Below are 1,153,433 nucleotides of genomic sequence, written 5' to 3'. Positions count from 1 at the left end.
ATGCATAGGTTAAAATGGTCTGAAACAAATCCAACTTACTCCAGTGTGAGTATTGTTTGCTAACAACTACAGTCCCTACTTCTTTTACTTGAGATATTATATGTGAGAGCTGTTTTCAAGATCTACAACTTCAGTGGGAGTGCTAATGCTCCTACTAAATATTTTTTTTCTATCGAGGAGTTGACTATTTTACCAATTAGCTGAGTAACCTTATTGATCACTTTCTTCCCAAAAATCTAACTGACCGTTTCATTTCAGTTCATTTTATGTTTGAGTTGTACAAATGTATTTTGCAGCTACAAGGACAAAAATATTTAAAATTCTCTTTGTACTAACGAACAGAGAGCATTTGCAATTTTATTTCCCCTTTTCTCTTCAGGTGCTGAGTGCTGCACAGTTGTGGTCTGTAAAATGATCTTTGCACAGTATATAAACCACCTTTTTGTTCAGTAATAATTTCATCTACTACCATATTCTCCTGGCCTTGGGTGTTTGGAAAGTTTTATATTAAATCAAGTCAGACTCTGGTGCTCCACTATCTTCTAAAGCTGTAGAGGTGAGTGCAGCAGACCAAAAACTTGAGCCGAAAACAAGACATCATGACGTGTTTTTAGCCTTGACATCATCAATTCTGATGACCTTTTCCTTAAATTGATCAAAATTTGAACCATCACTGATGCATTATTTGGAACTTCGACTAAAATTCAAGTGTTGGAGTGTTATTTTTCTGTAAAAAGTCTGCACTGAGAAACCAAAATGACTTTTATTTGTGGTGGATTGTTTGTATTTCTGTTTTGTGTGTATTCTATTTTTCATTCCATTTGGAGTTTTAGTTCGTTTGTGCTTTGATAATGGGGTAAAATAGGTGAATGTACAGCTACTATACATGTCAGTACAGCTCTCTGAACAGAAAACACTGATTTCTAGGCCTGTTGATATTCTGGTGTCATTTAACAGAAAGGGATGGAGAGCCCCAGTGGCATTCTGGGATAACAGATGCTCTCAGCACACAGCCATACTGTATCATACCGGCTTCACAACCTGGAGATAAAACCCACAAGAATTTCACCCTTCAGGCTTTGGCTTCAGGACATTTAATGACATGGGGGAAAAAAATAAAAAATTCCGTCCTCGCTACGTTCACTCACAGAAAAACATCACAGTACACGACCTGCCCGAGGAAACAGAAATGTGAGATTCGAACGGTGACCTTGAACGATCTGCGAGATAGTGAACCTGCTCCACAGCAAATGGACGAACGCCAGAGCGCAGAGAGGGCCGGAGTGGGCTCATTCAGACTGGACTCCAGCCAAAGTGGTGACTTAGTCAGCAGGTCAGCATTACTTAGAGCTGGCTAATGGAGAGGAGGAATAAAATTACGTGATGAAAGATTCACGCATCAGTGAAAAAGATGAGGGTTTCTTGCGATATTTGAACAGATATCGCAAAGTCTAAAATTTGTAAACAAATTGTCGTAGTTTCTCTGATGTCCATGCTGTGCAGGCGGAGAAGAAACGTCCGTTGACACTGACTTGCTTAATAATAAATTTATGTATTATAAGGAAGAACAGCACGATCAGACAGAGAGACTGTCTAGGAGAATCCGGCCAAATGAATCTCCCCGAACAGCAAACGGAGGTCACTTTTATATGTTTTAAACAAGTGGAACCATTGTCACAACATGTGACTTGTATCAGAAGACCAAAAAACAAGAGCCTCCTTGATAAACCCTGTTGCGGAATCCATAGGATAATTTCCTAGACACAGGAACTACTAATACAACACTGAAATCTTTCAGCAAGAAGATACACCATTCTAACATATAGCATATGCCTAGCAACACGTCCAACATCCCATGTCTCAAGTCATAAGAATCACATGTCTAACAACACGTCTGGTCAGATACTACAAAGTAAAAAAAAAAAAAACATGTATGAAACTAGTAAATTTGATGTTGTGGTATTTCCGGTTTCAGCTAACAGTTAATCATTTCTATAGATTTATTTCTTGGTTATTTATTTCTGCAATTGTGAAATATTAAGAGAATTGTTTATTCAAGTAACACTCCAAAACTTAAAGATATTAATCACTGAAATAAGCAGTGATGCGGTTTCATAGCAACAAAGCCTGTTTATTGGTGACTTGAGCTATAACACTACAACTTTAAAGTTTCCAAGAGGACAATGTGTATGTATGTCAATCATTTTCTTCAAGATTAACAATTATTTTTTCTATCTTAACTAATATATATCTTAAAATGAATTAAAAAAAAAGTCAAAACTGCAAATGTTTGCATCATTTCACTTGACAAATGGCTTAAATTGTTATTCACAGTACTTGAATTTAACCCTGTAAAACTCAAATATAGAAAAAAAAATTAGCAAAAATAATATATATATATATATATATATATATATATATATATATATATATGAATAATAAATAATATATGGAAATTATTTATATATAATAAATAAAATAATAAAACAATAGAAATAAATAATTAATAAAATAATTAAAAATATATAATTAAAAATAATCAAAACTAAATCAAACCGATGTATTTTAAACAGGGGGTTTTACAGGGTCAACTAGTGGATTACACAAACCATTGTTTCCACATTAATGATTTAATCGTACTGAGTTAAACTGGGATATTTGGGTGGTTCAGTTGCAGATGGTGAGAGGTAAAGTCAATAGTTCAAATAGTTCACCCACTCAGGATGGTGTGCAGTGTTTTGGGAAGGAGAACTGTTCCAGCTGATTAGTCACGAGGGAGGAGAGGAGCTGTGTTTGCTCCCCGCATGTGATCTGATAGATGGAGAGTCGCCTCTGCCGCTGCCGCTGCTGCTGCTGCTGCTGCTGCTCTCTCACAAAAGTCAAGAAGAGTTGAAAGTTGAAAAGTGGGTCAGTGTCTCCTGGGATGTAAATGCAGACAGAAGCAGAGACAGGGGGACAACATCTGAAAATGAGACGGATTGGGTAAAAGGAAGATGTTGCCTCATTATGTTACATTTAGGTACTCTGAGAGTGAAAAACTGTGAGTTGCTGAGCAGTGAGCACAGTGAAGCAGGATAAAATGTAAAGCTACCTACAAACTGACAGCGAGGTGATTTGCAAATGAGCAGAAGGGGATTTTCACATGTGGTTTACAAATTCTGCAGCCCTCCCAGCCCTGCATCGTTTGATATAAGATGCTCGAGTTCCTAACTGCTGGGGATTAATGAGCGTGAAGCTTATGAAGTGCAGGGTAAGGTGTTATGGGGGGATTTCTTCATACTGCCGCCACCTGCAAAAATACTTAAAATACTTATGGTATATTCCCTTAATTCCCTCTGCGGCTGCAACACACGAGGCTGTGAAGACAATGTCATTTCTCACAAGAGGGAATTCATGCAACATCACAGAGAGCATGAAATTTTTTAAGCAGTAGTTTTACATTTTGGGATTTACAGTTAATCCCAATATCATCCATACACAAGCCAAGATTTGATATATAGTGAATTTCTGTTCGCTTAATATGTTTTTTTCTGGCTGGAAATGACATAAAGAAATGTCACCAGACAGTAAGACTTGTGTGTATGAATCTGGTACCAACATCTCAATCAGACCCTCCAGCAGACACTAAAAAGGCTGGTCTCCATGGACACCAAGCAAGGAGAAGTTCACTTTCCCGAAGACAGACACACTAAAGCTCACCTAGTCTTGGCAAAAGCTCACAGGGACATAGAAGGAATCTTCTGGTCATCAATTCTGTGGGTGGATGAGATAAAAACAGAGTTGTTTGGACACAGATGTGGTTCAGGCATGGCGGTGAGAATGTAAAGCGTCGGCGCTGTTTTTCAGACAATGTGTAAAGCCTCCTTGTTAAAATAAACAGCATCACGTAGAAACAGGATGACATTAAGATTCTGGAGGAAAACATCAGCAAGCCTACAGAAAATTTTGGCCTTGGGCAGCATCGGACCTTCCAACAAGACAATTATCTGAGCCAAAGTGGCCAAGAAATGGTTGCAAGAAAACGCAATCAGCATTTTGCCTTGCTAGAGTTTAGACCTGAATCCTAGTGAGAATCTGTGGTGGGAACTGAGGACCCGAGCGATTTCAAAGAAGCCTTCCTTGGAGTGGTCCAAAATCCCAGTGGAGAAAGGTTATTAGTGATTAAAGAGCTGTTTGATTTGGCTTTGCTAGTGATTACTGAGAAAGGGTATGCATAGCTTTGGAAATAGCATTTTTAGTGAAAATGTAGAAACCTGTTTGTCAAATTTGTTATAAATGGCTTGACATGGCTATGAAGAATTTTGGGCTTATTTTATTGATTTATTTTTTGCCAACAGTTAGAAAAGAAGCTTAATACCATTTTCATATTTGTACACTTAATCTGGTGTTTGAGGCAATTATTTTTAGTTTAGCTTTTTTACTGCTTAGATTAAACAAACAAGATATAAGATGTAAATTATTCAGTGTATACGTGCTGATTTGTGCAGATTTTGCCGGGCTAGCTGTTCCCCCATTTCCAGTCTTTATGCTAAGCCAAGCTGATTATCTGCTGACTGTAGCTTCACAGTGCACAGATATGAGAGTGGTATTGATAATACAAATTAAGAGTGGTGTTGACGGTTTGCCTCCAGCGGGGGCCTGTTGAACGGAAGGGGCACTGATTCCTCGACCTTCAGCAGGCTTACATAAATCTTGCATTGGAAAAATACCAAAGTTGAGAAATAGGTGGTTGGGAGGACAGTGAGAAATGAGAGGCAGGGAGGTGGAGAGGGCTCCGGAGAAAAGACATTTGTGGGAAACGAGCAAAACAAGCAAGATAAAAAGAATTCATTTTCAAGCACATTAGGCTATAGTATATCATGCTAAATCCCCTTCAGCTCTCCTGCCTATTAGCCATTAGCACTGGGAGCCTTGTGTGTGTTATCACCCTCCAACACACTCTGGCCAAGGTTATATGGCTGCATGTTTATGGCAGTGCACTTTCCAGCAATTTAAACATGCAAGATTAAGCAGAGTCCACTTTTCTCCTTGGAGCCATATGACAGTAGTCATGAGTTAACACCTGAAGGTGCTGTGCTGAGATAACAGAAATAAAAACTCTTATCAATTAGCACCTGCCCTATAGCTGCTGATTCAGCCCGTGTGTGCTCGCTCTCAGATAGGCAATGCTATTGATCGTTCACTTAATGTTTGGTTTGTTGGCTGGAATATGAAGTGGAATAATTAATGAGCATGTAGTTTCAGGATTTACACACATGTGACATAAGCTGCATAATTAATGAGGCAACTTTTCCATATTCTGAGAAATATGCTTGGTGATGTAATATAATAAATCTCTTGAGTCTGTATGGTAAATAAGAAGCTACTGCCAGAAGCTGGTTAGCTTAGAGCTTAGTCTGGAAATAGAAAGAAACAGCGGGCTTGATTCAGTCTAAATGCAAGTCTGTCTTCCAAATGCCAGCACCTGTAAAGATTACTGATTAACATTTACTATATATCTTGATTGTTTAATACATTCAGGAAGTGGGAAGAACCTCAGAGTATCTAAAATAAATAGACATGCTGGTGGGTGACACATACAGGGAAAAAGCAACATAAATCAGAATCAGCTTTTTTGGCCAAGTAGGTGTTCAAAGACAAGAATCTGAGTTGGACTGACCACACCTGCAGTTAAACAAGGGCAACAGGTCGAATAAAGACAATAGATGTTCACCTACACATACAGCTGTAGATATGTGTCCAGAACATGGAGATTGCTGGAATGGAAATATTAACAGGTATGTACTATACAGTGGATCATCGTTAGGGATTCGGTGTTTGGAGTTGCATTGGTTGTTCAGTGAGTTTCTGCTATTAATTACAGGGAAGAAACTCCCTTTGTGTGGCTTTTGAGACATATGTCCTATAGTCGCCATCTTTGGCTTCCTGGGATCCTCAGTGGTGTAGTCCAGGGTATACGGCGGTATACGGCGTATACCCACTTATTTTTCAGTTAGCATTGCGTATACCCACTTCTAATGCTCCCTGGTGCGCATCATTCAGTAATATCTGTGTGCCAGGGAGCCCGATGATGAAGCCATGAACAACCCTCCTCTGCCTGTAATTGGCTGGTACATGCTACCTTCACTGATTCGATTAGTTAACTTTAGGGATGAGCCAATCAGAGGCAGAGTAGGGCGGGTCATACAGAGGAAAATTTTGCTAACACCTCTGTGGCACTCCAGTTGATTGACAGGTCCGCTTGAAAGATGCGCGGACATGCGAGAAAGTCAGAATAAACACCTTTCAAGTGAGTGGCACGTATCGAGCGAACCTACTTTCATGGACGATATAATTCTCAGGTAAGTTTTAAGGTGGTTTCCAAATGAATCATTGTTTTAAACTACTGGCAACATGACTGCACATTTCAAGGAGAGGATATTTTGTCGCCAGTGGTTAAAGCTGCAGTCAATTCCAGCCATTTTCAGTACAAAAAAATCGCTAATATTCTATTTGTAAATAAAAATATGACGAGAAATACAGGGAATATTGGACGCACATCGCGAGGTGCATTTCCTCGAAAACGACCTATTCGTGGATCATATACCATCTTCAAGACATGCTTTGGACAAAATAGTTTACTGGCTTGTGTCGTCTGGATGTCCAAGGTAGGATTATGGCCGTTTTTTGTGGAATATTTTCATCTGTGTGTAATAATGAACCCGGAAATGTGAGTCGCGCTGTGTACGTTGAAGCCGTGTATAGAGAACGGATGGATGGATATTCGTTGTTTGTCGGACAAATGTGTTTATATTACCGCTGTGGTAATCACATCTGAAAGTGATTTATACCGGCGGATTCCTGAGAATCTAAGCTTTCCATCGGCGTGTAGTGTTTGTATAATCGCGTTTGCGGTTTCAGACATTTAGCAAATTGCTTATGCAGATCTCAAAGTGTACCGCGGGCGGGACACTGAAGCGTAACTGAAGCGCAAGGGATTAAACTGAGTGTCGGGCCAAGTCTGACTAACGTTTTGAAAGGCTAACGTAACTCTGAAGCTAGCTACATTGGGATAATGTGGGAAAACCTCTTGGCTGGTAGTTGATTTTAAAGTAAGTAAAAACACAAGAATGGGGACAGGTAGTTTAAGATTCGACCTAAAACAATATTGAGGTTTTATTCATGATGAAATATGAACAAGGATGCACTGTCAACTTCATATTTGAAGTATTTTATTTAAATAAATGTTCAAAAGTAACTGAAACACCATGTTTGCCTCATGATAAATACATGTTACATTAATCCAGTTTGCTTGTGTGACCAGTAACAACTACAAACTGCTCCTAATCAAGTCATGATAATTTTATAATAGTGGGCAAGTAGAAATGACTGAATAAATTGAACAGAGTAGTCTTCTATGTCACTGTTTGTAAAACTGGGGGTTTTTCTGGACTAATTTAAAAAAAGGTGAAAATTAAGAGTATACCCACTTCTCCAGGGACCACTACACCACTGGGGATCCTAACAAAGATTTCTACTCAGGAAGTGGTGAGTCTCCTTTGTAACATCTCAAGATCCATTCTAGAGGTCAAGGGTTCATATTTCTCATCCATCGGCTATTTCTCAGTTCAGGCACCAGTTTCAATGACTCCTTTTGTTTCTGAGGAGCTATTGTTCATGAGTTATGCAGGCAGGTCAAAATACATCAACCGGTGTGGAGACAAAGTTGGCCAAAGGTGTGAATCCGAGTGGTCGTAAATTCAAAACGTTTCTTGGGTGAATTAATGAATAACAGCAGCACCATAAATGCACTGTAATGTTTACCGTCCACCGGCCTTCACTGTGTTGTTTCTCCTGCTGTAATTCACTCAAGGAGCCGCTGTCAACTCTCCCTTCAAAGGTTTTATGGAGAAACATTGGTCCCATTGATGTTTTATCACAGTAACAGATATTCTCTAACACATCTGTGAATGTTTTCCTGATTCATACAGTAACTGACTGAGTGGTGTGATATGCCAAAATGGCTTCTTACACTTGCTCACATTTTAGTCTTGAATTTCTCCTTTATTTTCAACAAGGAACTGTAGCTCATAAGCAAATGGTTTAAAATGCTGTAGCGCATCTTCTAGCAAGGACAAAACACAGAGAACACTACTCTAGTGCTGGCCTAGCTTTGTTGGCTGCCAGTGGAATTTAGAATTCAATTTAAAGTTTTGCCGGTACTTATTAAATCTCTTGACTAACCAGCATCCCCTGAATGTGCTGAGAGCTCAGTTTAAGATAAAGGGAGCTGTTGCTGTCTTTGTTCCTACACTCTGTAACAGTCTCCTTCTTATTTTTCTTGTTTTCCCCTGGCTTTTTAAACTCATATTTTGTTGTAGTAAAAAATAATTCATATTTTTAGTGTGAATTACTTTGTAACTATGAAAGTTGAAGTAAATAAACCCTGACTTACGTCCTTACTACTCCTGCAACATCTGTAACAGGGCAGGTGGACAGGTCTTTAAACACAACCTATATACCTGAACTGCATTCTCAATTACATTTTAAGGGAAGCATTTATTTTTTTAATGCCAAACTATGATTGTTTCTGTTGTATCACAAATACACGTCCAATGAACATAGCTTTGCAGTTAATTTCATTGTTTACTGTTGCTCAAATCATATCTTAGGTTAGGTAGTACTCATCTCCCTGGTAACCTAGAAAATAGAGGAGAAACTTCAAATGTGCTATGAGAGGCTGTATTTTAACACAAGCCGTGCTATTTTCCTGAACCAAACTCTCATTTTTGTGCCTAAACATAACCAAGACTTTGACGCGTAATTCAATCATTCACTGACCCTTTAAACGTGAAATACACTCAACAAAAATATAAACGCAAACACTTTTGTTTTTGCTCCCATTTTTTATGAGATGAACTCAAAGATCTAAAACTTTTTCCACATACACAATATCACCATTTCTCTCAAATATTGTTCACACATCTGTCTAAATCTCTGATAGTGAGCACTTCTCCTTTGCTGAGATAATCCATCCCACCTCACAGGTGTGTCATATCAAGATGCTGATTAGACACCATGATTAGTGCACAGGTGTGCCTTAGACTGCCCACAATAAAAGGCCACTCTGAAAGGTGCAGTTTTATCACACAGCACAATGCCACAGATGTGGAAAGATTTGAGGGAGCGTGCAATTGGCATGCTGACAGCAGGAATGTCAACCAGAGCTGTTGCTGGTGTGTTGAATGTTCATTTCTCTACCATAAGCCGTCTCCAAAGGCGTTTCAGAGAATTTGGCGGTACATCCAACCAGCCTCACAACCGCAGACCACGTGTAACCACACCAGCCCAGGACCTCCACATCCAGCATGTTCACCTCCAAGATGGTCTGAGACCAGCCAATCGGACAGCTGCTGAAACAATCGGTTTGCATAACCAAAGAATTTCTGCACAAACTGTCAGAAAGCCTGTCAGGGAAGCTCATCTGCATGCTTGTCGTCCTCATCGGGGTCTCTACCTGACTCCAGTTCATCGTCGTAACCGACTTGAGTGGGCAAATGCTCACATTGGATGGCGCCTGGCACGTTGGAGAGGTGTTCTGTTCACGGATGAATCCCGGTTTACACTGTTCAGGGCAGATGGCAGACAGTGTGTGTGGCATCGTGTGGGTGAGCGGTTTTCTGATGTCAGTGTTGTGGATGGAGTGGCCCATGGTGGCGGTGGGGTTATGGTATGGGCAGGCGTCTGTTATGGACAAAGAACACAGGTGCATTTTATTGAATGCACAGAGATACCGCAACGAGATCCTGAGGCTCATTGTTGTGCCATACATCCAAGAACATCACCTCATGTTGCAGCAGGATAATGCACGGCCCCATGTTGCAAGGATCTGTGCACAATTCTTGGAAGCTGAAAACATCCCAGTTCTTGCATGGCCAGCATACTCACCGGACATGTCACCCATTGAGCATGTTTGGGATGCTCTGGATCAGCGTATACGACAGCGTGTCAGCGTGTACCAGTTCCGCCAATATCCAGCAACTTCGTACAGCCATTGAAGAGGAGTGGACCCCCCCCCCCCCCCCCCCCCCCCAATAAAACAAAAAACAAAACTGTACCTTTCAGAGTGGCCTTTTATTGTGGGCAGTCTAAGGCACACCTGTGCACTAATCATGGTGTCTAATCAGCATCTTGCTATGGCACACCTGTGAGGTGGGATGGATTATCTCAGCAAAGGAGAAGTGCTCACTATCACAGATTTAGACAGATTTGTGAACAATATTTGAGAGAAATGGTGATATTGTGTATGTGGAAAAAGTTTTAGATCTTTGAGTTCATCTCATAAAAAATGGGAGCAAAAACAAAAGTGTTGCATTTATATTTTTGTTGAGTGTAGATTGAGGTTTGGAGGCCTTATTTACAATGTAGAACATAAAACAAGTACTCAAATAAGAAACCTGGATGAGGATCATAATATTAAAAGTTAGCAAAATGAGAAAAGTGTTAAATAGAGCATTTAAGATTGATAAACAAATGAATCAACTAAGATGAGCACAGTTGGAAAATAAAAAGGATGAAATTAGTTAAAGAGTTTTTAGTTTGCTCAGCAAGTTATTCTAGGCTGCAGGTACACAGTGAATAAATTGAGATTTTCCAAGCTCAGTAAAAACAGCCGACAGTTGCAGCACATATCCAGTCATTTGAACATATATAGTAAACAGCCACATTAAAAGACAGCAGTAAAATAATGTAAGGAGGTGAAATAAACAGTTGTGAATGTGTGAACCAAAGCATGATATTTTCAGTTTGGTTACTGCCTAAAGTAGCATATAAAAGGGATGTCTCCAGAGTCTGGGTCCTGTGATCTTGTTATGTTGACTCTGTGGATCTTTCAAAGGAGAAACCATACCTGCTACATCACAGCCTTCACTTTCTGTGAGGAAAATACGTTTGCTTCAAAACGGAAATGGGAATGCAGTTTCGCTGTGTAAGAATGTGACTTTTGGGAGACAGGGTTGGTCTCTCCTTTTGCAATATTGTCACAAATGATTCTCGCTTCTCCATGCCGACTGCTTTACATTCAGTATTATTCTTCTGCTCGTGATCTGACCCATTTCCGTCACCGCCTCGGGAATCCACTGCAAGAATATTGCCTCTCACTTTGTCATAGGGCAAACTCATTTTGGCTCCATAATTGAAATTGTCTGTCATTTCACTCCATCATGTTCAGTTTTTTTTTTACACTGAGGAAAAAGAACGAAGGAGATGAAGAACAAAGAAAGGAAGAGTCTCAGCAGTCCCCCAAATGGACCTTTTTTCTCTACATTGAGCATAAACAGATTTGCAGGCTTATGTAGAGTACACAAAGTCGTGCCCACAGAGAGGGCTGCCAGCACCCACTGCTGTCTGCCTCCCTGCAGACTCTGCAGCTAAATCCTCCCACTAATCTCCAATTAAAATGGCGATAATAGGTGTTTGCCCAACTCAGTGCCCACCACTGCACCCCTGCTCCGTCCTCCCCTCATGCAACCTCCCGTCAAATCTGTCACAGGGGCACACACTCACATACACACAACCCCATCAGACTCTCTCCAAAGTGCCCAAAGGATTGACCTAGATTGAGCCCACTTCACAAACTAATTTCTGCAAACACAAAGGAGGATTAGCAGAGATTAAGATGACAAGGTCTGAGGATTGAGAAGTAGCTGGCATAGGCCAATTATAATTACTGCTCTAACAAAAAGTGGACTGTGGCTAATCCCTATGAGGGCTTGTGTTTGAATCTGCTCTGCTCGCAAATTGTTATTTAGCTAATACTTTTGCCACCGACTGTACCTTTAAAGGCAACACATGACACAGTAGAATGCATGCGGTACTGTGTGTGCCTTTGCTGACCACCCAAATCTTCCAATTTGACTCAGAGCAGACAGCACAGGCACATTATTCAGATAAAAGCAGCAATGAAAATCCCTGTGAAATTCATGGATCCTGAGTGGACTCAGATTCCACTTTGGATTATATTCCCTCATTTAAATTTTTCACCAAAGCTCTGTTAGCTCTCAAAGTTCTACATTTCGTCTTGTTTCCTTCTTTGTGGTTCTGTCTAGCATTGTTGTGTTGTTCCTTCCAGACTGTACACAGGTTGCTCGCAGAGAGAAGCTTACGCTGCTTAGCCAGTAATTTCCCCAAACATATTCCATATGTGAATGTTCTTTGATGAAATACACATCTGCTCCAGCAGAGTGATTCATTCAGATCATTCACAAATGTATTTCAGGGTTTTTCCAGGATGTACGTTTTTAAAGTGAAATTCAGTCCTCTCGTGATCATTCGGATGGTTTCAGTTTCTGTTATGTGTCATTAAAAAGATTTGGCAGCTTCATGTTGCCGCTGCTTCGCTTTGAAAAGACCGCTTTTTCATGTCGACCCTCTTTTCACCGGTGCTCCTTCTCTTCTACTTGGTCCAAATGATGCAAAATGTTAGAGAGGGAAACATCTTTAAAGAGCCCACCCGTAGCAAGGCTTGATGTGGCCATTAAAGCCATCAGTAAATCCGCACGATAAAGCTCCTCTGAAATGCCAGCCACTTTTCATCATTTCTGATGCAGAGCTTTGGGTGTTTTGAAAAGTTTTCACAGCACATTGGGGACTTGGTGTCTCAGTGACTGTGGCTAACTGAGTGTGTCTGTGGGTGTTTGGAAGTGTGTTCAAGCGCATGTGTGGTTTGCAGTGTTTATGCATGTGCGTGCGTGTGTGGTCCGGTGCAGAACAAAAGCGGACACTCATCAGCAGAGCTGGCGTGTGCAGAGCAGGAAGGAGAGGCAGGCTTTCATCTTCGCCCATGCTTGCTGAGACCCCAATGGGGACCACATGCCCGAGTCATGCAAGGCATCCTTTTGTGTGATTAATACTAAAAGTTTAGGGGTCCCCCGCTGTCGGGCACTGAGATAAAGCCTCAGAGCCCCCATCAGGGGGTCAGTGGAAGCCAATGAAATTTCTCTAAGGCACAGATAACAACCTGCCGCGGGGGAAGGCGAGCAACGGATAAAACAGTCAAAATCCTAACCAGCTGTCAGACATTGTGCATTACTACGCTAATTACAAACTCAGTGGGCTTCCTGATTCGCTCCCCCTCCTCCCAGCCCTCTGCTGTCCCAGCCTCACCTCTGCTCCATCTGTAAGCCTGGCGCTTAATTAAGGAGACTCTCCTAATTGATGAAAGAGAGTGAGAAATGCAGCTTCAAACCGCAGTCTGACTTCAAATGCTTATAAAAATGCCTGAGAAATTGGAGTTCTGCTCAGCCCTGGTGCTCATTCATTAGCTGCGGCTAAGCTACCTTACATCAGCACACATTCTTTTATCGAGTCCATTGTGAGTGCCTCAGTAAACACCAGCTTTCCATTCCTTCAGCTATGTTTTTTTTGTATTGTTTTCTTGATTTCTTTTTCCTTAGGGAGGTTGTTTTGGTTTGCAGATTAAGGTCTTAGCCTGCAGTTGTTTGTATAGACATGCCTGTCAGACGGAGAGCAGCGCTGACCTTTATCTGACAGGTAGTTTCAGGAGATCAGCAAGGGTCAGTCTCCTGAGTATGATGGGTAATGAAGAGTCTGGATCATCGTTTTCCTTTAAGATTGCAGTAATCCAATTGCTTTGTTCATTAAAAGTTTCAGAGGTCAAAATGCATCATGTTCAGGGGGCGGAAAGTAAACAATCTTGATTTACTTTTTTCCATTTTGCTGTACTCTTTAATCCTACTCCACTTTATGTTTACAGGGAAATATAAAATACACAACATTTTCTAAGATTAAAAAAGTGGTTTCTAACCTTTTTTGGCTTTAAATCCCTTACTAAAAAGCAGTGTTAGCAGTTCTTTTCCTAACTTACACAAACATACAGTGATGCTTTTATTGCTTTAGAGGATATTACATTGACTAAAGCTAGTTTCTTGGAGACTTACTCTTATCTGAACCTTAACCTAACTTTACCATAACCTTAAACCCAGTCTTCAGTTGAAAATTTTATAATTTAGGTTGTGGGCAGTTGCCTTCTGACCCCAAAATGTGACTGTGTAAACAGATTTATGTCCTCACAATGTGAATATTAGAAGAAAGCAAACACATATTTACCTTGTGTACCTTTGGAAAGAGTCCACTGTTCAGGTTGAATTCCTCAAAGTACCATTTTCAATCATAAGTAAAGGAGTACTTTTTCTTTTGATATTTTGCTGAAAATACTTCCATTCCCCTTTCCAAATAAGGATTTTTAATCCTAGAACTCTGACTTTTACGTGTAATGATGTATTATTGGACTCTTATGTTTGTACTTTTACCAGAAAGGTGACCTATTTTGCTTTGCTTTAATTTCTGTCATACATGTAATATGCAAATGGTGACTGTTTATATTAATCTCAGCTAAAGGTTTAAATAATGAGGTAAATGTACATAAAACTAATCACTGTTAACCAAAAGCTGAGGCTTTAAACTGCTCTGAACGCTAGGTTTGCATAGTTTTTTCTACTTTCATAACAAGCCAACACCGCTTTGTATGATCATCTCCTCCAGGTAAACAGCACACCTATAAAGTCAAAGTCCAGTCTCTTTGGTGAATGTATATACACTTTCTTGCAAAACAATCCACTTGAGATGTATTAAAGGCATTTAATGCACTCCAGTACTGCAGTTTTTTGGCTGTAGCAAGATAAACTTTCACTAGCTATGTTGGCATTTCCTAATAGCAGACAGTTTCCACTTTAGCTGGCATTTTAGCAAATTTCCCACACGTGCACCGATCAACAGGGACATATATAGAAACACTTAAATGTACGGCTTATACATGACAGACTGAAGCTACTGCTAAGCCACACGGTAAGCGGGTAATGAATTTAATATTTACTAAACAGAGGTGTCCTGCTGTAATCTTTGTTGCAGTGGGTGTTTGTGCCCCAACATGTACTGATGGATCTGAGAAGTTCCCATTTCCAAAAGAGAATGACAAATAACGTGACTGAAGATGTTTACAGTACTGCTACAGTTTGCTTTCAAAATCTACACACGGGGGCGGTGCTTATAAGCAAAGGGTTCTACAAAGTCTGGCAATCAGAAGAAAGTAGGCGTTTAGGGAGGGAAGCCTTAAAAAGCTAATAGGTGATACAGTATTGTCAATTTCAGGCAGAGGCTCAACCTAAGGGCTTCAACAGGCAGTATGAAATAAAAAAATAGATTTGTTTGAACTGTGAATCATGCAAAGCTACTCTAATGGAGTCCCAGATTTAGAATATAGAGCTGGAAATGGGAATAATAGGTTCCCCAAATGCTATAAATGCTTCCACAACTGATCATTTTTGTGCCTTATTTTAATGTGTGTCTTTATTGGCAGTGAGCAGAGAGTCAGACTGTGTTTATGTTGTATGCAGCTTGCCCGTTAGGCCACCAAACGCCATCACAACCGATTATTTTGAAGGATTTCTAAAAGCATGCGCCTTGTGGGGCTGATATAGGTCAACGCTGACGTCCTATCATACTAGTTCCGTCTGTTGTCTGTTTGAAAAGGGCAGCTGACAAAGAATGGAAGGCGATAGCAGCGCAAGCTTACACCCACCACCTGTGAATTCCCTTCCTTGATTAGAAGGCAGGAGTTAATTGATTGTTTTGGCTTCACATTCACGTCAAGAGAGAATAATGTTTAGTGCTTACAGACTTCACTCGAGCTATGCGACTTTAAAGTGAAGTGAGTTTACCCCATCAACCCACCTAAACCGCCGAGTCCTCCCCCATCCCCTCCCTTCCTTACCCAACCTCAAACCACACCCGAGTGAAAATCCATATAACAGCAGAAATTGCAGGGCAAATGCCTTTGAGCCACACTGATTAAAAGACCCACCAACCCCATTTCAAAGAGAACGTAAACAATGTTATGAGCACACTGCCTACAGTGACTCACCCCAAGCTGTTATTACATCTTATGAAGCCGTGCAGCATTTCATCTTTCTGTGGTTTTCAGCAAGGAGATAAGCAGAGATAGCTGAGGTAAGCTAAGTGGCCTTAAAAGCATCCCTAAGCGGTTAATAAGTATGTACTAATGACTCCCAAACACATCTTATCAACATGGAAAAAGCCTGATAAAGCTCCAGCATATCTGAAGGGTGAAGTGGTGTTTTTATTCACATACTCGGAAATCTACAGCTGTCAGAAGAAAAAAAAAGGTTTTCAGGATAGTTTCACCATGCAGGTGTTGAGACAGCTGTTTAACGAAACACATCAGTCTTCTTATCTCTGGCCTTACCTAAGCACTGCTTCATCTCCCGATCACACCCTTTCTAAAACCATTAAACTCTATTTTAGGAAGCTCCTGTTTTCTCTGTCTATGTTGCCGAAATTGGCTTTGTCTCAAGTTCAGTCTCTGGCTTTGGAGCAGCATGACGTGTCCAGGATCCAGCAGAGGGGATTAAGAAGAATCCCCGATGCTTCTGTCAAAAGATAAGGTGTTTCAGCTCTGGCTCAGATAAGATTCAGATAGATTGATGGCACAAGTTCCATCCTGTTTACTCCTTCCTCTTCTACTCGGGCCTTTACCATTGGTGCATTACTACAGCTCATGTTCTTCACATGATATACACTGGCCCAAAATACATTTTTCCACTTCACAATTACTAGAAAAGGAGCTGCTAAATGGTAAACACATATTTCTGAGCATAAGAAAGGTTTCAAAAAGACTCTATTATCAGAATTTCGTCATCTCACTACAATCATATTTTGGAAAGTCTAGAAGAGCTGTCACCCCCCGCGACCCTAGTGAGGATAAAGCGGTGTATAGAGAATGGATGGATGGATGTATGGATGGATAGAAGAGCTGTATGATTTTTGTCAAGATAAAGTCAGATCTCAGAAAAAGTAAAGAACATATTCCGCCATATGTGTCAAATTCACATGAGCTTTGTTTTTGTCAGGTTTTTAGCTGTACTAGCGGCATGGCTTAATAGATAGAGATTGTGTTGGTCATTCAGTTGGTCTGTTCACCCCTGAAAAAATATTAAAAGCTGCTGTAAATGCAAACGTACCAAAAACTGCAGTTCCTTAACTGGCCACTTGAGGCTTGCTCTAAAAGTAAGTCATATCCCATACACTCCCATGTTAAAATGCCCAACTTTATAGCACAAATATACATGTTTACAGTCAAATACAAAAACAGTTTTGGTTTCCATCACTAATTGACCTGTTTAGAATAACTGTAGGGGATATATTTTTATATAACTCATTTGTTTGAACTGGTTTGAGTCTTGGAGTTATGCACAACTAAGAACATGTTGAAAATAACTGTGTATAAATGTAATTTCTAGTGGACAGAATTGTTTATACAGAGTTAGATAAGAATAATACTGTCACTCTTATGTTTGTATGGTAAATATGATGCTTCAGCCAGTTAGCTTAGCTTAGCACTAAGGCTGGAAACAAAGGGAAATAGCTAGCCTGACTCTGTCCAACAATAAGAAAAACACCTTCAACCGCTCTAAGGTTTACTAATTAACACAATATTTACCACGCATGTATTAGTGTCAGTCTATTTGCACGAAAGCAAATCACAAAATATCAAACTATTCCTTTAAATGTGCTGCCTGTTAGGCCTGTGGAGTTCTTCTTACAGCAGTTGAGAGACAAGTAGTCAAGGTCAGTCACGTATTTGTCGCTCCCCTGTGTTCTGTTAATTACAGCACTTTTCTAAATGTCCTCATCTGATCGAACATCACTTCAGGTGACGTTCAAGCAGTAAATTGGCTTGTGGCTGCAACGAACCCAAATCAGCGGGGTGTCTTTCCTGGGATGGCCACAGTTTTTAAGGACGGAGTCAGCGGGATTATCCGGGTAGGAGGTCACAGTAATGACACAAGTGAGAGACAAAGGCGCAGGGAAGAAGTGAAAAGGAGAAAGAAGAGCAGAGCCACTGTGCATCTGAGCAGACCTCCTCAGACTTAATTACCTCTCATCCATTTTCATCCAGCCTTCTCATGATAACACAAGGGGACAGGGGCATGCTGTGGAGGATAAACAGAGGACTAACGAGGCTCTGTTAGTCATAGACCAAATCAACAGAAGAAGAAAAAGCATTAAGATGTCCAAGAGAAATCTGAGCTACTGGAGACAAACAGCAGTGAGGCTGTCGTCTTCCAAAACTAGGAAACATCTCTGCAGCCATCTCTTAATGCTGTACTGCAGGTTAAAGGAAGTTCTGATAAGGGATAAGGAAAGGTTTTGAAAATGTTGTGCGATCTGAGGCTTTCATGGCCCTTTCTTTAGCAATCCAACAGATGCTATTTTTTCTCCCGTATGTTATCTCCCGTGTGTGACTTGTGGTCCAGATAAGCCGATTCAGCTGAAGGGCTTTTGAAAGTACATGAAACTTTCTTTGTCTGCACGGCAACAACACATAGTTTGGAATAAATGTAAAACATTTCAAAGTCTTGATGAATACTCAAGAATTCAGAAATTGTAATGTAGAATATATAAAGAAACACTAGTGTTCAGGTTCAATTAATCCAGTAATAGAAAGTATTTTAAAAACTTTTTAACTACTTGGTTTTAGCTTTAGAAGTTTAAGTGTAAATTTGACTTCACCTAAAGAAAGTCTTAACTATAAAAGTCTATTTCAGGACATCTGACAGCAACACACTGGCCCCTGACACAGTCCCCTTGCCTGAGGCTTATTGGTCCTCGGCTGCCTGCCTGAATGCTGATGTAACTCAGAGGTCAGAGCGATCACAGCCCAGTGGATGGTTCTGTCATTTTGAAAACATCCCTGACATGATCACAGTGTCTGTGTGTGTCTGGAAGGGCTTGGAGCAGCTCCACCCTGCGTGGTATGAATATTTCTTGTGGGTGGGCGAAAGAATAGGAGCTCCTCAGGCTTCTACTGCTTTGCGTTCACCTGTCTTTTCTCCACTCCGCTGATGAAATCCTCAGAAATCCTCAGGGACAGGGTCAGACTTCGGATCTGTATGACCTGTGTGATGTTTTGGTAGTCAGTTTGCACAAGTAACTGAATGGATTCAGCAGTTTGAGCAGATGTGTTTAACTGAAGTTGTACTGTGTATCATTTCTGAGATAAGATAAATGCATATTATGTGGCCTTTTCCAGATCTGCAGCGTTCTCCACCAGTGAATCACATTTATTCAGGCAAAAGCAGGTCATTTTCTACATGTTCCTCATCGATGATTGAAGCATGTACATATTCTACAATAAGTAAAGTTGTAGAGTTACATCTAAGCCATTTTAAGTTAGGAAAGTTTGATTTTAATGAAATAATCTTCTAAATATGTGACATTGTTATACAGAGATGAGTTTTCAGGGGATTGTTCATTGACCACAGCAGGGCTTTAACAAATCCTCTGACTTACTGGCATATACCACATACATTTTACACAACAGTTGCTGGTTTTTATTCAGGTGAACTCTTCTACAAGAGCCTGAGCTCTCTTTGTGACTCTATACCCAAAAACTAATTTCCCCCTCCAACTATGGCTGTGATACTAAATCATAGTGCCCAAAAGTCGCTGTCTGTAACCTACTAAAAATTAAGCGTTCTGTAAGTGTGCTCTTACAGGTGAGCAGGGTTAAGGTATGACATTAAAGCTTCTATTTGCAGCATTTAGAATCACTGGATGAGGGAGGGACTCACATGCATTAACCCCATAGAGCCCAGCATAGCGCCTCGACTGCAGTTTCATTTTTGATTGGCAGTAGATTTGAAACCAGATCAAATGCTGCATATAAACACATTCCAGTTATTTCTAATTCTGTGTTTTGAGTAAGTAGCGTGTTGACTGTGGAAAAGCAGCTATGAGTATAACGCCTGATTTGGGTCCCCCCCGTGACAAACCCTGAAATCCACTTCATGCCGCGATTGATCAGATGTGCAGATCTGAGCTTCCTTCTCAAACTATTTCCTTTTGTCATTATTAAAACAACCACTTCCAACCCATTTTGTGTGTGCAACTACCTGAAAACCTACAGATTTCTCCAGGGAAAGACTGTCACAACAGCCCAGTCTCACGGGGATTCGTGAAACTGTCACGTCAGTTTTTGTTTCGGTTTCGTGCGCACCAACACGATGTCGTCATGTTTTTCGTGCCGCTCACCACGAGCGAAAACCGCTGTGGTAATCACATCTGAAAGTGGTTTATACCGGCGGATTCATGACGATTTAAGCTGTCCATCGGCGTTTGCGGCCGCTGTCGCGGCCGCTGCTGCGGCCGGATGTCTGGCGGCCGCTTTGGCGGCCGCTTAGGCGGCCGCAAACGCCAATGGACAGCTTAAATCGTCATGAATCCGCCGAATTTGCATAGGAATTTAAAGAATGTCCGGCGGCCGAAGCGGCAGCCGCAAACGCCGATGGACAGCTTAGATCGTCATGAATCCGCCGGTATAAACCACTTTCAGATGTGATTACCATAGCGGGTTTCGCTCGTGGTGAGCGGCACGAAAAACATGACGACATCGTGTTGGTGCGCACGAAACCGAAACAAAAACTGACGTGACAGTTTCACGAATCCCCGTGAGACCGTGTTGGTCACAAAGTGCATGCCATTAAATCCCTATTTGAATGATTACTATGAAGGTTCTGCACACTGCCTTTGTAGCTGCTCTGAATGGAAACGCTTTTGGCTTCGAATGAGGCTGGTTAACATGTTTTATAAACCAGTTTGAGCAAAACCTTGAGAATAAATGAGCTGAAAGCAACACAGGCTGCACCACCATTAACCAGGAATAATATTATTCTGGACATGTCTCAAAAAATGTTCATTATTTTACTACTTCCTGGTCGCCGTTTTGGATTTTTTGGAGCCAGTGACGTAAAAAGCGTCATCAAACAGGCTGGACCGGAGAGCAACTAGGGGCAGGATTGGCTGAGGACTCTCTTATCCCGCCCACATTTTACCGCAGAGGCTTCTGTTGCTGTCCATCAAGTATAGCCACGCCCCCTGGCTCCGCCAACTTTAACGATTTATTTAAAATTCAGTATTGATTTATTTTAAGATCAGCCACCTGATCTCTCATTTTGACCATGAAAACTAACGGGAAAAAAATCCTGAGCTGTAGAAAATCAGTCTATCAAATTTTATTTTTTCCAAAAATGAATTGGGGTCTATGGAGCAAAAGCTTTTTGGAGCCAACCCCAACAGACGGCGTAATATTGCAAGTTTTTTGACACTTCCGGGTGGGCTTCAATTTTGGAGCCAGATGCTACGTCCACTTTATATACAGTCTATGGGCGCGCCCAGCGGAGTGGCCGTGATCCACCGGGCCGGCCACGCCTGCACGGCAATGGCGTGCGGTGGTTGCGGCCCCCCCAGGGAGGTTAGGGATAGGGTTTAGGGTCGCCCCCCGCGACCCTATTGGGGATGGAGTGGCGTATAGAGAATGGATGGATGGATGGATGGACAATACTTCTACTGAAGGTACAATGAACTCACTCTAAACACTTAAGCATATTAACTACAAAAGAGATGCAAGTTGTAATTCTGTGTAAAGACAAAAGCAAAGTGACTGTTTGTCTGGCAACAACAGTAAACCCCATTTTTTTCCTTCAATTTCCACAGCAGTTAAAGTTATGTTTGAAACTTTCCACTGGTTTGTTGGTTAGACCTCCTTTGCAAGCAAGTTACAGTGCTGCTACACTGACAGGCTGATCTGCAGTCAGCTGGGAGTTTGGCTTAGTAGGTAGATCGCTACTTGACCTGCAAGCTTTTCTTAGCCACACAAAAACAAAACGTACCTCAAGGTGTTTCTTCATGTTAAAAGTAGAGTCACTGGATGTGTAAACCAGCAGAGGTTCAACTGGACAAGAAAGTTCTCTACTCGTTAGCCCTCTGAGATCCTTAAATTTCCAGAAATGCAAACATTTTTTTCATTTTATTTACTTGTATCTTTGTAGCTAAGCTTAATTATGGAAGAGTTACCTAAGGGTTCAACAGGTTTGAGGCCAATCAGAGAAGATATGTTCACCCTAAAAGGTTTTTGTCTTTGGAAAGATGGACTCAGCATTCCTTAAATGCTGTAGGGCAACCAGGTCGGACTTGATGTTTGAAATACTGACCGACAGCTCAGATTTAATTGTCTGCAGTTCTGTTTTGATGGATGTTAAATTTTCACTCAAAACCGCCAGGAGCTGGGTCTTTAAAATAACCGCCGTCTCATTGCAGAGTAAAGCAGTTCCTCCTAAAGGTCAGAGATTGCAGCATCTGAGGGCCTCTTCAGAAGAAGACGTAGTTGATGAAGATGTTCTCCAGCAGGGCCAGGAAGACCACGACCAAGCAGCCTGGAGATCCTAGGCAGCGTCTCCCTCAGGTGGGTGTCAACGGTGTTAATGGTCAGGTCTGTGGTAATCCCGTCAAAATACAAAACAAAAAAATCTAGATTATAAATCAACATGTAACCAAAGTACTCTGTATATAACACCATAGTATAGGATGTAGTTTAGAAAATGTCAAAGTATAGGATACTTTTCAAGAATAACATAGAATGGCCTGTAGTTCATAGTACAGCATGTTGGCAAAAAAAATTAAACAGATTATTACGTGGTTAAAAAAGCGCAAAATGATAGGATGTTGCTTAAAATTGTCATGTATGATATGTGGTTCAAAAAATGTCATAGTGCAGTATATTATCAAAATAGTATGTCATTCAAGAAAACAGAGTATAATATGTCATCTAAAAAATGCCATAGAATAATAGTTTGTGCACAAGTAAAAGTATAGTAATTATTAAAACTGTTCAAATTCTTATAATATGTTGCTAAAAAACAACAAAAAAACTAAAACAAAAAAAACATCATAGTAATATGTCAATTAGAAAAGCCTATAGCAACACAAAAACAGTCCAAACGCTGGTTTCCAGAGGGTTAGACAAGTATTTATTTGAAAGAGTAAGTTTACAACAACACAACATGTGAGGGGTTAAAAGTAAATGGGTGTAAGTAAAGTAAAAATAAATCAACAGAACTAAAAGTGAACTTCACGTTGACATTGATGGGCATTCCAACCAGGAACAAAGTAAAAGATCATCAATACGAAAGCGGTGTAAAGAAGCAAACACACAGGCATAGATTAGGACTCAAACTAGATTTATTTTAGGAAACAAATCAACTTAGAGACATTTGTTCATACATGTGGCTGAATAGGAGGCCGTCCAATCAGATTAGAGGTCTTCACTCTGTAGGTTGTTTGTTCAGTGAGACTCTTGGACCTCCATCAGCTGACGTGGATGTTTGATGGTCTTCCTCTCTAGTGCCAGATGATTCATCCATGAATTCAGCAGCTACAGACTGAAATGAAGCTCATGCTGCCATGATTGAATTCCTGTTCCAGATCAAATGTTCAGAGCTCACCTTGAATGCATGCCGTCTCCTGTCTGATAGTTTTTCTCATTGTCAAGTTTAATAAAGTTTTTTTCCTAATGTCAGGATGTGGTGAGACTCTTTCTCAGTTGCTGCAGACGTCCCTCATTGTGCATCTCCAGAAAAGAAACAGAAAAACTGGTCACTGCTTCAGCATCACAAACGCTCTCCAGCATTGAGTGTTTCAGGAATTACAAAGTCGTCAGGTCAGTTTCATTAATGCTGAATCATCTCACATCTCAGGGCACTTCTCATATAGAGCAAGTCTACACCAGACTCTTCATTATATTCATTCTAATAATATTCACTCAATGAACAATCCTACCTCCCACTCTGGACTTGTGGCTCTTGGCTGCTGCTTGGTGCTGGATCTTTCTTCTGACTCCGAGGGGCTACAGGACAAAGTTTCACAGTTATGTCATACTATTATTTAAATTATATAACGTTACGTTTTACGCCACAATGACACACAATTAATTGACTTGATAATTAACTTGAACGGTGGTTTGCAAAGTTCAACAAAGTCCGTATCCGTTTCCTCGGCCTCATTTGTCATTTCAAACCGCAAGCTTCAGTGAAAAAGTTTCCAGTTTCTGCACATTCGGCTGCGTCTGTTTCCAGAGATTTCCTCTTTTTAATTCTTACCTTCTCGGCACCATCCTTGCTCGTCCTGTTTTCCATCTTTCAAACACCTCTGACCGTGTGCACGAACGTGTTACACACGTGGACAAAATTGTTGGTACCCCTCGGTTAAAGAAGGAAAAACCCACAATTCTCACTGAAATCACTTGAAACTCACAAAAGTAACAATAAATAAAAATTTATTGAAAATTAAATAATCAAAATCAGCCATCACTTTTGAATTGTTGATTAACATAATTATTTAAAAAAACAAACTAATGAAATAGGGCTGGACAAAAATGATGGTACCCATAACTTAATATTTTGTTGCACAACCTTTTGAGGCAATCACTGCAATTAAACAATTTCTGTATTTGTCAATGAGCGTTCTGCAGCTGTCAACAGGTATTTTGGCCCACTCCTCATGAGCAAACAGCTCCAGTTGTCTCAGGTTTGATGGGTGTCTTCTCCAAATGGCATGTTTCAGCTCCTTCCACATATGTTCAATGGGATTCAGATCTGGGCTCATAGAAGGCCACTTTAGAATAGTCCAACGCTTTTCTCTCAGCCATTCTTGGGTGTTTTTGGCTGTGTGTTTTGGATCGTTGTCCTGTTGGAAGACCCATGACCTGCGACTGAGACCAAGCTTTCTGACACTAGGCAGCACATTTCTCTCCAGAATGCCTTGATAGTCTTCAGATTTCATCGTACCTTGCACACTTTCAAGACACCCTGTGCCAGATGCAGCAAAGCAGCCCCAAAACATTACTGAGCCTCCTCCATGTTTCACCGTAGGGACAGTGTTCTTTTCTTCGTATGCTTGCTTTTTGAGTCTATGAACATAGAGTTGATGTGCCTTACCAAAAAGCTCCAGTTTGGTCTCATCTGTCCAAAGGACATTCTCCCAGAAGCTTTGTGGCTTGTCAACATGCATTTTTGCAAATTCCAGTCTGGCTTTTTTATGAGTTTTTTTCAGCAGTGGTGTCCTCCTTGGTCGTCTCCCATGAAGTCCACTTTGGCTCAAACAACGACGAATGGTGCGATCTGACACTGATGTACCTTGGCCTTGGAGTTCACCTTTAATTTCTTTGGAGGTTGCTCTGGGCTCTTTGGATACAATTCCAACGATCCGTCTCTTCAATTTGTCATCAATTTTCCTCTTGCGGCCACGTCCAGGGAGGTTGGCTACTGTCCCGTGGGTCTTGAACTTCTGAATAATATGAGCCACTGTTGTCACAGGAACTTCAAGCTGTTTAGAGATGGTCTTATAGCCTTTACCTTTAAGATGTTTGTCTATAATTTTTTTTTCGGATGTCCTGGGACAATTCTCTCCTTCGTTTTCTGTTGTCCATGTTCAGTGTGGTACACACCTTTTCACCAAACAGCAGGGTGACTACTTGTCTCCCTTTAAATAGGCAGACTGACTGATTATGAGTTTGGAAACACCTGTGATGTCAATTAAATGACACACCTGAGTTAATCATGTCACTCTGGTCAAATAGTTTTCAATCTTTTATAGAGGTACCATCATTTTTGTCCAGGCCTGTTTCATTAGTTTGTTTTTTTAAATAATTATGTTAATCAACAATTCAAAAGTAATGGCTGTTTTTGATTATTTAATTTTCAATAAATTTTTATTTATTGTTACTTTTGTGAGTTTCAAGTGATTTCAGTGAGAATTGTGGGTTTTTCCTTCTTTAACTGAGGGGTACCAACAATTTTGTCCACGTGTGTACGTCAATGGTGCGTTTGCAAAAAATAAAAATAAAAAAATAAGAAAAGAGCTGCCAGTGGAGGCGGCTCAACAGCGGTAGCAGCATAATGATCAACCCAGTGCCATGACTGAACACCGGCCCTCGCAGCCCAAACATCAGACCGGCCTCCCGGGTATTGTCCCGTTCCTCCCGATTAGCCACCCCGGGCCTGAACACACCATGATGTCACCAATGGGTTTCCCAAAGAGCAGGTTTAAAGTCCAGCATTGTAGCAATCTTGGCAGTATCTGACTAAATAGAACAAAAAGCTGGAGCATGAGAGGACCTAAGATGGGCCACATCCTTAATTATGCATAATTTTAAGCTTAATACATGTTAAATGTTTTCGCTTTGTAAAATTTCACCCCCTGTACAGTTGTCCTGAATGGGGAAATTAGTGATAGCAACCAGAACCGTTAATTGCACCAGGCTGTAAATAAGCGTGTTCCTGCTGCAAAGGTGCAGATTTTAACATGGGGGTCTTATGAGGATTAACTTACATTTGAAGTCAGCCCCAAGTGGCCATTCAAGGAACAGCAGTTTTTTGCACTTCGCCATTGGATTACTTTTTCATTCCCCAAGGTTGTCACATGTTAAAAACTCATCAGTTTGTCACCATTTTACCCTGTATGACCTCCATTGCCATGAACACACACACTAGTTTATTGTGACTCAATTATACATACACAGAAATAATCACACCTGCCTCAAATGTGCAATAATTAGTCACAGAAAATGCGCTAGTTTACTACTCCTGTTTGAGTAACAGTTGAAAGCGTTTTGCTAAATTACTGTACCCCAAAAATACAAGGAAATTAGACATTTTTTTAATTTGCATATTAAACACTTGCATGTTCAGTAGGAACCAATGAACAAATTAACTTCACCGTTCTACTGTTTAACCGGGTTCAGCAGATCACTCACCAACAACAATCGTCATAATCAAAGACTTAGAAGTATTTTATTTTCATGATGCTGACTTTCTTCAGATTTTACTGGTAAAGGCATACAGTACATGCGACCTGGGAATACATCCATGATAATATGTTTAGTTTTCAAGTGTTCATTACGCTTAGTAATGGCACACTGTTACTAAGCAACAAAGAACAAAATGGACACTGACGTGTTTCTCTATTATTGTAATCTGATCTGCTGAACCCAGTTAAATAGTAAGACCACAAGAGACACTGTAAAATATGTAAATGACCTAATTATCTAGTAAAGGCCACAGAAATCTAAAGTGCTATAGAGATACTATCTATTATATGCAGCTTTGATGGAAAATATGGTATATATAGTAAGTGATATTTACATTAGCTCCACAATACCTGCAAGAAAACAAGTGGAGTAGACATAATAAGGCCTGGAGGCCACAAAGTAACCACTCGTAAGGGATGCGGGAAGAAGTAAAGTCAGTGCGCCTGAATGAAAACAGTGCTGATTACATTGGTCAACGTCACAGCTGGCTTTGTCATTGGTTGGGGACTTTTAACAGACCTCTCACCTTATCTCCCAGTTTGCAAATCTTTGATTCCTTTCCTTGACTCCTCTCCTCGCTCCCTAATCCTTAGTCCCACCCACCAGAGATGCAAGCAGAGGAGAAAGAAGGAGAGTGTAGGCAAGTCAACAGGCATTGTGTGTATTTTATGACCTCTGTCACATGAATGTAACAGCGTTCACGATAACTTGCAATAGGTTTTTTATTTGCTTTGAATTCACACTCTATGGCACAATGTGACAAGAATGTACAGAATTCATAGGCAGCAACACACGCATGGTGTGAATTATGAAAGAGGCATGGCACACAAAGGAATACTATAAAAATAGAGTGATATATATATAAATATAAATATAAACAAACACGTGTCAGTCCTGCTCCCAACGTGACTTATGTATTCCAGCTGTGTCACGCCTCTTTCATGTCACAGATGCAGAAAAAAACCTCACCTGTAAATCCTCACACATAATTCCTCATCCTCTCTCTCTCCTTGAGATGTATTTTGTGACTTGAAACATCCTCGATGCTGGTGCAAAAACACTGATTTCCAGGTCATGGGTAGGAGGATGAAATAAGCAGGATGAAATTATTGAAAACAGATGAGCAAAGTGTTGTGTCACTGAGATCCGAGCAAGAGCAAAGTCTGAGGCAAAACATTTTGTGCGCACAGGATGTTTGTGCAGCAACAGTAAAAATGACCTGAACAGGGGCTATTGGAGAGAGAGGCCATAGATGAGGGGAAAACATTACAAATATCAACATAAAATGAAGAAATGATGCTCTCAGACTGAAAGACCATGATCACAATTAAGGAAAATTAGATTTAGAGTTAGGGAAATTAATTTCATATAATCTATTATGCTAAATAACTATGATGGCATTCATTGATGTATGTTGTAGTGTAGGGACGTGTGTAATTAATATGCAGGTTTATATTTGATTAGGAAACGTCTGGGAAACGGTGTGTGTGGGTTTTGTCTGTGTGCACTTGATTGACTGACTCATGGCTAATGCCTGCGTTGCCAGGCGACGGTGACATGTAGGTACATTGTTTTTATCACACGCGGCCACACATACACACTGCCCACACAGAATGCTAGACTTTTAGTCTATTCAGCCAAGCTCTGCATAAGCTAACAGCACCCAAAGGATTCACAGTGTTGAAGGGTTGAGCCATTCGCGGTATGTTTTGGGCGGCAGTGGGGAGATGGGGGACAAGACCGACGTCCTGGCGGACAGGAAGTCCAACTTCCTGCCTTGATTAATGGGAGGACTGTTAGATTACACAGAGGCACAGAGGGGGCCTCCCACACACAGAACCCCCACATTTTACCTTCAGTGTCAACCTTTTTTCTCTCCCGGTTCTCAGAGTGCTCAAGAAAAATAGATCAAAAACGGCTGTCGATAAGATTCTAACAGCTTCTCTTTACATCTCGGCACAGATTGAGACAGTCAGAGGAATTCTTGTTTATCTCTCCAGCTCTCCCTTCCCTCAGTATATTTTGTTTGTGAATGCATGAGGGTCAGGATCCAGTAGAACTGGTGTTTCTCAACCACGTCAGCGGTCAGGAGTCGTGTCAGGGCAAAGAATGTAAACAGTGAACAGAGCTGGACTCTTCAGAGCAGGAGGAATGCAGCGAGCTCTGCAGTCACTCACTAATGGGATGTTAGACTTGTTACAAACCAGCGAACGACGGAGGCAGAAAGGTTCCACCGCTGGCGAGTCGCTTCGCAATGCAGAGAGGGAGATTTGTGGGGTGGGGGTGGAAAGTGTGAGGGGAGGCAGGCCAGGGAGGGAGGGTAGGGGGGGAGGAGAGCAGAGAGAGGTGCTTTTTAAGATTTCATGTTGTCCTCCAGCCCCCACAGTTTGCAGATAAAGGTTGCCGTTGCCAAGGTGACTTGACAGAGAAAGGGAAAGTATCTGGCTGTGTTTTGCCTGTTCTTGTGCAGGAAGCTTAGAAGCCAGAGGCATAGATAAGATGATTTCAGTCCCTCCTCCACAGAACAAAGGCTGTACGCATGATATACTGCCTTAAATACCTCAGGACACTTAGGCTGCTGAATTCACTCCAAAGCTGCCTAAATATGCGAAACATGCAGTAATGAGAAAGCACCCTACGCTGTGCTGAACCTGCTTTTTCCCTTTTTAATCGGCACTATTATATTTATACATGTAGGAAGAACAATTTATCTCCATACTGGAGGGACAAAAAAAAAACACGAGGCGATGCTTTACAGTCAAGAGGAAAAAACTCTTATGTTTATTAGCCATGAATTTCACATTGTGAAAAAAATCACATGTACAAAATAATGCCATAAAAAATAGAAATTAAACTCTTACATGACGAAAAGAACTGATGCACACCGACAGTGTTTTTCTGTCTAATTTACATCACTAGGTGAAGCGAGACACTGAGCTCTGAATCTGAGCCAGCCGGATTTCCAGATAAAACAGAGGATAAGAGGAGGGCAAGAGTAGAAATGGGAAATGCCACTCAGCAATTAGGCGCAAATTGAAGGGGCATTCATTACCCACTGTTGCCAGGGAAACTTGTGTTCTATGGGAAAGAAATGCTCTTATCTGATTGGTGGGGCCAGAGGCTCTGTGTTCAGTGGTTGGATGAGGTCAACATCACGGAGCCACAACGGTCTCCGGAGAAGTCCTGAAATTGCCAATAAAAGGAACTTTTGGGTGGCTTAAGGAGCTGAAGTGGAATTTACGGGGTTGTTTACCATTTGATCCCCAAGGATTTGATTTGATTCTCCAGTCCACAAGGAAGGACATTTTCAAAAAATATGTACATACTCCACCAAAACATTACCTCTTACATTGAAATTCAATGATTCCATTAATATTCAACTGTAAAACGTCAATGTTCAGGCCACCGAGACAGACACACAGACAAAACACTGATTAGAGTTGCCAAGTATTTCTTATGCAAGTGTTTTAAGACATTCACTGTTTTTTGGTCTTCAGGAACTTGCAATATATTTTTTTATGGTTTTTATGTGCATCAATGACACTATGGTGAAAAGCACTGCGGTGTCTGCCCTTAACAATGCACAGCTTACTGGACTGAACTCTTTCTCAAACTTAATGGTTAAGAGGACTGTGGGTTGACGCCCCGAGGTGCCAAGTTAGCACATGTGACAGTCCTGCAGCTGTCCCTGGAACAGCTGCAAAGACTGTGGCATTCTTAACCAAGTCAGGGACACCCCTGGTAGTTAACAGGTCACATACTGCGCCATTCTAGCAGTCTTTACGGTTCATATTTATTGTTGTATTAGTACAGTTTGGGCCTCAATTAGGTTTATTTAAGGCAAGTTTTGACCCAGGTTAAATCTATCAGAAGTAAAACGATTATTATTTCAATGCTATTTGGTTAGGGACCCTATGACCTTACACATGACTGCTTCACGCCATCAGTAATGTGAGCCATTCTTCCTCATCCATCCATGCTCTGAAATAACTGAAAACCCCGGAGAGATGCACCTCTGTGTCTTTTAAAAGAACAAGTTCCTCCTGGGAGAAGACTGAACTGTGCAAAATGCAGCCCCACTGAGATCAAATAAAACACAACACCTGGCCATGCATGACACAACCCAAACATACATTCACATATGAATGCAGGCAGAGAAGAAATAAATAGGATTAAACATATTAACATAACAGAGTATTCATATGCCATATAAATTAAGACTACATTGCAGCAAGAGGAAACTGATAGATTCTCAGTTTATGTTAAGGTGACAAGATTTCTGTGACCACAGAGGAGAGCTCATGCCAGTTTTACTGAATCACTATGAGTGGACATGCTCTAAAAAGCGTTCAGCTATGACTCAGCAAGCGAGTCGCTGCTTTTATCAGAGTAACAGAAAGCACAGCCGGTCTTTTACAGCATTAAGTATACAGCTCAGTGTGACAGTGTTCCGTCTGAATCCCGACACCGAACGCTGCCTCTGTGTACAGCGGCGTGGTTAACAGCGGGCGTCAATGCGTAACTGCAAAACAGCAAACATGTAAGGTCGTGACCCGGAGGCACCTCGACCCCGCGGGCCACGCACAGATCCTCCTCCATCCTCCTCAACCTCAGCTGGTGTCGGTCATCAACACCTTGTGACTCCAAGTGACAGCAAACTGCCAAAGCCTTCATAAGAGGAACACTCAAAGGTCTGTTTTCTGTGTCGGAGCTGTGTCACAGAAGTTTGAAACAAGTAAAAGAAGATACAAACAGAAGAGCTTATTAAAGGATAGAGGGGGGGATTTGCTCCTTCATTGTGCCTTTTTCAAAATTCAGTCAAACTGAGTTGCTTTTGTTGTGTAGCACACCAATCATTGCATTCCCCCTCCCTCCATCTAAACAGAACATCCATCATGCTATACAGTAATTTTTTTCTTCCTTTTTGTTGTTATTATAGAGAAAAACATCAATGCACATCCTGACAAGCCTGTCATGACTAAATGGGAGAACTCCTATGGCGGCATGAAAGCGCACACGGGGTGTCCACAAGGTCGGAGTTTTGTGCCTCATGAAACAAGCAGCAGTTTGTTTGGTTTGTTTGCGTGAACTGTTGTACTGCACGTCTCCGCTTCCTTCTCAGAAGCGAGAGATGACATCATTCCAGCAAAGCGTCCGTGTCTCTGGCTCTCTGCGACGTCGAGATGAATGCGGGTGTCTGTACATCACTGCTCAGTGTCTCTTTTAGAGGAAGAGGATGTGTGCTTCTTCACAAGTCGGGAGACCAGTAGATGATGCAAAACGGGGAAATCTGAGGAGGAGAAGACAATGACTCGTTAAACGCGCTAATAAGACGAGTGGAGATGCCTGAAAGCAAACAGGTTTAAAGGTGACATTAATTATTCAAAAGAAGAAGAATAAAGATGCAGAAAATAACACCCATGGAGGGAAGCAAGGATCATGAGGAAATCTTCTGGATCACCTCTATAGTGTTTTTAAAGAGTCAGGATGGATTAAATAGAATTAACACCTGTACTGTGCTACACCAGCCAGTGCAGTAGCTCTGTAATTCTACCCTGTTGATTCAGCTCTTTGGAGACATGCATTTGTGTTGACATATGTAGTATTGGATTGCATTTTATTCATGATATAATACAACACCAGCACAACTACAACCTTAATAATCACCGAAGAAATGAATCAACACCTCACACACTGAGTTCAAACAGCAATTTAAGCCTATAAACATCACATAAGGAGCGTTTTATTGTACAGATAGTATATTCTATTACATTACACAGGTCATGCTAATGCGTCCACTCGGTATCTCCTGCTAGACAGATAGATTTGGTAAATCATCCTCCTCTTGTTTCCTCACTACATTCTGGCCTTGGTCCAGCTTCTTATCTCCCCCGCAGCTCACTACACTTTCCACATCTGCATTTTACTCTTGGAGTTTCACTCTGACCTTACCATTTTTAAAGCTTTTACTTAATATGTACTTATCTGTGCAGCACAGATGGTTACAAGCTTGGCAGCCCTTTATGTGTCTAATGTGAATCATCAGCAATCTCTGTTTGGAGGTGGCCCTTTCCCATGCTGTGGCAGCCAGAGGACATGCATGTGATGAGCAAAGAACTAAACCCTGAAGACCAGTTTTCAGCCTGCCTAAAGGTTGCAATGATCATCCCTTGTTAATTTGTATAAAATCCAGAAAACTAACTACTAAGAAAGTAAACTAAGTGGATTCTACTTGGGTTCATATTTGCATTTAGAGAGAAATACATTTCTAAGGGTATTAATTAAAATCAAAAGTAGTCTGAACTCCACAATGAGCTAATTTATCTTCGTATTTACAGAGATTAACTCAAATTCACTGCCACCTGTTTATTTAGAGCATTTGGACTTTTGAAGATTTAGATCACACTTTATAACTATACACTAAATTCCAAGCTCGAAGCAGGAGATTATCTTAGCTTAGCACATAACTGGAAAAAAGGGGGAATCAGCCAGTCTGGCTTCATCTAAGACTCACAAAATCCATCTACCAGGACCTCTAAAGCTCACTAATTGGCAAATTTGTTTAATTCATGCAAATACTGAGGTATAAAAATGAAAAGTTGTACTTTGAAAGGGAGTTATGTGTCAGACTATTTGCTGGCTTGGAACTGAAGCTAAGCTTATTGGCTGCTGACTGTAGCTTCATATTTAGAGGAGTATGGGGCTGCAGCCTACAGAATGGGAAAGAGATAACAATAGTTTTGCAACAAGAGTCAATGTTGGGGCTTTTAGGATGGAAACAAAGCAGTAAAAATGACTTGAACTCAATGCGAAGATGAGTAGCGATATTAGGTCATTTTCTACTGTGAGATTTTGCAGGCTGTTTTAGGGCAGCCTGGACCTTTGTGCAAGTTTTGCCCCCAAGAACTATCCATATAGAACCTTTTTCAGGTTCAGTGGTGGGAAGGAAAGAGTACCTTCTCCAGGGTTGATAGGTCTTAGCAGCCCAGAAAACTGCTGGGCAGGATCTGACACTGACTGGTTAAACTCAGAGATGACAAGCTCACTTTTTCTGTCCGTTTGATGTTCTCATTGAGTAAGAATCTTCTTCTAACAAACATCACCATGAACAATGTAAAATCTGCCATTTCATTGTTCCTGTAAAACTGGGATTATGTCTAGAAACTAGTGGTTGTTTGGGAGCACTGGAAGAGAAGCTGTGGGATCTTATTTTGCAATTGAAACCAAAAACTAACACCCCGTCATGCTTGTCCTGTGTTCCTGCAGTGGAAGGACGTCTGTAGTTAGCCAAGTAATGCATGCCACTAGGTGTTTATGATTTTAGAAACAAGCTCACCCAAAAACTAAGTCCAAATCAATAACTCCAGGCGTGACTAAACATTTGACTTTGAACCCTGCTCTGCTCAGCCAGGCACACTTGCATATTCATTGGAGTTAAATCAATAGTTCATTTAGCGAATTTGCATATTTCTCAAAATGTCAAGCTATTCCCTCAACATTATGCACATGACATCACTGAAACTGTTTAAACACTGTTGTGGGAATTGGAAACCACATGAAGCTAAAGTGTATGTAGAAGCATTTAGTCAAATTTTCTCATCATCAAGAGCACATAGATTATACAGATTGGGCAATGTGACTTGTTCCTGCTCTGAAAGTTGTTTTTAGTCAAACTCATTAATCCATTTCTAGTGCTGAAATCACCAGTCATCCGGAAAATATGGCCGCACCATCAACTTCAAGAACATTGCTCTACATTGTCGAGCTATTTGATTTTGTCAGTGCCATTTACCCCCACTAAAAGCTTCCCCAGGAAAAAAATAAAAAACAACTCTGAAAAGCAGGAATCTCAGACAAGTTAGAATTGTTCCCCTGGGAAAAACTGAGAGAACTTCTTTTCTCTCTCACAGCTACAATCTCCTTCTGTGAGGTCTAACATACTTCCTTCCCCTTTCATTCCTAAACAGTCAGCCTTCTTTTCCATTCCTGCACATTTCGTCTTTTCACCACGTTCAGTGAGTAGACTGTCAGTTGCCATGACAGGCAGGCGCACAAAAAACAAATTCTGTATTAAATTAGTGGCAGGATTATTCACTTCACCGAGCACTGTGTTGCACTGGCTTAGAGATAGTTCAAACCTTCACTGTAGTCTGTTCCTTTCAGAGATGAGTCACTGAAAAGAAAGGGAATAATAAGTCTTAAAAAATATTTCATCCTGTAAAGAGGAAGAACATCACAGCATTGCAGCAGTGAAGCTGCTCTGAGCTGTTTCCTGGCATTACCGAATGGGAGCCTGTGAGAGCTGGACAGCTGGGGAGTCACTCTACTTCCCTCCTTTGCATTCTCAGGAGAAGAGGGCTGCAAGCCATCTCAAAAAATACAAGAAAATGAAAGGGACTGCCTGCATGGCTCTGTGTGGGAGCGTCGGTCAGGAGATCGTGCCATGTGACGGTGACCCTGCAGCCTGTAGAATGATCAGGTTTGTCAGCTGACTACTTGTGCTCCACATACGTCCGGCCTGTTTATCATCAGAGCAGGAGAGCGGGGTTAGAATATGGCCTAGAGGACGTGGATGGAAGCAGAGAAGACCATCCAGTTAAACGGTAAATTTTCAGAGCGGGACCACTGCTATCAAGGATGATGTGTGTCTGACTGGGCTGAGAGGACGGACGCTGTCTCGCTCCACGACTCTCCCTCCTCACTTCCCGTGCTGCCACTTCTCTCAGTCACCTCCACCGATGATGAATGGTTTCCGACACTGCGTGAGTCGCAGGCAGCCTCACTCTCGCCCAGTGTAAAGACCATAACCTCATCAAAGGAAGGCGACTGAGAGTGGATTAGCCTCGCCAGGGTGTTGTAGCCTGCTGGTGTGGGGCTTTTCTAATTGGCAGACCCCCTTTTCCCTCTTAGAGAGATTTCCCCCACAGGAGCAATAAAAGTATCCTATTCTCTTTCAATTACCCTCTCTGTTCTTCGGCCCATCCCCACAGCCACATAACTCACTTAACTAACGCACACAAATCCCTATCAATTCCCCCTACTGGCCCAGCCTCCCTCCTCTAGATCTTCCTCCCCTACTCTGCTGTGATCCATCCATCTCGCTTTTATCTCTGTTATTCTAAAAATCTGACCTGACACTGCAGGTCAGAACCCGAGCATTAATGAGTAAAACACTGTGAGTATACACTGTGAGTTGGAAGAAATGCAAACATAAGCTACAGTACATTCATGTTTTATGGGCTGAATGTTCTTATATTATCAAGTTTACTTACTTTATTAATTTTCTGTATCTAGAAAGTTTATATCTTATACTCAAAAGCGCCGCATCAATACATAGCTTCGTCAAACATGGTTTTATGTCAAATGCGAGTAAAGAATATAAGCTGACATTTAGCTATCTATTTCTTTAAACTTCTTGAGAATCCCAATATAATTCATGTAGAAGCAAAAAATACATTATTGGGCATGAATAATGCACTTGAAAATCATCTGTTTATGGAATAAACTGCAAAATCCGTTAAGCTCCAGTGATTTAGCATTGCTCTCATATGACTTTGTCGGACTCATGATGGAGAGTTTTAAAAAAAGGCTCAAAATCGATGCAGCAGAACCAGAGATATCATATATTTCCCCTGTCAAAAACTGGTGCTCACACTATCCACAATGCAACATGACAACTGACAGTTCAGTCAGAAACTCGGGTGTGTTGTGGTGCTAGTGGATAATATAGCCTCAAGCTGTGGAGGACTTGCAAGCTCACTTCTTTCTCCTGATTCTTTTTGATTTTTCAAATTTTAAGTCACTTGAGGCAATTTATCAAATTTCACACCGCTCCCTGTGGAACCCAACTACAACTTTTCTCACGTCCTAAGACCACAGGGCATATTAAATCCAAGACCATGTCAAATCAGTGGCATGAGACGCATGAAAGGTTGAGCTTACCTTATGTAGAGGGAACAGGTAGAGGGTTTGGGATTCAAGCGGGGAGATGTTTCCAGGTGCTGACGAAAGCGGTAGGAATGAGCGAGTATGGCACAGTAGTGATGCTGTTCCATGCATCCAGCGTGGGGTCATAGCAGTCCAGAGTTTTACACCGCTGGGTGCCAAAGTACCCACCCACCACATACAGTTTGTTTCCTGACGCCACAGCCTGGCAGCTCATCCGCTTGGCCGTCACATCGCCCACTTTAGTCCACTGGTAGCTCTCGCTGCTGAACTTGTAAGCAGAGCATGCTGAGAATTCTGTGTCCCCGCCCATGACAAAGATCTGGTTTCCCAACACGGCAGCAGCTGTGTAGCGCCACGGTTGCGGGCAAGATGCGGGCACGGTCCATCGGTTCTCCTGTGGATCGTAGCACTGCACTTTCGGCAGCTTGTCGTGGGTGACACTCGTTCCTCCGAAGGCGAATAGTTTGAGTTTGACGCTGACGACTGCTGCGTTGCTCACGCCCTCCCTCAGAGGTGCCACCATGGTCCACTTGTTTGCCACAGGGTCAAACTGCTCCACCTGTTTGAGTGACACTGACGGAGAAGCTGGGAGGCAGCCGGTTGCTGCAGTGTGGCCTCCAACCACGTAGAGGCAGTGTTTCAGCTCTGCAGAGCCGTGGCCGAACCTGGCGATGAGCATGGGTGCTGCCTTTGACCATTCCTCGTGGACAGTGTCGTAGACCCACACATCTTTGGACACGCCGTTCTCCGAGCCCCTCCCTCCGGTGATGTACACCTTACAGCCAATAGCACAGGCACTGAACTCCTTCCTGGGGCTGGGGATGTCAGCCTTCGGGATGATCTCTTTGGCCTTTTGGTCCACCAGGTACAACTTGTCACACATGAAAGTCTGCCCACCCAGAAGAAAGAGGGCATGGCTGGTTTTTCTTGGTCGAGCGCACGGGCTGTTGACGACACCATCGTTCTGCAGGATCTTCAGCTTACAGCGGATAGCTTCGTCCACCAGCTCCTTGCTCTTTGCCTGTGCATTGATCAGCTCCTCTGTCGAGACGTTCTCCATTAAAAAGATGGCCGGCAGCAGGGCGAGGCGGACCGTTCTCAGGAGCTCTGGGAGATGGCAGTGCCTCTTTTCCAGGTCGTAGTTGATCCAGTTGAGAGCAGCTTCATAAACAAGTCTCTCATCTTCAGTCTCAAGCTCTTCGTGTGACAAAAGCTGCACCACCATGTCTTTGGGCAGTTGGAGGAAGTCCTCAGTCTTGCAAATAGCAGGGAAGTTGCTGAGACACATGCCCCAGGAGAGCTCTGACAGCTTGGTGCACTGGTGGGCGTCAGACAGCAACAGCATGCCGAGACAGTTGGATGGGTGAAGGTTTCTCTCGAGGAATTCGGCACAGGCATCCCGAATGTCCTGAAACTCCAGCATGTCCCCAGCCTCCAATAGGGACTCTGCATTCTCTTCATTGATGACCACACGTGACGAGTACGCGTAATCCAGCAGGAGCTCCAGAACCTCTGGGTGGATGGAGTCACGGAAGTCAACCTCGCTGGCCTGGCTCTCCCTCAGCCCACCGCTGAACATGGCCTCGAAGTAGCGGCTGCAGGCGGCCAGCACTGCGCGATGGCAGGGGAAGGAGCGGCTGCCGGCATGAAGCAGGACGTCTGTGAAGAGCCTTTGCTGCCGCAGTGAGTTGAGGTGCATGAGGACGCTGTCGGCATAGGAGGACTTGTGGAAAAGGTAGATGTTCATGGAGCCAGTGCTGGCTCGTGATTTCCGGTTCTCATGGACGCACACGGACATTTTCATTGAATCCTGAAATGAAACAGAAAAGAAAAATCTCTCCTTAATGCATTTTATATGAACGGTCCAGGATACAGAGTTCTTCTTATTCTCTGACCATGTATTTGCTACTAAATTCAAATAGCATATAGCACAGTGATTATGCTAACCTTTTAACGTATCCACTAATTTTTGTAAGGTAGAAGGAACGTTTATGCAAAAGCAGCCAATTACTGTAAATAAGGCAAAATTTATCTCTAAGACTAGATCATTTGTCTTCACAATTAGTCATAAAAAAGCCATATTTGGTTTCCTATCAAGCAATAAAGTGGGCCTAATTTGCTTTTCAAATGTCATCCCCAACAGTGAATACTGCAGATACACACTCTACGATGTTGATACGGAAATATTCCATCATTCAGCCCTAATATCCATAATAAGATGAACAACGTGCACGTTCGGGGAAGGAATTATAATCCTCCCCAAGAGAAAGACATTTAGAAAGAGATAAAGTGATTGCAAATTACAAAACAGCACACATCTGAGCGTTATGAAGGTCAAGCAGATAACAATTGTCTTCTTGCAGAGGCTATACGGAAGGATTTTCCACTTTAAGCTCTGAGCAGTGCTAATCCTCCTCTTTCAGAGATGCCATGATTTACAAGTAAATGTCCCTCTGCAGAGAACTCAAAGAAAAGAGGAAAGAAAGAGACAGCAGGACTCTTTTAAGCCTCTGAGAAATGCACTGAATTTACTCCACTCCCCTCACAGAGCACACAGCTCCCATCTTCACTGTCCTCGCCCTGTGCTCACTTTCATTCCAACCAGTTTTTAGACACGTCAAGTGCCTCCTGCACTCTATTTACAGAGGCGCTGAGTCCCTGACTGACTCAGGAAATCTACAGCTGACAGATTCCTCGAACAGACAGTCCCCAGCCTGCTCCGGAACCTATAGGTCTGTGCAAACAATGAGGAATAATTTGATAGAAAATTGTGTAATCTTAAACCCACTCCACCTGCAATTCTGCCTTTTCAGTACCAAAACAGGCTTGAGGTAGACGGCGCTTGCTTGTAGTTTCCTCACTGACAGCAAACAGCTGCGAATGTGGTGTGCTTTCAACCTGCCAGTTACCATAAATTCCAATGATTCCAAAGTTTTGAAGCCAAAGAAGTCTGAAAACATCCATAAAACCTTTTCAAAACACTCCTGCAGCATGGCTTGTTCCTCTACTCTCCATTTCTATGCACAGGATACCAAAAACGGTTAATAAATTCTGTCTTTGGAGAGTTTTATGAAGGATCCTTGCACAGCACTAACTTTATCTGTATTTCTATTTTGGGAAAAACAATTGCTCGTTTTGATACTTTCCTGCCTTTAACAGCTTCTCACAAATACAATCCATTGTGTGTGAAATAGGCTGAGCTCTTTCAGTGAGACAACATTTTACAAACCTACAGGTGGTGGGTGTTTGATATTCAAAAAGATAGATTTCACTTCAACACAGAGAGTTCAAAAGTTCCTGGATGTCATAAACGATCCGTCTACAACCGAGCTGCAGAGAGCAGAGGACAGTTTCCATTTTCCATAAGTTGCATCATCTGCTACAAAATCCTCAGAATGCAGTCTCATGAATAGGCAATCAAGCCTGAACCCTGCAGGTACAAATGCAAGTCCAGTGGGGATTTCTGGTGAGCAGTGTCACTCATACCTTTTGCTTTATATCTCAATGAATATTGAATGAATTGCTACGGAATTTTGCACAGATGTTCAAGATGCCCAGAGGATGACTCTGGTAAGCCTCTGGCTTTTTCTCTAGCATTGCCATGAAATTGACATTTGTGATTTTGAGTGAAATGTCTCAAACTTTTGGATAGAATGTCGATTCATCCAGAAAATTTGCAGCCGAATACTTGCAAAAAAATAATCATTGTACCATTTTTAACAAAATAATGTTGTCACTTTGAGCATGTTTGCATATCGGTGTAAGCATTGAGTGCTGTTGTGCACAGTACAGCTTCTCATGTCTGCAAATTCCTGTTTTCTTAATCTATTGTGAATCTAAATGACTCATAGATGACATTGCATGAACCAAGACGGTAAACACCCTGTGAAACGTCTTTTGTGAAGCGAGCGCAAGTTGCTGTTGCTCTGGTGTTCCTACAGATTTCAGATTGACTCCAGTCTTAGAAAGGAATCTATTCACTTTGAACCTCTCTTTAAAACATGAAACGGCCATTTTTAAGTATACAGTTTTTGTCATTTCCTTAGAGGAGATAAAAGGACGAATAGTTCCCACGAGTTGATGCAGTACATGACCAACTACAAGCTCGGTTCAACAGGATTGATTGCATTCCACAAGTGACAACAGTGGCAACCTGTCATCTCTTGGCCTGTGGCTCAGCTATAATGAGAATATCTTCACCTAGTTGTTCACCTGCACATGTCGCTTCCAACACCTGCACACACTGCAACTATGGGTTTCTAATGGGAAGTCTTAAGTTGCTTGATCTGAATAAGTGTTCCTCATAAGTCAGGCACTAAACTGGAGAGGTTTTGCATATGGTAGTAATTAGCATGTTAATGAATGTAACCTTCAGTCGTCCAGGTCTGAGGCACAGGAGCTGATAGGCTGATAAACACTTAAATTAATCCAGCAGGAAGTCAGTAAAATGATTAAAAACAAGAACAGTGGTGATTATTTTAAATAATACAGCATGGTAATTCTCTGCCCACAGGTGGGCGAGTGATAACACGCTAATTAAAAGGAGGCTGACACTTAACTGAGGCTGTGATAACAGGTAAATGTCACTGTTGTAGCCCTTTTGTCTAAAATCTTTTGTTTCAATGCTAGTGTTCTAGCTTCCAAAGTACAGTCATTTCCTCTCTGTAATGACCTTGTCATTCCTTCCCATTATCTCGCTTTGATAATGGCAAGCCATGACACGGCCTTGTTCTCAGGAATGCCAACATTTTTGTGTCTTGTCCGGATAACAGTTTAAGTCAGGAATTTCAAAACGTCTAAAAGAGTATCATTGACTCAACCGTTTAGTCTTTCTATAATGACATTTAATTTAGTCTCCCGCCAAGGCAAGAGTCAAGGTGAAAGTATGTTTGCGTGTCAGCAAGACTAAATCTTCCAGGAGAGGTGGACTATGGGTGAAGGAAGAACACATATTCCCATGTGGATTAGGTTAAAAACTGCAAGGCCTTGGTGGAGGATTGTGCTCTTTGAGTGAACTTCTAATTTACTTTATTTGTTGCCTCGGTGCCTAAATAATGCTAATCAGAAATGCTGCAGTGCTGTTTTATTCTCCTACCACCATCCTTTTAAACTGCCTTCTGCTGCATACAAATAGTGGAGGTGATCTGCTTGTATAATCTAAGTTTTGCATTTTATCAGATGAATGAGCTGGCTCACACATACATACAGTGAGTGCAGGGAAGGTGAACAAACAGAAGAGCATCAAGCCAGAGAGTTAAACCATTTGCATATTAAAGGATAAAGCCTGGATTACCAGCTAGAGCTGTATAATTTAAATAGACTTTAGACTTAGACTTTAATTTAAATAGCTATAGACTCGAGATTTGTTACAAATTTGGTTGTGTTCAACATTTATCTTGTGTGGTTGTTTGATACTGTTGGTTACCAAATCTGGAATAAGAGGTATATCTGTATCTTAACTCCTTTTCATGTATAGTGCAGAAAAGAAATGGTGTCATCACATAGTTTGTCAGAATCCACTGTTTGCAATACTTTCAGCAGCCAGCAGCACATGTAGCAGAGCACATGGTGGTGCGGAGTTAAGCAGAGTCTTCAATGTAAGCAGCAAACTAGTTTTTGAAAAGCAATGCTGGAATCTTCATAAACAATAACGCTTTAACTTCACTAAAGATTGATACTGGCATTAGTTGCAAAAGCCCAATGCAAAAAATAATTTCAAAGTACATGGATTCTTGTATATGTTACATGTTAGTCATATGCAAAAACAGGGACTAACCTACTTGCAATGTAAATCTATTTGTCCTTTCTGAACCTTCACCTTAAACCATCTAAGCTCAGCTTACTGGAGGAATTAAATTTACTTTACTTGCGTCGCTCTAATCTGTCTTCATCCAGTAAACAGCCACAGCGTTCATTTAAACATCCTGTGACAAGTTTCTGTGACGGCCGTCTGGCAGACATTAACACTTTATGTTTCCAAACTTTCATTACTTGAAAGAATACGGAAGATTACAGGGAAGTTTGAGATTAGTTTGACAACTTTCTCAACCGACTGATTGCGCGCGGCAGTCTGTCTTTATTCTGCTCTAAATGAGGACAAACAAAAGGGATTTTTCAGCCACATCTTTGCTACACGTCTGTAATCTTGCCAAACGAGCATTTGGGATGTTTCACATCAGTATACAGAGGAAATGCAAACATTTCAAAAGAAAAGAAAAGTTATGTTAACATTTATATGACACCAATGAATAAATACAATTAGCAAGAACTTCAAACGCCTGCTTTCATGACTCGGCTCACTTTTTTTTCAGACCTGAAGTCAACCGATACCTGTCGTGCTCATTATTTGACTGTGTGGTCGATTCGATTTTGGCTTAATTTTTGTATTTCTTTTCTATTTTCAGGACAGTTTTAATAACTTCACTGCAAACACCACATAAATACAGAAAGAGTCTTGGAAATATGAACAGAAAATCAGATATCTGGATAATCTACTGATCATTTCACTTCCTTTGCAAGCAATAACGCAAGAAAAATGCTGCATATTTTCTTCCTAAAATGTGACAATTTCAGGCTTGTGTATGTCTGACATAAAAGTAACTTGCATTCCTGAAGGTTTTTAGCTATCTGTCAGACAAAACAAGCACGTTGAAGACATCACTGTGGGAAACGGGGAGTCCTAAGAGGCATTTTTTTCAATGTTTCTTGATAAACGTTTAATAAAGAAGACATTTAGACACTTAAGACTTAGTATTAAAGATATGAAACCATCATAATCTTTAGCTGCAGCCCTAAAATGAAGCATTATTAATCCCAACAATCTGTATTCATGGTTGTCTAAGTTGTTCTGATCTGTGTGGCTTCCCAGGCTATCTTCTGTTAGAGTCGGTCTGATCGCGCCAAAGTGCCCCGAGAGCAAGAAAAGATGCCAGTAGTGTGGTGTGTGTGTGTGTGTGTGTGTGTGGTTGGCTGGATGGCTGAGTTGTCATCCTCATCCCCTCACAGAAACCAGATCCACAGGCGCACCACCAGAAAAGCTCATACTACATGCCACACTCAGAAAGCACACAGTAAAAAAAAAAGAAAAAAGAAAGAAAAGAAAAAGAGGTATGCACATGCAGCCTCTGGACTGGATCTGAGGCCTGGCTGGCTGCAGTCTGCTCAAAATCATTGCCAGGTGTTCACAGTCAACCATGGACTCAGGAAGAGGGATGGGAGGGAGGCACTTCAAAAGTAAACAGCAGGCTTATATGGAACTAGTTCTGTACATCTGCCACTTGGTGGAGGGAGGGAGGGAGGGGGGGGGATGAAACAAGATGCAAAACAAAGAGGGAAGAGCTGCAGCTATTGATGTGCATCACCCTCCAAACTCAATCTAATTGATAACCTGGAACCAGCTGTCCACACACACACACATCCAACTATCCTGGAAAATATCACATTAGGGCAGAGAGGAGGGCAAGTCACACCTGATGTCGCCTTTAAAACATGCAAAACACCCTGAGCATGCAAGTCCACAGGGCTGAGGACAGGAAAAGACTGAAACCAGACCAGCACTGGTCAATTAATACACTGTAACTGATAACACCGACATAATATTCATGTAAATAAACATTTTTTTCTCTGATTTCTGTTGCGCTCTCCGTGCTCCAGCCTGGAGTTTCCATCAGAATAGGACGCAGCCGTTCTCAAGGTACTAGAATGTAAAGCTATAATCGAGGGGTGATTTATGGTAGTTTTTACCTCTTTGGGTGAAAGCAGGAGTTCAACTGTGCCCGCGGTATCCCTCGAACATGCCACTTCTGAAAGAGCCACGATGCAGCCGTGCGCTCGGGGGAGTGGAACTCCTCGGCTATTCCCGAAATGCTGGCTGAGATGCCGCTTTACTGCTTCACGCTGAGCTCGGGGCAAATCCTCGAAGGCTGTGCTGGACGTAAATACGAAGATGAGAATCGGACTGGCGGTGCAGGATGAAGCCGAGATGTTCGGAGGTGTCTCCTCCAGCTGCTCCGCTCCGGTGTGACGGTCCTCCTCTGCGCTCCCACTCCTCTCTCCTCTCTCCTCAGCGATGGGTGTGTTTACAGCGAGGAAGGGGGAGGATCGTCACCTCGTGCAGGCAGCAGAGAGACAAAGAGCAGCAGGATCTGCATGTCCCAAGGCGCAAACCACCCCGCCCCTCCAAAAAAGAAAGTAACTGGTGGTATTTTTCTCTGGTGCACAAAGTGCTCTGATCATCTATTTGAGTAAAAAACCCACAAACTTTTAATGTAATTACAGGTTCTCCATTACAGGTCAAAGCCCTGCACTCAATATGAACCTTCTGACTGATGCAAAAAGCACTCCACTGTTTTAACAAGTCATGGTTACTTTCTATCCAGCTGCATGTTTTAATCTTTATAGTTTAATGCTTGCGTCCCTTCCAGTGGGTCACAGGATGAATGTTTTGTTGCCATATACTGAGTAATATTGCTCATATATGTATTGAACAGTGGGGTAATCATCTGAAAATTTTAAAGCCCATGATTAAACAGCTAAAATCTCATTTCTGTGCATCAAAGCTACATATTAGAGGGTTTTTTTTTCATGGAAATAATCTCTTCTTGCCTTAAAATGGCTTAGATGTAAAGCCTAGATTATGCTCCCTAGAGGACAACACAGATGCATAACTGCTCCACTGTAAAAAAAAAAAATAATAAAGAAAAATAAAGAAAGAAGTACAAAAAATACATTAAACAGAAACATGTGATGATTGTAAAATAATTATGGCAAATATCTGTACAGTAATGACAGATACAAATACAGTAAATCAATGTCACCTACTGTGAAAGAAAAGCTTACTGTTTGTGAAATGCTCATTTTTGGACAGTTTTTCTTTAGTTTTTACAGTCAACACTACTTTTCTGTGATTTCACTTGATATTTTTCTGTAGTCTAGCAAAGCAGGGACATTTGTAAAATAGGTTGGAAAATGACAATATTCTTGACTGATTTCAGTACAGGACAGATTGTGGAATTTTACGATCAATCTTTGTAAAAGAAGAAATTACTATTCACGCATATGGAGATTTTTGATGTGGGCATTATTTACCGCTTTGGCCTGTGTTTTACAGTTTATATGCAAATTCATATTTTTTCATTCTGATTTTATTAGTGAACATTTGGAAAATTTAAAAAAAAACATGAAAAACTTCTAAAATAACAGTAAAATGTTTTAATAAATTACAGCTAAACTTTTTATAGTGTATTATACTACTTTTCTAGTCCGACTTCATTCTAGCTACATAATCTGAGTTTGTACACTACTATACACACTCCACACTGCTGCTTACTTTAGAATATGCAAATATCGCTGCCTCTTCTTCCATTCACTCCTTTCAGCTGCCTGCAGCTCGAGAACACCAGCTCACCTACAACTCTGTGAAACATCTCCATGCTGCACAATGGCAAGTTGTAACACTGAAGTAATACAGCCAAACATCTGTAAACTGATTCTGATCCATGTTTTTGAGGCTGTCATTTCTAAATGTAGTTTCAAAGTAGAAATGTTTAGCCATGGTACTGATTGTCTTAATCTTTAGTGATGTATTGTATTTTAGCTCAGTTGTATTATTTCTGACAGATAAGTCCCGATAAGTCCACAGCAGTCGATTTGTAGTAGGATCGCAATCATGTGATTGTCAGCAGGCAGCTGACATAGCGTTCATTTGTTGTCATAATTACAGTGACGTAGTGCTGCTATCTCACAATGATGCAGAAATCTTTGACAAATCTGTAGATCCAGGGTATAAGTTGCATCACTGCCAAAACCTAATCGCTTGGTCCTTGTGTCATTTCTGACCTTCACTGAAAATTTCATCCAAATCTATTTGTAAGTTTTTGAGTAATTTTGCGCACAGAAAGACAAGCAGACGGACAAACATTTGCAGATCATCACATGACTCCACTGTGTTCTTTGGTGGAGTAATAATAATAATAGATACCGATGGGGAAACACTAAAGAGGATGATCTAAGACCAGAAATGAACTGTGGAGACCGATAGAGACAGAGAAGTTTTTAATTTCCCTACATGCCAGCTGGTACTTTGGGTAAATAAAGAAGTATTTTTGAAGCTTATTGTTATGTAAAATCTACCTAAAGTAGTGGATTTGAAGCTTTAAATGGGACTACCTAAGTGAATAATAAACACCTCAGTAATGATGGACTTATCACCACAGTACAGGAGGTGATGGCAGGTCACACTGTTACGGTCCAAGTAATGGTCCAGTTGTTCCCTGCTGAGCTTTAAAGACAAAACAAGACCCACCCAGCATTGTGACTGGAGCCAGGAGAAAATTAAAGCTGTTGTTTGTGTCATCCTTTGTGGAATCAAGACTGTAAAAAACTACAGTCACACATTTAAAAACAATAACATATAGGAAACACCATAAAGTTGAACTGAGTCACAGCAGCCCGATGCTAAGTCCTATAGGATTATAAAGGCATTGTGGTTTCTGGTCGGGGTATCCGGGAACGGGAAGTCCAATTTTATCCCTGAACATCTTGTGTGAGTCACATCTGTGGTCCTTGTTGACAGTACATTTGGCTAACTCATCAGTGGACCCTTGAGGCCATAATGTAATTATTTTGTTTGTTTTTATGTGTAGTGGGCTTGTGTTGTGGTGATTACAGCGCTGGGACACACTCACATCCAGCTCCTCTTCCCATCAGCTGTTAATGAAGACAGAATGACGCTCTCACCGCAGCTTTATATGACGGACACGGTGGCACACTGTTCATTAAAGAAGCACATTATGAAGAAAAAGTCATTATGGCAGCAAGTAACTCATATGTGGGAGAGGAGGGACATCTAGTGGACTAAATACTGGAGCTGGAGGAGTTCTATGAATGAAAAACAAACCGATTAATAGCCTTCTTTTACGTTGTCACTCCTGTTCTGTGTGGAAAAATGAACCATAAACCCTTCTGCTCGCTAAAAACAAAACTTTTAATACATTATATTTGTAACTGAACACAGAAATAACCATGGTACCAACAGAAAAACAGTGGGTGCTGTCACTGCAGAGTAAAAATGCCATATGTTTGATGATTTTTTTGCCCACACTTGTCAGTTGTAATATAAATGTATCTAGTTTTGCATTGAGAGACTATTTATTCACTATTAAATAGTTGGTTAATTAAGAGGTAATGTTCATTTATTGGTTTATTTACCTATAATCTGCAGGGAAAATGCTCATAAAGGTATTTTATATGGTGGCTGTTGGGAAAAAATTTAATGAATTACTATAATTTGATTCATGCCGACAAACAGAAAGTAATCTAATAGTAGAGTGTACTTAGTTGAAAAGAAAAAGTTCTTTATCGCTTCATGTGGTCTCACTGGGCAATTTTTTTTTGTTTGTTTTTTGTTTTTGGTACCAGTGAAATCTAATGCAATCCAACACATCAGCCCTGCCATAAATCCTACTTTATCCTACGAAGTTTCTCCATTTTGCTCTGAAAATTCTAGTTTATGTTTATTGTTAAAGCCATTGTGGGTGGTGGAGCTGGTGTACTGGAGTGCATTACATTTAAAAGTGTTCCTAGTGTTTTGTCAACACTATAAACACACACGAGAGAGACAGTATTTTAGGAACACCTTTAAATGTAATTCACTCGAGTAAACCACCTCCCATTATGCCTCAGTAAGCAGCATAGAGTACAATTATCACCTTTTTCATAACATCAACAAAAACGGAAAATGCAGAAGCTTCATGAAAGTAGAATTTCTGGCAGAGCGGTACAGGATTGCAGAGGACAAAATGAAGCGGAAGGTGAGTGTACAGTTTATATGACATGAGAGACACCTAGTGGACAAAATAATTCAGAGATAATTGGGCAAATTGTGTTAATTGACAAAGTAATTGAGATATAGTGAGATGGAGAAAGAAAAGCAACTGGATTTGGTTAGATTAGGGGTTTTGGACTTAAAAAAAAAAGTAAAACTACAGTGAGTTATATGCTATCTTAAGTCTGTAGTCATTCACTGTTCCATATTATTGCATGGACTTTTTTTGTTTTGTTTTATTTTACTTTATTCAATCACAGATAAAAGAAGTCGAGACTCAATTATTGGACATCAAATGTAAAGCAAGAAATTAAAGCACAAATAAACAAGCACTGAACCAAACTAAGGTGCTTTTGTTAGACAAGCCTGACAGGTAATGAGAACTAGTTTTCTCCCACCTCTAGTGATGCTCTAGTGATGAGGGGTGTCACAGATGCTTGCAGATAAAGTAAAACTTGCTTGATCCAGACTTCAACATGACAGATTCAAGACATAATCAAGCAAATATCTCTCCATGTTTTACTGCATGGGGCTACATAGCTTAATTTACACAGACAGTCATGGAAAAAAAAAAATTAGATCACATTTATTTTCTTCAGTTTTTTGTTCATTTTAATATCTGGTACAACAAAGGTACATTTGTTGGGACAAATATAATGAAAACAATAAAAATAGCTCACGAGAGTTTCATTTAAGAGCTGATTTCTAGCCATTCCCCATGTTTTTTAGATAATAACCAAAGTCATTTAAGTTCTTACATTAATAGCTATGGCACTTTGCTTTATGCATTCCATGTTTTCAGGAGTTAGTACTGATTCATAACCATTGTTTTTGATGACTGCAGCCGTGGGTCTTGGCATGCTCTCCATGAGCATCTGACATTGTTCTGCTATCACAGCAGCTTGTTCCTGTTGTACAAATTCAAACAAATTTGCTTTGTTTCCGGGCTTGGGGTTCTCCGTTTTGCTTTTGCACAGGTTTTCAGTTTAATTTAGATCTGGTGGTCGAGCAGGACAAGTCATGGTTCCAACATTCTGGTTCTCCATGCAGGCTTTAACGGACCTTGCCATGTGGCAAAGGGCATTGTCTCATTGGAAAATCCAGTCACTGGACTCAATACAGAGTTTTCCAGCTGATGGAAGAAGGCCGTTTTCAAAAGTAGCCCTGTGTATGACCTGATTCATTTGTCCTTCACACAACTGATTTTGCCATGTTCCACCCAGACTGACATAAACCCAGTTGATCCACATCCATGCTTGACTGTAGGGGCAGACAGTCTGGTTTAATAAGATTTTTTCCATGACTGTATTAATATTATGAATACCATTAGAAAAATATATACTTTATATGTTAGAGCAAATAAATGTAGAAAATCTTCACACCTTCTCATCTAAAGTTGGGAAATGTTTGGTATTTTTGATTTCTTTCAAAAAGGCTAACATCCCCACTATCGCTGCCCCCATTGTCCAGAACAAGTCCTGTACTCCCAGCTAGCTGAAGGGAAGCGAGCTTCGGGAGGCCAGAAGAAGAGATTCAAGGACAACATAAAAACAAACCTAAAGAAATGCCACATAGACCTGAAAAGCTTGGGAAGATGTGGCAACCGACAGGGCGACCTGGAGAAACATCGTCTGTGAGGGTGTCGCACAATGCAACGCTGACCTCCATCATGCTGCACAAGACAAACGCAGGCTTAGGAAGGAGAGAGCAACCACCAAACAACCCAAACCCACCACTACTGCATTCCCCTGCCCACATTGCAGCAGAATAATTGGGTCCAGAATCGGCCTCTATGCCCACCCGAAGAGCCACAAGGACCAAGAGGGAGGACAGTCATACTCGACTACTTGCCCAACCCTAAGTCTTCCATTAACCTTAAACCATGTCATCACTGTAAAGCTTTATGGTTTACCTTATGTTCATTTGATTTTTGTCCTCAAAATCTCCCCTACAATGTAAATGTGTAAACAGATTTATGTATGAATGTCTCCTGACAGCTCCATAAACACGCCCGTGGTTTATTCTGTCATTAGCTTTAACTACCAGCGCCGTACATTAGTTCTCTGTCAAACAGGTTGAGCAGAGGTGTTCTGGAAAGCTAGGTGTTGTACATTATTGCTTTTGTTATAGTCCTTGCTTCATTTCTTGTTTAGTTATACATGAACTATTGCACTACAGAAAGATTTATTTATCCCATTGTGACACATTTGCCAGCTTTAACAATATATCCTACAATGTTTATGTTAAAGTAAGACTGTAATCTACGAAGGAAGAACAAAATCTTCTTCATTGTGCGACTAGAAGTCTATGGTGGCTTTACTTTAAGAATTACAGATGTTGATTGCTGATTTCTTTTTTTTTTTTTTTTTTTTTCTTTTTTTGTCTGCATTTATTCTCATTGTTTAACTCCATGAAAGGGGTGTCAACACTTTATGAGATTAATGCATATTTTAGTCTTGCAGCCAAATATCTTATTATTTAGTGCATGCGTGTGACCATCACCAGCCCTCCCTGAAAGCTAAGCTGACATTTTTTATTACATTACCCTGTTTAAGAGCCAGGGAGGGCAGTGCTACACCTCAGTGGTGATGTGAGGGGAAACAAAGGGGTGGACAGGACGAGAGGGGATGGACAGGGACAGGGTCTAGCAAGCAATGCTATTACATCTGAAGAATATCAGGTGTTGTGTTATTCCCAACTAATAATTACCCATCAATAAGACAAACAAGCAAACACATACACAAGAGAACAAAAAACCAAACAAACAATAAATAAATAAATGAAAGAATAATTAGCCAGACAGTACTAAACACCATAGTTGTGGGTGCCATGTTAGTATAGAGTGGAATAGGCCAGATGATACTAGAGGAAGATACTAGAGAAAAGGAGAGAGGGTTTAGTTTGAGATTAGACTCTGGAGAGAGTCTCAGCACATTCCGGCGGGTCCCATCACTGCTCAACAGCGGAACTCGACAGGAGCTGGTGGGACCTGAGCAAACATGCACATGCAAGTGTGAAAGACCCCGAAGCCCAGAACAGCCATCACAGCAGTGCAGTGCCAAGCCGACAGGGCACCCCCCCACAGGCCGAGGAGCCACGGGGCAGCGCCCCCAGAGAGCAACCGGGGCCACCATGTACCACACGGACCCCGAAGACAAGAGGGCGAAGCTACCAACACCCCCAGCACGCCGGAACCGGCCCAGGCAGCCCGGGGCAAGCGGACCCACCCGCCACCCAAACCCCAACCCCGCCCGCCCCAGCCCCCACCAAACCCCCACACCCCACCACCCCACCCACCCACACCCCACCCACCCCCCACCCCCAGGGGGGGCCGACGGCCCCAAGCAGCCGGGAAGCCAGACACAGGGGCAGAGCGCCCCGCCGAAGGGACGGCAACCAGCCCAACACCGGGCAGGCCGCCACCGGAGGCCGACCGGAGGGAACCGGAGCCGGGACCCAATGCGAGTCCAGAGGACAAAAATGGACAGAGCAGTGGGGCCCGGCAACGCCAATGGGGGGGCACCCCGCATACCTACCCGCACCAGCCCCCGGGCGAGCACAGCACACCCAAGGCCCCCACATCCCGCGACACAAACCAACCCCCCCACCAGGATAGAGCCACCACACACAACCAGCCCGCGCCAAAGCCACAGCACCCACCAGGACAGCCAATCCAGATCCCGCAGCCCAGCAAGAGCCACCGCACCAGCCGGGACCAGCAGGACACGCAGGAGAACCCCCACAGGCCACGGCCCCCAGCCCCGGGGACCCCCAGCCACAGCGACACGGATGATGGTGCACCCCGCCGCCCCATAGCCGTAAAGCCGTATGGGGGCCAGATCCCACCAGAGAGGCCATAACGGTGAAACCCACCCGTTATTCTCCTATTAATATGTCTCCCGATCCCTAACGGGAAACATTATCCCAGCACCGTGGTAGTGTAACCCTGAGTGTCATGTGGTGCATTAAAAGTGGGGAGGCTGGGGGGGCGTTAGCCAACCCACACCTACCCCCAAGGTGAGTGTGTGTGGTGCATTAAAAAAAAAGATTGGAGAGCAGGGGAGGCAGGCAAGAGGGTGATGAGGGGGAGACAGGGCCGTATAGCCCTGCCACCCGCCCCACCACAGTGCCCATCGTTCCCACCCCCACCTGCCCTCGGGGCCCTAAATGTTGTGTCCCTATATGTGCCTAAAGGTTGCTATTTACAGTGAGGTGTGAAAAATGTGAACTGCACAATCAGAGGCAGTCTGGTGTGGATCCGGCCCAAGAGGACAAAGCAGTGGGGGAGGCAGGTAGCAAGACCACCGGTACTGACGCAGAGGGCCCCCAGAGCCAAGAGGCAAGGGACCGGGGAGGGCCCACATGAACCAACTGGCCCAGCTGGCACAAGAACCCCCCGGGAGCTGCAGATCAGAACAGCGCCCCGGCAGGCACCATAGCCCCAACACAGGTCAGCCGCATGCGGCACCCCACCCCAAAGGGGGGACCAGGCCGCGCCACAAGGAAGCGAGGGCCGCAAGCCGCCACGCCCACCCAGGAGCCGGCACGACAAGGACGCAGTGCGCCCACCCCGCAGCGCCCCCGAGACCCCACCCACCCCACCACACCCCAGGACAGCACCAGGCCCGGACGGAGGCCCCCAGCCAGCAGAAACTGGACTCCAGTGGGGGCACACAGGCCAGGATGAAGGCCTGTGCCCAGGTGGGCCAGAGCCACCCCCCCAGAGAGAACACCCAGCCCCCGCGCCAGACCACCCGCCCGCAGAGGGCCACCGGCCCCCCACGGGAGAGGGAGAGGGGCGAGGAGGGGCGGGCAGGCAGGAGAGGAGGGAGGAGGAGGGTAGCGGAGCAGGAAGGGACAGGGGAGCAACGGAGGGGTCGACTCACCCCAAGCCCCCAGGACCAGCCAGGCGCCCAGGAGAGATCAGCCGCCGACACCCCGAGGTCCAGGGAGAGCGTGCAGACCCAGCAGACTGAATAGAATCTGTCTTTGAGAGTAAACTATACATTTTTGAGAGGTTCTTTTTGTTTCTTGGAGACAGTTTCACAATATATTTGACAAATTCAGGTGGCTGTAAATCAGTTGGCTGTGGATTAGACTGAAGCGATGGAATTCTACTTGTAAGCGTCTTCTTTACCTGTAGGTAGTGGAGGAAGTTTCCATTTCTTATTTCGAATGTTTGGAATAAGTTTGTATATGCCCTAAATATGTTATCATCAAAAAGGTAGTGGAGGTGGGTGACTCCTCTCTCTGCCCACGTCCTGAAATAAAGAGCTATTTTATTGTTTGCAAAATCAGGGTTGTGCCAGATTGGGGACAGTATGCTGGGTTTTAATTGGGAGCCTGTGACCTCCAATGTTTTCCACCAAGCAGACAAGGTGGAGGCAATCATTGGGTTCTTGAAGCAGGAGTGATGTTTAAGGGCAGAAGTGATAAAGGGCAGGTCAGAGATTTTGATCTGGTTACAATCTAACTGTTCTAGTTCCAGTCAGGAGTTATATTCTACATGCGGATGAATCCATTTGGTGATATACTGAAGTTGGTTGGCTAAGTAATAATACATGAAGTTGGGGGCTCCCAGTCCCCCTTCTGATTTATTCCTCTGGAGGGTGGCCAGACTGATTTTAGCCTTTTTGTTCTTTGAATAGAATTTACCAATGGCAGAGTCTAACGATTGAAACCACTTTGATGTGGGTTTAAACGGAATCATGGAAAAGAGGTAGTTGATTTTAGGTAATATTTTCATTTTAACCGTAGCTAATCGTCCCAAAAGGGAGACGGGGAGGTTATTCCATCGCCTTAGATCATCACAGACTTTATCCAAAAGTGGGGTGTAGTTCAGGTGAACTAGCTCTGAGAGTTTGGAGGAAATATTTATGCCCAGATATCTGATGTTGCCAGTAGGAATAGAATAATTCGAGGTTTGGACTGTGGGATTCCATGAGTTTTCTGTTAAAGGTAATATGATTGATTTTGACCAGTTGATGGAGTAGTCTGAAAGACGTGAGAAGGTTGTAATGAGGTTAAATACTTCCTTCACTGAGGTTTTCGGTTCTTGTAGGTAAAGTAAAATGTCATCTGCGTATAGGTTAATTTTGTGTTCAGTCTCCAGAGCACATATACCTTTGATATCAGTGCTTTGACGTACAGCTGTTGCTAATGGTTCGATAAAGATCGCAAACAATAAAGGAGAGAGTGGGCATCCTTGTCTCGTTCCCCTTTGCAAACTGAAACTTTGTGAAGTGATTCCATTAGTGGTGACTGTAGCCTTGGGTGAGTAGTACAGGGCTGATATCCACTGGATAAACGACTCTCCGAATCCAAATTTGCGAAGCACAGCGAAGAGAAAGGACCAATTGACTTTGTCAAAGGCTTTTTCTGCATCCAGTGACATAACGATAGCTTCTTTATTGTGGTGTTGCGTCAGAGAGATGAGATTAAGAAGTCTTCTGATATTGTTGGTGGAGTGTCGGCCATTTATGAAACCAGTTTGATCATGGTGGATCATTGACGGGATAATTTTCTCCAACCTAGAGGCGAGTGCTTTAGAGATAATTTTGATGTCAGTGTTGATTAGTGACAGAGGTCGATAGCTGGAGGGAAGTGTAGGGTCTTTGTCTGGTTTCAATAATAATTTAATTGCAGCTGTATTCATATGTGAACTTATATAACCATTATTTTTAATCTCTGTCACTGTCCTGAAGAACAGGGGTGCTAACATTGACCAGAATTGTTTAAGAAATTCAGCAGGGAAGCCATCAGGACCAGGTGCCTTGCCTGCTGGCATACTGTCTAATGCACACTGTAACTCTTTGATAGACAATGGAGCATCTAGTGTGTCTCTGTAATCTGATGTTAATTCGGGCAAGTTTAGATTGTCAAGAAAGTTATGAATATCTTCTTCGTTAGGGTTGACTGTTGATGAGTATAAACTCCGGTAATAGTTATAGAAAGTCTGATTAATTTCCTGGGGTGACTGAGTGTATTTTCCTGAGGGATCCTGAATTGCTGTTATGAAGGATTTTTCTTTATTGCGCTGGAGTTGGTTCGCAAGAAATTTTCCTGTTTTATTGTTGTGTTCAAAATTATTATATCTCAGCTGTTGTAATAAGAACTCTGTTTTCTTTGATAAGATATTATCGAGTTTTAGTTTAACATTTTGTAGTTCAGACCATAATTGATCACTTGGATTTATTGCATAGTTCTCCGTAAGTTCTTTAATTTTTTACCTCTGATTGCTGATTTCTTGACTCCAGGAGCTTTTCAGAAGAATCTCGGGCAGTTTATTCATGTAATACATTTCCTGGCTTATATAAAGACGTGCTGAAAGTATTAACGTTCTGCTTATTTATTTAGCCATTCTTTACCAAAATATTGTGAGGTATACATTTAATTTTATAACCCCAATGTGATGCCTGTATCTGCTTCAACAATTTGTCTATCATGAAATTATTTTTCAATACAACAGTGGATTAATTGAGGTTTTTATTGAAAGAAAATATAACAAACATGTTTTTAGAAATTATTAAAAAAGACATAATGATCCTGAAAATAAGCTTATTGAGAATGAAACAAGTTGTTAGGGGCAAATTGCTTTTTTAAAACCAATTTTGTGTCTATTTACTTATTTATTTCCGTCAGACACTTAAGATAAATGCTGGCTTGATCATACTGTTTTGAACTATGCTGGGCATCAGTGAAATGTTTTTTTGTTTTGAGGTCTTTACCTTTAACTTTATATTTGTAATATTGAATACATCAGTGCTAGAATGTACTCAAGTAGTTATTTGAGGTGTTTGTACTTCACATGAGTATATTCCAGTCATGTTACTTGATGCATCTTCTGTACATTTCAGAGGGAAATGTTGCTCTTGTTACTGCACTACTTTTAGTTGCCTCTGCAAATTGAAAGGTTATTTAAATGAAGAGCTCAAAATATAATGCTTCTTTACAGATTAAACTACACATCAGTATATAAAAAGATTGAACTGAAACTATCCGTTGATTGAAGGAAAATTAACTGGATTAATTGATGGCGATTATCAAAACAACTGCCAAAAGTAAATTTTAATCTAAAAATGGTTAACATTTGTAGCAGTTTAACTAAAAGATTATGCTGTTGCAGCCTACAAAGGTTCAATGTTTAAACAATATCAATGAGTCCATTGTCTGATTTTGAGGTTTGGACTGCTAGTTTAACAAAACAAGCACTTTGAAGGGACCATGTTGAACTTTTACAAACCAACCATCTGTCATTTAATGAAGAAAAGAATCAGTGGATCATGTCTGGGTAGATTCTTAGTCATCTAGGTCTTAGTAATCTTAAGAGCTTCATTCACAGGCAAATGGACTTTGCTTTTTTGGTTCTTAAAGACCAGCATGATTACTTAACCCAAGAAACACATATCTAAAGAATGAGGGACACTCTTGAGTTCACAGTCTGGACAGACAAGAGAGATGGTTAGATAAACCATAAAGGTCGCTTCACAACACCATATATCAAGTACTATCATGTTCTTGAGATCCCTTTCTCAGAAGGTTTCATCACAGTTAACACAACTAATGCAATAATAAATAGACTTTTTTGTTCTCTCAAGACAATATTAACCAAAACTTGAGTTTAGTTTGTTGCTTCCAGGTGTTTGCAGTAATCTTTCCACTGAGTTTATGAAACACCTGCAGCATCAGGATCCATGAGTATGTAATACTTGATTAGTAAAATAATCGATAGGTGCAGCCCTACTATACACCGCTTAATTCACATTAGGGTTACGAGGGAGCTGGAGCCTATCCCAGCTGACTGAATGACCAATTAACCTCACCATGTTTTGGACTGTGGGAGGAAACCGGAGAACCCGGAGAAAATCCACGTATACAAAGGAACAGAACATGCAAACTCCATGCAGAATATCCCAGGCTCAGCACATGTAGATTAATGTGTAAATGATACTGAAAATGAGGTAGAATATTTTTGAAATTGAGTTTGATGTTCTAAAGAAATTTCAGGATGTCCACAATGTTTTGTTACAAGACAGTTCCTTAAATGTGAACATTTTCAGAATATTATTTTGCACTAAAACAAAGGGAAATTTTTGGTGTTGTGGTTATTTATAGGTTATTATGCTCCGATTTCAATAGTTTCTGCCCAGTTGAGATCAAACTGGACTGTTGCCCTGAAGTAAAATAATTTTGACACCCCTGCAGTAGAGGATCTAGAACAGGGGTGTCAAACATGCGGCCCGTGGGCCAAAACGGGCCCTCCAGAGCGTCCAATCTGGCCGGCAGGATGACTTTGAAAAGTGTAAAAGTTACAGAGAAGACATTAACTGCAGATTTTAAATTTGTAAAACTATAAATTTAAAATAATTTCTAAACTACAAATATTTTTGATCATAAAGTTAAAAAATTGTTAGATTTAGTCTTTTTTTGTCTGACTTTTGTCATTTGTCTCATATTTGTTGTTTTATTTCTCGTATTTGTCATTTTGTTTCCTTTTTGTCTCGCTTGTGTTTTGTCTTATTTTTGTCTTGTCTGTGTCATTTGTGTAATTTTTGTCGCTTTGTATAGCAACTATTTTTAGTCGCTTTGTAACTTTTTGCGTCTAATTTTGTCTCTTTTTTGACATTTTATGTCTCTTTTTTTCAGTATTTTTTGTTGTTGTTGTTTGACTTCTGTTTTGATCATAAAGTAAAATACTATATCTTTCAGTTCCTGATACTTAAAGTTTTGTGCCTTTTTGTAGATAAACTGATCAATAAGTTGTAATGCACACGATAAACTGAGACCTAATGTTGTTGAAATTGAATTTATATTCAGGTTGTTTATAATGTTATGTAAAAAGATAGTCTATTAAATGTGAGCATTTTCAGAATGTACATCTTTGCAATAAAACAAAGGAAAATGTTTTTGTTATTTATAGGTTATGTTATGATTTTACTGGTCCGGCCCACTTGAGAGCAAGTTGGGCTGAATGTGGCCCCTGAACAAAAATGAGTTTAACACCCCTGGTCTAGAATCAAAAACTATTTGAGTACTTTCCAGTGTGTTATTACACATCTGTATGCAGGATCCAGCTTCCCCTTTAACTTTTTTTTTTTTTTTATTGACAATATATACATACAATATACATAAACTCTCGTAGGGAGGCAAAGTTTGTAACATTTTTTACAATATGTCTTAACATAAAGAAATAGAAAAAAAAAAGTGCAAGGTAAATGTCTTTACAAGGCATATGTCTCATTTACAAATATATATATTTTTTTACAAGGGTACATAAGCAGTTATTGTATTACAAATCTTTTCAATTGTTTCATATTTATTTCTCAATAAGGACAAGGAATTGTAAAAAGATTGGATTTCAGCTTTAAATATATTGATTGAGGGTGTTTTATTTTGCCATTTGACTTTGTGTATGTGATATTTTCCCATAATAATTACAATATTACATAACTCAAGAACATTTTTTTTCACATTTTCTATACCATACATTACTTCCTCCATTTTTAACTGTGTCATTTTGTCTATTTCAATCCATTTTGATACTTCAGTCCAAAAATGTTTTGTTATTTTGCAATGGAAAAATAAATGTTCTATTGTTTCTTCTTCCTCCGAGCAGAAAACACATGGCTCTACCTCAAATCCAAATCTTTTATTTAACATTACTGCAACTGGATAATAGTTATTTATAATTTTGAATTGCATTTCTTTTATTTTAGGTGAGATCGGCCATTTCATATATTTATTTAATTTAGTTCTTTCCATTAATTTGCCTTCCTTTGTGTATTTTTTGATTGTTGCATCATATCTATGAAATAATTTGTTTTTTAACAATTTTTTTAATTTTAGGTTATTACACTTTTTATCATTTAGTGGCAATTGATCTAAACATAATTTAGGGAGAGATATTGTAATTTTGTTTGGGTGCTGTAGATACATTTGAATTAAATTAAGCAGGGCAATTGGAATTGCTCTGCACACTTCATTGTATTCTCTAACTGAAGTTTCAACATTAAACTTTTTAATAAAGTCTGCAAAACATAACAAGTGCCCTTGGTCATTTAAAATATCAGCTATATGAACAATTCCTTTATCGTACCAGTTTTGAATAAATAGGGATTTCCGATTGATGGTTACGACTCTGTTGTTCCACAAGGTGGAGCCATGAGGAGTAAAATTTTGGGCGAATGCAATTTTCCAGTAGTTCAGAACTTGTTTATGATATTCTGATAATTTTAGAGGCAGTTTTGTTATTTCAAAATCACATCTTAATAAAAAATCCAGTCCACCTACTTGATTAAAGATCATTTTAGGGATCTGGAACCACAATAATGTAGGGTTAGCCAGATAAGATTTAAAGCTTCCCCTTTAACTCTTTGCAGAAAAACACTTCCGCATATGAAGCCCCGCCCCCTGTGCCTCCTCATAAAAGCTCCGTCTCATCACCGAGTCTTGTGACTTTACTGCTTCCACCATCATGCTGCTTAAGTTTGCTGTGCTGCTGCTGACTCTGGCTTTGTGTCAGGCTAATCGGCAGCCCAACATACTAGTGGAAGATGTAGAAGACGTTGAACCCGCTTTCGAGCCCTCCAGGTTCGGCTCTCTGTGGCCTCTGCCGCAGAAATTACAAATCTCCCAGGATTCATTCAAGTTGGGCTCCGGCTTCAGGATCGTTGACGGCAAAGGTTCATCTGCTGGTGCCAGCTGCAACATCCTACAAAACGCCTACAGGAGGTGTGCTGCTGCTCGGTTTTGTTTGGCTGTTTTTTGTTAAATTGCTTTCTGTTTGCTCGTTATATTGAAATCACAGCGCCATGCTGCGTTCAGGACCAGGTTCACCCCTCTGTTTCTTCACAGGTACTATGAGTACATATTTGGCGGAGCTAAAAGGCAGGGGGTGGGCAAAAGCAGGAGGTCGGGCCCCTCGGAGCTGACAGAGCTGCGGGTTTACATCACATCAGCTGACTCTGAATGTGACGGTTATCCTTCGGTGAACTCCGACGAGTCATGTGAGTCTCTGCTCTTCCTGGTTTGCACCTCGTCATGAAGTTCATTATGCTGCTTCTGTTCTGGAGTCAGTAAAGTTTTTACATCTAGACTGAGCTTTAACAGCTTTATTTACCGTTCACTTTACAGAAACATGGACGGGGCTTACAAATATAATGCATACTAGCAGTTTATCTGCTCAATACCATATAAAGTAGGTAAAATCCTAGTGGAATGGCACGTGCACTTGAATGCACCACTTATATTTATCCTGTAATCCAAAAGGAATATAGAATAGTAGGTCTAATAGCAGTCAAACTGATCTGTTTGAATTATGAGCCCTTCTGATGCATTTACTTTGCTGATAGTGCTTACTAGAACCGCAACAATTTTTTTCCTCTCAGCATAATTGAGTATTTTCTGATATAAACATGATTCTTTTTTGGCACAAGAGAATTTCTGGTGCCATCAAAAGAGGCTGAAGGAGGAGGAAAATCATAAATGAAAAGAATGCAGAGTAAAAATGGCAACAAACCGTTACAAAAATTGTCAACAGGTTTGTAACTCAGAGGTCCATTTACTCAGACACAATAACTGCTCTAATCCTTTATACAATTCAACCCTCATTGATTTTATAGTCCTCTTTGGTGGACTAATACATGCCCGCTTACATCTCCATAGGCTTCATGTACTGCAGGGCTGCAAGTAACGATTAATCTCATGGTTGATTAATCAGTAATCGATTAGTTGTTCTATCTATAAAATGTCAGAAAATGGTGAAAGTGTTTCCCAAAGCTCAAGAGGACATCTTCAAATGTCTTGTTGTGTCCACAGCCCAAATATATTCAATTTACTGTCAAAGAAGGAAATAAACCAGAAAATATTCACATTGAAGAAGCTTGACAATGAAAATAGTTGAGTTATATTTTAAATGGAGCGCCTTTACTTGTACTGGAATATTTTTATACTGCAGTATTGCTGCTTTTACTGTAAATGATCTGAATGCTTTGTCTGCAGAAATGAAAGCTGCACACTCATCTGCAGCTCTTTGCTGATTATGATATTTATCTGCAGCTATTTTCGGTTCCTTTGTGGTTTAAAGTGCGACCCGGTCAAGAAACACCCCCAAAAAACAACTACTTTACAGTACACAGTGGTGGAATGTAAATAACTTGTAAATAATTTACTGAAGTGCACAGTTGTTGAAGTACACAACGAGCAGCTGCAATCAGTTTCAAATTAAGGGTTATTCTAAGCAAAAATGTTTATCTCATGAAATACAGCTCATTTTGACTGTTTTTCTCAGTCGCTTGGGTACATTTCTTCTCATCCTTAACTTTTGTAAAACAGTCATTTCTCACAAAGCTGTCACAAAGCGTAGACAATAGACGACTTGGAACTTGCTTAAAATCCTTACCTCATCTCTGAATGAAGTGGACATATTGGTGCCATCATAAACAAGTCCTTGCATCATTGTTGACTTCCAAGATGGTCAAAATGCTCAGTCATATTGCCAGCATAACAGGAAACTCACCAGCTGTAAAATATTAAGATTAAAAACAGCGATTTTTTTTTTTAACCAGTTTTGTTCACTGGGGTCTCATTTTCTCAAACATAATACATATTTTTCTTTATCAAATGGTCAGAAATGGCAAGAAAATGCATAGATTTCTGTTAAATGTTAGACACATAGAGTTGCCTTTATGTATGCAGACCAGTTTGTGTGTCACCTCATGAGCCAGGAAAACCCAGCCAAGGTTTAAATGACAAACACTGAATATGTACGAGGATACACCTTTTCTGTGTCAGTTTCAACCATACAAAGTTCCTCATTACAGCATGTGGGCGGCTGATCAGAAGAGACTGGATGGAATTCACATCAAACCGTTATGTTTGTGCTATAATTCATCCAAAGGGTAAACATACACCACTGTGGACGCCTGCAAGAGCTGCAGAAGACATTCTAAAAGATAGTTACCATGCTGCATTGTGAGGGAACGCATCCATTGTGATGTTCCTGTCTATCGGGTCCACATCAGGAGGTGTAGGAAGACTGCAGACAGTCAGCACAGTGTGTACACTTCTGCCTGTCTCACCGCGACCTGGTTATGTCGGCAAAAGACAAAAACAGAATATACAGAAAATTGCGACAACTGCATGTAATGACTAGCAATGAATTAATTCCTACTTGTTTGGGGGGTATCACTATTGAACAGAGAAGCGGTATAATACATTTTTATCAACATTGCACACACAGGAAGCAGCAGGCAGTTGTACCACATCATTCGCACGAGTATCCATTTGTAATTTATGCAAAACAATGAGCTTTTACGATGTGCAGAAGTGAGTACAGAGTGTTGAAGGTGAAGAAGGGAATTTGATAGTTTCAGTTCCAACCTGAGAAAAACTAAAGATTCGCATCTTTCAACAGAAAGACATCTTGTTAGGTAGAATTTGTCAATTCTGTAGTGATTTTTCTCTCAGTTCTGTAGTGATTTTTCTCTCAACGACTACTCAGAGGGTTTAATGTTTAAAAAGAAAATTCAAGGTCCAATGACGTAAAGAAAAGCTCAGGGAATAGTAAAAAAATGAGTACAGATTTGTGAATTTTGACTGCATTTCTTCTCTCATTAGTCATTAATAACTCCTCAGATTTATGTTGTGACCCTTTAAAGGTCCACAGGTTGGGAACCACTGGACCAAACTGTATATAAAGTATTGAAACTACCTTAACATCAACCAGCTATATAATACTATAAAATTGCTGCTTGCACATTGATTCATCAGTGTTTCAATGTAATAGTGTCATATACTATATAATCAGTCAAAGCAGCTTTTTTCTGATAATATAATTTAAATTTAAATGAAACAGATTACTTGTTTTTTGTGCTTTTACTCAAACAAATGTACTTCATGCTGCCAATCTAAACAGTCACAATCATGTCTTTTCCATTAATTCATATATTACCTGGATAGCAAATAATAGGATTAACACAGTTAATCTAGAACAGTTATGTAAAGTCCTCCTTAAGACTTAACTAGCATAATAATCAACAGTGAAGATTTTGCTGCCCTGGAAATGTGCATCCAATGTTTGGTTGTTTGTGTCTGCAGATGATCTGTCAGTGGTTCAACCATTTGCTGTCTTGAAGGCACCAAAGGTCTGGGGAGCCCTGCATGGTAGGATCTTTTTATAAAGACCTTTACTGCACTACTTCACAACACAGCCCTCTGTATGAGCACTGCAATGCACATTTACTTTCACTGTTAAATGATCAGTACAGAATTAGTTAATTTTTTTGGGCTGTAAAATAGCAGGAAAAAAAGAAATACCCATTATAGTCTCATCTATAAGATGTTATAGATGAAAATGCTTGTTTTGTGGCCTGAATTGCAAATATATTCTTTCATATTACTGTAATAAAAACAATCTTGAAGCTAGAAATAGGCCCAAACAATGTTCAAAAATAATTGTATTGCCATTATTCTGACAAATATTTTGACATTTGTTGAGTTTAATGGGAATGGTCATATTTCTTTAGTTTTGTTGTCACTGAAAAAGAATAAAAATAATTGATTTTTTTCCTGCAATTTGCATTTTAAAAAAAAGCACCTTTTCTACCAGATCTGGAGACTCTGTAGCACCACAATGCTTTAGTTACAGTGGTATTTTGTGACACATTTTACGTTGTGTCAAAAGGTTTTGGCTCCTGCGACTTGGATATTCCCTTTAGCCATATTGTAGTTTCAATACTGTTTTGATTAATTGCTAAGTGCTTGCTGGAAATATTAGCAAAATTTAGTTGTGACAAGTAGGTATAAAGAGTAGTTGATATTTTATGAAATACGCTACTTTGTTTTCTAGCAGAGAGTTACATGCTGCTATTGTTACGGGGCACAGACACAGAAGCGAGGAAGACAGGAGGGATATTGGGAAGGGTTTTATTTAAACTGAACAAGAGTCACAACACAAAAAAAAAAGGAAACAGGATTAAGAGGAAAAACCAAACTTAATACAAAAATGTCAAGTAACAATAAGGGGGGAAAAAAACCTACAAACTAACCAAAATTAACTAAACTACTAGAATGGGTGCTCACGGGAAATCAGGAGTGGATGCAAAGGGGAAAACAGGCTAAGGAAATCCAGGGGCTGACAGGACAGAGACAGCAGGCTGGGGACTGAAGCAAGGCTGGCAAGAATCTGGGGAAGAACAGAGTCCAGGTGGAGGAAACCCAGAGGGAAAACTGAGTCCAAAAAGAGAGTGCTGAGTCCATGAAGGCAAGTGAGCTGCTGTGGAGATGAGTCTTTATGATCCAGCGAGGTGTAGCTGAACGAACAGGGCTCAGATAGTGAGGACGTGAGCTGATTACTGCAGTGTGTGACACCTGCAGTAATCAGCTGAGTGCAGACAGGTGAGCAGGGAGAGCAAGAGACGGGGACAAGAGAGATGACAGACAGAGGGAGCCAACGGGAGACAGATCAAAACAGAAGAGACTGATACAGAAAGAGCAGGAGGAAGAAGGAGAGACAGAAACGGGAGCTGGAGCAGGGATCATAACAGCTATACCCGAACGTTGATTAGCATAGCTTAGCAAAAAGGCTGGAAATAAGGTACAAAATGCCTACCAGTACCTCTAATATCTGATTTTGCCACAAAAGCCAGTTGTTGTTTTGTGGGGGTGTTTTGCCACAAGCTGCGACCTCAAAGCGTCTCAAATAGACAAAAACAGGATTAGTCATCTTCATAATTACCAGACAACCGTGAGAGTGTTGTCGATCTTGTCGTCTCTTTCTCAGCAAGGATGCAAGAGTGTTTCACAAAGCAGCTCAAGCTAGTCATAAATACTTCAGTGACTAATACATTCTTTTCTACTCTGGACCACTGAAAAGACTTGATCAAACCTGTAATTGCCTGCTTTATTTCTGCGTGTATATATAAAGGTTGATTAAAAGCTGAGTCTGATGGTCACAAGCTCAAAACAAACTCATCCTTTCAGCAATGTGCAACGCTAAATGTTACGACCTCATAAAATCTACCACGGACTTTGTACACTTGGTGTTTATGTGGATTTGCTACTTCTCTTTTTTTTTGTTTTTAGGACTGGAAACTTTCAGCCAGTTGATGTATGAAGATGAATATGGAGCTGTGAGTGAAGGACTCTTTATTTCTACTTTTTTATTCATATTGTGAACATTTTTTCTGCTTTTCGGTCACCTCCGTGTGACAGGTTTTATCTCCAACCTCATTTTTTTCCAGAAAAGCATCAATGCAACAGCAATCAGTGACTTCCCCAGATTTGCCCACAGAGGCATCTTGCTGGACTCCTCTCGGCATTTCCTTCCCATTAAAGTCATCTTGGCTAATCTGGTACATAAATAAAACCTTCCCATTTTATTTTCTCAGTTTTAATTTCAGTGACTGTTTAACTGCATTTTTTTGCTGTGCTCATTTAAAGGAAGCGATGGCGATGAACAAATTCAACGTCTTCCACTGGCACATTGTTGACGATCAGTCCTTCCCTTACCTGAGCCGGGCGTTCCCACAGCTGAGCCAGCAGGTCAGTGAGGAGACTCATTCCTGAACAAAATGATTTAGGGTGCATCTGAAATTAGGGAGAAGCGAAAGGGTGGACACGTGAAAGTGATCATCGTCCAAAAAAAGTGGTCATCACCAAGTTTATATACACCTACAGCTCCTTTGATCTGGATCAGCTAGTCACAATGTAGTGAAATGACAAAGCCCATCTGTTGTAAAAGTCAAAGTGACCAATGTTTAAGCTAAAGAAATGTTTTTCAGTTGCTTGTGCGTGGCATGTTGAATATTCTCATATAAGCCCGCTACATGAAATCGAAACTAACAAGATGTATTCATGAGTTAAATGCAAAAATAACACCGGCAACAGCCATCAAAAATAGTATGGACACAGGTGTAAACAATAGTAAGTGAATGCAGCGTGACAGTTTTTACGAGCAAAATGTGGTATCTTCTCTGCAGGAATAGTCAAATCACTCTGCTTTATAATCATGAGCAATAAGACAAACATCTCACTTTACTAGAAATGAAAGTTGGATATTTCTTTGGACACACCTGTAGGGGTTCTTCTTCACCAGGGTCATTTCTTTGCCTTGTTGAAGTCCGTTAGTTGAAGGTGAGGCTGGTAGGAGGAGAGCTACACTTGAGGCAGCTAGGACGACTTTGGATAGAGTCTTTATGACTTTGCAGCTGGTAACATTGCTCTTTCCTCTTGATCTGGCTTTTGGAGGCTAGGTTTGTTCCAGTGTTTGACATTGGCCTCTACATCCATTTTTGAATGTTCATGTAATGATATCTAGACAATTGGCAAACACTGTAGAACAGGGGTCAAACATGCGGCCTGTGGGCTAAAACCGACCCGCCAGAGGGTCCAATCCGGCCCGTAGGACGATTTTGAAAAGTGTAGAAATTACAGAGAAGATATTAACTGCAAACTGTAAATTTGTAAAACTATACATTTAAAATAATTTCTTGACCATAACAAGTTGTTTTGATCCTAAAGTAAAATACTTTTGTCATTTTGTCTCATTTTTGTAATGTTTTGTATCACGTTTTTGTCGTTTTGTTTGTTTTTGTTGTTTTGTTTCCTTTGTCTCGTTTGTGTTGTTTGTCTTATTGTCATTTTGTGTTTTGCTTTGTTCATTGTTTTGTGTACCGTTTTTGTTGTTTTGTTTTTGTCTCACTTGTGTTGTCTATTATTTGTCACTTTGTAACTTTTTTTGTCTCTTTTTGTTTTCATGTTGTCTCATTTTTTGTCATTTTGTTTCTCGCTTTTTTCATTTTTTTGTGTCGTTTATCCGTTTTTGTCGCTTTGTAAGTCTTGTTTTTGGCAAATTTTTCTTTTTGTCTCTTTTTTGTTCAGTTTCGTGTTGTTAAAAATTTAGAGTTGCGGTTATTTATAGGTTATTATGCTGTGATTTTACTGGTCCGGCTCACTTCAGATCAAACTGGGATGTATAATGCCCCTGTTGCAGAAGGAAGTTGTCTAGAGGCATCCAAGAAGCAGCAGAGAGGCACCATTTCAATTGCCATTTTATAAAGTGCATTGCAAGATGATGCACTCAGCAAGAGTTCACACTATTAAATGACACATTTACTGTTAAAATTTCCACTGAGGGTGCAAATTATGCTTTTACACCTCCATAGAACTCGGCTTGAAAAGACTGTTTATTTGTCGCAATCCACCAGCTCACTCCTTAAATTGTTCACAGGGAGCCTACCACCCGTACACCCACGTGTATACGCCTGCGGATGTGAAGATGGTGATCGAGTTTGCTCGTCTGAGAGGCATCCGTGTCGTCCCGGAGTTTGACACTCCAGGACACACACAGTCTTGGGGCAAAGGTGAGTTTTTCAGGTGTTTGCAGGAGACAAATCTTCTCAGTTGCCATCTTTTTTTGTCTGTGTCTTTGCCTGATTTTTATTCTTTGTTTATTCATAGGCCAGCCAGATCTGCTGACCGCCTGTTATTCTGGCTCCGCACCCTCCGGTACCTTCGGACCCGTGAACCCCATCCTGAACACCACGTACGACTTCATGGCGCAGTTCTTCAAGGAGATCAGCAGCGTGTTCCCCGACGGCTACGTTCACCTGGGAGGTGATGAGGTGGACTTCAGCTGCTGGTGAGAGTGTTTGTTTAAAATATCAGAGGCTTCTCATCAGCATCAGAGATTAGACGACAGATGTCAGCTGATAGTTTTGTCTCGTAGGAAGTCCAACCCGGACATTCAGAAGTTCATGGATGCGCAGGGCTTCGGAAAAGACTACAGCAAACTGGAGTCGTTCTACATCCAAAAGTGGGTTTATCATGTGTGTTCCGTTTGTCATTTAGAAGTGAAATTACCTAAATTGGTCTCTTTTTCTGCCTTCTGACAGACTCTTGAATATTGTCACCACGACCAAGAAGGGCTACGTGATCTGGCAGGAGGTGTTCGACAATGGTGTGAAGGTAGGATTGTTATGCGTTAACTAGGACAAGATGTTTGGTCAGATTTATGTATTTGATTTTTAAGTGCCTGCATAGGTTGTTTTTTTTTACTTTGTTATTAAAGGAATAGTTAGACATTTTGACAAATGCGTGTATTTGCTTTCTTGCTGAAATTTTGGCTAAAAGATGAACACTATAGTTTAAATAGGAAGACAGCAGCCGCATACGTGCACCTCTACATCTCTGTAATTAATGTGTTTGTTTTATCTAAACTACAGACACGACATTGCGGTTACAGCAGCTTGCACACATAATATGTACTTGTAAGAGCTTTAGAGATGCTGGTAGGTGGATTGTTGCTGCTTTCAGACAGAGCCAGGTCAGAGGTGCAGCTGTTTCAAGACATGGTGTTGAGCAGGCTGCTTTAGGCTCGACATATACTTCTGCCTTAGCTTACATTGTAGCTTGACCTTCTTAAAAAAATAACAGCAACACACGCCGCAACAAGTGAGATTGGCCCGCTAGGTAGTAATATGGCATGTGTACAGATGATGCTTCTGTGACAATCCTCTATCCATCTATTGCCTTTATTATAGGCTAGAATGGTATCTGACTTGCTCATATTGCAAATGCAACAGCCAGTGTAGTCAAATGTAGTTCTCATTTTCATAGCTTGACCAGTCCATCTATCGACACAGTTAGACATTACAAGACAGAGACTCACACCTTAAAGAATTCTATGTAGAAATTTATAGGAGAATTCCAGATCCACCCCTTCTGCCTTGAAGCCAATTTTCTGCTTTGTAACAGTCAAACCGGTAAACCAGCAAGTCATGTGATCGCACTGCTGTGAAGCTCTGCTTGTGTCGTACCAGTAGAACCTGTTAGGAACAATGCTGTCCCCAAATTTTGTGTTTATATCAGATTTTACTGCCAATTCTAAACATGAATCGGAAATACTCATTGATCCCAAAGGGGAAAATGTAGTCTTTATGTTCTAGTAACCATAATTATTATTATATTGAATATCAAAATGACTGTAGAGTGGCAAGATTTGTCCAAAAAAACTTTGACTCTGTCGGTTCTGACAACTCCTTCATGCGTAGCAGTATTTTCACTAACAGTAACTGTTATTAAACGTTACATTTTTTCAGCTCCACTCTGATTCACTGCATTTTAACACCCATTTTCTGAAACGCGTGAAAAAAAAACTCAAGACAGTAGTATAGAAACACTACATCTACCTGCTGTTTTGGTTAAGGCAGCTTCATATTTAGCGCACATACTCAAAAGCGATACGGATCTTCTCATCCAGCTCTCAATGAGAAAGCGAAACCCAAAATGTCAAACTATTCCACCAGCCATAACCAACGACTCCTCTAGTGTCTATTCTAAACACAATAGCTTGGCCTTTAACAATTCCAGCTAAACCCAGACACGGTAGTACATGTGTGGATCGGCGGTGGAAGTAATGAGGAGATGAGCAAAGTGACGGCAGCAGGATACACCACCATCCTCTCCGCCCCGTGGTACCTAGATTATATTAGCTACGGACAGGACTGGCAGAAGTACTACAAGGTTGAGCCGCTCAACTTCAACGGTCAGTCTTTGTGAAGAATGGTGTCTTTTTTTCTTTTTTTTTAATCCAATGCTGAATCACTCATTTGGTAGAGGAAAGCTCTGATTTAGGTTTCTGAGGCAACAATTTGGTTTGTTCAACAGGCTTATGCTTGAAAAGCTGCACAGTTGTGACAAGGAGAGAGTCGGTCTGACAGAGTGAACGTGGGGCAGTGTGGCTGGTGGTTTCAGATGTTGTTTGTGTCATGAGTTGTTGTGTTTCACCGTTAAAGAAGGCAAATCCTGAGGAAACGATGGACCAGAATGAAAGTAAATGCTCAAATAAGGAGTAAACTGTGTGGCAAGAATGTGCACACCTTTAGATCCATCAGTCACGAGACAATAATTCAGGTTTGATCCTCCATGAACCTGGACCAAGACGATTGTTGCACTGAGCCTTTTTGATTTTCTCTTTTAATAGATCTTATCAAGACCTATCACCCTTATTCATATACACATTTCTAAAAAATATTGTTGACCCAAAGTGCTTTCCATTTGAGATAGAAGACTAATATTATAAATTGACAGGACTAGAAGATGTGAAATGCGAGAATGGTGATCTCAGGGTAATTCACATGGTGAGATTAAAACCATACAGTGACACACAAAATGATTCCTGTTGTGTACTTTGTGACAGTGGAACATAAACAGAAGGAAAAAGACAAAATACATGAATGCAACAGCTTCTCAAATGGAAGGCTCTGACGTTTTCGTCTTCATCTTCCTCACTTTTCTTTTACTGATACTTGTATGTATGTGTGCTGTGTAGCTGAAGCCAGACACAATAATCCACGTTTGGAAGGGAAACCAGCAGCAATACCAGAGTGAGATGGCAAACGTTACATCGTCAGGGTACCAGACCCTGCTGTCCACTCCCTGGTACCTGAACCGTATCTCCTACGGCCAGGACTGGCATGCCATTTACAAGGCCGACCCGCAGGACTTTAAGGGTTGGTGTCTACATGATTGACTTTGTATTTCCCTGCCCACTTTGACTGCTCATCTCCTTTTAGTATTTACAAGAGAGTGTTGGGACTTTGCCTCACTAATGAGTCTGTTTTATTACACTGTTGTTGCCGTTTGGCAGATTTTATGTCCCTCATGACCCAGATCTGAAATGACATTGAGTTGTCACTGCTGTGCGAATATGTGTAAGCCTGTTGAATAAAGAGAAGAAACGTACTTTAAAAATCACTATCAGAGGGGAGAAATAGGATTGTAATTCAGTCCAGTTAATTTTGTTTATACACTTTCAGATTTTGTGGTTGTTGAATTTAACTGACCTCATCAAACCTTAAATTAAAAAAAAAAAAAAACAGGAACTGAAAAGCAGAAGGCGCTTGTGATTGGTGGAGAAGCCTGCTTGTGGGGAGAGTATGTGGATGCTACCAACCTAACACCCAGACTCTGGTGAGGCTCATGTGATCCCTTAATAAATGCTTATCAGAAACTAAACCTTGATACATCACATGACGGATGTTTATCCTGTTTTTCTTTCCTGTCGCCTCTCCCAGGCCTCGCGCCAGTGCTGTGGCTGAGCGGCTGTGGAGCTCCAAAGATGTAACAGACATCAATGACGCCTTCAACAGACTGTCTGTGCACCGCTGTCGTATGGTGGAGTAAGTATCCAGTCTTTTTGTACTATTAATTTGCATCTACATAATCACCGGTCTCGGAATGCCATGTTATGTAGGGCTGTGGCCAACCAATGGAAATCTTGGTCGACTGAAATCGTAGCTAATCTTCAACCAATCAGCTACAGGTTATCGCTTGATTATCTCGCTCTACCTAGCTTAAACGAATTACAAATATAAGCAGAAAAAGCGTAGTTGTTTTTATACTGAAGACAACCAACAGACCAGCCGGGTTGACCAACATGCACCTGCCCATGATTTCCAAAATTTCTAAGTGTGATTGAAAGTTTAGAGTCAGGAGACTGCGCACCGATTTGTTTCACATCCGCAGGGTTGTGTAGCAGGAATTAGGCCGCCGGGATTAGACTGTCAAGGCAGAGTTCTGCACTCACATGCTGAGAAATGACCTGAACTATGGCATGTGGGTGTTGTTAGCCATGATAACACAATCACCGCTCCCTAACTGCCATAGAACTAGAGTTTTCTCCATTGGACTTCTTCCACTTGTTTCTCTTACTCAAATTGAAGTTGAAGGGTCTCATAGTGGAGGAGACTGAGCACCCATTGCAGACAGTGCTGGGCATGTTTGCATAATGAGACTTCCAGGGAGTGTTAGGAGTGTTGCAGGAGCACTGTAGCAGTGTAAGTGCTGCACAAGGAAAAATGAAGTGGGGCTTTGAAGTCAGGTTTTTTTTTTTTAATGATCACGTTGTAGAATTATTTCAACTCATGATCCCAGTGCAGAAACTACTGAAGAATATAAGTCTGCTTACTGTTTTTGGATTATGTTGTTTTTATTAACTACTGTTTGCAAAGTTTAGACTTGACTTTTGGGCCATCTGTTTTCAGCCACAACAAATTCTTTGACACGATATCAGTTAGTTGTGAGTCAACTCAGGTTAAATGGTAAATTACTTGAAGCTAACAGTCTCCGTAAATTTGGGTGAGTTCAAATTTTTAAAAAAGCAGGATGCTTTCAAACACCCCCCCCCCCCCCCCCCGATTGGTCCTTGTAGTGAGAAATAGTGGATCAGTGGAAGGCCATTGATGTAGCATTTTATTTCTTCATAAAAGTAACAGGCAGTTGTCTGAACAATGAGAATTTGCTTGGATGAGAGTATGTCGACCTGGAAACTACAAATTTATCATCTGCACTCCTATTTGAAAGATTTCTCATTTAATAAAACCTGTAATGTCTGAAAACATGTTCCTTATCAAATTTACCTTTCCCTGGGTAGGCGTGGGATCCCAGCTGAGCCGTTGTTCTCCAGCTACTGTCCACGGGAGTATAAAGGTATCTGAGAACGACTGAAAGGCTGGTCCTCAGAACAGAAAATGGAAAAGGGAAGCAAATCCATGTCCTATCAGCGCCATGCTTGTATTTGAAAAATGAAATCCTAAACTGCCTTTTGTAGAGATATCACTGTACTGATGAACTCTGAAACACATTGTCCATTTTAAAACTGCTCCATTGAACTCTTGATCACATATTGTTGGGCCTCATGCATTAATGATTGCAATCTTTGTTTTTTATGAATGTTTCTATTGTTGAATTTAACTGAATTTCCCTTTGGGGATGAATAAAGCGATTCTATTCTATTCTATAGCTGATTGTCAATAAAATGTTGTCAATTCAGGTGCTGCTGTGGTGTTTTATATATTTAAAAAGAAATAAGGGTATGATGTAGTTGGTTGCATTTTTATTTTGTTTTCAGCAAAGAACATGGGACACAATTCATATTGCCATCTGTAACTGGAAATGGATATTTACACTGCAAGTAGCATTTTACTCAGGAAAACTTATCATTAGTAACATCTGTTTGATACAGTAAGTCCTGGAGAAGTGTCATGTCTCAGTTGCAGAAGGCCTCCGGTGCTGAACAGGTGTTGGTGGGGGGGGGGAAAGGAATCACAGCAGACCAGCCATTCTTTTAAGGAGAGTGCTCTGTTCCTGAAGGTTCATGGCCTCGTAAGCGTCCAACTCCAGGGAGAAGGTGGCGTTGCCAGATGTTACTGTTCGGAGGACGGTAGAGTAGCCCTATGTAGGAAAAGGGATTGGATTATTGTATCTACAACAAGTGCTAATGCAAAGGCAGCTTAGTTTTCTTGAGCTCACTGAAGACATAATGTCAGTCGAGGTATGAAAAGTCAAGCTGTCAGGGATGTCAGGCCTGCACTGTAAGTAAGTGGAGCTGCAGACGACCGCCTCTGTTTAGTGATGCTTGCATCAGAACAACACTTAAAATGTGTGGTTTCCAAAACTGGGCCTTGGTCAAAACCACAAAAAATGTACGGAGTAGACAGAGGAAACAATCACCTGAGCAACACTGTTATTTCTTATGTTGCTTGACTACTTAAAAAAAACTCATGATCTTTAACAAACAACGCAACCTTGTGCACTTCGAGCCATGTAGGAAACTGAGGTAGAAGGAAAAAGACATAAGCAAAGCAGTGCACTTCAACATAGGGAGGAATGTTTAGAGCTGTACGATGGGGAAACAAAACAAGTGCTGCATATGAAGCTAACTCTTGAGGTCCATCTACATCTGAACAACAAACGACACTCAATTTGAAGCCAAAGGTATACACACTTTGGGCGGAGACAACAGATAGTTCAAATGAGACACAAATTAAGCCACACTCATCAAACCAAAACAACCAAACAGGAAGAAGTCTACAACATTCACTTACCAGCCACTTAGAGTGCTGTTTTGATATTCTTGCCCTGTCAGTTTAACACCTTTTCACACCTCGACTCAGCAGACATGGATGACTCATATAATGGCCCGGCAGGAAAGTGACTCACATGTGACCTCAGCAGCTCTTAAGGTGCTAAAAACCCAACATTACTCCCCAACATTCAGCACTGAAAAATTTCAGGGGCATGAAACATCTTCAATAACCTCAGGCGAGTCCAGTCGTTTTCTCACTTAGATGTTCCATGAGCGCTATGACTAAGAATCTTTACAGGCAGATTTGAATAGTAAATAATTTTCTGATTGGCAATTGAAACTAAAATATACAGTATATATATATATATATATATATATATATATATATATATATATATATTTTACTTGAGTATCATCTCACCATCATCTCAGCCAGGGGCACGGTTGCAAGCAGCACCTTGTTGTCATGACGACTCTGGATATCTCTGACTGTTCCTCGTCTTTGGGCTAAGTCCCCCAGCACCGAGCTGAGGTGTTCCTCTCCCACAGTCACCTCCAGTGACATGACTGGCTCCAGGACCTGCCCTCCTGCCAGCCTCAGGGCCTGCATCCAAACAAACAGAGCTGCGGTTCTTCTGTTGACAATGCTGCCGTTTACAGTTACAGCAGTAACCGAGAACTGCTTACCTTCAGCATGCAGCGAGACACACAGGCTGACACCATGGCAGCAGACGTTCCTGGCTCAACTGTAACACCCTGGATCAGTGTAGATATACCCTGTACAGGGTAGCCTAGGAGAGGACCTGAGGGAAGATGCAAACATTGAAAACTTTTGTTAGTTCTTTATTTTACAGGGTAAAATCAGTTGAGAACAATTTCTCATGACATACTAAACTGTGACATTTTGATCACTTTTGGATGACATGCTAAACTATAACGTTTTGGTCACATTTTGGACGACATACTAAACTGTGACATTTTGATCACATTTTGGACCACATGCTAAACTGTGACGTTTTGGTCACATTTTGGACCACATGCTAAACTATGACATTTTGGTCACATTTTGGACGACATACTAAACTATGACATTTTGGACCACATACTAAACTATGACGTTTTGGTCACATTTTGGACCACATGCTAAACTATGACGTTTTGGTCAAATTTTGGACCACATGCTAAACTATGACGTTTTGGTCACATTTTGGACCACATGCTAAACTATGAAGTTTTGGTCACATTTTGGACGACATACTAACCTGTGACGTTTTGGTCACATTTTGGATCACATACTAAACTATGATGTTTTGGTCACATTTTGGACCACATACTAAACTATGACATTTTGGACGACATACTAAACTATGACATTTTGATCACATTTTGGACCACATGCTAAACTGTGACGTTTTGGTCACATTTTGGACCACATACTAAACTATGACATTTTGGACGACATACTAAACTATGACATTTTGATCACATTTTGGACCACATGCTAAACTATGACGTTTTGGTCACATTTTGGACGACATGCTAAACTATGACGTTTTGGTCACCTTTTGGACCACATACTAAACTATGACGTTTTGGTCACATTTTGGACGACATACTAACCTATGACATTTTGATCACATTTTGGACGACATACTAAACTATGACATTTTGGTCACATTTTGGACCACATACTAACCTATGACATTTTGATCACATTTTGGACGACATACTAAACTATGACGTTTTGGTCAAATTTTGGACCACATACTAAACTATGACGTTTTGGTCACATTTTGGACCACATACTAAACTATGACATTTTGATCACATTTTGGACGACATACTAAACTATGACATTTTGGACCACATACTAAACTATGACGTTTTGGTCACATTTTGGACCACATGCTAAACTATGACGTTTTGGTCAAATTTTGGACCACATGCTAAACTATGACGTTTTGGTCACATTTTGGACCACATGCTAAACTATGAAGTTTTGGTCACATTTTGGACGACATACTAACCTGTGACGTTTTGGTCACATTTTGGATCACATACTAAACTATGACGTTTTGGTCACATTTTGGACCACATACTAAACTAGGACATTTTGGACGACATACTAAACTATGACATTTTGATCACATTTTGGACCACATGCTAAACTGTGACGTTTTGGTCACATTTTGGACCACATACTAAACTATGACATTTTGGACGACATACTAAACTATGACGTTTTGGTCAAATTTTGGACCACATGCTAAACTATGACGTTTTGGTCACATTTTGGACCACATGCTAAACTATGAAGTTTTGGTCACATTTTGGACGACATACTAACCTGTGACGTTTTGGTCACATTTTGGATCACATACTAAACTATGATGTTTTGGTCACATTTTGGACCACATACTAAACTATGACATTTTGGACGACATACTAAACTATGACATTTTGATCACATTTTGGACCACATGCTAAACTGTGACGTTTTGGTCACATTTTGGACCACATACTAAACTATGACATTTTGGACGACATACTAAACTATGACATTTTGATCACATTTTGGACCACATGCTAAACTATGACGTTTTGGTCACATTTTGGACGACATGCTAAACTATGACGTTTTGGTCACCTTTTGGACCACATACTAAACTATGACGTTTTGGTCACATTTTGGACGACATACTAACCTATGACGTTTTGGTCAAATTTTGGACCACATACTAAACTATGACGTTTTGGTCACATTTTGGACCACATACTAAACTATGACATTTTGATCACATTTTGGACGACATACTAAACTATGACATTTTGGACCACATACTAAACTATGACGTTTTGGTCACATTTTGGACCACATGCTAAACTATGACGTTTTGGTCAAATTTTGGACCACATGCTAAACTATGACGTTTTGGTCACATTTTGGACCACATGCTAAACTATGAAGTTTTGGTCACATTTTGGACGACATACTAACCTGTGACGTTTTGGTCACATTTTGGATCACATACTAAACTAGGACATTTTGGACGACATACTAAACTATGACATTTTGATCACATTTTGGACCACATGCTAAACTGTGACGTTTTGGTCACATTTTGGACCACATACTAAACTATGACATTTTGGACGACATACTAAACTATGACGTTTTGGTCACATTTTGGACGACATGCTAAACTATGACGTTTTGGTCACATTTTGGACGACATGCTAAACTATGACGTTTTGGTCACCTTTTGGACCACATACTAAACTATGACGTTTTGGTCACATTTTGGACGACATACTAACCTATGACGTTTTGGTCAAATTTTGGACCACATACTAACCTATGACGTTTTGGTCACATTTTGGACCACATACTAAACTATGACATTTTGGACGACATACTAAACTATGACATTTTGATCACATTTTGGACCACATGCTAAACTGTGACGTTTTGGTCACATTTTGGACCACATGCTAAACTATGACGTTTTGGTCACATTTTGGACCACATGCTAAACTATGACGTTTTGGTCACCTTTTGGACCACATACTAAACTATGACGTTTTGGTCACATTTTGGACGACATACTAACCTATGACGTTTTGGTCAAATTTTGGACCACATACTAAACTATGACGTTTTGGTCACATTTTGGACCACATACTAAACTATGACATTTTGGACGACATACTAAACTATGACGTTTTGGTCACATTTTGGACCACATACTAAACTATGACGTTTTGGTCACATTTTGGACGACATACTAAACTATGACGTTTTTGTCACATTTTGGACAACATACTAAACTATGACGTTCTGGTCACATTTTGGACCACATACTAAACTATGACATTTTGGACGACATACTAAACTATGACGTTTTGGTCACATTTTGGACCACATGCTAAACTATGACGTTTTGGTCACATTTTGGACCACACGCTAAACTATGACATTTTGGACGACATACTAAACTATGACGTTTTGGTCACATTTTGGACGACATACTAAACTATGACGTTTTGGTCACATTTTGGACGACATACTAAACTATGACGTTTTGGTCACATTTTGGACGACATACTAAACTATGACGTTTTGGTCACATTTTGGACGACATACTAAACTATGACGTTTTGGTCACATTTTGGACGACATGCTAAACTATGACGTTTTGATCACATTTTGGACGACATACTAAACTATGACGTTTTGGTCACATTTTGGACGACATACTAAACTATGACGTTTTGATCACATTTTGGACGACATACTAAACTATGACGTTTTGGTCACATTTTGGACGACATACTAAACTATGACGTTTTGGTCACATTTTGGACCACATGCTAAACTATGACGTTTTGGTCACATTTTGGACCACATGCTAAACTATGACGTTTTGGTCACATTTTGGACCACATGCTAAACTATGACGTTTTGGTCACATTTTGGACCACATGCTAAACTATGACGTTTTGGTCACATTTTGGACCACATGCTAAACTATGACATTTTGGTCACATTTTGGACCACATGCTAAACTATGACATTTGGACGACATACTAAACTATGACGTTTTGGTCACATTTTGGACAACATACTAAACTATGACGTTTTGGTCACATTTTGGACCACATACTAAACTATGACATTTTGGACCACATACTAAACTATGACGCTATGATCACATTTTGGACCACATACTAAACTATGACGTTTTGGTGACATTTTGGACCACATACTAAACTATGACGTTTTGGTCACATTTTGGACGACATACTAAACTATGACATTTTGGTCACATTTTGGACGACATACTAACCTGTGATGTTTTGGTCACATTTTGGACAACATACTAAACTATGACGTTTTGGTCACATTTTGGACCACATACTAAACTATGACATTTTGGACGACATACTAAACTATGACGTTTTGATCACATTTTGAACGACATACTAAACTATGACGTTTTGGTCACATTTTGGACCACATACTAAACTATGACGTTTTGGTCACATTTTGGACGACATACTAAACTATGACGTTTTGGTCACATTTTGGACCATATACTAAACTATGACGTTTTGGTCACATTTTGGACAACATACTAAACTATGACGTTTTGGTCACATTTTGGACCACATACTAAACTATGACATTTTGGACGACATACTAAACTATGACGTTTTTGTCACATTTTGGACAACATACTAAACTATGACGTTTTGGTCACATTTTGGACGACATGCTAAACTATGACGTTTTGGTCACATTTTGGACCACATGCTAAACTATGACGTTTTGGTCACATTTTGGACCACATGCTAAACTATGACGTTTTGATCACATTTTGGATGACATACTAAACTATGACGTTTTGGTCACATTTTGGACGACATGCTAAACTATGATGTTTTGGTCACATTTTGGACCACATACTAAACTATGACATTTTAATGACATTTTGGACAACATACTAAACTGTGACTTTTTTTCTAAGTTGTTGTTTGGGCCCTTTTGTTGGTTTAATTCAATAGGTATGTAGAGAGGAAGACAGGAAAGCCATAAGGGCCATGAGCTGGAATCAAACCTGCATCTCTGACACAGTACCGTTTATGAGTCGCCCTCTCAACCAGTTGATCTATCTGCGCCTTTCTTTTACTTATTGAACGACATACTATTCTATGACGTTTTTACTCTATTTTGGACCATATACTAAATTATCATGTTTTTTTTTCAGAATTTTGGATGACATACTAAACTATGAAGTTTTTGTCATATTTTAGACGACATACTAAACCCTCTCAACCAGCTGAGCTACCTGACCACCTTTTTTTCCCCCACTCAGTTTGCGTTCTTGCCTGGTTCTGGGATCTTTCTATGTCCAAAAGTATTTAGGTTAATTGTTGTTTCTAAATTTTCCATAGGTGTGAATGTGTTTGTCTCTATGTGTAGCCCTATGATAGACTGGTGACTTGTTCAGGGTGTTCCCTGCCTTCACCCTATGTCAGCTGGGACAGACTCCAGCCCCTCTGTGACCCTAAAGAGGATTAAGCTGTGTGTAGATACTGGATGTAAATCAAACAGAGTGAAACAATATAATTTCCACCTTTCTCCTGTTTAGACTTCAGGATACTGTATTTGATGATCTTGCAATGTGCTTCTCTTACAAATTAATGTGTGTGTGTGTGTGTGTGTGTGTGTGTGTGTGTGTGTGTGTGTGTGTGTGTGTGTGTGTGTGTGTGTGTGTGTGTGTGTGTGACTGAATCGCCTTGTGATGTATATAGGTCAGGTCTCTTATAAAAAGAGATCTTAATCTCAGTGACTAAATACATTTTACACCCTCATTCCTCGTGAAGTAGGCCAGCTGACTTTCAGAGGGTTAAAGAGTAACTAAGGATGTTTTTCTCCCCTTAACTCTTGTTAAAGGTCATTTATTTAGCTATAACATGGATAGATAAATATATCTTAAGTTTGGTTATTCTGCTCTGAGAAGAAATGAATTTAGTCAGTATTACCTTGAAGATATGAGCTGTGTACTCCATTCTCCACGGCCTCTTTCACTCCTGGTAAAAGCTGTCCCTCTAGTTTTTCTGTGAATGTTATTTCACATGAACCACCCACAGAGGCGATGTCCATGGGCCTGACAGCCAGCTCCACCGTCACTACGTGTCTTCTCTCCCCTACTGTCCGGTCCAGAGTATCTACATCATACAGGAGAAAAGATTTGGACTACAGTTTGTAGCTGAGAAAATGTATTCCAATGTGCACCACTTGAAAAATATTTGTACCTGTAGTGGAGACCTCATTGAGAATGGTCTCTCTGTAAGCCACCTGCAGGGGTCCAAGGTGAGTCTCGATGCCATACTCTCGTCTGATTCGGTCATGGATGATCTCGATGTGCAGCTCTCCCATCCCACACAGAATAGTCTGAGGAGGGGGAGTGAAAGACATTTAGCCAACTCATTCTATAAAGTCGTCTAATGAAAGGAAGTTGATGATCACATTACCTGACCAGAATCAGGGTCAACTCTGACTTTAAGACTGGGGTCTTCTCTCTGGAGGCAGTTGAGTGCATTCTCAAGATCTTTCAAGGAAAAGAAAAAGTTTTCTGTGTGAGTGGAGGCGGCACAAATATTCAGATCTTTTACTTGTGGAAAAGCACTAATAGAGCAATGTAACAATTCTCCATTACAAATAAATGCCTACATTAAAACCCTACTTAAGTAAAAGTACACAAGGATTTGCAAGAAAATAAAGTAAAAATACTTGTTTGGTCCTTCTGACTGAAATATATTATTGCAAAGGACATTACAAGTTTGTCACTAGTGAAGCATCAGCATGTCAGCAGCATGTTACTGTTGTAGCTGCTACAGGTGGAGCTAGTCTGAACGACATAATGTACAGATTTATATGCAGGGACAGCAGACAAATCTGAAAGTTAGTCATGTAGAAAATTTAAGAGGAAAAAATTGCTTCTGATAAACAGATCTGTTTTCAGTTTTTGGATTTTCTCTCCAACATTTAACTTTTGGTGAGATTATAGATCTTAACATTTACTGAAATGGAAAAACAGTCTGGTGCAACAACTTAAAGACACATAGTGAGCTGATGTGAGCCAAAATACACACTACTTTTTGCAAGACATCAGAAGCTTAAAAGGTTGAGAAGCATGGGTTTAATCTTTAATAATATGGTGTTTTTTAAAAAAATACTCATAACTAGGAACTAACTATAGCTGTTTAATAAATATGGTGGAGTAGAAATTACAACACATTTCCTCTGAAATGCAGTATAAAGTAGAATAAAATAGAAATACTTAAGCAAATCACAAATGCCCAAAACTATATTTAAGTACAGCACATGGATGAATGTACTTTATTACTTTCTACCACTGTGTGTGAGTGACCACATGATTGCATGCATAAATACAATCGCTGCTACTGACCGGCCTGTTTGGCCATGCTGGGTGGTTCTATGGTGCAGAAGAAGACTGGATCAGGGACCTCCACTCCTGAAAGGATGATGTCGGCATGTTCTCCTCGCTTCTTTTTCGCCCCACTGTCATTCTGAGCTCGGCGAGCTGCAGCTGCTGCTGACGCTTTGGATGAAACGATGGTATCCCCAGTGACTGTCTTAAGTGAAGACAGAAAACATACAGAACCATTTAGGGGGAAAATCTTCAAACAAGAGATTGATAATATGCTGCCTGTCCGAAAAAAAAGTCCCACACTCTAATATTTCATTGGACCGCCTCTAGCTCTGAGAACGACACATATTCACTGTGGCATCGTTTCCATAAGCTTCTGCAATGTCACAGCATTTATTTCTGTCCAGAGTTGTATTAATTTTCTACCAAAGATTTTATACTGATGATGGGAGAGTTGGACCGCTGCACAAAGTCTTCTCCAGAACATCCCAAAGATTCTCAGTGGGGCTGAGGTCTGGACTCTGTGGAGGTCAATCTATGTGTAAAAATGATGCTCCTGATCCACTCATTCTCAATGTGAGCCCCGTGAATCCTGGCATCGTCATCTTGGAACATGTCCATGTCATCAGGGAATAGAAACTCCACTGATGGAAAGACCTGGTCATTCAGTATAATCAGGTAGTCAGCTGACTTCATTCTTTGGGAACATAATGTTGCTGAACCTGACCAACCCCAGATCATAACCCTAACCCCCACAGGCTTGTAGGCACTAGCCATGAAGAGTTCATCACTTCATCTGCCTCTCTTCTTACCCTGATGCACTCATCACTTTGGAACAGGGTAAATCTGGACTCATCAGATCACATTACCTTCTTCCACTGCTCCAGAGTCCGATCTTTATGCTCCCTAGCAAACTGACGCCTTTGTTTGTGAATAGCGTCGCTGATCAGTGGGGTTTTTTTTTAGAACTACACAGCTGTTCAGCCCCAATCCCTTGAGTTCCCTTCACATTGTGCATGTGTAAATGCTCTTACTTTCACTATTAAACGTAGCCGTGAGTTCTGCTGTTGATTTACGTCGACTATCTAAGAGTTTGTGTCGATCACACTTCTTCCTCAAAGATGATGGGTCACCACTGTGCTTCGGGTTTTAATAATGCATCGGACGATTTTCAACTCAGCTCGATTTTAGTAGGTGCTGACATCTTCATTGTTTTCTTTGCTTAATGCAGACAAATAATTTCACCCTTCTGAAACTAATTAACATCTCTTCCATGACCACAGGATATGTTTTCCAACATAATTGTTGAAGAAATGAGAAGCTCCTCACTGCATCAGCAAGAGCTAAATAATTTGTTGCCGTGTTGTAACTGCAGTGATTATCCAATGGAAGGTTCCTGTTTGCTTAGCTAAATTCAAGTGGCGATTTTTTTTTTTTTTTGGACAGGCAGTGTGTGATGTATTGCAATCTACCTGCTTCAGTCCTACAGTTAATGCGATGTTTCCTGCTGTCATCGAGGGGATTTCTACATGCTGATCAGCAAACGGCACCAGCAGCCTGCTCATCCTCTCACTGCAAACATAAAAGGTTTGACGTACTGTATCCTCATAATGAATACATTATGATACTCCAGTGAGCGTACGGTGTTCAACATTTTTGCACAGATGAAATGAAAACACATACGTGCTGTTCCTATTGATGTTATGGATCGCTGTCTGCGGTTTCAGAGTGCCAGAGTAGATCCTGAGGAACACCAGAGGACCTCGCTGCTTGTCATGCAGAACCTTGAAAGCCAGCGCACATAAATCATCTTTATACCACCGCCTGCAGGATGATAAATGATGAACAGGGCTTCTGGTCAGACAAGAAAGATCAATCATACAGAAAAAAATGTTTTCAGAATTGTATGCTGCAGTCATTGAAGGAAGACTAGAACATAATTAAAATTTTTGCTCGTGTATTATACATCTTCCATTCATTTAGCATCAATGGTGAAGATTTACCTGCTTGAACTAAAGAAAACACTTCGTAACCAGCTCTGCGCTCATTTTCAGATGCATTTATACATGCTACATTCCACGTAAGAAGAAAAACTACTAACAGATGGCAACATCAACTACACAGTAGAGATGCATAAAGATATCAACACCATCATTGGTATCAGTGGATGAAAGCTTTAAAATGAAATATCAACATGAGCTTAAAATGAGCATTTATAAGCAATATAACATGTTTTGCATCTACGTTGAAGTAGTTTTCCTCTCTTTTCCCATGAATGTGTTCATTTGAGAAGCACTATATATATATATATATATATATATATATATATTTTTTTTTTTTTTTTTTTTTTATCTGCCATTACTCATCCTAATGAGCAATGATAATAACATGTTAATTCCACTACAGCAGAAGCTTGATGTTCTCTGCAGTTAGGTGGAAATATATGCGCATATATCAGCAACTGGCCTCCAAAATGAGTTGGAGAATATCAGCATACTGGAAAAAATCCAAAATCATAAATCACTATTACACAGCATGTCAGAGGAATCAAAGTCTGCAACAACAACAAAAAAAACCCAACAACAACCCATAGGAGCCAAAATGAGATAAATGGCTCATCTTCCACTTTGGTCAACTTTGATTTCTGCATTTTTTTCTCTTTAAAATCAAACATTGTGGTTAGCAGATGAAAATTAAGAGATGAATAAGAAATCTTTCATCTGCTACAGTCCATCAGGTTAAGAAAATTAAGATTAAAAGCTACTACTGACAGTTCCCTTTACTTTCCTTTTTCAGGCAGTGGCTCATCGCTGTGGTTGTTTCACCACTTATTTTGCATGCAGTTGAAAAAAGAATGAAAATGAAAAGCAAACAGTACTGAAAATAATACAACTAGCATTCTACCTGGTTTAGAATGAGTCTTTGGGAGGTGACTATGCATGACAGTAAGCGTCATCGATCCACATACAAGAAAACGCAATGAGTCTGTGCTACCTTATTTCACAGGAATCTGTTTATGATAAGCAAAATATTTATATTTCAGTATTGATTACTATTGGGGACTTTCCTTTGGCCCTAGAAAAAATATCTTTGGATGTAACATACATTCCTTGTTGCATGAAAAACCCTGTAAAATATAATCAAGGATGATACTTGGCAATGTAACACTCATTTCTATTAAGCTGGATTTGTTCTTTTACTCAAGTCCTAACAGTTCTGGTCTGAGTTAGTTATAGACTGAAGAGTTTACTCACACCAGGTCATGGTGTCGTTCGTTGGGAGCAGGCAGGTAGGCTGTGATGGCGTCTAAAAGAGGCTGAACACCTTTGTTTCTCAAAGAGCTTCCACAGAGTACTGGGACGCCTTTACGGGCCAGAGTCACCCGACGGATAGCCTCTTGTAGCTGGGGACACATTCAAAGCAGGTAAGTCTGAGCTCACAAGGGCTGCTGGGCTTTACAGGTTTATACTGCAGTACCACACGATGCAATACTTACTTTGATGGAGGGAACAGCATCAAAATTGTCACTAAAATTGGTTAATAACAATTCTGCAAACTCATCATCCAGATCAGCGACCTGCGATTCAAAATAGAAATACTAACTGGAGGAAAGCATCTGGAACATCTGATCACACTTATTGTAAATGCATGAATAGTTGCTGTAAATGTCCTGACAGGTACCTGCTCGATTAAAGCTGTCCTGGCCTCATCGACCACCTGCAGTAGTTCTGGATCATCAGACTGGTCAAGAGCTTTGATCTCAAACGCTCGTCCATCGTCTCTCATAGACTTCAGCTTCCATATGAGCTTCTGGTTGGTCAACAGGTCGACCACACCTGTGAAGTTCTTGCCGCTGCCGACGGGAATCTAAGAAACGGGATTCATGAGACAATTAAAATACAAGGGGACAAAAACTTATTGCATGTTTTATGTACAATTTATACGTAAGGTTGATTTTTCAGTGAAGTCCCCATAAATTATTCTACATAAAACCTATATTTAAACTAACTGGTTCACTATTAAAAGAAAACTTTACTGCTTTTAAACATTAAGTGCTCATGGGTCTTGTAGAGCACTCCGCTAAATGTAAAAATGGTGTAAAGCTGCTTTGTGGCTTCAGAAGGGGGCTGTGTGAAAATGTCTCAAGTGATGACTCAGAGTCATTGCCGGCAGGAAATTCCAAGTTTGAAAATGGAAAAAAAATAATAAAAATTGAGTGTTGGAATCCAGAAGTGAGATTACCAAAGTCGCTTGTCAGTTGTACTTCAGGTTAACAGTTTATGGCTACATGAGCTGCTATAATCAAGAGTGAAATATCAGACAGATATCCGTTTGTGAACTAATAAATTCCACTTTGTTTACCTGTATTCATTCATTCATTCTTGTATTTAAAATCTTAGAGTGCACCTTAAAGGAAAATCTTGATTTTCAATGATTTAACAAAACTATTAAGTCTGGTAATTAACAATGACACAAATAAATGCAACAATAACAGTAAGAACCATTTAAAAATTAACAGCAGGGACAGTTGCACTAAATAACAGCAGCTTGAAAGTCTCTCAGTGGGATTAAGGAGGTCAACTGTAAGTTTTGCTGAATCATGTTCCCTGTATCTGTGGCACAGTAACAAAAAGCTGATCTTATTAACTCTGTATGAGTTTTTGATAATTGCAGGGTGAATCATGTCTGTAAGTGGCTGCCAATATTCTGAGAGCAGGACTGAGAGATGAGGCAGGGAGCTTTAATAAAGAAGCTATAGAGATAAATAAAAACAAATGCTGATTCATCCTTTATGTAAAAGCAGGGAAGCCAGTTTTTATATATATATATATATATAGTAGGCAATTGTGTGTCCTGTAACTATCTCCTGTGATGAATATGAAGACAGACTGAAATACTGCATCTAAAGCTTTAAGCGTGGAGCTGCTCACCCATCCATAAATCCTCATGTCACAGAGCAGAAAGCTGCCTCTGCAATTTTTTTCTTCGTAAATAAAAGAAAACAAGACCTATTTAAAAAAAAAACGGAAACTCAATTTCCATCTCAGCTTTGACAACAGCTCATAAATATAGATTTTCAGTTTTCCACTGAACCAAAAGTGGAGACATTTTTCCATATACTTGCCATTTTAAAAAGCTAAATTTAAACAGAATTCTTTCATCTAAGAAATGTTGCAAAGGTCAGACCTTCTGCAGCTCAGAATGTTGCTGTTTACACGACTGTACTATTGTTTGGACTGGATAACCTAGGCTGTCCACAGGAAAACTACACTTTTTTCAGAATGCTGTTCAATTCAGAACCACTGGAGGTCACTAGAGCGCCTTCATCTCAGACCAAGGTGTGTCGGCCATACATTCCCCATTCTTTTGCTTTCATCAAAAAGGCTGTGTACATGAGAGCAAACACACACAAAAAAACTTGCCACAACCAATAGGCCCTGCCAGCATTGTTAGCAAATTTTTGTCAACTCGAGTAACATTAGCCAATGTTTGTTTTTAAGAAGTGTCGGATCAGAGCAGACCTGTCTGTGGAGACAGGGACACGGGGACTAGAACAAATACAAGCAGACAAGGAGAGAGAATCCTCAAACACTGAGCTGAAATTACGCAATAAATAAGGATAATAACATAAAAAATTAAAAAAATAGATTTTTAGGGTCCCCAGGTAAATGTTAGATTGGCATTTCACTTTGCAATGAATTGCGGGAATATGCTTCTGATGAATTTATGAAAGCAGGTCAACAGTTTCAAAGGGAGGGACTCACATGCACAAACATGCACACAATTTTGGACCAGCTACTGTAGTGTAATATTTTTTTGGGTACGGTATGCTAAAAGTACAAGATAACTATGGCAAATGCTGTTAGACTAAAGACCAAAAATAAAACAGATGTACTCAAAACATAATGGTATAAACTTAAGGTATTATAACTTTTAACATGTATTGGAATAATATGCATGAAATCGATCACAAAATAATGAGGGTAAGATGTGGAGCAAAACGTTTGAACACGTCTGGGCATGTTCTCTGTAAAAGATGACCTAATGATAACTTAATGCGCATGTCTTCTATACAGTGATCTAGGGGTGAAATATGATAACCTGATGTCATGACCTGACCAATGGATTTAGAAAAGTATAATGTCGTCAAAACTGTCACTCTATCATACACCCTATAGGCGTGACCAACTTTCACAGCATAAAAGATGGTGCACGGCTCAGTATCTTCAGTTCTTCTTGGATTTTTTTTGTCAATAAATACATCCTGTTGCCCTCCGAATGCTGACTTCTCTTGGTGATTTTTTTGAAGATCTTTAAGGAAACTTTTTAGATATTTGAACATGGTTAAGTCATAGACTCTGGCCATGATTTGTAACTTAGTTTACACTTCATCACTACCAAAACACAGAATAGAGACATTCAGATTACAACACACACAAGGGGAGTGTGACTTCATTCTCGGCTAAGGATGCCATTACTCCACTACATGCTTTAAATAGAAAAAGTTGCTTGCTACTATACTGAGACTACATTTATATTTAAAATGTTGCATGTCACATTTTTAAATAAACTGAAGAGAACGGATCATATTACCCTACTGCCTAAGACACTTGGTCACCCGTAGCTTTGAGAAGTTCTTTCGCTTGTTTGTAAAGCTTTAAATAACCCAGCTCTTCCCAGAGATTTTTTCATTTAATGATCACTAGCGCCCTCTACTGTTTTCTTTTATCATTCCTGTGTGTCTGATGAAGGTACCAGTGAAACCACCTTGTGTTTTTACTAAACTGTGGAATACACTGCCACCCGATATTAAAAACTAAGCTTGCTCAACATTTTATAGACCCTCATTGAATCTGGCTTTTAATTTAATGTTATAGACTAATGCTGTAACTTTAGTTTTCAAATTCTAAATTTAGTTTCTTATAAATCCCAAGCATTTATCCAGACTTCCTGATTTGTTTCTGGAATAAAACTGAAGTAGAATGCTCAATAGTGAATCATTAATCGATCACTTCTGTTAAAATGTTATTAAGCACAGTTATTGTAAAGTACGGACTTCAATGGCATGTAATAGTTACCCTTCATCAACAGATACACTTTATTGTGCTATTTTAAAACTCCTACCTGCAGCAGGACTGGATTGGCTTTCAGTTTCTGCTTTATGCTCTCAATGGAGAAACTTAAGCTGTGAGAAAAAGAAAATGAAGGACAGTTCGGATTTCAATTTTGCAAAGGAGAGTAAACAAAACTTGCTGTAAAAGGTGAGGTGTTGGGTCACTCACTTTGCAGCAGGCTTATCCATCTTATTCAGGAAGCAGACACAGGGGACGTGGTGCTTCTCTGCTTGTCTCCACACGGTCAGAGTCTGGGCCTGTTTGTGTTTTAAAGGCACCAGAAGCAACCAATTACACGATGAATTCCTAAAGGAAGAACGAGGCAGATTTAAATCAGTGCGCTAACCTCAACGCCAGCAGATGCATCGAACACTGCGACAGCCCCATCAAGAACACGAAGCGCCCGCTCCACCTCCAGAGTGAAGTCAACATGTCCTGTAACCACAAAGACAGTCTTATTCCAGCAGCTGATCGTTCTCGTTTCTTTTGGGATGTTCTATTCAACAAAGTATTTTTTACCTGGGGTGTCTATGAGGTTTATTCTGTGACTTTTCCAATCAAACGTGACTGCAGCTGACTGGATGGTGATGCCACGCTCCCTCTCTTGAGCCATGAAATCTGTGACTGTATCCCCGTCATCTACATCTAAAGGCAACAGCGACATAAACAAACATGTAAGTTATAAGTAATAAACAGTGTTAATGTGGTGATTTCCCCACATACCTCCTAATGCCCTTGTATATCCAGAGTAATAAAGCATCCTCTCTGTGGTTGTGGTCTTTCCAGCGTCAATGTGAGCCATAATGCCGATGTTTCGGATCCTGCAGATGCATTCCACAGGTTAGCAGAAATCCTAGAATAACATCTAGATTATGATCTGGATTTAGAAAGCAAATACTTACTTGGATATATCAGGGTTGACCACAGCACGCAGAGATTTGACATCATCTGTAACAGTGAACATGACATTTATTTAAAAACGATTTGAATTAAGTTATGATGCCATGCAGGAGTCTCTATTGCTGACAGTGTTGTGTAGTGTCGTACTGATTAAGGATGAAATCATTTAGCCAACAAAATGTCACAAATAATAACGAAAGTTAAAGCTTAAAGCCACACTTTGTGAACTGCTAACAGTGGTAGCAAAAGTTTGGTGAAAACTTCTGTTGCTGTGAATAATTATATAAGTTATACAGCCATGGCCATAAGTTTGGACACAAGTACCATGACGCTTGTGAATCTTAGAAAATACCACAAAATTGTCACTTACAATACAGTACACAACTCCTGAGAATTATATTAAGTTTCATATTTTAAAAAAAAACATCAAAAGAGTTTGGTGTCATTTTGTTATTCTTACCAAATTCGGTTGTAAAAGTACTGCATTTTTTTTTGTTATTTTCTTCTAATATTATGTTTTGGGAACAAAGTTGTTCCAATTGTTGGAATTTATTGATATTATATCCCTTGTTGATTTGTTGACTAATTAAACTGGTGCTGTCAAAAAAATATTAGTTATGTTCTGTAATAGACATCAAAACAGACATAGTAAGTCATGCTGTGTCCAAACTTATGGCCATGGCTGTATAAATACAAGATTAACTGATCTTCCAAAAAACTAAAATTTAAAGATAAAACACTTCAGTATCGATATTTTAAGCAAGACGTATGTGCTACGTTTGTCTTGTACAAAGAGTGAAAACATTTTAAAAAAGGCCCCATGAAGTTTGGTTTATTCAGTCATTGCTATGAAAGGGTAGTGACGCAGTTTCAAAGCTTTATAAATCCTCAGACCCCCAACAATCCAGCAGCCTTGGGTTCATCTACTCTAAAACTAAGAAAATTTAAATAATTGATGCCCACAAAGCAGGAGAAGACTAGCAAAATAATAATCCATTTTTGTGTAAGAATTTCTTCTGTTCATCATTCAATTAAAAAGCCACAAATGTAAAAGTCTGTTGCCAGAAGTTTAGGCTTCCTGTTTGGGCCTGACCTGAGTTTCATACCCCACATCAACAAAGTCTTTTTTTCTACCATTTATATTCCACAAAAATCCTTCTCCTGCCTCCAACTGGTCCAGAACCCAGCAGCTAGGCTTCTCACTGTTTTTAACAGACAACAGCGCATCTCCCCTGTTCTAGCTTCCCTCCACTGGCTCCCTGTTCATTTTAGAACTGATTTTAAGATTTTACTGATCACTTTTAAAGCTTGCCAGGGCCTTGCCACTGGCTGTATTTTAGACATGCTAACCCCATACGTCCCCTCGCGCAGCCTTAGATCCTCGAGTGGGTCCCTACTAGTCGTTCCAAAGTCGAGGCTTAAATCCAAGGGTGATCGGGACTTCTCCATCAGGAAACCCTCGGCTTTGGAAGAATCAGTAGATTCTTTTAAATCACTTCTTAAAACCCACTTTTATAGACTTGCCTTTAAGTAAAGTTCTCTTATATCACTACGTTCTACCTGTCAAAGCACTTTGTAAATGTTCGTCTGAAAGGTGCGAAACAATTAAAGTTATTATTATTATTAAAAAATGGCAGTTATTAGGAGTTGTGGGTGTCAAATTGAGATCTGGAAGACCAAGAAAACTTTCAGACAGGGCTGCTCGTAGGATTTGCTAGACAAGCAAAGAAAAAAACACAAATTGTGCAGCAACATCTTCACTTATATGAGCTTTAGGTCAGCATTGGCAGTTTGCATATGAATAGCTAAACAAGCCATAGGCACATTTGTCCACATCGGTAAAGGTATGTTTGGAGAAAAATAGAAAGGAGAAATTTATGAGGTGAACATGTCTGAAAAAAGTACACAATCATCTGTAAATCGTGAACATCGCTATCATTGAAACTGCATTTAACAATTCTTTGCCAACACTGGAAGAGTTCGTTTGTTTTTGCATGACTAATAAATCAATTACAAATCAGTTAATTTACGTGTTATCATGAAAACAAGATACCTGGAAGAACGCTGTAGTGTCTCTTCAGATGACAGCTCAGTCTACACCTGCAGCCCTGTAGCCCTGCAGTTAACAAATACCTCCCCTGGGAACAACAACCCAGTTAGGAAGTCAACATGGAATTTACAGAATTTAATACTGACAACACATATTTTAGAAACATGACACTTACCCAAATCATCTTGCTAAAAGTCTGCAAGGCTCTCACAGACATCTCTAATCTTTTCTTATCTCCCAAGCTCCTTCCTTAGGATGACATAAGCTTCACTCATACTGGAGGAACAGAAGAAGGACTGGACGGAGCAATGTCAGCTCATTTCTTATTATTCACCACAACACGAAAACAAATGGAATCACGCAGGCTTCCGTTTTAATTATCAGCTAGTCTGATACGGAATTTATACACAACGGAAAGCATTTACTCGCCCCGATGAACAGTGTCATTTTGCCGACACTCAAAAGTCACGCTTTAAGGTACAACCTCAAAATACGTCCCTTGGACACAATCGTTTATGCCATGTATAGTTCCGAGTATGATAGCAAATTCGTTTCCTTATGAATCTAATCTAAATCACTTTATATACTGACATAAATTATATTTACGTCAATTTTCTTGAATTTAAATGTGCAATGTATGCTTATTTATTGGTAAACTTTATAAAAACCAAAGCCGTCCATGTTAGAGCAACGGACATCCGGTTACCAACTGATTGTCGTACTTCCTCTAAGTATCGGCTACGGGGAAAACAACACCTGAAGATCCCGAGCCTGAAGCAAAAACACCAAATACTCTGTGTTTTCACCAGCTGTTACCACCTACAGCGTATTCACAGCAACACCTAACTCCACCCACACAAAATGGTGAGAAAACAACCCGTTTTAATTGTATTATTTGGCTTGTATTGCGCAGTTTAACGCGTTAGCATATCGTGCTGGCGTTAGCTTCGGTTTACATGTGGCGGAGTGACGTGTGGCTGTGCTCGGGTGTTATTGTGAGAGACCGTTTTAACGTTAGACTACATCCGAAATTCAATACTTCATGATCTTAAAATTACTTTATAGATACCCACAATATCACTCTTTTTCTCCATGACTGTAAAAAAATGTCTCAATAGCTGGCCATAGAGTTCCACTGACAGCTGTTGCTGAACATAAAAGTTGGCCTGTTTGCAATCCATTTCGGGTCCCCATAAGTTTTTGATGTCAGAACGTTGAATTTCTTGTGATATTGTCAAAAACCTTTAAATATTACATAACTGTGTGTGTATTTTTTTTTTTTATCACACTGACATGTCCAGACATGTTATGCAGTAGTACGACGCTGTACTGTAAATGCACTGCTGGTGTGAATCTAATCCATCTGGCTGGGCAAGAGAGATATTATGTCCCGTTTTGTACGTGTTATTGACATTTTTTTTGTAATTAACAACAGTAGTAACGTTATTTATATAGCTACACTTTCTACAACAAGGGTATACAAAGGGTTTTGAGAATTCGATGTACAAGAAGCAAATAGCAAAACTCCCACATGTAAAAATTATTAAATGCAAACAATGTCATAAAATCAGTAATTACAAAGGAATAATAAAAAGTCTAACCAATTCTAGAAAAAAAACATTGTCTACAAAGTAATTTACAAAGAGTCACTGAATCCAGGAGTCTTAACTCTTCAGGCAGGTTGGCTGTAATTTCTATAATAGTTTGCCACAGAAAGAAAGGAGTGACCTATTCAATTCAGTAATAAACTAAACTATATTTTGCTCTGTTTTCACTTTGTAATGTAGTTTAATTGAATTCCTTGTTTGTGTTTCCTTTTGTAGCCTCAGAACGAGCACATTGAGTTGCACCGCAAGCGGCATGGCTACCGCCTGGACCATCATGAAAAGAAAAGGAAGAAGGAGAGCCGTGAGGCTCACGAGCGGTCCCACAAAGCCAGGAAGATGATCGGTTTGAAGGCCAAACTGTACCACAAACAGAGACACGCAGAGAAGATCCAGATGAAGAAGACGTGAGTGTAGAGGGGAAAAAAACTGGTTATTTTTTTCTAAATGTTGGTTATTTGAAAATACAAACACAGAAACTATACCATAATTCTGACTTCCGTGTTTTCACAGCATCAAAATGCACGAACAGAGAAAGACGAAACAGAAGAATGATGATAAGACCCCAGAGGGAGCAGTGCCAGCCTACCTGTTGGACAGAGAGGGACAGTCCCGCGCTAAAGTTCTCTCCAACATGATCAAACAGAAGAGGAAAGAGAAGGCTGTAAGTATTAGGTGCATTAGCTGAAATCTGCACATCAGTAGCAGCTACAGTAAAAATCATGTCTTTCGGGGATTTATATGATGTTAGTTTTATAGCTATGTGGAAATAACACCACTGGTTTGTAAACATGAATGTAATTTTATCTGTAGGGAAAATGGGAGGTGCCTCTGCCAAAGGTGCGCGCTCAAGGTGAGACAGAAGTACTTAAAGTCATCAGAACAGGAAAGAGACAAAAGAAAGCCTGGAAGAGAATGGTCACAAAAGTTTGCTTTGTTGGCGACGGCTTCACCCGCAAACCTCCAAAATATGAACGTTTCATCAGACCCATGGTAAGACCACAGTATCGTTGGAGTTTAAATGCTTCGTATGTCATGTTATTACATTCTGGATGTTAAATGATCTGTAACACCATTCCTAAAATCTAAACTGACCTCTGTCTCCTCATTCTATTTCCAGGGTTTGCGTTTTAAGAAGGCTCATGTCACACATCCAGAGCTGAAAGCCACATTCTGCCTTCCCATTCTCGGAGTAAAGAAGAACCCTTCGTCACCTCTCTACACCTCTCTGGGAGTGATTACAAAAGGAACAGTCGTGGAGGTCAATGTCAGCGAGCTGGGTCTGGTTACACAAGGAGGAAAAGTTGTCTGGGGTGAGTCCACAATTCTGTGTGATTCCATAGAGCCACTGGTTAGTTCATTTAATTACCTATTTTGGAAATAATTCAGATTGATCTGTAAACAATAAATCTCTCTTCCACTGTCAGTTTAAAGGGTAATGAGACTGATTAGTACAGCTACACATTTTGGGATAAACCTGGAAAAGTGTACATTACAAACAGTATTTGTTGTAAGCTGGCTCTTAGTTTGTACCAGAGCCCAGATAGCGGTGAAAAACATCAGCTTGGAAAATAATGCTTTCTCTAGTGATCTCATCAATGTCTAGTCAAGTAATAAAAATGATATAGGCCTCTCAAAATGTAATATTTAGTGTAAACATTATATAGAGGATAAACCTGTAACTCGGATGTCTTCATGATTTTAATTTCCAGGTAAATACGCCCAGGTGACGAATAACCCAGAGAACGATGGCTGCATTAATGCAGTTCTACTGGTATAAGACTCTCAGCCTGCCTGGTACCGCTGCCCAGTAACTCTTAATTTATATTAAGAGTGTAGATTACATCAAAGATGCGGGCAACCAGTGGCCTTCAATTCACCAGACTGTCATGAAGATCGCTGATGCCATGCTTGGAAACGTTTTTTGTAACAAAAAGGACACTCAAGGAAGAAGTTGGGGGGGATTACTGTGTTAAACTTGATATAAATAAACTTGATATGATGACGTATTTTTTTTCTTACTTTTGCACTTCACTTACTAATGGCTTTTCCACGAAGTCAACTTATAGCTCATGTAAATCACTTCACGTCTCCATCAGTGCACATGGACACAGGCCCAATGCATCAAGCATAGATCTAACAAGCCTTGTTCACAGCAATAGATTAACACATTAAATTATGTAGACAAAATCATCATGAACAAAGCAAAAGTAAATCTTATTTATCATGTAGAGAAACATACAATACAATGACTGAACAGTAAATTAGTTCAAGAGTTTCTATTATTAATTTAGGATTAGGACACATTGTAAGAAGAGCTTCTCCTTTCAGACCAAACAAGCTTAGATGTGAGGAACTTGAAATTCAGTGGTCTGTGGTTGATGAGTCTGACACTAACTCAGCATCAGGTCCTGACAGCCAAGTAGATTTATTTTCACGGACTCACATCCCTCTAGTTGAAGTCACGAGTGAAAATCTTTAAAGCATTTTCCCCTATTATCTTTCCACATTGGCATTTTATATTTGTATTCAAACCTGTTCTCAGCTCCACTGCATCCAACATCCACATTTGGCTTTAAAGTTCTTCAAAACCAAGCAGAGCTAGGGGCCACAGAGGCTGTAAAGAGGGTGAAGGACCAGAGGAAACATTTGGTATCTATAAATTCCTTTAAGAGAAGAGTCTTATCCAGAGTGGAAAAACAGAAACATGAAATCAAAAAGCTCCCTGAGGGGATGACCGTATGGCACAAAGCATTACCTCATGCTGTCAGAATAATACAGAAACATCTGAGATTGAGTTTTCAGATGTATCAGATCATGTAATGTCCAGGTCAAAGTATTTATTGACCATTTATCGGGCATTAAAGGTCACTGAAGCCAAAGCTTTTGACACAGTTCAAACTCCCTGAATATATAATCTAGGTCAAGGGTCAAGTCTAAGTCAGGTTCACCATTCCTGAATGAGAAATGTCAAATCTGATCCAGCCCACTATCAAATGCAAAGAAAAAAACCCAACAGAAACTCTACATCTTGGAACAAGTAAAAAAAAAAAAAACAGTCAAGAAGATTCTACTCGTACAATTTTACACATTATCCTATGACTTTCGATTTACTGTTTGTAATAGAACCGCTTTTAAGAAATCAATAAAACTAATGGACAGAATCGTCACCCACAGCTTTAAAGATCAAAGGCTTCAAACTTCCCCACACTGGATGCCATGTAGACACAACACAGCATCTCACAGCCTGTATCGTTTAGCTTCAACAATCCATGTTAAAAGTGATTTCTAGCATGTTGGACCAAAAAAGACAAAGTGAAATTCTCATATGTGAAAGTAAAAACCTTGAGTAATGTCAGGGAAACTTCACATTGCACAAGGAGGCTGTAAAAGAGCAGAGGAAGTGGAGGGTGTGATGTTGACGGACTGCAGTGGTGAGAGTTGTACCGACTCATCTGCATATAAATAACAGAGACAATCCTCCAAATACTGTGTACGTGTGTCTATGCTGTTCTCCAATATTAGCTCACTATAACTCAGTTATTTAACACGACAATTTTGGGATTTGGCCCCACAGCTTGGCAGAAGAACACCCTCTTTAACATTAAGTCTGACTTGTCTTTGTTTTCCTGGTGCCACTGGGTCCAGGCTGCTCTGTTATTGAAGGGAGAAAGGGGCAGGAAGCAGCTCACAATGCATTTGTTAGTACTGAAAACACAGGACATGTGCAGCAGCAAGATAAAACTTGCTGACTTCTTTGAGTATTTCAGATCTGAAATACAACAAATTCGTGGAACAGGCCTCAGACCTGGAGTCAGGCAAAGAACAAATCTAAAGTAGGCACAGTATTTGAGGTCTACAATCAAATTATAGGTAAATGTGTTTCTAAATGTAGTGACTGAAGCACATGAAACGGGGCAGCCACATTTTGAAATGCGATTTTATGATCTGGAATGAATGCATTGCAATTTGAGTTTTACAGTACATATGCAAACAATCTTCCCTGCTCAATACAGCATGTATCCAGATGGCTTTTGGTTTCACAACAAACACGTTCGCTTCTACTTGGTTGCATATTTTCAACTTCACTGCAACCCAAACCTCTACAGCAGGGAACAGGCTACCTGCAACATCTAGGCCATGGTGTTGCAACTGTTAATGCTCTTCTTTATTTTACCTGCGGGCCAAGAGTTGCACTTTGCACAGTTGTGTTTCGCAAGCAGTTTATTACGAAACTCCTGTCTTTCCAATCCATCACCCACTAGCAGTTCCTAATGACGGTTGTCGTCCTGTCAAGTCAATTAAGGCTGAATGAGTTATCTGTTAAGCTTTTTGACTCTATGCAAGTCTTGTCTAATACATGTATTGTAAAAGGTCTTACCCAAGTGTGAAGCACCCATTAGAAGCAGTGACACCAAGAAAACTTGACATTTTATTGTGACTTGTATTTCTGGTGGTGTTTACAGTTTGCACATGTCAACTCTTCATCCACACCAGCCGTCGTCTTTCACAGTCAGAGGTAACTACAAGCAGTTGTACAGAAAATGTTTTCGTAGGGCTTTAAAAACTCATCAGAAAACTGACTGGTTCTGAGAAACCAGCAGATTATTTCTTCTACCAAATAGCTACGACAGATCCCAATGCCTTCACAGTTCCTCTTTTAGCAAAATATAAAGAGTGTTGTGCTCTGCAAGAACTGGGGGGACAGAGGTCTTAAAATAACTTTAGTTGGACAATCAATCACTCATGTACAATATCTTTGAAAATTTTTTGAACTGTCTGCATTTAAAAAATATATAAAAATCTTTTTTTTTAAATGAATTTTACTTTTTGTCTTGCAAGTATACGACCCTGATGCAGCTGTAGTGACAGGGTGAAAAAATACTGGTATCCTGTCATGCAAGCCGCATCTTAATATTTCATGACATACACAAACATATCTATAATACATTATTCATCAGCCACGAAAATAACCACTCGCTGACAGCAGTGTTGTTCCCTAGCATGACAATGTTCCCTGCTACACCTCAAAAACTGCTCGGGAACAACTGGAGGAACACAAAGAGCTCACGGACTTCACCCAGCTTCAAAATTCATCAGATCCCAACCCAGTTCAGCATTTAGGGGGTGCACAGGGACAAGATTCATCCATGAAGGCCTCAATCCGAACCTCCAGGACCCTACGTATCTGCTGCCAGACACCACCAGAGGTCCTGACCTCGAGGCCCTACAGGACAGAGCTGTTTGGCGACACATGAGGGATCTACACAACACCAGGCAGGTGGTTTTGAAGTTGGGGCTGAGTGTTGTATAACAGAATATTTTTGAAATGCATCATATGAACCAAATTAGCTATGAACAGTAGAGAAAAGACGTCTGGCCAAAAAGGATGTCCCAAATCCAATCTCAAAGATCACGATCAATAAAGGCATCCGCAAATACCCGAGTCCAGTCCGCGGGTTACGTACGCTGTCACAGAGGTGCCGTAAAGAGAGCACAATCTGTGGTAGGACACTCAGGATATGAATTTTAAATAGTTTTTAATCAATCATGGCCAGCAGTATCAATCGATCAATCAATCGACTGAGAACACAAACTTGAGGTGTTTGTATGAAAATGGTATCAAATTGGGACTGTATGAGCAGAAACTAACTATGAAACTATTTGGATTGGATTTGGATGTACTTATTGTGGACATCCCTATTTGCCAATGTTGATTTTAACACAATGCACACAAAGTTTTCTGCATTATGCGTGTTTGAATGTGAAAACTTAAACTTTCTATAAACAGCTCTGCTTTGATGACCTCCTCCATAGAATCCCTCTTTGTTAACAGAATCATATGTACAGAGGACATAAGTGCAGAATAACCACACTACAAAAATGGTGAAATTAAAAATTAAGGCAGATGCTTCCAGTAATCAATACATATGAAGGATATTTATAAAAACAAATGCACAACAGTGACAGTTTCACCCTTAGTCATTTAAAAAGCTCTCGGTAAAACAAAACGGTCTTCGAGACTCTCGCGACATAAAAGCAGACATCAAGCTCCGCAAGTAGTTACAAAGGATAGCATTCCTATCTTATTATTTTTTCATTCGGCTGGTGCTCTGCTCGTCAGTCTCTTCATTCAGCGTAAGTGATACACAACACTGGAGAAGGCTTCCTGATATCATCTCGACGGCCATAAGGTCAGACAGATAAAACCTCCAGAGACCTCTTCAGTCAGCTTGACTTCCTCTCATTAGTCGTTTGGCTGACAGAGTTTTTCTTTCTAAAAGTGCACACAGTGACTGAGTCCGTCAGACGCTGACATTATGTGTAGTAGTCCAGCTTGCTCTCTATCGTCTTGCAGCCTTTGACGGAGAACACTCGCTCCAATTTGGGGAAATAGACGACATCTCTGGCCACCATGTCTGCCACATCCGGGTCTGGTTCAAGTCCTCTGGCCTTCATCTCGGCCTTGGCACACTGGACGATGTGTTGGTACTCCAGAGGCAGGAACGGGACGAAGAAGTCCACCAGGTTCTTGTCGATCAAACTTGTATGAAAGAAGCCACCTACAAGGAGAGAATAACAGACCCTTCCAGTAGTAAAAGATTTCTTATCAAAACTAGTACCGAAGTTCTATTGACTCAAGTATTTATCTAATTTGCACTCACTTTGGTTGTTGTTGAAGACTGATAGTGAAAGTGACACTTCCAGGTCTCTGAGCTCAATCTCTTCTCGATCTCGTCCTCCTTTCCAGAAATCTAAAGTCTTCTGGATGATGCTCTCACCGCCAGCATTGCTATGAGAAAGATCAGAAACCGGCAACATATTAGAATTAGCCTCTGATTATGTTTTGGTTCATCACTGTGTTATATTTATCAGACATCTATGACATATATAAACACACACTGTATTAAAATATTGCTTTTTAGGACAATCCAGTGGGAGAAGCAGAATAAAGTCCTGGTTTTAGTTTCTTTCAAAGCAGTTGCAATAATTGTCATTCTCATCAAGTGAAAAAAGTACTCTATAGTGCAAAATGGGCATTGTGATGATTTCATGTCCATTTACTGGGTGTTTTGTGCTTTTGTTTTGGGGTTTTGCCGTCCACCCTAACACACCACATGAAGACCAAATACATTCCAACAGCTACATATTGTTAGAAAGCTAAATGCTGAATGCACAGAGCTTTGTTCATTACCAAATGCAGCAACGCAGGGAAATTTCTCTACCCACCATCATTATCCTGCTAGAATTAAATTAAGTAACATGTAGTTTGAAGAAAATTTAGTTCACACCTCGAGGTTTACACTTGAAGTTCTGCATTGTTACAGCATTATTGACATGGAGATGTTCTCTACTGATGTCTATTTTCCCACTCAGATCAATGATGCATTTTCAAAGTTCACACCCATTTCATGCCGTTACTGACCAGCTGCATCTTCTCATCACACTAATAACACTATAGGTAATTTCAATAAAGAATAAGTATGAGAATGGTGCTAATACACTGGTAAAGGCTTGTAGGGCTTCCATTGTGTATTTCATCACCGACCTGTGACCTTCATTAGCCCCATTCTGACTCGCTTTTCTTTTGCTGCAAGGAAAACCTGTTTGCTAATTAATGACTGTCATACAGAAGTAATCACAAGGTCATTCATATTTAGTCAATCGACGCCGAGTTGCTCTCGTTACTTTAAAGCAACCTCGTTGTACTGGAACAAATCACAGAATCTGACAGGTAACAGAATACAACTGTGTTGAGCACTAAGCAAAAGCATTGTTGTAAATAGTCTCCTACAAATACCACATTTTCCAGTTCTTTTGTTAACTTTGGAACTTCTAAACCATCTATACTTACAATAGAGAAAGAGGCAAAATGTGACAGTCTAAATGTAAAGGTGACTGAAATGTTCAGGAGATTTGATGAGGAGTTTAATCAATTCTGGTGTCACACAAGCATGGAAACAGACCCAAAATAAATAACAGATATTGGAGCGTGTTATCAAGCATAATCCCACCCAACGCTCTCAGCTTTTCACCTGAGAAAGATGAAGATTGATTTCCGATAAGAAACTCCATCAAGCTTGTCGTAGTAATCCAGGTACGGCTTAATGCTGTCGATCAAGCCAGGATGCATCTTGTCCATCTCATCGAAGATGAACATGGAGCGTTCGCAGTTTGTGACGTTGCCTTTGATCCACTGCTGTAACTGAGACTGAGTGAAAAAGAACAAAAAATTGAATGTACATCGATGACTGCACATGACCGTGCCACTGTGTTTTACTCAGAAACAACACGTCTGGGGCTCCTTACCTTGTAGGTGGCATTTTGACTTGGATGTGGGAAGTGAAGTGTGGAGGTGAAAACATGAACGAAGCTGCTGTCCATCCCCTCCTTGTAAATGTTTTCAGCAATCAGCTTACTAACAAAGTTCTTCCCGGTGCCGGTCCATCCGTGCAGAGAGAGCACCAGCGGCTTCTTCGGGTTGTCGTTGCTCATGAATCCATTCACAGCTTTGAGGATGATGCGCGACGCAATGTGCTGTCCAAACAGTTTGCTGTCCAGGTCAGTCTTGAGACCTGGAGAGTTCCCAGTAGAAAGTCAGCAGGATTAGTGGCAGCCAACATGTGACTGAAACACCATTCTCAAACTGCTTGACCAAAGGAGTACGCCGCACGCCCTCCCTTATCTCCTGTAGTGATTCATTCAATAAATGGATAACCGTTTAAACAATAGAAACACTTAGAGTTAATTTAATTCAGACTGACTTTACTTTAGAAGGAAACGAGCATTACCTGGTACAAGACAGTAAAGTAGAAATGATTAAATCAACATTATGCTAAAAATGCAAATAGCTAAAGAGCAATTAAGCATTTAAACAAATATAAATAAATAAATTATGGCAATAAAACATTTTAGTCAAAACAGACAACACTTTCAGCTGCTCTCAGATTCACAAGTTGAACATTTCAATCCTGCACTTTTTGACTCTTGCCTAAGTCTCTGAGGTGCTTTTCTTTTAATACACAGCCACCATGTGAGACTAATCAGCCACATCGGCTAGAAGCTCTGCATACATGGTGCCTTTCATTTCTTTCAGTGAAGGCACATATAGTGTTAATTTAGAGCTGCAACATTAAGCTTATAAGTTAACAGAAAAAATAACCAGCAACTGATTAATTTACTTTTTTTTTTTTTTAAAGCAAACATGCCAAACAATATCAGCAGGTTCTCATTTGTAAGCATTTGCTACTCTAACATTTGCTGCGAATGTAAACGAAATATCTCCAGGTGTGAAATGCTGGACAGACAAAACAAGCAATTTAAAGACCCCCTCCACTGAAAATGAAGTGTCTTTGTTGTTGTTTTTTTACATGCCCATGTGGTGTTTTTGCATGTGGAAAGACATTATGTGCAGAATAAGCAGGCTATGGAAGGTTGAGCGTTTCCACCTGTCTCTCAGAAACACAGACTTAAGCTTGCGTGTCACTATGCTTCTTGAGAATCGGCTCCCATTTCAAACATTATTCTAATATTACAACTTGCCAGTGTGTGGCCGAGAGCTGTTTTACAGTTTTGGGCTTCACAGATTGGCACATTTTGAAGGAATTAATGGTGTTAACACCTAAGGCATTGTTAGACATGAGAATATTTTCATGGAAAAAAAAAACCTAGAACTGTCAAACTTAAAGAAATTAGTTTTTAGTGGTATAATCAAGACCAGAGAAGAACTTGGGGGAATGAATGAGTTGTGCATTTTCACCACTTTTGTCATATTTTAGACAGATGAATTAATTAATCTGAAAACACACACAATGGATTATTCTACAGTGAAAATCATTAAGTATTTGGTTATTTTTAAGACGTTAGAGGAGGTGGCCTTTACCTCAGCAGACCACAAGACCTAAAACACCGTTTACCTATTGTCTGCCTGACCACAGGCACATGTGTGTGCCTGGAAAAGACATCTGAGCTTGCACTGTGATAAAGGGAATCTTTTTATACGTGAAATGTAGGAAAAAAAGAGAAAACATGCACGGTATGGGAAAAAAATAATAAAGATTGTATTCAACATTACAAAAGTAACTTTGTCTGCTTGACCTAGGTTTCGGTTTTAACGGTGAAGAAAACCAGTTAAAGCATGGCACTTTCCCTGACGGCCTAACTGTATGTTAATCTGAATTATTTATCTTGCAGCTGTCTGTCCCTTTAGACGAGTTCAAGCAACTATCGCCACGTTGCAACTCTCTTTAGAACACTCACTGCTCATGCTCACCTGTTGCGTTGAAGGCTATCCATTTCGGATCGCAACTTTCATGTAAATATTTGTAGATCGTCCGCCCCAGAGTCGCACCAATGCCTAGTACCACTGATGTTGTGATCGGATCAAACGCGTTAACCCCCACACAAGCTGTCGCCAAAACGTGTAACAACAAATACAGGTGTGCTTTTTTCATCGTTGAAACCGATTAATTTCCAGCATTAGTCGTTTTAATGGACTTAAACGACCATACTACAATGGCAAACCCGCGCTAAACCTGCAGACGAGCTTCTCGCTTACAACGGGGAACTTCCGTGTACGTCAAGAACACGTGACACAAACCGGAAACGTGAAAAACAGCAAAAGAAAAAAAGAATGTTTTCCTAGTTATGATTCTAACTCAATCAGTTAATAATGACAGTTAACGTTTTGACAGTTCATACAGTTTGGATAGCTAGCTTGACATGTAAAAGGTACACCAGCTAAGCTAACGTTAAACTGTCAGTTAGCACGTTTTCAGCTGTAAAAGTGTGAACAGCTCACACAAGAGTGAGCAGTGGTGACATATGCATACCTGTTTTGTTAAAAGAAATCCACTCCGGCCGACAGCACTCGTGGAAGTAGTACAAAATGTTTGGGTAACTAGCTAAGAAGCCGGTCAGAGCTGCAGCCATGCCCACCGCTATGGTGGTGCTGATGGGCTCGATCGCCTCCGTCATACCGGAGCAGAGCAGGATCCACAGCAGCAGGACGTGTCGCTTCCTCGGCTTCATTTCTCAGATATCAGCGCGTCATCAAACTTGGCGAAAAGAGGGGAAAGCAGCGTGTCTTTGAGTGCGTTAAAGTGTTTCTCAAAGTGGGGTAAGGCAATACAGAACAGACAGCTGCCAGAGAAAGCGGTGGTTGTCAGGGAAGTGACGTCAGGGTCCAAAGGTCATTCTTCTTCTTCGGGGTTTATTGGTGTCACTATGGATTAACTACCATAAACGAGATTGGCATAAACCGCGCACATACACTGTATATAATTGTTTAATCCACTGCATTTAATTTTATAAACAACTGTATATACTGTATATCACTCTATATACATTTGCTGAGTGTGAATTAGTAGTATTTACCGGAAAGAAAAATTAAAAGATCATATTTTAGAAATTTGTTTTTCAAGTACATTTTGAACCATATACATATGTATACGTGTTACATTCACTCGCAGTTAAAAGTTTTTAAACACTCCAATTTTTTTTCAATTTCTTATTATTAATTATGCATGTCAATGTCTCATCATACTCTGAAATGAAAGCATGGAACAAATTAAGTTAAAAAAATATTAAATCAACTTAGAAGCCAAAATGTATTCTAAATTTAACTCAAAGTAGCCACCTTTGGCAGATATATCAGCGGAACACGCTTGTGGCATTCTTTGCACCATGGAAATTAAGTATTCTTCAGAAAAAATCTCTCAACTCTGTTGCAGAAGTTCCCATAAATGTGTGGCACGTTCCTTTGACCTCATGATTCTCATTTGCTCTGACATGCACTGTGAGCTGTAAGGTCTTATATAGACCGGTGTGTGCCTTTCCTAATCAAGTCCAATTAGTTTAATTAAACACAGCTGGACTCCAATAAAGAAGCAGAACCATCTCGAGGAGGATCAGAAGAAATGGACAGCATGTGAGTTAAATATGAATGTCGCTGGATTCAGGCCTCTGTCCTGAATCCCTTTGACCTGCCAGACACTGAAAAGATGGTGAACTGGATGAACACAATCATCTGTGATCGGATTGGTTGTGAGATGGTGTGTTATGTGAACATTGAATCCAGTGTGGGGAAGTTTGAAGCCTGTGGTCTTTAAAGCTGTGGTGATGATTCTGTACATTAGTTTTATTGTTTTCTTAGAAGTGTTTTTATTACTAACAGTAAATCAAAAGTGATAGGATAATGTGTAAAATTTTACTGGTAGAACCTTCTTGACAATGTGTTTTTTTTTACTTGTTCCAAGATGTAGAGTTTCTGTTGGGCATTTTTAATTTTTTTTGCAATTGATAGTTGGCTGGATCAGATTTGACATTTCTCATTCAGGAATGGTGAACCTGACTTAGACTTGACCCTTGACCTAGATTATATATTCAGGGAGCTTGAACTGTGTCAAAAGCTTTGGCTCCAGTGACCTTTAATGCCTGATAAATGGTCAATAAGTACTTTGACCTGGACATGACATGATCTGATACATCTGAAAACTCAACCTCAAATGTTTCTGTATTATTCTGACAGCATGAGGTAATGCTTTGTGCTATACGGTCATCCCCTCAGGGAGCTTTTTGATTTCATGTTTCTGTTTTTCCACCTTGGATCAGGCTCTTCTATTATAGGAATTTATAGATACCAAATGTTTCCTCTGGTCCTTCACCCTCTTTACAGCCTCTGTGGCCCCTAGCTCTGCTTGGTTTTGAAGAACTTTAAAGCCAAATGTAGATGTCGGATGCGGTCTAACTGTGAACAGGTCTGAAGGTAATCTTGCAAGGTGGAAAGTAGATACAAATAAAAAATGTCAACATGGAGAGTTGATGGGAAAAAATGACTTTAAAGATTGTCACTCTCAGTCAAACTAGAGTAATCAATTAACCTGAGAATGATTTTTCACTGTGGGAGGAAGCCAGAGTACTCAGAGAAAACCCATGCATACACAGAGAGAACATTCAAACTCCATGCAGACAGATCCCAGGAAGGAAGGAACATGAACCAGGGATCTTCTAGCTGCAAGGAAAAAGTGTCAACCACCAATCCACTGTGCAACCTGTAAAAAAAAAAAAAAAAAAACTGTTAAGGTTGGTCTCTAATATCACTGTGAAGCTGAACGGTTAGACTGAACCAGCATATGACGTTTTTCTGTTTTTAAAAAGCACCTTCAAAAGGTGAGTCATTGTGATAAACTTAGTTAAAAACAGCAAAGATAAAAGATGAACTAAACTCCTGGATGTGCCCTAATCAGTGACGTTTGTCCAGATGTACAATAGAGTTCACACTAGCAGGTTTTGGGATCACACATAATTGTGTTAGTGTGTGAAAGATCAATGTATCAAAAAAAATCATTGTAAAAATGAATTATAGAAACTAAATACATTGCCTGAGAAACATTTATTGTAATATTTGACATTTTATTTTGTAAATTCAAAAATTCTCAGCAGAGATCAGCCGTTCAATGTAAACAGGAAATAGTGAAATAGGAAAAGGATCTCCCAGGCTGCATGTCAGACTCTATAGGAGATTATAAAAAAGTACATCTTGGTTTCTGTAATTGATCTCTGAATTATTTAGCAGCATGGCTGTGAAGGTGTGAAGGTGTCATATTTTCTCTCAACTAAACTTTGAATATTTTCTGAATCCTCATGATTTTTTTTTAATGTACACTTCACTTTTATCGTCCTTTCTGCTGTTTGGAGACTGCAGAAGTAACATTTTTATTATTGCAACATTAAATTTCTCGGTGTGTGAGTTCATGTGTGGATGAATCGGCTTCTGCAGGACTGAGAGATGATCTTAGTTTAATAACTGACCTATTATTATCTTGTTCCTTTTACTATCCTTCTGTAAAAGCTGATCTTAGAAGAAAAAAAAGTTAATATACTGTAACTTTAGAGCTCCATACATCTTTGATTGGTGTGATCTAAATGTACATAGGATTTTTTTTTAAAAATCAATCATGGAAATAAATTGACAGATTATATTATTTATTCAGCTAGATAGCATGTTTTTCACGTACAGGCTGTGTGTCGTTTAAAGTCATGGCAACAGAAGGTCACATGATTAGAAAAGTGTTGCTTTCTTTACTGAAAGAAGAACAAGAAGCAGCAGCACCTGCTGCTTGGACACTGCTACACTCACAGTCTCCATGATGGCAAGAACATGAAATTCCTACTTTTCATGGGCCTAATTCGTTATTTCACCTCCTTAAATACTTTGAAAACATTCACAAAACTGAGAGTAAAATGTTGGATTTAGAGCTTGTTCAGAAAGAGGATGTCTGATGATCTGTTTGGGTGATACGGAGTCTCAAGACCCACAGTGGCTTGGTGGGCAGTCAGACTGAAAACAAACATTTACAATAAATCAGTGAGTTGTTTTTTTAAGAGAAAATTTAACTTTTCTCCCCAAAATATGCAAATTTGTCTGAGTCCCTCTGAATCTATACAACAGAGGTTGTCAGTACAAAGTTAAGGTGATCCACAGAGACACAATAGATGAAATATTAGATATGTATTATAGACATATAATATATATATAACATTTTCCCTCTATGGCTTAACCTGAACATTTGTACCATTTACCCAATAAACATTAATTTGCAACACAACTTTTAGCTGGAATAAAGACATACTATTTTTTTGGACACATACACTCTTTTACTTACTGTTTAGATAGTGAGGACAAAATATTAGGAACAACTTTCACCCACTATGATTTCTATAATAACCATGACCATTTTTACATGACACATTCTTACATATATACACACATATATACATACATAGACATATATGCAGAGGGGAGGTGGAGAAAGATGGGAGGCAGAGGAAAGGAAGGTGGAGAAAGCAGGTGTCTCTCACTGTACTTGTGTTTTGCATCTTTGAAAGCAGCTCAGCAGGTGAAGTGAGCTCATTCTGCTCTGGATCTCCCTCTGTAGCCCTTGAAGCCTCCTTACTCCTGATCAGGATGATGGCCATAAATCTGTTAAAGCAGAGAGTCTCATGAGTCACGGACCAAACAAAAGGTCTTCCTTCCTTCCCCCCTGTGCTTTTCCTTCCCCTCCTCCAGCCTGTCATTGTGGCAGCGTGTCCTCCCTCGTCGACAGGGTCACGCGTTGTTCTTTATATTCCAGGATCAGGGCTCTTCTTCGAGTTCCTCAAAGTTGCACCTGAGGGAGGAGGAAAGGCACAGCGAGGCGACTCCCGATGAAGCCCAAACTCTCTCGTGGGCTGAAACAAGCCTGAGGTAAACGGGGGCATTTGAGCAGAATGCTGTGGATGAAAGGCAAGAAAAGCTTGTTGTTGTTTGAAACAGCTTCTCACGTTATCTGTTAATATGCCCTCATTGAGCATATTGAGAAACTAAGTACCCAGATTCCTTGATAGTTCTCAAATTTTATATTGATTTTGTAAATAAAGGTGCACTATTCTATCATGACTTTATGTGACGTCACTGGTATGAATGGTGAGAATAACGACATCAGGCCATTCTGACTCAAATTATAGATCACTTCAGCAAATTGTGTAAACCTGTTTAAGATACCACATCAACAAGAACAGCAATGTGAGTGTGTGCACAGCAAAGTTGTAGTTTCTTCCCTTTTCTGTCATCTACAGTTGTCCATTAAAGTCCAAAAAACTAAGTGCTCCATTGCTTTCAGTCTTTGTTTCTTTAAAAAATATATAATGAATGTTAAGAATCCAGCTGTAGATATAGTAAAAAGGTAAAATGCTACACAAGCTTCACCTATTTAGCTCATTTTTGGTTGTATCTCACAGCTGCTGACAGAAAAAGGTCATAAACCTTGAGTTTGTAATAGTTTTAAATCACATATGTGTATCAGTTTTATTTGGAAACAACAAAGATGACTAAATCTGACAGCTGTATCTGTGCTCCAATATAATACAAAGATGTGTTTGACAAATTATTTGACAAACTTGCTTTAAAGTTTGAACTCCTTTGGAAACAATGTGGACCTACCACTCAATTTGTTATTGTAGTTCCGTAAAAATTGAGCATTTGCAAAAGACAGATTTAAAAGGTTGTATTTAAACATCTGTTACGTTGATGTGTGATAGGTACACCTACTGATCATATGGTCATTATCTTACATGAGTGTGTTGGTAGTGCTAATTATCAAATCTCAGAATGCAAAGTACAGCTGAGATGGGTTTTTTTCCCCCACATATTTAGTCCTAAGTTTAGCAATGAACAAATCACCTTTAACCTGATGGCCCTGGATGACTAGTTAAGGGATCATTTTCATCAAGGGAGGCATGAATGTCGGCCTCATGGTGGTGCTAGAGGAGAAGCCAGAGGAGTCGTGGTCTGAGATCCATGAGTTGCTGTACAAGATCAGTTGAACAGAGAGGATAAGTTCAGAAATGGAACTCCTGGTGACACTACAGGTGAAAAGTCAGGGATTGACCGAAATCATGTGCAGTAAATTTCATGGCAATCCATCCAACGTTTGTTGAGAGATTGCGTTAAAATCAAAGATGTCTCCCTCAGGATGATGCTAGAACAAAAGTCCAGAGATCCTGCTTTGTACTGTGGGAAACATGAATGTCTGTAAAAAATTTCACGGCAAAACATGGCAGTGTAGCTAAAAATAGCATCATGATTCAAAGTAAACCTGATGCTTTTGACTTTGGTTTGGAATAAATGCACATTTTTATTGGATTTAAAGATCGTTAAAATGTAACTTAACCGCAGTTCAGCTACATTTATTATGATGATCTGAGTTTCATAGACCAAGAACATCTACAGCTGTTTTCAGTCAGTCTTACTGTGCAGTTAATTGACTTTGACATGTAATCATTGGGATGCCCCTTTCAGAAGTGCCATCATAAACAGGTCAAAGTCAATAGAAAGTGTTTTTACAGCATTACATGAAGTCCAGATTCTTAAGCGATGAGTGGAGACCATTGGGTTTGTTATGCAACAGGATTTCCCCCCGCTGACTCCAGGGCCTGACAAATCTGGGCACCTTCTCAATGGTCATCAAGTTGGGGAAAAATAGCTTTGGCTGCAGAGTAAAAATGCTTATTCACTGAGAATGTTGATCTGACGACTCTGACAGAGCAAAATATTTTGCTTGTATGAAAATCCCGAACTCTGCTCTAACCGGTCAGAGACTGATTGATGGTTTGTTTATTCCATTTTTTATTCACATTCTGGTGTTGACTCCCCTAGTGGGTTTAGAATGGCAGGAGGCGTCAGAGCTTTGAGGGGGAAACAGAAGGAGCAGGTCAGATTCTAATCCCACTATAAACAGAGGGCACTGCCACAACACACTGACCCCCACGCCCCCTCTGTTCATCGTAAACCCCAAACCGTGGCAGCTTAAAGAATCAAACCAGCACCAAAGCACATTCCTGAAGTGAAAGGACCAGCAAAGAGAAAAATCACAGAACTGACTGGGAGAAAACACATACAAGCTATAAAAAGTAAATCCTGTAATGAATTGCATGTGCTTGAAATATATCAAGTAAATAAATAAGGCTGTGCAGAAAAGCTGCTTCACTTGTTATACCTCCTAACACCACCAGGAGGGGTTCACAGCTTTAGTCTGCCAACTGGTTTTCACTTTAGGCTGGAAAACTCAGGTCTTTAGGGAAGTGTAGGACACACATAGAACTGAATGAATTATGGTAACTACGCAAGCTTTCATTGCCGTTGTAATGGAAACTAAAAGAGAAAAAAATAGACACAATTAAAGTTACTAAGGAAACCAAATCATTTCCAGTGGTCACTTTGGCATTCAATGCATGATTTGTTATCATAAAGAAAAAAACACAGATATCTAAGGATCTGTTTTCTGTCAGTAGTTGCACTTGAAATAATGTTAAATTTAAAAAACAAAAAGCAGCAGTGGTGTTCAAGAGTGCCTTCAAAAAATACGATAAAGTGCAAGAAGTAAAACCCAGCACACACTAATCAGTAATATGCCCCTGGATGAAAATTGGTGACATTCTGATGCTAAAAACTGCAACGACATTGGAGGACGAGGTCACCTGACATCCAAATTACCTCATCGTCCTCTTTCAGTAGATACTGGTCAGAGCTGCACCTCTCAGGGTCGCTTCAGTGGTCAATAGTGTGACTTCACAGCTAAGACATGTGGATGTGACTCCCAGTTTGGAGTCTTCATGTGTGAGAGTGTTCTCTACTGGAGCGGTCAGGGTGCTCTGGTTTACTCCAGCATTAATATACAATCACATCATTTTAAATTTATGATTTTTAACTCTTTGATGCACAACATGAGTCAAAAGTGGCCCAGATCCAATGGAAAATGGGTATCTGCTGACCCACGCTGCGCATCAAAGGGATGGCTCGGTGGTTAGCGCTTTCACCTAGAAGATCCCCGGTTTGCATCCCGGACTTCCCCGGGGTCTTTCTGCATGGAATTCGGATGCTCTCCCTGTGCATGCGTGGGTTTTCTCCAGGTACTCTGGCTTCCTCCAAGTCCACAGTACAAAAACATGCTCTGGTTAATTGGTGATTCTAAATTGTCCGTAGGTGTAATGACAATTAAGTGGTGTATAGATAATGGATGGATGGATGGATTATTAACCATCATATGTAAAAGGGGTATTACTCTAGGATCTGTTGTCAACAATTATTTGCATCACCCAAATCCTTCCAATTGCGAATACATCGATTTTATGAGTAAAAACGATCAAACTTTTACATTTTAAATCTCCATGAAAGCATTAAGAGTGTCTGGGAAAACAGAGTACATGTTCCATCTTACGTTGTGCTTTCATAACTCCTACTTGACGGTTGTACAAAAGCCGCTGGTAAAACTATGTAAGCTTCAAATTTTTGTCTGTTTTTTTATGTTTCAACCAGTACAATAGATTGTTGTTCTTGCGATTGTTGATATAATTAATAAAAAGAAATTGCTTTGTTGTCTGCCAGCCCTCAAGGCATTTCACATTAAGACATAATAATCAGTTGTTGCAGCTTAATCTCAGGCAGAAATGCCCTTTAATGATTGTGTTATTTGTTTAAAATTACGATGAAAGACCACACAGGGATAAGATCTTCTCGGACTCACAGGTGCTGACAGTGGGAAGAGTAATAAAAACTGTGGCTTGTATTTACTCAGGATTATTCCAGTGGATTTCCTTGATTTGGTTCCGGTAGGACAAATATAAATTTGGTTATTTGCTCAGGTGAAGAGGTGTTAAAGAGTCTCCAGCAGTCTATTTGGGCTTTAATCTGTGAGTTCCTCCTGATGGTGGCGCTGCAGGAGAAGGCGCGCTCCTCTATGGCACAGTGTGAGGCCACTGCTCCCTCTACAGGCTCCCTCTCCTTTCCATCATCCTGCTGGAGTTGAGGGAGTCTCCTGTTCTGTTATGGAGATGTGTGGGACTAATGCAGACCAGTGGAGCAGCGTAGTACTAAGATTGCACAATCCAGTGTTGCAAAAGTGTTTGTACTGTTTTTTTGGAGAACCTTCAGATCACGGTTCTTATCTGGAAGAACATCAGCACACCTCTGTGGCGCTCTGGCAGCCACGAACATTACACAAAACAGTACAGTGAGTTGGAAGAAAAACACCAACACTTAATACTCTGAAAAAAATGGTTGAGATAATCCAATCCATTCTTCTAAACTGTGAAAACATTTTTAAATGATTATGAGTAATGTTTGCTTGTGAAGCCAAATTATTTCAAACAATTTGACTACAAACTGCATTCATATTAAATAGGTATCTTGGTTTCACCATCACAAACTGTATAATATAATAATGGACGAACCCTCGCTGACATAGGTTCTCTGAGAAGTTGCTTTGAAGCTCAGTGTGGTGGCTCTCACCTAATCTGCCCTACTCCCAGCTAATACAAAATCAAGCATGGAGGTGTTGCATGAATGGAGCTGAGAGTGGCCATGCACTGTCCTGTGATGGCATACAGCTGACACTCAAAGTGGCATATTAAGCAGAACTTTAAGCCTTAATATAACTTAAAGAGGTGACTGACACAAAACATCACCTGTACAGTTGATATTAATGGAGAAATTAGCTTTACCAATCAAACAGTTTTTTGTACCAGACTGTAAACATGTCGTAAAGTTGGACATTTTTATATGGGGATCTATTAGAATTGACTCTCTTTCGGAGCCAGCTTCTAGTGGATATTTGAGTAACTGCAGTTTTTGGTACTTGGGTGTTGGCTGCTTATCTCAGCTTCGGAGATCGATGCAAACTAATTTCTGAAGAAGTTAAAAGTAAAATATTAGATAAATCAGTCACATTTTCACAAAAGCTCCTCCAATTCAATCATCTGTTTTATGCAACTTTATGTGCTACAACATAAAAAAAAGGAAATATTAGACCTTTTCTGATGTGTTTAATTAACAGCTAAAACTACTATTTACTTTCAGATTAGGGTTTATATGAAAAACACATGACAAGCTTTGATTTTGGGCCTGTGTTTAGCATTATGTAGCTTTTAAAATACAACTCATTGTCAAATATGAAACCAGTGGTTTTTGATTTGTATAAAAATAAAATATCAAGCTTTGGTGCCACTAGGAAACACTTGATCAGCTAACCAAATTGTAAAATAGTTTAACATAATCACTTTATTATTGTCAGTCTGTTTCTCTCTGTTTTCCCTCATCCCAGCCAGTCAAGGTGAGGCAGACGACTGACTTCCTCCAGCCTGGTTCTGCTGGAAGTCTGCTTCTGTTAACCAGAAGATCTTTCTTTACACTGTTGCAAAAGGGATTTCATAATGAGAATCGTTGGACATGTTGAGTTTCTTTTTATACTACTGCAGGCTTTAACATTAATAATTTCATTAGTCAGATAAATTTTAAAAAACTTGTCTCTTTTCGAAAACACTTGGGCTCAAAATCTATGGATTAAAATACACAAATAAAAGTGACTTGACTTGTCAGATGGTAACATATTATGTTATTTAGAGGGGCTAATTTCTGCAAAAACCAATTCCTAATTTAATGCTTTCAGTAATGTCGGTGCTGACACTTCCATACTTTACATAAATTGAATTGAATTTATTGGGTGTCTAATGTGAAAGAGGCTGCTTAAATGACAAAGGTTTCCAGGTTTAGAGAGGTTCTTTTAAGTCTCTCTTTTGGTTTTTCAACCTGATTTTTACAGTTTTAATTTATTTCCACCTCTGATTCATATTACTTTAAGCCATAGACAAGTGTTCTCAGGGGAAAATGTTCTGATACACTTAATGTGAAAACACCATGAAACAGAAGCATAGCATGTGTCGTTTCTTTTCCGTCTTCTGTGATAGATGGTGGACAGCCAGGAGTCTTGTTTTGTTTCCCATTAGCCTTACAAAGTATGGCACTAATCACCCAAAACACCGGAATTCAAACCAACTGTGTGTGTTAGTGTTCAGTGACTTACAGAGGATCCAGAATGAGCCAAGACTGCAGAGTCCATTGGACACAGATAACCTGGAACACCTGTTCTCAGCTTTGTAGTACTGCAACGCATTATTGGTCAGTCCCTGCTGGGGTGAGCCGTGTTTTCTGCTGCCTTACAAGTAAATGCCAAACTACGCTTATAAAAAATAACATTTTAAAAACAGTTTCATCTGTTAATTTATGGCTACTACCAGTTTTGTTAAATTACAGATGATCAATAATAAAATCACCGAAAAAAATAGAAATTAAAAATAAAAACTGAATAAAAAAAGTGACAGAAACTGCAAACATAAGAATTTATTTTATTAGTTATTTTATGATACTTGTCATATTAAACAATACTATTTTTTTTTGCCTTATTTAAATTAGCAAACATATTGGCATTTTATAGAGTTTTACTATTTGAAAGAAAAGGTGTGTATATTAAGGGTTAAAATACTAAATATTGGTTTTGCTGGGTTTTTTTTGTTTTTTTTTACAAATTTTCTCTTTTTAGTAAATTGAAGCTTTAATTGAAGCTCTTTAGTAAAATTACAGAAAAGGTGCTAATTTACATTTTGACTGTAAAATAAAAAAGAAAAGACAAAAAAGACAAAATTGGACAAAATTTCCACACTAAAAATCTTTTTTTACAGATAGTAATCTGATCTTTTTCAATATGTGACCATAAAAAACAAAGATCATTATTACTTTACATTTTTACTGTTGCAGTATTCTACCTTTTTCTATGTATAATACCTGGCATCACTGCTGACAGATTTTCATTTTTTTTTAGCCAGATTTTTTTATAGTGTACAAGTGTCTGCAGAGAGATGATAACCTGCTGCACTTAGATTTTTTTTGTTCCAGCTATGACAAAGTGCCACTGCTCATCGTCCAAGTGGTTTCCTGCAGAAAGCTAAATGTTCCCCAGCAAAATGGGAACACACATATCCCATCATGCAACAGGACAATGAAGAGCAACAAAGGGGTAACTGGAACACCACTTGGAGGCTTAAGAGAGAGAGAGAGAGCATACGTTTCTGCAGCACAATGCCTGCCGTCATCCAACAAACATGCTCTGAGCCGTCCCTATTGTGTCAGGCCAGCAGTCCGCTATGTAAACATCCCCTCTGTGCCGAATCACGACTATATTCAGACCCTGAGCTGGAAGTGATTTCATCTCCAGCATCCGCCTCAGTCTTCCTCTCTCAGGTGGTGAACGTTCCTGACAGCCGACCTCCCAGACCAAGGAGGGGGGAGACGAGGAGCAGGCAGGGTGAAGGGTGAGGGGAGGGTCGGGTACACTGGTATGTAATTTAATGGTACAACCAACAAATGTCTGCAGTATATTGTTTCTCACAAGTTTTTTTCCTTCTCTAAATCAATTCTAAAATGCTTCTCTAAATACATATATGTGTGGACTCTGAACAATAGCAGACTAGCATCCTATTACAAGGAGCTTTGTTTCCTTTGTACTGTTTTGTTTCATGCCTTTATTTCATGTTTAGCCTATTTTAGCTCAAACTATATGTTTAGTAGTTAGAAGTAAAAGTGCAATCTGTACATTTTTGATCATAAAAATTGCAGATATTGTATATTCAGCTAACAGAACACATGAAAAATGCTTTTCCACCGCTGATGACGATTACTTATTTGAACTTTTCCGAGCACTTCCAAGCATTAACTCGTGGGTCTGGTGACAAAAAAAAACACCTTAAGTTAAAATTCTCCTTAAAGTCTGAGTTAAGGTCTGCTTAAAAAAAATAATCTGCACAAAACACTCTTAAGTTTTCTGATTTCTTGAAATGTCAACTTATGTGAGTAAGTTTTTTTTTATCTTGGTGTTTTTATTACGGACTCCCTTAAAGTTAGTAAATGCCTTAAAAACTAAATGAAATAAGTAAAGTACCTCTGACTCTGTCTTATGGTGATAAACAAAGAAAATCATTAATGGTCACTGTAATTTCCTCCTACATTGATTTTTTAAAATTTAGTTTTCTTGCTGTTATTTGCAGATAAGTGCATTTTTTCATATGTGCTTGCTTTATTTATTCCTCTACAAGTGTAGAATTTTTTTCCTCCTTTGCCCAATTTTATTTTCTTATTTTCAGGTGAGGTGATAACACTTACCACAGGTGTATATGAAAACAGGTCACAAACTATTACTGTAGAAGGAACAAATAAATGTCCTTTACTTTAAAAAATCCCCAAAAATCACATTTCTATACATTTTTTTGTCACTTTTTTGCAGCAAGTGTCATTTACTGTTTCCTCAGTTCATGCTAAACGTAAAAATCCAACAGTGTCTTAGCTTTAAAGTTATTAAGAATCAACCAAACATTCACCGTCCTGTTGGCAAACACACTCAGCCCCACTGATCACAACAAATCCTGTATGAATGAAGAAGTAAAGGAACCTGCAGGGATTTAAGCTGCTGTCAAACAGGGAGACATACTTGGCTGAGAGTCATGAAACCTGAAGAAGAAGTTATAAGACGCTTTACGTTACTGTTAAGCCCACTGACCACATCATGCTTCAGGAAACTGAGCATCTCAGAACTTTCTTCGGTTGAACCAAAACAGAAATTCCTGTTATTGGCTCCAGCGACACAAACATTGAAATGCTGATACTTTATACTTAATAATGCTTTGGGATTGTCGGACAGGACCTTCTATCTGTTCCAGACTCCAGCTGAAGACCTAAGGGGACAGAGGTTTTGAAATAACAGCACAAACACTGAGCCAGGGACTTCTGTTAAATCTAAAACTCGCTGCTTTTTCGATTTTATCTGTTTCTAGATGGTATTCTGGTTTTTTCTGGTTTTGCCTTCTTCTAACATAACAGTTTAGTACTTTAATGTTCTTTCCACTAAGAGGAAATTGATGACCAACTTACCTTCACTCAATTTAATAGACCTTACAATGGTTACAAAATACCAACTTTTCTCAATATAAAGCTTCTGGGATGTAATAGAACATTAATCACTTTTCTATTCCCACATCAGGGCAGAGATCCAAAACAAGCCCTAAACCGGTGTGAGTTAATCAATCCAGTAAAGCACTGAAGCTGAACAGCGCCACTATTTATTATTTTAAAATGCCTGAATACAGGACAGATGATTTAAAGCCACTGAGCTGTAACCAAAGTGAGAAAAAAAACATACAACAAAAGACATTACGAGCATATAAAACATGAATAATTGCGACTTTTGGGGCGACGAGATGTAACACAGCTTATGACTGTGTTTGATTTCTTTAAAGGCCTCAGGAGCCCTGAAGGTCATACGACAGAACTTTACAAAGCAAACAAAAGTCGGCCGAGTGTTTCACGGAGACAGCTGCGACAAAAAGGCTGTTTTTCAGTAACAGAAACAGCGAAAGGACAGGAACAGACAAACACACCTGTGCTGACCTTTAAGGTAACTGGCCTTTTCATTCGTGTTTGCTTGGGCTTGTGACTGAGTGTCCTTCTGCTCTAAAAAGCTAAATAAACACACAGTCAATTGAGGTTCTGCAAAACAGGTGTCTGAGAGAAAGCAGAGATCAATCTGGACCCTCCTGTTCAAAGGGTTGACGTGGAAACACAAATCAGTCAAGGTCCCGGGTGATCAGAACGTGCCGTGAGTGTGATCACAGTGCTACTGATATACAGGGAACAACTGCTGGATCATGGACAGTAGTGAAGCCTATGAACTGTCAATCCACCATCTGTGGATCCCTGCTGTGATCGGGGCTGGGAACAACCTGCCACAGACAGAGCAGTGAGGGATGAAACGAAGAAACCCAAAATAAATGAACAGAGGAAGCGACAGCGGGTGGGGGTGAGAAACAAACAAACACAGGGTTAGTTTTACACCCACCTGCTCCACCAGCTGTTAGGTCTCGGCTACTGACAGAACAGACCAGAGTTTGACGACCGGCAAGTGGAAGAAGAACAATTAGTTAAACTGGTAGAAGAGGAAATTCTCCATGTATGAGCACCCCAGCAGTAGGGGTCTTCATATCCTTCACTTGGTGCTGCAAGAATCAATATTTTTAGCCATGTTAGCAGGATGTTTGGTAGGTCAGTCAGTGCACCAGTTTAATGCAGATCGTGCAGCCCTGAACCATCCCTTTGTCAGGCTGCAACAGTCCTAGGGGCTGGGAGATTACCCATGATGCACCAAGCATCTCTCCTCTCCTTCACTTTCCATGCATTCATGTTAAAAACATTATTGCATATCACTAATTTTGTGTCTTCTTTAACCTGTAGTTTGCATTTTGTCCTCTCTGCAGGGTCAACATAGCTGAGCAAGAAAACAAAAAATGTGGACGCACAAATAAGGAACTTGACGATAGAATATTGTCAGGCAAAATTAGTAAGAGAAGTGAAGCATTAAGAATAATCAGAGCATTTCAAATTTAAAACCAAATTCTTCAACTAAAGAAGAACAGCTTAGGAATTAAGATTGCCCTGCAAATAGACGGCACCTGTAACGTAACATAAGGGTTCCTTACTAAAAGAAAGCAATGAAGGAATGTAAGGGGGTCAAAAAAATAGTAGAGACCGATAACTAAATAAGGCCCAGCGTCTATCCTGCCTTACAGGGAGGGAGACGCACTTGATCTTAGTGGTGAGGCTCATGACTGTCACCATTATCAAATCTTTTCGTAATGTAAAAAGGCCACCCATAGAGAATTATCACCAGACTCTGTGGTTTCCTCTTAGCTCAGTCGAATGTCTTTGGTTCACTTTCACTGCCGTAATCAGTGTCCTTTCCAAACACAGCAGGCAGCTCTTTTCAAATTCTCAGAAAACCTACATCACCTGACCTGCACCAAGCACGAATGGACAAACTAAGCGAATAGCTGGTGAACACAGCATCAGTGTAGCTGCTAAAGAGCTGGATATTTATCCCAGGAGCTGGTAGAGAATGCAGATTGTCTGTGGAGGAGACCCAAACAGAGCTTAAAGCAGGTTTCCACATACATAACCACAAACACGTGTCAAAAGGCACATTCCTGACAACTTTGTGATGTTATATCATCATTGTGTGAATGTATTCTTAAATAAAAGTTGCAACAACATGGTAAAAAAAAGGCATTTGACTTAGAACTTGAACCAAACTACATAAGTTTTACATGTAAAGTATGTTGAAATATTTTGGACACCTTTCAGAGTGTTGAAGTATTGTGGGCATATAATATATGAAGCTCTTAACCATACTGAACTCGGACACTAAGTTATGAGCTTCTTTTAAATCTCTTCTTCAAACTTTTCTCTGTGTCAAAGCTTTTGAAACCGTGTGACATGTTTTTGTACCTATACTTTTTAAAATTACTGCATCAAGGAACCTCTGAGTTATGTGATGCTCGACGTACATTTGTTTGTCTGTCTGTCTGTTAGCAACATTACTCAAAAACAGACAAACGGATTTGGATGAATTTTTCAGAGAAGGTCAGAAGTGAAACAAAGACCATCTGATTAGATTTATAGTCTGGATTCACGGATTTGTTAAAGATTTCTGCCACAAACGTTTTCAAGATTTCAGCCGTCGAGAATCATACAAAATCTGAGCAGCCTTGGCGGAGTACAGTGCTCTCTGAGTGCTTTTCTATTTATTTATTTGATCTTACTCATTTTACGGTTTTGACCTCTTTGGTCTTACACTTTTTATCTGCCTAGGTTGATTAGAATTTTAATTTGTTCAAAATTTGCAACATTGTTCAAAAGAAAAGCACAAAAAAACAAAGATTATTACCACTGCTTTACAATACAGTACACACACAAGTGTGAGTATTTACTCAGGATGGAATGAGAAAAGAAGCAGAAACAGCCTGATAAGTGATGAATCCTCACAGACTAGTTGATAAATAACTCCAAATCAAGGCCTATTTAGTAGATAATTATACAGCAATGTTTTTTAATTACTTATGCAACAGTAATAAATAATAATTTTGGGTTGCTAAGTTGTAAGATAACAACCTTCAGATTAAATTGTAGATAGAATTTTTTAAAAAGGACATCCCAATTGCTAAAATCAAAGTGAACACAGAGGTAAATATTCAGTTCATTAACACCTAATGGATGCGCCAGCTGTGAGATAAAAGTTCACTGCTTTAAGTTTCCTGATGAAGATGGAGGGCGAGAGGTTGCTGAAGCCATCTGCGGCCTTTATACCTCGCTACTCATTTACTCTCCCTTCTCTGCTCTTTGACCACACACACACACACGTTTGTTTTTCTATACCGGTGGGGACTTACCATTGACTCCCATTCATATCTAACTCCTAACCCTTACCCTAACCTTAACCATCACCAAATCAATGCCTAACCCTAAACAAACGTTTTTGCACTTTTACATTTTTTATTAACAACAATATGGCCAAGAAAACGGTGTTGCCACCCGTGGGGACCTCATTTTAGGTCCCCACTGTAAGACAAGTCCCACCTTTATAGCAAATAGTCAGGTCAAAGTCCACACACACACACACACACACACACACACACACACACACACACACACACACACACACACACACACACACACACACACACACACACACACACACACACACACACACACACACACACACACACACACACACACACACACACACACACACACACACACACACACACAGAGAGAGCTGATTGACTGTGAAAGTGAGGCAGTGCAGGCAGCCGACAGACCGAAACGCTGATAAGAGCAGCTCGTGAGGTTGCTGATCAATGGTCAGACGGTCAGACACCATCTGTACAAGTGTGTGTGGATGTTTGCTCGCCTGTTAAACTCCCTCCATCCTCCTCACTGCTGTGATTAACTGCTGCTCCACACCACGTCCATCCAAACACAGAAAACTACTCTGCATACATATCAAAGCTTTGCCTGCACACTGAGAGTAGAGTTTGATAAATGCAGCCATGTTGCTTGTTCTTCGTGGTGAAGCTCTCTCATTGTGAATTATCATCTATCATGTTTCTGTTGTCATGTGATTTCTGGAAATTGCATTTGTATGTTTTAAAATTACTACAGCAAATTTGTTTTGCAAAAAAAATGTAATGCTTCTTAAGTGAATCAGTTGTAATGCAACAAAACAATACTACAGACATCTTTTTCAAGTTGCAAAATGTTCACTGAAGGGATCGGTAGGATTGTTAACCCTCCTGTTGTCCTCATTTACGGGCACCAAAAAATACTGTTTCCTTGTCTGAAAAAAAAAAAAATCCAAACATTCGGCAAAAAATTCCCCAAATTTCTGTAAACTTGCAAAGCCTTCAGGAAGAAAATTCCAGTAATTCCTTAAAGGTTTCCCTTAAAAGTTTTATTTAAAAAAAAAATCCCCCAAATTTGGCAAGAAAATTATTGTCAATATTTTCAAAAAATGAATAAATTCTTCAAAAAAAATCTTAAAAATATCTAAAGTAGTTACATATATATCAATAAAACTTTCAATATTTTCTTTAATTAGATTTTTTGTGAATGTGCTTAAGAAACATTTTTAACATTTCCTTCTTTCCACCAAATTTTTTTTCAAAAATTTCCAAAAAATGTTGAAAATGTGGACATCAGAAATTTCATTGTGAAAACAGATTTTTTTTCCCACATTTTCAAACTTTAAAATGGGTCACTTTGACCCGCAGAATGACACGAGGATGACACGAGGGTTAACTGACAAAGCGCAGTATCTTCTGTAGTTATATTTAGAAACCTACAGCACTTTAAACTTAGGAAAAGATTGAGATTACATTATCTTTAAAACAGTGACAGGAAGCGCAATGACAGATACAAGTTTCAATTAATCAGAACCACAAACTTTACCCAAAGTATTTCAGTTTCTGTTGCCTGCAACTAGAAGTTTAAGTGAAAATGCTACTGGACTTCTCTTTAAGGTTCTTGAAGCTTCTTAGATGAGAGGTGAAATGTCTTCAAAAACCTAAACAAAGTCCAGTTCAAGGGGGCGTTTCAGAAATCTAAAACTGAAGTTCAGTTGCTTTTTCTTGAAAAATCCCAGAAATAATTTGGGTAAGGTTGGTGCATTTGATGAATTATAAACTTCTGTCATCGTGCTTCAAGTCACCAGCAATTGCATTTCCTTCTAAAACATGGCCGGAAGCACAAATAACACATGCATAACGCAAGTTTTCTGAGACAAAGTTGTCAGACAGCAACTAACATACTGAATAGAGCTAAAGGTAATTTCTTGGCTGTAGCAACGAGACAGTCAGTCACTAGTTTGAATGGAAAGCAACAGACTTCACTACTCCACTGGAAACAGAGTTAGACAACAGCCAGGCAGCAGGTCTGTAATGGCGACATCCAAAATCATGTTAGGCCCCTTTGTGCCCAGTAGCCTCGGATGGCGCCTTTTCATGTGAGTCGGTTCATTTTTCAACCCGATAAATCCCTAAGCACCGACTGACAGGCTCTCGGAGAAGACGGATGGGCCTGCAGAGACTTGTTAAAAGTAGGAACCTCACTGTGCTCCTTCGGCCAAGGGGGGAGGAGGGGGAGTCACCCTGGGGGTCATCGTACCCCACATTAGCAGCCTTTAAATCTTGACACACGGCACAACATGCATTTATACAGAGAGGGAAACACGAACTCGTATTAATGCGTGTGTGCACGTGTGGAAACATGATGGAACCGTGGGGGTTTTCCCTGTATGGGATGTCAACACTTCATTACAGCGTTCATTGATGGTTTTGCTGCTTGGGAGATGTGTTTTTCAGTGTATACATTACATGCTGGGAAATGCTACAGATGGTGCCAATGACACCGAGTCACACCGATGATTAAGAAGTGGAGAGACAGAAACACGAATATCTGCATCAGCAGGCGCAGGAAACCCAGTCATCGGGCTTGTTTTGTGCCCTTGAATGCAACCCAATCCGGACCTGGTGCGGTAAAGGAGGAAATTAGTTTATTTTTCTTGACCTATTTTCAAAAATAAACTGGCACCAGGGTCGACCAGCATGTCCTTGTATCTCCTGTGGTGAAATATAGACAGAGTATCGTGCCTATTATTTCTCTTTGACTCCCTTTGAGGCCTTTGCGCTGCATGCTGCACACAAAATCCAACGTGCAAAAGCTTCCCCCTGCAGAAATCACAACAAAGGGGATCTATTTTATGTCTTCACCGTTGGGCTAAAAGCTAGATCACCAGACAATGTTCCTGCCCAAACAGACCACCCTCTTTGCCTATCTGCTCTCGCACACAATAGATTTCTACTTCTACTTCTGCCACACAGCGAGGTTTTGTTCGGCTTTTATCCCCGTCTCAGTCCACCCTTTTCCCTCCTGTTCATCTCCTCATCTATCAGCCGGCAATATTATTGTAGCGTTAACGCAGGGAAGCACCCGCTGACCGGAAGATCTGCTTCTGCAGATTGAGCCAGTAACTAAATGACGCTTCCTGTCTCCCACCCCTTATTCGCCTTCTAATGTTGCCTACAGAACCATTACATCAACATTAAACAGCCTCATGCTACTGTATAGCTCTGCTAAATGATCTCTTCCCATTTGAACTGAAGATTAGAGCTGCCTGCTTATATAACCAACACTGAAAAACCAGTATGCCATTCGTTCTGTGGCAAATACAGTCATCTTTCTGTACCTGTACAGTGGCGAGGTCAGGAGAAGCACTGGCATTTTCCATTATGGCAAAAGCCAAGGTTTCCATATTTTACGGGAAAGAAAGTCGTTTGCATGTTGACCATTTGTCACGTCTAAATGAATCGTGACAAAATAAACAGTCAAGGGAAAAGTACAGACTTACGCCCTCCTTCGGCACTCAAACATATTTACTTTCTACCACAATCCCTTTCAGCAGAACGCCATATGAATCAGTGGTCAGAGGTCACAGCAGGTTTGCATTGAGTCGAGCACAAAATACACTCTGACACATGTTACAGATGTATCCTGCACTCTTCGCTTCCAATACATCTACATTTACGTCAAGGGATCGAGGAAAAATACAAGTTCGGGCCAAACAGGGCGGATAATCCCAACCAGACTGACCGAAAGAAGGCCCAGGCAGTGGGGATCAAAGATTGGAAGATGCTGTGTTGCTTGATGTTAAGTGGTGGAGTTAACTCGACTGGTGCGTTCGGATGAAAAGGTCGGAGCGGCAAACGTGGCCGGTTTTCCTAAACGTTCTTCAGGGTGCGGCCGAGAGGGAGTCGAGGGGGGCAGTGAGCAAGTCTGCAGGATTGAGATAAATTCAGAAGGGAGTCGGTGGGAAGTGCTCTCACATCACTTCCGCTCTTTGTTTTAGCCGCTATTTTCAAGGCCTGGAATGCAGTTCCTGTCGAGAGGTGAAGGAATTCAAAACAAGTTCATTAACCTCTGCGTAGGGGAGCACTGAGGTGTGTGTGTGTGAATGAATGAGTTAATATGTTTTCTAACACATGGCATATTTGACCCTCGGGAAAGTAATTTAGGGCTGAGAAGTGAAGAAAGAACATTGTTGTTCACGTGGTTTATACAAAAAACTGCACACATCACATTTATATGGCTATATAGTATAGAGAAATATTTTGACAGAAGGAATCAAAGCTAGAAGGTAGGCGTGGTATCAAATTAGATCTTTCATTTACGATAACAAACCACTCATCCAACAGTATGACCTGAAGGTTTATCCACATCCAGGTTACCAGTAAACGTTTCTATCACTGTGTTATAGATGTTAAATTGGTGCAGTTTTGCTACTCAAACTATGAAACTGATATTGATGCTAAATGTTTGTTTTTTTTTAAATCATGCTAAACAAAAACAGGATTTTGACTTTCGATTTTGTAAAATTGATTTGGTTGCAGGTCTAAACAGATCTCAAGGTGTTTTTGGTCCAATAAAAAAAACATAAAAAGCACAAATGTTCCATTCACTCTTATCCAAGGTCATGGAACTTGGAAAATGTCCATGGGAGGAATGCAATATTTTGCACGGCTTCATTAAATATGCTAAAATTTTTGTACAAAAAAATCTGGTCAATCTCAGTTTGTCAGGTGGGGATTTTTTTTTTAGATTTGCCTGATTTTATATGGAATGACCCATTGGTTTCACCACCTCTATGTCATTTTATGTACATTTTCTGTTGCCAGTGTGCAGTAACCCAGTTATATACAACTGTGTGTGTTGTATGTCCTGTATGTGTCTCAGGGTCTGTGGGAGACTGAGAAAACTTGCGCACCACACCCGCTTCACATCCTGTGGCAGGGCTGTCCTTGTGTGTGTCTCAGGCTGGCGTCCAGAGACATACCAAGCCCTGCAGTCCCAGCACACTGACATAAACACTGACCCTTAAAAGGAAGTCTGTGTGTATGTGCATTTCTGTGTGTTCATCTGCACTTATCGGCCCGTATACGCAGCGCTATCAACTTCATATGTAGAAGTCACATATTTGTTAATATTGTTCCCATTAAACTAAACCTTGTTTAACTCAATCGGTATGTTTCCACAGCTTCAAAACACCTGGCACTTCCATTGTGTCGGTCAAGACAGGATGTTAGTCATGCTGGGCTCACCAACAGCGTGTCTGCAGGCTTTTATTAGTAAGTGGGTATATGTCTCCTGGGACGCCTCAGCGATGCCCAGCTCTGTGCACACAGACATGCGGAAATCCACCACGTTCCTCCAGAGAAGACCTCAGTCCCACTAATGACTCTCTAGGAAACTGCAGTCAGCAGCAGAGGGATTTCAAGTAAAATACAGCAAACTTTTTCCAAATCCTGTCAGACAGCCCTTCACACATTTGTGCATGAATTCTCACCCTTCTGTGCTGGAGCTCCATTAATACAAACCGACGTGGACTTGTTGCCCGTAAGCACATCAGGTACAAATCTGAGTTTTTAGCATTGCAATTATGAATGAAATCAAGTGTTCACTTGTTGTCAAAGTTAAAGTGCCGCTGTGCCGCTATCTTGCAATGATACAGAAATCTTTAACAAATCCGTGGATCCAGACTATAAGCTGCATCACTGCCAAAACCTAAGTAGGTGGTCCTATCATTTCTGACCTTCCCTGAAAATTTCATCCAAATCTGTTATTCTCTTTTTCAGTAATGTTGCGCACAGAAAGACTAACAGATGGACAAAAGTACGTTGATATATTTAGAACAAATAGCAGCAGTTAAGAATAAGCTATATGATAAAAGCTAGTCTGAAGAAAACATTTAAAAGAGGATACTGAGTATTCCTGCCTGAGATCTCCAGGCAGAGTTTCACATTTGAAAGGTCCAAAAAATAAGGGCCTGGTCACTTATAGTTACAACTTAAGACTTTGGAACTCCTTCTGGAGGATGTCAGGTTGTAAAGCTCATAGGAACTCAGCAGATCTCAGATAAAGGCAGGAACTCGACTATTCAAGGTTTAAAAAAAAAAAAAAAACTAGAGAGACCTTTAAGTTGATTCTAAAACTCTCATACAGATTACAGAGGTTTTATTCTTTGTTCTTTGCTTGTATGATGCAGTTAAACATTGCTTTTTGTTGAGTTTAAAAAAAAAGGTTAAATATCTATTGGCATCGGTCAATTCTATGGATTTTAAGGTTGTGGATGATAAAGCTGGACTTACAAGTGATATCAATCATCTAACTCTAGGATGCAAAGGACTATCTTTCCTGGAAATGTGAAAGTGTTCTGTTAAAAGATGAAGTGACATAGTAGAAGAATAAACACAGGTAGTTCTTGCACCACTACATGCTGCTGCTTTTAGACTAACCTGCAAATAGTGTAAGGGTTTGTACCAGTATCTTTTTATGACACAGGAAACCACTTGGAAGAAAAACACATTGAACCAAACAATTGTTTTGCTGATGGCTGGTTTATCCTGCATGCAAGCTCAGCCTGCCTTCCTTTGCTTTATCACCCTCCCTTGTCTTCGCTCATTCCTTAATGTCGTGGCCATCTCCTTGGTGCCATTAGTACCGTTGAACTGGAGACGTTTGGTTGATGGGCCAATGCCACTTTGTGGGCACATTAGGGCCTCACTGCTAATGTGTCGACATAGTTATGTGAGCATGTTGTCTCATAAAGCCTGTGTGCAGTAGCTGCTAGCCTCAGAGAGAAGCACATTTGTCTTGTTTACAGAAGCATTTGCTGCAGTGTATAGCGGACCTCTGAGATCAACAGGTCATTATATTTTCATACTCTTATTTAAGTGTTTGACACTGTTATAGTAAAAGCAAAAACTATGGGTATATTTTTGAGTGTTTCCAGTCAGTGGAGATACATTATCTGTTAGCCCTTGTGTGCTACCCTTCAGTTCAACAGGCACATTTACAGAAATGCTCAACAAACTGTCAGTTTAGATTTGCATTGATGTGCTCTCCGTAGCTACGGTGAATAATCACATTTATACTAAACAAATGTCAAGGACAGTGGAGCTCTGAATCTCATGTAAAATCGGAGACAGACAGGAGATCAAATAGCTGTAATGTTGAGACTGCTGTGTCGGTTCCCGCGGTTCAGCTGTGGTTTGACATAAATCTCCTCCAGAGTCCCTGTCTGATATACCATAACTGCTTCTTGGCCATCTGTGCTGAGTTAGAGAGCGAGATACCTTTTTAATGAACCCATCATTAAGACTTTAGGAGAACGTAACGGCATTGGGCTGGTATTCCCTCTCTGTGGTCCACTGATGGCTCCTGTAGATGCAAAAAAATTTAACAGCACTGTACTTATTGCTGCAAGACTGCACTCCCCACATGAGTTCTGCTAGTCTACGCTAATGAGAAAAAAAAAAAAAACATCAATTCACAGAGTAGGGTGGGGTCTGGTCCATGCACAGAGCTGGATTCTCGTAAGCCTCCAATCAGCACCAGGAGTCGTGCTGCTCCTCTGACAGCAGCTCAGTCTTAACTTACACTAAATGTTCTCTTTTCTCTCAATCCACATCAATATCTGAGAGGGCGGCAAAAAATTAAACACAGTAGGAGAAGGGCCTCCTTTTAAAAATTCTACTCAAAATTTACCATGAAGGCTATTATTATGATTATAACAGTTGAAGTATGGCTGATAAAATGCTTGTCATGTTCAGCATCTTTGTTAGCAACTAGAAGTAAAGATGAAAAACAGCTGAGGCTGATGGGAAGCAGTTGTGCAATGTTACATGATCATAAGTCAAAGTGCTTTACAGTCAAAATTTTGACATGCCAGGTTTTATGAATGTCTGAACTGTGGATTCTGCATTAAAGATGGAAGCAGTGGTCGAGACATCACTGGTCACTGGTTCATGGATTACTGCTTCAAAGCTTTGAGTCTGGCATTCTGTTGACTGCATCTTGGTCTTTTGAATCCTGACGTGACTAGTGAGGATTGAATCCTGACCGGAGAACCCGAGAAGATTACATATGGTAGCAAGCTACAGTAGCAACCTGCTTAAAAAGATAACCCCTACCCTAAAACTTATCCTGCTTTACTATTTTCCTATAAATGAAAGCATAATTTACTAAATGAACACCATGCTGCTTTGAGAAAGGATTAAAACTAGCAATTAAGACCCCTAACTCATTTAAAAAAAAGTTCCAGTTGACAAATTGAGTGAGAATTAGAGTCATTGACTCAGACTTCTATGCAATTGCGCTTCTTTTTGCAACTAGGAGAGTCGCCCCCTGTTTGTCACTGGAAAGAATGCAGGTTTAAGGCTTTACTTCTGAGACCCAAACACTATATCAGTCATTTATCCATTCATTGTAGTCCATGCAATAGCTGTTCTGACATTTACTGCCAATCAGCCAAGACAATAATTACCAGACTTACTGGGCTACACGGTCTGGGAACCCTGAATGTGTGTGTCAAGCATTGTTCCAGTCCATCTAGTAGGCATGCTGATTTACTGAACAACCTTTACTTGCTAGTGATTCTACAGAAGAAGTCAGGAATCAGAGTCTGCAGGATTCATTCCCTCAGCAACATGAATATCTGTTCAAAATTCCATGAATCATTCAGTGGATAATCAATAGCTGAATCAGTCTGGATCAAAGATGTAGAATGAGCCGTACTGCCACTGTTAGATCCATGTGTTACCGCGGATACTAGAGGCTCAGAAGCAGGAAATGAGAGTGCGAGACAGATGTAACGCAAAGCTTCTTTTAATTACAAGAAGCTCAAAGAAACACAGGAAAAACTACAAACGAAAACGGAAACTAAACTCAGGGATCAGAACTATGAAGTCGCAAAAAGCGAACTCTGAACTCTAGTGGTGGGGAGGACTAATAGCAACACAAACTACAGTTAACCCACTATTGGTACCACCAAGGTAGGAAAACAACTAAACAGGGAGTACAAACCAAAGCCTAAACCTAGCCTTGAGTAATACTGAAAGTAGCCGAGAACTAAATCCCAAACCAAACTAGATAGACACGCTACCGCTGAGGTTCTAACAGAGAACATCACAAAAATGTTTCTGGTGTTACTAGGGCTGGAAAACCTTACCGACTCAAAGGGGGACAGTGTCCCTACAGGGAAGAGCCAGCTTCACTTCAACAGGGGAGGTGGGTAATCCTTTCCTTCCAGGGTCCTGATAGCACTACGAGGGGATTGGCGTCCAGAGGGTGTCCAAGGAAGCAGGCCAGAGTGGAGAGGCGCTTTTCCGTGAGCCGGCAGATGTAAAAGGGATGTCAATGGAGATGGTAGATATCCTCGGTCCACTAGGTCCAGGGGACAACGGAAAAATCAGTGGAACCAGGTCACCAACAGCAGGCAGAAGTTAGAACTAAAAAAATACACAAAAACAGAATTGCTTCAAGGCCAGGACTAAATGGCTCAGACTGTTCAACACGCAGAACTAACCGTGCGATGACTGAAGCCCACTTTTATATGACACCGGAGATGTTGAACTGCTGGCTTCCACCTGCTAATTAATCGTCTACACCTGGGGCTCATCAGGACGGCACACACCTGTGAAGAGAGCAGGAACGGAGGAGGCGGGAGCACTGCCACAGCCCACAGCTTAAGCTGTGGCCGTGAAACCATGCCAATAAGATTTGCAGATTGTGTCTGTTATATTTTGCTGAGACAAAACAAGCAGTCCAAGACAGGACTATGACATGCTGTAAAGTGAATAAGCTATTGATATGATTATAATATAATAATAATTGAGTAATTGCAATTCAAAAGAAATCCAATCATGTCTATAGATATCAGTTTAAATGCAAATTAGTAAGAGGCTGAGTTGTACCTCTTGGAGAGAAGCCGCTGATGTGTTGGTGGTCTTCTCCCAGAGGACGGCTCGGTAACAGATGGCTGCCAGCCTGAACAGAAACCTTCCTGCTCTCTGCTCCACCCTGATGTCACTCAAACCTTTTTGATGTAGTATCCCTCCATTCAGCAGCACGGACAACATACTTGGGGCTGTCACCAGACTGGTATGCATCAACTATGTTTAAAATTGACTGGTTTTGCTTCTTCAGTCACTCCAAGAAGAGAAAGTCTGTTTTTGAGCCTTCTGTTTTAAGTAGACCTTTAAAAAGCTCACAAGTCTTTTCACAAAGAGAGGGACAAAGTAGGGATAAAATGCATTATGTATTTTTGATTTACTTAGAGGAATCTATAGACAATAAGATGACAAATCTGTTCAGAATGTTGTTAATAACTCAGAGAGAGGCTCTTAATGTGAAAATTAACATGGAATGCAGCACTTGTCCAAACCTACAGCATTGGGAATATACACTGCTGATTAAAAAACAAAGCTAAACTAAGATTGTGAACATGGTAAGCTTTATCCTCTAATTAGTGCTGTCACTGTGAGCATGTTAATATACAACATGACTGTCATTAGATGCAGCTTTAAAGTACTACTAGCAGGGTTGCATTCATGTTCCAAAGAGACTGAATCCCTTTGAATTAGGTAATCTCATGAGATTTTAGCCTGGCTTCAGCAAACAAAATGTGCAAATGTGAATTGATCTGGAATGTCTCAGTTCAATTTTGATTTCCAAGAGGTTTCACCAACGGATGCAGATCAAAATATCTCCAGACACAATAGGATAAAGCTACGACCAATCAGAGCAATGAAATGTGTCCCACCAACGCATGTGAGTGGTACTCCTCTTCATGGTCACTAAACCAAACCTGCTCTACATTAGCTGTGAATGGACAGGATTGGATGGAAATCTGGTTGAATGGGAGGAAGCAAATGAAACGTGTTCTCTGATTGGTTGGGCTCCTGTGCTAATGTTTTAACAAACGTGAGAAATAGATAAGATTTACTACTAATCCAGCAAAATATCTTCACAACTGCAACATGAGCTGGGAGTTATATCCTAAAGACTATTGCAGTCACACATTTTCCGCTAGCTGATGAACATGTCACGAAAGAACTGCAAATAACTTCATAAATCCACCCAAAATACTTGCAGGTTAGGAGGTAAGGGAGAAATATGTACATGCATACATACTGTATATGATCAATTTTCTTCTGCTAGCATCACTTCCCTGTTTCTAGACAGGAAATTTAAGGATAACCCATGAAGAAATATGGCACACACAAAAAAGTACAATAGCTGCTGACAAGCCATTGTTGAAGTTGCCAACACCTATAGCCAAGAAATATTATACTTGTCTTCATGTAACAGTGCTTCTCGCTGTGACACCACGGCGTCTAGATCATTCTGGGAAGAGACGGAGAAAATACTTCGGGATTAGTGTGGCAGTGCGGTGAGAGCATCCACACTTCACACAGACGCAAACAACAACTCTTGGGAGACTTTGAACCACAGTCGACATTGCCACTGTTCCAAACATCATCCTCAGAGCAGCGGAATTTGATTACTACGATAAATAAGGCAATCAGACTCACATGTGCTTCAGAGACACAGAGTTTGGTGGAATGTGCATAAACTCCCTAATCTCTCCACACTGACTGACGACAGACTGACATGGAGAGCTGGCAGAGAAACGCTGTTTGAAGGAGAGGCCGTTAACAGGGGCTGTTCAGGCAGGAGAGGCTCCAGTGAAAGAGGGGCTTCAAGAGTAGCAATATTATTTGACAATTTGTCCACAAATGGGGAAAAAAAATGTGATGAGTGTTGGGCAATTAGGCCCCATTGCGATTTCGTTATTTTGAGAATGTGGTCGTGAGCTGAATGGATGTGATGTGGAAGCACTCACGGAGGCTGGTGGAGGCGGATGAGGTGGAGGACGGTCGTGTCAGTCTGACACTGAAATGACAGCAGACAGCAGCAGAGAAAGTGAAAGTTTGACAGCTGTGAAATGATTGGCTTACAATAGCTGAGGGAAAATTTGGTTTCACTGAAACACCGAATGTCACCAGAGAGTATTTGGACGCTTAAAAATGCATACACTTCTTCGTATTATAGCAGCATTTATGTTTAAGGACAGTCCAAATGCACTTGTAAAGCAAGGTATGGGATGATAAAAACAGCATGTGCACAGCACATTGGAAAACATGCTCTTCTCAAAACAAGGGGAAAAAAAGCTTATTTTAAGGATTTTTTTTTACCTTCAAATAAGTAAAAAAAAATATCTGCCAATAGAACAAGTGAAAAATGGCTTGGTAAGATTTCTTGAAATAAGATATAATTTGAATATTGAGATCTTAAAATTAGCTGGGAAAACTTAAGCTATATTTCACCAGGATTGTCAAGCTTAGGTGTCTTAAAATAAGCCACATATGCCAAAAAAATAGCAGTTTTTCACTCAAAAATAATTTTTTGCTTTCATGTGACCTCCTAATCTGAGATGTATTAAACTTATTTTGACTTTTCTTGTAAAATACAACTCAAAACAAGAGCATTTCAAGATTGTTTGACTTCACAAGAAACTTAAGATGCGTTGGCTTTCATCTTGCTGAAATATCACTTGTTAAGTGAATGTATCTTAAATCAAGTGGGATGAGACATTTTGACTAAAAATAAGACAAATAGACTTGGTAGACTTTGGTAAGATTTACATCCAGTAACTACAATTTGCCCTTGTTTCGATGCATTCTGAGTTAAGCTGTTGGTTTCAACACCTGTTCAATTGTTTGTGCCACCTCAAACCACTTTTTCTGAGGTGTAATGTTTTTGTGCTTATTTTGCAATTTATCTTACAGAACTGCTTGAAACACCGGCAGTCTATTCAACAAGTTTCTGGAAGACCACTGGGGAATGTTTCCTCCATGTTTCAACACAAGTGCATTGACAAGCTGATATTGTTTCTCATTGGCCGTCCGCAGTTCCTCTTTGGGGTTTAGTTCAGGATGTCAGAGCAGTCACTGCATGACTTTCTTCTGTACAAAATATTCTTGAAATGAACAGTCAGTATGCTTTGATTTATTATTCTGCTGGAAGGTCAACTTAAATATGTTTTGTCAATGTGAGGTTGCATCCAAAATTCCTCTATACAGACTACCGATTTATGATTCCATCAATAAATAGCAGTCCTTATTGTAAGTGGAACAGGCCAACACATTGATGTTCCCTCCTCCAGGCTTTACTGTACCCTTAGTACAGTCTGGTTAGGTTTCTCCCTCTGGCATTCTACACCGATTTCCTACTATCAGATCCACAGGACTTGAATTAGGACTCTAAAATATAAATATCTCCAAAAGCTGCTGCTTCTCTTGTGTTCTCTACAACAAATGTAATCCTACCCGTCTTGTTCTTTGAGCTGATGGAAGGTGCAGCAACACTTATTCATCATATTCTGATTGGTCCGACTTCAGTCTGGTGATTCTTGTTGATGTTCGCAGCGATCCTTGTGACTGATTCTTGCATATTTTCTCGGTTTACTTGCAATTATGTGGTGCAATCTGCTGCTGCGTCTCCCTGTGTGCCTTCTGTTCTTAGTCCTCCACGTGTTAACGTTTTGACAATATGCCCAATTGTGAAGCATTGAAAATGGATTTTATTAATGACGAATAAAGTGGCCTTTCTGTTGCAAAAAAAAAGAATCTTGACCTTTTCTGTAAGCTCATGCCACTTGTCTTTTGTTGCATTTTTAACCAACTAGTTCTTAGATAACTGGATTTATTATGTGACAACCATAACTTGTGTATTTAGAGCAGAATGTGTAGCTTCTAATTGTATCATAGTTTATAGTTTGTTAAGTGACAAAACTGCTGATTTATTTTGGTCATTTTTTGCTTTATTGAGTTATGCTAAATGTGTTTATCTATGGATCAAATACCAGTTTATTCAACATTTCATGAAACAACTCTATGATCCTTGTCCAAATAACTTTTGGGGCCACCAAGGCTAAACAGAGCAAGCCTGCAGGCACTGCTCCTGACTGACTTTTTTCTAAACTTTATTTCAGCATGTCCTTGTAAAATAAATACAATGTTTAAACTAAATTCAGAGATATTTTTAGCCCTGTTGGGTCTCTAATAGTTCTGCAGAATTAGTTTCAAGCTATGTATTTTCGGTCCACTCCTTGCAGTTATAGTGGAGTACAGGAAGAGCTCGGACCAGCAGCCCAGTCTTTTCACTTCCAGCAGGGTTTTGAGCGAGCGCCTGCCTTTAGAGTGACAGGGGAGTGATGGTGGTGGTGGCAGGCCTTGGACAGCAGGATGTCCTGTTTGGCTGCTCCGCATGGAAATCACAGCAGAGACACAGGCTGCACCTCTTGTTTTTTTCAGAAACATGAATCAGCAGAGTTGATAAAAAGTAGTTCACCACTGCAATATTATTTGTTACAAAATCTACATTCGTGTTACCCCAATTAAACCTCTAACTTTGTGTGAGAGGTGATGTAGACCTTGGACAGGTCACTAGTTCATCGCAGGATGAACACAAAGACCCGAGTCTCCACCCTGAACACTCACACATTGTACTGACGTCACCTGGTCAGTGATTGAGTGCAGGCGGCTGCAGGAGCATTTGTGACATATCACGCTACCTTGACAACAAAACATGTTTCATAATGACTATTGTGGGTTTGTGACAATTCTTTTTCACAGCCTAGACACTAAAAGGAAAGCATATTTGGTGTTCATCATCATGCCATCAAGGAAAAACAACTACACACAGTTATGGCTATGAATCACCGGTGAGCCATGTGTTTACACCTACACGTAAACTTGGTTGGTTGCTCCTGTTTACCCTGCTGTGTAACAACTCTGGGCTTCACCCTGGTAACCTTAAGATCTGTGGCTAAGTCTGCAGAAATGTGGACTTATGGGAAGTGTCTCTGAGAGAGCCCTTGACAGGCACTTGACAGTTTGACAGTGGGACAGCTCGAAGCTCTTAATCAGGAACCCAGCCTAAAGTCTGTGAGTTCATGAGTGTGGACATTGAGATTGAACCAATGAATAAGACAACCATGTACGCTCATGCTTACACCTACTGGCTATTTAGAAACACTAATTAACCTACAATGCATGTCTTTGGACTGCAAGAACGCCAGAGAACTTGGAGAAAACCCAAGTAGATACAAGGACAACACACAAACTCCACACAAGAAGACCCAAACTGAGAGGCAAGTTCAAACCCAGGACCTTAGAACTGCACCACCATCCGAAACAATCAACTAAAGTGCTGGGACTTGCACACAAACTACATGTGAACAATAAAAATTCAACATAAAGTGGTGGAAGTGTTCCAACTCCATTCCCGAGGAACAACAACAACAAATGTGCGTTATATTCTTGACCTCTTCCTCACACGTGTTTCTGCAGCTATTAAACACGTAAACGGCATTTCTTGTGAAGGTTTGAACTTCATTCTCCTTCTGTGCATTCATACAAATACTCAGTGCTGACTTAAAATCCACGTGTTAACAAGAACTGCATGAAGCATTTTAACTTTATGAGTTATTGTTGGGCACAGCTGCCCTCTTGTTCGTGCCCCATCCAGGGTCACTGCTGCTGCCCTTTAGTAAAATCTGTCAGGCTCTCTTTGACGCAGATCCGTTTCCTGTCAAAGTGAGATTTTTATTGTTCCAAGGGAGCAGGCTCCAGAATCTCACTCCCCCAGTCTTTTCCTGTTTCCTCTTGAAGAGGAAGTGCTGCTTTGCTTCAGTTTTTTTCCCCTCCCGCATCTTCTCTGGGACAAATCTGGAATGCTAGCTGCAGCAGTTCGCTTGTGTCGGCCAAGTCTTGATTTCAAAGAATGAAAAGGGTTCCTTAAAAAGAGATACCCTCCCACTTTGGTCTCCGTTACACAAGCTTTCACACACAAATTCACACACAGCACACACACACACATATTGGAGTGCATTCACAAACAAGCTCACAAAGATTTTGCATCCTATATTCTAATGCGCCCCCTCCGAGTGATCAGCCTTGAAGGTGTGTGTTCACCTGCGACCCCGATGTGAGGCTTTCCCATGGTGCCTCAGCACGTAGGCTCTTTGTTATCTCAGAGAAAATACTTCATTGTATGCAGGGAGGGTCATTTTGTACATTTAGACAGTATAAGCCCTAAAACAAACACTAATACTCCGCCGCAGCATCTGTACGTAACAAAGAGAAATGAACTGAAGCATAAAAAATATGACTTAATAGCTACTCATTTCTTATCATAAATTTAAGTAGAGAAGCAGTCCAAGTTCTGGTTCATGCCACTTCAAGCCCACTCACTCAACCATAAACTCATGAATGTCGTCTCAGTGTGTATGTGCACACGTTTAAATAGTGTGAGCAGTTGTGCAAAAACTTAGAATGACAACCGAGGTCTTGTTGTCAGACTAATCTCAGTCAAGCTCAGTTTCACGGCAGAGGAGGAGCAGCCCGTCTGTCTTTAAATACATGATGTCAGCTACAACCACTGAAAGGTTTTCAGCATTTCTTGCATTAATTGTCCTTGCTGAACCTCAGGCATGACCCCATCCTACACAACTCCAAAACTTTTAAAGGACTAGTCAGCATCAAAAACAGGTGTCATAAGATGTCAGCTGACAATTTAGTGCAACTCGGTTACCAAGTTCTTCAGACGGTCTTTGGGAGGTTTCATAAATTTTCACTGTGGAAGAGTCACAAAAATCCTGCACACTGTGAAAGACTGAGGACCTAAACATCACAAATAATGTGAGGTTCTTCCAAGGCTGAATCAACTAAACATTTAAATTATGGTAAGTGTTCATGTTGTCAAGGAATTTCAGTGAAGGAAACAATTCTAAATTTGAGATTAAAAGGGATTTTGTACACATACCATAGGCTAATGTACAGATCAAAGCAATCTAGGGTGGGACAAATAATTGATGTCTAACCCAAACTGCAATTTAAAACAATGCAATTAGAATACCACAAAAGCTGTAGATTAGCATATATACTAGTGCTCAAAAGTTTGGGGTCACCAAGACAATTTCATGTTTTCCATGTAAACTCACACATTTCTTCATGTGCTAACATAATTGCACAAATTTTTTCTAATCATCAATTAGCCTTTCAACACCATTAGCTGACACAATGTAGCATTAGAACAGAGGAGTGATGGTTGCTGGAAATGTTCTGTACCCCTATGTAGATATTCCATTAAAAATCAGCTGTTTCCAGCTAGAATAGCCATTTACCACATTAACAATGTCTAGACTGTATTTCTGATTCATTTAATGCTATCTTCATTGAAAAATAATGACATTTCTAAATGACCCCAAACTTTTGAACAGTAGCATCTGTCATGCAGAACTTCTGGCAGTTTATACTGTTGTGTTGATGACTTTACAAATTCACTGTGTCCTCCTTGTGTAACAGTCACATCTTTAACACTATCGAATAACCTTTTCAAAGATACTACATTGTGAATTCTTACCTGAAGATTTACTTTAAAAACTCACTTCAAAAATCGATTCAAAGTATCTGGTAGAAAAACTACAATTACATATTTTCTCCAAATCATTCATCCTTAATACAATAAACTTTTAAAGCTTGATAATGACTTTTACAATTTACTTAACTGTCAAATAGGAATTGTGTTGAAGAGCATGACCAACTGTACTTACAACACATAAAAATTATGGAAGGGGAATTTTTAAACAATAATATTTGTGTGACTGAGCTGCAGAACTAAATGCACACAAGCAGAAGGAGGGAAGAGAAACTTCTTCCTTATCGTGCAACTGTTTGGCTTCAGCAGGCTGCAATTTGACAGATTTGATCTCACAGTGACCGAACAGCTGTAAACAGCAGCCTATATGAGTTCCCACTGGGCCTAAAGTCATAAAATAGAAGTACTGAGCAAGATGTAAAGCAAGCATAGTGATTTACAAACCAAACTGAACAATTAAAACATATAAAACATCAAATAACCCTGAATTTCAGTAACTGAAAAAATTCCACACTGATTTTATAGAATCATGTGAACTGATTGCCTACAGACGGTCTGCATTTGGGGCAAATCTAAGCTCGAGAGGGAGCTGGTTCCAGCAGCAGGCAACATAATGACTAAACACCATTTCACCTTGTCTGGTCTAAACTCTGGGCTCCACTAACTGGCCAGTCCCTGCAGATCTAAGAGACCTTTCTACTTCAGCAAACATATCCGTAATACAATTTGGGCCCAGTCCATTCAAGACTTGTAGACAATAACAAGGACCTCAAATTCAATTTTAGATTTAACTGGGAGCCAGTGCATAAAAGACTCACAGTAATGTGTTCTTTCGTCTTGGTGTTTGTCAGTATTCGATCAACAGCATTTCAAATTTTTGCAAATGTCCAATAGTCTCATTATGGAGACCAGCAAGGAGTGCAATACACACTACCAACACTTAAATACATGGCTGCAAGACAAAATCCAAACTTACTGATTTAGATAGTTGCAAGCACGCAAATATAATTTTGATTGGATGGATTGACATAACAATGATGATGTTTTTTTATTTTTGATTTTTTTTTCATCATTTAAGTACTTTGAGAGCTAAATTCCTTGTGTATGTACACCCACTGAACTGTCTGGACAGTCGTTGTGTCACAAATATGATACAGATGACATTTTAAGGTAAATATTATGTGTTTCGCAAATAACTTCCACTAAATATATGAATTTGGGAATATTTTTGATATATAATTTGAGTGTTGAGTTTAGGCTACATTTGATATTACAGCTGACAGAATACTAAGCTTGATAGGTCAAATAATTTCCAAGAAATATATCTATATTTGTACTTTGCAGTCTGAAATTTGAGGCGATGTTTGAATGACAACATCTCACCATTGAAGATAATTTCCTGAACTAAGTTTGGGGTCGCTCAGACAATTTCATGTTTTCCATTAAAACTCTCCCTTTTACTCATGTGGTAACGTAAGTGAACAAATCATTTTCTAATCATCAATTAGCCTTTCAACACCATTAGCTAACACAATGTAGCATTAGAACACAGGAGTGATGGTTGCTGGAAATGTTCCTCTGCACCCCTATGTAGATATTCCATTAAAAATCAGCCGTTTCCAGCTAGAATAGTCATTTACTACATTAACAGTGTCTAGATTATATTTCTGATTAATTTAATGTTATCCTCATTGAAAATAACTGTTTTTCTTTCAAAAATAAGGACATTTCTAAGTGACCCCAAGTGACCAAACATTGCATTTCAAGCAATTTCTTTTCATTTTTGTCATTTCACATTACTACAACTATGCATAGTTCAGAAAATATTACTGGTTGACTTCTGCATTTAATTCATTTTCTAATCTTAAATCACCCATTATGAGACATCTTTTGATCCACTCGTCCACTAATATTACAGATTTTGAAACAATGATGAGGAATAACAGCGAACATTTCTGGCTTTTCCCTTTAATAGTTCCTGAGATATTGTTTGCGAAATATAGCCTTAAAATTCAATGTGCAAACAAGAATCAGAATCAGCTTTACAAGGAAATTTGCTCATGTGTGTTTTGTTTACCCATCATGTACAACTGTAAATATGCATTAGAGAGCATGTGAGTCTGATTTTTAGTGCAAAATAGTTATCATACTTTAGTGCCCAGAAAACAGTTACTGACACCATACATACACGAGGAAGGTGGATAAAAGTACAAAATAAAGGACAACAGCATTGCTAGGATAAGATATAAGCAAGTATGTGCGATATAGTATATCTCAGAAAGCACTTGATATATCAATATAAAATTCCACAGATACCACTATGATAAAAACAAGTTTCAAGCAAATCTAAGATGGCCGAGCAGAAGGCCCCTAATGACTTAAGACAGAAGAACTTTAAAGTATGAATGCGTTACTTGGATACAAAGTTCCCCAGTTTGGTTTTAAAGATGAAAGAATATTTATTTAGTTGCAGCTTTGAAGAGGCTGCTGACATGTAGATCCTCATTAGTGACTGCACTGACATTCAGGACCTGGCTGCTAGTTTTAAGTTAGTCAAAGTAAGAAGTGAAAGTTAGCTTGAAGTCCACACTTCGTGCCTGTTTTCCTGTGGCCTGTGAAGGCAGCAGGAGGCCATGGGGTGAGGAGGCTGAAACTACTTGCCCCCTTCAAGATGTCCGCAGCAACAATGGGGCCAGAAAAATGCTTCAAAATCAGATTCGCGAAGCGGTTTGAGCAGGATGGAGGGTGTTTGTGCAGGAGAGGGGTTTTATCAGCGGCAAACACTCACAGGAAGTCCGGTTTGGGATTGTCCGTCCAATTCCTGCGTTCCACAGGAAGCCCTGCATAAAAAGCAACTGAAAAACGCCCAAAGACATTTCATTTGCCGCCAGTCGACTCGAGGGGAGCAGCTCGAATCACAGCGGCAAGGTTTGTGATTGGAAAAGCACCGAGTCCAGCTTTAAAAGACACCGGAGGACACACCGGAGGAGACATGGAGGCCTCTGATCCACCGGACCGGCCGCTCGCGCTCATGGCTCTGCCTGCGCGCGCACACGCACCTGATGACCCCATCCTGAGAGGGTAAGAACCACCGCTGTTTGTTATATAGTCAACTATCAGGGAGAATGAATAGAGTAAAATACGTTTTATTCAAGTTAACTCCTACTTTTTTACTTTTTAATTCATATATTGACCAAATGTTTTCACTCAGTACACCCAGTACACCCTAAAAAGTCACTCAAGAAACCTTTTCCCATTGCTTAATCAAATGTATGGCTGCAGGATTTTTTTAAAAATTAACAAAAAGAATATTTTGTATTGATTTAAATCAGATTTCTAAGTTAGAATTGTATTTTGATGGGTTTGGTTAGCATAATAATATCTGTAATTGCATCAACTTAATATTATTTCCCTTTGAAACTTGAATGTACGCATTATTCCAGTTAACATTAAATTCTAGTTGAGCCAGCTTAATTAAATGAACTCAATTACAGCATTTTACTTTACCACAAAGTCATGATTTCAAATCCACACCCCTACCTACTGAACACTGGACCAACTTAATTGTTCACATTTGCCAACCTAAAAGCTTTTATTCATAATTATGGTAATTAAGTAAATGAAACTTTAAAAACAATCTCTTAAATAACCAGTCCTTAAGTAGTCATACCTTTGATTGTAGAGAAAAAGTAAATTTTCCCAAGTCAATGTAGTTTGTTGGTTGAAGATAATTTAGTCATATCTCAAAAAATGATTTGAGCTGTTGTTGTTTTTTTTTATCCCAAACATTATTTTTTAGAGTGCGGAAGGGTCCAGCTAAACAAACTCACTATAGATATCATAGGCAAAGGTGTAGATTTCCTTTGAACATTAAACTCTGTAATTCCGCTATTCTTGTGAGGTTTTATGCCCCAATTTATGTCTTTTTTGCATCAAATTGTGATAGTAATACTTACATATAAAGAGAAACACTAAATTTAGGCACAACTTTTTATGTTTTTATCGAGGGCACCAAAGACATGCGTTCCAAACCTTTTAGGGAGGATGTATTTCCTGCATCCATTGCTGAAGTGCGTTTGTGTATAGGCAGAAGCTGCCCATAAAAAAATAAACACAGGCCATATTGTTACCGTGAACTGTACAGTTGAGCAATAGTGACGGTTGTACAGAGAATGCTGAACTAAATAATGCATGGATAAAACAGAGTCGGTTTTATGAGCATGTGAACTGCTGTACGTATGACAGTGAAAGGATCCTTATGTACATGTCACTGCACATAAAATAAAGTTTTTCTTGCCACAATATGTACAAATACCCACGCACATACCGCTAAAACACTGTAAATCAGCAAAAAAAGTGCCAAAAAGTGTCTGTATAGGTGAACCAAAGCAAGACATGAATACAAGAAAAGCTTTTACAATCACTATTATCATCTGTTATTGATTTAGGATGGTTAAATACTCAGCTCATGTGATCTGAGCAGGGACTTTACATTTCAAAATCTTTATTTTTTTCTGTGTATATATTGTTTATCATTCTAATTACTTGACCTACTTGCAAAGGAGATTAAGTAAGATGACAAAAAGTTCCCTCAAGCAGTATTATTTTGTGTTTTTGTGGAAAGATGCACAATTTCTCACATCTGCCTTAGACAATATAATACTCCTGAACATTGAAACTAGTTTTGTTTTGCTGTAATCATGTGTTTGCTTCATACTGGTCATTATTAGATGTATTTTCGATGGGCGATGGGGGGGCGAAATCATCACTATTGTTCTGTGCCAAAAAGAATACACAAAGTTAACAGTGTGAGTTTTTGCTACAAAATTCCACTTTTTGTGTTACAAATATTCCACTGAAGCAGCTAAGAGATTATGCAAACTTGAGCAGTTTACTCATATGAACATGTTTCCGAGCTCAGAGCAGAAAGGCAGACCCCTCCTTTATCAGCTGCCTCTGTGGGATGTTTTTACGCACCAGTCAGCCGACAAACCCGCAGCTTGTGAAGTGTATCAGTGGCTTATGAATGAGAGAAACGGAGCTCTGTGTAGTGTTCAGAGCCCGTTCTGTGACGTCACACACGGGTCCCCCCAAGTGCGGGCTGAGGGATTCGCGGGACACCCAGCTGTAGGAGTGGGAGGAGGTCCTACCATCACCCCCCATGCGCTCTGACAGTCTGAGCTCCAGGACTAACCTGACTAGTAGCGGAGTTTTATCCCTGGACTTTCCCCTCAGCAGCGGAATATAACGGGACTAACTTTGGCGCAGCTCTCCTCCCCGCAGAGTAGGACTGGAGTAATCTTAGGAAAGCTGATTATTCATTGTACGGTTTGTGATTATTTTTCGTATCCATGCATGCGTGCGCCCTGGAGTCTTGGTTCGGTGCTTATTAGCTTGTGCGTGCGTGTTCAGCACCCCTGCTTGTTCTTTACTGTAGGAATGTGGCTTTAATTTATTTCTTCTTTTACCGTGGAGTCATCTATTTAATGTGAGAGTGCTACGGAGACGGTGAGATGTGAGGGATGTAGGTCTTAACCAGCGCTGATCGCCACACATTATGCGTAAAATGTGCTGTAAAACAGCGCCCTCTTATGACGAAATGACCTGATGGGATGACAAGTGGGACAGAAATTACCAACACTGAGCCCTGTGAGCTGATCACACATGATTTTAACCATCTTTTCGTTGTAAACTGGGTTTTATTTAAACCAGAATGAGCTCCACAGGGAATAATATTAGGAACCCACCCATAATTAAGCAGTGCATCATGGGCTGTTTAACAATGCTGGTTATGTGCTTTATGAACCCCAAAGGGAAAAAGTGTTTTAATGTTTTTAATAGTCTTCCATAAACAATAATAATAAAAAAATCCATTCAGGGAAACCATGCCATGTCACTCCCAGCTGATATTAACTTCTTGGACAAGCGTTCTCTCTCCCTGCAGCAGCTTTGTGTGATGATGCCTGATTGTTGCACATCTGCATACACACACACTCTTCAAAGTGGCTGCCCCGCCAGTCCAGTGATTTGTGAATGAACACAGGCTCTAGATGTGCGTGTCACGTCTCCGGGCGAACAGCCAGCAGGGGATCAGAGAGACATGCAAGCTGTCATCCGAGGCTTAGCATCACCTCCAGGATGACTGAGGACTCTCCAGCAGGCTGCAGTCCCGTAACCTGCCATCACACCCGGCTGGCTTTAATGCGCTGCTGGAGATTTCCCCCCGGGTTTAGTATCTGCCGTGTTAAAACACGCTTGTAGGCGAGCATCTGAGCAGGAGCGGGTCCAAGCTGACTGTCATGCACTCTGACTGTCTTGAACTTTGCTTTAATCCTGTGCAGTATGTAATAATCTAATATGGTGTGAAGGGATATGTGAACATTGCTGTGAAATGAGAGGTTTTTTTTGTCCATGCAGGTGCAAGCCAGTGACTGCTCAGCCTGGTTTGACTTCAAGAACTCAGAACTTTCTGTACATTACATAGATGTACATGTCCTTATGGATGCAACCAGAGATCAGTAATAGCAACAAGCAATCCAGCCGAGGGCCTACATTAACACACACAAATCTAAATTTACAGTGTGAGCAAACTAACCCAGCGGTTTAACACACAAATAATACATATGTCAGGTTTTTATTGCTGCTCATAAATGGCATCACCACCCCGCTGGTCTGTTGAAATCACTCACCAGGGAAATACGCTCAATATATGAGAAAAAAAAGAAAAGTAAGGATGTTAAAAGTATTGATTATGGTAACCTTCAAGAACAATTTCACAATAAAACCACGCAAAACAAAACCAGCGCGTAATTCAATTGTTGCCTGACATTTTAATGAAAGACAAAAAAAGGGCATCTCTCTCATTCTTGTTTTTTGACCTCCCACATCCTCCACAGAACAGCGTCTCCTCTTTTTATGGTCTCCATTCCCAGCATATGAATGTGACCGTTTTGCAGTTTGACTTCCTGCTCTTGAATCTTTTGGTTTATACATCTGTGGGGTTTTTTCCACCCTTTATCCTTTAGCTGCCCTCATCAGCTGCTAATCGTCGTAAATGACAGAGCTCCTTCAGACACGCAGCGGTTAACATTTTCTGCCCAGATTAAATGTTGTCTCGTGCTTTGGAGAAGCAGTTTGTGCTTCTGCTCTCTAAGACACGACGCAGCTGACACTGACAGTCCATCCCCCTTGTGGTCTGTTGCTTCAAAGCTTTGACCTGTGGCTGCAGAGGAATGAAGTGTGTGCCATTCAAGTTTAAACACATGGAATTTATCCTCTCGTTCACCTCAATTTGTAGCTCGTGATGAGTTGCAAAAAAAAGAGACACACACTGCTGAATTTTTTGCTTTAATACATCTCAAATCTCCTCACAGGTAGCTGGAGTCGCCTTCCTGAAGGGAAGCATACATATTCAGCGTGAGGAGACTTTGGCTTCCATCCACGGCCTCCTCCTCCTCCTCCTCCTCCTCCTCCTCCTCTCCTCTCCCCTCCGACTGGCACAGAGACAAGTGTGAGAGACCCAGCGAGGGAACGTGGGAAAGAGGAAGACAATGTACCAAACGCTGCTCCTTTCCTCCTCCCTCTTCATCCTTCATGTGATGGGCACTCCCCAGTTCTTCGCTCACCACGGGTAACAGCTCACTTACTGCTCTTCCTGTGTTTATTATGGCCTGTCATTTCGCTCGGTAGCTCCACGGTGACTTCGGCTTACAAATCTGTCATTCAGACCTGTTTGTTTTAGCAACGTCTTCACCCGACTTGACATTTCCAGCCGCTGTGAATACATACAAATTGGCCACATGTCCTCTCTCAGGCCCCGCATTCACACCAGCACGGGCAGCCTCGGCTTGTCATTCTCACTTGATTTGAAAGTAAACCGAAAAGCCAAATGAAAGGTCAAGTGGAGGCACAGAGGCCAAAGATCAGCTCTTTACTCAGACACATTCAGGAGTGATTACACGGGTCAGTCAGGAGCGATTTGAGGCTCTCATCAGGAGCTTTTCAAGCCAAGTGGGCGCCACTTAAAAGCTTTAAATATCTCAAAAGAAATGACTCACAATCTGTGGAAAAAAACCTGTAAAACGAGCTCAGCTTCCGGTGCACAGACACATGAAGTGTTTGATCTCATGTCTGCCTTTTGCAGGAGGAGGGTGTGTGGCCGAGACCTCCATCACAGCGTTGTCCTGGCAACCGAGTCGTACGTCCAGCCGGTGCACAAGCCCTACATCACCCTCTGTCAGGGCCATCGCTTCTGCAGCACATACAAGTAAGTCGCCCTCTCTCAGCCCTCCAGCATTCAAAACGCACACAAACAACAACAGAAAATTGCACACGTTTGGCTTTTGTTGGACGGAAACCAACTAAACCGCGCAGCCAGACATTTGCACAACAGGGTTTGGGCCTCACAGTGTCAAAACAGCGCTCTAATTAAGCCATCTCGCGCTGTTTATTTGATTAACATGTAAACAATGGTTGACAAGTTCAGGAAGGGAAAGGATGAGGAGTGCAGTCATAAATAGATCTCGACTCTCTTCCACACACACATAAGTACACATATTGCACAGAACTGGGTCATGGTGGCACATATTTGGGTGGAATCTAAATATCAAATACTTTGTGTAACTACGGGAAATGAACTGCGAGCCCACAGAGACCACGGCCGTGTTTATTTTGGACGCCGTCTCCCTCCATACTTATACTCTCTCAGCTCCAATACTTTCTAGTCCCCCTCCTTTACATTTGCCCCCATTTTAATCTATTTTAAATCCTCACTCAGTAAAGTAAAATCTAGTTTCATTTTGGGATATTTTTATCCTCATTATGTGGGCAGGCCTTCGATAATTACGGGCCTGGGAAATTATTTGTTCCTTTTGTTTTCGGAAAACACATCTCGGGTCAGTGCCACTTTGTTTTTAGCTCTTGTCTGAGTTTATCGGCCTGTATCTGCAAGCTAAACATACCACACACTCAGCAGGCTGCGGCAGAATCTCAGATTTTAGATGTGATCTCCTGCCCCCCACGCCCTCCCTCCATCCCTCTCTCATCTCTGACATGCTCTTGGAAGCGAGCGCTCCGTGGTTTCAGTTTTCCACCAAATTCCCATTCTCTCATCAGTGTGACAGAACGCGGAAAAGGACTGACGGGATCAACCACCCACATGAGGGCAGCACGACTGACCATAAATCCCTAACTGCGCTGTGTGTGTTTTGTCTCCACAGGACTACATACTTGGTGGCATACCGGCAAGTCAGCAGAGCGGCGTCCCCTTCGCATTTCTATGCAGAGTGCTGCCCGGGATGGCGGAGATTTCACTCACACAACTGCAACCAAGGTAACTTGAAGGGATGTGTGATTGGTAGAAGGGTTTCCTGCACCTGTAGAGTGGAAGAACGTCAATGTTTAAGTAATAGTTGGACAAATTTGTTAGTTGGGAAGACCACTCCAGTGTGTGTACACTTCATATTAAGCTGCTGGTGACAGCTAGCTCGGATTACCATTAAGACCGGGCTACCAGTAGAAACTGCAGGAAGTCACTTTTGCCAGCCTAGAAATAGTCCAACACAAGGATCCGTTTTTATTTTTTCATTCGTACCGTTTCAGCAATAGTAGTGTGACTCCCTGGATGTAGACTGTATCCATTTCCACTGTGCATGTAACTCTCCTTCGCTGCATGAAACAACCTTTGAGCATGAACTTACATGCTGAAATTGGCACGTTTTGAAGAACATTTGGATCATGCAATAAGGCAAGCCTACTTTGTTCTTTCAGTGAAGTAGCCATTCTAATGCCATTGCTCATCCACCAAGATAATTCACTTCCTCAAAATTTTTCAGGGGCACCATTGCTGCTTCCTGGGCTGAGCACTTCTGAAGACAGCTGGAATCAGTTCAAAGAAATACAAAGTAGCCAGTGCATTTTTCCAGATCATACTGGAGAGCTCTGGAGAATGGACATACAGCACGTTAAAATAAATCTGTTTTCCAAAATGAACATTTTCTTTAATGTTTGATAGCTGCTCTGTTCAGGAGTTCCATCTCTTGGCAAGAAGATAAAAAACCATATATCCCAAACCCCAATATGGAATTTAACTAATGAAGGAGATTTAATGTTAGACTTAATTTACGATAAGATAAAACTTGATTGAGCCCACAGTGGGGAAAGCTCACCTTTACAGCAGCTCCAAAGGAGAAAAAACAGTGTAAAGGCAGAGAGCATTATATACACAGAAGATGTTTTATATTTTTTGAGAAGACTATTTGCATGAGGATGAGGTTGAAACCATTATTGCACATATATCATTAGAGAACTTCAGGGCTCTAGTAGAGCAATGCTGGCGGCATCCTCTTGTTTCGAGCCTTTATGCTAAGCTAAGCTAACAATTCCCTGACAGTAGCTTCACACTAACCATTCATATATGAAACTGATGTTGATTTGTACATCACACTAACCCTGTAAATGTCTCCTCCAGCTGTGTGTGGACAACCCTGTCTGAACGGAGGCACCTGCTTAAGACCCAACCAGTGTGCTTGTCCACTCGGCTGGACGGGGCGTCAGTGCCAAACAGGTACACACGCATGCACATGTACCCACACAGCCAAACACCAGCCTCCGTGTGCATATTTACCCGTGTTTTCGTGTCGTTCTTGTCTGTCAGATGTTGATGAGTGCGGTGAGCAGCATCCGTGCACCCAGCAGTGCGTGAACACAGCTGGCAGCTATAGATGTGCGTGTGGAGATGGCTTCAGGCTCGCTGGAGACGGCCGCTCCTGTCAAAGCCTTCCTCCTCCCCCTCCTTCACTTCCTCCTGCTCCCTCCCAGACCAGCCAGGCAGCAGTGGGTGGTCACACCGATGCGGGTAGGATAGGAGAGTGTGCGTGCGTTCACACAATATAATTTTGTGTTCCACAGCAGCAAAGTGTCTGGACAGAAGAGAGAAACATGGCCAGCTTCGCGGTCCATTATTACTTTTGGTACGCGCTATGCCACTCTCAACTCGTACCGTGAGTAATAATGCACTGCGACTGGTGCCGACTCCAGACAGATTTCTTGTGGTCTGGCCCCGTGTGGTGAGACTGGGACCAGTTGGACTTTGATAATGACTCAGTTGACTCCTATGAGTCCTGCGAGTAAAGCAAACATCTGCCTCTAATAGAGCTCCCGTGCTAATACAGACATATTTTTATACCACACACTCCATTGGGTTCCATAGAAATGTTGCAATGTTGTCTCTCACCAAGAAAAAGTCTATTTTCACTCATGTGTGCTTCTTGTATCTTAGCAACGAAATAATACAACCCCCCTCCATGTCTACTAATGCGATAGCTGACCTCAAGATATTCGTTTTAATACCTGTTCCGTGCCAGGAGTTTTGTTCTTTTGGGAATTAAAGCAACACGAAACCCTGAAGAAGACTTATTTTCCAGCCTTGAGGATTTTTGTGAGTCACAAAACTGTAAAATCCGAGAGGACACAGCCTCCTTTACTGTCAGGAGGAGAAATATTTCTATGTAAATATGAAATCTCCAAATTTCTCAGGCTCCGTTCCAAACCCAGTTTCTATTTATCACCGTTTCCGTGAAGAAGACACACCAAACTCACACAAACTGAAGCTTCTCGGCTGAAAGGAGACTGTTGACCTCCACCATTCTACATGACACGGAGTGATGAAAGACTTGTAGGGGCGCCGAGTCAGCAAAAAAAACACAGGAATAATTCCCAAAGAAAAGCCAAAATGTGACAAATCTTTGTGCTTTATTACAGCCACGAAAGGTTATTTGTAGGAATTCGCTCGATTTCACCGCTCAGCTCTCAGACGCTAAAATGATTGTGCTTTTGCAAGATGTTTTTCCTTGAGATTGTGTTCGCTTATCTGTTCATATGCACACATCTGAGGGATGTTGAAGGAGATTAATATTAGAAATGCAGGTTTAAATGCTTCAAAGGTAGACCATTGCTCTCACTTGGCCTAGACTCTTGGACTATATTTCTGCACTTCAGTCTCTAAACCCTCCCGCCTCCCCATTTTTTTTCAAACTCCATTCTTGGCCAACACTTGTGTTCTTCATTCCAGCTCCATCAACCCTGTCTGCTGGGGGTCATCGCCGTCTCCCCCCCTTTTTTCCTCCCGCTCCTCCTCCTCACCCTGTTTCTCAACTCACTCTTGTCTCAGTAATGAACCACATCTGGGAGAGATTGAACCTCTCTCGGTCCGTCTGCAGAAGCGCAACCAGAGAGCAAAGGGGGTTCCTAATTTTGCATCTCGATCCGCCTGCGCCGGGGACATTCCCCTTGGGTGGAGGCAGCCAGACACTTCCTCGTAGCCAACGCTCGTTCACAGGAGCGATGAATGTTTTGCCTGTCTATTTCTGGTGACCTCTCTTTCAGCTTGTGTATCAGCCTTTTCAGCCGTTCCCATATCTACAGTTCCCCTCCCCTGTGCCCTAAATTCCCCCGGTCTCGCTGCAGCTCTGCGGTCCTTCTCCTGGTTTGTAGTGTAGCTCCAGTGGTCATGAATCACTCAAGGAGAGGGATTGATGAAGGCAGGATGCTCCCAGGAATCTTCTGCAATATAAACTTTGCATCTGAGAAAGAGAGGATTAAACATTCCCGTGTCTGATCTATGCCCTAACCCTTCCCTCCCTACCTCCATTAGTCTACAGAAATTCAGACTCCGTAGTCGCCACATGCTGATGCATACGTCTGTGTTCGTGTGGTTTCTCCAGGTGGAAGTTTTGGCCTGGTGGAGAACGTGACAGAGGAGGTACAGAGCCTGAGGAACAGAGTGGAACTCCTGGAAAAGGTAAAGTCGTGAACACATGTTTCAAACACATAAAAGCCCTCTCCTCTGATACCTCCCAGTCTCGCTCACCAGGAACACCTCTGGTCCTGATATCCGTGCACGATATAAAATCCCACTTGCCATTTAATCCCCAAACCAGAGATTCTTTGAAATGCCAGACCTACAAAGTGGCTTTTTGATTTTTTTAACGGGTTTTTATTAAAATCCTCCTTGTGTTTAGTGCAACAAGCATGAAGAGCGAATGAAAGTCGAATTATTTTTGTTTACGAGGTGATTAATAGTCCCTTTCTGGAGCATTTTTTTTTTTTTTACTCATTTTCCTAAATTTCCCCTTCGTGTTTCTCCATCTGTTTAGAAGCTGCAGTTGGTGTTGGAACCCTTCAGCAGCTTCTTCCCGCTGTCGCTGGACGAAGGCCTGTCAGAGAAAACCACCTTACTATCCCACTCCTTCCAGCAGCTAGACCGCATCGACTCCCTCAGCGAGCAGATCGGCTTTTTGGAGGAGCGCCTCGGCACATGTGAGCGACCACAGGCTGACCTCTGATAGTCGAAAACGTTGCATTCAGTGGAGGGAAAAGCCAATATGTGGCTGAACACCATGGGAACTGTGCTTCCCAGGAAGGCAGGATTCAAACTTCTTCAACCAGATCAGGGACCATTTGAAAGCTCAAATAGCCCTCATCCATAATTTAATACAATTTAAATGCATTAAAGTCCATATTAATAAAAATCCAATAGTATAATAAAATCTTTTGCATGTAATGCAATAACCTCTTTGGCTATGACATAATACGATGAGGTGTACAATCAAAGTGCAATCGAACAAAGTGAAACGACACACTTGCTTTTAAATTTTAACCTAATTAAGACATCAAAGATAAGATAACGAAACTTAACGCAGAGTACGTCTGAGGCTGAAGGCAATGACATTAGTTTTGCATTCGCACAGAGAAAAGTTGGCTCAACAAAGTTACTATAATTCAACGCGAGGGGAATTGTATCAAACGTCATAATAATCCAACCAAAAATCAAATATATCAACTTCAATGTGTTGCTAAAAGAAAAGGCATGCGATCACCCAAGCTGGTGGGGATTTTCCTCTTGAGAGCAGGAATATTTTAATGGCATTCTGCGTAACAGCTGCTCAGATGTTTTGGACAACGTGTGAATCAAAAGTCACACATACCACTCCTTAGTTAAACACAAGCACTCTGCATTGAAAGCGCTTTATTGCTGCGGCGCAACGGTGCCTCCACACAACACTTTTTACAACACGTTTGGTCATAAATTGTGATCTCATTCAGGAGTGCAGTTACTTCTGCCGCGGCTTCGGAGCCTTTGCAGGCTGCTTAGTGCTTAATAGTGATTAATAATATGAGTATGAACGAAGCTTGTTTTTACCATTTCTGCCTATTTCAGAGCCCATTCATCAATATAAATACACATTTTGGAAATTTGCCTTGATACATAAGCAAATATGAATGTTCTTCAAGTTGTGCAGGAATAGTTCCAAATTAATTTAGATTATGTTTCACACCTCATAAAAGCTGTATTATAATATTACTGCTTATCAGCTCTCTTCTAAAGTGGACTTCTTCTAATTCTCATTTCCATATCAAACATGCTGTGCTGGAAACTCCTCGTTTGATGTTTATTATTACATGATCAGAGTTTTTATTATGCAATAAGCTTCATCACATTTGATTTTATTTGATTATTAGCTATTATTCGGGCCGTTGCAAACCCAAACTATTAATACAACCTGAACACTTGCATACAACCTCTTATTAATATTTTATTTTGAAATGCCCTGCTTAGTCAGGATTACAGTTGGGATAATGCAACATATTGCTACTCCCATGAATGAAAACACTGGGGGATATCGCTGCTTTTCACTCATATCATTAAATACACAACTGAAGCGGTCTATAGGGGATAATACACTGCAGTAACACATTCCGTCTTCTCCCCTGTAGGTTCCTGCCAGGAGAACTAAGCGCTGGACATGGCCGACATTATTTCACGATGCCTCCCATCAAGTTAATAATGACACGAACCTGACAGACCGTACGTGCCAAGACGGCTGGTGGTGTTTGTAAGAAAGAGGCGGCAGAAGGCAGCCTCAGTCCTCAACAATGCTGTGACGCAATCGCCGCACAAATCATGTGTGATTTTCACTACTCCCGACAGGTTCATTTAGTTCTGTCAAATTCCCCGATTTTGTAACCGTACCTGCGGCAGGGTGGGTTTCACCATGACATCACCCCCGCTGCAATCCAAACCAAAACCTCCTTGAGGGTCAAAGGTCGAACTAGCCACTTAGTTTCTGTGTTTGTTTTACATCAGTGCAGCTGTGTCCTCTGTCAGATGTGGACATCTGTATTTATCTATTTAAATTATGATCACTTGTAGTTATTTCTCAATGCTCCAATAGACATTTTTACCTAGTTTTGTAACTTTTGTAATAAAAACTCTTAATCAGAAACACGGTGTGTGCTGCAGGTTACTGAATGCTGTGTGTAAATGCATAATTTCATCTGCAATGTAGATATAAGCATCCACAAACTGCTACCGCAAACCTACCGACTACAGTCATAACATGAAAACCAGTGGCAATGTGCAATGTTTTGCCAGAAACTCTGGATTTTGGCATTGATTTGGATGTTACTTTGACACACATCACCCACCTAAACACCCTTACAGACCAACTACACCCTCTAGAGTCACCCAGCAGAACAATTTGCGCCGCTACACCACAAAAACTGCTCGAGGAACACGACCAAGAGCTAAAGATGTTGACCCCCACCTCCAAATCTGATTTTAACCACTTGACACCTGAATTTATTTACAATTAAATTAAAAAAAAAAAAGACTTTTGCGTGTTTCTGCTTTCCAGCTGATGCTAAAATAAGTGGAGATTGTCAATTTGTCTATTACACATAGAACAGCTATATTATAATAATTAGGTCCCACTCCGACCGATCCTACGAGAAACCAGTGCTTGCAAAAGGTTCCAAGGCACGTGTTGAATATGCACAGACGGCATTGGGGAATGGATACGGTATCTCGGCTGCAGTTTGAAAGCGGTATGCAGCCAATTTGTAACAATAGGTGTCAAGGGGTTAATGCTATAGTTGTTCAGTATACAGCACATAGTCAGTTCCTTCATTTTGATGCAGGAAGTGGCATCATAAACAGTTTTTATCATCAAATATCCTTTTATTTTTGCTAAATGAAGTTGTCACTAGGTCGCAGTGTCATGTCTTTCCCGTTGAGCATCAGTGACAGAAACATTCAGATCTGTCACATCAGCACAGCACAGTGAAAACACACCGAGAGCCAAGAGTACACAAATTATGCAGAACAACCCTTTTTAAAGTGTTTTAATACATACATATAGAATTTTATTGCCTATGTAGTAACATATAAACAGTATTTTAAACTCATCTGATTAAGCTGTAATTGATCCCAGCTGTTCAATGGAATTATGGTTTCATTCTTCAAATCAATGAAAATAAAAAAATACTAGAAATCAACCTTTAGGGGCAAAAAAAAAAAAATTCTCATTGCTATATAATAGGGTAAAATCGTAAACCTCTTTGGGACGATGACAACGCAATGGCAGGTTGCTCTCTCATTTTAAGACTTATGGGACTCAAAAACAGACACGAGTTACTTAATGAGGAGATTTTTGCAGTGTTTTCACAATGCATGATGTTAATCTACAAACAGCCAATCAGAGGAAATGTAGCCGAGTAGAAAGGCTGATGTTTATGTTGAATTGCTGACATAAAGTAAAAGAAAGTGTAAATCAGCTGAAGACAGTAACTCCAAATTGTACTTGAGTTAAAAGTACTTTTCACCAGAAAGGTAAAATAGGCATTTAAGTGCACAACAACTTAAGAAAAAAAGAATCATTTTTATTTATTGTTTTGCAAGGCATTCACATTTACCCAGAATAGGTGAAATCAAGAACACTACATCATCAATATGAACCAGATACTATAATGGGCGTCTATACCATGTGTGCTTATTTACACACATATACAGTAGGACCACACACACACACACACACACACACACACTCACTCACACACTCACACACTCACTCATTCTCTCTCTCTCTCACACAAGGCTCTGCAGGATGTCAGCTCTGTTTCTCATATCCACCTAAAATTACACTTTAATAGCTTTGGTGAAAACTAGAGAAAAATCTGTTGTATTTTTTCCCCACCCAAACTCGGCATGAAAAGTGCTTTTAATAAGGTTGAGAATACTTTGAATCTTTACCAATATCTTACATATTAGTTCGTAAACACCTGCCAAAAAGAAGAAAAATAATCTAAATCGGCAGGGTTGTTGCAGAGCCTGTTAGCCACCAGTGGTAGCGTGACACAAAGCTTACAAATCACACATTTGTATTACCAAAAAACTGAGCAATGAACAGAATAAATGGATAAAATACTCCATTAAAAAACAAATTTATAGGGTACAGTTTGTATTTTGGAAGATACCAATTTGGTAGAGTGCTTTTTAACATTCGAACCACTTGCTGCAAAGGTAAAATCCGCTCTTACAGACAAGAAGTAGTCAATAAATATATTTAAACAAAGGGGGGGGAAAAAGAATTGGATGAGTTGTTAATAGTTAGTAGGGGCACATAATCCACACTGGCCTTAATGCAAGTGAAATCCTGACATGAATACATGTACTTACAGCAGTTATCACTAAAACTACTGTTGCACTCAGCTGTGAATAGCAGTGTACAGGCTTAGTACCCAAGTATAAACTGATCCATTCATAAGAAATCCTCAGGAGCTCCGTGTGCACAGCAAGTCAGTCTAAATTTAACATCTAATGCTCAAATAAATACATTTCCTGGATTTGTACGCAATAAAAGAAAAAAAGCACAATAATAAGTTTCAGTTAAGAGCAAACAAATATCCTGAATGCTGCGATACATTCTCAGATGGGCTTTGATGATCAGAACAAGTGAGTTTGCAGACAGTGTAAAGGCAGTGGAATCAATGTGAAAATTAAGACTTGGATGTAACTAAAATAAAAACCGTTCAGTCCGTTCTATGAGGTTAGAAATAATTGTCAGTACGCACTACAAAACATAAATCGATTCTAAGCAAACTTGTCGAACGATCCAAAAGTGCAACGACAACAACCAATCAAACTTAAGGCCAAAAACTTCTTAAATAACGCAATATTCTCCTACGAGGTTAAGTAATAAATCAATCACAGCTAGAACATTTTTTCACTTTCATGTTATTAAAAAAAGAAAAAAAAAATCTGGGACAACCCTTCACATAGCCAATCAACAAAATACACTTTAAGTTATAAACTAAATTTCTCAGGTTTGTTAGTAATTAGTAACTCTTCCAGTTAATCAAAACATATAAAACCAGATGCTAGAGATCTCAGTCATTTCAGAATCCTACACAAGTTCTACCCTCCTCTTTACAGCAAGAACGACCTTTTATCATTGGTAAAGGCGAGATAACATCATTAGTAAAGAGTAATAAATCAGTGAGTGACTAATTAAGCAGGTCATGGTGGGAAAATAACAGGCTAACGTTGGAAACTTCCCAAAAAAATCTTTGTCATGGCACAGCAGGTGGCTCGCACTTTGGAATATTATGCTTTGACATTGCACTTTATGACGTCACCGTTTTTGACACATCTTAAATAGGTTCACTTATGGGTTCTTTCTGAGGAGCAAAATCACATGATTACTTAAAAAAAAAAAGTCAAAACATCATGATTTTCTGATGTGAAAATAAATAGTGAAAAAAATCCAGAACACAGCTAGAAGACACTTGCTGCTCAGTGCTGCACGCCGATTATTTAGATTCTTTTGGAGAGACAAACTGAAAGAACGCACAATGATACACCAACGATACACAACACTGAAAACAGATCAGTTCACTTAAGAAGTCCATTAATTCAGTACAGATGGGTGCTATTGTTATACACGGTATCTTGTAACCTTGTAATCCTTACTTTCTGACATCATGAAGTATGCCATGGAGCTATTGGTCATTGAGTTGAAGAGCCAATACGGATACAGAGTTGAATTCATAGCGACAGAACTAATGTCCGTGGTCGACCACCGTCAACCTTCACACACCCTACCGCTTGTGGAGACCCCGCTCCGCTTTGTCTTTAGGCAAGAGACTGGAATGCAGAAAGGGGAGAACAAACTGAAAGGAAGGAAGGACGTGAGCTACTCTGAATGTGTGAGTGAGCACTGAAAGATAACCAAAACCAAGGCATCATGAGAGGAGCACATAAATATCTACTGACATTTATGAACAGCAAAGACAGAAAGCCAAACTTTATCTGCTAAACAGAAGGCAGGAGGAGACAAAAGGGGAGGAAGAGGCCAAAGAAAGTTCAAATCTGTGAAAAAATAAGACAGTAACAAAGCCGGGCTTTCTGTAGCCAGAGTACAAAGCAAGGATGAAGGTGGACAGAGCCATCCAAAAGGCATGCATGAATAACACACATCCATACTGTTCGGCTTGCCGTCCGTCACTCCACTCACGGCGTGCAGAGCAGCGCTGCTGCCGGTGCTGCTGCATACACAGTGAGGGTCGGGACTGACTGTGCTGTATGGTCAGGCCAGGCCAGAGGCGACTGGACCAGGCGTCAACTAGACAAGAAGAGATTTCATGACAAGAGACCTGTGTCATGTTGTTTCCTGGCCAGGTAATGGGACAACCTGGGGAGAGCGGGGAGGTCTTGGGTAGGAATGGGTCTCAGACGGGGGCAGAAAAAAGGGCGGGAGTATGGTAAATGTTCAGTGCCTTATGGGCCCGTTGCTATGGGTTACGGAGTCAGACATTTCCACAAAGGCAGAGCGCATCACGTTGAAGGATTTGTCAGACAGGGTTGAAACGTCGTCTGACGTCATTCCCTTTGTCTCAATCTTTGGAAGGATCTTCAATCTGACGGTCCCTGTAGAGGCACAAAACCTCACCGTTAGAAGACTCACTGAACGTCAGGTCGCTCTTTGCATACGGATGTGGGTTAGCCCTACACAATGAAAAAGCACACAACTAAAATAGGTGAAATCCAGAGTGTAATCAAGGTGAGTTACCCGAGTTGAACTGCTTTTCTTTCCGTAGGTAGAAGTTGCTGTAGGAGGAGAAAACGATGGGGATGATGGGTACCTGAAAAAGCGAGGAATGAAAAGAGATAAGAGGGCTGAAGAAGAAATTGAACACACCAGGCAAATATACAGAACAAAATGATGTTTTATTAATATCTATCCATTATTTTAACCTTTGTGTTGTCCTGTGGGTCACAATTGACCCGGTTTAAAGTTTGGAAAAGTGGAAAAATACATTTTCACAGTGAAATTTCTGATGTCCACATTTTCAACATTTTTGGGAAATCTTTGAACATTTTTTTTGGTGGAAAAAAATGTTAAAAATGTTTCTTAAGAACATCCCCCCCCAAAAAAATCTATTTTTTGGGGAATGTTCTTAAATAAAATATTACAGATTTTACTGATATATATGTAATCACTTTAGATATTTTTAAGATTTTTTTGGAAGATTTTTACTCATTTTTGAAAATATTTACAAGAATTTTCTTGCCAAATTTGGGGGATTTTTTTAAAATAAAACTTTTAAGGAATTATTGAAATTTTCTTCCTTAAGGTTTTGCAAATTTTAAAAAATTTGGGGATTTTTTTTTGCTGAATTTGTGGATTTTTATAGACAAGGAAACAATTTTTTTGGTGTCCTGAAATGAGGACAACAGGAGGGTTAACTTAAAAGGAAAAGTCTTTGTTGCTCCAACACACAGCATCTCTACAACAGAATGAACATCAAGAAACAACCCACATCTGGACATCCTTCCAGAGCATCCTATTGATGTCTAGTGGGTAATGGGTGGACTGAGCCATTGCCAGCTGCTACTATAAAAGGACAGTGGACATTCTGAAGAGAATGCACGTGCATGGTCTTGTTGAAACATCAAGTGGTGGCGGCAAATGAACAGAATAACCCGGGGTGTGAGGATTCATCTCTATATCGCTGGGCATTGACGTGCACATGTTCTGTGACATAACTCTGCCCAAACCATCAGTTCTCTGCCTCAGTGGGTCATTCTCTGCATGTTGTTGACATCTGCACAGCTTTCCCCTGTATGACTGCCGCCATCTATTCTGTATAGTTGGAAATGAGATCCATCAGTGAAAAGCGGTCGAGCAAACATAAACGGTTGTCCACTGGAGCCATTAGATTAAAAGCCTTTTTGAGGGAAAGCAAACCAGGTTCCCTCAGGTTCTTCACAGGTCGAGCAGATATTCTCTGGCTCTGCACAACAACAACTTCTCTGGAGCTGATCACAAACAATTTCACAGATGGACGAGCTGGAGGTGACAATCCTGGGCTCAGGCGGTGACACATGGCCTGTGCTCATGTGTCAGATTGTCCATCTACCATGCCATCTGAAAGCATTTCTTTGACGACAAATGGAGTTGTGGAGTGACTACAACCCCAACTGACATTCAGCATCCGGCAGCCTGTTCTGGTCTTTTACTTGTCATCTGTGTCATTTGAATAAAGCTGCATTTTAAGGTGGACTTTGGTATTCACTGGCTCAAGGAGTGTCTGTTTACTGGTCATACTATCTGACTGTTGCACATTAAAGCCACACCTGACTACTGTGTGGATGAAGTCAGTGGCTCACTCGCATCTTTTGTCCACAATTGTAGAAATAATATTTTTAATTTATCTCCAAGTCAAAAAGTAGACCATTTTTGTATTTTTCTTCAGTGGATCATCACCGACGCTTACACTTGACTTTTGACCGTTTCCTTAACAGGCAGAAACACTGATATAAATGCTTGACTAAACCAACTTCAGTCTCTCACACACACACAAACCCAGCATGACACTAGCAATCTCCATCTCCTCCACCACTGCTAATAGGGGCCGAGTTGCTCTCTCGAGGCCCCGAGTGGCCCTTCAACAGGACTGTCTGAGCCAAACGTGTCTCCCCCTGGGGGCTGTCCTGCTTCTACTCAATCTGGCTGGCTGGGTACAAATGGAAAGGCTGCAGTACAACTCAGCAGAAGCAAACCTCAGAGAGATAGAAATAGCCTCTGCTCACACAGAAATAGTCTCAAGTGTAAAGAAGAGCCAAGAGGGAAAACTCAAACACAGATTGTAATCACCAGACTTCAAATGAAGTTATTCCGCCACCTCAGGCAGACGCACAAACACCAAACTGAGGACTTTTGTTAGCATCCAAACACGATTTGTGGAACTTATTAACAAGCTCTGCACCATAAAGCCCCTATAGAAAATATTAATGTTTGCTGATGAGGAGCAGCAGGGTTTTATTTTTGTAGCCTCATGACCTCGGTGCATATCTGAACAAAACTGATATTAATCTTTTGCTGAAAGTTACAAAATAGGGGCACACACAGACACACACACAAAACTGTGTTTCCTGGGGTGAACTAAGCTGCGGTTTCTGGCCAGATCCCAAACGACAATGTTTTTTTAATTCATTCCACCTGTCTGACCCTGAGCGTGTGCTATGAAACATCGACTCCAGGAGAGAGACCTCCCACCTGCATGCATGCAGAGATAAAGCTCATGAATGCACAAAGCTGAGCTCTGAGACACTCTGCAGTCACTTTGCATCAAGAGCTGCATCTACCCTCCCTCTAATAAGCTGCTGTGATAAATAGAACGGATACCAAAATCAGAGGAGCTTAAAATAAGAATGTCAAAATGAAAGTGCACAAAAAGGTGCAAACTCGTCAATTCTAAAGCATTTATTTAGATAAGCCTGTCTGGATCAGTGTTCTTCATGAATGCTGTCATTTGTAGAGTGAACATACTTTAATCATGATTTAATCTTGCACCATGTAAGGCTGCTAGCTCCCCCATGTGTCTAGAAGCAGCACAATACTAAGACCCTCACTCTTTTAGGAGACAAAAGTTGGCAGAAGTTTCCTGGCACACAGCCAGTATTATCACAGCCCCTGTAGGTCAGGATGAATGTGTGTCTGACAGTAATGCTGACTTAATTCTCATGTATGGATAGGATACAGGCTAGGACAGCTCACCCTCTATCCTAGCGAGCATACAGAACCAAAAAAAAAGAGGGTGAAATTTAAGGACATTTTAGGAAAAATACTCACTTGTGCCTGCACTGCCAGGTGGAAAGCACCTTTTTTGAAAGGCAGCAGGTCGCCTCTCTGGTTACGCGTTCCCTCTGGAAACACCCACAGACGAATCTGCGAAGGTCAAAGGACAACAGGTCAGAGAGGGAAAGTAAATCATCTCACATCCACCCCAAAAGTCAAACACAGAACCTTGACATAAACACATGCAGTAACAAAAAACAGGAAGCCACAATTTAACTGAGCTTCTTCCACCACTATTTGGCAGTCATGATCACAGTAGAACCAATGGGACTGTAAAATGTCCATGCACCTTCAGTAGTTCGATAAAACCGTTTTATTCCTACGACCTGTCAAGTCACTTTAAATCACTTTCTATAGATTTTAAAATTAGAAGCGTTTTTTTATAGTATAGTGCAGTGAGATTTTCAGAGTACATACTAACCTTTAATGTCAATGTAACTAAGCTGCCTTTTTGTTTTTTTTATGTTGTTGTATGTAAGCTGCTGAACACTTGAATTTCCCTTGGGATTAATAAAGTATCCATCCATCTATCAATCAAATTACAGCATGTTAATAATAAAAACATTACCTGGTCATCCAACATGGTTTTGGCAGCGTCGGCCATGACACTCTTTGCATCGCTCGTCTTCTTGCGGTTGATGAAGACGATGCCGCCCAGCCAGCAGACGAGGCCCACTGTGCCAGCGTAAACCAGCTCCTTCTTGGCAAGTATGGTGCAGCGGTCTGGTAGGATTTCCAACAGACCTGAGAAACAGAATTTCAAAGCATATAAGACAATCGGAAGAGTAGTTCTCACACAGAAACAAAAAGAGCAACAACATTATTAAACTTTGTTAAAAAAAAAAAACTGGAGTAATATAGTGCATCATATACACAAAACATTAAAAAGCAACAATAAAAACACAAAGACAATAAATAATTATTAAAGATATATATATATATATATATATATATATAGTTACATACATAAAATATTGCACAAATGTCTGACTGTAGAGACACATAATACAAAATTTCATGAATTACACCAAACTAAAAACAAACACTTGCTCTGTGCTATTGAAAATGGATTATAAATACAGAATTAAGGATACTAAGAACATGCCAACTTCAACAGTAACTAAAAGCTTTATCAACAGATAAGCAGTGTACAGAATTTATTGGAGGCTGCATTTATCTTAAAGGAAAGTACATTTTCTATCCAGGTAGCTAAATATAAATAAATATTTTCCAGCTATTATTTTAAAAATAGTATTAAGTGTTACATACAGGGGGCTCACGGTGATTTTAAGAGCACCATGGCCACAGAAGAGATAAATATGAAGTACAAAAGCTGACAAACACTAGCTACATTTTGTTTTCTAAAAGGAGACCACCCAATGTTTCACCTGCAGGATGTCACCATTGTATGATTTTCAAACTGCCAGTACTATGAAAACCTGCATAATTGTAAACCTGTGATATACAATATGGATCAAAAAAGTATTTCTGCCGTCTTAAGAACACAATTCAATGCATAATGCATGATGGATAATGGATACACAAATAGACCCTAAAAGTGTGGTTTCTCCAAGGTGAGAGGGTGTGTTAAAGATGTCTAATGTTAGTCATTAGCTTAGCATTTAGGGTGTGCACCACTTGGATCCTTTCTGCATGCCATGTCCCTGCTCATTTAACCACATTTTTTGTAACTATCCAATAAAAGGTGAAAAATGCCAAATAAAGTCTTTAAAGGTCCCATTCTGTGCCTCTTTTCAGCAAAGGAATGCAAGTCTAACATGTTCCCACAGTGTAGATTTCACTTTTTCAGCTCAAAATAACACAAAGATGCTTCACTGTATCTTGACTGTGTAACACCTGGTTTTCAGCATTCATCTATATGGGCTGTTTTACTCTGAAAATCAATGAGCTGCTCTTGTCCTCGATCCCTTCAGGAAGAAAACCCTCTCTGCATCTGTGATTAGCAGCACAGAGAAAAACAGCACGGTGCACAGCTGCTGACACTAGGAGACCAGGATGCCGTTTGGCATAGAAATATTGCCAAATTCACTGCACAGCCGTCGTTTTTAAACTCATGTGTTTGGTAAGTTTGTCATATAATGTGGCGGTTATCACCATATGTTAGCTAGGTGTGAGGCTACACCTGGGTGACATTTTTACTGCCTTGTAAAGCTAAAAGCAGAGGTAAATATCTTCATATCTTAACAGTTCTTACCTGACACCTTCAAGTTTATAACAACCAAAAAACACCATAAAAATGTATTTAAATAATGTAGGACCTTTATAGACATGTCTAATATGTCTAATAGCAGCACCAGTGACTATATGCGACATTTAAGGATAACAGTCTGGCATGTGCTTTGGCCTTTTCATCTTATCTCTGGCGAGATTTCATCATGTATAAAGTCTACTGATGCAATAGATGTGATGTTTGAACAGAAATGCTTCTTTATTGATGGGAGTTATCTATGTGAACGGCTCGTACATTAAGAAATTCGACATGTTTTATTAACCTCTGTTCTGGCTCCTGGTGCAAAGTCGGTTAAATAAATGATGGGAAACAGCAGAGCAAGTCGATGTGTCTGTACCAGGATGAGAAAAAACAGAGCAGGCAACTAAAATGACATCAGTGAGAGTGATTGAAATGCAGCCCTATCTGTGGAGGTGAGGTGAGGACTTCAGCTTCTATGACATCAGCTTCAGAGGAGCAGCTATTAATGACAGGGTGTATCAGTTGGCATGGTAACTTGGACGCCAAATAAACCTCATGCTGAGTTTTCTCAACGCTAATTAGATGCCTATCTCTCTCCCCGCTGTCAGTAACCTGGCCTCCAGCCGGCCCTCATCACTCAGCAGCACTGAAAACACTCTCTCCTAGTCACTGATGGAGAGAAAACATACCTCTGCTAAATTAGTGTCCTTAGCACTGAATTAGGACCAAGAGGAATGAGGGAATGTTAACAGGCATTCGAAACGGCAGCATAAACAGGAGTGAACAAGAATCAAAGCCTTTTTACAACAGCTTTTTATCTCAAACTGGGTCCTGTGTGAACTTTTTTGGTATTATTAGCGATCAGTGTACCAAATCAAGACTTCCAAATATAATGTTGAAGTAATTTCTGTGGTTGCATGCTGCCAATCATTCATTCTGTCCAGCAATCTGTGTGTCAGCACAAAGCTGGAATGCAATAATCTTACATTTGGCCCACTTCTTGTAGGACTACTGCCAAACAGGTTCTGGGAAAAGGAATGTTTGTTGTAGAAAAAGCAGGAGATTAAAGAGTGCATGTGATACACCTTATGTTAAAGACCCCACGTGGTGAAAATCTATTTTTAATCATGTTTTTTGTGTTTTAAACTTTGGCGGTTTAAAATGAATGTTTTGAGAAAATGACTCTTACTACTGCCATTCCTTAGCGCACAGAACTAGACAGCCTTTCAGCTTTATAACAGGTGAGCCATTCAGAAACAGTGACTGCCTCGGAGTCCACCAAATTTATTTACTTTCTGGAGTAGCTTCTGCAAACCCCAAGCAGTCACAAGCAAAGCACACTAAATGCTCTGCGAGCCATGTATTCCTCAGAGGATCTGAAGACCCAGTGGATTTCTTTTATTATTGATGGCAATGTCACCGTATAACAAAGAAAGCACTTACTGTTAGCATATTGTGCAGCTAACATTACCATTAGCTATGATTTTGGGCTCACACTTCAGATCTCAGCGTAAATTGCAAAGCAAAGGAGCAATCAGAAATAGTGGAAACTGTAAGACAGTGCTAAAACCACTCAACAAGGACTGAGGAGTGCTGTGAATCCAGTGGCATTTCCAAGTAAAATGTCTGCTAAAGAGAAAATGCTATAATCGACAGAAAGTCCTGGTCTTATGCACTAATTCATGACTGTCGGCTGCAGTGCATTCAACTGTTCTGCTCTGATCTCAATCACAGACAGAGAGAGTCTTCTTCCTGAAGCATTTGTTTGGAATTCAGTGGTTATATAGTCGTAAACCACCTTTGCATTCTTTTGAGCTGAAAAACTGGAAAAATACATTTTTCAAAATGTGTTTTCATTCTTTTGCTGAAAAGCAACACAACATGGGGCCTTCAAGTCCTGGATGGTGGTACCAACTATGTCTTCAGCCGTACTGAGTGCCCATTTTAGTTTGCTTCTGTATTGTTCAGTGGCTGATTCAAACCAGACTGTGACTGATGGCCAGTGTAAAGTGCCACATCGTATTCTGGTGCCGTCATAGCTGCTGTGCCCAATCCTGCAGTATCCAATCACAAACACTGTTTTCTTGTACCACAAAATCCACAGTATAGTTGCCAATCACATATTTTCTGTGTTTGTTGTCAGACATAGGAGGAGGCGTGACATTTGATCATGGTACATAAGCACCATGTTGAGCAATCTGCTGACATGGACATTAAATCCTTATGATCGTGACATTGAAGTGTAAGACACAAGCTGTGCTGTGAGATCAGCTATATTAACAATTAAAATGAATGATGGCAAAGCATAAATCAACAAAAAGTTGGTTCTCATACTGCAGCTCTCTGTAAACATGTTCATAGAAGACTTAAAATATCAGAAAAACTGTACTAAACTTAATTATAAAACAGGCTGCTGAAGATCAAACGTTCCATTTCTGAAACTAGACAGAAATGAGAACAGATGCGGTTTGCAGTTGGGATGTAATGCAGCCGAACGCTGTGTACATTCAGCATAATGTGCAGACAACAGACTTCAAACCTGAAGTTTGGTTTGGGAGCTTTGACTTTATCCTGAAAAAGTAAATGTCAAGACAAATCAGCATCTCATGTAAAGGGATTTTTCTTAATTAGCCGACTCCGTGAGAACATAGTCCAAGTTGGAGCGAGTCGGGGGTGCATGCCTCATCAACCCTACAGCAAAACACACTCGGGCCAACAGCCAGTTGTTTGTTGTTCATAATATGAGGGGATGGTTTCTCATGTCACTGTGTCAGTGAGCTCATCCAGGTCAGCAGTCAGTGCATGCCAAGCAGGCCAGCAGTTCCAGCTTTGCTTCTGACCGTGCTTATTTGTCCAGCAGTGGTCCAGTGCATTCCCTCTTCTGGTCCAGCACTCCTTATTTAAATCATGCCGGAGGCTCTCTCCATTAAATCCTCCAGGATCATGACAAGGGAGTGCAGCGCTGCTCTGTATCGACTACCTGGTCAGTCACGTGTTCCTCCACCTCCCACAGACAAACCCAAGATGGGATTTCACTACATTTTGAGCAGAATGGAAAAATCAGCTGACCTTTGAACCACATTCCTCTAAAAGTCAAATCTGCCTGTGCTTGTTTTCCCTTGGAACTCTTATATGCATAATGTCCTGGAAAATTTCCCCTAGCAAGGTTTACATAAAGCACAAAGCAACAGAGAGTGAATAATCCCTGTTAGTCCCAAGGAGCAGTTGCAGCTTTTCCCCTTTATTGGCTAGGGAGCGGAGATTCACCACAGATATACTCGGGTGCAGCTTCAGATCTCCCCACTGTGGGAGCTTAACGGTACAATTCTTCCATCTGTGACTCCTGCATCGACTGCTGCTGCTGCTGCTCCTCCAGCAAAAATGTCCAGAAGTGAATGTGCCATCTCCTCAGGGAGAAGTGAACTGAATGTGCAACAATTCTTCCCCACTAAATCCGATCTTATTTAAGGATAAAAGACAACAACAATGAAAACAAAAAAGCTCGCACCGAGGCAAAGCAGCCAGAGCGATCCTGCATTGCTCTTCATCATAGACAGAATCTTTCAGTCTGTGCTGAAAAATAGATGAGACGCTACATGCAGGCCTGTCAAACCTCTCAACATTGTTTCAGGTTCACATGGAGCCTGAAATGACACGGAAATTTAATTACGAATAGAGAGAAATATCAAACACAAGCTTCAATGATAACAGTCATTTATACATATGATTTTTTTGAGCGACAGGGGTCATTTAAGGTCTTCACATATACAGTTTTTCTTCCTACAGAGACGCATTGCCAATCTGCCAAGTTGTAGTTTGTAGCTATATCTGTTCAGACTTTACTTTTGACCTACTGGATATAAAATTTCCTCATACAGAGACAGCAAATACCGCCAAGTTGAGACATGCAGGTATCAAAAAAAACAAAAAAACAGATGCTTTTTGATCCAAAAAAGTACCAGCAAAGAATAGGTACTTTTTGGCTATGACTTTGTGATGAAAGCTAAATACAAGTCATTGATTTTATAAAATGTTATCACTTCATCATCTAATCTTATCAGACATTTATGATGAAATTTTATCATAATTGGCATGTGAAATCTTAACTTATGGCTAAGAAAGAGTGTGAGGAGACAGCCACCTTTGACCAATCAGTTCATTCTTACGTCCATATTCTGGCAAAGTTCCCTTCAGACACTAGAGCTGAGAGAGATAGACATACAGACAGACAACCTGAAAATCGAATGGTGTGGAAGCAGAAAAAAAGATTCCAGCAAAATGAGGGGGGGGGAGAGTGTGCCAAATCTGCTCTTTTGAGTGTAATCAAATGAGTCCGATAGCCAAATGTTAGGCTCTATATGCCATGAGCAGTGTCCAGCGATTTACAGCCAGCCAAGACCTTCACTACGTCATTCCCCTGCGCTCCTTCTCCACATCTCCTGCCACGCATCTCCGCTGTCACTTATAGATGCAGGCAAATGTCCAAAAATATCATCTTATCCATGTTAAAATGATTTATCATCTGAAAAGTACTACAATACCCACCCAAAATATCCAGGGAGCTCTGGTGGTTGGAGATGATCACGTAGGGACCCTGTGTCTGCAGATGCTCCCAGCCGCTCACTTCAAAACGGAGACCCAGGAAGTACTTGACATGACGAACCAGGACGCGAATGATCCTGCGAGGAAACAGGGTAATTACAGAGCTGAGTAAGTATAGGTTACCGCTCACATTGAGGGCACCAGGCGACATATTATTAACCAGAACTCTACTCCAAAAGGCTGGAGGGAACAGTGGAAAGTACAAAGCCTGTTAAGCAATAAGGTATTACGGTACATTGCAAGCTGCCAGCTCAAATATTTCTAATTCCATGTTAATGAGACAATATAATCTTGTAGATTAATCATGTTCAGCACTCCTAGTAGCTTTGGTTGTTCCCTGCAAGGCTAAATAATTGCCAGTAGTAAACATAACGCTCTAATAAGCTTTGAGAAACAATGTCCTACCATCTGTCTCTCTGCTTCTGACACTGAAGTTATCACACATATTTTAAAGCACTGATATGTCACACAGTCAATTACAAGTCAGATAAAATCAGTGTTATTATCTACCTGAACATACACCCCTAAGTTTGGATTGGCACTAGCAGTGAAATGATAAATTCAAGATTTTGTTTCTCATTTCTGACATTTAGTTTTAGCAATTTCACTTCCTAACTATCAAATTAATCCCTCTTGCTGCTTTGACAGATGTTTGGCCGCTATGGTCATTAAAACTTTAATAACAAGCTGAAGAATGTACAGCTTCCATATCACCAGTTCACAATGTTGTCATGCCAAACAACTGCCCACTTTTACATCCCATAGGCTGGACATTAGCAAACATTAGGAGTTGTAATACAAGGCACAAGGAAAAGTTCAATATTTGCTCTCCTTTCAGCTCTGCTTTGCTCTCACAAAGAATATCTGGGTCTTCTACTACCAGATGTTCAACTCTTTACCAGATAGTCACTAACTCTGCCTCTATTGGAGCTAGGCAGGAGGTGAACTGTGTATTTATCAGAGCTTGTTTGTTGACAACAGCTGTCTGCTGCTTGTGGATAAAGAGCTGACACAAACAGCTGTCTTTTGACCGAGAAGTGAATATGTGGAGAACGTAGATTTGCCAGTTCTCTGTGAGTTTTGCCCGAGTGACCTTTCTGCATTCGAGCTAAAAACTCTTAAATCTGATAAACATCAAAACACATTTTATTTTTGCGCACACACAGATGTTTCCCCTTCATCAGATCAGAGTTTATCTTTTGGGACTTATACAGTTCAATCTTTGTAGAGTCAAAGAAGACAAAAGCTGTGAGGTGACCTCTTGCCTGACTTGGAGAGCTTCAGTGGGTTTCTAAACAAGTATGACTCATGTCACAACATAATGATAGGAGATTTCTCTCAGTCGGTTTTATCAAGGTTCAAGACTCAGTGTTATCACATGTACTGATTTTCTTGGTATTTTCTCTTTGGCCTCTATAACACTTCCAAACACACAGAAAAAAGGCGTTGGCTGTTCGTATATTATCACACCTTAACCCTTTAGGCGCCAGAGTTTTTTTTTTCAATGAAATATTCAGTTTTGATATCATTTTTTCAAAAGGTTGTAACTTGAAAATTGTTAGAGATAAAGGCAAACTATAAATGAGAAAAATCATCAGTATGACCCAAAGTTTGTGATGGAGTAAATTCACTCATCTAATTTGCATATTATGATGTCACCAGGCAGCGGACATATGGATTACATAATTTTATTGATATTTATCGATCAAGATGGTATTGTTTGGCTCAGAATTTGTCAGATCCCCGTCTCCACGATACTCAACAGGCTCATCATGATGTCTGATCCACTTGTGATACTCTTCCTCATCTGTCAAGCAAACCCAGCCATCGTTATCGTCATTTACGACGGGGCCGTGAACGCCACTTCGGCCTCCACCGCTATTATCAGTGCATTTTCTCCCGCGTCTGCTGCTATTTCTGCGGTTTTGTGCATCCCCGCTATACCCCTCACCATTAGCAGTGTTCTGACCACCCCTGCTACACGCACAACGTCCCCTCCTGCCACCCTGGACCCCGTGAAGCAAAGCATCGGCTCCAGTATGTGCTGCTTGTGGACTGTCATGGCGCACTGACCCGCTGCCGTTACACACAGACTCAGCATCACTTTCTGTCTCAGTGGACGACTGAACATCTTCATCAGAGGGTGAATATTCCTCTTCAGAATTTGAGTAAGCCATTACTTGACATAGTACTTTGTCAGCGTTGACCAGACCTCTCAGTATGGTGAGTTTTCTCGCTCTAAAATGCACCGTCTTGCGCTCTGTTACGCTCTGACTACGAGTCTCGTCTCCTCGGTTTTCAAACTCTGTAAACTCCAAAACTTTGAATGAAAACACGCCCACAACTGATGCTCAGATTGAAGTTCCAGATGTCCACCATCTCCTGGTATAAAGTAATAACTACACGAGGCACTATATTTGAAGCTATTGCTTGTTATGTTCAGCAGTGTTGCTTGTCGCAATATTGCGACTTTGGCGCTTAAAGGGTTAATAACTCTGCCATTATATGACGGTGTAGGGCATATGAAAGTACTTCCAAACAAATAAAAAAATACCAAATGAGTTATAAGTCCTTGTTCCACATGTACAGAGGGTCCTCGGTTTACGACGTCCTCGACCTACGGCGTTTCGTCGTTACATCAGAACTGGTTACGTGGAACTACTTGGGGAGCAGAGCGGCCGAACATGTCGCCACACAGTGCTTTGTTTACATTCACTGGTTGTACATCACCATGGTTTGTGCTACATTTGCCCTTCATTTTGGCTCCCAAGTGTAAGTCAGGCTCTTCTGATGGCAGTGCTTTGAAGAAAAGGTAAGTCATCTCCACGCAAGTGAAATTAGGAGGGTTGGAAATTTAAAAGCTTTTGCTTCATCCATCCCCTTTTCAAACCAAGATATAATTTTATGTCTGTTGTCAAAAGAGCTGTGTGCAGGTTTGAAATAAATTTACTGAACTGAACTGAATAGATAAAATAAAATGCTCAAGTTGTAAAAACAGTGCAAAATATTCTGTTATCTTCTTCTAAAATGATTTCTACATGCATGAAAATCACTGGTATTCATGACTTTTCTGAACAACCGATTAATATCGTGATGCATGTAATGACTTTGTTTCCATTTTCGCTGGAGTTCCGACTTACGTCGATGCGTAGGAATGGCACTCAGAGGTCAGGTGAGGACCCTCTCTATCACATTGTGTTAACCCATAGTATTTTCCTATCAAATATCAAATTAATCTAATAAGTTTCCCCAGACTTAATGCTTTTGATTTATTACTGCCCTGTGTAGAACACTAAAAAGAGCATAAAAAAATGACAGATTTCAAAAATAAATCCCTTTTACCTCCCTCCAAATAATTCTTCTGTTGGCTAAGCTCCCTGTTGTAGTAAACATATATTATCTTCAGTTTTCCATTTTTATCAATATAAGCACAATTTCTTGTTGTTCACAAGAAGGCTACACAATGCAAATGCTTAAAAGGCAAACACACTTAGGGACAAGAATATATTATGTTTATGTGTGTTTGGTCTAAATCCTTAAGCCACAAGCTTAAGGTCCAGTAGTAACAAACATCCAAGTTTTTTTTGCCAAGAAGGAAAGCATATTTACTTAGTTCAGTTTTAGTTGGAAGAGCTGTAGAGTGATTGTGTTCCAAATTGTACTGAAATTCTGTGCAGAAGCGTAGATGTGCACTTCAAGCACACATACAGAAAGACTTCTGGACCACCTTGAACAATAACAGCTTGATATGTTACCTTCACCAAAACTTTCTTGTAGCAAAAAGTGCACTCAGCTTTGTCCGTGTCGGCTGTGTCATCAGATCTGAACCCAGCTAAATATAGATTTTACAAACGTGACTTCCCTCTAAGGTGCATTCTGCCACAGTAGGGCTGTTCAAATGGAGATGTGCGTAAGATCAGGAAGCTCAACTTAATTAAATGAAACATGGATTCATAAATAAATGCCTTTCAAAATGTTTACTAGAGATGCATTTAAGCTCTGAGTAAGTCTGAGTAATAAAATGAATACTTAACAAGATCTCTCATAGTAAAAAGCATCCACCGAGATTATAATGTCTTCTGAAGAGTGCCACAGCACATTAGCAGCTCTGTTGTCATACAGACATAAAGCATGACAAAATATTCCATGCAAAACTAGACCACAAATTTGGAAAACAAACGAGCTGTTTTTCCTGCACAACACTCTAAAATTGGCTTCTGTTACACACCACTAACTTGAACGACCTTCCCTGTCAGGGAAAACAGCAGAGGCACTCCCCATCCTCCCTCTCAGCCAGAGAATCATCACTTCAATACCCAATGTGCCTCGCTCATCACTAAATCAACCCTCTGCAACTTCTTCCTCTTTTTGTTGTCCTTATTTGCCCTTGATTTAAAAACGCCTTCAACCAGTCTCCTTGTAATTTAGGGGAGTTTTTTTTGTCTCCCATCTCTTTTTTAGGAATGTTGCAGTCTTCGCTGTAATGTTTATCATCTAGGAGTAAAGCCTTCTAAACTTGCTCTAATGTGTAGTTAAATAAAAATTACAGCTATTATATGAAAATAGTGAACATTTTCAGCTTCAGACATGCAGTGCATGCCACTACATCACTGACGAAAATGTTTTACTGTGTAAAACAGTAAATTTACACAAAAACCAAGCATTTCTCGCCATCATTTAAAATATCCTGTTCTTAAGGAAAGAAAATGAAATAAGGAAAGCTCTCTCTGTGGTAATTCTTGGCGGTAATGCTTGCAATAATCTCCAATCTGAAAACAGCAAGGCCACTTAGGACATTTTTGACAGTCTTTATTTCACCCTGATGCCAGGGCTGATAATCTTCTTACCCTCTCGTAGTGGCTGAAATGACAAAAGAGAGCCTTAATTAGACAGAAAAACTCTTTGGGAAGGTCATCTAGACCAGGGGTGTCAAGATCCGTTCCTGGAGGGCCACTACCCTGCATGTTTTAGATGTTTCCCTCTTCCAACACAGCTGATTCAAATGATCAGGCTTGTTATCAGGCTTCTGCTGAGCTTGATGATAAGCTGATCATTTGAATCAGGTGTGTTGGAAGAGGGAAACATCTAAAACATGCAGGGTAGTGGCCCTCCAGGAACTGAGTTTGACACCCCTGATCTAGACTGTTGGTAGCTAGGAGCAGAGGTCTGCAGTTTTATCCGACTTTCACTGTTTTCCCCCAACCAGTCAGATTCAGTCACAAATGAATAAATCCCACATGAATTTTTACTGACTTTGATACAGTAAACTTGTTTTGAGGTTGCCAAAGTAATGGCCCATGAAAGAGCCGCTTTGGGGATTTAAGAATGCCCAGATTGACCTTGACTGACTCAATAAACACACAACAATGGTATTATGGAAAATCAGCAAGCATCGTTAAAATATATCATGAGACCTGACTGGTCGGGGCCGAAACTGCGAAAACCTGACTGTGCTTGCTTTCATACTGCAACAAAAGCACGGATGTAACATAGATGCTGTAGGTTCAGCCGATACGGGACAGGTGCAACAACACACAGATGGCAAATTTTAGTGCAGGTGTAGCAACAGGTCTGCTTTGAGTTGCGTGAAGAAAAATACACGGGATCGTACATAGAGATATTTCAGTTAGAGTTAGATGGTGAGGGGCAAGCCATAGACAACCTTAAGATGGGATGGAAAAAAAAAAGTGTCACAAAGCATTTCAAATTAAAGAAGAAAACAAGTCCAACTTATTTAAGCACCTTTAAGACAGGCATCTGGATCACTATGCAGAATTCATGATGTGCAAGTTTTAGCTGTTAACTTTACACTAAATAAATAATAACAGTACTGCAACAGCTGCACTAGTTATAGCAACACTCAACACAAAGACTAGCACTGTCTCATGTAAGTTAATGTAATGGTAGAAATACCATGAGCGGCGTGTTGCTCATAATGCTAGCGGGCTACATCGGAAATGTAGTGGTATTGGTGCCAAATACCAAACTCTTGGTACTGTGACATCCTTAATCTTTCGATAACTTGTCAAAGCTTTACTACTAGTACAAGCAAACAGACTGAAACAAGACAACATTAAGGTGTACAAGCACCAGAATATTGCCCATTACAATACAGCAGGCAGAGCAGGTAGAAGCTGAAGCAGAGAGTAGATTTATCTGAACAGAAATTTCAACAAAAATTTGGAGTTTTAAAAAAATCCCGTCTGTCTGTCTCTGCACATTATACGATATACAATTGTGTTTGTGATAAATGAAGGTCTTGATTTTCTAAACTGGTCTCATTTCTTGGGTTCATGACTTTCAGTGTGGTCCATTGTGACTGAGTCAATTATCTTCGCTGGTAAGTACAAAGAGGCATTAACTGATATGAACAACACCCAAAAGGTAAAGTATTGTCCTAGGCTGGTAGAAGATTCTTTTATTTTTTTGTAATAAAAATGACTTTGTGCACACCAGAGATAAAGCATTTAAAAAACACCTCCAAGACGTAGTATAGCAAACGCTCAACTCTCCTCTAAATCTAATTTGCAATGTACACATGTGGCTGTGGCTCAGGTATGAGATGGCTCGTTCCCTGATTGCAGATTTGGAGACTCGATCCCTGCTCCTCCAGGCATCATGCTGAGAGTATGTCAAAAAATGTAAAGCACTTTGCCTGTTAAGGTAGAAATGTGTGCTACATTTAAATCCATATTTAATGGCTACTTAACTCTTGCCAAATTTTCACTCAAGCGCTACTTGCAAGACATGACCGGTCATGATGAACTCGTAAAATATGCAAACTGCTTCCTTAGCTGGTAATCAAATCAAAGCCCATTATTGTTTCATAATCAAAGACACATGAAAGTTCTTAACTCATCACTTGTGTTCACTGGAATGCGACTCTACTCTCGAAAGCAACCGCTCTACACCGCCCTGGTAAGTTTGCACATTCAGCCCTAGTAAATTACAGAGAAATTACTTTAACCTTTACACTGGAATACAGTCTTTGAATTATCTTTCGACACAGTACAGCGATAACACATAGTCTCGTGCAAAAGCCACTGGTTATGCAATGGCTCAGTCAGTGTTGCAGCAACTGTAAGATTGTTCAAGGGGAAAGAAATGACCCCGGTTGAATTCTTTTTATAACCATTCCACCAAGCTTTTACTATGCTACATTTCATTATTAGTGTCTAAATAGATTCTTTTTGAACCTACAGAGCATAATCAGCATTTCAGCAAGAGCATAAATCCTGCACAACCAGGCTAATCACAGATAAAAGGTGTGCCTGACCCGTCATCCCAAAAAAAAAAATTAAACCAACAAATAAAGATACCAGTGCCAAGCTTATTCAGCTTATTCAAAAGCTAAAGGTCACGGGGTTGTACAGGGCAGGGACATGATCACAGGCCCAGAATGTCAGAGCAAAGGATTGCTTCATTCAGAAAGGCTGGGACAAGAAAATGGCCAGTTTTAAGCATGTACACTGTAAAGGTCAGTCATCCCATGGTCTGAGTGACAACGTTACTGCTTAATCAAACAGCGAGTGACACTGGTCTCCCGCTGATGTTTGAGACCATTGCACAGCGTGGAACCTGAGCTCGAGCAATTGCGATTGAGAAAGCGAAGCCTCTCCTTTATCTGCTGTCATGAGATCCCACCTGATAATTAATGCCAGGACCTCTAGGAAGAAGCAGCCATTCACATATGTGACAGGCAAAACTGCGTGTCTGCACAAGCACTAACAATGAATTAAAACCACTAAGAGTATTTCAGGAAGTGCAAGCACAAAATTCACAATAACTTGAGTTGTGTGGATGCTTTTTGTCAGACCGAGCGTGTACAAGCTTGCTCTGACTCATTTTACTTTGTTGCATCCAAGTTTTCCAAGTCAGCTGTGAAGCAAGTAGTCAATCCCAGAATTCAGGTTGTTGTGCGACAGCAAACGTCTATCTTGATGAATCCCCAAATTCTTTCCGCCAAGGCTGGCTACTGTGTAAAATCTGCATCCAAAACTCTATTCACTGCCTGTCCAAGGTCTGACCCCGATTCAGTCACTTTGTCACAGTCAACAGGTCTAGATAACCTTTGAGCTGACAGAATGGTACACTGGTGCAACATGACACCAGCACCACAGCTAACATGACTGTGAAACTGTTATTCCTAGAGCACTGAGGCAGGAAGGTCTGCTGTTGTAACTGACAGGGCCGCTGTCAGCAGATCGGGGCCGAGCGAGGCTGCACTGAGGATGGGCCTCATAACTATTCAGTAACCCAACTCTAATCAGGGAGAACTTGCCATCTGGCATCTGTCTCTTCAAGGTAATTACTGGAATGCAGTCATCTATGTGCAGCAATCCATCCTCACTGGCTGGATTTAACCACAACAACAAAAAGTGGACACCAGCACTGAAAGTTTACTACATTTCTACCCTAACAAGTATCAGCTGACCTGATCAGTCGGTTTGTCAAGTGTAAAATAACACATATATTCCAGAGATAAGGTCGAGAGGTCACTTCTAGAGACTATACCTGAATGTACAGTACGTTACTGACCGTCAGCGTTGTAGCTGATGTTTGTAACATTTATAGTCTTAATATAGATATAAACTTAGCTGGACAAGATACTAGATATTTGGATACTACGGTTAAATCACACGCACTAATTGTAGCATCAAGAACTGATTCATTCATTCACATGCTTTCAACAAAAACTGAACATTACAGACTGAACCTAACAGTGCTGGACTGTTATAGAGCACATGTGTATTTTAAACTGCTACACTGACAACTCACGACACAAAGTTAGCCACAGTTTTGTCAGAATTGGCAAACTGAGTTAGCTAATGCAAATACTTCTCAAAAATAGCAGAACCAGCAGAACAACGACACCTTTGTGACATTTATTAAACGCTGTCCTCACCTCATGTAACAGCTGACAGACATTTGACTCGAGGGAGTCTAGCAGAGATTTGGTTTTTTTGTTGTTGTTGTTGTTGTTTTTGGATATATGGTTAAAATAATTACCTTTATGTAAGGATAATATTGATTTACACACATTGGGAAAAGCTGAAGCACTAAACACGAGCGTAACGTTAGTGTTAGCATCCTGGTTTTCCGCTAACACGTTCCCACTGCCAATGTGTCAAGGGAGCTAATATTAGCATATGTATGATTAAAAATGCATCATTTATTTGTCGCTTTTTTCTTTCAAATGGCACGCAGAGGGGTAGATAAGAGTCTCCCTGGTATCAGAGCGGCGTGGTGCTTTACGTAACTCCTCGCTACAGTAAATACACCGGCAGCGTTGCTAGCAAGCCTAATCTGAATGTTTAATATCAACAACGGCTGCTGCTAGCCAGCTAACTAGCTAACGCTCGGCTAGCTGTCAGACGAGGCGACATTTATTACGCACAACAAACTCACCTCATGTTCTCTATGTCCCTGCCTCCGCTTTTCAGTATGCACAGGGGGATAGCGATAAGGGCCAGCATCATCATCCAGGCGACGTAAAAGCACTTTTTGAAATAGAAAACAAACGTGCTGCTGGTCCACATCAGGAGCGGCACCAGCAGCAGCGGTATCATCCAGAGCACATCCATAGCGATCCAGCAGACACTGGCAGCAATAACACACGAGGAAGCCGCTAACACGCTCGTAAGCTACGGTGCGAGAGAGACGGGAGGACGCACCGCGACCCCGACTAACATTACGCAGTCAAAAGTACTCCCTCGGGGCAATGCGTGACTCTCTGGCTGCCCAAAATGAACATGAAGCGTTGCTCATCTGTTGCTAAATGGCATGATGAGGTGGAGTCAAGTCGTCATCGCTTGTGCTTTTTTCTTTTTTCTGTTTCCCTTTGCTCGGCCACTTTGTCAGATGTCACCAGCTACACGCTTACAGATCTGCCACTAGATGGTCAATTCACAGCTTCACAGCTTGTGAGTATTGGATTACATGAATGTTAGCTGTCAAATCAGTGGAGATTCTCTGCCATCCCGGTCTTGGTAATCCTAGAGCTTCAGTAGACCAAAAGCAGAAGTCCAGATGTATTTAGATTCTTTCATATAGGATTTTTGTTACTTAACGTCCCAATTTCTGCTCTAATAGGCCTGTTTGGATTCACTCTCCCCACAGGGTTATCCTTAGAATGAGACCAGTTTGACAGCCGATTATAGCTACTACATGTATAATTGGATCAGCAGTGATAATCCAATCCTTGGCTATAATCTGACACTGTCCACTAGCCCTGGCCATGAAGTTTTAACCATGACCAGGAGCTCTGCTTGACATGATTTGGAAGATTAGGATCAATCCGTCATTAATCCTGATTTAATATGTGTAGTGATCCTGATCATTGGCTTGGTGTCTGTCTGCTCCTTCAGAAGCAGCAGCAAGACTGTCTCATTTTGCAAAATGCACACAAAGTCTAATATTGAGGTCATGAGTGAGGTTACAGAAATCTAATGCGATGGGAGGAGGAGAGGAAGAAACCTTAGAATCGACACATTCATATCATTAAAACTCCTGGAGAATCACATAAAGACTTTTTCTTTGGGAATACAGGGAGGTTATACACTCATATTTAAGAATGGATGCAATTATTAACATTTTAAAGGATGTCCTTAATTCAACTTTATGGGCATGATATTAGACTAGAAAAACTTCAAGACTCCTTAACCTGAAGCATGTCCTTATGTTTATTGTTTTTTATGTTTTCTATAAATTATAGAAGACAGATGAGTGAAATAGGTGAATGCCATGGCTGAGTATCTGTACCCACAGCAGTGCACTTATGACTGTTTTAAACAAACTTCTGGAGTTTTATATGTAATAAACGTAAAGAACCAGTCATGTCACCAGGCAGTGTGAGGCTATCTGTATCATATGATCTTCTTCAGAATCAGTTTTATAGTTTGAACAAGTTTGGCCGAATTAGACAGAGCTGTGGGTGAGCTGGTGTGTTCAAGCTGCAGTCATCAGAGAGGCGTAGGTGACTTCATTGAGCTATAGAAAGCAACGCTGTAGAGTCACATCTAAGCCATTTTAAGGCAGGAAGGAATTATTATCATAAAAGCCTTCTACACATACAACTTTGATTCACTGAGATGGTTTTTAGGGGTTTAGTCAGTGACTGGAGACTTTAACTGATGGAGTTCCATTTCAGACATGCAGCAGTCTTTCTTTGGAGATCAAATCTTTAAGTATACATCTTAGAGTGAGTCAGACTCACAAGAATTCTGCAGCATAAACATGCAGAGTCAACATCAAGTTGGGAAAGTTTCCATTAGAGCTGGTAGAGCTTGGTGCTGTTGAAATGGAGTCAACAAACTGGACTCGACTAGGATATAATAGCACTGCCCTTGATTTCAATAGACTGTAGCCTGAATCATTTACTATCGAAGAGGCTGCCACCAAATGTACAGATATCTATACAAATCCATAACCTAATTACACGTGCTTTTAATGAATTAACAGTGAATGAAGAATTACTTTTTCTTACTGCAACTTCCATCCATCCATTCTCTATACACCGCTTTATCCTCACTAGGGTCGCGGGGGGTGCTGGAGCCTATCCCAGCTGACTTGGGCGAAGGCAGGGGACACCCTGGACAGGTCGCCAGTCTGTCGCAGGGCTACACATACAGACAAACAATCACTCTCACATTCACACCTATGGACAATTTAGAATAATCAATTAACCTCAGCATATTTTTGGACTGTGGGAGGAAGCCGGAGTGCCCAGAGAAAAGCCACGCATGCACAGGGAGAACATGCAAACTCCATGCAGAAAGATCCCAGGCCCACCCCAGGATTCGAACCGGAGATCTTCTTGCTGCAAGGCGAAAGTTTACTGCAACTTGCTGGGAGACATAAAACCTGAATCTTCTGAATATTTTTCAGATATGGAGGCACAAAAACAGATGGTAAAGCAGCTGGTGGTGTGGCTGGAACCCTTCGGAGGATTCTGACATGAGTACTGCTGTGTACGACATCATTGGGAAAAGTTATGCAAGCCAGTAGTGGAAATTAACTACGTACATTTATTCAAATACTGTACTCAAGTACAATTTGAAGTCCTTGTATTTTACTTGACTACTTAGATTTTTTTCTACTCAATACATCAACTTGACTTTATTAATTTAATAACTTTAGTCACTTTGGAAATTTTGTTTAATAATGCCACCTTCAGCATTAAAAAGGACAGCACATTAATTCATCAGGAAGTATACAGTAATCCAAAAATATAATATACATTGTTATATTACATGCCACTCTTCATAAAAAGTAATTTTATTTCTAGTACTTGAAGTCTATTTAATGCAAATACTTTTGTATGGAGTAAAATATTTAATACATGTAGAATATTTCTAAATTCTGGTGTTGGAACTTTTACTAAAGTTCAATATTTTTGTAATATATGATGCAAGCACAACATAAATACCATTTTCTTTGCAGAGAAAATGAGACCTCATGTTCATTTTGTGCTGTAGGTACTCAGCAGTAAAAGGAAGAAAATTGGAGTTACAACAACTAACACTGAAATCCCCAAGATGTTTATATTATTGTTAGATATACACTATCGTTCAAAAGTTTGGGGTCACTTAGAAATCTCCTTATTTTTCAAAGAAAAGTATTTTTTTTCAGTGATAATAACATTACATTTGTCAAAAATACAGTCCACACATTGTTAATGTGGTAAATGACTTCTAGCTGGAGACAGCTGATTTTTAATGGAATATCTACATAGGAATACAGAGGAACATTTCCAGCAACCATCACTCCTGTGTTCTAATGCTACATTGTGTTAGCTAATGGTGTTAAAAGGCTCACTGATGATTAGAAAACCCTTGTGCAATTATGTTAGCACATGAATAAAAGTGTGAGTTTTCATGGAAAACATGACATTGTCTGGGTGACCCCAAACTTTTGAACGATAGGTTATTGTCACCCAACTGCATACAAGACTCATCCGTCCAGCTGATGATTTCAGGTTTTCCTGAGGAACGTGGAAGTGATTCTTCTTCTTCTTTGCTCAGTTTGACTTTGTGTGAAGCACCAGTTACAGTGACAGCAGAACAGCCCCAGAGAATAATACTGCCACCTCTATGCTTGAAGGTAGGTTTGGTTCTCTTGGGGTTAAAAGCCTCCTCTTAACTCCTCCAAACATATATCTGGGCATTTTTGCCAAATAACTCAAGAATCAAAATGTATCATTGTGTTTTGAGACAAAAATGCATCATTTTCAGTGATTCCATCATAGAAATTTGGATGTGTTTGTGTCTTTGTGACAAATTTAGGAAACAATTCACCTTCTTGGCCTCTATTCACAGTCACGTTTGTGTACATTTTAGAGTATTCTACCAAAGTGCTTAGGTTCAGGGCAATCCTAGATAGGAATTCAGACAGCTGAGAGATTAATAGCAAACATCTGAAGCCATGCAAGTCAACCGAAGTGGAAGTGGAAGTAACTGCTTCTTGGGGAACTGGGGGTCTAAATGTGTAAAGGAACCACTGCGATGGAAAGGATTCAGATCTTGTGCAATGGACAGTAAGACTGGGGTCCCATCCAGTTTATGTTTTGGCTGAGAAAATCAAACTCCTCCATCTGGAGAGTGTAAAACCTAACAGAGGTTGAAACTACTCAACATCCTTCAGCATCCATGTTGAAAACTATAGAGAAACATAGACGGGGGTCTAAGAGAAACACTTCAGTAAATCAGGTTTGTTGAGACTGGACCTCTGTGTGAGCTAAGAGCTGTTCAAGCTAAATGTTTTGTCGAAACACCACAAGATACACAAAATGTACATGATGTGAGAATGAACATTTTGGCCCAAGTGTGATGACTAGTGGTTGGTGAATGAGAGAAAAAAAAATGAGGAGTGATTATTTTGTCTAAAACACAAGTGGGTGGTAGAAGCTTTCAAAGACATAAATTGTTCCTTATCCTTGTGAGAAAAAAAAAAAACAGAGCCAAGAAGACCTCAGATAATTATTGTGATATTGATAAATGGCTGAATGCATTCAAATTAGTGGTATGTCTAGAGGAAGAAGCTGTACTCTGATCTTGTATTTAGGTAAAAATACCAATACCACAGTGTATAAAATACTAAATAAATGTTTTGTTTTTTTACTTCTGTGTAAGTACATTGGTATTAGCATCAAAATATACTCTAAGTGCTAAAAGTTAACATACTCAGAAGTAAACAGGATGGTACTTTCTCGAATAATGTATTGGCCAATTACTGTATTATAATTGTGGATGCTTTAATGTGTTCATCACGTTAACATTGAAGCTACAAACGATCATTATTTATACAAATTATCTGCTGGGTTGCTTATGAATTTCCCTTTCTGGATCAATAATGTGTTTTCTTAGCATAGGCAACTTAAGTTAAAGCACAATATTTGCCTCTGAATTGTTGTGGACTATTAATATAGAGTGGCAGAAAATGGAAATACTCAAAGTACAAGAACTTCAAAATGTTCCTTGACTGCAGTACTTTAGTACATCTACTCAGTGTACTTTCCACCACTGACAATTACATGCCTTCTTATTTCGATTTCACAACTTGGTGATATTGTGCACAAGACGAGTGTCTGGATATGGCACCAAAGGCCCTTGTGCAACCCCTGGTGGCAAACTAAAATCTCACGAAAGAAGTGATTAATCCATTAGATGACGCTGTCTCCCCTTCAAAAGTTAAATCCATGATCCAAATTAAAACAAGGGTTCTCCCTGCACACCACTGACACATTAAAACCTGCTTAATCAGTCACACTGAACATATTCTGTCATTACTGTAACCAAGTCAAGATATCATTGTGTAACAATGCAATTTTTATGCAAAAAAAAAAAAAGTAATGTATTACAAGACAACTGTTATGCAACTCAGAGCAGTTAGCATGTCTGTCTGACTGCTGTTGCAAAATCTTAAAAGCAGGTGTTTGAGTTAAGTAGGTCAAATACCATCTAATTTTGGAAACCATTATGTAGCTGCATGCATACCTGAAATCATTTGAACTATTTTGAAAGAGCAGCCTAATTTGAACTCCATTTCTGTCATATTCAAATAGAAGTGCAAAGGTTTGTACCATGTGGAGGCTGTACTGGACTGCAGTGTATGAAATCTTGCAAGAAATTTATCTAAAATAGCGACTAAGCGTTGTTTTTTCATCTGTAGTTTTGGCAATAAATACTGCAACTACCTTCACACAGAAGATTTAAATAGTGGATGCCTTAAATACTTCTGTGTAATATTAGAAACTGATATGTGTTTGCTTCAAACAGATGACTCTTTCTCATGGCAGGAAGTGCAGGTATAAGAAATGAGATCAGTGATATCTCTATTTCTCTGAAAGTTTTAGTAAATGTTGCACAATTACTCCTGTAAAATTATCGTGATTAGTTAGTCAAGTCTAAGCAGATTTTTTTTTCCTGATTTTTTTTTTTTAAAGCAAGCTTTCATTCAAGGAAATGGCTTCACTTCCTTCCCTTTCTTTAGTACACTTAGTCCCCACAGTGGTGTCTCTCTGTTCTTCACCACTAGATGGCAGTGTTGTTAAAGCAATGCAAGCCACACCAGTGACTGAACTGGGCTTCCGTCATTTCGAGCTCAACATTACAGGGATCATCATCATAAAACCTAAAGTTATTGGAATGATTCACATCTCAATAATCATGATTATCACTAAAAGCAGTTGGTGATTTGGTATTTGTATCAGGAGGGATGGTTCGGTGGGTGCATCTCCCTGCTTTGTTTCACAGCAGACTGCAGACAGATTTGGACTTATTTGGAAATGCACAGGTCTTTCCAATAACAGATGTCTCAGTCAGCCATGGCAGTCTGACAGTGAGCCAACATTCACAGTGCAACTGCAATTTCCTACTGTGACATGTCAACATGTCTTTTGTCAAAGAGCCACAAAAGCTATGTGCCACAAAGATACATCTGTGCTGTGTGAGGTATAGCATGTCCCTGCCCCACTGCTGCTTAAGATGCAGGAATGCCTTGTATTCTCACTTAACTAGCTGCCATTATAAGGTGAAGAATTAATATCTGCTGGAACAAGAAGGAGCAACTCCAAGACACTGGGCATTGAAAAAAGAGGGAAAAATACACTGAGAAGTTGCAAGTCTTAGATCAATATTGATACATACAGCGGACATCTGTAACTGCAGGAAAACAGTGAAAACCTGTAGGGGCCCCATTTGTTGAATCGATTAATAGTAAAGCATGACAAAAAGGCAGACTGCTTACACTATCCTTCTTTTATCTCCTAATTCTTGGTACATTAAAGCTTCCATGCAACATTAGCAGAGGTGCAGAGTTCAGGAGGAGTGCAGGGAATACATCCTTTAAAAAGACTAAAAACAAACAGACAAACTGCACAAGTATGTCTGCCTGGCCTTTTTTTCCTCAGTTTGTCAAACACAGATATGTGTGATGTGTCCTGATTGAGCAGACAGTTTTGAATGTGAGCTGCAACTCTTGCCAAAACACACAGAACTTAATTCAAATGAATGGATTTGTCATTGACATACACATTTAAAGATGTCCCATGCAGAATTAAAAGACAAAAAAGAGGATGGTCAAAGAGAAAAATTGATGGACAAGTGTGTACTATTTGATTCATATATTGCATCATATTCCATTATATCATTCACAGTTTTCTTCTCAGAAATAAAGACCTCGTCACCAGAAAAAGAAGAAATTGGTGTATTAAAATAGCCAGAATCCAGAAATTTAAATGTCTGATGATTAAAATTTCCTGGGTATGGACACCCACTCCCATACTTAATTAAAATTGTTAAGAAATATAGGAAACATGTGTTCTATGCCTCCAGTGCAGCTTATTTCTGCTTTGTGGTACATGTTTAGTAAATCTAGAGTGTTGCCAGCGCCATGCATGACTGCCATTATCAAAGAGAGATTAAGCAAAGGAAGAAAGAGAACGTGGGGTTGGTTGCCCAGAAAGTTTGTGTAAAGCCCTCTGGGAGTATTCAATGAAACATCTGCCATGGGTGGTGACCTCTGTGAACCTCCCACCTCCCCCCAGCATTCACTCCAGAGCCGAGCTCCTCAGCAGCGCACTCTCACAGGAGGAGATAGTGAGCCAGCAGAGATATTGGTAGAGGCTTTATTGGTGGACACCCTGCAGTGACACCCCCCCACAGAGCTTTTTTTTTTTTGTGTGTGGTTAAGCGTGTCGTGCACGCGCAGAAGCAGCTGTCATTGGGTCGAGGCGCGTGCCCGCACGCTGCATATAGCGAGACTATCCTGTTTGAAGATTATGCTGCAGCTCCTGGCCATCTTGTATCAGACAGGATGAGACTCTGAAAAAAACCCGACGTGCTACAGGAGCGTTTTTTTGACAGGCGAAGACACACAAAGGCAGAAAAGCCTCGTCTGCTGCCGCTGTGTGTGCTGAGAACATACGGGTTGTGGATTATTCCGAGGACATCGTACTGAAACCATGAGCTGGGGGTCAGAGCTATGGGTGAGTCTCGGTGCACTTGTAATGTTCACTCACGCTTCTTATCGATTCCTGTTGGGAAATAACGGTTCTGAGCTGGGATACACACAGGCGGTGACAATGCGCAGTGGCCCCAGGGTTTGCCGCTAAAACGACGCTTTGCTTGCGCCGTTCGTTTCGTGGTGGATGTCCAGCCTCAGTGACATTAGCTAACGGGGGGCTAATTTGTAGCCGTAATCACTGAAGCTTGTCCGTGTTTTCGTTAGCTAGGAGGGCGCGAACGAAAATGCGCAGCTAACGTTAGCCCACCATCCATTTTGGTTTACATTTTGAGAATTTCGAACCACGCTTTGCACACACCCCCTCACAATGTAGCTGCAAATCCCAGATCCAGCGGTGCCAAGTTAAGGAGTGTGTGTGTGTGTGTGTCCGTCCATGTTGCTGTGACACTTGTTTCCCAGCCATGTGATAAATGTATAACAAGCAGGCAAATAACGTGCATTTGCTGCTGTTATCAATGCATGTAGAAGAGGTAGAAGGGGTTAAACTCCCTTATTTATACTCTGCAAACACTGGTGGGATAAAGATAACTGGTTATTGCTTTTAAACTTGGGCGTAGGTTTGATTTGAATGCTGGGAAACACACATTAAGCAGGGCATCCTTCATTTTTTTTCTCATTTCAAATTCTGGATTAATTTTTATGCACCAGCTAAGGCATTTTCTGCTTCAATTTACAATGAAGATGTCTTGATTTATGTAAAAGAAAACATTAAATTCAAGCAGTTCACAACATATAATAGAAAATATTTGAATTTTTTTTGCCCCAGAGTAGATTCAGCCCATATTTCATATTTTGAGAGATAAAATAAGACTAAGTGCTGAAGAAAAAGATCACCCTTCGAGGCGTTGTTTCATCTATTAGTAATGCTATAGCAAATAGAAGTCGTCTGTTCCTTCCTGTTTTTATTTTATTCATTTGTTCTAAGTATAGAGGGGACATAGTTGCAGGTGCAGTTAGACCACGCTGCAGCATCGAATCGTCTGACTGCACCTCACTGTCATTCTGCTACAGGGAGAAAAAAAGCTCTGGTTTGAATACGTTTCCTTATACCAGTTACAATCCTCTTTGTCAGTGTTAAGCCAAGGATGCAGCAACATTGTCCACTGAAAATAATGAATTGTTTTTGCTCCAAAATTTGCATGCAGGGTGACGAACACTGCCAATAAAGTGACTAATTCACAGAAAATGACTTGCTTTTAAGGTTAGTAACCTTACTGCTTGATCCAAATCCTCTGAAGATTTGAAGTTTGCAGCGTGGTAGGGTTGCCAGCCTGGAAATGACAATAGTAAAAGATGTTCAAAAACTGCAACACATGTATAGTAGAAACTCATGTGGTCAAGATCTATTCATCTGCACTTTAGGACAACTTAACCCTGATTTAAGTCTCGATAATTCTATAAACTTGTAGTCACAGCAACTTAAACCTTGGCTGCTTTTCCTTTCGTTCACAACACTGATTAAAACGCAAAAATTTCTGATAGGTTAGGACTTTGGGTGATCTTATACCTTATTCCTGTTTAATTTGGTTTAAAAGTTCCAATAGAAGACAAAGAAGGAGCCCAGTGACCTCACTGCAATAAATTCCTCTGCCATGATGTCACTTTTCATCCCACTGAGACTGATTTTCAAAGAGTGTTAAATTTACTATGACCTGATAGTTGCCCTTATGAAGCCACCCACTGACTGTGTCACTGATGTTTCAATATATTCTATTACACATGGAGAGCAGTGTGTTGTAAACTACCAGCAAAGCAGTAATGCAGATTACAGGACTGTGTCAAACTATTTTTATTGACTTGATAATAAGCAGTTGCAGGGGTTGCCAGGGTTTTGTCTCCAATGGCTTGTGTTGTTTTGTTGTGGAAATGAACCACTGGAAAAGCTGTCATTCTGCTGTCTGTGCAGACAGAATGTCCCGGCAGAGGCGCTGCCTTGTTGTTGCAGGATTCATTTTTAAATGAAAGGTGGTATGTTTGTGTGTCAGTGCAAACATGCATGCCTATATGCTTGCAAGTTACTACACGGAGCTGGCATTTGAACCTGCTAGAGGGGTCAGAGAGTATTGACATAAACCCGTGTTGCACTCCTTTTAGTGCAAATATTTATGGCAATAACAGCTTTTTCATTTCATATGGTGTCTGATTTGATGAATTGCTGCGTTCAATTTTGATCTGAGGGCAAAATTCCCTCCTGAACAAATACTTTCTCTGTGATGCAGTGTTTAGCACTTTTGCATGGATGCAAACTCCACTCTAAAGTCAATATTATAAGTACATTTTTTTATTTTCTTTACCAAGCGGCGGAAGGGGCCTGGAGATAGTTAGATCAGAGATGTGTTTTCCTTTCTAAGAAAAGAGGGAGGGGGAGACACGCCACTAAAATTCTCCAGTAATTTACCTGGTCCAAAGTTCACAAAGAAAACCACTGGCACTCTGCATTCTTTGTGTTTTCCCAGTGTTGTCAGTGTATTTTAACTTTTCTACTGCAACACTTGACCGAGGAACACCATTGCCCAGGTAGTCATGCAAAGCAAACATAGCCTTCAGGTACGTCATAGGCTTTCATGTGTACCTATGAGTCTGGAAAACGTTTGCAAGTTTTTAAAACAGAGACTGAGCTTTTACAGAGAATAATGTATTACAACCAGATGCTTGCTTTTTTTTCCCCCCTTGTGGACCGAATGGAATCCAGACACTTGTTTCTTTAATCTTCTCCTCTGCAATAGGGAGGCAGATTGAGTTCAGCAGTACTCTACAGGTGGTCACCGGATAATGCACACAGCCTGTTGTGTTGTTGTCCCAGCACCTACACTTTTATGTCGGGCAAGGCCAGGATGTAGTGGGTTAGACTGCAAGTATCTTTAGTATTTACAAGTAGGGCTAAAACTAACAGTTATCTTCATTAGATATAAATCTGCCACTTGCAGTCTTTCTTGGTCAAGGAAATGCAAAACAAATGCAGAGGCATCTTCAAATGACTTGTTTTGTCCTTTTAACAGTTTGTGTGGTTTACAGTGATTTTAAACATAGGCAATCAGCAAATGCATGCATTTAAGGAGCTGAAATCCAAAAATGCCTTCACTTTTGCTCACTAACTGCCTTAAAGTGTACCAATTATCATGGCTTTCAATTTTGGCTCATTGGCAGCTATAGTTCTAAGCTTTTGTTTTTATAGTGGCGACTTCCTAAACTACTCATTATTTTTGACATGTAGGATTTATGTAAAATGGATCAACTCGGTATTTTAGACAGACTAAATTTTGCAATGATTCTGCTCATTGTCTTAAAGGTAGCTAAGAAGATTAAATGGTGCAACATGACGGATGAAAGACGAAGCAACACATGCATGACACATTTTATCACGCTCATCCTGTTGTACCTCTCTCTGAACAGGAAAGTAAATGATATTTCAGGAAGTCGAGCAGGGTTTCTCAACCGCTTCACCGACATGACTGTGGTGAGGCAGTGCAAACAGGTCTTGCTGTGATACCCGCTATCATTACTGTTTCATGGAATCAGTAGAATAGAACCGCAACTTTATTGCAGTCGAGGACGAGCACGGCTGAACTGTATCAAATTATATTGATCGAGCAGTTTACTTGATGGGGTTTTGTGAATACGAGCCATGCTACAGCTAGAAATTCACATTCAGATAAACAAACTGGATAAATAAACAAGCAGAAATGATTGCAGTGGGCTTCTATTGTTTGAACTTTGTTACTCACAGTGAGTACAGCACCAGTCGGTTGACTCCAAACTCTTGAATACCTTTAGTGCAACATCATAGCACTGATTATAGTATTCACTATGTTCTTAAAGACAGACTGTGTGAATGTTTGCTGACATCACTGTCCTGTCCTTGTAACATTACAGCAAGATACCAGCAGAAACCTTTCAAAAACAGTGTTTGAGAAGACTTTAGTTTTGCCTTGCAGCATTTATTCTGATTCATCTACCACTGAGCTCATTCTCAGGGTGTTAAACTTCTTTTGATTTTGACACAGTTGTGTTGTCTCTGCACTGAAATGCTCTGGAGGTTGGCGCCAAAGTTTTTTGCCAGATTCTTAGAAGATGACAGTTGTTTTTCTTTTTGTGAAAGCACAGAATGCAGTAAATGGATCAGAATGGCATGCATGCAGAGCAAGGACCCCAAACCCCTCCTTAATAGGCATTTTGTACAAATGTGACGAAAGAAGAAGGAAGTCAAATGTGGTGAAACATGTGACAGTTTCACGGTGGAAGTAGGGTCTGAAAAAGACTAAAATATTACACGACTCTTTTTTATTTAACAGTAGGTGCATTGCACTCTGAATAAGCATTCTAAATCAAGTCAGATTCGCGTGAAGTGTCGAAGAAAGTCTGAAGAAAGGGAGACCACAGTGTTTCCTCTGGGTTGGCTCAGGCATCAGATCGAGCTGGTAGAATGAAGCAGCAGAGGTGTTACTAAAGAGGCCAAACTTATTTTGCAAAGGGAGAGCAAACAACACAATGCAATCAGAAAAGATAAAAACAACACACAAGTGTGCAAAGTAGCTCAAACTAAAAAAACCAGAAGAGTTTCATTACATTAGACAATGTGCCTACTACACCTTTCCACTATGACACACCTTGATTGTTTCACTTCTCTCACGTGGTTAATTTGGGAACTGGATTCACAGTTCCATGAAAGGTTCACTAACTCTTCATAGTCTGCAGGATGTAAAAGTGTTTTTAGTTTCACACAAGTAATTGCTAAAGCAAGATGGACAAGGCCGAAACTCTGTTCAAAGAACAGCAGCTCAAGGTAAGTTAAACTGCTCTGGTGTCATCCGCACTGTATTTAAACTAGGAGGCGTAATGGCTCGTGTGATCTCTAAAATGTACTTGTCAGGTTTTTGTGTCTTTTTCACACAGAGGTGGCTGTCTTTGCATAATCAGTGCAAGTCAAGGTGTAGATGTCTGCTCTTGTCTTGCAATCTTTCTAAGTTGTTGGCAAATGCCACTGCCCCTTATGTAACTTAAAAGGGAAAGTGGTATCATCTGGAGAGGCCTTTTCAGTGTTGCTTGTTTTCTCCCGTGTTGTTAAGCGGTGTCCCAGACTTTGCCAGAGGGGCTCAGACAGGAAAGTTCAATCAAAACCTCATGCTCTTGTTTGTCTAGCTTTTCGTCATGCATTCACAGCGGTGAGGTATCAGTGCTGATCTCCTGGTGCTGTTGTTTGGAGCTTGAAAACAGCCCAGGGTTAGATTGAGATTTCCTCTGTGTTTTCGGCCATTGCACCTCGTCTCGGTTCCCCCCAGTGTCTAGCCTTGTCCCCCGCTGTTCACTTGACATTCAGGGCACTTCCAGGACTGAAACCAGAGCTGCTTTGTTTCCCTCAGTCAGTGTGGTGGAGTCAGTGGGGGTCAGAGCCTGAAACCTTTGCCAGACTACAGCAGGCCTCCCCATTAAATCTTACACTCATTGCCACCCACCTGCTGACTCAGTGATACCACCTCAAGCCAATTTTCTCTTCTCCTCTTTCTTTGAACCCCTGTGACGGTAAAGTGGTGATGAATGGATCCACATTTGATCTGAAGCCTCCAGACTGCACCCCAGGGAGTGAAGAGCAGAGAGAAGTGAGAAGGAAGGGCTGCTTACACAAAGTAGGCTCATACTGCCATAGAAGATACGCAGATAGTTTCTGTTTTGACTCACCCTTTGTTAATCAGTAGCAATTGTGATAATTGGCTAAATCATTTATAAATCGGATAAATCAGAATGTGTTTGCTGTTTGATGAATTTGCTGTATTAAAAGTAATAACTTCAGCTTTGGGTGTTTTCTGACCACAATTGCCGTCCCTCAGCTTCCTCAAAACAGAATAGGAAAGGAGAGCTGTTTTGTCATGTTGTCCATGAAAATATGACTCAATCCTTCCCGTTGCAGCCTCTAATTTTTAGTCACCGCCTCTTCTGTTATTTGTAAAGCCAGTCTCTAATCACTGCTGTGACAGTGGAAATTACACAGCTATAGGGCCTCAGTTACTTGAGCTCTGACATATTGTCACCTGAGCTTTGTAGCCGTCCGTGTTCTCCTAATTACTGTTATATTGTCCTACATACTGTCAGCATGATTTGTTCTTTAGTCAGTGACAGCGTAGAGCTTCCCTCAGCTGAGTAGTAGAGTAACAGTAGCAGAGAGCAGATGGCTATTGTTAGCTGTTTTATGGCTATTCAAGGTGACTGTTCATGAACAAAGGCCTGCAATGTCTTTTTTTGTGCGACCCTTCCTATTTTTAGCTGTTCGCCATTGTAGCTAAAGCTCTGAAGCCTGTAAGCAAAGTAGCTCATCAGGTATTCAGTTAACCAAAAGACTTCTGACAGGTGGCACATGTCCAAAAAATATATGGGTCGTCCAATGATCGAAGGGTCGGCGGTTCGATTCCCGCTCTCGCCTAGTCATGTGCTGTTGTGTCCTTGGGCAAGACACTTAACCCACCTTGCCTCCAGTGCTCTCACACTGGTGTATGAATGCATGTGAATGTTGGTGGTGGTCGGAGGGGCCGTAGGCGCGGATTGGCAGCCATGCTTCCGTCAGTCTGCCCCAGGGCAGCTGTGGCTACAAATGTAGCTTACCACCACCAGAGTCAGAATGTGTGAGCGTATGAATAATGATGGATTCATTGTAAAGCGCTTTGGGTGTCTTGAAAAGTGCTATATAAATGTAACCATTATTATTATTATTATTATTATTATTATTATTTACATAGTTTCACCCGATCTTTGACTTCTTTGGTTTAAAAAATGTGTTGGATTGTGAAGAAACTGTAATTTTAGGTTTTGAGCTCAGATGTGAAACAATGCCAAGAAGAAATCTTTGTCTACTTCAAGTGAGCTTATATCTAATGGAGAAAACAAATGATACGCAAAGACATACACTCGTGCTCATAAATCTACATACCCTGGCAGAATTTGTAAAATATGTACCATAGTTTAATGACAACATTAATCATCAGAGCAAATACAATTGCGTGACATTAAATAACTTTGTCTGACCACTACCCCTAAATGAAAGAAAAGTTTTTCCATGATCAAAGCATATTTTCTGAATAAAACGGACAATATTTCACAAGTTTTTGCCAGCCCAGGATATGTAAACTTAAGCACAGCTGTATATCCCAGTGTTTTGAAGAGGAGATTTTTCTCTTTCCAGATTTGACTCCTTGAGTGTTTTGTGCCTGTAGTTCTTATCCCTAAAATACAATTGGATGCGACAGTGTGGATGTTTGCGGTAGCCCTCTGGTAAACAGACCAACTTGCATGTGTGCCGAAGTGGTAAAGATGACAGTGTAAATTTGATGCCTCTGTTGTCTCCATCTGTGCTGTCATGAAGTCTGGGGATGCTTCCGAGGCCAAAAAACAGTAGGTTTGACGCTTGTGTGTCAGTGGTGGCCTGTTATTTTGCCTCCTTGAAATCCCCCTATTTTTAAGGGATGCCAGATGTGGTCATTGCACACGTTCTGCACCATGCAAACCTTTTCATCAGCTATTTTATAGCTCCCTAATGTGAAATGATTCAAACGTATAATGAAAACCGGATCATGCAGCCATGCAGTTGCCACACGTTTGTCTCCCACTGCTTTAAAGTATTCTAACTGCTGAAGATAAATCCAGCATTTACTCCAGCCCACTCATGCCTTTCTGTAAAATTTCTCACTTGCTCTTTTCTTTGCTTCTTTCATCATGTTGACTCACTGGCTTAATGGATGCAACTTCAAAAATGTAGCTCATTAGCCATGAACATGTTTGTGCAGTGTTTCTAAGCTTAGGTTTTTCCCTTTACTGTGAAGAATTAACCTCATATTTTTGTGATTATATTAAGCGGCTGTGTGAGCTTAAGGAAGCCTCCTGGCAAGATAGTGCGTTGTGTTGCAATCTGTTGCTGCTCAGAAATCTGCAGGCTACTGTATCAGAACCTATTAGCTTTAGCTGGATTATTATTTTCATTAGGGCACTATGCAGGGTGGTGATGCCAGACAGAGAAGGTGGAAAGCATTAATTGTATTAGAAAAGGGTTTTGGCAGAAAGTGTCATTTGAAATTCTATCCATCATTGTCCCTAGTGAGGCCTGGCTGCATTCAATAATGATATCCCTCTGCACAAATTTGATAGGTTTACGCGTCTCTCTGAATAGGTGTTACCCCTCAGTGTTCTGCACATTAGCATAGAATACCCCGCTTGCAGCTGTCTTGCATAAAAAGTGCGTTAAACACATTGACAGACCAGAGTGCCTCCTAGATGAGTAATCTGCTTGCCGTGTCAGGCAGCCTCTAGAAAAGTGGCATCTTTACTCATATCCTGACATGAGGCAAGCCAGGGTGGAGTGAAAGTGCTGCCACATAACTCAGAGAACTTGCCTGTGAAACTTTACCAACCAGAGATCCCAGCTCATTTTGACAGTACAGTGGCAGTACTTATGTATTCCAAGTCCTCAGAAGCCTTTACCCTTCGAGAAGTAATGTAAATATTGTAGCGTTAGTGTAAAAGAGAGGAAAGAAGTGTGTCGAGCTTTGGTTTCAAACCCTTTGTGGTCAGTTAGCAGGTTAGTTTTCTCATTATGACTATATATATGTATTCAGCTGTAGAAGTGTGTGTTTGGTGTAAGAGGAATAGATCCAACATAATAACTCCCTCATGTGCATTATTTAGAGTGTTTCTGCTGTTTACTATTTAATAATTGAGTGAGTGTGGAGTGTCAACCCATGGACTGATTTGCTAATAAACTGTTAAATTCAGTGAGAGGAAAGCCATGACATTGAGAACAGCTGCTGTATGTTTGTATGTGATGGCCATTCCAATGAAAAACAATGTTCTGATTTAAAAGAGCAACCCTGCTGCAGTTACATGAGTTTTCTGATTACTTTTATGTCATCTTTCTGCACTATCTAAGTTAAGTTGTACTCTGTAACTGAAGAGGAGGACAAGTAGTACAAGACCCAAAAAGGAAATGCAGTACATGGTTGGTACATAGCTGCATGGAGCCGTACTGAAATATGACTGGATCTTCAAGAGAGTGATTTGACTCTTGCCATCTGAAGCTAGAATGTATTGAGTAAAGAGCCTGTGCAAGAAGAGAAGTCTTACATGAGACTGACAGGAAAAAAAACTTTTTGACAGATCTATTTATGATGTGAAACTGTAAGCAAGACACACAGTCGGGTCGGAGTCTAGAACACATAAAATGCAAACATGTTTAATCTAGTCTCTCATTTCCTCCCATAATGTTTGCCAGCAGACTTAATTACAAGCTAGTGTTGTTTTTTTGTATGTAATTTTTTTTTTTTTTCAAATTGCACAAGATCCAATGCAACCAGAATGATAAGGACTGACACCTACTGGTAACCAAGTATAGTAATCGTAGAGGTTATATTTTGACCCACTGCAAAGCAACATGTTGTTAGTATGTTCAACAGAAAACATCTAAATCAGACATGTCATGGCAGCACGCAACAGGACTGCCTTTATAGGAGATTCACATGAAACCTGTGTAACATCTGTATTACTAGTGAACAGCTGATCAGGGTGTCATTTACACACAGCAGTATGAACTCGCCGTTTTGGTTTCTTGCATGTTTCATGCTGTGTGTCAGCTTTTATCTGCTGGACAACAATGACATAACAGAGACTAAACAAAAGGGCCAAAATTTAGATCACCTAGGTTAGTTTCATTTTATAAATTATAAGCAATCTTTTTTACAGTTGGAAAGTAAACTTGTCAGTGCTAACTGGTGGACGAACTATTATCTTAATTGTCACATAAGGCTGACTGGGCTGTAGCACAACTTCTTATTGGTGGACTTAATCTCTGTAATTTCACATTTCAAAGAGACTAATGACCATTTAAAATTTAAAACACGTATCAGTCTGAGGAACAGTGCATGACATAGATACATACACACAGAAAGCCCCTTTATGATATACTGTACAGATATAATTGATAGATATCCATTTTAATATTATATTGATGTTCAATTTCTGTCATTGTGTTAACATCCGGATTTTTGGACAAACTGTATTTTGATGCTTTGGCAACACTGCTTCTGGGAACTTTGAATTGAATTAAGAACTGTAATACTGATACAGATTTTTTTGACAATAATTGGCTCATGTTAGCTTTTAGAATGTGTGGAAACTAACTTCATCAGCTGAAAGTGCAACATTTTAGCAAAGTGCAGGCAGTGCATAAACGCTTAGATTTAAAGTGTGTAGGCGTTCACCGTGTCAGGCCAGTGTCATAGCGCTGACATGGATTCATTACTCAATCAATACCTCTCTTGCTTTAGCCATCCATATCCATACAATGTTATCAAGCTCCTGGGCTGAGAGGCAGCCTATCACAGGCAAATCTGGATTGCTTCCAACTTGTCCACCAAATGAATGAGGGATGATGTTCAATCGATGCCACTAGTATGCTGTTGAAGCAGATTGGTATATAAAGCGTCATTGCAGTTCCTTCGTATTGAGCATATTCTAAAGTTCAAAGTTTTCCATCATTCCAGAGAATATGTTATATAAGAATTAAAGCGGTTTATCCTCCAGAAAGAACAAAAACAGCTCAGTGGGGACAATGGCTAATGTGTTTTTGTGGGCCCAGCAGGATTAATCCACCGAGCAGCCCATTGGATGGAAAGGTAGTTAGAGGGGAGGTGCAATAATCAGATTAATAACAGCGTCACTTAATCAAGTTCTGTGCTAGTTACAACATTTCTGTTGTTCATTCTCATTACGCTTTTGATTCTGCCTGCACTTGTTGAGCTTCGATTGACCCTCATGAGATGAATACGTTCTTGGATTAGCTATTACCAGGATATATGTTGTGTTTGGAGTCAGTCTCTACACCACCATATTGTGGATCTTAAATCCGTTAACGGTTGGCTGCTTGGCTAAGACTTGTTCTTCTAGTGTATTTTATCCCACCAAGATGGATTGACTTAATTTTTCCTTCTTTTGACTCTTTTACGACTTGACAACTGTGACCATGTTGCGGAGAAGAAGTGAGTTTTTTATTTTCCTGGACAATGCTTTTTCTGTCAAACCAGAGAAGGAAGAGCAAAAAGAAGAGCCTGAGCTGAGTCCTTATGAAGAGTATCTGCAGGTGTTACTGCAGATGAAGATGACCAGTGCTGTAAGTGAGCAGAGACGTAGAGGCATCCTGAATTTAGTCATATTTGCAGCCTAATTCTTTCCATTCAAACGTACATAGTGATTAGTCAAAGGCATAGTGCACCAGTCATATAATGTTTGTCGTATACTGGATAACTGGTGCGCAACAGGATGGGAGATTGCACTTTGTGAAATGAATAACTCATTTGACAAAGGGTGGAGCCTAAAAGAAGCTGCAGTCGAACTTTCTTTTTAAGGTCTGTGAATGAGTTGACCACCCTTCCAGTTATTATGACTCACAGCTGAGTAGCAACAATTTCCTGTTACTTAACTGTCACAAGAAGGTTTTCTTATCTGGGGAACCAGCTACTCATACGTGATACTTTTCAGTAGGATTGAATGATATGCAGAAAAATATCATACCATGCGACATTTTTTTGTAAATGTTCTTTTTTTTTTTCATTTCCACCGAAAATATTGTTTAAAAAAAGAAGTCTGTGATTAGCAAGCATGTTAACCACAAACCCATCTCTGTTTCACTCCAATGCTTCATTTCAAATGGCATTTTGTGGTTCATTTTACCTTTGCCAAGAACACTGCAGCTCTTGTGATGTGGATATCGCGCTTAATCTCATTGCAATACTATTTTGATGAATTGTTCAGCCATGCTTCTCACCACTGTTAAAACACAGGAGATTAAATAGCAACTGGTGCAGTGTACAAGCAGGCACGGAGAAGAAATATATGAGCACCAATGCATGATACACGTGTGCATACACCAACACACATTCTTAAATTTCAGACCGGCAGAGGCGTTGTTTCTATAAATATCTACATGGCATGCAAACAAGAGCCCTTACACATAAAGGTCACCCACTGCCCCAAACAGCTGCTCATATTTTGCAGAAAGTTTTCTGTACATCTCTGGGCATGTGTCTAGTTCTTTTGGGAGGATATTTTCATAATATTATCTAACACCCGGCAACTGATGATTTATCCAGAATGGAAGTGTCTTTGCAAATGGTAGTTCAGTTCTTATGATTTGGTCTGCATTTAGTAATATAGCAGAGCTTCATTAGTGTATGGTGAGGTATATACAGATTGAAACGTTACAAAATGGATTTGTTGTTTTCAAGTATAGTGGAAATTGTCAGTGTAGGTTGTTTGCAATCATGTGTCAAATCCTCATTCAGTGTGGGTTGGCAGGGGGCTGACAAACCCTTTCCAACCTTTAATAACCCAAAGTGAAATAGCTGAGGGAAGCTATTCAGTGGATCCGCACATGATCATCTGTCTTTGTTTATGAGTGTTCACGTGTGTGTTTGTGTGTGTGAGTGTGTGAGGCTACTGTCCCCTTTCCTGTGACTCCTCTGTGAAGCAGGGGTTACGCCGGGCTATGGAGACATTGTTCCGCCCCGCTTTCTTGGACAAAGCTTGATGTGTATTCGAAAGAGGGTTTGGCATCTCCACCAAATATTTGTTCTTGTTGCCGGACGCCCACTGAAACACTGCACTGACCAACTCATGGACGGCAGTAGATTTCCGTGGCTCTGCTTCACTGGCCGCTCCGCTGCGCTGAGTCTGGGGTTTATCCGCTCTGCTATGGTCAGTAAAACGCTGTATGAAAGGTGGTGGATCATCACTCGAAGAACAAGTCAAGAGAATCAGACATTTTGTGCCACATTGCTTTAGTCTACAAGGCAGAGATAGTTTTTCGAGAACAATTGGGCTGCTTGTTTCCTGTTTTAATTGGCAGGGCTTTCACAGCATGATGAACAGTGGCAGATAGATGTAGTGTCTTTCTATTTCACATTCTCTCTACAGTTTGCCAGCTAATGATGCTCCTAAAATAACTCATTCATGCTACCATAAAGCCTCTAATAGACAAACATTTAGTTCCACTCTTAAACCATTTTGTCTCAATCAGATTAAATTGGTGTCAAACTGCCAGGACTTCCAGCTTGGTCTGGATATGGACCCCAGATCAGTTTATGGCCTGCGGTTCTGTCCACTTGAACCAACATGTGGAAGAGAAGTCCAGAACAGAAGACAAGAAATAAGCTCCTCCTCCAGTTGTTGAGATGTTTTCACACCCCCAGCCTACTGTCCTAGCTGCATGGTCGACACATTGAACCATGAAGAAGACAATAGCATCTATAGGCCTCTTGTCCGATTGTCTTCACTCGAGCTGAACATCTGTCCCCTCAGCCTCTGTTGATTACCCCCCTACTCTAGTCTATTCTTTGTCTTTCTTTTCTTTGATGGGTTTTCACTTACACAGTGTGACAGGTTGAAGCTAAGTTTGGAAGGAATGAAACTGGCCTGTGAAAGCATGAAGCCAGATTTTGTTTGGTTGAAGAGACATTTTTAGCTTTGTCATAAATACATTCATACTGCTGCAACAAAATAATTGCAATAGCTTTACATCCTGTAAAATAGATTTTTTCTTATTTATCAAATCAGTAGTTAGTTAGATAACTGGCCATTTCTACCAGTTATATGTTTGTTGTTAGTGTGTGCCGGAAACTATTGATGTGCACATCTGGGAAGTCATCTATAATTACATTCCTCTGAAACTTGTACTTCCAGTTAAATAAATTTAAGATCTATTTTTTTTACACTTCTTAGTCTCTAAAATGACCTAATGGGTTGCAAGGTTTGAAATAACTGAGAATATTTGCTTCTAAATTCTCTTAAACGTACAGTAATGTCTGATTACATGCAGAAAAGTTATTTTTGTGCCTTATTTGCATCTGTTTTAATTCATGAGCCAGCTATTTCCTTTTCCTGCTATGTGTTCTGTTCTCTCCGTTGACCAATGAAAAGACTCCCTTCTTTCTCTTTTCCTGTGTTTTTAATGGTGTATTGATTTTTGCTGTGATCATCAGAGCAGCACACTGACCTCTACAGAGGCGGTAAGACTCCAATAAAAGTGTCCCCAGGAGCTTTTGTTCAGGCGTTTTTAAAAATCAGTGCAGTTCTGCTATTACCAGTTATATTGTGAAGTAAGTCAACTCACTCTGCTGATGTGGCATAGAGGCAATATCTTCCAGAATCTGGTTCCGTGCTCTCACTTTCTTGGCTTCATCGTCCAAACAGAGAGATGACCATGTGAAATAGTTCTTATTTTGTACAAGCTGTATATTTCTGTCATTGAAGGGCATTGTGCATTGTTGCCTAAATGTTGCTCCAAAAGCTTGAAGACGGTCACATTTTCAATGATAATTAATTTCCTAATTTAAACTCCAGGAGGTATTGAGGCACACTGACTCTCTACTGCCCTCTGTGGTAGAACTGAGAAGCAGAAGTTCAGATAAGAGTCACGGGTTTTGTTGAGATAGACGTACACGTGTTGGTGTCACGCTTCACAACATTTTTCTGACACTGAATGAGGAATAGGAATAGGCTTGGTGTATGTGGTACATTTGCTCTTCACGGTTGTTCATTTGCCATCCTGGATAAACAGTTCATATGGATAAGTGATGCAAGTTTGAGAGTTAGTGTTCTGAAAATGAATCCCACATCAAGATTTGACACAATAATATCTTGAAAGCCTATTACATAAGATATAAATGTATTATTGGACTCCCTAGAAGCTCCTCTAACAGCTCTCTTTTCGTTAATGCCATTTTCAGCTTCTGGTCAACATCACGTCCGTGTTTTACTAAATAGAAGCAACAGTTCATTCCGTCAGGTGGAGGAAGAAACCTCTATTATAAGTGATGTAAGGCAGAGATTGAAGAAGCAAAGAAATGCCCTAATAATCCTAATAAACCTTGATTTGGAAATTAGCCCTTGCGGAATGCTTAATGTTGAAATGCTTTATCTGAGAACAGTTTGTCTGAGCCCTTAATGAAACTTACATTTTCCAAACCAAATTCTGTTGTAATCTGATCAGAGGTCTGTCCCGAATGTTTCAGTTTAAGTTCTGGTGTCTTGATTTGACTTTGTGTTTTCAATTTGACCAGGTGATGTAAAACTGCATCCTAATACATCTTTGCCCTATAAATGTTGCATATGCTAATAGTCAGGTCGGTGTGCCCTCATTGTGGGTACAGATTTGAATTGGAATGGTAGCTAAATAATGTGCATTAGTTCAGATTAACTGGCAGTCCGATGCGTTAACCTGAAACATAATCTCCATCCCCACTTAAGAAGGACAGGGAGTCAGGAGGCTGATCCTTAAACAAGCATGCGTTTGTTTTCTTACAGCCCATGGACAACCTACATACATTTACTAACTGCTAAGTGTCTCCTTTGTTCTCTGTTTGAACCCGTTTCCCACTTCCTGGATGATAGAAAATATTTAGCTACTCGGTTCTATTTGTTTTCTTTCATGTACTACCACAATAGTACATGCATCACAGTGAGTGGGGCTGTGTCCTGAAATAATAAGCACCTCCTTGGATCCCCCACTTACTCCCTCCTGCAGGGACCAGGTCAGGTGTCAGAGGCCACAGATGAAAGAATGGAAGCAAATCTAGAGCAGGAGTAGAAGTTATTAGTCTTCGGTTTGAGGGCCAGAAGAGCAGGCTGTAGCAAATTCTGTGGGCAGGTTTGGCTTTAAGTCTGGTAACTCTTCAGCCAACAATGACAGAGCTGACACTCTGTGATTTGCATGCAGTCTGCACAAACTCACTGGAGTTAATGAGAACCGGATTTGTTTTGCACATGTAGTCAGATCTTTGAAATTCATATTTTCCTACTCAGAATATTTTTACCAAAGTAAATCAGAATGTGGACACTCGTCCTTGGCGCACTGATGCTTTGTATTTTCCACTGATGCGAGTGCAGAAAAAAGATGGTGAATGGAAAATGATTTTGTCTTTATCTGGCTCTGGTTTGGAAATGACTGTGTTCATAGGCAGGAAAAAAAATGGCGATCTAGCAGCAGGTGGTTTCTATTTAATTTCTTTGTTTCTTTGTATTAAGACAACTCTTATAGTAATTCTGCTTAGACATTTGCATTTCTGCTGCAAAAAATGAGCATAAAACTACAACTAACAAGTATTTTTACTAATGATAAATCTTCTGATCATTTGTTCTGTGTATGAAGTGTCAAGTAGAGCACAGCACCCAACATGATGGCTTGAGTTGGCTTTATTTGTCTAACCAACTGTCTAAAATCTAAATATATGAACTTTTTATCATGGAGAATCTATCGCATTTGAGAAGCCTCAACCAGTAAATATTTTTGCAGTTATTGCTTGAAGCTATTGATAGATGATCACAGCTGTTGCTTATTAGCTTTCATTTGATGGACTACTTGGCTAATTTTTCCATCCAGAAAGGAAAAAAAATGTTTTCAATATTGATTAATTTGCCTGTTATTGCCTTGCTGGTATTTAAATGTTTGAAAACCTGCAAAAAAAAAACAAAACAAAACAAAGCAAATGTTCAGAGACCAAGCTAGTATACTGTTGTTTTTTCTGACTGATAGCTTGAATCTATGTTTTTTTGGCATTTTGTGACAATGGATCCAATTTCTATGCCGAAAATAATAATGTATTTTAAGCAGCGTTGAATACATTACAAGCTGGAATGACAGGAGATTGATGGAAAGAGCAGGGAGAAGATAAAAGTATATGCTTGTGTCTGACTTACTTTCACATAATGATAGTTCCTTCCCTCTGATTCATAATTTATTAATCAGCTTTTGCTCTTGTAGCTGGGAAATTGCTTTGTGGATGACTTTTCCATTAAACTCCAGCAAGTATCTCTCAGGTCCCATGTGACCTTAGCAAAGATTCATGATCTCAGAGTGACTCATCACATTGTGGATCACCAGCTCGATGCTTTTGTTTTGTTTTATATAGCAGATTTTACAATATAGTGCAGTGAAGCCGGGGGCAAAGTTGAAGAGGCCCCAGCAGCATTGGCTTGTAGCCCCCCTTAATTTAATCCCCTCCCATGTAATCCCGCCTCTTCTGTCATTTCGGTTCCTTTCAAGCCCCCCTCCCTGTGTTTTTCCGCTCTCTCTCTCTCACCGTCCTCCTCTCTCATCCCACTTATTCCACCTTACGCCTGATGGAGCATTAAGCCTGAATGCTGTGGGCAGCAGTGGCCTCAGACTGTGTGTTTGAGTGCGCCGGTGCTGCATCGGTCCCTCCCCTGCTCTCTGGAATTCCTACTCCTTCCAGATAATCGGGAATTACTCGCTACAACTGTGCAGTTTCTTTTGTTATTGAGTGGGGTCAGCGGGCATTGTTCCCAACCCAGGCACACTCTCGCTAGTCTGTGCTTGTTCCACTTCGGATACCTGGAAAAAGATCTTGTGGATGCCCTCTCCAACCTAGGCTCAGTGTTTTTTGTTTTTGCTTTGCTGTTTTGGAGAGTTGGATGGACATTTTCTGGATTTGGATATTTCACAGTGAGACACAGTGGATAAGATGGTGCCCCTGCAAAAAAGGGTAATCTGAGTTATGTGTGCGGAGGAGGAGAGGAGGGTTTTGTGTGCATGATGTAGCTCCAGTGACGTGTGCTGCTTGTTGCCTGTTTTGTGCCCTGAATGGTTGCTGTCTTGTCAGAATGAAGTAAATGCTACTTGATTGCTTTAATTAGCGCATGGATCTCAGTGAGCATGCTGTTAGGCATTTAAAGGAAATGCAAACTTGTTGTAGAAAGAAGGAAAACAGTGGCTAGGTGAAACAGGAGATAACAAAGAGGAGTGAGGAGACAGACGAGTTGTCTCTTTTTCAGTAAAATGCCTAATTGTTCGGTTTTATCTTGTCATTCTTCTGGTGAGTGGCTTGTTGATGAGTGATTGCTCATTGAAACTGCCTAACAATGCAGACTGGAAAATCCCCCTCCATCAAAACACAACCTATTGTTTTCCCTGAATACCTAAATAGCTTTTTCAAAGGTGTTTGAGAGATGATGCGGCTTCAGTAAAGCTTAAAAAAAACCTCTCAGTTGTTCCGAATTTAAAGCATACTGCAGTTGTAACAAAAAAAGCCAGAAAACACACTTAAAGATCCCTCAAATTGTTACATGGCTTTGTCAGCAGTACACCTCTTGATCTTTTCATTACCACAACCGCTTCCTGTGTCAGTGATGTGGATGTGCTTTCAGTGCAGCATGCTAAAAGCAGACAGATAGCACAATGCATGGTTAGCTCACAGAATTAGACAGACCTCGTCATTCTGACGCTTCAGCTGCTTAGTGTTCTGTGCAAGAAGATCTGTTAGCTGGACTTTACAGGAGGACTTCAGACATGGTAGAAGAGAGGATGGGGGGCTGTTGGAGCTACACCAAGGTTGTCCTTTTTTTTTGCTTCATTTTAAAAATTAAATCAGAAGATTGTGTGAATATAACCACATGAGCATCAGTAAATCTTAGCTGTGGTGCGCACATGTGTGTCTGTGTGTGTGTGTGTGTGTGTGTGTGTGTGTGTGTGTGTGTGTGTTAACTGATATCCCAGATGAAGTGGTGAAATTTTTCTGAAGTGGTGAATTTCAAGATGTAACCGCCGCCAACTAAAGGCTCATTTTTTCCTCACAAGTCATGAACAAATCCTGAATAACGAGTTCAGCCTGAACAGCTGTATTTGGTTATCAGTAGTGCAGACTGCTTACTGCCTATTTTTACTGCAAACTACACTCTGTAACAGACCACACTTTAAAATTCTATTATGGATACTCGTGGAGACTCACTACCAGTAGCTTAAAATGACTGTGGCTAGAGGACAGTGTCGGTCATATTCAGGTCACACCAAATTTGACGGTTTAATGCTTGACTCAGATGCTTCTGTCTGATCAGTGACTTGGAATAAACATGTTGACTGATGCATATATGGCCAGTGACTCTGGTTGAAGGGAGCCAGATGAACAATATTCCCACAAAAAATCAAACACAAGGCCGAGTAGAGAAAGACGAGCCATTTTAGAAGGAGGAATTTTTTGCTATGCTGAAATACTAAGATGAATGCTTGGTAACATGTGATGTATTGAAAGCAAACTGCAAACAGCAGTAGGTCCTATAATGTGTTACTATGTAGCGTCTTTTTTTTTCTGGCCTTTTGTTTGTTATGCCGAAGTTCTATCAGTTCTTTCTGCCTAGTAAATGATAGCAGACTTCTGTCTCCTTTGACTGATGTAATCATTGCATCTTCCTCTTTTCTGCAGGATCAGTTTGACAACTTGGAGAAGCATACACAGTGGGGGATCGAGTTTGTGGAGAAGTACACCAAATTTGTCAAGGAGAGGTCAGAGATTGAAACCAACTATGCAAAACAAATTAGGTGAGTACTCAAGCTGACTTATGATCCATTTTCAGAGTTGCAGCGTGGTAATTAGGGTGGATGGTTTTCCTCCAGATGGCTTAGATAAAAAACCCACTCTGCAGGCTACAGCAGGATTTGACTTGCTGAAGTATCCTTGGAACAAGAGATTGAATCTTTACCAGCTCATTATGAAGCTGACCCTGACCTCTGACCTCCCTCTGGAGGAGGAAGCTCAAATCAGAAATCCCACATGGGAAGTAGTACACTGGAATATTAAAAAAGGCTCCTGTTTTAACAGCAGTACTGTTGTTTCCAAGCAGGGAAGCAGAATTGCTTTATGTAATGCTAAAAAATCAGGCGGAAGAGGATGTCTGTTCCCCCCCCTCCATCCTTTTCTCTTTTTTTTGTACTCTGAAGAGTCTCTCTGTCTGCCTCCTTCTCTCACTCTCTCCTACATGCAGGCTGTCTGTTGTTGTTGCTGGTTTCAGCTTCAGGCAGTAGGAAGTCAGGTTGTTGGGGGATGGGGAGGAGCTTGTGTTTCCATAGAGACTACTAGGTATCAGCGTTATCAACCCCAGGTCTGACCCAGATTTTTTTCCTCCAACCACAAGTGTCGGCACCGCCCCCTCCAATTCTCCTCACAGACAGTGGGTTTTGGTGCAGTCACTGATTTTCAAAGGCAGTGATGGGAGTGTGTACAGTCCTGTGCTGAGTGGATCCATCTCCTAAGGCCTCCTGCACGTCAGCCAACACAGTAGGAGTTACCCCCCAAGTCTGCAATCCACATCTTTAATGAGGTCGTGCAATATGGCTAATGCTCCAAGTACTGACCTCACCTCCCCCATTACGTAGTGAGGAGCCAATACCATTCCAGTATTCACACAAAAACTCAGATCCTCTACAGATCATGCCATGTCTTCTTGAGAATTAAGTCAGCTTGAGATAATAGGACTAGCTGTCTGTGTTTACATGCAAGCATTACCCACATGTCCCTGCACCCGTTAGGTTTTCACACAGACGCGTATTAAACAGCAAAAGCGCTTTTTTTCCACCAGAATTTTAATCACGCTTGTGGATTATTTTTGATAATGCTTGAATTAGTTCTGCTTTTAATATTTCTGAAATCCTGCTACAACATCTGCATTTTTTTTTAAACAACATGTCTAATATACTAAAAGCAAATAATTTATGACAAAATTATTTAGGATAATTTGTAATTTTGTCTAAGTCAGTTTCATTAAATCTGAATTCACGCCTTGTTTCAAAAAAAGTGGACTAAAAACATACAGAATGTGTTCACCAATTTGCTCTCATGTCTGTGCACATATGGATATCCCATAATTTAATTAGCCAGCATCTGTCTACAGTATGTTTAAATGTTCTGGCTGGTCGGATTTTATTAAACTTCAGGCTCCACAGATGGTGTGGATGTTTCCAGTTTCAGTGTCTATACAGAGGGCCTGCTGTCATACTGGGTCTGCTATCTAGAAGACAAACACATACACACACTTATGTGCACATGGACATGCTTGTCAGAAAAGGCTAAACTGGGGAAATGAGGACATACTAACAGGACAACTTGAGTCACTGAGTTTTCAGCACACTGCTTCTTTGTTTTGGTGCTACTTGGCCGTAGTTGAGGACTAATTATCCTTTGTAATCGACTTAGCTCATGAAAGTAGGTTTAATCTAGCAGGGACACTCGTACCAGAAGTAATAAACTAATGGAACTGCCCCTTTGTCCAGTCTTCTTTTTCTGTCACTTGTGTTGTTGGGCAGATTTTTTTCTGCCTTGGAGGTAGCAATTCTTTTTACAGTAGAGACTCTGATGTATACAGTAATGCAATGATGTAATGAGGTTGTCTTTTGATGGCTCAAGCTTGTGAGAAAGTAAACTGGTTCTCAAGCTGAACCAAGTGAAAAATGGCACTAGTACCTGGTTTGCAGGGAGTATTTATCGTTTACCATCTGAACCCAAGACTCACTAGCTGGTCTGAAAGACTTGTCATCTTTAAAAAAAATCACCGAAATAGAATGAAACTGTAAAAGCAGTAAGAATCATAAGACTTTAAGCTTTTGGTCCGTCCTCAACCAGGTAATTTCAGGAATATTATCCAAATCTAAGCTTTAAATTGCAATATTTCATGAGATCCACTTTTGACGACTTATTAAAAAAAAGCCAAAAAATGATTTTTGCTGTAACTAGCTTCTGCAGAACTAAAAAGTCCAATTCCTGTGCCTAGTGGCGTAACTCATGAAGCCATCAGTGATGAAGCTACAACCAGTGTGACAGGAGTGAAAATGTGACAGTAGCAGTAAAACACCCCGAAACCAGTTTTGGTTAAGAGGGTTAATAGATTGGAGCCGCTTGATAAATTAGTCAGTTAATAAAAAAAGGTAATCGTGATTGAATATCATTGAGTTTTGGAGAGTGAAATAGAGAAAAGAAATAATTCAAAGACTAACATTTTTACTATTTCATTGATCAAATGAATAATCAAGAAAGCTTTTGTCAGATCAATAATAAAAAATGCCTGCAGAAGTGGGCCAGTTGTAGCGGGGTAATTATTGATCAGCAGCTGTATAAGTGAGGTCAGCAGTAGTAATACAACTGCAAATAAACTTTTCTTTTTTTTAAACTATACAGAATAGCCTACATTGCTCATCAATCGAATATCATCTGTGGCTATAACTCTACTTTGTACCATTTCTGTCACCATACCAACCACACACTGCACTAATCCATGAATAATCCTCTTCCCTTCATTGGTGTAAACATGCACAATGCTTCAGTCTAGTCATTGCAGGGCAGTGCATTAATGCCGCCTCCTCCCCCAAATTCCAGTCTGGCATAATCCATAACTAAGTGGGAATAAAGTCTCGCCAACAAAGGAGACTGGATGAGGGTGAAAAAAAAGAGTATGTACAGACATTTTCTTCCAGTGATATTCAGGTAAAACAGAACGTACCGACAGAACCAGACACACAAACATACACCTGACAGAGCTCCATTTATCCTCCTTAGTCAGAGCGAACTGCGACCTTAATTTCGACAACTTTATTAAATATGTTACTCAGGTAAGCTGACAAACACAGTCTGCAAATGATGTGGCCGTGAGTGAATGAATGAGTGAATGGGAACCAGCGCTAAAATTAGAGTCGGGGTGAGAGGGACACAGAGCCAGATAGGCAGACAGATCTGCCTAGCAACAGTGCAAACACCACCGGTGGGGAGGCGAGGTGTGGGGGATGTGGGCAGAGAGAGCTGGATGGAGTTGACTGCAGACCTACATTAGATTTTTTTTTTTTTCAACATGTGAATTATTTATTTCAGCAGGAATTAGGCATGTTCTTTTACAGCACGTACACGCTGGAGCATTTAGATCTAGATCAGTAAGTATACTGCTGTAATTTCACAATAAAACAAGCGCAGCCACCTCTGACTGTTATCACCTTTAGGAGTGACTGATATAGAAATACAGTAATCATTTTGGTGCTGATATGACAAGTGTTGTGATTTTAATATTTCTGAAACATTTCTGACCTTTAATCTAAAATTTGACAACATACATTTCTAATCCAGCAGAAAGGCTTGTAAAACAGATACACAAAATACTCACAATTTTAGATGGGAAAATTACAGCACAGTTTTTGTGTATATCTTGCTATGTTTTGATTTCCAGTGTCTCAGATAATATATAGATGGTGTAAGTGGTTTGTGTTTGTCCTTTTTCGTGTAACTGCACTGCTTTGTTGTTAATGTTGAACCTGACAGCAGTGCTCTTTAATCAGACAAAGGATCCTGAAGTCACAGGCACACGTGTACCCAGATCCATCAGCGCGTTGTGTATGTTATTATGTTTTACTGACAGAGTACCAGTCGGGCGCTGAGCGTGTCACACTGCCTTTACAAAATAACGAGTGACGTGATGCACTGTAGCACACAGTGCATCATGTTTCTGGGTTGAGAGAAGGACGTAGAAAAACACCGCCGTAATGACAGTCACGGGTGTTATTTTGAAGCCAAATACCACTCATTCACCTACATCTAGCACTATGACATGTTTTCTTTCATCCTTACACAACTGAGTCATTCCATGTCAATTCAACAAATGCTTGTTGCACCACTTTCTCAGATCCTCCCAAAAAAATTTTTGGGCTTTATTTGGGTAATTTTATGAACAAATGCAAAGTATTATGGTTATAAACATACAGTATAAGCAGTAATGATCTAATCTAATACCCATAGTCAGTCCAAACTTAATCCTCGCCTATGATTTTAGGGTTTTAAACTACTAAAAAAAGCAATTTATACTCCTTTTACATGGTCAGAATTTTTTCCCCTTCCAAAACTTTTACCCTTCTGGTGAGAAAAGTATAGAAATGAATGAAAATAAAAAATACTGGACTGTGGAATTTCCCAAAATATCCTTATTATTTCATGGGCGACTTTATTTTGGGTTTTTCATGCCTCTATTTTAGGACTTATTCTTGTGAAAAGACATTGAAAGAATGAATTTTCTTCTTTACTAATGAAAGTTGCATAAGGTAGAAGTTTTAAAACATTAAAATAAAGCTTATTTATTGATTTATAGGCTGTTGAACTCAGGTGTAGACCCAAAATAGCCTAACTTTAGGCATTAAAAAGTGCATGTGGGATACATGGTACGCGGTTCAAATTTTTTTTGGAGGAACTAGTATGTGTGAAGTATGTGTGAACTTACTTTCATATTTGTTTCTTGTGCCAAAGATGAGCAACTGCTGAATCAATTTACTATACATTTTGATCCTCGTTTTTGTTTTTAGGAACCATTTACATGACCAACTAAAGATGAAAGATGAATCTGAAGCATCAGCATCGTAGTATAAGTTACAAAGGGCATATCTGAAGTTAATTATTATATAGACATTGTTTTTTCTTTCATACAGTAACTGAATAAGAAGAAATGGCATCACTCCCAGACTGCATTCTCAGGACAGCCTCGGTATCGTATTTGACTTATCAGCTGAATTTGAAGATTTGCAAGTGAAATTCATGCACCCAAAAGGTCCCAGCAAGAAGTTCACATGGCCTAGAAAGGATGACGTAGTGTGGGTGCCTACAGCCCACATCCTCTGTCCAATCACTGCTCCTTCAACACGTCGTGGTGGACAGTACCACATATCTGGTGCAGATGATGGCCTGATTTCAGAGAAATTCAAGCAGTTCAAAGGACAGAAATAGTGGTGTGATAAGTTGGGGACAAATTACATGTTTTACATGGGACCTAAGGCAATATAACTCATTTTAACTGCAATATATTAGTTAGAATTCCTAAAAAAACGCCTATAAAACATAGTGCATTTCTTGGTTAAATTGGCCATGAAGGATTCAAGAAACAATGTTGATACTTCAGATATCAATTATTCGGATGTTTATTGTTATACAGACAAAGTTTCATGTTTCTACTCCATGTCCCACATTGGTTTCTGTGCCAATATATGTATGGTGTTTTTCAGTCTGTTTCATAAATAGGCATCGTTTTGAGGTCTAAGGAGACTAGCTAGCTCTTGGATATTTTTAGGTTAGAGAGAACTTTTAAGGTACTTTGAGATTTTTATAACATATGAACCTTGTTACTTATTAAAATTTGTGAAAAAAATGCCTAAATTCTTGAAAAATGCCATTTTCGCCAAATTTTTAAATTGCCCTGTACCACAGAGAAATGGGTATATTCATTCCAAATTTTTTTTCCTGCTCTATTGTTAAGGTGTTTGAACCCTTCAGATCACTTGTAAGTCTATATCATCAGTCAGTTCCCAGTATTATCTTCCTAAATCAAGCCTTTCTACCTAACATATCAATTTCCGAGTGGAAAAATAGGGATTTAAATATTTTATAACTTAGCAAATAGCAATCATATGATGTTAAAACTTTGCAAGTAATCTATTCTTATGTTGGGATAGTTAAAAAAAAAGTTTGGAGATGATCAGAGGAGGTCATGCAACAAAATTTCCTCAGATTTGTTGAAATGAGATGGAATGACTCAACTCTGTCTGCTATACGTGTCATTATATCTCCTCCTCCTCACCCTGCTCCCATCTCGTGCCGCTTACGTACAGCCAGAGTCCAAACAAGGGCGATGCATTAGAAAAGCATGCTTGTTTCTGGTGACTGGCTCTGCATGTATACTCCTGGGGGGCAATGATTTATAACCTGGAGAGAGGAAAGGAGATGTAGCAGCAGGAGCAGAAAGCACTCTGCTGGATTGAATGGTGTGCTGGATGATCCTATGGCAGGTCCATAAGGGCAGTGTCAGGGAAATATAATGGGAATGGTGCACCACTCATCTGCAGACCGGACTCTGTGAAAAAGATACAGTAAGAAATGTCTGACGAGGCTTTTGTCTTTGTTCTTGCAGGAATTTATCAAAGAAATATCAGCCCAAGAAGAACTCACGAGAAGAGGAGGAGAGCAAGTAAGTTGATGGATCCTCTACGTCAAGAAATTAAAGGAACTGTTTGACATTTTGGGAAAAACACTCATTCGCTTTCCTGTGGCGAAACGTGAAGATTGATAGCACTCTTATATCTTTCTGTTAAATAGAAGAGCCAGCAGCTGATTTGCTTCACTTAGCACAAAGTAGAAACACCATTATACCTCATTTGCTTATTCTACACAAAATTGAAAGTGTAGAAATGACACCCGTAATAAAAAAAATACATTTTTTTTATTGTAGCTTCATGGCATCGAACCTCTCATTAACACATTCTCTAAAATGCCAAGCTATTCCTTTAACTGCTCTCTTTTATGAAACATGATTTTTCTTCCACACCAAATCCAAACCGCTACTCTTTCCCCTAACCTCACCTCCTGTGTCCCACCAGGTACACCTTCTGTAAAGCCTTCCTGACGACGCTTAATGAGTTAAACGACTACGCAGGTCAACACGAGGTCATAGCGGAGAACTTAACGTCCCAAATCATCGCCGAGCTTACGCGCTACCTGACAGAACTCAAGGCTGAGAGGAAATCGGTGAGACTTAATACATTTACAAGTTTTGGTCCTTTCCCCATCCAGCGTTTATCTTTCTACCCCTGCTAGGGATTTAAATGCAGCATTTACTTTAGACATTTGGATAAGGATTCTCGAGTGGGGAAAAAAGACACACTGGCCAACCACAAATTAAGCAGCTCTTTCTCTCTGCAGACTCTATTCTGTGCGAGCTGAGGTCATCACTGAGTAAATATAGATACACCCAAAGGCTCACCAGAAGTGCAGAACGTGACTAACTGAGTCCTTTCTATGGAGCACAGTCATCGCGTCTCTCTATCATTACAGCCTTATTTCCCTCTTTTCAACCAGCTCACAAAAAAATCGGTGCGCCACACACTGCTCTTAAATGTTGAAATCACTTTCCTCATCAACATTATAAAGTGATTTGGAACAGCGGATGACCTGCCGCGCATGATACGTAGATAACAGTGTGGTGCTCATTAAATCCATGGAGCTGATGGAGGAGGAGAGAGAGAGAGAGAGAGAGAGAGAGCTGCCCAGCTGGAAAAATTTCTTTCTGAGAAATCTGTCATGAACTCTTGCATCTTGGAAGTCCAGCTGAGGGAACTGGAGTGTAAAACCAAAACCAGAGTGCTGCTCAAAGGCACCGTGGCCTTTTAATTTTAAATGTATTGCACAAGTGGTGACATCAGGCCGCTGCATTGACTCTGTCTTGATACTGGAAGCTCTGAACTACATTATTGGGGATTAGAATTGACTTTAAATTCAGTTTTAGCTACAGCAAGCACATGGAGAAAAGGGGATTTCCAACGCTGCCAAAAATTGGCTTTGGTGCGGCCTGGCTTGATTTGGCCTTGCGTAACTTACTGTTATCAGATTTGTCTCATGTCACAAAGTGTCCTTGACCAGACCCCTGCTTCTCTGAGGCTGCAGGATGCCACTTTGACACTTCTTTTCCTCTTCATTTCTCTGCACTTTTCCTCTTCGTGTCCCGTATTTTATTTTTAAATCTCTGTTTCTCTCTTTCGGCACCCTTGTCTCGTTTTTTTGCCCTCACAACCTTTGCACCTCGTGTTTTCTCAGTTTGTCCACATCCGTTTTCTTTGCAGCTGATATTCTTGATAGTGTGTCATGTGCCCTGGCAAAAGAAGCCCGTAACAGTGTTTCTTCAGTTAGTCAGTGTTGGGGGTTTCCCTGCGCAGCATGACCCTATAAAGCTGACAGTATTTTTTTTCTAAACAGAGGATCATTTCATCTAATGACACTGAGCAAATAGTTTCTCGGTCATGTTCAGAACAGTGTCCTTATAGGGTAAATGCAGCTCATTAAGCTTTCATTTATTTATATATTTTTGCAAGCATTTGATTGAAAGACACATTCACCCAACTCATGAATGGAGGAGAATGACACTCTTTGGTTTATTCAGCTGTTGAAAAGGCTATTGACTACAGAAAATCCCAGCTACAAAGAAAAAGGCTTTAATGAAATTGTAATTATTACAGAAAAAACACTGAGTCTCATAGGCTTGTCCATAGCACCACTGGAGAAATTGTTAGTGATATATCTGAATGGTGTTTGTACGACCTCGTGACCCGCCTTTCATTCATTCACTTCGCTGTTTTTTTCCTAGTTTGTAGACATCATTCTGTGTTTCCTCTGTCGCAGCATTTAGGTTCATTTCTTTGTCAGACAAAGCTGTCTGTGCAGGCAGATCCAGACAGTGGGATTAGAAGAGGGCCAAGGCCTGCCCCTCCCGGGTTTATAGTGAGCTTATTGGACAGGTAAAATCCACACTGCGAGCCCAGGAGGAGAAAAAAAAATATAATACCTCATTAGTTTCTCATGTGGGGTTGTTTTATAACTCTCCCCACCTCCCTTTGCTGTTTTCCCTCACTGAACCTCGCTAAGCTCTGCTTGGGGTGGCATTGGAGGTGAGGCCAGGAATGTTGTCTTAACGGATTTTAGGAGAGCAGATATAGAACCTGATTTTATTATAAGTGACTGTGAAATGTGAAGTCATTTTTTTACTCCATAGATTAAAATGGATATAAAAATGAATCACAACCTCGCTAAGATACCCTCTTATTTGCTATGCAGTGCTTGTTTAATGCCTAATAGTATAATGTGTAATGTTGAAGAGGCGGCAGGGTTAATATGGGATGAAGAGCCTAAGTCTCACTGGACTGTGTTTGTGCTGAGGAGTCATAATAAGGTGTTCAGTCAGCACACTGCTGTCCTCCTCAGGTCTCTGATCACAGGGCTTATGGGTCGTCTCTAATGAGGACTGATGAAGACCCTTAAACACTCTGCAGGACCTCCCAAGACAGCTCATTTACTTTAACATGTTATGAATGTCACAGTGCTATATTTTCTGTTTCAGTATGTGTTGTTTTAAACGCACTTCTGTGCGTTCTTTTTTGTGTTCACCTACACCCACAGCGCAACACATAATTATATATTTTTGTGTTGGAAGAAGTTGTGATGTGATGTTCAGCCAGCTTGAAAAAAATGGAAAAAAAAGCGTGCTATTCAGCTGCCAAGGATGGAAAAATAAGATTGCATTTAGTGAAAATTCAGCAGAGGCTATAATGCACAATACAACGTCTTTAGGTGGTTTTGGCAGAGTACATCGTCCTCATTTATCTTGGAGGCGGAGAAGAGAGATGCAGCCACAGTGTAAAAGCAGTGTATCTCTCAGGAGTGGCCTCTCATGCCTTCTTGTATTGAGTGGAAAAACAAATAGGAAGCTGAGAGGGACAATTGATCGACCCATAGTCACTGCAGTCCAGAATGACTTCAGTATAAACACCCTCTGCATAATGCTCGGTCTGAAGTGTCACATGGCTCTTTAAACATTAGAAGAAAAGTCTCAATGGATCTTTGAAGAGGTTTAATGAACTCTAGATCTTCTGTGACTTGTGGCTATTTGTAACACCTGATGATTACATGAGTGCTGACATCTGTACAGGACTGCAGGTGCACATTCCTATTACCCAAGTCATGTCAGTGAATGACTAACAAATCAGTTAGAGGTTGAGTGCGTGCAGATGTATATTCATCTGGCCCTCTTAAGACAAGTGACTCAAAAATGCAAATGCTGCACTGCAGTGGGTCTTCCTTTCCTGTCATATTTGTCAGACAGCAGAGGATGTTTGCTGACTTTTCTTTCCGTCGCCTTATGTCTTCGTTTTGCTGAAGGCATATTAGGCACTTCATGAATGTACACACATCCGATAGATATCTCTAGAGATGTAGGAGGCAGCTACTACGTGTATATGACACTGGAAAGCACAGAAGCCGTTAAAAGAGGTAGCGAATAGTTTCGTCCCTGAAGTGTCCACAGGATCAGAGTTCTATAAAATCTCTTATTAGATTGCAAGATCTGTGTCCTTTCATTCTTAAATGCTTTGCTTCTGTCTCAAGGACTATGGTACCTGGAGGGAATCTGGTGGTCTGTGTCATACCATGAGGAATTCCTTTCTCTATGAAAATTGCTTTGTAGTCATAGCAGAGAAATCTGGCCTGCACTGCATTATTGAGCAAATATTAAATCCGCTGTCTGTGATGTCATACTTTCCAATCCCACTTTTATTGCAGTTAATATAGTGATGCACTGTAGTAAAAGTTTCAAAGAGTTCGTTTTGTGTTTCTCATAGTTTCTTTAGCTGCCTGGGTAGCTGAGAGTGGCAGCTTCAGGTCACCAACCTGTTGTGTTGAAGTGCCTCAGATGTCCCTGACAGCACCAGCCGTCACATGCTGCTACTGATTGGGATGAATACAAGAAAGACGGCATATGTCCACTCTAACCCTGAGGCCTAGATGTACTAAGAGTGATGAATGTACCTCCAGAGTCTATGAATTTAAACACGGAGAAGCCGACACTGCAGCACATCTGCCTCTCTGTTTGCAGTATACCTGCATCCCAGATGGCTGACGGCTCTTTTTATCGTGTGTGAAAGTGAATGAGCTCATGTGTCTTGGTTTGATTTGGCAGTGCGCTCGGTAGATCTTCGTCCTGCAGCCGGATCGTGTAAATCTGATGGAGCTGTTTGGAGAAGAGTGTCATTTGTAGTTTGTTTATCTTTGCAGTGATGGATGATTTGCTAATCCAGATGAGATGCTGGATATTAGTCAGAATTGTTGTTATGGAGACAAATGTTTGGTTGAAAGTACGCTCTACAGTAACAGTGACGTCATCCAGTCCGGGGTGCTCTGTCTTGAGCGGAAGCTTCGTGGTATATGCACTGTATCATAGCATCGTGTAGTGAGACATGTTTTCAGAGTGTATCAATGAAAATATCACTCTTATCAAATAAGTCTTTGAAGATCAGACTCAATAAATATACAGTGCATTGCATTGTACAGTTTTCAGCAGCTCCACAATGTCCCATTTTCTGTTACCGCTCAAATACTTCCTCTGAAACACTGGAGCACTTCCTTATTTTACGCAGCTTCCCTCGAAACTTTGGGAAATGAGAAGTGTGACTATCTGAGGTAAACCGTGGTACATTTCCACTAACTTACCCTCATGCTCGGTGTTATTCAGGTGAGAAAGATCTTGACACCTCCTGCGTCAGTCTTAATTTCACATCTCCTGCTTGTGTGTTTAAGTCAGTCCACAGAATACTGACTTCCTTGTGCTGCAGAAGCTCTGAAATGCCAGAGAAGTACAAGCAACAGCTTTCTGTTCTTTAGAATGGCTGTGGTCCGTTATTGAATGCCAGCATCGATATTCAACTCAGCTACTGACCCTCGCTTCCGCAGTCGGCGTAACCCGGGGATACCTCATTGATAGTCGAGTCTCTGTGTCGTTTTCAGTTTAATTTGATTCTTTTTGAATTCTTTGGCAGATTAGCTCGACTGCAGGCAATGAAGGAAGTATTTGTATGCTTTCTAAGTGATCAGAATCTAATTTCAAAACAACAGAGGTGTCAAATTGCTCCTCTGTGTTTCCACTTCCAGGGGGATTTTGCTGTCAACCACGCAGAGAGCTGTAGAGAGATGTGCTCTGCCTCCGGGCCAAATGCACCTTAATAGGCCAAGTGAGGCCTTGTGCGAAAACACACAGCGTATGTTCTCTGTGAGTTTAGACCAGCAGCTGCCACCTAGCTTTGTCCAATATGCCACACTTGGCAGTGCTGAAATCCTCCGTGGCCTGTCTGTCTCCCCCTGGATTAAAATCTCTGGTTTGTCTTCCAAGTCGTATTTCATGCTGCGTTTTAGCTTTCTTGTGTCATGTAATGTACTGTTGTTGTTCCTACTTTATCAGTTAGCTTCTGTGTGTTTCATATTCTACCTTTTTTGTCCTGGCTATGATCGTAATTATCATCAAAAACATGCAGATGAGGCTGAAGGGACTGTCATTTGTTTTGCATGAACTTTGGTCATAAACAAAAGTATTAGACAAACTGAAATCTGCACTTGGTGATTACACAAGAGAAAAAGTCAGGGGATCACCACAGTTATTACACAAATTTCCCGACCATGTGTCACAGCAGTGCATCCACCAGTTGTGGTTTACACATTTCACTCTTAACCACAAATGCCAACCTCATTGTGTGCCAGAAGAAGAAAGTTGGGGATCACCCAACTCATTAGAGATTGTCATCAGGGAGCCGGAGTATTGAACTGACCCACCAGCACACAGCGAGACAGATTGTCCTGATTCTTTTGTTTTTCCTCACTAGAGGAATGCTGTTGAGTCATTTCTTTTATCTTTCTTTCCTTTTGCTTTTTCATGTTTTTCTACTGAGATCAGGAAATCAGTCTACATTCAATGTATGCATGAGGCTGCAACAGAAAGCAGAGAAGACTGTTTTTTACTAGAAAATTCCCTCTGGCGTCTTGATCTGTACACGTGATTTTGAAGCTTCATGAAAACAGCATCTGTTCTGCTTCATTGCACCATTGCTGGTACCCTGGTTGTCATTGTTAGTCCTACAGTTTGTTTTACTTTATTTCTCTTTGTGGAATTTCTTATAGTTTTGTCGTTCTGATTTTTTTTTTGTTGCTTTGAATTGTGACAGTGCACCTGTAGTGAACTGGTAGGATAGGATCTGGTTGTTCTTTCATCAAATAGACATACAGTATAGCCATCTGCTCAAGCATAGACAAATCTCTGAGCTTTAAGCATGTGGGTTATGCGGTCATAATTTTTGATGTAGCTATATTATAGTGTCTGAATTTGCCCTAGTTTCTCAGTTTGCATTAATACTTTCGTGTCACAGCGTGAGTAATATTCCTGGTGATTAATGATATGGTTGAGACTCTCATTCCACCCTGCTTCTAATTTATGATCCTTAATATGTCAAGGTCAGGTTCACCTGCTTTTAAATCCCTTAAGCTCATGAATAGCATTATAATAAATATGTCTTTTTTTTCTTTTCCTTCTTCAACTCCTCTAACAGCACTTCCATGATGGGCGTAAAGCACAGCAGCACATTGAGAGCTCGTGGAAACAGCTGGAATCGGTAAGTGAGCCCATTTAAGAGCAGTGCCACAATATTGCCCTTACACTATTTTTTGATGGTGCCGTCATTGGTATGTAGTCACAAAATGTTTAGAAGTATTGTAATGTCATGACCAAGGTTGGAGGTTTTGGAGCATTTTATTAAGTTTTAAAATCCAGTTTCGATCTGAAATAACCTTTTGTTGGCTGAGAAGTCAAAAACTGTACAGACTAATTTGGGTTACCAGCCTGAAGAAACAACTTGAAAGTAAGATGAAAAACAGAAAATATTTTTCAGGAGCTGCTTGCTCCAAGCGCAGGAAATCATTCAGTGAAAGGATTTCTTTAGTGGAGAATTTGCTATCAGTCGACCCTTTTAAAACACAACATAGTCCTGGCTGTAGGGCGGTGTTGCAGAGTGGTGTTTCTCTTTCAATCGCATACATTGGTAGCCTAGCCACGCTAGACCCATGTTTCTGAAGGCACAAGGGTCTAGGCACGCTCGACAGGGAGGGAGGCGGGCTAAAAGGTTGTCTATCAAATCACTCTGCAGCAATTGGGTAGGTATACAACCAATCAGCGCAACGAATAGGCTCCTAGAGCGCCGGAAATCAGAGGATGCGGTAGTTCGGTGAAGCCTTATTTATACAGTCAATGGGTGAAGTTCAAGTATATTACAGACCATAGACTGTATATATAGTGGACGTAGCATCTGGCTCCAGAATTGAAGCCAACCCAGAAGTGTCAAAAACTTGCAATATCACGCCGTCCGCTAGGGTTGGCTCCAAGAAGCTTTTTCTCCATAGACCCCAATTCATTTTTGGAGAAAATAAAATTTGATAGACTGATTTTCTACAGCTCAGGATTTTTTTCCCGTTAGTTTTCATGGTCTAAATGAGAGATCAGGTGGCTGATCTTAAAATAAATCAATACTGAATTTTAAATAAATCGGTAAAGTTGGCGGAGCCAGGGGGCGTGGCTATACTTGATGGACAGCAACAGAAGCCTCTGCGGTAAAACGTGGGCGGGATAAGAGAGTCCTCAGCCAATCCTGCCCCTAGTTCCTCTCCGGTCCAGTCTGTTTGATGACGCTTTTTACGTCACTGGCTCCAAAAAATCCAAAACGGCGACCAGGAAGTAGCAAAATCCGGGCTTCGTTTTCTCGGCGTTGAAACCAACGGGTGACGTCACGGTTAGTTTACGCCTGTTACAGACATGTTAACAGAAAGATTATTCAGAGTCGGTGCTAATGGAGCTCAACGACTGTTGTCGTTTTTGTTGTCAACCCTGGCAGAGAATTAAATTCGTTGCCGTGTGTTGTCTAGCGCGGCTAGGCTAGTTGTTTCCGGTTGTTTCTGTCAGAATCGTCGCGCCTCTGTCGTCACTTAGTTACGCCCGCCTTCTGACTCTACACTTCATGGTGATTCGTCCGGCCAGTTTTAGGAGAATCCAGCCTTGAGCCTTATGGAGGGTAACTAGACCCACCCTGGCAGAGAATTAAATTCGTTGCCGTGGGTTGTCTAGCGCGGCTAGGCTAATACATTGGCTCACAGAGAGAACATTAACCAGACAACAACATTAGCTTTCACTTAGTCATTATGGAATTAATGTTCACAAGTAATTATAGATCTTTTCAAACAACCAGCAAGTACGCTAATATTGCAGTATTAAAGCTTAAAAAAACAATGTGAAACTGTGCACAGATGGTTTTTTTGACCTTCATTGCCCACGGCACATTCGGTCATCATCATCACCACCACATGATACTGAAGCACATGCTGCATCAGACACTCGAGGAGGAGTTGTGTGACTGCAAAGTATATCATCATAAAAACGGATGGAGCACAGACAGGAGGTTCCAGTCAGTTTATGTCTGGGAAAAAAGGAAAATATCAGAGCCCTGAGGGACCTCTGCTTCTGTCTTTACCCAGAAAGCTCTAACAATGCGTCATTTCTTCTTTGCTTGTTTATACATATGTCATGATAATACAGGGCAGATGTTCTACTAAAAAATAAAGTCACAACAAATTTTCTATCAATGAATATCGTTATCTGTTCTCTGAATGGCAGGCTTAAATTGTTAAGAAGACAAAATGTGAACAAACTAATTAACACACAGTATGGCATGAGGTTCATCTAGATAAAATGATCTTGAGAATGTGGATTCACACATTGAACTACTGAACTATCACCTGATTATAAGTTGCAGGCCAGATTTTCAGTATGAAGTTTCACACTAGTGTACACTGAAAATGTAGGTGAGTGCAGGCCCAGGACTGTCTTTCTATTTGTTTTAGTGAGGGAGCTTAAAGAGAGACTACACAGAACACCACTTCTTATCTCTGCCAGGCCCCTTTGACGGGGGAGAGAAAGAGTGTGAGAGAGATGCATAACTGCCTTGTCCTCCTCAAACTTCTCGTTGCATTCAATGATACCATTGTGTGCGAGGCAGATAGGCGTAGTTCAGAGTGCACGCTGGCCCGACAAACACTGATTGTTCGGTTTGAGGGGTCGAAAGAGGGTTGTATGAATGCTTGTTTTTCTGTACACCAATGACCACTATGAACATTTGTTTAATCTGCAGGCTGCAGACGTGAACAGAGCACATTGCTGTGTCAGTGACATAAACTGATCTCTGCTGCTCACAATGCAGAGTCTGGAACATATGTGACGTATATGTGCATGTTATGACGTCCATTACCATGCTTATTTAAAGGTCAGCTTATATAGTGTCCCTGTGGAGGGTCGTGGCAGGAAATTACTGATGTAATGTCTGTCAAAATCCTCTGATTTCAGTGTAAAAGAAGGTTTGAGAGGGACTGCAAAGAAGCAGACAGAGCACAGCAATACTTTGAGAAGATGGACGCTGACATTAACGTGACTAAGGCTGACGTGGAAAAGGTATGTGTCATCTCAGTGCCATGCAGCAATCACGCAAGCTCGTCCTATACCCTCCATGCTTAACACAATTGCCTGGCATTCCTCACCCCCTCACCTAGCACCCTGCCCTTTCTCTCGCCATTTTCTGTCACATTTTCCCCTTCTATGCCCCCGGTCCAGACTCCACAGTCCACTGAGCCCAAAAAGACAGCAAAGATTGAGTTTGTTTGTTTGATGGTGGGGACTGTGTGTAAAAGCTGGCATTGTTTCAGCAGCACAGCGATCTGCTGTTAAAACAAAGCCGATGGCAGCACTGAGTCCTCATTATCAATGTAAAGCAGCCACCGAACACTAGCGATGTAGTGGACTGTGCAGCAGTGCTTGTGTGTGTTTATCTGTTCTGTGGATTATACGTGTAGGCTTGCTTTGCTTTTTCATAGCGGTGAAAAATATGCTGTTGTTTCAGTGATTATGTGTCCAGTAGAATAAATCAGCACTTGCAGCGACCATCCGATTCTCAGGACTTGTAGACCCAAGCCCCCTGGGCCTGAAGCTGATGTCATTTCCTGTTGTCATGACCAATTAGAAGAGTCCTCAGAATCTCAGCCTTTAACCCACACAGCTCCCACGCCTGCAAGGCATCATGGGTCAGCAGCGCGTGCTCCTGCTGCTTCATCAGCTGTTGGAGCGGAGCTCAGGCTCAGAGTTGACACAGTTCAGACCCGATTATTATGCAAATATAGGCTAGAATAAAGAGCCTTTTTTGCACTCTGGACGTACAGCCAAAGAGCCACAATAGGCTTAGCCTAACACTGACCTAAACTGGAAAGACCCGGCACAGCAGCTCAAGAAGCTAGTCTTGAAACAACAGTTGTGTTGTCTTTGATTACAAGTATTCCATTTACTGAAGCATGGAAGATCGAGACATTACACAGAATTCAGTAAAAGGAAATGAAACAGTGCTGCGTTTTCAAATTTAGTTTGTATTGCTGCTTGTGTAAAAGTGATAAAAACATCCTGTGCAATCCTAAAGAATCTTACTGGTAGTTTTGCATGTCTGCACAGTAACTTGTATTTTATGTCCCTGCTGACTGCTTTACAAAAAGATTCCTGTTTCAGGAAACTTTGTATTTATTATCCTTTTCTACATCCATGTCCAGTATTTTATTACTGACTAAATGTTATACATTTTACACTTCAGCATCGAACTTCCCTACAAAGAAGTATTTTCAAACTTGTTCACAAATTTAGGAAAAGAAAAATAAAGTTTTTTTTAAACAATAAAAAGAGATCTCAGAGCAGAAATCTGTTCATTTGAAAATGCCAGCAGAAATGTGGATCAATTGTAGTTGATGGGACTAAAACATGCAAAACCACCAGTATTGCCCTTTAATTCAGATGCAAACTGTCACATGAGATAACTTTCAATTAATCCTTTTCTGTTCCCATTCCTGTCTCTGTGGGGGTTTTGACTGACCTCAGCTCTCTTTCACCTACTCGTATTTCCACTGCTCAGAAATGAGGAACTCTGAATAGAAAAGGCTGAACTCCCTCATATCAGTATGTGTGGAAGATGATTGTATCTTCTAAAACGTTTTCTCTTACATGTCTTTTCTAGCAGGTACTCATTGGTGTATGTTGTCACTTGTATCTGTGATATCAAATCTATCAACTGTGATTTCGTAGCCAAATTCTAGAAAAGATTTTTTGAATGTGTGGATGTATGAGAGAATGTGAGTGTTTTATTTCTATACTGTCTGTTTTGTCTGTCTGTGCTTTACACATCTAAGCTGCAATCCCTCATGACTTTAGCTTAAACTAGAGTTTTTAGCCATTTTTATTAAATTTGCTACGTCATTTTTAAATGTAAACCGAGTGGAACATAATTTTGAAGTCATCTGCTTGATTTTATGGAAAAAGCTGATTTTGTCATAAATGTAAGCCAGAAAAGACCAGATTATGAGCCTCCTGGTATTTTTGTCTTGTTCTGAATGTATGTCACAACCATAGTTTGTGTTCTAGTCTGGTCATTTTGAAAACTAGTGGTTGATTGAAGTGTTGCTTTTTTTTTTTTTTTTAGAGCCGTTATCAATACGGATTATTAGTAATCGAGGAGACAGGAAGCCGATGTTTGGAACTTACATACGTTTGCAGTAAAAATGAAAATCATGAAAATTGACAACAGCAAAACTAAACTTTGTTGAAATGCTTTTGCTTATTTATGTTTTACATGTGTTTATTTACAAGATGCTTTTAATATGTCCCCTGTCAGTGTTGATAGGCTGTCACTTGTGATGTGTAACCTGTAACTTAGATGGTGCTTACAGACAGAGCGAGGCGATGGAATCTGATTCTTTAAGTGTGTTCTTGTGTCTAAGAGTATTCTGCAGCCAAAGGTGAGAATAGGATTTGATGTTACAAATGACAAAATAATATTAACATTTTTAACAGACCTACGGTTCCCTAACAGTAAAAAAAGGAACTGTTTCGACAGGTTGAGTTTCAGGAGTTGCTTTTCTCTGTACTCTGATGTCTTCCCTCAATGCAAAAGAGCTGCTGTTTGTTGAGCTGAGGTATTGTGGTTTTTCTGCACAGCTGGAGCAAACCTCTAACTGTTCCCTCTCCACCTCTGGCAAACAAATGCCTCAATTTGGGGTTTGGATCCTCCGCTCAGATATCCACAGAAGGCTGTTGAGCTCTCTCAGGGACCCCTGTCAGTCGCATACACTGACGGACTTCCCTATTATTGAGAGTCTCAGTCATAAAACAGAAAAACTACATAATGGCTTCCTCTCTACTTCTGTTCAGCCTCTTTTAATAGCATTAAACAGCAGTTTAAATTCCAGTATTTTCATGGTGATTGTGTTTGTTTATCCTGATACCAACTTCCCCCTTTGAGTCATGGTGGTCCAGGAAGTGCATCTATGGCAACTTCTTGTTTAGCTGGAAACAGCTAACAATCCTTTTGTGTGTGTGTGTGTGTGTTTGTATATTTATTTTATGCCATGCCTTGAAGCGAAGTTCCCATAAGGTAGGTCCAGCGGGCAGAGAACGTTTTATATCTGTGGGAACACACACACTGTCTCGACTTGTGTCTCGATACGCACACGGTCTCCTGTAGAGTCTGACACATAGCCTCGACCAGGTCTGTTACCACGCCCTGTCCTGTCTGACTGTGATCAGTGGCTTACTGCGCTGTCTTCTGCTGAACACTTTCCCGCCCTGATGTTTATATGTGTTGGAAACAGAAATAATCTAAATGCTGATAACGTTGTGTAAGGCAAATCTTTACCTCCCAGCTTCCATTCAGAGTTTTTTCTTGTTCCTCATTTTTGATCCCTATTAAGCCACGTTTAGATAAACAGATAGCTAGAAATGAAGAGGCCTTGTGTATATATCCGCACAGAGCTCTAACAGAAAAACAGGTAATTTCCACAGAATGACAACAGGATGTGATGTGGCTGCAGGCACAGCCGCTTGTTTCAAAGTTTCTTTATCTGCCAGGTTACCATGGTGATAATGTGTACACTTTGCATGCACCTACACCAGCACAACACATATACGCAATTGCATGCCCACAGGCCGGCACGTAGATTTTAAACAGCTGGACTTTCTCGTGTGCTTTTTAGCTCTTCTCCGGATTTCACCTTCCTTTTTTTTTCCGATAGAATGTGACTATCATTTTCCAGTGAGGTATTATCTGTCATTCCTCATGTGCTGGAAATAATGTACCTTTGTATCTGACGAGTGTCTCTACTCAGATGTCCTCCTTTTTTCTCTATTATGCCCTCGATTGCTTACCCATATGTGTGTGAGTGTGTGAGAGACTCAGCTCTTGCCTCAGATCGGCGTGTAGGTGAAAACTGGATGAAGTCCTCTAAATGGTTCCCTCAGGGCTACGACAGATCAGGGTTACGTTCCCACTACTTCCCTGCACAGTTACACAGCTGCGCTTTTTTTTTTGTGTGTGTGTCCGCATTCAGCAGACTGAATGCTGATTACAATCACAGGTTCATAGGGTGACTCTTTGTTATAGATGACCCAGTGAAATCAGCATTTGTGTGTGGACGGGCCTTGGATCTGATGGAAAGAGGAAACAGATACGAGTGCTTAGCTGGATGAACACTACCACGACGCACATACACACACACACACTCCACATGCTGTCTAGCTGAGATAATCTCATCTCCATCTGCTTGCTGTGGATCTGTAATAGGCTGCCCCTGCTGCGTTTCTGACTGCCTGCCTCACTTCCCTTAGAATGAACTAGCTTAAAATAATCAACATTATCGACAGTAGAGATAGGCCAGACCGGCGGGCAGTCACAAATCCCCTCATTCTGCAGCCAGCGCAGGCTGTCGTCTCCCTTTATGTGTTTGTACCGGCCTACATATAATCTAATACCAAAGGCTGTTGCTGCTTCCCCACTTGGATTTGCACCTGTGACTGAGCTCAATGTTTATGTGTGTGTGCACATGTGTATGCATGAGTACTCGTATGCACAAATATGTCAAATCATTTAGGTTTCTACACTCTGGCTGTGTGTGTATGTAACCCATATGTCCGTGTTTATCGGGGGACAGTGAGGTTTAGTGAAGAGAGCGTGTCTGTGATGTGCATGTTTGTCTTGGGTTTTTTTCCCTCAGGCACGGCAGCAAGCTCAGATGAGGCACCAGATGGCTGCTGACAGTAAGGGCGATTACTCCTCCTACCTGCAAAAGTTCAACCAGGAGCAGAATGAACATTACTACACGATTATTCCCAACATATTCCAGGTAAATACCACGGCAGGAAAGTTTATCGGTAGAACTTCTTTAAACTGATTTGTTGTTGCATTACATTTCACTTTTGTTTTTCTTTGTGGAAACCCCTCCATACAAATGTAGCTGACTGAATAGTCTACCAGAATGTCACATTCATGTGCAATCATTTGTTAGCTTTTCAATTCGAAGCTGTTTGCAGCCCACCACCACCAGTCCCCTCCAGGCTGACAACTAAAAATACATTTTCAACATGCAGGAAACAGTGAGGGTAACGAGCAACTCTAATTAGGGCTGTAGTTATCCTGCACAAGCCATTTTAATAGAAAAACGTTCATGATTTTTCAGTGTTCTTTTTTCCGATTTTGTTTGCTGTGGTCAAGCTTTGATGCTCAGTATCAAAACAGAGCGCTTTCTGACTTGCATTGTACCATTTTTCAACTCAAGTCCTGCTATTTACGTTTGAATATGCTTCACTGTTGTGCAGAAACTTCAGGACATGGAGGAGAGAAGAATTGAGAGGATAGGAGTGTGCATGAAGACATTTTCAGACGTGGACCGCCAAGTGCTGCCCATCGTTGGGAAGTGTTTAGACGGAATGACGAATGCTGCTGAGTCCATCGAGCCCAAGACCGTGAGTACACAGAAGAGTAGAAATGTGCACAAACACCAGCATATGGGACCTATTACTCACTCAGCCAGGCTGTCAGTCACCTCCCCCACATTACCGATAAGGCTTTTACTTCAGCAACAAGTGTGGTAGGGGAATGGGACTCTTGGGGGGGCTTTTTAAAAATAAAAAACAACCCACCTGCGAAGAGCAAACCACCGAGGGAGGGCCGTGTTATAGCCGAGAGAGGAGCTGAACACACTGATCCAATTTATGTGGTGGCCTCCCTTTTGTAGTAAGAAAATCAATGATTTACAAGCACATGCTGTGTTTCCCCATTGAACTCCTCTTGGGGCTTTCTGTGTTAAAAATACACAAAGTAGTCCCTTTTAAAGGGACATTCCACCGATTTTACACAGGAAGTTCATTTGCCTGAGCAAGACAGACTATTGAGCCTGTAAAAGCAGTCAGGTCGTATCTTGTGGCTTTGTGAGGGAGCTTTCCATAGACAGAAAAAATAACAGCGATGATGTCATTGTTCTCTCACTTCTGGCTTTAGATTTAACATGTTTGACTTGGCTTTTGTTGCACGCTAGAGGTGTAAAGTATGACAGACATGAGTGTTTTAGGAGGCATGGTGGCTTCATGAAATGAAGTTTTTTGAAATTTGAGCTTTACCAGGGATTAAGGGTCTACTTCAGTTTTGATTAGTCTTATTTTTAGAATGTAAAAGGAACCTGCAGTACTAAATTTCTGGACACTCCATTACTTTCATATGACTTAATCAGTGAGCACACAGATGGCAATATTCGTCATTGATGCATCAACTTGAGTGCCTGGTAATGAGATGCTGACCTCAACGCCCTCATGTCCACTCATAGATGAAGGCTACAAGTATGACGAGTGTGGTTGAAACAGAAGAGGGTTGATTTTAGAGCTAAACATTACTTAGAAAACTTTTAACAGACTGTCCCGTCTTGATTTGTACACTAGTCAGTGGAATAGCTTCATTTCTCTCACTGTAAGTAAACATAATAAGTGGATACAAGGCCTCCATAATATGAGGAAAATCTGCAACGTGTGATAACATTGTTTATTATTGTGATGATATGACTTGTGATAAATAGACCATTGTAGTGTACTGAAGTGTGTGAGCTACGCAGATAATATGTCTTGCTGCTTTAATAGGAAGTATTGTTAAAACATTAAAATGCCAGAATTTTATTTGACAAACTGCACATGAATGCCAAACAAATTTAACAGAACAGTAATCTAGTGAGAAGTTACAAATATACAAAAGTTTAAGCACCCTCGCTACCTTTAAAAAAATTACTTTTAAGTTCAACAGTAACGTCTTTTGATATTTTCCTCGCCTCTTCTCTCCTCCCTCTGCAGTCTTGCTATCAAACCTTGCAGTCTCCAGATAGTTGGCAGTAATTAATCTGATGGGTAGCTGGGGCTTTCTCTGATTGGCCATAAGGTGTGACTACACAGCAAGTAGAATGTTCACATACTGAGTGTGAATGCACATATTCATATTATAAAAACAATGAAAAATCAGTTAACACCACTGAACACAAGGAAACAGATAGCCTAACTAACAAATCTTTAGTTTGCCAGTTAAACAAGAAGGAAAAATCAAGAATCTTTATTGTCATTGTGTTTCCACACAGCGAAATTACAATTGGTGACTCCCAGCCACAGGTAAAAAAGTAGAAAAAAGCACACTTATATACAAATAAAATTTAAAAAAAATACTTAAAAGAACATACTTGTTTGTTCAATCTGTCCAACAAGAGTTTGCTCATTTCCACTCTTTTTGCTAAGCTGAGCTAACCAGCTGCTATAGCTTCATATTTCATGGGCAGTGATGAGAGTGGTATTGATCTTTTCATCTAATCCTGCCAGAATAGCTGTACCTGCTCTGGAAATAGGAGGAAGCTATAACCACTGGGCTTCCTATCGCTCCAACGTTGTTGATCAGCTCGTGAGAACTTTTCTATTTTCAGTGTGTGTATTTCTTTGAAGCACATATTCAGCTGTTGGCTTAAGTTCTGTCTCGTTGCTAATTGTTATTTATTGTTTGGATATGGAAAGCAGCCTTCGCTTATGTTAAAGAGAAAATTAACAGCTTGATATATTGAGATGTCACATGTTGGCTGCCTGCCGTATGACAAAAACAAGACCATCCCCAGCGATTGCGTAGTATGTGTGTGAACGTCTAGCTGTGAGCGTGGCCCAGCTCCAGGGAGATGACTCCAGCCTGTAACTGTTCTGCTGCAGTAAACAACAACAGGGAATAATATATCACATGCTCTTCCCTCCGTCTGTGTCTCTTCCTCTCGTATTCTTCTCACATGTCGGGAGAGCACTTTAACCTCTGTTCCTAACTCCAACCAGACCCTCTGCCCTTATCAGTTCAGATAGGCTCCATGCACGCTGCAGTTGATTCATGTGCTTCTTCCTGTGTCTGATGAGCCTGGCTGTGTCCCCGACCTTGGTGTTTTGTCACAACTCTTGCCTGACAGATTTAGGTCTTTTCCTCTTTCTTCCGTGGCCCACAAACTGAATAACGGCTCCCCCCTCTGCTTTCATGACACACTCATGGACTCTTATCTCACAGAAAATACTATAAACAACTGAGTCACCAGGCCACATAATGCCTCCAGACCTGATGATCAACTGGACAATCCCAACACAGAGAGATCCTCCTTTAAGTCATTGTTTGGCATTTTTGAAAAAAATGTGAATAAATACATGAAGAATAAGACCTCCGCTAAATGTCACTATTTCTGTCTCCTATAAGGACTCGAAGCAGGTGGTGGAGTCCTACAAGTCCGGGTTTGAGCCCCCGGGAGATGTGGAGTTCGAGGACTACGGCCAGACCATGAAGAGGACGGCGTCTGACACCAGCCTGTCCAACTCCAGAGAGGGCAAAGAGAAGCCTGCTGGCAAGAGCAAGGGCAAACTGTGGCCTTTCATTAAGAACAAGAACAAGGTAACACATGAATGAACACTTAACACAGAGCCACTTTTACACTCGAACGTACAGCAAGCCCCACTGGTTTTAGTGCATTTTCCTAACTTGGAGGTCACCTTACACTTAAGGGAGATTTCTGTCTGATGTGACGAAGGGATCTTCTAGCTTGTATTATGTCATGTTTCTGTTGTCTTGTATAGAAATATATGTGTTCAATGTTACATTTGTAGTTCCCAGTACTGATTATGTGTTTCATTTACTTCCATTTTTGTGTAGATATTTTGACTTTTGTTCACTATGTTAAGCTGAAGGAATTTGTTGCTAGTTCTTTGTTAGTATTGCCATTTTTGTTGTTATTATTTGCCACCCGTTTCCTCCTCCCCGGCAATCACCCTCACCGGTTTTTCGGAGCCTCCCTTCTGTAACACACACTAATGTATTTCTACCTTCACTCTGTGGATGAACTCAACTGGCAGATATTAACTTGCTGTCGGATCCGAAGTAACAGTCTCCCTTCGCCGTTTCTTCCATTGACTGGCGATCAGCCTCGAGTAGCTTCCTACAGTTTCCTGCTTCTGAACAGCAAAACTGATCTCTGGCTGTCTTATGGGCTGGTGGCACTGTTGGTATTGAATTTAGACCAGAGCATGAGTGAGTAATTGCGTGCGTGTGTGTGTGTGTGTGTGGGAAAGACTGGAGGCAAGTGTGTGCAATGCTAGATGAGAAAACCCCAGCGTACTTTTGTGTACAGCAATATGGTATTTGCAGACGCTGTAGTGCAACCTCCTAAAAATACAGCAATCTCTGTATAGCAGCAGCACAGAGCCGTGCAGAGAGGTACTTCTACTGTCCATGCACACAAGCACACATGCATGCAAGTTAAACACGTTCGAAACTACTCTTGCCTTCCAGAACAAGGGTCTCTAGGAATTTTTCAGTCTCTTCATTTTTGAAAACAAGGGTTTCTGAATCACTTGCCCATGCATGCGCATTTTGTGGCATCTTAGAGCTCATCACTGCTTCATCTTCTCCCTCCTAAACTCCTGGTTCGTGAATTATGCAGTTTGAGGACAGAAATAAGCAATTAGATTTGTCTGACGGTGACCTCAAATCCAGCGGCTGATCTCCTCGGGGATGTGGCGAATTTCTTAGCTGGCATGTTTGATGAGGTCGGGAAAGGGGGGAAAAAATGGGAAAGGATTTCTAAAATGGAAGCCGGCAGCATGCGCTTTGACTGAAACTCTCTGCTGTTTGCTTTGTTGCAGCCGCTTGCTTTAACACATTTAACGCTTCCTACTCACCCTGGTCGTTTTGTTCTTTTTAACCGTTTTTATGTTTTCTGTGTTTGACAGTTTTTTTTCCTCTTTTTTTTTCCCTCACAACATAACAATTCATACAGTAGGTTTCCTTTTGGTTGTCTTTATGTTCTGTTGGGGTTTTCTGTTGTGTGTTTATTTTTTAATATTTGTAGGAGGCTTATTTATTTCGTTTTGTGTTCCCTCCTCCTTTTCCTCCTTTGTCTTTTTTCCGTTGGATTCTTGCCCCCTTTCTTCTACTTCTTCTTCTTCTTTCCTCTTCTTCTTCTTCCATGTTTTTCCTCCTCCTCCTCCTCCTCTCCGTCACGGCTCCCTCTCTTACTGGTAGCTTATGTCCCTGTTAACGTCCCCCCACCAGCCCCCACCTGCCCCCCCAGCCTCATCCCCGCCCTCACCCTCTGCTGTTCCCAACGACCCCCAGTCTCCCAAGCAGCACAAGGAGCCCCTCTCCCACCGCCTCAACGACTTCATGACCTCCAAACCCAAAATGCACTGCCTCCGGAGCCTGAGGCGAGGGGTAAGTGTGTGTGTCCAGCAAGCTTTGTGCATGTGTGTGCGTGTGTGTGTGTACACCTGTACCTGAGCGCCGTACCTGCTGCACTGTATGGGTGAAGGAATCCAAAGGCAGAAACGTTGCACTTCTCATTCAAAGGTCACAGCGCCTACGTGTCTCATCATATAGCAGGTGATTATTTATTCTGTCAAAAGTAATTTTCTTCTATAATTAAGTTTCTACATGCAGGCAACGTGACCTGAGCAAATCCTGCTCACAGTGGCCCACCGTAGGTTTCATTTTTACATTTTGCTGTTCAGAATGGCCTTCAAAATTGTCCCATTTTAAAGGAGCTACACAGTGTACCCAATAAAGTCCAACAGAAGTCACACCTTCACTCATACAGTGCTCAGCCTTTGTGCTTCTCGAGCATGCTTCTGTAGCGCATAACTCTGAATCCATGGTACTTGTCTGACTCACCAGCAGTCTCTTCATTTTGTCCCTTCATTCTTCAAATTAACTGTGCTCACAATGACAGTCCCTCTCACCCCCCCCCCCCCCCCCCTTTTTTTTTTTTGACAGAAACTAGCAAGACGCCTGAGCGGTCTTGGCAGGAGCATGGAGACTGCAGTTGCTCCCTGCGCTCTTCTCTGCAATCTGTGCTGGAAGCAGATTGTTTTACTTTGGGTTTTTTTTATTTGCACGTGACAGAAAAAGAAGTCAAAGATAAGGATTAGAAATCACAGATCATGGGAGATTGTCAGGAAAGTTCATAAGGCTTCCTGAAGGGGGGGTTTAGCAGCACCAGCTCAGTGCTCTGGTTGGTGTCATCACCATTTCCTGTTCATTTCCAGTGCGTGTTGTAACGGAGTCGCTGGGCGACAGTCGTTGGGGAAGGTCAAAGCACGCCTTCCCGTTATGCACTTCAGCTCTTCCTGACCTCAGGAATGGGCGGTAACTCGCAATGTTCCTTCCGGACCCGGCAAATATAGTTTTTGTTTTGGGTCATAATTTGAAAGGGCAGCAGTTACTCAAAGTAAAACATTGCTGTGAATTGGTGCTAACGTGACGTCTGAAAAGGCCAGAGAACAATGTGGCGCAACAGTGCAGTGTGTGAACATTTCGTAGAGGAAATGATTGAAATGAGGCAGAAAAGAGGGAAGTGTGTGTTTTTCTAACGTCAGACAGATCTAGCAGGAGTCGCACGTTTTTTTGAAAGCGGAAGTGCTGCAACAGCTCGAGAAGAGCGATTTAAAAAAAAAAAAAAAAAAAAAAAGCATACAGAGTTCAATCTGGAGCATTGTTTCCAACTGAACGCAGATAAAAAAGATTGAAGTTTGACCTTAACATTTCATAGCATGAGCGAGGTTGAATGTATTTTTGGAGGGTGTAGAAGCAGTGTTAGAGTAGTCTGTTTGAATTAGTCAGTACTCCTTTCCATATCTCATGACAATGCATTTATTTAATTTCTTTTCATGTCTCATGGCAGTTACCTGTTTATGTTCTTCATGTATTTAGATGTTGCTTGATTTTTATGACATAATTGCTTCCTTTTTGGAACAATCAGCCTGATTTTTATGGGTAAATAAAAGGCAGCAGGAGGTGCGTCATTAATCCTGTAAACAAGTCCTTCAGGGACACCAACCCCTCTGCATCACTCACAGATGTAGTTCAGGATAATGCCGCTTAACTGTTGTTGCTAGCATGTCAGGGCAACTTGTAGGCAAACAAACAAATCAGCATCCATCTGGTTAAACCAAGTTGACTGGCACTCACACTTTACTGTCAGAATTCTGGTATATATGCTAATTTTTAGACTGAAGTTTTTAAGTATAGTCAACAAGTGTTAAATGCACTTTTTCTTTGAATAAACCTGGTCTCAGAAAGACTGAGGAAAGTTTTAAAATTAATATTTTATACCAGATTTAAAAGGCAATGATAGTTGTATTATGTTTTCAGACTGAAGACTTTAGGAAGATGTTATATCCTTCAAATCCCAAGCCAGATTGTTGCGACAATAATGGGAAAAGTTTTAATTTTAGCAAAAACTTACATGAACTTAAATGAATTAATCATTTATCAGTGGTTAATTCATCTATCCCTTTCGTCTTGCATATCAAGAAGAAAGAAAAGGGGTAATTCTAAGCCATATTGCACCTATTTGATTATAAAAAGTTCCTAAAAGTTCTTAAACTTAACTTGGTAAACCCTGTATAAACCTTGTTTAAAGATTTAGCAAAGCGAATTCGGCTTTACAACTTACTTTCAATGGTATTTTGTGACAACAACAGCTGGCAAATTAATAAAGTATAACCGTATTCCTCTGTTACCTCCTGCAAGGAGAACATAGTGTCGCATTAGGGATTAGAGTAGTTGTGCCTGCGGAGGTGTGATGTTCTGTCTCTCTGCACAGTGGCAGCACGTCTACCCCTGCAGGAGAGCCTTTGTGTGCCGCATAGTAGCTGTCTAATCCATCCGCAGTCGCTGTGTGTGCGCGCGTGCATGTATGTTGTTTTGGAGGCAAAAAGAGAAAGCGTCTGTGTTTTGGGAATCACATTAAGGCGGCATACAGTATAAGAGCTTGAACACATCAGTGCTGTTTTCTCATTGACAAAGCTTTATTCTCTCTGACGACCACCACAGCAGCAATCTCCGCGCTCGCTCATTTATCACAAAGAGCTTATGAAGAGGACTCTGGGCCGACCCACATATGCTTTCGAAGCAAGGCAATATGTTGTAAGTGTGTGTGATGGGCGTCAGTGAGTGCCACGCCAAGGTGTGTGTGTGTTTCTGTGAGGGTGAGGAGGTGCGTATTTGGAATAAAGCATGAATGGATGTCGCGGATGTGTGTGATTAGTAACAGCCACGTACAACACAGGCAGTAGCCTCAGTAATAATTGTTGTTTGACGCATTCAGTCTGTGCGAGGAGATTGTTTGTCACAATTAATGAGGCAAAACATCCTCACAAAGGAGGCTAGTGTCTGTGACTGGCTCAGTATTGATCACATGGTTCTGACGCGTGTAGAATCGGGACGAATGATCAGAGAAGATGACTTCATCCCACATCACATGTATCAGCTTGAGGTTTCTTGTGGCTCGCTGTGTCCTCCAGCTGTTTCAGGGCTTCCCCACTGAGCATCTTCAAGGGGTCAATTCACAAAGTGTCACAAGCACCTGAGGATGTGTGGGATCATGGGTGTGAGGATACTATTCATCCCGCTCAGGAATCAACCGTCTTCGCTAATTAAATCTCACCGGTGGATGTGCAATTAGACGTGGGTGTTGGTCACACTTTGGATCTGGGTTTAGCCTACACTACCCAGAATTCACCCCTCCAGGGCTTTATTTGTGCTGGTGTGCCATACTTCAGTGGTGTTATCTGTCTGTAAGAACCATATTATACCTGTATATATATGTCTGTCTGGGTGGTCGAGAAGAGTCTGTATTCAATAGTGCTGTAGTGAGTAAAACATTCTTCACTGAAAGTTGCAGCTCTCTAGTGATCTCATGATTAATCACAAGAAAAGTCAAGGCAGGAAGAGCCAATCAGAGACAGAGAGACATATACTCTTTTTTTTTTTTTTACTGCCTTTTAAATCTACTCAGTGTTATTCTAGATTAAACTGGAATGGCAGTTTCTACACAGGGGAGGTGGCCCACGACACCAATGTACAATACATTCCTGACATCCCTCCCCAGGAAGTTTCACCATCATTCACTCCATGATTCGTGTGAGTCTCGGGTCATTACGAGCCTTGATTCATGTGGGCTTCCGATCGTTGTGAAGCCATTGAATCATCTGAGATCTGAATGAACCCTCAGGTGACCCTGAATAAATACCAGACAGTCCGTTTGAACTAAAAAAGCTTCTAGGTTTAGTTGTGAAATGCCTTTATGGACCAAAATAAAATCCAGTTGCCTTCTGTTGAAGCATTTAGGATTACTCACTGTTTGCAGTTATTCCAAATAAGACGTGTGATTTCAATTTTTACAAAGTTAAACTGGTAAACAATCATTACTAACAAATTTTGTTTGTTTCAATGTATAAATAAGAAGGAAATTGACTATAATTGAAACAAAAAGAAAAAGAAACCGCAACAGGAAAGAAATTATGCTGCTTTTGTATCACGTTACTGCCTGGAAACTAACTGCAAACAAAATCAGTGTCAGTTGTATTCTTCCTGTTTACACACCTGATAGATGCAATAAAACTTAAAAAAGGAGTGTACCATCCTACCAAAGCCAGAGACAACCTAACATGCTAATTTTCTTCTGTTATCCTTGGCCAGACAAGCTTAGTATTCTAATAAAATGTCTTATCTTGTACAGTCCATCCAATTTAAGAGACTCCTGGAGCTCTTTTAAATTTAAGAACATAATTAATTCATATCTAATATAGTAAATGATGTTGCTAAGTTTGCCATAAGTAGTCGGAAGGACTTTTACTTTAGTCTTTGGAGGTAGTCCAATGTAATTTTGTTGTGTTTCTAGAGTTTATGCTAAAAATTCTGAGTTTCTCTTACACCAGAGCTTATTGTAAAGTCCTTACCTGACCAACACTGATTCTAACCTGAAAGCATTTTTGTCGCTTATAGAAAGTACATTCAGTTACATCACTGAATCACTTAGAAAATGTGAGAGTAATTTAGATGTGTGAAGCTGAGAGAGAGAGAGGAGGGATCACAAGGCATCATGGAGAGGATCATAGCAGGCCTTTCCAGGTGGATGACTTGATTAGAGGACTAAAGTGAGTAGAGCTCCTCAGTGCACCAGCCTGTGAGCCTTTAACAAGATTACCAGTCATCTGCTCCAGCTCTACCAGCCGATGATTGTTCGCCTGGTCTCCACTCTGTTCTTTGTATTCAAAGCATAACTCTCTAAATTGCTCAGCAAATACCGTAAATAAGCTGTTAGAAGACTTTTACAACCTTCCTGTTAATTTGCCTGCCTTTTAGTTCATGATTATCTGTTTCCCGCTTTCACTCGGCTGTTTTAGTTTCCGATATCTACACACCTGATTCGTAGGTTTTTCTTCTTTACGAATGGGTTTAATTGTGTTCCGTTGTGGTTTTAAAGCATCTCTTCAGCTTGTCTGTGTACAGTATCTGCCTCCATGTCAACATGAGGACCTGCCAATGTGATAACATGCTTTTGGCGCCCTCTGCTGTCCCTTACTTATCATTGTATTGGCAGCAGGAGGGATCAAGAAGTAAAGGGTACATTCACTCCTGTCGCACTCACTCTCCCTCTACTTCTCTTCTCTACATTTGTTTTCATCTCTCTTTCCTTAATTTTCCCTCATACTTTTCCTCATGCTTGTGCAGTAGGTTGGCCTTTTCTTGCCAACTTATTTCTCATTTTTCATTGATCCATCATGTTTCACATGTCGAACTTCACCACCTTAGGAAAAAGTGGGGGCTTTATAGCTGAAATAGCTGAAGAAAGAGCTTCTTTATTGACACATCTAACATATAAAGCAGAATCCTTCAACCTTTACCTGCTTTTTCTTATGTGGTGAAGTCTGGCAAAGTAAAGCATTATTATATAGTGCAGGTAAACTTTTATTTGTTTGAAGGAAAATGAAACAAAATGGCCGTGATATTCTCTTGATGCTGACTTTTGTCTGTTGTCTCTTCTCTCTTCTGCTCCTCGCCATTTCTCTCTCCTCTCCCCCTCCATGAAGCTTTCTCTCAAGCTGGTAAGCATGACCGTATAACCGCACGACCGTAGCGGCATGACCACAGCACGCATGTCACGTCCTCCCAGTAACACATTGTTAATAACGTTCTGTATACGCCGTTATGTTTTTGTTGTGCTCCTTTTTTTGTTGTTATTGTTGTTGTTTTGGATCTATGTTAATTATTTAATTTTTGCTGTGACACAACGATGGACCGAGACTCATGTCGTTGTCTCATTTATATGTTGTTTTGTTGTTTGTTTTTATGTTGTGGTCGTGTTCTCGTCCCGTCTCTCCCAAACTTGTCTGTGGTCTCTGTGGCGCAGATCACACTCAATTCCCAAGTCCGGAATCTCATTGAGGTGATCAGTTTTACACTATGTTTTATCTGTTCGTCTCTTAGTCTGTCTTGTAGTCCCTGTTGTCTCAACAAATTGTATCTCCTTGTAACAAGTACTAATCTGATCATATGTAGAGGTTGTTATCTCGTATACGGTACACTTGCACTGCATGCCAACCTCATTATATTTGTAGTACTTTTGTTTATGCTGTTCTGTAACACTAACATAAAAGATTGTAGGTCTACACAGAAAATCAACTAGTCTTTATTATTTCATCAGAACGAGACGCACTTTGAGGATTAAAGGAATATTTTAACATTTTGGGGAACGCATTGTCATAGTTGGGGATGGTGACTTTTTTGCTGTGTGTTTAAGGTGATAACATTAGGTTGTTTTCCACTGCAGGAATTTACAGGTCATTTTAGAGTAGCCTAAATTTCCTGTTAACGTCCGTGCCACTTCAAGTTTCTGCAGTGGAAAACCTCTTATTGCTACACTGGCATGGTTACCGAAGTCTAGGAAAAAGACTGGAAACAATTGGAAACAGCTGATTGAGCTCTGTCCAAAGTAATAGTAATAAAAAAAATCTATAATCACCTTGAAACTTCACAAATGACCAGGTTATATCGTTAACAGTTGCATCTTTTTTGTTTAAAATATAAACACAGCAAACCTGCCTCGCAAGTCCATGGCAGTGAGCAGGAGTTGCGGCTCCTCACTAAGAAATTCCCACTATTCCCCCTTTACTTCCAGTCTTTATGCTAAGCTAAGCTAACTGCTGCTGGCAGAAATGTCTTTTCACAAGAAAGCCAGCAAGTGTATTTCACAAACTATTAAAATGTTCCTTTAAGTTCAGTTTGTAAAGAAAATCCATTTGTAGTATTTTCCACTTAAAATATTTTGGTTTTTATTTTTGTAAATTTATGCCTGATTGCATCCAGAGAAATCAACTTGTGCATTTGTATCTGGTCAATCCCAATTAGTCTTACTAGAAACAACAAAATACTAAATGTTTGCCGATAGATTTAGTTTGTTCACTGATTAAATTTAACCATGTAGAATTCATTTACACTTTAGGTAATAGTGTTTTCATTTGTCACATTGAGGGTCACATAGAGATTGTAGACACTAATGAATGAACTCTGTGCTGTAAGTTGTTACTGATAGAGGAGCATGTCTCTGCATGATAATTGACCGATCTCTGTTATGTTGCATGCTTGGTAAGTGTTGCGTGATGATACAGGGAGAAGGGGTAAGGTTGCCATGGTAACCTAGCTGCTGTGTTTGACCTGCCTCGTGTGCAGTGAATCCTCCTGACCTCGAGTCTGTAGCTCCAGCGCTTCTATCCTGTGATGCCGCCGTGACCCAACTCAATGAGATCCAATCACAGGCCTTGGCCTCTTCAGTCCGCACAATCCACACGGTTTCTCAAGTTGTAGGATTTAATCAGCCTGAGAAGAACCAGAACAACCACAATTAGAAACTCACTGACAGACTCTAAGGAGCTCCTAAAGGTTAAATTTTAAATGAATAAGAAAACATTCCGAAATAAATACCTTATCACATCTTAGTGTAAAACATTATTACATAATACCTTATTACAAAAAACATCTTATGAATAAAAAAGCAATTTAATTACTCTTGAATTTACTTGACATTAATAGATGCATCCCTGACTCCACCCCCTCCCAGTGACAGCAGGTGAAAGTAATTTAAAAAACAATTTAAAAAAAACAAAACAGGCTTGATTGCCACATAATCGACTGCCTATATTTGTCTGGACAATATTTTCTTGTGACTTAGTGAGCCAATCAAAATATTAATTTGCCCAGGTCTTGCAAATCTATTGACATCCCTGACATTAGAATTTAGCTTGATGTTTAGCTGCACAACCAGACAGAGGTACTAGATGACTTTAGACTTGTAGTTTGCAATGTGTTTATGGGTTGAATGAAATGGAGAACCGCTTTCTGTTTGGACTTCAACATTAAATCTCCATAGTGCCTTGAGGCTTAGAGCAGGAGTTTGTCCCCAGATGCCACATGGTGACTTCCCACTGCTCATGACTCTTAGGACAGATTTAATGCAGAGTATGAATTCCCCAATGGAAAGGATAAGTTCATCGCATGCCTCCAGCCTCTTAACAGCTCTCGGATAGTTAACTTGCTTCAGAAACTACAGATGGTTGTGTGTTTTTCTCTGAGGATTAGTTAGGATAAGATGAGTTAACATTAGCCAATAGAAAGATCTAGTTACTGATATAAACTCTGGCTCTTCACTCACCAACAAACCTAGTCATTTAGCTCGCTAAGTAGGAGGCATGTATTCCATTTAACCAGAGTAAAATGTGAGGCTGGTTACTGCGTCTGTACACTAAGATTACCAGCAGCAGTAAGGTTTCCTATCTGACATTAATGTAATTTTTGCTGTGCAATTTTAAATTCATGTGCAACATTTCAGTCATGTCTAAGTTGCTTATTTTTACTAAATGTATCAAACCTATTGCTGTTCTATCACACACTGCTGTTAGCTTGTATTCCTTATGCACCTTAATTTACCACTTTTGGTTTATTTTTTTATGTTAGTGTATTTTTTCAAAGCAATACCGAGCACAATAATTCCTTTTGGGATATCCTATCTTATCGTACCTAACCGGAGATACCCAACTAAATTTGGTAGCAGCAGTTGTCTGCTGGGAGGGTGGTGACTGGTGGTGACATTATGTAATAAAATCTGAGATTATATGTGCCATTGTGAAAGGAAATGTAAAAGTGAAACTATGAAACAGAAACAAAAACATTTTAAAGGATGAAAATTATACATAAACAATAAGCACCAAAACTCTCTTAGTACAATGAAGTAAGTTCTAAAATGAATTTCATAACAAACATAATTATATTCTCTACTTTATTTATTCAGAACGTTATGTATGTACCTAGCTTTACATTCTTTGCGGCCTCAGAATACTGCTGTTTACAGAAAGTTTGAGTGAGTGCCGAGCAGTATGACTCAGTTCAGTGTTAGACTGGAAACTGTCTCATCAGGAAATACGACCCCTGGCTACCCAACCTCTTACACTCACATAACCTCCATTTTAAGAACACACAGTCCCGTCAGAGAACAGTCAGACGGCTTCAGACCCATTAGGCAGCTCACAATGAAACACTATCTGAGCAGCAATAGGATGTAGCTAATGCTTTATTACATTTCCGATGCATTCGCAGACAGCACTTGATTAGGTGCGGCGACTGAAAAGGTGAAAGGCCTCCAGTCTGTTCACAAACATCCCGACTCTGAGTGAGCGTGTGTTAGAGAGCGGCTGCAGTATCTCCTTCAGATGAATTATGTGGTTCCAACTTTACAAGAGCTCTGTGTTTTTGAGCCATTTCTCCCCAGGTCTCAGTTGACAGAGTTTACACCAAATGGAGATACTGCACCTTAATAGAAATGACCCCAGTTATAAAAAGCAACACAAAATTTACTGCACTATAAAAGCTTGTTGTTTTCTTACACTTTTTCTTTCTCCATTTTGTTTTTTTGTTTTTTTCCCTGCCTCTTTCTTTCACCTGTTCAAAGGGTTCTGGACCAGAGGACTTCAGCCACCTACCACCAGAGCAGAGGAGGAAGAAGCTGCAGGGCAAGCTTGATGAACTGAATAAAGACATTCAGAAGGAGATGGACCAGAGGTATCTTAGCAGTAATCTGTAGAAAGAAGAAACTTTTCCCTTCCATTTATCACAACCAATACTTGTGTTGACCTTTTTAATACGCAACAAAGACTCAAAGACTTGTGCTGACTTTGGTAATTTGCTCTCCCAGGGACGCTCTTACTAAGATGAAAGATGTGTATGTGAAGAACCCTCAGATGGGAGACCCAGCCAGCGTCGACCCCCGGCTATCAGAAATAGGCCAGAACATCGAGAAGCTCCAGTTTGAAGTTCAGAAATTCGAGGTTAGTTTAGTGCCGGTGTCGGCTCTCATCTCTTTGTGAGTGTTAGTGTTGGCAACGCAATCTTGTTTGGTTTATCTGAAACGGTAAATAATGAGGAGCTCAAACTCACATCTCCAGCTGGGGTGGTTCCAAAGAAGCCTGTCGCTCATCCATATTAGGAGAAGATGTGATGCAGCGGGAGGGAGGGAGGGAGGGAGGGGGGGGCCTGGCTGCTGTGCTGGGGAGAGAGGAGTCCCAGAACAATGGCCTGCTTTAACCTTGTAAATAAATGGCAAAGATATGGAGTGTGAGGCAGAGGTGCTCCTCCTACAAAGGTTCTTTCCAAATGTAAATGTCTATTGATTCTCTGATAGAAAGAATTCTGGGTGCTTGACGTAACTTTCTCATCGTCATGTCGGATAAAAGATAAGCCAAAGCCAACACGTTCATCAGAGTTGTGTGTGATTCAGGGCTGGTTAGCAGAAGTGGAGGAGAGGATGCCATCTAAGAGTGACTCGCACCGGAGAAGTGGAATCTATGAGACCCAGAACAACACAACAGTGAGCAACAACTGTGCGCAGGACAGAGAGAGGTATGGTATACTCTGACTAACATCAGCCCCACACCACTGAGTTGTTACTCGCCTTAATTCTTCGGAAGAAAACTATGCGTGTTTTCACAGTATATTTACTGTGTGTGTGTTGGCCCCTGAGCAGCCCGGATGGCAGCTACACAGAGGAGCAGAATTCAGAGACTCAGGTCAAAGCCAACCCCAACCCAAACCCAAACCCAAACCCAAACCCAAACCCCACCTCCAGCACGCCGGAGTTTGATGATGAGTTTGACGACGAGGAGACCCTGCCCACCATCGGCACCTGCAAAGCCTTGTACCCCTTTGAAGGTAACGACAACCACGCATGATTGGAATAAAACAGTCTTAGTATGAAGCTTGCTGGGCATTGGGCGCCACGCTCACACGCTCTGTCGGTTGGCTTCTGCAGGCGAGGTCCTGTTATTTCTGGAAATAGGTTGAACCTGACTCTTACAGATGCAGAGTGAAGGAATTAGATTCCTCTAAATGAAGAGGAGTAGGGGTGTGACCTTTCCGTGGAAATGTGTGGAGGAGAAATGAGAATAGAAATACAGTCACTTCTCCGCAGCACTATGTTCAGAATCTAATTTGGCGAAGCAGATGTGATGAGGAGCCCTGATCCATCTGGTTGGTGATAAAAGTGAAATATGTATTGATTTGTAAGTAGTAAATTATCCAAAAGAAACAATCAATTTCTCTAGAATTAGTTTTCTGAACTTATCAATTGTTGTTGTCTTGTTCTGTATATTTAATGGGTGGCAAGTGAGCGCAAGTCCAGTGAAGGACCAACAAGAAGTAGAAATTTATTCAAGTCGACTGGAACAGCAGAGCTTTTGGTGACATAGTGTGGTTCCCAGACGTAAGCTGGTACTTGATTATATCTGGTTGGGCAGCCAGGAAGAGGATGTCTGATGGTAAAAGACCTGAAGTATGTCCAGTAATACTGCAGTAGTTTTGCAGTTTCGTTCACTTGCCAGAAGAATTAGTAGTAATGAAGAGTGCACTGACTACAAAAAGCCAATGTAGGCAATCCACACAAGAATCGATGGCAACCCAACCAATCAGCGACGACAAAAAAAAATCACAGTTCACTTCCAGGAATAAACAAAGTCCCAACAACAGAGGACTAGAATTGTAAAAATGAATTGTAAAGCAGTATATTATACCACTACTAGAGCACTCTTTCCTGTCGTAGATCATATAAAGCTTTAAAAAAGGTACAAAAGGAAAGACGAAGCATAGAAAGACACAAGGCAATCAAACTACCAACCTACCAACTCTTCTGCTAGTCCAGCCACACAACAAAATCACAATGTAGTTTGCAGTTTCTTGATTGTTAAATACACTAATTTAAAGCCTTTGTAGCCTTGGATCTGATCTCTTATAGTAGAGCAAATTCTAGTTCTTTCCTCCTAATGGTTTTACTTCGGGTATAGGTTGTGAGCATTAATGTTTGCTTCCCTTTTCTGTTATGGGAATTTCTTTAAAGCCTGAAAATGTGAAAATAACTAATACCCTCAGTATTTTATATACTGAATGGGTGAAAATCTGCAGTAAATGACAAAAAAAGGATTTTTTGGTCTTTTTGCTTTAATTTTCTAATGAGCCTGTCTCCTAGGGGTCCTGAACCATTTTTTATATTACAACCATGTGGTCTCGCTGTTGTAAAACTGACTAATGGGGGCTTCCACTAGATACTGATAGTCGTTATTTTTCATTGATGGACGTGAAGAATTTTAGTACAATTTTACAGATTAAATATAGAAGCAGCAAGTATTAAGACTATGAGCATCGATTTGACCAAACTTTCCATTAGAGGTCGACAACTTTGCAGGCTGACATCTTTATACTTTGTTAATGCCTGAAATACTTAAATTTATTCCACAAGCAGCGGGATCCATGAAAGTATCGTCTGATGTGCTGTTGCACCAATGTACAGGTTAGGCAGCGGCAGCAGTTCTCTGAGTAGCATAATGTCTCAGACTTTATAAACATCACTTCTGCGGTTGCATTTTTCCACCAAACGCTATCTGACTTTGCTTCCTCTTTCTTGACAATCAGATTTGACAGATTAAGTGACTAATATACATGAAGTTAGTTCAAAGCACTTCCTTGCTCACTCACTGTTACTTTGTGCTTTTATGTTCCCTCTCGCTTTTCTTCCTGTGCTTGTGCAGGTCACAACGAGGGCACTATCTCCGTGGCCGAGGGCGAGCTGTTGTACGTCATAGAGGAAGACAAAGGAGACGGCTGGACACGAGTGCGAAGGAACGAGGATGAGGAGGGCTACGTCCCCACATCCTACGTTGAGGTCTTTTTGGAAGCAAATGCCAAAGGTGCTATGACATACATTTAACTCAGCAAGTTTGTGCTCTGACAGTTTCATGCTACTGTGAGTCAGCAAGTTTCCATTCACGTGCTAAACGAGCGCCGCAAGTTAGCTCAGACACACACATTTCCTGTCTCTCCAGAAGGAAGGACCAATCGGATTTGTCCATTGTGCCTCATGACAGTTGGAACAGTTGTTGGCAGATTAGGACTACTCTCGAGCTTTGAACAGTGTTTGGTGATAAGAAATTCCACTGAATGTGAGCTGAGCCTGTCGATGAAAGAAGCTGTAATTGCTCACCTCATGTTCACTGCAGTGTCACCTAGTGGTCATACAAAAGTATACATCACACCGTCAGTCAAAGCTCAGCATCATGGGACACATCAGCTACTGACAATGATCACCTGTACCTGAGTTTCTTTTAAATTATTTTTTAGTTAAGGTTTTAAAATAGCAGATTACAATATTTCACTCAAAAAAAATTTAATCAAGAGTTTTATCCACATCTTTGGTTAAATATTTGAATCGGTGAGGTGATAAATCCAGTGAATGTATGCCCCATCCGAAGTGACAAAGAGCATCAAGTGAAAGTAAAATCAGTGCGCAACTTGTTGTGTTTCGGTCACTTGTACCTAAACGGAAAGCATGCTCGATGTGCAATCATGTAATTTAAACCTGCTGTAAAATATGGATACATATCAAGAGATATTTTTGTAGGCTAAACTGACAGATTGTGGCCCTGCCCCTCAAGTGTTGCATGCTGTACATTGATTATAGTGCTGTTACAACGAGTTACTATTCTCCCCTGTAAGGGGCTCGACACACGGGAAGCAAAAGTTGAGGGGGGAATGCGAAAGTAATCGCAACAGGAGATAAATTCAACACACGGTGCGCGACGGCAGGCGATGGCGACACTGTGCAAAGGCACAGATCGCTTGTCTCCCTCACTTCTGATTGGCTGTGAAATCGGAGGGATATTTTACATTTTCAAAGAGTTTCATGACAGAAAAGCATAAAGATGATGAGCCGGAAGATATTGCTTGATTTAGCCAAAATTTTACTATTGACATTGGCTTATAGAAGTTTACCCTGGCGCCAACCACCTCCCATGCAGCAGCTCTTTTGTTTATATCACGATAGTCATTAAGGGAAGGATCATAAAGAATCAGGAAATCAATCACGGCTAAAATAATTTACTCCTCCATGTTGAAAAGGGGGGCTGCTCAGTGGCGTAGTGGTTAGCACTTTCGCCTTGCAGCAAGAAGATCCCTGGTTCGAATCCCGGTCTGGGCCTGGGATCTTTCTGCATGGAGTTTGCATGTTCTCCCTGAGCATGCGTGGGTTTTCTCCGGGCACTCCGGCTTCCTCCCACAGTCCAAAAACATGCTGAGGTTCATTGAGTACTCTAAATTGTCCGTAGGTGTGAATGCGAGTGTGATTGTTCGTCTGTGTATGTAGCCCTGTGACAGACTGGCGACCTGTCCTGGGTGTCCCCTGCCTTCGCCCGAGTCAGCTGGGATAGGCTCCAGCACCCCCCGCGACCCTAATGAGGATAAAGCGGTGTATAGAGGATGGATGGATGGATGTTGAAAAGGGCTGAAAACAATGGTTGAAAACCGGAGCGGACCATTAATGTACAGGAGCGGACTGTACTGTGTAACATGCTGTAAGCTCTTTGGTCAGTGAGTGAAACCCTCGCTGATTGGTTGAAGCTCCAGGCGACAGCGACAAAAGTTGAACATTTTTCAACTTTCTTGTATCGCGTCGCAAGCCAGCGGGTGCACGTCTACGTGAATGCGCGTGAAATTTCACATGCACGAATGTCGCCGTCGCGTTGTTGGAAGGGGGGAAAGTGATGTTCGTCTCGTCGCACAGCACCCATAGAAAATGAATGGAGCGCGACTGTTGTCGCTTCCCGTGTGTCGAGACCCTAAGGGTGAATTTTCTAAAATTCTTAATCACATTAGTGACAGTATTAGCCCCCCGTTGAAATGATGTTTTATCCTTTTTAATTTACTTTTGATAATGATAGTGTTGGGCTGTTGTGGTCCTTTTTTTCCAGGCCACTGGTAAAGACATGAGGGACTGAGAATTAGCAGTACTAAGCCGTATATGGTGAGGCCGGGCTGAGATATGGAGCTGGTCATGGCTTTAAAGCTTTGTGGTTTCTTGCATGGGTATCTGAGCAGCACCTGTGTGAATGTTCACGGTAAACGCATGGTGTGTTTGGCCTGTGTGTCGTCTCACCTCCTCTGTGCTACCTTTCACGATTTGGCGTCGTCTCTGAAATCATCTCTTTCATAAATCATTAACTTCCATAGTTGTAATCAGCTTTGATGGTGTGTTAGCGGCCAGCATGGGGTTCTTATCTGCAGGGTTTCGGTTTACGCCTCCTGTAATTTTTACTGAAAAGCATTTCACATGAGGTGCATGCTGCAGCGTTTGTGGGTGTTTTGTCATGACAGGATTTCAGCATGTTGTGACAAAGTACACAGGCTGCATTTAGATGAAAACTAAAGTGAGGATTCTTTGTCAAACATCTTTCAATCACACTTGATGTGCAGATTACATTCATCCCGACACCACAGTGTTGTCAGTTTAAAGTAGTTTCATGCAGGCAGTGACCTCCTCTCTGAATATTTGGGTTGCTATCTTGTCCTCGATTTTCCTTTTAAAGCTAATTTTTCTTTTTGTCATTTTTTTTTTGTTTGTTTGTATTTCCCTTTTTTGAATTGCAGATTCCTAAAAGTGTGAGGCTGGCTGAGGAATGGCAGGGCAAGCAGCCTCGGAGAAACCACCATGTTCCTCACACGCTCACAGAATCAGAGAAAAGTGAAAGATGACCTGAATCTAAAAGTGAGAGAGAGAGAAAAAGACGGCCGATTAGAACGCAGCTGAATTTTCCAAACACAAAAAAAAAATACAAACAGCTTATCGGCAGCGTTGCGCTTCATCCGCAGAACTCTGCGATGCGAAGCGACGACAAGAGAAATCCATCTAAATTCTAGCGCTCATAACTTTTTCCATTCTTAACACCCATTCAGCAGTCGCAGTATTCGATTTGCTTCATGTTGTTTTTCAGCAACGCTTCGCTTCTTAATGTAACTAACTCCGCTTGTACCACGCGCGGTCATGAACGAGGCTGTCGGCTTCCTCAGCGTCCCCGCCCCCCCACCCACCCTCCTTGGCTCTCTCTTTTCCTTTACCTTTGACACAAACACACACACATGTGGCAGAGGGTGTGGTCAGAGACAGGACGGAGACCAGCTGGAGCCCTCGGACTCGGCACCCGCTGGATGAAGCCACGTGAGGATCATGAAATTCACCCGCTCACTCATCGACTCGAGAGATGACTCATCCACTTTTGAGGCCGTGAGAAGCTCATTTTCACCCTTCTCTCACTAAAATCAGCTCCGTATTTGCAGGTTTCAGCCAACTGGAAACAGGGGAAGCGAAGGTGCTAATCATGTGTGTGTTCTGCTTCTGCTTTGTTTGATCTCAATGAGTCTTCTGTGTTTTAATAAAGTCCACTTTTCTCACCGCCATGACCACTCCCACATCCACATCCACATCCAGGAGCGGCTGGAGGGGGAGAAAGCGATGGATGATGGAGGAGTTTGAATCACCCGCTATCACTCATGCAACAAATTTTTCCTGTCATGTCACTGGTGTCTTGTTCCTCTCTCTGACCACACCCCCTCCTCACCTCCTCGGCCCTTCCCTCCTCAGGCGGCACAGGCTATCCCTTGGCTGCTCTGAGCCCCTTCCTTCTTGTTTTTTTTTTTTTTTTTTTTTTTTTTTTTTGCAACAGCTCGGGGCGGGGGTCTCTCAGCGTTGTGGTGTGCTGCATGCTTGCCCTGTCTTCCTCCTCGCCCCTCTGCTGGCGGCTCGGAGGAGGCGGTGGAGGCGTTAAGTCAGCTTACGCCTCCTGCCTCCAGGCCTTCCTGTTCAGTTAACCCTCATTGCCTGGTCATACTGTTTAAATTAACCTGAATGCTACTGTTTGGGTTCGGTGCCTGTGGTTCTTTTATTTTCTTTATTAATTTAAATCTCTTTTCTGTTGTTGGTTCAGAAAGCATGTTTCCCCGTTTTTAACAGCAAGTGTGATCTCCTCCTCCCAGTGTTCCCAACATAATCACAGAACAGTGTAAGGACGATAGGGACCCGAAATGTTGTTTTTCTGAGCGATCTTACACATAAATAGGTCGTGGATGTCTTGTGCATTTGTTTTACTCTAAGTACAGTATGTATGTGAGAAGAAAAAACATGTTAGTTTGGTATGTTTTGATCAGAGTGTCTAACGCAAGTTGTTGTTAGTTTACAGTTATTCCTTGTGGAAATGTCTCCACTTGGTCCAAGCAACCCAAAAATATGAGGATATGATTTACACCTGATGTTTTTATTTTAAAAAAAAAAGGTCCACCTACTGTCTACTGTATATGAAAATATACTGTGATCCGCATATTTCCTGTGAGTTGAAATGTGACGACATGCAGACCATCACCTGTTCTGGGCCTTAACCGGGTTTCTGTTCTCGCTGAGAGAGAGAGAACGATGCTGGTGTTAGCTGTGGTAAAGTGGGAGGATTAAGATGTGATTATCCCGGAGGGGGGGCAAATTTTGAAGTTTTCATAATCAAGAAACTGTCAGACTAGAGAAATTATGTCCACTGATTTCCCCCCTGCTCAACGGCACATAATGATTTTAACGTTTTTGTTTTATATTTCATGATGTTGAGTGAAGATTCTTTTTTTTTTTAAGCTGGAAAATTCTGTTGTTGCTTATTCTACCTGAACGGGACTAAAATCCCGTAACTGCAAACATGAGTAACATTTACACTGTTGTGTGTTTTTGGATGAAGCCATTGTTGAATATTCATCTAACGCAGAATTTTACGAACGCTTCCCACATGGCGGGACGATGTGCGTCATGATCATTTGGACTCTTGATGGAAGGAATGATCGAATCCCTGCTGAAGTTTGAAAGTAACGCTTTCCCCCCTCTCATCGCTTCACATTGCCAAGATGTCGAACAAGCCGCTTTTGTTTGTTAAATTGTTTCCGAGTGATGAATGACAAGATAGATCCGATGAGGCAGAGATCACCGCTTCAACAAGCAGCAGCAGCTTTACGGTAGCCATCTGCCTGCCAGTGCTCTGAAATGAGAAAACCACAAACCGTTTAGTCGATGCCCCAGAATGACCTGCCTGTACAGTGGAAATGAAACGGTGTGTCGGAATTAGAGAGAATATATATGAATATATAAATAAAGTTTAAAAAGGAAAACATCTATTTTAACTATTGAGAGTCTTACCATTACTTTATCTGCTTTGCAAAGTAAGACTTCTTTTCCTTTGTAAGGTCTACCAAATGGTGTGTTTTGCACTTTTTCGTTTGTGTTCCATTTGGTAGCCCATGCTTGTGTTTTGGAGCACTGAATACTTTGTATTGTGTTTACTGTGCCAATTAAATATGCCTGGAAAGTAGATGATGATGTGTGTTTGTTTGCTTTCTCTGGGGATTTAAGACAATCGAGAGACACAATGTCACATCAATTTTGTGTCAATGAGAACACAGATGCTTATAGAGGGGAGTGTGGTGATCAAGCTTTACGATTTAATTAAATGGAGATTAATCTCATCACCAAACTGCCCACATGTGACACACTTTCTTTTGCAACTACAGTTATTATTTTCAAACAAATATACTTAACCATTTAACCCAGGGGTGTTAAGCTCATTTTAGTTCAGGGGCCACATTCAGCCCAATTTGATCATCAGTGAGCCGCACCAGTAAAATCACAGCATAATGCCCTGCAAATAACAGCAACTCCAAATTTTTCCTTTGAGTGCAAAAAATTACATTCTGAAAATGTTTGCATTTAATGAACTATCTTTTACAAAACGTCACAAACAACCTGAAATTTCTTAAGAAAAATAAGTTCAATTTTAAAAACATTCTGCTTCAGTTTGTCATTTGTGCATTACAACTTCCAGATCAGAGTGTCTACAAAGTTACAAAACATTTAGTCACAGGTGTCTGGAACTGAATGATATAGTATTTTATGACCAAAACAACAAAAGTCAGACAAAAAAAGATTTGAAAAAAAACTAACAAAAACAAGACACACAGTGACAAAAAATTGGACAAATGAAACAATAAAACAATGAATGAAGCAAAACACAAAATGGCAAAAGTAAGACAAAAAACAAGTGAGACAAAAAGCAAACACAAAACAACAAAAATGAGAAAACGACAAAAACGAGACAAATGACAAAAGATCGGACAAAACAAAAAAAAAGACAAAATATTACAGAAGTGAGTCACAAAACGACGAAAGACCAATGAGCAATATAGTATTTTACTTTATGTGCAAAGGCACTTGTCAAGGTCTAGAAATTACTTAAAATTTACAGTTTTACAAATTTACACTTTGCAGTTAGTGTCTTATCTGTAATCTTTACACTTTACAAAGTCGTCCCATGGGCTGGCTTGAATATGCAAAAATTTACATATTTAGGTAAATTATTAAAATAACTTCTGAGAACCCAGCGCCCAACTGTTGAGAAGTCAAATGTTACCAGTATAAGGTGACATTAAATACAAAAATGCAGCAAATATCATCAATGACTGTGAAACTGCATCATGAAGATATTTCCTATTTTTATTTGAGTTTTCTGTTGATCAGTTAAGTAATTGACTAATTAGTTGTGCTTTGATTTTATCCATATATACTACCAGTCAAAGGTTTGGACACACCTTCTCATTCAATGCCTTTTATTTATTTGCATTATTTTCTTCATTGTAGATTTATACTGAAGATTCACACTTTTTTGTTTACAACATAATTTCATATGTATTCTTTTATAGTTTTGGTGTCTTCAGTATTAATCTACAATGTTAAAATAATGAAATGAAAACCACTGAATGCGAAAATCTGTCCAAACTTGGCAGTGTACACTTGGTGAGAAAACAAATGTTCACTTTATTATTGACATAAAGCCATGCAGTATTTATAAGATTACAGGCCGACTCTTGACATTTACAATAATGAAACTTTACTAGTCTCACCATGATAAACCCATTAACCCACTTTTAGCACATTTTTTCACACGTTCAAATTTGAGACTATATTTGGATGGAAATATCTTTGGAACTAATAAGGATAAAAGCTTAAAATGTTTGTTTTTAATTTATTTTAATTCACCCATACCCAGAGATTATTTTGACAGCATCAGAGGCTACTTTAGTAGTTCTTGAAATATTGTCATTCAGCTAAAACCTCAAGTTTCAGTCTGAAAAAAACATATTGAAAGCGGCTAGATTGGTAATTAAAAACAAAATCTTGTAAATAATTTGATATATCAAGCTAAAATGTCACAAATATATATTGTTTGAGAGATAGAAAAAATTCAGGCAAGTCAGAGCTGATTGAGCAGAAACTGTTCTAAAAAAGATGATAATGGGAATGAAAAGCTCCTTTATTAGGGTCATTCCATCTCTGATCATCACTTAAGAGCTGCTCAAAGGGACTCTTTAGATTTGTTGTGTTTCTCTCTATAATATAATATTTTAAAGTCTTCACCTTAGCATATAAAGTGCCCTGAGATGACTTGTGTTGTGAATTGGTGCTATATAAATCAAGTTTAATTAAATTTAATATGGTGACAGAAGGTTTTGTAATCCTTAAAGCCACTTTTTTGACAGTAAACCTGGGTGTGTGGCAGAAGCAGGTGGCAAACTTTGGATTTGTTCCTCCTCTTGGCCAGCAGGGTTCAGTCATGCTCCATCTAAACCTCCAACTTTGGCAACTCGACTTGAACACAAAGAAGGATCCGAGAGTGCCCCCCCCCCCCCTTCTTTTTATGACTTTATTTTTCAGTGGCGGTGCTAAACAATAAAGCAAGTTTTTCCAAGAACTAGCATGAAAAAACAACCAGAGGTGATTGTTAAATTATGCAAACTGCACTTCAGAAACACTCCTACCTCTGTTTGGATCGTGTTGACATTCACTAAAATCTCTCTTTTAGTGTTTAACGTCTCTTAGACTTTGTGAAAGTCCTCTCGCTAACTCTGCAGTTGCTAGATTACATTTGGCAGTCGCACGCAGGCGGTCGTCGCATGTATTGATCTGGCCCACAAACAGTTTACCAATTGATTCTGGCCCGCTAAGCTGCAGCTGATCAGTCCCAGTTGCCCCGCAGAAATATGCAGGCGCATGCTGTGTAACAGATGCAACGCTCACCTCCTCTGACACACTCTCAAACAGCCTCATTGGCCTCTGCTCCCTGGAACCCGACTGTAGCCGCTCGAAATGACTAAAGAAAATTAATTGCTTCGGTGAGTCCTGTGGGGCAAGACAGACTTTCTGTTTCCAGGATGATTCAGAGCTACTTTCACTTTGCTTTCTTAATTGGTTTATTTGGCGGAGGCAGCCTGCTCATCAATTTACATTATTTGTTGGCCTAGATGGCAAATTTCCATCTGTGGCCCCTGCAAAGTAGGAATTCAAGCGATGTTTGCACTTTCTGAACGCAGTTTGCCGTAATTAAACTGTATGAAGACGTTTGGAGTTATGGACAGCATCCCCAAATGCTAAAAAATACACCAAAACAGTGATGAACAGTGATGCAAAACACAAGACTTTACTTTAACAAGCAGGCTTGTTTGTAGTGACCAGCAAAACATTCACTCAGATATACCCGATCAATGCCATTAAGCTCTAAATAAGAGGCACCAGCACATCAGAAAACAAAGCCAAGGTTTCAGTGGTTTCTCTAAAATAGGCCACTGCCTTCAACTTTACTTTAAGGATTGATTTTAACCTGCTAATCTTCCATCTGTCTTTATCCCAAATAAGTCAGATCACAGCCTCTACAGACTTATGAGTGAAAATCATTCAGTCGCAGATGGAGCGTTCGCCCCTTTATAGGAGGTCTTTTTTGTGTTGTTGGACCCGCAGAGACATGTTCAAAATGTTCATTATTATAAGTGAAATGGTTTGCTGTTACTCGAGGCAGGTGCTTCTGTGTCTCCGGGTGCACATTAATCATTTATAGATGACAACACATCTCTTTGCACATTCAGTACAGCAGTGCCGCGCTTTAGGAGCTTTTTAGCCATGCTGGTGGCGTGGCTGGAGGGAAGCTCAGTCTGTCAGTGGGTTGGTCCACTACATTAATCCAGACTGAAATAATATAAAAACAATTGTATGAAGCTTGGTACATACATCCACAGGGCTCAGAAATTGAATCCCACAGACTCACATGATCCCCTGAGCTTTTCCTGTAAAGCCACCAATAGTTTGACATTTCAGTGCATTTTCAGTGCATTTTGTCACCAATACTTGTATGAACTGCCATGACATTTCGTGCATACATTCTGTGAGGAGGAATTCTTATACATTTGATGATCACCTAAACTTTTATTTCTTAACAGAAGCTGAAAAATATTCTACCTACTGTGCATCAGCATGTTCACACTGTCCTGGTGGGCATGTTAGCATGGTGACGTTAGCATTTCGGGAATCCAAAGGCAACTTTGGATTGCTGGGTTTTCTGTTCTTTCTTTAAAATTCGTAAAGTCTTAACTTACTGTGAGATGATATATGTTGGGAATTGGTGTTATAGAGATAAAATTGAACTGAATTTTGCTTGGGCTGCGCAGTGGCTTTTGGTGAGCATTTTCGCCTTGTTTGTCCATGTACATGCGTGTCTTTTCTCCAGGTACTCCAGCTTCCTCCCACAGTCCAAAAACATGCTGAGGTTAATAGATAATTCTAAATTGTCCATAGGTGTGAATGCGAGTGTGATTGTTTATATATGTAGCCCTGTGATAGACTGGCAACCTGTCCAAAGTGTTCCCCATCTTTGCCCTTAAGTCAGCTGGGATAGACTCCAGCATCCCGTGACCCTAGTGAGGATTAGGAGGTGTAGATAATGGATAGATGAATGGATGGATGAATGTAGCTCAAAGGTGGAGTTTGTGATTGCGATATAATATTTTTGACATTTAGCTTTTTTTATATTTTTAAGCATATCTAGATTGCTAGCATGTGTCAGATTTATCATATGTTTCGTGTTGTTTTAAATTGTGCCACATAGATAAATTGGATGTGATTTGCACTGTAATGTATTAGCCCAAAAGGGCACAAAGTGCAGAAAATGCAAGGTTTGGACCAGAGATGACATGCAAGTTTTGGACAGTATTTCTCTCTTGGTTGTTGTTCTCATACCATCAATCCTTTTTTTGTCCTGATTCAGTAGTATGAAGTTAATTCACTGATTTAAGCCAGTAATTCCTGTTGAGAGAACTTAATCTTTTGCACGTACAGTGATATCTACTGTAGTTATGTTGTGATACAGACTAAAAGGAACTGGGCCTATGAAAGAGCCCTGATGGATGCCGCATGTCAGGTCTGTTTTATCTGAGGGGTTGTCACCTATGACCACAATCAGCTGGCACCTGCTTAAATAAGACTTGAACCACTTCAAGGTAGATTCTGCGATTCTGGAAAAAAAAAAAAAGGTTGATATTTAGCTAGTTAGCTTATGCAAATAGTTAGCTGGTGCCAGAGTTATCATTCCTTTCACTCTCATTTCCTCCCATCTCCTCTCACCTTTCAATTCCCCCTTGCCCTGTGCAAGAGAATGAATGTGCTCAAGAAATCTTGCACAGGATATGCTGGAATAGTGTTTTGTGGATCGTTCCGGCCCCTGTGGTTCACACTGACAGAACCAGGGCTGTTAATGATTTTTTATTTTCAGCACACACACAGAACAGACACCTAGTGGAGGTCGAGATTTGCAGAATTTAACAAAAAGCTTATTGGATTAGAATCCCTTAGTTCACCTTTAAGTCGCTCACAGAGTCGTACTGACTTTGGATTTTCAGTCATATTTTTTCAGCACATTCTGTAAGAATATTTTGCCTAATTTCATTTTCCTCCTGTGCTGTTTTGTTTTACACTGCATTATTTCACATCTGAAAAAAAACTACATAACCCTCCTGGTGCAGCCCTCTCAGGCAGGCTCTGGAATGAAGGTTTACTTGAGTTCATCAGAGATTGAGGAGGAGCAGAAACAACATTTAGGTTTTTGCAGCCAGAGATGTGAACCCGTGCCACACAGCTTGGACTCCAGTCAGAATACATATTTAATGACTTCAAATCGATCTCCCCAAAATCCAAAAAGCACTCGCCTCATTGCTTGGATTCAGGCATGAGGACTTGAAAGATTCAAGATCCTCTCAGGCCTAATGTGGTAAGATCTTGGCTGGACCAGCAGCATATTCAGACAGTTCTTCAAATGGTCTTAATTCCATTTTCACAACAAACAACCCCTAACCGACAAAAAATACAGAGAGAAATCATAAGCAAAGATTCAGTCTGAACCAGCTATGACTCCATTGATAATCAGTCATGCACAAATAATAAAGTAACCCAGATTCTTTAAAGACATTCTCACCTCAAGCAAACACTACATGCTACTGTTTCAGCTCTCACCTTTTCCAGTGGATCAGTAAACCCGCTGCATGAATTCAACAGCCTGTTTAAAGGTTGTAGAAGATTTTTGGCCGCTCTTAACGGTGTGTTTTACCTGCTGGTTTCAGTCTGTTCCATTACTGGTATGTTCCCGTCTGGCCTGGAGGGAGAGCAGGCCGCCTGATGGGGAAAGCACACCTCTGGAGATCAGCCCAGTCTGCCCTCGTCATTAAGAGCCGGTGGGGGCCGGAGTCTGTCTGAGAAACACATCACGGCCGTCACCTCATGGCCCGACTGTTTGTGTGTTACGGTACCTATGCAACTTGTTTTTTTGTAAGTGATGGACTAAATTTAAAATTTAGTGTCTTGTAGTTCCACTGAGGTTTTGTTAAAGCTATTTTGAAGTGCAAATCCTTTTTACACCACTTCAGCTTCCTGGATGGAGGCTTCGCTACATATGATCAAACAATTATCGGTGATGATTTATTTGACTGCATGCTATTTATGTCCTCTCTAAGGTGTGTCAGCCAGAAGACCCTGAGGGCCTCGTGGACCTTTTCTCTAGTCCCTATAATGAAGTTACAGTGTAGATACAGTACAGGTGTACAGAATGAGGAAGGTTATTTTTCACCGTCTTCGTAATTACAACGTCAAAGCAAGCCTGAAATGAGTAAACAGTCTGAACAGCACTCAGCTGCTGCTGCTAGTTTGTCTTCTTCACTGGAAGATCTTCAACTCTGGCAAATTTCTCAAAACCAAAGTATGTCGAATCCTTCCCAAAAGTATGAGAACTGTGGGAAAGGAAGATGCAAAGCACCCAAGTCAACAAAAGACACAGTCTCTTGGCCATCTTGGACCACCTGGACAGATGTTAGGCTTCACATCGTAGTCACAGACAGTCGAGTTATTAATAATAGCGTACGCTTTAAATTTAGAAACAAAAATGACATCCACACTGGCATTTGTTCGAATTCAAGTGCAGATTATTTTGCCAGTGTAACAAAAGTAAGTCTCTATAAACCAACAAAACAGAAAAATGTGCAGAAAGGAGGTCAGAGAGAAGCTGGTTGCTCCATCTGGAATAGCTATTCTGTGAGCAGACCGAGCCCCGAGCTGAGCTGAGATAATACTTGGACTGTGGCTTCAGTTTTCTATATTCCTCTAATGTTTTGCACACTATGGTCCCAACTGTCAAGTCAGCACTGTACAATCTCCTCGCAACGACGCTGTGACCTTGATACGCTGCCATCTGGCAACAGTTCTCAATATCATCAACACATCTGTATTTAAAAAGCATAAAGGATAACAAATCTGGTTCCAGGGAGTATGCTTTAGCTATAGGTGGCTTTCAATGTGCTCTTGAGCTGATTCCCAGCGTGCAGCAATTTCAGCAGTCATAACTTATGGAGCTGTGGCAGCAGGGGGGTTGAGGGCACCACCAATGTGTGCTATATGTTTACACTGGGCCTGGGGGTGTGTCAGCAGATACTTTTCACTTTCTCCAAAGCAAGTCTGGCTGCCGCTACCCACTCATCTCTGCTCTTTAATTACCTGCTGCTAATTAGAGACAAAGGCATACAACCGTGGGTCAGAGTCCATAAAACACCTCACAATCTATACCAGAAAATTTCCTTTACTCTCTGTGCGCCTTCTAACTCTTCTTCCCTTTTTTCTTTTTTCCCCTTCTTTCTCTCCAGGCATCAGCAAAATTGTGATGGATCCCATTTATTCTTTGGCGCAATAGTGGAAAAATATGCTGCCACTAAGTGGGGAAAACTTGTGGTAGGAAAAGCTTCCCTACCAGAGGGGCAAACTCAGCACTGCTGCATTTGAAATTTAAAGTATTTCTCTGAATTCAGGCGATCAACAGACGCTTGTTCTCTGGAAATAAAAGGAAAACAGAAAGAGACCAAGGCTTTGATGCACTGCTCCAAAGAACTGCTCACGTGCTGTGATTTTTCTTGTTTTGACAAGTTTTTAGAGAAGTTTATTTTCTGGGATTAGTAACCTCCGATCTCAATATTTCCAACCCTTGCTCATGCATGTTTCAGCCCTCCCTTTGTGTGGTTTTTGGAAATGTGTGCCACAGAGTTCCTGTGAGAAAGAAGTCAACAGCAAGCTAGTTGTTGCCACCTTTAAAGAAACCCCCACATCCAGTAAAAAAACACACATACAACCGGCCAACAATGAAATTCCTCCGCTGACCTCTGCACCTTGAGTTGTAATTTGGTTTCAACAGTGGCTTCGAGCCACACGGCTGGATTGCAGGGTGACGGTTTTACCGGAGGGACGGTACATGTGGACCTCTCCCAGTGTCATCATCCTCTTTATAGAATCCCACGATAAATCACACGTGTACACGTACATTCACCGCTGTGGAAAATGACATTTGGAAACAAACGTTAGCGAGTATTCACAGTGGTGAATACCACAGCGCATGAGTGTAAGGAATGCCTTCACCGCAGGACAAAGGGACGTCTGTTGCTGCAGCCGCTCTTTGTAATCTTTGGACAATTTCATAAGGTCTTTTTCTACCCAGCATGACTGCAGCTGTGGCAAACATCCAGACCATTCGACCACCTCTGACTCCAAGCAGCCGTACCACAGAGAACTCGTCTCACAACCAGAGATGGTAAAACCACTCATATGGAGCCAGTAATGAACCCATAGATCCTCCCCAGCTCTCCAAAGCTGAACACATGGACACACAAAGACCAGAGATTAGACTTATCCGCAAAACTCTTCTTTCTTGTGTTACAAGCTTAGCTGGATTGCTTTATCCTCCTCAGATTTTCAGATTATTGTGGGTCAGTTACACCTAACTGGCACCTACGTCCCATTTTCAACAGTAAACTGACTCACTGCTGATGTTATTTTTCTTCTATTCGGTTTCTCCTCCAGAATGAAGTTAACAAGGCACATGGGTGGACAGTGTCCTATATTCCGAGCCCGATGGGAAATCATGTTGATGAAACAAAATACCAAAGAAGTCACTGAGACCAAATAGGTGCTTTTTAAAGATGACTCATGCTTGCTGCTATGAATCATACATGCACTAAACCGTTCCAGCTTCTGAGGGAGTCGCTCTACTACTGAGAGATGGCCTCCACCCTGGATGACCCAAAAATGTGCTTTAATTAAGAGGCTCTGTCACCACTGAAGTCCCAGGGCACGTGTAGGACACCAGATCTCATTTCTTCTCTGGCTAATTCATGAGACGACTCTTACTGTGGACTTGTCTCACTTCTGGACTGATTACCAATCACAGAATGGATTCCCCGGGCCCCTTTAATGAAAATCTGTCTGAAATCGAATGACTGCATGCATTTAAATGAAGGATTTCTTCTTTTTTTTAGAGATCTGTCTTGTGAGAGCCGAAGACAGAAGAAGCTGAAAATATGATTTAAAATATGAGTGAACATTATCCCCTATATCTAACACCAGCTTTCGATCTTCCACATCTTTCTCCTGCAGAACGCCGTCGAGCATTTTTTAAAAAGCGTTTTCTGTTCCAACACACCACCTCACAAGCAACTGAAACTGAGTTATGAAACTGTTTTAATTCAGCAACAGGTTAATATCCCAGGAACAGTTCCTTGGGATTCTTAATTCAAAGCATTATTGATTTTTGGGGGGCCTTTGGGAGTTGCAAAATAAGCAGAAAACACAACATTTACATATTGTCTCCTGGTTAAGTTGTTATAGCAAACACCCGGCAGATTCATAGCAACATTAGCATTCACTCTGACTCCTTTTTATGCTCATCTAAGCCAGGTTTTACCTCTATTTTTTTTTTCCACCTACAAGTGAAATATCTTGCTTTTTAGCTTAGCTGCCAACAGCCCCATTATGTTTATCAACTAGTTGCAAACTTCGTATGTCTTAATCAGAGCTTTTTTTTTTTTTTTTTTTTTTTTTGCTGAAAACAGCACAATACTGCTTCTGGAAACTGATGAAAGCAAACCAGATGGATTAGCATGCTTTATCTGGTGTGGCAAAATCAATAACTTACGGTGGCTAATGTTCAGTAATGACCTAAGATACAAATTGATGTGTAACTGGTATTGCTAAGGTCAATTTATTAGCAATTAACTGCTATTTACCTGAACCACAGCTGTTATAGCGGGTTAGCATGACCCAGTGTAACATTTCTGAGGTGTTAAAGTCACAGCAAATGCATATTGCTGGTATCTCATCTGACTTTATAAGGTTTAATGTGCAAATTGGGTGTTTCCCATGGACTCCTGATTGGCTTCAGCTCCTATCACCTACTGCCCATTGCAGCCAAAATCCCGATTGGAGCAGCACCCAGTCCAGCCCTGCAGCCCAGCGGACTGGTAGAGTGGCTATGAAGTTTCCTCCCTCAGTCACATGGCACATACAAAGTGAATATGCCTGGTTAAATACCAAGCAACAATTTAATGTTCAATTGACAATAAGTTGGTGGTATAGTTTTGTTTCTCCTAGAGCAATTTGTTAATTGATATGTTTTATCAGACCTTTAACTCCAAAAACATGGCAAAAAATGAATATTTTTCTGGCCGCTGACAATACTTATGGAATGATAAAAAAAGAGAAATCCAACCAGAAAAATCTCTGTATTGTCTTGTATTTGCTTATTTAGACAAAAAATTTCATAAAATTTCAGTTCCGGTAGGCCATGATCTGCCATTTCAGGCAAAGGATGGGCGTATTTAATCATCAGTAACTGCTTACTGTGACATCAACATTGAACATTTTGCACCATCATTTATATTATTTGCTGCACCCGGACCTTTTCTACTATAACATCTTAATTTTTTTTTTTTTTTACAAGCAGCCAATTAAAAACTGTTTTATGTTTTGAAGTTTTAACTGGATAAAGAGAAACAGATTTAAATATTGCTTCTTGCTGGTTGGTGATTTGTCTGTTGCTGCAGGAGATTCATCTGAATCTTCACTCTCCTTGTTCACCTCATGAATAATATCAGCAAAGATGGTGTCAGCCTCAATGCGTATGCAGATGACACACAACTTTACATGCAATAAATTTCGATATTATGACAGCTAAACACCGCCAGTGCTTTATTTTGGGCGTCAAAACAAACAAAAGCCTCCTCAATCTTACTGCAAACTGGATCCACATTTTTTCTTAGACAGTCACATAAAAGCAAAATCCAAAACAAGCATATTTTTCCACCCTGGGAAGCATCTCCAGGATTACATGCTTCCCCTTCTTTACTGACCTAGAAAAAGTGATTCATGTTTTTGTTTCTTCCAGAATTATCCGGTGCACTGTCTCTGGCTGAGCTGTCTTCTGTGTCAGAAATGTCAAATCTAGTCAAGATTTACCAGTGTTGTGATATTAACAGTGCAGGAAACATGACTGCTTTTCTTTCCAGCCTCAGCCTTAAGAAATATTTCATCAGTGTGTTGCAACAAACCTTTTCTCCACCTCATAAGCCAGCAGAATCCTTGTGTCTGCTTCCCTGCTGTCTTTCCTTTTTACAAGTTCTGTGCCATTATCTGGAGGCTTTGTGGCAACTGAAATATAAAAAGCGTGCACCTATACATGAGAGCATATGATTTAGTACACATAAGACACGAAAACATTTTAAAACTCTTTTAACCCGTTACGGTTCACCGTTTTGATATCTGCATAAACATTTTTCGAAATAGAACGACACTGCCAACTCGATGATAGAAACATTATACATCGATGGAAAGCTTAGATTCTCATGAATCCGCCGGTATAAACCACTTTCAGATGTGATTACCACAGCGGGTGAGAAAAACACATTTGTCCGACAAACAACGAATATCCATCCATCCGTTCTCTATACACGGCTTCAACGCACACAGCGCGACTCACATTTCCGGGTTCATTATTACACACAGATGAAAATATTCCACAAAAAACGGCCATAATCCAACCTTGGACATCCAGATGAAACAAGCCAGTAAAATATTTTGTCCAAAACAAGTCTTGAAGTCGGTATATAATCCACAAATAGGTTGTTTTCGAGGAAATGCACCTCGCGATGCTCGTCCAATATTCCCTGTATTTCATATTTTTATTTACAAATAAAATATTAGCGATTTTTTTGTACTGAAAATGGCTGGAATTGACTGTACCTTATAGGGCTACAGGACAGAGTAACTGGAAAGGTTGAATATAAAAAGAGGGAACTTGGTTCAAATAATGATGGATTCATCAGTCTTCAGCAAGGCCGTCATTTAGTGCCTGTTGACATGGTTAGCTTTAAATTATTGGCAGAAAATGAGACAACAGTGCTTTCTATTTTTCACCAGAATTCAACATATAGTTGCTGGTTCTAGTGAGTTTTCTCTGTAGGGTGGTTGGGCTGTGTAGAGTCGCTGCTTGTTCATATCAAAAGGAGTCAGCTGAGGTGGTTTGGGCATCTGATTAGGATACCTCCTGGGCACATCCCATTTTTAGTGAATCCAAGTGGGAGGCGACTCTGGAGTAGAGCCAGAATCTGCTGAATGGATTACATATCTGATCTGACCCAGGAACACCTCTCGATTCTTAAGGAGGAACTGGAAAATGTAACAGGAGCAAAGAACATCTAGAATATCTTCCCAAAAAGCACCTTTTTTTATTAACGTATAAAGTTGTCACCGTCATGTTTAACGGGTATTCTGTGGTCTGATGGACCTTTATTTCCATATAGAACATTTGCAAAGCCATTTTTGTGGATATTTTGGATCCAGTATTCTTGTCATCCGTATTTATTGAGCCCCTTTCAGATGTGTGCACTCTTTTCTATCAATCTGATGGCGTCTGAATGCGTTAGCTTCATGGTTCCATAAAACTGTTCCATAAAACACGCGGGCCAATCTTACTAGCTTGGACTTACATTTCCATGTCATTTTCAACACAAGTACAAGTTTGAACAGCATGCAGTTGCATTAACAGGCAGGTATCACAAATGTACTGTAGCCTTTTCTGTCACTTTCATGGGTTGGTCTGAATGAACATCCATGTAGAAGTGACCTGTGGCTGAAATACAGAATGCTGTCATTTTGAAAGTCCCACATTGTACCCTTTCTAACAAGTGAACATGTCAAGTTTCAGCTTGAAATACTGGACAAATCATTCACCATGTCTCTAATAAGTGGTTGCAGTCCTGCTCCAAATCAACTGCAATGCTACTTTCCATGCCTCCTTCATTAAGAAGATAGCTGGTACACCTCTTTCTGCTTCTACTCTGTTCAGTGAATGCAGGAGATTGGCTGGGAAGGAAGAAAAGAAATGAGTGGATGATCTTTTCAAATATTTTGTGGGTCTCTAGAGATACTCAAAAATAATGAAAAGTTTGCATTAAATGGTCCAGCTAGCAATATTAAAATACTTCAATCTACTTCTGTTTTGCTGGCACATTACGATGTTTTTTTTGCACATTCCCTCCAAGAGTCATTTATTCAATGGCACAAAACCATCAGTAGAAATGTATGTCACATTGGTCATGTATTTGTGCATCCGTGCATGCATTCTGGTTATCATAGATGAAATATGCAGAAATAAAGAAAGGACCTGCATTGTCTTTAAGTGCTACAAGTAAAAAAAAAAACACTACCATAGTCTGAAGTCAACCATTAGGTTTTAGTCCAGCTGAAGAGCTCTGCTGGTGTTTTCAGTGTTAAGAATAATAAAAGCAAACATGCTTCTTTCACTTGAGAAGAAAAAAATAGAAGCACATTATTATCAGACAAGTTTTATCTGAAGTATAATACAGTCTGTCCCTGGGTCTGTAAAAAGATTCAGAATGACCTGAAAGCACACTGGATTATATGAATACTCAGAGGAGGTTACAAAAAGTTAACCTAATAGTAAAAACTACTTCCAGAACAGGAATGTAACACTCATGAATGCTTCCATTGTAACACTATAATTAATACATGCAGCGACTCTGATTCAAGTTGAAACTTAACAACACTGTAATTGAAAATGGAGTGCAATGTGAGTAGGACAAATGTTTGTGATTGAATGTCTTTAAGACAAGTACAAAAAAATATTCCATAGAGTCCCGGCCTTTTGGAAACAGTTTATAGCTGAGCTATTGATATTGGCCCAAGTCTGGAAACTGCTGGATCAAAATGGCTGGTTTCTTGTTTTACAAATAGTTTTTTTCTGTCCTCTAAAAATACAGGCAAGGGTTTTTAAATGGAGCAAATCTGGCTACTTGAGAAGGTTTGGCAGGACCTCAAATGGTCTGTCAATAATCTATCACTTACGCAGAGCTTGCTGTGATTGAGTTTGCTCAAAGGAAGCTCGGTAAAAGTGCCCCAGTGGTTCTCAAACTCTTGGTTAATGCAATTCCTTGTGTAGCGCTGATTTTCTCAGCTTGACTCTGTGAGGTTTGAACTTCAAAGACAGGCTTTGGCCAAATTCACCATTCACTAACTCAGGAAACTCAAGTTCTTGTGATACGGTCCCCTGTTTTTCATGTCTGAAACTCTGGACGAAAAAGCAGCCTGGTATCTGAAGGACGGAGAGATTACATCTTAAGTCAATTGAATAGCAAAACATTGGTTGATTATGAGCTGAAATAGCAAATAACAGAGCAACCAAAGGTGCCACACAGATCGGGACAGATTAGCTTCATCTGGAAGATTCGTCACACTGCCTTTGTAGTGAAACCACCCAGTTGAGAAAAACTGAGAAGGGATTTGGATTTAGGGGGAATGGAGCCAAGATTCAGTCTTATTTTTAATCACAACAGGGAATCAAAAGCAATTGTCTGTCGGCTGGTTGGATCATTTGCTTTGAGTTTTGTGTCCTCATGAGATCTTTTAATAGAAAAGAGGAGGAGAGTTTCGCACAGACAGACCCAGACAGCGTTGCATGTGGGTGGGCTTCACGGCTAAAGTGAAGCAATCTGATTAAAGTCAGCAATTAGCTGCTAAACTGATCCACTGAGCTGTTTCAAACACATTGGACTGAGAGGAGAGTCATGTGCCAATACTACATTGAATTGTAAACCGTGAAAGTAATACAGCTTTTGATTTTCCTGAGATAGCTGAGGATGAGTATGTTATGGTGTCACGAAAACTCAAGAGAATCAAGATTCAGCGGAGCTCGGTGAACTTTCCTCATGGCACTGAGGTTGACTTGTGGTGGGAGACGTGCAGGTGGAACTAATGACATTAATGATCCCTGTGTTCCATTAGGTGTCCCAGTAAATCATACCAGTGAGTCATCAAGCACAATGCCAGACGTCTGGAACTGGAACACTTAAATGGACCGTAGCAATTGTTAATGGTGTTAGTTACACCTGTGTCAGACGAGTCAAAACGTCCAGCAGGAAAATCTTTATTTGCCGTGCCCCAATTCCACACAACATGCTGACTGTATACAGTTTGGACTATGTGCAAATTGTCACAGTTTAGCAGGTATTTTTTGTGTCTGGAGTGTTTCTGGAGCTTCCTCTCTGCCATTCACACTTCGTTTTAATGCTTTTCAGCTGTAGCTCTTCCGAAACCTTTCTGTTTGACATTTAGGGACGCACACTTACACCTGCATTAACAGATTTTTTTTTTCCACTTCTGAGCAGTGGAAACAAGTTATAAATACAATGCTGATGTCACAGTTTAAGCTCATATTATGAAGTTGCTAGCAAACAGATGTTTAATTGCCTCTACTACAAAGAAGGTTCAACACAGCCAGGATACCTTTTTGTTGTCTGGCTTAACGTAGCTTGACAACCGCTGTCACGCCAAGTGGTCAGACGTCAGATTTTATCAACTCTTTCGAACATTTTCCTGTGCGTTTTGGGTTTCCCGTGGATATTTTAGGTGAGCATATGCAGTCTGAAGAAATAATATCCTTATTAGTGTAGTCAAGTCCGAAGTCAACCCAAAACAGACAAGTCCAGAGCTGCATATTTCTCACAGAAAGAACAAACTATAATCACAAATCAATATGAGGCGTTTAAAAACGTAGCCTACAGGCTAAAAGCAGCACAGAAGGATAGCTGGCAGAAAATTCCAGACTGTGTGAATGCATAAGGTAATAGGATTATCAATATCGCTGCCACATATGAAGCGCGAGTAGATCTGACTGTAATTACATTATGTACGTAATTAAATAAATGTGTCGCTTTGATATATTCTTATGGTGTCTAAAGGAATTTTATCTTTATTCTTTCAGCTGCAATCCTGATGGTGTCATACGGTCTTGAGAGCAGGTAAAGAACAAACACTAAAAACAACATACTACAGACAAGTAGGTTAAGTAGGCTTACTTTCATATCTTATGAGATCAGCTAGTACAAGGCTTTAGTACTTTAATCAGTCTCTGAATTGGGATTATAACACTATACAAAGGCTTATAGAACTGTGAAATGGCTTTGAAATGGCACGCATCCAAAAACTCTTGTCCTCCAAAGAGACTCTTACTATCTGCATAATGGATTAAATGGCGATCCATTTTGTCAAACAGAATCTATTGCAGAGCTGCAAGTTATCCGTACAGCATTAGTTACCTTGGCGAAGTAGAACCAGTGTCAGCAGCCTGAAAAGCTGGGGTTAGATCTGAAGTTCCCTCATTAACTTCATATCCTGCTTCATACACTCAACAAAAATATAAACGCAAACACTTTTGTTTTTGCTCCCATTTTTTATGAGATGAACTCAAAGATGTAAAACTTTTTCCACATACACAATATCACCATTTCTCTCAAATCTTGTTCACAAATCTGTCTAAATCTGTGATAGTGAGCACTTCTCCTTTGCTGAGATAATCCATCCCACCTCACAGGTGTGCCATATCAAGATGCTGATTAGACACCATGATTAGTGCACAGGTGTGCCTTAGACTGCCCACATTAAAAGGCCACTCTGAAATGTACAGTTTTGTTTTATGGGGGGTCCACTCCTTTTCAATGGCTGTGCGAAGTTGCTGGATCTTGGAGGGAACTGGTACACGCTGTCGTATACCCCGATCCAGAGCATCCCAAACATGCTCAATGGGCGACATGTCCGGTGAGTATGCTGGCCATGCAAGAACTGGGACGTTTTCATCTTTCCTATTAGACATTTGTGTAAAGATTTGTCATAATTAGAGCATAATTTTTTGAGTTATGACCAAAACTGTGTTTTTATGAGGTCATGGTGATTTTGCCATTTGACTACCAACTTCTAATTAGCTCATCCATGAGTCTGAATGAACATCTGAAGAAATCCGCCCGAGGTGTGTAAGACATTCTTGATAATGAGACAGGCAAAGACAGATGGACATGTCAAAACATTATGCAGTAAATGTTATGTGGCTCTTATACAGTGTTATGTAAGTGGCCTAAAGTTTAACAGTTTGACAGAAGAAAGTGTGCTCTTTACTCTGCGTGACCTCCTTTAATTCTGCACTCAACAGTGTCTAGTATTAGCTCTCATATCCCTTTACAGATGTCACAAAAGGACGTTTTTTCAAGCTGGTAGGTGATTTTCTTCCTTCCAGCTGGTGTCTGAGGCCCAGATTCCGGTCCAGCTGTGGTGTGTAACAAGGTTAGGGACAGCTCATGTTATCCCTCACCAGTCATCCCCCCTTTTTCACGATCCCCACGAGCTCTCAGACAGGCCTCATGCTGCGGACCAGAGTTTACATGGCCACTTTTTCTTTTTTCTCTTGCAATTTATTTACACTGCAGTTGTCTAGCAACCGAAACAACAGTCACGAGCCCCTCCTCCCCTGATTCTCTCTGTGTCATTGGTAGTTGACCCCCTTTCACACAAAGCCACAGCTGCTGAGTGCCGATGTACACATGTTTTAGGATGTTCAGGTACCACTGGTAGTCCAGGGCTGTAATCTGGGCCAAAATTAAAGAGCTCACATGCGGACAAAACTGCCCAGGGGCTGCAAGCTCTGATGGCGGATAACCTTGGTGGGAGTTTATGACAAACAAGCTGTGACTCAGAAAAACCTACCCACTCATGTAATCAGAGGGAGATAGCCTTGCTTTAAGCATTGTTCACTCGCAGTGTTGTCTGGGAACTTATCAACGCTTTGCTCTTCCGCCTCGTGCTCCCTCGTCTGCGATGAATGTTTTCTGGAGAAAAAAGAGGAGGATAAGAGTCCAATGCCTCCGGTCTGCCATGACATCATCCCTGCACACATCTGGAAACGCTAGAGCCAGTGTGTGTGTGTGTGTGTGTGTGTGTGTGTGTGTGTGTGTGTGTGTGTGTGTGTGTGTGTGTGTGTGTGTGTGTGTGTGTGTGTGTGTGTGTGTGTGTGTGTGTGTGTGTGTGTGTGTGTGTGTGAGAGAGAAGGGGGAGCTGCAGAAGAATGGGGGGCTGGTGACACATCAGCAGTATGGAGTAAAAAAGAAGGGAAGAGAAAAAGAAAGGAGAGGAGGGAGAATGTTTATCGGATGAACACAGACAAAGATGAGATGTATAACCAAATAGTGTAAACACATTATTTTCTGCCAGAGCACTAATGAATCGGAAACCATGGCCTGTGCACACCAAGTCAAAGCCAAACTCTGGTTCATGGTTGTTCAAAGAAAAAAAGAAGATTAATGTTTTTCCTCAAAGAAACGCTTTGAGGACTTGTAAAAAAAAATGATTTATTTCCAAGCTCATGCAATTTTTTTAAGATTTACACTCAAGTAAAAGTAACCAGAAGTTGCCACCACCACATTTAAGGATCTATTTTGTTTATTCTTTGCTGAAGTTTCCCCATTTTTTTTGGTCATGTGTTTACATGTTTGGAAATGTGCTGAAATCTGTGCTAAGAGTCAGTGAGAGAATCAAAGATGTGGCGGTCTGTCATGAGTTAGTTTCTCATTCTCACCACTAGAGGGCGACACTTTACCTACACTATGTTTCACTCAGTGATCAGAAGTCATATAAGTGACTGCCTGTCAAATCATGAGAACTGGAGCCTTTTATGGCAGTTATAAAACTGCAAAAAGAAGGAAAGATAATATTAATCGGACTTCCTGATTTATGCAGCTCTCGCACTCTGTTTGATGAAAGTACATCTATTGGATCATACAAATGTGTTAGATAAAGGCTAATAAAAAAGTATAGCACACATACAGTTGGTAACACATAGCTTAAATTCATACAACACTGTAAGGATGTGATATGGAGAGAGAGAAGGAAACACAAGGAAGAGCAGAGACAAGGCAGTGGTTTGAGGGATAAGGAGAAAGCTGTTGGCCAGATGTTTGTTCCAATGCTGCAACATGCTGGCAAACAAAGTTCGAACCGAGCCTCTCATTTAGCAGTTCATGATGAGCTTCCACACTCCCTTGATGCAAATCACTCAAGTTGGCTCGAAGCTTTGCAATTATCTTCTGTCCCATTATTTCTTTTGCTTCACCCTGCTTTTGTCTGGAGTTCTGCCCCATTTTCATGAGTGACAGGAGAGAGGGCGCTTTGAAGAGAAAGTTAGGAAAGGATGTCCAAATGTATTATGCAATGGAATATGAAATGAAAGGTCAGGAAAAAAAAAAAACAGGGGAGAAAGGAGGGAGGGAGAGCATGTTGGATATACAGTAGTCTCCAGAGCCCATAAGTTCAGGAGATTATAGAGAGTCTCGGCTAAAACTGATTGTACCGTGACCCACTAATCCAACCACAGGAGCTTGTGATGTTGTTGTCTCCAGCAGGGCCTGTGGAGCACAGCGGACCGCAGCAGAGCACTGCTCTCCAGAACCCTGATCCTGAACTCTGCTGAGCTAAGATGCATTACCAGCAGAGCCACAGACAGACACTGCCCTGCCACATAACCAGTCTATCTGTCTGTCATTCTCTCCTCCTCCCTCCTCCTCTTCTTCTTCTTCCTTTCTCCTCTGCCTCGTCTTGTTTGGGGTACCACTGCAGCTTCATGACAAACTTGTCTGAGCAGCAGCAGCAGAGGTGTTCTCCCATTCTTTCCATGACCGTCATCTGCCCAACTTGGTCATGAGTCTCTCCTGGGGTGAGCTGAGGAAAGAGGCAGAAGAAGTCTGAAGGGGGTAATTGTGGTAAAGCCAGCCAACTCCCACCCCCACGAGCTAGAACAAGGCCTCCACCCCCCATGGGGGTTATCCTTTCTTCAGTCTGGAAAACTGGAAAAAGATCTGACTCACAGGGTGATAAATTCCTTTCCTATGCTGAAGGATTCCCCGAGGAAACCATTACTAGCAGTTACGACCCAGTGCCAGGATCAATGTGTAAAAATAAATAATGCACGCTACACTTTAATTACACTAAATTACCCTCAGATGCCAGCTAGGAATATATTTGTATGGACATTTTAAGTATTTGAGATACCCTTTTGTAGTTTCTCATGCTCAAGGATGAAAAATATTCTTTTATTTGGCAGTCAGAAATGTGGAATCACACTTTTTCCTGTATCTTTTTTGAGATTTTGACACTGTCTTACATTTTCCATGTTATTGGATGTTACTCCTGATTTATTACTCTTGAGTCAGGTCAGTGTTGCAGGCTTTAAAACACTTGTGTCAGAGTTTGGCTTCTGCAGAGGCTGGGATCTTTGTGTTGCTCTGACTTAACTTTCACGTGTTCATAGCAACTTAAAGGTGCTGATAACAACACCTTGACTTATTTACATAGAGAAAATAAGTTGCTTTTTGTAATTATCCATCGTTTTTAGCGATTAAACAAATAATATCCTGAGCATGCGAGGGCTCCGTCCATCCAAAAAGGAACAAATCCAATGGTGAGCGAGTTATACACACAGCTGTGAGTTTATAAATCATCTCTGAGAATATCAGCAAAGACCAAGGAGTGAAATAATTCCCAGCTGCAGTCTTGAGTCAGCCTTGCCTTCATCTATCCTCAAAACATCATGGTAATGAAGATCAGCAAGCTGTTTTCAATCAAACAACACAGTCCACACTTTGTCTCCGCCTTTCTGCTATTTCCTGCCATTTTCCACTCCTCCATTCATACGACGGGAATGTGGGATGTAAAAATTGTATTTTAAAAACTTGAGAAAATGTGCAGTCTGTGAGGAGCTGAAAGAATCCAGATTTTACAGGAGAGGAACTCCTAAGACTCGTGAGGTTATGCAACAGGTTTGGCAGAGAGGGACCCCTAAATCACAGAGGAGGATTTCTGACAACTGGATAGTGAGATATTCAGTTTTATCTCCATTTAAATAAGAAATATAAACATCGCAACAATTAAAATTGAAAGAGATCAAGATTGGTCATCGTCTATGGTGCAGATCTTTTTATGATATCAAGTAAAATCAGATTTTTGTGATCAGCGACAGCCAATGTTACACTTACAACCTTATCTATAACTCCTGGTAAGAACTGCAGCTTTATGACTTGCTAGACATGACGTAAAGACGACTTCAAACAACCTCATACAGGGAGTGGCTCTTTGGATCACTGCAAATGAACAAAAGTTTATTAAAGTACATAACAGTGCAGACAGAAGTGCAACATTATTAGTAAAGAGCTGAAACCAAGTGAGTTTTTATGACTGACTCAGACTTTCCCCGAGAGATATGGTTTCCCCCCGAATAAACAATTAAACTTTCCCCTTAATTATCTAATTCATCTAATTCAGACAGCTGCTGAATGAGGAAAGCACAAGATTCCTCTTCTCCCTAGACTGCCATTGTCTAAGAGAACCTCCTATACAGACTGAGTCAGTATCAACAGTCAGTGACCACAAAGTGCACTGACTCTGTAGTCACTCAAGATCAGTGGTTTTATATCCTGTTACTCCCTTACCTTGTGAGGCAGATATATCCAAGATCACAAGAAAATCCGTCCTGACAGGTTTCAGGCTATGAACTACGCACATTTAACCTCTTATGAGGAACTCCCGGCATTTACTGATGTATTTTATTTGTGACTTTGGGTGTGGTAGATCACAAAAGGCAGGAGGTTCATCCTATCAACTGGCAAGTATTTTTTGAAGGTGCCTTTTCCCAAACAACTTCTAAGGATGACTTCTCAGATGGTTCATGATGGTGCTTAGACACCTGACCAGAGGTCTAATGATCATTACAATGATCACATCAGGGACTAATTAGAATAATATAACACATTTCGTGGTTTCGTTAACTCAAACTGAAAGTGTGATCTGCTATCTAGGTTGGTAAGTTTTTGCAAAATGAGGAACTTGAACTTCTGTAGATCTTGCAAATTAATTTGTGATGGTAGGCATTTATTTGTATCCGTTGTTTGATCAAAGTTTAATTAGAGTCAGCTCATGATTGCAGACAAACACGCCTTTGTATCTGTAACTGACATGTAAATGTGAGTGTCATCAGCATAGAAACAAAGCTGACGTCAGACCTAGGAGAGATTTCAGCAACCTTATGCTAATTTAATGATAATTTAACCTGTTGTTCTTGTGTGTAAATAAGCAACTGAGTTAGTTTTCTGTAAGAGTCATCAGATCAGACCTAGTAACATTTTCAACATGACACGAGAATTGAACCGAATGCAACACATAGAGGCTAAAGCGGCACAAGGTTAAATTTCCTGAGAGAGAGAGATTACATGTGTATCACGCACTCTACTGTACATGTTTATTATCTCAGTAGTCGTATTTCATGCACAAAGAAAATTAAATTAGTTTGTTAAATCAGGAAACACTGTTGTGGGCCAACTTTAAACTGAGGAGATTCTTTTCTTTATAATACAATTTATAATAAATTTTTCCCCTCATGGGGCAAGGATAAGAAACAACCGTTGTATAAGCAGTGACAAACAGACCAGTGCTGTCCCTCTGTGTTTTCCATTTTCACTGAAACAAGCTGTCATTTATTAAAGCATCAATGGCAAAATACATTTTTAAGTCCACCCAGCTTGTGTGAGAACAGAGAGTGTTCCTCCTTGCTATCATATGACTTTTTTATTGACTGCTGTTCTTGCTGGGTCTCTCTGCTTCTTATTTTTAGGCAAATACAGATGAGGGACAAATTTAAAGGAAATCCGCAAAGTTGGAACCTACAGGGATCCAATAGCTCTGTTATGCAGTGGGGGTTTGGGTTCAATTGTCTCCTTAAAGGGAAGAGGCACTACAAATCAAAACAAAGTAGTTCTGTGTTCACCTTATTCTATGATGAAACATCACAATCCAGGATGACAATGCCTCCATCCATGAGGCAAGTGGGCCTACCGACAGATTTAGTGAGTATGAAAATGATGATTTGACCTTTTCAATCCCTAGAGCTCAAGCCAATCCAATTCTTTTGAAGAATTGTGGTCGTCTACATTAACTGTTACTCATTTGCTTCATATAAACACTGTGGCTCTAATGCATTTTTTAAATGTCTTATAAAACATGACTTTTCTTTGAAGACTTAAATTATGCAAAGCACACCTTTGAATGTTCTTGTGGTCTTGATTGTCTATGTAGATTTAGGTATCATCAGCACAACAGTCAAACTTTATAAAAACCCCAGAGCATTATAGCAAACTACAAATAGAGCCAGCATGTAAATCTTAATACTTGGTGGTCAATTCAACACCCTCAGAGTCATCTCAGTGTATCAAAGTTTTATATTTCACAAGGTTTTTTTCAAGATGTAAAACTACCTCTTTGCTTTCTCTAGAATGCACAGATCTATGAAGTCTCATCTGCTTTCTCAACTAATACTCACCAGTAACTGCAACTCAGCACACCAGCTCATTTGTAACTGTACTCAAACACTGTAAAACTACTCTACATAGACTACATAATGCCATGTAACAGCACTAAAGTAATTCAAGCATACATGTTAGAAATGGAAACCATCAATGTAGAAGAATAAGGACATACGACACCCAAATCCAAAGACTGGTTCTTTAGGCTTGTTACATATGAAATCAAGGAAGTCTGGATCCTTACAGTTTCAAAGTACGAATTCTCAGCAATGGCATTGACTTTATTTCAACTATGATTCATTTTCTATCATATAAAAAACTCCATATGGACATGTTAACAAGGTAAAAAACCTGGAATTTCACCAGACTGGGTCTTAAACTGTACCATATGTTACACCAATGTTGTAAAACCATAGTTTTCAAATGTGAATATTAGGTTAAATCCTAAACTGTGTCACAGAAAAGACTCAGGACATGAGCTACTCCAACTTCCAGTGGAGTTCACTGTGATATTTCATTTGATTTATTTGTTATACCAAATGCTTTTTCCAGATCAAGTGGGGTCAAGTGCTGAACAAATGCAATGTAAGGAAACAAATATTCGTTTACGGTTGCTGAGCATGCAGTATTGCTGCTATGGAAAGTCTTGCATGCTGATAGCAACAGTACAAACAGAGCACTGGAGGAGAGATAATCATTCTGTTCTTTCCATGAGTTAAAGTAAAATTTGACATTAGTTCTTAATTGTGAAAAATATCAGGATTCCGTGTGTTTATTTGTTCATAACTCAACAATGGTTTCTTCCTTTATGTGTGCCAAAGAAGATTATTGATGAATTAATAGAGATATTTGCAGCCTGGATGCGTGTCGTATGGGTTCAGGAGGCTGAAAAGAATCTCATGTCCATTATGCCCCCTGCCAGATGGAATTCATGTCAACTGTGCATAGTTACCGGTGAGAATAGAAAGGATTTATTAGAGGGATATTTCCAAGAAGTAGAAGTGTGTTTTTAACCTCGACTTTGATTCATTTTGTGTCTAAAAAATTTGACGATGCGAATTCAGATTGCCTTGCTTGCATGTTTCTCAACCGCTTCTGTTTGGTGTAGAAGTTCAGATGGCAGTCATTATCAATCAACAAACGTGTGGAGGCGAACAGAATCCTGTAGGCAGCCAAAATTTTATAAAATTACCCCTCTCTCCTGTTTCAGGGACTTTTGTTTTTCTTTTCTATGCCGACTCCCCCGCAAATCTGTGGGACCTCTCGGCTCGGAGACATCTGACCCGATGTTTTGGGCCTTTCAAGGAGCACATTTGTCGAGCCTCTTCTGTTGGATTTGATTTCTTTCGAAAATAAACACGGGTACAATATAGCTATTCTTAAAGGAGAGCTAGCCCGCCTTAGCTTTCTCATCGTCCTACAATCACAGGTCGCTTGTGTAACTTGTGTCAGCAGTTTGATGCACTTCAATGTGTTATTACAGCAAATGATGAAGTGAGTGTTTGTCTGACTGGGTTTATGTCTGAGTGGAGATTATAAAGACATAAAAGCAAGAGAGAGTGTTGAAAGAAACAACATGCTGGCTTAACTGTTGTCTGACATAAAGCAGGAGAAATGAGTTTGGTGCTTTCTCATTACCTGCTGATATGGGTAAATGCTTGTCATCCATGCTTTTCTCTCAGTCATCCCCATTTCACTTGACAGCACAGACGTCTGACCCGTCGCCTTCCAGGACCTCAGACGAAAACAAATGAGCTCACCCTATCTCCTCCAGGTTCAGGCCATGTGTGCGAAAAGGGGTTTAAGTTACCTCAGATATCGGCCAAGAGACTCAAACCATGCTTCACCTTGAATCACTCACTCTCTGACCGACAATCTCACACCATCTCCTCCTTTCTTTGGACAACCGTGTCCCTCAGCTCTCCCTCTCATCTTACTGTACTTCAACTCTTTCATCGTCTCCTGGAACTTTGTTGTTCTGCACTGAGGTGCGCGAACCTCCCCGAGGATGCTCGCCTCCTCCAGGTTGATATTTCAATCCCTGAAATCTTGTGTCATGACTTCACCATGTTGCCACATCACAGATTCATGACCACCCGCTTCTGTCCAAAAACTTAATCTAAACCATTTCGTGAACATGCGGAATGGACCGCAGGACTGGAGGCGTTTTTTTCTTTTTTCCTACTTTTGCAATTTCTTCTGCTCGGCAGCTGTTGGATCGGCCTTCGTCAGGATTAGTCAGTGTCTGTGCTTGAGTTCTGTATTGGTCATTACTGGGGCTGATGGACTGTTAAAACCCACGGTGAGGGAAATGTCTCTCCAAGTACGCCATGACTCACTCCTGTAGCACTTCACTTCAGTCACACCGTACAGTCTGTCTCTGCAGCATCGCCGCTTGTGAAGGGCGAGATATTCTACCTCTAATAAAGTAAACAAACTGGCTGTGCAGACTTTACACATGTTTGAAGATGTTAACAACTGACGCGCTCGACACTCTCCAGATCTTGTCTCGCTAATGGCACAGCTGTGAGCTCAGTTTTTTTGTATTTGCGCTCGTGTGTGGGTGACAGAAACAGAGACATGTTTCAGAAAAGCCTTCATTTATTGCAACCCGACCAGCGTTCTCCATCTTCTCCTCCGTCCTCAGTCTTTCCACTCTGACCACATCTATCTCTTCCACCCCCTCCTCTTTATCCTGCGTCTTGTGCTGGCAGACATAAATCAAGCGTCTGGAATGGAAACACTCACGTTACTGGTGTGCCACATATGTTTATATTTAAAGCCTTTTCCTCTTTTTTTTTTTTTGAACCCCCCTTTTTTTTGCAGAGAGAGCACCTGAAAAACACAAGAAGGGGAAACCGCTGGAAAGTGTGACTCAACCGAAAATGCCTGCCTCCCCCCTTTCCTCCCCACCTCCCTCCACTTCTGGAGCTCCAGCAGCTTAGCAGAGTCACATCAGTGTATTAACCGGGGGGGGGAGAAGAGAGGAGGTATGGTTTTGCTTGACCCGTGAGGCCGACAGAGGTGGAAGGAATGTGCTGTCCAGCCGGTGAACACGTTAACATAGAAGGGGGGAAAAAAACTTCCTACAAGCAGCTTTCCCACCATCCCCAACCCCCCTTCCTCACCCACAGTTTACACATGGAGGGAAGGAAGAGGAGGAGGAGGATGAGGCAAAAGGAACGGGAGGAGGAGGGGGAATGAAAATGCAAACTGCAGGGAAATGGAAAAGGTACTTAATGGCAAAAAAAAAAAAAAAAACGGCAGAAGCAGTTGACTGTAAAAAGGAAGAAAAAAATGGTAAAGATGCATTTTAACTTAGGCAGAGGAGACACATGGAAAAAGTGGAAAACAGTACTGATACCTGGTAGGGCAGAGGGTTCGTGGCAGCCAGGTGGCCACACAGCTCTGTTTATCTCTGCACACATGCCAGCATCAGCTTGTCTGAGCCAAGACGCAAGGAAATGGATAAAGCTTTAAAGGAACAGTCCCATGATTTGGGCACAATGCTTTTTTGCTGCCTTACTCATAGTTTGATGCTGAGATCAATGTCAGTCTCATATCTGTTCTTTGAGCATCCAGGTGGCTGAATGGCTCGCCCTCAAAGCAGACAGATCTACCTTCCAACGCCTCCTGTGAGTCTTTATGTTTGCGGGATGGTGACTCAGAATGTTCTACATGTTCCTGTGTTCCCTGTCACGAAGGAACGTATCACTCAGTGTTGCTCATTGATGGAGTTTTTAACGGTTTTTGGACGTTAAAGCTCTGTGGCAGAGAAACAAACCAGGCTTTGGCAACAGATCTTTTACTTGTTAGTTGAAACAATCTGTTGTTGATTTTGTCTTTTAGTGGGATTTGTTAACAATATAAAAAATACGGAAAACCACCAAACATATTCTTTTAAAGCATACTTGCAAGTTTATGTAACAATAGTTGACTTTTTTGACAAATATTTTGAATATGATTAAAACATACCTTTTCCCAGTGTTCCAGGCTATTTCAGTCATTTCTGAGCAATGTAATGCTTAGTGATGAAGGTTTTGAATTTATTCTAAGAGTCACAAGTCTTCTTTATGATTTCCAAATTGAATGGAAATAAATAAAAACCAGCAAATGCCTAAAACAGCAGAAATAAAACAGCAGTATGAGAAGTGTTGAGCCGTGAGGGTAACGCATTCTAAAATAACTTGTTAAAATACTCAGATTACTTGTTGTATTGAGGCTACAACAGAAGTTTAAAATGTACACATTCAGTTGTTTAATTACTTTTTCAAATAAGGAAAGTGTTGCTGTTAAAATTTTCCCAAAAAGTGCATTTGTAGGATTTCTTTTTCTCTTCTACTCCTTGGCAGGCTGAACCTGTGTTTTATCATTTCATAAACACAGCTGTGCCCAGTATTCTATTTCTCTGACCAATTTGCTGTCGTTCGCAGTCACAATGCTCCACAGATGCCACCTGTCAGCTACCTTTGGATTTTATTTACTTGCGTGTACTTAAAGTGACGAAACTTTTTTAAAATTACAGTTAAATTGCAATAAATGCATACTTGCTAATGCGCTGAGGCCTCCCTTCTTGATTTTCTGTTCACTTCTAATGAAACATAATCATATAACATCTGTTTTTCCTCTTATTACCCTGCAGAGTTTTACGGTTTAAGATTATGGGCTGTAGATGAGGCTATGCGGTGAGATGGAGTCACTACATTCAAAAGCAGATGACTACACACAATCTGGAAAACATAACCAGCATGTGCAGGGAATTGCAAATGGGTGATCGTTAATGGCAACACAAATGTATTTAGTTTAAGAGCTGTAATCTTGTATGTTACGATACTTTTTAAAGCAACCTTCCCTGACAGAATAGATAGGCTACATACAGACTCTAGTAAATGGAGTAAAACATGCAAAATTACTTCCATGGTCCTTTAAAATACTGTTTTCATAATAAATCTGTACCTATCAGTGACTTCTGCACATAAATCCACATTCTTTACATACATACATAGTTGCTCAGTGCAGTCATACAACAGATATATTCAAGATTTTATTCAAGAGTCAGTGATAGGCAGATTTATTGGAAAATCAAACTGAAAAATGGAGGAGGTGGGAAGAATCCTTCTGCATAGGAAACTTTAGGGCCCTCTTGGAGATGGAAAACTGTCTGCCTGCCAGTGCTTTAAATTTCACCGAAGCTGTAAAGTGTTCCACGTAACAGGGACACTGTTTCTGGATAGACACCATGACCCATTCCCAGTCTCCACAGTCACAAACTCACAGACTTTGAGGCACATTCAAGCTTAGTGAATGTGGGCTCACGACTGTTGAATTGTCAAGTGCTTTTCGACGCCAGTGTGTGCACTTTGTTTGAGTCTGTACATCTGCAGAACTTACTCAGGACCTTGCACATAGTTCATAAGAAAACTGGTGACGTGTGAACGTGGATGTAGTATCCCTAACAAAATATATACAAACCAAGCATGTGACAGCATGTAGCTGCTTGGTGTTGAGGTTGGTTATTGCACATTTGTAGGGTTGTTTGTATTTTCAGTTCAAAGTCTGCATAGGATTTACAGATGGTTTCTTATCCTTGGTAGTTTGCTAAAATGTTTAAACACTGTAATGTCAAACAAAAGGAGTGACAGTGAGAAGCTTCTTATTTCATTATGTTTTTCTTTCAATGGCAATACATTGTTCCCATGCAACATGGGCTTTCATGTGTCTTCTATACCATGAACTCACACACTGAAGCCCTACAGCTGTGTATAAGATAAGTTCATGGCCTTCTCCACATGCAGATAAGTGTTTTCTATGAATGCCTTTCTGTGCACATGCAAACACAGTTATAGATTACTGAAACTATAGCTTTTGGAAAGCTTCTACCGCAGCGAAGATATTTAGAGATTCCGTTTGCAATGTTGATGAATCTACAGAGAGAAATGTAGAATTTTGGAAATGATGATGTGGACAATCATATTTGTTGCCTAACTGGGTCTTAACATTTGCAACCTGTCCTTCCCTGATTCGTCACACCCATGAGGCTAGTGTTAAACATTTAGAAGTATGCAAGGCTCTGCAAGGGTCTGAAAGGGTCTTTCCATCTCTCGTCTCTCCATCCATCCATCCATCCATCCATGATCTATACACCGCTTAATCCTCATTAGGGTCACAGGGAGAAAGGGCGGGCCGGAATCGATTCCTGCAAGGCAAAGGTGCTAACAACCGTGTCACTGTGCAATGCAAGGACCTACGTGATGCAAATTTCATCATCTGCCCAAGTCCAGTGGAAGATTTGGACGTGTTTTCAAATCTGCCCAAACTATACTACAGGTACAGTAGTGTGCATGTGCGGAACACTTAGGTGATGACCTGCTGTGCATGAATGACACTGAGTTCTCCAAGCAGACTCAAAGCACATTAGAGAGTAGTATATCAATCCGTGGTGTTCACATCTGACTGTGGGGGCGTCTGCAATGGAGTACAAACAAACCTTAACACGTGACTAAGCTAAGCTAGCAACACACTTATGTCATAGATCTGAAGGTGATCAATAGCAGAACCTTTAGTCAGAGACTGATTACGCTAATGTGCAAATCTGGGAGGTACAGGAAGTCTTTTATACCAGCTGCTATAAGGTTTTACAAAGCACAGAAATAATTTTGCATTTTTCTGTGGTACTGCAATTTCCTGAATTTCTATCTATCTATCTATCTATCTATCTATCTATCTATCTATCTATCTATCTATCTATCTATCTATCTATCTATCTATCTATCTATCTATCTATCTATCTATCTATCTGGTGTGTGGAAAAAGGCCATTTTAAAATGAAAACAGAAGTTTGGCTGGTTTCGTGATTGGGCTATTGATTATAATTTAAATGTATTTTAATGTAATTTTTGCTCCATTTTGCAGCACAAACTTTCCAAATTCCATAGACCTGCTCTTATGTGCAGCCAGGAATCTCTATTACAAGACGGATCTATCAAAATGTCAAGAGATAAATCTGAAAACACAGTCTTTACAAATGTGAGGTTAATGCAGAAAGAATAGAAAGCACAGAGACATTGAGAAACAACCAGAGAAACAAACAATCAGAATGCTGAAATGTTGACAGCCACGAGGTTTCCTGTTGTTTCAGTAAACAGCAGGCCCACCCAACTGGCCTGAGGTGTCTCTGTGCCTTGTGTATGACTTGTGTGTGTGTGTGTGCCCGTGGTTACACACACATGTTTGTAGGTGTCAGGCGTCCTCTGGGGGTTCCTGGCCCTGTTAGAGGTGGTTTATGGGGAACAGATCCCCACCTGTTGGCCTCTCTGCTGGTTCCAGCAGCAGCCAATGGTCGGCCTCCGTCTCCTGGAGTCGGGGCCCTCTCAGCTTCCACATGGAGCCAGCTTCCTACTGGGGGGCCAACTCCTCGTTAGGACTCGGTGTGACCTCCCAGGAGGAGCAGCAACGTCCAGTGCATCGGTCCCTCTGGAAAGACAGTGTAAATCAGAGGCAGAGAGGAGGAGGACGCCTGGAGGAGAACCAGGGAGGGGTCAGAGGGGCCCAGCCTGCCCAGGGTATGGCTCTCTCTGCCTGGGATGACTCAACTGCAAAGCATCTCTTTCCAGGCAAAACATCCACGTCAGCACTCTCCCACAAGCCCATTGGGTCTTTAACTTTTCGCCTGGACTGACTGTCCTTATTTGTGAGACTCATTTATTCTAAGCCAATATGGAGGACTTATACGTTTGTGTACAGAATCTGCCTTTTCTTCTTTGCATGTCCATGTAAAAGCATTGATCTGAGCTGACATAACTGAGATAATGTGTTAATGTTCCTGGAAGTGTTGATAACTGAAGGGAGACGGCTCTAATGTCTTTAGCAGAATGTGGGTTCTATAAACAGGCCTTTCAGCCCCTGACCTGCTCAGCTCTGCACCCAACAAGCAGCTTCCTGCCGTCCTCTGGGACCACCATTACTATCCCCCTTCTAATAATCCATCTTGTTTTTCCAATGTTTTTTTTCTTGATGTAAATAGAATATAAATAGTGTCATTTATATCATTTTAATTTTATTTATTTATTTTTTAACAGTTAACTCATATTTTCCCCCATAATTTTATTAGTATTTATGTAATTTAGGGAAAATCTGTAAAATAACAGTAAAAGGCTGTTGGAATTACAGTCAAAAACTGTTTGAAAAGGGTTTTTTTGTGTTTTTTTTTTTCCAGTGTCACTGATAGAGCTGGTCATGTCTACAGGAAGTATTAATTTACATATCTTTATGTTAATTCCATAAGACTGCTAAGTAAATCTTGAATTTTATTTCTCCATTAAATTCTTCATAAGTACACTGTAGTGTATGCTGTAATCTCTGCTGTGACCTGACATGCATCTCCCCAGAATTGTAACTACACGGTGCAGCGATCATGTTGTAAAAAAACATGATTTGTCCACTTATTTACTTTACATGACATATTGATTTGTGTGAAGATGATTAATTTGTGTCACGAAATATAATATATCATCAGCTAGAATTGTATCGTGCTAGCTCATAAAGCAAATGCAAGAGTCGGCATCCTGCTAACATAGCTTTATGTCATTTTTTTTTGTTTTTCTTCGCTCGTTTAAACCTGTGTATAGAATTAATAAGTTCCAACGTCTTTCCTATTTGATGCGTTGCAGTATTTTCTGTAGCAGTAACAGCGATTTAACATTCATTACTACTAACTACAACTCCATCTCTGTTTGAAGTAAACGAAAAAATTCATCTCAGTAGAACTGAAACCTTAATTGCATTTGATGTGTAACTGCAGTGAAACACACACGCACCTGCACAGAAGTATAAATGCTCACAACGGCGTCAGTATAAATCAAGTTCAGGAATAAAGATTGAAGCAGTGCATTAATTCAGCTGCTCTGAAGAGCTAGAGGGCCTTCAGATAATAAAAAAAAACACATTAAAAAATGGAAGTATTGTGCTGTTGGGGACATGCTGCTTCAGGTACAGATAAGATGTGAAATAAGACACAGGAAGAGAAGTACGACTTCAAAGATTTTAGCAGATGCCAAAACACGCTGCAGTGGTTTTCAATAGTCTGAGATTGAATTTTACAACTCTGGAAACTTACCCCAGCGTTGAATCTTTCATTGCAGTTGTGAGGCAAACACCAGATCTGCACACATATTTGACTGCCCGCTGCAGCTGATTTCTGCATGATGTAGCCATCAGCTCTCCACTTTGGCACCCCGCTGCAGCACCAGACTGGAATCATTCTAATAAATATGTGCTGTGTTTCTGTGAGGGGGTCTGAAGTTGATAAGAACATGGCCTCAAGGCTCATCTATGCAGGAGGGCTGCATCCATCTTGCACAAATCTGATGAAACAGATATGCTTTTGTTTGAACTGGTGCAGCTGACTTAACACATAGCTACAACCTGAAGGATACATTCATGCCTCCATTTTAGTTCCTCTCCTTTTACCAGTGTTAACAGTGGCGAAAGTGTGTCGAGCTATGCCAAAACGTGGTTACCCTACACCTAGTGCTGCTTGAGGCATCGTGTGCAGACGCAGATGGAGGATTAAAGCTGCTGCTGCAGTTCTACTAACATGTTGCTTTTTGTACACAGCTCATGTAAACAGAGGCCCGCTGACAGCACCAAGGTTGATGAGGCTTATAATATAATAAGAGATGTTGCCAATGTTTTAACGTGATGCAGTCCAGCAGAACAGCACTAACAATAACAGCGGCCTCAATAATAAACACGTATGTCGCACTGCCAATAAAATCTCAAAAATGTCCATCATTTTCATCCATTTTGTAATGTTTATCCAGGGTTTGTGTTGCAGTGGCAGCAGGCTAAACAGTAAGTTACAGCTGTCTCTATTCTCGCTATGCTTTCTAGTGGCTTCTTTGGGATTCTGAGGTGTTCCCACTCCAGTTGTAATATTTAGTCCCTCCACTGTGTTCTGAGTCTATCTTGGGGTCCCCTCCCAGCTGGACGTGGCCAGAAAACCTCAAGAAAAACACCTCCAGGAAGCATCCTAATCAGATATCTGAACGTCTTCAGCAGCAGCTCTGCTCCGAGTTCCCTCAGGATGTCCGAGCTCCTCACCTTTTCTCTGAGGCCGATCCATCGACCCTACAGAGGGAACGTGTTTTGCTCATTTTTATCGGTCACCTAATGGTCCCTACCATGAACTCATGACCACAGATGAAGGTTGGAACTTAGGTCAACCAGTAAATCAAGAGCTCCGTTCCCCCTTCACCAGGATGGTTCTTTACAATGCCAACATTACTGCAGTTGCTGCATGAATTATAACGTTGAGTTTCAACCAGGACAAGTGGAAACTGAACCGCTGTAATTTTCCTTAATCAACATTTTATAGCAGATCTGTAGTACTGGATTGTATTAAATTATAGTGGTGTAGCAAAAGTGGCCAGTGACTGTATCCTGATGGTTTACAGTCCGTTTGAAGCAATAATAACGATTCTAACTATTTAATAATACAGAACTTAACTGTATTGTGATATTCAGTGATCAACACCTAATCTGTTAGCCTAGCCGCGCTAGACAACCCACGGCAACGAATTTAATTCTCTGCCAGGGTGGGTCTAGTTACCCTCCATAAGGCTCGAGGGTGGATTCTCCTAAAACTGGCCGGACCAATCACCATGAAGTGTAGAGTCAGAAAGCGGGCGTAACGAAGTGACGACAGAGGCGTGACGATTCTGACAGAAACAACCGGCGCACAATAAGCAGTTATCTTTCGACTCGGCTTTGGCCACAGCCCTTAAATATTTGAAGCTAAAATTCAACTTGAAAGATAAACAAAGGACGGCACTTAAGCGTTTCATTGAGAAGAAAGACGTATTTGGACTTATGCCGACGGGATATGGCAAATCCTTAATATACCAGTTGGCTCCACGGCTCCGCGGCTCCGCTGGTTGGGAAGCTAATGGGACTTAGCCACAATCCGCCGGTGTTCTTGGAACTACGTCAGCCTATTCGTTGCGTTGATTAGTTGTATACCTACCCAGTTGCTGCAGAGGGATTTGATAGACAACCTTTTAGTCCGCCTCCCTCCCTGTCGAGCTTCCCTAGACCCTTGTGCCGTCAGAAACATGGGTCTAGCATGGCTAGGCTACTAATCTGTGATTAATTCAAAGATTTCAGGGCTCATTTTGGATCTCCACTACCAAAAGTGCTCCTGCATGGGCCTTGACTTTATCAGTGGTATGCTGGTGCTTTGCTTTTGTGTGGAGAAATATATCACAGCTTTTGGCAAATGGTACCACTTGGATTTAATGTGTTCCTGCTGCATTTAGTTCCAGCTTTGGTCTTTCAGTTGTTGACATTTTAATACACAGCCACTGAGGGGTAAGGTCACTGCGGCATACCCAAAAAGCTCCCCTTGTTGAACAAAAATTACAAATCTGTTTCATGTCCTCAAACATTTTATATTTGTTGGCTTTTTACCCGTTGGTTTCTCCATATGAGTATGATTGCTGGGGCCAGTGGTCTTTGTTCGGTCCTTTGTGTTTTTGTCATTGAAAGATGTCTTTATATTGTGGGTTGCTATATTCAGAGCTTGCATCTGACCATGTTTGTATAAAACCAGATGATGCCATTAAAGGGATCATTTTTTATTCTTTTTTGGTGATTCCCAACTAAAATAGGAGGAGGAGGAAAAAAACGGCTGCTCTCAGATTTCCATTGTGGTTAATGAACTTTAAACAGAGCTTTCAGTGTTTGACAGGATCCCCCCAACATATCTTTTAAGGACATGTACAGTAGCTTGCCAACTTCCTTTTTTTGTTATATTCTAACTAAATTCTGAGACCATGTATTTCCTGAGAAAGGACACTAATGATGTTGCTCTGTCTGGCTTTACAGCTTGCTGTAAAAATTGAGGCTCATTAAGCAGTGCTCAACATCGTGTCCTGGAGCTTGGGAGAACTTCAGAGTGAGGGCAAAGCATGCCTGCAACAACCCACATCACACATTAGCCACAAAATGCCTATCACTTTATGTCAGAGGATGTAAGTGGGGTAATTTGGAACAAAACTACACCACAGACATTGCAAGTTTGAGAGGATTTCAGGCAAATAAACTAAAAGAATGTTTGCTTTAGCAATGACCAACCGATATGTCTACCAATTGACTCATTTCTTTTATTGAAAAGTTATTCTGACTGCCACAGTTTGACTTCCAATGGAAAACTACGTACTAAATCAATGGAGGAACTTTATTACGGGGATATTACATCCCTTGAAATTGTGATGATTTCCTGACTTTAAAGCCTTAAAATGTTTTATACTTCTGCCAGCTCTGTAACAAAGGAAATAGAAGATTTTCTATATTAGAGTAATTTCGAAGGAATTAAATGTTGTGTAATACAGAAGGATGGGTCCGGGAGCGATGAGGGATGGTGGGGACGGCAAGACAAGACTAATATCAAAACGTGACCTTTGCAGACCTGCTGTGCTCTGCCTCGACCTGGGGCTTCGCTGGGGCACGATGAGATAAAGCAGGAACAAGCTGTGGAATCCAAACATCCACCTCAGCTCAGACACAGCAGGGAAAAGGGAAGGTCTTTTGACACATTATAATGAGAGCCACTCTCTCATGACTTTTGCAGCGAGGGTGAAGAGGCTTTCACATGATGTTTTTAACACTGTGGCCAGACCCACCTATAAAGAAATGCTCTTGACAGGCCCAGTGTTTCCATAAGTCAAATTTAATTTGATATCACCTGACACCTAAATTGAGCGTCACCTACCAAAAGCAGCGGCTCAAAACAAAACAGGCAGCGTCCTGGCCACATCCATTCAGTGTGACCACAGCGTCAGAACAGTGCTAACGATGAGCGTCCACAAGAGCATAATTTAGAGTCTCATTTGACTCCAGGAGCTAAAAGTAGTTGTCGTAATGCGGTGTTCCCCTGTCATTTGCTAAATTTGAAAACTGACCCAAAAATATATGTATTATTCTCACTGATCTGTCTGATTTAGATTCATATCCAAAGCATGACTATACAAACAGCAATCATCTGACAAATGTGCTTAATCCTGTGGGTGTGTGCTAAATCCTTGACACAAGTCTCAGCCACAACCCAGTCAGCAGAGGTCAGATGAAGAAATAAATGAATAAATAAAAATGTGCAAATAAAGAAAACAAGTGAAAGAAAGTAAACTGTTTAAAACTTTGGTCCACTCAACAACGACTAAGCCCAACTGAGTCATTTTTGGAGATCCGAGAGTAGGTCATCTAGACCTCCAAACAGAGCATGAAGGCCCGTTAGGAGTGAAGTTAAATCACTGTTGTTTATACAGAACATTTAAAAACAGCAGTTGTTCATCTGTGCTTTCCACTTTCAGAAATAGAAAGACTAGATGATCACTATACCCTGAACCCTCTCCAAAAAGCAGGACCCCCTGCCTGACGCAGCAAAATACAAATGAAGGGGTATGGCTGGGCGTTAGGGCCAAGTGAGGCAAGTCGGGATTGCCCTGTAAAAACCTCAACATGTGCTGTCCTTGGAGATAAAAAAAATTACAAACCAAAAAGGATAATTATTCTTGAAATTATGCTGCAGACAAAATAGTTGTTAGATAAAGAATCTTTTGGCGTTCTGTCTCAGTTCCGCTCTGTGAATAAGGAATGTTGATGCTTCTCTATTCTCATCATTACTTTTGTTTTCCCAGGCTGTCAGAATCACTTCACTCTCAGTTTCGACCAAGGACTTTCATCCTGTAATCTGTCTGCCCATGTTCTTCAAGCCAATCAACCCCTAGACCTTTTAAGACTTTGATCATGCATCCCTCCACCTCATCTGTGTTGTCCAGCGACCTTCATCAGACCTTCATCTGGGGCTCCACGCTATCATGTCACATATTACTGGAGTCTAACTGCCAGAACACTTCGATTTAGGATGATCGTGTTTTTACAAAAAGCTTTTGTTCTTTACTTTAATATGAAATCTCCTCATGCAGGTTCTTTCTAGCTGATAGGACGCGCACCATTTCCACATGAACACTACTTCCCACATGTGTGTTATTGCCCTCATAGCATTCTGGAGATGCCAATTTTGGACACATTTTACACCGTTTGCATCCCGACTACCCCCAACGTGCTGATGCTGCATCTTAAGAGCTACTGAACGTGTTTTCATATCAGCCAGTTACCCAACAACCAGATTATCTCTCCTGCTAAAGTTTCCGTCCTATCTAACGTACACATGTCGGAACAGCACATTGAACAGAACAAAAACAGTTGTTTAATCAGTTTGCATGCTGGTGTGGTCCTGACTCCTCAGTTCCACTCCTAATAACACACTAATGCTCCTGACGTGTAGCTACAACGCAGGTTTGTTTATATTTTTTCCTCTTGTTCCCCTGGTGGGGCTCAGCCTGCCAGCCGCTGTCAATCAAACACAGACACCAATGTGCTCCTTCAGCCTCCAAAAGGAAATAAAGTGTTGACCCATTTTACTTTCATTCAAATTAAAATTATGTATTGAACGGAAATAAAAAACACACTGTTGCCTGCAGGAAGAGCGACTTGTGATTTTGGTTTGGGTTCACAGATCAATGACAGACTATTCATAACTATCATCGTGTGTTCTGACCCTGAACTCATGAAAAACCTCAAAGCTCATCCAGAACACTCACAGCCACTACAGTCTGCCATTCACATCATCCTTTTTTCTAATGCATCAGTGATGTGGGAATTTCTATTATTACCACTGTACTTAACTTCACTGAGAAGAAGTCTTGAGAAAAAAGTGATCCACTCTTGTAAAATGCTGCTGTTTACATTTTTCTCTGGAAAGAGTGGAGGACATGTCTGTTTCTTATCCCAGAGACCAGAGTCATCCTCCCTTTTTTAGTGAACACCCATCCAGTCAAAGCGCACACTCATGAGACAAATCTCAAAGAAAATGAGTCTCTATCAAAGCTGCGACAGACTCAACCCTGCATGACTGAAGATCTCTTGGTCTGTTTCCTATATCTGTCATTGTGTCTGTCTGTTCCAGTTAATGATATCTGTCCCCTCTCTGTTTTTCCTTAGAGTCACGGTCACACCACGCTTCACCCTGATTGGTTTAAATCACACTGACAGTAGGATATTGGATCACGCTCACAGTAAATGACAATTCTTTCGTCCAAGACAGAAATGGAAGCAAAACCAGCCTTCAAGATGGGACACAGAGTTACAGAGAGGGAGGGACGCTAAGAGCGTCACAAAAGAGAGGTGAGAGGAGTCGGAAAGAGGGATCCTGGAAGAAAAGGGTCATAAAATAGAGGGAAAGAAAGGAGGGCAGATTTGAGAGACGCTTGTGAGAGGAGAAATGAGGGAGGGAGGGGAGAAAAGAAATTGACGGAAAGTTAAAACGTGTGAGAACGTGAGGCAGGCGGAGCAGCGAGTGATGCAAAAGGGTGGGATGGAATTTGCTCAAAAGTAGGAGCCAAGGCAAATGTGCAGCTGTCAAGGACTTTTGTTCTCTTTAAAAACATCTTCCGCTCTTTGTGCAACTTGTTTCAATGCACAAGGCAAAGGCTGAAAATGTAAATCAGAGAGGAGTAGAGAAAAGTGAAAAGGTGGGAGCAGCGGAGATTTCCAGAATGCAAAAGAAAAACAGCTAATCAGAACAGGAGCTGCCAGTAGAAACGGTGGAACAAAGAAAGGATCAGCAAGTTTAGATTCGCACAGAGGCAAACTGGTAGTGGGGAAGGGAAAGTGGGGGCGACTGTGCTCCAAGTCAGATGTGAGCAGATCAGCATAGCAGACGGGGAACTAAAGGAAAACAGGAAGAAAAAAGGAAAGGAGGAAAAGAATTAATAGTATTTTTTCAGTGCACCATGTATCCCTCACCCTCCCTGTGGACCCAGGGCCCGCGCACATGTCAGCACACCACTGCGCATATGTTTCTACTATTACATGATAGGCTGTGGAGGAAATATAGGAAAACCGTATCTGTGCGTGCATTGGGAGGGGGCTGAGAGAGAAGGGGGTGGAGTAATATCGACAAAGCTGCTTTTCCAACAATGAGCTCCACCTTCATGTGCCTGAAGTTTTCCAGTCATGGCCCAGCAGCCCCGCCCTGTCCCACCTCCTCCCTCCCTGTTGCTTTTTTCTCTTACTGAACAATGACAATATAACCTCAGAGTGAGCCAGAGCCCTCAGCTGTGTTACCTCCTTCTCTGTTTTAGATCACGACAGCTGCCTTCCACCTGTCTAACCCCAACAACTCAGTTAAAGGAACATTTCTCTCATTTGAGTGAAACTTTCCTGGTAGGTAATTTCACTTCTCACTCAGATGTCAAACATGCACCAGTATCGCCCTTCACACGTCGTTATGCGTTCGCAGTGTGCTCCAGGAGTGAGGACAGCATGGTGATGTCATGACATGAAAGGCTGTCTGGTATGTGTGCTGCTGTGTCGTGTCGTCTGCATATTAGTCCCCTGATGCTGATGTTTGGCAGAGTCCTGTTCCAGCCGGGTTTGGTAAACTGTGCCATGGTAACGGAACAGAGGTAGATTTGCCAAGGTGACGCTGTGATGTCACCTCATGAGGTCATATGTGACCTTACAGGATAGTTTTACAGATGTGTTACAGGGGTTCAAATGTGCATCATGTACTGTAACTGCCCTGATTCTGCCGCTTTAGTACAGTTAAAGTTAAGTAAAGTCAAGTCAAGTCAAGTCACGTTAAAGACCTCCTCTGACGAATGGCAAGATTTTTACCATAACATATCCATATGGTGTTTTTTAGGTGCTGGAAGACACTTCATGAGCGAAATGAATGGTTAATGCCTTTACTGAGCATTCTGCAGTCTCAGAAAGACAGATTTGAGGGTTTCATCTGTAACAAAGCTAAGAAACCAATCCCGTCTACTTGTGGGATGGGACTTTTTTCATCATTATTCTTTTGAGTCCGGCATAAATGGTTGAATTAGTCCAACATTGCAACTTGTCATTGTGTAGGATTGAGTAACTTTACAATGTCTGAGCAGATGGGTAGGTGAGTTATGATGAATAGTGAGGGTGGATGAAGGAAGAGGCCAGGACTTCATAAATCTGTGCATTCCAGTGAAAGCAGTGGCCATTTTATGACAGGACGGTATTATTTTTTATGAAAAAACAACAACAAAAGTTAAGCTAATTTGAAGGCAAATTTTATTTTATTTTTAATTTTTTCTACCCCGTAACATGTTCATATTGTGTTTTTAGATGCTAGAAGACAAAACCATGAACAAAAAAGCAGCTAACTCCATGGCAGAGCATTTTCACCTTGGAAGTCAGACTTCCCAGTTTCCTATGTAGTACATCTAAGGAACCAATCCTTCTACCTGAGAGGTGAATCTGTTGCATTCCTTCAGGTCAAACATGTATGGATGGAATATTTTAATATTACAACTCACCATTGTGTAGCCGAGAGAAAGATATACAGTGTTTGCAGCAGAGTTGTGTGTGAGCTGTCTGTTTTAAATCAGAGGGGTTTAAGGGTTTAATCAATGACCAGACTGGGACTTTAGGTTAAGCTGAGTTTAGTTCAAGTCAGTTAAGTTAGCATTCAGTTTTAATAACATTTCTGTCTAACTGATAAACAAACCTGGTACATTCACTTCTTTTCTTTTTATCTCTGTTTTGGTCTCCACCAACAAATCTGTTTCTTTAGCTGCTAAATGCTGCAGTTTAATACTGGAATGTAAGCATATAGTAAATTGGAGCTTTTTCATAATCATCTGCTGCTGCTATAAAAGACCCCGTAAGAGTAGCAAGAGACTAAACAACATTCTCGTGTTTAGTCTCTTGGTCAAAATCAAATCAATAATCTGAAAGAACCAGACTGATAATACTCTATGGAACTCAGCAGCTCCATCCACATTACATATTAATTGGAGCAGCTGTAGATGAAGCTATATTACATTTTCTTATGTTAGCTTACCTTACCTTGGTTTATGTTATGCTTGTGTGTTAAATCATTAGCAGCAGCTGATCTTCAAAGTGGTAGAGTGCATCTTTCACATGCTTCAATGTTTGAATTCCCCAGAGGCATGGGAGAGGAAATACTTTGTTATATCCACTCATGGCTGACGGGCCCGTCAAACAAACTGTGTGTGGCATCGAATGCATGCGTAAAAGAGAAACACAAAAAGCAGAAAACACTTTTAGCATGATTGTGTTAACATACATATTGGTGTGGAACAGGAAATTTGTCCTTATGACTGTGCTTTCAAAATTTGTGGGTCACAAACATACAATGTGTGTGTTTGTGTGTATATATTTGGGTTGGGGTGACTGAAGTGACAGGCAGTGAAAGGACAGAGAGGTTATGTGTGTCCCATGTCAACAGGCTTTATATTTAGTGAGGGCTTTGTATATATAGACAGGCCATCCTGAATAAATCTGAGTGACCCCTCTTTCTCTGTTCATCTATCTCTGTCTTACATCAGAGAATCCACATGCACAGGTGGCAGTCGGTGTTATAACTCATACAGGGCTTGTCTGATTTGTGGTTGTTGCCAGGGATGAATCTTGTAGCTTTATCAGATGAATCGTTGACAAATGTGTTACCCAAAGGTGCAACAGCAATTGGCTGGTTAGTCTACTGCCCATATTTGTATGTACAACACTGTACAAAAGTTTTTGTTTTTTTTTTTTTTTTTACAATTTGGAGTTTTGATTCTTATCCATCACTGTCAGGGAGGTATCTCAAATTCAGTCAACAGTACTAAACCTCTTCAAATGTAGAGCCAGAGTCATAAAGAAGTATCTTCAGCCACAAGAATGGCAAAGTCTCCTGCAACAGATGGTACTATTACTTTTTCTGCAATCATCCATGAACCCACTGGACTACATTTGTAGAAGAATTGTTTGAAAAATGTTCAGATTTAGGTTTTAATCCCTTGTGAAAGGACACATGGATAGCTGTGGACACCATGGATGCATAGTAGCTGTTATTATAGCACTTGCTAGTTTCCTTTGAAACCCCTTGAAGGGCATGTTCCATATACACCAATCAGGCATAACATTAAGACCACCTGCCTAATATTGTGTTGGTCCCATTGAGGCATGGATTCCACTAGACCTCTGAAGGTGGGCTGTGGTATCTGGCACCAAGATGTTAGCAGCAGATCCTTTCAGTCCTGTAAGTTACAAGGTGGGGCCAACACAAATCAGATCTGATTGTCCAGCACATCCCACAGATGCCCAATTAGACTGAGATCTGGGGAATTTGGAGGCCAAGTAAACACCTCAAACTCATTGTTCTGCTCCTCAATCCATTCCTGAACCATTTTTGCTTAGCTCCTCTCTCAGCATAGGCATTAATGAGCCTTGGCCGCTCATGATCCTGTCACGAGTTCAACACTGTGCTTTCCTTGGACCACACTGCAGACTGGAAACACCCCGCAAGAGCTACAGTCTTCGAGATGCTCTGACCCAGTCGTCTAACCACCACAATTTGTCAAACTCATTCAAATCCTTGGTCTTGCCCATTTTTCCTGCTTCTAACACATCAACTTTGAGGGCAAAATGTTCTCTTGCTGCCTAACATATCCAGCCCTCTAAGAGGTGCCATGATGAAGAGATAACCAGTGTTAGTCACTTCACCTGTCAGTGGTCATGATGTTATGCCTGATCGGTATATGCCCAGAAGTGTGGTGTCTCCATATTCTGTGCATGTACAAGACAAATCAAAAACAAAAATGACCCATTTTAGTTTTACAGCACATTAACAGTTGGTGCCACTGGAGGTTACACAGACATGCACAGAACCTTGTGTACGCCGTTATGAATGCAGAAAGTATCACACTAGCATAAAGGGTAATTCATGATTTTTATATCCCTGTGTGCTGACCAAGGTGTACTTTGAAAGCAAACATTCATGTGACTGTTCATGCTACAGTGTGTGATCATGGATGTTTTGAACAGCTGTGACTTTTTACAGAAAGTAACAGTATAACACAGATTGGCCTGTAGTACTGTGGCAATGTGATTCTTCCTGAACTGTGTCGAGCACAGTGGGTGGACATAGCACAGGATTTCTGGATTTTATGTGTTTAAGCACTGTTTATAGGAAGCATACACAAATCAGAGCTCCTCCAAAGTCCCTCAGGCACTACTTCAATTACAACTCTTTTGATGATGAATCCTCCTCACAGTTTCCTCTCAAAACAAGTATTTGTTTTGAGCACCATTCATTGTTCAGACACATGTGCAGACGATGATAATATGCCGATGTTTACCAAGTATGATGCATATTTATCAGAGTAGGTCAACATTTTGCACTGGAACAACAGAAAGACAAACCAAAATGTGACCATGTTATCAGTGAAGTGACAAGTTGTCCAAAATAGAGCATCGATACGTTTTTATTTAGATCAGACTCACAATGGCTGATCAGTACTGTAACTCCATCAATTGAAGCCATAAGTAGAATACATAATCCTGAGGTGATTTAAGTGTTAGTGAAGGAAAGCAGAGTACAGACTGAATGCAGCCTGTGACTCAGCCAAGACAGACGCAATGAATACACAGCTGTTTTTCACAATGTACATGTGTTGATTAAACACATTTCACTGACTTTTCCTTTAGCCGACATAAGAGTATGATCCATTACATTGTTTATTCATTATTCATGATTCAAATGAAAACATTCATTCACGTTCTGTCGAGAAAAGGTCAGCCTGCCAAGTGTAATCTGTCTCTGATCTGTCATTATGCAAAGCTGCATCAGAATCTCATTTCTTCCTTGCGTAGCTGCCCGTGACACTTTCATTTGTAATTGCATGTCTCGATTACAAAACTTCATCATGTACACTACCAAAACTGAGAATTATTGGCTCAGCACTTGCCACTTGGAGCTCTCTACAACATGTGCAAAGTAGAGTAAGTGACACTATATCATTTATTTTGCTGTCAACTTGTGATGATGTGTAGAAGTCACAAATGGTATCTCTCTCTTTAGAGAAATAACAATACAAACTATCCTTCAGTGATGTGTTAATGCATGAATCAGATTTATGTTGAGAAACCATTTTACTGAAAACTAGGCAGATTTTTAAAAAATTCTAAAAAATGAGAAATTAAGAGACTCTTGGGCCAAACATGTGGTTTTCTATATAAAAACATTGGATCTAAAGATAAAGAATAAGCCAGTTGGCCGATGCTTCGTAATTCCTTGCTGCTCATAATGACACTTTCTTGATGCCTTTATTGATTTGCAGTGAGGCTCACTCTCTATCTCATGCTGTTTCCATCTGCCCCAGAGATTTTGGCTTTTCCTGAGCAATTGCTTTCACACGTCGAAACAGTGCTGATGGCTATTTCATGGTGTTTGCACACCTCTTCAAATCAGCACTATTGGAGTGGCAATTGACCTAGCAGTTTGTGTTACCTCCAAGAAAACGCTAAATGATGGCACATCCTGTGGAAGAACTGGGTCGCATTCCTCCATTATGGGTCCAGATGGCTGAAGAATCAATGCCAGCATGTGCTGCAGGTTTCTGGCAGTTATGATGGCTCACAGTCCTGCTAGCACATATTCCATTTTGTGCATCATCGTCCTTTAAGGGATACTTACCTGTGTTCAGACAAAAATGATTTAGAAGCACTGTTCGATTTCAGTTCGCACTTGGCTCCACAGAAAAGTATCCAGACCACTTTGCTCTCTCCGTTTTTTTTTTTTTTTTTGTTAATGAAACACAAATGTATGTAGAACCTTTTCTGATAGCACAACCAGGACTTTGAGGTACTTTAAGGACTTCACTGAAGTACCATAACACGTATCTAGTCCAACTAAACTCCTGAATATGTTGTTCACAGAAGGACTGAATGTTCTTTTGAATTTATTGGACATCCCAGACTTTTGAAAACAACATTGTGCTGAGGGAAACAGGATGAAACTCGGCACAAGCAGTTCATGCTTGACATTCAGCACCACAAAACTGGGCTCGTATATATACTTGCAGCGTTAATCAGGTCATCAACCAGCATCATAGGCTGCAGGCCCACTTGCAGGAATAAGAATCACAAATGTGAGAGAAATTACCAACCACCTCTTAAATTCTTACAAATTGTAGGTAAACGTATTATATTTTTGTGCTGTATTGTTACAAGATTGTGACGTTAAAAATCAGACACTTGATTAAATCTCTGTCAAAGTCTTTGGCAGTATACTGTACTGCTCCTAATGCAACACTTGTAACACTTCCTTAAAGTCCTGGTCCTTCAGCTTTTTTGTCAAATACTTTATTGATCCTGCATGGGAAATTGTTTTGTTGTGTATTGTAGCTGAAGAAGATGGAATAAGAGGGTTACCAGCCTTGCCTAATGGCTCAACAGTAGTGACTTGGTGTTGGTGTTGTGTGGTGATAAGGCTCAAAACCCAACCTTTTGATCAGCAGCCAGAATCCTTAACCACTGAGCCCCTGAGAATTCAGAGAGAGCACCCATATGAAGTGACCAGGTACACTGTGTGTCATTGTGTCATACTTAAGTTTGTTTTTGGACACATCAGATTCTTACAGTAGAGGCCTGTCTCTAGAGGTTTAATCCCTGGTACACAATGATGTCAATGATGGAGAAAACAATTAGTATGCTCCGGACCTGACATGCCTTGTTTGGAAACTGCAGGCTCTACAAATGTGAAAACTTCTATTTCTTTCCTCTTTATGTAACTGTAAACCCACATCTCCTCACTAGTCATCATCCTCAACATGAAGTTTGGATCATTTCAGCTGCAGACTGATACAGAATGAGATATTTCAATTTCTGCTCCAGTTTGTGTTGCATGGAGAAATAACAAATGTGCAACTGCCAGTGGCAACAAGAGCATGTGTAACACAAGTTTTACTGTTGGTGGAGTGATATCATGCCACATCCTTACTAATGGCCTTTACTGCTCACATATACTGATAATGCATGTCACCATGTTGCACTCACAGTCTCATAACTTTCTGATAAACCTTCATAAAGCTATCTCTGGGCCAATGGCTGTATTGAGCACAGTCCCCATTAAATAAACTGATTGACTATACTTGATCTTGTGCAGTGGGTGGCGAGCATCACAAGAAAACTTCTTGTTCTTTGTCCTGTTTTTCCTCTGAAGTTTCACATGTGTTCCATAAAAATTACTCACAGAATTTCTGACTTTTGGAAGCCACTTGCAGAGTCAGATTGCGTTAGGACAGTTAGTTGGTGGTTAATGTGAAGTTAATTTAGTACAGATTTATAATCCACGAGGCAGACAGTGATGTGGTACAGTCCTACAAACAAACAGGCTTCAACTTGGACAGTAAATAAGGTTAAATGTCAAGACCACTCAAATCATTAAAAATGTAATTTCCCATTTACCACTTGTGGTATCTTGAAAATTTTACAGAAACAATATTATGGTTTCTCCTGACAATCAACAGACCCTGATGTGGACAGTATTCTCTACTTTCTTCCAGAGAAACAGAACAACAAACTTTCATTCACTTCCTTGGCCTTGTGTCGGTACCAAAGGTTTCAGGGAACATCTCCAACTGTCTGCATGGAAAAATCTCACCATAGAGGTACTTATTAACTATTTATATAATGTTTACTTGAGGCAAATACCAAGCTTCATACTGTTGATACTGAAGTACAAAGAGAGAGAGATGAGACAAAGATTCTGCATGAGGTGAAAGACAAAGTTGCTTCTTGAAAGTAGATGTATTGTTGTTGTGGATGTGACACACAACTCATGGAGGAAAATATGATACTTTGAAGCTCATAGCACCCGTTCAACTGAAGCTACATCAGACATCTTGTTCTTTCTCATATGAGAAATCCGTTAAATCCCAACAGAGAGATGCATATATATATATATTGTCAGTGTGACATATACTTGCTTACTTTTTCTACATTTTTCCCACTTGTTGAGGATTTCGTTATTGCTTTGATGTCTATCATGAATAATGGGTACACTTCAATCCAGAACCAATAATAGCTTACTGAGGATGCTATTAATGGTGGTCAATTTGCCAAAATGTAGACAAATCAATACATATATGAAAAAATTGAAGTCTAAAGCCAACTAATTGCTTCCATGACGCCATTGTATATACGCTTGATTGTGCTCCAAATTAATAAGATACATCCCAATCACAAGAATAACAAAATCAGTTCCCAAGTATGAGCTGCTTTCAATATACGCCAATCAACCACAACCTTAAAACCACTGACTGAACGCTGATTATTTTATTTCCGTGGCACCTGTCATTGAGTGGGATGCATTGGACAGTAGACGAAAACTAATTTTTTTAAGTTGATGTGTCAGAAGCAGAGAAAATAGGTACCTGTGACTTTCACTGGGGCAAAACTGTGATGGAAAGCCACGTGGTTCATTACATCTCCAAAATGTCTGGTCTTTTAGGGTGTTCATGGAGCAATGGGTGAAGGTGGATTGCTGATGAATCACGTTGTCTTTGACTCCATAAGGACGGCAAACTGGTGGAGGCAGTGTGATGCTGTGGACAACGTTCTGCTGTGAATTCGAGCATTCGTGTGGATGCTACTTTGACACGTACTCCCCTTCATGACAACAATATCTTTGATGGCAGTGGCATCTTCCAGTAGGATAATATGCCCTGCCACAGTGCAAACATTGTTCAGGAATGGTTTAAAGAATGCACACAAAGAGCTCAAAGTCTTGATTTAGTCTCCAAGAGCATCTGTGCAATGCAAAGAAAAAAACAAATCCAATTCATGGCGGCCCCACCTCGCAACTTCCAGGACTTAAGAGATCTGCTGATGCCTGATACCACCTTCAGAGGTCTTGTTGAGTCCATGCCTTGACAGGTCAGAGCTATTTTGGCAGCACAACCACAACATTAGGCAGGGGCTTTTAAAGTTGTGGCTGATTTAGGTATTTTTTACATTTTGAGATTCAGAATATCCCATCAGCATGGTTCTTGTATTCCTGCTGCACATACATTCATATATCCATTTTAATGCAGATACTGGCCCTGTTTCCTCCTGAACTTGTACTGAAATGTTGGCACTCAAAATGAGATGTGGGCTGCACTTTGTTATGCAGATGATTTATATCTGAAATGGCAAATCAGCTGCTTTCTCAGTTGGATCTTTCACTGAGCTCAGTGTACTGTAATTTTTTGTGCCGCTCTAATCTGGGCGTTTGACATCTTGATGAAATGTTGGTAAAGATGATGCCCTCGTTGGGTTTAGCCTTGAACCGCTGGAGGTAGTGGTGAGGAAAAGGATGTCAGCGAAAAACTGCGTGCCATATTAGACTCAGTGACCTCCTCGCTTCATGCCATGCTGTCAGTGGAATGAAGCTCATTCAGTTACGAGCTAATTCCATCGAGGTGTGCCAAGGAGTGCTTGAGGCGCTGATTTGTGCCACAAAGGATGATTTGTCCGTCTGTCACTCAGTTCGTCTTCCTATCTGTCTGCAAACATGCTAAAACGGAGCACTACTCCTCTGCATTTCTACTTTATCTGTTTTTTTTTAATTGACTCAGTCGCATTCGCCTTTGATTCTCATTCTCCTCACATTTTATGCTTCTGTTTGACTCATCTGTTATCATTTTGTATTCTGCATGGTACTCTAATTCCTTATCCTTTCCACAGAACCCATCTCTCCCTAGTGTGCTCTGACGTCACACCAAATCCTCTCAACCCTGAGCCAAACTACAGCGAAAAATTGACCGCAGAAAATGTTAAGTCATCGTGTTTAATTCACTTAGCTCATTATTTCTTCCCACTTTCTTTCTGAAAAGCACACATTGGAGACACACACTTTGCCTTCCACAGTAGGCTTTTTTTAAAAACAAGTTTCTGGGTGTACATTTTTCTCAGTGGGTCGTATAGCTTAATAACTGCCAGCAGCTCCCTTTGGAGAAGACAAACCTCCAATGCTTCCTCTCTGCCCCTCCTCCTCCTCCTCCTCCTCCTCCACCTCCCCCCTCTGGCCTCCCACCCTTCTTGTAATTTTGAGAAGATTCTGGAAAGTGCTACCTCACCCTTTCTATAAACCCTCCATTTAAACACGGCAATACTTTATGTGCGACTTGCTGAAATGTTTCCACCACAGCTAGAGCTGGATTGTTAAAAGACTCTTTTCATTTGTTCGACGACAGAGCAGTGCACCGAATGTTAGAAATGTACACCCCTGTTTTTCTGTGCATTTGGTAGACTCATTACCACTGCTATGTTTTTTTTTGCTTTTGCTTTTTGGGGTGGAAGTGGCTGACTTTAGAAGTATGGCCTCAAGAGAGATCAGACAGAAAATCAATTAGAGCATCCAGGTATAAGTCCTGTCTTGGCATCTTTCTCTTCCACACACACTTATGTAGTGTGCACACACACACATTAACATCTGCTTGGAATGTGGTGGGGGCCAGCGCTGCGAAGAGGACAGAAAATGGCGTGAGGGAAGGCAGGAAGGAGAAGGGAGGAGGGGGGGGGGGAGTGCATGAAGGAGAAAGAGATCAGTGGAGTGAATATGAATGGAAGGGGGAATAGAAGAGCGATGGGCACAGAGACTATAAACCCGGAGATGATAGTCTAAAAACAGAAGATCTGGAGTAAGCCTCATCAGAGCCCTGCACACATGCCCTGAGAGTGCAGCACGCATCACTAACACGCACTTCAAAGAGCAGAGCTCAGGCAGGCCAGGAACAGTCTAGACACGCTCTTCCCATCACACCATCCAGTCCCCCTCTGTTCATTTTGGCCCTTCTCCACTTCTTTTAAGTTTATTTTGTTTCCATCTATGCATCCCAACTTTGGACTGTGTCATTGCTGTTTGGCAACAGTGACTAATGTCAATTATGTTTACTGTCTCTTTGTACTTACACAAATGAAATGGTAGAGACTTCACAGCCACGTTTACAGCTCTGTGAGGTTGTCAGCAAAATGCTAACTTTAGCATGTTCGCACTTGAAATTCTAATTCATTTTTTACCATGTTCACATCTTTGTTTGGTGTGTGATCATGGTAATATTTGCAAATGTCATTAATTTTGAGCAGATATTGTAATAAACCACAGCATTTTGACATACTGAACCAATTGAGAGTTAGATCTTGTGCATGATTCATGATTCCCATCCTGAGGGGACAATGAACATCTGCCAGTGTAGATGTAGCAGTATTTCACTGAGTAAGTACTTTTTTTTTTTTTGCCCCGCTGGTGGTCTAATATTTGTCATGATGTTTCACTAAATACCAGAAATCATGTGCAAAAGGATAATACAAATAGGACCGCTGAAGTCAGCAGGCCACGTTGCTCAAAAAATTTAATCGAGATCAAATGATCCAGATTTGGGAATCCTATATTTTGCTATCAAGGACCAGGGAATCTATTGTGCACAGTCCTGACTGTAGTGAGAGAATTAATAGGTATTCAAACATATATCTCAGTTCAACAGCTTTAAAGATTTGTTAATAAAAAGTCATCCTTGGGGGACGACTCCAAATCCTCATTTTTGATTTTATTTTTTACAGTCTTTGGTAATTCAGGACCAAAATAATGTATTGACTGTCTGCAATACTGCAAAAACAGAAAGAATCATATCATCAGATTTTCAACTTTCTGTTGGGCCTTGAACTGAACTAATTGCATAGGATGTGGAGTGTTCTGTAGTCAAACCACTTTATTACTCCGCCAAGGAATGCGGTGGAGTTATGTGACGATCGGCGTGCATTTGTCCGTCTGTTTGTCTGTTTATCTGTGCGTAACGATACTCAAAAATGTAATAGGGAATTTGGATGAAATTATCAGGGAAGGTCAGAAATGACACAAGGACAGTCTCATTAGATTTTGGCAGTGATGCAGCTTATAGTCTGGATCCATGGATTTGTTAAAGATTTCTGTATCATTGCGAGATAGCACCACGGCGTCACTGTAACCATGACAACAAGTGAACGCTACGTCACCTGCCTGCTGACAATCACATGACTGTGATCTTGCTACAAATGTGGACTTATCAGGACTTATCTGTTGGAAATGATACAAGGAACAATTAATTAAATTGTGGGGGTGTTTCTGAACCTCATCAATTCCAGCAGCCTGCTACATATTTAGGTTACGCAATTCAGCATCAATACATAATGTACACATGCTAAACACACGCCTGTGCTCAGTGCAAGGTCATTTTTTTATTACAGATTTCATCCATCTGAAATGATACAAAAACTGTGTAGCCTTGGCGGAGTGCTGAGCTCTTTCAGTGCTTTTCTTATTCTAACTGTCTCATCCAAAAACACTGTGAAAAAATGACCATCTGCTCTAACCAGATTCTGTTAAAACAGAATATTTATTTGTGCAGACCTTTAAGCAACTGTGAAGCCATCAGTGACCCAGACACAACCAACACTCACATTATCAAAATTTTGGGACTTTTTGGCTGAATTAGGCTGAACTGCAGGCTGTGTCTACACAAAATCAGATAGGAGACAACTATGGGAAGAAATGAAAAATGGAAAAAGTGAAATATTTACCGCATGTGGAATATCTTTTTTTTTCCAGAATTGGTCATACCTGTGGGCACTTGAAAAAAATGTTCTGCATACTGATTCCAGAATTTTAATTTCTTTGTAAAATAAATAATCAATGAAATTAAAATCTTGCCTTTTTTGGGTCATTTATTGTGTTCTGATGGTGTCATATCGTGCAGAAGACATTTTTGAGTTTGGATCTTTCACCTTCTAGCCATGATTGTGCTGTTTTCATACTTTAAAATGTCATTAAAAAGAGCACACAGCGAGTAGAAATGTGACAGGTTTAGAACTACTTGGGTTTCTAAGGGCTAAAGAGAGTTTTAAAAGTAAAGAGCAGACATAACATGAAACAAAACAGCATAGAAGGTGTTAGTTAAAAAAAGAAAAAAATTGGAAAAAAGGGATTGAAGCATACACAGAGCGGATGAGTAGCTCCCAGTGCGTAGTGGGAAAATCCCCCTCCCTCCTTACGAGTCTTCCTCCTCCCTCCCTCACCAGTAGTCCAGGTCTTCAGGGAACAGGTCTGGATGGAGCTGAACTGGACTAAATCAAGGTTAGACACTAAGCAGACAGTAGGCAGAATATTCCACTGATCACCACAGACGTGCTTCAGGATGGTTTTGTCTCAATTATGTTCCCGTCACTATTTCAACATTCACTGTTTATGTCTTGTTTGTGGAGTAAATTGCCTAAGTTTGTTGTAGTCTGGAGTTGCATTAGTGGAAAATCTTTGCAGCCTTTTTTTTTGTTCATTGAGAGTGTTGTGGTGTGGTCGTGTGAGTGTGTCACGAGCCACATGAAACAAGAATCACACTGGGAATTCTGACATACACGTTGCCCCCCCCCGGTACCACTCCTTCTTCGGACCGTCATCTCCTGTGGCTGTCTACATACTTTCAGCACCGTTTGTCCCCATCTGTGTTTTAACAAACACTTTTGAACCATATGAGTTTTCCCACTGAACATCGTCCCCTTACGACCCCCCCAAACTCCTTACCTCCCTCTCTGTCCGCTGTTCCCTCCCACTTCTTTCCACTGAGAAAGACCCTCCTCCCTTTCTTTTTTTCCAACTGTGCATTCAGCGGCAGACATCTGGATTTCAACTGCAGACCATTACATGGTAACAGCTCCAACTTTTATGATCTTAGCAAGAGAAGTGGCAAGTAGTAGCCATAAAATGACAGCCATCCAAGGAGTGGCAATACTGTAACAGGCATGTTATGAATGGGCAAATTGTGCCCTTGTGCTCCTTTCATGTGCGCTTTGATAAAAACTGTAGATTCTCTTATATACTTCAGCAATAAATTGACAACAAAAAGTCGTGGCTGTGCTCGTCCAGACGCTGTGTTTATCAAGACCAATGAGCACTTTGGCATGAGTTGCAGTGTTAAGATTTTCCATAGGACTGCTGCCAAACCTCAATGAGATGTTTGTGATGAATCGCGTTAGATGGAAAGTGTATTAAACGGGGCTGAGCGGGGAGATTACCAGTAAAATGATGAGCGATGGAACAGTCGTGCACATGTATGCATTTTATATGCGTGTACGTGGCTGTATGTGTGTGTGTGTTTGTGCGCTAAAACTCACACAAGAGCAGGGTTGCTTATATAAGCATGCATTATCCCAAGAAATCCATTACTCTTTGTGTGTAAAGCCTTGAAGTAAAGCAGGGGGAAGGGGATGACTAATGGATTTATATCAGATCTATGTACATGGGATCCTCCTGCCTGCATGCAGCTCCACCTGGCTGTTAATGCGTCTATTTAATACACTCGTCTACGCATACAATAAACACCGGATTTTCTTGGGTAGCAGAAAGAAGGGCCGAGGTGAGAAGGATTCCTCCCTTCAGCTTAAAACACCACAGGGAAATAATTTGAATGTCTGAGACGGGTGCTGCTGGAATTCAGAAGGGCCCATTAACTGCAGCGGGACAGAACCGTATTACATTCGGTGAGGCTCCTTTGTGTGTATGTGAGAACATCTGTAGGGCAGATATATTATAGAAGGGAGACGAGAAGGAGACTAGGGTCAGTCAGGTAGGAGTTAATCCTCAATTTCTGTAAACTTTTACACATTTTGAAAGATTTATTGTATTTAAGTTTATAATAGTGTTGCTTTATGATAGAAGAAATGTGTCCTGCATACTGGAGTCAGTTTCACAGGCAAGAATTTCTCTGGAAAGAAAGACACCAAATATCTCGGAGTGTCTAGCGTCTAAGAGGGTTTGTATGAATTTGAGTCCAAACCCTCACGTTGGACCTCTTAGTCAGAAGTAACTGAGCCAATGACATCATGACCAGTTAAGGGGAAAAAAATGACCACAGGCAGTTTGACTCAGCACTTCTCACTGTTTCCAGCATTTCCTGACTGTCTCACAATGCTTCATACAGAGAACTCCTTGTGCAGCTGAGCAAAAGGTTAAACTTTAAGTGGAGTTCGGAGGGACAAACAAGAATAAAGGCCTTTTACACTGCGCAATTTTGGGCTGTCTGGCTTGACAGTCTAGAGAGACATGTGGTAAAATCTAAGGTGGTCCTCGATCACGTTGTGAGACACATCCACTGATGGCCCATTTGGAGGTTTGGCGACCACAGACAGCCTGCGGCAAAATTCAGGCAAATTTAGCAGCAGCTTCTCACTGTGTTCCTGCTCCTACAAAGCACGCCTACAAACCGACCAATAACAATACCACAGAAAATGAGTCAGAACGTGCTGATCAGTGCCAAATTTGGATAAATTTTAGGAACAAAATGCACTCACATGCACACACAAAGCAAATGGATGTGGAAGAAAAAGCAAAAAGAAGAGGGCTTTTTATTTTACAGCTCGGTACTACGATTCATCTCAACTGTCTGGCGTCTCTCAAATTTACCTCATCTTATCTGACACAGACTGAGACTTCACTAGAACCATTTTGCACAGTGTGATGTGCAATAAACTCCGATTATTGTTGTTCCCTATAGACACCTTAAGACTCTGCGCCACAGTAGAGGCTCTGTAAAGTTGTGTGTTTATTGGCAGAGCAGGGCTCTGAGCTAAATTCAAATGCCAACATGCCAACATGCTGGTGTTGAGCAAGAATAATGAACATGATCTCCATCTTGGTTTATCATATTTGCATGCAAACAAGGTAACTTCCCCTTACTGGTGGGTATGAGCGACCACCAATGGCAACAGATTTTGGAGGGATTAAAGGAGGAAGACCAGTAATTCACCAGCCAGTTATGTGAGATTCCGACTTGCCTCCATCTGATGAAGGTTTGTAGAAATAGTCCAAGTAATATAGTCACTGGAGATCCAGGTGTTCGTGGTGATTCTCAACTCTCCATCAGTGTGGCACTCTGCAAAGTCCTCCAAGTCTTCTTCATTTTTTTCTTAGGGAATTTAAATAACGAGACAAAGCTGGCTGCCATCAAGAGAAGATGCATGTGCATTTCTAGCAAGCTGTCAACAGTAGAAGGTGAAGTTACTTTAATGTAAACTTCTATACTATTATAATGTTTGAGGGAGAGGTCTTGCAAAATACAACCAAAGTGCAGCATTGAGATTTATGGCCTACCCAAAAATCCAAGTAACAACAATTAAGAACTATATTATTATCTAACATTCACAGCCTTTCCACATATTTTCAGTTGTTATTTTCTGACATGTACAAAGCATTTTAAAAAATCTCTGGATTATCTTTAATTTTAAAGGACTATTGATTACAAATTAGTTTAAGATTGAAAAGCTGTCTGGACCTAACTTCATGCCAATACATCCAATAGTTGCGCAAACATTTTTTTCACTAAAAGCCACAAATGTGACAGAGAAGAAATCAAAGCATTACCAAAGTCAGTAAGATTGATCCTGGGCTGCACTGTGGATTGGTGGTTAGCACTTTCACTTTGCAGCTGGAAGATTCCTGTTCCGTGTCCCAGCCTTCCCGGGATCTTTCTGCATGGAGTTTGCATGTTCTCCCTGCACATGCTTGGGTTTTCTACGGTCCAAAATAAATGATAATTCTAAATTGTCTGTAGGTGTGAATGTGAGTGTGCTTTTTTGTCTCTCTGTGTAGCCCTGTGATAGACTGGTGACCTATCCAAAGTGTCCCCTGCCTTCACCCTAAGTCAGCTGGGACAGACTCCAGCATCCCCCCGTACCCCATTACAAAATGTGGGAATATAAAGTCTAAGTATTTAAAGAATAAATTTAATTTACAACAAATCAGTATCTTGCTTCAACAAAGTTAAATGATCTCTGATAACTTTACTCTGCAGCTGCATTGAAAGAGTTCTATTAAGTTGAATTTTCATTGACTAAAAACGCTGTGCCAGTAATGGGTTTAAAGCCTTCAGTATTAAAAAGAATTCAAACAAGAGCCTTTTATCACAAGATTTTTCCTTCCAATCTTGCATTTATGAGGGACTGCTTCTGCTTTATCATCTGGCAGCTCATCAGGGAAGAGGATCTCTCAGAACATCCAAAATCTTCAAAGCTACAACAAACCAAGAGAGACTGAGCAACGATAAAAGAAGATTTGATCCAGATTTGGGGACAACCCCTTCCTACCCCCAGTGGCATCGCTTATGTTTCAAATATACCACTTCAGACACGTAATGTGGACATTTTTCTCTCAACTGAGGCACACCCACCCAGACTGCAGCTGTGCTATCTCTTAAACTCCCCTCCTATCGTGGAGTCTCTGATTAGCATATCCTGCTGGCACTTAATTATTACAGCCTGTATGTGATGTTTAATTAATGACATCAGCTCGCCGAAGAGTACAAAAAAATAACACAGTGGGACAGAGAACAGCAGGATCGATGCGAGCCAAGAACAGGGGCTGCATGCCACATGTGAGACTGAGGTAGCGTATCTGAGTGGTTGCTTGCCTGCAGAGTTATGTACAGTCAGTTCAGGGGCAAGTAGCAATCCAACGTGTTTCTCAGCTGCTGACAGAGTCAATGCGGTCACTGAGTTACATCCAAGTGATGAAAAATACCTCTGCGGCACAATTACAATTACAGGTGCTCACAATTACATGGTGTAAGCTTTATTCATTTGATATGTTTTAAGCATGTCTTGTTTTTCATTATTGTGTCATGTAGATATACTGCTCTGACTTAAAATATAGTAATGACTGAACGCATCTTGTCTGACCATGACATAATTACTTCCATTGAAATATACCTTCCAGACATCTTTGTCTGCTCAAAATTCATATTAAAGGAATACATTGTGACACAAGCAAAAACATCTTCTCCAAACTTCTGATTCTCAAAAAACAATGGGAGGTTTGAAAAGTATGTTTTCTTTTAAAAATTTCATGATATTATCAGAGCCATAGACTTCAAAAACCTAAACATTGATGGATTTAAAACTTTCTGTCAGTCCAGGAATGCATCATGTTTGATAAGTGGTTCCATTTGAAAAAAAAACAAACAACCTCTTAAAATGACAGTGACAAGAGAAAATGAGGGGAATTACGTGCAGTGTCATTCAAAAACGGTGTACAGAAAAGTGCAGCAAGTTGTTGGGGGATACATTCAGCATAGCGAAATATTGTTATAGAGTTAATGAGCACAATAGTGTGAAAAGACACCTTTGTAGAAGTTAGAAAATGTAAGCTGTGAAACACCTATTAGTATGTTGAGTCAGTTTTTCCCGGTATTGATAACATCTGTGGATGCTCGGAAAAATGCTAGGAAAAATGTTAACGTTGTCAAACTGCACAAAAGACACTTTTTACTTTCTCTCTTCCTTTGGCCATGAGTGTGCTATTTTCATAGAAATGCAGGACTTTAAATAGAAGTGAAAAATTGAAATACAGTGAGGAAATATGTGACAGAAAGATAATAAAAAAAAATGCTGCAAAACTGCTTGAGCTTCAGATTTTCTTCCAACAAAACACACACCTTTCATTATTTCTCTAATAAATAAAGAACGGTGTGAGTACATCAAACTAAGACAACTTCAAGCAAAATAATACTGATATTAAAATGCACAAGCTTCTTCCAATGCATTATACAAAGGCCATTCAAGAAGCTAAAAGTCTTGGATGTGCTAGCATATTGTGATTTATTGATTTATTTCAGAACCTACACTACTGTTTAAAAATTTGGGGTCACCCAGACAGTTTTCTCCATGAAAACTCACACTTTGGTTCATGTGCTAACATAATTGCACAAGGGTTTTCTAATCATCATTTAGCCTTTCAACACCATTAGCTAACACAATGTAGCATTAGAACACAGGAGTGATGCTTGCTGCTAATGGGCCGTTTCCAGCAAGAACAGTCATTTAAGACATTAACAAGGTCGAGACTGCATTTCAGATTCATTTAATGTTATCTTAATTGAAAAAAAATGTTTCTGGCAAAAATAAGGACATTTATAAGTGACCCCACACTTTTTAACAGAACTATATGTTACCTACTTTACTTTCTGAAACCACTGTTCAGTTTTACTAGGGCCTGATGGTTTAAGTTAGCAGAGTCGGTCCAGGGTTGTTTGGATGTGAAGTGGTCAGTGGTTATCTCTCCAAACCTGCACCTGCCGCAGCCTGCTGTTTATTTCTGTTTTTATCTGAATATCATTGTGTTGATCAGCCAGATAGACTTGGGAATAACATACATAGTTGGTCTACTCAGAAGTGAATTGCGATTTTTAAAGTAGAGAAGTAAGGCTGAGGCTGAAGCAAGCACATATCTGTGAGTTTATGTTTTGCTTGTTCAACAGGTGTTTCAGAAATCACCTCTTTCGCTCCCGGATCTTGTGGCGTTAAGAGATGGAGCGCTGTTTCCTTCAACTTGAGTAATATACACCCAGAAGCCTGTTTCATTATCTCTGCGGCCTGAGCCCTGCTGTCTGCTCTGCAGTTTGAGCAGCTCAGCCCCACCCTTGTGTAAACAGGCAGCAAGACAGAGAGCAGAAGCGAAAAACCACCACTCACAAGTGGCTTTGTGGCATCTGCAGTCCGCAGCATGCTCTGCATTATCGAACACAATCATAATGTGTTGACATACAAATCATTTTCATTGCTTCTCTGTCACTGATAATTTGTGCATCCCTAGTTATGTTTAAAACAGTATAGACTTAAAAACACAGGCTTAGTAAAATGTTCTTCGTCTGAATGGATACTTTTGAAAAGCTTGGAGTGTATTTAACCCTGTGGACCCTGAGCAATTTCTGGGTGTTGTTTGCTTGTGTCTTTCCTCCACAGTGGGCTTATTTTTCAGTGCAATATGATGTCTGGATTAAATTTGAGGCTCTACATACCATAGATAGTTTTGCTTACATTTTGAATTTGTTTCCATACTTGTCTCATATCTTTTGGAATTTTTGTCACAAAGCTGTTCATCCCAGCTGTGTCACTCATAGCTTCATGGTTGGAACAAGGATTACAGAATTTTTAGTTTTTACAGGATGTGGTTGTTGAAAATCTTTAATTTTTGACATTTTAAAAAATAATTAAACAAGACACGTAGAATAAAATGGTTTTGATGCAGTGTCACGACTTATTAAACTGGCAGATCACACATAGTTAGTTCAAGGGCTGCCATAAAATTAAAAACTTTTCAATTTTTTTTTCTGTTTAAATGGTTTCTGAGTCTGATAAGTAGGGTAATTTTACAGATTATTTTTTTTGTAAAAGATAGCTTGCCTTTCAGACTGGTAAGGCTTTAAAATCAGTGATTAAGCAGATTTTTGAGAGGAGAACTTTGTTCATTTTCCTTTTGATGTCTCTCTAGTGTACAGTACATGACAAAAGTCTTGTCGCTTAAGGACATTGTAACTTTAAATGGCATATAAATTTATTTCTATTCAATCAGTTGTCACAAAAAATGGTTCATCTTAATGTCAAGGGCTTTCCATCCATCAATAATTTGGTGCAAAATGAAACTGTCAAAAAGTGTCCTGATTTTCACAGCTTGGTAAAGCCCATAACATCTGTGTTTGCAAGGACAAAAGTCTTGTCCTGCCTTTAAATGATTCAACCAATCACAGATGAGAGCTTCACCTGTGACAAATATCATTGTTAACACATTCCCAGGTGTGGCCAAAGAACCCCAGCACACCAGACCCTGCACCCTGACAACATGCCAAAGATCCAACCACAGACCAAAGTACTGATCATCAAGAGGCTGAAGACCAAGTCTGCTGCTGAGGTGGCAGACAGCTTTAATGTAGCCAAACGTCAAGTGGAGAGGATAAGAAAAAGATTTGAAAAAACTGGTGACGTTCATGTCAAGCCCAAGTCAGGCAGACCCTGTAAGACAACTGTTAGAGAAGAGCATTTGTTGCTTCGACAGTCCAGGGTCAGCCACTATTCAACTGCAGCAGAGATACACTGAACATTATTGAGCATGTCTGGGTAAGTCATATTTGCTTCAGTGAATGCAGCTTGCAACTACTTTACCAGAAATTGAAGATGGAGAAATAAAAGATAGGAACTAATCTTCAAAGTTGCATTGTGCTTTAGGAAAAGGTCAGCAGAAATGAAAGGTGCGGAAAAAACCCCAACACCAAATCATGCCGAAGTATGATTTTAGAGTCCGTGTGTGCATTTAACATACTGTGTACACAACAAGTTAAGAATGTACTCATGAGGGAACATTTTATCCTTCCGATTTCAGTCTGTGAAATTTTTATATGCCGAATTTTTTTTTTCCCCCGCAAGGATTACTCTCTGGACTCAGGAGAGAGGTGTCCCTCTGGAGCACAAACATGCAGGCCATGGGACACTGCCAATGGGGGACTTGCACTCAATTGATAACTGGCAGCTGGTGAGTTCACGACAACTTGTCAAGTGTACGAGCGTATGTGTGGAGGGGAGATGTGTGTTTGTGTTCATTAAGTGTAGGCGTGAGACCGAGTGCGTGTGCATATCCATGTTTTTATGGCCTAATCTGATGTATTACTCTCCTGCGAGCAGCTGCTGAACACTTTCACATGTGCTCCAGTATTATGAACTCAGGATAATATTTATATGAACTTGGTTCCAACTAAAAGCCAATGGAAAACCCAGTGTGTCTTGTGCACTAGTATCAAAGTGATCAAAACAAAACACTAAAAGAAGGGGGGTGTACCATGTGGGTTTATTTTTGTCTGTGTAGGTGCCTTAAAGCAGCCATCAAAACTGCCTGCATAAAAATAAACAGATTTAGTCTAATTCCTCCACCGATACTTATTTCCCACCTCCATTTATTTGTTTTAAAAAGAAGATATTTTGAAATTCGGTATGGGATGTCTAATTATGTAGGAACATAAAGAAGAAGCTTTCAATTTTAAGGCATAAACCTGTCACACAGTGCCAAGGTTTGGTTTGTCTGTTGACTTAACTGGGCCATGATGGACGGGAGGCGGGTCTTAACATAACCATAGACAAAACAGCCAGCTTTTATTTTGGAAAGGAGGCAGAAAGCAGGGGCACTACACTGTCTCAATGTTTAAATATGCTAATGGTGGCATTGCTGTGTCATAAGTCTGCTTTCATTCACAAAAAGGTGCTCCAAAACATAGAAATAGAAGTTTTATTGTGGCAGATTTTTTTTTGTAATTTTTTTCTCTATTTCTTTTGTTTTTTGCTTGACTTGCCAAATCTCCAACCACAGCTCTGCCTCCATCATGGTGGAATCTATGTGGTCCAAATGCATAAACTTTTGACTTTGCCACGATGTGATGGTTGGGATGATGGGGCATTATACTGTGGTCACATTTTAGCGGTATAAAAGGTTAAACGTATACAGTTTCGGCAAAGTCCAGAACATGTTTTACTCATCAAGTCAGTTGGTGTTGCTGAGTTGTCCTTTGTCGAAATCAGAGGAACTGTGCTTCTGCTGGCCAAATCTCCTGAAGCTGTGTTTTGCCCAGACAAAGGCTGCTGGCTTGTTTGAGAGGCAGCAAGCCCCATAAAAGATGACCCTGACCCTATAAGCCGTTTCCTTTGAAAGCAAGAATGACATGCAGAGAATGTGGAAGGTTTGCAGGGAGCAAATTAACCAATGATATATTGGGAAACTGTTACATAATGGCTCGCAATTTTGTAATCAACACATTAGAATACAGTGGAAAGAGGCCCTGGCAGAGGCTACAGAACATGTTCATGTTCCTTTATAAGCAGGACACTGTGGGCTGTAAGCAACAAAAGAGATTTATCAGTTTTTAAGACACTGTCCTTTCAAGGAAAAAGAAAGCGTTTCTGCAAATGCTCCAAATAATAAGTGCGAAAACCCTCTACAATTGTACATAGAGAATGTGTTTATGTAGAGCAACAAAGTCCAGTTCTATGAGCAGGTGGCTGGGGTGGGTGGATGACTCAACAAAACATCAGACTTTAGTATACATTCCATCCATCCATCCATCAAAGGATGAAAGGCATTTGAGACACCGCTCTTCAATAACATTGTATAGATCCTACTGTTAGATCCTAAAGCCCAGGGTCTTCAAAGTTACATGAGATATATAATCCTTTCTCTAAGTTCTAGTTTAACCATGGAGTATCCTTGCAGGTGGATGTGTCCAGTTGTAATGACATGGCCAAACCACCTCTGCTGACTCTTTGCAACACAAGTCCAGTACCCCTGTGGAGGAAACCCATTTCCGTTGCTTGTTTCTGCGATCACTCTTTTGATCACTACCCAGAGAGTTAGAATATGCATTGAGAACTAAATTCAGAGCTTTCCCTACAGGCACAGCATTTCTTCACCACAATGGTCGGGTATAACACCTACATCGCTACTGATGATCAGTCATGTCTTCATCTTGATCATTGGTGGTTATAGGCCCCAATATCTTAATAAACCATCATAGTAAAACGGCTGTAAAATGAGACGCATTCAGCAAAGAGACCAGCTATTTTTGTTGTTCAATGAATGCACCATTGTTGTCCTTCATTTCTGTTGTCGGTGTTTATTAATGATATTGTAAAGTTGTTTTGTTTTTTTTGTTTTTTTTGCTTTCTCATGTACAGTTTTGATCAGGTTAAAGGAAAAATGGCAGCTTTTTCTGGAAACTTTTAAATGTCAATCTGGCCTGATGATGGGGACAAAGGGACTTTTTTTTTTTTTTTCCAAATTTCCCCAAGTGTTTTTCGTCAACAGAGCCCAAAGGTTTTAGACATGCAGCTTTTACTGACTGATATTATGGTGATTGGTAGGGATTGCCAGGTTACATGTTCCTGCTGACAGCAAACACTTGTCATTTTAGTGTTTCTAGAGGGCATCTACAAGTTAAGTCTATATCAGGTATGAGGAACATGTATGAAGACATGTTGGTATTGCTTAAATCACTTTTCATAACCTTTCGATTTCATAGTTATCATATACCCATAGAACATGAAAGAAATCTGACAATCATTTTTTAGGGTGTGGGTCTAAAGGAATTCCCTCCTGCTTGTATTATAGGGAGCAAAATCATGCTATCAATCACTTAAAATCACTCTAAAATGGAGAAGTTTGCTTTGTTTAAACAGCTGGTACTGAAAGGGTATTTAGCTGGGACAAGATGTCCACTATTGACACAGTAGTTAAAGGCAGATGTAAAAATAATTCCGCACGATACAATCAAGTAGGAAAGTTGAAATAGGAGATGAACTGTAGAGAAGCTGAAAAGAATAATTAGGTCTAATGCAGAAGCTTCATTTACCATGGTGATGGCAACCACTTGATAGTTTGATTTGAGGTGTTTGAGCTCTGATGCAAGATTACATCGAGTCACAAACGAGCCGCCAAGTCCTCAACCTTTTTGAATAGAATGGAAAATGGTCTGAAGAAGTGAGTCTGCATTTTTCAGATTCTCCCAGATTGGCTTTGGCCTTCTTAAACAGAAATATGCTTATTTCCACTGTTAAAATGTAGACGCACGGTTTGAGTTTCGTAAACAGCTTGGGGAATTCCTGCAGTCTGTCTGCAGTCTGATTAAAGATGGTTCGCTCTAATAGGTGAATGGGAATTTCAGTCTTTTTCCATCGTCTTTAAGCAGTGTAACATTACACGCCAAGTAATGTCACATCTAAGGAAGGTTACGCGAAATAAGCTCAGCTCAGGCTTCTCAAGTATTCAGAGATGACTGTGGATTTGATTGTCTTCTTGAGAAAGCAGTCTGGCACCTTATGCTAGGATTCATTCTGAAAACCTAAATACTGTGCTCTCGCCCTGTAATGAACTTGTTCTGTTCAAACCTAAAGAATTTCCCATGACAATGACATAAACTGGTAACTTGTCTGCGCAGTTTCACTCCTCAGACCTTTGCAATTATGTGACAAGCCGCCTTCAGCAGTGAGAGAGGGACATAACAAATGGGTCTTGTTAAAACACATGGGCATGAACTGCCTTTCATAATTACCGTCACCACTACAAACAGCCGACAGGGCGGAGCTGGGCTCGAAGGGGTGGGGAAGGAGACAGGGTTAGTTAATTTCTTAGACAAAGGGAGACAAGTTTGGCACTTTAATTCTTGCTGCTTTGGGCAAAAGTTTTTATTTAGGGTAGTGTGAGGTCTCTTCATAGGAGGATGGAGCATAAATCTGAAAAGGCAACGTGGGATACAGTAGTTTACAACAGGAAAAAAAATATGCAGGGTTTATACTAATGTATGTAATTTGGTGAAGTTTTGCCAATTATACCCTTTGATTGCTCCTTTTACATTGTTTGAACAAGTATAATTTACTAAGGCAAGAAAAAATTCATAATGTCAAACAACTTCAGCTAATTACCATCAACATCAAAGAAGTGTCTTATTTGTTCAAATTTTCCCCTTTCACTTAAGAAGAGAACATGCATTGACTTGATTTTTTTTTTTTTTTTTTCCCTCAGCATCTTCTTGAATGTTTTGGCAGCTCTTGTTCATTGTCCTCATGCACTCCAAATATCAGTGCTTTAGGCTATGCTGGCGTAGCTATGAGGAGTTCTTCCATTTTTACCTTTGCTGCCAAGGAAAACAGCAATAAAGTAACCTGCTGAGATATAATTATGTGACACACACAGTAGCGAAAATTATAAATCGTTGTAATATAATACACCACTTAGCCAGGACCACCTTCCTAGTATTCTGTAGGTCCCTCAGCTCTGACTTGTTGTGACATGGACACTGGACTTCTGAAGGTGTCCTGTGGCGTTGGCAGTGGTTCCAGCACCTTCCACATACGCACAGTCAGATCAGACGTTTGAAGCTTTGTCAACATCTTGGGCTCATGTTCCTGAAATAGTTTCTGAGCAGTTTTTATGATGTTGCAGGGTGCACTGTACTGCTGGAGGAGGCCACCAGCATTAGGAAGTGCCATTACTAGTAGCTTACAGGATGTTTTAGGGCAGGCCGAGAACCCCTTTCAGAGCTGTTTTTCGGGGAGGTAAAGCATCTGGTAGAGGGCAAGTACTACGGAGCAACACTGACAAAGTGTTGTGCCAATGCTAATTGGTTAAAGGCAAACAAGACAAATGCTGATTGAACTCGGATGACAAAAAGCGTCATTTTTGTCTTTTTGGTGTTCTCATTGAGGAGCGCTCTTCTCTTTAACAGTGCCAACTACAAAACAATTGCCATATAAGCTGCCGTAACAAACCCTCCATTGTTCTATTGCCTATTTCCTACATGCTCATATATCTGGACTTCTAGTAACTAGTCTTAGTTTTGGTAAGTCTCTGCAGTGAATAGCTGTCTGATGTCTGGGTAGGAGGTACCTGTCAAGTAACGTCCCCATGAAAGCCAGAACCCCAGGTTTCCCTGAGGAAAATTGCTTTGTACCGAGATGATCAATTATTCAAGTCACCTGTCTGTAGTTTTAATGTTTTGGATGATGTACATATTATTACAATGGATTTCTTATATATATTTTTAAATTCAGACTTATCTCCTGTGAGCACCCTCGTTGGTACAATGGTGAAACGTGATTCGATCAACAGAATCCCAGTGAAAAGCATGTGATGACCTCCCTCTAGTTCTTACTCAGCTAATATGCTTTTTCTCTCCCTTTCTCATCCTTCTCTAAGTCCTTTGAGAAAATGAGCATTTTTGCACTTAATGTTACTTCATGCACATGCAGGCCTTGTGGTACTTGGGTCAGGTAGAATGCTGAACCAAGTGGTGAGGTAATTCTTCTGAAAGGCTTCTCCTTGATCTGCTGTGATTTACTCACACATTAGCACCCCAATACTCACCGTACCCGTTTTTAAAATGGAACCCTTGTAAAGCATAGACATTGTTTTCCAACTAGCGACCAGAAATATAATGTTCCGTCTGTCTGTGGGAATTGTCCACTGTGAGCATCAAATAATGCATAGAATATACAAAACTCTAAAAAATAGCCGCTGAATCAAAGAAAGAGGGGGAAAAAACTGCAGAGACTCCTTTTGAAAGAATGAAGCTGGCAATTTTCTATGTTTTTGTTATTCTCTACACTATCTGAGGCTCTAACCCCTAAAGCCAGTTTGCTCCTAAAAACATCACCGATATAGACTTTCATTTCCAAAAAACAAAAGACTAAATCACTCTTTTAAATGGCTCAGTTCTCATGTGTTTAGCAAACATAACTCAGACAGAAGTGAAAGTATTGTTGGGGACTATTCTCAGTCACCAATTTAGTCCTCTGGGCTCCACATAGTTCATGGGCATTTTGTAGTTTTTTGTTTTTTTTACTCTCTGGACTCATTTCACTGCAATATAAAAGCAACAGAACAACCATGGCTAGAAGTAGAGAGAGCTCACCATACCACACCATTTTAAAAAAAGGAAAAAAAAAAAAAAGATTAGTACTGATACTGATTAGTAGGTTACTTCTTTAAGGACATTTTAGTCTACATGTACAATATATTTCTACAGGTTTGGGTTACCGGTTTATGGATGTTTCCAGTGCTGAAAAAAGTTGCTCTGCACACATTAAACAATTTGTTACTCACATTTTAGAATTTTTGCCATATTTGCTTTGTGCAAACACTGTCTGCAGCTCAGCCAAGTAGTCAGATAATGGTTGTCGCTGAGTCTTTTAACTGCAAAAAGGCATAACTCACTCAGTTGCAACCAACAGTATCTGACTACTTTTTAATTTTTATTTTTTATTTTTTAGAGTCTGCCCATTGCAAACAACCTGTTTTTGTTGAGTTTTAAATGAGACCTGTAAAGTGATTTTGATAACGTACTAGAATTTTAGGCTTAGATGTGATTAATCTTCCAGTGTTTCTCAGGCCACAAATGATTGGTTTCAGAGATTTGGAAAGTTGACACTGCAATGGTGTAATTTTGCATTTAAAAAAAAAAAAGAGTCTTTCAAAACGGCAGTCATGTTACTGTCATGTTTTAACTATTTCTGTGGGTCTGTGACACAGAGGAATCCACTCTTTCAGGGTTCGATGCACAGGAAACTCCTAAAAAATCAAGTCAGTGTGGATTTTGGTTCATCGTGATCCTAAAGTATGGGGGGGGGACACTTGCACTGTAACAGTTTCAATATACCAATGGCTCTTTGTCACCTCAGAATAAATATGTAATATGCACCACTTTAACGTTGAGAAATAACTGGCCGACAATAGCATCAGACAATTCTTAGAAGTTAACACGTTCAAAGAGTGTGAGCAGATGTTCCACATTTCTTGAATAGCACAAGTTGAATGAAGCTCAGTCCTGTTAAAACAGGAAGGTTGCAGAACTACAGCATCATGGAGAACACGAGTGTGCCACATGGCCCCTCCCTGTTGCTCTCGAACACAACCATGTCTCCTCTTTTGAGGATGAGATCAACAGTTCAGCACCACTCTTGCCTACCTGCCTCACACTCTTTGGCATGCTTATACAAGGCCATGCATGCATCACCGTCTTAGCGTGTTTAATTTACTTAATGCCCAATGATTGATCCATGCTTGGCATCAATATTTTTGGCCTGCTTCTTTTACAAGAGGAAAAATGCATTTGAAATTTTTTTCCACCATGTCAAAGGAGATGAGCAGCAGCTGGAAGTGTGAGCAGATAGGTGAGAATGACTCATTAAACACTGGTGTTTTTCTTCTCCGATGAAAGACGCCATCCCGACTGTATGTTTTTTCTTCCTCTCAAGACTTGCTGCAAACTTTCCCTACAGTGTGCATGGGGAGGTTAGCCATGATAAAACCTGGCACGGGAAGGAGGCGCACATTGTGGAATGGAAAATATGGTGTCCTGCCATAGTACATCATGCCAAACAGGCTTTCACAAAGCATAACAACAACTGTGTGCATCTGACAGTGAAGGCACTGGGTTCATGTTCTGGAAATTTTGTTCTGCAAAGTCCTAATATTCAAGCAAATAATGCAACTTCAGACTGAAAAAACATCTGATTTGACCTAGAGACACACATTTGTGTTTCAGATGGCTGTCTCAATTAATTACACACTGTCCTTTTCTTACATTCTTACTTCGATACAGAAAATCAGCTCCTGGGTCCCCCCCGTCTCTGTTGCCTCTCTTGTATCCCCGGATTTGCATTCATGCCAGACAGCACACAATACATGCAAACACACAAACGCTCTCAAGCTGTAACACAACTTTTGTTACTCCCAGATTCTTGATCTCGAGTACAACATCCTACATTGCGTAAAAACCTAATCTGCGTTCAGAGCTGCCAGGAGCTGCTCAGTGCCAGGATCCATGATTTATCTGGTCTTTTGGTGTGCTGTAGTTGAATGTCTCCCTCTCCTAGCTCCTCAACACACTATGATTAAAGCGAAACCACAGAATCAGCCCCATTCTGTAATTCATTCCCATCACAACAGCGAAGAGCAATGTTTTGACATGGATGCTGTGAAAGATTATTGGTTGGGATGAAATGGTTGAAAAGATGTAGCTTCAGGTTTGAATATGTGTAATTCAGCTTGTACAAAGTTTACAAGTTCTTGACAAATGAAATGCTTTGGTTTATAGGGAACCTGAGCAGGAAGAAGACATGCAGATGCAAGCTTCTTTTACAGTCTTGCTCATAAAGATGATCCTCTAAAATCCTACTTTTAGATGTTGCTAAAGATGAAAACCTTGTTTTATAAGGAATATTTTAGTAGACTTTTTAAAACTCCTTTTTTTTCCTCTTTATTTGCAAATAAAGCAGATGCTATCTAATGTGGATGCAATTTTCCCGCTGAGTTAGTTTATTAGTAGATACTATGTGTAACAACTTGAGCTCAGTTTTCTTTATTTAATTAAACACAGTGAATGTGAATTCTACTGCTGGTGGTCTCTAAATCAAGCCACTAAAAAGACATAGTTAGATCATGCTGTAGAGTAGTTTAGGATTATGGGAGTCATTACCTTCACTACCATTGCCCTTGGGAATCTTTCTGGTTTAACCAGTGACGTACCCAAACAGCTTTTTCGAGGCTGGGATGATTACTGACTCTGGATGTAGGACATAAGCTTTTTTGTAACAACATCTGAAATGGTTATGCTTTAAGTTTATGATTTAACTCCACGTCTGTGAGTATGTGCAGCTCTCTAATAAGCTTCACGATTGGTTGTGTGAGGTGGTCACTGGCTCCTCCACTGGAGTTGATCATGTTCTCCTGTCTCTATGTTGTAATGGTCCATGTCACGAAAATTTCGATTGTCATTTTCATCCCAATGAACGCTGAACTTGTGTGCGTATTTTGAAGCCTTGAGTTCAGAATTTTGCTGTTGTCTTCTTGGTTTTGAGGCCTATGGTTAGTTGGTCATTGGTTCTTTGAAACTGGACATTGTGAGTTAGAATCAGGCCTGCTCGGCAATACAGTAGCAACCTGCCAATCACAAAGTATCCCTAACCGTAACCCTAACAAAAAATATCATGTTCTATCTTCCATTTTACAAATTTGGCATCATAGTGTATTCCAAAAGTCTTGACCAGCAACTGAAACCATAAACTCATATGAAAATTAATACTGAGGTAATGGGTCAAGTGAAAAAGTATGGTCATTTTCTCATAAACTTATATATGAATGGGCTTCTTTCTGCAACCAGAGGAGTCTCCTCCTGCTGGTGATTGGAAAGAATGCATTGATTTGCTTTTCTGACACTGAGGCCACATTCTTCTTTTATATAGAGTCTATGGGGACAACTCGGTGTCGTTTGTGGACAAATCAGTCTAAACTACTAATTAAACTGTGATCCCTCACAAGTGAGCAATACAAACTGTAGAATGAAGCATGACCATCTGGAATTTGCCTGGTTTCCATGGCTATAGGGGATAAAGAAGATATGATGCATATTTGCACTAAATAAAATCTCTGAATTTAAATATTGTTGGGAATATTTGGGACAAGACAAGCACACAAATCCACAATGTATATAACAGTGGTTGAGTCCTGTTTAGACATTTTAATGTGGAAATGTTACACAACTGAACCTGTATTAGTTTGCTTTTTGCAAATAATTTAAAGCATCCTGTTTGCAATGTTCCCATGGTAGAAAAGACTATTACTGGACAAAACTTAGAAACATGATGATTCTCAGCCAAGCTATGGAGTTTTTTAAGGTTTTTGTCATGTTTACTAGATGGACTCGTGCAAATCTGAGAATATATATATCCCATGCTTCAACTTGACTGAGTAATGACTCTGAGAAGCGTGAGCATTCAGATTTCAACACTTAGGAGCAGATGAAGATAACTAGTTAAGGTTGAGATAAGGGTAAACGGATCAGCAGAGAAACTTGCCTCAATCTTTTTCTGAGAGTTTAAATCTAAAGTTTACACTTCTTGGAGTCATAATTCAGTCAGCGGCAACTGTTGGACAAAGAACAAATTAGATGCAATTTGCAGCAATCAGGTGTTGATGGTTTTAAAGTGCTATGCTGTGACAGCTTGTGTTGGCGTGTGGGTAAAGCGGCAATAAACCCCACTGTTCACATGCACAGTTTGCAAGCCTTTTCTCTAACTCAATTCAACTCCATTTATCTACACAACAATTGCACATAGTTGTTACTGGGTGTCTGCATGTAGTAACAACTAATGTCTGCGCATGAACTAGTTTGTGTGGTGTGGCAGGTTTTGAGTTGGTGCTATGCAAATCTTGATTTTACTGATGTTATAACCATGCTAAGTTTGAACATGGGAACAGCTGGTGCACTATGAGCGTTTACTGAGGTTACCGACAAGCAAGGGTTTGGAGTGTCTCAGCTGGTTTCAGTAACAGTCTCACCAGCTCTAGGTGTTTAACGGTGAAGGACAATAAAAATAATGGATTGTATTAGGTTCTGTCTGGCTTTTATGTCCATCCTGACACCTCGTGAATGTGAAAGTAGAAAATGCAAAGAAAGGGGACTGAAGAAATGAATAGAGACACTTCACCACTCAATCACAATTTCCTGTCCCAGACTACCTTTAACATCTCACCGGGACTTGCTTAATGAACAATGAAAGTCAAAGTGAAATGAAGCATAACGGTCGGTGCTCCAGGTTCAGATACGTTGACGTGTTTTTGGTTAGCAGACAAATTAAGTGAGCAAATTAAGGTCTTGTACAGGGGTAGTTTGTGAGCTTTGAGATTAGTCTGGTGTAGGCATAAACCCACCCTAAATATAGGGCTTGGGCCATAATTTGACCCATATATCTCACCACTTAAGTGTTATATGGCTAAGCGGTCAGTTCAGAAACGCTGGTTCATTCTTGATGTAAATCGCTTGGTTTCTTTTTCAGGCCAAGCCATTCATTTTATACAGTTGAGGCAAAACTTTTACATCTTTAAATCCAAAGATGGTTTCTCATGTGGTTGAAGGGTTGTTGGGGTAAAACTGCTCCAAGGTCAGCAAATATTACAATCTGTACAGTGATGATATCTGACAGGGGATCCCATGTGTGCGGCTTTCTTTTTTGCAAATACCTCTGTCAGTGAAGGAAGCCCCTTGGCACTGCATAACACACATGCAGATATGGACCAGTCATGTTGCAGCTACTTTAATAGAGAATTAACACTTTTATTTTTTTTTTTTAGCAAATTTTGCAAACTAAACAGCCAGATGTTAGACGCCCTTTGCCACACACCTCCATGTCTGCATGTAGGTACAGTGAGCGCTGTAAGATGATGTCGCCACAGCTACAGTGCTGTTTGTTTACCGTGTTTAAAACTAACTTTTACTGGGCAATTAACAGAAGTCTGCCCCCCACTGGAGCAGCCATATGACCACTCATAAAAGACAGCTGCCATTTTTGGCAGTCATCGTGACAACAGCAGCAAGAGCTGGTGTTTTAAGTTCCCTGTAGTTTTTAAAAGTTATAAATATTTTAAAAATTATTATTCTTTTTCAGGCAAATGGAGTACAGTGGTCATATGCTTTCTATAATCAGGCTCATGACTGCTTTTTTTTACATCATGAAGAAAACAAAGAAAGTCTTCTTGGTTTATTTATACACTGTCAAAGTGACTATATTTATCCAATTAAGTAAATCCAGCAATATTTTAATAATTTAAAAAGTTTTTTTTTTGTCTTGTTGCACTATCATACTTTAGAACATTTACAAGCTGCAAACGGAGGTATCTAATGGATTTGCTGCTCATCTAAAACTTTACTGTGACCTTTTAAGGAGCAATCTTTATTCCAAAAACCGCCCAGTGATCATGATGATACTCCTGATACATGTTTCACTCAACTCAAGGTCCACTTACAGTTCTGGAAGTTTCCAGAGCTTTTAACTGCATCACAGAGTTTACCATTGGGCAGAGTTTAAGAAAACTATTATTCAGAGATTGAGAATGAAATATTAACCTTGTGCCAGCTGTCATAATCAAGACTGTGCATTTAGTGAGGAATAAACACTGTTAGTCCAATATAAGTCAAGAAAATTAAGATTTTATAACGGATTTTAACACTGAGCCCCCTTTTTAAACATTTTTAGGAAATGCTGCAGTGTCCCACTAGATTAGTAAAAATTGTACTTAAAAAGTTTGCTTTTTAAAAAAAAATACATGTTTTTTAGCTAGCCACATTATCAAGTCATTTCAGCTGAATGTAACACAATTTAATGTGTATCTGGTAGCCTAGAAGCAGGTGGCTCATGATTTAAAATGAGGTGGCTTGAAACAATAAAATTTGTTAACCAGTTGTTTAATAAATAATAAACATTTGATTGCAGATTTTATAGTTTAAACCCTCAACACAGGGATTTAAGATTAAAGCTTTGTTGATAGTGCACACATTATCAAATCAAAAGTTCCACATTTTTATAGGAATATAACCTATTTTCAGTGTTCAATATGATCATGGCTCAAAACCATCCTCAGCTTTGGACAAATGAGGACTGTGGTGCCCACCTGTTGGTGGCACAACACAGTTTCATCCTATTCTCATGTCTCTGATTATCTGGGAATCGCAATAAGATTAACAACTCCAGCCTTTGTTCACGATCCGTCCCGGGAACAGTTTTGCTTTTCCCGCTCTGATCCCTGTCCTCTGAAAATAGCGGACTCCATGTCAAAGAATTCCGAGCGCAGGAGTTGGGAGGCGTGAAACTTTCCCCTGGAACTTTTTCCTCTCCTCCCCCGGCCAATAACAGGGCCGCCTCTAATATGCGCGCTGCTCTGATTTGCCCGATCCTGCTGTCCTCGGACTGACTGACAGCCTGGGGGAAGACTTTTTCCTCCCTGAGTGTGTGTTGCCCCGTTGACTTGAAGGGGCTCTACGTGACGACTGAGAGAAAGGGGGCAACACTCGAGCTCGGAGGCGCAGCGGAGCAGGACAGCCGAGCAGCGCAGAGAGGAGCAGTGCGCGGAGAGACGGTGTCCATCCGTCAATCAGCTGGAAGGATCCCACACTAACAAACCCCTTATGGCTGCTTGAGAAATAACGATACACCCCCCCTTCCCCCTTTTTTCTCTCTTTCTCTGGGACTTTTTGGCTTTTTTTTTATTGGTCCTGACCAGAAGTTGTTGCCAGTCACATTAGTTGCTCCAAGTTGAGAAAAAAAAAAAAAACGAACAAAAAGGTGAATCCACTTGCTTGCAGTGGACGTCTCTGGCGGTCATGGATACCCATATAAGATGGAAAGTTAAACGGAGGATAAGGGACGCCCAAATCACTTTAGCGGTGATTCTGCTTTTTGTCACGTCGCAAGCAAGTTCAGGTAAGATGCAGCTGGGACGTTTGTGGAGCCGCTTGTGGAGGAGCGCTTCGCTGAAAAGTTTTTATTTTTTTCCCCTCTGGATGTCTGCCCCTCCTCCCTTTATTGGTGCCTTAATGTATTCACTTCAGTGTGTGTGAAACTTCTGGGACTTGTTAAAGCATTAAAACCCCGTGTTTTTGAAAAGAGAGCGCTATTCTTCAGAGAAATACTCTTAATGACACTTCTGCATAGGAGTCTGCTGTAAACATGCGCAAAAGCACCGCAACACCATCTAGTAGCTGATAAATATAGATGTAAGAATGTATTTATGCTCTTAATGGCTTGTTGTGGGGGAAACCTTAGGGATTATAAATCTATTTTAAAAAGCATTTCTAAGAAATCACTTCAGTATCTTGCAGATTTATTGCAGTGTTGTAAGAGTGGAGAGTTTAAGTCAACTTTTTCTTTTGCCTTTTTCTTTTTTTTTTTCCAAGGATGAAAAGGATGAGCATAATTTTTCTAAAGAGGGAGGGGCTGTAGCTCTTCTGAAGTGGTAGGGTGGAGCCGCCTTAAGGACTTCAACATCGGGAGGGGGGGGGGGTTACACAGTTTCTAAAGCACTGGGCGCTTAGTTGAGGCTCAAGCAAACAGAGTTAATTAATTGTAATCTATACATTCCTCATGTTTCTCAGCAGCAGTTCTTGTGCAGAATCTCACAATCTGACGGTCAAAGTTTGGTATGCCGCTTGAATATCGGTGCACGGTTGACGGAAGAAGTGATATTTGTCATCAGTGGTCACTGCTTGGTGTCACCGTTTTTGCCCCAGGACGTTGAGAGGTCATGCCGACAGGCTTGGGTCCGGCCTATAAGTATTATTAGCAACTTGAGACTGCCTGGCATGGTTGGTGGTCTGCTGTCTGCTGTGAGACTCTGACACAGGACCTTGAGGTGAACAGGTGGCTTCTTCTGTCTCCTTCAGACAGTTAGAAAGTGTCCACGATTGTGCTGATGGTGTGGATTTGTTGCGGTGCCCGGCAAAGCCCTACGCTCAGTGAAAAGCACTTCAGAAAGTAAGACGTTACTGGGATTAGAACAAATGAAGTGGCTTAATGGGCTCATATGGTCTATATTGTTAGCATATAAAGGAATTACTGCAGCCCGTTTGTTTTCATGTTGCCTATAAACACTGGTTGTTAACCGAACACTTTTTAGGTCACTGTATAACAGCTGGATCCAGATCTGGGTCATTTTTGATGACATCAGAGGAGTTGGGTTCTGGTGGGATGCTTAAGAGCACAGCTCTGAAATCATTTTGATGCTGCAGACTGGATTTAATCATCTCTTAAAACCGACACAGAGGAACCAGAGTCTTGTAAGTGATCCTCAGGGGTACTGGTACACTTCCTGAAACTTGACACTTGACACATGCCAAAAGGGAAATACTTGATGACTGAGTGCTAGCAACAAGTCAGCTACATGCAATTTTTTGTGCAAGCTAATTATTTTTGCCCTGCAAATGTAAGATTATTACTTTCATTGCCGTTTTTTCCCCAGTTGCTCCCACTTCTGAATTAAAACTAGTATAACACTGGAATAAATTCAGTTTTTGTTATAGTATTTTGATGAAGAAATCTTTTTCTGGGTATCCTAACCATTGGGTTAGACAAATATCAATTACAGGCAATTAACCAATTTGTCAACGTTAAAGTACTAATCTTGACCCAAAGCTCATGACCTCAAGCCTCAGTGAGGACCTGAGTGAACATTCAGCTGAAGACTTGGAGAGGCCTGCCCAGACACACCATCACTGGTTATCTGCAACTTGTCAACTCCATAGATAACGTGTCAGCATAAATATGCAGGTATAATAGTACCGGAAAAGTAAAATAAAACATTTATACTCAATATTATGATAAGAAATTGTTGTTTTTTCATGACTGCTCAAATGCAAGGTGTATTCTCTTAAATTGTGGGACTTCTTCACTGGAAAAGAGCAGATAGATTGATGGTACAGTAATGTTTCACAGCTAATTTTGTATTTTTCAATACTTTTTAAATATCATGAACTGAGCCCAAGAACTAGATCTAGAATGGCTCAGATTCTAAAAAATATATGCAGCTAAGCTCTAATCATATATAATTCATCAATAAATATTATGCATTTATAAATGCAAATATATTTATTGTTTAAATATAACATAAAATGTATATCATGTTTTTAAATGTAACGGTATTAGTTCATATAGCTGTATTTATTGACATTTTTAACCACCGGGGGGCAGCAATACAAGCTGATAGCACATTAGCAACAAATCTTTCACACTGGCTTAGAGCAGACAGAGCAATGTTAGCATTCATTTGGAGTTGTCTGTTCTTTAGCTTAGGGATGTAAATTCAATATTGATTTTTCCTTCAGCCTTGTTTTGCTTTGCCCTAACAGAAAAAGAGAATGCAGGTCTTTAACTTGCTAAATGACCCTCAGTGCTAACTAACAAGTTGCTAACTAGCTGTGTGGTAGTTGGCGGTAGCAGGTAGCATACCGTGGGTTTATTCGTGCTTTTTCCCTCAGAAAACAGCTGCCTGCTGATGTTGCTTGAAACAAAGTCAATGAGAATAATGTCAATGAACAAAAAATATTTTGTTACTAGGTGCAAACCAAAACGGTAAGCTAAAAGTTCAGAAAATGTGGCAAACTTGTCGCAAATTGTGACTTTTACTAAGTGTTTTCCATTCACTGTTGACGCATAATTAAAAATAAATGTAAGCAAGCACTGTTTTAAGGTTCTGCTGGTGTCCTAAACTTTGAAAAGATAAATCTGTTTGCTTAAACAGTTGGCTTATTAGCCTACAGTGCTATCATGGAATAGAATTTAATATTGGCATGAAATAGCATTTTAGCTATTGACAAGAGAGAAAGCTTCAAAATGCATCCATAAATTTGCTGCATAATTGTTGAAATTATAGCACTGTACAAACACCTCAGTTCAGTGATATTTATGTAGTGCCAGTTCACAACATGTAATCATCTCAAGGCATTGCATTAAAGCAACAAACCTGATAAATCCAAACAATTCTCTTTGGGCAGTTCTTAGAAAGAAAAAAAAAATCCTGTTTACCAGGATGAAACATCCGGCAGAACCAGGCTCAGGGAAGGCGGTCATCTGGGTCAGCTGGCTGGGGTGAGACAAATGTATAGCAGGATAAAAAAAGATAACTTGTAAGATGGCACTAAACACATTTCTTTTTTTTTTTTTGCACACTGTCAAATTGTTTCAGATTCAGAGCAGCCTGAGGTTATAGAGGATGAGCACACTGACTATATAAGTGGAGCTTTGTTAGTAAAACTGAGTCTCAGTCCACATTTCTTTAGGAAGATCAGCTTCTCTGGGCTTTAAATGAGGAAGTCTTACTTTAAAGCCATGTGAGATGTGGTAATAACAGAAGGCCCAAAAGACATAAAGATCAAGAATGAGAAGAGGGGTCTGAGTTCAGAGGTGAAGGTCAGGGCTTTTAGATTGCTACTGCTGTCAGGTTTACAGTTTCATTGCCTGAAGAAAAGGAATTCTTGCTGTTGTAGCTCCATTGGTCCTTGTTTCACTAAATGTTCCTCTGACTCTTGGAGGAAAAAGGGAAAGATAAAGAGTGTGTGTTTTTCATGGAAAGAATCTCTGACAGTTTAGAGTATTGTGAATTCTGTCCTATTTAACAGCTCAATCCAGTCTTTAGCCAGACATGCAGAATTCAATTTGAGGCAGCTTTAGGCAATTAAAGTGTTTTGTCTGTACAGTTTGTAGCTAGTTAATGTTCAGATGTCTGTGGAACAGCATATCTACTGTAGACCAAATCTAGCTTAGTCCGCAACAGGTTTCCTATGTTGTTCTGCTGACTGGCTTTCTTTTTTTGTACTTGGTTTCTCCAATCAATGGACTCTTTTCAACAAAATCTGTTTTGATTCTTTTCGCTGTGGTTTGTTATCATGAATTAACCAAAAGATTTTTTTTGGATGGCCTTTGTCCGTAACAAATATGCACACAAGACCAGCACCTACATCTACAGAGCATTTTAGTCGTCAGAAATACTGAAATAACATTCCTTGAATACCTTGTGCAAATGAAAACAACGGTGGATTTTGGCCAAAGCCACCAATGGTGATATATGGCAGTAGTGGAAGGTCCAGCCGATATGCCAAGAAACCACAGAATACAGCTATGATATAAGAATTATGCTATATACGTATTAGGAGCTGATATTCGTTTAATCTTTATGTACGTCTTAACGGGATAAACAGAAGAAGGCCTTGCTGTTTCACTGAGCGCCTCCCCATCTGGATTTGATAAGTTCCATTGTGCTGTCTGCTAAGCCCTCCAAAACGCCAGAAAAAATGTCTTCCAGATGTTTTCTCCCTATTCTTGGTGGAACAGGGGACCATGAAAAAAGAAAAACTTTGCATTTTTTTTCAAGAGAAAATACACCATTCTGTGCTGGTTTTAGAGAAAAATTCTAATCAAATAACATCTGCACTCTTAAAGGGAGGTTTGTACAAATAATAGCATCGTGCCTTGCGTTTCAGCCAGGTCTGCACATACACATCCAGGGTCATTAAAAGGTTCTTTTTGTTTAAGCAAGCCAACTTTATGATAGGGTTGAAGGTCGAATACAGCTGGCTCGCAGCTGTTTTTCATTTAGTCTCTTTATATCTGGGCAGCTCTTCTTCAAAGGGAATTTATATGGATTAATCAATTTAATTTTTTTGTTACCATATATAAAGTTCTCCAGGAGGCCAGTTCTAAAAAAAAATCATAGAAGTGAATCCATACAAAATTTACATTAACAAAGCATTGCATAACTTCCCATATGCTTCATTTGTGAGTTTTACAGGATGAAAACAGCTGGTTGCCCTGAAGACAAAACTGCTTTTCATTTATGAATTACTGTCCATTAATGTGAACTAATTTATTTAACTGAATTACAGGGCAAAGGACGGTACAGTCTGTTATTCATCTAGAACAGCAGATTTGGTTGAGATCTGTCAAATCTGAGGTTGTTCAAGGTGAGACACAGGCACGGATTTGCATTACCGTCAGATTCCTTTATGAATCATCTGTCAGCGAGACATGGAAGTTCAGCTGGCTGCCACTCACCTTCAAGTCTCAATCAATCAGATCAGTGGCGATGAGGGGGAAAAAAATGGCTTCTTGTGTGTGCCCATTGCCATGGCGCTGAGGAAGGAATCTGAGTTAGCTGGACTGTGGAGAGAAGCAGTGACCCTGCAAGTGCATGTGCCACTTCATCCTGTAAATGCAGGCTTTGTGGAAAGGACTCTGTAAATCAGCCCTAATGCCTGATAATAACATGGAAGATAAAACAAAATATGCAGGACAAGTTTTTGACCCGGTGTCAGAGTTAAGGAGATCCTTTGTGCAGCACAAATAGCACATTATTTTCTGTATCCTGGACGCTATATCGCCTATTCCTCTCCAGACTAATTAAGGGTCAAATAATTGTTTTCAACCACTCAATGGTGCTCTGTGCTCACGACACAGCGTGCTTGATTTGAAGCCAGTTGCGGATTCTCCCGAAAGGTGCTTCTTGCCCAAACCTAGTGTCTGCTAAAAACAAAAGACGGATCGTTTCAGCTGCACATTACAACCGAAAAGCACAGTGTGTATTATTTTAGCCCCTGAGAGACCAAAGGGAACAAAATGTATGATGTAAAAGTTGGATGTGCTACCTCATGATGCAACTCCCACTTCTGTATTTGATTTTTTTTTGACAGTATGCTTTGTTGCAGCATGTAGTGCATGGCAGAGTGAAAAGCTAAGTCTGGTCCAGGCTCACAAGCCGAGCATTCACTTCAGCTGGGAAACAGTGCCTTTCTCTGTAATGGGGTATTATAATCATTGAGCATGGAAAGCAATGTATGACTCATCCTTTCCAACCCCAGTCCCCCTTCCCCAGCCCGAGCTTAGCCACAGCCTGGGCAGCAGAAATACTGAGTGTAAGCATCTTTTTTCCTTCTGGGGGAAATACAATGGTTTCTGGTGGCTCCAGAAACTTTACTAGTCAGATGTATTCTATTTTTAATTTATTAGGTGATGAAATTAGTAAGCGTTGGAATGGAACGGCAGACAACTTTTTGCTTATTCAGCCGTATTTTGCAATCAAGCCGGAGACCTAATTAATTTGGTTTTGTTAAACAAGGGGGCCAAGCTTGAGCTTTACTACAAACACTAGTATGTGCTGAAGCAAGCTAAAGGAAATTAAAAAATCGCGCAATACCAGGAGAAGTAAGCAATACTATGTCTGAGCAATTATGGATAAAGTCAAACATGTGACATACCTGTAGGCCAACGTAAGAAGAGAATGTTTTTTATTGTTCTGTCTTCAAAGTTGCAAGTCAAATGTTCACCGAAAAAATTACCAGACTATTCTCTAGTGTGCTGTGAAATTGTCTGGCTGCAACTCATTATCATTCTTTTGCATGGGAGGAAAATGCTCTGCATTGTTTGTATTTGTATAAAGCAATCACAGCTGGCTTGGCCCAGGTTGCAGTGATGGTGTCCCTCCAAAATAGTGACAGGGGAATTGTTCTGGTGGAAGATTTGCATACAGGGGGGAGGAGAATGCAGTCATTAAAATGTCTTATTCAGCAGTAGCATGCCAATATTGGAAGTGGGAGGGAATGTCTGTGAAACTTTGCAGCAGAAATAGCGGTCTTCATCTGACCAGTCAGACTGTTGTAATTATGTTTAAGCACTCACTGTTTCAGGAATTACAGTGGTCTTGGTTAAATATTGAACAAGTCAGTTGATAATGTATGCAACACAGTGTTGCTGCATCAAACCTCCAGTGCAGAACTTTTGTCACCCCCTTCTGGCAATGAGAGTAACTACACCAACAGTGCCGATGGGTTTTGCTACCAATTCTTATTTTTTAGAATGTAATCCTTCCTCTGAACACGAAGCTTCTTCATCTGGAGGATTGATTGCATTGATGCTTCCCAGGTTTTGCTGGCATGGGCTCCGCCATAGTTCCCGCTGTTCTAGCCTACTTCTGTGTCACGAGGGTTTGTGCAGTCTTCCGCTTTGGCAACACGTCATTGCTGTTGATGTAAAATGCACCAGTGTGGGAATGTTGCCACAGACACCTCTTCTAACCCTCCTGTCGTCCTGCGGGTCAAATTGACCCGTTTTAAAAATGTGGAAAAAAAAGTGTGTGTGTGTGTGTGTGTGTGTGTGTGTGTGTGTGTGTGTGTGTGTGTGTGTGTGTGTGTGTGGTGTGTGTGTGTGTGTGTGTGTGTGTGTGTGTGTGTGTGTGTGTGTGTGTGTGTGTGTATTTTTTTTTCAGTGAAAATTTCCACTTTTTCAAAATTGTTTTTGAACATTTTTGGTGGGAAAAAAACAAATAAAAAAAATGTTTAAGAACATTCAGAAAAAAATCAACCAAAATCCAGTGAATTTTGCTGTCAAATCTGGGGATTTTTTAAATTTAAAACGATAAAACTTTTAAGGGAAACTTCAAGAATTTTCTTCCTGAAGATTTTTCAAATTTTTTTTATGAATTTGGGGACATTTTTTCTGAATTTATGGACTTTTTTCAGACAAGGCAACAACATTTTTTGGTAAGGACAACACGAGGGTTAAAACTGTAGCATACTATGAAATAAAGGCTTAGGGTTAAAGATTTACCTGCTGGTGACTGGCTTGATCAGCATTGTGTGAATTTGCTTAACAGACGGTGACTTTTCCTGTACAAACTTAACCGTATGCAGGACTCAATATACAAATCCTGGCCAGCTGCATCAAAGTTCTGCACTTCATATGCACAAAACCCCCCCCCAGAAAATGTTGCCAGGAAACATGATTCAACAGTAATTAGTATTCCTCATTAAACGCAGTTGGGGGAAATGAAGACGTGTAATTTATAAAGCCAGGGTTGATTTGACCTGAACTCTGTAGCTGATTTAGATGATTTACAGATGAGTCAGGTAGAGCAGCTGTCATTCGATATGTTTGACTTCTGTTCACCCACGGTCTTGATGTTGCTCAAGGGCGATACTGGTTAGTGTCAGGAGGAGATGAATTGATCGTTGGCTTGGCTGTCACTGCAGCTTGTGCACGTCTTTTGGCACTATTTGAGATGGCAAGCTTTCCTTTCCGCAGGCTTCAGTAATAGTGTGTGCTATCATTATTGCAAGAGCAATGATTGATAACTTAAATATTGCTTTTTTTGTCGCTCTTTTCATGCCTCAATGATTTTATTTTTAACTCCATCATTGACAAGACTGTGTGCTTTGAAATGTTGCTGCTTGTGATGCATGACTTAAATTTACTTCCTCTTCTGATGCAAACATACTAGTTTGAAAACATTACTAGACTTTCACTGGGACATTTTACGCTTTTTTCCTGCACACAAAATGAGTTTGTAAGTCCTTTTTGTGTGTTTTAGATGCTGTATATTTGTCTTTGTTGATTTCGTGGACCAGTTGAGAACATTTCTTTGTAAATTCTCAGAGGTCGTTGAGTTCACCAACGATGTTGAAACTCTTCCTTTGTGAGAAAACATTGCGTATTTGGATTGATTCCCATCATTAGCCAGGAAACGCAGCAGCTCAGTGAATTGCTGGAGAATATGGTGTTTCGGTTTGATGGGTCTTAACGCTGAGAAAAGCTTTATTATTGAGCAGGATTCTGTTTCATTGTTTAGTGTGAGTGCGTTTGGTGCTGGAATAATGGTTATCTGTGAAGCTGGTTGAGAGGAAATGGCTCTGTAATGTCGGTGCTGCAGGGCCCTCCTTTATCATAAATTTCTCAACAGTCAGCCATTAAAACTATATCTGTTGCGGGAGAGACAGAATGAGGGAAAGGCATCATTGCAGGAAAAGATAAAATAGGCAGCGGGAAATAAAGTTGCTAATGGGTATTATGAAGCTGGTAAGAAAGAAGACAAAGCCATGGAGGGTGAAATGAGAAACAGATAATAAAAAAGACAGAGGTAACAGTTATCACACACGTGCCTCAAAAGTCCTATTCCTGCACTTTCTTGGTGTAAAATGAGCGTTCAGAAGTGCACCATGGAATCTTGACTCAGTTTTTCCATCTTAGTCTGTGGTGGACGGCAGACAATGATTTATCTTCACCGCTGTGAGCTGCAGCTTGGAGACGGTGAAGTAAACCATCTGGTATTCCCACTGTTAAAGCAATAAGTCCGACTAAAGCTGCGAGCCTCAGAGTACACAAGAGAAGCTCTGGTCAGAAAAACTCTCTGTTCTCTGGCTCGTCTTCCAGGTGCTTGTGGTCTTGTGTGTAAATGAATCAGTGCGTCTGGGAGTCATGGTATGAATATTCAAGACTTTGTCTGCAGATTCTGGGTGGATTTTTCCGAGTTCATGCCTTTGTATCTACGTGATTGCTAATAGTTTCTTGGTGTCTGGTCATTCTGCAGTAACAGGCTGGGGTTAATGTTCCAGTACCTTGTTGTGAACATCAGAATGAAATGATTAATATCAGGAAAATGAGTGTATTTGGTGTATAAACACAAAGATCCTGCTCTTCTCATTTCCTCCCCTGCCTCTTCCTCCCTGCTGCTGTTTCCACGTGCAGCTTTCAGCCCAGGTCACTGGGTCAGTATCCTGAATCGTCTGGGCTGAAGTTGGCCGATAAAATGAAACTTAACTGATACTGGCATGTGAAGTCATTTATAAACTTATTTTTGCTCATGCCGGTTTAAAACCTGACCTAATTTGCTTTTGAGAGAGTCTGCTCAAAGACACTGTCATGATCTTGTCATATACTTGCATCTTGCTGATATTCATACTATGTCTTCTTTAGAAAGGGCTACAGCTCATAGTATAACACAGATAGGCAGACAATATCCTTGTTTCCATGAGTATTTTATGTGCATGTTGATATACAGAAAAAGTTATTAGATTCCACTCTGCAGCAATTGGGTAGGTATACAACCAATCAGCGCAACGAATAGGCTGACGGAGTTCCTAGAGCGCCGGCGGATTGTGGCTAAGTCCCATTAGCTTCCCAACCAGCGGAGCCAACTGGTATATTAAGGATTTGCCATATCCCGTTGGCATAAGTCCAAATACGTCTTTCTTCTCAATGAAACACTTCAGTGCTGTCCTTTGTTTCTTTCAATTTGAATTTTAGCTTCAAATCTTTAAGGGCTGTGGCCAAAGCCGAGTCGAAAGATAACTGTTTATTGTGCGCCGGTTGTTTCTGTCAGAATCGTGGCGCCTCTGTCGTCACTTAGTTACACCCGCCTTCTGACTGTACACTTCATGGTGATTGGTCCGGCCAGTTTTAGGAGCATCCAACCTCGAGCCTTATGGAGGGTAACTCGACCCACCCTGGCAGAGAATTAAATTCGTTGCCGTGGGTTGTCTAGCGCGGCTAGGCTAGCGAACATCAGCTGTTTCCTCTTTTTATTACCTTTGTCTCTGGACAGCATAAAACATGACCAGTACCAGCTGACATCAAAGAACAGTCAAAACTTGCCTAATGAAAGCAGTTCCTGATGACTTCTCTTCATTTTTCTCTGTTAGATTGCTAAAGTTTTCTCTCTTTCTATTTTTCTTGGAGAGTTTTTAGCAGTTGGCAAACAGCTTTTATTTCTGTGTATTACTCTGGTTATGACAGCCATGCAGCCACCTTCTGATGACACCACGCAGGCAAGGTTATTAGCTCCAAAGCAATTAATGGCATCAGATTTTCTTTTTCACATTTTTGGTGACTTTTCATATGAAGACAGCTTGTGCAACTCTTGCTGAACTCCATAGTTGTGATAAAAAGCAAGAACTGTTGGGTTGGTGAGCAAAATGAGTCATTAATAATTATTGGTTCATCAATTAATTGTGATTAATTGTTGATTTGACTAAAATATTTTCAACCAATAAGGCAGAAGGTGAAAAATATGTATGTCAGAAAATGTATTTACAGTTAGCTCATAAAGGGCCACAATGAGAGAGTCTTCTGTGTGTCGTAATGCCTGTCAACCAGACCTCTCCTTGTGTAGGTGAGCTGAAGATTAGCAAGCTAAGATTAGCGTCAATATGGCCTAGTGTCTGCTAATCTATGCCATTAAAGTAGAAAAGCATTTGCATTCAAAATGACTGTGTTGGACACAGACTGATGTTAAATTGTCTTGCTTAATTGATTTTTTGAATAAGGCTGCCTATTATCAGTTACGAAATTTGTTCAAAATTTTAATCTCTAGTGCTATTAATATTAAGTTTATTAACTATCATAAGCTAATAGTCATATGTATCTGTTGATGGAGCATTCAGTGTTTTATGAAGCAATTCATTTTTAATAAGTATGATGCTTGTTGTTTAAAAAGTAACACAATCTCTCTTCAAAGCCTGTCTCATCATTCAATTGGACTGTATTCTTTGGTTTGGTGATTTCATATAAATGCTGCTTTTTTTTAAAAAAAAATTTACATTCCTTCCAGCTGTCATTATGATTGTACAATGCATCGTACATGTTGATACAACTTGAATCTTCGTTCAAACCTCACTGATTGTCTTGTGATTGCCAGGAAATCTGTCTGACAGTGGTTTGTCGGTTTAATTAAAGTGAGGTATGTGTGATTGCTTGCCATCTTGCTTCTTGGCACTCCATCCAGATATGTGCTAGCATGAATTTACTTATGGGTTTTTTTTTTGGTTTTTTTTTGTTGGTGTGTGTGTCCATGCAAAGTAATGCGCTCAATCTAGCATATGCTTAATGCTGGCGGTATAAATCTCATGTCTGGTCACATGAAGCAACAAGTGCAGGTCAGAGCTGACAGATGTGTCTTTTTCATATTTTTTGGCCCCGCAGATGGATGGTTTAGTATAGTGCAGCAGTTGTTTCTTGATGTGTTCTTTTTCAGGGGTTGGCTGTTTCACCTAAAACAAAGACCACTGTCGTCTACCTAGACAAAGTTATCTCACGTCAATCTTTGAGGGGTGCTACAGCAAATGTCATATTTAATGCATCTTATTGAACAAGACTTTTAGGTTAGGATCTGAATGATTTCTCGGAGAAATCTGATGCTATAGACCACACAGCAAGCCTTTGTAACTTTTCTGAACATCAGCTACGGTGGCCACAATGACAAATGGGATATGGATAAATGCTTCAATGAAGTGTAACAGTAGGTACAGAAGAATTACTTGCACAGTAATGGCCATCATAAGTTTAAGAACATAAGCCAACACAGCCAGCATGAGGTATTGATCATGGTGCATCAAAATTAAATTCCACTTTTAATTTGTCAGAGTAAGAATGTCTTCTTTTAAGAGTTATATAGTCTCGCTTTAAGTAATTAAATCGGGGCCTTAATAGTAACCTGCTGTACTCACAGTGAGGCTCCAGTTGGCTTCAAGTTTTATAACAGAATCAGGTGAAATAAAAAAAAGAAAAGAGGCTCCTGCACCCTGCCTGTCTGTGATGCGCTCTAGGAGGGGGAAGTCTCTCATTGGGCATTCTTGTTTTCGGCTGTGCTGGTTTCCAGGAGAGGCAGGGTCCTCTTTATGGCTGCTAATTACTCCTTGTCCTCAGCGCCAGGTCAAGCATGTGCCGGGAGAGTTAGGCCTCACTTCAGGAAGGGCTGTAGGAGGAGGATAGGGGGCAGTGAAAGAATGAAGAATGTTAATCCTCCCCCCACCCCTTGAAAAAAGTACTAATTCACTGGTCCAGCACCCCTCCTCCTGTCAAGTGAAATGGTGCCGTCTGGAGTCACTAAGTGTTGCTACAGAGCAGTGTGTGTATATGTATGTGTGCATTTGTGGAAATAGAGGGTAGATGGATATTTAGGGGAATGGGATCCACCACAGACTTGGCATGGAGCCGAAAGCAGGATTATGAATCTGCCACTCAAGCTACTGTTCACATAAAGAGAGAAAAAAAATCAGCAAGATGGTAGGGAGGAGAAGAGGTTTATAAAAGCATATGATGCCTCCTTCCTCATGTCATTTTGTTGTAATTCCGTGTTTTGCCAACACCTCTAAAAATAACTCACACTGTATACTTTTATGAATTCATTATCCTTTGCTGTGCAGAAACCTCATCCAGTGTCTGACAAACAAAGCCATAAAAGAAAGTTAACCGCTCCTCTTTTAGCATCAAAGATGCAGCACTTTGCTGACTAATATGTACATTTGCAAGTTTTTCCTGTGCACATGGCTTGGGGAAAACCCAACTGTAGGAGTAGCAGTGGGTACTCCATCCATCTTAAAGTTCATCATTCATGTAAGAATTTGGAAAGCCTAAACATGAGAGATTAAAAAACCTTTAAGTGTTGCACAAGTTGAACTTTGCAGCTTTTATCAACAAGGGCAAGATGAGTAAATCCTGTGTGCACTTTGATGTACTGTTTAGTATGTGTTCTCTACTCTGTAAAAAAAAAAAAGTGAAAAATTGTTATGTTTTGGCAACTTTGGGGCAAAGTACAGTAGAATAATGGCACTTAACCATTTCATAAAAATGCAATAATTTTCCATAATAAAAATACAGTTTCTTGCTTTAATTTAAAGGAGGTTGTATGTATTTTGGGAGGAGTTTTTAATGTTTAAATAACTAATATTTACATGTGCAAAAACAATGAAATTACCAATATTACAGACAGAAAGACAGACGGATTGATTAGCAATGTCTATTATACAAATTATACACAATATCTCTCATTTAGCAAACAAATCTGTGAAAATTGTAGAACCAACAGTTCTTGTCATTAAATGTGTCTAATTTAAGAAACATAATTACAGTATTCAACACTTCCATCTACTAAATGACAAAGGACATAAATTCACTGTTTGACACAGACTTTAAACAGCAAAAAAGCCATTCACTGTCATTTTTAGTCATTTCATTAATGTTTTTCTTTTTTACAAAACTCTATACAAAATCTGTAAAATTAAAAAAATCCTCAATTTATTGACTTATTACAATGTAAAAAATAAATAAATTTACTTGAATACAGCAGAGGCCCTATGGCTGATCGAGGTACTGCATACAAGCCAAATTAAAAAAAAAAAGTTTAATTTACATAAGAAAATTTCTATCAAGTGCTGAAGCTAAAAGGATTCACTGTATTTATCGTATTACCTATTCGTATCGTATTCACTTGCATGAAGGCAGTTAAAGCAGCAGAAGAGGGGCAGCAGTCTGACCGGGAGCAAACGTACACAAGACCGAGTCATATAAACAGTTTCTGTGTTTATGTGGAGAACCTGCCTCTTGGATGTGAAGAGCTTGTGGTCAGAGGTAAAATTATTTTTAGCATCCAGTGCCACAGGTGTTGGTCTCTTGAGGGACCTGCCATGCTAAGTGGGTAAACAGCTCAGCTGAACAAGGTGGGATTGAGACTCATACCTGTGGCTTAGGATGTGGTCAGGACTGCTTCCGCTGGAAGGTCGACTGCCGGTGACAAACTCATGAATGGAGGTGTGTGAGAATATTCAAATGAAGGAGAAAGGAAGAGGTGATAATGTTTGCATTAGCGACTTTAAAGTGCCAGACAGTTTTATCGTTGAGGAAAATGATGATCACTTTGCGTCAGGTGAAACATTATGTCACTGGAGAAGACATCTGCTGTTTCTCAGATGGGTATTCGATGGGTCTTTAATTCAGTAATTGGTGTCTGGATAGAGATAAGTGATGCTTTCCTCATTGGCCCTCTCCACCTGGCTCACCTCCAGGTGACCTGTAGTTGCTTTAATTCAAGAAGATCTTAAACCTCAGATGAGAAAAAACAAAACAAAACAGGATTTCATGAGAGGAAAATAGAAGTGAGAAAGTGGAACAGTTTCACAGTTTAAGAGACTGGGAGAGTGGTCAACAGGTATGGATAGAAGAGTGCCCTAATGTCAGTTTCTGTGCTAAAAAAGCTGCTGATCCTTGCTGGGATTTGATGGTATCAGTGTGGATTAGCAAAAGCAACTCCCCTCAGCAAGAGGTCATGACACAGTTACCACCGAGTGGATGCTCCTTCAAACCGCCCCCTTTATTCTCTTCCCCTGTGGTGCTGAGCTGGCTGTTGTTTTGCTATTATGAGAGCCATGTTGTTGTGATGCATTGTGAGTGCAGTATGCTGTCGCCCAAAGGTACTTATTGGAATCATTTATCAGTATTTGTGGGTTATTGTGATCTATAAACTAATAAAATGGTTGTGGCTTATTGGAAACATCTAATAAGTGGAGAGTTTGCCGTCAGCTACTGCTGAAGTTTAGCCGCTTGTGTTGAGATGCTTTTACATGAAGGCAGACCTGCGAACATGTAGTTTCAGAGAAAATGGAGGGCCATTTTGACAGGATAGCCTTGAAATACTGTCGTCTGTATGAGTACTACAAGGAAGATTATTATTGTCTCTGAGTTAGAGATGGATGAGTGTTTTTAACCTGTCACCACCAGAGTCTGTAGCTGAAGGTCAAAACAAGGATGTGTCCAAATAAGGGAATCACTGCACTGGTGTGTGGTGAGGGGGGGTATGGAAAAGGGAGGCTATGGCTGGCTGGTTCTAACAGTCTGAGACACCACACCACCGCCTAACTTACTATCAGTTTGTAATACTGTAGCTCAGCTTTAATCCGTCCATCCTTCAGACACTGTGTTAACTGTAACACACTTAATTCCATGCCTTGTAGGGACGGTCCCTGTGCGGCCATCAGTGATCGATTGGTGTGGCAGGTTAAAGAGAATTGTCAAAGCAGGCTATTATGTCTTTTACAGGGAACATTTGTGGCTGTCAGAAAAGGGCGAAAACTGTGAGATTTGCCTGTGGTCAACTGTGATCCTTGTAAAAGTGGAATTAAATGAAAATGCTTTCTGTTCTAGTTTATTGTGCCAATTTGCTCTGTTTAGTGGCCTGGTGGGCGACGTATGTTCTTAGTGTGTTCTTAATAGAAACGGATAACGAATTAGAGTCTACAGCTGGGTTTTTGGGGGGATTTTTGGATTGTTAAAATGATTCAATAAGTGTGTCTGATATACAGTAGGTGTGAAGTAAACCCAAAATTGGTCAAATGGCATGTTATCTTTAGGAATTAAAGAGTAATTCTGCATGTGTCATTTAAAAATTTGCCAACAAACGATTAACAATTCAGCATTTCTTTGTGTAAATGGGAAGCTATTTGTAACTTGGCTGCGATCGAAAATCACATGACAAAAAATCAGGTGCTATTTTGTTAAACTGGACTGAACTGCAAAGTTTGTTTGCGCAGATAGGAGAAAAATATAGGAACAAATGTAAGGGCTTTACTCTTAATGTTTAGGAGCAGAGCCACCATTGTTTACAATATTAGTAATAAATTGGAAAAATGTACTACTTCTTGATTCCAGTTTTTAAAATTTTTGCTTTTGATCATTTAAAAAGACATTTCTGAGTTCTTTCCACTTCTACCCATTGTTGTTTCAGTGAAAAATGAGTCCACAGTGAGTAGAAATGTGACAGGGCCAAAAAAAGCTTAGGGTTCAGAGGATTTTATTGCATGTAGCAACTTCTGCAGTGCAGGAGTATACTTAGCTGTTTTGTCAGAGTAATTCCTGCAGGGTTTTCTGAGGACTTGCGCAGACGTTGATGTAAAGTGCGGCACTTTGCTGGTGTAAAACATGTCAGGATTGTTTCAATAACTGCACTGTATGCGTCAGACAGCAACACCTAGCTAGACCATAAAAACATTAGAGCTATAAACTTTTACCAGCGGACCTATCAACCCCCAATAAACATCTAAAAAGCTGAGCAAAGGTAGCGGAGGTAATGGATGGCTGTTGTTTGACAGTTATAAACAGACTTCATAAGCAGTTAATATTTTGTTGCTGGTTTATTGAGTAAATAAAACATTCAGACACTGCAATTATTTGTCATGCTTTCCTGAGTGCTCACGACTTAATATAAATACCATTTTAGAACAAATTTGCTGGATAGTTGGGAAATAATTATTTGAATGCATGATCTTGCCTTTCCTTCTCAGTTAAGATCTTTTATGCTCCTGTGACCTCTCAGTTATGGACCAGTGAGTGATGATGATGTAGAACATAGTTGTTGATTAATTGCAGATGAATCAGGGCATTTGTATCAGAGGAACATTTCCCATCAGCTGGCAGGGTGACATATTAATGCTGTGCTGCAGAGCTCTGAGCCTCATTAAAGGAACCTCTGTGATCACGGGGAATGATAGACGTTTTCTGGCTGCTGGGTGAGTTTCTGGCTGTCTCTTCATTGTGGGCTGATGACAGACAAAGCTGTCTTTTTGTTTAGACACTTCACTGGCTTAGAGGCTCTGTCAGCCTGCGGTATGAACTGACAGGAATATGAGTGTTATCTTTTCGACATGTTTAAAGGCTGGGCTAGGTGGGTTCTTAAATAGATGGGTGTGGCACCTGGAAAAAGTCGATATCTTTCAGATGAGCTGCTGTTCCAAATCCATGTGCCTCTTCTTAATATGACCACCAAAGCAACACTGCTGCTCTTTAAATTATGAAATTACCACACAGCAAACTGATTGAGAGCTCTCATTTTCTCCTCAAAAGATTTATTCCAGGCTTTTGTGTGTTTAAACAGATAAAGTATGTTCATATCTGATTTTATTTCTTGTCAAATAAGTTGCTCCATATCTGATGTCTGGTTTGCACAACAAAGAAGTAGATGTTTTTTTGACTAATCATGACATTAAACACTCTTATCTTTCTTTAGTTTAGTCGTTCTCTTGCTGGCATTGTATGCAATCAGACTTCTGTGGGTAAAGAGGAAGTTTTTTTTCTTCTTTTTCCACAATCACTGCACAGCTGTAGAGGAACACGTGCAGCCAAAGCCTTCTTAAATGGAAACCTCTGTTTAAGACTGTCGAGTTTTTTTTAATCGATCTGTGCTGCACGTGAGTCATACATAATGACATCCAGCTGGAGGTTGTTGCAGGGAAATGCAGGCTGCACTAGAGCGCTGCTTCGATCTCACCTTTCCACCTCTGCTCGCTGCCCTTTCACTCTCAGATTGATGGGCCTATTGAAAGCTTCTTTTTTGAACAATGTGTGTGGTCTTTTACTCAACTACTGCTTTACCTGTGTGTGCGCTTTAATCTAGTCCCAGGCCTTCGACGCTCAGTATTCACATAACAGAAAAATGCATCCAGCGGAATACCACAGCACACTTGCTTTTGTTTTTTTCTTGAACTCCAGTGCCATAAAATCCCTTTGTTTTCCTCTATTTAGCTTTTTTCCCCTCCCTTAAGTGTTTGCCCATCCTTAGCCGCTTGTGTGACTGTCCCTACAGACAGAACGCAGTGTCCTTGGGCAAGGTTTTATGCTAATGTGTGTCATTGTGCAGCTTGCTGTGTGCGCATCTGGCTGCAGGAACAGCTGTTTGTCCTGGGTGGTTTTGGCATGTGAGGGTGCGGTTCAGGGTCAAACCCCATGTCACATTGTTGTGACCCAGTGTACTTCTGCGGTGGCCTGGCTACGGCCGGGACGACCGGCCTGAGAGTGTGCTAATTGCACGGTTGTGGTCAAAGAGAGGCAGCGGTAGATTTAGCATCGCAGGAAAATGGATGGAAGGACGGGTTTTGGTGCAGCTGTAACCCATGATCATGGCCATCTATAAATGGGCATGTCTCTGTTTAGCACCTAAATGGATAGCAGAAATCTTCTCTGAACCACAACAGTGAAGCCTCTTGCTGAGCAACTAGCGCTTCTGAGTCAGCAAGAGTTAGAAAATGGAGAGAATGGCGAAAAGATGTGCCATAATTAAGGCTTGCTTAATATGTAGAAAAGTTGAACTGTGCACAAAAAAGACTGGATCTATCTTTGTATTGCACTAACTCTATAATATATTGACTTTAAATTTAGCAATGGGCATTTCTGTGTGGGATTTAAATGTCATTCCTTCCAGTTGTTCACATAAATCTAACGTCATTTTCTCTTTTTTGTCTCTTTTCTCTGTAGCGGAACCAGCAGACCTCTTGAAGATTTTAGATTTTCACAGTTTACCTGAGGGTGTTACAAAAACAACGGGTTTCTGCTCACATCGGAGGTCAACACAAGGACCTGATGTGGCTTACAAAGTATCCAAAGACGCCCAGCTCAGTGCCCCCACCAAACAGCTGTACCCAGGTGAGTATCTGACTCAACTCTCCCTATCTGTCTACATCTAAGAACTTTTTAATTTTCCCCCTTCAGACATCAAACACAGTTTTTCCATCCTCCTCAGGTTAGTCACTGCACATGATGTGTCTTTTCCAAGATCTTTAACTCACCTTGCAGTCTGACCATCTGTTCGGCTGTGTGACCTTTCACCCCACCCCAAAATAAACTGCAGATACAATGTTTTGACATGACTGGAAAGCAATTAGTATTTGCCCCCACCTAGCTAGATCATTTCTTCCCCTTCAGGTAGCAGTTTTATTAGCTCCTTTAAGTTGATTATTTGTGTCAACTCTGCCTTAAGTTTATAGGATTTCAGAGAGGCTGTGGCTGCTGTTTAATCGCTCACTTCCCTGTAAACATATGCAGTAAGTCTGCATTTTTTACTGAAAACTCAGTGCTTCTAAACAAATGAGATGTCTAGCACACTTTCAGTAGATGAGTTGGTTTACATGCACAGTCACAAACACATTAAAATGAGAAATACAGATAATTCATGCCCCTTGAAAACTCACACCGCATGCATGCGATCCAGCCCTGTAATATGTGATGTTGTAGGAGGAGCTGGACGATGGAAAAGCAGTGAAAATAGGGGTGGTAAAGGGGAGGGAAGTCTGGGGTTCCACTTTTTCCTTGTTCTATTGTGCTGACGTGGCTTTGAGTTACTGCTCGGCGGTACGCTGCAGTAGTACTTTCCTCCTCCCTCTCCCGGCAGTCTTTCCTTTGCTTCTCTCTCTCCTTCTCCCTTTATTTTCCCTCAAGCGTCCTAATTTTTCCCTCTATCATTTCTCCTACGCCGCCGCTGCCTTGCAGTGTTTTCTTCCTTGTGTTTTATCTCATTTCTGTGTAGTGAGACGTGCAAAACTCCCTTTTCTGTATTCTTATTTTGTTCATAACCATAATTCCGTGACCCAGCCATCCCGTTTCTGAAAATGATTACGATCTTGCTTTTCTTGCAGTTTAAAAATATATGAAAAAAAGATAAACAATTACACTTCCTGTGAGCTAAGCTTCCACAAAGCTTAGATTAGATGACAGCCCCATTCATGGTTTTCTCAGATGTAACATTGGCCTTAGTGGACCTTTGATCCATGGTATGACTCTTCCTTGGGGCTTAAAGTAGAGCCCCAGGGCTCCTGCGGCCTGCATGCCTGTACATGCTCTCCAATCAAACAAATACCGTTCGCTTTGATGCTCTATGACGCCACAGCCTCATATCAGTCTCTGTTTAGACACACAAACTATAATTACACACACGCTACTCCAGATCATCCGAAATAACAGTCTACGTAAAAAACAAACCAATCGGAGGAGGTCATAAGAGGCACCGCATAGTCTTAAGTTGCAAACGGAAGGAACTAGCTGTCTGTGGCTTGAAGGTTTTAAAATCCACTCGCAGTGTTTGTGATGTGGCCTCTTTCTCGCCTTGACCTTATGAGAATGTACAGCTAATATATTCCAGACGGCAACTTAACTTGTGAGATCATTCTATCCATTTCTTTTTTCCCCCTTTAACCAAGTTTGCTACTGAGTTATGACTTTGGCCCGAAGCCTGGAAGTGCTATTTGCCTAAATTATCAACACAGCATTCTGTCTCCATAAGTAAAACAATAAAAAAAAGTCGCATATAGAAAACAAAAGCATTCAAACATGCTCGTTTTGTTATAATTCTGGTAACAAACGACACTGTAGCTCTGATTAAGTACACACTGGCCCGTGACCCCAATACCACAGACAGTCTGTGATGATGTGCTGGAAAAGAGCATGTGCAGACATGCAATCATTAGGCAAACATGTGGAAGAGATGATTCATTTGAAAGTACTGAAGCCCTGAAAACAGAAGAGACCTTTCTTACCTTTATTATGTGAATGAGGAGTGAAGAAAAAGTCCAATGAAACTGTCTGCTCTCTTTTACTTTTATGACACACAGCGTGTTTCAGTAGTCTGTCCCCTATTTGTGATTCTATATGCATTCCAATGAATCTATGACAAATAGGCACATAGGAGCATCTAAATTGGCATTTGCATATATCCACACATTCAAGTTGGCAAAAATCTCTGGCTGTCACTTTGACAATCTGGGAAGTTTATGCAGGTTTTTTTTCCTTCAAACCAGGCTGTGTTTTTCTTGCCATAATGGACAAGAGCCAACAAACGGCAAGGAAAGAATGATGCAGCAGCTCCTACTTTCTGCCTGAATGGGGTTAGCTGAAGCTTGGCATGTGCATTTGTGGTCTGAGCTGCTGTGCTGAGATGGCACTGTCCGTTCCCTTACAAGCTTCTGCAGCAGCAGACAGAGAAATCTAATTGACCAAGCTAAGGTCACAAGCTGGAAATTAAATAAGGGTTCTGTTGTTTTCGAACAAAGCTCATGAGTGAAATTATTTAGTATCTTACAAAACATCTCCATGTTACCTGAATAGTGTCATTTAATGAATGTAATTGTGTTTTTCAGTATTTAGATGAGAGACCTTATAGATGCACAACACCAAAAAAAACACAGCTTTGATAATAAATATTAGAAGAGAGACTTTCTTTAACAAAGAAGACACCTATCAAGTCAACATGCCATTGAGTAGTTGATGTGCATTTACCCTCTCAACCCCAAAACACACCAGCTGGTTTTAAAGGAATGTTGTCTTTTTTTTTTAAAAAAATGACACAATTGCACCATTTCTCAAAGCCAGAAACTTTCAAAACAGTCAGGTCTTGAACTAATCATGTGTGGTGTGCCATTCTGTCGAGAAACGGAACAAAGTCTGAGTTTAAAGAATAATCTTCCACCAAAATTCCTTTTATTTTTCATGTTATTTAAAAATTTACAAACATCTATCGTTTGCACTAATCTCACTCCGTTTAAAAAAAAAAGCGCTCCATGAGTGACTCAGTTGTGACCAACAGTCTTGTGAAAACATTCTTTTTGGCTGAACTGCAGGTTGTGTTTACACAGAACAGACGGAGACAAGTATGGGAACAAATCAAAACTCTAAGTCTTAAAATATTTATCTAGTATGTAGAGTCATCATTTTTCCAGTATTGGTAACACCTGTGGATGCTCAGGAAAGTGCTTACACGTCGATTCCAGCATTTTTTTCATAGCTTTTGTAATTCAACTTTTTATCCAACATTCTTTTATGGTTCATAACTTTACAACTGTGTCATGCTTCCCAAAAGACATGCTTGAGTTTACTCCACTTCTAGTTATGCTTGTTGTGTTTCCATTGAGGTGCAGGACTTTTGCTTTAAAAACTGAACGAACATCGAGTAAAACGAGCAAAAATGCTAGGCTTCCCGAGCTATTAAGTAGTTATTATGGTCATTATGTCTGATATAGATAATGACAGAGGTAGTTTAGTACTCATATCTCTTTGACATAAATTAAAAAAGGGATTTTTGCTTTTTATGTCTTATGGGATATGGAGTTTATCACCCCCTAATCATTTCCTATTGGCCTCTGACCATGTGAGGTAAGGACAAGTTTACAGACACCACAGTAATAAAGTAATACCTCATCAAAGGCAGATGATGGATCATAAATTGTTATGTTTGTTGACGCATACACTAACGTTCAAAAGTTTGAGGTTGGACAATTTCATGTTTTCCATGAAAACTCACACTTTTATTCATGTGCTAACATAATTATACAAGGGTTTTCTAATCATCAATTAGCACATTAGCTAACACAATGTAGCATTAGAACACAGGAGTGGTGGTTGATGGAAATGTTCCTCTGTACCCCTATGTAGATATTCCATTAAAAACCAGACATTTCCAGCTAGAATAGTCATTTACCACATTAACAAAGTCTGGACTGCATTTCTGATTCATTTAATGTTATCTTCATTGAAAAAAGACATTTCTAAGTGACCCAAACTTGTGAATGGTAGTGTAGTCTAAATGAGCTGTTCACATACAACTAAAAACTGTTAAAAAAAAAAAAAAAAAAAAAGTCATGTCACAGACCGTTAACTAGCAGCTGACCTTTAGTTGCTTTACATGATTTGTCCTGTTCACAAATGCCTTCTTCTCATAGAGCCATCAACTGTCATACAAGCTGGTCCACTTGTTGTCTCTGCAGCAATATGCTGTCCTACTGGAATGCAGCTTGACTCATACAGAAAGAGAGATTTGGACACGGTGATGACTGAATGACCAATTACAGGACCCAAGACTTTCTACCTCATTTACCTGCTTGCATGCACACTGACAGACAGTAGAGAGCATCATTCAAAGAGCAGCCATTACTCCTTCCCCTCCCTGACTTTAGAGCTGTTCTTTAGTTTTCTGTAAGTACTGCAGGAGAGGAAGAGCAATTGAGGTTTGCATGTCAAATGTCGGTGTGCGACATCAGTCACAGGGCAAAGCACTTTCTCTGTCTCCTTTAACTTGTAAATAAAACCTCCCACTGTCAGCCTTGAGACTTCTACCACAGACTTTTTGTTTAGCAGACAATAAAATCTGACTGTATTAGAGTAGAGATATTTCATCACAATAAAAGCAACTTTATTTGGTTATTTAACCTTCTGTACTTTTTGCTTTTGTCACTTTGGGTTCATTTTTCAAAACAGCTTCACTTCTGTGGTAACAACACAACCATGGCTAGAAGTAGAGCAAACCCAAAATGTCTTTTCTGCAGTAAAACAAAGTTATGATGCCATAAATCATAAAAAAAGCAAGTGAAAGTTCTTTAATTACCTATTTTACAACGACTACAAAAATAGTCAACATGTACAGCATTTCCAAGTGCCCACAAGTGTTACCAATACTGAAAAAAGATGACTGCACATACTATAAATATTTTACTACTTGCAGTCGTCTCCTTACTGTTCTGTGTAACACAGCCTGCAGTTCAACCCAATTCAACTGGAAAAATCAGAATTTTTCTCATGCGATTGCTGACTGCAGCTGAGTCACTAAAAGCTTGTGCTGAAAAGTGCCAAATACTTAATTTTTTACAGAATCTGGTTAGCTTAAACTATTTATTTTTCACATTTCTTTAAACGAGACATGTAGAATAAAGTGGTTTAGATGAAATGTCACAATTTTAAGTTTAGATTTGGTTAATTTTCTCTACCAAGCAGCTCCTCACATATGATTCATTCAGGGACCATAAGAAAGTTCAAAATCTGTGATTTTTTTTTTTTTTTTTTACAGTTTCTGGCTCTGATAAATGGTCTAATTTTCATGCCTTTTAAACCTTTTGGCAGGTTTTGGGGTTCAGTGGGTTAATCTGGAGAGAAAAATGGACTCTGCCTGATTGGCTGGCTCAGATGTCTGGGTTTGTCTCTAAGTTTCCCAGACAGTTTCTGGCCTGACACCGTCTGTGGTAATGCCAGCGTAAACTCCCAGGATTGCTGGCACCACAGGCTTTCCATTCCCACCATATCGACACTCGCACTCTAAATGAGGAGCGAGTATCTCTCATCTGGTGGCCTGAAGTAGCAGGTTGAGAGACACATTCCAGAGAAACCAGAGCTTTTCTGAGCGACCCCTCCCCTCTGTTCCCACTTCACATGAGGTCCTGGAGGAAGGTAGCTCGCATTTTTTCAATCTCCTTCTCTCTCTCCATCATTTTAATGGACGTTCTCACAGGGCATCGGGTCCGTGTCGTGACGACTGGGAGGACAGATCAGCGCATAAACATGAATCCACAAATTAGATCCCTTGCTATGAGAAATGCTACCAGGGAATTCAGAGGCAGTTTAATTTTGGCTGCTGCTTTTGAATGCTTCAAACTTGAAAGCTGTTTATTTTCTTTTGTTTCATCCCTCCATTGTTGTCCTCTGCTCCCTGGTTTTTCTCTCACCCCTCAGCTGACCCCTCACCTCCGCACAGAATAAACGCTGACTCACTGTGGCTCGGATGTAGCAATAAACTCCTCATTGTCTTTCTTTCCTCTGGTGTTTCCCACTTTCTTTTTATTTTGTTTGCATCATAGCCCTTTTCATTTCATATATTAAGCCTGACAAAGCTTTTTTGTATCTGCCTTCCTCACCAAATTCCCTCACATGAGGCTTTTGAAGGCTTGTCTGTCTTGTGTTCTCACTTCTTGTGTTCTCTTGCTTTCTGCTATACACCATCTCATCGAAGCATCTGTCAATTAAAGCAATGTTTCTCATATGATGCCAAGCAGAATTCCTGAGGGAGCGCACTGCCAAGGCATGTGCTCTCCGCATGATGTGATTTGATGCTTGGCATTAATGAAGGAATGATAGAAAAAGGCAGGAAGGCAAACAGACATCCAGATGCTGACAGGAAGAAAACAAGAGGGAGTAAAGCGAATGGGTGGTGGCAAAATTTGGTTCGTCTTCTCTTCTCTGGGTAAAGGGGCTTTGATGGCTGCACAAGGAGTTACAGTAACACTGTAGCCACAAGCCCTGCCTCTGTTTTCCGGCCGTCTGGAACTCTCTTCATCGCACATGCTGTAAAGCAAGAGATTGCTACTGGGATTCAAGCGGTTTCTATGCTTATGTTAAATATAATCCAGATAGCTGCTTTCTCATAACAATAGCGGCTTTAATATAGTCCGATAGCCTCTTTCTTCCCTCAAACTAAAAGATCAGAAAGTTCTGTTTGCCTCCAAGTGTAGTCTGACCTCAACGTTAGTGAGCAACTGTCTCCTCGGGTGTTTGGAAAGCCGGCCCCTCTTTCTGGGGTCTTGAGAACACCCAACTAAGGGAATTTGTCTGGCAGATATGTTCCATTCTTGAGCGAAATGGAGGAAATACTTGAGGCTACTCAGTGGAACCATGCGGATGGAAGCTCGCACATCTTTGTCGCATTGCTTGTGTGTTTTCATACCAATATATTGGTGGTATTTCCATTTCCACACAAATGTGCCTTTAATTATTTTTCCTGTAAAACTTTCGCTCTTCGCTTTTCCTCTCAACCCCTTTCGCTCGAGCGTCTGTTAGATCCATCAGCTGTGGGAGAGGAAAGGAGGATAGTTTGACAACGTCTCCCAGGATCACATGCTTTTGTCGTTAATGCTTCTCATCCTGTGCTGCACTGGAAGCGATCCACTGCTTCGAACGGTTTCTTTTTTTCCCTCCTGTCCAACCTCTCGTCTGCCTGCCATCCCTTTCAGATTAATCCTATCCTGTTACATTTTGGGCACTCCATGAGTCGCTGATGTTTCCTCTCGGTGCGCAAAGCCCAATCTTTTACGATTCCTCCAATCTAAATGATCTTTGTTTTTCTAACATTTCTTTCCATTAGAAGTAGCAATAAAAACATTACACTCCCTCTTGACACCAAAAGATCACAGCCTGTCTCCCAGAATAATGATTCGATTACAACATCCTGAATACAAAACTAGTATTTCATTCTTCTTATGGTGATGATGAATGGTTACTGCTACTTAGCTGTCCAAAAACTTTTCTCTCTCTCTCTTTCCAACCCACCATCCATCCTGCCAGGTGATGTCTTCCCTGAGGACTTTTCCATCTTGGCCACAGTGAAGCCTATGAAGGGCAGCCAGTCCTTCCTGTTGTCCGTGTACAATGAACAGGGCATCCAGCAGCTCGGACTAGAAGTGGGCCGCTCGCCAGTGTTCCTGTACGAGGACCACACAGGCAAACCCAGCCCCGAGGACTACCCCCTCTTCAGAGGAGTCAACCTAGCTGATGGAAAGTAGGTTCACTCGCCAGCACTTCAGTCGTACAGCACTCTTAAATAAACGCTCTGCTCTCTGTGTATTCACCCTCCCCTCTAATCAGACTCCAGGTGTCTGCGCTCGGCTTTGATAGCAGTTTATTTACGTTTTAGCGGTTTAGCAGCACCTGAACCAGGTGTCTCTTTGCAACACACGCACAGTAACATGGTGCTTTTATTCCTCATTCTCCTCAAATGTGTGACTTCTGCCACCAAAAACTGGACTGAAATGAGATTCGAGTTACAAAACAGAAAGACGTGTATTTGAATTTGAACAGGCAAAACACAAAAAGGGATCCCTTAGCCTGTTAGCGCTTTGTAATTGGGCGGTGTGTAACCCAGTAAGTGTGTGAATTAACTTTACCTCCCATTCCAGGTGGCATCGAGTGGCCATCAGTGTGCACAAGCAGACCATCACCCTCATTCTGGACTGTAAAAAGAAGACCACCCAGAAGCTGCTCCGAAGCCCCCATCCCATCATTGATACCAAAGGAATTATAGTGTTTGGAACAAGAATACTTGATGAAGAAGTCTTTGAGGTAGGCATTACTCTGCAACTCCTAATCTTATCACTTTTTAAAAATTGCATAATTGCACATTTTAGCTGTTTAATGGACCATTTAGGACTGTCTGTGCGAGGGCTTGCTGGATGCCATTTATGGATGCCAGATTCACACTGACTTTCCGCTCAGCTGTGTGCGGTTTGGTGCGTTGTGTTACTTGCGAATTGATTTATAAGTCTGACAGCTGATTTGCATCCCCAGTTAAATGCTATTTTCATAAGCATACCGACAAACCGGTCGTTTTTAATGGGCGATACTTAACGTCAGCTAAGGGCAGCTTGACTCAGATTTAAAGCCCGGAAACAAATGACTTACAAGCTGATTCAGTTCTTCATTTTAACTGCAGTACAGACACATATGGATGTGGCACAAATGATGGTCATCCCCAGTCCTCATTCTGCTAGACATGGGAGATTGCGGTAGCGGCCACATCCTCTATAGATGTGTGGATTTGGCTCTTGCAGCCCCCCACGTCTGATCCCCCGACTTCTGCCACCCACTCACACACATGCACACAATCGTAAATCAAACTTAATTTTAGGTGCCATATATTCCACATCTTCCACAAAAGGACTTCATGTCCCAGAATTCTGGTCTGTTTCCAGCTGCATTTGTTTGGTGCATCTGATGTTGCTTTTTTTGTATCTTTTTTCCTCATCGTGGCTTCTAAACCTGTAAGTCAAGTGTTGTATTTATGTTTGTGGTTTTGCGACTGAATGCTTTGTCTGAATTTGCTGCAACAGTTTTGTTTTGAACAGGCACGTTTGAATCATTAGAGAGTTTAATTTCTTAATTTTCCTTCTGTTTATTCATAGAAAAGCTTTCTGGCAGGAGATAAAAGATGTATAGTATTCTGACTAGTGACAGAAAGCATTTTTGAGTTTACAATATGAGATGACACCTGATATGGGTTAAATACTATTTGCTTTTACCTAGTGTGAAGAATTCATTTGGATAGCTCCTATAATGAGCTTTTGTGTGGGTGTTTGTGGCTCTTAAACATGACCCCTGTGTGGGACACACACACACCGAAAACACACAGAGAGCACAAGGCACAAGGAATAGTGTTGTCTTTGTCCCTTCAGAGTTGTGCTTGTTTAAAGGGGGATTAGTCTATGAGGCCGAGGCCCTCAATAATAATTAGTAACAGAGGCTGACTGATGTGACTGATGCTGAGCCAGCTGACCTTTAACCTTACTGCAGCTCGGCGAGAACAGACAGAAAGAAAGAAATATGACATCACCCGTTTTCCCAAAATCGCTCAAGTTGGCCTGCCAAGCCATAGGCGAGATAGATATATGATGGGACATAAAACTGAGACGAAGATTTTACTGCTTGTCCTCATTTTGAACCATGAACCAATCACGGCTTGGCAAAACCAAAGCCAGGTTTCTACATTTCAAGAAAGACAATCTGTGTCTGTAAGATGTACTGCACATATAGACTTTTTTGTTCCCCAGAAGGTGTAATGGGAAAATGTGATTTACGATTGAAGCAGGGAAGTACAACACTGTTTTATACTGCTTGGGGTATGTTCACATTTCTAGTGAGACTGTGGACTGTGAGCTATTAAAGGAGACATAAATACAGATGTTTTTATTGTGTGTCCGCTATCATTTCCCCCAAGCCTAATGGCTGTTGGTAAATTCCTCCAGTTGCCAACAAGATGACTTCATTCAGCTGTAATTCTGCTCCACTTTTTTTTTTTTTTTTTAAAGCATACTCATAAGATTGAGGTGATACAGAACAGTTTAAACCTGAGACGGCTATCAAAGCTGCAGTGACAGTCCAGCGGTTACCGTGGGAACGGACAGATATTTTGTGAGGGATGTTTGAAGCCCTCCTGCTGTGCGTCTGCCAGTTGGGAGACAGGACAGGCTCCAGTGCGTGCAGAAAATGGAAAATATGCCACATAGTTTCCAAATTATGCTCAGGCTGCACTCCTTTCCTCCCCTTACTCCCTTTTCCCCTTTGTACTTTAGTCTGATCCTGTGTTGACTTTTACCAGAGTCGGTTACCACCAAGAGGTGGTCGGCATGAAAACACACACAGACACACACCAAAAAAAAACTATTTGATTTCACTGGCAGGCCAATTAAGTTTCAGTTGACTCAAGGCCCTGTGATTTCCAGTCACTCTCTTTAGAAACACAGCATGTTTTTTTTTTTCCACAGTAGATTTTTGATGATGACCTCCTCTGTTGAAAATCACGTTGTTTTTTTTTGTTTGTTTTTTTAAAATCTTCCCACATGCTGGAAGACATGTCATTAGTGAAATAAACAGTCAGCACACCATAACTGAGAATTCCAGACTTGAAAGTGCAGATATTCCCAAACAACATGGATTCAAACTTTTGGGATTTCCTGTGTAACAAACAGATAGAAATGCATTCTGTAAACTTGCAAGGTGGACCATTCTGTGTCAATATTTTCCCTGCACGGCTGAATTATGCTGATACTACCAGTTGCCATTGTGTAATGCCAAGTTGTTTTACTGTATTCGAGCAAAGTTGAAGGTGAGCCGGTGTGCTCAGGTTGCATTGAGTGTGGAAAGGTGGCTAAAGCTATGTATGTATGTAACTATGTAGATTAACATAATCTAGAAGAGTTACCAGCGTAGTTATTGCTAGGCTATTTTTCAGGCAGGAATGGATTATTTCCATGGACAAAACTTCTAAATATGTAATTTTGATGCATAGATATGATTTCCCAGGGATTATATCAATGATTTAAAGGACTTGCAATCACATAATTACAGTCAGAAGGGAGATAATTGGATTTATGATGGCATTATGATGTATGGTGAAAGTTCCTTAGTGCGGCCTGTGCCGTTGCTTGCATTCAGAAGTCAGAAGAGAAGTAGTACTTATACGCTGAGGTGGTTTGTGGTTTGGTTTGTCACAAGGTTATTGTGGTTGCAGGGCGACTGTCTGCCCTCTATAAGTACCATAATGTTTTTTTTTTCTTGCAGCTTGCATAAGAGTGCTGCGTTTGTGCTTGTGCCAGTAAAGACTAAGGAGGTGATTGCTTTATGTATTTTACGTGGTAATCAATGCTGCAAATCTGACGCAAATGAAGTACTCCTTCTATCATGGCTTTAATTTATATGTAGAAATCAGTCTTTAAGTGTCATTATCTTAAGCAAAATTCACCTTGTGACCTTTTGCACTGTCGTTTGTCTTCTTGGCGTGTGGTTGTTGCGTGTGTCTCAAAGCGTATTTTTATCTCTGTTGTTCTGAAAGTAAAGGCCATCCACAAAACGTGTCCCCCTGACTTCGCTGCTCACTTGTTTCCGAGCGAGTTTGCCAAGAACAACCAGAGATAATTTAATACCCATCCCCTCGGTTCTAAGCAGCATTCAGTGAAATAACCATCTGTGGTTTGTCTGAGGGAACTCAAGTGGGACAGATGCACCGCTTGGCCTCGCTCAGAGGTAATCCGCAGGGGACGGCGGCTGAATCGAAGTAGCCGAGGTGGAGCTGTGCAAACACTGCGCTTCTTGTCTGGCCTTTATTGTCTCAGCTATAGCAGAGCAACACCATGCTCATCCTGTATGAATGTGGGCGACGATATACTGTATTAGTTGAGCTTATTTGAGAGCTGGAGGGAAGGACGTTTGTGTGTCAAGAAAACAAGATGCAATGTTCAGGATCGAGAGGCGGGGAGGGGGAGGAGAGGGGAAGCTGGAACAGTAGGTGTGGGTAGGGGAGCCAAAAATTTTGGGTCATACTCTGGAAAGAATGAGGAGCTCTCTCCACAATGATGTCAGTCTTGGAACAGCAGCCACACCGCATGACATCATCCAGAGGTTTCCTTGGTATCCGCTGATAGGCCAGACCAGGCTGTTGGAGTGGAGGGAGGGTGGACATGTGTAAGTGGGTGATAAGCTGGGAAGAAGAGGCCACAAAGTGAGGACTGAGGTTAAGATGTCCCAAAGTAAAGGATGAGAGCTGGAATGAGTGGGGGGGTTTATAGACTACATGATAAGAGTAAAGGAGCAGTGCAAAGGACTAAGGAGTCTTTAATAAGACTGGGATGATGCTAGTTGTGAGGCTCCCGTGGTGCAACCAGAGCCAGGAAAAAGTAGTAAAAACATGCAACACAAGAGCTTGATGCTCGTAATGAGCTTTAATATTGCACTGCCCTGATTAGTTTTACACATCCTGTTTCCTCATCCTTACCTCAGGACTTGACTTCATTTTTTCCTGCAACCCTCATCACAGCTAGCATGTTTCAGTCTAAGGTAAAGATTTGACAAGAGGATTTATATTTATAGCAGACTCTCCAGATTCACACAAAGATTTAAGTTTTGGCTTGTTTTCTGTCTGTTAACCTTCTGAATCACACCAAGCAGTTTCTGGGTGGTTTCTCCCTTCCTGTCATTTTTTATTTTTTTTTAGTCACTGTGGGCTCGTTTTTCACTGCAATGTAAAGTCCTGCACCTCTATGGAAACAGCACAACCATGGCTAGAAGTACAGAGAACTAAAACATGTCTTGTGTGCAGTGTAACATAATTATAATGCCACCAATCATCAAACATGCAAAATCTGAAGTTGAATTTCTTTGTTTATTTTTCTAGAAACTAAAAAACCTGTACAAATAGTGGAAAATAGAGGAGTAACTTTACATACTGTAGATATTTTACTACTTCAAATTGTCTTCATACTTGTCTCTTATCGGCTCTGTGTAGACGGTATGCAGCTCAGCCCAGTTTAGTTGAAAATCCCTTCAGGTCAGTCATAGCTTTACATTTGTGCTTTTTTGTTTTTTATTATTTTTACAGGGTCTGGTTAAACCAAATGCTTTATTTTGAGCGATTTTTAAATGAGACCTGCAGAATAGTCATTTCATCGAACTATCACATTGTATCATATTATATTTAGATCCTTTTTCAGACAAGATCGTACATCATCGATGTAAATCTGGCAATTCTTTCTTTTATATGAAAAATGGTGTAAATTTGTCATTTAGAAAGACATAATTCCTTTGAAACCCCCAGCAGCTTTGAGTTCAGAGGGTTAATAGTTACATGAGTAGCTGAAGACAAAGCTACTGTGGTTCTACTTTTTACAAATGTGCCTGGTCTCAGATTGTTGTAGTAAAAAGCCCACTGGGTGTCAAAAGACTGTAACAGTTCATTCACTGTTTAACGCACGGATAATGGTTTCTCTCCTGGAGCCCCATTAGAGGAGACCTGGAAATCTGATGCCCTGCTTAGGCCTTCATGACCGCTCTGGTGCAAAAATATAAGGGGGTATGTCGGCCCTGTTTTCACGAAAAACTAAATTGTAGCAGTAGATCTTATCACCAGTGGACAGTGTTAAATGCTGTAAGTGGTCTAAAAGGAACTACAGTTTGTGCGAATACATCAGAATGAAGCAGAGCAAGAAAGACCTGCAGTAAACAACAGTTGTTTATTGCATGAAATAATTTGTGTAAATAAAACAATACAATAGTACAATAAAATAATTTGAGGCACATCTGTGCAGTAAATGTGTGATTAATCATAGTGCTGTGTAGTAAATAGAAGAAACGATGTATGAGAGGGGAGGCTTCTCAGCATACATCTGCTCTGTTTTTCAACTCGGCAGCTCTCCGGGGTTATCCACCTTTACCAGTGTCACACAGACGCTTTTGTTTTTGCCTCCATTGTTTTGGTTTGCTTGTGTGAATAGAATATTGTCATTTCATGTGGTTTTCTGATAGGCTGATTTGTAGAAATGGGTTCACAGCATCAGAATTTGATCCTAAGTTCTCCCACATGCTTTCTTTCATCTTCAAACCTCTGAACCACCAAATGTTTGAAGCAGTGTGTGTCAGTCTGATTGTTTTGCATTGATGGAAGCAGATTTCTTAGACTTTCCTCCCGGCTATTAAATTGCACCTCAAACAGCTCAGAACTTCAGTCTAGAGCGCCCTTAAAACTCTATTCAGAGGAGCGATGGCAAAGTAATCCTTGACAGAAGTGTCAGACACTTAAAACCACACAAATGTGTTTGATTGACACACAGAAAACAACTCAGACAAGTTTTGGAAGTACCTGCCTCAAGCAAGATACCAAGAATCCACCTCAAGCATCTCCCACTCTACCTAATAACAGAAATCCTACATTCATGTTCAGTTTTTCTTCAGACATTGATCTAACTTGATTTAACTTCATTATCATTTTTATGGGAGTAGTTTGTGGTGGTGTTGAACTGTCTTGCATTATACAGAGAAGTGTTCCTGTTATTTTAGCACCCTCTCAGTCATCTTAAATGACATAATGAAATAAAATACCTGTTAGTTTAACGCTCAGTTGTCAACTAATAAATTGATTATTCTGTTAGAGCATTTTTTTCAGGAAAAAAGTATAAATTCTTTGATTTCAGCCTCTTCAATGTGGATATTTTCTTGTTTCTTTACTCTTCTGTGACAGTAAACTGAATATATTTGGCTTGACAAGACATTTGAAGACGTCATCTTGAACTTTGGGAAATGGTGATCAACATTTTATACACTAAACATTTGTCAGTTCAGTAAATTATTGACAGATTAAATAACCACATATGAAAATAACCACATATGTGGGCATAAACTTAATATAATGTGCAAATCTGTATGTCGATATGAGATCAAATGAGGTAGGAAGCAGTGCATTTACACACGTGGACAAAATTGTTGGTACCCCTCAGTTAAAGAAGGAAAAACCCACAATTCTCACTGAAATCACTTGAAACTCACAAAAGTAACAATAAATAAAAATTTATTGAAAATTAAATAATCAAAATCAGCCATCACTTTTGAATTGTTGATTAACATAATTATTTTAAAAAAAACAAACTAATGAAATAGGGCTGGACAAAAATGATGGTACCCATAACTTAATATTTTGTTGCACAACCTTTTGAGGCAATCACTGCAATTAAACGATTTATGTATTTGTCAATGAGCGTTCTGCAGCTGTCAACAGGTATTTTGGCCCACTCCTCATGAGCAAACAGCTCCAGTTGTCTCAGGTTTGATGGGTGTCTTCTCCAAATGGCATGTTTCAGCTCCTTCCACATATGTTCAATGGGATTCAGATCTGGGCTCATAGAAGGCCACTTTAGAATAGTCCAACGCTTTTCTCTCAGCCATTCTTGGGTGTTTTTGGCTGTGTGTTTTGGATCGTTGTCCTGTTGGAAGACCCATGACCTGCGACTGAGACCAAGCTTTCTGACACTAGGCAGCACATTTCTCTCCAGAATGCCTTGATAGTCTTCAGATTCATCGTACCTTGCACACTTTCAAGACACCCTGTGCCAGATGCAGCAAAGCAGCCCCAAAACATTACTGAGCCTCCTCCATGTCTCACCGTAGGGACAGTGTTCTTTTCTTCGTATGCTTGGTTTTTGAGTCTATGAACATAGAGTTGATGTGCCTTACCAAAAAGCTCCAGTTTGGTCTCATCTGTCCAAAGGACATTCTCCCAGAAGCTTTGTGGCTTGTCAACATGCATTTTTGCAAATTCCAGTCTGGCTTTTTTATGAGTTTTTTTCAGCAGTGGTGTCCTCCTTGGTCGTCTCCCATGAAGTCCACTTTGGCTCAAACAACGACGAATGGTGCGATCTGACACTGATGTACCTTGGCCTTGGAGTTCACCTTTAATTTCTTTGGAGGTTGCTCTGGGCTCTTTGGATACAATTCGAACAATCCGTCTCTTCAATTTGTCATCAATTTTCCTCTTGCGGCCACGTCCAGGGAGGTTGGCTACTGTCCCGTGGGTCTTGAACTTCTGAATAATATGAGCCACTGTTGTCACAGGAACTTCAAGCTGTTTAGAGATGGTCTTATAGCCTTTACCTTTAAGATGTTTGTCTATAATTTTTTTTCGGATGTCCTGGGACAATTCTCTCCTTCGCTTTCTGTTGTCCATGTTCAGTGTGGTACACACCTTTTCACCAAACAGCAGGGTGACTACTTGTCTCCCTTTAAATAGGCAGACTGACTGATTATGAGTTTGGAAACACCTGTGATGTCAATTAAATGACACACCTGAGTTAATCATGTCACTCTGGTCAAATAGTTTTCAATCTTTTATAGAGGTACCATCATTTTTGTCCAGGCCTGTTTCATTAGTTTGTTTTTTAAAAATAATTATGTTAATCAACAATTCAAAAGTAATGGCTGTTTTTGATTATTTAATTTTCAATAAATTTTTATTTATTGTTACTTTTGTGAGTTTCAAGTGATTTCAGTGAGAATTGTGAGTTTTTCCTTCTTTAACTGAGGGGTACCAACAATTTTGTCCACGTGTGTAAGACTCATTGCAATTCACATCTATCTACATACATGCTGCTTTGAACTATTAGTCATCTAATAATGGATTATTCCAGCTTTAAGTGTAGAACTTTTTAGTGCGTACTGTTGAAAAATGTTAAATGATATAGTTTTGCAGTCAGTGACATATCTTTAAACCCCAGCATGGACATATTAGGGCTGCAACTATCAATTATTTTTATTGTCGATTCATCTGTTAATCATTTTCTCGATTAATCGAACAGTTGTTTGGTTTAAAAGGTGTCAGAAAATGGTAAAACTGTTGATTGGTGTTCCTGAAATTTAAGATGATATCCTAAAAGGTCTTGTTTTGTCCACAACCTAAGGATATTCCATCAGAGAAGTGAAGAAACCAGAAAGTATTTGAAGTTAAGAAGCTGATGTAAGAGAATTTAGGCTTTTTTTTTTCTTTAAAGACTATTCAGACAGATTAAATTAGACATTTAAGTGGTTATTTGTTGCAGCTCAAGTATACAGTATCGAATCCAAACATACTTGTGTGCTGTTGCATTCACATTTGTATGCATTATCTTGTCTCAACTATATGACATGCTTCACTGACAGAGCACACTGCTTTTATAGATTTCAGGCCAGACTTCAGTAGTCCCAGAGAAGATAGAATTTCCACTACGGATAATTAAGAGAATTTCCCCAACCTGTGTCAGATGTTTGTCTTTCTCCCTCACTATTCTCCATATTATTCCTTTACTGTGTCAGCAACCCCTGAAGTGTGCCCTCAGCACTTTTTTTTATTTAAAAAAAATGTAGATTTCAGCAAATGGCCAAACCAAACACTGAGAATGTACGTCTGTTAGGTGAAGACTGCTGCTCCGGTTTCCGCTATCCCAGAAAGAACAGGAAATGGGAATATGGCTTGGCCACACTCCTCCGAGACGCAGGATTAAAAATCTTATACAGAAGGGAGTGTTAACTGAGGGGTGAAATGGTGGAGAAGACCTAGAGGGAATCCGAAAACAGGACAGGGGCAATGAGGTGAGGGACTGGTTACGGTGCTGTGTAGTGGATAAGTGGGGTGGCAGACAGGCTTGTTGCTCTTGGCAGCAGCTCTGAGCACTGAGATTGCACTGTCTGGAAGGGAAAGTGCATGTGGGTGAAAATGTTGATGTCTAGTAAAGGTTTAGATGTGCGAATTTGTCGCACTTGAACACACGTGTATGTTTCTATACATGTCCAGCTACGTAGTCAACATGTGTGTCTAGTTTGTGTGACTTTTTGCGTTGATTTATGGCCCCTGCCCAGCGAGCTAACCTCTGCAGTGTGTTGTTTGGTTTTTGTGGTTTGGCTGGAGAACGCCCAGGCACTGGGACTGTGATGGTGTGGGCTGGCAGTAGGACCAAGGCCTGGCTCACAGCTCAGAGGGAACTGTGTAAATATGTTGTGAACGTAGCTTGCCTTAAAATGCGGCAAGGACCTCCCAGAGTCTTATCCTGCTTTACGGGGCCCTCCTACCCATTTTTTCCTCCTTGCTGACATATGACTAGAAAATGATGAAAACTAGACTGAGCTTCTTTTCTTCTTTAAGCTGCTATTTTGTTTGTAGCTTACAAGGTAAACAGAGCCATTATCAGGTGTCCCTGGGGGATGTGGAGAAATAACGAGCATCGGTTTGTGCTGTTTATTTCATGGTATGCTGCTCTAAGCATGAGAGAGCAAATTTAATGGCACGCTGAGCCCTCCTCCCTAAACTGGTCAGCAGGGGGTGCCGCCTGACATCACCTCAAGACCTTGTGCTAATCAAAATAAGCCTTTTGTTTGTCTTCTTTCGTCTCGTGCCTGAAATGTGAGAGAAAAGGAAAAAGAGTCGATCTGTTTGCATTGTTCAGGTTTTAGCCCTTCGTGCAGCAGTTTACCCCATTTCTGTTGTGTTGCGGAGATTTTGTGTTTAGCTTTTGGTCCTGCGCATCATATTTTTTAATTCAGAAGGGGGAACACAATGAACTCGGTCCACCCTGCATGATTGTGGGTCAGATTCAGATGGAGACAGATGTTTGGCTCTGTGCTCACTGGAGCACTCTCCTGCCCCCATCTGGACACAAGCAGAACATCCGGCAGGCATAAATATGAGGGGGCAGAACAGGGTGAGGTTATGGAATGAAAGCCTGAAAAGATAATGAGCCGTTCAATGGGGTAAAATACAGAAACAATAGATCAAGATGAACATTTTACATGCCGTCAATCAGCGTGCATTTGTTCTGCTTCCTTAATCTAGCTGCATTAGTCACCTGTGGATTCATGTGTGCGTTTCTGCGCTTGCGTGCGACTGCCTTCAACTGTTTCTTTAACATGAAGTATGTCAAGTGAGGTTGCTCACAGCCACAGGCGATGGCTTTTCCACCAGAGCTCAACATGAGGAGAGCGCTGGCCAGGAGCAGAGTCGTATTTCAACTCAGTCCAGGGAGATGCTGACAACGGCAGCCCTGTTATTGTCTGAAAATTCCGCCTAAAGCACCACTCTGATGTGCCACATGATGATCCACAGTGAAAAATGTCACTGTCCATTCTCTAACAGGAAAGCTGATTGCATGTGTTTTATGGTTTTCCCCAGAGATTTGGGTGTGATGCTATAATTCCAAGTTGTTTTTTCTTTTCTTTTCTTTTTTTTACCACTTGATGTGCTCTGTCTGGGATTGGCTGTGCTTGTGTCTCTGCATTCACACGTAACTCTGTATTTTAATCATCTCATATATGGCATATCGAGCTCAAACCAGTGTGACTCGGTGAAGAATAAGCTATAATTTCCTGTTCTTTTTAAAAGTAGGGGTTAACCAATCAGCCTTATTACATGCTGAATCCCTGACTCTGCACATACAGTAGTTGCAATGCAATTTCCTGTCATCAAAATATAGCGATGTTGCTGCCATTTACAGTAATGGCGTAAATATCTTATGCTTTTAATGGGTTGCTGGACCAAGTTCGCGATTCACTGCCAGCATACAAAATGAGAAAATGTAGCATTAGCATACAGCTGGGGTACAGTATCGGAATATTTACTGCTTCCCTACATCTGTAAAACGGCAGCTTATATAACATTTGGCATCAGAAGCTGTCGAGTGGTGAAAAGCACAGCTCTGACTCAAAGAAAGGAAATTAGAGGCAGCCTCAGTGGTTGTCACGGTGGATCAAGACTTTGACAATAGTTTTACAGTGAAGGTGTGCAGCCTTCATGTAAATTTCATTCACTGTCAAATATATGTCAAAATGAAATATACATTCAGACAGGAGGCGTTTTCAGCACACAGACCAGCCTGCAGGCATATGCTGTATAAAAACACTAACTGTATGTGTGGAAGGTAATTTATACTTTACATTTTTTATATTTATTTCAGTACTGCATACACACTTTACATTACTTGTATAAAATACATAGGAACAATCTAACCTGCTCCAACAGTTTGAACATTTGTCTGCATGCATGTCTCGTAAATATTCATGTGTTGTGTGCATTGAGGAACACTAAACCTGATTTCAAACTATTTGTATGGATAATAAAAAATCAGTTCAATGACAAACAAATTTTATGCTGATAACACATGCTTACAATCGGAAAACAAAAGAAGCCTACATGTCAGATCAAATATATAATCATTTGCTATTGTTTGTATGAACTTAAGGCAAAAACATAGAATGAGAACTCCATGGGTTTTACACGGTAAAGTCTAATTACTCACCACAGAGAAGAAAAGTATTTACAATGTCAGAGTCATGTCGTCAAGGTTATCCCAAATCTGCATTTTGTAACAGAAAATATCAGAAAATCTGCATTACTTGTGGTGTGGAGGCAGACGGGTTCAAAATGAAGACGCACTGTAAGGTTGCATCATGGGAAAAATACTTATTGTGTTTGACCCATACTAAGAACTGGAAGAGTCTACTGCATTGATTTTTCCATTCTATTTTCTCCTCTGAGTGCAGCTTTAACTTGCTAGAGTGCCCCTCGAAGTAGAAAAACTTTTCTTTGCTATTCCATCTGAAGTTGGTTTTGTGCTGCGCTCACTTTCTGCTCACTTACTTTTTTTTTTAATAGCCCAGAACTTTGAACACTGAATCAAACTTCATGTGGCTGGAATGATCGGAGCCACATTCTCCATCTCCTCCTTTTTTTTTTTTTTTTTTTTCTCTCACCCTCACATATCTTTGGTTGTAGAGTTAATACCATCAGATGAATGCATCATCTTTTTCTGGCCTCAGCAAAGCCCATTATCAGAGCCCATTTTTCAGTCTAGGTATGCACACGCCTCCTTCTTTCACAGTGTACATGTCACACATCGTTAAACACGTTCTGCGGTGACGCGCTCTGTGCTGCAAGGATGTTCTCCTTAAATTAGTTGTGTGATTAATTATCTCATCTTCGCGCACTTAGGATTGCACCTCTTGTGGCCATAATCTACCCTGACATTCCTGTGGCTGCTCTGGGAGATGCAGAAAAAGAAAATGGAGAAAAGAGAAGAACAAGAATGGCATGTGAATAGGAAAGCAATGCTCCAGACGGCGGGGCTGTTTTGTTGTACAGGGGGCTTATTTCTTATTGAGTGTGACCTCATTTCAAACACTGAATTCCCACCATCCCCTTTCAGTGCAGCTGTGACACATGGTTTTGCTAGAATAAGGGAGACAGAGCGTCAAACTGATACCAAGTCTCGCCTCCTTGCAGATTGCAACTTTAGACAAACGGCTCAGAGGTAGCCATTTGAAAATTTCCTGGGAGCTCAGAGTTCATAGCTGGAAGTACTGTGTAATGGCTACTCCAGTTCTTCTGTTATGGAAGAAGGGATTTGTTTTCCTGCATCCACCATAAACCCTGCTGATAACATAAGCCAGGGAAGGAGCAGGAAACATCATCTTACAAAGTGTTTTGCAAGGGTTATTAAAGGATCCGAGACATGGAGTTCTGCATGGTATGTTCGAGTGCAGCAGTGAACTGTCACTGGTTAGACCACAAATACAATCCATTTCTGTTTGTCAGACAAGACAGCAATCCGAGGAGAATTTTCAGCTGGAAAGACATGCTGAGGGACTTCAGATTTTTGGCAATTGGACATAATTAAAAACACTCGATCCCCCGTGGCGGTCCGTTCCCATAGTTGCGTCGCTTCACGATTCTCCTGCCCCCTGAAAACATATTTGTTTCAGCTAAGTTGACACTGTATTTGATTGATGTGGAATGACATCACTGGGTTTGGAAGTGTGATGGTGACATGTTTGGATAGACACAACACAGAGTTTTGGTGCCATATGCATTCTTTTCAGAAACATGTGGCAAACACACCCTGCTCCCTATGTGGCCTGGGGATCCTTGGGAGCCTTTGCTTTTTCTCTCTTGTTCTCTCGTGCTCTTTTTCCATCAGTCTCTTCTAGCCTGTTTCTTTTGTGAGTTTTCTCTTTGTTGCATCTCTGTCTTGTGCTCCTTTTCCACCCCCACACCTCGACTCAGTATATGCAGACACCTTAAGTCAAATGGTCAGCTATGTGCAGGTCTGCTGCTGTACTCCACATGCAAAGCTGATCTATTTGTCTCTGTGCTGACCTTGTATAGTCTGTGTTGTTTTTTTTTTTTAAGAGACACATTTTGCTTGTGAATCTCTGGTTGAAATCTCTGCAGCTACATATAGTCAGTTGTTCTGTGTTGTCTTCTAGCTGCACAGTGTTTGCTGTAAGCTCTTTGTCTCACACTCCAATCTGATGCAAAACGGCACTCTTGGACCCTTGACAAAGTTCTTCATCATTTAGTCACTCTGAGATTCCCCCAGCTTGACCTACTTTCAGAACTGCCTGTTCTGCAGTCGTATCACATGTGCAGATGTAGATGATTTCAGTTTTCCCCACAGGTCACAGAGAGTCAGATTGCCGCCTCTCTCGCTGCCAATTGTTTGCTTGTTTACTTACACGCACGACTTTCAGCGATGTCCAATGAATCTCATGACTTCTTGTTTCTTTGGGATTCCAGGGAGACATCCAGCAGCTAATGATTGTAGCAGACCATCGTGCTGCCTATGACTACTGTGAGCACTACAGCCCCGATTGTGAAGTGCCAGCGCCCGACCAGCCCCAGAACCAGGACCCCAACACAGACGAATACGTGAGTAGCGTTTCTGTTCTCTTCTTCACCTTTAAATTTGGATTATTTAAAACTTCTAAGCCCCAAAGACATGTTGTTTAAAAAATGAAACTGTAAAAACAGAATTGTGGGATTTCTGACTGTCTGACAGTCCTTGAACATACCATGTGTCACATGTGGTTCTGTTAAGGAAACGTCGCCAAATCTTATGCCAAAACATGGTCCATTAGAAAATTTGCCAAAAATACACTGTCTGGTCTACCTAGATCGTGTAAAGAAAATCCTACAAATTCTCTGCTACCAAAGCAATGGGTGACTCAGCTGCAAAAAACAGTCACTTGACAAAAATTCAGGGACTTGTTTGGCTTAACTTAGCTGAGCAAAAGGCTGTGCGGAGCAAATGGAAGTCAAGTATGGAAACAAATTGAAAATGTAAGTAGCAAAATATCTGTAGTATGTACCGTCTCTATTTTTTTCAGTATCTGCAACATCCGTAAACACATTGTACATGCAGATTCTATCTTTCTGTAATTTCTGTAAAAAAAAAAAAAAAAAAAAAAATTAAAGAAAGGTATATATTTTTCTATTTTATGCTGCTCAAAGAACTGTTTTTATGTTCTCTCTACATCTACCTGAGATGTTTCTATAGAGCTGTAGGACTGTTTTGCAGGGACAGTTAAGCCTATAGTGAACACAAATGTGGAAAAACACCCAGAGACTGCTTAGAGTTCAGAGGTTTCACTTGTAAATTCAGAGCTTGAAGTGCAGCTTTACAAACACAAGGCTCCCGATTACCAGAAGCAGCATACTAAATAATGCTAGACATTGTAGAACCCAGCAAGAGAACCACCTTGTGTTCCTCTGGCTGACCTTAATCAACGGAAGTTCAATAATTGTCTCTAATACTCAAATCAGATCTTGGTTGGATCCTGTGCTGAAAAGAGTCTCTTTGGCTTATGCAAGAGAACTGCAATCTGCCAGAGGAAAGTGCTGACTGGGAAGAACAGTGTTATCAGGCTATGCAGTTAGTTAATAATGTTCAGGAATGATGTGGTGCCTGCCTAAGCCTGCATTCCTGCACTGTATAGTTTGCTGCACTGAATGCCGATATGCTGTGTGCATGCTAATTCAAGGCGTGCCACAGAAGTGCTGCAAGATGAGCAGGAAGCTCTTCCTCTTGACCTTTCGCTTCGCCCCGGAGCCCGCTAGGTACACAAAAACTTGTCATGATTTTTTTTTTCTCCCTCTAAAGATGGGTGACAGGCTCATTAAGAAAACAGTGGAAATGCAATTTGTCACTCAGTCATTGCAAGTTGCAGCAGGGAGATACAGCATGAGGTTTCCTTGGATAGAAGGCATTCCTGTGTGCTTCTGATCGATGGCCAGCCTGTTGCACATACATCAGCCAGCCAGAAGCAACAAGCAGTGGATCATATTTGAAAAGCATATTGTTAATTAATTGTTATTCTTTCTCTCTGTCCTTCACACTCTTGCTTAATTTCATTGCGATGTTTTCCTCCTTTAGCACACAGAAGAGGATAACTACTATTATGAATACCCTTACTATGACGACATGGATAGCAAGCCTTATGAATCCACTCCTGATACTGAGACAACCACAGAAGAAGTCAAGGTATTATATCAATAAACAGAATCAAGCTTAATCTCATCATTTCAAAAGGTAATAATGTCCTCTTTGCATTACAGGTGACAGACGGAGACAGCGTGGTGACCACAGTGGAGGAGATTTTGAGAGGCGGTTCTGGTGGCACCGGCGGCAAAGTCTTGACCTCCACTTCTATCTCCACCAGCTCGTCCTCTGGTGGCACGTCATCCAGCTCATCCAGCAGCTCATCCAGCAGCTCCTCGGCAAGCTCTTCAGGCACTGCAGGAGGAGATGCCTACGGAGAGGAGACCAGCCCTTACGACGGCTACGATGGCTACGAGACTAACTACGAGACCTATTACGATGAGGCCACAGCCGCACCCGACAGTGACACGTCTCGACGCATCACCATCACCAGCATTGGCACCGGAGGTGACCTGGACCTGGGAGCAGCGGGGAAGATCGACTTGGGTACCGGGACGGTCGAAAGGAAGGTCATCACCAGCGGTGGAGGAGCTTCCGTCACAATCAATACAACAACAGTAGGTTGACAGTAATCGCCTCAGTTAATTGTTGTTTGCTCAGCAGCAATTCTATTATTTGCTTTTTTATCCACTCTGCTCATTTGTCTGGGAAACCGAAGCAGTTAATTATTTTGTCTTGTGTTAAAATCCGCCAGTCCTCACAGGGGAAGCAAAGGCACATATTAGAAGTGCCTTCATGAATTAATACTTTTATCGAAATAGCCAGTGCTGCATCTCTGGTAAACAAAAAGGTGTGCAGAAAATTAATCAGCAACTATTTTGACAATGAATAAATCATGGAAGTTATTTTTCATGTTCCATTTTCTGAAATGTGTTATGTGATACTCAACTCATTGTTGGCTGGCAAAACAAGACAATATTTTGTCAACATTTTATTTTAATAGAGAAAACATTTGGTAGAACTATAAAGAATGAGAATAATCATTACTTGCAGTCCTGCTGTGCTATGTGGAAGGCCACAAATACAGAACACATTTTCTATATTACATCTCTCCCTTTGTCACTTGTGTTGTGAATGTTCTGCATGTAGAATATTTCACAGTAATGTCCCCGTTTATCCAGTTATAGTGTATCTTACTAACTATATCTGTGCTTTCGTAGATCGAACGTTCCTATGACGACTATGGTGATGGGTATGATTACGGAGTAGACAGCCACTACAGCACTGGTGGAGCTGGTGGTAGCAGCAGCAGCAGCACGGTTCACATCAGTGGTGGAGGCGGTGGCGGCAGCAGCAGTAGTTCTACCATCACCATCGGGGGCGGCTCTGTCGGAGGCGGTTCCGTGTCCGTCGGAGGTGGTTCTGTATCTGTGGGAGGTGGTTCTGTATCAGTGGGAGGATCTTCCACCTCTGGAGGCGGATCTGCCAGCGCTGGCACCGGAACTGGTGGGTCTGTCACCACTGACACCGGCCTGGGCGTAGATGGCGACGGCGACTACACAGATCTGGATGGGTTTAAGGAGGACACCATCGACTATACCGACCTAGATGGCTATGACGACCTGGATTACGGCGACCAAGATGGCAAAGTGCTACCTGCTGAGACCAACGAGTATTACGGACAGGTGAAGGACATGCTGCCAAAGACCTGATCTTGATGATGAGCCGGATCTCACATTGAGAGTGACAGAGAGGATGGGGGTTGATTTGGCTTGTGTCTGTGTGTTTGCCTTTTAGGTCGACGGAGCTCGTGGTGAGAAAGGACAGAAGGGAGAGCCTGCTGTTATTGAGCCTGTGAGTATCACTATTTGAACAACAATTTTGAGCAGCAGATGTAGGCTGCATGCGTGCACAAGGGTGCATGTGGTGACATATGTGTGGTCGACGTCTGAACACAATCCGTCCTTTATTTCTGAATGAGAATTAGTGAGCTGGTCACAGTCATTAGGGTCCGGCAGACCCTTCTCATGGTATCCTTGGACAAGGCCTCGTTCCTGGCTGTTCATCAGGACTGCAGCATAAACATTTGGAGAACGGCCATGCAGGGATTGTCAATAATCTCTAAACACAGTGTGGGTAGTGTGTAAACACAGGGGGAGATGGAGGGAGGAAGGGAACTCAAGGAAGAACAAAAGGGAGTAAGAAAGAGTTCTCCTGCTTCTCTGCCAAAATACGATGTCTAATTACAAACAGGTGGAAGCAAACAACCCAGATTCAGATACTCTTATAAATGAGGATGACGACTCCTGTATGTTTGCAGATGTACATCAGACACAGGAGGAATTTATATCGCTAATACAGCCGCAGCTGTTTCCTTTCAAACAAATGTCACTCGGCTCCACTAAGTATACATGCCTCTGTGACTGAGTGTCTTTGTGTTTACACGTGAGAACAGAACGCAGTGTGTGTTTTTGAATCCATTTCCTTGATGACGCCTTCTGGACACGCCTGTGTAAGCATGTTCCAGGACGCATTGTCATCCAGTCTGAGCACACATCACCACCCGGCGTCTTTTCTCTCTTGTAAACATGCAAAAAACTGAGACAAATATGAACAGTACTCACAGTATGCACACTATAGGTGGAACATTGATGTAACCCACAGAGTCAAAAATAAAATAATGATGAAAATGTTTAGAAGCGACAGTGTAGGGGTTAAAGTTTGAGGAATGAGTGGGTTTCTGCCCTCATGAAAAAGCCAAATTATTATCGCAAACAAACAAGGCAAAATCTTTGTAGCTGCAGAGCTGCAACAATGTAATGCGAGCTAGATATTGCACCAAACTAATACAGCTCATTGTTTTTGCCTGTACAGTGTTATAAATACGCGTAGATAATAATTCTGACCTTGCGATTCAACTAGATTCTTATAAAATGGCAAGAGAATCCATCCTGCTAGACTTCATGCTGTGTGACTGATCCACAGACCAATCAGTGTACAATGAGGAAATACTGACAGCTACAGGTGTTTTTATAATCCCAGCTTTGTCCACACTCAAATGGAGATTCAGGTCACTGAAAACTGACCTTTCAGAAACCTGTTTCCAGGTTGAACATTTTCAGAAATGGTGTTGATGTACAAACAGGGACAGTCTCTCAGAAACAATGACAAAGACGCCCAAATTTGCTTCCCAAATGGGTCTTATCTGAAAGAGTTTGCCCTTCTCTAAGACAGCACAACTAAGCCTCTCCATCCACTTTACACAGACACACTGAAAATGATTTCTAAAATGCTTATCTACACTTTTTTTTAATGAAAAAGGCTTTTTTTTTAAAGAAAAGCATGGATGTAGCATTTCATGTGAATTGGCCCCTGATAGATGGATGGTTCAACCAATCATCTTCCATGTGTCTACCCTTCTCCTACCAGTTTCCAAAGATAACTTCTCAGATGATTCTGAACCATCTGGGTGTCAGGTGTGAACAATTCCAAAAGATGCTATCATTGGACACATGTACAAACTGGTTCCATGCTGCACGTACGATCAAAAAGCACATTCAGCTGCAGGAACATATTAATTATTCCTTCGATTCATTTCGATCTGATTAGGTGCTTCCCCTAGCTTGTCCAGGTAGAGGAACACCTCAGGGTGTCCTTGCATTTGTTTGCAGCCTCCTGTTCTCCTTGGATTAATTGCAAGCTCACCTGAAATGACAAGCAGGAATGTACATTAAGGTAGCAAAGATGGAAACTTGATAGTGGACTGTGTTGGGGCATGTTTTCATGCATATTTAACTCTTTTAACCAAAGCTGTGTATTAATAGACTAGCTTGGAGCGTACCATGTGACGTGCTCATGACTGAGGCCATGAGAAAATTGTATTGACTCCTGTGGTGTCTTATGATTTGTGTTTGTGTGTTTCAGGGAATGTTAGTGGAGGGTCCTCCTGGGCCTGAGGGGCCAACAGTAAGTCACTATGTCTCCAATTCTGTCACTTTTTCCCCCTCTAAATGTTCTCTTTTGTGCCTCTTAATCACTAGCATTTTCCTTGGCAATCGGTTTATAAAGAAAAACTGACAAAAGTTGAAGTCTCACAATCAATATTTGTCTGCACTACATTACAGTTCACGTTTTAATGCTTTACTGTATAAAATCACTGCCTCCTAATGCAGAATGAGTGGCCTAAACAGTTCCCCTGAAGAATTGTAGACATGATCAGATGTTGTATTATTTATATAGGAAGATTTTTTTTCAGACAGGTTGTGTTGACACCCTGCAGACGGAGTCCTCCCAAGGCCAGCCATTCAAGTGCTGAGCTACAGTATAGACAAATAAAACGCGGCTCACAAAGGATTTACAACTCAACAAGCTGCCCCGTATTAGTGCATGCATTCCTTTCTCCTGTGTGTGACCACTTTGTTCGACGAAGGCGAGAACTTTGCATTGCTTTGTGCATATGTGCGGAGTCACGTAAGATCTTCTGTTTGTTTTAGGGTCTGCCCGGACCCCCAGGTGCTTCTGGCCCATCAGGCAGCCCCGGAGATGTTGGAGAGAGGGTGAGTGGAACTTTTTCCATAGATTTTCATTGCTGGACAAATGTGCAAAACAAATGTGTGACTGTGTGTTTGTGCTTCCATATCAGGGTCCTCCGGGTCGTCCTGGTCTTCCTGGTGCTGATGGTCTTCCAGGACCCCCTGGAACTGTCCTGATGCTGCCTGTAAGTAAATAACAGTTGTTAAAAAGAAGAGTTAAAAGCAAATATTGGCGAGGCTATCTTTTTTCCATGTTTAGCGCTTTCCATGGCTTTGTATTGTTGTTTCGTCTTTTTTTTTTAGCGCCAAGTATGATGCATCTTTCTGTTTTATCAATAACCCTGACATGTGTTTTACTCTGTGTACTGGAGTGAAGGGGATTTCCTATGACACCCCTCCTTTTTTTGATGGACCTCACAAGTATTTTGTGATTTAAATCTGTGCTTTAGCAGCCCCTTGTGGTATGTTAAGTGTGGTGGCCCCTTAATCTCTCACCTGTTGTGCTCACTCTCAGCGGTTTTTAACTCTCATTAACTCAAGTTTACATTTTGTAAGACTTTCTCCAGTTGCATGTTGTTAATTTATTCCACGTTCTTTAGCCAAAATTGAAGCTATCGGGTGTCTTTCGAGGACGTCGTCTGGCTTTAGGCGGGAAGCAAAGCAACGCAAGCAAGTTCTCTCTGTAGCTTCAGCTGCGTCCCTTGATTCAACTGCTGCTGCCATTCTAACGACTTCCTACGATGTCTACCTTCTTTTTCTTTTCCTTGTACTTGGAAGATGTCTGACACTGCTGCCGTTGGACCTGATTAGTTGTACAGATGTGAAGTTGTGGTTTCAGGGGTCCGCAAAGCTTTTCAGGCCGAGCCATGTGGCGAGCTCTGTCTGGAGAGTTTTTCTGGTGTATCCACTGGCAGGAAAGATTGCTTGAAATCGGATCCTTGAGCTCCAAGTCTAATGAGAAACATGCATTGTTGTTTCGCCCCTTGTTTCGCTGGAGGACTTTTTGGCTTTGTTGTGTTGAAACAGTGAAGTAATGATATGATAAGGATAGTCGGCAAATCTGAACATGAGTGATTCATCTTCTCGTTATTATCTGCTCTGCTGTGAGTTGGTGCTATGTGAACAAAATAATGTCATTCCCATGGACTGTTTTCTGTTCCTTGGCCTTCAGATCAACAATTTGATGCACTAGAACATTTTGTTCAGAGTTTAATAGGGGTTAGGCTTAAGCTGATGGGCAGCAATGGTAAAGAGATGACATCAAGCAAAAGAGAGAGAGATTCAGGCCAACGAGCTCACGGATTGGTGGGGAAAAAATGCGACGACAGAGTAGGGAAGGGCCAATGCTTAATCAAAGTCAGCAGAAAATTAGACTGAAGAAGAAACTGTTGGATTTGCACTGTAGTTATGAAAATGTGCCGTGGAGAAATATTGCTTATGGTGGCTGAGCTGCAGTAGATCTGACTCAGTCCTGATGTTCTGAATCAACTGTTTATATTCTGCTTCTTGGTAACAATATCTGTGTGATTTTGAAATCCTGCTCAGTATTTCAGTTGTTGTGCTGCTGAGCATCTGTAGCCCAAATTGACCGTCAGCCTCCTGAGAACTGTGCCATGTAATCCAACCCAGGATGTCTGGCCCAAACAAACCCGAGTTGCACCATAAGCCTGGATATTCACTGTTGCTGTAATGCTGGCTTATCACCACCAGATGGCAGTAGAATTCGAACCTCATGGCCTGCAAACAGACTGTGGTGCTGGTTAGACAGCTCGAGGCTGATGCTCACTTTAGCATCTGTTGCATAGTTTCAAAATGAATACACTGTACTAAAGAAATGTTGATGATATTGTTGGGAAGAGATGTGAATGTATGAACTGAAATATTTATTCTGCCTCAAGCTGGCATTTGCATCATCACAAATATCTCTTTGGGTTTTCAGTTTTATGTTTTGCAAGTGCTTTGGGTAAAGTGGTGTCATTGTTACGGGAGTGAAATCTCACCAATCTGTCATCCCCTCCATAGTTCAGGATGAGCGCTGGAGGTGACTCTGGACAGAAGGGACCTGCTGTATCAGCACAGGAGGCCCAGATGCAAGCCATCATGCAGCAAGCCAGGGTAACAGTTCACCCCTAAGCATACTACCACACTGCAGCAGTCTGTTTTATGCTGTTTTTTTCTGCAGTCTCCAAACTTGAAGCCTCTTATATCGGAATGTCTTATTTTTTTCTTATTTTTTTTAATGCTTAGGTGTTTTTTATTTGCCTTTTTTTGTGACAATTTTTCCAGCTGAAATGTAACCTTCAAATATTTTTCTATTTTTTTTAGCATTTTTAAAAAAAAATTCATTCGTCTCTTTGTATTATTGTGTGTGTGTGTATATATATATATATATATATATATATATATTATAATTATCATATTTACTGTATATTGCTACTGTAACATGGGAAATTTCCCCTGAGTATTAAAGGATTATCTTATCTTATTAATGCACCATTTTTGTACTTATATTGTTTACATGAGTTGCTTGCAAGCACGTACGGTATAATTCATATCAACATTCACATGTAGAATGCATAACAGACACAAATACACTTACAGCATACACAGATATAAATAGCTAAGTCCATGGTAGTAAATTCAGCTTTTCCGTATCTCTATTTCAATCATATTTCTAACTTCTACCTCCTTGTGTTCAGCTGGCAATGCGCGGTCCTACAGGTCCTATGGGTTTAACTGGCAGACCTGGTCCTCTGGTATGTATCCAGAATGAGCTCACAGACTCAAGATCGATAGGAATTTCATGTGAATAAAATTGGATCAGCAGTTACTGTAGTGCACAGTACACAAAATAAATAGAGCAGTCTGTAGCTGTGTTGAAAACTTGAATTTGTTTAGCGCCCATCAATTCTGAGACACTGTTTTCCTTCCAAGGGTCCTCCTGGTGTGCCAGGACTGAAGGGAGAGTCTGGAGAATCGGGACCTCAGGTAACGGATGCTGAAATGCAACTTTGTTTTTAAGATCTATTTCTGATCAACTAATTCGAAGCAACATAAAATGATTACCTAACCTAGTGTTTAACTAGTGTGGTGTTACATTAGCCTTGACAAATAATCAGAGAAATGTGCAACTTTCCTTGTTTTGTTGATACTGTCAAGATAGTTTCAGAGATGGCAAATGCAGAAAAACGACTTTGTGTAACACAAGTGTTTTCATTTCAGGGACCACGTGGAGCTCTGGGATCCCCGGGACCCCCTGGAAAGCCTGGCAGAAGGGTAACTTGCTCACTAAGTCGTCAGCAGCAAAGTCAGAAGCATGCTAACATTTATACTTGATCGCATTTCTACATTTTTTTTAGTGTTCGTTTGTAAATGAAAAGTCGGGCACATTCTGTTCTTCTTGCTTTGTGATCCTCCTGATCTGATGAACTACTGCTGTGGTTTTTACAGGGTCGCTCTGGAGCTGATGGTGCCAGAGGTATGCCAGGACAGACTGGACCCAAGGCATGTTGTCTTTTATATCAATAATATACTTCGGTGCACCATTTTTCATAGTATCAGTGTTTTTGAAGCCTGTGCAAGAGGCACTGAAGTTTTTTTTTTTTTTTTTTCTTTTGCTCTTCAGGGAGACCGAGGGTTTGATGGTCTGGCTGGGCTTCCTGGTGAAAAAGGACACAGAGTAAGTCATCTTGTGAGCCTATGGAAAATGTGTATTCATTCTGATATGAATACCTGTTAAACTTATTAATGTTTGCCTTCATAGGGTGAATCCGGTCCTTCTGGACCTCCTGGTGCTCCTGGAGAGGATGGAGAGAGGGTAAATCACACCTGCCACTTTATTTTGTTCTATCAGCCTGAGAGGGATAGATCTAATGTATCTCGTCCCAAAGCTGTATTTGTTATGCAGCTGCAGGAAGACAGATACTACTCCTGAGTTGAACTTCTCCCTCTTAACAAACTCGCCTTTTTGTCACCGTTTGTGTTTGACATCCACTTGGTCTCCCTATTTCCTCTTTCTCGCTGAATCTTCTCCTTAATATTTCTCGTATCTCTGCACATCTTTATCTCCTTCTAATCTCCCTCTCCTTCCTCATTACCGACAGCTGATGCAATCTGATCCCCTCTTCCCCTCCTTTTTCTTTGTGTCTTCCCATTATCTCTCAATCTCCACCACGCACACACACACATCCTCACTCTCTCCTCCATTATCATTCACTGCGTGTCCCTCAGTCTGACCCGTTCTGTCTCTTTCCCAGGGAGATGATGGAGAGATCGGACCCAGGGGACTTCCTGGTGAACCAGTGAGTGATCACATATTACCATTCAGTCTTTCACTGAGAGAATGTACGATGGAACTGAGAGCTTTGGACCTGCTGGCATTGTGTTATTGTGTTAGCGAACAATCATATGGTCTGATGATATCGTATATCATCTGCAGACTGCACTCACTGTTCATATCCATATAAATTGGGATTTTTAGCTCTATATTGCAGCAAAGTGTGTGTTGATCAGGCTTTGCTAGTGCCTCGTTTGTACAAGAGAATCTTTGGAGGTGAGAAAAGCAGGCAGCTCACATCAGGCTTGTTATAATAGCCTCCCACTCTCAGGCAGGATATTCCCCATGGAAGAGGGGGAAAAGACAGGGAAGGAGGAACCATTAGAAAGCCCTTGACATCTCCTGTTATGATTTATTTTGTCCACCAGGGTGTGCTACCTTGGTTTGAATTCACACTGGCAGGACAATATGTCTCTTAGATAACTGTAGCTGTGAGGCATAGCATAAAAATTCAAAGCATTGTTTGATAGGCATAGCTGTGGGGAATGAAAGTGTAGTAAAGAAAAAAACAGAAGAGATTTGAGCTTTCCCTCACAATCTGACTCTGTAGAATATCCTCAAGGACATTTGGGAAGTGAGGTTATTTCCAGGAGTATGATTTTGAAACTTGATTTAGCTGAACACGTTAAATAATTCATCGATCCTTTCAAAGGTGTGGTAGTGTTCTTAATCTCATTTCTTTGCTTTTTTCCCCCTCCTCCTTCTAGGGGCCCCGTGGTTTGTTGGGACCAAAAGGACCTCAGGGACCTCCTGGACCACCTGTGAGTTCCCTGTACCCTCTTCTCATCTTTTCATATCCACACTGTTACCATAGATTTACTGTTTAGAGAGCCGAATCCATATTTCATCGTCTTATATGCAACAAGAACAAAAGACGCTGCAAACAACACCCGCAGGGAAATACAAGACTCAATAAATCTCAGGCAGAATATACAAAAAGTAGTGTGTTATTGAGTTCAGCATTTCAGACAAATGTCTACAGTGGAGTAGAGTTTACACCTCATGTTTGCATTGTGTCAGTGGGTTTAATTGAACACAGAGAGGTAGTATTAATTAAGCAGCATATTTTAAATCCCAAAACAATAAATTACACACTAAAGTGCGGAGCAGATGCAGCTTCACGGGTTATAGACACTGAGTTTTTTTTTTTTTTCCCTGTACAGTAAAGAATGTCATTTAACCCTCTGAACTCCAAGCTGTTTCGGGGCATTTTCTTCACCCCCGTTGCATTTTTACTCACTGTGGCCTCATTTTTCACTGCAATATTAAGTCCTGTTGCTCTATGGAAACAGCATAATAATAGCTAGAAACAGACATAACTTAAAATGTCTTATGTGCTGGAGAACAATACTTTCATGTCACAAGTCATACTATACACATCAGTTATAATATAATTTTTAACCAGTCTGATAGTTTGCTCCTCTTTAAACTGTTTGTGAGCCATGTTGGATTTATGTCATTGATTGCGCAATTTTTATTTTGCTCTCAATCTCTTTAATTCAGTTCAGTCGTTGTCTCCTACCTGTTTTGTGTGCACAGCAGTTAAAAACAAAACGTCACCGAAGTCACTTGTGGCCTCTCAGTTGCACTGAAGAGCACAGAACTGTTTGATTGGTGCAGAATCCGGTTTGCACAGAGAATATATTATGTGCAGTTTTTAAAATGGAAATATTTTAAAGTAAATGAATTCAAATAATATTGCAATTTTAAGCTTGGATTGGTATTGCAGATGACTAGTTCAAGGATTTTCATAAAGTTGAAGTTCTGTGATTCAATCCGAGCAGATTTGTGGTTCAAAGCGTTAAGAACTAAAGTGCACCTTAAATACAATCCATTTCCGTGTATTACCATGTATTTCCTCTTACTTGTGGCTAATGATCTGCTCTTCTCCTCTTCTATAGGGTGTTACTGGAATGGATGGCCACCCTGGACCCAAAGGAAACATCGTAAGTGTGGATGGAATTGATTAAATTTCTAATATGCACAATAATTTTCACTGAAACCAACAACTATTGCAGAATCCGAAACCGAATCTCTTAAGCTTTATTTCACCCTCAGAATCCTTGTGATTGCCTCAGGAGCCCTCTCTCACTCTTTCACTCACACACAAACACACACACAGCAGTGCAATCAGAGGATACGACATAATGAAGAATAGACCGGCTGTGTTTAGATCTATTTGAGCAGTCCACCATGGCCAGTTGTACCATTCCAGCTCAATTTCTGGTAGTGCCTGGCTATAATGAGAGAATATCTAACTTGAGCAGATTGTCTGTTCTGTTGGGAACGCTCCAACAAGGTAGAGATTGAAGATCAACAACTTTCCCAGGCTCTTGGACTGTGGCAACATTTTGGATTGCCAGTTATCAAAGAAGGAAGGTGTTTGGTGTCTGCAGTTCAGCACTTTCTTTCATTAGGAAAGCCGGTGTGAGAATGTGTGGAGCGTATGTCTGTGTGTGTGAGCCTCCTACCTCGAGCCAGAGCAAGATATTGTGCTATTTGTCCAAAAATTACAATTTGTTTTGGTCTGAGAAAGTAATAATGCACGGATGCACTTTGGACATCTTCTAACTTCTATCTGCTCAGAGCAACATTTCACTTTTAGTGCACCACGTGGAGCTACAAAATCACTCGTATATTTACATTGGCTGCATTTCTCAGCTAAATCAAATAATCAGTCTTTCTGTTTCGGATGAGTTTTCTAAAATTAGCATTCTTTTTTTTCCCCCCAGGGACCTCAAGGAGAGCCAGGACCTCCCGGACAGCAAGGCAACCCAGGTGCCCAGGTGAGTGATGAACGGATTGTCTGACATTCGACATTTCTCTCATCCGTGAAATAAAATGTTCTGAACATTCTGTATCCTCTTCCACAGGGACTTGCAGGGCCTCAAGGACCCATCGGACCTCCAGGAGAAAAGGTACAACATCACATGGTTGCTGAATGCAGCTCTGTCATCTTATTGAATGTGTAACTCCTGCCGCTTCACAACTGCCAGTCTGATAAAACGTTAATAAATCCAGAACCGGAATCTATAAAATTGCAGGAAATTGTCTCATTCATTTGCATGAGCAATGAGCCAAGTAGCTATCTTATACAGTTCCAAATGCTTATCGCATTATTAAGCATCCACATCCCCAGTACAGGACCAAATATCGCCTAGTAGACAGTACAGGCAGATTTTAATCCAATTTCAGCTAAATCACATTTCCCAGCTTATGTGGAGCATATTCAGGGTATTGTTGGAATTTGAAAATGAAAAATGTAGGTAGTAGGTCTCATTTCATTCCCAAAAAAATATAAGAAGACTCTGGTATTTGTTGAAATATAATTAGATGAAATATAGACTAAGTGTGAGGTTATTTGACAGTGCTTTGCATTAGCTGGTTTACCAAAACTCAAACCCTAATCAGTTAAAATCATCATTACAACAGTGGTGGATATGTTTTCTTCATCAGACTGTCTATAAAAAGGAGAATTTGATGCATCATGTGACTCTTCTTCCGCTCAAAATGCACCGATTGCTTGCCTACTTAAGTCAAGAGGTTGTTATAATAAAGAGCTGTTAAGAATATAAAAACACTTAGCATGATGGAGGAGAGGAATGCCAGTAGAAAGTCGTTAATACATTTATTTTTCCACTCTCACTGCAGCCGCTTTACACATGACGGCACTTAAACTTAAAAATTCATATACTGAAACGAGTCACTCAGGAAGTGCATTTACATCTGACACTGTCCTGTAATGAAGGAAAAGTGGAATTCACTTCTTGAATTTTTGGTCAAATCAAAGTGAAATCAATGTTATTGTCTGAATATGTAATGTTATAGGAAGAGAGTTAAATTCTGTCCAGCATCTCCGTTTTAAAGAGAAGAGAAAGTGCGACCACTTACTAGTAGAGGAACAGTGAAAGCAGAACTCTTCTCTCATCGTTTCAACTGGCTCAGTAAGTTGTCCATACATTGTAGGAAACCCTGAGTCCTTCTTTCTTAAGACTAAAAGGCTTTCTAGGAATGAAAAAGCATCCAACTACAACGACCTGGAGCCTTTTTGACCATACCCGAAAGTCTACATTCCATGAGATGAGAAATGAGTTTCCTCTCAGAAAAACTGGCCTCAACTCCCCATTTCTGACCCCACTTACATCTCGCATTACTGAAAGCAATGTCAGTTTATAACCAGGAAACGCATAAGCATTTTCTCTCCCTGGTAATGAGTACACCAGGTAAGAGACAGATCATGTAGAAGATGAATAGATGATTCGATATAAATAAATAGTAACCCAAGAGCTGACGATGCATTTAGTTACATGTAGTAAATACCAAATGATGGATCCGTTTTGTAATCTGTATTCTATTAGTTGCAGTAGTATAAAACTGTTTTGGCAGAAAATCAGGACTGAGTATAAAGCATTAATGCATTGTCTGCATCATGATCTGAGAGCATGCTTCCATTGCATGTTGTTTGCACTGCTGTAACTGCACGGCTTTGTCCCGCTGCAATACCCATGTACAGTTCAGGAGGTCTGCATATTTAATGTATTCTCTAAGAGGAAAATCTGTATAATCCATATAGGGGAATTGTTTAAAGGCTGTTGCATCTCACAGCTGGTATGAATCCAGAACCTCCTCCAAAGCAGGTTAGGTGTGCAGCATAAGTTACCATGGCGATTTAAGCAGTTCACCTTGACTTCAGGTCTAACATATCTCACTAACCCATCCATTTCCCTTTGCAGTGTGTCACCTTTATGTACTCATATTTACGTTTTGTCGTCTCTCTAGGGTCCAACTGGAAAGCCAGGTTTGCCAGGAATGCCAGGAGCTGATGGTCCACCGGTGAGTTTTTAGAGCACTCTTTTGAAGAAATATCTGCAAATAAAACAGCCTAATTAGTAGAATTGTAAAAATGATCAGTATTTTCGAAGCAGAACCCCATTTGAATGTTCAAATGCCATTTAACACATGCGAAACACACTAGGATAATTATTTCTCTGAAGCATATGTATGATCCTACACTTGCCACAGCTGTGTAGCAGTAGAGCAACACACCCCCACACAGACATATACATACAGTATATACGTATTTGTGCGAACCTTTCCTTGCCCAGCCCTGCACAGACAGCACCAAAGACGCCTTCACTAATGGCAGATGTTTCTCGGAAGGCACCAGGTGGCACCTAAGAGAAATGGAGACAAGAGAGGCTGTGTGATTTGAATAACTGCAGGGCAAGAAAATTACGCAGCGAGAGTAAAAAATAAGGGATCCAGAGACAGAGGGCAAAGGCAGATGGAGGAGAGCTCTTACAATACAATGTCCTCTGGTCCCTTTAATGTTTTTCTTTTTCAGAGCAGCAATAGTTCCCCGCCATTTACACATTCAGCTCTTTTTATTCATCCATTTGTTGCATATACCATCAACCACAATATTCCCGCTCTTGCTGCTCCCCTCCCTGCCCCTAATTTCTTTCCTCTTTACAAAAATCTATTTCCTTCTCCATCCCCACGTCACTAAAAACCCATCAGAGCATTTGCAAAGCTCCTTTGTCTCATGAGAATGCAATCAATTTCCTCCCAGTCTTTTTTTTTTTTGCTGGACATCCATGAGTGTATTGGATGAGTGTTTTGTGACTTCTGTATTGTGTTTATGTACACACATGCATGTACATTTTGTGTGTAACATATTATGAAGTCCCCAAACAACAGTCTTTGCTTTTAGATCCCAGCAATAGCTGGTAGTGCCTGCGTAATACTCCGCATTAAGGATGAAGATCGCAAATGAGATTGAACTCTTAAGACCCTTTTTGCAATTTTCCAGTTTGATACATCCTCCAATAGTTTTACAACCTAATCCCTCCATTATGGGAGCGTTGTAGTATTTATGGCGATAATTATTCTGAAATGATACGCAATAATATTACTTTTAATAATTCACAGGGTCACCCTGGAAAGGAGGGGCCTACTGGAGAGAAAGGACACATGGTAAGTATTCTTTTCTCCTTTCTTTCTCTCTACCTTGTGATTGTTCTTTTGTCATTTATTTATGATTTTTCGGGCTTTTTTTCTTGCTCTGGTTGTCCTAATTTAGATAGATTTGCATAAAATATTTTGCGTTAATGTAGATAAGATTAGTAGTGTGCATGCAATCATGTGTTGTAATTTGTGTGTACTACAAGCTCTCCTCAAACATTTGTCTCTCTAGGGCCCCGCCGGCCCTCAAGGACCCATTGGTTATCCTGGGCCCCGAGGCGTGAAGGTAAGTTGATTATCAACCACTAAGAAATAAATTTCTGATACTATCATTTTGTAGTGCTTAGCAATTACTGAGTGTTATGGGCTAATGGGTTCCCATTATCTTGTTAGAGCGGCTCTAAAAAAAAGCATTATTATTGTTATTATTTGCAGCTTTTGTCCAACCAAGAGTGATTTTGTAAAAAGCTTTATTACAACCCCTTAAAAAAGCAGTCTAGATCATTTAAGTGGTATCTGCGCTTCTCACACAGACAAAAATAAAGCTTTTGGCGGTGCAAAGACTGAAAGAGAAAAGCAATCTTTTTCAGATCTCAACATCTTACTTCACACAAGGTAATGCTCAAGTTAGTCACAGGGGCTGGTGAAGGCTCACAGTCCACCGCCCTTGTCTTGTTTGGCGTCATTAGTAGCTGATAAAACACAGACAAAAGAAATCCCATCAAATAATTCTTGGTGAGAGGGTGTGACTGATCCGATCAATAAAGCTTCCACTGGGATGGAAGGATCACACAAATGGTTTGACTTGCAGCTCACAGCCCCCTTGTTATACGGCTCAAGTCTGCTCTCTGGGAACATGAGACGAACGGTCAGGAAAGGAAGAACTGTGAGAGGTTTTCTCTTCTAAAGCGGAGACAAAGCGCAAATGCATCCTTCAAGTTGCGCGTCCTCCCCGCCACACTTGTTAGACACAAAACAAAGCCGTGATGACTTTTGTGACTGGAGCGGCCCTGCTTCAGAAGTCCTCACACTGCTGGTGAATGTCCTCCTGTCATGGTGAATGCTTTGCAATTCAATCCCCCCTCCTTTATCCGGTATGTACCCGGCTGCCCTGTAATATCTGCCTGTTCTTGCGTCACAGGGAGCTGATGGTGTCCGTGGCCTTAAAGGAAACAAGGGTGAAAAGGTAAGAGGATGCAGGCTGAAAGTCGCCACGTGAATAGGAAGAGATTTTAGTCTCTGAAGAAATTACAGTGTTTATATGGATTATACTGAACATTAACAGGTAGATAATGGAGATGGTGATTATGATGATGATGATGGTGGCTGTAGATGGTGGTTTCATGCTAATGACATTCTCAATTAAGTCCCGTAATAAAATGCATTTGAATTTTGCTGTGACTGAAGGAAAAAAAAGGCTATCAAGGGTTTCTATGGCAACAGGGGGATCTTGCCAAGACTCCACATCTGCGTGTATGTGTGTGCTTGTTTTCGAGTGTGTCCCTGTGTGAATACGGCACAAATGGTTTCAACATCTGTATTATGAAAGTCTCCCTCATTACACCCAGTAACACTCTTTATTCCTCTGCTAGGGAGAAGACGGCTTCCCCGGCTTCAAGGGAGATATGGGTATCAAGGGCGACAGGGTAAGGCTTTATATCTCACTCAGCTGCGTCAGTCGCATCTCCACTGTCGGATGCATCATTCAGACGAATCGCGCTGATCAGACAACTGAAACCTCAGCGCTCAGGATTGTTTTGGGGTTTTTTTTTTTTTTTGCTCGGGGTGACCTTAGCCTCCACAAAGTGAAAGCACCAACCACTTCTGTCACGTTAGCCGCTTATTGCCTAAGCCTCTGTGACTACTGTGGAATTGTAGTTAATGAGCAAACATAAGGTGTTGTTCCAGGTGCCAGCTGTTTGGGCGCGTGACCACTTTCCAGCTCCTTTTCGCTTTTCCCCCCTCTGCCTGCTTTCTCAGTCAGTCCTACCCTCAGCAACTTTAGCAGGAAAAAGTACAAGTTTGACAGGTGTGCCGCGCAACAGCTTCTTTCTCCAAAGTGCATTAGGGATTTACGCTGTCAAGTCGTAGGAAAAATGCCTTCTACGGTTAGAAACATAACTCACACCAGCCTCTACGTCAAACATCAAATCTCCAATCCCTGACCAGGCTGTCTGGGGCTGAGTGCAAGAAAAGGAAGGAGAAATCAATGGCACTTTAAACCCCTTCAAACCTGAGAGAAACATGGGGCTCCAGCCGTGTTTTCCTCTGGAGATGTAGCAGATCCAGATGAAAGAAGATTTGAGGAGGCCCTCTGCTCTAGAGACGCACACATGGACTAGAATCTAAATGACTACATTTTGCCTATGAAAGGTCTGTGTGTATGTGTGTGCGCGCCTGAGAGAGAGAGAGGGTGCTCAATTTAAAGTGTTCTCTTTGATGAGCTTGCAAATGTGAGTCAAGTACAGTTTGCTTGATGCCGTTTTATGTGTGCTTGAGTGTGGGCGTGTGCGCGCTCTCGCTTGCTTTGCAACTCTGCACAAGCCTTTAACTAGATACCTTTCACACACCAGCGGGTCTCCGCAGCAGTGACTGGTTGTCAGAGCGAGTTTGTACTCTGTCATTTAGTGTGTGTCCTGCTAGAAGGAGAGCATACTTACAGAGAGGAGCAATAATAGGGTGGCTAACTATTTTTAAGGGGCAGGCCACAAGGGAAAAACAGAATAACTTGATTCTTTAAGCAACTTAACACTCACAGCAGTTTAAAAGGGTTACTTGAACTACGCAGAATTGACCGCCCTGCATGCTCAATAAGAAAAATCAATGATCGAGGTCTTCATGTGCTCCAAATGAATATTAATAGGATTATGAAAACATTGTGAAGGAATTATTTAAGACAGCAGGAATCCTTTTCTTCTAAATGACGTCAGAAAGTAGAGAAGACGTAAGCATGTGTGTCGAAACAAAGGCCTCGGAGAGCTTCGACCGCTTTAAAGAATCTGATCACAAGTGGAGATGTGAAGTGTTCTGATGGGCACATAGACTGATGCAAAAAAGATGGATGTAGCATTCTGGTAGCACTCTTTTGATGCATAAGTTTGGAATTTTGTTGCATTGCTCTTTGGAACCAGACCTAACAAACGAGGAGTGGCTCTTGAGGAGTGAAGCTACGCCCTGAAACATACCCTGCTTCACTGTCTTTTTTGCTCTAAATGGAAGCATGACTTAGGAAGTGAGCATGATTTTGCATTAAAAAAATCTTGAAGCTAGCTATCGAGACCATTAACTCATCAGGAAATTGTTTACTGAAGTAAAAAAATCAAGTGAGGAGTAGGGTCATTTTCTCATAGACTTCTACGTATACAGTCCGACTTCCTCTTGCACTCAGAAGAATCGCCCCCTGCTGGTTGTTAGAAAGAATGCAGATTTAATGCACATCTATCTACGATATTTAGAATGTTGCTTGGCATATATTAGGTTAGTCGGATATGCCTTATTAAACTAGTGAGCTACATGAATGGAACAAGTCTCTCTACTGACTAAATAGCAAAAAAAGAGCTAAGAGAACAAGTTTGCAGGGTGAGTGTGGAAAGATGACCCTGTGCTTGACAGTTCACCCACCGCCTCGTGTTTGACTGCACAGCAAGGGTCATATTTGTGCTTTGTGTCTCCTCTGCCTTCCAGGGAGAGCTTGGACCAGCAGGACCCAGAGGAGAGGACGGTCCCGAGGGGCCAAAAGGTCGTTCAGGACTCCCAGGAGACGCTGGTCCGATTGGATCCACTGGTGAGAAGGTGAGCTCCGTTGGCCAGTTTTTGCTCCCGCGGTGAAAATATGCCGAAGATGAAAGCAAATTTAAAAAAAAAAAAAAACAAGCTGCCATTTTGTGTCTCCAGTCATGTTTGATCTGGGATTATGGCTCAGCAGGGTTTAACAAGGAAAATGGCTTTTGCGATCGTTCGTTTTGAACAGCAACCAATTTTTCATTGCAGCTGCTCTTCAACCAGCTGAGAGCATAAATGGATTCAGATATTTAACATTCTTTATTGTTAAACTGAACGCTGGGTAAGCTCCTGCTTACAATTCTTCAGCCGTCGACAAACCCTCTGCCAAATGACAATACCAATGATTGACCAACTGCTTTGGTAAGACATTAGCCAACAAGCACAAGTGAAAGTTTTGCTCCACAGTTTCCACAGTGTATATGTCTGTGATTCTTAAAGCTTTCTCCATATGGTGAAGTGCTTGTCCTGAATCTGAATTGTACATATACATACTGCAAATAAGTACATTTAAGTTTGTCTCTGAATCACACATTAGTTATCAGTTGAGTCATTTTCATAATACATTGCGGCATCCACACCAGCAAACATTGCTATGTTTAGACGCAGAGGTTCTAATAAATACTGCTGTAGTGCTTGTGCTTGTCTCAGTGTAGTTGTAACTACCAGAATAAAACTTCTTCTATTCTAATTGTCTTTATTTGCAGATTTCCGAATAGATTGTATATTTTGGGATTGATGCAGTCTGTAAGTCTTGCATCTCGGTTGGAAATATACTAAGGAGGAGTTCAGTATTGTATGAAAATTCTGCAGATAATTTTAGAATCCTATTTGGACTGTGTGGGCAACTGCGAGCACACTTGTTATTCTGGTTTATGTAGGTGTAGCAGTGCAAGGTACAAAAGAGCTGCATGAAGTCTAATATAAATTGGAGGGTGTGGTAATTTAATAAATGCACTGCAACATCGACAAAAGCTCAATAAATGGAAAGATGCCCCTTCAGGAAATTATACTGTTGTGTCAATGCTGCAGAGGACAGCAAAGTGTGCTGTCATGATGGAATTAAGTAGGTTAAAATGCTCAAATCAATCCGATTATCTCGGTATTAATCCTAAATCATAAATAAGCACACCATATTGTAAATGTGGCAAAACAGCATTTGCAGAGTTATGCATCTCAGGAATAAGACATGCAATGCCTCTTTCTGTGCAAAGACATTTGAAAAGGAGACAATGATGCATGGATTTATGAGCTGCTGTAATCTGACAGCTCCCGCAAGAGGAGATCCAACACATTTAATGTGACTGTAGCAGCCTGGTGTCGTTTAAACCTGATTTAATCAAGGTATACGATGCTGTGTGCAACTGCTATAGTGTCCTGCTGCCTTCAGAAGTGATTCAGTATACTGCAAGAGAAGGTTTATATGCAGTCTGATGTACCATGGATAATCAGTATTCCAAGACTTTATAATATTTATTCAGAAATAAATTACATTTGCTTCAGGCACATTAAATGTTTTAATTTGATGTTGTCTTATATACACCTGCTGGCTGAAGAGCGAATAATTTAATATGTTTATTTGCATTTTTTAAATGATTCTGTCTTATACAATTTGCATTTTGTGTATGCTTACCATGCCCTCTGAGAGCTTGTATCTTGTCGGCGTGAGAAAAGGTTACCATCAGTAGGTTATTAATCACCACAACGTAGGAAGACGGAGGCAATATGGGACTAACTGATGCCCTCTGATTTCTTAGCAGGTTTGTGAACGAGATACGAACATAATTATGAGATCAGAATCTCATTATTTTTAGGTTTTTCTTGTAATCATGACATGGTAAGACATAAATGAGATAAGGTTATTTCTTTGTGAATGCAGTGGAGTAGGAGGGGCTTGACAGTCTCATTGGCATCATTTGTGTTACATGCTGGGGATCTTAAGTTTGAAAGAAGTTGTAGTTCAGGGGCATTTCAGAAAAATCTGTTAACAAATGAAACAACTTTTTGTCTTTTACAGGGTAAACTAGGAGTTCCTGGATTACCAGGATACCCAGGAAGACAAGGACTAAAGGCAAGTGCACACATTCTGCTCAACGATATTGCAATTAGTTCTGTGATTTCATCAGATATAATATTCTTTTGATAAGGGACGTGCTTTAGCTGGCCAGAAACACTTGCATGTTTTTGTGTGTGTTTGAAAGGGAATGAAAAATCCTCACACGTGCATGTGACTGCTGCTTTGCTGAACTTTGGACGGCTCATCCTTTAGCCTCTCTGAAGCAAAGCTGCAGTCTGACAACTGGACATGCTTGAAGCTTCCTGATCAAAGAGTCGAGGATTTGAATATGCTATTTGGTGTCAGCCTTCAGCTGCTGATACGATAACAATAAAACACTGCTTTTATTTATGTGCACACGATCTCCTGTTGCATTTAATAAGCTGTTGATATCTCAGCGAGTAAACAACGGATGTAGTGCTTAAGATTCGTGCCTCAAATGATTAATTACTCTCTTTCTCACACAGGGATCTCAAGGTTTCCAAGGTTTCCCTGGTGCTAATGGAGAGAAAGGAACGCGGGTATGTCTGATACACTTCTTGTTATTCTTTTCATTCCTACAAGGGTTCAATGCAGGTGTAGCTCCAGAAACAGGCTCTTTTCTCAAGCTTCAGATTTATCAACCTGGAGGAAGTTGCATAGCTCGGAAACAAAGATTTATTTTTTTTATTTTTTTTACCAAGGACAGATAGACAATTGCATTCTTTCTTCATTACCACTTACACAACTCATTTGGAACTACCAAAAGCTTTGTTTATCACATTATGGTGCTTGAGCAATGTTTCATTTTCTTTGTTTAAGGGAAGGGCCATTAGCTTGCCTGCAAGACTAATGGTTTGTCACCACGAGCGGAGCGAGGCACACAATGCTTTTCATCTTCACAAAACATTTGTGAAGTTTATGAGACCAAGCTCCCCGACAGACGGGGATAATAGTGCTATTAACATAGTTTCACAACACTTATTTGAAACTTGAAAGCCACACTAAAGATGTAATTGTTTTTCTCATTAAACTTGCATGTGGCCACAATAATTGTAATATTGCCTGTAAAATTAGTGTATCGTGCGTTGCCGTTTATTAAAATGTAATTTTCTAAGCTGGTAAATGTAAGTGATGATAAATGTTCATGGTGATTTCAAAACAGGTAGCACCTAATTATGGATTAAAGCCTATCTCGGAGCACGTAAATGGCCCAATTCTGTTGAGATCTGCTTGCAAATGTAACTGTCTGCTGGCATTACAATAATTCTTCGAGAGGATGCAGCCTCTTTAATGATGTGAATGCCATTCCTTTGATCATTGCGTGTGTTCTTGGTGTCCTCAGGGAACAGCAGGAAAGCCTGGCCCACGCGGACAGAGAGGACCAACGGTTAGTCTTACTCAGCAGACTCATGCTTACATACAGATGGCGAGCTTGGCACCTGAGTGAAAGTGGAGGTTCAACCTGGGCACGCTTGAGGGAATTCCAGACTGGGACAATAATTAAGCTTAGCGTTTTCAGGTCATAAATATCTCTCTCTAGAGTGTATCTCGTGATTTTTAAAGTCACGTTTTATTTTCTAAAGGGGCCTCGAGGAGAGAGAGGGCCAAGAGGACCAACAGGAAAAGCTGGACCAAAGGTGTGTAAAAGATTTCACCGACACTTTCTTGCATATATTGTGGCGCAGGTTGGAGGTTTACTCTGTATTTTGTCTCTTCAGGGTAACTCAGGAAATGACGGCCCACCAGGACCTCCCGGTGAGAGGGTATGTATTATCATCTGGAGTCATTTTAATCTCGACATGTAGCAGTTTCTATCAGTGACAATTGATTATTGACCGGGGATCATGTATTGTTTGTTTCAGGGTTTGCCAGGGCCTCAGGGACCAACAGGTTTCCCAGGACCAAAGGGCCCTCCTGTGAGTCCAGACTCTATAAACAGACTCATCATGATTTTTTTTTTCCCTGTACATTTGCTGTAAATTCATGGATTTGTCTGGTTTTCTCAGGGACCTGCAGGGAAAGATGGACTGCCTGGGCATCCTGGACAGAGAGGAGAGACTGTGAGTGAGCTGGTTTGATTCTTCAACTCTTCATCTGTATTCCGCTGATTCAGTTATATCACAAATCTGTTGTATGCTTTTTTTTTGATACAGGGATTCCAAGGCAAAACAGGCCCTCCTGGCCCTCCAGGTGTAGTTGGACCTCAGGTGAGTCATAGTTAATGTGCATGTGTTATCAGTGAAGATTTTGCTTGAAAATTGTTCTGTTTCACTCTATTCCCTGTATCCCTTTGTGAAAAATCACCGTGAAGTGCTGAAAAAAAACACAATTATGCATTTTCATTGTTTATTGAAAAAGTTATACTCCATGGTAGAGTCCAATATTTGCACACAAAACAAAAATCTGGTCATTAAGAACACTTTCTCAGCAATCTGTTCGTCCAACAAAAATTTGATTGATATCTCAAGAGCCATGACTTAAGTGTTGTTTATCCTCTTTCATATTAGCAATGGGCTCTCATCTTCATCCATTATGCATAAACGTTTAACAGACTTTCCCTCCCAGCAGCTCTGCTAATGCCAGCTGAGAACATTCATGATAACGGAGCTGTATGTGGCTTTAATGACTACTAGGCCTCCCACACAGCAAATGCTCAGCTTCTCCTTGCCATGCTTTGTGATACATGGAGAGGTTGTAGCATCTTTTTTGTATTTTAATTGCTGATTTAGCTCACAGTGTCCACTCTGCTTCCCTCTTGCTGTCGTTTCTCTTCTTCACACCTCCTCTGCAACTTGGTGTAATGCTTGTGTCCATGAGTTTGTTTGTTTGTGTTTTTTACCCAATTGTAGGGATCAACAGGTGAGACTGGACCAATGGGAGATCGAGGCCATCCTGGACCTCCAGGCCCACCTGGTGAGCAGGGTCTACCTGGAGCTGCAGGGAAAGAAGGAGCCAAGGTGAAACACAAGGCTCTGTTTAATATCTTATCTTTCCCATCACCCCATCAGCTTGATACATTCATGTAATAAATTTTGCAGTCCATCTACAGTTTTTGTTTTGTATCATTGATGACGGTGTGCTTGTCTGTAGGGTGACCCTGGTCCTGCTGGCCCAGCAGGTAAGGATGGTCCTCCTGGGCCAAGAGGATTCCCCGGAGAGAGAGGTCTGCCTGGCCCTGTGGTTAGTACAGCCTTCTGCTCAGCTTAATACTTTCTGACACATTCAATACCTCTCACAGCTTGGTTATTGCATAATAGTTCTGGGCTATTAAATCACTGTAAGAATGTAGTGAACCTCAGGAATCAGAGATGATATCAGATCCCTGAGTGGGCTTCAGATGAGGAACTGTGCACTCAAGGCTGTTTATTTTTTAAATTTTTTCCTCCGACTTGACAAAGTCACGTCCTTGTAGTTATGCAATTTACGCTCTTCTCTCACTGCAAACTTGTTAGAACGAAATCAATTGCAGACACAGCTTTTTTCCCTTAGCTTTAGGATTCAGAAATTATGCAGTTCACCAGCTCCTTTCTAATGTAAAGGAGGCTTGCAGCAGTTTTAGTGAATAACTGTTCTACCCATCTGCTCTCAGCCTCCACTTTGGAGAATATCGGAGGCTTTCCATCTCATGCTGAGCCTGTTTGAACATAGGGAGTCCAGTGTAAGGCAGGATGTGTGCTTCCCCAACAGATGTGTTTGTTTTCTGAAGCCTTCCTTTTATTTTGTTCTGCAGGGGGCTCACGGCCTGAAAGGGAATGAGGGTCCTCATGGCCCACCTGGCCCTGCTGTGAGTACAATTTACTGCATCCGCATCCTCAGTTTGTCACTTCCACTCTCACCTTCTATATTCTGTCTTCAACTCTGGGAATTGTCTTCATAGCAAAGTTCCCATTCTCTTATATAACATGATGATATCCACAGTTTGCTACTTACATAACAGAGGTGCGTTGTATCTGATGAAGTAGATGTGCCTGAAATGATGCTTTATTTTTCAGTGTTCGACCTTTGATGTCTTTAATAACATTGAGGTGCATTGCTGCTATAGGGTTCTCCTGGTGAGCGTGGTCCTGCTGGCCCCGCCGGACCTACAGGTCTTCCTGGACGCTCTGGCCCTCAGGGTCCTCCAGGCCCTGCTGGAGAGAAAGGTGGACCGGTAAGGGCATCATATTATAGAAAATACTACAAATAAATTTAAAAAAAAGTGGAAATTTTGCCTGGCTCACAGCATTGTGTTGCAATATGACAAAACTATATTTTAGGGAGAGAAAGGACCTCAAGGCCCAGCTGGAAGAGACGGTATTCAAGGACCTGTGGGCCTGCCAGGACCTGGAGGACCTCCTGGACCCCCTGGAGAGGATGGAGACAAGGTGAGTTGCTTTTCTTGGCTCGTTCCACACTCGAGTGCAGAAAAATGTAATTCAGTGAAGCTGCACTGACATTTTTTTTTTTTTATTTCTGAGCAGTCTGTATCTTTCTCTCTCTCTCAAATCCACACTCACTAGATGTACATGCAGACTTATCACCTTACAATAGACACTGAACTTTACAGTTGAGATCTCAACCAGATATCCTCTTATCTCTTTCTCTTTGTGACCTTAAACGCTCTAAGGGGAATTTGTCTGACAGAGTTTGCATCGATTAACAGATCTTTAAAAGGGCGAACTGGCCTTGTTGCTGCTTTGTACTCTTCTGCACAGACAGACAGAGGAGAGGGAGGGATTTTGTGGCAGTGACAGAATGTGTGAAAGTGACCCTTTAGTTTCAGAAGCTAGAGAAACTCCATATCCCCTCTAAAAACATTTGCAGGAAGATCATCCACAGAGATACTCGAAGGATAATCTCTTATCCTTTGAAGAATGCCTCAGTTCTTAACTGGCCTTACAACGGTCCCTGCGGTGCAAATGGACACCGAGAATACAGAGGCTATTTGCCATGCAGATACAAAGGATCTTGCAAGCTAATGTTTACACACATTTAGACACTTTCTCATTATAAGTCCCGTCCACGGGGAATTGACAACTCAGACGCCTTTGTTTAAGACCCTAAAGCTGCCTCACAAAGAGCATTGTTTGACTCACACCCAAAGCTAAACTCATTTCTCCACATTTCTTCATTTCTCCACAGCATGTGGACGCTTTGAAATAAGTGTTCTTCATTTTGTATATTCCAGCGCAAATAAGTTCAGAAGAGAGTAATTATTGATTCTGTTTTGGCTGCTGCTACATCCAGTGACTCAGTCATCATGATAAGCCCCCTTCAGATGCGAAGTATATTTGTCACCATTTGCCAGAGAGCGAGCGACATAAGTGAAATATCTATAGGCAGATCTAAAAAAAAAAGAAGTATTTTTTAAGATGGGTTACAGCTGAGTGCAAGTTTTCGTCTGCTGTGATATGTCATCTTCTGTTCTGGGGAATGGTTGATATTATTTGAACATTATTCACTGTCAAATTGTATCTGTCTCTTCTGTGTATTACTACCTGTTTTTGTCTCACACTGCGATGATGTCATTTCACAGGGAGAGATTGGAGAGCCTGGCCAGAAAGGAAGCAAAGGAGACAAAGGAGAACATGTACGTTTGTGTATTTATTGCATTGTTGAAAAATCATGACGCATTTATCATTGTGCTTACTTTAATTTTGAGGCAAATGCAACTTTCTTGTGAATACATGGATTTTATAGTAAGTAGTGAATAGTAAAATTACTGATTGTCATTTTACTTTGTTTTTCTGCAGGGTCCACCCGGTCCCACCGGACCTCAAGGACCTGTTGGAGCGCCAGGTCCTGCTGTAAGTGTCCTACTTTTGTTCTGTGTTCAGCTCATTCAGTGCCTCTGAAAGCTCAGTGCTTCAGTCTCTAATATCGCCTGATTGTCTGCTACGCTCTACAGGGTGCAGATGGTGAGCCTGGTCCCAGAGGTCAGCAGGGTATGTTTGGACAGAAGGGAGACGATGGAGCAAGAGGATTCCCTGGACCTCCAGGCCCAGTTGGGCTGCAGGTGCGGACAACAATGAATAATAGAATCTGTGAGAGTGGTCAAATACTTTCATTAATCCCCTGCACCGCAAGCTGTTTCTGGGCGTTTTCTTTGCTCCTGTCACATTTTTGCTCCTGTAGGCTCATTTTTCACTGCAATATAAAGACCTACACCTCTATGGAAATGGCACAACCACGGCTAGAAGTATAGAGAACTCCAGAAATGTCTTTTGTTCAGCATGTCAAAGTTATAATGATGCAATTAATCATAACAAAAATAAAATGAAAGTTGAATTTCTTTGATTATTTATTTCACAATTAAAGGGGAAAAAACAGCCTGGAATGAACATAAACAACTTTTTTTTCCCCCCAAGTAACTTGTGACGCGACATAGTCGAGATATTTATCTACCTACATATTTAATCTGTTTCAAGACTTCTCATCTTCTTTGTGTAAACACAGCATGCAGTTCAGCTCGGTTCAGAGGATAATTTTTGCCAACTGAACGTTGGTTTCAGATGAGTGGTTGCACAAGCGTAATTTTTAGTTTTCTGCTTCGAGCAATTTTAAATTTTTAACCTTTTTAGAACCATTTTTTGTAATCGATTAAAAAAATGCTTTTGATGAAATGTCACATTTTTTGGCTTAGATTTGGATGTTTCTAGACAGAGCAGCAGGTTGTTTTTCCAGCCTTATTTTGACTTCTTTTTTTTTTCCAAGATGCCTCTAAAACCCGCCAGTGAATTTTGGGGTTCAGAGGGTTAAGAAATTAAATCTGAAATCTTTTTCAAACTTTTCAGGGCCTGCCTGGTCCCCCTGGTGAGAAAGGTGAAACTGGAGACGTTGGTCAAATGGTAAGCGCCTATTTTATACACATTCTGATTGTCATTCAGTCTTTTACATTGCAAGCAGAATGCAGATGAAATCATTTCAAAATTTAACCGGCTTTTGTCATTCCCATAGGGTCCTCCTGGTCCCCCTGGCCCCAGAGGCCCCTCAGGACCCCCTGGAGCCGATGGCCCTCAGGGACCTCCTGGTGGTATTGGAAACCCCGGTGCTGTAGGAGAGAAGGTAAGCCTCTTCTCTGTTTCCAGTTTAATCACCACTTTTCGGTAATGTTGGAGAGTCTGCTGGCACATTTTGATGGCTATATAATCATAATTGTGATGCTTTCTTTTGTGTTTTGGGACCCACACTCCAGAGAGAAACCGTTTTCTCTCAGAGCCGAGCAGCACTTTGGGAAGAGCCAGAAATAACGTGTTAGACGGTTTATTCGAGTGTTCTTTGGTAAAGACTGTGAATGATACCACTTTACAAGGCTTTTGCAGCCATTAATATTTCACATGTCTATTTATATGATACCCTTTTAAATGGGGCATGATTATATTTTTTTACCACAGTGTGAGTGATGCACACCAAATCTAATGGACAGGCTGCCATTCCCAACAGTACTTCTGGGTGGAGAGAGTATGAATAAATACTCAAAGGCATCATACTGCAATTCTAAGATAAGATGATGGATGCATTATTGAAGTCAACTCTCATAAAATCGGCTACAGCTCTTATTTGTCGCTGGTGTTTCATTATGAAAGGCCTGCTCTGGCAGCTTTTGCAGCCGCTAGAATGCACCGCTGTGCACTTTCTCATCAGTTTCTGTCCATAGTGATGGTGTGATTTGTTTTATCTGTTTCAGTCAATAGAATCACCTTTTGCTCCTTTATAGTCTCCCTGAGGATAGCCCATCTTCCTCCTGTGCAAACAAGCACAGTGTTCTTTGGGCTAATCGCGCTTTAGCTGATCTGGCATTTTATTAGCCAGCCCAGGGACCTGGCAAGCAACAGAGGCTCAGGCCTTTTCTGTAAACACATCCCACATATATCTGTGATGAGCAGCTGTCTTTCATGCTTTCGGTTTTCCTGTTCTCAGCAGATTTTAGCAGCAGCTCTTCGGCGGACCTAAGCAGGTTGTCTTAGGGATAGAATCTAGGCCTGTGCAGTGCTTCTTACTGCATAAAGAGCAGTTTACGCTGCTAATACACTGGGATCAGTCATGCTTTTAAACAGGCATATCACCTGCTTAGAGTGGATTTCTTGACAGGAACAAGAGAGGGTTTTGGAAGACAGCCAGACACTAATTTAGAGTATCGGTTGTTGTTCACAATGCAGAGCTGTTCATGCCAGAGGGAATTTAGATATGCTTATCATAACACAGCCCTGCACAGCTTGTCATTGGCTCTGCAGAACTATCGATTGGCTCCCCGTCTCCCAAACGTGACATGGGCTAACGTTTTTCTGCAAAACAGATGCGGCAGACTGCATTTGCAATAAAAACCCAGCAGGGAGGACAGTAGGCTTATGTGACAGTGAGTAACGATAGTGTCTGGCGTATAGGTGAGTCAACAGGGCGACTATCCAATAAGGCGAGAGGAAGAGGACAAGATGTATGGGCAGGGTCGAGGGAGAACAGTGAGGTCAGCGCCCTCTGTGCTCCAGCCACCCAATCTGGCTGCACTTGATGGATTGAAATCTCTTGTGTCATCTCTTTCTATTCCCATTTTGGTGACAAGGGCGCAGGGACAGTGAGAGCTGCTGTAAATGATGGGATTTTTAGAACAACGTTGGATCAACAAATCACCTGACTGATAATGTATGTGTCTGTCTCGCCCACTAATACTCCTCCCCGCCTTCCTCGATCAGGGAGATGCTGGTGAAACAGGAGAGCCGGGACTTCAGGGAGAAGTTGGACCACCAGTGAGTTATCTCACTTACTTTTCTTCATTTTCATATAAGAACCAACAAATAATGAAAAGACGTGGGAAAGTAATTAAAAAAAAGATTAATCTTTGTTGATTTAACTACAAAAGCCTTCATCTACAGTGACCATGAACAACAAATAGCCCATTTATTTCTCATTCAGCTTGCCTTTGCTGTTTCCCTCTTGTTTTCTAATAGCATCTCTTAAGTAGAATTGCTAACATGCTGCATATTTTTCTAGGGCCCAAGAGGAGAGCGAGGAGAAAAGGGAGAGGCTGGTCCAGCTGGTGCTGCTGGACCTCCCGGTCCTAAAGGTCCCCCTGGAGATGATGGTCCCAAAGGCAGCCCAGTAAGTTCTATTCCACCTTTGGCTTCAGCAAATGTTTTTTAGAGCATAAATCAGCACACAAAGGATGATCATTGAGGTATATAAGTAAATATCTCATCTAAAAAAAAAAAAATAAAGCAATGCACCTTTTATTCATTGTCAGGGTCCAAGTGGTTTCCCCGGTGACCCTGGCCCCCCTGGAGAGCCCGGTCCAGCTGTACGTATGACTGGTTTATGAATTAACTGTGCAGACTCTCGTCTTTACATTGCTTTTAGTGCAGAGTATCATGATTAAGGTTCTGTTCAATTCTGATGCAGGGCTTAGACGGTCCACCTGGTGATAAGGGAGATGATGGAGAAGCTGGTCAGGCCGTGAGTGTTTGTCTAAATTTTCTACAGTGCCGTGTGTCATTACTGGAAAAATTTAGATTATAATTTAAGTGAAAATTGTTTTATTATAAACCAGGGCTCACCTGGACCCACTGGAGAGTCTGGTCCCTCTGGACCACCAGGAAAGAGAGTAAGTACTGTCCTGTGCTCTTTGTTCCTGTTCCTTATAAAAGGTTGTCAGTGTCAAAATGCAAAAATGTTCTATCTTTATATCACACAATACTAATCTTTGTCATGTATTTCTTTGAAATAGGGGTCTCCTGGACCAGCAGGACCTGAGGGAAGACAAGGAGAGAAAGGAGCCAAGGTACAACGTCCAAGATATGATAGATTTTCTGCCTCTTTTGTTTACTTTGTGTGCCTGTAATATGAAAGTACCCACAAATGAGCAACAATCCAATGGTATGTGTGTTTCTGTGTGAAAGGGAGAGCCTGGCTTGGAAGGTCCCCAAGGAAAGACGGGCCCCGTTGGCCCTCAGGGATCACCTGGCAAACCGGGTTCTGAAGGACTCAGGGGGATCCCAGGCGCAGTTGTAAGTAGCGAGTTTCTCACCCACGCAACACTTCATCACGATCATATCTCCATGTTGTGTAGTGTTGATGAAACAGTGTATACATATACAATATTCATTAAACAGAAAGGACGCATGTTAAGTGAAAATTGTGTAGGATGTAAGGGGTCTGTGTTATTTATAGAAACAGTGTTTTCCTTTGAGCTGGGGTTGAAAGTAACTGTATAATTGGTATTTCTTTGCAGGGAGAGCAAGGGTTACCTGGTGCTCCAGGCCCAGACGGACCTCCTGGACCTATGGTGAGGAGAAGTTCCTCCTGGCCTTTGAACTGACACATGTTATCTAATATGTGATCTGATCTAATATGTGATCTGATCTAAAAGACTGTTATCTCTTCTTCACTGTGAAATTTCTCTCACAGGGCCCTCCTGGTTTACCTGGTTTGAAAGGAGACTCTGGTGTTAAAGGAGAAAAAGTGAGTCACTCAAGTATTTGCCCAGCTGACCTGAAATGTTTAATTAGAGCATTAGCGTAATACTGAAACTAATGGATGAATGGATTTAGTAACTGATGAGATCTGTTGTTTGCCAGCGGCCATGAAATCATTGCACTAATGATTGGAGAGTGTGCCAGATAGATATATTTGGTGCTAATGTTTGTGACGTATTATTGACTGCTGTATTGATAATGTCTATACCGGTATGTTTGTCTCTGTCCTCAGGGCCATCCGGGTCTCATTGGTCTTATCGGACCCCCAGGTGAACAGGGAGAAAAGGGTGACAGAGGTCTTCCTGGTCCTTCAGGATCAGCTGGTCCCAAAGGAGACACTGTGAGTAAATAAAACAACACTGGAGTCATGGGAAAAGGCCCGCACATGCTCACAGAATGCATTTGTAATTCTGTACACGCAAAACAAACTGCCCTGGAGCAGCAATATTCATGCCATTAGTTAGCCCATTGAAAGTTATCGACAGTCTATTCAATATTTTTGGTCTTTTTAATTTAGCAAAGGCAAAATATAGTCACCGGTGTTAATATCCCTCATGTCAGTCGATACTGTTAGTTCAGGAATAAACAAGGCTCATTCTTTTGTCACACAACACTTATGGATTTCTCTTTTCCTTCAGGGTATTGCTGGTCCTTCAGGTCCACTCGGTCCCATCGGCCCTCCAGGATTACCTGTAAGACTTTGCTCATTTCATGTGTCACAGTACAGCAAGTGGGTAACTCAGGGCTGGGTCATTTCTGAGCCAGTATTGATTACTTTATTATCTTTGTGTCTTTAGGGTCCTCCAGGTCCCAAAGGTGCTAAAGGGTCATCGGTAAGTAATTTACCGAAAGCAAAAACAACAACAAGCATTTGTCATGACCCCCATAAACTCATTTGCAGGTGTTAAGCATTTGTTTAATTTATCCTGCACAGGGTCAAACTGGACCAAAGGGAGAGAGTGGAATACCTGGACCTCCTGGACCTCCTGTAAGTAAACGCCCTTGTTTGGGAATTGTATCATTATTCTGTCTGATATCCTTAGTTTAAGTCATTAGCATCTTGGTTTACGGCTATTATAAATTCCCCATCCTTCTCTCTAACTGACATTTGTCTCTTTCTTTCATCTCTCCATAACAGGGCCCACCCGGTGATGTTATCCACCCACTCCCCATCCAGGCTCCTATTAAGGGCAGATCGCGTAGGAACATTGACGCCAGCCAGATGGTGGACGATGCAGCCGTGGATGCCAATTATAAGGACTACGATGACGGCATGGAGGAAATCTTCGGTTCGCTCAACTCCCTTAAGCTGGAGATTGAACAGATGAAGCACCCACTGGGCACACAGGGCAACCCCGCTCGTACCTGCAAGGATCTGCAGCTCTGCCACCCTGATTTCCCCGATGGTTTGTAGCACATTTATTCTAAAAAGAGGCATTGTCTGAACCTTTTCCTCCACAGTTTTTAATTTCTCCACTGAAATTATTCTTCATACAGCAGCCTGCTAGAAATGTTGAAATGAAAAACACTGCTACTGGGTACTACAATCCGTTGTATGTGTAGCTTTCTCATATTGCCAAGTGAGACACAAATAGTATATGCCACCAAAAATCACTGAAATGCAGATTTTAGTACTTCACATAATATACCCTGCTCAGTAAAGAGGCTTATATATATATATATATATATATATATAAAGCTATGTGATCAAAATATGGATATATAATATAGACTGTGCCTATAAAGACCAAGAATCATACCTTTTTTAAAATTAGCCCCCTTGTGCAACAATGCCCCGGTCCTAGTGCTCATGCGACACCTGTAACGCTCCCTGAATGTCCCATTATTCAAGCAGGTCCAGAACAATCTGTAATGGCCACTGAACCTCCTCCACTCTGCCAGTACGAGAATCTCGACACTTGAATTCCATTATGGGGAAGCGCAAGAAGTTGAAGCAAGCCTAATTGAGCGCATGGGGTGAATAGGGAGCAGCCATTGTGTTGTTTTGACCAAATGAGACATGTGTAATCACGACCTCAGGTTGTTAGACTAGATCTTCACCTTGAGTGGTCGAGCCTCAGGGATGAAATCACAACAATGGGAATGTTGGACAAAACACTGAGCGTGATCTTGATGCACTCCTGACCTAAGGCACCTTCTCCAGGCTTGACTACAGCAGAATCTTTCACTGTGGAAAAACTGCTGTTTCTTCCTTTCCTCAGTTCCAACTTGTCATTTGTGAGAATTTGCTGCTTTACTTTATCTTATCTGATGGTAAACTGAACAAGCCATTTCATGACATCCCCTTGGTCTACAGATAATCTTATCTGACATTTTAGAAACCAAAGGATTAATCGATTGCTTGAGAAAATCTGTCATCAATCATGATTGCATGCTTTGTTTTGGATATACAGTATTAGTAGTTTATCCATCACAGCTGCATGGCAATTGCAGAGAGATGGACCAATTTATTACAACTATTAAAGCATTTGCAGTTCACAATGTATCATCCATCTCAGGACAATGATGTTATCTAGGATCAAGAATTACTTCTCAAAGATCAATGTGGGTTAAACCATATTAAACTGGGATGTTGCCCTAATGGGTAAGGCGTGTGCCACATAATTGATTCCCTCTCTTTACCCTGGCTTCCTGTCTCCCTTTAGAATGACTAGTGCTAAAATGAAGGCAAAATGCAAAGGATAATCTTGAAAATTACAAGAATGTGTTAGTTTTGTGTCATTAATGCAGAATTAAATAGAAATGATAATTTTTAAGAATGTCTTGTATATTGTGTTCCACCTTGTTTCCCCTAAACAAATGCAAAGAAGATTTGGTGACTTTCTACCTTCAAAACAACATCAACACAGCATAGATTCAGAGGCTTCTGTAGACACAGTGACATGATATTCCTGTGGAAAACCCAAGCACATGCCACGCAGCGGGAGACATTGCCTTGAACTGAACGATTACAGCATGGGGATCCAGTTTTAGCTGCTGCTCTATAATTGCTCTTTCTCTCTGCCTATGTTTTCTCTCCCTCTTCATCCTTCCAGGTGAGTACTGGATTGATCCAAACCAGGGCTGCTCTCGGGACTCCTTCATGGTTTACTGCAACTTCACAGCAGGTGGAGAAAGCTGCATCTTCCCAGATAAGAAGTCTGAAGGGGTAAGTCTGGCCGCATGTACAGCAGCACTCACACAGTGAGCAGAAAATGCTGGGATTGGAAAAAAGAAATGCCGTTATTTTCAGTCTACAGTGTGTGATTTGATTGACATTAAATTAATGCAAGCTGAACACTCAAGATAAGCAAATAACTGTCTCTTTCTCATATGTGGGACCAACTGCTGTGCATGCTGTATAAATAACCCAAACATCTCAAGACAACAGTATTTGCAAGAGTAACTCTATTGTACCTCTTCATGTACCAGTATAATGAGATTATCAGGCGTGTTGCTACCGAGAAGAACTGGGAGATGATTCACCAGGACTCCCCGGCACTTCTCTTGAGGACCCAAGTTGTTGTACAAACATTGAAAATCTCAGTGTAGTTCGGACAGTTGGTACAACTGCGGGGAGACGAGCCTCTCATTCAAACACACACTTTCACTCTGACTCATCCACGCTCTATTCTTTTAGTGCCATTTTTAGAGAGACTGTCATTAAGGACTTTATCACCCGTAAAAGTGTCTGGCAGGTGACGGGCACATTGAGAAGATTTTTGGTTCATTATGCATGAGTGTGGAGAGGAGAGGAGAGGAGAGTAGCGGAGTGGTGAAACATTGGGAACACTGTCTTTGACAAGTGGAGGGTTGTGTAATAGCACACTGCTACAGCCATTTTAATGATCCCACTCACCAAGCCTCAGAGGAGCTGGAGTTTGCTTAAGCTCAGAATAATGAAGCAGACTTTTTATAGCATGCGGGTGACGGGCTGCTCTCATTTGTGTCAGGGGTGAAAAGAAAAGCCTGTGCTGTCAGTCTTTGCACAGAGACTAAAAACACTCCCGCGTGTGTTTCAGACTGGCACAGATATTAGAAGAGCACGTACTTAAACTGTCCACACGCTTTATAGAATCACAGTCGCAACACTAGACATTCTACCTTTGAATCTGGAGAAGGAGAAAGTCACAGCAAGGATATATTTTCTCCTCTGCTCAGTCCACTCCGGTGAAAACAGAGTGAAGGTCACCTTCAAGGCAGCATGGGTCTAATGTATGCCATCCCCCAGCGATAAGCGATCTCCGGCCCATCATTCATTAATGCATTAGGCTATTGATGACACTTTCATATCAAACCCTGCTCGGTAATTATAGAGAAATTCATCATTGTCATGGCTGAGACCATTAGAGCCGTGCCCCGTTGGCCAATTCACAGCTTTTAATGGCATAACAAAGTTGGTGCACCATGGCCGTGCAGCACTAACACTGAACAGCAGGGATAGAGGCCGCGCCGTAAGAGCTCCGTGCACACGATCATTTCTTAATTAATCACTGTGTACTCATGAATTTTTCAGCAGCAATTAGCTGGCAGCTACAGTTTGTACTGTACAAAATGGCATAATGTGTTACAAAAATCTTTTGCCCTGGTCCAGTTGGTCTTCTTGATCTTAGCGAATGCTGGTTCAGGTCTTGAAGATTCCTCAGAGGACAAACACAAGGAGAAAGGGGAGGAAAAAAAAAAGCTGAGAGGGGATGTGGGATTTCTGTCAGATCTGTTTCCTTTCTTTAATACTGCTGTTTTTTCCTCCTCCTCCTCTGCCTCTTTATCGATCCATGCCCCCAGGCTAGGCTCACATCCTGGGTAAAGGAGAATCCTGGTTCCTGGTTCAGTGAATTCAAACGTGGTAAACTGGTAAGACTCCCGACTTTCCCAAGTCCCTTTCCCTTCCCTGAATGCCTCTTATATTTTACAGAGCAAAATGGCAAAATGGCCCAAAGACTCGCCAGGCACATGGTATAGTCACTACAAGAGAGGTTCCCTGGTAAGTGGCCCTGCCTGTGGTCCCAGAGTCCTGGCTGAAGCCTGGACTCTGTGTGCCTGAGGCTCTGCATGGTTCTGGTTCTGCCGTGTAAAGTATGTATTGGCACTTTGCTTGTTGGTTGTTACAGTATTGGGGTGCATGATTCAGCACGAGCTGCACTCAGCTTCAGTCCAACAACACAGGCGATGCTCTTACACAGAAATGGAGGAGAGGTTTGTGGAGTATACAGGCAAGAAATAAATGTGATGAAGAAATATATTCGGCATCTAATGGAGTTTAACAAACAGAAAACGATGTATTGGCGTTTCACTGTGAAAACTCTAGACTATATTATCCACTCTGCCATACCTCTGCTACATTAAGAGAGCATCTCTTAAGAGTGACTGTGTGCCTTGACACTCCAATGACTCAGGAAGCCTCAGTACACCCATTGATGGCTGATTTAATAGTGTGGACAAACCATCTTGCAGTGAATGCCTCACTTTAAACTTCTCCTTCCTACACATTTGTTTTTTGAGTTGTTGATCCCAACAAGTTCTCGCCTCAGCAGGTCATCTATCCTCCACAAATAGAGAAACATAAGTGTCACTTCCTCTCTGCTGTCGCCATTCAGCTGCACTCACATTCCCAGTGTCTCCCTTAAACACTACTTATATCCGGCAGAGTAGCTCTGAGTCAAACAGGTCAGGCACTCAGTCACCACCCAGGGGCTTCTGGGTACTCAGTCACTGTTGACTTGCGACTGTGATGATGAAGAGGTAATGTTTCTCTGGCGATGTCGGGCTGGATCCACACGCTGAGCGGGGCAGGGAAGGATGGGAGGGGGGAGATGAAGAGTGGTGGGGTAAGCCAGGAAAGCATGGAAGTACCCAGCCACTCAGGATGAAACCGATTTTTAATTTCAGCCACGGTGCCGACACTCGTAGATATATATTACACAACGGAGCCCTTGTTGTGTATATCCAGTGATTAATTAGCCAATTAAATCAATCATTGGCACTAACTTGTTGCCCAAATAGATGGGGATGATGATTAGCTCTCTCTGTTAATGTCAAGTTTGAGTGTCGGCACTCTGGATTTTTATATGCGTGTGTGTGTGTGTGTGTGTGTGTGTGTGTGTGAGCGCGCGTGTGTTTGTGAGTGAGCATTCGCTTATGTGCAAGAACAAAGTCGAGTAAGAACACCTCCAGACTCTCAGATCACGGTTTGCTGCTCTGGCTGCATGGCATGGATTCTGCATGTGCTCTACTCTCAGTAAGTCCTGTTTGTCTGAAAGACGAAGCGACCATGCGGATCTAATGGATTCCTGATGGTTGGTATGCAGATAGTCCGTCATTTACGGACATTAAAATGAACTGTGACTGGTTCCAAATCGGCTAAATCTTATCAGATTTACAAAGTGCTATAATCAGCCTAATGGGATAAAACTCAGTACTCTGTAACATGAGCTTGAAAAGCGGGATACTGGGCTAATTATAGGTTAATTAACAAGCAATTAACATATCATTACTGCAGCGTATTTCCTATTAGGAGAATCACGTTTTCATGATTTTGCCATAATTTGCTGATATTGGCTGTACATTTTACATAATTACATCATTTAGATTTAAATTAAGTGTTTAGTTATGCTCCACATTGAGCCTTTAACATCGGTGCAGCTTCCAGACATTAGTCCTTGGAAATATTCTGCACCAGTTCTCCTCTTCTAAACATTTATACATATTTGTACTTAATGATAAGGCTGGTAATATTTAATGTCTTTTACATTGTCAACTAATTTCATAAAAGACCAAAACCAACAAGGAATTAACGTACTAATGAGTATTGTGTGTTTAAAGCCTGATATAGACCTGAAATACTTCAAATACTGAGTAGTGCGCTAAATCTGTATTTCTTTGCAGGTGAAAATAGACCCGCACAAATGTGCTTATTGATGTTTTTTTTTTAGTTATTTTTGCCAAAAACTGCAGTATTCTCCCAGAGGAAAATGTTGCTGCTCACAATAGTCTTCTTTTTCTCATTATAAATAAATCATCTTCTTATTTGGAGATTACTGCAAAAGAATAAACCATTCTAAGACAAATTACCCTGTCCAATTTTAGAGCGTTGGGATAAACACAGGATTTTTTATTTTTTTTGGCTGTCCTCATATGCTTCTCTTTTAAAACCTTATGGAGCAGTAAATAGGAAAATAAGTGAAAAATCCAAGCTGACGTTGGGGGAGATGCAGAGTATAGGAGCTAACACAAAGAGACAGACAACCATCACCACCCACATCTACAGCCAGTTTAGAATCCCCAATGAACCGACCAAGCATGTCATACGGAGGGAACATGCAAACTCCTCACAGGAAGGCTCCAGCAGACCACAAGGTTTAACAAATATAAATAAAAACTTCCATCCACACAGACGTGCACTGAAACAGAAAACAAAAAGCATACCGGCAATTCTTCATCTACTCGGCTGCAGTGCGCATCATATTAACCTTCGTGCACCCACCAGGCCATTTTTTGTGCCTGTCATTTTTGATTTTTGGATCATTTTGGCCATGTTAATGCATTTGGCATAACATTTGGTAAAGGTGTGTATTTTGATGAGGACATTTTTGTCCTTAAGGTCATGAAAGTAACCAAAATAGTAGTGCATTAGGATCAACATTGACATGTCCTAGATTGTGATTTTATATATACCAGGCTTTGCAAAAGTTCTGTTACATGGTTTCATGATCTTTAGAGACATTTACATGTCGGAGTGAAAAATTCCATTAAACAAACTGAAAGTTCTCCCTTATAGGCAGGTGTCCTTAACACAAATTTGTTCTCTGGTGAAGTTATATCAAGATGGAAGTCAAAAGAGTTGAGATATCTGCTCTCCTTCATGCTGGCCACAACAAGTCTGACAGAGCCAAGCAGCTGAACATCAGCCGGATGACCGTCCACAGAGTCGCGGAGAGGCTCAAGAATGGTGAAAATCTTTCAGTGATCTTTCAAGAATGGTGAAGACCTGAAAGATCTTCACCATTCTTTAGCCTCTCCGCGACTCTGTGGACGGTCATCTGGCTGATGTTCAGCACGAAGGAGAGCAGATATCTCAACTCTTTTGAATTCCATCTTGATACAGCTTCACCGGAGAAAAAAAATTGTATTAAGGACACCTGCCTATAAGGTAGAACTTTCAGTTTATTTAATGGAATTTTTCACTCCGACATGTAAACGCCTCTAAAGATCATGAAACCGAGTGTAACAGAACTTTTGCAAAGCCCGGTGTATATATATATATATATATATATATATATATATATATATATATATATATATATAAAGAATTTTCCACTCATGCACACAAAATGGCATTTAAAGCACTGAAATCCTGAAAATGATTATTTCATAACTATGATCAGAACCGATGTCGATTAAAAGAGAGAAGTCATTGAAAGTGAAAACATTAGAATATGATGTGTTTTTTTGGCATTGTTTCTGACATTCTTGTCCTTAAATGTAGCTTTTTAAAATTGATGCTTAAGGGTTAGGAATGTCACCGATACAGTTGCATAAAGACTACAAAGTTGCACAAACAGTTAACACAAGCAGAGCAGTTGACCCCTTTACAGGTATGTTAGCATCAGTAATGTTAGCCAGTGGTAAGTCTGGAAAAAAGACCCCAGAAATGGCGACCGATCATCCGAATAACTTCAAACCCAACACTGCAGCTCCTCGAGTTCCCAGCAACGCACCTGCCGAGTTTGAAGCAGAATGTATGTACGGTGGTCCAGATATGCCAAGAACAGAGACATACACATTCCTGCATTTATTAGATTTGTAGCAAGTCAATGTGAAGCGAAGAAGAGTTGAGAAATGAATTTGACCAGTGAGATATATTTTACAGGCTCATTTAGAAGCCAGTCAAGTTTTTTAATAAATCTCACTTATTTCAAGAGATGTTTTCCACAATGTGCAGATCAGTGCAGTGAGAGAAAAGACATTTTAAGATCTGAAATTGGCATTTGATAAAGATGAGAGGGAAGCAAAGCCTCAGTTATGTTGATGAGAAACAGTCTGCACAAGAAAGATACCTTTTTTAGATTTGTCCTTTTTTCTGGGTAAAGTGTACAGATATTTTTAAACACAACTAGAAGTTTTGCTTTTCAATCTGTAGTGCAGAACTTTTGTGTCCCCCTTCTTGCAGTGGACGTAATTACAAAAACACTGTGGCCTTGAATGCTTTGCTGTTGACTGTAATCCTTCCACTATACGTCAAGTTTTGTTTTTACCTGGAGCTTTTCAAACTTTTCTTGATGCCTCCCAGGTTTATCCATAATTTGCTCCTCCATCAAAATTACTTTAAGCCCCCTCCATTGCTACAGTTGTTCCAAAGCAGTGACTGCTGGTTGTTATAAAATGCATTGTTGCTGGTCCACGAGTGATGGAGTGTCACGACAGAAAGCAGATTTAAAACTCAGCTAGAAAGATTTACCTGCTTCTGATAGGCTTAATCAGCATTGTGTGAACTGGGCTTGGACGTAACGGATGTTAATTTATATGAAAAAGTCCCGCAGTCTAGTTCCAAAGATTTACACCCACGGTATGAATGAACGGGCATTTTGCCAAAAACAAGTAATTCAGAGACAAACTCCTACATTGTTGGTTTGGGTCTTTTCATGGGATTATTAACTTGATTAACGCCAGCCTGATACTTTATTAGCTAGATCAGTATGCGCTCCTATATTATTGGCAAATGAAGTTCTATTAGTTTTGTCTGTGCCGCCACAGGGCATGGTAGTATATTTACTCTGTATCCTTAGTCGACACCTCTTATTGACTCCGTTGTCAATAAGAAACACGTCCTAGAAATCCCAACACGGCAGTAAAACAAGAATGTAAATTACTTGTCATAAATTAAATTAAAATGACTCCCAAGCGACGAAAACAGTGCACAATATAGATGTGGCGGTGTGTCAGTAAATCTTTTAAGTATCTTCAGGATGTTCTTCCTCTTGGCCCACTCATTCTTTGCACTCTTCCCTCCTCCTGATATTAAATTTTTGATGCTTAACTCCATCTGTGTTTGTTTTTCTTTGCAGCTTTCCTACGTGGATGCAGAGGGCAACCCCATCGGCGTGGTCCAGATGACTTTCTTGCGGTTGCTGAGCGCAGCAGCCAGGCAGAACATGACGTACAACTGCTACCAGTCGGTGGCCTGGCACGACCAAGACCAGGACAACTACGACAAGGCCATCCGCTTCCTGGGCTCCAACGATGAGGAGATGTCGTACGATAACAACCCCTACATCCGCGCCCTGGTCGATGGCTGTGCGGTAAGTCGATTAAATGCGGGTGTGGGTTTGTGTGTCTCTGGGTGGCTGGCGCAGTGCCTTTGATGAACGCTGTCAGAAAATTCTGTTTCTGTTGTCTTTGTAGAGGCTCAGTTACTCAGAACCTTGTGATGCTTTTATTTTTAAAGAATATTTCTCACACACTAATCCTCCCTCCTTCTCTCTTCGACAGTTGAAAAAGGGCTATGAAAAGACAGTACTTGAGATCAACACACCAAAGGTGGAACAGGTGCCATTTGTGGACATCATGTTCAACGATTTTGGCGGTTCCACGCAGAAGTTCGGATTCGAAGTGGGGCCTGTCTGTTTCATCGGCTAAGACTTTTTTTTACTGAGCAAAATGGAGAAAAAAAAGCATATTTTTGTTTTCTCAGAAAAAAACGATTGAAAAAGAATAGGACAATTCTATTTGTAAAAAAGTAACTTTGTTTTTTTCCATAAAGCAACAAGTATGAGTAAAATGAAATCAAGTTGAAAGTACAGTGAAATTCTATAGGAAAAGAGGAAAACGAAAATAACCTTGAAACCTCAGTGTGCCTTCTCCATCACATGCAAGTTTTGAAACTGGATGTCAGATCCTGCCTCCTACACAGCACACTCGCACACACAACCTAGCCCCATGCCATCACACTTGATTTTGACTTTCTTTTGTCCAAAACAACGAAGGCGACCCTGAGAGCTGCAGCCGTTCCAGACGGTCACAGCATTTGCCATGGACTCCATCTGATTTGGCTCTTTTCTTCTCTTTAGTTTTGATCTCATGTTTTCCCTCATCTCCCTGGCTTTTTCCACTTGTCTTTTGTTGGTTTGTTTGCTCATTCACTAAGGGAGCTTCGTTTGTGCATAATTGTCTACCCATTCTCTTGGAATGGACCTTATATATATATATATATAAATATATATAAATGATTTTTATGTTTGTAAGTACATTCTGTATATTTTTCCTGGTAATTTTTATTGCTTCTGGCTTCAAAACATGCATGTGACTTTATTAATTGTGAGGTAGGAGACCATGGATACGGGGATAACATCTCAAAAATGTAGAAACAAAGCGAGGAAATTCGACTTGTAAATTGAAAGCCGAAAAAGGAAAAAAAAAATTGGTAAGTCCTGTCTTTTTGCAGTTGTGGAGCACGCCTTGTAATTTAAGAACGGAATGGAAATAAAAGACGAAAACAAGCTCTGTGATATTATGTGACAGTTGATTTGCAGACAAACGGATAAAAAAAAAAACATTCCTCCTTTTGTGCCCTCTGAACTGAACACCTACTTTGGTGGCGATATCATTAACTTAATAAACAGCTTCTGTATTTTTTTTTTTCCTGAAATATTCATCTATCTGACTCTACGGTGGGAGATGATGTCACATTTTAATGAGAACACAAAGAAATCAAAACCTAGGTGCTATTTTCTCTCTTCTGTGGTGCTATGTATTTTTCTAGTATGTGTTGTTTGAATGAAAGAAAAATTTGTAGCGATAATACTCCATCACCAGCAGCCCCTTGACTCGCTTAACCACCACGTCTGACGCAGGTGGATCTTAGCTGCATCCTTTAGTTTTATTTTAATGTTCAGTGGTGGTGTTTGCATGCCATTTCTCTACATATCCACTCGCAGATCAGTGCAGCATGGCGCCGTATGTTATATCTCCTGCTTCAGCGGACCGCACAGATAAGAAAACGTGTCCGACGCTTGTACCAAATGTTGGAATAACGAGAGGAAACTGAGATGGTGCTGTTGGCTTTGCGTATCGTTGCTTTGTGACGCTGCAGTTTTTTTGTTTGTTTGTTTTTTGTTGTTGGCTCTTGCTGTCGGATCATCTGTGCCACATCAAACTGATGGAGCTGAAAAGTGGACATGTTGTGATTGGGCCAAAGGGATATGGTCCAAAGTTTTGTTTGGTGTACGAGACCCTAAACCCTTCCACCAAAGGTTATACATCTAGCTTTAAGTGGCTCGACGTGGCTTAAAATCATTTTTATGTGTATGGGAAACAACTTGAACAGTTCATCTTGATTTAACCACAGAAGTCACCAGATTAGCCAGATGGAATAAGTTTGATCATGCAGCGTCAAAAAATTGCTTGTTGGTCTTCTATTTTTGCCCTTATTGTAATACTGCTCTTTGTTCAAACTATGCACTCTCTATGCTTATGACCACTAGTATCTACCACAGAATTTTTACAGCTCTTCATACTTAAGTTTGTTTTGTTTCCTTTTTTTATCTTCAAATATGTGACTTGAACCATTTCTGTTAAGGTAACTAAATATGCTTGTAGATCTTTTGCTTTATTTTTCATTGTGATGCAGTACACCCAAAATTAACGCTCTCAATAAAAACGGACAAACTGATATTTTTTTTTTTTTGTAAATTTCCAGAACCAGCAGTGATGCTGCCATTGTTTTTGTTTTATTTTATTTTTTTTGTTTTATTTTGTAGATTTCTGTTCGTCTGTCTATTTTTGTTTGTTTTTCACAGTCTTGTCAAACCTGTGTAAGGATAAGAGGATAGAAGATATATTGGTTTTTATGTCAATAAATTCAAGTTTACTGTGGCCATCCACTCTTGTATGTCTTTTGAAGCATTAAAACCTATCTGTATGCATGAAATTGTAAAGTTTTTTCTCTTGTTATAACTTTGTAGCGTGACATGATCTCCAGTCCACGTTTTTTAACTCGTCAGGATCCATCAGTTTTTCAATGAGTCATGTCCACAATTGTGAAGTGGAGAGAAAATGATGAACTTGTAACTCTACCAAAGCCAATGTTCGTTTGTAGTATATTTATTGTATTATTTAAAATAAAAAAATAAATGTTAAATGATACCATAGTGTAAGTGTAAGAGGCCCCCTCTTTACATGCACACAGGAGAACAAAGTTAATGTCTAAAGGTTATTATGCTATTTTACACAGCAATGCAATGCATTTGGCCACACCCATTTAAATCGTGTTCTTGTTTACAACCTGTGTGTGAGTGTGAGTGAGTGAGAGAGAGAGAGATAATGTGTCTTTAAGGTTAAATCAGCCACAATGTAGAAACCCCAAGAGGCCAAGTGTACAACATTGATCATCTCTTTACAAGGCAAAGCTCTGCTGGGAAACCTTGGGTCCTAGCATTCATCTGGATATTACTTTGACACTTGAACGCTGCTGCTGATAGAGTACACCTCACAATGTCAACCACACTTTCCGACAGCAGTGGCTTTCCTCAGCAGGACGCTGCACCCTACCCCACTGTAAAAAGCTGCTCAGGAGCAGCTTGAGGAACATGACCAAGAGCGGAGCATCCCAACTTCCAAGATCCCAGTCTGATCAAACATCCACGGATGCACCAGAACAAAAGACCCAGAGGATCCAGGACGCACTTGGATGTACCATGTCCACAGATCAGAGCTGTTTTCATGGCACAGCAGGAGCCTTTGCAACATTACACAGGTCTTAATATTGTGACTGAGCAGTGTAAATGCTTAATGAATGATTGGTTGTCTGCTTAACCTGCATAATAGGTAAATTTATCAGTTGCGCTACAATGTGTTTTAATAGTATCAAACAATTCTAGCTCCACAGATACTACACAGAGGGAAGATCTCAGCCTGCATCTGATCATACCTGCATTCATCCATGGATAATTCCCTGCAGATGCCTCCAACAAACACCGGCTCCATGGCTAGGCATTTTCGGACCGCTAATGTGCAGTATGTACTTCAAGCTAATTTTTCTACACTGCTTGGAACTTGCAAATATGTATCCTATGCAAGCCTTCTTCAGCCATCATTATAATGAAAGATGTGTTTTAACTCCATCATGCGCTACTAATTTCAATAATCTGCAAAGCTTTGATCAAAACTGTGCTGGTGGAGATGACTTGCTGTGAGTGTCTCATTAAGAAAAAATAAACTTGCACAGTGTGCATTTAAGCTTAGCACCGGTAAATAAATGAATAAATAAACAAAAAGTTGTTCTGCATGATACCGTGATCAATATTTAATGCCGTGTTTACAGGATTTAGAACGATCAGAATGCATGGATTCTACTGAGGCAGCATCTTGCACGAGTAAAGCAGAAACCAAAGCGAAAAGTTAATTCCTCATCTAAGCACAGAAGTACGCACAATGGCAGCAGTGATAAGTGGGGCAGGGAAGTGGGTTGGGGATGAGGGGAGACACAAGGCAGGGATTTAGGTCCCTCCAATTATGGCAACAGGTGATATGTCAACAGACTACAACAGCACCCAGGTGTAATAGGCTTGTGAGACACTTTGGAAGGGCAGACTGAGGATGTGGTGAGATTTAGGATGGAGGCAGGGATCAATTCAGGACATGCAAATGTGCTTGGAGCAATGTAGTATTTGGGGGAATTTACAGTGGAAAAAAATGCATCACCAGGTGCTTAGTGTATCCGGTAATGTTTGAGCAGCTCAAGTCAAAGAGCTCAGGGATGAAATAAGTAAAACTTAGACAGTAAAAATTCTTTAGTATGACTAAAAGTCTTCGTTGCAATCAGCAAAATGGACTTTAAAAAAATTCTCACACAGAAGTATGTCCCCTGTGAGCAATAATGGAAAGTAACTAAGTACATTTACTCAAGTACTGCACTTAAGTACAATTTTGAGGTACTGGTGCTTCAGTCAAGCATCTCCATTTTTCCCTCTTTTAAACTTCCACTCCACCACATCTCAGAGGGAGGTGTTTTACTTTCTGCTCCACTACATTTAATTCGCAGCTTTACTTTGACTTTTAGGTTGGAGATTTTACACAATGGATAAAAAACAAACTTTTAAAATACAACACACTTTTAAAGGTTAAACCAGTGTTCTCCGACCTTTTTGGCTGCTTACAAAAAGCAGTGTGTAGTCCAGGCTATCACTTGAGATGTCTGTGAGTTGTTAACAGCTCAATCAAATAGTGATTTTTTTTTTTGTCCTGTAAGATCCCACAAGATTTAATTTCAATAAATGATCCAACATCTCACCAAATATCAAAGATTTTAGGCAAAGTCCAGAAACTGAAAACAGATTTGTGTGTCACAACGTTAAAGCAGTGCTTTTCCTTACAATGGACTATTGTTCAATTGATGTATTGGTACTTTTAGTTAAGTAAAGGATCTGAAAGCTTCTTCTATTGCTGCCTTAAGCAATATGTCATATTAGTGCTGTAGATGGTGGAGCTGATCTTAACTGCTTTGCGTACATGCAGTAGTACAATGGCTCCCAACTACCTCGTGACATATGGATACATTAGATTAAACAAGAAAAGCACTCAGAGAGCACAGTACTCCGCCAAGGCTGCTCAATCGCTGTATCATTTCCAGTGGCTGAAATCACGGCACCATACAAAGTGGCCACAAACAAAATTACGTTGCACTGAGCACAGGCATGTGATATAAATGTGTACGATATGTGCGGATACCGAATCGCGTGAACTGAATATTTAACAGGCGGTGGGAATTGATGGGACTCGGAAACACCCCCACAATTTAATGTATGATTTCTGACAGATAAGTCCGCAACAGTCGATTTATAGTAGGATCGCTATCATGTGATTGTCAGGGGTCAGCTGACGTAGCATTCACTTGTCACAGTTGCAGTGACGCTGTGTCGCTATCTAGCAATGATACAGAAATCTTTAACAAATCCGTGGATCCAAACTATAAGCCACATCGCTGCGAAAATCTAATCAGTTGATCCTTGTGTCATTTCTGACCTTAACTGAAAATTTCATCCAAATCCGTTAATCTGGTTTTGAGTAATGTCGTTAACAAACAGACAGACAGACAAACCACCTCCTTGACAGAGTAACAAGTGCAAACAACAAATTTGACAAGGGCTCCCAACTAGACGCTGTTTTTTCCTTTTTGTAATGGAATGATCTAGTGGCTTTTTTACCATACAAGCTTCTGTTTTTTTTTGTGCTTTAATGCTGAATCTTTAAGTTTTATGCCTTTGGGGATTTTCTCTTTTCCTTATAGTGTTATAGTTTATTGTGCATGTAAAAGGTCTGCAAATTGACATAGCCAGAAGTCCACCCCAAAGGGAGTTATTCTCTCACACAGAAAACACTGATCCTTACTTATGTAAAATGCCTGAAGTCCAGGCTTTTCTTCAATTACTTATTCACATCACTATGTTGCATATTTACATACCGCCTACCTAGCAGCTAGTTTGGCCCTCAAACAAAAAATGAGCAGTGTATCACAGTCGCTTACTAATTCCTCACTACAGCTGCATCTGCTACGGCTACATCTCTATGCTCAGAGATTTGGGGTTGCACAGTGTGATCAGCATTGCTTTGCTTTTGTGAGGACAGCCGACCAATCAGAACAGGCTGGGGTATTTTTTAGGGTGGTGTTAAAGAGACAGGAGCCAAAACAGAATTATTTAGACAATGGTGAGAAGAAGTGTTGCAGCAGTTACATACAGTATGAGAATTTTTTTTGGACATTAAGTATGCAAACAAAAAAGAAAATCTTATTATGAACCTCTAAATGTGCATAATATGGGGTCTCTAATTTGGAAAATATGACTCCTGTTGCAATAATGTAGTAGAACACAAGAATAAAGTTTGATTCCACAGAAATACTTAAGTAAAAACAACTAGTTTGTGCTAAAATATGTGTTCTAAATACCATAAAGAAACAGCTAATTGACTAATCAGCACTTTTGGTTTAAATCAATACCCCAATCAATATATGTCTGCTGCTGAGCAACACTCTGAAATTTTAAATCTAGAATATGCAGGATTGTGGAAACAGCAACACTGTTTTCTTTTTATTATCAGAACACTTGATATATTGTTTGCTCTGGGGATGTAAAGAGACTTTCAGCAATTATCTTTCTAAAAATGCTTCTGGAATACTTTGCAAGTGTTGAATTTCTGTAGTGCAAAAAGTCAACAGTAAACTTTTAAAGAAACGGTAAAAAAAAAAAGAATGCGAGGTTTGGGATCAACTAAAGTAGCAGCTGAAACTAAAAAGTCTGGTTGGAACAGTTGGATGAGCAGTGTTTGGTGTACTATGGATTTATTATTGACGCTGTGTGTGTGACTGGTTCATTTGGTGACAAAGAGCGTCTCTGTCTGCAACTACCGCAGGCCATTTCAGAGGCAGCCCAGAAGAACAGAATAAAATCCAAACAGGCTGTTAATGTGTTTCTGGGTGTCGTTAATCTGGTCCCAGCTGCTGCTATTTGCTTCCTCTGTTCTATGATCACTTAGCAAATAAGAAACTTTTGTGCGTGCTGCGGTTGCGGCTTCTTCTTCCATGTCATGACTGGTCCTATCAATAAGGCATTTAATGGCGGCTCTAAAAAGTACCGTTACACATTCATTCACACCTTCTGTACAGCACATTAAAGGTTAATTATTATTGTTAAATGTAGAAAGTGCTGTTAATGTGTGGTCTTGGCTGGCTGAGGAAGAGCTGAGGGGTCAAGCGTCACATGTTTAAAAGGAAATTCGGGACGGAGCCCCAGTGTTAATGTGTAATTGCTCTGAGCCTGTGGATGTTCAGCTAACAGAGCCCATTCATAGCCAGGCCCCGGCACCACTGACCTACTTACATACGAATCAGATAGTGGAGAGAGAATGAGATAGTGTTACAGCACAGGCACTGACATATTGGAATATTAATAACAGGCTTTTCTGCTCTAATAGACTTTGAGATTGAGGAGGGGCTCTAGTTCAAGTTGTTGGGTTTTCTAATGTGATTAGGGCCGGCCGCCCAAGCATTACGCATAGCTGCATCTCTCGAATATCACCACCGTGTTTATAAGCTGTTGCAGTTTGAGCCTGGTAGCCTGAACATATATACTGAACATCAAAAATGAAATTTTGCAAAATGATGGCAGCATCTCATTAAACAGATTTAACAAACATGATCAATTTTAATTTAGCATGAAACAAACCAACTGAAGACAGTCTAAACATATAAATTTGTTAAGTAATTCAACATCTGAGTAAAGATACAACAAAAACAGGCAAAAACATGAGCCTCAAACGATCTTCAGCGTGCTGTGATGTCCTATCAGTCTGTATTTTTATGATTGACTCCACCCACCATATCACAGCTGCAGGCCTGTAGTCATTAATTGTCCCAATTAGATGATAGAAATGACAGTCAAAGCTGGAATGCAAGACTTTTACACAAGAAAAAACATCCGTTACACTCCAGCCATTGCCAAATTAGCTCACAGTATGCTGGTTAAGACAATCAGCATCAAGTAGATCTCTCTGTATTTTGCAGTACGCCAGAGTAAATCTGGTTTCCGTGGTGACATTCCCACACTGGTGCACCAGTGGCAATTTTTTTTTTTAATGAAAAACAGCTTTGATTGATTTTTACTACTTTAAAAATAACATTTAAAGTTGCTGTAAATGAACCATTGGAAGAGTTGTTCACAATACCATGTGGGAAGTCGCTTTCAGTCTGACTGTAAATGTAGGAAGTGCTAACAGTTTCAAGTGTTCTTTAATGCATGTGCAGCTGGTCTAAAAGAGAACACAGAAGCTCCCGTTACAACACATATAGAATTCTACCAAGAAAGCTAATAACTATATCTTTTCATAGTAGATTTTCTATATTATTATCCCAATCCAACCTCAAAGATCAGACTGGGGTTAACCCTAACCCTAACCCTGATTAGGCATCCCAGAAATCTTTGTCATGGTCGCCGATTGCTAGGCAAACCCTACAATGCTCTTTGCTTGCCAACATGGAACTGCCTGTAGCACTTATGACCACCTCCTCGGGTCATGTATACATTCAGCAGTACAATGGCTCCCAAATACCTTGTGAGATCTGGGGACATGAGATTAAACAAGAAAAGCACTCAGAGAGCGCAGTACTCCGCCAAGGCTGTCCATTCCCCCACATGGCATTGTCCAAAATTCAGCTTTTTAAAAAAAAAAATACAGCATTTGTTTATTTGTTATTGATGATCAGAAATCACGGCAAGATAGAATGTGACCATTTAATATAGATCTCTCTACAAACAAAATGATGTTGCACTGAGCACAGGAGTGTGTTATGCATGTGTACATTATGTACAGATACTAAACCGTGTGTCCTAAATATGTAGCAGGTGGCAGGAATTGCCCCCACAATTTAATTAATTGTTCCTTGTATCATTTCCGATGGATAAGTCCCGATAAGTCCATAGCAGTCGATTTGTAGTAGGATCAATCATGTGATCGTTAGCAGGCAGCTGACGTAGCGTTCACTTGTAGTCATAGTTACAGTGACGCCGTGCCGGTATCTCGCAGTGATACAGAAATCTTTAACAAATCTGTGGATCCAGACTATAAACTGCATCACTGCCAAAATCTAATCAGTTGGTCTTTGTGTCATTTCTGATCTTTCTGAAAATTTCATCCAAATCCGTTAGTCCATTTTCGAGTAATCTTGCGGACAGACGGACAGACAAACCAACACCGATCGTCGCATAACTCTGCCTTTGGCGGAGTAACAATAAGATGCTCCACCTAGTGCATCCAGGTACTACATCTAATCTACACTACTAGAGTGTATTATCTGGAAAAATGGTATCAGTTTTGGAGGGAAAAAAACAACTATACATATATAGAAATGTTCAGAATGTCCTACACAAAACCTTCAAATGTAAAAGTAAATAAAATAAAGACAACAAATCCCATCTATGCCGGGATTAGCACACCATCTGAACATATCACTATGAAACCATGAATGACTTTACTGGAGTTGTAAATACTGACTCCAATTTATGAAGTCAACACCTCTATGAACACCATGAGTCTACTTTTTATAACACTAAAATGACCTTGGTGTTGTCAATGGCAGCAACAACCTTGGAGTGCACAACTAAAATTATGTTATGTAGTTTTTTGCAGATAAACATCCAAATTCAGAAAGAATACTGCATATAGGCATCTGATTGAGGCAGTATGAAACGTAACTGCACTGCCAGGACAGAAGAGAGTTTGATGGACACAAATGAGGATATAATTCTTCAAGCATTTAAAAACAAAAACAAGTTGTGGTTCAAAGGAAATCAAAAAAAGATCTCAAATGTGCAACAAAACTGCCAGGAGTGTCAAGAAAATGTCAGTCACACACAGTTTGTACATGCCCACACATCGCTACAACACCTGTGCGGGTGTGAAGAGGCTGAACGAGGGCTGCCACCATCTTACGAATCTTATTTATTTATGTCAGTGCTTCCTCATTCGCTGTTCAGTATTTGAGCTTATCTCATGCATTTAAAGTTTGGGCTGCTGATGGATTCATCAAAGCTGTGATGCCTTTGTTCTGCATTTCTGCTATTTTGTACTCATTTAATTTTAAGTAGTAGAGCACATGTAGTAAATGTACTCATTTGCTACGGTCTAATTTTAAGATGATGATTATTATGGGATTAATAAGATAAGGATCACAAGATAAGAATGTCCTTCGTGTCGTGGGAGAGAGATGTAAAGTTTTAAGACAAGACGAGTAAAATAGAAATGCAATGTAAAAAGGATTAGAGGAGGTAAATTCAATGATAAGAGCAGATGGGGAGAGGATTGCAGGAAAAGCTAGAAGACAAAAAAGGAAAGCAGTGATGGGGAAGCGAGGGAGATGTTTGATGTGTAAATACACCACACACAGCCGGTGATGTTTTCCCTGCAGAAATGCAGGTAAATAACGCATGAGTTTGGTTCAGATTTAGAACAATATTCAAATAGGTGTCAGCAGATATCATTAGCATGCCCAGAATGAATTAGTCTCGTCGTCCTGTGCATCTCCTTTGTTCCTCTCAGCTATTGTCACTGGGGAGATAAACATCTGGGATGACGTGAAATTCACTTTCTCAGAAGATGTGAGATTCTCAGAGGCGAAAAAAAGCTCACATGTCTCCAGATTGAAAAATGTTCAAAGTAAAAAATTAAAAATATTAAAGTCTGCCATATTCACATGAACGGCACATCTTTTTTTTTTTTATGTGTCAGTGAAGATGGATGAGAACTTAATATGTGAGAATGCTTTAAGGAAGATTTCTTGGCATTGCAACAATTTGATGAATTCAGGGCCAAAAAGGAATAGCTAACAATATGACTTTGAACCTTCTCTCAGCAGGAGAAGCTTTGTCCCACTCATGTAAAACTTAGCACTTGATTTAATTAGATCATCTTGTTTCACGGCCAGAAGGAAGAGCATATGGTCCTGCACTTTTCCCCCCCCCTTCACTCACATACAGGAGCTCTGTTCTATTTTCAGGATCCCAGAGTATCGGCTTTGAAGCTGCAAGCTTCTCCTCTACGCTTTGGTGGTCCCCTGTAGCGAGACAGGGTCAAAGAGACCAGTGTGGTCCAGGACCCAAACAGCAGCCAAGGACGGGCCCAAATTAACAGCATTAATTACTGCTCCTAGACACAGTGTGAGTGCGCCTTTTTTCCCTTGATGTCATTCAAGAGAGACAAACAAGGACAGAGGGAATTCACTTTAACTCGCGTCTGCTATGCTGTTTGTGCACTTCTGCCCTAAAACTGTAAAAGTGCTGCAGTTTTTGGTGTAAGAACTTTGTGTCTTTAATCGCCTTTAGTGCTGAAGACATATGCAGACAACCTCGCAACGTTCATCAACTGTTAATTCAAATGCAGATCTGACTGGTGCACAAAATGACAGAGAAAAACAAGACACAAAAACATTAAAGCAACCAAAAACACGTAGAGTTTCTTTGCTCATAATGAGACTGATAGATGGTCATTATCTTTAACTTGGCTCTACACAGTGAAAGTTCAAGAAACTACTTAAAGCTACTGGGAACCAACAAATGTTATTCATCTGCAGAAGCTGGGACAGCGCGGGTGTGTACCTATGCTTGATACAATTAAACAATTCGCATTCGGTCATGCTCTGTGGCATATTTGAAAGCCCTGAGGGTGGGCGCTCGATTATAGTTTTCTATCAAGGTGACAAGAAGAAAATATATCTACATGAATTGTTTGGTAGCAGAAGGCAGGAGCTTCAGTCTCAAAGAGTGCTCAGCTGGATAGTGTTTAAATAGGAACAGTGACAAGAGTGACATCTGTATCTTTAGATCTTTAGGAAAGACATCAGTAAATAGGCTCGGAAAAAGTGGTTGACAGTCCACATTTGAATACGGTGACTGAGAATGTCAAAGCAGGACGTGATCAGACTGTCAGCAAGAACAGTCGCCAACAGTTACATAGAGATGGATACTGTGTTAGAGCTGCCGTGCATAAGCCCTCATTTACAAACCAATGCAGACTTGAGCATTTAGTAACGTGATATGGTCAGACTAGTCATCCTTCAACATATTTTCGACAAGCAGGCGAATGTGTTCCTTTCAACAAGAGAAGCCAGAACCTACGAACAAGCCTGAACCCTTGATCCATACAGTGACTCTATTAAACTGTTCGCTGGCATGGTTTGGGTCCATTTGTTTGCTTGGAGGGAAGGTTCACTCAAATCAATATGAAGTTTATTCTTAGTGATCCCCTTTATACTGTAATGCAGCAGTTCGATCCTGATGGTTGTGGTCTCCTCCAGGATTAGGGGTCACTGAATGATTTGATGAGTATGAAATGATGTGAATCATATGTTATAGTCTGTGCAGTCACCAGATCTCAACTCAACCGAACACCTAGAGGCGATTTTGTGAGATAGCACTCTCCACCATCATTGTCAGAGCACCAAATTAGGGAACATCTTTTGAAAGGATTGCATTCATTCCTCGAGAAGAGATGCAGAGACCTGGAGAATCAAAGTGCATTGAAGCTGTTCTGGCAGCATGTAGAGGCCCCAACACCTTACTAAGACATTAATGTTGGTTTTCCCTTACTTTTCTAAGCATTTGTAGACTGTCATTGTCTTTAACCTGTTTCCATGAAGTAAAATAACATGAAACTAAGCACTTAAAACCACTGGGTGCTTATATATGCTTATATGTCAGGCCAGGAAAACATGTAAACACAGATATACCTCCAGTGGAGGTGGATATGTACTGAGGGTGGATTTCTCTTCATGTTTTTTTCCATCGTGGGACTGACTCTTCAGTTTGCAGAAAGAAATGCTCGATGCTAGAGTCGGGGGAGGGGATGGAGATCTCTCATGACTTGACATTTGGAGACAAAAAAAGAGGAGAAAAAAAGCCCTTCATATACTGAATATACTGAGGAGGGCTTACAAGGTCGATAAACACAGAAACCAATATTGTCTGCTCTCACATGCAATCGGGAGATTTTTTATTTTTGGCTCTGTTTGCTGTCAACAAACAATTTCTCTGAACGTTTCTCCCACTCTGTTATGCTTTCTTTTTTCCTCCTCCCTGTTCCTTTCCTCTGCTCACCTCAGTGCTGATGAACATGCTGGTTAACCACAGGTGGGTAAGACAGAGCAAGTTGTTAATGGATTTGGGAGCGCTGAAAAGCAGACCTGGACACTGTCAACATTGTGCAGTTGTTTAACATGCAAGTGCGCACCAAGCTCAGTGGTTGCATTTGTAGCCCAAGGACTTGGCCAAAGGTTGTAGATAAACATTTTGAAATCATCATTTCTTTTATGGGCCCATTTCCTGAGCTAATGGATGCCTAGAATGATGTGCAACATTATATTTTTTAAATCTGGATTCAATGGAAAAGACAATTTCATTTATTTAAGAATAATGTGCATCACTAAAAAGCCATTATTACAGGATATTAACAACATGCATTCTGAGTTGGTAGTTTCTTCAATGGTAAGGCGTACAGTGCAGAGATAAATGTCAGAATAGCACCTATTGCATTCCATTTATTTGCAGTTTTCAACAGTCATCAGTTCCTCCCTATTTTCTCGGGTGGGAGACCACATCTCTCAGCTCTCCATCAGCATATGTCTAACAGATTCAAATGAATCAGGTGATAAAATCATTTCAGTGTCTGTGCACTCAACTGAATATTTCATGATGCTGGCAAAAGCTATCGGCCGCACCATCTCCCATTCCTCTCCTGTGCTTTTACTTGCTATTAAATCATTTGTAGAATGATAAAATAGAATCCAGACGAGGTGATTTGCAGATGCAAATTCGGACGCTAAAACATATGCACGCATTAGCATAAGAGAGACTTGTACATGCATACCTTGCATGTATATGCTGATTATAATTCTGGCTTTGTGTGCATTGTTTAGAACTGAATACAAACAGCAACCCAAGGCCCTCCTTTATAACTCTCTGTTGACAGAGACACTGACCCTAATAGCCTCTGAAATAACAGCTAGATGGCTCCTTGGACTCGCCTTGACCGCATTTAGTGTCTATAATATTTCAGTCTGTGTCATACAAATAGCCATTTACATGATTTGTAATCCTGGTCCTGTGTACAGACTTTGCCATTGCGTATGTGTGTGCCCGTCTGTGACTCTTCTCGTGTCCAAAGTCGCCCCAAGGTGTTATTTTTGCTCCAGTTTTTGCGTTTTACTCCATGAAATTATGTGTGACAGCTTCCCCTTTTTCCAAGCTTTTAAATTTAGAAAAACGTCAGAAAAACAACATGCGCAAATTTAATTTTGTATTGATTAGAGTCACCTGGAATCATCCAAAATCACTTCATCCTGCCAAGAAAAACCCTGTTTTTTCAAAAAAAGAAAAAAAAAGGAAGATTAAATTACGAAAGTGCAAATGCACCACCTGAGGTCGTGGCACATGGAGGTAATTCATCACTGTCATTTCAAAATCAACACCTTTCCAACGGGTCAAAAAGCTTCCTCTGATTAAACATCAACAGGAGACGGTGATGCCAAGGAGAATCAAACCAGTGAAGCATCTTTGGCCTGAAGGAGACTCGTTCTGCAGTCTGCTAAGCAAGACCGATCTCCAACCTGTCCTAAGAGGAACATTTAATTAGAATGAAGTTAGACTGCTCGCAGCATTTGAACATTGTCTACCAGAGTGCTTTTTTGCTCTGAGAAACACAAGACTGTCACCTTATGAAGGATTTGTTTGTGCCTTCTTTTTTAACCTGTAGTCAATAATAATCTCATAATGCAATGCAGCTCAGAACAGTAATGTCATAAAATTACAACTGACTTGAATGTGTGCCTCAACAAAAACTGATTTTTCATTATGCTCTGCAAAGCTGACACTCATTGCTGTACTGAATTCCAAACATGTATCGGCACTGTTACATGCCTATTCATCTCACATTCAGATCGATTGTAACAGAATTCCTATTTTAAGCTCTTTGTTATCAGACCTGGGAAATTGCATTGACTGTTAGCATTCTTTGATTACACAGTTAGAATAGAATAGAATAGAATAGAATAGAATAGAATAGAATAGAATAGAATAGAATAGAATTTATTGCCATTTGCACAGGTACATCACAGTACAGGTACACTGCAATTCTTGTATGTGACTTTGAGTCAAAATAATAAGAATTTAGCAATAATTAAAAAGAAACAAGAACCTTGAAATAAATCATACTAAAGATTAAATGAATTAAATACAGATATTAGTATAAATGGATAAAAAATACAACAATCAATAAAATACTTATTGCACATCATGAGATTATTGCACATTTGTCCACACCCATTGAAGCAGGAGATGTAATGCTGTATTAAATTCCAAACATGTATCGGCACTATTATATGCCCATTTATCTCACATTCAGATTGATTGTAACAGAAATTCCAATTTTAAGCTCAGTGTTATCAGACCTGGCAAATTGCATTGGCTGTTAGCATTCATGAATTTGGTTCCACAGTTTGAATAATCATTAATGATGGATTTATATCATTTTCCTTTTGAAGTACATCTACACTAACTACATGAAAGCATGTAAAAGGATCTTTTATGAGTCTGTTATCCAGCAGTTGTGGAAAATATGACACGTAATTGAAGGAAAAGGCACATTAAGCACTGCACCACACCCAGATCCGCCAAATCCAGGACCCTGGTATTGTGCAATCTGGCTTATCGGAATGATTTAAGGCAATAGTTCAGCATTATGAGAAACATACTGATTGTAAGTTTCAGACTACTGATGGCTACAAGTTATTTTCAGGGATAGCTGATGATAAATTGACACCCGACATATTGGTGTGATGCTTCCAATCAAAGCTGAGCTGGCGTCAACGTCTTGGAGCGCTCCAAGGACACTGTGAAGCGTTAAGCAGTCATATGTTTTTGTTTCACCGTGTCCGCTTCTCTCTCTCTGCCCACAATCTCCTGTTCCATTTTTTCAGAAAAAAATGAAGGGAGACTTTTTCTTGCAGTTAGTCAGTTTCCAGTACAATTTAACACTAGCAAAAAAAAAAAAAAAAAAGCATTAAATAACGCAAATGAGCTCCGGAGCAAAACTGCAGCAGCGACTCAGTGACAGTGTAGCTGTTTATGGTTGGCTGTTGTGTAATTTTGTCGCCCATAGTGTGAACTTTTCATTAGCTGCTTTTCATGTTATGCCAGGCAGCAGCACAGACTCCAGAGAGTTTGGATCTACCATATGGATCTGGCCAGGAAATACAATGACACATAACTCCTCAATAATACAACAAAATGTTGTTTGTGTACATCAGTTTCCCCTCCCAGTTAAACAAATGAAGTAAAACATATTCAAAAGTTATTTTAAAGGTGCTGGTATATGTGGATATATAGTAGTTTTACAGAACTAAGATAGTTTTCACCGTGTTTGCAGTCTTTGTGCTAAGCTAACTGTTTGCTCAACATAGCTTCATATTCACAGTGACATCTAAAACTAAGAAAGCTAATAAACACATTTCTCAAGGCATTTTTCTTCAAGCTTTGTTCACACCAGTAAATAGTACAGCAAAATCTATCTACATGTAGATAAATTAGTGGGGTTTTTTCTATTTTGTCAGCTCTAATGTATTATATTTAGGTTTCAGGAATTTATCTGATTTCTTTCAATGAAATCTAATTGTTATAGTAAAAGAAACTCTTACAGTTAGAAAGTATACTAACTTGCAACAGCTAGACAACCTTGCTAGCTAAATTATTACTGGGAAAATAGGTTCATACAGGTTATTCAAAAAATGAACAGACGGGTGTCAAATTAAAGGAAAACTTACATCATGTGTCTTAGTTTGCTGTTTAGTCACCATGAGCCTGATTCTACCAGTCTCTGGAAATCTACTGGAGAGATGGAACACCATTTTTCCAAAAGATATTCCCTCAGTTGATGTTGATAGTGCTGGGGAAGAGCACTGTCTGGCACACCAGTTAAAAATCTCCCATAGATGTTCAGCTAGGCTGAGATCTGGTGACTCTGAGGGTATTTGATTTACAACATTTTCATACTGATTAAGCCACTCAAGGAGCCCTTGTGCTCTGCGGATGGAGGCATCGTCATCCTGGAAGACATCACTCTCATCAGGATGGAAATGTTTCATTAAAGGTTCGACATAATAACTCAGAACAACTTTGTATCGATTTGCTGTGACCCTTCCCTCGAACGGGACAAATGGACCCAAACCCTGCCAGCAAACTGCATAGCAGAGCTGCCAGATTCCCTCACTGTGGGAATCAAGAGTTCTGGTTTTGGTTTGAATTTACTACCTGTCTTTATTGGTATGGCTGCTTTACTAACTGTCCTCTGTTGTGAGGTAGTTATAGTCTACAACATTCCTGCTCTCCGTTCAAGTTCAGCATGGCTTATAGCTGCTGTGCAAAACTGAGAATTTGCTAGTCAGTGTTCACCAGAGTTGAACAGTAATACTGATTTAGCCTGGCCATGACTGCGACGCTTTACATATGTGCTGCTCATGACATGATTGCTTTTACGTCTGCTTAAGTATCCCGGTTAAGAGGCTTATCCCGGTTTTGATCCTATTTGGGATATAGTGTTCACGTAGAGCACAGAAAAATCACGTTATTTATATTCCAAACACATAAATGTCAGCATCCTTGTTACTGATAACTGCATGCTGTTTGTGAAGCCACCAATAAATTTTACAATGTAAACTAGAAATTCAGTCTTACACTCCTATCACTGTTAGCCTAACTGTAACCTAATTGGCTGTTTATAAGTCCAGTTTGACTTATAGCAGACTTAAGACCATCCACATTATGTTTCACCTCAAAGAAGTAAGAAATCCAGTGCCTTCCCATCTAAACTGCCAAGTATATTTAATTCCTTCATTACCAGCAGACTAAACTCTGTTCTGTCATCATTCCAGAATGAAAATGCTTTTACTGCTGCCGTTGTTTGTCTTTCTGTTACACCACTTGATTGAAGACTTGCCTGCACAGGTAGCCAGCAGCAGTCAGAAAATGGCATAAGCTGCAACAATCTCTTTCAGTTTCTTTCAGAGTACTCCAGTTTGCACAGTCACAGGTTCCTCAAACACAGGATAAGCTCATCCAGGTTTTTGTAAATGGGACACGGTGTTTAAATGTGTAAACACAAACACTGGATAATTAAAAAACCTGTGCATAACTGGGATTGTGAAGATGTCTTTTGTGAAAAAGTGGTATAGATGGCGAATACGACTAAAATAGCAAAACGTGTCTAAAGTAAATTACTTCAACATGCAGTCAGTGCACTTGGGCTGCGAACAGCGACAGTGATACACCGAGAAGATTGGTGAGACCGGACTACAGCTTGTCAGGCTTGTGCTTCTTGCTGTCCAGAGCCAGACTGACTGATGGAGAGAATAATTCATCTAATGGTATTAAGTTGACACAGCTTACTGCTGTCATCACTCGTCTCCCTTGAGACCAGCAGCAGCCCATACTGCTGGCTCTCTCTGTGTTTACACACACTGACTCCACCATCCACTCAGACACTGAAATCATACTGTACATCTATTTCTCCTATAAAGCCCAGGAGGAAAAAAAGTGCACCAGATCCCTCCTCAAGCACCTTTTTCCTCTCACTCACCTTCGCTCTGACCTACTGCATCTCATTACACAAGGTGTTTCACAGCACGTGGAAAATGAAATAATAAATGATCTTCAGCTAAAAGGCAACCTGTGTTGGATCTGGAAAGCAGCTCAACCTGTTGTATCTCAGCAGCACCACTCTGATCACCCTTGATTCAGTCAAACCGAATCAGTTTAAGGGTCGACTTAACATTGCTTTTGCCTGTGTGTTGTGTCATTAACCGTTAGCTAAAATGACAGTCGGATTAGGAGATGCCAAGCACGCCATGTTGGAAGTACAACAAAGATGTTTCATCATCAAAACCCAGCTGGATCAAATAGACTTGGGTGATACATCTTTAATGGTGCCAAGGCAGGCATCAGGAAGCATTATGTTTTTTAAGCAGTAATCCACCCTTAGGTATTCTTACATTGCTAGTTATCATCAATCTGTGACACTCCTGTGATGTGTGATTGTAGGGTGCTGCTCTGGTGCACCCCTTTTTCCCTCAGCCACCTTCCATTTCTATTTCAGTTTGCGATTTTCTATTCCCCTGGAAGCCTTTTGCAAACCCATGAGAAGAAGAAGAAGCTTTCATTTAAAGAAGGAGATAAGAGCATATAAATATAGCAAGCTTGGCAATTGGTACGATCACATTGTTGGGCGTCTATTACTCCTGTCATGCCCTTTATTTAAAATGCAGCATGTCTTGTACTAGCATCTACTGTAAAGCCTTTTCTTGAAGACGATCCCTGTGTCAAAACGTAGCCTTAAGACGTCCATCATGTCAGTTCTGTGCTGACTGTATATGTTCCATATTTCTAGATTGATGTGCTTACCATTCAGCAAATCTGGTGCCAGGTACCATTTCAGTGGAGATGCCGCACTCAGAGTGGTTGGTAGATGCCCAACAGCGATTTCTTTTAACAGCCTATAGCAGATTAATCTGGCCTTCCTGTCCAGAGAGTGTCATTTTGTCGCGTCGTGTCATGTAAATTCACTCCGCAGGAATTAGACAAACGTGGCATCGAACAACAACATGGGCCCAGATATACAAGGTGCATAAAGCGACAGCTGTTTTGCAAAGGACAATATGGCAAAAGCAGAAGCACGCATGCTGTTCAACATGATGTAGCTCATTCATCAAGGCAGCAGTGTGTTCTGACACACTGCTTAATGTATTTTTGAACACAACATGGGCCCATCACTTGCAGCAGGTAAGACTCACCCGCAATAGACAGCAGCATCTCTTTGTGGTGACGAGAATATGATATTTACACCTATTAAACTTATGTTCATTGTTTTAAATAAAATAATAATTCGTGAAAAATATTCATTTAAGCAAATTTTGTTGGATTTACAATGAAATTCCATCTGTCTCTAAAGATCATAAGAAAATATGTTTCAATTGGTTAATTTGGAAGCTCTATTAAAGCACCTCCACATAGTCAGATTCATATTCTTTAACCCCCTGAACCGCAAAACATGTATGAAAGGAATTTAGTCTTTTTTAAAATCACCAAAGTGACACCATTGAAAAGAGGCAGAAACTGCAAATACAGAAAAACTTGCCCAACGGTTTTTTAAACTACTCATCAGTGATGTGCAGTTCCATCAAATCTAAGCTGAAAGTGAATCAAAATCCCATTATGATATGTGTGTCATTTAAAAATTCTCCAAAAATAAAACATTTATTCAATGAAGGTTCTGTCAAAAAAAAAAATAAAATTCTGTGCTCCTCACTGCAACCATAAAGCCTTGATGGAGTCAGCTGAACACTTGACAATTGAAAAACACTGGTACTTTTTTTTTTTTTTTTTTTTTTTAGTTCTCAGTTCTAGTTGGGCAGACAAGCCCTTTCACACTCTGCTTGCCCCGCCTTCTTTTCCCTCTCCCAATAGGCAGAGATCCAGGAAGAGGAAGTGTAGATAAGGTGGGGGAGTGGCCTGTTAGAGTTTCTTTGGGACTGTGGCCATCTCAGGTAAGTTTGTGTTATAAGGTAGTGGCTGTGTCTTTGTTATATCTTGTTTTTTTCTTTTTAGATAACATCAGCAATTAGCAGTTAGCAATTGGTGCTTGCATCTTAGATAAAGTCTGCTTTTATAGTCTCTGTCTGTGGTGAGCTTGGCTGAACTAGTGAAGTGTTTTAGCAATTAGAAAATCACATGTAGCACTAGTAGTGATGGTGAGACGAAGCCTCATGAGGCATTGAACCACTTGAGCCAATTGGTTCGAGAAAGGGTTCACCGCCTAGCCTCCTGGAGGTGTTGTTGGACTAGTTGGGCAAAACACTGTTAAAGGAAGGTTTCTACCTGATGACTCCCAGAGATGTCTTACAAATCACTGCTCACTGGTGTGTATTGTGATAGGTCAGGGATCCTAGGTGCTTCATTTGGTGAGCATCTTTTTTGTTTGGAGCACAAGTGTCTTGTGTTTAAATTCTAGTTATGGTTTACATGTTTAGAGGGGTGGGAATTTATATTGCAGTGAAAAATGCACCTACAGTGTGTAAAAATGTGACATGACAAAAACAAAACAAAACCCAGAAACTATCTGGGGTTCAGAGGGTTAAAGCACTTTTCAGCATCACCTGAATTTGACACTAAATCTAGATCCCTCCTAATCCTGCTTTATTAATTACAAGATGTCAATTTTAAAAATAATTTCCCTTCTTGGTTTCTTTTTCTCTCTCTGACTCTCTTGCTCACACACACATACACACATGTGAGTATATTCACAATTTTTAGTCTTAGGGAGTAAATTTATTCCATAAATGATAAATCAAGAAGATAGATTTCTCCTCCTTCCTTTCCTTTTTTTTGCTCTGTTAAAAAATACACAGACACACATGCACACACATCTTGACTTCCTTCATAACTTCTTTTGGAGATTCAAGGGTATAAGTCTCAAGAGCATATGTTTTTCCTTAATTAATTAAAATGCTAAACATTGAATTAGGAATGCAGTCGGCCATTTGTTTGTCATGAAGTGGCAGGCTGTCACCAAATCCCAGATGCTTCTCTATGCCTCTGCACCCCTCCTAACCATTTGTTATTGTCACTAACTGTTCAGTTCCGGCGCTTTTCAGAGAAGGGTGCAATCGTGCCTGTCTGACATGAAGATACTACTGAGTGCCAGCACAGGTGTGCAGTTGGCAGCTAGAGTTTCACGCAGAAGCAGCTCTGACAGCTCTAAACTCACAGTGATATCTTACTAACCACTTAGAAACAGAAACTACTGATTCTACAACATTTTAATAGCAACACAATGCTCAGAGAATGTGGATTTGGCTCTTATGTGATTTGCACAAGGTCAAGTAAGTTTACTGAGCATGCAGTGTGAAATGGAAGTTTCTAGAACAAGTGATGCATGGTCTCTGAGGACCAAAAAACAAAGCATTTGTGAATACTAATAATACTGTGGCCCACTTTTCTGGGTTGAAATTGGGGACAAAGTGTTAACCTACATGCCTGGAAAAGAATGGCGACCCTCCACTTTACGAATCCCAATGTGCAGGACGTGTCTGAGGATGGTAAGTGAGGGTTCGCCGTCTGAATATGTAGCCCAGCATCGTGTTCGTTCTCAGCTGTCAAGCCTCCTCTGTACCTTGTGTCCATCTTCAGTGGGGGGAATTTTGTATTAGCTTTGATGAGAGCAAAAACCCTGCAGCAGTCGGGGGGGATCATTATGGGAGCCACGTCTCCTGCAGTAGCTAGTAGCTACAGCCTTCGCTGCGGTGCTGCTGCTGACAGGATGGAATTAAACCCAGTTTGAGCTGCAAGAGTGAAGGCCGTGACCGTGAGCAGTTTTTACGGCAGGCTCTCAGACATCACAGTGGTCTATCATGAGGTACGTCCTCAGCAAAGCGTCCTGCATTGCACCGACTATCAAAGGAGTGTGAGAGTTGCGAGAATTGGGGCGAAACTGCAGAACATCTGGCGTAAAAATGTGTAACAATTGAGAATATATATTGCCTTTTTGCATGCGTGTGGGCAAGTTTAGTGGGACTTCGGAGGACTGGCGTTACAGCCTGTCTTGTGAGGACAATTTGGATTGGAAGAACTATTTTCGGCGGTCGTCACAGGGAACATCCATAATGCATAACGCCTAATGAAACAGCAGATGTAAAGCAATAAATGAAAATTATTGCATTTATTTTGTTTGTGTTGTGAGCTAGCCTCGTGGTAATGTAGCTCAACAGGGAGTCACAAGAAAAAAGCCAACATATAAACCTTCATAAGACAGCAACTTGTTGTTTTTCTAACTTTGCTTTTAATATGAATTAAACAAGCAGGATTTAATATAACCTTTAGAGGTGCCTGGAGGTTGACTTTATTTGCTTTCAGCCTGAGAGGCATCGGATTAAACTGACAGACAGGAGAGTGATATTGCTTGCCTCGTCTGATACTATAATATATACAACAATGTTCGCACAAATGAGTGTGAGCAAAATATAGTCGGTATATTTGGGAAAAAAAAGTGCAACATGTTGTGCCCTTGGCAAGTAATATTATATACATCTGTGATCTGAGTCTGAATGGCATTTTTATTTTACATTGTTTGTATGTGGACATCAAAGTATTAAAATGTGCATGCCTGTATGTTAAACAGCTTGAGCACAATCTGTCTCAGAATACAAACTTGAAATAAAATGAGAGGGTCACAGGCGATTCATTCACTACTGCACTTGCTGTACACAGCAGTAAGAATAGCAGAACAAGTCTGTACAGCAATTTGTGCATGGCTCTGGAAATAGGGTGTCTGGATGTCTTTCAGCCATCTGTCTTTGTTGACTCATTTCATTTCTCCCATACATCTACTTTCCTTTCCTCCTCTTTCTCTAATTTTCTATTTCTACTCAATGATGACCGCAGTGCCTGATGCAATGTGCTGGCATGCACACATTAATGCCAAAGTCAATGGGAAGACGAAGGGGGCGAAATGATTTGCACAGGACTGGGGGAATTAGTTGCACGGCCGTCAGATACCCTGGGGTTACACAGGGAGGAAATTGGATGTAGAGGGAATGAGAGTAGGCAGTGAGATGCCATTTATTACAGTAGATCGGTGGAGAGAGGTGGAGTATCACTCATTACAGAGGGCAGTGAGCACAGCTGAGCTGCTGTGCAACATGACAACTGCAGCCATAAACCCACAGAATCTTCTATCTATTTGTAGGTTCCACTAACTAACTGAACAACATACTGTGTGGGTTTGATTCACTGTCACTAACTATGAACCTGCATTCAAAATAAACTTCTAAAAGCCATAACCCTCTTCATATTGTTTCCAGTGTTATTGTCACACTTGTCTGTGTGACCTCTATTCATTTGTTATTTATCATCTCTGAGAGAACAGAAGCAGTTGGCAAACAAAAATGTTGGAAGTTGATAATGGCTGTGCGGCCGCCATTTCTGCTGTAAATAAAAACACAAATCAGTGTATTTTCTTTGACACAAAAATAGCTTTTGTACTGTGGCCCACATGGTTCTCTCAGTCAATGCATTATTAATGATGTTGTGCTGCGAATGTCCAGTACAGGATGGGCCAGGACACAAAAGGAAAAAAATACTGTATTTGGCAGCAAGATGCTCATGCAGCAAGGCTTTATGATCACAGCCTAATACTCGTATTGGTGTTAATTATTTATCAGCTGAACAGCTGTTTGATTCTTCATTAAGCACTATCTTGCTTTCATTTCTTGTACAATTTGTTTCTAGTTTGTAGCTTTAAAAAAAAAAGCATCTCACTAAAAGAAATATGAGCAAATAGAGGACAAAGGATTGTAGATTTGGTTAAGTGGTGACATTATCATTCTGACACACTCCTTGGATCCAAGATGCAAATTGGACCTGTGCAGCTCGGTGCCAGTATCCTTGTCATTTCAATTGGGCTCATTTAGGCATAAACTGGCCTCGGAGAGAGAATGAGGCCGGGGAACAAGGACTTAGCTGGAAGCCAAGTCACAAAGCATTCAGCACCTGATTCTCAGCTAGGACAGATGGCAGAATTGCAGCACGGTGGCACAAACATGCACAAAGACTGAGAGGAAGAGGCAGAATGCCACACACACACACACTCAGTGTTCCTTTAGGCGTTCGGCCAAGACATTCAATGTTTCATAAGGATTAAAGTCTCTCTATGAAACCTGCGACTGAACATGAGACATTGGCTCATGAGACGTTGCCAAAACAGCTGTCGGGGGCTCGTCACGCTGCCGGCAGTGAGTCACAGTGCCTGTCCACAGGCCGGTGTTATTGCCATGATATGAAAATGTGAAAGAGATTTTCAATTCAGCGACCATCACGCTTTGCCCACCATGTTCCAAATCCTCCCCCACCCAAACGTCATGGACCTCTGAGGTGTTGGACTTGCTGATGGCGCCCATGCAGCTGACGTCCCAGGCCTGGTGCTCTGAAGATCATAATGGCTTTCATATCATGCACACATTTGTGCAGTGGCATTAACCGTACCCAGCCTAAGCCCCCTGGTTTCTCAGGGGCAGCGTTAATGCATCAATTCTCAGATCTGTCTCCCCACTCTTCCATGTTCCAGCATGATGAGCTGAGCTAATAAAAGCATGGGCAGACAGAAGCTGGTGATAACACATTATCCCCGCCATCTAATCCCCCTTCTAATTAGAGATGCTGTCTTAGAGCATGAAAAAAACAAGGAAAAATGAAAAGAGACAGTGCCAGGCAACCACTGGCGTTTGTTTGATTGTACGTACTTGTCGATTAATGCACCATACCGGTGGATTTGTATGTTTAAGACTCGAAATTATACATCAAACACTTGAAATTACTGTCAACCATTTTTCTAAAGCATACCAGAAGTTTTTAGATTGATTTGATTCCTTCCAGGCAGCCATTTGTTTCCAGCTACTGGTTTTATTTCTGCACTTCAAGAAACTTCATTAACTTACAGAGAAAATTAAAAATGGCTCCTAATGGGTAATCCATCACAGTGAACATTTTCTGCTTTGGTTTTTGGGTAAAAAGGTACAGTGTGCCATTAGTCAGGATTGCTTTGAAAAGTTTGCTTGCTGTTGCATTTTTGAACGCTTACTTTACCAGCCAAGACGATAGGCCAAACGTCTATATTCATTGTCAGTGTTTTTAATTAGCATTAACTCTATTAACTTTGTGTGACATGTCAGTGTCAAACTTGTAGAGAGTTCTCATCCCAGTTGGGCATTCTCGGCCTTTTTAGACTCTTTTAGCTCATTTTTTTGGGTTGTGGTTCTGCAAAACAGCTGTGATTAACATGACTGGGAGCTACCTGACCAGGACCAAATGAATAACAGACATTTGTTGAGTAGCTAGTGAACACACAGTGGATTTTTTTCAATAAATGGTGCAGACCAAAAGACAGGGCAATAAAGCCCCAAATGATTGAGAACACATGAATAAATCTAGCTTCAGTGCTGTACAACGAAAATAAAACATATGCATCTTAAATAATTACCCTGAATTCCTCTCATTTAGATCAGCTCAAGTTAAGTCAAAACTAGACAATTATTCCCCCAGACTTTATGTCCAATACCCACATTCAATGTCAGTTTAGTAGCTAGTGTGCAATTTATGCAGCAAGGTGAAAAGCGAGGTCATAGATTTTGGGGTGAGGGATCGGCATGTAGCAAGTTTGACCTCCATTCAGAAGAGCAAGAAATGAGAGATCCGATGACCGAACGCCCTCTCCTCTCTTTCACTCTCTGTGCATTTACGTGGCTCTGTCGCATTTCATTACCTTTGTGTAGTCTCTCTCCTGCAGCTTTTACTTTGTCCTCTCTATACTCTCCTCTGCACCTTCCTCTCTGGCTCTGGAGCTGCTTGTTTCTGATATGTGGTAAGTGCCTAGTGTTTACTGTTTCTCAATGCTAATCTGTTCTCTCTCCGCTCTCCTCTCACTCCAACTGGTCGAGGCAGACAGCCGCCCACCTGACTCTGGTTCTGCCAGAGGTTTCTTAATGTTGAAAGGGAATATTTCATCCCGACTACTGCCAAGTTCTGCTCAAGGGGAAATTGTTGGCTGCTCTATATAATATTGCAAGGTCTTGACCTTACTATATTTCAATGGTTAGGGCACATCAGGCAGGAACCTCAAGGTTTGAAAAAACAAAACTGCCAAAAACTGCAGTTTCTTGAATGGCCACTTGAGGCTGGCTTTAAAAGTGAGTCAATCCTCATAAAACTCCATGTTAATAAGCCCAACTTTATAGTAGAAATAACCACATATTGAGCCTGGTACAAAAATATTGTAGTCTTGCTTTTTTGGCCTGCCTCAGCTCTACTCACGCTCCACTTCTTTGCTCATTTTTGGATTAGCTGGGAATTAGAAAGAGTCAGGCACTGCCAAGATGCCTACAGCCGAAGCCACCACAGTGAGCTACAAAACTGCTCTTTCAGAAACCTATGAGTGACGTGATGGATAGTTTATCCATCTTAATACCAGTAGACATATATCCTATAGGATAAAATGCTGTCTATCATCTTTCAGTCCCTTTTTATGTGCTGTATCTATATATGTACGAAAGAAAATAGAAAGATTAAGCTTGACTTCCAACATCAGACAATTCTTGAGTTTCAATTATTCTGTTTAAATTTTTAGCTGTATCATTCTTGCCAAGCACAGCTGTTGTAGTAATGATGAAAAAAAAAAAAAAACAACACTTCTTGCAGGTGATTGGGTTGGAATTTTTGACTGTATGGAACCTGACATAAAGATTTTCCAATCAGTTTCCCTCCAGCATTCACAGCAGCATTATGTCCATGAATTACCTGGAATGTAGTGCAGACTGTAGCTATATCACCGGGGTCCTTTTAGTTCAGGGAAAACATGCACAAAAGGAAATAAGAGGACTTGGACAGAGAAACAGACGACTCCTATCTATCCTTTCATTATAATTTTATAGACCTGGTAATGAGGAGAGGGTTGTTTTAGCTTCATGTCTGTGTGTCTACTCTGATTTGAGAAAGAGAGGGAATAGTAGAGAGATGCTCCTAGTGACACCATCCACTCCTGCCACTCATCTCTCCTTTTCATTATCTCTGCACAGTCACTCCATCCTCCCTCCACCCTCCGCTTTCTTTCTATTTTGTCTTCCAGTGAACATTTATTGCTCTGCTGAATCTAAATCCCCCCTCTCTCCTTTTTACACCGACCACCAATTTTCTCTCACTCCTCTTTTATATTCCATCACTCATTGTGATTTTCTGCTGCTTCTCATCTTTCCTTTGTGTGTGTGCGTGCATGGACATCATTGTTGTCCTTTTCCTCTCCCTTTGAATAGGCAAGCAAGCTGAGGTAGGTATTTCTATGTCTCAGGCGGCCAAGATGTTAATGATTAGAGATCAAGATGTTGAAGAGAGGGAAGAGAAAGAGGCATTGCAGGGGGAAAACAAAGTAAAGTTGAATCTGGTTTCAAAACAATCGAGATTTTCTCCTGATTAAGACTGCAGCTTACCACATGAACCGAGTGGACAGGTTGTGTACATTTTAAATAAACAGAAAAACAGCTGAGTTACGATAAATTACAGCTTTGTGACCTGGAAAAGCATGGCAGCTACATTTCAAAAAGAAGCTACTCTGTGAGTTTCAGAAGTTAACTTGGCCAAGCTGCTGATGTTGTGAAGATACTTTGCTGAGCCTAGTGAATAAACTGAGGATGGTAGATGGGCTAGTGGAGGCTTTTTGAGGTGTTACTCTAACATCTCTTTCTCGCTCTCTCCCTGAGCATGTGTCTTCTCTCACCACGGGACAAATTGAAGCACATTTACTGCTGGTCAAATCCCTTTCAAAACCTGGCCAACACCCAGTGTCAAGAGTTATAAAAGTTTTAGAGAGCTATGAAGGGAGTGATCTCTAATTGGCTCAGCATGCTTTGCAGTAAAAGCGCTCTCAGTGGTTTTTAGAGCTGATGGACAGTAACAGGTATCAAATATCGGTGGTGTCAAAAGGTAAAGGTATGATAGGTGAGGATGGGCTTCTCAAGGCTGCATCCAATAAACAAAAATTGGTATTTTTGTATCATCACTGTTTATCTCCTTTCTCATATTCCGGCTGTCACCATGCCCACCTGCCCGCCTCAAGACAAAGACAACTCAACTTTGTTTACTGTTTTTGGTTGTTGATGGGGCTGGTGAGAGTGCCAGACAGGCCCAGAGGGTGGTAATGTCAGACCTATCATCCTCTACTGATACACAACCCTCCAGCTCTATACCTACTGCAGGCACAGCAGCTCAATAATGCACAGCCATCGGACAGAAAAAAAAACAGAACCTCCATGGTTTTTACCCTCTAAATCACAGGTATATCTCTGTCAGGCAGCTTCCTGTGTGAACCGCATAGTGTCTCGTGAATATATTAGCAAGCTGAGAGTAGCATTAGCAGACAACAGAGCTTAATGAAGGCAGCGTATCCTCCTGCGGGGAATCGTAGCTTCCCAGACTACTTGGCTAAAAGCTGCATCATCTACAGCAGAGTAAAGAGGGAAATCTCAAGTTACCCTGAGGCGGAGAGGAGCCTGTCCACTCTGACTCCAGGCAAATCCTCATCTTCCAGCTCTCCTCCTCCCCTCACCAAATGCCCCACTGTCTGGCTTAGGAAAAAAAAAAAAAGTCTTGTGCATCTCTTCTCACTCTGTCAGTGTGAGAATTTTTGTGTGTATGACAAAGAATGTTTTCAATTTTTGGGATGAATGTTAAGTATGTTGAAAATTTGACAAGAAAAATCATGTCAAAAGTAACTTATTTCTGCATTTATATAATACATATTAACAGCGGATCCTTTGTCTGCATATACGATTGCATGCATTTGATGCATGCATGATGCATGAATGTGGCCAAAATAATGATCACTATTATTTTGATCATTAATGCACTGTTGCAGGTTGAGCACACTCTACCTGGCAACGGCAATTCCCAAAAGCAGCCTCCTTGAGCTGCGCCATGTGCCCCGCCACACTCCAAAAACTTCTCATTAACAGTTTGAGGAACATAAGAAAGAGCTCGAAATGTTGACCTGACCAGGAAATTCCCCAGCTCCCAATCAGATCGAGCATCCATGGGATGGCATGTGCTGGAAAAAGCCTGATCCATGGAGACCCCACCTTGTAACACACAGGACCTAAAGGATCCGTTGCCAGCGTCCTTGTGCCAGACACCATATGACACCCCCAGACATTCTGTGTTCATACTTCAATGAATAAGAGCTGTTTTGGCAGCATGAGCAACATTAGACACAATGATTTGAATGTTTGTCCAAGGATGCTTTTCTACAGTGAACAGGGTCAATGTCAGTACAAAATAATAGTTTGACAGCTTTAGATTTTTCCCTCCTATAACATGACAGTTAAATAGCAACAGTGTTCAGTGGGTGCTCCATGCAGTGTTTTACATTTGTTGGTGGACTTTTTGCTTGAAACACAAAGCTTGAAGCACCGTCCTTGAGCTTTATATGGTGTAGCTGTCACATGCATATTTAAAACCCTAGAGGCTACGCGTTTTCATCAGCCAGGCACTGAGCTTTCCTTTGACTCATGGAGACAACACTCCATGAGTCAACGTAAAATGTTAATTAGCTACCTAACTAGTGTGAGCTGAAACCTGCTCACGTTTTTTGTGGTTTGAGCTGGCAAAGTGCCCAATCACTGGCAAGTAATGAGACGCCCGCGCTTCTCTGTTTGAAATCAGGAAACCGTCCTTTTTCCAAAAATGAATCTGAGGGTTAAACCAGCTGTAAACTGTATACATGCCATGCTAGAACGGAAAAGCTTAATGGGAGCAGCAACACTAGCTAATGGAAATGGGACTGAGCAAAAGGTCAATTAGATGTAATTAGTGTCACTCTATCATTATCGTTTACCGTTCACTCACGACACAGACAGAATTGAGATCTTAGAGGAAAAAAAACATCATCTTAGTTGCCACAGAAGTTGTTGCATAACTCTTTAGCCTGCAGAGTTTGATGGGGAGATATTTTCAAAAGTCTCTTCTCATCAGAAATAAAACCAGCATTTCCACTGTCTAAAGATTCGTAAAGGCTGCTAATGATGACCAGTGTGATGCAAATTACTCATTCACAGTCGCAGCCTGACTTCGCCTGGAATAGATTGGAAGAACGCTCAGACCTAATGATGTTTGGATGGATTCTCTGTTCTACAATAGAGCTTAAATTCATTTGCAAACACAATATGTTTTCGCACTCCATTGCAATGAAATCAAACACAGAAAGGAGTCCTCGTCGAAGCCTGTGGATGTTTGTTCAAATTACATTAGAAATTCTATTTCAGAATGAGCAGTCTGCTGCACCCGGCCTGCTCATCATCACGCTGACAATTTAGCTCCCCTGCCATTTGGAAGGAGCTGAAGATGCTGAGCGTATGGTGTCAGATTCATTCAGCAAAGTCATGGTGTGGTTTAATATCTCATGCTTTGACCACCAAGTTAAGGTTGAGTTGTGTGCTCACATCACAACTGTGCAGTCAAAATCAATTCTGCACTACCTTGTTCTCTTGCACATCTGATATACAGTTGCGTGGAAGCAGAAGTAGTGTTTTTGGCAAGATAAAGTAGGAATCATTTACTCAGTGTCCAGTCGGAGCAATACTTCAGTGAAAACATCTATCTGTTCGCTGCCAGCTGCACATCAGCGCGCCCTCACATGATGTGGATATGTCAACACAAATCTAAGTCAGGCGAGCACTCTGTTCGCAGACAGCACTAATATATGGAGATGTCACTAAGAGAACCACAACTTCCTCCTGTAAAATGACAAAAAATATGTCTTGTCAGAAGGCGGCTCTGCAGGGTTACGTGGATTTACTCTGTTCACTGTGGAGCCTTCTGAAATAATAAAGCGGCTGCGACTTTATAGAGCAATCGTAACCGTTTGACGCCTCGGGCCAGATGAGAGCATATCTGCTGGCACGCTGCGTTAATGCTGAATGGAGGTCCCCGTTTGAAGGTTTAACAATACATTCCAGTCTATGGGTGAGAAATTCATTTAAAATGACTCAGTCATTCTGACTCCAATATTTTATATTAATAATGTTGATCAGCAAATTGACTCAAACTGTCAGAGAAATGTGGCATAAATTCCAAATACTTCATCATTTTACTTATTTAAGTACATTTCAGAGTGAATGTACTCAGATAACCTTCTACCAATGGTATCTCTTTTTACAGCAAATTACTGCTTTAAAATGAACCATTGATTAATGTGTGGGCTGTATTTTATGTGCCTATATTATTTCATCAATAACTGAGAATTTCACAAGATTGCGTGCACAAAATACAGAAAGGGCACCACTGACATTTGCTACTGAAAAATGAATTGCTCACAGGCTCGCTGATGCTATTACATTTTCTAGCTTGCATAGACTGTAAATAAAGGGATTGTTGTGTCGTAGTCTTGAGCAGCAAATAACCTCTTGCTAGCATGTGTTTAAAGAGGTGAATTATTGTCTGTGGTAGTCTAGACATGTGGAGGAGGAGGCGGCAAATGAGACCGACTGTGTCTCAGCTGTACCAGAACACGGGGGTCTCTCTCTCTCTCTTCATCACATTGTTCATGCGAGGTTTTCGTTCGAGGGTTAAAGCTCCTGTGTGCATGTCAGCAAGCAAAACGGACGCCTGCTGCTGCACAGGTGCATGTGGATCATGCACCTGCCTCTGCCTCACTCATTGATCTCTTCGCCTGCTGGGCCCAATATTTAAGGAGGAAGAGCTGAGGGACTGAGCTCTCCATTGATTTTACCCTGAAACTCATCATGAATCTTTGGACACATGCGATCAACATTAATATGTGGTGCCGGATGATGGACTGGGTTCTCTGCTGGTCCTTTCCAGAGGTTCTTTGCTCAGTGCAGACCCAACACCGGAAGAAGCTTCCCCACGGTTTATTTGAAATCGATGAAATTATATGTTGACATTTTGCTTGATCGGTGCAGCGATTTATTGACGAGTCAGGACTGATGAAGCAACGCTCAGAGAGAGGGAAGTGGGAGCAAATATGGCTTGGGGTGATTTTTGCTTCAGAAATTAGATTTTTGATCTAGCATTATCAAGGAGGGACTGAAAATAAACAATCTTTGCTTCATTTTACTCATTTTTATGACTGTCAAAACAAAGCTATAAAAAGGATCTATAAAAATGTGATGAAATCTGAAATTTATATTTACATTTTATTTACGTTACATGCAGAATTCATGACAGTGCCACCATTTCAAAATACCATGCTGGATCAGTTGATTACAACAGTGTGGTGACTCATATCCCTCAAAATAATGGTGTAAGTATCTTCTGACAAGCAAACTACACCAATCAGCCACAACAATAAAACCACTGACAGGTGAAGAGACTAGTATCAATCATCTCGTGCAATATTCTGCTGGGAAATCTCGCATCCTGGCAATCATGTGGATGCTCCTCTGACACATACTATACAGTTAAGCATTGTTCCAGCACAACCCCCTTCATGGCAGCGACATTCCCCATCGGCAGCAGCCTCCTCCAGAGTAACAATGCACCCTACCACGCTACACAAACCCCTCAAAGAACACAACAAAGAGTCCGAGGCTCCAAACTCCCCAAATCCCAATCCAATCGAACATCCGTGGGATGCACCAAAGCAATATTATTATACAAACAGACAGTATGTATGAAAATAAGTTCCTCCTGAGGATTGAAATGCTGATGTAACATTAAAAAATATATAAAACCATGCATATGTTGACATCTGTTTCTTGATTAGATTTGTAGAGCATTCATGAAACAAAAACACACAGCCAAGCAGCTATCTGGTACCGTAGGTGTTTTGTCCCCCATGGATGGCATTTACTGGGCTTTGATGGCTCTCGCACATAAACTCAAAGGACTGCATTGCCTCATGTGGCGTCAGCAGAGCAAACCGTTAAACAGCATCATTATCATCCATAGAGTCAGGCGGACTCATTTCATCTTTAATGTATTGCTGTTTACGTGTGGCACAAAGGCAAAAAGCAAATCAAAGGAAATTACATTTGGATACTCAAGCTGCCGGCTTTGTAACTTTATGTGCGGCTGTAGTACAGTTGTGCATGTAAAGTGCTTTGAGATTCGATGAACACGAATAGTGTGTGTTCCCTAGAAACGAGCAGATGTGCACGCCCTGCATTTACGCACAGCGCTTTATTGCACATTGATCAAGTTTTGCATGCATTATTTCTTTAGGCTTGCAAAACGCTTTGTGGGTATTGGCCTTCTCCTTCAGCCTAAACAGTATTCCTGGGCAGCCATCTTTTCATATCTGGGAATTCCACCAGATACAGCCTGATTTCATGCTTTTCAGTGATGCTCTTTGACCGGCTGCAGAAGTTGCCCCAGGCACCCAAAGCAGAAATATTACAAGCATAATGAATATCGAAAAAATGCAGTGTGGGGTTTTTAACAAGTGCTTATACACGGTGTGTTAGGATGATGAATTCCCCTGCCTGGGCGCCCTCCAGATACAGCAGAGAGAAAAAAAAAGATGAAAACTATGTCACACACGGAGACAGAGAGAGAGGTATACATAGATACAAAAGGAGGGAAAATACTAGGCTCTCACAGCGTCGCAACTTGATTAAAGACACACTGTCAGGATAGGTGGACGAAATATTATTCGTAACTTATAATACCCTGCAATCCATTATAGCACCACAAACAGCCTCAAAAATATTATAATAGAGTTGTCAGCAAACCTCAGATGCAGCCTCTCGACAAAAATTGCACATTATAAGCTTCACAGAGGTGCGTTGGGCTCATACAGGTGTTCATGAGATCGTAACCACCCCCTGCAGGTACAACTGACATTTGTCAAAGGCAGCTAACAAATGAGAACAAGGGCATGCACATGAAAGCCAGAACTCTTTTGGATGTTGGAAAGATTATCCTCGCACAAAACAGTGAGGATGTTCAGTGCCGTCTGATTTATGGGCTGTCTTTATTTTTGCACAGAGGGATTTTTTTCTTTCGCTTTGGTTTCTATGGCACCCCAGTGTTCAAGCCAGTGGAACTTGCAGCCACCACTTTGAAGTTGTAACGCTCACACTGTGATGTCTCGGAGTAGCAAATACATCACTATAATCCGAATGCCCCCTTTGATGGGCTTTGAAACAGTGTTTAACTGAACTCCGCAGAGCCAGTCTATAATGTTCATGTAGGGATCCCGAGCCGCATTCAAATCACTATTAAACTGAGAGGGCAGTTTTTGCGCTCAAGAACAAATCACACATTTTCAAACTCATAAATCACTGCAAGCGGCTTGGCAATGTTTCCCAGCACCAACTTTGAATACTAAGTCACTTTTCTTGTCTACTCATCTTGCCGTTCTTGCGTGCGTGTGCTGTTCAACCAATTTCACTCATGATGTATAATTGAACAAATTATGTATGAAACAGTTACACAGTGTCAGACTTGCAAATCCAATTTCCAGACAATAATTAGTGAGATATAATTTACTGAAAGAGATCAACCAAATCTGGTGAGTTGATAGAGGATTCAGCAGAGCCACATACCTCAAATTACTTAGACTTTTGGGAAAGTATAACTGAAAGTGTCATGAACGAAATCATAGTGAACAAGCTAATGACTTATTTTGGTTCCTTGGGGAAACAAGCTGCAAACACAGCATCAGCATATTACCAGAGATGTTGTAAAGGAAGAGACTCATCACTTAAAGAATCCTGAATATGAGTTTATAGGAGAATTCTGTAATGCCAAAGATAGTGGTTGTATTTCCCATGTCCCACAATACCTCGGAAAAGTCAGCCGTCTTCTTTGTTGCAGCCAAACTGGGAAAAATCCAGACAGTTCTATTTGTTGCACTCATTCAAGCTTGGTGTTGTGGAACTGCGCGCATGTGTAGTAGAAGCATAACTTTTGGGGAAAACTTTGTTTTGGGGCAGCCAACTTTTTCAGCAGATTTGACTTGTGATTCTATACGTGCGTTTTTCATGTCCTGGTGACAGGAAAGATGTGGCAGCTTCTCTCTGCTCTTACCTTAACTCAAGTGCCATGGAGAAATCACGTAGTTGACATTTCCTGCTTCAGCCTCCTCCTTTAAAGTTTTCTTCCCGTCTGATCGCTCTGCCCCTGACCTCGTTTATTGACATTTTGAGTTTTTCTAGTTTTCACCAGTCCAAAAGCATGAAGTACATCATCGCATTGGCAGCGTAACCAGTAAAGGGAAAAAACCACCCACCACCAACAGACTGATCAAGAACCTACCAAACTGTTGAGTGGGAGGGTGACTTCTTCAAGCTTCAAAAATCAGATTGAAGTTAGTGAAGATGGCTTTAAACATTTTAATATCATTACTGCTGTGGACAAGGACTCCATGACGAGTATGATCTAACAATGGTTGAAGAACCTGGGGAAATTTGGCAATAATAACACAAGGTATTCACGATCTTGTTTGTCCCAAAATCTGACCCCAAGGTGGAGTAGGTGAGCTGAATCAATGTTACTTTATTTCAATCCCATTTGAAGAACGCAAAAAGTGGCGCTCTGGGAAACATACCACACCAGACCCTTGTTGCCTGGCCATGTATGTGAAACACAAGACATAAAGTTGAAATTGCAGTAATGAGGCTGTCTCTATTCATTTATATAGGTGTCGGTCTTCTTTGCCTAAAATAACTGCCTGAGGGGGAAAACTAAGATGGCTGCTGAGTGGCAACTCTTGCGTATAAGGACTTTGATATTACCCCCTTTGATCTTGACTAACATGTTATCAAGCGACTTCTTATTTACATAATTAGCAGACACTGAGCGATATTAATGTGGACTGTGCTTCTACCCCAGAGATAAATGGAAGTCCAATATGAAGGACATATTTATAGCTGATAAATGCCTCACTATAGGCTGTTTTCCACTGCAGGAATTCACATACAAGAACTGCTTCTACACAACAAAGTAGTTACTTTTAAGCAGTCCTGAACAACAATGTGTGGATGTCTAAGCTGACTGGGGAAACTCAGAGAAGACAAATGCTGATCGGTTAAACTTCGAGGAAAACAAGCATCTTTTATCCAGGCAGGCTTTAAATGTCACAATCAACAACATAAAATTCACCATACAGCTGAACAACAAAACCTCAATTGTTGCAGTTGCCATGTGCTCAGAGACCCTGAAGTTTCATCTGTTAACCACTATTTGTTTTGGTTGTCATTGCAGTTGAAGCCGTCAGATAATGAATTTGAAACAAAAATGCTAAAAATGTAGATAAGGGGCCTGTTCTGGTATGTTTCCGCCATCTTACACTTGACCCAAGTTCTTGCAGTGGACAGTCACCTATACTTCTCAGCTGCAAATTTGTCTTTTGGCTGCTTGGTGCTGGACAAATTGTGTATTAGGCATTTGTCACATCAGTGTTGGTGAAAACATTTCAGCAACAAAGCCAGTGAGAGCGCAAGAGAACAATGAATTTGCTGTCTTTTAAATCAATTATGCAAATTATGCTAAAATGATCTGTAGAGAGTTGATGGAAGCTGTAGAGTTTAGCAATTATCGTCTGAGGATTTGTCACTTTGAGCAACAGCCTTTACAAATACATAATCATTTTTTCTATCGGTAATCTAAAAAATATTGATAATAGCAGCGTCAGGGGTTAGGATGTTTAGATGCTTATGCCAAGAAAGAGTTCTTTTGCTCTGCATTCTGTAGCCTCTTCCATTGTCAGATCTGTACTTTTTCCAGCTGTCTTTGATCGTATCTTTATTTTAGTCCCTGTGAACCCAGAAGTGGGTATTCTGTAAAAGGTATTGAAGACTGAAGAAGACAGAAAAACAAGTGCAAAAGGGGAATAAATAAATCACAGAAAGTGAATTTGTTTCGCAGTTTTTATGGCAAACGGTTCAACAACACTGTGCACACTGTTCTTCTGCACAATGACAGTAACAAGCGTTCAAATGAAAGCTGAAATCGCACTGGGTTGACCTTCAAGGCAAACATAGTGAAGAAATCTGGAGCCTAATGACGCTATTATTTGAGGACATGCAGAAGTTGAGGCATCGCTGCGAGCTTATACTCCGTAATTAAGACATTCACAAATCTGGCAACCCAGTAGGGTGGAAAGCGCATTGCTGAGATGCTGCTCTGTCCTCTAACTACTGATCTGGCAACTGACAGCATCGTCCTGTAATTAGCTCTGACATGAATACAAGAACCACACAGAGATGCCGTGTGCGATGAGCAAACAAAGGATGGTACCGTATGACAAAAATACTAACATCAAGACTGACTGAGCTCTCCCCGTCCTTCTCCTCTCCTCCAGCCTCTCCAGTCCTATTTCACTCATCCATCAGTCTGGCTCCTGCTGCATTTCTCCGACTATTTTATTTGCTTTCTGTTTATGCGTGATGGCTTCCACTCTGCTCGGCCTCACCTTGTCTCCCATTGTGTGCCAATGTCTCTCTGAGCATGTCTTCTGCATCATTCTGGCCTGACCTACATAACCTCTGGTCATGAATTTTGTATATGGTTGATGCATTATGATACATGGATCTTGATGGCAGCGAGGTCCCCCCAGGGAAGTGAGCGGTGCCATGTCAGGCGTACACATGCACACAAACATGCGCACGCTCACAAGCATAAATCAGAGCTGCAGCAGTCGCTCGCTGGCATAAGCCCCCCAGCAAAAACACACTGGAGCAGCACTGCAGCCTATTCACAGGCAGAGAAACATGGGGAAAGACAGCACAGGCTAAGTGGGGGGTGATAATGTCTCACTGGGTGTAGTGAATAAAGAAATAAATGGAACGGATAATTAAAAGATGAAAGGGGAAATACACAAACCTTGTCTTTAATACAGGCTTGAGACTGAATGGAAGACAAATTGACTAATGCAGACTCATTGAAACCTTGTAAACCCATTCAGTCGCGCAGCTGTAAAGATGTTTGACAGTATGGTTTGTGAACAGTGCATGCCGTCCGCTTAGCAGGCTGGAAGGACCGAAGTAAAGAGCATCTACTGCGAGCATGTTGCACAGTGAGTGTGTCTGCGTGCGTTTATGGCAGAAGGTGTGTGCGTGGGATGCCTAATATTCGTCAGTTTAGGATTTTTATGCTGTTGCTGTAAATGCCTGCATTAGCCAAATCACAGTGCTTAGTCAGTGAATCAAAGGCTGGGCCTGAGGGTTGGCCTGTAGGCTTCTCCACCCCAGGGCGGAGGTTTGCCTCTGTTTACCGTGGCAATGTGTGTGTGTGGGTTCAGCGACACTCGCATCCGCCTTCACCACCTACAGAAACAATCAGCCCGCATTAATTGTCACCATTATCTGTGTGCAAAAGATGGATTCATAGGAGGCAGATTTCACCGTTTGCTATGTACGCCTCGCTCCCCCCACCCCCTTTAATTACAGACTGTTCTTGACGGGCATGAATGCAGATTTGCCAACTGAAATTCTTAATAATTTCTGAAACTGTGGATCCTCAATTTCACACAGACAGAGATAAAAACAGGCTTTTCATTTCCAGCTGGCAACTGTCAGTTTTGTCTGTCGCTGGAGCATTTTCTCAGAGCTCGCTAGGTAGATAATTACTGCTGTCTCTATGGTTGAAAAATCTGTGTCCGGCCGGCTCTTTTAGAAACAAGAACCCTGTAAACAGGTCTGTCATAGTGTCTGCCCTTCATGTCAGCATCGTCAAAAGCCTATGATCAGTGAAGACAGGGAAATAAAGGCGCAGCACTGTTTTTGTCCTGCAGGATAGCTAGCTAGAGTAGGATCACATACGGTAAAACATGACTTCAGTGATGATTTATGATTTCAGACAGCTGACATTTCCCTGATTGGATGCTTAGCTTACAGGAAAACATATCTGGACAAGCTACACAGATGCTACGATAATTACGAGCTCCGTGCTTTATTGTTATTATTTTTAAAAAAAATACATCTGGGGGATGAGACTGGCCTTCTAGGAAAAACAAGCTTTGCCTCTCTGATTGCGCGCAGCTGTCCAGAAGCCTCGATGTCATCTATGTGGTTCACACACCATTCAACACTAACCTGTGGTTAATGTATGCAGGCCAGCTAAGAGCACACAGCATTTAATTTAGACAGCTTTGGAATTATCTAGTAGACTAATTTCATGAGAGTAAGGCAAAAATGCCTCAATCTCTGGCTCCATATGCACTTCTTTCATTATTGGGATGACAGTTTGGCCTTCTTTATGATAAGCATAGTAAGACCAATGCATTAGTGTGTTATATAGGCCGCTGCCTAATTACATATATAATGGTGTTTAGATTTAATCCAGCACTGAGGCGATAAACAAAAATCAGAGGCCTTCAGTGAATCAAAACCAGACAGCTACAGCCAAACAAATTGCTTTATAAAATTACAAGCATTCTAATATATTCCTAGCATCCAGTTACACTGACATCAACCCTCCATCTGATGTAAACTTCCAGTAAGATACCAAACAAGATGACAAAGTGAAAAACCGTAACCGGAATTTGTGACTGTAATACAATTTTTGAATTTAAAAATGAATCCTTTGCACAACTCATTACTCAGAAAGATTGAAATTACTGTAATGAGTTACTGCTCAGCACTGTCAGCTAATAGGGCTGACTCTGTTTCAGTGCCAACATCTTTGTAAACTCACAAAATGAATCAGTTAGTCGATGGCATGCTGCTTGGATTTCAAAGTAACTTTGTTTACTATTACAACAGTGAGTAGTAAGTTAGTTTCTCCCGGAATGCTAACATGTGCGCCTTCCTTCTTTCCTGTTCTTCCTTTTGATTTTTGAAAAATGTAAAAAAAAAAAGGACAAAACTGTTTTATGCAGATGATATGGTTCTATTAGCTTCAGAAAGCTAGGACCTTCAGTATACAGTGGAGCAGTTTGCAATCAAGTGTGAAGCTGTGGGGGTGAGAGTCAGCACCTCCAAGTCTAAGGCCACGGTCCTTTACAAATAATTTACTCCCTGTAGGTTGGGGGGGGAGTTGCTGCCCCAAACATGGCAGCTGTATTTTAGGATTTTGTTCACAAGTGATGGAAAAATGGAGCATGAAATGGGCAGACGGATTGGTTTAGCATCACCAGTAATGCAGATGTTATATTGTACTATTGTGGTGAAGAAGGAGCTGAAGTGGAAGGTAAACCTCTGGATGAGCTGGTTTCCTCTGTAGGGTGGCTGAGCTCAGCCGTAAGGATGATCAATGTCAACATCCTGAGAGAGCTCACAGTAGAGCTACTGGTCCTTCGTGTTGAAAGATAGCTGAGGTGGTTCGGGCGTGTGATTAGGCTGCCTTCTGCATGCTTTCCTATGGAATTTTCTGAGCCTTCTCAACTGTGAGGAGACCACAGGGTAGATCCAAAACTCACTGGAGACACTGCATATCTGATCCGGCCTGAAAACAATTTCAGATCCCTGAGGAGAAGTGGGAAAACTATGATGGGAAGGACTAGAAGGCTTGCTGCCACTGTGATGTGACCCCAGAGGAATGCAAGGAAACCGATGGATTAAAACCAAAGCCACCTTCTAAACTATTACGATATTTACTATTTCTTCACATTAGCTGCATCAAACCATGGAGAATTCCAAAGCTTGACTCTGCACAGACGGTGTGACCGAGCTCGTGATCAGGTTCAGTGACCTGCTGTGCTCAAAACACGTCCAGTGCTGATAAGTGCCTAGGTCATTCACCCAACGTTGGTAAAACAAACTTGGTAATTCTATTAAACAAACTGTGTATGTTAATTCAGACATTTGCCTTTTCTCCAGGCCATCTGTGTCCGCTCAGCCTGTCCTAGAATTTCTGCAGCACTTTTACTTCCCTATTCTTGTCATTACACACTTACAGCAAATTAAACATTTTTCAAAGGGCAGTACAATCATAAATTTATGTCTTATTTAATTAAACTATTTCTTTGATTATTGGAATACCTCAGTAACACAGTATCTTTCGATCATTTAGTCATAGTACTTAAAAGTTAATCACACTTCAAGAAGTTAATCATACATTTCTATAGTCTCTAACTGATTCATAATTCTTTATCTTTCCAGCTCATTGCATTGCCTTTCTATTTAACCTCCATCTCCTCTTACCGTTTTACCTCTAGATTGTTTTCCTTTGTTGGTTGTTCTGGATTTACCTTTGTAGTTGTTAGATTAGCTCTGGGTCTCATGCAGATGGTATCATCATCCATCAGTTCTGACTCTGGCTGCAGATTCAGAACACATTGATAGGATGACTAATGGCCAGTTTTGGTTCTGTTTGTACTTCTTCTGGTTCTTCTGAATCTTCTTTATCAGAACAGACTCACTGTGGTTCCTCCTCTTCTGAGGCCTGCTAAGCCACTTTTTTTCATGGCTCCGGGGTTGATGTTCCTGTCTGTTGCAGGAGGCTTCTCAAATTTGCATTCACGAGGTCTATATATAATCCGTCTTGACTCTCACATCGAGGTTCATTTTTTCTGGCCTTTTTGACAGTAATTTGTGACTAGTGATGGCAGCCTGATTGAAAAAAATCAATGTTTGAGGGAGGGACTTACCAAATGGCCATTTGCAGAAATGTTCCCCCCTGTGCATATGAATCCATCCAATAAGGAAAAAGCTCCAGTTCTTTGATGAACGAGGTTAGGTCAAAGAGGTTAGAAGTTAACAATCAAATTCATCTTGTGTGATTCCAAATGTCCCATAAAGGTTTAATGAATTTTGGATGTGATGATTGGAGGAGCCCTGTAATGTGCTTGACTCCATACCGACATCGATGAAACTGCTCTTGAAACGGCTCTACCAGCCTGTCTGCTGACATTACAATCCTGCAGCGATGGGACAATGGCTGATGGGAAAAGCAGCTAAGTTTTCAGAGCTGTTCCCCCCCACATAACGTTACGTTTTTTTTTTAAGTTGTATTAATGTGTGGAAAATTTTGAAAGCTGGAATCAACTTCGGAGGAAGAAACGATTGAGAGTCTGCAAAGTTTCATTGACTCATATTACGACAACATGGGAAAAAAGCGACGCCACGAGCTGAACTCCACCGAGGAGGAGACCCTCTCTCAAGATATTCAAACAATGCGTGAGACAATGAACACAATGCAGCAACAACTACAAAAACTGGACCTGTTACAACAGATGTCCGATGATATAGCAGATCTGAAACACGCACTGGAGTACTCTAATTCTTTGATTGATGTTCTCAAGGAGGATAATGCTTCACTTCGTGTTGAAGTAAATGCGCTAAAGCTACAAACAGCACAACTACAAAAGGATAAACATCAAATAGCAGCTGAACTTCTGGACTTACAGTGTCGAGGAATGAGAGAGAACGTCATCATTCACGGAATTCCAGAGGAGGTCGGGGAGACATACCGTACCACGGAAGAGATTGTCAAACGCTTCATGAAAGACAAACTCAGGATGGACGAAGCCGAGGTTGAAGCCGTTGATCTGTCACGAGTGCATCGCATTGGGCAAAAACGGAGTGCCCAACAGCGGCCTCGACCAGTTGTGGCAAAGTTTTTGAACTTTAAACAAAAACTTGCTGTAATGGAAAAGGCCCCACAGTTAAAAGGATCCGGCTTCTTCATTGGTGATCAGTTCCCTCAGGAAATTGTCAAAAGGCGGAGGATTCTACAGCCTATCAAACAGGAGGCAAGGAGGAATAATAAAAAGACTAAACTGGTGGTCGACAAGTTGTTCATTGATGGCCAGATGTACAGAGACCATACAACTTATTGGTTGAATGCAGAGACGAGTGTATGAGAAAAGTCTGGGCTTCTATGCACACAATGTAAACACGGCAGCGGGGAGATGACGTCATAGACGCGCCGCCGTGTCACATTTGGAGTACTGTGTGTAAAAAGTAAGCAATATTCTTTTGGGAAGTATTTTATTTATTTTGTATGTTTCCTTTGGTTTCTATACGTTTTTCTTCTTTTATGGATAATATTATAATTATTAGTTTTCTTTTTGTTTTTGTTTTTTTGTTTTTGTTTTTTTTAAGGGGGTGGAATAGTTCTGGGATGGCTGATCTAGTTTTAGAATCAGTTTTCTTTAGCTTTTAGTACTTTAGTGATAATAGATAGAGGTGGGTTTTGGTTGCTGAAAGAAGGATGGAGGAGGATTTTCTTGGATTGTGGGTTGACTTTTTAGAGGTTTTGTTAATTTGGGTTTGGATGAACAGGTTTTGGGATGGGTTAGGGGTGTGTCTGATGGGATGTGTGCAGGTTGGTGTGTATGTGTGTGTGGATGGAACGGCTGTATTCCGTACTCATTTTTTTATATATATTATGTGGGTCATCACTTAAATCATTATGAAATGATAAGAGTAATGGATAGTCAAACTGTTGGAATCTCAACATTTAATTGTAACGGTTTAGCAAATATTTCAAAAAGGAATGAAATCTTCACATGGTTGAATGATAAAAATGACATTCATATTTTTTGTTTGCAAGAAACCCACTCTAGGTTGGAAAATGAATTAAAATGGAAATCTGAATGGGGAGGGGATATATATTTTAGTCATGGACTTAGTAACAGCAGAGGAGTTATGATTCTGTTTAAAAACAATGTGGATTATACATTACATTCCCTTCATAAAGATAATAAGGGTAGATGGATTGTGATGGATATTACAATAAATGATTTACACATTATTTTAGGTAATGTATACGCCCCTAATGAGGATGACCCTGTATTTTTTAGTGAACTGAGTACTTGTTTAAATTCCATTAAAGTAGATCAGATTATTGTTACTGGAGATTTTAATACAGTTTTGGATAATAAGAAGGATCGCAGTAGTTATCAGAAATGCAATAATCATCCATATGCGTTGAGGGAAATTCAAGAGATGATGGCTTCATTAGACCTGGTAGACATTTGGAGATGGTTGCATATAGACACCACTAGATATACATGGCGTAGAGGTCAACAAGCCAGCAGAATTGATTATTTTCTTACATCTTTTTCATTAGTTCCTAAAATAAGCAACTGTTCTATTGGTGGAACAATGAAATCGGACCACAGTTTGGTTACTTTACAAATTAACAATCTCCAATATGTCAGGGGGCGGGGCTACTGGAAGCTCAATGTTTCTCTTCTTCAAGATGAATCTTTCCTTGGTTCTACCAAAAAGTTTATCAAGGATTTTTTTGAATTTAATGTGAATTCATCTCATCCAAATAATATTTGGGAAGCCTTTAAATGCTCCTTTAGGGGGCATGCAATCAAGATGGGCTCAATCAGACAAAAAATGGATTTAAAAAAAGAAAGAGATCTAATTGAGGAAATAAATGAGCTACAAATACAATTGGATAGGAAATATGATTTAGAAACTGAGACTTTAAGTAAAAGAAAGCAAGATGAATTGGAGAATCTCTATTATGAGCGGGTGAATGGCCTGATTGTTAGGTCACATGCTGTTTGGATGGAGAAGGGAGAAAAGTGTACAAGTCATTTCTTAAGACTAAATCAGAGAAATTGTGTTAAAAAAAATATAATCCGTTTGAATAAGGAGAATGTCGTACTAACAAATCCACAAGATATATTAAAAGAAGAAACAAAGTACTTCAAATCTTTATATTCTAAAGTTGATGAGTTGGAGCCTTTGGATAGTGTGACTGCACGGTTTTTCCCATATTACAACGGTCAAAGGCTTTCTAATTCACAACAGATAAGCTGTGAGGGACCCATAACAGAGCAGGAATTGTTGGAAGCCATCAATTCATTCTCATCAGGGAAGTCACCAGGTATAGATGGTATTCCTATTGAGTTTTACAAAACTTTTTTTTCTGAAATTAAATTACCTTTGCTGACATCATTTCAATTTTCATTTCAACAAAGAAAATTATCTAATTCCCAAAGAGAAGGAGTGCTATCATTACTTTTAAAACAAAACCCTGATGGAAATTATAAAGATCCAATGTTTCTAAAAAATTGGCGACCTTTGACCCTGCTCTGTTGTGATACCCGGATCCTATCTAAATGTATTGCATTGAGAATTAAAAAAGTAATTGGTAGCATTATAAATAATGATCAAGTTGGTTTTATTAAGGGAAGATTTATTGGTGACAACTTAAGACAGGTACTCGATACAATACACTTTTATGACAGACGACAGGAAAAAGGTTTATTATTTATAGCCGATTTTGAAAAGGCTTTTGATAAAGTACAATGGAGATTTATTAAACAATGTCTATCATATTTTAACTTTGGTAAAGACATTATACGTTGGTTTGATACTCTCTATAACCACCCTATCAGCCGAATTATAAATAATGGTTATTTATCAGATGCCTTTTCTTTAACACAAGGGGTACGGCAGGGGTGTCCTTTGTCACCTTATTTGTTTATTATGTGTATAGAGATTTTGGCTATAAGAATAAGAAACAATCAAGATATTTTAGGTTTGTGTCCAAATGGACAGGAGATTAAGTTGACCATGTATGCAGATGATGCAACTTTTTTCATTCAACCAAATCAAAGGTCTTTAGAAGCTCTTATTGCAGATTTAAATGAATTTTCTAAAATTTCAGGGCTAAAACCTAATTTTGAAAAGTGTAATATCTTGCGAATTGGAGCATTAAGAGATACAGGGTTTAGGTTGAACTCCACTACTCCTGTTAAGTGGTGCAATGGCTCAGTTGATATTTTGGGTATTCATCTTCCAGAAAACTTAAGTGAAATTGTTGAATATAATTATGAGAAAAAGATGCAAAAAGCTGACAGAATATTACAGCCTTGGAAAGGGAATTTACTAACTATACAAGGAAAAGTCATATTAGTTAACACCTTAGTAATTCCTCAGTTTGTTTATTTAATGATGATTCTTCCATCACCTAAAACCAATTTTTTTAAGAATCTTGAGCAAAAAATATTTAAATTTATATGGAATAACAAGCCAGATAAAATTAAAAGGCAATATTTATACAACTCTTATGAAAATGGAGGATTAAATCTAAAAAATTTGCAAGCAATGGATTGTTCTCTAAAAGCCTCATGGGTCGTTAAAATTTACAGCAACAGACAATGGCTGGTTAGCCGGAGACTGTATTCAAGTTTTTCCTTTTTCTCAAATCATTTATTCCCTTTTTATCAAATAAAAACAGATCATGTTGACTTTCTCTTCAAAAAATATTTTGAGGATCTCTCCCCTTTTTTTGTGGATGTCCTCAAGGCATGGTTGAATTTTCAGTATCACCCTCCAGATTCGCTTCAAGAAATTCAAACACAGTTGTTGTGGATGAATTCAAGTATAACTATTGAAGAGAAACCATTGTTGTGGGAAGAATGCATTCAAAACGGAATCATTTTTGTGAATGATCTTTTGGACACATTTGGAAATTTTATTTCTTATTCTTGTTTTAATAAAAAATACAACAATTTATTAGATAATTTAAGATTTAATCAGTTAGTCTCTGCTATCCCCAAGTTGTGGAAATCTAAACTGTCTAAAGGAGGGAAGAATAAGCAATTGGTTTGTCTCCCGCAAACCAGATGCCAAAAATGGTTATCGGGCCGAAAGATGAATAAAATAATATACATATGGAATCTACAAAACATGGGTGCTTTTCTTTTTCCTCACAGACCCTGTTTGTTTTGGGAGGACGAGTTTAATGTTCAAATTTTGTGGAAAAACTACTTTAAAACAGTTTATAAAACTTCAATAGACTCATATTCAAGAATATTTCAATTGAAAATTTTTTATAAAATAATTGCAACGAAAAAGGCCTTGTACACCTGGAAAATAGTAAGCAACCCCTATTGCAGGTTTTGTCAGGGGGAAGAGGAGGACCTTATGCATTTGTTTTATTTTTGTCCCTGTGTAGTTAGGTTCTGGATGTCTATTCAAACTTGGTTAAAGTCTTTGGGTATTAGTTTTGAACTTACACCTATGAATATTATGTTTGGTATTTTTCAAGAGAACTGTCCACTGTTTTTGAATACAGTTTTACTGTTGGGCAAAATATTTATTTTTAAAGTTGAAAATATTTCAAATTTATCTTTAAAACATTTTAAAAATAAGATTTTCTATCAATATAATTTAGAAAGAATAATTGCTACTAATCAAAATAAATTATCTGAACACAAGAAAAAATGGAATATTTGCTTTACCGATATAGAGATGCAACATTTTCAACTTGTATGATGGAGTTTGGTTTTGTTTTGTTTTTGTTGTTGTTTTTGGTTTCGTTTGTGTTGTGTTATGTTTATTTTTTATTTATTTAATTTCTTTAATTGTTGGGTATGGTTATTGTTGTTATTATTAATGTCTGATGTTGTGATGATTCTTTTGTTATCATTATTGTTGTTGTTGTTATTATTATTATTATTATAATCTTTGTTTTTTTTCTTTTTTCTTTTGCTTTTTAAAAAAATTCCATTGATCTTATGAATGGTCATGGTAATGTTGATGATGATGATGATGACGATGATGATTTTGACAGGAATAGGATTTTGGAATATGAAATACAGCCTGGTGGGTATGTGGTATGAATGATGAGTGTTTGGTATGTGTGTGCATTTGGTGGGGGTGTGTGGGAAGTTTGTGTTTTGCTATGTATCTTTTTGTATGTTTGTTTAATAAAGAGAATTATTAAAAGAAAAAAAAAAAAAACATGTGCGCCTTCCTTCTTTCCTGTTCTTCCTTTTGATTTTTGAAAAATGTAAAAAAAAAAAGGACAAAACTGTTTTATGCAGATGATATGGTTCTATTAGCTTCAGAAAGCTAGGACCTTCAGTATACAGTGGAGCAGTTTGCAATCAAGTGTGAAGCTGTGGGGGTGAGAGTCAGCACCTCCAAGTCTAAGGCCACGGTCCTTTACAAATAATTTACTCCCTGTAGGTTGGGGGGGAGTTGCTGCCCCAAACATGGCAGCTGTATTTTAGGATTTTGTTCACAAGTGATGGAAAAATGGAGCATGAAATGGGCAGACGGATTGGTTTAGCATCACCAGTAATGCAGATGTTATATTGTACTATTGTGGTGAAGAAGGAGCTGAAGTGGAAGGTAAACCTCTGGATGAGCTGGTTTCCTCTGTAGGGTGGCTGAGCTCAGCCGTAAGGATGATCAATGTCAACATCCTGAGAGAGCTCACAGTAGAGCTACTGGTCCTTCGTGTTGAAAGATAGCTGAGGTGGTTCGGGCGTGTGATTAGGCTGCCTTCTGCATGCTTTCCTATGGAATTTTCTGAGCCTTCTCAACTGTGAGGAGACCACAGGGTAGATCCAAAACTCACTGGAGACACTGCATATCTGATCCGGCCTGAAAACAATTTCAGATCCCTGAGGAGAAGTGGGAAAACTATGATGGGAAGGACTAGAAGGCTTGCTGCCACTGTGATGTGACCCCAGAGAAATGCAAGGAAACCGATGGATTAAAACCAAAGCCACCTTCTAAACTATTACGATATTTACTATTTCTTCACATTAGCTGCATCAAACCATGGAGAATTCCAAAGCTTGACTCTGCACAGACGGTGTGACCGAGCTCGTGATCAGGTTCAGTGACCTGCTGTGCTCAAAACACGTCCAGTGCTGATAAGTGCCTAGGTCATTCACCCAACGTTGGTAAAACAAACTTGGTAATTCTATTAAACAAACTGTGTATGTTAATTCAGACATTTGCCTTTTCTCCAGGCCATCTGTGTCCGCTCAGCCTGTCCTAGAATTTCTGCAGCACTTTTACTTCCCTATTCTTGTCATTACACACTTACAGCAAATTAAACATTTTTCAAAGGGCAGTACAATCATAAATTTATGTCTTATTTAATTAAACTATTTCTTTGATTATTGGAATACCTCAGTAACACAGTATCTTTCGATCATTTAGTCATAGTACTTAAAAGTTAATCACACTTCAAGAAGTTAATCATACATTTCTATAGTCTCTAACTGATTCATAATTCTTTATCTTTCCAGCTCATTGCATTGCCTTTCTATTTAACCTCCATCTCCTCTTACCGTTTTACCTCTAGATTGTTTTCCTTTGTTGGTTGTTCTGGATTTACCTTTGTAGTTGTTAGATTAGCTCTGGGTCTCATGCAGATGGTATCATCATCCATCAGTTCTGACTCTGGCTGCAGATTCAGAACACATTGATAGGATGACTAATGGCCAGTTTTGGTTCTGTTTGTACTTCTTCTGGTTCTTCTGAATCTTCTTTATCAGAACAGACTCACTGTGGTTCCTCCTCTTCTGAGGCCTGCTAAGCCACTTTTTTTCATGGCTCCGGGGTTGATGTTCCTGTCTGTTGCAGGAGGCTTCTCAAATTTGCATTCACGAGGTCTATATATAATCCGTCTTGACTCTCACATCGAGGTTCATTTTTTCTGGCCTTTTTGACAGTAATTTGTGACTAGTGATGGCAGCCTGATTGAAAAAAATCAATGTTTGAGGGAGGGACTTACCAAATGGCCATTTGCAGAAATGTTCCCCCCTGTGCATATGAATCCATCCAATAAGGAAAAAGCTCCAGTTCTTTGATGAACGAGGTTAGGTCAAAGAGGTTAGAAGTTAACAATCAAATTCATCTTGTGTGATTCCAAATGTCCCATAAAGGTTTAATGAATTTTGGATGTGATGATTGGAGGAGCCCTGTAATGTGCTTGACTCCATACCGACATCGATGAAACTGCTCTTGAAACGGCTCTACCAGCCTGTCTGCTGACATTACAATCCTGCAGCGAGGGAGCACCATGAGAGAAAAAGGTATTTACCTCATTGTGCACAGTTAAAGCTGTAAACACAGTCTAATGTACCTCAGCTGGTTGACAATCATGTGGCGCAATCATCGCATTTAATGTTTCGTGGTGGATGGCTGTCTGTATCACTCCAGCCTCAAAATCGTGGTTAACATCTGGCAACTGAATGTGACCGTGAAAGGCCCTCCTTTCTCTTTTTTTTGGATTTCAGTTAATATAAATCTATAAAGATGGAGATAAGCTATTGAAAATGATTCGTCAGACCACACATTTTTTTCCATTGCAGGATTCATGCCAGACTTTATGTCTTTTGTGCACTAGCCTTGGATATCTGCATTTTCTTAATGAAAGTCACGCCATGTATGCCAATGGCATGAATCTCAGTAAGTGCAATTTATTAATTCACAGCAGTTTTGATTCTATTCAAATGTAACCTTTAGAGCGATAAATGTCAGATATAAAACTGGCAGACACAGCTACTTGTCACTGGGATGGATAGATAGATAGATAGATCTATAGATCTTTTCGTCTCTTTCCCCCTCATTTCAGTTGTCTCACACCCGTCTTTTTCTGTTTCTTTACCCACCCACCCTCTTTCCTTTCTCATTCTCTGTACAGCACTCGGGCACCAACTCCTTTATCCTCCCAAGGTCTGAAAGCTGAACGCTGATAGAGTGATTATCTAATGCATTAATACTGACTCAAGATCAACACACAGGAGGCTGTTAAATCATACTTTTATGGAGCTCTCCCTGTTAGCACAGAGCTGATCAAGGTCATGGACCCAACCCGACCGGGTCTTCAGTGCGCTAAATGAACGGAACATTACTGAGACATAATAAAAGCATGGAACATATTTTTAATAGTTATCTGTGGCATCAACCCTGCAGAGAGCAAAGGCAGAAAAAGTGATGAAAGGGGGAAGTAATGGCAGCTTGCCTAAGAGGAAAGACACAAATTCTATTAGGACCTAAATTTAAACTGGTGCTCTTTTACTCAGTTTTCCTGTTCCCCCGCCCCCCCCCCCCCCCCCCCCCCCCCCCCCCCCGTCTCTCTTTCACGCACACCCTCTGCTTGCAAAATTGTGGAGAAGAAAAGAATTCAGCTGATGAAAGAACTGGGCCCTTCCTCAAATGAGGGCAAATTTTGGAAGGTTAATCAATTTTTCCTATGAAACTTGAATAACAACGCCAATTCCCGGCTTTTTATAGTTAATTTTTGCGAACACAAAGAAGAGAGACGGAGAGGAACAAAGTGACTTTCCCCTCAGTGCACCTGTGATGAAGACATTTTACATATTTCTGCATGCAAAAAAGACAATCCAACAATTTGCATTTTCAGCTCAATGAGCAAGTAATAAATCTTGAGGAGAAATATCCATACAAGCAGCCACATTAAATCAACATTCCCGCTCAGTTCTGCTCTGTTTGAACAGCTTTTTCATCAAATTCTTTCCGAATCGCAGCGGTGCTCCATCATCTCCCGCTTCCTGTGTCGACATTCAGTATCTTTGATTGTTTTTCCATACGTCACTTGCTCACCACTGCCCTCATCATGATCCCATTTCTATTAGCATATAAGAAGTGTGAAGACACATTTCCATGCCTTTAGCTCGCACCAACTATCACGCACAGAATAATCAAACCTGTTGCTGTAATTGCTTTTGTATTTTTGCAAGATAAGAATAAGCTATAAAATGGTGTATATAAATTACTGTAATTTGGGCTGAGAGAACATTAAATGATGATCAAACACAAAAGCAAAATGCCATTGCTGTTTTCTTTTATAACTCATAACAATAGAACAGTTCAGGTAAGGTTTAAGGGTCTGCTGTGCTTACTGATATCTACTGTGGCTCCATGCTTTCGTGACAAACTTAAATATTGGCCAACTTGCCAGTGAGATGTGTCTCCTGCTGTCCAGCGTGTGGGCTGTGTAGCACCACGCAGGGAAGGACTCCTGCCAACCAACAAATGTCCCTCTTTATGTCTGGAGTATTCCGCTTTTATTACTGCCTTCCCCTGCCCCGTAATCAAATCTCCTCTGAATGAGTTGAAATTCTGCGCTTATAGTCGCACATGCGTACGTATACACACTCCATAGCTTCCACGCGTTCAGTTTAAAGGTCTGATGGAGAGCGCCACAGTTGCTTAGCTCACCCTGAACATCAGTCTCCTGCTGTGATAATATGAATTTGATGAAGCTCCTCAGTCAAACCGACTCTCAGTTTGACCTTGTATCACCTTTTTTCAGGTGCGAAGAGAATCCCAAACTCTGCTAACGGACACATGAGAGTCCACATCGGAGAAGGCAGACGTGAACTTGCCCTGATGCCATTACTGAGGTGATTTGCGCATCTTAATGCAACCAAATGAGAATTCATTTTAGCTGCAGGCCACTGAGCTATTAGTGTATGATGTGGTTCAGATAAGTCACAGGCGGGCAGAAACAGAGCAGCTTCCGAACCACATGACCACCCAATTAAGAGCCTATTGTTGACATTCACAAAGGGATAAGTGCTGTACTGCCCACACAGAAGCGTGGTGCTTAAGTATCAAAGTAGTACTGCATACTGATAATCTGACACACACACACATCGACACACCAGATCTACCACTAAGAGTGCTGAAAATTGCCATTAAATTGTTCCCTCTAACCTGCAACTGAAAACTCAGGCCCTGCACACCCCCACAAGTGGCTTCATGTACTCTGGCTGAAGAAACTTCTTGAAGGTGAATCACAATGGGAATTATTTGAGGTTAACAGACACTGTAGAAGGTGATTAAAATGGAATTTGCCCTTCCAAGTGCCGCAGGGCAAATAGGAGGTTCATGGAGATGTAAGTCAAACACAGTCTGATAGGGAAGGGGACTTGAAGTCCTGACCTCACGGTGAAGGAAAATGTAGCTATGAAGCAAATTTCCTACTTTACCTCATCTTGAATTTCGTCATAGATTAGCTAATGTGTGGATTACAGGCCGTGTCGTTGCACAAGAAACCAGAACTCACTGAATAAGTTAAAATCATGACAGAAACTGCTTCTCGTGATCACTGCAGAGCTAACACGAACAATACCAAAAATGAATTTCATCATGTCTACAATCATTTCTTCCTATGTATTAAGAGTTCACTGCACTAAAAGATTGAAAGAGGGTCAAGACGAGATGTTTCCACTTCGATGTTGCATAAGTAATGACAATACAGAATTTCAAAATCATGGATGCAAATTAACTGCAAAATTCAGTGTTTTAATTGTAACTTTTTGAAAAAAGGGGAAAAGGGTGATTTTATAAGGTTAACATTAATATGTCAATGTAGCAAAACAAAATTTGCAACTTAACTTAACTAAGCAAATCTAAATTGTTGTCTTTCTAATGAAAGGGAGAAAAAAACACTTAAAGCATCAGAGAATCTTCATCACTCTCCAAGAAATGTAAGTAATACATTTTATTAATGAAGTTTAACATAAATCAGTGAATTCAAGCTTCCATCTTGTGACTAAGTCGTGTGAAGAAGTCAACAGAGACTTTAATGACAATAAAAACAAACAACCGATGCAGAAATCTGAGTTCAAACTGGACACAACAGTGAGCTGATGCAGCATGTTTGTATTAACTAAACCCATCAAAACACTGTTCGCAACTTCAAAGGTTCACTGATATCATTCAGCTCTTATTTTAATCTTGCACTCATGGATTGGACTGAGCAGCGGTGCTGGGTGTCTTGCGTTCCGTCTCAGAGTGCAGGTCATTTGGCTGGGAGCCCTCTTGCTTTGGCGCCGTCTGCTGCCTCTGCTGCCAGTTTGAATCTCCCTCTCTGCGCGATGCAACATCCGCTTTCAGCACCATGAACAGCGCCGTCACTCTCCCCTTTTTTCACCGAGAGCTTACACGGCAGCTTGAGGCGGGGAGGTAAACTTTTGGCAATATCAGAGTGAACGTTTATCTCCGTTGTACGCGAGCGTGTTTGCGCGTCTTTTTCCAGCCCCGATGTTCACCAAGTGCGCTCCGTCGCAGCGATAAATAAGTATCGGCCACGACCGGAGGGGAGGAGAGGCACCGAAGATAGGCTCTCCGATATGAACTGAATATGAACAGAGACGATTCCGCCGAACAGATTTTACCGCTTTCTGCTGCCGGGCTGCTGAGGGATTAAACAAATACTAATAATTAGAATAAGAAAATAATTTGCGGCGCGCTAGAATAAAGCAGAAAAGAGAGAGGACTGCTGTGCGGGGGGACGCAAAGGGACTGGATCTGCATGTGAGACCGCTGGTCCACACACCGGAGGCAAGAGATGCAGCCAGCGAGCAAGCTCCTGACTCTGATTCTCCTCATCTTCATGGGCACAGAACTCACCCAAGTAGGTCTTTTTTTTTTTTCCTTTAACGCCATTTTCCCACCTCTTGTATTTGAAATAAAAAAAGAAGAAGAAGCAGAGAAAACGCGGTTAATTGGCTCATTGGAGATCCGCGCAGAGATGGAGAGATTACCCGGGTTACCTCTCATAAAGAGCCTCTCTGAATTAGCCCTTAAACAGATTAAGGGGCCAGATTACATGATGTGGAAATTGGTGTTTTTTTTCCCTCTTTTTTTTTTTTTTTTTTTGACAAATAGAGCCTTTTTGTTCGGTATCTACCAAAGCAAACCGGGCCAGATATTGAGAGAGAGAGAGAGAGGAGGTGGGGAAAAGATTGCATGATCGGTCAATTTCCTCATTAGCAAATGGTCATCAGCTGCAGCGATATTCTAGAGCAATGTGTTCTCCTTTAAAAGGAAAAAAAAGACTGAATGGTGGGCTGTTGCTCTTTAGTGTGCTCCACAATCAAATGCAGTGTCTCACAGAAGGCGCTCTGAGCATGCTCAGTGACCACAGTGTGACTGGCTGTGATGAAGGGAAGAGGACATTTAGTCCAGCAATGTAAACAAAATTGCCACCAATAAAATAGGTGCCATCCTCCAGTAGTTACTCCATGCAACACATACAGCAGCCACTGTTGCATTAAAGTGCTGCCTTTGTAAATGAACATCAACATTAGGCAGTTGGAGGCACAGTGAGGGAGGTGGTGTTTATTTACTGCCAGGCCCCTGCCACCACTGGACTGAGGAATTTGATGATTTAATCGCCCTTGCTTGAGTCACAAAGTCATATTTCATGGGCTATACTGTTACCCGAATCCAATTGTGGTTGGTAATTGGAGGCGGAAGGAGAAAAAATAATCAAATGTGGCTCTGAGGTAGTATCAATAAATTAATATCTGCTCCCGTGGATCTATGATATACTCCAAGTGACAAACTCAATACAAATGTGTTGGACGTAGGCTGCTGCAAACCCTGCTGGCCCTGATAAATAATGTGTTAGAACAATATTGGCGTAATACTGCCTTGACAGAAATATGCCAGCGATTGATTCCCGCAAATTTATGAGAAATGTCGGTGTGCTGTGAGAGCAACAGCTTGGTTTTGACATTCACATGGAGTTTGATTTAACAAAGTTGCACCCCCTCACGCAGTTTATTTAAGAGACGGGGGAAAAAATCTTTTTATACTGAGGCAGCAAGTTGTAATGTGCAGCCTATAATCAGAAGTGGACCCAGTGCAGCTGCAGAGTGCACAAAAATGCTGACACGATTGAACAATGGGGCTATTTGCACAGATTGATGGAAGCCATCAGTCAGACGGGGGAAGTGGGAGAAGAAAGCTGGTTTCACTTAGGGTTTCATGACAGCCGCTGTGGAGTCGTGCACGGCGCGGGTCAGGGCCCGCGTTACAGTGACAGTCTGATGACCTGAGAGTGCGTGTCGTCTGCTTGAAGGTAAGTCGATATTAGTCCACAAGCCTTGCCCATCTGCTCCCTTCCAGGCGAACAGAAGAGACAAGATACACTGACAGGCTCTATTTGTTCGGCCTCTGCTACACACAAACCCACAGCACCCTGGAAAGAAAGGCCTCTCCACATCTCATCTCGGTTTGAAGACAGATATAAAAAAAAAAAAGTGAGAGGTGTATCTAGACACTAGAGAGCCTTTTTATTGCCAGATTACTCATCAGAAAAAAAAAGCCACCCATGCAGTATGGCCTCGACTGCTGATGCCGAGCAGTAACGCTCTCTTAATGACCACATTAACCACCTTGCTCGAGAAGTCTCGCACAGTTTCAGACGGACTGCTGCAGCTGCGGCTCTGTTCTTAACATCTGGCCTAAAGAGCAGGGAGACGCCTGATTAGTGGTACCCTCTCCTCTTTAATTCTGCCCACATTCATTCACTTCTTTCCCCTCCGCTGAAAGATTTGCCTGGGATTCACACGGAGAAGAATAGTAAGCAGCCAGAATGGCATCTGTTCCTCACCTAGCGGCTCCCCCATGGCTGCAGGCCCACATCCTAAAGCCTCCCTGACACCTGACTAAACAGATGGTGCTGCCACAGCCGCCCATTTGCCACCGCGCAGCCTACATCCCATAACTCACCCTATAAACAATCAACCTGGAGAAAGTTGCTGTCGGACAACCAGCGCATGCTAAGCTTTTAGGTTGCATGCATGATTAGCAATTAATTATGAATGTGTGGGTGTTTTACATAAAGGATAGCATCAATCTTCGAATTCACATAAAAAGCAACCTAATCTATTTAGTCAACGTGTCCACTTCTGTGCTGCTCAAGTTTCGAAACTTAAAAAGCTTCCAGCAAAGGGGAGCGTTTCGAAGCGGTTGAGGGCTTTTTAACGTGTGAAACCAAAAAACAAGCGGGTTTTTATGTGAGAAACTGAGACGGAGTGGAGCTGAATTGCAATATGCGTGGTGTGATTGGCAGCTGGGGTTGAAGCTATTTATTATTCAGTATGGCTGGCTGAGCGACGAAGCAAAGGAGGGGTGGAGAGAGAGAGAGAGAGGGAGGGAGGGAGGGAGGGAGAGTGAGAGAACGCGAGCAGAAGAAGAGTAGGTGGAGGTATGGTGCATTTTGTAGTGCACTTGCAGACTGGAAATGTGATTTTTCGCTGCTTTATGAACACTTATTACATTGGATACTGAATGTGACAGGGCGGTTATCCTTCTGTAGACATACAATACAAAAATGTGTTCACTATAGCACAATACTCCAGTCAAAAAGTATGGCTTTTATGAAGTGGGAACACTCAATTTCTTTTTGCTGTTTGTTGGTCATTTCAGAAGCTCCTGTTTGTTGATTCTGTTATGATACGGGCTTGTGTTGAATGATACATCCACACCCTTCACCTACACCTTAAGTCGTGATTGTTCTCTGACACTGTTGGGTAAAAATAACACTAAAGACAAACCTACATTCTTTAAAACTTCCTGTAAAAATGAAGCAACACCTCTATGACACAGTCTTATTATATCAGAGTTGTGCGAGTGCTCCAATTCTGTCTCCACATTTGATTTCTTGCAGACAATTATGAAGCTCCACTTGATCCTTGTGCAAAAAGAGCTGTATGCATTTCTAATGAAAGTGTTTAATTTATAAATCTCTTCATCAATCACTCTCGATATAAAAAGTCTGACTGTCTGACACATGATTGACTGAATCAGACATCTTTTATCTTTGCACCTGTGGTTTCCACTATGATTAAATGAGCACGGTATATTAAAAGCACCATTTTTTTTAACTGTTTGGCTCACCTGTCTTGCTACAAAACGGAATCCGCAAATATGAATATTAGAAGCTGACCATATGCATTTGAAAGCTATGCCATCAGAGACCCCTGCTGTGCTTTGCTGAACTGCACCATGTTGCACAGACTAGACTGGAGAGGACATGAGTGCACAGCGGCGAGCTGACCCCTGTCAATACTTCACTGTAATCTGTGAAGCCATCATCACTGAGCTCTCACCTCAGAGACCACGAGGAAGCGATGAGAGAGGCCACAGAGGGAGTGAGAAAGAGAGGGCAGGACAAATACAAATCAGCGGGGAGCACAAACTTTCCCTCCATCTTTCAGTTTACTAGAAAAGTGCATTATGGAGCAGACAGAAATAGCTGTGAACTCGGAGCCCCTCCTGCTATTCTGGGGACTTCATGTATCTTGCAGTGCTACAATTTAGCCCACAGGCCGGAGCATATCCCAAAAGGCCTGTTGATGGAGACTTTTAAATGGTAGATAAAGTAATTGTTTGCCATTTCTTTGTACTCTCAAAATAAACAACCTTACAGTGTAGGATGTAATTCTAATTGAAAATATGCAGTGAACTCCACATGCAAATGCACCAACACTGTTTTCAGTTCAGTTAATTCCATGCGTGAAAGTGAAAAACAGACTCCAACTCTCGGATGATTTTTTTTTTAATATCTATTTTTCATGTTGTGGGCTTGTACTTGCATTTTTAAACCCCTCCTCTTTTGATTTCAGCAACGCCAAAATCGGCTGCACGATGGCGCCAGAGTCTCACGAATTAAAAGCTCTGCGCTTTGATCGAGCTGAAGGCATTCAGCGTCCCATCAATAAAACATACTCTGAGCCCTACCAGCTCACTGCCATTGCAATGCGACATCCCGCACGAGTGTCCTGTGAGTATTTCTGACGTGCAGGACCGTGCAGTGATTGTTTGAGTGAAAATGACAAGCGTTACCATGCGTGATCCGAGCAGGTTTCGCTCCTGTGCCAGAGAACCTCCTCTCCATTTGGGCCAGTGGAGAAAGAAATGTCATTGTCTCTTCTAAATAATCCCTCAGCATCACTGCTGGCCGACCTCAGTTGCACTGCTCACTGTCATTCCCTCAGGGGGTCAGTCTGTGTCGGGCAACTATGGGCGACTTAGACGCAATCCAAGATATTACCATGAGCGGACCCCAACCTGGCTGACATCATTGCGTCTGGGGATATAGATAGATCCGTAGTACCTCCTCCTTCCTCCTCACATCCATTTGGAGCCGCCTGTGTGTGTAGTCAGTGGCACTTAATCACAGAGCGCACCAAGGCAGGAGGCGGAACGTCGGGCGTGAACGAAATAGTAACGGTGAACTGGAGAGGCAGCAGTGTGCGGGACAACGCAGATAGAGGAGCTATCCAGAGGACGTTTCCAACAGCCGCTCTCGATTTTTAACCCCATTTTCTGAAGACCTTCCACTGGATCAAGTGTTGCAGTTCGCATCTCCGACCTTCCCCGTTTCGGTCTCCACCACCGCGTCCGCCTGCCGCCACTGCTTCCTTGGAGATGTCCAAAAAAAGACCAGCCAAGCCGGAGTCCCGGGTGAAACATCAGGCTTCTCTGGGCATCATGACTCGCCTTCCTTGTTTCTCTCCGGAGTCTGTAGAATGAAGACGGCTTAAATAAAAGTCCAAGCAGAGCGCAAAGATGTCGGTGCCTTTGCTGAAGATCGGCGTCGTGCTCAGCACCATGGCGATGATTACCAACTGGATGTCGCAGACCCTCCCCTCTCTGGTGGGGCTCAATACTACCAAGCTCACGGCGGCACAGGGAGGGTATCCAGACCGGAGCACAGGAGTAAGTTTCACATATCCCCTGCGCCTGGCTGGCTTTTTTTTTCTGAATGAAAGTGCTGCTGGCAAATTGCAGTCCAAATATAGGCAGCATATGTTTGCGCTCGGGTACGTCTTGTTCATAATTTAGAGTTAGAATCTCTCATGCGCTTGCCAGGCGCATGCTAAAGTAAAAGACTTGGAGAGGCATCATAGATTCTTCTTCTTGCGTTTGATGTTGCTCCAGATGCCACTGCGCTGCTGCACTGAGTGGAAAGTTGTCAGTTGGTTATTTTATTTCCCTCTCTGATGCCGATTTAAATAAGAGATCCGGGATGGAAAATTAGGAAATTGACAGGAGAAAAAAAATGTGATAGCTGTCTTCTGTCTTTCCTCTGAAACAGCAGGGAGTCCTCATTCTTCAGTTCACGGGGAGTGTGTGTGTGTGTGTGTGAATGGAGAGGCGCTCAAAGCCAAGGCACTGTTGGAGAGTCAAAATGAAGCTTTTCTCCGTCAGAATCCTGGCAGATTGGGGGCTCCTTCTGTGCCAGAGATAATACTGTAAGCGCTTGGTCAAATGGAAGGGAGCACTGAAATAGGAACAATGGAGGTTGGATGCAACTGCATTAATAGAAGCAGTGGAGAGGAGCAACATCTTCCTCAATTTTTATGACATGCTTTTGAGGGGATTTATGCTTTTTTTTTTCAAATGCAAGACTCCTGGAATTTTATTTGACCATTTCTGACCAGTGTAATCTCGCAAACTGAGTAGGAGGCTACAGAGGTTTTCTTTGTCTTGTCAGCACATCTTTTGCTAGAATCTGCAGCTGGCTGACTGTCAGTGTAATTTGCTGCTGCTTTTGGATTTTGTGAAGTCACTCCCTGTCACTAATTGAAACAATCAGTGCATCTGTCCAGTGATTTTTATCGCTGATGCACTGATAAAAAAAAAATCGTCCTCAAAGTCACCCCCATCAGTCTTGTCCATCAGCAGGTTGGTACCCGGTGTTGCCTTCCATGACGTCACACACATTATACTCCTGAGCATCCACACACACCCAACCCACTGAATAATGGGAGTAGCTTCAGCTGTTGCGATTGGCTGCGTATTCCCCCTTTGTGTGGCTTGAAAACATACAGTGTGATAGTGCAGGATGGGTGGAGCCTGACGGTTTGTGGTGTCCAGATGGAGCTCAAGCACAAGCGCACCACACTCAAAGGGCAAATCGCAGCTAAGTGCCCTCCTTTGTCATTTCACTGACAAACACGAGGATGTGTCGCCCTTCGCCCTCCCGCCGTCGCTGCCCTCCTCTTCCACTTTTGTCACTGTTTATCCACTCCTTTGTTGCTCAGGTGTTGCCAGCAAACCCAGAGGAGTCGTGGCAGGTGTACAGTTCGGCCCAGGATAGCGAGGGACGGTGTGTCTGCACTGTGGTGGCGCCCCAGCAGTCCATGTGCTCACGGGATGCCCGCACCAAACAACTGAGGCAGCTGCTGGAGAAGGTAATTATCGTTTAACTCCTCTGCAACACACTGGCAATCAAAGTGGTACAGAGTAACCACTGGTAATCTTTTTTTTTAAAAAAATTTAAACTCTTTTACAAACAAAGAGCATATGAATAAAGCCTTAACCGTGTTTGTGGTCTTCCAATCACCTCTCTGCCCATTGGACAAGAATGGAAATCAAGCTCTAATGAGCTCCCTGGAAACCCAAGGCATCATGGGAGGCAGCTGTACACTGACTCTCTGAGAGTTTCTGTTGTACTGCATACATCCAAAGCAACATATCTAATGATGCAATCTCGCTCAATACCCATAGACTGGGAGCTAAGACTGCCACTCTCACACAGATTGAACGATTAAGCACATTTATGAAAAAAATGGAGATAATACAAAGCAATGCTAATTAGGCTATTCACATAACCAGCCAGATCATAGAGACATCAACAGATCTCGCCTGAATAAATAGATGATGAGTCACGTTTCTGGAGTTTCTGGACGGAAACGGTTTTGGAGAAAACAAATGCGTGAACAGTATGCATTCTACACTTGCACCATGTGTCTGAGGCCCCTGACTAGTTGGCCTGACGTAAGAGCTTGTGAATCACTGCAAGAAGAATGCCAAGCCAAAAAAAAGAAGACATATTGAAAGTCTGCTGCATTTTCACTACGTCTCATGCTCCGATTACACCACGACAAATACAGACAGGCTAATGTGTTCTTATGGCATCCCAGGTCCAGAACATGACCCAGTCCATCCAGGTGCTGGACCAGCGCACCCAGAGGGACCTGCAGTACGTAGAGAAGATGGAGGTTCAGCTTCGCGGTCTGGAGACCAAGTTCAGGCAGGTGGAGGAGAACCACAAGCAGAACATCGCCAAGCAATACAAGGTACGCAGCCACTTCTTGAGACATTGACCCAACCTGCCATCCCTCCATAGCTGCTCCGTAGCTCATTGTAAACAGCCATCTTGTGTTTGTGTGTTTCCATTGTGGAGAGGGTTCAGAGCTGTACAACCCACCATACTGCATACCAAGAAATCCATAATGCATGCATAATTAAAGAGGTAAAATAAATGGATACATAAATTCAGCAATAATTCATGTCCCTATTTCACACCAACTCACATAATAGAAAACATGTAGAATATTGATAGAATCCTAAATCAAATGGAAGATAATTTAATGAGACATCATATTTGTATTACAAATTAAACATCACAGTGAATTGTTGCATGAACTCAGAGAGTTACCTTTTAAAGTGAGATCTCTGTACATTGGACACACTTTCTTCAGAGTCACTTGTAGTTATTAAAGCCACCAGTGAGTTTTCCTCAGAGGTCTAATGTCCAGTTAAACATTTGAATGTGTACTCTATCAAATAGGGCAGGGTGTTGTATGATTTACTCTCCTATAAAATGCCTCAATGTATCAATTAATTGAATATAACATGTTAGTTAATTGTGAAAAGTACCAAGATGATGTCATCAGATCACTTACTTTGACTAACAAATAGACCAAATTAAAAGTTATGAATTTTACTCTTTTGGAATAAACAAAAAAATGCCAGATTTAAAAACCTGAAAACAAAGAAATTGGTATTTTTTTATTTGAAAAATTGCTCTAAATTACAGCATGACTGATTGCTGGCCTCGCTGTTTGTGAGATCTGATATTTGGCATTTATCTGATCATTGTTATGTTTTGTTGTTGATAAGTCTCTAAAATTGTGTGTTTTGAAATTAAAACATTTTGAAAGTAATCAGAAAATTTGCTGCTCTGGTTTTGATACAGCTGCCTCTTTTCACTAATGTCCCAATATCTGATTGGTTACATGTCACAAGCAACAGCCAATCAACACTGTTAATGTAATAATAAATACAGCAAAGTTCCTTTTAATAAACATATATAAAACATAAAAGAACAAAGGCATTGCAACAAGATTATGTTGTGAAATTTGTATTATTCTCAATTCTGACACCAAGATTTCCATTTTTCCTGCCAACATATACAGATTACAATTATCAGTTACTGGTCTCCTTGGTTACTGAAACTTGGTATTGGTCCTATTGCATACCCTCATTGTTCGACCCCTACTTTAAATACAGTGATTCACCAGGTTCACATTCAAAGAGTTCACATTTATTTTTCTGTTCAGGAAAGAATTAATCATTTCATCTCTATCTCTCATTTACCAAACGTTCACCAATAAAAATGGGCATAGCTCTCATCGAATAATTTAAATCAGGTACTATTACACCCAAGAGAAGTGAAAAAACCCTACAAATTTAAAGCCACTTAGTTCAGACAGTACCGAAAATGTATTGCAGTTTAATGCCAAGCTCTGTCTGCAGTTAATCACACAAATAAAAGTATACCTGTCCTCTTACATCAAAAGTAGCTTCCGTGTTCATACCATCTAACCTGCACTGATGCATCTGTGTGATCCCGCCACTGATGCATGCTCCAGGGTCCTCATGCTGCCACGTTCAGTGCATGCCTGCAATCTTCCGTAACTGTGTCTAAGTGCATATACTAAGTGTGTGTGCGTGCGTTTGTTTGTGTGTCTGTTAGATAGGTTAGCAAGCTCTAGCCCCTGTCAACGGTTTGTCATTTTCTTGCTTGCAGGGCTAACTTTAAGACATGTAAAGAGAGCCACAGGGAAGAAGAGGCAGGTCAATTCCAGATTCCCCTGAACTGGGCCACAGTACTGAGAGCATTTGGGCGTCAAACAGTTAATTTACCTTTAGCACCATTAAGACTAAGAAACCCCACCCTTCTCCCAAACCAACCCACCACTGATCTCTTCCTGCATGTTACTGCTGTCAAAGTTTTCCATCTAAAAGCTTTTTTCAAACGTAAATACATTATTATTATTATTATTATTATTATTACTACTATTATTATTATTATTATTATTATTATTAATTGCTGTTATTCATTTTATTTTCCTTTGGCTTTTGTCTATGCATATTTGGTTACTCAACAAATCTAAACTATAGCCGTAAAATTCGAGACACTTTGTTGTGTGTGACATGTAAAAGCATGTAACCCTTAATACGATGTTGCATTTTAAACGATGATGACCAATAAAGAGCTTTCCCAATTGTTGTCGGTGTACCGAGGGCTTGCTTTTTAACGGCTGGTCACTGCCGGGACGGAGCCACCTGCTCTGATCGTCCAGCGGGTGGAGAATATTTCTCTGGGTTTGTCTGCTCAGACACAACACCTGCACCCACAAAACACAGCAGCTCACACACAAAAAGACGCTGAACACGGACACGAGCAGGGGGGTCGCCATGTCAGTGAAGAGGCAGGGTAGAGTTAGAGTAGCCAGGTTCAGACAGGTGTTTTTTTTTTTTTTTCTTTTCTTTTCTTTTCTGGACAGCGGGTCTCCTTTTGTCGCGCATGACACTCAACCGAGCTTATTCTAATCCTTTCAGGCCATAAAAGCGAAAATGGAGGAGCTTAGACCGTTGATACCAGTGTTGGAGGAGTACAAAGCCGATGCCAAATTGGTATTGCAATTTAAGGAGGAGGTCCAGAATCTGACGTCAGTTCTAAGCGAACTTCAGGAGGAGATGGGGGCCTATGACTACGAGGAGCTCCACAACAGAGTGTCAAATCTTGAGGAGAGACTCCGAGCATGCATGCAAAAATTAGGTAGGCACAGAAAGTTGTTGGCACACACTTTTGCTTCAAACATGTGCATGCACGAAATAGTCCCACTGACTCCAGCTGTGTTGTGAATGGCCAGAAAGAGACGCTCAGGCATATTCACATGACAGGAACATCATAGGAGGCTGTGATGCTTTACCACTCATATGCATATTTCACAATATTAAAACACACTCTTACATTCTGTGCTTCTGTGTAGTGCGTGCTGGTCTTCTAATGGACTGTATTGTTGGTTTTCTCATATTTTATCAAAGTAAGCCAATAATGAAGTCCATTAGAGGACTGTGTATGCAGTCTGGAGTAACTTAATGTACTAGGGGTGTCGTGATGAGGTGATATTGCCAAACACAAAATACTGCTAAAATATTAAAAATACTCATGAAAATATGGCATATATCTTGTTGGTACACAAACATTGGGATAACATACCATCCAGTTATGGATACAGACTTCTGTCAACTCTCCAGACTTGTATTTTGAGCCATATATATATATATATATATATATACACAGTTTGGACACACCTTCTCATTCACTCATTCAATGCTTTTTCTTGATTTGTGTTATTTTCTACATTGTAGATTAGTACTGAAGATTCACATGTTTTGGTTTCCAACATAATTCCATATTTGTTCTTTTATAGTTTATGTCTTCTGTGTTAATCTACAATGTGTAACATAATTAAATGAAAACCATCGAATGAGAAGGTGTGTCCAAACTTTTGACCGGTACAGTATTTGTATATAAAATATTTTAGCTTTTTTTTTTTGCCAAAGAGATGAAACACTCAATTGACAAAGAGGAATTTGACTTTTTTTCATTTATTTACTGCAAATATGCAATAATATCATTATCATATATTCTTTTAGGCACATTATGTGAAAATCTGGTATCTTTGAAGTCCTATTTTGTACATTCTGTCACTCAGACACAAGACACTAATCCTAAAAGCATTGCTTGAATGACAGAAAAGCAATGAAAATAATAGTTATTATATATTAAGCTGATCAATTCATGTACAAAAAACAGACATTTTCTGGGTTTTAGTTCCTCAGCTTGTCCTGCTTTTGACTTGAATCCGACACACCTAGGCAAATGTTGCTTGAATTTGGAATTCTGAATGAATCTGCTGACTTAATGCGATTAAACAGAATACTAAATTACACAATTAGACATGAGACACACAGGCAAACATGCACATGGACGGAATACGGAAGGAATGAGCCACAGGGCTGATGAGTCCTCAGCTTGCAGCTTCTCTCATCGCAGTCTTATCTTAGCTTTTAGCCCCTGCCTCAGTCTCTTCACACCTCTGTTGCAGCCCACAGTGCTAATAGATGCACACCCACACTACAGTGACTAAGATATTTTACAAGAGCAGAGACACTTACACGCGGCACATCACGGGTATATTGTGTTCCTGTTTCAAATTATTCACTGTGTACGATGACAGGAAGAGATTGGGAAAAGCTTCTGGTTACAATTTATTCTTTTGTTTTTGGAAAGAAAGTCGACATGCTGTGATTGTAGTGGCATGAAATATATAGACTACAAACACAGATGCCTAATCACAGCTCACCAGTTGCTTCTAAAGTGCCTTTTTTTCTTTATCTCTGCAAACACAGCGATTTTTTTTTTCTACTGGCCAGCTGCTGCCACTACCTGCTGGCCAGGTGCAGGAGTCCATTCTGTGTTTTTACTCCCAGTTCAGTGAGCACGCCACTCCTCACATCTGTGGTCATCCTGCCAAAGATAGGAGAGCAGAGGCCTGCGGGAGTTACTTAGTCTGTGTGTGCAAGATCAGATGAGATAAAGGCGAGGTCACCCAGAGAGAGACTGGCTCAGGCAGAACAGAGGGTGGCTACTCCTTTCATCTTCACACGGCTGCAGAGGCACTCATGCACAGCGCACACAAACACACTCCAGTACACTCCCGTTAGTGAGATTACACTCGCGAAGGTCACCGTCCGCATTTGCATCCGAGGAACAACAGGAGGAGAAACGGGAGAGGGCAGGAGAAATGTGAGCGCTTGTGTAATAGAGAGAGAGACACTGGAGAAAGTGACAGAACGTGGCATTGGGAAGGAGAAAGAGTGATAAAGTGAAGGCGAGCAGGAAAAGTGAAAGAGAGTAACTAGAGTCCCCACAGAGCTGTCCTTCAAGCTGTTTTGTGCCGGAGAGACTAACAGCCCAATGGCTGCTGGGACACAATGGCCATCGATCAAGAGGACATGCCAGCTTGCTGGGCAATAATCAAATAAATAAATCACCCTGTGTTGTGCCCCGGCAATGTGGAGCCACGGAGAGCTTCAGGCAAATGCAGCCCCTTCACACTGAAATACTGATGAATGGGGGAGGAAGGTCACTCTGGCACATAAGCCACTCTGCTACCGTTGTTTTTTCTCCTCTATTTTATCTGCTGAGAGCAAAATGAATCTCTCTCTCTCTCTCTCTCTCTCTCTCTCTCTCTCTCTCTCTTTACAAACCAGACATGTTCTGGCAAGTAATTTCCCTGTCAGTTAAAAGGAGATTAAGATTTGGAATAGTCAAACTAGTCCGAAAACAGTCACACTATAATCAATAAAGTTAAACATTGTCTGCATTTAGGAGCCATTTGAAACGGTTAGCAGCATCACTCAATACCCACATCATATTTCAAATTGTGCTGAATGAGATTATGCCAGTTGAGTGGTTAAATGACTGTTTGTTCTCACACAGCCTACACAGAAGCTTATTACATTGTCTAGATCAAAGTACTGCCAAACTGAGCTGGTTTTACAAGTTGCAACAGTTAACTGTTGTTGTTAATAAATAATTAGTTTAAGTGACTATTAATTTCTATGCTGATTCCCAATCCCACTTGGCCTCACTTTCTCCTATGTCCTTGGTAAAGAATAATAGGATTAATACAGCTTGGAATCTTTGTAAGTTTAACTCCTAAATGCAATAATTACATAGTACTCATTAGGCTGAATGCTAATATCTGGAAACATTGAGACATCTCAGCCACAACAAGAAGTACAAAGCAATGATACTGTCTTTAAGAACCTGATTTCAAGTCTTAAATATTTCTCTACAGCATTAAACATTGGTGACTAATTAAGGCAATGATGTGTGAACCCCAAGTAGTTTCTGGGCGTTTTTTGCTCCTGTCACATTTTCATTCACGGTGAGCATATTTTTCACTACAATATGAAGTCCTGCACCTCTGTAGAAAGACCACAACCATGGCTAGAAGTAGAAAGAACTCAGAGACATGTCTTTTATCCAGTTAAACAGTTTGTTCTTCAGTTTTTTCACTTCCAAAAAGAGAAAACGCAAGCTGAATATCTTTGATAACGCGATAAAACCTTAATCAACATGTGCAACATTTTTCAGTGTCCACAGGTGCTACCAACACTGGGAAACAATGGTGACTTCACATACTGTAGATATGTCATCGCACATATTAATTTGTTCCATCCTCGTCGCCTACCTGCCCTGCTCTGTGTCAGCACAGCCTGCAGTTCAACTCAGAATAGGCAGAAACTCAATTATCAGATACATTTTTGTCACATGACTGATACATGATTTTATGTTGTACACAGATTGTAGTTTAAGCAGATGATTTTGTTTTGGCATTTTATAAAATAGGAATAAATAGAATAAAAATGAGTTTTGATTAAATGTCACGATTTTAAACTTAAAATTTGATTCATTTTACAGCAAAGACAGGAAAATTCAAATATTTCTGTTTTTATAGTTTCAAGCTCAGATAAATGGTGTAATTCCTGATTTATTTATTTTTTTCAAATAGAATTATATTCCTTTCAAAACTGTCAGCAAGTGTTAACATCTAGAAGGCTAACTTAATCATGGCTAGATTAATGCTCAACAACTTTTACATGAATCTTACCAACTCCAAAAATTGAAATTAAAATCACAATTTTCTGACTGAGCTCAGCCAACTTCAAACCAATGAGAGGAACTCAGAGAAAAACAAAGATGCATACAAATTTCAAACGTAAAATAGCCAAAACTGTTCTAAATTTCAAAGTAGTGCCTTTATTCAGAAGCCTCTGGATGCAATTGCTCATTCTATCTCCAAATCCTTAGAATTCGGGCTGAGGGCTGGTGGTATTTTTGTTATATCTGCTCCAGTTCCCATTAGGTTTTCCATGTGCTTTGCCCTGTGCTTCACTGCAGACAAATTCAGGCCAAAAGGGGATTAGACCATGTGTGCATCTCCAGAATGCAGCTCCATCAGCGGGCTCCCCAGCAGCCTGCAATAGTAGTGTCATCTAAAGATAGAGGCATGATTAGAGAAAAGAATTAAATAAATCAATGGCCAATGTATTCATGTGGTCTCTAATCCCACTGAGGGTTATGTAAGGGACTCAACCCCCACTAGAAATAGTAGATGCTGCTCATCTGACCATGTGTTTGTCTCTCAGCCACCGTGGAGGTGCGAGGCCCACACGTTCTTCACAGGTGCGACATATGCTGCACATAGAGACGCACGAATGCATATGCAAAGCCACAAGTTTGATTATGTAAGAGAAAGGACTGTGGCAGAGAGAAAGAGCGAGAAGTAACAAAGGGTAAGCAGAGGAAACTAAAATTCAATCTCGAACATGTAACTACAGATTAAAATGACATTTCACAACAATAAAGAGCGCGAGAGGCAGTGGGGTTGTAGCGAAAGGGGTTAGTGGATAAGACGCTTCACAGAGAAAGATGCTAATGGATACATAAAATGAGCCATTGTCACAGTCCCGCTCTTTAAATTAGCTTATCAGGACGACTCATTACATTTATGTGGTAGAATTAACTCGTCAAGATCATCTAATTGACCTTTGTCTTTGGTGAAACGTCGTTTGAAAAACCAGCGGATGAGCCGCCAGTGTTGTCATTCTGCAAAATCATGTCGCTCATATCTGTGTGCACTCATTAGAAAGGGTGCATTTATCTGACCGGCTCCCAGTCACGAGGGACACACAGCCCAGTGTTAGTTTTGTCAAATTCGCATTAACACCTCAATCAACACTAATTAACACTACAGCAGCTTACAAGTAGCACACAGGAGCGGAATGCTCAGAGGCTCTCCCTGTCCTATTCTCTCGTCCTCTCACTCTTCTCACACGTCCACACAGAGAGAGTAAAACAGGCATTAGCATGTGTGAACTGAATAATAAGCACCTCCTGTATCACGCCAAGAGAAAGGCAGGAGACATAACAACAAGCTGGACATCAACTCCCTCGCCCTTCAGGCATTTGGATTAAAAGTAATGAAAATGAAGCTTTTGAAATGGATTCGGAATTAGTCTAAATACCCAGAGGGGTGCAGCTGTACATGTTCCATTCTCGATTTTTTTTTTCCTTGCAGCATGCGGCAAACTGACGGGCATCAGCGACCCCATCACCATCAAGACGTCTGGGTCCAGGTTCGGCTCCTGGATGACCGACCCTCTGGCACCTGAAGGAGACACTCGGGTATGCACCGCTGCACACAGTTGTCTGGATAAGATGTGATACTGTGTTCATTACTGAGTCTGGCTTTCTGGTGCCAACTAAACTGTTGTTCATTGCACAAAGAATTAATTATCGGATTTCTGTTCTTTACTTATTTGATCAGGCTGTCTTCATTTTGTTCTATCTTGGCAAAACAACAGCTTGTGAACAATTCAGAAGAAGTGGACGTAAAAAAAGGGTTGTGCGGCTCAACTCTTAAAGCTCCTCTAATCAGGATTTTTGTATTAACAGTAAATCTACTCGGGTTTGTGTGCTGTGAAAGTGGTCGCTGGTGGTAACAGTCTCAAAGAGAATGAATCTGCAGTTCCCCTCAGCTCAATGGAGCGCTTGGGTGTCTTTCAACACATTGTTTTACAGCCCACAGCTTTACTGTTTTGGGTTCAGTCACACTGCTCTCATAAGCATCGTTTTCAAAAGCGGCAGGCAAGTTTTTCAGCTAAAAGATCTAAAATTCAGTCACATTTCGCAACTAGCTGGTGAACATAGTGGAGATTTTACCAACTAAAGAGCCAGGGCCATGTTTGTCACATCAGTGTCATAAGGTTTTGTAATGTGTACACCAAATCAGCCACTATATTTGTATGAACACAGGGCCTCTGTGGTGTCTGGCACTGGGATGTTGGCACTGGATCCTTTGGGTCCTGCGGGCTGCAGGGTGGGGCCTCCATGGATCGGGCTTGTTTTGGCGCATCCTGTGGATGTTTGATCTGACCGGGATTTGGGGAGTTTGGAGGGCAGCCCTTTGTCATGCTCCTCGAGTTGTTTCTGGGTGGTTTTTGGTGTGTAGCATGGTGCTTTATCCTACTTAGGGATTCATCAGGGAGTGCTGATGCCAGTGGGGGGGTGTGCTCGGTCTGCAACAATGTTTACGTCGGTGTCAAAGTAACATCCACATGAATGCCAGGACCCAAGGTTTCCCTGCAGAGCAACACAGAGTAACCAGATGATCAATATTATTTACTTCACCTGTCAGTGGTGTTAGGATTCTGGCAGATTGGTGCATGTCTGTGTTATATAAGCAGCTTGTTGCATTGGGAATTTTACAAAACCAAAGCACCATCAGATAACAACAGCAGTGAATCGTCGTCAATCATCCTCCATGCTGTAATCTGCAGTAAGTAGTTGAGCAACAGAAAGTTAATGTGCACCAATTTTGATTGATAATTTCTAAAGCAAATATTCAGTGGTTCCAGCTTATTTACTGATTTTCTTGTGTGATAATAATCTGAATAATATCATTAGATTCTTAACTGTTTGTCAAATGAAAGCACTAATTTGAATATAGCATCTTGGTTTTTAATGGAAATAATAATTGCTTACAGCCCCACACTATTTGCCAAGCACACATTAGACAACAGAAAGAACCCTGCTGCACCCCTCCTCCCTCACCTCATTCAGATACCTGAAGATCTGCATTACAAATAGTTTGCAAGACTCCAAAGTCAGAGTTGACCTTGCTCATGGTGAAGGCCAACTCCTGCAGTGAAATGTAATGACGGGCCATGTTAATTGGTCACTGTTATTTCATCAGCTGATTGCATCTGATTTCCTTTGCATAGCGGGGCTGCTGTTGGCTCAGGCCTGCCTTCATTACTACAACACATTAAAATGAAATGCCAGGGATAAATCTATACGCTTTTAACGAGAAGATGCCCTGTAGACAAGGAAGGGAGGGAGGTGGGTATAAAGAAGGTTTATTTGTCTGCTAAGCGTGAACATGCTCTTCCTGCTCCGGCTTTATGAGGCACATTAATAAGAGACAGGACTCTCAATGTCACCGGGAGTAAAGGGGATAAAAACTTGTGAGGAATCAGCAGCATGCAGGACAGCAGCGGTGTAAATTTACAGTTACAGTTTGCCTTCTGAAGGCTAGCCATTTTGACAACACAGGTCGTATAATTTTATACATTCAAAACTTCTCATCAGCAGGGGTGAAGCTTACTGCTGGCTAAGATTATATTTAGCATCCTGTAAGGCAACTTTTTTTGTTGAAACTAATACGTTTTGAACAGAACACATGAAAGATGTACTGTGTTGTCAAAGGGCAGAAAAGGAAGAGTGAGTGTAATTGACAGGCCTGCTCCGCTTCTTTTTATCTCGCCTTTTCCTTATCTTAGTGTTTTTTGGCTCCATAGAGACCTGCTTCCTTGATGTGAATCATTTTTTAAGTCAATCACAGCAGCACATTAAACCAGGTAAGAGGAAGGGCTTCAGGTCTGTCAGTCCCACTGAGACTGAGGAAGTATTTGAGCCTCCAGTGGCTCCGGAATCAGAGCTCACTGCCCACCACCACAGGGGCCAGCAGGAAGCTGGGTTGAAGCAGCTGAGACAGGCCTTTTATGTGGAATGATGGGCATTATCCCTGCAGGGCCTGGCGCATGCCACCCTGCGGCTGTCATCCTGACTGTTTGTATTCAGAAGCTGCCGGATCTCAGCTTCGCCTCCTCCTCGAGGAAGTCTCAGAGCTAACTTAATTGGGATGCTTGCTTACAGTGTGATTTGATTTATTCCGTGTGTGATCTGCATGCAAGATTCAGATATTCGCAAAGGCGCACAGACGAATGATGATGATAGGGATTTCTAGCTCTGAAATGCTGTTTTATTCTGATTCTTCTCTCTCTGTCTTTTCATGCTGCTAAGGTCTGGTACATGGATGGTTACCACAACAACCGCTTCGTGAGGGAGTACAAGTCAATGCAGGACTTCATGACGTCAGACAACTTCACGTCCCACCGGCTTCCACACCCGTGGTCAGGAACAGGTCAGGTGGTGTACAACGGCTCCATCTACTTCAACAAGTTCCAGAGCCACGTCATCATCAAGTTCGACTTCCGTACCTCCTCCATTAGCAAGTCCCGGCAGCTCGACTACGCCGGCTTCAATAACGCGTATCACTACGCCTGGGGAGGCCACTCAGACATTGACCTGATGGTGGACGAGGGAGGCCTGTGGGCCGTCTACGCCACCAATCAGAATGCCGGCAATATTGTCATCAGCAAGCTGAACCCCAACACTCTGCAGATCATCAAGAGCTGGACCACCAACCACCCCAAAAGGAGTGCTGGCGAGTCTTTTATGATCTGTGGCACGCTCTATGTCACCAACGGATACTCAGGAGGCACCAAGGTCTACTATGCCTACTCTACCAACTCCTCTACTTACGAGTACATTGACATTGCCTTCCAGAACAAGTACTCGCATATCTCCATGCTGGACTACAACCCGCGTGACCGCGCCCTCTATGCTTGGAACAATGGCCACCAGGTTCTCTACAATGTCACACTGTTCCACGTCATCCGCTCAGAAGAACTGTAACTGCGGAAAAGGATTAAACAACATAAATACATATTGTCTGTGTAGAAATCTCACTATATACAAAAATATATCTGCGAAAGAAAAGACTCTATGGAAAGATCATTCTATTTATGATATCAAATAACTTCTGAGAGACTGCATCAACAATGAATGCAATGTGGATTGAATGTGCATATGAAAAAAAAAATCTAAAATTGAAGGGTTTCATTCCAAAAGATTATATATTTATTATAGCAAAGAGCTATATCCATTCATGCCACAAAATCAAAGATGATTGTTAGAAAAAGACAACTGTTTTGTAAATAAAGGTCGTAATTTAATAGCTCCTCATAGTAGACTTTATTTTATAGCTGCCATCATTTTGTTAGAGGTATTTTACTTTGGAATGAAACTCTTTAATTGTTTGCCGTCTAGAAAATGATTGTAAAAGTAGAATATATATCAGATTTAAAAGAGTCAGAACAGATGCCAAAAAAGAAACATCACGCCTTTTTTATATAAGGAAATATCAACCTAAGCTCATTCCTGTGGCTCCAGTTCTTCTGCAGAAATCCTCCCCGCTGAACTTTTCTTTTGGTCGATGGGGGTCCTGAAACAAAGACTGTTGTTAATAAACTGTTGGATCCCCAATTTCCAAGGACTAAAAGTGGGAGGTCACTCTAGTCAGAAGACTTGATAGCCTAATGGATGCAGTCTGTCATATCATTTTTATCAAGTACAGTAGCAAATCAAAAGTCTGTAGACGAACTGAAAACAACAATAACGACATCCACTAAAAGACCTGAAGGCACTGACTGTTGACAGCGCTGTTGTTTGAAATAATTTTCCTGTGTTGGTGACTATGTGTGAAAAAGGCTTTCTTTGCATGAGTGTTTTCTATCACTCTGGTCTGCTCTTCTGAATGTCTTTTACTGTATGATATTATATAAAAAAAGAAAAAAGGAGGGAGGTAGGGTGGGAGGAGGAACAAGGTAGAATACCTTTGGGATTTGAGGATTTGTAGAGATATTTTTTTTTTCCCTGCTTCTTTCTATTTAGTTCTTGTTTTGTTTATTTCTATTTCTTTGCGATCACTTTATTTTTCAAATGTTCTTGTATCACTGTAACTGTTGGCACCGGTTTTGCCTCTCTCTGTATTTGTTTATTTGGACTGCGTAGGAGGAATCTATCTAGCTCACGTGTCTTTGAAGAAAAAAAAATAACAGAATGTATCAAGTATTGTACCCTGGGAACTTGGTCCTCCTATCTTCAATTCACATCATGCGCCTGTAGTAGGGAAAGGGTTTTTTTTTTTTTTTTTAGAGGATAATCCTGTCTCATGTCATGTATCCCCTCTCAACTCCTCCCCACTGCTAGTGAAGGATAATGCTGTTTAAATGTATACCCTTGCAGAGGACAAAAGCTTTTCACTCTTTTTGCGCTTTGCTGGACATGTGTTGTATCTGAGATGAGATAGTTAATGATTCGTGTCAATAAAACAGAGAAATCTGACGCTCGGGTTGTTGCCTTAAAAACTATAAGCTGCACTGTGACGGCACTCACGGTGCGTTAATATGGAGATCACGTTTACATCAAAACTGAACTCTTACATCCTGCCTTTTTGGTCATCCATCCAGGGACGGATCCAGATTAATTTTAGTGGGGGGACACAGGGGGGTACAACAGATATTTTGGGGGGGCCACCGAAAAGTTGTAAGAAAAAATGAAAGCTGCTACCGACCTCTCACTTTTCCAAAGTATTTTCATGGTATTTTGTTTTGGCTCTTTAACCCAATAGGAAAGCTGTATATGACCTTTTCATTTTGAAATGTTAACATTCAAATTATAATGGACTTGTTTCCTTGTTTATGTGAACTACAGCATCATTAGCTGCAGCCTCTGCCTGTTATGTAAAACTGGTAAGCTCAACAACAGTATCCTGAGGACAATTAAGTGACAAATGTTGTGCAAGAACAGCACTATATACAACCCTGTTAATTTCCACTTCTTAGAATGTTCACTGACAATTATCACACCTAAATTAAGATATAATATTCTGTACTTTTAGCAACTAGTTCTCAGCTGTAAACCATAAACGTCATAGGGTTTTGTATACTAATCAGTCTAAATCAAAATGAGTACTACCCAATACACAGTGAACAACAACAATCTGTACCCTTGATCTGTGGTAAAATAATCTGAAATGTTCTGTGCAGTAATGTAATGTCAATTTTAAAATATAATAAAATACAGTAAGTAGAACTCTATATATTTAATAGTACACCTGAGAACAATAATAAACAGTAACAATACTCCATATTCTTAAATCAAATACAATAAACAACAAAAAGCAACACTCTATACATTTAACAATAAACATGAGAACAATAATAAACAGTAGCAATATTCCATATTCTTAAGTCATTTAATAGTTCACAGCTCAGCAAGCAGCATAGTGTTGTGCACAGAAATCACAAAAAGCTGCTCTCAATAATCTTTCACAGTGAGCAGATGTTCTTGTGTTGCAGGTCCATGGTCCAGACGTGGCCATCGAAAGGGCCAGGGGTCTGGCACCGTGTACTTCCTAGAGCACCTCCTCTTTTTGCATTCTTCATATGGGATGGAAATAAAGTAACGTTGGTTTAGCACGTCGATCAAAGGCCTGTAGGTGTAAAGCAGGAAGCCTTCCACAATGAGGATGTGAGTCTCCTCCAACTCCTTGTGGTCGGACTGCGGGACCATCTCTGTGTCCAGGGTGTTATTAACGCCATGAGACTTCTCAGACTTCACCAGGTTCTCCAGCCACGCGAAGATCCTACTCATCATGGCGTCTATGTCCAGAGCAGTGATGACATGGTACTGCTTAAAGCCATCTTCACCAACTTCAATCTGATCTTGGAGTTTGAAGAAGTCATCCTGATGGACCACACAGCAGTTGAGCAGGTTCTTGATCAGGCGGTTGGTGAGGGTGGTTTTCTCTCCATCGGTTACGCCGCCGATGCAGATGATGTACTTCATGTTCTCGGAGCGGTCAAAGCTCGGAAAAAGGGTCAAAAAAGTCAACAAAAACTGGGTCGGGAGTGATCGGACATGGAAGAAAGCTAAAAAAGAGAAGGTTGCAGCAGGAAACATCAACTACTTGAGTCCTCCATGGCACTTAAGTTTAGTGAGTAAGGTAAGAGCAGAAAGGGAGCTGCCACTCGGATGCGGTTCTTCCACCCAGAGAGGACCTCTTTCTGCTGTCGCTGCTACACATACTGCCCTAGTTGAGGTTTTAGGTGGAATATTCCTTTTAACCAGTCCCTCTGGTCTCTTTGAGAATTTTGGATGGAATACTCGGTTAAACCAACATTTTAGGTGCATGTCCAGGGATTTTTGGTGGAATGGTCCTTTAAGGTCAATGTGTGAGGACCTTGTAGGTGGAATACTTCCTGAAACCAACCTTTTAGGTCAACATTCAAAGATTTAAGGTGGAATATTCCTTTAAACCTACCTAAATTTCATGTTTTGATCATTATCAAGTGAGAAACCTCAATCCAGACTCCTCATAATGATGTTTGAGATTTATGCTGCTGTTATTTGTTTAGTCCAGACTAAATGACAGAAATCCACAACTGTAATTTTATTTCAGGACTCGGTTATTAAATGTCAAAACAATCCATGTGACTCTAAAAACTCAACAGCTTTACAAACTCTAAGATTAAACTCTCCACAAGGATCCAAAATAAGTTGGACTTTTACATGAGAGCTTTAATTATTCTTCATCTACTTCCTGAAAAGTTTGGTCAATAAAAAAGAAAAAAAACTAATATTTTCAGCTGAATTAAAGACAGACTGTGATTCCTCTGCTCATATGTTGTGTTGTTGTAAACTTACTCTTTCAAATAAATAGCCGCCTAACCCCCTGGAAACCAGTGGTTGTTCTGTTTTTGTGTCGCTCCTGAGCGACCCTACATAGCCGGGTCGAAATGTTTTTTGAGCAACACACCACACTAGGACGTTTTTATAATGATGGTTCTACTGTGGAACCAGTTTGACACGTTCAGACGTTCTTTGTGTGTGAAAACTCAGATTTCAGGTATCAGAAGGTGGTTTTCAACTTTCTTTGTTAACTTTCTGCTTCAACTTTAAACTAAATTTACTTCACTAAGCCAGCCCTCTGGACTTCTAGTAAGCTGTGTTCCTATTGGCTGTCAAGGTGGCTGCTTGTTGTTATCAGGAACACCTGAGCAGCTCAGTGTCTTCCTGCTTTATGTCTGCAGTCAAACATTTCCTCTGCTTCTCTTCACTGAACCGGGTTTGATTCTGTTGCTTTAGTTTGTTCTTTAGGCGTTGGCTTGCAGCTTCCAGCAGTAAAATCATCTTTAATGTGTTTCTTGTTGTGTTTTAGGGCTTTGTACCTGATAGTTGTCTTGGTAAATGTGGTTATTTGGCCACAGTTATCACATGGTGCTAATGTGTGCACTGATTAGTGGATTTGGTGCTGCTGAGTTGTCTTTATCTTGGCTGTAGTGAGTCTTTAGAGGTTTTATGTCAGACACATTCTGTATTCTTGTTTGTGAACCAACGTTGGTTGTCCAGAAGGTAAGAGTTCCTGTCCTGATTCTCTGTTTTAAGAGGTTCTCTGGTAGGCTGCAGGAGACTTTAGCGTTTGGGTTGTACTAGTTGGATTTTTGTATGGTTTTATTTGGATGACTATCTTGAGGCCCCTCCATGTGGTTTAGTGAGGTTTTCTGTAACAGTTCTACAAAGCAACCTGCACCAGAAGAGACTTTGACTTTTTAGGAAGTTCTGGAGACCAGACTTTGGAGCAGCAGAAACATTTGTCAGCAGTTTGAGCAGGAGAAGGTGAGCTTCAGAGTAGAAATGAAAAGGAAACCATCTTGACCCATGTGGTGAGATCCTGTACGAAGAGTTTGAGCAGGTTGTGAAGAATCTGTAGTTCTTTGGTCTGAAAGCACAAGAAGAGTCGACTCATTAAAGGAGAAAACAGGAGATGTTGTTGGTTCTTCTGTCACTCTGCAGTTTCCTTAGATTGAATATCAAGTTTATATTTTAAATGATGTACTGTGTGAGTCCAAGAAGACTTCAATAAACCCCCTCCACCCCCTGGACAACAGATTTTATTACCATGTTAAATCTTTTTGTTTTTGAGTTTCAGTAATGGTTTTAGGATAGTTTTTTTCTCTCTCTCTTTGCTTGTTTAGTTTTGTCATCTGTGTGAAAGGTGCTAAACAAATAAAGTTGAGTTGATAAAGTGAATAACTGACTAACTCATGATTGTGACAACAAAAGTATTTTCATTGTGATTTAAGGGTTTGTTTCATTTTTAAGGTTGGGGTTAAAATGTTGATGAAAAAAAGATTAAAGAAATAAACTACATTAAAAAGCAATTAAATCAAAAGAAAAAATATTTAATGCAATAAAACTTTTAAAAAGAAAATTAAACATTAAATACAAATTATATTAAACAGACAAAATAGTGGATTAAATAATTAAACAGAAGATACAAAACATGTAATTATGAAATTAAACATTTTTTCAACCAAAATATTAAACATTAAAGATTAAATATTTCAGATAAAACATTTAAAAATACAATTAAAAAGACTATTAAACATTTAAAACATTCAAAATGGCCTACTGTACTTTATTTCATCATATGGCATGTTTTTATGTTAAAAAAAAATGGCAGTTTTTTTTCGACAGTATACTATGGCGTTTTTTTTGGACAAAATTCATGATGATTTTTTTTCAAAGAAATCTGCTCTACAGTGTTTTTCACGGCCTACTTTACATTATTTCATCATGGCATGTTTTTACGACATGTTGAAAAAATGGCATTTTTTTCGACATAGCATACTACAGCGTTTTTTTGGGGAAAAAATTCATGATGATTTTTTTTCAAAGAAAACTGCTCTACAGTGTTTTTCACGGCCTACTTTACATTATTTCATCATATGACATGTTTTTATGACATGTTGAAAAAATGGCATTTTTTTCGACATAGTATACTATTGTGTTTTTTTTGGACAAAATTCATGATGATTTTTTTTTTCAAAGAAAACTGCTCTATAGTGCTATTCATGGCCTACTTTACATTATTTCATCATATGACATGTTTTTATGACATGTTGAAAAAATGGCATTTTTTTCGACATAGTATACTATTGTGTTTTTTTTGGACAAAATTCATGATGATTTTTTTTTCAAAGAAAACTGCTCTATAGTGCTATTCATGGCCTACTTTACATTATTTCATCATATGGCATGTTTTTACGACATGTTGAAAAAATGACAGTTTTTTTTGACATAGTATACTATGGCGTTTTTTTTAGACAAAATTCATGATGATTTTTTTTCAAAGAAAACTGCTCTATAGTGTTTTTCACGGCCTAATTTACATTATTTCATCATCTGGCATATTTTTACAACATGTTGAAAAAATGGCATTTTTTTCCGACAGTATACTATGGCGTTTTTTTTTAACAAAATTCATGATGATTTTTTTCAAAGAAAACTGCTCTGTAGTGTTTTTCACGGCCTACTGTATATTATTTCATCATATGGCATGCTTTTACGACATGTTGAAAAAATGGCATTTTTTTTCAACGTACTATACTATGGCGTTTTTTTTTTGGACAAAATTCATGATGATTTTTTTTCAAAGAAAACTGCTCTATAGTGCTATTCATGGCCTACTTTACATTATTTCATTATATGGCATGTTTTTACGACATGTTGAAAAAATGGCATTTTTTTTCAACATACTATACCATGACGTTTTTTTTCTGGACAAAATTCATGATGATTTTTTTTTCCAAAGAAAACTGCTCTATAGTGCTATTCATGGACTACTTTACATTAATTCTGTGTTTTGTTGGGTGGGGCCTCCTTGGATTGGTTTGCTTCTACGTAGATACTCAATCAGATCAGTGTCAGGGAAGTTTGGAAGCTGGGTCAATGCCTTTGGCTCCTTGTTGTGTCATTTAAGCTTTTCCTGAGCAGTTTTTCCAGTGTGGCAGGGGTCCTGCTGGAGGTGGACACTGCTGTCGGGGAGTGCTGTTGCCACACTGAGATGTGCTTAGTCTGCAACAATGTTTAGGTGGGTGGTACGTGTCGAAGCAGCACCCACATGAATGTCAGAATAAGTGATTTTTCCTGCAGAAATTTGCAGTGTAAGAAGATGATCAGCGTTGCCCACTTCACCCATCTGTGGTTTTAATATTGTGGCTGGTTAGTGTATATAACGTCTGAATGAAGAAATTGCACATTTTTCCTCTAACAAATGAAAAGTTTCTCAGTTCAGTGCATTTGAAGGTATTGCAGCTGCAGCTTGACCAGTAGCTCTTAGAGGCTAATGTTCTCGTTCTTGAGCTTGGCTGCCACTGTTTAGTAAAAGTTTCATAGGCTCAATTTAAGATTTTAAGCGAACAAGAACCCCATGCTGTTTAGGAACTGTTCCAATTTGATGTTAATTCTGGTTACTGGTTGCAGCTTTCTCAACATGATTGCAAGATCAAAAACATAAGTTTTATTGGTTCTCTTAAACTCTTAAAACTCATCTCTGTGGAATAAAATTGCATATTTAGAAGCGTTTTTTTTTTTCATGAAAATAATATATTCATGTTCTTAAATGACTCAGGTGTTACTACACCATTGCTTCTTCTAGAATGTGTGGATCTGTGAAGGTCTTATTTTTCTCTCCATTCACTCCTCCAACCCTTACTGCAGCTTGAGCACATCAGCTCACCTCCTTGATTTTGACACTGTGAAACTACTTTACACTACACAATGACAGGCTGTAATATTGGAATAACTGAGCTACATACGTTCCAACCTAAAACCAGTTATGAAAACGAGAAATCATATGGAAGCCCCATGCTGCAAGATGAAAAGACTGATTTCTCAGGTTTGTTACGTACAAAACCCAAAAAGCCTGAACACATTTTCTTTCAGGTTGTCACTGCAGTTTCAAGGTGAAAACGCTTAGCCATGTCATTGCCTGCTTTTTTTCCCATTCTTTATGCATCCTCTAGCATACAAAAAAAGACTATAAGGATATGTTGACAAGGTAAAAAAGCACAGATTTGAATCAACAAGAATCTTTAAGTTTAAGGACTATATTTTTTATATTTTAACAGGGTTGTCAACTTGAATAACTGCTACTTGTGTTCTACTTCTGTCACTTGACATTTCTCATACTTGTATGTAATCTTCCTTTGAAAGCCAAACTGTCCACTTTTTGTTCACTCGACAATTTTCTCTACTCCTTTGATCTCGACTCCACTTCACTTACCCCCACCACCATCCTTCTTTTTCTCCCTCATCCCTCAGCGAGCCCATATCTTTCCCGCTCTTTGCTGCCCCCCCCCCCCCCCCCACTCCCCCCACTGCCTCTTAGTCCTCTGATGTTTCAATCGATGAATAAATGATTGCTTCTATTTTCACTCTGAGTGCTTGGCCAACACAAGCTGCTTTGTTCCCCAGAAAGAGTTAGAGATAGAATTTGGGAAACAGACAGAAGAGGTAAAAAAAAACAACAGAGAGAGAGAAACATGTTCAGCGGAAGGTCTCGCAGCGTTTGACACGATGAGCTGTCACTCAGGAGTTGAATATATTTGCATCTTTAAGCAGTGATTGGCGCATCAAGAGACATAGCAGCACTCCGTCTAGTCCCAGTTACCCACCCTGAACATCAGCACATAAGCCTGTGAACCTGACAGTTGCATTTCATTTCATCATTTTGCACGTTAGCTCACTCTTTTCATTTCTGCACCAGTGCCTTGTTTACTCCGGACTTGAAAAGGTGCAGTAGGCTAATTACCCTGTGCATACCTTGCCCTCTAAATGCCACGACCACTGCGGTAGCACTTCTGGGATTTAAGGACAGACACAGTGAGAGGTTTGACCTTGCTTGGGCCAGCTGTAAGGTGCATCATTCCCCCAAGGACAAAACCACTTATCAGTGATAGAAAGCTAGTGTGTACGTGCCAACAAGAGGTTTGCAAAAAATGTTGCATAGCACTGCACTAAATTTATTTTCCATCACAAAATCCTGTGACAGGTTGACATGATTGTAAACTGCTCCCATCCTCACACTGCTTAATTTGCCCTTGCAAATGACTCCTACGCATTTGTCTCTATGGCCTCTTTTGTGCATTCGAAGGTTGAGTTATGCAGCCTAGAAAACTCTGTCAGAGTGCTATCAGAGCTGACAGCTGACTACTAATTGACATGCGACTCAATTGAACTCATTTGTGCTGCTGGCTTTGCAGTTAAGAAGTGAAAAATTGCTACAAATTTGATTGAAATTACACAATGTGGGACAGGGAAGCATCTGAAAGACCGATGACATTTAAGAAGATGCTTTACAACATCATATAGAGGAGAATATTTGGCACAGAGAAGTAATGTGGGAGTTTGGTTTTGCTGAATGACTGAGAGTTGGGAACTTTTTCATAGAAAATAATGCATTACACATTACTTTTTAAAAAAATGAACAGGAATCTGATCTGCACATGATAGCGAGCACAATCGGTCCATATATAGGGAATCAGTTTGTGTTACTATATTTGGCAGAAATCTATGCATTTTTTTGTTATTTCTGCCCATCTAATGCACAAAAGATATATTATGCTTCAATAAGTTGAACCCCAGTTAGCAAAAAACATTAAAAAAAATGGAATTATTATTTCTTCTTCTTTTGGCCCAGGCTATTTTCCTTTGGTCCTGGCTAAAATCTCTTAAAAAACCCACTAAGATTTCCTCTACGCATGGAAATGTCCTGCATTACTTTACTTATGCATTCCCTTTATAAATTGATTAGATTACTCGGAATATCACTTACACATGACTCCACAACATCTCACACCTTACAAATGGCCACACATGAGCACAAATTCCTGTCGTCATAAAAAAAAAAAAAAACAATATTCTTTCATGCCTTTTCACTAAGTATTGAAGTGAAGTTGGTGAAAATCAACCCACAAAGCACTTTATTTAAAAAGGCCAAGAACAAGGCTTGATTGCATGTCTGAGCTGGCTTTACCAGAGATGGAAAGATTTGCAACTTAAACAATGCTAAATGGTAATCTTTGGGGCAAAGATGGTGGTTGTTTAGCCTGACTCACCAGATGTAAATTATGGGTATTGGCCTGCCATTTCAGGCAGCTTCCTTCGTTCAAGTTTTGCCAATTGTTTGGACTGTGCAATAAAGCAGTCCTGCGAGTTTTTTTTTTGGCCGAACTATGCATTTTAATGACTTTGCTTGCCGTCCGGCATGCAAATGTTCCACCAATTCCTCCATCAGTATTTTGGGTGTGTTCCAATGCCTGTACTACCATACTAAATAGCACAGCCAAAACAAGTTTAGTATGTCCTAATGCATAGTACAATGAAATGGTATATGCTAGTCAAATTTTGCAGTATGCTCTTCTGGCCTTTCTGGCCATCGGTTATCCATGCAGTTGCCTTACATATGTCACAGTGTCTCGCCTGAGTATTAACAAGCTTGAGCTGCTGAGAGCACACAGACAGATGACAGCTCATTTCACATGACAGACTACGATGGCCAAAGCTTAAGCCGCATTATTATGACAGAGTAGTAGGTCCCAATTGTAGACACACTGCATGAAACAGTACACAGTTTGTGAGGACAGCTTGTAGTACACACATAAAGTATTTGATTTAGCAAGCAGCCTTTGAGTGAAAACCATTGCTGCATCCTGTTCTGTCCTGTCCCACCCAAGACGAATGTGACTGGCTTAAAGAAATACAAAGACACCAGAGCTTCTGTCCCTCCTGTAGCAGGATGATAATGAGGTGATGCCAGGCAATTCTACACAGCAGTGCAGCAGTGCTAGAGAATGGCCTGACTCTGCTAAGGTAGCAGTTGTATGACATGTTCCACCATCCCCCCTAAAAAGCCAGGCTTTATAACAAGTAGATCAGGAATCATCAAGCTAAGCATGCTGTTGCACTGATGCAAGTGCAGTCTCATGAAACTGCATAGTAAAAGTGGAACCTGTAGGGAGAAATGCCCTTTAAACCTACTTTTGGGGAGTCAGAAAGCGTTTTCAGCATTTTTTTTCATAGCTATCTGGTAATCCTACATGCATACATGCATATGGCACTATCCCCACTCATTTAAATAAGGACCTGCTCTTGTTAGCCTGAAATAATTGCCCTGAGGTGTTAACAAGATGGCTGCAGAGTAACAGCGTGTGCCTAGAAGGACTTTGGCAATACAGTCTCGAAATAAAAACCTGTAGCTGATTAGCAACTGTAATGTGATTGCTGAATTTGGGAAAGTTTGCAATGTGGCACATTACTGTGTTAAAGCCACTGCAGTGATGCATTTCTTTGAAGTAGGTTTCCAGGAGTATTAAGGATTTCATTCAGGCTTCACCATCAGTGGCTCACCAGCTGTCTAGCAACACATCAGACTCAAACAGATGAACAACCTGTATGAATGCAATTGAGACGTCTCAGTATTAAACTCACCTAACCTTTGATGAATGTGTTCATTTTTAGATTTCATAGATCAGGTGTTGATGTGTTTCCTAAAGAGAGGGGAGAGCTCCCTTGAAGAATAAACTTTCAACTGATACACCTAAAATGACAAGTGTATTGAATTCTCTGAGGTTATATTAGGTTGAGTTTTTAATTTATGAGAACTTCAGACTTTAAACCAGGCGTCTGTGACATGGATGGCCTATTCAGACAAGCAGGTGTTGGAATCACAACACATCACGACCTGCATGTAGATGCTGGTGTCAAGAAATTTGTCTTGGAAGCAAAAGGTCAGACCAATCTGCAAATTGCTGACATTCAATGAAACTATTGCAATAGAAAGACTGTTTGAGGCTTTTAGGGTTTCATCGTTCCAACACAAAGTGCAGATTTATGTCATCATTCTGTCATTTTGAAGCTGCAGGCACAGTAAAGTTCTGAAATCCACCAAACAGTTAAAGTTTCACTGAAGATAAGAAAAAAATCTGATTAATCCTTAACTGTCAAGAAGAAGCAATAATAACATTTCCTCAGCCTTGGACATGCCTCACACTCAAGCAATTACTGTGAGCCCTTTCAAATGAAATGCAAGATGACACATACTGACAGTTTCTCAAACATGCTTCTTTTTCTTACTGTTAAATTACAGCATTTTCCATTCAGATTCATCACAGTGGCAGGGGAACAAAACAGAAATAAAGCCTCAGCCTCACGTTTTCATTGTAGCTGGGAGCAATCTCAGAGCTAAATCTATTACAAGCCCAATGTGGGTTGGGATAACAGCCGATAATAAATCAATAGAACCATAAAGAATAGGACTGAGAGAGGAAAAACAACAGCAATAAAGACAATTCATTTTAATTATGGTGCAATAAAAGGCAAAGTAATAAGAACTCAGGTGTCCCCTTTGCGATTCTCAGTACACTGATTTTGTTTACAATTGTGTCCTTGTCAGCAATTCAAACACCTGTTCTGTAACAAAATGTCTCCTTAATTAGCATTTTCTTAAATGCACTGTTCTCATAAGGGAACACACACAGAGAGCTGAGAGTAGAATAAACTTTGTGCCAGCAAAACAAAGCTTAATTTTCACTATGTAGATTATAAGATCACAGTCGTGTCTCTTGCAAAATACATTTACTGAGCTGTACTTGGCCAGAACATTTTGCAAGCACCATAAATTCTTCCTAAATTATGTTTGCTTGCAATATGTGATTATTTTTTTTGGTCTAAGACATCTCTTTGTCGTCATATGGCGGTGAATGTTAATGTTTTGGTGGGCATGAAAAGCAGAGATTATGATACCAGAGACTATGTATGTGGTTGTTAGTTTACTATTGAAGAAGTATAATTTGGGAAATATTACTTTAAATCAGTGAAGTGAATGTTTGCTGAGAGGAGCCAAGAGACAACTTATGCTCTTACACACAGAAGAGGTTTATTTCATTGTTCAAGATAGAATATGCGATTATAATCCAGTACATGTTTAGTCAGATTTAGTGCTTTTCTCCTAATCCGTTCTCCGTGCGCAATTTTAAATTCTATGGTACAACACAGCTATGGATTTGTAAAAACAAAATGGCTCAGACCTAGCGGCAACCCCAGAGCTGAGAAATAAAGTCAAGGCAGAAGCAACAAAAACTGCAGTTCCTCAAATGGCCACTTGAGGCTGGCTCCAAAAAGGTGAATCAGTCCCTGTAGACTCCCATGTTAAAATGTCAAATTTTACAGTAGAAATAATCATCTTTACCGCCTGGTATGAAAAAATGGTTTTGGTCTCTATAGCTAATTTACTCATTCATGAACTTCATAAGGGATGATATTTTATATAAGTTGCCTGATTAAATAGTTTTAAGGCTTTAAGTTTTTCATAATTAATGCTGTGACTGCTCTGAGTGATGTAAAGGAGCCATCATAGGACAGTCCATGGCCCAGACAAATTGCCATGGCCAGCTTCAGCCCCGTTCACACGCCACCCCTTTTGCTCATTTTTGGATTAGCTGGGAATTAGGAGGAGTCGGGCACTGCCAAGATGGTGCCACCACACTGAGCTTCAAACCTGTGTGATGTCACAGAAGGTTCTTCCATCTTAATAAGTCTGTGACTTGGACCAATCCACACAACACGATTCAAGCATGTTCTGTGCACATTCATGCTTGTGGACAGTTCAGGGAGAAATGGAGAAGAAAGGGGCAGTAAGAGTCCTTTGCCCTTTTGCTTAAATGTAAATGGACATATTGGAATATATTTATTATAAATCATGTTCATTATTATTACCGTATTTTCACGACTATAAGGCGCACATAAAAGTCTTAGATTTTCTTCAAATTGTGCGGCGCGCCCTATGGTGCAGTGCGTCCTGTGTGTGTTGTTGTTGTAAGGCGGACGTAGACCAGGTGTTTTTTTCCACGCATCACTGTCGCTGTTGATCTGTGACTCTATGCGTGCCCATCTCACAGCCGATGTGAAAAAAACAAGTGAAGCAAATGAACTCTGAGCTTGCCGTCATTCCGGGAGGCCTGACAAAGGAACTCCAACTGCTGGACATCGGTGTGAACCGGCCGTTCAAAGTAAGGCTGCGAGCGGCGTGGGAGCGATGGATGACCGATGGAGACCACAGTTTCACTAAGAGTGGAAGGCAGCGCCGGGCGAGTTACGCCACAATTTGCGAATGGATTGTAGATGCTTGGGCTAACGTGTCTGCTGGCACTGTTGTTCGAGCTTTCGCAAAAGCCGGCATCATTTCCGAGGAGCCGCACGGCACGGAAAGTGACTCTGACAGTGAAGAAAGTGAACCTGGCATGTTTGATGGAGGTTTAGCGCAGCTGTTCAATTCAGAAACAGAGGATGAGGACTTCCATGGGTTTGATTGATGACGATTACTGGTAAAAAAAAATGTGAATACCAAACTCAGTTTTGCTCCCGCTCTATTTTTAAATACGCACACTTGTATGCTTGTGTGTGTGTTGTTGTTGTAAGGCCGACGTAGTAGAGGACACCATGAGAACGTTAAAGGGGGAAGTGTGGGCGTGGATTGTATATAAAACCCTCGACATATAATCAGGTGCGCCTTATGTGTGTGTTAAATACAGTAATGGCACACATAACTGAGACTGCGCCTTTTGGTACAGTGCGCCTTTTGGTCGTGAAAATACGGTATGATTGTTGTTGTTAATAAAGGGTAGTATTTCGAAGAAGCAGGAAGAATCTATTTACAGTCATTTGTGTAAGGAGAAGGGGTGGGATTAGATACTCCTTTTTGAGCAAATTATTCATCTTACTTTGTTGCTGTTTTCTTTTTATGTGGAAATGTTCAGAATAAACTTTCAAAAATCTGAGTGAAAGGCACAACAAATCTGGCACGTCAATTATATAAATATTTTAACTACTTAAATTTCAACAATCTTTCAACAGAATCACACTCTGCCTTTAATATGGAAATACTAATCACTGCAGCTTTAACCAATGCTTCAGGTCCTGAATTTAAACAAGTTTAGTGAATACTATAGCCATGGACATAATGCAATAGATGCCAGGGGGAGTGTGAGTATTTCCCCAACGGGTTGATTAAAAACATGCAACCCATGCAGTATTAGACTTCTTACAAAATATATTTGCAAACATGAAGTAGTTGCACAGGAATGTAATTATTTATAAAGCACAGCTGAAGACCCGCAGTCTTTGAAAGTAGAACTAATCCTAAAGGACTGTTGTAAAGCCAGTGTTTCCTGTTAAATTCGCACTGGCTCACATGCTCAGCACATGAAGAGAACCCATGTAGTCTGTACATCACATTTCCCTCAATCTAATTCTTCCAAACCTTGAAAAAAAATCTGCTTTGAACCTCTAAACCCTCACTGCCCGTGGGCTCACTGAGGACTAATGAGCAAAGCGCTGTTCATATTTCCCACCATTTCCACACCTCACTCACAAGGCTGTAGGCAATGTACGTGTATGTATGTGTGTGTACGTATGTGCGTGTATGTGTATTTGTGGGTGTATGATTTGTGCATAGATGCAAATGTTATCTCACTCTCATGTACTCTGGTGTGTAACTAGCCATAACTGTGCTCCACTGAGCATACAGAACAGTTTCCTTCACACATAAGTGGCCACATGTAGTGACGACAGTTGTGCCACATTCAGCATTTTACTCAGACAATATGGGTGGTCTTTTGCCAAGGGTCAAGCCTTACTGTACAGTGTGTGTCCGCGTGTACTTTCACATGCGTGCGTAGTTGCGTGTGGGTATGTAATACTAACAAGCTGTGGTGACAAAATGTGTGCCATCTGTGCACACAGGAGATTTCACACTCTTGTTCTTGTTGAGTTGTGCCAGTATTCTCATCGGGGACACTAGCCAATCATCACAGGGAAGCAAAGAGCAACAAGCTCCAGCCTGTTAGCCGGTCACATATTCACCGCACTGATTTTCTATAATATATGGTCTACGTGTTGGAAGAAAGTTTGTGCTTAATACTTCTTCAGGTCAGGTGTTTGGAAATTCTCAGGGAAGTATTGATTCTTCCAGCTTGAAACTGCTCCATCAGCTGAAGAATGGTTGTTTTTTTCCCATCTTAGGAAATGTAGTTCGTCTTATTTGACGTGCAAGTCAAGATAAGTGTATCAACACGGTGTGAAAGCGCCAAAAGTATGTATGCGTCTTGTGTAACAGCGTTTGTGAGCAGTGACTGGAATTTTCAGATTAGGATCTCCAGCGACTTTAAATGAGTCTTCAGTGTGGTGTGATCTGCTAGAGTAGCCAGTGAGTGGTGACTCATGGGTTTTGATTCCATACAGGCATTTCTAATCCTTGCTTCCAGATGATTTGAGGACAGCCTGTGTCAGAACAATGAATTATTCAGTATCAGCTGTTCACCTGGAATGAAACCAAGGGACAAAATCAAAATGATGTGGGTGATTGAAATTTAAGAGCGCCACTAACAAAGAACATTCTCCTTTTGCTCAGTTGTCTTAGGCCCCATCACAGATGCACATATTTTTTAAATCACCGCCTGCATCTGACAGGAGACAGATTCCTCACCTGTGAGGAGACTCATTACAGCGGTGCAGTCAATGCATCGTCCACACATTGCGACTGTGTGGCAACTCCACCGTGAGATGTCAATATCACAATTACTTTAATACCGTGAGGGCCTGCTCGCATAGCATGTCTAGCTGTTGTCAAATAACTTCAATTTGGAAACTAATTCAGCACCGTGTCCATCCATTTTCCTCAGCAGCTGTTCTGCAGGAGTCTTGTCAGCGCTGCCTGATTACTCTGTTTCACCTGACACCTTAAGTCTCCACAAAAGCGGTGAAAACAGCATTAAATGTAACCAGATCGATACCTCCAGGCAATTTGCCCCTCTGCGCCATCAATGCATAATTATGTGCTCAACCCATCCACCTCAATCGCATGTACAGTCACCGACCTGCGCTCTAAAGGTTACATCAGACACATAAACACCTTGCGCTGCTCTCTCTCTCTCTCATCTCTCGGAGAATCGTAATTGTGTTACTTGTCTCCTGACTCCCCGCCACATTTTATCGCTTGCTGTCTCTGCCTCAGTCATCAAGAATGCAAATTGGGAGTGACAGAGCAATCGTGAGTTCCATCGCAGCGAGGCAGAGTGAAGCAGCTTGGCCAAGACCTATGAGGAAAAGTCGACCAAGTGTTAGTGATTGAACTCTTTGCTGGCTGCGGCGATGTGTCATTTTGCATGCATGTTTGGTCATGGGTGTCATCTCTGTGAACACAAGGCATACATCTCTGTACGGCCTCCAAACCATGACAGACATCAGCTCTTACTGTAGCATTATGACACTGTATCTACATGATGCACAGCAAATGAATGTGAAATGAGATGCAGTACACAAAGCAGTGCAAATAATATCTATGTCTACTGATGCCTGCACAATAATCAGCACTGACCTGCACTGATTAATCTTAAACCAATCACATTACAATTCAAATCCCGCTGATCCTTTTGCATACATTTGTGCAAATGCATATTTGGATGTCAACATTTTTCCGGAGCATATGCGTGTTGCATTTAGAAAGAGTTTCAAAACCCAACCTTGCAACATCCACACACTGCCTAATGCCCTATACAGGCCTATACAGCACTCCCCACCCCCATATCTCTGCCCCCAGGTGCACTGAGGCAGAGAGCAGAATGGAGCAGAGCCGTGTGCGGTGACAGTGACATCCATCGCATGCAATGAATAATCAATGAACACCATCTGGTGCATACAACAGGGGAGCACAGCTCCAGTTGCTTACTCCAGGATGGCTCTCTCTATTCGTCCCACACACTGTCTCTCATTCTTTTTCACCACCTCTCTCACCTGTTCTCCCACCTTCCCTTTCCCACTTTTTCCCACACATATTTACACAGCTCCTGTATCGTTTTCTGTCATCCTCACCTTTTCTCCGTCTGCATTAATGTCCTGTTCCTCGCCGGCCCCACCACCGCTCCCCGGTGCTCCTTCATGGCCTCTGTAACTGGTGAGTCGTGGTATCCCTCATTCTTATTCAGCTGTACAATTCCCAGGAAGCTAATAAGGCGACCTGTTGCCCTTTAAAGGACATTTGCCTTTGTGATTTATAGTAACCGAATAGCTTAGTAGAGTGGTATGAAAGTACTGTAAAAGTATTCCAATAAAATAATCTAAAAGACACCTGGTTTAGGAAAACTGTTTTTTACACAGAACTTATAAAGGTCTGACTACCAGACTTATCTTTTTATCCTTCATTTCCTTAACTTTACAGCTTTTTTTTTTTTTAAAGGCTCAGAAATTAAGCAATAATACCTTCACTACTGGCCTTCAGTGACAAGGCAGATTTTCAATTTCCATTTGCATCAGACCCTGTCTGACACCAGACTTATGTGCAGCTGCTGAATCTAGACTATCTTTCTGTGCATGTCTATAACTCTTCTACGGCTTGGCACTCTGTTTTGCCACTTGCATTCCATCCAGAACTGCTGTCTTAACTTGACATCAGCCTCCCTAAAATCTCCCACATCACCCATCCCTATCATTTCCTCTGTGTGGAAGCCTCTATCAAACTCCAAAACTCTTTGCAGAGCTGCACCTTCTGATCTGACATAGCAGGTCCATGCTGTCAAGCTCATAGACGTCAGAAAGCACAAAAGGTAAGTTTGAAAAAGGTAAAGGCCCAACGTAGCTGTCACTGAAAGAATAAAACGATATAGGCAAAACCCCTTTTAGCAGAAACAGCAAAGTAGTAAGATTTTTTGTAGATGGGTACATTTAAATTTATAGAAAATGAAATGACATACCTGCTTATGGATGTTTAAAATCTTGTCATCGAATTGTTTGCTTAGTAGGATCCCCCACTAACTGCAATGTCCAATCATTGCTTGGCAACCATATTAAAACCATAAACACCAGAGCAAAAGTGTAGCATGACAGTACATTTTACTTTGAAGGGCTTAGAGCTCATCATTAGTGTGTGGTCACAAGTAGCACCAGGACATAAAGTGCAAAAGGACAGGGTGAGCTGGAACAATTCTATCAATGACCTTAATAAAGTATAACGTCAGCAACAGTTCCACAAATTAACAACAGACAGCTGATCTTCAAAACTGCTTGGTAACACTGTTTTTTGTGATTCTACTGTTCTTGAAGCAAAAACTGCAAAGATGTTAGAGAGGAGGTCGTAACGCACTGTATTAAAGAGCGCAGGTAATCGGCACCTCCAACATAGCAAACGGATTTCATACCTCAGTAGTCCCATGTGTGGCAGAGGAGTGTGTGACTATTTTGTCACAACCTGGTGTCTCCTGCACATATAGGAAGACACAGGAGATAATCTCGTATAAACCCTGCACAATAGCCACACACAAAACATTCTATTTACAGAAAGCTTCAGCATAGCATTTTCATTCATTTTATTAAGGATCATAACCACCTATGGTCATAATAAATTGGCACATTGGAGTCATTCAGCCAGAACTGTTCGAACCGAAAACCAGTTCTGAAGAAGAGCAACGATACAGAGTGCAAAGTGTTATCCTGCAAGTTGACAGGATTGATTCCTCAGGTTTGAAACCTATGAAACCAAGACTGTCAGAGTCAGAAGTGTTGAGACTGGCATCAGTAATCTGCAGTTTTAAGGTGAAACGTTCAGCCGCGGTGTTGACTGCTTATGTCTGCAACACACAACCACAGCTTATCAACAATAACAGAATATATACCGTACTTCCTCCGCTATTGATATTTTCAAGAAAAATCTCAAGACGTGCATCTTTTAAATGGCTTTTGGCTGCTCTTAATGTTCCAGGTATTTCATATTGATTTTCATTTTAGAAATTTATCTCAGAAGTTCCTTTCCTCTCCTTTTTTTGTTGTTGCCTGTTTTGGTATTTTAGACTATTTTATTTAGTTTTAGTTATTAATTTCACATGTTTTTTTAATGTTGTTTAATCTATGTGCCTAACTGTGAAGATGCACAACACTTTGGTCAAATCAGGTTGTTTTCAAACATGTTATATACTAAAATTTGATTTAAAGTGATGTGTGTCCCTCACCATACACTGTCTGGTATATGAAACACTATATGGAAATGTTGACAAGATAAACAACTTGATTTGCGGTAGAGCTAGTGTAACACAGAACACCACTCAGGTATGGCGGTCAGCCTTATCTCCAGTACAAACAGTGCATGGATGTGTGTGCAAAATGAAAACTGGAATTGGATTTTGGTTTAACAAAATCTCACCACAGTCTGAAATCAAAAAGTCTTCTTAAGGACTAGGAATTTTGTGTAGTAAATCTGCCATGATTGTCACTGTAAACCACTTGAGCCATGTGAGGATGGAAAGCTCAACAGGCACAGCCACACTAAGCAGGGCTCTGCTGGGCTTAGAAAATGGTCAATTGATCGTCTTGCCATTCCTCAAATTATGGCTCATCCTTACAATTGAGTACAAAACCGTGCACTGCACTACCACACATAGATCCTTCCAAATGGTTCTTTGGACTTCAGTGTGGAGGCTGTTGTGGCAAACTGAGGTTGCTCATTGCAGTCAGCCTGTGTACTGTCAGCTGTCTGGTGTGACTAGACTGCCAAGGCCATGCTGCAGAATATACAGCACCAAATGTAATTCCTGCCAATTCCATTAGGTTCAGTATTGTGTCTGAATTGCTGAGCAAGCTCGGAGAACTGTCTAGAAGTATTAGTCATTCCTTCTGGCTTTAGCAGAAATGCAATCAAGTGTTCAGTAAAAACAATAAAAAATTATATCTGCTCATGTGAAGCATGTTATGAATGTTGGACTTTTGATTGGCAAGTCTTTTATTAGTATCGATTTGAAACTCTCTGCAGGATTAATTTATGATGTGATGTCTACATACAGCAGGGGCTGTTTTAATTAAAGCTAGAACTCCTAAAAACAAATACTAGTAAGCATCTTTTTGCTTTAATCAGATAGTAGTCTAAAACAAACAGTCCTTTAGCAAATGAAACATCCCATTCCCCTGCTGTTCTGGCATCTCTTTTTATCTCAGCTTTTATTTTCTTACACAAGGTGTTCAACAGTTTGTTCAGACTCTTTGCCAGGAAGAGCTGTTACAAAGCAGAAGATAGAAAACCACTTAGGAAATGTGAATATGCATACAAAGAGGAAAGAAGAATTAGAGTTCTTAGCGATATCAAACCGGTTGGAATGATCAGGCTCTCAAATTGAAAGATGTGCAAAATGTGGGCAGGCAAGCAAAGACTTCATTAGCCGCGGGTCTGGAGGGAACACTGTGACAGCGACGGGAAAGTGCACTGAGAATTTTGTGAAAGTTCATCAAGCCAGCAAGCATAGCAGAGACTTTCAGGCTGGTACAGATCAGGTGTAAATTTGATATACATTATAAAGAATGTTTTTTAGCTTTCTAATGAAAGGGAGGGAGACTTGGGATAGAAAACTGCAGCACAGCGGAGATCTATCACGCAGGCTGTTTGATGGAGATACATGTAAGTTGAAAGCCCTTTTTATTTTGCTGCAGAAATAAAATTCTATTCAGCTCCTTCTCCAGCGTTTTTAAATGGATGAACCATGGATGCGACAATAAACTGTGTTTGGACTGACAGGAAGATAGATCTTCTCGCATAAGTTTAGGATGGGAAAGTCTTGCAGAGATGCAGAAATACCCTTCCGGAAAAACACTGACATTTCCAGGATGGAGTCACACTAAAAAGAATCTATTGTCCATTACACAATATGCACCATTTAGTAAATAGCAAACAATCCAATCCCAATCTCATTTACTTCAGGCAAAACGTTGCCCTTAATACATCTAGCTTTGAATTTCAAAAACTTGTAATGGAAGAGCAGATTTTTTTAAAACCCCACAACTCTACTCATTCAAAATGCAATTGCCTTTCTCTATACGTCCTATTAGATTACACTTAAATGGTTTCTATCTGCACTGTGAAACTCTATTTCACCTGTAAATACACGGATAGAGGTCATGTTTTGTCTCCTCTTATACAAGCGATTCTTGCTCCTTTACCTTCCTTTACCTCCCTTTTTGCACAATCCATGAACTCATTTATCATCTTGCTGAAAACAAGCACCAGCTTTGTTGTTTATCTCCCTTACAGCAAGTTTACAAGAATAAACATTGTGTTATCCTTTTCAAATGTACATCATGTGGGTGAAATACAAGCTCCTACACCTAAATCACTATTGTGATGCCATTATCGATGATGAATTAGAGCATAAAGGATGGTTGTCATTTGCTCTGGAGTTGTATGCTGAATGATGTGGTTAAAATGACTCATTCAGCTGAAAAGGAGGCTTGCTTTAGGTTTTGTTGTTTATCAGCAGAAGTTTAAAAATAGGTGTAGAACCACCTAAACATGATTAAATAGAACCTGTCTGGTAGTATGAAGTAGCTAAAGGGCCTCAACCAAAAACTAAACTAAACTAACCGTGACGTCACCCGTTAGTTTCAACGGCGAGAAAATGAAGCCCGGATTTTGCTACTTCCTGGTCACCGTTTTGGATTTTTTGGAGCCAGTGACGTAAAAAGCGTCATCAAGCAGACTGGACCGGAGAGCAACGAGGGGCAGGATTGGCTGAGGACTCTGTTATCCCGCTCACATTTTACCGCATAGGCTTCTGTTGCTGTCCATCAAGTATAGCCACGCCCCCTGGCTCCGCCAACTTTAACGATTTATTTAAAATTCAGTATTGATTTATTTTAAGATCGGCCACATGATCTCTCATTTTGACCATGAAAACTAACGGGAAAAAAATCCTGAGCTGGAGAAAATCAGTCTATCAAATTTTATTTTTTCCAAAAATGAATTAGGGTCTATGGAGCAAAAGCTTTTTGGAGCCAACCCTAGCGGACGGCGTGATATTGCAAGTTTTTGACACTTCCGAGTTGGCTTCAATTCTGGAGCCAGATGCTACGTCCACTATATATACAGTCTATGGTCTCAACAAGCCGAAAATCAAGCCACATTCTAAAGAGACTCAAGAACAGACGAGAAACAAAGTCATTGACATTTATTAGGCTGAAGGGCTGCAAAGCCATCGCTGAGGCTCTGGGACTCTAGAGAACCCTTCTACGAATCATACCAACATTTCTCCAAGAGTGCATCGATATCTAATCTGGGAGGTCACAAAAGAACTCAGATGAACATCAAAAGATCTGCAGACCCCACTGTCCTCAGTTAAGATCCATCTACAGGATTCCACAATAAGAATACACAGGGATAAAATCGCATCTATGAGAGATCTGCAAAGTGTGACTCACTACTGATCAAAAAGAACAGAAAAGTGTGCCTGGCATATACAAAAAAACATCTAGATGAGCCTCAAGATTTTTGGGATAACATCCTGTACACTGATGAGTCAAAAGTGGAAGTTTTTCCTAATACTGCATTCCACATTAAGAACATGATACCAACAATGAAACATAGTGGTGGTAGTGTGATGGTTTGAAGACCTGGACGACTTGTCATAACTGATGGAGCCTTGAGTTCTGTTTTCTATCAAAAAACCTTCCTGGAGAATATCCACCATCAGTTCATGACCTGAAGTCCAACACAAATGGCTCTGACAGCACGGCAAAGACCAAAAACACACAAGCAAGCCCACCTGAGTGGCTCAAAAAGAACTAAATGAAGGTTTGGAGTGGCTGAGTCAAAGTCTGGACTTTGATCCAGCTGAGATGATGTGGTAAGACTTTAAAAGGACAATTCATGCTGGAAAGCCATCTAATGTGATCAAATTAAAACTATTTTGCAGAAAACAGTGGGTCAAAATCCCTCCATGGTGATGTAAAAGACTGATCACAAGCTATCACAAACATTTCACTGCAGTTGTTGCTGCCAAGGGTGGTCCAACCAATGATCAGGTTCAGAGTCACAACAACTTTTTCACAGGGATGATATATTTTTTCAGCCAGTCGTCAATAAATACATCACCGAAAAACTGCATTTTGTGTTTTATCTCAGTATAATATTCAAGAAATATAAATATTTGTTTGATGATCTGGAACATTTAAATGTGAGAAATATGCAACAACAGAAGATTTCTGTAAGGGAGCAAATACTTTTCACAGTACCACAGTTCAGTAAAACAAATGACTATTGAACAATTAAAGAATGCATTGTATGTTTTGGACCCTAAAGGCTATTTTCAGGATAATTTCGCGCATACATTTATTTTTTAAACCTTGACATACTGTATGTATGTCTGCAAAAATTCCATCATTAGATATGATCAGAATTTCTGAGGATTTTGTAACAATTATTATATCAAAACAGAAAAACTGAAATTTGAAAAAAAAACTGCTTAAAAGATGTACTTAGTGCTTAATGAAAATAAATTTCATTAATTTATTCACGGCAGTCTCACCAGCAGTACTTACTGAGGCGTTTTGTCAGTAGAGGCCAAACATTGTGTTGTTTTTCTCATCAACGCTTTGTTGCATAGAGAAGCAATCAGCATTGTTGGAAAGGTCAAGTTGTGCAGTTTCATTTGATGCACGTTACACTTGACTGCAATAAATGCCTTGGGAGCAATTCAACGGAGTAGAAGGCATGTGAATGTGGAGGCAAAGGGGTTAAGCTCTGTGAATGGAAATGGGACTTTTGAACCGTGTTTTCTGAACTGATGCGGAGTCAGATAATGAAAGGAAGCAACTTTTCAACTTCGCCGACTCACACAAGCGGAGTAGAGTTTGACGTGCACTGCAACGGTACAAATTTATTATCTTAGAAAATTGGAAAAATCCAATGATCATAAATTCTGCGATGACAAAGTCACCCTATTCTGATGGGTTTGCCTCCTTAGATTAGAGAGATAAAAGCTTTTGCTGTATTTCTTGTAAAAAGGGTTCGGCCTACAATAAATCTTGTCTCATTGTCATAACATTTTTGGGGTTCATTTGTTTCTGCACTTGACAGCATCGTGAGAGCTTGTTAACGTGATGTATTACCTGCTTTCCTGAGTCACGTTCTTCTATTGATATTTAACTATTTATATATTTCAACTTCCTTCGATGTTTTTCATTCACTTTGATTGATTGATGAGTTTCATAATTCTCTGTATGCGTTACAACAAATGGGTGGGCCCGTAGCAGCATCTGAGTGTGTGATGCACACGACGAAAGTGTCTCTTTTGTTTTCTGAGCAGCAGCTGCTGTGTGCTGGTCTTCCATTGACTGCCAGGTGCTATTCCAGAGAGACAAGGATTTGCCCTTAATTAATTTCCTGAATGATTGAGCACAGTTTAATAGTCGTTTCCTCGCTGTCCAGAGGTGATAACGATGAAAGCAGCCGAAAGGAAGGGAAAGGCTATTTCTATAAAACTGTCCTATAAATTAACCTTGACTCTATTAGTTTTGTGCGTTTTTGTACACACTACCACATAAAAGGCGAAAAATTAAGCAGACAAGCTCAGGATAAAACGAAGTTATATCCCTCGTCCAGATGCTTAAATGGTAAATAAAGAGAAAAAGTTACAGCTGATGTTTTAGTGCAGCCAACAGTAAAGCAGCAGATCATGTCTTTATTGCTGCAGAGGAACTACAAACATCACCCTCTGTGGTCCCGCGGGACTTCTCTTTAGTGAGGCAGAACTCCCAGAAAGCACCAGGGGGGACTTGTCTTGCCCCAAAATTCACTGAGGCGAACTGCTGAGTTGTGCCTCCACTGGCCCGTGCAGACTCATCTGGCATCCAGCCCGTCAATGGCTGGCACATACAGACCAAATATGGCTGCAAGACAGGAGAAGAAAAACAGTCCTTTGTGTTTAGTTAATCCCAAACGTCCCATTGGTCTGAAATGATTTCAGCTTTGGTTCTTGGCTTGAGATTATGAGGGGAGGATTTCCAGCTCCCTCGCCATCTGATTGCTCATGTCCTCTATGGAATGAAAGGGATGCAGATGCCACCAGCTATGCAAACACTACATCACAGTTAGCCACCAGTTACTTTCTCAGAACGTGATAAAAAGACAGTGACATTTTCATGTGTAACTTGCACAGCTTAAAACAGACCTCCACCTTTTGGTCTTGTTCACTGATGATGTGCTACTGATAGTGCCTTTCAGCTTCCAGGTCCACACTCCCTCTCAATTGGTGCGCTGTTATCTTTGTTTAATTAGGCACATTAAGGGACACCCCTAGTGCTCCCTGGGCTGCGAGCTGCCACTGCTGCTGACCTCACTGTACAAGAAGGGACCGCCGGTGGTCGGCTGCTTTTAATTAGCAGGGTATAATTAGGAATCAATTCCTTTTTAAAATAAAACCATAAAGATATAGTATATTTAATTCTGACGCTCAAAGTTGAAACTGCTCTGTCACGACACACCTGGGATTCCTCTTTCCTAAGTGGGCTGAAGCAAAGCAATCAAAGTTTAAAACTGTTGTATGTTCCAAATTAAAACTGAACAGAAATGTTAAAAATGGGCGGTGCCGTCAAAATTCAAACCATAAAAAATATATCTGTTATGAGGCAAAAAGTAAAAAAAGAAAACATTCCCATGTCTGCATCCAGCCTGGCCCTGCATGTTGTAAGTCACGTTGCTCTCTGTTTACCCTGGAAGGAAAAGCCTTGACTCATTCAGAACCTGACTCTGGATCCCGCACGCAATACTACGTCCTCCGGTGGCTGCTGGGTGAAGGTGGTGCCTGGTGGGCCTCCTCTGTTTTCTTCAGCCCGTTTTGTTCCTTGCTTGTCACAGACTCTTTGAGCATTTTATTTAAAGAAAGCTGTTTCCAGCAATGGAAACAAATGACCCTTAAGGGATCCTCTTTGTATGATTCAACTTAACATCTTGTTAATATCTAACCATCGCTCTCCTTAGTGTGTCACATCAGTTGCTAATTACAAGGTGCCGCCAACCCACTGAGCATGACATCAGTTCTCTCCAGCTAGTTTTGTCGGCACATGCCTCAAAAAACAAAAACAAAAAACCCAAATAGATTTAAGTTGCATTTATATCACGTAGGATGGAGCGTAGGGATGAGAAAGGGCTCCATGTTTACGGTAACATCTGAATGGGATAAAATGGTAGCCTAGCCGCGCTAGACCCATGTTTCTGAAGGCACAAGGGTCTAGGGCCGCTCGACAGGGAGGGAGGCAGGCTAAAAGGTTGTCTATCAAATCACTCTGCAGAAATTGGGTAGGTATACAACCAATCAGCGCAACGAATAGGCTGATGCAGTTCCTAGAGCACCAGCGGATTCTGGCTAAGTCCCATTAGCTTCCCAACCAGCGGAGCCAACTGGTATATTAAGGATTTGCCATATCCCGTTGGCATAAGTCCAAATACGTCTTTCTTCTCAATGAAACACTTCAGTGCCGTCCTTTGTTTATCTTTCAAGTTGAATTTTAGCTTCAAATCTTTAAGGGCTGTGGCCAAAGCCCAGTCGAAAGATAACTGTTTATTGTGCGCCGGTTGTTTCTGTCAGAATCGTGGCGCCTCTGTCGTCACTTAGTTACGCCCGCCTTCTGACTCTACACTTCATGGTGATTCGTCCGGCCAGTTTTAGGAGCATCCAGCCTCGAGCCTTATGGAGGGTAACTAGACCCACCCTGGCAGAGAATTAAATTCGTTGCCGTGGGTTGTCTAGCGTGGCTAGGCTAATAAAATGGTTCACTGACTGAGGAACTGGTTGTGAAGGTAAACAGCAAAGTTGGTGTGGGGTAAAATGTTTTGCTGTTGGCTTTGCGATCTGAAAATCTTTTGCTTTTGAGTTACCAACAATGACTGAATTCCTTGTTTTCCCAAGAGGAAGATGCAGTAGGATGCAGGCCTTGTCTAAACTCCAGTAAGCTCAGCCTGCATGATTTATAATTCTGCCTTGAATCTACTCAGAGCATACACTGTAGCCTCGATAGTGGCCGGCACCATTGTGAGCATTTATTTGTGTGTGCTGGTTGTGTCGTTTTGCAATTACAGCAATAAGTAACACAGTACACCACCAAGAGGAGTGGGGTTTCTTTGCCACTGTGTTGAATTTATTCTAACACTTCAAGCAATAGCAGCTGAAACAGCTTTAATTACACCAATAAATGTTGAGGAAAAGTTACTTTTATTGAAAATACTTCAGCATATAAAAGAGAGAAGATGTCAGAACCAACAGAGTCTCTGCATGGATTAGTAGAGCTATGAAAATGAGAAATGTGGCTCCATTGCCAGAAAACTGGCTCTCATGTTTGCATTGTGAGCAAGTCAGATACAATTACAGCCTATATTACATTTTGTTTCATGAAGATGTTATCTTAAATCTAATATTTAAATATGAAAACATGGAATATTAGCAAGTGGGCCGAGCATATCTGTCACAGTTGTTGCATTATGCATCACTGCAACATGTCACGTCAGGGGAGGTGCAGGCCAGACTATGGCATAAGGTATGCAGCTATGATGCAGGTACGCTGTAGGTATGATTTAGATTCAATGCAAACATATAAATCAAGCCTAATTCCTTGTTTTTCCCCCACAACAGTGTCTCTCACACTTCATGTTTAGTTTGGTTTGCTTTCCCTCTCAAGCTCGCTGCTGGCTTCAGCTCATTTATGTTAACAAACAGATGCAGAGCAGTCACTAAGCCCAAATACGACAGAACTGACAGTCTCACGCCTTCACAAAGCAGTACGCCACTCTCCACTCGTTTTCCTCTGCTCTCTCCACTGACATCTGCCTTCAGGCTGGCTCACATTAAGATGGGCCCTCTTGAGGTACACAACCTATCAAAACACAAGTGACAACTGACAGCAAAGCACAACATCCATTTAATTTGGCTGATGGGAGAAGTCCTCTTTGTCTGCTTTCAGGCACTACTGTGTCATTACCTGCAAAGTTAATATATGCCAAAGCTTTCATGAAAATATCAAATCACTAATTACAACTTGTTAGTCGACACAAGCACTCTTTACAAGTTGGTTAATTATGTAAATCCACCAAGGCAGCATTATCATAACAACTTAGAATAAAAATAGTGTTATGGCAATATTGAAATATGTGCAATTTTTTTTAAAAAAAAGAGGAAGATTTGGCCTTAGGCCCATATAAACACTACAGAAAAAGTCACTGAAAGCAGCTTTAATGGTGATGTGAATAATCCTGTTTCTCTTTGATTAATTAAAACAACAGTTGACTCATATCAGTGTGATGAAAAGAACGTCATGCTGTATTTGCATTCGTTGCATCCTGTGTGTGTGTATGCTTAAAATTTTGTTTGTATTTATCCACTGAGTTATTTAGTGATATATTTGCAATATTTATATTTAAATACATTATTCAAATATTCAGATGTCTCAATTTTTCAAAGATATAAAGGTTATGAAGATGAGAAAAATATTACTCTTCCCTATCTGGAGGAGAAGAACTGAGAGCTCGAGACTAATGTGTGAAAACCGAGACATCCTTCAGAGGACTCACGTACAAAATGAGCTGATGGGATGCACTAAAACGTTTGGCAGCTTTTCAATTAATTCCCACTTTCCATGAATGCTATAGTGCACAAATTTAATTGTAGAAGAGCAATGGGTTTAGCTTTTCATGGGCACCAGACAATGGGTGTTATTTAAAAGATTTTTAGCTGTGTATTTTCTCATTTTCTTCCCAGCATTTGTAATCAGTGGTCTCTACTTGCCCTTCTCTTGTGCTCTACAGGGAACCAGGGCCAGAAACAGGCTTTTATTCAAATAAAAAAGGACATTAATGTGCAACACGGCTCACAGCTGCGGTCTCCACTGAAACTAAACCTAACTAAATGAACCCAGGCAGGATATTGGCAGCACCCTTTTATGACCTCATCCAGATCAGGCTTTAAATCTGCGGCAATGTAGTTAGAGCATTCTTTTAAAAAAAAGTGCTATAAAGCAGCCACTGCAATTAATTGGAACCGGTTTCTCTCTGAGTGATCCACATCACATCTCGCATACCAAGAAAAAACAGCACAAACACTTCAGAAAAATACTTGGAAGAAGCAGGCTTTTAACAGGCCAAGTGCAAAGCTTAGTGGCCTTGTTGACTCCACTGATATGAATACATTATTCTTCTAGAATATTCAGACACTCGTTAAAACAATGAGCACATTCCCTGTTTTGTGACTAGTTTATACAAAGTAGAACAATCATCCTGCCTTGAAAAATTGAAATAAGTGTGTTAAGGTCAGGGATGTATGTCAATCACTCTCAGCTGTGATGTCGAGATGCCCCAAGGCTCTATTCTGGGTCCACTGCTCTTCAGATTGTATATCAATGATCTGCCTATAGTGTGCATTGAAGCTAATAACCAAAGGCATGCAGATGTTAGAGTAATATACAGAGAGGTGACATATTAAAAGAAAAAACCTAAATGTTCACAAGGTTTTGGTCTTAGTATTCTCCAAGTTTCTCCAAGACTCTACTAAAGGGATGAAGCCTTGTTCAGTTAGAAGGTATTCAATCTTTTGTTATTTTGATGATAGAGGTGAAGAGTACTGTCAAACACATCAGCCCATAATCTCCTACAGGCGTTCAATCAGGATGAGATCTGGCTAAAGCAAGGACCAATAGCATACGATTCGCTTCATTTTCATACTCATCAAATCATTCAGTGACCCCACGTGGCCAATGAATGGGGCCTTTATCATCCAGATAAAGACCACTCCCATCATAGGATGCAGGCGATCACTAAGACCAACTTTCTTGTTAAACCCCAGCCCTGCACCCTTGTGACTGACAAAAAGTAATTAACAGATACGTGCAGGCACAAAGCTACACAAACGAGTGCCTCAGAACACAAACATATTATCACAGCGCTAGAAGTAACCAATCCCCATTGGCTAGAGAAAACACAACACAACGAGTAACTCCTAATTCACAGTCACAGAGCGAGTAGCAGTTACAGATTCATGTAAAACACAAGGACGTGGAGAGGCACCCAGACGAGCTTGTGTTAAATCACATACACACTGACTGTTTGTTTGGCCAGGTGTGGTCCAATCAGCCAGGACAGTAGGTGGGGAGAGTAAGGAGGGCTGGACTGGAGCTCCAAGAGAATCATTCATGGTGACAGACAGATGAGGTCTGGAGATGCTCTTCAGTCATCTGTAATGAAAAGTCCACACAAGCCATCTCCCCACATAGAGGCCACAAAGGAACCACTATACAAAAAACAACACATGACCACCAGAGGCCATAACACGTCTCCATACAAACCATAGGATATGTATCCAAAACTACTGCAATACTTACACCCGGGGCCAAGCAGCTGTGAACACATGATATCAAGTGACAAAGCTTTTAGTCGCCAACTTGACTGCAACCAATCAAGTTACTAAGCAATCCATTACTTTACCTTTTTGCTGTGGGACCATTTAGGATCCCAGATGAGCCACCATTATGTTACATCCCAGCTCTGCTAGGCAACAGGGAAGAACATAAAACTAGGTGTTCGTGTTTGGTAAAACAATTTATTACTCAGTGACAGTTTTATCAAAGAAAAGGTGGTAAAACTGCAAAGAAACAGGGCTGGTGAGGCATATGCCCTCACAGGGGCCACCAGGGGCCATAACATTTGTATTGATTATCGTGCATTTTAAATGAACAGCTGAGAGTTTTTCAGCTTATTGAATCGAGTGTACAAGTCTCACGATGCATTGTTAAAGAGTTAAAGCTCCCCAGAGACCCAGAAAACTTGCTGCGTGTCCTTAATACATGTTAAATTAGGTTACTGTTGTTTCTTTTCAAAATAATCAAACCAGCTTTAATCATGATAAATGTTAGTAGTGAGTTCAGACCTTGTAAAATTTATCTCACTGTAACTGAGAGCAGCCTCAAAGATTATCTTTGTACTGACTTTGGTCAAATATGGCTTCAGTATTAAGGCTGTAAGCTTTCAGTGATAAATGAAGAAGAAGCTCTCTGTCTCAGTGTGACTGGTTAATTCAACCTAACATCTTAAATTTATTGATCTCGTCTTTTTATATTTAGTTAATTGAACTCAGTTAGTTTTACACTTTCACGGCTCTAATTAATTAACCAAAGTGCAGTTAGCTCTCATGTTTAGGGCAACGGGGAAACTTCTAAGGATTCTAAGGAGAAGAAAGTTAAAAGGATTTACACTGTAAGCTTGGATTCTTTCTGTCTAACATCTCTGTCTCTCCCCTCAGATAACATCTAGGACAAAACCCGTGGAGTCTGCATAAAACAAGCTTGTCAGGTCCTGGATAATAAACTGGAAGCCTATCTGTAATATGGCATCCACTTATGGTTTTTCTTTAATGTGAAATTTCTAATTTATTTTCACAATGTTTGTTCAATACATAAAGATCTTAATGGACGAGGAAATCACAAATTTGATTCATTGATGTTTCAGAGAAATGCTGGGGACAGATGAATACGATCCAGAATGTGATCATTGCCCTGAGGAAAGAGACATTTTTTTGGCCAGACTGCTTCACAATAAAAGCTTCCCAGTTCTGGAAAACACTCTCATTAAAAATGTGATGTTTTGTTTTTTGCCATCCCTGTGCATGTGGTCCTAAAACTTGGCTCAAAAGCAACCACCCGCGATCGATGCAAATCTTCCAACTGGTTGAACATGTTCTGGTCATGTTCAAGGCTCATTGGAAGAAGATCTTTTGATTCTTTATTGTCTTTAATGACATGTAAGAAAGGAGAGTTTGCTCAGTTTGCAGTAATGCTCTGGTTGGAGTGACGCCAAAGGATGTGGCATGGCTGACTGAAATGTGTAATATAATTGCTATTACTACTCTGTTAGGAGATCAGTTCCACCATCACATACAGGATGGCTTTGAGAGATCACGTTTCACCTAAAAGTGAAAAAGAAAATATTTCAAATTGAAGTGAAAAATTGTGGAACAAATTGAAAGAGTCTGAAGCTTCTTCTTTGACAACCTAACAGATAACAGAGCCTATAAAGCAACACTGCAGCAACTAATTGAGATGAGTGGATCCTTTTTCTGCAGCTTACAATGGAATGATTTTGCATATTGATTTTGTGATCTGCAAGTGGCAAAATTCCAATTTACAGATTTCATTTTACCTTGTTGCTGACCTTGTCTCCTTTCATTTGGTTTGTGTCTGTTTGTCAGATTGTGTCCTCACCTTTGTCACCTGTAATATAATGGGATTTTATGTTACGCACACAGTAACTGCTCATGCTATCTATTCAATAATGCCTTCTCTCAAGTGCTTGAGCTGTTTGTGTTTTACTTTGCATGCTGCTTCCTTTGTAGTTTTAGGTTTTCATTGTGTTTTTTTTTTTTTTTTTTTTTTGTCTACTATCTCCTGCACTTACTTTAAATCTTCTTATTTAACATCTGGCCAAGAGAAAAAAGCTGCAAATGAACCTTTTAGCTAACACTGGCACATTTACAATGAAGTTGATTAATGTTCCCCGTCTCTGAAAAAAAATAAATAAATAAAAAGACAAACATTAATTTTCTGTCTTTGCCTCATTTCTTCTTATCATTTCACCCTGTTATCAGCACCAAGAAATAGTGGAATCTACATTTCATCTGCCCATTAATAGACACCAGCACTGCTCTAGTATGAAACTGTATTACAAAGGGCTGTGGATAATCTAAATTGCTCATTTATTATGAGATCTCTCACATGATAACATGGTGGGAATGAATTGTTCAAATTCCAAAAGAGAGCAGCAGTTGCAGCTCCAGTTAAATTTCCGACTATCTTTGCCCCACTTTCTGAGAAAAAAAAAACACTTTGAGATCCCACAACAAGTAATGGGAAATCTTCAGTATGGCATAAATCAAACTTTGCTCATCTTTTCCTCTGTTTAGTCATATCCCTGTCAGCTGGAGCGTCGAGGCATGGATTTCTGAGGCGGGAACCTGGAACGACATAATGATATATACACAAAGCAGCTGACAAACAGAGAGTGATGGCGAGACAAGGTCATGTTTTCTGTTCGGGGATGGGACGTTCCCATCTCTTTACACAGAGAAAAGGAGTCCTGGGCATCGGCTGGCTATACTGATTTGTCTGTGTCATCTGGAAGACCTGGAGCACAACACAGCTATGGGTGTGTTTTCTTTTACCGAGATATTAATCAAAGGTGACCGAGTCATAACTGTCAGATTTGTTGCAGTGAGGTGAGTGAAACTGATTAAAGTGGATAGTCACAGCAAACACCAATACAACCATAAAGCAGCAACTTTTTATCTTCGTGAGAAGCCATCACTGATTACAACAATTTCCTGCTGTCTGACCTGAAAGCCCCTGAAATGCTGGCATCAGATTTTAACCCTTGCATACTGTTCAGGTCAAATTTGATCTATTTTGGACATTTGACAGCTTGTAAAAACACCCTAAATGTCATTGTTTCAACCTAAAATTTGGCAGTTTTTTTCCCTAAAGTAACCTAAAATAACAACAATGAAAATGTAGTTTTATACTTATGTGCAGGTGCTACAAATTTTTGTACATTAAGGTTGTCCCAGGGCAGATTTGAGCCATATCTACTGAAATGGATTTTATATCCTTCAGTGACAGTCAAATCAAGGACGACTGCAGTTTTAGGGAATCTTGAAACTGTGAAACTGTACTTGCTTGTGTGTATTTTTGTTGGGACAGCAGTGACAAGGTTCAATGGGGACCTTGACATTGTCGAGAACTGCCTATGTTCCCATCACATGTGCCCAGGTTTCCGCAAAGACTGTAAGGAATCTCCAAACACTGACACAGCTTGGAAATAATCATATATGTTGCACATAAGAAGCAGAAGTCATACAGAAGTCAGAGGACATGATGGCACAGCCATGAGATCTTAACATGCAAGCACAAGAACCTGCAGTGTAACAAAATACTCTTAAAAAACAAACAAATTCATTAATTCCGATCTAACTGAGGTCAAAACAGAGATTAAAAGAGGAGCTGAGGGCCCATAAGGTTATAAAGATGACATGAGCTGCCATTTTAGTAGTTATGGCAGCAAGGACATTGATCTGATCTTGTGATTTGGAGGAGGATGTGTCAGAGCAGCAAGACAACATGGATGAAAACTCAGATGACAAGCCCTCTGATGAAGAAGCAAGTAGCAAAGGTAGCCATTAAAGAACAACACAGCTGGTTCCCACTTCTAATATAGGTTTCAGGCAGGATGGCAGCAGAAAATGTCATTCAAATGGCTCCAGGCTGGCTAATTTTCATATTACTTTCAGTTTCAATAAGATGTATTTAAATCATCGTGGGCTGTGATGTTTTTCACGTTTTGGTAAAACAGGACATGATAGATATTTTTCTTCAAAAATAAGTAGTGTAAAGTCTAAAAAAGAAACTCTCTCCGCTGTCTGAAATATTAAGTAAGGATTAATAATGCATTTGTTAAAGTCAGCCAGGCTATTTCTACATTCTAAATAGATCTGTATTTCAAAACTCAGTCTAGACATTCGTTCTGAATTGACAAATTGATTGTCTAATGAGGCAGCTATCAAAGTTATGAAAACATGTTTAGGAATAAAATATTAAAGCCATGACGAATATGTTTATAGTGTTGATATTAATAACTTTGCAGGAGAGTCATTTGTTAACAGTCATAGCAACCTTAAGCATGAGTTGATAACCTCTTATCAGTCATCAGAGTTGGATTAGAATATTGCTCAGTTCTGATTGGAATATTTGGCATCACTTTTCCTGAGTGAGTCGTGCCTACAGACAACTGCAGTGAAAGCATATATTATTTTGTCTTTGATTGGAGAATTCAAAGTAAATCAATGGACGACTCTTTAAACTGAAAAGCATCTGACAAATGATTTGATTCTCCGAATGAACAACACCCATGTTTACTGGCTTCTTAGTGCCTTATGTGACAAATGACAACCATCATCCACCATAACACAGGACGATCCAGATGAGTCAAAGCAGAGATTCGTTTCGAGAACGAAGCAAATTATCACGCTGCTTCGACAAAGCAGGTTTTATGTACATATGAGTACATCGCAAATGTGTTGATACGCATGCAAAATGGTGGAGAAAGTGCGGAAAAATAAACATTGTGTCACCTTCTGCTCACATCCGAGCAACATCCATCTTCTTTGTTATCAAATCCTGGCTCACTCCGACTACTTCTCCATCTCCATCTCCTCCCCCCGGAGCTCTCGCCCGATCCTCTAATTAATCAGGTCACACATTTTATCCCGGAATCATGAATTATGAATTTCTTTCTTTCCCGAATGCAAGGAAAGCTATTTCACACACCAAATGAACTGGCATTCTTCGTGCACGGAGAATACCTACTTTAACACTTCAGCCTGCATCCGAAGTCATATTTCATGGGGGATTACAAAGTGAGGTCAGCACACACCCAATCTCATTTGTTTGTTCTGTTTCATTTTCAGGGAGGCACACTTCCTCACCACATCAGCCGAGAAATAGGAGAGAAGCAGCGGGAGGGGAAAGGAGGAGGTGGGTGTCGGGGATCTGATCAAAAGCACGGCGTCTTATACAGCAACACGAGGCCGTTTCATCCTCTCCTGATCCTCTTCTGACACCGCGCATGATGGAGTGTTTGGTTTCGGGGGGGAGGTGTGTCTGTGCATGTGCATGTGCGCGGATGTACAATAACTGGTGGATGGTTGAGATGATAACGCTGAGCCCTTACAAATGTCAATTCCCTTGGTGATCTTTAATACCCTGGATTCTGGGAGGCATTTCTTTTTCATGCCAGTGTGATGATTTGCTTCGCATTACTGGAGCTGTTCAACAGATTTACACTGAAGGACAGTCTGTTACACTACATGAAAAAATATAAAAGACAGATGCAGTTAAGCCAAATGTAAAGTTATATTAAAGATTTCAGTGAAATTCAATTATGAAACCATGGTCTAAAAATGGTTGGGATTTTTCCGCAATAGCCTTAAAATGTAATGACATTCTGTATTATATTTTCCCACACATTAGTCCTAAATTACTCATACCAAATGCTGATTTTTTTAAAATTTATTTTTATTTGACTAATAGGTTTCCTGTGGCTATTTAATTGAATTGAATTTTTTTTAATTTTTTGCCAAAAAACTTTTTCACATCCCTTGAAATTGTCGGCAGTTTTTGAGAAAGTGCAGCTTCTATATAATTCCAAATGGTCCCTGCCAATTTTTACCATGTTTTAAAGCCTTCTAATACATTATAAATTTAGAAAAGGTCAGGCAGTAGTTCTCTGCTAAGTTACTAGTCAATTGCATGTCAAGGCTACAGCCAGAGAGCTTTGTGAGCTGCTATTATGGTCCATTATGGAGGGAGAGTTGCACGTTGTGGCTATTCACATGATGGAGGAAAGCTAAAAAGGCATAGTGTTTTTATGTGACCACTGTGCAAAGAAAAATCTAAGAAATTCAAGACTGTGAAAAATCACAAACGTTGTTTTAGGAAGCCAAAAGTGACCCCTGTGCTGGCAAGAAAGGCTGTGCAAAAGACCAAAGGAATCCAAGGACATACACCAAGCATCAACCTAATGAGTAATTCTGGAAGCAACATCTCAGAGTAGACACTGCACAAGGCTGGTCTCTATGGACGCTAACCAAGACAGAAAAACTTGGCCCTGAGCAGCATTGGACCTTCCAACATGACAATGATCTGAAACATACAGCAACAGAGGACAAAAAGTGGTTAAAAAAACAGCACAGTAAATATTTTCGAACAGTGCAGCCAGAGTCAAGAGCTGAATCCAACTTTGAGAATCTGTGGAGGGAACAGAAGACCAGAGTGATGCAAGAAAGCCTTCCAACTTCAAAGACGTGGAGCTCGTCACTAGAGAGAAGAGGAACAACGTCCCAGTGGAGACACGTAAAGAGCCTGTCAGCAAGAAAAATCGAATTGCTGTGGTGGCAAATTTAGGGGTCGCCATTTTTTTTTTCAACAAGAAAGGATATTACTACTTTTGGAAATTTTAATTTTATTAAAAATGTAATTTACTTTCATGTTGGGGTTTCAATTAGCCTAACAATTTCTTTCTTGATAATTGATTAGTTGTTTAGTTCATAAAATGTCGGAACATGGTGAAAAATGTCTATCAGTGTTTTCCGTAACACAAGCTGAAGACCTCAAATGTCTTGTTTTGTCGACAACTCAAAGATATTTAGTTTACTGTTATAGAGGAGTGAAAAAACTATAAAATATTTCTATTTAAGAAGCCAGCATTGGAGACTTTGAAGACCGATTTGGGCCAAATAATCAATTAGTAAAATAGACTGACAGTTAATCAATAAATAAAAGCAATTCTACCTCCCACCAAGATGTGTCACCTCCTACCACTGCACAAAATGTTGCAAAAGTGGAAATCATGTGTTGCTGATGGTGTTTACAACTACATTCTGAATCATATCAGTCAGTCAGGCATTATTGTGATAATAAATACTATATTTGGCAGGAACTGTCTGGGAGAAACATTTATTTGAGGTGTAGTTTGATGTTTTTAGTGTTGCTCATGTCTAACACAACGCAAACACAAAAGTGAGAGGGTTTTTGACCTATACTGCAATCAGACATAACAGGGGATGTCATCTCCTCCATCTTTGTATACACTCTATGCTTTACATGCACAAGAAGGTTGCCCCTTATAATGCAAATGAGAGAAGAAATTGACAGCAGAGCAGATCTGACCCTCATGTCGTCCTGCAGGTCAAATTGACACGTTTTAAAGTCTGAAAATGTGGGGGAAAAACATATTTTCACAGCAAAACTTCTGAAGTCCACATTGTCAGCATTTTGGGGGAAGTTTTGAACATATTTCAGTGGAAAAAAAGAAATGTTAAAAATGTTTCTTAAGAATATTGACCAAAAAAATCAACCAAAATCCAGTGAATTTCACTGGATTTTAGTTGATTTTTTTTTTTTTTTTTGCCAGTGTTCTTCAGAAAATATTAGAAGTTTTACTGATATGTATAATCACTTTAGATATTTTTTACTCATTTTTTGAAAGATTTTTACTCATTTTTTGAAAATATTTACAAGAATTTTCTTGCCAAATTTGAGGCACTTTTTAAAATAAAAAATTTTAAGGGAAACTTTTAAGGAATTATTGGAATTTTCTTCCTGAAAGTTTTGAAAATTTTCAGAAATTTAGATAATTTTTTTGCTGAATTTTTGGATTTTTTTCCCGACAAGGAAGCAATATTTTTTGGTGCCCATAAATGAAGACAACAGGAGGGTTAAAGGAGGAATAGACACCACGGTTTGTTTGGCTGTATTGGTATGTCTGACGAAGCAGCTACTTCTGGAACTAGAGCTTGCAGCAGTAAACTGCGCATGCTGCTGTCCACCACTTGAACTGTAGTGAAATCTAAAGATTGCAGCTTTAAATGCCGAATGTCACAAAGTAGATAACTGAAAGGCAAATCTACTATAAATCTTCATGTAACCCAAATACAAAATACTAGAAGATGACATTGTTTTGCAGTGATTTCCAGTTAGATCTAAGAACAAATTGAAATCTGAGGCACAGATTACAAAATAAATCGTGTCAAGCACTGAAAAGATGCTGTGACTGCAAGTCTAAAAGAGTGTGATGGGTAAATGAATAAATGGAGGGCATTTGAATATCAATAGAATCCCAATTAGCAGCACTGGGCGGTCACAAAAGACATCAAAAAATCCAAACTTTTTTTAAATGTGAATTTTCAAAGCGTAATGAGTCAGAACCCGTCCAAAGAGGCCAATTATCTGTGCTGAAATTACAAGGTTTGAATGTGACCTTGACTGTTGCATTGGTGCTGCACAAGGAAACAGTCCTTCAAGTGTTTGCAGGACAGCAGCTATCATCTAGCTAAAATGTTAATGTGACTCAGTCTCATTATTACATGCTGATGCATCTGCTAGAAAACACTAGTGTGAAGGGAAAGGTTACAGAGTTACACCCCCTATCAAAAGTTTTAGGACAGGTTCTAATTTATTTGAATGAAAAAGTGTCCTAAAAGATTTGACAGGTGGTGTATGTTCACTGAATAAGAGTAAAAAGCTTCCACTGTGGCTGGTTAACAAGTACGTGAAAACAAATGCAAGTCATATTCCTTTTTCTTTTTCAGAACAACTCTAATATGTATTTTTTTTTTTTTTTAATTTCTGCAGATATTTTGATATGGCTCCAGAGCTGTTTAAAGGATCTGATTAACTCATAGAAAAAATACATGGAATATGCATTCTTCCTAAAACCTAAACTTAATTTGCTATTTTAATTAATGATTAGTTTTGACTGCAATTTTCTTTTAAACTGTGAAAAAAAAATATGAACACTGACATTTGCATATAAAATAGAGGTCTAAAATTGTTTTTTTTACTGTACACAACAGCTTTACAGAGCTAAAGAAAATGCTCAAGTTGAGTTAGAAGCACATTATTAGTAGTTCCAAAAAAATTACTAATACATTCAGGTACATTGTGGTCCAGTAGAGAATCGAATACATACCTTAACTAAGTTTGTAAAATAAGAGAAAAACTTATATCCCTGTGCAACAGAGCACAAATCAAATCCACAACACTGTTTATTGCAAGAGCGTGCTTAACTGAAGCGTAGTACAAGTAATTTAATTCCATTTATGCTAATGTATTCCTTACATTTTATAGAATTACAGAAGTAGAGCCTGTAAACTAAAGCATGAGATAGCCATTCGCATGTTTATGATGTCCTGCTACAGCTGTTCTACACTTGCTGACACCATGAAGCTCTTCATGGTTTTATCTGCAGCTGTCTTTTCTAAGTGAATTAAGGTATCAGATATCTCCCCTTTTTACTGCCTTACCCTGACTTCCTTTGGCTTTAAAGGGAATTATTGATTGCTTTAAGGGCAATAACTTGCTTTAGCTCGGCTTATATTACAGCACTTTTAAAGAGTTTGTAAATCATTAAGTAAAGAGAGAAGCAATTTCCATAAAAGAATATTTTTCACTAAATGTCACAAATATTCTTTAAAAACTGCCTTTTAAAAATAAGTGGCAACATTTATTCTAATGATCATCACACAGTTATTTCCTCTGTAGTTACCGAGCTGGGTTACAGATCATTTATAAACTGTGTTCAATACAGAGAGTAACATTTCGTCCAGATTCTCAAAGGAGAAGCAGAAATCAAGCAGCTTTTATAGTGAACAGAAACTTGGAATTCTTTTTCATTAGACAATAATCAGTGCATCATTATGTAAATTTAACCCTGCATCTGCTTCCCATACAACTCCAACCTTCCACAGACAAAAAGCCTTCCAGAGATAGAAAACTATCTCTTTTGGTGGACCTCAAACTTTTGTCTGACCCCTTTTCATGAAACCTTATGTAACCTGAACACAAACACGCTGACTTTGTAGAAAGTCACTCCTCCGATACAACATAATTATCGTCGGAACAAAAATGCATAAACATAGAATGCACAAATAGATCATTAGCATATAAATAAATGCTAAACTATGAGCTTAGAATAGATTTTATTTTCACTCGTCCCTGGCATGAACTCATTAGTTTCACAATAAAGGCTGTGAAATGCTGAAAGGCCGACCTTTTGTTTGGCTTATTCGTTTCGTGCCCATGTCATATGACTTGCAAGCTTCCTAAGTTAATTTTGCTGTGTACATAAAGAGATGCTAAAGAAGGCTCGAGTCCAAGGCATATGTGAGATCATTCTTATTTCATATTTATTATCCACTTATCAGTCGCTGTCTATGTTTGTTTTTAGTCACTGTATTCACTCGTATACAGTTGCAGTTGACTTTTCTACGTAGCAAAACTTGGTTAAGTTTAGGCGCCAAAGCTACCGAGTTACACTTTAGAAAAGATCACAGTTTAAGCTAAAATGCAGCTACAGAAACATATTAGTCTGTCATTTTCAGTCTCTGTTTCCTGCCATTTTCAATCACTTTTGGCCTTGGTTTCTGCTACAACACTACTTGGTTATATGTAGAAAAAGGTCATAAATTGCAAAGTTAAAATTCCAGTTGTTTAATAGACTGCTAGGTTGATGAGAATAGCCTATAAAAATGTCAGCATCTTACAATTAAAAAGTCCTTTTCGTAAAAATAATACTTTATGCACTGTAAACCAACATAGCTTGTATACATTACTGTGTGATATGACCTGCACTTAGGTTTTCTCTGGATTCTCCGGCTTCCTGCCACAGTCCAAAAACATACTGAGATTAATTGGTGATTCTTAATTGTCCATAGGCATGAACGCAAATGTGATCGTTTGTCTCTATGTGTAGCCATGTGATAGGCTGGTGACCTGTCCAGGGTGTCCCCTGCCTTTGTCCTAAGTCAGCTGGGACAGACTCCAGCTCCCCCGTGACCCTAATAACAATTAAGTGGTGTATAGGTAATGGATGGATGGACCTGCACTTAGATAAAGTTGGTGGACTTGCAACAGAAAATCCATCTGATGCAGCAGAAGACAAGATATTCAGACTTTGCATTCTTTGTTTAAGCAAGCTCTAAAAACCCTTCTTTCATTCTTGTAATGCCTTAGAAAACACAATACAACTGTTTTCATAGTTTCAGGGATTCAGAGTAAACTTTCATTTGCAGTGCAATCAGATTCTAACTGGCAAATCATAATGTTGCACGGATTTCTAAACTAAAACACAGTTTTTGTTTTTGAGCCATGGCTTACAATGAGATTTCTCAGCCTCCAACATAATAATAGTAAGTGAGGCTTTTTAAGTCACAGTATAATCAACTCATTTTCTTCTAATTATAAACCTGCTTGGGGATGTAATCTTAGCTCATGATGTATCATAATTCAATACTGCAAAGAACTGGTTTTTACTCGTCGAATGCAAGAGCACATTATCAGCACCTCATCACGCTGATAGTGCACAGATACGCCAAGAAATGCAAAGTAATATGATTGTAATTGTCCCAGTATTTCACAATATGATGTCAAATCTGGCACTTCCAACTCCATCAGTACGGAACTACGAGCGTCTCGGTTTGTAATAGCTGTGAATGATTCACTCCCAACATACGAAAATCTATTTTTGGAATAACAAGTGGGGGTGGGGGATCAGAGATTCTTCTCCCAGTTATTGAATAATTTACAGACTTTTCCAGTGTACTCATTAAGGCTCTACAGTAGACAGGCAACGGGGGTGTGGGGGGAGGCGGGGGAGGCAGGCGGAAGGGCTGTCAAAGGGGGAGGGTTGGGAAGAAGAAGGATCGGCTATTTGGTGAGACGGCCGTAAAGAGAGAGAGAGGCGAGAGCAAGGGGGGATGTTAAATACAAGAGAAGAAAGGAAAGGAGAACTGAAAATACCGGCATATCAAGGGAGATAGGAGGGGGGAAAATAGTTTCTGTCAGTGTCATGATTAAAAGATTTATGGGAGTTGAAGGGGAGGGTGGCTGACTCTTCCCACAGCCACTCTTCCTTTTGTCTTCTTTGAACTTGGGATGTGTCGACAGGCTAAGGGAGTTTGGTTAAACCCGACTGATCGCAGATATGAGGTGCCGCTTGGTCTTTGAATTAGCGGGTCCCAGAACACACTCGTAGGGGGAAAGGGAGGAGATGGAAGGGAGACAGAATGAGGGAGTGCAGGCTTGGGGGACTGGAGGGCGGTTGTAGGAGTATGGAAGGGTGGAGTCGGATAAACAGACAGACAGTATCTCTGTGTTCATGCTCCGTTCCACAGCTCAGCACATACACTGCAAAATATGGAGCACCCAGACCATGACAAACCAGCATGTATATCCCTTTCTCTGTGTGTATCCCTGAATATTTCATAAACGGCACACAGCAGATGTTGTTGTAAAGTGCATCAATATTTGATGCGCTCTCCGTCTCCCTGTTCTGATATTTTGTATTCCTGTGACATTGGCATTCATGTTGGCCTAACAGCCACTGTGGTTTTGTCTATTATGAAGCATTAGGTTTGAGCCATGTTCTGCTTGCCGGTTAATGGAGAAAACAAGTCACAACATTGTGCAAACCATAGCGGGATGATCAGTGAGCCTGTGGCTAATTAGCAAGGCTTGCTACTTTTCTTTTTCCTTGTCCTGATCTCTCATTCCAGCGTGTCATAATTCTCAATGAGTTGCCTTTTAACTGCACCCTAACAGTGTTGATTAATTTCATCAGAAATTACAGTGGAGGGTTGCAAGGAAAGCATTTGCATAATACACAAACTGGAGACAGCGCTTTTTGAGTCACCCACATGAATGGATTCAAGTTGGCAGAGAGGCTGCCTATGAATGAACATGAGGTATGATTGAAACATATTTCCAAATGTCAAACTATTCAGATTTTCTCAGCCTGTCTAGGCATGATGCGTAAAGCTATATTTGTCAACACTATCACATATGGCCTGGCATGTTCTTGAGCCACACACACTGCTTGTTTTGGATTAATACAGATTAGGAAAGGAGGGGTGGTGATGGGGTCCCAATATAATCTGGATTACCAGTGGCCTCATCGCCCTCTGGCCATGGCAATTCCCTGGAGAGTCAAAAGCCTGTGTGTGCAATGGCATTTTCTTTGACCCATTTGCAGCAGTGGTGGTACTGCGGGATGAAATATGGAATGTGAATGAAAGTCTCCTCCCCTAAGAGCTTCCATTAGAGATCACTTAAGGGGCCCCAGTCCATTATTGAGAGGTTGCAGGGGGTGTGAAGCTGCTCTTTTTGAAATCTGGAGTGGTGGTGAAGTATATGCATTAGTTGGAGTGTGGTATCTCTGTATCATTATGATCAATGTGTATCTAAAACAGGAACTACTTACAATAACTATCATTTAGCAATTGCATTTCTGTCTGTGTGGCATAGACAAACAGACAGACAGATAGATAGATACGAACGAACGAACGAACGAACGAACGAACGAACTCTGGAGTTTAGCTAGAATTGTTGCTACATTGGTAAAGAAACAAGCTAATTGTTTACCACTGCTTCCAGTCCTTATGCTAAGCTAAGCTTTTAAATGCAGCTTGCCTTTAGTGTGCTTTAACTACATTTAACATTAACTGTAAAAAAATAAAAGGCATACCAATTTAACTGAATTTTTGTTGTACTCTTTCAAACACATCAAAATATCAGTGAAAATACACTGTGAATTTCATATATAGCATAAAATAACATCAGAAACATCTTTCAAATACTCATAAAATTTCCATTTTTAAAAAAAAAGAAACTGGGTATTTTTTTGATGCAAATAGACTGTCAAAATGTATTTGCAAATTTACCATAATTTTACAAATATTTTCTTCTTTCATTAAAAACTGTGAAATTCAAACTTAGTACAGTAAACATATTTCTAAATCTAGATCAATTAACAGAAAAAATACTGTTTGGCTCTTATTCAACATCAATTCGTTTTACAACTTAGGTCGGAAATACATTCTTACGGCGTGACATAACGCAATTTTTGCTGTAAGTCTAAACTCACATATTTACATAAGTACCTATGTCACTCAAATATGCTAACACAGTGGTAAAAGTGTAATCGAGGACATAAAAACATTGTACAGTAAAAGCAAAAAAAGAGTATAACACAATCCAATGTAGCATACGACCAGCGAATATAAGTCATCTTCCTTGAATAACGCCACATAACGACGTATTCTTCTACTCCGCTTGCCAACTAATTCCCTTGCGAAATTTGTTTTAACTTCGCAAATGCCTCACATCGGAATGGTGGAACTAGACTTTCTAATTTATGGGAGATATCGACGTAACCACAAAACGCCATAGTTCGTGGACATCGTAAACCGAGGACCTACTGTATATATAGCTTACAGAAAAAAATTCAAACTTATGGCATTTGCATAACATAGTATACCAAAATCAGAAAGATATAATAATTCTCCGTAGCTAAAATATCTTAAATTCATTTTCTACCATTCATTTTTTCATGAAATTGTGCATATTTTTGCTATTTAGTGTTTCATGAAGGATATTTCCAAGAGTAAAAACAATACAATTCCATATATTATGAAAAGATAGATAGATAGATAGATAGATAGATAGATAGATAGATAGATAGATAGATAGATAGATAGATAGATAGATAGATAGATAGATAGATAGAAAAGCTATTTACAATCCTTTGTGAACAAAAGGAGAGCTCTTTTGTACTGATATGTGCATTTCTGCTCTCAACACATTTCCTGGCCTTTCCCCTCTCCCCCACACACGAGTCGAACTGGCAGTCATTCCTCATGGGACGAGCTGTTACATAGCATCTAAGAGGTTATTAAGGCTACTGTGTCTGGGGGAGGATGAGCTGTAAGAGCAAAGCGACCAGCAGGCAGCAGCAAAATGGCCTCTTTTGACAGGACACAATTCCTCTTGCAGTGCAGGAAATAGAGCTTCACCTGCATTGTGGACCATTATAGTTGCAACAAATAAACCAGTAGTTTGCATTTGGGTGTTCGAATATGTGTGTGCAAGTGTGTGATTTGCCTCCAGGCCAAAAAAAAAAAGAAAAAGAAAAAAAAGAAAGATAGGGATTTCTCCTCAGTATTTGATTTCCATGCCTGTGATCATTACTTTTTCTTGTTGGTGGGGATCAGCTTAATCCCTCCTCCTGGTGCGCATTTCATTCTGTCACAGTGAATCAAATGCATTCATTGTCCTTTTCTGACAATAGATGGCGCAAGTTATGTCTAAGAACATGGTAGTTCACAGAGTTTGACTTCACCACTTGTCAATTCCGCAGCACCAAGAGAAAACAATATTCACAAGACAGAGACCTTGCATGGGCTGCATAGTGATTCTGTGATCCAGCCTCGTGGACCCAAGGTTGTGGGTGTCAGTGTCACCTTGGAAATGAATGCCAGACAATGACAAATAAAAATGAAAGAGAAGTATAACAAAAGAAATAGAAGCAGATGTCGTCTTCTTTGCTGTGTTAAGCTCTGCTGTGCTAACAGGTGGGAGTCATTACTAAGAAACTGACAAAGGGAAATTACTTTGTTCACCTGTGCATACAAATGGCAATCATCACTCTGCTCTGCTGTAATATATTAAGAAGTAACTACGTCTGCCAATTCCCCAAGCGCGAGTGTCACACAGACTTTTGATTTTACACTTATCAGCCACATAAAAACAACATAAGTCTATGAAGTTTGACCCTTTATCCCTTTTTCAAACCTTTAGATAGCTGAGATTTGGAACAAAGCAGCAGCCTCGGGAAATTGCCTCAATAAGATTGAGAAGCAGCTTTCACATAATTGGTTTATGTGTTGGTCGTGCCAATATCTCTGCGTTGCCATTCAATCCCAAGACCCTGACCAGCATTTAAGCCTCTGTTGTTCTTCACCTCTTCCTTTTAAAGGCATTAGAGGAGATTTAATTTCCTACGACTTTGAACGAAGCATGCGCATGCGCACATACAACCTCTCCCTCACCCCCCTCTAACCTCCCCCCTCTTAACATTTACGAAGAAACGCCCCCCCTCCAGAAACTTGCGTAGGACTCGTGAGGTTGCCTACAGCCACAGTATAATCAATAATCAATAATACATTTTACCTGTCCAGAAGGAATTTAGCAACCAAGGCATCTGTCTTTAGGTCCATTTGTTGCTTGAGCTGACACCATCGCCCAAATGACTCGCCAGTAATCACTTTTGTTTTTGCATTCTCGCGATCCAGTTGTCTTTTATTTTCTCTGACCTCAAAAAATGACTTTCTTTTATGGCTGGGTCCCCTGGATCTTTATCTGCCATTATGTAAAAAAAGATGAGCAAAACAAGTCGCCAGCTAACTACGACGCTATACCAAAGCAACACATACACAAAACACGTAAGTCCAAGGCGTACGTAATCGACGTAACTAGGCCTGAGCCGGAAGATTTTTGATTGACAGGAAAGGGAGTAAACCAAACGCCTCGGTCCGAGCGCGTTGATTGGCTGATGTTTTTCAGGTCCTGCCATGTCCACAGTTTTTTTTTTTTTTTTTTTATTCTTTCATAAACCATACATACAAGTCCACTAAAGGTCAGTATATTCATTTTATGTGAATCAGACAAATTAAACAACAAAAACATCCTCCATAATGCCTTTAAAGTGAATAAATGTATATTTTGTGTCTAATTTAGTTCAGCATTTTGTGAAATTTGATTTCCTGCTCACGGATGAAACAAAGTGATGTCATTTTCATGTAAGTACAGTAAATATGAAGCCAGAGCTTTGCTTTGCATTTCTTGTCTATTCCTTGGCCAGAAGCAGTGACTTCTTAGAGCCCCAGATGGTTAACTGGCAACCTCACGGAGATGACAAGACTCTGGGAAGGTACAGCATTCGGCCAAGAAATAGTCCAGAACATAACCCGAGTAAACCTCAAGCTGTTGTTTGTGCTAGTCGGGACGGCTGCACGCTGTAGAGAAAAAAAATTTAGATGTACTGTGTAATTGTGTTTATATACCAGAGTTAATAAGTTTTGAAGTAAAATTAATGCAGACCAGATTCAGTTCTCTGTTAACATGTTGAGAAAATGTTGCTTATTAAAGTCCCACTCTGGACCTTGATTAAACCTCTAAAAGCTCATCTGTGTCTGGTTTCTCCATGAAAATAATCCCCTCATTCCTTATAATGACATTGATCTGAGACATTTTGCCTCCCTCTCTTCATTCACCCTTCCCCATTCACTGCAGCCCAAGCACACCGGCTCACCTTCGACTCTTCCTAAACACCGTAAAACTACTCTGCACTTCACAATGGCAGGTTGTATTATTTAAGGAATTTAGCCATATATGTTTGAATTGGGAAATTCATTCTGAAGATAAATATTCTTATGGAAAGCTCAAGACTGCAAATTGACAGAACTGGTTGTTTATGCTCATTATAGAGTGTCAGTACACTGCAGGTTCAAGATAGAAAAATTGATCATGGTATTGATTATTTATTTTTCATATTTTCTTCTAGTCTATAAAAACACCATAGCGACTTAATAACAAGCTAAAAAAAAATGATTTTCACCAAAGGGGTCTTTAAATTATCTAGTGTATTCCAAATATGTTGACACTGAAGGTATCAGAAATGTAAAGTAGCAGATTTTGAAATACTAAATCGACTTTACTGCAGGTTTGCAGAACTATTTAATAGAATACTACTTCTTTTTAAGTCCTTTACAGGCAATTACTTGTAACAGCAGCATGTAAATACGCAGAAATCCCACAAACCCAACAGAACACCAACACTAATAGCCATCAGTATGACCAAATACATAGTATATAACTTAGAAAATTATAATGATTCAAAACATATACACAGCATGCAACTCATAAGTTAAAATATGAATGTTAATTGCTTGAACTGAAAAGCCTGATTCCAGCTGGTAGAAAGGACTTCCTGCTGCGCTCAGTCCTGCACTGAGGGGGGATGAGTCTGTGGCTGAAGGCGCTCTCCTGAAACACCTCCAGATTGTGTCGTGGGTGAGAAGAACTGTTCAGAATAGAGTTCAGTATCCTGAGCATTCTCACCCCGGCCACCTGCTGGACCGATTCCAGCTCAACACCAGTTGTGGAGCTCGCCCTCTTAATCAGCTTATTCAGCCGGTTTCTGTCCCTGGAGCGAGCAAATGGAAAGGTTGGTAAAAGTTGGGGAAAAATCATTGTCTGGATTTAGGACAGAAAATGTCCACAGTGACTTGAGACTAATGTTTATTTACATGTAACCAGAATCCTGATATTTCCCTAACTTAAACCAAAATGCTTGTGTTGCCAAAACCAAACCACGGATGAGAGCGAGGGTGCACACAGGGGACTCTGGTGTCACAGTCCTGCCTGACTACTTGCCTGCTACTCCAGTAGTTTTCTTAAATGTAGCACTCTTTGCTTCTGAACATAATCCAGCCAATTTTAAAGTTTGTTACTATAATTGGGAAAACAATATTTATAAATGCATATAGGCCTATGTTATCACTTTTAAACCTGCATCAGCTGAGTGGATGCCAACCATCAACTTAATGAGGCATTTTAGGACCCTAAAGTGAATAATTGCGGAAATGCTGCTGACTTGTTATTATTGTTTGAAGTTGTGTGTTATTTTAGACAGATGGTAATGGAAATCTTTGAAACAAAGGACGCGGACGCACATGTTTGCCTCATGATGGGTCTTTATTATCACTATATCATCCTGACTTTGACTTTTCCAGAAAAAAAACAAAGACATCAGCCTTGACTACCAATGACTGGCCTTGTTGTCTGTACTAGTAGCTGTTGGACAGTTGAGGAATTCTCTGGTCGTACTTTTGGCCATTGTTGTTCTTCATGTTTTCTACAGCTAAGCAAGCCAGCTCTATGGTTCATGTCAGGAATGATACTTGCATGTCCAGGGCACTTAAATGTCCATGTGGTTTCAGGTATCAGTATGCACAGAGGTTATTTATGAAGGTTGATGCTAGAGGTACGGACCCGTACCCGTAGCATCTGTACTAGAGGTACGGACATGTTAAGGTCACTGAAGAGCTGGCGATGGTTAACTACTATTTGCTGCACATTACAGGCAGTTTATATGAATGACTTTGACGGCGAACATTGTATAATTTAACTAAAAATACACCGTCTCCTCTGACGAACTCCATTGCAAATGTTCCCATTTAATTTCGGACGCTAATTTACAAGATAAAATTAAGGATGTCGAATATGAAACAAACACTCGTGAATGGTGAGGAGCAGCTCTTTAATTCGGCATGAATTAAAAAAACCACAAACTCGATTTACTGTGATATTGTGAGATTTGTTTGTGGTGATGTAACTTAGCCATTCAACAGAGTCCGCTAACATTAAAGTGACTGTGACAGGGTCTGTGTTGACAGACGTAGAAAATACGTCAGGGTTTTGTTTAGGTTGTTAATATGTAATAGTCTGTCGCTACTTTTGAAGGTAAAAAAATACTTATAGTTTGCTGGCTGTTAGTTCCGCCATTCATTCCGCAGATTCACCTCGAATCACGGAAGCACCTTCATCAGTGTCGCTGGCTCATTAATATTTATGTACGTCGGATTACCAGCCAATCACGAAGCGCGTTCATCAGCCGGCTCATTAATATTTATGTCCGACTCATTAATATTTATGTTAAGGGAAAGTGCCATATCCGTAGGCCACAGGCTACGGGTACGGGTCCGTATCTGTAGACACTACCATTTATGAAATGGTGCAAGGAAGTGAAAAAATCTTATTGTGGATTTGGCCTTAATAATACAGTCTGTTGCTTTCTCCTTTTTGTCTAGTCTTTATGCTAAGCTAAGCTAAATGCTTGTAACTTTATCTCAATAGTTTTGCACAGACTTTAGGGTCACATTGATTTTCTCATTGAACTTAAAAGTGTATTTTCTATAATAACAAACTATACTTTACCCATCATGTGGTTTACTCAGTTTTGAACAATTACTGGGAGGGCCAGTCTTTTAAATCGAGAAGAGGCCATGTAATCAGTGTTGACTATTTATTTTAGTTGTGGAGTAGAACGACAAAGGCAGTGGCCTCAAAATACCATTACATCACTCATAGCCTTTGAGTCATTCTTGCGTATTTAACACTTGAACTTTTTTTTGGGTTGCTATCTCACTGATTTATGTATAATGCTGAGTTAGTCAGTGCCATTACGCAATAATGTGTTGAGTCAAGCGCTACCGCATTTTATCGACAGTGCATGCACTATATTGCTCTCACTTAATTTCAGCGGATGTTGAAGGATGTTGGCGGTTTTCATTTCATGTTTACACCCTGGTAATTCTCAAATTGACAAATAATGAACAGTACATTTGACAGAAGCTCATTTTTAAAAAAAATCAGCACTCCAGAGTTAATTACTTCCAGCAATATTCATGGTAATGAACTTGCAGCTATGTATAATTCAGTGTCATTTACTTTTTAAATAGAGGTTGTCCCAGTAACCTCAGCATGCAGTGGCCAGTGAGAAGTGTCCACCAGTGTTTTTCACAGGAGCTCACTTCAGTGCCACTGAGTTTATCATTAATGCAGCATGATTTTAATTTAAGTTTTGAAGCGCAGAGAAATTCTCCGAGTCTGGATGTTGGTGCCAATTTCAGGAAATTAGAAAATCAGCATTAATTTGTCACTGGAAACAGCAGCTGGTGGAACAACGCAGGCCGTGTATGTTTCTTTTGACTAATGCAGCACAGTCTAATCTTACCACCCCATACAAATACAAAACTAATCAATACAGTATAAACAAGTATACCAACCAAATCTAATCATTACATGTACATGACAAATCTGTGCCTAAGCCGGGCAGCTTTTCAGTGAAACTGCTACAGTAACTGGCTCATTAAAAGAGGAAACTAAACATAATGATCGAGGCTCATGCAAGGTTATTATCAGCACACATCCAGATATGGAGCTTAAGTACAAACATAGCTCTAGTATAGATGCACACTGTCTACACGCACTTCAGATGAAATTGACTAGGTCTATACATGAAATGTTTAAAATCAATATAAAGCCGCCTTCATGCCACCGTCTGCTATACAGCAGCAGGGCCTCTATAGTCGCTGACCATTAGTTCTTATGTCCACAGGACCAGGTGAAACACAAAACAAGGAGTCAGATTATTCTGCTCTGGCAATGTGACCTCAATTTTGAAAAGTTCAAAACTCCCCTGCTCATTATAACTAAACTTTCAGTCGCTGCAGGCGACAGTGCAAATAATTTTGGTTGATTGGATAAACAAGATGAACCACTTAAGGTGTGGGCTGTTTCTGTGACCACTGGAGACTGTTAGGGGGAATACATGTTAATCAGGTGCAACATTTCTGATGTAGCTCCGACTTTTTGCTACATTTAAGGGAAGTTAGTGTTGTAGCTGATTGGCATGTGCTAAAAACATACGCCAATCAGCCACAATACTAATGCACGCCACTGAGAGGTGAAGTGAATAACATGGATTATCTTGATACAATGCCAAGCATGCCCCCATAGGTGTGGAACTCCTTGAGAAGGACAATGTGCTCCACCACACCACAGAAAACTAACCAAATATAGCTAAAGAAACACAATAAAGAGCCCAACGCAATAACCAGGCCTACAAACTCGCCAAATGCCAATTTGAGCTGCAGGATGGATCAAAGCAGTCCTAATGCATGGATGCCCTCTGACGACCTCAAAAATCTGCTGTCTATGTCCTGGTACCAGATGCTACAGGACACCCTCAGAGGTTCCATGTCCACCATAGACAATAACTGCCATGTGGTTTTTAGTGTTGTGGGTGACCAGTGCATTTTTAGAATTAGATGCAATATGACAAGCATTTTGCCTTTAACTTCTTCAAATTTTCACATTTAAACACTGATAAACCTTTTAACTTCCACTCACTTTTTCCTAAGAAAGACAATCTTTTGGAGAGCCGTGCAGCTATATATACATATTCATAGATGACAAGAAAGGTAAGAAGTCACTATTTTTCTGTCTGTGTATTCTGATGAAGTGAGAAACTATCATGGCTGTGGTGTTATTATTTAAGAATTAGGGATCAACTGATGAATTTTCCCAATGACAGATGCCAGCATTGTTGTATTGCATCTGATAAAACACTGTTATTTAGTAATGGTCATAAATGAGACGTGACATTTTTGACAGAAATAAACATCTGCATTGTCTCTTTTTGCTTCCTTGGCTCTGCACTGTTTGCCTGACTGCAGTAAACTTATTTCAAGAGATAAATTCAAATAGAAGATTAAATATTTATACATAGGTAATCAAAAAACTAGACTTTGCTAGATTTAGTGCACTTTTACAGTGGCATTTATCTGTAGATAGACATCTCTCCTACTGCTGGTCTTGTAAAACTATTGAGGTCTCAATTTATGTTGCCAACGCATTTTACTTAACCGCTGTTTATAGATTAATCTTAGCTGATACGCACCATGAAAAATGGCTGATACCAACTGAACACAGCCCCTGTTAGCCTACCTCTGGTAATTGATTGACGCCAATTAGTTCAAAATGGCATTTAATTACCTTAGTTAATCAGCTTGTCGCTTAATTGGTCTATTACTACTTAAAAGTGTTTACATGGTTTGAATCAGGAAGCATTGCTTTCAAACGGTATATTGTTTATCTCCTGCCTCCTCATCTTTTTTCTTCATTCTCTGTTTCTCTTTTATGAACAAGCAATCTTTTGTGACGTACGTGTTCACACAAAGTCAGTGACAAATGAAATGTAATGTTAAATGTGAATATAAAGCAAAATGTGCTAGACACAGGCCTTCACGTGTGAATTTCACCCTTCAGAGTACTATAGCTTTGAAATCATCTTTCTAAGTTAATGTCTCGGCTAAGCCCTGACGACATAAACAACTAGTGCTATACTAGAGGAAAAAGTGTGAAAACCCACATTACAAATGTGAAAGTTCGAGAGATGATGAGATGGCTTATGGGGAAATACAAAACTGCAAAAGCAACAGAAGGGCACCTTGGGTTTTGAGTTAAACTGCTATCTTCACATTTGCAACAAAGAAACTTTTCTGAGCGAAGTGGACAGCTGGAAAGCAGTTTAATTAATGAGACCGCTCACAGATTCAGTTTGTCTCTTATCGTACCACAAACTGTAGAGTACAAATTAACTAACACAGCCTGTGGACAAATCTGTGTGACACCTCCAGAAGGCTCGGCATAATTGGAACAAAGACAATGCTGAATTGATTCCAGTAGTGTCTTGGTTTTGTAACCTTTCATCTGCTGGAGACGATTTCTACATCAATACTGTGGAAGAAACCTGTATATAACTGATACCGCTCGAGCATCTGCTGGCGCAAGGTCTTTGTGAGTTTCCGTGGATTTGTTTTTCCAAAGCTGCAACACAAATTATTAATAGTGGAGGCACAAAAAAACACATTCCAAAGTTTTATGTTGGGTCAGATGCTTCAAACACACACACACCATCTGCACTTTTTGAGATTCTTTTACAGTGTTTTGTATCCAGCAAAAACCATAGAAACAAACCTCTCTACTGTCTCTTCACTCTTTTTGTAGCTACATCTTATGAGATATTAGTCAATGTCTCTTATTGACCAAAGCTAAGAGTCAGCAACACTAGCACTTCAAGGTTGTGCTACAGAATGATGGCACAGCTGCATCGGTTGTTATAAGCAAGTTGCAATAAATGACCGGTATCAGATCTTATGTCCATAGATATCAGCAGTAGGTGGTCTTCTTCACCTTCTAGCAGGCTCTGTAGGCTGTAAACACCTCATTTATTGGTATTTCCGAATACTTCTACTTTCAAACAGCAACAATACTCCACATTTGGAGGTTGAAGCTTGAGTCCCATCTGAGACCATTGTATTTATATCATTTGTTGACTTGCACTTTGCTTATACTCCTTTTTTAAATGCACCAAAACTACTTAGTTGAGTTTGGGAAAAGACCATGGTTCGCTATGTTCAACACAAGTTACAAAAGTCCATTTTGCAGGTTCTCAGGGTGACACAAATTCAAGAAGTCGCTTAAGTAATCTTGCTTAGTCTCCGTTTATCAGTCATCACAATACATGGTAATGCCTACAAGGAATATCCATAGGTGTGCTAGCGACTGATAGAGGCTATTCAACAGGGCCTAGTCTCTATAGTCTAGGCTATAGTTTCTGGACCTCATGCTGCTGGAACAAGGCAAAAACTAACAAAGAAACCCCTCATATTTTATTAAAACATAGCTTGATATAATAGTAAATCCATAAGGCTATATTTAAAGGACTGGTTTGCGCACTTGTGTCTTTGAGCCTCGAGTTTAGACTTTGTGCATCACCAACTTGGTTTTTCAAAGCCAGGTGTGACAAGCAAGTAATGGATCAGCTTGAGCACTGAGGGACACTATGCACAGCCATGTAAACACAAAGGTAGCCACAAGGTAGCCATGCCTAAAAATACCCTGTTTTATTGTTTATTTTACTGTAATGGGACCATAATTTCCAAAATCAGTATCATCATGTAGTGAAAGAGACTTGAACCTAGCAATTCAGACCATTAATGTGTTAGGAAAAAGTTTACGATACGGTTGATTTTCTCAAAGACTTCTATACGGTCGGACTTCTTTTGCAACCAGAGGAGTCGCCCCCTGCTGGCTGATTTAAGATATTTTCCCGATGACTTCACCTTTCAGATCGGTGAAGCTATGTTGTTGATGTCCAGTCTAGCGATAAATTTGCTACATAAATGTTACATAGTGCAAAAGACTCTGACAGCTGGTGGATATTAATGAGTCAGCTTTCATGTCTATTGAGTTTGCATCACCTTTCTCAACAATTTCACACCTATCACTGACTGAAATGTCTATGAAAGTGTAACTCTTGATTAACTGCAGGATCCATCTCATCTTCAAGATGAGTGAATCCCTGTGCACTTTTCTGCACATCCCACAGCAACAATAATTTACTCATCCTCAACACAGAGACTGAATTTAACAATAACTGACATTCTGTACTTTTCTGAACTTGACAGGTGAGCTGTCACACATACAATGGCAGTTTAGAGTCTCATCATTTGTTTCAAAGCCATCAGCCATCACCCGGAATACTAAGCTACATAAGAACTGTCGCAAGATTTTTATTTTACTGTTTGTACAAACTGATTTACTCTAGAAAGTCTGGAAAGTTTTGTTGCTCAATTCAAAGTCTCACATTTTAAGTCTAAGAATGTAACTCTTGTAATTATACACAACAGCTAAATATGGTAGCAACTAGCAGCAATGAAAACTATTTTTAATGCAGTCCATGTTATTTTAGTTAGATAAACTACTACTAAACATTGATTATAGCTTTAGAGTTTAAAAAAAAATCATTCATTCAACCAAATGCCAGCAACACAGAAAGCGTCCAGGGGTGATAATTATTTGGAGTATTACTCAGTCCTCAGATTTCATGCTTCACAGAGTGGAAGTTTTTCTTCACCTAAAATAAACCGTTGCCTTTCGCCATCCAAGCCATTTTATATATCAATTCCCCCTGTTTAATATTTAAAATGTTTCATTTCTCTTTGAGCTTCGGTGATAATGGGTCCAGATAGTGTGGGTATTTGTCCAGGTTTTGTAGATTTGTAGATAAACAGAAATGAATTGCATCAGTGATGATGAGAACTACAATTTAATCTTTGGGAGACATGGATGTACAAATCTGGCATGGCAGTTACGGCAATATTGAATGGCAGGCAGTGAGTACTTGTTAAAATATTTCCATCTTGGATACAGTGATGGAACGACAGACAGATTGGCATTGCAGAGTCACACTGCTAGCTTCTACATATGCTCACAGCCCTGATTAAAATTAATACATTTTACTATTTGGACACAAATTTGATGGACACTGTATGATTAGCATTTTTTATGACTACGCCTACACATTTCTTTAGAATATTTGACTGATCCAGCAACAAATCGTGTCCATATAAAAGATTAGTACACTGTTCCAGGTTTTTAGATGGTGTTTTCTTGCCTTTTGTCCATGGCACAGTGGGATGTGTTCCATATTTTACACTGTACACCAATAAGTCACAGTGTGAAAACCGCTGACAGTGAAGTGATTATCTTGTAACTCGGCATTGTTCTGCAGGGAAATCTTGAGTGTTGGGATTCATGGTGATGGTACCTGTACATGTAGCACCCACCTAAACATTAGTCAAGCCCACCCCTTCAAGACAAACGCCTCCAACACAGATGGCCTGTAACAGCAGGACAATGTGTCCCTGCCACACCACAAAGACTGCTCAGGAACCATGTTCTTAGAATCGCAACAAATGACGGCATGTATGATCCTCACCCTGCATCATTGGAAGTTTCTTTGTGTGTGTGTGACGATATAAACTGAGACTATAGCCGCAGCAGTCATGTGTTCGAGTTCGTCCCATGGCCATTTGCTTTTCTCCTCATGTTTCCTGTTGCTCTCCACGGTTCTGTATATTAAAGCCTAAAAAGAAGTACGAGCAGGAAGTAAAAACATGGACTTCACAGACTAAAAAGCCTTCTGCACAGACAGTCCCAGCTGTGTACTTTTTTTGTGCTCAACTACTTCACCTCACTCTAACGGGGACAGCTGCTACTGAACATAGACTGTTTCTGATGCTCCCTGATAAAAGAAAAATGTTTCTGCTGGTACCTATTCAAAGAAAAAAAATAAGAACACAGATTCATAAATGTTAACTTGCTGTTGCTGGGAAGGTTCCTGTTATAATGTTATGATTGTGGCTTTGTACTCTGAGGGTAACTTGTTTTTCTGTAACAAACCAGATGAAACTTTAATGCCCCAAACAGCTTTGGTTTTATTTGATTTCATTACATTAATGTTAAGGTTGAGATCTACAAGAAATGTTTTAATTGCTACTGTATAAAGGGAATACTGCTGTTAAAAAGCACTTTATTTGTTGTAAGTGTTTGAAAACCAAATGTGACTGTGTTTTTGTTCATATAGCAGTACTTGTAAAATTAAAGTGCAGAATACGCAACTTTTAAATTCATTATTTAATTTTCCGCATAACAGTGTGATTGTGATTAATTGCAGAAAATCATGTGATTTATCGCGATTAAAGATTTTCATCGTTGCTCAGCACTATTGTTATTATTACTCCACCGACTTTTGTTTCTCTTCTCCATCCGCCTCTTCTCAAAACAAGAGAGTTCCCTTTCATGAAAGCAACAACTTAGCACCCAGTGTTTATATCAGTGAGAAGTGAGTGTGGCTGAGTGATGATTTTGCATTAAATGGCAGCGTCCTCGTTTGAATTACCGACATAATCCTGTCTGAGTCTCCCTTTTAACAAACTAAGACCAGCTGAAATGTACCGTGTGGAGTTTTAGTTGAGAGCAGAGAAGACTTTGATTACACATTTATGTGTCCCCCTTGAGGTATATTAAAACATTTCCATTGCCGTTTCCCTCCCTACATTGTTTACTCTTCCCTCCTCTTCTATTGGTGTTTTGTTTTTATGGCACATTATGATCACCGCTTATTGCAGAAATGGGTTTTACTTCACCCCTATGCTTGTGATGTGCCTGTTTCCACTTGCGCACATGATATTAAAGTTCAGGACTCACAGCAAAAAAGCAAGGCACTAGCTCATCAAAATGTTGGCTCCACAGGACAGGTAGAGGTCAAAAACTCCACAGGGCGTCTTTAACAGGCCGGGAAAATTGAAAAAGGATGTCAAAACTAATACGGGCCAATAGATCAAAAGGACAGCGCTGTGTGTCTTTTGTAACTCTTGGATGTTGTTAGTGTTATTTTGGCCTCAGTTCAATTAAGCCGAGTGCTTACCAGGTAGAAAATGGAAGCAGCTTAAAGGTGGAGAGCAGGGGATTTGTTTGGGATCGACGTAATGAGCTGCTCTCTCCTCTCGGACTTCAAGATCTATATGAATGAAAATGGAAATTGGCGTATGGATGAAACAAAGGCTTCTGCTTGTGTTTGTATCAAACCGAGCCGATGCTTTGTAGGACGCTCAGCTGAGCAGGAAGGCTCAGTCAGCAGGGTTCTCCTGGTGCTCCTCTCAGCTCCTTGCCTTTCGTCTCTCCTGCCCACTAGACTGACACCTAAAGTGGCACTAATTGGCATGGGCTCTGACAGCTATCCAGTGTGCCTGCGAAACTTTTAATGACACGACTTACACCCAGCAGCATCCAGACTATCTTTCCTGTTAAGGGAAGCCTGTAAAAATATACTCAAGCTGTGAATGCTCCCTGGCAGTATGTTCTGCCTTGCTCTCCCTTTTCTTTTGCTCTTTCTTTCTCCCTTTTGCACAAATACAGACACACCACCCTGCACTGGCACACACTCACTGATGTAATGTTACCCATCGAAGCACAGATGGGTGCTGTCTGGCAGAGATGACGCATAGACCTTATCATTTATTTCTCTAACTTCTGGACTGGAAATGAATTATGCATGTATAAAAGGGGACTAAAATATAGCACAGGCTTACGAAATGCAATAAAACTCTTATTTTCCAACGCATGCAATATAATCTGTTTTTACCTTCTTTTCTTTTGTATATGGACCATAAAGCCTAATCTGTCTTTATATTCCTTTTAAAGCCTTAATCCATATTTTAATGTTCCTTCCTTGAAATCATTTGCACACAGTAGAAGAGAATACCTCATTTATCTCCTGAAATTGTATGATATTTAAAAGAAATTGCTGTGCAAATGCTGATTGCATTCATCATTAATCATGAGCAGGCTCTCTCTTGGGCATGCATGTGCATACGGGCACGTCAGCACACAAACTAGGATGCACAGATGCAGACTCACGCACACAAATGCGTACTGTATGCTCAAGCACAGAGGAGTGAGAACACAGAGAATACAAATAAAAAGAGAGACACACTCGGCCTAATTATTTCTTGCTCTTTCTTCCTCTGTCAGTTCGCTTCTCCAGCACTCCCGTCGCATTTAATCTGGCTTTCATACTCCCACATTCTCAATATCACCCTCAAAGTGTTAGCACTCTGCTGCACTCTCCCTGTGTCAGTCACTTAAGCCTCTCACAGCCACTCACACTTTTTCCCTCTTTCGTCTGACACAGAGTGAAGCAGAAAGCAAAGTTTTGGGAAGGAGATTAAATTCAGTCAGTCAGTCAGTATCTCAAACATTTTCTTATTCCCCCTCCTCCCCACGGACAAGAGCAGGAAATTTGTCAGGCACACACTGTTGCATTTCCCCACACTGGGACCGAGTTTCTGTTTACTTATGCTCTGCTGTATATCAGGGTACATATCATTTTAGCTCATGAGACGGGGGGGCTGGTGCATAAGAGAGGGACAGGAATAACCACTGCAGGGGAAAATAGAACAGCGAGAGAAAGTGCAATAACACAAGAGGGAGAGAAGAGAGAATGATGGAAGAGAAACAAGAGGTCTTCAATCCACCACAGGTGCCTAAATTACCTCCTTCCTCTCACAGCTGGCCTCGGTTCAATCTGCAGCAAATAAGAGCAGCTGGAAACTGTGAGGTAACGCCATCTTTCTTTCTCTCACCCCGGTCTTTACATTAAACCTGCTCTCTAGCACCGTGAAGTCCCTGAAGACTGGAATGGGAGGCGAATGCTATCTCTGCAGGGTCACCTTGTGGCTCTACAGCAGCTGGCGGTAAACAAGCGCCGACATTGTATGTGAAGAGTTCAGCAATTAAACAACACATTAGGAAATTAAGGTCTTATTTAAAGTGGGGAAATCAGCAAAATCTACTTTAAATATATTATTCATTATGCAAAAAGGCCCCTGTTAGCTGGTGGAGCTAATTATAGCGCCTTTCAGACTGCTTTCATCTGAATGTGTGGGATACATCTTCGAACGAGCACGCTGCTCACGTTTTCGCAAAAGTCACCATGGCAGTCTTACTAGGTCAGACGTAGTAATGTTTACTGTCAACACAACACATGTCTGGAATGAATGCAGTCGCATTAGCGGAGAAGAGTATGCTCCCAGAGAGCAAGAAGGGCCTGGTAAGGTCTGGATACGCAGGACTGATTTTTAGCTTTGTTTGGACATTTGATAAGCTTGATATTATCTTAGGTGTACTCTTGTTTATCAGTAGCTTCTTGAAACTCGATGTCCAATCTCAGGTGTAGGATGTACAATGACTCTCTCCATCACTGTGGAGGCCATGAGGATTATTGACGTAAGATGATAGAATGTGAAATTGACAGAATGCTGTCACTTTGACAGCTTGATGAAGAAGCAGTGTTACGTATCTCGAGTCTGAAAAGTCGGGGTTGACTGATGTTTGTGTTTGGCTTCTTTTTTTTTTTTTTAGTGCTGATACAGATTATTATTAATAAATCACACTAATCACCAATATTTGAAACTGATATATATTTATAATAAAAACTTAAGCCTTTGCATTCAAATTTAGACAAGATAAACAACACAACGCTTTATCTGACTCTCTTGTTTATGTCTGATATGTCCAATTACGAGATAATTTATCCAGGTTGATAGGCTATTACTTGTGATGTGTTGCCACTCAGATCAGATATTGCAGACAGAAAGAAGTGACCACATGAGAGCCAAAGCATTTTATCCAAAATCAGTTTTAAAAAAATAACTATATCATTGCAGATAATTGGGGAAAAAAAGCTCAATATCTGATCCATTAAGTGACCAAACCAATATGTAGTTGGGCCGCACTGACAAATGGTTTGTTTTACACACTGTTGAGACTGCATGCATTCTGTTTTTTTAACAAGATAATATGTTTTGTATATCTTTATCATTTAAGGAAATAGTATCTAAATCTTCTGTGTAAAAGCAAGGGTGAAAAAAATCATCCAAAAAGTCACGAAAAAAACCAAGAGCTTAATCTTCAGTCAGACATGGGGGGGGGGGACTGTGGTTTATTTGAGCTGCTAAAAAGTTTCCTTTCATAATTCCAGTCCCATAAAACAATTAAACACTGAATTGTAATTTTGCGCCTAATGACAGGCTTATCTTAATGAAAAAGTTCTGACAGCTCTGATGGAGTTCAATTTTCATCCAAAAAAGCTTTCAGACAAATATTTCTCCTCAAATAAACCTGGAATCAGCGTACAACGGCTGACCAGTCAGACGTGTAGAACAACACAGAGCCTGCGTTAATGAAGTTACTGCTGCTGTGCCACGTTTTTGAATTCGCACATCACTCTCAATTTAAAGAATCGCTTATCGTTTCTGCTGCTGTGGGATGCTGCAAGTGTTTAAGTCAGCGGATACAATCTGACACACAGACAAATAGGACATCAGTATAGGCACTTACATGCTTCAGACATGAATATTTCACATTTTAGATGGGTCTCAGTCACACGAGCAGCTGTGTTTTAGCGGATATGTCAGTATGTTATATAATGTTAAAAGAGCTGTAGTAGATAGCCAATGATACAGGGGGAAAAAATAAAAGAAGAACATGACAGAAAGGTTGATTTGTGATGTTGCAGAGCTCTCTCTGTGTGTGTGTGTGTGTGTGTGTGTGTGTGTGTGTGTGTGTGTGTGTGTGTGTGTGTGTGTGTGTGTGTGTGTGTGTGTGTGTGTGTGTGTGTGTGTGTGTGTGTGTGTGTGTGTGTGTGTGCACTAGTCTGCTGACTAAAGACACACAAACAGAAGCTTTACACTCTCTGCAATTTTCATCCTGGACCAATCCCCCTGCAAAATGTGAACAAAAGCACAGTAAAAAGCATCTTTGCTACCTGTAATACATCCATCGGCTGCGTTGATCTTGGAATGTGTACATCCTCTCACCTCCCTCACAAGCTCCATGTTATTTTCCTCTCTGTTGAATTAGTTTTGAGAAACAAAAAGGTCTCATCTCTAAAATTCAAGATTCAGGGGTGGCCATCAGGACGCACAGTATATCATTTTAAGGTGGTAATACATCTAAAATAAATAGAAAAGAACATCAGACATAGCCATTGACAGGGCTTACAAAAGGAGGACATATTTAACATATTTGTCAAAAAATAAATAAATTAAAATGCAACGGGCATGCATGCTGCTTCAGTAAATGAACTTGTTGTATTTCACAATTAGGTTGACATTTTGTGTACTTATATCTCACAGCGTTTGCAGGACCTTGAAGCTTAAGGTTGAAATTACTGAGCAACATAGTAAATATTTGATTTATGCCCTTTAAAAAACAAATGTTGTCATTGTGTATTTTTTTTTACAGTGTATCATTGATGACTCCCCAAAAACACGTGCTGCTGTGTTTGTTGAATTCCCTGTAGTGTCATATCATTCATCTACAGGCATTGTAAATACATTCCACATTGTGTGTTATTTTATCTATGCTATAATCAGTACACAGATTATATGACTGTTGATGTTTACTGTTCTTTGACAGGAAGCAGAAGAAGGCGAGTCCCCCACAAATCATTTGCTTTCACAAAGTCTTGTTTCTGTCTTAGCCCACCTTAAATTTCACTATCTCTGTTTCTTTCTAAATCTGTCACCCCCATGTCACAAACTCGCCCCATATCTCTTTCTCAATCTCTGTTTTAGCTCCTTCAGCAAGGGCACGAAATACTGATTGTCATGGCTTCCTGAGGACTTGGAATTTAATTCAAAACATCTTCAGACAAATCTGCTGCTAAACCTGCGTGATTTATTGTCTGTCTCTGACTTAGCTGTTATCATCCAGCTCCCACTAGTCAGATTTTCTCTGCTCTATGAATGAATATGATCATGCCCACACTGTCATGTAGCAGCTGGGATGGGGGTTAAGCCACTGCAGTGGTGCCTGATGGGACCTCCAAGCGGGGATCCAGGTCAATCATTAAGCTCTGCTTATAGCAATCTATAGATTACACTTGATCCATCCTGTCAACTCTGGAAAGGAACATGTAGAAATGAGTTGTTTCCTGTGATTAATGCTAGTTCACTCAAGAACACATTTCATCTTTATTTATGTAATCTAAAGCTGCATTTTAAGAGTTTTGTACTGACAGCTGTTGTATGTGTAAAATCTGTGTGTATGTTCAATGAACTGAGGGTCTGGGAACACAGAGACCTTCATCCTCATGGCCAACAGTGAGGCTCACAACCTTGGATTCAGATCAAACACTATCTGGATGCAGACTGTGGAAACACTGCTGCAGCCCTCCGGCTCACAAACCAACCACAACAACATGCACACGTCTGCAAACACGGGCATGACGTATTCATGCTGTGCACATGTACAGTTATCACACTCAGATGAAACCGAATTTTCAATGTCTAAGGATCATTCTGGGACAATCATTCAGCTGTTAAATGATCATATTTGGTTGAGACAGTACACATACGTGCATGCACAATACACACACAAGCATTTACTGCATGTTTGTATGGATTTGGGAATTACTTAATGCTGGCTAGCTAGAACCATCTGCAACCAGTAAGCGTTTGATCTGACTCCAAGGTTCCAGCTGGCTTTGAGGATGGAGGTCTTCCTCTTCTTGGCTAACCTTTAAAGCCACACTTTTGATAATTAACATGAAGCGCCTGGTACATCACATCAACTTAGAGGTGGGCGAAATAAAAAAATAAAATATGAGCAATAAGGACTGCCACGGACATGTTCATCAATATTTCAATTTGTTCTGCTCTCGCAAGCAAAACACAAACTGTGTTAACAATCATGACCCAAATGGCAAGACCTCAGGATGTGAGTGCACTTTGTTAGCTGTGGCTATTTGGTTTTGTCCCCGCACGCCGTGTCATTATGGTGGGATAAAAATTGCATTTTGTGCCCGAGATGGAACATAATGTGTTTATCTGAGATCGATTGTGAGGCGAGGTTTAATATGCAGTCCCTAGAGTGGTAGTGGAGGGTGGGGTAGGGGGGTGTAACGTCACTGGAGGGGAATAAAAATACAGATTTTTTTTGGTGGGAGAAAAGCAGAGAGGGCTGAGAGAAGAATAATGAGAGGGGGAGAGGACAGAGTAGATACTGAAATCTAGAGGAGAGGGGAGGTGTAAAGTCTGAAGAGGTTCTGTGGGAATGAAAATAACCATAAACCTGCACTAATCAATATTTGTATCTCACCAGTGGAAAAAATGATTGTGTAATGTGACGAGACTCACTCATAGAGACGACTCCACAGAGAATCATCGGCAGACTCTGCAGTTCTACGTTCCATTTTAACTCACTTTTTTACTGTTTGGTTCACTCCCACTGCTTTAATCAAACTTGTTACTAGCCACTGTTAGCTCCTGGTGACTTGTCCAACAACAGACAAAGTTTTCTGAAATTATCTGGACTGAATATTGGGCTTATATCATCAGGTGGACAGAAACCTGTCACAAATGCTCATGTTTGTTGCTGGACGTTGATACGCTCACATCTTTACACAATTATCTATGGCAGTGTTGAATTTACTGCTGACTGTTTTAACTGCAAGTGGCCAAAGAAAGAAAGAAAAAACAACAATTTAGATTAAAATGGGACAGTTAAAGGGAATAGTCAGGCATTTTGGCTTACATACTTATTTGCTTTCTTACAAGGACCCTATAATAAATGCTTGATGAGAGGATCAATACTCTCATATCTTTCTAAAATTGAAGCCAGAAGACAATCAGCTAAGCTTACAATAAAGATTTGACTGTTTTTAATGGTTTACCCACCTCTAAACCTATTCAAGAAATGTAAAAAGAGAATTGTGAAAATCTTTAATTTAACTGCAAGAAAATGTGTATGTCATATTGAGCTATACTGTTGACACCTTATGTTTAAGTAGCAACAGACAGGCTTTTCATCAGGCAAAAGTTTTCTTCACACTGACCTTTAATTGGTCTGAATCGAAACTAGATCTCTGTGTCTCCTCCTGGCTCCATTCTCAGGCTTTAGAAAATCTAGCTTGTGATGGGAGGTTGCAGCCAATCGCAAGGCTTTTCATCAAGAGCAGGTGAGATAGTATAAATAACAACAGAAGCCACTGGGAGATCAGGATGTGGTGGTGGAGTCGGTTAGATGGAGAACTTTCCATCAGGAAAATGCGGTTTGAATATGTTTGAAGCATGTACTATTTGATGGGAGCGGCTTAGAAAGGACAGATAGGCAAGATCTGCAGTAGGAGAGCTGTATAGTTAGATTTCTGCCTACCGCACCTTTAACTTTCCATTATAAAGAAATTGTTGATTGCACAATTTAATGGCTTTAGAATAATCACACCATCTGCGTTTAAATTGCTTTCCTGGAAGCCTCACTTTCGCTATGCAATTGTGTCTGCCGCCGGGCCGGAAATCTCTCAGGAAAATTAGGGCTCAATTTACAGTAAAAAGAACAACCAAAGTAACTGTGGAAACTCCATCTTTCTGAAAAGACAGAACATTATTGTTAAAGGAAAAGAAGGCGAAGAGAGAGAGAGAGAGTGATAGAAAGAGAGGTGAAACAAAAGAGAACCTTACATAGATATTAACTCGAAGAAGAGAGAGCTCCTGGACTTGCGAGGATTGAAAACCGAAGTTCAGTCGGTATTATTTCTGCTGGATGAGGAAGTAGCAAAACCTGCCTCTTATTGGTATAACCTTTATCATAGACCCGAGCTCAGGGTTTCTAGTTCAAATTGGAATTCTTATGGCTGTGTCTTTCTTTGGAGAGTAGCACGGCTGCTGGCAGTAACCATGTTGTCAGTCATTTCATGTCTTGTATTGTTGGTACCTGTGAGGCTCTGAGAAAAGCGGCCCAGTCCTTCCAACAGGTAGTTAATCCAGATGCAAACAGATTTATTATTTAAATTTAGTTAAGAGCTGAGAAGAAAGACACAAACAAGAATAATGCATAAAAGGAAGGACTCGGGGTTTGATAGATGGAGATAGATGCAAAAGAAAATCAACCAAGGACTGTCTGACGTCACTTCCATCTGGTGGTGTCAGTCTGTCTGTGTTCATTAGGCCTCCATATAGACCCCGCCATACCAGCAGACCACCTGCTGTCCAACAAGACACAAACAGCACACAGCCGGGACTACAGCCGTCAACTCTACATCTTCTGTGTCTGTCTTTGAAAATCTATTTAAATTGTACGACTGACGAGGAGAATGTATATGCAGGCGTCCATTGGAGAAGAAGATAGCACTCAATCTGTATTGGAACTCAAGTAGAGGAAGGTACTTAATGTTTTCATCCACTATAGTGAAGAAGAAAAGCCTTTCTGTTGTAGAAACCTGAGGAATAACAAATTATTTGGTGAAATATTACAGTAATGGGATTACTCTATCTGAGGGGAAAATGGTATAAACCGCAAGGAATGACACACTAAAACCAAAAACACTCCTTTACTTCGACAGTTCGTGGTGGTTGGCTTGTTCACTGTCATAATGAGATTTAGGTGGTGGATCAATATCAATTTGGTCTTTCTGTGCTCAGTGGAGGAGTTGGGGATGTGATGGGGGAAGGCAGTTAGGCTCAACCAAAGGAGAAGAAATGTAACTCCGCCTAATCTGAAAGTTGTCTTTTTCACAGGTGGTGTGTTCTTATTGGACTTGTTAACTACATCACGAGTATGCTGACGATCTCCTCAGTCCCCAGAGGCCTCTTCTATGAGGTCAGTTAACCAGACAAGCCTGGCTTATTTCAATTAGTCTGACTTGTTGTGAAGTTATTTTAGTTCCAAAAAGCACATTCAATGCACTTAAAAAAAATAAATATCTTCCAAGGCAGGTTTAGCTATCAGGTTAAGCCCAAGATGCAACTGCAGGAAAAGACAAGCTTTTGCCTCTCATTCTTGAGAGCCCTCCTCTCTCCTTCTCTATCTGTGTTCTTCTCCCAATACCCTCATGTTTCTGCTTGCTGCACTTTTGTCTCGTCTTGTATGACTTGGAACGATCTCTTGGCACTGGACCTTCGAAACTCCGATCATGGAATTGATTAGCTGGTCTCTCAACGCGATTGACAAGATTGTCGGGACAAAAAGCACAGGCTTAGGGGAGCCTAACTGCCCGGATGGGAGTTTCGCCTATGGTATGTGATCGACGCCTGGGGGAAGGGGATCATGTGCCTGGCGCCCCTATCCGTGGAGGATGTGGAAGATGTTTATATATTCGGATTTATGATGACAGGTCTGCTGATAATTGGCTTGATTGTGGGCCTGAGCTTCTGGAAAATTAGGAGGACCGCAGAGAAAAACGACGTCCAAACTCTGCTGATCCTTGCAAACGATCGGATCAAGGCTGCTGGTGACCGGAATGACGAACTCAAACGTAAGATGGACAATTTGTCTCAAAATGAAATTTCACTGAATATGAAAATGTGCAATGACAATAAAGATCTGATTGATTGATTGATTGATTGATTGATTGATTGATTGATTGATTGATTGATTGATTGATTGATTGATTTGCTACCATATTATTCGACTGTATCAACCAGTATCAGTTGAAGAATGGCTTTGGCGCCTTCCTACTGTCCAAAGATATGCATGTTTGGGTAATTGGTACCTCTATGCATTGCTGCATGTTTGCCTGTCTCTTTGTGCTAGCTCTGTGATTGGCTTTTCAAGCTATCAGTCAATGTTTGTAACCAAAAACAGGCCACAGGCTACAGGATAAGGTAGATGTAGCTAACGAATAGATGGACAATCAGCAAATCCATTCAAACTGCAGGGTCGTGTGCTTGTTAAACCATAATATCTTGTTTTCAGTTTCTACACGTGTTAAATAGAAAATATGCAAGGTGTTGCTGTAGAAGATATTCAAAATCTCCTGAGACAGCTAAAGCATGCTAAGTAACTAGAAATGTTCTTCTGCTTATGAGTAATTAGTAAAGTAATGCAATTTTCTCTGTAATTATGAGAAATTAATTAGTTTTAACTACAAGCGGCACTGGTGATCCACACTGGGCCACGCACTCCATTTGTTGACACTAATTCACCTGCTACTTATCACCGCTGTCCTAAGAAACATTCGGATTTGATGCACTTTTCAAGGAGCCTCTGGATTTATCAGCAATAAAACAAAAAGTAGGTGCTGCTGCACTGAGACATGGTCCTGACCTCGTCTTTCCACACACACAACCGTACAAAGCGAAAATCAGTTTCTTCCAGATCAGCATCCCAACGAGGGCAGTGCATATGTACTTAAAGCACACATGCAAATGCTGAGTGAATGCGTAGGCGTGCATTCACAAACACATCATTTTCCCAGCAGCGTCTAATCGCATTTCATATTTAATCACACGGCAAACTGCTTTGATTGGAAAATTGGCTGTTTTGACACTGCATGAAAGAGAGAGAGAGTCATAGAAAGAGGGATCTGCTGGCCTAAGTGAAATTTATTCCCAGTAATGCAATTTGCTGTCTTATTTCTCTCGCTTTCCTTATTTCTCGTGTGCATGGTGCGAGCTTTAGATGGGAAGCGTAACAATTTATGCTCAAGCTGCTTTTTTTTCCCACACTGCGATATTTATATCCACCCGTGGACACTTTTGGAGAAGCTACCCTTTCGGACCAGAATTAAAAAATGCTCATGGAACATCCTGGGGTATTTTTCTTCTAGCGGGAGCCGAGACCTGCCAAATGGCTCTTGTGTGTCTTCAAACAGGGTTGGTTGGCCGGTGGAAATGCACTGGAACAAATGAAAATGTGTTCCCCCACCCTCCTCTCTGTTTGTGTGTTGGCAGGGTCCATTAGTAAATGAGCAGTTGACCATTAGTTTCCTCTAAATGGAAAATAATGGTTCCTTTTGGAATCTATCCAAACACATTTGATCAATTTCTGCCAGTGCTTCACGCTCTGTTTGCATACTGCGATTTCTTTGCTTTCCTTGCTTTTTTTCGCTTTGCTCTTGAAATCAACAGCGCCACAACTACAGGAGAAATTAAATTAGTTCCTTTAGGGTTTTTTAGTTCAATCAAGTTTTGAAACTTTCCAAGTTTTGTGCTGCATCAAGCCACAAACTACTTCATTGCTTCCGTCTTTTGGTTTTGTGTTGTTCTGATGCACCACTTTGATGTATTTCTGTTTGGTTCAAATCCTCTTTGTTCCTCTAACATCATCTTTGTGTTTTACATCTCTCTCATTATCTCTCTCCCTCTACCTCTCTCTGATTCTCCTGCTCTCGTTTTTTTTCTCTCTGACACCATCTGTAAACATCCACATACCGGAGCAGCGAGCCCTGATTGAAAGCTCAAGATGAGGCGAGCAACAGTTCATGCATATCAAAGCAAAGAAGACGAATGTGAAATGTAGCCTTTCATAATAAACTTATAAATCAGCCGGTGCACTGGAGCTATATTTAAATCTATTGCCCCTGTCATTTTATGCATATCGTTGTTACAATTTCCTGTCATGTGCTCTGGTGTCGTATAGATTTTAATTTATCTCGATGTCAGTAGAAAATTTTGCCTAATTTGTTTTCCTGTTTGTTAGTTACTTTCTTAATCCCTTCAAGCCCTAAGCAGAATCTGCCATTTTCTCACATATTTTTCCTCTTTGTGGGCTCATTTTTTCCACTACAATACAAAGCGATAGCCGTCTGTGGAAACAAAACACCTATAGCTAGAAGTAGAGAGAATTCAAAAATGTACACGTTGCAGAGTAACCGAGTTGTAATGCCTTGAACTTGAACAAAAACTCATCTTTTAAATTGCCTGGAATCAATATGTCAGTCAATATGTACAACATTTTTCCAGGTGCCCCCAGGTATTATCAATATTGGGGAATAATGGTGAAGATATTTTACTGCTTACATTTTTACAACCTCTACAGATAAGGGTTTTGTTTTTGTTTTTTTAATCAAACTGCTGTGCACATCAAATCTAGACAGATGTTTCACCATGCTGAACATATCCTACAACAACTTGCTCCACTGTACATATTTTGGAGCCACGCTGTATTTGTTTTACTTCATCAAGTAAGTTTTATTTTTCCTCTCAATCTCTTTTGGTTTCCTCCCTTTGGTCTGTGTAAACAAAGCCTGTAGTTCAGCTTAAAAAAAAAAAAATCAGAATTTTAGTCTTCTAAATGTTGGCTGCAGTCGAATTATTCTTAATTACACCGAGGAGTGCTTTTTTTTGGTTACAAATTCTGGTGAGAAGCGGTTTCTAAAAGGGGGCATGTAGAAAACCACAATTTCAATTAAAAAAAAACACAATTTTTAACTAAGATTTCTGTTTTGTTTCTCAAATTACTATTCACAAGTTGAAAACCTGACGTTACTTCCATTCTTTTCACAGTTTCTGACTTTGATAAATGGTCTTTTTTTTTTTTTTCTTAAAAATAACTAGCTTGTCCATGCCACCTACAACCTTTGGGGTTCAGGAGGTTAACTTGTTTTGTAGATAGCTACCTCACCTGCACACATAAGAGGTTTATTTCTTCTCACAGCAAAATCTGTATAACTCCAAACCAGTAAAACAAGCCAAAGAATACGCCTTTTCATTTGCTGCTACAATATAATTTAGATGCCTATTGACAGACTCGGCCAGGTGTTTTTTTCCCCTCATTCTCCCTTGCCAGGAGCACGCTTTCGAAAGGTTATTATGGCTGTTCTGTGATCGATGCCGAGAGCACTGTGGGCAATGCAATGATCCAGCTGTATCTCCTCAGCACTGCACCCTCCTCCCTCTCTGATCTGGCTTTCGCCTCCCCAGTCTGCACGCTCTCCTGCTGCAGGATTGCATGTTGGAGGGGTCAGGAGGTTAAGAAGGGCTATTATCCATAAATCTGCAGTAGATTTTAATGTCAAGAGGTGCTGCTGAATGATATAAGCAAGGAACGTGATCAACATACTGTAAATCCCGGACTCAAGAGATGAGCGTGTGTGTGATTGTAGTTCCCTTTATTGTTATTGGTCGGCGAGAAAAAGCTGATCCGACAAAACCAATTCACAGCAGAACCTCAACAGGCTGTAACTCTGATGGATCTCATTTTTGTTGGGTTCCATAGGAAAAGCATCAGGAATGTACTGCTGGGAGTAGGGAATCAAAAGTGGAACATGTGAAACTTCGGCTCTGAATGACTGAATGTTCTCATTTTCAGAGAAGAACAGATCTTGTGCATCAGCTGTTTTCTTGTTCCTCCCCAAAAGGCCCAGCCTCTTGACATGTAGGTCTGCAGAAAATCACTCATTCAATATATCAAGTCTGAGCTCTGCACTGGCACCAATCAGCCGTCCCTACACCAACGCTCTCAGCAAACCTTATTGGTTCTTTAAAGGCCTAATATGTGCTGCTGGGAACCGATGAGCTATCAGCTTTCAGTAGCCACATTGCTTTATTGTAATTATGATAAATCTCCAATCTGAAATACCTGCTTGTTTATGCAGTTGATGAATGAGCTGGCTTTAATTGCTTATTGAAACTGAGTGTTTTTGCCTTTTAATACTGCAAAGAGCCCCTACAGACATGAAAAAGCAATAGGGCAACCACAATATACTGTATGTAACATTACAAAAACTGCTTTCTTCTTCAAACGGGTCCAAAAACAGAACCCATGTTATAAATTGTGATGACTCATTACATTTTATGAAAACGATGCCGTATCTACAGCATATTTTCACTGACTGACACAATGTACAGCACTCTCATCTCCATTTGCTTCTTCAAAATAGCAAAGTAATGTTTCTGCAGAGCTGGCTCCTGGGCAAACTCTCCAGTAATGTGTTTACAATAGCTGGCAAGAAAAGAACAAAGCCCCAATCCAAACACTTATTACAGAGTGCGAGTCGGTGTAAGGTCAATTACAATACATGAAAGTCAAACTGTGTTTTGATCTGTTCCAGAAAAGTAGAATGGTAAACAGCATTTAGGGGAAAAATGAATCACACACAAAAGTATAATACTCAAAGGGGGGAAGTACTGAAGTGATAGATGGTAGCACTAAATCTTTTGTGTGATGTGCACATGCCCGCATGTTTGCTGGAATGGACACAGACCCAGGAGACACGTTAAAATGGAGATGATTTAGGTGATATTCAGGAGCAGGACTCCACCTCAAACACCTACTTTATTTAAATGGACATACAGTAAAAGGCTTGTAATACACTGGACAATGTGTATGCTTGCCTCTTTGGAGAGCTCAGGGAAAAACAGGCAAGCGTTATGTCATTTCAAGTGTTATGACTGTGAAAGTCATTTAATGCCATGTATTCTTCACTGGTTTAGGAATGAACAACACCTCACCACAAATCTTAACCTGCTTACTGTTGTTATCCATCTCACCGCATGGTTTTGAACGTGATTATCACAGAACATTGATTGGGACTTGAACTGGGTTTGGCGATCCAGCTGACCACCATCAAGCCACCAGCTGTCGATTACTGATATACTCTTGGAAGTATCCAAGAAGTATCTGAATTATTTGTGATAGCCTGCCAAAATATCCCGATAGAACGCCACATGTTAATTTTCTATTTCTTTGCTATCTAAAACTCGGTAAAATCTTCCTTCATTGGCATTGATAGTAGACCTGTCTGACCAGTCTATGTACACTCTGGAGGGAGGATTGTTGTTGGCTTTACTCTGCAGAATGGAAAAAATCCAGAGTTCAACAGTGCTTAGCATCATGAACACCCCTGCACACAAAACTGGTGCATTTAAGTTAATTTTGACAAATGAGTCTATTGATTTTCTTTACACTGGGCTGTTAAATAGCTATCACGAGCACGTAAGGTGCCATGTTCCCTCTGCAGATAAACCATGGCAAAAAGACCTCTGGTTTTCGGCCAAGTGTCTTTACTCTTCCATGGCTCTTAGCTGCTAACTTGGCTTTTCTTTCTGGACCAGATATCCAGTAATGAGGAGATGCAGAGATGCCCTAATAACACTGTTTATGAAAGGGGGTCTTTTTCTTGGCTGTGGCAGAGACCATGGTACCTGTGTACTATTGAACAATTATTATTGAAATTTGGGCCTTTGTACACACCTTGCGCTAACTTGCTAATGACAGTAGCTTAACCGACATGGACGTCACAGTGGCTACTTGTTGGTAGCTTATTTGTCACGCATGTGGACCTTGACATCTGTCATTTCCTAGTACAGCTTTGAATTGTATATAATGGGTTAATTTGGCAATTTACAGTGGTAAATTCCCAAGAAGACAGACCATTAAATTTGCAGAATAAAATTACAAAAACTTTCCCCCCTAAAAAACAACCACCAACTGGTTCAACCAGTCACAGATAGCTGCTGTATTTTTCCAATTAGCTAACCCTAGACTTGAAAGCAGTTCTCTATCAATCCATTCAGACCAGTTGGGTTTTGTCTCACCACTGTCTGTTTAGAATGTTTCTGCCTTGATGTCATATGCTGATATACAGTATGTGCTTCAGTGACTCTTACAGACCCTTAAGATTGATTTGAGGTTCCACAATGACAACAGTATACACAAGGTAGCAAAAAGTTAGTTCAACCGACTACATGGAAATCTGTTCAATATGCTGTCCATATGTAGGCAGAGGCAGCCAACAGTCTTGACTGGACATTTCGAGGCCTTAAGGGTTTGCATAGACAGCGGTAAAAACACTGTACAGTGGTTAAAAACATGGCTGGCTGCACTCAGACAACTGGTTATTGGAACGGATCAATCAAGTACAGCGGGAACAAATCATGCAGCCAGCCCGTCTCTAATCTTTTCTTTTTCTTTCCTTCTCCTTTGCACTCACTTCTCTCTGCATCCATTTGATCTTTTTGACTTTCTCTGTCACTTCTCTCCCTTTTGTCATTTCTGGCAGACACTGTGTCCCTTTGTTGTTTAACCAATCCTGCCTCATCTCCCACACAATGTCCGCCGTCTAATTTTACCGACCTCGCTCTCTCTGTATTATCTCACTCCCCGCCCTGCTCCAAATTAATTCTCATTTCATTTTAATGAGGCAGATTAAGGAGAAATATACATGCCTAGGACAAGACCTTTCAGATAAAGTTACAGTATTAATATCCAATATCACAGTAGCGCGTTCACCCTTTCCATGCTAATAGAGTCATTGATGGATGTCCCAGCCCGATCCTTTCCTACACTTCAGCTGCAATAGATGGCCAGCACTTATTAGACATTCATCAGTCCTTTTGATTTGCTTTCCTTCATGAGAGGGCTACAAATATTGAGTTGTGAGGTTTCTCATTACCCATGCTGCAACCACCTTAATACCTCTGTTTATCTCTTGTCTCCCTCTCACATCCCCATCTCTGCAGAAGACATAATGAATATCCCGACTGACAGCGTCTGGGCAGTAATTAGTGTAATAGTGTAGCCTCACCCTCTGTGAAGGTTATTTCGGAGAGGGATCTGTGTTATGAAATCACAAACCTTGCTCTGTCTCAACCTCATGTCAACCTGCCCATTTAGCTGGCAAGCAACTTCATCTATTGATCCCATTATTTATACAGTTTGCTGACAACGAGCCAGGAGGTCACACCAGGTTAAGAAATGATTTTGAGGTTACAATTTGCCATTTTGAAGATAAATATGATATTACTGGTGGTATGAGTTGGGCTGTAGCCAGTCTTTAATTGAAACCCACGGAGTGTTTTCCTGTAATTTACTTGTTTCAGCAAATCAGTGCACTTTCTTCATTGCTTGTGTGAATTATATCAGCAGAGGTTGTACAATTTTTATTAATTTTCTTCTGTTCTCACATAAATTTGTCCTCATCAACAATGTTTGAATCTGATTTGTTGCGCATAATTGCCGTTTGATTGTTTTCAGAAACAAATTGCATTAATTTAAATAATATATCTCTGGAAATTCATGAAATCAAGCTTATTGTAAAGTCTAATAGATGAAGTTTTTTCAACAGCAGGGCTCCATGTATTAAAGAATCAGTCCAATTTGTCTAAAGTTAGTTGATAAAATGGATCAAACTGCTGTGTCTTTAAACTCAATATGAAACCAAGTTGTATCAGTACTTAATAGGGAACAAGCTACTTAGGCAGAAAAATTGTTAAAATCCACCAAGTAAAACCTCTTAAACTGTACTATTTAAAACATTACATCTTAATTTGTTTTCTGCATATAGAAACAAAGACATACAACTGAGTAGTAATAGAGTTGTGAGGAAGAAGCTTCCAGGCAATGTCTCCTGGTCTGCCTGTTAACTGAAAGACAAAGTGTAGGATTTGCAGGCTTTTTTTTTTGTAATTTAGGGCAGAACAGTGTGCCAACTATGCAACAATGGCTTTCAAGGTTCTCCCTTTTCATTTGTCTGATACGTAAAATACATCATTTATAAAAGTACGTAGTGTTGATCTTATTCATTATTATTCCCGTCAGCGCAGGAGATACCTCTGGAGTCATTTGACTTCGATTTTTGGTCAGTCTAACCTTCGCTACCTTGTTGTAAGTTACCTTGTTTTGTCTTTGACATGTCTGTATGCTGGCCACAAAACAGAGAAATGAATTTGTACGACATTCTTCTCCTCTTTGTCTATCTTTGTGCTCATTTTTCATAATCCCCTTCACTACAGGAAACCTCTAAGCAGAGACCTGCTTGGTTCTTTCAGTAAATTAGCTATTTTAATGGTGGTGATCAAGTGACTGAGTGTAAGTGTTCCACTAAAACCAGTTTCACTGACACCACTATGCAGGGCACTATTGCTGCATCCTGGGCTTAGCACCACCCAAGACAACCGTAATTGGTTTAAAAAAAATAAAAATAAACAAGTCAGAGCCTTTAGACCCATATAACAGAATAAAAATGGATGCAGTCAGATCATTTTCTAGCAATGTCAATGTAGGTCTGGCAATGCTGGACTAATAATAACCTAGCATTGTGCATGATTCATGATTGTCAGTATCGCAGAGGTCACCTAAATTTCACAAACCGCATTCTCAGGAGTCCATGTCTTCTTACGAGGAGCCAGGCTCCCATGTAGTTTGTACACTGTTTCTAAACTGAGCATATGAACGAAGAGGTATCGTCTAACGATGTCAGCTGAGGTATGTGTATGGTGTTTAGTGACATTTTACAGATGAAACAATTAATTAAAAAGATCTGCAGATTAATCAGTAGCGACAGTAATAATTAATTAAAGCCTTATTCTTAATCTTCAGCTATTTCCAGATAGAACCCCCACCCCTCACCCCAGTGTCAATGCTCTTCTAAAAAGTTATATGACAAAAATAAATGCCATTTCATTTTGTGGCTGTGCTGCAGTCACTGGACAAAGTCTCACTCCAACTATGAATCATATTCCCACCTTGCATTAGTAGACTCCTCCATGACACCACAAATGGGACACATTATGCCTTTTAAGTTGTATAGAAGGTGATTATTTTCTGTCGAGAGGAATTATTGCTATTAACTACGGCACCATCTCTCTCACAGTTATATCTGAAAGACCGATTGTCGCCAGGTTAAACGCTGCACCCTATGTGCTTATTTCACCAGGCAGCAGAGGACTCATCTTTCACAGCAGAGAGCGGAGCACCAATAAATGGCTTAAATTATAGGTAGTCATGCAGACAAGAGCAGAGAGTTTTAAATGTGATCCTTTTTTTTGTTCCATTGTGGAGTTTACACCACACTATTTTTCAGACTGACCCTTTGTTTCATGAGAAGGGCCATTTTTCAAATGGGCTTTTCACCACACACAACTCAACCAGTGCCGTGCCGCTGACAGAGATTTGTTTTTGTTAATTACCTGCGACCAATATATTCATATTAATGCAACCAGCAAATAATATTGATACTTTTTCGAAGTGTTTTATGCCCTTTTAACTTTACCCTGAATATTATTTCAAAAGTCATTGACAAGGTGAAGTTATTTATCTGACATATGAGCATGACAGATGGAGCGGTGTAATGGCTGGACTGTATTACCTGGATGTTTTCCACACATTAGTGTTGGACTCATTCATTTTTCAAAACCCAGCTGTTGCAGGTTTAAGGTTAATGAACTTCATATTTCTAAGTTAATGTCTCTGTTGAACGACTATATTTTGACTCTACTCAGTTGCTCAGTTACTGAGTGTTTAGTCATTTTGTCGCATCATGCCCTGTGTATTTTGATTTATTGACAAAAACATCATCTGGGGTCAGCTGTTGAAAATAGTTAAAAATTGATAATGTTTTTTTACTGAAATCCATGCATTTTTTAGTCAGTGTGTTGTTTGGCCCCCCATTTTGGTGCAGATTGAAATATCAAAAGGATTCTGTACAGACATCCACCAATAAGCCACAGCATTAAAACCACTGACAAGTGAAGTGAACATTGGTTATCTTGTTAACATGCAATGTTCTGCTTGGACTCCTTGACTTCTTGCACTGATGGGACTGTTTTACTGACACAAACCACTCGTCTAAACATGAATGTTGTGTAGACTGTGAGCATAACCCTGCCATTAGCTGCTCATTTCATGCCGGATTCTTCCTCCCTACAACTACCTCCAAGTAGCTAGCCTATATGTTGAAACTGCACAGTGAGGTGTACAAGGGTAGCTCCACCTCAAATCTCTACATATAGGTTAAATTGTGACAGCCACCTAAATACACCTCTGACATGAACATTATTGGCCATTGGTAATACATAGAAAAAACTTCCATCAGCCATTAATGATGACCTTGTGTTTGCTGTATCTGTCTGTCGATTCTGATTTCACCACAACAGCAGAAAACAACCTTGGAGACGACTTTGCAGACTCAGTCTTGCAGAAGTTGATTTTCATCTGGAAGCAACATGTGCCATTGACACTGACTTGACCAATGTACTGATTCGTTCCACTTGACTTAGGCTTCTGTGATACTGGTTCCCTAAATTCCTGCAGGAAACACTTCCTACTTGCATTTGTGGTTTTAAAGAGTCCAGTGAGTCATAGAACGGGCTTCACCTGTAGGGCACCAATTATGTCTATCTCTATAAATGGCAAAATCTTATCGCAAAGTTCACAGTCATTTTTTATTGCTTTTTTTGTGTGTGTTTTCTTTTGCAAAAAAAAAATGCCATTGTGATAACATTTTCATTCATGCACACAAAACAGTTTGACCAAAATAAGTTTATCCTTCTAACTATTTTGCAGAGCCTCCTTGTCTTAGTTCCACCCAAAAGATTTGTGCTTGGTTTAAACACACACAAACAAGTACAGCTTGAAGTACAAAGTCCTCAAGATGTCGACGCGACATCAAAACTCCATAGATCTGAACCATCATCCATGGAATGCACCGCAAAGGATCCAACATGCCAGTGCAGGCAGCAGACAGCACAAGACACCCCAGAGGTTCCATGTCCACATCCCAAAGAGCCACAGCTGGTAACTACAAACTTTAGGTATGTGGTTTTAATGTATTAATCATTGTACAGAGTCTCCAGAGGATGAATCATAATGGCTCTGGTCATCCCCTGACTTGTTCCACATTGAAACTGGCATCTGTAATGTGGAATAAAGTATCTTGACAGCTCTTTGAACTGCTTGACAGAAACTCTGGCACAAATATAATTGGTCCCTAGAGGATTAATCCTGATCATATGTGCTACTTATACTTTTTTCAAGAGGGTGCTTGATGATTATATAACACCATAAACTTGCAAAAGACCAACACATCAACGTAGGCCTAATGCCAGTCAGATGACCCTCATCTCACCAACTACCACATCACTGCAAATTAGAAAATGCTGAAGAAGTTATCACAATAAATCCATTCATACATAACACAGTATTATACAGAATGTTTAAATTGGACGATGATGACTTGCGTCTAAAGTTAGTTACCCTCGCAACAGCTTTGACGAAGTAAAAGCCAAGGATCCACTTTTGATTGGTCACTATTTGACCATGTGCCAATAAGTTCATAGCCTCATCTGCCAATTAAAGATGATGTTTTAGAAGAACTGAGGGACACCTGTTGGACAAAGGAATTGTTTCCAGAGTAGACACAAAGATAAAAATTCACTCCACACAGTATAATTTCCCAGCGGGGGCTCGCCATTTGAAGTGGGTGTGTGAGCTCTCGAGCACCCACAGAATCAGTGTCTATGATCTCGATCACTTTGATGATTTTCAATAAGCAGCGCCAGCAGTTCAAAGTTTTCATTTATCCAGTGAAATGTATATTAACATCTACTAGATGTTCCATGAGAAAAATGTTTTTCACGATTCATCAGCTGAACTTTTTAAGTTTAGTGGTAATTTGCAAATATTGACATCCCAACACACTCATTAAAATGCTAAACATGCTAAACACTACAGCTGCAAAGCAGCACCGTGTTACCACTATCATAGTGAGCATGTCTGCATCTTGATATCAGTTTTTAGCTCAAAGCTCCATGTGTTGAGCACCCTCGCAGAGCCATAGCAGGGAGGTAGACTGTAAAGCAGTCATGTCTTGAGTGTAAAAATGTCCCTCGGTGCGAGACATACATACACTTATTGTTGGAAAAGTAAAGGAAGCAGAAGACAAGACGATTTCCACAAGAATCATGTAATTCTGCGGTATTGATCAGTGAGCCCGAGATAACCGCTTTGCCATGTCTCTACCCTTGCAAAGCTAAGATCAATAGCGCCAAGGCACTAGATAAAAATAACCCACACTATCACGTTACCGAACTGTGCGCAATCTAAAAATGTGAGGAAATATCAGCAGGGCATTCCCGATGGTGGAAACAACGCAAAAAGAAACCTAATCTTCCAGTGAACCACAAAAAGACAACATATTTGGACCAGTCTATCTGTGAGGCTTTAGATCTTGTTCTAAAAGAAATGTCAGCCTGTGTCGCACACATCGTGTTTGCTTCAATGTATTAATAAAGCTGATTTCAAAGAATGTTGTGTTTTTTTTACTTTACTTTAGGTTACATAATCCTTAAACCATTCATTTAAATAATATAAGCTGCTTAGCAATAGCTGAAAAACCTTGAACATAAAAGTGCCCTTTTTTCAGTCAAAGCAAAGAAAGGGCAACAACTGAAAATGACAATTCCTCTCATTAGATGTAAATCCTGCGTAGAGGAGCAAATCCTGTATCTCATTCGTATGTGGAACAAATGAGTAGAGAGAGGAGAGCAAATGCAACCTCTCGACTCTACCAAAGAGAAAAAAGAAAATACAAAACGCACAATCGCCACACACTTAATGAAAATGCAGATTCCTACATTTACTCGTCCTGAATGCAAACTACATGCAGATGATGGGAACCAGCTTTTGCAACATCCATCCTCCCATCCCATTACTATCTTAAGGAATCTGTCAGAAGTGTCTGCAAGCCATATGTTCCCATAATTAAACCTGGAGTCTGACTGGAGTGTGGCGGTTCTAACTGGTCCGTCTTTATCTTTGGCTTTGGACAGAGCACCGGGTTCATACTGGGTTATATCTAGACTTTCCCTGGTCTCAAAAGAGTTCCTCTCTGCGAGTGAACTGCTGAGTGATGAATAAAAGTGCCAGCATGATTCGCAGTCAGGGCTGTATTCATGGCTCAGATGAAGACGATAAGGTCGAGCAGCTTTGAGAAAATCTCATCATTAGTCCTCTCACAGGCCAGGATTTAATTATCTACACATCCAAATCGTCCGCTTCCCCCTTCTCAGCAGATTATTCTGCTCCTGGAGGATCATAACCATGATGCCTTTCACTTCTTTCCTTGCCTGCACGGTAAAACAGCAAAATAAAGATGCCCTCTTTGTGTGTGTGTGTGTATGTGCGTCCTTGATGGGGGGATGACACGACTGGTTACATGATGAATAGATGTGTGCGCAGCTTGTGAGTCTGTACATGTGCGAGCGTGTTGGCGAGCTCTAGAAATAGGTTCATGGAAAATTAATCTTCAGACGGAGAATTGACCCAGATGTAGTGGAATCTCATTGTGCCTAACTACATCAAATGGATCCCATGACAGAGACGGAGTGCAACAGCGACAAGAAGAGCTAAACAAGGGCTACTGGCAAAGAGCTAGCAAAAAAGGAGGACATGAGTGGGTTTCAGTGGAGAATTGAAGTGAGCAGAAGAAGACAGCAGAGACAGAGAAGAGAGGTTACACCTCCTCAGAGAGCATTGTAATGCAGCTGCTTTATGTCTTAATGTTGATCACACTGACTCTGGTGGGACCTCATTAGCTCAAGGCAGAGAAGTGTGTTCAGCCATCTATTGCCTTGTGGGGAAATGCACAAGTTATGGTGTAATAATATTAGCTCATGGCTACAATTGCTAAGATGCCTGGATCAGTATCTAACTCTGAAGTCATGTATTAGCTGAGCGAGTAAAGGTGTAAATGTAGATGTTTTTTGTTTGTAGCTTGATTAATCACTTTGCACCTGCCTAAATTGATTCACTTTTGTTTTGATTAGGCAACACATAAAATATTCAGCACTGGGTAGACCAAGGATCCAATCACGATCCGTCTTGGTTTATTAGGGCTGTGCAAATGAGCTGGCCCTGCTCACCTCCAGACTGTGGTGTTTGGTAACTTCCAAAACTGTCAACCTGTGCAACTTAACAGTTTAGTTACAACAGTACTGTTTTGGTTGGCTACCCATAAACTATCACAAAATCACTTCTAAAAACAGAAATTGTTTTAAACCCCAGAACTATCCAGCTCCAACCCATTTCAGAATTGGGATAAATTTCTGCTAGAGTTTTCATTTGAGGTGGCTCATAATGTCTGATTACTTCACCAAAAAACTCACATTCTGGCTTTTGGATAATTGGATGGATTATTTTTCCACTGACATCTTTAAATTACTTTAAATCCTCATCCGGACATTGACTAAGACCTAAAAACATATCTCTGTGTATCAGAGTTACATACTTAGAAGTTAAGTCCCTGCAAGGATGGATTGATTCCTTAGCCTTGCTGTGTATGAATGTGTGTTTTTGAGACTATACACTGTAGTTTCAAGGTGTCACTGGTGTTTACCACCATTTTTGTTAATCAGATGTCTTTTGCATATTAAAAAAATCATATGAACATGTTAACAAAACCCTGGGGGATCTTTTGGGAGCATTTTACATTTTGTTTCCTGCTGTGGTCTTGACTGAGACCCTAAACTGACATAAAAGTAACCTTTGCTGCAATACAGACATACTAGTAGTAGTAGTAGTAGTAGTAGTAGTAGTAGTAGTACTCTCTACATCTTAGCCATCTGAGATTCAGTATCTGAACTTTTCTCTTCTTGGATTTGCTTAAAGTAGATTTGCAAAAAGATACCTTGCTTTTTTTCCTTCTAAAAGATTTGAGGGTACTCCTTGTTTGAAAATCTACTGGCTGGTTGATGACAGCGTGCAGCATTATTATAGGGCTGCACACAACGGGCAGCGACACAAAGGGCAAGATACATGTAGCTGAAAAATAAATACATTTTACACATAAATAAAAATAGTTATGCATAAATAAGTGATCCGACCTTGATATAAATTTAAATAAAGAATGCAAGCAATGTTCCAAGTGGCAGGCCAACACTGCGAATCACCAGACCGCCAGAGTCTCCACCTGGAGAGGTCTGTTGGTGAGGACAAGGGTAAAGAGAGGCCCATCTGGCCGTGGACTATCATGTCTGAGAGACCTGCACAGACGCCACTGGGAAAGCAATTGAGGGTAAAGAGGGCTCCATTATCAAGGCATATGATAAGTGCTTATATATGAGATATGTGCTTTAATGGCATCTAATGCGTTTAGGTGAAACTATTGTGTTGATGAAGTGTCTATCGCTGGTACATATGACTCTTGTTTCACCCAGTCAGACACTCTAGGTTGTAAAAGGTTTAGCCAGAACACTTTAATCACAGATAAAATGTCCAATTTGCACAAGACCACTGTGTTCAAACAGCTATCAGTACATGCAGTGTGCCAAAGGAAGTCAGTCTGAAACTATGATGGTGTTTACACACACTTTGGATAAGTGTTTGCCTTTATGTCTTCTTCCAAATAACTTCGCTTTGCCTGGTGGGTTGTTTAAAACCTATATAGCTGTCTCACTGCTTGTGTTTCTTGCCATTAGCTTTCTCTATGGTGTCGTTATCGCACTTCAGCTATCAACATGATAGACCGAGTGGCCAAAGCAGCAAAATAAGACCAAAGTTGCACCAAACATTGAATTATCTACATTCTGAACATGTCCTCTGCCATAAAGTGACTTTCATGACAGTGAACACGTTTTAGTTCTGAGCAGATTTGTCAAATAATGAATAATCCCGGTAATACGCATTCACACAAGCACATTCATGCACGCACATGTCAGTGTCTCATGACAGGCTGATTGTCAGCAGAGATTGTGGTATTAAAGAAAGTCACACACCCCTTTCTTTTATGTGGTTGTCATCACTCATCTGACCCCATTTCATTAGAGGCCGAGCAAGATGATAGCCTGTCTCGTAGACCTCCATCAGAGAATCAATGAGGAGCTGGAGAGTGACTGACTGGTCGATGGTGATCCAAATGGAGATATGCAGAAAAGCCAGCTTGAGGCTATGAGCAGAATGGTTATGACTCAATCATTTTATCATCTCACTTTCACAAAGAGCAAGTTTATAGTGCTGTAGATCTGCAAAGGAAAATTCGTTTGACCTTGACAACCATTTGCAAATGTCAATGATTTTTTTGTCTGTGTGTTCCATGATGGCTTACAATAACTCAATGTGCAGACACTTGTGGTTGAAAATCAAAACAAGCCTGTTGGAACCAATTATTTGAAAATGTTAAAGCCTGCAATGTTTCAGAATTAGAAAATGTTTTTTCTAATTTAAAAATTCAGTGATGATTGAGGTTTATTTTTTCTTGTAGCTTGCTGTGGGCTTAGTCATAAATACTTCACATGAGTGTCACAAAAACGGAGTACTTCAACAGTGTGGGAAATACTTTTATTTGAATTTCTGAATAAGAGTAAGACGAGAAGATTAATACAACTCGTATGTCTGTAAATATCAAACAGGTGTAAACTGCTAACCTAGTTCTGCCCTAAGAGATATAAAGTTAACTCTGGAGCTTTAGAGGTTCCAGATTTCTGTCTAGGTTTGGACAGAAACAAGCTAACTGTTTACCTCTTTTTCCATTCTTTATGCTAAGCTAGGTTAATGGTTCATTGGCTCAAGCTTTTTAGATCTAGCATATGTTTAATGTGATGGCATACATTTAGCATGCACTGCAATTTAATAAATAAATAAATAAGAAAACAAAATCAGTGAAATATTAGTGAAATACATAAAAATATCAATGAAATTACACTGTGAATTTTCATGGTTGATATTAAATAACATTAAAACATTTTAAAATATCCATAAAATTTCAAAACCGACATTTTTTTGACACAGAAAGACTGTTAAAATGTATTTGCAAATTTATCATAATTTTACAAATTACAAACTTACATAACAAACTGTTAAATTCAAGCTCCTGTAAAATACTGTAAACATATTTGTAAATTTAGATATATTTTAATTAAAAATAATACAAAATATAGCTAATTTGTGGCAATTGACGGAAAAATGTCTGCTAAGTAAGCCTTGGATAAAATATTGCATGGTTTATGTTTTCATCGATATGTAATATCCATAAGCATTGGGTACCTGTCAAAAAAAATACTTTGTATCACAGACAGACAGACAGACAGACAGATAGACTATATTGCCAAAAGTATTCGCTCACCTGCCTTGACTCGCATATGAATGTAAGTGACATCCCATTCCTAATCCATAGGGTTCAATATGATGTCGGTCCACCTTTTGAGTGGAAATCCATTCCAGGAAGGTCTCTGTTCACTGTTCTTCAGCTAATCTGAAGGCCACATGAAGTTTGAAGGTCTGTAGCGATTGACTGCAGAAATTTGGCCACCTCTTGGCACTATGCGCCTCGGCATCTGCTGACCCCGCTCCGTCAGTTTACGTGGCCAACCACTTCATGGCTGAGTTGCTGTCATTCCCACACACTACCACTTTCTTATAAAACAGCTGACAGTTGAGTGTGGAATATTTAGGAGCGAGGAAATGTCACGACTGGATTTGTTGCACAGGTGGCATCCTATCACAGTTCCACGCTGGAATTCACTGAACTCCTGAGAGCGACCCATTCTTTCACAAATGTTGGTAAAAGCAGTCTGCATGCCAAAGTGCCTGATTTCATACACCTGTGGCCATGGAAGTGATTGGAACACCTGATTCTGATTATTTGGACGAGTGAGTGAATACTTTTGGCAATATAGTTTAGATAGATAGATAGCTAGTTAAGTTAAAAAAAATACATGACCTTGTGACCTTGTGTAAAAATCAGACTACAAAATATATTTTGATCATAGAAAGTTGCTTTTATGCAACAGTTATTTTCTGTGGTTTTACTTTTTTTTTTTCACCCCAGCTGCAGAATATTACTTTTTTTTTTACTGTGTGGATGACTGTAGTATTGCTATTGTCATTCCTCAAAATGTCAAACTGTGACCATTAAAACAAAATATGGTCTCATTAAGATATTTTGTAGAATATTGCACTGTGCTGAACTACCTACCCTTTCCATATTTTCTCCTCACCTGTTCCATCTCCCTATTGTCTTCATTCCTCTCCATCTTCTTTTTCCCCTCCCTCATATCCTTTCCCCTCTTTCTCTCTTTCCCTTTGTGTTTTTCCCAGAGGTATAGTTCTGTGGATTCATGCGAGACTCTGTCATCGCGCCAGAGAAGCTGTTGACGTAGAGAGATATGCTGAAGGTCGTCTGAGGGTGGCTTTAGGTGCAGAGACCAGTCGAAGCCAGACAAAGATACAGATTCACTCATGTACTACTCTTGATAATACCCAATAAGCTGCCCACAGGAGACACACACACATAGACACATGTGTCTTCTCATAACCCTCAACACACCATTCAATTTCAGCCGCTGTCAGTGTGGTGAAGTAGAAGATCAGAGACAGAAATACGCCAACAAGCAGACAGACCAGGCCTCTGTAGTCTTGTATTAAATCCAGGCTATGTGAGGTCACTCATACATCTGTGTTCTGTGACAAAGGGTACAGTATTGGACTGTTCACTGCTCAATGTGACCTGCCGTGCAGTAAACATTTATTGAGCACTGCCACACTTCATTTATCTCCTTGTGTACCTCGGAGCGCATTTAATAGAATGCGAGTGAAACTGGGAAAGTGGCAGATTGATGCTGCAGGTAGCCGATGTGGAGACACACACATATCTTTGACCTAATATGTAATTCTGCCGTGGACCAGAACTTAATGATGGAGACCACCTGTCCTGAGAGGTCTGTGGGGATTCTTCCTAGTTGGATTTCATTTCATTTCATTTTGATTTATCTACTAAAATAAAAATCAAACAGCCTGGAGCGTTTCATCTTCTTACTTCTATGTTGCTGGGTTCACTGCCAGGTAACAAGTTTTCCAGCTTGCTGTGAAAGTCCCCATAGTCCAGATGGTCCGCTTGCCTCTGAACTGCCAGCAAGGTTCTCCTTTTAAAGCTGGTGTAAGCAGGGTTTTTTGGCAACAGTGGGCCAAACTTCCATCCTAACTAACGTTATGTTGTTTAAGTGGTCTCTAAGGAAATCGGTTTTCTGCAGCTTCTGTTGGCTCTGTTTACAGGCTTTAGAGAATCTTGTCCATGACTGGAGACTTTAACCAATCCATGATTAGTAGCAGTGGTGGGCTGTCAGGGTCTCTGCTAGCCGAAACTCTCAGAATCAATGATTTTAATATTTTCTTAAGAATCTTTTCATGTTATTTCCAATAGCCTATTCTTTTCATTTCATAATGCCTCTCTGGGCTGTAGTGCTTCCATAGTTTTTTATTTATATTTTAGCCATCCTGTGTTTCTAGGGTCAGACAAATCTGCCCTGAGGTCTTCAGAATCAAAAGTGCAGGCACCTGTAGCTTAAAATACATCGCAATGAAACTGTTGCCTTAACCAATCAGATTTGGAGTTGGTGACCTCAAGGCGTCCGGCAGACCCTATGATAACATCAGCATTTTCACGTCCTCTGATTGGGTGGTTAGAGACCGTAGCCATGTGAGCAATTCCAAATGTGTAGTGACCTGCACAAGCAAGAACTTTATTGTAAAAGTATTAACCCTCAAGGGACGGACATCCCGCCGGCGGCCGCGGGCGGCCCCGCCCCCCCGCGCTGTCTACATAGGTCTGCTTAAACTGATATAACTCAAAAACCACATTAGCTAGAATGCTCATTCTTTTTGCTGCTAAAAGCACAGACTTCCGTCTTTCAAGTGACATGATTTGCGTCATTACAACGTGTTAAAAAAAAAAAACTCGAGTGATTACTCCGGGAATTGTTCCGCGCCACCACTGTGTGGCGCCAAAATACCTTTGTGGCGAGTAGGTTGGAAAGAGCAGGAGGTATAGTGAGAGAGCTCTAGATAGATAGCTAGCTAGATAGCTAGCTAGATAGATAGATAGATGGATAGATGGATAGATGGATAGACAGACTGATTGATTAGAATTGTGATAGGGAGAGTTGGGTACTGTAGAGTGTGTGATTTAGGGAGAGTAGTTTGATTAGGTGAGAGAAAGTCGTGTGATTTAGTGAGAGATTGTGTGTGAGTATATAATATAGTTGAATAAATGATGAATGTTGAATGAATGAACCAATATAGTTGACACAATATTGTTGAAAAAATATTTTGTTCAATTTTGTATGTTCAGTGTTGCCTAAGTTCTGCAGTAGTGATCAAACTAAAAAAAACGCCTCTGCAGTTTTTACACAAAAATGTTCATATCTCAAAAACTAAAATAGGTATTTTGTTTAAATCACTACTGGTGTGTTCAGAAATTTCTTATTTATTTTTCTACATGTGGAAATCATTTCGATCAATGGGTTTTGTGTGCATATTTAGTAATTATAATTAAAAAAAACATTTCCGATTTATGTATTTTCTTATTTATAACACAATTTGAACACCTTTACCTAATGTTTTTGGTTTATTTATATGTATACCATTTTAGATTAAGTTGTAAGGATTCTAGGGATATTAGGTATTTGAAGATATTCCAAGAAATGACATCAGAATGAACAAAAAATACAAATGTATGTACTGGCGAACCTTTAAAATTGCAGTCCCCAAAGGGTTAATGGCTGTTTTTTTTTTAACCCACAATGGCTGACGGAGGAGAAGATGCTGATTTGGTCGCAGATATGCTTAGAAAGCCCTTATGAAGGCGGACTTTACAAGAAAAGGTGGGCATTGTGTCAACACTGAAGCTAGCAACCCTGCCCTAGAAAAGAGTTTATCCATTACTTTCAGCTAAATAAAAAAAGACTCATTGTTGGAACTGAAACATGAATTGCCTGCGCAACACAGCGATTGAATTTTTTGTGAGGAAAGAAAGGAGGATGGATTTTGTGTTCAGTTAATTGCAACTTTTGGGACTGAAATTAATTATATTACATTTATATGTTGTTCATTGGATCAAACACAAGACTTTCACTCAGATGAGTGAGGTTTGAATGTTGACTTGGTACTTATTTGTGCTTTGGAACACATGCATGCACTACCATTCACAAGTTTGGGGTCACCCAGCCAATTTCATGTGTTCCATGAAAACTCACACTTTTATTCAAGTGCTAACATAATTGCAAAAGGGTTTCCTAATCATCAATTAGCCTTTCAACACCATTAGCTAACACAATGTAGCATTAGAACACAGGAGTGATGGCTGCTGGAAATGTTCCTCTGTACTCCTATGGAGATATTCCATTAAAAGCCAGCCATTTCCAGCCAGAATAGTCATTTACCACATTAAAAATGTCTAGACTGTGTTTCTGATTAATTTAATGTTATCTTCACTGAAAAAATGCTCTTCTTTCAAAAATAAAGAAATTTATAAATGACCCCAAACTTTTGAACAGTAGTGTATGTTCATGCCCGTCTGTTTAGAGGAGCTGAGGACAGAGATTGTAAGAAAACATCTCTAATTATTGTCATCATACACACCTACGATGTTCTAAAATATCTGGAGCGTAACTACACACACCGGTAGCTATCACACATTTCCTCATTAGTAACTGCTTCTAGGAAGTCTGGAGATGATTACTATGTTGTCTTTTCACAGCGGGAGCAGAAAGGGGAGGTGGTATCATTTCATTGTTATTTATTATCTGTGTTGATGTTCACATAATGTGTTCTGATGATTTCACCACCTTGAGTTAGTGTTTGATAGTAAAGAAGTATCAATGGAAACAGATGTCTTTAAGATGTGTATCTGACATGTTTTGTTTGTTTTTAGGATGACTATTTTACATCTGTCCAAGGACTACGGATGAAAAATAGCCTTTTGGCTAATTCTGGTGCATTGACAGAAATGTTCATTAATGTACACTGTCCCTGTCAACTAAATAAATAAAATGAAATAAAATTAAATAAGTTTCAGGTCCCTGACGCATTTGTTTTTTGTTCAGGGGTGCTTTCATTTAGCTTATTTCCTGCATTTGATATAATTTGAAAGCACAGAAAGCAATCAAAGCATCTTTTTGCAAACAATGCAGGATAAAAGGTCGATATAATGATTTTCAGGTCTTTGTTCAATGTGCACCATCAAAATGAATCTAATAAAAGCTTCCATTATACATTCCTTTTAATTTCTTCATCAGAGGATAATTGTATCTCTGTTTAGTTGTTAATTATTTCTATTTGTCAGAGCTTGATTTTGGAACTTTTTTTTTTAAAGATTCAATAGTCTCATCTTGAATGTTTGTGTTTTATGTACGATTGGACTGTACCATTTTTGCCCAGGGGTGTCTACAGGCAGCCATGGACAAAGTAGCTCAACCACCATGTAATAATTTATCCCCTTCCCTATTTTTGGAGGGTTTGAAGATGTATGTGAACATAACTCACAGAGTTGAGCTTTAGGCCAATGTATTGTTATTGTTGTTGTAGTTCAGATTAAACACACAGTAACTGCCTTCAAACATTTCTTAGATGTGAATCTCCCTGTAGCCTCTGCGACTCACCCAGGAGGGTGTGTGTGTGTCATGATACAAATCCTTGAATAAAGACAAGCCTGTTGGCAAATAAATAGATGAATAATTGAATAAATGAAAGCAAAGACAATATTGTTATAATAATGTTAGAGATAATATATTGTTTATAGGATTTAATCAATGCCAAACAGATGTTGAACACAATAAATTATTTCTTATCGGTCAGATATGTAATACATATTGTGGTTCTGTAACTCGCTTTAGACTCCTGTATGCACTAATGGTACAGTCCAAACACAACCACACAGATAATAAAAATTCAAATGTTTTCAATCCAAGCTCAGAAATCAAACTCTGAAGCAACAACCCAAATGTGCCCGATTACAGATTAACCAGAGACACAACTATCCATTTCAGTAAAAACTGAAAAATGATAGTTTCAGATCCATCTTTGTTTTTGTTTCATTTCAGCGGTGTGAACTGAGCAAAGAACTGCAAAGTGTTACCGGCACAACAGATGAACTTCATGAAATCAAACTGAACAGACACAGGGAAAAGTTCAAGGAGCTAATGAAGAGCAATAAGCTTCCTATAAAGTCTGACAGTCTCAGGAATTCAGAATGCCTAAAACAAACCAGGTTGAATGAAATGTCACAAACACTTGTCGCAGATGGCACAAAGAATCATACAAATGGTGACAACAGTGAACAGCTTTGGACAGCTGTGCCTGAAGACATTCATTTATTGATAAACCGCTGTGTGCAAATCAAAGAAGAGCTTGGGAGAGAAGCCGAGCCATTCTTTCACACTTTGCCAGTTACACAATTTCCTGCTTCGTGAAGTTGCACTGAGTTACACAAGGCACCAGGAGTTGGTGAACGGCCCGGGAAAGATCGAAGAAATCAGTTGTCGCGTAACACTGACTCAACCATCCCCATGACGACTGAGCCAACTCCATCTGCTGAGGAAATCAAACAGACGTCTCCACCGAGTTGACCTTGAAGTGATCATTTTATTGTCAAACTGCTACTTCTAAGGTCAATAATGGACCTTCAGCCCTGAAAAGAACTTTGTTTTTAGCTCACAAACTGCCGAAGTCAGCCGAATCCTTCAGCTCTTCAATCTTCTTAGGATCCCTTTGCAATTTTTTGCAACCATTGCTGGGAATCCACCATATTTGCCTTCTGTTTTTGGTCAATTAAACACATTCTTTCAAACATTTGCTTATCTTATTGGTAACATGTCACCAGCACTCTTGGTTTCTGTCTTTGATAAAGGCGCTAATGAGCAAACTGCCTGTGTTGCTGTCTTGACTGCCAGAGATGGGAAGAACTGCTTCAAACAAAGGCTCTTTGAAAGTACAGTCACATCCTGAAACTACATAAATAAGAAATATACTATGAGCGCTATAAATAAATGACTGCCTTCTTACTCTAAGCGTGTCATATGTTCTCATTTTCATCATTAAGTGACAATGGGTGTGTGTTTTCAGGAAATGTGTTTTCATAATGTGTATCCTCCTTTTTCTGTGCCTTCACAATAGTGGGATCTTACACCAAGGCCAAGTCTCCCACTTGAAAAAGATGCAACTTCAGTGCGGAAAATAAAGTGGAATCTGACACCTCCACTGTTAACTGTGAGTGCTTGAGGTGTGTAAAAATGTGTCTGTAGAAGGATGAGTCACTGTGAAGGAGACAGTCAGAGAAGAAAAGAAAAAGAGCAAATAGAGGGTAAGAGACTGAGTGTGTTTGTCTTGAAGTGAGTCGGATTAGCTGCTGAACCAACTCCTTTGGGGCTTTGACTCTGACATTTCTGTAACACATGATACACACTCAGGTGGTGGAAATGAACCAAGATGTGATGGTAACCAACTCCAAAGGAATATCAGCACCGACTAGTAACTGAGCCACTGTGACCATCAATCAAACTCTCATTATTGGCACACCTTCCTGATTTGCTCTGCTGTTTGGTTGGATTTTCGACATAACCAATGCTGTGAACATTGCATAAGCAATGTAATCAATTACTCATTTGCTGTGGTGTGCTTTATGTATTCTGTAATGCTGTGTAGGCACATACGTACGTCTGCAAATTAAACAACAAGGGCTCAGAAACAGTTTTGCCTTCAACTAAGAAGACACACACTTGAATAAAAATGTTTGTTTTGGGTTTTTTTTTCAGTTATTTTTTTAAAAACACAGAGATATTATCTATACAATTATAAAAATACAATGTGAATTTAAAGATTTCATGTAAAAAAAATGACATTAAAACCTGCATCCATTGATAATATATATATTGTTTTTTAAAAGAAACATTTTTTTCTTAAATAAAAAGACTTCAAACACATCTACGCAGGCATCGTAGCTTCACAATAAGGTCCTTTTTTAAACATCGGTGAAATAGCTAAAGTCAAGGTTGATACTGTAATTATATTTTTACTTTTTTAACCAAAAAAGTAGCACTGGTTCTGTCATTTTACATAGATTTGTTTTTAAATGAGAGAGTTCTTGTATAATTACAGGAGTTTAAACAACAAAAACGTGAAATAAATGTAATTTTGTTGTTTTTGCACACACAACGCATGCTTCATCAAGCATTAATGAGCCATAAAAAGCATGCACGTGATCTCTTGAAAGATTAAGACTGATAAATGTATTTCAGTTATGGGAAATTACTGCATTAAATTAATTATTCAGATTTGACATGTTTTATTTCCCTTTATTTTATAGTATTTTTGGCACAAGAGCTGCCGGAATGTTATCGTTACTTTTACAGTGCAGGATTTCATTTGTATGACTGAAGGGCCTCGCCGCAGCTACCATAAGCCCCAGTGTCAGTCAGTCGTCACCCGCATTGCTTAAAGCAAACTCAGATTTGTCACACAGCACTCAAGCGAGCTCATACAACCTGTTCTCGTTGCCAGCCTGTCAAAAACTGCCATTTTGTCAAAGCCGCTGGCATCTCAGAGATACGCGCAAGGTGTCCTTTGGTGATGGTGCCACTCACGTCAGTTTTAGATACCAGCAGATGCATCGGAGTTTCTCCAGTTTAAACGAGCAGCAGAGGAGGTTGGCTGGTTGGTCGTGTAAGTCACAGGAGGCAGAGAGACCTAAGAGATCGAGGTTCGTGTCCTGTGTCAGATTGTTTTACTTTATTGTATGGCTTAAGTTTCATTTTCTCCTACCACTAATGCTGTTTGTTAAATTTAGGTTAAAAACTATTTGATTTAGAAAAAAAATAATAATTAAAAAAGGATTTAAATGCCTACTTTCACAAGATAAAGTACATGTTACACGATCAACTTCTTGTTGTCTGAATAGGGACAGCGACAAAATCAGCAGAGAGAATCCATCTGCAGTCTCATGGTATCTGTTTCTGATGTTTAGGGAATTTCAAAGGTCTATCAGACTACCTAGCGTTGAAATATGATCCAAAAGGGGAAACACAGTGCATCCATATGTGACGACAAGAGCCCTGACAAAGCGGCCCTGTGGGATTTAAGGGTTTGGTCTTCTGGGAAAATTAATTTCCATGGGAGGATCTTCAATGAAGCTAAATCTCTGATTCTTGTAATGGTTTTCTGATATTTGAAGCTCATGTCCTCACACATCCTGCCTCAGTGCCAAACTGACACATCCTGCAGCAATCTGACCTCTGAGAGCACACACACAAACAAATCAAGCACTGAGCTGTTAAAGTAATGATGGGTTACTGGTGCTGATGTAACAATTCCAAAAGATTCATGATATTTATCAAGATACTAGCAAAACAGCAAATCTAAAGATCACCTGAAAAGTGTACTATTTACTTATTATTTAAAAACTGGTGTGTGCAGAATGCCTGCTGTTTGTATCTAATTTGTTTTCCCTTTTAGCTTTTTAACTTGAAGGGGTTTTCTTTCCTTCTTTTATTAAATGAAAGACAAACATGACTAGCCGTTATCTAAGTATATGAGAAGAAGAAAAACAAACTAGGAACTGTCTTTGGCACTGAATGATTGCAAGCAAAACAGTTTAGTAGACAGTGGCATCCCTTTATAAAACATTTAAAAACAGGAAAATTAAATAATATATTATTGTGTCACCTGGATAGTGCCAACAAAACACTTCACACACTCTTCTTTCAGAATCCTCTGGCTGAGCTGAAGCTTTTTTTCATCACTGCAGGTAGCGATCGGAGCATTTCAGAGTGGCAATGTGCCACGTTTGGTGTATCTTTTGTGTTGTTGCTGTCGTTCTGCAGTGTTTGCAGATTGTTCTGCATGTGTCAGTTTCCTTTTCACCCTTGTCACGGGAAAACCAGAATGCTGCGGCGCATTAGCTTTAAAGGTCAGTGATGACGAAGCCTCAGTGTCAAGTTCTTCATCCGTTTTTTGCAAATTTATCATTAGATCTGTACACAGATGCTAGTACACGCTCAGAGTCCATCTTGCTGACCAGTGTGATTGTGCTCTGTGCTGCTCAAACAAAAAAAGTTCAGTTTTTAACCATAGATCAGACTTAGTCAAAGGCTTAAACCCTGCATTATCCTACAGATTGTTATATTGTAGTATCACAAAATTAGATAAATGCTGTTCTGTAGATTATACTGTACATTTCTAGTTACTAGTGTTTGTAACTATGACATAATTACTTGATTTCAATTTATTTTCCTGTACTATTATTAACACTGGCCAAGACTGTCCATAATAAATGTCATTTTTAATATCCTTTTTTTTTTAACTGTAATGACTGTAATGTGAAGAGGTGCTGGCTTGTTTTGTGAAGAGATTGTGAAGAGCTAACAATTTATGATCCTGAATCATAAGCAGGAGTATAGGGAGCACTGCTTATCCATCCTGTATGAAGTTCCGCTATTTATGACAGCAGGACCTGCTGCGTAATGTGAAAGCAATCCCACACCACAGAGCTTCATGTAATTGGAAATCACCCCAGCAGTCCAGCACACCTCAATTCAAGTAACAGGGGAGAAGAAGACAAATACCATCTACGTTTCAACGCCTTAGATGGCAAATATTTGTCTCTTTCGGTACTTGTTGCCTCTACAAATTGAATGCTGTGATTGTGTTTGTGAATCCAGCTCTCTGCGGGCACAAATCAATGGCAAATCTCACTTAGCAAGAGAGAGAACCACAATTAGACACGAGTCTGAAATCCAAGTTCAATTTTTCAAGAAGGTGCAACAGTGAACATGCATTATTAAAAAGAATTCTGCATCGCGGCGGATGCACTCACACGGCTTGTCACAGTTAATCAAGCAGCCTTTTGCATAATTCATGGTTAATTTGTGATTGATTAAGTTCTCTGAAATTATCTGCTACTATAAACGTATTACACCAATTATCCTCTTTAATTTATGCATATACTTAATAGAATGTCTGCACATTGTAAACATGTGTGTTTTCCTGTAATTACGACTCAAAATAATGTTCAAGGCTTAGATTAAAAGGTGTCTTCCCAGGCCTGATAAACTCCATGCTACAATCCAAGGTTAAAACAAGGTTATCCTTTTAATCACGCTCTCCAATAAAAATGCACTTACAGTACACTGTATATTCATCAGTTAATCAACATAATAAAGACACTTTTTAACGAACATATTTGAATGAGCGCATCTGCTAAACCTTTGAAGACCCCCTCAAACCATTTTTTTATGTTAAAATGACCAAATGTGTTTTTTAATCTGCTACAAGACATATTAAGAGCAAAATAAATTGTCAGGATCATGGCTGAGGATTTCCACTTTGAAAGTGCAATGTACCAAAGACAACCTGAAAAATTCTTTCAAAGTTCTCTTGTTTGACCTTCAGGTCTTCATGTGCGTCAAACCTATGAAAAATCTTTTCGAATTGAAGGGTAGGACTTACCATATCAGAGCTCTACACATTCTTGGGGCAGCAACAGCGTAGAGTTACAGGTAAAGAAAGGATTGCTTTTGTGGGAGAAAAACATAAAACTTTGATACATCAAGAACATTTTTTTTCCAGTTTACTCAATGTTCATAGAGGGACTTTAATGTCGACATGTCAGTTCAGTCTCAGATCATCCAGTCCAACTTTTTCAACCAAGAGATCATGTTTCGTGCCTGTACTCCTAACCTAGGTCATCCTGATTCGAGAGCATTCTCATGGCTGAGGATTACCCTGGAAAACAACTTTTCAAATTGCAGAGTCTTAAGGGTCACCTGCAATTGGAAGAAGCTGCTTCTTGCTGACTCTCACTGCTATTTTCTTCCAAATCGATGTCATGCCAAAGTGCTTAATCGATCCACCAGTTCACGAGAGAATAGCAGAGTAATGTCTGGCATTGGCCATAGGATAAAAAGTGCACACATGTACGAATGCTCCAGAGGCAACAACAAATCAGCAACGCTAACTATATTGGCAAATTGGTGGCTGCAGCTCTGGAAACTGTTTGGGTTGTGCACTTAGTGAGGTGGACAGTTTGATCCACAACATGGTCCCTCCAGGTGGTCTTGGAGGAAGCAGTTTAGTTTTGAAAGCACCAATAGAAACTTTTCAACCCAGGTAGAGTTTCCCACAAATCAAGTCTTAATTTTAAGAAGAGATTTCGGACCCGATGGCACATGATTTGCATAATGAGAGTGAGGCTCATAGATGATCAGTCTAAATGTCGAGAGAGTCATTACTCTATTGCCTTCACATCGCGCAGTTTACTTCATAGTGATAACTTGAAGCAAATATCTTGTGTGTTGCCACTTTAAGTTTTGCTAGTGAGCAAACAGTCGTGGTTAAGGTTAGGAGTAATACATTCGGGAAGCAGTTTACGGTTGCCTGGTGACCATACTTCATGGTCCATAGCCTTTACCAAAGTGTTCGAAGTGGACGGACTCTACTAGATTTCTATATTTGTCAAAGCAAATCATTTATTTTCATGTCCAGATGTGACACTGACACCATCATCTGATGAATCGGTCAATCTATTATACACTTTCTGAACCCCTGGACTATTCCATCAGCTTCACTCCAGCATCAAAGCTCGCTCCACCAACTGTCACTTCAGAGAGCAGCTGATGATCCAAACATCTGAGAGTTTAGTCCCTCATCAGCATGTTGGTACATATTGGAAATAAAGAACAAAGCTTGGATATGTCCGATGGCACCAGCTTGTTAGAGAGGTTCACCCATGGTATGAGGTTTTGCCATTTTAACCTCCTTCTGTGAGTTCCTATTTCTACACTTGCTGATCTGTGGGACTGGTTGGAATATTAGAAGTCACTTCACAGCTCTCTTGCTCTCAGCAGGAGCTCAGACACGCCAGGAGGGAGGACAGAGGCCAGATAAGCCAACAAGTCAACCACCATCCCGCTCAGCACTGTAAAGGATGTCTGTTGGGACAGAACCTGAATCCCAGCCCTTAGAAGCAGTTTTGAAGCCTACTACAAACGCTTACTGCCCCTACTCTGAACACAGGAAGCATACTGTGGACAGCTCAATAAACAGAAAAGGCACAGCTACTTTAAGGCTTCTGCTAGATGCTGATGCCAGGAACCTCTGTTCGGTGAAATGCGGTTGTTTGTTTTGTTTTGTTTTGTTTTTTTACAACATCTGTTCAACTGAACTCAAGTATGTTTAATTTGTTTTTTGCTTTTTAAAAAAAACTAGCCTCAGTCTCAGTCATTGGAGATACAAAGCAAAAATATCTCAAGAACGCCTGTGGGATGAACAAGAAAATACAACAACACAATAAAGAGGAAAAGTCAGTATCATGCCAGGTTTGATAACAATCAATACTAGTAACAAGTCCATTGCACACATTGTATCTCAGCAGGGTTTCAGGATGCAGTGAGTACATAGTACAGTGCATCAAAGTACGCATTAGTGGTAACTCTTATGTGTTTCTGTTAGTCGGTATCAGATGTCACCTTTATCCTGGTGCTCTCTGGTAAAGTTCAGCACCATAATCCTGTGCAGTCTGGTGTAATATAGTCCATTCAGGTGTCTGTGTTTAGATTCTTCTCTGTTCTGTATCGCTAACAGTATGCCGAGCATGTGAGCTAGAGCTTTCAAGAGCTCTTCTTTGATTTGCGCTTTCATTCGATCCTTAACAGTTGTAATGGCAGAGCGGCTTGAGGGCAAACCAAACCAAAAGGAGAAAAAAAAAGAGACCTGTCCATAGAGCGGGCTCCAGCTAGGTCAGTCTGCAGAAATACTCCTAAAATGTCATGGCAAGAGAACCACAGGTGTAATAACATTATTTGCTGTGTTCATGTAATATTTACAGGTTCCAGGGTCACACCAGATGTCTCACTGTTATGGCTTACTGGAGCACTTCAATGCACTGTACAGTCAAAGTGTCTTCTGCTAGACAGTTCTGATGTTTACACACACTATTGATTTACAAAAAAAAACAAAGATTTCATGATACTATTCTCTCTTGGCTGGAGGTCTAAAGGCCAAAATCCACCACTGCCAAATACTGTGCATCGAAACAGCCCTTCCCATAATTTTCTATGCACAAACCCCACATTGGTGGCGGCTACCTGCTGCTGGGACTGAACTACTAATCAATTTCAAATGGAAGCCACAATTTAAAACAATACAAATTGCAAAGGCTGGTATTCAGGATACATGTTATACAACTTGTGTGACAGGGTTTAAACTATTTTGTCAGTTAGTTTAAAAATTCATGCCGTCCTTGTGTGACAGTCAAAATGATGTTTGATGTCTGTTTCCTTTTTTTGTTCCTTTGCACTGTGACCGAGGGCTTGCGCAAAAGGAATCCGGAAAATACTTTGGATTTCTTGGGTTTCACCGTTTAAAATTCGTAAGATCTTTACCTCACTATGTGAAGCGCTATGAGATGACATACTGTATGATGTGAATAAATAAATAAAATAAAATTGAAATGTAATTGAATTTATGGTGTCTAATGGTAATGTTCCATAACTTTTTAAATTATTACACAGTGAGTAGAGGTGGGACAAAAGATCGATATGTCGATAGATCGTTGTGTCAAAACCTAAAAATACTGTAGCTTAGAGATTGGCTCTTTGGGTGAGAAGGTTCACAAAGAGGTGGTTGTCCACACATGATTTTAAGCAAATGTCTGAAAGTCGTTGAAAACATTTGTACTATTTCCGTTTGACACGCCGTGGCGTATTGCATCCTATTGGTGTTGGGGACGCACATTTTTATGACGCATTGCAGTGTGTTTTCAGCTCGAACGTACCCCGAGGCTTCGATGTCTGTGTCATTCTGATAAGCACCTTGCTTGGTGTAAATGAGCCCCCATTAAGAGCAAGAGGATGTGAAATTTCATTAAACAGATTGGGATCAACCAGATGCCAACACCTTGGTTCAAATGTGCCTTTGCTTAATGGGCATGATTAAATCTAAAGACAAGAATTTATGAGTAAACCCTTCAGAGGTGGATATCCAAAGTGTTTAATGGCTGCTTTTCCCTGTCCGACCAAAAGGCTAAAAAATGTGCCATAAAAATAAATATAGGAGGACCAAAAAAGGCTTGTTGAGACAGACAAATTAGTGGTTTAATTTGGGTGTCTGATGCAATCAATATTATGCAATTACACACTCCTCTATGGATTAGCGAACGCCTGAGCTTTGACATCATTAAAGCACAAGGATCCAAACTTCCTTAACAGCCAGTTTTCAAAGACTAAGCAGATCTGGCTTCACAGCACTGGCACATGAGCACAAGGTTGTGACCTGACAAAATCCACCCCAACTGTCCGTTTATATTCAACAAATTACTTTGGTAAGTTTTTTCTACATCAAAGCTAGTGTTTCCGTAGCCGCTTATATGTTACATGGCCTACGGTAAAAGGGGATTTATACATATTTTCTTGGTTATATATTTATTTACAGCTTTATCTGTCTTGCTCTTTAGTCGGTGCTTATGAAAAATTCATCCTGCGTGGCTGTTGCTGGAGGGAAGAATAGAAGTAGCATCGACACCATCAGAGACATCTTGTGCTTGCGTGCATGTTGTTACCACAAAATGTCTTTCATAGTTTATTACCCTTTGCAAAATTTTATATAAGCTATAAAAAAGGCACAAGCTTAAAATACCTTTTATCCCCTGTAGAATCACTGCACGAACACAAAGAGCGACTGATTGGATGCAATATAGATGTTATTTTTCTTAATTTCTCCATATTTATATAATGAAGCAGATATTTCATGATTCATTCGGTTGTCAGGCTTTCTGTAATAGTGTTAGTTCCACATACAATCCCGCATTAAATTTCACTGCCCAAATGTTTTTCTCGATGCTTTAAAATAATCGCTATCATAAAAATGTTTCGCAAAAATTCTAACTACCTTTTGAAATGTGAGCACTAGGTCATTAAACTCGATAAATAATCTTTCGCTGTCTTTCACAGCATTGTCTTTGTCTGATAATCAGTTCTAGCTGTATCTGTAAATAAAAAAAACTGCAGAGGAGCTGCAAGGCTTTTCTTCAGTGGTGTTTTTTCGACACATGGCCTCTACAACCTTCACCAAGAAAGTAAGAAAAATGAGTTGGACATACCCCTCATCCCAAATACGCCCTTGACAGGCTATTCTCTCTGTCCAGACAAAGTTCTAAAGAATGTTATACAACTATTTGCCAGACCATAAGCCACAGTCTTCGTCCGTACTAATTTTCCAGTTAGATTCTGATTAAGTGTAAATTGTTTGAAGATGAAATAGATAGTGCTGATAGATATTCGATCCTCCCCCTCTTTTCTTTTCATCCTCACGTTTTTCTCCCTACACACTACCCTGCTTTCTATGATATGCAGAGCTGTGACAGGTATCAAAGCACAGCATCTTGTCTGAACACGACTATATAGGACACGTGCCTGGTTCAAGTCGGTAAGTGGGTTTGGGATTTGCTGATCCGTCACTCCTCTCTGAATTCAGATCATGTTTGGCTTGCACCTTTAGCCGCCACGGCGTCTCTATAACTGACTGAAAGCAGTGACAGGCACAAAAAGCCAGGATAATGCATGGCACATCTAAACCAACATAGTTATAACGTTGTTGTTTTTTTTTTAATTCAGTATTTTATAGTTGCACCCGCAGCAGAAAATGAGCAGCTTCTCCTTCTCCTCTATCAACTTTGCCCACCTGATTTAGGGCATTGTGTCCCATTTTCCTCTCACAGATTGGATGAGACACCTCAGGAAACTGTGATCTTCACCGAGATCACAGATTTAAGTCCAAGCTTTGGCTGGACCGCTCGCGGACGCTCTGGGATATTTTAGAAGTTATTCCCGCATTGCCTGGGCTTACGTGCTGCGGAACAGTTCTTCAAATGTTCACTTTATCCCCACCAGTCCTCTAGTCCCTGCTGGTCAGAAAAGACTGTGCCTACCTAACCTCCAGTCTCTGTCGTGATGTGACAGTATGTGCTCTCTGCTCTACGCCAGAGGAAGAAAAGTTGCAAAACAATTCCGCTGTCGGATTTTGTTGCTGTTTTTGCCTTTATTTGACACACAAATGCAAAGGAAGCATTGAAAGATAGAACATACAGTGTCTGCAGCTTGCTTTTCTCTGGCTCTGACAGGCATTTAGCAAACTCTCGGTAGGTTTTGATATCTTTTTTCTGTGTATGTTTAACTTTATGACACAGTTTAAAATAAAAATCTGACTCGTGAAGCAGTGCAAACACGGCTGTCCTTTTTGCAGGTTTTTCTGCCTCTGCAGGGCAGCTCTGCAACACAGACAAACTCTGACTGATAAATGGATGCTCTGGGTCACCTCTGTGACCAAAGAATCTCTTCTCTTGAATTGAATCATTAGACTCTGCAGAGCCCACTGTGCACTTAGGACTTTGAGGCTTTTGCAAAGCTCGGATTTGGAGCTTTAGATTCATACATTGCATCAAAGTAATCTTGGATTTGCATGACTAGGGCTTGTACACATTAATATTGATATTTTTCTAAATAGATATCTTCCAGGGCTGCACAGTGGATCAGTTGTTAGTACTGTTGACTTGCAGAAGATGCCTGGTTTGTGTCCCGACCTGTGTGTTTTCTTTGGGTACTCCAGCTTCCTCCCACAGTCCAAAAACATGCTAAGGTTAATTGGTAACTGTGAATTGTCCATAAGTGTGAAAGCGAGTGATTTTTGTCTATTTGTAGCCCTGTGATAGACTGGTGATCGTCCAGAGTGTCCCCTGCCTTCACCGTAAGTCAGCTGGGATAGACTCCAGCCCCCATGTGACCCTAGTAAAGATTAAGCGGTGTATAGAGAATGGATGGATGGATAAATTTCTCCGCTGTCCACATGACCCTGATTTTAAAAACTATTTCTGTATACACAAGAACACAAAAACAACCATGCTGAGACTGTTGATATCAGTGATACATCATTTCATCATTCCTGCAAACTTTAAACTGCACATTGCTGTGGACCAAGTAATATCTGGCACAGCAGAAGATTCAGTATGCTGTTGAAATGGTATAGCAACACCACGTTAAATTGTAAACCTGTACCCACTAGCGGTAACCAAACATAAATGAATCAGTGTATTTCCACTATTGTTGTTTTTATTGTTTCAGGCACAAAGTACCACTACACCAAAAAAAGTTGTTCAGGAAATAGATTAAGCATTAAAATCTTTTTTTTAACAAATAAAAACACCTAAGTTAGTCTGCAGAGTAACTGCTGAGACACAGAATGTTTGCAACTTTAAATATTTTTCATATATATGCTTACCCAATAAACATCATGTTTGTGACTTCATACCTTCCTCCTGACTGGACTCACATCACACACAGTGTCTATGGGATGAGCACTCTTAGTGTTCTGTCAGCTCTTTTCAGTAATGCCAAAATTTTAAGAACAGTTATGTATTCGTAAACAGAGAGCATTGTGGGGGTTTAACTCGGAAAGGAGCACCGTGACAAAGTCTTCTCTGATGCTTATTGACCTCCAGACAATGCACACAGTCTTGAGTAAAGCTGGATCAGCTAGGATAATGCATTTACCTCTTAGTGATGTATGCTCAATAGTAACTTTGATTGTTAATACAATATGTGCATTCAGTGGGTTTGAGTTGGTCCTAAAACGTTCTGGTTAATAATTGCTGTGATCTGGGATCAGGACATCCCTACTCTATACCAGAGTGCTTGAAAATCTTCCCAATGCTGTCTGAGAGACCTAAAATATATGTGCAGATGGATGAGAGGCCCAAACATTGAAGAAAATGTTTTGTAAAATATCCATATTACTGTGGACAAGGCCTCAGTAGGGACAGCAGGAGATTTTATGGATAGCTAACATGAGCAAAGTCATGCTCAATGATCTGAGATCAGTTCATCACAGATGTACTATAAGTTGTAAGATACAGAACGTAGAGCAGCTCATCTATTGCACATTGATTTTACTCACTGAAGAGGTGCTTAGCTGCCCACAAATTGATCAGCTTTGTCTCATCCACGGCTTTACAGAGCTGCTCAAAGTCGCAAGCTAAAATCATGTTACTGAACGTGTTGACATCACAGTTTTGGAATTCTGTCTGGCTCTTTGGATTCTGCTAGGTTCAATGGGCTGTAACCTCCTGGTGCCTTGTTGGGACTGCCAAGTGTAATTTAGTTAAGATGAGGATGAGCCCTTTCATGTCCACAGTACTGTAGTGGAAAACAGTGGGTTGAGTCGTCTTGGCAGATGCTGCCTCAAGTGAAAGGGGTTCAAGTATCAAGTATCTTGTTGATGAGCGAGGATACGATCATTAGTGTGGGGCTTTCAGCTGTAACAGAGGAGCTCTCTCTGTGCATTCATCTGTGGGAAGGTTGTAGAAACTCGATGGCATCGGTCTTTATGAATTTCTGCCACATTCTCAGATTCTCATTCAATAATCTTTGAAGTATGTTCTGAATGGCACACCACAATGTATGAGAACGAGAGTGTGTCTGGTGACTGTAGAGGGAAAGCCTCCAAGGCAGAACTGATTGCTGTTTCTTGGACTTCAAACAGTTCTGGTTTATCTTTGATGCATTTTTGAGGTCAGTGGCATGCTGGGAGTGGAATCTTCTGCCTCACAACTTTAAGGCACAAGAGTAGTATTTCAGGAAGCTTGTCTTTGTCAAATATGTAGTTGATCCTGTGCAAGTCTGTAAGGCAAAATATTGTGTCATTTGAATATTTCCTTCATGTTTTGCTGTTGGTTTTACATCTTGTTCATTCACAATTCAAGTTTATGTTATAATATCTATAATATTCACTCTCACAACAACATCACACTGTGCCTGAGTGCAAATGTTCACATCAGCCATAAATCACTACTATAGGCAGGCATGCATACAGCAGATGATCAATGGCAAATAAACAAATGCTTTTCTTTTTGGGGTGTAGCTTTAGGAGAATTAACCAGGGAAAAGGGCAACAAATTAAAAAGCCTTTGGACAACATGGTGAATGCAACAAGCATTATTAAGCTACATAAAAGAAAGACGCCGCTATAAATCATCATCAAGTCAGACAACAGTTAGATGTATAAACACGACAAGTCCACAGCAGCCGGAGTCCACAAAAAGACACAATTTTTGCAGCACAGTCCTTATTGGTGCTATCTCTTGGCAGGTGAATCATCCGTTTATGAGTTTTAAGGCTCCATGGTTTGATCATTTTGGCAGCGAATGCAACCAAGAATCTACAGAATGTGACTAAACATTTTCATTTCACAGCAGTGTGTCTGACATTTAACAGATCTGTCTGTGTGTCTTTGGGACAACTGCCCAGATAGCTAAAATCACACATTTCACTCTTTTTTTTAAGTGTCGTTTTTTCCATAGATCTGCCTAAATTGTCAGTGCTGCAGTAACTGAGTGGGGACTAGAGGCTTCTCTGTGCTCAATCGCCTATAGTATCTATGAATGTCTGTGAGGCATTTAGGAGGCATCAGGAAATTGTCACTTCTTCATCTTTAACTGCATGTTCTCTACTTGCACAACATGCTGCACCACCCTCCACCACACATCAATTCTTGAACAGCGGGAAACACTGAGATGTGATAAATCGGCTAATGCATTGCAAAGAGTGCAGCCGCAGCATGTCTGAAAGGATTTGTTTGCTGCTGTTGGAGCATTAGCGGTACAACCTGAAATGTAAAACAGCAGAATGTCTTCAAGAAACTTCAAGCAGCAGCAGATTCAAGTAATGAGGAGTCAGAAGTTATAATAAAACTCAACTCTGCCAATAATATGGAAAATAGGAACTATACTAATTTCTGATCACCCTCAGGAAAAAGAACAAATTAAGTGTGCAAAACATGCTATCTGCATCTGTATTTCTGCTTACAGTCATTTATGCAGTGTGTTAAGAGATTACCACTGTCTCTGGGAAGTGACAAAAAAAGATAATGCTTGAAATGTTTTAAGTGCTGGTAAAGAGTTTGGCTTACCAGTGCAACCAGTGCACAAAGCTGAGTTTGTGATTGGCTCACCTCCCTGTGTGACCTGCTGGGAGCCTTGTGCTCCATGAACTTCACCACAATCTGCTGAAGGCTAAAGTTCTTTGCTCAGCTATCCTCAAAGCTTAACATTAGTCCACTCAGACTCTCTTCTCTTGTCCCACTGTGCTCCTCAAATAATTTTCAAAATTTCAGAGCTGAGAATGAGCACTCTACAGTCTCAGCTGTGACAGGATTGTCAAAAAGAGATGCAAAGGCCTCACACACTTTACTGAAGGTAGAAGTTCCTACATGAACCTGGAAGGCACTGCAAAGAAGGTTCACTGGTCACATTATTTGGCCATTGCTCATGGATAATATTTGAATTCGGTTTGCAGAAATACCTTGTGTTTATTTGTCCCTGGCGTCTAATGTAATATGCCTTTTTATTGTTTAGTTAGCTGATATTTTGGATGCAGATGTTAAGATGTTAAATATAAAGATTTGTCACTATCAGCTCATAATGGATCTGCAGATAAGCAGATACAGAATAGAACAGAGGCCTTGTGCACTGTATGTATCTGGGGGGTTTTTGGTCTTGATGTGACCGTCTCATGTTGACTTCAAACATTCATCCATTATCTATACACTGCTTAATCCTCATTAGGATCGCAGGAGGGTTGGAGCCTATCCCAGCTGACTTAAGGACGAAGGTAGGTGACACCCGGGGTATGTATGTACGTATGTATGTATGTATGTATGTATGTATGTATGTATGTATGTATGTATGTATGGATGGATGGATGGATGGATGGATGGATGGATGGATAGATGGATAGATGGATAGATAGATACTTTATTTATCCCTATAGGGAAATTGTTGTATCCGGCAGCTCATACAAAACACCTACAAAAACACATAAAAACATTATCACATATAAAAAACATAAAAAAACATGTAAAAACATAAAAACATAAAAACATAAAAGGGGCAACCAAGTTGAAAGTGAGGGAGCTATGAGGTATGTCGATAGTCTGTCACGGGGCTACATATACAGACAAACAATCACATTCGCATTCATGCCTATGGACAAATTAGAGTTACCAGTTAGCCTCAGCATGTTTTTGGACTGTGGGAGGAAGCCGGAGTAGCTGGAGAAAACCCACATATGCACAAGGAGATCATGCAAACTCTATGCAGAAAGATCCCAGGCTCAGGCCAGGATGTGATCTTCCAGCTGCAATTTGAAAGTGCTCACCACCAAGCCACTGTGCAGCCCATTTTCAAAAATAGGTTATTCATTTATTCCTGAAAACTATTCAACACCTTTGTATTTATTCAGTATCATGTCAAAATACAATATATATGGCCCATGAGGTCATGGTAACCTTAAAACTTTCCCTTCCTCTCACCATCCTCCCATCACTGCAGCCACTGTTGTTCTATTCCATGAGGACATCAGTCTGTTTGTAATTTACACAAGAAAGAGACGTGTGATCAAAGGGGAGCCAGAGAACAAATAACTCAGAAATAACCCTGGGTTTTCTCACTTGTTTTCTATCTGGAAAGGCACACCCAGCCGGTGGAAAGGTTACTTTTTTTGGGATGAGGTGACATGTCTGAGGATAGCATCACACCTTTAAGGTGAGCCTATCAGCTCCTTGGAACAGCCTTCCTAACAGACTGGCTCCCCTGGGGGCTCCTGCTCCACAGTCTATGAGTCATACTCTTCCTGCGATACCACTGGTGCAGCACCCGGAATGAGACCAGGTACATAATCACAAACACGACGCTACAGCATGTCTTAATTAAACTAGGTCATTTGTTTCCACTGGTGTCGGAGATGTAGTAACATTTGCAAGCTGAAACTATTACGTGTACCATAAATATGAGAAGAAATGCAATTTTTCACTCCTTGTTTTTTTCCACACCTTTGCCTACATATTACAATTAGAGGAAGCAAGGAGTGTTGCTTAGCCTAAAATATTTACAAGAAAAACATTGATATGTTTAAGCATCTACAGTATTGTGCGTATGCCTGGCTCATAGTTTAAAAGATGAGAAGATTTAGAAGAAAATTAGAAAGGCCAGTGCTGTATTCTGTTTTTTTTTTCTGTTAACAAATCCCAGGACAATACCAAAACAAATAATACATCACTCTGTCTGATGCATTAGTAGAAATAACAATGCATTAGATTTACTAAAGTACGTAGTTTCATTTCACATATAGTTTAATGTTTTTAAAGGCTGTATAGAATTTCCTTAAATGCGTAAACACTGTCCTGTTTGGAAAAAAAATGCCAGCACAGGAGCAAATAGTGCATTTTATGACTGGTTTATGAGATTTTTTTTAGGTCTGTGCTACTTTGTAAATTTGTTTCCATACTTGTCTTCTATTTGCTCCGTGCAAACACAGCCTGAGGTCAGCCAAAAGATGTTGTCATGGGACTGTTGGTCGTAGCTGAGTCACTAATGACTTCTGAATTGTGAAGAAAATGGAAAAATGATTTGTTTTTCATAGAATATGGTTCAACAAACCCATTTATCTTTGACCTTTTTTAAAATGAGACACATGATTTTATTGAAATAAGATTTTTTTTATGCCTAATTTTAATTAATTTTCCTGACGGAATTGCACATCACATATAATTTTTCCAAGAACTACCAGCAAGTTGAACGCCTTCGACAATTTTTTCAGTTTTTATAGTTTCTCTCTCTACAAATGGTGTCATTTTGGTGATCTTTTTCAGGATATAATGTGCCTTTCAACCCTGTCAGCAGGTTTTGGGATGCAGACAGTTTAGAATATTGCTAATGTGCTTTGTTTGAAGTTGTTTTGTGTTTATCATATTGTGTTTCATCAAATTCAACTTTGCAATCAGAGTGTTTATTTTTTTAATTGACTAAACCTCAGTAATATTATGTTTCAAATACATTTTCACCAAATATATTATATTTCAGTGCTGCTTTCAGCCACGTTGCTCGGTCTTAAGTACGAGAGGATTCCATATTTGCTGTTTCCATTCAACATAATGCAAACTGAACAGCATTTGGGAGTTGCTCTTCTTGGATGCTGCTGGTAGGAGTATAGCTTGCGATGGGTTACCATAGTTCATGTATAAAGGGCTAAAATGCTGAGGCCTACTGCAGTGGGGCAGAACTATGGTCCAACACAGAAAGAGGGAGAGGAGATTCAATGAGCAGCGCCTGGCACGTACACAGTGGGACAGATGGCCGTAAGGGTCCATATGGGTAGAGAGTGTGTCCAAGCATTCTATTGGCGTTGTGTGTCTACATGAACGCATACATGCATGTGCGTGTGTGAATCTACATGATTTAGTGTACCATATGGGCAAGTATGGATTGTGTATCTTCTACAGTCGAAGGCATGTGCATACAGATAAATCTGTCAATTTGTGCGTGTCCATGTGCGAAGAGAATAAACTCTTTTTTGGGGGCACTTCTCTGGCCCTAACATTACCACCAGCACCACGGGTCAAACTGACCCTCAGCATGAGCGGCTCGTCTGCAGGAGAAGGGCCAAGAACACGACACTGCTAACGTCAGTCGGTCAGCAGCAATACACCACCACACATGGTCCACCAACATGGCACAGCAGCATACACAAACACAAGAGCACGATTACGAGAGGAGCGTGACCCAGCAGGGTCAGTGTAGGCTGCTGTTAAAGCCAATATATATAGAAGGAACTGAAGAACAAACGCAAAATTGGATTTTCTCCCAGGTTGAGGACTTGAAAGAGCAGGAGGGCATCAGATAACACTTATGAAACAATCTCACCCTAATGCCTAAAAAATAAAGGATGCTTCAGGTACGAACATCAGCTTGACTAACAAAAATCTGATGTAATTTATGTGAGCGTTCCTTCTGTGTGTGCTTCCAGTTATTTTCGCTGTCGATTTTGCCGAATCTAATGCAAGGATCAGCGCCAGACTGTGGTATTAGAAAGAGGAATGTGAACTTTATGGGAATTAGGTCCGCTACATGACAAATGAGCATGGACAGTCGGGGCTCCCAGATGCTCATGATCATGTCTGATGCAGTCATTTAGGATAAACAGAAGCTCAGGGACAAATGAGCTTAGTCCCTTTCCTGAAAGGAGCTTTGAAATGAGTGCATAATGAAATGTATAATTTATTTATTCTGAGATGCTGCAGGGCTCAATGAAATAAACATGAGAGAGAGAGAGAGAGAGAGAGAGAGAGAGAGAGCGACCAGAAGAGAATGAGAGTGAGACAGATCTAGACGGAGAGCGAGAGAGAAGGGAGGGAAATGTGTGATAGTGTTGGTGAGAAAGTCAAAAGCAAATGAGAAACGAAAAGAAAGAAAAGAAAATGCTCCCTCCACCTGTGCCAACAAGTACATGTAGGGTGTTATTTGTTTTCTGCTTCACTAATATCAGAATGGTGTGTGCACAGTTGGGTCTTCTCCAGTTATAATTAACGTAAAATGTAAGTACAGGAAGCTCGTCAGCCTGCAAAATGTAAATATAAACCTCAATTAGCCCCTGTATATTTAAGTAGCATTTATAATTAATTATCATTGTTGTGATGGGAAAGGGAGAATTTAGTAAAATTTACAAAAATGACAGTAAATGTTTCTGTTTGCATAAACAAAGGAAAACTTCGCTGTAATTCAGTGTTATGTAATCACCGTCTTAACACTTTTTTCAACAAGTATAGACTTTTCAGTGCTGCTGCTTTAAATAAACTTCATTTTATTGCCAAAGCGGGAAACAATTCTTGACAAGACTACCAGTCTGCAGCAGTGATACTCAACTTGGTCCACGAGCCAAGACCAGCACACAAAGGAGTGCCAGCTGGCCTGCCGACCATTACCTGATTCACAATGAAAATAAGCTGATTCACACTGACTTTTTTTTTTAGTTTCCTTATATTATAGGTTGTTGCTAGAGGTACGGACCCGTACCCGTAGCCTGTGGACTACGGATACGGCACTTTCCATTTGCCAATCAGATACGCGAGATCTGGTCACGTGACTCCCGGTAGACGCTAGCGGTACTACAGGTACGGACCCTAAACCTGACTCTAACACTAACCCTAACCTTAACCTTTGCTTACCTTTCAACAGTTTGCAGTGGTTAGCAGCTTCTTGACTCGCGAGACTCGCGTACGGGTCCGTATCTGTCTGGCAAATGGAAAGTGTCGTATCCGTAGCCCACAGGCTACGGGTACGGGTCCGTATCTGTAGACACTACCTATATTATAAATGTTCAGTGATGTACTTTAGCTGTTACTCATTTCAGTCAATCATTTTAAAGAAATATGAATGATCGGCCTTTTAATGTTTATTCATTTTATGTAATAAATATTAACTTCTTTTATTAGAACCCAGGCAGGTTTGAAGGGTGTGTTATCTTTCTTTTTTCAATCAACAGAAGATCACAATTCATCATAGCTACAAACTCTAAAAACAGGAAAAACCGTGAGATTTTCACCTTCTGAGTGGTCCTTGAACTACTCATCTGTGATGTGCAGTTCCACCTGAAAACCCGACCAAATCTCGGCTTACAGTCATTTCATTATTTTATCAAAAATCATTCCGTGCTAAAAACAAACCATTTGCATGAGAGTCTGCAAAAAACAAGCCACTGGTAACTTAGCTGCTTAGCTGGGACCAACAGTCATGTGACAATAATTTAAGGACCATTTTTTTTCACTAGACTGTGTTGAACTGCAGGCTGTGTTAGAAGACAAGCACAGAACAGAACAGAAAACATGTAAGTAGGCCTACAATTTCTGTAGTACAGCTACCTTTTTTCAAGTATTGGTAACACGTGGTTGCTTCAAATAATGTTGTACATGTTGACTCCAGTTTTATTCCATTTTTGTAAGATAAATTCAAATAAAAAGAAATTCATTATTGTTTTTTTTTATTTATTTAAAAAACTGGCATTTTAACGGTGTTAAATCCTTTGAGAGCTCTCTCTACTTCCGGCCATGGCCGTGCTGTTGTCATAGAGGTCAAGGACTGTTATTATATTGCTATGAAAAACAAGCCCACAGAGAATAAAAATGTGACAAGAGCAAGAAGCACACAGTAACTGCTTGAGGGTTAACAAACCCTTGACCTTGTTTCATTTTCCAAGAGTGGCTCCCGGGCATAGCACGTTGAGTAACCATGGTCTACTTTGCCAGCATGCTAAAATGCTCATAATCTCACTGCTAATGTTCAGGATGTTCGTTATTTTTAGTTTAGCTTGTAAATACACAATAAATTGCCAATCATCACCAAATATACAACACACAGCTGAGGATGATGGGAATGTCTGCTGGTTTTTACCACTGAATTAATTCTAGCCCAAAATAGTGAAGACACCAATATATTGACTGATTAACTGTACATATGGATGAGCTCATTTGGCTTTTAGCCTCACAATGTGTGGGATCATTTCAACATATCTATAGCAGAAGAAGGGGATTGTAGGTTTTTGGAAAATACTGCACTCACTTGATTATTCCTGTGAGTTTTTATTTAAATCCGCCTCTGTCTGAGTTTGATTGTATGCACCCATCATCAGGCATCATTAGTACATTTCAACACCCACATCTGTGTTGGGTGGGAACGCACTGCAATCACTGTGCAAAGACACTTGAAACACAGGGTTGATAATGGGATAGAAATGTAATATTAAGTTATCAGTGTGCTAAAATGCAAACTTTCTGTGAAGCAATCAACAAGTTAAATAAATATGTGGTAAGTTTCCTTTTCTTCAGCAGAAATTCTGAAATGTATGCATGGAGACACAACACCAGGAGATTAAAGTGGGTACATAGAATCCAGCAATCATTAATTGGATCATTTACACCCTTGTTTTTTCTCCTGTGACATGTCAAAATATATGTATTTGTCATTTAGTGTCTTATTTAGACCAGAGCGAGTCTAAAAGGGCTCCTATATAGAGAGCACGGTCGCTCTGATTAGTAACAGCAGGCTCTGATTTATCTCTACTGACACATTTTGGGTTCAGGAAACAAGCATGCAGCTGGCAAGCGCTGGTCAACGTTTCGACAAAGCTGTAAGTGCAGTGTATTACTGAAGGCATATAGTGTCATTTTTATGGCAAAACATTGTTCTCTAGTAACACAAAGGGTGTCTATAGATTTGTAGACATACTGTATGTGGGCTAAAGTTTGTACACAAAGCAAGAAACTAGCAGCATCTGCTCCGATGTGGCAAGAAATGCAGGCATTCAAGAGACTTTGCAACTTTATGCAACTAATGTATGGGCGTGTTACAGGTTTGCATAACATGTACAGATGCTAGTGCAGCTAGAGAACATTCAGCACCAATAAAACCATACTTAAATTGTGAATTTGGATGAATAAACTTCATATCTTGGAGTGATCAAGTGCACAATGAGAAAATGTGGGAGGATGCATCAGCTTTGTCAGTGAATTCTTATCTGCTGCAGGCTTTGCAGGGTCTTTTCACTGATGGGAGACATTGTTAACATGGTGGAGCTGAGGTTGCCAATTTAGAAACATAGTTGGGGGCATGTGGGATGAGGAGAAGCAGAAACCTGTCACCTTCTAATCAGACATACGGAAAGCAAGAGCGAAGCAACAGAAACACAAAGAACGGGGAAAGGGGGGGAGAGAGAACTCGGTGCGACTGTTTTTTCCTATTTAGCATATTTGTTACAGCTACTTTGTTATTCTTACACAAACAAGATGCGCCACCGCCTCCAATGTCAGTTCCTAATAAGAAGCGGTGCATTCCCATTTACATTTAATAATAATAATAACTCAATAATGACTGAGAAAACAAATTAAGAAAACAGGCCCATGATTGGCAATCGTATCTCTGCAGGTAGAAGGTTCACATAAAAATGAGTGTTGTTGTGATTGAATGTCCATGGCGTCTTTGTTTATTGGCTTTGAGCACTTTAATACATATAGAAATTCATTTATTAGACCAGCGGTTCCCAAACTTTTCCTCCAAAGGAATGGTGCCAGATACTCACAACCCCCAGGAGCTGGTTTGAAATATATCAACACTGCACTGCTATGCTCTCTATTCAAATTCAAGCAAAACAACAACACAACGGAACACATGGGCCTAACATCATTAATGTCATTTCAGAGTGATTTGTCATTGGACAGTAGCAGAACACATCAATCAAACCAATCTCCAAGTATGAACTGTAGTACCGGGTACACACACAGTATGTAAGAGCAGCAGACTTGCATCCATCCGGTATCTATACACCACCTAATCCTCATAAGGGTGGCAGGGCAGCGGGAGCCTATCCCAGCTGACTTAAGGTCTCTTCACTGGGTTCTTGCTCAGCTTGACTGGTAACTCTAAATTATTCGTAAATTTTGTAAATTGCTTGTCTGTATATGTAGCCCTGTGATGTCCCCTGCCTTCGCCCTAAGTCCGTGGGGATAGGCTCCAGCTCCCTGTGACCCTAATGAGGATTAAGTGGTGTATCGATACTTGATGGGTTGATGTTTTTGGACTGTGGGTGGAAGCCGGAGAACCTGGTGAAACTGCACACAAGGAGAACATGCAAACTCCATGCAGAAAGATCCCAGGTCGGGACGAGGAATGGGGATATACTATTTCTATGTCTTTTAAATCCTATTTGAATCCTAGTAACCTTCCTGCGATGCTCCGTAGTGTCTCACAACTGGACTTTTGAAGGAAAAGCTCTATGGAGCTGGAGAAAAAAGAGCCGGTAATGCAGCTGCAGCACCTGTTGTTGTGTGCCTTCATTAAAACTCATAACTCATGCGGCCTACCCTGAGATGTCGGTTTGTTTTCTGTGTATGAATATTACTCCTTACACAGCTGGTCCAACACAACCGACGGGGAAGGGGACACAGCTGCTACCGGTTGACATTAACGCAAATCAGTGGCGCAGTTTGTAATTTTGATGCTGGGAAAACAAGATAATGGCAGATCTGATGTCTGTAGATTAGGCGATCTACTCCCAACACGTGGGGCCTGATGTCTGTAATTATCCCATCAGCTGACAGCCATACTGATTTTGAGTCGTATTCGCGGTGGTGTATCAGTTAAATGGAACCATTGACTCTGATTTCCAAAAGGTTTTGGTTAAACCTTTACACTCTGTAATTTTGTGGGTGTAAGCAGAGAATCTGCTTCATTTAGCAAGGCATTTTAGTTTACCGTGAAGCCAATGCTCTAGTTCCGCTACTCAGATTATGCGTCACACCACATTAGAGTTGGGCGATTGGATGTATATATCAACTACTGGTCATGGAGCACTGCAGAAACCCAACATCTTACCTAGTCTATTCATCTGACTTTAGTCAAAATGTCTCATCCCACTTGATTTAAGATAAACTTTCCTAGCAAGTGACATTTCAGCAAGATAGAGGGACTTGTTTTAAGATGATACATCTTAAATATCTTAAGTCAAACAATCTTGAAATTATCTTGTTTTGAGTTGAATTTTACAAGAAAACTGAAAATAAGTTTAACCCTCGTGTCGTCCTGAGGGTCAAATTGACCCATTTTAAAGTCTGAAAATGAGGAAAAAACATATTTTCACAGTGAAACTTCAACATTTTTGGGAAATCTCTGAACATTTTTTGGTGGGAAAAGGGAAATGTTAAAAATGTTTCTTAAAAACATTCACACAAAAAAAATCAACCAAAATCCCGCGAAATTCGCTGGATTTTGGTTGATTTTTATGTGAATGTTCTTAAAGAAAATATTAGAAGTTTTACTGATATATATGGAATCACTTTAGATACTTTTAGAATTTTTTGGAAGATTTTTGCTCATTTTTTGAAAATATTTACAAGAATTTTCTTTCCAATTTTGAGGGATTTTTTTCCGGAATTATTGGAATTTTCTTCCAGAAGGTTTTGCAAATTTCTGAAAATTTGCAAAACCTTCTCTGATTTTTTTTCAGACAAGGAAACACTATTTTTTTGGTGCCCATAAATAAAGACAGCAGGAGGGTTAATGCATCTCAAATTAGGAGGTTACATGAAAGCGAAAATCTATTTTTGAGTGAAAAAAATGCTTTTTTTTTAGCATATCTGGCTTATTTTAAGACACCTAAGCTTGACAAAAGCTAATTTTAAGATCTCAATATTCAAAATATCATATCTTATTTCAAGAAATCTTACCAAGCCATTTTTCACTTCTTCTATTGGCAGATTTATTCACTTATTTCAAGGTAAAAGTTCCTTGAAATAAGTTTTTCTTTTTCTTGTTTTGAGAGGGGCATTTTTTCCAGTGAGGTTGTGTGTTTTTTTTGGAGGCAATGGATGACATGGGGTAATTTTTGTCATTTTATTCAGCTGATTTAATAGTCTGCCTCCTTCAGAATTTAACTTAGTGAATAATTAACCTTTAAAGTGCAATTCGAAGCGTGTGCTAATAGGAACTGACAGCTGCTATGCGTGTGTGAGAGCTAAGTTATGAGCATGTAGCCGCAGCAAGTGTGAAGTGCATGCCGTGATTCAGTTCTCATAGGCCATAAAATGTGTCGAAAGACTCAGCTTTCAGTCCAGCAGTTACCCAAATGTTGTGTGCCATGCTTGCTGGCCCCAAGAAAGAAATAAAGACTCAGTTCTTGCAGCTTTATGACAGCGTTTATCTGTCTTTCCTCATCAGTGGGACAGTAAAGGCCAGTTAGCAGCCACAAGCCTGGATGCAGTGAAGACACTTAGTGTAAAACCAGGAGTCTCCCTTACAGTTAGGAGCTGCAGATCTAGAAAGGTAGCACAACACCTTACATCCATATGATATATTCCAGTTGATTTGTGACAGACTGGCGACCTGTCCTGGGTGTCCCCTGCCTTCGCCCGAGTCAGCTGGGATGGGCTCCAGCACCCCCCGCGACCCTAATGAGGATAAAGCGGTGTATAGAGGATGGATGGACAGTTGATTTGTGCCTATTTTCAGCTCATATGTTCAGTTTTTCATTAAAGCATGAAAAAATCTCCAGAATCTTTAGAATAATTGACAATTACTTGTCTTGATGTAATCTAATCTGAAAACCCACAGTTCCATGAATCTGTTTAAAGCATTATTATTGGTAGTGTCTACGGATACGGGCCCGTATCCGTAGCCCACAGGCTACGGGTACGGCACTTTCCATTTGCCAGACAGATACGGACCCGTACGCGAGTCTCGCGAGTCAAGAAGCTGCTAACCACTGCAAACTGTTGAAAGGTAAGCAAAGGTTAAGGTTAGGGTTAGTGTTAGGGTCAGGTTTAGGGTCCGTACCTGTAGTACCGATGCTACGGGTCCGTACAGCTAGCGTCTACCGGGAGTCACGTGACCAGATCTCACGTATCTGATTGGCAAATGGAAAGTGCCGTATCCGTAGTCCACAGGCTACGGGTACGGGTCCGTACCTCTAGCAACAACCATTATTATTCGTCGCACGTCTATATCCTCAGAGCCATGTAGAGATAGGGTTAGGTCAACGTCGTCTCCCAAGCATGCTGGTTAATGAGGTGTCCGAAAATGTGAGTTTCATTGTCAACTGTGTCATAACCCTGTACAGCCAGTGTCAGCTGTGCCGTGGTTTGGATGAGCGGTTGGTCGTTTTAAGCAGCAATACTTCTGAATAGACATGTTTTGAAAAACACTGCACTGGTTCAAGGTCATATTGAATATTGCTTTGCCCTTTACAGCCACTGAAGCTTTTAAAGCACACACATGCATGCAGCAAACTGTAAATGGAATTATGAAGGCTGGCCCAGGCACAGATACTCTGATTTCTTTCTCACAATATCTCTGTGTACAACACTAACTTCTCACCTAAACAGTACATTATATTGGATACAGTGTAATCTGTGACCATCAACATGTATGGGCAGACATCACCTTTCCTATGTTACTATGTATGGTTTAGAAGATGTGGTGTAAAATACACAAGGTGTTTTTGCACCATTTCCGAAAAACACCCAGGGATCCCAACTGTACTAGTGGCAGCTTCACTCTTTTAGGATTTTTTTTTTTTCACATGTCACCTGGGCTAATGTCCAGTTCACTTGAATGCATCAGTTTTGTGAAAATCTGTAAGGAGGTGATGATACTACTGATTCTGGATTGACTCTATTCTGTGAGGAAGAAGCCAAAAACAATCATTGGTCATGGGTGTGTTGTCAGTGTGCTTGGGAAAAATATAGTGACGTACAACTTTGTAAATAAAATAAGATTTTACTCATGACTCATGCTTTACATTTTTTGAACAGCAATATGTGGTGGTCAGTGATGATGAATGGGGAACACATTTGAAGTCATCTAATACTTCTGCATGTTCTGCTAAACATTTAATAGCTGAGTTTGATTATCCACAATTAAATTTACAGATATCAACAACCTCTGTTTGACTAGTCATAATCATACTGTCAGAATTCGTATTCAAGATATTTCCACTGTCAGTCTGACCAGTCAGAATGAGAGCTAGAAATATCTGTCATTCTATTTTGACTGGTTCAGATAATATCTGCAGATATCCCAAATGTCATTATGACTAGTTTGAATTGTTGTGTGATGCTGCTCATTGGATTTAGGTCCACCAAAGCAACAGAAGTAAGTGCAGATGCTGTTGTGGATATGATTGATAAGAGCGTGTCAGCAAGAGGTTTGTGGAGAAGGAGAGTTGTATCTATTTGAGACTTGTGGTCAAAATTTTATCCAACTTTGACCTCAGGCTGCTCTAAAACAAGTGCAATATGAAGCAAAGGCTACAGTATGCTTGAAAATCCAGTCGCCTCCGCATTTCACTTCCCATAGTTTCTGATGTAATTATCTGTAACACTATTTTGCTTTGTGAAAACTCTAATTCAAGATATCTGTAATTACATTTTAACCAGGCAAGAATTCCACTTTAAGATACGTACGACATCATTCTGACCAGAGTGACACTGTAGATATATAAAATGTCCTTTTTGACTCAGAAGAACTGAATTATGAATATCTGAAATACATGCCCAGTCTCGCTATTAAATGTTAAACCGGCTTGCCATAATTGCCCAACCTTTTATCACAGCTCACCTTCAGATCTCCTCATCTGACTACAGCCTCTCAAGTCTCAATCGGTATCTTCAGGTAACCAGGACACCTCAGTCTTGGGCTAATATCCACCTTTTCTCTGGTCCTTCCCTGTGATGCTCTGACCACCGGTTATTCTCTATTCTCCACTATTCTCCTACTCTCACAGGTGGAAAAAACTACGGTATCAACCGGAGCATTTTCTCAGTATAGATATAAATAAGTGTTTAAAAAAAGTGATAGTTTAGCCAAGAACTATGTGCTGTTACAAAAGTACATATTCAGCCTCTGGAGATAAATCTCCATACTTATTTCTTTAACTAAAATTCTGTCTCCTCAGCCAGCACTATCACCACATATTGCTGTAAACAAACATTTGACAAAATCCCTTAATAATTTAGCAGCAAAACTAGAACTTCAGCCAATAATTGTATCATCTATCTCTCAGTGTTCCCTCTCTTCTTCTTCTTTTTTTTGCTCTGTATAGAGTCTTTTCGCAAATTCATATCTAATGTCCTCAAAAATACAGCTTTTTATTTGGTTTCCGAGGCCGTCACTGTCAACCTGAATCTATTGTGAATTCATCCAAAGGTTTGTGCTGCGGATAGCACAACATGCCGGGGTTATAGAGTGGTTGTGTGCCAGATGAATACAGCACTCCACACAGCAGCGCCTCAAGGTAATGCATTTCCTATGTTCGTGCAGAGCAAAAAATTCTGGGAGGTGGTATTTTCAGATCTGCTGTGAATTGCCCTAAAGAGATGTTCTCAGCTCACAAATATTCTTTTAGCGGGGCTGTTTTAAAATCACTGCACCGCATCTCTTTATAACCATATGATTTATGACTGAACCTCCAAGAAAACAAAGCTGTGAAAAAGTCTTTGCGGAATAAATGCATCACACCAAACACCGAATATATTGCTGTATCTGCGTCGCCGGTTAATGGAACGGGATAGCTTTGAGTAATTGCAACCACCAGTTTTCCCAGTTTAAAAAACATAAATGTGAAGTACAGGCACTACTTTTAGACTTCTGCACCGGTGTTTCAAGCACTAACCTTTATTTTAAGGTGGTTTCCAAACCACATGGTGCAAAGGATTCAGATAATAAGCAGGTACTGTGGAGGGTCAGTTATGAAATCTGCTCCTTTTTATGAATGATACAGGGTCACGCCTAATATCACTCGATTTGATGTTAGCTAAGATCAAAGCTGTGAAGGAGGAATAGGCGTTGGGAAAAACTCTGCATTAATATTTCATTTAGCGCCGACTGACTGGTGTGGCTGCTGCACATTAACTCGATGTGTTCCCACGCTGATTCTCGCACACGAAGTCCTAAAAATGGAGCGCTTCTTTGCTGTTGTGAGAGCGAGAGATGAGAACAGGAGAAGCGATAGAGGGAGGGAAGGAGTGAGAGGAGAGATCACACAACCTTTTTCCAAAAATGGCACCAGAGTGCATTGGCAGTTTGGCAGTTCTGAGAGCACTTATCACAGATATTGAAAGCATGCTTCCAGCTCTCTGCAAGAATCCTCTCCCTCCGCGTTCTTTCTCAATCTCGCCATAACCGTAAAGTGCTCCCCAAGTCAGGGGTGCCAAAGATTTACAGGAGGAATTTAGTGAAGTTTATTCATTCCATCCAAGAGTAATTTACAAAATTAGCCTTTACATCTCTCATGGCGTAGGCCGGGAATGGGGCTATAGCTCTAGCAAGAGTTACGACAGCCACCTCACTGGTCGCCTCGCCAAGAGGCAGACCAGATATTCGATGAGTGAAACAGTTTCTGTTACTTAGCTGCTATTACAGCCTTTCTGGGGTTGATCTGGATCAGCTGTGATTATACCAGAGTCACAGTTTGTTCCATTTTTGAAGGAAACAAATCAGTTCACATCAAAAGACTTCATTAAGATGTACCAGAAGCTACTGAAGTCAGAATGACAGGTATCAAGAGGGGGAGTTAGAACAGCGGGGGCAGACATATTCTACAGCATCTCGGTGCTGCTCGCTCCTGGCAGGGCTGCTAACCGACAGAGGAAGGACCTCAGCGCTCAGCCTTGAAAATTCGCCCCCACAGAAGCACCACAACTAGCAAGGATGCTTTGCTGGGACTTCAGCATGAATCCTCACTGAAATATTCTCTTGTTTATGGTGCAATTTGTTGTGGGCATTTTCTACCACGTACTACATGCTCGTTGATATGTCAGATGTGTAGTCAGCCTGGTTTTCCGCCTATTATTTTGATTCTTTCCCTGCTGCAGTGTCCAGTTGCTGTATATTTCTGTTATTTTTTAAAAAGCCTTTACCTTTAGCGTGCTGCAAGTTTGAATCATCAGAAATGCTTCTCGTGGGCATCTGAAATGGACTTTGCCACACATCCTCACCTAGCCTTACAAATTTTATCGCCCCACTAATAAATGATTAAGCCTCCAGCAAGCCAAAGCAAGAAAAATCTAGGGGGTGATTGCTCCCTGAGTTTGCTTGTAAGCCTGCTAAACAGTATAAAGCTTTATCAGAGTCAGAGTCTGTGCATAGAAGCTCAAAAAAGGATGTACAACAACCCACACCACCCAACAATCCTTCTTCCTTCAAAATGGCAGGAGTAACATGGACCACAGGTGGCTTACAAATTAAAAAGTGGCCAGTGAAAGGAGAGTTGACAAATGGCAGGAAATGACAGCGCTGCACGGATACTATTTCTGTTTAGCTGGATGAAACATCCCTGCAGAGGAGGAAATACTCATTGCATATATACAGCACAGTGTGGAAACCAATTTAAAGCAAGACATTACTATGCAAATCTGCAAATCTCATATGGACACACCAGAAGAAAGATACCGCATGTTTTGTGCAGCTGATACATACTTACAAGCACAGCTTCCCCTATGATAATGTAGCTGTATCCTGCACAAAGAGGGACTGCCTCAGTGACGAGGAAACAAAAGTGCTTCAGTAGTGAATTGAGGGAGACGGCTCCCCGCTGTCTCGTGTTTCACCGCATGATACACCGATAAGGCCTGGTGAGCGAACATCTTTCCGTGGTGCTCGATGAAAAATTCAAAAAAATCATCCAAGGGAGTCGCTGATCAAAAGTTTGTTAGAAGAAACAGACGGATGAGTTTCTTGTTAAGGGATCAAACCTGCCAGAAATTCAGTTTGCACAACTAAACAAACAAAAAACATGAACAGCACAGATGCTTTTGCAAATGAATGCAGATTTGTGTCAAAATTTTGAAGCCGGTTGAGCAAATTACTGAAATCCAAAGTCTCATTAATGTCTCTTTTGGGGTACCTCAGGGAACTAAACAGAAAGAGACCGTAGATGCGCTGAGTTGGATACAGCATCGCCACTCAGTGCTGAAATCACCTGCAGCCCAGCAGGCATTTTCCCTCAAAGACGCATGAAGAATTTTTATATTTTTAAAACTTTCCCACAGCCTTAAAAAGTTATTCATGAAACATTTATTCATGAAACATCATCCCAATGTCAAGTCTATGGGCCGAGCAGGAACGAGCAGGCGGGGCAGAGCAGTTTCTATTCAAGTGAGTGGGCACTGTCTTTGGGTCCATCCCAGTACCCACGCATAGTCTCTCCTGGCAACTGTGAGGCACGATTAGCAGGAGATGGGGATGTTTTGACATCTCAAAGTTTGCTCAAAGTTATGGGTTTGAATTCTGAGTATTGCATGTAGTTAGACTCTATGCAAACGATGGATGCAGCCGCCACGTAAGGCAAAGTGAATTCATTGCAGAAGAACCAGCAGGTGTCAACTCCTGTTGTTGCAGAAGACGTAAGATGTAAGGAAGCCTATTTTAAAATGAGCCTACTTCTCAGTTGATCTTGTTTCCTCAGTAAACAGTTTCCTAAGTAGTTTATGATGTTGATCGCCAGTTTCAAGACTTGGCATCCATTTTTATTCGGCCAAGTAAGGCGGAGTTATGTGATGATTGGTGTACGTTTGTCTGTCTGTCTGTCTGTTAGCAACATTACTCAAAAACAGACTAATGAATTTGGATGAAATTTTCAGGGAAGGTCAGAAATGACACAAGGATTACCTGATTAGATTTTGTCAGTGATGCAGCTTGTAGTCTGGATTCATGGATTTGTTAAAGATTTCTGTATCATTGTGAGATAGTGGCACGGCACTGCTGTAACTATGACAGTGAGTGAACACTACATCAGCGGCCTGGTGATGATCACATGATTGCAATTCACCACAAATCCACTGTTGGTGGCTTATTGGGACTTATTCATCAGAAATGATGCAAGAAATAACTGATTAAATTGTGGTGGTGTTTCTGAGTCCCATCAATGCCCGCTACCTGCTACATATTTACAGATTTGGTATCTGTACATAACGTACACATGCAAGAACACACGCCTGTGCTCAGCACATTTTATTTTTGGGTACATCCGTATTGTATATGAAAGTGTGCAATGACAATAAAGGTTTGATTGATTGATTGATTGATTGATTGATTGATTGATTGATTGATTGATTGATTGATGGATTGATTAAATGCCCACATTCTATAGTGCTGTGATTTCTGATTTTTTTTCCAAGAATACACCCATCAGAAATGATACAACAACTGAGCAGCCTTGGCGGAGTACTATGCTCTCTGAGTGCTGTTCTTGTTTAAATTATAATCACATTCAGATTTTAAGAATGGTGATAAAGCGGAGTATGTCTTAGGGTGTGCCTACCCCATGATTGACAGTTTGCTACCGTATCCCCATAAATAATGTTCTCAGAGCCTCCTCTCGCTTGTTATGTCCAATTTTAAAAGGCCAATATGGTGACATTCCAGACTTAAAGACTCAAAACTGCCATCCACAATCCACTGACATCAGGGTTCTTAAGTCAATCATTTATATATAGTCTCTGGTTTCACATCACCTTTAATTCTTAACCAAGACAGCAATCTCTCCCTGTCCTTCACCAAGTGCTTTGACCTGACAAACCTGAGCCATGCTTTAGTTGCTTCAAAGAGATGCTTGATTGCATTTTAAGAGAGGATATTTCATAAACAACAAATCAAATACAGTGTCAGTGAGCATTTTCCAGATGCTGTATGTTCTACCCTTTGCAGCTTGGTTCATTTAAAAGATTCCCCATGGAGTTGATATAAAACATAATTAAGTAAGGTGGCATTGTATTTTTCTCATATATCTTCATGCATTTTCTCACTTGTTTGCAGTTGCAAATGAGTAATAGTGTATAAATATCATTTTTAACAGGCCTGCTGGATATGAGGAACATCTCTGATGTGCGAAAACATTGTTCAATATTGTGTTAACAATATAGCTTGTGATAATTACTGAAATGTGCATGTTAACTGTACAGTTTTTATGTCTTTCTGTTCTGATTTTCCTATCACAGACACCAGAGTGTGAATAGTTTATGCCTACTGAATACAGAAATGAAAAACATTATTTTGAACATGATTTGACTGAACAAACTACACATGAATACCCAGACTACTAACAAAATACTAATTAAAATAAGACATTATAAGAAATTAATTAAAGTTTAATTCCTTTAAATTATCTTCCTCTAAACTCGACAAAAACATCTCTTGACATTTTCTTCGCTTTGGGAACGCTGCTGGGGCTTCATCTGACTGGCTATTGATGTAAATGCACGGCCTGTATATCTGGAGCTCCAACTGATTAGAAAATGTTCCCATGCTGAGGGTGTTCTGAGTCTTTTCGAGGTGTTTATAGCGCATGTTGACGATAAAAATCCAGTCTGTCTGTTTAGGGTTGAAGCAACTTGATCTCCTCCCTGTGAATTCTCTGCAGAGGGGATGCTGCACTTCCTGGACTGCTGTTGCCAGTAGTCATAATCAGGCAAGCAATTCAGTTTTCTCTAAAACACTTTTTGCCAAAGCAAACTGGCAAGGAAAAACACCAGTTATTTTGGAGCAGCCAGAGTTGAGATCAGGCTGCAAGTTCACCATGTGGTGTTGATTTTTACTGCACTTTCCCGTTACAGCATTAATGATTGCAAAAAGAAATATTCAAGCTAAATTCCTGCAAAGTGCATTTCCCCTCTGTGATGTACAGCATGTGTGTGATTGAAGGAGAGAGACGGGGTGCAGCCGGTGTATTCGGTGGAGAAATTGTGGTCCCCGAGGAAACAGGTTGCTATAATCTAATGGAGTTCCCCTCTCTTACCATCCATCTTTCTTTCCCCAACAGTCCCATCTCTAACATGCTTCCAGTAAAACCTCTCAGCCTTGTCCACATCTTTCTTTTCTTCTCCTGTCATGCCCTCCCCTTCCTCTTGTCTTCTACTCCCTTCATTTGACCTGTCCTCGCTTCCTGTTCCCCCTGCACAGACGCGCTTATTAAAAATATAATTTACATATTAACAAATGTCACTCCAGCTCATGAACATACCTACGTTCTCTCTCTAACTGCCATCCATCTGCCCTCTGAATTCCTCCATCCTTCCCTCGCTTCCTCATCGCCTCTGCATTTTTCATCCGTTGATGGAGACGTGAGGGTCTGTCGACTGCAGAGAGCCATGGCTCTTTGGCGAGAACAATGGGAATTGGAATCATTTCAGCAGTACATAATTCATCGCGACCTGGCTCGTGCTCCTGTAAAACACTTCTCCTCTGGCTCTCCTGTTTCATTTAAAGCCATCTTTTCCACTCCATCTCCGTGCACAGTTGTGTGTGCTTTTTTTTTTCCTTTCCACACACCTCTGCATGTGTGCGCATTTTACAACATGATGCAGCTACACATAAATCAACCGAAAAACACACGCAGTAGCTTGTTACGCTCGTGAAACACGACAGATAAAACACGTGCAGATGTGTTTTCTTTTGAAAGATCTTTTCGGATCTTTTTCATACCGGCGCGGGAAGAGAGAGAAAAGGGCAGAGACCAAGAGAGAGAGCGAGGAGATGTGAGAAATGTTGCATTCTTAGAGTCTCCTGCATTAAATATTCCATCAGAAGCTGCTCTAGTTGCCATACTGCTGGGAACAGCCCAGACTAACACTTCATCTGTAACATAGTGTAGGGTTTAGAGACCCACTGTGGACAACTCTTAGGAGACACACAGTGCCATATGGTAAATTAAAACTATAATTTTCCATGTCACTGCATGGATGCGGCATTTTTAGAGTGTATGCTGAGAAGTCTGTGTTGAGTTTACACTATTTGTTTTTGCTTGAGGTAAGAATTTCCTTGTTGCACTGATAAAATAGGGGGTAATTTCTATGTCTGTGCTACTGTGCGTCTAGTTTTCCTGCCTCTTTATGCCTTTTTTTCAATCTTTTCTTTTGTCACCTCCAATATACTTGCAGCCTCGCTTGCTTGTTCCCTTACATTTTTTTTTCTTTGATAGTAAAAAGCTGTAGGAGAAGGCCAATTACACAGCAACTGCTTCAGCTTTTTTTTTTCCCCCTCTTTTTTATTTTTTTCATTTTTTTGCAGCACCACTAAAGTGCCTCTTGGGATTTGGCTGCTTGGGGATGGCAGTGGGATATTTGTGAGAGCATCTTAGAGTATGAGATAAGTGGCATCTCGACAAACCTCCCTCTACACTTGAGCAACTCACTCAAGCTGCTTAAACGAAGATCATCACTCTGTAGCGACTCCAGACATCCATCCGTTCCCTTTTTATGTTACTCCCATGTCTGCCTTTTCCTTCACCAACCCCCACTCCCACCACCACCACCGCCTATCTCCCTGTTAGCATTGATCCTCACCGCTTCCACACAAAGCGACATTAAATTACAGTTTGCAGGGGTTCCACCTTCTTAAATCACTTATGTAACTGTAATGCTTCTGCTCCAGCTGAGAGAACATGTGGCTGTCGGTGCATATTTAATGGGAGGAAATGTTTTCTTTACCTACAGCGCACCTGCAGCTCCAAATCTTAGCCTTACCTCCAAACAATGAGAAAATGAATCTGGGTCAGGATCGGCCTCTGTGGTGCTGAGCTTCTCCAGGAGAGATTTCACAAACCTCTCCTCTGCTGCTGGAGGAATGAAAACGGGGACAACTCCGAGGAGATAATGAGCTTCACTGTGTGTGTGTGTGTGTGTGTGTGTGTGTGTGTGTGTGTGTGTGTGTGTGTGTGTGTGTGTGTGTGTGTGTGTGTGTGTGTGTGTGTGTGTGTGTGTGTGTGTGTGTGTGTGTGTATGCATGACTGGCGTTATTTATGAAAATATACTGTACTTCTAATGACCCAACAAGAAAGCCATTCCACTGACAACAAAAATTCATCATGAGCTTCTCTAACTAGTTCATTATTGAAAGCAGTGCCATGAGCATCTACAGTACAGAGCGAGCATCACAGCAGAAATGGATGCAGCAGCAACAACAACAGCTGCCGTCGCAACCGCACTGACACTCACTGGAAATGTCACAGCTATCTGCCATGTAATCTTTTGTGTATCTCATTTGCACTAATTCCATCCTGGGATGCTGGTTTGTGCGTGTGTGTGTGTGCAGAGAATCAAGTTAGCATTTGGGAGAAGGAGCCCCCCTCATTTGGATTCTGTCAGACTATTACTGAGGTATATGAAGAGGCTCTGATCCATTAGAGCAACACAGCCAAGAGCCAACGACTATAATTACACGCTAATTTAGTCTCCCATCCAGAATTTAAAAAAAAGGGGGAGGGATGAGTGAAGCGAGACAAAGAGCAAAAAGGGAGATTAGAAAGAGTCGTGGACAGAGGGAGAAGGAACGCATGGAGAGTTTTGGTAAACTAGGAGGAAACGACGGCGAGAGAGGACAAACATCACAGAGAGATGTAGAGAATGTTCATGCCACGTTTTGAGACATATGCTTTTCTCACTTCCTTGGTGAGAGCTAGGTGAGAAGACTGATACCACTGTGCATAATATGGAAACAGCGATGGCTTCGTCCCAAGGCAATAAAACGTGCCAACTAGCACCTAAGTGACAAGTCGTTGTTTTGCAGGATGTAGACTTGTCGATTATATATAGGTTTTAGTACAGATTGAACAAAAAGAGGTAAAACATTTGAACTAGTCTGTTGCATGTTTTCAGTAACAGAGTGGCTGCGTGCATTTTGAAAAATGCCAAACTTTTCCATTTGGTATGTATCAATCTTTTGCCATTGCTGTAAGCAGTTCAAATAGTTTACCCATTTACAAAGGGGCAGAAACACTTTTCAGCATGTGATCTAGCACAATTTTTCCTCATTAGCTGTTTTTCCACTGCAGAGACACCGCCATTCAGGGTCGCCCAAACCACTGTGTGTGTTCCAACTGCAAGATTAACCTTTCAAGGCTGTTTTACTCCACCAAGGAATGGAGTTATATGACGATCGCCGTACATTTGTCAGTTTGTCTGTGTGCAACATTACTCCAAAAAGACTGACGGATTTGGATGATATTTTCAGGGAAGGTCAGAAATGACACAAGGAGCAAGTGATTAGATTACAGTCTGGATCAGCAGATTTGTTAAAGATTTCTGTATCATTGTGAGATCGTGGGATGGCGTCACAGTAACTATGTCAACAAGTGAACGCTTCGTCAGCTACCCGCTGATAATCACATGATTGCGATCCTACTGTGAATCCACCGCTGCTGACTTATCGGGACTAATCTGTCGGAAATCCTACATCGACTGAACAGCCTTGGTGGAGAACCGCACTCTCTGAGTGGTTTTCTTGTTTCTTAATGGTAACACCATCTGTAATGTTGCACATATTGTTCATTTTATTTTATTTTTATTTAAAGCAACGACTAATTACCAACTGATCTCTTCATTTATTGAAAAGAAGGGAAAAAAGGTAACAGTATAGCATAGAGTGATCTGGGCTTGGTTTCCTATTGCTGAAAGTCCTCTTTTCATACAAATAATGCTAAAAGCAGAACATTTTCCTCTCACTCACACCATGACTGTTGTGTAATGCTGTCTCTAAAAATCGAGCACATTTGAATGATTTATAGCATTAGAGCTCTGCCATGGGACAAAAATTCAAGAATTTGATGGTTGAACTGCAGTGTGGTAGTGTTCACACAAAGCAGAGCTGACATGAGACACGTGTAAAAGTTAATCAAACTATCCATAGTATGCAGAATTACCGGCAACACCAGTGGGCGCTTGGAAAAATGCTGAACATTTTGCTGAAAGCAATTTTTTTGTCATTTTTGAAATATATATATATTAAAAGAAATTCTACTTTTTTCTGATTTATGGCATTAGTGCTATGCTGTACTACACGAAAGACATTTCTGAGTTCTCTCTATTTCTAGCCATGGTTGTGCTGTTTCCACAGAGCTGCAGGACTTTATGTGGTGGTCAGAAATGAGGTCAAAGTGAGTAAAAATGAGACGGGAGCAAAAAACAGCCAGCGACAGCTTGAGGTTCATAGGGTTGAACTCGGAGAAGACAACAAGTGCTTTTTCTTTCCCCTCTCAATGCAATCATGAAGTAGTAATCCAGTCCTCTCTAATGACACCATTCACAATGTAAAATTCACCATATAAGCTAACAGAGTAAACCCTCAGATGTTTTAACTTCCGCATGTTCATAGAACTGGAGTTGCTTCTGGCACGCTTGGAATTAATATCGCGGTAGAAAGCGTGAAAACAAAAGGCTCAGAGGGCTGATTATGAGACCATTCCTGTAAATGTTTGTGTCACCTCGCGCCTGCCCTGAGTTCCTACAGTGAAAAGCTGCCTGTTGATAACCAGCCTGGTTAAAAAAAAAAAAAAAAAAAAAAGATAACCAGCCTGGCATTATGAAAATTCACTTGGTGGATTCTGCGTTTTATTACACGTCATGTAGTTGCAACAAACGACCCCTTTCCCCTTATAACAACCTTAGCTATCGCCTGTGTTATTTAAAACGCTTAAAATGACACCTGAAAAGTGCAAAAAAGTGTAGAAATGACACACAAAATGTGCCAGAAGTAATGTGCTATTTATGTGCAATTTCAAGACATCACATTGCGATAACAGCTTCACAGTTTGTTCTCTTTCTTTACGCCATTTCACAGCTCTAGAAAATTACTGACTATCCATAGAACATTTCACAATCTCACATAAAGCTGAAAAACCTAAACATGGAGTTATTTCATTGTGAAGCAGCCACAGGAAGAAAAAAACACACTTCATCATCTCCAATGGAAAAGAAAGGAGCCAAAAACGCAGAAGTTCTATCACATAATGATGCATTTGTCCCAACTATAGCTGTCTTATTTTCAGCCACTCATTTCCATCGGGAAATTTATCACAGTCAACGCGACAGCTGAGTCTTGAGGCATTTTATAACTATCACAGAAGCACAATGGATCATGAGGCCTTCGGGTTTTTATCTGTGTATAGATTTTCTCATGAAAAATGTATGTATGATTAGGCAATGAGACATGCTGGGACTCGTAGGCAAAGTCATTTCCCTTGAGGCAGAAAGATATATATGGAAAAGGCCGATCAGCCAGCAGTAAGAGCCCTTCACAGCTGAGGGGTCACACAGCCAGGAGGTGTCAGGTTGATTGTTGGAATACTCGGCACAGTAGCTGCAGCGCCATGGCTATCTCGACCACAGTTGCTTCTCTGACAGGAGGTCTCTGTTGAGGTTAACTAGATTCAGAACCATGGCTGCTTCAGGGCGTGTCACTGCCCAATGCATTCAATCTGAGACAGTTAGGAGGGAACTTAAGAGATATTCCTCACTTCCAAAGGATATCTGCCTTGTTCTCTATTCACAACCTGGTGTAATAATCGTCTTTTCAATCCATTGTTGCCAAACCATTATCTTCTGGCATTTGTCAGGGCTGCTCAGTGTCTTTCTAAAATTAGTTTTTCGTTCATGCTTCGGGGTGGGGTGTTCTTTTACTTGTGCATACAGCTTTTCACTCCCGCCGCATGTCTGCTCGAAATGAAATTTTCCACTCCTCCATCTCTGTGTCTCTCTTTGGCTCAGGTTGCCGATGGACTCTTTAGGCCCTGCTGTTATTATTTTCAAGCTGCTAATGGCTCACCGCGGATAGGAAGGTGCTTATTAAAACTAATAGGCAGCTGTGATATCCAGAGGCATTATTGTATGAGGTCTGAGGAGAGCAATGTCCACATAATGCTCGGCTATGTCATCTGTTTTATTGTTCTTTTCTTTATACTCTAAAATGTTCCTTTCGCTATTAGTTCAATAAGAGGCTTTTTTTTCTTCTTCTGTTGGCTTTGTGGTATTAGGCTACACAAGGATAGACAGGCTCAGACTTCAACTTTGAGAAATTTTTGCGTATAAAGCCCCGTGGTAACTTTAAGTAACTCAGAGTAGAACCACCCACAGATTCAGTGAAACTTTTTAATGTGCCCTTGCATTCAAAAAGGCTGTGTATGCAGATGTGGCGATGTTGCATGAACCAATACTTGGACAGCAAGTCGATCACAAAAACCTGAAAATGTGATGGCACATATATTCCAACTTTCTAGTAACATGACATCTTTACTGTGTACACTCAACAAAAATATAAACGCAACACTTTTGTTTTTGCTCCCATTTTTTATGAGATGAACTCCAAGATCGAAAACTTTTTCCACATACAAAATATCACCATTTCTCTCAAATATTGTTCACAAATCTGTCTAAATCTGTGATAGTGAGCACTTCTCCTTTGCTGAGATAATCCATCCCACCTCACAGGTGTGCCATATCAAGATGCTGATTAGACACCATGATTAGTGCACAGGTGTGCCTTATGTTGCAATTATGTTAGCACATGACTGAAAGTGGGAGTTTTCATGGAAAACATGAAACTGGTTGAACCCTTTTTTTTTTTTTTTTTTAACTAATTCCCATATTATGGGTGACAAGCCCAAGACTAGTGTTCACTTCAAAATATTTTGCAAAATTGTTTTCAGCTTGACATGATGCCATAGACTCCATTGTCACTATATAGAACACAGAACTATATAAAACATGCTTTTAAAATTAAAAAAAAATAATTCAAGTGTTCAAATCATTTATGTCAGTAAAAGTTGCCACAGTGTAAATATACTTAACTAAAAGTGAAAGCCCTAATTAATATGTATGTAAAGCAATATGACCTTTACATACAAATGAACATCTCTTACAATCAAGCCCTTGTTAAATGAGCTTACACAATGCTGATTAAACCAATCAGCTCCAGATGAGTCTGGCTATATCTCATAGGGTTTTAAATCTGGTATTCTCTGGCATCGTTCCAGCGCTGGTGCACCGTTAGTGATGTGTTTGCCACTGAGGGAAGAGGTGGAGCTGGAGCAGGCTACAGCAGCTAGAAGTAGGAGTAATTGAAAGACACTTCAAAGATTAGCAAAGGTTTCTGATGCTCCAGATAAAAAGAAACTCGGTTTACAGAGAAAAGATTAGTCTTAAAATGTGTGATCAACCTACAGTATTATTACTCTCACTGTCAGAAGGGGGTAAATCACAGTTGTTGTGTCATAATTCCTTAATTTTTCAGAACAAAATATTTTTTATTTCACTTTTACATTTAAATAAACAGAGTGCTGTTTTCACTGCCATGTTGTTCTCCCTTCCTGGTAATGTACAAATCGTTGCATCATAAAAGATTCAAAATAACCTTCACCTGAATCCAGTGGACTTTCTAGAGGCAAAATGTAAATAAAATGAAAATACCTCACCTGCTAAACATCTGCATTGATAGACAATACAATTTAAAGATGCCTCAAATGCAAGCTATTGTAGACAACAGCTAGTCAACTGTGCACAGAGAAGCCTCTAGTCTCCACTCAGTTTCTGCAGCAGAGCAACTCAGACAAACGTATCGCCAAAAATCGCTTTGAAAGGAATGAATTAGGGTGCTCTAATGTCAAATCTAATCAAGTTGAAGCCAGTTGATTTCATCAACATGTGCTGTTTTCTATGTGCAGAGTTTTCTAGAAGCAGTTTGTACATTTTAAATGTCAATTTCACAGTCAATCATGCTCATTTAATTGTGGAAAGCCAAAATCAGGATCGTGATTAATATTTGGTTTTGTACAGCCATAAAATTGCACAGCCTTAAAATAGTATAATAAAGGTGTGCTTTACTTTGTATTTAAATCCAAAATACACAGAGCAACTAGTAACTGAATTCATGTTGAAAAAGTGTACTTTGAATACTTAAAATATAGGGGAGACTGTCTTAAAATAGTAGGGTCCTAAAGGGAACACTTTAGTAATGTAAAAGTACCAAAATAATGCACTTCGTGTAGCTGCACACACTTCTTTTCTTCACATGTAGCCCTTAAAGGAATGGGTTTTTACTACCTGTGTGGTAGCTAGTGGAGCTGCATTGTTCTGTGGGCCAAATTGAATTGCAAGTTTTTGCCAAAAGCAATAGCAGGATGTGGTACAAAAAGGTCCAGTGTACAGGATTTAGTGGCATCCAGCACTGATGTTACAGGTTGCAGGCTGCAACTGAGTGAGAATCGTTCCCATGCCCCTCTCTTCCAAAGCAAGTAGGAGAGCCTACGATGGCGGCCACTTCAGCTTAAAAGGTCCTCTCTAGAGAAAGTGCCCATTCAAAGCTCACAAAAATGCAACGAACCGTAGTTGTATTCCTGGTAATAGATCCCAATAAATCCTGCACACTGGTCTTTTTTCAGAAGCAAAATGTTATTTTTGTTGAGCAAAGGGTGGAACCAAACAGACATGCCTCCTTTTTCGTGTGCAGTTTTTACTCTGCAGTTTGTGGATGTGCCATTACTAATTCATGGTGTCCGAAGGCATCACTCCCAAACTAGAAAGACGACGTGCGAGGGGAAATAGCCACGCTTTGCTTCGAAAGGAGCAAAAATAGACCTCATTAATACCCAGAACCAGGTTGTATCTACCCACAGTGAAGCCAAATTCAATTCCACATTTAGGAAAGGGGGATTTGTTTCAATCAGGACAACATGCTCCGTATCAAGGTGTAACAACCGAGAGTTGGAATCACTGCGATCAAAACATTCAGCATTAAAGAAGTCTACTCCTCCCTTCCTTTTGTGCACCATCATCATCAAACTGATGAGTCACAGCCAAACCACAAGAGTGAGAATTGAGTGACACAGAAATTATATAAGGTGCAGGTTTTGGAGCCAAAATAAGGAGGAGGCATCTTGACATGTGAAGGAAAATAGAAACACCTAAAACCAGCCCCAGGTGCTCTATGCAGTAAAGCATGCTGAATTATCTAAGGTACTTAAAAGTAGACAACAAAATCTGACCAGGAAGTTGCTCAGTGTGATGTCTGTTCTCCTACGTGCACGGGCTGCAAAAAGCACTAAACTGTGGTCTTCCAAGTCCAATAGTTCATCAAGTCATCCACATACACTTGCAACTTGCATGCAATGCCTGAGACTTCCCCTCCTATTTAAATGACTTATAGATGTAAAAATAAAATCACATTTAATAAAAAAAAATCAACGTGTGTGGTAAGATTTCAGTCAGGTGTTTTTTTTGTTTTTTACAGCCGACGGCATTTTGTGTTCTGCTATGAAGTTGCAAAGCGTAACGTCAGCCTTTAGTGCATTTGTCAGGGCACCCATCGTCATCTGTGACTGATTCTCCCTCTGATGTATTTTCCTCTGGTGCGGTTTTGATTTCAAATGTTCCTTTGCATCATACACACCTGCCACTTTGATGTGTCACACACAGACCTTGCAATATGTGTATATTCCTCATTTTTTGTCAGTGCAGAATGATGCAGTCAAACATTGCATTTCTTTGATTTTTTTTAAAATAAAGCATTAACATCCGATACATTTTGCTGCCATTTGCAGATCTTGTAGATTTTCTGTGGATTTTTCCACTGGATGACATCTGAATGCGCTGACATGTATGTAACCATCCAGCACTAGAGAACTCAAATTAATGTAAACATACGCCCTTTAACAATGATGATCAGAAGTATGCTTCATTACCAAAAAAACTAATTTTGCTGCTCCATCTTTGATAATTGCATTGTTCTAATTACACACACACATTTACAAACACACAATCAGACATCCCATAGGCACTCACTTTGTCTGATTTGATAAAAGCCGGATTTATGATTTCCGAGTTAATGACTCGTTTTCAGCCATTTGCTGAATTGTCTGATCTTATCTAACATGACCGCTATGTATTCTTTTATCTGCAATCGTTTTATAATGTCTTCAGCTGTACAGTCCAACTTTGCAGCTGTCATTTGACCTTTTAGAGGCTGTTTGTGGACCCTACACCTCAGACAACTGCCCACCTCACCACCCTCAAATCTTTAGGGGTATTCTAATTCACTATTCACTGTAATTGTCTGCATGTAAAGTCGCTTTTTGTGTCTCATCATGCCATTATTTTCTCCCTGTCTTGCTGCTGTCTCACCTCAGAATGAACTTTCCTTCTTCATCTTTTTGCTTTGGGATTTTTACCACCTAACTACATGACTGATAGGTAATAAACAAGACCCATTAAATACACTGACTTCTCCAAAAGTTCTCCATGTGCCGTTTGCTGCGTGTTTATGGCAGCTTTATGCACGACTTCCCTCCCAGAGTCACCTTATTTATTTTCTGTTTTCTGCACTTGAAGCACCAAACACCAACAGAAAAGTTTTCCTAAAAGAACATGAAACATTGGATGTGACAGTCATTTGCTTCACATTTATCCGGAGGCAACAGCACCAGAATCTAAACATATTTCCTCTTAAGAAATAAATGGAACATTTCAAATGAGATTATAAGGCGGCTGTGGGTGTTGTTCAGTGGTACAGGAATAACTCAGGAGGAGGAGAGAGGAACATTTTCAAATGGGCTTTTTTTTCCTGTGTTGTTTTGCTCTTCTATCATTACTAGGGAAATCATTAACATATAAATAATACGGCTGTGAAGGCGTACGGGGTCATCTTTCTCAGTAAATGAGAAATACGCACAGAAATAACTGTTGTCCAAAAAATTCAAAGTGAAGTAATTAAAGGGCAAATCCACCTATTGTAGACATAATAGTCAGTCTGTTAGTCGTGGTGAGAACTACTGAGCCTGTGAAAAGGTGCGTAATGTCCACAGTGGTGCCGAGGGAACTTTGTCAAGTGTCCTTTTGTCAAGGTAATGATGAAGTCTCAGCTTGGTCATGGAAGCTACACATTTTCAACAGAAGGAGTGAAAGTCAAGGTGAAAAGTGTGAAAAACTTCACTTTAAAAAAAAGCTCAAACTGCAAAAGCGCCATGAGAGGTGCTCTTATTGCTTGACTCAAAGGACTGAACATCTTTACAGCTAACCCCCCTAGAACTCTATTCTGTGACAAAAGTGGCATATTTAGATTTTTAACATGGAAATAATCCATTCTTGGACTGCACAGTGGCACAGTGGTTAGCACTTTTGTCTTGCAGCTAAGTTCACGTCCAGGTAAGGGATCTTTCTGCACAGAGTTTGCATGTTATCCTTGTGCATGTGTGGGTTTTCCCCTGGTTCTCCAGCTTCCTCCTACAGTCGAAACACATGCTGAGGTTAATTGGTGATTCTAAATTGTCTGTAGCTGTTAATGTGAGAGTGCTTGTTTGTTTCTATATGTAGCCCTGTGATAGACTGGTGACCTGTCTAGGGTGTGTCCTGCCTTCGCCCTGAATCAGTTGGGATAGCCTCCAGCCCCTCCGCAACCCTATGAGGTTTAAGCGGTGTATAGATAAATAGCTTACATGCTGCATCCTCTCCAGCGCATGGCTCTATGAGGTCCCCAACTCTTTCTCCATTCACCTTTCTGACTTTTGCTGCAGCTTGAGGACACCAACTGTCCAGCTCTGCTTGAACACTGTTAAACTACTCTACACTACATAATGACAAATTGCAATACTGGAGCAATTCAGCCACACACGTTTGAATTGGAATCCAATTCTGTAGAAAACTTATGATACAGTTTCGCCCCATAAGCTTACAGGATTGCTTGTTTGTTTTCTTTTTTTTTAACTTATGAAGCCGCATAAGCCCGAATCCATGTTTTTGAGACTGCAAGCTGCAGTTTCAAGGTGTCAGTGCTCAACAATAGTGTTGACTGCTTGTTTTGCTTATGCTTCTCGCAATTGAAAAAATGAAAATGCCATATGGATATGTTAACAAGATTTGAAAAAAAGATTTTCACCAGAGGGAGTCTTTCTGTTTGACTACCCTAACTGAAAATAGATTGCTTTGTCTTGTTTTTGTACAGCCCAACATACCTGCTCTTTAAAGTCTGCACTCTGCCCTTTCTTTCAACAAAATTCAATCAGTGACCAAATGTCAAGATCAATCCATCTAAACCTGCATTTACTGACTCTTTTCCTCTTTTTTTTTTACACAAGTTTTGAAGATCATTGTGATATTATCATCTTTCAAGCTGAAATGGCAAATCACTTGCTTATCATCCAGCAGCTACAGACCCACATTATCATTCATTTATTACTTGCCACCTGGCAAATGTAATATTCGCTGTCTTTTAGCTCTGTTTTTGATCTCGACCAGCACTGGAGGGAAATATCTATTAAATGTGTCTGTGGTTTGGTGCTGAGCAGATAGAGTGCTGTAGATTTCTGAGCTTTTACACGGAAAACAGCTGGAGCTGAAAGTAAGAAGCTGCAGGTATATGCAGCCTATAAAGCTTCATAAAGCCAAAAGGGGCAATTCAGATATATTTCTGTGTAGGTTCATTACTACAAGTCACTCCTTTCATAATATGATATTGTTTAACACTGTCAAGTGTTGCACTGCAATTATGAAAACACTGGTAATGGCTAATTATTTTACATTGTGTTTTGGTGCCCAAGTCTTGTCTGTCAAGCACATTCACCAGCTCATCCACTCAGAGGTATGAAGGAAAAGGATTCATTTCCAATATGTCTTCCAACACCGTTATGATGTGGTATTTCAAGTGATCTGAGAGGAAACCAGACTTCTGCACCTCGTCTTGGCTACGATTTCAGAGTGTAGAAAATCCTGCCTGTGACTTTGGCCAACCAGAGGTCTGTTCAGACTCAGCAGGTTTCTCTTTGCAGTTCTATGAATGCAGATGTGTGTGGAGGTGCCTTCAGACAGTGGAAACCCTGGATCAATAATGGAAAATCCTGCAGGAAAAGCTGCTATTCCTGTATTAGCAGCAAATGCCAAAAGTGCAAAGGAGCAAAATAAAAAAAAAAAGGGGGGGGGGACAGACTAAGAGAGCAATCCAGTCAAACAAAAAAACTATGTTAAATTAAGGAAAGCATACTCTCTGGTGGATTACATTTGTTTGTGACAAAATCACAAATATGTTTCAGATCAACACATCTTAGCTGTTGCTTTATTTTACTTGGCTAATGCTTGTTTTCAGACATCCAAGAGTATACTAGATAGGGTTGGACTGATCACCATAGTAACCCAGAAAATGGAGAAAAACCTAGAAATATGTCGCGAAAAGATCATATTTTAACCCAAGTCATGACATTTTCCTAAAACTAACCCAGTAGTTTGTGTTTCATCAAGCCTCTAACGAGTAATAATCATTCTGAAAGTAACAACCATACTGTGATATGTCCTTAGCAATACCATGTCATTAGAAAATTGAATGCATACATGTAAGTGCAGGAATAATAATAATAAAAAAAAACCTTAGTCTCCTGGCTTTGAGTCTGGTCACTGACTTCTGCCTCCATCTGCAGATTTTTGTGGCTCATTCAGTCTGAAAGTCTTTCCTACAACATCATAGGTAAGAAAATGCATTTCCAAACAAAATTATGTTTCCAAATGCTGAAGAGGATGATCTTTGGTTGCATAGAAACATCATTTTAGGAGACAGAGTTGCTAAATGAGAGTCTGACAGGAAACATCATAGAATGCATTTTAATATCATTGACGCGCTTTAGAGTCGAGGAAAATTTTATGATTGTGTCAGCCTTAATTTGGATTTGAGCTTGTTGATAATAATGGGAGCCGCTGTCATGTTGAAGGGCTTTACAAGCTTGCAAAGAAAACAGAACAGTAATCCTCGCAGAATTGCTGCTATGTAACCGCCATCCCAATCACGATTGAAATTAGTGACTAGCATCCCAACTCATGCATCGAGGAACGTGGCTCGGTTAGTGTTCGCGCATGTATGAAATGTGTGCATATGCCAGTACGGATCTGTGTTAAAAAAAAAAAAGCTTAGGAGAGGAGATTCTGACTTTCTCCCCCCTTTGTGAGATTTCTGCCTACTGCAGCTTTAATGGTAAATAGATAAAGAGTAGGAGTGTGCTTGAGGTCAAGGAGAACGCCAGAGTTAAGAAGGAGAATTACAGGCTTCATCAGAAAAAAGAGAACAAAATGAGTTTCAAGTAAAAAAGGAAAGATGATTCCACTGGGGTGCTGAAGGCTAGAAGAGTTTGAGACTAGTCTAGATCGGTAAAAATCTGAAGAGTTTGAGAGATTCAAGAGTCTACACACGTGTACAGGTGCATGCCATCTCAGACACTGTAAATCCTTTATGCACTCTGGATTTACTAATTTCGCACAGTGACACAACCCTCTTTTATTTTCCTGACTAAAATGGAAACTATTCTCTCTGTCGCTCTCCTCACGTGTTGTTTGCAGTGTTTCCTGCGGAAATGTGGCCTGACAGCTGAAATGATCCACCTGGAGAACAACAGCGTCCTTGAATTATGTCTGCAGGGAATTCTAATAGGATGAAAAATGCCAAAAGTGCAAGGACTTTTTGACAGGCTGCAAAGGAAACGTGCAAAAGTAAAAAAGAGCCAACTGTTTATTTATCCACTGCATAATTTGCCAGCTTGTGTGTATGTGGATAAGAAGAGACTGAGCAAATGATACGTGATCCATGTGCCAACCTTTACTGTCAATATTTTTCCCATATTCTATTAAAATATTCATACGGCATCAGATGTGTTCGATGTGAAGATGTGAGGATGCTTCTCACAGGAAGGTAAAGACAGACAGAACGCCGGTGGTGAAAAGAAAGAGGTAAAGAAAGACAGACAGGGAACATTTCTAACACAGTGACCTACTGATACCCTAACACACATTCTGTCTTTTTTTTTACACACCGGCACACTTATACACACACACATAACAATACAACAATGGTCATCCCCAGATAAATGGGCAGAGAGAAGTGGTGTGACAGGCCACTGAGCCCTCCACAGCTTTAATGAGGCCTGCAGCCAGTGGGGACTAACTGGAGTAGCAATGTCAGTATGTTTCCATTACTAGAGTACAACAGCAGCGACTGGAGATCCTATAGAAATGACAGCCCACATGAAGCCCAGTCTGAGCCCTGCGTGAGAATGAGAGAGCGCTATGTAACATTATCTCTGCTGGAAAGACAGTTTTAATTAATATTTTGCAGCAGGCCGTGCTATTCTCTGTTCTCTCAACACTTGAGAGGAATACTTTAAATATGTATATTTTTCCTCTGCCAGTTTCAAAACTTTTAAAGCTCCTGTCTCAGCTTTATGAATTCTTCCCTGTTCCGCTGAGATGTTGCACAGTAATGCAAATGACAGAAAATAAGCTCCAAGCTTGTGCATTGCTTCACCAGCCCATCAGTGGACTGGGTTGCAACAAATGGAGACCCTCATAAGTTCTCAGTAACAGCTGTCTTCAAAACAAGCTTACTCACGTCGCATCATTAATATTCAAAGTCCCCTTGCACTCATTGATTAAACCGCTAAAAACACATCACTGTGTATAAAGATTAGATTTTTAGAGAATATTTTCATTTAAAAAAAAATCTTTCTGACTTGAAAACATATAGTTGCAACTCTACTCCACTGACTCCCTTATATTGTGCACAACTATGATGTCTCCACCTTATCCATCCACTCCTCGGCCACTCGAGCACACCAGCTCACCCACAATTTTGCTCCAACTCTATAAAACTAGTCTCTGCTATATAATGTCATGTTGTACTATTGGAATAATCCAGCCATATATATTTGAACTAGACACCGATTATATGTTTTTGAGAGAGTCTGGCTGCAGTTTCAAGTAGAAAGGCTCAGTCATGGTCTTGGCTGCTCGTTTCACTCATGATGTGTCTTCTAGCATATATAAAAAAAACATCAAATGGAAATATTAATAAGACAAAAAGTCATTTTTTTATCAAATGAGGCTTTAACATGTCTTAGCTAGTAGAAACTTTGTTGTATATTCACTCGGTTGCTAGGAAACAGGTATAGCTCTGTCCCATCAAGAGAAATGAACAGCCAACAGAAGGTGAAGGAGCATCACAAGCTATCATCACCTCCAAAAATGACCTTTCAGAAGGTATAAAATTTTTTTTTTTTTTATAAATCTTAGTGAGACTGTAGAATCTAGGTGTTTCTCCTCTAGTCTGTCCTTCATTACTGTTCTTCAGCAACATTAAAAGTGCCTGTCTATTGTTGTGAAGGTCCTCCTTGTGCTACCAAGGACACATAACCTGTGGAGATGTCCTGTGGCGTCTGGCACTGGGATCAGTCTGTTATGTGATCTAGACGGCAGATTTTATTGGGTTCTGGGGAGTTTTGAGGCCGATTCTGAATCTTGGGCTCTTTCTTGTGTCAAATTGTTGCATTGGTGGTAGACCACATTGTCCTCTTGGGGTACACCACTGGCACTGGGGTGTGCTGTTGCCATGAAGGGTGTGTTTGGTATGATGAAAGGACCTAAGGTTTCCCAGCAGAACAGTGGGCTAATTTTCACTGCAGGAATTTGCAGATCATTCCAGGATGACCCATACATGTTCTGAATACCTCGTTAGAACCTCTTTCAGGGAAGAAAAAGCACTACCAAAGTAGAAAATTCTGAGTGGCCATGAAAAACACTGACTGGATAAAGTAGACAAATGGTGATTGGCTGAACTCGGAGAGGACAAGAATCCCTTTTGTGCCACCTTTTCTGCTTTATACCTTATAGGTTAACATAACTAATCTCCATTGTTCTTTTTCCTTCATGCTCATAGAACTGTAGTCACATAGTTTTTTTCACACTGAAATAACATCACAGTCAAACCTGTTCCTACACCACAATGAAAATAAAAAAGCCTGTTCATGCTGTACACGCCACCTCATGCTTTGTGGAAATCAGCCTATTGCATTGCCATGAGATGATGAACTATATTTGCACATACAATGTCATGGGTGACAAGTGCATGTGCACATGAATTGGCTGTGAGCTGAACTTGTGAAAAATCCACTGTCTGCTGTAGTTCTGGACGCTACAATCAGGCCACAGGGCACAACCTGTCCACCCTGTCATTATTCTTCTACCTGCAGGAGAGAGGCTCCTCTCTTTCTTTTCCCTGGAGACATAGCAGAGTCCATCTGAACAAGCCAAGGGCCTGCAGGTGTCAGTACCTCAAGGGAAAGAGATGAACCCAGTAAAAAAAAAGAAGAGAAGTAACAAACAACAAAAACAGAAGGATAGATAGAGAGCACAGCAGAGCATGTGGGAGGGCTGACAGCAGATGCAGATCTGAGAGTGGCAGAGGTGGAGAAGATGTGCATGTTGGAGGGAGAATTTAGAATGGCAGAATTTGCAGAAAACTATTAGATCATCGCCCTGATCTTTGCACCATTGTTGATAGTTACTACTTGATAGTTACTTTGCTAAACATTGGACAAGGAAAGAGAAAAATTGCAAACACAACACAGTGTAAAATCAGCCACAAAATTATTCGACACATCTTCTATCATGCTGCATCACTTGGAAATCTCTGAATTATTCCTTATCTACAGTATGTGGATGTTACATAATGTGCACTTTTCGCTGTACATTATTTATCTGTGTAATTTTTCTGTGTTCAAATTGAGCTGTTCTCCGTACCCTGCCTTATTCCATATTATAGTCAGAGTTGCTGCAATGACCCAGTTTCTATACAGAGATCATTAAAGTTTCATGTGAATCCAGTGTAAGGGGAATAAAAACATAACAAGGCTTTAGATTTTAACAGCGCATCAGTGGAGCGAGAATAAAATATCACAAGCTGGATTTTACAAAACAAAGAGAATGAATAGACAAAAACAAGTGAACCGCAGAGGCTGGTCACTGCATGTATGAATGCAAGAATGTGGTGCAATAGTGAGCTCAGATTGGATGTAAAAACAAATATTCATTTGTAGAAAGTCTGAAGAGATGATGTCGTAAACATGCGCAAAGCAAAATGTATAAATGTTTCTGATAAGAACTCTTTTTTTTCATTATTTAAAGATAATAAAGGTCACAACTTGCAATATAATCTGTTTGCCAGACTCAACAAATCCTATGAAAAAAACAATAATCAACAAGATGTTATCTGTCTCTAAATACATTCCCAGACTGTCAAGAAGACTGGTCCCTCATCTTTGTGGCAAAAGTGCACTTTTTATAGATTTTTTCAAAAGATTATGCAATCTCCAAAATCTACACTACTCACACTGGAGTAAATCTGGCATTTGTTAGGTTGTATTTTCAGCTGTGTGACTTTTTATGTTGGATTGACACAAAGCTGTTTATCAGTGCAACAGTTTGGTGAGAAATTTATGATCATCTATGACCATTTCCTTTGTCTCTGAGGCATTGAGTAGCAGGCAGTTTTTGTGACTCCAATCACTGAAGGCACTTATCAGATCCCTGTATTCATCTTCACGTCCATTTCTGACACATACCACAATAGCAGTGTCATCAGAGTATTTCTGAACGTGGCAGGACTCAGTGCTGTATTTGAAGTCAGATGTATACAGTGTGAATAGGAATGGAGCCAGTACTGTTCCTGGTGGAGCGCCGGTACTGCTCATTAAAGGATGATGATGATTCATGACCCCCTCAGCAGCTCTGTAAGGGTATAGAGCTGGTCTTTACTTTTAGGAAATCCTAAAGGCACCAACTTAACTGCTTATTTATAGCTAAGGTACACCGGAACAACTGATGTGTGGTGCACATCAAGGCTCAGCAGCCTTTGATTTATTGTTCCCTCTTTTAACTCTGTGACTACGGGCATTGGTGGGAGCTAAGGTTGTAATAAATGCTCAGAGCTGTATTCTTTGAAGCTCAATATCTTCTTCAAAATACAGACTCACATTCCAGTTGAACAGGCTCTGAGTGGTGTATAAACAGCAGGACATTGTGCTGTAAAATGGCTTCTCGCCCTTATTTCCCTCTCGCCTGCTGTGCATTGACTGCTCTGACACAACCATGACAGATGCAGCCTGCTAAAGTGTTTCTGTGTTTGACAGCTCGGCCTCAACCTGACCACCTTCATCAGCGCTCTGCCGTGAACACCAAGCCTCGGTTAGCGTGGACGGCGTACGCTCAGAACGGTAAGTGCATGTTAAAGGCATCAGAGCTGACATACATTTGGTAGGATCACAGCAAGACATGCTGTCTATCCAAGCTTACAAATGTACATTAATAATTCAGCTGCAGTTTTGTTCAGTTGTGCTCTGTACGGCACATCTGACTGCTGCCATCGGACAGATTCCTCGTCTCCTACTCACAGTCCTCCAAGGCATTCATTTCTAATGCTGGAACCAAACTGATACAGTCACGAGGATCACTGCGGCTTTAACACTCGCGTAACAAAAACACCGGACGAAATAAACCTTATGCTGGATTTTAATTCACTTATTTTTCAGCTCCTTTCATTTGCTAATCATACATCATCCCATTTACCTGAATAAAAAATACATTAATCCTAATATATTCTAAAAGACCTAACATACTGTTTGCTATCAGTTTTCACTTGCTGTTGCTGGCTCCTTCTGTTTGTTTAACTAAATTTACTGACATACAAACCAACAGTAAACAAGACTGCATAATGAGATCAGGTTGTTTGCATCTTATGAGCATCTCGGTTTCCATCCAAATGCAACATGAATTCTAATTGAATTTTCAGAATACCAACAAAAGAAACTGTGAATTAATGCACCTTTCCTTCCACTGATATTATGTTAATATTAGAGGTGGGGGCGTATCTTTGAGAAACAGTTGGTGATGCTTTGAAACCACTGCAAAAAAAAAAAAAAAAGAGGATGTAATGAGATGTTGAATTACAAAAGCACCAATAAACTCTCAAAAATGTGAAAAAAACCCAAGTGAAAAACATGATAAAAATATGTAATTCAAGTTTGTTTTATGTATTTATCTAAAGAACGTGCCGAGTACACACGGAGCTAGTGTTTTCATCTGCTGCCATTTTTGGTTTCTTCAGAAGAGTGGCAGCTTGAGCGGATATTTAAGTCAGACGATTTATTCACTGAATCTATTTTCATTTAGTTTTTATTGATACATCTGTGTTTCCTCCCCAGCCAAGTGTACAAAGCTTTTGCCTTTTTTTTCTTACATCTTCTAATCTAGAAACTGAAAAGGAGCACAAACACAGGCCGTGTATCCTCCTGAGAAGCAAGGAAATAAGAATCTTTGAAAATGTAACTTTTTTTTTGTTTTTTTTTCCCCCAGCTTTTTGGAGCTAAAACAACTCACATTTTAGAATTTATAAAAAAAAAAAATCTTTCAGATTTTACAGCTTGCCCACTGTAGTGGTACCCCCCCACCGCCTCCAAAAAAAAAAAAAAAATGCAGCGACACCTCAAAATCCAAATAGGCTGACTAGAAAACATGCCGATTCATTTTCTAATGAAACTTTAAGAAACTATATTAGTGCAAAATTTAAGAGGTTGAATGAAACATAGTTATAAGCAACTATTTGTTTCTCACATTAATTACTTTACACAGAAAATATATTAAATCGCTCTCATGTCCATTTCAGCTAACATTCATAAAGGGGCTATTATTTTTCTTGACCAAAAGTTTAACTGAACTCTGACCCCAATTTATAATTCCTGACATGTTCATTAACAAGAAAACATATGATTACCTGAAGTAAAACAATGATATCTTAACAATATTTGATTTAACCTTTCTCTTTTCCTGGCAGGCGAGTTTTGCTGCAGTCTCCATTTTGTCTCAGCATTAAAAAACAAAGCTCCCATTTTTCCCACAATCATTGGAAAGGCTGGAATGTTTTCAATTGAACACATCAGAATTTAGTAGGGTAGCTCAAATGAGTGAAAGACATAGAACAAAAACAAATGTCCGGTACAGAGGACGGAAATAAATGGGCTGGGTCTCAGGAGGGTATGTCAGTTATAGTATACAATAATATACTACCTCTGCTGAAAGAATGATGTGAACTAGATATCCACTTTGTCCATTAAGTTAGTTTCATTTAAGCTTTGTCTTCCTGGTATGTTTCTTTCTTGTGGTGGGGCTTGCAAGTGAAGCCAAGACAGATGTGCCAAAAACTTCAGGGTAGCTTCAACAGTGACTCCACTCCCTTCGACCCTCATGTTAAAATGTACAACTTTACAGCATAAATAGACTTGTTTGGAACGTGGCACAAAATAATTTGGGCCTCTATAGCTAATTTCCCTGTTCATGACAGCTACACAGGAGGTGAATTTTTACACGACTTTCTCGTTTAAGTTGAATTAACCCTCAATGTCTTCAGACTAGGGCTGGCTCGAATAGTTGTTTTTGGCCCCCGAATATTCGGGCCCTATTCAAGACGAATATCCAAATATTCCTTCCGCCCCGTAACGTCTTGTCGTTAGGGCCGTCTCTGCCACAAGCCAATGTGGGATCCGTTCGTCTGGTCTCCGGGGTCCAAATTTTGGGCGGCGGTGAATATTCGGATACCAAAATTAATATCCGGATACCGCCGTAGCGAACGAATATTCGGATATTCGGGATATTCGGGTCCAGCCCTACTTCAGACACTCCATCTCTGCTCATTTTTGGATTAGATAAGACTTAGGGGGAGTCAATGGCCGGAGACAACACACTACTGTTGAATAAACTGTAGCTTATCACAAAAAAATATACACTGTAATATAGTATACTTCAAAAGCTTTGAATAGTGGTGTCTTTATTGTGTCTGACTGAATTTCAGATGATTTGACCTGAATTTGAAGCTACCTGAAGTAACCTGCTCCCCCTTTCATTCAGAGTGCAGACAGCCAATCTTACCTTTTTCAGCAGCTGAGTTTTCTCAGGAGAGTCGGTGAACTGCTAAACAAATTGCACCTTTTCAACAAATAAGTTTCCGCCCTTTCCCCATCGAGGATTTAAACGTTTTTCCTTGAAGTGTGGCCCCCAGACAAGCACACAAAAGCTCAGCATATGGTCAAAATCCAGAGTCACCAGCATCCTGTCAACAGAAATGAATGGGCCATTAGCTCAGTGATACTTCTTCCCCTCCCATATGCTGCCACTACAGAAAAGTCTCTCGCAACAAATCCCAAATCACCTCAGGTATGTGGGCCTCCAGGCATGCCAACAGACTGTGAGCCTTTCTCAGCTGAAGGTGGTTCTCTGCTTAGAGTCCCTAAAGCTGAAGATCAGTTCAGAGTGAGCACTGTGGGTTGCACAAATGAGAGAGAAAAATCAGTGCATCCACAGAAAACACAGAAGAAATATCAAAAAGAAAAACTTTTTTTCCCTGCATATGTCTATCGTATTACATATTAGATCAAACAGGCCATTTTCATTATGTTGCATCCAAAAAAAAATTCAGACAGAATTTTAATATTACAGTACAAGCACAGAAACAGCAAATAAAGCCTTAAAAACATCTGATTTCATTGATATTCTGTGTCCGTCAACTCCTCTGATAAAAAATTCAAAGGCAGATACTAATGCGTGGAATAAAAATGGATACACAAATCAAATCCTGACAGATAGGGCTATAATTTTGTGCCACGTGAAAGTATTGGTTTATGGATTTGTTTGATTTATTTGTAAGTCCTGTTTAGAAATCTATTCTGTTTGTGGCAGTGGAAGCTTTTACACGTACTGTGGTGTTGTGTGAAATTATGCCTAGATAGTAGGGAAGAAGTGAAATTCTCCCTCTGTGTCTTAGTGATGATTTTAAAGCTGTATCAAACTATTTTTGATTGCTGGATTCCAACAGAAAGTTTCAGTAGCAAGCCTTGATAGGCCAACTTGTCAAGTTCTTATAGCTACACAAGCAAACATCCCAAATGTCACTCATATATTCTGCAAGAACCGAAAAGCACATCCACTTGGAATCCATTTTCCCACTATTTGTCACAGTAAGGCCAATATTTACTTGTGTAGGTCCAAAAAGTCCCCAGATAAAAAGATGGATCTGTCCTGCTAGCTTGGTAGATGTTCAACTGTCTTCACTTAATTACTACTTCTACCAACTTGCTCTAGGCGGGCAGAGTACAGTCAGATTGTGTGGGCTTGTAAGCTGGTGCTACAATTGAGATCTGTGAAAACTCAGTGAGCAATCCAAAACAATGAGCTGCAAAATGGCTAATGGCTGCAAGGAGTTCCAGGCAAATGTGTTGATTCTCAGCAAGTTCAGCAGCATAAGCATTCCTTTTAAATGAATGCATATTAGGCTCTTGTGTAACAGTTGTATTTACAAAAACTGGAAAATGTATTTGAGTGTGGTGTTCTTCATTGTTTTGTGGTACTTTTTAGGTTTTTACTGGCATGTCTCAGTAACTGCGGCTCAGTTGTCTGATTTTTGTCTGATGCTCGTCAGTATTTGATAGGAACATCTATTGGCTGTTTTCCACTTTGTGGGGCCAAACCTTTGTGCATGTTCCAACTTCAAGAACCGCCTCTGTAGGACATCTTTCAGTGATAATTTTCAGGGGGAGAAAAAAAATACCTACTCAGTGTAGCTCATTGGTTAAACTGGAGAGGACAACAGGTGGTATGTTCTCATCAAATATGGCAGATCCTACACTGATATTCTACTAGTTGATGGAGTGAAAGGTCACCTTATGTTCCTAGGGTCCTAAGTCTTTGGTGTCCAAAGTTCCAAACATCCTGTGTTACCTAACCCCACCACTAACCCGAACCTCACAACCTTAGACACTTGGTTAAACTCCCCCCATCCCGATGTAGTCCTGTTGGACTTTTAATGTATTCCATCTATTCATTTCAGTGGAGTTTCAACATCAGGTGTAGAAGATGTTTGGCCATCAGCTATAGATGTTTGACCATCAACTGTAGAAGATGTTTCACCGTCATCTGAGCATTTAGCATATTGACAGCCTGGGTCAGAAGAACGTGAAGCCTACATGGCCTCGCATACACCCTCTGATGACCAAATTTATGTAATCATGCACTAAGCTATGATTTTCACATACCTGTGGATGCATAAGTATAAGCCTAGTATAAGCTTCAAGCGTAGTGCTGTCATGCTGAGAGCCATACGGCAGTGCTGAGGAGCAGAAAATTCCAACAATAGCCCATATCATATTAAGTGAATACAGAGCTGAGGAACTTTTCAGGTTTCCGTTACGTCGGGTATAGAGGTAGGGAGCACAATGCCTTGGCAACATTGAACTGGAACCAGACAAATGTAGAAGACTAGATCACCCAACCCTTGAAACATAGGAATTAATACCTGCAAAATAAACACATCCCCATTCCTCAGCTGTGCGTTTAGTCCAAAGTAGTAAATGGTGCCATGCTAAACTAGGATCAGGATAGTGACCATGGTAAACATACTTGCTAGGTCTCATTGTGTGCATCAATGCAATAGCAATCTTACATGAACGCTGTACAATCTGATCATATTAAAGGTTTCTTATAGACGCAACAAGCAGACAAACAGTTTCTTGAGTTAGCGAGGGCTACCACAACTGAACTTCAGCAGTTAAAAAAGACACATGTATTTATAAATGTGCACCTTTCCTCAGTAAGTTAATCTTCTCTGCTTTTGTAGCTTGTAACTGCTAACTAAGACAGACAACAGAAAAAGGAAAACAAGTTCTTTTTTAAGCAACATGACAGGGAGTAGCCAAGAAAACGGATTCCAAATGTGAAGGATTTTAGGAACACTGTCAGATGTAATAATGGTATTCTACTTTTTTTTTGGTTCTACTTTTGCCTCATGCATTGAAACTTTTCCTTCACACCAACAAACGTTTATGACCAGAATCAAATAATCCGATGTTCCTATGAATGACGGTCCTGGAAATACCACATCTAATGGACGTAGGCATAAGGTGTCAATCAGTTAATGTTTTAAAAACAAGACCAAATATAATACTTCTGTAGATCTTTATTTTGGCTACCATTCCTCATCTATATTTTTAGATGATAGTGTTGCTTAATTGTGTCTCTCCTGAACATCTGTAACCACCGTCTGGTAAACGTGTATCGCTTATAGTCCAAAAACGCAAGACACCTCTTATATCTGTCGTTCCTACACTTGCTTCGGGAATACACCCAGTTTCAGGACAGTCAGTCTTTTTTCACCAGACGTGCTTGTGCACACACTCTGTTCCTTTTAGTCTGGCTTGTCAGACAGTCTCAGAAGCTGATATGAATCCATACAGGTAACTGCTTACAGTGCTGGTTCACACCATGTCCTCCTTCCAGACAGGTTTGTCAGTTTACAGAGCTGATATTAAACTGTACTTCTGGTGGTTCGTGTTGCATTGCTATTCTAGGCATCCTTTAGTCTCTGGAAGGAGGATACAATGAGCAAAAACAACATAACATGGTATGTATATATGTAGCTATATATATGTGTAACGGGGAAAACAACATATACATAATGCATGTTTCTGGCACAAATACCTTTAATCATTCTCATTATTATGCATCCATGACTGCTAGTTATAGCTGGTCTGAAGTCAAAGAACATTGCATTCGCAGTAGCTTCAATAGAGGTGGGAAACAGTGAATCACAAGAAGATTTCTCCACAACTTGCATGTCCATAGTGTTGCATGAGAAAATGATTTGAACCATTAAAATTCCGCATATTGTAATCCTATTTCAATTTCCGTTTCAGCATTGGTCCAATTAATTTATTTAATTCAACAATGATGGAACAAAACCCCCACATATGGCAAAAAAAAAATCACCAGTGCACAAATGCATTGTGGGAGCTATTGCTTGAAAATAGGATGAATCCATTTAAGTGGATCACATCAAGGACTTCACCTTCAGACTGCATCAACAAGAAAATCCGGACATTCTTGTTGCTAATTTCCTAAAAAGCCATCACTAAATGATGTGTTGTTATGATCTCATTGTGGCGATGTGCAGACGGGGTGCTGTCCTGATTCTCAACTACATGAAGCTTTTACCCAGCCATTTGTAATTTATACATAGCACTTATTTTTTGCCTAAACCTTAAATCCCACTCACTTGCCTCTGCCCGTAACTCTTCTGGGATCCATTAGTTCACCTAAAAAGCACCTGTTTTTCGCTAAATCTCGCAGTGTCACTAGTCAGATGTTTGCGTAAATGACGACTTTTGCGGTCTGAGCCCCAAAGTAAGCTCTAAATGCTTGTTTGTGGATTAGTATGTTGTTTTCTACTGGAAGCAGAAAAGAGTAGCCTGCACTTCAGAGGGATGCTCCCCACAGACAATGACTCTTAATATGCTCAGAGTTGATTTGATCAACAGTGTATCTTTCACATATGACTTTTCAGGTTGCTGTGGAAGTAGGTGGGGATTTCTTGAACCCCGACAGGCCTCCTGGGAAATACCTCTTTCTCCAAATTAGTGTTCATCAATTGACTGCCTGCTCTGTTTCCACACTTCTGGTGAGGGAACTTAGTTTGAGTGGATAGACAGAAAATTGAAACATAATGAGGAGAAAATCAGGGCAAAAAAAGAACAACAAAGTTGCCAATAAATGAGTGTCAAAGTGATAAAGACCTTTACTGCCCCCCACTGGTGGACATGCACAAATCATTTACCATCAAACACTGACAGGAAGAAAGACAAACATGCAAGTCTTCTCTAATTCCTGGATAAGATTGTGCAGTTTATGTAATCATCTTGTTGTGTTCTGATCTGTAGCACATCACAGAAATCTGCTGCTTACTCCTCTGTACAGCTTCGCTCTCGTAGCTGAACAATGATTCTGCCACATGGCTCAGTAGCTGATACCTGCTCAGAACATTTTCACGGGTTGGCAAGCTAACTACATCGAACATTCTTCCATCTTTCTGAACACGCTTCTCACACTTTAGCCGAAAAAGTAGTGCTTCGGAACATTACTTCTGTCTGAAAACCTTTAGGCGCTACAGTGTTGTCTCCTAGCAACCAACAAAAAGGGTTGGCAGTACAGAGTGAGGTGACATTATCCCAAACCACCATCCAGTGATTCAATCTGTATAGTGAAGTACTTGTATAGCCATGCTTTATTGCAAAGAACCTGGAGAGCACAGGGGAACTGTTTAAAATGATGTTTTTGATTTGGTCAGATTCATGAGTCTGCTACAGAAATGGTCCTGCAAGAGGCAAAAAAAAAAAAAAAGGTTCACTGAGGAACAATATGACCAAACTGGGTAAGGAACCACGAAAAAGTTGATTAAAAAAAGCTAGAATAAAACAGCAGCTCAAAAATGTATGTTCTCCAAAGATAATTATTGCATTTTGGCACATTCTGTTAGCACACAGGTAGCCAACAATGCTATTTGCACACAGAGTGGAATAGCCAGTGTAGCTATTTACACCTGGGTAGGTAAATCCTGGCAGAGACAAGGGCTGCGTTCTAAATCACTTTTTCTGTTTACTTTCAGTTCGTACTTCAGCTGCATAAAACTGGAACACACTACTTTGTCTCAGTGTTGCGCCATTCCAGCTCATATATCCGTCGCAGTCAGTAATGGGAAGCGAGCTGTCATCAGTCTGTTCTCTCTCGGCGGATTGTTCATACTTGGACAGACACTGTGATATATGTGACATTTCTTCTGCTGCACAGAGGATTGTGGGTCAAACCGGCCAGAAAAGCAGCAGATGTAGTAGGTTATTCTGGTATTTTTGGCACGCTGCATTTAGTGTTCTATATAATGAGAGATGCTAAATCTTTTTATGGCATCCCGATCAGTATTGTATAATAAGTACTGGAACTAACCAAGCACTCTGGTGCCAACAATGCTGTTTGCACTTCTGCACACTATAGATACTGAAGTGTAAATGCACTGTATGTGTCTTTTAGTAGCAACAACAGAGTCCTGATCTGCTGCAGCACATAAAGGGCAAAGTGAGGAGGTGTTTACATAAGGCTGGATCAAGTGCACAAGTTTTTCCTTCAGGCTTTCTAAAGCCACATTTGCATGGGACTACTATTACCTCTGGTAATTTGTAATAATTGCTGAGGGCACCTGTATGAAGACACAGGGGTACTGTGATGACATCAGGTTTTAGGGGGACTTCTTTTTTTTGCAAGGTTTTTTTTTTCTCTGCATCTTTCCTCTGCCTTGAGAATTCTGGAGAACGCACTGGCAATTATAAATAACAGTTAAGTGGACAGTATTTTGGGTGCAAATTCAGGAGGCCCATGGCACTACACAGAATAGAGACCCACTCCCAGAAAGAGCAGACTCAGCAGCCTCAGCAGTTGCCATGTCGCAGCTTGTAAACACAACATCCAGACCAATAAACATGAAACACACACCTGACAGGAGTCATTTCTAAATTACATGAGGTGCCCAGGTAATACTAATCCAGCGCAAAAGGGCTTAAGATGTGGTTGATTTTGTGATGGTCCGTTTTCACCTCTTTTATATCTGTTTTTGCCTGAACGTAGACAAATTATGAGTGAAACTGATTCCTTTGATTAGTGATATTAGGAGCTGAGTGCAGCTTGTCTGTCTTATAGTTTTTGAGTCTTGTCCAATCTACATTCAAAAAAATATAAACGCAACACTTTTGTTTTTGCTCCCATTTTTTATGAGATGAACTCAAAGATCTAAAACGTTTTCCACATACACAATATCACCATTTCTCTCAAATACTGTTCACAAATCTGTCTAAATCTGTGATAGTGAGCACTTCTCCTTTCCTGAGATAATCCATCCCACCTCACAGGTGTGTCATATCAAGATGCTGATTAGACACCATGATTAGTGCACAGGTGTGCCTTAGACTGCCCACAATAAAAGGCCACTCTGAAAGGTGCAGTTTTATCACACAGCACGATGCCACAGATGTTGCAAGATTTGAGGGAGCGTGCAATTGGCGTGCAATCGAGCTGGAAACGGCTGCTTTTTAATGGAATCTCTACATAGGGGTACAGAGGAACATTTCCAGCAACCATCACTCCTGTGTTCTAATGCTACATTGTGTTAACTAATGGTGTTGAAAGGCTAATTGATGATGAGAAAACCCTTGTGTAATTATGTTAGCACATGAAAGTGCCTGGGTGACCCCAAACTTTTGAATGGTAGTGTAGGTAAGAGTATTATAAATAAAAGAAATTAATTTAACTAATATAAATATTATGGTCAAAACCCTACAGCTTTATTAATAATGGAGAGTAGCCTGACTAATTTAGAGCTAAAAGCTTAATGCTGCATTAAGTATACATAATACAGTAATAATAATAATAATAATAATGAATGACAAGAATCAAACCAAATACAGAGGAGGCTTGGGAAAGCATTCCATGTTGGTTTAGCTTAATAATAGAAAATAATGGGGTATAAAATGAAGTTCTGAATAACTGTCTACTGTAGTGGACACCATGTATCTTTTACATTTCCATCCCTCTTTGGTGCCTCCAACCTTTGTTGGACAAAGCTATCATCTTACATCAAGAAGTGATGTGCAAGCAAGCATCCAGCACATTTTCTTTTTCAAATCGTAAACAGCCTGATAGCTGCAGTATAAATGTTCTAACCCAGCCACAAATAGCCACACTGTTGTATATTTCCTTGAATATCTACAAAAGTAGATAAACTCTTTTTACCGTGGACCTCCACTGGATATATACCTTATCTGACATGGATGCAGGATAGGCTACACAGGAACAGATATTTTCCCCTGCTAAGGCAGCTGAATTTATATTTCATGCCGGCTGCATTGCACTGCTGGAGAGCTACGGGGAATCTTGGTGAAGATTGCATATCTTCACTGTCCTGCCCTTACATTTCTCCTCTGCCTTGTCGAAAGGATGAGTTGGTTTGGTGCTGTTCTGCAGTGGGATAAATGTAGAAACATTGCAGAGCGGTGCTGCTCAGCTGGGGGCTGAGAGTCCAGTTTTATCTGTGAGTTTGGTTCCACTCAGCATGCCTCACGAGTTCCAAGAGCATATTCTGTGTTCTACCAGTCAGTTTCTAAGCCAGGGATTCATCCACTCAGGCTCCCACCTTCTTCTGAAGAACACTAGAAGGACTTCTTGGAGGTCAGGAGCTGAGGTGGAAGATGCCTCATGCTGTTTCAAAGGAATGAGGCTGATCTGGCACCATAAATACAAGCAGATGAAGCAAATTTATATGTGCCACGGGGACCTTTCTTCTCAGAATGGTAGAATAAACTCTCTCAGGAGCTGTTGTCAATGACAATAAATAGTTTTCAGCCTCACAGGGGAAATTAACACACATATCACAGCACATTATCTTCTAATTTCAAAATACACCTGTCTGTTCTGTATTAATGCTGCACCGCTCAATATTCTAAATTAACAATGGATTAAATGACCGTCAGCAATGTGAAAAGTGTCAGTCCAAGTGACAAACTCGATGAGAATTATCATTCAGCGCCGCAGTCCCCTCAGCTCTACAGAGCGTCTGTAGCATCTCTCAGCTCACTGTTTCATTGTTCTCTTGTTTGCAGGCGCCACACAGCAGGCAAACAAAGGTGCATTTACCCACTAAAGAGCCAGATGTTTTCCTCAGGATGTGGTGGGCGCCAGAACAGAGCTAAAAGGAATGTTTGCTGACTTACATTTATCAGGTCACCAGAAACACAACTCCAAATAAATGCTAATGTTCCTCATGAAGCCTGTGCTTACGGCTTGCTCCAGTGTCAAGGGTTAAAAGATAAAACCATCTGACGCTGATAAATATGAAATTCTAATTCGTCACAGTCACAATTCAAAAACTGTGAACATTGTATTATCTGAAATACAAAGAGTGGGTTGTAATTAATTCAAAATAATGCAATAGAGGAAGCTCACTGTGAAAATAAAAAAGACCATGGACGCTGGACTGCAAACACTGAAATAATAAGTTTAATACTCATGAAGAAATGCTTCAAATTCCCAATATGTCTTATGTAAACCTTATTAGCTATGTATTAAAAGTCGGATGATTGAACAGATTCTATCGCTTCTGCAGTGTGTGCGCAAAAAAGAAAAAGGCAGAAAGCAGACAAAGAGTGTGGCTGGGCTTGAACCGTCCCTGTCTCTCATACAAAAGCGTATTAAATATGCATTAATATGCATTTGATCACGAACCTGCAAAGTGGGCATTTGGGTTTTGGTGCACATGGAATGAAAAGAAAAGAAAATTCTATTGTGGTATTTGCATTTTAATTTTAATTATTGCTGCATTAGACTTCCACACAGTCCTTGCATAAATCTACTCGCAGACTGAGTGTATTTTACGCGACACCTCCACACCTCTGCAGGTCTTGAGTAATCCCTCAGTGCCACAGCCATCACACACACACACACACACACACACACACACACACACACACACACACACACACACACACACACACACACACACACACACACACACACACACACACACACACACACACACACACACACACACAGAGAGGAGACAAACACTCACACTTGCACCACCACTAGCCCCCAATGCAACATGCATATTTTATAGACAACCTTTCACTCCAATCCCAGTCCTGAACCCGAGGGGGCATTCTGGTTAAAAGTCACATCAACTAGGCAAACATTTTCTCCCCGGCTGCCAAGAAGTGAACAGGATGTGCGATAACTTCCATTGTTGTCAATCTGGCAGTTTGATTGGCTCATACAGGACGTATAAAAGTGTAGTCAATAGTGATATTTTAAAATAGGTTTTAATAATCAGTTATTATTTACGATTAACCAATATGTGATCACAATGGAGTAAATGGAAAAACACTGTGTTTGCTCCAGCTTGTCATTTTGATGTCAATGCACTGTTCAGTGTTGAGTAATGTCAAAATTAGCATCCTTTGGTTTCCTAAAAATGCTTTGATTTATTCTATTTGCAGCAGTAAGTATCTAGCCTAGCTGCGCTAGACACATGCTCTGAAGACGCAAGGGTCTAGGGACGCTCGACAGGGAGGGAGGTGGGCTACAAGGTTGTCTATCAAATCACTCTGCAGCAATTGGGTAGGTATACAACCAATCAGCGCAACGAATAGGCTCCTAGAGCGACGGAAATCAGAGGATGTGGCAGTTTGGTGAAGCCTTATTTATACAGTCAATGGGTGAAGCTCAAGTATATTACAGATGTTAACAGAAAGATTATTCAGAGTCAGTGCTAATGGAGCTCAACGACTGTTGTCGTTTTTGTTGTCGACCCTGGCAGAGAATTAAATTCGTTGCCGTGGGTTGTCTAGCACGGCTAGGCTAGTTGTTTCCGGTTGTTTCTGTCAGAATCGTCGCGCCTCTGTCGTCACTTAGTTACGCCCGCCTTCTGACTCTACACTTCATGGTGACTCGTCCGGCCAGTTTTAGGAGCATCCAACCTCGAGGCTTATGGAGGGTAACTAGACCCACCCTGGCAGAGAATTAAATTTGTTGCCGTGGGTTGTCTAGCGCGGCTAGGCTAGTAAGTATCCAGATCCTTTACTTAATTAAAAATACCGATGCAACAAAATAACAATACTCCTTAACAAGTTAAAATCCTGCATCAAAAATCTATTTAAACCTCTTAAGTAAAAACACAGTAGTATTTGTAGCAACATGTATTTAAAACTGCAGGTTCTGTCCCTGTTACTGATAAATGACCATATGTGATGAGAGTGTTAACAGTGATGTATCGGGTTATTAGCAGCATGTTACTTTTGGAGCTGCAGCAGTAATTTGAACTGCTTTGTAAACAGTTCTATAAACAGGCACAACAGATAAATCTAAAGGGGGGTTTGAGATGATTAACGGTTGAGGAAAGAAGAAAAACAAAGCTCTAATAGACAAGCCAGTTATCAGTTTTTAGACTTTTCCTCTAATCTTTGTATTTTGCTGAGATATTGGAGCATTTGAATATTTATTCAAACAAAACGTTTGGTGGGCAGAGAAGTTGTTGACAACTCTTAGAAATCTGAAAAGTGACCCTGACTACACACTGCTTCTTGTAAGATGTCAGAGGTCAAAAAGATTAGAAATTATTGATTGAATTGTTAAATATGTGCTGTATTTTAAATATTTTTATATTATCTACACTAAAAAAAGATCCACTGAAATAAATTGCTTCAATTGGTAATACACAAACAAATTAAGTTTATCCAAATTAAGTTAACAAGAAATATCAATACCACTGATTTAAGTTAGATGAATTTAAATCAGTTGATTATTCTCTTGTGAGTTTTCAGTTTCTCCAACTTAGATATTTGTTTTACCCAAACATGAAACATGATTTCATCATTAGACTTGAGTTTTTTTAGAATTTTTATTTACTCTATAATCCTATTTGAAGGGGGGCGTTAAGTTGCAACAGAAAAGTTTGAAGAAATGTGGACGGACATCAGACACACAACGAAAGGAGCAGTAAACCTAATTTATGCAATTTTGTTAAAATGATTACACTAGTTTAAAGGTACATGGTGTAATTTCAGGTTGTTAGAATCCACAAAAGTAAACTACCATCACCAAAGCAGAAAGATATGGGAGATTTATTCCAAACAGTACTATGCTTCAGCTCAAATACACTTTTCACGGTGTTTTGCAGCAACTAAGGCCGTGAAAGAAAGGTAATGGAGTCGAAATTGCAATATTGGAGTTGAAATATAAAGTTGCATGAAATAGAAATACTCATTTTACAAGCACCACAAAATTGCACTTTAAAACAGGACTACTGCTCAAAAGTTTGGGGTCATCCAGACAATTTCATGTTTTCCATGAACTCTCACACATTTATTCATGTGCTAACATAACTGCACAACAGTTTTCTAATCATTAATTAGCCTTTCAACACCATTAGCTAACACAATGTAGCATTAGAACACAGGAGTGATGGTTGCTGGAAATGTTCCTCTGTACTCCTATGTAGAAATTCCATTAAAATCAGCCCTTTATAGCTAGAATTGTCATTCACCACATTAACAATGTCTGGATTGTATTTCTGATTAATTCAGTATTATCTTCATTGAAAAAAAAAGTTTTTCTTTCAAAACTAAAGACACTTCTAAGTGACCCCAAACCTTTGAACAGTAGTGTACGTAAATATAATTAGTTACTTTCCACTACCGTGTGTTTACCAATATTAATTCAATTGGTAAGCGTCAGGATTCTTTTCCATGAAAACAGATGCAGAGTTGCGTATAGGTTGACATATGGAGGCGTCTTGGCTGTTTATCAGTGTTCCTGATGTTCACTGAGGTTCACTGGGTCTTCAGGGAGAACCGAGGGACGGCACATGATGTCATCCACACTCATAATGAGGCTGGATGTTGCTGTAAAAGCCCCAGAGGAGAGGTTGCCCGGAAAAACACATGAAAGGCACATGGGAATACCGTCCCTTTAGGAGGCATATGGTTATGATTTGAAATTCACAAACACTCCTAAAGGCACTCGGTGTCAACTGCTAAAAGCTCAGAAAATTTAAAACTCCATTTTCACTTCAGCACCACCTGATTATCACGGGGAGAGAAAACCACTCTAGTTAAGAATTCATGGCTTTTAGTTACATTAAGGAGAATGAATGCCCCTTGCTAATAAAGCGAGAACTAAAACAACCCCATACGTCCTTTTAATGTGCCATTAGGAAGACATTTGTGCAAAGCAGACAGATTCCGCAGTTTGTTGCTGCATCCTGAAGCACTTTTTAAAGTTATTTTCCGAAATTAGAAACTTATCTGGCTTTGCGCTTCTGCAGTGTTATGTCTGGTTGTATCAAAATAGAAATGGATGCAGCAGAGAGTTCTGACAGAGATTTGGGTGCGTTTCGCTGGAAGTGGACAATATAGCCTGAAGCTGAAAAGCTGAAAACAAACAAACAACAGGCTATGGAAAGAAAAAGGCCCCAAACCTTTACATTCATTGTAGTCTTCATAATTATAATAGATACAACACAACACATCTTTAACTGCAACAATGGAAGCGAGGAGCAATTAAAATCACATTTTTGATGTTGACTAAAGAAATATGTTGTTAGTTTGGGTTAACAATAGCTTGTGACTCAAAAGGTGGCAATCTTATCGAATCCTCGCTATTTTCCTGCCAATTTTCTGCCATTGTGTTTCATGATTGTTGCTAGATGGCTAACTATCTATTCAAAATGGTGACATCCCCATTTTGAAGTTTGCCTACTAAGCTGTAATTAGGCAAAGGAGCCATCAATAGGCACAATACCAGACTTAAAGACAGCCTCAGAGAAAATGGAAGTTGCTGGCTTTGTTCCAGAAGTAAGAAAACCTCATTCAAAACCCCATTTATCCAATCAGACGTTAACGATTCTGCTAATAACTCTTCACCCAGCCTGGGCACAGAGCCTTTCTTTAAAGAATGCTGTGTGGCTCACTCTTAGTGTCAGCGTTAGTGCAGTAGTTTTTGAAAGGCATTCTAATGTTATTTTATTCAATATTTGTGTTTTTAGTGGCCTTTCATTTCCCATAAGCCTTCCCTCTATGGGCGAAACATCACTTATCGAGGAAAGGGGTGAGTCAATAAGTGAATCAGGGGCGCCCTTGTGCTGGCTCAGTCTCAGCTCTCCTCTTTGTGGCTAAAATCCCGTGGACACCTGTTAGGTTTGAACATATTAGTGATGTACGGCCCTTCATCGCTGTGCTCGCTAAGTAAAATTTCTAGTTTCTTATAGCAAGCGTTGCAGTGGATTTGGCTGAGATCATTGGAAATAAACCCCAAGTAAGAAGCAGATTTTGTTTCGTTTCCAGAAAAAACGAATGAGGAAAAAAAAAAGCTAAATGACAGATTGCAGAGAGTTCCAGAAGCCGGCCCAGGCAGGACATCTCTACACGAACTGCTGAGCAAATGTGAGACGTGGGCGATGATTCAGAGGTCTGGAACCAGGCTGCCACGGTGCCAGTCAAGTGCTCCTTGACAGGGATTTTACAAGTCTCTTGCTCTGGTGAAGGGGTTGAACACGTCTTTTTTAAAGATACTTTTCATTTGGTGTTTTAATAATGTGCTGCAGAATGCTGTCTAACATGCCACCAAAAAGCTTCTATGTGAGGGGCAGGTTTAATAAACTGAAAACACAACCCTATGCACTGAGTTTTCACTTTCTGGAATACACCTGTGCTCTGTGAGGGTGATAGCATATTATTTGCATCATTTTTATCCTCGTGAAACTATTCAGTGACCCCCTGTGCTCTGCATGCAAACATTTGCATTTTGTTTCTCAACTGATTTATTCAGATTTTTCCTTGAATTTTTTCACCTGATTCTAAATGCATATTATTTACAACTGCTCTGCTGCTCTAATTCACTCATTGATACAACGCAACGTGGCATTCTGTCATTTTAAATACAGAGAGCCTGCAACATTCACATCAGATTTCTCTCTTTCTGTGAAATATTTGTCAAAATATTTCAGTGATACGCTCTTGTTGAGGAAACAAAGGCTGCGACTGCAGAAGGAAAGCACTCTGTGGTGTTATTTTCATTGCACTCTTGAAATCATTTGCATTGTGCAGGGGGAGAAAACATGTCTTGCATCGTTCACAAATGCAGATAACCTACCATAAGCCTCATCCTTCGCAAAAGATTAATCATATTCAAATGACAGAATGAATGAGGGGCGGAAAACTCCCAAGTGCATAAGTGCCCTGTGATTTTCGTGACAGGAACTCATCAAATCAGCATTCCCTGTGGAGTGGAGGTGTTGAAGGCACATGATTTTTTTTTCACTTTTTTTTTCTCTCTGTGTGTCTCTATCTCTCTTTCTCTTTGGAATATTCCATTAAGCAGATAAAAAAAAAAGGGTCTGAAGGACAGCTGGGCACAGCCAACCTGCTGAGAGAGAAATTAAATGTACTTTCTTCACCAATCAATACCCCGCTGTGTAGAGATGATAGAGGGCTGTTGGGGTTAGAAATAGAGTGTTTATCTGACATGACATTGTCCTCAGAGCTCTGAGGGTCATCACACACGCCGCATATGCAAACCTTAGCTAAAAGCATCACGGATTATCATTAAATCTGCTTTCATCTACTCTGCCTTTCAGTGATTTACAATGAATGAATTCATGAGAGGGTTTTTTTTATCATAAGCTAATAAATTTATTGATTGTCCCTGGGAGGAATAAATTTTAAGCAACCGCAGAGCAGTGAAGCAGAAGTCGTTCTCATCCAGCCTGTGGTGCTCCCACTGTCATTTGTCTTCCCGTGCTGCTCTTTTTCATCTACTCTGAATATGAATTTGACATGTCAGGGTATGCAGGACCACTTTGTTGCATCCACATTGCAAATACGACGGTAAAATAGTTACAGCCTTCATCTCCTCCCACACATTTTCAACCACAGCATGGCTAACCATTACATTCCCATACCTCGCTTGCTATCAAATGATGACTGGCAGGAGAGGATACACTGATAGCACGGTCTGCTTCAAAAGCAAACAATGTAAAAATGTAAAATCTAAAGCTTCGGCGGCGGGATCTGTGAGAAAATCTCCACTTTTATTGCATCAAGTCAAAGCGGTTATGCAACATGGCCCCTAAGCGACTTTGCAGAGCATCACAGTGCCCCGACTGTGAAAAAAACAAGGACATACACTTGTAATAATGCGTTCTACAGCGAATGCCTGAGAAGGCTGCCATAGCAGGAGAGCCAAATGCAATAGAATAACTGCTTGTGCTCACTTGTTGGTCAATAGCAAACAGGCTGCCAAACACTACTTTCCCCCAAGTACGAGAACAAATTAAATGTGGCACCAACTCAGAGCTGAATTAATCAGATCTATCTGCTTGATTATGTTGGGATTTTTTGATTCAAATGAGGGGAATATCCAAAAATATGGGTAAATAACTTTAATATCTTGAGGTGAGAGTTTGACTTTTCATCCTTAACATGACTGCACCACTCAGCCATCATGCAAAACTTTGTTCTTCCCCTGAGAGGCTTACATTCATTTGACTAACAGATAAAGTATTTGTAAGGGAAAATAAGCTGCCAGGATGTAAGCCAATCAAATTCTATACATATTATGCAGAGACGGAGACGGAGCGATGGTGGTCTTATCGTTTTCCTGCATAAATTCCATATTCTTGACGTGAGAAGTGGTGGCTATCTCTAAGATATCAAGCTCATTCCTAGTGGCAGAGCTCATGGCAATGCATAATAAGCAGGTGCGTGTTTGAACCTGACTTCCCAGAGATTTAAACGCTGTACAATCAAACTTTCATACCTTTTTGTCTGTGTATACTGCAGCTACCGCTATAAAGTACCGGCTGTTGCTTTTACTCCGCACACAGTTGGGATATATGACTTTATCCTAACATTGCGCCTTGAACTTTCCCGTCTGTAGCCCAAAATATGAGATAAAAAGAAAAAGCATGTAATTTGGGTTCCACTAGAATGTGCCGTCATCTGTCATTGCAGCTCCTGTCATCTGTCAAATGAGCTGTCATCTCTTTGTGCTCCCTTGGCGGCTGAAGCCCATTTATACTCGCATGGCACAGTGATGTAGGTAACATATCTACTGCTGTGCAGAGGATTATGGGTCAGAATGGCCAGAAAAGCATGCTGACTTGTATATTGCAAAAGGGAGTTTGTTTTTGCCATACTCTGACATTTTCGTCATTCTAAATCTTTTTTTCTGCCTCGCTAAATATCACGGCATTATAGGCATTGGAACCTGTGTCACCTGTGCAGCTGCCTTCATAACAGTTCAAAGTTACCACACATGAAAGTGAAAAGGGAATACTGGCCCAATCCCAGTCTCCACCCTGACATCTAACCACTAAACCCTCACAGACTTAACTGACGTAACAGCTGTAATGCTTGGGTGTGTGACTTCAAGAGGGGGTTCAAATGGTATAAAAATCTCATTTTGGATTCTGGTTAGCTGTTCGGATGATCACTCACAGCAAACTACCAAAAGGAATACCCACGGACATCAGTAAATACTGCAAAAGGCTCTACAAACAATATTAAATAGCTACAACTATTAGCAGCCAGATGCTGTCACTTCCACATAAACTTTGTGAACATTTTGTGGGGGATACAATCACCAATTTTGCTCTGAACTATGGACAAGTAGCTTGGAAAAGTCTGCATATGTGAACTCATAGAAAGGGGGCATAATGGCATTGAAAAGTCCACACCAGAGCCTTTTTATGCAGTTGATAATCTGACAGTGGGACAGCTCTGAGCCTTCACATACACAGTGGGAATGGGGCTCAAAGCTGAGTATGAAGATTGGGCAACTGGTATTTAGGGGAAACAGTAGAGGAAAGAAGAATCTGCCGCTTCTCACAGAGGTGAGTTAAAGAGGGATTCTGTTGCCTGAGCCCCACTTCCTCCCTCCGACAGAAAGATTAGTGCTTGGTGATGGAACACACGTGAATGTCTTGAGGGAACGTCGCCACAGACGCCCAGATGTGATACTTTCAGTGCAATGACTGTCATATAGTTTCATTAGGTCATAAGCTCAGTCACGTTACATCAGTAAACAGCAACTTAACCGACATAATCCTATAAAATGTCACCTTTAAGTATGTTTGTGAGACATTTAGTGTATTAAATATGCATCACGTTGTCCATTAAAATGCAAAGCACACTCCCAAGGTGCCATCCCGCTGCCTGGCTATCAGCTGGAGGAGCATAAACTGTTTTGCTTGACCTGGTTTTTAGCTTGTTTTGGCTTGCAGACTCTATTAAACAGTCACCAGGTTTCTCAGTTCAGATATCCTGTGTAACGGCTAATTCCGGTCTTGCACAAATGCACATTCGTGATGACGGTTCTTCACTGAGGCTGAGTTTCATATTTTCTGCTTTTTAAACACCGTCAGGATATAGCAAGGAAAAAAAATCACTGGTATATCTGCTCGGCTAAAATATGCTGTTTGAAACACAAACACAGCGCTGGCCCGCTGTGTTTGTGTGTGTGGGTGGAGCTGCATATGTGCATACATGTGTGCTGAGTGGGAGCAGGGGCACAGCTGGGGTCTTGGCTTTCTCTCTGAACACCATCTTCAAGCGTTTTTTACATCTCATTGTAAATCCTCCTCTTATCAACTCGGAAGTTCCCCTTTTCTGTCAGGCTCAAGCCCTCTTCTTTCTTTTTCAATGGCTAGCCTTACTATCAACTACTCTGTGTTGCTAATATCATGAATCGGTAGTGGCTCAACTGAATCCAAAAAAAAAAGAAAGAAAAGAAACTCCAGACACTGACAGGGCTGCTAACAAGAACCAGCTGAGCCCCACACCCTCATCCGGACAGGTGAGCTGGCGAAGGCTTTTGACCTCCAGACTCCAGCACCAGCTCTACATGAGATCATACACCAGCAAGACGTGTGCACTTTTAATATTTGACAGGCACATTAAGAAAAGTAATAGCTCTGCTAAGTGGCATTTCAAGCTCTGGATGAGTTTAATTTTGGTTAATAAACATCAGCCATCAAATGAGGCTGTCAAGCTCCTCTAAGAAGATGATACAGAGAGACAACAGACAAATTAAGATTGAACTTTGTGGTATAATTAAGGCTGTTACTGTACTATCGTTTGCTCATTTGAATACTACAAATGCTGCAAAGAGAAGAAGCAAAGGTTCCCTGTGAGTCTCTGCTGCCCCCTGTAGCAAGAATGCCAAATGGATTTTGACTAAATCTGTCATTTGAGAGTTTTAAACCCTTGTTTAGATCAAATGTTTAACAAAAAAATCTAAATATGTCAATTTTTCATTTAGTAATGGAACATTTATACTAACTAGAGGTGGTAATAATGCATCTAAAAGGTGAAATTAACTGGGACCTGAAGAGCATACTGGGTTCTACTTTTCAATTTGGAGTACTGTGTGTTTTAAAGCAAATGGACCTCATGTAGGCCAAATACAACATACATATAGATATAAAGACTGCATATAATACGTGCATAGGTAACAGATAAAATATCCATCTGCTGTAGTTCAACGCAAAAGATCCTCCTATCTTCCTTCCAGACAGAGTAAAAAATAAATACAAAATGAAAAACAGCAAAACTAACTAAATTATTGACCAAAGGATTATTTTTCACACTGTTTTTGCGAACATAAAAATACAATGGCTCTAATGAAATGTGTGTTGGATGATTTTGTAAGTAGCATTAAGTTACTGTATTTAATATTTGTACCTTATTTCTCTCTCATTTTTATTTTTTTTACTTGCTCCTCATACTGTACACATATAAAACTGGACTAAATCTGCATGAGAAAAGCACAAACGATAGAAGGAATGCATTGTGTATATTTTTGCACAAGTCTACACTGCCATCTGGTGGTAACAGCAGGAAACCCTACTATATTTGTTAAATTGGGTTTAGGCATGCACCATAATACAAATTGTGACTTGAATACATAGGAGAGTAAAATTCTGTGATTCAACAAGCCAGAAGTCAGTCTGGAGTATCTTCATAGTTGTGTTGGTGGTTATAACTACAGTCAGTGTATTCCAGGCTGAACTGTGCCGTCCTGTTTGTGGTTTTGCCTCCGGCTTTTGACTCTGTTGGCCATGAGCTGTCCTCAGGCAGATTTAATGTCGCTGTACGTATCTTACAGGCTACAGACTGCTTAAACAATCAGATGTGGATGCAGAATGCCAATAGCTTCATAGAGATCACATATTATTTGAATTAATTTTTCACTTTCTATTTTTAGAAATAGAAAACCGCCATTTAACTGCTCTGGTTACACTTCTATTTTTGGATGACAGCATTCACGTTTCTCCACTAAAGATGCCCATGCAATGTAATCTAAGTCTTTTAAAAATGAGTGGGTAGGTTTTTCCCGTCGCCACTGAAGTTAACAAACTGTCATCACTCATTGTGTTTAATTCAACAGCGTCAGTTATTAGATGGTTTGATCAAACTTGGATTTTTTTCCCCTCTCTATCATCTCGCATTAACGTGTTTGTTTTTACTCCTTCAACTCCACCAAATTATGCACTTAACGTGATCCATTCCAGCTTTTACAAACACCCTCAAGCTCCCTCACACGTGAGCACACAGAGAGTTGGTGGAAATGAATGAGATTTCAGTTTGACAGGAATCCCACCTCATAAAGTAAATAACTCAAACGCACCATCACACGATCACTTGTTAAGTCAACATTGGTTGAGTTTAATAGGAAAACCAGCATCCACTCTTTTTTAAAAATGGAATTTTCGGCTATTTTCCGTACAAGTGTGGGAAGCTTATAACAGAGAAGGCCATGTGCGTATGTCCATGCTTCAATTCCAGAATGGCGGAATCAGTTGCTGCATGCTATCCCAGAATATACACACATATATATATTTATATATTAAAAAAATTAGGACATCAAATATTACTCAGCATACAAAAAAGTCAGGTTAAAGTGTCAGCCTCAGCAAAACTGCATGTTTCCCTTCCGGCATCACTACATTTTCTAGACTTATAGGCCATCATCTTACTAAACTCTGCACCCCGTTGATGCCCCCTCCCATCATAGATACCCCTCCACACTGCCTCGATCCACCCACCACCCCATCCTGCATACCGACATGGACTGTTTATGCTGTTAAAACTGCACACACTGCCTTTGCACATACTGGCCTTTAAGCTGTTCCACTTAGACGTTTTACATTACACTGCATTTTTTACTGCTTCTTTAGCACCTCTGGTTGGATGCTCAGCTGTATTTTGTTGTCTTAGTACATGTACTTTGCAAAATGAGAATGAAGCCCAATCTAATCTAATCTTCTTAAATCCTCCAGTTACCTCAAAACCTTCCAGACCATGAGAGTGTAAATTTAGAAGTAACATGTTGAGTTTTTGAGGGGAGTTGATGATTTTACCACATGTTGGAGCACACAAACTGTAATGCTCTCCAGTGAAAGAAACAAAAAGTCAATGGAAACAAAATACGTCTCGAGACATGGACAAAGAAGGCTTTCCAAATGTTTAAAAGAGTAGAGGAAATATATTAAGCATGTTTATGAGGCTCGAGGGACACATTGTGTGTTTTACTGGTAAAGGTTGCATTCAGCTGCGCAGGAGGTGCTGAATGTTTCCGTACCCGTCCCCTCCGAGGCTGGAATGGTCAGAGTTGCTGTCCGTGGTGCTGAACCTCTGTTTTCCCCTCGGTAACTTTTGTTTCTGCATGGCTGAGCATCATTAGATTTTGGGAAAGGAGCCGCAGCGATCAAGAAAGGGACAAAGATGGAGACACTGTTTTGCATTTCCATCATGCCCTTTTTGTTTTATTGTCAAATGAATGAGCCTGAACTACTTACATGGTCCTCTGATGTCTATTCTCAGTGCAACGTCAGACTCAATTATCTCCAAGTATCAAAAACGAGCCCACTACCTCTTCATTTGCATGCAAATGAAAACAACAAATGACCAGGCATTTCAAGGTCAGAAACGTACCAATATGTTGCTGCTTGTGCTAGACTTTAATACCATAACAATAGAGCCAGTAACCACAGGCACAACTTGGATCACTTCATTTCTTGCTGTAAATTGTGCAAATGAAGTGCATCGTAGTGCAGGATGCAAGCGTTGTCTCTAATCGAAAGACAATATTTATAGTATTTCTTAAAGGCTTCTTAACTGTTTTTTTTTAAACAAAGAAGATTCCAGCACTTCATGAACAGTAGGGGAGTCCATGTTGATTAAAACCTGACTGAATTCAATGAAAATACATCCATTGAGACCCCTTTATATGTCTAATAGCAGACCATTCAGGTCCAAGATGAGAACAATTAACCACCAAATGCACCTTCTGAAGGCCTCTTCTTAAAAAAATGATCCCTGACAGAATTTTAATGTTCATTTGCACTGATAATGTCCCCTGGCTGACTGTGTAGGAACGGGAAGACAAAAGTTAGCCTGGAGGAAAATCAAGAAAACCCCAATGGTAGCACAATCCCTTTTCTAAGCTAAATGTTCACAGAATGCTTTTAATATTCATCTCAGCATCATTGATATTCAGTAGATATTACAGTGATTTTTCATCCTTGCTCATTAGCAGCCTATGGAATGACTCTATTAAAATAATTGTGGTCCAAAATAAATGGCGTGAGTCACACATCAGCAGTGTAACACAACTCGGTTTATCAGTTTACGGTAAATATATGGACTGTTTATGAGGGCTGTGAGGCTTGATTCTCTAATTGGACTGACTGACCTGTTTTCTGTGCACAGATTTCACTGCAATATAAAAGACTGTGCTCATCAAACCCAGTGATGGTTATATAGTCAGTGACTGAATACTAGTGTTCTTACTGTTGTTTATGTTGATTAACATATTAATTTTTATGACTTAACTTTGTAAAATCTAAACCATTTAAGCTACTTCAAAGTAGCTTACCATTGCGCATGTGTGCATAAAGATATATATCGAAACATTTATCAGTATGGACATGCCAAACATGGTTAGAGGAGTTAAATTCTCCACTATATAACCTCTGAGTTCTTTTCACAGAAAATCTCTAGATCAAATAACGTTTGGCATAGAGATCAGAAATTTCATATAAGTGAATTTTATGATTTTATTGATTAACTTCTGTAGAAACACTACATGCTATGTTATTTTTTTTTGCTTCATTTTGCAGTAATGTCTGAAATGCATTGCCCACATATCACAATTCCCTGTCATAGTGAGCAGGACATATATATGATCTATCTTATATGATCTTTCATAAAGTATTACCTCACTCCCAACACCAATGATGGCCTAAAGAGCACCTTATAGAAAAACATGGTGATTCGAAGAGGGCCAAGGTGGCACTAGCGGTACGCTATACTGTCCTAAAACACAGGTATTAACTGTGACTGCAATATGTTTGTTGATTTAAGAAAATTAAGGTGTTGCATTGTAATGCGTAACACCCAGGACTATTCAAATGGGACTTACAGATGAGGACAGAAAATAGCTTTTTTGAGACATGCCTGAACGGACACAGTTTACTCTGTTTTAGCCACACGCTTTCACAACCTAGATGATGTTAGCTTTCAAATCAAGTCTCATACAAGCACTGTGGCTTCAGAGTTCTTCTCTTATAAGTGTTTCCATTTTATTTAGATTTGCCAAACAAGCTAAAGGTTCATGTTGAGAGGTTGAGAAGTACCGGTGACTATCTGGTTTTGAACTACACTTTGGTTTTGGGTCTTTTCATTTACACGTGGGCTTAAACACAAGTCAAGACCTAAGATGGGGATGAGGAGGAATGTGTTGAGAAAGCAAAAATGACAAGGAGCAAAAAAGGTGAATTCCATCTTGAAAAAGAAATGCTAAATGTCAAAGATGAACTGAGACAGTCATTTTAAGAGCTTCTTCCCACAAGCTGTGATGACTCTAAATAATGCACCTTGATTCTAATGTTTTTTTTTCTATTTTCTCATGAACTATTTATTGGATCTTAGTACTTTATTCTTAAGTATTTTATGTGGCATTTGTTCTCTGTTCTTTTCACTGTCCTATTTCCTCCTGCTTTTGGTGTTTTTAGATGTTGACAGTGCACTTTGAGCTTCTTGCACCTCTTTCCAATGTGGTTTTATACTGCAAATGGCAAATAAACTGAACTGAACTGACAGACTTAGGACTTAGAATCTAAATTCTCACTGTGTGGAATATCACCAGCACATAGTATGAATCATTCAATGTGTAAAATTAATATTAAGAGATGAAACTCTGACACTTTAGTTGATTTCTACTAATCCATTCTACTGTTAATAACTGATACACTCATCAGCAGAAATAAAGCCACAGTGCTATGCAGCTAAATGTATTTTCTTACATTTAAGTGTAGCAGTCAGTGATTTGCATTTTATTCCATTTCATGTATTGATGTGTACCAGTGAAATATTATGAACACTTTGCATGTAAATGTTATTAAATGTAATATCATGCCAGGCATTTTTTTTTGTCACCCTAGGTGCAGTGAAGACCCTTTTGATTGTGAGCCACACAAACAAGCCTTCGGCTACCAGCATTGCACAGTATATTAGATCAAGTGCGTGATTAGAGTTTCATTGGAGGAGGTAACAAAATTATCATTTCTTACATCTTTATTAAAATGAAGAGAAGCTTAAATTGGACTTGCAGTCGTACCAAGCTGAATATTAAAATGTATTTACAATATGGACAGGCAACCACAGGTGATGTGTCAGAGAGACACATTAAAGAAACACTGCAGAGCTGAAATGAATCATTGATTGACAGAAATACAATCAACTTTTTATAAGAGGTTAGTAATTTCATTTTTCAAACATAGTGAAACAGCGTCTCTCAAATGAGAGGATTTATTGCCATCATCATTTATAGAGAATATCCTTACGTTTGGACTTTGCCAACTCAAGGACAAACGGTACAGAGTGCTTATTTGCGAAAGGCAAACAGCCAAAAGCTTTGATGGATTAATGAAGCGTTGGTGCTTTTAGGAATCAGAAGAACAAAGCTGAAAAAGAGTCAAACTGTGTCAAATCCCACCTGAAACAATGTGTTACATTAGCACTCCTATAATAAAATAGTATGCACTGTGAACTCTGTGGGCCTTTAGGAAGTGATGATTGTTAGCAGGAGTGGTACTGACACTTTTATAAGCCAGTATTGCTCATGCTATGAAGATGAGCTTAATTTAACTCTCTTATACTGTTGCATTGTTCTTCCTTTATGTTCCTTTCTACTAGGAGAGTCCATCAGTGATCCTAAAAGATATTATCTGCAAAAGACGACCATAGCATTTCAAACAAGAAAAGTACTCAGAGAGTGCAGCACTCCATCAAACAGTCGTATGGTTTCTGACAGATAAGTCTGCAGCAGTGGATTTGTAGTAGGATTGCAATCATGTGATCATGTAGCGTTCACGTGTCGCCATAGTTACAGTGACACTGTGCCGCTATCTCATAATTACATAGACATCTTTAACAAATCCATGGATCCAGACCATAAGCCGCGTCACTGCCAAAATCTAATCAAGTGGCCCTTGTGTCATTTCTGGCCTTCCCTAAAAATTTCATCGAAATCCATTTGTCCATTTTTGAGAAATGTTGTACACAGACAGACAGACAGACAAACAGAAGGACAAACGTACGCCGATCATCACATAACTCTGCCGTGTTCCTTAGCGGAGAAATTACATTTGTTTGAACAGCTATTGTTAGATGTCAAAAAGTGCAATTTCCAGGAAACATTTTGTTTATTATTTAGGAAGGTTTACAACACTAGTGGCTTTTCTAGGTCATAATCTATTGCTGTGAGGAATTTCTTTGTCAATGTGCATTATCTGACACCAAAATTATGGCTTTAACACAGTTCGGAATCTCTGCTTTGGTAGATGCGTCATATTCAACATGATTTAGGTTCTCTGTTGTTTAATGTTGGTATTATGGGCTAAAGGTCAACAAAAGTCTTAATAGATTTGAATGGAGTTAATCTCAGTCATGCATCCTAGATTAGAAAAGGGGTTTTGTTTTAGATTTGTTTGCATTAAGAACCGATATCAACCTAGTTATTCGATTTGATTAAGCAGCTGAGACTGATTTCAATATTTCTGTAATGTCTGGATTTTTGGATTATACATTACAACAAGTATATCAGCTGAATTCAAATGAAACATGCTACAAACAAACTATAATTTTTTTTAAAAATCACTATTTTTCTGACATTTCAATGACAAAACTGCTAATTGATTACTCCAGAAGACAATTAGCAGATTAATCAATAGCGAAAACAATCATTAGTTGCAACTGTAGGGCACATTTGGTCACTGAATAAACCTATTTTAGTTGTATTCTTGCCTCATACAAACAAATACACAGATAAAATCAATAAGTAAATGACCACCATTGCTGATAAATGCGCTTATTCCATTCTTTTATAAGTATAATATAGATAGTGCAGTAAAAATATGAAGCAAATGTGAAAATATGCAAATAAAAACTGCATGGTTCAGTTCCTTCAAACTGCACTACAGCTGGTATCACTGTTGAGCATAAACTGGGAGTTGTCTGAGGAGATAAAACTTTTTAATAAGGCGTCTGAAGTTACAAACTGTCTCTGAATCCTCACACATTTCTCTAACATCACAGATTGTGATATAAAATAAATATATTCAGCTGGTTATGTTAGGCTTTCTATTAGTTCTTCCACATAAACCTGTTTATGTTATCAACTTTGATAGCGCTAAATTAGACAGATGGCTGTTTTTTGCGATGTAAAAGTGTAAAATGAAGGCAGAAAATGTGAGCGTGAATATTTTCCGGGTGCCATATTTGAATGGGTCCACGCTTGGTTGGACTCTGGGTTTAAGGAAGCTTGTCCGCCCGGCAGTCGGAGCGGAGGGGGACTCGGCGGTGAGCTTCAGGCGGTGCGAGCTGCGGACGGACACCGAAACACCTCCACGACGGCTCTCCGAACATCTTAAACCAAACCCGGCGGTGTACACACTGTAGCGGCTGGTTTCGTGTCACATCCAGGTGAGTTAAACTTGTGCCCTGTGTCCGTCTTGTGGCTCCATTTGTGTAGAAAACATCCGAGGCTATGAGTGTTACGCTGTGGCTCAATACAAAGGCTTTCTTCGCCGGAGAAAATGCCGGGGCTGCAGCAGCCGGGAGGCCCGCCTGTGTCTTTCAAGTCACCGACTAGCCTCGCTTTATCCCTCCACCGTTTCCCTCCGTTTTGCTATTTTCCATCCAAAATCCAACCATTCTGTCTTATATCAAAGCGTTAATTGGTATTACTTACGTGTGGCGGTGTAAATGGCCGAATACGGTGGGTTTTGACAACTGTGGCCGGTACCGAGAAACATGGTTGCGCTGCGGAGTCTCCTAACGATGCACGCCGGGCATCGGTGCAGTCCGCGCCGCTAGAGGGTTACGGGGACGGCCGGTGTTGCTCTGTTGCAACCAGGAAAGCGTCCGGGAGGAAAAAGACACGCAACGACACATTTGGTTATGTAATGGAGACAGTGTTAACGCAAATGTCGGCATGTCTGGGGGAAACTTTACTTGGCACACATCATTTATCAAACAAAGTTGGCGTATGGCTCCGGTGTTCTGCGTTTTTAGCTCGATTTATGGGCTGTTTTGTAGGCATTTTTTTTCCAGCGGGGCGTCTTTGGCGACACGTTCTGGTTTCGTGGAGACATTTGCGCTTTCTACCGGGTTAGAATCACGAATGCGGATGGACATGTCAGCCAGGCTGTAGCCGGGCTGAGTGTTCCATCGGCAGGTTGCAAACTGAGCTGGAACACCCGAGTTACAGTAGGGGCAGTCAGGCTAGCAGAGGCTCCGACACAGCGGCTCCTCTCCGGGGTTAATGTCCGAAAGCTCACCGGTCTATGGAGACACAATGCTGGGTTAACGCTGGACTTTATGTTACGCAGGTCAGACATGGAGCTACACTCCAGGCTGCTTCTTCACAGGCTATCTGCAGGTGTCAGGCGCTACACTCTTGATGATGTTTTTGTGTCTGCGTGAGTAAATTATATTAATATTGTGTGCACTACTTAACATGAGAATATATGTTGCTATGAAAACGTGCATAACCTTTTGTTTAAATGGCAAAGTATACCTGAGCTAAGTAGTCTGAAATCAATACATAAACCAGAGGTGGAAAGTAACTAAGTAGTACTTATGTAAATGTACTCTATTACAAGTGAAAGTATTGTAACCATTAGAAAATGCTTGAATACCAAGAGTACAACAGGGGAAAATGACCTCTGCAACTGATGTGAGAGGTATACTATTCTAAATCTGTCATGATTTTGTTTTTTATGAATTACAGTAGTTTCTTTTTAAAATAGTGTTTTCTCTTACATCATTTCAACTCAATGTAAGTTATGGGTTTTTCGTGATACGCAAATTGGTGCTGGAACACTATCTATCTATCTATCTATCTATCTATCTATCTATCTATCTATCACCTCATTAGATTGCTAGTACTGATGTATGAATTTGCAAGCAACCCAGAGGTAAAGCTAGTTTTGACTACTCTATATACACAGTTCAGTCAAGTGGTCTCCATGAGGGGCAAAAGAGCAATCTGGGTGTGTCTTGAAATAGCACAAATTTGAGAGAAAAGAGGAAAACAAGATAACAACATATTTCTATTTTTAGGAGGTTCTTTGTGCTTTGGGTAATCCTTCACTTTTCGGCCTTGAACTTAAATTTAAAATGTAAATCAGTGTGACAAAGGGCCCCATTCAGGCACTGCTTTATTTTGAAGGGTCACACATCAGTTCTTGTTGTGGAAACTTACCGGACTTCCAAGCTTGTCATGTCTTTCAGTAGTGAAAAAAAAAATGCTGTCTGCTTTTGAAATATGGTGGAGTAGATGTATAAATGGAAACACAATTATTAGTATTTCAAAATTCTGTGCAAGTACAATACTTGAGTAATGTACTCTGATACCTTCCACCACTGGTAGTTAGCTAAAGGTTATTATTACTTGTACTCTACTTGAGTATTTCAAGGTTAAAGTTATTAACTACCATGCATATTAGGACTTTAAAATAACTAATTAGCAACATGCAGTGTGGTGCATTGATTAACATCAACATGGCTCCACTTTGATCTGCTCTGACGTTGAAATAGTGCTTCCTTACACAATCATAGATCAGTGGTATTGATAATCTAATAATTATTCAAAACAATCGAAGTAAATAACAAAACATTTTGATGTCTACTGAAGAGAAGATCTTGATGCTTTTAACACCAGTGTTAGACCCAGTAGCTCATGGCACTTAGGAACTGAGAACTTCCACTGTTTATTCTGTATTGCGTTACACAGCAAGGGGTGTGCATAGTCTTAAAGCTGATCATCAGTTTAAACAACATGTAATTCCACATTACAACCAAATGAGAAGCAAAGTGTGGAGGGAATAAAGGCCAATTGACTAATCACAATCATTTAATTTGAGGAAGTAGGTTCAGTAATTGCGGGGAACAGCAGTGTAAAGCACAGCCGCCAGCCTGCCTCTCACTGTCTGGGTGCTCCTTTATAAATGATGAGTCCTGTGTTTTTACCTAGCCTTTACAGCCTTGGATTGTAGGAGAGTGTCAAAATCGATACCCTTTTATAATATTTAAATTGTCATTTTGCCCGATTAACAGCAAATATATAAGCTTTTATTCAAATTGAAGCAACTGTAGAACAGGATGTCACAGTTCATTTTTGCCCTGGGGTCCACTAACAGGTTAATCTGGCCATGAGCAGCCCCACTTCTTTTGGCATGCTCCAGCGCTTTGGCACTGGCTCTGTTACCTGAGGTTATTTGCTATAATTTATTAGATCTGTAATAAAGTCCGATCTTTCTCTCAGGGTGACAGAATGTTGATGCACCTGAGCACGTTCATCAGCTACTTCACAGTCGGAGCCTCCCAGCATCACTGCCTCCCTCCGCTTTTGGCAGACTGCCCACAGTTTAGTGGTCCTGTTCAGTTTTGATGTATAACTGAGAAATGATTCTGATGCGCTTTACCATTTTTGGGTAAAGTGAAGAGGAGATGCTGTAAGCCATGTTTGACTGTATTTCTAAGTTTATGTGCAAAGAGAGGAATGTTATCATCTTGACTGTGATGGTTAAATGAAATTGTGAAACATTTTGTGTACGAATGTTTGCTACTATAAAGGTACTGTTTTATGGCATATAAAGTAGAGACGTGCCGATTAATCTGTTTGTTGTCAATGATTACATTAATTGCCGACTGTTTTAATAATCGATGAATCAGTTTGAGCAAGAGAAAACACCAAATTGTTTGATTCCTGCTTCTTAAAATTACATATTGACTGAATATCTTTGAGTCGTGGAAAAAACAAGGCATTTGAGTATGTCATCTTGGGCTTTAATAAGCACTGATTGACATTTTTTAAAATCATTTTTATGGTGTCTTATTGACCAAACTACTAATCAAGAAAAATAATTGACATATTAATCAGATCAAAAAAGTTTGGTTTAATTTAAAGTAACACTAGCAAACAATTGATAGACTTTTTATACAATATTCAATCAATTATTTGAACAAAACTAATCAGTAGAATTTCTGTTGATATTCATTAGTAATCTCAGTCAGCTAGCTATAACCCCCATTTAAGTCTCCATGAAATAAGCTAGCAATTGCAGAGTTGAACACAATGTAAATATGGGCATCTTTAGCCACATTTTTAGTCTCTTCTCAGCAGTATTCTATTTACATAATGCACTTAATTCTCTACTCTTACAAACACTAAGGATTTAACATCTAAATAATATTGTGTGCTGTCATAAAAAAGGCAGATTAATCGCATTCCACTTGTGCACACAGGGCCTTAAGTCATTATTGCAGTTTTATGTGCTTATCATATTTTCTCTGTTTCTGTTTCCCTCTCAAGGCTGAACAATGTGATTGTGATCGGAGGCAGCAGCACTCCAATGGTCGAGGACCTCACCATACTTCACTAGAATGTACTTGATGAATGTACCTCCTGTCGCAGCGACGCAAACAGAATGGAGAACATGTGGCCCTCCTGGAGGCTATAGCCTTCCAGTCTGCTTCAATGACTCTGACACAGAGTTGTCCACCAGAGGCACACCTATCTCAGACAAGGTCCAGATGATCATAGAGAGCCTTCGGAGCACCCAGTCCTCACTCGAGATGGGCGACGAGATCGAGGGAAATGTGCTATCAGGACAGGAGGGTCATCCCCAAGTCTGCAAGGCTGCAGTGGGGTCTTACATGGGAGCCAAGTCCCAAACTAAATACCCCACTGAAAACCCGCATGCAGACGTTTCCTCCCCAAACAACCACGAGAGCAGCGACTCTGACAGTGATGATTCTGTGGACAGAGGAATCGAGGAGGCAATACTGGAATACCTGAAAGAAAAAGATGATCACAAACGCAAGGTGGAACCGTGCTCCACTTTTCTCCAATCATCCAAAATTCCCAGAAAAAGTTTAGCCATTCCTGAGGTTTCCAAGCAGAACTCTGACAGCAGTGCATTCTTGATTGCGAGTAGCCAGTTTCCCAAAAGTGTCAAAGTTGAGACCCCTACAGTACCAGCTGGTATACCTATAAAAAGTATATCAAAAACAAGGCGTCCCTAAATGAAAACACATCTAAGAACTTTGAATTGAATAAATGTTCAAGTACAAGTTTAGTCAGTTCAAAAGAACCAGCGAAGAGCCCCTCAAAATCAATCACCCTCAGCAACAAAACTGTCAAGTTACCAATCACAGTGAAAGTGAAGGAAGAGTCAAATGATTCCAGCAGTGACGATGGCATCGAAGAGGCCATTCAGAGATACCAGTTGGAAAAGAAGGAGCAGCAGAATAAAAGGGAAGTTTTCAATCCACAGCCTTTCGAAGAGGAGTCTGACTCCACGAGCGATGATGGGATTGAAGAGGCTATTCGCCACTACCAGCTCGAACAGCTCAAGGAGAAGAATATCCTGAAACCATTCCTACATGAGCAAAAACCCGACAGTAAGTCACTAATACATGCTGTTGGGAGTATGAACATGGAAAGCATGAAGAAACACAAACTGAAGAAAAAAAGGAGCAAAACAGAGAAAGAAGGGAAATCTTTGCAAGCCTCTACTTCATCTGTCTTCGTACCCAAGACTACACTTTCAGACAGCTCCAAAAGTAAAGGAAATGGACTGCTTTCATTGAAAGCAGAAGGTTTTAAGGAGCAACCAGCCCCTGCACCTTCAAAGGTTAATACAACCGCAGAACTCATGTGCGCTGAGGCCATCCTGGACATTTCAAAAACTGTTATGCCTGAGGCCTTCCAGCATAGTGTTGGCCTCAGCAGTTGTGCCACCACCGAATCTTCCATGCAGTCTTCTGTTCCTGACAATTGTCCGTATGAAGAAAGCAATGACAGCTCAATTGACAGCGAAGATGGGATTGAACAAGAAATCAGGAAGTTTCTAGAGCAGAAGGCTCAAATGCACAAACAGCCGCCCAGCTCTGCTGTGATTCAAGAAGCTCACCATGCAAATGAACCAGACTTAGTGAAAGCAAAAGAAGGGACTTTCCAAAAGAAACCACACAGATTGTCTTTTACCCACAGAAAAAGACAGAGAGAGAAAAGCCTTAGTGTTTGCAACATGTCAGGGACAGATGACACTGTTAAAGAAACTAGCACTAAGGCTTTGCCTGAGCATACGGAAGAATCAAACACCTTAGTGTTTTCCCAGAGAAATCAGATGCAACCAATCGCTGGATTACACAAGACAGACCAAAGTGGAGACAAAAGCAGCTCACTTGACAGTGATGAGGATCTAGACACTGCGATAAAAGACCTGCTCAAGACAAAAAAGATGTCAAAGAAAAAGAACCGAGACCTAAAGCGGAAACCAAGGAAGTGCCTCAAGGATGAAGAGCCACTGTTAGGAAGTGCTTCACAGGCTAAAAAGTTCAAACCTGATCCTGTTTCCAAGTTTTGTGCTTTGAAAAAAGTCCACAAGAGCAAGGGAGACATGAAAGCCAAGTCTGGATTGAACAAAAAGAGCGTTTCACAACTTAAGCAAATTCAGAAAAGTAAGGAGCATGATTTGCATGATGGTGAAACGGAGAGACTGAAAGGAGCTGAGAATCGAGACACCCAATTACTGCAGGCTGTTGAAGCCACTGCTCAGATGAAGGAAGATAGCAGCTCTGTAGACAGCGATGATAGCATCGAGCTAGAGATCAGAAGGTTTCTGGCTGAAAAGGCCAAAGTTTCCACTGCAGATAAAAGTAAAGACGGAGACGTTTCGAGGAATGGTACTGTTCTGGTTCGTAACCCACTCAGAGATGAAGACATTAAACAGGAAAATCAGCTGGCTGAGATTCCCACAAAAATCAGTCCTCTCTGTGCACAGCGTCCTTTTATTAATCCAGCTCAAGATAGACCACTACGTCCAACGTCGCAGAGTTTGCTGCCCGACATGTCTACTGTTAGTACGCATTCACATCTGCCCTCAGTCCAGTCCTGCAGCCCCAGCCTTATGGAGCCAGCTGACGGAGCAGGGGCAGCTAGAACCGAGCAAAGGAGGCCTAACGCTGGGAGAGGAGTCATCCACAATGTCACGCCACAGGTGGAGAGAGTTCGACCAGTTTTGAGTCTTAACGCTGCTCATTCTTGCTCCGAGTCAAACAAGTGGCGCCAGAGCCTGGGACTCCCCACTTCTGATACGAGGGCTCTCAGTCGGACTCCATTCCATATCACCTCGTCTGAAATCAGCGAGACTTCATCATCAACCCTGCCATATCAAAGCGGGGCCATCAGCCACAAATTACAGACTCCAGGCAGCGTTTGGTCCTCTGCAATGACCGGCAGAGCGCCATTCGCCTGCACAACAGAGACGAGTGTAAATACCCCGTTCAGATCCTCGGTTTTGAATTTTGTTTCTACTGCCAGGCAGCATCCGAAGATGTCCTTCGCACGGAGCCTCGTGCCTGCGTACAGGTCCCAGTGCTCTATGGATGGAGATAAACAGAGTATGGTGCATATATCCAAGGACAAGAGTGTGTTTGTCGAACTGGAATCGAACAGGACCAACCATGTCCAGGTTCAAAGCAGGGACAGGAGCGAGGGAAAGGAGAGAGTGGACTTGCTAAATGAGAAAAAAAGAGAAGGCGAGAGCATGAAGATAGGTAACAAAGAAGTACATCGAGAGAGGAAAGAGGAAGAATTTATAGATGAGGCAGAGTGTGAGTCAGGCGACAGGAGAAATCCAGAAAAGAAGCAGGGCTTTTCCACTTTGTAAGTATCTTCTCTGATCACTATGCCCCATAGCATCATAAGTTTATGAGGTTATTTCTTGGTTGTGCCCTGCTGATGAGCATAATGGAGGTTCAGATTGAGCTCATTCATTTATAGGCTCTAAGGGAATGTTTGTTAATATGATAAAACAAAACAGGCATTTTTTTAATGTATTTGTACAATTATACATTTATGTAACACAGTGACAACATCAGAAAAAAACTTTATTTGTGGGCTATGATTAATCCATATAATTGGTTCTTTGAAAAGCAATACCGTGACGTTTTGGTGCAAGAGGCATGGAAAATGCCACCAAACAAAAGCAAAGTACTTTTTTTTTTTTTGTCGAAAATTGCATCATCTTAAATATAATTTAAAAAGATGTGATCAAGAAAAGTGACCTGAGTAGGACTGAATGAAGATTAAGTGTGAATCTAAATGTTCAAATTAGGTTGTCTCTTTGTGTACAAGTGGAAATACAGAATGTTAATGACAAAATATATGTGCAGTTATTCCAATTTATTATTATTTACCTGACATAGGTTTACTTGAAGAGAAAGACAAAAATCTATTATGTGCAAAAGTTAAAAAGTCATTATAGCTTATCGTTGATTTCCATCAACGCCTTCAATAATGTTTACTAAAAAAAAATCAAAAAAACGTATATAATTAGATCTATTCACATTTAGATGTACAGTAAATCGAAACGACACAAAGTTACACAACTTGGTAGGTTTTTTTGAGTGGTTAGAATGAAACAAAATAATGACAAAGCACTGTTGAATCAAAGCTGATTGATCAGTCAACAGAAAATTAATTAGTTTTAATAGTTATTTAATTGCTTGAGTTATTTTTTGAGCTAAAGGTCCAAATTTTTGCTAGCTCTGGCTTCTCGGATTGGACTATATTCTGCTTTCCCTTAATTTCTTTGAGTTTTAGACGAAAAAATGCACTTTTTTTTTTTTTTTTTTTACTTCTCATTGAATAGTAGATTAAGGTGAAAGAATAAAATCTATTAGAATAATCAGTTGACCAATTGTTTAAGTGGCAGATCAGTCAGGGCTGAAAAGAAGTTAATTATGGCACCTAACATGATTATTGGTAAAATTTCCCATAGAGCTGTGCAATATGGCTTAAATGTATAAATTTGTAATTGAGAAAGACCAGTCGGACTTTAGCACTGTTAGAAGTATATTCAAACTAATATGAATTAATATATCCAGGCCAAAATATGTTTAATTGTGTTATGGCTATAAAGAAAATCTCTTCCACAAATTGAATTTTATTAGGAATAATGCAGTTTTCCATCACTTTACTTGTCTTCGCCAACCCTCTACTGCTGCACTCTACACTGTCCGTGTGTCTCTGCTTGTGCCATCGAACCTCCTTCGACTCTTTCTTCCACAAGTGGTAGCTTCCCACTCAGGTCCAGCAAGGCGCAGTCGTTCTCTACCGTCAGCAGCTTTTTAAAAACCCTGTCTCTTCACTTCATCTCTCTTTGCCCTACTTTTATTTTCCCGTCATCGCCTCACACTGCTGAAACTGTAAATCTTTGTGCTGCAAATGAGATTATCAGAAAATTACCTTCTCACCTCCCTCACAGATTCAGGAAAGTCTTTCTAACTTTTGCATATACAGCCAACGCACACATTTAAAAGGGAGTGTACCCTTGATTCCTACTAGGCACCTTCTTAGATCAATCTTGTGGCTACCGGAACAATCAGAGATGTTCTTCTACATGCTTCCACCAATATTTGCTTTTCAGACGCAGTGCTCTTAGCTCATCGTATGGTTTAAACTCCTAGATGGAAACCTTGGATTGTTATTGATGAAAGCCACGATAGCAGTCTTGGATTTATTACCTCTATGACAAAATTGTTGTTCCAGATTCCACAGAAACCACATAATTACTCCTCTCTGTCTTGCTAAACTTGATATTTAGTGTGTTCATTTCTTTATGTTTGAGTTTTCTTGAACTTCCAATGTGGGGGAAAAAAAGGCTATTTATTTTTGTTTATTGAAAAAAGTGACTGAACATGCTGTGCATTGCCAGGTTTTTTGTAAATATTTTGTAAGAAGTGTTTTTTTTTTTCTTTTACTCTTTCAGATAAAAAATAAACTTTTGCTGTGTCTTTTAAGTGCATCTGTGTAATAAAGAGTGGAATCCGAGCAACGATGAGTCGCTTCATTAGTAATGTATAATCATTTGCACCGTTATTGATTTACGAGTTGTGTTTTATTGGGTTGAAGATGGACTTTGATATGAATTATAAAAGTGTGAGGAGTGGTCTGATGCCTGTCCTGCTTTGCCTTGCCCTGCCAGGTCTTTGTCCAGTGCCATTGACCCTGGCATCAGCTTCAGCCCTTGCATAGCTCTAACATCAGAGGACAGAGGCAGGATGTTCAACAGGAGGTATCTGGCTAAAAAATGCAAGAAGGTACAAATATATAAAAACAGTGCAGCTTTTTGGGGTCATTTGTGTGCCTCAGTAGTAAACCATTTTCTAAATCCAGACCATGTTTAAAAATGTGTTGCGCGATGCTTGCAGGGGCCAGCTTCTTTCAGCAGTGTTCCTCTGTACAACAAGAACATGCAGCAGGTCAAAAGAAAGCTTCAGTTTGTTCCAGTGAACAGGTATATGCTGCACCCAAGGCATCTCCTCAGTGAATCACAACAGTCACATTCTCCATCTTTTTGGCTTAGACTGTTTCCTTCCTTTTGCAGGTGAAGGTATCCAGCCAGCACAGCAAAACAGATTAAAACTTGGTTTTCAGTTTTCAACAATACATATAGATTCTAGTTGATGTTACAATCTGTGTGGGTTCAGTAATTATTTAGCATCTCACAGAGTGTTCGTTTATCATGAGTGCTGTTTTCAGTTTATAAGCTAAATGCAGTTAACATTCAGGCAATTTAACAGTACGTTTTTTTTCTATTACTTTTTGAACAATGCTTATTTTAAGCAATATTATAATGTTGCAAGTTGTAGAGAGGCTGCAGTTTGTTTCCTTAATATAGTCCGTTAAGAGCATCTCTTGTCTTTGCAAATTTGGCTGAAACATGAATCTTAAAGCCCAGGACCTTCTTTGATTATTTACACCACTAGTCCTAAGTACACTTTTACGTTTCGTTTTTCACTATATGGTTCCAGTGTGGAAAACCTAATACAACATAGGAATTTTTCAATGCACAATGTGCATGCGCTTGTATGAATCCTATTCATAAAACTGTTATTTTGTTAGAAATGGTGTCTGTATTTCCACATATTTGTTCTACAACAATGTATTTCTATAAAATAAGGTTGGTTGTAATTTTTGAAAACCTTTCATGGCTGCGTAACATAATTTCACTACTGTTGCCAATGTTGTATTTGTGTTTCAATAAAGCTGTGAAGTTAAAAAAACGTGAGTGGGCATCATGGGCGATGTAGTTTCCTATGAAAAACTTACGACAGAATCTTTCACAATTTTAAACAATTTACGGCAACCACAGTTTTGACGGCAACTCATGAACTACAAACGCGCAGGCGCACTGAGCTGACCTTCTGTGGATCTTAGGCAAGCATGGCTGCACGGGCGCTGACAAGAGGTATAAACATTTACTTTTATTTTCCAGAAAGATTAATGTCGTTGTTAGGATATTTTGTGTAAACATCAGAAAAGGTCATATATTCATATCTGCTGTTCCATTTTTAATTGCGCGATAAGCTAACATGCTACAAAGTTGCATGTTAGCTTACGTTAGCTGTTAGCGCTAAACTGTTTTCATCCGTACTTGTGTCTTATATTTAGGCCTTTTAGGGTTACGGCATTCACGGACTGTTACACTCACATACAGTAGTGGACATCACTATGCCACAGCGACGTCTGTTGAATCACCTCAACCCCAAGTTGATGAATATACAGGTGAGCTAACGAATGCTAATGGTTACATGTAAACTTGGTCATTGCGGCTCACTTCCAGGCTTTCAACAACGTTATTTTTCCTCCTTACAGATAAGATTTTAAACCAGCCTCTTCAGAAGCCGGACTTCTTCCGTGTGTCTGAGCTTTTCTCGTTGAAAGACCTGTTCGACGCCAGAGTGCATCTTGGTCATAAAAAGGGTTGCAGGCACAGGTCGGTGTGTTTTCCCACAACCCATTAGTATTACTTACCTAAGTATTGATGTGTGAGAGGGCTATTTATTATGCAGTTGCAGCTTCTCAATGTCATAGAGCTTCAGTGGCTCGCAAGCAGTAATTATTATAAAATGTAATCCATAAACAACAGCAAACATTTGGTGTCCTCTCTGGATATGTTCTGCAGAGTCATGCAATTCACCTGTCTTCCACTCCTACTTGTTTTATTGCTTTTTCCTGCACTATTCAGTCCTACAGTGGCTTAGTTTCTGCAGGAAATTGACCATATATTGAGAAATATGTGTCCCGTAAGAGCATTTTTGTATTCTCATTTTGAATCTCCCTTCTTTTATTCTTGAAGCTTATTTAATTGTGTGTTGCAAGTAGTGCAGCAGCTAACGCCTATTTTCCTCAATGAATTTATAAGTAGTTTGGTCTAGAAATATCAGAAAATGGTGAAAATGTGTTTCCCAAAGCCCAAGATGATGTCCTCAAATGGCTTGATTTGTCCACAACCCAAAGATATTCAGCTTACTGTCATATTCACATCATTACAGTGGAATCAAAAAATTTAACTTTTTACTCACACCCAATTATTTCATTGACAAATAGCTGGTGATTAATTGAAAAGCTAACAACTAATTGTTGCAGAACTTTTTCCAGCCTGAATAACAGTAACCGATATATTGGGGTTTTCCTTTGTTGTTTGATCCATGGAGCCCTTGCAGGATTTTGATAACTAGAATCATGATTTTGTGTGTGTCTTTTGTGTTGTTTAGTGATGTTTTCAAGTCAAAATGTTGCCATTAACTCCTATTCCTAATTTCTAAGTATGGCAGTTTTCTTGTGATTTATCCTCAATGTTTTTATCTGAACTATTTAATTGTGCTTTGCAAGTGGGAAAATATAATTACACCTCTAGCAAAGTCAATAAAGGTACATCACCCTGCAAAAACTGAGCTGTCAATTCAGTGATAGTTGCTACTGGGAAAAAAAACATTACTGTGATAAATTTTAAAAGGGATTGCAGAAGATCTGAAAATAATAGTATACAAATGGCTGTATAATATAGATGACCTCCTCCAGTTATCTGCCTTAACCCTTAGATGCACAAGTGATTGAACCTTATACTCACCCAAAAACTGATCTGTATAAGAATCAATGTGTTTTTGTGCCATTTTTGTCATTTTGGTAAAGAATGATAAATTGTGTTATTGTTTGTATTATATTTATGTAGACGTAGGAATGATTTCATGTCTGAAATAAGTATATTTTTCACTTTAACAGATTTTGAACATTATGATCAGTGAAATAGAAGAATATTGTCAACATCCATTTTGTTGACATTTTTCCACTCTTTTCCTTGAGCTCTTCCTCCAAGTTTGTGCACTGCATCACCTCTTGTATGATATTAGCAGTAATAAAGAGCTTGTGGTAGTAATACAGATATTACAGTTTCTTTAAAAGTATAAAAGGCAACTTAAAAATTGAAATGGAACTGTATCAAAAACATGTTTTTTGAGGAATAGCTGCAAAATGAAATAACTTTTAATGTCAAAGATATTGCAAGAAAACGACCACGCCAAGTCATTTTTGACCCACTTATGCATCTACGGGTCACGTTTCATAACTTTATCAGCCTGACTGTAATTTTCTCTCTCTAGATTGATGGAGCCTTATCTTTATGGCTGCCGTTTAAACCACGATATAATTGATCTCGACCAAACGGTGGAACACCTTCAGCTAGCCCTGAACTTCACCGCCCACGTCGCATACCGTGGTGGCATCATACTGTTTGTCAGCCGTCGGCGTCAGTTTAGCCACCTGGTGGAGTGCACCGCTAAGGATTGTGAGGAGTACGCACATACGCGGTACTGGCAGGGCGGCCTCCTCACCAACGCCAACATCCAGTACGGCTCAGGAGTCCGCCTACCGGACCTCATCATCTTCCTCTCCACTCTCAACAATGTGTTTCAGCAGCATGTGGGTATCAGAGATGCAGCCAAGATGAACATCCCCACAGTGGGTGTGGTGGACTCAAACTGCAACCCCAGCCTGGTGACGTACCCCATTCCTGGGAATGACGACACTCCGGTCACCATGGAGCTCTACTGTCGCTTGTTCAAGATGACGATCAACCGTGCCAAAGACAAAAGGAAACAGATGGAGATACTTCATGGCCTATCAGCGCCCTCCACACCAAGCTCATGGCATGAATAAATAAATAAGAGACAATAAAAGTGCATTTCCTAAAGATAGGACTGTCTGCTGCTCCCTTTCATTATGCGTCTGCACGTGGAAAACATCCGATACGTGTTGACTGTTGAGTTCAACCAGCTGCAGCATTTTCTTCTGTTAAGACTCATCAGTGAATCTTATTTCTGTGACATGAGGTTTTCTTGTTCTAATTTAATATTTTCTTACACATACCACTTGTCTGAATGTTACCGTTGCTTCCCTTCAATATAACTATCATTACATTTACATGCTATAATTTAAATGAACATTTTGAACCATCAAACATTAAAACAGTTGAGGAAAGAAATATATCAATTATTAGGCTAATTGTTATTTTGCAGTCTGTGTAATGTGGTGTTGAAAAGATCAGCCGAATGATCTGTACAGTCAACAAGCTGTTTATTCCACAACCCATTAAAATATAAGTAAAAGCAGTTTGTAAGAGATGTGTGCTGTGATGTCATTTTTGTTGATCTGGAAAGTGTTGAATCCAAATCTCAGCTTTTTTAGGGCATGAATGATTTTTAAACCCATAAATTTAACTTGTAACCAGTGGTGGAATGTACATTTATTCAAGTGCTGTACTGAAGTACGAATTTGAGGTACTCTTACTTAAATAGACTTTCCTTTTTATGCTTCCTACTTGTACTCGACTGAACCTCACAGGCAAATACTGTTATTTTTACTACACCGAATTTGCCTGACAGCGTGGCTTACACCTCCAGTTACAATTCTCATACCCTCCTTCCAGTGAAAACAGCACATTCCGTGATGTTGTGATTTAGAGTTTTCATCACACGCTAGAGGGTTAAGTTTCATTACGGATATAGACAATTTTTCTACTTCTCAGATTAAATTAACTATTTTACTCTTAAATTAGCTGTGAAATGCACTGTGGCAGAGCAGAAAACAGCTGTTTGTCGAGGGCAAGGCTAATGAAAAGCTGAGTTTTTTTAGAATATCACATACTGCTGTAATGTAGTGTGCAATACACGAAGTAGGTAGAACAGGCTCAGTGTTAAACGTGCAGCAATAAAATTTAGCATAGACAATGCAGGAGTGAATATTTTACTGCACAATGAGTATTTTTAAGTATAGTTTTTCAGGACTTTTAGAAGTAGTGGTGCTGGTTACAGTGAAGTATTATTTTAGTTTAAGGAAGTAGTTGAGGATGTGAATACATTTTCACCCACTGCTTGTAACTATTTAAATGTCAAAAAATCTGATGTTTTATTGTGAATCCTGAAATACTCTACTTTAAAATAATAATAATAACAATAACAATAATAATATACGCACTCCTTACATGAGCAGAAAAAAATACACATACGTTTTGGGTTTTTTTTTTTAAAGCGAAAGAGGTTTGGCTGCTCCGGGCCTCCGTACTTGTATTTCAGGTCCTGCAGTATCGACCTTCTCCGACCAGTAGGGGAAACTGCTGTCGCGACGAAATGGTGAGTGACAGTGTGTGGCTTTAAAAGTCATACAGAACTATATTATGTTGTATTTTATCATGTAATGTCATCTGCACTCAATAAAAACGAATTTAGTTTCACTTGTGTCATAATTTAAAGGTTTCCTACGACTTTAGGTGAACACGACTTGTTGGAAAGTCCATTTAAACTGTTGAACGTCTACAATATTTCATATAAAATTAACCAGAATCGAGGTTTAATTGCAGATAACTGTGTATATTAGGTGTTTGGTCACTTATTTGGTCATAGGTTTTCTTTAGAGCAGCCGACACACTGCGTGGTATTCAACAGGCTGTTGTTAGGTTCGTGTCTGATACGATTAAGAGCTTTACCATTAGTGCTATGGACACATTAGGTCAAGTTAAAAGTCTACGGAAATGCTCGGTTTTAGCAGAGTTTTACTGGTGGCTGTGCGAAAGCATGTGTGGGGCAGGGTGCGAGTTTTTGCAGGCGTCACACTGCAGCTAAATATAGAAATGTGACAGTTTGTTCTCGGTGGCACTTACACTGAAGAGTCCATTTATTTAAATATGTTCCCAGTCAACGTTTTTTGGGGATAATGTTTACTGAAATATCAAAATCAATAGAACAATTAATTTGCTACTGTTGCAATGTGGGACAATGTGTGGTAGTAGAAATAACCAGTTCAGGTTCAGGTTAAGCATAGTAAGATACAGCAGGTTTGGGGTTACAGATATGGCTAGCAGTTAATCGATATACTGTAAAAAAAATCACCACAAGGTTTTAATTATAAATAACTATAGTATTGGGGTGCTATAAAGATGACTCCCTTGCAATTCATGTTCTCCACATGTAAGAGAAGGCTCATGTTTTGTACAAACTGCAGCAAAAAATTAGAGCAATATAGTCAGGAGAAGAATGGGGGGGAAGACCTGCAGCAAAGAGCCGTAAGCTGGAATCTAATCCAGGCCACTGCATCGGGAACTATTGCCCCCATTCATGGGTCGACCGCTCAACCAGTTGAACTATCTGGGCGCCCTATTTATTCGTTTTCAAGTGCAAAAATGACCACTCCCACTAACATTTTGCCTCCTTTTGACTTATGATTGCAGTGTAAGTCAAAATTCTGGTCTGATCCTCTCTTGAACTTTGTACATGTTCTCTTACTGTAAGTAGTTCAGGCCTTTTTATCTGTTTCTTCTTCCTTTTACCTTGCTATCTGCTCTTGAGTTCCCACGTGATGTTGTAGCGCTTCTCAAATTCCTCAAATGTTGCCCTCCTCAAAAGGGAAATTGGAGAAAAGAGAGTTTTATTCTGGCTTAGTTTTAGTTAAGATTAGTTACAGGTTAGAGTAAGAGGAAACATACTGCAGCACAAGATCACTGTCTCCTCTCAGGATCTCATGGTGGCACAGCGGTCTGGCTTATAGGATGGGTTACAATGCAAACAGCGTCACAGTGACACAGTGTTCTTATTTCATAGCTTCATGTTGTGCAGTTTGCAGTGTGTTGGGTTTAAACGGTCTTGCAAATGGTTTTAAAAATTCAGGCTGTTTACTTTTTCGATCATGTCTCGTGATAATGCACCATTACGTATTTAAATTCTGTTCTACACAGTAAATACTGAAGTGAAGCTTCATTTTAAATAATTAGATTTCAAATCTAATCCCAGTATCTGTCAGACAAATCTCGATTACGTATTTTCCACAAGTCATTAAGCCCCAACTGAAGCCTTTATATTATTGACATTTTTGCGTAAATATGTACCTAAATTAATCCATTACTAAAATTGAGTCACTTTTTGTAGCTCAATTAAAAGACTTATCACTGCATGCCGATACTTTACTATACTAATTACTAAGAGCTCTAAATGACTCCACCCTGCCGTCACTTTAATATGCAAAGTGGTTAATGGAATAATTGATTTTTAAAAAAGCCAGTAAGGTTTTATCAGTCAAGACGCAGATTAAATCTTATCAGAAACACTTCCACTAAACTCATAAGAACAAATTCTTATTCCCGAATGTGGTGTTTAGCTCATTGATACCAGATGTTAATGGCCGAACAATCAGTGATATTTAAATGATTTTAATTCTACTATGGAATGGTAAATGGTCTGTATTTATATAGCGTTTTACTATACCTGCAAGGTACCCAAAGCGCTTTACATGATACATCACATTCACTCATTCACACACACATTCATACACTGATGGCGGAAGCTGCCATGCAAGGCGCTAACCACAACCCATCAGGAGCAATTAGGGGTTAGGTGTCTTGCTCAGGGACACCTCGACATGAGCACAGCAGGCCGAGGATCGAACCAGCAACCCTTCGGTTGCAAGACGGCCACTCTACCCACCGAGCCATGCCGCCTCCATGAAAATGTATAATACCAGTTTTTGTAAGTTGCAAAAAGGGAAAAGCAATTTCGATTTCACAAGGATATACAGAGTTATTCAGAAAGAATGAACTGATTTCATTCCGCCATATATTAATATGGAAAAGCAATAGAAAACTCCAACTAAGTCACAAGTTTGATAACCGTCTTCTAACGTGTTGCTTTGCTTCGTGTAGGTAAACGTGCAGCAGGAAGATGCTTTGCTTTAATCCCTCGGCTTTACAAAGGAGGACAGATGATCTCACGTGACTGTTTTACAGAACGGTAACTGGTCTTGTTTCAAACTTTTTAAACCGTGTAACTGGACATGTTAGAATAAATGTTGCCCCTTGAGACGCAGCTCTGACTCCAGTGTCTCCGTTTGCGCAGTAAGTGGGCAGAAAGTAACGGGCTCACGATAGCTCAATTTCCACTCTTTAGTGGACTTTGGGTATGGAACCGGGCCAGATACTTAGACTGTGCTGACTGTCACTAGTAATGTGGTGTTGCAGATTAGTACAACATATGTTTTATTTTCTGCCTTTTTAAAGTTTAATGCTTAATTTTGTTAGATATGGGCAAATTTGATTATATGTGTATTACTGGAGAAATCGTTAAAGGTGTCTGCAAGGTACTACAGTGCAGTACAGTATCACCAGTAACTCTGATCACATTGTGAACACATAAAAATGCATTATTATGGAACATATTATTCAGTAAAGTAGACTTACTCATGAACATTCACGTTGCATTACATTGTCTGGCCAAAATGACCACAGACTGCATAATTCACCATTAATCTGGAATGCAACTATTTGCATCAAGTGAGTCCTAATTTGTAAGTTGCCTCGAGCATTCTGAAAGAGAAAATGTGAAGCAGATACGAGACATTAAGAGATGCAGAACTGGTAGATCAGATTTTGGTATGAGTCTAGAGGGGTTGTCATTATAAGTTGGGTTCAAACATTTGCCTTGATTCTTTCCTATAATGAAGGTCCTCATCATGTAGAAGTCCAGGGATCACCTGTCATGCACCATAAAAACCTGTAGAGCAGCAGCAGTGTTGCTTGGAAAGGTAAGAGTTTGTGCTTTTGTGGTGCTGCAGTGCGGCATTGTGTGTACAGAAGGTGTTTGTTGTCATCAGAGTATTAAGGCCTTGAAGTGATTTTTCTTTATCAAGACACAGCTTTGATGAGAATGTCAACTTATTTAACGATTGTTAAAACTGGAAACTAATTCAGCAAACTTCTCATTTTGATTTGTTGTTACAGATGTATTCCCCACTGTGCTCGAACATCATCCTGCATCGGTTTTGTGGTAAGTCATGAGAACTGCAGAGACGTGTTTTGAATGGAACTGATTTGCATTTGAACATGTTGAAAAAATGTGCGCTTCACCTTTGTAAAAAGTATCACAGCATGTCTGAAGACAGCACTTTAAACTGTTTAGGTTAAGAAAGAAAAGGTTAAATGTAATTGTGTGTATGACCCTGTTAACAGTTAGTTTTAAAATGCTTTCTAGTCATCTAAAACACAAGTGGACACCCAAGACACATCCAAAATATACATATGTGGGCAATTTTACCTGTTGAGTTGGGCAGGACAGAGCGCGACTTACGAAAGAGAGCAGGACAAAAACCATCATATGCTACACTGATGATGTATTTTCTTTATGTTCTTTGTAGGGATGCATCAGGACATATTAACATTTAAACTACAAAAGAAGAGTGGTCAAAATCATCACAGACCACCTTGACAAGTGGTTTGTTGATGGGATCACAATGCATCTTGGTGGTTATTTACCCTGCATTGCAGATCGCCTGCTTTTTCCTTTCGATACGTACTACAGCTGGCCTTACAGAGTACTTACTGTTGAGTGCAGCATGCATATAATGGGGACAAGGATGCGCCTTAAGCTTTGAGCGCCTTGCTCATATACTCATCACAGTCTGCCGTGTGACGTCACCTTTCTGTTTGCTCTCAGAGGCTGAAACCCGTTACTCAAGTGAGACACTGTGATGTGATGTAAGTGGCAGGGGATTGTGGGTTGCAATGGACAGGAAAACAGGCTGGCTTTCATACCGCAATCAGATGTTGTAGGACATCCTTTTATTTTTGGCCTACTGCACTGAAGATACTATGTATTCTATGTTATTCTACAATTTCATTTATTTTAATATCCTTTATTAATCTCACAAGGGTAAATTCGCAGTTGTTGCATATCCCAATTGGGGTCAGAACACAGGGTCAGCCAAGGGGTAAGGGCCTTGCTCAAGGGCCCAACAGTGGCAGCATCAGGGTTTGAACTTCTGACCTTCTGATCAGTAGTCCAGAACCGTAACCGTTGCGCCACCACCGCCCCTTTAGCAGATGCTTTTATCCAAAGCGACCTACAGAGAGGAGATACAACACAAGCAAGGATCTAGTCAGGAGAAAACAACCTGGATGAGTGTCACAAAACTAGTTCAAGGACTCTGCCGATCAAACAGCATTTGGTAACTCCTTCCACCACCGCAGAACCACAGAGGAGAAGAGTCTAGCTATCGACTGACCCTTTGGTGGTGGCAGCTTCAGGAGCCTTTTGTTGGCCGAGCCGAGTGAGCAGGAGGGAGTGTAGACCTGAATGAGAGAGTTCAGGTAGGATTGAGCTGTTTTCATTTTAGTTTTCAATGCAAGTGTTCGAGTTTTGAATTTTGTGCAGGCAGTATCTTGAAGCCAGCGAAGCGATCTGAACAGTATGCTTTATAGTATGGCAGTAAGGGTTTTGGGAATGTCCATTTGTGATCCAATCACCTAAGATGCTTGTAAAGTGTACACAGGATCTATTTAATTTAACTATATTATCACACTAGGACAATCTGACCTGTACATCCGTGAAAACATAGAAGTGACAGTTTCAATCCTGAATCAGACGTGCTGCTAAATGAACAAGGAGTGGTTGTTCAATAGTGAGCCTGAGCTTTTGACAGCCAGATCACAGTGTACAGCCTGACCCATGTATTGATCAATGCAACATGAACAACTCCCAGAAGGTTCGATCTGCTTGGCTGAAATAAAAGTTAATTACACCAGTAGTCTTGTTATTAATAGCCTCCCACTTAATTGCTGAGCATTTCCATCTTGAAACTGAACTGAATGTACGATCTGAAAAACAAGGGTTCATATGTAATAAACCAGTCCTGTCAACTTGCAGGGTGGGGCTTTATATTTATTATTCCTCAAGATTTGTTGCCAGTTCAAACATGTATGGAGAGGTAAATGACAGGGACGTGGCAGAACTGCATGTTCTAAAAAAGTAATGAAGTTGGAACCATTTTAAAGCAGAAAGTGATAGTTTTCATGTTAAAAAAAACATTCTAAATGTGGAACTTTAATACACAGAGATGAGTTTTAGGGGTAAAATCACTGAGTGTACATGGACTATAAAAGGAATACAAAAATGGTTCATGTCTGTTCTCTTTTAAATAATATTTTCTTTTGACTTCACTTTAGCAAATTTACAAACTCTGGAACTCCTAGAAAACTGCATATACTGTCACACAACTGTTGCATGTTCATTCAGAGTTTTATTTTGACTTCTATATCGTGTACATTACTTTATTATATCATTCATCCATCCACCTTCTTCTGTTTATCCAGAGTCGGCTCACAGTGGCAGCAGGTTAAGCAGTTCACTCCAGATGTCCTTCTCCCCAGCAACATTTTCCAGTCCATCCTGAGTGATCCCATGGCGTTCCCAGGCCAGATGAGATATGTAGTCCCTCTAGTGAGTTCTGGGTCTACTCCCGGGTCCCCTCACATTCCCACCTTTGAAAGGAAGTTTTGTCTATTCATGGACTGAATCTCAAGGTGCTATAGGGGTGAGGAGGGTGTCCGGGACCGCAGAGTTATGTTGATGGGAACATGGAGCGTGAGATGGACAGAGGGATTGGTGATGCGAGGGAGCTTTGAAAAGAGCCAGCTGAGGGTTCGTTCAGCTGACTAGGATGCCTTCCTTCCTCATATTAAGTGTGACTTTTTAAATTAATAAAATACTTAAAATAATTTGTGCATTTCTCATTTTTTTTCTTGCACAAATTAATTCATACTTTTCCTAAAAAATGTTTCAAGGAAATATTGTGTAACACCTTGTTTAAAAAGCTGATAATCAGCAGCAATATTTGGCTCATACGATGGTCAAAGGGCTGCACAGTGGATCAGTGGTTAGGACTGTTTCTTTGCAGCTAGAAGATCCCCGGTTTGGGATCTTTCTGCACGGAGTTTGCATGTTCTCCCTGTCCATGTGTGGGTTTTTTTCCAGGTGCTCCGGCTTAATCTCACAATCCAGAAACATGCTGAGGTTAATGGGTGATTCTAAATTGTCTGTAGGTATGAATGTAAGCGTGTTTGCCTCTACATGGTACTGGTGACCTGTCCAGGGTGTTTCTGAAGTCAGCTGGGATAGACTCCAGCAGTGGATGGATGGATGGATGGATGGATGGATGGATGGATGAATGGATGGATGGATATGTTGGTCAAACCTAAAAACAAAACTGGGAAAACTATTTCAAAAATTAATCACCAGCATTCAAGCCATAATATACACTTTCTTAAATCAAATTACAGCAACTATATAAAACATTATTTATTTTTGCTTATTTAACTAAAGTAAAAATAGTGTGGCTATATAGTCAAAGGTTGCAAAGGGGCAAATTACTATTTATAGAAGAATACGTTTTTGATGTGGACATTTTTTTTCTTAGAGTTTGCCTCCTTTTTTGTTTGTTTATTTAAAAAGATTGTAATTAATACAAATTTTCTGTGTTTTTTTTTCTTGATATTATCTGTAGTTTAGCAAAACGGGGAATCTGTACAACAACAGTCAGTAAAATATTCATAAAATTAAAGCTAAAAACAGTTAAAAAGAATAGATTTTTTTTACTCTGTATTGAGGTCATCTGACTGCCCCTCCAGCAGATTGTGCAGCTCAGACGAAAATGAATTTTAAACTGTGTAGCTCGTAATTTTACCTGATCATCGTCGTCTGGACTCACTGAGGATTTTCCTCTAGCAGCAGCTGGTGAAGAATAAACTCAGGCTGAAGCCACAGGGGGTTGTAGCTCACTTGATGCAGAAGGACAGGAAGCGCACTGTTTTGCTTTTGCGTCGGCGTATTAAAAAAACCCGTCTCGCAGCTGATCTATCCCTTTAAAGAAGCTCCAGCAGCGAGTCGCTGGGAAACGGAGGTTGTGTTCACATCGGTCGACTGTCTTCTATTTCTGTGCCACAATTACGTCCGCTTTCACAATGGAAATGGGTTAATGAAGAAGAATTAGTTGTTGGTGATGCAGGAGGATCTTTGATTCTGAGGTGGAGCGAAGGTTGTTTTTTTGTTTGGTTTTTTCTCTCAATATTTGGGCCATATGGAGCTGAAATTGCTAAATTTCAAGGACGCGCACTTGATTATGTTTTTTCACCCGGCGGCTGATTTGTATTGAAAACCCGCACTACGACGCGGATTGTGGTGTTGTTTCAGAAAAGGACAGGCTGCACAGAACATGCGTTTTTCTGCGCGTAATGCTGCTGTTGGCTGCGGCGCATGGCGGGGGCTGCTGTGAGGATGTGATCAGACAGGGATCTCCGCTTTCTCGCTCCGCTGCCTCCACACAGAGTCGCTCATGATGCCCAGGGCTCTGCGGAGACTGGTCCATTTGATGCTGTTCTGCCCTCTGTCCAAAGGCCTGCAGGTACGTGAACGCAGCTCCACGACAGCCTGCTCCTGTTCTCTAAACGTGACAGCTCAGCTGACACGCTCCAGCATCGACTCCACTCCATCTGCACCACAAAATGTCGCAATTCCTGAAAATTGTGGCCGCAGAGCAACAACTATCTTGTCATCTTGAGGTCAAGTGACTCGTTCTTGAGGCCTCAGTGCAGAAAGTAACTCAGTGCATTTACTCGAGTACAGGTGCGTTAGACAGATTTATGCTGCAAGGGGACAAAACAATAAAAGGTTACATTTAACTCTATAGCTGCTCCTGGCTGCATGCTATACAGTGTAAAAATGAACACTATTTTTTAGCAGTTTACTGTTTTACAGATTTTCCCTGCATTGTTGAATTACAGTCGACAACTAATGAAACCGCAGGAAATCATTTTACAAGTTAACCCTAAAAAACCTTCAAATTCTAAATAATGCCTACATCTATATCGACAATCTGTACTTTCTTAAACTGTAATTTGTTTTACTGCATTTAAATCAGCAAAAATATTTCCCTGTTTCATTAAGTTACAGATGATATCTTGTAAAAGTCATAGACAAAGCCAAAAAATATACATAATGTCCACAGATAACAGATATTTACCTTTATCATTTTTTTTATTAATGATAGTTCTGTTTTGTTTTTAATATTTAAGCATTTTTAATGTACCCTTTCTGGCAACTTTGCTGTCTGATTTTCAGCATTTCTAGTGGGATTTCTTTTACAGCATAGATTATAAAAAATCTTTTCTAGGCAGTTTATAGTTAATGCATAAATTAATCCTAGATAGATAGATAGATAGATAGGTAGAGATATATATGTGAGTGTCCAGTTTGGGTTTGTCACATTTCAGATGTAAAATTATACCTGAGAAATTTCTCTAGTGATGATTTTACTGAACAAAACTATAAATACTGAATGGGAAAAATGGTTACTTAATAGGTTTTTCTGTGGTCTAGAACACAGATTTTTTTCTATTTTTTCTGTTAATTATTGGGCTTATCCATGAACATAATAAATGTAATGTCTCAGAAAAAAACTATGTTAGAACTATGTTAAGTATCAGACGTGACTGTCAGTGTTGCTGTTTTTCTACTATCTCACTAAAACAAAACAGCATGCAGATGGTTTTCTTTTCTGACTTAAAAACGTTACAGTTCTTTTCTCTGTCGTAATGGTTAGCGAGGGGGTAAATTTCACCAACTTTGCACAAAATGTTTTTTAACTGTTCAACTGGTGGCACATTCTCAACCCCAGAGTAAATCAGGACTATGACCAGATAGCATTAAAAGTCAGCTTTATTCAAATGACACGATGCCACAGATGACAAGAGAAAGTGGAGAACCGACTGTTGGCTGCTGGCATTTCAGCTGGTGCTTATGCCAGACACTTAAATGTCCATAACTCCCACATTTGTCGTAGACGAAATTATTCAAATCTGCCCTCCAGAGTGTCCACCAGTGTCACCGAGCCCTTCAGCAAGAGTGAAACAGCATTCCACAAACACCACAGACGGCCTCATTAACTGTATGCAGATGAGTGACTCGTTATTGACTCGTGACCTCTGGTCCATGACCTCACGCTCTGTCTGCTCATTATCATTTCCAATATAGTGTCTGCACGGCTGTTTCATGATGTTTATTCTACTGCAGAGATGCCACATTCCCTTATTTTTAATATAATGGATAGAATATTTTTAAAATCACTTGCTGGATTTATATTTTTTGCAGGTTTGATAATTATTCGAGGGCCACAGCATGGAAATATCTTTTAAAAATCTTGTCTCACAGATTTGTTTTTTCTTCCTTTGCTATTTTATAAACCATCTCACAAACATACAGATTTATGTATTAGGTGACATTTAGGAGGCAGCTTGATCACATTATTGGAAGCCAACAACTACACTGTAAAAATGATCAAAACCAATGAGCAGCGGCCACCATAAAATCCTGCTTACACACAGAATCCACAGTGTTTCCAGTCTAGTAATGTAGTATATCAGTCCAATTAATTTGATACTTTATGTATATTTAGCTGATGACCTTTTTACATCAGAGAGACGACTTCATATTTGAGTATGTTCACATTATTGTATTGGTACTTTTAGAATTTAAATACTTCTTCCACCACTAACTTTCTTGGTTGTTGTATTCACTGCTGTGTGCCAGTTTCATCTTCTCGTGTTTTCTCTTCTTCCACAGAGTCGTCTCCCAGCCATTAAGGTGAAGTACCTCCTCCTGGCATGGCTGGGCATCCTCATCGCCAGCTGGATCCTCTACATGCAGTACGCCTCTTACTCCGAACTCTGCCGAGGGCACGTTTGCCAAATGATCATTGTAAGTATTGTCTTTCAGCTGTATAAAAATCAATAAGTGCATTAAGGGGTAAATCCAGCCGAGGCCCAAACACACATGAAGTAGGTCGCATATGATAATTCCAAAATGTCGTTGAGTTGCAGAGAGAAAACAAATAATTGACCACAGCGCCTAGCTGTCTCATTTGGTCGTGCATCTATTTGCAATCCCAGACTCGAGTGCTACTTAACAGAGCAAGAATGAACGCAAAGAAAAACACAAATCAATACGGAATGAATCTGTTTTGAACCGGTAAAAAGAACATTTAGTGCCATATGTTGCATGTTCCATAATTTATAAAGACCATCTGATTTCCGTTTTTGACTGTGATGGGAGTTGATTTGAAACCGCCGCAGTGCTGCACACAGTCCTGAGGCAGAAACACAAGAACAGAGGCTCCACAGAACAAGAGAACAATGTTCCAACTGTTCCAGGGAAATGCTTAGACACTTAAATTACGGGAAATCGATCAAATTTAACTGAAATATTGCCGGACAAACAGGCAGGAGGACTCTGTCTAGACTCTAGAGGAAGAGGAGGGACAGTTTGGGGCTGTTTGGGTTGGCCTGCGTCTTCTCGCTCTGGATATAGATAGAACTGTAACCCTGCAGCTCTGTTGCTCTCCCGCTGTGCCCAGCTGTTGCCAAAGCTATCGGCTATTGGAGAAGAGGTCAGGCATTGACATTTAACCCTCCCGTCGTCCTACGGGTCAAATTGACCAGTTTTAAAAGTTTGAAAATGTGGGCAAAATATATATATATATATGTATATATATATATATATATATATTCACAGTGAAAGCTTCCACATTTTCAACATTTTTGGGAAATTTTTGAACATTTTTTGGTAGAAAAAGACGTTTAAAAATTATGTTTCTTTAAGAACATTCAGCGAATTTCGCTGGATTTTGGTTGATTTTTTTCTGAATGTTCTTAAAGAAAATATTAAAAGTTTTACTGATATTTATGGAATCACTTTACATATTTTTAGAATTTTTTTGGAAGATTTTTTTTCATTTTTAAAAATATTTACAATTAAAAAAAATTTTCTTGCCAAATTTGTGGATTTTTTTTTTTTAAATGTTAAGGGAAACTTTTAAGGATTTTTTTTTAGAATATTCTTCCTGAAGATTTTGCAAATTTTTATAAAGTTGGGGATTTTTTTTGCTGAATTTTTTGGATTTTTTTTCAGACGAAGGAACAATACTTTTGCTGCCTGTAAATGAGGACAGCAGGAGGGTTAATGACACACTGTGGAACAGGACAGTAATTAATCAATGCACAATGAAAATTCGATGATGCAACGTCATTATTCCGAACAGATCTGCACGGCAATCCGTGTCGGCATGTGCTTGGATGCACACCGACGCCTTTTATACTCTGGTAAATCATTTCGCAACATCACGCCGTGAAAGATCAGTGTTTGTGCGGTTCTTGTCGTACGCACAAAGATTTTTGGTTCGCCCCTTGCTGCTTTGTGTTTTGGTGACATGTCGTGAACGTGGCTGCGAGGAGAGGCACAGTGTGGGGGAGCGTCAGCAGGGATCAAGGCAGAGTCATGATCTGTGCTGTTTTTTCGAGCTTCAAGTGACAAAGACTGCACGCTGAATGTAAGTCAGTGCCGTGCTGCTTCCAAGACAAATCAAGAAAACCACCTACAGGAGCGAGAACAGTGGGATTATGGGAAGGCACTGGTGAAGCTACGTCCAAGTCATTTTCTTGTGTAGGACAGACTCTCATGTCTGTGTGGTAATTATGAAGTTCCAGCCAGCATCCGTTTAAGTTAATATCAGGAGACTTTCTGGAGTCTCTGCTGGTTGCTTGGCAACCTCACAACGATGACAAGACTCGAGGCAATAGCAAATTGACAGCACTTAAATAGCACCTTTTACCTCAGAGGTTTACAAAGCACTTTGCAATTTTTTCCTCTTTTTCACCCATTTACAGTCACACACACTCCCCTATCTGAGGTGCTCTCCTGCTACCTGAGCCACTCCACTATCAGACATAACCTCCTGTTAAACCGTTATGTTTGCTTTTGCAAAAAGAGTGCGCTTTAGATGTACGATAGAAAGGTTTTGCTGCCTTTAGACGGAGCCAGGCTAACTAGTTTCTCTTTTTTCCCCGGCACTCTCTGCTAAGCTCTCTAGCAGCTTCGTGTTTACCATACAGACATGAGGGTGTTATTAGTCATTTTTTGTCTCACTGCAAGAACAAGTATCATTTCCCTCTACAAACAACTTACTTCCTTAAACATGCACAGTTCTTCAAAAAAAATGCATTCTCACTGGCAGCACCCTGATGATTCATTAATCGGAACTGAACATATTCAGCTGTTTAACCCTCTAGATTCCAAGCAGTTCCTGTGCGTTTTTTTTTTTTAATTTTATTGATTTTTCGTTCCTGCTGTAGTTTCTACTAACTGCGGGCTCAGAAGTAGAGAAAACAAAGAAAGAACAAAGTCAAAATGTTATAAATGAGAAAAAAAGTTCAACAAAATATATGAAAATGGGTATACAATATGTTTCCGAATACTCCCTGATGTTGCCAGCACTGGGGGGAAAAAAATCTGCATACTGTAGATACTTTACAACATACTTTTTAATTTGTACCATCTGCTCTGTGTTAACACAGCCTTTATTACAGCACAAAAATTGGAGAATTTTTGTCATATCTCTATTGGTCTCAGCTGAATGAGTCATGGCTTCTGGACTGCACTGAGAGATGCAGATTTTTTATTATTTTTTAACTGAACCGGGTTAGTAGAAACAGTTTATTTTTGGCAATGAACTATCACTGTCATTAGTATTTTAAGCTTACATTTGGTTATATATTCCAATGAAACACTCATTAAACATAACATAATCTACACTACCAGTCAAAAGTTTGGACACACTTTCTCATTCACTGGTTTTGATTTTATTATTTCATACATTGTTGATTAATACCGAAGACATCAAAGCTATAAAAGAATACATGTGGGATTTTGTTGTAAACAAAAAAAAAAGAAGTTAATTTTCTGTCTTAATCTACAATGTAGAAAATAATACAAATGAATAAAAGCATTGAATCAGAAGGCATGTCCAAATGTTTGACTGCTAGTGTATGCTAAGTTGAAAATCAGACGATTCCAGCTCTGACAAAATGGTGTAATTTGGCAATTAATTATAGATAGCAAGTCTTTCGAACCTACCGCCAGGTTGTGGGGTTCAGCCTGCCAGAGGGGAGGGTGTCAAATGTCTTTTTGAGACCCTCCCTTCTGTCAGTCTCGGGGTCATGAGGGCACAGACAGAAAGACTTAAAAACAACTTTTCCCCAGGGCTAGAAAAGCCATGAACTTGCACTTTACACAGTGCATTGATTTACACTATTTTATATGCTGCTGTGACAAGGAGAACAATCAAACGAAATTTCATTGTAGAAGAATATTCAGTGACAATAAAGAATCTATACATCTACCACCAGGTTTTGGGGTTCAGAGGGTTAATGTGCAGCCAGTGAAGTGAATGACATCGATCATATCATTAGAATGCAATGTTCTGCTGGAAAACCTTGGTTGTGGGTGTTACTTTGAGACACTTCAGCAGGACAATGTGCTCCATTCCATAATAAAAACTCAAGGAACACGACAAAGACCCAACGGCATCGACTTGGCCTCCAAACTCCCCAAAACCCAATCCAGTTGAGCTGATCAGGGTATATGCACCGCAGACAGCAAATCACTTTGGCTGGTGTGTTACTCATGTCCAAGCAGATTTCACACTGTTATTACTATTTTTTCATTTAGCTTGGAAGGTTTTGAGTTGTGATTTTAAAAGACCCAGGTCAGTGATAGTGTGCATCACTGAACGCCCCGTCACCCCAGTGTTTGCATTTAGACCTGCGTACTTCAAGCAGCCGCTGATTGGACGACCTCAGAGCTCTTTTTTGGTCCTTTAAAGTTAAAAGCTCAGATAAATAAAATGGAGCAGGACCGTTAAGAGCTTTAAAAGCAAACAATAAAAGTTTAAAAAGGAATTCTTGACTGGACTGGAAGCCAGAGGAGAGCGTAAAGGACATGGGTGATGTGCTCACGTCTAGCAGTGTTTGTTAAAAGCAGCTGCATTTTGCACGAGTTGCAGGTGGTGGATAGATGACTGGGAGATGCAGATGTAAAGTGCATTGCAGTAGTCCAGTGTTGAACTAATAAAAGCATGAATGGCTTTTCCAAGGTTGGTGCGGTTTAAAAAAGGCTCAATTTTGGCTAAAAGGCACAAGTGAAAGACACTTGCTCTGACAACAGTGGCAATTTGTTAAATTTCAAGTCTATGTCAAATATCACCCCAAGATTTTTTGACCGCAGATCTGAAAGTCATTGAACCGAAGCTTCATACATCAGTATCAGTACCCCCAAACACAATGCATTTAGTTTTGTTCTCATTTAAAAGTAAAAAGTTGGATGAGAGCTGCTCCTTAACCTTCGTGTCATGCTGCTGTGCAAATTGACCCGTTTTAAAGTTTGAAAATGTGGAAAAAATATATTTTCACTGTGAAACTTCTAATGTTCACATTTTCAACTTTTTGGGGAAGTTTTTGAACATTTTTAGTGGAAATAAAGAAATCTTAAAAATGTTTAAGAACATTGACAAAAAAGTAAAAATCAACCAAAGTCCGGCGAATTTCGTTGGATTTTGGTTGATTTTTTTTGTCAGTGTTCTCAAGGAAATATTAAAAGTTTTATTGATATATATATATATATATATATATATATATATATATATATATATAACCATATGTAATCACTTTAAATATTTCTACTAATTTTTTGAAAATATTTACAAGAATTTTATTGCCAAATTTGGGGGATTTTTTTAAAGTACATTTTTAAAGGAATTTACAGAATTATTGGAATTTTCTTCCTCGAGTTTTACAAATTTTCAGAAATTTGAGGAATTTTTTTGCTGAATTTTTGGGGTTTTTTTCAGACAAGGAAACAATATTTTTGGTGCCCGTAAATGAAGACAACAGGAGGGTTAATGCCACTCAGTTGGGCTATTCTAATTGTAATTCTGCCCTGTGACAGACTGGCGACCTGTCCAGGATGTCCCCTCCCTTCGCCCAAGTCAGCTGGGATAGGCTCCAGCACCCCCCGCGACCTTAGTGAGGATAAAGCGGTGTATAGAGAATGGATGGATGGATAATTGTAATTCTAATACTCCTTAAACCTGCTAGTCTCTACTGCTCTCTGTCCATCTGTCAGTGTGATGGCTGGCATGTCACGCGACCGCCATACTTACCTCTCATACCAGCTGCTAGAGCACCAACTGGAAGAGTTTCCTACGCATCAGAGATAATCTTATGACCTGAGTGAAAGGAGTCAAGTAGCAGATGGATCAGTTCAGAATTTACATGTTGTGACTCAGGAAGGAGGTGATGCCTGTGTTATCTCACAGACACGATGGAGGGTTTGCATAAACTTTTCCAATTATAAGCGTGGGCCGGACAGTTTCTCACTTGATTTTGACCTTCTTTGCACATACATTGCCATTTTTGTTTGCAATTAATCCTTCATGTATATGATGCTATTACAGTTGTCCTGTTTTGAGCACATTAGTGTGTACACATTGCACATATAATAAGAAAAACAGATTGCGGTGGATTTAAATAACGTTGTTCTGTCAATGCTTTTGAAAGTATCAAGATATGCTGCATTGTCAATGACAGTGTAGGGCCACAATCTAAAACTAAACTAAAGCTAAAATACTGAAGGCTAAGTGCAGAATAGGAGATCTAGAACAAAACGTGATGTTAGAAGTGCATGTCGCCCCAGTCACCCGAGGAAGTGAAAGCAGAAGAAGAGGATGGAGCACAATGTCTCCTTATTGCCTTTCAGCAAACAATCCCTGCGAAGACTTGGGTGAAGATTACCAGACCTTGGAAGTGTAATTATACGGACAGCTTAAAATACCCGATGTATAAATATTGGATTCAGCTTTGCAAGAGGACGAAGTACTTGGAGGATCTTCCTGTTTTCTGCAGTTAATGCAGCACATTTCTTGTTTGTTTTTGCAGTGTGATCACTACAGGAGGGGCATAATATCAGGCTCGTCCTGCAAGGCATTGTGTGATCAGAGAAGTCTGACCCTGCAGCGCTGCATGTCCACCTCCTCTACACACCAGGTAAAATAAACACATGAGCACAAGCCAATGAATGAATGATGAGAACACTTCCAAACATACATTCGTGCTTCTGTCAGTGAGATATCTTAAAAAGCATTTCTGTGAAGTATGGCATAAGTGTTATACATGCACTCCTAAAGCCTCATCTTAACATTACACTGTTATAGAAAACTGTCCAAAAAGAGGGGATTTGTCAATGTAGAGTTTACCTTCATCATTTTTTTATCCTACGGAACAAACATTGGGCTCACGCAACATCTAAATAATCAATAACAACAAATGTAGTAAAAGAAAAAAAAAGGTGTTTGGACTGTGTTTAGTCTCAGACATGACTGTCAAGATTAGTGGAAAGGATGAAGAAGCTTTAAGTAGTGCAACTGAAATGGCTGTGAAAAAGCCATTTCTAACCCTAACCCTAATTAGGGTTTCATTAAATAACATTAAATAACTTCATTAAATAACTAACCCTTCATTAAATAACATACATATTTTAAAAGATAGCTCTTAGTCACAACAGACATATTCTGTTATTTTAAAGCTATTGTCATATTTTTTGTTTCAGGTGTACATAGGGCTGTGGAAGGAGAGGCCTGTTGTGATCAAGTGCGGCATTGATGATCCAGTGAAAATTGATGGAGCTCCAGACTCTGTGCTGCGGCAGGAGATGAGCTTATTTGACAAACCCACTCGTGGGACCTCTATGGATGAATTTAAAGAGATGCTGCACAGTTTCCTCAAGGTTTGCAATAATTACCATTATACAAATCAGAACCTGTCTAATTAAAAATGAGCTTGGATACAAATATGAACTTAAATGTCTCCTTCCTGCAGGCTAACCTCGGTGAACAGCCGTCCTTGAGCACCTTGGTGGACAGGGTCATTACTCTGGCTGACGTCAACCAGGACGGCAAAGTGTCTCTTGCAGAGGCCAAGTCCATCTGGGCTCTCCTCCAGATCAACGAGTTCCTCCTGATGGTGGCGCTGCAGGAGAAGGAGCACACCCCCAAGCTGCTGGGTTTCTGTGGAGACTTGTATGTGACAGAACGCGTGGGCCACAGCTCCCTCTACAGGCTGGAGGTGCCTCATTACCTGCAGGCTCTCGTCCCAGAGGCCCTGAGCTCCAGCCTGAACCACTGGCTGGCCCCCGCCTGGCCCCGCAGGGCTCGCATCACCATCGGCCTGCTGGAGTTCGTGGAAGAGGTTTTCCACGGGTCTTATGGGAGCTTCCTGATATGCGATGCCAATCCTCACCACGTGGGCTACAACGCAAAGTACGACTGCAAGATGGCCAACCTGCGCAGCGTGGCGTCAGAGGCTGTGGTGCGAGGATTCCTGAAGGGACGGCGGTGTGAGACCAACGCCGACTGCACTTATGGCCGGGACTGCACGGCGACATGTGACCGGCTGGTGAAGCAGTGCAATACTGAGGTTGTGCAGCCCAATCTGGCAAAAGTGTGTGTGCTGTTGCAGGATTTTCTGCTCTTTGGAGCACCGTCGGACCTCCGCGGGGATCTGGAGAAGCAGCTACGCACCTGCGTGACACTCAGCGGTTTGGCAAGTCAAATGGAAGTCCACCACTCACTAGTCCTTAACAACCTGAAGACACTGCTGTGGAAGAAAATCTCTAACACTCAGTACTCCTGAAAACATTATCTAACCCCCTCCTCTAGAATATGAGTGAATAATTACATAAACACGGACAATTTTTGCTCATGAAGCATTGCCAAATATTTTAGAGAGTTGTGGTTATTCATGTATTTCCACTCTTCCGTGGCTGTGAACAACAAGAAAACTGTGAACTGTTACATACACAATGTGAAACAGGAGATCAAGCAGGTTTAAAACTCTTACAATCTGTTTTAAGCCCCATCGTGTTTTCGCTTTTCAATGCATTCTGTCGACAAGAACATCCATCTGTTTGCACATAATATTCTCAGGACACTGCCTATAACTTTATTTGTAAAGTTATGTATGTAAATAATTAGTTTTTAAAATATAGCAACCAACATATTGGATTATTTTGGGTTTCATAGAATACTCTTGTCTGTCCCCAGTAGAGACACTGTGATGGGATGTGATAGTTTTTGTACAACTGTAAATACTAGTAGAACATTGCTGTTTTCTATGTATAAATTAATTAGCATCTGAAGCAGAGTTGATATACAGTAATGATGGAATAATGGACGCACACCCTAACACTGAAATGTCCCTGCTGGTGTGGATCTGATAATAATAATGTATTCAAAGTGGACTGGAGATGTACATCCATAACACAAGATTAAACCTGAATGAACTTCTTATCTATGAATAAACTGAAGTTGGTTCGGAGTTTTCATTTTGAGTACGTTGTGATAAAATTGCATTTAACTGAATGGGTATCAAGAGACTAATATCTCAATTCCACCGCAGGAGACGCTTGATGTTCTCAGCAATTAGGTGGGAAAAATATGTGCCTATGTCCAAATATTTGTCAAAATGATGAGAAATATTGGCATTTGGGATATCTGAAAATATGCAATGAGATGCATTTAGCCAGGATGCAAGTTGCACACATCTGAATTTCACGGACAGCTGACTGAAGCCACAGAATGTCTTCTGACACGTCAAAGTCTGAGTTGCTGCAAACTGACTTTTCTCTGGAAGCTGAAAAGGGTACCGATGACATTGTTCAGTTATATCCGAATAAGGTTAACTGATCAGAAGAAGCAGCAGGTCTGTGACTAAAATTCACACAGGTGTAAATGGTTGTTGCAAAATGAGATCCTAAAGCAGTAAGACTTCAGAGTTGTGCAGGTGAAGACCAAACTGTGTCCTGACTCAGTTGGAAAACTCTTCAATACTGACTGAGGTGTCCACATTCAGTCAGTACTGGAGAGTGAAAAAGTTATGTGTTTCAGAGGTTCAACATTTTTTGCCAGTGATAAAGTTGTAGTATTCACATGAGAACATATTGATCCCTACAGATCAATAAGATCAGACATGGGAAGTAAGAGAATAATACAGAAACAGATGAAGGGCAACTTGCATAAAATCAACATTTGACTGTCAGAGGTTATAATATGCTGGCATTAAAGTGTTTTTGTGTTTCTGGTGTTAAAAACCTACCAGACTGACAGCCTCGTGAAAAGAGTTATGGGCAACACCACACCACGTCACCAGGAGTCACCGACGTTTACAAGACAGTACCTTTAGTAAAGAGAATGAGGTGAAATAAAGGAGGAAAACTTGACGACAAGAGTTTTCTCGTTCTGCCTCGCTGCCTTTATTGATATGAAACATTTACGGTGCTTTTGGTAATAACAGCTTGCTGGAATAAACACATTTACAAGGTTATTAGGAAACTAAGTTACAGTTGAATTCTGCATCAAAGAAACAACACCCAAAATATATATAGAGTAAGACAAGAGAAGGAGAATATAACTGAATGACAATGTGGTGCAGCCAGACTAGTATGCACTACAGGATGGGCTGACAAAACATGTGCTTTATTGTATTATTTAACCTAGAATGCTGTGCTATTGATTTCACTCAACCACTGAAATTCTCCCTTGTTAAATTAAATGTGACCCATTTATTTAGAAATGTATGAAATACAGGTGTTTTTAATACTACAATCACTTGACACACATCAGCTGCACTCAGGTGATCTCCATTTCACTAATTATGCCACTGCTTGCATCAAGTAGGTGGACTTCTGTTGAATTACGTCAGTCACTTAAAGGGGTGAATATTTATGCAACCGTTTACTTTATATAGTTTTAACTAAGTGACATGATCTTGCAAAAATCAGTTTTCACTTTGATATTAAAGAATTTCTGCAAATTCTTGTCAAAAAATGCAAAAATAATATTCAGTGTGATTTCATGTAGAAGTGTTTCATATATTTTGTATAAGTATTGTGTATAAACAGGCATTGTATAGATCCTTGTATTTAATTATGATGAATGTATATAAATCAAGACAAGCCACATTTGTGTGCAGGTTCTTTCCTCCAGCACAACACTTGGCACAATCTGTACCATTGCCCTCCTTGGTGACCATTCTAGGTCTATAATATGTGCTCCTTTCGGTCTGTATGAACCGTGCGCCTTCTTTCATCAAAGCGCTTCTTTTACATTTTGCAGCCCCAGATGAATTTTAATTTTTGCTGCTGCCTGCTCTCCCAAGCTGTCTGCACTCTACTGATTGCAGTAATCACCTCACTCAACTCACCTGCCCACTACTTCACCTGTGCACTATTTAAGCCTGGTTCAGTCACTCACTCCCTGCAGGACTGTCAGGTTCCTCTAGATTGAAATACCCCACACATGGATTCACTTTCCCCCTGGGTTCCCACTAGTCCCTGCTCTGCCCCCAGTCTGCTATCCCCTGGATTTCCTGAACTTGACTTCTCCTTTTAGTTTGTTGCCCTGCTGTAGGAGTTGGGCTAATTTCTTCAGTTACCCTATCTAATGGCTGAAGGATGGGGATAAAAGCTAGGGAGACTGTCAGGAAGGTGTGTCCTACCAGAGAGTGTTTTGACTGCCATGTGCAACAAGGCCTGCAGCAAATTCATCCTCAGTTTATCTTTAGCATTCTATACCTTCTTTCCAGCCATCCATTCTCTTATACACCGCTTTATCCTCACTAGGGTCGCAGGGGGTGCTGGAGCCTATCTCAGCTGACTTGGGCGAAGGCAGGGGACACCCTGGACAGGTCGCTAGTCTGTTGCAGGGCTACATATACAGACACACAATCCCGCTCACATTCACACCTACGGGCAATTTGGAGTGATCAATTAACCTCAGCATATTTTCGGAGTGTGGGAGGAAGCCCGAGTGTCCGGAGAAAACCCACGCGTGCACAGGGAGAACATGCAAACTCTATGCAGAAAGATCCCAGGCCGGGATTTGAACCGGGGATCTTCTTGCTGCAAGGTGAAAGTGCTAACCATTATGTCACTGTGCAGCCCCTACACCCTTTTTTTTTTTTGTTGTGGAGATTATATTCTTTTGTATGTGCATTGAGTCATAAATTTGGGCACAGCCACCAAATGGGCTATATAGGCACAAGAATATCCACTACAAGAAGTCAATACAGTTGTGCTTGGACTTCAGAGGGACAAGTTAATAAAGAGGAAAAAAAAAAATCAATACTTTTTTTTTTTTTTTAAAAGCATCCTATGAGAAAACTGCGATCTTACATCCCCAAATACTATCCACATTGTGTGTAAACATGCATTTTATCAAATGCAATCACTGTTTTGTTTCATGTTTATGCAATGTCATTCACTTTGCATCTTTGCACTTGTTGACCTGTTGCCTCCGAATTGATCCAGGTATAAGACCCTGCTTTCCTTCAGATACATGATCTTCAAAAATACAATTAAGTCTCATGACAAAAAAATAAATTTAAAAAAATCTTGTGGTTGTCCTCCGCTACTCGGCAGATGAACACGACAAATGCAACATATCTCACTACAGCTCTTTCCGTGGGGCCAAGTCCCCAAAGTTTTGAGGAAATCTTGTATGGCCCCATTTTGGCCCAAAGGGTGTTTGTTTTCTTTCAGTCCATAGCACTGATTACTGTTAAGACACAAATGCTAACCATCTGTAACATTTACGCTTTAAGGTACAATTTGTCAGTGTATGTACAGTTTTTGGCATTTTTGTGTGGAGTTGGGTCCGGATTTTGGTTGCCTACAATATTGTGTCCATTGCTGAGGAGGGTCTAACCAGAGGAGAAGTTGCCAAGACTTTCTGCAACTTAGCATGTATCCTCTCCTCTGGCTGGAAATGGTGGGTGAGGTGATCAATGTTAATCTTTTTTTATTTTTCCTCCTTCTGACAAAATGTCTGCACATTTTCTGGCGAGGTTTACAATTGTAAAAGGTCCAAGCATATCAGGATCCATTTTTTTTCACCTTTCCTTTTCTTCTGCCTAATATTTTTCTGTTATACTGGCTCCCCCACTTTAAAATGGTCTTCAGTGCCAAGTTTGGCCTTCCTTTTGCGAACCGCATCTTGACTTTTTGATGCTTGCTTTGACCTTTTTGTAGGTTGTTGCCAGCCTTTTTAACAAATCACACACCACTTCATGTAGAAGTATTGAAGAGGTACATTCTTCGGTCACCTGCCAAACAAAGCAGAATAATCAGTAATGGAATACCAGGAGCTTCATCTCGACATTTTCACAAAACATTTATGTTGAGAATATTAAGGTTTCTTACTTTGTATTCCTTAGGCACCTCTTATGGATCCCTGGCTCCCCTTCCAAACATCAGGGAGTAAGGACTGTATTTTGTAATTGTTTTTCGGTACGAAGACCAAACATGGTGGACTGAAGGAACTTGTCCCAAGTTCTGGGGTGTTCTGCCACAAGTTTGATTGACCTTCAAATGGAAAATTGAACAACGGAAGCGAGTAGGATGAAATTTGGGTTATGTATGATAAAGCAGAATATTTGAAAAATCTAATATCAACACAAGTTCCATGATCAAACAACTTTCCTTTGGATTGTACCATTTAACTTTTCCACTAGACCATTTGTCTCGGGATGTACGGCGAGCAGAGGCTTTGTTCAGTGCCCAGCTTTTCACACAAACCGTGGTTTAGCTTTTAAAAGCATTGTAGGTGTCGTACAACGGGAAGAAACCCGAGCAGAGAGCACATGGTCGAGGCAAGATGCAGTTGGGAAATGATTTATCGTTGGGAAGTGAATCTGGCGGGAGGAGAGCCGGGGTCTTGTTGGGGGGGGGGAAGCGAGGAGTGGTACCGGGTGGGCAGCATTCCAGCCGGGGATTGGCGGCAGTAGGTTCTGGGAGGGGAAACGGTGCGGCACCGGGTGGTCTCGGGATCCCTGAAGGCTGGAAGGGAAGCGGGGTTTAGGGGCTGGAGAGCTAGGACCCAGGCAGGGCAGACTGGAGTGATCAGAACCGGGCTGGTTCGATATCTCTTCCTGAGATCAGGGTGAGATCCGACGGGGCGACCAGGGAGCTGACAAGGACACACACAGAAACCAGGGGAACTTGAAGGGACTCAAAGGACAGGAGGGACTGACAGAACAGGAGGAAAGGAAGGACAGGAGGGACTGGAAAGGACACGAGGAACCAGGGGAATTGAAAGGACTGGAGGGGCAGAAAGGACTGGAGGGGCAGAAAGGACTGGATGTGATTAGACTGGATTGGACTGGGCTGGGACAGGATTGAGCCAACTGAAGGAGTCATTCTGGTGGTCGGCCTGGAGGCTGGATGGGCCGGGGATGGACAAGACGGAGGGTCCAATCAGGGGGACGGCCCGGAGGCCGAACAGGCTGAGGTGGGACAGACTGGGGCTGAATGGACCGGCTGGAGTGCCTGATTCAGAGGTCGGTCTGGGGGCCGAACAGACCAGAGGAGCTGCTCAGGAGGATGGCCCGAAGGCTGGGCAGGCCAAGGCTGGACGGACAGGAGCCCCCGCTCCGGAGGACGGCCCAGGGGCTGGACGGACTGGATGAACCGCTCCGGAGGGTGGCCCAAGAACTGGACGGATCGATTGCCAGGCAGACGGAGGTCCCCAGGGGGTCGGACTGGGAACCGAACTGAGAACCGGCCGAAGGGGAACCTCTCCAGAGGTCGAGCCGGCGGCAGCGGCGGGGCCCCTCCGGGGGCCGAGCCGGGCCCGGTAGGTCCTCCGGGGGCTGGACTGAGGGCAGCACTGGACACAGAACTGGGAAACCCCGGTGGGACAGGACTGGTTCCGGGTCCGGGGGCCCCTCCGGGGTCAGAACTGGGTCTGGGGGCCCCTCCGGGGGCAGAACTGGGTCCGGAGGCAGAACTGGAGGGGAGGCGCTGAGCCTCTTTGGGGACTCGGGGGAGGCGTTCAGTCCCTCAGACACTGCCGAGAGCTCAGGAATGGGAGGCGGGGCGTCGACCACCTCAGGAATGGGAGGCAGGGGTCCAAGGCACCTCGTCTCCTGCGGCCAGGTCTCTTTGTGGCCGGTCCCACGGCTGGGGAAAAAACAGGGTCCAGGTGGCTGACAAGGAAGTCAGCAGGCGGGTCAGTCAGGGGAGCATATAGGAAATCGTGGATATAGTCCGGTAAGTGGCCGGCTAACCAGGGTCGCTGCCCGGCTTGCTTGCGACCCAGGATAATAATGGAGTCCTTGGGGTCTTCTTTCCATTTTTCCCATGAATCATACAGCGCGTTGAAGTAGATACTGTGGTCGTCACAGGAGGAGAAGACATCCAATGATGCGTCCTGTGTTTGGGTCAGGGTGTCTGCTGGCTCCAGGACAGGTGACACTGATGGAGGGGAAATTGGTAAGGATTGGGTGGCTGAGAACTGGGCTAGAGAGGAGGTAATGTGATTATGCTGGGCGGTGAAGTTGTGCAATTGTCTCTTTATGCTGGCAAGGTTCTGCAGAGCTTGGCTGTACTAATTTAAAAGAGCTGGGGTGGGAGCTGCCTTTGAAATGTGATTAGCTAATACGGTGAGTTGTGTGTGCATCTGCTGATAAGTGTCTGAGAGCTTACGGAGGGTTTGGTGGTGTAGTCCGAGGATGTCATTCTGGCTGGCTACAGTTCGCATGATGTGGGTGGGGGGGAGCCGAACTCGTCCATGCACTCTCCGGGTTCGTCATATGGCCAGATCGTTCTGTCATACAACGGGAAAAATAGGCCAGCAGTCACGTTTATATTTTTGCCAATCATTATGTATCAGTTCTGTACCTTGTTGTCAAACTCTGATCTGTTAGTCTTTTTGGTGCACCAAATTTGTAAAACCAATCAAGGATACAATTGGTGACCTCATCTGCTGTTTTACTTTTTAGTGGGTAGACCTCTGCCCATTTGGTGAAATAATCAACCGTGACACAGATGTACTGATTGCCAACATCTGTTTGAGTGAGTTTACCCACAAGATCCATTCCAACGAGCTCTTGAGGCTCTGTTTCCTGTTTGATAAAAAGAAAGACGGGTGTATTAAATCACAGTAGGCATGTTGAGAACCTACAGAGGTTCAATCTTTACCTCTATTTGACTGTATTCTTTTGTTTCTTTGATAGAGGCCCGCTTGCACTGACAGGGCAGACATTGAGCAATTTATGTAGACGAAGCCCAATATAATTTCCAAATTACAAACTGTGCAAATAAATTTTAATACTGAAAGCAGAATCACCAAGAATGAGAAGTAAAATAAGTCATTGCACCTGCAGAGCATTAGTTGATATGCAAACCTTAGATTTGCATTCTATCTAGATATAAATCTACACGAACAATGAACTTGCATGTGCATTTTAAGTCATTACCAAGATATCAACTTACCCACTTTTTAATGTCACTTTCCATGCCAGGCCTGTAATAGCGGCTGATTATAGCAGTGTGGGTTTTCTCCCAGCTGCAGTTCCCCCAAAATGGCTTTCATGGAATTCATGAAAAATATCTCTTGCCTCTTTGGCAGAGCAAGCAACTTTTGCCAGGTGGTCAGGCTGAGATTTTTTGCGCCTTCATATGTAGTACAGTTCACCATCTAGTGTGTGAATGTGAAGCAAATTTAACATGAATTTAGAGTTTAGAAAGTGCAGTTGACAAACTACAAAGCCTTATTACACACCTTACCCTTTACCATGAAGGTTTCAGCTCTTCCTCTGATGTCATATTTCTGTTTTGCAGTGATGCCTTCAGGGTAATGGTTGTTCATTTTCAAGTCCAGCACTTTTTTTTTATTTTTATTTTTTATTTTTAACTGCTCCAGGGTCAATTTTTGGAATGATTTCCCTGTCTTGCCCTTAATTACCACTGGCTACACTAGCACCTAACTAAATCTTACACTTGCCTATTTACTAACTTGCCTACCTTCAGACTTGGCAGCTGCCACAAACACTTAACCAATACAGACAAATTACAGAACAGACATACAAAAAACAATAACTCCATACTCTCAAACTCAACACACCTTACCTCAGACACACTCTTTCAAACAACCACTTACTGTCACAGTCACACTAACGACTCCACAATGACAATAACTCGCTTGATGAATTGCTCGCTTTCTCTAAACTTTCTCCTCATGGGTTAACCAAACTTATATAGAGAGACATTCCCCTAATCTCTCCACCCCTTAACTGAAACTAACAAATATTTCAGATGTGGTTTTACTTTAGCAATTTACACTCCTGACTATCTTCCAGCCTCACATAATCATTCACACACTCACCATGGGCAGCCCCCTTCCCTAAGAAACGCTACTGAGTGCTGCATCAACTGGGCTTTAACAGCAACTGGAACCTTGATTGAAGTGGTAATTCCTCCCCTGCTCCAATCCAACCTCAGCTGCAAATGTCGCAGGTGTGGTGGGACGGACACGAATGCGGGGCGACAACAGCACAGCACACAAATACGAATTACCAGACCGGAGGAGGTGGACAGAGACAGGACCGTAACAAGCAATTATGAGCTTATGTCACCATATAGAGATATTAATCTGCTGTAACTTAACTTCTGAGTTGTAGATATCTCAAAGGTGAATATTATTTGTCTTGGGGGGGCGGGGCAGTCATGTTACAATACAGAAATTTGAGGATGACATTCCTCTGCAAAGCAAACATATCTTCAGTGCAAAAACTCCACGACGTACTGTCAGATTGTTTTGTGTGTTGTACAATATCACATGCCCACCTTGAAAAATTGCAGCCTTTTTCTCGCATGAAAGCCCTGCAGAAAAAAAGTAATTTGTAAATTGATATGACATAAATGTGTGCCAGTTTTGTAGGGATAGTTGACATGCCTATTACCATGCTTTTAAAACGAGTATCCTCAGCTTATTGTGTCAAAACATTTTTTTTTTTTTAATGGCTTCCTTCGACTTGGGAAATATTTTTTCCATTTAAAAAAAAAAAAAATTATTGAGACCTTATTTCTTCACCAACTTTATTTTATACCAAGTACTGCATTAGTATATTTACTCTTTTTATATTGTGTTTTATTTATAAAATATTCTTTTTACCACAAGTGTCCAGTGATGATGCTCATTTACAATTCCCAGAATAATGTCATACTCCAGGGGTTTAATCTGAGATTGAATGGAATAATAAAATGGAATAATTTGATACAAATATGGATTGCACATTAAAAATCAATGAGAAATCTGGATTCCTACAATGAAATAGCTTCAAACACTATCTCTTGACTTATGTAAAATTAAGATTTACAATAGATGTATTTGAAATACTGAAGGCAAACAGACTTTAGGTTCATTACCGCCACCTACTGTGCTGCTAGAGTGTACATCAGTGTGCCAGAAATTACAGAAATGAGAGAGGTGCCATTAAGTGCGACTTTTTTTTTAGCGTGGTTTTTTTCTGTAATTAAAATTAATGCGTCAAAGTCCCAGCTCTAATATATAAAATTTTGGGGTTTAATGTTGCAATGTTATGCTGTTCTATCTAATCTTTTATATTACCCCATATTTTTATTTCTAGATTTTTCTAAAATTTACTTTACAAATTATCCAGATTTGCCTTTATATTTTTTTAATGTTCAGAAATTGATCTTGCAACTTGCCATTTTTTTCTTGGATAATATTTTCTGTTTTTTAAAAAAAATCCTTGTTATAAGTTGTTTTGTTTATTCCTCTTTTATTGTATGATTAGTTAAAATTTTGATTGCACAAGTGATACAATTTTGCCAGTTTTTGAAATGACTTTATATATAACTATTTTATTTTATTTTATAATTTAAAGTAATCTCTCAGACTTCACCAATATGAAATACTGAAGCAATATAAGGTCTATTCATTGGATCTACACCCTCCAAAGACTGGCACATAAAGGACTGAACAATGAGCTACTCCTTAGCATTTTCCTGTAGTTAAGTACAATATAGATAGCGATTTGACTGCTGTTTTATTATTAGTTAAGGTGAACCTACTTGAGACTAGGCCACCTCCAACTTCCTCTCCATCTCAGAAGTAAATGCATCATTGATCTGACAGCTTTGTTTAGCCAAATTACAATATTGGCTGTGAAACATTATGAAGAAGAATTTGTTCTTTTAAACCATTCTACCCTGTAGAATTATGGCGTTTACTCTGTTTAGTTGAGAATATTAATCATTCAGTGCTCCAACAGGGACATAAGGCATCTCTGTATCGCCTTCAGGTGCTGTCGGAAAAAATAAATTCGAATCCTGAAGGGATACCATTCAAGTCGGTAAACTACACAGTTTCACCCCATTCCAGTGCAAAAATACAGCTTTAAAATCAAAACACATATAAAATACATTATTAGTCAGAAATAGTGTTGTGGTTGATTCCTTTTCTGACAATACTGCTGTTGGTTTGCAATAAAACGGGTAACAAACACACCAGCGTAGGAAAATCTAACGGTGATGCACATTTCCATGGAGTAGGCACCACCACTACCCAGAGTCTATTCATAGTAAATGAGGCCAACTAGCCTCCTTAATACAAGGGGTTACGAGGAGCTCCAAAGGCAGCACCAGCTGGGTTCAGAGCAGATGGAGGCTGGGCGATGGGCTGGTCTGCCTTCTGCTGCTTAACAACACAGGAACGACAGCAAACACACTGTACACAGAGCACCGGGCTATGGGCGACGCTAAGACGCCGCTTGAAAAGTAGATAACGGTGCCGGGGCAAGGTGAAGTCTACCGTGAGTTACAGGGTCGCGTTCACGGCTCAGAAGTAAGTGTGTTAGCGAAATGAAGTTTGACAGGCGAACGTCGGGTTTAGCTCTCATCAAGTAGCTAGCAGTGTCGGCTACAAGTGCAGCCTGTCTCTATTAGCTAGGAGAAGTCACCGCCAGCTTGTGGGAGCCGCTAGCCTTTTGAAGTTGCCCATTAAAATATAGTGACCAGCTGGCTAGCGACGTTAGCTTCTGTCACTTCTTTAGCCGGAGATGTCAGACGGTAACTAGCGAAGGCGTATTTCCGCGGTGTGCTCACTCACTCTGTTTGGGGGACGACCCGACTGAAGCAAATGGCTTTTAATCTTTAATTGGCCATTTAAGCTAGCAATGCGTGCTACATTATTTCAAGATAACGTTAGCTTGCCGGTGTCGGATTACTGCACTCTGTGGTACGACTGTGCCCTGCCCGGCAGCGTCACTCGTCGTTTTTCGCATAATGAGTGATCATTATGTAAAAGTCAAGGTTCAACTCGAGCAAATGAAATCTTTGGGCCAGGATGCAGAGAAGGAGGGTGTGGATGCTGAGCAGGTACCAGTGTCTTCTCCCACTGCCTCTGACTCGCCCGACCCGTCCAGTATCACCATACCCGCTACAGATGCATCCAAACCCAGGAGTAAAAGTCGCAGTAAGCCGGGGAAAGATGACAAGAACTCTAGTGGCAAGCAAATCTCAGATCTGTCATTGCATGGGTCTGTAGTGTCTGCTGCTGCTGAGAAAAACTTGAATAGACTGGGATATGAGCGGACACTTCACATCAGGGGAACTGGGAAGATACTGCAGGGCAAGAAGGAAACCAATGGCAACTATGTGACCATCCATGCGTCCAAAAACAACCAAGAAGCACGCAGGGAGGACGGATTCAAACTTGCAAGGAAGAGAAGGCCTGTGACAGTGGACACATCGAAAGCCAAAACCTCGCTGGAGGCACTGAAGATAAGCATCAGGCAGCTAAAGTGGAAAGAGGTGAGCTCTATGACAATGTCTTTGTTTTTTGTTTTTGCTGTTTGATCAGGAGATTATATGCTGAATCCCTGTGCTGTGAGTTTTCATTCCTATGAATAGTTTGTGTAAGTAATGCTGTGAATAGCTGGTTTAGCTAAGCAGCAGTGCATAGACTGCATATGAAGGGCTTGTTCCAGAGAGGAAGCCTGATGTCACTGTATCAGGGATTCATCCAGATGATAACCCGCTTAGGCGTTGGTCATGAATGTGCATGGACGAAAACTTCTGTTCTCCAACTTTGAGACACTGTCGACAACTTTTGCAATTATTTCCATTGAATAAAATCCAACACCAGAGACCTAGTATTTGTTTTAATGTGTTTTAAATGGTCCCTTTAGACACTGAGTGGTTAAACCATAATGGTGAAGAGCGATCCTCTTTTCTGAGATCTAAGAGCAGCCATCAGACAATGTTGGAATTGTTAATGACCAGTTTGTAAGCAATATAGCTCTCTATAATCACATTATCAGGCCTTGCATAAAACATAAACTGCATGTATGAAGGCCACAGAGAGACAACTCTCAAATAGACATAATCTTGACGCACATTTTCTACAGTTTCGATCAGTTTGCACAGCATTACTACTTTGCAATGATTTTTACTGGGTGTTTCACAGAACATAACACAGTGTATTTAACAGCTAAAATGAATATGGTAATAGTTACATTAGTCAGCCTCCCCCATGTGCTTCTTCTCTTCACTCTTCCAGCTCTGAAGTTTAAAGAGAGGCACTATCTCTGATGAAATGTGAATCATCAAGCTGTATTTTCAGAGGTTGGAACTGAATTTTGAATCTGCACAGCACTCTGTGTAGGAGTGTTGTGTGGTTGTACGAAAATGAGATGAAAGAAAACACTTGGCTGAGTTGGTCACAATGTACATTTCCTGTTATTGTGATGTCTGTACAGTATTGAAGGTGGTAGGTTGGACAGGGGAACTGATGTAGATGTGAGGAGATCCTAGAAGACATGTGGCAGATGTTGTTGAAACTGTCTGTATATTAAGTTACTCAGCTGTCATTAAGTATGAATTAAAAATAAGCTGTATGTATGCTAAAGATAGGAACTTGTGTTCACCTGCTTACCAATACTGCTACATTTTGTAGGTGTCCAAATGCACTTTAATTTGTCTCATCTGTTTTTGTTGTCTTATTACAATATAATTTCTGCGAGGGCCCTGGCACCAAAGAAGTTCATTTTTTGCCAAATACTTGTCAAGGGAAAACTCAAGCTAGTCATTACAAACTAGATGCTTTACATCAGATGTTGAGTACAGTTGGAGAGATGCAACTGCAGCAGAGCCAAAGTAGCACATTTTTAATTTACTTTAGTCTGCACTCATAAGAAAACTAAAATAAATAAAATCACTGCTGCAGGTCTTTGGAAAAATGCTAAATATCTGATCCTATAATTGTTGGACCTCTACTGTGTTTTAATGTTTTCTATGACCACATGTATAGAGTAGAACTGTGGCCTTTGCTGAATAAATCAATGAGGAAATGGAAAGTTTTCTGATAGTTGAAGTCAAACGGTCCAGAAAATATTATCTGGCAGGTATCTTCCACAGTTTTCAGATGTTTTATAGATAAATATGATTAATCGAGGAATTCACTTAAGTCTGCAGATGTAATTTTGAGTATAATGACTTGTGCTTTCCCCCTGTTGGATTACGTGATCTCCAGTTAACACAACCACAGCGTAGTAATTTCAGTTTGCATGCCTTAGATATATAATACCACAAAGGATGGTTGTGGTTGAAATGCTCTCAAAATGAACAGCAGCAACTTTAAAACATTCATGAGAAAACTAATTGATTCCGTTCTTCTTACTCTGAGCCCTAAACACCATCTGGTCATTTTGAACGTAATGCAATTAATACCAGCTATCAGGCATTATTATCACAGCTTTCATTATGCATGAGAAGTGAAGAATAGCAGTTCGATGCGACAGGCGCGGTAAAGACTGCTTATCGCCAGTGAACACGCCGTGACACCTAAACCCTTCCAGGTCTGGTATCGGAAACGATACGCAGAAGGCCTATACATTACCACGCTTTGTCTACACGATCCACCCCCAGCAATGTCAAGGGTGCTATAGATCTTATGTCATTTTGAAAGTATCTGTTAGCATCTTTGAGGGGGTTGAAACTCTAGTAGCCTGTTTATCAGTTATGGAATATAATCGATGGGGAAAAATAGTTTTTGAGGGTTGTAAAACGCCTAGCATTTTGCTACGTCTTTCCATCTGTTCGCTGGCCTGAGAGATAGCTGTCATCTGACTTTCAGCATATGGCATTCTCTTTCACAGAGGGAAATTATTAGCCTTAAGCTCTTCTAATCCAATAAACGTTTAGTCCTCTTTGAGGAGCCAGAGAGAATGGCAGCTCGAGGGTCTGAATGACAACTTCAGAAAATGGGAATAAAAAACCGTGCATTTCATAATGGGCTTGCTATTTTTGATAAGAGTCTACAGACTAAGCTGACATTTTGAATTAATGTGTATGGATTTTAAAATTCATGATACCTAGAGGCTTCCTTTGAGCGTGTTTGGAAAGTAATAACCTGAATATCTGGAACTATAAATGCTTTTTAGTGGAGGCATGGTAGATAGACTGCAACTTCAAATTTCTGTGGCTTTAGTTTTGCTGGAAAAAAAAAAATGGAATTTTGAACTAGGCTTCAGTCCAGGCAGCAAAGTACTTTCTTTCAAAAAGTGACTCAGAAAACAACTTTTCCTCTAAGTCCCACGCCTGTCAGCAGCCACAAATGGAAGATATCTATTTTTAAGTCGCGTCATTCCACGAAACTCCCAAAATTAATTTGATCTCCTTCCTTGATGCGATTTGACAGTTATATGCTGGCATTCTCGTGGTCGTATTTATAGCAGGTCTTGGCTTTAGTGGAGGGTTTTCCCGTTTCACACAGCGTCATGCTAGCTCATTAATGAGATGCAACGCTGTCATAGGTTTCTCTAGTGGCTTGGCAGTAAGGTGGGCCGTATCAGAGCGACATTTAGGGTGGTGATGATATGCTGCTAACTTTCCAATCCAATTTGGTATAAAGTCCTGCTGATGTAATAAAGTCAAAGATAGATTTCTTGATACAAGTCTTTGCAGCTCTATGTTGAAGTTTTGAAACTAGGCCTTGAGCTGTGTTGAGTTTGAATTTTTTCAGTCATGAGCTGCAAGGAAATCTGAGAGTTGATCTTTGAAATATGTGCGGATTTATTTTCGGGCAGTATTGGACGTACAAATGAGCATCCACACAGACTCTAAGAACAGTACAACAAGCAGTACAGTGTTAGGCAATGTCCTTTTCATGTGTGGAAATCTTTTAATTACAGGAAACTGATGACTTTGGGTAGTTTTGTTTTAGATACATTTTTTTTTAAAATTCCCTTTTATTTAAAGGAAAGAAGGTTAATTTTCCTGTTTAATAGTGGCAGTTTGACTGTAAAACATCGATTGTTGTTTAAGGGAAAGCAAAAATGAGACTAAGTATTATACAGGGTTATTCAAAAAGAATGAATTCATTGCGCAATATTTTTCTAAGGAAAAGCAACAGATCTCCAGCCAAGTCACAAGTATTCTACTCACAATGAACTTTTATTTCCTGTTTTACAAATGTTCAATATGGCCACCACCTGCAGCAGGGGCAACATCAATACGATGAGAGAATTCTTCCCAGACGTGTATCAGCATATCATGATCCACTGAGTTGATTGCTGTTATGTGATGACCTTAAACATCAAATAAAAATTGATTGTGAGTAGAATACTTGTGACTTGGCTGGAGTTTTCTGTTACGCTTCCTTATTAAAATATTGCATAATGAAATCGGTTTATTCTTTTTGAATAACCCTGTGGAACTGTGATACAGAAAGCTTTCTTGCGTGTTAGCGAGGTGTCTGTATTAGTTTGAGGTCTTAACAGTGATTAAATAGAAATTTCAAATCTAAATATCCAGACATGAAAATTGGATGTCGCACCCAATCCTTTCATCCATAGGTATTTGGTTTTCATTTGTATGTGAAATGACTGCAATAGCCTATCTTTTCGGCTGATAACGTGGTTTAGAGTGTTGGCAGAAGAGGTGAAGAGGGAAACGGCTGCACCTTCTGCCAGTGGGATTTCCTTGCTCTCTAAATCCTTTTATAGTATCACTTCTCCTCCTCTTTCCCAGCTCATCACAACACAGCACGCACTACCTGCCATCTTTAGGCAAGATTATCCCCACACTCTGGGATCACCAGGAGGGCAAACACCCTGCTAATGTCCTGAGTCATACCAACAGATTAAACCTGGTTTACAAATGCAAACAGGCCTGATTTTGTGAATAAATACTTCTTATTCTCCGTTTTTGTTGTTCATGTATTATTTCTTCATTTCACTATTCTCTCTTTCATCAGTTTCCGTTGGGAAGACGAGCAGCCTGTGATATCTACTGGCACGGCGTTTCCTTCCATGACAATGAAAATATCGTCTCAGGGCAGGTCAACAAGTTCCCAGGTATTTCCCCGCTTCCGCCTCTTTTACAAATGTCTTATTATAGGAGAACCCTTCACCAATGTTTGTTGAAGTGTAACTGGAAAAATGGCTCTATATTCAGGTTACTTAGTAGCCTGTAATCAAAACCAGGTTTGTAGGAGGCGGCAACCATCAGGACTGAATAATGAAGCCAACACAAGTGCCAAAAACTGCAGTTTCTTCAATGGCCAATTTAGGCTGGCACCAAAAGCAAACGAATCCCCACAGACCCCCATGGTAAGATGTGCAGGTTTCTAGCAAATATAAACATGCTTAAACCCTCGCAACAAATGGCTTTAGTCTGTCAGAAATACATTTTTACATAACTCACCCTTTTTCGATTGCATTGAAGACTCCAAGTAACACATATTTAAGGGCGTGACCGGTTTGTGCAACAGGTGGTTGCTGTCATCGGACAGTCTGCAGCTCAGGCAGGTTTGCATGCCTGCCTCAGCTCCACTCACGCTCATTTTTGGATTAGAGTCAGGCACTGCCAAGCTGGCAACAGCCAGAGTTACCACGCTAAGCTCCAAAACTGCTGTTCAGGAAGTCTATGGGAGACGTCACGAGGGGTTCACCGATCAATGTATAGAGTCAGTGGTTTGTTGAGTTGAAATAAAAGGTGGGTAAATGCTGCCTTACCTCAACTGCTCTGCCTGTGGTGATGGAGAGATGAACCAGCTTTTTGAGATTCTGAAAAATAATGTATTTGTAAGATAGACGAACCACCAGAATCCTGTAGTCTGTACTTATCTTATGTCATGCTAAATTATGATTTTCAAAAATAGTGCATTTCTACCTATAAAAAAGTCCTCCTTGATGTTGTGAAGTCCTATTTCTATCAACAGTCTTTGTGCAAGTTGATCTGAATAGATTTTCCAGGTGAATTCAGTTTTCTCTGAATCAGTCCTTTGCGCCTTGCAGGAATGATTGAAATGCTGAGGAAGATTAACATGAGTCGGGCAGTGCGGACGATGCAGGAGCTGTTCCCAGAAGAATACGACTTCTATCCCCGCTCCTGGATCCTGCCTGAAGAGTACCAGCAGTTCTCCACTCAGGTATCGTTACATAACATAACAAATGCATTATGATGCCAGACATGATAAAAGTGGAGTATATTTGGTCTTCTGTATTCCTGTCCACACCAGCAGTGAAAACATCAAGTCATCATCTTTTTGTATGTGTATAGCATATTGAAACAACAGCTGTAACACCAAGTTTAAATCTTGGGGTTAAGTTTTTAGTGCTGTTTTTGTTTGATTTCATTGAAGTAGTGCACATTTTTAAAACCCTAAAAAAATTATATCTGTCAATTTTAGAGCTTTATTTCATTGACCAGAATACATGTTGATAAAATGATGAAAGATTAGAGATGGAAATTAAAATCTTCATTATTTATTTATTCTGATGAACTAAAATCAGAAGTGTAGTGAGAGGGTACACATAAGAAAACGGAAGATAACCAAATCACTATAGCTAAATGGTTTAAACAGATCAAACAAATGGCAATTTATCATACAGTTTTCACCGGTGTTCTTTTCAATCCGATGCATCAAATTTTGTGATTTTTAATAGACTTTTTCTCCAGCATACATGTTTTTACTTAAAACAATACCAAAGGACAACATTAACAATGACTACATTCCATTTAAGTGCACCAGTACGCACACACAAGTCCATATACATGGTACACTCAACACAAATATAAACGTAACACTGTTGTTTGCTCCCATTTTTTATGAGATGAACTCAAAGATCTAAAACTTTTTCCACATACACAATATCACCATTTCTCTCAAACATTGTTCACAAATCTGTCTAAATCTGTGATAGTGAGCACTTCTCCTTTGCTGAGATAATCCATCCCACCTCACAGGTGTGCCATATCAAGATGCTGATTAGACACCATGATTAGTGCACAGGTGTGCCTTAGACTGCCCACAATAAAAGGCCCCTCTGAAAGGTGCAGTTTTGTTTTATTGGCTGTGCGAAGTTGCTGGATATTGGTGGGAACTGGTACACGCTGTCGTATATGCCGATCCAGAGCATCCCAAACATGCTCAATGGGTGACATGTCCGGTAAGTATGCTGGCCATGCAAGAACTGGGACGTTTTCAGCTTCCAAGAATTGTGCACAGATCCTTGCAACATGGGGCCGTGCATTATCCTGCTGCAGCATGAGGTGATGTTCTCGGCTGTATGGCACAATAATGGGCCTCAGGATCTCATCACGGTATCTCTGTGCATTCAAAATGCCATCAATAAAATGCAGGTGTGTTCTTCCCATAACCCCACCTCCACCATGGGCCACTCCATCCACAACATTGACATCAGAAAACCGCTCACCAACACGATGCCACACACGCTGTCTGCCATCTGCCCTGAACAGTGTAAACCGGGATTCATCCGTGAAGAGAACACCTCTCCAACGTGCCAGACGCCATCGAATGTGAGCATTTGCCCACTCAAGTCGGTTACGACGATGAACTGGAGTCAGGTGGAGACCCCGATGAGGACGACGAGCATGCAGATGAGCTTCCCTGACAGGCTTTCTGACAGTTTGTGCAGAAATTCATTGTTTCAGCAGCTGTCAAAGTGGCTGGTCTCAGACGATCTTGGAGGTGAACATGCTGGATGTGGAGGTCCTGGGCTGGTGTGGTTACACGTGGTCTGCGGTTGTGAGGCTGGTTGGATGTACTGCCAAATTCTCTGAAACGCCTTTGGAGACGGCTTATGGTAGAGAAATGAACATTCAATACACGAGCAACAGCTCTGGTTGACATTCCTGCTGTCAGCATGCCAATTGCACGCTCCCTCAAATCTTGCCACATCTGTGGCGTTTTGCTGTGATAAAACTACACATTTCAGAGTGGCCTTTTATTGTGGGCAGTCTAAGGCACACCTGTGAGGTGGGATGGATTATCTCAGCAAAGGATAAGTGTTATCACAGATTTAGACAGATTTGTGAAGAATGTTTGAGAGAAATGGTGATATTGCGTATGTGGAAAAAGTTTTGGATCAGAGTTAATCTCATAAAAAATGGGAGCAAAAACAAAAGTGTTGCATTTATATTTTTGTTGAGTGTAGGATAGACCTCAAACACCTAAATGGAATGCAGCCATCTTTAATGGCTTTATATATTAAGTCTACACAATTGAGTCAATTAACGTGTGGACATAAATGACTAGACGGCTGTAAAAATATTTTTTTCATGCTTTCTCTCAGTATTCAGAATTCGTTCTGCCAATTATCGGAATATGAAAGCAAATGCCGAAGCCATAAAGTTGACTGTTACAATGGATTTGAAAATAAAGATGTGTACTTTATTTTTTGTGCAATGTGTGGACTCTTATCCATATCTATTTTGATGTATTTCAGTTGTTGGTATATTAAGCTTTTGTAACTTTCCTGGGATTCGAAAAAACTAAAATTTGAGTATTTTTTTCATAATTGTAGCTGAATTATCTGCGCTTGTGATGTAATTGAATCGGTCAATACTTAGGAAGTCAAATGGCAACACCATGTTTTGTCCAGCAGGGGGCACCAAGATATCACTATTTTTATTCAAACATACTTCTCAGCACAGTTCCTTGTAAATAGAATTTAAGTTAAAAAAAAAACAAGGCTTTGAATTACATTTTGGAACAATACTTAAAAAATCAAACTGAAACAGAAATATAACACTTGGGCTTGTTAAACTGTGAAGATGAAGAAATAAAATAAGATGGATGGTGTTTTATGCTGTCAGTAGGATAAAACCTAAGTTAATATTTGCAGATTATTGTGAGACTTATTCAAAATTCTGATTGCCTAAAGCTTTGATCACTGCTTTCTGGTTTCCATGGACACGGTGCAGTAAGAAATTGCATCATGACATTTATTCGACCACATTACACAATGAGAGACCCATTGAGGTTTTAACTCGGGAATAATGGTAAACCTTGTCAATATGTTTGTCTTGAGTTAATTTTGGCTTCAAATGTTTGTATCATGTTGTTTTCATCCCATTGGTCTGTTCGTACTCTAACTCTAAAAGGCAACTTACTGTGTTGAGTGCGCTCTCTATAGGCTGTGATTCAAACATTAATTCGTTAATTCAGAAAAAAGGAAAATTGTCTTTCGTCTAGGGGAGAGTGAGCAATAGCCATTATTCAATCACTTATTTATTAAGTCTCTAAAAGCTTTCTTACCTCAGAAACAAAGGGTTTTTAAGATTTCTATTAACCTTATTTCTCTCCCGTAGATCCGAATGGTGAAGGAGAACGATGCCACGGTGAATCCGACCTTCATTGTCAAACCAGATGGAGGCTCTCAGGGGGACGGCATCTACCTCATCCGTGACCCCAGTGACCTAAAGCTCATGGCGGGTTCGCAGGCCAAACAGTCTGTAGTGCAAGAGTACATCCAAAAGCCGTTACTCATCGACAAGCTCAAGTTCGACATCCGCCTCTACGTGCTGATAAAGTCCCTGGAGCCACTGGAGATCTACATTGCCAAAGAAGGCCTCACGCGCTTTTGCACTGAGCCCTACCAGGTAGAAACCATGGTTATTTTGCTGTGATACAAAGAAGCATGTATTTATATTTTAATAGCATACCGATAATTAACATCGGTCTTATTCTGATTATGAAGGAGCCCAGCCAGAAGAATCTGAGCCACGTTTTCATGCACCTGACAAACTACTCCCTCAACGTCCACAGTGGTAACTTTGTTCACTCGGACAGCCAGAGCACGGGCAGCAAGCGCACTCTCTCCAGTGTGCTGTACAGGTTGGCAGCTAAAGGTGTGGACATCAAGAGGGTGTGGTCGGACATCATCGCCCTCGTTATCAAAACTGCCATCGCTGTGGTGCCTGAACTTAAAGTCTACTATCAGGCCGACATACCGCCAGGCAAACCGGGACCCACGTGCTTCCAGGTAGGTATGCAGTAGCAGTATAAGAACATATTACATTGTTCAGATTTGCACAATTAATGTGCTTTGAACAACTAGAATAAACATTTTTGTTGTGATAGTGGCCTACCTGCTCCTCCTCTGTGCAAAAGTCATCCTGCAAATATATAAACGGTAATAACAGTAGGCAAAGCAGCAGGAATGTTTCATGATGTAGATGTGCTAGATGTAAAGGAATAGGCTGTAAGCTAGAAGTACAGAGATGTGTTAATGCTGAGGTTCACTACTGTGACACTCGGTTGACTTTGTTTTAATTAACTTTCCCTTAATTGTCATCATGCCTCGTTCAGAAATGCAGAAAATAAAGCAAGCTAGATAATACTTAATAACTTATGGTTGTACCGGACTAAAGTAAATGATTAAATGAGGTACTGATGCGGTTGGTATGTGTGAAATTAACATGCACATCCATACAGTCGACCTGTCACTGGCTTTAACACTTTGACACCTGTTGTATTCGTAACATGCCACGTTCATTCAGACTGCAGCTGAGATAGCGTATCCATTCCCCCAATGCCTGTTTGTGCATATTCAATACGTACCTCAAAACCTTTTGCAAGCTCTGGTTTGTCTTAGGACTGATCGGAGTGGGACCTAATTTTTATATATCTGTTACTATTATATATCTGTGTGTCTGTGTTCTATGTGTAATAGATAAATTAACAATCTCCACTTATTTGAACATCAGCTGGAAAGCAAAAACCCACAAAAAATGTATTTAATTGTAAATAAATTCAGGTGTCAAGGTGTCTTGCATATTAATATACAAAATGTGCATAATGCTGTTAATGTTGTGTGTGTTTCAGATTTTAGGCTTTGACATCCTGTTGATGAAGAACCTGAAACCAGTGTTATTAGAAGTCAACTCCAACCCCAGCATGAGAATAGAACATGAACAGGAAGTAAGAGCGAATGTCGATACCAGTATTATCATAGGGTTATCGTTGTTGTTCACTTTGTAGTTGAAAGCATTTGTTTCTCTCAGGTGGCACCAGGAGTTTTTGAATACGTCCCCAGTCCAGTGGATGAGGAAGTCAAAGTAGGAGTGATCAGGGACACTCTGCGCCTTATGGACCCGGGCCACAGGAAGCCGATAATGTAAATACTCACACTTACACTCGGTTTGAAGCTGGAGTTCTTACATCCTCCACTCTTTTGTCTGCCTGTCCACTTTAAAGGACATGATATCTCACTCTGCCCATTCCTCCTCGGAGCCCCGCTCTGCACCACTCAACAGCTCTCCCTAAGCTTGTTAAATGGAGAAATTAAATTCAGCTGAGCCGTGGTGGAAATTCACACATTACTATACTAGTCTGGTGGCTCAATCTCTCTGGCTGCTTGGCCCTGTGTGGTGCCTGCCAGTAAATCTCCTCCACCATTCGGGTTTGTATGCCCCCCCCCCAGTCTTGTTTTTCTTTTGTGACAAGATGATTTATGGTTTCTGTTCTGTCACCATCTCCATTTCTTGCCTTTTTTCTCGCCTCCTCCCAAGATTATTCTCAATATCAGATAGTTGATTTGCTTTGTTCTGCAAGTGAGAGGGATATCTACCCAGAGATAATACCCACTTAGCTATTATATTCATGACCAGTAACATGTTGATATTAATCCGCCTAGAATATATTTAATCTCCGTTTCTCCTGCATTGCTGTGTTTGAATGGAGCTAGAATCAGCAGAACCACATTCTGTGCTTATATATGGAGGAAATAGGCTCCAACATAAAATGCTGCTCCCTTATTTTCATTTGAACTAAGTCTTATCTGTGTTTTTTTAAGACCCCTAATCCTTTAATTTAATGTCCCTCACTTTAAATGTTGGCTTAGACCTCAGGGCCCAAGTTTTGTGGGATTAAACAAAACTTTCCTATCTGCAACTGAACTGGAAACTAACGATTATTTTCATTGTCAACTATGCTGTCCGTTATTCTCTCCGTTAGCCAATCAGTTAAATATCAGAAAATGGATGTCAATCAATGTTTTCCAAAATCCTAGATGATGTCCACTAAGGTCTTGTTTAACACTTTTTTTTCTTACATCGATTAATCAAATATGCAAATAGCTGGTAATTAATTTCACAGTGAACTAGTCAATAGTTGCAGACTGATTGGCTGTTCACTAATTTTTTGCAGCTCTATTCTTTACACTTCACTTTTTCTTAACTTGCACTTTTAGTTGATTGAAAGAAAATGAAGTTGTAGCTATTTTTGTAATCAATTTTTCACTTTTTAAGCACAAATGTCAAACATTTTCTGGTGGTCACTAACTGTTATATCATTGCCACTGTTTCTTACACGCAAAATCGTGCCATATATATATATATATATATATATATTTTCATGATTTTTTTCAAGAAAAAAGTCATTCTTTCCTCCCCTGTCATAGTAAACTGAATATGTTTGGGTTGTGGACAAAACAAGATACTTGAGGATGCCATCTTTAGGCTTTGGGAAATGCTGATCAACATTTATCAGCATTTTCTGACATTTTATAGAACAAACTACTATCGATTAATTCAGAAAAACAAGCTACAGATCATGATTTGCAGCTCCTTAAAGTTAAATAGGAAATTCAAGTACTACAACAGAAGTATTATCAGCAAATACATTGAAAACATCAAACGTTTAATCACACATTGTATATAACAACTGATTTGCAGCTGATTTATTTTTCTTAATGACATTTTTGTATTCTTAATGCAAAGGCATCAACCTCCATAAAGTATGTTACTGCTTTAGTTAGTTTGGACAGCTTTCATACAGTGTGGGATAAAAGGATGAATCTAAAGTGGCATGAAATGATTCATTAGGAAGGAAGAAGGCCTCAAACACTTATTCAAATGAAATCATTTCAGAAATTTAAAAGAGAAATATGTTTTTGCTGGGTGAACTGATTAAAAACTCATGGCCATTGTTTACAAAAAAAATCTGATTGCTGATGAAAGAGAGGAACACACTCGTGGCTGATTAGAGGAAATAAACAAAGGAAATAAGAACTGGGGATCCATTTAGTATTATGCGTCTTCTGACTGAAAATCTTAGTGTCACAGTATGATCAAATTAAAATCTCAGGGATGCAGTGGATTCTAGCTTTTAATAAAACATGATTTAACCTTCTTGCATAGATTTAGTTGCAATATTTTAATGGAAAGGACTGGGTTTTTGTTTGATTGTTAATAATTCTCAAAGTCTGCAAGAGGGAAAAACAGTCTTTCAGAGCACAAACTGTTCCCAACATTGTTATGGGAGGTTAAGCAACCTGCTTATTGCACAGATGGTCCACCAGTAAATACATATACCTGCGTTGTGTTTGCTGACAGCTGGTCTGCAGTGGGATGGATGGGCTTCAGTCATTCAGAACGCAGTTTCGACTGGATTCACCCAAGTATGAATTTCACTTGTTAAGATTAAGTGAAATGAAGGTGAGATCTGACCAGGCGCACGATAGAAAGTTATAGCTGAGTTAAAAAACTGTGCTGCTATTTAAAGAAGGCAGTGTGAGGACTTATATAAGAGATAAATAAATATAAAATGGCCGAAAAATGAGGGAGGAAAGTGGCATTTTGGAGAGACGGCAGTCGAGATGAATGTGGAATTCTAAGGAGGAGTGTGTGATGGTATCAGACATGTACTGCTTGCACCCAGCTCATTAATCCTGTGAATGATATCTCTGAGGGTGATTTATGAGCCATTATGAAAGGTGAATGTGGGTGAGAACAAAAAGCTGATATTCATAGGCTCATGTACCTGAAATGGGGGGCAAGGGACATGATTACAAAAACATCATCTGCATAAAGAGAAACGAGGTGAATTGAATACATTGCATTAATTTTAAAGGCCCAATACTGTGGCTCTTTTCAGCAAGTTAATGGAAGTCTGACATGTCCTAGAATATCTTTTTATTCATTTATTTTTTCAGCTGAGAATACTGCACACTACTGCCAAGATTGTTTATTTCACCGTGACTGTATAAGCCCTGGTTTTAGCCCTGTTGTAAATGGGGGGGTTTTCACTGTTGCTTCAAATAGAGCTGCCCTCTTCAGGAAGAAGACGCTCTCTGTGTTTATAGCGACTACAAAAGGCAGTAAAAGTGGATTTTTACCATATGGAAGCTTTAAAGTTGAGACATTCCCAGGCCAATTCATTCTTTTGACGTCCCCATGTCCACAATCGTTTTTGACGTAAATTTTGTCCACAAAGGTCCAATTAGACCGTGCTGTTGACATCCTCATACAGCCCTAAATTTGGGCCAAACTGCACATGTGCCCAGAAACGAATCATGCTCAAACTTAAACTTAAAGCTTTCTTTTAACAAAAAAACCTGTGCCATGTCTGCCCACTGTGCTCGCCACACCTCGGGAACAATCCCATTGACATGGTGCTACAGCCGAATCTGGAACCTGCTGCAATGCCCTGTGGTGCCAACCTTTCAGGAACATCCATGGAGCCCTGTGTGTTTTCTCTGTGTTCGATTTTAGGGGCAGTGCGACCGTCTTGTGCCCTAGTATGAGTGGAACTCCGATTTCCCCCCCCCCCATTGGTATGTGCACAGGGACCATGAATTGGCTTTTATTGTGGAAACATGGGAAGAAAATGCTCGTAAGCCTCATAACTGTGGGTGTGTAGATGGAAACAACTGAGGGAAGAGGGTGTTTAAATAATTTATGCAAACAAAAGCCTTGCAGTTGTTTGGTATGACTTGTGCACTGAGAAAACTTTAAGCAAAATATTCCAGTTTCTAAAATGGAGACAGGTATGCAGACACTTGGATTTCTTTTTACTGACACAGCTGTCACTTTTCAGCACTTTTGACAGCACACTGAACCTTTTAAGTTTAATACACCAAAAGAACGGCAACAGCGTCCGTCCAGGTTAATGACAGCAGAATTAGGTGTCGGCGTCCTCATGTACACTCGCCTAACATTTGCCACCAGGCCTCTGTATGCTCTCCTAATAACCTGCCACTCTTCACCTTTTACCCTCTTGCTTCACCTCCATCATTCTCTTCTCCTGCTCCAGTGTTTGTAGACATTTGCTTCGCTGTCTGTCTGGGCTGTCAGTTTCTGTTGAAGATGTGTCCATTTTTAGCAGAGGCTGTCCCGTCTAAATAGATGTGGGTGGTGTCCTTCTGGCTGCTGAGGGATGATTGATTCTATTAAACATTCAGCAGTGCTCTCTCAGTGCCATTCACACTGCTTACTAATTCATGGCGAAAGAAACTGCCTCATAAAAGTCAGCAGTACTGTACCCCCTTGGCGTGAATTTACCTTTGCTGCACGCGTGTCTTCACACTCACATACAATAGAAATTGTGCTTGGAGGTCCTGCACAGCCACACAGGTGTTTTAATACTTCTTCTGGCTGACGAAACTTCTGCTCAGCTTTCTGCGATGGGAATTATTTGAGGTCACCGGACTCCGTGTACTAATAAGAATGATAAACGTATAATTTGTACTGACCTCTCAGGTGCAACAAAGCTAAATTAAGAGTGAGGGAGATGTCAGTCAAGCACAGTGTGTAGCCACCCACACTAGCCCAAGGGCAGAAACACACAAAACTTGGAGCGTAGATTAATTTTCTATGAGAAGCGCCATAACCCTCAGGAATAGGACAATGGCATAGCTGGCGGAAGGGACGAAGGGCAAAGTTAAAATAAATGATCTGTGACACGACAGGTTTTGAAAGTCATTGCGTGTTAATCAATCACGTCTGACATTGTTTGCAACTGGACATGATCTTCATTCTAGATGAATCAGGCAGTTATTCTCTTGACTTACCAATTAATTGTTTGGCTAGAAAATAAAGAGAAGCTTTTTCCATCATAGTTGTACATATCTCTCATTTCTATCTTCAGATGTTTTATTTTAGCCGTCCAAAAGCCAAAACCTATTCATTTTACAATGATGTAAAACAAATTGAGGCAGAAAATCTGACACTTTGGAGAAACACCAGGCAATGCTTGAGATTTTTTTGCTTTAAAAGTAACTCAAGTGATTAATTGATTATCAGAATAGATGGACTAATCCGACTTGGGTTTCTGCTCTTTGAAGCTTCTTAAAGGTACCCTGAGGAGTTTTTGGGATATGAAGCAATGCTCTGATAAGAGGATCAGTGTTTTGTTTGCTCTTTAAGCATTTTATGTGGAATTACAAGGGCACTTCGAGATCACGGATCTCCACAAAAGTTAATTGTCCACTCTTAATATGCAACCCAAACCAGATCCTCATCAAAATTTAACAGGATCTTACTTAGATGAAAATAGGCCTGGTCGGTTTTGTGCTATCCTTCTTACAAACAAGAAAAATGTAATCAGGGTCTTTCCTGGCTCTGAAGGGGTCTTCTGGGGGGTGATTACACATCATAGTATGATCACCCTGCAAACAGTAAGTGCAGTGAGTCTTTGATACCTCATTTGATAGAAATCAATGCCTTTTCCTGTTATTTCTGATCACTTGATAAACAAAAAGGTCTACTATAGTCGAATGAATGAATGAACTTTCAATTAACAACAGTTTTTGTCAGTTCTTAGTATTTTGGCATTGGTGCTGCTCCTCTGGTGTTGGCTAAAACCTCTTTAGAGGGCTCCTCTATGCTGTAAAAACCCCAGTAATAAAAACATAACATCCTTGGCAGAGGTAATGAAATGTATCCAACACTTTTATTAAGCCCTACCGACACACACAATGCATTTTGTTTTTGAAATATTGAATTTAAGCAGAACTTTGTTTACAAGGGAACTGCTCAGGGTAGTTTTAAAGATTATTACAACAAATGGATTAGGTATTTATTTAACAAGATCTCACTTAGTTAGAAAAATGTCTTTGTGAAATGAATGTAAATGAGGAAAAGGACTGAAATTCTGGCTGTAGCCGTTATGCCCGAGCTGCTCCACAGCATGGTGTTTTTTTTTTTTCTTGGGGCTTGTTGTGGATGACCTTTAAAGGAACCCTGTGGAATAGTAATTCTAACAGACAAAGAAACAAAAACATGCGTGCCGACTTTTTATCATCAAACAAAACTGTGCTTCACTCTTTGTGTGGAATAAACATCATCTTTACCAGCATCTCAACCACTGTTTTGTGAGCGCAATGGACCAAATCTGTAGTCTATAGACTACTTTTGGCCAATTTAAGTTACCAACACAAGGGCTTTTATGTGTTTTCCAGCTTTCATTGACTAATAGAAAATATACCAGGTGAAGGATAAGCTATTGTGCTGCTTCCATCAGTGTATCCCCCCCTTTCTCAGCAAAATTAATTTTCCAAATTTTGCAAGAAGTATCAACTCAGAATCCAGAATTTTCACTGCAGATCTCTGTGATGTTGATGTTTAGTGCTGATAGTGAATGTTGGGGATGTAATAAAGGACTGTGAAGAGGCTGTGCACAGACTGCGCTACAGGGAATGACAAGAGAGTTATTTAGCCTTCATACAGCTTTATTTTTCCTTTCTGCCTGTCAAGCCGGACTGTAAGTGCAGATTGAAGTGAAAGGCTTGGTGCATTTATCTACCTCCAGTGGTGTATTATCTTAAGCTCGGTTGACAAAAGCTTTCTGGGATGGTCTTATGGTCGGTGCTGCAGGGCCTGAGAGCTATTACTCAGTCAAGGACAGCACAAAAAAATCCTTCAAGTCTCTAAATCTGATGGTTAAATGGTATTTCAGCTTGATAAATTCTGAAGTCTGTCATTGAAATATAATGTGGTAAAAAAAATCATAATAATGTGTGTTTTTTTGTTTTTTGTTTTTTTTTTACTAAGTGCCCAGATAAGGGCTGGTGGGTTTGAACATGGAGAAGAGATTCCCATGGAAGCAGAGTCGCAAGAGAGAAGCCCCGAAGAAAATGGATCTCTGCCCTCGCTGTGTCTGAAGCAGGTCTACCCAAAGTACACCAAACAGTTCAACTACCTGCGGCTGGTGGAGAGAATCGCAGCTCTGTTCATACGCTTCCTCGGGGTCAAGGGCAACATGCGGCTTGGTCCCACCGCCTTCCGAACCTTCATCAGGTACAAAACTTTATTTGACTGATTTATCTGATCCCCATTAGGAGCCACTTATTCAAACAAATTGACATAACCACATCAAAAGCAACACAAAACTATCATTAAAATGTCAACAAAATTAAAGCAAAGATTGTGCCATCTAAGCACAGATTGGTACTTCCATACAATAGAGGAAAAACATGTAGTCCCAAACCTGCTTGATTTTCTTCTGCATTTTTGTCTCCAAACTGAAGGCTATTTTTGATGACTTAGTGCTGTTGGGTAACTTACTCCATTCCCATGCAGACTGGCTTTTAATCTGGCTTCATCTGAGAGCCTCGGTTGTATGCTATACGATGCGAAAAACAAGAAGAGCGAGTCAAACAAGTTGCCTTTGGGATAATTGAACTTAATCAAGATCCTTAATTTGGATCATTAGAGTAAATGATGCTCTGAATGAGACGACGCTAATCTAGCAGTTGGCATTTTTCACAACCACTGGATTGACAAAAGTACAATCTTTCCTGCTAATAGAAATGCTCCTTTTTAAATTTTCGGAACAACATTGTCAGTATGCCGGGAACAAGATATGTTGGTAACCCTTTGACTCCTAAAATTAGATTCTTCATCTCATCTCAATTAGGAAACTCAAATCGGTCTGTGATGCCGTTTAGGGGAGAACACAAAACAAACTTAAGCCTACCTACATGCTCACTTGGATGGAAATCTGCGTCTCAACCCCAAACGCACACTGGTGTCATAATTCAGAAAATTCAGACACACAACATCAACTTTTCCTCTGTTTTGCCCTCTGTGGCCGGCTGGATGCCTTGTTACTGTTGGCTGCACAGGTATTCATCGCGGTCAAAGTTTATGCACAGCTCACCGGGCGGCACACCACGCCGCACGTGCACTTTGCTCACCGCGCCGGAAAACTCCTGCTGCGCTGTGCAAGCCGTTGGAAATGATGGGTTTCAGAGCACGGCGGCGTTGCATTCTGTCTGAAAGCCCCCCGATCATCCTGCATGGAGGCAGGTCTCGGGAACGTTGTCTTGTTTGTAATTTTGAATGATTTGCATGTGTTTAATGTAATGCTGCTTCTGTCAGCTCAGTATTCAATGAAAATAGTCCAACTGGAATTGCTCTTTTCTGGTACAGCATGCATATATAGAACATGAATAAATACACAGGCACAGTATGTAGTGCAACATTGTCTGTTTTCAGCAAATTATAGACCAAAAGAGAAACCGTTCCATTTCAGATTTGTTCGGTTGATGACATGCTTGCACCTTTGCATTTTTATCTGACAAATTACCATCAGTTCTTTGTTGAAATGATCAATTTGCTTGCATACAGCCAATCAAATCTTACATAAAGCGCCTGTATTTATTGCTAGTTTTTTTGCCGGCTATGCGACACACTTAAACAACCGGCATATTTCCTTTCCTGTCAAAGTCGTCTTCTTGTCTGACTTACAAATATGAATGCATGTCTCGTCCTGCACCTTTGCTCATTAAGAGGCACCAGCAGTCATCAGGGAGAAGTGCATTGCTTTGCTTTAGTCTGTAGGTTAAATAGTTAAGCAGCTGCATTGCATTAAGCAGCATAAATACTTATCTAAAAAACCTCAGAGTGCTGTTGAGCTGCTGGTCTGGACCTTACCCTTTTAAATGATTTTATATAGCTGTGTTTGTGCCTGTTCTGTTTGTGTGGCAGTGATGTGTGATACTGCAAGTTTTGGTATCGATCCAATACCAACTAAATACAAGGCCAGTATCACCGATGCCCTTTAATTAATTTTTATACTTATGTGCCTTGAAAGAAGAATTGTCAGTCGTGCTGATTATTACGCACCATCAAATCCAATTTTTTCTGCGTTAAAAACATTAAAAATATATATTATTGATCTTAATACCCTAACGGTGACATATAGGGCACACTACAGTAATCTTCCAAATTGTATCCAAAAGATGTTCAAATTTCGAGAAAGTCGCTATAATCTTAGAGGTACTTGCATATTAAACGAAAACAGAGCAAGATTAAACAAGAAACGCAGATGTATCTCTGTAATTGGAGTTACCAAGTGGAATAAACTAGATGATAGAACAAAAACATGTAAAACTCTGAAAACATTTAAAAAGCGGTACAAACAAATAATTCTTGAAAAATACCAGGAATAACTGGTTCCAAAATGTTTGTGTAACTACCCAGTCATTATGAACTAGTTCCTCCTTGCGTTCTGAATAGATATTTAGTCTTTTTTTCTCCTCTTGTCTCCATTTATTTATCATCTTTGGTAATGCAGAAACTTTAATTTATGAAAAGGGTTAGGCAATATAAGTTTTTTTTTTTTTTAAACTTCAGCCTAAACCCTTTGGTCGCAGATGATGATGGTGATGATGATGATGATGATGATGATGATCAATGAATGATTGATATTGTTTTGTATCTTGGACATAATGCTGTATGTCAATTTATAATCTGCTGACCAAATAATAAACTAAACTAAATGTGTATATACTGTATATTGAATTTTTAATTTCACTAAGCACCCTATTTTTTCTTAAATTAGAGTAGTTTATATACTAACCTTTACTGTCAGTGGTATTAGCCTGCCTTTTTTGTTATTTTATGTTGTATGTAAGCTACTGAACACTTAAATTTCATTCAGGATTAATAAAGTATCTATCGATCCATCGATCTATTGATACTCCAGACTAACTTTTTCAGTAGTCGGTAGGTTTAGAACAAATTTGGTGCTGTATATGGTCCACATCTGGAATGGAGATGGGGCTATAAACGCTCACAGACTAATTCCTGGGTAGGTTTTCTGTGGGCCAGACAAGGAAGAATCTCAAGGAATCAAGGAAGTTTGTTCAGTATTTGGATATGCTCTTTTAAGATACATTTTTTGCACAGAGTTACTTTTGTAATGGTGAATATGAACTTGTAATCAAAGACATACAGTACAGAAAGTAAAACTAAAGTGTTGATATCATTACACTGGTATCATTCAATATCAACTCTGGTATCAATATTATCAATATTTGGATTGATCTGCCCACCTCTATTGTGTGGTAATTTAAAAAAAAAAAATCTGGTATTCATACACAACTCTGACTCTGTAAATGGGAAACAAGAAAAGTGTTTTGGATTGATCCTCGTTACATTATTCCAGCATCCTATACATGTTAGTAGAGGGCAAAGGGGACAGGAGATGGGAGGGAACAGAGGCAATGGCAGAAAGAGGGGTATTAAATCTAAATCTAAATATGCTAACTGTCTAAACAGTCTTCTACCAGAATCGCAGATTTTGAGGGCAGGCTTGCTTTTCCTTTCCTGCTCCTTCCAGTGTAACACCGGCACTCTGGCAGCCTGCTGACAATCAAACACTGACACATGCTGCTATCCAGCTGAAATGAACCATTTCTGACATTGCTTCTAAGACCCTTTCTTCTCCTTTTAGCAATAAAAAAATAATTAGCATCACAAAACATGCTGACATTCTTTTAAATTGTAAAACAGACTTACAGCTGCACTTGAGCCCTGACCTACAAGATATCCTGATTGTTTCTTAGGACCTGCAAACTGAGCAACAGCAACTTCACCATGGCCTCAGTGGACATCCTCTACATAGACATCACACGCCGGTGGTCGGGAGCGATGCCCGACTCCAGAGAAGCAGGTAACGCACGCATTAATGCACGCCAAAAACAAAATACTCTCAAAGGAAACGATATGTAGAGGACAGAGAGCCGGGCATCCTTGAGACTCGGAGCAAAATAATATGCTTGGAGATAATTGCTTGTCATTCTTTGTCAGATTCCCTCTGACACTGCGCTGCCGTAATTGAAATGAGCCGAGATCACAATGTGACAGCGAAAGAGACTCTCCGACATGAATTATTCAGACGTTGCACCTTGCGAGGAATGTTTGCGAGGCGGAGCGGATGGATGGAGATCACATGGACCGGGATGGAAGGGCCTGTACAGAGGAGATTGTGGGCAGAATTTGGAATGAGCTCATACGTATGCAGGGAGACTGAAGTCAGGGTCTGTTATTTGTGTGTGTGTGTGTGAGCATTCGTGGATTTGTGGGGAACAGAGAAAAGCAAAAAACTTTGAATTTACACGTTTTTTTTGTTTTTTTTTTTTCTCCCCAGCTATGTTTGGGACAAACTTTTAAAAGGACAAATGAAAGAACTCCAAATTACAAATGACCTACCGGCTTTCACGTTGTTAGTCCAGTGTGACTTGACATACCATTACTCTTATTCACTGGTTTTCTAGGTTGAAAACGGAAGATAGGAGGGAGATCTTTGGGGTATAAATTCAGCTCCGTTTGGTGTTTTCTCATTCATTCTTTGACCTCGCGTTGCACCGACCTTGGCCCTCGAGGCAAGATGTGAAAATGCTAAAATTACAATATTATAATCACATCAGCCTCTCTTTAAAAGCTGCATACACTTGAATGATTTAACAAGTCAAGAGGAGAGTCCAACCTGGCATTCAGGAGAGCAGTGCTCTTCCCTCGGAGGCAAAAACATACAGTCAATGCTGTATATTTTACAACGGTATACATTCATATCTGGACTGTGATACTGGACTTTAATATGCAGCATCCACTTGCAAGGGTAAATGAAAATCCTTTCATTCTGGATGTTACTATGTTCCGTTTCTGTTGGAACTGAGAGGTGCTGACTCAACTTTATGATCATTTGGGAGGCTGCAGTTTGTGCTGCTGTGGATTTGCATTGTGTTATTATTCATACATTTATCCATCCCCATTTGTATGAATGAAGAAACGCCTTTCTGTATTATTGAGTGCAGTTCAACAGCATCCCAAATTGCATCTTACAAAAATGATCATAAAGAGTAATCAGCCAAAAATGAACACCATAACCTTGAGCAACTGAGTTTATATTTTGGCAGAGATTGAAACTTCTGGCAGTGTGTGTGTGTGTGTGTCGATATGCATGCTAATTAATTTTAGAACACAATTAAGGCAACACCTAAAGTTTCCAGTCTATGGTGCTATGTGTTTTGTACCTCTGCTTTAAATATTATCAAAGACTAATTTTGGCCACATACTTAAACTGAGGGTTTAGTAATAATCCTGCAGATGCCACAGAATTTCTTTTGAATATATTACAGAAAGGAAGTTTGGCGATTTAATTGAAGTAAACGAACTGTATGCTGTATAAAGAATTTGCCTTGAATCTGTACTAAAGACAGACTAATTATTGGCTGGAGTCCTAACTGGCTGCCTGGAAGTAGCTGAGAGAAGAAAATTGTCATAAACCCCTGTAAAATAGCAAATTTACTTCTTAAGCTTTAGATTTATATAGATCAAACAAGATATAATATGTTGATTAGTGCATTATGGAAGTGCTGATTGGGAGATTTTGCTACCTTTGCATGACTGCCATACTATATGTTAGATTTAGTACATCCTAATACTTATGCAGTATGCTAGTAATATCAGGATGCTGTACTGCATCCTGTCAGATTTCTTAGGATGCAAACCAGCGTTTTCTTCTGGCCATTCTGACCCACAGTCCTCTGCAGTTACATCACATGAAACATGGCGACTCATGCGGATCAACAGACTTGAGCTGCCGAGATCTCAAGGACAGATGACCGCTCATTTCACACCACAGACTGAACAGGAAGTAGTGTGTCCCAGTTGTATTCATACTGCATTAAACTGTACATCAGGAACTTAAAATCAAAAGACCAAGTACATTTAGTCTGAAGCTTCTGTGTCTATGCTAAGCTATGCTAACTACTTGCTTCATATTTGCTGGACAGACGAAAATGGCGTGGATCTTCTCATATAACTGTCAGACAGAAGGCAAAAATGTCAAACTATTCTTTTAATCTATGATCACCACTGTTTGAATCCAAACATACCCCTTTTGGACCAAAAAGAATAAAGTGCTAGTTCGGTGCTAGTCGGTGTTTGGTGCTTAGTTGGTTCAAATCTCGTGCCTCCTATGAACCGGTTTCTTTCTCCATTGGCAAACAGCCAAGTTAGAGCCACTTCATTACGTCACCGTAAAACGTCAGAACATCACTGCATATTTAGCCGTTCAACAAGGTTGTTGCTAGAGGTACGGACCCGTACCCGTAGCCTGTGGACTACGGATACGGCACTTGCCATTTGCCAATCAGATACGCGAGATCTGGTCACGTGACTCCTGGTAGACGCTAGCGGTACGGACCCGTAGCATCAGTACTACAGGTACGGACCCTAAACCTGACCCTAACACTAACCCTAAACTTAACCTTTGCTTACCTTTCAACAGTTTGCAGTGGTTAGCAGCTTCTTGACTCGCGAGACTCGCGTACGGGTCCGTATCTGTCTGGCAAATGGAAAGTGCCGTATCCGTAGCCCACACGCTACGGGTACGGGTCCGTATCTGTAGACACTACCGTTCAACAACGCCTCCAATGCTCGTGCTGCTCCTGACTTTGTAAATCCTCATTGCGATCTAGAAGCAAATAATCAAGCTGTTAGCAGCTACCTGTTTTGGCCTTAGCTTGGCTACTTAGTTTCAACTATGTTTGCGTCCATTACATAGCGGTTTAACAAACACAATAAATTGATAATATCTATGTTTATCTTTATAAATGATCTTAAGGTTAATTGCAATTGCAGCTGTTGCCTGGGCACATCTGCGATAATGAGTACTACTACTGCTACTAGTAGTAATAGTGGTAGTTCTGTGTTTCTGGCACTGATTGTTGGTCACCGTAACCTCACCCTCAGCCCATGACGTACTTGGTTCTTAATTCTGGCCCAGCAAAGAGTTTGTGGCTGAAAAGCACCAGTTTTTGCTAGGGCTGGCCCAAATAGCAGATTCTGGGTTCCGGATATTCGGCCCTGATTAATGACGAATATTCGGTTCAGTTTCTAACGTCGACCGAGGAGGGGCGGGCATGGAATCTGAATATTCGGATCTCAAAATAAATATTCGAGTACCACTGTCATGACCTCACGACCAAATATTTGGATTTTCGCATCCAGCCCTAGTTTTTGGAGCCTGGAGCCGGTACTTGGGTGGTGGAAACACAAAGAACTGGTGCCAAGTCAGGCACTGGCTCTGAACTAGCACTGGAACCAGCTTGGTCGGAAAGGGGCGACAGTCACTGATTTTAGGAATAGATGAGGTCATGATTAATTCTTTTTCCCATTTTTGTCGAGTGAAACCCGACCTTCTGCTTTTCAGGAATGGGACTCCAAGCGTTTGTGGAAGCCTTTTTCTACCTGGCGGGCCGCAGGTTCAAATCCCTGGCACTGAAGGAGCAGGTCGTGTCTCTGCTGGAGCTGTGCGAGGCTCAGCTGGGTCCCCAGTCAGGCGTCGAGGACAGACGCTCTTTGAGTTGCAGCAGGGCGCTGCCGCGAGCAGTTAAAGCTCAGACGCTGTGCCTCACCAACCCTCAGCTTGGCTCCCCGGCTCCTCTGCGAAGGGCGGCCAGCCAGGACTACCGGCTGCATCAGAGACTCAAGCCTCGTACCCTCAGAGCCAACGTGGAGAACTGATGAGAAGGAGCTAGTCATCCAGCCCCCAAACACTGCCTTTAGCCTGCTCTGCAGGAGCAGGGAAATTAGGTGTCCAACCCTCCTCTGCAGCTCCCGAGAAGGACTAGCTTGACCCCTGCTGGCTGACTCGCAGGAGAACCGTTTTCACCTGATTGCTTTTTCTTCAGAGGAGGAAGATGTCTGCAGGGGGGTTGGAATGGAAACAGAACAAGATATAAGGAGCTCGGTGCATTTCCTTCTCCCCTCCTGGCAGGATCATACCATATGAACAGTGTGGTCCTGTCAGGAGGACGGTATGGCTGCTTTTAATATTCTGACTGATTCTAGAGGGCAGCTATTTGCTTCCCTTCACCTTTGTGTGGCAACATGTACACCGAAATAAACTTTCTTTTCAGGGATAACATTAGATGCTCTTCTTTAATAGATTCACACACATCACACATAAATAAGTGGGTATAAGGGAGCATCCTCAGTGTATTATATTCTTGAATTTGCACAGCAACTCTTTGAACTCTCGCATTTGCACAGAAGTGGATGTGACTGGGCGTTTATGTGCGTGTGTTGTGTATGTCTGAGCGTGTGTTTTGTGTTTAGCTCGGCGGTGAAAGCCTATTGACGGGCAGCGGCTCAGCTGCGCGTCCTCCGTGAGCCCATTAGCGATGAGTTAAGTGAAAACGTATTCAAAGAGAAAAGGCCACGCAGCCTCTTTCAGTTCAGCAGCTATTCCAGTCGGGCAGCCTCAGACTTCCACATGGTTTTAGGACGATTACTTCGCAGCCACACAACTGCCATGGAGAAATAATTATTTCAGAAGTAATTGCATGGCACAAAATCTCACCGTTTCAGATAGATGCTTTGTTTCCTAAATGAGATTTGGATAGCTTTTGTTAATAAACTTAATGTAATGTGTGACACGGCTGGCAGTCGCACAAAACAACGTTAACCAGCGGTGGATGCCAAGCAGTCGCTTCAGATGAATTACACCACAGCTCTGCAGTACTCACTCACTTTGTGTAGTATTTACACTAAGATAGTTAAATGACTTTGTGCAAACAAAGAACACCTGCAATGTGGGCAGCTGTGAATAACAGGCAGGGAACTAAACATGTGAACAAGTTCTGCTACAAATACCATAGGGTGAACATATTTACTGCAGTATGATAATGCGAAGTAGATGGATGAACTGTATTAACACTGTATACAAATAAAACTCATTTTGCTCTTTGAACTGAAGATGCGTGTGTTGATGTGGTCACTACTACTAACAGCGGCCAGTGACTTTTAATTCTGGCATATTTTGTAAAGAAGTATATCATCCTCTGTTCTTTTTTCCAAGCATCTCTGCACCAGCACTGCAAATATAGCGTACAGCTCGTCTATTATTGTCCTACCTCGGAGTGATTTCCCCCATGAGCTCATTAAAGGGCACCATTTGTCACATATAATGGCAGCACTGCTGGCACTTTGCGCTGTTTACATCTCTGTCTTCAACGAGGCTGATTAGATGAATGTGAAACGGCTCATTTTTTACATGTTTTAAGACCTTAGATATGTTTCGCAGCGCAACCATCTGCCAATGTTTCCTCGACCTTCTGTTGCAGAGGCTGCCGGTTGCCAGTTGATGCCGCCGCTTTGCTGCCTGTAGTCGTCACACTTCTTTTGCTGCTGCTGCTGTTGTTTCCCAGTGGTCCACCAGCTTTCCAGTTGGAAATATACATTAGCCTTCAAAACATGTTGTCCTTGTTTGTACACTTTTTCTCAGCCTTGACCCTGGTTGGTCTTCTAATGAGAGTGCAGACTGGAAGACTTGCACTAACAATACATCTTTAAATTCAATTCCAGTTTTTATTTGTTTGCTGTGGTGGAAGAGGTACTTGAATTATATTAAAGACTGCAGCTATTGATTAGTAATAATACAGATTATGTTATTGAATTAGGAATACTTCAGGTTTATATAACTTTCCTTTTAAGAAAAAATAAAAATTATATATACATATATATATATATATATATATATATATATATATTAGCTAATACCGAAGCTGAGTTCAGACAAGCTACAAGCTCTGGGAAAAGTTAGATGAGGGCAGATGAGTCATAGCTAGATTGACAGGCATAGTGCTGCCATAATTATCCTCCACTGTTCCTCTGAAGATATCTGTTGGTGATACAAAAAAAGATAACACCTGTGACAAATACATGATGTATTTAAACCTAAAAGGATCATAATTTGCTACATTTTTAAGGTGTAAGAAACGGCATTCTGATAGTTTGTACAACAGTCTATGCTTTTTTTTTTTTTTTTAAAAAGCGCCTTTTATTCTCTTTAAGTTTACCAAATCAGAGACCCAGCTTTCTAGGGCCATCACAAGTAATTACCCTGCAACAGTGCAACAGGTACCCCAAAACAACCCTGAATCACTTTCTGCAGGGGTGGTGTTTGCGGTCAGAAAATGCACAAAGGTCAAGGCTGATGTGATCCAGTCCTAATATAGTTAATGTTACGGATGTAGATATAGATGTAATAGGGGCAATATATAATTGCGGGACTTTTTGTAACACAGTTGACATTTTTGCTGTTTTCAGGCCTAAAATCAACATGGCCGCCTATAACCAAACGGTCCATGTATTTTTCTGGCAATTGGATTTTCCGTTCTGAAATCGTATACGTCGTATATTGTACAAATAAGTCAAAGGAAAGAGACATACATTGTAGAATTGTAGTAATTGTGGGCTGACTGATTATCAGTATTTTATTTTTTACAGATTTACAGTAATAAATACATTTAAAAATGGAGCTACTTTGGCCCTGAACCTATATCTACCTGTGGTCGCTCTGTCTTCTGGAGTGATTTGATTGGTTATACGTCACGAATAAAACTCCTTTAACTTAACATCTGTAAACAAAACAAAAACGTATCAACAAAGTTTTCTTTTAGAGTTTGTCTTCTTCTAAGTTTAACTCCAAGATTTTAAATACTTTTATTTACTGCAAATGAATATCTCCTCCAAATGTCTCACTAATCATTAAAAACCCACAAAACACCCCTCTATACTCAACCACACTTTGTACAGTCCAGTTCCCCCTTCTATAAATCTGCTTGGAATCTTTCACTTCCTGTTTGTCAAAGTGGCCTTCTAGCTGGACAGGTTTTGTTGAAGCTCATGCAACAAACATTTTGGGTAACTGCACTTTAATATGGATGGATGACACTGAATTAGAGTCTGTTTTAATGAGACTGAGTTCAGATGTGTAGCTCTGTCATTAAATAGGAAATTATTTCACAGAATTCACAGAGAAAAGTCAGAAATGTTTGCTAGGTTAGCGTCCCACATGTTCATTGGCTCAGCTAAAGCTAACTCTCTCCAACTTCTGGATCTCTGGAGTTGCTTGTTGTTAAAATATCTTGCTAGAGGTGCTGAAGCTCAAAGTCTGAGATGTTTGTTCAAAATAAGCTCATTCTCAAGTCTTATCTGAACTGTCCTCTTTTGTTTGAACTTTCCCTAAACTTAGGAGTTAATGATAGAGCAGCACATTCAGATTCAGTCTCATTTATGTAGAGATTAAATTTCAGTGTCATCCATTGATATTAAAGTGCAGTTTTTGAAATGTTTGTTGCACATGCCCCGACCAAACCAGTCCAGGTGGAAGACGATGTGAAGAGAAGCTCCAGAGGATGAATATCACACATTTACATTGGAAATAAATGTCCTTTAATTAGACATTGTCATGCAAAAGTTGGATTTCCCTGATGTTCAAATCTTTGGGGCCGAGTGTCAAAAAACATTTAGAAACCAACATCAACAAAACACTCAAAGATTAAAACTTTTTACGGCTCACAAGCTGCAACAATTCGCACATTATCAACTATCTTTCTGACTAAACTAAGATAAAAAGTGAAAAAGTCCTAATAAATGATAATGAAGTGTGATACTAAAGGTTTGTGGTGCTAAACATCTCAAAGTAAAGATATCAAGTTGAACATCTGGATGGAGGTTGATAAAAGTTGACCTCCCTTCATTTCTCTGGAGCCGACTCCATGGATTTTTGGGATGCTGGTTAAAGAGCTGCTCTACTAGTCGTCTTCCCTCTAGTCGCTGTAAAAAGTCACTCCATTCTTGCCGACTTCAACACCTCTTCATGACAAGTTCTTCTGCCTCCAACCTGGTGGAAACTCAAGAAACTCGGGGAAACCCATCAAGACTTGGATTTTCGAAAAACTCGTCGGGTGGGGGGAGGTGAGCGGTTAGAGGGGAGAGGCCGCCACCCACCTCCCCTCCTACTCTCCGCCCTGACTCCACCTTGACTCCACCTTGACTCTGCCTTGGCTCCACCCATGTGGTCACTTGGAAACTACGATGTCAAAGGGACGACGAATTTATATTTTTTTATCTGATCTGTAGCTCAGCGAGTTAAGGATTTGCCAATGGAGCTGCAGGTTGCTGGTTCAAGACCAGACCCTTCTTAAATTTTTTGAAAAACTTAGACAAAAACAAAGGAAGCAAAATGCCAGTAGTGGGACTTGATCCTGCTACCTTTCATTTAGTAGTCTCTCTTCTTATCCCCTTGAGCTACTCGCTCAGATACTAATGCTTCTTTTTTTTGCGCATTTATCATCGATTTTTTGTCGTTTTTGAGTTGTTTTTTTTTAACTCGAGTCTCGTCTTGACCATTTTTCTCAGGGGGTTGGACTTCAGCCTTTGTGCTGGAGGGTTGAACCCTCAGTTCCAAGACTTTCCAAAGCCTCGAGACCTCCCGAGTCCTCAAGACCTGAGCTTTTCTAAGTCCCACAGTAGTTCTCTGTCAGATTTAACTTTCAGACAGTCCAAGGACTGATATCTTCTCAGTTCCCGAGCAGTTCACTGTTAGAAGATATCAGCCCTCAGACTGTCGAAAGGTTCAAACTAACAGAAAACTATTCAGGAACTTAGTTTGAACCTTTCGACAGTCTGAGGGCTGAAGTTTTAAAAGTTTCCCAGTACTTCTGTGTTAGTTTGAACTTTCTGGTTAACAGAAGCCTTAAAACTTGTGACCATGAGTCTTGATTTCACATTTAGACCATCCATCTGAGTTCTTCTCAGACCTTCACCTGTGGGTTCTTTAGAAATCCTGAACAAACTTTGATTCTCTTCACTGAACAGTAAAGTTTGTGGAGATCAGAAGGTAACATTAGTTTGATCGATGCCTTCAACTACTTATTGACTTTTTCTGGAAAGCAGTTTTCTGAAATGAGTTCCTAGTAAATCTGTCCACAATCAAACCAAGAACACAGAAAGAGGAAATGTTTGAAGAAACAACTTGATGTTTTCATTTCAGACTAGAAAATACTTAAAGAACTTTATCTGTTTTTGCTCTTTTTGATTGTTTTGTCTCTTCTGTTTAATTTGATCTTCTAAAGTATAACTGGTGTCTTTTCAAATGTTTTGTCTTTAGTTTGATTCTTCTCAAATGTTTAGTTTTATTCTTTTCTAATGTCTGATTTGATTTTTAAATGTTTTGTCTTTTTAATGTTTGTTTTTTCAAATGTTTTGTTGGCTTGTTTGAAAAATGTCCTTTTTAATTTTATTTTAAATTGTATTTTCTGTTTAATTCCTATTTAAAGTTTTATTGCCTTTAAAATTAAATTTTCCAATTAAACATATTTTTTAATTAAATGTTTCATCTTTTTAAGGGTTTAATAGTCCAATTCAGTGTTTCATATTTTTTATTACTGTTTAATTGTATTTTTAAATATTTAATTATCTAAAATACTTCATCTTTAATATTTTTGTCAAAAAAAATTTGTTTAATTTCTTAACTACATGTTTTGGATCTTGTTTAATTTTCAAAAGTAATATTTTGTCTGTTTAACAATTTAATTGTATTTCATTTTCTTTTTAAATGTTTTATTGTATTAAATGTTTCCTTTGATTTAAATGCTTTTTTTTTTTTAAATGTAGTCTGTCTTTAATATTTTTTGTCAAGATTTTAACCCCAACCTTAAAAATGAAACAAACCCTTAAACCAAAACGATAATACTTCTGTTGTCACAATCATGAGCTAGTCAGTTATTCAGTTTATCAATTCAGCTTTATTTGTTTAGCACCTTTCACACAGATGACAAAATGAAATAAACTATGATTAAAACTCAAAAACATACTTTAAAAAAAAGATTTAACATGGTAATAAAATCTGTTTTGTCCAGGGGATGGAGGGAGTTTATTGAAGTCTTCTTGGGCTCACATGGTAAATCATTTAAAATAGAAACTTGATATTCAGTCCAAGGAAACTGCAGAGCGACAGAAGAACCAACAATATATCCTGTTTTCTCCTTTAATGAGTCGACTCTTCTTGTGCTTTCAGACCAAAGAACTACAGACTCTTCACAACCTGCTCAAACTCGTGGTACAGGCCCTCACCACACAGGTCAAGATGGTTTCCTTCTCATTTCTACTCTGAAGCTCACCTTCTCCTGCTCAAACTGCTGACAAATGTTTCTGCTGCTCTAAAGGCTGGTCTCCAGAACTTCCTAAAAACTCTCAAAGTCTCTTCTTCTGCAGGTTGCTTTGTAGAACTGTTACAGAAAATCTCACTAAACCACATGGAGGGGCCTCAAGATAGTCGTCCAAATGAAACCGTACAAAAACCAAACTAGCACAACCCAAACGCTAACGTCTTCTGCAGCCTACCAGAGAACCTCTTTAAACAGAATCAGGACAGAAACTCTTACCTTCTGAACAACCAGCGTTGGTTCACAAACAAGAATACAGAATGTGTCTGACATAAAACCTCTAAAGACTCACTACAGCCAAGATAAAGACACAACTCAGCTGCACCTAACCCACTAATCACTGCACACATTAGCACCATGTGCTAGCCGTGGCTAAAGAATCACATTTCCCAAGACAACTATCCAGTACTAAGCCCCAAAACACACAAAGAAACACATTAAAGACGATTTTACTGCTGGAAGCTGCAAGCCAACGCCTAAAGAACAAACTAAAGCAACAGAGCCAAACCCAGTTCAGTGAAGAGAAGCAGAGGAAATGTTTGACTGCAGACATAAAGCAGGAAGACACTGAGCTGCTCAGGTGTTCCTGATAACACCAAGCAGCCAACTGGACAGCCAATAGGAACACAGCTTACTGGAAGTCCAGAGGGCTGGCTTAGTGAAGTGAATTTAGTTTAAAGTTGAAGCAGAAAGTTAACAAAGAAAGTTGAAAACCACCTTCTGATACCTGAAATCTCTGAGTTTTCACACACAGAACGCCTGAACATGTCAAACTGGTTCCATAGTAGAACCATCATTGTAAAAATGTCATAGTATGGTGTGTAACTCAAAAAAACATTACAACTAGCTAGGAAAATGAGGCAAAGAAAACAGTCAAGTTCCCCATTATGTAACTATTACATTTACCCTTTTTCACCTCATATATTAGATCAACCTAAAGTATGTTTTGGGCAGCTTTGAGAGAAAGATTCATTTCGATAAAACATTCAGTTATGCATGAAATAGACTAGGGAAGTGGAAGTGCAAATAAGGCTTCAATGCTGTTACTCTGTACTTGGCAGGGAATCATGTAGTCCTCAGCTAGTGGCTCTGTTTTCTCGCCTTTGATACTTTTTGAATCACGAGTGCGAGTACCGGAGAGAGTAGCACGACTAGTGGCGTTGTTTCATAAGCCTGACGCCCTGAATGTGTGTCTTTGCCGCAGGGAGCCCGTTCCACTTGGCCAAAGAAATAAGTGAGCCTCACAGGGAGCAATTAACAACAGGGCCTTTCCTTCAAAATACACACGACGAAGATCTGTTGTTTATGAGGTCGGCTTTTCCCATTCAATCACATGTAATTATAACAATAGTAGTGCAATGATATCTCATAGGACGCCTCTACTGCTTTTTAACCAATTGCATTGTTTATTATATAACTTTCAGATAAATTTACAGGCATTTCTTCTGTTGTTCAGGCCTTTTCAGGCTTTTTGTTAGCCACAGTAGGGAATAACAATCAGGCAGTATGTAGGTCAGGCTCGCTAAGACAAGTAGAAGCTGCTCAAACGGGTCTTTCACATCCCTCCGTCACAACCTGCCTTTGGACCCAGAGTCTGAGCATATGTTCTTTCTAGCTGCTTGTCATCTATCTAGGCCTGCTTATATATTTAATGAACATGTGACTCATCACACATGCTCACAAATTAAGCTTCATTTACATTTCAGGATAACAAAGCGTCACAGAGAACAATCCGAGGGAAGGCGACGGGACAAAGACACAAGGCAGACGAGATTTTTTTTTAAAATAGCTAAATAAAACTTTAATAGGTCTAGTTGCAAATGTACATAAATTGCACAGCCACATTTTGTCAACACAAATTCCTCTGTACATTATTGTTTTGTCACTGTCGTCAAAGGAAGCAGAATCCAGCAAATACTTTATACTTTCAACATACTTACAAAAGTATTTTCTACAAGATAATAGAAAACATACAACATCTTTTGCTTTATTTATAGCTTTATATTTTTGATTAATCTTTTGTCGGAGTGGCCGAACTGTGTCGAGAGTGATTCATAGAGTCAGAAGTGGGATCATGGCTGGGATAAAGGAACTGATAACTGAGAAGCCAAATTGGATAATAAACATTGGTGTGCCTTTTTTGCTTCAGTCTGTATAGAATAAGATATATGTGACAGCCTTGTATGAGTAAAAAAAAAAAAAAAGTTTGTAGTTTAAAGCAAGACTATGTAACTTTTGCTGATCAGCAGCCACAGTTTTATGTTAAAATACTGTAGAGCAATAGTTTAGCATTTAGCTAAAGAGCTAAGATATGAATTCAGATTTCTAAAGTCGGTGAATTGAATTAATGTACCCCCTTTTTTTTTTTACCCCAGATTTGCTGAGATTAGCTTCAATCCTAGCAAACCAAAACCAGACAGATACATGCTCAACAGCTGAATGTTGAGCTGCATGCTAAACAATAAACTTCTGAGTTTTTAAAAGGCTGAAATATTGGCTTGAAATTTCATACTGTTTAACTAAACATCTAGGTGCACACTTACATAAACAGTTGACTCGTATTCAGCTAAATTGCAAAGTTACGGGGTAAGAGTCGGAGTGACCTGAATCAATGTACTTCAAACAGCAAACTTTAACTTGCTTTGCTAACATTAGTGGTAAAAAAAAAATCCAGTTTCGCTATGTGTGTACTGTTGAGTTTAATACAAACAAGAAGCTTATTGGTTTTTGCAAGATCGTGATGTTAGCAACATTTTAGCTCCATAAACTTTCAGACACTAGTTTAGCTTTTACCTGGCTAAACAATACATAAACATTTAGCTAAGCATGTAAGGGTCATAAAGTCAATGAAATGAATCAATGATGTTCCAGTATGTTAAATGCATTTGAAGTTTACGTGCGAAACAATAAAGGCTCAGCACATCAAGATGTTATGCTATTCAACTAGCATAAATGCTAAACTACTAATTAGCATTTAGCTGAAATGCTGTTTGAAAAAATTCACAAGTGGAGAAGGGCCATTAAGTCAATAAACACAATTAGTATTGTGACTTTTACTGTAAAACTGGACAAAGTTTTTGCAAACATTTGCTAACTATAAGGTTAGCTATCTAGCTAAATACTGAACAGAAAAATGTTTAGCTGGATTCTAAAGAGAAGACTGTTTAGCAATAATTTGTCTTTGAGAGAAAACTTTGGTTTTCTCTGTGACCCGAAAATATCCAAATACATGAAGGGCACACGCTAATTAAAACAGCTTCAGTTGCCAGTTAGTTAAACAGTAGTTGAGCATTTAGCTTAAATGCTAAGTTATTGTAACAGCACCACAAGTACAGCAGAAACCTGCAGTTAGCTAAAATTTGCAAACGCTGGGTAACATTAACCACCATAAGCTACTGGTCAAAACAGTAGAAGTAAATTAAGGCTTACCAGAAAAACCTCTGAGTGTGTTAAACTAAGAGTCGGTGTGTTTTATTGCTAATTAATTTGTGTAAGATAAAAAAATGTGTAGTTTCTTTTATTAACAGTAACATAGTCTTGCTTTTGTCCATGCAGTTGCACACTACAGTTTTAGGGCTGGTTGCCTGGCAAGATATGATAATTCCTGTAATTTGTTTTGCAAGCATATGATTTGTCAGTCTGAGACAATTTCTGTCTGGAAAAAAGCTAAATCGTTCTTTTAATTTGATATAAAGATTTGAGATTGAGCTGTTAAAAAAATGCTGCTTTTCTGGTTTAAACTTTGCCACGGTTTGAAACACCTGAAAGAGGTGCTGTGTTAAAAAAAAAAGAAAAAGGAAAAAGAAAAGCTAGTTATAAACACCAACCACTGAAAGTAAAAGTGCATAGAGCTAGACTGATGAGAAATACAGGATTGTGCTTGTGAATCTCATCGAGACTGTACTCAGCTTGGCCTGAAACCAAGGAGGCATACATCCCAAGAGTCAAACTCCTACTTAGTCAGTTTTTTGGCTAGTGATATTCCACTCTAAATACAAAACAATAGCTTTAACAGAGAGAACACTGAAAGGTTAATTTAATTGTATAGTTCTAACCAATGAGGACAGATGACCGACTGAGCTATTTCATATTTACAATATCCATAATGATACAGCAGAGTTTGAGCACAAGATACATTTACAAAAAGCTCTGATAACATTAGGTAAAAATAGTGTGAGCATTTTATTTACACTTTCCCAAGCTGTCCAGCCTCTTGATACACTCAGCATATATTCATGTCATGTCTGCAGCAAGCTATTCATCGTCATCGTCATCACTGTCCAACTGGCAAACAAAGAAAACAAACGGTGATACTGACGCTACCATTGGCTCTAGAGCAAGGATGAAGCATGCAGAGCCTCACACTTGATGTATATAGTTTCGTTATAGGTAAGAAAAATGAATACAAAAATATACAAAATACAGATGCTAAGATGGTATGGAGCGACGACAGAGGGGGAGGTTAGAAGGAGCAAACCCCATGTTAAGACCAACTGTGAGCTAGCATCTTCACATTCAGAAGAACGAGGGATGAAGGAGGGGGAGAGGTGGAAAAGAGGGGAGAGAGGAAGAGATGATGCCACTAGGATCAATAGAGTCACAGTTTGGATGCAGCATACTTCATTACCACGGACAAATAAAGCAGTTAGAGAGAAAATGTTGTCACTAAGGAGGCCATCGTAACAAACGGCTCACCGGTCCAGTGTATAGTATGAGCGGGCGCCTCTGAACACGTCTCTCAATAGCTTTTGTGCAACTAGAGAAATAAAAAGACCACACGAATAGAACTCATGATCCAACCGAAATCCAAAATCTGGGTTTGAGCGATCCGTGTCTCTGAGAGCAGTGATGAGCACCAGAAGAAGAAACCGATTACGTTTGACTGTGCAAACTACACCAGAAGTTTGTCGGAAACCGCTGTGCAGACGTTTCTCTCGTGTGTAAAGGGTTAAAGCACGATGGATTCGGAGATGGCTGAGGTGCTGATCACTGCTCGCTGGGGTCTCCCTCTCCAGGGCTCGAAAGCAAGCTACACACTACAGTCTTTCATCGTAAGAGAAGAAAAATAAAAGTAGATCTCACTCCTAAATAAAGGGCTGCTTTTTATATTTGAGATTATCAAATATAGGTATATGTGTGTATACTCTATAGAAGAAAAAAAACTGCATACATCTATATTAAATTTCATTAATATAGTATCACATAGAATTCATTTAACTTTAGTGTTTATAATACATTTAAGTGTGTACAATTTATTTTTGTATTCTTTACAAATCCACAGTATAAGTTGTGCCTTTTTTGCAGAAATAGGGGGAGCTGCAGGATAAAGTCGAGGTGTGTTCCTTGCTTAAGGCGTTTCATGTACCAATAGCTTTTCACAAAGTGCACTACATCGGGATGGGGGGTGGGGGGTGGGGTGGGGGGTGGGGTGGGGGGTGGGGGTGGGGTGGGGGGTAGTGGGGTCAGCGGGACGCTTAGGAACACACCCAGGATTAGAACGGGAGACAAAGAAGATTGTTTTGGACTAAAAATATCACTTTTTTTAGCTCCTATTTGGTTCTTTAAAAACAATGACTTCAGAATAAAGCACTGGAAAGTAATCCTCTCAAGACAACTAAAGCGATAATCCTCAATGCGTGTTGTTGGGTTGAAGTGGGTCCACTTGGTCGTCGAGAGGGAGCAGGATAAAGAGAAGAGAGGAGGGTTGCTAGGGGCGACCAGGTGTGGCGGTCGTCACTGCGTGTGGTTATATAGTGGTTCATCCCAAGCACAGGCGGGGGGGCTTGAATCATCCCAGTGACTGCGTACATCCACCGGAAAAGGGTCTGACTGACGGACAGCTTCGAGTTTTCTATGTACAAGCTCTGCCCCGCCTCCTCTGGCCGTCACCCTGGTAACGAAGGCCGTCTGGTGATCTTGTTGTCTTGGTGATCTGTCCGTCACATTTAAAGTTCCACCTCTTCTGGCCGGCCCTTTCAGAGCGATGCCCTCGACTCCTACACAGTCTCCAGAAAAGTGGAAATGACTTCCAAAAGTACTGTCTGCTTTGAAATCCCTCTCACACACACACACACGCACACACAGTCGCAGTCTTTCAGTCTTTCAAACAGGCATGCATCCGTGCATGCACGTAGACATCCTCTCACTGAATAACTGTACACACTCAGGCACTCGACACTCACTCGGGGCAGATGCCAGTCTGTCTAGCAGTTGCTGCTGTTCCTAAATTCTCCGTTCTCAGTGATCTGCAGTTTGGTGGGATTGGTGGGGGAGATGCCGTTGCGGGTCTGCATGCTGTAGCGCTCCTTCAGCTGGGTCAGAGCGCTCATCAGACGGGCGTTGGCGGCGTCCAGCGATGCTATGCGCTTCTCCTGTGAACACACAGAAGTACAGTTACATATAGAGTCTTGTCTGATTGAACTGGAGGGTATTCGAGACCCTCACACAATAGTATTTTCCCATTTTTATCCAAAAATATTCCTATAAGGAGATCAGATAGAAGATGAATAAGAACATTTGTCCTGAAATCAGTGATGTGTAACGGTAGGGACACGACAGAAACAAAGAGTAAAGGATTCAGCACTACATTGATGTTGCATAAAATATTAAAGCTGTAGTAGGCGGGAATCTGTAAAAGGCAAAATATCAAAACAGATAGAAAAAGGAAGAATTTCCAAATATACAAGACTTCTTCTGCAACTCCTCTATCTTTTCTCTCTGTGCTATATCACTGCATGAGCACATAATAAACATGTGCACACAGTCAAGCTATAAGTAAACATTTATTTGCGGCGTCACCCTTTCGAGTGAAAGTCCTCAGTCTGATCCTGTTCTCACACCAGCCTTTGTTGCTATTTATATGATCTCGCTGGTTGGTGCAAAGCCCTCTGATTGGCTCAAATCTCCTGTTGGAGAAAACAAAAGGAGCTAGGATGAGGCGTAGAAGTCCAGTTCCCTCGCAGATGACTTAAAATACAATATGCTGAAAGATTTGTGTGGAAATTTTGCCGAGTGATGCTAAAAAAAATCCAGCATCCACCAGCTTTAACTCTGCATTAAGTTTTCTGTCCTTCCGTTAACGGCACCTGCTTTATCCTGTAGAGGTCAGGGACTGGAGGCTATTTTGGCTGCCTTTGGGGCAAAAGGTGGGGTACAATAATGGATTTAATTTATTTAATTCCAATTTAGAATCACCAACTAACCTACTACAGACAGTCATGGAAAAAATTATTAGACCACCCTTGTTTCCTCAATTTCTTGTTAATTTTAATGCCTGATACCACTAAAGGTATATTATCTGAGGACACGATGAACACGACAAAAAATGCAGTTTTATACATAATACTTTATGTCCTATTTGACATGTTTGAGCTTAACTGTATTCCCAGGATATATAAGAGGCCATTTCATGTCATGGCACTGTTGGAAATTGGAATGAGTGAGAGACAGGTAGCGAAAAAACTGAGGCTCTCCAAGACAGCCGTTCATTACACCCAGAAAAAACAAGCCGATCATGGTACTACCAAATTGCTCGCTGGTCGGCAGGAAGCGTCTTCTTACCCTATGTACTATACATGCTTGTTGATTGTGAGAGGAAGCCCTAGCACCCAGAGGTAACCCAGGCAGAACAAGGCCTCAGATGACCTGCTAACTATTGCTAACCACTGCAGCACAGTGCCCGTGCATTACGTTTTCTGTTATTTATTTGGGAACAAACTCAAACTCCAATTAAATTCACATTAAGGTATTATAATTCTAAAATGATTCACAGGAGATGTTATAATGATACTCATACAAGAGGGTCACCTGAGGACCCCCTTGTTCTGCACAAATTGAAAAATAAAGCGGCAGTTGTAAATCTGTATGTACAAGTGGTTGCTGCACGAGGCTGAGTTGATCCACAGAAGTGTGTTTCCTTCCCTGCCTTTCTAATGACCTTTTTATTTTCCTTCTTCTCTGTGTCTGTTTACTGAGCGAGACAACTTATTGCTTTACCGTGGCGTATTTGTTTGCAGATGCAAACACTCATTACTGCGGGCGTAAAGGAGATTAATCACCTATGCACGTTTGTGTCTGAATTTGTGGTAAATGTCATGTTGGAGCACAGTTGCGTTTTCTCTCCCATCCTGATGTGCAAACACTGTAATCTACAAAGACGTACGTACATATTTTCACTCTGTGTGTGTCTGCATGCAGGGAATGTACATATTTTCCAGAGTATAGATGAAACTGTATCCAGAGCTGAGTCCAGCAGGTTTTAATCCTTCATGACAACAATGATGCCCACACACTCCTTTGCTGCTAAATTTATAATTATATTCCGAACAACGAACATTTACAATTCGTCGGTTGCAAAATTCTCAAAATCAACACTTTTATTTGTCTTCTCAGATGGATTTTAAATGCAGTTTTGGACAAATAACACCCGCCATGGATTATAGAGGAGCTACATGTTGACAGAAAACTAGATAAGAAATGTGTAAATGTATGTTTTATAAGAGGGAGTGGGAGGGAGCTCAGCCATTCAAGCTTGTCAATGCCAGAGCGGAGACAGCTATGAATTAAACATCTCTTTGTATGTCAGTGACCCTTTGTTTCCACGAGTGACAGCGCACACAAATTTGAAACACAAAGATTTAAAGTATCTACAAAACCATATGGAACCTGCGGAAGGGAACGCTGGAGCTCTGCTGTCAGCGTATAGCGAAGAGGAAACTGACCTGTGCGTCGATGATCTTCTGTTTGGAGTCCACCACTGCCTGCATGTCAGAATGATCCTTTTTGAGCTCCTCTTCCACCGACATTAACCTGGAAACGGAAGGAAGTGTTACAGGAGGTAAAAGAAAAGATGCACCCGAGCAAAGCAACTTCTTCCTCTTCATACCTGCTGATGATGCCCTTCATCTGGAGATCTTTGTCGTCCTGCTGTCTGCGCAGACGTTCCTCCGACTCCTCCAGCCGGGCCTGGTACTCCATCAGCACCTTCTGGGCCTGTTCGTCCTGACCCTTCAGACGGGCCTCGTACTCCTCCAGCTTCTGCACCGACGCCCGCAGCTTCTCCTGCAGCACTGCAATCTCCTGCTGGTACTGAACAAAGGAGCAGGGAGATGAGGAGATTCTCGTCATCGCTGTTGTCATTATCATCATGATCATCATCATCAGGCCTATCGTCTTCTTCATTACCGTCGCTGACAAGAACAAAAAAGACATCTCTCAATCAGGCCTCAGATAAAGGCTGAGTCGCTCCTCAGACTGGGTATAATTTCTGTCTGGAATCGAGAGACGACCTCTATCAGGGAATCGCGCGGTTCATTTACGAGCAGTTCTCATAATTAGCACATTTATACCGAACCTTTAACCAGTACTTTCATTCAAAATTGGTGTCAAATTCGACTGTTCCCCAACTGGGTTTGGTTCTGAAACCGAAGACAGGTCGGGAGATGAAACTAAAAGCTGACAAGAAGAAAAAGAAAGGGATTCTAGGATGAATAAAGGCCAGAGGATGTGAGAAGGGAGGGATGTAACCAGTGAAGTGGGAGTCTAGTCAGTGAAATAAGAACTGGAAATCTGTCCCTGACCCATCGCTGGACCTTTTGTAAAGCCGTTCTCCTCAGGCCAGCGGAAGAATCAAATCTCGTCTAGATAGGAAAACATACTTCTTTTACCAATAAGGGATACTGTGGTCAGTCAGCATGTCACTGGATAAACATTAAAGCTGGGTCCAGACTACAGGAGGTTTAAAATCCTAATAGATTCAGAAATCGGGTTGCATCACGCACATAATATAATCACACTGTAATCTCAGACACAGTGCAAGATTTGAAAATAATGGCACGCCACTCATTGCAGGGTATTTTTCTTTGAGATTATCTTGCCAGAGGGAGCAACCAGACAGCAGAGTGCAACCTCACATGGGGAAGAAAATGGAGACTGTGGTGCAAGAACTTGCTGTAATAGTACTTTGCTGTGACAAAAAAAACAATAGCAGAAGCCTAAATGAGTCATGATGAGGAAGATGGGAAGATGATGTGGTTTGACTCTTCTTGAGTGAGAACTGACGGTAATATCTGTAGCTAACATTAGCCTCTAGGGCAGGAATGTTTAGCAATGCTTGGCAACAGTGTCTGCTGCTCCGGGTATGAGGATGATAATCGTAACCATTCAGATTTTAACTCCAAATATCAAATGTAAGGTTTAGGACTGAATCTGTGAAGGGGTTACATTATTAATCAGTGTGGACCAAACATTGGTTAATACCGAAATTCCAGACTAGGTTTCTTCTTTGATTGTAGGGGAGGTGTAACAGGGATTAAGTGACATTACAGATGAGGAAACTGACAACGGCAGTGTACTAAGCTGTTGACAGTAGTGTCTAATATGTGCACCATCTTATTTTAGATTTACTAATTAACATGAAACATAAAATACAGCTGTGGCAGAAGGGTGCGCCTTCAGTTTTGTCAATATTTGGTGATAAATCAAAGCAAGAATTTACATTTTGATGTTCTTCAAAGAAAAGGCAACAGTTCAAAGATAATTTTGGCTCGTTGTTGAGCAGGCCTCCTACATTTTCTTACTCCAGTTAAAGGACTGAGGTTAACTAAGCAGATGCTTTTACATGTTCCAAGAACTAGACACAAAAATAGAGTTTACCTTTTCATGTGAGACTCTTCTCATGAAGTTTCATCCAGGTAGAACTTGACTGCCAGACATAATCTTTTATTGTGCTGTATCTTTTTTTGTCATTACTTTATTGTTTTTATTCAGATGTGTCTGCATTTCACTGTACCTTAGGGGTTGCTATTTATCTCTAGATGCACAGTGCTTGATTTGACTTTACTAAACTTCATTAAAAACAGAACTGTCAACCTGTAACTGATACAGGGACAGTCTAGGGTTTCCAGTAGGATTCATCCTCTTGGGACCTCCAAACTATCATTGTAATCCATCCAATAATTGTTTATTTCAGCTTGGGCCATCAATCAAGCTGCACTGATTGTGCGGCTAAAGAGGATTATCGGTTCATTACATTCTGGCGTAATTATTTTTGCTTCGCTTGATTAAATTCTTGTCTTTCCAGGTGTTTTAAACAAAACGTTTTTATCTTTCAGCTGTAACAGATGGAAAACAATGTGAAAGACAAACTATCAGAGCATCCTGGATCCTCATGTTCGATCGCACACAGCGAGGATGCTATCTTTCCTTCTCACCCTCTACTTGTTCTCTCATGTCACTCTGATGCCAACCACTGGAACTTTTTCCCATCAACCCCCTCCTCTTTCCCAGCGGGAACAGTGACCTCAAATAGATTTATCTTATCGGCCGCTCTTCCCTTTCTCCGCTCTTCTCTCCATCTTTAATATCCATATGTTCTTGTCACGAGATCCCCTGAGGACGGATGACATCAACTGTATCTGTAAGTGCCTTTGCTCTGCCCCTCAGTCCTGACACTGGTCTCAAACAATCTCATCGACTATACTCCAAATCCCAACTGCCTTTCCCTGTGCTCTTTTCTCTGACCTGCATCCTTTCTTTTAATCGTGAAACAAAGTGTGTCAACTTAAAGAAAATCAAGCTATTGTAGGAGACTCTGTAAATAAAAGACATGAACCACATTCTCTTCTTGTCCTCGTCATCCGCTGTACTCATCTAAAGTGTCATCTGAATTAACTAAACACTTGAGAATAACTAGGCTTCAATTGGCTCATTATTTATAACATTCATTCAAGCTGCTATTTGGACAATTACTATTTAGTTTTTTTGACAGTTTATGTTAATAAAGGTATCTCTGAAATGTAACCCAGTACCTTTGTAAATATTTATGTATTTTCCTCAGCGACACAAAGAAGATCAGAGTGATTCAATCCTGTTTGGCTCATATTGACTGTAACTGTCCTTTGCAGATGTGCATTTAAAATTCAACAGACTAAAGGGTATAATTAATACGTATGAATATTGATAACGCAGAACACAACAAAAGAGAGTTGGAAAACAAAGGTGGTTTGAACAGATGCGTCTCTGCACCTGCTGTGTTGATGCTACATCTGACAATGGTCTAGTTAGGTTAGATTTCCATCCATGTCAACGTTAAACGTATTCTACTGGACACAGTGAAGTCTCACAGGCAGTAAGATGTTTAAACCAGGAAAAAAAGGGTAAATAGTAAAAGGAAATTACACTACCGTTCAAAAGTTTGGGGTCATTTAAAAAAAGTACTCATTTTGAAAGAAAAGCATTTTTCCCAATGAAGATAACATGAAATGAATGATAAATCCAGTCACGACATTGTTAATGTGGTAAATGATTATTCTCGCTTGAAACGGCTGATTATTGACGGAATATCTCCATAGGGGTACAGAGGAACATTTCCAGCAACCATCACTCCTGTGTTCTAATGCTACGTTGTGTTAGCTAATGGTGTTGAAAGACTGATTGATGATTAGAAAACCCTTGTGCAATTATGTTAGCACATGAATAAACGTGTGACTTTTAATGGAAAACATGAAATTGTCTGTGTGACCGGTAGTGTACATGAAGGACTCTCCCTTCAAAATGTAAAGTTTACTGTCACTAAAACCTATAGATCTATAGAGGCATGACACATTATGATAATTATGCAGATGGTCAATCAAAACAACAAGATGTTCATTAGATTAACTGTATATACATATAAATATTACTTATATATATATATATATATGTTAGAGTTATATTGAAAATAAAACTTATTATGGGGTGATTGTTTATTAACTTTACAGTAATGTATTTCACAAGCAAGTTGCCCGTTTACCATTAAGGCGCCACTTGACTCCGCACCACCATCTGCTTAGCTGTAATATGTACTCTGCTACATGTGCTGCAGTCAGTGCTATAAACAATGCAGCTAGAGCTGCTCTGTTGGACAAACTGTGATATCCTGTATGTAAAATATCTCAAGCAATTTTTCAAGTGTTTTCATATTGGTGTATGTCTAACAACAATTAACAGTGCTATATGTGTGATAAGCCAATATCAGCCGATAATATCCACCAATGGAAATATCAATCGGGCTCTAACAATTATGTATGGAAGAGTTATATGATTTATGACTGTACAGTTTGCTTTTTTTTAAAAAATAGAGAGATATTTTATGATTTCACAATTCATACAATCTAAGCAATTGAAAATATTGCTATCTTGATGAACAAGTTTATTGAAGATCCTTCTCTACTTAATAGACAAATAGACATCAACATCAACACACAGCTTTTCTTTTTCAGTAATGTCCAAATGCTCTCTTGATAAATCAAACTCATTTTTGCAGCTACATATATCTATGATTATCTGATTTATTTACATAAGAAACAATGATGAGCATCACCACTCCTAACAAAATAAATACATTTCCTGTTCTGTTTTTTAATACCTAAATAGAGTGTGTAAATGAATGTGAGCATTTAAACTGACTGCTGTTGCACCTGTACAGTTAAAACTGTATAGACCATTAGCTCCATATTGTGTGTAAGCTGCTGTGGAAGATGTAGTGTTTTCCAATCCTTCTCTTGTTGCTGCTCTGCTATTTTAAGGTGGCTGCGGCTTCTTTGTTAAGACTGAAGTTATTGCCTTCTTTGGTTGCTCTCCCTGCCTGAGCTGCTGGCTTCCATAAAGTATGAGCTATGTTAGGATGACAGGTTTGTATTCATTATGGATGGGAAAAGAAAAAAAAAAATGGGGGAGAGAGCATGTGGCAGCCAACCAAAGCAAGGAAGCGGAGCTGAGGGTGAATGGTTGTAAAGGTTGCAGAGAAGAGAAGCGGGAAACGTAGGCAGGGGAAGCAGCAAAAAGCCTCTTTCTGTCTCTGTCTCTCACACAGATGCAAGCGCACACAAGCTCCAACACGTCTGTGTGGATGTACGGCATGTGAATACACACACACATACACACACCTGGTTTGGACTGGGCTACTTCAAAGATAAGAAAGAGGGAGAAAGTTGTAAGGGAGGTGCTTTCAAGGTGAAGGGAGATTTTGTTAATGAAGAAGGGTGAAATTATAATATCCAATGTTTCTGTTGTATCTATTTATTGTTGATTTAGTTTTTTTTTTTTGAGCATGTATAAAACAAAATAAAAAATTACAAGTATCAAAAAAATAATATCCAACACTGTAGAAGTTCAAGTGTTATTCCAAAGATAATACCCAGAACTTTTTCTTTATTTAGATCTGAGATAAGAAAGTTATTTAATACTGATGTTTTTCCTCTGTTGGTGTAGCTAGCGCACAGTTTGCTAAGTCCTTCAAAACTGGGTTGATGAGGTGTTTAAAATTGCAAAAACATTCCAGCTTTTCAAATGTGGGAGTTTGGTCCTTTTGCCAAATAAATAGAACATATTTGGGCTTTGTAGTTTTGTTTGAAAAAGACAGGGCATCTTAATACACCTCGTCATTTACCTTGGGCTGTGGGAAGTTATGAAAGACATCTTTCACTATTATCTGACATTTTTAAGGTCAAACAATTAACCCTCTGAACCCCAAACAAGTTGCATTTTTTTTCTTGCTTCTTTCGCATTTTTCCTCATTGTGGTTAATTTTTCACTACAATATAAAGTCTTGCACTTCTATGGAAACAGTACAGCCATTGCTACAATTAGAGAGAACTCAAAATGCCTTCTGTACAGTATAACAAAGTGTTATTACAATAAATATATATATTTTTAAAAGTAAAGAAAAAAGTGAAGGCTGAATTTCTTTGATTATTTGTTTCACAAGAATTTAAAAAGACCTACATCAAGTACAACTACTCCAAGTGCCCACAGGTGTTACCAATACTGGGAAAAACATGTTGCTTCTACTTTTTATTACAGGATCTGGTGAGAGCAAATTATTTATCTTAGCCAAATTTTTTAAATGAGACATAAACTATCAGGATTTTAAGCTCAGATTTGATCACATTACAGATGCGTGGTTCAAGTATCATCGGGAAAGGTGCCAATTCTCTCTGTTTTTGCAGTCTGGCTATGGTAAAGGGTGTCATTTTGGCGATTTTCCAAAGATAACATGCTTTTCAAACATGCTGATGGGTTTTAGGGTTCAGAGGGTGAAAAGAAAAATGAATCATCAGCAGATTACTGGAGTTGGTGCAGCTTTAGTGATGGTATTCAATACTGGAGCCTGCTGAGGACCACATTAATATTCTTGCCTACTATATTTAGCCTCATAATTATTTGCCCGTAGTAACTGCTGTGTACCATTATTGCTTTTACTATGACTTTCCTGCAGCTGAGCTCACTGTTGCATGTGGAAACAACAAAGAAAAATCACAAAATAAACACTAAAAAGTCCATTTTGTGAAAAAAATGCACTATTTATAAGGTCACATGCACAATTGGACTGTTGCGCAGTTTATGCTAATGACCTCACTCTTGGTATAAATATGCATAGTATGGCTTTAAATAACATTTTAAGTACATCTAACGTGCTCAGAGGCAAGGGCAAAGTGGGAATAAATATAACGGATAATTAAGTGCAGAAGGGATGCTTTAGGACGGAGGTACATGAGGGAGCTAATGAGTGGTAAAGAAAGGAAGGACAGTTCAGTGGGGTATCAGGGCTGAAGGTTGAGGTGGTTTGTGAAAGGAGGGGGTTGGTAAAGGTCAGAGGTTGGATGGCAGGTTACCTTCTCCACCTGAGTTAGATCCTCTCTGTTTCTCAGTGACTCGGGCTCCATCCCCTCATGGTCTAAATACTGCACATTCATATTCAATAGCCAGGCTGCTGTGCGGTCCAGCGCACTTGGGTTCACTGGGGAAGGGGCCTAGTAAAATCAACACAACACACACAACACACACGCACACACACACACACACACACACACACACACATGAGCTGAGTGCAAGTGAGGGGGAGGGGAAGGAGGGAGGTTGCAATAACACCACAGAAACAACAGAAATAAGCTTGAAATGCACCAACTCATCTGGATTTGAAAAGCAGCAGGTGGAATGGATACACACTCCAGTCTTCAAGCTCACACGTAAACTGCGGCACACACTTCGAAGCACGTTTTTAAAACATGTGTGAGTGGTAACACCTTGTCATACTAGCAGCAAGGAAAGGTAAATACTGTAAGAGTAGATGAATGAATTTCAAATCAGCCCGGAGGCAGACGGCAGCAGTTAAGTTGTCTGTTGTTTCTATCTGCCGGCTGTTTGATGGACAGCCGAGTAGAGAGGTGGCTGTGGGCTGCTACAGTAAATGAGAAGAAATGTGCTTGTTTTTAAAGTCCAACACACTCATTTGCATTTGAGGCTTTAGAAAAGGCTGACGAATTTGAATCTTAATATCTGGAAAGTGACAAAATTGAAAAAAAGATTATAACTTTGTGTCAGTCTACACATGAAATATGCTTAAGATTCTACCTTATTAGTAAGTAAAAACCAGTAATGTTATAAAGAATTGGTTTAAATCCAGAAAAAAAATGAATTAAGATAAACAGTGAAACAATCGACCAGTTTTATTGAAAGAAAATAATTGATGATCTGACCTTTTATCCATACCAATAAACTTAAGTGGGAAGGGAACCAAACTTTAAGGTACCGTGCAGAGTTCATCAATCTCCCCCTACACACATCGGAACCACTTAGGAAAATTGGCCGAAAGTGCTGAAAGCAACACACAGGCAACACCAATTTGTTAACAAACCCATGTTGGCAGTGTTGAACAATTTCATCAGATGAGGAAAAATTCTGACCAAAAAAATCATTGCGTGACGAAAGGTATTATGATTTATCTTCTGGGGATCATGATTTCTTGATAAGCCATTAAATAGTTAAGGTATTTAAGTTTGGGCCACAGAATTCTAATATCTGAAGAATATTGAAAGATATCAGCAATACTCTTTCCAGCAATATATTTCACCGACTAGCAGCTCACTGGGAAGACACCACTCGACTCAGCACCACTGTCTTCTCTGCTACATGTGCTGCAGTCAGTGCTAACAATGCTAATGACAATATAGTTGAGAGCTGCTCTATTGGCCAGATTTTCTATAGTAATCCAAACATATTTGCTTTTCTATTATGTTCTGTAAAAACATGCATGCCAATACTAATATATCTGTGATAGGGCACAGATATATACATTGGATTCTATAGCAACCCCTGTAGCCCAGCATAAATATCAATAAAAAAGAAAAATATTCCAACCACAATCTGCATATAGTGGCTTTAAAATGCTGGACTTAAGCCATGCCGCTGCATCCACAGAGGATAAATGTGTGTGCTGAGTTCTTCTCCAAATTAAATTGGATGGTTTGGTTTCAGTAAGTCAGTCAGTCTAAAGGCAATCCTGTGGACTATTAAAGAGAGTGGGGAGCAAGGCATTATGGTTAATATGCAGAAGCTCTCCCGTTCAGCCTGTCACCAAGGGCAACAAATGACCACTGTTTTTGATTACCACCTATAGTCCCAAAGTTTTAAAGTGACTGCTGATTGTAGATAGAATTCTCTCACTGACATTTATACCGTAGTGATATACTAACCCAGCAAGATACCGTGTTGTGTTTGTATCCATGAGGTCTGCTCCATGTTGCCAAGTGACTATAAGATACTAATTGAGCCTCCACCACCCCCATTGTCTTCCCATTAAACTTGACCAGTAAAACAGTGGTGAAGAGACGAGCTTCCTGTATGCAAATTACTGTTATTAGACACACTGAGACTAGAGTTCATTAAGGGCACAATGTGCAGCATCTGTGAGTTCACCCACACAGCTTCTCTGCACATACCATCACACAAATTGGCCTTCAGTAATAGCTACTTTTAATATCACTGTAATTTCATGTGATTACATAGACTGAGACAGCTATAGTTCTTGAACAATAACCAAATGAATATTGTCCTCGGGTTAAAGACGTGTACGCTGCACATGTGGCTCGCGCAGTGTGACCCTGTACCTGTTTGTGCTGAGCTCTCTGCTTGGTCTCGGGACTGTCGCCTTTAGAAGACGAGGACTGCTGCCGTAACCGAGCCCCGCTGCCAGGCCAGTCGGGCGAGGATGTCATCATGCTGCCAGAGGAGGGCCGGGGGTAGGGTCCACTGCTGAGCAGATTCGGGGGTGTGCGGCGATTACCGCTCGGTGGTGGAGGCTGGTCTATCCTCCGCTGTGGGCCGGCGCTGTTCTGTCTGGGGACGGTGGGCTGGTGCTGCGTTTCGGTGAGGGACAGCTGTCGGCGGTTGAACTCCCCCGAACGCCTGGTGTACTCGTCCCCGCTGCTCCCCCCACCTCCGCCGTGGTTCAAGAAGGCGTGCTTCCCTCCCGGCGGCCCGTCCTCGTTGTTGCTATGGGAACTAACAGAGCTGTGGCACTCGGAGCCTGAGTCGGTCATTCCGCGAGGGGACACGGGCAAGCAGGCCGCCATCTGGTAGACCGGGTTCTGGAAGGACAGCGGGGCGAGCAGCTGGGCGGGTCGGCCCGGAGTGCTTTCTGTGCCTGGTGTGGTGGGGGTCTGGCCTGGCCTCCTCAAGGTGGGACCACCAGGGATGTTACCTTGTGGGACTCTCGCTGACCAACCTCCTCCCGAACCTGGGCCCTCACCCAGGACGTCTGAAGAGCTGGGGCCTGAGCCACCCTCCAGACTGCGGGGGTCCTGGAGGTCCACCATGGACAGACTCTTGCTGCCATTGGCCATGCCCAGGTCAGGCTCATTAGTCTCAGAGTAGCTAGAACTGCGTGCAGGTGAGGGTTGGATCCCTGAGGTCCTTGTCACGAAGAATAGGTCCTTATTTTCTGGGGTGGGTGAAGGTAACCTGGTGAAGTCAACCAATCTGAAGGAAGCAGATCAAAGAAATAACAATTTTAATCTTCAGTATGATTAAAAATGTATTTTTCGAGAGTGTTGTGGCAAATCAGAGCAGTAACAATGACTAATGTTACAAAAATATGTCACTATATTAAGATTTGCTAATAATTTCTATGGCAAATTGTTTATACTCACAAAAATCAGCGCTGTATATCCAAGTTAGAAATTTAGAAGTTGTTTTTTTTGTTTTTTTACATGAAAACAATCCCCTCATGCCCTAAAATGGCTCAAATATACAGCACTCTCCATAATTACTGGCACCCCTGTTTAAGATGTGTTGAAAACCTTAAAGTAAATTAAATTCTTATTGCAGAAGCATACTCTCACACTGAAAATTGTTGAAAAATGTATTATAGGAGAAGATTAGGTGCTGTTTTGTGGGCAAAAGGGGGTTGTACAAAGTATTAAAATCAGTGGTGCTAATAATTGTGGCACACATGATTTGATAGAAAAGAATTATTTCTTAATGTGTGATTTTTTTCCCCACTGAATAAATGTACTTGAATTAAAGGTTGGATTTTCCTCTTTTTTTTCATTGTGGTCATACATTATCTAGAAAAAAAATTTAATTTATTAGAAGCTAAAGAACACATCTTAACCGGGGTGCCAATAATTATGGAAGACGCTGTGACTCTACACAAGTCCCCATTAAAAAAAAATAAAGAAATAAAATCAACAAAAAGTTATCCCTAGTGGAGAAAAGTTATGCAGTCAAGCAACCAAATCAGTAATTTGTCTTTTATATCAAGATTTACTTACAAATTGCTAGCATTAGCTAATATTAGCTACCCAAACCTTCTGGTCTCAATAAAAGAAGCAAGGCTGTAGCCTGAACTAAACTGAACAGTTGTGCGTTTCATTGCTTTTTTTTTTTTTGTCAAAAGTTACATAATCTTGCATCAAGTCTGTTTAGATTCACTAATCTAATACAACCAAATACTCTAATAAATTGATTTTTGAGGATATGTGGTCCGAAAGCTCCAATGTTTTGTCTCTCCTCCCTCCACTCTCCCTTTCTTCGGTCCCTTCCGCCAGCATACTGAGGCTTTATTGCCAGAAGACGATTACCTTGACAGATGCGACTTATCTTCCAATAATCTCTATCATTCACATCACGCTCATCTCCTCCCTCTATCTGTGTCCTTCTCCGTGGTTCCATTACCCTTCCCTCCTTTAACTTCTTTCTCCTCTTCATTCTGCTCAATTTCTTCCCTTTCTCAATCTTGGCACCGTCTCCTTTTTCTTTCTCATGCTTTCCATGTCACTGGTTAGTGGATGAGAAGCAATTAAGGCAGAATGGCGAGCTCATTTGAATTCAGCCTCACAGCTTGTTGATGAGGATACAGCGCAGACACACACACACACACACACACATCAATATATGAGCAAACAGTTATTGTGATAAAGTAACCGGGGTTGGCTCTGACAACAGGTCATATAGGGACATCACTTAATTAGTCCTATTGATCCTGGGGCCTGATGAGCATAATGATACCAGCTGTCTGACTCTCTTCCTGTTATCTACAGTAGGCCTGTGCAATTTTGGGGAAAATCTGTAATTGCGGATTTTCTGACAGATAATGCAATTTTGATGAAGCTTCAGTTCAATATTCACTGTGTGGCAGATTTCAAATGTGATGGAGCATCACCATGTGAGATACCATCAAAAGCGTAAACATCGCACAAGTAGGACAGCATGAATTTTTCAAATCCCTGACATAGCTGCTCAAATTACAGCCTATCAGTCGGCTGATGTTATCAAGTGATACTGGTCTGTACATACACACTCATATATCTTCTGCATGCAATAAAGAAAAAGATGGTAGAGGTAATCTAGCAACAGTACTATTGCTTAGTTTGCCCAACAGAGTGTGGTCTTACTGCAGTATTTACAACATTCTCAGACTGCAGCACATGTAGCAGAGCAGATGGTGGTGCGGAGTCAAGCGATGTCATGCTAGTGGGTAATTTGTGAAATACATTGCTGCAGAGTTAATGACTAATGACCCCATTTTGACCCCCAGTTTGGGTTCGGGAGGCAGATACCCTCTCTATTTTTAAGACCAGGCTTAAAACGTTCCTTTTTGACAAATCTTATAGTTGGGGCTGACAGGGTGACCCGGAGGGGTTCGGCTTGTGTCTTCATTGCACAGCTGACTCCCTCTTGGACGTCCCTTCGTTCTGCCTCTAGTCATGCTGCTATAGGCCTATAGGCTGCTGGGGGACTTCTCTTGATGCACTGAGCCCTTCTCTATCTACCTTTACATTTAATATGTATACCGTTAATGCAGTACATTCACTCTGTTTCCCCCTGTGCTATTTCTCCGAGTGTCCCTGGTCCTAGAGCTGGATGCTTCAGATCTGCGGTCGATGTTCCAGCAACTGGTCCAGTCTCCATCATGTCCACTGTGGGATGCTGCTGCTGACCTTCCTCCAGCCCTCCGCTTCCAGCTCCCCTTTTTCCACCAGTCAACTCTGCATCGCCTTCACTATACTTGTTATGCTAATCTACATACTGTTTGAATTTTACTGCTAGCTATATATGGAGTATGTTTAATGTCAGAGCCGTACATCATAAGAGTAAATTATGAGTCAGTTTTCAGTGTTAGCTTATACTTTGTTTGTGTCACATATCCTGTCATACATGTATCCAAATGTGTGTTGTATTTTCCTTGCTTTCCCACCCCTCCCTCTTCTCCCATCCCTCCCCCTTGCCCTCCTCTGTCCCTCTCAACCCGCCCGGCCAGCAGGCGGGTTCTGCTCGAGGTTTTTTCCCCTGTTAAAAGGGTGTTTTCCTTGCCACTGTCGCCTTTGGGCTTGCTCTGGGGGTCAGGCATATGGGTTCTGTAGAGCATCTTGAGACAATTTGATTGTAATTGACGCTATATAAATAAAATTGAATTGAATAGAATTGAACTCAATTATTTACAATACATATTTCAATATAACTTCAACCTATATAAATAATATCAGTTGATATATCAGTATTAAATAAAATATACTAAAATCAGTATATGCCCGACTTGTTAGATTCTAGTTTAAACCCTAAGTCAGACACTGCATAACGTATATCCTTAATTGCAACCTTTGTGATTTGCTAACTGCATTGTTTCAAACTGCGATTTCCATTTGAAAACAATAATTGATTGCTCAGCCCTAACGTACAGTATGCTTTCATCCATCCTCCTGTTTTCCGATGGCGCTGTGTTTACTGGTGCCACTTCCTCTGGATATTGCTCATATATCTCTTCTCCTTCTGGCCCCGGTGCTTTCACGTTAATCTTTCTAAGTGTCACCTTGGCATTGTTCTGCTAGCGAGCGAGAGGACAGCAGATAAGCAAGATAAGGTGCTGTCAGAGTGTGTATTCATCCGCTGGAAAGTAAACGAGGTTTCATGAGGCTGATGTAAACACGCGGGGGTGACACTCTCCCTGTGTCACGGCCTCACCTGACAAACATTAACACTCAGCAAAACCAGTGGCGTGAGAACACAATACAGCTGACAGTGAAAAACAACAGATTTACAGGATCACTGTTGGCATCAGCAACGATGCACAAAAACACAAATGACGCATTAAATCAGGGCGAAAGATACTATGACAGCCGATGGTTCTTTACCCTTTTTTGTGTAAGTCTCTTTTCTGCAGCTTGATCTATTACCTGCAAGCAGCCTATCTCTAAATCAATTCCAGACTCTCCCTGTAATCAAATATGTCCAGAGCTGGCTGCTGGTGTTAGCAGGAAAGGCAATAAGCTTGGAGCACCAGGGTACAGTACAGAGCAGGCTGGAGAGCACATAAATTATAAAAGGCTGTAAATAAGCTCAAGTATATCTGCACTCCATGTTTTTGGCTGTGATTTCACGATAACCCACCTAAAAATTGGACATCTGTTACAAAAGATTACAACTTTATATCAGGGTGTTGTAATTTTTCTGTTGTCTAAATAAAGGCTAATATGTATAAACATGAACTCATTTATATTTATTGCACCTTAAACCTGTATGAAACTTTCTTTTTTCCACTTGTGAGCAGTGGAGCTAAATTGTGAACACACACTGACATCATTAGGCTGACATGGGGAACTCTTTCAAAGTTGCATTATCAATTGCTAACAGTTGTGTTTCTGGTCACCTGGTAAAAAAGTCCAATGTTTTACTCTCTTTAAGCTCTGTTTTTGGTCTCCACCACACTACTAGGGGAAGATGCTTTAGCTGCTGGAGAAGCAGGAGAACAAGAGTTTAAAACTACCAATTATTGGTTTGCACATGTGGCAGTTTTGATATCTATGTCAGCATCTACAGCACAAACATATAATATAAAACATAAATAGCTGATCAGTGGTAATCAGGTATCAGTCAAATATTTGTATCCCTCTGACCTTTTCAAAGCACCTTTTAATTACCATTCTTCCTACTCAAAAGTAATTCTATAAAATAGTGTCATCTATATAAATAAATAGAATAATTTTGTGGACTTTTTTTTTTTTTTTGCTGGTGTCACATCATAACTCACTGGCCTTATGTTTCAGTGTACAAGTCCTGCCTTATCTCTGTGGAAGCAACCAAGGTAGACAGAATTCAGAAATGTCTTTTGTGTAGTAAAACAATGTAGTGATGCCAGAAGTCTTGGTATAATAACAATAATAATAAAAGTCATTTCTTTAATTATTTATCTTACAAGGAACGAAAAACTATGGAATCAACATGTCCAAAGCCCACATTCATTACAAGTACTGGAAAAAAAACAAAAACATGGCAACTCTACACACTATACATATTCCTTATTTACATTTTTTTCTATGCTTCTCTCCTATCTGCTCTGTGTAAAAACACAGCCTGCAGTTAAGTGGAAAAAGTCCCTTTTTTTGTCATGCAATTGTTGAATACAACTGAGGATTCATGTTTGCGCTGAGGAGTGTAGAAATTTTCATTTTTAACAGAATCTGGTTAATGCAAATTGTTTATTTTTGGCAAAATTTTAAATCAGACAAGTACAGGAAAGGGATTTGATGAAAAAACACAAATCTAAGATTAGATTTTGTCAAGTTTTTCTGCACTGTGTGGCAGATGAGTAGGTCAAGGACCGTTGCTTAGTGAAAATCTGGATATTTCTTACCCTGAAATGTCATTGTCTATGACCATCTTCTGCAGGCCAGAGGAAATGCTGCAGCCGGCCTCAGCAGGAGGCGAGCCCATATGCTCCGAGGACTGTCCGGGTGTCATCTGGACACAGGACGGGTTAGACAGGGCAGTGTTCACCTCCCGCAGGATCCTGGGCAGAGGCCCGAGCTTAGAGGCTGCACTCTGTGAAGATAGAGACACAATTAGGTTTAAGCCAAATTAAGTATTACTCTGGACCACTTCAGCTGAGGCATTAATTAGATTTCATTTAAGTGTTGTTTGGTTAATTTCATATTTGCATATTTTTTAGACCAAGCTCTTTCCCCTGCACCCTGCAATCAACTCTCTTATTCAGACAACATACTAAATAATGAAACAGGCCGGCCAGTCTGACAGACTGAAGTATCAACCAGACTGTGATTTCTGAATTATTGAAAGACAAGATTTCAGAGAGCTGGATGATCTACAAAAAAATCAGGAGAAGAAAAGAAGAAAAAAAAGATTAATCTGCCACCACATGCTTTCCATCTGCTACCAGAACTAATGTAAACGTCCTTGTAAATGCATTAATATGCTTCGCCCAGCCTCTGAGGCTTCACAGTGTTCTCCCTTTGTGCGCTGTTTATGTAATGCGATAATAAATTATTGATTGATGTAGGATAAACATCCTGATGTACACAAAGCATGATTTAAATCCCGATGGTTGTGATAAAGCATTGACAACCTTGGGCTCTTCTTTGACCAAATGTGTTCCATCCTTTTTGATTAAAAAAAAAAAAAAAAGCAAAAACATAGAAGATCTATAAATGTATGAATCTATATCTTTAGAAATTTGTGTATTGTGAAAGTGCAAAAGGCATGCCATACTATTTGCTGAAGATGATCTGTGGCAGAACATTTTGGAAAATAACTACCACACTGACTCTTGTGAATGAAACTACGAAGCTCAGTGAGAGAAAAGCCCCGATGACAGTGAACGAGGTATGTATTCATCAGTACCTGGTCCATCTGGGAGACCACCTCAGAAAGAAGGGAGTGCAGCGTAGAGAGCTCCCTGCCGAGGTCGATATACCCCTCAAAGCCTGCTGTGTTGGAGATTGTCTCTGGGTTTGAGATTTCAAGCAGGAAGCGCTGCATATTTGCCCACTCGTGTTCCAGGAACTGGTTCATGAAGGACATGTACTCTTCCTTGTTCCCAAATCTGTTTGCAAACAGGGACAGGGAAGGGGAACAGGGAACAAAGAGTGATGCAGACCTCATAACAAATTAGGTAGGAGGATGTTTTCATTTGATTCATATAAACCAGACACTCACTTGGTGAAGTTGGCCAGGTTTTGCGTGACTTTAGCAATGAGAGTGAGCGTTCGTGCCGTGCGGTCATCTGGATACTCCTGCATCAGATTGAACAGCGAAGGCGACATGATGGCTGGACAGAGAAATCGGAGGAACAAAGAAGCGCTGATCAAACGCTCGCTGATGTCTGGTCGACCTCGGTTGCTGCATTCCTGCCGCCATGATGCAAAGACCTCTTTCAGTTCTCGTGGAAACACGCTGCGGAGAATGAGACGAGACAGAAGCTGCTTTGTGAGACGGAACCAAAGGTAATCGTTGACTGGCAGCGTGTGACACTGAGCGAGTTTGCACAAAAATGCTCACTGAAATAAACATTTCTTTTAATGTTAACGTGGTTTCTGTAGGGTTCAAACATAAGATGCACACGCTTTCTATGCATCTTTACTGCCTGCACTTATCCATCAATTGGCTCGACAGGCTCATTATTATGTTTTTACTGAAGTACTTGCTTTAGCAGCATTCGATCCCTTTTTAAATAAATGAAAAAGATTGTTGCTAATGTCATGTTTTAATTGCAACTAGATGTAATCAGGATTTTACACAGACAAAAGTAACCTTCGATGATGAAACCCTTGTCTGTGGCTGGCACATCACTGTAAGACGCAGGTTGCTCAAATAAAGGTCTTACTTTTTGTTTAACTTTTGGCGAAGAACCCCTAAGTTGGCTCTTTAAAGTGTTCTTGAGTCCTTGAGTTCCTTAAAAACTCACATATCAAAGCTCTGAACAGCAGATGTCTGTTATAACTGACATCTGCTTCTACCTAATTAAAAGCTCCCTCAATGGCAGCGTTTTAATTGTGATTAAGAGCCTTTGGAATAGATGTCTGCTTATACAAGAGGAAATGTGAGAGAAGGGATTCTGATGCCGTAAATTCTTTGATGCTACGCATGTGAGCAATTAAGACACTCAAGGACATATGAACCCGTACTTATTGTGTGCGGTTTTAGGTACACAATTTCCCAAAAAATGTAAAACAACAAAAACTGCAGCATTCACCAGTATGAGTTGATGATTTTGCAGAAGGCCAGCTCACAGCACATTTTCAGGTTACTCTGGTGTTCTGGCAGGTCACCTGATGAACACTTGGACGGATCGACCTCACAGTTCTCATCTGACTCATACAGAGCCTTGATGAACTCGCCTGGAAAACAAAACACACAAAAGATGGAACAATGTATGACGAATTCAGGAACATGTGGAACTGAAATGTAGAAAAACCTTATTGCAAGGTCAGTTGTAAAGTTCTAGTTTAGTTCCTTTGACTGATATATCATTAATAGTGAATCATCAGTGTGTCAGCTGCATGGTATTGTTGTAGCTGCTGCAAGTGGAACTACTTTATATACAGCTTCATATAAAGCACCAGCAGATAAATCTGACAGCTCTTGAGATGATTAATCAGAGAAAAGAAGAAGAAAATAGAAAGATCTGACACACAAGTGTTGCTTTCAGTCTGTGGAATTTAATTCTGCCCTTTGATTTTTGGTGAGATCTTGGATCATTTGAACATTTACTGAAATGAAACCATCTGAGAAGATGAGGGGGAAAAATCATTATTTGGTGAGGCTATTAACGAGTCAGAGGCATCCGGAATGTGACCCTGACTACACACTGCTTTTTGTACGAAGCCAAAAAGGTTAAAAACACCTGGTTTAATCTTTAAAAATGTGCTGCATTTTAAAAGCCTGTTACACTATCCACTGTGTGAAATCTTCATCTTAAAGGTAATCAAAACTAAAACAGAAAACACAACATTTTCCTCTGAAATGTAGCAGAATGGAAATGGTGGAAAAAATAAAGAATATAACACTACTATATTTCTTTGTGTTGTTGCCAGTCTACCTAGACTGTTATGTCTCTGACCTCAATAAGCAAAGAGCCCATAAAGGGAGACGATACTGTTATTCTGCTCTAATCAGTATTAATGAAAGGAGAACAGGAGTGTCTTCGGTTTGCCTTTCCTAGTGTTACCCTCAGTTGGAGATTCAGTGATTTCAATAGTCTAACCATACATCAAACAATAAACGCAATGCAGTGATAGATATTTTTACCAGCCCTCAGTCGCTCTCTGAATCAATCCTGAGAAACACATGCAAGGAAACAGGCAGCTTTTCTAGATGCAAAGACAGACAGGAAGAGGCATGCACATGCAGAGAAAGACATAAACACACATGGGGCATTAATATTAAAAGCATACAAAGAAAAAAGTGATGGGTGCCAGAAAGGATGTGTGCCGTTCGTAGATTAAACTGCTGCTGTGTACATTTCTGAATTAGGGAGGGAGAAAAGCATACAGTGCATACAGAGTGCTTATTGTTAGAACTGGACAAACACACCTGATCTAACCTTGGGCTAACATTGTACAGAATATTGTACATAATTTTGTACAAAGTTGATCTGGTCAGTGGTGTAGAATTCGTAATATCTGCAGCTCCCGTTACAGCCTCAGGAAACCAGACTGTTTTTATACTCATGTACAGCCTTCCATGTAGGACTCTTCCTGAATATTGGGCGTTCACATTTAAGACTAAATTAGAATTTTCATGAATTCTGCATCACTTTGGATGACGCAGGTGGGATTTAAATAGGGGTTTAATGGTACACAAAATGAAAAGCTTGATTTGTACCTCAGTTTTGGAGACATAGTTTTATACATTATTGGAGTCAAAATGAAAACATTTTTGCTGCTGTGTTCTCAAAAAATGAAAACATTAAAGGACCCTTCAGATGAAAATCTCCATTTTTTTAACCTTGTTAACGTGTTCATATGGTGTTTTTAAAAGCTACAAGATCAGTCATGAATGAAAGGGTTGAAATTTACATACCAATACATGTGACCATTGTGAGGCTTTTTAGTATCATTATTCTTCAGACCTTTCCTGCTCAAACATGTATGGTGCCATTACTCCAATACGACAACTTGCTATTGTGTAGCCTTGAGAAGTTTTACAGTGTTTGAACAAAATTGCAGGTGAGCTGGTATGCTACAGCTGCAGTGAGTGGACTGGACAGAGAGGTGGGACTTCACTGATCCATTGATCCGTACATTTTAAAGGAATCAACAGTGTAGAATTACATATCAGCCGTTTTAAGGTCACCCAAAGAGGAGCCTTAAAATTGTCTAGTGATGTTTTTTTTTTTACTGTTACTGGTACTCATGTACTGGCATTCTGTCTGGAAGAAAAGCTTGAGCCATGCACCCTCAACTATGAAATAAATCAAATAAAAAATGTCCATTAGGACAAGCGTCAAATGTTCATATTTAACCTAAGTTAACCACTGAAGCCAACAGTCCAATTTCAGCTATAAAACTGGGCAAAGGAATGCTACCTTTTTCTCCTTCTTTAAACTTTATTGGACTTGTCACTGGATAAAGAAAGTGAGAGCTTGGTGCTAATGGTCAGTGTGAACTCCAAATGGTAGCTGTGCAGTCTGAGAAAAGTAGGAAGACTGATTAAAATGTGTAAAGTGAAGAAATATATCCTACATTTTTAATAAAACTGGCACTGCTCAGCTTTCAGTTGGAACTCTGCTAGCATCCTTTAGCTGATAGATAACTATTGGTGCACTGCCAAAATGTTCCCGGTGGAACCTGGGCTTGAAAATTTCCTTCTAACAGTGCATGCATGTAGACCTTTGACCCTTATTGTCTATACCATACTGAACTGAGGAACCTTCCGTACCAAATACAGCATTTGGGACAACTGTATGTACAGTTACACCCTTAGTTTTTAGTGTGCAGCAGTCTAAACTGAGCCAAAACAAAAAGCTGAGATGAAGGAGGAGTTGCTTCAGTTGTCAAAATGACTCCTGATGGGGAAGACTAATGCATTTAATCTCTAATGTCATTGCTGTTTGCTGAATTGCACTCTAACCACTACATTAAATTACCTGACACTGCAGCTGACAAAACGTTTTACATTAGTGGGTGAATGAGTAATTTAGAGGTGAATGGGAAGACAAGAGTGAGAAGAAACGTCTACCATCAGGAGAACAGACGTACACAGAAACACGGATTTTTGCCTTTTGTCAGAAAAAAGGCAGAAGATTACTGCCTCAACTCACCAAGGGCGTCCTGCAGGTACTTCTGCCCCACCAGTTTGAGGTATTCCTCTATGGCCTTTGTGGCTAACGTGTTTTCTCTAAAGATGAGGTGCTCGTTCTCCCCACACCGGTCCACCTCTGACATCATCAAATCTGTGAGGAAATCCTGCAGAAGAAGAAACAAAAACAAGACGAGCACAGGGTTAATAACTGGCAGTTCCGAATCCTACGTGATTAGATACACGAGAGGAATTAGCTGATACAGATGTCCACCAATTACACAAAGTGTTAAATGGTGTGTGAAGGTGAGACTTTTGTGATTTGGTATTGAAACAGATGAGAGAACAAGTAAATAGTAAATGAGTGGATTATAGTGTAAAAGCAGCCAGCATTTATCTTTTGAGGAGTTTATTATGTTGGCTACTTCTACCTACCAATCTATTACAATTACAACATAAGTAATTTATGCACACTGCTTTGCCTGAGCCTCGCTCTTTATGGTGTCTAATTGAGGGGTGTTGTAAAATGCCAGCAATTAGATAATAATCAGAAGAATCTACTCGTACATAACTCCCTCTTCCCACCAAACAAAATCACACAGGAGCTCCCTTAAAACACAAAATACATGATGTACACAAGCTCTTATTTAATTGTAAGGGATGACAAATAGATGTGTGACAACACTGATATAATACATTTTCAGCAAAAATGGCAAACCTGCTAACAAACAGCTCATTTACATTCATTTAGAGTCATGTTTCTGACCACTGCATGGATATAAGTCTAATATTCACCCTCCTTTGAGCTCTGTTTTGCTCTCTACCAACTCCTAAGGGAAGTGTGTAATTTTAGCAGATAAATGCCGCACTATTTTTACCAGCTAGTCACTAACGTTGCCCTTTTCAGAGTAGACGGCGAGTGTACAGTTGGTTTTTGAAGCTTAAACAATGCAGATGAGAGTGATAATGAACCTGTAGAGCATTTCACAAAGGAACGGAAAAAGCTGCCAGCCGAAAAACCAAAAACAATGAGCTGACAGATGCTGAAATTCTCTGTAGAGCTGCAGTCTTACGATAATTCTCTATGGGGTTTTTTCACTCGGAGCGACTTCTTTCAAGTGCACCTAGTCATTTGAGTCATTGTTAATAAAAAAAAATAAAAAATACTGATAAACACATTTTAAAGCAACATTACCAACAAAATAATAGTGATTTCTTTTCACTGTGGTGCAACAACTTCAGGAAGTGTCTGATAGTCTGGTAGAAGTTGACTCACATGTAGCTACAAGCACATTCATTAAGTCTTATTAAGCAAATGGCTTTCATAAATTCAACTATCACAAACCCCCTGTGTCATGCATGTGTGCTCTGTGTGGAACAAGAAACAGGATTTTCTGTCACATTTTTATAAGCAATGACCAAAGCACGATTCTTTCATAATAAAATGGAGGCAAACAGCACGTCATATCTGAATTTGAAATATTCTTGATCTAAAATTCTGCATGTGGAGGAAGCAATGTTTGCTCCCTGAATGGAGAAAAAAATGGCTTCTCTTATTTCAGCTAAAAACTGTAGATTGATGTTACTGTGAGGAACAAAGTTTCTACAAAAGAAAAGCAATACACATCAAAGGTAACGCATTTCATCTTTGTTTTAAGTTGGCGGCGTGCATTATTTAGATCGGATGCTCTTATTTATCTGTCTTCGAAAGACTAGTAAGCTGTCACCTCCACAAGGACTAAATCATCAGGTGAAAAAAAAAAACACACAAAAAACCAAAAACAGAAACTGGTGGAAATAGTCATTACAGCTCCCACAATTCAAAAGTCTGAAAAGGAGATATAGAAATGGAGCCATCTGGGGATGAATCATCCCTTGTTTAGATCCCCTCAACAAATTTCTGGGTGTACCCTCATCTAAGTCCCCTGGCAGCTTGTTAAACTTGGGAACCAGCGTAGCAGCGAGGGAGAAGAGAGGCGAGTGACAGATGTATGGAGAGAAATAGAGAAGGAGAGGAAGAAGAGACAGAGTGGCGGTCTTTAAAGAACAGAGGAAGAGGTGGAAAAGAAAGAATCTCAGACGGTTTCTATAGCTGCTGCAGAAGCCTGTTATCCGGCTAATCAAAGATACACCACAGGGAGCCAATCATCCACTGATGTGCAGCGAAAGGAGCCTTTTTGGTTAACGCATTTGCACATTCTACTCACGCACCAGCCCCACACATACACATATATAAACACAAACTTAAAGAGAAGGAAAATTGCAACTTAAAGTTTAACAAATGCGCATATCAACAGCGGAAGTCAAATCCAGATTGTATAATAGGTGTAAAAACTGTTTTGCTTTTTAGATTGGTGATGATGCAAATCATACACTGACTATAAAAAGCAGTACAGTAAATGCTCATGTTTTATTGATCAGCAAACACTGAATCAAAGGGGGTCCAAATACTTTCTGATCAACACAAACAGGCGCTTTAATGCCAAAGATCTCCGTGCACATGTTGACAGTTGGATTCACTTGGACACACCTTAATCAGCGACGGTGCAGTCAGCTGGTTTTAAGTCACAAAATTTGTCTGAAGGACAATCTGTGGTTTTTGCAGCCATGGTGCGTGTCAATGCAGACTATGAAAGCAGACAGCAGGCGTGCAGAAGATGCTATTCATGCTACAGTAGGTATTGGTGTCATTACTCCTCATACACAGAAAAACACACGAGGCTCCTGTAGATGAAAAGGACTTTTTACAGGATTTTGCAGCTTGTTACAGATTGAACTGTCATATTGTGTCACTGTGATTACTCATGATGTGGTCACAGATACCTCTGGATTTCTACAGAACTTAGAACTTCCCAGTCCGTTTCAGTATCCCTGATGGAAAGCATGTAGCACCTATGAACTACTGCTTCAATCAGAACTCTTTAAATGATGATTTATAAAGGCAGGGATGGTGGAGAATCTCTTCGTACAGTCTGTTTACAAAACAAGCATTTGTTTCGAGGACTATTTGTTTCTTGGCACATGTGCAGTGAGCACGAAGTCCACACGGTCACTAATTTTGGACTGAACATGGACGTCTGTGTGGATGTGGCAGACAATGAAATTTACGTCATGTTTACTCCTGTGGACATATGGAGGCAAAAAGCTTCAACTAGCCTTAAAGGAGGTTACCTCTGTGTAGTCAAGGAGTTTTCAGTTGACAGCAGCGTCTTCGAGTGGCCAAGTCAGAGTCAATACCTCAATGCATGTGAGAATATGCGGCTACTACAACTAGAAAAAGACTCACCATCCACATGCAAGCTGACAGAGCTGCAGTAGTTTAGAAAACAACTGAGAGATTTTCAGTATCCAGATATACAAAGCTGAGATCTATCTACATGCACGTATGGTTGGAATTGTTTCCAAAGGTGCATCTAGGTGAATACTTAGGATAACAAATGTTTTGTATTTTAAATTAATTTAGATTTCCTTGTAAAGGTCAGTCTCCATTTTGACCCTATAGTCTTATTTATCTCCTTGTAAAGCTAACGCGAAAGCTTCGAAGGGAAGTGAAGACTTGTGGTTACTGTAAATCAACCTCAAAATGCTTTGTTTTTGACAATGCTCTCATCTAGGCTTGCAATCTATTATTATTTATTATTTATACCAGTGCTATATATATTTTTATAACATTACAAATCTGCTACCCTACTTGTAAATGAATATTCCTGATGAATGCAAATCACATTTTGTCAGGAAACCACTATATTGTGAGGAGTTCATTTAAAAAAAAAATTATTATATTAAATAAAGAATGGTAGAGAACAGCAGAAAACACAGAGACAGAAAAAGTAACCTGACCTTCTGTGGCGTATGGACACCCATCCCATTATTAGACCAGGGGTCTTGTGTGTCTTTTCTCTTTCCTTTTTTTTTCGTATTGGTAGAAAATGTCATCCCAATTATGATCTTTCCTCTCACCTCTACCCCTCCGCGGTTCTCTCCTCCATCCTCTCTGCTACCAGTTTCTTTTGTGGCTACTGAAGTGAGGCACATCCCGGCCTGATTAGAGAGGACGGTCAGACGAAGTGGAGGAGGAGAGAGAAAGACAGGGGGAAGGCAACTGAGAGAGACATCTAGAGAGACAAATTAATAGCAATAATTTCCGCTGCTAGTCTGAAACAAAAATTAGATCCAACCACCTCAACGGTTTCTTGCTGACATGCTACAAAAAAATAGACATTTGTTCAGCCTGCTAGCTTCAGTCTATTACTGTCGGCACGCACAAGTGAATTTCAGTCATTATTTATGTAACCAAGCCTGGAATTTAATTACATCAGATGTATATAAAGAACTATTTTCAAAGCGTAGCACATGTTTTCAAGCTTGATTTTTTTTTTAAACTTCCATGCACCGGCCTGTTTCTCATTTCAGGGGCTATTAAAATACATTTGCCCCACCCTGACCATTTCCTTGGTTATTTTTATTTCAAAGTGATGTTATTACAGCATGGTAATGCACTTGACAGTTCTTACGTTCACAGACACGTCACCATCCTTGAATTGTGAATCAACTACATTGACAGGCTTTTTGGTTGGAAATTCAGACAAGAATGATTGGAATTTTTCTCTTGAGTTAAACGCCAGCATACTTGCAGGCATTTAATGACAATGAAAGAACGTGAGCATGATGGTGTTTAGCTGGACTTTCAGTGCAAACATTTGCAAACACCAGGAAAAACTATGGGAACAAATCCAGTTTACCTTGACAAATCTGATGTGTTGTCAATGAACCAAACCAAGCAAACTCAAAGCAAAGTAGGATTGAATTAATTTTCAAAGCTTCAGGTCAATATCAATTGTATAACAGATTGAAAGCAACTGATGGATCATGACACCATGAGACGCCTAAAATTGAACTGCTCTATATTCTACTTCAAGAATGAGAACTTCAAGATGCAATCTGCTTGTATTAATTATTAATTATATTGAGTGTGTCAAGTTAATTTAAATATAATAATGATAAAAAAATAAAATAATTCCAACATGAGAATAATAGGGCCTTCTGTAAAAAAAAAATCTGACTTTATAAAAACCTCATGACTCAGGAGCAGCATCTGAATACTGCATATTCTACGGTGAAGCTAAATAAAGCAATAATCATTAAAAATAAACCCAGAACTATTGTGCAGATAATCCATCTATTATCTATACACTGCTTAATCCTCATTAGGGTTAAGGGAAGGGGCAGGAGTCTATCCCAGCTGACCCTGGATAGATCACCAGTCTATCACAGGGTTACATATAGGGACAAACAATCACATTCACACCTACGGAAAGTTTAGAATTATCAATTAACCTCAGCATGTTTTTAGACTATTGGAGGAAGCTGGAGAAAACCCACACATGCACAGGGAGAACATGCAAACTCCGTGCAAGAAAGATCCCAGGCTGGGGCGCGCTATCCACAAAGCTAATGTGCAGCTAATGTATCTTGTCATAAACCAAGTGGAGCAAACATCTCAGAGCCAAAGGAGGTCTTGTTCTATGCATGTTACTCAAAGCAGCCACATCCTCAAATGTACATAACTTTAAACCTTAATAGAATTTAAACGGCAGAGTTATCTAAAAATGCATCCTCCTTACTGGTGTTAATAATGAATAAATTAACAACAGAGACTGAAAGCGTTCTTTGAACCAGGATTTAAACATGTCAATTTTTGCTGTAAAGTTGAGCATTTTAACATGGAGGTCTATGGGGACTGAGTCGCTTCAAAACTCAGCCTCCAGTGGTCATTTGGGGAACTGCAGTTTTGCAACCTCTCTGCTTTAGTTTCATTTTTAAGTCCCAGAAACTCTCCCTTGATAAAAAAAAATAAATAAATAAAATGATTGCACGAAAGGTAGGAAACTATTATTAAAAAAAATATAACATGCTATGGAAAAAGGCAGGCAGTGACCACTGACATAAATGGATGCTTTGTTGTAATGGGCTGGATCATGCAGAACTACCAGTATCATAAAACTCAGAGCAATCATGTCCTAAAAAGAGACTGGAGTGCTTTCCTTTTCCGTCCTGTCATCATTCAGCGTTTTCTCTGACGCCCTCAATCCTGCAGCCGGCCTCCCTCCCTTCCCTCGGCTTCAGTGCTAATAAGGAGAAGTAGAACGCTCTCTATATCGCTGCCACATCTCATCAACCAAACCATGCCTCAAAAAAACCTCAACGCACTGTGTGCAGAGAGAGGGGAGTGATATGAATATAGGGTCGGGCGGAGGGTAGGTAGTGCAGCAAGACTCATCAGATCTAATAAATAGTAGGGAATTGAGTGCTGTTGAAAAAGTTGAAGCTCCCTATAGATGTGCATACTTTGCTGGGGGGAAAAAACAGTGCTACATCTCTGTTCAGAGATATACCACTGCAAAGTGTGCAGTTACAAGATTTTGGAGCTGAAATACCCCTTGAAGTCTGAAGAGACAACATAATCTGCGAGATTACGATCAGGGCTCTCACTGCAAGTGTCTCAAACAATGACACACAGAACAAAACACGGGGATGCTTTAAATGGCATGCTTTCTAACTGTTGTGCTCTGCAAAGCTAGGACGCAGAGTCTTAGAAAGAAAAAGAGAGGAGTAGTGCACGAAAAAAGAGGTCATGTTTATGCTCTGTACCAGCTCAGATGTTTGTTGAGTGTGTGTATGTGTGTGTTTCTATGGTAATATAAAGCAGAGAAACCGAAGAGTGAGAGCAATAAAATGCTTTAAAAGGATAATACTGGAGCAGGGAGATGTAAAGTAACAGAACATTTTCTCCTAAATTCTGCCTCTTTAAGGCGATGCGTACCTGGAGAATATGTGGGTGTCTGATAGCGGCAGATCAATTTCTCCATCTTCAGTGCATGGAATCAATGCACCTGGTATGTTAAATTGTAAAAAAAAAAGAAAAAAAAGTGATATCATGGCTAAATGATTATGATCTTGTGTGAACTGAGACTAAATATATTCATAGCAGTGCTTACTTTCCGGGTGCTTTGCTGTTGAATTACATTCCAAAGATGTCCAAGAGAGCATGAATAAAGACGTTCATAGTTTTTTTTTTTTAGCTTATGAATGGATAAAAACACCACCAGTGGGGAAGCCATGGACTATGGAACTACTGGGATTCATTAGAAAACATACACAATAGAAATCACCTGTTGATATGGAGGTACGTCTATAGGACAACAAATACACATTGGGTGATTTTGAATATTGTCACAAACCGGTAGCAAAACAAATTGAATAGAGAGAAGAAAGAAACTAAATCAACAATTCCACTGATCAATGAGCCTAGTTTTCTGGCCGGGGGGCAACAATTGAGGAGAGATTCAGGGGGAGAAAAACCGGAAACGTTCCAGCCACTCTATCCTTCACTCTCCTCATCTTTCCATCACTCTCTACCTGGAGACCAGTGGCTAGTATTACAGAATTATAGCCTGCAGCTCTTCCTGTGAGGGTCACATTGGGTTGACAGAGAGGACTGGAGGCCGAATGGAAATGGAAGCCGTTCCTCCCGTAGGCACAGAGGTTTGTCATTGCACACAAAAACAGGAAAGCCTGCAATTCTCCTGATTTAGCTGCGAGTGCACATGATCATTATGAAGATAGATTTGGCTGGAGGGGGTCTTACAGCAAGTGTCATCAGCTCCAGAACATCAGCTGACTTGCTGCACTTATATTCCCTGTGTGCATTTCAGAATGGATGTGTGTTGTATTCCTATTAAGTGTCAACGCCATGAAGTTCTCTAATGTGTTTGAATGTAAAATGTAAATTTTGCTCATTTACCACAGCCTCATAATTAGCCTTAAGATCTTATTTGATAAACATTCTCTGTTAGTGTGGATACTTCTAACTAGTGTCTATGGCAGTTTAATTTTTCTCAAGGTATTCTATGTTAACAATGGGAAACAATGCAAAACAAAATGAGCATTATATCACCGGGGGTATGTTTCAAAGCAAAAGTCTACAGTGTTATTGGTGACTCTGTGAAACAACTGTCAGTATTAGAATCAAGCGACAACCTCTGGGAATAAAAAAAGCCAAAACATGTGCATGCAGTGCCTCAAATCGCCACTTAGCTCTAAAAGAAACGTCAAAATGTCCAAGTTTACAGCTAAACTAAACAGGTCTACAGCCTGATGCAAAAATGATGGCCTCTATAGTTCATTTTTCATGATGACTGCACAAGGAGTAAATTTTGAAGGAAGTGACTGTTTTGAATGGCACTAAGTTATCACCACAGGACAGTTCAGGCCCTACCTTGGCTTCACTCCCACGCTACCTCTTTTATAATTTTTGGATTAGTCTGGAGGTACAAAACAGTCCAACACTGCCAAAATGGCAATGGCCAGAGCCACCACTATCATTTACAAGGAAACCTGTGGCTGCAGTCACAGAGGTTTCATCCACCTTTATAATACAGTCAGTATAATATAAACAATGTTCACTATCAAAGTTTAGCTCATTGGCATGGAAACATTTGCTAATTTGCATTACAAACAAAGTACAGCTGGAGCAAGTGTTGGTTTTAGATTCCAATCAGAGAAAGTACTACAAAATAAAAATTGTGTTCTAAAGATGGACCTAGATCGGAAATATAAAGATATTCCAATTTCCCTGCCAATACACACAATTGTTCTTTAGATATATTTTCTTCAAACACATAGCTGTCCACCTCCATGTAGCACTAAGGGAGAAGTATCTGTGCTCCACCTTAAATTTTCCAACTTTCACAGACAACCCTCCAGTAGTTGTGAAGTTATTTCAGTCCAAAGTGGTGTACGCACCAATGAAGACACTAACACTGCCATCAAGAGCCACACAGCCTGTGTGACTAACAGTAATGCTGATAGATTTAGAGAGGTCTCTGTGAGGAAGACACAGCACCAGACAGAGAACTGTACATCTATCATTTTATAAGCTTTTATGATCATTAGCTCTTAGCGACTAGGAGTGCTGCAAATGTCAAGTGCCTCAAATAGAGGGAGACTGAATCCCAAAGGGTTCACTGCGATGGACTCCTCCGGGCAAGAGGAAACATGAAAATCAAAAGTGACACGGCATGAAACTGAGATAGACGAGTGAGTTAAACTCAACTTCACCAGGAGTGCGGCTCATCATGGTGGCAAAGATGAGGAGCAATGAAGGCAACTAGTACGTCGTGACTAAAAACTCTGGTATTTTGCTCATGTAAAGAATATACTGATCTCCTGCTCTATTATATTTTTCAGTATTCTTTTCCTTTCTCAACGCTTTACTTTTATGCTCTATTTCTCTTAGCTGGTAAAAGACAGACACAGAGAAGGGCGAGAGAGAGAGGGGTAATCTTAGAGCCAACAGATACATCAAGAGACTTAAAGATCAATGTGTTTAGCATCGCTGTAGTGCTGAATGTTTGCCTCTCTGCTGCTGTCTGGCTCCATGGCCAAAAACTGTGTTGCTGCAAGGTGAAACTAGATTGCTCTATAGCACTATCTCCATGTCTACTTTTCTTTTTTACTTTTCTTCGTTTTGCTACTGTCTTCACCTTCCTCTGCTTGAATGTTTTTACCTCTCCTCCATCAGTCCAAACAGTCAGGGAATGGTCAACAAAAACACGGTGGAATTGTTAAACAGTGTACAGATCTGATGCCTTTGTAGTGCAAATCATACAGGAGGGACAATGAGAAAAGCAAGAGCGCTGATGTACTCTGCATGTGTTTCCTGCTGTCGCAGTGGCCCGTATAGCAGACCTGATGACTAACATCTACTGTTCTGAATGTGCCCTTCTTTTTTCCCTCTAACACACGTCACCCACACACCCACGCATTGTTAAACTGTCTCCTCCAACATCCATCTTAGTTCATGATGAGTGGGGTCACCTCTTACATGGTAAATGATAAGATTACAGCTATTAAAGAGCCTGGTGACCCAGACGTAGCAGTGCCGTGGACGGGAACAAAGAAAGAAGTGGCAGCGCTCATCGGAGAAGCCACTATATAAAAACACTTACAGGTTATTGCTACAATCAAAAATAATATGGACACAACCTCCCTGTTAATGGGGAGGGTGTTGACAAGCGGCTATCGTGTTTCGAATGCTCACCGGCCCTCTCAGGGGACAACTGATTCATACAAAGCCACATAAAAAAAGGAAGAAAAAACCCCCCAGAGGAATACAAAAGTACCCGAGCCCTTCATGTCATGTTAGTAAATCATTTGTCAAACCATATTATGTTCGTCCGACCGACTGCGCCTGTGTGCCACAGCTGTGTTGATGAGCACCACTGCCTACTGATGGCAGTGCTGAATACATTAATAAAATGTATGTGCTTAACATAAGCGGAGCGGTGCCGCTGATGGCGATTTGCCACAGAGGAAGTAGAGAGACTCGCATATTTCTCCCACTTAAGCAGGACTGTTAGTTTACCTTGAGGAGCAGTGACATAAAAATGCAATGGCATAATAACCAGAACGCCACACTCCTCTGGCCAGTTATCATAAGAATAAATCCTTCTTATCGTTGCCTCCCACAGTCGGCACAGCAACAAAATTAGAACATAATCTTCCTGCGGGCTGAGGCGTCGAGAAGACTAGATCAATAATGCTGAGAATTCATGCCAGGAGTGGATATTTTGAGATGAAAGGAAGGTGAACTTCTCCAAGCATTTCCAATACAGCAGAGGGCTTGTTATTGTTACTGGGGAGTTTCTAACGGAGCTGTTTGGGCGTACGGACATGATGGCACGTCCCACAGGGCAGACGACGACCTGATGTCATGAACTTTATGTGTTTGTAACTGCAATCACCTGTTCATGTCACGTGATAATATATATGTGTGTGTTTGTGTATATAGTTGGCGTCTGTGCAGCGACGAAGGGTGTGCCTCTGCTCAGCAACGCATCCAGACATCAATACAGCATCAGTAATGACATCTCTCCAGAGAGCTTTGGCCTCGAGATGCAATGAAGCATGAAAGAGAGATGAAGGCAGACAAAGACGGAAAGTGGGGAGAGAACAAGAGAATAGGACTGAGTGTGCAACAGAGCAGAATATGCGGGGTGTAATTACTCAGTGATGGGTGATAAAATGACACAAGGAGAAACAGAAGTCTAGAAGTGCTGCATACTAATGACTGTTACAACCTGCAATCTGCATCTCTTAACAACAGGCAGCTGCAATTAGAAGTAGTTTCTCACCTGTACACAGCAGATTAAACACAATGCACATCAGCAGAACTTCAGAACTTCACTCCTGCTGTCCTGAAGGGTGCACTGCACTCTTTAGTGACTGTCTAATGCCAGTGCGATGCCTAGTCTCTTCTTGTCTGAACTCCAGAAATCCACTCTGGTGCTGACAGAATTAGACACTGACTCATGGTTTTGACGTGAGTCTGGATAGATGGAAGACTCCTCAATAAGGGAAGTAAATAACCGAGGGCTCTATAAAACATTTGCAGAAGAAACAATAAAACCGAGCTTGCAGGATTTCCCACAGTTTCTCTTTGCTCAGATAAGTTGCTTAATTCCTAAATATAAGCCGCCATTTTTCACAAAGACGGCACAAAAAGACGGCAGCACATGAAAAAGAACTAGCCACGCAACACAGGCTGAAATATTGGAATATAAAGCATCTGTGCAGAGGCAGAGGAAGTCCTAATTAGGTTTGTGGGTATTGTTGTGTGCTATTTGGCATGACATGATTGCTCTATCAACCAAGGTGTGTACTGCCTACATATGTCAGGCCACTTCACAATGTTTTGAACGTCTTTTCAGAGGAGGAAGCAGCAGTAGTTAACGGCATAAACACTCAAGATTCTGACAGCGACTTTCATTAATTCTTCCTGTTCACGTCAGTCAGCGCGCTTCTGTTTGCCTGTTCTTCCAAAGGCCTCGATTCACAGCGCTGCAGATGCTTGTATTAAAAGGATGTTGTTCTTTCTTGAACACAGATGTATCAAGGACATTATTTGAGAGCCCTTCTCATGATAAGCAACCTTGGAATTCCATTTCTGGTGCCAGAACCAGCGTATGCTCATCTAATATAGAGGGAATGAAAGAAGTAAAAGTTTTAGTGCTTTTCTGGGAAGGAGGGGATTAATTGAAAGTAATTACGGATGTAACCCTCTCTCCGGGGACCAGGAGAGGCCTTCTCCCCCATCAATCAGCAGCTATCAGTGCTGAGCCCAAATCGGCAGACCGGCGGTACAGTGTGGATAGACATCACTTCTTAAACACTAATCATTCATCATTCCACTGAGCCATGATAAAGTCAGAGAAGGTTTCAAAGCTCTGCTGATGAGATACTGTCAAGAAAAACTAAACTGAGGCACAAACTGTCGCTGGAAACTGACGAGGCACAGAAAACGAAGTAGATGTTGCAGCGATGAAAGCAGCTTGATGTTATAATGGAAGAAAAGCAGACATGGAGTTATTTTGATTTAAAGGGCAACAAGATGCCTGTTTCCTGATGAAAAACACTTCTTTGGAGCCCAAAAAAAACCCGGAATATTTTCATCACTGATTAAAATCCACATCATTTTTTCGATGTAACGCCTTGCAAAATGTAAAGATACAGCTTCACAGAACACAAAATAAGAATGTCTTGTCTCCAGTTTAGCACTAAACTTCTTCATATCTGCTTTTCATCAGCTGCCAAAAAGTTGCCCTTCTGTCTCATATCTTGCTCTGTGGTGTTTGCATACACAGGGTGAAATTGCCAACATGACGTCTCCATACAGTCAAAGTAAAATATAATGCTGCCATTTTGGATGGATGGAAGATCATTTGAGTCATGGGAGGCTTAGCCTGCTACTGTGGTGAACTAATCTCCCATTGCTTGTCGTGCTACAGACAGCGGTGGGTATATTGTGCTTGGACCTGCATCGGTATGCCGTGAAGCACTGCGGGGGATACATGTAAGGGATTAGCTTGAGTTAAAGCTGTAATACAGGCTGGTGCAGCAAGAGGAAATCACCTGTCTGCCTGCCTGGTCTTTGTCTGCTTTGTATTACGGCTTTGGGAGGGTCAGGAGTTCACAAGACAACAGGCAGCGGAGGAATACTTAACCTCTGCGTTTTGTCTGAGCCTCATGATAACTTAATGGTCTGATATTGTGCTTTTTTTTAAATATCCAACTCTTTCGGGGAGAGCGAAAAAGAGGGAAAAATGGAAAGAAATGATATTGTTTGTACTGACCTTGGCCTTGCCAGTGCTCTGTAGAATGTGGACCAGAGCACATGCCATCTCCTCCTTGTTCTTGACGCTAATCCCGGGCTCCAGCACCGAGCACAGCAGCATGTAGTTATTGGTGGTGTACTCTGCAAACTCCTTGTACATCTCCATGGGAAGAATGTTCATACTCTGATAGCGTGCCTTGATCCTAATCATGGGCCCTGATGTCTTGCCCTTAGGGGGATTGGGAGTGCTCACCGGATACCACTTCTCCACAAACTGTCGTCCGGTGACGGCTGAGACGGGGATATTGACAAGTCCAATGTAATTGTTTTTATCTTTCTTCTTCTTCTTGTCTGTGTCTTTGTAGAGGTGGGCTGTGATGCTCTTGACAGCAGGCAGGTTACTGAACTCAAAATGCTCTCCCCAAAACACATTATCAGTCTTGAGCTTACAGGTGGTGCGGGCATACAGTGAGTCATCAAGACAAAGCTCACAGTAGTATTTCTTTTTGGCCGGCAGGTCCTTGGCTTCGATGATCCACAGCCGCAGCATGTTCTCCACCCGACGACTGTTGTCCTGGAGACAGACAAAATGATAAGAAATGGTTTAGAAGTCTTTGAAAATAGTTCAGCCAAAAAATACATCACTAGAAACTGGCAGTTTAAACAACAGCTTCAATAGGAGGACATGTAGACAGACAAAAACTACTAAACCAATAAACTAAAAAATCAAATGAATGGATGGATAAAAAAAAACAAATAAGATTCCAAAAAAATCTGCCTCAGACCCTGACTTTGAAGTTTTCCAATTTTAAGGGACAAAAACAACATAGACAGGATTTCAAACACTTCAGAGAAGAAATCTGAAAAGCTTTCTCTCCTATTTTCAGTCTTTAAAGAGCTAAGCAGTGCTAACCCATTCTTATGTCATCAATTGATTTTGCCAAGAGCAGGGCATATTTTTGGCCCTTTATTCAGATTGTCTTGAAAACTACCTCAGAAAAACGAAGAGAGGAGCTAATAATTACATTATTAAAAAGGAATATAAGAGCCTCTTATTGTAAGAAAGAAGCTTTTGGATGTCTGAAGTACTGGTAGCTACGCTTAAAAAAAGCTCAACAGTATCTGGATGCTTTTTAAATTGCACACAAAAACCCGCTTTAGCGTATGCTTAAGGGAGATACCTCTACTTCTTTTACATCATATATATGATGCTAGAATGTTAAAAGTTCATTTGAAACATGACCAAAGCTTTAAAAATGTGGTAAATATGCGTAAGTACGGTGAACCAACATTGGTTGCTGACCAGTCACAGGCTTCCTGAGGATAGCAAATCACAAGAATGCAGATTTTTGGTAACGGGACCTTAAAGAGATAGGCTGGTTTCAGACAAAGCATGGACTGAAGGGTTGCATAAAGGCCCAGCACAAGACAGCAACTTTTTGATATAGGAATCGTGCAAAAATACTCTAATCGAGTCCCAGAATTAGAAAAATTATAGTGCTAGAAAAGACCATAATTGGTCCCCTGTAATGTTTCTGCTGCTCATTAAATTCACTCAAACTTTAGGTGTGTCTGAACACTTTATTTTACTTTGGATCATTTAAGGTTCATCTGCATAAAATGGGAGCTAAAAGTTTAAGAACTGCGAGGTATGAGGGCAAATAAGTCAAATATTAACAGATGTGTGGGTCAGGAGGTTCATGTTTCAGCATTCACCTTACAGAAAATAAAAGGGTTTTCCTCTTCTACTGTCAGAAAAAAAACACTTTCAAAGGGCCTTCCTACAGACTGCTCCCAGAAAAGCCAGTGACATTTTTCATAGCCTTTACACTAACAGGTCAGGACACATCCATCCGCCACAAAAAGAAACATTTACTTCCCTCAACTGTTCTCAAAAACTAAATAAATAACTCAAGCCCTGCCTCGTCTTCTTCCGAGATGCCACATCAGCGCTCGATATAAGGCTGAGAGGTCCAGTGGCCCAAATGACATTTTTTGGCCCACCAACATACGTTAATTTAGACATTTTTAGGAGCCAAAATCAACTTTTAGTGGCCAAAAAAAATTCATAATAAATATGATCTGAGCATAAGTTTTAAACTGGTTTTAATTTTTGGAAGAAAACTACAACAAATTAGAAAGCAACAATTATTTACATTTCCAAAAACTTGTTATTTCATGTGTTTTTTAAAATATTTTTATTTCCCAACTCACTAGGCAAAATCAGATTAATGTGTGACAGAAATAGAAATAAATATTTTGATGTGAAATTTACTCTTTTATAATATGCCAAAAGTGTGATTTACATACCTTTCAACTACAGCAGCCATCAATTTTAAGTGCTTCTATTTTCACATAATTGCAACTCCCTGTTCCCAATCAGACCTGAGCTGGAGGTTGCCTGAAGGCAGCTTGTCAAGCTTGAGACTTCGCTCAGTCAACTAGGGCAGTAAGTTGACAGAGCGCCGGGAATCATGGGAGGTTGATGACATCATACAAAATGGCTGCCCCCATGAAGAAAACATGATAGGCGGTTCAGCTCGGTGATTTTCGGCTAAAACTTGGATTTGGAGGTCAGTAGCCCAAATCAAAATATTTGGGCCCCTAACCAGCATGTTTTTTGCCATTTTTGGTCGCCAAAATCGGTTTTTAGTCGCAATGGTGACCTGGCGACCGTCTAAATCGAGTGCTGCACATCACTGCACTTCTGCTCAGTCAGAATTTCCTCATCCTCCACCCGTTTATCGAAAAGTCGTTCCTCTTTGCATCTCTGTCTAGTTATGTCACAGTCTTACGCAAATCCACGAGGATTTTAAAGTGGTCACCCCTTGTGTTGGTTTCCAAGTCCATCCTCCACAAATCCACTGAAAAACCCCCTCCTACAGACACTGACAGTAATAAGTAATAACTTTCCTTCCTTATTTATCCCTCCAAAAGACGCCAGATAGCTTTGCTCCGGTGACTCATGTGCTGAGTCAGCCTGCACATGCTAATTGCAAAGGACAGCTCGAGCATTTCACTGAACCAACCAGGAAATAAACAGTGTTTCATCAAACACAGTGCATCCTAAATGATCCCCTGACTCCTGCGCTGTATGTAACATCTACCATGCACCCTAACATTCATTTAACAACACGACGCCTCTAATGTTTGCTGTATTCTTCCTCTGCTCCTTATCATTCCTGATGATTAGATTTTAGCCTGTGTTGTCAGCAGTGTTATCAATTCTCCCATGTTGACACAACACATTAGTCCTTACAGTAAATTAAGGTGCTCCAAACAAATTAAACTTGCCGTTATGTGTGTCTTTTCAGGCACCCGCCCATGAAGGATGATACCTCTGTAAATTGCCTTTTATAACCACCTATAATTATCCTCCACCTTGTTTAAATGATATTAAACATATTTTTGTTTGTTTTTATTTTGTTATTCCATCATTTTCCTTCCTACTATGAAACACAAGACACGTGAGGACAGGACGTGGCAACAATTAATGGTCTGTAAACCACAACAGGTTGAGTCTTGCATAATAATGAGGTTTTTTTTCTGCAGACCAGTATGTACCCTGTCATTATAGATCATTACAGACTATGTTTGTTCTATTGAAGCAAAATATATTTTCAGTAAATAAAATGGATGAAATATAAGATTCCTTCAAATACTTAATTGTTCCTCTTGCCTTTGCTTGTCCTCTGTATGCAGGATAAATAGTCTGGGTCTGTTTACAGTGTGTTACCTATGACCTCAACACTGGTCTAGTCTTTGATTTGTAATAGTACTGGTGGTATTGCAGCAGTATTGTATTTTTGGTAGTAGTACCGTTAGATTAAGTGTAAAATTTATCTAGCTTATTTAAGACAGCTCTGATAATGTTCTTATATAATTCCAGAATTTCAGTATCTGCTCCCGCGTTTGCTACATAAAAAAAAAAAACCACTGCATTGCATCTTATCTCTCAAAAATCACGGGATAATTAAAACCGCAAAGCCAAGAAAAAGAGACAGAAATAACACCTCCTTGCCAAAAGAGCTCAGGAGAAGGAAGACTCCAAAGCTATTTGGGAACTTTTCCTCTCCAAACTTCTAATTAGTGAGCAATTTGCTAAATAATGACAGATGAAGGAGCGAAGATGCTGCGCGATTAGGACGACGTTCTTGGCTTGAAATCCTCGCCGCCACCCCCCACCCCCACACACCCACACACACACACACCCGCCACAGCTGTGTTTGACAAGATTACAGATGGTATCGATGCACAGAATAGAAAAGCACGTTGGTGTTTCTCCATGCAACCTCTGCATCCTCTGTTGCTGAGTTTGTAGTACGCCAGAAGAGCGCAGCTTGATGTAAACAAATCCGATTGTCGCGTGAAATGACAACACAGTGTCAACATATATAGCTCCCTGTTTTGATCAGGGTTGCAAAGTGCGGTTTGGAATTGAGACACTTGCGCATGAACTAATTACTGTTGATTGCTTCACACCGTCTCATCCCACCTACTGTGTATTTACATACGTACCTTGTTTGGTTGCACCGCTCTCCTCAGATTCTCCATCCATTTGTCTCTCTCGGCTGATGAACGGCAGGAAAAGCATTTGCTTCCCGTGGAGGTAGTGACCTACCGCCGCGACACAGAGAGAAGACAAACAAGCGCTTTAATGATCAAACCTAATGCATAACAATGACAGAGAATAAGTGGAACACAAAATGTTTTTTACTAAACTTAGTTCACAAATGCCACTTTGTCTGCAGTGGAAAAAGGAGGTTCTGAACAATCTGACAGGGTGGATATGAGGAGACTGAAGATGACTTGGCAGCATTGAGAAGTGACTGAACAGAGCAGTGTTAATGAACAGAGCACAGTGTTTGGTAGACTGTGATTTTAAAATACACATTAGGACAGAAAGAACAGAGCAGAAAATGTAAAAAAAAAATAAAAAAGAAGAAAACATATGATGTAATGTGCAGGATAATAAATAAAGATTAGAGCAGATGTCTGGTCTCTACAGTAGGATATGAAGTATTGAATAATTTCTCTCTCCCTCAGGCTCTCTTGCTTACACTACACCTGCAAACGTGTGTTTGTACACACATATTGTACACAAGTGAATTTGTGAAGGTTTCATAATTAGTTTTTAATGGCTACAGTCCAGTAATAATTATGAGGATATAAGAGTTTTTACATAGCCAGCAATTAAATAAATTGCTCATTGTTCTTCCATTTACTTTTTTTTTTAAGCAGAGAAAAGTCAGCAGGAGTTAACCACTGTCAACGTCCTTTGTGTTTTATAATAAAGAAAACTTGCTCTGGTTTAACATTTGGCTGTAATTGGCCATTAGCACCTGAAAAGAAACTAGATTTACATAAGAGACGAGAAATAAGACAATCTGCTGCAATATTGTTGCTCTCAGCTGTTAATTCACATTTAAAGGTTTTCCTTTCACATTTGTCTCAATATTAGGGGCTTAACAATGTGGTTTGTCAGAAATGGTATTGATACAAACTATTAGCAATCAATGAAGAAGACTTTTTTTTTAGAACTATTATCCTTCAGTGCAGATAGGCTGTTGCTGGTGACATGTTAACAATCAGGTAGTACATTTTTAAATGCATTCCTTTTATCTAAAATTGTAAAAATACCAATATTTGGAAGAATGTTTTAAACCAATAAGCAGCCAGATCAATCTTTTCTCAGAGACTGGGGAGCCGAAACAATACTGAAGGTTTTGTTGTGACCATCAGTTCTAATTAGCTAAACTTACTCTTAAGAAACCACACTGAAAATTAATCATCAGCTGCCAATCAGTTAATCATATCAACAATTTTTTAATTAAAAATACCAAACATTATCTTGTTCTAGCTCTTCTGATGCGCACTTTCTGTTTGTGTTATGTTAAACATATTTAGACTGATTAATCAAGGAAATGATCATCAGGAAAAAATGATTTTCACAATAATTGCTAGCCCTAATTTCTAGGGAGAAAAAAATATAGAGAGACCCAGATATAGCAAAAAGCTTTGTTGTGCTGAGAACAAAACATGGTGGCATAACTTCACATGACCCAGAAAAAAAGCAAACTAATTAAAAGTAGTGAATGTAAACTAGTGAGTGAATATTAAGCTTTTACTGTGCAATGCAAAAGAAGTTAAAAACAGGAGCTGCAGAACAAACTGCAAGCACAACATTGACATATCATCACTTCCTGTAAGTGATGACAGCTAATTCAGTAACACAAGTCCAACATTTACTCTCCCTTTAGCTCTGCTTTAATACTTATCACTGTCTGGATTTCTAACGTGGCTCATTAGCAGCTAGCATACAGTGGGCTTTAAAGACTTTCTGCCACCTGCTGTGATAGTAATGGACGTTTTTAAGTCCAATCAGTCAACTAAAGGAGTTGAGCTACACGCAGCAAAACTAAATCAATTAGCTGGTAAGATGCTAAAATGTGTCAGTGCTAATTCTCTCTGGGTTTGAATTCAGGAGCGACCTCTTTTATATTACACTGTATTTTGTTTAAGAGTTATTAAAAATGCTTAATACTGGGTATAGCTGGAACATTTTGACATTAACTCAAAGGACCACATATGCTTACCCTTAGTGCTGAGTTTCATATACATCCAAGCCTTGGAAATTCTCCAAAGATACCAAGGTCTATTCAATGCTTTTGCTAGCTCCATAATAGATGCATAGCTGCATGGATGCATAGTGTATGCACCCTCCTCACCTCAAAGCAGTAGTCCTGCCCGAGGATGCTGCTGTGAACAGGCTTGATTATAACCTCGTCCTCCATACTTAGGTCCAGGGCTTCCACAGCGCTACTGGGGCTGAGCAGTGACTCATGGGAGCGAGACTCCTTCAGCCTTGGCATCAGATGAGATCTAAGAGTGGAGAAGGAGAGAGGAGAGCAAGAAGAAGATAAGGACTGAGTCATCTTGCAGAGTCTGAGTAGAGGAAGTGAGTGAGAGAGAGCGAGCATATGCACCGCACGTATCAGCGAGCGTTCATGGCGAGTGTGAAGGGAGTGTGTGTGAGGATGACGAGGAGAGGATGCTCCACTTGCCTCAAAGTCAGCGACTTCTCAGCCCGACGAGCGTCCTCACTACTGTATATCAACACATTTTCACTCAGCCACTTCTGAGCTCACTTGCAAACGGATGCGTTGCGTCTTCTCATTTGCAACTTGAAGCACCACGGTATGAATGGAAATGCTTGAAAGACTGAGTCAAGCTGTGCTGCCAGCTGATGCAACGGAACCACAATTCATATCACTGATTATCATTAATGGTCAGACTTGGAGAATTTTAATGACGTGATAATGCATCGGAGTGATATACCACTTGCAGAACTTTGTTTAACCCTCTGAACCCCGAGTGGTTTCTGGGAGTTTTTTTGCTCCTGTCGCATTTTCCTCACTTTGAGCTCATTTTTCACTGCAGTATAAAATCCTGTATGTGGGCTAAACCATGGCTAGAAGTAGCAAGAATTCGGAAATGCCTTCTGTGCAGAATGACACCGTTATAGTGCCATAAATCACAAATATAAGTAAAATCAAAGTTGCATTATTTTGTTTATCTATTCAACAATTATAATATTACTACTAATAATAAAACTAGCATCTACATCTGCAACATTTTTCCAAGTGCCTACAAGTGTTACTAGCACCAGAAAAAAAAAGTGGCTCCACAAGCTTTCAATATTTTACCCTTTAAATTTTCAATTTGTTTCCATAGTCACTAATGGCTTCTGTTACACTGAAGAGCACAGAACTGTTTGTTTTTCACACAAGCAAACACTTGATTTTTGGAGATTTTAAGGAAACATCACAATTGTAAATCTAGATTTGGTAAACAACAGCAGACGAGCAATTCAAGGAAAGCTGAAAATCTGACAATTCGATCTGTTTCTACAGTTTCTTGTGCTGATGAACAACATTTTGCTGTTTATTTTTCAAGGATAACTGACAGGATTTGGGTTTCAGAGGGTTAACATAAACAACACAAAGACTATTGTTCTTCACTGCAATATGACAGGAACTCAGACTGCACTTCAAAAAGTGCTCAATAATCTGACAAAGACAGCCCAGAGGCCTGACTGCTGGCCATTTTTTAGCCAAAGAAGATTAGGAGACAAAGTAAAGAGCTTTCCGCTGTTTTCTGTGTTTGATGTCGCCCTACTTTCTGTGTTTTCAGAGGAGTTAGAGTGAGTGACTGTCAGTAGGAATGAGCAAATGTGTCTCCACACTGTGCATATATAGGTCCATATTACTTATCTAAATATTAAGCTTAAGGTTTGGCTTTTTTAATGCTAAACAGCAACCAATTACATTAAAGTATTTACATTTACGTTGACATGCTTTATTGCATGTCACAAACAGCCGCTGTGAGTGCTCATGTGTTTCCAGTAGGCAACAGCCTTAGCTCATGTCAGCCTCACAGTGATTCATCCATCCATCCATCAATCCATTCATTATCTATATGCTTAATCCTCATTAGGGTCATGGAGGGGGATGGAGCCTACCCGGCTGACTTAGGCGGGGTTCACAGGTCACCAGTCTATCACAGGCACACTCACATTCACACTTACAATTTGGAATCGTCATTTAACCTCAGCATGTTTTTTGAACTATGGGAGGAAGCTGGAAGACCCAGGAAAAACCCACACATGCACAGGGAGAGCATGCAAACTCCATGCAGAAAGATCCCAGAGACGAGAAACCAGCGGATCTTCTAGCTGCAATGGCAACAGTGCTAACCACTGAACACTGTGCAGGCCTCTGATAGGAGGATGACAAACTAATATGTCGCGTAAACAGCAACAGGCGAGGGACAAAAACATAAAATTAGCCTTTGATACTTCAACACTGGCAGGCAGATGAAGACAAGGGGTCAAATTGCTAGTGTAATGAGTGAGAACATTCTTTTAATAGTGCCCTCTATGGACAGCTTATGCACTAATCCCACGTATGTGTGCGAGCCTGTGTGCGAGTGTGCATAGTGTACATCTTCTCTGTGGACTGGAGGAAGAGCATTCCAGGAAAAATGCAGCCGCCGTAATGACAGATTAGCAACACATGCAGCCCTTTTGTACAGCCAGCCAGCTTTGTTGTCAAAATCCACTATCCAATGTGAAGTGGATAATGACCTGGACTCGCTTCTTTATTCCTTCATCTCCCTCTCCCTCACACACAAACACACAACCACAGAAGTCAATACTGGCCTCGAAATACGAGAAGCGAACACAGAAACAAACGTGTAGAGAATGAACGCTCAAGGAGAGGTCTGAATATGAAAATCCAGCTTTAGGAGCTCCAAAGCACAGCTGCAGAGAAGTGTGTTTGCACCTACCTCTGCTGTAAGTGATTGGCTGACTTGGTACTGGGCAGAACAGAGAGCGAGTCAATCAGTGGAAAAGGAGGGGAAACAGCGTTTGTTTGGTGGGGATGTGCTTTTAGAAACAGGAAAGGGATGGGAACTCTACATCTGTACCATAGTGCACAGTACTGAGACTGACTGAAGGGACACAATCTGTTCCAGCTATATACAGCTCCAATCATTTTAATTAACAAGGAGCACTCACAAATACTTAGGCAGAACTAGCAAAGAACATGCATGTCTTCTTCCTGTAAAAACGATCTTGAACAAGCAGCCAGAATGTTCTGAAAAAGCCGTAGAGAGAAGAAAGTGTCCTATTCTTACATTATTACTTTCTTTTTCTCCCGGCGTATCATATTATAAGAACATTAGTGTCGGTGAAAATGGTGGGAGACTGTGAAAGTATGAATTGATGAATAATAATCCTGCCTGTCATCTGTACGGCATTGTACTAAACTGTACTGCAACGTGTAATTTACAGCCCATTGTAGCCCTCTTTTTAAGAGTGACAATGAAAGACTGTCTGACATGTGAATCCTGTTCAGAACTTCGGTATCACCCAGTCTGACACGCTGTTCATGCCAGCCTCTGCAAATGACAACCGGCATTACAAGCAGGGCCTGCTGTCTTCATCTCCTCACTTCGGTTCCCTTCCCCCCCAAACGTCATCCACTCTCAGCAAATCGTCCTTCTTTGTCCTTGACAATCCTCCACCACTCTCTTTACCTCCGTTCCTCGCCTACACTGTGTTTATCTCGTTCGGTGTTTACCTGAGGTTGGGGGCACAGTTTATGTTAGGTGGATCCTTTCAGACTGTCTGGTGCAAATCTTTCCACCCCGCTCACTGCTTCTTTCACTGTTCTGTTTTTCGCTCTCACCGTGTTTATCTCCCTTCTCCTCTCTTGGCTCAATCTATTCTTCATCAGGGCTTCATTCGGGCCATCTAAATAGTTCAGATTCTGTGAAGGTGATACACAAGGCAGCTCAGAAGCTACCTGACTGTGAGCTTGACTATATAAAACCTTACTGAAAAGGTCAAGCTATGAATAACAGACTGTTAGAATTACAGGGGATATTGCAAAGAGTTCACACTGTACCTACAATACATTTGTTTAGATACATAAATAGTTGGAAGGCCTGGGAGAGTATAGGTGTTTTACATGAATTTTGGAACTTGCTACAACATTCAAGAGAACATGCAGGATCAAATAATTAATCAAGCAATTTAACCTCTGGCACAGTATGGCATCTCATTGCTGGCACTGAAGTTTTTTAATGAATGCTTCTTCTGATCTACATCAGTGTTAAAGTGGTACAGAGGAAGGTGACATAAACCAAACTCCTGTATTTGGATTCCAATTGAGAACATTTCAGTGATGAACACACCTTTTATTCTTTAATTTTTTTTCCTTTTATCAAGGTGGAGGCATGCAGCAGCAAGTAGCAGCATAAAGCTAATGATTTTTCCACAGTGGTAAAAGCAAAAGCAGGTACTGAGATGTATTTGAAAAAAAAAAAACAGTTTCTGTCTGCCAACTTGTCCACCTCAGCCAAGCGCAGAACCCTGTTTCAGTCTTTCCAGGAGATAAATCAAATTAAGATATTAAAACGAGTGGAGCAAAACATATCAATAACAGCCATTTGACCTTGTTCTGTACTTTTAAAGCAGTCCAAAAAGAGAACGGATGCCTGTTGAAAATATCCAGCACAGTTATAAAAAGCCACAATTCATTCAGTACATTTAACATTCAGACTTTCATTATCCAAGTTAGTGATGCAGACACATTAACTTTTTAGGAATCTATGCTGTTGCATCAGGTCAAATCCTATCAGCATCATGTGGGAACTAGATGGACTGAGCTCTGCTGAGGTTCAATAGAAACTCAGTTAGGAGTAAGTACAATGGAGACTGAAGCAGAGTAATGCCCCCTGAGTGTGTCGGGGCTGCACCCAGAGCGCTTTGTCTCTGCATCCTGTAAGGAGAGTTCATCTGATAGCCTGTCTGGGATCTGATATAGTCTGAAACATCAGGCCCATACAGGCGTCAGTGCACTTAGACTTCTAACACACTGACTTGCTGGCGAGCTCACTGCATCACAAGGGACTGTGTTTGTACCGATAGCTGAAGATAGGCCGAATTAATGTAGCAGCACTTTCAAAGTCTACACCCTTACAGAGCTGCCAGCAGAGCACACTTTGTTTCACTACAATCATATGCACGGCAGCACGTTACAGCGCATGTGATGAGGTGTTCGTTTTCACACAGGATATAATACCCTCCTTGTTATATCCTTCCACACATGCAAAAACCAACAAGCAAAATCAATCGAATGACCAAAGTTCAGTCTGCTGACACAACCTAAAAACAACAAACTTTCTCAGGAGGGGCCTCCAGCTGAGAATTAAGAGGCCTGATGTTAAGCCTTCTTGTTTACTGTGGATACCACACTGGTCAGTGTTTACAGAGCATTTTGCTGTGCCGTTAGTCCAGCGTTTACAAAAATCAATACGCTTTCCACTTGCAGACTGGCACAGCAATTACTTGTTAATAATGCTCTCTACCAAACAAACACACGAGACCTGTGTGCCAGCAGGCACGCATATCAACAAGCCGGGCCAGACAGAGACATACAGGATGACAAATTAGTGCAGGCGCAATTTTAGTCAACATCGGGCTCTTGACTTTTTCCAAGTTGCTTTAGACAATAGTGTCAGCTAAATATATATTATGTAATGGCAAATTAGGAGGAAAATGAATAAATTAGCACAGAGAGAGCAAATGCAGATGCTGGTAAGGCATGATTCATTAGTTTCAGTTTGTGCCTGTTATCACTGCATCTTTCATGCAAACATCAGGTATTCAGAAAAAAAACAAAAAGATATAAAATATAAAGTAATCCAAAATAAAATATACAGACACACAATGTAAGTGACATACATGGCAAAATGTAGATGTGAAAACATATACGACAGTTTGGTAACAACTACAGTCAGAACCTTCAGAATCAGTTCTGCAAATATATTTCCAGAAACTACCGGCTCAGTTTTCAGTGGCTGATGGTGAACAGGGAAAAGGATTCTATTGTCACGATTGTCGATCCACAGCTGCCGGGGCTCAGTGGCCGACTGGCAGAGTCATTAAGACTGTGACTAGTCAAGATGGATGTGTCAGAGCAGCACAGGTTCTCTTCAAGGACAAAGTTTACACGAAGCCCATTGCCTGTTTGATCCGACGTACAAAGGACACTGAAAGAAATCCCACAGTAACACATTTGCTCCTAAAATGGGGGGCAGCTGTTCTCATCTGAAATTGTTTCAGACTATGAATTTCTGTAATAGCAATTTTTCTGGTTAGTACTGTTCCGTTTCGGTTGTTTTCAGTTTCTATGTTGATAGGGAGAAGAATGGCTTTCAACCAGAAATGATGAATATGTGACTAATTGATTGTGAATGCATGTGTTAAATAACTTGTACTCACAATAAGGCTGCAACAAAATGTTGGCTTTCCACTGTAATTAATCTGTCATTATTGTTTAATTAACTGTTTATTACTTGTTTCCCCAACCAAGATGATGTCAAAACAGTCAGATTCTAACTGTTAGGCGTGATGTATAGTGCCTTTTCCATTGTCGTTGTTGTATGTGTGGGGTTAAACTTCGGACATCAAAACCTGCTGGCGGATTTAACAGACATGTTGTTTTTTTAAAAAAATTGCCAAAATGACACCATTATCAAAGGTAGAAACTGCAAAAACAAAGACAATCATCAGGTTATGAGGTTTCAGATGGTCCTTGAACTTTTAAAATGACACAATTTTAAGCTTAAACTGTGATATTTCATCAAATCGCTTTCTTCTACATCTCTTGTTAAATGATTATCTGAAGACGAATGATTTGTCCTGAGCAATTCTGGAAAAAAAACAATAAGAATTTGTGCTCTTAGGTGTAGCTGACCACGAATGACTTTTCTCTTCCACCTAATGGTATTTGACAAAAATTCAGGGGCTCAGGACAGTCTGTGTTTACACAGAACATACACAGTGGACAAATTGTTGGTACCCCTCATGTTAAAGAAGGAAAAACCCACAATTCTCACTGAAATCACTTGAAACTCACAAAAGTAACAATAATAAAAATTTATTGAAATTAAATAATCAAAAACAGCGATCACTTTTGAATTGTTGATTAACATAACTATTTAAAAAAACAATTAATGAAACAGGCCTGGACAAAAATGATGGTACCTCTATAAAAGATTGAAAACTATTTGACCAGAGTGACATGATTAACTCAGGTGTGTCATTTAATTGACATCACAGGTGTTTCCAAACTCATAATCAGTCAGTCTGCCTATTTAAAGGGAGACAAGTAGTCACCCTGCTGTTTGGTGAAAAGGTGTGTACCACACTGAACATGGACAACAGAAAGCGAAGGAGAGAATTGTCCCAGGACATCACGAAAAAAAATGATAGACAAACATCTTAAAGTAAAGGGCTATAAGACCATCTCTAACAGCTTGAAGTTCCTGTGACAACAGTGGCTCATATTATTCAGAAGTTCAAGACCCACGGGACAGTAGCCAAACCTCCCTGGACGTGGCCGCAAGAGAAAATTGATGACAATTGAAAGAGACGAATTGTATCCAAAGAGCCCAGAGCAACTTCCAAAGAAATTAAAGGTGAACTCCAAGGCCAAGGTACATCAGTGTCCAGATCGCACCATTCGTCGTTGTTTGAGCCAAAGTGGACTTCATGGGAGACGACCAAAGGAGGACACCACTGCTGAAAAAAACTCATAAAAAGCCAGACTGGAATTTGCAAAAATGCATGTTGACAAGCCACAAAGCTTCTGGGAGAATGTCCTTTGGACAGATGAGACCAAACTGGAGCTTTTTGGTAAGGCACATCAACTCTATGTTCATAGACTCAAAAAACCAAGCATACGAAGAAAAGAACACTGTCCCTACGGTGAAACATGGAGGAGGCTCAGTAATGTTTTTTGGGGCTGCCTTTGCTGCATCTGGCACAGGGTGTCTTGAATGTGCAAGGTACGATGAAATCTGAAGACTATCAAGGCATTCTGAAGAGAAATGTGCTGCCTGGTGTCAGAAAGCTTGGTCTCAGTCGCAGGTCATGGGTCTTCCAACAGGACAACCAATCCAAAACACACAGCCAAAAACACCCAAGAATGGCTGAGAGAAAAAGCGTTGGACTATTCTAAAGTGGCCTTCTATGAGCCCAGATCTGAATCCCATTGAACATATGTGGAAGGAGCTGAAACATGCCATTTGGAGAAGACACCTATCAAACCTGATGACAAACTGGAGCTGTTTGCTCATGAGGAGTGGGCCAAAATACCTGTTGACAGCTGCAGAACGCTCATTGACAAATACAGAAATCGTTTAATTGCAGTGATTGCCTCAAAAGGTTGTGCAACAAAATATTAAGTTATGGGTACATCATTTTTGTCCAGCCCTATTTCATTAGTTTGTTTTTAAAATAATTATGTTAATCAACAATTCAAAGTGATGGCTGATTTAGATTATTAATTTTCAATAAATTTTTATTTATTGTTACTTTTGTGAGTTTCAAGTGATTTCAGTGAGATTGTGGGTTTTCCTTCTTTAACTGGGGGTACCAACAATTTTGTCCACGTGTGTATAAGAGACAAGTATGGAAACAAACTAAACATGTTGGCAAAATAGCACTATTTTGTGACAGGAGCAAACACACATAGAAACTACTTGGGGTTCAGAGGATAAATTGGAGTTCCACAGTATTATTCGTCTGGCAGTATGTAGTCAGTTATTATGTCTATTCATACATGTTGCTACATAAAAGGAGGCAATAATCATGTTCTCTTTCTGGGGTGTTTTAATTTTCAGCAACCATCTGGAATCACAGTTATGTCCTTAGCCAGAGCAAAGAAATTCAACAGCATTCAGCGGCTCCATGCTCTCTGGACAGGAGCTCTGTAGAGGTCGATACATTATCTTGTGAGTCTTAAAGAGTGGACAACTAAAAAACAGGTTCTTTGTAAACAGCGTGCTAAGTTTTCATATATTTTTTGCCTGTGGCATTCTCTTAACAGCTGGCCGTGGCTTATAGATGGTGCTCAAAACTAAAAGCTCCAGCCAGCCAGAACCACCAGCACTCTGCAAGCACCTGGGCCCCGACTCCAACATCAAAGAGGAAAGCATCACAGTTCACAGAAAAATACGTACTATATCACACAGACACAGCAATTGTTCCAGGTTGATTATGAAACACATGCACTGTAGCGACAGGCAAGCGGACAAATGCGCCATTATTCATGCATCGAGCCTCACACAATCAAGTGTCATTATTCCACTGCTTTGGCGCTGACTCAGTGGAAAGGACCCACAGGCCGTGATGAAACAACTAAGTGTCTGTCACACTGACTGCCGAGTACCCTGTCACGGTCTGATCGCTCATTTGATCCAAGCAGATGTGGTTTGTCTTTCTCAGGGCTCAGTGTGAATAATGAGGCCATGCTAGCTCAAAGAGGAAGTTAAAATCTAAGGCAGTCAGATGTTGTGTTTTGGAGCGATTCATGTCTCTTGTTCATTCAGCAAAAGAATGCCATTCGTGTTTGAGGGAAACGCATGAAAATGTATGTTTTTGTGCTTCAGTCTGCCATCTGTCATACAAACTGGAGTTGGATGATGGGTAGCAGGAGAATACAGACGGCTAAACAAACGTCTGACCCACAGCAGAGTCGAAAGAAGAGTAGCCCAAGAGGCAAGGGGAACAGACAAAGGGATCCTGTCAGATACTGCTGGTGCAGAACGGTGGATGTGTGAGCCGACCACTGACATGTGGCTACAGGCCTCGGAGACAAACACAATCAGGCCAGTCGGAAGATCCGGTCAACAGAACAGCGGCCCAACCTCATTTCAAGTTGAAGTCAGACACGCTGCAGAGAAGACTGATCTCCTGAGATGAAGACGGAGGTCGAGGTCACGGCTGAAATGAGCTGGAGATGCAGTAGCAAATGTGACAGTCTACCTATCGCTGCTTTTGGCCAGTAACCCTTAAAGCAGAGGTGTCAAACTCATTTTGGTCCAGGGGCCGCATACGGCCTAATTTGATCTCAAAGGGGCCGGACCAGTAAACTTATAGCATAATTACTGAGAAGTAACAATAAGTCTAAGTTTTTCTGACGTTTTAGTGCAAAGGAGACCAAGTATATGAGAAAAATCTTTATAAGTAATGAACTATCCTTTTAAAAATTATACTAGAAACAAGCAGAGATTAAAGTAAGTGTAATTTCAACAACACTATGACTCAGTTTAACATTTATTTGTGTGCATTGTGCATTACAACTGATCACAGTGATTGTGCAATGGCACAACATATTTAGTCACAGGTATGTGTAACTTAAAAACATAGTCCTGGAATAAATAAAAAATCAAACTTATCAAGATATAGAAATTTTTGAAGTCCGTTTTCCACATCTGGAAAGTTATTGTGAACACCTAAATTAACTCTGCACACCTTTAAATCTAAACTAGCAGCTATTTTAAACAGACAGTTAAGAAAGTAAGGTTGTCACCTGCCTTGTTTATGTATAAAATGTATATGTAAAATATAAATAAAAACTATATACATAACATGGATGCATTAGAAATAATATTCCACTCAACCAAACACTTTTGTAGTGAATCTGATGACCAACACTGAATTTCACAGTATTACTGCAGCAAGTTTTCATTTAGCAACTGTTTTTTTTCCTAGGGCAACAATGTTTAAAGCAGCATTTTACAGGATTTATTCTGGCTTCGTATTTGCTCCTGAAACTTGCTATCTTTAGCCTGCACAAGTGTATCAGTATCAGGGCATCATGTTCTGAGCAGCAGCCAACTTCAGCATGTCAGTTATGTGTGAGCTTTGTGCGCCGTTTTGTTTTATTAATGTTCATTACTGAGAAAACTTGCTCACAAAGATACGTCCTCCCAACGTGCACAACGTTTTTCAGCCAGTGCTGTTAATTTAGGGTAGCCTGGAAGGAGATGCTGATCAAATGTTTCCAAGCCCACAGAGGCAAATCTGTCCTTCAGTTCTACATCACACTGCAAATGACAAAACCCAATCAACTTTTCTTTTCGCCATTGTTAATATCTAGCTTTGACGTTGAAGACAATAACAGACGCTTGACTTAAATGGCGCGGAAATGTTCCCAGGTAACCTATCATTCGGCAAGGCAGCTGTTGTGCTGCATTATGGGATCTGTAGTTTGTGTGTTATCAGCGCTTCATATCGTCAGGCCATTAATAACAATAATAATAAATCAATGTAAAATGATCTCGCGGGTTGGATATAATTGTAGGGACATTTCTACACATCATATTTAGGCTGACACTCAATCAAAAGCTCCTTTATGCTCATCCGTCCGTGACCTCGGTGAGTCCTGATTGGCTATGAAAGCAGTAACAATGACAGCCAAAGGGAAAAAAGCGCACATATAAGTTTGAACAGATGGATAACATACATGCTGGTCCACATGCAGTGCATTAGTGCTTTGCAGCACCTGTTGGCGGCTTCGGCACTTAAGGCTTCCACACCAGTGGTCTAATGCATACAAGACAAAGGAGAGATTACACTGGAAAGAGGAGGAAAAAAAGAGACACTGCTCCAGGCATTACTGTGCCAAACAAGAGGGAATAAAGCACTGCATCGCTATGGTGTGACCACTTTTGAGAAGAAACTAAGGAACCAGTTAGAACTATAGATGGAAGCACACATTAGCTAAAAGTATAGAAGGAATAGCTCTGCACAGAGAAGGCCTTTCATTTACAGGGAGGAAGGAAGCTTTTAAAGGCAAGAATGAGACACATACAAACACGCGCACTCAAAAGAGACAAACACACACACAGGAAAGGAGGGAGGCAGCTTTAGCGTTTAGTATCTCCTGAATGATCAGCTCCTCCAGGCTCCTTTTTAGGAGCGTATTGGGATGCCTGACTCAGAGTACTGGCAGACATTGTGAGAAAGGTTGGCTGGGAACTGAGATCAGGTGGTTGGACTGTTGGGAGAGGTAACGTAGCCACTGAGCCAGGCCGTCTGGTAACGCACACACACATGTGCACAGCTTGATTACAGTGAGAGCGTAGCCTCCCCTGCTAGGCTGGGAGGTAATTCAGTGCAACATCTGCTAGGACACTCGCTGTAGGAGACCAATACAGAGCGCTGGAGAGCTGCTCCGGTGCGGATTGACTGGGGTTTGGCTCTGAGGTCGTGTGCTGAGTGAAAGAGAACAGAACAGCTGGCTGCGAATACGGCAAATGGACATGGAAGATGAAACCAGCAGCTGCAAAACACACCATGCCAATTACCTGCGATGATCTGTAAGGACTCCTTTATTCTTTTTAAACATTTGTGTTGATCCCATCAGTGTATTAATGTGTGCTGAGCTATGCAAGACATGTGGTAAATGCTTCTTACTCATATTATTTCTCCCCCTAAGTGAGGTTTGAGAGCCAAGAGTCAATCGGACAGAGTGTATTGTGCAGCTTCCACAGCACAGTGGACTCCGTAAGACTGAATGGAATGTGTGTGGGTGTGTGTCCATAGCTCCATTCACGTTAATTAAATTGGGGTGAGGTGATACACTCAGGGCAGAAAATTGCATCGACAAAGAATTTATAATGAGGTCAAAGGTCACTCTAATACATTACTATTGAAATTGTAGCTAAGGTCAAAAGGTCAGAGAGCAAATGCCACACTAATGATCACCGATGCATTATGATTGCTCTATTGATTTAAACACTTCACTCCATGTGATTTGAAGGTTTGAAAAAGAGCAACACCATGATGGACTGATCATGATCAATATGACTGTGCTAGAGTACACACTATTAGTTTTTGTCATACAGCCAGCTGGGATACTCATTCAGACTTCCTGTCCCTGGCTCACCCACACACATTCACACGCGTGGTATCCCCCAAGCGCTAAAAACACACATGCACACAGAGACACTGCCAGGAATGGGAGGGAGAGAAGAGAGTAAGTGACTGATTGAGGAAGGTATCAAAAATGAGTTACAGTGATGCCTTACATAAGACAGATCAATAATTTATTGTAGTGAAATGCGACGCTAGACAAGTAAAGATACAGTATAAGCACTCGTGTCATTATAGCTGTTTATATACGGTCCCATCTGATTTCAGTACTAAAATTCAATATTCAAGATTTGAAGGTAGGCAGTTTGTGGTTTATGCAGTAATTTTAGGATCAACTTATTTTAAGTGGTTTCACTGGACCAGTGGGATCAGCATTAAAAACAACTTTGTTTAAATTTAACTACAGATTATAGACTACAGAGCCACCGTATAGCCCTACAACTAGAACTATCTATCTATCTATCTATCTACATAGACATATATATACATACTCTATTCTCTTATCTAGAGCACCTAGAGCACCTTATCACTCCAGCTTTGAAAGGTGCTATAGAAATAAAGTTTATTTGTAATATTCTATTGTGTATAATAAAATAACAGATTTTTTTAGATTTACTCTAGTTATTTATTTATTTGCATTAGTGCCATTAAATGGACTTGGATGCTACAGAGGAGAAGAATTAGCCTAGCCGTGCTAGACAACCCACGGCAACGAATTTAATTCTCTGCCAGGGTGGGTCTAGTTACCCTCCATAAGGCTCGAGGTTGGATGCTCCTAAAACTGGCCGGACGAATCACCATGAAGTGTAGAGTCAGAAGGCGGGCGTAACTAAGTGACGACAGAGGCGTGACGATTCTGACAGAAACAACCGGCGCACAATAAACAGTTATCTTTCGACTCGGCTTTGGCCACAGCCCTTAAAGATTTGAAGCTAAAATTCAACTTGAAAGATAAACAAAGGACGGCACTGAAGTGTTTCATTGAGAAGAAAGACGTATTTGGACTTATGCCAACGGGATATGGCAAATCCTTAATATACCAGTTGGCTCCGCTGGTTGGGAAGCTAATGGGACTTAGCCACAATCCGCCGGCGCTCTAGGAACTACGTCAGCCTATTCGTTGCGCTGATTGGTTGTATACCTACCCAATTGCTGCAGAGTGATTTGAAAGACAACCTTTTAGCCCGCCTCCCTCCCTGTCTAGTGTTCCTAGACCCTTGTGCCTTAAGAGCTGGGTCTAGCGCAGCTAGGCTAGAGAAGAATGGCTTTCAACCAAAAATGATGAAAATGTGACTAGTTGATTATGAATGCATCTATTAAATAACTTGTACACAAAATAAGGCTGCAACTTAATTACAAAATCTTTGTTTTCACTGTCAATTACTTTTTTTAAATTAATTGCTTATTTACTTGTTTCCCAAAACCCAAGATGATGTTCAAAAATAGTCAGTTTACTGTCATAGAAGAAGCTGAAACTATTTAGCTTTAAGGTGGAATTAGAGAATTTTGACCTTTTTTCTTAGAAATAAAAATACTGTCAATAATGAAATAATAGTTGACAACTCATCAATGAACCGATTAATTGCTGAAACTTTAATTAACAACCAATGGATCATTTCTTAAACTCTAACCTGGAATACAGTACATCATGCCTTCATCTAATCTGAAAGGCAAATTATCAGGTATCTGATTTGTTGACGTACTTGCAAGAAGACAGCTTGTCCTTGTTGAGTACCTGTTTATACATACTGTAAATAATCTCTTCTTTTTAAAAGTGAGGGAATTCATTTCTTTTAAAAACTGCCAACAAATAACCCTGACAGGTTGGGGTTGATTCTTATTTTTTAAATCCAAGGACAGTGTCCCACCAAAATTCTTTTTATACTTTTCACTTCAAATCAAAGCACCCGTGACCAGGATTTCTACTCGGCACTGATTAATTCTGCACCGAAATATCACAGCAGAGGGAGGAATGAGGCAGCGGTTTAAAAAAAAAAAGAAAAAGAAAAAGAAGATTAAGATAATATACTCATCAGATAGCAAGACAGGGGATCGTGAAAACGCTGGACTAATTGGGCCGATGTCAGTCTAATTAACTAACTTATCATCTGGCCCCAGGCCATCCAGCAATTCAGTTTAATCCCCAAAGGCTGCAAGGTGTTGGTGGTTTGAGAAACTGTCCTTCAACATTACAATCTGATTTTACAGTAGAAGAGCAACAGAAAAGAGATGAATCAGTTCAGTATCTTGTGTGAATATATAGAATGTTGTTATTAATTATACTGTAGTATTACTAACCTCACTCTCAAAGCATAGACAGACAAACACATTTTCCACTTTACTTTAGCACTTCCTTTTTGTTGTTTTGTTGTTCCCTTTTTTGTCCTCACTAGCCATTATTGATTTGTTATTTCATCCCATCAACTGTGGAAATATGCTTTAACCACAAACCTCCAGACCAACAATAATAGACTCTTAGGGGCAAGACAGCCACATTTCAGCGGGCATGACTCAGCCGTGACCATGACGCTGAGAAGACTTAAAGCACGCCAAGGTCATGGAAATGGTGTGTGCATCTGTTTGTGTACTTACATGATCTCACTGTATTTATGTACTGTACGTGCAGAGACACCAAACACAAGTGAGTAACTGTCATTCTATCTTTAAGCGAAAAAAAGAAGAAAAACATAAATTAGTTAGAAGCAAGAAAGGTTTTCCCTTGAACTCTTGCATAACTGTTAAGTGCTTGGGGAACTGATAACATGTGCAAAGGAGTAGAGGAGATGAGGAAGTGTGTTTTTCACTTCTTGACCTGAATATTCAAACACCCCTGTGGCATTGGACAAAGAAACAGGCGAGCACTCAAGTTCACGAGGAGAAAAAGAGGGCACAGACTTTTCTTCCCACGCAACACGGCAAAACTCAGATGGCAAAAACAATATGTAGCCTGTGATCCCTGTAAACACCACTTTTCCCACTTTGTTCCAGCTCTAATAGTTGCATTTTTATTAACACCGGAGTTCAAGATCAAGTAGCTTTTTGCACATAATTGGCTCTAAATTGTTCTGTGTGCTGTCAATAGTGAGGTCTTATTTGCACTCTAAAGCCAGGATTTGCCTCTGGCACTGAATAGTTTTTATCTTCAAGTCAAAACGTGTCTCCATTTTTTTCCTCCCAGCACCTTCTTCTCCATCTATTCAGCTGCACTTTTCCTCATTTTCTAATTACCATCCAGACATTTCTATACATTCAAAATTCATACAGAAAGTACGTCATGACATTTATGGTACAAACACAAGACAGATGCAGCCACAGCCTACAGTCCTGAGTGAACCTTGGGTGGATGCAGAAACAGAGGTTTCCTTAAACCACAGCGTGCAGCTGTGCTGGAACTATCCGCAGCAACAAGCACTCCCATGTCTGAAGCTTTAAAAACAAAATGACACTTACGATCTACTGAATATGTGAAACATGGTCCAGGAGAGTCTCTCCGAGCTGGATATCCAAAATGCACGACTTCACTTTGGGTTGCATTCCTCACAGCTGGTTTCGACGTTTTCCTGACTATTTTTGAGTCTCTGGGAACGTGGCTGGAGCCTCTGCCCTCTGAGTTACACCACACCGCTCCCTAAGGATGTCTGTTGCTACTAACACACCCCTCTCCACATCCCATTTAAAAAGACAGCGCTGTTATTTAGGACAAGCCTGCCCATACTACAGTGTAACGTGATATTGAGATCAAGGAATGCACAAATACTACCATGTAAAGATTTGGATGTGCTTCAAAGTAAAACACATACGGTATTTATCTGGCATTTTCTGCTTAATAGTTGTACCATATGGTGTTTTGTTGTTTGATCTCCTTTGACATCACTGTATTGTTCCTTCGTGATTATATATTTATATACATCTTGTAGTTTAGCTGTAGTATTTCCGTAATAATAACTTAAATGTGACTGTGCTGACTCCCTCCATCTCAGCTCTTAATAGAGGAGAAACAATAAATTAAACCAAAAAAGTGTAAAGGAGGGATGGAAATGACAGCTACTGTAAAGTTCTTTACGCTCTGAGAAAGACATCTATATTTTTCTATCTAAAATCAGTCCCTCGGATACGCAGTTTCTCTGTCATCATCAGATCTGTCTGCCCTGCTTTTCCTCACAGTGACATGGACCCTGAATTGGCAGCCAGGAAGCCAGCCCGCCCCCTCTTTTTTCCCCCTGTAGCAGGAAACAATGGCTCAGCCTTCAGCAGCATACACTGTGGGAAAATACTGGGTCCTTGGCTTGAGAGAGGGACTCAAGGAAAAGCGGGAAAAAAACAGAAAAATAAGAGAGGAAGGCACAAAAAAAAGGAAAAGAGAGAAAGAAGAAGAAGAAAATGGGGCCAGCCAGGTTTAGGAAGCAGACCGGCTGCCAGATGTATCGTATGGTTGTTTTCACATAGCTGGCGACCCAGTGAGGGTAGACTGATGTCACAACTGAGACATGCTGTCAAGAGACACTTCAATTCACACTGATGCTGGAGTTCCAAAAAAAGACAAGGTCCCAGAAATGCCACTCATTTCTTAGGAAAGAATTGCATGGAAACAGGTCCACTTCGAAATGGACTAGTTTAGTTAAAATGCTTTCTGAGTGACAGAAGACTATTATAACTCAATCAGTTCAGGAGTCTGCAGAAATTACATAAATGCCATTATGTAAAGAGACTCAAGTGGGACTCTACGGGAGCTGGGAGCAATTGCCTACCTCAACAATGGCATTCATTGTGAACTGTACAGCGGAAAGGTCCTTGCACCCCATTATAGGTGGACCGGTTCTCCAGCTCCCAAACAATTTAAGCATCATTTGGAAGGTGAAACTGGAGGGGGTTTAATGTACTTGTTCCCCCCCGATGCAACGGATTAGAGTTGCTTGCTCTTATCTAGAGTAAACAGACTTGCATGCCTTGCTGTTTTGGAGAATGGCTGGTTAAAGGTTAACTACAAAGCCAAGGCAAAGCTGGGAGACTAAACACTCAGGGGGATTTCCTCATTCCTCCAGTCTGGGTGGTGATATTATCATACCTCATAGGGTTGTTTGGACTGTGACTGCTCCCAAATATAATGCAGGACAGGCCAAGGCTATTGTATCTATTGGGACTTGTTTGTGATCAGTGGAGCAGGAGAGGAATGCAGAAAACTAACTTAAATCTCATTCAGTGGACAAAGCATTCTAAACAATGGTCCTCTGTACTCAGTTAGTGTTGTGGCTGAACAACATTTACATTAATATGAGCAGAAACTGTATTTCTATATGCACACACATACAAACAGGAAAAGCATTTGCATTCCATGTGATTTTGATGTGAAAAAATCACCTCAAATCACGCCAACAAGTGTGTGGGTGGGTGTGTGTGTGAGGTCATGAGCCAAGCGTACAGCAGCAGACGGCAACAGGACGGATTCATGAGTGAAGGTAGTAGAAAAAAGGTTCTCTCTGGCTAAATGTCTGTGTGTAGGCAGTCCCTGAGTGGCCTCGCCTCTGGGATGTTATTCCCCAGCTAACCACTAACCTGTTTAGTAGAGCACCACCTGTATGCACAGAGGTAAGGGAAGGAGAGGGAGGTAGACGGAGAGAAATAATCGCTGGATACAGTACATTCCAGGCAAGCTTCCACAAGTCTGCATGGCAGAGAGGTGGGCGTTGGATGGAGAAAACATGAGACGTGTTGGACAAGGAGATGTTGATAAAGGGCAGGGAAGAGGAGAGCAGATGGAAAAAATGAAGATAAAAAGGAAAAGATGAAGAGACTGACAAGACGATGAGAGGCGCGAAAGGAACTCGCATGATGGACTGGAGACTGAAGTCACATCTGAAAGGAAATCTCTCGAACATACAAGATGCACTAATGAGATGCAGTTTGCCAACTATTAGATAACTGCGATACTCTATTTCCTGTGATAACAATCCCTTTAATACCTTTGTCTGTACTAAGACATTGTGGTCAGTATTGCAAATCAACAAACAGGATTGCTTTACTGCAAGAAGAGAAAGATCTTTGCTTCATGCAGTAAAGTACCTCAAAAAATCAGGCATTTAGAGGACAAGGCTGGCATTATTTTGCATGAAACCAAACACAACAGCGTGTTGGTGAATTTTTCACTGCTTTCCAACACCTCTATCCTGCCTGTGGTGTTCAGCCGCAAATCCATTCAATCCAATTCAAGGTCAAAAATATAAAACAGTTGGACATTGCAGCGTTTTTGCTCAAAAAGGAGTTTGTTGGGGACTATTTTCAGATGCAGACAAACCCTCTGAACCCCAAGTGGTTTCTAGCTGTTTTCGCTCGTCTCACATTTTAACCCACTGTTGGCTCATTTTTACTGCAATATACGACTACTACTACAACATTACAATCACGACGAAATGCAGAAAGAACCCAAAAAAGTATTTTTTTACAATTTTCAGGCTGCCCTCACATCAACTCTAGAAAGACATTTCACCAAGCTGGATCTATCTTCCAACAATTTGCTGACCATTTACTCTTCTATATGCCATTTTTGAAGCATGCTGCACTCATTTAATTGCTCAGGTATGTTTGTTTTCCTCTAAATCTCTCTAATTTGTTTCCGTATTTGTGTCATTCCTGCCTTGTATGAACACAGCCTGCAGTTCAGCCAAAAATCTTCTATATTTGTGCCACATTACTGTCGGTCCAAGCTGAAGCAGTGATGGCTTCTCACACCGAGCAGCACAGATTTATTTGTTCTTTACGTCTGATTTTGACAAAATATCACAATGTTAAGCTTAGATATAGTTGTTTTTTTCTAATGGTACTGCACAGTACAGTATGGTACTGTGGCAGAATAAATTAATTTGGTCGTTTCATTGGAATTGTTGGCAATAAATAAAATACAGAAAATTGCCCGCCTTATCGTCTAATGTGCCGTATTAAAAACAGACATTATCCATTTGAAGATTTTATCTACAACACCCGCTCCCTATTCCAGAGTCAACAACAGTTAATGAGAGCACACAGTATCTGCTCCCTACCTTCAAAGTGTTTTGGGAGTGTGCATAAATCACTAGTCATTGCAATGTCACTATCCAAATGCAGTCAGAGAAGAGCCCAATCAATGTGATTTTGTGCTACTGCACAGACAGTCGATAGCAACTAAAGTGTTGTTAAAAGATCATCGTAGTTCACAAACAGTCTGTCTGTCCTTTCATCCAGAAGTAGACAAGAAGAGAGGAAATGGTGAGCAAAAGAGACATTAGAAATGGCTCCCTTCATTCCTTCATTCATTCCTCTAAAGCCTGGCCTCCATTTCATATTTTGTAAAGCTGCTTACTGTAGAGAGACAGTCATACAAACAGAACAAAGATGAGGTAGTAACATCAGCTACAGTGTGCTTCTTTGAGTAAAGAAACATATAAAGACGGAGATAAAGAGCATGAGAGCAGAAGGATAAGAGGAGACCTGTAAGACTGATGCCTGTAAGCTTCCCCTCCTGTTGTTCCTACTGACTCTGCACTATAGCCTTCAGGGCAACAGAGGCCAAATGAGTGATTCAATTATTGACAACGCACAACACGGCTACATCAGGAGCATATGTTCCTTTTTCATCGTCTCCCAGGCAAGGCTGAGGAGATGCGCTGCGTTTTTGCTAAACCGTCTTTTATTCACAGTGGTCACTGACAGTAGATTGAGGTTAATATTCTAATCTCAAGTTCGCTGACATGCATTATGAATTTCAAAGTACAAAACTCACTCAGTACTTGTTCATACATCATTATTTGAAAGGTCTTTCTTTCTTCTGTTAATGCTAAAATTCCTTATCGGTAGATAATTTTGGCCAAGACAAACCTAACACCACCTCTGTATTGTGTGTGTCAAATACTGTCTATTGTCTAATGTTTGATTAGGTACTAAAGATGAGGTGCTGATGCAACACAAAAAACTGATATTGAATTGACGATTGTAACTGTTTTAAATGTGAAACTTTGAGAGGACAAAACAGTAAAAAATACCCTTTTAGACATGAACTAGTTTCCATTATCCTGATGGCTTTTTCAACATGTCAGCTCATCATTTTTTCTGTGAAAATCATGACGGCAATTTCACAAAGTTGGACCAAGCAATATTTCTGTATCACTGTAAACAAGGCAAAAGTCTGAACTGCATCCTGCCGCATTAACCAACAAACACAGTTAAGTGGTATACTAAATTAATTGATATTGGGAAGGCTTTTTCTACATGTCAGCACCAACGCTGGTCCAAAAACATCACAGAGAGCACAAAAGACACTGTTTGCATGCCAACCTGTGACCGAGTTTAACAGATCAGATTATTGCGAATGAACAAGGAATGTAATCCTGGTTGTGACAAAACATTTTCAGGAGCTGGATTTTAGTTTCTTGCTTCCAGCTGTTTGTGGAAGTATTTCCTCTGAATGTATTAAATAGTCGCAGCGTCAGACAGCAGGAGGACACACACACGAGCGCCTCCAAAGCATATCATACAATAGTGGTAACTTCATTAATCATTTATATTTAGCTGCAGGTAAATCCTTCCTTACATAGCGCCAGTCATCCGGTTGAGCTCCATTGTAAAGTAGTACTTCATACATCATCACACATGGACAGAATTTTTGGTGTTTAAGAAATTAGAGATAAACTATCTACTAGTTATTTGCACATTTACATTGTGTCTTTTGTTTTTTTAATGCACTATACGCTTGACATACTGCTCAAAGTTGCGCACTGTGGTTCTCTCTGTCGTGGCTACGTCTGAATAAAGCCCTGAGGAACATTAATGTAAATGTGACCCACGATGATGTCACTTAAACATGAGAATGATGAAGCAGCAACCCTACACATCCCATGACTGAAAAGGTCTATACTGTAGCTTTTGTTTTGGAAGTGTTTCCATAAACATTCACTTTGAAGAAAAATGGCCCTGCTGTCAGCTGTGTCACAATTGAATTTTGTAAAATAATCCAAATTGTTTCAACTATTAATACACGGTTTTCAGGAAATTACTGGAAAATAGCCAGAAATACACCGCCGATTATACACCATGTGCACAAACGGAGGTCCTGAGCAAGCAAGCTCCTGTCCTTGTGCAGACGTTCACGTTTGTGTAGTCATGATTAAACGTTGTTGATTAAGTGCCAAACTGTCTCCCTCCCCCTTTCTAAACCATCCAAATCCTTTGACCCCCAGTCGAGTAGCCTCTGGTCTGAATCACTGTATGGCTCCTCCCTTCCTCCATCCATCCCTCCCTCTCTGGACATGTGTCTGATCAAATGCTCTGCTCCACTTCATCAGCTCTCAGTAAATCGATGGGCACCGCTGACATGATGTACAGTGTGACAGACTAGTTACACAGAGACAGAAAAGACAGAAAATGATGTGCAGAGATGGGAAGGAACAGCGGGAAGATACTGTACAAAGGAAAGCTTTGCATTGATTCTTGCCTCTACTTGCAACAGAATAGAATGCATTATCATCATGAGATTATTATTAATACTACATTGCACAAGCTCAGTGCAAGATTAAGAATTAAAAGCAACTATAGAGAAGGTTAGTGAACATTGTACAAGAGGTTAAGCCACCCAGAATTAAATCGAACACAAAATACTGGAGCATGAACAATTGCTGACTGTTGACCCTCTTATGTTTTGTCTTTTCAGTCATCTTTTTTTCCCTTCCTCTTTCCCGCACTGGCTCTTTCATCTCACATTTACCCTAATCATCATTTTCTCTCTGTCCTATTCCAGGTTTCCAGCCATGAAAATGACCAACAGCAAGTTTTCTCGCTCTGTCATGCCTTGTCTAGTTAGCTAGAAGCTCTGACCCAAAATGAGATAGTTGTACATTTAAGTGTATATGCTGAATACAGTATGCGACCATACATTCAAATGTGCAGAAACATTTGCTCATTCATGCACGCACGTACAGCACCCAAGGCTACTGTCACTGCATACAAACATGGACGGGCCCGGATGCTTGTAGCACAATATGCAGAAGTTTTTGTTCTGGAGAGCTCAGCAGCTTCTCAGAGTCACCAGCTGAGCTCTCACACTGAACCTGATCTGTATGCTGCAGTAAACAAGCAGACAAATTATCAACCATCAAACAACTATTTATTTGTTTTCTAAAGCAAAGACATCTTTGCTCGAATGAAACCACCTCTGAGGAAAATAAATGTTCGGTTCAATATTGCTTTCCAGCAGAAAATGCTTAACTGAACTCTTTATCCGTACTATGGGGGGAAGGTTTGGGTGTGTTGACCAGTTAAAGACAGCCTCAGTGTTTAATTTATCCTTTTCATGACAACAAATTAAAACGGAATAGCTTAACTAACTGGAATAACTTAATCAAACTCGATGTGTGGCTGCAGACTAATTTCATGCATGTAAGGAGCGTGTAAGGAGCGTGTACAGATTAACACTGCTGTGATTTCTGTTGTGAAAGTGAAACTGTGTATTAACTGTGCAGTAAGTGGCCAATGGCAACCCTGTTGCACAAAAATGCAGTAATTGGCATTCTTATTTTAAAAGCAATTTCTGTGACTGTGACATTGTAGGAAGCACTTCCAGCTTCAAAGAGCCAAAAAGTCGGTGTTAGGATGTGAAGGCACAAGTCTGCAAAAAGACTTTCACACAGAACACTGAGGTTTGTGTCTGCGTGGGACCATTATTCTTAGACTTAAGTTTTAACTAGCTGTTTGGTTAGGTTTGAGCATCAAAACTAAGTGGTTAGGTCTGGGAAAATATCATGTTTAGCATTGAAATCAATCTTTTCACAATGTTAACTACATGTCCACAGCTTGGTTAGGTTTAGGCACCAAAATGACTTGGCTCGGTTTGGGAAGATATAATGGTTTGGATTAAAAGGCAGCCATGCCATAATGTACTAATATATGACCGGTAAAGCAATGCTATGAATGGCAAAGATATACTGATTAGATTTGTATACAACACAAACATAATCTGGCAACTTAACTTGAATTGTAATTGATAACGCAGTCTAGTTGTATCGGAGCATAATTTTTAGAATTCAGGGTTGACTGGATGCTTATGAAAGGATCCAATCATCCTTACGAAATCCATCTAAATATTCATCCACAGAATGTAAATAAATGTGGGATAGATGACGTGACAATGTGTACTGTCCTATTACCATTTTGTAAGGTTACATCTATGGTGATTCTATTAGACATTACAGGTTGCTGGCAGTAACTTCTCTGAGGTTTGATGTAACTAACCACGAAGACCATTTTCCACTCATCTACTCCTATCTTGTGCAGACATTCGAACGTTGCTACAACGAAACGAGCTGTTGCTCTGCGAGACTCACAAACTCCCTGGCCACACACACCTCTTTCGACTGCTAATTGCCTCCAACATACGACTTGGACTGAGAATGCCAGCCAAAACCAGCGGCTGACCTCACAGTGTGGCCCAGTCATCTGATTTGTGTTAGCTGGCTGCCCTCCGCCACACAGGCCAGCTTTGTGTGATGTTGCTACATTTAGGATGTGATCAACACTCACAAACAAACAACAACAACAAAACAAGAACATCTACGCATGATCATCTCTGGTGCTTTATAATCTCACACATAGCAAATGCACTATTTGAATGAAAACCAATTGGGAGTTAAAAGCAATTATATAATAATGACTGAGTATCCTGAATGTACGCAGGATGTAGAAGAGTGTGTGTGTGTGTGTGTGTGTGTGTGTGTGTGTGTGTGTGTGTGCGTGTGTGTGTGCGTGTGCGCGCTCAGGAAAGCAGCCTCCCTTGCATTGTCACTGACAGAAAAAAAGCACAGAAGGAAGAGAATAGCACAGCTGGAGTATAAACACCACACAGAGGCAGAGGAGCGTAAACAGTCTCAATGAAGCACCTACATCCACATTCCACATTCCTCTCTGTGGTCGCACATTCACCCTAAAAATCATCTCCCACTGCATTAAACCAAAGCAAACCAGCACACAAAGGATGGTGAGTGACATGTGAAAAGCAGGATAACACTCACCAGGCATTGTCAGAATCTCACAGAACAATCGAAGGCAGGCAGAGAGAGGAACCGAGGCTGAGTCAGAATAAGAGGAGAGGGGGGGTAATAAAAAAAAAAAGAACGGAAGGCAGAGATGGATGAGGGCAAAGGCGATTTCAAAGCTCCATTTTTCTCCCCCTGCTGCCGATGCAGACTGCTGCTCGCCTCTCCTCTTCCTTACTTGTGGTTCTCTTCCTCCTTCTCTCCCTGACTACGTCTCTCTTTGCTCCTGCTGCTGCTTTAAGGCGAGGGGTGGGGAATGAGCGCTACAATGCTCTCCCTCTCTCTTGCTCCCTCTCCTCCTTTCTTTCTCCCACCCTCTCTTCCTCACCCCGTACAGAGCATGCCCTACTTCCTGTGTTGTCTCTGAAATGGGACACACTCCCCTTTCTCCTCTGTTTATTTCTTTCACTTCGCATGAATGAATTTAAAGGTACCCTGACACTTGACTCTAATTTGGGAGTGATGAAGATTCGTCCCCGTTTCCCCCCTCACTGTCCCTCCCCCCTCCGCGTAACTCAAGCTAAAACCCTCTCTCTTTCACTGTCAGTGATTGACTGCACCTCCCATCTCGGTCTCCTTGCGCAGGGAGGAGCTTGCCCGTGTTGTGTGTGTGGTTGGTGGGGGGATCACATGTGTGTGAAGTGCAGCCTAGCTTGGCCCTGCCCCCTGTGTAGCTCCAGTGGGAGTGTGCATGTGTGCTCTTTGTCCTGTCAACTCTGGTGTGAGGTGTGTGAGGTGTGCTGCTTTCCCTCTTGGCCACTGTTGCCACCGCTGTCACTGGGACTGTGGAGGGGGTTGCATTTGCTGCCAACCAGCCCAGAGCGTGGGCTCAGATCAGCTAGGAGACCAGGACTCACGCTGAGGCTCAGACAGATAAAACACTGAACATATGAGGCTGGAGCTCAGCTTTGGCAAAAAAAAGGCTTGGCCAGTGGGGCCAGCCAAAGGGTTGGTAGCAGTGAGCCTGGAATGTGGGTGGGAGGGTATTGCCATGCTCAATTTGAGCCTGGACTGGTAGACTGGCAGAGGAGATAGGAGTGAGTTTGATGCTATTTCTAGAGCTTAAACTCTGGCAGAGCTGGCACTGGGGCATAAAGGGCCGGGCGGGACGCACCGATAAGGCAGGGCAGCTGTGGAGAACTGGTTCACGAGAGCTGACGGCCAATCGGCACTCCCTGCACGTCTGCAATGATGTCATCAAATATGACATCACCCTCACCCCTTATTCTCCCGGACACATGAGACACGCATGCACAGACATCAGTGCATGTGTAAACCAAATGACCACACAATAGGGTGTGGAGGAGGGCAGAGATCCTGAGCTTCAGGCTTACACCCTTTCTAAACAAAAGCACGGGGCACAAGCACATTGTTATTTTTTTTAATGATTAAATCATGAAAAGTATCTCCTTTGCTGCAGGACACCTGTTTCCTTTAGAAGGAAGCAGGTGTCCAAGTGACAAGCGATTTCAATTCCAGTAATTAATCACTGAAATGTAGACTTCTGCATGAAAAATCTGTGTATACTGCAGTGATAAATACAAATGATTACAGGTTCATTTAAACTGCTAAAAATCTCCAAAGGCTGCACCAAAATAGAACTAACTCACTCTAACAGCTGACTAAAAAGCCGCAGAAAACAGTTTTAATTTAATCTCAGCGTGGCTCGCGGTGGATTACAGATTAATTACTCATTCTTGCAGGGCAGAGCAATGTCAGGTCCAATCCAGTGCAACTGCTTAGCAATCAAAGCGGGGTTATGTTGTTGTATCTGCATGTGCAACACCGTACATTCTCTTATTTCTGCAATAAAACTCAACTGACACACAATACGTACTCCCACGTACTCCAGATTCAGGTGAAAGGTGATAATGATCATCATATAATTAAAACAGTGTCATCAAAGGTCTTCCTGCTGATGTAAACTGTATGAAAGGTTTCATGTAACAGTGGAGGAATAACTCTAACTGCAAAGGTGGCTTCTGAAGATCAGCTTTTTTTTAATATAGTTTAATGAAGGTTTTATCAGAAAGGCTTTGTCGTCCATAACTTCCTCTTGGCTCCTGTCCATTCATATATTTTACTGTTTCCCTCAATTATCCCATCAGTTTAAAATCTAAAAAGGCAGCTCCTTTCTGGTTCACTTAATCCAATTATATACGCCTAAAGCTACCACTCCTCTCTCTTCCCACACACACTAATCGCTAATCACCATCCATGTTTTATCAGTCCAATTAGCTGCACCTGTAACATGCTGATTCCAGCTCCTGCAGCTGATGCCAGCAATTGAGCCACCACCTTCCCAGCAAGACTCCATACCGGAAATATTCCAAATAATCTAATCAGCGTTTTCTCAGCTGCACTTTGCATCCATGAACTAGTCTCCAAATTTAAGACGCTGTAATTAAATCAAACATGAACAATTCTATCCATCCATTTTCTTCCTCTCATTGCCTCCCAGTTGGACGTGCCTGAAAAAAAAACTCCAAAAGAAGGGTTTTTTTTTTTTTACAGTCATTTTGACCAAATGCCCGAACCACCTCAGATGGAGCCATTTGACACAAAGGAGCAGTGACTCTACTCTGATCTCCCTCCAGATGCCTGAGCTCCTCACCCCTAACTTTAAGGCTTGCCCACAGCCATCCTACAAATGAAACCCATTTCAGCCGCTCGTATCTGCAATCTCAAACCCAGAACTCATGACCATAGGTCCGCTGGAATGAAGACTGACTGGTAAATCAAGAGCTTTGCCTTCGGACTCAGCTCCCTCTTCACCACAACAGTCCAGTAAAATAGCCACATTACTGCTGCTGCTATGCCAATCTGTCTGTCCATCATATGTTCCACTTTCCCACCATTCATGAACAAGATCCCAAGATTCTTAAACTCCTTTACTTGAGGCAGCGGCTCACCCCCAAACCCAAAGGGGAGCAATCCATCGGTTTCCAGCCTCGGCTAGAAAATGGAGCTGTTGTATGGCATTACCTTTCATGAACAAACCATTTTCACAGTAATAGCAGTTAAAGTAAGACACAGTAGCTAAAGCTGCTTGTAATTTCAGCCAACAATAAAATTAAGTGGACTGTGCTTCATATCCAGCCTGGCACTTTAAAACCAGATAGAAATACTGTAGCCTTAGTAAGTGTTCTAATTATTAAAAAGAACGATTTGCAATATTTAGTATTATTACTTTTGAACTATTCTAGCAGATTCACAAACAAAGGCAAAATTTTGTGAATGTAGCAGCTGAAATATAAGCTGCATTTTCTCATATCAAAGACAAGAGTGCAGCCTGAGAGTCGGGCGCTTTTTCGAGAGGGTTCGTAAATGCACAATGAAAAGCTGAACGTCTGACCCAGACACAGTCCAGCGTACAATGACAGCACTCAGAGAGCACTGGCTGTTTTTTAAAAGGGGTCCTCAGATCTGTGTGGTGCCATCTCTTTCACTTCAGTGTGTTCCACTGTATTTACCATTCCCTGTGTAATGAACATGCTTTGCAGCGCAATGGTGGGCATCGGCGGGGGCCACGATGCAGGAGTCAGTCTAACAGATTGTGACAGATTCTACTCAGTCGCAAAAAAATGCTGTTTTACAATGGTTAGCGTGTGTAGATGTAAATGAAAGTGACACGTATAGCTGACATGTACCTTCGACTTCAGTGGTAGCCCGACCACGCTCAAAGGTGCAGCTATGAGCGGCCAGAGATGTAAACAGGCAGCTCGGCACCTTGGTACTTACATTTTTGTTTCTAACTAGGTCAGACTGCACCAGCTGAGCTGAGCTGCTGTTGCACCGCAAATGCCAATCTCTCTCTTATTTTTCACTTTAATTCTGTAGGAGCTATTTGAGATAAATATTACAGCTACAGCGTTTTATTTTGAAAAGGCATAAAAATGGATATGTATCAAAGAAGAGTAGCATATGCTTTTTAATCTTAGATCTGTAGAGATGTGTGGACGTAATCCTGAGAAATGTATTAAGAGTAAAACTACATAACCAGCATGAAATGTTCAAAAATATGAAGATCAAATAGGGGTAAGAGGTGCACATAGTGTGCCTCCTTTTTGTCAAGGTATTCACTAGAAATATGGGTCACACTGGCCGAGTCTTCATACAGACACACCCAAACACCATGACAGTCTGACCTTGATGAGGCAGCGTCTGGAAGAGGGATGGTGATTGGTGGATAATAAAGCAGGCCAGGAACCCATCAAGCTTCATCAGCATGGAATCAGCGCTCAAAGTGCTTCTATCGCACCAAGGTTTCTGAGCACACTTTAGAATACGGCCCTTAATTTATAGAAATCCAAGGTAAAAACGGCAGCAGTAAAGAGCATTAGAAAAATATATTAAACTGTTGACACAGGCAAAGTGGTTTATGTATGCAGGCGAAACAGAGGGAACCATGCCTCGACAGTTTTCCAGTGATACAGGATTGGTAGGACACTCTGGTGCTAAACAGTCTGGAAGGTTGTCAGCTGATTTCTTCATCTTTGGAAGCTGTTCTTTGCTTGCACATTTGAGTATCGTGAGCATTTATAAAGCCTGGCCTGTCGATGTTAAAAGAACAATATGTCTCACAATGTGTTTAGCTGTTGGGGATCCAAGTCTGATGTGACTTGGATCAGTTCATGCAACATCAGAAGAACCAGTGGATGGAAAGTCAGCTTGCCTGTGACGTTCGACTCTGCGATCCAAGTCACTGCTGGGTGAGCATACTGCAGAGGCAGATGGTAACTGGCCATGTATAACCCTTAAAAACTTCAGTGCGCATTTCACATGTCACTAAGATCCCCATTTTAGTTGGGTGTGTATACTGTTACATTTCCTGACAAATGAAACAACAAGTGTTTTTATACCTTTAACTTATTGCCTATAGAAGACAGGAGAAAATATGAGACTTTTTAATATCATCTCAGGCATTTTTGTGGGGAAACTGAATTCCATCATTTTACTTCACTTCTATACTGAGCCATATATTCTCTCCTACACTTTAATCTATGCTAATCAAAGACAAGCACTGTAATGGCGGTAGCTTAAAAGGGGAAACTGAAGCGTGTTTTACAATTCCAGAAAGTCAGTCTGGATGAAGAAAATGCATACATAAAATGCACACTGACTGAATGGCCTGAATTTTTCAATTTTATTAGTCCATGGCAGAATAAAAAACCCTGGCTGTCACAAAGATTACACACACCACACACACACACACTCGCAGCGAAAATGAGTGAAAGGGAGGGTGGGCAGTAAAGTGGCAGAGAGGCCTGTTAGCGAAGTGAAAGTGGTGGAAAAAGCATCTAGAGTTATCACCAAGGTAATTTAGTGGGTCTGTAAGAGGCACTGAGTACCATCTCATGTCAGTGTCACTGAATCTTTTACGTGTGTATATGTGTGCAGTATTTTTATTATATAGATGTTTTTTACTGCTCTACCCAAACATATCAGGCTTCTGATGTGCGGATGAATTATTTCAGAGAAAGCTGTGGATTCCTTTATAAATAGACTAGAAAAATGAGTGTTTGCTCCCACATGTTAGCTATATTAGAGCTTCCCACCAGCCCAATGAGGATTAGCCATTATCAACACACTGAACACAATTCATCAGTGTTCCTGCAGTTTTAACAAAATCATATATTTGTCATGTTTAGACAGAAAATGACTCTTCGATAAGACTATGCAGTTTCTAATATGCATAATATCAGATGGTGATAAATAACTAAAAAGCCTAGGACCAGCTTAGATTAAAGAGAGAAATGCATTAATGAGTAAATGAGTGTTTGCAAGCGCACTGAGCAGTCTTTTCAGGGGATGTGCAGGCCACTGCTTTGATGGGGCCCTCGGTATTCCTGTCACGCCCAAGGCCCTATCCATTACAGCTCATTACCCGAGGAGAGAATGAAAGAGAGGAGACCCTTGGCCATGCTCGCTAGGGCTCACAGTGGACCCAGCAGGGTTAAACATCAACCCAGCCATGAAACCCCACCAGCTGGGTAGGTGTCAACACCACTAGAATTGCTCCGGGGATGATTCTGTTACAAATTGTACAGATTGCAACATGATTATAGCAGCAATATATAGAAAAGCTCCCTGGAATACACCAAAACGAATGCCTAACTAATTTGGTGCAATTAAATTACGTGCATTCAGCCCATTTACTATAAAAAGTGAAGGATGTATGTGTTACTTCAAGGGAAAAATAACAAGCAAAAGGTTTTCTGAGCCAGGAAAAAGAACAAAGGCCATATTAATCTGCACATATGCATTTCTTAACGGGACCTTCAATTGCAAAGATTTCTTGAATTTGTTTGAGTACCGAGAAAAGGTCGGGGAATGTTTTGCCAGTTCCATCTGTAATTTGTTCAGTTTACAAACTTCACTGCAGTGTACAGCATGCTCACCTTAATAAACCTTTCTTCAATTAATTTGAATGTATTTCATTTAATTAATACTAATTTGAATTGTAAGAAATGTAGATAAATGCTTCCACGAACATTTTCATCTAAAATCGTCAACAGCAAAACTGATTTCAGTTGTACCTCCTGCTATGACCCTCAGACGTAAAAAAAAAAAACTTTGTTCTTGAATGTTTTCAAAAGTCACTTTCTTTCACAAAGTTTGTGCTGGTGTTTGTTGTATGTTCAAGTGTTTGAACCACAGACACGGCAGCGCAGCAACTGAACCAGCCTCATTCAGGAGACTGTTTATCGTATTTAAGGTAATGAAGCTACTTGAGGGACAGCGTGTGCCACAAGGTCTAACACAATTTACAAAACTTGTTATGTCTGACTCTGAAAGAACATTTAAAACAGAAAAACAGAAGAAAAAAAACACACACACTTGTGCTGGTGTGTCAGAACCTCAAAACTGAATAGCTATCTCTGTCCTTGAAATAAATGAAGAGCACTTAGTTTATGAAAACATGACAAATGAACCTTCTCAAGACATCCACCTTTAGCTGAGCACATAAACAACAGTGCCTTATTCCAGAATTAACAAAATGTAATCTCAAATAGAAAGATGCAATGAAACCTTATATTCATCACTAAATCAAAGTATGTTTTGAGATGGTTCTTTCAAATGTATGGTTTATATGGGATCGAACCTAATAATAAGTGAAAGCTGCTTTCTGTAAAACACATTTTTACCCTGAGAGCTCTGTTTCATCTACACCAAATCATGCTGATGCATTGTAAATGAGATAGCAAGCGGGGAAGGATGCCAAAGAGAGACGGAGAAAGATGCACTCTTGCTCTGTATAATTATACTGCTGCAATGAATATAATTAAAACACTGCTGTTGTTTCTTCTCCAGACTGGCAAAAAAATCTGTAACTGAGCATTTGATAGCTGTCGTTACTATGTACACTCGTTTTCCTGAACCCCTGAACTAACTGCGTGTGCGTACACTGTGCTAGAAATCATCATCGATAATCACTGGATCAACATTCAAGAAGATCATGCAGCCAGCGAATGAATAAGTGCATGAATTAGATGATTCAGGAATGTAGCATCTAATTTCTTCTAGTTTCTGGGTGTTATTTGCTCCTGTTGCTGTGGGCTCATTTTCCCCTGCGCCTCTGTAGATAAAGTACAACCATGACTAGAAAAGGACAGGTTCTCACAAACCTGGAATCATCATGTTGCACATGTTTCCAAGTGACTCTAGGTGTTACCAATGCTGGGAAACAAATGGTGATTGTACATACTTCAGATATTTCACTACTTACATGTTAGTTTTCAGCCTTTTTCTTATCCACTCTGTGTAAACACTGCCTGCAGTTCAGTTGAAAAGTCACACATTTTTTGTGACATAACAGCTGGGTCACTTTTGGCTTCCCAGTTGTGCTAGGGAGTGCAAATGTTTATTTATTTATTTGTTTGTTTTTTAACAGGGTCTGGTTGTGCAAATTGACCTTTTTTTTAAATGCAGAGTGCGATAAAATATAATTTTAAGCTTAGATTTGGTGAAGCTCCCCAACAGGATGGCATGTCACAGATAAATACAGGGGGTCCTCAACTTATGTCGGAGTTCCTTCCCTACTGCCCGACATAAGACGATTTTTGTCGTAACTCTGAACTCCAGCTAAAATGTAAATGAAGCCCTCATATGCATCACGATATCGATTAGTTCTTTGGAAAAGCCATGTATACCAATGACTTTCATGCATGTATGAGTCATTTTACATAAGATAACAGAATATGTTGCACTGTTTTTACAACTTGATCTACTTGGTCACGTTTGAGAGCCATAATGAAGGGCAAAAATTTAGCAAATGTAGCACAATCCAAGTTGGCGTACAACCGGCGAATGCAAAAAAACCTGTCTTATAATGTAGCGTGACAACGCATTCATCCCCTCCGCTCACCAACTAGTTCCACGTAACCAGTTCCAACATAATGACAAAACGCCGTATGTCGTAAACTGAGGACCCGCCATAACCAATTCCGACGTAAAACGAAACACCATAGGTCGAGGACGTTGTAAAACGAGGACTCCCTGTACTTCAAGGGCTGTCAGAAAGTTGAAAGTCTGGCAATTCTTTGTGATTCTGGATGCGATACAGGGTGACATTTTGTTGATTTCTCAAAAGATAACATGCCGGCAGGTTTCACAGTTCAGAGGGTTAAGGGCACATGCGATCAACAAGTGTGACTCCTTCAGCATCAGCATTGGAATAAAGTAAACAAAGAGCTGAGGAAGAGTTGGTAAATTTTCCCAAACAATGGGCAGACAACAGAGATGGGAGCGTGCAATTGATGATGAATGTTAACAAGGGAACTAGACGAGAGGCGAGGTGGAGATTGTTGGTGAGGTTGCATAAAATAAAGTAGAGGAGGGCAGAGAGAAGGAGGAGGAGAATCTAGGGAGAAATCTGTGAGCGCCGGACTGGGTTTAATGTAGCAGAAATCCACCAGCGAACTACTGCCCCAAACATAACAATTAGCACGAGAGAAGCAAATAAAAAGGGACCAAAGTGACAAATGATAGCCAAGCAGAAATGGTCCAGAGAGACAGAGAGAAAGCAGAAAAGAGAAAGCAGAAAAAGCCAGAGTGGCATGTATATGAAGGGTTGATAGATGCTGGATGCTGGGAGTGCAGAAGAGAAGATTGGTAAGTAAGTGAATGAGATGTGGAGGGAGATGGGAAGAGGATAAAGGAACGAAGGGAAGGAGCAATAGAAAAGGTTGGATATTACAGTCAGACCACCGGGGGAATGTTTACAGAATTTAATAACTCTAAATGTCATCACTTTATTGGATTTATGGATGGATGTCTCTCTCCCTCACTATGCCGCTCTTCTTCAATCATTCATTCTCTCTCTGACACACACACATATATACGCTCCATCGCCCCCACCTGCAACAATTTCCATGGTACCCATCGGTACAGTTTTATGGAAAAATGACAGGGCTCTGGAATCCTGTTACCGACAAGCATTCAGAGTTACAAGGTAAAGCTCCTTACAGCAGATACCACCACTCCACTACTTCATATGGCCGCTAAAATTGCACCTTTACGGTTTTCAATCCAAATAAAAGCTAAAGTGGGAGAAGGAATGAACATACAACTCCTAAATCCATACTGACACTAACAATGACTTCATGTTTTTCCAAATTTTGCTTAAACCTATGAGCACCAGGCTATTTTCCGGGTAATTTCACTACTTTTACTTTTTAGCAGCTATCTTCGTCAATACTCTTACATGCTGTGTCTTGTTCTTCAACATAAAGTTATGCAGAACATCCACATCCATTTTGATATGATAATACTTGCAGATTTGGCTGTACATTATCTTTACATCAAGTAAAGAAACAATGTGTTCTGAAACTAATATGTTTTATACCCATCTCACCATAATAATGCCAGCAGTAGTGATATCTTTTCTTGACTGTGTAGGGGAGATTGTTTGGAATCTGCCAATATGACAGGATACTCTAAATGTCACGACTTTATTCACTGAAGTGTTAACATACAGTAGCCTACTTGCAGTGGTGGCAAACCAGGCCATATATTTCCACGCTATTATTGCATCGGAAAGATCTTAACCCATCTATGCAATGAGCAGTTAATGAGGAATTCAAACTGGGTGTGGAGAGCTGGAAGCAGAATCTAACTATGATTCAATTTCATGTAAATTCAAATTCATTTTTTCTCCCCAAAATCTCATCACACAGACATGCAACCAGCGTTGTTAAAAAGGTCAAGTCGTGCGGTTTCATTCGATATGTGCTACAACTCGCTGCAAAAAACACTCTGAGAGCAATTCAGCTGAGAAAGCGTGACCGTTGCGCTGTAAGGCTGAAGAACCTTTGCTTAAATACAGCAAAAATGGCTATGAGAAGAAGTGCCTGTTATCTCAGAACGCCATGCAAAAATGAGAGTTTATCTTACCATGTAGATTTGGTATGTTTGAAGTGTGTGTCCCTGGAATTTTCATGTCTAAATGAGGAAATGTTCCAGAGCTGCACCTACCACTACACACAGTGAGGTCATTTTCTTCCTGGAAGTGTACGTAGGTTTTAATGGCTTGCACAGGAGTTTGTAATTATACACCAATTGCATGTGGAGTTCTGTCTTTAAATGAGACTATTTTTAAATGAAATAATGGACCTAAAAAGGAAACAAGGTTGTCTTTCTGCTTTGTAGTGTGTGGCTAGTATATAAATAAATGAAATGTGAAAATAATTCTGAATAATGAGCATGTTTTTGGACACTGACATATTAAGTCCTAATGGGTCCACGCTACTGTTCATCCAGAACCCTGTACTTTAGCTTGGTGCTATTATATAATAGGTTGTTGCTAGAGGTACGGACCCGTACCCGTAGCCTGTGGCCTACAGATACGGCACTTTCCATTTGCCAATCAGATACGCGAGATCTGGTCACGTGACTCCCGGTAGACGCTAGAGGTACGGACCCTAAACCTGACCCTAACTGTTAGAGTTGAATTTGAGAATATATTTATCATAATCAAGCCCTAGGGCATTAACTGATTGTATATAGTGTCTTTATAGAATAATCTTCATTACATACCCACACACACACATCTTGCTCCTCTAGTCAGTATATTTCCACTCTTACAGCTTAGCACACCCCCTTGTGTAACTCGAGCTATTTCTTATCTTATGCTATGTTTTCGTTTCTGCTTGTGTATAAAATAAACTTCGTATGGGAGCAGTCTTTGTAGCTCGCACTAATGTGTCTTGTTACACTGTGCTGTTACCCTTGCAAGTAAAAAGTTACAGTCTCCGTGTCTTTCTGGTTCGGTGAATATCTTCATTTGATATGTGGGAGCTCTCAGCGGAGCTACACTCTGACATATAACTTGGTCCTTCGAGCCGGATCCGAGGATTCCTTCCCGACGTCGAGGAGAGCCGACACCGAAGTCTGTCGACAGCGATCGTCGCCAAGCAGCGAGATCTGAAAATCCTGGGACGTGAATTCGTGGCCAGGTCGGTGAAAGGAAAAGCGGTCCCTCGGCGCTGGGTGTGAATCCAAGGATCCGATCCAGGAAGTGACACCGATCAGAACCACGGGTGAGAAAGAGATTCCGCTAGCATGATAAAAGAGATTCCGCCGACATAAGGAAAGAGATTCCATCGGCAAGGTGTACACAGGTGTGAGTGTAAAGATTCCGCTGACATAAGGAAAGAGATTCCGTCGGCAAGGTGTACACGGTGTGAGTGTAAAGATTCCGCCGACATAAGGAAAGAGATTCCGTCGGCAAGGTGTACACGGTGTGAATGTGAAGAGTGATTGAGAACTTCAAGCATATTATAAGGTCTAGAATACCTTGCTGAATTTCTGATTTATTATTTTCCTTGTTGTTGACGACGTACTGGTGACAAGGGGATTAAGGGCGAGCTAGACTCATAAAAACTAACACCGCTGCAGCTTATCTGCAGTAGAAGGATGTGTTAGTGTCCTCCCGTTGTCTCGTGCCAGAGAACTCAACAACAAGCAGCTATGGGACAAAAACAAAGCGTATTAGAAGGCGATGAGAAATTTATGGAAGGACATGTGGAAGAATCAGGAAAAATAAGTCAAAAAGACGGAGAAAGAAACATACTTTCTCAGGCAAATTAGATGAGAGAGACATCTTAGAACTCCATATTAAAATAAAAACTGAAATCCTTCAGATAAAGAGTGGAAAAAAAAAAAAAGCGCAGAAAGGATGCCAATACACCTGGGAACCTAAGGAGCTGTTCGAGGGAGACCGAAGTCTGTGCACAGCCCCCTGAAACTAGGTTTGGGGATGAAAGCCCTCCGTGGTTGAATTCCACGTCGGCCGGTTAAAACCCTGTCCGGGTTCTGCGGGGTTCCAGGTTGACGGCATCCGAACAAAGCGCTTTTTTTTTTTTTTTTTTTTTTTTTTTTTTTTTTTTTGGACTTTCCAGATTTTATTGGTTTTGTACACAAAAATCAGAGTTTTGCTTCCATCTGGTGAAACGGAGGAACCTGTTAGGCGGTGGGGACAGGTGTTCCCTGGGGCATCACAGGAACCTCAGGCTTGGCCCCCTTCTGTTCAGACATGGGTGTGGTGGGGAGGGTCTCCTCTTTGGGTTCCACAATGCTGACATGGTCTGGGAGGGGCTTCTTAGGACCGATTTTCCCGCTGGGGTCCCACGGCAGCATGATCTTCACCTTGATGCCCAGAACACCCTGCCTCAGCAGAACGTGGCGGACCGCCGTGTCCACGTAGTAGTTCACTGGATCTCCACTGTGGATCATCAGACCGTCCACAAACTTCATGGATTTGGCCCTCTGACCTCTGAGCTTCCCAGAAACCACCACCTCACAGCCCTTAGCCCCGCTCTCCATGATGAACCTCAGCACTCCATAGCAGGCCCTGCGGACAGCCAGACCTCCCAGCAGTTTGTAGCGCAGAGACTCAGCCTGGGCGATGGCACAGAGCCCCCTAGTGGCCACCTTCTCAGCATACAGCTCCACGCTGCCCTCGGGGAAGCCGAACCTCTTCTGGACCACAGCAGTCAGCTCTCTGATGCGACGGCCTTTTTCTCCCAGAACATTCTGGGTCCTTGTGGCCAGGATGATGATCTCGGTTCTGGTGGGAGTCACTCGGACCTCCACACCAGAATACCCATCCTCAGCCAGCTCACGAGTCAGGAACTCGTTCAGCTCGGCCTTGAAGATGCCGTCAGCGACAAACTTCCTAATGTGTCTTGTTACACTGTGCTGTTACCCTTGCAAGTAAAAAGTTACAGTCTCCGTGTCTTTCTGGTTCGGTGAATATCTTCATTTGATATGTGGGAGCTCTCAGCGGAGCTACACTCTGACACTAACACTAACCCTAACCTTAACCTTTGCTTACCTTTCAACAGTTTGCAGTGGTTAGCAGCTTCTTGACTTGCGAGACTTGCGTACGGGTCCGTATCTGTCTGGCAAATGGAAAGTGCCGTATCCGTAGCCCACAGGCTACGGGTACGGGTCCGTATCTGTAGACACTACCTATATAATACAGTCATCCATTGTCTGTCCCTCCTTATTTTGTTCAGGAGCCTCACTGACAGTATTCAGTGTAATGCAAGCAGAATGAACACATATGCAAAGACAAGAGAGACGGGATAAGGAAGAGAAATATGCATGTTGTAAATCGCTCCAGCTTTTCTATCCGTGTGCTGACATTCAGAGCTGAAGTCTGTGAGCGACAGCATAAAAGGCGGATGTGTTATGGAAGCAGTCTTTCCATAAAAGCACATGAGTCACTGGTGCCATGGCACTGAGAGCTGCAGCTACCTAAACACACACGCTCACAGACATACACAGTTATGCATGTATTTACAGACACGGAGTCACAAACACATCATCACAATCAGTCGGTTTCATTCAACCCCTGCTGTGGCCACAAAGTCCACACAGACAACTATTTCCATATCTTAGTAGGGGGCTGGCTTGGCAGTAGGGGAGGGGGGTTGGTACTGCTGACTGCAATGATGTCATAACTCATTTGTTTGAAACCTGCAGAGAGCTGCTTTTGTGCCTAAAGTATGTGTGTAATAATGCATTTATACAGATAGCAAGATTTCTACTAGAGGACGGAACAAAACGCTGTCAGTGCTGGCCCCAATTCAACATACACACACTAAAACACTTCCTGTTTGTGCAATTAGCAAGTCAAACATTACATAAATGCTCCTGAAATACATTGGTCAGTGGCATCTCGCAAAATACAATGTGGAGGACAGCCAAAGGCAAACACAACCGTCCTGTTAGCTGATGAATTAGTTTCTATCTCTCAAAGAAACAATCACTGTAAAACGCACATCTGCCAAGTTCTTGCTGAAAAAAAGCATGTTACGATCAACCCGACCAAACTTAACACAGCAGCGTCCAACCGAGGCACTCTGCTGTTGCTGGAAAATCTAAAAAGCCCACACATTGCAATCACTTTGATATTCATCAGCGTACACAGGCAAGGTCAGCGCTGAATCAGAGGGAGCAGCAGCTACAGTAGGAAGGGTCAGATAATCTCTGATACAAAGAAAGCGTGTCGAGCGGCTCAGAGATCAGAGAGCAACAAGAGGCTCACGGGCCGTGATCTGGTCAGGGCAAAAAACTCACAGCTACCAACAAGCGTCCAGTGTCAATAAGTTCTATCTTTTGCAACTGCAGAGCCAGACTATAAATGTGGACCAATGGTGCAAAAAAGTAAAAAGAAAAAAAACAGTAAATTAGGTATTAAGTTTGATATTCGTGGAGCAAATGTATTTTTTGGTTAATGGGTATCCATGATGGCACATAGAGTTGAAGATACCAACATTAAATTTGAACCATCTACCATATAATCATCCTATATTTTTGTTTGCCCTGCAAGTTCAAACTCCATTTTTTTTAAATTCAGTAACTCTTTTTTGATTGTGACTTAACATTAGAAATGTCAACAAATGTAGAGACACAAAGGGGCTGGTATTCTTTTGGAAGAAAATATGAAAATACTTGTTTATACTGATCAGCAACGCAAAGTGTAGGTCAGTAGGTAGACTACAGAGAGTTTGGGGTCACTTAGAAATGTCCTTATTTTTGAAAGAAAATCTGTTTTTTTCAATGAAGATAACATTAAATTATTCAGAGATACTGATTAGACATTGTCAATGTGGTAAATGACTATTCTAGCTTGAAACGGCTGATTTCTAATGGAATATCTACCAGTACATAGGGGTACAGAGGAACATTTCCAGCAGCCATCACTCCTCTGTTCTAATGCTACATTGTGGTAGCTAATGGTGTTGAATGATGATGAGAAAATTCTTGTGCATTTAAGTTAGCACATGAATAAAGGTGTGAGTTTTCATGGAGAACATGAAATTGTCTGTGCGACTCCAAATTTTGAAATGGCAGCGTATATATATACCATAAATTATTGGTAAGTGTATTCGCATGTCTAATGTAAAATGTTTGTTTAGTCAGCATTTCCGTCGGCATGTATAATGTAGAATATTGGAAACACACTGTCAAACCTTAAAGATCTGTCATTTGAGTGTTTCTCACACATGGTTGAACAACCTCTTTAAAAAAAGATCAGTTAAATTTACTTGATTTTATTTAAAATTACATGTTAAAACTCATATTGCACTGTATGATCTAAAAATGGTAACAGCAGATTTATTCAATTTTAACACAAACTCGTAGTTCTATGATAGTATTTTGCTTGTTCAAAATCTCTTTTTAAAATTATGTTATATAATAAAAGTTTTACACCTTATTATTTGTATTATAGCATCAGTAAACTACATTTATAGGTAATTTCATTGTTTTTTCACTTGTAAATATGCCTCAAAAAGCCCCAAACTGCACATGATCTCATGTGAAACTGAGGCTAGATACTGTATTTTAGTTATGCAAAATTGCTGTGTTTTATGAGATCATTACTTTCTGCTAGTTTACAGTATTGTTTGGCACCTCAACTGCCAGAATATTACCGCTGCTTATTGCATTTTTTTTTGCAATGATTACAAAACTGAAATTGCTTCGTCATTTCCAATTCACCACAGCTTGTGAACAGTGAAACCTGTACAATTTTCAAGGCTTTGCATTCCTTTACCCCAGTTACTCTGACTGAAACTGTAAAAGCAAGAGTTAAATCTGGACACACTCCTTATATCTCCAGATGAGACCTTGCATCAGAAAACAAAACGGCCCTAAAAATATAATAAGATTATATGATAGTCAGGTATACTAGTGTGTATTAATATAATGAAGTGTAAATTGATGTTTTCTTTATGCAAAATAACGACAATAAAAAGTGGTTCGTGTGTGGTGTCCGTGTGTATCCCCACACACTGCTGTGCTTCTGCTTTGTCAAAGACAGGAGTGTTCACTGAATGTCCAGCATCTGATTAACACAGCTGAATATTTCATTTTAGACGTCCAGCTGCTCCTCATCTGCAGGTCTCTCTCCTGAGAATGCCTCTGGCTATAAAGCCTAACAATGTCATCTCAGTTAACACACACAAAGAAAATGGATGTGTGTGTTCAGGTGACGCCCGCTCTCTCTGCAAATAACTAAAACAAAAATGCTTGCAGGACGTACATTGCTGGAAAACGCAACAACAATTTCTATCATAATTACTGCAAGGTAAATGATTAAACTCCAGCTCATTTGTAACTCTCTGCGGTCAGCATTTGAGATGTACAATGAATGCTAAATGTTCGCCGCATGCGCTGCATCCCTAACATTCAAGGCTGCACATCTGCACGCCAGGGAGTTTTCAGGCTATAGGATTCCCTCCCTCCCTCCTCCTCTCTCTTTCCTGCATCTCATCAGCTCCCTTCCCTCTTCTGCCACTTTCCAAGCCTGTCTTTCCTTTGCAACGTTTTCAGCCCTGTGGGGAGACTGCTCCCCGGCTGACAGGGAGTGTCACCGACTCCTCTCACAGCACATTATTCTTTCATTCTGCATCTTTTTCACGCTTTCCCCCTCTTTTCCACACAAACACAAACAGACGCACACACAAGAATCCTTGCCCATACAACATCCTGGAAAAGTGGAAACACCACAGTGGCATTTCTGTCTCCTACTGCATGAGTATATGTGTACATAGACCCACTATTATATAGGAGTCAAAGTGAGCATTTGCAGTTGAGGTGTGTGCAGTGTGTGTGTTTCTGTGTTAAAGATAAGATAAGACACCTCCTGGACATTCCAATTTCCTGTCCGATATTTGCCTTCTTCGCTGAGCGCTTTATCAGGAAAACACATAAATGCTGATAGGTTAGGAAACCTTACTACTGTTTGAAAAATAGAGACGAGGGAGGGGGAGAGAGAGAGAGAGAGAAGAGAGTGAAACTGGAGAGTGATGAGTTTGAAATGGATAGAAGGGAGTGAGATTAGAAACACAGAAGCTATAAAAAAAAAAAAGAAAAAGGAAAAAAGCAAGCAGAAGCGGGAAAGAGAATGAGAAAAGACAGCGGGACAAAGAAGAGGAGGTGAGCTCATTTTGTCCGACTGCACCAGAGGAACAGTTCACCATGTTCCGCACTGAACAATTGCTAGTGTTCCCTTGTGATAGTTTGACAGTGATGTTAATGCCTCATTAAAAGTATGAAGAGAGGCAGTAACTCAGCACCGAGTTTTGAAATCGAAAGCCATAGAACATCTCTTCAAACGCGGCACCTCCGTTAATTAAAACTCGCAGATGGACACCTTGGCTTTTTCCCAGAGACAGAAAACATAGGTGCTGGGAGTGATAGCTGTTGGTCGCGCACGCACAAAAAGACTATCAAAAATCCTGAGCGAGCAGGAGGCATGATGATGATGATGATGGGTCAACAGAGCCTGGTCTGGAGTCCTAATTGACATCGTTAGGCAGGGGGCAAATGATTGCCAAGTGGCTGAACTTCCGCGGAAATTTGAAGTTATCAGGAACTGGCAATTATCACAGCCAGAAGCAAAGCATTAATATATGGGGAGCACTGTAGGCAGAAGATTTAACATACCAGTAGATGTGTATGGTACAGACTCTGAGACCAAGAATGATGACATTTAACAGAAATGTATTTTTATTTATTTTTATCATCATAAAATGTCTCATTTCAGGCGATATCTGTGATTACTGATAAAGTTTTATTACCTATTTTCAATAAAAACAGGAAGATAAAAGATTTATTATGAATTTAACCATCACACATGATGGTGAAAAGTGCTTGGATGCTGATTAATTTCCAGGGAAACAAAATGCTCACATGTTCCCAGGTTAAACCGACCAGCGTTTCAGTAACAAGAGATGAGTCTGTTCCACAACAAGAGCCAGAAATAAGGACTCCTCAAGTATCAGCACAAAGAGGATTCTTGGTCAATGTATGGAATGTAGTCTTAGCTCCATTTCCTTCTAGAGGGATGTCTTCTCATCTCTAGGAAGCTGTTTTTTCTAAGGAATGCAGGACTTAGAGTTGCTCACATGAAATAAAGCTTTACCATATGGAGCTATTTGGAATGAGACAATAGAAAGAAGAGTGTCATTCTTGATCTTTTCTGGAGAAGAAGAGATGCTAGACGAATTTCCTCTCTTTGCTCCCATTGCAACGGAATAAATTTACCAACAACCCAGCAAAGCATTTGTTTTTTAATTATTAAAATTAATGAGTCATGGGAGTCCGTCAGCAGGCCGTGGTGAGATAGTAAGTGACACGGCATGGGGGTTGGTTTTTGGTCACAAAGCCATTCTCCAAAGGGCAACTGAAAGTCTCTGCCTGCTGTAGCCTCCACCAGGGGATGTCTCATGCTGATGAGGAGGGGAGAGGCCGTGGGGAGGAAGTGAAGAAGCTCTGTTATCGAAGAATACGATGGACTGTTCATGAGCTAGAGAGGAAGGATGCTTGGGATTTTGTGTGTTTGTTATGTGCTTTAACCCTCCTGTTGTCCTCATTTACAGGCACCAAAAAATAGTGTTTTCTTGTCTGAAAAAATCCAAAATTAAGTAAGAAAATTCCACAAATTTCTGAAAATTTGCAAAACCTTCAGGAGGAAAATTCCAATAATTCCTTAAAAGTTTCCCTTAAACTTTTTTATTTTAAAAAAATCCCCCAAATTTGGCAAGAAAATTCTTGTAAATATTTCCAAAAAATTTGTAAAAAATCTTCCAAAAAATGAGTAAAAATATCTAAAGTGATTATGTATACATCAACCAAAAGAAAACCAACCAAAGTCCAGCAAATTTCGCTGGATTTTGGTTGATTTTTTGAATCAATGTTCTTAAGAAACGGTTTTAACATTTCTTTTTTTCCCCCACCAAAAAATGTTCAAAAAATTCCCAGAAATGTTGAAAATGTGGACATTAGAAGTTTCACTGTGAAAATATACTTTTTCTCCACATTTTCAGACTTTAGAATGGGTCAATTTGACCCGCAGGATGACACGTTTGCATCAAATGCATGAAAATATTTAACATATTACTGAATAATTTTTTTATTGTTTTTTAATTAAGTCTTAAATGCTGGTACATATCGCATTGTATGTGGGGCATCAGCATGTTGTGTGTATTAACAGAGGTTAATGTTTGTTGCTGAGGTGTTTTCTTGAGAATCTCCCGACTTGTTCCAGGAAAAGGGCCTACTTTTGCTGGTGATTAAGACTGTGCACTCGCACTCGACATACTTTATTGAATGGAAATACTTCAGGTGATGAACTCCCATCTGCTGGCACAGCTTTTTGGCTTGTTCAACAGTTCACGCTGCCTGCCTGCTTCATACTTTAAGTAGCCTAGCCTCCCTGTCTGGCACTGTCTCATCCACTGCAGGAGCAAAATATGGTCACACACTGATGTCTAGTTATGTTGTTTATTCATTACAGCTCTTCAGGTCGTTGCGATCACTGCGGTGCTTTCCGTGCTGATACGAAACTCGTTTCCTCCGAGAGAGCACTTGTATCTCAATCCAACTTTGATACCAAAGTAATAGCGTGTGATGGGTTTAGCTAACTCAACCACCCCTGCTGTGTCTATTTTGGGAAATAGGCTGTCTGTTCCTAAAAGACTGCAAAGTGATTGCTTGGAAACTGCTCCGTTTCTGTGATGTGATTGGTTGCGAGCAGTAGTAGTTTGTAATTTTCTCATCAGGGAAATTTTCTGTGGTGATCAGTGCCAGCCTAATGATGAAACAAAGCATATGAGTAATATTTCAGCGTATGATCTACCTCGAGGCACAGACATGATTTGAACACTATAGGCAAAAGATCCAGTGCCATGGAGAGTCATGAGGACGAGAGATTTGTCATATATTACAATGAGAAAGAGAGAAAAAGCAAAATGTATTAGAAATGACAGACTGGTTTGACTCTTTTTCATAATACAACACAAAACTGTCAACAGTGACCTAAATAATCATCCATCGGGCAAAGAGAGGCTCCGGAACGGACATATGGACAAACTGAGCACACATGAACACACGGCAGCATCACCACGACCTACACACACCTACCTGTCATTGTCAACGCTCCTGAAGCCAGGGAGGATGTGTCTGAAGCTGGAGTTGCGGTCAAGTTTGGGTTGACTCTTGGTGCGTTTTATGGAGCCCTTCAACCGTCGACTGAGGAAGCCCTGATGGAAAAAGACAGCCAATAAAACAGTGTCACTGCTAGTTTGTCAGGAAAGGTTCAAAAATGTCAATCACGGAGCTCAACTTGGCAGCAGGACAGAACATATTAATACGAACATTTACGCTCCACATCCCCAAAATTCGGAGAGGGTGAATGTCATGAATAGTTACGAGGTATTAAATGAGTGTAGATTCCATGTGAGAGCAAGAAAGAAGCTCCCATTTGGAAAAGTCAGCACAAGGTGAACACAAACTACAGTATATCCTGAACATAAAGAGACACAAAAGTACCAGGAACCTATAGCACGTTTGCATACAAGACCTTGACTGAATGCAGATTCTCAAAGAGCACAGACACAAAGCTGGTAGGTCGTATTTATGCAAAAATCACAGATCGTTTCCCACACCGCTAATTATGTCGGCACTTGTGACAATTTTTGCGCCGCTCAAGCGCTGTGTGTTTTGTAATCATTTTCACGCGCTAATTCAGTGGATACACCCCTTTATTAGTTTTCCCATTCTTTTCTTTGTCTGAGTTGTTTGCTCCTTCTAACATCTGCAATCACACTCCCCCAAGCACCTCGCCGTCTCCATGGCAACTGTTGGCTGGCATTAAGAGCGAGAGAATATGAACAAATGAGATGTGGTGCCGAAATGGTGGGATGTCGCAAGTTTGAGAGACGAAAAAATGATTGTCTTTCTGTGTTTTTTAGGTATCATTGCAGGGTAGACGATCAAGAAAAGAAAAATAATAGGACTCTGAATAAAGCAGGTGCACAGCAGTGTTGATAAGGCAACTCAGGGTGACAGCAGAAAGAAGGACTTATCAAGCACACCAATGCAGAACAAAAAAAACCTGAACCAATAAGTGTTCAAATTCAGGGGTAGCTTTTTAACACAATCAAACACAGCAGCTGTTTGTGAGGCTGAATAATAGATGGTGAAGAAACTCATACAACCTCAGAGACAAACCTCTGGTGCTTTAAGCTTATTTCATTCTCATACATGCACACATTTCACATGGCAGCGGCATGCAAAAATCACAGTGGAAAGACCTCCCCAGATCCCGCTCAGGCCATTAACACACCTGTATAATTACCACCTACAGTGCGAACAGGTCGCCCCAGGCAACAATGGGATAGATCTAATTAGAGGGTGACTTCCAGACAGCCTGCCAGCTGATCACAGAGGAGCCACAGCATCCCGATGAACAGCACCTGTCATCAGGAGGCACTCTGGCCTCCGAACAAAGGCTCGCTCATGCCTGTATTTTCAAGCTCATGACAATCACTGGAGTATTAAGGTTCCATTAGTGTCTCCATGCTGCATCATTTTAAGCAGGGGTTTATGGTGTTCTAACTGCAATATTGAGGACATTAAGTCAATTCAAAACTCTTAAAAAAAGTTTTATTTTTGAGCTGTTGATGCAAACTAGCGTTCCACAATGCAAAGCTCAAAGGAAATTGGAGGCGCTACCAAAAGCTGCCAAACATTAAAAAACAAATTTCAGATTGTAGTGAGACAGCTTGAGGAAGATGTTGGAAAACAAAACAAAAACACTAAGTACTAAAGACGCACAGCATCAATTTTACACAAGTTCACTTTGCTACTCGGTCCATGAAAACAGCCGTACAATTTCTTGCGTGACTCTGGAGGCTGCTTTCAAAAGTCTCGGAAAATAACTCAGTTTGAACTTGGTGAAAACAGATTTATAACAGAAAGCATGCATTGCAAGCTGTGACACGAAGTTTGAAAGATGTGGGAATTTACCTGGGCGAGGGAAGTCTAACAAAAGATGTGTATCGTGGGAGATGCAGGATGCCACGTTTTTTTTGGAGCTTTAGCTACACTATGGAGGACAAGTCGGGATTTCCTGGCCTCTGCCGCTTTGATTTTGACCAGGATTTTTTTTTATGTATTTTTTGCTCACATCCAATGTTTGTGAGCTACCACAGTGAACTACACTACGGTGTCAAACTCTGGAGCAAGAGTAACTCTTTTTGGCTTCGCTAAAAGTTAAATTGGCAGAAGTATTCCAAAGTCTGTGACTATAATGTCACTTGGCAACAGAATTTGGGTAAAAAAGTAAACAGATTTCTTACTAAATGCAAAAAAAGCATATATGAGAAACTAATATTGCAAGTAATTAAGTGTAGTTTGAAAATAAGACTGCCTTTATGAATAGATAGTAGATAGAGCTGCACAAGATACCGCTTCAGCATCAACTTTGCAGTCTGTACACGTAAACAGGCCCATTCTTAGAAGTGCAATTTGAAGCACAAATGGATACAAACTCACCTGTTTTTGCTGACTGATGCAAAAAGAAAACTTGCAAGGTTCTTATTTTTACGCCTAATCCATATAGAAAGTCTTTCTTATATAACGTAGTTTCCTCTTTCTTGAGGATACTTGGATATATTGAGTTTTTCCCTCTTTTTTATCCTACCTTATTCACAAAACCCAAATTTTTGCCGACTCCATGTGCGCACAGCAAAACGAGCGAGGAACAGGAGCGAAACAACACGGAAAAGGAAGATCTGGTAGCATAAAAGACACAAAACATAGGCTGTATGGAAATGTTTTGGCCACAGAAAGGATGACTCAGATCGAAAAAGGCGCTTTTCTTGCAACGCAGGAGGCAAAACAACCAATTTGTTTGACCATTTAAATCAGCACCATGAAGCTGTGTATGACAAGTGGTGCAGAGTGTGGCTGCCATTTAAAGCAAAAGACTATTTTGTACGCCTGTGTTACACTATATATATATGAAACAGCTTTTTTTCAGCTTTTTTTAAATTACTTTCTGTTTCTGTTTAATTGCTAAATTTCCCTACCAAATTAGCTCCAGTCATCTGGTGATAACGCCTGTAGTTTCTCAGGTCGCTGTATGTACAAAATGCAGAATAACTAAATATAGCAATGCCAGTTTTTTCCCCAATATTGTGCAGCCCTAATAGAGCCACTGCCACAATAGATTCTCAAGGTTGTGGGAGGGTGTTGTGCATTTAAATGTCAGTTTAAATATGCATTTTCATTCAATGCTTTTTATTTATTTGTATTATTTTATTCACTGTAGATTAATACTGAAGATGAACACTTTTTTGTTTACAACTTAGCTCCCTCTGTATTTTTTTTATACTTTTGCTGTTTACAGTATTAATCTACAATGTACAAAATCATTAAATAAAAACCTCTGAATGAGATGGTGTGTCCAAATTTTTGACTGCTGGTGTATATGAAATTTTTTTTTTTTTTTAAAGTAACACCGGTGTGTGTGTGAGCTTAAACAAATCAGCACAACCACTTATCATTTATTATAATCATCATGTCATGACAGTAGCAACGGATTCTGTGTGCACATTCAGTAACGATCAAAATATGTGCTTATGCTAGTAGCCGAATTAAACACGGTATGTCAGCGTACAGAGAAGTGGGCAGCAAATGGCTTGCTATTGCCACCTGCCACCAGTCAACTCTGTTCGGAGGCTATTAGCTAAATGAACAGGGCTGAGTCACTGCTGTTAGAGAGCGAGACACCTAATGCTCTTGACAGGGCCCTTTTCTAAATCAAACTCTCACTCGCTCTCACAAGTATTAGCCGCGTGAATACATAACTCATTCCATATGCGCATGTGAATGTGTGGGCACTTCGGTTTGTGTGGGCATGCGGTTAAATTAGCATAGACGCCCTTCTAAACAATGACAAACATGAGTCAGACTCGGAATGCATTTACCATCACCCTCAGATCAGCCACTTCGCTAACATGACTAGAGGTCTTAAGATGTTGACTATCGAACGGAAAACATATCGATGCAGCAGAAAAATCAATGACGCCCACATATATGCACAAACACCTTTCCACATTTCCACACGTCATTATTCACAAACCCTCTGAAAGTCATAGTAATTCCATGCTTCTCCCCCTCCGTGGCCCCTGGAGAGTCAGAGCGTCTGCTTCTGTTGGCATATTCACAGCTAGCAAATTAAAATGCTTCTCTTTTCCACATCCGCACGAAATAAGTCAGTGAATAGGAACCCGTCCCTGTCGGCGAGGTGGATTGATTAGCGGCTGCTCATTTTGTTTTTACTTCTCTCCTCCTCGTTGATGGATGGACTCTGAAGAATGGGGCAGAATGAAGAGGAAAACAGACACACAAACCTGTAATTTTTCCGGGAGAACAAGGAATACAGTATTCCTTTCACCCTCTCTACAGCATGTGGACAGTGGCATGACATTAAAAAAAGAGCGCTCTGTAATTCAGTCAGCCTGTCAACGCCGTCACAGAGCTATTAGACAGTGTAAAGGTCAGCAGATATGAACAACCTGTTCTTCCCCCGCCCTCCCAATCAGTCAGTAAGAATGACTGATGCCTGTATTAACATCAGATTAAACCCCACAGGGAGACAAGACACAGTGGGAGCGTCGCAAAAATGTTAGCATGTAATTCGCCTTCAGCACATCCACACATGAGACGGCTGCGAGCGTAAGAGGAAAATAGGCAGGAGGGAGAAATAAAGACGGAGGCACACAGAGAAAAAGAGAGACGGTAAAACAGAGAGAGGACAGAAATAGAGGTAGGACCGGTGCAAGAATTGAGAAAATGACAGTGAGTACCTGCCAGGGAGGGATGAGCTACGGGAGGAGGATAAATGGAAAAAGTGAAGCACAATGCGGAGGTGGCAGACCATGAGTTGACAGAAGAAGCAGGAGAATGAAACTAAATGAGGGGGAAAGTGAGGAGAAAAGCACAGCAAACGAGTGACAAGGTCCCTGGTAGATAAGGGCTGAGCAGAGCACTGTAATAGCTGCACAGGGAATCAAGCCAGAGTTGAAACAAAAACTGGTCAAATACAGTATAATTAAGTTTGTTCAGGCCTGTGGTTTTATATTCGGAGCAGTCTTTGACTTTGCAGATGATTCCGTACTCTATAGCACTGATCGTCACAGAGACGAGATGTCAGACATAAGCTGACAGCTGAAAAACACACGAATATTAAAAGCCTGACAGATTATGCTTTACCATATGTGATCAATTCCTGAAAGCAATATGGCCAAAACTTGGACATACAGAATAAAAACTAACACCAACTGAGATGTCATTGAAGTGACAATTCTGCTGTATGGTAAAGAATAGGCTATCTGACTTGCAGGGATACAATTTCTCAGAGAGTTTAGTTGAATAATATATATATTTATCCAAAATTTAATGTTTAGATTTTGCCATATACCATGTTTGGTCTTCATAAAGTATCACTTGTTTCAAAATGCCATTTGCACACAGATGTAAGATCAGTGTATCACAACCATTGCAAGCTAACAGGGGACATTGCAGTGTCACATGTTAGCATGAATTTCAATGAGCTCTTTAATTAGTCCACATGTCTATGGTTGACAGCTAAGGGGAAGCAGGGGATAGAATAATCTGATTCAACATTCTCAGTGGGGAGGAGAGTCTGGGTTCCCTCTGTCTTGGCTTATCGTACTCGCTGCGGGGAGAATTTGATGTCTTTGAAAAAAGTGTATCCCGAGCTCAGCCACCATAGTCGGTGACGTCAATGCTGACAACACGTTGACATCGATATTTATAACCGGCACATGTCATAATGATTGTTTTAGACACAGCTTTTGGACAATGGTGGCCAACTTTGACTAATGTGGTTTCAAATTTCCAAACACATAAGACCTTGAAACTATTGGAGTACTCAAATTATCACACAACAAAAAGGTGGTTTATGAGGAGTCTGGTGGCACAGCAGCTTAATGCAATGCACCTGAACAGAAAACGCTATTTGGCAGAGAGATACTTTATGTTCATTTGCTTCTCTCTTTCTCTCTGTGCTCATATTTACTATTTTCTCACACAGCTGCATTCCCAATAAAGCTGTTATTTACCTGTTTTTCTGTTGTCAGACAATGAAACGGCTTTAAAATAATGATGACTGAAATGAGGCTCAGTAGGGCCACATGTTTGTCTGATCTTATTAACGCTGATAAATTCACCATACATGAGATTGAAATGACAGCTGTGCAGTGATTTAGGTTAGAGTGTCATAATATTTAAGCTATGACTGAAGACAGTGAGTAATCACACACTAATAAGAACAGGAATTGCCCTCGCTGTTCCATGCTTGTAAAATATCCACTGTGTCCAAGTGTGTCGCGCTTTGTTGAACATGCAGACCAAAATTTTAAACTTCGTTAAAGGAAACATTTATTTCTTTTAGAGCTACACAACAGACTTAAATAATAAGCCCTGTTCTTTATGTATTTTTATAATGTCAGAGTTGCTAGTTTAACATAGAAACTGTTGTCTAAAATTTGTGTGTTTTGGAGAATAATAATTGCTTAATTAATCAACTAACAGATATAATCGATAGATAAACAGTTGTTAGTAGCGGCACAACTATATTACCTTGTGTGCAGTGCAACAGTGCTTCCTCTGTGTGTGTGTGTGTGTGTGTGTGTGTGTGTGTGTGTGTGTGTGTGTGTGTGTGTGTGTGTGTGTGTGTGTGTGTGTGTGTGTGTGTGTGTGTGTGTGTGTGTGTGAGCGTACACCAGTGTTGCATACCTGATTGTAATCTCAGCCTGTCAAAGTCCATTAAATCAGCACTAATAGTTCAGCTCAATTTTATCGATGTGCTTTTCTTAGCTATTTTTTTTCTTCATGAAATTAAAGCAAATGCTCGCAACAAGTTAATTCTATTCCCTTGGCTTGGCAATTCCAGTCTCTCCTAATGGGGGCTGATAGAATCAGTGCCTGGACAATCAGCAGGGTGTTCCCTGCTTCCACATCAACCTCTCTTGCCCTCCTCTAGCACAAACTGATGAAAACAAGAGACATACCTGTCCAATTAGACCTCCTGCTATTATCTGAGGGGAGATGGGAGGTGGGCAGAATGGAGTCGGGCAGAGATTGGAAAAGGAGCTAAGCTACAATGGAGAATCAATCCAGCCAGCGAGCGCAATCAGCGGGATGGGAACGTGACAGACTTAGATAAGGCTTGTTTGTCTGCTCTTTAAACAAGCACTGGATAAGAGAAGCTACCAAGTTGTAACTTTTATAGTCAACGTTTGAAATCATCCACTATTTTTGAATCGGCTGTGGAAGATTAGGCTTTGAAGAGATTTTAGTTTTCGCCCATTCCTGCTGCTGAGAAATTGTTTGTGAGAAGAGCTGGAGGAGTGCTTATGTATGTGTATGTGTGTGTGTGTGTGTGTGTGTGTGTGTGTGTGTGTGTGTGTGTGTGTGTGTGTGTGTGTGTGTGTGTGTAGACATTGAACCCAGTCTCTGCAAAGAACATGAGAGAAAAACATTTTGACAGATTTAGCTCAAGGCCTAGGAGGGGTACTTTAGATGTCACCACAACTCTTTTCACTGGAAAAGTGCGGGGTGGTTTGTCACTGCTAAAAGTGGGGAGATGCAGGAGAGAATAAGGAGAAAACAATGCATGTCATCCTGTCTGCGTTACAGCATTAGCGCCTGCACATTGTCGGTCTCCCATCCTATCTACCTCTCTATCCATCCATTGATCCATCCCCATACTGCATCTGTTGTTTCTTTCTCCACAGCATAAGTGCTGTTTTTTGGATCAATACTCCCTGGGCTGCTGATATTATCTTCTTCTGTTTCATTCATTTCTCAGCCAATATCTAATAAAGGTTTTTGACAATATTGGTATGGGGCAACTTTGCCTGTGATACCACCAGAGTCCAGAAGGTGGCAGTATTTGGAAAACTGCGGAATAGGATCAGATATCTTCTGACTAAGCTTACTGTCTTTGTGCAAGGAAGTCACCACTGCTTATTAATGAGAAGTAAGTTGTGGGCATGTGATGGAGACAGGATGACTTTGCTGCAGTGCTCCTCCAACCCTCTTTCCCCTGGAGAGTATGAGTGCTTAAGAGATGCTTAATCAATATTTAGCCTGTCTGTCTGACCTCTTCTGGCTCCTACAAGCTTGCATTTCTACTGTTGTTTTGGGTTTTTTTCAGTTTATGTACTCAGTCCTTCTAGAAAATATCAAAAACAACAAAAAAATTAATCCTTCAATGTCAAATTTTACATTATTCTAAAAAAAAAAAAGCAAGTAAAAAAATGTCCAAAAAGACATACTGCACTTAGTGTACATGCGCACACTCACCCTTGAAATACCCTGACTACTTTTTATATGAGAAGATGAGAGCTTTTGCGTCTCTGGCTCAGCAAATTGTGGCAATTTTATAGGTGTAACTCCTAAAATAAAGTTTCATTTCAACAAGCACTTTAATCTCACTCTGCAGGTGGTCCAACACTAAGGGGTCTAGCCTATTTTTTATGATTATAATTACTGTGAGCTATTACTTGAGGCGACCTGGTTTGATTTTTGTCGTAACTGCACATCAGCTTTAGGTGGAGTTTCCAGTGCTGAAGACTGCTGATGGTGTGAAAAAGAAGAAAACACATTTTCCTTTTTTTCCAGGAACAACGCAATAATGTTGTTGCCCTAAAGTTAGCCCCTTGGTGTGCTGCTAAGGCATTAAATAGGGTGATAGTGGGAAGATTTGTTGTTTATGAGAGACTGAGCGCTGAGAGCTAGTGGCCCTGCTGGCCTAACTTCGAGTGTTTACAGTTCACCTCTGGGTTGTCATCTCCCTAACCATTATTTATTGATGGAAATATGCACTGCTAATTGCTAATTATCATTGATGACTCATAGCGGAATTTTTTGCTTCATTAACTGACTGTTTATCTATTGAATTAAACATGGCAGGAAGCATAGCAGAATTACAGTAGGATGTCAGACAAAGGACTGCTCTGCACTTGTGTGTGTGCTTATGTGTTTGACAGTGAGACAATGAGCTGGTAAGTCAGTGAACGACAGCATTGTGTGTGTACAGGTGGACGTCTTAGCTTAGCTTACTGGGAAGCATGTGGATGTCATTTGGAAAAAAAACTCGCCGAAAAATCACAGAGGATGTAAAAAGGCACAGAAGGATCGTGTGCTGAATATAAACCCAAGATGTGTAGATGGGCGATCTGCAGACGCCAAACATCAAAGGCCCCAATCCAACATTTGAAGTAAATGAGTTTCAGATTGGCATGGCTCCATCTGGACACCAGACCAGTCGCCTGAAAACATTAATCTATAACCAACAGCATCCTCAGGCACACTGGGGCCGGAGACGATGACAAAGTCGGAGGGTAAAAGAAGAAAAGGGAAGACGGACGATACATTGAAAACAAACTCACAGTACTCACGGTGACTCTGAAAGGTGTGGCGGCGGTGGACGTGGGCTCCATGGTGGGTGTGCTCTTGTCTGAGGACCCTGGCATACTGCGTCGGCGTCCTGTCCTCTCTGGAGGAGACTCTGCAAACACACAAGGAACTTTGTGTTGTCAAACTGGTCTATAAACGAAGAAAAATACATGTGAAAGAAATTTAGGCAAACATCATAATTTCCTCTTGTGTCTAATTAGTAAGAGGAAACTGTGTGCAGGTAAAATACAGAAATCAGCTCCTCTATAGCTCACCGATTAAGACATTGTTACTCATTTGTTTAAGCCAAACAAAGTGTTAATTAGTGAATTTTACCGACACTGGAAAGTGTATTTTCAGCTTCCTGGCCCTCTGTTCATCCCTGATTCTAGTCTTCTGTCTGCATGCTGGCTTTGACTTCATATTTATCCCACTGACATCAGTGGTATTGATCTACACAGTGGTGCACCTTGAATTTTGAGTTCTACAGAGAAGATCTGGCATTACTGTCAGTGTCTTATCACTCTGACATCCAGACTGACTTGACCAACTTTTTTTAACGCTGTCTGAAGAATCCAGAGGTCAAAAGGAAACGCACACAAACTCGCGAGGGAAACATACAAACTCCTAACAGATGCAACCTGGACAGAGCGTCAAACTGAGCTAAAACAATGAACCGAAGGCAGACCTTTGACACTGGCAGCTTGACAGAAATAAAAGTGTGGAGGTTGGAGTGCCAAATAGGCCTAGTCTGGAGTGACCTGGGTTCAATTTAAAACTCCAGACACATTCTGCAGAAAGACAGTGTTCTGGTATGAGTGAAACTTCAGTATTAAAACATCGAAAACTCGGCATTAACATTTGCTTGTACAGTACAGTTTAATATCACAAGTTATAATAGAACACAGTGAATCTGAAAGAATATGTTGGTCACGTCTTCCATTTTCTAAAAACTACTTCATATGATCTAAAGAGTTCTACCTTAATCTTCCTATTCATGATTTTCTCCACCATTGTCTGCTTACTGAACCTATCTTTTATTTTTTTTTCTTATCTTCTCTGTCCATTATATATCCGTGTTTCTAACTTTCTCTCTGAACTTTGCACAGATCTGCATGAATGAGCTGTGAAAGAGTCAAATACCGAGCATCTGTGGAGAAGCAGCAAATCTGGACATGTCCAGGAGGAATGTGAGGGATGTCGACAATGCAAGTCCTCACAGACTCTTTCAGACAGTCATCATGCTAACTGATAACTCCTGCTCAGGTACAGAGGAGATCAACATGTGAGCCAGTTGGTGGACTTATACAAGCCCAGATAATAAATGGAAACTTGAACATATGTTGCAACTTTGAGTACATGAAATCCAACATGTCACAGCTGGACAAGAATTTACAAGTGTCCTATTATGAAGGTATAAAAACAGAAACAAAAACAGAAAAGAAGCCTTCAGAAGAAACTGTACAGATAGATCAGATCTAGTGATAAAACCCAGGCGCATGTAAAGGGCTCTGTGGTAAACATCCGGTCATGGCGTCACTAGGGCCACGTTAGACCATTTAAATGAGCTCAATAACGGTCCAGAACATTGGAAGCTAATGTAATTAATACTACATGTGAGCGGTTGTGTGTGACTCTAATAGGAAAGAAACTGCATTATCAAGCAAACCCTCCTCACACACCCATACACAGAGACATCCTATAGCACATAATTTGTGTGGAGTGATGACCGTTTTCTCAGGGATTCTCATGAGACTGTTGATCCAATCATCCAGATCTGGAATGCCAACAACGCCGAACTCTGAAGATTAAAAGTTGTGTTGATGAACCACTCTAAGCAAGTCAGAATCATGACATGATAGTTGATATGATCTCCATAAAGTTTGACTTCAATGGTCATTATACACCCTAAGCAAATGTACTTGCTGGAACATTTTGGAATTATCATTTTCAATTAAAGAGATAGTATAAATTATGTATGAATGCATTCATTTGCATATACTGGTTTGAATATTGGCTTCAGCTAAATGAAGACAGCAGAGATGCAGCACTGCCATGGCATAACCAAAAACTAGATGAAATGCAGCGCGTGCGTGTCTAATATGATATTAGCATTTAGAGCATCTTTAACAAGCCACACACTTGGAAGACGTCATGTTTGTCAGCGCTGTCCTTTCTATTAGCTTGTCAAGCTGAGCTGTGCTAAATTAGCTGTCTGCTGTTTAACAGGCTGGTTGACTGTATTTTTTTAGCGCACACTGTAATTGAAGAACGAATGGAGGAATAGCACTTCCTGCTGTGCGTAGCACAAGGCTCGCATCCCGGCCCACACAATTCTCAGCCTAACATAAACATAAACACAGTCTGCAGCAACAAACACCAGACACACATAACGTGCTCTGATACGGAGCAGGCGGCCTCTGCTTCAAATTTAAATCTCTGTAATTGAAAAGCTGAACCATCTCGATCCTCTGAGCAGCGATCCATTGCTCTGTGAAGGTAAGCAGGATTTGATTTGAAAGTAGCTCATTCTTAATGCCACAGAGACATGTTCAGATTAGAAATGTGCACTTACAGGAGACATCTGCATTAGAACCATTTAAAACCACTATATCACACGTAGGGCTGCAACTATTGATTATTTCTTGCATTATTAATTCAAATGTTGATTATTTTCTTGAAAAATCAACGAGTTCTTTGGTCCATAAAATGTCTGAAATGCCTTGTTTTGTTCACGACCCAAAGATATTCCGTTTTCTGTCGCAGAGGATGAAAGAAATCAGAAAATATTCATATTCAGGGCACTGTAATTACAGAACTTTTACTTTTCTTCTTAAAACGTTACACAAGCCAATCAATGGACAATTAAATAGGTGACTACTAAGTTAACCCTCTGAACCCCAAAACCTATCAGCAGGTTTTAAAAGGTAATGTGTCTTTAAAGAAATGACACCACTTATTAAAACATAAAAACAATAAATAAAAATTGTGAGATTTTCAACCTTCAAACAATCCTTGACCTACTCATCTGTGATGAACCACAGCATCAAAAAATGAATAAATAAATAAACCTAAGGACAAAATGTTTAATAATCATAATTATTATGTGTACTACTTTTATAAAAGCCATCAGTAAACTATAAAGAACTAAAAAGAAAAAGAAAGAAATGATGCACTTTTTGGCACAAAGCCATAGCTGGGACTGAATTTTTGTAAACTAATCAAAGACATTCCACATTCAACGTCATTTTCTTGTTCATAAAATATGGGATTAAAACTCTGTAATACTACAAAGAAAACATTTTTGAGTTCTCTTCTTCTAGCCATGATTGTGCTGTTTCCATAGCAAAGCAGGGCTTGACAATGCAGTGAAAAATGACACCACAGTGAGTAAAAATGTGACAGGAGCTGCTCCGGGTTCAGCGAATTTACAGTTGATAACAAACTCATTAACCACCGCAGCTCTAAATGGTACAGTGGAGGACACAAAACTGAAGAGGGGACAGTGACAGGGGGTTCATATCATGAGTCAAGGCATGTCTTAAGTCCTCGACGTCCATGTCAAGCCTCCATTGAAGCACAGCTGATACACAAAACACATGTTGCAAAGGCTGCTTAGCTATACTAACATTCCAATATGCATTTGAATGATGCTAAGAACTGATTTCTGTGGGGAAATGGGCACGTGAAAAGCATTCACAATTATTTCTTCCTTGTCTCGCTTAATCACTGTAACAAACAAATATGATGGGACCAAAATCCCTGCTGCAACAAAAGGTGTATTTAATCATTTCAAATCAGCAAATCATTCATAAGAAAATAAGGTTGATTAAGGTCATCATCAGCACCGTGGATGTGAATTTCTGCGCTCAACTTCAATGGATTTACCCCTCGAGTCGGCTTCATTTTGTAACGGAAACCTCCTCGCTACTGCACAGCTGGCTGCTACTGGCGCTCAAAGGAAAGCTCACACATTAACGCGCACACAAACACACACCATTTAGCCGTGGACTAATTGCTGTGTAAAATTGCAATCCATGTTTCCACATGTTGCCGACATCTGCGTGCAATGTATCACCACAAACGCATGGAAATTTCCCCCTGCTCCAACTCGCCCCTGTGTCTGAGTCGACAGTAAACAGACGCTCATACTCAATAAAACTTTAATTAATTAAGCGCAAATTCCAACCTGAATCCTGGGGAAAATCATGAAAGAGGTGTTTTATACCGCGTGTGGTGGCCTTCCCATTTATAGGGGTAACAGTTGTTGACTGAAGCTATTTTGGTGTCTAAGGATGCGTGTGTGTGTTTGGGAGCATCTAAATGCATGGATGTATTTGTAAGGTCAGTGGGTTGGAGGGTCCACAGACAACAGCTAGTGGGTTATCTTTAAACTACCAAGCCTGAGGACCTTAAGACCACATATTGTATCATTTTAACCTTCTGTCTAATCTATTACTCATTAATCAATTTGTCCTTTTCTTGCTCCCAGTGACATCTAGTGTTCTCCCAAGACCAAAATTATGAGTTTGATACCTGCCTCAATACATCCAGTACCACAGAAAAAACCTAAAACATCAGTAAAATTAACAGAATAATCAATGACAGAATATGGAACCTAAAATGTTTGTTTCTTTTTGTTAATTACCATAAAAAATATAAAATCCAAAGGAGTACAGGAGTACAAAATTTTACCACAGTGTGTTCATACATTTGAATATTCAGCCAGAACTGCAGGAACTCTTTATTGAGATCAGCTCTTAAATGTTCTTCACCTTCACATTGCTACTTATAAAAGGTTAAATCCTTGCAGAGATATGTGGGAGCAGCACTTGAAGGCACATTTCAATCACCCACTTTGCCACTTTCTGCAGGAATTCAGGTGACATCTGCAAACCTGCGAACACTTGATTTTTTAGCAGTTTGGTGCCGTGAAGTTAAGGCTACTATTGTGAGAGCTGTGTTGCATATAGAGGTTTTTGTCGCAACTGGCAAGTTAGCGAAAAAAGAAAAAGCACCGACAAACGCTGGGATGAAAAAAAATGTTGAAAAAATGTTGAAAAAAATCAGGAAGATGCTTTGATGAACTGGAGTGGGGGCTCTTATGCTTGGCACAGGTTAAACATCTTTTACAAACGGACTGCGTGTCAGTAAAATAGCACCATATTTTGCTTTGTGCATCTATTTTATGGACAACCCATTAAAAAAAATCATTTGGCCGAAGCACTATGCCTGGAGGGAGTGAAGCAGAGCTCTGAACACACATATTGCTCTGCTGTCGAACATCAAAGAAAGTGCGGAAAAACAGCTTCTATTAAAACACTGTCACAGGGCCATTTTTAATGGAAGGCTATTGCCATAACTTTCTAGTATCAGTATACTCTACAACTTGTTCTTCACTGATAGAAATCGGCCAGTGGTCTGCACTCATACAGCACTTATCTACCTGAGCAGTACTCAAAGTGCTTTACAGTGTTTCTCATTCACACACATGCTAATGGTGCCAACGCTTTTATACAAGCTGTTTGCCTACCATGGAGAGCAGCTGCATGTTCAGTGTCTTGCCCAAGGACACTTTGGTACGTAGAAGTCCAGGGATCAAACAGCCAACCCTGTCATGAGTGACCGACTGCCCAATCCACCTTCCTCCTGCTGTGTGCTCACAGATTAATGTTTCTGTCAAACTGCTGTCTCAGAATTTTTCTCCCACGCCAAATTACATCAAATCGGTTTCTCATCTATCATCGCTTCTCCACCGCGCCTCTCTTCCATCACTCTCTAACCTTACACACTCCCTATAAACTCACCACCACCACCTCTCCATCCTCCATCAGCATCCACCGCTGAATAGAGCCGTCTCCCTGTCTTGATTTCATTCTCCTCCAGGCCCACTCTCAGTCGCTAAATGGGACCCCAGAGGTGCAAGTGTGAGCCCCTGGGGGCTTAAAAGCAGCGTCTGCATTTCATGTGTGAGCACAGGATGTGTGTTGTGGTCTGGCCAACTGCGATAGGGTCAGTGTCAGCTGGGAGAAAAACATGTCTTAGTTTGAAATGAATGCTCTTAACTTGACTTTTTGGAAAATGTTCACCTCTTGCTGTGAGTGTCATATCTGTTTGTGAGGTATGAAGTTAGAAGCAGCAGGTGGGTTGGATTAGCCTCACAGAATGGAAGCTGGGGAGATATGATCTTTATGCTTATCTAAGAAAACCTTTTGCGGTCTCCAGCTTTATATTTAATGTACAGACACAAGAGTCCTATTGATCTCCTTGTTAAGTAAGTAAGCATATTTCTCAAAAAGTTGAACTATGCATTCAGGCTGCTGATGAAGCACTTATTTTGAAATCCATATCTGTCTTCCTTCCTCCGTTACTATAATCTTTCCTTCCATTAAGACTCAGTAATGTATTGCAGGTCAGACTCCATATTTCCTTAGCATTTCCCAACTAGGCGTGCTCCGTCCAGTGACCAGTGCCAGCTGAGCTTCCCTTCCTCTCAGAGCTGACCACCACAGGATATTCCAATTTGCAAAACCACTGTGTACAAGGGCGGAGGTGGTTGCAGGATTAAAAGCTTCTCCTACTTTTGAAGACAAACAGAACAAATATAGCAAAGACTTGTTCATGTGAACCCTAGCTTCCTCCCACAGTCCGAAAACATGCTGAGGTTAACAAGTGATTCTAAATTGTGTGTAGGTGTGAATGTGAGTGTGATTGTTTGTTTCTCTGTGTAGCCCTGTGACATGTCCAGGATGTCCCCTGCCTTTGCCCTAAAGTCAGCTAAGATAGACTCCAGCCCCACCCTCCTGACCATAATGAGGATTAAGCGGCGTATAGATAATGAATGAAATGCAGCACACAGACCAGACTGGTGTGTAATGTGTCACAAAAACTGTCAGACAAGCCACTCGTAGCTTTAATCTAAAGGGGACATCAGGCATGGTGTTGGATATTTTGCATAACGATGCGCTTTTTTTGGCGTGGCAGTGCCAAAGTGCTGTGCTTGTAATGATAATAATAATGGCTGACTGTTAAACACACATTGTTTTTTTACTTGCAGTGATGGGTTTTTTTTTTTACGATCTTTCGTGACTCAGAGAGCAGGCTGCACTAAGTGGCTTTGCGATGAAAGATGAAATTCACAGAGGTTGTTGTAAGCAAGATGTTGTCGTACATGCTTTTTAATCTGCCTCCAAATGACAGCGACTTGAAAAAGAACATTCAGTATCTGCACTCTGTACTGCTGGTGCCGGCAATTATTCTGCTGAACTGGGCTGCTGGCAATTTTTTGTTTTGTTTTGATCAAATGAAAGAAACAGTCCCTCTCTGCCTTTGAAAACTGGAGTCATTTATGATATGTACATTGTTGCTGCATCAAGTGAATGATGCATATACATTTTTTCATTTTTCTCTGCTTGAGTCTCTTAAGTCCTTCGTGGACACGAAATACGCAACACTTCTGGCTTCAATAGTCTGTTGAAATGACAGCATTCTCTCATTCAGATAGAAGTCACTTCTATGTGCATGTTTCTCACGACTTCATCAAGATGTACCCACCAAAATGACACTGTTTGCAATGTTGGTCATAAATGTGAGACTATATAGTATAACTAGTGGCATAATTTAGAATATTGCACCTAAAAATAAATCTAAACTCACTCTGTTGATTTAATTGCAGCCTCTTAACTGGGACTCTGTGTGACAGCTCACTTGCCTGACATGCAGCAAAGTACAAAGTGTGACTTGCCTTCCAATCTTGATAGACCCTACAAGCTGTGGGAAAAGTTATGTAAAATTCACATGACCAAAAAAGCGTGCAATTCTCTCGCTTTGAAGATGCTCATATGGATCCAGCTGCTGTTTGATGCTGCTGGCATTTAATAAACTTTAGAGGAAAGGCTCCTACAAACAGCTGGGAGCAACAAACTAACCTTCAGCTCATGTTCATGTTTTTTCCAAAACCAAGATTGCATGAATTCATGGCGAGTCTCATTAATCTGATTTGTTAGTCTCTAGTTAGAGCAAAGTGAATAAGATAGATGCTAAGATTTTGGCATGCAAAGTGTGCCTTTTCCACTCTGTAATATTTATAGACCAACACTGGCAGTGAAATGAACAACTAGAGCTTGTGTGTGCTTATCAGTATATACAAGGGCACACAGTTCAGACTTGTGCCTTGTTGAATGCTACTAGGTCACCCTAGTAGGTTTGCCGTTGCAACTTTTACTGAAAAGTGACCAGGGAGCTTATTTAGTTGGTCATATCCAACAAAAATAGCATCTTTACGGTTATTGGGAAGGATTGCATGTCCGAAAGGGGCTTCAGCTGAGGCAATGCATCGCTGGTCTTAGTCACATCCAACAAAAATAGCATCTTAGTTGCTAATTAAATGGTACCTGTAGTTTTCTTGTAAACAAAGTTTATGTGTACATTCACTGCTTGTAACCAGGACACACTGTCTGTACTTTTGATATATAATTAACAAAATGAGTCCACTGAAACATTTGCAAGGCTAATTAGGTGATTATTTTGAAACCTGCATTGTCTCTTTGCTCGCTGGCAGCCTTCTTCTTCCCTGCCGTTCCTGACACATTGTTTTCTTGGAACATTACCTCCACTAACTGTCAATCATTACAATAACACGGAACTGGCAAAATGATGTGTCTGGCACCACTTATAGAGCTCAAGTACACTGATAAAGCAGAGAGCCATAAAAATGCACAACAGCAGTACTTGTCAAAAAAGTAATGCTAAGTGTAGTTAACTGATAGTGGAAATCCTTAAATATTAGCTTACACTTCAGCTAATTTGGGTACTCGGTGGCAGCAGAAACTACTTGTAAAACACAACATTTACAAATTATCACAATTTACATAGATGCAGATACAGAATGGTAGCATTTTGGGATCCTGTTTTGCTCACATGGAAAATTAAAGTTCAGCATTCACTCTGTTTTAGTCTCCATTAACTCCTGAACAAAATATTGACTTCTTCAAAGGCTAATTACTCCACTGTGTTCACCAGCTAGTTGCCAAACTTGCTGTCTGCTGTTTGGTGGGACCCACAGCAAAGCTTTTAGGGCTTTTTTTTTGTATCAAACAGCTTCCTGTTGTGGCCTAATATATTGACTCTACAAGAGTAGTGAGAGTAAACCAAAACACTTCAATTGAAACAGGCCGTGAAGTTCTGAAACTAAACTGAACTGCAAAGTGGGTGAAAACTGATCAACTATTGATTTTGAAATATTTATTGTAGTGAATTTTCAACAGAAAATGAGGTAGAAGAAGAATTCAACCTCTGCTCATTGTGCTAATATACAGAGGGTTTGAGCACAGGATCCTGTTATCTACAGAGTCATGTTTCGGCATTTCAAGAAGTCTATACCCTCAGGACTGAAAAAATAGCCTCAGCAGAGAATGTGGAGTTCTTGTGTTATGACAGGAGGAAACAGCAGAAGAGAATCCAAGCACACACACACACACACACACACACACACAAACACGCTTATACGCACACATACATTCTCTTTGGACTGCCGAAATGTGCAGGAAAAATCACAGGCTGTCAGGCTGTGTTTACCGTGTTCTCTCTACCTGGGTGACTATCTTCTCTCGGTCCACCCTGCCTCTCATCCTGCTTCCTTCACAAATACATCACTTTTCTGTTTTTCTCCTCAAGCGCAAGACGACAAGAAGTTGTCTTGACTGGCTCATAGTGCCGTAAAAAAAAAAAAAAAAAAAATCATTTCTGTCTGTCTTTGGAAGATAAACTGCGAATTAATGTCAATCAAAAAGCAATCAGTCAGAGAGATGCTGTTTTTATTAATACTGTCAGACAGCAGGGTGGTTTATCTGACTCCCAGCTGGACAATGATCCATGTAATGGAGGTCACAGCAGAGGCCCACCCAAGCACATACTGTACCACAGGCACAGCTTCGAATTGTCGAGTTTTATGGCTTAGTCTAAAACACGTGTTGGTGTGCGAGAGAGACAGAGAAAGAAAGAGTGATGGGAGAGAGAGAGAGTGTTTCCTCGTGTGTGTACACAGAGACTATAACGTGTTAACATTGAACCATGAGGACAGCACTGGACTTTTGACCTCCGAGATGCGGTATTTACTCAGTGTAGAGATGATGGGGTGATAAAGAGGTGCTGCTCCGTCTCCTTGGAGCGCCTCTGTGGACACGAGGGAGTAAAAGAGAATCATTTCACCCTAAAAAAGCGACCAGTGCTGGCAGAGTCAACAGTCACTTAACTTTCAGCGAACACAGAGCCCCTATTCTAAGTCGACTGTCAGCTGATAATACAAAACCCCACAGAAGCATGAATTTATGCTACAGTTCAGTATTACCAGCTCCAAAGGGAATATAGAATCAGTCTGTTAGGTTTGTGTAACACAGTCATCCACTAAAGTATGTAAAAGCAAAGATATAGGAAACATCAAGCAGCACTTTCCGACTTGAGGCAGATTTTTCTTTTCTAAAAGCACAAGACTTCTATATTGGTTCAAATGATATCCAAAGTGAGGGGGTCTGCTTCGTGTTTAGTTTGGCACATGCACGCCTTTGTCTGCAGTTTGTTATGGGAAGGCAGAGGAGAGAGGTGGAAGAGGAGGAGGAGAAGAAGTGGGGCACAGAAGGAGGAAGTTTGTGTTTGTGCAGAGGGCGACACAGCAGCAACATTCCTGCAACTGTCGACTGAGATCGTGCAAACTTCAATAACATCTACTGGCAGAAGCAGAGATATGAGGCAAAGATCCCGAGCAGACTTGGTGTCAGATGATAATATTACCAAATGACATATGTCAGGCCTTTGAAATATTTTCCTTCACAAGAAGCAAGCTGCTCAAGGTGAACTCAAACTGACAGGTACACTTTATTGGCGAGTCGTACCTAGCTTAATCCATCTATCCATCCATCAGCTATATCCTTTTAAGCTTGTAGAAAGTCATGGTGGTCTGTAGCCTAGCTAAGCTGACGGTGGATGAGAGGCACAGAACACCCTGGACGAGCCCACACCTTATCATAGGGCTGATACTCCAATCATTTCTGCATTCTTTTTTAGATTTAATGATGTGGATTGATTCTCAAAGGCAGCTTTGGATGCATTTGTTATAATGCCGAAGTGTCTGAATGTGATCCAAGAATGCCAAACACAATATGAGCTGAGCTGCTTCCAATGGGTTTGCATGTATTTTGATTATTCTTTCAGGCGTGAGATGGGCAACAATTTCTAAACACAGAAAATGCATGCTAATAAAACACAGTACCATTAACAATGCATTTCATTTTCTGGCCCAGCTTTGCCAATTGTATGTGTGCACTCACAATATCAAAACCATTGACAGGAGAAGTGAATAAAGCTAATCATCAAATCTTGAGTCTATGTGTATGTTACTTAGGCATGTACCAAACATATAAACTGTTCCAGATAAAGCACACACAACGCTCTCATAGCAGGACAATGTGCTCGAAAACACCCCAAAACCGCTCAGAAATAACTCAAGGAACACAACAAAGAGCACAAAGCAGTGACCCTGCCTCCAAAATCACCTTATCTCAATCCAATTAAACACCGGTGGGATGCAGCCTGATCCACAGAGGCCCCACCCTGCAAGATCTGCTGCCAACGTCACAAAACCAGACACTACAAGAGTTCCCTAGAGGTCCTGTTTCCATGCCCTTAAAAGTCAGAGCTGTCTTTGGTGGTACGGTGAGAAGCTAAACAATATTATGCAGCTGGTTTTAATGTTATGGCTCATCAGTGTATGAGTAAATGTGAAAATAACTATGCTTAGCTGCACATACAGTCTGCTGTATGTTGACAGGCAATTTTTGGGTGACTTATGGAAATAATCTTCTATAGCTCTATGGCTTTTCCTCCCAAAACTGTTCCCTGGCTCTGTCTTGTAATCTGAGTTGATATCTGTGGATTAAAGCGGGGATTAGCCGGCACCTGTTCCCCTGTTATTGGACTCTTTCTGGGTGCTGAGAAGCACTGCGTCATCTGGCCCATCTCCATGATTCACAAGGCTGAGGGAAAAAGAGGGGAGACAAGGACACAGCGTCCAGAAATGACAGGAAGATCAGAAAATAATCCCGGGTTAAACATTGAGAGGAAGTAGAGAGTTCTGCCGGTTTTACTTCACCGCCTCACTGCGTGTCTCTACTTTCTATTTCATCATCTCCTAGGTAGATTGATGGCATTATCACGACTCATCCTTTAATTGAGAACTAGCAAAGTAAGCGGGAAACACTTTTACTCAGTGTTAATTCCTGCTAGCTTATCTCACATACTCTAAAGCCCTTTCACCTGATTGTATACGCAGAAAATTAAGTAAAAATGATCAAAGAATTAGGCTGCCTATGTTGATTAGTGTAAAGCCTTTGTTTTATTGAAACATGACCTCAATTTCAGAGAAGACGCTCAGGAACAAACTGCAAAAACAGATCAAAGAAGCTAAGCTGTTTCTGAGAAACTGGTGAAACGATTCCTTTGGCAAAGACAAAGTGTGAACCTGCCACCATTTAGCTCTCTATTTCTCTCCATCATGTTTATATTTAAAGTCGATTAATACTTTCTGACACAAATCATGACTACACACTTGTTTCCTTTAAGTGTAAATATGACTTTGCCGTCGGAAACTGAGTCACTGTGATTGCTTGTGGTGTTTTGACCATGTTTCCCATCTATCAGCCTGAATTCTGTCCTTACTTCCCATCAGAACACACACACACACACACACACACACACACACGCTCGTAGACACTTAGAGGAAAATCTGGCTACACCATAAACATCCTGTCGAAAACTAAGCGTGACGCAGTAGCACAGATCAAAAGTGTTTCTTGGTAATGACCCATCGAGAATATGATTACGAGCAATAACTGTCAGCGGTAATACATTATTAAGTTGTTATTGAGTAGTTCAAACACTTTCTTCCAAGCTGCTGGCAGTAAGATTTTTTACTGTAGTGATATCTCATGGTTTCACGAGGTTGTTACTTTGCTTCTGTTACTGCGTTGATTATGGCTGGTGTTCTCACTGGAACAGTCACAGAACAGTCAGGGCCTACATCTGTCAATATGTTGCATGTGTTTTGAAAGGGGACAAAAATGACAACTGTATATGTATTACTGCTGCTTACAGTACTAGTCTTGTTATACCTAAATTAGACTTAATATAATCCCAGTGTACTTTGTATTGCCACTATACTTCTTTTGGTTTCTTCAGTTTTCCTTCCTATTCTTGTATTTTTCATTTCTTTGTCTTGTATAGTTCTGCCTTGTTTTAAGAGACAGCAACCCATTGTTGATGTGGACCCACACATCCCACTGAGGGATTGTATGTGATACTGAGTTGTACAAAGACTTGTAAACTTGACCTGACTTGTCTTCCCCACTGTGGCTGCTAGTCTCATTCTCCAACATCTCCTTTTATTCTATCATTCATGTATGATGCCAAGTATTGTAGCACTTTTAAAGGAACAGTTTGGTGTTTTGGAAAATATGCTTACTTTTTGCTGGGTCTGTTGACAGAATTGATGCTACGGTCTTTTAGATTAAAAAAAAAGCCATCACGGGGTTAGCTTAGCGTAGCTTAGCTTATAGACGAGTGGCAAAGGAACCCAGCAACTCTGGATCCTTCATAGCTCTCTAATTACCACCGTTGTTTGCTTCTTCTACACAGAGTCTTGTCATCACTGTTCAGCTCCAAGGCAACCAGTGGAGACACCAGGGGGATGTACTATGCAGCAAGTTTGACAAAGTCAGGCTTTCTTTGTGTTAGCTGGCTCAGCAAAACCCCAATCAGCAGTAATCGGTATCACGGCTATCAACTTTTTTCGTTAACCCAACTTTTCTTCATCAGAATCTGCGCGTGCTCCATTAACAGTATTATTTGACTCTTTTTTCCCCCTTTATTTCAGGTTTTTATTAAATAGAGGGTTGTGAAGAACATAAGAAACTTAACACCTTTCAAACGTCCTTAGAGCTACAAACACAAGAGAGGAAAGCTGGTAGAAAATTGTTAATAATGTACGTTAATGCATTAATTTTACCATTCAGCGCACTCTCATGCCTGCTACTTATTTCTAAGCTGACTGCTGCACATTAGAGCTGTTAAACTTCCAGCTTCATACAGTTAAAACATGATATTCAAGATGTGCATTCAGGTCTGACACTGTCTATAATGTAGGACACATGAATATCATTTTAGTTTTTGGCAACTCAATGTTGTCGATTGAATATTCTTTGTGAAGAATACCAATAAGCAAATAGTGAATGAAATAAACAGTCAATGAAAATCCTTAACTCAGTAACTATAATGATCTAGCAGGTTAAAAGAGAGACACCTTAATGACACTGAAAACTCTGGTCTTAGCTCAGCATGCTTCACTAATCCATTAATCCTGCTTCGTAGTACGGCCCTGTTACTGTTTAAGGTAAAACCAAACACTCATCTACAGACAGTTTTTTACAGATCTTTTCATCTAACATTTTAGTAGAATGGTGAAAATGTTCACAGTAGAGCATTTTGCTATAAATATAAATAGATATTAGGTTTAAAATAAGGGCTGGGGAAGTTAACATTGTGCTTAGGTAAGTTCAACACTGAGATATCAAGGAAAAAAGGAAGCAAATCTAACCGAGAAGAAAAGGAAGACAAGCTTCTTCTGCAACAGTTGCCTGGTGGTGTTTACATGATGTTCTGCAGACTTTTAAGTAAAAATGTGGGTCTGCAAGAAGAAGAAAACAGAGATCAATGGGAGAAAAGAAAAATGGCAAGTTTTTTCTGCCAGGGAAGAAGGAAGTCTGGCTGATACACCTCCCGGAGAAAAACAACAAACTCTCCATAAACACTCTGTAAGTCTGATATCTGATCTTATTTCAATCTGAAAGATCTGATGGCAAGTAATGACCACTCAGCTCAGCCAAGTGAGGAATCTGCCTAACATGAGACAAGAAATGAGAGACAGAATCTTCACTTTGATACAACCATCTGCTTTTTCAGAGACCTAATTTTCCACCAAAATGTGCCTCAGATAGAAATGCTCACTAGACCTCCATGTAAGAAAACCTTCCCATGGAAAGCTCTTCACCAGTTTTAAACAGTTCTGCGTTATACAAAGCCTCTTCCACTGCAGACACAATAGAGACAAATGATGAATTCTGTTACAAAAAATGACAGTAGTCTAATCACAGGGGAATTCCGACCCCACGTTTTTTGATTACATCAAAACACACGGCATAACAAGCTATATCAGACAATACTGCTCTCTCTTTCTGTCTCTCTGCCATTCTCTCTTTGAGATAAGCCATAATTTTGTATGTAAATGTCACCAACCCTAGCAAAGAAGAGGAAACAGATCCAGAGTGATGTGAGGGGGTGAACTGATATAAGATTTTCCATTCGCAGACATGAACACACACACACGTACACACATACACACCGACACACATGCTGACAAAACAATAACACATGAGCTCATACATCTGATCTGTGCCAGTGACAGCGCAGTCGTCAAGAGAGGCTACAGTAACTTCCTTTAAGATAAACTCACTGACAAAAACACTCTTTTTTTTTACACTGTGCTGCTGGGCTCCTCATATGAAACTCACTGCACCGATATCATATCATATTTTGCTTCAGGCACACTCAACTGTTTACTGAATAGAAGTTTCTTTTTCTCCCCACAAATCTCATTTCGGTGGATTAGAGAAAACATATACTGTGGATGTAATTTTATACTGCAATACTGAGGCACTGTATATGATAATATAGTCATTTTGGGGGAAATTGGAGAAGCCAGATGAGGGGTGTTTTTGGCTAACCCAAAGACTACTGACAAATCAAAAGTACTTCATATTGTTGCAAAACTTAGCAACAATATGAATGAAAGTATAATAGAGTTAGCTTTATATTAAAGTTAGCTTTAAACTGATCCCAGTGTTGTGTAATGAACAGATGTTAAAGAATTCTAACTTAACCTAGGGAAAGTAACCTCTCAGCCTTTAGATTAATTATGTGCAAGACTTGAAAGCTAAAATGAAAGATTTTTTGACCACCAGCATCATAAAGTTGCTAAACATAAAACTAATACTTATTTACAAATCCAGGTGATCTCTAGCAACATTAATTTGAAGTCCTGTTGTTAGGCTTCTGGTAAATCTAGTCTGGCTTTCAATTTCTACTAAAAACTCTCTCTTCCTGTAAACGGCTCCACTAGGTTCATAGTCGAGTTAATGCAAATGTTGTCATTCTGCATTTGGTGCTGGGTCGGTATGGAAAAAAACAGCTGAGGCTAGCGTGAACAGTGAGCTAAAACACAAAGATTGTGGGCCTTAAACCAAAACAATGAGCTAAAACATACTCTGCAACTTTGCAGAGGTGAAGAGACATGTGTTGTTACACAGTTTAAGAAGCAGAAATCCAACTTAAAGTGGACACCACGTGGCTTCTAAAGAAGTCTGCTGAGCGTCTGACCTTAAATGAGTAGAGACCTTTTAATGACAGCTACGTGTAAACACGCAGCCTGATTTATTGTACATTCTGCTTTTCCCCTGCAGTCGGGGCTTCCTGCCTACCTTTGTAGTGAGAAGAAAACATCTACAATGGTTAGCAATTTTCTTTAATCTCACAATACGCTGTTCATTGTTCTTCTGTATGCGCTATACACATATCAACAATGCAATTAGTGGATTTTTCCTTGTGAAACAGGCAAGAAGAACAACTCTGGAATATCATTGACCTGTTGCACAAAGCATTACTTTTAAATCATAAATCAACAGCAATAATGATGATAACAAAATGCACAAAAACATACTAGAATGTCTATGTGTGAGTAACACTCCTCAAAGTGAACTGGTATACAATGCCACACAGCTAGACAACTGCTTTTAACTATTTCCTTTCTGCTACAACAAAAATCAAAACACGTGTTGCTCTGCTGGTGATATCTTCCCTCCATCTGGGCACAACCTGTCCTTCCTTGTCTATGCGTTAGTCTGTTAATGTGCAGTCAGCGTGTAAAAGTTTTAGTGAGGAGCTTGCACTTAGCCACAAAGATCAAGGCAGACTGTGCTTGCGTCTTTGTATTTGAGCTCAAACGCATGTCTGCATGTGTGCGCTCTTTAAAGAGTCGAATGATAGAGGGGAGACTTCAAAGCACCTCTTTCATCAGCTAGAGTAAAGACATCCAAACCAGGCACCTACACAATTTTTTTCGTCTCTCTCACGGCAAGTCGGGCTTTGTCTGTCTCTTGCTATAGAAAACCAGCTGTACATGGTGCGCAAACAAGGTTCAGCTTCACTGACAGCGAGAGAAAGCGAGCCTGATGTTTTCCTGAACTATGTCTCTCTAAAAAGTTTGCATCATATCCACAGTGGAGCAACACATATGCAACGGTCTACTTAATATCCTGGTTGGCGAGTTTCAGCAGCTCACTTGGAAAAAAAAAAAAAAAATCAATAGACCGAACATTTCTGAGATACTTTTCTCTCATTTCAAGTAACTTTAGCAAAGCCTTGGGGGCAGCCTCATCACTATAACCTTGCAGTTCAAACAGTACCGCCAGCAGTAAGTACAGCAGCACTGAGAGGCAGAAAAGCAGCAAAGTGAACAAACACATTGCTCGAGGACATGGACTAAGAGAAAAAGAAGTAGTTATGCAGCGCAGAAAACTAACTAACTGACTTACAGTCTTTCTTTGTTGCTAAGAACAAAAACACTTGCAGGCAAAGTGCCCGAGCAGGGTGGAACTCTGCTCGCTGACACTGAACTGTGAGGTGTCAGGTATTGATGGTGCAATGTGAGAGAATAGCATCACTCTGTGAATAGTGACACCAAACTGTCATCTCACTCTTCCCAAGAACATAGAAACATGAGCACAAATACATCTGCCACAATGGAGCCTTACCAAGGCATTCTAAAAATAAGTTTACCAAAAAGAGCAGCTCACATGAACAACACAGAAAACAGAAAAACAGTGGGGAAAAAAGAAGGGGGGGGCTGAATCTTCTCAGTGGTATGTAGTGTTGTTTTCACAGAATCCACAGAGATATCATCACAAATATCAACTAGCTAATGAGAATCAGAAACACAGGCTCTGTCAAAATGATTATTGGACTGTCAGTGAGCAACAACACCTGAGCTGCGTCCAAACACACAAAACACTGCACTGTGGAAGCAGTATTACCACACTGCACTTGTGTCCTGTGGTGTATATGAGGCTAAAAGTGCTGCATGGAGACTTTTTTTAAGCTGTACTAGTGTTTATTACCCCTGCTGGCAGGTGGCCTGGTGCGGCTGCGGGACCGGCTTCGCTGACGCTGCAGTCGGGATTTGCCCAGGAATCTGTAGTAGTATGAGGGTCTCCCAGATCCCTTCCTAGTAACCCCAGCCATGGTGCTCGTTCCCACTCTGACAGCAAGATAACTCGGCGGCACTTAAAACAAGTCCTCTTGGCGTGGTATCAGTGCAGATAAATGTCAGGCGAAGTTCTCGTGGAGTTCAACTCTGTTTATCTGAAACTTCACTTAAGCGTCCTCTCGCTGACATTCACGTCTGCTTAAGTTAAAGTCATCACGGGTTGAGTTAGGATCAGATCCACTCCACTGTGAAACCATTTCCCAGTGGGGAAGATTAGAGAAGATTAAACCATCAAACATCCACTTCTGTTCAATACTTGTGTACTGTCCCACAAGCACAGACTCTGAATACTCCTCCTCCTCAAAGTTTCCCACAGTGAGATCCCAGAGGCATGATGTCCGGAATACTGTGTGAGTGTGTATCCTGAATGACAGGAAAGCTGTTCCAGCTCCCAGTGCAAGAGTGCACTAAAGGAATTTTATAGACACCCAGCGAGCCAATTCTTCAGCTTCATAAAGCAGCAAAGCAGTCTCTTGTAACCCAGATTTAAAAAAAAAACATCCAAAACCACTATCTTCACCTTCTATCACTCTTTGTGAGAGTGTGGAGCAGAACAGAGAGAGAGAGAGAGAGCATGCTATGTGGTTGAGAACAACAGGAGAAAACTTTGGGATGCCTAGAAAACATGTATAGATAAGAGCTTCAGTGGAATGGAGTTAACAAGACGGCGATCAGATTACAGCTTGTTTTGCGTGCTTCGATCAACTAAACTGATCTGTTATGGACTCCCAGATAAGACAACATCTGGTGCAGTAAACAACTCGGACGTATAAAAAATGCCACCACCCCCCTGACTTTCAGTGGCTCCTGATCCAGTGCGACTCTCGTTCCTGGTTTTACCGTTCAGCCACTTTAATTTGCCTCCCTGGGCAAGAAAGGCATGACTGGGAGTGACAGCCTATGAGAAGCAGATGTAAATAGGCTGTAAAGAGGGTTAAACAGCCAATCACAGCGTGCTCTGGAGAAGAGGGTCAGGCGGACAGGCCAGAGTTCACCACTAAATACAATGGCACACATGCACAGATGGGAGCACACAAGGGCTGAGTGGTGTCAGTGTTTTCAGGCTGCGTTTCTGACTTCACATAAAAACTCTGATTTAAGACGTAACTGTATACAAAATACAAGCACAAAAATATTGAGTGTCAAGTGATTCCTTATGACTCCAATCCATGTCATACCAGGAACCCTTCACAACCAGTCTGCTCTTGTGCTGAAGTTGTTGGGTACAAATATTCATTTGAATTCTACACCACTTCTAGATCATTTCTCTACAGTGGAAAGATTTATTTCAAGTAATTTGGGGATCTTTTCTAATCCCTTGCTAGACCCACAGGCGTCCACAACCTTTGTGTCTGAATCCCTTAGAAAGCTCTTTAGATCTTGACATGATGACAGCGAGTTGTTTCAAAAATATTCGTAGGGGTGTGCTTACGTTTTCCAAGTGACTGAATATTTTTATGAAAATGACTGTTTTGTATCAGTTGTTTGTGTTTCATTCATCATAGCATATCAGATGTATGTTAGCCACAGTTTCAAAGGGGAACAAGTGTCGGCTTGTTCATTTTCACATGACTGTATGTTCATAGTTACAACCATAACTAAATTAACCCTCTTCCAGGCTTTCTATTTTTCTTTTGCTCCTGTCACATTTTTATTCACTGTGGGCTCATTTTTCACTGCAATATAAATTCCTGCACCTTTATGGAAACAGAATAACCATGGCTTGAAGCAGAGAGAACTCAAAAATGTGTTTTGTGCAGTATGACACAATTACAATGCCATAATCATAAGAAGACAAAAAGCAAAAATAATAAGATTTTTTATGGACACAATAGGTAAACTAGCAACCACTGGAGGTACCTATATTGAAAAAAATGGTGGCTCTACATACTATAGTAATGTTACACAAGGCTCTTTTAATTTGTTTCCATCCTTGTTTCCGGTCTGCTCTGTGTAAATCCAGCTTCAGTTCAGCCAAACGGTGCCTTAATTTTTGCCATATGACTGTTGTTTGCTGTTGAGGCAGTGCTGGCTTCCCTGTTGCATGAAGGAGAACAGATTTGTTTTTTGTTTTTCATAGAATCTCTTTAGCGCAAACAGATAAGACTAGAATAGAATAGAATAGAATAGAATAGAATAGAATAGAATAGAATAGAATAGTTTTATTGTCATCATACATGGGGGCATGACAAAAATACAAACAGCTGCCACTGGACAGTGCATTGATTATAAGCTAAATGAAATACCAAGAGGCAAGAAATATACAATACAATGTGGGAGATGAATTAAATCAAATAAAATATAATAAATATGGGCATGAGATTACACTTAAACGGTATTTGAACCATTTAAAGTGACACTGTGTTACTGTTTTGAGTGTAAAAGTCTGAGGGAAGAAGCGGTTTCTCAGCCTTTTATTTGAGAATATATTCTGAATGAAGCGTGTAGAATACAGGGCTTTTGACGAAGCATCACAATATTAACCTTAGATTTGGTTATTTCTCCTGATGGAACCCTACTAATAATGGAACACATTTAAAAATCAGAGGATTCTTTGTGTTTTTACAGTTTCTTGCTTTTATAAAATGTCATTTCGGCAGCATTTAAGGATACCAGAACTTTGTGGTTCAGAGGGCTATAACTAATAAGGACAATAAAATTGCCACATCACAACTCCATCTATTGAATACAGCAGTGAGATGTGACAGAAAGCTCAGTAAAATTTTTCAATAAATGAAACTTTTGCGATACGTTGCAACAAAAAAGAAACGGCAACAAAAAAGTCACTGAATAAAAATCCATCAAAAAAAGAAACATACAAAACAGTCATAAATATGCATGATCGCAAACAACAGCCTGAGAGAAAAAAAAACAGCTAAATTTCAACCTTATTGTAATCAACCGACGTCTCCCACGGTTTCCAAGATGAATGAATTTATCTGTTGATTGTACCTAATCAAAGTCGTCCTCTCCTGCTCCCTCACACTCACCCTCAGTATTACATTTCCTTCCTTTGCTGGCTGCTCAATTGTTCACTGTGATGCCGCTTGTTGCTAGTGAGCGCAGTGGGGACCATAACAGTACACGCTGTGAGGAGTTTTTGTCATTACCTCAGCCCATAAACTCCCAGTGACAGAATGTAGCAGTGTGTGTACGTGTCTGTATGTCTCTAACATAGGCTCGACTGTTCCCCTGGCCCCACAGAGAGTGTTTAGCAGCACCATTAGTAGGTATGCATCACTCAAGACCGAGACAGAGCCTCGTGCTGGGAAGCAGAGGGAATGCCTCCAGGCTTCACACTGCTGCCGCTGGGCTCATGGAACACCCTGAAGACTGTCTTACACACATTCTCATGGAGAAAGCAGTGATATACACACAATATGTCTACTTTTAAAGAGTCGACCTATAATGTCTCATAAATTACGGTTACAGTTGAACTCATACGGCACACTGAGTGTTATTCACACACAACAGGGACATGTGTAAGGCCAGACACCTTGTTTTCTTTTTTAAATTCCAAACTAGACTCATTTGTCTTGCCTGCATAATAGTCGCTGTGGGAAAAGCGAGCTACAATGAGTTCTTGTTTGACAGAGCTGAAGTTTATAGACAGGGAGAGGAGAGAATCAGGGTCATGGAGAGTTTGTGTGCTGCTGGTTCTGTCCTTATAACAAAGACTCCAGTGACCAGTGAAAAGGTAGATAAAAGACCAAGGAAAAAGGTAAAGGAAACCACAAGCTTTTGTTTTATGGTGTATCCCAGCTGCAAACTCTTGCAGTATGGGAATTCCAAACATCCATCATGTGTGAATCCCAAAAGTTGGTCTGCAGTGTTGAATATTCGGTGTTTTATAGCAGGAATGTCGAACTCATTTTAGTTCAGGGGCCACATTCAGCCCAGTTTGATCTCAATTGGGCCAGACCAGCAAAATCTGAGCGTAATAACCTATAAATAACTACAAAAAGACAAAAAACAACCAAAACAAGACATAATATTACAAACATGAGACACAAAATGACAAAAATTAGACAAATGACACAAAACAAAACAAAACAAAAAGAGACAATAAATTTGACCAAAATATTAAAAAGTGGAAAGAAAATAGGCAAATGTGACAAAAAAACACAAAACGACAATAAAATAGAAACAAAACAACAAAATCGTGAGACAAACGACAAAAGTCAGACAAAAACAACAAAAACAAGACAAAATATTACAAAAATGAGACACAAAATGACAAAAGAACAAGCAGTCTAGTACTTTATAGGGCTGGACCCGAATATCCCGAATATCCGAATATTCGTTCACTACGGCACTATCCGGATATTAATTTTGGCATCCGAATATCCCCGCCCCCCCGCCCCGTCAGACGTTACGGGGCGGAACGAATATTCAGATATTCGTCTTTAATAGGGCCCGAATATTCGGAGGCCAGAAACCACTATTCGGGCCAGCCACTTTATCATCAAAACAGCCTGTCATGGCCGAGAAATTATATAAAATTTAAAATTTTACAACTTTACAGTCTGCAGGTAATGTCTTCTCTGTAGTTTTTACACATTACAAAGTTGTCCTGCGGTCCGAATTGAACCCTCTGGAGGGCCGGGTTTGGCACCCAGGCCTTGTTTGACACCCCCATTTTCTAGGAATCGTGAACAGCTCTGCTCGTGAGGAGCTCTGCTGTTTGCTACTTGGTGCATCAATAGTTAGCGTGATTCATGGGCTGCTTTCCCATGCTGTTTCATGAGTTTAAGTGAGCCTCGCCGTTGCACTGAGTAACAGATCCTCCATTGGGATGAACATGGACGTTGTAGTCTATTTGGAAAAAACAATACTGACAGTAACACAGTAATTAACCCACTAGAGTATCAAATGTGATATCGTGATATAATTAGAGGACTGAAATAAACCACTTACGAAAGCACTTGGAATAAATTCCAACCTCATCATATTCAATGTCATATTCATGTGAAAATTACTCAGTAAGTACAAATGCTAATTATACATTATGAATCCTACACTGAGGTAATCCATTCCACATTGCTGCTACATCCATACTGCACCAGGTCATCCCAGGTTGAAAAGCAGAGAGATCAAAAATGCACCACACATAAACAAAGACACTTGGGCTTTAGCCTGACTCACTGGATGTAAACTGTGAGTATAAATCCCCTTCACTATGGGAAACAACAACCTCCGAGCAGCAACCTATGTGCTGAAAACGGCAAGATTTGCCTCCATCAATCAATCAAGTTTTAGTTCACACCCATGTCTATCCACATCTGACCTTTGGCCTTTTGAAAATAAAATGCCATCAATTTGATCTACTAGACATTTGTGTGAAACGTTGTCATAACAACATCATGAATTTGTAAGATTATGGTGGAGAAAAAGGATTTTGTGAGGACAGAATGATGTTGATGTTTGACCACCAAATTCTCACCACTCATTCTTGAGTCCAAATGGATATTGTTGCCAAAGTAGTAATCACATTCCTTCTTGGTTTTCCTGATCTATTATGAACACAAGCATGAAACAGACATGAGATCGCATTGATTTTGGCCTTTGACTTGCCAAATCTAATCACCTCATCTTTGACACCAAGTCAACGATTGACAAATTTAAAGATATTCCTTCACGGTGAGATATTGCAGAACTTGATAGCAGACGGTGACATAATGCCTCATCTGTTGCTGGCATGGAGGCATAAGAGTGTAATCATTTCAGGAAAAAAAATCTGATAAATTAGTTTAAAGTTGACCTCTAGTCATTATCTTACTTTTATCTGTAAAGGGATAAGAGAAACGTGTCCTTAAGCACAAACATTTATCATTAATTGTGGTCATTTGTAGCATGTAAACTTATTTGTTCAACCTTATCAGGTTTTTCAAGAAGTTGTTACATTTTTCTTTAAAAGTTGTTTTTTCCTGTGATGCAACTGTTAACATATTCAGGTGTGAAGATATTTTTCTTACAATTTTCAAAGTAAGCTAAAACCTTGAGTTGTTTTGGTAAACTGTTTGGCCTTTTATACTAGAAGTGATATGTCTGGAACCCAATTTTAAAGGTTCACACCTTCAGTAGGAACCAGTGGACTCAGGGCTGAATGTCAAAGACAGATAAGTTAGTTTCGGTCTTTTTGCTGAGCAAAATATAAACTCTGTATATTTCCAGCTTTAATCTTTCTGTCAAACATGGTGCTGTGTATTTTTACCTGAATGCACTTTCTGCTTGAATACTTGACTGGGTTTAATGGAAATAACACTGATTCCAACATTTATTTACACTCTTTGATAGCATTTCCCTTAAAACCAGACATTTCTACAAGGTATTTAATTGCTCACTTTCCACTCAGTCAGCCAACTGAATTGATAATTCCCAAGAGCGGAGTGGAAAAGGCTTGTAAACTAAAAAGCCTTGCAGGTGGACACAGACTAATGACTGGATATAAATCTACCATGATAAATGCGTTAAGGTGAGTAGACGGACGAGCACAGGCCATTAAGTGTAGTGAGAACATCAGAACCATCAAGCAGGAGACAAACATGGAGGAAAATAGTGTTTGCAGATAAACCTATGGAAAGCCTTCCTGTTCCTCTGCAGGACCAAAACACTTGTGATTCAACAAGGACCTGCTGTTAGAGGCTGTATTGCAGTATACGAGGCGAAATGATTGTATTTACTGACAGACAAAGACATCCTTGAGAAAATCGAGTGAAGAATGTGCACTGCCTGCTTTCTGACAGAAGAAAAATAAACAATGTCTGCCAAATCAGAGATTACAAGTAAGTAAAAATGTCTTACCTGTTGAACAGATCAAAAAAGGGAAGAGTCAGATCCACACGGCAGCAAACAAGAAAAGAAAAAGAAAAGTGCAAGTTAGATCATCTGGTATTCACATGTGCCTCTGAGTCTGAGTTTAATTAGCAAAGTGTAGGAAGCCTAAACCAGCAATGTTAACTGAAGGATGGTTGTTTAACATCATTGACATTTCACACCTATTATGGGAATCTATCCATACTTTAATGACATTCTCAGAATTATGCATCCAAATGCTTAAATTAAAGCACAAAACAGTGGTGATGCAGCACAGCTGTCTGAGAAGTGCAGACATACTGCTGTGCGTGAATAAGTCTTAAGTCTCTGATTGAACCTTTAACGCTCTAAAAGACTGCTGCTCCGAAAATGGAACCGATTCCACTTTCAGAGAAAACAAAAAAGACAAAGGGAGACGTATTGATTCTTAACACAGCTTACGCTATTGTCTCCACATGGATAGTAGGTCTCGCACAGAAAGTGGCACATACTGGCTATTACACCTGAAATATAGCCAGCCATGAGAGCAAAAACACCTCGGAGGGAGTCACAGGGATTAGACTGCACTGAAATAATAGACCAGACCAGCATGTGCTAAGAAACCATAAAAATCCAAGGGTTGAGAGTCTTTTTCATCTGGAAACAGCAAAACATATTAGTATGGATTACAAGCAGTGGATAAGCTTAAATTGATGGCTACTGCAGCTTGAATCTCCTTGGGCAGATCATAGTTTACCCTCTAAAAGACAACTTGACTTTATTATATATAACAAAGTCACGACTGATTTGGTGCAAACAGCACAGGACAGACTGAGCTGTTTTTCTTTTTCTTTTTCTCTGTTTCTCCTCCTAAAAAAGGTGGACGATGTGGTACACGAGAGACACATTTAAAGGTTATTTTCATTATTTATTGAAATTCAGATTGTTTTCTCAATGGAATATTCAGACTAATTTCCTAAATGCTGTCATAAAATTACTTGCTTTGCCTGTCAAAGTTTTAAACATCAAAAGATAAGTTGTCTTACGAACAAGTAAGACAAAGCAAAGGAGAATATTCTTACAATTAACAAGTTGAAATGAAGAAATGTTTGGCATTTCTTTGTGATGATCAAAACTGATTATCAAAAGAGTGTTTCTCAAAGTCATAATTGATAAATTAAGTCTTCTGAGGCCATTACTTTCAGAGTCACTATTTTAGAATACAAGGCCAGCCTCTGATTATATGAAATACACACATACCACTCTACATTCAGTCTAAAATTGCCCCGTGAGCCAAACGGCAGATCAAACTTGTATCCATACTGACCCCCTGTGGAAATCATGGCAATGCACAACTCAGCTCTGCCTCGTGTCAACCTGACCTGAAGCCGATGGTCTTAACAGATGCAGGCACATAAAACACAGTGGAACTGGATCACCATGCCGGGGTAATTACAGAAACATGTTTTACCACAGTGTGTGAAAAACTAAAAAGCTGTAAAAATCCAACTACTGCAACTGTACATGCCGTATTCTTGTTGTGTTTGGACCTCAGTTTTTGCAGCAACACAGTGAGAAAGTCAGAAAACAGACACAAGTTATCACATGGTTGCATTTTGTGTTAGGTTATAATGATGTGTTAACTATAGCTGCAACATCTCTGTCTTGTCTGTGCAGCTGAAGTGATATTGAGAGAGTACACAGATAGACACCAAGCTTCATTAATAATTATATGATAAATTAAAGCTATATGTTTAAATTTGTTTGCTCAAAAACATCTTTCATGATACCGATTATCAATATTTTGCGTTTCACTTTAAGAAGTGTATAAACTTTTCAGTATAGAAGTGCCCATCTTAATCATAAAATTGCACATTTCATTTAAGAAAACCAAAGTTGCAAGATGTAGCTGCAGTTTCTTTTCTCTAAATACCAAAATTACAAGTAAGAAAGCACTAGTATTGTTTGCCAGTAAATGCAATATCAAAGGATGTGACTAACAGGCCTCACTTCATTGTGAACTCTCGACTTGTGTTCTTTCAGCCACTGAGAATCATTTACCAGCTACAAAATGATTTTGGTCAGTATCATATCTGAAAGATTAACCTTGATATTAACTGTGGAACTCTGGGACTTTTAAGTAGAACAAGAGACTGAACGAACATTTTCCTAAGTTGGGAGATTTGTAGTTAGATGAGGAATATTCACATCAAAATACTTTGCTATCATTTGTGGTTTCTTTTCAAGACAGGATCTTCTACCAAATGCAGTCAGTATTATCAGTTGAAAACAAAATTTCTCTGTGATGACAAAGTTTGACCATACTAACTAGCACTTCTGCTGCTATAGTGACAGACTGGTGCCATTTATCCATGCTGTCTTTTCTTCCTCATCTTATTCATGCCTCTCACTCCCTCTTGGCCCAAGAGTAAAGGCCAAATTGCAGAATGTCCTGTCCCAAGCAGAACTCATTAGACAAGGCGAGAGACAGACAGAGAACAGTGGAGTCTGTGTGACGCTGTTGGCCACAGACAAACAGATACGTAAGATGGAGGAGAAGGAGGAGAGTGGGTGAACTCCTTTTTGCAGTGATTAAAGGAACAAAGAGCGCAAGTAAGGAGCGAGGGAGGGAGACAGAGATGAGTGAGATCTTGCTAATGAACCAACCACTTGAGAGGAGTACAGAAAGACCTCTGACAATGCTGTTTTCAAATGTGATATGAAATGTGCCAAAAAAAGACACAAACGGTCATTTGCACTCAAGCGGTATTATGCAAGGACACAAGCAGCTACTGTTCACAGCTGGCATTTTATAAACTGCAAGTAAACAGTGCTTTAAAACAGGGGTGGGGTGTCTTATATCACTGGTGATCTTAATTTCGATTATGATGCTTTTCAGAGGAATTGTATAGATTGTGTCATTAAGAAAAGTATCTGTAAGTATAGTATTTAATTTTGGAGGTTCAGATACTGCAAACAGCTAGGTCCTGCATGTCCTTTCTCATGCCTCCCTACCTGCAGGATGTTCAAGTTGCTGCTCTGGCGACCTTTGATGTCATTCAGCTGCCTTTCAAGTCAGTCTTTTGTCTTGTGAATGGACTTAACTCCACCACGACTGCAGTTGGCGCAGTCCTTGTTCTGCTCTCCTGCTGCTGAAAGGCCACTCCAACCAGAACCGTAAAAAGGTGGAGAAGGTGCAGCGAAGTGCTCACCAAAGATGCAGAGCAGAACAAGGATGCTACAGTCTCCAAGTGGAGTTGGAGTCTGTCCGTGTGGATGGAAAAGTCACTGGAGAGGCAGGATAATACTGAGGTCTGCCACAACCTGGGCAACATGCAGGTGAGGAGACACTGGGATTTAGCTAGCTAGCATCAAAGCAACAGAGACACGAATCACTGCTTCTGGCCAGAACTTTCACAAAAACACAGAGCCAGAACAGGATGCCAAGATTTGGACGTTGGGTCTTCAGCCTTCAGTCCCAGTGTCAGCCTTTGTTTTTCAGGCAATCATATGCACATCTTGTACTGCATTCCAAATTGCAGGCTTTTTACTTTCAATACATGCTGCAGCTGCCGATACAAAGTACTGTCTGTTCCATCCAGTGTGCATAGAATTGGGACTTATTATTTTGTCTTAAAATTGGCCTTAAGCCGTCTTGCTCATATATCTTTTGCAGTCTGTAGTGCGAAACAAAGTCGTCTATCTGTATGTTCTCAGCAGCTCAAGCATTTTGAATACTAAACACAGTGGCGCATGTGAGGTCATTTCCTTTGCCGATCAGAATGGCCAGCAATGCATAATTGCTTGCATACTGCTAAATGGGACCAGATGTATAGGACACCCTGGTATGGGACATACTAAAACTTTTCCTGGCATACAGTGTTGTAGGATAAGTACAGGAACGCACCCAGAGAATTATGGTTCAAATATTGGCTCTATATCATCTTTAAAAAAGTTTTGAGAATTAGTGGTTACAGTGAAACTGGAAAAACTAAATAATTCTCAACTTTTTAATTAACTTATGTATCTTAAATATATTATCTGCATGAAACTGTCACCTAATACTGTAGAATTGAACCATGATCCTTATTTAATTTATTTTTTTATTTAGGAGGAAGTATGCCTGTCGAATAGGGACCACTTATGTCTTTGACTGCGACAATATCTTTGAGTCGTTTTTCAATTGGCAATTCATGGTTAATGAGTCTGTTAAGTATCTGTCTCCACTTTTTATCTGAGAAAACTCTCACTTATTTTTCCAAACACATCTCTTACTTTTTTCTGAAAAGCTAAAATGAAGCTTTTCAAAATCACTACTTAAGAGGAGAAATTCATGTTGTCACAAAACAGAAAACAGTGAAAACAAAGTCTGAAAGTAGGACATGACCAGAAGATCTGTATGTGCATTTTCATACACTATCTTAGCACACAACCAAAAATGCCTTGGGTAAATGGCAAGCAAAGAACAACAACAATAGCCAAATCACTACTGCATGTGCAATGAGTTTTGTTCTGAAAACACTCTACCTTCTACTCTATTTGCTAAAAAACTGCTGCTGCTGTAATACTTTACTTATAAGTTGAAATATTTCATACCGTAGAGGAGATAGTGTTATTTCATTCTGTGCTTATTGGTAGCTGATTGTGTGGAGTTAGGCTTAACCAATGGCTCGCATACTGCTGTGAACCTCTTTTCTCATCTCTCTCCTCCACTGGTGGGCTTTGGATCTTATGGGCCCCCAAAGAACCACAAAACACAATTGTGAAGCTCACATAAAGACCAGAAGAATCCTATGAACTCAAGGTCTGCAAACACTATTTCTGTTTACCTCACCAGAACCCAGTTCATGTTATGTAGAAAAGAACAACACCAACAATGCCTAGCCTGGGATTGTCTGACTAATGCTTGTTGTTAGAATGATGTACCGTACATGTGTAAAAAAAAAAAAAATGTAAAAAAAATAGAAGAAAAAAATGGCCAATTTCTTATTTATAACTCCAAACTCTTTCTGTCTTATCCATCCATTCTCTATACACCGCTTTATCCTCACTAGGGTCACGGGGGTGCTGGAGCCTATCTCAGCTGACTCTGGCGAAGGCAGGGGACACCCTGGACAGGTCGCCAGTCTGTCGCAGGGCTACATATACAGACAAACAATCCCACTCACATTCACACCTACAGGCAATTTAGAATAGCCAATTAACCTCAGCATATTTTTGGACTGTGGGAGGATGCCAGAGTGCCCGGAGAAAACCCACGCATGCACAGGGAGAACATGCAAACTCTGTGCAGAAAGATCCCAGGCCCACCCTGGGATTTGAACCGGGGATCTTCTTGCTGCAAGGCAAAAGTGCAAACAAATACAAACCTAATTTCAAATTCAATTGCATCCACTTATTTGCAAAACAAATTCTACATAGAAGATTGCAAAGAGTCCATATAGATTTACCATTGTAAAGATCAATCTGAAACAGACAGATCTGAATAATTAATCATTTCCTATCGGACGACTGTGAATTCTCCACAGCCTCGGGTAACATTCCTTAATTGCCTGTGCTTTATAATCAATAGTCTAAAACACACACAAAAAACAGCAAATCCTCACACTGGAAAAACCTCAAACCAATGTTTGCATTTTTACTTGATAAATGACCATCAAAACTGTTGACATTTCAGGACCTGCGGATCATCTGATAACCATACTACTGCCGGTTGTTAGCTTGGAAAATCCAAACTGAATCTCCATGTAATTTCCTATCTCCATGTTAGGAGATACAGGAGAATCAGTTTGGCATTGGGCGAATTGAATCGCGTTTCCCTCCCAGGAAAGTTTGGTACAACCAATCATAGCACGGGAGGCGGGAGTTAATGCTGCGTCATCTTCAGCGCCTGGATTACCCATAAAACACCTGCGCACCTCCCGTAACCAAACACAAACATTCAAGATGGCGACCGCAACACATCGGTCTTTCACCACCGCTCTTTCTTCTGTTTTGAATGAGCTGGATTTGACCTTAAAGCTGCTGTCCGGAGTATCTGTTTGTTTTCAATTTATGTATCATTTTTTAACAAAGCTTAAATGTGTTAGTCTAGTTCGATACTATAATATAAAGTTAGTATAACGCGATATGAAAATTTATTCCTGAGCTCCGCCTTCCTCTCATAGACCCCCATGTTATTCCAAAAAGCGCCGGTTGCTGCCGACCAATCAAGTTCGAGCTTCAGCTTTGTCATGCTGTCAATCAACGGTTACGCGCACAGCAAGCAAGCCCATGCAGAGGTGGGCGAGCTACGCACTACGCAACCGCGCGCACATTTGTTTTGCTTGTGGAGGAGAGAGCATCAGGGATCAGCAACTTCCAGAAAAGTTACCAATCCCACGGCTTGTCAGGCCAAGAGACTGCAGGACGTTTTTTGGCTCGGGGTGCTCGCCTCGCTCCCCGACCACGGCCTCCATAGCCCGCCTGACGGCTTCGTTTAGATGCCCGACCTCTGGAGGAAGATGTTGGGGCGTCTGGGACATACTCTTCGTCAGAGGAATCATGCAATTCTGAACTCTAGATAGAAATAAATAAACAATGTAACACATATACACGCGTAAATGCACTAAGTTTGATAAACAACGTCATTGAGAGGGATACACGAGTGTAATCACATATTGAAACTTTACTAGTTCGTCCTAGCAGATTCATGTTATTCTGGTATTAGGACAAGTTAGACTCAATACAGCATTCTAACGTAATTCCTTTATTATTTACTAAATGTAGAAGAGGGGAAAACAGCAAAACAGGCGAGATGCTGCAGCACTCCGGGCACTTCTCTCATGTACTGCGCGCGTGCACAAATAAACTCCGGACAGCAGCTTTAAAACCACAGCAAGAAGTAGCCGCTAATCGTTCGGAAGGAGCCTTTTGTTGCGTAGCCTTTTCAAAAATAAGTGTTGTACTTGAGAGTACCCCATGTATTCGCAGATTTTTGTGACAAAAACGGCAGTAATCATTCACCACAACGCTTTCTCGGCTGCATGCCATTGTTGTTTGGACTACATGGACTTCAAGGTCGATTTGTTTGTGCGTCACATCCGCGTTACGCTGATTGGTTCTTTCTCGTTCAAGCTGCATTCGTTAGCCCCTCCTTTTTGAAATCGTCTCCTATCATCACAATGCCAGACTGCCTTTATTTGTATTTATATTAATACATAAATAAAGTCAGTCTGGATTTTCCAAGCAAGCCGGTTGTAATTCTACCAACCGCACACTTTTATTCTGTTTCCCACAGTGACACACACACAGTGCCACAGTAAACATACGCAGTGAGGCCATGTGCTATGCATATCAAAGAGACAATGTCAGGATTACAGCGTGAATAGCCCACATTCTGTTGTTGACATTTAAAGCGAATGCTTACACAGTGAAATCTGTTCCAATCAATCCTCTGTAGATTAAACAAATAACCACCCATCTTGCCAACACAGAGCAAAACAACAAACACGAGAACGAGCCATAGATCGCTGAAAACATTCTCGCTTTGCATAAACTCACATGCACATACTTATCTCCATCAAAGACAAACAGGTTGAGACTTCATTGATCCCACTGGGGGGTCATGAGTCCATGCACACATAATACACTCTAAGCTCTCCACAAGTTTTTACTGTCCATCTCCTCATAGTAATCCCAATCTTATTTAATCCAGATGGAAACTCCCCTTTAAATCCCAGGTCAAATAGCATGCTTTGGGAAAAGGACTGAAGAATAAAAGCAGAAAGTGTTGTACTGTGTTTAGGCACTTTTCAGAAACTTTCCAGCATACCAATTAACCCAAACAATCCGTCGTTACAAGAACGAGGGTGATGCCTGGCAGCTCAAAAAAAACGAAACTCAAATCTGTTACCATGAACACTACTGTAATTAGAACTGACTGTGGAGCATGAACTATTTCTTTGTTGTTTTTTCGACAACCAAACCTGCAGCAATTGAACAAAACTATGAGTTTACACAAGGTGCTGAAAAACTGCGCACAAATTCTTCCTCTAAAGGCATCTGTAACTGTCTATGCTTTGACAGGACAGGCTGTAAAGATGTAGAAAAAAAATTAGAGGACAGAGAGAGCCAGGAAGCTGGTTTTATAGGTAACGAAACATGTCATTACTGAAGTGGGACTGTAGTGCCTCAATTATGCTCCGCTTAGTTCATTCCTCAGCGTTTTATTGCTGCTCTTTATACCTTCCCCTTAGTTTGTGCATGCAAGAAAGAAAATCACCATTTTGCATTTTTACTTTAATTGCTCACTTTCTCTTCGATCACTGAAGCTCCCATTTACACACACATCTGCTCGAATGCACCTAATATGCAAGAAAACAAATCATACAGATAACATCTGACCACGTTTCCCTCCGTTTTTCAGTAATATTTCACATCCTTTATGTTGGAATTTATGGAATTCAGTCACGGCCCACGTAAGGGTCGCTACTTCCCATTCAGCCACAGAGACTCCATTGTCATATGAACAATAGGCATAATTTGTTAAATGGCCATGTGAAATTTAAGTGGCCCACAGAGTGAGGCTACGGAGGAGTGACTAGAGATCTGGCAGCGATACAGGCAATACGGAGGCTAGCAATTAATGGTACTGTAAAAGTTCTCTCTCCGTCAACCGCTGACCTTTGATATGTGCAAATGTGCTGACTGTTAACTGAGCTCTCACCTGCAATGCACACAGTCTGGCATACAAGCACCCACTTTCATCTCTCTAATTGTAGCGGCTCCAGTAAGTCGATGTAGTGGAAAGAGTACTATGCATGAGCACACAGACCTTGGATTTTACAGCGGTAGTCCTCTCAAACAAAGAGCAAACACACACATGTTGTATGCATACGATGACTTAAAATTAATGAGTGGACACGCATATTGTATATCAGCTATTTTATGAGCACTATAAACTATATAGTTGTGTGCAAAAGTTTACACCCCAAGGTTTATACACAATTTTCTAATTCCAAATGTTGTACTTTTAAACTCCCAGAGATCTCTGTAGATTTCAGAAGATTGTAGTTCTAGGTATCAACTCGCAGAGATCACTTAACACAAACCCTAGACAGGTTCAATGCACAGAATTCTATTCAAGCTGCAATGCTAAAATACTGATCAACAAGAAAGAGCAGCAACATATCTCCCTCCAAAGAGGACAGTGATCTTATTTTCTCTTAACATATTGAATAAATAATATAATGGTACTGATTTAGTCTCAAATGAGGACCTACGAGTTTTAAAAGCAATGTTTATGCTCTGTGTCCGCTGAAACAATAATGACCACAGCTAGAACTGTATGATTTCCGTTCACAGACAAGATAGTCTGTTTACTTTTCTGATATCCACATGACTGCAATGACTCATAAATGTTCAGAAAAGTTTAATAATTGCTTATTTGTGATGATTTGCACTGCATATGTGCAGTTCAAACACACTGCTACATTGCTTTTCAACCAGATTAATCTGTTAGTTGCTTAGTCAAATAAGTGTCAGAACATGGTTAAAAAATATTGATCAATGTTTTCCAAAGCCCAAGTGGATGTCCCCAAATTTCATATTTTGTCCACTCCAAAGATATTTAGTTTGTTGTCATACAGTAAGAAGGAAACCAGGAAATATTCAAATTGAAGAAGCTGTAATCACAACATTTAGATTTAGTTTTATTGGCTTTTGCCCTATGTTAGATCAGATAAGATCCACCTCCCCCAAGTTAGCGATTACTCTAACGGTTTGTTGTTGAGTAATTATTGCAGTGTACACAGAATAATAGATTCCACCAAATATCAATAAATTCTGGATAGAATTTTTTTTTTTTAAAAACTAAGAAGAGACTGTTTTACAGGACAATTGTTTGAAGCAGCAACCACCTTGGTAGGTGCAAGCAAAAGCTTTCTGAATGTACCTCACAGTACTGTTGCATCAAAATATGTAACTAACTCCGGGGCGCCCATTCTTTTGCATATAACTGAAGGTCTGCTTTTCTGCTGACTCACAAATGATGACATTGCGGGCAATATAACTCACTTAGTTTTACTTCAAATGTGCTCTTAATTTTTTTCTTAAAACTCTCTCATTTCCTGCTCTGACTTCCCAAGAATAAGATAATTATTCAGATGAGAAAAGTGAAGGTCAGAATAAAATACTGCAGAGAGCGTCCTTCACTGATGTTCTAAAGATGGTATTTGCGAGTATAGTTTTTGTCATCTAGCATACTAATTCCCTTGCATTATGCCACCTTTATATTTTCCTTGCATAGTTCCAAACTTTTATCTCCTCCTGCACAGTTTGTGTACCTGAAAAAAACAATGTAAAATATACTCTTTACTAGAATATATTTCTTAATATATCTTTTTCCTGTTGGTTTATTACAACTCATAGCCCTGCAGCTCAGACCAGGACAGGGCAACCATGAGATTTACTCAGTTGTGTGAAGGTATTGTACCCCAGAGCCCTACATACAGTAATAATTTATCCTTTTGATCTGTATTCAGTATAAAACTCACAGCAGAGAATTTCTGGGCACTGCTGCAGGGTCAAAATGAAATGGACTGACTCAGAGATAAGAGAAGGTATTAATTAAAAGTTAAGTTCAGTTTTCAGTTGTTGGTACACACATTTGTGTCTCTTCCTCTTACTTTTCATTTTTCTTTCTGAATTTGGCCAATAGGTCCCTATAAAATCCAGAATACAATTTAAAATCCTTCTCATATACAGAGCCCTTAATGACAAGGCTCCATTGTAGCTTAATACCGTATTGTACTATTGTGTTATCCAAGAAGAGCACTTTGAGAAGAGTGCAGAACTACTTGTGGTTCCTAGAGTTTAAACGCTAAAATGGGGGGCAGAGCCTTCAACTATCACTTCTGTTGTGGAATCAGCTCCCAGTTTGAGTTCAGGAGGCAGATATGTCCTCTACTAGATTAGACCTTAAACCTTCCTCTTTGATACAGCTTATAGTTCTGACTGGCTCAACTGACCATGAACCATAGCTATGCAACTATATTCCTAGACTGCTGGGGGACTTCCCATGATGCACTGAGCAACTCTCCTTCAGTCTCCATGCCACAACTGTATGCCACAAAGTTTGTATTTTTTTTTTCTCTCTTTGCAGGTTTGCAGTCAGCTGCAGTTACTGGTCTCACCAACCTCTCCAATGTTTATTGTTCTGTTACGCGTCGTCTATTTTCTGTCTGCTATTCTTTTGCTCACCCCCTCTTTATCCTCACCCTAACCAGTCGAGGCAGATGGCTGCCCTCGCTGAGCTCTGGTTTCTTCCTGTTAAGGGGGAGCTTTTTCTTTCCACTCTTGCTGTGGAACTGCATAAAGGGAACAGCTTGGAATTGTTGGGGTTGTGTCTATGTGAAGTACTTGAAGACGACCTAAGCGGTGAATTGGCACTATGAGTAAAACTGAATAGAACTGTGTTGAATAATTTGGTTAATTATCAAACTAAAATGCTATTAATGTCAGTCATGTGAGCAAGTTTGCATCCTGATGTGGGTTGTTAGTTGTGTCTCAGTGCAGACTGATACAATCTCTTGCACAACTGCAGACTCTAGACACCATGTCTAGATGGAATAGCGTGTCTTGTAAGTAAGTAGAGCAGCAGCAGGCTTTCAAAAACTTTCGATAGCATACATCTTATTTGTATTTTACAATATACCAGGCTTTGCAAAAGTTCTGTTACACGGTTTCATGATTTTTAGAGATGTTCACATGTCGGAGTGAAAAATTCCATTAAATAAACTGAAAGTTCTACCTTATAGACAGGTGTCCTTAATACAATTTTTTTCTCCGGTGAAGTTGTATCAAGATGGAAGTCAAAAGAGTTGAGATATCTGCTCTCCTTCATGCTGGCCACAACAAGTTTGACAGAGCCAAGCAGCTGAACATCAGCCGGATGACCGTCCACAGAGTCGCGGAGAGGCTCAAGAATGGTGAAGATCTTTCAGTGATCTTTCAAGAATGGTGAAGACCTGAAAGATCTTCACCATTCTTTAGCCTCTCCGCGACTCTGTGGATGGTCATCTGGCTGATGTTCAGCACAAAGGAGAGCAGATATCTCAACTCTTTTGACTTCCATCTTGATACAACTTCACCGGAGAAAAAAATTTGTATTAAGGACACCTGCCTATAAGGTAGAACTTTCAGTTTATTTAATGGAATTTTTCACTCCGACATGTAAACGTCTCTAAAGATCATGAAACCGAGTGTAACACAACTTTTGCAAAGCCCGTATATTATAATATCATGGTTATTTTTGGTGACATTTGACTGTACGTATAGACAAAACCAATATTATGCATTCATGTGCCATTGTATTCCCTGAAACATCGGAAGGATATGCTGAGAAGTAGCAGCAGGAAATTTTGACTTCAGAAACACTGGCTTAGTTATCATTCTTGGCTAGCAGGACCTAATTAATTGCTGGCACCATAAAAGTTGGTCTCCGTCTATTTTTAGGTGATTGTTTTCAGAGAACAAGTTCAGGAAACAGCATGGCTCCTTTATATCTGTCACATAAATGGTAACAACAAGCCTCAAAGAGGAAATGAACTTGAATAACAGAAAAGTACTTATTTCTGTTTAGGAAAATCTTGAAGCTTTTGGAACTGATCAAGGTGAGCTACAACTTTTTAATTTCCTGTTATGTGGAAACAGAGTTGGCAAGAAGTCTACTGATCTCAGCTACACTGTTGACAGTGAAATCTGCCAACAAGTCTAAACACACAGATGCATTGACAAAGCCGAGGACACATGAAGACAAAGTGAAACATGGAGCAAAGAAAAACATCAAAACAGGCATTCAAAGGGAATATTTTCACTACTAAGTGTCGCCTGTGAATGCTGTCGGTCCCTCTGATCGGCAACATTTATCTAGCGTGGGAATTCACATCCAAACTATAAACAGTAATCTCACAGTCTCACTCTCCAACACGCATGCACATTGTGGGTGTGTTTGTGTGTCTGTGTCCTTCCGCAGATGAAATGGTTGCTGTCAGTAAAGCCAGAGGGAGGAAACGAGCAGATTTGTAGTTTTGTAATTTAACAGCTTCATTCCCTCATCTCAGGGACTGTATCTTCATCTATGCAGCGTGACTTTATATATGTAGCTATTCACAGAGATCGAGGGCAGGACACAGGAGGAGCATAACTATCTGGGACAGTGCAGTCTCCACTGCTTGGTTCTACGAAGACACTAACATCCACACAACTGTAACTCAGTGCTGCAGTTAAAATCAGACTAATATAACTCTCACAAATGTGCCCATATCCATAAACTGTAAACTGCAATTTCTCTCTGTATATTTGCATATACAAAATTCAAAAAACACAAGTAGCGAAATTGGTCATTTGTCATTAAAATAGTTGTGGATTGTGGGCCGTTTTGTTGGAATGCGGGTGTGTGTGTGTGAGAGAGAGAGAGAGAGAAGGGTCAAAATGGGAGGTGGGGAGTTATGTGACGGGAAGTGAGGTACGCTGGAGGGAAAGGGGAACCTTTGGGAGTGGAGTACATTTTCTCCTCTTTCCTGTTTTGCCTCGGCATGTTAAACCACCTTCTTACATCATCAACTTGGTTTCACTCCCTCCCACAGTGTGTGTGAAACTCAGAGAATATTGTCAAATACACCGAGATGGAAAACTGATAAGCTAAGAACTTCAGTATGTCTCTCTTCTACATAAAGTGCTCCATCATTAAAGGTGCTCAAAAAATGTCAAAAATGTGTGTTAGACAACACAGTTGCTATCAAGACACCCTCTCATGTGTTACTATGGACCAAACAAAGAAACTCCATTTAATCCATAAAATAAACTGTCCATGAAAACTAAACAATCACTCATAGTACATGTAAATTCATAATATTAATCCATCCGTCTTGCAAGCAGAATGTGTCTCTTTCTTTATTTGGAGAATAACTCTATGGAACATCCACTGATCCCCTCGCTGCATACCACGGAAACAGTGAAATTCTTCTGCAAGAGCCATGTGAGTTAAATTTGCTCAAAGACATTACAAAACTCAGAGGAGGTTGCCATTTTACACTTTGTAGGCGAGAATGTGAATTAAAGCAATGAGAAAGGTCAGGAGAAGTCTGACCCCATCTCCCCAATTCCGTATGCGTACGTAAAATATACATAAACATCATGTTTGTTTGTTTTAATAATTTACTGCGACTGAACCCTTACTGACCCCAAAGTCTGGAATGAATACATTATTTACAGAAGTTTAATAGTTGTTTCTGTAGGTCTTTGAAAGCTCTGTGACATGAGACTTTAATCAGTTCCAGGAGATTTTCATCTGTGGCGTCTCATAAAGTAGAGAACACCCACGACAACGCTGCAGTCAAACAGCCTTGAGAACCATGTGTATATGCTGTTAAAAGCTGTGTTTTGGAGGGGTCAGTACGTTGAGTTGTTTTTTAAAAGACTTCATGTTGTCAGGGAGAAGCACCAGAAAGGTTTTATTTGGTACCTGTTTGTCTGAAAATCTGAGATCCCAGCCTGTTTATCCGTAAATCGGAGTCAACTTCTTATTCAGCTCCCTCCGGCTAACAGTTACTGGCTCAAGGCCCGCCCAGAGCAATATTGGACTGGTTTTTACATCACAAGAAAACAGACAACACTGTACTCTGTGTTTGGGAGTGGGGCGTGGGAAAGAGAGAAACCAGAGGCTGTTTCTTCAAAGCTGATGCAGACGGTGTTGAAGTTGCCGTAAATGTCACAATTTTCATCTGTTTTGACAATGACAAAACTCAGTTGAAGTTTTTTTTTTTTTGTAGATTTACATTGCAGCTTGTATGGCTGAAAATGCCTCAACTTCTTGACTGGGTGTACCATTAGGAAGAAAATGTTCAGGAATTCCTACTTAATATGGAACAAACGTCATGAGGGATTTAAGGGAATTCCACTGTAATGCAATTTGTTACAGTAAAAGATCCCTAAGGCTGAAGCACACAGCGCTATTTTACACATTACTTCTCCCCATTATTCTGTGTTTCTATGTGTTAAAGCTGATGATCCTAATAATGGTGCTAACACACTATAGCAGAAAGGTTCGGGAAACTGATGGCACCTTTGTTACAATTAAAGATTTCACTTTCATTGTAAATAGAATTGCAAAGTCCCTAATCGGTGAACCTCTAAATAACTATGGGACATTTTTCCATTCAAGAAAAGCTGTGATTCATTACAACTTGAGTCCTATTTTCTTAGACAGGGTTGTAATTCTTATTGGTAACACTGAGAACACAACAGCATCTCTAAAAACAAAGGCAGACAAAGCAAGAACTCCAGTGAGCCCTTCTATAAATCAAAGCTGAAACAAAGCCAAATAGAAAAGTTAGACCCAACTGTCCATTGTTTACATTCACCACAGTCTATAGACAGACTTCCTATTCTGACTTTGACCTTTGCTCTGTTATGTCCTGAGGCAGTGAAACTAGATGGGTGGCCCAGATCCTTCTAAGGTTTGATCCGGACAGGTCGTTAAACACAGAAAATGTCACACCTTTACACAGACATACTCCTAAATTCACAGAATCCCAGAAAGCATCGACTTCTTGTCAAATACTTGCATGCCAGACTTGCGTTTTTAATGCGAAAGAGCAATAGGTACTGCCTTTAGGTGTATGTTAAGCCCAGGCGTAAACTAACCGTGACGTCACCCGTTGGTTTCAACGCCGAGAAAATGAAGTCCGGATTTTGCTACTTCCTGGTCGCCATTTTGGATTTTTTGAAGCCAGTGACGTAAAAAGCGTCACCAAACAGACTGGACCGGAGAGGAACTAGGGGCAGGACCAATCAAGTACAGCCACGCCCCCTGGCTCCGCCAACTTTAACGATTTATTTAAAATTCAGTATTGATTTATTTTAAGATCGGCCACCTGATCTCTCATTTTGACCATGAAAACTAACAGGAAAAAAATCCTGAGCTGCAGAAAATCAGTCTATCAGATTTTATTTTTTCCAAAAATGAATTGGGGTCTATGGAGCAAAAGCTTCTTGGAGCCAACCCTAGCGGACAGCGTGATATTGCAAGTTTTTGACACTTCCGGGTGGGCTTCAATTTTGGAGCCAGATGCTACGTCCACTTTATATACAGTCTGTGGTTAAGCCCTCATAATGCAGAACTAATTATAAGTCACTGCTTTAGCAATACATTCAATTTTACCATGCTACAAAATCATCATGAGTTTAGTGACAACATTTTACATGTTGAATTTACCCTCATCATTTCTTCCATGCTGCACAGCAACATGTGAATTTGAATATGACTTCAAGTTTCACTGCCTTTACTGTAAAGCTTGTATCTTGGTCATTACAGGGATTCATGTTGTATCTTGGTATTTTCAGAGCTGTCTTGACTATCCAGATCTTTCAACATATAATAATATGTCCACATTTTCTATATTAGCCTTTAAATTAAGGGAAAAAATGTGAAGTTGTTATGTTGGTACATGTATCTTACCATAAAACACTGGCAGTAGGGAAGGTTTCATAATAATGTAGGGGAAATTGTCTATCAAAATGCCGATAGTGGGATACTTAACGCCTAACAGAAATGTCATTATTTTAGTGTATCTGTCATTATTTTACCGCAGTGCTATTTCATATACAGCAGCCCATTTGCAGAAGTGGCAGACCAAGCAAATGGCTGTCCCCTCAGCCTCAAACAAAGGATCCTCCAAAGGCCAATTTGGGCACACCAAAAGCCTATTTGCACAAAGGTGACCTACACTCAATCTTTTCAATACAAACTTTGAATGACTGTAATTAAGTACTTCTTTGCTCATGTACTGTCTGTCATGTGTTGGAGATATTGCAGTATTTGCTGCTGCATGTATCAATCCTATGTTATGAAATAAGAGGGAATTTGTAACTCATTAAACTGACTTGTAGGAGTATGAAAATGTTTGAGGAAATTAGCAAACACATCACTTTACAGAAGTGCGATCTGTCTTGATAACATGAATACTTTGCTACGTACAAATACGCAACAAGCTCCGGTTCTGCTCTCTCTTGAGAAATGATATTAACACGTAGTGATTGCCTCGGGTAGATATTAACATCGAGATGATGCAATTTCAAGTTCATGAGAAATTCAAGCAAGAGTGAACGGGGAGGAGAGAGGACTGCGTGAAGGTTGTAACTATGATTACATTTGATTAATTTCTGGATTTTTTTCTGTCACTGAATCACACGTTGAACAGACAAGCAACTAGCAGTGTTGGAAAAGTTAATCTTTTAAGAGTAGTTTAACAGAAAATTAGGAATACAAATCCCCTTAGAATCTGGTGGGTTTAAAGAATTAAGCTAGCCAGACAGTAATGACGAGAGAAAAAGGAGTGAATCATAGAACAACTGAATTAAACTAATTTGACGTAAATAAAAAAAAAAAAAAACATCTGTTGATGCTCAACCGGATTATTAAAGGCTCTGTTGTTACCATTACAGAGAAGCAGTGACTGACTTTTCTACTAAGCCTTTAATAACAGCACCAGAGACATATTGACAAAATAGTGACATCTTCTGAAACAACATCTGCTTCAGGATGGTGGCACAGAGTATATATGCTGACACAGAAATGTGCTCAGTCAATTTCTCAGCCCACATGAATACAAGTGCACACAATGAGGCCATACATCTGGAGTTTGAGTGGAGTGTGTGTGTCAAAAGGCTCAGTTAAAGCTGTTGCTGAGAGCCACATCTGCTAAGTGGGGCCACAGCATTCAGTTATTATCAACAGCATATGGACTCCAGCTGGATTAATAATAAGAGTCAATATTTCAGCATACTATTATGTTATTATCCTATTATGAGGCGTGTGCAAGAAGCTTTGCCTTGAAGTCCGCTTCCTCCACCTGTGTACACATCTGAATACAGACACAGTCGTAAATATGCTGTGTATTATTTAGGTTCACAACTGACAAAAAAAGGGATAAGGATAAACAAATGACCTTCATGTTTTGGCAGAAGAAAGTACTTTTATTTAAGAAAATGCCGTTCATCTGTCATGTTTTCACATGCATTGCTGATTTGTTCTTTTCAAAAAATTTTAAATGTAATTTGAGTTTTATATGTGAAGAAATTTAGTGTCATCCTACTAAGATTTAACTCTACATTTATGGCTGCAATAGCAAGTTATAAAACAAAGAACATTAAGATGCTAAACAGTAGGAATTAGTGGTCTACAGGGCAGAAAACTATGAAATGGCCAATTGATTTTGATCTTAACGAGCGATCAGTGCACGAAGGCTACAAGTGCACCAACATGTCCGGACAAGCCACCCGAATGAAATTGAGACACACTATGCAGATCATTTACTTCAAACATGATCACACTCAGAGCATGTATAGATGCACTCTGCAAAGTATATGTTTATGATATCCCATATAACAAACACTCCATACCCACTTCTACCCTCTAAACCCCAGATCCACATGCACGGTGAAACCACCCCCGTATTCTGTTGCCAAACATGTATCAAAATCCCTTCTGCTGTCTGTGATTTATGACTCGGTCTAATTGCATAGCTGTTCTGCAGGGAGGCGGGTCGGGAGGCGGAAACAAAAGCTCAAAAGAAGGAGAAATGAGGGCAGGTCTTGGTGTGTTAAAAGCATGTAAGCTACAGTCAGGTGTTTCTGAGACACTGGACAGTTTTTGAACCAAGACACTGCTATCAAAATCCACAGAACTATGTCACATCCACACATATATAATAAAATATATACATATCTTATTTAGAATTGTACTTAAATAGGCCATTTTTTATACTTAGTAATGACAAAAGTTCAAATTCTAAACAAACTCTTGTCTCTGTCCTTGGAGAAAATGCAGCTGGAGTGTGCTCTTTGATTTCACAACCATCAAAAATATCTAAACAAGTACGATCAAGACAAGAGATGTTCGCCTTGAATCTTTTCTCTATTGTGCTGCTCCGGATTTTTTGGTGAGACCGTTTCACAATAGCTCTGTGTATTGCTTTTATCACCAAAGAGATCAGTCTTCATTAAACACAGCCTGCATTCACCACTACAGGGATGAAGGAAGCGACAGACAAACTCAGCAGTGGTTATACATATAAAGCACCACTATGTTGTGAAATGTAAATTAAAACAAAGTCACAGAAGTTACAGAAAACAAAGCTCTTTCTGACATATTTATTGAATAGCACCGAGCAGACGTGCTTCAGCGGAATACAGAGCAGAGATTTACACGGGCAGAGAGGGAGAGATAGCAGAGATATGTGAGTAATACTGGGATGCTATTATCTCTTTAGCCAGTGTGGCAGCAGTTTATCACAGCGGTCAATCACCAAGTAATCACTATCTGCAAGGAACTCCTTCCACTTTCACTGCCTAAGAACACTTAGTCAGCTTCCACTGCCTGGGCCACTGAAGATAAAGATGTTACAAAGAGTAAGTGAGCGGGCTCAGTGACAGATTGCATTAGGTCGTGCTTTATTCACCATCCTTTATTTAACGAAGATTTATAAGCACACTGCAGTACCATAAATGTGGCGGACTGGGTGAGGTGTTTACTTAAAAAAAAAATACAGTTCCAAAACAATTAGCTGTAAAGTTCACTGACACAAATCAAGTATTTAAAATAAATGCATTGATTGGATTCATCTCAGTTGTAAAAACAGCTGCTTTGGTCTGATTTATATCTGCTTTATGTCTGTTTTGGATTGTTTGTTGAATTTACCACCTTTTGTTCTAAGAAAGTGACCTGCATGTTCCATCAATTAAGGGTCAGCCAATTATCCGTGTTTATATTTTAACCGATTACTGATAAAAGTGAATTAATTTATAAATGTGGTACTTTGGCTGTGATGCAGCTGAATCTCCATCTGATTAATTACACATCACAAATAACAGCCCGTCAGCTTTCAAGGATAAAGCCTGAAAAGCTCTCTTTTAATTAAAGACATGCGAAACATAAATACAAAATTATATTACAACTAAGTTTTGTGGTGGAGGGTGCATTTTTCTAAATTTTGACACAGAGGTTTTCCTTTTTACTGTTATAATGTATATCACTTTAAATATCAGTTATCATTGGTTACTAATAATTGGTAATCAAGTGGTATCAACCCTGGAAAAAAAAAAACACACAAGTCAACTCTGCTATCAAGTGGTCAAAACTAATTTACTTGGCTGAGCAAATAATCACTTGCAGGCTTAACAAATCTAAGTCAGTAAATCAGCAACTAAGTTATCTCGGTGAACAACACCTGTAATCTTCAATTACAGGAGACTGTACTGATCCCGATCACTGCCGACCTTCAACCTCTCCGTCTTTCTTTGCCTCTTGTGATCCGCACTGATCCCTGTCTGGTACTCTGGCTCACTCATCTTCCCCTGCCACCTTAGGAATGCCATTCCACCAGTCAGTCCATAACTCCCGCTCAGTGTTCCCAGTAATCCCTCTTCTCCGGCTGTCCTGAGCCTACTTCCTTCCTCACAGCTGCTGGCCGGCCCGGCTTGCTCTAATAATAGGACAACAATGCCCGCCCCACGCCCGGACACACAGAGCTGCACTACTACTTAAGAAAAAATAACTCAACATCTTAAAACCATGCACTAAATCCGATTTTTTTTGTTTTCCCCAGTCTGAAACAAGTTTGCTGTAACAGCTTAATCGCTTTAAATAAAAAGGTCAAAACGGTTAATTAACATAAATGTTTAATGCCCCTGCAATTACTGACATCTAACTTTAAAAGAGCAACTTTCTAAATTGTTGACATTGAGCCCTACTGTGTGTGGGTCACAGACTGCAGCATGTAAACACATGTTGGTGGAGGAATGATGATGAGGCTGCACACACAACTGAGCTACTACCTACCAGGACACTATAATCACGCAGGAGCTGATAAATGAAGACTACACACTGCTAAAGTAGCTAAACACTACCTTGTGCCTTTGCGACAGATTATTGGAAAAGGACTACTCCTTCTGCGCACACACACACACACACACACACACACACACACACACACACACACACACACACACACACACACACACACACACACACACACACACACACACAGAAGGTGAATAAATATCATCTTTATGTTACACTGGTCTGGCAGGTTAGCCCTAACTTGCACACACAAACACCACAAAAAGAGAAGCATTAATCAGAAGAAAGTGTAGGGAGAGACTAGGATTTGCACTTTTTTTTCTCATCTTCTGTTGCCCCACTTGTAGAAGCACAGCTCAGAATCACATGTTACAGCTCTTTGTGTCTTTGGATCAAAACATTCTCCTCATTCGGCTCTTCTACAAAAGACATTTCCATAAAAGTGCACCAACACTTTGCCCCTTTCTCTGACAGATCAACAGATCAGAGTGATTATGCGTCTTCCCTGGCACGTGAAAAGCTTCCCTCCACACCTCCCTCTTCTCCTCAACCCCCCTACGCCATTGTACCAAGACAGCAACCCCAAACAAAACCTCACAAATGCTGAAACTCAGACCCCCGTTTTCCTCTTAAAGAGTTACTGGTCAGTGAAAGGAGGAGGGAGAAAAAAAGAAAAGAGAGCGGAGCTGGTGCTCACCTCAGACAAGGTCCCACTGCTGCCGGGAAAACAGAAGGAAAACCATCTTCAATCCACACAGAAAACCAAGAGCAACAAGTTGTAACTCCTGAGATTTCTCCTCCCCTCTCACACTCCTGCTTCCTTGCTGTGTTTCTCCTTCTGCCTTGCACTCATTCAGCCTGCAGTAGCTGCAGTGGACTGAATAAAGTGTGCTTGTGGGGCGTGTGTGAGTGTGTGTGTTTGGTCCTGTGGACTCCTGCAGGGGTATTGACTCTTAGCAGGGTTCAGGTCCTCCCACTTCTCAGACTCACACAGTAGGAAAAAAAATAAAAAAGCTCACCCAAACACACAAACAGAGGGCAAGAGAGTCCTGTCTTTGTCTGGTGTTGCTTTCTCTCACTTCCTTGCGCTGTGTCTTCAAATGTCTGTAACTCCCTGCTCCACAGCCCCCCTTCATATGGAAAGCGAATGAGAGAGAGAGATTGTGTATGCGTGTGCACATGCTCGTGCACAGGGAATGCCGTCGTGCCTCAGCGCCCGGGGCTGGGAGGAGGAGAGGGAGGAGGAGTTTAGGCATCAGAGAGCTGAATTCCTACCTCACATCCAACCAATCAGACGCCTTGTTGCGGCTGACCAAAAACCGCGGGGCCAGGCCGGGCCTCACGACCACACTCCAGCTTTAAAGCATTAGCTGAAGTTTGCTGGGCACTTCTGCTACCTTCTACAGTGGAATAGTGGATGCTCATTGGTCTTTCTATCTTGTGCAATATTTTGTTGTTGGCCTGTAGCTCTGCCTAATATCTCAATGCTAAACACTTATTAAAACTGTTTCAACTGTTCCATTTCAGGCACAAAAGCAAGTCAAAGTGTTATAAAACTCTATAAGTCACTGAAAACACACTTCTCTGTAAGCTGGAAATGGCATAAAGCAGATCATCTACATCTGCATACAATGAGAGGTGCTAAAACAAATTATTCAAATCTTTTAATGTGGAAACCAATACAAGCCAGCTTGCAAACTGTATTAGAATGAAAGATCTAATCACCACATGAGCATTCCAAAGCTACAGAGGTGATAGGTTTGATAAAGCAGGAAAAACCTGTGCTTAGATGTTTTCTCGTCTCCTCCCATGTCCTGCTCTCCTTCCTGCTGAAGAACAAAACTCTCGCGTTTCTGCTCTCGTCCTTGGACGGACATTTGTCAAGCAAGGCATTTGTCCACAGAAGTGACAGCAGACCTCCCCCTCCTCCTGCTACTTCTTGTGCTTCACCTTGTCTCCTCACGCTTCTCATCACATCTAGTCACACTAACTCTTCATGGCTGTGTACCGAGGATAATATCATATGGTGAGCTTTGGGCCAAACTGTGATATGTTTTGGTAACACCCCTCTGCTGGATGCTGGGCAATAAAGTTAAAATTTTAAAAGTGTTGCTTTAACATGTATTATAGGCAAGACTGTAACATTTACTAAACTAGTTTCTGAATGTCTAATTCAGAGATTTAAAAGGTAAAATGTGTTGACAGTGTGTTTGAAAGGCATCTTATCTTGTTAAAAAAAATCACCAACATAATAGAATTTAAAAAGCCAGCAGCTGTGAAAACAGAAAGAATTGCCAGATTTGGAACTTTCTCACAGTTCTTCACTTCCTAATCTGAGACACAGCATTAGGGCTGGGTGTCAATCTAAAAGTTTCGATACCGGTACCAATACTGATACCTTCACTTCGATACCGGTTCCTAAACGATACTTTTTTCGATACCAGTTTTACAATATATACTCTAACAGAATGAAAATTGCATTACACATTAATTTTCACATCTTGAGTTTAATTTTCCAGTGATTTCCAGTGCAAAAGAACATTTGCAATCAATGTACAGTTCAGTACATACTGAGCCAACTTCGGCCCCGGACCCTTCCTGGCCGACCCGGAGCCGGTCGCGGCGCACCGCCGCAGAGGAAATGCGCCCGTCCGGGGACGGCCCGCACCCGGGGAGAGATCCCGCGAGGGGATTCTCCCGCACCGAGTGGCCGTCCCTGGCCCGCCGAGTTGAATCCCCCGGGCGGACTGCGCGGACCCCACCCGTTTACCTCTTAATGGTTTCACGCCCTCTTGAACTCTCTCTTCAAAGTTCTTTTCAACTTTCCCTTAAGGTACTTGTTGACTATCGGTATCGTGCCGGTATTTAGCCTTAGATGGAGTTTACCACCCGCTTTGGCATATACTGCACCGCGCACTATTGACGTTCATTTTACAAAAGTAGAGTTACGTTTTAGAACTCAGAGGCATCTTTTCCCACTTCGACGAAACGCTACACAACTGCAGTAAAGTCAATGTACCTAACGTGAAACCTGTCTGTGAACGGGCGGGGCGTGCCACAGCATGTTTTTTTCAGGCTTGCCGCAATCACGTGTAATGTTACAGCCAATCACAGGTTTGCTTTATCATAATCACGTGATAAGTACCGGAACATGGAATCGAAAGACGAGGCTTATTTCGATACTCATTACTACCGAAACATTTCGGTCGGTGCCATTAAAGAACCGAAGTTCGGTACTCAGCCCTACACAGCATTCTGTCTGCAAATGTCTGACAAAATCTCAACTTAAAATGCTGCTGTTTCATCAGAATCCCTTTATTCTAATATTCTAATATTCAGAAAAAATAAATCATATGCACTAACCAGATTCTGTAAAAAACAAAAAAAATTCTACACTCCTCTATACAACCATGAACTGCTACTGATCCAGCTGCAACCAACAGTCATGTGACAAAAATTATGGAACCTTTTGGCTGAACTGGGCTGAACTGCAGGCAGTGATTACTGAGTTGAGCCACCATTTTTTTCTGTCGTACTTGTAACAGCTGTGGGCATCTGAGCATATTGATTCCAAGTTGTTTTATTTTTTTTAATTTAAAAATCAACACAATCAACTTCTTTTTTGTGTTTCTTGTACAAAAAAGTTTTTTTCCTATCTATAACTCTACTGCTTCCACAGAGGTGGGGGACTTCATACTGCAGTTAAAAATGATGATCTGATAAAGACTACATTGACAAGATGTTTCCTTTATTCATCTACGTCTGCATTTATAATTAAGCTAACCAGGATGTCAAAAGGTTAGAATAAAATGATAGCCTGCTTCATGTTTCCTCCACTTCACGTTTACTTAGTCGTGGCCCTGTTTCTTAACACATCCCATAAAAGTAAAATGATACAAATTGCTCTGGCACAGAGGCCATCTGTGACATTGTCAGAGCTGGAATAAATATGTTGATCTATTACTTTCATATGTTTCTTGCTTCTCAGGCATTCAGCACAACTGCAGATAAACATCTTGTCGTTGAGGTTGTCTTTTTTGTAGCACACCAAACCCTGATCACTCGACACATTTTGCCGAATGACTGCTGCTTTTTCTTTTACTGAATGACTTCCACATTTCCAGAGCAGTTTCTAACAAGTTGTGGGGTTTTTCATCTACATTCTCTTGCTGAAAAATCAGTTTACATGCCAGTCAACGGTGGAAAACACAGATGTCCACAGGCATTTACAGGTGTCTAGAGCTCGACTTACATAATCTCATGAAGTAATGACAGTGAAGGGTTAAAGCTTTGACTAAAGAGACGGTGACATACTTTGAGCACAATAGCTTCCAAGTTGCATGGCATTCTTAATTTTCACCTGAGTCTAACTGCTATCAGCTGTTTGTTTTCAGCATTTAAAATAAGTACATTTAAATTTAGCATGGCAAAACAGTGTTCTCAAGCCAGCTGTTTGAGCCAGAGTTTGGCTAAGATCTAATCCCACCTTCAACAAACAATTAGCAGGAAAAACAGTGAAAAAGTGGGGGTGAGAGTAAAAATGAGAAAGGCAGAAACCCCAAGGCTGAAGCGACACCGTGAGCGAGTGCTTTGGTATGTAGGCTATAGAGTTACACAGGGACAATAAAGTGAAGCAGTGACGTCCACTCCTATAGACAACTCTGACACACCTCTCCTTTTATCTTCCTCTTTGTTCGTCTCCTTTTCTGTCTCTCTAATCCCTCATCCCCTGTCGCTTTGTTTGTTTTCCTGAGTCGATTTGTGTGAAAAGCTAATGGCAAGAGCAGTGAATATAATGTGTGCTTGTCTAATCCGTGCATAGATTATTATTTTTATCTATTAGCATGTGAAAGTCAGGTTAACAGAAATGAAATCTGCATAAATGAGAGTTTTTATAATTAATCTCCTTGCGCTTTAAAGCAGAGATGCTGCTGCCAAAATAGAGTTAAGAAAATAAAAGCATCAGTGGAGAAAAGGAAATAGAGAAGAAAAGGGAGGATGGAGAAAACAGAGTGTGCATGATGGCAGTACGCAGAAAGAAAAGCAGAGAGTCAGTGTGAGAAAAGAGATGAACCTTCAATGACAAAAGCCAGAAATGGTGTGTCTAATATGTATCTACAGTATGATCTGCCTTAAGAATTGCCTCTGTCATTCTATACTCTATCGAGTCCCTGGGCACTAAACAAATTTTAAATGTTTGTGCTGAGGCACACCTTAATGCATAAACAAAATGACACTGTGCTCCTCGGAAAGCTGAGTCAGAGGAAAATTACCACATAAAATGGTCAAGTTACATCAATACAAATCAGAGTGACGGCCTCGCTATTATCACTGTCTCCTGTTTCCTCTGGCTCGCAGAGGCAGAAAAAAAGGGAATGTGTATTTAAACTGGAGGTAGAGTTGAACATGGGGCATCAGGAATGCCAGCATCTGCCATTTTAGAGACAAAGGCACTTGTGTGCGGCACGTGGGGTCAGAGTGCTACCATGCCTACCATGCCAGCAAGTGCTTTTTGTAGAGAGATTCAAAGGGGAATTCAGCTCATAAAAGGCGAAAACTGCGGGACGCACAATGTAACGTGCACGCTACAGAACAGAAAACCCCCATTTCACTAAAAGCTTTATCGCACTTCTCTCACGCCTCTTACTCCTTATGTTTACTGTCAACCATCTAATCAAGGAAAAATCTAAATCCCCCAAACCACCACCTCCTACAGAACAACATGCTCTGAGCAACTTGTCATAAGAGGAGCGCTGAAATTCTCACTATTCACAGATTCCAACATGCAAATGTTGTTCACTGCCATCCTGGAGCCTTCCAGCACCCAGCATCCTCCGTATGAGCTATTGTAGACTTTACTTTGATCTGATCACGCAAGACACTGTTATTTTGGGAGGATTAGTTGTTCTAGAGGAATCCTCCATGCTTCTTTGAGAGCTCTCTTCAAGAGCAAATCCTTCCCTTGGTACAAATAGATGAAAGCGTCCCTGACAAACACAATATCGTAATCTTAAGACGAATAAAGGCACATAAAATAAACAGATATAAAACTGGTATGCCTAGTTTAATTCAAAGTATCATTTTTATGATGTTTTTAAAATCAACTACAAACACCTTAGATTAAAGGAGTATCTCGGACAGACAAATCACAAACCAGGAAGAAAAATCTACAGTTAAGCTTATTTGATTATTTTTCCAAACAATGGAGAAAGATGGAAGCAACAGGCACATATTTCCAAAAGCCTCCAATACTGGAATTAAATGCTCATTTCACATACTAAGTATATTTAAATATTTAATATTGTACTATTTTTATTTTTTATTTAATTTCATAATTATCTACTCTCTGCTCTGTGTAAACACATCTTGTAGTTCTGCCATAAAGTCCTAGATTTTTTGTCACAAGATTGTAGGTTGCAGCCCAGTTGCTAATAAATTCACAATCGCGCAGAGGAATGCAGATATATTTTGTTTTTGTTTTTTTACAAATTCTGACTAAAGTAAACAGCTTAAGTAATTTTCAAGACACATATCAGGATTTTAAGATTCCATTTTTTACATTTTCCAATTGAACAGCACCTCAAGATGAGCAGTTCAAGGACCATAGAAGCTTGAGGATTCTTTCTGTGTCCACAATTTTTGTCTTTTTTTGTTAAGATAACATGCCTTTCAACACACCAGCATGTTTTGGGGTTCAGATGGTTAAATGTCCACATGTGGGACTGCTACACACAGTACACACAAAACAACATGTGACGTGATGTAATGTTTAGTCTGATCATGGGTTAGGTAGGCTGCAAATCTAATGATGAAAGCAAAGGAAATATAACAGCAAAATTCTTTATGTCATCTGCGATTTTCTCTTCCTGCTTCTCCAAAGCTCTAATTTCAGGCTCAGATCGCTGCATTTTCCCACCAGCGTTGATCCTGAAATAAATACTCATGTGGATTATCACAGATCAGTAACTGTGTAAGTCACATAAACAATGAAGCGGGATAAACAAAACACTGATTGGAATCAGTTTATCTAGCGATCCCCGCATCCTACTTTGATTAGACTGTGATTAGAAGGAAAAGCATAAGCCTGCTAACATGCATCCTCCTTCTGACTTCAGCAGTTACCTTTTCACATCGCACAGTCAATATTTTCCGTCTCTCTTCCCTCAGCTCATCCCCCCACCGCTCTCAGCCTGTCTGGCACTCGCTGCTCAGTGTGGGACCAGTACATTTACAAAAGGTTTACAGAGATGCGAGAAGCACATTTCCAGCATCTATTTGTTGTGAGCTCATGGCTCATGGCTGTGTTTGGCTCAGTTTATGCCCTTTGCAGTCACTTCATCTTAGACACACTTCACGTTCTTGAACAACACTACATGCCATGGACAAACATTAAGACATGAAAGTACGTGAAAGCTCTCATGTACACAACCACGCTGTCATGATCACATCTACTAAAGGCAAAATATCTAATTGTGCATGCACTTTCCAATTTTCCTTTACTTTCTATTGCCTCATTTTCTTTCTCTCTTTTTCAGCACTGTTTTTCTTCATCCCTCCTCCCCTCCCCGGCAGGGCTCTGTTGACTGACAGTGTCCCATCAGGGAGGCTTTCTGACAAATGGGGCCAAATGGAGTCGTGCCACTGTTGCTGCTGGCCACCAGTCAGCTCTCTGAGGTTATTGCTTAGCTCTGCTTTTACAGTGTTATTTATATCCACCATCACCAGACGAGCTTCAAGTGTTTGATGAACTTTTCATGTGTCATGTCCTGCGTGGACCTCGCAGTTTTGGATGCACTTTGTGCGGTTTTCGTACTGTAACCTGCAGCGCATTCAGGTGTGCAAAAATGCATGAAAGTCGCTTTACTTTTATCATTCCAATAAATTCAAAATACAGTTGGTCATAAACTATAAGTGAAAGCACAGAGTCAATAACCTTTTATTAAACTTTTTAAAATGTCAAGTGGTTTGTTTTTGCTTCGATCAGAGGAAGCTAGCTCAAATTTTTATTTCTATTTCCAAGGGAGGAAGAAGTTTTTCAGCCGACATTTGACTATCGAGGTAAAGTAGAAATCGTTCTGAGCTTCACTGCCTGGTCATACTCCAGAGATTATTGAGATTACAAGCAATTTCCACAAAAGCGTTTCCACAAAATCATGTTCTTACACAGCTAAACTGCATTCTCATTTATATTTTAAGAGAAAACGTAGGTCAGTGACCAGACAAAAAAACCACAACTACATACTTAGGTTCAGAAAAAGATCACGATTTAGGTTAAAATATCATTTCCTGTGTTACCAGTGTGGCAAGTTCTGCCCCATCTATCATATGATTGTCTGTCCGAAAAGGGATGACAGAACAGCAATAACCTAAAATCAAAGATATGTTGATTCAAAACATATTTATGATATATCACAAAGAAATGTAAACAAAGAAAATATGTGTTCCTCGAAACAAAACTGAGAATGCAGTTTAGTTGCGTAGGAGTGCATGTTTTGTGGGAGTAGGTTGCAATACAATGATGTGATGCTCATAAGATTTTTTTTGTGTGTTGCTGACGTGTAAAACAGTTATCTAGCCGTAAACAAAAGAGCCTATAAACCATCATGATAAACAGAGAGAGGACAAATGGGAGGGAGAGAGAAGGCACAACAGAAACAGAACTGAAAGTTAAATTTATTTGCCAATCGCTTTATTGTGGTTTTGTACCACAAACAGACAAATTGCACACTGCAACACACATGGAAACGGAACATCACAGTCAGCAGATTGCAACTCTGGAGACAGACATGTTTGTGGCATTTCATCCACTGAATGTCTCCTTCACAACATCGCTAATCACACAACAGGCAAAATACAAAGACCAGCACAATGACTTCAGACTCAGCTATATTTACTTTTCCGTTTCTCCACACTGACAAATTAGGGCTCGAACCGAGTAGTCGCTCATGATGTTTGATTAGTTCGACTTGCTTTGTCGAGGCAAATGCAATTGTGCCAAAGAACATATTTGTTCTTGACTTTAGTTCCGTGAGATTCCTTATTTCCAACGGCACATTGGTCAAAAGGCAAACTGTAAAAGACAGCAAAAGGCATTCTGAATATTTTCACTGTGCTCATTCCTTCCTCTGGATGATTGTTCGAGCCATATTAGGACATGATCAGAGGTACACTGATCAAAATGTGTCCCTGACCTGAAGCATCCCCTAGTTTACTTTGTAGTAAAAATCACATATGAAATTAGTTATGATTCAGTCTCTCTCTGTCTATGTGTTTTCAAGTATCTTTTGTTTCTAACTTTCACTTTTTCTTTTTATATGTAGCATGTATCCTTCATGCAAATAGTTAGCGCCACCCTCTCTTTTACCTCCACTGCTGCAAATGCGTATGATGTGTGTTTTCCTCCCTCTATGTTCAGAAATATTCACGGCTTTCCCCACAGGTAAAGTCAAATATAAGTGTGGAAGCAAAATCCAATCACAAGCAGCCACTTGAGATGCATTTGAGTAGAATTTTAAAGCCAAGTGTGAAATGCAGTGAAGTGGATGCTGACAATCCGAATGTGAAAGATACCAGGTCATAAGAGTTAGAAAGGTTTCTCCAATAAGCACGTGGTTCAGTGCTAATGAGAAGAGGACAGCTGCTTTATTGAAATAAAACGTGTACAGGTGATGCTTGGCTTTCATTTCACAATAACGTCAGAGCTATTTCTGTTAAGGAGCTCCTGAGTCACAACACACTGCATGTCGTTTAAAACTACTCCTGAAATTCTTTTCCAGCCCAGCTAATGCAGGGCAACTTGTCTCAACCTCTGGAGGTTAAGGCTAGAGAGGTTTTGCTTGTTATATGCTTCTGCTCTTTTACTAATGCTGTAGCAGCAGGGTGCCCTCTACGTACACGCAGGCTGCCCCAGTTACAGTATAAAGCAGTCATCTTGAAACCTGGAGGCATCAATATTCAGAAATCCCATCTGACATTCATACATGTGCTTTGTTCTTACTGGTTGCTGACCTGGAGTTGTATACTACGGCAGCCCCTATAATATGCATTATATGTGTATTTTTACCTGATAACAGCAGGTGAAATCTTTGCTTTTTTTAATCTATGAACAGGAAAATTGAAATATACTTTTAGTTGTTCCAAAATTTGGGTTGACAATGTATAAACGATGTAAAAACATGAAAGAGGTTGCTCACTGAAAGAAATTCTCACCTGATTGTGCAGTTTTAAATATCTTTATTGCTGTACAGACTGCTTGGCTGTTCAGGTCACCACTTTCAGTTCATGGTTTTTGCATCCTTGTGCACTGACTGATGCAGACCTTGAAAGCAGACACGCATGCGGCTCTATTCATACGAAAATAGGGACATGTTTGCCTGCACACAGACGGTCACAGTGACCCTCATATCGAACACAGACAAACAGAGCTCTTGTGGATGTTTCTGAGAGGCTGGCTGTGGTTTGGTGCTTTTCACAGAACACAGCAGCTGGTAAGAGACTGGACTGTAGCACCGTGACTACTTCAACTACAATCTTTTTATTAGTGAATTTAAAAGGTGTAGATGAGAGAGAATCTCTTTGCACAGTTTGTACTCAAAACAAGCAATTGTTCTGATGAATTTTATGTCTTGCGGACACGCATACGCAAAAAGCATGACAGAGCCTTTGCTATCACTGCTCTTATAGAATAATTTTTGAACACAAAGGGCAGTAAAATTATGCAAGAAAGCTGCAAGAAAACCCATGCTACTTGACAAACACTTACCAACTAGCTGAAGAACACACAGTAGTGGAGCATCTAGCAGCTCAGGTGCCAAATATTTCTGTTAGGAGTTGGTGGAGACCAAAATAGAGCTAAAAGAAAGTGACTGGAGCATTTATATTCGTCAGCTGGCTAGAAATATGATTGATAATGTTGCTCCATAAATGCTGGATGTGTGACTATGCAACTTTTCCTGAGAAGCTTGCAATATCAAACTCAAGTTTATAATAATGCCAGGGGTGTGTTCTTGACTTGATTTTGCTGCCTCCAGGGGGCAAAAAAATCTGTTATTGCAGGTGTAAAGCTGCAATAATCGACTGTTAAACAGGGAATTAAATGACAGTATTCATCAGCTCATTGCAGAAACAGGGGTCACTAATACAATCCCGGAGAGCAAAATTAGCCAGCTCTGCAACTTTACTTTTAAGCCTATTTGCATCAGTGTCTCGCCTTTCATCTGTGTCTTGCTTAGTATCAAAAAGACTTACTATAGAAAGTCTGCCCAAAGAAACAGCAGACAGACTGACTGAGTTACTGTAGCTGCCAGCAAGTGAAAAAAGTCGGATACCCAGATATTTTCATGAGGAATTCTGGGACAGTCTAACCTATAACCTCAAACCCAATCCCTGAAACTATGAAACAGCCCTTTAAAGAAGTGGGACGGGTCAGAATGAACTCACCTTGTCTTTCTAGCAAAAGGTTTCAAATCTAAGTTTGTTTCCCCAAAGATGCAAGCACAGAAATACACACACATACAGACTACACATAATCCTAGACACACAAATACGATAACAGATGGAAACAAGACAGACTAAACATCATGCTTTTATCAGTCTCTGAAGCCTTTAGACTATACTAATCTGCCAAGGCTGTAACCTCCCAGTGTGAAGAAAGTCTCCCGTATGAACTTGAATTGACCATGAGGCCTGGTGCAAGATAATGTTTCCTCTCTTAAAAGTAGATTACAACTTCTAAGCTGACAGCCCAGTTCCTAAATTTACACACGCTGTATCACCCAGCTCCAAAGTCTGGTAAGGTTTTAGCACATGACAGCACCAGCAAGAATAAATCTTTCATTAAAAGCTGAACATTCTTCATGACAAAGCCCTGCAGCACTTTCACACATAATACCACAGTCTCATCTGGGTAATATCGGGGAATTTTAGAAGTGGAGTCAGAAATGCCTAAATCACTTCAAAATGGAAAGAAAGAGAAAAGCCCCTTGTTTTTCCAGAGAAATCTCAGCTGGGTTAATCTCCCCGTCTACCCAGAGTTCTGTCTGACACAAGTGAAAACACACACTCGAACTAAAATTTGTCTTTGTGTCTTCTCCTTTGGTACATGAGCAGGAATTCAACCTTTCTAATCTAGGACAAAAACAGGCAGACCTATTTACATGTCAATGACCGCCACGGATAAGGACTTCTTCTGGATCTCCCTTTTTACTTTCTTCCCTGAAACCTCCTCTCATCTCTGCAGGCTCCCATAAACTAGCACAGTAGATGTACTCATTCTGATACCTAATAAAGCCAGGCTTGTTTGTACAGAGACATACTTGAAGTGGGATTGTCTGTTTATCTGTGAGAAACCTCTTCTGGTGAACAATCCTGAGGCTCCAAGTTGATCCTTAGGACCAATATCAGGGCCAATTCGAGTATATTTTAATGGATCAGTATCAGGTAAAACAAATCTGATAGTGTTTATTGCATTTTGTTCCACATTGCTTTTATGATAACCATCCTCAGTGGGACGTTAGAGGATGCTGCCCACAATTTATGGCATCAGGAAATGGGAAAGTAGGAGCTATGTGCAATGCTAACATTTCATTTGATGGAAATATAAAAGTCACTTTGAACCAATATGGCTTCTGATAAAAAAAACAAACAGGGTATAGCGGCTTCACACAGGCATAAAGCAGGCAATGCTGGAAGGTAGCTTTCAACAATGAAAAAACGTTTCTCTGAGATACTGACAAGGCTAAAAACATTACCGAGAAGCTGATGGAATTCATCACATTGGATGACCAGCACATTTCTGTGGTGGAAAATGTTGTTATTCAGTCAAGGAAATGGTAAACCGCTGGGAAATTAACAAGCAAAGCGTCCATGTCATTTTGAAAGACTGTGCAAGAAAAAGCCATGGATAATATGAGGCTATCAAGCTTTTCCAACTCTTTGCACATGCTTTTACTGTTGAAAATAAACCGTGATACTGCTTTATGCTAATGAAAAGTTATTAAACTGTCAAACATGCAGCACTATCTAAATCAGACCGCTTATATTAATTTGACCGGGCACTGAGGAGCTTTGTTATTTAGGTACATTTAAATATCAGATCAGACTTGGTATCAGCAGAAGTATTAACCCTTTGAACTCCAAAACTCACCAGCATGGGCTTTTTTTAACATTACATTTGAACAGTACACTATATATCAATTTCAACTTTCTGATGTCCCTTGATCGGTTCATCTTGGACATTCCACTCTATCAGAAAATCCATCCAAATCAAAGCTTAAAATCATGACATTTCATCAAAACCACACCATTCTGTGTGTTTCATTTAAAAAAAATCCCCACAAAGAAATTGTTTGTTGCAACCAGATTCTGTGAAAAATGAAAAAATTCTGAACTTTGGGTGCAACTGTGAAGCCATTAATGACTCCAGTGAACACACATGTGACACAAAAGAATTTTTTGACTGAACTGCAGGCAGTGTTTAAACAGAGCAGATAGCAGACAAGTACGTGCAGAAAAAATAAAAATATAAGTAGTAAAACATGTATAGTATGTTGAGCTACCATTTTCCTCATTACTGGTGACACCTGTGTGCACTTGGAAAAAATTTATTGTTTCAAGGCTTTTTTTTTCCAGCTTTTGTTTAATAAGTAAAGATATTCTGCTTTAGTTTTTTTCCTTTTTTATGGCTGTTGACATTCCAACTTTGTCAAGTCTTTTAGCAATGGTGCAGGACTTTCAATTGCAGTGAAAAATAAGGCCACAGTGAGGAAAAATGAGCAAAACGCCCAGAAGCTCTGGGTGTCAAGGATTAAAAGAACTGCGGTTGGTACTAAAGAACTTGATCATTACATCCCTGGTCGTAGTGGTACTTGTTGTTATTCAGGCGACCCGTGTTATATTGGCTGGTCTTGTTGCGATGCCACTCAGAATGCTCAATAAAGTAATAAACAGTGGGGGAGGATGTCCAGCATCAGCACTTCTCTGCCTTCTGTAGACAGATACAGGAAATAGGTCCAGTCACAGTGCCTTTACTGTAACAGTCAGCTAGATGCAGATAACAGATCTAAATCTACTTTACATGCAAAATACCCAGAGCAAACAACATGCATATAGAAGTGCAAGGCAAGGATCTGCTCTTAGGTTTGTTACAAATAACAGCTATGGTGATGAGTGTGTGTGTGAGTGTGTGAGAGAGAGTGAAAATTGATGCCGGCAAGTCTTGGGAAGCGTGAACTCTTCCTGTGGCGTGCAAGCCTGAGGTGAGAATGTAATCGGATGATATCAGATTATTGCCCTTTCAACTTCACTTTTCTATTTATATTGAACCTTCAGAAGGAATCTTTTTGGGGCTGCATGCATTGGGAGAGGCCGGCTGACTGGCTGAGAGGAGACATAATATTACTGCATGGAGTTGACATTGTATTTTGGGAGACTTTTCTGTGAAGGTGAGAAATAGCTCAGTGTTCTCACTTATTTGGGTTAGATTGTTAACAGACACTTTATGTCTCAAGTGATGGATAAAAACTTTGTGTTCAGTAGTTTTCTTTCCCTTTTCTTTGTCTCTCCTTCTCCTTCGTGGCAGAAAGCCGAGTGCATACAGCAAATGTGGCTTAGACGCTGGCGAAGAGAAACTACGGTCTCTTGGAAATATGCTCTGTGTTGACTCATTCTGTTAACCACATTCTTCATCAGCAGCACAGCAGAGTCCTTCCCGTTGGCCATGAAGACAAAACATCGTCTTTTCTGGCCCAGTTAATAATACACCATTTTTTTCTGCCTTTTAACAATCTAGTTTAGACTCTAACATTTGGAGCGCTGGAAAAAAAAAAAAAGAGGCAACGGAAAATGAGGGAGAGGAGAAAGAGTGAGCACTCTCTGGCCTACAGTGCAGTCTAGATCCCCCTGGATTTATTTGTGTACATAACTCTTTCGCTCTCTGTCTCTCCCCTTCTCTATCCCTCTGTCTCCCACTTTCATTCTTTCGTGCTGCTATGTGTCTCTAACGCAAACACCCACATGGTGAAACCACGACACGGCCTACAAATATACAAATTCGCACAGCCACGGAATTATCTCGCCGCATTTTAGCAGAAACGGTACACCCACGGCCCTCACATATGCCACAGTTAATTATTCTATTCAAAAACCAAGAGGAGAGCTTCCTGCTCCATGAAGCTCACACTGAACGCAGCCAAACATCCATGAGAATTCTTTCTACATACAGTTTTTAACCTTCTCAGCTACACCAACGCCTGAAACTTTATAACCCTGGTAAAGTGATGATGAACAGGTCATTAAAGTGAGATGTCTTTAGCAGGCAGTTGATTTCATCACATTGCCATATAACACCCTTCACCCCTTAACCCCCTACTCAACATAACAGACTGAAGTCCTATTCATGACTGACCACAGAGGCTCTAGTCAGTAGCTTATGAGCCAAATGGAGTGCCTAGCCCATAACAGCAAGCCAACAAGAAAACCATGTGATCTAACTCCCTTGTTCACTAAAATGCTGCTTCCACGGCATCACTTTCATCTTTCCTTATGTTTTCCTCCTTCTCCGGTGCTTCAAATCCCACTTACCATGCTGTGCCTCTGGATGGGTGCTCGTGTCAGGGTCCATGATAAATTCACAGGGTGAAGAGCGCCCAGATCAACACACCCATATCCCGGGGCAAACTTAACTCAATAACTGAAGTGCAACTACTACTACTACAACTACTGTTTTATCTCCTGCGCCGCTGCCGTCTGCGCTCTGCTGTTCTCTCCAGTCAGAGCTGCTGGCTCTGGTCTGGCCCCTGCAGCCTGCCAGCTCAGCTCAGCCTTCTACCGCTGTGTTACATCTGTCTGACTGAGCCCCTCTCCGGAGACCAGGCGGTGAGAGAGAGAGAGAGCATAACCGAGCACCGAGAGGGCGGGAGGAGAGAGAGAGAGAGAAGCAGTTTCCACATGAAGAGAGAGAGATATGGGTGGAGGAAGCTTGTGGCTGGGCTGAATGTTTCCACTTTGATCAATTTTACACTCTTGGCTTATTTTTTTCTCGTCATAAAGAGAACTTCGTAATGTCAGTTTTGAAAAAATAACATGCCAGAAGAGTTTGGGAGCATATATAGTGCTGCAGCCTGGATGTTAACAACGGGTGGAACAGGAAAGGTGGAACGGCACTTTTAAGTTAAGTCTGGCAGATTTTCATTCAGTTCAATGTCTGTTAAATCGCTATCTACTGCCAAATGAGGTAGTAAAGTGGTGCTGGAGTCTTTGACCCACTCATGAAATTATATGAAAGGCCGTTTCTGTCTGTGGCGACATTCTTATGCAAAATCTCAACCTGCATACAGTTGTTGACTTTTGTTATTAAAATATCATGAACCAGAAAAAAGGAAAATAACAAAAAAAAATAAAGCTGAATTTAATTAGAAAAAGTGAAATCAGCATGTGCACCATTTCCCAAGTGTTATGTGTTACTAACACTAGAAAAAATGGTGACTCTATATGCAAGAGATATGTTACTAATAACTTGTGTTTTCATACTCGTCCTTATTCTGTAAACACAGCCTGTAGTTCAGCCAAGTTTAGATGAAAATTCCCTGAATTTTGGTCGCTGGCCACAGGTAATTCCCTATTTCCTTTTATGTTGCGCTGAAGACCACATTTTACGTTATTTTTCTCTTTTTTCAAAGAATCTGGCTCTGGTAACCCTTCATTTTGGCATATTTTAAAATGGCACAGTGATTTTGACAACAAAAAAAAAAAAATTGGTTATTTTTCCAGATGGAACAGCATGTAACAGATGAGTAGTTCAAGGATCGTCAGAAAGTTGAAACTCCAACAACTGCTTCTGATTTCACCGTTTCCGCCTCAGATAGTGTCATCAGGGAGATTTCTTCAGAGATAACATAGCTTTTAAACCCTTTAGTAGGTTTCAGGGCTCAGAGGGTTAATATCAGGGGTTGCAACTAACAGTTCTTTTCATTACTGGCTCTTTAAAATATTTCCTGTTTTCATGTTTCTGTTTTGTTTATTTGTTCTATGAACTTCAGTCTATGTTCAGTGATGGCAACTGAAATTCTGATTTCAGCTGAAAGTTGTTGACCGGGGGCCTGAAAAATGAGCAAAAACATAATAATACTAGACTTGTTTAAGTCAGCAAATTAACTTACATGTTCTTCAACCTTTTTTCAATATCTTCAGTTCAAAATACACTACATACACTATATGCAAGTACTATACTATATACTATATATGTGTATATATATATAGTATATATACTATCAAATCGCTGGGCCATTTACAATCAAACGATAGCTTCAGTGAAAGTCTCGTGGGAGTCTCGCAGACTCCCGCGAGATGTTAACGACGTTAACATCAGCGACAATAAAGTGTTCAAATTTAAAATTAAATCGGCGGAAATCCGCGGATCCGCGGAAAATTGCCATCCCTGTATGTGATACAAAAGAGGGACATCTTCCCTGTGTATGATTTGTTATTAGAAAAATTATCAGAACTATTAGTGGATTATCAAATAATACATCAATACATTTTCAGTCAACAAATCCACTAAGGTATAAAAAGTGTTCAGTTGTATTTAACACAGCATAGCAAAGCAAAAAACATTTGACAAATAATGTATTAATCACTACGTATTATCATGTGTTGTCATGGCTGGAAACAAATTTATAAAGTATTGTATCATTAACACGTAAAAACTATGAAAGGAAATTTGAGTTAGACTGAGAGAACAGGTGGACAGCTACATAATAATAAAAATAATAATATAAATGATAAGAAAATAAATGTAAATATTTACCAGTTTGCAGTGAATAAATTGTACAGCTGATTATCATCAATAATGGATAGCCAGTGTCTGCTTTAGTATCAGTTTATAGATACTTTTCACCATCCTGTCAGCAAAGCAAGAGAGCCAAATGGAGTGAAAAAAGTTTCATCCAAACTATCCCAACTTTTTGATAATTTAGAACTGCTCCACATCTGAGAGGTTCTGAGTTTATCTTTAGGGCTAAATAGTCCAATATTTAGTGGTGTAATGGCAAGATCTACCATAGTGGCTGGCACAAAGTTAACAAACAGTCTGGCTAATGGTGTCGCAATTATACATTCTGAGGAGGAAGATGGCTAGCAGGACTTAAAACACATGTGAGGCAGCATTTGGACGACAAGGCACTTAAAACTCATTCAACAGCCTTTGGTCAGTAATCCAGTTCTATTTAATCCTATCTAAAATGTTCCAGCTAACAGCGAGTACAAACTGGAAAATAGGGCAGCATATGCCCAAGAACCAAAGAGTTGAGAACGCTTTCAAAGCTGCATCCAGAAAAAGAAAAAAAAAAACTTTCATCTCACTAAAATTAAGCTCAGTTGTTCTGGTGGGAGCACAACAGCGCTCCCCGTCTCATGCATGTTTGTACCGAAACCTTGACGAGTTCAAAAGACTAGAAGCGGGAGCCGCTCGCTATTCAGTCTGAGGATGAGACGAGATGAGAGCGCTCTCTGATTTGCTGTGGATTCCTATTCATCCGAGTGCAGTTTTTATTCATCACGTTGCTTATTTAGAGCCAGCGTCACACAAGGACAAGAGCAGGTGGGACACCAACGGATCATTTTGGAAAACACAGGCAGTGTCAGTGTTTGTAGTGTTGTGATGTGGATCCGGATCTGAAAACTGTACAGGTGCCCATACACACATGCAAAGAGCAGCTTTAAAGGTTAGACACTTAAGAGAGGATGAGAACACATATTACTGATTTGTTTCTAGGAATAAATTTAGCTACGCTTCTGTCATTATGGTTTTCGAAGCGCATTTGTTTTTGTTCAGGTGAAAATTATTCGGCGAGTGAACAAGTGTGTTTTAATTAAGCTTTTGTATTATCTCAACCTGGTACTATAATAAAATTCATTTATTATTATATAATTTATTCTAAGTTGCATTTATGTTTGTACTGGATATCTGCTGCTCCTTTGAAACTATAAAAGGAAATTTAATTTTTAACCACAAGAAGTATTTGCATTCAAGGAGCAAGTATCAGATTCTTTTTCCACAGGCATTGCTATGGTAACACCCATCTGGTGTGTTCAGACAATGCTGTTTCTGATCTTTAAAAGCTATTATATGGACTTTTTCATGCCATTGCAAGTATGTTTTCAGTGATAACTGAACTGAAGTGAAATGAAGTTTGCTTTGTAATTACTAATTTAGCTAAACACCTTCAAGGTGATACAATAGCCAAAGTATGACATTTTATTTAAATGGGTGACAGAATAACCACTACAGTAACATATTTTTGTATTCTAACGTATCCTATTTTACATGCAGAACGGTGTATGTTGACTACGGAAATCTGAATGAGCAATTCAGCAATTATCTTACATAATCATCATGGAAATTTCTCCGATTGTCATTGGCAAAGTTGCAAAGCTAAACCTGTAATTAGTGAAGAAGCTGGCAGACTGTGTTTATTCTTTTAGCCTCTGTCTCTTCAACTTAATCACAGACACCCAGCATAATGATGTTTCCTGTGCTGGTTTCTCATCATCATGTCATCGCTTGTGTCTGCGAGCACAGATGACAAAATGAGATGCTCATATTTCAAAACTCTGCTCTGATTTTTGATCGTGTGTATATGAGTGATTTAGCACTGAGCAACTGCAGCACGTCCTGTTTATGGAACCAAATATGCGCTATGCAGAGAATGCTGGGTAACAGCCATAACTTTGGGAGGACAGAAGGACGTTTCTGCTCGTCTCATTACCCAGCCCTCATCGTACTACCAACAAAAATGTGACCTTACTTGGGGGACAAAGAGTATAAGAACAAATAAAAGATAAGCGTAAAAAGCAAAGTGCAAGAAAGGAGAAAACTGGTGAGATTTAAAACATCTAAATTAGACTTCTTATGGTGTGCCAACAAACAAGACGTGCTGCTTTAACTAAAAGAATAGATTCCTTGAGAAATAACATCATTTAGTCTTTTTAGCTGAAGGACCAGGAAAAAAATGCTAACACTCTGAAGTGCCCTTCAGTCATACTTTTGTCAAAATTGAATTAAATGGCTCCCTAAAATGGTGAAATTTAGGCAAACCTGAAGATGCCACAGCAGATCAATGAACCATGAACTCACTTGATTTAAAGGGGGGTCACATGAGGATACACGCCAGCTAACGTCCAAAGCAACGGTAACTGTGGGTTACAAATGCTTCAGTGTCAAACCTCAGCACCACCTAGTGTTTCACTTTGACTATGTGTTGATCTTATTCAAGGCCACAGACTCCACCAGCTTTTACCGTCTTGTCGACTAACAATGTATGCTGGCGTCTCCTGAAGTTATTCAATAAACGGCACAATCGTGTTCTTGTAAAAGCGTCAGGAAAAGTGCAACACAACAACAGCACTTTGAAAGAATTTTTGAGTGTCTCTCTTAGTGCTGAAGTGCAGAGCAGTGCCACAAAGCAGCGAGCTCTCCATCTAGTGGATATGAGGAAGAAAAGAATTTCATGAGTCTCAACCAGGCATGCGAGCAATGCAAAGCTCACTGGCATGTGTTAGTGTATGACTGGTCATATCACTGAGGAGTAGAAAGAAGTGCTTCTCTTGAGTTACACTCACCGTTTGACCTTTTTATTGGACAAGCATCTGCATACAAGTCCTTGAGTTCAACTCTAAGCTGAAATTAAGCAGCTTTGGGCCCCAAAAGGTCAAAAGTAGAGCCAAACAAATAAAAAAGCACCAACCTCTTCTGATTCCTTACAGTTTTAACAATATAGAGGGTGTCCCAAAAAATTTGACATCATTTCGCAGGACAATAATTTTGGCAATTTTTGTTGAAACAACCATTTTCACAGAATGTATAGAAACAGATCAAGACAATATATTTAATCTATTATTTTGCTCTGTTTTCAGGTTGAGCCATGCCGTTCACTCCCAAAGAGAAGTCAATTTGCATCTTGGAATATGCTGATGTTGATGATGGTCTACCAGATCCTTTAGCCCTGCATAAGCAGCCTTCCTCTTTAAATTTTTTGTACCGAGTCCAAATTTGTTTGCCAGTAGGTGAAGTTTTTCCACATTTTGCATTGAAGGTACGCTGCACAGTCTTGGGTGACTGTGTGTGAGCATATTCCAAGACGCAAAATAACTTCTTTTTGAGAGTGAACAGCACGGCTCAACCTGAAAACCGAGCAAAAATAGAACATTAAATATAAAGTCTTGATCTCTTTCTATACATTCTGTGAAAATTTGAGGTTATTTCAACATGAATTGCCAAAATTATTGGCCTTCGACATGATGTCAATTTTTTGGGACACCCTGTATTATATCTCTATATGTGCACAACTATGCTGAACAAACAGAAACAAGAGCGCACATTATTTATTTCCAGTATATGCATATGTGTGGTTGTGTGTGTGTGTGTGTATGTCCTGATCACTGCAGAGGTATGTCCTCAGGCTGCTTACCGCTCTCGGTGGACAGCTGGCTGTGGAATTCTGGAAACTGTGTTTCCACTGGAACACTGATGGTGCGACGCAGAAGATGGACCTTGCATGATGCAGCGCGCCTCTCCTGCAACAACAAGAGACAGATCTGCTGATAAACAAAGAGAAAAGTAGAGACACTTACAGAAAGCAAGACATTCAAGTCAGACCAAGTCCTGAATACATTTAACAAATGTGACAGAGTGCGTTGAATACCAAGGAAGAATGAAAGCCAGCTGGAAGAAAAATGGTGGCCGCACAAAAATGTATAAAATGCACATTCAATAGTGACTGAGGCTCCTTATCTGGGTTGTTGTCGTTATTCTGGTCACCATGTTTTATACTGTGTTGGGCCAGCAGTGCACAATAGCTGTAGTCGTCCTGATAAATGAGTGGTCGTCGCATAAAACAAAGCAGGATATTAGCAGCACATCAGTCTGTGTCAGCCCATATCTTCCTATAGCTTGCATACCAAATGTTTGGCAACGAAAGATTAGACACACAAAGGAAAAAAGAATGGCTGTGGCGAGAAAGTGGTGAGTCAAATAAAAAGGGAAAGGGCCTGATGTCCTCCAAGTGGAGTGATAATGGCTTATCGAACATCCTCACACCTCTCAACTCAATGCAGCACCCTGTCTGTCTTGTTTTCTCTGTTCCTCTGTTTCCATGTCCGTCTGCTTATCTCTCTCTGATCCTCTCTGCGAGTCGCCTCCTTACTTGCCTCGTGGGACTTAGGTTTTAAGGACAGCTCTCACCGACACCGTCTCTGACGTAAAGACGGTGTCTGGTGGTCTGAGCCATAATGACTAAGCAATATACGCTGTAATTTGAACCACTGTTCACTGCAACAATCTGTAGTGTCATAGACAGTACAGTGAGAGCCAGAGTCTGTCCAGGGACCCTAGTTCTGAGCAAGGATTTGAGTATAATCTGTCATTTAATAATACATTACTAGATTCTTATCCAATTATTCATGTTTCACACTCAGTGAGAGAGTAATAATTTATTTGAAGAGTACCCTACATTGAGATGTCTAAAATATCAAGAGTGGAGGAAAAACAGTCACATTTTTAGTTTCTGTTGCCTGTATTTTAACAATTTTCAGTGTAGAATTTGTAGAACCGGTTCCTAATTCATTACAGATCCACATCCACAGAGCACTAAATTAACTTAATTGATTAATTTCTGAAATAGTGAGTAAAGGTCAGAAGGGCTGGCATGCTAGCAAAATCGTATGGATGAATGAAAACTCCCCGGGCTAAGTGGAAAAATCGAGGCAGGGAAGTTTGAGTGAGTTACAGTATATGAGGAATGAACCTCTGCCACTACAAAACTTATTTGCAGATATCAGTGCAGTGTGACTGTATGAGCTGAAGATGAAGCCTGAAATAAATGATTACCACTCTGGATGAAAGCCATATAAGTTCAAATGCTAAACTACAATTGTTTTGATGAAAAAAAGCTACTTAACTGATGCTCCATGAAACAATGAACTACGGAAAACACTGCAAACAGGAAGCAGTGATGTTTCTTTCCACACTCTTGCCAATTAAGTTAAGATTACTGCTTTTGCCATGTGTGCAAGCACTGATCGGATTACAACAGTAAAGGAAGTAACAAAGTCTAGTGGACTTGAGGCTGAGTTTAAACAGGGACACAATTTGAATTTAACAGGAGTTTTTGAGTGTTGACTACAGCAAATAAAAAAAGTCTCTAATCATCAGCCCCCTCTACTGGCAGCTCAGTGCAGCTTAGAAATGTAGTAACGAGCTGCAGGATCAGTGCATGCACAGTGTGCTCCGAGGGCCCAAGGAACAAGCGGAGGCTGCACAACACACTGAAGGTGAAAATGAGGAAACTGTAAACTAGAAACCCCCTCTGGAATCACACCTTTCTTTCAGTTTTATTACCTTCACACCGCAGCCCTCAAGTAATGCGACACGCCTGCTGAATGTGGAGATTGTTATCCCCTCATTTTGGCATTCTCTCTGTGTTTTTCATTTTGGCTCTTTGAGTTTGCAGAAGCATCATTTGTCTTGTGATTAAGAACCTGTCATTTAAGTAAACAGCCAATCACAATGACAATATCAGCATCATGTGTTGTCATTGATACATTCTAATTCTATGTTTTCATAATGACTCTCATAATATCTCTTCATAAAGCACAAATAGAGAAGTAGGAACTGGGAATGAGGAGAAAGACTAATGAAAGAGAGTTAAAGATTTCAACAGAAAGTAAAGACTGAGAAACAGAATAAGAACAAAGATTAAACAAAAGGTCAGACATGAAAGAGTGACTGTTTACTGAAACCCCTACAGTAACTTCTTTACAGCCAACAATCAATCACAACTTTTGTTCAGAGACTTAAAGTCTTGCTGTAAACATTGATTTCATTCCTCTTGCTTTCACATTTCTGTTCACTCTGGTGGCTTTAGTGCAGAACAGAGGAACACACAGACCAAACTCAGGCAAGTAAAGAATGAACAAAGGCAAATGCAATTATTAACTAATTAATCTATACAGATTTAGGAATACACTTACACACATTCCCTTTGATAAATACAGTTAATTCTCACGAAAAAGCTCAGCAGGCAATAAAGTAAATCCATCAGCCTAAATCCAAATCCGTTTTCATTTTTAATTTGTGGCAAAATGTTAATCATCGAAGTGTATTTTGAAATGTCACAACCCTTCCCTTGCTGTATGCTGAAAAACACTGAATCACGCGTGAAAAAGGGAACAAGTGGGCATTTTTCACAGAAATTAATGTTATTACCTTTTCTGCTGCTTGATTACATTTACAAATATGCTGAAATATTTATAGCTATATAAGCTGCACTAATGCTGTCAACTTCGGATCAAATCTGTCACTTTGTGGCAACATACACAGTCTAATCACACGATACAGAGTGACTACAATAACTACCATGATATGCATGCCCCTTATGTGTATGGAAATGTTTGACCTCCACTGCTTGTCCACAGGAGCTTTGACACCTTCTTCCGCAGCTTGTTTCTATGTGTAAACACCGCTATCTGGGGGGAACTGTTGGAAGACTGTATCATTCTTCTGACCTGCAATTTGCTGACATGACAGAAATCCAGCAGCGATAAGAGATGACCTTTCCAAGTCAGGGTCTCGAGATGGATGCATTTAAAAGCTGTTGTTCTTTGTTGCTGTGAAACAAAAAGCACTGTAGTGGAAAGGCTGCCAGCAGGTCGATTGAAATAATTGCTCCCCGCAATTATTACTCAATTTCAGCACGGCATACCTCAGTAATTTCAGACAAAGAATGACTGACGCCCCGCTGCTCTCCCCAGTTCCAGTAGTCACACTGGTGTGTAAAAAGGCTTGGCAAGTCTAATAATGATGCCCTGTCCAGGAGCTTTTGTGACTTTAAAGCAGAGTGCTTGCCCATTTAAACACCCCCTCGGGTGAAAATCAAGTTTTCTATCTTGTTAACATGCCCATATGGTGTTTTTTATATGATGGAAGGGATATCATGAGCAAAATAAGCAATCAGTGGAATGGTTGAGCTTTTGGTGAATCAGATGGAGATGACTGTTAAAAACACAGATGCAAAAACAGATTCAAACCAGCATTTCAAATGTAACAAATCAACCCTGTCAACTTTCAGGTTGTTGTCGATTATTCTTCTAACTTGCCATTGTGCACCGTAGAGCAGATTTACACTGTTTGCAGGTGAGCTGGAGGTGATGTGGTGTGGTTAAGCTGTAAGGGTGCAGGGTGAAGGGAGGTTAGAGGGAGGCAGGGATTATATCTAAGCCATTTTAAGACAGGAAGGTATTAATCTGACTGAAAAACGTCCAAATATGTAACTTTAATTGACAGACGTGAGCTGCAGAGGTTAAATCTATGATCACAGATCAAAGAGTTCTAGCAAAACCTGCCAGAGTCCCTAAGAGAGGTTGTGTTCTTTCCCTGTTAAAAGTCACAGAAGTGGGATTGAGAAAATTCCCTGAGAGAGCTATAACGTAGTTTGTTGCTGATGGATCTAAGATGATGGCATTAGTTGAAATTGAACCTTTCACCTTACACATACAAGACAAAAAAAATATTTACAGGTACAAAGCAACTGTTCTGAGCATTGTGCTTATTCAAAAATGACTCTGTGAGCCATTTAAACAATTAACACCATTCATTTAAAAGCCACCTGGAGTCATAACAGATATTATTTTTGTGCCATCTATACGTGCATGCAGTCATCCAGGCTCAGTCACAAACTAATGGGCATAAGTGACTGGCATATGGTGCATCTGGTTCTCACTGCAGCACATGGGCTCAATTTAAATCTGGGCAAAGGCATGCCAGGAATTACAAACGGTTGTTTCTCTGACTTAACAGAACCACAAGGGAAATCAATCTAGTACAGTGTATATGAGGAAAGTTTTGCAATTGTCAGATTCTTTATATCGTACCTTTACACTATCAAGAGTTAGGCCCTACTGTGTCACAACAGTATTCCAATAAAATTAAGGCATATGTACTCCACCAAGGAATGCGGTGGAGTTATGTGTACATTTGTCTGTTTGTTTGTTTGTCTGTTAGCAAAATTACTAAGAAACAGACGGATGGATTTGGATGAAATTTTCAGCGAAGGTCAGAAATGACACAAGGACCAACTGATTAGATTTTGGCAGTGATGTGGCTTATTGTCTGGATCCACTGATTTGTTAAAGATTTCTGTATCATTGCGAGATAGCGGCACGACATCACTGTAACTATGACAACAAATGAACGCTACGTCACCTGCCTGCTGACGATCACATGATTGCGATCCTGCTATAAATTGACCGTCGTGGACTTATCGAGACTCATCCATCGGAAATTATACAAGGAACAACTGAATAAATAGTGAGGGTGTTTCTGAGTCCCATCAATTCCACCCGCCCGCTACATATTTAGGTCATGTGATTCGGTATCCGCACATAACGTACACATGCATAACACATGTCTGTGCTCAGTGCAAGATTATTTTGTTTGTGGGTGCATCTATATCAAATGGTCACAATATATAGTGCCGTGATTTCCGCCATAAATTTTTTCAAGATTTCAGCTGTCGGAAATGATCCAACGACTGAGCAGCCTTGTCGGAGTACTGCTCTCTTAGTGCTTTTCTTGTTTCTAACTATGGCACTGCTCATTCCTCATCAGCACTGTGAGGTCAACACATCTTTGATCGTATTACTATTGCCTAACTTCCTCAGCTATTTCAAAAGGTATGTTCTGCAGGATTAATGTTTGAATAATTCTTTGCATTCACAATTAGATTTTGAAACTCTTTATCAGTTTAGTGACATAGCTGCTTTTCTATAAGGCACTGGATAAACACAAGTGAGCTAGAATTTAACACACACATATGAGCTACACACTGATATGCACATTTATACACTTAGGCATACACACACCTATTACCGTATTTTATTTATCTGTTGTTTACTTTCTTTTTTATCCGACGGCTGCTTATTCATGACTTTTGTATTTGTGTATACTGCTTATTGAGATGAGATTTCTTCTGTGAGCCTCCAGCTGTTAACCTCATCCCCAAAATTGGCTTTTATTATTATGTTTCAGTTGTGTTGTTCTATTGTGCAAGAGAAATTAAATAAAAAAGAAGAAATTCAAAACCTTTATGTACTGTATATAAATATCGGATGCTTTGTGATACTGATTTAAAATATATTGCACAATTTTTGCAATTTCTCACAGTCTTGTTAAGACTCCTAACAAGCCAAAACAGGTGTAGGAGTTCTGTGGGTAAGCGGGGGCTTTGAAAATGAGCTCACACAAAGCTGTTTCTCAAGGATATTGCTGAGTGAACAATGCAATTTAGATTACCCCGCTGAATCCCGGTTTGCGCCTAACGACAGGACGTCTAATCTCCCAGAAACTCGCATAATCTAGTGTGACACTGATCAAAACAATGGAGGCAAAGAGCCAGCCTCAGCTAACCTGGGTACTGGTGGTGTCGATAGTAAGACGGACGGATGTAAATGCATAATGAGCGATCACACAGCACAAGTTTCACTCAGGAGCTTAGGTTTTGCCATTGGTAGTAGGTGAATATCACTAGTAGAGTGTGACTACTAAATATGTCAGCACCTATTACATGTGAACATGTGATAAAAGACGCACCTATGGAGAAATGGGTGGATGGAAAATAGTTCAAAAGCAAATGAAACTGCATTGATGAGGGGAAAGAAAGAAGAACAGACAAGGAAGACAATGATGACACAGAGGGACATGACAGACAAGAGTTTGTACTGTCTGATCTCACCACCTCCTCCTCATTCAGAAGCAGCATCTGACTGTCGGCAACCACACAGTACTTTGGGTTCCACACAGTTCGCTCTTCATAGGAATGACCACGTGACATCCGGTGCCTCAGTGGGTACTGCATATCTAAAGAGGAGAAAAGAGAAGACGCACAATGAGCTTTAAAGGTAGACAAAATGACAAAGTGACAAATTGAAGTCGCTGTTTGTGCGCTTAATAATGGGGCAGAATGAAGAGCAATAGTTGTAATAGTTCTAACCTAAAATAAAGTAGCCCTAGAATTAGCAGTGAAGTAGGCAGGAAGAGAGTGGCCAATTACGATTTTTGCTTAATGAGCCCTTCATCAATGCGAACAGAGAATCGCTCTTTAGCTTGTGCAAATAAATGTTTTGCTCAGCGAATGGAAAAACTCTCATCCTAATTATAAATGCCACTGGAGAGGTGATGACTACTGCATGCTCTCCACGTTTTTGTTTTTTTTTTTTCTTTTTTTTTGCACTTCAATCATTCTGTGGATGTCAGGTGAAGAAAGCATGAATTTAAAAAGACACTGAGACAGGCATAAATTGGATTTTCTAGCATCTGCAATGATAAGGTGACATAAATCTCAGAAAAGCACCACACATGCTTTTTCTCACAGGAAACGCAATCCATCAAGTCTCACACGTGGCTCACTTTTACAGAGAAACTGCAACTGAGTCAATCAACGCAGAGCATATTCCCAGAGTTCTAACAGATAGGTCCTGTGAAACAAAACCTTATTAGCGTCTCAGCTATATTCTCTGAACACCGGATAAAGGCGGAAAATACACGTGTGATGACTAGGCTGAAAGACTTAAACATCCACCCCAACATCTAGATCCCTTGTTGATGGATTTGTTGCGAGCTGTGCTGTGTCTAGTTCAGGTAGAGCCTAATGAGTGGAGTAATTGGGTCAGAGTGTTCTGTTCTCATGATACAGAATGTTGCCGATATCACTGCTAACAGTGTCACTCCATGCAGAGAAACATTACTGTATGACGCTTCAGTGTGTTTCATCGTGTTACATAACATGCTGTATTGATATAGTAAGGCTTATTAAAACCTAACTGAAAGCAGGGAAGACAGGGTTAGGGCTCCTTTTGTACCAAATAGAATTTGTGCCTGTGCTTCTGCTAGCAACTCTGAAACTGGAGTTTTTCATCTCTGTTCTTGGAAATGTAAAATTGGGAAAACATAATAGAAAACTTTCAGTGTGCTTTCAGTCACTCTTCAGTCATGCTGAACTACACAGAGAATACTCAATGAGGCATGTTTTTTTTTTTTTATGGATACGCTAATTGTTTCCTTCCATTTATTGTTATTAACAATCTCATTTACATTATTGTGGAATTAGAGCTGCTGCACACTGACTCCACGAGTATGCGAAATGAGTTTAATGAACCCATTTGGGTTTAAGGTCGTCACAACCCTGCTGCTTGTGTCTCTTTGATCATTTCCTCTCAGTGCTTCACATTCTAGGTAGCCTCATGGCTGTGCTATTAAAAACTACGCGCAAAGAGACATTAATGCACAAACATACACACTGCAACTGTCTGATCAGCTTACAGTCATGCTGTGGAGAGGAGCAGGTCAAGCACACGGAGTTTTCAATTTAGCACAGCTTCTTTAGAGATGGGTTTTTAATCCTTGTGTTGATTTAATTATGCATTTCAGAATCGGCTCTGCAGGCTCGAGAGAGAGACAGACGAGAGAGGCGAGTGACAAAAATGAAGGAAGTCTTTTGACTGATGCCGCTTTGCTTGGTATGTCTAGCTTCATTTCCTTCAATAAAGCAACAGGGGTGAGACTCATGTGGGAAGCAGATGAGCTCCGAGTCTTTTACTCTCACGGTGTAAATCTCTTGGCAAACACAGCTGCTCAGCGTCTACTACAATAGAATGTAAGGACAAAAATTAAAGTCATACAGTGGCACTACCCTAAAAACAAGCCAAGTTTAGCCATGCACCGTGTTTCTCAAGGAGGTCCTCAACTGAACCCGCTCCCTCTCAGTGACAGACAGACCCAAGGACACCTCACGGATGGGATATAAATTATGGATTTTTTTTTCATGGCCTGCCTGATTTATTGATTTGGGTTATGACAGCACGTATTCAGTCAATCAATATGACACTGCTGTCTGCAGGAGCAGGTTAGGCTTACATACACACTGCATTTTCCTCACAGCAACATACTGTAGTCATATACCTGCAAGCTGCAAAGATCTATAAGCTGAACTAATTTTTCTTTTTTTTAAAGAAATAAAACCTACTACGATATGAGGTAGTCAATATCTTATCTCAGTGTACTGCATGTTGTGCAAGTTATGTCGATATGAAAAGTTTCTTTTAAGGAAATTAGTCTAAAAAAGATCCTTGGAAGGAATTAGCATTGGCTTTAACACGTGGTTTGCTTTGCAGAGCAGCATCGATTCCAGTGTTTACAATCCTCTCAGCACTGTCTGCAGCACAGGTAGCAGAGCATGTTTCACCGCTGAACAGATGGTGGTGCAAAGTCAAGCTTTGTGTTCATGGTAAATTGCTAACTAGATTGTGAAATGCATTGCTGGAAAGTTAATTAAAAATGTAATTTACCTGTTGCCATATAACTCCAATATACAAACAACATTAGCTGATATGTCAATATTAGAATTTCTTAATGAGTCAGGCACTTTAACCAACCTTTAACCAACTGTTAGGATACAAGATGTAATTAGAGTGACTCGTTTTTTTGCTATTCTTTGATGACTCTTTGATGACTATCCAAATTTATACACTTTTGGTTGTGTCTAATGTTCTCAATTTAGAATATTTGGTTGTCTGATTATTCTAATCTGTGGCACATCTTCAAAAATATATGTTCTTTTTAATCTTTTCTGGATCTGAGAATTACATACAAGTTAGCATAGCACAGCATAGCATAGCATAGTGTAGCATAGCATATGTGTATGGAGCATCTGTGGCGCTCATGACGGATAACAGCTGCAAATGTAAATGGTGCATGTGTCCAAGAAAACAATTTATTGGTTCAAAGGCTCAGGTGTGAAACTATCAATCAATCAATCAATCAATCAATCAATCAATCAATCAATCAATCAATCAATCAATCAATCCAACTTTATTTATAAAGCACTTTTCATACAAAGAAAGCAGCGCAAAGTGCTGTACAACATTTAAAAACATTAAAAGTAAAAAGACTACTATACACAGTACTGAAATGTGATCAGAATAAATGTTCATTACAACTACAATTGGAAAAATATGGGTAAATGTGTGGGATATTTTAACCTGATATCATTCATAAGGGACTGGAACAACTACTCTTCTGGTATCCAACATGTATGTCACTGACACTAAGAATTACTGTGCAGTAATGTGTAAATGTTTCAGATGCTTTTTTGGAGCATTTGCAAAAAATTTTAGCGTCAGTTGTCTGATGAAATTAAAACATTTGGCTCTGACAAAAGACACTCAGTTTGTTGAAACAAACTTTCTACAAGGATGGGCCTCAGCTGACAACAGTGAATGATTATTATTATTTACTTTGTTGCAGATTTGGAGTTGGCGATATGGTTACAATTATTATCCTCCTCAATGCTGAGAAGCACAGATTGCTATCCATCACCATCCCACCAGGGAGACATTTGATCTATCTAAAAATTCACTCTGCGGCATGATAACAACCCCAAACACAGCCACAGCCATAAAGAACTATCTTCAGTTGTTAGAACATGGAGTCCAGCAACAGATGGCATGGTCCCCACAGAGCAGGGATATCAACATCATCATGTCTGTCTGGGATTACATGAGTAGAGAGAAGCAACTGAGACAGCCTAAATCTAGAGGAAAAATTTGCTCTCCAGGAAGATCGGGACAGCTTACTTGCCAAGTACCCTGAAAAACTGGCCGAAAACTGTAGCGCAGTAACAGTTGTTTTCAGTAACACATCTTAAAGACATTTCCCTGCTACATGCGAAGTTTAGCGTTATGAATTCCTGTGATTTTCAATAAGAATACACACAACAAATGGATATTCTGGTCAGATTGTGCCTGATGTATTACTATCAGGTCACAGAAGCTGTTGGTTTCTCAACAAGATCATTAAGAATGATCTTTAAAAACTCCAGAAGCAGTAACAGTAGTTCTTGAACTTCCACAGACTTTCTAGTCAACCAAAAGCTTACAACACAGAATGACAAAATAAAGATTTTAAACACGTTTCCCAAGATGTCTCTGAATTCAATAAAATATGTGAGCCAGTGTGCTACCTGACTAGAAAATAGAGTTGCAACCAGGGCAGATGATTAAAAGCCTTTTTTTATAGTGCAGCTAATGGAATAGTTTTCTCTCATCCAAGTTGTTCACAATGTCTTTAAGGATCCTGAAAATACAGTCAGCACAACATGGCTGGTTAACATGGCCCGGCTCGCATTACAGGAGATTTAAAAGCCTAACAAATTTTAAAATTGGATTTCATCACGCACAGATATTCTTCTCTCTAATCTCACAAACAAACACTTTACAAGATTGGAAAATAAAGATGCATCACACTCTACAGGAATTGATTTTGGTGCCAGAGGGAGCAGTCAGGGAGCCGTGTGCCACCTGATGTGATCTCAATGGGACGCACATGTAAACAAAATAAAAACTATGGAGCAACAACTTGCAGCCGTGAGAAGAGAAGACAGAAGGCTAAACGAGTATTTGTGTGGAAAAACAAAAAAGGTTGGGAGGCTGCATTCGTTCAACTCAGTTTGTCAATCCTTTAGTGAAAACCGGAGATGTTAACACACCTATCTGCAGCAAATGTTAGCCTGAAGGGTGACGGTGTTTAGCGCTGCGTGACAACTGTGCAAGTCCCTAAACTCTTCACATTACCAACAAATCTGGGCCAGATTTCTTCCTCTGACAGGGTGAAACTGAGTGAATTGGCCTGAAATGGTATGAACCTGGCAGAAGAGAAACTATAAACACTGACTCAAAAGTTAGCTATGCAAAAGATCCTGTAGTATAAACTAGGGGTTGACTAATAATTGGCTGAAGATCCAATTAGACTTTCAGCTTTTTTCCAACTAGTGGTTGCTACAGTTATTTGTATTATCTGATTTTCGTGTAAATACATTTATTCCAAAAATTGGCTCAGTGACAGCTCTCTCTCTCTCTGTAGTCACTGACTACATGTGATTAGCAATATCCTGTCAACAGTCAAGCATAAATGTTTATATGTTCTATTTAAATGACACACATGTAAAACATAAACAAGCAAAGGAACTTCTCTTTTTCTGTTACTGTAAATTTTTGCACCAAAAATTTCATTTTTTTTCTCCAAACAAATATCTTGTAAACAGTGGTTATCTGTCTCCTTTATTACTAACCATTGCTGTCAAATATTTACCTTGAAAAAAAATCCCTACCAGTCAACACCAAGTACAAGTACACCAAGTACAAACAGGAGCTACATGTTCTCACATTAAAGAAACTGTTAGGCGAAAGTAAAGAATGTCATGGCTATATAGTCACTACAGTGGAGAAGCTAATGTTAAAACGTTCACCCTTCAACACATGAGCTCGGCTAGGTAGACTAGCTATCCCAGAAAACTCGCTTAGTGCGTTAGCGTGCTAAGCTAACCTGCTATGCTTCCAAGTGGCGCACCAACGGAAAATGAACGTGAGTGTTTTCACTTAGTCTACGCTTTCTTACCCGGAAACAGAGCCATGGGATAAATAAACATTCACAGCAGCTCTCCATTATGAACAGTGCTATGTCCAGTCATGTTTTTTCAAAAGGCCCATGCTGTTTCACAACTGCTACTGCCTACTACTGGTGAACACTGGGACTGCAGAGCTTCATTAACAAGTGGGACTATTATACCAATAGTATGCAGTTGAATATCCATGGTGTCAAAGTGACACTCAGCTATAGTAAAAATGATTTGTCTCATTACCCACAAGCATGTAGTATAATAATTAGCTTTACACAGGTTTTCACTCCCAAGACTATGTGGGAGTGGGAGTCTGTGGCCATTTCTTTGTCTTTTATAGCTTTGTTATGACCATCGTGGATCAATTACACCTTTTATTATGCAGCGAGTTTGGTGACCTAAGACATCTGACAACTTTTTCCCTATTTGGACGTTATTATTTGAGCATCACTCCAGTAAACTCCAGAGGGGAAAGATGTAATCGCTTTGCACTTCACATAATTTATATCTCTGCTATGAAGGATAGCATTTCTAGCTGCATGCGCACATATAAAAGAGCCATGTCTGCTGCTGGTTTTTTATGGTTAAATATAAATTCATGATAGAAATTATATTTCTTTCTCTGATATATTGAATATAGGTGCTTCTGTCCTGAAGCCACAGAATCCCTTTCTGGTGTCTAGATTAGGTGACACATTAGTCTGCTCTCTTTGTGCTGTGCTACCTTTGATTGTGGGGGCAGTTATGTAATGAAGCACATTTTATTGAAGTCTAAATGAACAGCAGGGGAGCGAGACAATAGATCACGTATTCATTGGGCTTGTGTGTGTGTGTGTGCATAGATGCTTGTGTGTCCATGAAAGCACAGTGCCACGGATGAGTGTGTTTCGCTCTGTGTATAAAAGATAAGGGGTGTTCCAATCAGATAGTAACTAGATGCTCTAATCTAGCTGAGATGACCAGCATGGCCACATTGTATTTGCATATACTTACAGCCGTGCTGCTCCTTCCTGTGCTTTACATATTGGTGGCTGACCGAGAAAATCAATAACGGCACAATATTAGCATTTTATTCCCTCCCGCATCGATAGCTGTGCTCGGCAGTACGACAATAAACCTCATTTTCCACATGCTGCTGCTGAGTCCTTCTGTCGGGTATTGATAGAACAAATATATATATATAAAAAAAAGCCCTTCTGGTTTTAGATCAATACTTTAAGTTTGAAGGAGATACTTCACAAACATTTTCAATGCCAACATGAGTGAGTGACGGAAGAAAATGGGAGAGAGGAAGTACAAACACAGGAGATATGAGACAGCATGTAGGCCGGTTTGCTGAAGTAGATTCTGGCTGGAGCTTAATCAGACAATAACTGATACAGAGGCCTTTTTATTCTGGATATTCTAGGTATTGCTCACAGGTTTCACACAAATACTATGAAAACACAGAGGTTGCTATTGACTTGCCATCTCCTGTCGGTCCGTGCACCTTCAACTCCCACATATTATGGATTTCAGCCTGCCAGCTCACCTCAACCAGACTCTTTTAGGACTCTGAGGCATATAGGAGGAACACTCAGGACAGTGTTCTCACCAAAATATAAGAAAGTATTGCTTTTAGATGGACAATATCCACATGTTTTGTGCATTTAAATCCATACTAATCATGTCTTTCTGGTGAAACCACTGCCTGTTTTTATTCAGTTCCACCCTGCACAAGCAAAAAATGTTAAAAAGACCTTTCCCGTCAAGGACTTGCCAAACACAGGTGCAACTAATTCCATTAAACTTGGCCACACTACAGTCGGGTGGGTCAGTTCCAGGACCTTGCGTTTGCACATGCTGTCTAACTGGAATGACTTCTGCCACCAAAAAATGGGAGTGCAGCCATGATTTATTCTATTAGCTGGGCTTTTCCTGCTGCACACAAAAACTGGGTGGACACTGTGAAATGCGCACTGACTTGAGGCCAAGCAAAGGATAATATGATATTACGGTTCAAAACCAGCTCCTGCATATTTCTAGCGTCTGTATTCACACTGTCTGTCTGTGAATACTCAGTTCTTCTTCTCACTTCCTCTTGTTCCACTCATCATTCTTCACAGTTGGTATGCCACTTGATTGGGCAGCATACATCGGTTATTTTCTGGTTTAATATTCATGACCAGAGGAGTCGTGTTTGTTGAAATGTTTGCCTGTGTTTCATGTATAAGCAATATTGCACAGTAAATATCAAAGATAGAAATTAATAAAGTGATTGGCTCTAGAACAAGGAGATATGTGCTAATCATAAACCGCTGAAGAAGCACTTAAGAAGAGATGCATCCATTTAAATAGCAAGTTATAAATCCTGCCTGCCTGCCTGCACGCTGCTGGCTACGCCACTACGCCCCGATGCAGCTTTGAGAGATTTAGAGCCTGGATTGGTTGCACTGCTGATGGAAATCTTCATCTTGTTTCCTGCTCATACGAAGCAGCGCTGGGAAAGCCACATGCAGAGATGGTGATTGAACCTCCTCTCAGAGCTTTCCAGAAATGCCATGCAAGCAAACGCAACTTTTACTTGTCCAATGCCAGTGGAGAGAAAGGATGCAAATGCACAAATAAACACTGGTTTGTCAGTCTTATCATAACACGGACCGAGATGGAATTCAGCGAGCAGTGTTTTTAGCTTTGGAAGATGTCACACTAGCACTGACAACTACTCATTTACACTGAAGCGCAGCTGTCAAGTAACAGGCTCAAAGAGATGGACGTATTAAATGCACTCTAGGAGTATGAAAATGCGACTGACATGAGGCCAGAAGAGCTGTCTCAACCACTCAATGGCACAATGGAACAAAGAAGAGAAAAATCTCTGCAGCTCTCTCTGCTTCTGGCACATGGCATAAATATGAAGCTTGAGCAGTTTGTAGCTGCTGGTCATCAATTAAAAAGTAATCTACAGTTGCAGCTCCGTCGAGTGGGGAAATGATCAAGAATCAGCTCTCTACATGTGAATGTGCTCAGGCTCCTGTGAATCGCTGTCCCTATGCTTGGCAAACACACAGGAGTCGCTCTGACAGCAACAACCCTGCCGGCTGGCAACTTTAGGGGATTTCAAGTAAACATGGCACAATCACAAGAGAATGTCATGCGTCAGCCTTCATCAATCCCTGCAAGATTTGTGTGCACAAAACAGCATGGTATAAAATATTCTTGTAGCGGGAAATGTAGTGATTCTCCAGCCTACTTTCTCCTTTAAAAGAAGGTTGTTGCTAGAGGTACGGACCCGTAACCGTAGCCTGTGGCCTACGGATACGGCACTTTCCATTTGCCAATCAGATACGCGAGATCTGGTCACGTGACTCCCGGTAGACGCCAGAGGTACGGACCCGAAACCTAACCCTAACCCTAACCTTAACCTTTGCTTACCTTTCAACAGTTTGCAGTGGTTCGCAGCTTCTTGACTCTCGAGACTTGCATACGGGTCCGTATCTATCGGCAAATGGAAAGTGCCGTATCCGTAGGCCACAGGCTACGGGTACGGGTCCGTATCTATAGACACTACCTTAAAAGAATCAACACAAGGTATCTTATACAGAAATCAAGATTATGAAACAAAACTTGGGTAATAATAAATACAGCAATGTAGCAAATCTGCAACAACAATCTAGTCCTCCTGTTTGTTAGTATTACTTTTTGTTTGTTTGTATTGGTTCATGAATTATCTTACAGTTACTTAGCTTTGTATCTGTTACTGATTTTACTCTGGATATCAAAATATTCAGACAAGAACGAAGTTCTCGTGTTGTTGGAATTGGCTTTTATTCCCATCTAGGATTAGTTAAATCATAGTTGCAGTATTAAGTACATTGAAGAGTACATAACTATGACATATGCATTTGATCAGATTCTAGAAGTTAGAAAAAAGCAAGAAAAAGGTTGTAATATGCATAAATACCATAAAATGTAAAGGAATACTTGGCCTGGGTAGTCTTTTATTAAATTTTACATTATGTAAAATACTATGAATTATGTGACAATCAGTGGTTTACCTAAACACAATAAACGTGAGGAAAAATCTTTGATACCTGCTGCCTGCATCCAGTTCTGTGATTTATTTACATGAGGCCAGAAAAGAAAGCTAGCAAAAAAAAAACCCTGTTGACTGTGTTAATGTGTAAGTTAATAGGCTTATCAATATCACTGCCCCATTATTAAGGCCTAAGCAGATGGGGCTATAATTACAATTGTGTATTGCATTAATTATTGCTGACTAATTGCAGCCTATTCTTATGGATTCTTTCATCCTTTTTCTTTCAGCTGCAGCCCTCACTGTGTTAAATGGCGTTAGGAGCAAGTAAAGAACAAATATTACAACACGGTTCAAACCAGTAAGCAGTCTTTACCTGCAAATCTTAAAAGGTCAACAAATTCAAGCCTTTTGTGCTTTATCAGTCCCTGCTTTAGTATTATATTGCTCCACAAAGGCTTGTAGGACAATGACATGACTTTGACGTTTCTTGCTGTCAACAGAAAAAAAAGAGATAAAGCAAAGAAGACCTGGGTTCCTCCACTGAGAATCTCTATCTTTCATATCTGTGCTTGTCAGTTAAAGAAAAGGAGTTAGATGGCTGTCCTCAGAGACCCTCTTGCTTTTAGGAATGGTAAAGCCATTTTCTAAGAGAATTCATTGGCAAGTTGGAGATGCTTTTGTACACGTTGATCTGATATCTTGAACATAACGTGAATTCCAATATTTATGCTACTATACTGCAGAGTATGCCAGAAAAAAATATTTAGAATATCCCTTAAGATAGTACATCAAATGTAGTTTGCTTAAAACATCCATGTGCAAGTCAAGCTTGTCTGGTCATATGCAGTTATGTCACATACGTCACAAAGTCTTGTGTGCGTATAAGCTAACCTGAGCTACTGAGACAAACTGCAATGGTCAAAGCTTAACCCTTACAAGGCCATGTTTCTGGAGAAGTACATATACTAAAACATATACTAAAACCACCTAATCCATCAAAATATCGATCAAGTCTTGCGAGGTGGCATTGTCGTAGACATTCGCCATATTGAATTTCGGCCGGTACACGGCCCCTATAAGAGCTTCGTAATTGCGGCTTCGTTATAACGGCTCATACAGCTCTATCATTTGAAATAAGCAAATTTGGGGCCAATGTTTATATCTTACCATTGGTCGACTTAAACATACAGGTGTGTGCATATTTTATGTTAATTAGCAATCATAAACAAGTCACACATGTTGAGCCGAGAATGTTCGGTTTCGGCTGTGTGTACGAGTAAGCGGGAACGAGTATACTCGGTCCCGGCTTTTTAAGGGTTAAAGCACCTCAATATGACAATGTAGAATGTACTAATTTTATGTATACTGCAAAAACAGTGCATACTGTCATATTGCAGTATGTACTGTAATATGCATTTAAAGTTTTTTTAAAAAAAAGGTGGCAATATGGAATGCAGCCATGCTTAACTAACCAGATGTAGATTGTGAGCATTAGCCTGCCATTGGCCATGCATTTTATGTGACTTTCTAAACAGATAGAGATACATATGCAGATACGTTATTCATCCCCCAGGGACCAATTGAAGAATTCCCATGCGTTTAACCATTTCTAAAATCTAAAATTCAAGAATTCCCATACATTTAGTTTCATGATGAAAAACCTCCCGGCAGCAAAATTTTATGCTTTGCCATAGATTTGGATTTTGCAATAAAGCAGCCCTGCTAGGTTATTTATGTTCTTTTCTTTTCTTTGCTTTTTAATTTATTATCTACTTTAATTTAATAATAGTGGCGCCTCCTTGTAAGCAAATATTTCATCAGCAGTAGGATGAGGTGCAGCCGGGCCTTTCTACACGGTGTCGTGTCAACGCCAAAGAGTGGTCTGACTATACACCTGGAACATGATTTGCTCCAGAGCAGGTTAGGTGTGCAGCAGAAGTTACTATAGCAATGTACTCCACTAAGAAGTGAAGCATTGTCAGGGGATAAACCTGAAGCTACCTCGCTAACCTCCAATCCTATTTCACAGAACAGGCTTTTGACAAAAGAAAGATGAGTTGGTTCCTCCTACTCTGTCAGCTGGCACATCTATTTTGAGTCAGCACACACACACAGTGTACACAGAAACAGAGAGTGACAGCCGGCTGCTTCTCTGGACTAATAAATATTAAATGTTTTTTTTTAGTTTATGGGCTCTTATTGAAAGAACTACATGGCCAAACATGTCAGTTTGTTGCATTCTCTGAAGAACAACTGGACTGTGAAAACTATATGTGAAAAAAGACAGTCTGCAAGCAACATTGTGTCCTTGTGTACCAGCGTGTGATGGCAAGGCAGCAAACAAAACGAAAGAAAGCAAATCAAAACAACATAAAAGTCCATAAGCCAAGCATACATGACACCCAAACACAAAGCAATACAGTCAGGTACGGGATTGTGAAGGAGAAAGTTTTACTTTCTATTTTGTAGCCTCCAATCACCCTCGCTTTCCAAGGCTCGACTAAATAGTAGATTTTGAGCCATCTTTTTTAGCTTGTGAGTGGGAGTTGTGTAGGTAGTGCAACGCTTGACAGTAATGGAGGATGTTTTTGTTACATACAAACTGACCCAGACTTTGAACCCTCTCACAGCTGAGAGAGTTCCAAGCTGCTGGTTGAACATGCTTTGTCTGGCCCTCCGTCGGGACTGAAAGGTTCTCCGTCCTTATTTCAGAACACTGAACCTTACGACTGCGCTCACAAGACAAGTGAACAGGAAGGTTTAGCCGAAAGACAGTCTTCATCTCAGCAACTCTGGGAATTAGTTAAGTAATGATGGCGACAATGTCAAAGCACATCAGATGTCAGGATGCTTTAAATGAATCCACTTGATTCCACTATGACCAAATTAAATTAGAAAATTAAGAAAAATAAGATAGAGGACATTGTAGGGTATTTCTACCAGCTGGAGAGGTATTTGGGAAGGCTGGTGCCTAAAGTTTTTTGAGCACAATGTCCTGAAATGTCCTTGCATAATTTATACCCTGCGATCATTTGCATGCCTTGTCCCACATACAATTCAATGAGAAGATACATGCTTTAAAGATGAACAGACAAACTGGAATTGTGCTAAATTAAATAATAGTGAAAGACATCTGATCATGCATGACTATGTGTCTGATGACTAACTAAACAACGACTTTCTCTGAAACTGTGAAAGGATTGCTGTAATCCTCAGTTCCACAGGATCCTCAGCAGAAGATGATGGTCATGAGTGCGTTAGATTCCAACACAACAGACTGTATTATTGTTATTTTCTTGTTTTTACATAAACATTTTGTAAACATATCACTTCATGATTGAAGCATTACATCGCTGCAGTGTGTCATGAAATTTGATTTGTTAGGAAATAATAGCAAAAAGCAGCAGTGTATTTGGTCATTATTCATGATGATGAGTTGCTTTCTGATCGTGTTTGCAGATGGGCAATTCTTCCACCTAGCCTTTATTATGACTGCAGCTTAATTTGCCACAAAATTGGAAACTACAAATATATTTGGTGGAGCTTAATACAGTATTGGTTGATCATAATAAGGACACACGATCTGATGAACGAGTTCAGTTAAAACTCATGAATACAAATGCTGAGGAAGAAAGGCGTCCCTCCAGACTGAAAAATAGGTTTTTGGATCAGAGCTGTGGATATGAGGGGAAACAGCACAAGCAACTTTTTATCAAATCCATTAGATTTCAAAAAGAAAACATAACTCCAGAATAAAATATCCATAGCATCTTTCTTTCAAAGGCATCCCTTGTGAGACCCTTCTCAAGCTGAAATGTCCTTAATGCAGATAAAAGGAATGTGGTGATAATACGAAATAACAGACACTGGCTGTTTTTTTTAACCTTTTTCAAGTTGTAACCTTAAACTATGTGGCAGCTTTACAACTTCAGTCCAACAGTTAATACAAAACCTGACTTTTGCATCATCTGTGGAGGAAAAAAAAAAGTAGGAAAAATGTTGGTTCTAAAAGTAAGAGATTTTTAATGGACAACCTGTTCTTTCTGAAATTGCTCCAATATGTTTGTAATTATGAGCCATTCTGCCATTTTGAAATTCTGGCTCAGGTGTCACATGGATGCCTCTCTCTTCAGGCAATCAGGCTCAATTACTGGTACCTCCTAAGCTCCAATAAGAGCTCGGTTCATGCTGCGTTATGCTTTCCACACTGTGGATCCACACATATGTGGATTCCCATTTGTTGCAGTGTGAAATGCAGGCGTTTGGGGGGGATAAAGCCATTGAGACGGTAGTAAAAGCTGTAGGACTTTCTTTTTTGCTTTGTTTTGTTGTTGTTTTGTTTGTTTTTGGTGCCTTATGGATAGATATTCAAAGTTTTTTTTTCTTGAACAAAAATCAGGTCACAGCTCACCCTGCTCGTCAGGCAGATCAGCTGCACCTGTGAGGTAGAGCTCACCTGTGGGCTGTTGGTGATCAGCCCACCTGGGAGACTATATGGAGTGGGAGTGGAAGTGGGAGTGGATTCTTGCAGTTTTACAGAGGTAGCTGCCCCACTTACTGACTTCACCAGTTCTAAGATACGTTTTTCAGTTAACCCCAATGTGGCAGAGCTACGGAGCCCCTAAGGTGCCACAGAGGAAAAAATATATAAATCGTGCTCATGAGATACGTTTTCATGAGCACGATTTATATATTTTTTCCTCCGTGGCACCTTAGGGGCTCCGTACAGATCTCATTTGAGCATGTAAAAACACTCTTGGCTACTGATCCTGTGTTGATGGTTCCTAACTTAGGTCACCTTTTGCCAGATACAAGTGGTGTGGCTGTGGGGGCAGTGCTTGTTCAGATGATGGAGCTGATCACCCAGTAGCAGTTACCTCAAAGATCTTAAATCCTAGCCAGATATGCTTCTCCACTATTAAGAATGAGATGCTAGCTCTGATTCTATCCTTGGAACACTTCAATTTAAACTCTGATCCACTGGTGGTTTATATGGACGACAATCTCTGCTGTTCTTGCAGCTTTTGGCTTTCAGTAACTGTAGGTTACTCAGATGGAGCTTAGCCTTGCAAGAACTGCCTTAGGAAGTCAAGCATGTCAGAATGAAAGACAATGCAGTTGTTTTATCAAGATTATCTGCGAATTCACAGAGATGCCAAAGGTGATTCTAGAGAAATGCTTAACCTTTTTTTTTTTGTTTTTTTTTTGTGGGGACTGATTTTTTTTTTTTTTTTTTTTTTTTAAGTTGAGCATATGATTGGTTTAAGCTCATTTGTTCAAATTAAATAAATGTTGGGGTCGTGTAATGTCAAGTTTTGTTTCTCTGCTTTCTAGGGCGAGGTGTTTTGGATTAATACGAACGTGCCCCCCCCCGAACAAAAACCAGAACACAGCTCACCCTGTTTATCAGGTAGATCAGCTGAACCTGTGAGGTAGAGCTCACCTGTGGGTTACTGGTGATCAGCCTGGCTAGGAGAATATACAGTATAAAGAGGTTTTTGACTCCTCTCAGTTGGAGGGTGGCTGAGAAAGTTCATCACCTGGCTTTCTTTGGGAATACTGAGTTTGAGTGTCAATGTAGGAATAAAGTTATTTTACAAAACTGGAGACCCCCACATAACCTGTGTTTTGGATCGCACATTTCAGCTCTGTCCTCTCTAGATGGATTCAGTGGGCAGTAGTTGGGACAAATATCATTATCACCATCTAGAAAACAAAAACCCATTTTTATTAACCTTATTTTGAGTGTGCAATTTTATTTCCCCATTTACAATCTTTGAGATCTTATGCTGTGTTCTGGGTGGAGGAAACATTGCTGTGGGAAGAAGCTAAAGTTATGTTAAAGGTCCTGTGAGGATTTTTTTATATTCTATTCCTAGGATAGTTGCTACAGCTTTGCCCTTGTATGTCTTTGTTTTATTTTGTCCATTGCTTTTCACCACTTTGCTGCTTCTCTCTAGAAGCTTAGTTATTTAAGGGACAATGTTGCATCACTTAGGGGCAAAACAGCCTTTTCTTTTCTCTATTGGTTTCTGTTGTGCTCGCAACCTGAGAGAAAACTGGATGAAAATTAAATTTATATGGACAGTCTCAAGGTTCTCCCTTTCTCACCCTAGCCATTTAGTTTCCACAAAGTAAAATATCACAGAAAGAGATGAAAACAAACCTCAAGTATATTTAACAAAGAAGCCGCAGGGAGCTGCAACTACAGCATTTGAACCTGTTGTGTTAATGCACCAGCTTTCCATAGGTTTGAAATGCTTGTGTGCTACATAAAAATAAATAAATAAAAATAACTGTAAAATTGTCCTGAGTGGAGTGAGTTGGGTGAATTTTAATATTGACTGAAATCAAACTGATATTGAATTAAAATGTCACATCTGTTCTGTGAACACAAAGTCCTGTGTGATTTTGATAAAGATCACCAGTCAAACAAGAGGAAATGGAATGAATAATTTTGGTTGTTGGGTCTTTTGCATTCAGCTGTAGTTGAATGACTGTGTAATCTTACACATCGATCTGTAGAATTTTTCCTAGTGTCATCTGATTTAATGACTGTGCCATGGCATGAGTGAGGAAGTTGCAAGTCCACTTGACTCTAAAATTTGAACTACAACCCAATCCTGATCCAAGGATATGTTATTTGTTTGGTGTTTCATGGTCACATAGTCTGGAAAAAGTTCCCCTAAATCTGTTTATATATGCATACAAATCCTCCCTACAGCAATACACTAATTCATATTGGTGCTGTTGAATGCATCCTGAACGAGAATCGGTGAGAAATGGTTTGCTCAACAAACTCAGCCCCAGATTCACTTCTTTATTTTTTCCCCCCCTTCTTGCCAGTAATGGTGGCAAAAACATGTTTTTTTGTGTGCTTCATCAAGACTTGCTTGTGGTTTTTTTTGTTTTTTTTTGTATCGAGTGCTCTCATTTTGCCATGTACAATGTCTGGTGAAAACAGTGAGTGTGTCTCGTCTGCTGCTCATGCTTTTATAAAAGTGCAGCTTATTTCAGGAAATGTTTGCTGCCAGTTCTTTTCAGTTGCAGTTTGGATCTTTGATTAAGAGTTTCTCACATTCAAACTGTTGTAGAAACTGTGCCAAGGCAATCCCAAAAAAAAGGCATTGCTGTCGACATGGAATCCAGAGTAGCACACAGCTGAAATGTGTACCACAAAGAAGCTGAGCAGGGAATTTTGTTTACCTCCATCTTGCATTAAATGAGCAATTTTCCAGAGTTTAGATTTTATTTTTCTTGCTCTTTAACTTCCTGTGAACCTTCACATTTCTCTTGCACTCTCACACATTATGTAATCCTGCTTGCCATTTACTATTGTCACTGCTGCAGGCAAGCAACACACTTAATGGTAAATTATGCCTTTCTTGTTCATGCTGAGATTGCACTACTAACAGCCATCTGTCTGAAAAGCCCATGAAGCACAGAGTGCATCTATACCACTAGAGCTGTACTGCGCATGTTTTCCGCTGCTGGTTTGTTCGCTGATGAAGTGCAGCGAAGTCGATGTGATATACAGATGATTTCGCCTGGGAGCTCAGAGGAAGCTGGTGATGGGTGACAGTCGACGTATCAGAGCAGCGGTGAGGTGTCAGTAAATCACAAACACTGGCAACAACAATATATTATCTTCCAACTGCCACTGCACAACATGTAGTCACAGTTTAAAACTCAGTTTATTTTAAGTCATTTAAAGAAACTCCAAGTGTGAAGTCTCCATTTTTAGAGCACAATGATTGTCGCTGACTGCTCATTCAGTTTTCACTGGATCTTAACTTAAGTGATCGTGTGACACTCGGGGAGAGAGACGGATCAGGGTAGAGTGAAAGATCAGGGTCGTCATCATAAACAGCTAGCATTAGTTTTCATTTCCCTCAATGCCATCAATTCATTTGTATTCTTTGATTCAACTGATTGGCTGCACTGTGGCTGACAACAAATAAATGGTACTATGGTCAGCTTGGAAGGACACAGGAAACCTTGTCCACATTAACCACTATAAATGGCCAAATACTGTGTATTGACAAAAACAAGCATCAAGATTCGAAGAGGGAAGAGATGTTCTGAAAAAAACAACAAATCCTAGCATTTAGTAGAAATTTACAAACCATTTCATCTTTTCCACATTCTGTTTCCAACTTGAATGGATTCATTTTCTTAATCTAGACAACACTCAACAATGACAAAGCAAAAAAAAATTTTGGAGTGTTTTGTTAATTTATGGAAAGCAAAAAACTCAACATCCCTTTTTAGGCGAGTATTCAAATCCTTTTGTTATGACACATGCAAATGTGTTCTGCTGGATGCTACCTCTATCAATGGCCCTTGAGCTGCTTCTACAACTTGATTGGAGTCTGCCTTTTACCTAAATGAGCTCATTAAACATGATTAGGGAAGGCACACACCTGTCTATAAAAGGTCTCAGTTAATGGAGTATGTCTAAGTAAAAACCAAGTCAGGAGGTTGGCAAGATTGTCTGTAGCCTTTTGAGATAGGATTGTACCAAGGCTACAGAAGGAAATTTCTGCAGTCTTGACAGTGCTCGGATGCATGGCAGCATAGAGGAAGCTTGGAACGACCAAAAGTTTCTAAATCTGTCCCCCTAGGAAAACTGAAAAAGCTGGAACACATGGATGGAGTGAGACTAACCAAGAACCCAATGCTCACTGATATCCAGATTCCCTTTGGATGTGGTAAAGTCTTACAGAAGGACAACTATCAATGCCGCACTCGACCAACCAGGTCTTTATGGTAGAGTGGTCAGACTGACCCTTGGCGAAAAGGTACAAGGAAACCTGCTAGGAGTTTGTCAAAAGGTACCTAAATGACTCTCAAAACCTTGAGAAGGAAGAAAAGAAAAACTCTGATCTGACGAAGTAAATATTAAACTCTTTGGCCACAGTCTCCAGCAGCACATGTGGAGGAGACCAGGCACTGAGTTTCACCTCATTAAGACCATCCCTAGAGTCAAACATGGTGGTGGTGGTGGCAGCATCATGCTGCAGGGATGTTTTTCTGCAACAGAAACTGGGAGATGAGTAAGGATAGATAGAAATATGAATGCAGACTAATGTGCAATCCTGAGTGAAAACCTTTATTTCAGAGTGCTAAAGGCTCTTAGGCTAAGGTGAACGTGTACGACACTCTAAAACATAATCACCACTGGCGAAAAGACAACTCAAAGTCCTGGAGTTCAGACTTGAACCTAACAAACATCTCTGCAGAGACTTAAAATTGGCTGTGCATCAACTTTTCCTATCCAACCTGACTTAGTGTGAATGATTCTGCCAAAAAAGAAACTTCCAAAACAGAAGTGTGCCAAGCTTGTAGAATAATTACCAAGATGACCTGAGGTTGGCGTTGCTCCTAAAAGTCGCATTAACAAAGTACTAAACTGAATACTTGCATAAATAGGACATTTCATTTTTAAGAAATTTACAGAAAACTCAACTATTTATTTATTTTTTTTGCTTTGTTATTGTGGGCTATTGTGATCCTTGAAAGGATAGAAGAACTTTTCACATGGACTCTATGTAAATGTCCATTTATGAATATTATATTATGGCTGTATTCATGTGATAACACAGCAGGATGAAAACTATGAATACTGGTGTATAATCAGGAACAATACAGTAATGTAGGAAAAATGTTTTCAGAAGGGTAAAACTACTTGACATTCACAAAAGCTGCTTTGTATTATTCTGAAGAGGTTCTAATGTGTACACTGCTGATGAATGTGACTAGAATAAAGATGTCTGTGCTTTTTATGCTTGTCAGAGTTTCACATTGTCATAATCTAAAGCCATACAAGAATCAATGTTGTACTGTGAAGAACTGGCAAGCTATCACAGATTATTTCCCTGCTGGGGTAAGACCTCCCTGACTTCCAAAAGAAACATATACATGAAATAGTGGTCATGTCAACACCAAATGAGGTAACTATTTATGTGTACAGGAACAACTACTCAAGACATAATTTTAGCTACTGATCCTCTGTGCCATTCTGAGTTTTTATTGATTTCTTTTTTTTCTCCCGACACAATACAAAGTCTCATTATTTGCTGCACAAGTTTTTGTACTTCTAAGGAGTGCTCACATCAAACAGCCCTAATGGGGTTGTTGTGTCCACTTTTAAATACTGTAAACAAAGTCTGCTTTAGTATTCAGTTGATGTAAATCAAAGTGAACCTGACTGACATTGTTTTTCTACCTCTCAGTTGTCATTTACTGGCTCCAATCAAATGGATTGCATGACTAATTAAAGATGAGTGAACATTCCAGTTCCCAACTCAATACCCAGCAGGGTCGATTCGTCCTCATCACCAAGGACGACTATCAGCCTCACAGGCCAAGCACTGCTCATGTAAATACTCTTCCTCTGCTCAAACCGCTTGCTTTAATCATTCGCGGCTTAAATTTCACATATGACCTGAATTTCCATAGCAGCCAGCATTCAAATCGTGCTGTCACTCTGTTTCGAGATACTGAGAACAACACTTTACTTTGCGGCATTCAACTCCAAGAGAAAACGAGCAGATCCCGGCTGAAGAGGCACAAGCCTTGTCATTATATCTAGGTCAGAATGCAATATTCTCTAGTCCATATGCACTTTCACAGCTGCGCTTTGGAAGTGAAGCAGTTGTAGTAGCGGGAGCTACTCCACCTTAATGTACTCTTTCAGCAGTGCCATATGGAAAAAAGGCACACCTCCTGCTTACTACAGTAACAATCATCATGATGATCACCTCTTAGATCACTACACATGTACTCGCAAGTGTGCCTAAAAGGAAAAGAAACACACAAACAAGAAAATGGACAGATGGGTACAGAGAGAGAGAAAGAATGGGAGAGGGAAGCCAGCATTTTGACACGGGAAAGAAAAGGAGGGAAACATGATGGATGAGGATGCAAAAGAAGGGAAAAGATAACAGGAAGATCTAATTCTGAATTTACCTGACAGGGAATCAGAAGACATGCTCTCCTGCTGCTGCATCTTGAATGCTTGCTCCAGTGTGAGCTTGTGTATGTGTGTCCACAAGCTATAGAGAGTGAGCAAGCCAGCACGCCTCACTGTGTGTTTTGATGACGGAGTCTGTGTAGCAGCTCAGGGAGTGAGCGAGCAAGCGAGTGAGCAACAGAGCCAAGAGGAAGGTATGGGAGAAGAAATGAGCTCCTTTATCACCTCGCCAAGTGTCTCCAATCTCATTCTCCATTTCTTTCGTTCTTGTTCTCATTTGCTGAGAAAGTGGGATGTGTGTGTGTGTGTGTGTGTGTGTGTCTTACACAAAGCACATGTACTGCAGATGGAGATTTATGAGGTACACAGAGGCAGGGAGAGGGGAGGAGCGTGAGAAAGGAGGGAGTTGTAGAGACCGAAGAAGAGGAGGTGCTGAAGAGAGGAAGAAAGCAATCACCTTTAGTGTAGGCTCACTCACTCAGGCGCCGAGCCATCACTCTCCCCTCCCCTCTACGTAACCTTGCAACGCAGAACACTAAGCCAATTGAAAGCTTACGTGTTCGACACCAGTGTGGCTGGTTGTGACAGATCTAATCTTCAGCGAATTTGCAGTGTCAATGGCATAATTCCAGCATGACAACACGTAAAAAAAAACCAGAGTCACGGTTGAAGCTTATGCCGCTCATTGTAATGTGCAAAAGTGACAAGCACAAACTATTTTGGTTTATCTGTAGCTGATCTTCTTGTTTGGCATGCTATTCAGTTAAAAGAACAATTGTTTTTTTCTTACCTTGTTAGCATGTCCATATTGTGTTGATTTTTTTTTAAATTCTAGATGTGTCATATCAGTGTACTGAAGACAGTCTGGAAAGTTACTACCAGTCACTTATGTTTACACACTACAAATTAATCTGTTTACACATAATAAATCAATGGAAACCAATTTTGCCCACTTGTGGGGAGGGATTTTTTTCCATCATGTTCTTAATCAGAATTAGTTTCCCAGTTTAAACATTAATTACTCCAGTATTGCAACTTTTTGCATAGCAGAGTGGTTTTACAGTGTAGGTGAGCTGGTGTGCTGAGCTGCACCGAGTGGAGAGGAGTAGTTTGGGAGAAAGGCGGAGACTTCATAGATGTGCATATTTTAGAAGATGCAAAGATGTAGAGTTTGTTTTAAGCTGTTTTAAGGCATGTGGGAGTTATTTTAATGGAGAAAACCGTGCAACTTTAATATACAGATGAGTTTCTCAAGGCTGTGTCACTGACTGCAGAACTTAAAATTTTTCCTGTTCCATTCTGTATTCATCAACATTCCACTCTCCATTGAAGAGTCCATACTTGTTGAGATTAATCACAGATTCTTAATAATGTTGTCCCTGTCTGCTTCCAAGATGAATGACGGTCTTCTTCGTCTCTTGATTAAAACCCCATAACCTTTAGATGACATCAAGTTTGGTATGTGCATTCAATCAAGATATACACCATGTTTCCAAAACACTGGATAATATGTGTGCATGTCATTATGCATGCTTGGGTACTCAAGCAGCAACTTTTTCCATGAATTGCATTGGCCAAAAAAGAAGGGATAACGGGTCGAAAAAACTGACAATTGCCCAGCCTGTCATCTGTGAACTTATTGGACGATTTGATTGATTAGCTCTTGCGATGGTGTCCCCTCTGACTCCCGTTTTTGTTGGCTCAAAATACACTGGTGAAGAGAATCTCGGCATCTTGAGCAAAATTCCTCTTCTTCCATGACAATTCAAAAGGACCGTTTGCAGTAAATCCGTCTGCCTTTGACAAGTGGGTTCATGTTATGCACTACATTTGTTAAATGCATGTTCTCCGTCTGCTCAAAAATTCCATCTTCTGTGATGCAATTTAGTAGATATTCAGCTTTTTCTTATAGCAAAATTTGTAGAAAGAAGAGAATTTTAATGTGATTGCAAAATTATTAAATAAAAGTAGACCATCTGCCCTTGGAAGTGTATCTGGGGTGCTGCATGATCATGTTCCACTTCCCCAAGAAAGAGCGGTTCCCTCCCAGCCCATTATTAAACTGTTTAATATATTCCTCCTATCTACAATGTATTCACCCCTCTCCCTTTTCCAGAATGTACCATACACTTTACTACCACTGCTGCTGTGATGGAGGAGTTTTCTGAAACTTTAAAAACCAGTCAACCATGATGCCTTTGCACTTGCTTGCACTAATACATAAAAGCACAATTTATAGTGCTAAATTATTTATTCTTGACATGGTTTAGTTTAATTCACCAATACACCACATATTCACAGCACACATCAGCGGTTCGTAAATGTTTGAGTTTTTATTGGAGGGTTTTCGGCACCTTAAGCCACCAGCAAAATTTGCAATTATAAATGTCAAATCAGTGACAAAGCGTTTATTCTAATCTATCAACTCTCCAGTTGTACGTGTTAAACGGTTTCTAAACAGGTTTTCCTCTAGATGCCCTGCAGTCTTTAATGCTGCAGAGGGATTTTGCAAAATCTGGCAACCCATAAGTTAGTACTTGATCTCTAAATCAGTCGAAATTTGTATTAAACATTAATGACTCCTCAAACCAATGTCGGGATATGTCATGCAGGCAACCTGAGCTCAAAAGGAATAAGGAAGCAAAATACCGGCCGCGACGTTGGAAAGCTGGAACATTGTGTAGATCAAAATTAAAAATGCAGACTATTTAGATGTCTTGTGTGTTTTATCCTCCGTTTATTGAATTGCTCAGCAGGAACATGTTGTCAGCGTCTGTCTCTTACAGATGATTCTTAATTATCCTGCTCCTAACTCTGCATCCCATGGAGAATTTAATAACACACAAAAGAGTCAGCCATATGTCTCTGTGTTTACACAACTTGGGTAATATTCATGTGGAAATATAGACGGCATGTCTCTGCCTTAACCAATCAGGCAACTCCTACACCATAGGAAAATAAATGGATTTTGTTTTAATTGTTTTTTTTATGCTTAAGTACCAAAACCCAACAGGCAGCCAATGTAAATTCAGTTTGATTCATGTGTGAATGTTTGATAAGTGGTATGTTTTGCTGAAACACCACCATCTAGTGAACATTTGATAAAATTGCAGGATACAAAATAATCCAATCTTTATTTGGCAGAGCATCATTTGTCATTACACAATAATGATCACTCAGCAAGGCATCTGTCAGCGGCATTGCATATTAAAATATAACGTCCATCCTGATGTGTTTGTACATTACTGTGTTGTACGGAGTTATTGAAGAACTGGATGCTCACACAAACACACCGCCACCACATGGCCTGATGTCTGCTCCTGACAGGGAGGATTATTTTGGCTTCACCAACACAACACCACACTAAACCATGTCTGCAGTTCCTTTGTTGGGGCCTCATGCCGGAAACGCTTTCTGCAGACCGAGGCTTTGGTGCGTATTTTTGTTTAATGATGTAAGCTCGCATGGCCGGCGAGTTTTGTGTAACAGCAAATATGGCTTGGTATATCTATAACAAGATTTTGACTCCTGATACTGTCCTTTAACAAATTAATTTGCGGTTATTTAATTTCAATTATTTGGCAAGACCCATTCCGATCAGTTGCAGTTCCATGTGCCCCGTGTGAAACAGCAAATGTGAGGGGGGGGACAGATCTATAAACAGTCAACATGTCCACTAATGCAGAGCACTGTGAACCTATCTATGAATTTATCCTCAATAGTTCTCTATAGCTTCACCTGAGGTAGTAAAAGATGCAGTAAATGTTTTATTAGTACAAGCCGAGTCAACCAGGAGCTGAGCACAGTTGAAATTCAGAAGTATTGCCCTTGAAGTTTAACTTGCACAAGGCAAACTGCTCTGCGTTGCTAGCGGTATCGCACCAGTAAAGGAAATTAAACACCATGTGTACACAGTTGTTTGTGCATCCTCCCTCTACTGCTAGATGATCTGTAGGTACACTAAGATTACTCTGCCTGTCTGAATGTTGTTGTTCTTCCTTTGTTAGACCTTGGAAATGGCTTTAAAATAAATCCTAACGATAAACATAAGCTTCAGTACTAGGCAGTACATGACAAATGTACTAATGTTATCAGTATAGAGCGCTCTAACTCTATCATATATTAAACCTGCAAGTCTGCTTTTTGGTGATCCCATCTACCATGTAGGAGCCTTTTATAAACATTTACAAGACAGATTTCAGTGTTTCTTCTACTATGATTACACATTTTATATTATAAAATATATCTCTCTTTCACTATATTATCACTCTTTATTCATTTATACACCAATATCTACTCATGGGTCACAGGAAAGTGATAGCGTTGCTGACAAAGTAATAAACATTTATGTTTGCTCAAAGCTAAATTACAGAGTGCTATGAGCTTGGTTTTAAATTTTTATTTGATTCCAAACTGGCTGACATTAAGTCAAGTGTTGCCAGAATGTGCTCTATAAATTGCACATACTGAGTTTGTTGTTTGCACTTTGTATTCTCTAATAGCAGTAAAGCACAAGCAATAATGCATAATGAAGAGTTCTGACAATGCATGAGGCAAGAAATGCATGACTCAGAGTGGTGATGTTTCTACTGAGTCAGTTATTTTCTGAATACAATCCAAGGCATCTTGATTACCTCACTCACACTATGAAGCACAGGCAGTGTATTAAAACTGGCCATTGTTTAAATGGGATGTTTATACCATCTGATCTGTTTTATGACTGGGAACAGTTATAGAATGATGCTTCTGTTTCCAGTTATAGCAGGAAACGGAGGCATCATTCTGTTTACCAGCAGCATAATGCAAACTCTTCAGCCATAACATGAAAATCACTGACAGGCTAAGTGTCTAACAGTGATCACATTGTTAAATGTTCTGTTTTGCTGGAAAACCCAGGATCCTGCCATTTATGTGGATGTTACTTTGACACGTTACAAACCTACACACTGTTCCAGATCAAACATGCACCTTCATTGTAGCTGAACTCTCCGATGGCTGCCATGTCCCCAAGCAGAACCACAAAAACTGCTTGAGAAGAACTGAAGGCATTGACCTGGTCTCCAAACTCCGTAGATCCCAATCTAATCGAGCATCCTACAGATGTAGGATCTGCTGGAGCAAGCCTGATCCATAAGGGCCTCGCCACATAAACCTCAGTTTTCCAAAGGATCTGATGCCAAAATCCTGGTGTGAGGCACCACAGGTGTCCCATGGTTCAATGGTTCACAGCTATTTTCACAGCACAAGGGTTGCGTACACGGTGTTAGTCACGTGGTTTTCATGTTGTAGCTGGTCCCTGTATCTAAAACAAACTGGTCCACTGGAAACTTGGCCCTTTCCACTCTAAGATTTTTCACTAAGTGTCTTCTTTGGCAGTGGTATATTATCTAAAATAAAATCTCTGAAGTACGTAGAATTTCTGGTGAAAATGCCAGAGCAGAAAAAAGCGTAAATGTCATGTAACAACATGAATTCAGCAGAGTGCTTCCTGAGCCCTTCGATCCAAAGGTTTAATCAACAGCTTGCACACATGGCTCAGTTTCCCTGTTTGGCAGAAGTCCATGCTGGGATTGGCTTTGATTTTAACGATATCTCAGTCATCTGGAATGGCTTCATCCATCCACTTCATGTAGGCCAGGCTGCCGTCCTCCACGGGGAAACTGAGGACTTCGGGGTTTGCATAGGGATGCACAGACCTTAAAGGGACCCACAGAAAAACATCCAAACTATTAGGACATGTACTATACAATAGTGCAGGGAAACTCATCAGTGGTATTTTTTTTTTCCTTTTCAACCTTGGCTGCTTTCCATATGCTTATCCTTAGTACTAGATTACTGAATTAATGTAGCGATTTCACCTCCCTTTTTTGTCAACTCAAACACCTAAGAGAAGGTTTCACGTGTTGAATCTAAAGTGTTGTGATGCTTCACAACACTTTTTTAAAAGAAATGGTGACACTACAATTGAGCTTGTCTAAATATGTTCTATTAGAGTAGAGAACACCCACTTCCAGTTGTCTGATCTAGCTGAAATTTTGCATGTGCAATGATTTATATCTCTATGGGTGGTGTGGCAAATTACAGCTGTGAACTAGTTGTGGTTACTGATTTATTCTCTATCTTACGTAGAATCTTGCTTGAGGGAAAAAATGAAAAAAAAAATTGCTTTAAAATGTGATCTTTGAGCTGAAGCCTGACACATGGATTAATTTGGCCGATTTCAATACTGTTGGCCTGTCAGGATGCATTGATATCTGCATATTTGTTCTCAATAATATGAACATGTTTGTATTGTGGAATTTTCTATTTACTTTTTTTTTATTGGTGTCATCAGTTTGTCCTGCAGAGAGTGCTCCAGCTGTCTTTATAGCACTTTCAGCAGCACATGTCGCATGATTCATGATAAGCTGCTAAGAATTGCGGCTAATATATCGATATCATGGATTTTTTTTCTCCTTTTTTTAACGGTCAAATAATCAGTATTGTCGTCAGCCCCCAAAATTCTCGATTGGTCAGGCTTTGTTTCTGAGTAAAAATATCTTCAAAAAATAAGCAACAAAGCCCTCTTAGTATAAAATGCAATTACTCTTACACAAACAACAGTAAATTGAAAAATGTGCGCGCAACAGCACTTTATTGAGTAATATGCTTTATGTTTTAGGCTTGTAATTGTTTGTGCTTCTGGGGAAAAACTCCAGTGTGAAGTGATGAAAAGTTAAGCGAATAACGCTTGAGCTGCAAATGACCAGAATTAAACTTCATATCTACAGTAGCGTGCACAGCCGACGCATTAAGTTTGACAACGGGCCATGTACAGATTGCAAAGATCTAAACATGAGTCACCCCAAATGCATTAAGCGACCTCTTACCTCACATAATCTATGACTTGCTGGATCCTGGAGGTCTTTGTTTTCACCAGCTGCAACAACAATGACATTTCATCTTACAGATGTTCTATTTCAACATGCCTGAGTACATGTTGATCACAAGAGGAGCTTCTCAGTGAGCTTACCATCAGGATTTCACTTGCATCCTGGATTTCACCTTTCCAATAGTACCTTTAAAAAAAACAAAACTGAAATTATTCAAACTCCACTGTACCACTTACTACACATGTGCATGAGGGACTACAGGTGACTAGGGACTGAAAAGTACCAGTACACAGTGCAGAGCCTTTAAATTCCATAAAATAAAAGCTTTCGTGAAAACCTATATTTTCCAAAAGAACATAGCAATCTAAACCTTGCCCAACCACTTATTATAGCCACTGTGATTTACAGTGATATTGTCCAACTGTTCCTGACAGGCTTTTACGGTGTCACGAGCAAAGCTGCCTCTGTGCTTTAAACATGGTGTTTTTTGTCGCTTGTGAAATACAGCACATCAAGTAAAAATCAAAATTTAAAGCTAGAACATGGGGGATCGTAGAAACATCAAGAGGAAACTGGATTTTGAAAGCATATAAGTGGAAAAGAAGAAACAAAACAACCCCTTTCCTTAGGTCTCCCTCCAAAGCCATTCCTCCAAAACAGAACAAACACTGCCCGAGTCCAGCTGCACGAGTGCTGGTGGAGAAAAGACTAAAACTACTTCATATCTAAAAAGACACAAATATGCAAAGTCTCCTGTTCAGCCTCCTCATAGGAGAACGGAGACCACAAAGAGCAAAGAAAGACGCATTAAAACAAACGGATGCGATCATCTGGCAAGTGTGGCTGAGCGTACAATGTGGGTTTAGGTAGAACTGTCTGTCGCTGCAACTTTGTCTGCAATTTTTGTGCCCATTAGCTCTAGCCATGTAGCCACTTAGCTTTGCAAAGACCCCAGTGACGCATAGTGACTGAAAGAGCAAGAATGCTTGCATGTAGATAGTTGAATCATGTGTCCCGAATGCAATGTTTGGAAAGATTACTTACAGGAATGTGACTGTCACAGATGACAAACATAATTACGAGTAATTGAACGTTGGGATTTACAGAGACATTCAGCAAATTTTAGTCTTGATTGGTCTTGGTTGAGAGCCTAATATTGGTTAGAATGGTCTGACTCCACCTCATTACCATTCTGCTAGGGTGGAGCCACGCAAAGGATGCTGCAACGGTGTCTTTGCACAACAGTGACGAGTGGAATTGTTTTGGTGGAACGTTTTCACACAACAACATGAGCACTGTTATTACAATTAATAATTTATTGAGAAAACTAGCAGGTTTGAATTATTGAAAAGGCTCTCCAAAATATGAAATCTTTCTGGTGGTAGGTTTCTGCTCAGAAGTTGTTGCTATTTACTGTAGTGAAGTGGACTCTGAAAATGGAAATGTGTCGATGGCGGAGGGTAGAAAGCCGTGAGAAATGTCGTCAATAGCAGGCTTGTACCGCAATCTACATCGGCTGAGTCAGACTAAGCAAATACAGCCACTAACGCTTCTAGAATACATCGGACGCTCTGGCTTGAAGCATATTTCATGACAAATACCAAAATCTAAGTTGACATTTAAAACTAAATAAGCCTGGATCTAACTGAAGGTTGCACATTACCTGCACTCACACACCCTGACTGCTTCTATCACTGTTCTCACCCTTATCCAACCATATCCTCTATTTATAGGCTAAATATTAGCTCCTTCTAAAGTCTGAGCTTCTTGTTCCTCCTTTTGGGGTTATACATTAACAGGAAAGCTAATCCATGCATACAAAAACATGACTGCTTCGAAGGCCAACTGCCACTCAAGTTTCGAGTGATAGGGAAACCGATAAAAGCATTCAGATGGAGCCCATTCACCTTGCGGTTTCCTAGGAAATCAGCTATGTAGCGGAGAGGACAAAAAGAGCACGTGTTCATTGTATTTCTGCCTGCACATGTGAGGGACATAACAACTAAGCTCGGCTATGTGGTTGTGTGCCAGCTTGCTGCGTTTCAAGCAGGGGTCAAGTATGATTTACATTGTGGAGGTCTTGGAGAGAATGTTAATACTCGCTGCCAGCCGTCTGTCCATGATAGCTCTGAAAAAAACAAAACAAAAACAGAAGGGTTGGAACTGAAACGGAAATGAAACATGGGAAGAGGTAATAGAAATTAAACACAAACCACCAGCTGTTGATCTGTTACAACATGAAACTGAGCCCTTCATTATGGTGCTCATCAGGCAGGCTGAAGGACAGAACTTCAATGACGTAAATTCAAACAGACACGGCATACTTTGCTTTCTGTTGCTGCTCAGCTAATATCATTTTTTATTACCACCTCTGCAATGCCCCTTCCTCAAGCCAGGGGCTCTGGAGGAGGTGATTTGCATACTTGGAAATCGCACTGTGGCTACTTTCTTGACATCTGCTTAATAGAAAGAGCTCATTTGCATGCAGCCAAAATGCCAACAAAGGAGACGAGAGTGCAAACACAGCGCCCTCCTCCACTTGTGAGTCTGACATGATGCATCTCCTCTCTAGACAGAAAAGTCAAACTTACGCTGGGTGGACTGACTTTGAATTTTTTAAACCACTTTTGACTAATTTTCAAACCACATGTCACAAAACAGAGGCTTGTAATAAACCTCTAGATTAAAGGTGAAGTTCACCATTTTGAGAAATGCTTTCTGTTGAATTACCTAATGGTGAAAAGCCAGCTGGCAATTAGTTTGTATGAAATCCAGAAATGGAGGGAAACGGCTAGCTCGACTATATCCAAAGATAACAAAATCAAGCTAGAAGCACCTCTGAAACTCACTATGAAAATGCATTATCTTAACATGCATGTTTTCTGTGCTGCAATATTTCATGACTGCGCACAGTGACTTCTTTTTTTCACTGCAATGAGGTTGCGAGGCAACTGGAAGTCATGTCCAATCAAACTTTGACTTCTGTTGTACAGATTTTAAAGGATGCAGTATAACATGTTTGTCAGTTTTCGAGGTGCTCACAGTGTTGATGCTAAGCTAGCTGGTTGGTAGCTTTATATCTAGTCTCTCAGCAGGTTTTTAGGGTCACAACAACTTGGCCACGCGATGCGTGCAACTTTCTGACACTCACTTCTCACATGTTTTGTCATGTAACAGTACCATCTTGACTTGCTTAGTCTGCCACTTTAGTGGGGAAATAAATCTCCATATCTCCATGCATGACCTACTTGGATGAACCCCGTGACTTTACACAATTGGCTCATGTATGTGACGGAGTGAAGGTTAGTCTCCAGTAAAACCTCTCAGTAAATGTCATGTTTTTGGACTGATAGATCAGTCAGTTAATTTCATCCTGGCTAGCTGCCTAGAAAGCATGCATAACTTTCACAGGTGCTGTTTCTGGAATGCTCTTTTAATTAAAACATGTTTTTTTTTGTTTGTTTTTTTAATTTGAACTGCTTAATATGTAAGTTGATCCTTGCAATGTTGTGTTTTGATTAGAAATGAGCATAGCCACAATGATTTTAACCTGGCAAGGCGGATATAAAGTACAGAATGTATTGCTAGTTTTAGCTAAAATGTTTTCCAGTAGAACAACTGTGATTTCTTACCATTTGCTTGTTAAATAATGCGAGCAGGTTTGCAAGCATTATTTAAAACTTACAAACGCTAGCTTTGCTTGTCAGCTAGTTACCAATATGCATTAAGTTTGTGCTTGGATGTAGCTAGTGTTTTGATCAAATATATGATCTTTTTAGCGATGCAACTAAAATATTTGAGCATCTCTGCTCACGAGGACCCTTTGCCTTTTCAGACCATAGAATTTCTGCTGAGGTAATGTCAGTCTTCAGGGGCAGCTACTTACTCCTCCGACAGGTCACAACTGAGATAGTCTGACTTGGTGGATGTAGATTATGGATGTAAGCTTGCCATTAGCTGTGAATTTCACACAGCTTTGTTGCCCCTTCTGCTATCTGTATGTTACAATTTTAAAAATTCCATTAACTATGGGAAACGGCAGCAACAATTTGTGGAAAGCAAGTAAAGTTTTAGCAAAGCTTTCAATTGTACACTAAAGCTTTCTTGTAAATTGGAGCAGTGATTTGCACTGTTGTCTCACTGCTAGAAGGACTTGGGATTGAATCATCCTTCTAAATTGTCCGTAGATGTGAGAGTGCTTGGTTGTGTCTCTGGGTGGCCCAGGCCTTAACCCAAAATCAGCAGGGATAGACTCCCCTACAGAGGAAAATTGTTGTATAGATGATGGATGGATTTAGTAATTAGCAAAGTGTGTGATTTGTTGGTTTTGCTAGAAGTATTTTGGAGGCACGAGCAAAATCTTGTTTAGGGCCACCAATATCCTAGGACCGGCCCTGTGTCTAGTGTACAAACATGTGGGAGATAACGATATGTAACTCAACAGACAGGTGTAGAAATATATATTTGAGGCATTTAAACTGAATTTTAGACTATGTGCCCAGTTTTCTCACTTTCTAACACTTTAAAAAGCAACCTGACTGTAGTGACCACTGTTTCCTGTACCTGCCAATGTCCCTGGCTGCCTGTTCGTTGGGGCTATTGATGAGAAGTACCGAGTGGTGACCTGGTACGTAGCTTCCTGTGAACATTGAATGAAGCCGGACCCCGATGGACCACAACCCAGAATACATGGACACAGTCAGGACCAGGAACTGCAGAGAGTTGGGTGGATGCAAGAGGACAACACTCCAGTTACCTCAAAGACTTTGAAGAGCATGTTTGTGTCATCCCTGTATAATTACACAGACCTTTGGATGTTAAAATGTTTTATATTTGGAAGAAAGGGAAATTATAGCTCAATTTAATTATCTGCAGCTCTCTGAAGGGATTGCCTTGTTTGGATTGGATTCAGTATTTATCCTCTTATTATTTGGCGCTGCCTGTCACAGATAAATGAGTATTGGCCTTGGCTTGGACGCACTGACCAATTTATAATCTGTCCTACTTCTCTGTGCATCAAAAGCCCGGCATGACACGGAAATCCGGCACAAATATTTAGTATAGAAAATACCATTTGTTGTAATTTTTGCATCTCGGACCTTCGTTTTGAAGATTCTTCTCGAAGTTTTCAACTAAGAAATGTACGTAAAAGCGCACAAAATGATGACAGTAGCTCACCAAACATGACATGAGCAGCACCGAGCGGAAGACTGAGTTGAAAACAGCGTCTTTGTGACATCGCTGGAACAGGTACTCCATCCTGTCAGCTGCAACTAATGTCATTCCCAGAGTCCACACGGAGCAGATAACACGAGGGACACACTGTGCTGAACTTAGTGTTCCGGCATTTTGAAAAAACTCATCTCGGGTCCTTCTGACGGCGGCTCTAGCGACGGAGAAACACGCTGGAAACTAATTGCCGTTCGAGGAGAAGTGCATGTCGCTGACAGGTGAAGGGTCGAGTGGTCAAATACAGTGACAAATCTCTGCCGCTTTCGGTTGGTTGCTTCACAAGTCCTGCAGCCCCCGTGACCAATCAAATCGCTTGCTTACTTCCGGCTGCCCCGCCTCCATGCCTCGGTCATAATCGGCTTTCCCGTCTTCATATAAATAAACAGGACTGCCGCACCAGGAAGGAATGGATCTGTTATGCCGGAACTGCGACTTCACGACAACACCTGTTTCATGACGGTGTCCTTCAGTGGAGAAAATAATAGATCTTTGTCATGGAAAAGTCATATTTCGCCTTTCATGAGACATTTTTCTCCTATTTAATTCCGTATATTGTGTTGGGATGCACCAGGGAACAGTGGAGGAATTTGGTTAGGTTAATTTTCAAGTAAATTAATTTAATAATTAAAAAGAAAAAAGTTTTGCATTACACTGCTGGGAAGCTCATTTTACTAAATCATTCCACATTAAGTCAGACAACCCTGAAAACAAAAGTTCCCACCTGACCTTCCCTGAATCATCTGATTTTATTTATTTATTTATTTATTAGCCCTCAGCTTTCAGTATAAGTAATAGCCACGTGACAGTTTCAGGGGTGAAACTGGTAGAGCTCTGTTAAAGAAAACTGTATCCAATCCAGGGGTCACAATTTAAAGTAAAAATCCAAAAAAGATTTCCGCCTCATATTCTCTATAACCAACATTGCGTGTCAATATCATGGAATATTACTATTTTAACTTCTGAACTGCACCAGTTTAATGTCTATGATGCTATACGATAGCAGAAACAAGCATTGGTACCCTGAGTTTTTCATCTGTTTTTTGATTGTTCGCCTGACATAAAAGTGCATTGTGGTTAAACCTTCAAAGATCACATCATCACATAGGATAAGTGGTTGCTCAACAAGTTGTAGCAAATCCATCCATCCATCCTCTATATACCGCTTTATCCTCATTAGGGTTGCGGGGGGTGCTGGAGCCTATCCCAGCTGACTCGGGCGAAGGCAGGGGACACCCTGGACAGGTCAAGTTGTATAATTGAAAAGTCTAATTTTTACTTACATTTTGATACCAAACTCCTCTTCTAGTCATGATTTTTCTGTGCAAGAATCATTTATTAATATAGTCAAGTTAATTACATTGATGCAGATGCCTGTTACTTTTTTAGACTTTTCATACAACACCAATAACTGTCTTATCTAAAATGATGCATTGTCATAGGCAGATTTCATGGAGGACACATTACGAACAAACTCCACTGTCGAAACATGAAACAAGAAAAACACGTTTTCATTCTGGAAAAAACACTATAACATTACTAATAGAGGCAACAATCCCCCAGACAGGGGCAGGCCTATTTTCTCCAGAACTGTTCTTTTTTTTTTTTCATTTTTATTCCCAAAAAATGAAAATGAAATATGAGCTTGTACAGCCACGGAACCGTAAAAAACCTAATTAGACCCACATACTGTATCTTCCATTATATTTTTTGACAAATTGTTGCAAAAAAAAATTTAAAAAATCTCTGGAATCCAGAAAATGAATGGTTTTCACTTGCAGAACTTCCTGGAAGATAAACCTCTCGGCATCCCCACTAAATGTACCCCTGACTGAATGAGCTGTTGTACTGTAGTAATACTGTTTTCACTCCATTCTAAAGCTGTTTGGGTTCAGGAGAACTTCTGACCTCTTTAACAGCTCAAAAATGCACTTAAAATTGATTTATCAGCCTGATTCTTAATGGCTTTTCTGTAGTAGTATAAAAATTGCACATGAACACAATTATCTGACTGTGCATTTCAGAAGTTTTGTACAAAACGACAACCCAGCGACTTCTGTTCGCAGCTCCAAAAGTCCTCATTTGCAAAATATAGTCACTGTAAATGCACAGGATTTTCACTGGATTTCATTGTGTGTTTGGTGCAGACAGTGGGTTTCATGCTGCATGATGCTTTCCAAACTCCAAATATGAATTTGGAGTTCTAGAATAATTTGTATGCAACAGATTTGATCGTTCGCTGACCTCAAACATATGTAATGCCATTGTGTAGCAATAGATTCTGTGATGAATATATTTGCCATCAAAGCCCATGTGACTCATCTATTCTTACTTTATTTGTATGGGTTTTTTTTTTTAATTGTTGATGTTTAAGGGTAAGTTTTTTTTGTTTTGTTTTATTTTTTTGTATTTTGTCACCTCTGTCAGTTTCAAATGATCACCACAGTACTTTTCTACATGCATTGCTAAGCTCACAAGAAAGGTCAAACTCTATCTGAAGAGAAAAATGAGTTAAAAGAAAGCGAATAATGTTGCATATACTGCACAGCAATGTGGTCTGTAGAACCCCCAACAACAGGAAAGTAAAGCAGAAGTCAACAAAACACTGGGTTAAGAAAATATATCAGTATGATATGAACATGAACAGGTTTGTGTGATATTATAGTGATGTGTTTTATAAGGGTAATAATGGACTCTTGTTTTGGGAAAGGACTAAAATAAATACAACTGTGTAAAGTGTCCACATGTAAAATTTATATGGACAAAACATTACACAGTCGACGCTCTTTACAAGGCCTCACTATAGGAAATCAAACACTATAAACTCATCAGTCCCTGCAGTCATTTGTAAACCTTAAAGACTTTAAGCTTAAAAATTAGAACAGCTGCCAGTCTGCTATGGGAAGTGGCTTATGATCTGTAATACATTTACATTTATTTCACTTTAAGTGCTGGCTTTTCTGTAAAGACGTAAGCGGCAAAGAAACGAGCACATGCAAAAAAAATGTAAAACTGCACTTTGCTGTCCGTGTTTTAGTTTCTAAATCCAGGGTCTCTGGTATGCAGATCCTCATTGTGGGCAAAAGGACAAACGCAAACACACAGATGCGACGTGGGTGTGGATGCAAACACCACAGCCCACAGAATGAGCAAAGACTCAGATAAGCCACACAGGAAAAACCCAGCACTCTGCTTGGCTGCATGCGAATGAGGAAGATATGGAAAAACGGGGAATTTGGAATCAAAAGGAACAACTCGCAGAAATAAACTACACATATAACAGAACAGAAAAAATGTCAGGACGGCACTCTGTAATTTGTCTGTTGGTCATAAGTTGTAATTACGGCTTTAATGAGGTGTTGCTGATAGAAGTCAGTTCATTAAAATAGAAAAGGGAATTCATCAAAGATTTACATTTTCCAAAACGAAAAGCTGTTTTGCTCAGGATGTCCACATGGGGGAGTTGTGGCTTCATGCATTTATCTGCTCTTCATCCCCTCCTTCCAGTGTGAATAAATAAAATACAGTGTTCATTTAGCATGTATAAAACTCTCATCGACTGAAATGAAATGTAAATGCTCCAACACAGCAAGCTGCATGACTCATCCCATTTCCCCCCCTCCACCGCCTCCTTTTTTTCTTGACCTCTTCCCTGCCAGCTTTGTGTACTTTGTTTTGCCCCCCCTCCCCTCCTCTCTCACCTCCTTGAATGGACAAGGCAGAGATCAGAGATGGAACAGCAGGTGGCGCCACAGGAGTCGCAGCCTCAGAACAAACCAATTTATTTCCCAAGCTCACAAAGACTTCGTTTGAGAGCCCATCAGAGAGCTCCAATAGAGCCACTTAAGCCACTGTTCCCCAACATGAAAGAAGGCAACCAAAATAGAGAGATAGGAAGAAAGCCGAGAAGCAAGAGGAGGGGCGTTTGATCTGCTTGTTCTGGGGCATCACTCGGAGGAGTTCGCTTCCCCTAAGGAGCACTGAGGCCTGTTTGTCCCTTAGAAGTCTAATATGGAAAATAAGATAATTTTTATTTCTGTCTTTGCTGCTTGTTTGGTTGCGTATAATGAGGCCAGAAGGTCTGCAATAAGAGCAGGGAGGATGAAATGAAGAGATGAGAGGAGGAAAGGTACAAAGGAATCTGGCGAGCGGAGCCTTGCCTAATTTGCCATTAAACTGTGATCGTCTCTTGGTGGGTTTAGTGAAGTCGCCTTGCTGTGAAATAATTCTTGCAGGGCGAATTAGAGAGATGAATAGAGAGCGGAAAACAAAGCCGTGAGTGAGGTGTGTGGAGATTGAAAATGGAAACTCTGAAGGGGCTGCGTACGATTCTAAGTACTCTCTTGACTCTCACTGCTGTAGTCGTCTTCCCTGTGCAGGCAGTGTCATTACTGCAATGAATGGGAGGCAGTGAAAGGAGCTGGACACACAACTGGACACACGGAGGTCAGATAAGTCCTAATGACGGGACTTTCCAGGCTGTGATTACCTATACGGGGCCTCCCAAAGAGGTTAATTAAAAAAGCCATGGGGGGCTGAGCGGGGAAGTGTCTCCATCACTGCTGTGAACCCCGGTGACCCCTCTATCCCTTTGGACAGACATAGCCATCCGTCACAGCCGATTCCTGGCCTGTATGGCTTTTGCTGGTGCCGCTGAAATCCCAGAGTGACTTAAAACACAAGTGCATGTAGCAGCGCCATGACAAGCAGTGAGGAGATGAAGGAAAAAAAAAATGGCAGGAAAGACATCCCCTGCTGAAGTCCCTCGGGTAATGAAACCTCTCCTCTCAAGGATCAGGCAAATGCCATATCTTGTCATCTTCTTTCTTTTCTTTTCCACGATCTGTTTTTTTTTTTGCCCTCTATGTCAACTCCTGGAGCACCTAAAGCCATTTATCAGAAAACTGAGCTGACTGTCATGCTGTTTGTTTCTCCCGCGCTCTCCAAACGACTGCAAAAATGGAGAATTTATGTTTGTTTATCTACATAAGCACACTATTCCAATCCAGAACCATGGGTAAGCATTTAAAGCTCAATTCTTGCCGTGAAGAGGAACAAAGGGAAGATAAGAGAAGAGACAAAGAGAGAGAGAAATGCAGCCTTTTGGCTGATTTGGTTTGAGAGAGGACAAAGAGCCCGGAGCAGTTTTACAGGAAAAAAAACTTCAACATTTTCATAAATCTGTGCTCGCGGAGTTCACCTGCTTCAGCGAGAGGCTTAAATCACATAACTCTTGATTGGCTGAGAGGGAGAAACCAATCGTGAGTGCGGGGGGCCACCGCCGCTACAGAAACCTCTGTGCTTCCTCATTACACTTTCCTCACCGAGGCGTCTGCAGCATAACCATTCCTTGTGCTGACGCAGGTGGAATGAGCTCATTCCCTCTCCATTCACAAGCTGAGTGCACCAAAATTCAGAGAAGGGAGAAGCATAATAAGTTCAGACTCCAAGTTAGAGTGCCTGCAGGCAATACGTGGCAGATGAACAGTGGAGACTTAATGGAAGGAGAATGTGTGCATGTGTGAAAGGGGGTTGGATCTGGAAAAAAAACAACAGAGGAATACTTCTCTCGACTGCAGTTGCTTGCTGTGTGAGATTTCACAAATCTTTAAATGTATTCTAAACATTTTCCAAGGCCGCTGCTATGATTGATGATTCCCGCATTTGAAATAACGAAGTGAGATGCACACAAAAACAATGAGGCGAGGGGTTCTCGGTGATGAAAACTGAGCAGTACAGGTGGGTTCATGGTTGGGGTGATACTCGTGCAGAATGAATGCACGGACGCGCTGACACCGTATGCATAAAAACGCAAAGCAAACTTCTAAAGCTTTAGGTCTGCAGAAGTTCTGTCTGCAAAGGCAAGGTCGTTTGGAAAAACATGGCACTGGAAAAAAATCAATGCATTCATTGATGTGCTGTCCGATGCAGATCAAACTTCGACCTAGGTGTATTAGGATGTGTGGGTGAGAGTGTGCATGTTCGTTGTTCCTACCGTCAGAAAGTGGCATTATGGAAATGCTGGAATCACCATGAAAAGGGCAGCCAGAGGCATGCTAAGGGCAACCTTTTATGCAGAGCCAATAATCAGGCAACCAACTGCCTCCGCTCCTATTTACCCGATTTATGAGTCACCCCAAAACCTGCAGCCAATTCTTCTAATCTCTTCTCCCACCTCTTCATACTCTCTGGAATGGAAGGAGCAAGTTCTGTTCTTTTATTAACTCTTTTCCGCCACGGCCTTGTTTAGCTCGGCTTATTATTCAGACCTTCACTGACAGTCAGCTGATAACCTCCCACCAACAGCTGTGAGCAATTAACAGGAGCTCGCCTACTGTACAGAGTCCACACAGAGGGGAGGATCCCTTCTGAGCCAGAGGAGAAACAGTGGTTAAGGTTAGGACAGAACAAGGAGGCAACGGGTGGGGGGGGTGGACAGAGGGCCATTTTGTGGTCATTCAAAGGGAAATCGATGCTAATGAATGGGTTGGTTCATGCAGTGTGGTGATAAGGAACTGACCAGCTTAAAAGGATGCTGCAGGATGTAGTGTGTGTGTGTGTGTGAGAGAGAGAGACCAGAAACTGATAAGGATGTTTAGTATCACGGATGAGCAACCCATTCCTGCAAGGTGCAGCCAGCACAGGTGTTCTGACCCATTAGGAAGTGGTCTAAACTAAAAGTCCTGGTCAATATCTGGGTTGTTGTATCGATTAAGTGGCTGTTTTGTTGTGGTTCAAATGATGCAGCAACAGAGATGCATCTCAGTCTCTGATTAAAACATTATTTGTCAAAATATATAAAGATCTCTATTTGTTGGTTAATGGCTTGTAGCATCTTAGAAATTTGTACTTGTAGCAGAAGGTGCACTATAACCTGACGGGGGCATTTCAAAGCAAGATGAATGGGTTAACGAGCTTCGCCAGAATTTTCAATGTCATGACGGTGACTCTCTCTTAACCTGCTAGATCACCATTTTAACCGATACAACCTTCTTTAGAGGAGGCTCTGTTGAGAGAATGAGATTTAAATCGACTGCAAGAAGCAACTTCCTTTAACTAGTTCTACTCTCTGAGCGAATCAGATTCTCAGCAACGGGAATACGCTACATCTGGAAACCTGCTAAGTGGTGTGTTAGTAATACCCCTGAATGAAGGAGTGCAGCTACAGTAGCTGTGTGTCTCATATTGCTAAGGGAATCTACATGCATTCAGTCAGTGATGCAGAAAATGCTTATACATGTTTAACTGCTTGGTCCTGATTTGCTGCTCAGTCTGTTTTACACAGTACACAGACTTAAAAAAAAAAAAAAAAAGATTAGTTAATTGGTATTTATCGCAGACGATATTCAATCCATAATAATGTCTCTTCGATGGGCCCAAAGTGATTTCCATGTATCCTTCACAGCCTTAATACCCTTCTTGAGTATCGTGTTTAAATGTATGAAGTTTTGGAGCTGTAATGTGCAGTTTTCATGTTATAAATAATCAGCTGCACTGAGAGTGATAAAATGAATATTTCAACTTACACGATGAACAATTTTCTACCAGCATTCATCTCTTGCATAATTTGCAGTAACTCCACTTTTAGTATTTTTTTTATAAACCTAATAACTCTCCATTTTAACAACCTGTTCCTCTTGCCTGAAGTAGGAGGCAAATCCCCTTTTATGGAAGCAAATCATGAGTGTTTAAAACTTAAAGCCTTAACAAAGAAAGTTGATAACCACCATGATGACACCTGCTATCTCCTACTAGGTTTTGTTGAGCCAGCTATCCCAAAGAAACTCTGACTATGTTGAACATCCTTTGTAAACACCTCTTTGGACATTTTAGAATTTAGCACAGCCATACCAAAACATACAGCCAAAGCCAGGAATAAGCAGATGCAATTTTTAGTTTCATAATCCCATTCACACTTCTGAGTCAGTCTCAGCTCAAGTGCAGCCAACACGGACTGACTGTATGGTTTTAAAAAAAACCCGTCTCAGTCCGTCCTACTTCTCATAAACTGTTGATGTTTTGTCATGTGTAACAGAACATGAATGTTCCTCCAGCTGTAGCTCTCTTTGAAACAGCACTGAAACTACACTGTGCACATCTCTGGGCACCGCAAGCCCATAATGAAACCTCAACACATTTATTTAATTAATGGATTTGCTTGGCTAAACAAGATTCCTGTTGAGAAGAATGAAGCAGCTACTGCTTGTAATTACAAATGATTTGAGAAGCTAGACGGAGTCAGGTGTGCTGCGACTAGGTGGTGGTGGTAGGGGGAGGCTGTTTTCTAAAAGCGCTAATTAAAAGTGGGAAGGTGTATAAAAATGCTACAAATTAGCGGCGTGTCCCTGGTGGTATCAAATATTTTGCAGGTTGCATGAGTAAACACTTTCATTCTGCCTATTTATCTGCTCATATTTGTTGGCCTCAACAGTTTCACAGCGATACAATGAACGTAGTTGGGAGGGTGGAGGTTTACAGCAGATAACAATAGAAGTAGGAGCGGTGGAGATCAAACGATTTTATTTCTGTTGTAACTGGGAGAAAGGGGCTCCTGCGGTGTCTCTTCTGGGACTACTGCTCCAGATTCTGATATCCATTTTCCCTTTGTTTTCTCTCTTGGCCCTTTGAAATATTCAGCGAGAATCCCTGACTAACACACACACACACATTGAGTGTGTGCGTGTGCACATTTACAATCACTACGCTCCCTCCAGGCATCAGTCATCAACTGTGCACTCAACATCTGGATGTGGACAGCCTTTCCCTCAGGAAGAGAGCACTTGTCCATTTTAGCACCAAGCCCATCCTGAGGGACTGCTTCTCCCAGCCCAGCCCCGGCCCCCTCATTCTACTGTACCACCGGAGGCTTCACTGTGGAACCTCCTTCGACAACATAATCTCTCCGTCTCTTTATTTCTTCATCTATCTCTCTCCCTGTTGGAGCAGCACTACCGTAACCTCCTCCCATGGGTTGGACTCTCCGATAGCCCTGTCCTGCAGACACTGACAGTAAGAAAAATGTGACCAAGTACCACACCCATTTAAAAGGTTGCTATATTTTCTGTTTGGAAAAAAAAAAAACAGGTCAAGCATGATCTACTTACAGGAGGAAAGGTGGATCCTCAAAGCATGACCACTCTCTAGAATACAAAAGGTATAATAAACAATTACTTCATGACGCTCTCCGCTGCATGGCTTTTACCCTCAGCAGAGCACAACCTCTAAGAATCTCCCCGCAATCTGTACCACCTTGTTAGTGCACATTCACCATATGAGGCCTGTTATATTAGTTATTCTAATGCACGTCTTGTTATCCATATAGATGAGAGAGGGAATAGACCACCAGATGGCCAGGGAAAGAGGGAATCACAAACACAAAATCATCCTGCAGGAATGTGAAGATGACATTCATTACCTGCGCACACCTAGAGACTCGCCGAGACTCTCAGAAAAACCTCCAAATGTTTCACCGCTGTCCAACTCTGCCCAGTTCTTTGCGATGTCTTGGCGGTGAGCCAGTCGGCCGATCGTGTGTAAAAGTTGTACAGGGACTGCCAGCCCCGATGTAATCTCTGCTCTCTTTCCAAGCTCCTGGATCTGTTATCTCCAGGTCAGAGAGACATTAAAGAGTATCCATAATAAGGTTATTTCACGGATATGAATTTTCAAAAACTATACTGTACAGCAAGTGTGCCCTGCAGGCTTTAAACCACAATACACTTCATTACCTATTTGCAAACAGCTAGCTTCCATCTCTGGAGGAATTCAACATCCAATTTCAGATCATTTATCTTCTAATAGAAAACATTTGCTCAGCTAATTGGTAATATATTTGGAAATGGGACACCACGTACTTAATTTACTTCCAAATAGAAAAATATTCATGTATACAAATGAAATTCTAGTTAGTTAATGGAACAAAACCGAAAAGGTGTCGCAAATATTGATGTGTCTTGTTTTTCGAGCCCCTAACGTGCTATACATTGATAGACTTTCATTATTTAATCTAAAATCAGACTCGCGCACACTCGGACAGGAAAAAAACTCAAGACATTCCAGCCCTCACTTCCTCTACAAAAACCTGCCTATCAGTCTTTTTGAAGACTGATAGTCATAAATTGTTTATTCATCCCGTATAGGGCATTAGGTAAGATATGCTCTTAGCTGGAAAACAGATCCATTAGCGTGTAACTGCATGGGAGGCAGAGAGAGAAAAAGCCTTAAAAGGTTTTTCTATTGCACCAGTTAGCTTATATTTGTCGGAGCTGCCAGGCAAGGGAGGCACGACAACAGCAAGAGCAAACAGGACAGGAGTGAGCTGTACTGTAGGTAAAATCCTGGCTATATTTACAGTATCCCTGGGATTTTTTTTATCCTCTTTTGTCCACATAACCCCAGGTCCGTGTTTGTGCTGCGGCCTGGTGGCCTGTTTCTCCCATCTGACACAACAGAGACAGACGGGCTGCTCTGAGATGTGCTATCTTTGCTCTGTTCTGTCCAATTCCTCCCTCTGAGCCTTTCTTCTGACTGTCACACACCTGCATGGACTACATTAAAATGTAGTCTCTTATACGACATTGCAGTGCGGGGGAGAGCGAATGCGAAATGCACGCACCCATCAGGACGGACATGATCTAGTTACACACATAATCGACGGCAATATATTTTCACACGGTGCCCATTTGTTCATATGAATCTAAACATTCAAATCATGAAAATGTTAATGTAACACATGTATGGGAAGAGCAAATTATGTGGAAAGACTGCTTTCACTCGCTTGATCAATCATATTTAAGCTGGATCAAGCGCCATGTGTTATTAATGCCTCAGATAATCAACCTGTAATGTATGCTACATAATGAATGAATGCAACTCAGTGGCTTTGAGTAATGAAGTGAGGATGTACTTCACACTCCAAGGAAGTAGCTATGCACCAAGTATAGCATTTGATTCATGTGTTTGGCCTACTCCAAACCCATTGGGACTGGCTACGGAGGACCATTAGTTTTGTTGTCATTGCTAACTGCATCACACAAGAGACTTTGCTACATGGTGAGAATATTGCTTTTCCAATTTCTCTCTCTTTTAGATATATGGACTCCTGATATACAATGAGTTCATTGATTTTCACTCAAACTTTAAAATAATCCGGGAAACCTCGCAAGTAAGGACAAGTAGCAAACAGAGTTGCCATTGCGTTTCATTTTCTCTATCAGCACCTTCATGTCTGTCCATCAGTGACTCATTCCGCCTACTCAATCTCATCACTTGTCAAAACATTTTGCTGACTGCAGCGGTCCAGGTAATAACCATTGTGGGGCGATGCAGTTAATAATAACAAGTGGACTTGAGAATTCCTGCCACCCCCTCCTCATCAGCACTGCACATATTGAAAATCAATGTCTATAATGATGGAAACCTATCGCCACTCCCTGTGCATTCTGTACGCAGCAGGAGAAAAAAAACAACTGACCCAATGTCTAACATATCAGTGATTCTTTATGACACCTGAAGCAATTTCTAGCACCTATTTATTGTTCACTGAAGCATTGGAAAATGAGGTAAACTCCAATTCCTGCAAATTTCTTACTTTCTTTTCCCATTTTTTTTTTCCCACCAGGAGGAAACTAAGGAAGTTTCCAAGTTTGAGTGAGGTCTCAAGTTTAAAAAAGAAGAGGAAAACCATGAAACCCACACAAACATTCTTTTAAAAAAAAAAAAAGAAAAAAAAAAGAGAATCTTGAAGAAGTTCCTCGTCATGTAAGGCAAAGTTTCACAGGCTCTTGAACAGAAAAATCTTTGGAGAAAATATTGTGACATAAAACCGGAATAATATCACTATCCAAGTGAAAATTAGAGATGGCAGTACTCCCTGACTGGCCTATAATAGGGATTTTATGTGCAGCGGTATAAAAAAGAAACGTAGTGATCTGTGAAAAAAGGGAGAAAGGGAAGAAAAATTACAAAGCGCCTCCAAGGGCCTGTCTCGTTATTATTAGTTTTAGATGAAAAACACAAGCGCTACCCAAGAGGCAGCGCCATGCAGCAGGCAGCTTGTTCTCTGACATTTGAAGGGGTGGCAGATTGGGAGTGGGAGAAACTGGGAAAGTAGCAAAACTACTTACCTACTCCATGAATGAAAGACGCTGGGACATCGTGGCTGAGACAACATTTTCTTCCCTCATCACTAAATCATGCAAGACACGGGCCCAGTGACCAGAGACTGCTTTCATTTTGCATACATGACTGAGTATTCATTCTGAGGTTTGTGGTAAAACACTAATATGAACAAATCTCACTTCTGAGTCCAGCATATGCTCAAAAATCCATGCGCAAGAGCACATCTTTGCTTGTACTGTATGTGCTCCATATGCACCACGTTGTACATGGGATTTCCTTGAGTTTCTCAAAGTTCACAGGAGGTATTCAAAAGTTTACAGCTGGAAAAAAAAAATCTGCAGTCCTGAAAACTGCATGGCATAAAGAGATGATGGAGGCTTGTGATATCTTGCCTGGAGATATACTTTGCCAAAGTCTGCGGAGAAGACAGTTGCATCAGTCTGAGCTCTACCTGGAACGGCGAAGAGAGACGAGTACAGGTGAGGAAGAACAGCTAGAAGCGTAGAAAAAGAGGAGAGAAAAACACACGCACACACATACACCCACTGCAAGGCTCAGTTGTCAACTGGCAGGGTTTCACAAACAAACCACAGATACAAACCTCAAAGCAGAGAAAAACTCCATGTCGTCTGTAATAAATCAAGGTTTAAACTGTCAGCTGGCTTGTGCAGCAGAGTTATTAACACCAAATCATATATGTGTTTGGTTATTGAGCAAATATCTGAGGTGTATTTGCTCAAACAGCTGGCTCAAACACTCAGGTTCCCTCGATCATTTGTTATGCAGAGCCCTGTGCAGCCAGTCGGCCCCACCTGCATGCTAAGTGGTCAGCAGGTATTTATGAGCTCACATTGTTTCATCAGAATATCAAACATATGCGGCAAAGAAACACCAGCTCATTCACTTCACCTCTGCCAGACTGACAGCACGGCACTCCACAATCTTCTGCTTGTCTACGCATGTCAATCATGTCGCTATGTGTTAAAACACGACAGAATGGGTAGCACTAAGTGTCAACTGTCAGTCATTTCACACAAGACAAAATATAGCAAGTAAAGACAAGTGGACACTTATTTTGGTGACTGGCATATAAATAACACTTAACCACGACGAGGGAAAAAAAAACAAAAAAACAAGTGAGAAAACATTTAATGTTCATGGCAATCTTGCCTTCATACACCTACATTCCCACTTCGGTTAGTCATGGAAAATATAATGCATAATTAGGAAGCGGAAGCGTGAAAGTGTGATGTTTGGAGTAAACGTCAAAAAAAGAAACGACTGCTGTGGTCAAATGCAAAACCAGAAAATGGCCTACTTTTATAATTCGACATGATGAGCTTATTCATATTTCCACAGTTTATGAAAGCAGCGCTGCACACTTAAACAGAGTTTCTGAGCTGCAAATTGAATTTAATAACTGTAGTGTGTTCAAACACACTATTTCTATATTTTTATATTTTCTGTATTTCTATTTTTTAAAAAAGTTCTTTCACAAGCTCAACATGTCATCTCCTGTTTTAAATCCCTCTGAACCTTGCAAGGTGACTGTTGACAAAGTCAGGCATTTAGGTTTTATTTACTGTATGTGACAAAATTTATATGTAAAAACTTAAATTCTCTTTATGTACAAGTGGGCAGCTCATGTTCAACAGCTTTCCTCCTTTAAATAAGAGTCTGAAACTGAGCTTGTTTTCTCAATGAAACTCATCAGTTTGCTATGCATATTTTTTGTTAAACCTGTTCTAAAGTAGTATTTTTCCGTTTTCAAAAAATGAGTAAAATCTTCCAAAAAAAATCCTAAAAATATCTAAAATGATTACACATATATATCAGTAAAACTTCTAATATTCTCTTCAGAACATTCGCATCAATATATATATATATATATATATATATATATTTTTTTTTTTCCACCAAAATATGTTTCCCCAAAATGTTGAAAATGTTTCACTGTGAAAATAATTTTTTCCCCTCACATTTTCAAACTTTAAAATGAGTCAATTTGACCCGCAGGATGACACAATGGTTAAACTTATTTTGAATTTTCTTGTAAGATATGTAAAATTCAACTCAAAACAAGATAATTTCAGGATAGTTTGAATTAACAAGATATTTAGGATGCATTGTCTTAAAACTAGCACCTCCATCTTGCTGAAATGTCACTTGTTAAGTGAATTTATCTTAAATCGAATGGGATGAGGCATTTTGACTAAAAATAAGTCAAAAAGACTTGGTAAGATTTTGAGTTTTTGCAGTGTTGCTTCTGACAGCCGTAGAAGCGCTACCGGACTGCATTCGTTCCCCTCAGAACCTCTTACCGATCTGAAGGAAAAGGTGGAAAAGAAACCCAGGATGGTGCCTCAATAGAAAAGCTGGAGGGGCTCAAGCTACAGGCATTACTGGGGCTGCAGCCAGCATCTTGAGTTGATGCAGCTTGGGACCACCGTGGTGCTCCACCACACTAATGTGTGCTTCAGGGGATTCTGGAGGGGGAAAAGTCCTCCATCTCAGAAGAGCCCCCTGTTGCATTGGGGCCCTGCCATTCTGTGTCACTCCATTTTCCCTGGCCTGGGGACATCGCTGAGAAACTCCTGCCCCAGACAACCATGTTCCACACACACCTATTCTTCTAAGAAGTTTGGTTTATATCAACGGCTCGCAGCAGGTGGGCGCTGATGCATTTGATCCCAATTTTTTTTTTCCTCGAGACAGGCTTCGAAATGCGAGCATGAGGCTACCACCACGTAGCAGCAACCTCTTCGGCCAAGTGAAGCAATAAACACCATAGCGGAACCAATTGTGGAGTAATGATACATAACTGAGGGTTTTTGTGCCATGAATGATTTAGAATTACACATACACTGAGCAGCCACAACACAGTTAATGTGAATAACACGGATTACCTCATTACAACACAATATTCTGCTGGGAACCCTTAGGTCCTGGCACTCATGTGGATAGTACTTTGACATCTACCTAAACATAGTTGCAGACCAAGCGCTCCTCCCACCTGGCAGCAGCATTCCCCAGTGGCAGCAGCCTCATCCAGCAAAACGATGCTCCCTGCCTCTCTGCAAAAACTAGAGACGCTTGAGGAACACAGCATGAAATGAGGAGCTCCAGACTTGCCGGATCCCAGTCTAATCGAGCATTCTTGAGGTGCGCTGGAATAAGCCTGATCCGCAAAGGCTTCACCCTGCAAACCAGAAGATCCTCTGCAAACATCCACCTCACATGTCTCTGCACTGATAGGTCAAAGCTGTTATGGGTCCACACAATATTAAGCATGTGGTTTTAATGTTGTGGCCGACCGGTTTATATATTTATCTGCAGTATACGTGGATATGAATTAAACATCCATTTTTCTGCTGCTTTTCTGCAGCACGCCCATCTCTGTGTAAATGAACTGTTGTTTGCTTCCCCCATATCAACTTAAAAGGTGTCAGTGTCAGTTTTGTGTTCAGTTTCCACTGCCCCTAAGAGGCAGGGAAATCATTTATTGCAGGTTTAAATCGAGGTCAAGTGACAAAGCCCATGCAGGGGAGATTAGATTCAGTTACTATTTCTGACAGCTATTACAGTCCTCACCTCACACAAACAGCAAATACCAAGCATGCTTACTACAGATGCAAACGCCTTCAAATTTCACAACAGCAGTGTTGCCCGCAGCTACTGAGGTATTCCCGGGCAATTGGTTCACCTTGTCTTGTAAAAAGAAGCTTGCAGCCTTGTTAGGTGCAGAGATAAAAGTAATTATATTCCTCTGACAAAAAACCCAAAACAAAACAAAAAACAACACTAAGTTGGTTTGCCATTGGGGAGAACTTGAACTGTGCTGTGGAGAGATGAAGATGGATCAAGAAAAGACAGAAGGGATACAGAAAGCAAATGTTGTTACTGAACAAGCGGTTCCATAAGGGCTTCCAGAGGGAATCTCGTCTTCACAAACCTAGTGAGGCACAGGAGAGTCAGATCTGTGTCCGTATGCTGGAGGTGTGCTGTCACATCACACAAACATCATACAGTGGCAAATGAAAGAAAGTGTAGTGAAGGAAACATAAACATTTCTTATTTTCTCTATTCATAAATAACCTGCAGGGCGGATAAAAACAACAATACCAAAAATCATAGGCAGCCTATAATATATTTTTAAGACAACTGTTAAGCTCCAAATGTGGCATGAAAAACATTTCCTTTCCATTTAGATAATTCCCAATTTAAAAATATATATTGTCTTTACTAGCTTTAAACTGACCTACCGGGCAAGTGCATATGTGATTTTGCTGAATGTAAATTAAAATAAATGTTTGTTTCTTTCACTTCTGCTTCTGTACAAATAGTGCTTTTTAGCATTCAGTTCTGAGGTTTTTGGCCCTTATTTGTACAGTATGAAGCCTTTCGGATTTGGTTTACAATTGTTTTTTCTTTCTATTTAATCACATATTTTTTAACTTAAAGCACACAGAGCAGTCCTGCCTCCCAAAAATGACATTCTTATACAACTAAACTACATTCTTAATTATATTATGAGTGAAAAATCAACAGATCTTTGCCATGTGTTGCACTGCCTTCAAGCTGTTGCTCCTTTTCAGCCAAAAGAGTCATGTATGCAGTGGGACTGTTGGCTCAGAAATTGGAGGAAAAGGTTCAAACGTGTAGTGAAAAGGTCATATTTTCACCCAGTGTGGATGTTTTTGTAACTGTAACAAGGCACTGAGTGAAAGTGAAACTTAAATCTAAAAGTAAAGATCCCAAAGGGGACATGAACCAAAGTCTCCTGGGTGAAGATCCTATGTTGGACATCTCACCTCCAGCCTCTTATTGTGGCTTCATAATCAAAACCAGATATGCATCAAAACTTATTCTTAGTTCTTCCTTTCCCCATGTTCCACTTCTCTACCAAGTTTTATGAAAATCTGTTCTGGATTTTTTGCATAATCCTACAGACAGACGGAGAGACAAAAAAACGATAATGAAAGCCTAACCTTCTTGGCGGTGGTGAAAGGTGTCAGCTATTTCTTTGGGAGGGCTTTAAGTGAAGTTAAAGAGATTGATGTGTGCATGTCTGATCATAAATTCACGGCTTTTCAAGGCCCTGCTTCTTCCTAGTACACCTAAGTCCATGTCTACCTCAGAGATCTTGTACTTTAAACTGCTGACAGGGTTTTCGAAAATGTTGGATGAACTGCAGCCACATTTTCTTTTGCGTTTGGAAAGTTCAAATGATGGCATGGTTCACTGCAGGCATTTTTTTAAAAACTAAAATGTTTAAACCTCTTGTTTGCACTTTTTCTTTAAACTGTGCAATGAAAGAGGTTTCTTTGTAGGGATGGACCTGTAGAGAACTGACACCTGAGTCTGCAGCTCTACAGAGCATTTTACCATCTGTCAGCTCATTGTTTGGGTTTTATGGCCGCGAGTTTTATGACTTTGGACTACACTTCTCATCAATCTCATCAACCTCTTTTTCAACTGCAGTAGGCAGCTGTTTTCAGTCAAGTCAAGTCAACGTTATTTATAAAGCACATTTAAAACAACAGCCGCCAAGCCAAGGTGTTCTCCAACAGAGAAACAGGTTTGGGGTTTTACCTAACAAGTTTAAACGTAAAGATTAACACCCTGTAGCATGATTAATGATGTGGATTTATCCGTGTAAAAGAAATCTAAAATCTAATCCGTTAAATTACAAGGATAAGGCCCTACAGTCTTATCAATTATGCGAACTGACCGGACTTCTTTAAAAATTAATGTTCAGACTTCACAAGACTATACATAGGAAGCCCAACCAATCCAAGGTTCCCTATGAGCGACCATATAGGAGATAATGGAGAGGAACGGCTCGCTTTCAACAGGAGGAGGCGTCCAGCAGAACCAGGCTCAGGGAGGGAGGCCATCTGCCTCGATCGGCTGCAGACGACAAGCAAGAGAACATAAACAACGGACAGATTGATGGAACCAGTAACCACAGATTGGACCTGTGGAGCTCCAGAGCCAGAGATACCTGCAGAGATGTACACAGAGAGAAGGAATGTGCAAGCTTGTTGCTGGTGAACAGATTGGAGAATTTACTCATTAACCCTTTGACGCACAAAATGGGTGAAAAGTGACCCAAATCCAATGGAAAATGGGTATCTCCTGACAGATATTGTGCATCAAGGGGTTAAGGAGCCAAGTATCTCCTCCATAGATTGGTGGAGTCCAAAAGACAGGTAAAAAGAGTGTTTGTTTGCCAGGTGTCCACATTAAACATGGTCCAGATTAATTCTGACGTTGCATCAAATCATGTGTAAACCACTTTCTCACATATTCACCCTAATAACTCACTAAGGTGGTAATATATCAACATAGCAGACGTATATCAGTGTTGGATTTACAGCTGCCTCTGAGCGGCAAAGAAAAACTATTTTTTCAACACAATATTCTGCCTGCCAGGCTGTGTCATAAACATTTAAACTAACTGGAGTCTAATAAATTGTGAAGGCTTCACGTGCAAGTTCATCTCTTCAAACTTTCTTTCTGAAATTGGAGCCCTCCACGGTGTAGAGTCGGTCCTTTTCAAGGTTACTAATGCCTTACTTTTTGAAAACGAGACCATGACTGTTCATTTCTCGCAGTATTAGATTTAAGCTTAGCATTTAATACAGAAGGTTCTACTATCTTGTTGCATACCGGAGCATGGAAAAACGAGTAAGTCGCCGTGGCACTGCTCTGGCCCCGTTGCATTTTTACCATTTAAAGAGAATTCTGTTTGTTGTTGTGGAACTGGCCTGCTTTAAAATTCTTGTTGTGGATTTTGTCATTCTATGGTGCTACTAATAAAATGATGCCAAGGTTGGAACATTTCAAATCCCACACACAAGGACCTTTCTTAACCAGCGCTAACTAGGAACAATGTACAACCTATTTTCATGAAGGACATGACACTCCCTCCTGCATTGGCACGGACTTTTGTTGCTGAACGAAACAATGTACAGCAGAAAGACCACCCTGAATGTTTTCCCTGTTGCGGCTGGGCAGATTCTTTTATTGCTGTTGACTTTCTCAGATGCAGCAGCGGCTTTGTGTATCTGTTACTGAAGGGGAACGCCGGCAGCCAAACACCGACTGCCAAAGTCCCCGCTCTGTTGTGACGCTGTGGGGAATTGAGTTGTGCCAAAATGAGCAGTGCTAAAAATTAACACTGTTTCTAATTTAATGGGGGAGCATCATAAAAGACATGCAAAAATGATGCTCATCTTCATTTCGTGCCATGGCAGAGAGATTGAGTGGAGCTTCCCCAGCAGACAGGAACACAAACAGACGGACAGAGGACGGCATGAGAAGAGGAAGAGGGAGGAAAAAAAACGTGCAGCCATGGAGGACTTCCAGGACTTATTTGACCTGAAGCACTGCGGCTCATGATGTGCACTGCAAAATGATTAATGAATAACAATGCAATGAAGACATGTCCTAGAGTTACATGTTGGGTCAGTTCGGTCTTGTATAGATCGAGGAATTAATGTTTCTTGTGTGCAATATCTAGAACTGTATGTCTCCCTATGAGCAGCAGAAAGACAGCTCTACTGGGTTTTATGCTAATGCTTGTTGTGATGTCCTGCTGTTCTCACGGCAGCTGCCTGTGCCTAATATACACAAATGATAGCACATAATGTTAGTAATATATCAATACACTTCTAGGCGCCCACATTTACCAGCAGTTTAAGAGTGAGAATCCATCCTGCCACGTATGTGAGCGAATCCACACGTATCAGGTTCCTTCATTCAGTGACTTTGATGGGATGACATTTCTTCATGAGAATGAATCACCAGCATCAAAGCATCATCCCAGCCTCATGCCTCTTCATTTTCATGGCTGTCTGTCATGAGCGTGGCACACACGGGCATAATCAGAGCGAGCGAGACAGATGGAGAAAGGGACCGGTAAAGCATTACCTTTTGAGCATTTGCATCTGCAAGAGCGGACGTGTGATGCTGCAAGAAAAGACGAATGTCACGAGGACATGGGAGGGAAAAAATAGCAACTTTGGAAACCCAAGCGATGCGCACTTCAGTGTGTGCTCACGGTTAAAATATCGCTCGGGTCATGAGCATTGGCGGATACAAATTTAGTTTTTAGCAGGCGTAATGTTTTTATTTGTCATAAAACTAAGGGCATACTGCATCAGTTTCTGTTTAAACTGCTCGGTTGTCGTGCGGATCCAAAGGGCACAAATTATCTGCACAGGTTCCTGTCAGTGATGCAAAGAGAGACTTAGAGCAAATGCCATATGTGACTATTTATCATTCTTCTCTATTTTCAACTTTGATGCCTGATTAAAGACTTCTTCAATAAATAAAATATGTCGAGGGATGCTGGCTGGAACAAATCCACATTTTTAATCCTCGGAATCCCAAAATCTGCCAGTGGGTTTAAAAGGCATGTTGTCGGTTTAAAATTTTCACAATTACACAATTTATCAGAGCTAGAAACTGTATAAATAGAATCATTGGATTTTAAACTATTCAGGTATTCGATCTACTACAATAAGTACTGATATTTACAGTTTACATTTCTTTGTTCTCAGTTATTTTTTTGGACCTTTCTGCCTTTTGTTATAGTGCACAGTGGTGAGAGAAGAGTGGGTGAAAGACATGCAGTAAATGGCCATGGGTCAGACTCGAATTTATGACCACTGTGTCAGGGAATTTAGGCCCTGTTTATCAGTCACCCACTCAAATTGTTGAGCAACAGGGCCCATTTCTAACTTGTTTCCACCAGTAAACAGTGTGTGCAGTTCAGTTTAAAAAATATCTGAACATCCCTGAGTCAGTCATGGTTTTATAGCTGCGTTGAGGAGGGCAAAATCTTTTTATTTATTTTTTCTTACAGAATTGGGTGGAAACTGATTTCTTTTTAAACCAAATTTCTAAATGAGACACGTAGAACAAAGGGATTTTGATAAAATATCACAATTTTAAGCTTAAATGTTCCTGACAAAACTGCTACTTCACACATAACATTCATGATACTCTCTATACTCTGCCATTCTGCCAGAAAAAACATAACCAAACACAACCAAATGTACAATTGTAATATTTCATCAAAATGACTTTCTACTATAAGTCTATGGAGTCACAGGAGTGCCACATCAAAATATAAATAAATAAATAAGTAAATAAATAAATGTGGAAATATAAAGAGAAATAAATAAATAAATAAATAAAAGGAAAAAACAGAAAAGGTAAAAGCAAAGACAATATTTTCTTTATTATTTATTTTTTATTTATCTCTCTTTATATATCCACATTTATTTATTTATTTATTTCTCTTTATATTTCCACATTTATTTATTTTATTTATGTTTTCATGTGACACTCCTGTGACTCCATATATGTCCCATTTTAAAATGTACCAAAAATAAAGTGTTTGCATTGACAAAATTCTGTAAAGAATGAAACCTTCTGAAATGCCTCTCACAACTGAGAAAATATGATTGCCTCGGCTCTGAGACCAGCAGTCATGAGCCAAAAAAATCCGGCAAATTAGACAAATACGGAAACAAATTAAAATGTAAGTAGTAAAATGTCTGTAATGTGTAGAATTTGTTTCAGTACTGGAAACATCTGTGGACATGATATATGATGACTCCAGTTGTTTTACATTTTTGAGAAATAAATATTAATTTAAAAAAATCAGTGTTTGCTTTGTTTGTCCTCTACTTCTAGTCATGGTTGTGCTGTTTCCGTTAAGGGGCAGGACTTTGCATTGCAGTGAAAAACTAACCGACGGTAAGAAAAAATGTGACGGGACAAAAAAGCATCCAGAAACTGCTTGCAGTTCAGAGGTTTAAACCTTGCTTTTGTTTTTATTTTCTATCAATCCTTTGTTCACAGTCTGTTTTCAGTTATGGTATTAGTATCTTAGGATGACATGAGGAAAATGGTCTATCTCCAAAAGAGACCATAAGAAATCCATTTCATTTCATGTGACATTTTAAATGCATTCATTGGTCAAAGGAAGAAAAGTTGTTCCCCTTCTTAGTCCTCAGCTCCCACAAAACAAATACTTTCCTGTCCGACCTTTCACGCAGTTTGAGGCACATGATTCACCGGTATATCTAAATCTAAGAAAATCTCTTGGCAACGACAACTTGACCTGAAGCTCCTTCACCTTAGTGCTCCTGTTATTACTGCATCACCTGTGCACATTTCTATGCACCCTTTACCTCTGGCTAAATCTCCTCAATATGGAAAGATTGCTGAAGTGTTTCCATTGCATAAAGATGGTGACACTGTTGTCCTTAACAAATATTGACCCATCTCAAAACTTTCCTGTTTGTCCAAACTTCCAGAATCACTAGTCCCCTCACAACCTTGTGGTTTTCTCAGAGGATGATGTCCTTCAGCCACAGCAGAGGGCTTTAGACCAGACAATTACTGCTGCAGCTGCTGTTGTTATGAAGTGAGCTTATAATGTCATGAACAAGCAACACTGTGCCACACTCCTTGTAGAACTGTCTGAGGCTTTTCATAGCATTAAACACAACATTTTGTCGAATAAGCTGTTTCCTGTGGGTTCGGATGTGTCTGCATGCAAACATTTCACATCACATCTCTCTGATGGAGGTCAAATTGTGTGCTGATGGTTACAAATCAAGTCCCCCAATAGTTGCTAAAACTGTTCCTCAAGTTTAAATATAAGGGCTGCTACTTTTTCCTCTGCATATGAATTTGATTTACTTTCCAACTCAGCTCTGTGCTGCACATTTTTATGCTGATTTTGTTTGCTGTTTGCCCCACTGTGGCCTTCTTCAGTTTCAGCACCTTCTCACAGAAATTTGGTTCCTATATAACTAAACTGCATTTTCATTTATGTTTTGAAAGATATGCATTTCCTATAAAGTAGAAAATGGATCCAATTTGAAAGAGCCACAAAGTCGATGAATGGAAAGAATGTGAAGATATAGCTACATTACAGGAAACTGGGGTTTGACTCCAATGTGGGACATTTATTCTTATACTTAGAAATTTAGTTTTAACTTGCTGTTTTACTTTAGGTTTTCACGCACTGTTTGGATAAAATTAGGCTTCAAACTCCTTAGTTAAGTTTTGGAAAAACTGGTCATACTGTATATGGTTTAGGTATAATATGATTCTTTTGGACCATGCTTGATGCATCTCTTCTGTTTTCTGGGCTGCAGGGTGCCCGCTCCTGCCCCATCAAATATAAGATAGCTTGACAGAAAATGAGCAATGGTGAAGGATTAAAATAAATGGAAAAATATGTTCATTGCACCTCATAGTTAGAAGGTCCTGGGTTCCACAGTGGTATTTCTGTATGGAGTTTTCTCAGTCTGCTTTCACTGGGTGTTTCAGCTTCTTCCTACAGTCCACAGACATTGTAACTGATGATTGTAAACTGTGCTCATGCATATGCTCATGTTGTATACATGAATGTGCTTTGCTATCTGTCTCTCTGTGTTGACTGTGATGGACTGGTGACCTGTGCAGGGTCTAAGTCAGTTGGGGTGGACTCCAGCCTCCGTGCAACCCTTTATGGGATGAAGTCTGGTACAGAAAAGGGATAGATGGATGTTAATTCTAGACTGATTTTAGTTCATGTGATTTGAAGATGAATATAATTAAGGGGAAAATAAGCTTCCCTAAAAATGTGCCTGAAAATGGAGTCTAACAAGACTACATGTGTTGATGTTACGTGCTCTGCTCATCATGTGGTTGGTATTGGGCTTTGTACAGCCTCTGTGTGTGTGTGTGTGTGTGTGTGTGTGGTGGCTTTGGGAGACTGTACTGATCACAGCTGGCTGAAGACCAAGCTCCAGATCCCACCTGGCTGTCATCAGGAGTGATTGGCCTGGAGCTCCAGATCTCCTCTTAGCCCTGGAGCTCCACACCTCCTAACCCGTCAGATTGGTCCATCAACACAACTCCTCCTCCCACAAGACCCCAGCTGTCACCACACGTGTATGAATCCACAACCAAACGTTCAGTCAGGGTGGCTGGGATCTAGTGTGACCAGCTAGCCCTGGTGTCTCTTGTGTCTGTGTGTTTGGTCTGTGTTTATTGTAACTTCAGTTGGCTGCTGTCAACTTGGCGAAGAAGCAACTGGTCTGTGTGAATTGTGTCTTTGGTTGGGAGCAGGTGACTTAGTGGAGAGGTGGCTTGCATGTGTGCAACTTCTGTTGGCAGTGTGGAAGTTATCCACGTCTTGGTGAAGACACGGATAGCTTCAGTTGGCTGCTGTTGAACGTAGTGTTGGAGTTGTGTGTTTTCCAGTGTGTTTTGAGGCACATTTACATTTATTTAGTTAAGAGGGCTCTGAACTCGTTTGTATTAGTGTCTGTTGTTTGTGGTGTGTGTTGCTACTGTGTTTAGGTTTGGCTAAAGAATTTAGTAGTTTTGTTGGTGTTTAGCAAGTTTAAGAACTCGGTTAGCCTTTGTTAGGCTTTACTTGGTTCTTTGAGTTAACAACATCCACCTGCCCTGTTTTCCTTTGTTTGACCACTTTTGTGTTACTTCTGTGGCTGAGCAATAAATTGCTTTATCAAACCAATTACATCTGGTTATTTTTGTTACACCCAGCTGACCCTAGCAGTTGGATGGTAACAGTTCATTTAACAAGAGCACAAAATGTTGATGTTTGCAGTGGGATCCGTACTTTAACTGGCAGTCTGATTAATATTGTCCACTATTATAAATGCCTAGAATTTAGGTTTAGCAGCACATTGTCTCACAAAGCTCCTCAGAAAAAAATCTTACTCTAAAATTTGGTTAGAGTTCTATTCCTGCAACAAAACCTGCATCTCCTCCAGAAGCAGAAAAATGCATTACACAACGTGCCATACCATCCACACTGGATTATGGAATGCTCATGCTGCTGCCACCATCATTAAACCCCTGGACGCCACCTACCGCAGCGCCTTACGATTCATTACTGCAGACAGTTATCGCACTCACCACTGTGAGTTATATGAAAAGATTGGCTGGGCATCACTGGCAACTAGAAGGCGTCAGCATACTTGTATCTTCATCAATAAAGCCTTGATATCTAGCCTGCCAAGATATTCAACATCTTTAGTTGAGTTCAGACCTCATCGTCATGGCATCAGATCACAGAGGAGATTGGCTTTGGAAGTTCCTCACACAAACACTGAATTACAGGGAGGAGTGGATTTCTGGGCTATATCCTTCACTACTGGAATGAGATGTGACACAGAAACGGGAGACTTCAAAGCACAATGAACTTCTTTTCTCACTTATACTGGTTTAACTTGAGATGCTCCTTATGTGCGTGTGTGAGAGAGATAGTGTTATCTTGAGTGAAATGATGTGTATACAGTACATAACCATATCCTTTTTGTGCAGGTCTCTCTTATAAATGAGATATTGATCTCAATAATACTTCCTGATTAAATAAAGAGAAAGAAGATGGCAAAATATTTGTGCATTTAGCAGCTAAGAGGACCCATTTTCCTACGGATGTAGGAGACAATGGGACCATGGGATTCATCAGTTAAACAGCTCCAGTAAATGTCACTTCATAACAGTAGTGCGAATTAGTTTTCCATATGAATTAAAGGTGATATGTGCTTTGTGTTCCTTGTTATCCTCAAGTGGCCAAAAGCGAAAGAAATATCTGTTATTTCAGCTTTAATAATAAGAAACAAGCTTCAAAACTCTTGTATCCTTTATTTCCCATAATGCCACTTAATAGCTTCTCTCATTAAATCCACTCTCAGCTCAACATGATTTAAACTCGGAGTGCAAGCTTTCTCTTGTAAACCTGTCTTGAAGCCCAAACCAAAATAACCCTGATGACATGGTGAGGTTTATTTTTTCAGATTTGACTCAGCTCCTCCACACCCACAGGAGTCGATACGTCGTATACCTTCTAAATAGTACTCCTTATGACTAGTAGCGGTCTTCACAGTGCAATGCCCCTTTAAAACCAAGAGCGCTGGAGAATTCTCAGTGTAATTACTTGAAATAAATCTGAACTTTGTTGAGCCATACATTATTCCACAATCCCCGTGGGTTCTGTCTGCCACCAGCCCTGATATTTGGATTAATACGGTGGAACAATTTAGTTGTGTGAACTGGACAGATGAGACCGTGTTCACAATCTTTTTCAGAGTGGGTGAGCAAAACACTATTGATTTCTCCTCCGCAGGTGGATTAAGAAACACGCTAGCCTTCCTTGGGAGATGGGATGACTTCAGTGTAAATATGAAATAGCTGTACGTGTGTGTGTGTGTGTGTGTGTGTGTGTGTGTGTGTGTGTGTGTGTGTGTGTGTGTGTGTGTGTGTGTGTGTGTGTGTGTGTGTGTGTGTGTGTGTGTGTGTGTGTGTGTGTGTGTGTGTGTGTGTGTGTGTGCGTGTGTGTGCATGTGTGGACAGACAGACGGATAGATAGATAGATGGCTATAGCTGAAAGTCTGGCAGTGACATTTGGCTGTTTTCTGTCTGACATTTCTGAAAACAAACAAGGTCCAATCTATCAAGAGCCACACAGCAGCGCATTGAGACACTTAACTAGATAAAACCAACAAAAGGGAATCTCTTCTAATCTAGATGCTTATATTCAGAAAAGTTTAATTTAGATTATTAAGCTGCTGCCAAATGGCCAATTATGTTCGAAGATGGCTGACTGAATGTAAAACATTCTGTGTCAGTAGGTGTTTGATGGACTTTTACTTTCACAAGGGCAGATCCAATAACCTTTCTTTTTCACTTGATTTCCCTTTAACTTTTCATGTTCCATTATTTCTTTCCTTGGCGCCCTTCATCATCTGATCTTGCATGTTTTATACTTCACTGCCTTGACTTTCCGTTCCATTCAGACTACTTGCACATTTTGCGCGGATTATAATTATATTCTTGACTTTTAAACACAGTCTGAGGTTGACATATTATTAAAGTCCAAAGAAACAGATTTATTTCTTCTTTAATGTTTATGTTTTATTTAACATATATATATATTTATTTACCATTGTGCAGTGGGTGCTAATGATGTAAAAATGACTGCACAAGGAGGATGGCAAAGCAGCTTTTAATGCTGGTCGCATAGCTTTGGAAACAGAAATATAGTTTTGTTAGAAAACATCTCTCCTTTTATGTCATATAGTCAACATTGCGAGCTAGTGACAGTGCAGATAAGCTCTAGTTCTCGGCCTGTATTTTCTTGCCTCTCTAATGCTGTCTTATTACCAGCTCCCATCCCAGAGGAAAAGACCCCTTTCTACCTGTGATCTTCCAATGCTGACACTATCTGCTCTGTGTCTCTGCTGATGCCATGCAAAATGACAGCCCCAAGTCCTCTGTTCCACTGCCAGATAACAGTGCAGGGGGGCCCATAAAGCAGAAAATACCAAATCACATTCGGCTAATACCCTCAGTGGTGACAGGCTCCGTCTTAGTTCGCTTGAAATTCGCTGCAGCAGAAATACCAAGGGCTGTCCCACTCTTGTGGTTCTGCAAGTTTGCTCGAAAAACTCTTTTATTGAGTTTGCATTGGGGCGAACAAAGAAACTGCCAAAGAAAGCATCAAAGCTGTAACGAGATGCAAGAGGGTTGTATAAGAGGTGACAGTCGTATAGAAGCAGACGCTTTTTAGGGATTTTTCCTCCTTTTTTTTTTTTTTAACAAACTGAAGCAGTTTTGCTGTAAAGCTGTGGAAGACTACCTGAGATACCCAGGGGCTTGGATCACAACTGCAGCTCCTTTCTGTTGAAAAGAGGTAGTTGGGCATTCGATCAAGAGGCGTCCTTACTGAGTGCTTAACTGTAGAGGGGTCACTTATCAACAACACCGGCCGTTTGCTAAGGGCAAGACGCCAGCAGTGGTGGAGCGACTTCCAGTGAGCTCATTTGGTGTATTGTTTTGACAGTGAGGCTGGGTTGGGCATCTCCAGCAAGCGCTTTGCCCTTGTGAAAGTCCCACCAGTCCTACTACTCGAAACAGAGGACAACAAAGATGTTGCTCGGGGCCTTTTCTTTGTTCTCCAGCAAGAAGCGCAAATGCTTCTTGGCTGATCTGAACTACTTTAACTCCCATGAAGGCCATCAGCACTAGTGTTGGGATTGGATACAATAACTCTTTCTTTCAGTACGTGTTCCACGCAGTGACAACACTGCCCACCGCAATCTCTGGCTTTTTCAACATCAGAGAAGAAGAGGAGGACAATGGTGTGCAAACACATGCTAAACCCTCAGGCTATAAATAGGTTTGCATGCTGCCTTTGCAATGGCATATCAAGCTTACATTTTGGCAGGCAAGGTTCATCCCTGTTGGCATCAACAGGCTAGATCAGTGGAACGTGAGAAGGACATATGTTCAGAGCTGACTAGTGCCGGCCTTTGTTGGCTTACTTTCCTCCCACATTCTGCTTTGCAGGAAGGATGGGAAGGGAGTAGAAATATATTCTTGACTGTCTGGTGTTATGCTCAGGTCTCTCTCCAGGTTCATGTTTAGAACTAAGATGGGACCGGTGGGGATGAGAGATTTATTGTGTAGGAGGCACACAGAGCTGATGCTTTAAGATCTGCATGTGTTGGCTGTGCTGTCTCTCACCTCCTGCTTACTCTGTGGATTGAATGGATATGCCAGATTTGTCCCAGACGACCTCTTGTATGGTGCCCACAGTCAGTGTAACGCAGCTTTTGGCTGCCGATGCATTCGGCTTTAAAGGGATGGGTAAGTGGATAGTAACAGGTTGCTTCAAAGCACAGATTCAGATTTTTTTCGAATCTATCTCGATGCAATATTCACATGGCTGATCTGTGATGAATGGCTGCTATAGCCACTGTAAGTAGGTGCCTTTTGTTTATGGTTGGTTTTGTGTCCTGACAACAGGCTGACATGCAACAACGAGCCTCAGATTAGCTTTGGTTCATCTCAAAATATATTTTCCATGAAATAAAGGATAATGCTTTCGTTCCCTATTTGTCTAGAAAAATAAAAAGATTTCTTCACGACCAGTACAGACAGGAAAAATGATTACAACGCTGACTATTTTTTGTTTTTATTGAAATGTCATGTGAATGTTGTAATGAAAGAAGTAGTAGTAACTTAATTTTTGTCAGTTTTACAGCTTTGGATGAGCATACTTTATTTGAATATGCCCTGTTAGAATATTAATCCTTGTGATGACCGTGCCCACAGCCACACAAAAGATTACAGCATTCACTCACCCACAAACACCATTGTCACATGTATAGTTATTTTGAGTTGCAGTCATTTAAACTATAACACACAATTTGTTTAAAACTGATTTATGAGCAAACACATTTAGTTTACATATTTCATCTTTTTGCTATTTGTTTGTAGTAAATCATTTCTCCTTTATTTGAGTTACCTGGCTACTGCATGGCTTTTCCTGCTTGGACAAACAAAAGAAACACTAACCTTTGTGACACAGAAAACTCTGATTTTATGCTCAACATACCTCGCGTAATAGTATGCCTACAACCCTCAGTTGTTCCTGATATGTGTGCAGGGCTGCAGGTCCTACAGACACAAATGAGTTTACGGCTACATATTAGCACAACAAAACAACGTGTAGTAACAAGATGAGGATTAAACGTTTGTAAATTGGGTGACACGTCAGCAGATAGGCTACCTGTTGCAATAAAGTATCAAACACAGGCCTAAATCAATAACTGCCTAAATGCAGGATGACAAGATGTGGAGTAGAACAGCTAAGAAAAGATACTCCCCTTAGGAACATCACGTAGGCATGGCCTCGTACACAGATTATTGCACGTTGTAGAGACGGTGCACTCGATTTGCTTACCCAGCTGTCCAGGAATGATATTATAGTATTAGTTAGTATTTCTTGTGCATGTTATACCTATTTCGTGGCCATAAATTACTATTTCGTGCGCACGTTGTACCTAATTCTTGGCCATGAATTAGTATTTCGTGCGCACGTTATAGCTATATTGTGGCCACATTTCTTTTTTTTTAACCATGTCACCAGAGGGACTCCGTATACATGTTCTCTACAGAATGAACTGTAAGAACTTTGGAGATCCATTCACTTTTCATTTTGTCCTATTGTCAAATCAGAACTTCCATTTCTCCTGTCTTTGGTTTCTGACCAAATATTATTGACATCCCCATCAACATCAGCTGCTCTTTGCGTTTGGTGCTAATTGGACATGTCAGCTTTGTCACTGTCACAGCGTATTAGCAAGATGACAGTACTGTCTAACTCAGTAAAGCCTCACAGAGACCAATGTGGCTGTAGCCTCTTGCAGGCTATTTCTCCACATGCATTCAAAGTCTCTGACAGAAACAGTTACTATTTATTGTAAATAAACCTGGCTTTGCAAACTTTGGTCCCCCAACTGAGCTTGAAAACCTCAAAAATAGGCAGTTACACCACAGGGAAAAGTGGAGAAAGAGTTCAATAATGTGAATACCCAGGACCAAAATGCCCAACTTTGGAGCTCTGTGATAGTTTCAACAAGTACAGTAAATCAGCAAGGCTATTAGGCCAACTGTGGCATGGCCAGTAAGTTACTATGGCAGATAAAGCAGGACCCAGGTGTTCAGCTGAACATGTGTATGTAAACCAAAGCAATCCACCTCCAGGACTACAGCTTGAAGGAAAGACAGATACTGCCAAGTGCACTACCATTCAAAAGTTTGGGGTCACTTCGAAATTCTCCCAATATTTGAAAGAAAAACATTATTTTTAAATGAAGATAACATTAATCAGAAATACAGTCTAAGCATTGTTAACGTGGTAAATGACTATTCTAGCCAGAAAAGGCTGTTTTTTAATGGAATATCTACATAGGAGCACAGAGGAACATTTCCAGCAACCATCACTCCTGTGTTCTAATGCTACATTGTGTTAGCTAATGGTGTTGAAAGGCTAATCGATGATTAGAAAACCCTTGTGCAATTATGTTAGCACATGAATTAAAGTGAGTTTTCATGGAAAATATGAAATTGCCTGGGTGACCCCAAATGTTTGAATAGTAGTGTACATGTGTGACTACAAGGTTTGTCTTGTTTTCTAGTTCCTATTTTCAGCTGAACATTTTGTTTGCAGTTGTGACAAAAAAGTGATATAAACATTTTTTAAAAATGCCTATTTTATTCCAGTGTCGTTACATATGTATTATCTGCATGTATTGTCAGTCCCACAGCAATAGTTGGACTCTTTACTATTGAAATAACTCATACAGTCGAGTCAGTTGGCTGTGTTAGATGGATGTTTTCCCAACTTTTATCCATTTATTAGAGAATATCACACTCTGTGACATTGCTATGGTTTTTAAGGACTTCTCTTTAAATCACTATTTCAATGGTGACAAACTATTGAATATGTATGAATAGCTGCAGTGAAAAGAATGACTCACCGACAATAGGCTGTAGATTACAGTCAGTCCCTCAACTGAGCGCGTGCAATGTGGATGTCAAAACCCACAAAGTGATAAGAAAAAAATCAACAAAAAAAATAAAAAAAAACACATGGCAAAACCAAACAAACACGCACACACACAGACACAAACAGCACTGCAAATGCTGTCATCTTCAGACACATTCAGCAGGCTGTTTGGTATTTCTGGCGCAAACCTCTCAAGACATTAATGAGTAAAATGTTAGCTCATGTTGGGCGGATGGATTTTCACACTAGGCAAATTCTGCCAGAGAGGTTTCACACAGAGACATTGTTTTATGATTCACACATATCAAAGGGATATGCACACACACAAATACACACACATACAGAAATAAACACAGATTTAGATAACACTTCATTGGAAGTTGTGTAGCTGCAGACATGGGGCTGCTGTGCTGCTCTGTATTCAGTGGCTGCCTATGGCTTGGATATAACTCATTTCTGAAAGCAAAAGCCCGACACCCCACTGTGTCTCCTATTGGCTTACTTTTGTTTTTGTTTTTCTCCCACTCGAATATTGCATTCCCGGGCTCGCTCGCTTGAGAACAATCTGCCTGAATTTACTGCAGCTGTAATGCCATTTTCCCCAGGAAAGGTGACCTCCACTCCAGGTGTGGTGAATCTGTCACAGATTCTCTGCCGCCTCCGTCCCAGCTGCTAATGACAGCGGTACTTTGCAGTGTACGCTCTTGAGTGTTGATGGCTTCGTGTGGCTAAAGGGATATTTCAAGCTGAAATGCGCTCAAGATGGATATAAATAGCTGCTTATTTGCTTATCCTTATTTGCGTCTGCACATATATGACCAATATTAACTTAGCTGACACAAAACTATAACTATACAGCTCCTTCTTCCTTCCTTTTCCATTAGCATACCAAGAAGATGATAATGAGATGACAGAGAAAATAAAAAGCCCTATGCATACTGCATCCCCTTCTGATTAATGAAAAAAAAAAAGAATATGTCTTACTATCTATTTCTATACTACTAAAAGCCCATTTGTGCTATACTGCATGTTCTCCACTGCTCAGACTGTAATAGTATATGTATGTAGAATTCATGTTTTGCTTTCAGTAGACCGCAGACAAAAGTAATGAGTCTGTATATCCAAACAAGACAAGATAGAAACTCATATTTATATTGCATTATAGATCAAAGACTGCATAGTCATGAGAGATAAAAGCGTCTGAAAATGTGTCATTTCATTATTTTGACATCTTTACAACGACCGGGACGTTTTCCCTTGAATTTTATCCCAAAGTAACCCACCTTACTGTGTGGGCTCACTATACATTTTTAAAGCCAGTCTTCTCAGCCAGATGAAGACCTACCTATCATGGTGCATACAGCAGCAAAAGCATCCTGCTCCTGCTGAATTAAACAGAGGGAAAGTGTAAACTTGAATAAGATGGAATGCGACTCCCAGTATGTGCAGCTTGCCTGATTTCCTCCTTATGCCATAGGAAAAGAAAAAACCATAACGATGTGTCCCACTGTGCATTAAGCATAAGACTATCTCTACATTTGATCCTGAAAAAATAAAGTATGCGCCAACTGTGTGAGAGTGGGATGAGGAAAGGAAACCATCTGTGGTACGATGACACTCTGCTTGACAGTATTCTGAGAAAACACAGGCTCTTCTGCCGGTTCAAACAGCTTGCAATTTCACACTGCTGGTGATGCACCATAGATTCTCATTAGTACCTTTTGGTACTGGCGGAAAACTTATGCTCCAAGATAGATTGGTAGGTCTTTGTTCCCCAAATTCTACGCACAGATTTGCTATGCACACTACTGTTGGCTATAATTTACATCTGGAGGCACTAGGTCAGCATTATCATAGCGAGTTCAGAACAAGAATACTGAATAGTAACTCTAACAACCAGTAATGTGCTGACTAAGGTGGAGAACACCAGGAAATACTTACAACTTGGAGTCCAGAGATGTATAATGACCGCTAGTTACCATACATCTAATGTGAAAAGGGCTGCAGGGCCATGCAATGTAAAACGGTCCACTCCATTAATATCACAGGAGCTGTAAAGCTGTCACTGCCACTCCATGCTCTTCTCACATAAAGCTGATTTGTGATGGCTCCAATCCGCCAGCCCTCAGTCTCCCTAATGATGGCGAGATCCATCACACTCATTTAATCAGAGCTGTAAGGAAAGCAAAGAAGATGTATGAGGCCATTGTGTGCCTCAATAGGTACTTTATAAAGTCACTCTCGTACCCCGTCCCGCATCGCCCAAAATCTACAGCAGATGATAAAATAATCGGTAATTTAGCGCAGTTAAACTTGTTTGTTTCTTTGGTTTTCTTAATCACCCCCTTGACGCTAATGAGAGTGTAGCACAAACGACTTGCACTCCAGGATTGATGCTTACATTTGATGGAAAGTCCATTCTTTAAGTTACACAAAAACGGAGAGATGGAGGACGTGTCTGAAAGTCCTGCAAACTCGACAAAACCAGCACTCCATCACTGCCTCCCTTATGACCATTTCGCAAATGATTTTGTGTGTGTTTTTGATCCAGTGGTGATCAATCTCCAGTATGGTAATAAGTCCTGGCAACTAAAACATCTGAGTTAGGGAAAAGCAGTTTCTATTGTGAAAGCCAGATGATAGACGCTGTACTCTGAATCTTTCTATTTCCAGCGCGAGAACAATTTTAAGCCACTTATGTCTTTGCCTGTCAAAGACAAGTCCTCATTCACGCCGTCAAAAGGGGCTGTTTGCCTGGAAAACTTGGGAAAAAAAACTGAAAAAAAACCCCAATAGAATAGCAATTGGAGAGGGATGCTTGTGATGCATGGACAAAAGAGGAAGAAATCAAACAAAACTCCAGTCATTAGTGGTCAGTCACTTACAGGTGATGCATAATGCATTTGTGTTGAGCACTGGCTCCTCTTTGTGCGTCCACTACTTAGGAAGTCTCCGCAATCAACATCGCTGTTCTTTTCCCACATCAACTATGATAGGTGCATACAGCAAGTGTGCTCAGCAGCTGAGTGCCGGAGGGGCCAGGCTGAGGAGGTGGACCGGTGGGAGGCCCTGGGAGTTCACTGTGCAGTCATCCGTTCAGCGTGAAGGAGTTAGTGGAGAGAGCGGGAGTGATGTAAAGAAATATGGAAATAAGCCTGTAATTCTCCATTTGTGTAGCAGGAAAGTCTTTCTCAGGACCAGATGATTAAATTGACATGTGGCCTGTCCTTGCACTCAGACACACTGCATAGATATGGAAGCCGGCAGGGATATATATATATATATATATATATATATAAGAAAAAAAATCGACAGAAAAGTGGATAAAATAAATCGTTAGCCTATTAGCACAATTGCCTAAGTCATGTTTTGGCCTTCATGACTTAGGCAACTATGCTATTAGGCTAACGAAATCTAAAGTTCATGTCAGTATTGCACAAGGTATTTTGTTCCTTTCAGTGCTTTTGATGCTAAGGATGATAAATGAGAGGCATTGCTGTTCCTTTCTTCTTCTTTTGCATTCAGTCATGACTATTTCAGAAGCTCTGCAGTAATTGGCCTTTACCTGTTCATAACCGCAGCCAATTCTGCATCATCAGTGGGGACCGCTAGGCTGTGTGAGGATGTTATGTTTGCAATTCAGCAGAAAGTTGACAATGTTATTCCTGTTTTTTTTTTTTTTTTCACCTAAAGCTATTGAACCATATCATCTGTGCAAACCATCTGTAGATGTGTGTGTGTGTGTGTGTACTTGGAGGAAGGTGTTGGTTGATATATTGGGAAAACAAACTGGTGGACAAGTGTGGAGGTGGACAGCGGGGAAACTAAGAGGGGTATAGGAGTGTTCAGAAGTGTGCAGGCAGCCAAACAAATAGCTGACTCTGTATTCCTTCAGGCAAAATGAGGTTACTTCTCCAGCGAAGCTGCCCAATAAACTCTGCAATGAGGTTAGGGTCATAGACAGGACTCAGCTTATCACTTTATGTATGTGTAGTGTGTGTGTGTGTGTGTGTGTGTGTGTGTGTGTGCGTGCGTGTGTGTGTGTAAACCCGATGTAAGGAAAAGAGGGGAGAAAGAAGGGGACAAAAATAGTAAGTGAGGAAGCAGAATATGAAGGAGGAAAAAAAGGGGAGACACACTTGGAGTGAGACGCCTACCTTTGCTGTTTGAGAGAGCTTAGCCCAGTGGGACAGCCCATGCCACCATATTAGATTTTCTGCCTTATTGCCTCAGCCAAAGTCTCTTGCCTCAGGTCACTTTCCTGTATAAGGGGATGTGCATTGCTCCAATCTCCCGGAACTCTCCCAGATATGTTGATCCAAGGCCGAGGCTTTAATATCATCCAGCTAACCTCTTAAGATTTACCAGAGGTTATTTCAATTGAAACAACTTTAACAGCGACAATGTCAATATTGAAAATATTACCTTCAGTAATACGTACGAGTATATCCCTTTTCAACAGTCGCAGGTCCCCAGAGATCAGGAGGATTCATCTTAATAGGGAGTTAAATCAGCAGCCACATCAGTATTCATTTAGTTCATAAAGGATGAGCGCTGTGTAGTAGCCAGAGGAGCTTCCTTCACCCTTTATTTTTCTTTGGTCCAGGGATGGACAAAAGCTATGCAAATTTTGTGGGAGAGGAGCTGTAATCTGCAGCTGAGACTGATGAGATCTCAGTGCTTTAAAAAGCATCAACATGAATACAGTGCATCATTTTCCTCCAAATCACTCCATCATCATTGCCTTTGCTATTTCACTATCAGCTGAACCTTGAATGATTAATGAAATGGAATTCATCTGCACATGCACGCCTACAAATATGAACATGACATGCCCAAACACTGCAACAGCCCGCCCGTGCCTTCGCTACAGATCAGCATTGTGGATAAGAATGACAAATGGAATCATGCGAGTGAAAAAATATGTCATTATGCTGCGTGCAAGCCTTTCAAGAAAGCATCCCTTCACAGAGACACAATGCACTTAATAAGACGGAGAATCGTGTTTTTAAAGTTATTCCACAGATATCGTTGAACTCCAACATACAGACATTCAGGCCCTATCGCTCAGGAAATGGTGTAGATGAAGCCCTGACATTCAAAAGCTTCCTACAGATGGGGCGAGGGCTCTGCAGGTTACTGTGGAAGCTTGGAAACAAATGAGGAAATTATGAACAAATATGGCTCATCCATTGTATGCATCAGTGACATGGCTCAGCATGTGCCAGCGTGCAGGAGTCTTTGTATTCTCCCTCAAGCAAATGCATACACTGAGCTGTACATATTCGATGCGAGCTGAATCCGTGAATCAATATTTGCAGCCACGTTACTGGGAACCAACGCGGCTTGTCAGTTTTTGCTGCTCGGTTCCACTTCTAAAAGAGGAATCATCACCATGATGCTTGTTGTGTTTGAAGTCCATACACCGAACGCGTACCTGGATGAACTTAAAAGATGACTAGGAAGGCCGTACATTAAAATCCATTATCGCCCTGTCATTTGCATTTTCTTTAAAGAGAAAGAGCCGCAACAAAGTATTCAAACAGCAGCAGAGACAATAAAGCACTGGCTGAACTGTGCGTGGCACGATATGCAGAGAGGCTGAAAGGGACAAAGGAAGAGTATGAAAGCGCGAAAGACATTTCTGTGGCAAATTAAATAGAGATAAGTGCTCTCTCAAAACACAGAAAAGAAAAGAGGTATTTGCCAGAAACTGCAAAGTCGCCCCTGGGTCACGCAGAGAGAAGAAAAACAAGATGAGGCTGCTGTTGAAGCTGCATCAGCTCTATTATTATCACCCCACCGACCAGAAACAAGCTTTCCCCTCATATATGGACAAATGGAGACATCACTGAAGTCTGAATTCATGAATGGCATTTCCAGAAGAATGGCAGCTTTAATGACTTGAGATTTCTGTTTTAATGGGGGAAAAAAAAACCTAATTTATGTAATTTAATTGTCTCTGCTACATTTAAAATCCACTGGCCTTAATCTGGGCGCAGTGCAGAGAGCAGTCCAAGCTCTGTGGCAGCAGTTAAGTCCCATCACTCTCAGGGCAGTTGAGACGTAGGCGAGGCGCAATAAAATGACTGTGCATCATCAGCGAGGGACATAAAGAGACAGCGAGTGTTTCACTGGCCCTTGTTGCAGGGTCAGTCCCTGCAGGTGAGGATTTAGAAAAGAAACGCCTTCGCTTCCACACTCCTGCAGTGCAGGCTCCCCGCAAAGTTCCCTTAAAATAGGATTTTGATTGAATGAAATGATTCATGCATATTCCACTGAGCCCTCCGTCACTCTCACCCACACAGAAACCCGCATCGAGCCTGAAATTGCAATATACGGCAACTGCATCTCAAAATGACATGCTAAATTTGTAATATTTACTCATTAATATTTCATGTCGTTAATTATTCACCGATCAAACAGAAAATGATGTATTGTTGCTCACTATAGTTACTTTGGTAAGTGATTTAAAAAACCTATTACTGAATAAAAGGCAAACTTGTAAATTTATATGAGTTTATGAATTAATTACGGAGCAAATATATTTCTGATGAATTATGCATGAGCACCCATTCTTATTTAAAAGTTGCATGGTTGCAGTGTAAAAATGTCCCGTGTATAGGGCATTATTACAGGCAGCAAAGCGTTCCCCTTGCAGCTGTTTAAATGTGCATCTTTATAATTTAATTCTGTTTTTCAATAATCCAAACTGTGGCATCAAATTATTTTTTAATTAGGAATTGAATAAAAGAACAAAAATGAGACAAATTCTATCATCCTACCTGACTGTGTGCTATCATTTAGCCTTTTTTTGTGTTGATGCAGTTTACACAGCAGTTTGCTTTATCAGCCTCATGAGGTGAGCTGGAGGATCTATCAGATTTACTCCACATTTGATGCACGAGGGCAGAAACTTTGCTCCAAGCTCCTCGAGAAGCCATTTTTGGTGCTCAGTGACGACAGACCTTGATTGACTTCTAAGTCAAGCCTGATTGGAAGATGCAGAAGGTGCAAATTATGCAAAAGTACAGTGGAGATCAACTCCTCAAGAATATCTTCCACTACAATAAGGCTGTTAATGCCTTTGCTTTCAAGCTGAACAGCAAAGTAATCAAAGGACAAAACACTGTCATCAAAAAGCACAGAGTCCACCCAACAAGCTATCAGTAATAGTTACATTTTCTCTGAACTCTGCAGGTCAGCAGCAACAACAGAGCCAGCGTGACTCTAAATTTCACAGACACTAAAAGCTGTGTCTGGCCTGAAAAGAATTCCCGCAATGAAATGTTCCAAGGATTGTTCAAGATAATGCTTGAAAGATTTGCTGTACTTTGAGACAATGCTCTAAAACTGTATGGAAGTTTAATTCCTAAAAAAAAAAAAAGAAAGAAAGAAAGATAAAAAGTCTTATGCTTTATGTTCCTTTTCTTTCATTTATGAGATTAAAAGTGTGTAATACGACATAAAAGAGATATACGAGTGTCACTAGCCTCTTGTTTAGATTCTGCTGACTCCAGATTTATGCAACACTTTCGGGGTTTAGAGTCGAGTGAAAAATGGCTCCTCTGTGAGCAAAACTGAAAAAGGCTGTTAAATACCTCTGGGCTCAAAACCAGTAAAAAGTGACAGTTTCAGTTGCTTTTCGGCATTAATTAGTAAGTAGGCAGCTAAAACAGTAATTATTGGTTGATCAGGGAGCCGGCCTAGAGGGCAGCATATAAAAATCAGTGTTACCACGATAAATACAAACAAAAAACAGACTGGATATTCAGCTGAAAGGGCACAATGTGATGACGGATGAGAAAATTGGATGCAGGGATATATATTCTCTGAAGAGCACACGGCTGAAACTTTGTATCAAGAGCCAATATTTTTTGGGCGGTGTTAAATCAAATTGCATTTTGTCGTCTACATGTGGGATGTATAAGGCCAGTTGTATCGGTTTCTCATTAAATTCCTAGCAGCTCCTCACTCAGTGCTACACGTGTAATTTCATATGAGAAGAAGTGAAAGTGATGGTTTTGATTGGGTGAAATACGTGTGTGCGCAGAGATCTCCCTCGAATGACAGTTTGAATCTAATACTGCCTATGGAAAACCACAATGTGAATATATATCTCTCCATATATAATACATACACATGGCGTTGTTTTCCCTTCTTCACAGGCATGGCTAACCTTTCAGTTGTCTGTGAATCTGACAGTGTCGTATGTGTAGACTCAGGTGGAACTTGAAAAGTCAAGCCATGCATGCTGCTGTGTTCACAGGGCAAGCTCAGTATGCATAGCTTTTGATAAGGAATGACAGAACCTGAATGCTACAGAGATGCTCTTGTGCAAAGCCCAGCTTTAAAGGTCCCATATGGTGCATCTTTTCTCACATGTTGCCAGAATGTGTCTTTGCCGTATTTTGAACTAAAACGTTCCTTACCACTGTGACTGTATAACTCCTGGTTTTAACTCTGCTGTAAACTGGCTGTTTCAGTGTCTGTAGCTTCAATTACAGGTGAACTGCTGCTGTCCATGCCTCCTTCAGGAAGAAGACTCTCTCTGTGTCTGTGATTGACAGCATGGAGCAAAAATAGTTAACCACTTGGCAGCTCGCACACATAAAAGAATGTGTGAGACCAAGACTTTTTATTGCTTCAAACTTCCCCTTTGAGTATTCGACATGAAAATAGTGCCATCATTGTTTTTACCTCTTGTGTTTATTTAGTTAATCTGACAACATTGAGGTTGTAAAATCAGTATATTAATGGTGCAGAACAGTATCCAAAAATGGCCACAAAGTGATATATAATCTGAATGGGCTGTGTTTTAATCACTATTTCATGCTTGTTCTGTTGTTTAAGAGCATACACACATTTTTTATTTTATTTCTTATAATAGCTTTATTGGGAATTTGGCTAAATTAGAATGCAGTACATATGAACACAGAGAGCAGGAGAGAAGTAAACAGATGCAAACACCGGTTGAGTTTAAGCTGCACTGAGGCCCAGATGGTGACAGGAAAACAGTAAAATAGTAACTTGACAACTGTTGGTTCCTCAGTTCCTAGTCTGAAACTGAATAAAGTCCAGACTGGCTTGTAAAGCTGGAAGGCCATCTAGAATGACAGCAGTAAGCGTCTTCATATTTTCACAGCTTTTATTTTACACCTCCACGTTTTTTAAGACGTACAAACCCCAATAAAAATGAATTTTCACCATATGGGACCTTCAAGACACAAGCTGGAAGAATAAGACATTTTTCTCGCTCGAGTTATGGTAGTTTCACCTATTTTTATCTTTTATGAACATTTCACACAGCTCTGCTACTCACGGTAATGGACAGTACTCTGGGCACTCCGCTGTAAGGATGAGAAATTTCACCCGAGACGCACTGAGAATCTGCACACTCAAAAACTCTTACAATGCCCTTGAGGACTTTGATTAAGGAGTCTGGTAACAAGCGGCCACCTGACATCGCTAAAGACACCAACTGCCACATAAACTAGTACACATGATTGAAAGGCTTAAAAGCCCCACTTAACTGCTCTCAATGATACATTCATCTAACATTTTCAAAAATCCAAACAGGATTAAAGCAACAATGTTACAAGGTCACAGAGCATTTAGCTGCATATTGGAAAGTTATTATTTGAAAAAAAAGAAGCAAATTCCAATTTTATCTTTATGCAACCGTCTCTTTGTTCACACATTCATGCACACAGTCACACACACACACAGCATCGACAGTACAAAGACTAGACATAGCTCTGAGTGGAATAAATGCTCTATAATTACCTCTGGCAAGCACATTGTTTTAGTCCCATTTGTCTGTTAGCAGGACATTTCAAAAACTGCTTAGTACATTCGAATGCAATTTTGTAGAAAGTTGCGTGATACTGAAGGCAGTAAAAAGAGGCTTACGTAATTCTGAAGACGCCTCCTGCAGAGTTACTGAACTGGCACTTTTCACTTGATATTATGGGACAACTGTGAGAGGTTCCAAAATGGTCTTATGACAAATTCACAAGGAAGTCGTAGTCAGGTTTGCTCTCAAGAGACTGCCCTTCGCTATTGCTTGGCATACAGACAAGCAATTCTGCGGAATTTGAATTTGACAAGTTGAAATCCTGCAAGATTTGAATCACTCTGTGTGGTATTTTCTGTGGCTGTTCAGTTAAATAAATCTCCTGCTGTATTCTCTTCTGCACCAGGATTGATTTTTAACATTTAAGTTATGAAACAAAATCAATCCATACATCTGTCCATCCACTTATCACAGATCTGGCTCCACTGGCAGCAAGCTAATAAGAGCAGCTGAGGCATCCCTTCGCCAACACTTGTGCTCCAAGCTTCTTCTGAAGGAACCTGAGGCATTTCTAGACCAGTTGGAATATGTAATCTCTCCTGAGTCTTCTGGGCTTCCTCCCAGTCAGACGTGCCCAGAATACCTCTACAGGGAGGCTTCAGGGAGACATCCTAATCAGATGCCCCTACCACCTTAGCGGGCTCCATTCAACATAAAATAGCAACTGTTGCAAGAAGAGGTTAGGAGCTTAGATAGGGTATCAGAGAATCTGAGCTCCCGAGCCTATCCCTGCAAAGAAAACTAATTTCGACGGCTTGTATCTGCAGTTCCATCCTTTTGGTCACGACCCATGGCTTGTGACTAAAGGTGAGAGTTGGAGCATAGATCGACTGGTAAATCCTAAGCTTCAGCTGCAGGGCTCTGAGCAAGACCTGGAGGTGGAACCGGCACAGGAAATTGAATTGAATACAGGGAGAAAGCTTGAGAGAATAATTGAAGTAGATGAATGCATACTGTACAAACATAAAAGAAAAGCGTAAGCATGGCTGTGAGAATGAATGCAAAAGTGGCATTAATCTCCCATTTGCTGTGAGCTGTAACAGTGAAATCTTACTCATTGTCAGTCAGGCAGGAGACTAATTTGCAGTGCAAAATCTCTAATTTATTGTTGGAGAAACTTAAAATCACTGTGAGCAGAAATGAGACCAGGTTTGCTCAGAGGAGACACATTTTACTTACCAAACTGTAAAATAATTGAATTGTTTGGAGGGTTGCAAGAGTCACACATAAGAGAAACTTGACTCTCAAAAAGAGTCTCGACATGAACAAAAATGAACTGTGTACACATCTGTGGTAATTTTCAGCAAAAACAATGCTTTTTGTGTGTGTTTATTTTAGAATTAAGTCTGATCAGCAACCTTGCAATCTAACTCTTCGGTTAGGAACAAACAAAGAAATGATCCACAACTGTAAAAATAAACAAAGAAAAGAGATCTTTTTCACATTCCTGAGGCGTATTCTAATTTAGCTGCGAAAATTGCCGAAAAGTCACACCTTATTTTCATTTGCCTATGCAGCAGCAGATGCACAAAACACATGAAGCTAACACCTCAGTATAAAAACCTTTATTTGCAGCAGTGTGACTCCTGACTGTTTCAACAATCCCACGTCAGGTTCACAGCCACGGTGCCAAGTGTTGCTTTGTTTGTGGTGGAGAGCGTCTATGTGCCCGTGGAGGTGTGAAAGACAAGAGGGTTGTGGACAAGAGATGCAAAGTGTGGGAAAAGTAGACAAAGGGGCCCTATAAAGAGGATTTAATGAGGTGGGAGTGCACAGAAAGTGAATACTGTGAAAGTGTACGCATATAACTTTCTGCGTAACGGACTGTGTTGTATATCTCATACATATTCTATATATTAAGCTGCAGTGAGGAAATTCTGTTATAGTGGCAGATGACTTGAGAATGAGTAAAGGCTTACAAGGGGCTGATGGGCAGATTGAACACCTTTACTGTATATGATTACTGAACTATGACATGACTCCAAAGTGGAGTCATGTCAGTCAGGCCGTATACAACTCGATGGTGGGATACAAGTCAGGGCTCACATACACTGTAAAAAGTGATTTGTTGACTTTACTTGACTTGTTTTTTCATAGTGCTTTGTGGTACATTTAAAAAAAAAACTATCCTTTATGCCTATTTAGAATATTATAAGTGATAAAATAACTTCAGTTTTAAAGATATACGTATAGAATACTAAACTATGCATGAAATAACAAAATAAATAAACACAGGTAATGTTTGGCCCATGTTGTGCATTAGAAGAGTAGAGACACAAAACTGATTTTTATTTAAAAGATCAGAAGTAATATAGTAAAGATGAATGATTAGCAAAAATAAGTCAAGGAATACATAAAATACTAAATGATAGAACTGATTGGCTGCAAAGACATTGAAAATCAATGCTCAGCCGGATCATTTTTACACCATGTTGCTCATCAAAGGGTCAAATGTGGATTAAGACATAATGTAAGAGAAAATATGGGCTCACATTTGTGGAACAAAATAAACTGCATATCCTTTTGGCATAGCCCCTCATCAGAGTAAAACTGGACTTTTCCAAACTCATGCAGAACTCTGACAGAGGGAGCTGCTCGTGGCAACTTCAGAGAGAATCATCATCACATTGCTTTTCAAGTAAGCCCCAACTGCACATCTTCCTGTATTCCTTCCACGTCAACAGAGATAGACTTTGGGAATGGGTCAATGTCCTTCTCAAGGGCAGCAAAATCTTAAAAGTGCTGGATAAATTCAGTGATCAGTGATGTGAGCACAGTTACATATTTCCCCATTTCACAGAAATTTTGGCATTTGAAAAATGGACATGAATCCCCTCAGAGCTGGAACGTGTGCAGCAAAGCTGTCATTTATTTGCCCCAATAAGAAATGGACGCTTCGCATCAAAATGATGTATGCAGACATTTGCAAAGAAAACTTTTGCAAGCAAGAAATTAAATTGTGACTGGCCTGAGACTTTACAATATCTGCTATGCTCTGTGACAGTGTGAAACTTATGCTATTTGGTTTGTGATTTGTCAGACTGGACTGTACAAATAGTGAGTCTCCTGGGACAGTAGTAGAGGAAAGCTCAGTTCCTTACTTGTGTGAAAACTTTAGTTCTTCTTTTCCAGCAGCAATATGTAGCTGAAAGCGAGCAGTGAAATGATGCTGCATGTGTGCACTAGCTTCTCTTTTCCCTATTATAATAGCAGTCGACACAAATACATGTAGAGGAGTTTGATTTCTGTGCTGGTCTTTTTATGTTTTCCACAGACAAGTTCACATAAACTCGCAGCTGCAGAGCAAGCTTCTGGCAATCAGACACACAGCATCAAGTACTTAAATTCACAACTACAACAAAAACATTGTTCAGTGAATTTTTTAAACTCTCATCTCTCAGTCTGACTCAGTGGTCTCACTAGTACCTGTTTGTGAAATTTGGAATTCACCTACTCTCCTCGGACTGGCCAGTTTGAACGAGGAGTTTTGTTGTCTGCTCCAGATTGTAGCACTGGCATCGACGGCAAATGAAGGAAAATGTAGTTTCTGGGACATCACCCAACGATTTGGGAACTGCCATTTTGAAGTCTCAAGTTCAGAATTTGAAAAATCACCATCTTCATTTTTAAAAACTGGATCTGATTGGCAGCTTGATGACACTATGAGCGTTGAAACGACAGCAGCTCATCAGTCACCAGGTAGTCACATCCTAAAGTGTACCATCCTTTATTGCCTATTTTACTCTAAATAGGACCATAATTTTACAAAATGAACACCATGCAGCATCAAAGAATATCTGAAGCAAGTGACTGAGGCCACAAACTCACTAAGAAAAAGTTAATTTCCACATAGACTTTTGCAAAATCTGATGTCTTTTTGCAACCAGAGGAGTCGCCCTCTGCTGGCCATCAGGAAGAATGCAGGTTTAACCCTTAGAGACCAACTTAGGGTCCAAATCCACATCTGTATTCTGTTTAATTGTTCTCAAAGTATACATTTTTAGCAAGGTGTGGCACATATGATGTAAAACTGAAGAACTTAATCTTTGCGATGATGACATGTGCTTGTCTGTATGATGAAGTGTCAGTGAAGAAAGAAGTAGTTCAAATTTAGTCATAGTGGCAACCTGCAGACAGCTCTTCATCCATCTCCACACCCCTTACTCTGCTGGATTTATTCATGAACTCATCACTGCACTGAATTGCATCGATATTCATGCAATGCAATAGATATTAACATATTTATTCAGTTATATTTTATTATCACATCACAAGAGAGTGCAGAATCCTTTGTAATCATTCTATTCCATGTTTGTACACATCAAAGTAATAACATTATGGAGACAGATCTTAAAGTCACATCTTTACTGAATTCTTCACCCATTCTTGTTGTTTTGTTTCTCCTTTGAATAAGCTACAACGTCCCTATAATTTAACGTAACATGGGCTAACAACAAAATAAAAATAGAGTGCACGATTTACCCTTTCGGATACAGGCAAATTGTTTCTTTGTGTGCCAAAGAAAAATCTGATTTTGAAATTACAGCAGATTTGTCTTCAACATCCAACTTTGTATGGAAAAAGTAATGGATTTGCTTTTCATTGCAGTGATATAAGAAGTGCAGGCTACCTGTGTGCCAGCAGGCAGTTGGAATCCTTTACTTTTGGAGGACAGAGTGGCAAAGTGTCCACTGGGGGCCCCTCCTTTTTTGGGAGTAGGTAGCACCTATTATATGTTCAAAACACAAACTGAATGCGTTACATTATTATTTAAGGTTAATTATTTGCTTAAAAATCAACAAAACTCATTATGCTGTCATTTAAATCAATTTACTGTGTGCATGTGTGAGGCAGAGCTGCAATAGGTAGTCCAAGAATCTTTTTTATTTTTATGTTTTAAAAAGAAAACTCCAGTTTCAGCTTTAGTCTTCTGTCATATCATAATTGACAGTTAATTAAAAATCTGCTGGACAACCGCTATAAGAGTGCCAGATTTCCACAATGTTTTAACTTTATATACAAACTAATTAACTGAGCAAAAGTCTCCTACTTCATTGTGCCGTTTTCAGTCTTTTTTATGACCTTCTCATCATCTCAATCTGCAATAGCAACCTCAAAATGTTTTTCCTGAATAACCCTAGATGTCAGTTTATATTTGCTCATTTTTTTACCAAAGTGGCACTTAAATCTGGTGCCACTTTTACCTAAATTTACCTGGTTGGTGCTTCTGTGGGTTTCTTATCTATACACCACTTAATCCTCATTAAGGTCATGGAGGGCTGGAATCCATCCCAGCTGACTTAGGGTGAAGGCAGGGGACACTCTGGACAGGTTACCAGTCTATCACGGGGCTACATATACAGACAAACAAGCTCACTCACATTCACATCTACGGACAATTTAGAATCACCAGTTAACCTGAGCATGCTGTTGGACTGTGGGAGGCAGCCGGTGAGAGCCCACGTATGCACAGAGAGAACATGCAAACTCCATGCAGAAAGATCCTTGAAAGGCTGGGACACAAACCGGGGATCTTCTAGCTGCAAAGAAAAAGCACTTAACACCAAGCCACTGTGCAGCCCATGTGAACACTTCAGTTAAAAAAAAAAAAAAATGCCATGGATCTGATAATGCCAGATTTCATTACAATCTTCCTTACAGTGCACAATTCTAATAAGATTCTAATATAAGAAATGATAATTGTGATATAATAAAACTGCAAGTATTATCATATCAAATGAAAGAGCCTAGATGGTTCTCAAAATAAGATAAAGCAAGCATGGCTGCCCCTTATAATGACCAAGATAAGAGCTTGAAGTAAGGGTAATGAATTTACGCTGAAAATAGCCTAAGGCTCATAGTGTTGTGGTTTCAGACCAGAGGTTAGGTATATCTTTTATTCACAGCTGTGCATCATCCTGATCAGCCCTCCGCCTTATGCGGTTGCAAACAACACAACGATATGATGCGAGATGAAAAGTCCAGTGAGCACGAGATGCTTACAGTGAGACCCCATGGAGGTTTGCACTAAATTTAATTGAAATTCATCCAACTGTTTTTTAGATGCTTTAAACAAAAAAAACAGTCCAGGCATCATCAAAGTCATGCTGTTATGGCGGAAACCATGAAAATGTATACTTAAAAAAGCATTGCATCTTATGATTACGCTGCCCACATGATACTTCTTTAATGAACCACTTTATATTTGTGATCATGTGTAAATTGATTTGATGCAAATAAATATTTGATAGTATCACAAAGCATTGCAAATATTGACATAAGGCCTCTCCACATCGATGCGGCTTTTTCAGAATGTTGTTCAGCTGTTTGTGCCGTGAGGAGGTCTTTCATTTCAAGTGTCACACCCTCACGGACACAGACAGTCATTCTCATGACTCAGTCAATATGTACCCTCCTTTGTCCTTTACTGGCACAGTCTAAACAGAGTCATGTAGGTTTGGCAATACAGGGCGAGTCCATTCCTTTAATACGGAAGTATAAACAAGAACCTTTTGTGTAATTTCAATAAAAGCCTGTTAGCTAAAACTCGCATTTCTCCCACCAACATCCTTCCATTAAAGGCTCTCGTGGGGTCTGCTTAATTATTATCCAGTGCTCCATATTTGTGAGGTGTCACCAGTAATAAACGGGTTCCAGGTTACCTCTGCCTGTGTCTGTCAGGTGGAATATTGGATCCACAGCCTCCACAAAATCCCACTGGGACCTTCTACCTTCCAGCCCCATCAATTAAGCCTAACGCATAAAAACATCACATGCCACAGGGAAATGTGGACTGGGTAGGAGCTTATAGAGACAACTACCCAGCCTGTGACATTTTCACCTATGTTGTTATGTATCCTTAACCGAAGAGGGAGAGCTGTAAAATACAGTTCTTGCACACAGTAGCGCATACACTGGAGCATGGATGGATGCATGCAGGGACCATTATTCTATGTACTGAAACATTTTCAAACTGTAGTTTTGCAAAACAAATTCCACACCACGGTGCCAGAAAAGCATCCGTTCCTACAAAGAGACAAAAAACAGCAAGCTCAAGCTGTAAGAGGCCATTTATTCTTGAAAAATGATCAAAAATGTGGCAACTTCATGCACTGAATTTGAACGTCTCTTTGATTGAGTCACAATGTTTCACTGATAGTAAAAAGCGAGACTTTTAAAGGCTCTGAAAACATATTTTCTCCATCGATTTCTAATTACGAGCACTAACGCCGTACACAAAAACGTCTGCAAACGTTAAGAGAAATTTCTGTGGAGGTGTTTCTTTTTCTCTGTTTTGTTCTCGCTTGGATTGAGGCATGCAGGGCTATTTCGAAGAAAGGGATTCGTGTTGTTTTGTGCGCCAGTTGAGATTTGGCAACATCTAATGGAAATACTTGATAAAACAGAGAGCCTTTACTGTCTTTCATCGGGATACAGTGAAATACTGAGTGCTACTCCTGATGGATGGCTGGTTCTTTTTAAACTGCCATTTAAATAAAAAAAGAAGCAAATGAAGAGTTTTGCTTGTTGATGCCTAAAATGCAGACTTTAAGTGAATAGTAAAGTTGCATAATATCCAGAATTACAGAAGGCCTGTGCATCAACAGGAGCAGTTGGTATTCTACTGATGGAAACTGAGGTCAAAGAAGCTTATTTGGCAGCCCACACCTGCGCTTTGCTTTCCTGTCGCTACATCAAATCTCTCCTTGTCTGCATCAAATTGAACTCTGCTCAACCTTCCTCCTCTTTCCAAAGAAGCTCTCTCCTCCAGCATTGCTCTGCTCTTCTCTGTCGCTCTTCGTGTCTGAGTGTTCATTTGAAATGAATGACAACCACCCAGCTTCTCTCTCAGTGTCACTCCTGCCGTGAGTGTTCAGCTATAGGGACTGTCACTTTTGCTGCCACAACTGGACCCATCGAAAAGGTTACCAGTTGTGGTTACATGTCTGATCGTCAGTGACAGGTTATCTCACACTCTGTTGTTCAGAAAAGTTCAGCTGGATGTTCAGCAGCCGGGTCAGGATAACTCGCTCTTTCTGCTGCAGGGACACGAGAACCGAATAGATACAGCAGGTGGATTGCATTCTGTGGAGACAAAGCTCTCTCAAAGGAAAATAGGCCCTTTCTGTTGCAAAATTGAAGAGGTGTTTTATAATTTGACCTTTCACGGTGGCTGGAAAAGAAAAAGGAGTTGCTCTTTTATTATTGCATATGGCTTTTAAAGACCTTACACAATGAAAATCAAGTTTTAACCTTGTTAGTGTGTCCATGAGATGTATTGTTTTTTTGCCAGAAGATATATGAGCGAAATAAGGAGTCAACTCCATGGCTGAGCGCTTCTGTCTTAAAGCTGCAGCGTATCAGTGACCGACCCAAGGAACAACTCCTGTCAAACCAGATCATTCTTCTTCTTCAGAACTCGTTTCCGGCTCCGACATGTAAAACAGAATTACTCCAGTATCAGTAACTTGCTATTGTGCATTTCTTCGTGTTTGAGCGGAGTCATGTGTGCCTGGTGTGCTCACGCATACAAATGGAAGCAAAGATGCCATGTTAAGGCATGAATGGTGATAACTTCTAAAAATATAATTTTGACAACCAGAGATGAGTTTTTAGGGGGTCAATCAATGCCAGATATTGCAAGAGTGTCTTTATTGTCATAGATCACATGTATCAAACTCAAGGCCCGCGGGCCATATCCGGCCCGTAATACAATTATATCCGGCCCATGAGATCATTTTACATTGATTTATTATTATTGTTATTAATGGCCCGACGATATGAAGCGCTGATAACACATAAACTACAGATCCCATAATGCAGTGCAACAGCTGCCTTGCCGAATGATAGGTTACTTGGGAACATTTCTGCATCATTTAAGTCAAGCATCTGTTATTGTCTGCAATTGTAACGTCAAAGCTAGCCCTTAACAATGGCGAAAAGAAAAGTTGATTCTGAAAACAGAGCCTTTCAAAGCGATGGGAGGCTGAGTTTATGTATGTTGACATTGCCGGTAAAGCCGTGTGTCATATTTGTGGAGCTAATGTGGCTGTAATTAAGGAATTTAATCTAAGATGGCACTTTGAGACAAAACATCAAGGCAAGCTGTAAAACCTGCATGCAGACCAGAAGTTACAGAAAGTAGAAGAGTTAAACAAGAATCTGACATTTCAGCAGATGTTTTTCACCAGAGCGAAAACGCAAAGTGAAGCAGCTGTGAAAGCAAACTTTATTGTGGCAGAAGAGAGAGCCAAATCAGGCCATTTACCGAGGGAGAGTTTCTGAAGAACTGTATGCTGAAGGTGTCCACACAAAAAGCAGATGTTGGCAAATGTAAGCCTGAGTAGAAATACAGTTGCTGATCGGGTTTGTCAGATGGCCACTGATTTAAGAACACGGTTGACTGAAAGAAGCAAAGAGTTTACTGCATACTCTCTTGCTGTTGATGAAAGTACTGACATGACGGACACTGCACAGCAGTTTGATAGAGAACAAAGTATTTCAAGTTATATAAAGTTTAAGTTTATTTATTGTGGAATAATATTGCTGTCTGTTTTTATTCCTATTTATGTTCCAAAAACATTTACTTTTAGTGTGTTCAATAAATGTTTATCCTGTTCAGCCCACAACCTAAAGTGTGCTTTGAGTTTTGTCCCCGGTGCAATTGAGTTTGACACCCCTGCAAGGGACAAAATGCCACCTACAGACCCGGATTCCGTATCGCTGCCATCTGCCGTAAGTGCTGAGTCATGGCGCTGAGTCATGCTGTCTGCTCCGAATAAGACAGAGCGCCCCTAGCAGACAATGTGGGAACCGCAGTTTGATCAAACAAATGCAGCAGTAATGTAGGTCATAATTTTTTGGATATTTTTTGATATTGCAGATGTATTCCACGGGCCGGGTCTGGCGGTCCAGTACTGCTCTGCGGACCGTACGTGTGACAGAGTATACGTTATATATATATATACACTTTCCCTAAATGTAATCAATTTATTGTTGTGCCCAAAACAAACCAAGCAATAAAATTTTTAGTGTTATGTTTCCTGCTGCTAGTGTCGATATTTTGCATCCAGAGGGTGGAGACAAACAGCCTGTATGGTCATTCTTATCACTATAGGGTCATTTATGAAGATTTATTGTGTAAATATGATATATGATGCATGAAACTACAAATTGCAAAACATTGCTGAAAAGTGTACAAACTAGAAAAATAAAAGTGTGATTAGGGAGACAAATTCAACTTGATGCAAAAGAAAATACTGATACAGCAATTATATCTGTCAAATAATATGCCTACCCTCCTTTTGTGCTTGTTTCTGTGATCCAAAATCACTGCCACATTACAGCCTACTCTAAATCCTTACTAATGCATTTTCTTGTCACTAAATATTCTTTTAAATTTTCGTATCAACTTATGTTCTTGTGAAAATTACAAGTTTTAGGTTTTTATTCACTATTCATGGCCTGTGGGCCTCATTGACCTTATTTTGACTCATTTCTAAGCTACAAGAGCATAATTTATGGATTGTTTTGACTTTAACAAATGCCCAGATGAAATATATTGCAGTATTTATCACAAGCTGCTTTGTGTCAGAGTTTAACAAGGACACTTGCAAACTGCTACATTTTTAAAAATAGTTGCACAAAATAATACCAATTGCATTCTCATTTGAAAATGAGCATGTGTTTTATAGTAAGAACACATGGGAAATTTACCATATTGCAAAACTAATGCCTGAAAATAACAAAAGAGCAGTAACAGTATTACTGATGATACAAAAACATGTCATGGACGTGTGAGACAATACATGGCGGTTGTTGCACGTGCCTTGCAAATGCATGTTTTGACATCTCTTGGTGCACTCAGCTTCCTCCTCCTCCTTTCGGTCTCTTCGGTCTCTGGTGTCCACAAATCTTCTGGTTCTTGTGTATCTCTCACCAATCCTGCAGAGGATGGTGTTCAAGGAAGGTGTTGGCACCTTTGGCACGGCTTTCTCCGACTCTTCTCAGTACGTCCCCCCTTTGAAGAATTTCCCCTGCTCCCAGCCGGAACTCGCCTCCATCCACACCTTCGAACACATTGTAGACCGACACATCCGCTGTGTTGAAGAACACCTCCTTGGGCAATCATTCTCTTGCGAGAATATGCGTCAGTAAGCTGCAAAAAAAAGCAACAATGTGTCAATGAAATGACTTCCAAATTATGTGGTTTGCAGCAAGAAAAGATAAAGTGCATAAAAACATTGCTTTAATTGATCACATCTGCTACTTACATATTCAAATGAATGGAAGTGACGCCACTTTGTTTAAAAATTCACTGAGCATTATATCAAACAACACATTTTATTTTTGCAGTGCAAACACGCAATCTGGCAATAAAAAAACAAAAGGTGCGTGAGACTCGAGAGAGAAAAAGTAGCGTCCCTTGTCAGAGTTGTCAGCTGCCCCCCCTCCTTTGCTCCCGCTGTAATCCAGGACAGCGATGAGCTTCTTGTCCTCCTTGGTACTCACAGCAACGTCCCCTTGCAGAGTATCATCAGAGCACATGCTTGTTTTTCTTCAGGCAGTAGGACACAAGAGTGGGTATCGGTGAAGGCAAATTCAGAGGGGGAAAAAAGAACAGACTCTGCAGACTCCGGTAGATTTGTTTCTGGATCTGTACACGCCAGCTTGGATGTCTGTTTAGTCCTACTTCATCCAGTTGTCTCTGTAAATGCGCCTCCATTCCAGATTGGCTTATCGCTAGCATTTCAACTGACACTGAGGAGCAGTTTGAAGCAGGATGTTGTGTCATGAACCTGGAATATGGCATTTCTCAAGGCCCTGTGTTCATCCTGATAACATTTTCCGCTGTCAGCCGACCTCTCCGCTCTTGTGGAGATAAAGACCAAGTGGGAAAAAAATCCTATTTAATGATTTGATTATATCACAACAACCTGAGGAAGGCCATCCTTTTCATTACATTTCCATCTGTTTAATGGGTGTGTGCTCATGTCTGTTTTATCCACTTATTCACCCATTCATTCATGCTGCAGGTGTTTAGAAACTACTCAAAACACAAATTTATTTGTGACAAGGTCGTGGAACATGATAAAAATCATTACATGAGCTAAATCTTTTGGAGACTAAACTTGTATTTTAGTCAGATTCAACTAGAGGACAAAATGATTCAATGCCTGTACTGCATCTCAGACTATGGAAGTACACTTCAACTCACCTCTCTGCAGTATTTCATGATTTAAGTGCCACCTTTGCTCCATGTGACATGCACTGAAAAACCTATTGGTGTTAGAAACGGATGGGATCTGTCATGAGCACACACAAAAGAATTTATGAGCCGCTCAAATGCCTTGACAATTATAGCGCAGGAATGCAGTGTGTTTCAATAATGTCTAGCCTGCCACATTATCGCCATCTATTCCCACTCAACAGGCCTTGTTTATGAAGCCATGTATCAAAGCATCTTATGGAATCACATAATAACTGGGATTTATTGGTTTCTCTCATTGTTTTGGATATCTGAACAAATTTACTTGTGTACAGCAAAGTGGATCGTTTAAAGTGGTCATGTCATTCACTTGTTTTCATAAATTGAGATCTCAACAAGCAGCTTTTAGCTTTTACCATGTGGTCTAAGGGAAACTTTGGGGAACATCAGATGATGGAATGATGAATTCCAGCATCGAAGAACCCCAGATCAACAGGGATTTGCAGATTTGTTTAACCCTCGCGTTGTCCTGCGGGTCAAAACTGACCTGTTTTAAAGTTTTCATTACATTTTCAACATTTTTTGGGAAATCTTTGAACATTTTTTGGTGGAAAAAAAGAAAAGTTAAAAATGTTTCTTAAGATCATTCACAAAAAAATCAACCAAAATCTCGCGAATTTCGCTGGATTTTGGTTGATTTTTTTTGTGAATGTTCTTTAAGAAAATATTAGTCTTACTGATATATAGCGTCCTCCATAATTACTGCCACCCCTGGTTAAGATGTGTTCTTTAGCTTCTAATAAATTATATATTTTTTCTAAATAATACAGGGCCACAATGGGGGAAAAAAAGAGCAAAATCCAACCTTTAATTCAGTGGGGAAAAAAAATCACACATGAAGAAATAATTCTTTTCCATCAAATCATGCGTGCCACAATTATTAGCACTCCTGATGTTAATACTTTGTACAACCCCCTTTTGCCCACAAAACAGCACCTAATCTTCTCCTATAATACATTTTTCTACATTTTTCAACGTGAGAGTATGCTTCTGCAATAAAAAATTGAATTTATTTTAAGGCTTTCAACACATCTTAACCAGGGGTGCCAGTAATTATGGACGACACTGTATATGTAATCATTTTAGGAAGACTTTTACTCATTTTTTGAAAATCTTTACTAGAACTTTCTTCTCAAATTTGGGGGCTTTTTTTTTTTTTTTTTTTAAATACAACTTTTAGGGGAAACTTTTAAGGAATTATTGGAATTTTCTTCCTGAAGGTTTTTTCAGACAAGGAAACGATATTTTTTGGTGCCCATGAATGAGGATAGCAGGTGGTTTAAATATTTCAGCTTCAAGGTGAGCTTGTGTGAGAACAACAAACAAAGGGGAACTAAAACTGAGCAAGCAAACCCTTTCTGAGCGGTTACATTTGTGAGCAACTATATACTGCAAGCAGGCTGACTGATGGGCTCATTGGAAGTGGAAAGACAGGAGCCAATAGGATCTTGGGGGAAAAAAAAACTGCTGGAACACACAATCACATCAGCACAGATCACCTGCAACCTATCTCACAAACTCGACAGCAGGATAAAGTCAGAGATTTGCTCAAACACATGCAGAATGTACAAAAAGATCATTATCATACCAATCTACTGTCTCAAATCACCACATGTGATAAACGCGCAGTAAATATTCTTTTGGTGTGACAGTGCAGGAGAGACATTTCATCATCCTACAGTCCTTTGAGCTGTTTTATCGCAGACAGAATTTCAGTGATGCGCCCAAAAGAACAATGACAAGGAGTTACTGCGATTAACTTGAGAGCAGCACTCACTCCTTGGCCTCTTCACACAGCCTTGATGTTCCCTGCGCCTGGCTGTGATGAGCTTTCAGGGGTTCAGGTTTGGAAGTACGGATCCTTTTTCTCCTTTGCAGAATTCACCTTGTGTTTTTGGCAAAGCTTTCGACCTGTCAGCACCTTGATTAGAATAATAATGCAAGGAGAGGAACAGGAATGGGTTGACGAAATACTGAGGCAACAGCGAGTCTCGCCGTTTTACCCCGCATTACCTGACAGGCGTCTTTCTGTCTAAATCAGAATCATGAGAGCATTAACCTTGAATTTTTGTTCCGACCGGCTATTTTTCATTTCTTCTTTTAAGCTGCACTGAGCATTTTCCTGTGGAGAAATCAGAACTTCAGAGGACCCAAAACCTCTTTTGAATTGAGTTCATTAAGGCAGATATTATTCTATGAAAAAGATGGGAATTGATCCATGAAATAGGCACTCATTACAATCAATTAAGCAGACGCAATATTAAAGGAATAAGGATTGTGTTATTACAGAGAAAGGCTCAAATCTACAGTATATATGAACACATGCATTGATGTATGTATTTGATGTAAAATCACAAAAGCAAGATTTGTTGTTTTTTTAGTTGGTGTAAGTCTGTGCTTTTTGCATGATTCTGCAAGCAGTGTTTATATTACGGTTAAATGAATCAAATCTAAGTTGAAATTAAATCAATATTCATAAAATTACACATCATCACCCACTGTTCAGTGACGGGACATATTCATTCTCATTGCAGCAGAGGTGTTTTTTTTTAAACAAAACATTATGAACAAATTGAAATTTGTGAAGAAAAATAAATTCAATTTCAGCAGTATTATGCCTCAGTTCATCATTTACACAAAACAAAGGCACAGAACATTTAGTCACAGGTATCTGGAACTGAATGATATAGTATTTTGCTTTAAAAAAGATTAAAAAACAACAAAAACAAGACAAAATATTACAAAAAGGAGACACAAAATGTCAAAAATGAGACACAAAACGACAAAAACGAGACACTAAAAGACAAAAAATGAGACGAACGACAGAAATGAAACGAAGAACAGATTAAAAATGAGACAAAAAAGTTACAAAGCGACAAAAAATGGACACAGGCCAGACAAAAAAATGAAAAAAAACATGAAACAAAATGACAAAAATGATACACAAAACAACCAATAAAGCAAAACACAAAATGACAATAATAAGACAAAAAAACACAAGCGAGAAAAAATGGAACCACAAAATGACAAAAACACGAGACAAATGACAAAAGTTAGACAAAAAAAGACAGAAGACAACAATAAAAAGACTAAATACTACAAAAACAAGACACAAAATGACAAAAGAGCAAAGAACAATCTTTACTTCATGATCAAAACAACTTGTCAGAGTGTAGAAATTATTTTAAATTTATAGTTTTACAAATTTGTGATTTGCAGTTAATGTCTTCTCTGTAATTTTTACACTTTACAAAGTCGTCCCGATGGCCGGATTGGACCTGCTGGTGGGCCAGTTTGACACCCCTGGTCGAGAGGTGTGTTTTGACTTTTCACTTTCACTTTAAGACCCGTGTTACATTACTCCTCAACAAATGAATGTTGCATTAATGTAGATGGGGAATCATCTGGTGATGAACAACTGGTGGAGACTGTGGATAAGATTTAAGAACTGTTGTATTTGTGTTGAGTGTTTGGAATGGGTTAAATCTGTTCTCGTAAAGACAGGGGAAAGCATAAAAGAATAAGAAGTAGAAAAGGTGCCTGCATGGATCATTGCACAAAGGAGAGAGAAATGGAATATTATAAATCAGTACAGCACAGTGCTTATGTTACCAGAGGTTTAGTCTAAACCAAAGTGATCATCATTTTATACAGGATTTATATACACAGTATGGTAGTATTAACAGTATTTAAATAGATCTTTTTAGAATGATGGACTCCTCTCTGGGTTCTTTAACTAAAGATAAACTCATGGTAGATGCAATAAATTTCAGTGATGATGAAGTATAGAGATGTCAAAAAAGAAAATTATCACCCTGCTTAATCTTCTTCTCCACTCTTCCACTGCACTGCATGTTCACTGGATTTAACTCTTGCCAGAGTATATCTAAATATGTTTATTTTCCATCTACATCTGCACGTCAAACTGTCTACAGCGATGGTTGCTCGCAGCTACGCTCGCTTCCATTTGACGGCAGCATAGAAGAGAAAACGAGAGGCTTCAGTCGCTGATTTGCCAATAAAAGAAAAGAGAAAATGGTGAAAGGTCAATGATGTATTTAATAATTGCAATTATGAACATCACTCACTGGAAAAAAATATGAATTGACTTTAAAGGGAAGGAAAAACACCCGCTATCTTTTCCTCAATACGTAGTACTGCTGACTGGTTGTTACCACCTTGAAGGAGACCCTGATGAAGAATTAAATACTTTCATGCTCAAAGGACAGTGTGATCAGATCAACAAAAACTAAATTAAAGTCACCTCAAACTTACACTAAAGAACAGAGAAACTTTAATTAATTTAAACTGCCACGCAAACATACTCGCTCGCTTAAACTGAAGCCAAACAGAAAGCTTTCAGTTCCACACAGACACATGTAGAGGCCAAACAAAACACACACACTGAGCTCCCTCGGAAATCTGAAATTCTCCATAGCAATAAATTACCATTTGTCAAAAAAATCAGCACGAACTCTTTGCAAGGTCCTCTAACAGCGCTGCCGAGCGGTCATTACTCATTGTGTTGTTGGCAATTCAGTTACTGATCACACATAAAGAAAATAAGGAGAGCTGGCATAATTATCTGTCCACACAGTACTGTGTTGTGGAAGTGCTTTGTAGTAAATTCATAACTGCATCACGCTGCGAGGAAAATAAAAGAACATTAGCTTAGCAGATCACAGCAATCACATTTCTATTACTCGGGACTAAAGTAGTCACATCCTGCAAACAAAACAATACAAGAAACTTAGACGTTGTAGTGCATGTCAGATTTCTGTTTGCTAACATCTGCGTCTTCTTCATCAGACATACACAGATAATGAGGAAATACATTGTTAAGAATAATATAGGCGACATGTAAGCTGCAACCATGTCACATGGCCAGCTGCAGGGGAAATTTTTGGACCAGCGAAGAAGTCTGTGCAGAAACGGTGCCAGACCAGCCTGCACATACTGCAGCGATCAAAACCAAAGCCTGTGATTTGTTTTCGTCTTCACCATTTTGCCCGGTCGAGCAAGACAAATTCAATTTTGTTTGGAGGATACTGCCAGTCTCACTGTTGAACGTTTTTTTTTTCCTCTCATTTTTTTTGGCTGTGCATGACATGACACAAGGCGTACTCGTAGTCTCTGCTGTCTCCCATCTTATTGCTAAGTTTTGAAGAGCAGACACCTTTACCTATTTTTCATCCTGCTGGAAGAAGACTGTGCAGTTTTCTCTGGGTAAAGCCACTTGTGTGTCACCTCTCACAGGGAGCACCAAATGCAAAGCATCTTATGTGCCTGTTTTGTTTATTTTTTTAACTTTTTAATATGCATAGTGATTGCTGCTCCATTTGCCAGCAGCAGGATGCTTAGTTTTAGTGCACTTCCGGTGTGTTCCATATTACGAAATGCCATCCCTGACAAGAGATGACACAAAATAACATGCATTTAATTCAGTCCAAAACACACAGGGTCAAAAGATAAAGCCTTGTATGGCAACAAATGGTACCAGATTTCCATTTGGCTTTCATGACTCTGCAGTAAGCTAACCCTCTGCCTTTCCAGAGACATGCTGAAGATACAGGCAGACTGTAATGCAAATCCCCCCTTGGGTGTTCACAGAGTGAAGCCGAGGCAACAACAGCGCTGTGTTATCTGTGTCACAGCCACTGGATAGACTATATCAGATTATGGGCTGGGGATGTGGAGGTAAAGCTTTACCTTGCAGCAGAATGAGTGCTGCAGCAACTATCAGTGTACAGCGAGCCATTTGAATACGCTGCTTTTTTCATTACAATGGATGGAGATTGGTGTGTTTAGCGATTAGCTGATAGATTAGCAAAGCATGACGTTTGTGCCCTGCCTGAACTAATACAATGTTCCCTTTTAGTCAGGTGTGCATGTGTTTGGTTGGTTTTCATGGCTCTGCAGTAATCTGTGTGCTCACGCTGCTGGCATGTTAAAAAGAGATGCAGGGAAGGGCTGCTAATACCCTCAAACACAGAACTATGGTGTAAATGTGAATTAGATGCGCATTTATAAAATGACCCATGTTGATGTATATAGGACTGTTAATGACTTTGCTGTGTTTGCTTCCAGGTTCGTCCTCACACAGTTCCTTACAAATCTATTCCATATTTAAAGGTCTCATATTGTCTGCATATTAACAAAGGTTGTTTCTCGAGGTACAGACCCGTACCCGTAGCCTGTGGACTACGGATATGGCACTTGCCATTTGCCAATCAGATACGCGAGATCTGGTCACGTGACTCCCGGTAGACGCTAGCGGTACGGACCCGTAGCATCGGTACTACAGGTACGGACCCTAAACCTGACCCTAACACTAACCCTAACCTTAACCTTTGCTTACCTTTCAACAGTTTTGGTTAGCAGCTTCTTGACTCGCGAGACTCGCGTACGGGTCCGTATCTGTCTGGCAAATGGTTAAGTGCCGTATCTGTAGCCCACAGGCTACGGGTACGGGTCCGTATCTGTAGACACTACCATTAACAAAAGTCTCATCTGCCTCCATCGTGTGTCTTTCAGTTTTTAAGCTTAAAAAACAGGAAAGATGGTTGATTTTACAATGAGTGTATAACTCCTGGTTTTAGTCTTGTTCTAAACTGCTTGTCTCAGTTTTAAATGTGACTGAGATGCTGCTGTCTGCGTCCCCTTGAGGAAGAAGACTCTCTCTGCATCTGTGATTGACAGCATGGAGATAAACGGTTGACCTCACAGCAGCTGACGAAGACGAAAATGAATGTGTGAGACCAGAGTTTTTTAAAGTTCAAATACCATAGTGAAGTCGTTGTTTTTAACTTGTGTACTGTCAGACAATGTAGCAGTTATAGAATCAGTATCTTAATGGTGTAGAGCTGCAGCTTGGAAATAGCTGGCTAACATGCCACATTTATGAGCTAAGTTTCAGTCACTACTTCAGACTTGTTCTGTTGTTTGACAACAAAAACAGAAAAAATATAGAAATGAGATCAGCTTTATTGGAAATTTGGCAGTAATAAAATACAGTATATGTAAGCACAGTGAGCAGGAGAGAAGCAAAAAGATGCAATTACTGGCCAATGTGGCAACATGAAGCTGTGACCTACCCAGCGTTTTTTTTTTTAATGGTTTCAATCATGTATTAGAGTTTCTTCATTTCTGATTGTCCCTCAGCGTTACAGTTTCCATGGAGTTCTGACCAGCAGGCATCCATCCTACCACTACCTACACACTACTTAATCCTCTGTTGGGTGGTGGGGGGGCTGGAGTCTATTCCAACCGACTCAGGGTGAAAACAGGGGACACCTTGGACAGGTCGCCAGTCTATCACAGGCCTGTGGGCTTACAATCAAATGTAATGATAAAAGCCATAGTCGGGCTTTGTCTGCCCACTCTGGAGTACATAATGGTCTGTTTGCAGCACAATCTCATTCTGCTATAGGGCAAAAAACTGCTGTGGCTTGTGTGCATTTCTTTAAGCCAGTCGCTGTGGATGGGTCTAAGCGAAGGATGTAGTTATTTCCCTCAAAACAGTGATGGAAGGAATTGTTTTGGTTGTGCATTTGCATGTAGGGTGACATGCACTGTGATTAATATGGATAATCTATCACAAAAAAATAGCTGAACTAGCTACTGCAAGTCTCTGCAGAACGTAAAATTTTCAATGTGGTAGGTTGCTGCTTGGATGTTGCTGTTTGCTGTAGTAAAGAAATCAGTAAAACACAGAGAAAGCAATGACAAAGTTGAATTAAATTAGCCGTGGAGCTTATACTCACATCGTTCATCTGGTGAGGTAGCTACTGGTAACATTCTCCACAGTAGCCACACAGCATGCTAACACTGCTTTTTCTATTGCTGATGTAAAACTGCTATCAACAACAAAATTTATCCCCAGGATTAATTCCCTAGATGCTGGAAGTGCATGAAGATTGTTGGGTTCAGTCTTGCAGCCAACAGCAGAACATTTGTCATCCTTTGCTAACGGCGAAGACATTTTAGAATTAGCAGATGCAGCGTTTGAAAGTAAACCTGTCGGACTTTGAGGCAGCTGTTCTTTGGGAGTGGCTCTCTTTGCATGCAATAAGCAGCGATGGGGCAGGATTATGCAAAATTTAAGCTGGGTGACTATTGGTTCCTCAGCTGTGATGCAGCAGCTCAGTGAAATTCTTACTGGCTTGTAAAAATGAAGGCTATCTAGTTGCGAGGTGGGACTCAAGGAATGTCATAAGTCATATCTTAAGAGCATTTGCTTCACACCTCCAAGTGAACAACCACAAAGCACAATGGAAATTCAAAGCGGATGTGGAAAAATAAAACACAGGCTCATTTAGCCCTGTTTATTTCAAACCTTCAGCAAGATTAAAGAGGACAGCACTACAGTTACTCATGGTACAGTCACTCAGCGTGACAAGAAGCAGTTCTGAAATGGACAGCAGGCAGGTTGCAGGCTCCTACTGGGGGAAGCCATTAAATTTCACAGGATGAGATATTGCTCAAAATAGCCCACCTAAGCTGTGTCATCCGTTATAGCCGAATCTCCGCTGAAATGGTATTTAAAACAACTTGACACAGTTCCACAAATAAGCAAACAACATTTCTGCTGCCAATTCTGTACTTTGAAGAAACTGAATAGATGGTGCTGCCAGCAAGTACAGAGTGTCAAGACCAGACTTGAATGCCTTGTGCATCTAGTGGCTCTCCAGAGATAGGAACTCAGTCATTGACATCATTTGCTGTCTTTTGAACTGTGAATTGAAGAGCTACATCACACGGCTGGCATCCCTCCTCGATGTTAGTCCTTTAACACACACCCTTCCTATCATGACTCGCGCTCTCTCGAGGCAATTAGTAGATGCACCATACTGGCCTCGCGTTTGGCCACACACAGACACTTAAAAATTGATCAGTGACGAGTTGCATTGTGCCGCAGGATTTGAAAACACCAGGGGATTGTAGAGGAGAACTTTTTGTATTTGAGTTTTCCTGCTACAATAGTGGTGCAGGAGGTTCCCTCTTAGAAAGCTAATGCTATGCACGCTGTGAGAACTCAGATCCGGATTTTTCTGCACAAAAACTGAACTTCATTTTATATGAAATGTAGGATACAGTGTCTGATCTGTGCGGATTCAAGGAGCTGCGACGAGTAATATGTTTCAGTCGAGTAGGCTAAAGGATATAGAATCTAATGAAACTCAAAAATGTGAAAAGCAATAGACACAGGAAACAGAAAGCAAGAAGCCAATAAAATCAGTCGAGCAAGAATTGAAGGCTAAACAACTGTAGACTTAAGGAATTTCATGCATACCAATACATAACCAACACCATAGCAGTCAGTGTAGGAGAGAAATGGAAAACTAATATTTTTTCCCTCATGGAAAAATAAAAAGAATACATAAATGCCAGCCGAGCATCTGCATTATGAAAGTGAACGAGTGTTTATGTTGTTAGAGTCTGAACAAAAGAGTAAGTGACAGGTACTGTGAAGTATGTGTTAACTGAATAGATTTGTGCCTGCTATCAACATGTAAACTGTTTGTATTTCACAGTGGATAAGCTACTTATTTACAGCATGCAGTGATGTGAGATTTTTATTTACAAGCCATCCTCGCATTTGGCATCACTGAACCAGTCACTGCTGGGAATCCTGAAGGAGGCGCAATTAACATCCGACAGTTCGTTTAATTTACCGCTGTATACATTATTGATACGTTCAGTTTGCTAGGAACCCTGTTTGGAGCCAAAACGAGCAGGGAGAGGATTTGAAATGTTTATTACCTCGGATATATTAGTGAAATTATGCATTTAAGAGGCCTTCTGTCCCTCAAAATATGTCACCCTCCCAACGGGCTTTCATGTTCTTATTTCAGTTGCAGATTACGGTATGTGCCACTGTCACTCAGAAGACTTGAATGGGATTTTCTGGTATCTTCTTGTAATTAGCAGCATAACTAGACACCCATGTTGCAAATGTGTTGGCCATTCCTAATGACTGCTCCTGTATTAAAGCAGCACCAATCTTGCGGGTATTAACAACAGATTGAATTAACCCCCTGAATTCCACAACATAAGGGCAAGGCTGAAAGACGTGCTATCTTTAAAACACTGCCAGAATGATGGCATTTATCAGAGAGAGAAGCAGTAAAAAACAGAAAGAATGTTCAGATCCGTAACTTTCTGACAGCGCGAGGTGAGCTTACCTCGAGAAAAATATCCAAATCTGAGCTCAAAATTGTGATTCTCCATCAAAATCACTTTCATTGACATTCTACGAGTCTCATTTAAAAAAAAAAAATTCTCCAAAAATAAATGTATTCTGTGTCGCTCAGAGAAACTGAGAAGCTGAGACTGACTCAGCGGCAACCAACAAAAATTCAGCATCTACTTTGCTGAATGGCAAGTTGTGTTTACATAGAGCTGAGAGGAGACAACAAGAGAGATTGAGAGGAAAATAAAACATGCTTGATCAATAATAAAAATGCAGCATGGCTCAATAAAAGTCTGCTGTGGAGCAACTTGTCAGCAACTTGTTGGAAGATACACTGAGCAACTCTTTTCAGAGTTGATGTGCAGAGTAGAGTGAAACACTCCTAGTTTGTAGACGTTGCAAAAAGTCCAACAGGTAAATATGTAGAGAATATGAAGCTTCCATTTTGCTGCTATTGGCTACACCTGCAGATACTTTCCTTCATTTTTTGTGAAACAAATATTCAAAGAAATTCAACTTTATTTATTTATTTTTAGTATTTGTCAGCATTATAATTTTGTCATGCAGCACAAAAGACATTTTCAAAGTTCTCTTATTCTAGTCATGATTGTTTTGTTTCCATAGAGGTGCAGGATTTTACATCGCAGTGACAAATGAAGCCAGAGTGAGTAAAAATGTGACAAGAGCAAAAATGTGCAGAAAAAAGCCTTGAGTTCAGAGGTTTAAAACCATGTGCTAAAAGATGTTTCAGTGCCACAGGAAAAGGAAAAGCAGCTTTTTCTCCTGAAAGATCAAGAATCAGCTCCGACATCTGCATCTGACAGAATCAAGTCAACCAGAAAGAAAAAAAAAAAGAAAATTACTTCTTTCTGATCACATCTGTTCTGCTGCTCATATTCTTCACCTTTATAGTCCACTTTTAAAAGTTCAGCAGACAGGTGCTCTGCTTTGGAGTGTGACGATGTGGAGAGTGAATTTTCCGTTTCACCCACAGCGTGCTTTAGGACACCCGAGTCGGACTTGATGTTTGAAATACTGACCGACAGCTCAGATTTAACTTTCTGCAGTTCTGTTTTGATGGATGTTAAATTTCAAATCAAAGCCACCAGGAGCTGGATCTTTAAAATAACCGCCGTCTCGTTACAGAGTGAAAGTAGCAGTTCCTCCTTAAGGTCAGAGATTGCAGCATCTGAGGGCCTCTTCAGAAGAAGACATAGTTGATGAACGCGTTCTCCAGCAGGGCCAGAAAGACCATGACCAAGCAGCCTTGAGATCTCAGGCAGCGTCTCCCTCAGGTGGGTGTTAATGGTCAGGTCTGTGGTAATCCTGTCAAAACACAAAACAGAAAAAAATCTAGATTATAAATCAACATGTAACCAAAGCACTCTGTGTATAACGCCATAGTATAGGATGTAGTTCAGAAAATGTCAAAGTATAGGATACTTTTCAAAAATAACATAGTATGGCTTGTTGTTCATAGTACAGCATGTCAGCAAAAAAAAAAACAACATAGATTATTATGTGTTTCAAAAAGCACAAAATGATAGGATGTTGCCTAAAATTGTCATGTATGATATGTGGTTCAAAAAATGTCATAGTGCAGTATATTGTCAAAATAGTATGTCATTCAAGAAAACAAAGTATAATACGTCGTCTAAAAAATGCCATAGAATAATAGTTCATTGCACAAGTAAAAGTAATTTTTAAAACTGTTCAAATTCAAATTATAGTTTACTAAAAAAAACTGAAACAAAAAAATTCATAGTAATATGTCAGTTAAAAAGCTTATAGTATAGCCTTTGATCCAAAAAAGGGGTGAGGCCGCCACCCACCTCCCCTCCTACTCTCCTCCTTGACTCCACCCAGACTCCGCCTTGGCTCCACCCATGTGGTCACTTGGAAACTACGATGACAAAGGGACGATGAATTTTTTTTTTTTATCTGATCTGTAGCTGAGTGAGTTAAGGGTATGTCTATGGAGCTGCAGGTTGCTGGTTCAAGACCAGACCCTTCTTAAGTTTTTTGAAAAACTTAGACAAAGAAAGAAAAATGCCAATGGTGAGTCTTGAACCTACTTCCTACTACTTGGTAGTCTCTCTTCTTACCCCTTGAGCTACTCACTCAGAATATCATCAATTTTTTGTTGTTTTCGAGTTTTTTTTTTTAACTCGAGTCTCGTCTTGACCATTTTTCTCAGGAGGTTGGACTTCAGCCTTTGTGCTAGAGGGTTGAACCCTCAGTTCCAAGACTTTCCAAAGCCTCCAGACCTCCCGAGTCCTCAAGACCTGAGCTTTCACACAGTCTGAGAGCTGAAATTTTCTAAGTCCCACAGTAGATCTCTGTTAGATTGAATTTTCAGACAGTCCAAGGACTGATGTCTTCTAAGTTCCTGAGTAGTTTTCTGTTAGTTTGAACCTTTCGAAAGTCTGAGGACTGAAATCCTAAAGTTCTTGAACAGTTCTGTGTTAGTTTGAACCTTCAGACAGTCTGAAGACTGAAGTTTTAAAAGTTTCTCAGTATTTTTCTGTTAGTTTGAACTTTGTGGTTAACAGAAGCCTTAAAAATTGTTACCATGAGTCTTGATTTCACATTTAGACCATCGATCTGAGTTCTTCTCAGACTTTCACCTGTGGGTTCTTTAGAAATCCTGAACAAACCTTGATTCTCTTGACTGAACAGTAAAGTTTGTGGAGATCAGAAGGTAACATTAGTTTAATCGATGCCTTCAACTACTACTAGACTTTATCTGGAAAGCAGTTTTCTGAAATGAGTTCCTAGTAAATCTGTCCACAGTCAAACCAAGAACATACAAAGAGGAAATGTTTGAAGAAATAACTTCATGTTTTCATTTCAGACTAGAAAACACTTAAAGAACTTGATCTGTTTTTGCTCTTTTTGTTTTATCATCTCTTCTGTTTAATTTGATCTTCTAAAGTATAACTGGTGTCTTTTCAAATGTTTTGTCTTTAGTTTGATTCTTCGTAAATGTTTAGTTTTGCTCTTTTCTCACTTGCTATTCTTTTCTAATGTCTGATTTGATTTTCAAATGCTTTGTCTTTTTAATGTTTAATTGTTGTTTTTTCAAATGTTTTAATCGGCTTGTTTGTAATGTTTAATTCTCTTTTTAAGTGCTTAGTTGTATTTTCTGTTTATTTTCTATTCAAAGTTTTGTCTTTAAGATTTAATTTTCTAATTAAACATTTAATATTTTAATTAAATATTTTGTCTTTTTAAAGGTTTAACAGTCTAATTAAATGTTTTTTCGTGTTATTTATTCTTCTTGTTTAATTGTATTTTTAATTGTTCAATTATCTAAGATATTTCATCTTTAATGTTCAATACTTTTGTTTAAAAATGTTTAATTTCATAATTACATGTTTTGTATTTTCTGTTTATCAAATTATTTTGTCTATTCAGTGTAAACTGTATTTAATGTTTAATTTTCTTTTTAAGTTTTATTGTATTAAATGTTTTTTCCTTTGATTTAATTTGCATTTTTGATGTAGTTTATCAGTTCAATCTCTTTTCTGTCAAGATTTTAACCTTAAAAATTAAACAATCCCTAAAATCAGGAGTGCGTTCTCAGTGAAAGGGCCACAGATCTGGAAGACCTTACCTGCTTAACTGAAACATCTGACTGATCCAAATGAATTTAGATGTAAAAATCAAACGATGGCTCAAATCAAACCAAAACTGTGAGCACTGATATTGTATTGTATGTAAATGTGTTTAATGTAAAATCTTATGTAACATTGATTGTTGTATTTATTGTTTTTGTATGTGCTAGGAACCTGGTCTGCAAATTAGCTTTTGACCTATGAACATGGCATCAGTTATTGTAACAATGCTTCTTGTTCTGTCCCTATTAAATAAATGTATAACGTAAAAACACAATGAAAATACTTCTGTTGTCACAATCATGAGTTAGTCAGTTATTCAGTTTATCAATTCAACTTTATTTGTTTAGCACCTTTCACACAGATGACAAAACCAAACAAGCAAAGAGAAAAAAATAAGATTAAAACTCAAAAACATAAAAAAATAAAAATAAAAAGATTTAACATGGTAATAAAATATGTTTTGTCCAGGGAATGGAGGGAGTTTATTGAAGTCTTCTTGGGCTCACACAGTAAATCATTTAAAATAGAAACTTGTTATTCAGTCTAAGGAAACTGCAGAGCAACAGAAGAACCAACAACATCTCCCGTTTTCTCCTTTAATGAGTCAACTCTTCTGGTGCTTTCAGACCAAAGAACTACAGACTCTTCACAACCTGTTCAAACTCTTGGTACAGGATCTCACCACATGGGTCAAGAAGGTTTCCTTCTCATTTCTACTCTGAAGCTCACCTTCTCCTGCTCAAACTGCTGACAAATGTTTCTGCTGCTCTAAAGTCTGGTCTCCAGAACTTCCTAAAAACTCTCAAAGTCTCTTCTTCTGCAGGTTGCTTTGTAAAACTGTTACAGAGAACCTCACTAAACCACATGGAGGGGCCTCAAGATAGTCGTCCAAATGAAACCGTACAAAAGCCAAACAGCACAACCCAAACGCTAATGTTTCCTGCAGCCTACCAGAGAAGCTCTTTAAACAGAGAATCAGGACAGGAACTCTTACCTTCTGAACAACCAACGTTGGTTCACAAACAGGAATACAGAATGTGTCTGACATAAAACCTCTAGACTCACTACAGCCAAGTTAAAGACACAACTCAGCTGCACCAAGTCCACTAATCACTGCACACGTTAGCACCATGTGCTAACTGTGGCTAAAGAACCACATTTACAAAGACAATTATCCAGTACAAAGCCCTAAAACACACCAAGAAACACATTAAAGAGGATTTTACTGCTGGAAGCTACAAGCCAACATCTAAAGAACACACACCCCCCGTTCGATGGCCACATCTGAACCATGGACCTGCAACACAAGAACATCTGCTCACTGTGAAAGACTATTGAGAGCAGCTTTTTGTGATTTCTATGCAGAACACTGATGTTTGCTGAGCTGTGCACTATTAAATGACTTAAGAATATGGAATATTGCTACTGTTTATTATTGTTCTCATGTTTACTGTTAAATGTATAGAGTGTTGCTTATTGTTTATTGTATTTGATTTAAGGATATGGAGTATTGTTACTGTTTATTATTGTTCTCAGGTTTACTATTAAATATATAGAGTTCTACTTACTGTATTTTATTGTATGTTAAAATTTCCATTACTGCACAGAACAGATCAGATTATTTTACCACAGATCAAGGGTACAGATTGTTGTTGTTCACTGTGTATTGGGTAGTACTCATTTTGATGTAGACTGATTAGCATACAAAACCCCATGACGTTTATGGTTTACAGCTGAGAACTAGTTGCTAAAAGTACAGAATATTATATCTTAATTTAGGTGTGATAATTGTCAGTAAACATTCTAAGAAGTGGAAATTAACAGGGTTGCATATAGTGCTGTTCTTGCACAATATTTGTCATTTAATTGTCCTCAGGATACTGTCGTTGAGCTTACCAGTTTTACATAACAGGCAGAGGCTGCAGCTAATGATGCTGTAGTTCACATAAACAAGGAAACAAGTCCATTCTAATTTGAATGTTAACAGTCCAAAATGAAAAGGTCATATACAGCTTTCCTATTGGGTTAAAGAGCAAAAAAAAAAAAAACCTATGAAAATACTTTGGAAAAGCGAGAGGTCGGTAGCAGCTTTCATTTTTTCTTACAACTTTTGGGTGCCCCCCCCCAAAAAAAAAAAAAAAAAAAACTGAAACAGTCATTGTACTGACAATCTTTTCAACACATCAAAATCAAATGATAGAAAATGTTGCTTTCAAAAGTAGAACTTCCTCATTTGCTGCTATCAAAGATCCTATTTTTGAAAGCACTCCCTTAGAGTAGCTCTCACTTAGAAATCAAACATGTATGGGCGAGTTTTTACATATAAATATCACTTGAAATTGAATCTGGTGATAACTTGGTTTGACCTACAAAGCAGGACTGAATAAACTCCACATTCATACTGCCACATATCAGAAAGGCCAAAGCTAATTATCTGATGCTACATGGTGAAAGAGAAAACTAATAAAAAGCTAATTAATTTCCTGATATCTTCACTTGTCTAATTGTTCTTATTTTAATTCAAATACTTGACCAATGTCACTGCATGCAATTTTTCTGTCTCATCTTGTTCTCAGTGATAGCAGCAAAAAATCTCACGGGTACTGTAGATAATGCAAAATGTGCTGACTTTTTCGGTTCAGTGGAATCTTCCAGAACACCTGGAACATCATCTTCGAGGTCCACAAACAAAATTCGATTTACCTCAGTTGCATTGGATTTGCAAGAGAAAACTTTGAGATGTAATCTCAAACCCTCAGCAAATAAGGCTAAATCTATGTGGATGGCCCCAACAGACCTATTTTTTTTCATTTTCTTTGCACTCTATTTCTGCTTGGGCTACTTTTCACACCAAGCACATTCTGCTTGGCACTTTATTGTGGTCGATGTTCCAAAACATTAACAGCGTTTTCAGTTGACAGGTAAAAGGCTACTAAATGCTCATTGCTTGTTTTTATTCAGCTCTATCAAATCAGGATTTCCAGATTAAAACAACAAACTCGCAAATACCAAACGAGCTCCTATAACCACGCATGGATGCACCGAGAGAAAACAACAGCATCAAAAAAAAAGATAAAGGAATCGACACACTCGCACACTTCAGGGTGTTCCCCATTTATAAAATGTGAATGTTTATTAAATGTTGACAAGAACATTAAAACACAGTATCAAGATTCAGCAAAACAATCTATAGTACTTCACCAAAAGTAAAAGAAAAAGGAAACAAAGTTAGTTCTGCGCTGCGAATGAAGGAACGGGAGGGTCGGGGAGAGGAGAGCAGGGGCAGGAGTGACGCAAAAAAAGAAAAAAATTAAAACTGCAATAAAGAGGATGGGAGTTAGGAGCTGGAGCGAGTAGAGAGGAAAATTTAGGAGCTGAGGGTAGGGAGGTTGGCAGCAGAGGCTGAGGCAATTAAGGAGGTACACAGTAAGAAAGATAGAAGGTTTGGGGAAAGAGGGGATCGATCAGGAGGATGCTGATGCTCTGTAATGAGTGGATAACTGGGAATGATTAGATCCTCTGATTCACTCTTTTATCATCTCTTCCATTGGAGCTAGCTGCAGCAGAGAGAGTGACCAGAAAGGCATTCACTCAACAGAAACACACAAAGGAGCATGGCAAATAATACATGTCTCTACATTGAAATAACAAGGGGCAACATAGCATTAACATATACAAGGAGCGCAACGCTGTGTCGAGGTGGATTTTGGGAATTTCTCGGAGGGGGGGGGGTTTACGAGCGCAGTTCAACACAGTACCAGAAGGTGGTGTCCACTCTAATGGGTTCACAATCACAATAAGTAATAGTTCATTATAATTATGTAAATCTCTCTGGTATCAACACAAATAGCAGGGGAGGCAAGTTGTACATAAGCATCACATTACTTCAAAATTCCACAGAGAGAGACGCCCTCAGCCTCCCGTTTCTCGTCTGGTTCATGCACATGGGCATGTACAAACCGAAGCATTGTGCATATATGTGTACACACAGAAACACCGTGGACGCACACTTGTGTACACACATACAAATGCTCTGTCTAGCACAGAGACGCACACATACACACATTTGCATACACCCTCGCGCGCCATTCAGTTCCTTTACCCTTCAGTGGCCTCACGCAGCTTAAACACATCCCGTGACATTATCGAACCTCCAAGTATTTGCGACATGTGTCTGTGCTTTGATGAGAAGAGGTGGCAGCGGTCCACCAAGACACGACGTACATCTAGCTGGGTGCACACAGCTGAGGTGCGATGGGAGATCCTTCCGAGACACCGGCGATGACAGAGAAGCTCACAGCTGTTCCAGTGTCAGAGGTATTCAGTGCAACATTGCTCGGTGCTACACATTAACTCTCCGCCAGCTGGGCCGACACCCTTCAGCACACATTCAAGACTGTCTCCCAGTGCCTCAGGAGTTTTCCAAAGCCAAGATGTCAGAAAGATCACATATGCCCAAGCAAGGCAGCTAATGTGCCAAGAGGTTAGAAACCTCTCCTGTATTGTGCCTCCGTAGAAAGATTTCTATTTGTGCTGCAGATTTGAACGGGCATGTGCTTTAAGGAAATAATCACATTCCTCCTCTTCCAGTTTAATCGTCAGAGCAGCACAGGCCGCTCCCTCCTGAAGCTCAGGTAGAGGAAGGGGGAAAAAGTTCTGTAGATACATCTCACTTCACGTTTTAAGTTGTTGTTGTTTTTTTTTTCAAACCAGTGGATTCTGTTAAGTCTGTGTGCTTGAGTTCTCTTTGTGTTTTAGCATAGTAAGAAACAGATTCACATGCTCTAAAAGTCATACACACTGTACAATGAAATCTACAGATATTTTAAAGCTTTTATTACATCCAAAAGAAAAAAAGTTGATTCACTGACTTTAAAGAAAAAAAAAGAAAAAAAGATGGAAAAATTGGAATTGCACTATTTTCCGCCCACATGTTGCCTTTATGTTTTTTCTTCGGAACGCTTTTTTCTCTTTTTTTTTTCCCCCTTGATTTGCTTTAGGCAATTTTGACTTTGCCACAACACATTGTAAGAATTTCTACTCAGAAGAAAAAGACAGTGGTTGTGAGCGTCAAATCTTATTTTACAGCAAGTTTTGCTCCGTTTGCATGACAAGAGAAACTGGATCGCACAAACAAACCCCGTAATAATCACCTGGAAAGGAAGGAGGGGGAAAAAAAGGAGGACAAACAATAGAGGTGGGAATGAGGGGGGATGTAAGATTTCCTTCAAGAGGTCTCATGCCTTTTTTCCTCTCTAATGCGCCACATACCTTCCAGGCTTTGTTAGTTCATGTTCCAACCACTTAGATGGAGAGAGTGAAGGTAGTCCAGCCATGCATCATGTTTAGCCGGTCTGTGCTAAACATTGTAGTCAATCGAGACGCTCTACTGAACTCATGACAGAAAATTGATCTTGTTAGAGAATTCTGTCTGTCTGTCTCATACACACACATGCACATTCACACACGTACACACACACACACACACACACACACACACACACACACACACACACACACACACACACACACACACACACACACACACACACACATGCGCACCTACATACACAAAGTGCTGGGTTACCATCTGTGAGTGCTGCATCAGTTGGCCAGTACTCAGCTGGCAGGCAGATCAGACAAAGTGCCCAATATGCTCCCTAATGGCCCAAGTTAGATGAATGAGATCCTTTGTTGTCTCTTTCTTTTTCCTCTTTGTCATCCTTTTTGGAACCTCCTCTCTTCCTCTTCTCTCCCCCCTTTTGATTCCCTCCCTCCTCCGTTCTCTTCAGCCAATTTACCTCTTGTCAAATTGTTTCCTCGTTTTCCGCCTCCCTCTCAATATCAGAGGCCTCGCGCTTTCTTCCTCGCCGCTACCCTGCTGGGTCTCATTCACACAGATCGCGGACGTAAATGTGACACGGCACACCGCTGTGTCGTCCCTTCTCACAGGTGAAACTCTCCTTCACAAAGGGAGGGGGGAAAATTGAGAATTTGTATCTCCGGTTCATGTGGACGGTGTTTCTTTTTCCTCTTCTATGTGGACCAGACCTGTCCATTCAAAGATTATGCAGCAATGGGCAGTGAGAGTGAACCGCAGTCTGAGTGCCATGTCAGCACAGATGGGAGGTCAGAGTTACATGTCAGGGAAAACTCACTGGTGTGTGATTCTGCAGGGGACGGTTGGACCACCATGTAAGCCTGAGTAAAGCTTGCGCAGTGGACTGTGGGCTCAGGGCTGCTGGTATGCTGTTGTTGTGGACTGAATGGTCAAAAATAAGGGTATTATTTTTTAAAAAGAATGGGACCACAGGACGGATTATGACAGCCGTCATGACTGGTAGAGCTGAGTGACGGAGGAAGAGGAGCAAAAAGGAAGAGAGACATCACGAGGCAAACAGCTTGAGTCAACGAAACTCAAAGAGGTATGTTTTAGTGGATAAACAATATCAAGACAAATAACTCCATCTAGCTGTCAGAAATCGTGGTTTGTAATGTTTCAAAAATTTTTTCTTTTTTTTTATATTCTTCTTCTTCTTTCTCTTTTGTCAGTGTCATTTATTGTCAGGGTCGCGGGTGGGACGGATCTTCATCTCGGAGAACTTGAGGGAATACTGCCAGCCAGTCCAGGAGGACCACTCGATGCCGTCGGCGTACGAGGTGTGCTGCCCGCGCAGGTACTGGCCGTTAAGGTTGGAGGTGTGGCAGTTTCGGTACCACCAGGCGCCGTGGTAGAAGGAGGCGCAGTTATTCTCCGAGTGGTCATTATCCTTGTCTTTGGTGGTGAACTTCATTCCATTGTGCTTCAGCAGAGAATCACCTGAAAAAAAGTGCAAGAGAATTTGAATGTGTCAGTGCACACAAAAGCAGGGCATCTGTGCAAAACATACATCTGATTGAAACCAACAAGAGCAGCTGAGTGATTAAAAAAAAGAAACTTTTCTATTTAACAGCTATTGCATGTCCCTTTTATCTTTCGCGAGAATAATCCCACACCTGAAACCAGCAATTAGACAGATTCACAGGTTCAAAACGGGATTTGGCCTTTCAATTAATCATTTTAATAAACAGAGAAAGTTGAAATAAGGAAAAATAAAGCTCCGCAGTTCTCCAGAGTGCTTCTTCTCATTATCTAAAGCAGGAGGTCAGACGGCTTTGTAGCCAATTTATCAAAGGTTCTGTGGTGACCTTTATATCTTGCTCTTATTAGTAACCCGCCCCCAATGATTTTCATCAGGATGTCTGTCAGTTAATAGACGCAAATGTTTTAGAGGAGAGAATACGCTTAATCACAAATGCTGGTTTAATTAGTTTAGGTACTTTTGCACTGGATCAAAAAGCTTTGAAGGCATACACAATAATGAATGAGACTCTTTGCTGCAGCCCTGATTGTGAAAATGACAATGATGTAAAACCACTGCAGGGATGCAGCACAGCCAAGTGGCATCACCTAAGTGCCCTTAATCATGGTCCGGATGTTAACTCCGATCCACACAATCAAACTGCTGAGCTGAATATATCTCCTGACTATATAAAGATTTCTCACTGGCAAAGTCGACAAATACTCTGGGACTCTCAGCTCGAAGAGTCTCACAAGTGAAATGAAAGCAACGTCCTCTCAGAAACAGCGGCAGACCAAAAGTTTTCAGCAAATGGATGTTCAAAGAGCACATAATTTTCAATAAATTCCCTATACCTTGCTTTCGCTCCCTGTCCCTTACTTTCTTCCCAAAGCAGGCCCCACACTGTGACTAGAAGTGGATGGAAAGATAAAGCTGCGAGCCGAATGAAAGGCTGCTTCACCAGCCATCAGGTGATGGCTAACAGCTCGTCAGGGCATCAAACAGCCCTTAATTGCCCAGGATGTGGCATCCAGCTCCTTACCCTCACGCCCTGTCCTACTTTACTCTCCATTTAGCATTACTATGGTAACCACTCAGTGGGAAAAATAATTTGACAGACATGTCTAATACTCATGTTGCGTGCTGCTAGATGGTAGAAGGAAAGAGATAGTGGGGGTGGAGAAAGAAGAAGAAGAAAAAAAGACACAGCTCAATGGTGTCAACAATAGGATGATGTCCAGAGGGTGTGTAAAGAGGAAAGAGGGAAAAAAACAAAACAGAAGCACTTAAAGGCTCATTTACAAGGCGCTGGATGTCACCTTGGTGGCTGGGGGCCGGCAGCCTCCTCTGATGCCCATTAAGATCCAGCTGCTTCCAGCCCAGAACGAGCACCTGTCAGCTGATCGGAAAGCAGCGGCAACAGAGCAAAACACTACTACTACTACTGCAAATAATAATAAGGGCGGCACTGCCTAGAGGGAAGCTGATGTGAAAGCATCCACAGAGTATGAATGTGCTTAATTTGACTGCATTCAAATGTCCAACAGGCAAATGAGTTCAAGGTCAGGCCACGGAGCATCACAGGAACTTTGAGCAGACACTTTATTTGGGCTAAAAGCTGCTATACACACAACTCATTTTCCCTTCCCCTCTGGTTTCTTTTTTCCTCCTCTGCTTCTGTGTCTCCTCTGTCCCTTAGATATCTCTATCCTCATTTTTATTTACCTTTTCTTCTCTCGCACCTGTCCCCTTCCATCCTAGTTTTCTTGCAGCCCTCCTCCTGTTCCTCTCCGCATCTCTCGCCTGCTTGCATCTCTCATATCTGTCCCCATTCTCTCTGTGCTCTGAAAGCGGCGCTCCCCAAAGGTTCTTTAAATTGCTTCTTCATTTTCAGCGGCAGGTTTTTGTTTACGCTGCAGGTCAAGCAGCGCAATTAATTGGCAGTAATTTAATCAAGGTGACAGGTAGCTGGCTTGGATCTGATGGTTGGGGAGCTGAGACGCAGACACCAGAAGTCCCCTTCTCTTTGTTCATCTGTCTGCACGGTTTAACAAGTGGACACACTGGCTGCACTGTAAAAATAACACTCTAATATTTTACTCGCAGGCAGAGTGCAAAGAAAGTTGTCTGGAGGTTCACCTACTGCTGTGTCTGCAATTAGGTTAGACGAATAAATGTGCAGAAAATAGCGGATACTAATCAGAGTGCCGACACAGTATATCTTGGAAGAAAAGTGTTTATTCGGTATGCGGCACATACCTGCATTGCCGGAATAGTCTCCCACAGTCAGAGGGTATCCATCATCATCAGGGTCCACTGAGAAGAGGCCCACTCCAAAGGTACCATACTGAGCGTACGCTGTGCTATTTTCAAAGTCCTCCAAGTCAATACGAAGCTCATAGTTACCCTGGATGGACAGGGCATGGATCTGCTTCAGCCCTGCAGGGAAAAAGAGTGAGACACAGACCAAAACAATCCATTACAAAGTACTATCGCAGGTCTGGGCAAACAATATAAAGCTATTTCGGCGCCCTCTCAGAGCCATACATTTTCTGGGAAATAAGATGTAACGTGGTTTTTGTCCCATTTAGAGTCTCATCCTGCATGTGTAGGGTTTCTCTTTCAAAGCGAGATTAGTTTCTTTTCAAAAGTGTGCAGACTGGCTTCTGCTCACACAGCTGCTTTCTGAGACCAACTGAAACTACTGAATCCATCAAAATGTGTGATCTTAGATTAAGTAATGACACCAAATACTAATGTTTTTTTCCACACTGACAAGCAGTAGAAATATTCAGAAAGTTTGCTGCATTGGTTTTTCACAACATCAGCTTCTATTAGAGCATGTCTGACCACTTTTACTAACTAAACTGGTGATATTAAGTCACAATTCATGTTCAGTCCAATGTTCAGGTACGTTTAAAAGGAGCAGAATAGCTAAATTCCACTGAATAGCTGAGTTTAAGATGGTCAGTTTGTCTGTAATTGCTTTGAACTCTCCATGACAAGTTGGACAGTCTGTATTTCTTCACATGGAAATGATGAAATGTGGACTGTAGAAGCTTGCAGGACCTCATCGTCTTCATTCTTTCAAAATAAGAAAGATTTTACACTTTGTAAATCCAAGTTGAGAGAAATTCCCCTTTGCTTTACTGGAGACATTCCTTTAGGTCAACATTTCTAGGTTCATGATAACAAAAATCTACAGAAATGTAAATTCTGTGCTCACATTAGTTATGCTTGTCAAATCATTCAAATCATACTGATAAAAAGATGAGCAATTCAGCTCTCACTACAGCACTAATGTGATCATTTCAAATCCCTTCAGGTCCGTACTATAGAGAGGACAAACTGCTGTGCTCTCACTGGGTATATTTACTAAAATAGTGAGGGAAAAAAAAGGCTAAATAGGCTAATTTGACGCTCAGCTGGAGAAGGAATTGCCAAAGAAGAAGTGCCGTCATTAGTCAGTTTTTTCTATAGCAGCTTTTCAGGTGAAAGTAATTTGGTTTAAAGAAAAACTTCATGTCAGTTACCCACCTATAACTCCCAATTACCTTTTGATCTCGTCTCCAAACCATTTCATGAACTTGCACACATCCTCCTTGTATCAACTTTCAGATTCAAGCCTGCCATCACTTTCTATCCGATGCCCCGATTGGATCTTTTAATTATTGCTATCCTTTAGGGAGCGAGTGTTAGACAGAAAGCGCCAGAGGGAAAACAGGGTTTCCAGCCCTTCTTCCTTGCCCCCTCCTGCTCTGTGTGTCCCCCTGCTGTGTTGGAGTGATGCGGCTTCCCAGGGCAAGTTTTCCTCTACTGGGCTGATCAAAGGTACAAGAGGAACAGCGTGTCAGGCGGAGAGACGCAGGAAAAAACTCTACCTAGGTCTTCAAAACCCCAAATTCAAGGCAGGAAGACAAACAAAGTGAACTGCAAGACTCGGTTAAACATCACCCCTGAGCTTATAAATGCATTCTTTACGTTTACGGTGTTTATTAGGGAGTTAAAGCTAAGCGTAAATGTTAAAAAAATCTTCATGATTACAGGTGAGGGTTAGATTTAGAGCATGTAGATCAAGCTGTAGGTTGCGGTAGCTGGTTAAAAGGTTTGTTTGCAGTCTGTCCTGTAACGTGACCAAGAATTACAGTGAAAGTAGCTGCACCACAGGAGAGAAGGTGTTTTTTTGAACCTGAATATTGTCCTTTTTTTTAACCTCCTATGGCAATCATCGCCTTCACAAATGAAACTCATTCTCCTTTTAAAACCTTACAAACCTCAAACTGACTCTGCCTAATTTGAATTCCATCGCTGTCGAGAATTGCTCTCTGAGAGCGCCCCGTCTGAAGTAGAGGGCTAATTTGATGACAAACACAGCTGAAAGAAGCCATTATTATTCAGAGACAGAAGCTCGCAGTCTGGGCCCAGGCACTTAGTTTGGATTTAATCTAGCCCAATGGGAGGTTGATCCCGTTCTTTTCATTTTCACAGTGGATCAGCAAATTGGAGGTGGAGAATCGGTCATTAATACATTCACAGGCAGGTGACTTTATTCACGTCAGCTTCCAGTTAATTCTTACGCAAGAATATAAATACTCAAGCACATATGCAGGGGAACAGACACCCGAACTGCAACACATTTTCACATGCCTTCAGAGAAACAAAAAAAATGGCTCATTTGCAGAAATAGTTTTTTTTGTGTCGTACTCCTTTGAGAAAAAGTATCAATCCACACAAACACCTAAGGGAAAAGTACCCTGGAGTGATTTGACAAACTTCAAAAGAAAGACTTAGGATGTTTTCTCTTTCAGAAAAAAAGGAAAAATAAAATACCAGATGCAACACAGCTCTATTTAAAGACTCTACAGCTTCCAACTGTATTTACATAACTTTAATTCAGTCCCTAATTAAAGCCCCAGAGAATCTCAGTGAGACTCCAATTCAGAATAATTAAAGAGGAAGTCAAGTAAAATAGCAACAGAGACTTCGTTGGTTAAAATTTAAATGCTCAGGTGTGTCTCGCTGTTAATTAAATGCTATTGTTAGGTTATTTAAAATTAGCTCTAATACAAAGGAGGGTTTTTAAGGTGTTTTGCTTTAGTATTAGCATGCTGATTGCTCCGTCGGGAAGAAACTATCCACTCCTCTCTTAGATTTGGCATTTAAGAGAAAGGAGTCAAAAAACCTGCGTCGTCCTACGTACTTTTGACAAGCAATTAGGGTATATTTTCCCTTTTTCCTTTATTGTGACTAGTTTTATATTGCTGATGTTTATTTTGATGTACAAGCTGCAGGATATTATTAATAATACTGTGTCACAACAACATACCAAAGAATAATTGCATGCAAACTATATACACCCCTTTAATCACAAACATGTAGCGCTGGCGTCGGGATTTCTGCAAACAACTAAAAATAAAAATGATTAGATGTGACAGTCCCCTGAAAAAAATAAGACAACTTCTGTGCCAGTGAAATGCTTATTTTTTTGCATATTCACTTGAGTTAAGAGTTGTTTAGAAACAAAATTGGATCCACAGTTATGCTAACAGCTCTGTGAGATCAAGGTTGTGCTTTGGCAGCACGGTGCTTACCTAGTGTTACCGTGTTTACCATCCTAGCTGCTAATTAACGCTAACTAACTAAAAGCGCAGCTGAGGCTGAGAGGAATGTCTTCAGTTTTGTAGCTTTTGATCACAAACCAAAGTGGTAGACCATTTTGGAAGAAAAGATTCACCAAATTCTGAGGACTTCTGCCTCCAGGCACCATATGTCTGTACAACTCTTATTGGAGACCCATCAGATAATTGCTCAGAGATTTCAGTGTGGACTAGAGCGGCGGATTAATAGACTGACATCCAATTTAAAGATAAAGCATTTAAATTCTAAACTTAAGCTAACTAAAGCAGCAGATTCAAAAATGTTATGTTATGCGCAGAAATAATGAGATGAAGAGTTCATTAGATGAAATGAATAAACCAACACCAGTTTGATTGATAATCCTTTGACTGAGAAATAAGAGAAAACATGATTTAGGGGGAGAAAAATAGAGAGCTATCTCACTGAAACAACCCATCACCAGTTTGACTGATATTCCCTGGAGTGTATAATTACAAAACACAATTTTGTGAAAGTAGATCAAAATGGACATAACTGTTTCACGAAACTTTCAAATCCACTGTGGAATAAATGATGGAGATAATTCAGTTTATATGAGTAGAACACAAGCTTATTTTTTGACTAGAAATTACACTAACACAGTGTGGAATGATTCTTTCTGATAGGCCTTGAGTCAAAACTGGATTAAAGCAGGGTAGCTGAGTAGAGCAGCAAAAACTGAGACCTTCACAGTCCCTGAATGCATCATATTGTGTGTGTTGCTGAAGCAGAATGTTTCTGGTCTTATAGAGGCTTTCTGCATTGAAATCTAATCTAGTTGTAATATATTTCAATATTAATATGTCCTACATGGGGTCTATCATCAACCAGTGTGTGTTTATCGCAACAAGCAGCAAACCTGAGGGGTAGGAAGACCCGTTTCTGAGACCTCTGCGTAAAATGTGTCCAGAATTGTGTGCCTCCTAGTGGACTAATCCAGCCCTGCTTTGAGTTACATCCTTGGAGCATTTTTTAGGTCTCTCACAATGCTATTCAAAGCTTCAAACAACAAATTATGTATGGGTAGCAATCTTCTTTGTACTCTCTTCTTACAGATGAATCTCTACATTACGTAAGCGTACCATACAGGCATAATTACTCAGTGTCATCTGGAAAGAAGACAAATAACACTGCCAAAATCAGCATCTCATTTTGAACAATGAGTGTTTTTCCCGATAAGGGATCTCATTTAGGGGGTGCCTGATTGCACATTGATGGAACGAAAATCTTGCAGCATTCTTTTCCATTAAATCATCCATGTCATTATGGTCTCCTTTACAATGTGTGCTAACAACAGAGTATTGAGGCTAAAAGGTGCCGGGCCTTCCGTGGTGTTCATAATAGCGATGCGTCGGAAAGCTAAACATTTCCTTCATCAGGTCCATTATCATGAGTATTAACATATCAGGTGGCTAGAAGACAAACACTACGTTCTCCGCTGCACATGAAAAGCGGGCTGATATTAAATTTAGAACACGTTAATACATGTGGGAGCCAACTATTGGCTCTCGTTGGTATTAAATCTATGAAAAATGGTGATAAAAATGATATATATCTGCAATTACCTCATTAAACTAGGTCACAGTAATCCATAACTCATTTTCACTGCTCTGAGGTTTATAGGAAAGAGGACAAATTTAGCTTGTTTAGAACATGAAGACAGTAATTTGTCATTTTTATTTTTTATTCATTCTGAGAGGGCATGTTGTGTTTCTCCAAAACTAAAGCGAAACAAAGCTCAAGCCTTTCTGGCATTGATTAAGCCATTACCACCAGAGATTCTTCATCTTTAAATGTGATTTCACAGCTAATGAGACTGACATCAATGACTTGATTAAAAATGTAGAAGACCTCCATGAGATGCCTCTGTGATACTGCTAAAAGGTCCAAATATTAATGATTTATTTGCTTTTATTTGAAAAGTGTGTAGGGAAATGTGTTTGATGCTTTTAGGGGACGGGTTGCAGCCCTGTGCCCTCAGTCTCAGTGTAGCACATGCGGCACTACAGGGCATAAAGGAAAAGAATAATAATAAAAAAAAGATCCCTAAACCCAACAGAGAAATGATTACACTTCTCTCTGCCGTTTGTGACATTTCTCTAAGTTAATTATTCATCATGCTTTTCTCTCTCAGTTGCTGGGGGGCAGCTCCTGAGACTGTTTCAGCAGAAAGGGAGAAAAGAAGCAGTACTGCTTCTATCCCCTCCTCCTCTTCCCTTACCGTCATACCTCAACCCTCCCTTGTGTTTGTCGTTCTTTCCCTCCTGCTTCTCCATCGCTCCCTCTAGCTTAATCTTCCTGTCAAGCTGTTTTTACTCTACAGAGATTGTGGATGAGGGAGGAGTCCGTGCTACTGTGGGCCATTTCCATCGTCACAAGGACAGTTGCTGTGCCCTTTGCCACTGGGGGCGACGCTGGTGGAGGAGTACGTGAACACGCGGCGGCTGAAAAGCTTGCTGTCGCCTCCTCTTAGGGAATACAAAAGGCTCGCTATCGTTGCTTCTCCCCTTGTCATCAAAAGATAGGAGAAAAGGGAGAAAAACAGAGACAGGTGTGCGCTGAACTCTCTAGCTTGCTGCTCCCTCAGAGTCAACTGTGACATTTGGTGGGACAAAAAGAAAAAGAATTTTCTGACTAACTGTCACACCTCTAACATTGCCATGCCTGTTTGCAACTTTCCTCTCACCAATCCCACCTCCAGTCAGTCAGTTTTCCTAGAAACTTCAAGTTATTCATCATAAAGAAAAAGATATTATTTGGGGAAAAAATAAGCCTCGGCGAGAGATTTTGATTTTTAATGCTAGCTATAGGAAGGGATATACTACTTTATACATGCTTTTTTTCTGCACCATCCTTTGAAGTATAAGCTCCTGATCTGCCTTTGACAAATATACAGAACCTGAAAAGTACAAATCCGTTACACCGACCGACTCACTTTTTTTTTACTATGAATGATGAATGTACAGACTGACTGTAGATCAAATGAGATATGGCCTGCGATGGGGGCTAACATGATTCCAATTCTTTCATGCTTGTTAGAAAAAGAGTGAGAGGGTTGCACTTTTTTCTGGCTTGGTTGCACTCACACACACAGAGACACACACTGTGCTTTTGATTGATGGAACAAGTGCATAGGAGGCTGATTTCACAATAGTCAAAAGCATTTCAAGGCCAAATACAGAATATTCTTCAGCTGAACGAACATTTCAGCGGTACTATTTGTTCAGCAGCAAACACACGGTGCCGTTCCCCAGGCTGAATCTAACTTGGGAATAATGATCTTGGGAATGTTTGTTCACTTTGCCCACAGCGCCCTCATTACCGCTCTCAGGAGTCACTTGCTTCATCTTTGAAGATAGATACATTTTGCAATATATTATTAATACATATTGTTTCCTTTGAATCTTATGGGTTTCTGACTCGACGTAAGCTTGCTGAGCCGCATATTTTAGACCTCCAGCATTTTCACTGAATTAAATCCAGCGGCTTTAACGGGAGTTGCCGCAGACGGGGGCGGTTAAGCGTGACTGGAGGTGCAAAGTTTCGGGTCTGTACATTTGATGAATGGTGCGCAGAATGACAGCTACTACTTATCTGTGACTCTTCACAAAAATGATGACGAGCGCTGCAATCACAGGAAAAGCAGGACTTCTCCAAATCAGGCTGTAAATTTGGATGTCTGCTCATTATCACTTCAAGGTCAAGGATCATGTTTAATTGGGAAGCGTGAGCACACAACGCTACACCACATAGGATCACAGGGCTGACAGCAGCTGAAAGCAATGCTGTTTGCGTGGCTACCCAGTGGAGCTGTTAAATGATTGCCAGAGATAGACAGACGCGAGAAAGTTGTTATGGCGCTGTTCTAATGCAAGGTATAATTAAATGTTAATCCACCATGAAACAAGTGTACTTTGTACTCTGAAATTCTCTGTGTGCATTATGGGCCACATACCCTGCAAAAGTAATAGTTTTATCTGCTTGAAATGACTAAATGCTACATTTTAGCGGTGCTGTTATATGAAGTGAACATAATATAAATAAACCGATGCTGACTGGAAGTACTGAGAGGTGAAGCGAACATTTATCGTCGAGTTACAATGCAATGTTCTGCTGGGAAAGCATGGATCCTGGCATTCATGTGGATGTTGCTTTGACATGTACCACCCACCTGTGCATTGTTGCAGATCAAATACACACTCTCATGGAAACGGCACCCTACTGGCAGGACAATAGGCCCCTCCACACTGCAGCAACTCCTCAGCTTGCGGAACATTACAAAGAGCCCCAGGCACTGACCTGGCCTACAAACTCCCTAATTCCTAATCTGATTGAACATCCATGAGATGTACTGGAACAAAGCGGCTTCACGGAGGCCCCAACCTGCAAACCGTAGGACTCAAAGGATCAGCAGCTAACCACCCAGTGTCAGACACCAAAGGACACCCCCAGGGGTCCTGTGTCTTTGCATTGATGGGTCAGCCAAATGAGTCTAATGTTGTGGTTGTTGACTGTATAGAGGTAGTCATTGGTAAACCTCTTCCTAAGCAGCCATACATGTGGTTGTACAATGGTTTCATCCAAGTAAGCACTCTACATATCCATACTTTACTTCATTTATAATACTTTCCTAACATGCAATGACTGTAGTGCACAAAAAATGATTCTACCACAACAAATAAGTAAACATTAAATTCTGCTCAATTATCCAGCAATTAAGAAAACCTTCTTCAGCAACACAAGGAAGCTTAGAGGACCAAACATTTAGAATTATGCAACACTGAGGCATGTATAATCAGTAGACAAGTAATCAACCCGTCACAGGCTGTGTGTATTGTCACGAAGGCCTAAATGCTAGTTTGATGATACAATTCACAGAATATTAAATAGTTACGAGAAAATCTATTCTTTCTGTTTTTAGAAAATAAAAGCCCAGCAGTATTTGTCATCAGCAGAGACTTGCACTCTACGCTTCAACTTTTTCTGTGTGATGCACCCCACAGCTCGCTCAGATGAATTGAAGAGAATCTTTATTAACACCTACCATCAAGTGCACGTGTTTAAAATCGTTAATTATATCAAACCTGATGTTGTTATTTTCACACAGGTGGGGAGGTTTGTGCTTCTACTACAACTGAATTCGAATGTCTCAACCAACTATGTTCTACTTGACGCTAATTTCAAAACTCTTCAACTATTAGGATTTAGGATTCACAGACATTCATTGTCTTTACATATATTTTCTATTTCAGCTGTTTAGCCATCATTTTTAACTGTGCATTTTAAGTTTTTATCCATAACACTTAGCTGATTACTTGAAACATTTATCCACAATATGTACCTAATTGTTTGAACTGGTAATTTATTTCTTACAACTCTCAGATACTACTAGCAAACAGTTTGGACTACACGACTTGCTTTGAGTTTCCAACTACATCTTGCCCTCTCATTTGCACATATGGTATTTGTGTAATTCATGCCAGCAGGGATTTTGTGCATGTTTCATGAAGAGACGCACCGATTATTTTTTATAACATAGTGTGTTATATTTGCGAAAATACACAAATCCTGGCCATAGTTCAAGTATTCCTAAACTGACCAACATCTATAGAAGTGTTCTATTATTTTTAATTATCTTATCTAATGTATTCATCATAAAGCCACAGTGAGGTGTCTGTGAATGCCACACATCTGTGCTGGTTTAAAAGTTGAGCCCTGCCTGACTGAATTGCTGAAATCTGTCCGCCAGCTGTCACTCCCTTCTCCGCTGCGCCGCATCTCCCAGTACTCATTGGAAATGAATGAGTACCGGTTGCATTGTCTCTTGTTGCTGCTGTCAGCGTGAGCTCGCAGTACGACACGGAGGAGGCGACAAGTTCGCTCGTGTTGCTTATAATGTAGCTTGAACAATTTAATTGCATGTTTGTAGGCTTCAGCTGCCGCTAGTGAGCTTGATTGGGAGCTCCTTCTGCGCAGACTGTCGTTTATTTTGAAAGCCTCCTCATCCTCCTGCCTGCATCATGACGATTATTAATGAGTGGGCATGTTATTTTAATGGAAGAGGACAGGCAGGGGTTGGTGCAACATGCAAGATGCAAAGCTAATTGGCAGGTCACAATGATGCATCGGGATGTAGTAGCAATGAGTCTTGATTAAAACTAATGTCATTTTCCCTTCCAACTAACATTTCTGCCACAGTTCAGCCAAGCTCTACCTTGACATCACACACACGCTGTTCTATGATTACCACCTGATGTACAAACCTACATTTATACATTATGTAGAGATATGTAATAATTATTTCACCTCATTACTGACTTTCTCCATATTCATTTCCATCCCATCATTTCAGCATTTCACCGGTAAGGGCCGTGTGGAATTGTCTTGTTTATTAACGTCCTGTTATGATATATTATGCATAAAACATTGCACTTGCTGTAAGAATAATTCATGCAGACATCACTGAGCAAAGATGAGGATGTCAGAATGTCTGCTGTGACTAAGCAGTTGACTGTGATTATTGACGGTAATCTCATTATACATGCAGTTTGGGTTCACATGTTGACAAATGTTTGGACAAGTAAATATTGCCTTCAACAGTCTACAATATCAGAGTATCATGGATTAAATAATCACATTACAAAGGCTCCCTCCTACACTGTGTTTTCTTGCTTGCAAACATGTAGGTGGCTCATCTCTAATGATAGCATTTGGATGAGTTGATTTTGAAAAGAGAGCAGTTAAAATGTACACTTCCTTTGTTTGTAACTGCATTGTCTTACAGTGTGTTTAAATATTTTCTATTAGCTTTTATTACTCACTTGTGCATCTCATCATTAGTGTCTTTTTCAGAGCGGTATTATTCAATTCGCACAGTTCAGATGTTCAAAACAGCAATATACCAGTGAGAAAACTTTAGAATTGTGGCTTAAGTTTCTGCCTCAGCCAAGTCAGCTGTTATGTTTATCCCACTCCAACCTGATTCATATTTTTCTGATAAGAAGGGCAGGTAAGACACGGTGATGCAACAAATTTCAATCTCTGAAAGCATGCCGATTTCAATGTCGGCTAGCTTCACATAAGACGAATTTATCTGATGCCGGATAGCTCAGATAGATGTCAGTATAAGATTTCAGGTTTGCTTTCAAGCTCACGTCTTAGTGAAACTAAATGCTTCCAAATGCCATCCACTGGGCAAAATAAAGGAGGGGATTTTGCTCAAGTGGCAGGATTAGAGTCATAAAATCATGAGAGAGAAGAATGAGAGCCAACAACCCATCACATCTGATATCATCAGAAATTAACCTTCGGGGTGGAAAGACTGAGCCAAGAGTGGTGAAGGGAGACGCAGAGGGAAGGTGGAAGAGAGAAAGAGAGGCAGGTAGACAAATGCTGGGAGAGTTGGCAGGCCTTCAAGGCTGTAATTCAGGGAGAAGACCACATTAATATTTAGAGGTGCTCTCAGGTAAAACAAAATGAGCAGAGCAGCCCCAGCTTGACGGGAAGGACTGGCAACAGACGGCATAAAGATCCACTGGGTATGCAGCATTCACACAGATGCAAAGTTTCAAGGTTCAGCAGTCGACACAATTATCTTAGAGGGTAAAGAGTAAATTAAATAAATGTGTATATTCATATAGTATAACACATGTACTGATCAGGCAGCATTCTCCAGGGCTGAGAAATGGAGCCAAGCACAGATGTGCCAAAAACTGCAGTTCCTCAAAGAGCCACTTGAGGCTTGTTCCAAAAGCGAGTCAATCCCCACAGACCTCCATGATGAAACAGCCAACTTTACAGGAGAAATAAACACGTCTACAGCCAAGTAAAATAACAGTTTAAGTCTCTGTAGGTAATTTCCTTATTTTTGACAACTGTGCAGAGGCTGAACTTTTGTATAGCTCACCCATTTCAACTGTATCACAACTTATAATTCTGCATAATAAGGGGCGAGACCTGTTTGCATGATAGCTGTCTACCTTCACTGAACAGAGCAATGCTTGGAGACATTTTCACAAATGCTCTACATTGAGGTTGAAACCACATTTCAGGAACTTGATGGTTGGTTCATCCATCTTTATGCACAATCTGTGGGATTGATCCACCAAAAAGAAGTCATGAATTTTTTAACTTTTCAACTGATCTGATACAGACCTGGGGAAAACCAACTTGAACCAACACGAATAAATACAGTGAAAAGAAATAAAATAAAAAATCGAAATATATTTGATTCAACCAAACTGAAATAGAAAACTGGTAGACAACCAATTTTAAATAATAAAAAAAAAACACTGAAAAAAGCATATGAATATCCAAATAGGATTTAATATCTAATAAAAGGTTTAGACTGGCTGTAGAGTATGTATTCCTGGATTCAGGCTTGCTAGTAACAACAGGCCTCATAAAAATATAAACTTCTTAAGCTGGCTTGATCGGTTGAGTTCTTGTGGGGGAAATGGTAAAAATTGTGAAATGAATTAAATCTAACTAAGCAGAATGGACATGGTCGGATGAACAATGGCGGAGAGAGAAACAGGAAGAGAGAGTTGACATGGAGTAAAGGATGATGAACATGGAGTGGAACACTGAAATTGCATGAAGGCTTTGATCAAAGGCACGTGACATCATTACAGGCTGGGCAAGGGCAATGCGATGGTCTTAGTAAGTCTCTCTCTGATTCCAGGGTCAAAGTAATGAGGGGCTTGAGAGGGAGAGAGTCCAAAGGGGCCACATATCTTCAGACCCTCAAGCGTTGTTTGCCTGTAATGAGGTTGCTAAAAGTTCAGTGCTAATTAAGCGCCATGCGTCACTAGAATTCGATGACTTTTTGAGAAGTCATGACACTCTGCTTCAGATATTAATACCGTCAACTGAAAAGCTTTTTCTGACCGTTTAGTGAATAAAAACACACAAGGCTCTGATTGTTGGTAGAATAAAGCTAAACTATAAGCCAGACTGTGGTATAGAAAAAGCAGAAAATAGCTCATAATTACCTACAAATGTGCATTGCTAGCACAGCCTTTGCCAAGACTGAGCTCATGAGTTAATGATGAGATAACTTCAATCGAGGGATTCTCAAAGAGGCAATAACCCTTACATTGTAAAGTAGCACTGGGGTGTCAGACATATGTTTAATTCAGGGGGAGAAGCATGCTTTTCACGGCTAGCAGAGCGTCACCCCTTATTTAGACTCTTATTCACAATGCAGAAGCACCAAACATGGGTGCCATCCTTCAGAAATGTGGGCTTATTTTAGCTCAGAGGAGTTGGGACGACTTGAATTTATGAGTTGTGAACCTACATACTCTGTTGTTTAACGTGTGACCAGGCATGAGCAGTGGCGCACAGTGACGTGTGCTGAAAAGCAGTTTGATGTTTTCAAAGTGAAAGCCCTTAAAGAAACTCAGACGAATGATGAAATGAATTATTACATGAAACAAAATAGAAAGCGAGTTATGTGGGGAGAAGCTGGGTCCTGGGTATAAAGATTTTTCTGTCACTACCATTAGAAGATCTATTTAATCATTCCTCAATCAAATTTTCAATCATCCCATCTGTGCTCATTCAACATTCCTTTATGGGCAGATTCTGCTCATAAAGTTTTTACATCTTCTGGAAGATAAAATCCCTTCCCCTTTTAAAGAGCCTTGTGTGCACCGCGGGTCAGACCAGACTTTGGCACCAGCACAAGCAGAAAGGTGGAGGAATATACCTGTGGGCTGGTGATGAGAGGCTTCAAATAAAGTACCTGGGTCTTGCAGAGAGGGCCCCGAATTGCTCTCGTCCTCATACATATCGAAATTACTGGGCGAATTGCTGCAAATTGCAGCTATCTCCACTCCAGCACTGCAATCTAGTGCAGATGGAGTGTCTGCCAGGGTACAGCCGCACCAATCAGAGACAGCATACCCTCCTGAAGGAAGCACAGGCAGAACTGGAGGCCAAGGCATCATTGTGTCAGGACTGATTGGCAAGGCCTCAGCTGGCTGGCTGACTGGATCCCTGGACAGCCAACATCACTGTGTCAGACTCACTGAAGAGGAATCACACTCTTGAATAATTGATTGAATATGAATGCAGTTTTGGAGGAGCTTTAACTGAAAACACTTACATGTGCTCTAAATAATAGATTGCAGGGGATTGTTTATATTTCTCTTTGTCATGCGGGATATGGTATCATAGGATATATTCCTGTATTTCCAGACAGCTGGGCTCTGCACTAATCTCAATGAGTTCCCCAGGGTTGACTTGTGCTCAGTAGCTTGTGCTGGCACATTAATCAACACATTAAATGCATTTATTAGACCCATACACTTGTACTCACACCTGAAATTCAATTTACTGGAGTAGTCTTTGATAAGATTTCCAGTGCCTCTGCACTACAAATACAGTAAAAGTGTAACATATACTCATGCATATATACAAACGCATACTAACCATCCATCTGCATTTGTCCACATAGGTTATGCAGACGGATTATGAATGGACTGAGTGGTACATATGAGAATGTACAAACATATGAAGTGAGATTTAATGCAATTAATGCCGAGAGAGAAAACTTGTTGTGACATATTACATCTTGTTTGAAAGACATTAATGTAAGTCAGCTCAATCAGCACAGTAGGCCACAAAGGAGACTATACAGCACCCACGCACCCACACTGAGAGACACTAGTCAGTGACCTCAGACAAACATCATTTATCTAGAGTAGCAAATGCATTCAGCATTGTACCTTTCCAGGGATTTTGCTTGTCTTTCAAATATTAAATGTATCGTCAAGGACAAAAAGCAATACATACGCTTCATAAAGCTCTTTTCATGCTGGAGTCACTCATTATCACAGTGATTGTATGAAACACATTGCTGAAACTGTACACTGTGCCATGGTGAGCGAGTAAATACAGTGGTAGCAAACTGCTGGGGTTTTACTACCTCATGAAATGGCTTTCTGGATTATAATTATCAGTGGGTATGGCTGGGAGGGAGGAAATGCGGAGGGTAGAAAGCCAACATGAGCAATGTCTGTGGGCAGACACTGACTGTAAAGAGCTGCACAAGAGATTCAAGAGCAACAGTTTTTCTTGTATTGTGGGTTATCTCTTTATGATCAAGAAATGTGTTGTTTTGCTTGAGATGAATTTGCTGTCATTTTGAGTTGAAAGGTTCTACACTTATGAAATTTTAGCATTACTATCCATTAGTGACTGTAAAATGTATCACAGATGCAGTGTAAATCTGCACTAAGTAGGGAAAGTGCAATTATTATGTTATGATGGCACAGAATTAAGTGGCTAAAACATGTTTTTTTTAGCATGTTCAGTCAATAGGTGAATTAATGAAGTCATCGTGGGCATAAATCACAAAAGTGGAAGCTATTTTGTGCCATAAATGTATATTAGGTGGATGTGGATGATTTTATTGTGAATATTTACACTTTTTGGTAATACAGAAGGCATCTCTTAGTCACAATAAAAGAATGAATGAATGAATGAATGAATGAATGAATAAGATGTAATTGACCATCAGTTTGTCAAGTTATGCAAAAATAATATAAAGACAGCAGTTGTAAATAAAAATAAAAACATAGATTCTATAAATTAAGATGCTAAAAAAGTCGTAAAGAGGATAGATGTAACTAAATACGATAATATATATTTAAGACACAGTCTATCAAGCCCAATAAAATCATACATTCCTCTTATTTATCGCTATTTAATATATTGATGATGGATGGGTTGAATGAATTCTTGTATATGCTTTGGTATCCTGAATGTTCTGCCTGATGACAGCACCTCAGATTCTGGATGGAAGATGCTCGTTGTATCATTCAGAATCTTCTGTTCCCTCCCTGAGCACAGACTTCGCATATAAAGAAAGTTAGTGATGCTCTTTTTTTGCCATATGATCCCCAAAGTGAAATGACACACTTGTTATTGCATTAAATAATGAATGAAAATAATGTATGCTTTATTTTCTGCTTTGTTAATCCTTAATTATTACATCAGTGTCATTGTATTTAATATAACAACACTGATGTAGTGTCATTGTTCATTTAATAATGACACTACAGGCCTTTTATAAGTAGTAACAATGTAATCCACCAGATCCACCTAAACTGGCTACAACTAATGAATGGATAAATTAATGCTTTTAGCTTTGAAACCATGTATTAAAACTGAGAACTATTACTTCACAGAGAAAATTAAACAATGACAGGCACTATTTTTTTTCCATTTTTTATCTTAAAGCAGCACTTGTATGAGATGGTAGAGTAAGCATTATTGTTACAGAGAATCTGGAGTTTTTGTATACCATATTTTTTGGACATCAAATAGTAATCTGATCAGTGTTTTGTGAAACCTGTGGTGACACCAAGAAGCAAATGACTAACAGACTGTAAAAAGGATACCAGCTAACTACCTCATAGCAGTGCTAACAGAGCACACTGATGTGTTCTAAGATATGTAAACTGACAGCTTGTTTTTTAAGTGGAGTCTCAGGTATTAAATGTCACCTGCTGCAAACAACACTTTTGAATTTAATATGTGCTTCCTCAGGCTGAACAAATCATCCGGTGACTGGCTCTGCGTTACGGAGGAGACAAACGGCAAATTATATTGTAAGAAAATTTTTAAATGTCCACTAATAATTCTTACAGTTTGGCTACGGCGGCTATTGTGTGCAGAGAATTAAGAGGTTTCACAGTAACGTAGGAGTTTTTTAGAAACAATGGAAGCGACACATGGGGATGGATGGTGAGTGCCTGGTAAAATAATGAGGCTATTTATTCCCTCTAACGCGAACAGAGAGAGTTCAGGGGTAGACTGTGTAGAGCTTTCTGGAGAGTTTCTCTAAGCTGTGACCTTCTGGCAAGGTAACAGCCTTTTATTGACTCCACATCAGGTTCAAATCAGCATTTTATGCGCATTCTGTCTGTGCACGTAGATGAAATTGTGCATGTGTTTCATTTTTTTTGGCATTTAAACACCATAGAGTGCAACACCACTGGCGATAATCTAGCTTTGTTGGTTGTGCATTTCTTTTTCTTTTTATAGTTATTTTTTTTTTGTCGAGACAGAGACAGGGACGTAGAGAGAAGAACTGAGGGAAGACCTGCAGCAAAGAACCATGAGCTGGAATCGAGCCCATGCCACTATGTCTGAGACTACAGCCCCTGTTTATGGGGCCAGCTGAACTATCTGTGCATCCCTGGTCATGCATTCCTGGAAGTAGTTCATTCCTTGTTTCATTCATTTATTATAAAGAAAAATAGCATATCTTATTTTTTCTAAGCTCCTCCTTTATCCCATTTATAAATCTCTTTCTTCTTGACAACTTGCTGGATTTTTCCCCTGCTATCCTCTTCCTTTTCTCCTGTACGTGCCGTCCTAATCGCTAACAAATCCTCACTAATGTCAGTCATCTGTTTCTCTCTCCAGCTACCTCTGTGCTCATCATCTCACTTATTTTTTCCACCCATCCTCGCTGTCTAACTCTCTTAATGTCTCAATATATATATAATAGACTTTCAGAAACTGTATATATACAGTATACATGGAAGATGTGCAGCCAAAAGTCTCCTCTTTAAATTAGCCGGCGACACCACCTCTCTATTAAAGGCTGGAGTGACAAATCTTCCAGAGCACAATTGATCAGCAATCCATCCTCTCTGTCCACTAACCTGTGAGTGGTGAGAGGTGCCGACCCCTGACCTCGCTGCAGTCGGCGGCGCTGCTGCAAAGTTGAGAGGAGATACGGCAACACATGACTGGAGTGTTTGGAAGATTTTCACAGATGAAGCACTGATAGGGTCAAGGCACGTCTTCTGCTAAAAGATTTGTTTAGCTGTGTTTTCTACTTCTTCCACCCCCACCCCCCACCCCACCCCCCCAATTGCTCTATCTCTAGGAACAGACAGTGCAATGTAATCACTGAGTGGAGAAGCTTTTGAGGTTTATGAATAGTTTCCACGAGAATGATCAAATGCGTATTCCAGCCCTTCAGCCCTTCCATTTCTAACCATGGTGACTTTCCTTGACTTGCCCCAAATTGTACAAAACTAAGTGTCCACGGACAAAATAATGGCAGGGACACACACACACACACACACACACACACACACACACACACACACACACACACACACACGCAAAGAAAGACAAAATGAGCCGTCATCCACACGGGAACTGTGATGTTCTTTCATTTGTGCGTTCTTTGTAGATTTAGGCCTCTTTAGATTTTATACCGGGTGACAAGAATATAAATGCAAGCTTCAGGATGCTGTATTGTGATAGAAGCAGCCTGTGGAGGATAAGTGTGTGTGAGGATGCGTTTATGCACGGGTGTGTGGGAAAGAAAAAGATTAGGTGGAATGAAAAGACAGAAACATGGTTGCATAAGGTACAGATGTGGACATACAATGTAATTTAAACTGTGTGTGGATGGTTCCTTTATGTTCTCGCTTTGTTGCATATCGATAAATGTCGAGCTCTGTTTTTTTGGTGTGCGCCCTTGAGAGTTCTTTAGAAAGATTGTGGTTATGTACTATCTGCTGTGATAGAAGTCGAACAAGGACTAACTACCTTGAAACTGATGGCTCAAAGAGTTCTCTTACAATGGTAGTGGAATCACTGCATTTACATGATTTTTATTTATTTATTTTTTTGGTGGCTCTTGTAGCTCAGCAGCCTGGGGGCTCTTTTCATGTAATCTGCAACAAGCAAACTGTGGCTTCATTTTGACACTTGAAACTTGCCAAACGAAACACCATATTTCAGAGACAGCTGTGAAGCTCACAAATGTATCCAGTGAAAAACCCATGACGCTGGGACCGTTTTTGTGACTACGCAGAGTTTGCAAATCTATATTATCATGTTAATCAGCGACGCGACTTTGCACGTGGAAATGCTCTCTTAAGAATTCTTTGGCCCCATGGTTTCAGTGCCACCGCGTGTGTGCTCTGAGCGTGTATGGACAGTGTGTTCTCGCCAGACTGAAGATGAATGGGCGCCCCTGCTGTGTGTGGCTCCTCTGCTTCTCCAGGCTCCGAGTAGTTCTACAGGCTGGGAGTTAATTGCCACAGACTCCGTGCTATTTCACATTGATCTGAGGAGCATGGGTATGAATTCTACCACAGAAAAGAGATAAAGATAGACAGGTGAGAGATGAAGGGAATAAAACTGCAAAAGAAAAGACAACGGGCACGCTTGGCAATTACGCGGTATACCTACTGGCTTACCATGTGTGTTTGTGTGTGAGTGCAGACGGGCGTGGGCGTATTCGTCGCTGCATTTTTCTCTTCCATCATAGTTACTCAGTTAAGTTCCTTTGTGGTTTCATAGTTTTTTTATTGAGTGCTTTTTTCCCGTACCGTTTGTCTGCCTCTGCCACAATCCACTGTTTTCCCTCCTCACTCTTTTTTCAGGCTGACCTTTTGATGTGAAGTGACCGTCACTCGCTTTAGGAGCGACACAAACAGTCAAGTCTGTAAAACGCCCATCTCCAAATTATAGTCATCCCTCCTGCCGGGTTTCAGTCTACACTCATTTTTTTTTTTGCATAAACACACACACAAACATGCAAATGCCTCATTGTTTGTGGCTCACCTCCCTATAATCACACGAGCTTATAATACTCAGGGCAGGCTAAGAGCTCAATTATACCACTTGCGTGCGCCTCACTCGGTGGAGGTGAGCGGTATGTAAAGCGGGTAACGCTGCAATTTTCTCCAAAAAAATTTGGTGCAATTTTAGTGACAGACAGGAGAAAAAAAAAGATTGCAGAGGAGGAAAACTGGCTTTGCTTTCCTATTTCTTCTCCGTGGCAGCTGTAAGTGTATCTTTAATGAGGCAGTCGGCAGAGGAATGCTAGATCACAACAAGGCGCTCGTCACATAGAGGACAACTTCCAGGCAAGGCAGTCAAGACACATGGGTCTTATTACACTGTTCCCCAACTCGCACTGCTGGGGTCCATCACAAAGATATGATGATGTGGCATGCTCGGGGCATCCTTAGTAAAAAGAGACTCACTAAATACTTGAGGGGGAAGTGAATGGCATTTGCTGCTGCTGAAATCTAATAATAGGGACATAATGTCAGTCGCCGTGCCTATTGGATTATTATTTTTTCTTTATTAAATCCATATGCTAATGACTAAAAAGAATCAGATGTCAAGTACGCTTGAATGTTTGGACATGGTGCTCAGCCTACACACTCCTAATGTGAAGATTGCAGCAACAAAAAGAAATAAACTGCTAATATTCGATATAGAGGATTGAAAAAAGTCAAATATCTACTGTATACAGCTGGAAATCCATGGCTCTGGTCTTAGCTGGTAACCCAATATACTGGAAGTACTATTGTGCATGACGGTGCAGAAGGGATGTAAATAAATAATAATGTTTAATCAATAACGTGACAATGCTGCGTGCAGCCCGGCTTGAAGCTGCTTCCGGCTGCACACAGCAACCTCAGAGTAAACAACGCTGCACAGTTATTGAGCAGATATTGTTTAGAAACATAATGCAGCTAAATTATCTGTTCATCTCTGTAATGACAAGTGGGGGGAAAAAACGAGAAAAACATTCTTTGCCTGCTTGTTTTGCTTCAAAGTGGAGAGCTGCAACAAGCACAGATCCATTTACCCGCTCAGCAGCACAAGATGAGTGCAGGATGAAAGTCCATACGACAGCCTCCAAATATGAAATCACATAAGTTAAGTTTCAGTTTAGTCCCTCTTTTGCTTATTTGTGAACTAGCTGCGCAGATGGATACCCGCAGTGATTCAGCCAGGACTGCAATTAGCCAAATCTGATGCGAAACAATGGCACCCAAAAGTCACTTCTGCTCTGAAGTCTAACTTTACCGCATCTGATTTGCATCTGTGGCTATAAGAAATGACAGAAACTGTCAGGGAGAGAAGGACATAATCCATAACATTTTCATCCACTTTTAATTCCCGCCGCCTCCGGCTGAGGCTGTTTGTTTTTAAGGAATCTAATAAAGCTTATTTTCAGCTCACGTCTTCTACAGCTGGCTTATTAAACAGTTGAGTAACCGTATTAGCATTTTTGTCTTAGATTAAAACAATCCATAAGGGCTACATGTGTCTTAGCTTCCCTGCGGGGATGGCGAAGACGGATATTTTGCTAGAAAATGGCATTATGACAATAGTGAATATTCACAGGATAAAGGCGGGATGGTGCATCTGCGGCGGTGGATGATGTCGGTTTGAAATCCCACAAGTCAAAGGCAGTGTAAGAGTGCATAAACAGTCCCTTAATCTGAAGCGCCAGCCAGAAGGGAGTCTTTAAATAATTCAAGGCCAGGGTTACAGGGGTCTGCAGCCATGTTTCCTGCATGACTCAGGGGGTGCACAGGTCCTGGCAGGTCGGTGTCGGTGATCTTATCATCAGCTCAGGCTGTCTGTTGTGGTGTGCACTTGCTCTGTTTTGTAGCCAAATCTGGTTTCCATGAGTAGGATTAAAGTCGAAGCTCCTCTGCCAGCACATAAAGTCCGCCGTCTGCTTGGCTTCTTCAAAAAGCTTGGTCTAAACCTAAAAATTCCCACAGTGTTGAAGACTGGGGTACTGGAAGCTGGGTCTAGAATAAGACCAGTATACCCAGAGTTGGAGTCATTCGAGAAATGTGTATTGATGAGAACACACGCATCGCTAGGGAACACCACAACTAGTTCTACTTCTACTACCTTCTGTCTTACAGGAAACTAGTAATCCAAAGGTAGAAGCTGAAGACTGCATGTGTGTTGGGGGAGTTCTGAGCAGTGTGGTGCAAGAACAGGTTTCTTTGCATGCAGGTGCTGAAAATAGTGCTGGTCCATAAAGATTATTTGGTAGGCAAACTGCAGAGAATCCAGCAAGGAGCATGTGAACATGGGACACCACTAGTTTTTCAAGCATTTTTTTTGGACCACAGATGTGCAGGAAACAGGCCTGTAGTCATTATTTCTGTGATGCCAGGCTGTGTAGTACAGTGTGTGTCCTGGAGCATATCGAGGCAAGACAGATTTTCACACAAATTCAATGATCTGCTGAAGATCTGTGTAAAGACAGGAGCCAGTTGGTCACTGCAGGCCTGGGGCTTTCCTAGAGACGGGTGAAGGAAAATCAGCTGGAATTGTAGGTTGTGGAGCGAGTGGCTTGGGGCCAAGGAGAAGTATGAGATTGTTTTTAATTTGATTTTTTTTCAGCATTTCAGTGAAGCTTCTTTCACCTGCTCCAATTTCTTGTCCTCTGCTGAGGCATGTCATCCTTGACCAGATAAAGCTACCTTGCTTTGGCTGATTTTATGGCTGCATTTTAAATGGGTCTTGGTAAGAACATGTGTTTTCCATCTGCACCGACAGCTCACAGTGTCGCCGTGTCAGGGAGCCCAATCGAGCCCATTTTCCTCGCAGTGTTTACTGGAGGCTTTGCAGATCTTATTCTTTTTTTTTTGGCCTGCAAGCTATAAGAAGATGTGTGGTGAGGGGGTCCAAAAGCAGCACGGAGGACAGAGCAGTAAGCATCCTTTAATTCTGTATGACAGCATGTTTCCCAGTGGGACCCTTAATATACTATCTGGATTTGTGCAGCCCCTGACTGAGGTTTGCTCTGTTAAAGTCCCTTGGAATAATGAGACGAGAGTTTGGGCATTCTCGCTTCATACTGGCTATCTGGGCAGTCAAGCGATGCGGCGCCTCGCTCACACAGGCTTGAGGCACCGTGTAAACACAGGCAGGAATAAAGGAGAAAAACTCCTGTGGTGGATAAAATGGCTTACCGTTAATGGAAAGAGCCTGAAGGTGAGGGCATCAGATTTGATTTCACACCTTGATATCAATACACCAACTTTCGCTGATATGAAAGCAGATTCTGTCTTCCCTAATTTTCCCGATTCGCCGGCTCTGATAAGCGGTCCACTTCTTAGCACGCAAAGCCGAGCAGATATCACGCAGGTCCACGGAGGATTCATCGTGGCACATTTATATGACTCAAAATGCAACACAGAGTGAGCAACTGTGCGTCTTTTGTTGCTCAGAGAGCCAAGATTCATGAGTTTCATACATGTAACCCCACAGGTGGAGCTTTAGCAGCATGTTTTCCCAGTCGGTTTTCATGCAGAGGTCTATTGAACTGGAAAATCCATAAAGCTAAGTGCATATTTGAAATATTAGGCTAAAAATTATAGCAACATTTTTTTTAAATGTAATGTTCCAGAAAGCAGAGCAGGGCAGGGTTGTAAATTATTCTAAATAAATGTAAAAATGTGATAAAAAAAATCAAAATCTATTCTACTATTGTAAGTTTGATGTTTTCTCAGGGATTATTCGTGTAGCTGCAGAGACATTTAAATGATTATCGATTACAGAAACCACTGTAGATGACAGTGCAGAATGAAAGAGTAACAAAAAAATATTTTTGTTCTGTTGTAAATAGGTAAACAGATAACAGAAATCTAATCCTGCAACTTGTGTGACAAGAAAAGAATATTAATTTGTTTTACTAAGAGTTACCAAAAAACTAGAATCCCATTTAGAGTTATTGATTAAGCTGTTTATGCTCCAATGATTAATACAATTGAACTGAATTCTGCTCAGGAATGTTAAGTGATCCTGTTTTCTTAAAATAGCAAAAGTAAATCAAAACAAATGTTTGGAGAATTAGCAGGAATGATACTTCTTTAGCACCATCTATTTCAAATCATTTGCTTGGAATGCTGTAATGCTATCTATCTATGTAATCACTTATAAAGCATTTCTTTTCTAAATTTAAACATACTAAAGATATTCCTACAGTCATATTGCATGCACCTGACAGCGTGAGTTAAAATGACCTTTTAACCTAACACCCAAACTTTGTGACAAATAGTCTTCAGAACAGTTTTGAAACATTTATCCTGAACGCTGCTCCCTTGATGATAGGTTTCACCAAAAGAAAGGACAAAATGTCACAGAAAATTGGTTGTGTCAGCTTTAGAGTGATATCCCATAATTCTACAATGCACGCCAGCTAAAGTGACACCATTGGATTTTTGTTTATAATGCTGTGTTTGTACACAACAATAAATTACAGACGCAGTTCATAGTCATGAAGTCGGCAGAGAAGACATGAATGTGACAGCAGACAATTTATTCTGTCTTTTTTTTTTAACTTCTGGTGGATTTAAGTGCAGCTTTCAACGCCGCAGACCGAGTTCTGTTATTGTAATAGGCCATCTGGAAAACTAGGTTAGTCTCTTTGGGACCGCATTAAACTGTTTCAAGACCTATATTACAGGTAGACAAGTCTACATCAGCCCCGGCGACCAGGTGTCTAATAGATTTGATGATGACAATGGAATTGCCTTGACCCAGTTTTATGCTTTTTATACTTACTCCTTTGGGAGCGATTATTCAGCAATATGTTAGTTTTTACAGTCACACACAGTGTGCAGAAAGTATATTTTTCTGTGGCGCCACAGGGCACAAACTCTATTTGCTATCTCCTTGTCTGACATAAATTGTACCAAATAACTGCAGACATATGATGTCAGCTGAAAGAGGAAAAGAAAGAATGAAACCCAAATCAGGGATTAATGTTGTATGTCACAGTGAGCAACTTACCAATTATAAGATAAATAATATAATGACAACACAATACATTAATCATTAAACAGTGACTCAGATTGTAATGATTCCCTACAGGAGAGTGACAGTTTTATCACAAATGGAAACAGAGCGAATCCCAAGTGAGAAAGATTATTGCAATTCTTCCTAATAGAATTGTGACTAATTAAAATCTATAGGCACTTCAACTAATTGACACCTAAGCTGCAACAATGAAAAGATCTCCTAATTGATTTTCCCGGAACCTTCTCTGGTGCTAAATTGAATTTGGATGATTTGCTTAATGCACAGAGTGCCAAATGTGCTCACAGCTTTGACTGTGTCATACTGCAGACGTATCTCTGAGGAACTGTTTAACGCAGTGCAGGAGGCCACTGTCAGAGTGAACCACCGAATGCAGGATTTGTTAACTTTTTACTTTCTCTCCGACTCTCACTATGATTGTTTTTCCCAGCATGACTATTATTCCCACTGCCATCATACCATGACAAGTCCAATACTTATTACAGGAATCTGAATTAGCAACATATGAAAATAATGAAAAGTGTGCAGAACTTCAGAGGTGGTGGGTGGTAGCAGAGAGCAATATTGGTCTGGAGGAAGTGGCTGCAATGAATTTCTTTCTAGGCTACAGGCGAGCATGAATCCATTTTTCATTTTTGCCCTGAGGGTAATCGATGATGGGGGTGACGAGACAACAGCACAACCTGAATGAGCAAAGGTACTCTGAAAGGTTCAAAGTAGCCTGCTAGCTCATTTAAATTCAGGCTGCTAAATCCTGAGCTTTCCATATTCCCCCCATGTTGCTGCGGCGCACCATAGGGACATCTAACTGGCACTCTAACCACGTTTTTTATTATGGGCTGCACTCTGTAATGGCCTCAGGTCAGCAAAGAGACCTAGATCTCCATTAATTCACATAAACTCCACAAACGCCACAAACATGCATTCCTACAGCTAGCAAGGACACAGTGTGGAGGTGGTCCGGCGCCTACAACCATGCAGACCCGTATCGTGTTCTGGATCTGCAGTCCAGCTTACTTACATACTGTGAATTATTAATTACTGAGGCTGATGACTGATGGATGGATAATGTTGTGCCCGGATTATATGTGTAATGGAAATAAGTGAAGCATTTATTTGTAGAATAAAGGCAACTTTAAAAAAAAAAAAAAGGTTATTTAAATTTGCCTGCATCTACTATTACAGAAAATTCTGTCTAATTGGTATTATATTTTAATAAACATGAGCTTCAGGTGTAAAATACTTGTAAAAGCGAAACGACAAACATAAAATGAATGGTGAATGAAAATTTAAAAAAAAAAGTCCATCACCACCATTCCCTGCCTGCAGATATTATTAAACTGCAGCATCGATTCCTGGCTGCAGGTGGTCATTTCTGAACTTCTACACATTTGAAATCCGACAGTATATCATCCTAAAATATTGCAAGCATTACTTTTCCTTCCTGTAGGTGGTGCAGATTGTACTGTGCAGACATGGCATGTGTAGAATCTTCAGTATCATACAGTTACAGTCCTCCAGATTTTAATACGGGCTGATCTGGTTCCTGTTTTCTGGGAGGTTCAGCAAGTTTGGGCTGATCCTCATTCAGCAGGTACCTGGTCAGAACCACAATAGATGCAACTGCTGTATCCTGCAAACTGAGGGTTTTAATACAGAAACCAAGCAATAACCATATTTTTTTCCTACCACAGCAACAATAAAGAGCGTATAAAGTTAGTAACACTGGTGAGCAGGTGAAGGCGTGCATCCTGTCCTTGAATAACAAGCTGCAGCTAGTCATACTTGCTGTGTTTGTCTTTCTTCTAATTACAACTCATCCACTGCTAAGAACTACTTAAAATGACTATTTTGTGATTCTTAGTAAATGCATCCTTGATGAACCATAAGCTTAGCACTGGGATGTTCCAAAACCACAAAATCCGCCAGCGGGTTTAAAAAAAGCATGTTATCATTCACAAAAATCACCAAAATTACAGTATTTATCAGAGCCAGAAACTGTAAAAACACAAAGAAATGCTAGGTTTTCAGCACTCAGACAGCCCTTTAACTAAGCATATGATGCGCCATTCTGTCTTCAACTTAAGCAAATCAAAGCTAATAATCATTATGTTTCATCAAAATCACTTTTTTTATTCCGCATATCTCATGTACTAGCGATACTTGTGAGCAATGTTGGACATATTCAATCCAGGATTTTACATTTTTTCTAACAGAAATAAACAAAAAACAAGAATATTTTTTGGTGATTTTTGTTGTTACAAATTTGTTAAGCTGCACAAAAAAAACCAACATTTTTGAGTTCTCTTTACGCCTACGTTCGATAGAAGTGCAGGCCTTTATATTAGAGTTAAAAATGAACCTACAAGGACCAAAAAATATGACAGGAGCAGAAACTGCTTTTGGTTCAGAGGGTTAGTAGTGGATAAGTGTTTTCACAATTTGGCGTCCAAACAAAATGAGTTTTGAATTCAGTTTCAAGCTTACTCAATTGTGTTGGATTAGAATAATTTGTCCTTAATAAAACATTTTCTCGGTTGGATTGTAATAAAAGCGATAAGCAGAGACACGGAGTTAAACAAATCATCTCCCATGTGTGACAATTAATCTACAAAGTATAGCATGCCTACAAGCTCAGCTGCCCACAGATAGTTATTCATGTTCTTATTAATGTTCACACTGTTGTTCCTAAACAGTCCTGATCGTGTGTGTGAACTTCAAATCTGGAGTTGTGATAAGAGAATATCTCAGCTGTTGTACGGCACGTACTACGACCTTGAGCGTGACCAAGAGTGTGTGTTTTTACAGAAATAGACTTTCTTCAAGCTCCACTTACTCTCCCAGTCTGAACTCAAGTGAAGTGTTATCAGAGGGTTTAAAGCTACACACAGACTTATCATGGAGAGAACGTATTAACACTGGGCTGCCCAATCCAAATTTCCTCAGAAAACATAATTTCTTTTTTGGAACTGGTGTTTTTGTTTTGTGTCAAACCATATTTGGCTATCAGCTCATCCAAACACGAAACAGTGAATACTTTTCTCATGAATGCTGATTGGTTGAACTTTCTAGTTAATAAAGGTCAGGAGCAAAGTTGTTTTTCCAGAAACTTTTTTTGAGGCTGTGAGTCATCGCTGGTTGACATCTCACCAGTTCCAGGCACATCACCGTCACCATCACCATTTCACTGTTTCAATTAGACATGGATTACACTGCAGTCACAGTATGTATTGCATCTGGTGAGTGGGAGTCGCCCTGAAGATCCTGTGATCGGGACCAGAAGAAGTAGACATGGAACAGTCGCTACGAATAAACTCTTGCCTGTGAAAATCTGCCTTTTGAGATTCTTACTAGTTTTAAGTCGACAGTTTGTGTACTGCAGTGAGCTACACGTTAAACAAAGAAGGGAACAATATAGCGGTGATGCATGTTACTGGAGATGTTTGGGTATACAGCGATAATAGTTGAGATTAGCAATTACTGAGATCCCATAGCGCCGTTGATTATGTCTGTGAAAACAGTGATTAGATGTCGTTACGGAGTCTACCTCCTCAGCTGGAATGGTGTCTAGTTAAGTCGGCTATCATGAATTCACCCTCGGATGTGCTTTTTTTTAAGTTGTCACTTCTTATTGGATGTGAGAAAGTTGCATGCAGACTCTAATTCTGCTGCTACGAGAACAAGTCAGGATAAAGTAGAATATTTTATATGAAGCTGTATATGCCTTCTATACATTTTAACCGTAAGAATTTTTTTTTTTTTTCACATGTAGGAGTACAGACACAACAGACTCCAGCATGTCATATGAATTCAATTAATTGCTTTGAATATGTTAAACCAAAACACTGTTAACTGGAGCATTCCGCCCCAGAGTAAGCAGCTAATTCTGAGCCACGAGAATAACCAATGATGGACGCGAATACTCCAAGAAGAAATATTTTAGTGCACTTAATGAGAAGTGGTGTGAAGACGAAGAATTTTTGGCTTTGGGAAAGTTGATAATTTCACAGCTGAATTCATTCTTTTGTTGGCTTTCTTTGCCTGTCAAATTTGAGGGGAGGCATGGACTAATGTGTCATGCTGCCAGCAAGAAATACAAGGATTTGGACGAGCACTCTCTGAAAAAGACTCATTTTTAAGCAGACTGCGACCATTGAAAAGTCTTGTATGGTTGGGGAAAAAAATGGAATTACACTCTTCTGTGTTTGTCATGTGAAAGTTAAAAATATTGTAATTGCATTGCTCGTCTTTTGGCTCGTGTTGGGGAATGTGTGGTGCTGAAAAGACAGCTCTAATAAAGCGCACTTATGGACATCTTTAATTGAAACTGCTGCATCATTTGTCGTCCCTGTTACTGCAGCGGCTTCCACTGTCACAGCAAAACAGCTATTTCTGAATTCCTGATGACACGAAGGGTCAAAAGCATCTAATCTCGCTGTCTGCCTCTTTTTGGGAGTCTCTTTATCTTGCTCCATCACGCGCCACGACGAGGTATTTCACTCGCTGTCGGTGAGTTTCTTTCTTCTTTCAGCTTTTGAGTTTCACGCCATACCGACTGTCATTATGCTGTTGATAAGGCGGTTTTATAAACTCTCATCACAAGATATACAGCTTTTGGACTAAAACTGCCACACTGTGTGAAATCTACTCTCCGAGCTTGGATTTGCAAGCATCGATACACATGTGCATGACTCAGACATTACCAATCGCACACGAGTCACTTACCGAGCCAGTGTTCACCGGTGATCTTTCCAAATCCCTCACGATAGGACTCCCATCCTCTGAAGAAGTTGACCGTGCCGTCCTCCCTGCGTTGAATCACCTACGCAGCCAAAACGAGAGATCAGGAGGGTCAGATAAGATTCATCGCGCACAGTGTGTTTCATCATCCTCTGTGATGAGTCACTAAATCCCACTGTTGGTCGCTGAGCTCATCTCCAACTAAACTAAATGAACTCATAAACGCTCGCTCTTTCACAAATGAATAATGCAAACGCTCTCCCCCACTAAAAAGGCAATTTGTCGGGAGCTAATAAAAGGAATCCATTAAATCTGGACTGACTTTGAATCAAATTGCCATGGAATCTGCATACTTAATTGAAATTCCAGAAAAAAGATGGCATTCATAAAACAATAATCCTAAATACACACGCGCACACGGAGAGAGATGAAACTTCTCCGTGCTGCGTATCATGAAACTCGACGAAGCCGGCTTTCTTCAGTGACCCTTTGAGGATGAGAAACAAGGGGAATATTCGCAAACAGCAAGGCACTTAGCGGTTTAGCTTAGCCGGTGCATGTGTGAGGGTGCCGTATCTGTATCACCCAATGAGACACACTATCCATTAAAAGTGCTGACATGCCAGCCATCAGGATGAAGGGAAATTGGAAATGTGTTCCTAAAGAGGAAATGCATGCAGATGGAAAATAGCCTAGGACACACTGTTGGAAGGCAGAGTTAATGTTGAAATGACAAAGGAAATTCCAAAGACAGTTTATATTCAGCGTGACTAATCCCCTAACACACCACAAGGTACCAGATGGCACCAACAGCCATATTTGCTTTTAACATCCTCGCAGACAAAAAAAAGAAAAAGAAAAAAACACAAATCCTGCAGAGCATTGGCGAATTTTTCATCATAATCATCTTCATGCTCATAATTGTCTTTATCATGATCATCTTAATCATCATTACTGTATCGTCATCACTTATTAGCATCATCTAGAGAAAGTTGGGGTTTTTCTCCTCATCCTCAAGCAAATGTGATTCTGAAGATTGATTTCATCTCATTTTCCAGAGACGATCTTCTTCAAACTCATATTTTTTAGACTGTCAATTGTTGCACAGTTGTACTGAGAGCATTTACATTGTTTGTATGTATTTATTCATCAGCTGACATAAATACACAGATCTGTATGTGTGCTATCAGTTAGCATAAATATATAAGGATGTAAAGGAAATCTTTACAAATGTTTTACAGTTTAGGTTTATTACACTGTAAAAAAATGGTAAAAGAATATTAAGTGATAGGCAACAAACTGGAAAACTAAAGTAAATATCCTAATTCAAACAAATGGTATGAACATTAGCTTTTTGATTATACGTTTTGCAGAGAGACACTGTTACTTTACATATTGTACATAAATTATTATGGTTAAACACCTTCAATAAACTGAGAGATCTAAAAGTTCTGCAGCGAAACATTTTTCTTTGACAGCTCTGGCCTAAATTACTACAATCAAGCACCCTCAATAAAGTGTGAACACATGCTGAAGATTATTAAATACCAGCCTTATTTTGGAGGACGAATAAAATTCACACCATCACTGGTTCCAAAACACAATATCGACCATTTATTCACAAAGGATTCTGGAGATCTCTCATTGGAAGAACTTCAAAATTCAAATTGCTTTTCTCTGTGCGACGACCCGGCTCGAGGGATGCGGCATAAAGTGAAAACTGACATCAGAGTTTAGAAAAATGAGGGATTTATTTCAATAAGTGGACACCTTAAGTAAAAATCAAAGGGGCAAAATGCGGTGACAATATAAGCATAGCATAGCTTTTGCAACAATAAAAATATTATTGCATTGGCATTAAAAGTCAATGCATTATAATGGATGAAATAAAGAAAGCAGTCCTAATTTTTATCCAGAATTATACAGTTTTAATGTAAAGTACACATAAATATTTTAAACTAATAGCTTTAAATTGATACTATGGGTTTCAGTGACCACAATATTATTGCCTTAGCTGTAAAAACAAAGGCTCCCAAAGCAGGGCTTAAGGTCATTTACAAGAGAATTTACAGAACTTTTTCTGAAAGTGACTTTGTTTCTAGTGTGGAAAATATAAAATGGGATGATATACTTGAGAGGGTGCATGCAGAAACTGCGTTGGAGTCCTTTATGACGTTGTTTTCTACAGTATGTGACCAACATGCTCCAATTAAGAGGCTCTCTGTAAGATCGAAAAAAGCATCATGGCTGGATGAGGAATTAAGAAATTGCATGAAAAGAAGGGATCAACTGAAAAAGCATGCAATTAACTCTGGTTGTTTAGTAGATTGGAAAGCTTATTGCTGGCTAAGAAATAAGGTAACTAAATTAAATAGAAAGAAGAAAAAACAATATTATAATCTAAATTCAATGAGTGTAATGGTGACAGTAAAAGATTATGGAGAACAATTAATGAAGTTATGGGCAGAGGTAAAAATGGTAAAACGCCTTATTTTATAGAAAACAATGGGATATTAATTACTAGACCCTATGATATAGCTAATTATTTTAATAAATATTTCATACAAAAAGTTAATTCAATTAGGGATCAACTGTTGCCAGGATGTTACAGGTCATCTATAGATAATATAATAAATCACATTATGGTCAATAAAGATTGTTGTTTTGAATTTAAAATTCTTAGGGAGGTAGATGTGGAAAAACTTCTTCTCACAATTAAGTGTGACAAACCTTGCAGTTTGGATAATTTAGATGGCAAACTTTTAAAGCTTGCAGCAAAAGTAATAGCAAAACCACTATGTCATATTTTCAATTTATGTCTTAAAGAATCCATTTATCCAAATCTGTGGAAGATTGCAAAAGTCATTCCTCTACCAAAAAACTGCAGAGAGCCACTCACAGGGAATAACAGCAGGCCAATAAGCGTGTTACCTGTACTAAGCAAACTGTTGGAGAGAATCATGTTTAAGCAAATTCAGCATTATTTTGAAACAAATAATATGAACTCTGATGTTCAACATGCATATAGGGGAGGCTACTCCACTAGCACTGCTCTTACATGTCTCACTGATGCCCTGCTTACACAGATAGACAGAAGTCAGTGGTAGGTGTTGTATTTCTGGACTTCAGTGCAGCCTTTGATCTGATTGACCATGAATTGTTACTTTTGAAGCTTTCAGCCTATGGTTTTAATAACTCTGCGATTGATTTTATGAGAAGTTATATGACTGACAGGAAACAATGTGTTAAGTTTAATGGTGCTTTTTCAGATATAGAGACACTTCAGTGTGGTATTCCCCAGGGGAGCTGCCTTGGACCTCTCCTTTATTCTATTTTTGTAAATGATATGCCATATGTGTTAAGAAATGCGGGTATAGTAATGTATGCGGATGATACAACCATCTTTACATCTGCAAACAGTACTGAACAAGTTAATAAGACACTTCAAAATGAGCTAACACTGTTAGCTGACTGGGTTACAGCAAACAAGTTAAAGTTGAATATTTTTAAAACAAAATGTATGGTACTTGGGTCTAACTACTCACTTAGATCTAATCAAGAGTTGGTCCTTTCATTACATGGTGCAGCTATTGAGCAAGTTAGAGAAGCCAAACTGCTGGGTATTACTATAGATGAAACATTATCTTGGTCTACTCACATAAACAATATAGTCAGTAAAATGAGTAAAAGTATTTCAAACATAAGAAAATGTGTTTGTTTTTTAACTGACACAACAATCAAGCTTGTTATTCAATCATTAGTCTTATCCCACCTTGACTACTGCCCTGTAATATGGTCTGGCACCTCAAAAAAAGAACTTGCTAAACTCCAGCTCGTTCAGAATAGAGCTGCACGATTGGCACTTCACTGTTCTATTAGGAATCATGTAACTGATATGCATGATAAACTCTCCTGGATGAAAGTAGAGGAGAGATTGGCGTGTAGCCTTATTTTGTATTTGAATAATATCTGTACTTCATGTAAACCCAGTAGCTTATTTTCTAGATTAGTACCTATCAAGATCACACATGATTATGAAACCAGACAGGCCTTAAGCTGTCGTTTCAGACTACCTAGACCTAGGACAAATGCACTGAAAAGAACTGTATTGTACAGAGCTATTGCATATTGGAATGGACTTCCTTACTGCCTCATACTTAAGTGTAAAAAATCAGGATTTAGAAGGGAATTGAAAAAAGTGGTTTTGAGTAAAGAAATTAGGTTAAATTTAGTTGACTGATGTTTGTAAAGCTGCAGAGTGTCTTATTTTTGTATTTTTAGTTTAAACTGTATAGAGACAGCTCTGAATGAGCTGATCTCTGAATGTCTCTGTGTATGCGTAGGCACATCTGTGTGTACGTATGTGTATGTGCATGTAGGTGTTTGTACTATGTATTTATACTTGTACTGTGTATGCATACTATATGATCCTTTAAGAATTTGATGTGTGTGAGAGGGTGTGTGCATGCACACCTTATGATGTATGCTTATATCTATTTTTATTTTATGATTTGAGTTAGTTTATGAGAATAATTTAATTGCTTGTTTTATATTTTATGTTGTATTTTTCGTGATTTCTATTTTTGGGAATTGTCTTTTCTTTTTCTTTTTTTTTTTTAGGGACCCCAGGAAGAATAGTCGTCACCACGGTGACGACTAATGGGGATCCAATACACAATAAACACAATAAACAATAAACTATGGGCATAAACCCTAATGTAAAGAGTTGCATATTTACTCCAGAAAGATTTTGCAATTCTATTACAATCAATGAGAAATTTAAGAAAGCAGAATATATGTAACAGATATAATAAAATACATATTCCTCATTTCTACAGAAAAGAAATGAGGAATATGTATAATTAAGAATTATTTGCATAGTTCTTAAAATAACAGATTCTGCCTATAATTAACAATAAAATAATAAAAAAAATACAGAAAACTACTGTATAATTTTAGACATTTTAAGTGAAATTGTGTTAAATTTTATCAACAGGGCTACCTAATTTCCCATAACAGCAGGGCACTCCAGCTATTAGCAGGTGTTGCCTGAATGAGAGGAAATTGTATGTTTGGTATTATAGCTTCTTGAAATGTTTCTGAGCAACAATGAATCTCTACGGCAGCAGCGAGGAAAACACTATATCATTTACTGGCTAAACAAACAACTCGTGGTAGTTCAATCAATTCACAGTTTTCTTCTCCTTTCACGGGATTTACTAGCAATCTGAAAAAGGGAGAGAATATCACCCGACATATCTTTTAATCTCTTTCAGCTGTCTTTTGAAATGCAAACAAAACAAACGACTACTGTTTTCTTTTGCTTCCCAGCATCCCTTACATGCGTCCCTTTGTTGTTATTCTATTTTCATATTCTAATAAGGACTGTAGAAAGGTCACTGCAGAGCTCTGTATGAAGCTGTCAACTGTGTGCAGAGAAAAAAAATCAGCTGTTGTTTAAGACTCTCGCAGACTTTGCTCTAGTTGTCGTGCATTAAACCATCAGATTAGCGTTCCAGTTGTCTGTAATGATGACGGTGATTATTTTTCTTCCTGGGTTTCTGACAGTGACATGAAAACCTAACATCAGAATTTAACAACCTTGTATTAAATCTGAATATGTGAATCTATTAACACGAGTCCCGTGTGAGTCTTTAACTTTGTACGGCGATGCTCTCTTCCACCTTCAGCTTTTGCTTCGGTTGTATGTTTCGAATTGTTTTCCTGGTAAATGAAAAGTTGCCACCCGACATATTAGACAGATGAGGTGTTGCACTGTAGGTCAGAAGCTGCTCCATTTTACCCCCCTCCATTTGATAGAGGTGGATCTTTGTCTCATCCTGACATGTTTTGCTTTTTTCATATGTTTTCGCTAACTGCAGCCTGGCCTTTCTGCTTCTGAAGCTTACCAGGGGTTTGTACTTCGGGTGACTCCTCTGATGTTTCATGTCTTCTCTTGATCATTGACAAAAGGAACATGTATGCCTTGAGGTCAATTTTGACTTGCTGTGAAGTCATAGAGGGGACTTTGTGCTTGAGGTGGTGTGCTATTTTCTAGTTTCCCTGCAATAACTTGTTGTTTTTAAATATAATTGTTGATTTTGGCAAACCAGCTGCCTCGTATATACCTTTTATAGATTTTTTTTTTCTTTATTAAGCTGCATTAAATTCCCCTTCACTCGCCGGGTCTCTGCTTTTTTCTCTATTTACAGACAACTCCACCTCAATCTGGATGGCGGCTATTAACTCTCAATCAATATGAGCCATGTGTGAGTTCTTTTGTGCTTTAGCTAAGTCAAAATGACAGAGCTGTCGAAGAAGCACTCAGCATCCAAGTGGCACATGTGTCCACGCAGTTCTTTAAATATTGATGAAAGCCAACGCAAATCAAAGCTGAAACCTGGCACTTCAATGTCACGTCTTTCTTTCATGTCAGATTGAATGTGCTGAAGCACGAGCCTGAAGAGCATTAAAAAAAAAAAAAAACGAAAAAGAAATGTATAGCTGTCCAAATACTGTCTGGACTGTAAATAATGTTATCAATCATTCATACTCAGGGTCAGAACGTAGCTCATTTTCACATTCCAAGCGTGTCCGACAGCTGAAAGCACAGATGGAATGATGACACTGACGCAGTAATTCAGTTCTGGTATTGTAAACTCGTGTGTAGGAATGGAGTTAATGACAGAGATGTTACGTTACCATGTGTTTTTTCTTACTAAATTTAACATGAGTATATACAGCATAGGGCATTATAGCTGAATGGTCTAAATGACTTGTAATCTCAGGGATTTCAGACCTATAAGCATTGTGATTTACAGTCACTTGAATCTACGGCTTAGTGACCACACATATAAATAATAAAACAACAAAAACATCTCTCAACCATCGTACTCCACTCGAGCACACTAACTCATCTACAGCATCCCAGTTCAGTTGTGACAACATCAGAAAGATATCATTTTAGTGTTTGGTGGAGTTTCTCTTGACTGGTAGAGAAACATCATCTGTTGTTTTCAGGCGAATTCACTGATGCTGGGATTGTTTTACACGCCTGTCCTACATTTGAGACACGAGCAAATACCTTATTCTATGACAAAATGTGGCATATTTACCACTATTATCTACAACTTCCTGGGCTCAGTAACCTGTTAATAAAGTTACTACTGCAAGAAATTCAGTGGTGCTCTGATTAAACTAACAAAAGCTGTGGGATTTGACATTGAAAACGATCCGCCATTACCATGTCACTGATATGCCAGCAGGGCACTCTAAGTCTGTGAGGGAGCAGGGCAGAGCTGGCCTTTCCTATTGATTACCTGGACTAACTAGTGTGATTTACACGAGAGATCAGTGCAAAGCAACAACTTTCTCGTGAAGTCACTGGAGCAATTTTGACAGCATAATTAAGAAAACAACTTCAGCTTAAACAAATGACCCCGATGCCACTATTTCTCCTTGAAATAATGACCTTCCAGCCGCCTTATCTTATTCCCCCTCTTCTTCCTTGTATCTTTCTCTTTTCCCTCCGGTCAAATGAACAGAAATACAAGAGAGTACAAATTGATAATGCTCGGATGGAAACGAGGTGAAGGTTTTCTCTTTTTAATCCACCTCTAATTGTTTTTCTCTCTGCCCTGGCATCAGGTATATTAACACAAGTTTAGGAGGCAAAAACATGTCGAATAGTGCTCCCTCAACCCCCACACAAACTCTTCTTTTAAGTTTACACTGCATGAAAGTCAATGAGATGTGTCAGAGTCGAGTCAGTCTTTTCGAAAAGATTATAGATAATGACATCTCAAGCCGTTATTTGTCATTTAAATCATTTGTGGCCTTTCAGAACAATGAATTGCTCCCATTATCATAGCTCTGAAAAAGTCATCGCCTGCCTGACTGCATGCATACTGCAGAACCACCTGACATATGACAAAGATGTCTGATAGAAGATGGAAAGGACAGAATGAGCAGCACGCTCTTGTATTATCAATGTTCCGCCGACGCAGACAGACCTCATCTTTTCATGAAAAACTTTACAAGGCACTCATGTAAAACAAAGGCAGTCTTTATTTTGTTAACTCATGTGGTAAAGGTCACCAGAGATATTTGAAGCTGGATTTTCTGTCTCAGCTACCCTTTCGTATTGTAATTTCGGGGCTGTGTTTTGACAGAAAACTTCAGACACCTGTGTACCAGCAGTAACTACCTGCTACTGCGGATCACCGTTGCAGCGAGGAGCTGGCCGGTGGTCACATGAAGCGTCTCTCTACAGCAGCAGGTTACCCAACAAGCAGTTCAGTTCATATTAGGGTTAACACTCTTGTCTTGCTGGCCATGCCTCCTTGGCGGTCGAGCATCCATGTAAGACTGCAGAGCCCCTCTGAGGTTTAATTGCACGTTGACCCTGAAGGTCAGAATCTGTGTGTGTGTGTGTGTGTGTTCCCCAGAGACATGGAAGATTACAGAGACACCAATCATTTTCTTTTACGTGTTTCAAGAGAGGAAAGCAGCGGTCAGCACTGGGAGGTGGAGGGAACCCTGCTAATTTGGAGTGGGTGGCTGTGCTGTGGGTGGGGAAGTATCAGCGTGTCAGTGTAGAACCTAACACGTGCGCTCGTGTTTTTGCTGAGAACCTGCGATTTAGCAGAGTTCTTGCTGTTTGGTATTAGTAGATTCTTCTGTATTTCTTTCTTAAAGGGGAACTTTGATTTTTTTCAACCTGGGGTCTGTTTTCATATGTCATTTCATACATGTGAGTGATGGAGAAATGAATTTTCGACATAGCTCCAGTATTTAGCCAGGCAGGCAGCTTAGCATCTCAGCTAGCAGCTCAGCTAGCGAAAAGTATGGGTCAACTTGCCCCCCCCCCCGCGTCACAGTCCACCCTAACGTGCTTTTTTCCCCACACTGATGCTCTTTGTTGTGGTCTGTATCCAAATCTCAGGACGCTAGAAAGCAAATCTTGTTCCGAAATCGCGCAATAGCTCGCGAAATCGCGTGAGAGCTCACGCCAACACCGGTTTTGGCGTGAGCTATCGCGCGATTTCGAAAAGAGATTTGCTTTCTAGCGTCCTGAGATTTGGATACAGACCACAACAAAGAGCGATCACCAGGTAATGTGGAGGTTTTCGTTCACTTCTCATCTCTAGTATGTTGTGGGACAGTCGTTGAGACTATCCGAGCCGGTCAGTGTGGGGAAAAAAGCAAGTTAGGGCGGACTTTGACGTGGGGAGGGGGGGGGGCAAGTTGCCCCATACTTTTCGCTAGCTGAGCTGCTAGCTGAGCTGCTAAGCTGCCTGCCTGGCTAAATACTGGAGCTATGTCGAAAATTCATTTCTCCATCACTCACATGTATGAAATGACATATGAAAACAGACCCCAGGTTGAAAAAAAACAAAGTTCCCCTTTAAATACCCCCCACCTTTCTCTCAAAAAGCTCCCAAAAAGCAACAACACTAAAACAGGCTCCACGTGTCAAACGCAAAATGGCATTAAAAACCTGCAATTGTGTATAACCATAACATTTAAATGGTTGAAAAAAAAGTTCTATTTGGCATAAAACTTCACAAATGTATCCTAATCATTAATCAGAATTTAAAAAATATTTTTTAAAAATGTATTATTAGATACATATTTTAAATTCTCAAGTAAAAATTATTAAGGTATTATTAAACATTTTTTGGGAGGAGGCAACTTCTGTAACAAGACACCTGTTCTTTTACTATCTATAATCAATCTATGAAAATTACCGAACCAGTACTTTTTTAATAGATGTCATTAAAATATTGTATTGACATATATTTTATATGCATTATATGCATTATATTATTATTATTATTATTATTATTATTATTATTATATTTTTATGCATTTTACTTATGTATTTACTTTATATTAAAAATTCATATCTTTTTGTGTGATGGTGGGACAGCTTTTTGGTTGGATGAAGGACAAAGATTTTCATCCAACCAAAGCTAAATTACTGCATATGTTCTGAAAATTTCAATGAATGTTTAAAATGTTTCGCAAAGACAATTAATTCTGTACGTGTGTGAGGGGGATTCATTGTCTGTACTGTATGTGCAGCTGTATACATATTTGGGTAGAAATGCAGAAGTTAGTATCATAAAATTATTCACTTTCTGTTGACTTCTGACACATGAAAGTGAAGACCAAGCTGAGACATGCAGCCAAGAGGCAGATAAGCGGTCGTGATGGTCGTATTGGTTGTTTACTGTGTGCATTATTTCGTTCGTTAATGCAGTAAGTGTAGGTGGAAACAGTCATGGTGGCTGGAGAGGCCTTGGTCCTGTGCTAGAAATCCCTGGCCTTCCTCGGGCCAAGTCAAGCTCTTCTATTCTATGTACTTGTATTTGATTTATGCTATTCAACATCCTACTCTCACTGGTCATTACTGTTTTATGTTTTGGAAGCCACACATGCACATTAGCCCCTCCCGTTGAAACTGCTGGCCTTGGCCATTTCTGTAATTATTAAAATTAGATAGCATTATGGAGTGTTGAGCACTTAAACAACAATTTAAAAGCATAGTATATTATTTATGCGATTTACCTAGTTTATGAGTATTTACTGTATTTTTTTTTATATCAGCCAAGCGTGAAAGTACTGTTTTACTGCTTTACTCAGTGTGTGATTGTGTGTCCTTTGTTGTGTATCAGTGTGTAACTGTGAAACAGACACACATGGACTGGAGCAGAAGAGAGACAGGTCAAGGAATATAACATTACTCGAGGTGACAACAACAACAACAACTCTGTACAACCACTCGATGTATAATACATTGCTTGCTTGGACTAATGCCTGTGGCTGGATTTTCATTTTTCGGTTCGCAAGTGCACAAGCTTTAAACTGGAAAGTAACGGGCACTGTGGCAGTTGTTTTAGTCCGAGGTACTGGTGCTCCAGTGTGGCATTCGGTGCTTCTGAATGTCTCATGGAGCACCTTTAACATTATGCTTTTTGTTAAAATAAATGTGTTATTAGCATTCATATTGCATCTCCCTCTCTTCTGTCATGACTTCAGAGTCAACTTGTGAATGCAGACTGCTTCCTGCACTGACTCTTACATTATTATTCATAATGAACTCTCTCCAAACAGTGGTCAGCACGGTGGCGACAAGGATTTTAAAAGGAGGGGGAGAAAAAAACAACGGCTTTTCAGCCTCACCTTCAAAGTTGGGGAGTTCAAAGTTTATCCGTCTACAAATGTGCATACATGCACTGTTTACTGTGGCTCGGATGTTAGTGTTTCACTGAGCCCTGGCTGCTATGTCATCTCCCCCACCGCACAGACACAGTTTCCACAGGAATGCAGCTTAACACCCCAGCTGACAAATCCTCACACACAATGTCTGGCTAGAGGGCTGTACCTGACATCAAAGTTGTTTCTGTCAAGGTCAGACGCTAACTTGTTCTATGTGGGTGTGGGGCAGCGATGCTCTAGTCATACACATACTGGGAGCTGCAGTTGTGACACAGCAGCCATTTTATTACAGGTTGAGCAAGGATTTAGTGCTTCACATACACAATATGAAGTACCTTCCAAACACTGGGTTAGAGAATCCATAGTGACCACTACCTGTGTTCATATTGGCACAGTGGTAGCAAAATCAATATCAATAGCTAAACACACCCAGTGCTGTTACATGTATTGGCTGTTATATGTTGATCTTGTTTAAGAAAAATAAATCAAAATTAGATCTACTTCATTATGTAAGGGGCATTTTTGCTCTCTAGTATATCAGAAAAATGTTTTATTATTTAGCTCTGATTGATAGATTGAAGCTGATAAAGGTCACATTTGCCTTTATTGCTACTGCATTGTGTAGCAAGAGTCTCCCCTGAGCTCACCGTGTGTACAGTAAACCTAAAGAATAATTCAAGGACGATTATTTCTTCAGCTTCTTCTCATTTTGTAGCTCTCGCACTCTCCATCAGTCTTCCCCTGTGCTGCTGTTGTGACTTCATCCCTTTTTTTTCTTGAAGCTCTAAATCTTTTTATAAGCTGTTCTATATGCTCCAAAAGCCTCCACAGCCCATCTTTCCAAGGCAACTTTTTAAGAATTATGTCTAGCATTGGTGCAGCAACACATATTCACTGTAAGAAACGGCTTCCAAGAAAACTGTCTGTATGGAAAATCGGTTCTGTGAGTGCTGTCGGCTGTTTCAGAATGAGTAAATAAATCTACATATATACACCTTCTAAAGTAATGGCTTCTATTTTACTGTTCTATCCATTAGCTGCATTATTTCACTGAACATTAAGGCTTATGTACAATCATTAAACTCGGTTATCATAATGTTGTATTCAGTTTTCTGATCACGTTAAAGATGCCCAATTGTGCAGCTAAAGTTAAACCACTAAATAACTTCTTGTTTGAATTTTGGAGCAACATTGTGGTAGTTTTTGTGGTTTCCAGAGCTTCAAAAAGAATGTGAGTGGACTGGCAAACTGCTATTTTGGCCCAACTTGCCGTGCTTCACATAAAGTTAACACCGCTTGATTAAATTATTAAGGACTGCTGAGCAAAGAGTGAAGCATGTTTTAACTATGGGGGCTAAAACTGCATTTTGTGCAAGATTTTGTTATGATTATTTCACTTTCTAATTGCGAGTGTGCCTAAACGGTGAGCTCGCAGTGCCTAATGAGAAATGGTAAGTGAGATATTGTATGTATTTTTGTTTTTGGCATTAGCTCTCAGTACAGCAGCATGTGCTTCCCCATTAATAAAACTCTCAGTGAACCATCATTCCCTTTATTCAGCCGGGGATCCAGTTATGTGCAGCACGGAAGCAGAGAGCTGTACAGATGAAAGAAAGCACCTTTGAGGCGGACAGTGGTTCCCACAACATGTTTTGTCAGAGTGTCTGTGTCAGCAAGTCGCCATAAACTATGTATTAGACAGTTAAAAGTCTCTTGTTTGCTTCCTCCCTAGTCAAGGGAACACTGACAGTTCTTCAGAAAAGTCAGCCCCGTGTTGATCGGCTGCAGCTCCTGAAGAAATGCTGCGGAGCAGAATCTGGGAAAAATACCAACATCCAAATGCATCGTACGCACATACGATTACACAGTAAACAAACCACACTGCAAATGCTATCTGGCGAGTCTTAGATGAACCGTTTCAAGCTACAAACATGGAAGTGTAGTAAAATGGCCAAATAGCAAATCCCCGAATCCTTAACGACCATCTCAACACTTGCTCGGGAGCTATTGCACTAGCATGATCACATTAAACTCCCTATAATCTCTGCAGTAGATGAAGGCTACTTAACAAGCTGCCTTAAGCTCTTCAGCAGGCTTTCTGTCAACTACTGGGAGCCTGCAGCTTGCACAGACGGACACCCTGACTTACAAAACAGAACACAGGAAAGAATCAACACAAACACTCCAAAGCTGATTCTGGGAGATTTACAATCTGGCATGTGACTGGGTGGAAAACAGGAAAAGTGCCAATAGCTTGTTAGCTCCTGGCATATAGCCTACATGCTGTGAGCGCACCATGTTTATATGTTTGGTGCTTTGGCAACAGATGTCACTTGTCGATGCTCTTTGCCGACAACCTGAAGATAATTAGTAACATGTTCGCAGAGTGATTAACACATCGTCCATAAGACGCGACACAGATTACATACAGGAATTAGGTAAGAAGAAATGACGAGAAGCAGATGCAATATGGACGTCGTCAACGCTATACATTAAAACACAGGAAAGACACATAAAGCAATCTCCGAGGCTCATAATAGCTCCAATTGCTGCATCGTGCCTCCACTCACTGACTGAAGATGGATCAGAACAGACTAGCGGAGGAATTGCTAACAATTTGATTACATTGTTGAGAATATTGATGATATGGTGACAAATTCAACACTGTCTGATGAAAGCACCCATAAATCCACAGCAGTCTGCTCAACTGCTATCTTCAAAGAAGACTGCAAACATCTGTTGGTGAATGTTTTATAATCCTATCAGAAAGACAGATGTGCTCTGTACACAGCAGCAGCAAACAAGAACAGAAGGAAAAAACACAATCCACAGACACTCTTTCTATCTCACTCGCTTCCTCACACACATGTGCAAACATAATTTCTGCATTTACATGCGCTTAAGTGAGGAGATTACTCGGCTTTCGGCAGTAACCTGATTTCTGATACATATAAACAAGAAATCTTGATTCGGGTTAAGGGATTAAGAGAAAGTGGGTTAAACACAGGTAGATTTCTGCTAAGGCTGTGTTTTAAAATCTGCGTGTGGGCTAACACCCGGGGCAAGAGGACTTTAAGACTGTACATCACACTGGTAGCAGTCTGCCAAGATTAAAGCAGACAAAAAAAAAATAAATTCATTATATCCAAAATAATCACTCAATTCTCCAACTGGAAAAAAAAATGAAAAAGTGCTGCTCACAGTGATGATGCTAACATAGCAGGTGCTATATTTATAAATCAGTTTGGAATGGCCTACCATGAGGTAATGTAAGGACACATTACATCGTGTGTTTGGACAAAATTTTGCACAAATATAATAGTTTTTTTTTCCATTACGGGCTGTGGATGACCCATCCATGGGTGTATGTGCACAAAATTCCATTAACATCCATATAGTGGTCATTGAAACACCTAAATGGTCGACTGACTATAGCTACAGCAACATAACTTACACACGTATAAATAAAGTAAAATATAGAAAATGTAAATTCCATACGAGTATAGGTAACCTTTCAATAATGGGACAAATGGTGGATCAGAAATGGGATGAGGCTAATTATCAGCTACAGTAATCTGACTTTTCTAGTACACGTGCCTTATAAACCTAACATGTTTCTTTTTACACATCAAAGTAACAAATTAGCTTCAGGTTATACTGCAAAAAAAGCATAATGTGGCATAAAACATCAAAAAATATAACCTGCAGGTCCAGCAGCGCTGATGCAGGGAGTCTTATTTGTGTGCCTGCTCTTGTAACAGAGAACAAATATAAAATGTGAATGCTACCGCGGCAGTCTTCACACAGCTGTCTAACCTTTCCCCATAGAACCTGTACCCAGCTCCGGCTAATGGCACTAATATCCTAAAGGACATGTCTGACACCAGCTGTGATAATGCTACCAGTAGACAGCTCATGCTCCCTCTCAACACAACAATACAATCTCCTCACGCCATGTACTGAGGGTATAAATAGACGCCTGCATTTTCATCCAGAAAAAAAAGTAAATAACAAAGAAATTAGCATCTGATGAAAGTGAAGGTCAAGTACCCGGAATCTAAACATTAGGAAAACAATTATATTTTGAACAATGGTTAGATTGTGTTCTGAAGTTTTCAATTTTGCGGCCATACAAAACATTTAGAGATAAGACAGAAGTGCACAAACATCCATCCTGGATTTTCCTTATTTCTTTTTTCGAACCAATAAACTAACAGAGATGAAATATTGAAGAACCTCTGAGCCAGATCGAGATACTGAAAAGCCCATACACTCTGAAATGCTCAAAAGGCACTCCCAGGCTCTAAAGGGGTGATACAACATGCACACAATCGTACATTCAATCTCAAACTTTTACATTTCAGTTCTTAGCTGAATTGAATATTTGAGAGTGATTGCAGTGCTTCTGATAAAAGCACCATTTGATAATGCAGCCCCACACTGCACTCTGATATATCTACTCTCATTCATTATTGATGCCATGGTCATTTTTAGTCCCTTCCTTTTAACAAATAAAATAGTAATAATAGAAGACATTACCCTAAGCCGTGAGGATGTATTTAAATGGCATTTGAAATCTCTCTTCGCGGAAAGTGCCAGAGCGCTTGCCCAAAGGATTGCTTCGGTGAAAGGCTTGAGCGTGTACATATTTTAGTATTTGTGACGCACTGAGTGTATCTGCAATCATATATGAACACATGTTTTCTGTATGTATGCTTCTCTGGTTATTTCTAAAGGTTGTTTTGTTGAGATGTCGTGGCAGATTGTTGTGTACCGCCTCAGACGTTTTCCAGAGGTAGGTGAAGTGTGTGGCATGTGTGTGTTGCGGCACTGTGGAGCCAAGTAATGACAGCTCCTTTCTTTTATGTCCTGTCTGCCATCATCCCTCCTACCTGTGTAGTCCGACTGTCTCCAGGGCATGAGTTATGCCAGCGGAGAAATACTGACCAATTTCCTTTGACAACCGTTCACATCAACCTGTACTAATGCCTCTTCTGTTTCCTCTTTTCTTTTCAGACACCAGCAGACAACAGTATACTGTGTAAATATATACATATCTCTCTATTATTTATATGTGTGTGTATGTGCAGTATATCTAATATTTTGCTTTTCCTGCCCCTCATTTCCATATTGTTAGTCTCACTTTAATGATGGCCATATTTACCACTGACAGCATGGTGTCTCAGTCAATTAGCTGCAGTAATTACAGCTCACCCCACCCACCCCCGCAATACCCAAGATGTACAGCTCCTCCCAAATTTGAATATCTTGACTCCAGCAGCTGACAAACATATCCCTGAGCTTAAAACTTTAAAACTTTTATCCTATTTATCGTCTCCATGTTCATATAATGGGCAGCTCCCTAAAGAGTATTCATTTCAATGGCAAAACAGGTGAATAGCTAATTGCGTCTTCCTCATTAATTTATATTTTTTCACTTAAATAGCAGGGGGACACATGATATATGCTTCTATGTGATTTATGCTGTATAAGATGTTCTCTATGTGCACTCAGGGTAAGAATCCCACATTCTGCGTTGCCACTATATCCACAGACTGAAGAAAGCTTATAAAGCTGCACTCATTAGCTCTCTTTCATATCCTTCCACTCTCCTACACTTCAGGGGAGTTGACATTCTTTCCCTCCATCTTATAATGAACCTGACAGGCGGTTGTACATTGTCATCTTCTTTTTCTGAACCCTTAAGAGAAATAGTTCCATTTTTGCTCCTTAAACCGCTGAGCAAGAACTAACGCTGAGGCAAGAGTGTAAGTTATGTTGAAATCTTTATATTATAAATGTAGGCTGAAAAAGCTACTCCCCAGGCGAACCTGATTTCTAAAAGATAACCTGTCATTTATTCAGACAGAAATAGTGGCACTGAGTGGCTCTGTTGGGCTGGTTCCGACTGAGACATGTTTTTTTCTGATTAATTTTCATAGAATTCAGGTTAACCTTATTGAATGCTATGACAATAAAGCACAGACCCTCAATGTGCACTCTCATATTGGTTACTGTATTTACGAGCAGGCATATGAACAGACGCGTGCAGAAAAACATCCTCCTAAAGGTCATCATTGTCACACGCTACAGTTCTGCTGATTGACGTCTAAATTTAGAGCTACTTAAGACAGCTCCATTATCCCAGTGGCTCCCTAAGGGCCACCATTTTTTTTTTTTTTTTTTTTACTGCAAATACAACAGAAGAATAAGATGCTATTCTAGCCCCTATCAGATTTAAGACCTTTCAGTGGCACAGTCTCACGTCAAAATGTGCAACAGCTACATCGGTGCACAGTGGAAAACATTAGTTACCACAATAAAGGCTGTAAAATGTGACATGCTAACACTTTTTTGCCGTCTTCTCTTGTTCTGTGTTTTTTCTTTTTCACGTCATACATAACAAAGAGCAACAAAGTCTCCATAAATCGGCTGGGCAGGTAGAGATGGAACATAGACTTTCTTTCTGGAGATTAGGGTTAAATTCCTGTGTGAGACAATTGTTTTGTGGTTGTTTACTTTCATTTTCAGCCCTGTTTTAAGTCCTTTTTTAGTCACTTTTTATTTTTCTTGACGGTACAAAAATGACATCAGTAAATTAATTTTAAGAAAGATCATACTTGAGAGCAAAACACACCCACATAATTGTTGTTTTTCAGTCACTGTTTCAGGTGTTTTTTTAAAAATTTCATCGCTTACTGTTTGTTTTTGTTAACGCTGTAAAACTACTTGGATAAAGTTAGGAAAAATATTACAGTTTGCGTGAAAAAAATACTCAAAATGCCGGGAAATGCCACAAATACAGCCCCATGAAGAAGGTAAAAAGCATAAGCACCTAACAATTTTCCAACCTTCTCTTTTGGTAGAATATTATGTTTTGCTAAGTAGATCATTATTGCTGATGCCAAGCCTTATTTTTATGGGAGATTATTCTGCGTAATGTTATTTTCTTGATTAATTGTTGAGTTTTGCCATCTAATAAACATCAAACAGTGGTGAAAAATGTTGACGAGTGTTTCATCCTTGAATGTCTTATCTTGTCTAGAATCCAAAGATATTCAGTTTGTTGTCATAGAGGAGAAAATACACGAGAAAATATTCACTATTAGGAAGATAGAATCTGAGAAATTTGAGGGTTTTTTTGGTTAGAAAGAATACAATTACTAATAGTTGGTGATTCATTTGATAGCTGACAACTAATTGAGAAATATATTAGTCATTGCAGCTCTAGGTGTGAGACATTTTTTATGAGACCCGGCTGATTTCAGAGTGTGGGCAAAGAAAAGTGAATTATTGTTCACCTACTGCGGTTATTTATTTTATCTCTCACTATCGTACTCTGATGTTTTCATCAAGCCCTCTCTTGTCTTTGTCTCTTCCTCCTCCCTCCCTCCCTCCTTCCTCTTCTAAGTAACCTGCTCATCTCTCAGTCTGTCTGCAGCAGTCTCTGCAACAGTTCTACAGTATGTCAAAGTATGCTAATGAGGCGGCAGCATATGGCTCATTCCTTATTTAGGCTCAGCCGGCAGACAGACAGTAAGCTACTCAACTCACCGAGCATCCTGTCTCTCTACCTGCCCCTGCTGGATCACATCACGCTGATCTCTTAATGAGGCTCAAGTGTTATCACAATCAGCTCATCACACCAGGAAGGATCAGTAAATGCTGCATTATCACCTCAATCTCAGCTGCGATGTAAATCCTTTTAGAGGACAATATGTGAACACCGGGGAAAACTGAGCGCATGCTTTGAAGAGAAGCAGGAAACTCTGACTGGGGGAGGCATGCTAGCAGTCACAGACTATTTCTGTGCATCTGCGCTCACTTTGCCCCAAACATTAATTCATGCACAGACAGACACACACATAAGCATTTACCTACTGACAGGCTGGTATGTAGCTCTATTCCATCATGCTGTGCTAAGCACTCTGTCACTCTGACAGTCTTGCTTTATTTGATGATAGGGGGGTACGACCTTGCCTATCTCGCACAGTTAGTCACCGATTTACAAGTGCCACACACACACACACACACACACACACACACACACACACACACACACACACACACACACACACACACACACACACACACACACACACACACACACACACACACACAATTCAGTGGCATGCCGATCAAACTGTGACTTGAGCTGAAGTTTGCAATGTGCTGTATGTGTTTGTATTGGAAGTGCAAAGCAAACTAATGCAGGGATAATCACACCATAATAGGATAAATACTTTTAATATTATTTGGCTTTGTTTCTTCCTCTTATTGTGCTTGATGGTGTTTGTAATTATGATGCATAAATTGTTGCACTGTTACAAACTGTGAAATTGCAAACAAATGTATTTGTGTGTAACTGCAAAGCAAAAAATTGCTAGCTAAGTTGTTTACAACTTTGAGAAGTCATTCCTCTTGAAACTAAGGAGGCATCTTCACACTTTCAGAACATTTTCACACATACTCAGAGGACGCCTTAAAAGTTTCATCCTACGAAGTTTGAAAATATCCATCAAAATGCTGTCAACGAGGCAGCATCACACCCACAAAAACCAAATAATCAAACACCGTATTTATTCCCTGAATGCACGGCGAACACTTTTCATGCAATTTGCCCCATTTTGCATGACATGAAAGGCAGAAATTATTTTCCGCAGCAGATCATTTTGCAGATTTTTTCAAATTGGTCCCTGAAAAGTTAAGTTGTGAATCACAACCTGCAAAGAGTGAAGAGGTTGTGTTGGATTTGTGTAGCTGAAAATTGTTACAGGGCCTTAGTTCTGCATTAAGAGCAGCTCCGCTTTCCCTGAGGACGGCTACATTACACTGCAGAACAAAGGGAAACAAATGGCTCTAACCAGCAAGATGGTGGATCTATGTGTGTGCTTGTGTGTGTGTTGGGTGCAGAGTAAAAAACATCTAAACTACACTTCCAAATATAACTTCAAACAGCTCTGTGTCAATGTTTATTCACCTCGCTGTCTCTCATTCCCAGAAGACGCAGCGCTTCCAGTATACAGTCTCACTTAAACAGTGATGTTTGCTTTAGGAAGGCCAGACAACTGACAGATGTTTGATCAGGGGGAAAAAAATACACACTCAGAGAAACTAAATATCCTTTTCCGCCTTTCCTTTTTATAATGAGAAATCCTTTCAAAACATTATTGCACAAAGACAGGGATGCAAGATTTACAGAACCAAAACATATACAGGTTAAAAGATTCGTCATTTCCAAAGGAAAGCCGCTTCTTTTAGTGAATTTGAAACTCAATGACAAATTGGTTTGCACATGAAAACAGGAGCTGTATTTTAACACGCTGGCTGTGCATTTCGCCTGTCCTGTTTTATACAACAAGTAGTGCTGTCTTTATATCCGGAAAGACAGCTCAGCATCAGCAGACAAATTAGATTACAGCAGGTTTTGAATCTCCATCCTTCCTTTAACGCTGCCATTTACTTAGCCTACTAAACAGAAAGTGTCATCATGATTCATCGGGTGTTTTGTTGTGTCTTGCAGTTCTGTTTCACTGGCATTTTATTTGAATTTTTTTTTGTCTTGCTCCTCTTTATTCCTTTTTTTTTTCTTTCAGCACTCTAAGTGATGAAATTCTCACTTGAAATATGACTAATAAGCATTCTGTTCTGTTCAAATGAAAAAAAAAAAAAAAAATCAGACTGTCTTCCAAAAGGTCCACTTCAAACTTAAGATCACCTCGCTCTTCTGTGATTAAACTTTGATGAGACGCTTTCAGATTGATCCATGAGACCCCTCAGGCAGTCCGGCTGTAATCACAGGAGGTCCTCAGAAAAAAACAACCAGCATATACATACTTACTGTATGTGCCATTAGGCCTAAATAGAAGTGATTGCTTTGTAAATCGTTCTTATTTTGGCGATAACTAATGCACAAAAGGAGATTTGCAAAAGCAGACCTTCCATATTCTGTTTTTATCTTGATTATGACCTCGGTATAAATGCAGCAAACAAGTGAATGTTTCTACTTTGGGGAGATGTGCACAGAGCTTAAGAGCTTTGTGTGCTTTTATGCCCAGTGTAATACATGTGAGTGTTTTTGTCTGACTCACCGTCCAGCCTCCGCCGTCTGTGGTCATGTCACAGTAGACCTGGAAGCCTGAAGGGTGGTGAACGGGAAACACGGAGTAGATACCATCTTCTCTTTGACCGCTAGCGTACAGATCACCGCAGTCACGAGGACGGGAGCCTGGGGACGGGTGGAAAGCAGGGAGACATTAAATAAATTAGGTCTAATATGGACTGCAGAAGGAAAGAATGCACTTGTACACTTCTCGCACCCTTTCCTGTGTTTACAGCCAGCTACTAGCATGGCACAAAAATACAGAAAATGTTACAATTCGTGTCCTGTCTTGTGAATTCTTCCTGCCAAAATTAACCTGAAAGTGTTAATTTGCTCTTGTTTTTTTTCTCCAAAAGAAGGATTGCTCTTGTAAAGCAAAGAAAAAGCAATGAGAAAATAGAGAACGGCTGTGTTTAGAGGCAAAAAAAGATGATGGTGATAGATGACACAGTGGGACGACAGAAAAAGTGCGGCAAAGATAAAAAAGACGGAAAGCAAGTAGGTCAAAAATGAAGGAGGGAAAAGCACATGGGTGGAGCAGAGACGCAAAGAAGCAAAGAAGCCTGAGAGAAGACGAAGGTATACAGGGCTGAGAGTTGAGATAATACAAGGAAAAAGAAGAAAACAAAAGACATACGGAAGTTAGAGAAGCTTAGTGAGGAGATATATACGTTGGAGTGATACAACACAGACAAGGAGACAGAATGAGAGAAGAGAGTAAAAAAAAAATGGTAGAATTCAAGAAGAGTTAGTGAAGAGAAGAAGTGACAGCGACAGAGAGAGCTTGTAAGCTAGCAGAGCAGAACAGTAGCACCCTTGTCTGCGACTGAGAAACCCGTCTTACACGAGGGATACAAAATCTATTCCCCAGGAAGCAGGAGAGGAACTCTGCGATGAGGACAGTGTCATAGATTATGCATGCCAGCCTTCACCGGGTCAAACCCCTGAATTTAAAACAGCCAGGAGAGTTCTTAAAAAGGCCATACAAGACTCGTTTTTATTCCCCCCCCGACAGTCCCTACACGATACGAAATGTTTGCTTTCCCCGAAGCTTTCCCGTGTCTCTGTGCGAGCCCCGACTAATAAGCTCCCACTTTCATCATCGTCACACATAAATGGTAACATTTCCCACTTCTTTTCATTACAGGAATCTGAAGCTGTCTAGGTTCCATGGGACATTAAAAAAAAAAGAGACCATCATCATTATTTAAGAATTTGGTCTTCTATAACGAGGGCTTTCAAAGTTTTTCAGTTTAATGATCCCTTACAGCAGAGAAAATTTTCTTCCAAGGACCTTCTTCATTGATCGGACTAATGCTCCAGGTCCACTTCTGCTTGGCCTGGTTCAAGACGACGTCTGCAAGCAATTCAACCTGATGGCATTTAGTGGAAGCAATGCCAGAGGTGGGCATCACTCAGTTTTAAAGCATTTTTTGCAGGGGTAGATTTGCTTGTAACTGCTACCACGTGCACCTTCTACCAGACTTCCTAAAGCTTGGAAGATAGGATGGATAATGCAATATGTAAACATGCTGGGTGATTCTTTTTTCCTTCGAACTCCTTACCTGAAACACACAACCTCTACATTTACCATTGCAGATCACTTACAGTTAACAGCTTACAGTTGTATGCATACATTTGCATAATTTTGCTTCAGTTTGGGCACCCTTGGGCAAATTACATATTTTGTTGATTTTCTAAATGAATCAAGAAATACAACTCCTGCTGAAAGCCGACAGTTAGGAAGCAACATAATCTGAATGTAAAGCTGAACCCTCCCCGATGTCTCCCGTAATTATGCATAACTTCAAGTACGGATGTAGTGACTTTGATCATAAGATTGGGGCCGATCAGAGGAATTATTAACAAATCAACATTGACATTAACCTGTGCCTAGTTTGTCTTATGCATCTGTTACCTGAATAAACCTGTGATAACAGCAGCTAGATATTCCACCGGGATGTAGAAACACTGTTCTAGATCTGCTAAGTTCAATTTCACATGTGCTCTGGTCATATCTCACTCATAGAGGTCTTTGTCATGGTGTCCCATCTCTAGCTTAACTGCTCTCTGCTTGGCAACTGCCAAAACAGAAATTACCATCTATTGGGTTGCTAGACTATGAAAGAGTAAGAGGTAGTCAGGTGCTACAGCTAATCTGCAATACTTGAAGTAGTATTATGGCAGATATGGAAATATTAAATGACTTGAATCAGATTGAGAGCAACATGTACAGTTGGCATGGAAAGGGCAAACAGTGATACCAGGCTTTCTACTGTAAAATTAGACATTTTAGCATGGGGGCCTATGGAGAAGGATTTAGGGAGCCAGCCTCAAGTGGCCATCCAAGGAACTGCAGATTTAAGCACCTCTGTGTTTGCTTCATTTGACAGCCTTAGAAGTTGGCGCTTGGGAACACCCTGACTACGTAAGTGGACATTGATCATGTTTGTCTATTTCCAAATTTTAAATTCCACTGTCACTGGCTACAGTCAGAATTGTACCTCATCTTCGAGTCAGCTACGTTGATTTGTTAGATTTTTTACGAAGACAATAAGATCGAAGAGCCACCACCTAAATCTCAGTTTGCTGTTCATAAAGCGAAAGCGTATCTCCAAAAGAACACTTTCATGTGGTACAAACAGGCACAAACATTTTGTTCTTCTGAAATGTTCAGTGTTGATGATGGATGGCTGATCTATAAATTGAGCCATTGTCGTGGAAAATATTGTAAGAAAACTGATTTATATGTTGTTTACAGTGTATATATACACAACAGTATATAAATAGATAAATGAGAAGTGAGAATGGACAATAGTTTGCTCTGCAGGCAGCACAACTCTGCAGCATTGCACTAAACCATTTAACATATAAGACTATTTGTTTTGAAGATTTTTCCTCCAAGGTTTTTTTCCCTCCTTTGTTTCTTTCTTTTTTTTCTTCTGGAGGCAGCAAACAAACGGCTCCCCTATTTTTTCAGCCCACTTCAGCCAGTGTATTATTTTCTGCTCCTCCTTCTTCACTATGCTACCTCCCTCTTCACCTTGTAGCAAAGACAGTAAAATTGAGCCTTTTGTGAGATGCTGACGTATTGTTACTTTTTTAAGTTAAAAATAAATGAATTAGACATTTAATCAACAATAACCGTGGCTTGTGCAAAAGTTGAGGAAACCTGCTCAATCGGTACTTAATAGCAGTCGTACTACTAGTGGATTAGACAGGTCTTGCAGTTTGCAAACACATTTTGCCATCCGATGAGAGTCATTCCATTTTTGATTAAGGGATTTTCACCCACTCGTCTTTGCAGATCATTTAGGCAAACACACACAGCACATCAGAGAGCTGCCCACAGACATTTGAGGATGTTCTGTACAGGGGACTGTAAAGGCTCCTCTAAAAGCTTTAGCTTACATTTCTTGGAGTAGCTGATCATGGATTTTGAATTATGTTTTGGATCTTTGTCCTGTTGGAGTAGTAAGCCTCGTTTCAATTTGAGTTTCTTCACTAACTGCATGACATTTGCATCCATTTACTGATATTTAGTGGAATCCATTCTTCTTTCCTCTCTGTCTGGTTTCCTGTATCACTCGCTGCTTCACAGCCCCAGAGCAAAACATTCCCACCCCCATGTTTAACAGCTGGGATGATGTTTTTTTTCTTCCACAAAATGCGGCTCTTTTTATGGTGATTGTGGCCAAAGAGCTTAATTTTATCTCCATATATCCACGGCAATTTGAGCTTTTCCAGATGTTGCTTTGCATACTGGAGACGTCTGTGATGAGGCTGCAGATGAGGTTTTCTTCTGATGAGACCTCGTTGGTGCTTCAACACCGCAAAAGGTTGCACCACTTCTTCCGTATCAGCTCAGCGTGACTACAGATCTGTGCTCACAAGGGGTCATTGCTTTGCCTTTCTGCCCGGCAGGTGTCCACAGTTCCATCTGAATGTTTTCTGCTTTGATATCTCTTCTGGCATTTGACTGTATAAATTAACTTCCTTTTCAGATCGGTTGTGTACAGACATCTGTGGCTCGTGACTGTTACCAAAAGGTTGTAAGGTAAACATAGAAAGTAAGGACAACAGTGTAAATCTGCAGCTGAACTTTGGCCCAGGAAACTGGAGTTTGAGTCTCATGTAGGACTATTATTTTTAGACTAAAGTTTTGTTTTCATTTGCTTTTTGGTTCGGTTTAAGAAAACATTGAGCTGGAGGTTAAAATACAACCATTTCACAACATATTTGAAGTGTCTCTCTCATTTTCTGTGGCTGATGATAAAGCAATAAAATAAATAGCAAAGAGAAATGTGTCTGAAATATGTCAAAATGCCACGTGTCACCTCAAAATGTAACAGAGAATGCAATTTAGTTACATAGAAAGGTACTTTTTGGAAGACTGGGCTGAAATTACACAATAGCACAATACCTTTATAAAAAATCTTTACATTCATGTCCATTTCAGTGGATTGCATTTCCTTCTTTTCACTCAATATGTAATAAATCCAGCGGTGCATTGTATTTTGCACACATCCATATTCATATCAGAGTTCAGTTTTAATACAAGAGAGCCTTGCTGATTGTTCAGAGAGCCGAGTCAAAAAAAAAAAGAAAAAGAAAAACACTGAATGTTCTTTCATAATCTTGGCACTTTTTTCACTCTGAGGTTGCCTGAAATACTAGAGCAGGTAAAGGATAAGGCTGGTGATAGTCTGTATGATTCTACAATGTGTCTCTCTTTCTGACACCGTGAACTCTCTCGTTCCTGCTGAAATCTGTTTTATAAATAGGGTGAATAACTTCCAAAAACAGCTGAGCGCAGTGGTTTTTAGCAAATGTGACTCATACAGGAGTAATACCTTTCCAATTCAGCACATTTGTTGGCGACTATTCTCAGCCAAGGATTTGGCGTATTGTTGAGCATTTATGGCTACAGGATGCGAGTCTGACTCAAAAGAGTGCCAATGTTTGTTGTATTGTTTCCAACCAGGAATTGCGTCCAGCATCTTTTATTCAACTTTTATTGAAGCTTCAGTTTTCTTTCTATGAAACCGTATTGCTGGTAAAGCTGAATAATTTATTTGACTGCCATAATAATAATAATAATAATAATAATAATAAAGAAATCTCCCAAATGTCAAGCCACTACTTGCACTTGCTTACTGCTGCCTTTAGCTCATAATGCGGTAGAGCAATGGTGCAACTTACAGCAAAGTTGAGCAGTCCACAAACTGAAAAAAAGCAGGACTCCTATAGAGGTTTCATTCAACTCAGAAACCCCGCTGCAGTCGGAGCGGAGGAGAGCTTCACTGCTGTCAGGTTAGGATTCATATAACTTTGAAAATCTAATATGTTCTTTTGGGAATCCAAAAAGCAAACAGTAAAGAGATGAATTCTTCAAATATTCACAGGCGCAGTGGGACAGACAGCCAGTCAAAGATATTCATGGGTGTGCCCAAAGACAGCATGTAAGCATTCGTGCTCAAACATATATACCAATAGCTATACCCACACAAAAAAGAAAACGTATTGCACAGTCCTGTTTTTAAATTTTAGCCTCTATGTGACCACTGATAGATTATTAGTAGCAGCTACAATGAAATTATGCAAGATTTATCAAGGCAGAAAAAAAGAATTGCAAATGGGTAGAGGAGAAGGGGGTAAGATGAGCCTGTGGGTTAGTAAAGGCACCTCTGGTTTCTAGAAAATCATGGAAGAAATTGATCATGTGACCAAATATTTTTGAAAAGGTATCCTCCATTTGTCTACCAGTGAAGAGAAGGAGCACAGGGAGTAAGAGAAAAGCTTAGTTAAGAACTGTTAAAAACATTTTTTTGCATTTCAAAGTACATTTTTCATGTTGGTGGTTTTCTGAGTGTTGTGTCTGAACAATCATTGAGACATTTGAAACTATTTCACACGTGTTAGTGCATTAGTAAGCAACAATGTGAGGAGGATAAAGTGCTAGCATGAAGTTAGCTCTAAACGGCCTAAAAGGTGTACTTTTGTTAAAATCGTAGTAGTGGGGTTGAGTCTGAAGGCCGACGTTAAGATGACCACTGGCTCCCACCTATGATTATTAGCAAAATTACTGTAAATATATAGCTAAATGTTGAATAATAGCTCAATAAAAAAAGTGTTCATTTTGAACTTGAATTTGTTCCAAAATCTCTCACCTTTTTGCACCTTATTGAAGGAAACTGGCCTTTAAAGTTCTGCATTTTATCTTTAAATACAACTTTTAAGAGGTAACTTGGTATTGAATTTGTCTTGCATTGATATAGCATTATATAAGGTATAAAATTTTCAGTTTTACTTCGGCATTATTGAGGTCACAATATAAATGCTCAATTTATCCCTTGCTGGGTGCAAGCTGAGACAAGAAAGCACTTTTTAATTTTTTTGGGAGAAAGCTTTATTGAAAAAAAAAACTGCTTATTTTACATCCAAATCAAGTATTCCCAAGGAAGCCCCAAATCCTGAAGTATATGTACATGTTTTAATGTTTTATTTTCAGACATTGCTGTCATGCCTCCACTGTAATGACACCTCAAGTAAAAATTGACTAATTTTACCCCACTCTCCCCTACATACACTACCAGTCAGACGTTTGGACACACCTTCCTAATTCAGTGGTTTCTATTTAATTATTTTGTACATTTTAGATTAATACTGAAGACATTAAAGCTACAAGAGAATACATATGGAATCATTATATATATATATATATATATATATATATATATATATATATATATATAAAAGCATTAAATGAGAAGGTGTGTCCAAACTTTTGTGTTAGTGTCTTAGCCACTACATGTGGTCAGTGCATGAAGCATCTTCATAATATCTGTCATTCTGCTGCATATACATCAGGCATCTTAATGCAAAAACACTGAGTGCTGTAGTTTTTGAACAGTTAGTCAAGCTAACCAGTAAATTAATGCAGCAAAAAAAAACACACAAAAAAACCAATGATCTACTGCAAAATGGAAAGGTAGAGAAGATATTTATGTTACCTATCAAGTGTAATCAGCACAATGTTTTGCTCTTTTTCTATCCGTTTTCCAGCTCAGTATGAGCATCTTCCGTAAGTCTTTTGCAAAATGTCAAGGCAGCACTTCACATGGACTTGTTGTGGGCTGCTTTGTTGCTGTTTGTTCTGAGAGTAGCTCTGAAGAGCAAAAGGAGAGAAAGCCTACACAGACGTGCATTTCAAGGACTTTATGTTGAGCATACATATATACTGTACATATACAGAGAACATCTAACTAATTCTAAACTGACTTGTTGGGCTCCATGTTCTGTTTTTGCAATTTTGGCGACTCAGGTCCTCATAAGCTCATAATGCAGCTCTACATAAATCAGTTCTACAGCGAGCCTGTCTACAACCAAGTGCAAAAAAGATAAAAGTCGCTATACTAATCCTCTTGGCATAACAGAAAGGAGAAAAAAAAGCCCTTTGAGTTTGAACTTTTGCCTTTAAATAAAAATGTTTGCAAAGACTTAATGTGGAACAGAACTCTTCCCTAATACCGCTGCATTACTCCAGATGACTTTTCCATTAAGCTTGGAGTCGATACGAAATAGTTTTGTAAAGTGACATTTAGAAAAACACTGAATGCTATTTAGCTTTAGATCCTGACCAATCATTGGGAGATTTAAATAATTAATAATCTTGCCGCTATGCCATCCTTACAAATTACACACAGGCACTCTGAAACACGCATATCAACCCTGCGGCAGAGGATGACTATAGGCGGTAAATAAATTGCAAGGAAAACATCCAGCATTCTGGAAGTTGATGTAGGCTGTGCGGTAATCAACAGAAATATTAGTATTGACATTTCTTTGGCACTACAGCTCACCAGATTACTCTCACAGATGATACTGTTGAATCCTATTCAATCATAATAAAATTGTACATGGATATAAATGAAAAAAAAAGAAGTGCAGCAAATTGAACGAGGGTGCACTCAGTGTAAATAGTTTTTTTCTGTACGTTTAGGAGGTCTGTGCCAGAAAATCACCAAATAAGCAGCAATGCAAAAATGTATCCATGTGGAAAGTAGCATAAAAACCTGGAGTCTCACGTTGAAAGGTGCTTTCAAACAACCAGAGCAGCAGAGCAGCGACCATGTGAAGCTCTGTCCATGGTGCTGAACCCCAGAGCTGGTTCATCAATTAGTCTCAATGCAGAATTATTGTACTCCTGACATTTCAATGGCTTTAGGATATTACCATTTAAAGTGGGTCACTGTGAGGCATTCTGTGGCTATTTACATGAAACATACTAGAATTTCAAGTGGCAATAAATTTAAAATGAAATAACAGAGAAACGTCCCCTCAGGTCTTAACTGTATCCTAATTGCAAAATAGTTATTATAGTCTAATTGGGAACCAGTTTCCTAAAGATTTATTTTAATTATCTATGTCCTGGCTCTGTGTAAAAGGCAAAAGACACAAATTGAATCACAAAGGGGAAATTTTTCAACATTGAAAAAAAAAATATATATTTTTTGCTTTACCATTAGGCTATTAGTGTTTACTCTCTTTGCTGTGTATAGCCAAAGACATTATAATGTCATGGCAGGTGAGTTGTTTCAGCTGTAAATGCAAGGGATTTTCACATTAAATGATAGATAAAGCAAACAAGAATAAATTTATTCTGCTGTATTCCGTAATTGTAAGAAATAATACCACATTCAATCCACAGACTAAATCAGTCCAGTGTTTTTCTCACATGGTGATTAAAGAAAAAGACTGCATTTTGTAATAATCCCATACCCCACCCCCCACCCCCGCCCCACCCCAAGAAAAAAACAGATTTTGTGTTTTATCTGGATAATTTATGTATATTTTCATTTAGTTTTACACTTTAAGAGAAAATCTCATTGAAAAACAGCTTCTGTTCATTTTAGTAAACACATACAATTTCTTTCACAGATAAAGATGTTGAAAACAAGGGGATTATTCATGGAGGAAAATATTAATAATCAGCGATAATCCTTGACAGACATTTGAGTGGCCCCAACACCTGTTTCCATCAGGCTGTGTGTGCAATAATGAGAACAGGGGCAGGCCATGAGCCCTACTTCAGCGACTTGGAGTGATGTAATCATCCCGACAACCTTGTACTGGCTGCTGACTTAACTGGAATTAGAAAAGACACAGACATCAGACATAATTATCCCTTACTATGGACGGACACAAATACACTCACGCAAACATATGTACAGTCTAATGCCGTGCAAAACTTAAGTCTTTGGATTAGACTGTTCCAGATAAGTATGTACTTTACATTCAACTCTACATTCTCTGCAGCTCATAAATTGACTAATGATTTCCTTAGCAATGGGGAACAATATTGTTTCTGTCCCCATTACCATTAATAAGGAGCCAGGAGACAATAAATTAAAATAAAGCTGGAAGAAATTATTACACAACTGAGCTATAATACCTGCTGTGAGATAATAATTCAGTTAAGATCTCAGGGCTAATTTCTATGTGAACTGGTTTATAATTTATCACTACTTGAAAGTCTGCTTTGTTTCAACTAACTGTTTACTGATTGCTTCAGAAAATCTGGTTAAGGCAAGAACATTCTCAAAAGTATCATGAGGCATGAACCGTGTAGAACAAACAACTGGCCCACCAGGGCAAATGTTCAGCACCATGGACAGAGCTTCACCTAGTGAATCCAAGCTGTCTTCTGCACATCTTGTATCTCCAAAAAACCTCTGAACCTCAAAAACCCCACTGACAGGTTTGAAAGACATTTGAAAGAAACAGCAAGAACATGACGAGATTATTGATTGTTAATCTTCTGACTCTTCTGGAACCAATCATGTGTATTGTGGAGTTCCACTGGGAAGATGATCCAAATCTAAGGTGAACATCCATCCATCCATTATCTACACACCGCTTAATCCTCATTAGGGTTGCAGGGGGCTGGAGTCAATCCCAGGTGACTTAAGGTGAATGCAAGAGACACCCTGGACAGGTCACAAATCTATCACAGGGCTACACAGAGAGACAAACAAGCACACTCACATTCACACCTACGGACAATTTAGAATCACTAGTTAACCTCAACATGTTTTTGGACTGTGGCAGGAAGCTGGAGTACCCGGTGAAAACCCACACTTCACAGGCAGAACATGCAGACTCCACACAGAAAGGCCCAGAATCAGGCTTGGATGTGAACCAGGGATCTTCTAGCTGCGAGGCGATGGTGCTAACCAGCCCAAAGGTGAAAATTGTGATATTCAGTTCAAAATGACCTTATTCTGCATGTCTCATTCAGAAATACGACAAAAAAATAAATAAAAATAAACTGTTTACATTAACAACAAGGTGTAAAAAACTCATCAGGACAACAGAGCCGCCATTAGTGACTCAGCTGTGACCATCAGTCAAAAATTGAAGGACTTCTCAGCTGAACTGGGCTGAGCAGCAGGTTGGAGAAGCACCACTTTTTCCAGCATAGCAACACCTGTGAGCACTTAAAAAATGTAACAGCTTTGGATGCAAAATAGAACCTACTGATTCAATATTTTTTTATAAAACAAACAACCACTTACTTTTAGTAATTTATACTTCTATCATGGTTGTACTGTTTCCATAGAGGAGCAGGACTTTATATCACAGCAAAACTTTAGCCAACAGCGAATAAAACTGTGACAGAAGCAAAACTTTAAGAGAACCAGAGACTACTTGGGGTTCTGAGGGTTATTGTCAACTGTGAGTTACGTATTCAACTTAATGAGATATTTCCAACCGCTACAGGAGCTGTACTTAAAATTATACATCACCAAAATTACAGAGATGTTCTCATGATGATCGCACCTTTAAGCAGACTTTAGATGAAGCTGTGTATTGTTGTTAAGCTGTATTATGCAATAACTGTATTACATAGTGCTGGAACATTAACCTCATTTAAAATGAATGAAACCAGGATACAGAGAAAAGATCTAGAAACCATCACTGGCAACAGTTGTGCAGGTTTGCTGAATAATCACTCAACTACATCAATTAGCTGATGCCACCGACCTAAGATATTAATAAAATCGAAAATTTGCCCTGTGCTATAAAGATCTTTGGTTCTTCTGTTTATATCACCAGAGTAGATATAAAACTAAAAGTTTGACAACACACCGTTGCTACTCCTATACATTATGTCACATTCATAGAACATGCCTGTGCCTTCAGATTTATAAAACATCTGCCATATTCTCAAGCCTCGCCTCTCCCAAAAACACCTCTGTCTTACTCTGTTATTGTATGCTGTATTCGCTACACGAGCAGCCTTCACTCTGTGCTCCTTGGCTACCTATGCAAGTCAAATCCAGCCGGAGAATGCCATCGGTATACCATGCCTGGTTAAAAGCCTTCCAATGGGATGATGCCTCAGGCCCTTCTCTGCCTCTCAGCAGCACACAGCCCAGTGGACATGCAAGTCATCGCTCATGTACAGTGAAAAATTCCACATCTCTACCAAGGCCCCTGGATAATGTGGATGAGATGTAGCTCAGAGAAAGACACTGATATGAGCCGGGTGAGGCCAGACTGAATGAATAGATGGTTGACAGGCAGACCACGCTGGGATGTAACTTTACACAATAGCAGAGCTGGGATAACAGAAGGAGGCTTATGACGTGGAGCAGAATAAAGAGGCAAAAGGTGAAACAAATAGGTTGTCAATGATAGATAAATTACAAAGACATCTACAAAGAAAGACCAGACAGGTACATATATTTAAAGCATGCCTTGTTTTGCTTACCGTTGGAGCAGCCCTTGAGGCGAGCCCCTCTGACTGGTGCCCTTTGTAAGTCGGCCTTGACACGCGCCTTCAGACCCACATTCTCCTTCTGCATGGCATTAAGAGCATCACTAACTGAGTTCACCACCTTCACCATGTTGATCTGGCTGTCAGACAGCAGCTGCAACACACACAGAGGAGACAAGAGCACACATTTACAGTTATCGGTAGCAGTGAATTTATACAAAACCAGCCATTTTGTGTGTTTTTGAGACTGTATGACTACAATTTGTGCACAGTTTAGAATACTAAAGAAATTTCCTAAGGTGTGCTAAAGATTTCCATTACCTCCAGACAGTCAGTGGTTTCTTTTATGTCACAATATTCACCACTACATTGTACATATTCACAGCAAAATTAGCATGCAACCCATTTTTTCATTTTCTGAAGGTTCACAATTCATCCTGGTAATGATATTGCTTTCATTTGCATGCTGGTAGTGGAAAGAAAGCTGCCACTGCTCTTCATGGTAGTTTCCATTGTCAGTGGTCCCTGCACTGGATTCAAATGATGTTGGCATGATGACAATATTTGAAAGTCAAGAGCCAATGTAGGTGCACACTGCATGTAACTTACTCAGACATTATGCAATGAAATGATGTAATTCATATGTAATTAAATACATCTACTAAAACATATTTGTGCCTGTACAGTTATAGGTGCAGCAATAAGAAGATCACATAACATTTCCATCATCAAAGGTATCAAAATGCATTCTGGTCATTGTACCTTTAACACATTCTTAGCATTACAGCCAATGTGGTTACGTAGACCAGAACCACGTGAAATTGTGTTACCTTTGAAATGGTTGATGCTGCATCAAAGTTAGATGAAAGAACTTTGAAAATTCCACAGTGCACAGGAATACTCCACATCTGACAGTTCACAATATGCAGCCAAATTTCCATGATGTAAGACTTCACTTGATGTATTTTACAGACTTCATGTTAACTTAATGTTTTCTGGGTTTGAGCCAGCGGTAATGGCCGTGGATGCAATGCTTTCCAGCAACCAACTCAGATGCCTGAACATCCTTGAATATACAAGCAAGGACAGTAGTTTCAATTTCATAACCATGCCATGATAGTTGGGGTAAAAAAGACTTGTATATTGAAAATGGAAGCCAAAGGTTGTCTCTAGGGTGGAAAAGTTCATCTAAAAAGGAATTTGGAAAATGGCACTTATGTAAAGGATACTAAAAGGGACAAATGTACAGCATGTTAGCACTGGTACAGTGCAGTCCTTATGGGAACTTTGGAAACACACAGGCACATTGAACACATGGTACACCATTCCACAATCCACTTTGGTGAAAGCTGTGAAACACTAAGAGCCCTGTGGGAAGGCTGTTGATGAATGTGTGTTCCAGGACTAGCAGAGAGCATGGTAACCTCTCTGATCTGCCGTGGTAACTTCTTTTCTGCAGCTCTTTATGTACTGTTCGTTGCAGTAAGGTCGTTTTCGCATACTGTCCTAGTTGGCCGACGCCTATGTACAAGCAGGTGTTGGGCCCCATATGTATACACTGACACACTTGCACTTTTGCAGGTATTAGAAATATTGTTGCTGCTCCACACAGCCCTCCCTCTCGCTTCTTTTCTTCCATCTTCCTCTTCCTTTGCTCCTCCACAGACACACATGCACACTCTAACACACACACACACACGAAGACCTGCAGTGTTCAAAGTCATATATAAGGGGTTGTGAGTTTTCTACCAAAGGTATGCCTGTGCAGCCAGATTTAGGTGTTAAAACTGCATTAAACAGAAACCCCAGTGGCCATTCCCTGGCCTCAATAACTATGCAACTCACCCCTGAGGCACAGCAAGCTGCACTGAAGTAATATTACACTGGCACCGGGAGTTTAACCCACACAAACAACAAGACATGTTTACGCACATGCCCTCATGCAATTGCAAAAAAAAAAAAAAACGCACGTGTGTATGCATACGAATGACCCACAGTGATAGCTTTTGGACTCTGTTTTCATAGGTTGCAACATTATCTAAAATGAGTTTTCATCTAAATGTGGCATATTTTCCTGTGTACAAATTTAACATCGTTTCTGCTGCGATTTATCAAGTTTACACTCTCTGATTGTGTGTGTTTCAAAGGGAGAGACAAAAGCAGAGCTTACAGCTAAGCCTTGACTGACACATCAATTAGGATCATGATGTAATTACCTCTCATTAGGAAGCCTTTGTATTGGCTTACAAAATCAGTTACACCCCAGCACTTAAAACAAGTAGCCTCCTTTCAGTGAGTCAGGTTTAAATGCAGGCAAATTTGGATGCTTCTTTGCGCATCTGTGGCCGACTCATGAAAGGAAACGGAATCTTTTTTTTTTCCAATTTAACTGACTCACACGACAGTTACTATACATTCGATCTGGTGTATTTTGAAGTTTTCTGTCTCAACTGCAAACCTGACTGTATGACACACAATTTAATTATTTGGTGAATCACACAGCAAGGTGTGCTCGTTGTAGGCCTGAATCAGATGTTGAATGGCGGGTGGAGGCATGTTCCCTCTGGAGGTTAAGTCACAAAACGGAGGGAATCTGGAAAGCTATAAAAGGCAAGAATAAAACTCAGTCACCATCTGCTTAATGTGATGTCTTTATTTCACAAACAGTGGCTGTCCAGTCAACTGGAGTTAGGAAATGCACGTCAAAAACGTAACCCTCGTTTCCTTTTACTGTTTTAGCCTTCAAGCTAAATATAATTTAGACCCTCAAGCATGTAAGTAGTACTAAGACTTCAGTTATGAATCCAAATAACCAATAAACATAAGGTGTAAAGAGAAATTATACAATATAATGATGCTTTGTGGATGGACTTAATTATGCAGTTCTTGGCTTTAATCCACTTTTTTTTTTTATATACTCCCATTTCTCATCAGAGCCTGTACACTCACAAAGAGTATTAATAAAAAAGACTTCTCCAAGTGAAACAATCAGTGGATTCATTAATTATTTATTCATTTGCCCTTACTGTTGAATACTTCTTCAAGCACTGAAGATACCGTTAATGCTGTACAAGTACAAAAGAATATGGAAAATGAGAGCAACATGTGGAGGGAAGGAGGAAATTTTGGTGCAACAGGTATGCAGTATATTATGGAAAAAAGAGAAACACACACACACACACACATACACACACACACACACAATAATATTGTGCATGCATATATTGGGGTTGGAGTTGCATCATCAAAGCCAAGTATGCAAACCGTATCTCAGAGCATTTCAAACTAAAGATGAAACACATCAAAAGACAGGTATCTGTACACAGAATTCATCATGAGTGAGTCTGACTCGGCAACGTTCTCTTAACACATGCTGTCAAAATATTTGTATCTTGAAATTATACCATTGTTACGTATGTGCAATTTGCAACAGCTGCAATCAGGAAACGTTATGGAATATTTTGGACTAAGAGCACAGAAAATTCATGAATTCTCCATTCGCATACTTGTGTTTGGGAAAAGAAATTCAACTGTGCTTAGATCGACTCTCAATAGATGCTTCCCTCAAATTATTGTGCTAAAGCAGAGCACATTGTTAGGTTGACCCTGCCTTGCGTACTGCAATCCTTTCGATTAAACAGTCAGAGCTCCTAGACATATGAGAGGCCTCTGAAGCAAAGAAACAATGAATAAAAGATTACCCTGATGATGAGCAGAACCTTCATACATAGAGGGAATGTTTTCATTGCAAATCCGATTAATATCACACAGAGACGCCTCTGATCTTTGATCAGGCTTTTGATTGAGTCCATGTGTAGTTAAGTGTAGTGATGGATTTGTAGCTCTGCAATTAAATCATTATTAATAAAGAAAGTGGTGTTATGGTCCTGGGCTGCACAGTGGTCAGTGGTGAGCAGTGTCGCCTTGCAGTTGGAAGATTCCCAGTTCGTGTTCCGGCCTGTCCGTGATCTTTCTGCATGGAGTTTTGCATGTTCTCTCTGTGCATGCGTGGGTTTTCTCTGGATACTCCAGCTCCCTCCACAGTCCAAAAAACATGCTGAAGTTAATTGGTAACTCTAAATTGACTGTTGTCTTGTCCTGATGATTTTTTGTTTTGTTTTGTTTATACCATCTTGTTATTGTAAACCATTTATTTTATTTTATTTTTTTGCTGTATTTCTGAATGAGACATGCAGAATGAGGTCATTTTTAATTGAATACCACAATTTCACCTTTGGGCTTCACATTGGCTTGGAGGTTAGCACCCCCCCAATTTATCCATGTGACATTTATGCATCAAATTGTGTCATTTCACATTATACTTTGTTTCATTTCCATTTATTGGATAATAAAAGCAGTCTTCATTTCAGTCCGATTCAAATGTATATAGCACTGAATCATTAGCAATGTCAGGTAAATAGCCTATTGTTATATTCTATCTGTAAATTGAAGATAGTGTATTTGGAAAAATATTATATTACCATGTATTAGAGTTCAATAACAGCAATTTAGACCCCAAAAATACTGATATCCTTTATTCATCTGAGCTGAGGGGTTGTATCTTTGAGCCGCTCGTTTGCTTAACTGAATTAGACTTCAGAACATTATGTGAGATTAATCATTATCTTCTCCTTCTGATGTATTGAAGTTGTCTATATCACATTTCTGCAACAAGCACATTTTTATTTTCCCAAGACTCAAAAGCCTTGTGTCGACTAGAATGAACATCTCGAGGCAGGCAGTATGTTTTTTTATTCTACAGCAGCAGCAGTTTGCTCCGACATCCTTAGCAGAGGTTGTGGGTGTCACTCGTCCAAAACATTAATATTCCGCAGGCAAATAATTCACACACAAACTGTGACCTGTGGTTCAAGGAAATCAGTAAGTTATGCTCTTTCTTGCAGTCTGTACGTCCTGGCGGCCTTTATGCAGTCAGACTTTGTGCAAAGATGAACATCAAGACAGTAAAATATGTGAACTCATTTTTTGTAAGTTGGATTTCTGCTGCGGGAGGGTCCATCCCTTCCGGCCTTTTTTAATGGCTAAGGTTTGCCTGAGTGGAGGTCATGATTGCCTATGCAGAGGGCTCGCCACTGCTGGTCAGAGCTTAAAAAATGCATTGACAACTTTTTAATGTAATTCAAACCACTGACAAGTTTGAAGTTCCTGCCAAGAAAGATTGACAGAGAGAGCAACCTGTGCTCCGCTGACTGTAACAAAACACTTCATAAGATCTAAAGATTCACACAGGAGTAGAGCGATGGTGTTTGACTGGAAGTACTCTGGGACTTGGATAATTTAGATTTTTGCGTTGAAAACTTAGCTCGAATTTACATAAACTGTGATCCTGAACTTGTACTTCTTTTAGTAAATATAAAGACACCGTTCTTTGACTGTCAACACTAAAGCAAACATCACACGCCTTATTTTTCAGTTTCTTTTACAGACAACTATATTATGTAACTGAGGCAAGGCAAATGTAAGTCAGTTCCTGGATTTTATGGTTGTGACAGGCCAGTAATGTCTTTGCTTTTGCAGGTACTTCAGTGAACCATAATGTGCTTAGAAAGGCATAACTACACAAGAATAATGAAAGAAATGCATAATCTGTGTGTTCTGTTTGCTACCAGGGAAGAACAAAGAGTCTTTTCACATTACTGCCTGAATGTTAGGCTAAATGTCACTAGAAAAAGCACAGCTAGACAAAGTTACCCTAAGCGTAGTGACAGTGGTCTCTTCTCTGGTTTATACTTTGAGGTTAGCTTTGACTTTAAATATATATACAATCCACTTTGTGGCAGCATTTGCTAAATTATGTTTTTATGAGATAATCACACTTTGTGCTATTTGCCTGCTATTCAAGTGACTGAGTGGGCTAACTGAGAGTAATGCAAGAATCATAATTTGTTAAGATGAATGTAGACAGGAGGACACCCAGGTGTTACTTGCATGACTAATGACAGATAGCAGTAGATATACAGTAGGTATTTGCTGTACATTGCTTATAAATTGCAGCAAACAAAATATTCTTTTTTTCGGAACCAATAAGCTGGATCAAAATGAAACTTTCTGAATGATACCTTTAGAGCTCAAACTTTGAAACTGGTTTCTGATGTCCAACCTTCTATGTTATTTACTAAACTGTCTCCACAAATTATGAAATATATTGTTGCTACTAGCATTTTTGAACAGTGGCAGACTGAGTGCCTCAGGGTTCTATTCGTTGGCCTCTGATATTTAAGAGTAAGTGAAAGAGAAGGAGAGAATACATTGGTACAGTGAGACATAATAAGCAATGAAATCTGACATATATGTATGGATTCTGTGTATTTAAATAGGCTCTCATGCTTTCAAATGAATGTAAAATTGATATGTATCGTGTGCAGAAGAATTGATGACAAAATAGACTACATCAAAAGAGAAATGGTTGGGTGGGGGATGCTGATTCAGGTCTGGTATGTTCTGAATTTGAAATTAAGGAAAGGAAATTGAACAAACAGCCAGCAGTATCAGTGCTACACGAGTGTCCTGACTTACAGCAGCATGGTGCACCTTGTCCATCACTCTAAAAGCCTGACCATCATCTAGATGTATTGCCATGTCCCCATATTTTACTAGTCCTTCCCATCAGGGTGATTTATTGGAATGCAAATTTGCAGGCTTTAGTGTACGCTTCTATTTGAGGCTGCAAGCACTGGCTGTGAAAATGAATATGTCGTTTTTTTTTTGAACAATCAAAACAGATTGGTCCTAAATCCACCGCAATCAGATTCTCCTGCACATCACCTCAGGGGGAACGTGGAAGGGCTTCGTCCGGCGTGGCAGCGAGGGTGAAACTGTTCTTCGGAGGGGGCGGGGGAGGGCTGCTGCACTGCATACAGAGCCATTACTAACGCTGGCACAGTCAGCTCTGTGTCATCGTATAAATCAGAAGCCCTGGCCACAGGTGCTCATAGATCACACAGTCACACCGTGGTGTCAGGCAGAAACAGCGGATGTGCACACCACATGCCTTGCCTCTATAAAGGAAATCAATCACCTGGAGTATCTGAACTCCTAGTACCATCACCACTTAGCCTCGGTGCCCACTGCACTGTGCCACCTACACCACATGTTAACAGCAGCAAAGGGAATTGACCACTTTCTGCTTCCACAATCTATCGGGCACCGAGGGTTTCTTAGCCCACGGAGACAGAGTAGACCCATCTGAGGAGCTTGTGGGCAATTTTAAAACAATGTTGAACTATGAGCTATAGAGGTTCTCATTTAAAGAAAGGACTGTGCAGGAGCAGCATGCATTCAGTTGTTCGAGCCGTATGGCTGGCAGCTATGAAATCTATTTACTGCAGAATAAAGAGACTGAGCCTGATGGGCCAAAATTAAAAGAGCATGTAGTGTGAAGATGCTCCGCGCACATTTAGGAAATGTACCGTCAATAAATCAATGTGGACAGTGTGAAACTAAAGGGGGTTTAATTATGTTTTCATCCAATGTGGAGACTGACTTATACATGTAGAGATGCATTACGCTATCTTACTGAATTAATGTGCAAGTTGTTCTATTTCTTCAGTCACGAGGGCATTTCTTCCCCTGTGACCTCATCTTCAAACACTACACTGGCTGAGACATGAGCTCTATTTGCACTTTAATTTAGCCAATGCTGGGCTTGAACAGTGCAAAAAGACATCGACGCGGTCGAGTTGGCACTGGATTAGAGAATGATGGCGTTTTGATTTTGCAGTCAGGAAGAGGAAGTGACTAAATGACACCAACAGAAAACGCTCAAGTCCAATGAGCTGTCACACATCTCAAGGTGGTTTCGCAATCAATACATATTGATATGTGTTTCGCAATCCAGTCCTCCGGCACCTCTGTACAGTGCTTAAAGTCGTGACTTCAGCTGGAAGTCCTGTACACTGGATTCACTTCAGCTGTCCTTTTTGCACAGGTGATCACTGTTAGAGCCAATTATAAAAACAAACCAAACAAACAAACAAAATCCACGGTTGTCTTGTTTTTCACTCTGAAACAACAGTCTACAAACTGACAGCTACTAACTAAGTGAGCACCATTCACAGCAATGTGTCAAAAGGGAACAGAAAATAAACTGGAGATGCCCACTGTTGCAGATTGTTTCATATGGTCAATTTTCAAACACTTTGCCAGCAGTTGTGATGAACGACATAATGATTATTACATCAATCTGCATCAATTCATTTAACTGATTTGTGTAATTAAATGGTTCCACTGTTGTAAATTTCAAACAAAGAAAACACTTATTGCTGGCGTTTCCTGCTTTTGTGCAATAATTTGCATTCGTAACCATTCTGACCAAAGGAAATCTAACAATGTATCGAAGGGAGAAAGTTAAAGGAAAACTCTTTACTTTTGACCCATAGAGATCTTGTAAGAGCTGTACTCGTCTCAATACAATTTTTGGACTGATGTGTTTGAAATAATGATCCTCATGCCTCCAGTAGTGTTCCAAGATTTCAAGAATCAATGCGAATGTACACTGAAGCTGTTCTGGCAGAATGTGCTGGCTTACTAAGACAACTTATGTAGGCTTTCCTTTAATTTGCCACCTACGTATGTGTCATTAATAGCGTTTGTGTCAGTATGTGTCTCACCTGTATGAGGCGTCCCTGTTCCGTCTGTAGCGTATTGAGGTCTTGCCCGAGGCTGCCCTGCCCTCTGCGTAGAGATTCATAGTCCATTTTCAGTTGCCCGGCGTGGGCCGACAGCTTGGCCACCTCCTCAGCCAGACTGACTAGCAGAGCTCGATCCTGGCCTTTCACTGACTTCAGGTCAGAGTCGTGGTCGGTCAGCGAATGCAACAGTGAGGTCTGAACACCCTCCAGGCGCAAAAAGTTACTGTTGTAGTCGGGACAGTTGGGGTCGATGAAGATGTTAATGCGAGAGCCATCGCCCCTCTCCACGGTGACCAGGGCGTTGGCCTCGTCCTGATTGGTAGAAATGTGGGGGAGGCCATCGGACATGGGCGGGGCCTGGTAGTGATTCATAAAAGGATGGTGCCGGTTACAGTGACGGCCAACAATACAGCCACGAAGAGCAGGATAGTGCAGAGCAGGTAGCTGCAGCTCATCCTCTGTGAGAAGGAGAGTAGGGAGGAAGGAAACAAGGAAAGAAAGAAGAGAAAATGTATTAGAATCACAATTTCTATGCCACCAGCAATTACATCAAAACACTTGCCTTATCCAAAAAGAAATGACTTTCATCCATCACTGCGGATATTTTGAATGCCGGTTCAACTGCTCAGTGGCAAATAATATAACCACATTCTCGACTGTCAAAGTGTAGTCTTGAATGATTAATGTAGCAAAAGAATGCAGATTCCATCCACTCTCGGTCTTATTGAAAATCAAACTTCTCTAAAAGTAATAAAATAGACAATTTCTGTCCAAACACCCCACATGTCAGTGGAGTTGTGGTGGTGCAGTGTGGAGGAGGATGCAAGACATGTCTAGGAAACACAAGGTCAGTGACCCGAGGTTCTGTGTTCCTGTTTCTGAAAAGGAAAAACAACATTTAAAAAAGGTAGCCAGAAAACGAAAGCAGAGATTCAGACAGGCAAGAGCATGTAAATGAATGAGCAATGAACAGGAGGAAAACGGAGAACCCTACCGGACTATTAAAAAAAAAAAAGCATCATGGCCCTTTAGGAGCCAGCTCCATTTTTCCACTCAGGTCGAGAAAACTAGTGCTGAATAAGAGAGAGCAATATGGCCCACCTATGCATGATTAACCGTGCCAAGCTCCTCCATATCTTCCTCCAAATGACTCAGCAATCGAACGCCTGCTGATTGTTCTTTTTTTTTTTTTTTTTCTTTCTCCACACTGGAGAATGTTCTCTCTATCAGAATACGTGGGTTGATGTATGGGAGTGTGTGTGTTTGTTTTCGGTTTGCATGTGGAAGCGAGAGCAAGCACATTAATATGTAAATTGGCTGTACAAGCACAGCGAAGCACGCTAATAGACAGCTAATGGTCTGCTTTACGAGAGGTTTATGGTTCCTTTAATGTGAAGGAAATCAATTGTGTTGTGGAGGAAGTACTCCTATAAACTTTGTTTGCCCACAGTCTTTGGGTAGAGGGCATAAAAAAATGAAACTGCCCAGATATGTGGGGCTGTGCATGGGATACACCATGTGGGACCCATATGGGTTCCCAATTATTAGCCCACATAAGTGTTGGTTTGTTGACACAGAAAGGTTCCTATCGGAGGCCTGAGGATTATTTCTCACACAGGCCACAGTTGTAGCCCTCCTCGGTCCAATCGTGAAGCTGGGATAATGCACACCAAAGGGTTCATGTGGGGCCCGATGATGGTTTTTGCTGAGTCCTTTGTGTACCCCTGGGGCTTCATTCACAATCCACATGGGCAGATAAATATAAGGCCTGCAGCTTTTGATGAGTCCCTGCTGGATACTTTTTTTCTGGTATGCTATGTTAACAAAAAAATAAGAAGATAAAAACCTCAGTTGTAAATTAAAAAAACTGACCCACAACACAAAGAACCACTTTAATTATATATGACATATTTTGATGATTTGTTATTTTCTGCTCTTAGAGGACGTTATTTTCTGCTCTTTGAATCTGTGGACTGGGTAAGTTTAAATTTATACAGGTTTTTTAGGTTCCTCTGTGGTTTCCTCAACACGATTCACATGTATGCAAGCACTGTCCCTGCTAACTAAAAACTGCCCCTGGGCTCTGTTTGTCCAAATGGTATCCACATGTACGAACACACACGTGCACGCAAACATACACAGAGCTGCACGCGTAGACACTAGATAAAGCACACACACATGCTCGTGCCATTTAAATGTCTAATACACACACAAACACACATAATTTGAACACAGTCCTTTCTGGCAAATACTAACAGCAGACAGGCAGGCACATGCACATATTGCATATGAAAAAAAACTGGAGCGTAGCTTTGTCAAAACCTTCCCAATGTTTTTTCACCCAAATGCATCATCACAGAAAAGTGCTCCAGGGGAGTATTGCCGCAGATATTTTTTTTGTCTCCATGCTGTAAGTCAACATGTACCCCCCGACTGCACTGCAAAAGCTTACCTTGTATGTCATATGGTGCTTTTCATTCGAACGAGTGCAGGTACGTTTCAGTGGTTTTGACTGTGTGACTGGACTTGTGGGAGTGAATATGTGTGCAGCAGAGTGTTGGTGCTGTACATAGTGAGTAGAATGGCCTCACGCTGGTGGCAATGTGACATTACAAGCAATCACCTGAGCTCTGTTGCCAGTGGGCCAACACATTAATGGGAGAAATCACCGGCACTAAGCAAAATATTCAGTGCTAGCACATTTTACTTAACATAGAAAAGATACATGGTGGCCATAGTTAGGCTGACAATGAGACACACTCAGAACTACCAGACATCTATATACTTAAAAATATGGAGGAAGAGTGTATAGGTTTTTAGAATAAAGCTTTTTTTACATACATTAAAATGATTTCTGATAGTGTAAGGTGTAAAATAATAATTCAGCCCATAAGAAAGTAAGTTAAGGTGGCACCTGTGTGTCACAGGGGACAACTAATGAACTGTGCAGATTGCCTATTCATACCCCGTGATGCGACCTGGACAATTTAGGAAAAGATTATGCTTTGGGTACCATTAAGTACTTTCATTGTGGTTCCAATTAAAATAATAAACACTAGGCTGCTTGATTATTACAAAAATCTGTCTTTGGAAACATTGTGGATTTAATTAACTGAAAAAAGATCCTTTTTAACAAGAGATTTCTTTGAACTTTGAATATAACTGAACCAAAAAACTAAATAAACTAGAGGGGCACTTGGGGAGCACCATCTCACAATTTCAACGAAAGTGATCTAAAGGAACACCAAAATTTAATGAGCACTTTCTCTGGCCAGGATCCAGCTCCTCCCACGAGACTTGGAAGGGTAATTCTTGCAGACTAACAAACATACAGCGATGAAATCATTATCTCCTTGGTCAATGGTAAAAAGAAATGTTTTTTAAAAAATGGGTGAACCAGGTCATCTGCAAGTGAATTAGCAAGAGGTTCACCAAAAACATGCGATATGAGACGGGCAACTTTCGTCCAACCCCACCTCAAGTCTGCCACAAACGGGGTCATCATGTCTGGTCTGGCTCCTCGGCCAAGCACAAATACCAAAAGCAGTCTGTGTATAGTGCTTTCACAATTGGGAAATTATGCTGTCTTTACTAAACATTGCATACTTTCCCAAAATAAGGAACCTAAACATTATTTGCCGAACATTTACATTTTGTAGGTAAAGGCTGAAAGTGAACTAAAGGAAAGGGTATGCTGGATTTACAGCACAACTACAGTGTGAAACAGAATGTGACACACGGATTGTTTTATCTTGACGATTCTGTTTCCATATTAACAAAAGCCAAAATTGTGATAGAAAAAAATTCTAATAATAATTTATGTCCCAGTCCAAATAAACGGACAATAAATGGACAGCGCTTTTAGCTTGAAACGGGAATTGAAAAACAATCTCCTGTGTTAAAGTCCAGTGGTTTGTTGACTCGTCCATCCACCTGGAACTCCCTGTCTCTCCAACCTTTGACTCTATAATATTTCCAGACTTCCTGTTTTGCTCCTCTCGAAACAACTACAGACATTATGGGCTTCCGCTTAAATATATAATGTTTTGACACATTTGGTGAAATTAATTCTACTGTGTCACATGACTGCAAGAGGTCACTTAACAATAACATAATCATGGGCCATAGTAAGCTATTTGCACAAATTACTATAGGGACAATTTATATATGGACAAATGAAAGCCACCTATTAATTTTTGTTGTTTATAGGAAATGTAGTCACTTGTGAATTAAACATGTACAAATGGCACAGCTACGAATGTTGTCTTGCAAGACCAAGCACCATAATGAAACTGTATGACGCTCCTGGCTCAGAAACAAGATCTTCTACTCTCCATCTTTTCTGAGGTCAGATTGACATGAAGTCAGAGAGTGGAATGAAAACAGTCAGGAGTGGAGGCTTTGCTGCTACCTTATTTGTTTGACGGCCAGTGAAAATACAAAGCCGCTTCATGTCCCAACAGAATGCACGATCTCTCGACTCAGCTCGGCAGTTGTAGTTGGGTAATGACACTGAGGATAGGACGCAAGCAGCCTCTTAACACAGTTTTCTTATTTTTTTTTATTTTTTTTGTTGTTGTTGTAAATGAGTCTCTCAATCTCACAGCAGGAGCCCACTCTGTAATTAGCGGTTGACTGTCAGATCCTCTCCTGTCTCTACTCATGCCACACCATGGGATTTAAAAGGACAACAGGGGAATTCTGATGAGTAGATAAAGCAAAAAAAAAAAAAAAAAAAACGGAGGCAGAGATTCAGAGAGAATTCCTCTCTATGGAAATAATGTTGTCCTCCCACGCAGGAGAACTGGCGGACAGTTCTTGGACGAAAGGCTTTGTCTGCTCATTAGATGAGCAGGAAATCAGCAGAATTCTTACAAGCTCTCTCCCTCTCTTTTCTCGACATGCACACATATGCTGATATCAAACTGATGTACACAAAGAAGACATTCGAGTCTACGCTAATACACACAGAAAAACATAAGCATATTCAAAAGCCGCATACACGGAAATCATTTGACAAAGGGATGATTCACACCAATACCGCCTTCATTCACCTGCACCTTCAATGCCACTTTCACATCTGCATTCAAAGCAGACTCTTCCCAAAATTCTGCCATGCAATCAGCCTCTTTTTCCTGGTGCTGCCACCATCATGCCACTCAGTTCTGAGAAATCTGCAGAGCGTAATCCATCTAATTCTTACGTGCCTGAATGCTTGAGCTGAGGCTGTGCCATTGCTGCGCCTCAGTGGCAAAATGTAAAGTGTAATATACAATAATCCTTCGAACTGCCATTACCAAAGCAGCGAGAGAGCGGATTGTGATGAAATGCATTGTCAGTGATACCCAATCTCCTCCGCAGGTGAGCATGTCGCTATTCGTTGTGTGACCGTATTTTTTACTAAAAGGAAGGTGGTGAAATATATACAACAGTATATACAGCATTGATGCATCAACAAGGGGATTTTGTATACATTTAACTTCCTATTTGCGTTTCATCAGTTTGAATATCTTCCATCCAGACAGTTATTCAGCCATGTCTGCAATCTAATTGAAACTCTATCTTTGAGCTGAAACAATTAGCTGCTTAATCAGTCAGTCAATGGATAAAAAAATGAAGTTTTATAATCAGCTAATCCTTCAGTAGGCAAATATGTGTAAATACTTCCTGTTTCCAGCTTTTCAAGTGGGAATAATTGTTTTCTCAGCTTTTGATTATATTAAATAAAATATCTTCAGATCTTAAACTGCTGGCCATTTGAAGATACCACCTTGGGTTCTGGCAAACACGATAGACATTTTTTGTCTATTTTCTGTTATTTTACATACTATACACAATAAATAACTAATCAGGAATGAAAATAACTCGTAGTTCAAGAGCTACCCTGGCTATATACACATTCTGAGTCACGAAGAATTAAAGTAAAATGTCCTAATGTAACTGTCAGTGATAGTATTAAAAATCTTTTTTTTTTTTAAATAACATCATGAAATGAAACAACACATTTGTTGCTGTGTGTCTGTATTTGCCTTAGTGTACGTGCCATGTTCACAGATGTCACGGTGACAGGGCCTTACCTTGGCCGGGGTCTCCCTGGCAGTTTCTGAGTCTGACCAGCGATGTTTGAGTTGGGAGGAGCTGGGCACACATTCACAGAACGTCTGCATGGGACAAACAGACAGGGCCACCAGTGTTGGCGTTTGTTCAAGTCACATGTGCAATCAAGCATGCAAGCACATGCGCACAAACACTCACGCGTACATGCACAAACACACACACGGACAGACACGGGTTTGGGATCTGCATTTCAATGACTAAAACATCAAAGTGCTGTGTGCATTTTCAAACGCCTCAAATCTAATATAAAATCATTGTTAGGAGATAAATGGTGCTCGGGCTGATAAAATACGAACGCCTACACACAAAAAATGCACACCGACACAGACAGATTTGAACAGGCATCTGTACATCTCAAAGGTATCCCTGAATTCAATAGTTTATGACAAGCTCAATGCATCTTTCCAGAGAAGGCTTTGCCAATCCTCAGTACACAGAGTTTCCACCGACTCCAAGTAAAATAAAAAAAAAAGAGTGAAAAAGAACATTAAATTGAGTGTGAGTGGGTAAGCAGCCGTGTGTGCTAGCATTCACTCATGCAGGTAGAGGTGGGTGTTCATATACAATATCTGAATATTACATGCTTCAGTATATGTGCCTATTTGTGCTTATATCTGCATTTGTCTAGCAGTAGTTCGAGCTGCTGCACAGATAAAAGCAGGGTAATTATGAACGTGGGAGCTTTCTAACGGCTCCAGGAGAGCACGTCGTTCTGTGACCTTAAACACTGCTGCTCCCACTGTGGAATTGCTCAATTAGCCTGGGACAATAACACCAACACGAAAGCACACATGCACACACATACGCACACACACACACAGTTGCATACTTGAGGACGGATGCAGTAAATATTGGCAATTAATGTATCAGAATGTATCTCTATCCAAGCGTGGTGTCACAGATCCGTGTGTGTGTGTGTGTGTGTGTGTGTGTGTGTGTGTGTGTGTGTGTGTGTGTGTGTGTGTGTGTGTACGTGACTGAGCCTCATGCGCTCTTCACATTCGGTACACTCTGTGTTTTGACATCACCTGCAGACACTACTACTTTAAAACTGCATTGACTTTTCAACCACTAGAGGCAGAAAAACAAAAACAAGCTTTGGCGGTGGCTGAGGTGTTAGAAAACTGCCCATGAATGCATCCAGCAGACATGTTAGGTTTCCATCAACTTGACAAAACGCTCGTTCAATATTCACATGCTCTTTTTTAACCTCTATTTTGGTCTCCAACAGCTACCGAGAACTCCTTAAATACTAATTGCTCAGCTGTCTTCACCAAAGCTCCTTTCAGAAGCGCTCTTCTTTCCATTAATCTGATGGTACCTGAAGGTGTCTGAATGAGCTCCCTGCTCACTCGACTGGAAAAATCACGACGGCAGTCTCACTAGGACGGACCGAGTAACATTTGCGTATCACTTTCAACACAGCTCAACCCTGAACTGCAGCCACATTAACATGTAGGCATGCAGATATGCCAGGCTCCATGCTATTGGTAATTACTTTAGTGATTATGGAGGCTGCATTCTATATATCGGTATTACAAGGCATCCCCACAACAATTATAGTACTACTGCTGTGAGACTGAAACTGAAATATGTCTGTAATAATATATGATGGAAAAAGTATTCTGACTTGTAACCTGATAAGACTTTGACAGTAAAATAACAACCTCCCAGCTCTGACTGAGCTCAGGAGTCAATCTGGGGACCGCCACAATCTGACAAATAGCTTAACTGTAGCCGATAGAATAACTTTCATTTGCCATTAGATCATAACCAATCCTGTCTGCCATGGTGACAAGAAGGCCATTGGATTAGGTTTAGCCTTTTGTTTATTAGTAAGTAACTGGTATAACAAATCCATCCTTCCATCACCGTGTGAGTATTTTTGAATGAAAATTACCTTAAAAGCACTGATGAAGGCAGCAATGTTACATATCTCATATATTAATAAAACTAGCTCACGATTGTCAGTTCTATCAGATTGTTGTGGCCAAGACAGCCAGTTTCATATGTGAGGCTGTGTAGCTTTTTGTTCAGCATATGTTGATGTCACAGAGGTCACTGCAAAGCAGACATCCAGCTCATAAAACCATTGTTTTCGTGTTGGAACAGCTTTCAGTGACCATATGGAAAGAGCAGTCTGCTACATCAAACACGTGAAACTTCGTAATATGGCTCTCCAAATACATATTTTTTATCGGTTGCTTGGTGTTTAAAGTGAATTTTCAGTGGCCACAGAAGGATCATAGACATCATTGCCTTTAAAAGGATTAGATTACAGAAACACCACAGGCAGCAATGTGTTTCTATGACTGTCTGCCACTCTTCCCCTGAATGCATTTTGCTACTTGTCAGTTATAAATTATAGTCTGGGTGCAGAGAGATGTGTTGAATGTGGGTACTTTATAGTTCAGTAATGCAGATTATCGACAGCCAGGGTATAAGAGGACATGCACTGTTCGCTGCCTGCATGTGTGTGTTTAACTAAAAGACAGAGAGAGTGACAGGGAGGGGAAGATAAGGTGGAAGGTGGATGCAGCCAATCCTGTTGCAGTCAGTGTTTCTCTGACTTATTTATTACTTGGTCAGAATGCTGCTTTGTCACTTTTTGACCCGACCCCGAACCCGTGATACTTTCTATTACTCTTATCCGAATCCGCAGGGTCCCACGGGTCGACGAGATCCGCACATCGCTAACCACCACTTTCCCAGAGTATGTTGGCTTTCAACACATCCTGTTGTCTTTCTGCCTCTGAATCCATCTTCCGAGTCTTGTCTTCCATTAGATTTAGCTCCTCATCTGCGGACTCTGCTTCCCATAAATACAGGCGACCATCAAACTGAAATGATCCATCAGTCATTACTATCGTTCATGTGATGGTCCATCGGGTTGATCCGCCATTGCATAGCTGTTAAATATCTACAGGATCAACCTCAGACATATAAATATAGTGGAGTGTAGCAAGTGTATGTGCAAGTGATGGACCAAATATCAAGTATGATGCTTTATTTGATACAGTGTAACGTCACTAAAAAAAAAAGTGGAATAGGGGTGTCAAGTGGTGCAGTCAATAGACCCTCGGCCCTTTACTTGCAGGTCATACAATGACATTTTTTTTCAAGTTTTTCTTAATGTGGAAATGGCTGCCTACAGAGGGCTAATGAGAGCAGCTTAGACACAGCCATGCAGCCACTCTGTGGGCTTTAACAAAATATAAGACTGTAAAAAGACTTAAAAGCTCCTTGAAGCTGTGGAGTTGGGTAATATTTCTCTCAGATTTCAGCAGGTATTAGTGACCCCTTTCACATTGGAGTCTTTTCATAAAATGTTAATATCAGAAATGTAGCAGCTTTAATTCTGTGAAAGTGCACATTTGTGTGTAGATGTGTATGTGCTAGTGTAGCGGCGCTTGTCTTTGCGTTTTGTCCGTTTTCGGTGTGTGTGAGGTGCTGCGTATGCGGCTCACAAAGTCATTGTTATGATGGCTGACCAATAGTTCACCCCTTCGCTCAGAGCATTCTCTTCCAATGTGTAAGACGGCAAGAAAGGAAGAAAAGAAGGCAGCAAGAGAGAAAAAAAGTTAAGGGATGGGGGAGGTGGGTGGGTGTGTGGATGAGGGAGATTCGAGAGAGGTGCGCTGAATTCAAATGAGCAGCCTTAGGGTCAGCAATAGAAATCTATGTCTGTTCTGCCTAAAACATTGCAGCTGTCTGTGCTCACAGTACACAGAGGAGCTACAGAGCCACATCACTAAATAAACACAGACTCCACAGTGATACGGCTAAAAAGCAAACAATTCAGCTACACAGTATAGTAAATTGGAATGAATTTGTATATCTCTAAAACCCTGGAATTAAAAAAAACCCAACAAGGTGTGGGTATTTAATGCTGCTGCAGGAATACACAACTTATACTCCTGTTTTTATTTTCTTCCAAAAGACAGAATGCTATGCACACACTCACACAGAATAAAGGTTGTGTGTTGCAGCTGCAGCCCACTCAGATTCCTGACGTTTTGCCTTCCTATTACACTGAGCAGCATGTATCAGAGCTTTAGTTTGTTCATCCCCCTGCCTGCTAATGCTCACATTGGGGTTCTTTGCCGTCTGTGCACACAAACATATGCACATGCAGCACAGCGACACACTAATATCTGTGGGGCTCCTTGTTGGCAGTGTGGGCATGACTGCTTGGCAGTGTTTGTCTAGGCCTAATCTGACTCCACAAGCTCCACCAGCGGAGAGGATTTACACTTAATAGAATATTTGGGCTTTTTATTGGCTGGACCTTGCACGCAGAATCCTATCTGATGAGGCACGTCTGAAAAGACAGGAAGGGCTCAGACTTATCCTGGGTGCGACTGGATGAGTACGTGCGCGCTTTCTAAATGAGTGTACCTACGCGTTTGCATGAGTGCATGTGTGGATATAAATCTCTTCGGCAAAAATCCCAGGAATATCTAAGAATATTTGGATTGTTCCAATGTGTTGTTCTTGGCATATTAGCTCACTTTGCAGAATACCTTTATGTGAGTGTGTGTGACAGGGACTTTAGCAAGGTGTGTTTAAGCCTTCTGCTCACTAAGCTGATGGAGTGGAAGAGGCTTTGCATATATTCACTTGTGGGCTTACTAATCATTTAACGGGACTTGCAGACTGCTAAATGAGGGGACTGAGACTGACAGAATGTTGACAAAAGGAGAGAAAAATGGGGAGGTGGAAAGCAGTATTTTAAAAAAAAAGCGAGAGGATATCGTGTGATAGGTGTGAAAGCCTTTACATAGTCCATCAGCGTTTCATTTAGGAGATTATCTTGTGAAGTATCCATTGTCTATCGAAATGTCTGGCCCTCTAAAAGGCAAAACAGAACAGACGGTTTAACAGTGACTAAATGAATTAATATGTGAATGAATAGAGGGCAGTGACATCCATCCAAAACAAAACTGAGGATTTGCAGCTTGTCGGTGGTTATTAAGGAGGAGTTCAGCTCAATAGTAAAAGATCTGTAAATTCACAGTAAGTCAGAGGGACTTTCTTTTTATTCGAGTATTGTATTCCTCTGGCTAAATGATTTTCTTTAACAAAGACATGAAAGTGAGCTATTTTCTGAACTCATGAGATGCTTTAAATTAAAAAAAAGGATAGTTCACATACAGCACAACCATTTTGCATGTCTATTGATAATATTTAGCTGTAAATACATCAGGTAGAAAAGCCTTTACATGATAACGCAGCAAACAAAAACAAAGGTGTCTAGTTGAAAATGAGTGGTAATGATAATTTTTGTGTATTCTGTCTCTGAAACATGACTCATGAAGCAATGAATTACTACAGGTCACTTCATTGCTTTGCATATGGGCTAGTAATGACCTCCTCCACCTTCTGGGAAGCTCAAGAGGCATGTTGTCATCAATGAAGAAAGGAACCCTGGTAACATTTGCAACCTCTTGCAGGCTTGAGAATAAGTATCTAATAAAGAATAAATAAGTGGGCTAAATGCAGCTTTGTAACATCTGGCAAACAGCTGCTGGGTGTATTTGCATGATCCTTTTTTGAATTCTAACCAAGTAGTTTTGTCACATTAACAGAACCAAACATTCAGTGTAAAGTAGCAAGTGAAAGAAAAAGTCAAAAATTGCATAAAAAAAAACAAAAAAGTGTAATTATGGTCCGAGAAGGGGACTTAATCTGAAGTCTACCAGGTAAAAGTTTGCTTTCTAACACATCCAAGGCACACTTTTGCATGTCTATGATTGGTATAACATCCAAGGTGATCTAAGAAGGAAATGTGTGTGATGCTCCAGCACTTTGCTAATAATACCTAAAGGACGCCCAGATTTCTGCTGTTGTTGTGCAGAGCTACCAAGGGGCTGAAGTGTGGCTGTGGGGGCAGAACTTGAAGTGGTGTGTATAGTCACTCATTACAACCGTCCAAAATGTACTTTTCAAGGACCTACTGGACTCTGGTGGTTTGTTATGTGCCTTCAAGGGAACAATTGGAAACGAATAATTGAGGACAGGATCAATATGTAGATTCACAGATATCTAGAAACTCATTAATTGCCGGGTCAATAAAACTGTTAACACTGTTTTCAAGTAAATTGCCATTATCTTGTGTAAGACCTTAATGCAGATTTATTAAAGAGCACTTAACTTCCTATAAATTAGTAGTGAGTTTGCAAAGAATGTGAACCTTACTGTAGAGTTTCTATTCTAATTTTCTGCCATGATTTGGTACTTTAGCTGCAAAAGACCAAATGTATAAAGGTTGGGTAGTGGACATGTATTTTGAGTAATACGATTTGCATGCCTTGCTGACATTTCAGCTTTGCATGAGTTGTCACTAGCACAATCTGTACACATGATTAAAGTATTCCCCCAAACAATAGAATAAAATGAACAAAAATCTGTAAAAATGCCGAAATGAACAACAAAAATAACATTAAATATGAATGGAATACAGTCTGAATACTTAGCCACTCTGAGTGACGCATTCTCGACCAAATAATGTTGGAACATTCACCACCGCCTCCATAAAACAACAATGACAAAGATTGTTGCATGGACTGCAGAATATGTTGGGAGAGTTGTTTACTTTGCCACTGCCTGTATTCTGTTCTGCAGACCACAGAGATTTGAGTCTGGATATTTTAGAGGACACTGTCATTGTGGATGTGACGACTGGCATTGCAGCTTTTACAGACTTCAAAGGGCCAGTTCCCTGTACGGCTGATGGCTGATGACAGTGCTGGACACTTTGTTGGATTACTTGACCACTGGTACACAAATAATGATTATACGGGCCACCAGGAGGCATGCAGAGATTCAGCAACAACTCTAAGTACATAAGGTAATAAGGGACATGTAATGACAGATTCCCACCGCTCCATTTTATTCGCCTTCTGCCAAAATTATATTTATATTTACTTATCAGTTGCTTTTTTTGGCTAAAACGAGTGAATAACTGGGGAACGAGCTGTGTTTTTATGAGGCTGTTTTGTCAGTTTCTACTTTCAGAGAATTTCCTCTCCCTTGCTGATTGGTTGCATCTGCTCAGAGATTAGCTAGTTCAGAAAAAAAGCTAAATATTCTTTCAAAACACCTTATCAAGACTGCCCTCTGGCCAAGAGGAAGACAAACAAACACATCTAAACGCACCGCGGTGAGAGCAGCCAGTCAGTTACGAGACACACTCTGGAGAGAAATGCAGTAAGATGCTCGCTACCGTTTGAGTTGCAAATTAAAGAATGGTACTCTTTAGAATACAAGATTCTGTGTTAATGCCTAATGACTTTAAAAAAAACAGGCCAAGGCAGCGAGAGCATGGATCATTCTATCTGGCTTTATTTAGCATACAATATCTACGTGTGAATCTCTAACGTCCTCTGTGCAGGCGTGTGTCCTTGTATAACTATACTGCCCAATCTGTGTAAATTCAGGAAACACAATCAGCTGCATCAGCTGAAATGAATGCATGTAAACACTGAGAGGAATGCTTTTCACCTTCAAAATAAGACAGCATGCGGAGAAAGAGGAGGGAGGAGAGGCCTGCAGGAGACCAGGGGGATGAGTTCAATCCTAAGAGACAAATCACCCGCTCTATCCTCCGCTGCTTGTCCTTGGAGCTCACACTGCAATCGGCCACACACAGGAAGTGAGTCTGTCACCAACTGTCCCTGAGACGTACGCACACACCGGAATGCAAAAACACATCGCCGCAGCGACTATTATACAGCGTGCAATCACTGTGAGGCCGGAATGGCTTCTTTGTAAGCATGAAGTGAAACGGCAAGCAAGATTGAAAGGGGGATTTCAATTTAATATGGCTTATATTGTTACCTCTCCTCTCTCAGGGCACAGATGATCGAAGACGTCCTTTGCTTGAGCTCTCTTATCTGTGAATGTTCATTTATTACTATCTAAATTTGACACAACCCCAAACATGCAGTCATTTAAAAAGCTAAGCCAACTGGTACAATTTCATTTTCATTTTCTGCAATTTCTCTTTCCTTTTCCATTGTTCCTGCCAGCCGTCTGAAGACAGAAGTCTCTGTTCTCTCTTTGAATTTCCTGTTCCATTTCATTGATTTTTTTTTATTTCTTTAATTTTTTATGGAGTTTTTTTCCCCTGTATTTTTAGGAGCTCGGGCTAAGGCAGACAGTGATCCTAGCGGTATAAGGTCTATTGAGACACTGAAGGTGATATCCAGCTACACAAATAAACCTGACTCATCTTGACTTTAAGTTAAACTTTAATGCGCACGATGCAGGTCAAGTAAGGTGGATTTGAGTAAGGCTGGATGAAATGGCAAAAACTGAGACTGACATGAGACAGCATACACGTACACAGATCCTGCATGGATGTTTTCTAATGACAGAACTGCAAAACAGCACTTCCATGACAGTAAAAACATTCTTATTGCACTATGAATGCCCTTAATAACACAATGACTGACTGTGCTTCAACACTCGCCAAGCAGGGGATATCTTTGTAAAAGGAACACAATCATTCTTCCGTGAAACAGCGAGGAGGTAATTATGATGCAGTTCGTTTTACCTGTGTCAGGAATAATCAAAATGATTCTCATCAAGGACTCCTCACTTTGTAACTACACAGGCTTACATGTCTTTCTACCTCCTTTGCAGTCCCACTTCAATTTCTCTTTTTGAAATTGCAGGCCACTTACAGTCGTGATTGCAGTTGCAAGCGCAGTTAAGTGCACCAGCACAATCACACGAGCGCGGGAATCGCACAGATCAGGACACACAAACACACTGACACACACCTCTACGCACTGCACACACTCACACAGACTCACCATTAAAAGGAAAAGATGGATCTCCGCCCCACAGCCTTGCTATTTTAATAGCGCCGTGATAAGAAAGTAGACACTTCCTCTAACAGGCAGAAATGAAGAGCTGCCTCTCCTTAATGTATACATTTGCATACATTGCTATGTGCAGACCATACGTGTGCTCATGAATAATACATGCATGTTATGGATACTGGTGTCTATGCTTAACGGTATGGATACACTGCAGAATGACTTACAGTTGTAGCTCAAGTAGCACTTTAGGGCCCCTTTGCATGTGTGTGTGTGTGCATATGTCTCTCAGCGTCCCTGCATCTCTTTGTGTATGTAGATGTGCGCGACACATGTTTGCACGCAGGGGATACCCTACATCTTGACAATTTGACCTTGGCAAAGAGATCAGATTTTGATGCTGATGGTGCAAGACAAATGTGCTGTTTGCTCCTTTACTCACACTGCGCGTGTGTGGATGTGTGTGTGTTAGCTGGAGCGCGTAGTGCCTCATTTTTGTGAAAAACTGCATGTATCTGTGAATGCGAGTGTGTGTGTGTAACCCACGTGTGGCACGGCGTGAGCAAAGGATGTCTTGGTTGAGTGCTATCGGGTGGCAAGTGCTGCATGTTCAGTCTCTCCCTGAGGGGAGGTTGTGCTTCAGTGGATTTTGGTCTTCTAAGGTCATGGCTTTCCATACGAACTCAACTTTTCTCTCATCAGCCCAAGTTCTCCTATCGCAAGCAAACAAGGCAGTTCCTTTAACCTATCAATTGCAATATCTCACCTCTCTGCGCTTCCTATGCTGAGAAAAATGGAGCATGCAATGGAACATCACGACAGATATTGCATACACAACCCTGCATTTTTGACAGTTCTGCGCTCCCTCAGCACATGTGGTTCTGGTCAGGAAGGTCAAGATGGTTTATCGAGTCCTAAACTTGAAAGACTTCCTTGCTTCAAAGACTCCCTTAGGTGAAAATCTACTTTTTTTTCTTTGCTAACACATGTGTACACGACCAGTCGAATGTTTGGACACACCTTCTCATTCAATGGTTTTTATTTAATTATTTTAAACATTGTACATTAGTCCTGAAGGCATCAAAACTATAAAAGAATACATATGGAATTATGCTGTAAACAAAAAAAGTGTTAATCTTCAGTATTAATCTACAATGTAGAAAATAACACAAATAAGCATTGAATAAGAAGGTGTGACCAAACTTTTGACTGGTAATCTATCTGTATAGGGTGTTTAGATGCTGGAATACACATCATCAGTGTCATGTCTGAGCGTTTCCTCCTTCAAACTGCAGTGTATCAGTGTCAACCTCAGAAACACAGATTCAGACTTCCGGGGATCGTATATAACAAACATGGTCAACCAATCCTGTCGGCTTGGACGGTGGAGCTTTCGGTGTCATTATTCTTCTTCAGAATCAGCTTCCAGGTGGAACATGCACTGGTATGGTTGAACTGCTCGAATATTACAACCTGCACTTGTGAAGCGAGGAGTGTTTGAGCAGAGGTGTAGATTAGCTGCCGTGCTGCAGCTGGTTGAGTGGAGAAAGAGGCTTTGACTTCACAGACCTGCACATTCTAGAGGAAGCAATTTTAAGGCTAGAAGTGAACATTTTCATGGGGGGAAAAGCAATTCTGAATATGTAACTTTGATTTGTGTAGATGTGTTTTTAGGGGTTTAATCAATGACTGGAAAGGGACTTGCAGGTGGAAGTGAGAATATTGTTTCTAAATAGAGTTTAGTTGGCATTTACAAAGGTACCCAGGATGCCAACAGTGTAGTGCTACTACTGGCACTACTCATAAATACAAAAGCAATTTTCTCAACAGGGCCTTCACTATAATGGAAGCATTCTAAATTTCTCTGCACAATAACCCTTCAGAAGCTATGGGCAATGAGTGCAGCACATACTGCAGAATGGGGATAGGCATGCATCATGAAGGGGCCTCTTGATGTTGAGTGTGGGGGTTTGATCGCTGCCTTTTCAAAGGGTAGCATCAGTCACAGGGAAATGTTTATGCAGCCGTGTAACTTGTTGAGAGTGACATAGTTTCAGTCCCAATGAGAGGCCATGTTTGGTTATGAAATTATGAAAAGAAAAGGACAGATGAATATAAAAGAGCAGTCAAAAGAGTAGAACAAGTCAGCTAATAGCATATCGTGGTAAAGCATGTCCTAGCAATTAGTCAAAACAAAAACAGTGATAAGACATTGTGCATAAGACACTGCTACCGCAATCAACTAAAAACAATAGCTGCAAGCACCTATGCTCCGTTTTCAATTTCGGGAGGAAAGCAACGAAAGCAACCATAGTGGAAATTATTAATGTCAAAATGAGTGTGAAATTAGATGCCCAACTTACTAGACTCATACTGATTGTGGAATGTATTTTACATTGTTTTCATTCACTTTCAGTTTATTAGACAGGAACGGACAATAAACGGTAAATAATCTGGAGAAAATATCTGAAGAAAATCATCATGTACCCGACAAATTTGGTGTCGTCCTGACCTGTGGATCATGAGATAAGTTTCCTTGGTGGTGAATCTATTTGGATACACCAAATCTTCATGTTTCCTCAACATGGACTGGAATTGCATTGTCATCAAAGTAAACTACATTATCCTAAAATTGTGCAGCACTTTAGTCCTTCTGACACCAGAAATGTTTTCATTTCAACCGACAGAGAGAAACACTATAGTCACCTTGAAAAGCTGGTCCATTAACATTAGCTGAATCAAAGTTAATGGATTTCAAATTATAACCTAGCATAAAGCTCTATATTTTACTTACACTACTATTGTCCAAACAAGAAAAGAACCGTGATAGCTTCGGCTCGCTGCGCACAAGAGAAGGGAGAAGGCACACGTGTACAATGGAGGCGGACTTTGTTCTGAAAGGTATTCTGAATAGGAAAGCAGCAGCATTTTTATTTTTTTTGAACGAAATAAAGTTATGTCATGTAAAAGTAATAATACAAATGAACACTTCGAAAAAGCCAAGGACTAAATGAAAGCACAGCGACTGCACAAAAAGACCGAATGATTGTGGTTAGCTAATACTTAACATCAGTCATGCACAGGCAGGAACAGACAAGTTATTCATTATGTTTACTGAAGTAGAAGTATGTAGTAGCTCAAACTCACCTCATGCTGGACAGGTTTTTTTTGTTTTTTTGACAAGTCTGACACAATGCATGGGTTCATAAGTGAGAGGGTAAAAATATGCATACATTATCTTATTGTTCTGCATCAAAGCGACAATCTCTGTCAATCTAAATTTGACTTTCTCAATAACACAGTAGACCCAAGAGTGCGGTTCCTAAAGGGAAATCATTGTGCTATGAAACTATTCAGAGCCCGAAACTGCATTAGTTTGATTCCGACTAATTAATCGACACACTGCTCCCCCAAACACATGCAAATCCATACAGCCTGCCGTCTCCACACGAGCCACAAAGTGACAGCAAGTAATGATAGCAAACATGTTTATATGTTTGCAAATGTGGAAACCAAAGCGAAGACACATAAGAACTTAATTAATGCAGTCCTCTGCTGACAATTCCTCTGGAGTTACGAGATTAAACCACTTCATTAGTGTCTGGGGAGACAACAGACGAGAAGGAAAGAGGAATGGGGAGACAGAGAAAGAGTAAGAGCCAGCTTTGTTAGTGTTTGAAAGAGCCACTTTCAAGGCGGTAATTATGACGCAGAAAGAATGTAATTATTTTCCCAGAATGCCAGAGGGCTCCAAGTGCCTCCTAATAGTGATGGGTGACAATCTAATAGACTACAGATATAAGTGGTGCATGAGACTTAATTGGTGTTTAAACGCAAGTGGCTTGTCTGAACACATTCAGGCTCTTTCCTAAATGTGTCGACTGTGCCTCCACCTTGTGATCCTGCCTGGTATGATGTGACAAATTTGATCAGAGAAAAGGAGTGTCACCGTGCATCTCATACGATCCGACAGCTCGCAGTAATAAGCCGGAGGTACTGTGAGCTAAACTGGGTGAGCCACTGTCACGTTTCGCGCTCCCCCCCTCCCCTCCCCCGAGATCCGAAAAACTGTTTTATACCAAATTCACAATTAGACGGAGAGACTCGATTTGAATAGAGATTGCCACGGGTGACTTGAGGGTGCCACGCTGCAGATGGTACCATGTGAGTAAACTATAAAAATTAGTGAAGAAAGACAAGAAGTTGCGTTGCTAAGAGGAGCCGATCACAGCTGTTTTACTTCATAGTATGCGGATGGATGACTTTTCTACATTAATTAAGAGTGATTTTGGCATTTCTGCCAGGTCAACAGCACAGAACAGCATCTCACTCCAAAGGACTTTTCTCACATGAGCAAAAGTGACAAACTAAATGATCTACTATAATGGATAAACCACTTTGCACCTTGTTGCGGCTTTTGCCAGTATACTAGTGTGAACATGGCTTATGGGAAATGAAGCATTCTCTGTAAAAATCCATCGGGAGAACTGCAGTGATGAGTTAAAATGTCTGGACTCCTAATGGAAGGGTGGGTTTGAGGGGGGAAAAAAAAGCAAAAAGTTTTTCTTTTTTTGTGCCTCACACAGTCATTTGCTTTCCTCACCACCCTGCTAAAAAAAAGTCGATTCAAGAAGCTCAGTGGTATGATTGAAATCATAAATCCATTTTATTCATTTCCAGATTTTCATTTTCTAAGATCTATTATTAAAAAAAAAAGGAGGCTATTGAAAGCTCGATAGTATGCGATGACATTTAGAGTAAGCCACTGCAACAAAGTGGTGTATAGCTGCGTAGTGTGAGATCTCTAAGGAAATCTGCCTGGAAGCGGGTGGTGTGACTGCGACTCGCGTGACAGATGTGACAAGCGAGCTGAACTTTATTCTAATAAACGGTGAGGGTGTTGCGTTTGCCGCCACCCACGGTACTCTGATCAGCGTTTGACCCATGGCCCGGCTCACAGCCAACTTCTAATTGTGACAAGGCACATATGGCAGATAATTATTCAGAATAATCTGTTGCCATGGCGATGACTGACCCTGATGGCCATTGATGCACCCTCTTCATGTCCGGCTCTGCGCTCGGAGGCGGTTTCGCCTCTTTGCCCTCCTAAAGTGGTGGGGATTAGAGATGTACATTATCACTTTAATCTCCTCTTTAACCCCTTCAATCGGATAGTGGCCACTCAGCACATGGACACGGACAGAGGTATGTTTTCCCCGCTCGTGTCTTTCATGAAATCTAAACACAGGATGTGATTCTCCCTACAGAGCTGTCTTATCGCAGTAATCCACTTCAGTCCTCATCTCCATCAGCTCCCTTTGGTGTCTCTGAGTGTATGCTCGTGATATAAATAAACTCAACTGCTATTGAGCTCTTACTTACCGTCTCCCCCTTCAGACAGTCATCTTTTGCAAAACAGATAAACAAGCCTTTCTCTCTTAAGGTGTATAAAATAGCAAACAAAACTCAGTGGCGAGGCATCCCTCCAGACATCCCCCCCCTCAGCAACGTGAGCATGAAATATGAAATAGCTCTGAGTCATAACTGGATAGCAACGGCATGATAATTTGTTTGGAGCTTAAAAAAATCATAATTTAAGATTGAATGTGACTGAAATAACGACAGTCAAACAGCCATTATAAAATGTATTAGGTAAAGATTCCGACTTTAATACAGTAATAACTCAGTTTCAAAAACAGGAGAGACTTTTAGAAAGATTCTGCATGCTTACTGTGAAGCATCATTGGCACATCTGAAAAATGCCATGAGTGGAATCAAGCAAAAATGGATGATGTGCTAATGATGGAAGCAGAAGTAGAGGACAGGCGTGTTGCAATGCAGAGCTAGAGTGGAGCAGCTGACTGTAAGGTTTGTCAGGTTAGTTTATTGATGGCGTCTGGTGGGAATCTAAGCCGCCGCCACATCTCTGCGACCCCTGACCCATCCCACAACAGGCTGACAGCAGCTGTCATCCCCCACATAACGGAAAAAACGCAGCGTCCAGCAAACACAGCACAGCCATCCAAAATATAAAGATACACTCATCATTTTCTTCCTGTCTGGTGACTGACAGCGCTTTGACCCTGAGGTGAACAATGTCGGCCTATCACAACAAAGGTCAGCAAACCTAAAATCCTCCTCCTCTTCTTCTCTTACTCCTCCCCCCAAACCTGTCATCATGCTGTCATCCTTCCCCTGTGCATCCACTCCCCTCCACTGCTGAGCCCCACAGTGCTAAAGAGTGTCTCTCTTCATCATCAACACATTTGCAATAAATCAATGTGAGCTGAGGGGCTGTAGAAATAGTGCGAGTCTGATTGATTTCTTATGTTAGCACATTATAGAAGCCTGTGAGGAGCCTGCCCGATTCCATTCCCCAAGTGAGGGAGACTGGGGGAGAGAAAGAAAATAAGTTTAACGCCTGGTGGGGATTTTTTTTTTTAAACGAGACACTGCATGAACCAAAACAAAGCCGAAGAACAAATTTCAAGATTTGTCAGTGATTATGTGACAATTACTGTTTCTGTGTAGTCACAAATTCAGTGCTGTTAAAAGAACATGAGACCGCATCAGTTTTATTCTTCACTTTTCTCTGCTTATTCCTCCAGTTTTTCTTGCACCACTTTGACTGCATCTTCTTCTCCAAAATCACTGGACTTCAGACTTTCTTTTCACAAATAAATCTCTCACACTCTCTGCGGTCCATCTCTATCTCTTGCAAACTTCATCTATTAGTCATTGCATCAGTGAGGAAGATTTGATTAAAGGTGGCAGACAAATGTCTAAGACACTGCACTGTGATGGCAGGCTTTAGAAAGGCTTTCACAATACCAGACTGACTGGAAGAACACACACCTGATTACCTGACAGCTTCTCCACAAAATGTCCATTTAAGATTTACAAAGCAAAGTAAAGATGAAAGTGAGGGGTGTCACGTAAAAAGCAACTTTAGTCAGCTGTAGATTTGACTTTTGCCTTATTTTAACTTCTGTTTCAATCTTTAGATAAAATAACAGATGTATAAGATTGCAGAGTTGTAAAGTTGGCTATTGCGTCTACTGCCTACAACACTGTTTATGGTGGTTTCCAAACAACGAACTACAACATTTCTGGTGATCACTAAACATTTTATCTCATCAGATGATTTTTTTAATTGTCCAACAACTTTGCTTTTAGACCCGCCTTTACTTTTATGACCAAACATCTGCAGACCGAATACCGTTCTCGTCATCCTCGGCTCTACTACTTTGCAAACAGCAGAATGCTAACATGCTAAACTAAGATGATGAACAGGGTTAACATCATATCTGGGGCTTGTACCATTACGTGTGAGCAGATTAGCCAGATATCTTTGCCCCGGGTTTTCCTGCATCGCTAATCTGGCTCACTTTTAACCAGGTCAGATCACCATGGTAACCCATGCTGCGATAGAGCAGGTTGACTTGAAAGCATCAGATCAAAACCTGTCAGAATCACAGAGTACTGACCCGTTAAGAGTGATCCTTCCCACGGGACTGAGAGGAACACAAGAGTTTGCAATAAAGTTTGAAGTAATAAAGAGCAATACATGTTTTTTGTTCAGACGTTACAAGTCAAATAGGCTTTTCGTGTGTTCATTCCATATTTTTTTTAACAGACGTTCCAACAAACGAAGGATAAACCTCATCGGATAATTACTACATCTCTTCTCCTTACTACTCGGGCTGCAGAAGTAGCTTTGTATTATTTTAACTTTAAATGTTGGATGAAAAATTCATAAAAGATCATTTTTCATTAGTCATAAAACTAAATCTACCCCACTAAAGACATAACTATTCCCACATTTGTTTCTAGTCCAGCCTTACGTGAATCTTTGATCATTATTTGTTGTTTCTACAGATTCGTAATCTATTGCACTTAAATGATCCTTTTGCTTATATTTCACTTTTTGTTGTCACAATAGAGACAATTTCCTTGCAAGGATAAGTATTTCATTCATGATTCTGATGATGGTTGCATGTAATAAACAAATCTGCCGCTCTGACACAAGCTTTCTGCTGGATGGGTAAGTCCAACGTTATCTGAGCCTGTTTTGTGATACCGGTTATCTGCAGCAGCCAATGCTGGGCTCAGTGAAGCCAAAGAGAGTCAGACCGGACTGGACTGACAGGCCCTCTGGTCAGTTTTGTCATTGCGAGCCATAGACTGTATATAAAGATGGATGATATACCACCACTTCCTCCCAATGCACAAAAATGGGGTCAAAGTAGTTCAGAAAAATGTGCTGCCACTGTGTGATGGTAACGTCATGAGCAACCAGAGTTTGTAGAAAAGTGACTGGGTGGTGGGGAAGTGGCACTGATGTCCCATTTATGGGTATTTTCCATTTTGGGGAGCTTTCAAGGCTTAAACTAGCTGAACCTCAACACCCATTACCAGGTTTGAAAGGCAAGAGACATCTAAATTACTTAGTTTTTCAGAGCCAGCAGCTTTGAAAACAGAACGAATCGTTGGATTTTTAGACCTTCATTAGTGCTTGAATTACTCATCTGTAACATGCTGTTCTGTTGGAACACTCAATCTAAGATTAAAATTGTGATGATTTCAATGAAATCACTTTGTTCCACATGTAATTGGTATAAAAAAAAATAACCACCGTTAAAATATACACTGAACAAAAGAGATTTTGTAAAGTAAAAAAAGATAATAAAGAAATGCCCTCCTTAGTTCAAGGAAGAAACATTAATGACTCAGCTGCAATCAACAGTCATATGACAAAAAATTCAGGCACTTTTTGGGGGAACTGGGCTGAACTGCAGGCTGTGTTTACATAGATCGGAGCAGATCTGTTAGTATATGGAGCCTTTTTTTGATAACGCCTGTGGACATTTTCCATTCATCCCTTTTTTTTTTTTTTTTTTTCAATTTAGTAAAATAAATACACAGCTGGAAATTCAGAGGGAATATTTTTTTATGATTCATGGCATTATAATTGTGCTATATTGCACAAAAGTCTAGGAGTTTTGCCTACTTGTGACAATAATTGTGCTGTTTCCATAAAAGTGCAATGAAAAAATGAGCCCACAATGATCATCCCATCGGCCAGCAGGCAGATGGGTCCCACTACATAAAGAGCCGGGTTCTGTTCAAGGTTTCTTAAAGGGTATTTTTCTTGCCACTGTCGCTTTAGGGCTTGCTCTGGGGGTTCAGGCATATGGGTTCTGTAAAGCACCTTGAGACAATTTGACCTGTAAATGGCGCTGCATAAATAAAATTGAATTGAACTACATGACATCCCAACACCCAGAAACTTCTTGGGCTTCAGGTGGTTAAAAACAGTTGATATTGGGCGCATGGTACGGGGTCAGTGTTAGCATAGTGACGTTTAAAGTCCCATTGTCCCTATAAGCACAGTCTAAGAGAACTCCCCGCACAGGTAGAGACAATACCAATGCAGCTTGTTCAACAATCGCCACCAAACTTGAGCATTTTGAGGTTGCTTTCTTGTAATGCTCTACATAAACTAAAGAGTAAGTATATGCATGTGTGTCTGGTGGTTTTATGTGCCTGCTTGAACGGAGGTGTCTGTGTGACTGAGTGTTTGTTTCTCTGAGGAATATGTCCTGTTCTCCATGCTGCCAAGTTCCACAACATCAGCAGAAACTACCGGTCCGCAGTATTCAACATTTCCATATCCAATCTCATTCAGACATAGGTATTGCCGAGAGGTGCAGAATTTCACCAGAGGAAACAAGACAAACCAAACATCGTAAATATGAGCTTGTCGACTGCAACCATAGCGGAGGGTCAGAAGCAGCTCTGAAATCAAGCGGAAACAGGCAGAAAAACCTCCTGTTTTCCTTTTCTGCTTGTCAAAAACACAACCTCGATGATGCGACAGTTTTTTTTTAAAATGGGCCAAGAACAATAAAAACTTTGTTCCTAAAGATAGTAAATCCAGTAATGTGAGCTTGCGGGGGATTTTTTTTTTTTTTTTTAAATTTTCCAACAACAATCATTCTTCTACATTTTTTGACTGATTTAATGTTTGAATCATTTAACGGAAGGGTTTTGGAATAACAACAAGCCATGGGAGTGAGGCCTACAATCCTCATTTATTCAAATGTGCCACTTTCCCCCAGCACATCTGAATAATGGCACACAGTCTGCCAGATTGAATTTTTGATGATGAATAAATTATGGATGTTAGTGGATAAGTCTGTTAATATATTAGCCATGAGTTTGTCATAACTGTTTAATAGGATAGCAGAAATAAATACATCTCTGCATCTCTTTCTGCCTCCCTCTCTGTCTAGTTATGAATATCTTTTATGCACAGCTTCATTTTTTATCTCTCTCTTAAAACTATTCTCACTTCCTAGTCTTTTGTCGCCCTTACATCACTCACCTAGCCTCTTTTTTTTTTGGAGTTTACTTTTAGTTCTGTGAATCATAAATGTGAGATACTGTCAGCGGGAATGCGGGAATGACACCAAAGATATACTTTATTGTATGCTTTTAGTAGTTTCCTTACAGAAAATGTGACAGATTTTAAAGGTGGGGTTTGCACTTGTTTTGGCAAAGAATCTAATTAATTCCTTTTCCACTTTCTCCAGTGAAAAGAAAAGTATATGTCCCAGAAGCTAAAAATATATCTGAGGCAGTTATTGAGGTTTTTCTGACACATTTCACTCAATGTGACATCGACTAAGGAATAACATATCAGTCTGATTCAAAGATCAAGAAAACTACTAAACAGGAGCAACAAGGATGTGTCAGCCTTCATCCTTGGAGTCAATTAACATTGCTATTAACCCTGAGACATCTGATGGTGCGTGGCCCTTAACAACGCTATTATGCTTCCTCCGTTAGCTTAAGCAAGTCATCAGCAGGTAACTATATGAGGATAGTTTGCGGTGGAAATGACTCCATTTGGCTCAGAGGAGGACCAATAATGTAATTTTGCAGACTACTAAGTAAGAGAGTGTTACAGAGCGAAGCAGCTCAATCACGCACACTTTAGCAGTTCAACACAAGACAACAGCCTCTGCACGCTGGCAGATTCCACACTCAAACATCAATGTTTTAAAAAATTAGCCGTGGCTCTCTGCCAGCCATTCTCCATCTTCCAGCAGTTTTCAGTGTGATTGTGTGCTTAACCCTCTAAACCCTGAGCAGTTAAATTGTTTTGATCCTGTCACATTTCTCACTGTGGATGCTTTTTTTTACTACAATAAAAGCCTTGGACCTCTATGGAGACAGCCCAACCGTGACTGGAAGAAGAAAGAACTCCAAACGTCTTCAAAATCGCTACAAAGCAGATCCAGAATTGCAAAATAACAAATAAATAATGGAATGAGCCTGTACATTTTTACAAGTGTCCACAGCTGGTATCTATTCCACAAAATAAAATTGGTATTCGATATATTTAAAATATTTTACTACTTGCATTTTTAACTAGCTTCTATACTTCTGTCCTATCTCCTCTGTGCAAATACTGAGCAGCAGTTCATCCCATTTCAGCTGAAAGAATCCCAGATATTTGGTCAAGTGCCTCTTGTTTGCAGTTAAGCCACTGACGGCTTCATTCATGCACTGGGGAATGCAGAATTTGTAGCTTTTTACAGCATCTAGTGAGAGCAAACAATTCCTGACAACTTTCTTAAAATTAGGTATGTGCAATAAAGCAATCTTGATTAAATGTCATGATTTTAAGCTTAGATTTGATTAGTTTTTGTGCAGAAATGGCACAGCCTAGATGAGTAATTCAAGGACTGTTGGACAGTTCATGAGCTAGACATTCTGTCTGTTTTAACAGTTTCCAGCTGTGATGAATGGTGTCATTTTGGAATTTTTTTAAACCTGCTGGTGGGTATTAAGGTTCAGAGGGTTAACTGGTTTATGTTGAGTTAAAGCTGCGCTCTCATCCTCCTCCCCCAGTCCTATATTGTTTTTCTGCTCCAGATACGGTGGCCAGAGTAGATTGATTGCTTGATTAAACTTCTCCATTTATCATAAATTATTTACTGCATTTTCACAGTCTAATTAATTCCCTTATTATTTACAGTTCAGTCTCAGTCAGATGTGTATCCCATAACAAAAAGGATGTATGTGTATGTGGTATTTTTATTTTTCATTTTTTGTGCTCACATGCGTGAGTATTTGGGAGCGATGATTAATGACGAGCCCAGGGAACTAAAAGGAAAAAACTCTATTATGTTGTGGGAAGTACCCTTAAAAGCAGGCCCCTAATCTCACATCTCTATTTGATCAAGACGCCAGCCAGCGTCACATGAACAGAGCTCTTTAACTCTCAGATTGAAATCGCCAGGAGGAAATTGGACACTTGTCGCTACAGATATGGAGATGGAGCCCAATCTGTCAGTCGAATGGACCTGGCTAGTTGTCCATCAAGATGACTGAACTCTGGAACACATGCACACACAGCGTCTCTCTCATCCCTCACTCCACCACTCTATGTCATTTCCAGCCCACTCTTTTCCCTCCATCTGCACACCTCTCATCGGCCTCTCTCAGGTGATTTCCAATGCATTTTTAATGATTTAGCAGCAAGGTGAGTGATGAATTGCAGAACGGCGATATTACAGTCTTCAAATGTAAAATTAAATTATTCTTTCTTTTAGAGAGTGTTCCTCTTTTTTTTTTTCTTTTTCTACTTTCAAGGCTCGGTCTCTCTGACCCAGTGCGACACACACTCACAAACATGCAGGAAGGCCTAAGTCCTGCAGATGGAAATCTAATGCCTGATCCTTTCTAGTTTCCCTCTCTCCCTCTCACACTTTCAGCTCTTTTACTTTGAAAGCCTGCCTATCAGGTCAGCTTGCTGACACATCTGTCAATAGCTGCTATGGGGGGCAGAGTATAACCTTGCTCTGTGGTGCCTTGCTAATGTTCCCTACTCAGCTTCTTCGCATCTATTCAAAACGCAGCGTTGTAATCCCCGCCCACACAAACACACACACATACGAACATATAGGTGTGCGTAGTAACAGGCACCTTTACACACACACACGAACATGCACCCACACACTAAACCTAAAGCATGTGTAGCGCACAAAATCAACACCATCACCAGAATCATGAATCAATTAGGTACAATTACTTTCTATTGCAGCTGTTGTTCTGGATGCAAGCGAGCCCTTGGTGATGCTTTGGGGCATCTCTGATGAGCCTTGTAACTGTTCAAGAAGTCGGCTGTGGAAAAAGAGCGTCTTTCCTCCCAAATGCAATGAGTGGTGCATCTGAAAGCAGGCCTTTGTCAGAGGTATGTGGGATTTTGAGCAGCTGGAATATATCTGCGTCATCTTGCAGAGGTACATGTGCCCCCAGCTACCTTGCTGTCTGCTCAACACTGATCTGGGACCTTCTGTGATTCATACTCTCCAGCCCTCCCGTGTCCTTTTTCTGCTTCATTTTGGGTTACTCTTTTGTTTCTCTACTCTGGCTCATATTTGTATTATTCGGCTTTTATTGAGTCGTGTTTTCATTCTTGTTTCTGCCCTTCCTTCCCTCTGTCTCTTTTTCTTCACCTTCTCAAGGCCTCCTGACTACCTTGCATCACCAGAAATCTGATATTGAAATGTCCTGTCCCTTTATGTCAGCGTGAGATACGGAAAAGGAGAAAATGAGGGGGGGGAAAAAGACATAGAAAGGCGTGGGGGTCAGATAACAAAGGCAAAAAGAGGATGAGCAAGGCCAAAAGCACATGGGACAGCTGCTGTCATGTGTAACCTTCAGTAAAGCCCCAGCTTCACAGGGCTTTGCAGTGTGCATATTACACAAACTGAATCTGTATGCAGCAGAAAAACCTAAACAAAATAGCATGCGGCACCATTAAGGCTCAAAATCACTTTGTATGAAAAAGCACTCCTCACTTATGTAACAACTTGACAGTAATGGCTCGTTACCGCTTTGATCCACCAACACACAGACTCCTCTCACACATTCATACCTTCATTCTAACAATAGGCCCACACTCCTGTGAACCACTTAGGTTTTGATCCCACAATTCAACAATACTAAAGCAATGGGTTTCAATCTCATATAGTCTATAGATGTGCCCAGAGCCAGAGAGAAGATGATATGTGCTGATAATAGAAAAAAAAAATCAAAAGAGAGAGAAGATTAGAACAGCATTTGAGACATGCCCACTGGAAGATGAAAAACACAGCGAAACATTAAGGCTTTGAAAGTCATTATAATGCATGCCAATTTAAAGGCGCCGTCGCAAGAGCAAAGTGAAAAAAGTGACACTGAACGATTGTTTTTCTTCATGTAAACCGAATAAATAGCCTCTACATACTGTCTTCACCATACTGTTTAAAAGGAACAATAGACTGACAGAAAGCCCAATGTAGACACATCTATATATAATGTACCACCTAACACTTAGTGTAACTAACACAGGCTGACTGAAATGGCTCAGTTTCATTGGTTTATTTCCTTTGCACAGCCAGATTGATGTACAAAGCACTTGCACTAGAAACATCTCCCACCTGTGAGAAACTACATCTGTACAGATGAGAGCACCCACACATAAACCAACATTTGTTAATTTTCATGTGCGGAAACACCCCTTGATGCAGAATTTGCAGATAGCACTGCATGTGGGAGTCCTAATGTTAAAGCAAATGACTTGACAGCCGGATGAAGCACTTTTGGAGTCGGAAAGCTTTCGCTGTCAGGTGTTTCTTTGACGCCACCCAGAGTACAGCGGGAAAGGGGAAGACTTGGTTGTTAGAGTTGCACCGCCGCCACAGCAAGACCCCCCCACAGGGAAATCACAGGCCCAGTGAACCGGGGAAGTCTCTCTGCTCTGTTTTGCTCCAGTCCACACTGCCTTCTATACCTCCGGCCAGCTCAGCAGGTTCATTAGTTCGACAAGGGTACCCACAAAACCAGCCAGGCTACACCTCACACGTACAGTGCAGAGCTGCAATCTTTACCCCCGAACACATTGTTATGTTGTGATTGAAAAACCATTTCACATGTTAGCGGCACCTCGCAATAACAAGCATGTCTAACCCACAGCAAAATATGAAAGTACGAGCAAACTTATAGCGGACCATTACTACTGAGGCTGCACAATTCATCCAAATCAGGATTTGAAAGGTAGCAATTTTCAAACCCCACTTCATTGAATATAATATACAGAGCAGTGTCTTAGAATGCCAGGTAAAATCTGAGCTGCTGCAGATTCCGTCAGCTTTGATGACAACTGCAATTTTACTCAATTATACCTAATTAATGTTAACTATTTGCATATCCTGGCTGTCATCTAGTTAATATGCTCACTCTGGGCAGGTCAGTGTTTTTAATTTACTCATCAATCTGGAGTGTACCACATGTACTGTAAGTACATCCGTGACTCCTTTTTAATTCTGTCTTTGGTCTTTACCAAACCCTGAAGGAAGTATCTTATTTTGGAACTGCTAAATGCTCCACTGCTAAACAGTGAAAATTCTTGCTATAAGGCTTCATGAAGCATAGGAGATGAGGTTCAGGTGATAATAGTTTCATCACTGTGAGTGACACTTTTCACAAAGTCACACTGTTTTCTGTTGTAAAAATATTGCTAACCGTGACTTAAAATAAGATGAAACTCCAGTCTGTGGAATCATTTTACAGTCTCAGTATGAGTTCGTGCCAATTTCTGATCACAATTTGTCGAGTGTAACTGACAGACAGCTGCTGGACCGAGTTTTTTGGAATTTGTCAAGAATTCAGAGCTGCACAGATGCCAGTTTTATTCAGTCTGTGAAGCAAATGTTAGCTCAAACAGGATGCAGTACTGCAATATTCTGCATATCTTCAGTCCAGTATCACGAACATTATCAGTCATTATTCTTGACTATTACTGACTCTATATCAACAAATATAAAGGCACTTTTAAACCTCTTGGTTATATTTGAATATTACTGAGTAATGTGAAGTATACAAATACTGTTTATGAGTGCAACATGCATTCCACTAATGTATTAGCTTAATTTGTATGCATGTTCCATAGCTAGTGTCCAGCTCATCTCCAGTCAAACTTATTTGAAAGTGGTTCAAAACAAAAACATTCTATTGATTCTAGAAGATTACTTTCACTTGGTTTGGTACAATTTAGTTGAATGCACAGCCCAGTAGTTTAATTTATAGAAAATAATCGCTCCACTGCTCAGAAAAAAATCATGTTCGCAAATAATTTGGTTGTAATTAAAAGATATAATGAAAACTATGCACATGAAGGAGAGTGAAGTCCTACAGTGTCTGCCTCATGTGCCAGTTACCACACGCAGGGGTGAGATGTGTTCATGTGAGTTAGTGCAGACTGATAAATCCTGGCAGAGGTGTTTGTGTTTGTGCGATGGCTGACATGCAAGAGTGATATGATTTCTGAGATGGGTTGCTCCTGAGTGTGTTTCTGCAACTACACACGCTACAGTGCGTGCGTGCGTGCGTGTCTGTGTGTGCCGTGAAAGCAAATCATCCACCTTCTTACAGCTTTGTGTCTGAAGTTTTGAGGCCACATAAACTTCCCAACTATTGTTAGATGATTTCCTAACTTATTGATTAGAGTTTCCGACTTTGATCTGTTTATGTTTGCTCGTGGTTTGAAAGTGAAGCTTGGGCTGTAGAAGTTGACAAATTGTCAGATATATATACCGCTTTAGTCGGATGTGAGCTGGCAAGACATAGCTGAATTTTATGGTTTTCTGGACATACACAAACAGCCTTTCAGTGCTTTGGAAAGTTTGGAGTTCTAAGAGTGTTATTGATTGCCTCCAACGAGAGTGGGCAACCCCACAGGGCCTCACTTCCTTCTTAGCTATACAGTGTGTGTATGTCTTTGCATGTACGTAGCATGTGTGGGAAAGGGACAAATATCTGTAGACATAAATACTGTATCTGTGTGAACACAGCTCACACTAAGGATATTAAGTTGGGACCTAAGATAAGTTGTTTAATCTGAGCTCATGGCTGATTTAAGAATGGTGCCATGGAAACTGATCCAGAAGTCTAGCCAGCGTTCCCAAGAATCAATATCACTGCTTTCTCAGCACAGCATTACGATACCATTTCTTTGCGTTTCCTTCTTGGATTTTTTTCTTGAGCAATTGTAGCGAAAAAAGGCTAAATATATTGACCATTTTTTAATATGAACCATTATTCACACTATTCAGTTTGAGTTTGCTCGTACGAGGCAGTAACAGCAAACGGCAACCTTGACTTACTTCAGCTCTATCGTTTTCATCAAAAAAATACTTTACACAGATGCTGTGTTGAGTCACAGAAGTCTAAGTGAAAACCACATCTGACCAGGTAGCCTCAGTTGCTGTTTATCCATTAAATTAGATTACAAAGCCGATTTTAAATTCCACTTACCTCCGTTGTACTCTAGCTGCTTTCTATGTGCACCCAAAAGGGCATAAGAGGCAGCACACCCACAGCAACAAATCAAATATGCAAAGTTGCCAGACAAATATCAGGCCATGTTTTGCGATATCAAAACAAACAGAGGCCACAAGAGATCTCTATTACCTGATCCCTCCCCACTGTGTCTTAAATGACTGTGTCAATAGCTCAAGTCTGGAGATAAAGGTTTGGTGTTGCTGCTCAAGATTACAGAGAGAGAGAGGGAGAGGCGGGCTGACACACACACACACACACACACACACACACACACAGAGAAAGAGTATTTATGCGTGTCTGTGTGTGATAGCAAAATAAGGAGACAGATTGATGTAGGGAGGAGTGGGACAGAGAGGAGCATTAGCCATCCCCATTTCCCACAACCTCTCATCTCATCTAACATTCTCCAATGCTGTCTGATCTGGTGTGAGGGTTGGAGTTATGGGGCATATTTTTGCCTTTTCATCCTCTAAGCTCCCCACTCAGCATATTAGAGCTTCATTGAATCATTCAGATTTTTTTTTTCAAAAGCACAGACATGAAAAAGTATAAATTAATCTCATCATGTATCATTTTCCATTCATTGATTCCTTTTTTTCCCCCATCTGGCTAGTTTAGTGATCTGAGACACGAATTCTGGTATAAAGAGGACACAAAATCATCCGATTAAACCCCAGCGCAGACACATTTGGTATTCGAATGACCTTTAAGTGGTTATAAAAGAGGCACGTCGGCTTGTAGGCAGCAGGCTAAATGTTGGTCTCGGCTCATAAGCATGGAGGCAACATGAAAATCTGGCATCTGTAACATCCAAAATAAATGAAGTACAGCTATGAGTCGATGTAACTACGACTCAGGCCCAGTTCAGACTGCCACCATGCAAATGACTCAGACTGAGCCATGAAATCTACAGGGAGAGGAGGCAGGGAGCCACGTATCTGACACCTACCAAGCTTTGAAAATTACAAGAAATGTGCCACAGGCTTGCTTCCTTCTAACAACAGCGCGCTGAAACACAAACCACATGCTTGCCATTAGTTTGGAGTCAAGGAATAGCTGAGAGCAAACAGTTATACAGGAGTGAGCCATTTAGAGGCTATCTGGGAGATCCATTAGGCGGTGTATATTCCATTTTAAAGCAAATCAAGGCTAACTAATATTCCTGGTATCCTTCACTGAAATTAGTACTCGAATGTGCTGATGCTCTGAGGAACTTTTCAGTACCTGTGCATTACTTTAAAGTGATGTTGCATAAAGCCCATCCTCATTCCTATTCCCCAATGAGAGAGGTATTTGCTCCTCTGTGTTTGCAGAGGTGACAAGCTGTATCAGTGGCCCCCCGAAATCCGATTCCGGAGGAGCCTCTCTCGCTCTCCCTCCTGGGCTGTCAATAACCCTCCACTGACCTTGTGAAAACATATCGACTATTCCCCAAAGTGAGCTCGCTCTGGCTGCAACGCAGCGCACGTCCGCTCCTGTCTCACTTCATCCGAGCCGAGGAGCCAACCTAAAGAGCTCTGGAGTGTTAATAGCTACTGGAGGATGCCAAGTTTCAACACTCCAAACAACACAAATGCGATTTCCCGGACATCCACACGCAGCTTGCACGGCGAGGAAATGTGAGAATTTGGAGGCGCATGTACAGCCGAGATGCGCAAAACAATTAAGGCTATCTCCTGCAGTGATTCTTGCCATTGTTCCCCTTCAAATCAGCTATTTCAGCCCCAACTAACAGAACACATTCACGCGTTTTCACGTGCCAGACTAAAGTAGCCACAGGGGTAGCGTGATCTGCGGGTGGTTTTAGACACTGTGACAGGAACAGAAGTGCCAAAGCTCGGGGAGTCGAGGGAGGGAAAGCTCTTCTGCAGCCACTGTCTCTCCAGTGCAGTGATTCGCCCGAGAGGCACATCACCAAATTCAGCGTGGTAACACTGCACCAAGCAGATGCACCACTCCTCATAAGCCCATAGCGCAAGTGCAGGTTGTGCGGAACATACCTGGTTTTTATGCCGAGTTCCATCTTCGAGTTCAGAAGAGCTGTTCATGATTCCCCATCGGTCATTTACCATCCTACGAAGAATCTGCGCATCGGATCCGCCTGTTTGTTCCAGGCGGCGGAGAATAAGCCCACTCTTTAGAAGTCTTTACCTGTGATTCAGCCTACTCCATGGGAAAAAATGGGGGATTGAATGCAAAAAAGAAAAAGAAGCAACGAGGCACAACTACTTGTACGGTTCAGGAACCGCACTCACCGCACAAATTACGCACCAAAATGGAACTTAAATTCCTCCCGAGAGTTTCCTGATTAGCTATCCGTTATTCCAATTAAAAGGGATGAAAAGGAGTTTTTGTCACAAGCTCCTGGGTTTTAACTTGAATCACAGACGCTTCACAATTAGTCTGGAATGAACAAAAACAAAAATAACCCCGAAACGATCCCAAAAAACAGCACCAAGCGCAGCAGTCCTTTTACTCCAGAAAAAAGAAACGAGAAAATCTTCTCAGATTGCACAGTGCAACCTGACCTTTTGGTCCATCCACTCCTGTTACCCGTGCAGTTTGAGGAGCCAGGTTGGTCAGAACTGTGTCCACTTATGACTAGAGCAGGTAAAGACAGGATTGGGATGGGGTCGCAGAGCCGCCGCGTCCTTTTTTACTTGTTTATTCGCCAGAAACCTCCACGATCGAACCCACAGGATGGATAACTTCCTTTATTTGCACCAGGCTGATTTGACTGCTATTTCACAGAGATGCCTTTGACAAGACGGGTGTGGGGAGATTAGCGAGCTCCGCTTGTGAGCCGCACGGGGCGCTCCGTGCCTCCAACTGTCAATCAGCGCGTCCCCTCGGTACGCGCGGCGCGCTCCAGGACAGCGTTCCTTCCCTGTACCGCCCTGCCCTCGATTGCTGTGCCACTGCCTCAGCGCCTGCTGCTTCACGCACCGTGGACCCTCCTATTCCACTGCACCCCGAACAGCAGCAGATTATGGAGAATACAGAATACAGACTGTGAAGGGGAGGGTTCAAGAAAATCCAGATCAGAATGCTGATAAAATACCCCTGCAGGAAATCAACTGAAGGTTTCTTAACGTTACAAAAGTGATCTCAATACAGTCTGCATATTAGTACTCCCGGATATCTCACTAGACTTTGTAATGAAGTGTTAATGACTAGTGTGAGATCACCCAAGACTTCTAATTTGAGCTTTTAGAAGTAGGGGTGCTTGTTTGGGATTTTAAAGCAGAAGATCCTCACTATGGTAGGGAAAGAAGATGAAACAGAATATTAAACTGAAGCAACTGCCTCGTTTATTTCACAGAAGTCAGATTTTAAACCAGTAGAGTTCTTTCCTGGATTTACACAAGTTTATCCGTGGGGCTTTCCAAGATCTCTGGACATAACAGAAAAGGCACAACTAATTCATTAAACTTAATGCTGCAGCTAAACCAGGCAAGAGGAAGTGGCAGATGACATATAAAAAGCTAAAATGTAAATAGTTAACAATACAAATAATAACAAAAGGAAAGAACTGAGTTGTGTTGTCTTTCTAAAATCTGCTTTTTTTTGAGCAGAAAATGCTCTCAGTGGCCATTAAACCCCTGATTATCAAGAGGGATTATCACAGGGAACTTGGATAAGTCAGCCGGGTTAACATAAAAGCCATTATGTTCAAACTCCAGGTATAAATTGACAAGTTCCCAAAAATCAATTCCCACCTCGGCATTTTTCAGTTTTTTTTCAGTCCCATATCACCTGCACCACTCTGTCTCTGGTTCACAGTCATTACTGTCAATAACATGGCCCACAATACTGCCCATGTTTTTGTTCAGTTAAGCCAGTGTGCTAGACAGATGATTAGAGGTCTCATCATTGGTGCAGGGACCAAACCAGGAGTAAGATTACTCATCCCTGTGATGCAAACACGGGGGGGGGGACTGAGGATGGGTTAAGGGGGATAATGCAAAATAGGGTCACTGCTGCACAATGTGCATTGTCAGCAGGTCTGACATCCACCAGTGGATTGAGGGTCTGGTGTTAAGGTGGAATAGTTTATCATGGATGACAGACCACTGAGGAATAAAAATAGCAAATGAAGTGTTAAGACATGCAGCATTAAACTCAGATGAATACCCCGTCCTTGTATTTATCTTTCTATTCAGATAAAATTTCATTCATTAATGGTCTTTGGTACAGAGTTATAGTCTACACACAGAATCCTCTTGTTGGAACAGGGAAGAATGTGACCTCATGCTTTCCAATCCGCTTTAAGAGAGTACTATGGATGAACATACAGATATTTAAAGCTCATTTTTAAATATTTACAATGTTGTGTTAATGCAAAACAGGATCTTTTAGATCTCCTCTCATACTATTCATGGATTTGAGATGAATTTACAGTTCTACAGTTTTACAGTTTCTTCGTCTGACAGTAGATATAACACATGGTAGGTAGGCAGGGCACTACTAAGGAACCACTGATCTCCTGTGCCAAAGTCAGGGGTGTTAGTCACAGAGCTATCCAGCTCCAGATCAATTTATCAATTGATCTCAAAAAAGAAAAATACTCAGTTTCTTGAAAGGTTTTGAATTTTTCCAACGCATTTTCCAAACAACGTGACAGCCACAGGTTTGTGAGAGCACTTATTTAAAGATTAGTGGCATGAATTCCTTTAATCTTAGGCATCGTCGGTCGATTAAAGGAATCAATTTCCTGAAATGAAAGCAAAAGACATCAACTGAAGAATCACAACGGGTTGGAAGATTGAAATGTCTGTAGTTTTTATATTTTGATCTCATATAATATCGCGTGGCTGGATTGTGTTTTTACATGCATGTATGTATATTTCTGTCATTTTTGTATATATTTAATGTATAATATAACTTATTGCGCATACGTAGGTAGTTGTGCACAAATGTACTCATTTGCCAACACATTAAAACCACCCACCTGATATTGTGTAGATTCACCTCACTCCACTAAAACAGCTCTGACTCATCAAAGCATGAACTCCTCAAGACCCCTCATGGTGTCCTGTACTATTAGGTACCAAGATATTAGCAGCAGATCCTTTTAAGTCCTGTAGGTTGTAAGGTGAGGCCTCAACAGATCTGACTTGTGCCTCCAGTGCATCTGAAAAAAGTGACGTGGCAAATTTAGAGACCAATGCCATCAACACCATCTTTGCCATGTTCCTCAAATCATTCCTGAACAGTGTTTGCAGTGTGACACGGGACTTTTTCCTGCTGAAAGGGGCCACTGCTATTAGGGAATACCAATGCCATGAAGCAGTGTAGTGTATGTGGTCTGCAGCAATGTTTAGGTCGGTAGTACATGTCAGAGTAACACTGGATCTAAGGTTTCCCTGCAGAACATTGTCCAAAGCATCACATTGCCTCCTCCAGCTGCCTTCTTCTCATAGTGCATCCTGTGGCCATCTCCTCCTCAGGTAAAAGATGCACAAACAAGATCCGCATGATGTAGAAGAACCAGGCCACTTTCTTCCACTGCTCTGTGGTCCAGTTCTGATGCTCATGTGCCCATTATAAGTGCTTTCAACAGTGGACAGGGGTCAGCAAAGGCACTCTGAACCATCTTGGGCTACCAGGTGTGATGCTTTGTGGTCTGACACCTTTCTATCATAGCCAGCATTGAGTGGCTCTTCTCTGGGATTACCCCAACCTTTCCTCCTCTTGCACATCAACAAGCCTTCAGCACCTCCAGTTTTGGTAGGTACTAAGCGATGCATACTGGAAATCTCCAAAGATTCCTGCTGTTTTCGAGAAGCTCTGACCCAGCTGTCTATCCATCACATTGTCACTCTGGGCGAAGTTGCCTCACAGTTGCCCATTTTTCCTGCGTCTAACACATCAGATTCGAGAACTGACGATTCAGCTGCTGCCTAATTTAAGTCACCCCTTGTCAAGTGCCACTACAGAGCATTATTTGGTGTCATTTGCTTAAGATGTTTCTTGTGATGTGGCCATTTGAAGTGCATGCACAAGATTACATGAGAATGCACATGTTCTTTAAAACTAGTGATTGTAGCTAGGCGTGCGAAATAAAAAATGGCGAAATAAAATTCAAAGACGCAGGAAATAAAAGCACAAAATAAAAAACGCGAAGGGCACCGTGCACCACTGAGACTGATGATTTTTGACCCTTCTCACCTACCGTAGCAAAACATTCGCTTCAAAACGGAGGAAGACGAGGTTGAGGAACTAGCTGACGCTCCTTCGTCAATAAATCGGTTGTGTGGACCTGTTTTGGCTTCCTATGTAAACGACGAGAGAACAGTGAGAAGATTGCGGATAAAACAAAAACCGTGTGCAAAATATGCCGCTACAGTTCGCCGTATACTGCGGCGAGTACAACTAGTTCACAGTTCAGACATTTATAGGTCTAGACTGCAGCTCCTAGGACTGCGATTTGTTTTCGTTTTCATTCAAGAATGTAGTCATCCTGATTATTACAACAACAAAGCACTTTTTTATTGAGATTTTATGTTTGTATTTGCGCTGGAGTCTAAATAAGGGGGAAAAAAATGCAATTTTGTTTTTTTTTCAAAGAGCATTTATTTTGTACTGATGCAGCATTATTTTTTGTATGTCTGAATAAGGAAGAAAATAAAGAAAATGAGATTTTTGCATAACTTCCTACTGTTGGGGATTTTCTCTTTTTTTCGTATCGTGAGTATTTCGTATTGTGAGCCTTGTTTCATATTTCATATCGTTTCGTGAGTTGACCATTTCGTTACACCCCTAGTTGTAGCATATAATAGGTAGGCTAAGCGCATGAGCATGATGAATGTAAATACAGAAAGTACCATGCACAGTAATTCTTTGTGCATATATGATAGAAATGACAGCATTTTTCATTCTATCAACTATATTTTTCATGTTCTACGACATCTTCTTTAATGCTTACTTTACAGTTTTGCTCTCCTAATCTGTATAAATATGATCATTTCCATTAAAAAAAATAAGCTTACACTCAAACAAAGAATGTGATGACAACTACAGTAACTCAACATGTTTGCTAAATCACCAATCCAGTGATTTCGATTTGCAGAAATGATATTTGTTTTGAAACAGAGTGGGGTGACACATTGCTTCCATTACAGAAACATGAGTAATGAGTGTGTCATACATTATATGTAAAAACAGACAGAGTATTGACTTGTGTTTACTGGAACAAAAGGCACTTAACACCAAATGTCTTTTTACACCCCGGGGTTGTGGCTCCTATTTGATGAAAGAAGAGAAACGTGCAAACACTGCACATTTGCTGACACACTGCAGGGATATCCAATTTGGCCTATGTCCTTCCGGGCTTTTGACAAAATATTGTAATAATATAGTGATTTCTTTTGCAATGAATGAGCCATGACTTTAATATCAAGGGAGAAGGGTTTAACTGAGGCCTGACAAATATACAGCAGAGCGAGCCTTTGTATGGAGGCCCCCAGTCACACCAGCTGGTGGTCATGTGTTTGTCTGATAACGCGTATGCTCATAGGTGTGTGTGTGTTCATATGTGCACTCAGTTCTGGCTTCATCTTTGAATGTCACTGAAACCCGATCAGCCAGAGACATTCAGAGGAAAAAGGAGAAGTCTCCCAGGAAGAGCTGTTTATCTCTACAATTAGCCCAACAATACATCCCTTTATTGGCTTTGCTGTTTAGTGTGCCCTGATATCCAACGACTATGTTTTGCTAAAGCTACATACTACACTCAGTGTTGCAGCCTGACATTTTTTTCCCCTCCTGGCAATGCTTTTTTTTTTCCTTTTGTGAATTTTCATGCATGGAGTGGCAGCAGGACAAATGCATAGAACTGTGAAGAAGAAACAGAGTGAACTGCCCTTCCCAAAATGCCAAGCCTATAATTTGCAAAACGACAGAGAAGCTAGGAAAAAAAAAGAAGAAGAAAAGGGGAAGAAAAATATGCGTGAAAGCAGGAATGGTGGTAAAGAATACGAGTGACATTATGGGTTAATGAAGAACACTGCAGAACGGCTTTGTGATGAATATCGGTAAAAACACTCAAAGAAGGTGACTGAACAAATATAGAAAAACAGCAGCTGTTCACAAACAGCAAGAAGCAGGAAGCATACGTGTAAGTATGGATGTATCAACTGCCCAAGTGAATGTACTGTACATCATGTACAAACACAAAATGTACAGCCACACTGGAGCGCACACCAAAACGCACACCAAATTACGGTAAACGGAATCAGAGTGTCAGTCCCTATACTCTCGTCAAAAGAATTCAGTGAAAAATCAATAAGGGACACAAACAGAGGCTGTGGAGGCTGTGGGAGAAATAGCTGGTGCTATTAATGTATAATGATGGTCTTCCAAGATTCTGCAGAGAAGGGGCGAATCGCTCACACCTCTGAAGTGCAAAGTCAAAGGCAGTGTTGCATCTCTCCCTGGCTGCTCTGTTAATTCCCTAACTTAGCCTGAGGTTAGCCATAGGTGTGGGACATGATTGAGGTTACTGATACACCAGATTCTTTGCAGAGCTCCACGCTCTGCCCTATCCATTTTCAGTTTGAATACCAACCCTGTGGGGCAAAGTTATTTCATCGAACATCGCACACATACCACACTTGCAAACACACTTTCTAAAGCACTGAAGGTTCAGTGAGTACACTAAGTCTGGTTGCAGACTGAGGTGACATTTACTAATGGGAGTAATTAGGCTTAAATCTAGGAGATGGAATTACGTAAGTAGTGGTGGTGCTGATGATGATCACAAAAGACATTGTAATGAATATGAGCTTGAAAATACTGTGGGTGTTTCACGCACTTTATGAGCAGCAAACTATCTCTAACTGTCTTCATTAGTGTATCCAAGCTATTAAGTATGATTGTGCTCTTTATTGGTGATATTTTACTGTGTTTGTAAGACGGATCATGTTCTCAGCTCTGCTGTGGTCCTTCACTGCTACCACAGTCTTTGGTGAGTCAAGTGTTCCTGCAATTCATGCTTCCAATCTCATGGCTAATGCTGTATAACTTGCCTTGTTGCCGGTGCTCTGTTCATGTATCGGCTCACTGTCAGAATGTCTGGGTTTGTCGGATGGTTTGCAATTAGCAACAGGTCTCCCTGTTCCTGTTCCCCTGCAAGTATATACAGCTCCAATTATCCATTTCTTTTAGAGTTGCCTTGTTTTTAGAAAGACAATTAGGAAAAGGCACCGATAAAAGACGTGCAAGTAAATGTGAGAGATATGTTAATCCTCAAAGCCCGAAAACCCACTGCAGGCATGAAAGACATGTCTTTTTTTTTGTTAAATCACCAGAATGACTCAGTTTATCAGAGCTTGAAATACTTATTAATAAACAGAATGAAAAAGAAAATATGGTTGAACACAACTGAACTGCAGACTGTGCTTATAAAGAGCAGATAGGTGAAAAGTAAGGAAAAAATTAAAACAGTAAGTTATCAAACATTTACGGTATGCGGAGTCATAGCTTTTTTGTTCAAGTATAGGTAAAAGCTGTGGGCACTTGGAGAATGTTGTGCATAATTATTCCAGGTTTTTCAAATTTTTGTAAAATTGCACAGAATTCAGATGTCTTTTTTTCTTTTGTATGCTTTATGACGTTACAACTTTGCTATGCTGCACAAAAGACATTTTTTTGAGTTCTCTCTGCTTCTAGCCATGGTTGTTTTCTTTCCATAGAGGTGCAGTAATTTATTTTGCAGTGAAAAAAATGAGCCTTAAGTGAGTAAAAATGTGACAGGAACAAAAAAACACCCAGGAGCTTCTTGGTGTTCAGAGAGTTAAGGCATGCAGGAAGAAGAAATCAACCCATGTATTTTAAATAACTAATTTATTGTTATTTTTCACGATATTCTCCAGCTTCCTCAATATCTTTTTCTTTTCAGCTGACTACAGTACATTTAATCAAACAAGCATTTCTACCAATAACACACAATTATGTTATACTACATTGCCTATACAAGTTGCATCATGCTGTATGCTATGTGGGACTGAACTCCTGCAGTGGTTAAAATCCAATCTGCACCACTTTGGGGGATTGAGAATTAAGTGGAAGTAATCCAAAAATACTTGTTCTTGTAAGTTCTTATAAGTATCTTTACCCCCCACTGGGGCATCCTTGTACCTATGGTGTAGGCCAAAACTCAATTTGACTTATTTGATTTTAGTTTAAGCTCCCTGCAGCTCTAAATAACATATGCTCAGCTGTTCTCTTCTTTGGACATGACTTAAGCTACCATGGGCTCTCTTAACATGGAAAGCGTTGTAAGCCGCTACCTTTCATTCCCACTGTAGTGACAGCTTTTACTTCACTTCTTACAGTTTGTGTTTGATCTAAAAATATAAGCTTCTAAAATGCCACATGATGCAATTGCACACCTGCAATTGCATCATGAATGTTGTTTACACCCTGTAAGGCTGTGAGAACACCTCATCTAACACTCCAAACAAGGCACGCCCATGTTCTGAAGCTGTATCGGTAACACCTGGGCAATAAAGCATGCCCTGCTAAGTTTTCCGTCTCTCAGCTCTCCTGATAGCGTAATCTGCCCAAAGTGACAGACAGGTTTCCATTTTTTTTAAAAAGGAAGAAGATGACATTTTGTAGACCACCTATTCCATTCTCATTTTATAGTATGTGGCATAATATAGTTGTGGCATATTGCAGATAAACTGAGGGGTTTGTTACAATAACTGCAAATAGACTGTACAACTTGTGGAAAGTGCAGAGAGGCAAGGTCAGGTATAAGTTCATTGCAATTCTGCGCGTGGCTGTTGGGACAAATTAGAAGCAAAGCTGAGTGATGGGATCGTATAGGTTTCTTAAAGGTTCTATATTGTGCCCCTTTTCAGCAAAGTAATGGAAGTCTCACGTCTGCCCACAATGTGTCTTTCAATTTTTCTGCTCAAAATACTGCAAAAATGGTTTATCTAACCCTATTCTGGAAGGGCTGTTCAATTTTTTGTAGTTTTAAATGTGTCAGAGCTGCTGCAGTCCACACCCCTTCAGGAAGAAGACTCTCTCTTCATCTATGATTTACGGCACAGAGTAAAACAGTTAACTGTGTAACTTATCAAATCAAATCAAATCAACTTTATTTATATGGCACTTTTCATACAATAGAGTAACACAAAGTGCCTCACAGAGGATAAAAACAAAAACAACACAATACAAAACACTGTGAAAAACCCGAAACCTTCCACCCTCCAACAAATATACACACAGATACACAATCACATATACATTCACACACATACGTAGACATACGAACAGACATACATACCCACACACACAAACATACTGACATACACACACCCACATACACCATCTGTCATTAAGGATATATATATATATATATATATATATATATATATATACAAAAATGAAGCACAGCTGTTGTTTTTTTTGTTTTTGTTTTATTTAAGTCATACAGTAGGTATATTGAGCTTGTCAGATATGGTTCAAATATAAAATCAGGATTTTAATGTTGCAATGCAGCAGCTTGAAATTAACCAAAAAGTTGCTACCATAATAGCCAGCACTGCATTTCAGTCACTTTTACACTTGTTCCGATATCTGACAATCAGAAACAGGAAAATGTGTAAAAGTAAACAGCTTTATTGGGAATTTGGCTGCACTGAAATGCAGTATATGTGAGCACAGAGAGCCGGAGGGAAGTAAACAGATGCATAACAATCGTCATGAAACCTTGACCCACCCAGTTTTTGCTTGTTGGTTTCAAATTCGTGTTAAAGCTCCCACCATTTCTGAGCATCCATCAGCTTTGCAGTTTCCACAGAGCTCTAACTAATGGTCATAGGATCAAAGCCAATGACAACACACCACTTTAACTACGATGTTTTCTTTTGTTGTAGATACATTGCCCTTAAAAATACAGATAATCCACTGGACTTTTAGTTTCTGAGATGCTGCGAATGCATGAACATTCATGTGTTAACCTTTGCAGACAGCAGCAGAACATTCGGTCAGCTATGCTCATGGCTGAGACATTTTAGAGCTAGCAGAGGCAGCTTTGCACAAAATATATAAATGTGGCAGCTACTCATGGGAGCTGCTGGAATTGGTCAGCTCAGCAGCAGGGGGTAAGGGAACAGCATTATTGTTAGATTTGAGCTAGTAAAGATGGGAGACTAGCTAGTTGTGGGGGTGCTAAAGGAATTTAAAAAGCAAACACCTTCATATCGCAATGGCTTTTTAAAAAAAAAGAAAAAAAAGAATTTTCACTGTATGGCACTTTAAATACGTCAATGAAGGAAAATATCACTTGAATATCCTAGCACTACTAACATGGAGACCTATAGTTCTCATCACTGACAGAAGAGACATATGTGGTTTATGATACACAACAGAGAAACAGACATTTGCTGTAGTCTTCAGTTTTCCCTTTTGTATGTGCTATTGTTATTGAACAAATCGTCAAGGCATAATGTAGCTGCTGTTGTTGTTGCTGAGGTGCCATGTGATACTTGATTTGATATTTGCCTGATGTGGATCTGTGTATGGTTTCAAAATGATATTCTTCGACCTGCTCTCTCAGAATCGGCCTTTAGAATCACAGAGGAGCAAAGCAATGTTTATGCAATTTGCATCTACAGCATGTAATCCACGTTGAAAAGTTTGCGATCATTTATTAGAATTTTACGAGATTGCACTACGTGACCCCAGCGCTGTGGAAGGCGTGTGTGAGAGAGTCTCTCCTATGATGATATGCAGTAATGTGCGTAAAAAAATACCAAAGACAGGAGATGAAATTCTGCTACTTCATTCAGTCCGTGTCGGTGCACTTTCAGGTGAAATAAAAGAGCCTGAACCAAAGAGAGGAATGAAAATGATATATAATAATCATAATATCTCAGTCTTGCTGCTTGAAATATGGTAGCCATTTGATGGCAGATAGGCCAGGACAGAATGCCAACTCATTGAATCCAATCCAGGGTAGAGAGGAAGGTAAAACAGTTGCTTGATGGGAGAGAACAGTGTGGGTTGAGTGGCCATGGATCAAAGAGGCTCCAACTCTTTCATCTTTGGGTTGAGAAAAAAAATCAATCCATGTATAAATACAGTAAATTACACAGTTGGGGAGCAGGCCAAAGGTGAAAGGATCTGCTCTCCAAAAAGCTTTGTCTGTCCCCAATATATTAGGGCTGGTAGCTATTGAATCACTAATCTCTACCAACAAAGAATATCAACTGTCTGAATAATTTATACTTGGCTAAACAGGGCGGTTGCTGTTAGTGTTTGTTTGTGGGTAAACCCTGCCACCAGTCGTTGATGACTTTCTAAATTTGGACAAACCTTGTTGGTTCAGAACGGTGTTCAAACACGACTTAGCTCAGACCTTATGTTTGGGAATTGGGTGGGTGATGCTGCCAAAATGGCTCCAAAAACATAGTTATTTTAAATATATTAGAAACACGTTCACTGGCAAAGTTTCCTACTGATCTGTAAAAATGTTTACTCAACAAATCTGCAAAGTAATGACTGTTAATACTGATTGTTCCCAACCAAAACAAATGGTTAGGGAAACATTTCAGAGTATCAAAGAAAAGAAAATAATCGTTATTTCATAATTTGCATCCAACTCATGACAAGCAACAAAAAATACTTTAGTAGTTCAAGCAGCAAAGCATTCTGGTTCATTAAAAAGAATTTAAATGTGATTCTAAACACATTATGACCAAGGAGTCATTTTCAGTTAAAGGTGAACTCCAGCGCTTTTGCACATCATAGTGTGTTTCTGTTAACCGCAGAGCAAACATATGAATAAAATATATAAAGCCGTCTATGGCTCCAGAGGGAGCTGTGGAAAGTCGAATAAATGTCCTCAAATTATGTCACTAAGCAGTGTCAGCTAGGGTCCAACACTACAAATTTGAAAGTTTAAAAAATAAATCTTTGGATGTTAGAAGGAATGAGATCACCAGACCTTGGTGTCTACGGCTCATCTCTGCTTGAGACTATTGACTCCAGACTGCATTAGCAGCTACTGTACTTGTGTAACATGCCTGAACTTCAGACTTGACTGCCTGCAGTCAGTTGCGTTCCAGTTACTATTCCAGATTTAAGCAAAGAAGAAGAACGGGTGGAATAACAACACTGACAGCACACTACAACTCCTACATCTTCTTTAGAGTCTCATAGCACTGATATTTTGAATCAAAATCAATTAATTCCAGTGCAATTGCAAACAGTCACACTCATATTCACACCTGCAGACATTTAACCTCAGCATGTTTTTGGACTGTGGGATGAAGCTAGAGAACCCATGCATGCACAGGGAGAACATGCAAACTCCTCATAGAAAAAGCCTAGGCCAGGACGCAAACTGGGGATCTTCTCGCTGTGAGGCAACAGTGCTAACCATTGATCCATTGTGCAGCCCGTCAAAGTTTTGGTTGAAGATAAACTATATTGTGCCCTTTTTTTCCAAATTAATGAAACCCTCACATGCCCCAGAATGTGTCTATGTATTTGTCAGCTTGCTTAAGTTACAGCAAAGATGGCTTATTCTAGCATGGCTGTATAACCCTGGTTTTAATTAGGCTATTTCAGCACCTGTAGCTTTAGATGAAGCTGAACTGCTGCTGTCCACACCTCCTTCAGGAAGGAGACTCTCTCTGTATCAGTGATTTACAACACAGAATAAAACAGTAAACCACATGACATCTGATACAGATGTAAATGTAAGACCAGGAATTTCTGTCTCTAATTTCTATATTTACACCTCCAAGCTTTCAAGACATACAAAACACAATAAACATGGATTGCCACCATATTGGACCTTAAAATCTACTATCTTCTTTCCCACAATGAGCACAATATGGTTACAATATGGCTCATACCAAATCCCAAGCGGTCTACTACGTCTCTCAGATTCCTTCTCAGCCAGACTAGAGTCATCTGAGGCACTCCACCAAAGACATGATGACTCCTGGTTGCATCTGAAGCCTGCAGTGTACAGTTGGAACATGAAAGGAGACAGGACTGCTCCCTGTGGGCCTGCAGAGCTACCTACCAGCTGTTCAGGCCCACAGTGCCACAACAGCAGGAGCTAAAGTCTTGCAGGTAGTCAAGCATTAATATTGTGTTTTTGGTGGGTTACTGTAATTCAAAATGAAGAATAGCAATTAACTTGTGGAGGAAGTAAGTCCAATTTTCCACTTATAAAGCAGCTTTAATATTATATTACAAAGCGTACACTGTGTAACCAGTAGTCAGTCAGTAGTGACATAAAGTTGTTGAGAAGAGTGAAACAACAGTGAATAAAGTATGGATGTAATTATTGTAAATTTACAGTAACTGCACGTTTTGTGAGTTCCATGAATTGATTTCTTGCACGTGGTTTTATATAAGCAGCTTAAGGTTGCCTACTGATGACTGAAAACATGGAGGCAACCGATTAGACCAAGTAATAGCAAATTGGATGTTCATTACACGAGAGCATGAAATGGAAGGGGGAAAAAAATCCCATTCTAAATATAGACGTTACTGCAACACACAGGTAAGGTAGGGGAGGGAGGGGGGTTGTCTCATAAACTGTCATTTTGTCATACTGATTATATCACAGATAAACTTACAAAGGGTTCCGTCCCCTTGTTAAATGTTTTCTTAGAGGGACAGAATGAGCACACGATGTCTCATCTCATCTACATTTTTGCTTTCATACTTACAAAGACTTTGATTTTTTTTCTCCTCATGTAAATCAAAACAAAAATGGGATCTCTGCAGCTACAGACATAAGCCCAAGAAGACTGGATGACAGTTGTACTCAGAAAACCGCAACATCCGCAACAGTCGCTTTTTGCTTGATCAGTCATCCCTTCCCTGCTGTGCACCAAAGGAGTAAAAAAGGTGCAATGTCAGTGCACTTCTTAAATGGCTTTCACATAGCACATAGATGTATTGTTTTATAAAATACTCATAATAGCTGCTTTAATAGGTTGGATTGGACACAGCGTGTGTTGTTTTTGTGTGTGCAACACTGCCTTGCTGGAAATGATATAAACAGAAAACTTTAATCCCTATGCATGCAAATTTACTCAAGGCAAACAACAAGAATGCCAAAATACACCTTGCTCTTCTCGCACATTGTGTGCACTTCATCCCTCAGTGGGAAGGAGAGGTAAAGGAGCGCAGGAGCTGATGGTCTACTGCTGACAAGGCTGCTGCACAGCCAAATCGCTATAATGTACCGTCAGTTTGACAAACTGATAGGTGAAATTAAAGAACATAGAAAATTATTTCCAGGAAGCAAATCTTTGTGCGCAGCCAAGTATAGCTGAACCCACAGAGAACACACGTTCACTAAAAAGTAATGAAACAACAATTATCCAAATTATACACTCACTTGCTTGAAGTTAAATTAAGTAAATGGACCACTAATGATATCCGAACATTTTGAAAATGTGTTTAGTCGTTCCCACATTGGTTCTGCTCTCTGTGACAGCACAAATCTAGCGAGAATGTTCTCGATTGACTGGTCAGTGGACCTGCACCTTAACAGAGTCTCGGGATAAAAATCAATGTAAGGCTAATTTTCTCAAAAAACATTGCGACAAACTACTAATCAGTTTCCGCCAGGAGGTATTTTGCAGGAGGGAGACCAAATGGAATACCAGATTGCATTTCTAGTGGTATGAAGCCCCGAAGCCAATTAAAACATCATTTGACTGTTGTTAAATGGAAGATTTCTAACAAGTTGAGTCACAAATGGTATATTTTCTTCAAAACAAACAAAAGACACTGCCATAATATATAGTTTTATCTATTCCACTCAAGGTTTTTATAATTTTTGGATAGTAAGGGAAGCACAGAGTCCCCCTAATGACAGATAGTTTCTTTGTCTCCATAAGAGCTGCATGCTTTGGCATCTTTGTCAAAGAAGTGACTTTCTGCAGACCAACAACAGCAGGCACTGGCACCACAGTATAGCAAAAGCAGTCATTACAAATTAGGAAAAAGTGTTGAAAATCACAAAAATATAAGTCAAATCTTTTCAAACCCTTCTAGGTTTGGGCTTGAATGGGGCCAGAACGCTGTTTTCCGATATCTTGGGATTGCGTTTAAATAGCACACCACTTCAGGCACATTTCAAATGTCGCGCCTACACATTTGAAGCTTTTCACATGTCATTTTACGGCATCAAAATGACAAGAAAAATGGGCAAGGTTAGAGGTAAGATCAGGGGAATGGTGTCACTCGTCAAGACTACACATCATGAAATGGCATGCCAAAAGAAAAGAAAATGTTTTTCATGTGTTATTTCATAACGCTAGATAGAGCAGAACCATAAGCATCCTGAGAAAGTGTTTCTTCACCTGCCTCCACTGAACCATTTACATGACTAATGAAATTTGAACTAAAGACCTATATAATAATAGTTTGCTGTTGACTGACTGGTAAATGTTGATATATTATTTTAGAGTAGGCTTTATTTAAGTGCCTTGATGAAATTGTTCCGTGTTATTTTTCAGATTTTGCTGTGCAGTGTTTTATTAATGAAGAGACTTTCACTTCTTGTTGTTCTGTCTGCGTTTGCTTGTCCCTAACTCCATTTAGGGGCAAGACTGACGCATTATTCCACACCAATTTGGCTCAATGCTAAATAGCACAAACAAACCTTCCCTTGTTACTCTATTAAGAGGTTTTTCACGAGTGCACTAGAAGCATGAGTGCTGATTAGTGAAATTGTTTCCGTCAGTTCGCAATTAGAAACCTATTATACTAGAAGATAATATTTTAAGGATGGATCTGTTCCCTGCTGACTCCTCCAACTGAAAACATGTAACATGTTATGAAAAAGACGAAACGATGGCAAAACATAATGAGACACATCTTACCTCTAGGGACAAGCAAAAGTGGAATTGATAATTAGAAAGAAGAAAACATAACTGAGCGTTCAAATCTGACAAACTTTGTTCAGTTGGATCTAATGATTTGTGGCAGTCTAAATGAAAGAGTTGACATTTGATGTGACTTCAAGTCCAGAACACACTTAAAATGAGCTAATCTGATGGGATATTTGGTGTCACTGTGATGTGCATTGTCAGATATACAGTCTATTTTGGCATTCTATCTTTAGAAGTTTAGAAGTCAACCATAAAAACAGTCCTTTATGCTTTAAAATACCCTACATACACATTTGCTTGCATGGATCAATGAATATGCAAACTGGTCGACAGTCCTATCGTCTCCAATCCCCCGCCTGCATGCATGCAGCTCTTGCATATCTGCTCACCTTCAACTGCATCAAGTTCTAATATTTAAAAAATTCAGTCATTTACAAGATGCAGTAAAACAGTATAGTGTGTGTCTATTTAAAGAAAACATCACCTGATTTCGATTCGAACACCATCACCTTTAAAGCAGGCACCTTGTGCAGCCTGCCACACTTCGGTTGAGCACCATGACATGTGCTGGACCTCCTCCACTATGTTTAAATGCTGACCGCTCAGCTTGAATCTTGAATTAAAAAACTTGGATGTTTTCAACGTACTGTGAGCAGGCACATTGTCATGATAGAGCACTTCATCATCCAATCTGTGCACTTCTGTCACTGTGTGGTTTTCAAGCAGCTACACAGCAGGACAGAAACAGACTACAGCGCACAGTATGGACTGCAGAAAATACCATTGGAGCTCCCCTGCCCTCCATCCAGGAACTGTACTCTTCTAGAACCAGGAAGAGGGCATGGAACATCATCAGAGACCCTGCTCACTAAGACCACCAGAGACAAGAACAGCTTTTCCTCCACTACCATCACCCTAATAAACCGCCATTCATCCACAGCTGTACAATATACCAATGGATATGCACATTACTTTTTGTACAAAGAACAGCATTCTCTGCTTTTTGCACTGTATCATCATCTAGCAATTATTATATATTCCTTTCTAGCTTGTAAGTATCTGTATAAATTGTGTGATATTTATTTTTATTACTACTATTGTTGCCCTGTTTTCTTTATATATTATATATATATATATATATATATATATATATATATATATATATTTAATTATTATTATTCTCTTTCCTTATTCCTAGGTTGACACCATCAGCCAAAACCAAATTCCTTGTATGTTGTGTACATACTTGGCTATTAAAGCTGATTCTGATTCATTACACAGTTCTGAGGAGAATGCTCTCCTTTAAACATGAAAAATTCATGTAACACAGGTCTTTATGTTAAGCATGAGCATAAGTATGACACCTCAATAACATGGAAAGCATCACTTTGCAGGTTGTCAGAAGCCGTTCCTTATATTTGTTATCAATGGCACCCCAGCTTTTGAAGTCTGTGTTTTTCAGACTGTCATCAGTGCACTGCAGTTCAAAGGTGGAAATGCTCAGTCATGGTGTTAACAGCTGGTGCTATATGTCGTATAGACATTAAACGCACCATATGGAAATGTCAACAAGATAGAAATAGCTGATTTTCATCAAAGAGGATTCAGTCATAATAGTCTGTCAGAACCTGTTAACAGGATCTCTGTGTTGTTGTCATTGTTCTCTGTGTTACGCCGACTCATTAAGCTTTGCAAAATGCAAGTAATTCATTTAATGTCCACAAAGAACAGTTATCTACAGCTACACAGACTTCATTAGGATTTTATTGTACAGCAATTTGATGTGGGGGAGTTAACTTTGTAACCAAACTGCACAGCAATTTAATTGTCCTAAAACAAGCAAACTTACAGGAGTGAATGAGACAAGAGACAAGCACATCTGTGCTATTTTTTTGCACTACCATGATAAAGACCTAAATCCCATCATCAAAATCAAACTAACAAGAAAGCATACAGAAAACAATCTAGCACCCAAACAGCAGACCAGTAAGTAAAATAGTCTGACGCACGGAATGAGCTGCCTTGGGATGGTGAAAATCAATTAAGTCGGGGGTCCGTTGGGCGTTTGGGGGGGATGTGTGCTGTTCCTTCCTGATAAGAACATTTCTGTGCTTGATTTGGTTATGCCAAGAGAAGATTATCGCCTGGCAGGAGCAGCAGTAGGCCTTACTCATTAAGTGGTGGGTTACTGCCAGTCTTCAACATCAGAGCCAAGGTTTTAGTACATTGTAATGGGGGCTGGATAAACACTCAAACACACTGGGTTTTTTTCTGGCCTGCATTAGTTTTGCAAAACTAAATTGCCTGTTTTATCAAGGATTAGTTATTAACCTTGATCCTATTTTAATAGCAGAGGCTATTTTATCTGATGCACAGTGCTCGGACATGACGCTGGAGTAAAGGTATGGATTTTTACAAAAGAATAAAATGAGGCACCTGTTTAGCCTTTAAAAGAATGAGACATGGGTCATTACAGTGGCTTCCCTGCTGCTATTAGCCATTGTTTCCTTTTAAATGATTTGTGGGATTTGGGGATTTTTTTTTTGTGCAGCAGGGTTTGTTTGAACCAGCAGAGAATCCTCGGCTGAAACGCACTGCCAAACAAGCTGTCCATTTGTGGTTCAAGATGATAATTGGTCTCACACCGAGGTAACAGTAGTTTAGTGATACTTTTCTGTCAATTATATCATTTCATGTTAACACATTTTGGCCTTACTCTGCTGTAAAAATATCCTCTGAGGGACAAAGCGAAGAAAGACTGGCTGTGGAGCAGAAAAAAGCAAACTTCCAGAATTCAACACTCAGTCAATTTATAGTACACTTAAAAAGGGGGAATATTTACCATTAACCTCACACTGTAGATATGTCCCTGGTATGTCCTTGAACATGACTGGAGGAAAGGTTTCAATAACAGCACAACGGCAACACCCCAGGTCCCCGGAATGAAAAAGCCTGTCATGTGTAATTGGTGTGTGTGGCATTGTGCTGAGCCACTGGGACCCAGAGTAAATATAACCTGACAGTGTGAAAAAAGGGAGAGAAAAGGCCCTTTTGATCCCTTATTCATCTCTCCCCTGTCACTGATAAGGCTGGCGGGGCTGGACGATGGAAGGATGATTTTCCCCGAGGAGAGCAAGAAGCACTACAGTGTCACAATACATACTTAGAGTCAGACGCAGACGCACAATGAGGTGAGCGGATGAAATCGAGGAATGAGGCTAAATACGACTGATCGTTAAAGCGTTTTCTTGTGAAAACAGAGGGCAAAGTAGGTGAGGTTTCACATGGTGGTTACATGTGAGGATATTACTCTCCCCGCTGTTCTGACGAAAGCACATAGAATAAATATGCTAAATCAGAAAATTTGACAGTTAGGCATTCATCTTTCTTTCCCTCATGTGTGCCCCAATAGTGTCGAATTCTTTCTGTGAATGAAAATGGGAAAAAGAGAGAGTACGTGTGTGTTAAGAGACGGGGGGGGGGGGGGGGAACGGCAGGAGGAGAGAAGAAAGGGCAGAAGTGGAGAGACACGGCTGTTCATTCAAGCATAATTCCATTACAGTTGGTGGCTGCTGTGAAGAGGAACCATTAGAGGTGTAATCAGGATGGATGGATGAGGATGAGGACAGAGACTATGAGCGAGGAGAGATATACAGCTGATGCTGTGATTGAGCCATAGCCTATGACCCATAACCCCACACTGAGGGAAGGACTATCAGTAAATGAAATGACACCTGTCACTGAAGGTAATGATGATGTCACTGACTTTGTCTAGCTCCTGCATTCTCTCCTTTACCGTCTCTCTTCCTTCTTCCATCTCCTCTTATTTCTCTGTTTTTTTTGTGGTTTCCCACTGATTCAAGTTACATCTCAAAGGTAGTAAAAGGAAAGTAGTTAAAAGGAAAACATTCACTTAAGTATAAGTATTATTAGTGAAATGCGCTTAAAGCTTCAAAGCAAAAGTGCTCTATCAGTGGAGGAAAAAGCATTTAGATCCTTTACTTAAAGCCAGAGTGCAGAACTTGCCCATATAAATGAACATCCGCTACAGTCAATCCCTTTCCATATGGTTAAGCCTATCATTTCCAAGTAAATCTTCACAGTATACCAGATTTTTTCATGGGGTTTCTGTGATGATGTTCCCACTCTGGTGAAGTGGTAGTGATGGATTCTGTGGTAACTAGTAATGACTGGTTTGCCTGAGCGGAAGAGAGGAGCAACTGCAGGAACTGAGAGGCTACGACATCTCAGAGGATGTTGGAAAGCTAAAAAAAAAAAAAAAAGACAGACAGAACTTCTGATGCTCCAGGTAAAAGAGAAAGTGATGGGCAGCAAAGCATCTGTCTTAAGCATAGATTGACAGTGAATATTTACTGCCACCACCAGAAGGGGGAGACAAAAGTTTCACAATTTTTAATTAACAGTAGCAATAAAAGTACTATCAAATCCAGAATTGAAATATTGCTTGGATCAAAGCATTGAAAAGATATCGGAATAATGTGCATACTTTCAAAGTCAAAGCACTTGTTGTGCAGATTAGTCACCTCTGTTATTGACAAATAATAATAATAATAATGAGCAGTGCACTGTAGGACACACTGAAGGTAAGTTTAATAACTAATTAAACCTTTGGACAGATCAATCTGCAAATCATAGTCATGATAATAAGCAAATCTTATAAAGCCATTTTTGTTTATATGATTCAATCTTTAAAACGTTTAAGTTTTCTTCAACCATGACACAAGTCGGCCAAAACATTTCTATTAATTTTCTTAATTTCTTTTCCTTGCTTTATTTCATCGTAATCTTGAAACACAAAACACAAATTGCTACACCATAACTATGAAAAATGTAACCTGGCTTCCAAAAATGTACAATATAATTGATTTGCATTGAAAATGTTTTCCTTCTGCATTGTCTGTTTGTGACTTTAAATAATCAAACATTTGCTTTATAAGAGACCTTTTTTCATGATGCATTCTTGTAGAAATCCTTTATGTACTCTGCTCAAGCAGAGTATAAATTCCAATGAATTGTACATCATGAGGCTTTTTTTTTTTTTTTTTTTTTACAGATTATTACAAAGCTTTACAGAGCAAGAGACATTATATAACTTCTGATGGTACTTCAAGTTGTAGTAGTGCCTCTTTAAATACAGTAGTGGACTAAATGTACTTAGTTTTGCTGCCCTACTGTTCAAGAGGCTTTTTTTTTTTTTTTTTCCAATTCAGCATTGATCAAGATTAGCATTCAGTTTCCAGTTGGTGGAAAAGAAGCTACAACAACCTGCCAGATTCAGTTACAGGTTATCAAATGCCTTTTTTAAAACTAAGCATATCATTGAAAAAGTCATCCATCTGCAAAGCCACACTTCACAACACAATTTTAGAGTAGTCTGCTTTACAAAGGGGCTGCTTTTCTGAACCGCTTTAAGCCGAGCGTAAAGTGTAAAACATTTAAAACTAAATTCTGTCCGCAAATTTCAGCTGTGTAGCCCATCTATTGGACATGTGGAAAGCCCTTGACTTTCCCCGAACACTGCAGAGACGCTAAAATGAGATGAGGTATGTTAAAAGCAATCAATCCGCGCTCTGCAGACCCCTTGGGTTCCACGCCTGTGCTCTGTTTTCTCCATAAGACATGGTGCTGAATCTAAACTAAACCCAGGGTTATTTCATGCAGGGTGTGGAGTTTCTCGCTGATCCATAGTGTTTCTAGAAAGCCTGCCCTCTGTATATGAAGGCATAGCCAGGTTAGGTGCTGTATTCATAATCAAAATTAGATGTTTCTCTCACCTTGCCCTGGGCATCAGAGCATTGCATTCATTGTGTAACAAGCTGATGGGTGAGTGCTAATCACGCATTTATGGTATTCCTTTGGGGTTTCTTTTTGCGCTGCTTGCTACATGGCATATTTGGTGGTAAGTTGCTAGAGGGTTTGATGAAAATGGTGGAGAATTATTGGAAGATCACATCAAAATATGTTGAAAATCAATGTGTTACTGAAACAACCGTGTCACCACATTAAAATGAACAGTTACACAGAAATCCTGGATTACTGAATGGCCAGCATTTTAAAAAAAATATTACTTTTATACAACCGGTGCACGGCAACTGCATTTATGACTAAGATCAGGTTTTGGGACAGGACATAGAAAGATGCAAAAGAGCACATTAACTATGGTTTGAGGAAGAGTTAGAGTTACACCTAGATGACCTTTAGAGATGTTTTGTGATCTTGTGAATCAATAAAAAAGCATGGCATTATCACCAGCAATGAATATTATCTTGTGCTTGTGTATGAGCACAAACAAATGGAAAAATAAGGATCTACACATAAAAACATTGCTCTATAAAACTTAACTGCACTAAACTACGAATCATAGTCCAATCTGTTGCATGACTTTTACATATCTTCATGAATGCAGAGAGTTGGCACTGGATGTAAACTGCGATGTGTGAAGTTGTCCAATGTGGACATGATTCCTAAGGGTACTGGGTGATGCACAGACAGACAAATACAGATGAAGGTGAAGGTGTTTCAAATATAGCTGCTCAATCTGTGACTGATTCATGAGAGGATCTGAGTCCAGTGGCTGTCCACAAAGATGTAGCCGGGGGTACACAAGCATCGATAGCAGATGAGTCATTCTCAGCTGGCAACAGAGCCACGAACAAAGTGGTAGTTGGGTAGTGGGTAGAGTTACTTGGTGCTGTTTTCCACCACAGACTGATTCATTTGGCTGTAATCCACGGCTCCAGGGCAGCTGTCTTATCTTCATGGATTGATGAGTTCTACTCACATCTAATCACATTTGCAAAGAACTACTGTCTGAGAGCGAATAAAGAGTTGAGACACACACACACACACACACACACACACACACACACACACACACACACACACACACACACACACACACACACACAATGTTAATGCACAAGCCTGGCCGCATGTATACAATGAACAGATGAAGACCAGCAGGACCATACTGAATGAACCCTGAAACTCTGCATGGTGAGTCACCACATGCATAACAATGACAAATAGAATGCATGAGAAGATCCTTCAGCCTCTCATTTAATAATGGGATGAAAGCAAACCACAAACTGTTGTCTAATGTCATGACATATTAATGATACACAAATGTAGATTCTAAATAGGCTGCAGTAATCACACGGTGCACAGTGTAGTGGAAAAATCTATTATTTGATTTGATGCCAAAGAATGTTAGTATTCATGAATTCTTACAAATAGCTAATGGTGGGGTTCATCTTCGGAGTTCCATATGGGCCTCATGAAAGGGAAGAGTGATGAAAGGCACTCGTTAATAAAAGCGGGACTACTCCAGACTATTGTCGTATCTCGATACAGGAGGATTCAGTTATGAAACACATTTACACACTGGCCCCTTGAATCAGACGAAAAGTACTATATTCTTCTAATTTTATAATAGCTTTCTCGTAGGTATTACAAGCAACCCACTCTCTCATACATCTGCAGACTTTTTAAAGTAGGGATTTTGGCAGTGGTGCAATTTTACAGTTGAAATGAGACAAAATGGACTTTCACTTTTTGCCTCTGAAAAGGTCACAGAATGCCAGTATGATATGCTCTTATCTGATCCTCAATACTCACTGAAAAGCGGAAATTATTTGATTTATGTCTTCTTGTCTTAGACGATGTCCACATGAATATATTTTAGATTCAAAATGAAAATGATCCCTGTCCAAATGAGTAATGGAAAACTGTTTCAGACTTAATCTCACAACACACCTTTCAATGTATATTCCCTGACCATTCCTGTCTACTGGGCATCCATGTGTCATTATAAACAGGAAGCAAAGGATTGGTTGTATAGTCATTTGTAAGACCCAATCGGGAAGTTTCTGGGGGTCATTTTAGGGCATCCCAAACTTTTGTGCATGTTTCAATTACAAAAAATGATCTTGTAGAATCTCTTTAAGGGCTGTTTTCGGGGAATAAAAAAGTACCCATTCCTTTGTAGGTACTATAGAGCACAAAAACAATGCTGTGTGGATTTTTAACACTGATTGGTTAAAGGACAAATAGTGATTAGCTAAAGTCAAAGAGGGCAGTGCGTGCCATATTTCGGCCACTCAATGTTAACGTTGAATAGCAGTAATCTTCTTTCTAACATCACTATCAGCAACTTAAATTCACTAAATTCACTAGCTTAACAAGTATAAGTGCTCATTAAAATTATTTTTGGTGCATTCGCAATTAGTGTCATATTTGAAGCTGTCAGATCCTGCATCGCTATGGAAACAGAAAGCCGGAAAGAGCTAACTAGGGGGCAATTCCTAAATACATTCTTGTCACTTTGGTATTCGCTGTAGAAAGCTCACTATTGTTTCCGCCAGCCTGTTCCTGCCTGTCTACATGCCTACGCTGCAAACAGAGTTTCTGAAAATCTTCACCCTGGAAGCAGTTTTCTAAAAAGGTCATTTTTCAGGGACCGAAATCTGTTTGCATGTGGGCAGAAGGCAAAAAGAAAGTAAACAATAAAACCTCTGTATGTGTGGACAAGGCTGTGGTCTTGGCTTCGGGACTCTTATTGCAATAACATGATTCATCTTCACAATAATGTCACATGAGGAGAAGAGGGCTCCATCCATGTTATTATGTCCCTTGGCTTGCTACTATTTGCAACACAGGCCCTAAATAGCAAAAAAGCAAACAAAAGGAACCTTAAGAAGTAACCAAATCTCATGTTAATATCAATTCTTGAACTCAAAGCTTGTTTTCTCTTTTTTAAATCTCTGCTCCTTTCCCCCCGTCTTTAAATACTGGGCAAAAGTTCAACCAGATGCCAACTTCCCTTAGATCTTCAGAAAAAGTGCTCCACAGCACAATATGCAGCGTGATGACTGACAGATAACACAAGCCATTACTCTTTTAGGTTTTCTTTCCAGAGGGCACGTCTTTAAGCTTGGAAAGCCAAAAGAGGCTGTTATGTTGCAACAGAACAGCTACGCAGTGTCGGGGATAAGTAGCACTCTTGCTTCTTCCAAATTATGCGTCCCACTTTAATTTCACATAGCTCGAGGTCATGATTTTGGTGGAGTTCATATGATATTATTAAATCTATTAATGATCAAGGAGTTCAGTTGCAAGTGTTTATACATACTTGTTGCTGATGAGAACCTGATCCCAGAGAGCAACCAAGGCCCACACTGTGTGAATTGAGGTTATTTCACTTGAGAGGGAGGGTCTATATCACAAAGGTCAAAGTTATTAACACAGCGGGACTTGATGGATCACAGTGGTCCTTCAGACAATTTTGAAGGTTGACAAATCTAAGCCACCTGTCTGACACTCTCCTGTGGCCTGTCATGATAATACGCATCACTGTGTTCAGCTGTGAGGCGGCGAGGCACCGAAAATCTAGTTCCTTAGCGTCTTACAGTTCGGATTTGGATGATTTTCCTCTGTCCCTGTCAGACGGAAGTCAAAGCAGAGTGTGCAAGCTTTAAACAGCACAATTCTTAATGCATTGAAGTATTGTGTGATCACCGTGGGGGCCTATTTGTTGTTATAAATTCTTTGAGTAAATCTGTTTCTGTAGCGAGCATAGTGTAACACTATTCCATGCAAGCTTCATTTATCAGCTAAAAAGGTTTCAGTTTGGCTCGTGATGGGTAGAAATCTGTTTAGTAATTGCATACTGCAGCTGATCTGATGGAACTGTAAAAGAATAAAATGGAGCCACTGAAAGTCAAGGGCAATTTTTATGTGCATGAATTTTAATGAAACAATATGCCTACCTAAAAGGTTCACTGCTGATTGTCTGCAGCCCGCTGCAATAAATTAAACCTACTCAAGCATTTGAAACACATTTAAGATAAAAAACACAAATAAAATGAAAATAGTGCGACGGATATTCGCATTTTAATGCTTTTAATAAATGTCAGTTTATGCAGAAATTAGACATCCATGTGATACTAAAGAGAACATTAGCAGGCTGAGCAGTGACTGAGTGATGTCCAAAATAAGACGTGTCACATAGATCATCTGCAGATCGCATCATTATATCTACTGTTTTACTGTAAATATGAGTAGTAAAACACAAAAGCAGATAAAATTGCCAAATTGGATAAAATCAGGGAAATACATGCCATAGTAGCCCCCCTGGGTACTCTCCTGGTTAAGTTCATAACTATATAGGCAAACATACACACAGAACGCTTAAACTGAGATTTACTATGTCTCTGGATAAGGACAACTCTGCTGTTATTCTGTAGTATGTATTACACAATCTACTGACTTTAATACTCTGTCTACAGTGCATCACTCTCAGCTCATTGGCTTCTATTGAAGTCTTAAATCTTTAAAAACAGGTGCTAAATATGTAATTTTATTTTCATAGAGAAGGTTCAGCAATATCCTATAAAAACTAAGGACTTTATTTTTACCTAGCTTGGAAAGGGGGCTTTACTTATTTTGTTTAATTCATTTTTTTTAACCTTGTTAAGATGCCCAAATTGTATTCTTTGGATGATAGAACTCACATCATGAGCAAAATAATCAGTTAACACCATGACTGTGCATTTGCATCCTGAAACTGCAGTGTACTAACAGCAGTCTCAAAAACATGAATTAAGACTTCCAAGGTTTCTTACATCACAAAACAAAGGAACCAATCCTGTTAACTTGCAGAATGAGGCTGTATCAGTATTCTCCTTCACAGCTGGTTCAAACATGTTTTGCTGCATTGCTCCAGTTCTACAACTTGCCATTATGTAGCGTGGTGCAGTTTTACAGTCGGATGTGAGCTGGTGTGCTCGAGCTGCAGCCAGCGGAATGGAGCGAGTTAAGAGTGGAGCGGAGATAACATACACACGTGGACAAAATTGTTGGTACCCCTCAGTTAAAGAAGGAAAAACCCACAATTCTCACTGAAATCACTTGAAACTCACAAAAGTAACAATAAATAAAAATTTATTGAAAATTAAATAATCAAAATCAGCCATTACTTTTGAATTGTTGATTAACATAATTATTTAAAAAAACAAACTAATGAAACAGGCCTGGACAAAAATGATGGTACCTCTATAAAAGATTGAAAACTATTTGACCAGAGTGACATGATTAACTCAGGTGTGTCATTTAATTGACATCACAGGTGTTTCCAAACTCATAATCAGTCAGTCTGCCTATTTAAAGGGAGACAAGTAGTCACCCTGCTGTTTGGTGAAAAGGTGTGTACCACACTGAACATGGACAACAGAAAGCGAAGGAGAGAATTGTCCCAGGACATCCGAAAAAAAAATTATAGACAAACATCTTAAAGGTAAAGGCTATAAGACCATCTCTAAACAGCTTGAAGTTCCTGTGACAACAGTGGCTCATATTATTCAGAAGTTCAAGACCCACGGGACAGTAGCCAACCTCCCTGGACGTGGCCGCAAGAGGAAAATTGATGACAAATTGAAGAGACGGATCGTTCGAATTGTATCCAAAGAGCCCAGAGCAACCTCCAAAGAAATTAAAGGTGAACTCCAAGGCCAAGGTACATCAGTGTCAGATCGCACCATTCGTCGTTGTTTGAGCCAAAGTGGACTTCATGGGAGACGAACAAGGAGGACACCACTGCTGAAAAAAATTCATAAAAAAGCCAGACTGGAATTTGC

General features: G+C 40.4%; 18 protein-coding genes and 2 long non-coding RNA genes across 67 annotated transcripts; 10 read left to right on the top strand and 10 right to left on the bottom strand.

Moving 5' to 3' along the window:
* Positions 1-29,470: 29,470 nt before the first annotated feature.
* On the bottom strand, positions 29,471-44,782 carry enc1 (ectodermal-neural cortex 1). Its single transcript, XM_022193079.2, has 3 exons — positions 44,411-44,782; positions 36,662-38,477; positions 29,471-32,009 (listed from the first exon to the last, which is right to left on the bottom strand). The coding sequence occupies exon 2, from the start codon at positions 38,469-38,471 to the stop codon at positions 36,696-36,698; it is 1,776 nt and encodes a 591-aa protein (XP_022048771.1). The 5' UTR covers positions 38,472-38,477; positions 44,411-44,782; the 3' UTR covers positions 29,471-32,009; positions 36,662-36,695.
* A 15,121-nt stretch (positions 44,783-59,903) lies between these two features.
* On the top strand, positions 59,904-73,322 carry hexb (hexosaminidase B (beta polypeptide)). Of its 4 annotated transcripts, none has more exons than XM_022193080.2 (14): positions 59,906-60,221; positions 60,345-60,496; positions 63,588-63,653; positions 65,574-65,620; positions 65,732-65,842; positions 65,931-66,032; positions 67,720-67,852; positions 67,950-68,130; positions 68,218-68,304; positions 68,384-68,456; positions 70,822-71,002; positions 71,372-71,462; positions 71,567-71,671; positions 72,925-73,322. In XM_022193080.2, the coding sequence occupies exons 1-14, from the start codon at positions 59,965-59,967 to the stop codon at positions 72,986-72,988; spliced, it is 1,650 nt and encodes a 549-aa protein (XP_022048772.1). In that variant the 5' UTR covers positions 59,906-59,964; the 3' UTR covers positions 72,989-73,322. The 4 variants fall into 4 exon arrangements, 3 of the variants coding, with proteins under 3 accessions (XP_022048772.1, XP_022048773.1, XP_051794106.1); XM_022193081.2 differs by lacking the exon at positions 70,822-71,002 and adding an exon at positions 69,861-70,035; XR_007937412.1 differs by lacking the exons at positions 71,567-71,671; positions 72,925-73,322 and adding an exon at positions 69,861-70,035 and having other exon boundaries at positions 59,904-60,221.
* A 47-nt stretch (positions 73,323-73,369) lies between these two features.
* gfm2 (GTP dependent ribosome recycling factor mitochondrial 2) lies at positions 73,370-92,874 on the bottom strand. Its single transcript, XM_022193082.2, has 20 exons — positions 92,557-92,874; positions 92,385-92,469; positions 90,334-90,379; positions 90,155-90,252; positions 89,951-90,076; positions 89,778-89,866; positions 89,600-89,688; positions 89,442-89,502; positions 85,998-86,183; positions 85,813-85,893; positions 85,571-85,719; positions 84,000-84,140; positions 83,789-83,888; positions 82,335-82,521; positions 81,397-81,473; positions 81,178-81,316; positions 80,905-81,090; positions 75,046-75,161; positions 74,780-74,962; positions 73,370-73,724 (listed from the first exon to the last, which is right to left on the bottom strand). The coding sequence occupies exons 1-20, from the start codon at positions 92,596-92,598 to the stop codon at positions 73,596-73,598; spliced, it is 2,310 nt and encodes a 769-aa protein (XP_022048774.1). The 5' UTR covers positions 92,599-92,874; the 3' UTR covers positions 73,370-73,595.
* Positions 92,875-93,087: 213 nt separating this feature from the next.
* Positions 93,088-95,994, top strand: nsa2 (NSA2 ribosome biogenesis homolog (S. cerevisiae)). The gene is made up of 6 exons (XM_022193083.2): positions 93,088-93,245; positions 94,205-94,392; positions 94,499-94,649; positions 94,799-94,978; positions 95,106-95,298; positions 95,698-95,994. Exons 1-6 carry the CDS (start codon positions 93,243-93,245, stop codon positions 95,763-95,765), a joined length of 783 nt encoding a protein of 260 aa, XP_022048775.1. The 5' UTR covers positions 93,088-93,242; the 3' UTR covers positions 95,766-95,994.
* A 2,410-nt stretch (positions 95,995-98,404) lies between these two features.
* Positions 98,405-105,181, bottom strand: tor1 (torsin family 1). 2 transcript variants are annotated; one of them, XM_022193084.2, is made up of 5 exons: positions 104,818-105,181; positions 102,296-102,561; positions 102,022-102,197; positions 100,651-100,778; positions 98,405-100,548 (listed from the first exon to the last, which is right to left on the bottom strand). In XM_022193084.2, the coding sequence occupies exons 1-5, from the start codon at positions 105,014-105,016 to the stop codon at positions 100,304-100,306; spliced, it is 1,014 nt and encodes a 337-aa protein (XP_022048776.1). In that variant the 5' UTR covers positions 105,017-105,181; the 3' UTR covers positions 98,405-100,303. The 2 variants fall into 2 exon arrangements, with proteins under 2 accessions (XP_022048776.1, XP_022048777.1); XM_022193085.2 differs by lacking the exon at positions 104,818-105,181 and adding an exon at positions 104,259-104,576.
* Positions 105,182-141,940: 36,759 nt separating this feature from the next.
* egfl7 (EGF-like-domain, multiple 7) lies at positions 141,941-154,357 on the top strand. Of its 2 annotated transcripts, none has more exons than XM_022193086.2 (9): positions 141,941-142,154; positions 146,447-146,703; positions 147,217-147,339; positions 148,292-148,404; positions 149,542-149,637; positions 149,728-149,928; positions 151,796-151,872; positions 152,228-152,390; positions 153,849-154,357. In XM_022193086.2, exons 2-9 carry the CDS (start codon positions 146,624-146,626, stop codon positions 153,866-153,868), a joined length of 873 nt encoding a protein of 290 aa, XP_022048778.1. In that variant the 5' UTR covers positions 141,941-142,154; positions 146,447-146,623; the 3' UTR covers positions 153,869-154,357. The 2 variants fall into 2 exon arrangements, with proteins under 2 accessions (XP_022048778.1, XP_022048779.1); XM_022193087.2 differs by lacking the exon at positions 141,941-142,154 and adding an exon at positions 144,251-144,396.
* A 1,414-nt stretch (positions 154,358-155,771) lies between these two features.
* Positions 155,772-178,756, bottom strand: agpat2 (1-acylglycerol-3-phosphate O-acyltransferase 2 (lysophosphatidic acid acyltransferase, beta)). The gene is made up of 6 exons (XM_022193090.2): positions 178,275-178,756; positions 168,810-168,943; positions 162,621-162,796; positions 162,047-162,142; positions 158,981-159,053; positions 155,772-158,838 (listed from the first exon to the last, which is right to left on the bottom strand). The coding sequence occupies exons 1-6, from the start codon at positions 178,448-178,450 to the stop codon at positions 158,681-158,683; spliced, it is 813 nt and encodes a 270-aa protein (XP_022048782.1). The 5' UTR covers positions 178,451-178,756; the 3' UTR covers positions 155,772-158,680.
* Positions 178,757-185,933: 7,177 nt separating this feature from the next.
* Positions 185,934-250,571, top strand: LOC110950497 (formin-binding protein 1). Of its 25 annotated transcripts, XM_051938123.1 has the most exons (21): positions 197,371-197,532; positions 205,634-205,749; positions 212,133-212,189; positions 212,599-212,746; positions 219,136-219,198; positions 221,973-222,077; positions 225,073-225,087; positions 226,703-226,831; positions 227,304-227,450; positions 230,233-230,424; positions 232,051-232,239; positions 234,859-234,951; positions 237,900-237,914; positions 238,220-238,255; positions 241,811-241,920; positions 242,054-242,186; positions 242,636-242,757; positions 242,882-243,066; positions 244,935-245,093; positions 247,149-247,201; positions 247,825-250,571. In XM_051938123.1, exons 1-20 carry the CDS (start codon positions 197,386-197,388, stop codon positions 247,157-247,159), a joined length of 2,172 nt encoding a protein of 723 aa, XP_051794083.1. In that variant the 5' UTR covers positions 197,371-197,385; the 3' UTR covers positions 247,160-247,201; positions 247,825-250,571. The 25 variants fall into 25 exon arrangements, 24 of the variants coding, with proteins under 24 accessions (XP_022048787.2, XP_051794083.1, XP_051794084.1 ...); XR_007937409.1 differs by having other exon boundaries at positions 244,935-247,201; XM_051938124.1 differs by lacking the exon at positions 247,149-247,201.
* A 73,612-nt stretch (positions 250,572-324,183) lies between these two features.
* Positions 324,184-411,848, top strand: col5a1 (procollagen, type V, alpha 1). 3 transcript variants are annotated; one of them, XM_022193114.2, is made up of 66 exons: positions 324,186-324,648; positions 343,561-343,728; positions 351,178-351,391; positions 351,789-351,951; positions 366,242-366,373; positions 367,878-367,985; positions 368,060-368,500; positions 369,104-369,568; positions 369,681-369,737; positions 371,808-371,849; positions 372,377-372,439; positions 372,526-372,600; positions 374,438-374,530; positions 375,115-375,171; positions 375,350-375,403; positions 375,638-375,691; positions 375,866-375,919; positions 376,041-376,094; positions 376,179-376,232; positions 376,672-376,716; positions 377,459-377,512; positions 378,653-378,697; positions 379,484-379,537; positions 379,625-379,669; positions 381,531-381,584; positions 382,683-382,727; positions 382,948-383,001; positions 383,857-383,901; positions 384,308-384,361; positions 386,400-386,507; positions 388,513-388,566; positions 389,019-389,072; positions 389,876-389,920; positions 390,117-390,170; positions 390,252-390,296; positions 390,396-390,449; positions 390,540-390,593; positions 390,687-390,740; positions 391,383-391,490; positions 391,624-391,713; positions 392,264-392,317; positions 392,576-392,683; positions 392,790-392,897; positions 394,049-394,102; positions 394,266-394,319; positions 394,421-394,528; positions 395,307-395,360; positions 395,470-395,577; positions 397,203-397,256; positions 397,501-397,608; positions 397,751-397,804; positions 397,906-397,959; positions 398,054-398,107; positions 398,231-398,284; positions 398,403-398,510; positions 398,735-398,788; positions 398,911-398,964; positions 399,211-399,318; positions 399,617-399,670; positions 399,776-399,811; positions 399,913-399,966; positions 400,117-400,384; positions 402,035-402,147; positions 403,894-403,962; positions 409,043-409,276; positions 409,467-411,848. In XM_022193114.2, the coding sequence occupies exons 1-66, from the start codon at positions 324,549-324,551 to the stop codon at positions 409,611-409,613; spliced, it is 5,988 nt and encodes a 1,995-aa protein (XP_022048806.1). In that variant the 5' UTR covers positions 324,186-324,548; the 3' UTR covers positions 409,614-411,848. The 3 variants fall into 3 exon arrangements, with proteins under 3 accessions (XP_051794071.1, XP_022048806.1, XP_022048805.1); XM_022193113.2 differs by lacking the exon at positions 403,894-403,962 and adding an exon at positions 403,764-403,832 and having other exon boundaries at positions 324,187-324,648; XM_051938111.1 differs by lacking the exon at positions 409,467-411,848 and having other exon boundaries at positions 324,184-324,648; positions 403,764-403,962; positions 409,043-409,189.
* LOC110950501 (uncharacterized) lies at positions 390,863-658,224 on the bottom strand. 5 transcript variants are annotated; one of them, XR_007937416.1, is made up of 5 exons: positions 657,527-658,224; positions 631,005-631,112; positions 630,725-630,905; positions 399,187-399,316; positions 390,863-392,663 (listed from the first exon to the last, which is right to left on the bottom strand). It is a non-coding gene; the product is annotated as an uncharacterized LOC110950501 (long non-coding RNA). The 5 variants fall into 5 exon arrangements; XR_007937418.1 differs by lacking the exons at positions 630,725-630,905; positions 631,005-631,112; positions 657,527-658,224 and adding exons at positions 392,754-392,877; positions 468,388-468,507 and having other exon boundaries at positions 390,863-392,660; XR_007937419.1 differs by lacking the exons at positions 630,725-630,905; positions 631,005-631,112; positions 657,527-658,224 and adding exons at positions 392,803-392,877; positions 468,388-468,507 and having other exon boundaries at positions 390,863-392,660.
* On the top strand, positions 463,598-484,732 carry olfm1b (olfactomedin 1b). 2 transcript variants are annotated; one of them, XM_022192498.2, is made up of 6 exons: positions 463,598-464,164; positions 470,592-470,741; positions 471,474-471,629; positions 474,181-474,400; positions 479,781-479,887; positions 482,567-484,732. In XM_022192498.2, the coding sequence occupies exons 1-6, from the start codon at positions 464,099-464,101 to the stop codon at positions 483,239-483,241; spliced, it is 1,374 nt and encodes a 457-aa protein (XP_022048190.1). In that variant the 5' UTR covers positions 463,598-464,098; the 3' UTR covers positions 483,242-484,732. The 2 variants fall into 2 exon arrangements, with proteins under 2 accessions (XP_022048190.1, XP_022048189.1); XM_022192497.2 differs by lacking the exon at positions 463,598-464,164 and adding an exon at positions 468,712-469,263.
* On the top strand, positions 657,034-666,682 carry ppp1r26 (protein phosphatase 1, regulatory subunit 26). The gene is given in 3 exon segments (XM_022192496.2): positions 657,034-657,258; positions 661,154-661,831; positions 661,834-666,682. Coding segments are annotated over 2 exon segments (3,291 nt in total). The 5' UTR covers positions 657,034-657,258; positions 661,154-661,224; the 3' UTR covers positions 664,518-666,682.
* A 1,312-nt stretch (positions 666,683-667,994) lies between these two features.
* mrps2 (mitochondrial ribosomal protein S2) lies at positions 667,995-671,316 on the top strand. Its single transcript, XM_022192495.2, has 4 exons — positions 667,995-668,102; positions 668,306-668,419; positions 668,510-668,630; positions 670,297-671,316. The coding sequence occupies exons 1-4, from the start codon at positions 668,078-668,080 to the stop codon at positions 670,850-670,852; spliced, it is 816 nt and encodes a 271-aa protein (XP_022048187.1). The 5' UTR covers positions 667,995-668,077; the 3' UTR covers positions 670,853-671,316.
* An 8,455-nt stretch (positions 671,317-679,771) lies between these two features.
* dipk1b (divergent protein kinase domain 1B) lies at positions 679,772-691,272 on the top strand. The gene is made up of 5 exons (XM_022192494.2): positions 679,772-680,410; positions 682,627-682,761; positions 688,830-688,937; positions 689,500-689,676; positions 689,769-691,272. Exons 1-5 carry the CDS (start codon positions 680,342-680,344, stop codon positions 690,579-690,581), a joined length of 1,302 nt encoding a protein of 433 aa, XP_022048186.1. The 5' UTR covers positions 679,772-680,341; the 3' UTR covers positions 690,582-691,272.
* Positions 691,273-701,299: 10,027 nt separating this feature from the next.
* On the top strand, positions 701,300-734,803 carry ttll11 (tubulin tyrosine ligase-like family, member 11). 2 transcript variants are annotated; one of them, XM_051938121.1, is made up of 10 exons: positions 701,300-702,561; positions 707,006-707,105; positions 708,048-708,181; positions 711,367-711,657; positions 711,756-712,040; positions 712,883-712,978; positions 713,062-713,174; positions 719,830-720,075; positions 723,630-723,736; positions 733,940-734,803. In XM_051938121.1, the coding sequence occupies exons 1-10, from the start codon at positions 702,034-702,036 to the stop codon at positions 734,062-734,064; spliced, it is 2,025 nt and encodes a 674-aa protein (XP_051794081.1). In that variant the 5' UTR covers positions 701,300-702,033; the 3' UTR covers positions 734,065-734,803. The 2 variants fall into 2 exon arrangements, with proteins under 2 accessions (XP_051794081.1, XP_022048185.2); XM_022192493.2 differs by lacking the exon at positions 733,940-734,803 and adding an exon at positions 727,283-728,829 and having other exon boundaries at positions 701,301-702,561.
* Positions 734,804-739,525: 4,722 nt separating this feature from the next.
* dab2ipb (DAB2 interacting protein b) lies at positions 739,526-932,665 on the bottom strand. Of its 11 annotated transcripts, none has more exons than XM_022192489.2 (18): positions 932,370-932,664; positions 911,663-911,787; positions 905,345-905,450; positions 837,750-837,868; positions 828,403-828,521; positions 783,342-783,495; positions 781,132-781,230; positions 776,633-777,187; positions 763,462-763,606; positions 760,393-760,537; positions 759,357-759,593; positions 759,042-759,243; positions 758,038-758,225; positions 752,015-752,885; positions 749,741-749,878; positions 742,972-743,174; positions 742,808-742,895; positions 739,526-740,458 (listed from the first exon to the last, which is right to left on the bottom strand). In XM_022192489.2, the coding sequence occupies exons 1-18, from the start codon at positions 932,407-932,409 to the stop codon at positions 740,291-740,293; spliced, it is 3,702 nt and encodes a 1,233-aa protein (XP_022048181.1). In that variant the 5' UTR covers positions 932,410-932,664; the 3' UTR covers positions 739,526-740,290. The 11 variants fall into 11 exon arrangements, with proteins under 11 accessions (XP_022048181.1, XP_022048182.1, XP_051794072.1 ...); XM_022192490.2 differs by having other exon boundaries at positions 837,759-837,868; XM_051938112.1 differs by having other exon boundaries at positions 911,666-911,787.
* On the bottom strand, positions 820,357-825,458 carry LOC127530944 (40S ribosomal protein S3-like). Its single transcript, XM_051938934.1, has 2 exons — positions 825,435-825,458; positions 820,357-821,163 (listed from the first exon to the last, which is right to left on the bottom strand). Exons 1-2 carry the CDS (start codon positions 825,456-825,458, stop codon positions 820,429-820,431), a joined length of 759 nt encoding a protein of 252 aa, XP_051794894.1. The 3' UTR covers positions 820,357-820,428.
* Positions 932,666-935,488: 2,823 nt separating the features above from the next.
* zgc:63972 (protein CutA homolog) lies at positions 935,489-944,749 on the bottom strand. Its single transcript, XM_022192487.2, has 6 exons — positions 944,424-944,749; positions 943,809-943,957; positions 941,314-941,373; positions 939,386-939,431; positions 939,243-939,292; positions 935,489-938,069 (listed from the first exon to the last, which is right to left on the bottom strand). Exons 1-6 carry the CDS (start codon positions 944,526-944,528, stop codon positions 937,967-937,969), a joined length of 513 nt encoding a protein of 170 aa, XP_022048179.1. The 5' UTR covers positions 944,529-944,749; the 3' UTR covers positions 935,489-937,966.
* A 60,334-nt stretch (positions 944,750-1,005,083) lies between these two features.
* LOC127530774 (uncharacterized) lies at positions 1,005,084-1,011,433 on the bottom strand. Its single transcript, XR_007937420.1, has 2 exons — positions 1,010,142-1,011,433; positions 1,005,084-1,009,635 (listed from the first exon to the last, which is right to left on the bottom strand). It is a non-coding gene; the product is annotated as an uncharacterized LOC127530774 (long non-coding RNA).
* Positions 1,011,434-1,015,027: 3,594 nt separating this feature from the next.
* On the bottom strand, positions 1,015,028-1,126,881 carry fibcd1b (fibrinogen C domain containing 1b). Its single transcript, XM_022192485.2, is given in 9 exon segments — positions 1,015,028-1,018,749; positions 1,021,031-1,021,210; positions 1,049,783-1,049,879; positions 1,071,112-1,071,248; positions 1,082,899-1,083,058; positions 1,091,535-1,091,932; positions 1,091,935-1,092,013; positions 1,097,633-1,097,716; positions 1,125,895-1,126,881. Coding segments are annotated over 9 exon segments (1,473 nt in total). The 5' UTR covers positions 1,125,967-1,126,881; the 3' UTR covers positions 1,015,028-1,018,483.
* Between the last annotated feature and the right edge of the window lie 26,552 nt (positions 1,126,882-1,153,433).

The sequence above is a fragment of the Acanthochromis polyacanthus genome, chromosome 18, assembly GCF_021347895.1.
Source record: "Acanthochromis polyacanthus isolate Apoly-LR-REF ecotype Palm Island chromosome 18, KAUST_Apoly_ChrSc, whole genome shotgun sequence".
Taxonomy (NCBI): Eukaryota; Metazoa; Chordata; class Actinopteri; family Pomacentridae; genus Acanthochromis; species Acanthochromis polyacanthus.
The sequence above is the reverse complement of the archived record's forward strand: the minus strand, read 5'-3'. Positions and strand labels throughout refer to the sequence as shown.

Bases quoted from the DNA above. Each gene is read 5' to 3' on its own strand.
- hexb (XM_022193080.2), top strand. From the start codon at position 59,965: ATGCTGCTTAAGTTTGCTGTGCTGCTGCTGACTCTGGCTTTGTGTCAG. The intron at 66,033-67,719 runs GTCAGTGAGGAG...AATTGTTCACAG, and splicing joins TCCCACAGCTGAGCCAGCAG to GGAGCCTACCACCCGTACAC. The intron at 68,131-68,217 runs GTGAGAGTGTTT...TTTGTCTCGTAG, and splicing joins GAGGTGGACTTCAGCTGCTG to GAAGTCCAACCCGGACATTC.
- LOC110950497 (XM_051938123.1), top strand. From the start codon at position 197,386: ATGTTGCGGAGAAGAAGTGAGTTTTTTATTTTCCTGGACAATGCTTTT. The intron at 226,832-227,303 runs GTAAATACCACG...ACTGTTGTGCAG, and splicing joins TTATTCCCAACATATTCCAG to AAACTTCAGGACATGGAGGA. The intron at 232,240-234,858 runs GTAAGTGTGTGT...CGACCACCACAG, and splicing joins TCCGGAGCCTGAGGCGAGGG to CAGCAATCTCCGCGCTCGCT.
- ttll11 (XM_022192493.2), top strand. From the start codon at position 702,034: ATGAGTGATCATTATGTAAAAGTCAAGGTTCAACTCGAGCAAATGAAA. The intron at 711,658-711,755 runs GTAGAAACCATG...CTGATTATGAAG, and splicing joins TTTGCACTGAGCCCTACCAG to GAGCCCAGCCAGAAGAATCT. The intron at 712,041-712,882 runs GTAGGTATGCAG...TGTGTGTTTCAG, and splicing joins CGGGACCCACGTGCTTCCAG to ATTTTAGGCTTTGACATCCT.
- dipk1b (XM_022192494.2), top strand. From the start codon at position 680,342: ATGATGCCCAGGGCTCTGCGGAGACTGGTCCATTTGATGCTGTTCTGC. The intron at 680,411-682,626 runs GTACGTGAACGC...CTTCTTCCACAG, and splicing joins CTCTGTCCAAAGGCCTGCAG to AGTCGTCTCCCAGCCATTAA. The intron at 689,677-689,768 runs GTTTGCAATAAT...TCCTTCCTGCAG, and splicing joins TGCTGCACAGTTTCCTCAAG to GCTAACCTCGGTGAACAGCC.
- zgc:63972 (XM_022192487.2), bottom strand. From the start codon at position 944,528: ATGACATTAGTTGCAGCTGACAGGATGGAGTACCTGTTCCAGCGATGT. The intron at 943,958-944,423 runs GTGAGCTACTGT...AACTCTCTGCAG, and splicing joins TGCTGCTCATGTCATGTTTG to TTCCTGGTCCTGACTGTGTC. The intron at 939,432-941,313 runs GTAAATCATACT...TTTTTTTTAAAG, and splicing joins CTCTCCAAGACCTCCACAAT to GTACTATTGGAAAGGTGAAA.
- tor1 (XM_022193084.2), bottom strand. From the start codon at position 105,016: ATGAAGCCGAGGAAGCGACACGTCCTGCTGCTGTGGATCCTGCTCTGC. The intron at 100,779-102,021 runs GTGAAAAGCTGA...TCTTTCTCATAG, and splicing joins TCAATCTTCATCTTTCTCAG to CAATGCTGGCGGTGAGAGCA. The intron at 100,549-100,650 runs GTGAGTGCAAAT...CTCTCCTTGTAG, and splicing joins AGTCTTCAACAACAACCAAA to GTGGCTTCTTTCATACAAGT.
- gfm2 (XM_022193082.2), bottom strand. From the start codon at position 92,598: ATGTCTGTGAGAGCCTTGCAGACTTTTAGCAAGATGATTTGG. The intron at 90,253-90,333 runs GTAAGTATTTGC...ATGCATCTGCAG, and splicing joins GTCAACCCTGATATATCCAA to GATCCGAAACATCGGCATTA. The intron at 74,963-75,045 runs GTAAGCAGTTCT...GTTTGGATGCAG, and splicing joins TGTCTCGCTGCATGCTGAAG to GCCCTGAGGCTGGCAGGAGG.
- nsa2 (XM_022193083.2), top strand. The intron at 94,393-94,498 runs GTGAGTGTAGAG...GTGTTTTCACAG, and splicing joins AAGATCCAGATGAAGAAGAC to CATCAAAATGCACGAACAGA. The intron at 94,979-95,105 runs GTAAGACCACAG...TTCTATTTCCAG, and splicing joins AACGTTTCATCAGACCCATG to GGTTTGCGTTTTAAGAAGGC.
- agpat2 (XM_022193090.2), bottom strand. From the start codon at position 178,450: ATGGATGTGCTCTGGATGATACCGCTGCTGCTGGTGCCGCTCCTGATG. The intron at 162,797-168,809 runs GTGGGTATTGTA...TCTGTTTCTCAG, and splicing joins GAGCTCCCTGGATATTTTGG to GTCTGTTGGAAATCCTACCA. The intron at 162,143-162,620 runs GTAATGTTTTTA...TGACCTTCGCAG, and splicing joins AAACCATGTTGGATGACCAG to ATTCGTCTGTGGGTGTTTCC.
- LOC127530944 (XM_051938934.1), bottom strand. From the start codon at position 825,458: ATGGTGAACTGTTCCTCTGGTGCA. The intron at 821,164-825,434 runs GTCGGACAAAAT...CAAGGGTAACAG, and splicing joins TGAACTGTTCCTCTGGTGCA to CACAGTGTAACAAGACACAT.
- egfl7 (XM_022193086.2), top strand. From the start codon at position 146,624: ATGTACCAAACGCTGCTCCTTTCCTCCTCCCTCTTCATCCTTCATGTG. The intron at 148,405-149,541 runs GTAACTTGAAGG...TGTCTCCTCCAG, and splicing joins CTCACACAACTGCAACCAAG to CTGTGTGTGGACAACCCTGT. The intron at 151,873-152,227 runs GTAAAGTCGTGA...CCATCTGTTTAG, and splicing joins GAGTGGAACTCCTGGAAAAG to AAGCTGCAGTTGGTGTTGGA.
- dab2ipb (XM_022192489.2), bottom strand. From the start codon at position 932,409: ATGCAGCAGCAGGAGAGCATGTCTTCTGATTCCCTGTCAG. The intron at 777,188-781,131 runs GTACGTATGTAA...GTCTGTCTCCAG, and splicing joins GAGCGGTGCAACCAAACAAG to GACAACAGTCGTCGGGTGGA. The intron at 743,175-749,740 runs GTAACCTGCCAT...TCCTTTGTTCAG, and splicing joins ATCTAACTCAGGTGGAGAAG to TACCAGCAGGAGATTGCAGT.
- mrps2 (XM_022192495.2), top strand. From the start codon at position 668,078: ATGGCTGCACGGGCGCTGACAAGAG. The intron at 668,103-668,305 runs GTATAAACATTT...TCTTATATTTAG, and splicing joins TGCACGGGCGCTGACAAGAG to GCCTTTTAGGGTTACGGCAT. The intron at 668,631-670,296 runs GTCGGTGTGTTT...TTCTCTCTCTAG, and splicing joins AAAAAGGGTTGCAGGCACAG to ATTGATGGAGCCTTATCTTT.
- col5a1 (XM_022193114.2), top strand. From the start codon at position 324,549: ATGGATACCCATATAAGATGGAAAGTTAAACGGAGGATAAGGGACGCC. The intron at 378,698-379,483 runs GTAAGTGTGGAT...TTTTCCCCCCAG, and splicing joins CTGGACCCAAAGGAAACATC to GGACCTCAAGGAGAGCCAGG. The intron at 400,385-402,034 runs GTTTGTAGCACA...TCATCCTTCCAG, and splicing joins CCACCCTGATTTCCCCGATG to GTGAGTACTGGATTGATCCA.
- olfm1b (XM_022192497.2), top strand. From the start codon at position 469,114: ATGTCGGTGCCTTTGCTGAAGATCGGCGTCGTGCTCAGCACCATGGCG. The intron at 469,264-470,591 runs GTAAGTTTCACA...TTTGTTGCTCAG, and splicing joins ATCCAGACCGGAGCACAGGA to GTGTTGCCAGCAAACCCAGA. The intron at 471,630-474,180 runs GTACGCAGCCAC...TAATCCTTTCAG, and splicing joins ACATCGCCAAGCAATACAAG to GCCATAAAAGCGAAAATGGA.
- enc1 (XM_022193079.2), bottom strand. From the start codon at position 38,471: ATGAAAATGTCCGTGTGCGTCCATGAGAACCGGAAATCACGAGCCAGC.